The sequence below is a fragment of the Rhamphochromis longiceps genome, linkage group LG5 (assembly GCF_057381845.1).
Source record: "Rhamphochromis longiceps isolate RC_006_pf linkage group LG5, R_longiceps_female_GT1.1, whole genome shotgun sequence".
Taxonomy (NCBI): Eukaryota; Metazoa; Chordata; class Actinopteri; order Cichliformes; family Cichlidae; genus Rhamphochromis; species Rhamphochromis longiceps.
This window is the reverse complement of record NC_140561.1, coordinates 34,537,830-35,691,262: the sequence shown is the minus strand read 5'-3', so window position 1 is coordinate 35,691,262 and position 1,153,433 is coordinate 34,537,830. Positions and strand designations below refer to the sequence as shown.

Genomic DNA, 1,153,433 nt, shown 5'->3' with positions numbered 1-1,153,433 from the left:
GTTTTTATATCGTCATCCGATATATATCGTTATATCGAACAGCCCTACTTAAAACTACCTTAAATGTCGCAATAAGACTCAGTCCATCAGTCTGTGATTGAATATGGCCGATATGGCAATTACATTCAGTCTGTTACTGTGATAAATTGTTGAAAATCTCATATTTGTTGCCATCTTCATAAACATAAATTCACATTTCACTACATTTATTTATTACAGTTGCACTCAGCAACCTTCCTGCTCTATGGGGATATAACCAGAGTACAACCAGCTGGCAGCCAGTTGAGTTGAGTCCGCTCGACTTCTGTTCATTGTCAAAGACAGTTCAGACTGACGACATGATGGTGGCAATCTGTCTGCATCTATAAAGTAGCAGTGTGTCCGGTGTTTGATGCTTTTTTCAGTTCAGCCAGGTTTGCTCTGCTAATGTTATCTCAGGATGGTAGACTGTAAGATGACTCCTCTTATTCATAATATTCCCAGAGTATTTAAATACATTTAATATAGTATCACTTCCCACCTCAGCCCCCTTGGCTCCAGTCACTATTAGCAAACTTTGATCTACGATGAAGAACATCTTACTCGTGACTTGCTAAATATCTACCAGCACTATTGGATGCACTTTGAGCCCATGCATACCCCTGTTATTTTTTTTTATCTGCTTTTTAATGCTGACTTCTGCTGATTAAATCATCTCTCTGTGAAAACATCTTTTAGGTCCAGCAGAGGCGGCAGGAGCTGGAGCAGGCGCTCGGCATCAGAAACACCTAAAGAAAGTCGTCACATGCAGCAGGAAATGAGAAGACATGTTTTGCTGGTGGAGACAACTAATGTGTGTGCGTGGGACATTTAAACTGACAAACATAGAGAGAGAGATAGATAAAAGATGGCCTCAGCATTTTCTAGGATGTCAATTTTCCTTTATCTTCACCCCCCCCCCCCCCCCCCCCCCCCAAAGTTTGGTTTCTGCTTTATCTTTTTTCTTTTAATGACAGATTTTTCTCCTCCTCGCACCGAGAGCTCTTGAGCAAAAGTGTCTTTAATTTGAAGTTTGATTTTTTTTCATGTCTTAGCCTTAGCTAGAAGCATTCCTTTCATTTTGACACACTGTGTCCTCACAAAAAACGTAGATTGTACACAGATGAAAAGCAGAAGTCAGACTGTACCTCGCAACTTTAAATGTATTGTCCCTGGAACAAAAAAATAATCTTAAATCAGCCGGAATGTGTCGAGTCTGGCGTGGCTCTTTGTTCCCGTTTTTGGAAAGTAAATTTACACTTTCAACTCCAAGCCTGGCCCCCGGATGCTTGCCCGTTTAGTTAAATATTGATTGTGATTGTGTTTGTAATCAATTGGGCTTTTTTGCTACACATTGGCTGTTCATACGTCACCTTGTTTTAAGTTGCCATTGGTTATTTTTCACAGTTTGTGGCACAGTCTTTTGAGACATTTTAAAGCTCAGTCAATCACAGCAGATTATACATTGTTGTTGGAAAGCGTTTTTATTTGTTAAAGGTGCCATTTGTTTTGACGTTTATTTTTCCTCCTTTTTGTTACTATCAGTGATCCTTGTTTTAAAAATATGTATTATATCCGTACTTGTCTTGTTAGCTAGTACAGATTATCATTGAAGTAGCTAGTATGAGTACCTCTAGTCATTAAAGTTTTGTAAATACTGAGCAGAAAAAACTGAAGATGGATGTGAAGTAAACCTGTATTACTTATCCTGGCTGATCTTTTTCTTAAGTCTTTGTCTATGCTCAGATAGTCAAACCAGTATATTATTAATTGGCCCTCGCTCTCCAAGCCCAGTGGTTTAGCTCTCCGCAACAAAGTAAAGACAGCAGTGACGCTTTACGGAGCACGGCTCTGCAGGGAGACATGCAGTCAGATTCACGTCGCCTGCAAGTTGGGAAGAGTTAAAACGCCTGCGTTTTTAGTTTAGTGTATTTTAATTCTGAGCAGAGAAGTCATAAAACATATGTGGTGGAGCAGATTTGAGGAGCCGGAGCTTCTTCACACATTGACTGAAGACCTGGTTTCTGTGGGTTTAATGGTCGTTTCCCTGTATGAGGTTAAAATGAGTGTCCTGGCTGAAAATGTTTGCGTATGTGCATTTTAATAATGAATTCCAAGAATACACTAATAAAGGTTTGGGCAGGTACACGATTTGAAACAAGCATCGGGGCACCTCTGGGGTGTAAAACAACACTGGGGGGTGGGACTGTAGAATTGTGAATCTGCAGACTTTTTCATGGACCAAACCTATTTTTCTGTATGTTCTTATGTTATAATAAAGGATTATGTAGAATGTCTTCTTTGTCTGTGATTCCCCCCCCCCCCCTTATCATGTGGTTTCATATTCCTGTGTGGATCAGCATCGGGTTGCATTTAAAGCTTGCTATTACACACCACACAGTATAATTTGTTATTTCAGCCACAAAGTTTATCATCATGCAAAACCAAACCAGTAAATATTCCACAAAGTCTCCCTGTGGTCTCTGAAAGAAACGCATCACTGAGTCAGTGCGTGCCTTTGTGGCATGTAGTGCATTAATATTGTTAATACTGATGCATAGAGAGGCTTTAGCTTGCAGCTGGTGGAAGCTGAGCTGTATTCAACAAATGTACACTTGGGTAGTTTAATGATTTCTCTGCCAGGGCTTACACCCCTCTCTAGGGCTATTTAAGAAAACAGTCTAAAGGGGTCCTGAGATGATTAATGGTCCTCAAACAGAAAACATCCCACCCCCCTTTGTTTTGCATTAATTCTTTTTTTCTTAATTTAGTCTTAGAGTCATAGGGTGGCTCCTGATTCGGCTCCATACAAACTAAATTAACTAAACTCAAGCTGCTGCTTCTTCTTCTTTTTTGTAGAAAGTCTATCCCAGAGTGCACAGAAATACTTGAGTAGCATAAATGTGATTAGCTTCTTCACCGACGTTTGAGTTTTGATTTTTAAATGGATTACAGAAGTTTGCTGATTGTGTCAGTCGATGTAATCAGCAGCTTTGATTGTCTGGAGCAGCGGTCTCCAACCTTTTTTGCGCCACGGACCGGTTTATGCCCGACAATATTTTCACGGACCGGCCTTTAAGGTGTCGCGGATAAATACAACAAAATAAAACTAGTACCGGTACCGAAAAAAAGAAGATTTATTCATAACGCACGTGAAAACCAAGGAAAGCCGAGTAAACGATAAAACCGATAAAAACCCTGAAAACTATACATTTCACACCTGAGCCTCAACTCTCGCGGCCCGGTACCAAACGACTCACGGACCGGTACCGGTCCGAGGCCCGGGGTTTGGGGACCGCTGGTCTGGAGCCCAATCGGTTTAAAATGCGCAGATTCTATTGATTGAATCGTGTAAATTGATTAGGTAAAATTCCTTGTATGCTTAAGTTTGTGAGTGCCTGCTTTCAATTGGGGGAAAAAAAACCCGTCCGACTATCCTGTTGCGCGGTGTGGAAAAGTTTGTTCCTGTGAGGCAACAGAGCAGACCAACCATCAGGAGAGGGTGTGCTTGCGCCTCAGCTGTGTGTCCGGTATAAATACAGTGCGCCCCGGCTTCAGTGTGTCTTCGCAGCAGCTGCAGCTTAGAGTTGAAAATCAAGTACATGATGGCAACACAGAAGAAGGTCTGTGTGATTGGCTCTGGTAACTGGTGAGTAAAGGACTTTAGATCACGTTGTGCACCTTAGGAATCCTTTCAGTTTAGAGTTAAGTGGGGTGGAGGTCTGTTGATGGTGCGCATAAATAAGTAAATTCCAATCAACATATCGGTATTTTTATTTTTGGGGGTTTGTAAGATTACACCCACAGTGGGACCTTTTGTGAAGGCGGTCTAAAGTTGGTAAACTTGGAGGCCAGGAGGCAACTTTAGCCTCTGAGAGTGGATAAATGATTCATAATTTCCTGCTGTTTTGCAGGACTGGAGAGTGGATTCTTTTTTTCTTTGAATATGATGACCTTTGATATCCTGAGAAAATCTTTACTGAAGATTCCCTTTTCATTATTCTGCAACATTAGTGCTGAGTCAGCACTGATGGGGCATTGCTGTCTCTCAGCCAGTGTGGCATTTTAGTGGTGGAAGCAGTATGTAGTCAATTCAAGTCAACTTTATTTGTCAATTCTGCCACATGTACAGGACATACAGAGAATAGAAATTTCGTTACTCTCAAACCCTAGTGATTAAAAAATGCAAATAAAATAATTAAAAAGTAAAAATTTAAATAAATACAATACAATTTTACGTATAACAAAAAAAAAAAGCTATGCAATATACAATATACAATATTCAAGTAAGGAGGCATAGTAGTGCAAATAGGCAAATAGTGCAAATGGAGATTTAATACTGTAATACTATATTACGATTAAACTTGTTGGCTGCTTTTATAGGTTTGTATCAAAGTTTTTACAAAATGCAGCAGAATGGACCCCGACTGTTTCTATACATACTTGTTATTAGTGATGCATTAACTGGTTACCTATATTTTAAAGGCAAAGCTGTTAGATGGGAAGCATTTCAGCTTTGCCCTAAACCTAAATAATACCTAAATATTAATGTAAAATGAATGTGGTCAAAAAAATACACAACCTCTGAGCTCTAAGGTGCAGTGCAGGAAAGGTGCTGTGTTTTAGTGAAGTACCTAAGTATGGCCCTGACCAGTATCTCATAGTAGCCTAAAAGGTCAACTGTGACATCTGAAATATGATCATTAAAGGGAGTTCTCCTAGCTCTTAACTTCAGTTATGCTGAGCTTATATATAAAATGAAATTGAATTAGGTCCTTCTAATGTTGTTTGTTTTTTGTTGTTGTTGTTTTGTTTATTTTTTAAAATATATATTTCACCTGGATTTTTTCTAGCCTAGAAGAGCATTTTAAAGCTATTTAAAACACATACATTCACCTTTTATACACTAATAGAGGTCCATCTGCCAGTGAGAGAGGGTTTCTTTATGTCTTTAAGTGACTGACAATATTAAGTTTGCCACTGAGATTTTACTGTAATTCCTAAAAACTGATCTTTGTGTAGGTGGTTTCAGTGTTTAAGCTCCCAGATATAAGCAACAGTTGACCTAAGAAGATCTGAACATCTTGAAATCAAAGAAGTATCTGCTAAACCAAATAGTCAATAACCTTTTGTTCAACCTTTTCTCCTTCAATCACTCTGGGAGCACAGAAATCTGTTTACATTTGTTTTCTACATTTCACATAAGAAAACTGAGAACAGTTTTTTGCAACTGGTACATTCATCCAGCCAGATTTGTGGCAGCAGAATGATTTCCTGTGTCACCATGTCCACAGGGGCTCTGCCATTGCCAAGATTGTGGGAGCCAATGCAGCCAAGTATGACAAGTTTGACACCACAGTGAACATGTGGGTGTTTGAGGAGACGGTGAACGGTCGCAAGCTCACAGAAATCATCAACACAGACCATGAAAATGTGAAATATCTGCCCGGTCACAAGTTGCCTCCCAATGTGGTGAGTCTGACAGCACTCTTTCTCCCTCTAGGACTGTTTATTGAGTCCAGAAGATGGCATATACACCGTGTTTTATCCCTTTGCTGATCCCAGGTCTTACTCTGACTTCTCTCTTTCATTAGCTGGCTGTTCCAGACTTGGCTGAGTCTGTGAAAGGAGCTGACATCCTGATCTTCGTGGTCCCTCACCAGTTTATTGTGCGAGTGTGTGACACCATCAAAGATCACATAAAAAAGGATGCGATAGGAATGTCTCTTATCAAGGTAACATCATCCTAAGATTTTTTTTTTCAAAACACAGTGCGTTAAAGCCTGAGAAATATTTTACAAATAAGTGAGGGGATTTTAACATAACTGGTTACCTTAGGGTGTCGATGCCAGTCCAGAAGGTCTGAAGCTGATCTCAGAGGTTATCCGAGGGAAACTGGGCATCACAATGACAGTCCTCATGGGTGCAAACATTGCCAATGAGGTCGCTGATGAGAAGTTCTGTGAAACAACCATTGGTATGGAGTTTATTTCTTTGATAAATAATATTATTAAACGTAATATGGGAACAGATTGAGATTATTTGTGTGTAATTTCAGGGTGCAAGGACAAAGAACATGGGTTGTTGCTGAAGGAGCTGATGCATACCACCAACTTCCGCGTGACTGTGGTGGAGGAGTCTGATGTTGTTGAGATCTGTGGCGCACTCAAGGTGTTTCATCCTCACCAAGCTAAATGTTTAAACATATCTATCTATCTATCTATCTATCTATCTATCTATCTATCTATCTATCTATCTATCTATCTATCTATCTATCTATCTATCTATCTATCTATCTATCTATCTATCTATCTATCTATCTATCTATCTATCTATCTATCTATCTATCTATCTATCTATCTAGATAGATAGATAGATAGATAGATAGATAGATAGATAGATATATGCACTGTGCATATGCATCCAAAGCAGCAGAGCTAAATCTAAATGAATCTGTGTATTTACTGTATAGAAAAGACAGTGTTTGTTAAAAAAGTCCACTTCCATCTATATCTACACAGTAAAGATTCTTCACATTCATATATATATAACTTCATCATCACTGCAGAACATCGTGGCAGTAGGAGCAGGCTTCTGTGATGGCCTGGGATTTGGAGACAACACCAAGGCAGCAGTGATTCGTCTCGGCCTGATGGAGATGATCTCCTTTGCCAAGGTTTTCTGCACTAACTGCCCCGTCTCACCTGCCACCTTCCTGGAGAGCTGTGGCATCGCCGACCTCATCACAACCTGCTATGGTGGACGCAACCGAAAGATTGGAGAGGCATTTGCCAAAACGGGCAAAGTACGAAACAGCTCGTGTCTCTCCCATGTCAGTCTTCCTCTCTTGTTATTAAAATGATAATAATGCGGCGCTCGTTGTCTCTCCTTGTAGACCATCGAGCAGTTGGAGAACGAGCTGCTGAATGGTCAGAAGCTTCAGGGCCCAGCAACAGCAACTGAGGTCCACCAGGTCTTGAAACAGAAAAACATGGTGGAGAAGTAAGTCTCTCTTGTGTTTTATTATTATCAGTATTGTATTTTACCTTTTTGCAATGAGTGATACTTACCTGTTTGGCATATGTTTGAGTTGGATACTCAAGAAGAAAGTGGTGCCATACAAACAAGTACACAGTGAAGTTGCTGGCACCAGCTTTTAGATTAATGAATATAAATGGCTCTTTCCAAAAATAAGCAAATTCACATGTCAGCACCTCTGAAGCTCACTAATGAGCTTGTTTGTTTAAAGTTACTGCTTCATATTTACTCTAGACACGAGATTGATATCAGTCTTTTCATCTAACTCTGGCAAGAATGTGAATGTGGAACTATTTCCTTAATAATCTCCATTTGCCCTTGCAGGTTTCCTCTTTTCACTGCCGTTTATCAGATCTGCTTCAATGGCCACCCAGTCTCAGAGTTCATCAAGTGCTTGCAAAACCACCCGGAGCACATTTGAGGGACTGATGACGGGATAGAAGTTTGGACAAACTTTCACACTACAATTACACTATCACCAAGGACATTAAAGGGGGACAGGTAGTCCTGACTCATGTTTTAGTCTCAAACAGAGAATAGAAAAAGTGGAGCAGACTTGCCTTCCACCTGCCTGAGCCACATGTGTTGACCTGCTGTTGTTACTGACAGAGGCATGCATTTGGTTTCCATGTCTGTCTTTACCGATTGCCGCACAAATCTTTTAAGTCTTAAAAGTTTTGAGAATTTGAATTGTTCTCCTTTACGACACACAAACCATGACCTGACTGTTATGAAATGTTACATAATACCTTGTGTAAAAGTGCCCTTGTTTTGTGAAGCACTGAAGGGGGAAAAAAACATAACCTGTCCCACTGTTTCATCATGTGGGCTTCCTAAAATATAACTGCTTACAATACAAAATCTATTTTGAAATAAAATATTGATCTTGTTTTATTTTTGTGCCTATTTATGTTTTCTTTTGAACGTGGTGGTGCATGCCTGCAGGACACACGCATACACTCAGGAAGTGCCCCACTGTAATCTGACCTGAGCTCAGTCTGGCTGCCACTCTAAACTCTTCACCTTTACCATTTCCTAGCACGTCTGCCTCAACCTTTCTCCAAGGCCAAGGCCACATCCTGGTTTCAGCCACAGCCCCCATATGTGATAGCTCCATTTATTCAGTGCAGTCATTAATGCCCTTGTTATTTCCCCCACTTAATTAAGTCGCAAATATCCCTGGAGGTGCAACAAAGCCATATGTCCATCTCCATATGCCAATATATCCCATCAATTTTCAGTCCCTGTTAGTCAGTGGCAGCCTGTTTGCTCTGGCCTTGAAATGAAAATCTGCATACTTCTGTTTTCTAATTAAACACACAGAAGCAACAGTCCTATCCATACAAGCCTTTTGATCACAGAAATATGTTTGGTTTTAAATGTTTTTCAGCTGTGTCGCTCATTTATGTGAGTGGACTGTAAAGTTACATCATGAGGCACTTCTTTAAAACTGGACTCCCTAGCTGAAATCCCTTGCATAGTTATTGAGTCAACTGGCCTGTGAGATATCTAATAATAACTCTCTCCAAAGGAGCAAATGGTCATCTATAATTAGACGGGGCTACAGCCACCTCATACTCTGCAGAACAAGACAATACCATACCATTGTACTGCAGTGGAAATCCCAAAAATGTGTGTCATTTTAAAATTTTGTTTTATTTTAATAAACAGACACGAGGGTTTTACAATGAATTTCTGGCTAAGATGTTGCATAAAGTTGCTTGAGAATTTATAGTTGCAATACACCCACTGACCACTTGGGAGAGCAATCGCATCAATCACAAACTCATCGCTTAATCTGGTGGCTTTTTCTAAACTATCCGTGAGGCGCTACCAGTTGAGATAACCAAAAACAGGGATTCCTGAGAAGGAGCTGTTAAACCTCACAAGTTGTATGAGCACAACTCTGATATGCAGCTGTGCGTCTTAAAGTCAGGCTCTAGAAATTAAAGTGAAAGGATACGAATGCCATGCGTTCACACACATGTGCCCATCCCTTCAGCGAGGGAGGAGGGACTTGCTTCACTTCCTCAATTCTGCTCGGCAAGCAATATGAGTCAAGTTAGAGATAAAATCCAGGAACCTGCATTTGAAATTAAGTGAGTGGTTTATGCCAGCAAATTTAAAATGTCACTAATGAGAGGAGGGGGAAAAAATCGTAATTCCTGTCTCTTCTGTCACACCAAGCCTCTGCACATCCTCCTTCACTGAATCCACGAACCTCCTATCTGGCAGCTTAATCTTCAACATATTTTCTCCATTATATTCACTATCCGTCCTCTGCACATGTCCAAACGATCTCAGCCTAATCTCTCTAGCATTATCTGCAAAACCTTTTAACCATAGCTGTTCCTCTGATATACTCATTTCTAATTTCCCAACAAAAATGTGAACATTTTCAGCTCTGTTACCTCCCATCTTTTTGTCAGTGTCACCTTCTCCTAACCATAAATCATAGAATGTGTCATTAATGTATTAAGTGTAGTATACTTCACTACCTGTGCTCCTTGAAGCTTCACATGTATTCTGTCTTGCTTCTACTAACTTTGATTTTCTTCTCTCCAGAGCATACCTCCACTCTTAACTCTCAAAATTAAAAAGGTCACTAATGAAAAGACAGTCTTAATTCCTGTCTGTCTTTCTATTTAATAAGTGAAAACAGTTAATGTTCAGATGTGAGGATCGCTTCATAGTTTGCCTTTAAAAATATAAAGTTAGCAATCCCCAGCTATACAAGGAAGTAACAAAATTATTATGGCCACAATTCTAACTTAGTCAAATATTAATTAAAAAAAGAAAAGAAAAAAAGACGAGTGACAAATAATTTAAATGAGTGAACGATATTTTTAACGCTTTCTTACGTGAAATGTTATACCGTTATGTAGTCATGAATCTTATTCTGAAAACCCCCCACCGGAAGCGTAGCTAGTTTTGCGGTAATTTTATCACTTTTGCGGTAAAGTTGAGTGTGGCAGTCGGCATACAGAAGTAGCCCGGTGGGGGGGCAGAGCAGGCATCCAACAAGTTTCACACATCTTTTCTTTGAGCCAAGAAATACTTTGCTCCAAACCGCGCGGGCACAGGGACGCGGGAAAATATGGCTGGTCTTTCAGCCTGGTTTTGGAACGAGAGGTTCTGGCTCCCTCACAACGTAACCTGGGCGGATCTGGAGAACCCAGCTCCCGGGGTGGAGTATCCTAAAGCTGGACACTTGTTTACCGCCTTACCGCTAGCTTTGGGAATTTTCGTCGTAAGGATACTCTTTGAAAGGTTCGTATTTACCGCTCATGGCGTTATTTCTTCTTTAAAAGGGGGAGAGGGGGAATCTCCAAAAGTTAATTTTAACGGATGCTGTGCCCATCAGCAGGAAGATGTGTAAGCTAGCAGTGGGAGGACCACTCTCTTTAAATCACGGGTTCCCAACTTTTCTCACGCCAAACAGCCATTTCGTTATAGTCAGTGACTCAGCCTCCAAACTGCTGTCTCAACTGCATTTTTATTTTGTAGTTTCTTGTCCTTTTTCACTTCAAATTTAAGGTTAAACATGATCAAAGAAGGCTAACACGGTGGGGAGTTTACTAATGGTGATTTTGCCGGAACACTCCCTTGTCAAAAATAACATCTCAGGTGAAGCTTGTTTAGTAATCAGAGTGTGCGTTTTTAGTTGTCTTGTGGGGGTAAAGAAGAATATGTAGCTATCGCACTGCTAGTCCGCTACTTCATATCAAACCGGCACATCCTCTCGTCACATAGTATATGATTAGGAGCCATCCGTAAAACGGTTGGGTTGTGCTTTTGTTCATTCTGCATAATTGAAGAAGGGACACGCAGTGTTTCGTACCTTTGGATAGTAGCCAGCTGCAGGCCCTGCCACACAACTAAATGTCTTGAAGGCATTTGACTCTGTCACTGCACAACAATGAGTTTCATTATTTGTTTTTATAGTTGAGATATTCTTGTCTTGAGATATCTGATCTTCTTCCTCAAGTGCAGGTTTACTGCTTTAATTGTGATTTATTTATTGTTTTTTAAAAGATAGCATGTGGCATTTCCATGGCAGGTGTTGGCTGTTACAGGTGGGGCATAAATGTACCGACCTCTTTAGAAGATCTCAGTTGCTTAATTTCAACCGTTTCTGTGTGATTTAGCCTGTCTGTCTGGAAAATGAGCGATAGAGGGGATGTTGAAGATAAAATTTGAAAAACTCTTTCCAGACCTTGTAAAGAAAATGAATCAGTCACTGGTTTCCCACCTGAGTTGCCGCCACAATGGCTGACAGACCTGAGTGATAACAGGAAAACCACAGAGTCAGTTTTGAGCTGTGCTACGGACTGACCTGATAGGGCGGTTTCACAAATGTCAACTTGTTGTTTGATTGAAAGTTTTGATGAAGGGTTTGTTTAGAAGTCGATGTGTTGGGAAAGGTTTTGTCTGCTTATCAGTTTTTCAAGCTTGACAAACCAGTCGTGGAGGTGTGCGTAGTGCATTGCTTCAGTGAAATGGCATGAAGCTGAGCTCAGATAAAGCCCTAAATTCATGTTTTAGAAACTCATTAGCTAGGATTATTTAACACTTGTGTTATTTCATTTCTTCATTTAAAAAATAAAAATCCTGTTTCTCTCAATGTAGAAGATGTAGGATGTCAGCTTGTGGAGAAATATCACAGGTGTGATCTAGTACTTTGATATTTCTGAGGAAGTAATGAACAAAGAAACTGTACAGTTATCTGGTCGGTGTGGGATAACATGTTTCTGGCAGCGCTTCTCCTACTTTCACTGTGCAGGGAGAAGAGGATAAAGCTCACAGTGCTTGTACACAGTATATGGAACAGCTGTTTGGCCTCGGTGTTGCATATGTATGTGAACATGTATGACTGCTTGTTTGTCCTTTTTCTGCTCTAATCCTAGAGGTTACTTTCGAGTGCTCCCTTATTTCCCAGGGGGTCACCACAGCAGATGGATCTGCATGTTTGATTTGGCACAGATTTTTGTGCCAGATGCCCTTCCTGACACAACCCTCCCATTTATCTGGGCTTGGGACCAGTGGTGTACTAGCATGTGACCCCCTGAGGCTGGATTGGTGTCTCCTCCCAGTCAGAAACTGGGCAACTTTCATGTCTGAGGCACATGTGCTAACCTCTATAATTAACCTATTTTATGTAAAACATTACTTGTATATAGATGCTTTGTTAAAAAAAAAGGTTTATGGAACAAAAAAGTTGTTCAAATATGCTGGAGTTTTAACCTCTTTGGACAACAGAAATTTGCCACAAAGTTTGTTTTGTTTTTTTTTCATAGTGTATGTAGGTCTGCTCAATTATGATAAAAGCAATAATCACAATTACTTTGGAAAGACATTAATCGTTCAACATGATTGTTCTGTTATTTTACACAAAAGTAATCTTTTCATCCCAATTATGTTATAATTCGAAGTAAAATTTGTAATTGAATTGCAAAAGTCAAATTAAACACCCCGGCTTAAATATATGTGCAGTTTTTGGTTTTGCACCAATAATGAACCACCTCAAAATATCAGGTGTTCACAGGAAGCGCTGAAAGCAGGCAATTGTTTCTGGATGTGTTTGTCCAGAACCTTGCACTACGTCATGCATCCCTAGTTTCTTTTGGTCAGCTGTTGCACATGCTGCTGCTTTTATTTGCTCAATAAATGAACAGTGCCAGTTCTTTTGTGACACAGAACCACAAGACAAGCGTTGTATATTAAAGGATAATGCGCAAAATAAAAAAAAATCCTTAAATAATCTTAAAAGATTGAGCAAAAAACTTTAATTGTATCATTCTGTAAGTTTTATTCAGATGATTGTCTTTAGGTAATTTAAAGGACCCGTATTTCTCAAGAAATTTCCACAAGGTTAAGAGTTCATCCATGTGTTTTTACAGCAGGCCTAAGCCCCGGGAAGATTAAGCAAATCTGTCCCCTGACATCAAAAGCATGACGGTCTGAAATTCCCTCTGAACATCGCCTTTGCAAAAATGAACACCAGCGTCCAGGCTCTGGGGCTGCTTCGCCCTGATATGTGTAGGCAAAAACTTTGAATAGTCAATGTGTATCAATGCTACACAATATTATGCAAGTTCCTGTAACTCAAACCAGTACTGCTACCCCTAGCAGAGAGATTATTTTAAGGGTAAAACTTTCTCTTGAAAAACTTAAACCTTGGTTCTTTGGGGGAAAATGCAGGTAGCGTCACAACAAACAACAAACAGATGCTGACGCCAAGAACTACACCTCTGCTGGTGCACATGACATATAGAAACACACAGGAAAGAAGGGAATCTTCTTAACAGGACAGCCAGGACAGACGGACGATTATAATATGAGCTATTTCTGTTAGTATTAGGTAAGTACTATTGCTACTCAGGGGTGAGTTTACACTTTACACTTCGAGGGACATCTTGAAACAAAGTGTTCAACTTTGGCTGGTTAAATTTTGACGTAGTCAAGTGCCTGTAAATAAGGAGCAATCAGATATTGGAGGTGGTGAAGGGGAGCTGCTGAGCTGTTCGATAAGAAGCACATGGCACTGAGCCACCTGTCTCAGGTGCCAAAGCTGCTACTCAGGCCCTCTCTGATGAGAAGGTGTCCTCCGACAGCCTCGTGCAAGGTGATGTTATCAGAGAGCATTTACTGCGTGACTGTCTCATTCATTTATTAATCAGAAGGGGAAAAAAAGCACATCACAGCTTTAGTTCCTACTCTGCTAAAGGAAATAAAGCTTGTCGCATGCACAGCACTGCACTCACACATGGTTCACACACAGGTTCAGTACACTTATGTCACTGTTGGAGAGTAGGCTCAATTTTTCTTATCATTTCAAGGAGTTACTCAGCCTAATCCAACCAAAAAAACGACACGCCAGTAGGCTTACGTTATGATTGTTATTTCAGCATGCGCTGGATAGCTCAAAATACTAATAAACCCAATCACCTTAGCTGTTGTTGCCATGCAAAAGAGGGAAATAATAGGTGGAAGTCTTAGCAAATTTAGCTCTGTGTAGGTGGATCTTAGAACAAAGCATGGTGCCATAGTTAATTTCAGATCTCAGAATTTAAAACTGATCTAACTTAAGCTACAAATTGTGTTTTGTTTTTTCTTTTAACACTTTATAGATTAGCATCAGAAACCCCTCAGGATCTGTGGTAATAAACCTCGTTCTTGTTCCAGCATGTATAAGTCCTACTGTTTTATCAGACAATATTATTTGATAACATCCTCTAACGATTAGATAACGTATCAAAATCTTACATTTCACCTTCTACTGTTACTGTCTTCAAAGCATATGCCTTTGTCCTCGAAAAGCTAGGTTCACTCATGACATTATTTGCAGGATTTGTCTTTTGCCTCCAGGCAGTGCCTCACTCTGACTAACCCAGTAACAGCCCCCCCCACCCCCGTTCTGGACCAGTTCATTCTTGTTCGATCGTAATCATCGTTTTGCCACTGGAGCTTATTTTCTAGATGTGAGCAGGCAGGCAGTTTTGCGTGTGCAAGCCATTGTAGGCCATGTCATGAGTTGTTAACAGTGTCAAAACTACAACCTGAGATGTATATAGGATAATAATTAGCCAAACCTGGTTTCCTAATCTGCTGCGGTACCTTTGGTCTGTGTCCTCATAAACTCTGTTATTCTATATTCTCTGTTCGTCTCCTTGTTGAGAGTTCAATGTCCTGACTACATAATCTAACCTTGTCTCTTCCCAAAGTCATGCTTCCATGTTAAGTCATTTGTGTTTCAAAACACATGCTGTAAAATCAATTCAAATGAAGGCCACAATTGCGTCGAATACTCTGCTATAATTAGCCTGTGCTTCAGCCTCCGCTCTGGCACTGGAAGGTTTACCAGCGTCAAGGTGGTACGTAGATCAGTGCTCTTCCCTTCACAGCTGTTCAGTACAGAGACCACACCAAGCCTGTCTCCTGGTAACAGGCCTTGTGTTGGTTAGGTCGTCAGTTTCTGAGAAGAAACAGGCATGTTTTGACATTTAACATAAATAGGTTAGCTTACACATGTTGCTGCTTTCCTCTCCCACTGCCGTTGTCTGACGACCAGCTCTGCAGGCTCAGACTTGAATGAATATTTGTTAATTCATGCTTTCCTTTATCATAAATTTAAGGACCAGTTGCGCCCAGAACAACCTTGTGGTTGTTGCTTGTGTCTGTGACACGTCAACTCGCGTTTTGAGTGTGCAGCCATTTAATAGAGATTGCAAGAGAGCTAATGTAGGCACTTAACTCTGGCGTCAGTTAAGAGCTGCACACTTTGTCGCATTCAGCACCGTGCAACCTCTGAGCTTTTATTTGATCAAAATGCCAAACACTTATCCTTGCATGTTGCCTTTACTTGTAAAGTGTTTTATGCTCACGGTGCACTGTAAAACATGGACTGCCTTGAGTAATGTTTAACAACATCGTGCCACATGGAACTCCTCTATCAAACTTCTCTGCAGAAGTAGGTGTACTTTGGATTTAGTTTTTTTCTTTTGCACCAGTATGTTACAGTCATCATGCCACTCCAGTTCACTCTCAGTATTATGTTCAGTTTGTGAAGCGAAACTCAAATGACATTTAAAACCACCTATTTTTATTTTTATTATAGAGCCACATGTGGCTCTAAAATATGTCTTTATTTTCTTTGAACTTTATGAAGAGGGGTTAAATACACTGTCTACTTTGTATGATGTTGTATAAGTTATATAACCAAGCTACCTTGAAACGGCATACTTGTCATTGCTCTTGTGATTTTTAGCACAAGGAGAACAAAGTACTGAGAGGTAATTGTCTTTCTTACGGGGAAGGAGACAAAAAAACAGGGAGGACTAGAAGCTTGAGTGGTTTCATGTTAGACAAAAGACATTGATTTTTAGATTTGTGAGAACTTTTTCTTCTCTCTTTTGCGTTACTCATAAAGCAACACAAAGGCACTCAGGCTATTTTGTGATGAATTGCAGTTTCCCACCACTCTGTACACCACCAGCACAATAGAAGTTTAAACATGTAGAGGATTTTACTGCAATTCAGTCTGGTTTGCTATTGCTAAACTTGGACTTACAAAACCTATTTGTATACCAGAGATTTATGTTTTAATCTTAATGGATCTATATTATCAAACCTAAACCTTCTTGCATACTGGATAGAGTAAAGATAAGACCTGAGTGCATATCGAATTATAAAGCATTATAAATCCTGGATCTTAATTGGTCAAATGGGCAGGAGGTTAGGGTAACCCTAACCCCATATTGATGTATGCATGCATGAAAGTCTGTACACCTCTGCAACATAACGATCAACAGTGATATACAGCAGCATAAACTCAGTTATTTTTATTTACATAAATAACAAATGATATTGCAAGTGTCTGATTATATTTACCTAGCATGCCACTATCCTGCTCTACATTTTTGTTCTTAGACTCTCTTGAGGTAGCTTTGCATGATTAAAAGTTCAAAATAATCCCTATATATCTTACTCTTGATCTTAGAGCAGTTCCTCAGGTTATCCTGTCTGAAACAAAACATGTTAACTTTCTTGCCTCCCTTTAAAGCAGTTACTCTAAAACTTTTTCTGGCGACCTCACAAGTTTATTAATTTAAAAACGTTACATTTTGTTAAATAAAAGCAGGCAAACTCACATTTTCTTTAGGAAAAAAAACAGTCATTCAGACCCACCTAAACCACATCTTTAAGCCAGCTGTTTTCTGATTGGCAGCCACCCATAAACGCAACAGTTCTGTGAGATGATCTAAGATGCCCTCTCACTGACATCATAAAGACCCAGCAGTAGAAGAAAACTTTCTAAGTGACAGCTTTTAGAGCTTTTGGCTTTGCACATATGCTGACCTCTTTATTTGAAATTTTGGCCATGTTTAATATGTCCATCTATTTGAAATATTTGACAGACAATGAGAAAAAGTAATAGATCCCATTTTTAAAATATTTTCTAAAAGAAGGAAATTGGCTTAAATTTGTCAAGTTTACCTGTTTCTGAGCCCCATTCACTCAGTTTCATTTTTATTTATAAATTTTTTTATTTTTTTTTTATTTTTAAAGACAAGAATGTCAATCTCATTGATAGGGTAACACAATCATTGCCAAAGTAACAGTGGGAGGACACAGTCGTGTCCAGAACTTCTGGAGCTAATATTAAATACTACTGCATCATGTGCGATTGCTTCCCCAGTGACCATCTCCCCAGAAAATGGGATGCTCTGGAAAATCAGTGCATGTGACTCGTGTTTAAGCTTTTATTCATGTTTCTCATTTGCTCCATGTGCACAGTTTATAGGGTTAGTAATACAATATCTTCCTGGAAAAAAAATACCAGAGTCTTGTGAAATAAATCTAGAGTATTAAAGTTATACCAAAACAAATATTTAAACTTTCTTTTATCGCTTACTGACTACATTTTTTCCAAACCTCCTTCAATACTCTAAGTTTACTCGAAGGAAAGTTCAGCAGTTTACCTCAAACCGCAGTATCTTAAAGTTGTGTTTGTGGGACATGATATTTCAGACTTTGTGACACTGTGATGATTTACAGAATACCACTGGCATGAACTGTATCTTGTGTTTTTGTGCAGCTACACTAGGGCACCGGCTGTAGTCGTTAATTGTCTCCTTAACAACAGGCTGAAGTGACTCACAGCTCTCGTACAATAAATACATGAATATGCTTATGTACATAGAGATTTGAATCTGAAGCTTCCTTACATAAGCTTGTAACATCACTACGTGTAGGCCAGAAGAAGCAGCTTAGGAAATGACTGTGGCAACACACTCACTGCTACATTGTCTTCAGTGGAATGTTTTTTGCTTCCTTTTTTCTGTATTACAGAAGAAAATCCATGTTTGCAAATCACAGGATTGTTCTGGTGTAATTTGTAGCAGTCTAGATTTAAGCTCGTCAGTAATACAGTTTAAACACATAGTTTAAGGCCATTGTTTCTGCTGCACAATCTGGACAAGTATCAGAATTTGACCTTTGCGGCTACTAGACTGTGCAGCTGTTGATTTAAAGTTGCACTAGGTGAGTGTAGCACTGTCCACCTGCCATACCACATACTGTGTGACAAGTCAGAACAATGGAAGTGCAGTAAGCACAGCTCTCACTACAGAGAGGAGGAGCAGGATAAGAAAGTAATGCAGGATGTTTCCTGTGGGGAAAGCACCGAATCATGCGCAGCGTGGTTGAGAGATGAATGATTGGTCTACCACATAGACGGTATTTAAAAAAAAAAAAAAAAAAAAAAAAAAAAAAAGGGACGTAGCTTCAGGATCTGAAAAATAAAGTGAGGACCACAGGGGTGATGCAGGCCACTGCAAAAAGTCTTCCATTCCTATAGAAGGCTGTGGGGAAAAAGGACTTCTCACCTCTGGAAACACTTTTGTGATGAGTTTGTAGTTTCAGTCACTGGCCACCCCTCCACCAAGATGGCAACAGTTAAAATGTTCAGGTTATAAAAGTCCAAACTCATTTACTGTTTACAACTTGAGCCAAGATGATTAAAAAAGAGAGCGTTCAGACATCAAGGTCTCTCTAACAGAAGTAAAACTCAGGGTTTTGTAGCGTAACTTGTGGAATGATTATCAATTGCCTACAGGTGCCTTTGTTTCCGGATTGCTGAGGTGCTCACCGCACTCATATCACTCTCTGTCACTCCTCGTTTGCTATCACTGGACCTGTCTTTAGCCCATCTGCACCCACAAAATTCCCACAGTAGAACAGGCCGCTGGGGGCCTGGTTACACTTGCAGGATGAGCATGTCTGCACAAATGATAAAACCTGTAGGTTGATACCAATATACTACCATAGGTAGGTATCACCTTACAGCATGTATCTGTCACGCTCTAATGGATAATCTGCATATTACAGCCTGCACAGAACAGTAATCAGCCAGCATAAAAAAACAAGTGGCCTGTGAAATTGTTTGTGATTACAGGCAGTAATACATTTAAACCTGCTCTCAGCATATGACACTGTGAACTGTTTGCCTTGCCTGTTGAGCCACAGCATGTCTTTAGCATTTAGACAGACATTTGTGGTTTCTTTCCTCGCTAAAAGTGCCAGTTGAGTCATAATGCAGAACAGATCTGCAGGCAGGGATCACACAGGCTCAGAATGCCCATCCCAGAGTCTGCGTGGGCTAAATAGAGAATTTGTTTGTAAATTATTTTTGAATATATTCAAACCTACCGTGGACCTGAAGCTGTATGTGGGGAAAACAAGCTGACCCAAATAAATCGATGCCTGACTGCTGTGCATTGTATGTTTGCCAAACTTGCTGTCTACAACAAAGACACTCTAGACTGAAACTCTTACTTGAAAAAGAAAATGTACAAATTTCACAGATTACATACTGTGTTTCTCCGTATTAAACCACGAAGAAAGATGCTGCCTGACAAAGGATTGAGAGATACTTAAAAATCCTGCCAGAATTGGCCATGTATGTCTCATCTGAAATAGCTTGTGTGCATGCCTTAGCAACAGAAAGTGACTTTCCATCTCTCATCGCTGTCACAGATTTATTGCCGGTCCCTGTGCCCGAAGTCTCCACATTCATCAGGGTGCTGGAAGAAGAGCTCAGCCCAATGCAGTGCTGGAAAAAGTGTTTACATCCATCACAAAGGTTTGCATGACTTATTTCACTCTATTAAACATTTTGGTGCACAAGCATCAGTGCTCTTTGATATTATGCCTGAGTTCATTCATGTTATCTGTCAAATCAAGACGAACACGGCACTTGTGTTAATATTAAAAGTGCCTCGAGACACAAAATCCACTGAATTAAGATTTAACTCAAAGGCTGACATAATACAGTCATGTTTGCCTGGTTTTATGGCATTTCTGTGTGGTGGGGTGTGTTAAAGACTTCAGAAAAATCCTCTTTTCTCGCATGTGATTGCTACTGGTATTCTGCCCAAAGAAACTGCTGACATAAACATCAGCTTTTACTCTGTTTATTCATTTAGTGTTGATTCATTAAAAGCTCTGTTTAGACTGTGCTTATGTTAGAATTTTATTCTTATTCTTACATATTTTTTTTTTGTCATCACTAATTGGTTATTTTCACCCAAATAAATGAAAATAAGAAAAGGTCGTAGTTTTGATATAAGTAAGTGCTTATGCGAAAAGAAAGAATGTTTGCACTCGAGATTGGAACTTAAAAGGTCTTATAGTAAGCACATACGATTTAGTAGGTACGCTGAGAAGTAACTCTGATCTATATCACTTTTATTTCTTTGTAACCTTATTGCTGTGGCCCTTACACAATAGTCGCAGTTTCTCTTGTAACCTGTTGGAAAAATTAATTGCCCAATCCTGGAATTAAAGAAACGGTTGCTGTTGTAACTATTTCATGCGTAGTTGGAAAACATGTTAAAATGATCAGCTTTTTTTTTTCTATACCATATGTTCGCAAATTATGTGCTATCATGATGTAAATTCCAATAGTGACAATTTTATTGTACACTCAACAAAGCCAATACAATACCTGTCTGTCATCAGATGCAGTTAAGCGGAAATATTTCTCCAGCATTTTTGTTTCCCTTTCTGTAAATAACACCACATGCAGACAGTGCAGAACTGTCGATCGGTGCAGTTAAACTCCACCTGATCATATAGCAACTTTTCCCTACTAGGTCTTACAACTTCTGACAACTTTTTAAATATCTAATAACTTTATATGATCTCAGTTTGATAAGAAGTCTCAAAATTTTAACCTCAAATTGTTGTTTATTAACAAAGCAATAATACACAGGCTGGATTTCTAAAATAACCAAGCATATTTTATTTCCCTCGGGTTTCCAGTTTATTTATTTTGTCTTTGTTCTCATGACAGAATCCAGACTCTCGCCATCTGGATGGCCTGTCCAAGCAGCTGGACTGGGAGGTGCGAAAGGTCCAGCGTTGGTTCAGACACCGCAGGAACCAAGACAAACCCAGTACACACACTAAGTTCTGCGAGAGCATGTAGGTTAACTCCTATTGTGCTCACCTTTAACCTCTCTGCAGGCTCAAGTAAACTGTGGATTTGTTTTTGTGTTGATGACGTGTGATGGTGTGCGTATGTCCCAGTAGTTTATTTGTTTGTTTTTTAAATTTGGTTATTTGATAAGATCTTTTTATTTGCCTGGTCCTTCAAGGTCTTTTTCTTGTTTTGACTTGGATTAAATTAACATTTAGATTCAGGATCAGTTTACGCTGGAGTAGGAGTAGAGACCATGCACTCTAATTCTCAGCATTATTTTACACTTGTTGTTCTGTGGTTTTTGGTTAAAATGGTCAATTTCTTCTCCTACTTCTAGGTGGAGATTTACATTTTATTTGTGTATATTTACATATGGGTTCCAGTTTCTGTGGCAGGTGAGCGCACCCACAAATGAAGCTTTGATACTGTGACAACAGTTTTGTTACCAATGTTATTTGATATTTGTTAGAAGTCGGTGTATTTAATGGTATTGGCAATGTTTGGTTAAATAATGTGCTTTTGTCTTTACTTATTTTTAGTCCCCTTGGATGTGGGATACACGGCATTGTTGGTACGGTTACCCCTACCAGGTATGTTGTATCTCTAATAATTCCTTAAAGTCCATTAAACAAGCAGTGTTAACCATAACAGTCATTCCCAAATTAAAGCAACCAAATGAAGAATAAACTATTGATTTCTTGGTGATTGGACTGTACTCAGTGTTCTGTGAAAAGCTGTACTAAATAAACTGATGCACAGAAAGCCATGTGCAGATAAGTAGCTAATGTTGACTTTTTTTTCCCCTGTCCGACTGTCACTGCAGAAGCATTATCAGTATCTGTTTGTTCTTACTTCACTTCCTGATCTTCGGTACACAATAATGTGTCATAAAAACCAGCCTGACTACTATTTATAGCTCACAGACATTGCTTTCCTGTTGATAGCCCTATATTATGCTGAGATTAAAGCTAATAGTTGGGTTGCGGTCACGTGGTTCTGATGACGTGCGGAGGCAGCGCGATTTTTGAGTGGAGGGCGGAAGTAAACATGGAGGACACTGTGGAGAGTCAGGAGAGCAGCTATTGTGCAACTTTAGACCCCGTTTCTCGGGAGAGATATAAACAGATAGTTAAAAAATATATCGGACGTGATCCGTATTCTTTGAAAATGTCCGAATACACCACAGAAGTAAAGGATTTGCCTACTATCGAGGCTGTGGATATCACCAACTACTTGGTCCTCCAGACTTCTTACTACACTAGGCAGCAAATGAAAGCTTTCAAGAGTCTGGAGGCGTACAATTTTTTTGTCAGCGGGTGGGTCCACAACCTTGGAACAAAACGTCTCCGTGATGGATACAGTTTGGTGTTTGCAAGGGTGAGTGTTTGTTCTTATATTGCTTTATCTTAAACACGCTAACAGTTAGCGGTAGCGGCTTTAACGTCAACAAACATGCCACATCCTTAGGACTTCGTTAGAGTGACAGTTGTTTGTTTCAAGGTAAACCATTCTCAGCCGTCTGTTGCATATCCAAAATCGCCTCTGCACATCGATGCTGTTCTGCCTTAAGCTTCATTCTTTTCTCTCGTTTGAGAACTGATTCCGATCTGGGTTTTCGTTCGTAGCCGAGATTGACCGTCGGAGCCCAGTCCTCCGACTCTTCGTCATCCAAAGCACTTGGGCAGCCTATAGTCCCAATCAAGTCAATATTAGACTACTAACTTAAAAGCACTAAGTAAACGAGAATTTAACGACAACCTAATGCTAATAAGTTCGTTTGCAAACATAACATTACCTCTGACGAAGTGGTCGCTGCAGACACGGGCATTGGCAGACTCTGCTCCTCCCGACTGTAAACGTAAATTTAAAATCCATTTTTTCCTACGTTTTTCGGTTAGAATTTTCCATTTTTCTCCTCTTCGTTGGGCTATTTTTGGTACCCTAAAATACCGTTTATCAGTTTCTCTGGTCGACCTACTGGAGCATCCGTAAACACAACAGGACATAGGCATTTTGCGTACTGTCTGTCTGTGATTTTGCGCTTATCTTTTTCACTTCCGACCGCCAGTCAAATTTCGCGCTTTACGTCGACGTCACGTCTACGTCAAATGAAACCTAGCTATTGTAATTCAGTTCAATTCAGTTTTATTTATACAGCACCAAATCACAACAACAGTCGCCTCAAGGCACTTTATATTGTAAGGTAGACCCTACAATAATACATACAGAGAATAACAATCATATGATCCCCTATGAGCAAGCACTTTGGCAACAGTGGGAAGGAAAAACTCCCTTTTAACAGGAAGGATGCTATACTATAATCTTCTGTTCTTGTTGGCTGGCCTGATTTTTAAAAAATTCTGAAATATTTTAAATGTACTGAATGAACCTCACAAGTTTTACAGGCACTGATGTGTTGATTGTCATTTAAGAAAAGTGAAGGACATTTGTCATACACTTTTTATCATATCATATGTGCGTCAGGCTTTTATTGAACAACATCAAATACAAGAAATTGAATGCGTGACACTTTTTTTTATGCTTTACTTCTCAGGTACTTTTATCACACATGTTTGTAACAGAATTTATCAGTCACCACCAAATTTATTTTAATAAACTAAATCTAGCATTGAATTGTAGTTTTTAATATGAGAAGAATTTTTAGTTAACTCTCATAAAAATAACCGAAACACTGTTGTAAAGTTACTATGATAAAATAAAAAATGTGCAGAAAATGTGGTTTAAGTTTGTTATCGCAACCTGTCTAATCAGGCAAATCTGCATTGAGATATTGACTTTGAGTCAGATCCCATCAAAAGTGCTTTGATTAAATTGAGTTACCTTTTTCTGAACTTCCAAGTAATGCTCCCCTAACAGACAGCCTTCATGAAGCAGTAAGTAAAACGATTAATAATGAAGCTGAACAAGTTAAAAGAATAAATAAGTGGAATATGTAAGCTCAAAACAAGAAAGATAAGAAATAATGACAAAATACAAAAATTTTGGTTTGCACTATGACTGGCAGGAAGCGGTTCACTGGAAAGCACAGCCTCATGCAATATTGGTAAAATGGCTTGTATTTATATAGCGCTTTACTAGTCCCTAAGGACCCCAAAGCGCTTTACATATCCAGTCATCCACCCATTCACACACACATTCACACACTGGTGATGGCAAGCTACATTGTAGCCACAGCCATATATTGCAACATTATGACATCATTCTGATTCACTAGGCAAAGATCACGTTGTGCACTGCGATGTTTTGCAACACTCCAACAAGTCGTGACAGCGTGTCGGTCTCTAGGAGAGTTTTAAAACCGGCACTTTAAAATAAGTGAAAGTCATTCAAACCTTCCTCCTGCTTTCTCTCTCTCTCTCTCTTCCCTTAGGCCATGACTCCAGGTCTTTATCACTACTATGTGACAGAACTGGCCTTCTACTGGTCGCTCATGTTCTCCCAGTTTACCGACATTAAAAGGAAGGTGAGGGGAACACTGATCACGTGTTTGCTAGATCAAATCGCAACAGATACTCCACAGCTGCAACTTTCCGTTAAACATTGGTCAATAAGTCTTTTGTTCCTTATTTGGCAGAGAAAATGAGAATGGGTGTGTATGTGATGCAGGGTTTTTCACATCTATGCACATAACATTAAACCTTAATTTTGACTTTGATTTATTAACCGAAAAACCAAAACAAAAAACAATATAACACATGTGACTGTAAGTCACATGTGTTATATTGTTTTGGGAGGGGGAAGGGTGAAGCCGATGCTGCTCAGTCTGGATTCCTTGCATTTTCAGCACCAGGGCGCCCACTGTCATGTGATTGCAGGCTATAGCGGGCCTAAGTCTGTTAGAAGGATAGAAGTTCCACAGAAACGCAGCGTATGAGAGGTTGTTTGTTACAGCTGTTGGCGCTTTCCTTTAATGTCTTCATTTTTTTTTTTTCTTTCTATGCAACAAATGCCTGGCAAGTGTTTTAATTAAGCAGCTTCCAAATTTCCTAACCTGTTAATTTAATTAACCATATTTGCTTCTACTCAGGTGATTGCTTCACCGCCAGATTTTTTTCATCCTTCGCTCTATTTTTGCTTTGTGTAAGAAAAATATTGTGTGAATATTTACATTAAAGGATTTTCCAAACAGGTAAAAGGGACTTTACAGATTAAAGGTTTTAGGGCCTGTCAGAACAATCTGCGATAACAGTTTAATGTCCCACAGGCAGGAGATGTTAGCACTGTATGCTAATGGTATCTGACACACAAATGCTAACTGAGGTTTAACAGACTATCGGTGCATCTGTCTCTCAACCCCTGCAGTCTGCTGCTAAAGCCCAGACGACCTGACTGTCAGATGCATGTTTTCTGCTTTAGCATTAGGCGCGCGCGCGCGTGTGTGTGTGTGTGTGTGTGTGTGTGTGTGTCCAAGTCTTGCTGATTGGATGCCACATTTCAGTTTAATTGAGTTTTAACTCTTTACTTGCAGCTGCTCCAGATACTACACTTTACTATATTTACCTTTGGCCTTCTGAGGCCCAGGCTGCAGGAAGTACTATTAACACTTTGTAGTCAATTGTGCACCTTTGACATTACATTGCAACATTTTTGTGGGTTTTCTTGTGTGTCTTCCACATTTCAAACCCCTCAGTTTTATTGTTCAGTCCCTACAACGACCACCACCACTTCTGTTGTGTTTGTTATTTCATTATCTTTTTGAAATATAATGAGATTTGATGTGATTCACAATTTAAAGTTTAATCAGTGACTGCAAGCTACCTGCTTTCTCAGGAAACAAAGCAGCCACAAACCGTCAGTATCACAGTTGGTATTAGGTTTCTTGTTAAAAGCTGTCTTTGGTCTGCACCAAACACATCTGCCGTCACTAATGCCAAACCTGATTACTCAGTTCAGGCGACATTATGCCAGCAGGCCTGGAATTTGCCAGTATGTTGATTGGGAAACTACGGTGGACATCAAAGCTTTTTTTTTTTTTTTTTTTTCTCTCTCCGGCCTGGAAACTTCTATTTCAGTTTACAGACAAATACTTTGACACCAACCACTGCAAGAGTTACCTGCTGGTTCTATGATTGAAATGAAGTTTATCTTGGAGATTGCTTTTGGCATTAAATGATTTGTCGTTAAGTTGCATTTTTTTTTTCAGGACGGCTGCTTTTGGACAAACTGGCCTTTTCTGAAAGTAGAGTGATTTATGTTCTGTTAATTTGCCAGACATCCTGAAGCATTTTAGTTGTCAGCGCAGTGACATTTAGTTGTTTATTTGCTATTATTTTTCATAGGCGATCACAGCTTAATGTTATTCATGCCCTTCTTTTCCATCGTATATAAAATATGACTGAGGTTTTTGGGTTGCTTTTAGTGTTTATTTTGACTTTCTTCTCTCTAGATTTTTGTGTCTGTGGGAGAGGAAAACTTTTAATATGGTCATCTCAGCCTGGCTAACCTGCTATGCAAAGAACAAGAAATATTTTGAGGCAATAATTGTGCAGAACTATTCTAGTACAGTTTAAGGGTAAAAATAGGGCGTTAGAAAGGGGCGTAATAGGTCCACATTCAATGGCTTGACTGTTTGCCCCTTTAGTGTTTACATTTGTTTACTATGTTTCTGATTCATGAGGACATTACATGCGGCATAATCATGTGTTTTGCCTTTGTTGCAAACATTTAAACCTATGGTACTTAGTCTGCTTACAGACATGAAATACAGCTTCAAATACTGACCTAATAAATGTATTGGCTGAAGTTCAAGGGTTGCCAGAGGGACTGTAGTTCAGCCAAAGTGTGGCATTACTGCAGGCACAAAATGAATTCAAAGGTAGTTGAGACAGTTCAGTATGGAAGTGGTAGGCACACAGATGTACATCACAGGAGAACAGTCATAGAGCATATACAGTGCTCTGTATAGTGCTCTGACTTTCCTATTTTCTTTACTTATTTTTTAGGACTTCCTGATCATGTTCATCCATCACCTCGCTACAGTCAGCCTGATCAGCTTTTCTTACGTCAACAACATGGCGCGAGTGGGGAGCCTCGTACTGTGCGTCCACGACGCCTCTGACTTCCTGCTAGAGGTCAGTTACTCACGCTGGTGTCAGTAAGCATTTTTTTTTCTTTGCTGTTTTGCATCCTGTACATGTTAATTCCCTGGAAGCTCTTCAAATCGCCACCTGCTGCTGGTTTGGTTTCACTGTCCTGGCAGAATTTAAAAGTTTTATTGTCATATACACAGTAAAATATATTTTCCTGTACAAAGAAATAATTCCTTTGCTGTCACAGCAGATGCCAAACAGAAAAAATGCACATATAAAATAGATGAATAGAATAAATCATTTAAAAGCAATATAAACAATTACAAGGAACTATACTAAGCAGACTAAAAAAATAAAATAAAAATAAAGATATGCAAAATATATACCAAAATACTCTGAGCTGAAATGGCTGTGTACATATTTATGTAATTTATAATGCAAACTGCAATATTTTAGATGAGCTGCGAGCTCCTGTCAATTGAAAGCACATATGACACGCAGCAGGAATTACGATGAAATGGTCAGGACACGTAGAAACTTATTATGGTAAAGGGAGTAAGATACAACTGCCATTGGTAATTGAGCAGCCTTGGTTTTTTCCCAAAGGATATTTATTTATTTATTTATTTATTTATTTTTGCCTGTCCCGTTTGGCTCTTTTGCCATCAGAATTATTGTCTAAAGGCGAAGACAGATGCCCAACGGATTTAAGGATATTTATTGCTTACCAGACTTTTTGCTTATCGCCAGTTGGGTCTCTAAACAATGGAGATGAACTGGAACCAACTTCTGTTTTTGGTAACTTCTTCTTATCTGTGCTGTGATACAGAACAAAACGTATTATAATGCTTTATTTGTGCTCTTTGCTTTTGTGTGTGTGTTTCAACAGGCGGCCAAAATGACAAACTATGCCAAGTATCAGCGCTTGTGTGACTTCCTCTTCATCGTCTTTAGCGTGGCATTCTTTATCACACGGCTTGTTATATATCCAATATGGTAAGTACACCAGCAGTGTCAGAATGAATAGCTATAGGTGGTTATAGATTTTAGCTTTTTTCTTTTCATCTACCTGTTGTGCATTGGGAAGGTTATGTTAAACAGCTCTTAAATTTAAAAAACAAAGAAGAAGAAGAAGAAGAAGAAGAGCATAATCTGTTGTCACCTGATTGGCTGTGACATATCTAACAGCTGTCACTCAGAAACACGCAGCCTGCACTTAATCTGCAGTGCTTAAATGTATTGCTGCTGACCTAAGAATAAAGAAAAAAATGCCATGTGCTCCTGTTTAAATAAAATTATAATCTGAAACAGGTAGCAGCACTGTTCTAGATCAGATGAATCCTTTTTCAGGACGTCTTAAAGATTCACTGGCTTTACCTCTGGCCCAGAACACTGAGATCAGTGCTGGTGTTTACATTTAGGGACATGTTTGGATGCCTGCTATTCCTCGGCAGAGACCTGGATGTTGCAGCTCAACTTCCAGAAAGAGAGACAGTCCTACAGACAATAGGGAACCTATCACTGGCAAAAGTAACCTGAGCAGCTATATTCAGTGTCTTGGTGTGGATGAGTGATAAAGCTAGTGTTGCCGCTGCAGCTACCTGGGCTGAAATCTATACCTGTGCTGGGGAGGTGGGTCTGTTGACAACCTGTTGTCACTCAAGTGGATGTAAAGGAAGACATGACCTCACAGACCACTCAAGTGACATTACCGTAGATCTGTGTTACTCGCTTGCATCGCTGCCTTTGGCTTGCAGGTCGGGATTCCACTCTGTATGTTAAAGTAAGACTCGTTTAAAGAGTGCTGCTTAAGCTTATTTTCAGGTCTATTTCTGGGACTATAACATAGCCAGTCTTCACACATACGCCTGTTTATCTCCTCCTTCAAACAGGGTCCTGAACTCTACTATGTTTGAGAGCTGGGCCATAGTCGGGCCGTATCCGTCCTGGTGGCTCTTCAACGTTTTACTTCTGGTCCTCCAAGTGCTGCATATCATCTGGTCCTACCTCATAGCCCGTATAGCCATCAAAGCCATCCTGCGAGGCAAGGTGGGTCACAAGGAGAGTTCAGCTGTCAGGAACTGTTTATTTTGACTAAAGAAAATCTCCAATACAAGCTATTATAATGACAAGATTCACTCATTCACATTCATGGACACTTTATTGTGTACAATTTGTTAGTACCACCCTTTGCCTTCAGAACTGTCTTAATTCTTCATGGCACAGATTCAACAAGGTGCTGAAAACATTTCTCAGAGATTTTGGTTCATGATAGCATGTCAGTATTCCACAATGTTCCACCCCATCCAAAAGGTGCTCTACTGAATTGAGATCCTGGTGACTGTGAAGGTTGTTTGAGTGCAGTGAATTCAATTTTATATTCAAGAAACTGATTTCAGATTACTTAGGTTTTGGGATGCGGTGCGCTGTCCTGCTGGATCACATGATGCTACACTGTAGTCATAAAGAGATGGACATGGTGAGCAACAATACTCAGGTGGTCTGTTGCTTTAAATGCTCAGTTAGTAATAAGGAGTTCAAAGTGTCATTACACAAGCACCATTGTACCATTGATACAGAGCGGGATTGAATAATGCTTTGGTGGTGTGTTCAGGGATGCTCTTCTGGATACATTGGTTCTAACTAGTGGTTATGTGAGTTTTTGTACTCTGTCCATTCTCTTATGTCCTCTGACATCAACAGTGAAGTTTTGCCCACTCACTGGATATTTTCTCTTTCTGAATATTCACTGCAAACCCTATAGATTGTTATCTGGGTAAATCCAAGTAGATCGTCAGTTGCTGTAACAACAATGGCACGTTCAAAGTCATTTAAATCTTTTTTTTTTTTTTTTTTTTTTTTTTTTTTTAATTCTAATGCTCAGTTTGAGCTTCAGCAGGTTGACTTGACCATGTGTACATGCTGCCATATGATTGGCCGATTAGGTGTTTGCCTTAACAAACAGTTAATGTATGTTTTATATCATGACTTCTGAATGTGTACTTTGCACTATTCCCTGACATTTTCATTTAATTAAAAGCAGGCCAATCGATAATGAAAATCCTCAAATTGGGCTTTGAATGCAACACGTCAAACCCTTCCTGCACAAGAGGAACACAAAGTGTATTGTCACCTGGTAGAATGATTTTTGTAATGTGGTATGAACACCTGCTAGTTTCACTTCACTACAGTTGACACACCCTGGGCTGGAAGTTTATATTTTTATTACATTTGTGTTTGGTATGTTAGCACACCAAACAGAATGTTTGTCCAAGATGACACCACGGCTATTTTTGGTAACGCCTTTGCTGCCTCTTGTCTTTTTCCCCTCCATCCCTGACTGTGTCTCATTCTCTCTGCAGACGCAGTTTGCTTCCTCTCCCTCTGGAATGAGAGAGGGAGATCCTGTCTTTCTGTCTCTCTTTGTCCAATGAGCCCTCCTCCGCTGCTCTCTTGCTTCTCTGCGTCTGCTCTGTCTGCTTGACAACTTCTCTGTGTTTGGCTGTAAGTTTCTGTTCACTCCCTCTGCCGTGATTTCTTTCACAAATCATCCGTCCTATTCGTTTGCATAAAGACTCATAGTAGCTGCAGTAGATTTTTATTAGACAGTCGTTGTACTGAATTTGAAGCCAGCAGTAAGAGGAGAGTAAATGATAAGTAATGTGGTAAAAGTGTTATGAATGTCAGGTATGTCCCACTGTTTCTCATTAGTGAGGACGGTGTCGAAATTGTCCCACAGCACCACCTTGTGGCAAATGTTGTGAGTATAATCCAGTTGTTACACTAACTGCGGTTTCCATTAATATGAAGCATCTTCTCGTAACGCTTTAATTTGTTGTTTATTACTCGCTGTGAGTCAAACTAAAGCGTGAAGCCACGTTCCAAGACCCTGTCCCTACGCCCGCTCACACCATTTGCACATTTATGTGAAAAGTTCCTTTAATTATTTCTTCTTTCAAACAAACTAACTGTAAGTGGAAGTGGGTAGTAAAGCCCTCCACCACCGTGTCTGCATTGATGCAAGTTCACTAACCTCATTTGTCAAAGGTGCAGCATCTTGTTTTGCGTCCAATATGGAGGAAACGTCAGAGTAATAACCAAGATGAGCTTTTGTGGAAGTGTTGTGCACTTGTTGGCCAACAAGACTTTGGACGTGTTTCTGAAAAGGTGCTTTGAAATACATGCATGTTTATTTTTTCTGTAAATGTTAATAAAAAGGAAGAGCTTTTTAGAAATATTGTAAATATATGAATGTAAGTGAAATAGAAGAGACACTTAGTAGTAATATAAATCATCTGAGATGTTGATTAGAAGTTCCTGTTTCCATCAGAAATGGGCGAAGACAAGTTTTCCGCTGTGTTTATGTCCTACCTGGTGTGAAAATGGGTTGCTTACGTCTGATGGTGATGTTTTAATATCAGACAACGATAACCCAGACAAACACAAAATGCACTTTTACGAATGATCATTTCATTCAAAAAATAGCTTTCATCCAAACCTACCTGACCCCAAGTGAAAAAGAAATAAAAATAACAAAGAGAAGAAAGCCAAAATTCACCCACAGCAATGTGAAACTCATTACCAATTATCACAAATGCTTGATTGGTTTTTCCGCTCTTCTGAGGAAGAACTACATTTATTAGGTTTACGGTGTGATTACTTTTTCACATATTGCCATGATGGCTTGGTTAGCATTATAATTTAAAAACTGCAGTGTCCTTGTTAATAAGATGCTAAAGCCATCACCTTCACAAATTACACAGAATGGCCTACTTTCAGTCTGCTGCGGTGTTGGTAATTAATTTTTTAACATTAATGTCATACTCTGCGTCTCCTAGGTGGGCAATGATGTCCGCAGCGACATAGAGAGCAGCTCTGAAGATGAGTCAGCCTCGCCAACACAAGGCTTCAAGACCTCCCCTCATCCCTGTAAGGGAGAAAATGGCACTAATGGTCACTGTGCTTCTGCCAAAGCCCGAGCTCAGAACCACAACAGCTGGTGACGCGGAGCCTGAAGCCCCCTGCCGTTCATCCCCTCGCAGTGTCTTAGAGAGCTTTGTCTTCTGACATTCCTCTGACGCGCAAAGTTCACTCCCACATTCTCTCTCTCTCTCACACACACACACACTCACACACACACACACACACACTACACTGACAGTGAGTGCACAGAGATTCATGTGTTGGTGAACTGATGATAGATAGACACTGGGTCGTGTGATGAGGCGACACGTAAAAGCTGCAATGAAGTCTGTTGAAGCGAGTGATTTGCATAGCCTTGTTTTTACAAATGTTGGGATTTATCCTGTGCTTGAAGATGTTCTTTGGATTCAAAGTTCTCTCCCAGTTTTATTGGTCAGATGAACTTGTTTGGTTATTTCTAAGGGTTAATTCACAACAGACAGCACAGGGCACAGGTGTGTCACTGCAGACGTAGCAACATTAATGTAATATTACAGCTCTTAAAAGCACGACACCGGCTGTGAGAGACAGTGTGGCTGAACATATCTGCCCTTTGCAGTTCATTGTGAAACGACCCTTTACCGCAATGTTGTGAGAGATTTGTTTTATTGTTTTTGTTTTTTTTTTTACTTCCGAGACCAAAACGTTGATGAAATTGTTGGATATCACTGCCTGTAAAGAATTCCAGATATGAGGATAATAATAAAGGTCTGCAACTCCTACTTTAGTACCTAAAAAATGTGTCTTTCCAAATATATTCTGTTAAGTGTTTCTGCTTGTCTCATCTTATTTGAATCCTATTTCAATATATTACACAACACTGTGTAGCTGAATGCATTTAATGTCATATAATACAAACAATTACATCTTATTCCTGAAATAGTGCAGCTCAGAATGAATTTGACAGAAGCCAGTGATGGAAATATGCTCGTGGTTAATTTTCTGGGAGCTTTATAAACAAATCCTCGTCTTTAAGGGGGCCGTGCCCTTGCTGGAATCACACAAGTGTCCTCTGAAGAATAAACATCACGATTCGCTGCTGGATAAAGACGAGGAGGAATGAGAAATGTCCACATGTGTGCAAAAAGCAGAGCTTTTGTCAGTCTTTGATGACTTCAGGATCCTGGTTCTCTGCTGCCAGCTTCAGCTGCTTCTGCCTCTCCATGTAGCGGTACCCTCTCATTGCACACAGGTAGCCCCCGTACACCGTCAGCAGCATCATCGAGGCAGAAAATGCCCGATAGCCGATGTCTGCGAGCCGCTTTCCTGTTACCATGCTGGGGATCCTGAAGGAAATCAGGAACAAGAGATTAAAATGGGTTCATAAGCTGAAAAGTAACCAGTGACAACACTGCAAACATCACTGGTTCTTAAATCAAGAACTTGAAGTCAGTTATTAAAGAGAGAATATTTGTTATCTGTTAATTTGATAAATACTCCCAACATTATCACCATCATCCACACCTTTTACTATACGTGTGCATTAAATATAAGTACTGAACCCGCATGTTCCTGACAAGTAGTAGACTAAAATGGAAATACTCAACTATTGAGAAGTACTTGATACTTCCCACCATTGGACTGGACAAGCTGGAACAAGATGACTGAGATTTTATCAAAAACATTTGCTCCTGCTTGTCACACAAACAAGCTCAGCTTTACCAATCACACCAGCAAAAACCTTAATTACAAATTAATTAAGTCTCAGGACCTCCTGGAGGCAGTGAGGCATTAAATCTTTTAGTTTTTATTCCTGCCAAGGCTTTTGTATCTTTAATATCTTATATTGGTAAACATTGGAGTCAACAGGATTTACAAAGTGCTATATAGAAAGTATATTTTTTTTTAGTTTCCTGATGACTCTGCATTATAGTGCCTTTTCTCTGTTCAACATTAGAATCAATCAAGTCTTTTTTGCCACTTAAAGTATTTTTACAGAAGTGTAAGCTGCCCTTTTGCCTATGTTTCTACTGAAAAACACATTGTTACAGTTAATTCAACTTTTTACTTTACAAGAAACGCACTACAACATCTAACCTGTGGCAGGATTGTTCTTTCTGCCTCAAAAAGAGAGATATGTTTGATAGATTATAACAAGTAACTTCCAACAGTTTAAATACAGGCTAAATGGTTAAGATTTGTTTACATATTCCATCTCCGAGTTCCAGATGTTAGATCCGCAGTTAAACACATGCTGCTGATTTAGGAAACACGCCCACGTTAATTGGTGATAGTCACAGTTTAACATGACCTGCTGCCTTCCCAGTAAAAGGTAATTTCACCACAATATTCTGCACAAAATAAGCAAATGTAGCTTGTTTCCCCCGCGCTGAGCTGCTGGAGCTTTTGTTCCCAATCAGAGTCACTAATCTGGGTTAAAAACAAAAAACGACAAACTGGATTTAAAAAGAGGAGATGGCTACAGAGCACCTTACAAGTGAACTCGATTATTTAATAAGAATTTGGGGTGTTAGCATTTAAAATAAACAGATTCAATGACACACATTGATTGGATTGGTAGCCGTGTAACATGCAGAATGTGGTACAGTGGAATATATAAACAAATCTAACCAGTTAACGTAAAAAACATTTAACGTGGAACACCGGAAATCACTTTTTGGCTGGACACCTGGGAGCTGTTTGCGCATTAACAACCGATACACGACTCGAAAAAGCTCTCGTGGTCAACACTTTTGTCTTTTCTTACCTGGAATTATAAGACTGTGCTATCCTGCGTTATCACTCTCAATGTCAGCACAGCTGCTATGCTACTTTAGCGGACTCGCTTTCGTAAGGTGCAGGTACGGGCACTCAAATGAGACATTTCTCTTGATTTGGCAAAACAGCAGCGCGCCACCTACTTACGGGGGGTGTTTGCGGCAGCACACAGAGTGAATCTCTGAGTTTTTAGATATTTCCCCTGTAGTACTTAATCAAGACGCTACGGTTTATTTCAGAAGAACATTTTACAGTGAAGGTGCATTGTGGGACAAAAGGCAGGGCTAGTTGCTAAACTGTGAAACAAATAAAAATGGCCTGGTAAAAATAAATAAATAATAATAACAGCATTTTAATTGTGAAATATTGTTACGTTAGAGAAGGATCATATAAGTTGAATTTTAGTGGTCTACAAAATTAAACTGCATGTTTATTTTTATTTTTTTAAGTAAGTAAAATGTGATCAACTATTTTATACGGAAGCGTAGAGCTTCCCCGTGGCCATTCATACAAAACCAAAGAAAAAACACATCCTGTTTTTTGTCCAGTCCGCTATAGATCCGACTGAGCTGTATATGTGTCCCACTGTGTAAAATGAGTTTGACATCCCTGTTGTAGACGCAGAGACCGTATCAGAGGCTACCGTTACCATGGCGTCAGGCTGAACGTCAGCTTGTTGCCACCTTGGCTCACCCCTGCCTCCTAGAACCCAGAGCCCTTGAGTAAGTAAGTTCCATTAAGCGACTGTGCTAGACTTCAACTCTGGAAACTGTTCAACACTATTCACTTAAAAACAAAACAGCGTCATTATCGATCATATGCTAGCTATATGTAGCCATTTTGGTACTTTTTTTTTTTTTATAAATGATCTTACTTACAAGGAGTTTAGTTTGATATTATTTAACTTTAAATAATTAACTAAATAAAGTTAACAGTTCGGTCAGCACTGTTTTCTACCCGGAGTCATTTAGGGGACGCACATATTACAATGGCAACCTGTTCGAAGAACAGCAAGGCTGATGCTGACGATGAAATAAACGATCCTGGCGCCGCTCCTTACGGTAACTTCATAAATTATTACAGCTTCAACCCTCCGGAGAACCGCCTGAGTCTGATTCCACCGGCTCTGCTCAGGGATTTAGGATACAGTGATGAGACCACGCTGATCGTGGACGTGGGCTGTAACTCAGGGGTAAGTCCACCTCTGTTGTTTTTTCATGCATACATACTAATGATTTAGGCCATATCCCTAAGTGGCCCCCTTTAAATAGGCAGGACTTTTTGATATGTTCTCGATTATGCATAAATGCTCATATTTGCGTTTAGACTCATTTTTATAATCCAGACTAATAATTAAATGTAAATTTCTGTCCTCATACCACATTTGTTTTAGTTGAATGACTTATCAGAGGTTTGGATATAAGGGATCACACCCATTACGTAAGTTCTGGTGACGTTATATCTTTAAAAACCTTCCTCAGAGACACTTTAAAACAGACACTTTAAAACAGATTTAGAGGCTGATCTTTAAGGATCACTTTAAATTGTCAGCTCTATAACAGCTGTCCTCTTTCTTTCCTTTCACCTACTGAACGGCAGGAACTGAGCATAGCTTTCTACAAACATCTGGTGCCTGAGGAACAGCCTGATAGGAGGAAAGTTCACCTCCTGGGCTTCGACTTGGATGAAACTCTAGTTCAGCGAGCGGAGGAGATAAACCCTCTGCCAAGCAGAATCACCTTCATCCCTCTCGACATCACCAAAGACACCAACCAGCTGCAGGACTACCTCAGCCTGCACGGCTGCTCTCACTTCCACTTGTGTCTGTGTCTAGCTGTGACCATGTGGGTCCATTTAAACCACGGAGACTTGGGCCTGCTGCAGCTGCTCTCTCGCCTGTCCTCCATGAGCCAGCACCTTCTGCTGGAGGCCCAGCCCTGGAAGTGTTATCGCTCTGCAGCCCGGCGGCTGAGGAAGCTGGGACGCTCGGACTTTGACCACTTTAAGACCCTGAAGATCCGAGGGGATGTGGCAGATCATGCCAGGGAACACCTAGAAAGACACTGTGGCATGGAGCTAATCCAGAGCTTTGGCAGCACTGCATGGGACCGTAAGCTGCTGCTTTTCAGAAAGACGTGAGGGGCTCTGTCAGGAGTTCCCATCAGCAGGAAGGACAGCAGAAACCACAAAGACAGATTGATATTAATCAGCAATTAGTTTGTTTCTTTTAAAGAAAATTGCTGCTTCAAATCTAAAGATTTTAAAGAAGTGATAATAAATAGACTTTGTGCTCTTAAGAGTGCAAGCAAGTGTATATGTACCTGTGTGTGTGTTGGGGTGGGGGGATAATAAGTGGTAGAAATTTGTGGCAATTTACACATTACAGCTTTAATGACATCATCAGTCCAAAACACTTCTAGCTACAGCATCCTGAAATCAAGCCTGTACTATCAAATGCGCTTTTTTGTACACATTTAATATTCAGCCCAGTCTTATTTCTTCATGCCAGATGGATCATTGTGCTGGAGTCATATCCTCCTGCACGATTTCACCACCACCCTTAACGATGGATCTATGATTTCTTCCAAATTCTGACCCTTTCTTCTAAATGTTGCAGCAGAAATCAAGACTCAGACCAGGCAATGTTTTTCTAATGTTTTGTTAGTCTGTATAAATTGTAATTTTCTGTTCTTAGCTGACAGAGGTGGCAGCCAATGTAGTCTTGTGCTGAAGTAGTCAAAGTTCGACACATTGTGCGTTCAGAGTTGCTCTTCTGCAGACCTTGGTTATTTAAGTTACTGTTGCCTATTAGCTGGAAGAATATTATCCATTCTCCTCTAGCATTAGCCTAGAGAACAGTTTACTGGATATTTTCTGACTAGTCTCTGTAAACCTTAGAGATAACAGAGAAAAATCCCAGTACATGACCAGTTTCTGAAATACTATGAAAGACCATCCTGTCTGGCACTAACAACTAAGCCTCACTCAGTCACGTAAATCACCTTTCTTCTCCATTCTGATGCTCAATTTGAACTTCAACAGATCATCTTCATGTCTACATGACACAGTTACAATGTGACTGACCAAATTGATATTTGCGTGAAGAACCTGTGGATCTAAAAAAAATTAGCCACTGAGTGTATAAGAACATCAGCTGATACTAGTTGTCAGATTTTCCTTTTACTCCATATAAATCAGTATAGGCTGAGATCTAAACATCTAATATCGGATTGCTCAGTTGTTTACGTGGTTCAAACCTTTGTTGTTCATTTCCAGAAAATGTTTTAGCCATTAACTAACATTTAAATGTTGGACAACAGATTAACCTTGTATGACTGAACCACAGCAGACAATAACGGCAAAACAAAGCAACCAACACAGCATTGTAATTTTCATAATTTTAATTACAGAATACTAAAAATAACATTACATAAAATGTCTTTTTAAAAGAAACCATTGAATATTACAAAGGTTGTAAATTTTGTAAAGTTAGGATATAAAATCTTTGAACAGTGGTGCATAATTGAAAAAGAAAAATAATTCTCATAAAATGTATATATTAACTGTTCTACATTAAAAAAAAAAAAAAAAAAAAAAAATGAGATGGGACACAAATTGCAGACAGACAGATGAGTGGACACCGCCATTACTGCAGTGAGCTCTCCTTTCAAAGGAAGGAGGACTTGAGATGCAAAGCTCACACACCACAATCGATTTAAGTTTTCAACTTATTTCTAAGCTAAAAACAGAAAAAAAAAAAAAAAAAAGGGGGGGGGGGGGGGTTACCATATACAAGAGAGGAAGAACAGACAAGCTCGAGAGACTACAAAGTGACTTGGTGACTGCTCCCAATATTTATAACGCATCTCAAACCGGGTGAAAACCCGACTACACTGGCCTTGGTTCCATAATGTTTTTTCCACAGGTTCAAAGCTGTCCAAAATTGTGAAAAATCTCATACTTGAAATAATTCCACCGAGACAGGGAAACAATGATCAGGCATCTTTTTAGCCTACTAACACTGCCGTTCCTATTTCCTAATTTACAACCGGTCAGTCGGATCCACTGAACACCACCGTGGTCACAACTCAATATCAGGAGGTCGACCTTAAGTGAAATGGACCTTTAAACACGCGCGCACACAATCTCACACACACACACACACACACACACACACACACACACACACAAACACAAAGTTTGAGGGGGGGAAAAAAAACATGCCAAAAAAAAAAAAAATCATCCATCAATGTGCTTGCTTTCTTCCTCTTCTCTCTGAGTTTTGCATCACCCTGTGTCATTTCATGAGCCCTTGTTATTAATGTCTGAGTTAACACCACAGGGGAAAAAAATAAAATAAATCACCAACTGAGGACATTCAGAGCCTGTTTGAACCACAGATGCTCCTCACACTGGCCAGTCATGTCCAAGCAGAGGTATTTCATCAGCCTCCTGCTCTTTGGGAGACAGTTTGTGTCACATTTTTGGTTAACAGACACGGAGCAGGGAAGCAATCAAAAGTTCATTAGGTCATTGTTATTTTATAAAAGATATGAATTTAATTGAGTTACGCTGAGTGGCAGAATCGCATTTACTTCTGTGCAGCAGTAGTGGTTTTAGTGGCCCATGAAGACCAGGTGAAAGAGAGGGGGAGAAACATGAGAAGCTAGAAGTGAACAGACAATAACCCAGAGGACATCTTAGAAGACAAAAGGATGTCTGAGACAACAGGCATTTAAGATGAACTGAGGCGCGAGACACCAGCAGAGCTACTTGGTTTGGCTGGTCTGCTGCTCAGACTGCTGGAGATTTTTTTGTTTTTTGTTTTCTTTCCATGAGGGATCCAGGAGCTTCTGCTTAATGTGTAAGCTAATAATGCTGTTGAGATTCAGATGAGTCCCCCTGAGTTAGTGCACACATCAGAGTCAGGCAGGCCTCGCCCGCTTGTTCGTTAAGAAATTCACAAGAAAAAAAAAAAAAAAAAGACACAAGAACAAAACCTCAATTTCATAGTCAAGCTTAGAATTAGCTTTGGAGACAGAGAGCCTGTCGTAGTTTTACAAGTCTGTGTTTGGGGACTGAGTCGATGTTAGTGTGGAGGAGGCAGAGGGAAAGTTCAGGTGTAAAATACGGCAGCTTGACGCAAAGCAGTCCAGCTGACGTCTGAGTCCTGCTCATCTTATGAAAATTCACAAGTTTGCTCTTTTTTTTTTTTTTTTTTTTTCTTTATTCTTCTCCTCATTGTTGTTGCTGTGAAGGTAATGTGCGCTTTGTATTGCCCAACCAGAGACAGAGCTGTGGTGTCTGAGCATGCTCATACTTTTAACGTAGCAACCTGAACATCTGCCATCGTTTCTCAAGTGGTCGTTGGTGTGAATCTGCCCAGCAGGCGAGCGGCTGGGGAATCTGGTCAGGTGCTGGTGTTGCAGTTTACAACTGACTGGGTGTCAGTCAAACAAACAGGTAGGTAAGACAGGCAGGTGGGCTGTAACAGGGCTTGGAGGGGGAGAGCCGAGGCTAGATCAGGGGGGCTGTGTCTATCAAGCCTTTGTTTGGGTCCAGACTGGCAAAGAAGCGGACGTCCCGGTCCTTGTCGGACTGCAGAGCCATCACGGTCTCTTCCAGCTCGTCAGCGCAAGCACAGCCCGGATCCTTGAAGTACGCTGGACACAAAACTCAGTTAGTGGGAAGAATCAAAAGTTATGAGCAAATGACCAGAGCTTGTGCTGAAGGGAGAGTAACTTTGACTTTAAGAAACAAAGCAACTGCAACTTCAGTGTCACAACACCGACTCACCTAAATCTCAGAGCTCAATATAGTTACCAACATAAAAACATATTTAATACACTCAAAGGGAGAAGTATGTTATGACCAAAAGCTTATGATGATAACAGAGGGGAAAAAAAAAAAAAAAAAAAAAAAAAAAAAAAAAGACACCCCTGATTCTGCCCAAAGCTCAAAAATCTACAAGTGTACCAACATCTCACGCCATGCTGTTGGTTAACTTTGTAAAACCGAATGCTGACAGCTTTACAATTATGCCCTGTACTTTTTCTTGATGAAGTATGAAAACCTTTAGATGGTCAGTTTTTTTTTTATGGATTACCTTTCTCCATCACGCTCTGTCGTAGAGCCTTGGCTACCAGGACGCGGACGTTTGCCACGGGGTCTGATGAGAGGCTGAGCAGGCTGGGCAGTAGATGCTGACTGAACTGCTCCATGGGCATGCAATCCTCCTCCACTACGGCCTATGGGAAATATTTGGCAAGAGCAAACCAAATGCAGGAAGTAGTGAGTCAAAATGCACTCAGTGAGGGTGATGCAGCAACATAACGAAAGCATCTGACCACACAGAAAAGCTGACAAACAGGCTCATGTCACTGCACATCTCTTATGCGACGTGAACATGACATGAAACAACCACTGCTATTGCATGTATCGTCTGTCCATTTAAAACAATCACACACCAGGAGAAAGCTCACATTTCATCATAACAATTTAAAAACCAGATTGTGAATTCTAATGTAGTATTACATTAAACATTAACATGATTAACAATTCATAATGAGGTTTATATACATGTGACATGTACATGCTTATGTTTTTTTTTGTTGTTTTTCATTTGTTTACATTAAGAGACACGTTTAAGACAAATTTTCACTGCATTCAAATGGACAAAGGTTTTTATTGAAAGTAAATTATACATTATCCAGGAACAATAACTGTTTTTTCCCCCCCACTTGGTCAGAACAAGCCTTTTGGGGATTTGGGGGGGGGGGTCAACTGTGATTGGTCTGCAATTTTCCTGTTATTTCCTGTTCATCTGATAAACTAAATGCCTGCTCTGCTTCAGTAATTTTAACTCCAATTAACAAAAGTAGTTTTAAGGGAATAATTCTATTACATAGTTTGTGATTTTTCACAAACCTCCTTGGGGATGCCCCTCCCCCAAAAACCTTTTATAAATGGCACTTCAGCTTTGTCCTAACAGGAAGTGACAAGCCGACAAGTGAATGACATTCCATGACATCCAGTGACTATGGGTCACGTAACCACAGGCGACAGGAAATGGGTGGGACCAGAGATAAACAATTTCCAGGTGAGTGACTGAAGAGGTCACCAGTGAGCACACAGGATATCATTGATTGCCATCTGACCAGGACTAAATCTAGTAGAAGGTTATCTAGGCAACCAGAGCCTGGAATATCCTTAAATGACTGGCTGTCAGCTTCAACACTTCGTGTATATGCAGCTTGAAGGCTGTTTTACCTCAAAGCTCCAAATGGCATCTGGTTTGTCACTTAATTTATTTTATTCCATTTCCCAGTAGCAGCAGCAGCAGCATGGACAGTCACTGATGCAGTTACAGACATTTAAAGCCGAGAGAACTGGGACACTTGAGATGAGCATTACCCACCTGGCAGATAAAGGCAAAGGCCTGCCTCCCCACCCACTTGGGACAGTGGCAGAATCTAACAGTGAGCTCGTTGATGAAGTTCAGGCCAAGGTCATCAGCCCCGCAAGCATAAAGCTTCTGCAGGATCTCCACCACCTGAGAACACAAGAGTTGACGAGTGAGTCGCTGAGAAAAAAAAAAAAAACGTACATTTTTTTCCCTCTGCAGTGCATCTAAAAGGAAAAGCCAATCTATATTTAGCATGATTATGAATTTGTCTCTGTTACACAAACAAGAACTTGGCGGTACAGGTTTCCCCTCAGTTAATCTGTCGACTGTACTGTGTCCTTGGAGATGAGCCAAGATGATCAAACACAGCCATCAGGACGTTACTTCATCGGTCACAGGCCACGCATGAACACTTCCATTTGAGTGATTCATTTCCTCTAAAGTTTCCAGAGTTTCTGCTGACCTCGCTATGTGTTACAAGCTGCCAAAGCTGCCCCCCACCAATCATCATTAAAATCATCCAGGGTGGAAGGTTTTTAAATACAAACAAACAAAAAAAAAGTAAGCTTACCAGTTTGTAAGAGATCCACCTGACCTCGGAGACTTTATCAGAGCAGAGTGTGAGCGCTATCTCTCTGAGGTAATCATACACGTCATAGTGGCTGTACAGCTCTATGATCAGGATCAGCTGTCTGCAGAGGGGGAAAGGAGCAGAGTGCTTCACTCAAATACACGGTACACGCTAGTACAATCAACCAAAAAGTGAATCACAATTTAAGAGCAATGAAGTTAAATCAAACAGCAAGAGCAGAATTAAACAGTAAAACAATGTGAGCCTATCTGAACGAGTGTTAGCTTAAAATTAAATGTGTTTCCAGCTTTTCATCCTGACAGTAGGAAGAAAAGACGACATACTCTGCCAGCTCGTATCTAAATCTCCAGTTGCGACTGTTGTCCGTCACCATGAACTCCTGCAGCTGGTACAGATATTCTCTCCTCTTGTCTGCGTGCAGCAGCTACAACAACAACAAGATGAACACAGAGCAGATCAATTAGAGAGCTAGCCTATCAATATGGCTCAGTTTTTACTGGAAACGACAAAATTCTGCCACCGAGTGTGCTAAAAATCAAAGAGCTGTAAAAACAAAGCATTTCAGAAGTGTGAATGTCAACACAGCCGAACCAAAGTTATATCTTACTTGATCCAGAAGTAAGTGAACCTGTAATCTTACCTTCAGGAAGTCATAAAGGTGTTTGAGCACACCAATGCGGACCTCATCCAAGTCTTTGAGGAAACCGTTGAAGATGGGTACCAGATCAGCTGCTGTCAGCTGGTCCCCCAGGATAACCGCCAACTCGTGTATGGAAAAAGCCAGTGTACGCCGCACCTTCCACTGAGAGCGAGGGAGGAGAGAAAGGGCCATAAAAGGATTATAACACCATCCATGAACAAGGAAGCGGCTTATAAAACATCCTTTTAGCTTCTTTTTCCACATCAAAAAACACAATCAAATTACTAAGAAAAACTTAAACCACTGAAAAACATCAACCTTACATTAATGCTTATAGAGACATTCAGTGCTGTGAGGAAATAAAGGGTAACAGTGTGAGTGCTGTCACAATCACTGCTCTTTGAAGTACACCAACACTGTTGCGTTAAGGTCTCATTTAAATGTCATTCAGAAACTGACACTCATGAGAGGAACATGTTGAAATCTTAAGCCACCAGACCAACACTGTGGTCGAAGAAAAAACAAAAAAACAAAAACCCACACGTGACACATCCAGAATTTACTTTAGTAGTCTTGAAATGCTTAAGAGTCATCCATCAAAATAAAGTTTAGTCATTGTTTGTGTTCTTGCCTTCTCTTCCTTATAAGAAGCATATAAAAATTCAACACTGCAAGGAGTCTGCTTCCAGTTAGCTGACCACTGACACGGCACAGTAGCTCTCAACGTCTGGCAGAAATCCCAGAGCTCCAAAATCCAAACAACATATTCTTTGTCAGTTAGTGACAGCTTAGTGTGGCAGCTTAGATTTCTCATGTGGTGTTGTTTGTCCTATTAGAGTCACACAGCAAATCTAATCCCAAAATAACCCTGTGCTTCCTTTCATGTTTGCATTACTACCTGCACATCAGTAGCGAGCGTTTCATATGTATCTTTGAGGCAGTGCCAGTTCTGGCGACCCAGAGTAAGCGCGACCCCCGGCAGGCTGAAGGCACAGTGTTTGGCGATCTCCGTGTCCACCGTCTGGGCGCGGGCCGGGTCCGTCATAGAGAGGTACTGATCCAGCAGCTGCTGCGGGATCACGTTCTGGAAACGAAGATTAATGCGTTTGCACTCAGAGCAGCAGGCAAGCATAGCGACTAATCCATGTCAGTGCTAATCAATACCAACTCTTAGATGGCGATCAATATTTATAGGTTGGAAAATATCATTGCTGACTCACCTGGACCTTAGGCTTATCCTCAGATAATGGACTGTGAGGGGAGTCATCCTTTCCCTCCTCTTCCATACTCTCAATTAGTTCAGACTCCTGAGGAAATGACAAATTCACACAGATACTGTTAATGATCGCAGACGTGCACCAAGTACTGGAGAAAAACAATTCATACCAGGTCGAAATCAGTTACAGCTGTTTGTAAAAACAGTTACAATGTAGCTCTGGAGCCTTTGATATCAGACGCACCCATGCTGGACTTGAGACACTTGATTACGTAAAGTAAAAAACAGTTTCTAGTTTAAACTGAGCCTTTCACAATGTTAATGTATTAAAGGCTTTCTAATTGCCCAGTGCAATCTCTTCCCCTGAGCTGCAAACCTATGACAATGCAAATAACATGAGCGGTCAGATCCAGCAGACCTCCTAGAGCAACACTGATCATAATAGCAACAACACTGGCACAGCAATATAAAATTATGCAGTGCCTTTTTGCTTTGAGCTACAGCAACCTTAACCTGACTTGCAGCTCCTTAATAAAAATGCGACTCCAAGCTGGGGTTAAGCAGCACAATAAGCTGGCTGTTCAGTTTGTGTCCTTTCCTAAAAGCGTCACATCTTTACATCCTTCTATTTTTTTTTTTCCCTTCTCTTTCCTCCCATCCAGCCCCCAGCTAGTCGTGGCAGACAACCAACCCTTCCTGAGCCTGGCTCTGCTGGAGGCTTTTTCCTCCTCGCTGCCACCAGACAGCGAGGAGGAAAAAAAACCTCCAGCAACCAAAAGCTTGCTCACAAGGGAATGAATCACTGAGTGTTGGGTTTCTTTCTATAATTTTTATGGAATTATAAGCTAAATGTAAAGTAAAGGGAAAAAATGCTGACTTGATTTGGCATTTCATTTCTTTATCAAATCCTGCAGAACAAACATTAACTTCACGAATGAAAACACACAGAAATGCATGTTCTGATCATCAGTGATGCCACAAGACAGAACAGACGTTCTAGCTCACACCTAGTTTTAGTTTAGCTGCAATAATAGAGTATGCATTACAGCAGTGTGAAAATACTGTCAACTACTTGCATCAAGAAAAATCCAGTCACATTAGTTGACAGTCACTGGCTCGTACCAGAACGGGGGAGTTGGGAGGAGACTGCTCCTGGTTTTCCAGTGGCTCCGTCTGCGTTTCCTCGTCTCCTTGCTCCTGGATGGGGCACGACTCTGAGGATGTGGGAGTTTTTGACATTTGCTCTTCGTCTGTGGATTGCACCTCTATCTCTGACTGAACCTCCAAACTTTCACTCTCTGCAGAAGGGCTGTCTGCACCGTTTTCAGTCTGAAGCTCTGGCTGAAGCTCTGGCTGGGGTTCAGTCGGGCTGTCGTCTGTCGGACTGTCGAGCTGGGCTGCCTTTAGAGCTGCCGACAACACTTGAACTTGAGCTGGAGGCGAATTACATGCAAAGCTGAATCTACATGCCAGTTCAGTACAAAAAGACAAAAGATATTCTACCTGCGTATCCTTACCTTGTACATCGGGGTCATCCATGTGTGGCTGCAAACAGTCCAAAACCTTCTGGATCTGGTCGCTGGTAGCTTGTTTGCCATGGTTAGACTTGGAATCATTACAATTCTCTGTAGGTTCCTCTTCTTCTCTCTTTTCCTCCTTTACCTCTTCCATTTTTTGACAACTCAGCATCTCCAGTTCCCCGCTGATGTCAGGTAAAGGAGACCTCCAATAGTGAAAAGAATTAAAGTTCTCGTCTGTCTGTTCCGCCTCTTTCGTGTTCTTAGCGTTGTTTGTAGCTGTCGGGCTATCACTGCTGTTTGTGTGGGTGAAACCGCCATGCATCTCTTCAGGGACTAAGGTGTGGCTGTTATCAAAGTTGTGCAATTCCTCGCTGTCAGCTGTTGACACATGTTCTGGTGACGGCGTGGCGCGCCCGTCCTGGTTTGGAGGCGTGTGGGTGATGGTTCTTTCTGTGTGGCAGCTGCTAATGTCAGAGCAGTTCAGGGAGTTTAGGGAACAGCCGCTGAAATGAGGAAGAGAAAAAGAAATTGTAGATAACTTTGAGTAGATGCATCCATTCAAAGCCAGCAGTTAAATGTTTCCAATTGCCTTTTACCTCCGACAGATTTTTTTTAAGTTGTAAACAGAAGCACACTTAAAAGCTTAATGGAAGATTGAGGATTCATGAAGAAAAAAATAAAAATAAAAAATAAAATCTGTTCCATTTATTTGACATTTTTTCCCCTCCACATAAAAACTGATAAAAAATGAAAAGAAAACTGAACCATTCAGGTCACACCCAGTGAATTCAAACCATGATTCACTTAACTGATGATGCAACAGTCAGAAGCGTCTGTGCCAAGACCAAACTCAAACCTCCTGCATGTTGATATAATCACAGCCTGAACTACATTTCACAGCTTACTTAATGGCCTAAACATCCAGACCTAAGAAGACACGACTCGAGACATACGCATTTCGTCTTAAACTATGTGGACATGACAAAAGAAGGACATTTCTGAGTCTCTTAATGCTTCTTGTTATAGCAGTGATAAACAGGTGATCTTACCTGTCAGATGTACATCTGGGGACCTCTAGTAGTGCACCATCCTCTCTGAAGTGAAGGCCTGTGGTGGATGGGTTAGCAAAGGTGGAGATGAAGCGCCCCAGAGACTGGAAAGCCGCCTGTCGTACCTGAAAGTGGAGTATATAGAAATTTGTCTTGCTCACTGTGCCAATCATTCAAATTTTATCAGTCTTAGAAACGATGAGGTAAGAAATACCCTCAAAAGATAGTACACAAACTGCAAGCTCAGAAACAAAAAGACACACACACACACACACACACACACACACACACACACACACACACACACACACAGCTTGTGGATCTGGTTAGATGATGATCCTGTGCTGCTACACAGAAGAAAATGTGTATTCTGCTCTTAATTTTAGACACATCAAAAGGACAACACTCTGATTTCAAGTCCCAGTTTGAAAGTCTGACAAGTTGCAAGCATACCGCATCGAAAACAGGGAAGATGGATGTAAGATAGCTCCAAGCAACAACTGCCCTAATTTCATCACACCACTCAGGACGTTACACTTGATTGTTATTGTAATTTTAACAAAATCCCCCCCCCCCTTCTTCCATTTCCAAGTTATTTTCCTCTCTGTCCTCGTGTGTTTGTGTATCTTACCCAGCGGGACTGGTCACTGATGAGGCTGATGAACAGGGGGGACAATTTGGAGCGCCGCACCTCTGGAGAGGTGGAATTTGAGACCATCATGAAGCACTCGGCACAGGCTTTCCTGATGCCCCAAAGGCTGTCTGAGCACAGGTCGAAGAACTTGGGCATCTATGTCAAAATAAAGTCACATCAGTACAGCCTGAAACCTTAAACCATGAAGAAACTACTGACGTGCAAACGTTACATAACATCATTCTGATTACACAACAGTTTAACACAACATAAGGCACTTTATGCGAATTCATAAGGCACATCTAAAGAAAAGCTTCAAGGACACAGTACTAAACTTTCATCTTGCATAATAGCATAAAATTACACACCGAATCTGTGAGAAAAACAGTATTGGGCATCTTACCAGCAGTTTTTCTGTGGCCTCCTGGCCTACAATTGAACAAAATTCTCCAAAATTGGCTGCACACACCTGTAATACAAAAATGATACCAATGTCTCTGTGTTAAGAGTAAAACTGTAAAAAAAATAATGTTCCTGAATGAATAAGAAGGTACCAAGAAACAGCATCTTAAAAAGAGTTGAGTCCCAATATCACAAATAGGAACCTGTACTGATTTGTATGATTCATTCAGAGTGCAGCCTTGAGGCAGATTGCTTTATAAAATGCTTTTTATACAAGTTTCTATAACAAGCTATCTGCCAAGTTAAACTACCTTTACGGCTCCTAAATCATGTTCCCCAACTGGCACCAGTTACGCCAGCCAATTAAAATTCCACACTGAATACACAACAGCGCAGTGTAAGCTAAGTTACCGCACATAAACGAATTAAAGTTAGCTCAATGAGTGATTGGATTTACACTAATGGAACAGCAGAACCACAATTAAATTTTTACTGTCAAAGTTGTGACTTCAGTCTAAACATCTGCTTTAAGTCATCTCTGAGTTTTAAAGATACCTTCGGGTTGAGCTCGTTACCTTGCGCACTTGGAAGAGTCTGGCATCACTGCACAGTTCACAGAAACGTGGCAGCAACAAGTGCTCCACTGTGTCTTTGCTCAACATGGTGACAACTTTACACATGATCTGTACAGAGAAGAACAAGAACAGAGTTTAGTGTCATCACAATCTCCGAGTGTGTCTCGGTTTACTGGTTCATTTTATTAACCTTGAACCATGAAATTAACAGAAAACCTCAGAGAAATAAGATGTGCACTGAGGTTGAAAAGGAACAAAAATAAATAAAAATTGGGTTATTAAGAGTAAATAGTAAAGGAAGGGGTTTGTGTTTATATGATAAAAGGTTTCAGGGGGATGAATCTGGTTTAAAAAAAAAAAAAAAGAAAAAAAAACTGATTTGAGTTAAGTAAATTAGTGAATCGCTTATGCGCTAAAAGTGCCACTAATAAAAGAAAATCCACTTAACTTTGGTACCTTTAGATTAAATTATGCTGTACAATGATATTGCTGTCCTTATTTACTCATTTTAAACCATTTAGAAACTTGTCCCAGAATTAGGGCTGAACGATATATCGCATTTGCGATAATATCGCGACATGATCAAGTGCAATTTTCTAACCGCAAAGGCTGCGATTATACTGCGATTATATTATACAATTCATGGGCTGCATCCTCCTGAGGCCGCATTTGTAGACCGATTACGTCACAGCGACGCACCGAAGGCTGTCCAAATTACTACCATATCCCAGAATTCATAGCGCGGCCCAGCCAAACTCCAGTTTCCAGCAATGGCGGCCGCTACTAAGTTTTAAAATTACTCATACTAATCTTTCTGGGTCACAAAATAAACTTTTAACATATTTTCAGGCGATAAAGTAGTTGTGTAAACATCAAATATCTGCTCGGTTTATCAAGATATCCCATATTTGCAAAAGTGCTTCGACGTTTTCAGAGGCGTCTGCTACCCACCAGCTCGACAGCTAGCCGGGAGCTCGAGGGTTACTGATGCGGCCGAGAACGGCACAACTCCCGGCACATCATTTTCAGATCACCGCGGAGTTTCGCTGCTCGGGTTAAACGTAATATATAAGTCACTTAGACAACCTAAAAATGTTATTGTTGGGCTTTTTTCAGTGTTTTGTTTGTTCGTGAGTAAATCGGTTTGGCTGAGATTAAAGTTATTAGATTAGATAAAATAAAACTTTATTAATCCCCCGGGTGGGTTCCTCCTTGGTTTTCACACAGCTGACTAAACGTCAAACAGAAAACTTATTAAACAGAAGTATGAGACAGTCGAGAATTTACACCAGTGTCTGGTTATAGTTTAGATAGCAAGAAGCAGACGGCCGAGTTTATTAAACTCCACCGAGACAGCGGTGACGCTAATCAGAACTAGACCGTCCAATTTCACGCCTTTAAACTTTAAAGGCGTGTTTGTGTGTGGGTTTATACAATTGCTATTATGTTTGCACTTTATGTGTAATGTTACTGACTGCAGAGATCAGTAAGATGTGTGTATTTTTTATTTATTAGTTTTATTTATTTAATATTATTTTTTAATTGAATGACTGTCTAGTAGTTCACAGATGTCGAAAAACTGAGTGTGGTAAAGCCACTGATTTTGTTTATGTATATTTCTGCAATCTGCACATTGTACTGACTTTCATTTTAATGTTTACACCAGGGTTCCTTGTCAGCACTTTATGCTCAGATGTTTGTAAGCTAAAAATAAACTATTGTGTATGTTCAAATATACTGTTGTGATTGAAGAAGTTAAATAAAAATGTCAGTCATCAATTCATGCATCACCTCATGTCATCATAACAGAGGTCTGTCTTCCAGGAAAAAACAGTTTAAAATTAATGTAATATAGTATTGGCCATACTATATGATGTATTGCTTGTCTTTGTTTAATAATACAGAAGACAAATACCTTAAAAAAATAATCGCATATCGCAATCGCAATATTGGGGCAAAAAAATCGCAATTAGATTATTTTCCATAATCGTTCAGCCCTACCCAGAATGTAATAAAAAGACACCACTGAAGGTTTCTACCTGGGCAGAACTTCACAGGTTTAACTGCTAAGTCACACCTACACCTGTAGCCTAAATCCAGTTTAGTGTTTTTATTCTGCCGTACTACATCAAGCCCAATCTCCAGCTACAATACTAAAACATTCCTCTGGTGTGCTCCACATATCACATTTTTTATATTTTACTATTCTTGATTATAACCACACAAAACAGGGTTCAACTTGAATTTGAGTTAAACAGAGGTTATTTTACATAAAAGTTTACGTAGTTTAACTCCCCGCTTTTCTCCTGGTGATCCCCGCCCCGCAGTTTGAGAACCACTACAACATTTCTTTAAACATTTTTTGTTAAAATACAGTGTTGTCTTACAGCCACTGCCTCAATTTTGTAGTCATCGTCACTGCTCGGTTCTGTGAGGTCGAGTAGAACTGGACAAACTTTGGTCTCCATGTCAGCTTTAGAGATGAGGCCCTGCTCCAGCAGGACGAGCAGTGCTGCCTGACTCGTCTTCCGCACCTTAAAAATACAAGGGTCAGAGGTTAAAAACAAAACAAGGCAAACGAACAATACCAATTCATATGAATTTCTGCAATTACCTTATTTTTGTTTTCTTTAGGTCTACAGACTTACCTGGTTATTCGGATCAGTGAGATACCGGACAACAATTGGTACCAAGTATCTCGAGAAAGCAGCAGGGAAGTTGGGCCGACTCTCATGCAAAAACATGGCGATGTTAGGAATCTGCTCCATCAGCTCAGCTCGGACTGTGGGCTCTTAGTTACACAAATTGCAATATTTCATTAATGCACCACATTAAAAAAATAAAATAGAATAAACTGCAACCACAGCTACATACTGTGAAAACGAAAATACAGCTACCTCCATCTTCCGACATTCTCGCAACGGTCTCCATGACACTAATAAAGTCATTTTCATTGTCACTGAACTCTCGAAGCACATCAAGCAGGCCACGAGCCACGATTTGCCTAGAAAGCAATGGGAGCTTCAAGTTAGTGGACTGCCTGCCAATACCTACAAGTTTCAAAAGCACACAGCGTGGCACACCGCACTGACAGAGCTGTCAAGTGCATTACACACACGTGCATTAGGAAATGACAGCAGAGCTTTAACCCTGCAAAGCTGAGCATGAAAAGCATAAAGACTGGAATGTAAGGCGTTCGTGTAGAGACACGAGCAGCTTTTGAGGTTGGAGACACCTCTGATTATTCTGCTTTGTTTTTTTACCCACCTGACCTGTGTCAGACTAAATACCTCCCCTTTATACACTGATAACAGAAAAACAGACCTTAAACTAAATATCCTTTAAACATATAACAGAGAGGGATTACAATAATCACTCTAAAGCCAGACAGCCAGCCTCCACACAGGGCTCTATGTTAAGTCTTTAGGTCTTCCTTCACAGTACGGGTTTAAAAAAAAAAAAAAAAAAACCATAACAAAAGGCTTAGAGATGACTTCTGAATGAAGGCCAGAAAACAAAAGGCTATCTCAGTGCAACCTTATGTTGCCACAAGTCTTTTAAGCAACTATTTCCCAACTGAGGAAAGTTGATGAAAAGTTTGTCTCAATATCTGGCTACATTTCCTTAAAGATTTTTATACAAGAAGTGACTTTTAACAGATGTTTCCTCGCTCCCCTCCATTGATTTGCACATGTTTCCTTGATGATAAGACCTTCAAAATTTGTTGTAATGCTACTGGCACACATTCTTATCATTAGAGGTGGGGATCACCATACATCCCACGATACGATATTATCACAATACTTAACGCACGATACGATATTGTTGCAATTTTTTTAAATATTTTGCGATATTCAGATTCTGTACATAAAGGTAAACTTTATCAATATTCATTTTATCTAATATCAAAGCCTCGCACTCAGTCTTTCTCTCATTTCAGTCAGTTTTATTGTTGACAAACTGAACGGTTTGTATTACAGTCTAGTCCAACTTAACTGAATGCAACCATCTGGTACAATTATAGCTATTCTGAACTATGCAATTTATGAAAACTATGCAGCCCCTTCAGCAACAGAAGAATTTGAAAGTAAACTAAAACAAAATATAATTTTACATTACATAAAAAAGTTTTAAACTTAATTAAAATAAAACATGTCTTAAATTAAAATAAGTAAACTGTCATGTTTATTGCTGCCAAAAAACAAGTTAAACACATTTGGACAGTGAGGGAATGTCAGGATTCTTGCTCAGAAAAAGGAGCTGATCAACATGCTCTGAAGTCAGAGCATGTTCCAGTCCACAAAAACTTTTTTTGTAACAAAATATCGATTTCTGCTGTCCCTGTATCGATACATTATTAGCAAACAAAATATCACGATACTACACAGTATCGATTTTTTCCCCCACCCCTACTTATCATGCCGACATGTCTACAGTTTTGCTGCTAAGTTTGGATGACCACGCACCTGTTCAAATTAGCCATCAAAACCCAACAAAGTCAATTCATCCTTCTTTAAGTTAGGAAAAAACAAAAGAAATTTTACTTTATATCAAATACGGGAAATAAGATACTTTTGTAATTTTGATACAACTACCACACACAAGCTTTAAGTGAGAAAATTTACATGGGCTTCTTGTGGATGGACGGACAGCTCAGAAGAGAAAACATACATTACTGTGAAGATAGCTTTGGACAGACATTTTGGAAACAGTAGCTAAACTGAAGCATTTTAGTATACATACAATTACTTCCAAAGTTCCTTATAGCAGCCACTGGTTTAAAATAATTTCAGTGAGCTTCAAATACCAAAGACAGCTCTAGTAGCTGTAGAATATTGTCGTAAAGTGAGATCTGAGTTGTGGTCAAAGCCAGCAGGTCAGTTTTCAGTCATAAAATATTTATTGCTCAGTGTTTACATTGCAGAATATGGTGTGTCAACCTATCCACAAATTTTCTTTGCTTTTGCAGACTAATGCATGACCAGCTTGACCACGGGCCTCTGCTTACCTGTTGAAGACATTCTCGCTGAAAGCATATTTCTCTAGCCTCCCGAGAGGAGTAAGGTTATCTTGTCCTGCATCCAGGAAGGCTGTGATGCGGATACCGTCGCACTCTGTACCATAGTCATCAAATCCAACTGTGGGAACAAAATAAAGATGATTTTAGATATACATATTGGATGACTATTCAAACGACTTCAAATACTAAGGGCCTAAATGATGGCCAATGGGTAAAACAGTAGTGAGAGTGCCAGGCTAAAGGTACTGAGTCAACTAGCTTTAAATATATAGATCTTTTTTAAAGTATTTCCATCTAGGACCCTGCTGAACAAAGCTCCTGTTATATGAAATTAAATAATTCTACAATAGTACGCTATTTTTAGTGCAGTGTTATTGGCATACTTACAATCATCCAGATCATCATGGCCATCTTCAAAGTATAAAGATAGACCTGCAATAACAAGGCAGTTAGTGAGGTAGGGATCCATGGCGGAAGAACCATCTCTTATTGACACCCTGGTCTGAATGGCACATTTAGAGTAAGTCAATTACTAAGAGGGGGCAAAGTCTCCTAGCAATAAATCACAGTAGTCTCCCTAATGTCATCACTTGGTGAAAGCGAAACTTGATGCATTCAAGTGATATTGTCACTGCTATGGCCTGGAGGAGAAGCAAATCCAATCAATGCTTATCACAGTGATTAGCGAAGGGAGCTGAGATCAGACTCCAGTTAAAAACAGATAACAAACTGTGCAATTCATCAGAATAGCATCCATTCATCAGTGTTGGCAAAAAACAATGACCACAAACTGGCAATTGGGGCTTTCACACATTTTAATCTTGTGCAAGCCTTTAAAAACAAAAAACAAAAAAAAACTTTATTCTACACCATGGTCAAGCAGATACAGAGGTGATAATAAAAAAAGCTGGTTTAACAGTGAAAACCTGTCTAGGCCTACTTTGATCTCCTAACACATTAAATTGAACAGAATCAATTAAAGAAACAAACTGACTGATATCCACCCCCAATTTTCTTGCTCAAGAATAATTTATAATTTCATTTTTTGCTTCATTGCACAGTTTTCTTTAGTTAATAAGCTGCAATGGTCAAGTGCACATCCATAAAAGCACAGATGAACAATGCAGGTTATTATCATGATGTGAGATCATTCAATTGTCAGTTTGGTGCTATTTAAACTGCACTCTATTAAATGCTAATGCATTTATTTTTCTGACAATCCTCCCTGATGAAAATGGATTTAACAATCATCTATTACAATGCATATAGCATAACATGAAGGCCTTCATCCTCCAAACTGCACAGACAGTTTGATCGTCTTAAACTGAACATTAAATCCTTAATTATGACAAAATGTATAAGGTTGTATCGGACTGCATTCTTTTTAGCTTGGTGTACCTAATACAATAAATCCAACCCTCATTGTGCATTCAATTGCAGCCAACCACAGCACTTAACACACTTTTTGTTTTTCTTTCATCTTGCAAAAAGACATAACACGGTCATGATTAATGATTGCAGAATTACTTGATAGGAAATTCAATTTCCAGGTTAAACTTTACCCTATCACTCCATTCAAGCTGATATTTTAGTTATTTGTTTTTATTTTTTTCCACTGGCTCAATATCAGAGATTTCAAGCAACTCATATTGAATAATGCCAAACATCTTGAATATGGCCAGATTGGCATGTCACCCGTCTCATATGCGTCATACTGGTCTGCACTTGTATTGTCTGATATGTGCCGATATAAAAACACGGCTCAATAATTCAGAATTGCTGTCATAACAGTTTCTCCAGCACAGCAGCTACGCTGTTGGCTCAGCTCAGCACTTTCCGCATCACATGCAGCAGAGTCAAAAGACGTAGTCATGATAAACTGCAAAGTAGTTTGCAAAATGCAATGTAAAAACTGTATTTTTGAGATATATATATATATATATCTCAAAATATGATGAAAATATATATATATTCATCATGGGTCACCACAGCACGCCATCTGTCTTCATCTCACACTATCTCTAACCAGCCTCCTTTCACATCAACCATACATGTCCTCCTTCACTACATCCATGTAGCTTGTCTGTGGTCTTCTTCCCCCCCCCTGCCTCGCAGATCCATCTTTAACTTCGTTTATCTAGCATATTCACATCCCCTCCTCTGCATGTCCAAACCATTAGAGTCTTGCCTCAATGCCTCTCCAAACTGCAAGACCTGAGCTGATCAATTCAATTCAGTTTAATTTATATATTCGTTCCTTAACATATATAAATATCTTCGAATCATATATATATATATATATATATATATATATATATATATATATATATATATATATATATATATGAACTATGAACAGGTAATTATCAGATTTATTTATTTTTTGATAAAAGTCGAATTATATTTTGGTTGGGATTTATTCGTTTAATAGTAGTAAGTACCAAATCCATAAAAATAATAATGGCTTAAAATTATATTTACAGCCCTACGCTAAATGCATTTAAAGTTCTTTTCCCCCTATTTACAAATTAGCACATTTTCAAAAACAAATGTGTGAGTAATCATGTTATCTAGCACAAGAAGACCTTCTCTCACTGTTTATTTTCAATACCACCCAGCCCTCGATATAGGACAATAGCAGATGGGGGGTTTGTAGTCAACGGAAGAGACCAGAAATAAGTCCCATGAGGAGAAGCCAGTGTTTACAGCTGGGCAAGCAAGGGAATGTGCTCTAAATATAATACAGTGCCTACCTCGAAATCACACATTAAACGAGGCGTTTCATGAGTAGAATAATCAACGGCATAATATATATAACAACACCCCAAAAAACCACGCTGGCACAAAACAACATCGCGCCTTTGTTGTGATGTAAAACAGGATTTGGTCAGCTTATGGCTGATCATGACTTTAGCAACTCAGCTAACGTTGGCTAGGTCAACTCGCTCGCGTTTGCTATGATAACAGATCGATAATAAACACGGGTCATAGTATTCTCCCATCGAGGTCTGAAGAGACTAAAAAAGTAATCTACATGCAATGAGCAAATATATGATTCAGTGTAGTCCCAAAGTCACCCATTTCGATACCCCGTAAGGAGCTTTCGTTAGCTTAGCCTGCTAGATGCTGCTAAGTTTGCTAACATGGCTTGTCTAGCCCTTTCGCTTGACTTCTCTCCCACTTCGTCCTGCAGTACTACACAGGAAGTGGAGCAGAAGCCGTTATTTAACTACTAAAAACCTCAACTGCCCGAAAACACTTTACAAATGCCAGCACAGCGCCAAAATATTAAAGAAAACTCGGGTTAAAAAGTGCCATTACCTGCCATCTTGAGCGTCGGCTCGGCTCTGCGGGCTGCCGTCCCGTGTGGGCTGTCACCGCCGCACAGCTGTCACTCAAACACTGAGGCAAACTACTTCCTGAAAGTACTTCCTGATGCTGCTTTTCACTGGTTAATTACGTATTAAACAACTATATCGAAAAACGTTACTCATCTCGGGCAAAAACTCGACATAAGTGAGATTAAAATAGCGCCTGTGGGGAGGGCTTTGTGTATCTCCAAAAGAAAAAAAAGGAGAAAGGAAGAAAAAAAGCCGAAGCAGTCACGTGATCGCATGCCGTAGTTCAAGATGGAGACTCGGCGATGTGGTGGAGGTAGCTGTTTACAATAATCACAACATGGCAAATACGACGACCTGCAGGACGTTTTAACGTTTACAGCGAGAGTTGTTACCCAACCTAAGATGTGCGTATGCCAGCTTCAGAACACGATGTTGTAAAGTTGTTTGTAAACAAAGACCACCTGAAGAATATTCAAGATTTAAAAAAAAAAGGCAAGCAGAGGAGAAAACAGCCAATGATCTTCATCGCAAATTCGATGTGAGAGAGGAGATCGATATGGCTCTGAGAGAGTTAAAAGTCTGCCTCTTGGGGGTGAGTAAGCATCGATATTTTTCAATCTGATTGTACATATGCACACTTTAACTGGAGCATTAATGGAGCTGTCCTGCTCTACTTCCACATAACACATACCTATACTTCTCTAATGGACCGTAATGAAAATTTCTGATATAGTGAGTGGCAATACAACCTCAAAATAAATAGATCTGCGCCAGTGATGACACTCATGCTTATCTACATTGAATTACACTCAGTAGCTGCACAAGGCATCAATCACTTGATCAACGTCCCATTCAAATTGTATTATCCACTACTGAAGGAACATCCTCACATCTTCTCTTCTCTGTCATCCACTTACAGGATTACATCAGCGTTGACAATATTAGTCAAGCTATTAGTGTCACTATTACTCAAATTAGAAAATAGTCAGCCTGCTGCTATTTTAAGAATAGATCAGGTAAATCTCAATCATTAGTGTCAATGTAAATTTAATATCTTTAAGTTCTGATCTCTTTTGGACAAAAACAAGACATTTGGCGTTGTCACATTGCTCTCTAGGAAACTATGCGTACATTCATACTCTAAAGTTGTGATAACCTGCAAAATCTCACTATTAACCCCTACAGCGGCTCTATTTTGATAGCAGGAAGACTTTGCTGGTTTGTATTTAGCGACGTCCTTTGCGTGGTGTGGTCACCTCTACCCTGTCACTGACGGTAATTTCTAACAGGAAACGTCATTCATAGGCCATGAGGGCTCTCTGAATGGAATGACCAGCATGAAAACAATGTCTGCTATGACACTGACAGTCATCTTTCAAATCACATTTTGTGCTGACTTGTCAGACAGGCCTTCCACCACCATCACTGAACAGCTTACATAAAAGTGGCTTGGGCACCTTTAGTAGAGTTTCCGTGACTCAAATCTATGGTGCGGTGAAGCTGCACTGCTGGTTTATTCGGCAGCTTACCAAAACATTTTGTGTTGATTTTTTTTTGTCCCTTCATTTCAACACACATCTGTAGCTATGTTAGACAGCATTACTAGTTATTCCTGCAGTATTTATTTACAAATGAGGCTCATTAACTTAATGCATATTTTAATTGGAAATAAAGACACAACAAAACAGGATGATTAGCCATTCATTTTCTGTAGATCTACTAATAAGATTAAGATAGCATAGAGACAATAAGCTAGTTCATTAACTAGCAGACTGGAATTATGACAACCCTGATTATGTATCATTTTGGTCATCTTTAAGATAATTAAATTAGTTAAAACAAGATATGTTACTGAATAAATGGTTAACTGATGGACCACACAAACAAAACATCCATGTCTAGACTGCTACAGCAGCAGCATAAACCACCATTGTCTGTGGGCGTATCTCGTGATAACGCTCAGGTCAGACTTGTCCTCTTCTTTTTCTCCTAATGTAAACAATGTAAACCCTTTTCCCTCTTCCATAAGTAATTTACAGATTTATACCAGCAGTGGCAGGAAGGAAGAGGATCCCATAAAAATGTTTTAATATCCAGGCATATTGCCAAAGATTGTTCTCATATTCTTCAAGTACCATGTTTAGTAAGCATGATCTTTATTTTGTCTGTGCAGGATACTGGAGTTGGAAAGTCAAGTATTGTTTGGAGATTTGTGGAGGACAGCTTTGACCCAAACATTAATCCAACTATTGGGTATGTTTTGCTGCCTTCCACTTCCACAGAAGTTTTATTTTTTCCATCTCCCTCATTTGTTGTAGTTTTACAGGTCGTTATGATGCCCATTAGAGTTATCAGTTAACCACTGGCAAAGAAATGGGCATGAAAATCACTTCTTAAATAACTCGTTTGCTCCAGATTTCAAAATATCTGGACTTTCTTGTGTTCTTTGTCTGTGGCTAAACTAAGTAACTTTGGTGTCAAAGACTTTTTCATCCAACAAATTTTTGAACGTATTATGAACAATATTTGTTTTCTGACATTTTCGAACAAGGAACTAAGAAAACAGCTTTACAACTGAACTGTGCAGTTTTGACATTTAGCCTTTCATAGGGGGCGATCGTGGCTCAAGAGTTGGCAGTTTGTCTTGTAATTGGAAGGTTGCCGGTTCGAGCCCCGGTTTGGACAGTCTCGGTCGTTGTGTCCTTGGGCAAGACACTTCACCCATTGCCTACTGGTGGTGGTCAGAGGGCCCGGTGGCGCCAGTGTCCGGCGGCCTCGCCTCTGTCAGTGCGCCCCAGGGCAGCTGTAGCTACAATGTAGCTGCCATCACCAGTGTGTGAATGTGTGTGTGACTGAACGTGTAAAGTGCTTTGGGGTCCTTAGGGACTATGTAAAGCGCTATATAAATACAGGCCATTTACCATTTCATAGGATAAATAAATGAGTTTTTCTATGTTATAACATTGTACAAAATAAAATCAAATTTTTCTTGCTTGAGCTCAAGTAACATAAACATCTTTAAAACTCAAGTTTGATATGTGGTGGCAGGAATTTTTAGTATTTTTTTAAACTTTTTTGTCAGCATACTTTTTAACAGGAGAAGAAATAATAAATACTAGATACAAACAGCTGCTCCACACACTTATTTTTGGCACTTTGAAATATCTGATGATTATTGGCAAACGGGTTGTTATTGAAATTTGTTCTTGAAATCTCCAGTTTTGTAATTGAGACCAAATGTTAGTTTTGCTGTCAGACTTAAAGAATCCAGTACTGAGCTGGCTCAGATTGATGTGATGTAAATCAGCTTTTTATTGCTAGAATACAGTTTAATGGTAAACAGGAAAAAAATCTGCAAGTGTTTATTTTTCAAATCTGCAATGTGTCATGTTTCTCTTCACCAGGGCATCCTTCATGACCAAAACAGTGCAATACCAAAATGAGCTGCACAAATTCCTGATCTGGGACACGGCAGGACAGGAGCGGGTTAGTATTATGTGCTGAGGTATTAATTGTAACAGCTTCAGTGAATAGTTTTTATATTACCATCAACCTGTTTGTAGTATTGAACGGTCTACTTATCCCCACCGTGTTCTTTGAAAGCATGTGAAAGAATTGCCCACACGTACATCATTCCTTAAACCAACCATAAGAAAACTGAATACTGCAGTTAGTCATAACTTCTGATAGGGGGCAATATTTACCTTACTATAAGTAGAATTCTTCCAGTTCACTTATAATCAACTTATTTTAGTACTCTTGTTCTAAGAGTTCCTTTTCCAAATTTTAATTTAGTGAGTGAAGTCACATAAAAAAGGTTACATTTTTTCCTTTTGTCGCCTTTGATCTCTCTCCCTTCCTCCTCTCTCCTCCTCGTAATTGTGTTAGTTTTTTAGAGACAAACAAAAAAGGGAACCACTGGCATTGTTTTGTTATTTTATGTTTTCACACTTCTCCAAAGTGTTGTTTGTCAGCAGTTTATATGCCGATGCAGCTCTTCTTATCTGATCTGCTCTGCTGTGTGTTTGTAAATATACATTATGAAATATTTTGCCACCCATGCAACGGTCAGAACTCGAATCACACTTTGCAAATGATATGCGATATAGGAGAGAAGCTGTATTTTGGCGTTTTCATTTAAGCCAGTGAAATCGACATGTAGCGTAAGGAACTGCTTTCGCTTGACTCACGCTATAGCCGACCTTTCTCTGCATTACATATCCACGCCACTTCCTTTTTTATGCTCAAGGCCTTCTCCTTTTCTCATGCGTAAGACTTTCTATTGTAATGTGGTACCCCTAGTGCTGCATTCGCTGGAGAGGTGAGATAAGATGCTGCTTGTGTTTTATTCCTCTGTTTTTTTGTGGACTTCAGGGACATTCAGGAAGCCAATTTAAAATCAGACAAGAGGATAAAACTCAAGCTTTCTGAGCTCACTGGCATGCGCTGCTGCTGTATCTTATCTTTGAGCCAGTGCCACTCTACGTCATCATGTCCTCTTTTTTTCTCCTTTGCTTTCATCTGTGCAACATTTTATTTCATTTTCTTCTGGGTTATTTTTTCCCTCTCATTTTTGTTCACTTTTTCATGCCCATGTGGCCTCTCGGTTTTCCAAGTGGCTCACATCTGCGACTGAAAAAGTAGCAACATTCCTTTGGTAGGTTTCGCATGTGTCTGCGTTTTTTTGTTTTCCCCTACAAGACTGTTGTGGTATTTGGAGGCTTTTCATGGCTTGTTTTCTAATCTCGGTGGAGCTTTGGCCTATTGAAATCTGTGGAGTTGAGAACGAGGAACACAAAGCCAGCCAATGCATGTGAAAGGAGAGACTAGGGCAGAAAGGAAAGCTCAGTGATTTCCACAAGCAAAACCCATATCTCAAGACCAGATGAGGCCTTACGAGCACATCTGAGCCCAGCTGTCAACAGCCCATCCAGGCCTCCCCCTGGAGGACTGCTCCTTTTTACAGAAAACAAGCAAAAGGGAGCATGCGTCCTAACGGAATAGGAGGGTGCCTTTCATTACACACCCAGCTTGTGGTTTCTGCAATTAATCAGTACTCACTGGGCATCACTGGGGCTGTTTTCTGCACTGCTGTGTGGCCAATCGTCTGGCCTCACTATGATTGCTCTTTGGGTTAAAACACAGATAGACCACACAGGACTGGCGGTGGTGCAGCACAGCACTGGCCAGTGAAACAGACAGCACTCTCCTCAGTGCCTCTGCCAAATATCCCAGGCTGGATTCCTGTTGGTGGACGGGGCCAGTAACAACTATAATTATGTGGAATGTGTGCTTTCCTGAGGTAACGATGTCACTCCAAGATGGATAGTTTATTCCATCGTATTGTAAAGGAAAATAGAATTGGCGGGAAGGCAGGGTCATTCCAAGTGAAGGTCTTTCTGAGACATGAGCTGTTTCTTTTAAAATAAATATCATTAGTTAATACATGACACATGGTTTTATTGGCCTGTCAAAAGCCTCAGTGCAGAATTTACTGCAAGAAGGCATGAAGAGATTCTCCCTTTGTGATTTTTCATATCTTTAAGTGTCATTTTTTTGCTCAAAAGCAGAACAAAACATGTTTAAACCCCTAATTATCTCTATTTCTTAACAGTTTTACATAATTATTTATAGTCTGTATGTGTTTCAGCAGGCATAGCAGTTCAGCAATAAACATTTGGGCTCTAAGTTATGTACAGTAAAGTATACATTAACAAAACAGTAAAATACATACACTATGGGGGTCTTGTACTCAAGAATAAAGGTAATACTATGGTCTGAAGCTACACCATTAAATCATAGTTAGGAATTTCTGTTTGTTAGGCAAAAAAAGTCAAAGAAAATAAAGTGCACAGTCTTTTTTTCTAGCCCAGAATCAACTGCAGCTGCAGGCAAAAGCTTGATCTCTGTCATTTCTAATATAGGAGAAGCTTGGGAAGTACTTTAAAATTGTAGCATAAATGTAGTTGCTTTGATTAGTGGAAATGAAGCTCTCAGTGCTCTCTTTTGACTGGTGTATCAGCTGCATTTAACCTCATTTGTTCCCTTCACATGTGGTTGAAGGTGTTTTTAAATATTATGACAGATCCCATTGTTGAAGTTAGTCCTTACTGTGCACAGAGAAGTATTTTACCAACAAAATACCAAATCCTGGCAAACCCCCAGCCTCCCAGGCAGCTATGGATTTAGAAATTTTTGCACATGCTGCTTTGATTACGCGGAGCTTTCTGACGTATTGGGCTAAGATCACATGTATAGTGTTCCATAAATATCCAAACTCTAACAGCTTTTGACACTTTCTGCTCATCTTTCTCTTGATAGCTTTCACATGTGTGAGGCAGTGGTGGAAAGACTTGCCATGTGCTCATTTTGAATAAAGCCTCTTGGATTATAGGCTCAGAATCCCAGGCCTTTAGTTTGTAAAATAGTACATCTTCTGTCTCCTTTGCCTATTTTTATACTCTCTGCTGAGTTTGATACAGTTAGCATAATTGAGTTTAAAGAAAGACGTGGCGATGTAACCGTCATAGGTCTGTGCCTATATAATGGATTATCCTAAGCCTGTGAAAAACATTGTTGAATGTCTGTGTGGTGCAGCTATACTGAAATTGTATATTTGGATCTCTTTTCATATCCAAAATTTAAAAACTAGGAGGAAGTGAGAGTAAATGATCATCAGAGATGGGTTGGGATTGTTCATTGAATAGAGTCATTTTAATTTTTGTTTTTATGCTGTTTTTGTTTAATTTCACATAGCTTCAAAGCTAAAGTCAGACTCTCTGATGTCACAATAAAATCAAGTTTAATAGACGATTAAGGTTCTTGACAGACGTTCTTGACTGATATAGGATGTTAGTCATCGTTGGCTTGTTTTTTACTTGGCTGTTCTTTGTCTCCCGATAGTTTCGTGCTCTGGCGCCCATGTACTACAGAGGTTCAGCAGCGGCAATCATTGTATATGACATCACAAAAGAGGTGATATTCACTTTTCCTCAGATACTAATCATCTCATGAGTGTTTAATTCACGTGTATTGAAAGAATTGTTTACTATTTTAGCAAATACAATGTCTTTGCCATTAATGACATACGTATTGAGAGGACTCTCATCACGTGAATCATCTAGCTTCAGTTAGCTTACTGTGAAGATTAGAAACAGGACTGTCCAAAGAAAATCTCCTCCTACCACCACCTCTAGATTTCACTGGTAAACATGTCATAAATTGTTTGCTTCATATTGATGAAGAAATTCTATCCAGGTGTTTTTCAGCTTTTGAGAAAGCTAGGTTGACTCTTTAGCTTCAGGCATCTAATAAGGATGCCTCCTGGAAACAAGTTTTGGACATGTCCAACTGGGAGAAGCAGATCATGCAGAAGAGTTTATATCTTCCGGCTGGCTTGGGAACACCTTGGCGTGCCACTCAGAAGAGCTAGAGGAGGTGGCCAGGGAGAACCAGGTCTGGGCATCTCTGCTTAGACTGTCGTCTCTGTAACCGTCCCCAATAAGCAGCAGAAAATGGGTGGGTGGGTGGATGGATGCATGGACAGGCTCCCCCCCCCCCTTTCTAGTCCTTACGCTAAGGCAAGATAAGTTGTACTTTATTTATCCAGACTTGGGATATTCCTGTTACCACAGCTAAAATTGAGTTAAACACAACAAACCTATAACAAGTGGCTTAAATTAAAAAGATTGGCATATTAAATAAAATACAATAAGACCAAAAATATGAAAAAAAACCCACCCAAACTAATCCATCGAGCCATCCATTGTCTTAACCCCTTATTTGATTCAGGGTCAGTGAGAGGGTGGAGTTGGGGGAGAGGCAGGGTACACCTCGGAGAGGTCACCAGTCTATCATAGGCTTAACATAGCGTAACAGACAGCCATTTACACTCTCCTTCACACCTACTGCCAATTCTGAATAACTGTTTAAGGCAGAGTACCCACAGAGAACCCACGTATGCATAGGGAGTACATGCAGAAGGGCCACAGACAGTCTGCCTGTGAGGTGACAGTGACTGCTCCACCATGCCGTCCCAAGTGAAAATAAATAAGTAATTTATCCATAACTATACCATAACTGGTTTTGATTATCTCATTTAACTCTCTTGACTTCCAGCCTGTTCCTTAAACTTCCACAGTAGATACTGTGTGCTTGTCTTAGTATTGTTTTATTCAGTATCACACCTTACTAACCTGTGCCATCAGGACTCCTTCCAAACACTGAAGAACTGGGTGAAAGAGCTCCGCCAACATGGCCCTCCTAATATAGTTGTCGCAATCGCTGGGAACAAATGTGACCTGTCAGATGCCAGGTAAACCTCAGCTGTGCTGTGAACACTTCTCGTATTCACTGTGATTATGAGCCCTCATTTAACATCAGTAGAGAATTTTGTTTGGTAGAGTAGAAAAATATTGTGCGGAGGATGTATCGTGACCTTTTCTGTCAGAATAATATTTAATGTTTGCCTCAGAAATGCCATGAAGCCTGTTCTGTACTGTAAATATAGGCATATGTGTATTAAAGTCTCATTTGTCTTGACCTTTTATCATTATAGGAATTTAAAATGTAGATTACTGGGTTCAAAGTTCTAGTTATTTTTAGTGGATTTAATAAGCTCTAATGGTATTTATCCTTTCCTATGTTGTTGTTGTTGTTGGGTTTTTTTGGCTCAGACTTATCCATGAAATTGCAAAATCTTCTCCATAACGTCTGTAGAAAAACATTTGATGGTTATCAGGTCAGGCATGAAATCTGAGAAACTGTGTACAAATTGCAACATAATATTTCTGACACATCTCCCGCATCTCCAGGGAAGTGCCAGAGAAGGATGCCAAGGACTATGCTGACTCCATCCATGCCATCTTTGTAGAAACCAGCGCCAAGAATGCCATTAACATCAACGAGGTGTTTGTAGAGATAAGTGAGTGTGTTTCTTGTATATTTGGTCGTGCGGGCCCGAACAGCCACAGGATCTTGCGATGATAAATCAAGCAATGAATAGCATTTAAAAAAAATACTGTCTATTAGAGACATAATTTTGTAATGTTTAGTTGTTGTTTTATGTGTGGGAGTTGGAAGTAAAGCAGAATCCACTTAATCATAACACGTTGAGACTTAAAAAAATTGAGGAGACAAGTGGAGAGAGGAGCAGCTGATCCAGTTCTGCCAAAATAACACACAAACTAGAGTTTCACTGAACAAAAAAACAACGTACACTGTATATAATGTACATATTTCTCTGATAGTTTTCACCACAATCTTACTACGAATACTTTAGAGCCATGGGTAGTACTTTGTAAATACACTGTACACTCAAAATTAAAGTGATTATAGTTTGCCTGAAGAATTCTTATGAGCAGTTATACTACTTGCTAAATTAACAAGCTTACAACTCTACTGGATACTCGGGGTATGTTTAATGAAACTCTGGTCGGTCAAGATTAGTCAGTATAAAGTGAGAAATCTCAGAACATAAAGAAATTAAGGAGTATTTATTTGAAAAAACCCAATTAGTAACATGCAACATGAACACAACTACTCTGCAGTAGCTTTCGGCTTCTTTTTGAAAGATGCTTTAAAAGAAACCGATGTTTAGTCTAAACTCTACTTAAAGTTTTATATCAGGAGTCCCAGATGTAATAATACACAATGCAGTATTTTGTACTGCTGTCACCATCTACAATGAATACTACCATATCTCGCAGTGCAGTCAAACTTGAGCTTCACTAAACACTAAACTGAGACATATCTACGCTGTAGATATGTCTCAGTTCCATACTGCATACAAGATGGACCCAGACCGTTATTAAGACTACTCCTATTAAAACCTATTTAAAACTAAAGATTTAACCATTAAAATCTATTTTTGGGGTTTAGGAATGCAAGCAAATAACTGTAATTTGACAGCCTAATCAAAAGTACTTACGTGTTTTACTATTTTTCCTGAATTTTTGTTAACCAGAAAATTTGAACAGTCATGGATAACAAAAATTAAACTGTAGCATTAAAAAATATCAATTAATGAATTTGCACAAAATGGTGAATTAACCATTACAGAAATATAAAATATAATTTTGGGTAATTACCAGTACTGTTCATTTTTGGATGGTAGTTGAATATAGGGCTGTGCGATATGACCAAAATCTCATATCCCGATATAAGAATTCTATCGTCCGATAACGATATAAATCACACAAATGTATCATTTTCTGTAAATTATGTGAATCTCGGGCAGCTCGACTTGCGGGAAGTGTTTCCAGCTGCGCGTCGTGTAGCTGGAGTCGAGTGTTTTAACCGATGCATGAAACGATACATTTTTAGACATAAGTTGTAAAGGCCGCCATTTTCTTTGTGAGTATTTATTACACGGCGTGCTGCGGGGAACAGCCTGTTCTAACGTTTGAGTCTAAGGTTTATTTTTTAGCACCTGGCGGCTCTTTTTTAATTCTCATGCGTAAATAATCTGCTCTTTCACGTGATTCAGTTTATTTTGAAAAGTCTCAACAGGATCTTGAGCTTTATTGTGAAAGGTTTATGTGGAACATAAACAAGCAGACACGCGATGCTGTTGCCGTCATTGTTGCTAACCACAAAGCATAAAAACAAGCGCTTGTCCATCTGTAGTGTGGTTATATAAAATATAAGAGAAAGAGAGAACTTTAAGAAATTAATATAGCCACTACAGTGACCGTCAAAACGATGAAAAAATATTGCCGTAAAGAGTTTATTTTGCGACACCACGAAACAAACGATAGCGTAAAATGAAATGATAGACGTTTTTATATCGTCATCCGATATATATCGTTATATCGAACAGCCCTAGTTGAATACATTTGTTATACACTAATTCATGCAAAGCTACCTTAATAGTCCAAGAAAAAGAAAACAAGTAGCAGGAAATGAACACAACAGGTTCCCTTAAACATTATATAGAAAATCACCAGTGTCTAAAATGTTCACTGTATATTCCTCTATGTAGAACTTCTCTGGAAGTGTTAGTGAAGAAGTGAATGAGTGCATTAACCTGGGACACAACTACAGTTTTATTATAAATGCTGTGTGATGTTGCACTAAACAAATCTTTAAATTTGAAATAAATAAAATATTGTTTAAGAGTAAAAGATAAAAGTGAACAACCTGAAATAGAAAAAGGTAGGCTGATACCTTTATGTGTGTGTCTTCTCTAAGGTAAGCGCATCCCTGTTGTAGACGAAGCTGGAGGCTCTTCAGCAAGAGGTTTCAAATTGGGTCGTCAGGCCTCAGAGTCTCGCAGGACGTGCTGCTGATGACGCTGGTGACTGTCTTCCCTCCCCTCCAACGTGACCTGTGATACAAGCTTTGCCCATTTTCTTTTTTCTGGCCTGCTTCAGCTTAAAGCCACGGCAAACCCTCAAACGCCTGCACCACAGACACCCGAGTGGGTCAGTGACACTCGGAGAGTTGTAGCAAATATATTTTCATGGCAGTCAAAAACAGCAGGTCATTGTGTTTTGTTTGAAAACTCCTAGCCGGAGAAAATCAGTTCTCAGGTTTACTGAGAATTAACAAACAGCGATGCCAGTGACATGCATACATGCAATTTTCTCTCTCTGGTGCATTATAACTCTAAATTCCTCAGCTTAACTGTACATCTACAGACTGATGGATGCATTCAGTCGTTTATAATTGTACATTTGTACAGATCTACTATCTTTCAACCAAAAACATGAAATGAAGTGGTTAAATCTTGAAAACTTATTTTCATAGTACTTAAGTTATTGCCTTTCTTTTGGGAGATCTCTCTCCAAGCATTCTGAAAGAACCAAAAGTGTGAATTTAATATTTTATATAAGATTTTGAAGGAAAAAAAATGATGTTAGTCATCCTAATAAAAAGCCTGGCTCTCCCTGTGATCCTTTCATCGCAGCGTCAGTCGTTTCCAGCCACAGTCCACTCCAAGGAGGATTGTGCACGCTTAATTTAAATTTTATTGTGTGATTGCTGCTTTAACCGAGGCAAAATACCAGTGGGATGTTTTGATGTAAACCACAATCACACAGTAAAAGAAGCAGAAATGAAAGATGTGTGGGAGCCTTCTTCCTTTACATTGGAGAAATAGTTCAGCTTTTTGGAAAATTGATATTGCTGTCATGTCTAAATGGTAAATATGTGGCTGGAGCCAGGAGAGAGTCAGGCTTGGTGTTTTTAACCGGCTGACTGCCAGTGGTTTATACGTGATGGACAGACTCCTGTTGTTTGTCTAGCACTCTGCCGGAAAACAAATAAGCATTTTTCCCTGAAATTTAGCTTTTCCTTTTATTGTCAGCTTTGATCTTTTTCTCTCTGTGGCTTAGAAAGATGTTTTCACTGCCACTTGTTCCCAAGAATGACAACAAATTTCACCGTCTATGATTAGAGGAACCTCATTATCAGACCCTCCCTGTGATGGTGCTGTAATCAGGACAAAATACTCACTCTTGATTATTATATGATAAGAGTTCCAGCTGCTCACATCTGTTCCCCATTTCCCTTTATAATCACTGAAGAAGTCTTTACAGCATCCTGTGTATGAAGTGCTTCATAATGCCCAAGGTACAGAGCATCCTGCCAGTCCCCCTTTTTTTTCTTATCCCATTGTAACGTTTCACTGGCAAACACGCCTGTCTTTACTCTTTTGCTGCTACTTTACAACACTTTAACAAGGGAGGTTGATTTTTGTGAGGACTTGCCAAATTCTTTAATTGTCCCATAAACATTTTTCATCTTTCCTTTTTTGGTTTCTTTTTTTTTTCTCACCACATAATCAGCCCCAGCTCACACATCCAATGTTGTTTTACTACTTGGCCTCTGATGAAAACAGCAAGAGCTGGAAACTAAACCTCGTCGAGAGGAAACTCATATTTTAGAGCTTAAATCTCCCGTTAGGAGAAGGTTATGGGTAGAGAATTAGACATGGCGCTGTGTCGACATGCTGACCCCTTAATGAACCTTGGCCTGTATTTTGTCCTGAATTACACACTGTGTGCTTTGTTCCAGAATCTCCTTTCTGATTTTCCTTTTCTTTCAGCTTTTCTGCCTTATTCTTCTAAACCCCAGGCTCTCGATGCACGGCTGAACTGAGATCTGGTACTGTATACCACGTATGTCCTTCGGATCCTGTTGGTTGTGGGGTCATATTGTGATTGGTTTAGATGCCATAATTCCTGCAGCAATCTTTATGTGGGTTATAGACTGTATATGAAAGATGACATCATCCATTCATTTCTGGATTTCTCCATTTTAAATGCTCAACTTTTTCTGGCAGATCGTGGAGTGCTAAGTTAATGCTAACTTGGTTGACTGGCTCCATTGATAAAATACTTGAATTTTAATCACTAAAACTGACTCACAAAAGGTTTAGCCAGACTAAGCACAGCAGGGGCCTTATTATCTGTTTGATAATTCCAATAAAAGTTATTCTAAAAGACGTCAATACCGCAAACATAGTGGAGAGCTCCAATTTATGCTTGTGTCGGCACATCTGGGACGCTTCAAACCCCTAACTTTAACCAAATCAGAATGATTATAAGAGAAAAACACTCACCCTTCCAGTTGTTATGAAAGAGAAAGTTAGGTATATAGACCACACATATTTGTTGAACTTTTGAGGCTGTTGATATGCTTGTGCCAAAGATGAAGGTAGACATTGACTCCTTTTTGGCCTCAAGCAGCCACTAAAGAAACTGCAGGAAGAGTTTTTGATTCATTGTCTTTAATGAAACTTGTTATCCCACTGAAACTTTTTTTTTTCCCCATAAGTGAATTTTTCGGGTGTTGTCCCAAAAGTTTGACTCATAATTTCAAGTTATTTTCTCAGAGGTCTGAAATTTTGAGATAATAAGCTGAAATTTTAACTTGTGGGTAGTAATTTTTTATTTTTTATTTTTTTTTGGGGGGGGGGGGGGTTCAGTGGCCAAAAATAGCCAGAATCTTGCTCAGTCTATAAAAAGGTTGGCCTGAAATCTAAGTCTTGAGCCTATACTGACTAATTTTATCCTTATCTGAATCTCTTGAGTCATTTTATTCCCCAAACCTCTTTTCAAAATTTGAAAAAAAAAAAAAGGTACAGATGTGAGCTTAATTTGTTTTTCTGTCCACGCAAACAACTATTTGCCTTGCATCATCTGAAATGTTTCTGTTACTGATGAGTTGTGTAGTGAGTGGTGCTGCATAATGTTCAGGAGTTGGGAGTCGAGTGCAATAGAATTAATTATGACACACTCTAAATGTGACCTAAAAACAAGGGAAATCAGTCCAGAGTGATCCTCGTGTAAAAATGCAGTCTTTGTTCCTTTTTCTTTTATGTTGATTTAATTGCAGTTTTGCTCAAAAATACAGACTGGTGACAAATTAAAAGAAAAACAGTCATAGTAAGGCATACCACATACCACCAAGACAGCTTCAAAGCAAGTTCCCACCACTTTCCATGATCTCTTTAACTCCAATGGAGGCATTGGACACCTTTTATTGATGAAGATTAGTGTTAGGGTTAATGAATAATTGATTTTAAGATTTTTCACTTAATTTGTCACCCATCTGTAGTCGACCGGAGGGGCAGTGTGACTGGATCAAACCTTGAAAGCCAGAGGAGAAAATGTAAACTTTTAATTGGCTCTGCTATCTGTGATAATTCACCCAGCACTACATTAAACCTACATTAACTCGAGCCAATACTTACCACAGTGTTACCGATTTTTATTCAAAAGGGAAATCACGCTGTTACATTAAAAGCTGCACTTTGACTTTTTTGTATTGGCTCATATTACTAACATTCTGCCTGTAGTGTGTTATCTCTGTGAAGTCACTCGATGAAATAATTCTGTAAAGCCTCAGACTTCTTAATATCCCCTGATGTTGCTTTAGGTTTTGACTGTGTGTTTGATTCTTATTGCCAAATAATGTCAAAGCCATGTTACCACAACACGCATACTTAACCTCTTCTGTTTTTAAAATTCTGATTTAAGTTAAGTGCTAATCACATGACTGCTTAGAATGTTTAAGGTTTGATTATTAATTATGCCGCACATTATTTCCCCCCATTTGGAAACACGAGGCATGAATAGAAGTTGTGTGCCTGTAGTTTTGCATTGGAAAAATATCGATAGTCTTGGGCTGGCCCTGGGAATATGCTTAAGCTATGTTATGTATCTTTTACAGTGTACATATGTACCATCAAATTGCACACAAATCAATAACTCTATTCGAAGCCGGATGTGTGAAGAAAAAAATATACCTGTACACCATTTGTAGTAAAATCATCAGCAGTGTAGTTACCATATTTAGCTTTTTGCTATATTTCATACTGATTGTAACATATCCCTGAAAACACTTGTTTGCAGTGTAATTCGAAATGCGTGAAAAGGGAATTGTCATTTGTTTACTAATAAAAGATTTCCAAAAATAAGTGTATGACTGCAGCCTGTAGGAAGTGTTCTTTCTTTTGTGTGCAGATGTGTGCATTTCGATGTTCCTTAGGATACAGTGACGGTGTTAGTGACTGTTTATGCTTTTCAGTTAGCAGCCAGCTGCAGGGCTATATATATATATATATATATATATATATATATATATATATATATATATATATATATATATATATATATATATATATATATATATATATATATATATATATATATATATATATATATATATATAAGAATGACACTTGAGATATGTGGTTGACAGGCAGATGGCTGAGAAGGAACACACATTTAACAACCTCTGAATACTTATTAAACAGAAATATACAAAACATTCAACTTATTCAGTGGTTGAATTTTAATAGCACATTTTTGGGATTGGCGGCACGGTGGTTAGCACTGTTGCCGCACAGCAAGAAGGTCCTGAGTTCAATTCCACCATCAGGCCGGGGTCTTTCTGTGTGGAGTTTGCATGTTCTCCCCGTGTTTGCGTGGGTTCCCTCCGGGTACTCCGGCTTCCTCCCACCGTCCAAAGACATGCAGCTTGTGGGGATAGGTTAATTGGATAATACAAATTGTCACTAGGTGTGAATGGTTGTCTGTCCCTGTGTGTTGGCCCTGTGACAGACTGGCGACCTGTCCAGGGTGTACCCCGCCTTTCGCCCTATGACAGCTGGGATAGGCTCCAGCGCCCCCCGCGACCCTGAAAAGGATAAGCGGAAGCGAATGGATGGATGGATGGATGGACATTTTTGGGATTGATCAAGTCAATATAATGAGTAGAAATTCTGCACTATGTCTACATATTTATACATCTGTAATAATTTAAGGCACATCTTTCATCACATTCAGAGATGCAAGCAGATCCCCTGGTTTAATTAGATGTGACCAGTGTTCAGTAGTCATTAATTTACACCGGTATTCAAAACATTCAACATGTTGGGACATGAGATCACAGTTCATTATTGTGCCACCATGATTTTTTTTTCCATTTTCTTTTTTTAATTTTCTGGACTACACAATTCAAGTTGATTTTGATTTCCAACAATTGTTGCAAGAAATAATCTATGAAAAACAATCTCATTTTCCCTGGATGATTGAGCATGCATCAAGATATGAAAAACTATATATACTATATTTCAATATCTCACCTGCTCTCTTTAAGAAAAATCTAACAAACTGATAGAAGACATTCATTCAGATTTTGGTCCATACTGACGCGATAGCATCACACAGTTACTGCAGATTTGTCGCCTGCTTCTTTAAAGCAATATCGGAGACTAATAATATCACTCGCACAAGAACTATGTGTACTTTTTACTAACTTTGTCATATTTTGCTGACAATAGTTAAGTACTTTTATTTTAGTACGGTGCATAACGACGACTTGTACGGTTGATTTGTTTTTATTTGTTGATAATGTAGGGGAGACCGGGGATAGTTGTAACGTGGGTCAGTTGTAACACTTCCAATTTCTCCAATCAGGGCTAAGTTTCAAATGATGTGACTCATCCTGTGCATGCCCAATTCAGTTCTGCTATCACATGTGAAAAATCAGCACATTTTGTCAAACACAGACAATTTAACACGAAAAAAAGTAATTTGTATGCCAAAAAGTTTTTCTACTTTATTTCAATTTCTAATAGCATTATCTGCTTTGCAGTTAAACTCATCAAACTTGAATTATGTTATTTGTATGTCTATGGGGATATATTCTGTGTAGGTCTTTAGTGCTAATGTTTTAGCCGTTGGCTGTAATGTATAGGCTATAGGAGTCTGGGTCAGTTGTAACAGCAACAGTCTGGGTTAGTTGTAACAATAATGCAGATGTTACAACTTACCACGCTATTACTTTAACTTATATTAAACAAGTTGGGGCAACGACATCAGCTGAGAGAGGTTCACTGGTCACATTTGTATATGCGGTTAATGCCATTGGCAACACAATTCCTCCACTGTTTGTGTTCCCACACATACATTATGCAGACCTCTGTGTCAGAGATGGACCAGTAGGAAGTACTGGTAGTGGAAATAAATCAGGATGGGTGCAAGAAACAGATTTCCTCATCTTTCTGAAGCACTTTGCAAACCACACCAAGGTAAGCCCTGAAAAAAATAATGGAATTGCGATGCTGGTGAACAACTACATTTTTTCAGCTTCATTGTTATGTTCAAAATTGGTGCAAGAGTTGTAGGTTATAATGCCCACTGAGCCAATGAGGCCAAACTCAAGGAAGACCAACCAAAATTAATGAAATATTCATTTGCAGAAAATTCCATAATTTGTCTTTTTTGGGGGGTTGGAATATGTTCAAAAGTTAGATTTCTGCATTCTGTCACACACACACACACAGCTACATAAATGGCTCTAAGTACAGTCATGTGTTGAATAAACAAAGATTACATGTTAATATTTTGTTAGTACCCTTATTTCATTGTGTTACATTTTACCCCAGGATATGTTACAACTAACCCAGACTATGGGGTTAATTGTAACATTTCACTCTTTGTGTTTGAGACCATACCATGCAATGGGTAACTGTGCTGCAGAGAAAATAGCTGCACTATTTAATAGCAGAGACATGTAAATACTTTGCATTACATTTTGAATCCACTACCTTAAAAGAGCTCCAATTTACAGACAGAAATGTCAAAAATGTTACAACTATCCCCGGTCTCCCCTACTCGTTCTAGATGTTAGCACTCACTCCACCACAGCGGGTGACAGCAGGTAAACTTAGAAGCGTAACTCTTTAGGCTGAAATTAAAAACCTGCATGCTTAAGCCACGTCCTTTCGCTGGATTCAGGTTTCGTGAAAAACGCAGGTGGTGTCCCCACCAGCCCTGGGTGCACCCCGGCATCACCCACCCGCCACCTCCTCCCTCTTCACCGCCGGGCGGCTATGCAGAGGCAGTGACGTCAGCAGGCTGTCTCTCACTCCCTTCCTGCTGCATCACAACAGGCGTTAGTAGCTCGAGTAGCAGTAGTTGACCGGGGGGACGGGATATCCACCGCTGATTCATTGATAAATAAACTCTATTGACGCTGCAACACTCGACAACATCCTAACACGGGAACTGGTTGCAGTGCGATAATCCCGCTCCAGCTGTTGGGACATGGCCAGGCCGGAACAGGTTCTGCTCTTGGAGCCTCAGCACGAACTGAAATTCCGAGGTAAGAGGGGAGGGCCCGGTTGTGGCAGGGAGGAGGAGTGGGGGACCTGCCTCTGTCAGCGCTGTTTGGAAGGAGAGGGGGGCACTATTAGGGAACCCATACCGAGCGGGGCTGCAGTGCACATTTTCACAATATAGCCTTCATATGAAAAAGCGAAGGCTGCCCTGAAAGGACGGCAGGTCAGCTGACAGCTAGCTGCAAAGCTAGCTGGATTAGCTCTCAGCGGCTAGGTTAGCCAGGCCCTGTCACACATTTGACCAGCACCAAGTTCCTCTAAAGCGGGTTACAGCTACTAGACACGAAATGTTCACCCATTTAAAAATAGCAACTATAAAAAGATGACACAAGCATAACTGCTCTTTTAGTTCGCCACCTTTCATTGTCCATAAGCTGCAACATCCTTAGCATGTCTGGCTGGCTAACATTAGCTCCTCCTCTGATTGGCTGTCTCGCTCTGCTGGCCAGCCAGCTGTCATTTAATAACTTGACAGCTCACAGGACGGAAAAACTGGGCAACCTGTGCAACTTAATATGATTTCAACTGTGGGTCGTTAAAATTTCCTCAGTCCTTATCGTTTGGACTTTTGAATCAATAATAGATGTCTTGGTGAGACTCGGCATTTGGCTGCAAAATGTCACATTTAGGCCCAGATAATGTTACATAAACACATATGGTACATTTGTACCTGCTTTGGAACAGATTCTGGAGTTCCTGCCATAGTTTGAAACATTAAACGTTTTACTTAAAACTAAGACGCTGATAAATGTAATATTTATACTTGTTTTAATGATACCCTGGTCTCCCAAATGCCTGAATGGTCAGTGTTATTTCGTTTATGAGGCTTAAAGAACAACAAATTACACTTAGTTGTCTTAGCAAAACCAAAAAATAAATTAAATGCCAACCTTTATAATATTTATCACTGAGCTTCAGTGTAGTTAAATGACCTGCAGCCCTCAGCAATTTACACTGTAGCCACTGTTTAAATCCACTCAAAACTATCAGTGCTTGAGCCAGCAATTTGTTGAAGATAGTAATGCCTCCACTGCACACTTGTTAATTGCTTAAGCATTAATATACACTGAAAATGATGAGTAGAGCATAACCAGAATATGTCCCAATACTGTTTTGTTCTTACGTCTCTCATAAGATGCCACACTTTTCACTGTGTTAGCTATGATAAGCTCCAACCTTCCCACAATCCTAATCAGATAAACTGTTTAGAATGTAGGGTGAGAAAATAGACACCAAAGTGCATTAGTTGTTTACATGTTCGCCCAATAAGTGAAAGATCCCTGGGGGTTGAGTCAGCAAGGGCATTTGGTGTAAAAACTGCCAAATCAAATACGCAGAGCTACTCTCTGTAACGACCCTTTGTGAGTAAGAGAGCAGCCGAATGTTGCTTTTTCGTCTTCCTCTTCTTCAGTTTATTATCATGCTTCCATCACAGCCACATAACAAGAGCCAAATAGAGAAATTGTATTTAAATATTGATTTGTTGTCACTTTTACCACTTTAGTCCAATCTGCTCAAGAAATTTTATGGAAAGACCCAAAATTAAGAATGTGTTAGTCCACCTCTCATTAGGTCTTTAAATTCCCCGGCCTGCTATTTGGCTCTCCAGTTCCTAGCTTCAGCTCCATTTCATCTTAATGACGACGTGATTCAAAAAATATTTTTAAAAAGGGTACACAAATTCATAGCGTAAGTAAGAAAAACTGATTCAGAAGTATTTAGATTTTTGACTCAACAAGGTTGGAAAGCTTCTTTGTAGTGATTTAGGGTAATATTTAACTACAAGTTCATAGTTTTAAAACATCGTACCAAGAGGTTTGGCTATTCTTTAAAACCTCAGTCAGATCCATACCTCGGTTCTGCTTTACTGGAGATGAATAATAAAGAATAGAGAAACATATTTTTACCATAGAGCGTATCACCTGGTTGTGATTGGAACATGAACAAAAAGTGAAAAACACCATCATTATCCTGCTTTAACCATTCATATGGTTGTCGTGCAGTACAGTTCAGTGATCTGTAGCACGGTGACTCCTAATTGCAGCTTCATTAATGGCTAAATCCAGATCATTGTCTTTGCTCATCCCATGGGAGTACTGAACTAATACCATGATAGTTCACATAGTGGCAAGATATGCCTAGCACCACACAGCTGAAGCTCTTCTGAACCTCTACTCCTAATGTTTCCCATTTCAGCTGTTGATTGCCTTTTGGGGGGAAGATGTGGGTCATATTTGCTGTAAGAAAATTCTCTCATAGATTTCCTCTGAGGATTTTTTTGAGTTCTATGTCTCATCCTTATATAACCTCCATGTTTCAGCTACAGGTTCGTTTGGTTTACTTGTGACTATTTACACAACTGTGATTCTGTGTCTATATAAGTGACCCAAAATAGACTATGTGCATCAAAGTAAAGCATTATGTCACCCAGTGTAACAATGTGTCTTATTAACAGATTAAACTAGAAACTCACTATCAATTGGAAAGACTGTTGCTATGGTTACCTATAGTTGAAGCATTGGGTGGATGTTTGGGGTGTTTGTTTGTTACATGACTTTAGTGGACACACATCGCTTTTGGTAAATTCCTTAGCTAGAAAACACAACCTGTAAGGAAATGTAAGAAAAAATATAAGAAAAATAAAATCTAAGTAAAACTGAACAAATAAAGAATCTCAGTAAATAGAAATCTAGTAGAATGAAGTAAAATAAGAGTCATAATAGGTATAAAAATAAATACAGGTATTGTGCCAAGATGTTTTGTTTTACTTCATATGTTTATATGTTTCATATGTTGTTTGTTTAATTTAAGACAAAAAAAAATTAAATGAATGAGAGGTAAAACTTGAGGGGGTAGGGACAAATAAGTAAATACTTCAGCCTACTCCTTTTCAAACAAATAATGGAATGATATTTTGTAATGATTGTGAAGGCACATGTTTGAAATGTTTGAAATAAAAATGAACTGAACTGAACTGAACTGAAAATTGTTCCAGTACCTGTTCAGTAAGTGGTGTAGGTCCATGTGTAAACTAGTTTTTTACATAAATGTAAAAGTAAACTGAAGATTAGTGCAAAATTAGACCATGAACCATTTATATGTATCAAAAATATTTCCTTCATTCAAACTGTATGTAGCTAAATCAATTGCAGGGAAAATCAGTAGGTCGGCAGTTTGTATCCCGGTGCAATCAGTTTTTCCAGTATTTGGTTGAGGGGTTCCGTCATCTTTAATTCAACTCTGTCTTTCATCAGTCTTCACTTAACCTTAGAGATCAGTTCTCTTTGGAGGCCAAGCCATCTGTTGCCGGACTCCTCAGATGATATATCTTCATGGCTTTTTGTGATGATTGATAAGAATCTGAACCTGAAGCCTGAAAGAATCCCACATTACTGTATAAAAGTGTCTAATAACTGTTGATCTTAACCAGACAGAAGAAACTGTGTCTTATTGTAAATGAAAATACCACAAATCACATGCCTAGATGTAGGCATGCAGTGTGAAAGCTCAGGAAATACAGAGTGGGTTTGTTAGTAGCAATTTGTCTCTGGTTTTTACAATCTCTAGAGTAAATGCTCTTAAATTCTAGGCACTGGACTTTTTCATTTCTACCCATTTGAATTTTTTGTCAGGGGTAAGGGTAGCAAACCACCCCTTGGTTTTTATCTCCTACTTATAAAATCCAACATCGCATGATGACAGCTTCAGATATCAGCTTCTCATAATAGTTTTTTTTTTTTTTTAACGACCATTTGTGGCCTCTGTGAGTTGGACACTGTCCTGAGAAACCTTCAGGAAGTAGTAGATCAGGTGTACAGTAGTCAGTGGCGTGAGTCCCTTTCATTAAAAGCCTTTAGATCTTGAGCCAAGCTTGTGAAGCTCTGAATTTCCTCTCTGTTTTTGCTCAACAGGGAGTGGAAGTGTCAGTTGCTCTCAATGTTTGCTGAGCTGAAACTTTACCTTGAATCTGGTGTATGTGCTAATTCTGAAATAGCTCCGTGCTTTCATACAGGGAGTTAGTGTGCTTCTCTCAACTGCAAACTTTACCATTACCATAATGGCTACTGTAGAGGACTAATTTGTAGTTTCATCAGAAAGCTTTACTTGATAAAAAGGCTTTCACGATTGGTCAATGTGGTTCGTAGTTGTTGATCAAAATCACAAGACGGAAGACTGTTTTGGAACTTGGAAATTAGCTGGTCAGTAAATGCTGGTTTAAAAGTCTGCACTTTCAGATCGTTTATTGATATATTTTCATCCCTCTAACCATGATATGTATAATAGTAACTATATCTATGACAGCAAAGTGAGAGGAAGCATTGTCTGCAAATAAATGTGGATAGACATGGTCATTTATGGACATTCTTTGCTAATATGGTTTTCCATGATACTGTAACATTCCATTCCATTAATCTTGCTTTCCATAAGGCTGACTGTAAAGTGTGTGGTATTGGCAGCATATTTGCTAAGTTTGGGAAGTCATGCAGCCATTCATCATTGCCCCTCGCCTGACCATGAATTAGCACAGCTCTTACTCAAGCTACTAGGGAAAATACAGGCATTAGTAATGCTTCCAGTTAGGTTTTTGTCCCATCAATAAAAAAACCGGGAATAATTAATTGCATATAAACCTGTGACTCTCAAGCTATACAAGAAATGATATTTGGTCAGTCGGCAACATCAGAAAGGGCTCACAACCTGCAATATCTGCAATGAATATTCTTGTTATATCAAAGAGACTAGTGATTAAACAGTAAGGCTTTCTTCAGCCTCACTGAATAAATCATGTTACATTTATTCATTTCAAGACTCACTGTAGTCATGTGCTAGAGCTCTGGGATCCACCCATATTTCTGTCACCAACATCAAAGTCAAAAGAAAACCTTAACACTGAAGTAGATCTTGATTTACTCTTCACGTTGGGATGAATTACAGTTTTAGATGCTGCTTACTCTCGTGGTGACTATAAAATGAGAAGGCAATAACTACTTATATTTCCTGCTCCTGGACTCCTAAATCAGTGCACGTATGGTATATTTTATACAGTGATTCAAATAATTCTGTTTCAGCAAACATTGATTATTGTTTCAAGGCAATAACTGAGTCACTCGAGACATTCTTTGCTTAAACCAGGACAGCGGATTGGAAATTTCTCACTAAATGACAATATGCAGAAATGAACTTGATGTTTAAATGTGTGTATGTTTGAAAAATAATTATTACAATAATCCTTGCAAACACTAAATCACTGCTGATTGGTTAGAATAAAATATAGTGTAGTGTTCAATCCAATATTTAGCTTCTTTTTTTTTTTAAAAACGCATCATATCTAACAGGACTGAGTAGTATTTAAACTGAATAATTAGTCCGAGGATAATTTGTTCTTAAATGTTTTGTGTGTTGGAACAATTTTCTCTAGTAACTGATCACTGGTACACATCTGCTCTGAACATGCTGTGACACAAATCTACAATAACTATGTTACTTTAAATTCATACAGCTTACTGGACTGAGAATATGCTTTGAGATATTGTTCAAGCTCTGCACGTTAACAACATAACACCCCCCACACCCCTGAATAAAAAAGAAATATTGCCTGACTTAACAAACTCACTATTTCACTGTTTTAGCAGAAGAAAACAATAACAGCAATATTCGATAAGCTGGGGAAGGGTGCACAAAGTTGTCTTACAGACTGTTCTTAGGTAGCTGTTATCTACGGAAGCGTAGAGCTGCCACCCAGGCAAAAGAAAAATACAAGTGTATCACGTTATAACGTGAAAAGTTTATTGTTCTAACAAGATACTTGTGATATACGTAATTATCACGTTCGTACAATATAATATTTATATTGTACGAACGTGATAATTACGTATATTGTAATAACGTGATATTATGTTGTTCAAACAGGAAAGTATATTGTACAAACAGGAAAAGTATCTTGTTAGAACAATAAACTTTTCACGTTATAACGTGATACACTTGTATTTTTCTTTTGCCTGGGTGGCAGCTCTACGCTTCCGTAGTTATCTAACCTATTTAGCATGTACTTGTTTAGGAGCAACAGTCTTCAGAAAATTCACATAAAAGTCTGTTAGGTTCTCAAAACCCTCTTAAAGTATTTTAGGGATTTCCTTGGGGGGAATCCCCTCGTTGAGTCATAAATGAGATTTGGGGCATTTAACTTGTACGGAAGTCAAATTACTGAGCTCTTTTTTTTAATTGTATATTATGCATTTCCACTTTCACTTGTCTAATTTCAGTTTTCTTGCACCATGTAAATACATTACTGGGGCTAATTGATTGATTGCTTACAGCTATATAAACTTGCTTGTTATTCCCCTGCTTTTCCACCCCTTCATTTCATATTACTCTGTCAATTTTGGACATCATTTATTGTCCAGAATTACCTTCACTTGTGTAATTTCATTTAAAAGAATGCTGGAAGCTTTACAAAGCAGTTAAGATGATCCTGGAGGATCATCAAGGACTCCAGTCACCCCAGCCATAAACTGTTCAGACTGCTTCCATCAGGAAGGAGGTTCTGCAGCATCCGGTCCCGTACCAGCAGACTGAGAGACAGCTTTTTCCATCAGGCCATCAGACTGCTGAACGCGTCATAGACACCTCAGCTTCACTACTGGAACTTCAACATTATGCACTCCACACTGTATATAAATGCCACTTGTTTTGCACATATTCAACTCTGTATATTTTATATATTTTATTATTATTATTATTATTATTATTATTATTATTTTATTTTTTTTACTATTTAATTTGTAAAAATGTGTACACACACACACACACACACACACACACGTAGGAAAATATTTAGTATACACATCCAGAAATGCATACACTATTATATATTGTACATATATTTATTAGTTTCAGGTTGGCCATTCTTGTATTTTGCTCGTTTGTGTTGTTGTGTTTGCACATCTCTGTTGCTTGTGGGGCTCGCACACAAGAATTTCACTCGCATGTGCTGTGCCAGTGTGCCTGCACATGTGATGTGACAATAAAAGTGATTTGATTTGATTTGATTTGAAGATGGGGGAGAAACTGTAACAGAAAAACATCTCTGGAGTTTTGGAAATACATGTGCAAGGAAGAAAAGAAAAGAAATTAATAATGACTTCATTTTACTTGAATAGCCTTGAATTTAATGTTGTTAAGCAGAAAAGGGAAAGTGTGTAGCTCTGCAATCCAAGGGAATATTTTAAAAACTTCTTCCATGCTTCTATTATAACGGTTATAGAGTAGCCCATTTCAGACTTGTTCACACTCTGTGTAGTCACTTTAGTTTAGCCTGATGAATTGAATGGGCAGTTATTTACACATCTGTGCAATCTAATGTCACACAGATTTTGTATAGCTTTGTTAGGCTAACGATCCGATCTCTCCCTGTGCATACCTCTGTTGGTGATGCCTGGAAACTTCAGAGCTACAGTCCATGAGGAAAAGCAGCATTATTTTCTAATAGGTTGATGGCAGCCAACAAGGCAAATATTGTGCAGTGTCGATCAATGGAGGTTTCTCCATTATTGATAAATGTGCAGAGCTTAATGCAGCCACAGAGATGTGGCCTGCATCTCCAATGCTGGCTGTAATTAGTTAAATCCAAACTGCATTAGCTGCTCTGTTTTAGATAATGCAGTAGTAGAAGATTTATATTTATGTATGATTTATTTTGTATGTACAGCGTACCTTTCAGTTTTCTATTAATTGAATAATTGTTTTTCTTAACCATGAGGGCAGTGTAGATAAGCTCCATTAGTTTAATTGGCATGAAAACTATTTTTATTCCGATTATGTCAGGTCAAATGAAAAAGCCTTTACATTTCATGCAGCCGATTTGTTACATCACATTAGACTTTGATAGACCACATTCGAATGTCTCACACATACTCACAGCCCTTTTCCTCTATTATTTACTTTGTTTGAAAAGGGTGCAGTCAGCTTGTTCTTGTTTGTATGTACAGTGTAAATGTGCTTCTTGGCAAAATCTTTGGTAAATATTTATCAAAGAATAAATTGGTTTGTAAATTCATAGTACAAGGTAGTGCAACTTCTCAGTCAAGTGAAACTCCCACACTTGCTTCTGCGTCGATGTGCCAGTTTAAGAAAATTACATTTAAATGATTGTTTCTCAGAAACAGTCACATTATAGTGTCTGTTATCATGTTTTTTCCTCACACTGTTGCTTCTTCTGTGCAGTTGATGTATCTTTATTACTTGGCTCATTTGATTTCATTAACAAGTTGCTTTCTCATTGTCCTTATTTATCCAAAGACAGACTTGTCAGTCTTGTCAACACCAGTTTTTAAGTGTCCACTGTGTTTACTTTCCGCACAGGTCCATTCTCAGACGTGGTCACCACAAATCTCAAGCTCTCCAACCCTACAGACAGGAATGTGTGCTTTAAGGTGAAGACGACAGCGCCGCGTCGGTACTGTGTGCGGCCAAACAGCGGAATCATCGATGCAGGCACCTCAATCAATGTCTCAGGTAAGGATTCAGGGAAGTAGGACTGAGTCAAGTTTATTCACTCGCTGCTTAAAATGGGGTTAGGGTTAGCCTGTGATAAAATGACATGTTAGATCATCTGTCTCAAGTCTTTTAATGGATTGAACAATCATTGCTGCTTATGTGTGAACTATACTGCTGGTCTGTATACATCTGGGAATAATTGGAATCATTATTCTTTCAACAGAGCACCTAGTAAGTTGGGATGGATGATTCTTATACTTCTTAAGAAGGATAGACTTTATACACGGTAACTTACAGAACTCATTGGTTGTCAAGTCAGTATGAAGACAGTGTTATCCATATAATATATAAAGAGATTTGTTCTTGTTACATGAACTTAAAACTGCAACTGCGTGGTATTCCTCCCTCCTCCTTCCATTTTGAAGAAAGCAGGTACTGGCTAATGTTTCCATGTGTTCACCGTCTGTCATTTACAGTCCCAGACTCATTTTACAGTGCACCCTATCTGGTGTCAACAACTGCAGACTGTGTCAGTGGTGCCTGCAGTCAGCAGTGACAAACCAACTGAGTCCGCTCTGTCTGTTTCCTTCATTTTCCAGCCTTGTTAGACTGAGAAGGGTCACAGGTTAGAGCCTGAAAATGAGTTTGCTTCTCTGAGAACGTACTCACAGTGGCAGCTGTATAGGCATAGTCTGTGGTTACTTTAAGTCCTATGTCTTTAGGGAGTACTCAGGCTGTATTGAAGCAGGGTGTTTAACAGGATAGAACTGAGGCCTGGGCTGTATTGCAGGACATGTGGCTTTAAAAAAAGAAAAAGAAAAGTTGAACACATGCGTTATTTCAATGAAAAGCGGAGGATTATTTAAGATCTTACATACATATTGTAAAGTGATGAAAATTTTTTTCATCACTTTACATTTTGGATTAATTTTTTTCTTTTTTTCATTAGTATGTGGTTGTGTAGAGTACTAAATGATAGCTCTGTGGCTCTCCTGTTGGTTTGACATCTTTTATCACTGCAAGTGCCCATTAGCACAGTGCTGGTTTTGGCCAATGCACTTTAATCTCCATTTCATTTTGGCACACAGAACACCACTTAATACATATGTTCTTTATTTATAGTTTAAAAAAAAAAGACTTAACTAAATATTGCTCAGTAAACAATGCATGCTAATTAAGACTAATTTACATGCCTTGTTGTGACTTAATACTAAAGGCAAAAAATGAACTACTATCAACAGATGTCATAGGTGCTTAATCCAATGTACAATCCATCTACAGTACATTTAGAAGCATTTCCTTTCTGAAAATAAGAACACAAACATCCTGCAAATTTTAACATTTCCATATATGCTATTTACAAGGTTAGTAGTTTGATTTATCTATTTGAAAGAAGAGACTATTTTTTTTACTTTTTAACCTCCTGATTTATTTTCTAAGACTTTCGTTTTAACTGATTTTTTTTTTTTTTTACACATTACTGTGAATTTAAGTATACGTTAGTAGTGTTGGTTCACCCTAAAACACTGATTTCATTTCTTTAAATGAAACTCAGCATTGACTGAGACAGCCGTAATATTACAGAATAGTTTGAAATATAACTTCTGGAGTTTTGCGAGCAGTTGTTAGCTGAATGTTGACATTTTCAAAGGGGTATGAATAAGCATAAGCCACAGTTCAGTTTTCAGTAATTCTGAGGTGGTGGTATTACAGCCATGCACCAGCACAGGCACCAATGAGCAATATGGCTGTTGAACTCAAGAAATTCAAAAAATGAAAAACAATTAAACCTCAACTTTCAGATTTTATGCTTTGTAAACCTCGAGATTAGAACCGTCGAGTTTTGTGTAATAAAAAAATATAAAGAAGAGTTTTGTTTATTTTAAAGAAAGCTTCATGTCAGTGTGTTTCATTCCTGGTCTTAAAAGCTCTCTGAAACACTGGACTGTTTAAGAAGTCGAAATAAACACTGCAAGTTGCTATACCAACATTACTAATAAGAATAAACTTTTCTGTATACTGAATGCATGAAAGGTCTCTCCCAAAATAACTTGCCAGTATCTGCACTGGCGATATGACCAAAATCTCATATCCCGATATAAGAATTCTATCATCCGATAACGATATAAATCACACAAATGTATCATTTTCTGTAAATTCTGTGAATCTCGGGCAGCTCGACTTGCGGGAAGTGTTTCCAGCTACACGTCATGTAGCTGGAGTCGAGTGTTTTAACCGATGTATGAAACGATACATTTTTAGACATAAGTAGTAAAGGCCGCCGTTTTCTTTGTGAGTATTTATTACACGGCGTGCTGCGGGGAACAGCCTGTTCTAACGTTTGAGTCTAAGGTTTATTTTTTAGCACCTGGCGGCTCTTTTTTACTTCTCATCCGTAAATGATCTGCTCTTTCACGTGATTCAGTTTATTTTTGAAAAGTCTCAACAGGATCTTGAGCTTTATTGTGAAAGGTTTATGTGGAACATAAACAAGCGGACACGCGATGCTGTTACCGTCGTTGTTGGTAACCACAACGCATAAAAACAGGCGCTTGTCCGTCCGTAGTGTGGTTATATAAAATATAAGAGAAAGAGAGAACTTTAAGAAATTAATATAGCCACTACAGTGACCATCAAAACGATGAAAAAATATTGCCGTAAAGAGTTTATTTTGCGACACCACGAAACAAACGATAGCGTAAAATGAAACTATAGATGTTTTTTATATCGTCATCCGATATATATCGTTATATCGAACAGCCCTAATCTGCACTGAGGGACGAACTCAAACATTTCGTTCGTGTCACACTCCTATAGCCTCTGTTTAAGAGGATTGCAAGTCATCTGTAACTTGTTTCAGTCCAGTTTGTCTCGTATTTCCAGGATGTGCACAATAGTTGCACAGACATCCTTGTGTACCACTGCATACCTACAAACCCATGATTTGCCATTTGTTGGCTTAGCAGTGGACTCGCAGTGCTTTTTGAAGCTCAGCTTTGCTGTAACTGTATATGTTGAATGTAGCTACAACCACAGGAATGTTTCTGGTCTTGATTGGTGTTATGTAGCAGTATCCAGTGGAAAAATATCTGGCATAAATGTTTAAAAAATCCTCGAGTCCACAAATATTGAGCTTGTTGTGGGAATATGTCAGAAGTTCTCCTGACATACTGGGGACAGAAAAGCAAAATACCTTCCCACAGTAAAACAAATAACAATTTTGTTGTCGCTGCTGTCCGAATTGGTTTCATTAGATTGTCTTGTTCTCGTTTCCTCCATGCCTGTGTTATGACAGGACATGAAACTGAGTCTCCAGTCAAGTTCTCATTCATTCAGTAGTGACACATGGATTTGAGCGTTTATGGCTGTGATCTTTTCTAATATTCACATTAGCTTGTTACCTACCAAGAGTCTTGTAATTGAAGTTGGACTCTAAATAGAAGCTGATTCCATGAAATATGTGGTGGATTGAAGTGCTGCTAATGTTGGGATATTTCTCACTGTGATATACACATGGTGGTGTAGTCGGTTACTTTTTCCTTTTGAAATATATTAAATAAGACAGACCCAAGAGAGCACAATCAGGAGTAAGAGCCTGCTAACCTGAGAAGTCTGAATAAATATACATATTTATTTATATTTTATGTGAGTTTCATCTTATATGCTGGTAAATTTTCCCTCTTGGCTTCTTTCTTCACAACTCCCCCAACTTAGTTCTCTTCCTCACTCCCACGCTCCCACACCATATTGTCTCACTAGGTTTGGTGATCTTTGACAAGGTCTTTGTGTTGACTAATACTGAACAAAGTGGCCAGGGAGTGCCCTGTGACGTGTCAGGCTTCTCTTAATGAGATTGTAAAAGGTTGCTGTTATAGGTAGAGGGCGTAGTAATGAGCTTTTATGATCATATATCTTGTTTCATATCATATTGTTTTAATAATGTTGTTGGATTCACCTCATTTATCGTCATAATTTTTTGATCATTGCTGTGCTTAAACTTGGATATAATCCTCTATTTTTCTGGCCCACCTTCTGTTACTTAATCTTTGTTTTATTGCCAGACAGCTCTTTTTGTTTCTGCTTTCTTTTTTTAAACTGTTGTATGCTGCAGATAATCCACTTTTTAAGGGGCCAGAGAAGTCTAGTATATTACACACTTACCGAAACTTACTGGCTTTTCTGCTTTTTTTTTTTTGAATAGCATATTTGTAGACTAAGACCAACAAATACATTTTACAGCAGATGAATGAGTAAATCCCACTATAGTTGATCTCCAGGGCCTGCTTTACAGGAGCCAGTAGTTGCTTGTAACTCTGGTGTGAGCTGGTTTTCTCAGAGGACACAATTAATTAGTGACAGGAGAAATTTCTTTTAACCACCTCTTTTAACTTTCACCTCTCTAATGGTTACATTCATCATCAACAAACAGGCTGGCAGTTACCCTTCTGTTTGACCGTGTTGATTACAATTAGCCTCTTTGAGTTTTATAAATTATTGCCCAGTGTGAAGAATACTAAATCATGCCATTAGCAGAAGTAGCTCTTGGTGTAAAGGTGTAATCAAAGGGGGTAGATCAAAGATGATTTAAATCACTTTTTCTCCTACTGAGGCTGTGCTTTTTTCCATCTCAAGCTTTGACTCAGGATCATTTAATGTTATTCAGCGTTGCTTAAAGAACTTGCAAGCTTTCCTGACTCTATTTTCTTGTATTGTCCCCTTGGACCCAAGGTAGATGGCTGTGCAAATTGAGTCTGACTGAAACAGGACGTTCTCAATCTGTTCATGCCGTCTGTTTCTGATTTGCAATATTGAGCTACACTGATTGCTGTAATGGTGCACTACATCACTGAGGTTTTTCACTCTAGGGAGACTGGGGATGTGCCACATCTGAACACTGCCCTGATAGCTAGGCTGTTTGTTCCTAGGAAAAACCAAAGAATCATGCTGGCATTGTACTGATTTAAAAACATCTTTCAATTATATTGTGATTTAAAACCTGTAGTCAAAGGAGTAAAACATTTTCCATCAATAGCCATCTTCATCCTCTCTGCAATTCAGTCCCCTATGCTAACATAAGAAAGGGATTGCTGTATATCATTGTTACAGCTCCTCTCAGTGACTGGAATAACGTCAAATGAGCCACGAGTGGCTGTGAGGACTGATGTGGTGATGGGCTAAAGGAGTATTCCAGCTCCACACCTGCTTTCTGTTAGACTGATATGTAATGTTAAAGAAGAAAAAGACAGAGTTGGATGCTGTTAGAAAAATTACCCCTGAGGATTTTTGTAGATCTGTCAGTGTTTCGCCGTCATGGTAACATGAAGAAATCCTCTTTAGCCCCCCCCCCCCTTTTTTTTTTTCTTCATCATGGGCAAACTCAGACACCCTTTGCTCAGCCTGACAAATACACGAGATGCACAAGTACATAAAAACTCAACGTTTTCTCTCTAAGCTGGGGACTGAACATTAGTTTAGACAGAAAAAGTAACAAAGTTGGGAACCAAAATTTTATTTATTTATTTTATTGCCATGTTTCACTCACAAATCATAATCTCTTCCTACCTGTCTGCGGAAGTTCCTGCACGTGATTCAAACAAGAGATGTGTTTTCCCAGCTCCCTTGGGGATGGGAAGTGGCAGTGAGGTTTGAAAAATGGGGAAATAAAACTGAGGTCTTCGCGACAAAATGAAACGATAGTATTCTTTTTGGGGATTTCCTGGGGTCTGGGCTGGAGCTTTGGTAACGTATCCAAATTTTTCCTTCTATAAATAATAATTCTTTCTTTACTGTTGTAAAATTTTTCCTTTCTTTGCTTTCACATGCGTGTTAATTGCAAGCACCTTTTCAAACAGCATTTTCTTCTTTTTCCTTTTTATTTATTTAGTTTATTGATACTAGAGAGTCTTATAATTACAAGACAGTACAATTTAAAGAAAATATTCAGAAACAATTTTTGGAAGCAGACTAAATGTTTTTACTTTCTGTGCTGACATTAACTTTCTGTTTGTATTTCAGTTATGCTGCAGCCTTTTGACTATGACCCCAATGAGAAGAGCAAACACAAGTTCATGGTTCAGTCAATGCTAGCACCTCCTGACATGACTGACATGGAGGGAGTGGTGAGTGTGTCTCATTGTTCATAGCTTTTAGCATGTGCTTATTTTTACGTGCATGCTTTAAAACAGAAATACTTTGTACATAGATGCATTACAGTTATGCATATATAGGCATGTGATAGGATTAACCTCTTCCAAATATACCTGTTAAAATAAATGAGTCCTAAATTCAACATATGACACATTACACCATATCATTATTTAACTAAAACTAAACCAACATGCAGAAGCAGTGTGTGAAAAACTAAGTACACACTTACTACTTTCATATGAATTTAGAGGGTAAGTAGCAGCCAGCTGTTTGCTAGTCAAATGCACTTGATTAACTGACTGTTATCGAGTGTGACCACATCTATAAAAGCAGGAGTTTTGGCAGTTTGCTGGTCAGCACAATGCTAGGGAGGAACAACCTGCACAAAACGTCATTTGGTGATAACCAAAGCATATCAGCACAAACACGTCATATCAACCTTCAGCCATAGTGGGGCAAGGGTTATAATTTGGACTTGTATTGTAACCACAGGACCTGTGTACTTTGCAGTCATTGAGTTAACTATGAACCTCTCTGTATACCAAAGTATTCCAGAGTCAAATGTGCATCCAACAGCTTGGACAATGATCCCAAGCACAGCAGTAAATCCATGAAATAATGGCTGGATCATTGCAAAACCTTGATTCTTTTCTTTTTCAGTCAAAGTCCAGATCTCAGACTGAGTGAAATGTTGTGGCAGAACCTTAAATGCCTGCAAACCTCAATGAACTGAAGCAATGTTGGAATAAAAAATGGACCAACATTCCTCTACAACTATCTGAGTGACTGATGGTGTCAATGAATGCTGAAGGTTATTGCTGCCAAATGTGGATCAACATCATGGGGTGTAATTAGTTTTTGACACACTGGTTCTACATTTTAGCTTGATTTGTGTTAAATAGTGACACAGTGTAATGTGACGCTTGTGCCTGTGTTGAGTTTGTATTCAAATAATTCTAAAACCTAGTAACATTTTAGTTTTTTATTATGTCCTAAAACCTTAGAAGGTGTACTTTTTTCACATAACTGTGCATACATTAAATTTTACTGTGAAGGAAGAGGCTGTTAATCTACGCCCTTCCCACACTTAATGCAAGCCTGTGCTGCAGTGCTGGCACGCAGCAACAAAACACATTTAGCACAGTTTAGTCATAACATCATGTGTGGTCTGAGAGACATCTTTGTGATGACTGGCCCACATTTAAACACCTACATACTTGTGTAGCTATCTCATTAATATGACAACAGGCATCTTGCGAATTTGTTTTAATGTAGTGACACACATGAAAATGCATAGAATCAACAAGAGGGACGGTTACAATAGACATGCTGTATTAAATCAGAGCTTGAATTCTGGTGGGGTTTTGTGGGTTTTTGTGCAAGGTTGTGACTGTAACACAAGTTAGATGTGAAAGCAGATTTTTAAGGTGGGGGTTGTAAGAAGAGCACAAGTCCTGTTGGTGACATGCTTCTGTCAGTTGTTTGTTTGAAACAATATGTGGAGTCAGTGAACAATGGACAGACTACTCTCATAATGGTCCAGTTGTTGGTGAAAATATGTAAGATGACCCTAAGCATACTTGATATTTAAAACCAGGCTGAGTCAGTATTGGATAAAGCAGTACTCAGAGATGCTTTGCCATACCTGGAAATTCCACACACTTTATCTAATCCCAAGAGAAGTGTAACTCCATTTGGTATGATATTTAAACGTGGGGAACCTGGGATTATATGCTTGCTTGGAAATATTTTGAAGTCTGAGAATCTTTAAAGCACTAACATATTCTAAAAGATAACTCAAACAATGCAAAGACTTGGAAAACAAAACATGCATATGTGGTTATTGCCTAAAATGGACCATCAAGTTTCTCAAATTCTACCAAAACCTAGTTTAGCAAGGGCACATTGGCAAAGCTCAAAGTGTGTTACTGTAACACACATGACAGCACTCTCTTCTGTCTAAATTAAATTATTATTCAATTTACTCTGAATAGTAATTGCATAATTATTCAGGCTAAATTCCTGGTTTTAATAAAACATGGAAAGAAAGCTGTGCCGACAGAATACATAAAATGACTAAAGAGAAATGACTTCATCTGAGTGCTCTTAAAGATTGAAGAGCCAATTAATAAATACAGTGCTATATTCCAAGGACACATGCAGTTTATGACCCTTATCTTTGAAAACCCAAATTAATTCACAAGGACATTTTGTGTTAATATCCACTTATTTGTGTATTTCTTTCTTTCTTCTTTGCAACTCTGTCTTGAACCAAAGAGAGATTTAAACAAATTATTAATAAAGAATCAAGAATTATTTATTTGGCTGTTTAGCTACAATAAAAATGTCTTTATGGAGATGCAGAATTTAATTAAATTTTTTTTTCCAAAAAGAGTGGAAATACTGTATGCAATCTCACCTATTAAAACACACACGCACACAAAGCCTATACATCTTGTTTTCTTTTCATCTAGCAGCTAGCTGACTTTATTTTACTCTGTTGCTCTTTTTCTGTTTTTATTCACACCATTTTAAAAAAAAAATATATACTTGTTTATTAGTGAGGGACATCAATGCATGTTGTCCATATCTTTTTCTTTCTACCTTTCTAGTGGAAGGAGGCTAAACCAGAGGAGCTGATGGACTCCAAGCTGAGGTGTGTTTTTGAGATGCCGACGGAGAACGAAAAAACGGTATGCACACAGACCTATCCCTTTTTCTTACCATGCATGTGCGTTTGTCTCCTGCAGATGTGATATCAGAAACAGTTATGTTTTTATCATGTTTTTTATTATTCTCTAAGTGACTGTAATTAGCCCAAGAAAGAGTCCAGTGTTTAATTTCAGTTGTGAGTATGTCAATCACTATCTGAAGTCACTAGCCAGCTTTTTTTTCCTACTGTGCAGCCTCTTTTTTTTTTTTTTTTTTTTTTTTTTTTTTTTTGTTATTTTTGTTTTGGGGTTTTTGTTAATGTGTCGCAATGGAAAGCGGCATTATATATTAGGTGGTGTTTATTGTTGTTTTCCAGTTCCCCATCTTGCTATTGCTCTGCTGTATCTGCCTTCTTTATCCTGTATCTATCAGTCTTCATCTCTTTTCTTCTTTTTGCTCTCTTTTACCACCCCGGGTTTGTTCTTTTTATCGAGCCGCTTATGTTTGAACATTTTTGTAGCATTTCCCTCCTCATCATCTTCTCCATCTTGTCCCACTTTCCTCTACATCTCTCTTCCTGCCTCAGCTGCACTCATAGCCATCAACAGCCCTTCAGAGACTCTCACATGTGGTTTATTGTTGTTGTGATTCCTCTCAGACCTCATATTCCGCTCAGCTGCAGAGACATTATTTCGTCATAATATGAGTTGAGAGAAAAGGGACCTGTGGTAGTTGTTTTCAATTCATTATGAGCTGAGAAATACATACACATGTCTCCCAGTTGGCTCTGTACACCGCAGAGTCCGTTATGGAGAGATAATGCTGATAGAAACCAGCTTGATCCATTTACAAAAGGCACCCCTGTGTGAACTCTCAGACTGGAGAGGAGGTTTTGTGTGCATGCGTGTGCGTGTGTGTATGTATATAGAGCAAGTCCCAAAATGTAAACACAAAGTTGTACCTGTGTGCCAGCAAAGACATCATACAGAATCACCATGGAGATATTTTAGCATCAACAGTCAACTTACTGCATTACAACTTTTCTCTCTGTAACCCACTTACAGCATGATATGGAGTCCAACAAGATGATGTCGTCCAGCTCGCTGAAGTCAGAGTCCTCGCTGCCTGTGAAGTCAATGAGCTCCACCCTTGATGATGGGGAAGTAAAGAAGATCATGGAGGAGTGCAAGAGGCTGCAGATGGAGGCTCAGAGGCTACGGGAAGAAAACAAACAGATCAAAGTGAGTAAAATGACTCAAGACTGTAGACACAGGTCTTTATACAGATATTAGGGGCTGCAAAGGCTTTACTGAAGGGAATCAGTTGGTAGTAATTCCAGTTTGTCATTTCAAGCTCAACACTTTCCAGCGTGTTAGTGTTACAGTACAAAATGTTACATGTCTTTATATTTTGCTGTCAAAGAGCCAAACAATATTTATTATAGTGGTCTTGAGCGAGTTCTCCAGGCTTTTTGGTATTTCAAAGTTTTTGTTTGGACATTGGCTGCCTTTTCCAGTCCTTGTACCTCACCATTTTGATCCTAATCACACTGCACAAGTTTCAGTATTTCCAATTTTCCTAGCAAAATATGATTGGTGAATAATGGAGAGTGGCTCAAGACTTTTGCACGGCTCACAAAAATATAATTTTAGCGGTGGCTCAAGTGGGACATCCACTAATCACAGGGTTGGTTTAATCCCCCTGCTCCATATGTGCCACGTGCCCCCTAGATTTATGGACTGAATAATTTCCCACAGAGTTAACATATGTAAACGTGTAACTACAAATAGTTTTAGTCTTGTAAAACAAAGAGGGACAAACAGGTCCAGCTTCACATAAAGACTCTTGGGCATTGTCAACTTACAGATTATAATTATTTGTAGGTTTGGTATTAGAGCTTAATCGGGCCAATGAAAATATTTTGCTTTGAGGCTTGACTCAAAAGCAGAAAGTGATATTCTGCTGATTAAACAAAGAAAACCATCTCAGACATCAAAATTAGCAGATGACATCACTGAACATCATGAATCACCTCTGTGTTGATTATTTTTTTCTACTGATTGATAGCTGATTGATGTTTACAATCAAGATAAGCTAATTAAGTAGAAGTGTTTAGTCACACAAAGCAGTGTCCTCCACCCAGGCCAGTAACTCACAATTAAGGTTTGCATGGAGTACAGCTGCTGATATCTTTAATCGGTAGCAGACCTCAAGGTTTAAAGCTTGTAAGCTCGCAATTTTGCAAATCAATGAGTATGCCATCAGTCACTAGCATCATTGGTTTCAAATTAGTTTTTGTAAAAGTTCGGTTCAAAATCACACACACACACGCACACACGCCTACGCTACAGACGTCCAAGAGTGAGTTGTCCTCCCTTCAAACACCACCGCCTCCTCCCCTTTAAGTTCTTGCCAGAGGCAGAACGACTGTTGGCTGCTCCTGCGGCTGAGATTAAACTAACAGAGAGCCCCCCCCACCCGCTGCTGGGAAATGAAGTGTGTTAAACCCTGGCGCCTTGTGCGTTCCTTTGGGGGTTTGGGTCAGATGAGCATTTAAGCAGATCCGATTTCTCTGAGCTAATAAATAAATACTCTTATCTTATTAACTGATTGACAAACCGACCATTTCTTAACCCATTGTTGTCCTTTCTTATTTCTCGTTTCCACATTCCTTTTTCTTTATTTCACTCACTCATCACTGCTTCCCTGTCATTCCCTTCTCACACACATCCTTTCATCATTTCATATTTATTCCTTTCACTCCCCTTTTTTCCCCTTTCCCGTGTCCCCAATTCAGGAGGATGATGGTCTGCGGATGAGGAAGAGTAACATCATGTCACCTCAGCACCCCTCAGTCGCGATGAAGAAAGAGGAAGGGATGAGCGCCCGTACGGTGGCCCTCATTGTGCTCTTCTTTGTGATGGGCATCATTGTGGGGAAGTTGGTCTTGTAGAGCACAGTGCAGTTCGGTCGGCCGCAGCATGGGGATGAAAACAAACACTGGATTTGGAATTTTGGATTATAAAACGCCATATGTGCTGGGTAGGGGGTGGTACTAGTTTTGATTCAGTCTCATTTATGTAAAATAATTCAAAAGGTAATGTATGAGGAAAAAAATGAAGAAAAAAACAACTTGTCATGTTATGAACAAACCTACTGTTACAGGTCTTGCCTCTACGTAATCATCACATTGTCATTCTGGCTCTCTTCCCAAAGTTTCACATAATAGAGTTGACTGGTTCTGTGGGTGGGAGAATGATGGAAACATGAATTAACACTTGTGATTCAGACCAGTGGATTTTCTAGCACTGGCGAAGTAGTGTTGGTGCGATTGAGTCAGTTTGCAGTCGTGCAAATGTCATTCTAGTGTATTGATGTTTCTTTTTCTAAGCGACGGAGGCCAGAGCCAATGTATATGAATACAAAATCACCCCACTGTACAGTATATCCAGGTGTTCCTTCCAGCGAAACCCCCTTTAAGGAAGGGATTTACCAGAGAGATGATCCACACAGTTGGGGGTTTTACACACACACACACAGGGCTATCTCCTCCAATCAGAGGCTTTGTAAAATCAGCTCGTCTTTGATTGTATGACAACTTTGAGCAGTGTATGAAACACTATGCCGTAGGTGTTTTCTTTCCTCATGACCTTTTTTTCTTTTCACTCTACCGTATTTCCCTCACTTGTCACTCACTGCTCACTGCATCTTCCGACTGTCAGAGGGGGATGTGTTTGATTGCATGCGTTCACGCAGAGTGTTGCATCTGGACTTTTGAATCTAAATTAGCTGCTTTTTATAATGGTGATAATATAATGTCATTTGGCTGTAGGTTTGCACAACTACATTTCTGATTTTTTTCTTTTGTGTTTTGTTGCATTTTTATGATTTTATTTTGAGTAATTTTGTTTTGTCGTTAGGTTTGATGCATTTAAGAATATTGCAGCTACCTGAAATGAGGATTAGATCAATTGTGTAAATCCAGATGAAAGTCTTGCCTTGTGACCTGTTGGGGTGCAAGTTATTCTCAGGCCAAGTTGGAGGTGTATTATGTACAGACGCACATACACAAAGCATGCGTGCACATAATGAGAAACCATAAAACTAAAAGACGGTGCATGAAGGAGGAGTGGTTTTATGTCACTGACAACAGAAAACCACGTTAAGGTCCTCTTGCAATGTCCAAACACATTAAGCTTTGTCCTTTCCAGCTCTTTTCATTCTCTCATATTGTCCTTTAACCATACATTTGTTTATTTGGGGCAAATGTATGTCAGAGATCAGCCGAGTGTTTTAAGCTGCCTAAACCTGCTTCCCCAGTTGATGAGTTTCTTTGCTTACTCACGCTCTGCAGGTCTCTGTTCAGTTTTTTTGGGGTGTTTGTTGAGCATTTTTCTGTCACTTAAAATGTTAAATCCTCACTGCATTTGAAGTTGTGTTCATTTTAATGCACTAAAGGTTACGAGTGTTTCTCCTTTGAACTTCCTGCCTCACACGATGCTTTCTTTGGTTGTTGTTTTTCCATGAAGTGAAAGGTGGGAAAGTATACAGTCAGCTACAGCCTTGAGGGGACCACATGATGACAATGTACTGTTTCCACAACCTTCAGAAATAATAATAATAATAATAAAAAAGAAACATAAAGCATTCTCAAATTGTTTCAGCTCCAAATTTGCATATAACACAGGAGAGCGTTTGTTATTCTGCTCTGCATTAAAAAAAAAAAAACAGCTGGTCATATTTGTATCCCACTTTCAGTAAACTGTTGAACAGACGCAGGAGTCCACTCCCCTTTGCTGAAAGATATCTACGGTTAATTTAGCTGGCGGGTAAGCGTTTAAACAAACACGTGTATGTTTCGACTGGATCTCTATGAAGTCGGTGGGTTGAGGATGACTTGCTGCTTAAAGGGAGGGCAAAGCGAACCTAAAACTAGTCTCAACTTGGGTTCTCAGACCTGGGTCATACAGTGCTTGCAGAAAATTGTTCTTGTTTAGTGAATCCTGACTGGAGTATCAGAACCTTTTTACACAAGAAAAATACCCTAAAACATCAGAATAATCCATTTATGTGACTGAAAATGTAACTTTACCACTGCCCCGGTGCAGTAAACTCCATCAATTTGCTACTTCAAGGCGGATTATACAAACAAAAATGATTATGTGTGAACACTAATCAATCCAGGCCTGGTCGTAAAACACATGACACTGATCTGTCCTGGAGCCTGACCATCACCGTGATCAATGTAAGCAGTTAAGAAACTGTTTTGTATGTATATAAATAAATAAGTCTATCTGAGAAAAAGATTGATATTCCTAGTCAAGTAGTCTCTCTGGTGTATAAAAATAACCCAACCTGGTTGGACTATGTAGCATCTTAATAAATTAAATGAATAAAGCCCCTAAATCACTGTGTGGCGTTATTTCCTGTTACGTATGAAAGGCTACAGTGTGACCATCATTATACACATGTGGCATTTTAAAAATATTTATTCTTTTAAAGTGTCTTTAAAATCAGGGATGGGATTGTGGTAACATTTTAGGGTGGGAAAATATGTTCGAAATAAAGATATTTGGTCTGGAGATGACAAATTAATCTACTGCTCCTTACAAAACTGGGAAGACTCGACTACTAGCAGACAATGCTTAAAAAAAACATTTTGATAGAGACTTTTTTTCTTCTTCTTTTGTAATTCTCTGACACTCAAATCTCGTCACAACCTGGTTGTTAAACATTACCCACAGTGCAACTTAAATGGTAAATAGACTGATGGTCGTAGAGCAGTTTGCTCTAAATAAGCACTCAATGCACTTTTTACTACAAGACCGATTCACCCGGTCTCTCACAGACAGCAATTTAATCCAGCGGTGGGCTATAAATTTCACCAAAGGGCCATGTGAAAAACTGCTTATAAAGGGGTAAAATTAATATTGAGCAGAACTGAGGTCAGCTTATTGTTATAGCCCTCCATAACAGTCCCAGTTTCTCGTGGCCCCTTGGAAAAATTGATTGCTCACCCCTGTTCTATAACTAAGCACCTTGAATCGGGAGCAAAATATCAGGTTTAGTATCGAGGACACTTCGCCATGCAAACTGGAGGAGCTGGGGATCCATCAGCACTATAGGCAGAGATTACTTACAAGCTGAAGTAGCCTTAGGGAAGGATAAGAATGAGCCTGTCTAGGTCTTGTAATCTAATTTCCCCTTAATTATTAAAGCATTTATATGATTATAAAAGGCTCTGTTATTCCATGTTATCTTAACCAGCACCGATTAATACTATTTGAGGGGAAAACAAGGTGATGAAGAATGAAAAAGGATTTTAAATGGTAGAATTATGACAAGCACTTCCCAGTGAGATTTACTGAGAAAGGTTTTGGTACTTACTCTCTTATCCTCAGAGTCCCGATCTTTCTTTAACCCCAGAGACCTGCACATAATAGAACTATAGTAATGTTAAGAGCCTGGCTTTTTTCCCCAACACTAGCTGCACAGTATGCATGTCCAGAGTCTGATCTTGTCCTGTCCAGCTAGACTTCGATAGCATCTTTGTTGGGATTGGAAAACAGGCTGAAAATCGATCACTGTGCAGCAGGCAGGTTTTTAACCCAGAATCTTTGAGGATTCAGGAAACACTTTTAACATTAGCTTCCTGGGTTTTTCAAACATTGCAGGATATTTATATTACAGAGAAACTGATCTTTATCACTGTGACTTAAGTGGACTAATGCAGATGCATTAGAGGGACTTATAGCTTATATTCAGTAATGCTTTAACTCATAGCTAGACACTTGTCTTAAATGGGTCGCATTGTATATGAAAGTAAATTCAGAAGAGTTTATTCATTTGTTGTAATAACTGGACTGATGTGAGGACAGCTCATCAATAAAAGATGGCTGTACATGTGCTGTATGACTGCTGCTCTCAACAAAACCAGACCTGCTGCCACTGGCAGCCGAGGCTCCGCTGGCTTTTTAGTTGCTTCTGCTTTGCTTGATTTGGCAGCACCACAATTTGCAGTGGGATAAGAGTGTTAACATATATAGCTGCAGGGAAATTAATTACCCCTCGGATTTCTGTTGCTGCTGCTGTGTTGTGGAGTAAAATAAAATCCGGGGTGATTCATCCCGTGTTATTGTATCGGTAACAACTTGACAGTTTTTCTGTCTGCACGTCGTGGATGGATGCAGCAGAGCCGGGTTTGTGTCAGGAAACCCCATGTGTTCACCTGAGCCCAGTAGCTCCTGGGCTGTTTGGTTTGGCCACAGCAATGCGCAGCTTCAGGCTCAATAGTGGAAACCAACCAATATTAATTCACAATTTTTCATTTAAGTTGGGAAATAATCTATTCCCAAGGTAAATCGTGTAGGGATGTTTTAAAAATGCTGAAAGGATTAAAATTACAAGGTCTGCTACTTACCTGAAGAAAAGGTCTGAGGCAACAACTGTAAGATACCAGTTAAAATATTCAAGTAATTCATTTGGCCAAGAAATGGAATGTGTAACACTTTCAGAACCACAGCTTTTCATCTGAACATGATGTTTTAAACCCATGAACATCCAGCAGGAGCTCATACTCATGGTGAGGCATCTGTTATTCTGTCTGTTCACATTCACAACTGATCCTCGTCCAGTGGTCATGATAATAATGAGTAATGGTCAGAATTTAATGAAACATGCATACAGTGATCACCTAATGGGTTTTCACAAACATTCTACTCAAGGTCAAGGTCACGTTTAGTATTTTCAATTTGAGTGGCATTACTCTGTCCACTTTGTGCAATACGGCCAGCCAGCGACAACAAACCTATCACTTTCTCTTTGTACTTCACACATCATAATAACCTGTGAACTGTGATGGATAGTGACCCAGATGAGCTATGATGTCATTGACATTCTGGTTTCTCTGAATTAAACCAGATGTAATCTGTTATTTTGTAATCTTTGAAAGAAATAGATGGATTCTGTTACCTAACGGGGCGATCGTGGCTCAAGAGTTAGGAGTTCGCCTTGTAATCGGAAGGTTGCCGGTTCGAGCCCCGGCTCGGACAGTCTCGGTCGTTGTGTCCTTGGGCAAGACACTTCACCTGTTGCCTACTGGTGGTGGTCAGAGGGCCCGGTGGCGCCAGTGTCCGGCAGCCTCGCCTCTGTCAGTGCACCCCAGGGTGGCTGTGGTTACAATGTAGCTTGCCATCACCAGTGTGCGAATGTGTGTGTGAATGGGTGGATGACTGGATATGTAAAGCGCTTTGGGGTCCTTAGGGACTAGTAAAGCGCTATATAAATACAGGCCATTTACCTTTTGGTACAAAGGTTTCAAAGCTTTCAGACTCACTTTCCAGTCTATTTAAAAAAATATTATCAGTTAACGTGTCGCCTGATGACGTAGCCGCCATCACTCCATCATCATTTAATGCAGAGTGGTGTCAATCTTGGCATGTATTACTGAGTACGTGGATTTCCCAAAATGTCAAATTATTGCATCAAGAGTGCAAAATTCATTTCAAATCCTGCTTCCAACTAGCGTTCAGCCTGATTAGCTTTAGCCCTTTTCCTCTGTGCTGCATGAGTAGCCTTCCTATAAATGTGTATTTGCTTTTTTCTGACCTCATTAAAACTCTGTATCCCTTTCCTATAATTGCACAGAAATATTTGTTCACGACTCATATAAAAGGAAGTCCATTCTGAGGTCTAGGATTCGAAATAGACGAAGAGATAAAAACTCTATATTTAAAAACCTTTTAAAGGTCTGTGACCCTGAGCAGAGGTAATCCATCACAGTCTGTAATATGCTTCTAAAACAACTCATGCATACAGAGTCTTATTAATAAGGAATTCGGGTAAAGTTACATTAACACGGATCAAACCTAAATCATGCACACATCTGTATATCTCACCATTCAAATCAACAATCCAGCGACCTGAACAGTGTTCACAGAAGGGCTGTTAAGAAACACTTGATACATGTAAGAAAGTAACGCATTAGTCCCTCTTCTTTGACTTTATATGAAACTGTCTGGATCTGTCCGTTCTTATTATCCATTTTAAACATTAAAAAACGCAACCCGGCTCTGATTGATCTATAACCAGCCTGCCTTGCATCCCGCCCCCCATCCCCACATACACACACCGTTGTTTCACTAGGTCTGTTCTTCATAGACCGCTATACAGAAAACTCAGTGTCTGCCTGCACTTTGAAGTTTGAAAAATACCTAAAATGTTTAATTATACATCACCTTGACACCTCTTTTTATGGTCTTAACTATGAGCCATAATTTCATTACGCATCCATTAAAGTGCACAATAAAAACGGTCCATCTTTTACTTCATTGAAACATTTTTGGCTTGTTTAAATATGTCCTTAATTTATTTTCCTTCTCAAAGTTTTGTGAGTGAAATAAAATACTCCTCATGGCATAGCTGCTTGGCACATAAGTAAGCCAAATTTCATGCAAATTTTCTATTTACAAGAGGTCTCTGTAAGACCTCGGGGGGCCTGAATGGTTTGAAAAATAATTGGCAGAAAGGTTGGATCCAGGACAACTGGCAGTGAGTGATGCAGTCTGGAAGAACTGGCCTGTGGCAGATCCATCCAACACACACCCTTTCAATCATTTGTGTGATCTTAACCTTAGAACAGAAACATGACCCGATTTAACAAGCCACCAGGACTGACAGACAGTCCAGAGGGGAATGCTTCTGTCAAAATGAGTCCCAGAGGCAGCAAATATGCTAGAAATGTATCTCAAACTGGATGCTGTGAGTTACTGTTCATCTGTAATGATTTTATGTGGCAAAGGAGAATGAATTATGGGTTTTCTTTCTGCTTTTTTCCCTGGGATCTGTTGTGACCTGGAGCGGCAAAGAGTTGTGTATTTCCTATTTTCCAATTTCCCTGTGTCTCTTCATACTTCAGTTCCACATTATTTCACAGAGACATATCGTGCTTTTTACAGCTAAAGTCACTTTAAAAAAATGACATCACTGATTATTAGAAGTTCTACAAATAAATGATTTCCCCACTGAACTCCTTTGAAGGTTTTATTGAAAATATATGACACAAAGTTTTGTAAACAACTATTGCACACAGAAGGCAATGTCTTTTTTTCATCCATCCACCCATCCATCCATCCATCCCTCCCTCCCACCTCCAATTTTGGGACAGCTGTCACTTTTAATTGTTCCATTTCTAACTACAAAACTAGAATTTATACTGAATTTGCATAACCACCTCATTTACTTTACTCTAAAGGGACTCTAAGGGAACCTATGGACTGAACTATCTATATGTAAATAATTGTGAGTGAAGCTGTGAAAACTAGCTCCACCTTGATGGAGTAAAATGCAGCTTGCACACACTGAACTAGTACATTAAAGAGTTGCACTGAAACACACTTGAGATATTGTGTTTTACTTAATATTTAAGTTTAAACTACTTTGCATGTGATAGCTGTAGGTCTATTATTGGTTACTTAAAGATGGCTTTTAAGCTGGTAAAATTATATATTAAACTGCCTAAAAGTATGAAGGGCAGTTAAATAGTCCCAACAATACATTTTTCATACTCATTAAGAGATCATTAAGATAGCATATACAACACTCTCTGGTGCCAGTATTCCTGAAGAATCAATATTTTTGAGCCTTAAAGTACATTTTTCTGGGAAAACTCCAGTATTCCTCTTGAAGTACAGGACATTTTTCAAACTACAACACTCCTCACACAACTTACTAGTGTACACTTTTACTCATAGCTTATTTTTCTGCTTATGCATATATAATATAACACATATTATACATACACTGTTACTTAAATGGGATTTTGAACAGGAGACTTTGTATAAGTTAAAAGCCGAAAAGTCTTCCACCACTGTTTTATTGATAGATGAAGAATTCATTTTATGAAAGTAAAAAAAATAAAATTACGTGCTGGAATGAGGTGCTGGATCTGTTCAGAGGTTGGTTAAGTATATGAGCATGAGGTCATGACAAAAAAGGAGCCCGCTCTTTGTTTGGCATGAGATCAAGCAGGAAAAGTGCAGTCGCTGCCCCATGTTACAGCACTGTGGGCAAAGACACAAAGCCTTGTTGTGCAGTAGGACACGTTTCTCAATAGAAACCCATTTGTTTCAACTGAGCCAGCCAACTTATGGCTGATGATATCTTTTATGAAACAGCTGCAGCTCATATTCTTATAGAAATAATGGGATTTTCTTAACAGACCCTGAAATTTGAATGAGTGAGCGAGGTTGGAAGTCGTCCATACTACTGCAGTGATGTCATCTCAATTACGTGTGTATATCTGTGTGTGCGTGTGTGTGTGTTCATTTTTATGGGAAAGCAGGAGATGGGAGAAAAAAAACATACCTCTCCTGTATTTCTAATGAATCTCTGTCCAAAAGCAGCACTGTGTCTTTCTTTTACCAGAACATTTGTCAGACTAAACCACCAAACTGTTTGTGGTCTGGAAACTTGGTTTAGCCGAAAGGAAACTCCTTAGGGTTTGTTTTGTTTTGTTTCTTCTTTTTTTTAATTTCTTTTTTTTTTTTTTACAGTCTATAGGAACATTCTTAAAATAAACAAAATAAAGATAGCCTTGCCCAAGTTTTGCAAATTAAACAAATGAAGTATCCTTATTCTGTAGTGAGTTTTTCTGTCAATAGAAAAGAGGCAACCTAAAGGAGTCGAGAAATAAAGCTGCTATAGAAGTGCCAAAAACTCCAGGTCCTAAAATAGCATGTGAGATTGGTTCTAAAAACAAACCAGTCCCCACTGACTCTTGCTTTAAAATATCCAGCCCAACCCCCGTACATCTTAATGTCTGACTTTGCAGAAGAAATGCTACATATTTATAGCCTAATAAAATAAGCCTCTTTAGCTTTACTTCATGTAGTAGTCCATATTATCTGAATGCAGCAGATGTCTACAGTATCTGGGCAAGAAAGGCAAGTCCTGCTTGCCCAGTGCTCAGATAAAACCAAAAGGAAAGCAGACTCTCTCCTTACATTTCGGAGAGTATTTTATGTCATAACCACCTCTCAATGCCTGTCTGCAACATCCTTTAAATGACTTTCATCCTCTACCTACAGATGGCTGTTGTTTCAGGAAGGAAGCTTAACCTCGCTTGACTCTGATTCCACTTAAATCTGCAATTGTAGCACATTAGCAAGGCCTTAATGACGGAGATGGGATGTCTGCTCCCAGCATGTCTGGTTTAATAAAACTGACAGGTGCTGAACAGGTGCAGGCAAAACCATAACTTTAGGATAAATATTACTAAGAATTTACTTGTTTGGCTCAGTGTAGTTGTTTTGCCAATGCATCACCTTCATATTTTAATCCACCTGTAGATATAAACAGCTCGCCATGTCACATAGTGCTCAAACCTTTTAATTTAGCTGTTCCATGCAAAAGGCATGGTTGCTGGTAGCCCCGGTTTATTTTTATTTACATTTTGTTTTGTGGTTCCAAATTAGACTCTTGTTAAATATCACTGTGCACTGTCGATGCACTTTGCTAACCAAGTTGACTCGGTAGAATAGGTATCATTCTTTTGCACTATACTCCAGGAATATAAATTACTTAATTAATTAAAAGATGACTGTTTTTCTGAGTGTTTTCAGTGCTTTTTCTCTACCTAAACAGCCAGTCTCTTTGTTTCCTCTGTGATAGGCATACAGACATTTTCCCTATGCAATACTCTAGAAGAAAACATTCTTTATAAACTAATTCTAAAAATCCAAAAATATCTGCTGAGGTAAAATTTATAAACACTGATAATTCTAGGTAGTGACTAAGAGGGTTCTTAGTCTTCTTCTAACTAACTGAGCTGGCTCTGTTTCTTATCTTTTCCTCAATCATTGCATTTAATAATCTGCTGGGCCTGATTACTAACAGGCTGGCCTTGCATGTCTTTCTGCCTTCACTGCATGGTGCACTAACAAAAACCACAAACAGACCCCAGGCCAGCCATCAAAAGCAAGCAAAAACCGACATTGATGTGTGTGGTTACTCCTAGATTCACTAAAAGTTTGATTTGTCTAGGTTCAAAATTGTTTTAATGAAAGATTCTGCATGTTATTGTGCAGATAAATGCCACTCATTTACTTCCAGTTTTTTCTTTCAGTCAGTTTTTGGGTCTTTTTTTGTGATGGCTCTGGGAGGTTACAGACCTATATTCTCCATTCAAGCCTGAAGGATGACCTCATGGGACTAGCAGCTGCCATCATCGTCCTTGCAGGAGTTAATAAGAACAGTATGCAGTCTCTGGAAAAAAAGACCGTCTTCTTTCTTTCTTTCTTTCTTTCTTTCTTTCTTTCTTTCTTTCTTTCTTTCTTTCTTTCTTTCTTTCTTTCATAAATTCCAGGAGATAACCACGTTGGCTTCATTTTTTTCATAAATACCCCTTTAATGTACTTAACAACAGTTCCCAGTTTTAAAGCTGGATCACAGCAGAAAGCCTGTGCTGAAGAACGAGCTGAAGCTGAGTAATACTTTCTATAATGTTTGGTGCTCATTTCTTATTATACAGACTGACAGATATTGTGTAAAAGGGTGTAGTGGATCACCAAAACCACATGATGCATTCATGCGTAGCTGATTGGCTGTTATGTTATATTTAAAGCGCTTAAGGGTTAGCAATGCTGATGCTGTGCAAGACTTCTATACTGGCTCTAATGGCTGACTCTTGTAAAGTAGCCTTTATTTATCTCTACGCAGCCCTTGCTTTATTTTCAGCTTCATTTATTGGTTTACGCTTGTGTTTATTTGTGCTTATCTTTGTTTTGTGTTTTTAGTGCTTTATGGAGTGCATGACTTAGCCTTCCTCTTTGATACTGCCTAGTATGTTGGTCTGTTTTATACTTACTTGTATGTGGGAAAGTTCAGTGAAGATATTGACCCTCTAAAAAAGCTTTACAAATGCACCAAATAAAAGATGGTCACAATGCTTGGCTTTCTGTTGAACAAAGTAGATAAACTAGCAGTTAGAAAATCTTACTTCCAAAAACTCAAAGAATAGTTAACATTAGATTAGGTGGCCAAAAGCACAATGTTCCTCTGTGCCAGTGTGTTGATGGGTAACCCTTTGCTAACAAGTTCATCCCCTTGATATGTTGTTTTCACCCGATCTGGCAATTTAGGGGTGGTACAGGCTGCTTTATTTTCTAATAACCTTATTAGCGAGGAATCTTGCACAACGTAAGTCCCAGATATGCCTAATTCTTCCTCGCCACTATCACTGTTATGCAGGTGTTGATAGACCTGTGTACATGTGCAGAGTATTCAAGTGTTCAGTAGATAAAGGTCCAGACACTGGTGATGAGTTTGGATGATATTCTGCACTATGCTGAGCTGAGGTGCTTGAAGTCATTAGACACAGTTGTCAGGGTTTTACAAATGGACGACATCTCCAGCGCTTCACTGACTTCAGTCACAACACTGAATATCTGGAGCTATATATAAAAAATATTCCTCTGCTGTCTCCTGCTGTTGCTCCTCTTGGCTCATTTAATGTCAAAGCGGCTGAAAAATCTGTTTTCTTGGCTGAAGGCTGTGCATCCAATCTGATATCCTTCTGTGTTTGCAGTAGTTTGACCTGCACTGGAATGTTTGCGGAGTAATGTGTGAGCCATATGACTATCAAACGCTCACCCACTTTGTGGGCTTTGAATCAGACCACAGTATGAACACCAGAGAACAAATTCAGTTAATCCTTGCCTGAATTTTCTGTTTGCTTCTTGAGATAAAACAACAGCTTGGGAATGCTGCAAGTAAACTTTTATTTTTTACATGCGCCAGTTCATCCATCGTATACTTTGGTCCATGCTAACATATTTTAACAACTTTTGGACAGATTGCGAGTCTTCAGATTTGTCCCCTGAGGATAGAAACCTACTTACACTGATTTTAACATTACATAGCACTACCATAAGGTTTGTATTTTAGACTTGCATACCTATCTCAACAAATGTCGAATGGACAAGCATGAAATCTGCAACAGACTTTCTCCAGTACAGGACTCTAAACTGACTGTACTGTTTGCTTGAAGTAAAAGCTACACTTATTCCTGATCTCAGAGGTTCGGCAGCAAGTCTACTTAGGTGTGGCAGATGGTCCCTGAGCCTGGTTGCATTGGTAGGTGTCCATTCTCTATGTAACAAGTCATTCAGTGCTTTCTGTAAGTGCCAAGTTGAGTCGCCTGCTCCACATTCACAGGTTGATATCTGCCTACCCAGTAAATCATGTGGCCCATGTACTGAAGGCTCATGTCCTTTCTCAGGCGGTCTGATTTGAGTCTACCCACCAGCCATTTGCTGCATGCCATTTCCCTTTAGTCTGCTCTTTCTGTCAAACAAAGTCTTAAAACACTGAGGTCTAGGCTGCTCTATGCAAATAAACACTGTCCAGCCAAAAATAGCTGTTGTTGATCTAAAACGAAGACAGATTCAGCGAATGCATGGCTCATTTTTCTGCCTCAAATGTCGTCAGAAACACATTTCTTGTAATACTACCTAAATTTAAGTTAAAATTTTATCCAGTTAGGTGCAGCACAGTGGGCGAACAAAGAAGGAGCACAAATCTCAGTTATCTGTGGTCACTGTCAGTGTTGGGAAGCTGTCTGATATCTTACATACAAAAACACCTCTCTCTGGACACGTTCCACGAGTTTTTTCCACACTGCTCCATTGTCCTTGCTCTTTGGGGATTCTTGGATTTCTTTCTCTAATATTATGAGGTCTTTACCTTGCAATATCAAGTACCTTTAGATGACTATTTCTGTAATGTAGAAATGTAATATAAATCAAGTTTAGTTAAAATAAACTGAATTTATAGAGCACCCCACATAACTTTTGTCTTGATGATATGAACGATGAAAAGGAATCTCACAAAAATATTATGATAAGCAACTTTTAATAGACATGGAAATATTAAATGACAAAACTAACTAAAATATTAGACAAAAAAAAGATTTTTATAAAAAAGCACAGTATAAATGGATAAAATAAATATTAATTTCATTAATTTGTTTAGACTGGCTGTTGATAGAAAAAAGACTAATACACTAAAACTTGACCAGTGATGGTAACTGTTCTTACCAATATGCTGATAAAATATTATTTACAAAGTGCATTAGTTGTACTGCATCTTGGTGAAAAGTAACTGAAATAGCCCTGGCTTGCATATTAATGAAGACCCACATTTGAAATCAGTTTGCGACTTGAGAGCATCATTTTGATTATCATACAAAGGTATCATGTTTCAAAAGAATATATGAAGTTTTACATACTGAAACGATGGCATTTGTATATATTGGTGGCTTTTATACAGATTTGTTAGAAAAAGGAGATGAAGTGAGTCATTTAGGTTAACCTACAGACAGCATATATCTTCTAAATGTCTTTCTTGCCTATTTCACATGTGGTCATGAACATGTCATCATGTGGAAGGAAAATGAAAAACAGCTGCCAGGAAAAAATGTCCATCACTGGCTTCAGCTGTTTAACAGGTTTGATTTGCGAACAATGTCTAGTAAACACAGAGCCAGCCGCAAAGCACAGATCCAAACACCAGCAGGACCAGCTGTGGAAGCCTCTCTGTCCCACTGGCTGCTAACTGTACTTGCTTGCTGTTAAAACCTGAGCGGGCGGCCTGTGTGCTTCCCCCACTGCAAAGTACCATGGGAGCCTGAAAGGAAGTGGGTCGCCTCAGCGGTCGGTCAGGACTGGACCCGTCAGTTGGCCTCTCGCCGATAAACAGCAGTGGGTGTTTCCTGTGATCCAGCTCTATCTTGAAGAGCTCGTACTCTTTATGGGGCAGCTTGATACCCAACACGGTGCATCCGTCTGTGGGGGTCAAGTCCTGCTCTACTCCGACCTCCCATCCTCTAGCACGACCACACTTCCCTGGCTTTGTACTGTTTAGCAATTTGGCTGTGGGCTCCCCCATAGCTGTGGCTCTGACCTGGGTTACCTTGAAGACAAACTCAGAGGCTCCTGAGATTTTGGGGGAGGGGTTTCCCTGAGCATAGTGGCCTGAGGCTCTCAGGGTGAAAGTGGGCTGAGAGCAGGCAGAGTCAGAATAGTGCCGGTAGATGCCCTCCCAGGCGTGCTGGTGGGGATTAAAGGTGAAGTCTCGGGTAAGAAAGAGGACATTGGGACGGGTTTCACAGCGCTGGCTAACCCATCGGCCTCCAAGAGACAGATAGGTTGCAGGGCTGCGGGGCAACACAGGGGGGCGCTGGTCTGAGGAGCGGTACACCAGAGCACATACAGGGCAGGGGTGGATGTGATGCTGCAAGAAAAAAGAATGTTAGATGTTGACCCCAAGCATTTTTTTTAATAGATGCTGTCCGTTTCTCGTTTTAGAATTACTGGCTTTGATATTTAATCCTCTTTAATTAGGCTTGAAGTTATGCTTCATGAAGGATGGGGCAAGTTTGAGTGACAAATGGTGAAAGGGTGCTGGTTTAAAATGCAAATGTGTCTCCCTCCCTGCTTTCCTAATATTCATCGTGCTACTGAATAAAGCTGAAAAGCTCTGAAAAACAATTAAACAGCAACAACGAAAATGTAGGTGCTGTTATAGGCATTAGCCAACCTCTGTGTTGTCGGTGGAACATTTTCATTTCAGCTACCTGCCAAATATCGTGGCTTCCTTTGTGGTTCGAACACCCCATCCAACACTGAGAGCCGCAATGCTTTGCAGGCATGAAAACAATCTGTTTTACATTTTTTCTCAGTAAATGACTGATACATTTTCTGTTGATTGACTAATGGTCTCACTGACTAATCTTTTCCCCTAGAGAGCTTTGCTTCAAGACTAAATTGAGCAGATTTTCCAGACTAAAAAAATGTTTTTTGGCCTGGAAGAAACTATTTTTTATAAATGTATAATATGGTCTAAACCCAAACTGCCTAGATGTTTGAAAAAAACAACAACAACAGTTTGTCAGCCTGTAACGTGTTGATCTATCTTAATTAACAGGCTGCGTCAGATTTTTTTGAATTATTATTTGGAAAAGGATTTTATCCTTTAATTATAAAGCCGAGTAGAATAACGGATAAATCAGAAACACTAATTGATCATATTTTCATTAATAGCTTGGAGAGTAATATTATGAGTGGCCTCATCATAAACGATATAAGTGATCATTTACCAGTCTTTTGTACTTTTGATTTAAATATGAAAAGAAAGGAAGAAGTTGGTTTCGTGAGTCATAGAAGGTTAAGAAACAACGAGGCAATTAACAAGTTTAGACAAGATCTCATGGAAGTGGACTGGAAGGAAGTTTATGTTAATGAGGTCAACGTTGCATATGGAGCATTTTTAAACACTTACTTGGCCTTGTATGATAAATATTGTCTATTGGTATCATTTAAGTATAGGAAAAAGAATAAGAATTTGAAACCTTGGATAACTAAGGGTCTTGCTTATAAAAATAAGTTGGTATTAATATTGAGGAAAGCCAAGAAAGACTATTATATGAAACTTTTTCAGGAAAACAAGAATAATATTAAGTGCATTTGGAATATTTTTAAAGAAGTATTGGGTAACAAGAACACACCCTCAGATCGGCCTATTTATTTCATTAAGAATAATCAAGTTGTCGATGACTGAACAAATTCAATTCTTTTTTTGTAAATGTTGGACCTACTTTAGCAAATTTAATTAGAAAAAATGACGACCCAGAATATGAGGAAGTCTGGAAAGGAGAAAGTAGAGTGGTTAATTCTATATTCTTAGCTGATATTACCATAAAAGAAAATAGCAATTGTAGAAAACTTTAAAAATAAAAAATCTTTTTTACCTCCAGAACAGCAGTGGGAAACTACGTTATCATTTCACAGAGGAACCATTTCGAAACTCTATGATGCTATTCTGTCTTTTAGTAACCACTCTAATGTTAAGCTTAAGTGTACATGGGAAGGAGAACTGGGAATTCGTATACATGAAGAGTCTTGGGAACAGGCTATAGCAAGGGTACGATCTTCCACCTCCTGTGCTCGTCTTGGACTTATTCAATTTAAGGTCATACACAGGGTGCATTTCTCTAAGTCTAGACTTTCTGAATTGTATCCAGAAGTGGAAAATAAATGTGATAAATGCCATGGTTCTCCTTGTAACCTTAGCCACATGTTTTTTCTGTGTCCTGAGCTACAAGGTTTCTGGACAGGGTATTTTGCTATTATGTCAACTGTTCTTGGGGTAACTCTTCATTCTTGTCCTCTGATTGCTGTATTTGGGATTCCTGTTCGCTCACTTACACTTGATTCCACACAAAAGGATATTATAGCCTTCACATCCCTATTAGCGAGACGTCTAATATTGTTGCATTGGAAGTCTGTTAAGTATCCTACTATTTCCCGGTGGCTTAAAGGTGTCATGTTTTTTTTAAAACTTGAAAAAACTAAATATACGTTGCCAAATTTTTTCACAAGTGGCAACCCTTTATCTCTTATTTTGCTAGTCTAGAGGTATTGCCTGTTTAAATCTACTTTTGTTACTGTTATATTCCTCTAATATGTTTGATGGTTGTGTTGATCTGTGTGGGACTGGGGGGGGGCATTGTGTTTTTATATATATATATATGTTTTTTTTCATATATATATATATATATATATATATATATATATATATATATATATATATATATATATATATATATATATATATACATATATATATATATATACATATACATATATATATATATATATATATATATGTATATGTATATATATATATATGTTTATTTACTTAGGAAAATGAAGAAAGGTTGATTGTATTACTGTTGTTTTCTTTTTTCAATAAAAATATTTTCAAAAAAATAATAAAAAATCTACTGACTGTGATGGTATAGACATGGTTATAATTAAAAAGACTTTAGACTGTATAAGTATTAAAGTATAGTGTAGTATAAGAGATATTTTAAATCTCTTGTTACAATCAGGAGTATTTCCTGATCGAATGAAAGTGGCAAAAGTGATACCCTTATATAAATCAAGAGATAAGCATAGTTTTAACACAGTTTTCAAAAGTGCTTGAAAAACTTTTTGCGCAAAGACTTGATAGTTTTATTGAAAAAAATCAACTAATAAATGAAAATCAATTTGGATTTCTTAAAAATAGATCATTGGCATTAGCATTGTTGACTTTCATTGACGATATTTCATCTGCAACCCATAATAATAAATACACAGTTGGGGTATTCGTTAATTTAAAAAAAAGCTTTTGACACATTACAACATTCTTTTTTGATTTCTTAATTGTATAATTATGGTGTGAGAGGAGTGGCATTGAATTGGTTAACGAGTTATTTAGAAAATAGGTCGCAATATGTACATTATCTCGGCAATACCTCTGAAAGATTAAAGATTGTATGTGGCGTTCCTCAAGGTTCTATTTTGGGACCTAAACGTTTTAATTTGTATATTAATGATATCTGTGACGTATCAAAAAGGTTAAATTTTATTCTATTTGCAGATGACACAAATTTTTATTGCTCTGGAGAGAATTTGAAAGATTTGGTTGAAATTATGATTTCTGAGATGTTAAGATTTAAAAAATGGTTTGATGTAAATAAATTATCTTTGAATCTGACAAAAAACGAAATTCATGATATTTGGCAATCGTGTAAAGGAGGAAGAAGTCATTATGTCCATTAATGGAGAATTGATTGAAAGAGTTACTGATTTTCGCTTTTTGGGTGTAATAGTACATGAAAATTTGACGTGGAAATCACATATTGAATATATTAGAAAGAAGATGGTTAAAAACATTTATATTTTGGGAAATGTAAGAGATTTATTAGACTACAAAACAATGCGCATTTTATATTTTTCATTGTTTTTCTCGTACTTTAGTTACTGTGTCGAAGTTTGGGGGAATACATATGAGAATACTATAAAACCTCTAAACTTATTACAGAAGAAAGTGATACAAATGATTCATAATGTTAAATATAGAGAACATACAAATAAATTATTTATAAAATCGAAATTATTAAAATGAGGAGATTTAGTGAAACTACGGACACTATTAATTATGTTTAAGGCTAAAAATAATTTTGCCTTTTAAGTTACAAAGAGTATTTTTAATGTGTTTGGGGGCAGAAGACAGCAGAAGGAAATTTTATTTTAAGCATCAGCTAGCTAGGACTACACAAAGATTAATGAGTCCAACGGTTAGGGGTATACGACTGTGGAACTCTCTTCATTATAATTTAAAGAATTGTATAAATTTTCATTGTTTTAAAAAGTGTTACATGTCTAAAACGATAACTCAATATGAAGAATGTGAATGAAATTGGAGTTAATTGACAAAGGATCCATTTTTTTTTTTGCCTCATTTATTTTATTTACTTATCATTTCTCCTTGTTACTATGTGGAGTGGTATGTTCTGATTGTAAATTTGTTGTTTGGTTTGATTTAGGACCGGAGATAAATGTTAATGTTAGTTTGTTCCTTAATTTTTGGTGCCCACTTGCAATATAAGTTGGATTGTAGATAGGGGGCAGGGTTTAACAAGAATATTTTCTTCTTCCTGCTCCTTTTCACACATGGTTGCAGTGCTTTACTGATAGAAAGTGTGGTTGGTTTGTCTGAAAGAACTAACTGTGGAAACTGTTGTACCAAGTGTGAAATAAATAAATAAATGAAATGAAATGAACAGAAACTGCTTTCAGTGCTTATTGATAAAAAATCACCGTACTGTCTTACCATGGCATTCTGCAGTGGTTGCTGGTACCCAGTAGGTTTGTACTGAGTTCTTTGTGTCCAGTCAGTGTGGATATCCCCCAAGAACAGCTCCTGGACCTTCCTTCCATGGCTGTGGTATTGCGTTTCTACTCGTACTAAACCCATCTCCATCATGGAGAAACCCAGTGCTTCCAGACATCCCCTCCCTGCCCGGGTGTTGTATAGCTCGTAGAGCTTCCCTGGCACCACTCGACCCAGGCTGAGACCTACGCATGTTGAAGGGAGCCTGGAGGCCAACCTCTGTTTGGCTGCAAGGCTATGAACCACAATGGCCACTTTGCTGAGGTGATGCTCAGCTTCAGTAGCCCCACGAGTGATCCAAGAGGCCTGGCGCAGACGGATCTTTCCCCTGACTATCAGGGAGTAGCTAGGATCCTCGCAGCTGCTGTCGGTATAGTAGTGCTGCAGGGCCTGGAAGTGACGGTTGGGATGGAAAGTGTAGGAGCGGGTAAGAAACTCTGGACCAGGACGAACTTCGCATCTAAATGCAGAAGGAGAAAAATTATATAGGCAATTATTTTTATGGATAGCTTTCAAGTTCTTAAGTATGACAGAGATGACTCTGAAGTATTGAATTATTTGGGACAGGTCTTGATTTGGCTTTTGTTTTTAAGATGGAGGGTCATTATCATTGCTCTATATGAATTTGTACCTTATTGATACCCAAGTACCATCCAGTTGTGGTGGTATATCTGCTGTGATTCTCACTCTGTCCTGTATGTTATGGTACTGACAGTGGGGCTCCCACTGGAGGCTCTCACTGAAGTTGGAGGAGGATGCAAATGGACCTGTTGGCACCTCCCAAAGTTTTGTCCCTGTTCCTACCACCAACAGAGCTGGAAAGAAAAATCAAAACAGTGTGTCAGTTATCCCATCTGATCAACACAAATGCTTCGCTCCATGGCATGGGAAGACTCTCAGCCTCCGTCATTAGAAAATAAATGGAAATGCTAAGAGCCTATTGGTTATATTCACATTTCAAACAAGCTAGATTCACTGCAGTTCAGTCCAAACTCTTTTGGGATTGTACTTTTGTTGAATTTTCTATGTAATGAGGAGAAAGACTGCTATTTATCCATACATGGCTGTAAAACAGGACCTTTGTATCAGTGCTAAAATTTTGGCTTGTCACTTCAATCAGCCTGCAGCTGCAACATACAGGCTTTTAGTTTGCTTTGAGACAGGAGGTGTGAGTGGAAGTGTTTGTGTGGGAGTGTGTAGTCTTTGTACTGTATATATAGTTATATTTTGTTTTTCTCAAAAAATTGCAATAATGCAAACGGGTGGGTCAGCAACAGCAGCAGGCCAACTGAGCCAAACACATCTGCTGATAATATGATTTTAAGAAAAACACTCATGATGATTAATGTTCTTGTTCTTGAGTTTTCCCAAACACTGACAGCTAATCCAAAGGAACGCCGTATTCACTCTATAGCATTTTATTGATCTGACATTTGCACATCTGCAGTGTGTCTGCCATTAATCTTAACTGCAATTTCACCTCAATGCGTGTGTTGCCAACAAGGTCGAGTGCTCTGGTGTGGTTTCCAACCAGACCAAAGCGATAGGATTTTCTGATTGCACCCTCATGGTTGCAACATGAGGAAGCCCTCTGGGGTCTGTCTGGGCAATGTGCGTACTTTTGCGTGTGTCAAAGTTATGGCTTCAGCTTTAAATCCCCCCAAAAGAAATGTCAAAAAGCAAAGCTACATGTGTTCTCGCAGATGCCTCCATCTTCTGTTGCATTCATTTTCATTTGTTGACTTGAAATATCCTCATTAGGCTTTTACCATTTCATGTAACCTTTACACAATGAACTTGTGAAAGTGTGTTGGTAGGGGAATATTGTCACATGTGGACAGAATGACTGTGTTTTTGCTTAGAGTGTGGTATCAGCCTTCTATCTAATGCTGTCATTTTCTGGGCACATTCCTCAGAGATTTTGGTTCATATTGACATGATAGCATCGCACAGTTGCCACAGACATGTCAGCTGGTCATCCATAATGTCAATCGCCTCTTCCACCACATCCCAAAGGAGCTCTATTGGCTTGAGACTCTGCACTGTGATGTTCAGCAAACCAGTTTGTGATGGCCTTAACTTTGTGACACTGTGTGTGTGATTTCTGCTGGAAGTAGCCATTAGAATGGTGTGCTCTGGTCATGAAGGGACAGATATGGTCTGTAACAATGCTCAGGTAGGCTGTAGCATTTAATCAATTGGTGCCAAGAGGCCCAAGGTGTGAGGAGAAAACAGTCCCCGCGCCATGACACCAGTACCACCAGTTTATAATGCTAATATAAAGCAGGAAAGATCCATCGTTTCATGTTATATGCCAAGATCAGATCCTGCCTTCCAAATGTCCCAGCGGAAGTCAAAACTCATCACACCAGGCAGCATTTTTCCAGTCTTCAATTTGAGTGAGCCTGTGTGAATTGCAGCTCCAGTTTTCTGTTCTTAGCTGACTGGTGTAGCCCACCTGCTTCAGAGTTTGACATGTTGTATGTTCAGAGATGCTTCTCTGTAAAACGTGGTTGTAGCCTGTAGTTATTTGAGTTACTTTTGACTTTCTGTCTGCATGGAGGAGTCTGGCCATTCTGCTTTGACCTTTGACTCCTACAAGATATTTTCGCACAGAGAACCTCCGCTCACTGGATATTTTCTCTTTTTTGGATCATTCTCTGTGAACGTTAGAGATAGCTCCAACTATTCAAAATCACTTTTCTTCCCCTTTCTGTTGCTCAGTTCTAACTTCAACAGGATGTCCAGACCATGTCTGCATGCCAAAATGTCTTGAGTTGCTGCCATGTGATTAACTGTTTAGATATTTGTGTTAACGAGCTGCTGTTCCTGATGAAGCGGCCAATGAGTGTATATGACTGCTAGCTAGTGGCGCATTCTAGAATATGTTAGAAATTTTGATTTACCAGTCAGGAATTTTTTGTGAGACACCCCCTCAAGTTGGAAATGGCAATATTAGTGGGAACAGATCAACATACCCTGATTTAGCTATCCAAGATGGCAGCACTGAATGTAAACAGTAAAACTGTAAAACTGCTACATGCAGATCAGGCTCTATCCACGAAAGTGCTTTTTAAGTGCTACAGTCTTTTGCTGAAAACATTAGAAATTGTTGCACTTTTGCTTTAAGTTTCTTTTTAAGTATTCCGCCTAGTTTTTCCTCCCTTTCCTTTTTACTTGCTCTATTATTCCTTTTACTCCCATAACTGTCACATTCTCCCTTTACTACTTTTAGTAAGCTTACACCACATTTTTCAGGGAGAAGATCACCTGTCGAGGCTACATTTGAGTTTGGAGTAAGTTGTGCAAGTTTCAGCTATGAGGACCCACAGACCACTCGGTTTTCCCATGGCTCAGCAAATGAAGCTCAAGGACTTTTGAACGGAAAGTGTGTGATGTTGATTTTCCTTTAAAAGGCTCCAAGATGGAGGCTGACGGATCTGCATTTATTAACCTTGTTAGTGTCAAATGGAGGATATTTTTTGTTCCCTTTGCTCTTGGAATGCTTCCCACACACACTGACCACAGCCGCAGACATGTGTGCTGCTCAGTCGTTTCCCAACGTCCTTCCAGCTGATGCTCACACACATAAACAAACACACAACCGTAAAGTCTGACCTGTACATCCATCGACCACAAAGCCAGACTCAAACTCAAAGCAAATTTTTCCTCCTTTCAGCAGTCTGTCGGTATGTTGATAAGATTAATTCTTCTTTTTGCTGTCACAGGCAATGAAACATGTTTGCAATTTCCCCTATGTGGTGATGTGTTTGTTTATGCTCCCTGTCACTGCAGCTGGTGAAGAAACCCGGTCAGTCAGTCCCAGCTGGGCTCCTTTGGGAGAACCCGGAGCAGAAATACTAATCAGGATTAATTAATTTCCACGGCTCCTTACAAGTCATCCAATTGGTCTGTTTTGTGTTATCTGTCCATGCAACATGTTGCCTAAGTGGTTACTGGCATAGAGCACAATGAATGGACACAGAGACAAGAGTCCCAGTCTGTGATGTGGAGTCATTTGGACTGGTATATTGGACTTTCTGTTCTTGCCAAAGCATTTCTATAGAGTGTTTCTTGAGGTCACTTGTCATTCAGTCCCTTTCCCTCTCTTGGATCTCCTTCCAGTTGGGCATATGGTTGCATTTACTAAAAGAGTGCTCATAAAAGCAGAGCTTAGTAAAACAAAATTGCTCATCGTGGGGTTTTAAGTATTCTTCTACAAAAGAGCCCTATTCCAACCACAAGTGAGGTGATGGTGTAATACATATGATAATATCCAATCCCAGTCTCCATTTGGAGGAGATGGGGGACTATTTTACTTGATTCACTTCCTACACAGGCAGTCACATTGCATTAGTTTTACCCTGCAATGGTTCCTACTGATTTATTTTTCCACAGCGGGCCCTAAAACTTCCCACTCATATGGCCTGTCACAGCATAGTGGTCAGTGCATCTTTTAAAACAGATTTCATTACATATACCAGTAAAACTTTATGTAAGACTGAGACTTGAAAGTTACATTTAAGCTTAAAGATGGATTTGATGCTTGTGGAAGTAGCTGAATTTATTAAATACTTTTTAAAAGGTAGAAATTATCTTTACAGAACGTGTAATAGCATTTAGAGTAATGTACAGTGACCATGCGCTAAAGAACTAGATTTACCAGCATTAAGGTATTCATAATAGTATGCTTTCTATAATCTTCAACAATTTTACACTACTGTGTTGATCAGAATATTTAATAATTGTATACTTCTTGGATGACATTAGACTGTTATTTTAGTGTTTCTTTTTCTAATCTCATTAAACAGTTAATTACTTTGAAATATAACTCCAGGTCCTCACCTTAACCCCCCAAATCAGCCTCTTCTCTTTCTTTAACCGCGACAAAAATCTTCTTTGTCACATTTTTTACAGAAATGCTGCAGGAACATTATAATTCCTAAAGCCAAAGTCTAGTTTCCTCAAAAACATCAGAATTTACAGTATTCAACAATATCCAGAAAGAATATGTTACTGACTACATACAATGTGGGTTTCATGCAGCCTTATGACTTGATAGAAAAATACTAATAAGCATTAAAGAGAAATCACTTATCAGAAAAGTAAGCTTACAGGTTTCTACATTCAGCGACTCACTGTTTCTGCATTTTTATTTACATTCATCCATTTTCTTCCGCTCATCTTATGGGAAGGCAGAAAGGCAGCATGCTGCAGTGGTTAGCACTGTTGGCTCATAGGAAAAAGGTCCTGAGTTCAGCTCCACCATCTGACCCCTCTCTTTGCAGGGTGTTCTGGGTTCTGTCTGGGTAGTCTGGTTTCCTCCCACAGTCCAAAGAAATATAATTAGTGGGATTAGGTTAACTGATGATTCTAAAGTGCCCATAGGTTTCAGTAGGTGTCTGTCTCTCTGTGCTAGTCCCTGCCTCTTGCCCTATAATGGCTGGGATAGCATCCAGAATCCTTATTGTGTTCATAATTATTTTAAAGCCAAGACCAGGAGAAAAGTTCTTCTGTAGGGGACGTTTGCTGCTCTATGCTAATTTCTTATATTAATCTTCACATTCTGGAGTGTCAAAAAAAACAACAGGTCGTTTTGTTTTATTATCCAATAGATGAATCCAACAATTGCCTTCAAAGCTGTTCCCTTATTGAGAAGAATGTGACAAATTCTGGAATGACAGGATTAAAGCCACCTTCCTACTCTACCCCTTGATGCACTCCGGCTCTTTTAATTGCCATCAAGCCTTACAAAACACTGCTGAATCCACAAGCAAAAATCATTCCTCTAAATCGTGTAGATTTACCATTCTTCCACCAGAGGTCAGTGCCGCAGCCTGTGAGCTGCGTGTGGTCTGGACGGTCAGTCTGTCATCCCCACTAACACTGGCGTTCGCCTCATCTGACTGATGACCAGCCAAAGTAATCTACCTGTCTTTGAGCTCATATATTCCTTCAGTTCCCCCCTACACACGCACATACGTACACTTTCACAAAAAACACACTGCACACATTGATGCACAGTAGACTGCAGAAGGGTTACCATTTATATGAGACCTCCGGGTTGCCCTCTGTTTGTTTGTTTGCATTTGTGATTACGGTCTGGCAGCGCTCGCTCTCCTCTCTCACGTCTCATCCACAGAGCCACGTTAAAAATAAGGCTTTATGTACGTCTTTATTTGGAGCTATCCTGTAAAAACAAGAACCAGATCCTGGCACTTTTAATTCAGGGCTTGCGGGGAATCAAGTGCATGACGTTGAAGTTGACCGCACAGCTGGTCCATCACGGAGAGAGATGTCTGTGTCTTCTTCACAGCTACTTCTGAAAATATTTAACAGAGAATCACTAAAGCTGCCAAAATGGAGGCAGCCTAGGTGAGGGAAAAATATCCAAATAATGTGTTGACATGAAGGCAGTGTTGGACCAATCCCCCCAGTATTTTAAATAAATCTTCCAACTTCTTCTTCTTCTTCTTCTTCTTCTTCTTCTTCTTTTAACTACATCCTTACCCTCTTTCTGTGCTCTGATCACTCTTTGTGCTGTGGATCAAACTCCCTAAACTGTCCCTGAAGTGCCTGTGCCCTCCTGGCCCTCCTTCCTCTCCGCCTGATTACTTTTCTCGCCCCCTGATGAAAAAGCCATGATATTTATGCCTCATTTGTCCTGGATGGATTTCAGATTTCTCCTTTCTTTCATCTGTCTTTGTTTATTTTCTTCTCTTTCTCCGTGTGTCTGTCAATGGTTTATGAAGTGAACGAAGTTCATGACAGTAAGGGGTGGAGTTTGGAGGGGTGAGGCATCTTCGTGCTCCAGAATGACAAGATTAGTGAGGTGCATGTGTGCACGTTCTCTCAAAAGCAACATTAAATGCTACAGAAGCTCATCATTCCACATATTTAGGTGACTGCTGCACATTATTCACAGTTCACAGCTGCTTTTTCAGGCTTCCTGACTCACTCAGCTGCCATCCAGATTTTGGATAGGTGTTAATAGCCAATGATTCCTAAGCGTTTTGGCTTGCAGCACCTGATAATGAAGGGGTGTGTGCTGGCTGCACAATGTTTTGCAGGATATCCACATATAGTGCACAATGCGCAGTGAAGATTGATATTCCTGCTTGTGGTTTTATTTTTTCTCACGGCTCCTCTTCTAATCTAAATAATTGAATTAATCTAGACGATGCAACCACCTGCATAATAACTTTTTACTCTTAAAAGATCCACTATTTCAACAGATTTTCACTGTTCAGCAGAAACAATAATTTTATTTATCTTATCCAAAAAGGTAAGAGTACGCAAACATGGGGTGTAAATATTTCAATACAACAGGCCGCACAACAGTTGTTCTACTTTTTTCTTTTAAAAAAGTGCTCTTTTTTTTTTTTTTTTACTATTTACTATTTACTGTTTGTTTTAAACCATAAAGGATTTATTGTCTTCTGGTTCTACACCAGTGAATGACTATTGATACTCATATATCCCTCCATATAATGCTTTGAGGACTTTATTCAATACTCCGTTCTGCTGAATACAGATAGAAGATGTTGGTGCCCAGTGCCTGTTGCTAAAAACACAGAATACACATTAAACATCTTCTGCGTTACCTGGACCTGCAGTTCTCATTTGGTAGAAGCTAACCCTTCAGCCAAACCTCCTGTTCCCTCGATGAGCTAACACATTTATTATAAAGCAGCCTAAGTTATCATTATCCCTTCAGCACATTTATGCTGTGTGATTCTGGGCTGTCTAAGAAAAAATTTAAAGGCGTGAGAGAGGACTCTCATGCAGGCTGACACAAACCTTGATTTGGCAACTAAAAATAATCTATGTTGACAATACTTCTGAACGCATGCTGATGGTATGGTATGCTTTTCTAAACTTAGTCCTTTCTTTATTGATTTAGATTCTGACAGTTTTATTGACACATGTTAAGCTTGATCAACTTGGTACACAGTCAATGCCCTCATTGTTAAGGCACTAGCATTCAAAACTGTAATTACTGAATTTATAATTATAGTCTTTACGGCATAGATAATGTACTGCTGCCCTGCTCTGTCTCCGCACAACAGCATGCAAAGTAGATTTTTCTCAGCCAGGGCTGTTTTGCAGGAATATCCCTTTCCTTTCCTTCCACCCTTGTCACTAAAGTCAGACGAAGGTCAGACTGATTTAGAGGTTTTCCTAAGAACATGAGGTCCAGTGTGTTATTCTAACCCTGGGTCCCCGTTTCTTCTTTTGGCTTTAACCCCAGCATCTCATCGCAGCCTTCCAGGCCAGGAGTATCCTTCTGTCCCCAGGGCAGCACAAGGACAACTACTGTTGTCTTTTCATCACAGTGTAAGCTGCTTAATCCAACGGCCTCGTTTATTTAGACAAGGGATCAACAGGGGTTTGCCCAATGGATGCTGCTGCCAGTTCCACTGTGGTTAGCAAACTCTGGCTCCTATTCACAAAGCAACAACTCACACACACACACACATAATGTCGTACTGCGTAAAACAGCTGTCTCCTCAAGCCAACACATCCACTTACTCTTCAACGATGTTTTTCAAAAGTCTCTGAAAGCCAGCAGCACATTGAAGCCCAACGCTGGATTTTGAGCTGTCTGACAACGAGGAGGATTCTTTGTTATACGAGCACCTTCATTCATTGTGGTCTTTTTTTTTTGGTGGACAGCCAAGGTACTTAAGATTTAGATAGTGGACAGGGAAGTTGATGGTCCGTTGATGTTTTTGGAACTGAAATTTTAATTCTTTCATCTTAATTCAAAAGCCTGGCTTGAGATGGTTCTGGAGATCTGGTTGGTGGCTGTTTCATGTACTTGGAGAGAGGTGGAACCTGCTACAGCCAAGATGTAGCTTAAACAAAAATGATTAGGGGTTGGATCAGACATTTTATTATCCAGTTCAAGCTGGATGTGTGCTGAAGGAGTTTTTTAAATCCAGTTATACTTGGTCACCTTTCCTTTTACACGTTCAAAGGTGGAGAAAATCTCCCAACAAAGTGTGGGTAAATGACAAGTTTTTCAAAAGATTAACTTTTAGAACTGAGCTGTTACTTAGTATAGGAAAGGAGCACAAATCTGAAATAATAAAACATCTGCCAAAAGTTATAAATACATAATCCAAACAAATTCCTCTTTAAAGCTTCTCTAAGCGGCTTTCTGCACAGTTTGAACTGTCCTGTGTGGAGCTGACGACTCAACCTTGCCGGTCTCCCACTGACAAACTTGAGTGGGGAAGAAGCGAAAAGCTCAAAGATACCAGTCTACTACTGAAGCATTGAGCAGGAGATGGTTCTGAAGGGAGGGGAAAGTAAGGCTGGCACCAGACAGATGCCTCCTCCTGTCTGCCTCCAGCCACCCATCACCCTAACCAGCCCTGATGGCCAAAATGCTTTGCTTCCATGATCGAGGCCAAGCGGACAGATCATCAGCTCGGCACAGCAGCTTGAGGTAGGGTCAGTAATGGCTGTCTGCTGTTATTCTAACCATTAACATAATGGCAACATTAGTTCCAGGGCCACGCTTCTCTGCTCCTAGGGAGCCATTGTTTAAAGGCACCAGCTTGAGCCCCTTTTTGAAGACTCCTCCAGTGGCCACAAACGCTTTGAAGACGCTCACAGGGGGAGATGGGGAACACAGACGGGCTATTCATAAGTCTAACATCAGCATAATTTGTGTTTAATTTTTCAAAGTGGTGATCCACATGTTGAGCTTTCATTTGAATTGTGACAAATAGCATAATGACTTCCTTATAATTATGAAGATGTCAGCTTTAATCTCTGTTTTTTTTTGTCTGACCATGTGTTCGTTCTCCAATCTAAAGTTCTAGCTCTAGTTCTTACAAGAGTAAGCATTTACTGTCTCTTATTCTTTTCCTAGTGAAACATTTGATTACAAGGGGGTATCTGTAGCTCCGGATTACCTGCTGAAGTGTAAAATGTAAATTTTACATGACTCGTGGTCTTTGTGAGTTTAAGCCTACTGTAAAATAACATTTCTCTTCAACATTTTTCAAGAATCAAAATCTACACCAATTAACTACGCCGAAGTCAGTGCTTGAACTCACCTTGCCACAGAAACCAGACACCCCTCAACAGGTGACTGAATCGTCCGCTTGACATGTTTCCTGCTCCCGCGCCCTTCATTCACACACTGTGTTCAGAATATAAACTGTGATCCGTGGGAAATCCAAAACACAGAGATGGCTCCTGTCAACAAGAAACAATCATGCAGGATACCAACATGACAAGAGCTCATGAATGAAGTTCCCAGTAATCCCACAGACAAAACTCTAATTTCCACTTCAGCCAAAAAGGTGTTTTTTGTTTAAAAAAACAAACAAACAAGTAAAAAAACTCTTCTTTTCTTTTAGCTCCAATTCTTGGCTTCCATGGTCTGATAAAAAAGGTCCTCTGTTGAGGTCATCCGTTCATGAACCTCTGCACACTGGTGGTTTCCTTGAGCTGACGCGGGGTGAGAATAAACTCTCTCTCAATCATACACCGTTGTCTCACTCCAGTGCAGCACTGTGAATCTGTTCCACTCAAAGCATGTGCAGTGAGGGTGTGTGTGTGTGAGCAGGAGGATTGTATGTGTGTGCACTCCTGTCTGGCTCTTATAGTTTTGAGCTGAGAGGAGGGAGTAAAGAGAGAGAGAGGGATGGAAGAAGGGAGGGCAGATATAGGGAAAGTTTCAGCGTGTGTGTGTTTGTGTGTGTGGAGGAGGGGGATTGAGCTTCAAGCTTCCTTGAGCGAAGACTCTGAGAAGCTTTCAGAGCAAGGTGCAAAAGGGCAGGGATGAAAAGAAGTTACTGCTACGGTCACAATCCCACAGCACGACTCGGTTAAACAACAGCATAAAAATGAATGTATAGGTTCAGGCAAGGAACAGCAATCTCAGTATGTGACATTAGGGAGAAAAAAAAGTCAGTTTGTGTGGGTCAGTACTGTCACCTGCTAGTATTTATTCATTAAAGCTGTGGTGAAGCTGAGACTGAGGTATACCTAGTACACATTTTTTGATTCGGTCTAGATTAATCTCTGCTTTATGCCTTGTTAGCAGTGAAGAGCAAAGCATTACTGCGCCTCTCCATTTATAACTCCAACCAAACTTGAGCCACTTCCCCAAAAATCTTCCTAAAATTTTTGGTCTAAATTTAAAAAAGAAAAAAATATGTGTGTGAACAATGATTGGAGGGACAGCGTGAGTTTGCATTGGAATTAATATATAAAAAAGATGTGTGTAAATAGCTCAGTTACTACTCCAAAGACTTTACTGTAGACAGTTTTTATTGGATTTAAGTTCTCCCAAAGAAATAGTCCCAATGAAAACTGTTGACAGTGAGGTTTGTGGCATATTGGGAGTAATGGAAACACAATTTCTGGGAAGAGATGCTGCTGCTGCTGAATGTTTTAGCATAAATTTGTTAATGCTGTGTTTGTGATACAAACTCACAAAGTTTTTAACATAAAATCAAAACAATCTACTGGTCAAACTCCCGTGGGTGCATTTCTTTCAGTTTGGGTGCACTGACCCTTTAAGCTGAGGGGAAAAAAAAGGCACAAATACATGTCAGCAGCAGCTGCGCACACACACGCGGTTTGCACAAACCTGCAGCACACATCATTAAAAAAGGCACATGCATAGACAGACGCTCCAGTCACACTGATTCAGAGGCTCTGCGTATACATGTGGTCTGATGGAGATGTTGACAGTGTTGACCACTGCAGAGGTAAAGAAAGGTTTCAAAGTGCCTGCCAAGTGAGAGTTGGCAACACATCTGCGATGGGTGGGCTGACCGGAGCCCTGGCACGCAGACAGGGCAGCATACACTCCCGACCTACCATTACACACATATGCAGTCAACGGCCAATGCAATTGGGTGAAGCAATTTTACCACCGGTGTAGTGTTTTATATGGCAGATTTGTAATGCATCATCCTGCTTATATTAAGTTTTCTGTGCCAATTGTCAGGCGGCCTAAGCATTTTCTTCCTGAGCCATCGTCTTCAAAGCAACAGCGCACAGTTTCTCACAGTCTTTGCACCACATTCTCAAGGTCACGGAGGACTAAACGGGTATTAAAGGATATTTATATGTGTGCTTGTGTGTGTGTGTGTTTTCTTCTTCTTCTTTTTTTTAATTTGAGGGGGAATTGTTGCCTTTGTACCTTTAATAACAACTTCGTGGTCCCTAAGTTAATTGCTGAGATTGGAAAACATCTCCAAAAGGGAGAAATGTGAGCAGCCAGACAATATGAGAAGTTTTAAAATGCACAACCAAGTTAGTCAAACATATCATAACACAGAAAAAAAACTTAAAATTCAAACTTTCACACACAGTGTTGAAATAAAATGAGGATTTTGTAAAACAAAAACAAAGTTACTTTCAAACAATACCAATTTGTTATGTTGCGGTATAAAAAAAGATTTGACGCACCAGATTTAGACATCACAGTCTGAAAATTAGAAGAATAGAATAAATAGCTACTCTGAGAAATTTAGGAAGTAGGGAATACTTCCATTAGCAGCAGCTTTAATGCTTTTAAATAGAAAAACATTAAAATAATACCAAATTTCACATAATCAATATTAATTAGTTTTGGTGCTGCAAGATTGGTGAAGTGAGAGCTCATTGTCCTTGGGTCCATCTGCTAAACTGACACACTAAAGTGGGTCTTAGTGTGTCCTTGTTGTTATCCTTGTGCCAGCACGGGTTCTCTCCAGGTACCCTGGATTCCTCCCACAGAATGTTTCCATTCTGGATGTTAGCTTAACTGGCAATTCTAAAGGTGTGAATGTCTCCCTGTGTTAGCCCTTCAATAGATTGTTCACCTGCCCAGACTGTAAAGCCTCTCTACCTTATGACAGCACCAGGGACAGGCTCAGCCTCCCACATCCCTGTATTTGATTAGTGAAAGTGGATGGTAAATGGCCTGTATTTGTATAGCGCTTTACTAGTCCCTAAGGACCCCCAAGCGCTTTACACATCCAGTCATCCACCCATTCACACACACATTCACACACTGGTGATGGCAGCTACATTGTAGCCCCAGCCACCCTGGGGCGCACTGACAGAGGCGAGGCTGCCGGACACTGGCGCCACCGGGCCCTCTGACCACCATCAGTAGGCAACAAGGACACAACGACCGAGACTGTCCAAGCCAGGGCTCGAACCAGCAACCTTCCAATTACAAGACAAACTCCCAACTCTTGAGCTACGATCGCCCCTGATAATTGGATAATATGGATGATAATTGAACCCTCACCTGCTGTGTTTAGTGGATGAAGACATTTTCAAGAAGAACAGACATGTTGTGGAAGAGATCCAGAGATAAATAATATCTAATCATTCAATGTAGAGTATTGTGTAAAGATATAGTGAGTGAAAAAAGTGAGAGAAGAAGAAAAATGCATCATGGGAATTCCACAGCAGCATAGACCTATTACAATTGTAAAGCGCTTTGGGGTCCTTAGGGACTAGTAAAGCGCTATATAAATACAGGCCATTTACCATTTACAAAGTAACTATAGGAGGATCCAGGGTCACCTAATCCAGCCCTAACTTTATGTTTTATCAAAAAAGGAAAGTTTTAAGCCTAATCTTAACAGTAGACAAGGTGTCTGCCTCTTGAATCCAAACTGGAAGATGGTTCCACAGAAGAGGGCCCTGAAAACTGAAGGCTCTGCCTCCCATTCTGCTTTTAAATACAAGTAAACCTGCAGTCTGAGAGCAAAGAGCTCTATTGTAGTAATACGGTACTATAAGGTCATTAAGATAAGATAAGGCCTGATTATTCAAGAAATTATTCATTCTTATTCATTATTTATGTACTCTATGCTTCACTTGGTCTCCAAAAGCTAACTGACATTTAGTTTTGTCATTTCTGTATGTCTAAAATTAGAAAAGTTCAGCATGTTTTCTTCTGTTTGTTTGTTTTTTTTAGAAACACCTCATCCAGAACACTGGATTCCATCTTAAAGAGAGCCAGTTTATTGATAACTGTTCAATTTACCTTTCTCAGTTTTGTAAATCCTCTTTTCACGAAATCACAGCCATTATGCTTGATTGAAAAACCTGGTAGAACAAATACACCAATCACTTTAAAGAATTAATAGTAAGCTCTAGTTAGTGCTTCTTTGTTTGTTTGTGTTTTGAAACCGAAGAAGCATTTAGACCCCGAAAAGACGCTGTCTCAGGATGCTTAACACAACTTGTTTTCCAGCATCTGAGGTTCAAGGTTGAGATTCAATAGGACTCCTTTGGCTCCTTTGGACATGTCCGTCCTGGCTGCCAGCCGTCCCAGCTATCATTTCAAGAGAGCTTAATCTGATTGTTGATTAGTGCCTCTGGCGAAGTGCTAACTTGCTGTGACAGACCCCACAGAGAGTGAAGAGAAGGGAGGACAGAAGCGGCTGATCTCTGATCCCAGATCTGACAGCTGGCTCCCTCAGGAGGACACTGCCTGGGGTGTCAGAAGCTTTGATCAACTCAGAGTCCTCTCAGAAATGCACACGCAAAAACACATGCACACAAACACACACGTACAAACACGTACATCAGTGATGGAGCTCTGGTGTTTATGTAAATGCATGCATTAGCAATTTTTCAATCTCAGCCTCACTCCCTTTTTCTATTTCCTGACTCTAACACACAGGCGGATACACACAAAAACACACACACGTTGACTCCCACACAAATTGCTGGGCTCGGCCTGCTGGCATATGAATCCAGGAGCTGGCATGAGTTGCAGAAGAACACACAGTCAACGCTATTTTATAATCAAATAATTTCTCAATCTTGAAACTGATACGTTTCCACCGAGCAGGAGCTATCAACTGCGGTGGGCTGTGTGTGTGGTGTGTGTTTGCTTAGGCATATGTCCTACACCTCAACACACATGCATAGGCTCGAAAAATCACATCCACTTTCACGTGGACCATATATTCACACTCTGAGCTTTAAAGTGGATTCATTCATGCCGGTTATTTTGTATTCTGGTGGCTCAGAAGCACAGAGGTGGTTTTTGGTCGCTCTGCAAGCTGTCAGCGCCCCCAGTAGGGCTAAAAGTCAATGTGCATTGAACAGCAATTCGCTTTTTACTTTCTCCTTTGTTCGCTTCTTTCCCTTATTCTGTTGAGAAAAACTGAACACATACAAGAGACAAGAGAGAAGGAGGTTCCACAGAAATAGGGTTTGGTTATTGCTTATTGCTTACTAGTGATAACATATCACATAAACAACAAAAATGTATGTAATTTGCACAAAGTCTGGATAAATAACAGCCACAACAAAACCAGCTGAGAATCAAAACACAAAGAGCTTCAGTAGCATAAAATCTCAATGAGGTGTGGACCCATGGCACAGCCAAGATGTTACCCAATGTGCGAGAACTTCTGTGGGCAAAAGAGAGCAGACAGTAATTTTGCTGCTGCATATTTCCAGCTGTGTATTTTCAACCCTTTTAAAAATTGCTTACTTAAGGCTCCATGGGCTTTTTAACACTTCCACGAATTGAAAAAATATAGTTTCTTCCCTTTGCGCCACTTGACAACATAATGTTTAAAGAAATAATTAAATTAGATGGCTATTAAACTTTCTAAATGTTATTTTTAATGGGTAAAACTCTGGTTGGTGAGCATTTGCTGTTTGGGCCATTAGCCATGGGTTTGGCTGGACACAGCCTGAATGAATAACAGGGTTCCATATGCCCACCACTTAAGTTCAGTATCTGTCCACTCAAGGCACAGTTTGATTTTTAGGAAAGGCACCTCTCCAGCGGCAAAGGAACCAAAAGTAGTGTATTTAGTTGTAGCTACAGTTGGAATGGGAATGATTCTGGGATCAAAGTTCGGAAAAGGGGCTGGACTTTATCAAAGCATATCCACTGGATCCAGGGTGTCTGTTTAGGGAATCTCAGGACTGGATCCCTTCCTTTTGTTGGCTATCAGAACGTGATGTTCAGCACATGCTGGGTCTGTTTGCAGCTGAGTGTGAGTCAACTCCTCCAAGTCTGAGGTCATGGTCCTCTGCTGAAAAATGGTGGATTGCTTCCTCTTGGTTGGAGGAGAGTCGTTCCCTATAATGAGAGTATTCAGCTATGTTGGTATTGTGTAGTATGAGACTGCTGTGGAGAGAGAAGGTAAAGCTTCTGGTTTAATCTTTCTGCATTCCAACACTCACCTATGCTCATGAGCTCTGTGTAGTGACCAAAAGAATGAGGTCACTACACACAAGCAGATGAATTGCTGGGCTTAGCCATCAGGATAGGCCGAGGAATTCAGAGTATACTTGCTGCAGTGTTACAGAACGGGCCTAAAACCCTTTTCCCTAATCTTTTGGAGAGACATACTTCCTCTTCTTCTTCCTTTTGCTTAATTTTTCAGGTTAAAAAACAAGACACGGGGTGTGTAGCTGAAAGGCTACGGTGATTACTACGTGAGCTTAAATGCCAGCAGGAGTGAGTCATTGATTTGATTTATGATGGGACCTTTACTTTGTGATCCCCTGCTGTCTTTACCCACATTTCCTGTAGTATTGTGCTTCCCTTTCTCTAGTTGTGACTATATAATAAAGGCAAAAATGAAAACAAGATATACGGTAAGCTGGCCTTCCTGACACAGCCACACACATCCTAAGCAGATAGCACCCTGCTCTTTAATCATCACACATTCACATCCCCACCAGTTATCTGCAAGATGCATGACTCCAAAAATGCAGCCAGAGAAAAAGCAGACACCCACATCTCTTGCATATTATTCTTCACCCTTTGTAATGTCACTGCGCAGAACAAACTTAGCTAGGTTTCACTGGCACCTGGGTTTGGTTGAGCTGTCACCCAGAGCGAAACAGTGCAGGCTACTTTCAGGGACTTTGGGTGTGTTAACAGTACTGGGTGGTAGGACCAGGTGAGATCTGAGATACTGTGATGTTTTGATATTTCCTAAATGTGCTGATACGAAGATAAGAGCCCCGTTTGAGTCTGATGTTGTAATTCCAACCTCCTGCAGATGTCCAAACATGTTTCAGTGTAAACATGAAGAGAAATGCCATAATGTCTGCCGTCACTACCACAGCCTGGGAGTATAGAAAGGCTTTGATAAACCAGGGAAAGCTTTCATCCTTCATTATTCAGATTTTTTTGAACAAGTTGGAACTAATTTCTGTAGTTTTGAAGAGAAACAAATGTATTTTTGAAGTATAAAGATGCTCTTGTGTCTTCTTTTGTGTCTTTAATTAAACATAGGATGGGAGACTGTTCATAAGCGTGTGCCATTATCCACATGTAATAATCATTACCACATCTTGCTATGTCTTTAGACATAGCCAGACAACCTATTTTTCTTTAAGTCCAGTCCTTTCTTTTGGCTGGCCTCCCGTTGGCCCCCTATATGCGCTAATGGAATGAAAACAATGTACATGGTTCACATCTTGATTACTCAAGACTCATGCTTGCTCCTTTGTGATGCACCAAACGTATATTTTGTAATATCCACTAAAATAACAATGACTCTTCTTGGGGCAGCAGTTAGATTAATTATATGATGTTTAATTAAAAACTGTATTACTGAAATTTCTACACGCATCATTCCTGAGGAGTCAGTCAAGTATAATGGTTGTTTATAAAGGACCACACACCAAAGCCTGGTTTAAAAATTGTAATAATTATGGTACAGTACCACTTTCCATTCTAAAAGCCCTTTCATACCAGGTACGTAAAAGCCGTGTGGATATTTTGTGTTTAAAAAAATACTTTTTGGACTCACCTATTCTTAACACACCATGAGTTTTCCGACGTTTCGGATCCGAATGAATAGATTTTATCAATCAGATCACTTCTTTTGGCAATGTAGCTCAACTCATGAACTTGTACTGAATATGCAATGACATTGTAATAGTAAAATAAATACCATTTTACCCCAAACACACAGCTGAACACTACTCCAGCTCACTTGGCTCTCTGAATAATGCTTTCTCTACCTCCTCATTCCAACTCCAGCAGTTCCAACTCTGCTAACAAGAGTTCAAACTTCCCCACTGACATCCTGAAATATGTACAAGAGCGGCTGTGATGCAACTTCCACACCTGGATAAAACCATGAAATTCTCCCTGCTGCTGCCTTCTGCGGAGAATTGGATGAACCCAGAAGTTGTGTTTCTTTCTTCTCTCATTACGGAGATCAAGACCAGCTCATCATCGTGTCATTTCAGTGAGGATGAATTTTTGCAAAAACATTACAAAAAGGTTACTGTACATGTCAAGTTTGCATCCATAAAATGTGTCTTTTTTACGCAACACATTCAGTGTGTAATGGCCTTAACCCAGTCATTTTGGGGTAACACAAAAAAATATAAGAAAGAATGAATATAAAAATAGTAAGTTATTGCCTCTTGATGACAGTAATAGCCAATTAGTAGCAATGTAATTATCTTGTATCAAGAATAGTTGAGTAATGTTACACTAAAATCTAACCGGATACTCAACAGACCAGAAATTCGAGTTAATAATGTGGAAACAAATGTATGCCTATAGACAAAAAAAGGTAATATACATACTGACTTGTAGTACTAACCTCATGTTGTTGCTTTAACATTCAACACACTCTGAAAATATTACTTATAACCACTGTTGACACAAGATAATTACTTGGTTAGTACTTGGATATTAGATATTAGATTAGATATTAGATTGGTTATTAAATGGTAATAACCCACTGTTACCATCGTGGCTCAAGAGTTGGGAGTTCGCCTTGTAATCGGAAGGTTGCCGGATCGAGCCCCGGCTCGGACAGTCTCGGCCGTTGTGTCCTTGGGCAAGACACTTCACCTACCGCCTACTGGTGTTGGCCAGAAGGGCCGATGGCGCAATATGGCAGCCTCGCTTCTGTCAGTCTGCCCCAGGGCAGCTGTGGCTACAACTGTAGCTTGCCTCCACCAGTGTGTGAATGTGTGTGTGAATGGGTGGATGACTGGGTGTGTAAAGCGCTTTGTGGTCCCTAGAGGGGACTAGTAAAAGCGATATTCAAATACAGGCCATTTACCATTTACCATTTACTACATTATTACCAAGCTAAAAGGTCCAACCGGAATTATGAAATCTATGAAAACTCTTTACATGGAAACGAAGTATATATGTAACAAAAAGGTTACAAAAAGGTATATATATGTATATAACACCCAGCACGCCCCTGCGGGCGGTTTATCCTTCAAGCTCGGGTCCTCTACCAGAGGCCTGGGAGCTTGAGGGTCCTGCGCAGTATCTTAGCTGTTCCCAGGACTGCGCTCTTCTGGACAGAGATCTCCGATGTTGTTCCCGGGATCTGCTGGAGCCACTCGCCTAGCTTGGGAGTCACCGCACCTAGTGCTCCGATTACCACGGGGACCACCGTTACCTTCACCCTCCACATCCTCTCGAGCTCTTCTCTGAGCCCTTGGTATTTCTCCAGCTTCTCGTGTTCCTTCTTCCTGATATTGCTGTCATTCGGAACCGCTACATCGATCACTACGGCCGTCTTCTTCTGTTTGTCTACCACCACTATGTCCGGTTGGTTAGCCACCACCATTTTGTCCGTCTGTATCTGGAAGTCCCACAGGATCTTAGCTCGGTCATTCTCCACCACCCTTGGGGGCATCTCCCATTTTGACCTCGGGACTTCCAGGTTATACTCGGCACAGATGTTCCTGTACACTATGCCGGCCACTTGGTTATGGCGTTCCATGTATGCCTTGCCTGCTAGCATCTTGCACCCTGCTGTTATGTGCTGGATTGTCTCTGGGGCATCTTTACACAGCCTGCACCTGGGGTCTTGCCTGGTGTGATAGACCCCAGCCTCTATGGATCTTGTACTCAGAGCTTGTTCTTGTGCTGCCATGATTAGTGCCTCTGTGCTGTCTTTCAGTCCAGCTTTGTCCAGCCACTGGTAGGATTTCTGGATATCAGCCACCTCCTCTATCTGCCGGTGGTACATACTGTGCAGGGGCCTGAAATTATTATATAATAGAAGGACGGAGATGGTCATAAAGCCAAGTATCATTTTACTGCTGGAAATACTGTAGTTGTTTCTGGTCCTGCTGTGCTGCTTTGCAAAACAATCAATCTTCTATCACGCAAACACATCACTTAGAGCCAGAGGTTGCCTTATGGAGGAGCTGTGAAAGCTGTGTGCTGATTTCACACACTGATATGTCATCAGGTCTGGAGGTCATGGTAACCTTTCTAACTAGTAAACTGCAAAATAATTGGTTCACTGTGTCATTGTGGATGTGCGAGGAATTCATACTTGATTAATCATATATGTATAAATCAAGGAGAGCTCAAAGATGGATATTGACATCTGAGCCACAGATAGGGCGGTTAAGTGTGTGTGTGTGTGTGTGTGTGTGTGTGTGTGTGTGTGTGTGTGTGTGTGTGTGTGTGTGTGTGTGTGTTGAGCCAAGTGTCTCATGACACAGACAATGTGGGCCAGATGGAGTATCTCTGGCAGATATGTAGACTTGGAGGAAAAGTTGAGCAAATATTCAGAAGCACAGATTGCTGACAGATGATTACCAGCCACTGGTTTATTGATTCCCCAGCTGCAGGTTGCATCAACCTCTGCTCTGTCACTCCAAATTTGCAAACTTTCCATCTCCATTAGTGTGATGAAATTTATCAGAATAGATTTGTGCAAAGTTTGCATGTTGACAAGGTTTTTTTTCCAACATTTCACCTGCCACTGGGTACAAACAATGATTTATCTCTTTAAATCAGTCATCGGTATGTGTGCTGAACCCCATCCCAAATCACAATTCTACACTTGTATATACCACAGTAGTGGTATACTGTCACTATATGCACAGTGGTGAAAGGACCCCAAAGCCATGTATGCAAAATCCAAAACCAGGGTCCAGGCAGAGAGACACAACTGAAGAACGTAGAGAAAACAAACAGGAGCCAAGCCAATCTGACAAAGCCAGCAGGATTTGGTTTTATCCAGGTAAATTCAGGATCAACTGTTACCTTTGACTGCCATTTTAGGTTTTGTCAAGTCAGATAACAGAAAGCCTAGTTTGACAAAAGCCTAGGGGACACAGCCACCCACTAGAGAAGGTATGTAATCATTGTTTTGTTTGTGTGATGGTAGACACAAACAACCGCTCGAGTTGATTTAATTTAGGTGAAAATTGTTTCAAGGTCAGGTTTACACCTAAATCAGTAAAAACCCAACAAATAAAAAAAAAATCAGTTAAAAATTTATGTTACCCACATTTTTTTTTTCCATTTTTCTTTTATTTTTCAAACTCCCAACAATATAGTAGACCTTGGGCAAGATGACTTCTTAGGTTGGCTAAGCACTTGGTCTTGACTTTATTCTTAGCACAAGGTCAAAGTTGACCTTGAAAAACATTTTTAAAAATCATATCAAGTATAATATGTCATAAAAGAGTATGGAGAGATCTATATAACACACTTTTTATTCTTTTAGTACAATGCCCTGCAACATCACAATGACTGATGTCATCATACTGTAATAAAAACAGGCTGATGTCAGCATGTCGTAACAATAACATCACAGAATGTCACAGTTTTATGATGTTTTTGATGTTAACATGGTTTCTTGATAGTATATTGTTATGAAGTTTGAAGACAATCCATGAAGGACTGTGGGCCTATGGTGTGATCTTGACCCAATTTTCACCAAAATTAAATCAACTTAAGCTGTTATTGGTTATCTACTGTCAGAAAAAAAATTTAAATGATATTTTGAAAGCTCTGGTCGCTAGACTGCAAACAAAAACACAGTCAAACAGACAAATGGAACTTGTTACATACTCCCTCCCCAAGGGGAGAAAAACAGATTATGTACAGTGATTATTACCTCAAAAACTAAACAGCAGGAAATTTTAAAAACTAACATTTAACAAAGTAGAGTATCTGGCTGATAAACACCCAGATAGAGATTAAGAAGGAAATTATTGGAGTCCAAATATCATTGCCAGTAAATCTGACTGGTAAGGATCCTTTTTTTCTTTGTTTATATCTTGTCAATATAAATGATATAAAAAACCCCACCCACATTTAGTATGTTTAGAATTACATACAATATTTATATAAATGGGACTAATTAAGTACTTTTTAGCAGTAGCAACTCAGTACATTAACATTCTCTAATAATGTCACATTACATGCTTTTCATTGTTAGCAGCTAAGTCTGCCATGGGTTCAAATGGCTTTTACATGCATGAGTGGATCAGAGGAAACATCTTCTTTGACATTAGCTTCAGTGTTTACTGTTCGCTATCCTCCAGCTGCATCAGACTCCTATCAAGTTACTTCTACTTGAAGCTGAACATCTTCACAGTTTTGGGAGGTCGCCTTGTAATCGGAAGGTTGCCGGTTCGAGCCCCGGCTTGGACAGTCTCGGTCGTTGTGTCCTTGGGCAAGACACTTCACCCGTTGCCTACTGGTGGTGGTCAGAGGGCCCGGTGGCGCCAGTGTCCGGCAGCCTCGCCTCTGTCAGTGCGCCCCAGGGTGGCTGTGGCTACAATGTAGCTTGCCATCACCAGTGTATGAATGTGTGCGTGAATGGGTGGATGACTGGATATGTAAAGCGCTTTGGGGTCCTTAGGGACTAGTAAAGCGCTATATAAATACAGGCCATTTACCATTTTACCATTTTGCTACAACTTGTTTACATAAAAAGCTTTTGAATGGTGAACTCTGAGGTGGTCTTTCGTTTGAGGCTCTCATAGGAACCAAAACATATTTATTACCACATTAGCGCTGACAGCAATTGTTCATTAAGTACACAAATAAGACTGATTATAACTTTATGTTGAATAGTAATTGTGCAGTCTGATGGTACAATACAGGAAATCATTCCTGCCTGTGGCTATCTCAACAACTTGTACAATTCCTTCATGTTAAGCACAAGTACACACTACAGTACTTGCACACACTTATTATTTGCACATCCTCCAACAAAGTACAGTAAGATAAGAGCGGAACTTCAATGTCAACCATATATATTTAATTTGTGTTACATTCTGGTTTTTTTTTTTTTAGAGCTATTTGTATCTATCTATTATATTGTATTATTTAATTTAGTTTAGTTAGTTAGTGTTCTTACTGGGACCACGTTATTTCCTCAGGGATTAATAGAGTATTCTGTTGTGATTCTGACACAAAAAGCAGAAGTACTTATAAGAGGAAGTACTTTCCAGGATGCATGCAATATGCATGTGAAAGTCAAACGTCCAACTAAATCAATAACAGCATGCCATGATAGTTAAAGTGGGATCATGAGGTGGAAAATTTACACATTGCTTGTTCTGTCGCTCATCTCAAGAGTCAAATAATCTCACGGCATGAGTCATATCAGTGGTTTTGCTTTTCATATCTTCTCAGCTGCAGGAGCGATATTAGATAGCTAAATCCTCCTCTTGTACAAGAATGTGCTACCTTAAAAATATGACCAGCCCTTCATAACTTGCCTCGTAGAGCCTCTCGCATTATTGCTCTTTAACATGTAATCATCACATCTCAGCTTGTGCCAAGCCCTGTGAAATAACCGAGATACACTGTTATCATGTGTGCAGCTATCTATAACCTAATCCGAGTGTTTTCTATTAGTTTAATGTTTAAATGAGCATGTAGTGGGATTGAACATGTGTTTCAATTTAGCCATGTCAACTTTTTCTGATTTACGCTGCTTTGTGCACACACTTTGCAGTTTCATCGTCCTCCTGAATGGAAAATCAAATCAAGTTGTGTGCGCATACTTTCATGAACCATGTCCAAACTGTAATTTAGAAAAAGCTTTTCAGCAAAAGTATTTTAATTACAGTAATATACAGTTTAGGGCTGGAGCTATTTTGGGGGTTTGTTTGGCAAGCGCCTGTGAGTAGTGCATGGAGGAGTGAAACAGCCAAAATTTAAAAAAAGAAAAGAATTAATACTCAATAAATAAAATTATGTTTCAATTAGATCGTATAAAAATAATAAACTTAATTTAAACATCTACTAATTTATAAAATAAAACATAAAAGACTAAGTTATTTCTGTATTTACCAGTTAGTCAACATGCCTAATTTTATCGTCATTCAGTTCAATTCAATTCAATTCAATTCAATTCAATTCAATTCAATTCAATTCAATTCAATTTAGACAGTGCCAAATCCCAACAGTTGCCTCAAGGCACTTTATATTGTAAGGTAGACCCTACAATAATACATACAGAGAAAAACCCAGCAATCATATGACCCCATATGAACAGGCACTTTGGCAACAGTGGGAAGGAAAAACTCCCTTTTAACAGGAAGAAACAGGAAGGCTCAGCGAGGGGCAGCCATCTGCCAAGACCGGTTGGGGTGAGTGAAGGAAGACAGGACAAAAGACATTTATCCTGATTTTTAACTTGATGGCAACAAAAAAATCTCACAAAAGTAGAGCTGTGCTATGCTTACCACTGTGGAGTAAGCATGACATTCTTACCAGTCAATTTTATAGCAACAGTTAGAAAACAATCGGGAGTTTGAGGAGACCAGCTGTTGAAAGTTTGTGAGAGGAATGGTGTACCTGATATAGGATTCTAACTGCTCAACAGTTCTGGGTTTTCAACATAATTAAAAGCCATGCTGTTTTAATAGTTGCAGTATGTGGTTTAGTGTTGTCAAAGCTGTAAAAAAGACACGATCTGGATCAAAGCATATGCTGCTCTAAAATCTGTACATGCCGTTCAATATATATATATAGCCTTTCCCGATGTTCCAATACCGAAGGCTCAAGTGGGATAGCCCCTCTCTTCTTTAATCCAAAAGATCTGGCATCCACATTTTCAAAAAATTATTTCAATTTGTCTGACCACAGTTTTGTGCGATAGTGCTTTAACCTACATTTGCGGATGGCACGGAGAACTGCTTGCTAAATTAGTTGTGAAATGTTCCTCGTGCTGTTTCTTTTTAGCATTTAGCAACATTTCGTTTTGTTGTCCCCTTGTGTAGCTGCCATCAAATTCTAAAAGAGATAATACTTTTTATGAAATGGCAACATTTCTTAGTTTAAACAATGTGTCCTGTGAAAAAATATAAAATATGGGTTTATGATATTTGCAGTGGACTTATTGTTGTAGCACATTTACCAGGAGGAAAAAAATCACGTATTAATGCTGAATTTTTTCCCCCTTTTTTAAACGGAACTAAATAACCAAATTAAAATCCAAACAACACAAACCCCAGAGACAGTGAAGGGTCATGGCTGTGACAGATGTGAGCAGGAGTCACATCTGCTTGGTATAATGTATAAAATGGAGCTAATGGGGTGAGAGGCTGAAGGTTCGAGGCTGGCAGATGTCAGCAGAAACTGTGCCTGTTATTGACATAGCTGCCATCTTGGGTCTTCTTTTCATCCATCAGCCGGAATTGACCGTGGATCCCCGCTGCTTTGTAATATGACCCAGATGATGGATCTCCTTTCACGGAATGTGCGGGCACATGCACACAGACACATAGAAGGAAAACACACTCTGTCTTTGGATACATGCACACACACACACACATTAGTGCTCTCTGCTGCTGCTGTCATCTGCCATTTGGATCCATATCAGTTGCTTTCCAAATCTGCCCACATATTATTTTACTTGACCTCAGTCGGCAGAGGAGATTTCGTCCGGAGTTGCAAATGGGATCCTGACATGCAAAAGTCATGTTGGATTAAATCTGCAGGCCAGGCAAGACCTTTTACAGGCTAACTTGAGCTGTTGACACTACCCGCTCACTGCCACTGATGATTTATGAGCGATGTAATCATCACATTCTTTTAGTGTCAGCCTCCCATGAAATGGCAGAAGTGGATCATTATGTAACATGTGCAGCACATTTTTAAAAATTAAAGTAGATCACTTCTTGGACTCAACATGTGTTTCATTGCAACAGTTTTCTTGATTTATCCTTCCTGCCATACGGACTTTCCAGTTTTACAGCAATGCCATTGTATTCTGTGTGATAAATCAAACACACCTCAGGTATTTCAGATGACCTGGGTCAGCTACTATTGTGTCTCATATCCTTCAGTTTATAGCTGTTTTCCGGTGTGTGAATGAAAGAGAGAAATAGAGTGGGAGGGAGGGATGTAGCATTTGCAGTCTCATGACTTGTCACATTCCAGTTAAGGTCTCTGCAAGGGCTTCTGGTCCCAGTATGAGAGATTAGAGAAAGACATGAAAAGGCTGCCTGAGGTGAGAGCTGATTGCGACCACAGATATCTCATCTGGGGGTAACAGCAGCAATTTTGTGATGGTGGTCTGCTTTAGATAGTGTTTTCTTTTCTAAAATATGACCAGTACTTAGTCATCACCAAAGAGTTTCAGAAATAAAGTCAGTCAAACTTAGCAACTAAAAATTCTACAAGTATTGAGCAGCCAGATATTTTATCAGGAGTTGTTGAAGACCCCAAATGCTGCAGGGAAAGGTAAAATGTAGATATACCATGTGCCCAATGAGTTTTCTAACTCTGGTCATAAAAAGCAAAAACCTTTCATAAGTTAAATTTAGCCAACCACCACCTCAGGTTAGTCTCCTTATGAAGCCCTGAAACACTGAACAACTACCATTTTTACAGTAAACTCAAAATATATTTGGACACTGAAACAAGTTATTTTTAACCTATTTACTAAACAAAATCAACCTATAGTTATATAATGTACATGAACATAATGTGTAGACTCTCTGCTTTCATTTGAAAGTATCCACGTTCAAATTGAATGAAGGGTTTAGTTTCAGCATGTGCAACCCTCTTTTAAAAGGGACCAAAGTAATTAGACAACTGACTCAAGGGCTATTTCCTGAGCAGCTGTGAGCAATTCCTTCATTATGTCATTATCAATTAAGAAGACTGGGCTGGAGTTGAAGGTGTGGTGCTTGCATTTGGAAGGTTTTGATGTGAACAGACAACAATCAGTGAAAGGAGCTCTCCGTGCAGGTGAAACAGGCCATCCTTAAGCTGTGAAAACAGAAAAAACACACCTGAGAAATTGCTACAATATCAGGAGTGGCAAAATCTACAATTTGTTACATCCTGAAAAATAAAGCAAGCACTGGTGAACCCAGCAATTCATAAAGACCTGGATGTCTACGGAAGACGACGATGGTGGATGATCACAGAATCATTTCCATGGTGAAGAGAAACCCCTTTACAACAGCCAACCACTGAACAACACTAAAGGATATATTGATATCCAAGTTTACCATAAAGAGAAGACTCAATAAAAGTAAATACAGAGGGTTCACTCAAGGTGCAAGTCACTCATAAGCCTCAAGAATAGAAGGCTAGACTGCACTAAAAAAAATCTAAAAAAGCTTTCACACTTGTGGAAAAACATTCTTTGGATAGATGAACCCAAGATCAACCTCTACCAGAATGATGAGAAAAGTATGGAGAAGGCGTGGAACAGCAAACCACATCATCTGTAGAACACTGCAGAGGCAGTGTGATGGCTTGGCTGTGCATTGCTGCTAATGGCACTGGGACACTAGTGTTTACTGATGATATGACATAGTACAGAAGCAGCCAAATGAATTGTGAGGTGTTCAGAGACATACTGTTTGCTCAAATCCAGCTAAATACAGTCAAATCGATCGGGCGGCCTTTAATAATACAGATAGACAATAACCCAAAACATACAGCCAAAGCAACCTAGGAGTTTATTAAAGCAAAGAAGTGTAACAGAGAGCAAGGCCCACAAACTGAAACCTTTTGGGGATCGGTATGAGCAGAAATTCTTTTTTTCTCCTGAACTGCCCTTCTGTGTTACACATTTCATTGTTTTCCCTTTATGCTGCCTAGCCTGACCTGTCTCCCCAATGTGATGTTTGTGTATTGTATGTATGGTCGGCAAGGTCTGTCATCTCAGTTGTGGGCATCTGCAACTGACAAATAAAAGTATTTCTCAACTCAACTCAAACAAACAGCAAAAGGCCTGGCAGAACATCAAAAAGGAGGAAACCCATCTGTTGATGTCCATGAGTTCAAGACCTCAGTCTGTCATTGCCAGCAAAGGGTTTTCAACCAAGTATTCAAAATAAACATTTTATTTTCAGTTATTCAGTTATTGTCCAATTACTTTTGAGAATTAAGGGATAGTTTTAAAATGCTTTCCAGGGCTCCAATTTAGCTCAATGGGGTGACAATATGCCGTATGGCTAGCCAGCTCGCCCAGGTTTGACTCTGACCTGTGGCCCTTTGCCACATGTCTTCCCCTCTCTACCTCTCCCTGTGCTTTCCTGTCAGTCTTCACTGTACCTATCCAAGAAAGCCAAGAATATGCTTTAGTTCCTCAGATTTTTGTGGAATCTTTTTGTTCAACCCACTGAAATAAAACTGAAAGTCTGCATTTTGACTGCATCTGAGTTGTTTCATTTAAAATTTGTTGTGGTAATGTACAGAACAAAAAAAGTTGTTTCTGCCTAGTTATTTATGGACCTAACTGTAGATCACTCCCTGGAAATCCCATTATGTGCATTTGACATGTGTGCTTTATATCCTTGAGCACCAAAACCTTTGAACCTAAAATGTAATTTTGAAAGAAAGAAGTTGCAGGGAGCCACATTGGAGAAGCAGAAGGTGTGGCTACAATCTACAATTGTGCTAGTTTATTTCAAAAAAAAGAAAAAGACAGTGCCTAATCTACATGCTTTTGAGTAGGTACATAGTGATATGCCAGAGGATAGTGATTTCCTGAAAAGTGTTAGGATTTCACAGTGAAACTCTAAGCTGGCCTTGAGGGGTAAATTTACAGTCCAAATAATGAAATGAAGGACATGCTCCTAGTCATATCATTACCTTACGCACTGTTTTCAAACTTAGACTGGTTATTCTTCCGTGGAAAACATCTGTTTGATCTGTGGATTGTAGTGGGAAAACTAATCTGATGTTTGGTCTCTACAAATTTGTCATGGTGAAACTCCAGATGTGCTGGTACAAGCAGCATGAAATTTTAAGGGAGAAATTAAAAAACAGCAGTGCTGGATATATAGAGATGAGACTGATGGGTTGAGTTGCAGAACCTATTGATAGTCGTCCTGAGTCATCTAATTAAACAAAGAAATGTTAATTTAGTATTAGGTATGACGTGGAATTAAATAACAAACTTGCTACAAGATATCTGGTGACATTTCTGATGTTCACTTCATTTAAATTCGATTTAGTTGTATTTATATACCCTAACGCCAAATTACAACAGATCACCTCAACCTCAGATTAATAAAAACTAATGATTAACTGCATTTGTATCGATAATAAAGAGTTACTACTTTAGGCACATTTCTCCTGTGTGTTCTACACATTTTAAGCGTTTTCTGTGTTATTTTGCAGCAGTAAATAGAAAACAAAAAGATTTAAGGTTCATCGTTCAAATCACTTTTTTTCTACTACTGCGTATTTCACTTTCATTAACTGTCTCTTTGGGTGCTCTGAAAAGGAATATGTTTTCCTTGCTGTGTTTACTTTTAATATATGTGTGCCATGAGTTACTTTAAGCCAGTGTAAAGTTGAAACTGTATTTTTTTTTTTATACAGTGTATTTGATGAAAGAAAGGAAGTGTGGTATTTAATCACTAGCCATCACAGCACAAGTTAGACCTCCTACAAACAAAAGTTTAAAGTGACAACTTTACAAGGTTATAATGTCAGTGTTGTTTTTACAGCTTGTTTTCATTCCAAAAAGTGGCCAAAACATCAGTTACTGCAGCTTTGAGACCAAAGCCAACAGAGTCAAAGTAGTCTAAGAGCAGACAAACACACCTCCAGTCCTAAATGGTCATTTTGCATTTGCAGCTGCAGTGGATTCATCTAACAGAATTTTGTGTTCAGCTGTGTCTACAACTTTTTATCTTCTTCAGCCACAAACAGCAGTAATTATTTAGCCTGACTGTTTGAGCGAGTGAGGATCCTGAGTCTGCAAAAACAAAGCCTCACCATCCTTTGGCTTTTCTTCTAACTCGGTGGGAGATAAAGAGCCAGAAAAGGATTGTTGTCTTAATATCTTACTGAATTTTCAGTGGAAAAGGGCGAATTAGAAAAACAGGAAAGCTGCAGCTACATCAAGCTTTGGATTTCTATTTGGAGCCTTTGAAAAGACTGTTTGTTTGGTTTTAAACACCTCTAGACTGGATATCTCTTACCTGATTGCAATCATCATTACCTCTATTTTGTGAAACTCCAAGTCTGTAAGTTAGTTGGAGATATTGATGCTGACAGATGTGGTGAGAAGCAGATAAGGGTAGAGAGATAAGAAGAGAGAACATGCAAGTGAGAGAAGACATTGTGTGCAGGCTAAAGCGCAGAATCTTTTTCTCTCTCTAATTTCATACTTGCAGACAGGTGCTTGGCAGAGCAGAACGTGCGTGTAAGAGGTGGAAGAGTCGTGCAGAGGGAAAGCGGGAATGAGGAAGACCTTCAGTGGGGATCAAAGAAGGTCACGCTATTCTTCCCGCTTCTCCCCCACTCCTCCACTGATCTGGAAACGATAGATTTCATTCCTGCTTTCACTCCTGAAGAAGGGAAGTGGTGTCAGATTATCCGGGTGGAGCCTGAGGACGTGATGTGGAACTAAATCCAGAATGCACTTGTGTGGTTCATCACAATGCTTTCATCAAGACCGAACAATGTAATGTCTGCAAAGTAGAAGGTGAATTCTAGGCCAATTCTAATAGCAGTAAACATACCAAATTTTCTCCTTAAGATAGGCACCAATGTGTCTCCACGTTTCCACAAAATGCCAGAAAGAGGAAAAAGGGCAAGAGATATGATAGTTCAAAGGACCCTTTACTGCTTTCCCTGGATTTTTTTCTACCTTTATCCGCAGTCTTTATTAGCAGAGCTGATTATAACAACAGAACACAAATTTTGCTTTTATGATGATGAAAAAATCTGTAGCTTTGTTGCAGCAAGCCTGTCTTTTACTTAAAACCAGGTATATCAAAACTCTGTGCTCCAAAGTAAATTAATAAATGCTTGTAAGTAATTGATTTTTACCTGTTTTAGTGCCTCTTTGCCTGTGTCAGTTGTGTCTGGTCCGCTTATGTTTTTAGAGTCTGTCACAGATCAAGTGTTTTGGAGTGCCATGATGTCCAATCAGAAGAGCTGGAGGAGGTGGCTGAGGAGAGGGAGGCCTAAGGGCATTGCTGCTAAGACTAGACTGGGTTAAGTAGTGGATGGATGGATGGACAAATGGACGGATGGACGGATGGACGGATGGGTGCGTCCCATTCTCATGAACACAAAACCTCAGGAATTTTATGATGGAAGTTCTTCATGTTTTGTACCTTAACTTAAAAATTCACATTCTTATTATGACAGCATTGCACACAAACTTTGTCATCATAACCTTCTGCAAAGAACCTTCTGGGTCTCATGCATCAACTTGGCTCAGGAACAGAAGGAGACATGGCTATAAACTCATTATCAGCGCTTCAGTCAGTTCACCACTCTGGTCCAGACCGTGGACTTCACACCCATTTGCTTCACCTGCCTGGAATCATAATAAAAGTTCAACTTGATGTTTCTTAGCATGAATGTAGGAATCAGCAGGGTGGACATGTGGATTTGATAACATCAACATTTATTTTTTTTGGAAACTCTCTTAGACTTGTGCGAGGTACCACAAAACTCTGTGGTTAAACCCGTATAAGAGTACAAGCATCTACAGTACCTAAAGAAGGCCCTCACGACAGATCTCAAAAAGCGAAATATGTCTATGTTGGCTTCTCTAATGTTCAGTGGAGGGTTAGTGAAACAGTCTCTACTTTTATATACAGTCTGTGGTCCAAACAGAGAAACAAAGAAACTTTAGTTATTCCCTGATCACTATTACTTTAACAGGTTGTTTCATGCTTCAACAAAAATCTTGCTCAACTATGGACAACACACAGCTAAGAAGTGCTGGTGATACCAGTTTGCATTATAGCACCATGCTGTGCCCTAATACACCTGAAGCTTACAACTTTGAAAATGTTCATAGGCTCTTAGTTTTTTTCCCCAGTTTTTCCTGAATCACTGGTTCTAAGTTTGTAACACAAAATTGTGATTTTGGGTTTCAAATTCAACCAGAATTAATATTTCTTTGCAAATAATCCTCAAGTGTCTATGTCATCCAGAAATATTTCCCTAGTTACCCTCTACTTTATCACTTTTGGGATTTGTTTGAGAGGGTCTTTTGTTTTGTCCCCTAAAAGCATTTTTCATTTAATCCTTCATTTAATTGGCTGCTTTATGCACATTTTCTACCACACAATCTAGTGTATCCTGTTAACCCTCACTATAACAATAGACATCCTAGTTCAAGGCTTTATGGGATTTAATTTATGTAGACAGCTCAGCACAGCCATAATTCTCATCTGTGCAGTCTTTATAGAGCTGGACCATGTATATTTATGAGTGGAGTCCCTTTATGATTTCTGTACTGTAAAAGAATAACAGCCTGGCAAGTAGAGGTGTAGCCCCCGACCATTACTTACTGCGGTGTTGCACCTTGGAGACATGCAGCCGTGATACAGGACAGGAGGCATGCGGGAATTAAATTACACTAGAAATTTAGTGATCCTTCAAAAGAATGGGCTCCCTTGTTGGATAGGTTTACCTACATTTCGGCAATGGAGCTCCCCCTTTGGAAATGTGTGCGGGAGCAAATGGCTAAAACAGGTTGGAAGGAGCAAGTGAAAAATTTCAAATTAAGTGTCATGGTGGTTTGTGGGTGCAGAGTGCGGTTGACATGTTGGCTCCTGCGTGGTAGGCTCAAAAACACCCTGCTGGAAGTTCAGTTAAAGAGGGAATGGCTGATGTCTAATTACCTGTTGAGATGTGGTTTGGACCTGAGGAGCTCTTTAGGCAGTGTGTCTTTCTTCTTGATGAGGAAATTATAGACTACAGTCAGACTCCTATTCCCTTGATTTGCATCTTGAGGTCTTCACCTGCTCCCGTGCGCCTCTGTTCGTTTGAATTATGCAATGGAAAAAAAAATTCCCCCTCATCAGAAGTCAAGTGTTTATTTTCACTGCTGCCTGGAGGAGCTGGAGGTTTTTGAACTTCAAAATCAGACATGAGAAATGTTTTGAATGCAGTTGATAATGACACCCTGCAATGTAAATGGATCTCAAATGCATACTCTGCACCTCCTGACTGCTTAGATAATCAATCACATTTATCATCAGCAGCGGGTTTCCAGGGCAGAGTTATAGTGATATGTTGTGTAGCAGTGTTTAGAGGAGTAAACCAGTGAAGTGAGATCAAATAGCATATCTGTGCGTGTGTTGTGGGTGTGTGCGTGGAGGCAAAGGGGGCACATTCAGGGCAGGATTATCAAACTGCCCTTGATAGCACACAGGTGGTTGATCCTCTAGCTTAGTGTCTGATGCTGCCCCTCGATCCACCACTTCCTACTCCTGTGCACACACATACACACAGCTAAATAAACACTGTCAGGGGAGTTGCAATATCATGACAGAGCTCAGGTTACTGTCCGGATGCACAGCTTTCGGGGTGTGTTGAGTTAAGAATGGGATGAAATAGATAGTCAATGTAATATTCTGCCAGTTCGTGCAGAGGTGAGGGGTTATTGATGGAGGCTTTGTTGTTTGAGTGATATATCTGACTACCCCAGGACTCCTGTTTGATTTAAAGTTTAACGGCCTGTTGCTGGAGAAATGAATAGTGCTATTCCAGGAGACAAAGTGGGGGGGAAAGGAATTTTAAAGCACAAATAACTTAGGCAATCATTCTCTGTGCGTCTCTTGAGCACATTCTTAAGTGACGACGATTCATCTTCAATTTCACACCAGAGTTTTCCCGTGTAAGACCCCCATAAAGTTGTGCTCGAGCGAACTAAAACTCTCCCTGCTTGCTGTTGGTGTTAGCGGTGGGGGCTAGAGAGCGGAGAAGTTGACATTTATGGATGAGGTTTTCCACAGACTCTACTATCAGATTTTAAGAGTTGCTCCTAGCAGGGAGCCCCTCTGTGTTCACTGTTAAGGGCCGAGTGGAGGGATTCAACTGACAGGATCTGGGGTGGCTGCACTGTATTCACAGAGGCTTTGTAAACCATGGCTGTGATGTGCACATCCATCACTGCTCGGCGGCGTGCTGGGTTTCAGAATGGTGGTGCATTCGTTATACTGACACGGCCAGGGGCATAAGAGGCAGCGGGGGAGAAAAAGGTCAGGATTAGGGGAGCAGGTCAGTGAAGGCCGGGGTCAAGATTAGGGTGTCGAGGTTGAGTGGACTATGTAGACAAAATGGAGTGGGGGCTGGTTGGTGATAAGGAGATATTTGTGGTGCGTTAGGGGGATAGGGGTCCGTGGTAGCAGTCTAGCCACGGAAGAAATCTCACTTGTCCTTTTATAAGTCTTTGCATTATTAGGGATGTAGAGAATGATGGAGGCCAAACTTTAAGAAGTTCACGAATAGAAACCATAGAAAGCCGTTAATGTCACTGTACTATGTGGAATACAAAAAAGAAAATAGGATATCTATTTAAAGCAGCGTAGGACTACTGTTTGTGCAACATGTGTGACAGTATGGCTTAAGTCTGTTGCTTTTGGACAACAGCAGAGTTGAATGACACAGATAACAGATGCGTAAAGCTCTGACCACAAAGGCTTTTAGTAATTTTAAGTAAATTTTGAAGCCTTTGGTGGGTCTTTGCTGCTCTACCTGGTAAAAGATTAAACTTTAAAAATGTGAGACCTTTTATTGGGAGGCAGATTATAAATCATCTACATATATACAGCTCCACGATTTACAAGCCTGCTTGAATGGACCAGTTTTCTTTCCTCATTGGCTTCCGTGTGTGTTATCCAGAATAAACAGGATATTGTGACTGGAAATATTTTCATGTCATCTTCTGGTGCAGAGTGCAACACAAATTACACTTCATACATATATTAGGTTTTAAGATGGCAGCAGAAAAGTCATAAATGGATCATAATAGATGTCAGGAAAGATAAAAACGAGAAATGGACAAGTCTGATTTTTTTCCTTTTAGCATACAGACAACTTTTTTATCTCATCCTCCACCCTGTAATCTGGGCTAACCAGGGTGTCTGGTGTTGGATGGTGGGAAAGGAGGAGTGATACTGACGAGGAACATCAAAGCAAAGAAAGGAAGGAGAGAGCAGGGGGAGGGGTGAGGGGAAAAAGAGATTAGAGTGATGGAAGAGAAAGCACAGGTCAGTAGCAGAGCTGCATGGAAAACATGACACTGAAAACAACAGGTCTGAGGTAATTATCTTGTTTTAGACCTTATCAGACTCTGGCATGTAGACATTGCTGTCTGCGTGATGGGGATCTTTAGCGTGAAAAAGGAATCCATGCATTTAGGAGAAATAAAGATCTTGCCACACACAATCCCAAAACTTTATAGTGATTTAGAATGATAGGCGGTGTAGAGAGGCCTTTATAATCCTCGAAGCTGATTGCTTTATCACAAATACCATCTGAGAGCCAGTAGGTTGCCCAATATGTCACTCACAGACACGGTCGGGCTTTTGTCCAGGCAGCCAAACCCTCCAATCAGACATAATGATTTCCATTTGCTAGCTGCAGCTAGCAAACATCTGTTGTGTTTGGCAGTGGCTGCCTTCTCCTTCCTCTTTTCTCCATTGCTCCTCTCCTTCTTAGTCAGCCTCTATGACAAAAACTATTTGAGTCTTCCTCCCACGCAAAATTGTATGTGTTTCTTCTGTGGCCTAGACCCTTACCAGGGGAGAATGAGGGAGAGGCTGCCATGTGGGGCTAAACGTGAAGAGGAGGTTACAAATATATGAGCTCCTCTGTGAGAAGAGACTGCCCCAAGAAAACGAGAGTGCAGGATAGTCACATATTTCTCCAAACACAACACTGTCTGGCTGTTATATGTGGTTATTATTATAGATGGTAGCTTTGCTAATTCAGTAATGATCTCATGCTCTTCTGGCAGTAAATTATCTTCCAGCTGTCCTAAAATGCATCTCAGATTCGTATTTTTCTGGACACATGAAGCACGAAAACATTAACTCTGTCCAGCAAAAACAGTTTTGAAAGTGTGTAAATTGGCCTATTATGAAAACGCTTCTCTTTGTGGAATATCAAATGGATGTGGTCAGCTTAATTATTAATAACTGTGACGTATGTGCCACAAGAATTCCAATAATTCTTACGTATGACAAATAAAAAAAAAAAAAAAACCTTATTGGAATCTTGTGAATCCCAGGGGTTAAAGTGGACTGGAATGACCCCGAATGGCATTCCAGATCATTCAGTTAATGAGTAATTAAATCTGATGGTCACTTTCATACAAAATACAGTCAAGCAAAGTAATTTTTCTGTGGTGCAGCCTGGTGAGCTTCCTAGCTGATGCCATGGATAAACTTACTCAATAACTTGCCATCTCGCAGTCCCACTTACACCCTTAACACATCCTTTTTCCCTTTTCATCCCTGTCATGCGTTCATGCGTGGCATCTGCACGCATGAACGCATGACAGGGATGAGAACTTTGTCATGTAGCCATCTAGTCAGGGTAGCAAAACTGTCTGTGCTGTTCGTGGTCACTCTTAGTTTAGATCAGTGGTTCTTAAACTGTGGGGTGGGTCCCACTCATGCAGCATGTTGAAATATATGAAGTGAAACTAAAGTGGATAAATATGATATCATATGATGATTAAAAACAAACAAACAAGGGTTTGCTGTTGCTACAGCATGGAGATATGCACCTTTATTTAAGTAAACTTCAACCCAGTCCTTTGTTATCAATCATTAACAACAGCAATTTTTTTCAGCTTTTTAACTGGGGAATGTTAAAAAAAACAACTTGAAATTTTGAAATCCAGTTGGTTGGATCAAGGCCAGCAGTGAGATATCTAAATTAAGGCTGATGATGCTGTTTAGGCTCACTGAAATTCTGTCTTTCATACTATCTTCATACTGGCTAAGGGTTGGAATGCTGCCATGATGGCTCATCCTTATAGACTGTTGTCTAAATCAAGAGATAGCAGTGTCAGCTGATTACAGCCTGTACACAAAAAGAAAAGATCTACTGGTGCACACAATGCAAATTTTTTTGACTTTTTGCTCTGAGTTTTTCAGTTAGCAGCTAAACTAGTTAACTTATTAGAATACACTGGTAGCATTATAAACTAGGCAACAACGTTTTCAGTGTACAGTGTATTATTGATCATCCATAGAAAGAAGAATAAGTCTTTATGAAACCATGTTAAAAAACTAGAGAAAACAGGTATTGTGTAGATGTCACCTTCTGTAGGTTTTTCCACCATTTTTCTAGTGCAGCTGGAAGTGCACTTGCAAATGAGCCACTTTACATGATCTTAATCTTGTACTATAAATTCTCTTGCTCAAATGTCCATTACAGTTTGTAGTTTAAAAATTAAAGTTAAAAAAAAGAAAAAAGAAGAAGGATTCAATATGTAATGCTTCCCATAGATGTTGATTTGACCTTTTGTCAATTTGTCTTTAACCTTTTTGTGTCTGACAGGGAGCGTCTTGCTGACCTGTCTGTCTCCAGCACTTTCCTAATCAGCCCTACAGTTGCTCTTTGTCTCCTTCCAGCCCCCTGCGCCTCCAGTCCTGTCAGGCATGTGATCCAATGATAGCTCAGCCAGGTAGCTTCGCCATGTGGAATTTAACATTGTCTCCCAGGGCATGTCAGACCCCAGGAGGAAAGTCTGGGTTGATGGAAGATAGGAGTAGCACAGTTTTTATTAGGAAACACATAACCTAAATGTTCAGAGTTGTAAATAATTTAAACGTTCCCCTTTCACTGTTGGGAATAATACATGTTTTTACTATAAGCCTGAAACAAAATAAAAGTAAATAAATAAATAAATAGTAGGCAACTGTTCTTTTTTATACGCATTTATCAGGTTGTGGATCAGGTGTGTTTGGGTATTGGGTACCTCGGATTAGTTAAAAGTGCTCATCTGAATTTTTCTGTTTTATCACACAGATAATAACCAAATTTAAGCAAAGGAAAATGTGCTTTGGTTAATACCTTCTGCTGCTTCTTAATCTTAGAAAATGTGTAGTTTCATAGCAAAAGTATTAGAAATGCAGCCAGAGACATTAATCAATTTGTAAGCAGGCAACAGAAACAGATCATGTGATTTAGTATTTTGGCCTTGTAGTATGAAATGGTTCAAGCAACCTCAAACAGTTCAAAAATAACCATTACTATCAGGATGAATTTTCTGTTTAGTGTTGTGAAATCTTGTTTTTGAATATTTTTCCAAATGAAATTGGGAAAAGAGAATTAGACGTTGAGGAGAATAGAAAAAATATGCATTCCATAATATGCTATCAGCGTTCATTATCTTGTCAGGCAGCAGTGCAGCCAGCTGGAGTTTATCTATTGTCAACAATAAACACACAACAGGAGCTTCAAACATATTGCAGGCATGTATTTCTTACATCTCCATAATCAGATTTTTCTTTTTTTATACATCATAGATGAGCGATTTCTATAACAACAACTGTGTAAGGACCTACTATGCCTTGCATCAAAGCAGCCAGCATGCATCCAGATAGGCAGATAGAGCACATACTGCACATACTACAACACCCGGCTGTTATACTGCACATGTTTCCTCCAACATTTCTCATTCGCCCTCCCATCCCTCGTCCTCACTCTCCGAGGATCGCCAGTCAGTGGCTGCAAAATGATTCATGAGCCGGGCGGAAGGAATGTGTATGAGCACCACATGTCTCCTCAGTTGCATGTTCAGCGCGCACATAAAAACATGCACAGAAATGGTAACAGGTGCAGCGCTGCAGGATAGGACGTGGCACTAAAGAGGCCCTTGTCAGCGTTGGCACCAGACTCTAAGCTGTGTCCTGTCGCAGCACTGGAAACCGTGTGGTTAAAGGCTGATATATGGGCATCTATATAGGAGCAGACATGCCATCACATTCATTCACTGTAAAGAAATAGTGGAGGAGTCAGGCATGCACATACTCTGCATTTGGTCCATTTGTCAAGACCAAGTACTCACCCAGATATGTTACTGTATTCAGATTACTCAACCTAATTATTTTTCCAGGGTTAGTTTACCTAAATAATAAAGGAGCAGATTTTCCTCTTAACTCTGGCTCAGTGTTGCTTTGCACAGTTTTTGTTATATTTTTCCAAGACCGAGTCAGTCATCGCCGACCTTTCTGCCTCCACCCCACTGTGGATTATCTGAAGTAACTGGGGACACAGTTTTTGAGAAGATATATTGGTGCAGATTAACATTTTTATTGCCCTTAAGAATTGCATCAACATGTTTCACAGGGACTATTTTAACAGTCAAAAGTAGCTCCAGTGACAACTGTTCACAGTTATGTCCTGAGTTTCCAAAACAACCTGATTAAAAAAAAAGAGAGACATCAATTAGGATTTTGTAATGTGTGTGTCGTTACCCAAGCAACTATTGCATGAAACTTGGTACATAATAAATTATAACAGTAGTTGTAATCGTAAAACTCAACAGGACGAGGACAAAGTGATGTTACAGTATGTGTAATGTTGTGTTTCTGTTAATGTCAGCATGAAAAAATGCAGGCAAGCATGTTAAACATATGTTCCTTAATACCAGCACAAAAACATCCTCTTTCCACAGAGCAGTGTGTGTGTGTGGGTGTGTTTTTGTGTATATGTTTTTTATTGTTGGGGGGGGGGGGTCATATGAAATTATTTCTTAATAATGAAAAAACTTACAATAGACTTATTTAAAAGCAAAAAGCTACCTTACCTTCATGCACAGTTATAATACTTGGGACTCAGAGGTATGATGTTAATTGACACTTAAAAAAATACCTGTCACAACATCATAGCTACATACATATACAGACATATATTTCTTAGATCACAGGTCTGAAACCTGCAGCCTGGGGCCCATTTGCGGCCACATCAACCCTACTTGTGGGGCGAAGAAATATAATGCAATTTGCCCTTGAAGTTACTTTTTTTGTTAGGGAGGACTTGTTTGTTGTGGAGTGCAATGTTAAAATAAGTTCTTTAAAATGATAAAATGATTTAAAATGAAGGCAATATGAGCAGAGAGTACAAACATGTTGAGGGATTGACTGTGTTAGTTAAGTGAGAGTTATTTTTAAAGAAAACTGTTTTCACTAGGAGTCAAAAACTAATGTGTACACACATGTCTGCATTTTTATTTTGTTAAATACGAACAAAATTATAGCTGATGTGCTGCCACATGTCTGGCCTGACAGAGAGTACCAATTTATTTGATAGTTCACTGAAAGGCTTCAGTTAGTTAAGAGTGCGAAAAACTGTGTTCATGTTTGCAGTTTTGTCTTGTTATACAATATTTGAAATTTAAAAAAACCAAACATACAAAACACTACATTTTCTGAAATATTTGTGGGTGTTTTCTTCTTTCTTTGCTTTGTACTACTTGAACATTAAAGTGGCCCTCCAATGAGACAACGGTGCCAACAGTGGCCCACAGCTCATTTAGGTTTGAGACCCCTGTCTTAGATAAATAGGAACAGGGATCATCTTAAAAGTGTTTCAACATCTTTATCTATTTTTGTTTTGCAACTGGCAGGGGGTGCTGTGATGTTTGCCTTTTGCAGCATTTGCATTAAACAAAGTGCTGCTCCACCCAAATATTGCATTTATGTATTACTGGAAAACAGTTGCGCAAATAATTTATTGTGTACTGCTTGAACAGGACTACTAGGTGTGTATTCCTGCTTTGCATCATGGTATAGTTATACAGGGCCGCATGTGCACAGCTTTATAAATCTTCATGCAACAAAGTCTAGTCTATACTCCACAAAATATTTTTTGGTGGAGCTGATCCCTTAAGGTTTAAGACATCACCAAATGTTGAAATGTGTTAAATATTAACAAGTTGGCTATTTAATCATCGCAGAAACATATGACTTTTATTTGAAACATTGTCAGAAAATGAGTAAAACTGCCTTGATTTTGCTTCGGTATCCATTCATTTGGCAGGATTAAATTGGTTTTGAAAGGGTTTAGTAAACCCTGGGGGTTAAATAATTTTGGCAGCCTTCAGGAGAACCATTAAGCAACAGCTTTCAATGAAGGAAAACATTAAAAGTCACAAGAATGAGGTCACGGGGGGGTTAAAAACTTTTCAGTGGGTAGTGATGATTAAAAACTACTTTCAAGAATTACACATTGGCGATGACAAATAGCCTTCCTAATCGATACATTCACATGCGTGTGTATATTTCTCTGTCCGTCTTTCATTTGGGCTCTCTGGGGGGCAGAAGGTTTAGCTAGCGAGAAAGAGACAGGTTAAATGAGTTGATTTTTCAGAGACTGAGACAGCTGCCTCCTCTGAGAAAAATGGTGTTAATAGATGCATAGAAATGTTCACCTTCTAATTAATATCACATGGAATATTGGAGTAGTTTAAATCCTGAATCCCAGTGTTTGTTAACCTGGGTGTAGAAATATAGAAATACATTTACTGGTTGGGTTGCGTATTGGTGTGTGGCCCCTAACCTCTGTGTCAGAGCCAGTTCTGTGTGTTTTTGGTCTGAGCATGTGCAAACATTTATACGCGACCAGAGGAATGCAGGAGTACCTCATTTAGAGTTCTGTCTTTCTGTCCAGGTCGTAACTGCGTGTGCAGGCTGACATGTGTGTATATTGGTGAACAGTCTCCACTAAAACAACAGCTGCCACAAACATCACTCTGGATGTTATGAATCAGATGCACTTTAATTTATTTACTTGTAGTCAATGTATTTGTGTGAAGAGTATACATTGGAGTTAACATTAAATCTAATTAATGAATTCTTAAGTTTTGTTTTTGTTAACATCCTAAATATCTTCAACAAAATACTTTTGTAAAACCACTAATGTACTAAACTAGGTAGCTAGTATCACCTAGGTAGTATTATCTGCCATTTGTTTTAGAACTGAAATAGTTTTCTTGAACTTAAAGAAGTCCAGGTGCCTTCTTTTCAAGCACTGAAGATATCACAACTATTTAATGGGCTATTGCAATTTGTAGAGATCTGAAAATTCTTGAGGTTGTGCCTCATATTAAAATAATTCCACATGAATGAATACCTGCTACATGCTTGAAATAGATTGGTAGTCCCTCCTTTTCCACTATGAAGCTAAGCAGGCGACAAACATGATTGTGAAGTGTGATTATTTTGTGATCCTTTTGTGAGTACTCTATCCATACAATGAGCCAGAGAGTTGTACTCTGCTGAGGATATAAACACAGACCGCTGCAGACACCACAGACGAGTATTCATTCCTCTTCTAGTCCTTTAAGGTCTGTCTGAAGTGTGTGTGTATAGTTGGTATGTTATACTGTAGTGTCTCAGCAGACATGAAAACACTATCATGCCTCTTAGCCCCACTTTGTTAGTCTGAATGCACTCATGCCTTCAGAACAGTGAGTGTAAGTATGGAGGTACTTGATGTGAGATGCACTAGGTGAACACTTTAAGCATGAGCATTTTAGTATTTCCATTGGGTCACATTAGCATTTTCTCAAAGGATAATTACAGGCCCATGATTACCATGTATTATTTACCTTATCTACCTGCTTTTCTTTTCTCTCTTTTTTCTTTTATAGCGTCCGTGTCTCTCGTATATTTTTCTTGTTACATGCAAAACAAACATAGAGATCTGGCTTTTAACAATATTGAATTCTACATAAATACACCAGTGTTTTACACGTAAACCGTTTATTCGAGCACCAGGCACAGTGTGTGTTCAGTTCTGTTTGTCAAAAATTCGACCTCACAAGTTGAACTAGATGGCAGCTTGTGTTTGAGGTGTTTTCCGTTATGATTTCAACAGATGCCTGGCAGCCAATCACAAATACTTTTCCTCAGCCAAGGCTTAAATACAGATAAATTCACACCACCCAGTGTTACACTCACATTCATGTCTGTCAAGCTAATCAGTCACAAGTGTCTCAATACACAATTCCTGTTAAGAACTTCTAAGAAAACAGACGCTCCAGCATAACAACCGCCATAAATAATAAGTTACAGTACTGTGCAAAAGTCTCAGGCCACTCCCCATTTCTTTATATTTTACTTCCAAGGAGCCAGACTGTCTTGTAATTTTTTAAACTGCTCTTGAGCAATAGCTCTCCAGGCTTTCTGAAGGTCTTTCAATTTTTTTCTTTGCTTTATCACTTATTTTCAGTCCAGTGCTTGTACCTGCCCATTTTCAGAGCAATGTGTGCTTGTTTCTTTGTAAAAACATGTAATACTGTCCTATGAAACAGTATGAATATGAATTCAAAATAATGCACCTAACTCAAGGGATGTGTTGAGTCTATACAGACCAGGCAACTTGGCAAAGGACCAGCTTTTTTTTTTGGTACTTTGCTAGAAGCACCTTGTAACAAAACACATAATTTGTTTCTTTTTTAATTGAATCTATGATAAACTCTAAATATAACACAGTTTGACGGGAATTAAAGAGTATTTTTGCACTAATGACGTGATTTCCAAGAGTTATTAGTCAAAAGCTGGGTGTGAAGTGTGTCTTTAAAAAAATTTGAGGAAATTTGTAAAGTGGAGGACAAAACAAGCAGTGACAGAAAGTATATGAACAGCATCTGATATTCATTTCCTTAAGAAATAGGAAAATAAATCCAGCAAAGACCTTACACAGGATCTGAGAGATGCTGGATCCATCTACTGTTTGCTGAAGCCTTGTAAGAAATGGTTTTAAAGGAACGCTGGCTACAAACCCATTAGAAATGCACAGATTTTGTTTTTGCTTTATATTCTCCATTTCCATGTATTTTTGCTTGTGTTTCTATAAATCGCAGAACAACGGACAAGTCTTCAAAATAGTCTCCTCAAGGAAGTAGAGGAAGTATTTTCCTGAATACTTACAGCACAGTTTCTTTTTTTTTTTTTTTTTTTTTTGGCCTGTCCCGTTTGGCTCTTTTGCCATCAGAATTGTTGTCTAAAGGCAAAGAAAGATGCCCAACGGATTTACTTTACCAAACTGACCATCCCAGCCTTGCCGTAATGGTCCATTTGATTCACCTTTTATTGTTTATTTTATTTTCACTTACTGAATACGGGACAGACTTGACTGGGGGAAAGAAGGGGAGAAAGAAAGAGGGAAAGAGAAACAGCTGAGAAGAGGGACGGGGGAGAAGGGCAAAAGACAAAAACCAACAGAACGGGCAGAGAAAAAAAAATGCATATATCAATCACCTGGATCACCTGCTGAGAAAGAAAAAAGAAAGCAAGCAGAAGAGAACAAGAGTAATAGAATAAACAACATCACAATGATATATGGGAATATGACAGTAAATACTAAATGTTAAACATTATTGTGCAGCACATAAGATCAACAGAACACAGTGTGCTTTGAGGTAGGAGCCAAAAAGGGTGTAGTTTGTGGGTGTGATCACCCGTGTGTACACCTGTGAGCATGGACGCGCTTGTTTTTTGTTTTTTTAAAAGGTTCCTTCATGTAATAATCTGCTAGAGGGTGTGGGGGGGCCACAGCCCCGTCCTCCAGGGCGTGAAGCAGGTGTGGAGGAGATCAAAACTCCAGACATCCAGAGGCCCCCAGAACACAACAGACCAAGGAAGACCAAGACAGCACAGTTTCAAGTGCCGTCGCGCATTAAGGACCAAACTCTGAGCCTATACATTCCTGAGCCTGTGTGCTGGTTGCTGTCTGCAGCTACCGGACTGCTGCCTGGTTGATAAATGAACCAATAGTGTTCTTGCTATGTGATGAATAGACCAATAGAGAATGATGGATAACATTGTAGAGAGCGGGTGAGGGGCAGATCACGGTCTCAGTGAGGCCTAAAACATGAATGTAGCAGGAAGATGTTAAAAAGAGAAGGGAGGAAGAGGGAGGATGGGAGATAAAGAAAGATAGAGGAAACAGGTAGAGGGAGAGTGTGTCCACAGTGATAAGTGAGGGGAGAAAGGAGTGAGTGGGAAAGAGCAATGTGACAAAGTGTTAGCGAGGGGAGGAGAGCTGACAAAGGGAGGGAAGATAAATAAGCAGGGAGAAATGTAGACTGAGAGGAAAGGAGCTGAAAGACAAAAAACTAAGAAGGAATGATAGAGCCTGAATCAGAGGTAGCAGTTCTGAGTTTGTAGCCTACCAAGGTATTGTATGAGAGAGGTTTGAGCTCAAAGTTTAATGGGCTGTTTAACCCTGGAATAGTAGGGTAGCCTATGTCTACATTATGTCTGTTTGGCTAACAAATAAGCTCAGCAAACAGACAAAGTGGTACTATGCAGTTTGTGTCAGCTAAAGTTACAACTAATGTATTTCCTAGGCATAGGCTGAGGATAACTCATTCAGATGGAGAAAGTTGTAAGAAAGACAGGTCAGGAGAGGAAGAAGAGTGATTATTTCCACACTTATTTCGAGTCACATTTGATAAACTGACAATTTAAAGCTTACATGTAATGTCCTCATTTATTTTAGTTATTTGAACACATATATTTGTTCTTGCTCAAGTTCTTATTTTTTTCACAATGTGAAACATAATGTTAAACAAATTATTCTAAATTCAGGTTATTCAGTGGTTACATGAAAATACTAGGCAGTTTTGTTAAGGCTATACTGGTTAGTTTGCACTAAAATTTATGGCAATGCAGTATGTTGAACAGCTGAGCAGCTGTGGTGTTCATGGTCAGTGTAAGTGTAGATCAAAGGTGGCAGAGAACGTATCCTCCTAGGACCCGGCATCCACATATTTGGACATCACATTTTGGTTTGTCTAGACTAAAACACTAAATTTTGCTCTATAAGAGCCAGATATCTCTTGCGAGGAAATTATACTGCCACTGTTCTATTGAAATTTAAAGCGAATGACCTCATATGTGAATATCTGGCCCTTATAGAGCAAAATCAGGTAAAATGATAATTCTTTGTTTCAGCCCAAAAAGCAAAGAGAAATAAAAAATCTGTGCCATGAAAGAGTTCGAGTCTTAGGAGGTCAAGGTAATTATACAGATTTTTCACTCGCAGAATTCCACTAGTTTTAGACTAGTATAAAGTATTTTAGACTAGCAGAGGTGGTAAATCCAACATCATAGCTTATATAACAACTACTTTTATCTTGTTGAATTGAGCTGGCACAATCCACAAAGATCTGCAGCACAGGCCAGCTCATCCAAGCTTGTACACAAAATCTAATGGAGCACATAATACAAATTATGGTGCCTTATATATATTTTATATATCATTCATTTTTAAGTTATTCTCTTCCCCGCACCTCACCACTACAACCAATCTTAGGGTTTTCCTCCTGCCAAATCCCACCCCATTATAACCCCTGAATTTACCTTTTTTTCTGTCCAGGAGTGGAGGCAGGTTCAAACAGATGCAGGCATAAAGGCCTTTCCACACTGGACGCGTAAAATCTGTGCGAACATTTTGTGCAGTGAAAATATTTTTTGGATTGACCTATCCTTAATAAAGCCGTTCACACTGAACTTGTACTTCCACCGCACAGTTTGCGGGATTTGTTTTTTCAAACCAATCTCAATTTTTTAGATTCGAATAAACAGATCTGATCAATCAGATCCCTCCATTTGGCATCAGCTGTGCTCAAATTGTGCACCAGTGGTGAATGTACAATGATATGGGAATATAAAATGATATGGAATTTTTTTGAACTTCCAAAAAACATCATGTTTTTTGTTTTTTTTTTACCTCAGACACACAGCTGCTCCAGGTCAGTTGGCTCTCTGAAATTATTTCTCTGCCTCCTCAGACCTGGTCCTGGTTCGGCTAACAAGAGTTCAAACCCACTGATATTCTTTCATATGTATGAAAGCGTGATACAGCTTCAGCTCCTGGAATCAAACCATATTATTCTCCCTGCTGCAGCTTTCTCATGAGAATTGAATGAACTCTGTTTCTTAATTTTCTCGTTTAGGACCATCAGGACCAGCTCATCATCTCTTCGTGTCAACTTCATTTTTTGTCTTAGAGCATTTTTGAGGATGAATTTCTGCAACAGCACATCACATTTGGTGTGCGTATAGGTTACAATCAAGATCGGATCTGTAAAATTCTGAATTCAGTTTTGTTTTTTCGCAATGCATTTAATGTGAAATGGCCTTTAGTCTATATTATAGGCAACAGGAAACAGAGCCATTTAAAAGCTGTGTTCAAGTTGTGTAAATTAATTTTGAATTGAAGCATGCACTCTCTTTTATTATGATATTAATATGACACAAGATTCAGTTAGCATAAAAAAAAGAAACCCAAACTTCTAAAAAACTGCTTTTATACTTTCAGTATATTTCAGAGCCTGTACTTTTTCCACTTTTACTTGAGTACAAAGTTGGATCTGTACTTCAGATACTAGAGTATCAATACATTTACTAAAGGAATGGATGTGTGTACTTTTGCCACCAGTGATTATAAAGTACTTTAGTCTACTACAGTTAGCAGTAGGAAGTGGTGCACATTTTATTGCTGTATATAGTGGTTTTTAGAAACCCTGCAGGTAATTTGCAGGTAGGCTTTACCTTTATTCTTGTCAACTGTAGCTAAAGTCAACTTTTCATTATGACAGTCCATTAGATAGCTATGTGAAGTGTTGTGAAATCTAGGAAAACTACAAGCCCTCATGGTGGCAAAAGTGATTAAGAGTCATATACTGGAAACTATTATTGCGCTGCCAATCAGCAGACATCAAAAAAGTTGCTAGATCCACATTCAGAAGGGTTGCAGAAACCATTAGGTTTCAAAACAAGTGGAAGAAAGACAGTTATGGGATGATGGATTGACTCCATTACTTCTGTTATTCACTGAAGCGTGCACGCTTTTAAAATCCATCTACTGTATGCCATGACACCACAAAGACACTGCAAGAAAAAACAGCATGACATAAAAGCAGACAAATTTGCCTGGCAACCCTGCAAACAAATTATTGCAAACAAAGACTTTTTTGTTTTCCCATCGCCCAAACTGTGAAAAACAAACCAGTGAAAGGCAATGAAAGAGTGCAGAGTTATAACTCCATAAATAACTCCTTTGAACCCATTGAAGAAAGATTATATCCTTAGCTCATTCCAGCATCAAAAAAGTGGAAAAGGCAGGGCATATTTTAAGGTCTCTTGAAGATGTGTTTACAGGTTTTCATGCATATCAAAACTGTCCCAACAAGGATCTTGCGGGCACGTCAGAACTAAGCCGGAGGCAAAACTTCCTTTGCCAAGGTGAATAATATTGGTAATGGCTACAGGGTGCAACTTCATGCCACAGAGAGCTCCATAACTTGTGGCAACTTGGCAAGGAACTTTTAAGTCAGTCATGCAGGTTGGGGTCTAAATAACTCTGTCAGCACAGCAAAGTGCTTTGCAACAAAGGGAGACTGATTAAAGTTTGGGGCTCTGCACACCTGCTCATTTTGATATTAGAGGATGAATCTCTTGTTACCATTCATAAGGTTTTACATTCAATGTAAAACCTGCAGAGTCTGACTCATTTAGAGTACAGAGGAAACTGAATGTGTTGTTCATAAGCTGTGTGATCTTGGTGAAAAATGTGGGTCACTTTCTGTTTAGGTCTGACCTATAATGGAGAGGATCATATAACTGATATGATGCTAGAGTTACTAATTGTAAGGTACCAAGCAGCCAAGGATAAAGTCACAAGTGTACTGTTTAAAAAGCATGTTTTATTTGACTCTGAAATATCAAAAATCACACAGATGGATGAAAGTAACCTATTTTTCAGAAACTTGGTGTGCCTGTTAAAGAGGGAAACTGAACATAACACTACTCAGAAAATACTGAATACAAGACAAAAACTGACCCCAACAAATGAGAAAAACAGCAATGTATCAGCGTGACAAAGTGGATGAGCAGTTGCAATGCTCTCCATTTGTCCCATATGTGTTGACCTTTTTTTGCACATTATACACATTATTCTGTTTCTATTTATTTGCTATGATTTGCTATTTGTTAAGTAACATCGCTGCACTCACTATCCCGGGTTTGTTTGTGTAAGCGTTCTGTTGCCAGCAAATCAAACATGCTGCAAATTAAGGCAAATACTCAGTTACATGTTTCTTTATATTTTATTATGTTACAGATTAAGTCATTTGTTCATACTTGCTTTGTCCTGTCTTTTCAGTCTTTATGAGGGTCAGGTGTGGGGAAACGCCAGCCTAGCATTTCCTCATTTTAAAACCCTGATGATGTCACACATGACATCAGCAGGTCGGACCAAGTGGAGGGGTTTCTTTGTCCATAGAAATGCTTCCTTTTGTTTGTGTCAAGGTCTAAAGGGATTTGTTGAATCTTTTTCTTTTCGTCAATACAGCCATTTAGTTGTGTAAATGTGCCAATTAGAAGTGTGAAAAGGTTTTGTGTCTTTTTAATCATCTGTGTAGAGTTTTAGATCCCTCAGTTCAAGTGAGTGGTACTGGCTGGGCTAATTGAAGGGAAATCGATGGCCCTATTTAAAGCCAGTCTCGGCCAGATTCAGGGGAGAAAGGAGAGGTGAGCTGTGTTACCAGAGGTATGGCCTGGTGAGGGTTGTTAATTGAGGTACTTTGGGGGAGAAGTTTTGTTAAGTTACACATTAAATTAAGTTCACTGTAAATAAATTGCTCACCTCTGAAAACCTGAAATGTCTTCGTAGTCTGCGTCTCTACCACCTTCCTTGATGTTTGAGTCTGACTACTTCACAATCAGTCTTTGGAAAAACTTCATAACAAGTACAAGTCCTGTAATTTGAAAACAGTAAAACTACAATGTAAATAATGTAAGAAAATTCATTATGCAAAACTGCATGTATAGATCACTGAGACAGACCTTTCTGGGGTGTTTTCTGCGGCTTGCAATATGACAGCTGGAATACCTTCCAGATTCGCTGTTATCTCAAATCAAATCAAATCAAATCACTTTTATTGTCACATCACATGTGCAGGCACACTGGCACAGCACATGCGAGTGAAATTCTTGTGTGCGAGCCCCACAAGCAACAGAGATGTGCAAACACAACAACACAAACGAGCAAAATACAAGAATGGCCAACCTGAAACTAATAAATATATGTACAATATATAATAGTGTATGCATTTCTGGATGTGTATACTAAATATTTTCCTACGTGTGTGTGTGTGTGTGTGTGTATACACATTTTTACAAATTAAATAGTAAAAAAAATAAAAAATAAATAAATAATAATAATAATAATAAAATATATAAAATATACAGAGTTGAATATGTGCAAAACAAGTGGCATTTATATACAGTGTGGAGTGCATAATGTTGAAGTTCCAGTAGTGAAGCTGAGGTGTCTATGACGTGTTCAGCAGTCTGATGGCCTGATGGAAAAAGCTGCCTCTCAGTCTGCTGGTTCGGGACCGGATGCTGCAGAACCTCCTTCCTGATGGAAGCAGTCTGAACAGTTTATGGCTGGGGTGACTGGAGTCCTTGATGATCCTCCCCGCTTTCCTCAGGCACCACTTCCTGTAGATGTCTTGGAGGGAGGGAAGCTCACCTCCAATTATCCGTTCAGAGCACCGCACTACTCGCTGGAGAGCTTTGCAGTTGTGGGCGGTGCTGTTGCCATACCAGGTGGTGATGCATCCAGTGAGGATGCTCTCAATGGCACAGTGATAGAAGGTCCTGAGGATGCGGGGGCTCATGCCGAATCTTTTCAGTCTCCTGAGAAAGAAGAGGCGCTGCTGCGCCTTCTTCACTGTTTTGTTTGTGTGTACTGACCACGTAAGATCCTCAGCCAGATGTACACCAAGGAACCGGAAGCTGCTCACTCTCTCCACAGCAGCGCCGTTGATGGTGATAATGGATTGGATTTATATAGCGCTTTTCAAGGCACCCAAAGCGCTTTACAATGCCACTATTCATTCACTCTCACATTCATACACTGGTGGAAGCAAGCTACAGTTGTAGCCACAGCTGCCCTGGGGCAGACTGACAGAAGCGAGGCTGCCATATCGCGCCATCGGCCCCTCTGGCCAACACCAGTAGGCAAGTAGGGTAAAGTGTCTTGCCCAGGGACACAACGACCAGGACAGAGAGCCCAGGGATCGAACCGGCGACCTTCCGGTTGCAGATGCGATTCCCAACCCCCTGAGCCACGGTCGCCCGTGTGTACTTCTCTGCACCTCCGGAAGTCCACTATCAACTCCTTTGTCTTTGCGACGTTGAAGGTGAGATGGTTGTCTTGACACCAGTGGGTCAGGGCGCTGACCTCCTCCCCTATCTTGAATTGCATAAGTGGATAAGGGACTCGTACTGTTGCCTCATAACTAGAAGGTCCTGAGTTTGAGTGCAACCTTTCTGTGTCAGTCCTGCAACCGACTGGCAATTTTGTAAAGTCAGACTTTTTCAAATGGGGACTGACTCTTTTGCAGCACTGTGGTGTTAGTGTCATTTTTAAGCCCCTTGATGCTAATCTGGTGTGTTTAAAATGAGAAGAGTTTGGAGTTAGACCTGTCTTACTGTGGCTGTAACATACTGCAGTTTACACTGACGTCACGGGACATCTTGTACGTGTCTTTGAGCAGTTGAGTGGCTTTGATAAAAGAGGGTTTTTGATGATCTGGGAGTTTAAAGGTACTGGCTGAGTGACTTTGCAGTTTTGGGTTCAGCACAGATTTTTAGGGAATAAAAAGTTCTCATATTGTTACATCGGCCAGTCTTCTGTATATATCATGCAACATTGTTTATTCATTTTACAGGAAACTGGCATGAAAACAGCGCTTGATCTTGCACCACCATCTGCCCACCTGTGAAAATAAACTGGATGCATTTATTTGCCATGGTTGTCGGGACTACGCTGACACATGTATCGCAGACAGTGCTGAGTACTGTAAACGGTGAAGTCAAAGGTGCTCAACTGGACAAAATATGCTGGTATAATCCCCACACCCCACCCCCTGCAAAAGAAAAAGATATGTTTGATAGACCACTATCAGACACTAACGTGTGCAGACAAATTCTTTAATATTTACATGAGCTCTGTTCTATATGAACTTTTCACCCTTGTTTATACTGGAGCAGTTATATGGGGTTGTGTCCTCTGATCTGTCAATAGAAGACTGATTCATGGGGAACAAATTACTATTAGTCAGCTGACTTATATATTTTTATTTTTTTGTTTAAGCTCCGGAGTAAAATACAAATGTTGCTCTGTTAAATTATATATTTTACAAAGTCTGTACTCTGTTTTCTACTGAAATATATGTGCATTAGTAAGTTTATCATTAGCAACTACTCCTAAAACTGCATGAGATTCATAGAATTTGATAATCAGTCTAAGGATTCCACCTAAACCTAACCTCTTCCTCTGAGTGTCAGAACATTAAAAGCAAAAGTGCTTGAAATTATTAATTAGAAGCCAAGGTGTCCCTTCATCAACAGCATGCACCTCTGATATCTTCGTGTACAGTGGTGATGTGCAGAGTTAAAGGAGAACAGCAACCTCAACCAGTGTTGGAGGAAAACCAAAAACACAACTATTACCCAACCTCTCTCTGGGGTTGCCATGCTCCTGTCACTGTAATGAGATGAAAACAAAGTGTGTGTGTGAGCAGACATACCATGTTCTTGTGTGTGTGTCTGCACTCCTCTCTTGTCTAGTATCAATGGCAGTCACTTAGAGAGTGTGAGTCAGTGTGTTTACTGTTTTCACAGATGGAGCTCTGACACTGTCTGGATAACTGAGATAAATGACTTGCAGTGCAGCTCAGCAGATGAGAAAAACAACAGCCAGTAACATACAAATGCGCACACACAAACATAAAAACTGCATGCACTTGCGAATTCCTGTGCATTCATTCATACACATGTGCATGGCTATATATGTGCACACAATCAAACATGCGCACACAACTGATTAATAAAAGTGATTTACTGATACTGTTGGGTATCAATTAATTCATATTTGGCAAACATACTAGATCAACATCCCCCTCGGTAAAGGAGACTGTTTCTTGTTAGGAATGGAGCACTTTATCAAGTTATGCATTTTTTTTCTCCTAATCACAGCAAAGCAGCAAACCACAGAAAAAGAGAAGCTTCTCATTAGTGGTAAAATGTCAGCTACCGATTGGCTCAGAGTGGGCGCTGACTTAATGTAGAGAGAAGTCATCTGTAATCAGTTACCAGCTGCAGCTAGCTTCAGGGAGTTCTGACATAAAGCAAAAGACAGAGACAAAGAGAACAACACACTCTTCCCATATGTAATAACTTCTAAATTGCAGTATGGCGCCCTAGGACCAGATTTTTAGAAAAATGTACCACTGCTTGAAATGTATCAAGTCCTCCAAAGGTTAATGTTATTTAGTGGAGGCTGCCGCAGCAGGTGGGTTACAATCTGCTGCTGAAGGTGGCCTGTTGCACCTCGACCACTGAATGCTCTGGAAATCCCTGACAAATACTGCCCCCATGTGGCAAAAACACCCCAGCTGTTCCGGGTGAAGGATGAGCCATCTGACTCAGCCAGCAAAAAAGCAACCCTAAATGTTTTCAAGGATATATGAATGAAGTCCTGTTGTTCTCCAACGTATCTGTTAAACATGATTCCAAAAAACAGAATCATAAAAAAAAGCGACGGATCAGTTCTTTCAGGTAAAAGTATTAAAGACACTCGCTGCTGTGCTGAGAGCACATTGTTCTTTGGATCTTGATCAGTTGCTTCAGCTTTGTTAGACAAGAGAATTGAATATAAAATGAAGTGCAGATTATGTAAGACAGGAGGTATGAAGACATACCTCTAGTAGTGCTGAAGTTCTTTTTGTAATTTATTCAAAATGAAAGAAAGAGAAACTTTAGAATTTCAATATGAATTTGGCTGAAATTTGTCTTGAAAGCATTGAAATGGACAAGAATACCTTACAACAGGAAATCAGCGTGAAATGACAACCTTTAAATCTGTGAATAAGGTACCCTGAAACACAGGCTTTCAGTTCCTAGTTCCTGTACATTTTCTGCATGAATACGTAGTGAAAATGTAACTTAGTGAAGAATAAAAAATATGCCAATTTTTTTTATTGCTTTTAAATGTATAATTCCCAGCTTACTTCATTTAATACAATCCCTGCTAAGTCAGCATTTATATAGGCATCATTTCCCCTTCTGCACTTTTTTATCTTTATTTAGCTTTTAGAGTGTTTCAGTTCTGTCTCGGTGGGCGGAGGTGTTTGGGGATTTTGGGTGAATTAACCTTTTAAATGTCATGTGTTCATATCATATATTTTTTATTTATTAACACTAATAACTTAGGTCACCATTTCTTTATCATTTTCAAAACGTTCTGCTAATTCAGCACATTTCACAAATAGAATAGAATACCCATTATTGTCATTGTACAAGTGCAACTAAATTTTGGGTGCTCCACACAGACTTTGCCAGAATAAAATATAAATAGTAGATATGAAAAATATGTTTACAAAAATATAAGAAAGACACACTAAATAGTTCTCAGAGTGAACAAAAAAGTGCTCAGAGGTAGTGCTAAGAAAAATAAAATAAAGGGTTTTTTTTTTATGAATCCTGGATCTCCATTACAGACTTCAGCCCCCTGTGACCTTAAAAAAGAGAAGGAGTTAAAGAAAGTGGATGGATGGATATATCTCAGTTATTACCGAGGCTGAGTGAAACCAGAGCGATAGCAGACACATATGGGTAATAACTTTTAGTATTCATGGCTCAGTTACAGCACTGACAAATGTTATGTGGGCCAGCTGTTACCCAGAAGGCAGGGTTGTCCTAAGAACTGCTGGTAAAATAGCACTAACACTTAGAGGTATAGTGGCTCAAATTTAATTGGTTTCTGGAATTTCAGACATATTTTGCCCGTGGTTTATACCCTGCGTGTAGCAGGGATAGTTATGTTTACCACAAACAATGCAGTGATTGTATGAACTAATAATCCACATTCTTATTTTGGCAGTAAAGACTTTGTGCTGAAGGAAGAAGCCACACTCGGATAGACATTCCTCTCTCTTCCTCTCTCATTTATTGCTATTGGAGAAGACAGCTGTGTGTGTTCTGCCTGATATCGACACATATGAATGAAATTTGCTGTTTACATGATTCAAATTAATGATATCCTAACCTGAGCAATAATGGTTAACCATTCATTCACTTTTCAAAAAAGTGAATAAATGGTTTTATAGGTAGCTAAAAGTATGGCAGTTGAAACCACAAGCTAAATATGCATTTATTTACCGTCTGTGTCTGAAGTGGTTCACATCTGGTACTACTGACAAACTGGTCAAACTGCAAGTTAGCAAAAACAAGCTAGCTATAGCTTTGAGATTGAAATGAGACCGACAAAAAGGGCTAAACCTGCATTTTCTCCAGTAGCCACTTGAGGCTGGTTCCAAAAGTGTTTAAGCCTCCATAGACTCCCATATTAAAATGTCCATCTTTAGAGCACTTTAGTAAGCTTTACAGTCTGTTACAGAAATGCTCTTGGACTCTGGGGATCGTTTCCCTCTCCATGGCAACTCTGCTGAAGGTGCATTAGGGGTGTGGCCACTGGGTATCTGAAAAAGGCAAAAATACAGAGTTATTTTTAAAAACAAGCATTTTCCCACATTTATTCATTCACGCTAAATTTTGTGCTGAAGTCGACACGAGAATACAGAGATGCCAAGCACTGTCAAAATATACTGTCTGTCATAAATGTCAGAAGCCTAAAAACAATAAGTTGGTCCAGTTGGGTGATAGAGGTGTACACCTTTGAGGCAGCAAGACGTCATTTTCATTTTCCTTGTCCGAAGTACACATTTTAAAATGTCTGAGTTTCTGAAAAACTTCACCCTGGCTGGATCTCACACAGCAGGGTGATAAAAGTAATGGGTTAAATAAGTATTCCTCCAGGAATGCTGGGGTGCAGGCAAATGTGTTCTTTACTGATTTCTTTGGAATATGATAATGGTCATATATTTAATATAGTCATGTACTTTTTAAGTGTGCTGCCAGTGGTTCACCTGATTTTACAGACTTTGGTCACAAGGTGGCAAAAGTGTGGAAGAATGCAGTTATTCCACCATGTGCTTCTTGATCTGTTTTATGTTTTTAAGTTGGGCTTGTGGTTGCTTTTGTACCAGGCTGGAGATGCATGAAGGACAGTGATGGTAGTCCTGTGTAAAGTAGTTGCTGTTGGTGTTAATGACCAGTATTTGCTGAGCAGGCTGGAAAATTCTTTGTGGCTTTGGTGCATTTTTTATGTAATTATCTGGCCATATTATGTCTTGCTGTGTGGTTCAAGGTCCAAGAAGTCTGGGCTTTATTTTTGGTCGATGACATTCTAGCATTTCATTTGTCGCATTATGGAACTTTATATTGTAAGATAAAGACCCAATGAATACAGCATATTAACTTTAGCTGATCCCTTAGAACTCCAACCTCTCCCCTAAATAGGTTCACTTCCGGCTCAAAACCCCCGAAGTGAACAATGCCAGGATTCTAGCGCTTTAACTTTAAAAAGCCGAATTCAAAATCAGGTTTCTTTATAGTGGCTACTACATCTTTCTTTTATATACAGTTTATGTACGTTGAAAATAGTATAGAGATAAAATACAAATGAATATATCTGAACATACAGGGTTTACATCAGATAAAAAAAAAAAAAATCTAATACTGTAAGCCCACTGGCCTAAATATTCCAGAAACTGCAGCACACTGAACCAATGATCATCACATGCTCATGGTGCTGCATACTGACAACTTTATGAAGAAGTTAATGAGTCATAACAAGTAGTGTGACACACAATTTTGTAATCCTAAGATAGCACACACACCAGCACACACCCTTATCAAAACACATTTGAAATATAATTTATTGCACATTTAAAGATCAACATAAAGTGGCACAATACCTATTTCAATCTTGTTACATTGGAACAAAAAAGAAAGAAAGACAAAAGAAGTCCTTACAAAATGCTCACACCTTCTGTTTATGATCATAGTTTGTTTTTAGAACAAAATGGCCATAAAGTTGCAGGAATTTCAGACTGAAACTGCATAGATTTATTTAAAAAAAAAAAAAAAAAAAAAAAAAGACTGAGACACTTATTAAATATAGCACAGAAAATCCAATCAGACCTTGGCATTACTCATACTTGTCATGGGCCCACTGACATTGTCCCAATGACTTGCAGGCAGTTCAGAGTGTCAAAACAAATTGGGATTTACCCTTTCTAAAAGAGGAACATACTATTAATATGTTCATGGAAAGATATACATAAATATCTCAAGCCCAATTCTGAATTGTCTTTTGCAGAAACGGAGGCTTCAAATAGAACATGGCTAAAAATAAAAAAGAAGAAACATTCCTTAAGCCCCATGTACAGTAGCATCTTATTAATATTTTGGGAGCAGGCGTGTCACTGTAAAAACCTCAGCATGGAGGTGCAATGAAAGAAACTATACAAAAACAAATTACATGATAGTCACAGTCATTTGTTTAAGATACTATTTACATCTTTGACCTCATTTATCATGTCAAACCATCGCATCACAACCCAACTTCCCTTTTTTTGTGGTTTCAGAATATTAGTCATCATTAACTGTCACTGGATCATATTTTCATGATATTCATTTTATTGCTGTATGCCTCCTAGTTTGATAAGCGGCATTGTTGTTTTTGTTGGCAACAACCTCCAACTTTACACTTGCTGTTCTATTGGCTACTTTATGAAACAAATCACTGCAAAATGTGTGACATCCAACATAACCCTGCCATTTAGTGGCATACATGGTACAGCTACAGTATGTACAATATGACAGTGAGAACTGGCTGCAGTGGTTGAGATGTAAAAAAAAGAAAAGAAAAAGAAATAGTTTCAGAAGTCTGTATATGATCTCCGGGCCTGACCTGAACATGAAGTAAACAGACACATGTTGATGTAAAGTATAGCATAAATACAAACCCAGCCAATGTTCAAGAGAAGAATGGCACCAAAAAAAAAAAAAAAAAAAAAACCATGCTAACTGGCTTCATAAATCAACTTTTATATTTAAGTCATAAACACAGTTTTATTGGGGTTACCTGATCAGAGTTTTACAGTTTCATTAGGGCTGCCTGGTTGCATATTTCATAGGGACGACACATGTGAGGTAAATGAAAACCTGTCTTGTTGAGCAGTTTGTTTTTACTTGCTAGCATGGAGTTTACTGGGGAGTTTTAATTTCAGAAAAATCATAGTATGTTTATAAAAAAAAAAAAAAAAAAAAAAAAAAAAAAAAACCCACAACAACAAGGAAGCCCCATTGATAATAAAACAGTATATACATGGATAGCAGTAAAGAAATGTGATTTGTTTGGCACAGGCCCAAAGAGGCTTTTCCCATCCTGACTTTGATATTTACCAGTAGTAGCATCATCAACCTCTTAGTAGTTCACATAAATGATGGAACTTTTCCCCTCACTTATGGTTCAGAGATATTCACTGAAGGTGGCCTTTAGTGCCACGGCGACAGTGCTTATTTCAATGCAACTTTCCAGTTAAATTAAGTCAATCAAAACAAGCACTCAGACACTATCTGCATCAAAGACATTTTTAATCAAGGTTGGTTCCAGCAGGCTGTTTATTATGTATGTCAAGAAATACAGCTAGAAAAGGACAGGGTGATGATTAAACAAGAGAGAGCCCTCAATTGTTAATTTAAGTTACCTAATTTAAGTGTTACAGAACCTGCCTGTTGAGTACATTTACCCTGGCACTACCATTATGGCTATTTTAATAGCCTGTCTATTGAAAGTCACAGAAAAATCCACAAAATAAAGTGTTGTCAGATACTTTTGTCTGCCACAAAAACAAAACCTGAAACCACAGGACGAGTACTGTCCAAGTAAACATAAAAATAAAGATGCAAAGTTGAGTTCCAGAGCTGAGTTATTTGGAGACACTTTGAAGAAGCAGCACTTGAGAAAACTGGAGAGAAATGCTGAAAGTCAGACAGAAATAGAGGAAGAGGGGAAGAAATGAGATAAAGGATTTCAAGAGAGACAGACTTTCCTTTGGCACCTGAGCCACAGGGGCAGTGCTCTTCTGTGGGCGGAAAAGGTACCAGACGATGGTGTAGAGACGCAACAAAAGAGGGAAAGAGGGAGGTTTCACTAAACAGCTCATGCCTGATTGAAATATCCTCCCTCTTACTCTCTTCGACAGGAGCTTTATCTTTTCTCCTCTTGCCCTTTCTGTAGATCCTGATTTGATTCCTCCCACATCGGTCGCATCTCTCCAAAACATTTACCTGCAAGTTTAGTCAATCGATTCAATCAGAGCCACAGTCAGTCCAGCAAGAGTTTGCCTTCTACAGCTCAACCTCTTTACTGCAAGAGAACTTAAGTAAACAGTGAGTTCTTGCAGAAAGGAGGTTCTTCAGGTTCTTCTGTAGAAGTTCCGTTATGGCACATGAGGGGACTTCTGCCGGTTTCTATTTCGGTTTTACTTCCACAGATGAATCTCAAATTCCTCACAACTGAGTTTCACAGGCTCAGATCCTTAAACAGGAGCTCCTCTGAGGTCAGTTAGTGCAGATCATTCTGTGCTGAGGCCCTTTCCCCTTCTCACCAGGTTCAATTCGATATACGGTTCTATAGGTTCTCCCCAGGCTGATACTGGGGTTCTGTGGAGGTGAAGTAGTCCTCTAGGAAGCCCTGCAGGTACTCAAATGTAGGCCTCTCTTCTGGATCCTTCCTCCAGCAGGAAAGCATGAGCTCATGCAAGGAGCTTGGGCACTCTGCTGGACAAGGCATCCTGTAGCCACGCTCCACTTGGTCAAGCACTTCTCGGTTAACCATACCTGTCAAGAAAAACAGTAAGTTAGATTTTTGGACAGAAATCCTTTTGTGGTATGGCTCTGATCCAGGACCTTCCCAGCCTGCAGGGGTGGGAAGCTGGTTCAGGCTGGGATGGCAGCAGAAACATCCTGATCAGTGAGCAGAGCAGATATCAATGACAACAGCTGATCAAGTCAGATGTAGCAAGAAAAGGAGAAGATTTGCAGATGTGCAGCAATTGTGGGTATGCTAAAACACCTTATATGGTGCAACTTATGTGATTTGCCTATTGGATGTGTAGAAAGGTATCAGCTAGTTTTGGTCAATTCTGTCTCACAGCACAAGATGTTTATCAAATATTGAATTATTTTAAATCATACAATGCGATTTATTTTTTTATTTGAATAAGAAACTGAAATTATTATGTGGGTTTATCCTGTCAGGTGGAGCTTTTACCTGGATAGGGAACTCTGCCTTTAGTTGCCAGCTCTGTGAGCAGCACACCAAAGGACCAGACATCTGACTTAATGGTGAAACGACCATACAGAGCTGCCTCCGGTGCTGTCCATTTGATTGGGAACTTGGCTCCTAAGAAAACATTATGAAACTCAGTGTGGCATGTTATAAACACTTTAGGACATCTTATTCTTATAAGTCACTTTTTCTTCTGTAACCAAACTTCTCTCTCTCTGATTTGAGTGTAAATATTTTAAGTAGGAAGAGGAGACTTACCCTGTCTTGCAGTGTACTCATTGTCTTCAATGAGTCTTGCCAGACCAAAGTCAGCCACCTTGCACACGAGGCTGTCTCCTACCAGGATGTTTGCAGCACGCAGGTCCCTGTGGACATAGTTCATCCTCTCCACGTAGGCCATGCCTGCTGCAATCTGGAAGGAGAGAGGACGAGAAATTTAAATTTCCATGTAGTACACCTTTTAGTATTGAATTCTTGGTGGTTAGATGATGCACTTAAGCACACTGATCTTTTGTCGTTTTACCTGAGCAGCCATGTCTACCAGCTGAGGCAGACGAAGCAGCTTTCCAGCTTCGCCTTTAAGAAAGTCCAGTAAGCTGCCTGTGAACACAAACCCAATATTATTTAATTTACGAAAACCTAAGCTGATAATATGTCAAATGTAAACATCCCTTTCCCCCTTTTTTGAACAAGAATTAGTAAAGAGGATTATGAATTTGTCCGAGTATCAAGCAGGTCTGAGAACCATCTCTTGACACAGTCTGCTGTCATGCGCTACCTTGGCTCATATACTCTGTTACAATATAAATGGGCTCCTCAGACACAACGGCGTACAGCTGGACCAGCTTTTCGTGCCGCAGCTTCTTCATGACCTGTGCTTCTTGAAGGAAGGCCTCTGGAGACATGGTGCCGGGCTTTAGAGTCTTAATGGCTACTCGTGTTGTACCGTTCCACGTACCTGTCAGAAGCCAGACAAAAAGACATTGCTTCTACAGTAAACTGCTGTCCTTACTCCTCTTAGTCCACCTACTCTCCAAATATAAAAGGTTTCCTAGTTTTAACAAGAAAGAGTAAATGATGCTCATGTTGCATCATAAAAGTTTAACCCATCTGCTAAGGTATGTTAGGGATTCTTACCCATCCAGACTTCTCCAAAGCAGCCCTGTCCCAGTTTGACGTCAAGGCGGAGAGACTCTCTGGGGATCTCCCAGGCATCCCTAGCCAGTCCCTGCGTCTGAGGTTTGGTCACTGGACAAACATCTGTTAGAGCGTGGCACAGTCCATCAGAGTGCTCTGAATGAGGAAAGGTTAAGAGTTACCATCAATGCAGTTGACATTTCCTAACTTTTGGTGACTACATGCACCCGAGTACTTACTGCGATAGTGGAAGACTAGCTGCTGTAGGCTGGTGAACTGGGTGCGTGAAGTGATGTAGAAACCTCCGCTATCCAGTTTCCTGATTTTGTAATGTTTAACATTAGCGCCTTTGGTGTTATCATAATCCAGCACTGACAGGCAATACGCCCCTGTGAGCAAGACAAAAACAGACAGAGACAGGTTAGAACAATAAAACCACATTGCTCCTGGCCCGTCTGGCAGCTGCTCTCTGGAGTTTCCTAGCAGCTGCGCTTTGGCTATTTAAGACCCTGCTGGTTGGATTAATGGCCAAATAACTAAGCCTTTGTCCTTATCTACTGCCCACCACTACAGAAAGTTTCATTAACCTTGTTTTGTCCAACAGTTTTTCACAAAACTACATTTCACAAGAATAATGATGACAAAATAGCCGATTAGGTAAAAACAAACAAAATGCAAATAACTTAGAAATGTGACAGGACTCAAACTTGATGCGATTTAAAAAAGGACTGAACTCACTTAGCAAACCTAAGCTTTACAGTGAGACATGAAAGAAAATGAAAAAAATCAATTGTGTTCGATCTGGAGTTTCACTGACTGACCTATTCTCTCATTAGAAAGAAACTCTAGAGCAGGAAAGACAGACTTCCCCAAGTGCATCAAGCAAATGTACCAAATCATTACCACCACTATAGTACTACTCAAGTACCTTCACTTCCAGATTTAAAACTAAACATGTAAAACTGAATTATCCTTTATTCATATTCTGAAAGCTAAAGAGCCTTTACATGATTACAACTACTACAGCATTTAGCCACTTCACACCATTTCTTCTTAGGTATGTGACATGAGAGAGACAAAAACCTGTCAAGAGCTCAGAGGAAAGGTTTCTTTAACAGGGTCACAATGTGAGTGCTTGTAGCCTGAACCTTGAATGATAAGATTCATCTTTTTCAACATGCAAGAGGCATGTTCATGCTCATCTCTGTCTCACTGCGAGCCTCACATTTGATATCTTATACAGAACACACCCAGAGGCCATGGCATCTTCTGCCAACAGCTCCTCCTATTCTCCCAAATCCTCCCCTTTTTCCTACAAGTGTTCACAGTTCTCCCCTCTTCTCAGTGTGTGTGTGTGTGTGGTGGGAGAACATGGACCTATAGCCGGGGGAAAATCCAGCAACCTTCTAAGATGACCTAGTTCTGGCAGAGTGATTCACCCCTATCCATTCACAAGCCCAACCCATTCCAATCTTTTCCTTTTACTTCCTCCAAAACAGCCCCCTAAAGAGTCAGATCTGGTCCCTGTGACGTAAACTGAGTGCAGACTTTCAGCGAAAGATGCAAAACTCTGCCACAAGCCCAGAGAACAAAGACACAGCGCCGCAGGCCAGTGTGAAAGTTAACAAATGACTTAATTAGCAGGTTCTACCTCTTTCAAATTGAGTCCCTGAAGATCTACTTATTTCAAAGCACATCTGCTACTCTGTGTAAGCCTCCAGGGAGGCAGAAAAAGTGTCATCGCTTTATTATTTTGCCCACCTCACACATTTTTAATGTGTGAAAAATTAAGAAATCTTGGGGTTTTATTAAACATGTTTTACAGAGACAGTTTTACTAGATAATCATGGAGTGTAAGGAAACAACTGAAAAACTGATCATTTCACAATTTCATTACGCCAACAACTAATTCTTGTTTTAATTATCAACTTATCAGCAGTTTTTGCCACCTCAACTAATTGCTTAGTGTGCGAAATGTTTAAAGGGGGGAAAACATGAGCCCATACATTTGTTGTGCTTGCACTGTCCCACACCAAAATGAAAACGGCACATTAAAGCATTTAAAAAAAGCTGAAAAAAAGAGAGCATCTGCATTTTACTTAAACAATGAAACCACTTTAGCATAAAAATAGTTTTCAGTGGAAATCTTTTTAATGTCTTCGAATCCCTGCTGTCAAAATGTCAAATCTCATAGTGTATGTATGATATAATTTTTATTTATTTATACTTGGGAGGCCTAAACACAGTTACAATACATTTTAGAAGAATCATGTTGATCCACGTTTTGCACATGTCATCAGCCTGAAAAAACGAAAATACGCCTGCCAAAAGCCTGTTGGTCAAATAAAGAAATGCCACTTTGTGCAGGTCGAACACTGCTGCTAGATAGTTTTAATGTGAGAAAAAAAAAAGCACTCAGGCTGATTTAATGCATCATTACGCGACTGCAGACAGGCAGAAGAGCTAATTGTTCTTGATAATGGTTCATGATAATGACTGTAGTCTCTGAAGTGATGCAAATGTCTGCTCTCTCACCTTTAGTAGTCTCGCTCTCCCTCACCAAGAAAGTTCCTCGTCTGTTCTGAGGGTTGAGAAGGAGCCTCTCCGAGTCACGTCGAGTGATCTTCCCAAAATACCACCTGCCAAAGTGGGCCACAGAGAGCGAGATCAGTGACGAGCTACTACTGAGCAGCTGGAGCAGGAATGCAGAGCTACGTTTGGATTATATGTATGAACTGTATGTCAGTACTCTTTATTTGTAAACATGGCCTTATCATGCATGGATCATTAAAATGCGTGCAGAGCACAACTACATGCAGGTTCTGCACTGAAAACCAGCTTTAGATGTAAATAAACTGCAGGGTAAATCGCATGAGGAGAACAAAGAGTGGATAATGTACTCTTCTGCTTGGATGGAGTCGGATGGAGCCACATAGTTGCTGGGGATATAACCGCTCTCTCCAGTTGTCAGGGAGCGAGCGAGCCACCAATCCCCTTCTCTGTGAGGGAAAGAGAGAGACAGAGAGATGAAGAGAGAGTGAGAGTCAATCACGAACAAAACTGAACAAGGCAATTAGAGATATTTAAAGTTTATTCAAAATCAGCACCATATTTCATTGATGAGGAACAACTTCTACCTTGTCTTTTGCTCAAGGACCCAAGAATATAAGAAGCTAAAAAATTTGATTTAATGATTTAAACTGAGGGAAACTGCACATGTATTGGGGACCAGTTTGAGCTTTAGTTTGTAGGAAAGACCGTGCATTCATTTATCAATGGCTTTGGACTTATGGGATTTGTTGCCAATGAGAAAAAACTGAACATTACTGGATTTATCCCTGAAATATTCCAGTAACTTTGAAACAGTGCCCTCTGATATGATCCATCCAGTTAAACTTCCACATCATTTGACTGAAAACCATAGTGCCATTTACACTGCAAAAGTGAAACTTAAAAAACCTCATCCCGCAAAGTTGATAGGATGGAGTTAAGAAAAAAAAAAAATTGGTAAGATGGAAAATAAATGCAGGCAACCTTTTATTCCACTTGTCCCATCTTAGATTCAACTTTAGCTCTATGTAGAAACATGCAATATGTTTTATATAGGAGATATAGAATTAGTCCATCTCTATTTACCACTTCACGATGAAGCAAATGCAAGGATCGCAGGGACGGTGAAGAAAAGGTTGCATGAGGGTTTTTTTTTATTGCATTAAATATTACTGACCTGAAGCTGTACTTTTTCCTAGGAGAAACCATGAAGCATGAGAAAGAAAGAGAGGGAGAGATAACAGACACAGCAGACACATCAAAATGCAGCAAGGAGACACGGCAAGGCACGCAGCACGGCACAGACAGATAGCAGACGAGCTGCATAAGCTGTGGGATTACACAGTGGGCTGATTTAACTTTGATTTTCCATTTCAATGTGGGATTCTAATACTATAGGAGAGTATGAATATATTTCATTTATCTTCCATAAATGTCCACTTTAGGCCTTAGAAATACAGCCTGGCTAAACTCATCTAACTACTAAGCACTGCTTTGTAATGCTTCATTATGTATTTATTCTACTTTTCAGCCCAATTATGTAGTGCCAGGCTCTCAATAAATACCAGCAGAGCAGACTTATAGTAGGAAGTTATAGAAAGAGCTCATAGGAAAACAAAAAATTGTTGTGATTGTAAACACCTGCAAGAGAGTTATGTTGCAGATGTTTAGCTTAGAAACAGCAGCTTGAAAAAACTCGCAAAAATTACCCCCCCCCCCCCCCCCCCAAAAAAAAAAAAAACAAACAAACCCAAAAAACAACGTAATTTCACTTGAACCTGTTTTGTTTTGTCCTGTTTCTATCTATATCTCGGTACAAAATGCTCCCTCTGAAGTCTCTTAAAAGATTATGATGATCACAGTTGCCCATGAGGAACAGAATGCATTAGCGCAGAGCTGTTCTGCTCACTTTTAGTAAACAGATGGGAAGGATCGACAGTTACCAGATCTGACTATCACCGCGTGTTCATTCATGTCCACATATGTGCGCGTCACAGATCACGTGTGCACCAAGAAATCTGTTCATTCACATCTCTGTGACTGTGTGGCATCACTACTAGAGTTACAGTGGGATGACTCTTGATTCTTACGTGTTGTTGACAATCTGCAGCCGGTCCCCTTTCCTAAAGGTCAGATCAGATGCTGTTCGTGACTCATAATCATACAAAGCCACAAATGTAGTGACGCCTCCTGAAAGAGACCACGGAGAAACAGAAACGTTCATTTGGGGAACAATACAGACACTGAAATAAAGACATTTAGCACACAAAAGGGTATTTCCACTTAAGATCAATGACACTGGTTTAACAGAGCTGGGAAATTTATTTTTTAGGTACAATTTGGTTTCCCAGGGATCTAAAAACAAGGTAAACTTAAAAGCACACCACTGTTCTGCATTTAATTTAGCAAAGATTCCCTCATCTTGTCTCAAGCCCAAACCCTCTCAGGCTGTCGCCAGTCAGTTTTTCAATTAAATTTGAAGAAGAAAATCATCAGTTAAAAACCAGTGGAATAATAAAAATATTATTCTAATAATAATAATAATAATAACATATATATAATGAATAACGTGTGTGATTTTTAGCACTGTGACCTAGCCCTTGAATTTTCAGCTTTTCAGGGTTGGATGTTAAGGTATTCTACTGCTGCTCTGAAAATGTATCTAATGAAAAATATTGACATTCAGACAGCATCTGTCTGACCGCCCTTGAAGGACAAAGGTATGATATTAATGGGGTTCTATGTAGCTTTATTTAATGAACTTGAGACCTAAACTGGGGAATTCTTCAGCCGATCATTGATTGGCTCATTAGGTGCGCAGCAGTAGGTTGCAACCAGCAGAACTGTTCTTCATATACCAGCAGGCCTTTGCTCTCTGGATGGAGCAACATTAACCCAGCCATCTGGCTGGTTTAGGCACATTACAGTTTAAATATATCCAGTAAATAAAATATGGACAGCGTGACATGTGGTGCTTCAAAGATGAAAAGAAGTTTTTAAGTCTGGCTCTTAGATAGTGAGAAAAAAAAAAAAGAAGATGCTTTTAAATATTTTTCTGTGTAAATGTGACTCATTATGAATCAGATTTTGCTTCTTCCCCCCCCCCCCATCCACTTTGGGACTTTTGTGATCTCAAACTGAAAGCAAGTCCGTAGGCTGACAGAGACATCAAAGTTCTCGTCAGATTTATTGAATCCGTTTCACGACCACATTCACACAGGCAGTTAGCTCGTGTTGGCATAAAGACTGGAACCAAGAGAAACAACAAAATCTGCCTTTAAAAGCACTTCTAAAAGCTCACTAATTATACAGGAGGTTACTGTTTGTTCCCACTCAGTTCTTTCATATCAGGGTACGATGTGTTTCTGTTTCCTGCTGCATTTACTTTATTTAAATGTGGGACTAAAGCTTCACAGTAGTTTTACTTTACACTTTCCAGAGTCATCTTTCTAATTCTACTCTAATGTTTTATATGTTTATACAATCAAAAAAAGGTGACTTTTTAAAAAAAATCTTGTCTTTTCATGGCTTGTTGTTAAGAGGCGCTACATAAATAAACTTGTCCACTTTGCCCCAACTAACCCATTATGATAATGTTTTTCCTACCTGACAGAGGTCCTCTATGAGGTGATGTGACAGTTCCCGTGTGGTCCACTCCTCCGAAGAGAGCCAGCTCGGGAGTATTTGTTGGGGCGTGCTGGTGCTGCCCTTGATGCCCCCGCCTGCCTGTTCCGACGGCAGGGCTCCTGTTGGGTGTTTGGGTCTGCTGGGCGGGTCCCAGGTGGTGGAAGTGCCCGCTGTCGGAGCCTGTGCCTATGGTACCATCCAGGCTCATGGAGCGCTGGCCCGGCTCCTTGGGCTTGCTCTTGCCCGCCCCCATGTGCAGACCTGGGACCAGAGCCAATGATGAGTAAGCAGCACTTTAAGGTCCGAAGTGGCTTTGCTACTGCTTCTGTTAATCAATAAAAGTCAAATACATGCCATCACTGTATACTGTAGACCATGTACACTGCTATAAAAAAAACAAAAAAACAAAACAAAACCCTACAGTATCCCAATTCAGTAAGTGTTTATTTAGTTTTTTTTTTTTTTTTGCATTTGTGACTGTACAAATGTACATTTTAAAGATGACGATTAAAAGAAAAATGAAGTTCACTCAGGAAAAGGAAGCGACCCCATTTCAGTTTCTAGCCATTCACTCTCCTACAAGAAAAACTCTTGCTTCTAGCATCGCATTCATTTTAGCTCTCCCGGTCTGCTGTTGAGTATCCTTGGAGCTGCTCCAGGTTCAGTTAAAACCGTTTAGCATGCAAATACTCCACGAAGAGGGCACATAAAAACACGCATAGATTCAAGGTCGTTCCTGTCTGATTCAATCTGTTTTGAATCAATAAGCATTTACGTGGAAAACAAAGCTTCAAACAAAGGAGCTGTGGGCCGTACTGAAGCCGTGTGTTAATGCTGCTGAGTTGACAAGGACACAAACAGTTTCATCTCCAACAGGTAATTATACTGCTGCTTTTCCTTCACATCCTCATGTCAAATACATTTATTACAGCCCGATAAATGCAACAAGTCAAGAGTGCGCCTTCATCCCGAGTGCAGACAAAGACAAACATGCTCAGACAGTCAAGTGCACCCACAGAAAGTTAGAGTGCCTTGTTCACACACCAAGACCAATCCTCCCCTCCAGGCATAGCGGCGTGAGTCACTGCGAGACCGACTATTTCAAGCCAGCTGAAACAGAGACAGTCACACACACATGAAACAGTCTTGTTCCTTTGGAACCGAGACAGAGTGTGTGCGTTTCTGTGCATTAGCAGCTGTTCCTTGGTCTCTGGGAAACTAAGCTCAGTCGCACACTAACACCCAAACACAGTTGTGTCTCATATCCTTTTTCCAGCAACCCGTGTATCCTTATGAATGTTTCCAACACACTTGTGTTAGTCTGACAGACAGGACAGAGTTTTATTAAAAGGGAAAGAGGAAGGAACCGGCAGCGGCTGTAAAAAGAACGCGTAGGTGGTTGTTGTATACTGCAACGCAGACAGCTGAGGCTTAGTGGGTGTTTTAAGTGTGATGTGTGACTATAACTTAATTACACAGGTACGGGAATCCTCAAAGACATCCAAGGCTCCCACTGTGAAGCTGTGTTGGCGTGTAAGCTACAATGCGTGTGTGAACGTACACGAGCGATTTCAAACACGAGCGCAGTCGTGCAAGCTTCGCTTCAGCCCCTGCCAGGATGTAATTTGGTGCAGTGGAGGGGTTAATGTATCCCATGGTGCAACACTGAGTCATACTGAGACAAGCTCATAGGGCTTCAGACAAAGATGGACAGGGAAGTGGGAATTGTGTTAATCAATTTAAAGAGCTATTTTAGACATTGGCAATCAACATTATGGCCAGTTGCACTGACCGCCTCTAATGATCAACATCCGCCTCAACGGAAAAAAAAAAAGAAGAAAAAAAGGTAAAGATAAGATACATGTAAAGTGGGCCCTTACCACACGGGGAAACTTTTCATTTTGTCCTCTGTTACTTCGATATGCTACTAGGGGATTCCCTAGAGGATTGAGCCATCAACTTCCCAACTGGTGAATGACCAGTTCTGCCTCCTTAGACACAGCTGCCCCTAGTCAAACTACATCTGTGTGACTGGAAATTTATGAAAACTTCATAACATCCATATTGTTATGTACACCTGTTCATCAACGCAAATATCAGCCAGTCACATGCTAGAAACTCATTATGCATTTAGCCATGTAGGCATGGTCAAGACAACGTGTTCAAACTGATCATCGAAATGGAAAATAGCATGGCTGTTTGTGTCACATGGACTAATCTGAGTATTTCAGAAACTGCTAATCTACTGAGATTTTCTCATAGTATGGTTAATGGTCTGAAAGAGAGAAACTATGCAGTGAGTGGAAATTCTCTGGGTGAAAGTGCTTAGTTGATGTCAAATGCCAGTGGATAATGGCCCGGCTGCTTTGAGCTAATTGGTAGGCAACAGTAACTCAAATAATGACTCGTTACAAAGGTATTTGGAAGAACCTCTCTGAAGCCACAAGACGTCAAATCTTGAAGCAGATGGGCTATAGCAGCAGAAGACCACACTGCAAGCACCACCTTTCAGTTAAGAGCAGAAAGCTGAGGCTACAATTTGCACAGGCTTGCAAAAATTCCAAAAACGGTCTGATGAGCCTCCATTTCTGCCGTGACAATCGGCTGGTAGGGTCAGAATTTGTCAAGCACGGATCCACTCTGCCGTCTATCATAGTACACCTTTCTTGTCCCTCACTCGTTACCCGTTATTGTGGTCTATTGCTGATTCCACAGAGGAAAGACATTTTGATCTCAAGGAAATCAGTAATGCCATATGACATGTACCCATGTGTGTCACACATGCCAAATTTACATTTCACCACTTCAACTTTATTAGTATATGCACCACAGTGAATTTGGAGACTGCACAGATATCTCCCTGGTGGTAAATTCAGCAGGGTAAGCACTCGGCAGAGGAGTTCAAGCCAACTCTGATTCGCTCATTCTGGCTTTGATAGCCTCAAATGGATTTGGAAGACGTACTAATCATTAGGATCAATCTCAGACTGATGAGGAGAAGTAATGATTCTCACACACAGGTTTAATGTGAGCTGCAGTGTCCAGCACTTAGTTTAGTACTTCGCAGAGCAGCGTACAAACCACAGCGCCCTCGGAAGCCTCAAAGCCGGCGTGTTTGTGTAAACAACAGAAGTAGCTCTGTAGCAGAGCCTTGTGCCTTTTCCTAATATGGTGTTGCAACGGCCTAATATCAAGTGGTAACATGTGACCACATTAGCATAGGGGTATAAAATGAAAGACTATGGATTGGTGAGAATGGAATTAGACATTGTAGAGTCTTGCAAAAGAAAAGAGTAAGTAAGATCTGGAAAATATGTGAGAGATGAGGTGAAGTTGAGTTGGCAGTTTTAGATGAAGCAGACTGCACTACACACCTCGACTGCAACAAGAACAGGCACCTGAGCAGCAGGAGGGCAGGGTGGGAGGAAGGAATAGAGGAGAGAGAGAGGGAGGAAGATGGAGCAGGAGAGCTCCATTTTCATGGTTTTCCAGGACTAGAGATGCAGACTGAAAATTTCTTGGACTATTTTCCAACTTGCAGATCAATGGAAAAAACAAGGAAATGGCTGACGCTACACAAGCAGATTACTGACCCCAGTGTTTATGAGGACGCCAGATACAATTACAGACCATTACATATTGCACTTTGTCTCATGGAAGATAATATCTTGTAGTGGATCAGTTGATGTGACCTACTTCACAGACAGGAGTGTAACAGTTATCAAGGTTTACTCTATATACCTCTACTTTTGGCCCAAACATTCAGTTCATACTTCAGTTTTTCTCTTTGATGAGATGAACAACAAAAACAATAAAAAAAAAAAAAATACCACAGGAATATCCTCCAATATTCTGATATAATTCAGTCATTATCTGACTGAGCTTTAAGCATCGCATTAAACTTGCCAGTACAGGAAGGTGGAAGTGCAGCATGATATTGTGAACGTTTTTGTCATGAATCTTGGTTTCTGCGGTTAACACTGTCAACAGAAAGAAGATCCTGGGTCTTTCTGTGTGGACTCTGCATATTCTTCCTGTTTCCATGCGAGTTCTCTATGGAGACATGCATGGAGTTTGATTAACTGATGAATCTAGGTGTGAGTATGAATGGTTTCTGGTCTCTCTGTTAACCCTGCAACAGATTGGTGACCCGTCCGGGGTGTACCTCTCCTTATGCTCCTGGCCCCATCACAACTGGTGTTAATTACATTTTTAGACAAGTTCATGACAGGCTCAGCAGATTGGCACAGAAGTGAAGACGTGCAAACCTGATCTGTGGGTTATGGGTCATGACCAAATCAGAAGAAAAGCGGTCAATCTAGCAAGAAGGCAAAACAGAATCTCTTTCAAACAGAAACTCATGTTGCTTTGCGCCAAATAATCATAATAATAATATTAAAAATACTTTTCTTTAATTATTAAAGAAAGTTGGCTTCGAGCATGAATGGATAGTGTCTTCTCAAATTTGCAAACTTCTTAAAGCTGAGGTAAGCAGCTGGGATTTTTGTGGCACTCTTTCAGTATTTTTTTTTTTTTTTTTAAAGGTTCCACATTTGTTACATAATATGTGGTTTAAATGTCAAGAGATAGAGTAAAGACATGCTGTAAGGTAAGCTCTGGATTGTTGGATTTCTCTATATTATATATAGGCCATATATAACCTCTTTAGCTCTCACTGTAAAGTCCACTGAGATACGTGTTGTTCTCAATGGAGACTATATAAATAAAGTTAAACGGAATTAACCGGTTCTTGATTTGCCTTGTATGGAGAGTGATTCTAAGGATTTGATACCTATGAATCTAAACTTTCTGCTCATCAACAGGGAGCAAAAGCTGTGGAGAAAGCAGAAAAAAGTAAAGGAATAATAGCCAGCTGCCTAAATGGAATGCAGGATATAAAGTAGACAAGTCCTAACACCTTTCATGCTCTTCAACTGCATCGCATCAGGCCAATATTTGTTTCAATTTACATGTGCCCCAATATGACTTTTTATCATTTTCATATCCATCTTGAAAGACTACTGAATGATTCTGTGCATACTGAAAGACTTTATGCTGCACCCTGTCCATACTGATTCCAGTGTAAGTGACAAGGGGGTCAAAGTGCACAGTTATCCACAATGCCAGTCATACCTGACATTTCCTCGTGTGCACAGCAGGTCAAAGCTGGCCTTTATCAGTAAATATGTTCAGCTCTTCGATATTTTTGTAAGGGAAAAACATCTGTTTTCCCCAAAGAATGACTTGGTGGAATCCCAACTTCAACCTCATCCCTACAGAGCTGACATTTTCTGCAGTCAGCTGTGTTGCAGCTTTGCTTCCTCAACGCAGTTGGGATAGATTGCCATTGACATTGCTGCTGTGGATTAGCTTTTAATGAGAAAATACACCACTTTTGTTTGTCTCCAGGTAGCATCCATCTGTTAAACCTTTAAACTTGTTAATCTGTTAGTCCTACTGAAATTCTGCATTGTAATTCATTGTCTCACGGATATCTTAATCTACACACACTCAACAAAGCACACTTCTGTGCTGTTTTTCTGCAATTATTTTCAAGCCGAATCCCTAATTATGCAGCCTTTACAATCATTGTAGCCCCCACCCCACCCCCACTTTTTTTTTTACCACCCTTTGCCCGCATCTCAACAAGGAACCATTGTTTGAGAAAACAATGACAAAATTTAGTCCGAAAAAGACTGGAAGATATCCACTTCACCAGAATAATAATGCAGAAGCTGTAGATGAGCTTCAAGTAACCTTAATGCTTTCTTGCACAGAATAAAAACTGCAGATGTTGTCTGTTACATCAACTTAAACTGAAATAGTAACATAACCATTAAATCTTTGATCATCCAATAACAATATTCTCTGGTGTACAGCATCTTTACCTATCTCTTCAGTAGACACAATCAAGTCCCTAAATGTTAAATAGCATAATTAGCCATAATGCAAAGGACCCATCCTAAGAATTTCTGACAAAATGACTGCTTTAAAGCACTACTTACAGTTGAGGAGTGTTTTAGTGCAATCATTCTCATTTTTGTCATTCTTATTTTGCATAGGTTGCCAAAAAAAAAAAAAACAACCAAAAAACGTTTGGAGTTCCATATTAACCTTCGTAATCCTTCATCTAAGGCTGAGCTCACAAGCTCAACATGTCTGGTCAGGCACATAAGCACATTTGGCCACGACAAACCTCACTGAGTCACAACAGACGGTAACAGTTGCCACTGTGCTGCAGAGAGGAAAGACAGCTCCAGCCAATGTTTCAGCTGAATGGGAAAATTACGGTTTGCCCTTGGGAGGGGAGAGGAGGGGAGGCGAGGGGGTGGTGGGGGCGTAGTAATGATGGTTCCTCAAGATTAAAACGAGAGGAAATGTGCACATTAGTGTCGCTGTCTTATTCCCATATAGATGTTGCATGATGAACAATGCAGTCCACAGATACATGCGTAACGTACAGATCATCTATATATAGCAAAAGTCAGAGAGAGAAAAAGACAATGCAGTCGCATAACTATCGAGCCTTCTCCAATTTTAGTCCTGTAACTCCCCAAATCAGATTTTCTGTGTTTTTTTTCCTCCCATTTCTTTTTATGATTAAATCCCACAGACTTTGGAAAGTGAAAGTCTCTGTCTAGCTGTCTCAATTCATCTTCCCTCTTCCTTAGAAGCCAACATACTCAGCAAAGGCGAGGAAAAAAAGCAGTGGAGGAAGATAAGTGGAGAGGAGAGGGGCACTGTGGCACTCAGCTGATAAAACCCACTTCCGCCCATCTTTAACTAGTGGCTCTGGCAGCGAGCGATCCGGACTAAAAGGAACAGCTGCTGTAGCTGGATTAATTTTACAGGACATCAGTCGTTCAGTCTACAAATTTATATATCTTATTAATGACGCTGTGTCATTCTAGGTCATTTACACACAGCCTTTTTTTATTATTTACAGGATTTTAAAATAAAGTCGGGGTCTGCTTTTTGAATCTGTTCTCTTGAAAAAGTCATTTTACACACATACTGTTTCACAACAGCCTGTCTGATTGTTAACTGGCAGTCAGTTAATCAGTTTTAATGAACAACTGAACATTAAAGAAGCTTTCACTTCTGTCATTTATTTCTGGTTTTCTTTGTTATGAGAGTAAATTGATGTTTTGGACGGTTGACTGGACAAAACAAATGGTATTAAGACGATATCTAGGGTTGTTGCAACTTGTAAAAAAGTAGACCTACATCATTAAAAAAAAATATTTTTGCAGGCCTATATCAAATTTCAATCTTTCACAGCCACATGAGGGGATTATGATGCATTTTCACCCACTTCCTGCACTCTTTTTGCTTGAAATGCACTTGTAAGAATTCAACAAGGTATTTAAATGTTCTTTCATAATTTGCTAACATAATGCTTGCATCTTCATCCAGTGATAACATCCAATACTGAGCATTCCCATGATTCAAGCCAAAAACCTGAATCCCCCGCCGTAAGGAAATAAGCTGGAGCTCGTCCAGAGCCCCCAAACCAACTCTAAATAGATTAACCACATAATTAAAACTCTATTTCCACGGGATTAAACGCCAGTTGTTGTGAGCAAAGCTGCTATCAAAGAAACACGGGGTGGGGTAGTAGCTGCCTACAGGATCAGCAGCTGTCAAAAATGATAATGTCTTTGCTATTAGAAAGAATCGTAAATTGAAATCAAAAACGTTCACTGTTCGTGTTTGCTAAACAGATGCCCACAAGGCTCGTAAACAGTGATTTGTGAATGGGAACCGGGACAAAAATAATAATAATGATGAAAAAGGGACAATGCTCCAGTGAGTGTCGTAGGCTTTGGCTCACATACAGCGCATATGCGGCCTGATGAACCAAAACAGGTGCTGCTACAGCTCCATTTTGAATTTCGATGGATTGTTGGCTTTATTTTCTGTGCGCAGCCGATTTGCTGCGTCTTCCCGAGTGTTCGTGATGATCGCCAAGACAAAAATGAGAGATTTGCACAAACGCTTTGCATTTTGCGGGGCGTAGTAAATCGTCAACAACCTAGCCCTGGCACAGACTGAGTGGCACTGGCCAAATGTGCGAGTGAATGGCCTGTGCAACAATGAAAATACAAGTCAGTGAAGAGGGGGGTAGCTTATCAATCCCTGTGTGAAACATCCGTGAGAGAAAAATGCGCAGCACACATTTTTTTTAAGAAAAAAAAAGAAAAGCCGACATTGAATGCCGAAATAAATCTGCATTATCGCACTAAACTGCTACGAGCTCTAATTAACTTACCTTTGACGCGTCTTGAGATTTAGCCCAAAAATCAGAGACGCGCAGCGAGGAACCGTGTTAGATCCGAACGGCTGTCCTCATTAGAAAAATAATGGAATCGGATGGCCAGTTGCTGTGGAAACCCCGGGCCAGCCACGAATCCCATTTAGCGAATTTCGGCAAAATCACAGGAGGAGGAGGAGGAGGAGGAGGTCATGACGGGGACTGCTTTCAGGAGTTGGGGGCACAGCTGCCGAGCGGCTGCGGTGGGCCGGGCAAACCTGTTCAGCTGGGAAGGGTCGGCGGCGCGGTAAATTGGTGCGACGAAGCAGGAGTGGTGTAGTGTGGAAAAGACATGCCTCGTGGGGGGGAAGGCACTAGATAATGCATCACCAACGAAACACGAGAGCGCAAATATGGGGAGGCTGGATTTTACGCAGTAACGTCGGGAGCATTCACCACGTCACCTTGCGTAACTCGACGCCGGCTGTTAAATTCGCCGCGGCGTTGACAGAAATACCCCCCCCCCCCCGTTTGGGTTTTCCTAATATCTTTTTATTAGTCACGACTGAAAACATTCTTATAATAAAGGTAATAAGACACTACGCGCGTGCCCTGTATGTTTACGTCTGTCGTTTGCTGAAAAGCTCCATTTAGCCGACTGGGAAAATTGGTTGCTAAGCGACACACACTTCCCTAATGGTAAGTTTTTGCTGGTGCAGTGATACCGGAACCCGGTCGGCGTTTAGCGGTGTTTATCATCCATCAGCTGATATCCTCTCCCACACTCCCGCATCAAGTTTCCAGTAGTTGAAGCGGAGAACTGAAACTACTTCAAGGAGAAGTAAAACGTACAATCCCAGTACTTTTTTCAATGACACTTGAAGATATATTCAAGCAGAGGCACTATAATGTAGGCCCATGTCGCTCATAGAACCCTCGGAACTCTGCAATAGCTGATATTGGAAGTAGAATTCCCAAAAGCTTTTTAATTTCACTGGTAACTCTATACGTGCAATTCTTATGTCCCAGTAACCTTTGAAATGAAAATTAATTTAAAAATAACTGCCCAGATGCACATCAAGATGGCCAGAATTTGTCTGGAATACTTGGATTAAAATCAAGACTTTATACAAGACAGTTCATGTAAAATATGTGCAATACTACCGCTTTAATAAAATGCTAAATGGATCTAAACGAGGTAATAAACATCCCAACCAAATGGCTTTCTGAGGGCATCAACGATTAGCAAAAATCTGATCACTGTTTATCTCGGAATTTTGAATACATTTAAACATACAGTCGTTGTATTACAAATTTAGAGTGAAAACACAACCTAGTACTTTTGGACAATGTGAGACTTTGGTGTATCATCTATGGCATTATGATTTACTACACCAAACCACAGTTTTATAAGGTATGTGTTTTGTCATACAGAAGGCTGGGTCATGATGTCCTTCTCATTTCTTTACATGAAACTGAGGTTTGGCAATTACTGTAAACTGCTAAGGTGGATGGCTGCAGAACACATTTATTTCTTCCTTGTTATTAACACACAATTCAACCAATGATATTCAATTGTTACAAAAGAAAATGTATAACAAACACAACCAATGAAATACGGTGTGTAACTAAATAAACTGTTGGTAAGCACCATGATAATGAGCTGTTTTTGTAATGTGTTGAACAGGATGTAGTTGGTCCTTTTCTTGTGCCTCAAATTCAACACACCTCTTTAATTTTTTTTTAATTGTTTTAAATTAGTGCTTATACTTGTAATAACAAAATTCTTATAACGTTGGCAATGACCCAACACACACATTCTCAAGGTAATACACACACGCGCGCGCACAGACATGCACACAGATATTTATCGCTTCTTTTTGCTCTCTTTCTTTGGTTTCTGTCGAGGCTGAGGTGTTGGTCCTTTAGGTTTCTTTATCTGTTCAGCAGCCTTTACGTCAGTGGACTCGGCTTCCTCCTGCAGAGCAAACACAGAGCACCCTGAACAACCTCCAAAGGAACAGTCTTTTCATTTGTCCTTGGCACTCACTTAAGAATGGAAATATAGTGATAAAAGTCCAGCATTTTACAACCATAACTTTAATAAAATAATGCAAATATCCACAACAACATACTGCATAGAAGTAAAAGCAATGGACATTGTACAGTGCAGTGGCCAGTGGTCAGAATAGAAGAGATGGAGGCAGATCACCAGAGTGCCGAACCCTGGAGCAGCTGAAAGAAGGATGTAGCTCACAAGTTAGAGGCTATTTAGGTCACTTTACATACTGACAGCCAGTTGATTCATGTATAACTAGTAAATATAATGCTAATGTCATTTTATTCATCATTTTTCCCCCATGTTGAACTTGTCATAAAGAGTGCGTTTAATTTGACTTCTTATCCACATGGGGTAAGTATTATACATTTTCAATGCTGTTTATACAGTTTGCAGTTTTCCATCTCTACATTAAACTATTGCAGTATTAACAGACAGTTGAATGAAATTCCCAGACAAATACTGTACACAGCAGACAAAAGAAACTGACATTTTTCAGCACTTTTTATTTTCTGCCAGCCTAGTTTCTGTGAGTGTAATCTTTCCCATTGTTCTGGTGGGTAAAAAAGATGAAATGGCGACATACTGTGGAGAGTAATCAGTGCATCTGATAATGATGCCTGAAAATAGAGTAATTTGACAGTGGATTTAATTGCTTTTGTCTATAAATAATCTCTCCTGACAGTTGTTATTATGGAGATTGTGAAAGTAGCCCCGTCTTCACAGACTTTCTAAAACAAGAGACTCAGCACTACACTTGCTAAGTGGCGCCCAGTTTCTCTGCATTTCTTTTTAGATCAACTTCTAAATGTGACAGGCAAAATATAATAAAAATTTAATTATTTTACTTTCAGTATTCTAATGTTAACATTAGCTGTTCCATAGTATAACTACGTTAATGTGTTTAACTCATTGGAAACCATAATGTAATCAATTAAACTCTTCTGTGACATAACAAAAGACATATGATGGATCTGTGTGGTGTTACAGCACAGCCTCTATACCATATATCACTCTAAAGCAGAGTAAAATAGCCTAAAAAGTGTAAATTAGGTTGATGATTACACATTAATATCTCCTTAAAAATGGGAATAGAATAAGTTAACTGTGATGTAACAAATGCGCATGCAATTGTAGACATTTCCTAATGTATTTCTAATACACCTACAATTTTTACCCCCTCAAACTCATACTGTCATTCTAAGAATGAAGAAAAAAATAACATCGTGTGTAACAACCGAGAATAACAGTTGTTGGGTGCTCATGAAAGAGAAGAAAAACATCAGGATGGGCATATGGTGTACAGTGACAATTTGACTCAACTGTCTGCATTGTGCTTCAGTTCTATTGATTTGTGCATCCTTCTCTGTTTCACCTGAGCCCAGACTTATTCACATCCTTCCTGTGATGCTCAATGAAACCAACCTTACCCCAAGCTAAACCAGAGGGGAGGAGTATGCAGAGATCAATGGGTTACCGAGCTCTGTTAAATTTAATGTCAGAGTGTTCAGTGTGATGAAGATGGCTCTCTTTTAAGCTTGTTATAAACCATTGTCATGAGAATTTGCATGCATACAGTGTATGAATGTTTTTTTTAATATTTGGTCCTACTGCTTTTACACTGAAGGAACTGCAGCTACTAAAACACAGATTAGAAAATCAATTTGTTCCTTTTGTTGGCTATTCATCACTAAAACAACCTACTCAGTCAGTAATTTTACTTTCACTTTGGCGACAAACTGAAATGAATTCACTGTCCCTTTTATTAAGTTGGAGGAGAGTCTTAGCCGTGCGTAGCATTTACTTGCACCAAAAGCCTCACAGCTGGATTGTGCAGCTGAAATAAACTGTAACAACAAAACCACACAGAACAGTAAAATAAACATAACTGGAGATGAAGCATACATTTATTTTGACCACAGAGAGTGCTTGATGATCACGATTTCAGAAATGTTGGGCTTTCATGTCAACAGAAAACCACAGTTACCAAAGCCGGTGGATAACTGCTCTAGTGATACTCAGATAACACAAAGAAAGCCTGACTATGCAGAACTTCCTTCACAGTACACCCCTCAGGATGGGCAAGCAAGCACACCTCTCTATAAGACCCACCTGTTCGTGGCCCTTGGATGAAGGGAAGATGACAGCCAGGATGCAAATAAGCTGAAAGATAGCACCGAGAAACAACCCATAGCGCAGTATGCTTTCTAGCAGGGTAGGCTCAGGGATCTCTGGAGTGGACAAGTCCAGTTCTGCAGACATGATGACCCTGCTCTGTTACGCTTCCTCCGGTGACCTGCCTGTGAAATCAACGTGAGCAACGGTAGAAGAAAGACATGTAAACCATTAAGTGACGACAGGGTGCATTAAAAAGAAAGAGAGAGAGAGATTATGTGTTGAGATGTTACTCTGCCTCATAGCGGCCACTTTTTAAATAGACTCTCTTAAAAATGTGAATGAAACAGACACTCTGCTCCACTGTACTCAAACGGACTAAAACATAAACGCATTTCATGCTTACTTTATATATTTACTTTATTGTGGATACGCCTAGCTACCACACACTCACAGCGTTACAATGTAGCGAAGCACTTTGGCAAGACAGTGTTCGAGAGCGGAAAGTGGGGGGGAAAAAGCTCACCAGTGATGGAAGTACTTGCCTCGTTTTACCGCTACAGGAATGCAAACACCAAAGTCAGTTCTTCTAACGTAAAAAAGCTAAAGTAGTTCACAAAGGGAGAGAAAATAAATCACTTGTCGGAAATGACATCATAAATCCGCCATCTCCTTCCGCTCCGATAGAGGATTGGCTTGAAAACAACACCCTCTAACGTTCGTGGAGAAGAGTTTTTATTTATTTTATTTTATTTTTCATATTTTTAATCCTTGCGGAGAGATTTTATCCACAGTGAACAATAAATAAATTGAAAAGACAAAAAAAAAAATCTAAGATAAATTTGGTGAAATAAATGTCATCAAGGTGGCAAACGCTTCTTTTTTTCTCCAAGCAGAGTTTCTGTGCTTCACCAGCGATGATGCATGGCTGTTTTAGAGCCACTGCTTTACAGGAAATAAGTTTCCATCCAAAAAACTCGAGAGGTTTTCACCCACTAAATATTTTACAGCCTCGCCTCAAAGATGAAGCGTAAAAGTTAATAAGTGTTGCTAATCAAGATAATTACCGCCAATATTTTCTCTCAAGTGTGCTTTTTAGTATCGCTGCATGTAGTATTACTGCATTTCTATGCAGTTTTTCCAAGTTCATATGAGCACGAATGAGTCCTTTCACACTCTCGTTTTCCCTCTTTCTATTGCAACGGTTATTAAAACCGTTTTATGTCATCAGGTTTCTCCTTATTTACTTCTGTAAAAAGGAGACAGTCAAAATGTGAGTCATGATATTAATACGTGAGTTCAGATGCAAAATGCTTTTAATACCTTTTAATTGCTGCCACCTACATTGCAAAATAGCTTTCCTGTTTACAATCAAATAATGGAATAATTAAACCCGAAATAAATCTAAAACAATACTTTAAACATTCAGCTTGAAATTATCTTTGCAGAGAATGAAACAAAAAGGCAGTAAAAGATGCCACTCAACGAGCCTGGAGAACTTTTCCTGAAGACTAATTAAAGAAACTACAAGAAAGCTGCCTAAGAGAGTTCAGTCTGTGTTGAGGAAAAAAAGTGATCATACCAAATATTGACTTTCTTTCAAGCTGATTAGAACTGTGCAACCTCTGTTTTTGCCTTATATACTGTATTTACATTTATGTTTGTATGCTTCAATAAATTCACCTGTTTTTCAGTTCCCTACAAAAATATATAGAAATGAGGGCTAGCTCAAGGCTTTTGCACAGTGCTGTGTATTTTCTATTACTTAAAAAAGGTACACATTTATTATTTAGTTCCTTCTGCTTCCTATATGTAACAAAATGATTACAGTCAGTAAGTCAACACTCAAACACCATGATTCATATACAAAGAATTTGTTTAATATAAAAAATTTTCTACAAGCTTACAACGAGCAATTTTACAACTGTATAAACAGAAAGAAGTTAAACAAGTTAAAATAAAAGAGTATAATGAATATATGATCCAGTATTGTTACTAAGGCTGAAATATATGATAACAAAATGGAAATGGAGCTGACCCTTCAAAGTTGTACAGAAATATGGTATATAACGGATCAGTCTCTATCGTTTCGCTTAAATTACAGTTACTGAAGATTTATTGTTCTTGTTCTTGATGTCTACAGATTATGCTTAAACTTTGAGTGGCTTCAGATCAGCATGATCACTCTCCATTGTGGCCTCTCATGTCTCTTCTTATGATGTCATTCACTGGAAAACATTGAAAAGAGGGATTAAGAACTTTCATATTTGCAGCAAAAATGCAAGTTGAGCTGCTTATTTCTATTATTCTTAAATGCTATGCAGATTTTATATATACATATATATATACATATACATACACATATATATATATATACACACACACATATATATATATATATATATATATATATATATATATATATATATTAGGGGTGCAACGATATTCGTATCGATATTGAACCGTTCGATACAGTGCTTTCGGTTCGGTACGCATATGTATCGAACAATACAACATTTGTAATTTATTTTATCAATTTTCCTTCTGACGATGCTGTCTGTGTTGAGCGCTCAGTGAATCTGTGTTCGACTACTCCGCCTAGGCTGCACTGTCCAGCGCAGATCCACTGAGCGCTCAACACAGACAGCATAGTCAGAAGGAAGAGCACAGGGCAAGCTAGCGAGACAGAAGTTAAGCTCTCCTTTTAACATGGACCTCCCCCACTCTCATTCAGATCTGGCGTTTGGAATTATTTTGGTTTTCATGTGACGTATGACCCTGAAGGTAAGCGAGTCATGGACTAAAGTAAAACAGTATGTTGGATGTGCCATGCAATGCTCAATTACATTGGTGTGAACTAGTGTGTTAGCGCAGTTAGCTCGTTAACGTGTTGGCCGTCTAGCCCCATGCACGGAGCGATCGGCGGTAGCTCGTTAACGGAGATTTGCCGTGTTGTGGCGTTAAGGTCATTTCAACGAGATTAACCTGAAAGCACTAGTGGGAACACAACGAATATGACTGCACATTTACGCCGACATCATCGTAGTGCAAAGACAAGTGGAAGCAGACAAAAAAAAGCAAGCATGCTACTAACTTTAGCCGAGTCATTTAGACAGCTGTTAGCACATGATTCTCCTTATGCTGCTGAGAATATAGCCCAGAAGAAGCGGATAGTATAGCTTTTATTTTGGAAAGAGCCATTTCTCTGTAATAAACTCTCTTTTCCAAAGATGAGTGATTCCTCAATCAGATACAGGGCTTGCAATATCGCTAGCCCGACGTCCTGGAGCTAGCGATTTTTTCAGTCGGGCTACCAAAATCTATCTCTTCCCTGCCTGTCGGGCTATTGTAGGAAAAATATATGTCAATGCTTTTGCATTCTTTCGGAAATGTAGCTGGGTAATTATGTCATTGGCATCGGTGAGCCACTGTCAATATGTGACATATTGAAATCGCGTTTGAATTTGCGCTTGTTTTTTTGCTTTCACTTTGCAATCGTGCGAACTGTGTATAGAGAGCGACAGCACTGATCTGTGAGTGATGATAATTTGTGCACCAATTCCTCTGACATCGTCTTATTAATCGTTAGCTTACTATGCAAACATGACAAGTGAAATCTCCCGCAGCAAGCTTAAACATGTGAGAGGTTGATCGCGCAGAGAATCGCTGAGCTTATGTGAGTGCGCGTGTAAAAGCATTTCAGTTCTGCTGAGCCAAATAAGACAGGTCAGGGTGAAGAAGTGACAGCCAAAGAAAAGCTTACCACAAAACGGAGAAGTTATGACAAATCAGACTATAAGGCAAAAAGAAAGTGCAGCTTTATGGTTTCATGGACAAAATAATTTCTGTGGCTGCAATATGATGAGCTAAATAACCAGGGCTGCACATAAGTGGTCCGCAGGTGCGCATTCGCTGTCAAAATAAAAAACACGCACAAGGGTTAGGGTTAAATTTAAAAACTGTACTTTTGAGTTAAAATATATATTTATAATTTTAATAAATGACAAATTAAAAATGCTTGAACATTTTTTTGTATCGAAAAAATATCGAACCGTGACACCAAAGTATCAAACCGAACCGAACCGTGAATTTTGTGTATCGTTGCACCCCTAATATATATATATCCATAGGTCCCTCATCCTATTCATGTAGCCCCTTCCGCCGGGGTTACTTGCGTAGTAGTATTCCAACAACGCCCTGTTTTCGTCTCTTGCCCACCGATGCCTTCTTGTTCCAGTAGCCCACTTTACGTCAGGGTGCCCTGGTTCCTCAACACCTGACGCGGACCTTGTTGATCCGGGCGACGTCCGAGCCGGCATGCCTTCATATTTATCTGTCTCGCTCATGTCTGCGGTAGGCTCGCTTAGCATAGGGGGTCTAGCCTTAGGACCCTTACTGGATACAGACGCCCCAGGCAGGAATCGAACTTGCGAGCCGTCTTCTTCTGCCATAAAGAGAAGAAGACGGCCGTAGTGATCGATGTAGCGGTTCCGAATGACAGCAATATCAGGAAGAAGGAACACGAGAAGCTGGAGAAATACCAAGGGCTCAGAGAAGAGCTCGAGAGGATGTGCAGGGTGAAGGTAACGGTGGTCCCCGTGGTAATCGGAGCACTAGGTGCGGTGACTCCCAAGCTAGGCGAGTGGCTCCAGCAGATCCCGGGAACAACATCGGAGATCTCTGTCCAGAAGAGCGCAGTCCTGGGAACAGCTAAGATACTGCGCAGGACCCTCAAGCTCCCAGGCCTCTGGTAGAGGACCTGAGCTTGAAGGATAAACCGCCCGCAGGGGCGTGCTGGGTGTTTTTATATCTATATCTATATCTATCTATATATATATATATATATATATATATATATAGATAGATAGATAGATAGATAGATAGATAGATAGATAGTGTTTTTAAAGCCCAATTGCAAAGATTTAAATTCTTAAAACAAACCTCAAGTTTGATCTGAAGGGTGAGAGGACCTTAAGTGCCTTATTTGTTCCCACCACCAGGTGTTGCCATAGTCAGACTTTTTGGGGCAGTTTATGCTTTTATTAAAGGTAGATAGTAGAGAATAACAGGAAAGGATGGGGAGTTGTGGGAAATACAACAAAAGACCTCAACTAGACTTGAACTTGAAAGAATGTTGTGGGTCGTGGTTTGCACTCTGGAGGCCTCAGCCATCAGTCCTCCCCAAAAATGTTCTAATTTTAAGCATAAATCAGTCTAATCGTGACTTTGCATGGCTGCAGTTATATTTACGTCCACTAGATCTCTCTGTTACGCAACATGGGTTTATCGACACTTATCAATGATTTCAGGATGTTACATCCTTACCTCTGATAGAAACAACATCCAAATGTAAAGTCTACATCAGAGACAAGAACAAAGTGCTTTTATTTATTTTTTTTAACCATGGATGTAAATGTATCCGCATGTATTTGCCTGTACCATGTACTTTCTGTATCTTCCCTCAGCTACGGATGTGTAAACATAAACACTCTTCCACAGCAAAGCAGGTCAGGTTGCTTCAAAGCAGTGCCGCTGCTTGTTTCCCCATTCATTATCTCCAAACACAGCAAAAACTCTAAGGAAAGTGCTTTGGGTCATACCAAGTTTCAAGTGAGCCCGTGATACTTTAACAAGCGTGTGTGCTTGCATGAGTGTGTGAAATGAGACAGTGAAAGTAAGACTGAAACAGACAGGAAAGTGGAGAGAAAGGCCCTAAAGAAAACCACAACGCAGGATTTGCAAGCATACAGTTGCAATATGCTTGTATGCACTGCAAATTGGACCACAAACACAAGGCTTCAGTATTTCACCTAACTGCTGCACCTTGTATGCACTTTTTTAATAATGTGTTTATATCACAGTGGTTACACTCGGAGGTGGGGGTGAAAAGCTTATCCTCATGACAAAGAATCATTAAATTTATAAACACAATAACAGCAAACATTTTTGTTCAGTCCCTTCCCAAAGTATGGCTGACTTATCTGTGCGCAAATATATTAAAAACAAACAAACAAAAAAAACTACATATATAAAGATTCAGAAAGGATTAAACCTTGCCGACATTCCTGGGTGAAGTGGGAATTCTCGATGGAAAGGTTAAAAAAAACTGTCAGGCATAATTCCATGGTGGAAAAAATGTCAGGAGGACTTCAAGCATTCAAGCATTCAAGCAGTACATAACATTATACTCACCATCCTCCAGATAGGCATAACTGAGGTTCTCTTGTTTGATCGTGATTTTCTCTGGAGCTCGTTCCTCATGGTTTCCTCTAGCAGGGGCGATCTGGGCCAGAGGCTGCCCACCTGGGTCCACCCGACTTCCAACCTTTGCCTGGACTTGACTTTGAATGTATCTCAGAGGTGGCGACTTTCCTAGTGGTAGTGCTGTCTGCATGTAACCATGATTACTTGACATTGAATAAGGGTCAAACGAATCACCAACCTGAGGACCTTCACCCAATTTGGGCAAAGGGGTTCTGGCACTGACACACTGGCTGGGAGCAGAGGCTGGATGCGGAGCCATTGGGGAACCACCTAGTAAAGCGCTACTGCAGTTGCTGTAACGCTGATTCCCAGTGTGGTACAGCACTGGGTTGTTGACCAGAGTGCCAGGTCTTGACTGGTAATAGACTGGTTGATCATCCAGTTGATCTGGGGTTAACATGTGGGCTCGGGGGTCTACAGTGGTTAGATGGTAAAGTGCTGAGGAAACATTCAAGGCTTGAAGGTTGTTGTCTTGCTCCAGGGGATGGTACAGAGACCTCATTGACATGCCAGAGAGAGACTGATTATTTGAATAGCCATAAGAATTCAGCTGGTAGTCATCCAGTGGTTCTGCTTTAATGGCTGAAAAATAAAAACAATTATTATTAGATTTTTCAGAGAGTGAGAGAACAATGCAGGTCTGTCACTAGACCAGTATAAACAAACAGCCACAGTCATCTTACTTTGCATGTTAGCATGCTAACATTTGCTGATTAGTACTTACTTTCCTATTTACAGAGTAAACATAGGGATGATGTAAATGCCAGTAGTTTTTGCAGGTATTGTGTTATTAGACAAGGTGAAACCAAGTTTACTGGAAACTGTTCTCTTGAGACTTTAAATACAGTATATTAACTGAAATGTCACAGCAACTCAGCTAGTATAAAATGGGAAGAAGATATTTACAAAAGGAACATTAATGCCAGCGTATTTAGAAGCTCTCGAGTTATTTCAGTGATTGTGTGACCTAAAAAAAACAAGTCATTGCATCTCCAGTCATCTTTAGGTCTGGTGATAGTAAACACATGTAGGTTTCATAACCAGTGGCTGGAGTATAAATCAGTGTAGATTGAAATGGCTTTAAATTGTCAGCTGCAATGATGTTACGCTTCTTTCTCTACTTCTTAATAATCTTGCCTCATTTCACCTAAAAGCTATAAATATATATCTATATATATATAAACCAATAAACTAAAAGCCTTTTTTTGAAATTAGCCAGAGTGTGTCGGCGCTGTAATGTGGGTATCACATGTAGGCGTTAAAAAGGAAAACTATTTTTCCCTTTGAGAAGAAGTAAGATTTGCCCCCAACCCCTACGCAGTCTCTGTTGTGGCTGCAGTGTCAGCGTGCTGCTATAACTGATTAACTTCTGATTTCTGATAAAACTGCAGAACAGGAGTGTTATATCAGAAGTTTGTAACTGCATTAATCTACTTTTGGGGTTAAAATTTTAGAACTGTCAGATTTAATCTAACTAACATTTTGCAATTTCCTGTAACTTTTCTTTTGCTTTTTCTCATCGCTGATGGATGACTTAGCACACATTTGCCTCTTTTAGCAACATCAAAGTCAGTTTATGTTTTTTTTATGGTGTTTTTTTGTCATTATTTGCTAGCATAAGTTATGTAGTGCTATAATACAATATATCTCTCCCGCAGAAAGATATCTGACAGATTACTATTATTAATGTTATTTCAACAGCTGTAACAGAAGAATTTCCCCAAAATGGGATTAATATAGTATTTTACTTCACATGCAGGGTTACATTATGCTGACAAGGTAATAATAAGATTTCCAGTGCTGACATTCAAATTCAAATTCAAATCCAGGCTGGGAAATGTTGACACTTGAATCACCTTCCTATTTCTCAAACATAGGAGGTACGCCTGTTTTCTCCGTAATAACAGAGCTGAGATGACTAAGAGATATACACCTATCATAGGAGTGTAGACGAAGTGCTGAGGCTGACTGCGTTTCTTTTTCCCATTGATGACGCAGAAGTTGACTTTGGCCGGCTGGCAAATGCTCCGGTCTCGATATGGAGGGACTTCAACAAACAGCATGTTCTATTGATAGAATGAGAAAAAAGGTCACGAGTCAGCTGGCACAAATCTCTACCTGTCAGGTCAAAATTAGTACAAGAAATAACACTTTTATGATACGATGATATGCGATTAGCACATTCATGTACTCAGTAAACTGAAGACACGGGCTTTACATTTTGATTTCTGTTTTGAGCACGTACAGTTACCAGACAAATGACTTTAGCATGCATCTTACAAAATGTGCATCATAGTTTATGTGTCAGTAAAAGGGAAGTTAACTTACAGCTTGAGTTTTATCTCTGTCCACAGTGGCCTCCACTTCCCAGATCTGCTGTCCATCTGAAATTAAAAGGAATAGTTTTTGCAGGTTTGAGTCCCATTTTGGAAAATACGTGTTATCTGGTTTTTTTTGTTGTTGTTGTTGTTGTTTTTTGTTTGTTTGTTTTTTTAGCACAGCTTAATTTAGCATAAGGGCTAAACAGCGTGGTCTACTCTTGGTCTACTGACTGCATCACTAAGACTCTAAAGCTCAGTAAATAGCATTTTATATTTGATTTGCTTCATTCAAAAGAGTTGTGGTTTATGTGCTGGACTATTTTATGGCTTTGGAGGTGGCTGGCAGATATTGCTACCATCTTACTCATCTTACTACAGGCTCACAAGCTGCTGAGAGTAGTTTTATTTTTTACCACAAAATTATATGTGGTGGTGAAGTGGCAAAGAATCCTGTAGAAACCAAAAATGTAGCAAAAAACCAAACAATTTCTACAAGTTTAATCAGCTGGAAACAATAATTCAAGCAATCAGATGATATGTCAGGACTTTTATTAACAGTACAGTAAGCACATTTGTCACAGACAGTGGAAAACAGGGTTCTCTTTTATGTCTGGTTTAGTGTTTCATTCCCATCTAAAGTTTTTACCTGCTGTTTCTGCTTTCTACCCACACAGTGAAAAACACAAAGCCTCTGCTCTGGGTCTTAGTCTTTATCAGTCTGTCTAACCACATCCTGTTGCATAAAACCCCACGCCAAGCAACAAGGAGGCTTTACATGCTTTCAGTTGTACCCATCCTTCTCTCAAACTATGTAACCCTACAATTTTGTGTGGGCAGAACAAGCAGTGACGAGGTGAGAAATTTCCATTTAGAAGTAAATAAAAGTTGCTACTGCCAGCAAAACAGTAAATGTTTAAGTTAATGGTTAATTTTATCAAAGGTAGATGTGGGGGCTGGAGGAAGAAGTGCGTCACTGAACGTTGAGTTATCCTGGGTGATATGCAAATAATCTAAAAATACAAATACTGCACGTGTACATGGACACAGGTAAGTGGGATACTGGGAGACCAACACAGGCTCAATTTTAAATCCTCAAAAAAATAAAAATCTGAAAAAAAGTTTGAAATCACAAGTGAACACACATGTCAACAATCCTTCTAATTACATAATTATGGACTGTAGATAAAAGATAGAAATAGCCACAGTGATGCCACACATTAGTTTGTAAACTTTCAGTTTGTTGTTCTGGCCTCAGTAATTTTTTTAATTTTTTTTGTAACTATAAGGGACTATATTTGAACAGGAGGATACAGTGAAAGTTAGCAGCCAAGGCTAACATGTTTGGCTAACAAGGTGTATCATTAAACCCATTATAACTGTACTAATGTGCATCTTTTTCATTTTGTTTTAGCTCAGAGCTATTAATATTGAATTTATCTAAGTAATAAAGTTAGTAATTAGTAGTTTGTGCTTTTTATACTTTTATGCTTTGTAGACAATCCAATTTGCTTCTTTGTCTCCTCCATATTTTTTTGCCCTTAATAACACATATAATACTTAAAGTGGGTGACATAAAGCATGCCTCGAAGGCACCACTTGAGGAACTGCAGTTTTTGGCACTTTTGTCTTAGCTTGGGAATAATTCTACATTTTAAATAAAATTCCCGTGTTATTTGTGCGTTTTTACAGTAATTACAAAGGGTATGGACTACTACCACCAACATTCGGCTTTGTAAACTCAAGTTTGAACTTTTCTTTGAGTGGCTAACCCAACGATTAACAACAGAAATATGATGTTTTGATGAGCTTTACTGAGATTTTTTTTGTTTCTTTCTGAGTCTATAAACTGTGAAGTACCATAATATCACATATGAGGGCTTCAACCTCTTAGCCTAAAACTGAAGTTCCTTTGAGCGTGGCTGCAAAAACAAGTTAGTCCCTATAGACCTCTTTGTTAAAATGTTAAAAATTTACAGGGGAAATAAAATAAAGTCATAAGTACCATACCAATTGTTAGTCACCCATTTAAACATTATGTAACATGTCTCTCTCTTGTAAATGAGACATTGACTATCAATGGGATAACCTGTATAAATACAGGTAAAAATAATAATAATAATAATAATAATAACAACAAAATAACAAAATTGTTAAGCCTTGATGCTAACTGGCTACATGTGGTAATTGCTGGCTCAAGCTCCCCTTCAGTAAACAATGTGCAGTGTAGCACAGGGGCCACATCTACCCTTTACAAACTACCAATACAATCTTTGGGTGGCTCTTCTACAGTAGCTTTCAAAGAAGACCTTAGAAGATTCATTCCACCAAAGACAGACATTTGTGATTAAAAAAAAATACTCCTCACCTTGTGTTTTCTCCGAGAATATCACCTTTGAGTCAGATGTAAAATTCTGTCCAGTAAGGACCATTTGTTGACCACCGAGTACAGAGCATTGGTCCAGGTCCTGCCTCTCGACTGCAGGGAGCTCCTGAGCTGAACGCTGAGCTGTGAAAACATGAGCAGCTTTATTGTCATTGTAACACTAAAGTATACTGTATAGTGGGATCAAATCCAAGTCAGTTGCACTATTGACCATTATAGACTGAAGAACATTCACATTAAGGCTAGTACCTTTTTTCTGAGCAGTCAGCAATACATCTACAAGTGGTGTGTCAATGTTAAATAATATAAACCAACATGTTTGCCAACATTTGCTAACATCAACCACCAAAAGCTAATGAGAAAGAATATAAATACAAAAATACAGAGCAGCCGACAAAGCTTCAGGGTCTACAGTGACTCTCATGATCAAGCAGAAAGAAAGAAAACGCTCATATGCAACAAAATACTTCTTACAGCATTCAATAGGATGAGAGGCCACTTGAAGAGACATGAGGTGGCCTCCAGATTGAGGAATGTGGACACGAAAGACCAAGCGCACGCGTGTGTTTTTTCGTCCAATATCAGTCTCTCCATTTCTTAGTTCAATGTCAGCATTTCTCAGCTTCAAGATTCCAACGCAGTCAATCCTTTATCATGAAAGAGAAGACATATGACATAAAATCAGTGCTCAAAATGATATTTCTGTCGTATTTATAAAAAACTTGATTTTCTTCACAGTCCACGCAGACTGTCTTTTTTCACATTTAACTGATGCAATCTCTGCTATTTCAAATATTCAGTCAGTAAAAAGCTCTTTTTTTTTTTTCAAAGCAGCCAAAGTAGTGATCTCAGGCATTTTCATGGAAAAAGAAACTTCTTTGATTTTGTTTGCTATTTGCTGTTGTGACTCATCATATGTCACGTTCATCAAACCAGTTTTGGTTGCTGCTGCAAACACCCAGAGTTTGCTAGGTCTTTCTTGGAAAAACTCTCTGGCACACAGGAAGTGGTGCGTTTTATGTATCAGTTGTCAGCAGCAGCAACATTTTTGGAGGGAAAAAGATGAAAACCTTGCGGTTGTGATGAGTAGCTATAGCTTGTAGTATTTAAAGATTTAGCACAGTGGAAAATCAAAAGAAAACACATGACGACTCAGGTTGCTGTATCTCCACTCTGAGCCTTATAGTGCTAAATCACCTCAGTGGTCTCTCTTGGTTGAAAAACACAAGTGAACGACTTGTGGTGAAATGTTGACACATACTCTAGGCATTTGTGACGTATGATTGAGAATCCCCTTGGCATTAGTTTTACTCACACAACTCTCATGTGGCTCTTTGGCTCCAGAGGGATCTCCAACACTTTAGTGCCGTTGATCATCCTCTCCATGCTGGGTGTGGTGACGGTCTTCCCGGTGATGCGGTGGACCTGGTAGAAGGCGTGGGGTTTCAGGAGCCTCTCATCGGCTGTTCCAATGAAGATCTGCAGCGCCAGTGCGGATGTGCCTTGGTAGCCACGGAGCTGGTGACAGCAACAAGGGCAGTTAAAATGTATGCTTCATACTGAACTAAATAAACTTTGAGATCATAAAAGTCCATGCCTTTTGAGAAAACATTTACACCACACAATAAATCTCTTGTGTCTGTGGGAAAGAATTCCCATGCAAACTGGCAAAGCCAGAACACTGCTTTGCATAATCCATTTGTGTAGCATGACTGGGAAAACTGGTAATGGAGGCCCATTTTTTTACTTTCCAGAAACAGTAAATAAAGGACACCATGCACTGACATTTATATGCTCTTTTTGTGGGTTCTTGATTTGTAATTATAACTGTGTTTATTTGAGCAGATTGAATCAATGCATGTCTAAATAATCACACATGCATTGTGGAAGCACTGACATGTTATGGGGCTGTTTCTATATTTGCATGAGTATCAGCTTTACACAAAGACGTTTATCAGGAAATATCACCCCAGCATTTACAATCTCCCACTCCCTCTCTCTGGTACAACTACCACGCGTTCGTTTCCTCTCCTTTCTTGTATCTACATATGAATCCCCACACCTGAACCTCCGGGTGCCCTCCATTTGGTGTCTTGACAGCTCCTCGGCTGCCCTCAGTCTCATAGTGAGCTCTGTGATGCGATCTGGGCTGTTGTTGGATCAGTAGCTCATACTGGCCCGTCTGATTGGGAAATGACCACTCTAAAGATGGAAGTGGAGCCAAGGTGAGACCACTGGAAGAACGAAAGAGTTCAAAAAAGAGAAGTTTAGATTTAAAAAATCAAAACGAACCTTGTACCATAGTAGCTTATTAAAATTCATTAAAAACGACACATATTTCTTGTAAGTGATAAATTAAGACAAACATAACACCTGAATGTGGATCGTCCACTATGCTGGAGTGAATGAGAAGGAGGCCACACAGTTGGGAGCATGTAGAAGGTCTCAGGTTTGATCTCAGCTCCACCCCTACTCATCTTTTCTTGCTCAATAGCCCAGTCGTAACCCTCGCCATATACACAGTCCTGTATTTTGGCCCTTCCTGGACTGCTATTCAGAATCTCGTCCAGGCCAGAGGTTGCGGTCTGAACTTGAGGGTGAAACTCAGCTTGAGCCTGGTATTGGTGCAAGTAGTAGGACCCCTGCTGATCGTGGGGTGATGGGATGGGGCTAGGACTCCGGGAGCGCTGCTTAACAGGAGTGCCCTCCTGACTAGAGTGGGTCTGACCGTAGAAGCGTTTGCCTCGCTGCGGCGAGACAGACCGGGAACGCTGATGGGGGAGTGGTGAAGCAGAACGATTCTGTGGTTGGAGATAGGTCTCATCCGTGATGCTGTTTCGAGGTGAGGCTCCTGGAGAGGAGTGGTTAGAGGATGTATGGATGCCCTGCAGGCTTGAGCAGAGGTCCAAGGGATTCAAGCCCATACCACAGCTCCCTACATTAGATGGCGACACACATGGAGATGCCAAGGGAGAGTAAGTATCTGCTCCCCAGCCAGTGGAAGAATTACTGCTGGCAGGGCTAACGCACTCTCTGTAGGATCCCCGGGCTTTAGATGCAGGACTTGGCTCTAGGGTTTGTGAACTGAGAGAGTCACCAGATGGAGTGATCTCAATCCTGGGGCTGGGAGCAGGGATACCGACTCGTGATGTCAGCCCCATGGTGTCAAACACAGCTCCTGATAGGTTTCCTGCGTTGGTGCTGTGAGAGGAGGTGTCCTGGTTAGAAGTTGGTGGGTTAGAGGTGGAGATGTATGCATCTTGAGGCTGGACCACCAGTAGAGGAGGCTGACTGTCATTGTCAAGGAGACCACCAGTGTCATCTGTCACTGATCAAAGAAGGGACACATTTTAGCACACAGGTCAGAATATCTGATTACTACAATACTGCTATTACCATGTGGTAACTTAAAGTGGACTTAAAGATAGTCAGTGTTTCAAATATGAAGTAACACACTTCACTTTTTTCATTCTTGCATCTATATGATATCCATGCGAGCAGATTAATGATTAATATGGTCACCTCAAGTACATGGCTCTGGCTTCAGCACAGAGCCTAACCGGTTTTCGGTTTTAAACACTTTGTTTGGGACAGCAACTCAGAAAAAGTTGGCATTAAAGGAAGAGACACCTAAAACACCTAATTTCAGAGAGAAGATGAAGCAAGGCGCTGCATGAAGGCAGAATATAAAGTAAAACACGATTATTTTGTGAATAATATTTTTTAAATTTTCCTAATCATGCAAAGCTACTCTAGTTGAGTCCAAAAATAAAGATATGGAGCTGAAAATGAACATAATCGGTTCCCTTTAAAGTTTTTTTTTGTTTTGTTTTTTTTACCTAAAACATCTTTGAACAACATTTTCTCTTAATAAAAATCTATAAATTGAGAATATGCCAATGTTGGGGATGCGAGAGCTGGTTTTGCGTTTCCTCTCCCCAGTAAAGCTATTACTATCATACTGAACAAGTGTTGGTTTTAGTCAGGATGCCAAAAATGAAGAGGCTTGCAGATACATATTCCAAAAAAAACAAACCATTCATGGTACTATGAGGATCGCTTAATTTTGAATCTACTTAACTATAATCTGTCGCACTCCTGTTTACTTTCCATTCAAAAATAGAAAAAAGGGTCTTGGAAGCCCTCTTGATCTTAGATTAAAAACAAAAGGATGATGATTATCGATCAGTGTATAATGTCATAATGTCAAGGTCTGGGAGCTAAATTTTCATAAAAATAAAACACAACACAGTAGTTACAGACGCATCCTCAGCTGAGAAAACGTGGGCTTGGCGGCAATAAGATCATGAAATGCCTTTAAAAAAAATAAATAAATAATAAGATACTATGTTTAGAAAAATGCATATGCAATTTATGTATACACACCTTTATCACAGCCAACAGAAAAATCCGGTTGATTATACAGAAAAAGGTCCGAAAAGTCTAACTCCTCCTGGTTTATGTCTTGGCCCAGGCCCTCGGTGAGCCCCAAACCTCCAGAAGTCATCTCCAGCTCGGAATAAACAGGTTTGAATCCCGACGAACGTAACTGTTGTAATAGCTTTTGCTCAAATAAATCGTCACTTTAATTAAGGCGCAGCGTGGATAATTAACGCAACGGACGAAGTTACAGTACTTCACAGATGCGTTCAAAACATTAGAAACTGCGCAAATAAAACATCTAACTGAGCGAGGTGAAAAAAACGAGCGGTGTCAGACGCTTCCTGTCACTGCTGATGATGACAAGCAGGCCTCATCTCTTCCTGTCTAAGTTAGGTAGGCTGATTTTTTTTTCTAAGATATAAAATCTATAACGTCTGCTGATATCAAATCATAAAAGTCGGATTCTTTTTTACACATTTTTCTTTTCTTAAATGCACCTTTTATTCCTTCGTATTCGACCTAGTTATCTTTTTTTCGGAGACAAAAGATTTTATTCAACTGGGCACCATAAAATTTACGACTGACACACCTCTTTTAACTCTACCTGTTTTTGTTCTTATGTGCAGCTACTATCAAATATGTGTAATATGAAATCACATATCGATATTTTTTGTTGGAGAAATCTGTGAAAATTAGACGATTCTCCATGATCCTAGCCCCAATAAAATCGTACTTACAATCTCTGGTCAGTAGGTGGCCGTATTGCACAATTACCGCCAACACCCTTTTTTTTTTTAAATTGCTGTTCAAGTTAACTCAACTTGACTTTGAGACGTTCGTAAATATATTGATTGCTGCACTTTGACATAAACTTACTGTAGTTGTGGTTTTGACAGCTCTACTTCCTGTTATAAAGCAGATGAACATTTAGCAACCACAATTCACACTTTACTCGACATAAGGTTTCTCTCATTCATTAAGCTCATTTCTAGCTCGTAAATTCTAGTCTTACACTCCCCTAAAGTACTTTATCATTCACATATAAATAAAAATCAGAACAATCCTTCTTTATCTTATTTTGACCCTCAGTTCATCCACGTGCCCTTCTTTCCTTTAAGCTTCCCAAGCAGAGGCTTTGAGCAGCAGGTGGGTGGGGTTGTTTTTTTCCCCCCCAGCCAGAGCCGTGTGCCGGAGATGACCATATAAGGAACCCCTCCTTCCTCCTCCTCCATGACCTCATACAGAGCCAAGGGCGTTAAAAAATGAATATGAAAGGAAAAATCTAAAGCAGTTTTGTGTTTCATAGCGATTAGTTGCTCATATGCCTCTCTTATATCAAGTTTTATGTGCCTCGGCATGCATGACCAGGCTCTATAGCTCAGTGGTTAGAGCACTGGTCTTGTAAACCAGGGGTCGTGAGTTCGATCCTCACTAGGGCCTGCATTTGTGAAATTTATGTTATCTGAATTGTTTACATAAGTAATTAATATGTGTCATTTAAACCAATCTCAGGAAGAAACATAACCTCTTGGGAATTTTTAATGCTACACTCAGTCACAGAAATATTGTATTTTACTTTACATGCAGAGATTTATAGAAAAAATTGTCATGAAAATTACATAAAGAAAGTAAGATTTTTTGTTTTTAAGGTATTCTACTTCCATCAGTTCTCCTGAGTACTGAGACTGTTCATAATCGCTGTTGAGCAGAGTAACCATTTCAGGTTTACATATCGAAATCACCCGAGGTCACAGCTAAGTTCTTTGCGCACATGGCACTTGTGAAAATAATTAATCAAAAAGTGAAGCGATGTGTATGGATTGCTTTTTATGTAAGAAACTCCTCCTGTAATCAGCCTTCTCAGTCCAGAAAGCGTCCTCACAGGAGATTTCTAGTTCCAGCAATCGGTGGAATATGAACTCAGATCCTTATTCTCGAGTAAAAAGTATTTACAAAAAGTAGTGTAAGTGTGTATGTAATGTATGAGATCACGAGCCAAAACGAGGGATCACGAGGGATGATTGATAATGGATTGGGGTTTTTCTCCTTTGTGCATATGTGTGAAATATTAAGTAGTTTTACATATTTTGTACTTTAAGTAGTTATTTAAAATGAAACCACCTGGGAGTTCTACAAGGGAAGTTCATCATCAGTCTTTGCTGAAGCTGCTCAAGACTCATAAAGTGACAAAAGACCTGACAAGATGGAGGTTTTTACTGAGGAGCTGCCAAACCAAAAACTATTTTTCATTTTTAAGAGTGCTTTGTACTTTGTTTTATGTCAAACATTGACCTGAAAACTAAGCAGATCTGTCAAATAAATGCACTGAGTACAACACAGGATATGTAAGTCCAGGATCTTTATTTTATTTTATTAAACTGAAGATTTTGCAGTGTAATACTGAAAATCTGATGTTACTTCAGGGCTTTGTTTATTGATTGATTGTTGATTAAGCGTTGTTGTTTTTTTATTGATCCCTGCATAGGTAAGCTCATTCTGTCTTTGTTTAACCCATCTGAAATACTTAAAAACAGTGGGGGGGAAAACAGGGACTAAAACAGTGCTTAAATCACTTCACTTGATCTTTTATTATAATTATTAAGTTCAGTTATAATTTCATAATTTACTTTCATAACACTAGAAATCCCACTGAAACATCAGACTGTGGGATTGTGTAACATGTTTTTCACATTGTGCATTTGAGGAATCCATCACTTTAATGGCAGGGGCGGAGCAAAAGGGTGAAAAACAATAAGTTTTGTTAGTTTTGAAAGATGCACTCCCCCTCATGCACCTCATAGTGGTTTGGTCCATTGCCTACTATTACCTAACTTTTACTTTACAAACTGTAAACAAAGGATATGTGAGACACTGCTATGTACTTGTACCACTCAGTAAAAGCAAACATATTTACTGTCACGAACACACTTTTTTATTAGCTTCTTGACCTTGATGTTAAATCTTGTGCTTCAGTGTAGATGCTATATTATTGTCTCTTAATGCATGTTTATGGAGTTATAAAATTCACCATAACTCACTAAATTTTTAACCAGCTGAAAGTTATTTCATTTTCATGTTCACAGCTGTGAATTACTGCTTTGCCTAAAAAGCAAATCTTTGCAAGGTGGGAGAAACAAAAAACATGTAAACTCCACACGGAAAGGTGTGTTTAAAGATATATTTATTTGATACATTTGTTTTCATGAATAAAATATGTCTCTTCAAAAAACGATGTACAATCTTGCAATATTATAATTGTGCTTATATATACAATAAAACATAAAACATAACCCATATATCAATATATATATATATATATAGATATATATTGATATATATATACACATACACAATAAAAAGCATAACAAAATACTTGGACTACATTCTACATGTCTAAGATCAAAGATTTGAGGACAGCTGCCTTGGTACAATATTCACTTTGTACATAACAACTGGTACTTTGGTCAGTCATTAACAGTCATAGTTTTAAATATGTCTGAGGTATTTGTGGTAAGATTAGAGTTATAATAATTGTTGTTTTGTATTTTATTTACAGAGCAGCAATGCAGGGAGTCACTGGACCACTGGGACAAGCAACAAAGTTATCACCTTTCTGTCGCTCAGTCCGGAAGAGCTGAATTTAGAGCCTGGAAGGGAAGAAAAGATCAATTAGGGCTCTTCTGAACTTGATGGAAATGGAAATAAAAATATAATTTGGCAGATTCATAGTTACAGTTGTCTAACTTAGATGTAAAGTATGATATCATGTCTACATCTCTGAATCTCAACATGTGTGTTTCTGTTTGTTCTGGCTGCAACTCACTGCCTGCAAGTGAGGCATTTAGGGAACATCTGGAAATTGTAGCTTCCCAGAATAACATAGATTACGCTGTGTCCAAACAGGCTCTGCATAAGACTGTTAAAATAAAGCTACAAACAGTAGCCAGCCAGAGTGATTTAGGGAATGTTTGTGCCACTTCCATCTTGACTAATTCCTAAGCAGTCTAGAAATTTAAAACTGTTCTTACTTCATCTCCTGATGAAGGCGACAGGCAATTCTCTATTGGGAACCAAAAGCCCTGAATGGATGACGTCAAGCGGCTCATTATCTGTTGCCACAATCTCATAGTCTCTGACCAGCTGTAAGAAAGACAAGCAAAAATCAACAACTGTTCAAATAATGGCATTTGTTGAGGACCATCTTGAGCTAACCACTTAGGTTTTAGTCACTGATCGTACCCAGCACATGGCCAGTTGCAGCTGAAGCTCTGCCAGTCGTCTGCCGATGCACATCCTCTTTCCAATACCGAAAGGAACGTGGGCAAAGGGGTTGATGGTGTTGTTCTCGCGCAGCCAGCGCTCAGGTTTGAACTGCTTGCCATCATCAAAGTACTCTTCGTTGGAGCCCAGTGCATGGCTGTTAATCATCAACACTGTCTGTGAATGGAGGAAAAAGTATAAGTTTTTGGTTTTGTCCCTATTTTACAGATGAACGACGCAGTATAGTAGATAATGAGACTAAAGCCTGAGAACATGAACAGATTTTCTTTCTAAAAAAAACTCATTTAGACATCAGTCAAATGTAAATTTTCACAAGAATGGAATCTGCTTATGTCAGGTGTATGACGACTACTGTCTAAGCCACTTACTCCTTTGGGAATAGCATAATACCCCAACACAGTGTCCTTGTCCAGGGTTCGGCTTGTGAATGGAACTGATGGTGATAACCTGTAGGAATTAGACAAAAAATACATGTGAGATTATGACACAGTGACCATACTCATACTACAGTATGTATAAGCTGCTTAACAGGAGATAAACATATTCCGGCATTGTTCACAGGGTAAAATAAGGTGAGATATAATCTCCAGTTGGGGGGGCTTGTACAGTACATTCCATGGGTGATGTGGTTATGTTGGTGGACTTAAATGAAATGTTAGACAACTTGTGACTTCAAAAGGAGACCGAAGGAGAACCTACAAGGGCTAGGAAACAATTTAAATGTGACCACATGGTAGACTTTAAGCTTGTTGTTGCTGGTCATGCCACCACATCTCACGGAGCTTGTTTTTGAGGCAGTCATGCGTGTGAGTTTTCATTCTTAATCTCTCTGTAGTACGAGCCAAAATTATGATTTAAGTATGATTTACTGCTTGGGAAAAACAAAACAAAACTGATTGTTTAACTGGTGTCTAATTCATTCATTTAATAGGAAATGGAGATTATTTGTATTTGTCGTATTTGTTTTGCTTGTGTGACTCTTGCACCAAACTCCTATTAAAGAAAAAGATTTTCTATAACTATATTTAAATTTAACCAGTCTATAGTTAAACTGGTGTATCGTTTGGATTTCTAAATGTATTTAATTGTATTAACAGAGTATGTTTGGCACTTTTCAGAGAGGAAGATTAGATACTACACCGCTGCTCATAATATAACCATCAGTGTTAATGTACCTCATAGACTCTTTGAGGCAGGCCTTGAGGTAGGGCATATTCTTGATGTGCTCTCCACTTGGATCCTGGTCAGGAGGCACGATCTCTCTGATCTCCTGCAACAGCTTCTTCTGGGCGCTGGGGTTTCGTGACAGGTTGAAAATAAACCACAACATGCTATTGGCGGTCTGAGAAACGTAACAGCAAGACAGAGAGGGAGGAGAGAGAGACAGAGACAGAGATTGAAATAAGGAGGTAGTGAGGAGATGTCTCTAAATGAGGCAGCTACGCTAAGTGCATTCATCAGTGGGGTCCTGAAAGGAGCTATGGAATGTTTTGGGTTCCTCAAAGGCTCCTCAGTTACATCTACTACATTAATTTTCCGCTTTTGAAGGACTGAAACTGCAGCACCTTTTTGTTTTAGAGTTTACAAGGTTTTTTTTTTCTTTAACCACTTGAAGGAAAGTAGGTGAAAGGTTGAAATTAAAAAAGCAAACTCATGCTTGTTCTGTTAAAGTGCAGCTTGCAGTTTTTTGTTCAGTAAAGTGTGACTAAACAAAAAGCTGTAATAGACAGAAATGGCTTTAAAGCTTCGCAGCATTATGTTTCTTTGCCTTCTGCATCTAGCAGCCATTAAAAATGGGTAGAAGTGGCCTGCTCGATCAACAAATCACTAATCTGTGTGACTGTTAAAGCCAGTCAAAGGACTTCAGCAGCACGTTTGCCACCATGTGGTGAGAACTAAGCTGAGCTGAATATAAAAGTGTGATGTAAAAGAAAAATTCTGGCGACTACAGATTCACTGAAGAGGTTGATAGAAGACTACATCAATTTACATAATAAAAAAGGATTGTCACAAATAAAATTGTTGTGTCTGGGTGACACCACCAGGGGGCCCGATTGTTAAAAAGAATACCAGGACTAAACCTGTCGGACATTAAGTAGCGCCACTGTGTGGCCAGTTATAAAACTACAGTTATGCTACCAGTTCTTAGTTGCTTGAAAGGTAGATTCTACTGGCTAATGTCAGCCGTCAGAAACACTTTCAGAAGTCAGAATTTCTAGTTAACTGTTAGCTGTGTTCTTTTTCAATCAAATTTATAAGAAATAATGTGTTAATTATTGAGTTTTAGAGATGTCGGTATGTATTTATGTTTGTTGGACAGAATGTTAGCATTGGTTTTCATACTAAGTAGCTGTAATGACCAGACAAATAGGAGAGCGATGTCCATGATTTTAACTATCTCAATGAGAATTAAATGTATATGTTTGTGGTGTAAAATGTTACTCACTGTCTCAACTCCTCCAATCTGCAGCTCGGTGATGGCCGCGTACAGCTCCTTTTTTGAAAGGCTGCTCTGGTGTAAGATGTCACCGATCAAATCATCAGGAGCTCTGGTTGCGTTCCTCTTCAGCTTCTTGTCAATGTAGACTTTGGCTGAGGGAACAAAAACAGTCACGATGTAAGCATGCTCATTTTAAAGTCAAATCTCATGTGTTTTGTTTGCACTTGAAAAGTTGGCTTTTGGTTGTTACTTTATTTTTTCTGTCATGTTCTCAGCTGCTTTCAGGCAAAATAGTAAAAAAAAAAGATTGTTTGCTCTTGGAGCTCTGTTGGCTTTTGTGCTGGTTTGAAATCTCACATATTAAAGGCTAACTGTCAGGCCTCTTTAATTGTAACTCTAGATGTAAGGAATACATGTGAAGTACATACAAAGTTATTTATACATAAAACAAAGAATAACTTTTTTTGTTTCTGTTTTCGGGCTAATTTTCGTTACTGTTTTCTGAAAGTGTGTCAGTTGTTTTTTTATCCTTTCATAAAATGCTATCCATAATCTAACTTGTCTGACTGAAAGACATATATTAAAGACAAGATATTTTGGTGCTGTACTGAAAACACATAAAAACATCAATTGTTGGTACAATAAGTGGTTATGTGTGAATATTTGTAAGAGGTTGAAGCAGCATAATCTTCTTTATCACTGTATGCCACTACCTTCTGCTACAACAAATATTTGGCATATTTCTCCCTCATGGGTCATGCAGTTTACTACAACACTGAGTACCAGAGCGCCAAGTACACAAAACACTGGCACACAGTTCAGATCTCGCTGCCACCCACCCACCCTCGTCTGTACTTTCCTATTGATGTTCTTACTGGAACTGAGCTCAGACAAGTGCAAACATTACAGATGAGTGGAGACAAACAGTACCCTACGACAGTAATTACTGCAGGCGGGGGAATCTTAATTTTCTAATTTTGTGGCAAGGCATAAACTCGCACCTGTGCTGAAAATGCGGTCCCATGCTGCGGTGTGGTCCTGCCATGTTTTGGTGTTGAGGCTCTTGTGGAGCTCTACTGGTGTAACCATCATCATGCCAAAGGTGCTCATCATCTACAGAGAAACAGAGCGACAAGAGAAGACAGAGTCAGAGAGAAAAGGATTGGGAGTCTGATGTAATCCATTGTCACTCGTGCTGAAAGTCTCTGATTCAATTGTTTTCAAAGCTTTTTCTATACTGTTGCCCCCATTACCCTGAGACCTTTGTAAGCATATTTTTATTATCTGTTAACGGTATTGGTTTGCCCCAGAAAATCAGTGAGAGTGTTAGTCACTGAACTGCTGCATCACTTGGTGAACCTGATGAACTGCGAAGTTTCCACAGGCTCACAGAGAGAGCCAGCTTCAGTCCTACAACTGTCCCCTCTTACAAGTCACAGTGCTCCTATACTCACTGTTTTCACAGCTGTGATGAAGTTCATGGCTTCCTCGTTGACCGTATCTTGCAGAAGACCAAATCTCTTCCCATAAAGGATGAGACAAATGGCTGTGAGGTGAAAAAGAGCAAAAAGTGAGATTCAGAATGCCAGATTTTTACTTTGTACAGGTCTGCAATGTCTCAAAATCCTTTTAGTTTATGATTATCTTTTTAACATTACAGGTGACAGAAAACATCATAGCAGAATATTGCTTCTATAAATAACATGGTTGAAAGCCAAAGATATAATTAGGGGTTTTTTTCGGTTTTATAATGATTCATTTTGAAGCCCACATTCACTTCATTTATCAGAGTTTTCGCGCTTTTTATTTGCCTTAACCGACCTTGAATGTATTATCTGTAAATTATCTGGTTTTAAAACCGTTTAAAGGTAACACCTGATTCTTTCAGAGTTTCAATTTCCACATTTTCTGTATTAGACGGTTAATCGAGAAAATGATCGGCAGCTCAATCTATGCTGTAATAAAAATCCCAGTTGTAGATTTAACGAGGAATCGAATCAAAAATAGTGAACTTACTCTCAAACGACCATTTATTCAATTCGAAGTACAAGTCTTCAATCTTCCCGTTGTTGCTGATGTTTCCAATTCTGCCAACGAAGTCCACCAACACCTGTTTTTACAAGCAGAAGGTGTCAGTCATCGATAACTCTAAGAAGTAAAAGCATATATTCTTTATGTAACGGAGTCTTACCTCGTTTATTTTGCCATCGAGCTTCACCACTTCTGTCGGTTTCATGAGTTTCTGCTGAAATGCGCTCCTCACTCTCTGCCAGTCCTTTCCTTCCCTGCAAAACAAAAGTAAGTGCGTTTTAATTTAAAACATTTGTGCTTCTACTTACGTCTCAGTCTGCCTCCTGGTGGGTTATTGCCATTTTAGGCACCAATAAAGGAGAAATCGAAAGACCACTTACAGAATTAGGAGTCCGTACGCCTCGTCTCTCAGGTCTCTGTATGCTTTCCAGGGTTTGATTTCCAGCCTCTGAGGGTAATTTGCCTCCTTCCTATAAAGCGCCTCCAACAAGCAAGGTGCGCCAATGTGCACAGACTCGAAAGACCCCAGCTTCATCCGGAATATCTTTCCGAACTTCTTATGATAATCAACCTGAAAAAAAAAAGAAGATTCAAGTAGTTATAAAATGTCATGGAAAATAAAAAGTGATTACATCTGTTTTGGTCACATTTTAATAGATTAAAAAACACTTGGAATGTTTATGGTTATATGATGACATATGATAATACTGTACCAATGCCTCATGTTGCCTCGTCAAACCGCCTTTTCTTAGGAGTTCAAACAGACTGCCGACCAGGGGCCAGTTGGTGGGTCCCGGGATCTCGTCCAAACTGTGCGCTCTGAATGCCGCATGAGGACACGGTGCAGCCTCCGCAGCATCCTTCTCCTCCAGCACGCACACTGAGGATGTTGGCTTGAAGTGCTGCAGCCCGACAGACTTCTTCTTCAGCAGCTCAACTATCTGAGGAACTTTTTGGATTTGCGCCCTCATCCTCAACTTTGTATTTATCTATTTTTTACTCAGTTAGTACTCAGATGTTTAACAGCAGCTCCCTTTTCATTACCTAGAGGTTGTTCTAGTTTCTTGGAAAAGTGTTACTCCATACCGCATTATATATACTCTGAGAGTGTTTATTCCTGCCGTGCACGGAACCAATCAGGGGCCGGTCCTGCATGGTGTGGCCGTCGAGCCCGCCATTCATTTATGGATCCAAGTTGAGAGGATCGTATGACCCCAGATAGACCGAGGAAGTGCCCTGACCCCACCCCCGCTTTATAAATAAACACACAGGCCACTGCGGAGGTGACGCGGTTCGCTTGAACCTGTTTCACAGTGACGCGTGATTGGAAGAACCGAAACTCTGGCAAATACTACTGCCACACTTCTGCACCGGGCAAATATTTGACCGATTGCAGCTTGTGTGTTTGCTTTGTTGGTGTTTTGGAGTGTGTGTTCTTTGTGGAGAGGTAAAGGGGTGGTGGGGGTAAGTGGGCATTTAAAGTGCTTTTTTGGACCGTTTATTGTACTAATTATACGGGGTAGTTTATACAGTCCAATTAACAGGAGCGCTGAATTGGAGTTGTTGTAAAAGTCCCTCCATCCATGGTCGCCCGCTGATAAATAACATTTAATTCGTACATTTCCAGATCGTTCTGTAGTTTCCAGATCGTTCTGTAGCCTCTGATGATCAAAATCAAAGTCAGACCTTTTACAGTCTGTTTTTCTTCACCACCAACAAGAAGCTCACCAGACACAGGCATGAAAAAAGTGATTTTTATTGTTTGATATATTTCTTAGTTTGAAAAATGAAACGAGTTGATGGCGAAATCACCCCCCAACACACACACACACACACACACACACACACACACACACACACACACACACACACACACACACACACACACACACACACACACACGAACCTGGCTCTCCAACAGCATTTCGCAGTTCTCAAATGAGGACCGTCCTCACTTGGGCTAAAGCTAATTGGTCCTCACAAAGATAGACATACATGTAGCGCACACACTCAAGTACAGACGCACACGCCGCCCACTCAGAGCTGGCATGACTTAAATAACATGTACTGGGGCCCCGTGTTGCTGCTCTTTAAAAGTGCTCATTCACAGACTCTCGGGTGGCATCAGAGCAACCTTGAACTCTTAACTGATGTTTGCCGGTTATTGGGTGAGCGAGCAAAAGTCGTCTCATGTGTAGCAGGCACATATTAATCACCCCCCCCCCCCAAAACGAGAAAACAACCACCCACGCACCTACAAATGCACACGGTGACCGCTCATGCTGTTTGATATGTGGTATCACATGATATCAGGCAGCTTTAGTACTGTATTTGTGCTACTTTATTATTTAAAGAAATGTTAACTTAAAAACTTTAAAAAAAACCACACAACCTTCTTGAAAACCGCATTATTTCTCTTATATGTACGTATATATATCGTCAGTCTGAAAACAAAGACAGATGATCTGCATCTTGGCCAGCTGTTTCTCAGTGTTTCAAGTCTTTATGCAAAGCTAAGCCAACAGTCTGCTTGCTGGATTTTTTTATTTTTAACATACTGACACGAGAATGGCACCAATCACCTCATCTGTTTCTCAGAATTTTAAAAAAATGCGTGTTGTGCAAACCATCAAATTATTCTTGCGAAAGAGGACTCTAGTGATTTTGTTGAGTGTAGATTAATAACATCTGTTTTTAAGCCTTCTTTTCTTGGTAAACATCTACGTCTCCCAAACTCTATGTGCTCAACCTGAAGCACGATGCAAAATAATGGGACCTAACCATTTCTAAAATCCCAAAGCGTCTCAATAAAGTGTTTTTGTTGCATGAGTGGCAGTGCTTCTCATTATGCATAGTCACATTTGTAATGAATAAAATCAAGTATTTGTAGTACATTTTTAAACCTTATCTTTAAAAACATCAGCTTAAAAGAAGTACATTGTTTGAAAATGCATTTATTTTCATTACTGGGCAGCTTAAATGAAGGGTATCAAACCCATTTTAGGTTATGGAGCATATGGCCTAATTTAATCTGAAGTAGGCTTGATCAACAGAAGCGTGCAATAATTCATAAATTAAAAAAAGTAACGATTTCCGAATTCCTCTTTCAAATTTCTAATTCTTCGCAGGCGCAGTCCATATACAAATCATATAGTGAGCATCCTGAGACAAATAAATGCAGCAAGTGTGTCATTACACATACAGAAGTTACAGATCACAAATAGTATTTAAAACCAACTTTCTGGAGTTAGAAATGTATCATTTATTTTTACTACCATATAGTAATAGTGGCCACTGCAAAGGGATTAATATGCATTCAAAACAATAAAAGAAAATTTGGACAAATAATGACTCACACTTTGCAAAATTATCCAGTGGACTGCTCTAGAAATTGTGGCTGGCCTGTTATGGCCCAGTTACTGCATGTTAGACACATGCATTAAAATGATACCTTTACTTGGAAAAATCAAAGTAGCATCATTATGGAACTGAAATGACTACTTTGTCCAAAGACATATTTATTTAAATTTCTTTTCAAATGTCTCTGTTCCCAGCCTCTTGAGTGTGTAGCTCAGGTCATGCCCTGAAACAGACAAATCTCTGGTTTCCATACACTATAAAGAGTTGATTAGATTAATGTGATCGCTAGTTGCAGCATAACACTCTTAAAAATTCAGTGTAATTAATTGGAGTATTGAAAATTTCTAATACTTAAATATTTATTTAGATCCAATGTCAAATTAATATCGTATAAAAAGTGCATGACAGATTTAGACATAGTCTAAAAAATTTACATTTCTATTATTTCAAAAAGCAGTTGGCTGTTGTGCAAGGTGTCACTTCAGGACTTCAGCCTGACAGTGTGCTGGTCTGTGCTGCCACATTAAACACTGGCAGTGTCACAGATAGTTGGCACTGCGCATAGTGCAAGTCATAAAGAAAACATGTTTTCTTGTGATGTCCTGTGTAGGCAAACAGAACTACGCAACACCCTTCCCTATGACCTTGAGCAGAATACGCAGCTGAAGGTTTTATTGCAATAAATGTGTACTGGCGGTGGTGCGTTTGTGCCAGGCATTTATCGGCGAGTCATTACTAAATGTATTTATAAAGCAGTATATTAACTGAGACACAAGGACAAACTGGGTTTATGGGTTCATTTATGGGGTATTATGGATTATTTTGCACAAACGCATAGAAACACAAGCCGTCAGCATTTCTGTGTTAGTTATTTGCTAAGAATATCAATTTGCTGGACAAATAAAAGAAAACAAAATAAGTAATGAATAAACACACTAAGTTACATTTTCATTTTAGTTTCAGTCAAGCGTACTGTTGTTGTTGTTTGTGCTTGCAAGATGCTTAAAACTGAAGCCTCGAGAATTGACTGAATACTTCCCACTGACCCGTCATTCCTCATCTTTAAGAATCCCTTTGATTGAAGTGCAGGTCAATACTCTTTGTTCTTTACAGTCAGCTCAGTGGAGGGTTTGTAGTAGTGATGACAGCAGGCGAGAGATAACTGATGAACCAAGATAGGGACCGGTCGACCCTCGCAAGTAGCCCCGAACTCCCCAGAAGGCGGATCAAACAAACCTAACGACCTAAAGACACTCATGCCCAAATTGAGCGACAGGTCAGGGAGTTCACTGATTATGTTTGAAGTGGATGCTGCTCTATACACAGGTACATACAAACGTAAGTCATGTGTGCACACAAAGATGTACATTCATATGTGAAGCCACAGAAATACAACCACCATGTTCTTTAAAAAATGTAGAGGCCTACAGAGGAGGACGTTACTGGAGATTGACTGTGGAGATGGAAAAGCCTCATGCAGTCACATCAGCCTGACCCAGAAAGTGAGGTGCCCTCTTCCCCAGAACCTATATATTACCTTTTGGATAATCCAACAAGCACTCCTCCACCACTTAAGTCAACTGGTTATTGCCCTTTCTTTACATTTTTTTCCTGGCACCCCATTATGTGTGGCCATGATTCAGCATTAAAATTCATGATTACTGGGAAACCTGTAGATCTGTTACATCAACAATTTTTGTTTTGTTTTAAGTTATCACAGTGGACTATAGATTTCTGGCATTTACAGGAAACTAGTTCATTGCTATTGATAGAGTATGTGGGAAAAGCACTGGAGCTATAAGGAAGGAGATCTCCATGAACCTACTGACCTCCTCCTATACACTGAGGCTGCTGTTGGCTCCTGGATGCATTCAGTTCTGTGGAGGGGACGGCTTTCTTGAAGCTGAAGAACTAGTAAGGGTTGGCACAACAGGGAAGTCACAAGGTTTGTTTCTGAAATGTGAAATGTAGGGGTGACTGAGGTGAACTGCTATGAAAGATGCAGAGGTCACTGAGGGCGTATGGTTGACAAAGTTGAACTATGTGAGCAAAATGTCCTTTAAAACTCATGTTAACAGTGAAATAGGGTCTGAAACATGAATTATTATGTATATACACTAAGTATTGATTCTACTTATTCTACTAATTATAAACAGTAATGATGATATGGTAACGGTAAATGTTTCAGGACACTGCCGTAACATTCAAAGCTTATTATTATGTTTTTTCACCACAGTTACAAATTGGGATTTTTCATACAAACCCATATTAATGTTCACAATATAAAAGATAATTAAAGATAATATAACCTGATTTAAAATCCAGCACATTTGCTTTATCTTTAATGCTATTCACTTGGATATTTAGTTTTCTGTTTTGCTTACAATTTAATTCATTTATTTATGGTACTGTTATTAACTGCAGTTCCTGGAGGATGTCACAAAATAAGCATAAATTTGCAGTGGATAAGAGGATGGTATCAAATGGATTTTTAGATACTTTGGAAGCTTTCAGACAAATGATAAGAGAACATTCACAAAATAAGTCAATGTATGTAAAAACAGTCACATTGGGAATTTTAATTATATTACATTAAGTAGTCTAAGGGGCTGGAGCCCCCAGGGGAAAAGGCAGTATACACCCTGGACAGGCTACCAGTCTATAGCAAGGGTAACACAGAGAGACAACTATTTATGCTCACATTCACACCTATGCCCAAGTTAGAAACACCAGTTAAACTAACATGCCTGTACCTGGAGTATAGCACCTGGAGAGAACCCATGCAGTCCCAGAGAGAGCATGCAAGCATGCATCATATAAGATACACCAATAGAGCATATTTTAATTCTCGTAGACAAAACAATCCTGTGGAGTTTTAAAAATGGGAAAAAAACAGTTTTCGCAGCAAAAATTTTCTGGCACAACTTCACCTGCTTCCAAGGTGCATGGAGAGGATGAAAGAATTCACAAAGCAGGAACTCCAGCAACACTTGAGGGAAGATGAATAACTTTAATAATTGACCAACGTGTTTCGGCTTGCGGCCTTATGAAAACAACAGTTTTGCCAGGATATAGTACTAACTCTCCAAAATAAAGGTGGCATTATCTATGAACTGATACAAGTAAGGCTGATCTGTAAGTCTGAGCAATAAACTCTGCAGTGATCCAATAGTCTACAGTTTGTACAGCGGCCTTGAGAGCTTAACACACTGTAACTTATGATAATATGTGCAAATAGACAAAAAAGAACACACACACCCATTTTTGAATGCGCTCTCTAAAAGCTGCTCATCTGTCATTAAAGTGACGTGCTGTGATGTGTTTATTTGTTCTTCAGCTTGTCATTTGATGAGTGAACGGGTCATGAACTCACTGAGAGGATCTTTACCTGTCATTCTGTTGTGATAGTTACAGTACAGATACACCTTGAAAAAACAAAGAATATCTGACCACTGGTGAAAGGCAGTCCAGAAACAATGACTTACTGTACAACTTTATGGGATGACCTACTTTGTGCACACACAGAAACAATAGGTTAACAAGTCTGACGATAGCATTTAAAGGCCACTTAGCGAAGGAGTGCATTAAGTGCAGTAGTATTTGACTGGGTCAGCGGTTACTATGACATACTTGTGTGATGTTTTTGGATTGATGATGTTTTCTGCGGGGATTGTTGACAGCATGAACCCATCAATCCTCTACGCTGATATATTTCACTTTGAACTGCAACAAAAGATTTATTGTTTTCACAAATGTGCTCCACATGCAATGAAATGTTGGTCACCCAAAATGAACATTACACTGTCATTTTTTTTGATTTTCCCTATAATTTCCATGTGAAATTAGTATGTTGAATGTTAATTTTAAATCATTTAAAATAATTCGTATTTTAAATTCTCATTTAATTGGCCTTCATTCAGTAAGGTACTGAAGTCCAGTTATAGTTGTGAGTGAGCTGTCACCATTGTTGAACACTTTGACCTTTTTGCTGACCTGAGTATCAGAGATAAATTTGTGAAAGTTTTGACCCCCCTGACAGATATACTGTATCCTCAATGCCCCCATTAACTCAGTGCTCTGTCTCCGTTATCTTATCATTATAAACAGAAGCTCTGAGTAAATGTCATCATGCACTGATGTCCTGTCAGCCCACGTGCCGATGGACATTCAAAGGAACCCATGCATGGCAGAAAAAAGTTGCACAACATAATTTATGCAAGGTTTAGTGTCCAGTGAGCAAATACTTTTCAACGTGGCTCATTTAACCTTCATAGCAGTTAGGAACTAAAGAAACCATCCTTCAGCGGCCCCATATTGCCACTGAGCAAGAAAATTAACCTACCGTATAATAGCCCCTCAAACTATTTATGCAGCTGACTAGAAAACTTAGCCTTAGGTTTTCTTATTGCTACACAAAGGTATATTCATGTAATAATCTTTGGCCTTTCTAATAGAATTTTTTGTCGAAAATTATAATGACAGTGAAAACATGCAGTTGTATAGCAGGTAGATGGATTACCATGCTCAGAATGAATGCTGTATCTCAACTCATGCTTTTGTAATAATCATTCTTGCTTTGAGTGCAGGTGCAACAAGTATGGCTACAAAGAGCACTTCAGATGTTAAGCTGATTGGCAGTTCTCAATTTGCCATGTACAGTTATGGCAAAATGAGCAATCTTAAGGTTTTACATATCAGAACATAATAAAAAATATATTCAGTTATTAGCAGGTCTTAAAATTTAGGCAAATACTGAACAACCTCAACAACAAGACATGATATACTATGTCCTTATTACTGAACAAAAACTAAGCCAAATGCAGAAGTAATGTGTGAAAGATTATGTACAACCATTATTCAACAGCTTGCAAAATGACTGTTATCATTTTCTTTATGACTTTATCAGTGTTTTACACTATTGTGGAGGAATTATGGCCCACTCTGCTTTGCACTGTTGTTTTAGTTACCATACCATACCCTAATTTATTCATACAGCATTTTAAAAACTACACTGCCGACCAAAGTGCTGTACAACAGATATATTTTTTATTGTTATTGATGGTTTTGAAACACCTAATCCCTTATGAGCCACTAAATCAGCTGATGCGGGTCAGGAAACCTCAAATAAAGCTCCCATTAAACATCAGAATTAGGAAATGTTGTAATTTCAGTGATTCCTCATTATTTCTGAGACTGTACTGGGATTTTTCACCCACTGCAGTCTATAGAAATTACTACAACAGAGTAATAGTGCCACAACACAGAAAACAAAATATTGTCGATCATTTTAAGTCGAAAATTTCCAGATTAAAGTCAAAATTGTATTTTGAGAAAAAAAATATCCAAAGCAGCAACCATGGCAGTTTGTTGTGAAATAAAAACTGTAATCTCTACTTTTTTCTCCAAATACAATTTTGGTGTTTTTTCATTTTTCTTAATATTGCTCTAATACACTCTCGTAGATTACTCCCTCAAGGCAGTGCGAAAAAGCACCCAGAGTATGGATAGAAAGCCCTGTTGATGAAAGAAGCCAGAAGGGAACAGAAACCCCAGTTGTCGCCAACAGTGATGCTGTTGTCTAGTCTTGAGGTACATGGGTTACAAACGTAGAAGACGTTGTGCCAAGAAGACAAATTCCAACTGCATCTGCACTGGATCAGCACTCACCAAAACTAGAAAGATGCAAAATGTACCACAAATAAGACTAGAGCCTGTATTGGTAGTCAATGAATTTCTAGCTGTTTTTTGAGACAGTATATGTCAATCCCAGTGACAGACAGACAGACAGACAGAGAGACCAGGGTTCAGTGGATTAGTGAATTGACGTCTCTTTCACTAGTTGCATACAGCTTGATGTCGTCCATGTATTTTGCTGACATAGACAGGACAGGACAAGAAACTATGAACACACTGACTTTCTTAATGATGGGCATACTAGTCTAATAGTATCACTAGTGTCTTATTTACTCTAAGTTTTACTGAACTACTCAACCCTGTAAAGTACGGTGACATTAATACTGAAAAGCTTCATCTGTTATATCAATTGCCAATTGTTTGGAAATGTGTTTTGTGGACTGGAGCTGGTAGATCTGTGCAGAGGCTGTCTATGACTCGTTTTCTCAAATCCAGTGTATGGCTGTGTAGTCTGTGTCACATGCTACACACAAGTTCACACATACATGCTTTGACATGTGTGCCGGTTATGTGTGCGTGACTGCAAATGGGATTCAGTACCATTCCCAGGCTTTTTCCTAATCTTGTTATTTTCCATGTGCCTGTTTTTCTAGCACCTTCACTCACGTTTACAAAGTCTGATGTGGTTTCAACCAGCTCATCACTCATGCTGGTTGTTACAACATCTGTCTAGCTTTGGTGCCAGGGTGCACGCCGTGCCGACGCTTTGTGTTGATGTCTTGGAGAAAACGAAGCCCTGAAGTCATGCAGCCTGATCAAAAGAGGGTTTTAAAATGCTGTTTAGTACACTTGGGCAGGGCTAGACTGGTTGTTTTGCAAAGCACTGCGGTATATTAACCCCTGTTTTTTACTTATGTGTGCGCATGTGTGTGTGGGTGGGTGGGTGTACAAGGTAAGAAGGGCACGGAGACTCTGCTCTGTTATGAGCTTTGCAACTGAGGTGAGATATTCATTGGAATGAAGCCAGCATGTTGAGTTCAGAGGGGTCCTTGTGTACCCTGCTCTGAACTCTTGCAACCTCAGTGCGTGTGTGAGCGTGTGTGTATGCGTGTGTGAGGGGTGATAGGGGTGGCGGTGGTTGTAGGTAAATGAGTGAATGAGCTAGAAAACATGCACCGGTTGACCTCTTCTGTGCCAGCAGGGTGGAAAGTGATGCCCCCCCCCACACACACACACACACTTTGCCCATGGCCACCATGGACAAAGTGTGTGTCACGGTGATAACATGCAGTACCTTCACTTTGAACCACCTTTACCCCCAATTAACACTCCATGGAAGTGCATATATGTCTCATTTATTGCATTTCCTGTGGATGTGATAGAAGTGTACATGCTCAGTGTGACAGCACATTTGTAGGCTATGCAAGTGAAACTGTATTTATATGGCACATATTTTTTCACATGGAAGCACAATGTGCTGCACAAAGATACCACAGAAATTGCAGCTGTAATGCCATAAAGATAATGTAAAACTCAATAGACAGAGATAAACAAGTGAAATAATAAAACTAAACAACACAGGCTACAGTAGTTTAAAAAAAAGTAAAACTCAATAGCTGAATCCATAAAGGAATTAATTAAAACTCAAACAGCTGTATTCTGGATAAGCTGAAGGTGATTTAGACACTTTTTCAAGATTCTGCTGAGTTACAAATGTGAAGCCTACATGAAACAAAAGCATGGTCAAGTTTTTCAGCATCCTCTGGGAACAGAAAGCTCATTACATTTGCAATATTTCTTTAATGATAAAAAAAAAACAATCAGCAGTAACAAATAACAGTTTCAACTATGACGTTGATATGACCATGCAAAGTTAAATAGCATCTTTGATGGCAGACTCTTAGCTTTAGATCCAGTGATCCAGAGTTTCATCTTTTAATGATTTCATGTATTTATTTATTTATGAATGTTATTACACCAAGATGCAGCAGCGACATTACAAAGTGTCTTAATCTAAATTAAAATACCATTGATACCCCAGGTACTAGACAAAACATGTGAGGAATGCAAAAAGCAACACATTAAACCTAAGCTAGGATAAGTCACCTAGATCATAAAACAAGTGCTCCTCTTAACTTGAATAAATGTGATAAAATGATTTTATTTTTTTCAAAACTCACCGGAGAAGTCTGAGGAGTCAAAACTTGGCAAAAGTGGTTTCAAAAAAATGTGATAGGGCCTCCCCAGAAAAAAGGTTCGGAACTTGTTCCCTTAGATTTTAGTGATTCATTGTCAGATTTAGGAACAACGGAAGTTCACATAAAGACCGGTGGATTAAAGAAGTCCCTCTAAAGAGGTCTATAAAAAGGGATTTGTTTTAGTGTTATATAAATCATACAGAATAATGGCTTCATGTGTCGCTGCAATCACATCACACCTGCATTCAGAACATAAACCACTAAAGATTTCTCAGGTTGAACTCCCAGATGAGTTTTGGGGCATTCATATATCACTATCAAACTTGTAAACATTTGCAAATGCTGTCAAATATTTTCAGCTCAGGGTTCATTAAGTCAATTGGTCCTTGAGAATTTGCACAGGCTTTTTTTTTTCTCTGCACATTGTGTTCTTGGATAAAGTGGATAAATACTGCTGCTTGGGAGGTTTTCGGTGTGGTCTCACAACAGAACATTTTGGTTTTTTTAGAGACAAACCTTGAATCCCTGATGGGAAGAAACATTTTATTTACTGGAAATTCAGGATAACCCCTAAGGCCTTTTTATTTCTTTTGAAATGTTTTTTATTTTTATTTTCTGTATATACAAGGTTTAGTAAAACTTGCAAGTGACCACTATCTATGCATGTTTATGCAACACATGCAGTACCAAACAAACAGCTTAAGCAAAGTTTATTTAAAGTCCAACATATACAGTAAAAGTAATCTTAGCTTTATTGGATGGATTGATAAGACACTTAATGTTTTCTTCCTTTAAAACATTAAGAATTTAAAATTCTTCAAAGTCAAAGAGGATAATACAGTCTTTGCTCTCATGTAGTGCCTAAAATGTAGGATGAATGCAGCAAATGCAGGCTTGTTATGATAAACTGAGGTGAGGAACATGGTTAACAAGATAATGTTTTCTCTTTTTCTTGTTTTTCTGTCACACTGACGTATGGATGACATATGTGCGGTGTGTGTGGTGTTTGCGTTCGGACAGACTCGGATGATTGTCAGGGGCCAGTGGGGCCAGAGAGGGACTGACCTCGCTGCAGATGTTATTACACATCAGTGAGGCCGGCCATCTGATCATTAACCCTCAGTGCATAATCAAACCAATTTGTGTGTGTGCGCATGTGTTTGTACCCACTTTCCAGGGCTTTCCTAACTCTGTTTATGCTACTTTATTTCATTTAACACTATCGATTTCTCCATGAACCACCTCCTCAAGGTCTCAAATGGCAGGACTCTGATCTGCACTCTGCTGCAATAAACTTGTGCCCCTTTTTTTTTTCTTTCGTAATTTTGGACTTTCAAAACTGCAGGGACTGTATTTAAAAATAAGTCCTCTCATCTATCATCTCTGTTTTCAAGCTTTTTAAACCTACTACTTGTGAGGTGTAGTTACTCTTAATAATGCATCAGTGACAGTTTATTAGGTGGTAAATATTATTTCACCAAAGCGGAAGTCATTTTCTCCAAAAGAACATTGTAAAACTTTAATTGCCTCTGCTCAGCTCTAAGTTAAGCCTCTGTGGGGCCTGATTTAACTGCTGTCATTTATGTTAGGATTTAGTGAGTATCACCAGAACCAAACAAAGCTGGTATAAGAGTTAAAAGTTTATAAGAGTTAAAAGTTGATACTTTGACTAAATGGCACTTGCTATTTAGTCAAAGTATCAAAAGTATTTCTGGTGCTTCAAGCACCATAAATTTGATTTGTGAGCAATTCAATTTGATTAATTTAAATTAACTTTTATTTATATGGCACAAAGTGATAGCAACAGTTCCATCAATGCGCTGAGCGGTCTCTTTAAAAGATAATAAAAAGTGTTCAGAAAGATACATAATTATGTAGGAACGACAGAACAGGAGAGGGAGAAGAGAGATTATATTTGACTACTCAGTGACATTTGATCTACCGGAAATTTAAAGTGTACACGTAATGCCCTCTTTTTAAAAAGCAGATATTGGATAGTGTATGATGTGAAGGTGTGTTTTTTTCATCTAGTGTAAAAAATGTATAAACAGTAGTTCTGTCAGTGTAAACAAAGGAAATTATCCAGGTGTGAAAGATCTGCTTACATCTTGTAGTTGTGCAGTTCCACAAACACAGCAGCATAGGTCAGCTCATCTCATTTTTTATTTTTATGAACAGTATGCTAACTTTATTTTAAACATATACATATAATGTATATACACTTTGTCTGAACCCCGTTTTACACTTTTTTGCCCGCAGAACTGCCTTAATTCTATGTGGCATGTATTCAACAACGTTTCTCAGAAATTTTGTTCATATTGACATTTTAGCATCACAAGGTTGCTGCAGATTTGTGAACTACACATCCATGATGTGCCATCAGAAAATAGGTACACTGTGTACATATTTGTCAGCAACAACACTCAGGTAGGCTATGGCATTTAAATGATGCTCAGCCGATACTAAAGGGTCCAGAATGTGCCAAGAAACACAAACCATTACACCATCAACATCCTGATTAGTTGATGATGGATGGATCCAAGCCTTCATGTGGTTTATGCCAAATACTGACTCTACCATCTGCTATGAGGCAACACTGCTAACCCCTGCACCACCATGCTACCCAGCCATTTGAACAATTAAAATGAAATCATTTGTTTGCAAAGAACAACTTGCCTACTCCCTCTAGAAGTCAAAATTGTTCTCTCTGTTTTTTCAATAAATAAACAAAAAAAAAAAGACCTTAAGTAAACATTAACATTCAAACATTTGATAATTTCTGTTATTTCAGTTATGACTCCTGATGAAATATTTCACTTTCCACTTTGAAATGTGCAATAACCTTTTGGTTCATTACAATGGACCAGTTGTTTTGTTTATTTTAGTTTATTTAAAAATAAACTAAACAATCAGACATAAATGTTACACTTCACCTTCCCCTCAAATTCTCCTCAAACAGTTAACATTTTTTTTAAATATGTTTGTAGAGTCATCATCCCAAAACAAAAGTTCTTACTTTATTATTAAGATTATTTTCTGGCTTTTCATTTGTTCATTTGTTATTTTCATAAAAATTACCAATAATGTCTGTTGGGACTTTTCATATTACTTTAGTTGTTAAATGTTCCTCATCGTTAGCTGGGTGAAACTTGTTAAATTGACACTTTTTAAAAGTCTGATATCTTTTAATGCCTTATCAAGCTCGGGGGATCGCAAGGTCAGAAAAACAGTTTGTTGGCGAACACACAAAAGCATGTTTATTTGTTTGACCTGAGCCGTGTTCTCTATTAACGGCCTGCAAAGGAAGTCAGGGCCCTGCGGTCTGCGGCCTCCCGGGTAGCACAGATGAGACGTCCATCTGTTTATCATTAAAGCGTTGATCTGTCAACATGACCTGATCAAATAACTATTACACATTTTGGCAGCTGTGTGCTTATGGGTATACAAGTGTGTGTGTGTGTCCTGCTATGTGTACCTGTGCATTTGTCCTCGCCTCTTGTGCAATAAGAGTGTTTTTGCCAGGACAACTAGTAGGTTTATGTGAAACCACCCATTTTAAGCGTTTCGCTGTTGTGTAAGATAAGTTGTAGGAGATTCATACATGTAAGCCTTTGTTTACTTAGAAAGGCAGGGTGGAATTAAAAACTGCTTGCTTATGAGGTTTTGGTGTCTACCTTAAAGAAGACTTAACAGACAGCAATAATAATGTTAATATGTTGGTGTTTTAAATGCATTTACCTTTTTAAGGAAGTGACAACAACTGCTATTCAAGTTTTGACAAAGATTTGGGCTCATAAGTTGTGGAAATTGATGGATAAAGTCCCAGTCAGACATAAAGAACATATATATTAAGTCCTCAGATTACAGAAGCAGCCTGTTGTACTCATAAACAAGTTTTACTAGCTGAAATAAACTTTAAAGCTAAGTCCCTTCCAGTTTCTTCTATTTACTGTTGAGTTGTGTTGTCTTTTTGTTGTTTTTTCCCCCTGGCTGTCAAGGAATAACTTTTAGGCTATACTGTTGCTATTATAGAGTCTATTGATACCACTGAGTTTATAAAACATGGGCATACTTTATTGATCAGAATAACGAAGCTAATGCAGAAATGCCTTTCATCTGATTTCTGTCGGAAAGGCCGACAAATTGTTTAGCTGTGGTTGCAAAAACACTTCCAGTAAGATAGAAGCCTGTGGGAAAAGGGCTTTTTGTCTTAACCTCTGTAAACAACAGTTCTTTTTTGGAATCAAGATAGAAACAGTGGAAATGTGCACACATGTCAAGGCTTCAAAACCAGAGCAATCAATGGGTGGAGTCCATCTTATATACTGTCTATCATGGAGACACAGTTGTGGGAATTCCACCAAAAAGTCATTTTAATGGACCCTTGGCCTAAAAGAAGCTCTTTCCTTATAGCCTTCAGTGTTTTTCATGGCACTGGCAGGCTAAAAGACCAAACACACCTCAAACAAGACTTCAGCTTTGTCTTCAGGAGTCTTCGTAGGTGTCAGTTTGTCTTCAGGAGTGCCCAAAGCTTTAAAATGGTAAATGGGCTGCATTTGTATAGCGCTTTTCCCTAAGGACCCCTGTAGCTACATTGTAGCCACAGCCACCCTGGGGCGCACTGACAGAGGCAAGGCTGCTGGACACTGGCGCCACCGGGGCTAGTCATTTGTTTCGAATGTTATCATCCCATTGAATGCCTGTTATCAGTTGTCATCAGTCCCATTGATACGATGCCAGAGGTCGTCGTTAACCTCTTTGTTGGCTGGTTGGTGTATTATCACTCCATTGGTAGTGGCATGAATCACATTTACAGTGTTTAAGTGTTTGCTGAAAATATTCCACATTTAAAAGTAGTGGGTTTGGTAGTTGCATAATTTAAAACATGTGGTTGACTATCACTTTAATGACAATGTTTCTTGTAACTGATGGGACTTTATTTACATCTGCTTTGGTGAAAAAACTCAAAATATATATTGAGATAAACCTGTGGGTATGAATTATGAAAAGACAATGGTCAGACTAGATCTATTATCTTGTTCCAAAACCCATTACATCCCATTGCATATGTTTACAAGCATCCACAGCAGGTGGTCTGTGGAATCTAGATACTTTGTTTTTCAGTTATTACCTTTCTTCCTACTACTAGGTGCAATCTACAGTTTCCACGTTCTCAACAGCAAGTGCAGTTTCTGCAGTCTGATTTATAATTATAGAATTGCTGACAACTGATAACAGCCATTCAATGGGCTGATAACATTCAAAGTCACTGGGTTTGTCAGGTAAATTATAAACTGAAGTTGTTTTACCTCACTGTACTGATGCTGCCATTCTTTCAGGAAGCAATGTTTTTAGATTTAATTAATGCAATCTTTTTATGTTTGATTAAGTAGTTCATCTAAAACCCAAAAAGTTGATAATGATGCTAGAAGAAAAACTAAAAAAGAAATCACCAAAGTGAAATGAGTTTTACTCTCAGGTTAAAGATCAGAATATGTATTTTATATAGATTTAAAAGGTCGTCAGTTTAAATATTAATAAATGTTAATAGCCAATGACACTATTTTATTTAAGAATTTTATAGTGTAGTAGTGTTATTATTTGGCCTGTTTGTGCTGTTTGCCAACTTATATACTCGGTGGTTGCTTAGCAACATGATGGCTTCATAATATACTGTTCATAATTCAACTTTGGCAGTATGATTCATTGTAAAAATTTAAATTACACACATGCTTTCCCATGCTTTCATAAGGTACTGTATGCAGTTTTCATTTTTGATTCAGTTTTACTAATTCTTTTCACTAAGACCTCATTTAGTTTTAGTCATAAGTTAAGCATCCATCCATCCATTCGCTTCCTCTTATCCTTTTCAGGGTCGCGGGGGGCGCTGGAGCCTATCCCAGCTGTCATAATTCATAAGTTAAGCATGTAAAAAAAATTGTTTTAGTCTTGTTTAGTTGTCTTATTATCACTAGATTAAAGTAGATTAACTCTAAAGGTGATTCAGTGTAAAAGTTTGACATGTTTTTATTGGTGAGAGTTGCTGCACATAGTGCTTTAGGTGAGGTGGTAGAACAGGTCATCTACTGACTGGAAAGTTGGAGTTTCGCTTGGAGAGTAGAAAAGTGGTATATAAGAATCAGTCTGTATACAAAGCAACTTTGTTTTCCTTGATATTAAATGTGAAACATGTTTATATGTTTACTTTTTTTGGCTCCCAAGTGTTGAGATTATGTCACGTTTTTCCTGAGAAACCGAGCGCATGGGAGCTAAACCTTTACAATATATTCCTGAAGGTACTTCCAGGTGTAAAAAAAATCAGACTGCTTCTGCAAACATTTGTGAATGCGTTGATCTCAGGAGCTCAGTGAATTCCAGCATGGAAACATGATGGGATGCCATCTCTGCAAGTCCAGTTGTAAAGTTTCCTTGCTACTAAATATTCCACAGTCCACTGTTAGTGGTATTATAACAAAGTGGAAGCAACTGGGAATGACAGCAACACAGTCGCGAAGTGATGGGCCACATAAAACCACAAAGTGGGGTGGCTGGATGATGAGGAATTTAAGATGCAGGGGTCACCAGTTTTCTGCAGAATCAGTCACTACAGACCTCCAAACTTCATGTAGCCTATTAGAAAATATTATAAACATTTCTAAAGCTGTGACATGTACTAAACCCTTCACAAATACCTCTAAGGCAAAGACAGAAGGTTACAGTGATCCCCAAACTCTTTGCCTTCTTGGGGCATTGAGTTTGGGATGGTCTCAGTGACTGGACATGAGACAAAGTCCATTATTATTGATCCAGATTCCATCCAGCAAGGCCACTGAGACACAGAAAACATACTTTTCTTCCTAGAGTCTGTAAACAAAAAAATAAAGTAGATTAAAAAATCTATAAGTAATTACGCATCCCTTTACAAAACATTCCACTTCTGTTCATTAAAGTTATCATTAGTATGATTTCAGATTCAGTTTTAATTACAACAGTAGTTATACACATTAAAAAAATTGTTCTCAGTTCTCAATCCATTATCCACATCTCCATTGAAGAAAAGCTATTAAAGCTATTCTATATTTAATCTATAAAACAGCATTAAACATACTATTAAAAAAATAAAACAGTTAATCAAAGTTAGGTCCATGATTTGTAGGGAAAAAAAGAGTATAAGCAGCTTTGCCAATGTACACAACTACAGAGGATTTAAAAATCAAACAATCAATACGACCAAAGCACAGATTTTCAGCTTTAATTCAGGGAGTTTCAACAAAAATAATTTACTAACTTTTTAGGAATTATAGCCATTGTTATGCCCTTGAGTCAAAAGTCAGCGGTTGGTGTGTGTGCTGATTGAGCCACATAAGCAGAGTGATAAATAAGCTCAGAGTGAGACATCATTTTCACAAGAGATCTTTGTATCCTATGTGCGGAAATGGAGCGAGGGAGCGTCCTGTTCACTAACCTATCTTTGATGTACCCTTTTGCTTATGATGTCGTGAAAAAGTGCTCCGGCAGTTATTAAATAGGGACTAGTTCATGTTCACGCTAAGAGTGCTCTACACGTTCGCACCTCGGAAAACGTTCGTCTTTGTGAGTATTGACATGTGTAGAGACAGTCGTTATGTGTGTTTACATGGAGCGAACTGTATGCTGATGTAATGTACATGTTAAGCTAGGCTAATCGGCAAGTTGTTATTAAGATGTGTGTTAACCAGCGATTCATTTTCATTTTTTCTCATGTTCTAGTTACATAAAAACAAGAAAGTCAAGCCTTGTGTGGAAGACCTCTTCTATTTGTTCGCTAGCTGTCTAACCTCACAGGGTCACGTGTCGTGAGGGCAGCATAGTAAAAAGACGAAGGAAAAGACGCCTACTCAGCGGGTTCAAACATACAGAGCTACTTTAAGCAACATGAGTCTACGCTCAGGAAGAAATTACCTAAAAGACTACGCTGCTGAAGAGCTAGACGAAGCAGCCGGTGGTGAACAGCAACCAGACGTCGCCACTCAACCAGCTACAACGCAGCAACGGTCTCAGCCATTCGACACCAAGTCGCAGCAATCCAGAACATCGACAAGGCGTTCTCAACGGACATCCTCATCAACAGCTTCTGCAGCTGCAAGGGCCTACGCCAAAGCTCAAGCAGCACGAGCTCAACTGGCCTTCGCTGAAAAGGAAGCTAATGCAATGAAACAGAGAGCTGAACTGGATGCTCATCTACATGTCCTCCAGTGCCAAAAAGCAATAGCCGCAGCTGAAGCAGAGGCCTCAGCCTATGAAGAAGCAGAGATTCAGAGCGGGGAGCTCTACGGAGAACTTTGTGAGGAAGCTGAGCCCATCAGTACAGTGCACCGCACTAACGAATATGTTCAACAACAATGTGAGTTACTCTACCCAGACACTCAGCACGACCCAGCACAGCCTCCTAAAGGAAATTGCAATGAAGTAGATGCACAAGACAGTACACAAATAACTAATCCTTTTATAACCAACACTCAGACGAAAACACCACCTGTAAATAGAGAAAGGAAACAGGAGCAAACAGTGAACACATGTGTAGTCGACACGTACTGGTCCAACTCCACAAAGCACACCCCCAACCTTAACAACTGCGTACCTGAATCAAGTGAAATGCAACAGTTTGCAAAATACCTAATTCGCAAAGAACTAGTTAGCACAGGTCTTTTGCAATTTGATGACAAACCTGAAAACTATTGGGCATGGAAAACCTCATTCATCAGCGCAACCAAAGACCTAAATTTGTCTCCAAGAGAGGAATTAGACTTGCTAACAAAATGGTTGGGTCCAACATCATCCGAACAGGCTAAGCGCATTCGTGCTGTACACACCCTCAATCCTGCTGCAGGTGCGAAGATGGTCTGGCAACGCCTTGAAGAGTGCTACGGCTCACCTGAGGCTATTGAGGACGCACTCTTAAAAAAGGTAGAGGACTTTCCCAAACTCACAAACAAAGACAATGTTAAGCTGCAGGAACTTAGTGACATCTTATTGGAGCTTCAGTGTGCTAAACAAGATGGCGCGCTCCCAGGACTTGCTTACCTGGACACAGCTAGAGGAGTCAGGCAAATAGTGGAAAAACTTCCCTTCAACCTACAGGAAAAGTGGACAACTGTAGGAACACAGTACAAGGAGACTCATAGTGTGTCATTTCCTCCTTTCTCAGTTTTCACACAATTTGTCCAGCGGCAAGCGAAAATGAGGAATGACCCAAGCTTTGCTATGTCCAAGGCCAACACCCATGTCCCTTCTCCCACAGAAAAACTGAGGTCATATAGTCGCAAACCTACTGTGTCAGCACACAAAATGGACATTACGGCAGAGCCGGACCAGAATAATCTCTGTCCAAAGAAAATGGAGGAACCGGATCGCCAGTGCCCAATCCACAAAAAACCACATCCACTCAAAAAGTGTAAGCTCTTTAGAGACAAACCTATTGAAGAAAGACAAGCCTATCTCAAAGAGCACCACATATGCTACAGATGCTGTGGGTCTGTCCAACACATTGCAAAAAACTGTAAAGCAATGGTTAAGTGTATTGAATGTGACAGCCTCAAACACTTATCTGCAATGCATCCTGGTCCTACTCTTGCCCCTAAGAGTACTACACCAGGAAACCATGACAATGAAGAGCAAATCGAGAGCTCACCTTCAGTCGAGTCGAAGTGCACAGAGGTATGTGGCCAAGGTGATAGCCCACGTTCATGTTCTAAGATCAGTTTGGTCAAAGTGTATCCCGCAGGCCAAAAAGAGAGAGCTATAAAAATGTATGCAGTAATAGATGATCAGTCCAACAGGTCACTGGTTAAGTCAGAGTTTTTCAGCCTTTTCAAAATCAATGCCAAACCCACTCCATACACCTTAAAGACTTGCTCTGGCAGAGAACAAACCTCAGGTAGGAGAGCTGTAAACTTCTTCCTCGAGTCTTTGGATGGAGAAGTCAACATCCAGCTACCCCCTTTAATTGAATGTGACTCTGTGCCGGACAATAGATCTGAAATACCCTCTCCAGAGATTGCCCAGCATCACCCACATCTTCTTCCAGTGACAGATAACATCCCACCTGTCGACCACCACGCCCCAATCCTTTTACTCCTTGGAAGGGACGTCATCAGGGTCCATAAGGTACGTGAGCAAATCAACGGACCCAATGATGCACCATACGCCCAAAGGCTAGACCTGGGTTGGGTTATTGTGGGGGAGGTGTGTCTAGGAAAAGTGCACAGTCAGTCAGAGGTCAATGTCTATAAAACACACACCTTAGATAATGGACGTGCATCCTATTTTGAGCCTTGCCCAAACACAATTCACGTTAAAGAGAATTATGGGGTCACTATGAATGCAACCTGCATCACAGACAATTTGGGACACTCTGTGTTTGTTAGATCTGAGGGTGATAACAAACAAGCCATGTCTATCGACGACAGAGCATTCCTGACAATAATGGACAGTGAAGTTTATCAAAACCAAGAGAACAGCTGGGTTGCACCTTTACCCTTTCGCTCACAGAGAAGGAGGCTCCCTGACAACAGAGAACAAGCCCTAAAACGCCTCTGCTCTCTCCGAAAGACTTTGGAAAAGAGACCAGAAATGAAAGATCACTACATCCAATTCATGCAGAAAATGTTGGATAACGACCAAGCCGAGCCTGCCCCTCCTCTGCCACTAAGTAAAGAACATTGGTATCTGCCCACGTTTGGGGTATACCACCCACAGAAGCCACAACAAATACGAGTCGTGTTTGATTCAAGTGCAGAATGTGATGGAATTTCGCTCAATCAAGTGCTTCTTGGCGGACCTGATTTGAACAACTCCCTATTGGGAGTGCTGTTGCGCTTCCGCAAAGAGCCCATAGCCCTGACAGCCGATGTGCAGCAAATGTTTTACTGCTTCGTTGTGCGCGAAGACCACAGAGATTATTTGCGTTATCTGTGGTATGAGGACAATGACATTACAAAGAGCATAGTTGAGTTTAGAATGAAGGTCCACGTGTTTGGAAACAGCCCGTCACCCGCTGTTGCCATCTACTGCATGAGACAGGCAGCACAGCAGGGAGAACGAGAACACGGATCTGATGCAAGACAGTTTGTTGAGCGTCAGTTTTATGTTGACGATGGTCTCACATCAGTCGCCACGCCAGAGGAAGCAATCAACCTGCTCACAAGAACGCAAAACATGTTGGCAGAGTCTAACTTGCGCCTCCACAAGGTAGCATCAAACTGCAGTCAAGTCATGGAAGCTTTCCCTGTTGAGGATCGTGCAAAGGACCTGAAAGATTTAGACCTAGGAGTAGACCCTCTTCCAGTTCAGAGAAGCTTGGGACTCTGTTGGAACCTACAATCTGACAGCTTCACTTACCAGGTGTCAAATGAGAGCAAACCATTCACACGGAGGGGAGTATTGTCGACAGTTAATAGCCTCTATGACCCTTTGGGATTTGCTGCTCCCATAATAATGCAGGGCAAAGCATTACTCAGGGAACTGTCATCTGATGGAAAAGACTGGGACACACTCTTACCCCCTGAGAAACAGGAGAGGTGGGACTTATGGAAAGACTCTTTGCAAGCCCTTGAGAACCTCCAAATACCAAGGTGCTACAGCCCAGGTACGTTAAGCACAACGAAAGTGAAAGAACTTTGCATTTTCTGTGATGCCTCCACTGTCGCTATAGGTGCAGTAGTCTATCTGCGTACAGTTGACAGTGAAGGACAGTGTCATACTGGGTTTGTGATGGGGAAGTCTAAACTCGCACCCCGCCCCGCACACACTGTACCACGCCTGGAACTATGTGCTGCTGTGCTCGCGGTGGAAATGTTTGAGCTCATCAGAGACGAGTTAGACATTAAAGTAGACAATGTGACTTTTTACACAGACAGTAGGATTGTGTTGGGGTACATACACAACACCTCCAGACGATTCTACATGTATGTTGCCAACAGGGTTACGCGCATTAGAGCATCCACCCATCCGAGTCAATGGCATTATGTACCAAGTGAGTTAAATCCAGCTGACCAGGCCACTCGGTTCATTCCAGCAGCAGACCTGCAGAACAGTACCTGGTTCTCAGGTCCACCCTTTCTGTACTCTGACCCACACACAGAACCACACACTGGTCCTTTCACGCTCATCGAACCTGAAAAAGACAGAGAGATACGTCCGGAAATAAAAGTAATGAAAACTACTGTAGCAGAGCCACAGTTGGGTTCTGACCGTTTCAAAAAGTACTCAAACTGGATCACTCTTTGCAGAGTCATAGCCAGACTCATTCATGTAGTTACATCCTTTGCACAAAAGACAAGTGGGCAAAGGGGATGGAAAGGTTTCAGTGAGACACCGAGCGTCCAAGAACTCACCCGAGCCCAAGCAGTCATTATTCGAGCCGTCCAACAAGAAGCTTACAAAGGGACGCTTGAAAACATTAAAGAAGGAAGGAAGGTCAGTGGCATATTTGATGCACTCAAAAAGCTCAATCCTGTAGTGGACAAAGACAGTCTCTTACGAGTCGGTGGACGTCTTTCCGCTGCCGATCTCACAGAGAATGAAAAGCACCCTCTGATTATCCCATCTACCAGCCACATCGCCATGCTAATTGTAACTCACTATCATGAACGAGTGGCTCATCAAGGAAGACACATAACTGAAGGAGCTATCCGTGGTGCTGGGTACTGGATAATTGGAGGGAAGCGGCTTGTGTCATCTGTCATTCATCGGTGTGTCACATGTCGCAAGTTGCGAGGCAAAATGCAGATCCAGAAAATGGCAGACTTGCCTGCAGACCGAGTCACCCCTGAACCACCCTTTACCACTGTAGGCCTAGATGTATTTGGGCCATGGACTATTGTGACGCGTCGTACAAGAGGTGGTTGTTCCCAGAACAAACGTTGGGCTGTGTTATTCACATGCATGTCAACTAGGGCTGTGCATATCGAACTGATAGAGACTATGTCTGCTGATAGTTTTATCAATGCATTAAGAAGGCTCTTCTCTATTCGGGGCCCGGCCAAGTTTCTGCGCTCGGACAGAGGCACGAATTTTGTGGGCGCTTGTAAGGAATTAGACCTAAACTCAGGAAACAAAGCAGTAGGAAAGTACCTGCAAGAGAGAGGGTGTGTTTGGACTTTCAATCCCCCTCATGCGTCTCATATGGGAGGCTCGTGGGAGCGCCTTATAGGCGTTGCCAGGCGCATTCTGGATGCAATGTTGTTACGAACTGAACAAACACGTCTTACTCATGAAGTGTTGTGCACCTTCATGGCCGAGGTGATGGCAATTATTAATGCAAGGCCTCTTGTTCCCATATCCACCGACCCTGACAGTCCTGCAGTACTCACTCCAGCAGTGCTACTAACGCAGAAGATGAGTGCTGTGTCCGCCCCACTTGGGAACTTCTCATCAGGGCAGCTGTTTGGGAAACAATGGAAACATGTTCAACTCCTCGCTGACACTTTTTGGAAAAGGTGGAAGGGAGAGTATTTATCCACCTTACAAGGTCGTGCAAAATGGACAGAGACTAGACCTAATGTCAAACAAGGAGATGTGGTCCTGCTAAAGGACCCCCAAGCCAGCAGGAACGAATGGCCCATGGGACTAATAGTAAAAACATTCCCCAGCAGCGACAAGAAGGTCCGAAAAGTGGAAGTGCGGACTGTAAAAGATGGGACTGTTAAAATGTTTCTCAGACCAGTTTCAGAGATTGTTGTTTTGCTTGCAGAGACTGAATGAATATTCTTCAATGCTAGATGATGTTTGAATATGTTGTATTGATGTTTATTGTGATATAATGTGTGTATATCAAGCGGGGAGTGTTATGCCCTTGAGTCAAAAGTCAGCGGTTGGTGTGTGTGCTGATTGAGCCACATAAGCAGAGTGATAAATAAGCTCAGAGTGAGACATCATTTTCACAAGAGATCTTTGTATCCTATGTGCGGAAATGGAGCGAGGGAGCGTCCTGTTCACTAACCTATCTTTGATGTACCCTTTTGCTTATGATGTCGTGAAAAAGTGCTCCGGCAGTTATTAAATAGGGACTAGTTCATGTTCACGCTAAGAGTGCTCTACACGTTCGCACCTCGGAAAACGTTCGTCTTTGTGAGTATTGACATGTGTAGAGACAGTCGTTATGTGTGTTTACATGGAGCGAACTGTATGCTGATGTAATGTACATGTTAAGCTAGGCTAATCGGCAAGTTGTTATTAAGATGTGTGTTAACCAGCGATTCATTTTCATTTTTTCTCATGTTCTAGTTACATAAAAACAAGAAAGTCAAGCCTTGTGTGGAAGACCTCTTCTATTTGTTCGCTAGCTGTCTAACCTCACAGGGTCACGTGTCGTGAGGGCAGCATAGCCATCTTTACACCAAGTTCTCTATCTTCAGGGGAATAGGAGAAACCAACTAATAATTTTAATTCAGATTGTGTTTACTCTCTTGAAATACTCAGCTTAAGCAAGTAAACACACTCTGAGCAGAGCAACCTTTAGCTGCTGCTGTTTCGTTGGGGTTTTTCTGCATTCAGTTTTGTAGTTAATAAATAAAAATCGTGCTCTGTGGGTTTGACATGGTCACTAAGGAATAGAGGACATGCAGAAAGTATTCACAGCGTTTCAGTGCTCACATGACATTTTTTCATGTCACGGCTTTATTCTAATATGGATTAAATAAATTTTTCACTTCAAGATGTTACACACAATATCCAATAATGTGAAAAAGTTAGCTTAAAATTCTTGTAAACTTATTAAAAACTAAAAAAAAACTAAAATATAACATGTGCATAAGTATTCACAGCTTTTGCTAAATACTTTGTTAAAGCACCTTTGGTAGCAATTAAAGGCTCAAGTCTTTTTGAGTAAGATGCTTCAAGCTTCACACATCTATTTCTGGGCTGTTTCTGCAATTCTTCATTGTAGAACCTCCTAAGATTGGATGAGCTGTATGGATACACAGACATTTTCATATCTTTCTACAGATGTTCAATTCAAGTCTGGGCTCTGGCCGGGCAACTTAAGGACGTTCACGGCGTGGTCTCAAAGCCACTCCTTTGTTATCTTGGCAAGATGAACATTTGACCCAGTCCAAGCTCCAGAGCATTCTGGAGAAGGTTACCAGCAAGGATGTCTCTGTACATAGCTGAAGTCATCTTCCCTTCGACCCTGACCAGTCTCCCAGTTCCTGCCTCTGAATTTATTTATAATTGAATTTAACTGAATTCATTTCAATTTAATTCAGTTTTATTTATTTACATAGCACATAATCACAACAACAGTTGCCTCAAGGTGCTTTAATTGTAAGGTAAAGACCCTAAAGAAAATATAGAGAAAACTCCAACAATCAGGTAACCCCTTTGAGAAAGCACTTGGAGACAGTGGCAAGGAGAAGCTCTCTTTTAACAGGAAGAAACTTAAAGCAGAACCAGGCTAAAGTTTCACATTTTTCCCAACCTTACTTTTTATTCTAATAAATCACAACAGAGATAAGTTAAATAAAACCATGAACAAATACATTTATTTACTCCCAGGCCATGCACTTGGTTGTTTTCACGTAGCCTTAATGTAAAATTCTGTCCACATTAATTTAGTACTGATATAATATCAATATATTTTATGTTCTCCAGTTATATGATGTATGTATGGCAAAAATGAGCAAATCTTAACAGACATGGTGTTTATGCTTCCACTGATGTGAGTTTTACTGCTGCACTATTCATTTCAGTGTCACTTAACAGTTTACCACATGGTGCGTTCAGGTGGTAAACTGTAATGTCAGATACTAACTTGAGAAGAAGTTGTCTTTGACAACTAACATACATGTAATTGTGCATGTTGAATCGCCTCATCATACATGCAGTTATATATTCTGTATGTTCAATGTCATGCAGGGCCTTAAACCCTTGATATATTCATCAGCTGACACAGATTCAACATTGCCATCTTGTTTGGAATTGTAAGTCGTGAACTCAAAGCCTTTGGAGGACAAATAGAACACACAAAATACCTGCCAAGTGTTATAACACAGGCAGGAGTAACCTTACCTCTGGTTTCTCAATCACCTTCTTTGCTTTGGAGAGCAGCCAGATGTCATTCACCCAAAATGGGTGTAGAGATGAACTCAAAACAAGTGTCACATGTTGAATTTGTGGGTACACAGATGGGAAGAAGGGGTTTTGGAAGTTTTCTGGCTTGAGGTTCACTCAAAGAAAGTGACATTTAAATAAAAGTCGCTAATAAAGTTGATGATTTCAGTTTTTCATATCGTCTCTGAACGTGGAGGTAGAAAGAAAGATGTTTGGAGAGCTTTCCTGTTTTTCAGAACTCAAGCATATTCTACATATTCACACATTAAGTTAATTTAAAAAGTTCATAATTTGCTTGATGACAGTCAAACCAATTAGGTCATCTTTATTTCGCTTTATAAGGAATCTTTGTGATGTTCCTTAAGTCGATCCTGAACAACAAGTGTGGATGTCGCTTTAATCTGCTGTGAGGAGGCTGAAACTGTGGTAAAGTAACACTCAAGAGATCCCAGCAGAGCTTTGCATTACAATGACTTTAAATTATAGGTTTTATTCATGTCACCTGTTAATCCTGTGGCAGAACTGTGTTTATAGAAACGTTAGATGCACAGCTGAAAGACTGGAAATATTTGGAAAAGGCTAGCCTGACTGATCAGGTACAGATTTGTTACCTTTGGACAGACCCAAACTAGAGTTTTTTATCTGTTTATAATCTCTTTTTTGGGGGACTGAGTACAGCCATGTAGTGTACAGACATGAGAAAAGTTCTTGAAATGCTGAACTTTTTACAGCTCTAGCTTCAAAGTCTAACTTTGACCTTTAATATGTATGGTGAACTAAGCAACAATTACAATAATAAAAACATCTTTAGATGTTTCTTATCGTTTATATAAAAAGAATGGATTAAGATCATGTTCTCCTCTTTTTTTCAGTCTAATCTATACTAACAAGCAGGATCTCTATAACCTATTATCTTTTTTATTTGACTCTCTGCCATCAAACATACAAGCACAGGCCTTTATAAATACAAACCAAGTTTTTAGTAAGATGCAACTGAAATATAATAATGCAAAGTTTTGTTTTTTAAAATAATTAATAATGCAAGAAAATACGTTTAGTATGAACTGAGTGTATATGAGTCAAGTAAATGTTATTTGACCAGATTCCATTAAATGTAATCTTTTATCTTGTACTCATGTGATAAAATTGTGTGGAAAATTTACATGTAATCCTATTCAAGGTCAGCATTTTGGGCATAAATATTTTTTGAGTGTGGTGCGTCTGTGCAGGCTCTATCAGTTCTTAGGTTTCACATATCACGGCATAACCATCATCAGAAAATGATCTGGTCTTCACCAGGTTCTAAAATTATTTACGTGCCATTATGTATTTGCTGAGGTCTGGATTTTGACCAGACCATTGCAACACCTCAAATCTTTCTCTTTTAAGCCTTTCTGGTTGTAGATTTACAGGTGTGCTTGGAATCATTGTCCTGTTGCATAACTCAGTTTTAGCCAAACTTTACCAGACAGACAAATGACCCTGGATTTCTCTGGTATGCAGAGGAGTTCATAGTCACCTCAATAACTGAAACTGGCTAAAAAAACAAGCCCAAATGGTCACTTCTCCGCCACCGTGCTTAACAGTTGTAGGTGTTTGTAATAATATTCCTATGTTTGTTACTTCCCAGACATGCTGCTGTACATTCTAACTCTGTACATTAAAAAAACAACCATATCAACTTTGGTGTGTTTGTCTAAAGGACATTTTTCCAGGAGTCTTGTCTTTGCAAACCTAAACCATGCTAACATGTTCTTTGATAGGAGAGGTTTTCTCCTTTAAAACAAGGCATACATGTTGAGTCTTTCACAGATTTTACTTCCACAAACTTTAATATTTAACATGCTTAACAATCCCTGTCTATAGTAGCTATTGCAATTTTTTTTTCATGTCATTAGAGGATTGTACAGTCTGACTGTGGGGGGAATTTAATGGAATATGACGTCCACTCCTGGCAAGACTCACAATTGTCTGGAATCTTTCTACCTGTAGAATATCAGACTTCAAAAATATAAAAATGTTTATCTGCCTTCTTAGATTGATAAACATTAACAATTACTTCTCCAAAGTCATTGATTTATTTGCTCCTTATCATCATGTTAAGAAAGACTTGAATGCTGCAAACCGGCAAACTGCCAAAATTTCTGCTTTTATAGAGTTTTTCACACCTGCTTATTATTAGTTAATCAACTGCATTTACAAGAAGCACCTGGCTGCTTCTTAATTCCAGTGGAAGCAGTAAGGGGTTATTTCTTCATTTTTATTTCGGTCTCATTTTCCCACACTGCTTCAGCAGTTTGGCTTAGTTTTTGTAAAATAACTATTAACATGTTGTGATTTATTATATGCTGTTCATCTGAGGTTGTATTTAACTCATTTTCAATTTAAAAAAACAGAAAGAAAAAGAAATTTCCCAAACTCTCACGTGAAAACAAAACAGAAAAAAAACTAAATAAAACTGTGTTCATTTAGCGTCACCGAAAAGAAAAAGGAAACAAAGATTTACAGGCCCCATAAAGGGAAATAAAACAATATTAAGTCCTCATCTGGAACTACAGATTAGAACATTTATCACAACCTGACTGGAGTTTTTTCCACATAAATGAGGTTATATAAAGCAGCAGAGCTATGTTGCTTCAGTAGAGCCAGCAGGGGTCTGTTTTGCTCAGTGAGTTGTTGACTGGTCTTCTGCTGGTTGAATGTACCAGCACAAAAACACCCGTGGGCGTGCATGCCTGTATGTGCTTTTTCTTTTTTTTTCTAGAAACCCATGGGGCACTTAAAGGTAGGTCATGTTTTTTTCTCCTTAGAAAAGCACAGAAACAGGACTGGAACCTTTCTCCACAGGTTAGAGAACAGTGGAAAAATTAATTTGTTGTTGTTTTTTTGTTTTCAGTGGGGGGTTTTTTCCTTATAAAAGAAGAGAAAACATCCCTTTGCCAGTAAAACTCTTTCATACAAATTAACCAGAAAATGTTTTTGAAATACAGGAACAAATTCTCGAGATAGTTGTTTTGGATAGTTATTATTGATGCTTGAACATTAAACATGTATTTAATAAAGAAATTATGCTAAGTTTCAACTGATTGCAACTACTTACATATTTTCTTCTTAAAATCTTTATGCGAAAGAAACAACTATAATTGCTGAATTAATTTAGTAGAGGATCCGTATATATCTGAGAAACAATAAATTAAAATAGCTAAGCAAACCTGTGTTTCACTGTGGGTTGTTTAAGCAAACTTATTATTTCTCTGTTTTTGTTTTTGTTTTGACTGAATTAAAGATAGTTCAAAGGATGATTGATTGATTGATTGATTGATTGATTGATTGATTGATTGATTCCATTACATTCATTATACACATGATCTTATTAATTACTTTGTGATTCTAAAACGTTCTACAAAAACAATTTGTAACCAATGATACTACAGTTTAAAGACTAACCTACCAATGTTATGTATGCAACAAGTGATATACACATTTTAATTATTCTCTACACAGATTCCATTATAGTAAGATACACAATTCTAATGTAGACATCTCAGCAAAAGAATGTAAACTTTTAGTACTCTAATCATATTTCAGTGATATGCCTTATAATACATTTAGTTACAAATAAAAATTCAGTTGAGGACATCTTTGTAATTATGGATATAATATGGCTATATTTATATTTTCATGGCATAGAGGTGCACGTCATTTTAGGCTGTGAGATGACTAATTTTGATAGATATGTTATACATAAGAAACAAGGTATGGAGAAATAATCTATCAGAAAGCATCTATCAGTGAAAAGATGTTACTGGTTGCACTGTGGGGAATGCAGGATCCGGCATACACATAAAAGGTCATTATATTAGGTACACCTTACTAGTAGCAGGTTGCATCACTTTTACCTTCAGAACTGCCTTAATTGTTCATTACACAGATTCAAAAAGGTGCTGGAGAGATTCCTCTGAGAATTTGATATTTACATGACATTACGTGGCTGACTGTATTTGCCTTAACCAGAGTTGGGTATGTTACTCAAGAAAAGTAATGTATTACACATTACTCATTAGTTTTCTTAAAAGTAATGCAGTACGTTATGAATTACTCACCAGAATAAGTAATTGTTTACACTATTTGTTACATTACTTTCTTGTTACTCTGTAAAATGTCCTGAATTGTACTGTACCATAATTACCAGCTAATAATATAAATCTTAGACTACAGTCTCACATACCAAGACAAATCCTTATACTAATGAGGATATAAATACGATTCTTCTTTTAGTGTTTACATATGAACACAAAGCCAACAACAAAAAGCAAAGACAAAAACTAGCTCAAACATACTTCAAAGCGATCACCAGGGCTGGACTGGTAATCTGACATTTTTCAGGCCAGTGAACTTTTGGGCTGATGGACTGGCAGTACAAGCACTGACAGAAGCCCATTCGTTCATTTTCATTACTGACGCTGGATTGTCCAATCAAATCTCTTAATGTGAACAGCCCCTCCCCTTCTGTCGCTGTGGGCTCAGGCTTGTAGAAAAGGTTTAGTGTGGAAGAAGGGGCGTGAAGGTGGAGCTGGAAAGCTGCGAAAAACAATAAAAAGATGATAAAAATAAATTCTGGAAATTAACAAATTTCGTGAATTCAAATTCAAATTCAAATTTTATTTGTCACACACACACAACCATACACAGTATGACATGGGGGTGAAATGCTTGTAGCTGTACAATGCCCGACCATTAAATGACAGAAGAAAAGTTTTACAATATTTACAATTTACAGTTTACTACAAAAAATTTACAAATTAACTTAGGAATTTACAGTAAAGAATGTGCAAATAGCAGAAGAGATTATAAAGATAAGGATTATAAATTATAGGAATTATAGGATTATAGGAAATGTGTGGTGGTGCGTGTGGTGACGTGTGTGAGAGTCCAGTCTTATAGTGACGTGTTTGGGAGAGTCCAGTCCTACACCTGGTTCAGGCCCCGAATAGCCTGGGGGAAGAAGCTCCTCCTCATTCTCTCTGTTTTGGCCTTAAGGGAGCGGAAGCGCTTCCCAGACCTCAACAGTGAGAAGAGTCCATTGTTGGGATGGGAGAGGTCCATCATAATCTTCCTAGCTTTGGACTTGCACCGCTTGGTGTAGATGGACAGCAGGTCAGGGAGCTCTGATTGAATGATGCGTTCTGCCGAGCGCACCACCCTTTGCAGATCTCGTCTGAATTGTACAAAAACCACATTTTCTGTGTCAAATTAACCAACATGTTAAGTGTTGAGGCTGCTGCACCGCGAACAGCAGTATCATCAACAACTAGGCCTCACGGTAGCAGGAGGATGGTGCTGGTAGCAAGAGCTGTGGAGAAAAGCAGCAGGAGGGACCACAGTCCCAACAGCAGTGTGAGGAAGAGAGGAAGACAGTGAAATTAACATGGTAAGAAAATAGATGGAAGGACATAGCTAGAGAGAAATTCAAGGATTCATTAAAGTGAATGGCTACGAGCCACTGCTAATAACTAAAGTGTAGCTCTCAATTATCGTCACATGCTGCAGTTCAACTAATAACTAACCCAACAACATCTCAGATATACATAATATAACTTCTTTTTTTTTTTGAGCCATCATGGTGCACTGCCTGGGCGAAAAATGCACTGGCGATCACCACAGTGATTCCACTTTAGTGACATGAACAGTGAATGCAAAGAGCTAAAGTTCTGTTTGCTGTATAATGTGGTTGTTACTGTACTGGATGCAGTTTCCGCTTTACCATCACTCTCTTGTCTCCATATCCCCACTCCTCAAAAGCTGTATCTCTAATTATAATGGGCCCAGGAAGAAAAATAATAATAATATTGCTTTTTGTTTCCATCTGCCTGGTACAGATAGCTGAAGAACCTTTGAAACACAAGTAACAGCATAATTGTAACTTTAATGCAATTACTGAATTTAGAACAGTAATGCATTACATTGCTTTAAACTGGGCTTAATAAGCATTTAAACACATGTATCTAATAAACTGGGTATATAAAAAGTGTAAAAGAATTTGGTTTATATTAAAGACCAAGTATTTGGAAAGTGCAAGTATTAAATAACTTCCAGAAGAGAACAAAATACAGTCCAGTAAGTATCCAAAACATACAAGTTTCATATATATAATTTTTCAAGGCATCATATATCTGTTTTCACTCTTGTATGCTTTTCATACAAATTTCACACAAGACAGATACAAACTTTATAAGATTTATATATATATATATATATATATATATATATATATATATATATATATATATATATATATATATATATATATATATATATACATATATATATATATATACATACATATCTGAGCACAAGATCCATAGAGGCTGGGGTCTATCACACCAGGCAAGACCCCAGGTGCAGGCTGTGTAAAGATGCCCCAGAGACAATCCAGCACATAACAGCAGGGTGCAAGATGCTAGCAGGCAAGGCATACATGGAACGCCATAACCAAGTGGCCGGCATAGTGTACAGGAACATCTGTGCCGAGTATAACCTGGAAGTCCCGAGGTCAAAATGGGAGATGCCCCCAAGGGTGGTGGAGAATGACCGAGCTAAGATCCTGTGGGACTTCCAGATACAGACGGACAAAATGGTGGTGGCTAACCAACCGGACATAGTGGTGGTAGACAAACAGAAGAAGACGGCCGTAGTGATCGATGTAGCGGTTCCGAATGACAGCAATATCAGGAAGAAGGAACACGAGAAGCTGGAGAAATACCAAGGGCTCAGAGAAGAGCTCGAGAGGATGTGGAGGGTGAAGGTAACGGTGGTCCCCGTGGTAATCGGAGCACTAGGTGCGGTGACTCCCAAGCTAGGCGAGTGGCTCCAGCAGATCCCGGGAACAACATCGGAGATCTCTGTCCAGAAGAGCGCAGTCCTGGGAACAGCTAAGATAATGCGCAGGACCCTCAAGCTCCCAGGCCTCTGGTAGAGGACCCGAGCTTGAAGGATAAACCGCCCGCAGGGGCGTGCTGGGTGTTTATTCATATATATAGATAGATAGATAGATAGATAGATAGATAGATAGATAGATAGATAGATAGATAGATAGATAGATAGATAGATAGATAGATAGATAGATAGATAGATAGATAGATAGATAGATAGATAGATAGATAGATAGTGTTTTTAAAGCCCAATTGCAAAGATTTAAATTCTTAATATATATGTGTATATATGTATATATATATATATATATATATATATATATATATATATAAAATTTTGTATTTATTTTTATTTTATTTATTTTTTTATCTCTTTATTTTATCTCCACAATATCTCAGACTGCCTAAACGTGATATTGATTTGCTCTCATCTTATGTTGAAATGACTTTCTGTAACCAAAAATGTCACAACAGAGGGAAACAAATATTTTTTCAGACAAAGTGGCACCAGAGTAAATCAAAGCAATTCTTTAGATATTTTGTGCTGTCAACAGGTTTACGTGACTTTTCGTACATTTATCTTCTGACAGAGACCAAATAATGGACAAACAAGTCCTTTGAAGAGCGGTAAAATACTGACCCAAGATGGCTGCTGTCAAATATGATGAAACAGGAGTCACATGCATGCTACTGTACACATGCAACATACCTCACATACTTAGAAATTTCCACTCCCTTTGTTGTTTCCAGTATTTATTGATGTAGGATATATGCACAAGCAACATACAGATCGTCATGTGTTTAGCTTCGACCTCTCACCAGCTCTTACTTCTCATTTTACATGCAAAATTAGTCTCTGTTTGAATTGCAATGATTACATTTAATATATCTAATGAATACACGTTGAGTATAATTGTTCTGTTACTTTTTAATGTCATTTTAATTCTTAAGTTTGGTAAGTTAGTTTATAGACAGAAAATAAAGCAACATTAATTACCTAACCACTCTTAGAGTTACACCCATCTGGAAGGATCAAAGATAGGTACACAAGTGAGTAAAACTACAGACTGAGATGCTCTTTTTAAACCCTGATTCAGTACTCGTTTTGTTGTCTACAGTTTAATCCATAGCCAAGAAACAAGAGGCCATTTTGCTTCTTGCCTTACAAATTTCCATTTAAAGCATCTTGCTGCTAACATAGTTACCTGCATATACCAATTTGTCTACAGGTAAGGTTGTGACTTACAGTTTAGCATAAGTTTTGCACATAAAATACTTTTCAATTGATACAGTAATTGGTAGTAATAGTTTCCAATTTCTAAATGCTACAGGAGATACAACCAGTCTTATTTTCTTTTCTTTCATTTGACTCTGGCAAGGATGACATGCCATCTCCAGGACCTCAGTGTTTTAACACTGTGGTGGAGTGTGGTTTGTGGCTCAGCTGCAAGGGATGGATCGAGCAGTGGGTTCGGGGGACGGTACCTCCACAGCTGAGGTCCATCACACAAACCACGCCTTCCCTATTTCAGTAGCTGCTGGGGCCCAGAAGAGATCTCTGAGGGTTGGAGAGGACAGCATTGACGGGAGTGCGCTGGAAAGCGTACAGCCTAAAACAAATTGCCATGTCTTATGGTCCTTGTGTCACAAACACATTTAACAGGTCTCACTCAGGTTCACCCCCTCAGCTGGCAGCAGAGCAGTAAATTAAAGTTAATCCAGGCACACCTGGTTCTGTTTTTATCTTCATACCTGTGTGTAATCACATGTGAAAAAAAATATTGACAGCAGTGAGCATGTTCACGTGGCAGCTGATTTGTGGCAGAAGTGAAGACAGTAAAGTTACCAAAAGGCCACAAAGAAAGTATGATTGAAATGAACCTGAATTTTCTTTAAATGAAATAATATTTTATTCTGTATAAGATGGTCTGTTACATAACAATCATCTTTTGTGTGACACATATATCAAAAGCTGTTTTTATCCTTTCCTTTTATATCTGGAGCCTGTTTTCTGTGACTGATGTAGATCATGCAGAAAAGTGGCATATTAACCCCTCATCATTCAGGTGTTCAGTAACCTGAGACATATGGCGTGCTCTACAATTCCTACAATTTTCTGCCAATACTGATCAGTGTTGATTTAAATAATTTGTTCAGTTCTTAGAAAAACTATCAACCGGAAATCCACGTAAAACTGAATTTTACTGTACCGTGCCCAGGATACTCTATTTAGGATTCAAATATTTGGCACCCCCTAATGGTAAACTAGAAAAATAGGCAGACAACTCAAAAGTGTGTTTACACGAACAACAAAGTATCTCCTGAGCATAGAAAAATGCATATTTTGCTTCACTTAGAGGGGAATTAGTTTTCAGTACAGCATGGGAAAACACAAAAAACAATGGGAGGAGTCCTTGTGGTCTTTTGCTAACTGCAGGAGATACTATGTTTTTCCTTTCTGGTCTGAAAAATGACAAATCAAACCACATAGAATTTTTAAAATGTTGGAAGTTGTAATGAACACCAGCTACAGCAGTCAGTGAGTTTCAAACTGCTACCATTACCCATGAAAGGTTGTGCACTAGGTCATCTGTTATTGTTTCATATTCTGCATCACAGTCTATCACAACATATTCTAGGTGTAAAACTTGAGTTCACAAAACATATTAGAAAATGTACTGTATTTACTTCCCAGCACTGTTGTTGGTGCACACATATTTTAAACTCCTAATACTTTCTGGTATAAAAGGAAGTAAATACAGTACAATATCAGTAAATACTGATTTTCATCAAAAGAGCTTCAGTGTTACTTAGATCAATAGTGTCCTCTGCTGTTCACATTCACATCTACAGTACAGGCTGGGGCACAACATACTGAATTTAGATTTGTGATTTAATTTTCAACATCATCAGTCTTAATAATCATGTCTTCATTTCATAAGCAAATATCTCAGTTATCCTGATTACATCAAGGAAAAAAGGTGTAAAACAATGGAAGAGTTTAATGAGAATTTTAAGTCCACTCTGATGCATATAAATTCTCTACGTTTGCCTTTTAAAAGTTAATGGTTTTATTATTAATATTATTACGACATGTATCTTTGTATCATGTGCTTACAATATGTTAACTGTCTCTCAGTTATGACATTTTAAAACATTTCTTTCTTTCTTTTTTAAATGAATACAGCTGAAAGTGGTCAGTACATCTGATTACATTAAGTTATTCTAATCGTCACTGAAAAGTACACAATGTAAGGATTAACTGTTAAATCTTGGTTCACAGGACTGGAGCTGCTAATTGGCCTTATGTTGTTAACAGACAATTTTTGGGGGGCTTAAGGTGTAGTCAGAGAATATGTAAAGTACTCTATAAAGAGGAAACCAGGTTTTAGTAACAACATCTTGCTCCTTACTTTCAGATCTGTTCATAGTGCTTTGTCCTAAAGTATATAACAGATTTGGCATTTTTTTCCAAAGTTACACCTGAACAACGTTTTGGTTACAGTCAAGTTTAACCATTGCCAAATATTAAACCACTGTTAAAGAGGAGCCAAGCGTGAAAACAACACACTGCTGATGAGTGTTATTTTTGATTTACAAGTATTTTTCCATCCTTATAATCGTGACCCTGGCCAGTGAAATGATCCAATGAGCTGCCTGTGCCTTGATATGAGACTGGACACGGTTAAACCCCACTTTGCTGTACAGGGCCACAGCTGCCATTTGGGTGGAGGTAGTCTCCAACACCACCTTGGAGAAGCCCCGTTCTTTACAGAAGTCAACCGCGGTCTGAGTCAACCTAAAGCCGAGGCCCATCCGTCTATACTGTGGGGAAATGATCATTCTGAACATTTCCCCATACTTTTCTGTCCCACTGTGTTTAGCTACCACAGCCACCATACCAACAACCTGGGCTCTCGCTCCAACCTCAGCCTCAGCCACCCAGAAACAGTCATCAGGTCTGCTGAGGAAATTCCCAGGGATGTCCTGCATGTCGGTGCGAAGTCTCACCCTGACGAAGCTGGCATATACTTCATGACAGCAGTAGTAGATGAGACCTACCCAAGCTGCTGGGAACAGTACAGCTCCAAACACAGAGCCAAGGAGATAACCAACAGCACACAGAGTCGGGGTGATGGTGAGGTAAAGGGGACTGGTCATGGCGTTATAGAAACATGGACGGATATGCTCCAAGATGCCAGTACTGAAGAGGGTGAGCACTGTGTCCTTGTCTGCAGGACGGTACCGACGGATCACCAGCTGCATGACGAAAGTAACTACAAGGAAAATCATAAAACAGTGAGAAATGCTGTTGTTATTTACACTACATTACTAAGCATGACCCTTAAGGAAAATTATTTTTAGTTTTTTACTTAGTTTCCTTTTTCATAATTTAATTTGATTTTATAAAAAAAAATTTTTAATGTGTAGAACTTTTTATTGTCGTGTTGAAAAGGCAGAGGAAAATGGCCAGACAGCTTTCAGCAGATAGGATAGAAACAATAATTCAAATAACCACTTGTTACAACGAAGTTATATAGACGAGCATTTTTAAACATACTCGGCTATGAACAGAAAGCTGAGACTAAAGCGTCAGCAAAATTGGACAACACAATACTAGAAAAATGTTGCCTGGTCGAATGTCTTTTCTTGCCACACTTTGGGCACTTAGCACTGGCTGAGCATCTTTTAAATGTCACAGCCTACCTGAGTATCATTGCTGACTCTTCACTAGCTGGGCCCACGTCCTCATTTTAGGTTTGACAGCATTTTAGTAGGTAAAGGTGAATGCTTGGACATTAATTGAGGTGCGGTTTGGGGAAGGCCTCAAAGAGGACTGGTGATGGCTCCCGGGCCTGGCAGATCCCCGTGTACTAAATAGGAGTGAATAAGTTAAAGAATTGAGAACAAGGAGGGAGGGAGGATGGGGCACGTGAACCAGAATGAACAGTTTGCAGAACTGGGGGGAACCTATATAGATGACAACCGGAAGGAGCGTGTTTGGAGGCGTGGTCCCGCTCCTGAAATTCCGATACATAATCTCCAATACTTGGGTAGTATTTATCACCACAGTGTACCAGTGCATCCTTTGATGGCAGCTTTCATCAGGATAAAGCACAATGTCATAAAACTCAAATAATCTCAAAGTGGTTAACGGTGAGTTCACTGTACTGAAATTGCCTCCACACTGACTGGGTCTCAATCCAACAGAGCACCTTTGGGATGTGGAAAGTTACATCCTAGATGTGCAGCTAACAAATCTGCATCAGAACTCTGTGATGCTATCGTGTCAACGTGGACCAAAATCTCTTGAGAATATTTCCCACACCTCCTTGAATCTATGCCATGATGAATTAAGGCAGTTCTGAATGCAAATGCCAAACTGACCAAGTATTAGCAAGATGTACCTAATAAACTGGCTGGTGAATGTAATCTGCAGATTGGTTCGTAGTGAAGATGAGCAGTAGTTTCAGTTTTCAACTAAATAGCTGAAAGTCAGGTGTACCTGCTCAAAAATGTTCATTTTTCCTTTTAACAAAACAACAATCTGATACATCTCCATCTTTGCCTTGATTTAAAATACTTCTCCACACAGAACGTACTCGTTATTTTACAGTCTTTGCACTTTTAAATGCACGCGGCACGCAATAAGGACGAGCTAACGTGATGGTTTAATGCTATGTCATTACGTCATGGATATAATGGTATCAAATGTGTCTAAATGCCAGAAAACCCGTTACACAGTGTCTGTACATATGATCACACTCACGTTACACCAAACTCAACTCATTCAGCAACAGCACAGGCCTGTTCGTGCACCACCAACAGCTCTCTAACAGACCTTATCCAACTTAATAAAAAAACAACAACACAAGAAACGATTATATGAGTTGCTGTGTAACAAATTTGTCTGCTAGTCATATTACAATCGCACAATTACCTCTGCCTTACGTTAGTGAACTTGCACAAGTTGATACTTCACGGAGAAGAGTTCACACGAAACAATGAAGAAGCGCAGCAACACCGTGAATCAGCTCAACTTCTAGACTGGTTAATAAAACACAAAAGCAGCACAAAAGCTTGACTCTCAAAGCCCATGTAATACTTCGATGGGATGATTCGGTTCAAAGTACAGCTGTAAAAGTGTTAAACATCCTCTACTGTTACACAAAAATGTTACACAAAGTCAACCATGCAGAACGTTTTCCTGCAGAAATCACAACCTTCCAACAACCTGCGGGGCCAAAAAACGAAGGCAACGCGGAAGAGTCAAAAATCGCAAAAGCGGAATTTATGGTTCAGCGGGAGTAGCGCGTTTGCAGTCTATCTGGGGGCTGGCCAGTTTATCTGCAGAGAGCATGTGAACGCTGGCGACTGTGTGAACAACTCGCAATCGATATTTCTGTGAGTTACCATCAACAAACTGAAATACAGCTCATGGCTGTCATCAACAGGTTTACGTGACTTTTCGTACTTTTCTCTTATGACAGAGACCAAATAATGGACAACAAGTCCTTTGAAGAGCAGTAAAATACTGACCGAAGATGGCTGCTGTCAAATATGATGAAACAGGAGTCACATGCATGCTACTGTACACATGCAACATACCTCACATACTTAGAAATTTCCACTCCCTTTGTTGTTTCCAGTATTTATTGATGTAGGATATATGCACAAGCAACATACAGATCGTCATGTGTTTAGCTTCGACCTCTCACCAGCTCTTACTTCTCATTTTACATGCAAAATTAGTCTCTGTTTGAATTGCAATGATTACATTTAATATATCTAATGAATACACGTTGAGTATAATTGTTCTGTTACTTTTTAATGTCATTTTAATTCTTAAGTTTGGTAAGTTAGTTTATAGACAGAAAATAAAGCAACATTAATTACCTAACCACTCTTAGAGTTACACCCATCTGGAAGGATCAAAGATAGGTACACAAGTGAGTAAAACTACAGACTGAGATGCTCTTTTTAAACCCTGATTCAGTACTCGTTTTGTTGTCTACAGTTTAATCCATAGCCAAGAAACAAGAGGCCATTTTGCTTCTTGCCTTACAAATTTCCATTTAAAGCATCTTGCTGCTAACATAGTTACCTGCATATACCAATTTGTCTACAGGTAAGGTTGTGACTTACAGTTTAGCATAAGTTTTGCACATAAAATACTTTTCAATTGATACAGTAATTGGTAGTAATAGTTTCCAATTTCTAAATGCTACAGGAGATACAACCAGCCTTTTTTTTTTTCTTCTTTCATTTGACTCTGGCAAGGATGACATGCCATCTCCAGGACCTCAGTGTTTTAACACTGTGGTGGAGTGTGGTTTGTGGCTCAGCTGCAAGGGATGGATCGAGCAGTGGGTTCGGGGGACGGTACCTCCACAGCTGAGGTCCATCACACAAACCACGCCTTCCCTATTTCAGTAGCTGCTGGGGCCCAGAAGAGATCTCTGAGGGTTGGAGAGGACAGCATTGACGGGAGTGCGCTGGAAAGCGTACAGCCTAAAACAAACTGCTATGTCTTATGGTCCTTGTGTCACAAACACATTTAACAGGTCTCACTCAGGTTCACCCCCTCAGCTGGCAGCAGAGCAGTAAATTAAAGTTAATCCAGGCACACCTGGTTCTGTTTTTATCTTCATACCTGTGTGTAATCACATGTGAAAAAAATTTATTGACAGCAGTGAGCATGTTCACGTGGCAGCTGATTTGTGGCAGAAGTGAAGACAGTAAAGTTACCAAAAGGCCACAAAGAAAGTATGATTGAAATGAACCTGAATTTTCTTTAAATGAAATAATATTTTATTCTGTATAAGATGGTCTGTTACATAACAATCATCTTTTGTGTGACACATATATCAAAAGCTGTTTTTATCCTTTCCTTTTATATCTGGAGCCTGTTTTCTGTGACTGATGTAGATCATGCAGAAAAGTGGCATATTAACCCCTCATCATTCAGGTGTTCAGTAACCTGAGACATATGGCGTGCTCTCAGAAATGAAACACAAAATGACTAGAAGAATACTATACACACAAATATTGGTCTTTCCAGCACAGTTCCTACAATTTTCTGCCAATACTGATCAGTGTTGATTTAAATAATTTGTTCAGTTCTTAGAAAAACTATCAACCGGAAATCCACGTAAAACTGAATTTTACTGTACCGTGCCCAGGATACTCTATTTAGGATTCAAATATTTGGCACCCCCTAATGGTAAACTAGAAAAATAGGCAGACAACTCAAAAGTGTGTTTACACGAACAACAAAGTATCTCCTGAGCATAGAAAAATGCATATTTTGCTTCACTTAGAGGGGAATTAGTTTTCAGTACAGCATGGGAAAACACAAAAAACAATGGGAGGAGTCCTTGTGGTCTTTTGCTAACTGCAGGAGATACTATGTTTTTCCTTTCTGGTCTGAAAAATGACAAATCAAACCACATAGAATTTTTAAAATGTTGGAAGTTGTAATGAACACCAGCTACAGCAGTCAGTGAGTTTCAAACTGCTACCATTACCCATGAAAGGTTGTGCACTAGGTCATCTGTTATTGTTTCATATTCTGCATCACAGTCTATCACAACATATTCTAGGTGTAAAACTTGAGTTCACAAAGCATATTAGAAAATGTACTGTATTTACTTCCCAGCACTGTTGTTGGTGCACACATATTTTAAACTCCTAATACTTTCTGGTATAAAAGGAAGTAAATACAGTACAATATCAGTAAATACTGATTTTCATCAAAAGAGCTTCAGTGTTACTTAGATCAATAGTGTCCTCTGCTGTTCACATTCACATCTACAGTACAGGCTGGGGCACAACATACTGAATTTAGATTTGTGATTTAATTTTCAACATCATCAGTCTTAATAATCATGTCTTCATTTCATAAGCAAATATCTCAGTTATCCTGATTACATCAAGGAAAAAAGGTGTAAAACAATGGAAGAGTTTAATGAGAATTTTAAGTCCACTCTGATGCATATAAATTCTCTACGTTTGCCTTTTAAAAGTTAATGGTTTTATTATTAATATTATTACGACATGTATCTTTGTATCATGTGCTTACAATATGTTATCTGTATCTCAGTTATGACATTTTAAAACATTTCTTTCTTTCTTTTTTAAATGAATACAGCAGAAAGTGGTCAGTACATCTGATTACATTAAGTTATTCTAATCGTCACTGAAAAGTACACAATGTAAGGATTAACTGTTAAATCTTGGTTCACAGGACTGGAGCTGCTAATTGGCCTTATGTTGTTAACAGACAATTTTTGGGGGGCTTAAGGTGTAGTCAGAGAATATGTAAAGTACTCTATAAAGAGGAAACCAGGTTTTAGTAACAACATCTTGCTCCTTACTTTCAGATCTGTTCATAGTGCTTTGTCCTAAAGTATATAACAGATTTGGCATTTTTTTCCAAAGTTACACCTGAACAACGTTTTGGTTACAGTCAAGTTTAACCATTGCCAAATATTAAACCACTGTTAAAGAGGAGCCAAGCGTGAAAACAACACACTGCTGATGAGTGTTATTTTTGATTTACAAGTATTTTTCCATCCTTATAATCGTGACCCTGGCCAGTGAAATGATCCAATGAGCTGCCTGTGCTTTGATATGAGACTGGACACGGTTAAACCCCACTTTGCTGTACAGGGCCACAGCTGCCATTTGGGTGGAGCTAGTCTCCAACACCGCCTTGGAGAAGCCCCGTTCTTTACAGAAGTCAACCGCGGTCTGAGTCAACCTAAAGCCGAGGCCCATCCGTCTATACTGTGGGGAAATGATCATTCTGAACATTTCCCCATACTTTTCTGTCCCACTGTGTTTAGCTACCACAGCCACCATACCAACAACCTGGGCTCTCGCTCCAACCTCAGCCTCAGCCACCCAGAAACAGTCATCAGGTCTGCTGAGGAAGTTCCCAGGGATGTCCTGCATGTCGGTGCGAAGTCTCACCCTGACGAAGCTGGCATATACTTCATGACAGCAGTAGTAGATGAGACCTACCCAAGCTGCTGGGAACAGTACAGCTCCAAACACAGAGCCAAGGAGATAACCAACAGCACACAGAGTCGGGGTGATGGTGAGGTAAAGGGGACTGGTCATGGCGTTATAGAAACATGGACGGATATGCTCCAAGATGCCAGTACTGAAGAGGGTGAGCACTGTGTCCTTGTCTGCAGGACGGTACCGACGGATCACCAGCTGCATGACGAAAGTAACTACAAGGAAAATCATAAAACAGTGAGAAATGCTGTTGTTATTTACACTACATTACTAAGCATGACCCTTAAGGAAAATTATTTTTAGTTTTTTACTTAGTTTCCTTTTTCATAATTTAATTTGATTTTATAAAAAATTTTTTTTAATGTGTAGAACTTTTTATTGTCGTGTTGAAAAGGCAGAGGAAAATGGCCAGACAGCTTTCAGCAGATAGGATAGAAACAATAATTCAAATAACCACTTGTTACAACGAAGTTATATAGACGAGCATTTTTAAACATACTCGGCTATGAACAGAAAGCTGAGACTAAAGCGTCAGCAAAATTGGACAACACAATACTAGAAAAATGTTGCCTGGTCTAATGAATAGGGGTGGGTTCTTATAATCGATTCATCGATTAAAATCGATTCTGGCTTGGATAACGTAAAATCGATTCATTAAAATCCTGAATCGATTTTTTAATATAAATTTATTTTGCCCAAAATGCCAGAATCTCAGGTGAAATCTCACAAAATTTCAAGAACCACCAAACAGTTAAGACAGTAAATGAGAGCAGGAACACGGATTCTGCACAAAGACTTAAACACACAGCGGGACCCGCGGATCAGAATCAGTTAGATGTCGCTTTTCTCACAGTCGGGGCTGAAAGCCGACAGCTCGCTGACTCTGATCTGTCGGCGGGTCTGCGCTTTGTGTGCACGCCCTTTATGCGCCGATTCTAAAGCTGTTAGTTTGATCTCTCTCCAAACAATATTGACCGAACCAGCAGCAAAAGAAGATCCAAACGCTTCACATAAACATCGTCATGAATTCACTCAGACTTTTACTGTTTTGCTTCCACTGCGATGCACAGCTCTCTCTCTGTACTTCAAGAACAGTTTCCCTTTCTTCATTATTCGCTTGCTTGTTATGCACAAGTCTACTGTTGTTTACAGGCTGTCGGCCGCTGTTTTTTCCCTTTTACATTCTTCCGAAAAGAAAACCTCATTTCTGCTGTTCAATACTGAACAAATTTAAACTTTTTAAAATTATTCAAAATGCAAAACGCTGTGTCTGTAATAAAACCGCTGTAACTTCAGAGGTGATGTTCATATGTTGATTAATGGTTTTCTTTCGTTTTTGATGTACTGCAGAATATTTTTATAAAATCCCAGGCCAGGAAAATCACCTTCATGTTTTTCTGTGTTTTATCCTCAGCTACTTTGACACAAAGGCCTCTGCTGTGATGCTCACACCTGTGATAAAGTCTTGCGTGTGTCAGCTTCCTTTTTATTGATACAAAAATATGTAAATGTACTGATCTGAATTATAATATTTCTGACTGTCAAAATTTCCCAGATTTAAATCGAATCGAATTAAATCGAATCGTGGATCGAATCGATTCGGGGCCTTGTGAATCGGAATTGAATCGATTCTAGAAATCAGTGACGATACCCAGCCCTACTAATGAATGTCTTTTCTTGCCACACTTTGGGCACTTAGCACTGGCTGAGCATCTTTTAAATGTCACAGCCTACCTGAGTATCATTGCTGACTCTTCACTAGCTGGGCCCACGTCCTCATTTTAGGTTTGACAGCATTTTAGTAGGTAAAGGTGAATGCTTGGACATTAATTGAGGTGCGGTTTGGGGAAGGCCTCAAAGAGGACTGGTGATGGCTCCCGGGCCTGGCAGGTCCCCGTGTACTAAATAGGAGTGAATAAGTTAAAAAATTGAGAACAAGGAGGGAGGGAGGATGGGGCACGTGAACCAGAATGAACAGTTTGCAGAACTGGGGGGGAACCTATATAGATGACAACCGGAAGGAGCGTGTTTGGAGGCGTGGTCCCGCTCCTGAAATTCCGATACATAATCTCCAATACTTGGGTAGTATTTATCACCACAGTGTACCAGTGCATCCTTTGATGGCAGCTTTCATCAGGATAAAGCACAATGTCATAAAACTCAAATAATCTCAAAGTGGTTAACGGTGAGTTCACTGTACTGAAATTGCCTCCACACTCACCGGGTCTCAATCCAACAGAGCACCTTTGGGATGTGGAAAGTTACATCCTAGATGTGCAGCTAACAAATCTGCATCAGAACTCTGTGATGCTATCATGTCAACGTGGACCAAAATCTCTTGAGAATATTTCCCACACCTCCTTGAATCTATGCCATGATGAATTAAGGCAGTTCTGAATGCAAATGCCAAACTGACCAAGTATTAGCAAGATGTACCTAATAAACTGGCTGGTGAATGTAATCTGCAGATTGGTTCGTAGTGAAGATGAGCAGTAGTTTCAGTTTTCAACTAAATAGCTGAAAGTCAGGTGTACCTGCTCAAAAATGTTCATTTTTCCTTTTAACAAGACAACAATCTGATACATCTCCATCTTTGCCTTGATTTAAAATACTTCTCCACACAGAACGTACTCGTTATTTTACAGTCTTTGCACTTTTAAATGCACGCGGCACGCAGTAAGGACGAGCTAACGTGATGGTTTAATGCTATGTCATTACGTCATGGATATAATGGTATCAAATGTGTCTAAATGCCAGAAAACCCGTTACACAGTGTCTGTACATATGATCACACTCACGTTACACCAAACTCAACTCATTCAGCAACAGCACAGGCCTGTTCGTGCACCACCAACAGGTCTCTAACAGACCTTATCCAACTTAATAAAAAAAACAACAACACAAGAAACGATTATATGAGTTGCTGTGTAACAAATTTGTCTGCTAGTCATATTACAATCGCACAATTACCTCTGCCTTACGTTAGTGAACTTGCACAAGTTGATACTTCACGGAGAAGAGTTCACACGAAACAATGAAGAAGCGCAGCAACACCGTGAATCAGCTCAACTTCTAGACTGGTTAATAAAACACAAAAGCAGCACAAAAGCTTGACTCTCAAAGCCCATGTAATACTTCGATGGGATGATTCGGTTCAAAGTACAGCTGTAAAAGTGTTAAACATCCTCTACTGTTACACAAAAATGTTACACAAAGTCAACCATGCAGAACGTTTTCCTGCAGAAATCACAACCTTCCAACAACCTGCGGGGCCAAAAAACGAAGGCAACGCGGAAGAGTCAAAAATCGCAAAAGCGGAATTTATGGTTCAGCGGGAGTAGCGCGTTTGCAGTCTATCTGGGGGCTGGCCAGTTTATCTGCAGAGAGCATGTGAACGCTGGCGACTGTGTGAACAACTCGCAATCGATATTTCTGTGAGTTACCATCAACAAACTGAAATACAGCTCATGGCTGTCATCAACAGGTTTACGTGACTTTTCGTACTTTTCTCTTATGACAGAGACCAAATAATGGACAACAAGTCCTTTGAAGAGCAGTAAAATACTGACCGAAGATGGCTGCTGTCAAATATGATGAAACAGGAGTCACATGCATGCTACTGTACACATGCAACATACCTCACATACTTAGAAATTTCCACTCCCTTTGTTGTTTCCAGTATTTATTGATGTAGGATATATGCACAAGCAACATACAGATCGTCATGTGTTTAGCTTCGACCTCTCACCAGCTCTTACTTCTCATTTTACATGCAAAATTAGTCTCTGTTTGAATTGCAATGATTACATTTAATATATCTAATGAATACACGTTGAGTATAATTGTTCTGTTACTTTTTAATGTCATTTTAATTCTTAAGTTTGGTAAGTTAGTTTATAGACAGAAAATAAAGCAACATTAATTACCTAACCACTCTTAGAGTTACACCCATCTGGAAGGATCAAAGATAGGTACACAAGTGAGTAAAACTACAGACTGAGATGCTCTTTTTAAACCCTGATTCAGTACTCGTTTTGTTGTCTACAGTTTAATCCATAGCCAAGAAACAAGAGGCCATTTTGCTTCTTGCCTTACAAATTTCCATTTAAAGCATCTTGCTGCTAACATAGTTACCTGCATATACCAATTTGTCTACAGGTAAGGTTGTGACTTACAGTTTAGCATAAGTTTTGCACATAAAATACTTTTCAATTGATACAGTAATTGGTAGTAATAGTTTCCAATTTCTAAATGCTACAGGAGATACAACCAGCCTTTTTTTTTTCTTCTTTCATTTGACTCTGGCAAGGATGACATGCCATCTCCAGGACCTCAGTGTTTTAACACTGTGGTGGAGTGTGGTTTGTGGCTCAGCTGCAAGGGATGGATCGAGCAGTGGGTTCGGGGGACGGTACCTCCACAGCTGAGGTCCATCACACAAACCACGCCTTCCCTATTTCAGTAGCTGCTGGGGCCCAGAAGAGATCTCTGAGGGTTGGAGAGGACAGCATTGACGGGAGTGCGCTGGAAAGCGTACAGCCTAAAACAAACTGCTATGTCTTATGGTCCTTGTGTCACAAACACATTTAACAGGTCTCACTCAGGTTCACCCCCTCAGCTGGCAGCAGAGCAGTAAATTAAAGTTAATCCAGGCACACCTGGTTCTGTTTTTATCTTCATACCTGTGTGTAATCACATGTGAAAAAAATTTATTGACAGCAGTGAGCATGTTCACGTGGCAGCTGATTTGTGGCAGAAGTGAAGACAGTAAAGTTACCAAAAGGCCACAAAGAAAGTATGATTGAAATGAACCTGAATTTTCTTTAAATGAAATAATATTTTATTCTGTATAAGATGGTCTGTTACATAACAATCATCTTTTGTGTGACACATATATCAAAGGCTGTTTTTATCCTTTCCTTTTATATCTGGAGCCTGTTTTCTGTGACTGATGTAGATCATGCAGAAAAGTGGCATATTAACCCCTCATCATTCAGGTGTTCAGTAACCTGAGACATATGGCGTGCTCTCAGAAATGAAACACAAAATGACTAGAAGAATACTATACACACAAATATTGGTCTTTCCAGCACAGTTCCTACAATTTTCTGCCAATACTGATCAGTGTTGATTTAAATAATTTGTTCAGTTCTTAGAAAAACTATCAACCGGAAATCCACGTAAAACTGAATTTTACTGTACCGTGCCCAGGATACTCTATTTAGGATTCAAATATTTGGCACCCCCTAATGGTAAACTAGAAAAATAGGCAGACAACTCAAAAGTGTGTTTACACGAACAACAAAGTATCTCCTGAGCATAGAAAAATGCATATTTTGCTTCACTTAGAGGGGAATTAGTTTTCAGTACAGCATGGGAAAACACAAAAAACAATGGGAGGAGTCCTTGTGGTCTTTTGCTAACTGCAGGAGATACTATGTTTTTCCTTTCTGGTCTGAAAAATGACAAATCAAACCACATAGAATTTTTAAAATGTTGGAAGTTGTAATGAACACCAGCTACAGCAGTCAGTGAGTTTCAAACTGCTACCATTACCCATGAAAGGTTGTGCACTAGGTCATCTGTTATTGTTTCATATTCTGCATCACAGTCTATCACAACATATTCTAGGTGTAAAACTTGAGTTCACAAAGCATATTAGAAAATGTACTGTATTTACTTCCCAGCACTGTTGTTGGTGCACACATATTTTAAACTCCTAATACTTTCTGGTATAAAAGGAAGTAAATACAGTACAATATCAGTAAATACTGATTTTCATCAAAAGAGCTTCAGTGTTACTTAGATCAATAGTGTCCTCTGCTGTTCACATTCACATCTACAGTACAGGCTGGGGCACAACATACTGAATTTAGATTTGTGATTTAATTTTCAACATCATCAGTCTTAATAATCATGTCTTCATTTCATAAGCAAATATCTCAGTTATTCTGATTACATCAAGGAAAAAAGGTGTAAAACAATGGAAGAGTTTAATGAGAATTTTAAGTCCACTCTGATGCATATAAATTCTCTACGTTTGCCTTTTAAAAGTTAATGGTTTTATTATTAATATTATTACGACATGTATCTTTGTATCATGTGCTTACAATATGTTAACTGTCTCTCAGTTATGACATTTTAAAACATTTCTTTCTTTCTTTTTTAAATGAATACAGCTGAAAGTGGTCAGTACATCTGATTACATTAAGTTATTCTAATCGTCACTGAAAAGTACACAATGTAAGGATTAACTGTTAAATCTTGGTTCACAGGACTGGAGCTGCTAATTGGCCTTATGTTGTTAACAGACAATTTTTGGGGGGCTTAAGGTGTAGTCAGAGAATATGTAAAGTACTCTATAAAGAGGAAACCAGGTTTTAGTAACAACATCTTGCTCCTTACTTTCAGATCTGTTCATAGTGCTTTGTCCTAAAGTATATAACAGATTTGGCATTTTTTTCCAAAGTTACACCTGAACAACGTTTTGATTTCAGTCAAGTTTAACCATTGCCAAATATTAAACCACTGTTAAAGAGGAGCCAAGCGTGAAAACAACACACTGCTGATGAGTGTTATTTTTGATTTACAAGTATTTTTCCATCCTTATAATCGTGACCCTGGCCAGTGAAATGATCCAATGAGCTGCCTGTGCTTTGATATGAGACTGGACACGGTTAAACCCCACTTTGCTGTACAGGGCCACAGCTGCCATTTGGGTGGAGCTAGTCTCCAACACCGCCTTGGAGAAGCCCCGTTCTTTACAGAAGTCAACCGCGGTCTGAGTCAACCTAAAGCCGAGGCCCATCCGTCTATACTGTGGGGAAATGATCATTCTGAACATTTCCCCATACTTTTCTGTCCCACTGTGTTTAGCTACCACAGCCACCATACCAACAACCTGGGCTCTCGCTCCAACCTCAGCCTCAGCCACCCAGAAACAGTCATCAGGTCTGCTGAGGAAGTTCCCAGGGATGTCCTGCATGTCGGTGCGAAGTCTCACCCTGACGAAGCTGGCATATACTTCATGACAGCAGTAGTAGATGAGACCTACCCAAGCTGCTGGGAACAGTACAGCTCCAAACACAGAGCCAAGGAGATAACCAACAGCACACAGAGTCGGGGTGATGGTGAGGTAAAGGGGACTGGTCATGGCGTTATAGAAACATGGACGGATATGCTCCAAGATGCCAGTACTGAAGAGGGTGAGCACTGTGTCCTTGTCTGCAGGACGGTACCGACGGATCACCAGCTGCATGACGAAAGTAACTACAAGGAAAATCATAAAACAGTGAGAAATGCTGTTGTTATTTACACTACATTACTAAGCATGACCCTTAAGGAAAATTATTTTTAGTTTTTTACTTAGTTTCCTTTTTCATAATTTAATTTGATTTTATAAAAAAAAATTTTTAATGTGTAGAACTTTTTATTGTCGTGTTGAAAAGGCAGAGGAAAATGGCCAGACAGCTTTCAGCAGATAGGATAGAAACAATAATTCAAATAACCACTTGTTACAACGAAGTTATATAGACGAGCATTTTTAAACATACTCGGCTATGAACAGAAAGCTGAGACTAAAGCGTCAGCAAAATTGGACAACACAATACTAGAAAAATGTTGCCTGGTCTAATGAATAGGGGTGGGTTCTTATAATCGATTCATCGATTAAAATCGATTCTGGCTTGGATAACGTAAAATCGATTCATTAAAATCCTGAATCGATTTTTTAATATAAATTTATTTTGCCCAAAATGCCAGAATCTCAGGTGAAATCTCACAAAATTTCAAGAACCACCAAACAGTTAAGACAGTAAATGAGAGCAGGAACACGGATTCTGCACAAAGACTTAAACACACAGCGGGACCCGCGGATCAGAATCAGTTAGATGTCGCTTTTCTCACAGTCGGGGCTGAAAGCCGACAGCTCGCTGACTCTGATCTGTCGGCGGGTCTGCGCTTTGTGTGCACGCCCTTTATGCGCCGATTCTAAAGCTGTTAGTTTGATCTCTCTCCAAACAATATTGACCGAACCAGCAGCAAAAGAAGATCCAAACGCTTCACATAAACATCGTCATGAATTCACTCAGACTTTTACTGTTTTGCTTCCACTGCGATGCGCAGCTCTCTCTCTCTCTGTACTTCAAGAACAGTTTCCCTTTCTTCATTATTCGCTTGCTTGTTACGCACAAGTCTACTGTTGTTTACAGGCTGTCGGCCGCTGTTTTTTCCCTTTTACATTCTTCCGAAAAGAAAACCTCATTTCTGCTGTTCAATACTGAACAAATTTAAACTTTTTAAAATTATTCAAAATGCAAAACGCTGTGTCTGTAATAAAACCGCTGTAACTTCAGAGGTGATGTTCATATGTTGATTAATGGTTTTCTTTCGTTTTTGATGTACTGCAGAATATTTTTATAAAATCCCAGGCCAGGAAAATCACCTTCATGTTTTTCTGTGTTTTATCCTCAGCTACTTTGACACAAAGGCCTCTGCTGTGATGCTCACACCTGTGATAAAGTCTTGCGTGTGTCAGCTTCCTTTTTATTGATACAAAAATATGTAAATGTACTGATCTGAATTATAATATTTCTGACTGTCAAAATTTCCCAGATTTAAATCGAATCGAATTAAATCGAATCGTGGATCGAATCGATTCGGGGCCTTGTGAATCGGAATTGAATCGATTCTAGAAATCAGTGACGATACCCAGCCCTACTAATGAATGTCTTTTCTTGCCACACTTTGGGCACTTAGCACTGGCTGAGCATCTTTTAAATGTCACAGCCTACCTGAGTATCATTGCTGACTCTTCACTAGCTGGGCCCACGTCCTCATTTTAGGTTTGACAGCATTTTAGTAGGTAAAGGTGAATGCTTGGACATTAATTGAGGTGCGGTTTGGGGAAGGCCTCAAAGAGGACTGGTGATGGCTCCCGGGCCTGGCAGATCCCCGTGTACTAAATAGGAGTGAATAAGTTAAAGAATTGAGAACAAGGAGGGAGGGAGGATGGGGCACGTGAACCAGAATGAACAGTTTGCAGAACTGGGGGGAACCTATATAGATGACAACCGGAAGGAGCGTGTTTGGAGGCGTGGTCCCGCTCCTGAAATTCCGATACATAATCTCCAATACTTGGGTAGTATTTATCACCACAGTGTACCAGTGCATCCTTTGATGGCAGCTTTCATCAGGATAAAGCACAATGTCATAAAACTCAAATAATCTCAAAGTGGTTAACGGTGAGTTCACTGTACTGAAATTGCCTCCACACTCACCGGGTCTCAATCCAACAGAGCACCTTTGGGATGTGGAAAGTTACATCCTAGATGTGCAGCTAACAAATCTGCATCAGAACTCTGTGATGCTATCATGTCAACGTGGACCAAAATCTCTTGAGAATATTTCCCACACCTCCTTGAATCTATGCCATGATGAATTAAGGCAGTTCTGAATGCAAATGCCAAACTGACCAAGTATTAGCAAGATGTACCTAATAAACTGGCTGGTGAATGTAATCTGCAGATTGGTTCGTAGTGAAGATGAGCAGTAGTTTCAGTTTTCAACTAAATAGCTGAAAGTCAGGTGTACCTGCTCAAAAATGTTCATTTTTCCTTTTAACAAGACAACAATCTGATACATCTCCATCTTTGCCTTGATTTAAAATACTTCTCCACACAGAACGTACTCGTTATTTTACAGTCTTTGCACTTTTAAATGCACGCGGCACGCAATAAGGACGAGCTAACGTGATGGTTTAATGCTATGTCATTACGTCATGGATATAATGGTATCAAATGTGTCTAAATGCCAGAAAACCCGTTACACAGTGTCTGTACATATGATCACACTCACGTTACACCAAACTCAACTCATTCAGCAACAGCACAGGCCTGTTCGTGCACCACCAACAGGTCTCTAACAGACCTTATCCAACTTAATAAAAAAACAACAACACAAGAAACGATTATATGAGTTGCTGTGTAACAAATTTGTCTGCTAGTCATATTACAATCGCACAATTACCTCTGCCTTACGTTAGTGAACTTGCACAAGTTGATACTTCACGGAGAAGAGTTCACACGAAACAATGAAGAAGCGCAGCAACACCGTGAATCAGCTCAACTTCTAGACTGGTTAATAAAACACAAAAGCAGCACAAAAGCTTGACTCTCAAAGCCCATGTAATACTTCGATGGGATGATTCGGTTCAAAGTACAGCTGTAAAAGTGTTAAACATCCTCTACTGTTACACAAAAATGTTACACAAAGTCAACCATGCAGAACGTTTTCCTGCAGAAATCACAACCTTCCAACAACCTGCGGGGCCAAAAAACGAAGGCAACGCGGAAGAGTCAAAAATCGCAAAAGCGGAATTTATGGTTCAGCGGGAGTAGCGCGTTTGCAGTCTATCTGGGGGCTGGCCAGTTTATCTGCAGAGAGCATGTGAACGCTGGCGACTGTGTGAACAACTCGCAATCGATATTTCTGTGAGTTACCATCAACAAACTGAAATACAGCTCATGGCTGTCATCAACAGGTTTACGTGACTTTTCGTACTTTTCTCTTATGACAGAGACCAAATAATGGACAACAAGTCCTTTGAAGAGCAGTAAAATACTGACCGAAGATGGCTGCTGTCAAATATGATGAAACAGGAGTCACATGCATGCTACTGTACACATGCAACATACCTCACATACTTAGAAATTTCCACTCCCTTTGTTGTTTCCAGTATTTATTGATGTAGGATATATGCACAAGCAACATACAGATCGTCATGTGTTTAGCTTCGACCTCTCACCAGCTCTTACTTCTCATTTTACATGCAAAATTAGTCTCTGTTTGAATTGCAATGATTACATTTAATATATCTAATGAATACACGTTGAGTATAATTGTTCTGTTACTTTTTAATGTCATTTTAATTCTTAAGTTTGGTAAGTTAGTTTATAGACAGAAAATAAAGCAACATTAATTACCTAACCACTCTTAGAGTTACACCCATCTGGAAGGATCAAAGATAGGTACACAAGTGAGTAAAACTACAGACTGAGATGCTCTTTTTAAACCCTGATTCAGTACTCGTTTTGTTGTCTACAGTTTAATCCATAGCCAAGAAACAAGAGGCCATTTTGCTTCTTGCCTTACAAATTTCCATTTAAAGCATCTTGCTGCTAACATAGTTACCTGCATATACCAATTTGTCTACAGGTAAGGTTGTGACTTACAGTTTAGCATAAGTTTTGCACATAAAATACTTTTCAATTGATACAGTAATTGGTAGTAATAGTTTCCAATTTCTAAATGCTACAGGAGATACAACCAGCCTTTTTTTTTTTCTTCTTTCATTTGACTCTGGCAAGGATGACATGCCATCTCCAGGACCTCAGTGTTTTAACACTGTGGTGGAGTGTGGTTTGTGGCTCAGCTGCAAGGGATGGATCGAGCAGTGGGTTCGGGGGACGGTACCTCCACAGCTGAGGTCCATCACACAAACCACGCCTTCCCTATTTCAGTAGCTGCTGGGGCCCAGAAGAGATCTCTGAGGGTTGGAGAGGACAGCATTGACGGGAGTGCGCTGGAAAGCGTACAGCCTAAAACAAACTGCTATGTCTTATGGTCCTTGTGTCACAAACACATTTAACAGGTCTCACTCAGGTTCACCCCCTCAGCTGGCAGCAGAGCAGTAAATTAAAGTTAATCCAGGCACACCTGGTTCTGTTTTTATCTTCATACCTGTGTGTAATCACATGTGAAAAAAAATATTGACAGCAGTGAGCATGTTCACGTGGCAGCTGATTTGTGGCAGAAGTGAAGACAGTAAAGTTACCAAAAGGCCACAAAGAAAGTATGATTGAAATGAACCTGAATTTTCTTTAAATGAAATAATATTTTATTCTGTATAAGATGGTCTGTTACATAACAATCATCTTTTGTGTGACACATATATCAAAGGCTGTTTTTATCCTTTCCTTTTATATCTGGAGCCTGTTTTCTGTGACTGATGTAGATCATGCAGAAAAGTGGCATATTAACCCCTCATCATTCAGGTGTTCAGTAACCTGAGACATATGGCGTGCTCTCAGAAATGAAACACAAAATGACTAGAAGAATACTATACACACAAATATTGGTCTTTCCAGCACAGTTCCTACAATTTTCTGCCAATACTGATCAGTGTTGATTTAAATAATTTGTTCAGTTCTTAGAAAAACTATCAACCGGAAATCCACGTAAAACTGAATTTTACTGTACCGTGCCCAGGATACTCTATTTAGGATTCAAATATTTGGCACCCCCTAATGGTAAACTAGAAAAATAGGCAGACAACTCAAAAGTGTGTTTACACGAACAACAAAGTATCTCCTGAGCATAGAAAAATGCATATTTTGCTTCACTTAGAGGGGAATTAGTTTTCAGTACAGCATGGGAAAACACAAAAAACAATGGGAGGAGTCCTTGTGGTCTTTTGCTAACTGCAGGAGATACTATGTTTTTCCTTTCTGGTCTGAAAAATGACAAATCAAACCACATAGAATTTTTAAAATGTTGGAAGTTGTAATGAACACCAGCTACAGCAGTCAGTGAGTTTCAAACTGCTACCATTACCCATGAAAGGTTGTGCACTAGGTCATCTGTTATTGTTTCATATTCTGCATCACAGTCTATCACAACATATTCTAGGTGTAAAACTTGAGTTCACAAAGCATATTAGAAAATGTACTGTATTTACTTCCCAGCACTGTTGTTGGTGCACACATATTTTAAACTCCTAATACTTTCTGGTATAAAAGGAAGTAAATACAGTACAATATCAGTAAATACTGATTTTCATCAAAAGAGCTTCAGTGTTACTTAGATCAATAGTGTCCTCTGCTGTTCACATTCACATCTACAGTACAGGCTGGGGCACAACATACTGAATTTAGATTTGTGATTTAATTTTCAACATCATCAGTCTTAATAATCATGTCTTCATTTCATAAGCAAATATCTCAGTTATTCTGATTACATCAAGGAAAAAAGGTGTAAAACAATGGAAGAGTTTAATGAGAATTTTAAGTCCACTCTGATGCATATAAATTCTCTACGTTTGCCTTTTAAAAGTTAATGGTTTTATTATTAATATTATTACGACATGTATCTTTGTATCATGTGCTTACAATATGTTATCTGTATCTCAGTTATGACATTTTAAAACATTTCTTTCTTTCTTTTTTAAATGAATACAGCAGAAAGTGGTCAGTACATCTGATTACATTAAGTTATTCTAATCGTCACTGAAAAGTACACAATGTAAGGATTAACTGTTAAATCTTGGTTCACAGGACTGGAGCTGCTAATTGGCCTTATGTTGTTAACAGACAATTTTTGGGGGGCTTAAGGTGTAGTCAGAGAATATGTAAAGTACTCTATAAAGAGGAAACCAGGTTTTAGTAACAACATCTTGCTCCTTACTTTCAGATCTGTTCATAGTGCTTTGTCCTAAAGTATATAACAGATTTGGCATTTTTTTCCAAAGTTACACCTGAACAACGTTTTGGTTACAGTCAAGTTTAACCATTGCCAAATATTAAACCACTGTTAAGGAGGAGCCAAGCATGAAAACAACACACTGCTGATGAGTGTTATTTTTGATTTACAAGTATTTTTCCATCCTTATAATCGTGACCCTGGCCAGTGAAATGATCCAGGGAGCTGCCAGTCCTTTGACATTAGACAGGACACGGTTAAACCCCACTTTGCTGTACAGGGCCACAGCTGCCATTTGGGTGGAGGTAGTCTGCAACACCACCTTGGAGAAGCCCCGTTCTTTACAGAAGTCAACCGCGGTCTGAGTCAACCTAAAGCCGAGGCCCATCCGTCTATACTGTGGGAAAATGATCATTCTGAACATTTCCCCATACTTTTCTGTCCCACTGTGTTTAGCTACCACAGCCACCATACCAACAACCTGGGCTCTCGCTCCAACCTCAGCCACCCAGAAACAGTCATCAGGTCTGCTGAGGAAGTTCCCAGGGATGTCCTGCATGTCGTTGCGAAGTCTCACCCTGACGACGGTGGCATATACTTCATGACAGCAGTAGTAGATGAGACCTACCCAAGCTGCTGGGAACAGTACAGCTCCAAACACAGAGCCAAGGAGATAACCAACAACACACAGAGTCGAGGTGATGGTGAGGTAAAGGGGACTGGTCATGGCGTTATAGAAACATGGACGGATATGCTCCAAGATGCCAGTACTGAAGAGGGTGAGCACTGTGTCCTTGTCTGCAGGACGGTACCGACGGATCACCAGCTGCATGACGAAAGTAACTACAAGGAAAATCATAAAACAGTGAGAAATGCTGTTGTTATTTACACTACATTACTAAGCATGACCCTTAAGGAAAATTATTTTTAGTTTTTTACTTAGTTTCCTTTTTTGTAATTTAATTTGATTTTATTAAGTCTGCTTATGTGTAGCACTGTTTATGGTTGTGTTTAATACAACATTTAGCTGCCACGGGGCGATCTGCGCTAAGTTGCTGACGGAGATTTGCCGCGTTAATGCGGTTATGGCATTAACGTCATTTCGACGAGATCAACACTGACTGGGTTAAATAGCTCTCTATTAGGTTTTTGTGCTTGGCATGACTTTCAGATTCAGTTATTTATGTTACGATCTTAAAATGGAATCAATGTATTGTAAAAACAACACCCAACAGCCACTTTATTACAGGTGATACAACTGCTTGTTGACATACATTTTTAGCCAATCACATGGCAGTGACTCAAAACTAATTTGCAAGTAAACATGCTCACAATATGCTGCTGATATTCAAAGCAAGCATCAGAATGGGGAAGAAAGGTAATGTGAGTGACTTTGAATGACTGAAAGATTAATTGGCTCTGTTTTGAGTTTTGTTCAAAAAAGAATGACTTCATATAGGGAAAAATATATATCACATGTGCAGAACACCTTAAACTAGTTTTTTAATTAAGCAGCAAGGCATAACAAAATCAGGGCTGTATCAAGACACGAGGACTAAACCCCAATTCAACCAGACCAAGAACTGATCCAGAATTAAAACAGGACACAACAGTTCAAAATCAGGACTACTTGGGACTTAACCAAGACAGAACCAGAATCAGAACTAGATGATAGTAGCACTAAAAATCATCATAGACCTGCACTACATTTATTTTTTAATTTTACCAAAGTACAATATTTAGATTGAGAAAGGTTTATATAATTATTTAGCCTTGTTGTGCAAACAAGCCTGCATAACTTAATAAATATAGAATTTGAAAAATAACAAACCTAAAAAGAAACACTAGGTATGAGATACATGAGTACCTATGATACGGTGATACTTTTGGTAAACAACCATTTGACTAACATGTGTGTCTCACCTGCTCTTGTTCATCTCTGTTCTGTCCTCATTCTCCATCTCCCTCTCTGTTCCTCTCTCCCTCTTTGTGCTGACAATCATCAAATATACAGATATTTACAAACTCTTCAGATCAAAACACAAACACTTTTTAATTGTAACATCAAATCAGACTAAATGTTTATTTTTTTAGATTGATAAATATAAAAAACATATTTGTTAACTTTAAGAGTAAAGAGAGAAATCGTCTGTATTTCTTAATTGCAAATGGCACCAAATTGTATTCAAAATTGAGCCACACTTATGGAGCTCCACAGTTCTTTTCCTGGTGTTTTGGTTGACATCTCTTGATTTTCCCATGTCACAGAAACAGGCTCTGTGTTTTGCCTTATATGCATCCACAGCTGTGCCACCTGTTTACTCACATGGACTCTACTAACCTATCAGAAGCTTCTTCAGCTCAGAATGGAATCGTCTGGAGTTTTCTTATTAATTAACAATAAACTTAGTGTACATGTACTCCTAAATTTGATGAAAGTGATAAAAAACAGAAAGCTCTGTCTCTCTTTATTGTGACATTTAACTAATTCAAAAGATATTTCAATATTTATCTAAAACAAAAGTTTACTCTAAATTGATGTTGTGCAGTAAAAATGTTTTATGTTTTCTCCCTAAAGTGTAAATATCTGGTTACAAATGTGAATATCCTGCTGTGTACTGAAATTCCTCTTGTTTTGCATACAAATATACTGAACAACATACAAAGCATAATATATAAAATAACATTTACCTGAGTTTTTCTTTGAAAGAAGCCTCTAATGTCCATTCTTATATTTCAGTACATAACTGAAACCGATTTAGTCGGGGAGGGTAAGAACTGAAAATATGAAATAAACACACGTAAGCTAAGACTCTCTAAAAAAAAAAAATAGCATTTGTTCGGCTTTTCATTTCGCCATTTGTTGATTCACTTGAAGAGCAAGTAACTATTGGTCAAGTGATCAGTTTGATATCAATCTTTCGTGATGCACCGTCATATTTACATTATTTGTACGGTACGAATGATTTGCTTTGGTACCTGGTCAAACTTAAGCTCTCCTTAGTATGGCTGGCTCCGTCTCTCCAACAGCGCACTGACGGGAAGCAGCTGCCCCGCCCCCTCGCTCAGTCGCTTAGTGCCTGAGCTTGGATCATACCAATATCAGGGGGGGATTCACGCACAGTCGTAAATTCCCACAGTGTGCACTATGTGCTTCGAATATTGTGTGTACTTTTTGTTTTATACAGTTGTCAGCCAGGCATCTAACTATGAAAAAATTGCACTCCAAAATACCCCGGGCTTCTGACAAAACAACCCGGGCTTAAGCCCAGTAAGCCACCCCCACGCTCCGCCCCTGGTTTTCACACAGCTGAATAAACGTCAAACTGAAAACTGATTAAACAGAAGTGTGAGACGGTCGAGAGTTTACGCCAGCGTCCGGTTATATTTTAGATAGCAAGGAGCAGACGGCAGTTTCACTCCACCGAGGGAGCTCGTGCCGTATACCCGTCTTTCTTTAGACCGCGAAGGCCCGGGTCCTCGGGTGGAAGCAGCCTCTGAATTTGGACACCCCCGCTGTATCCGGACATTTAACGTATTTTATCCGATAAATAAACACTGTAAAATGTATTTATCCCCACCCCAACAGCATTTTTGAATGTCTCCCTAGTGTGGCCACAACACCTCACCTTTTTTTCCCCACATGTATGGCAAACCACGTCTCAGTTTTTGTGGAGGTAAAATAGGTTCGCACATGACTCCAATTACGCTCAGTCATTGTTGTGAGTGCGCACGCCAAGGGGCTGCGAAACAGACAGCCTATTTCGCAAATGACTATGAAAGGCGGAAGAGGAAGTAGTTCCTTTGAATGTAGACAATCCGAATGTTATAGTTTCTTTCCACTGTGTTCCTGTTAATGATAAACTACAAATTTACCCTAAATTACTAAAATATCGATATTTTAATGTGAGAATCGATTCTAGAACATAAATGATTGGTATCGGAGGAATCGATATTTCAGGATCGATCCGCACATCACTATCATTCAGCAACAGCACAGGCCCGTTCGTGCACCATCAACAGCTCTCTAACAGACCTTACCCAACTTAATAAAAAAACGAAACAAGAAGCGATTATATGAGTTGCTGTGTAACACATTTGTCTGCTAGCCATATTACAATCGCACAATTACCTCTGCCTTACGTTAGTGAACTTGCACAGGTTGATCCTTCATGAGAAGAGTTCACACGAAACAATGAAGAAGCGCAGCAACACCGTGAATCAGCTCAACTTCTAGACTGGTTAATAAAACACAAAAGCAGCACAAAGGCTTGACTCTCAAAGCCCATGTAATACTTCGATGGGATGATTCGGTTCAAAGTACAGCTGTAAAAGTGTTAAACATCCTCTACTGTTACACAAAAATGTTACACAAAGTCAACCATGCAGAAAGTTTTCCTAATCCACGCCATTATCCTGCAGAAATCACAACCTTCCAACAACCTGCGGGGCCGAAAAACGAAGGCAACGCGGAAGTGTCAAAAATCGCGGAAATTATGGTTCAGCGGGAGTAGCGCTTTTGCAGTCTATCTGGGGGCTGGCCAGTCTATCTGCAGAGAGCATGTGAACGCTGGCGACAGTGTGAACAACTCGCAATCAATATTTCTGTGAGTTACCATCAAAAAACTGAAATACAGCTCATGGCTTCTTCTTCTTTGTGTTTAACGGCGGTTGGCAACCAACGTAAAGGAGGGGCTCATGTCATCTCAGTCCTAATTTATACTTATGAAGTGAGCTGCATAGTCCACTGTTAACGTAGTTGCCAGTGTTGTATATTAAAAAGAAAGATAATCTGCTAAAAAGGGATTTGCACTTATGCCATTTCTTGTGTAACAAAGATTCTTCTGTTATCTGTGGGAAGAATAAAACATCAAAATTCATGTTTCGACAGTAGTATCATGTGGAGATCGCTTTACAGTCTCTTCGGGCTGGTTTTCATATTTGCTTTGTGTTGTCAACTTTGTGTTCATAAACACTGCAAAAGGGATTCTATATGTGTCCTCATTTGAATAAGGATTTATGTTGGTGTGTGGGACTGTAACCTTAGGTTTATAATGTTATCTGGTAATTATGTGACAGTGCATTTCAGGCCATTTTATGGAGTAACAGGAAAGTAATGTAAAAAAATAGTGTACCAAACTACTTTCTTTGGCAGGTGATTAATTTAAGAAAAGTAATACATGTCTAATACATTACCTGTACGGTCTACAGACATTGTACACTACTTTTCATGATTAACAACCCCAAAAGTGGTTATGCTGTGCAAACATTTTTAATGTAGGTGAGGAAAAAATTCTGTAAACAAAGAATGCTTTCAAAAATAGAAGTGTCAATCATTTATTTTCATCAATCAACAAAATGCAGTGAATGAACAAAAGAGAAATCTAAATCAAATCAATATTTGGTGTGACCACCTTTTGCCTTTAAAACAGCATCAGTTCTTCTGGGCACACTTGCCCACAGGAACTCGGCTGATAGGTTGCTCCAAACATTTTGGAGAACTACCCACAGATCTTCTGTGGATGCATCCTTCCTCACATCCTTCTGTCTCTTCATGTAATCCCAGTCACACTAAATGTTTTTGTGATCAAGGCTTTGTGGGGGCCATACCATCAATTCCAGTACTTCTTGTTCTTCTTTACACTGAAGATAGTTCTTAATGACTTTGGCTTTATGTCTGGGGTCGTCGTCCTACTGCAGAATACATTTGGGGACAATAAACAATCATTTATATTTCTGAAAGCATTCTTTGTTTACAGCATTTTTTCACACCTGCCTAAAACTTTTGCAGAGTGTATATATACACACGTATATATATATATATATATATGTGTGTGTGTGTGTGTGTGTGTGTATATATATATGTGTGTGTGTGTGTGTGTGTGTGTGTATATATATATATATATATATATATATATATATATATATATATATGTGTGTGTGTGTGTGTGTGTGTGTGTGTGTGTGTGTGTGTGTGTATATATATATATATATATATATATATATATATATATATATATATATATATATGGGCGATCGTGGCTCAAGAGCTGGGAGCTCGCCTTGTAATCGGAAGGTTGCCGGTTCGAGCCCTGGCTTGGACAGTCTCGGTCGTGTCCTTGGGCAAGACACTTCACCCGTTGCCTACTGGTGGTGGTCAGAGGGCCCGGTGGCGCCAGTGTCCGGCAGCCTCGCCTCTGTCAGTGCGCCCCAGGGTGGCTGTGGCTACAATGTAGCTTGCCATCACCAGTGTGTGAATGTGTGTGTGAATGGGTGGATGACTGGATATGTAAAGCGCTTTAGGGTCCTTAGGGACTAGTAAAGCGCTATACAAATACAGGCCATTTACCATTTATATGTATATATATATATACAGCTCCAGCTCAGTCAGATTAGATGGACAGCATTTGTGAACAGCAGTTTTCAGGTCCTTGTCCTGCTGGAAGATGAACCTCCGCCCCAGTCTCAAGTCTTTTGCAGACTCCAAGAGGTTTTCTTCCTAGATTGCCCTGTATTTGGCTCCATCCATCTTCCCATCAACTCTGACCAGCTTCCCTGTCCCTGCTGAAGAGAAGCACCCCCAGAACATGATGCTGCCACCACCATATTTGACAGTGGGGATGGTGTGTTCAGAGTGATGTGCAGTGTTAGTTTTCCGCCACACATAGCGCTTTGCATTTTGGCCAAAAAGTTCCATTATGGTCTCATCTGACCAGAGCACCACATGTTTGCTGTGTCCCCCACATGGCTTGTGGCAAACTGCAAACGGGACTTCTTATGGTTTTCTGTTAACAATGGCTTTCTTCTTGCCACTCTTCCATAAAGGCCAACTTTGTGCAGTGCACGCTTCCGTTTCTGAATGATCGCTTGAACAGTGCTCCGTGGGATGTTCAAGGCTTGGGAAATCTTTTTGTAGCCTAAGCCTGCTATATTAAATTTCTCAATAACTTTATCCCTGACCTGTCTGGTGTGTTCTTTGGACTTCATGGTGTTGTTGCTCCCAATATTCTCTTAGACAACCTCTGAGGCCGTCACAGAGCAGCTGTATTTGTACTGACATTAGATTACACACAGGTGCACTCTAGTCATTAGCACTCATCAGGCAATGTCTATGGGCAACTGACTGCACTCAGACCAAAGGGGGCTGAATAATTACGCACACCCCACTTTGCAGTTATTTATTTGTAAAAAATGTTTGGAATCATGTATGATTTTCGTTCCACTTCTCACGTGTACACCACTTTGTGTTGGTCTTTCATGTGGAATTCCAATAAAATTGATTCATGTTTGTGGCTGTAATGTGACAAAATGTGAGAAAGTTCAAGGGGGCCGAATACTTTTGCAAGCCACTGTACGCATTGACATAGACGGCTTCCTTATTTAACCTCCCTCTGAGGTTTGCAATCTGGGTGTCAATTTAGACTCCACTCTTTCATTCCGTGCTTATGTCAAATCTGTCACCTAAGCAGCTTTTTTCCACCTAATGAACATCTCTTGAATTCGGGCATCACTCACTGACTCTATAGCAGAGACTCATCCATGCATTTGTCACCACCAAGCTGGACTACTGAAATGCAGTCCTGTTTGGGATTTCCACTAAAGCCCTGGATAGCCTCCAGTATGTCCAGAAGGCTTTTAACAGTCTGGAAGGCTTCTAACAGGCACTAAGCTCTGGGAACATATTACCCACACCCTCATTAATCTCCACTGGCTTCCGGTCAAGTCACACATTACTTACGAGATTCTTCTTCTCACTTACAAATCCCTCAATGCCCTGGCACCTCAATATGTCTCTGACCTCCTGGAACCATACACACAGTCTCGGATGCTACGGTCCTCATCCATGGGACTTCTCAAACCTCATCTCTTCAACAAAACCTTCAACCTCTAGCTTTTTAGCTAAGCATCCTTGGGGTTTTTTGAAAGGCGCTATACAAATCAAAGTTATTATTAATGGACTTTCACAGGAGATACTATTATTTTCCTTTCTATTGTGACAAATGACAAATCAAATCATATTTTAAAATGTTGGAAGTTTTAATGCACAGCATCTACAGCAGTCAGTGAGTTTCAAACGATTTTGATTACCCATGAACTGCCGTGCACTAGCTCATTTGTTATTGTTTCACATGCTGCATCATAGCCAATCACAACATATTCTAGATGTAAAACTTGAGTTTAAACGGCATATTAGCAAATGTACTGTATTTACTTTCCAGCACTGTTTATGGTGCAGTTATATTTTAAACATCTAATACTTCCTTGTAGAAAAGGAAGTGAATGCTGTATAATATCAGAAATAAATTATTTTCATCAAAGGAGCTTCAGTGTTAGTCAGGTCAGTAGCGCCCTCTGCTGTTCACATCCATATCCACAGTATAGATTTGGGTACAACATACTGAATTTAAAAATCAAATCTTCATTTCATAAGCAAATTAAAATCCTTGTTATTAAGATTTTTACATACTTTGTATCATGTGCTTACAATATGTTGTGTGTACTGTATTTTAAAATGTTTCTCCAAATATTGGTAATTAATAGAAAAACATTTAGACATTATACATTAGACGTTATCTCTCGCATAATAAGAATGATGAATTTTCAAACACTATTTGTTACAACTACTAACGCCTGTGGGCGTATACGGAGATTTTGAAACGTATTTTTTTTCACTTTCTTTTTTTTTTTTTAATAAAAATAATTTATTAATTAAAACAGTTAAAAGTGGTCAGTACAACTGATTATGTGAAATCATCACTGAAAAGTACACATTGTAAGGATTAACTGTTAGTGAATCATGGTGTAGTGGGAGGAAACCAGAAAGTTTTTAGTAACAACATCTTGCTCCTTACATTCATATCTGTTCATAGAGTCCTACAGTGTACATCAAATTTGGCATTTTTTCACACCTAAACCAGAGGGTTTTGGTTACAGTCAAGTTTAACCATTGCCAAATATTAAACCACTGTTAAAGAGGAGCCAAGCATGAAAACAACACATTGCTGATGAGTGTTATTTTACATTTACAAGTATTTTTCCATCCTTATAATCGTGACCCTGGCCAGTGAAATGATCCAATGAGCTGCCTGTGCTTTGATATGAGACTGGACACGGTTAAACCCCACTTTGCTGTACAGGGCCACAGCTGCCATTTGGGTGGAGCTAGTCTCCAACACCACCTTGGAGAAGCCCCGTTCTTTACAGAAGTCAACCGCGGTCTGAGTCAACCTAAAGCCGAGGCCCATCCGTCTATACTGTGGGAAAATGATCATTCTGAACATTTCCCCATACTTTTCTGTCCCACTGTGTTTAGCTACCACAGCCACCATACCAACAACCTGGGCTCTCGCTCCAACCTCAGCCTCAGCCACCCAGAAACAGTCATCAGGTCTGCTGAGGAAGTTCCCAGGGATGTCCTGCATGTCGGTGCGAAGTTTATACCTGACGTAGTATGCATATACTTCATGACAGCAGCAGTAGATGAGACCTACCCAAGCTGCTGGGAACAGCACAGCCCCAAACACAGAGCCAAGGAGATAACCAACAACACACAGAGTCGGGGTGATGGTGAGGTAAAGGGGACTGGTCATGGCGTTATAGAAACATGGACGGATATGCTCCAAGGTGCCAGTACTGAAGAGGGTGAGCACTGTGTCCTTGTCTGCAGGACGGTACCGACGGATCACCAGCTGCATGACGAAAGTAACTACAAGGAAAATCATAAAACAGTGAGAAATGCTGTTGTTATTTACACTACATTACTAAGCATGACCCTTAAGGAAAATTATTTTTAGTTTTTTACTTAGTTTCCTTTTTTGTAATTGTGTGGATGCTTTAAGCATCCACACTATTGAGTTCCTGTTTCTCTTTATTCTTTATTATTGTGTGGATGCTTTAAGCATCCACACTATTGAGTTCCTGTTTCTCTTTATTCTTTATTATTGTGTGGATGCTTTAAGCATCCACACTATTGAGTTCCTGTTTCTCTTTATTCTTTATTATTATTATTGTGTGGATGCTTTAAGCATCCACACTATTGAGTTCCTGTTTCTCTTTATTCTTTATTATTGTGTGGATGCTTTAAGCATCCACACTATTGAGTTCCTGTTTCTCTTTATTCTTTATTATTATTATTCTAGTTGCTTCCGTACACTTTTTGGCACTTAACTACTTCCACAATTTTCAGCCGATTTTCACCGTTCAAATTTTAAACTATTCTGCTTCTTCTGCTAATGTGCGCTATGACTTTTGGTATTTTTAACTATTATACTTTTTAAAATATTAAGCTTTTTTCCTTTAATTTGTCCCATTGAAATGAATGGGAAACTTCTGCAATTCTGCTAAAATTTGCTTGTTTTTGAAACTTAACTACTTCCTCATATTTTCACCTAGAACAACCATTCAAATTTTAAAATGTTCACAAATTATTGGGCTATTCAGGTATGATTCAGCTTTTTCAAATCTTCTACTGTTTTACTTTTATGCCTCTTAAAGTTTTGAGTTGCAAAATTGTGATTTTTCACAAAATACATGCGTTGTTATGGTTGCTATGCTCTTGGCTTCCAGTGTGTCACTGAAGGTTTTGCAGTCTTCTCTTCATGTCCGAACAACTGTTTGCTACTTGCTCAATTTTCACTCAACTTCCACAAATTATACATCAAAACGTAGGTATTTTTGCTGGCTTTCAGGAAATGTCACTATCATTGTTGTGGGATTTATAGAATTTTGGCAAATCTCCTCAGACCAACACAATGTCAGAAAACTCTCCATATAAAGTCAATGGAGAGCTTGTTCAAAATCACCGCTGGATTTCTGTAATGAGAGGCATATTCGAATCGTCATATCTCCTTAACGAAGCAAAGTTAAGACATGAGGCTTGTCCCCGAATATCTTCAGACACCCCTGACGCTCACAATTCAAGAATTTCTTTCTCACCTATTACCGTTCTGAAATGAGTTGGACTTGTTTGAGGGTAGGAAATTCGTCCTTCGCTCAGATTTCTTCAGATTTCAAACTGTGGAAATGAACCACTTTTTTCTCTCGTCATAACTTTTTGTTGGATTTCCACAGAGACCTGAAAATTTCCATGATTGTTCACCAAAGCCTGCTGTCTCTTACGGTGAAAGAATGATATCGATACTCCAAATAGATTTCAAGTCACAAAGCGTTGTTTGAGGGCAAGTCAAGGCAGTTTTTGCTTCGCTCTACTCAGTTATGGTGCATTAGAAGTCAAATATCTTTAATAATTCATATTTTAATGATAAATTGTAAACACTGGAAGATTCCCCCATCTCTTCTGAACAAAACGGTGTAAGAATGACCGCTCTAGCCCCTACGGTTTGGAAATTATGGTCATTTGTTTGAGGGGAGTCCTCACTATGAGAAATAGGCTGCAATAATCCTGTGCCTCTCTGTGCTGCGTGTGTAAAAAGAGGCACATGTTTTGGCGGGAAAAAGTACACAGGCTCTCTGATTGGTGGATTCAAATTCAGCAGCTCCCAGGCTGACCTAGAAACTTACTTCTCTCTCCCTGTGCATTTTTATGCTGATTTTTTCATTTAACAAGTATATTTGAGGGACCCTCAGCATGTTCAGCATTTTTTCAGCTGTCCATTTTGCTTTTCCAATTTTTCTGTTTAACTTATTACTATTGTGCTAAATCATACTGTTTCTGCTATTTTATAAGATTTGTGCTTAATATAGTATTTCTGCTTTTTATAGAATTTGTGCTTAATATAGTATTTCTGCTTTTTATATGATTTGTGCTTAATATGGTATTTCTGCTAAATTATAGTATTTCTGGTTTTTATAGTATTTGTGCTAAAACATAGTATTTCTACTAAATGTAGTATTTATGCTTAATCATACTATTTCTATATATTTCTGCCAGGTCCCCAGGCAGCCAATCCTCTGTGAGGACTGAGACATTCAAATTTTCAAATCAGGGCCTGCACGGTTTCCCAGCCAATCATATATGTGTCCTGAGGCATTCAAATTTGCATATTGGGGCCTTCATGGCTTCTAAGCCAGCCAATCATATCTGAGGGCTGAGGAATTCAAATCCACAAATCAGGGCCTGCACAGCTTCCCAGCCAGCCAATCATATATGTGGCCTCAGGCATTCAAATTTGCATATTGGGGAATTCGTGGCTTCTAAGTCAACAAGTCATCCATGTCATATATCTCTAAAAATTCATATTTTAATGATAAATTGTCAACACTTGAAGATTTCCCCATCTCTTCTGAACAAAACGGTGTAAGAATGACCATTCTAGCCCCTACGGTTAGGAAATTATGGTCATTTGTTTGAGGGGAGTCGTCACTATGAGAAATAGACTGCAATAATCCTGTGTCTCTCTGTGCTGCGTGTGTAAACAGAAGCACCCGTTTTGGTGGGGAAAAGTGCACAGCCTCTCTGATTGGTGGATTCAAATTCAGCAGCTCCCAGGCTGACCTAGAAACTTACTTCTCTCTCCCTGTGTGTGTGTGTGTGTGTGTGTGTGTGTGTGTGTGTGTGTGTGTGTGTGTGTCTGTGTGTGACAGGGAGAGAGAGAGAGAGAGAGAGAGAGCCTTTTAATGGGATGATCTCATTGTAAGATTCAAATTCAATATATTTAGACTGGGTGACTGAATTTGATCTTGTGTGTGTGTCTCTCTGTGCATGTGTGTTTCCTTATGTGTAGATATTTGTGATTGTGTGGCTGTTATAGATTTTTTTGCTGATTTTTTTCATTTAACAAGTATAGTTGAGGGACCTTCAGCACGTTCAGCATTTTTTCAGCTGTCCATTTTGCTTTTCCAATTTTTCTGTTTAAGTTATTACTATTGTGCTAAATCATACTATTTCTGCTATTTCATAAGATTTCTGCTTAATATACTAGTTCTGCCTTTTATAGGATTTGTGCTTAATATACTATTTCTGCTTTTTTATAAGATTTGTGCCTAATATAGTATTTCTGCTAAATTACAGTATTTCTGCTTTTTATACTATTTGTGCTAAAACATAGTATTTCTACTAAATGTAGTATTTATGCTTAATCATACTATTTCTGCTTTTTATGGGATTTGTGCCTAATATAGTATTTCTGCTTTTTATAGGATTTTTGCTCAAACATAGTATTTCTACTAAATGTAGTGTTTATGCTTAATCATACTATTTTTGCTTTTTATAGGATTTGTGCTTAATATAGTATTTCTGCTAAATTATAGTATTTCTGCTTTTTATAGTATTTGTGCTAAAACATAGTATTTCTACTAAATGTAGTATTTATGCTTAATCATAGTATTTCTATATATTTCTGCCAGGTCCCCAGGCAGCCAATCCTCTGTGAGGACTTAGACATTCAAATTTTCAAATCAGGGCCTGCACGGTTTCCCAGCCAATCATATATGTGTCCTGAGGCATTCAAATTTGCATATTGGGGCCTTCATGGCTTCTAAGCCAGCCAATCATATCTGAGGGCTGAGGAATTCAAATCCACAAATCAGGGCCTGCACGGCTTCCCAGGCAGCCAATCATATATGTGGCCTCAGGCATTCAAATTTGCATATTGGGGAATTCGTGGCTTCTAAGTCAACAAGTCATCCATGTCGTATATCTCTAAAAATTCACATTTTAATGATAAATTGTTAACACTGGAAGATTCCCCCATCTCTTCTGAACAAAACAGTGTAAGAATGACCGCTCTAGCCCCTACGGTTAGGAAATTATGGTCATTTGTTTGAGGGGAGTCCTCACTATGAGAAATAGGCTGCAATAATCCTGTGCCTCTCTCTGCTGCGTGTGTAAAAAGATGCACCTGTTTTGGCGGGAAAAAGTACACAGGCTCTCTGATTGGTGGATTTAAATTCGGCAGCTCTCTCCCTCTGTGTGTGTGTGTGTGTGTGTGTGTGTGTGTGTTTAGTGGGAGAGAGAGGACCCTGCCCTTATTTGGCAGCATGTCATTGTAGGATTTAAATTGAATATAGTTAGACTGGTTGACTGAATTGGATCTTGTGTGTGTGTCTCTCTGTGCATGTGTGTTTCCTCATGTGTACATATTTGTAATTGTGTGGCTGTCATAAATTTTTTTGCAGATTTTTGTCATTTAACAAGTATATTTGAGGGACCCTCAGCATGTTCAGCATTTTTTCAGCTGTCCATTTTGCTTTTCCAATTTTTCTGTTTAACTTATTACTATTGTGCTAAATCATACTATTTCTGCTATTTTATAAGATTTGTGCTTAATATACTATTTCTGCTTTTATAGGATTTGTGCTTAATATAGTATTTCTGCTTTTTATAAGATTTGTGCTTAATATAGTATTTCTGCTAAATGTAGTATTTATGCTTAATCATATTATTTCTGCTTTTCATAGTATTTGTGCTTAATATAGTATTTCTGCTAAATTTAGTATTTCTGATTAATTATAGTTTTTCTACTAAATCACAGTACAGTATTTCTGCTTTTTATGGGATTTGTGCTAAAACAAAGTATTTCTACTAAATGTAGTATTTATGCTTAATCATACCATTTCTGCTTTTTATAGGATTTGTGCTTAATATAGTATTTCTGCTAAATTATAGTATTTCTGCCAAATTATAATATTTGTGCTAAAACATAGTCTTAATTTAAAATTACAATATTCATAGTTCATCACAGTGTCTCTGGTAAATCACAATATTTCTGCTCTGTTGTACTATTTTTCTAAATCATAGTGTTTCTGTAATGTTTAAGTATTTTTGGCTAAATATATTCTTTCTGTTATCTTATACTATTTCTCCTAAATTCTTGTATTTTTGAGAAGTTATCATGTTTCTGGTAAGTTACAATATTTCTGCTAAATTCTGCTATGCTATTGTATCTCTGCCAAGTATTATGTTTCCTCTAAGATATTGCAGTTCTGCTAAGTTATTCCATTTTAGCAAACTTCTTTTGCTTCTGCAAAGTTTTTACAATTTCTGCAACTTTTCAGCTTTTTCAGCTACTTTTTGCATACAGCTTCAGCTTTAAAGCATCCACACTGCATTTTCGCAGGAAATGCAAATTTTTCTAGTTATTGTGTGGATGCTTTAAGCATCCACACTATTGAGTTCCTGTTTCTCTTTATTCTTTATTATTATTATTCTAGTTGCTTCCGTACACTTTTTGGCACTTAACTACTTCCACAATTTTCAGCCGATTTTCACCGTTCAAATTTTAAACTATTCTGCTATTTCTGCTAATGTGCGCTATGACTTTTGGTATTTTTTGCTATTATACTTTTTAAAATATTAAGCTTTTTTCCTTTAATTTGTCCCATTGAAATGAATGGGAAACTTCAGCAATTCTGCTAAAATTTGCTTGTTTTTGAAACTTAACTACTTCCTCATATTTTCACCTAGAACAACCATTCAAATTTTAAAATGTTCACAAATTATTGGGCTATTCAGGTATGATTCAGCTTTTTCAAATCTTCTACTGTTTTACTTTTATGCCTCTTAAAGTTTTCAGTTGCAAAATTGTGATTTTTCACAAAATACATGCGTTGTTATGGTTGCTGTGCTCTTGGCTTCCAGTGTGTCACTGAAGGTTTTGCAGTCTTCTCTTCATGTCCGAACAACTGTTTGATACTTGCTCAATTTTCACTCAACTTCCACAAATTATACATCAAAACGTAGGTATTTTTGCTGGCTTTCAGGAAATGTCACTATCATTGTTGTGGGATTTATAGAATTTTCGCAAATCTCCTCAGACCAACACAATGTCAGAAAACTCTCCATATAAAGTGAATGGAGAGCTTGTTCAAAATCACCGCTGGATTTCTGTAATGAGAGGCATATTCGAATCGTCATATCTCCTTAACGAAGCAAAGTTAAGACATGAGGCTTGTCCCCGAATATCTTCAGACACCCCTGACGCTCACAATTCAAGAATTTCTTTCTCACCTATTACCGTTCTGAAATGAGTTGGACTTGTTTGAGGGTAGGAAATTCGTCCTTCGCTCAGATTTCTTCAGATTTCAAACTGTGGAAATGAAGCACTTTTTTCTCTCGTCATAACTTTTTGTTGGATTTCCACAGAGACTTGAAAATTTCCATGACTGTTCAACAAAGCCTGCTGTCTCTTACGGTGAAAGAATGATATCGATACTCCAAATAGATTTCGAGTTACAAAGCGTTGTTTGAGGGGAAGTCAAGACAGTTTTTGCTTCGCTCTACTCAGTTATGGTGCATTTGAAGTCAAATATCTTTAATAATTCATATTGTAATGATAAATTGTAAACACTGGAAGATTCCCCCATCTCTTCTGAACAAAACGGTGTAAGAATGACCGCTCTAGCCCCTACGGTTAGGAAATTATGGTCATTTGTTTGAGGGGAGTCGTCACTATGAGAAGTAGGCTGCAATAATCCTGTGCCTCTCTGTGCCTGCGTGTGTAAAAAGGTGCACCTGTTTTGGCGGGAAAACGTAAACAGCCACTCTGATTGGTGGATTTAAATTCGGCAGCTCTCTCCCTCTGTGTGTGTGTGTGTGTGTGTGTGTGTGTGTGTGTGTGTGTGTGTGTTTAGTGGGAGAGAGAGGACCCTGCCCTTATTTGGCAGCATGTCATTGTAGGATTTAAATTGAATATAGTTAGACTGGTTGACTGGATTAGAGCCTGTGTTTGTGTGTCCCTCTGTGCATTTGTGTTCCAATATGCCTCCATATTTGTAATTTTGTAAGTTAGTATGATTTAGCAGAATAGTAATATTTCTGCTTTTCATAGGATTTGTGCCTATATAGTATTTCTGCTAAATATAGTATTTCTGCTTTTTATAGGATTTGTGCCTAACATAGTATTTCTGCTTTTTATAGGATTTGTGCCTAATATAGTATTTCTGCTTTTTATAGGATTTGTGCCTAATATAGTATTTCTGCTTTTTATAGGATTTGTGCTTAATATAGTATTTCTACTAAATTATAGTATTTCTGCTTTTTATAGTATTTGTGCTAAAACATAGCATTTCTACTAAATGTAGTATTTCTGCTTTTTATACTATTTGTGCTAAATTATAATATTTCTGCTTTTTATACTATTTGTGCTAAATTATAATATTTCTGCTTTTTATACTATTTGTGCTAAATTATAATATTTCTGCTTTTTATACTATTTGTGCTAAAACATAGTATTTCTACTAAATGTAGTATTTATGCTAAATCATACTGTTTCTGCTATTTCATAAGATTTGTGCTTAATATAGTATTTCTGCTTTTAATAGGATTTGTGCTTAATATAGTATTTCTGCTTTTTATAGAATTTGTGCTTAATATAGTATTTCTGCTTTTTATAGAATTTGTGCTTAATATAGTATTTCTGCTTTTTATAGGATTTGTGCTTAATATAGTATTTCTGCTAAATTATAGTATTTCTGCTTTTTATAGTATTTGTGCTAAAACATAGTATTTCTACTAAATGTAGTATTTATGCTTAATCATAGTATTTCTATATATTTCTGCCAGGTCCCCAGGCAGCCAATCCTCTGTGAGGACTTAGACATTCAAATTTTCAAATCAGGGCCTGCACGGTTTCCCAGCCAATCATATATGTGTCCTGAGGCATTCAAATTTGCATATTGGGGCCTTCATGGCTTCTAAGCCAGCCAATCATATCTGAGGGCTGAGGAATTCAAATCCACAAATCAGGGCCTGCACAGCTTCCCAGCCAGCCAATCATGTATGTGGGCTCCAGGTATTCAAATTTGCATATTGGGGAATTCGTGGCTTCTAAGTCAACAAGTCATCCGTGTCATATATCTCTAAAAATTCATATTTTAATGATAAATTGTCAACACTTGAAGATTCCCCCATCTCTTCTGAACAAAACGGTGTAAGAATGACCGTTCTAGCTCCTACGGTTAGGAAATTATGGTCATTTGTTTGAGGGGAGTCGTCATTATGAGAAATAGACTGCAATGATCCTGTGTCTCTCTGTGCTGCGTGTGTAAAAAGGATGCACCTGTTTTGGAGGGAAAGAGTGCACAGGCTCTCTGTCTGATTGGTGGATTCAAATTCAGCAGCTCCCAGGCTGACCTAGAAACTCACTTTTCTCTCCCTGTGTGTGTGTGTGTGTGTGTGTGTGTGTGTGTGTGTGTGTGTGTGTGTGTGTGTGACAGAGAGAGAGAGAGAGAGAGAGAGAGGCTTTTAATGGGATGATCTCATTCTAAGATTCAAATTCAATATATTTAGACTGGTTGACTGAATTGGATCTTGTGTGTGTGTCTCTCTGTGCATGTGTGTTTTCTTATGTGTACATATTTGTGATTGTGTGGCTGTTATAGATTTTTTTGCTGATTTTTTTCATTTAACAAGTATAGTTGAGGGACCTTCAGCATGTTCATCATTTTTTCAGCTGTCCATTTTTGCTTTTCCAATTTTTCTGTTTAAGTTATTACTATTGTGCTAAATCATACTATTTCTGCTATTTTATAAGATTTGTGCCAAATACCGTATTTCTGCCAAATATAGTATTTCTGATTAATTATAGTTTTTTCTACCAAATCATAGTACAGTATTTCTGCTTTTTATAGGGTTTGTGCTTAATATAGTATTTCTGCTAAATTATAGTATTTCTGCTTTTTATAGTATTTCTGCTAAATTATAATATTTCTGCCAAATTATAATATTTGTGCTAAAACATAGTCTTAATTTAAAATTACAATATTCATAGTTCATCACAGTGTCTCTGGTAAATCACAATATTTCTGCTCTGTTGTACTATTTTTCTAAATCATAGTGTTTCTGTAATGTTTAAGTATTTTTGGCTAAATATATTCTTTCTGTTATCTTATACTATTTCTCCTAAATTCTTGTATTTTTGAGAAGTTATCATGTTTCTGGTAAGTTACAATATTTCTGCTAAATTCTGCTATGCTATTGTATTTCTGCCAAGTATTATGTTTCCTCTAAGATATTGCAGTTCTGCTAAGTTATTCCATTTTAGCAAACTTCTTTTGCTTCTGCAAAGTTTTTACAATTTCTGCAACTTTTCAGCTTTTTCAGCTACTTTTTGCATACAGCTTCAGCTTTAAGCATCCACACTGCATTTTCGCAGGAAATGCAAATTTTTCTAGTTATTATTATTATTCTAGTTGCTTCCGTACACTTTTTGGCACTTAACTACTTCCACAATTTTCAGCCGATTTTCACCGTTCAAATTTTAAACTATTCTGCTATTTCTGCTAATGTGCGCTATGACTTTTGCTATTTTTAACTATTATACTTTTTAAAATATTAAGCTTTTTTCCTTTAATTTGTCCCATTGAAATGAATGGGAAACTTCAGCAATTCTGCTAAAATTTGCTTGTTTTTGAAACTTAACTACTTCCTCATATTTTCACCTAGAACAACCATTCAAACTTTAAAATGTTCACAAATTATTGGGCTATTCAGGTATGATTCAGCTTTTTCAAATCTTTTACTGTTTTACTTTTATGCCTCTTAAAGTTTTGAGTTGCAAAATTGTGATTTTTCACAAAATACATGTGTTGTTATGGTTGCTATGCTCTTGGCTTCCAGTGTGCCACTGAAGGTTTTGCAATTTTCACTTCATGTCCGAACAACTTCCTGCTACTTGCTCAATTTTCACTCAACTTCCACAAATTATACATCAAAACGTAGGTATTTTTGCTGGCTTTCAGAAAATGTCACCATCATTGTTGTGGGATTTATAGAATTTTTGCAAATCTCCTCAGACCAACACAAGGTCAGAAAACTCTCCATATAAAGTCAATGGAGAGCTTGTTCAAAATCACCGCTGGATTTCTGTAATGAGAGGCATATTCGAATCGTCATATCTCCTTAACGAAGCAAAGTTAAGACATGAGGCTTGTCCCCGAATATCTTCAGACACCCCTGACGCTCACAATTCAAGAATTTCTTTCTCACCTATTACCGTTCTGAAATGAGTTGGACTTGTTTGAGGGTAGGAAATTCGTCCTTCGCTCAGATTTCTTCAGATTTCAAACTGTGGAAATGAACCACTTTTTTCTCTCGTCATAACTTTTTGTTGGATTTCCACAGAGACCTGAAAATTTCCATGATTGTTCACCAAAGCCTGCTGTCTCTTATGGTGAAAGAATGATATCGATACTCCAAATAGATTTCGAGTTAGAAAGCGTTGTTTGAGGGCAAGTCAAGGCAGTTTTTGCTTCGCTCTACTCAGTTATGGTGCATTACAAGTCAAATATCTTTAATAATTCATATTTTAATGATAAATTGTTAACACTGGAAGATTCCCCCATCTCTTCTGAACAAAACGGTGTAAGAATGACCGCTCTAGCCCCTACGGTTTGGAAATTATGGTCATTTGTTTGAGGGGAGTCCTCACTATGAGAAATAGGCTGCAATAATCCTGTGCCTCTCTGTGCTGCGTGTGTAAAAAGAGGCACATGTTTTGGCGGGAAAAAGTACACAGGCTCTCTGATTGGTGGATTCAAATTCAGCAGCTCCCAGGCTGACCTAGAAACTTACTTCTCTCTCCCTGTGCATTTTTTTGCTGATTTTTTCATTTAACAAGTATATTTGAGGGACCCTCAGCATGTTCAGCATTTTTTCAGCTGTCCATTTTGCTTTTCCAATTTTTCTGTTTAACTTATTACTATTGTGCTAAATAATACTATTTCTGCTATTTTATAAGATTTGTGCCTTATATAGTATTTCTGCTAAATTACAATATTTCTGCTTTTTATACTATTTGTGCTAAAACATAGTATTTCTACTAAATGTAGTATTTATGCTTAATCATACTATTTCTGCTTTTTATGGGATTTGTGCCTAATATAGTATTTCTGCTTTTTATAGGATTTTTGCTCAAACATAGTATTTCTGCTAAATGTAGTGTTTATGCTTAATCATCCTATTTCTGCTTTTTATAAGATTTGTGCTTAATATAGTATTTCTGCTAAATTATAGTATTTCTGCTTTTTATAGTATTTGTGCTAAAACATAGTATTTCTACTAAATGTAGTATTTATGCTTAATCATAGTATTTCTATATATTTCTGCCAGGTCCCCAGGCAGCCAATCCTCTGTGAGGACTGAGACATTCAAATTTTCAAATCAGGGCCTGCACGGCTTCCCAGCCAATCATATATGTGTCCTGAGGCATTCAAATTTGCATATTGGGGCCTTCATGGCTTCTAAGCCAGCCAATCATATCTGAGGGCTGAGGAATTCAAATCCACAAATCAGGGCCTGCACAGCTTCCCAGCCAGCCAATCATGTATGTGGGCTCCAGGTATTCAAATTTGCATATTGGGGAATTCGTGGCTTCTAAGTCAACAAGTCATCCATGTCATATATCTCTAAAAATTCATATTTTAATGATAAATTGTCAACACTTGAAGATTCCCCCATCTCTTCTGAACAAAACGGTGTAAGAATGACCGCTCTAGCCCCTATGGTTAGGAAATTATGGTCATTTGTTTGAGGGGAATCCTCACTATGTGAAATAAACGGAAAGAAGCAGGTCTATGTCTCTGTGCTGCGTGTGTAAAAAGATGCACCTGTTTTGGCGGGAAAACGTAAACAGCCTCTCTGATTGGTGGATTCAAATTCAGCAGCTCCCAGGCTGACCTAGAAACTTACTTCTCTCTCCCTGTGTGTGTGTGTGTGTGTGTGTGTGTGTGTGTGTGTGTGTGTGTGTGTGTGTGTGTGTGTGCGTGTGTGAGAGAGAGAGAGAAAGGCTTTTAATGGGATGATCTCATTCTAAGATTCAAATTCAATATATTTAGACTGGTTGACTGAATTGGATCTTGTGTGTGTGTGTCTCTCTGTGCATGTGTGTTTCCTTCTGTGTACATATTTCTGATTGTGTGGCTGTTATATATTTTTTTTGCTGATTTTTTTCATTTAACAAGTATATTTGAGGGACTCTCAGCATGTTCAGCATTTTTTCAGCTGTCCATTTTGCTTTTCCAATTTTTCTGTTTAACTTATTACTATTGTGCTAAATAAAACTATTTCTGCTATTTTATAAGATTTGTGCTTAATATACTATTTCTGCTTTTAATAGGATTTGTGCTTAATATAGTATTTCTGCTTTTTATAGGATTTGTGCTTAATATACTATTTCTGCTTTTTATAGGATTTGTGCTTAATATAGTATTTCTGCTAAATGTAGTATTTATGCTTAATCATACTATTTCTATATATTTCTGCCAGGCAGCCAATCCTCTGTGCGAACTCAGACACATATCACATATCAGGGCCTGCACGGCTTCCCAGCCAGCCAATCATGTCTGAGGTCTTCCGTTTCCTCTCTCGTCATATCTCAGCGACGGTTGTACAAAGAGCAATGAAAATCGCAGTCAAAGTACACCAAAGTCCGCTGATTCACCCAGCACAAGAAATATGCCTCTAGTCCACCTAGTTTTTGAGTTACACAACGTTTTGTAACTCCAAAAAACGGCGTTTTTCGCCTCTCACCGCGATCTAATTCTGACTCCTCATCACCCTGTTTTTCAAGACGGCTCCTCTCTTTCCCAGTGGCGCAGTTGGTAATGACACGGGTCTGCAAGCTAAAGATCGTGGGTTCGATTCCACCTTGGTCAACATGTTTTTTTCCCTACAAATTAATACACTGTCACAGACCAGTAATTCATATTCATCATTTATTACAATTCTGCAAACTGTTATGATTTTACCAGCTTTTCTAATATGGACCTCACATTCTTAACACTCCATGGCACAAATACTCTTCCCTTTAGGCTCTGTGTATGTGTGTGTGTATCAATATTTCTCCCATTTTAAAGTATTACTCCTCTATAATTGTATTTCTGTTAAATCAAAGTACTTTTACTACATCTTAGTACTTCTGCTCAATCATAGTATTTCTGCTAAATCATAGTATTTCTGCTACTTTTTGGTACTTGTGCTAAATACAGTATTTCTGCTAAATCATACTATTTCTACTATATTATATTTTTCTTTCTAAATATAGCATTTCTGCTATATAATTGTATTTATGCTATGTTATAATATTTGTGCTAAACCAGAGTATTTGTGCTGAAACATAGTATTTCTGCCAAATGATAGTATTTCTGTCAAATGATAGTATTTGTGCTAAAACATAGTATTAATTTAAAATTACAATATTCATAGTTCATCACAGTGTCTCTGGTAAATCACAATATTTCTGCTAAGTTCTGCTATGCTATTGTATTTCTGCCAAGTATTATGTTTCCTCTAAGATATTGCAGTTCTGCTAAGTTATTACATTTTAGCAAACTTCTTTTGCTTCTGCAAAGTTTTTACAATTTCTGCAACTTTTCAGCTTTTTCAGCTAGTTTTTGCAGACAGCTTCAGCTTAAAGCATCCACACTGCATTTTCGCAGGAAATGCAAATTTTTCTAGTTATTATTCTAGTTGCTTCCGTACACTTTTTGGCACTTAACTACTTCCACAATTTTCAGCCGATTTTCACCGTTCAAATTTTAAACTATTCTGCTATTTCTGCTAATTTACGCTACGATTTTTGCTATTTTTAACTATTATACTTTTTAAAATATTAAGCTTTTTTCCTTTAATTTGTCCCATTGAAATGAATGGGAAACTTCTGCAATTCTGCTAAAATTTGCTTGTTTTTGAAACTTAACTACTTCCTCATATTTTCACCTAGAACAACCATTCAAACTTTAAAATGTTCACAAATTATTGGGCTATTCAGGTATGATTCAGCTTTTTCAAATGTTTTACTGTTTTACTTTTATGCCTCTTAAAGTTTTGAGTTGCAAAATTGTGATTTTTCACAAAATACATGCGTTGTTATGGTTGCTATGCTCTTGGCTTCCAGTGTGCCACTGAAGGTTTTGCAATTTTCACTTCATGTCCGAACAACTTCTTGCTACTTGCTCAATTTTCACTCAACTTCCACAAATTATACATCAAAACGTAGGTATTTTTGCTGGCTTTCAGAAAATGTCACTATCATTGTTGTGGGATTTATAGAATTTTTGCAAATCTCCTCAGACCAACACAAGGTCTCAAAACTCTCCATATAAAGTCAATGGAGAGCTTGTTCAAAATCATCGCTGGATTTCTGTAATGAGAGGCATATTCGAATCGTCATATCTCCTTAACGAAGCGACTTTAAGACATGAGGCTTGTCCCCGAATATTTTCAGACACCCCTGACGCTCACAATTCAAGAATTTCTTTCTCACCTATTACCGTTCTGAAATGAGTTGGACTTGTTTGAGGGTAGGAAATTCGTCCTTCGCTCAGATTTCTTCAGATTTAAAACTCTGGAAATGAACCACTTTTTTCTCTCGTCATAATTTTTTTTTGGATTTCCACAGAGACCTGAAAATTTCCATGACTGTTCACCAAAGCCTGCTGTCTCTTACGGTGAAAGAATGATATCGATACTCCAAATAGATTTCGAGTTACAAAGCGTTGTTTGAGGGCAAGTCAAGGCAGTTTTTGCTTCGCTCTACTCAGTTATGGTGCATTACAAGTCAAATATCTTTAATAATTCATATTTTAATGATAAATTGTAAACACTGGAAGATTCCCCCATCTCTTCTGAACAAAACGGTGTAAGAATGACCGCTCTAGCCCCTACGGTTTGGGAATTATGGTCATTTGTTTGAGGGGAGTCCTCACTATGAGAAATAGGCTGCAATAATCCTGTGCCTCTCTGTGCTGCGTGTGTAAAAAGAGGCACATGTTTTGGCGGGAAAAAGTACACAGGCTCTCTGATTGGTGGATTCAAATTCAGCAGCTCCCAGGCTGACCTAGAAACTTACTTCTCTCTCCCTGTGCATTTTTTTGCTGATTTTTTCATTTAACAAGTATATTTGAGGGACCCTCAGCATGTTCAGCATTTTTTCAGCTGTCCATTTTGCTTTTCCAATTTTTCTGTTTAACTTATTACTATTGTGCTAAATCATACTGTTTCTGCTATTTTATAAGATTTGTGCCTAATATAGTATTTCTGCTAAATTACAGTATTTCTGCTTTTTATACTATTTGTGCTAAAACATAGTATTTCTACTAAATGTAGTATTTATGCTTAATCATACTATTTCTGCTTTTTATGGGATTTGTGCCTAATATAGTATTTCTGCTTTTTATAGGATTTTTGCTCAAACATAATATTTCTACTAAATGTAGTGTTTATGCTTAATCATCCTATTTCTGCTTTTTATAGGATTTGTGCTTAATATAGTATTTCTGCTAAATTATAGTATTTCTGCTTTTTATAGTATTTGTGCTAAAACATAGTATTTCTACTAAATGTAGTATTTATGCTTAATCATAGTATTTCTATATATTTCTATATATTTCTGCCAGGTCCCCAGGCAGCCAATCCTCTGTGAGGACTTAGACATTCAAATTTTCAAATCAGGGCCTGCACGGTTTCCCAGCCAATCATATATGTGTCCTGAGGCATTCAAATTTGCATATTGGGGCCTTCGTGGCTTCTAAGCCAGCCAATCATATCTGAGGGCTGAGGAATTCAAATCCACAAATCAGGGCCTGCACAGCTTCCCAGCCAGCCAATCATGTATGTGGGCTCCAGGTATTCAAATTTGCATATTGGGGAATTCGTGGCTTCTAAGTCAACAAGTCATCCATGTCATATATCTCTAAAAATTCATATTTTAATGATAAATTGTCAACACTTGAAGATTCCCCCATCTCTTCTGAACAAAACGGTGTAAGAATGACCGCTCTAGCCCCTATGGTTAGGAAATTATGGTCATTTGTTTGAGGGGAATCCTCACTATGTGAAATAAACTGAAAGAAGCAGGTCTATGTCTCTGTGCTGCGTGTGTAAAAAGATGCACCTGTTTTGGCGGGAAAACGTAAACAGCCTCTCTGATTGGTGGATTCAAATTCAGCAGCTCCCAGGCTGACCTAGAAACTTAGTCCTCTCTCCCTGTGTGTGTGTGTGTGTGTGTGTGTGTGTTTAGTGGGAGAGAGAGGACCCTGCCCTTATTTGGCAGCATGTCATTGTAGGATTTAAATTGAATATAGTTAGACTGGTTGACTGGATTAGAGCCTGTGTTTGTGTGTCCCTCTGTGCATTTGTGTTTCAATAAGTTATTACTATTCTGCTAAATCATAGTATTTCTGGTACTTTTCGGTACTTGTGCTAAATACAGTATTTCTGCTAAATCATACTATTTCTGCTTTTCAAAGGATTTATGCCTAATATAGTATTTCTGCTAAATTATAGTATTTCTGCTTTTTATAGTATTTGTGCCTAACATAGTATTTCTGCCAAATTATAGTATTTCTGCTTTTTATACTATTTGTTCTAAATTATAGTATTTCTGCTTTTTATAGGATTTGTGCTTAATATAGTATTTCTGCTAAATTATAGTTTTTCTTCTTTTTATAGTATTTGTGCTAAAACATAGTATTTCTACTAAATGTAGTATTTATGCTTAATAATAGTATTTCTATATATTTCTGCCAGGTCCCCAGGCAGCCAATCCTCTGTGAGGACTGAGACATTCAAATTTTCAAATCAGGGCCTGCACAGTTTCCCAGCCAATCAAATAAGTGTCCTGAGGCATTCAAATTTGCATATTGGGGCCTTCGTGGCTTCTAAGCCAGCCAATCATATCTGAGGGCTGAGGAATTCAAATCCACAAATCAGGGCCTGCACGGCTTCCCAGCCAGCCAATCACATATGTGGTCTCAGGCATTCAAATTTGCATATTGGGGAATTCGTGGCTTCTAAGTCAACAAGTCATCCATGTCATATATCTCTAAAAATTCATATTTTAATATTAAATTGTCAACACTTGAAGATTCCCCCATCTCTTCTGAACAAAACGGTGTAAGAATGACCGTTCTAGCCCCTACGGTTAGGAAATTACGGTCATTTGTTTGAGGGGAGTCGTCACTATGAGAAATAGACTGCAAAAATCCTGTGTCTCTCTGTGCTGCTGCGTGTGTAAACAGATGCACCTGTTTTGGTGGGGAAAAGTGCACAGCCTCTCTGATTGGTGGATTCAAATTCAGCAGCTCCCAGGCTGACCTAGAAACTTACTTCTCTCTCCCTGTGTGTGTGTGTGTGTTTGTGTGTGTGTGTGACAGAGAGAGAGAGAGAGAGAGAGAAAGGCTTTTAATGGGATGATCTCATTCTAAGATTTAAATTCAATATATTTAGACTGGTTGACTGAATTGGATCTTGTGTGTGGGTCTCTCTGTGCATGTGTGTTTCCTCATGTGTACATATTTGTGTGGATGCTTTAAGCATCCACACTATTGAGTTCCTGTTTCTCTTTATTCTTTATTATTATTATTGTGTGGATGCTTTAAGCATCCACACTATTGAGTTCCTGTTTCTCTTTATTCTTTATTATTATTATTATTATTCTAGTTGCTTCCGTACACTTTTTGGCACTTAACTACTTCCACAATTTTCAGCCGATTTTCACCGTTCAAATTTTAAACTATTCTGCTATTTCTGCTAATTTACGCTATGATTTTTGCTATTTTTAACTATTATACTTTTTAAAATATTCCACTTTTTTCCTTTAATTTGTCCCATTGAAATGAATGGGAAACTTCTGCAATTCTGCTAAAATTTGCTTGTTTTTGAAACTTAACTACTTCCTCATATTTTCACCTAGAACAACCATTCAAACTTTAAAATGTTCACAAATTATTGGGCTATTCAGGTATGATTCAGCTTTTTCAAATCTTCTACTGTTTTACTTTTATGCCTCTTAAAGTTTTGAGTTGCAAAATTGTGATTTTTCACAAAATACATGCGTTGTTATGGTTGCTATGCTCTTGGCTTCCAGTGTGTCACTGAAGGTTTTGCAGTCTTCTCTTCATGTCCGAACAACTGTTTGCTACTTGCTCAATTTTCACTCAACTTCCACAAATTATACATCAAAACGTAGGTATTTTTGCTGGCTTTCAGGAAATGTCACTATCATTGTTGTGGGATTTATAGAATTTTCGCAAATCTCCTCAGACTAACACAAGGTCAGAAAACTCTCCATATAAAGTCAATGGAGAGCTTGTTCAAAATCACCGCTGGATTTCTGTAATGAGAGGCATATTCGAATCGTCATATCTCCTTAACGAAGCAAAGTTAAGACATGAGGCTTGTCCCCGAATATCTTCAGACACCCCTGACGCTCACAATTCAAGAATTTCTTTCTCACCTATTACCGTTCTGAAATGAGTTGGACTTGTTTGAGGGTAGGAAATTCGTCCTTCGCTCAGATTTCTTCAGATTTCAAACTGTGGAAATGAACCACTTTTTTCTCTCGTCATAACTTTTTGTTGGATTTCCACAGAGACCTGAAAATTTCCATGATTGTTCACCAAAGCCTGCTGTCTCTTACGGTGAAAGAATGATATCGATACTCCAAATAGATTTCGAGTTAGAAAGCGTTGTTTGAGGGCAAGTCAAGGCAGTTTTTGCTTCGCTCTACTCAGTTATGGTGCATTACAAGTCAAATATCTTTAATAATTCATATTTTAATGATAAATTGTAAACACTGGAAGATTCCCCCATCTCTTCTGAACAAAACGGTGTAAGAATGACCGCTCTAGCCCCTACGGTTTGGAAATTATGGTCATTTGTTTGAGGGGAGTCCTCACTATGAGAAATAGGCTGCAATAATCCTGTGCCTCTCTGTGCTGCATGTGTAAAAAGAGGCACATGTTTTGGCGGGAAAAAGTACACAGGCTCTCTGATTGGTGGATTCAAATTCAGCAGCTCCCAGGCTGACCTAGAAACTTACTTCTCTCTCCCTGTGCATTTTTTTGCTGATTTTTTCATTTAACAAGTATATTTGAGGGACCCTCAGCATGTTCAGCATTTTTTCAGCTGTCCATTTTGCTTTTCCAATTTTTCTGTTTAACTTATTACTATTGTGCTAAATAATACTATTTCTGCTATTTTATAAGATTTGTGCCTAATATAGTATTTCTGCTAAATTACAATATTTCTGCTTTTTATACTATTTGTGCTAAAACATAGTATTTCTACTAAATGTAGTATTTATGCTTAATCATACTATTTCTGCTTTTTATGGGATTTGTGCCTAATATAGTATTTCTGCTTTTTATAGGATTTTTGCTCAAACATAGTATTTCTACTAAATGTAGTGTTTATGCTTAATCATCCTATTTCTGCTTTTTATAGGATTTGTGCTTAATATAGTATTTCTGCTAAATTATAGTATTTCTGCTTTTTATAGTATTTGTGCTAAAACATAGTATTTCTACTAAATGTAGTATTTATGCTTAATCATAGTATTTCTATATATTTCTGCCAGGTCCCCAGGCAGCCAATCCTCTGTGAGGACTGAGAAATTCAAATTTTCAAATCAGGGCCTGCACGGCTTCCCAGCCAATCATATATGTGTCCTGAGGCATTCAAATTTGCATATTGGGGCCTTCATGGCTTCTAAGCCAGCCAATCATATCTGAGGGCTGAGGAATTCAAATCCACAAATCAGGGCCTGCACGGCTTCCCAGCCAGCCAATCATATATGTGGTCTCAGGCATTCATATTTGCATATTGGGGAATTCGTGGCTTCTAAGTCAACAAGTCATCCATGTCATATATCTCTAAAAATTCACATTTTAATGATAAATTGTTAACACTGGAAGATTCCCCCATCTCTTCTGAACAAAACAGTGTAAGAATGACCGCTCTAGCCCCTACGGTTAGGAAATTATGGTCATTTGTTTGAGGGGAGTCCTCACTATGAGAAATAGGCTGCAATAATCCTGTGCCTCTCTGTGCTGCTGCGTGTGTAAAAAGATGCACCTGTTTTGGCGGGAAAACGTAAACAGCCACTCTGATTGGTGGATTTAAATTCGGCAGCTCTCTCCCTCTGTGTCTGTCTGTGTGTGTGTGTGTGTGTGTGTGTGTGTGTGTGTGTGTGTGTGTGTGTGTGTGTGTGTGTGTTTAGTGGGAGAGAGAGGACCCTGCCCTTATTTGGCAGCATGTCATTGTAGGATTTAAATTGAATATAGTTAGACTGGTTGACTGGATTAGAGCCTGTGTTTGTGTGTCCCTCTGTGCATTTGTGTTTCAATAAGTTATTACTATTCTGCTAAATCATAGTATTTCTGGTACTTTTCGGTACTTGTGCTAAATACAGTATTTCTGCTAAATCATACTATTTCTGCTTTTCATAGGATTTATGCCTAATATAGTATTTCTGCTAAATTATAGTATTTCTGCTTTTTATAGGATTTGTGCTTAATATAGTATTTCTGCTAAATTATAGTTTTTCTTCTTTTTATAATATTTGTGCTAAAACATAGTATTTCTACTAAATGTAGTATTTATGCTTAATCATAGTATTTCTATATATTTCTGCCAGGTCCCCAGGCAGCCAATCCTCTGTGAGGACTGAGACATTCAAATTTTCAAATCAGGGTCTGCACAGTTTCCCAGCCAATCAAATAAGTGTCCTGAGGCATTCAAATTTGCATATTGGGGCCTTCGTGGCTTCTAAGCCAGCCAATCATATCTGAGGGCTGAGGAATTCAAATCCACAAATCAGGGCCTGCACGGCTTCCCAGCCAGCCAATCACATATGTGGTCTCAGGCATTCAAATTTGCATATTGGGGAATTCGTGGCTTCTAAGTCAACAAGTCATCCATGTCATATATCTCTAAAAATTCATATTTTAATATTAAATTGTCAACACTTGAAGATTCCCCCATCTCTTCTGAACAAAACGGTGTAAGAATGACCGTTCTAGCCCCTACGGTTAGGAAATTACGGTCATTTGTTTGAGGGGAGTCGTCATTATGAGAAATAGACTGCAAAAATCCTGTGTCTCTCTGTGCTGCTGCGTGTGTAAACAGATGCACCTGTTTTGGTGGGGAAAAGTGCACAGCCTCTCTGATTGGTGGATTCAAATTCACCAGCTCCCAGGCTGACCTAGAAACTTACTTCTCTCTCCCTGTGTGTGTGTGTGTGTGTGTGTGTGTGTGTGTGTGTGTGTGAGACAGAGAGAGAGAGAGAGAGAGAGAGAGAGAGAGAGAGAAAGGCTTTTAATGGGATGATCTCATTCTAAGATTTAAATTCAATATATTTAGACTGGTTGACTGAATTGGATCTTGTGTGTGGGTCTCTCTGTGCATGTGTGTTTCCTCATGTGTACATATTTTTGATTGTGTGGCTGTAATAAATTTTTTTGCAGATTTTTGTCATTTAACAAGTATATTTGAGGGACCCTCAGCATGTTCAGCATTTTTTCAGCTGTCCATTTTGCTTTTCCAATTTTTCTGTTTAACTTATTACTATTGTGCTAAATCATACTATTTCTGCTATTTTATAAGATTTGTGCTTAATATACTATTTCTGCTTTTATAGGATTTGTGCTTAATATAGTATTTCTGCTAAATGTAGTATTTATGCTTAATCATACTATTTCTGCTTTTTATAGTATTTGTGCTTAATATAGTATTTCTGCTAAATTTAGTATTTCTGATTAATTATAGTTTTTCTACTAAATCATAGTACAGTATTTCTGCTTTTTATGGGATTTGTGCTAAAACAAAGTATTTCTACTAAATGTAGTATTTGTGCTTAATCATACCATTTCTGCTTTTTATAGGATTTGTGCTTAATATAGTATTTCTGCTAAATTATAGTATTTCTGCCAAATTATAATATTTGTGCTAAAACATAGTCTCAATTTAAAATTACAATATTCATAGTTCATCACAGTGTCTCTGGTAAATCACAATATTTCTGCTCTGTTGTACTATTTTTCTAAATCATAGTGTTTCTGTAATGTTTAAGTATTTTTGGCTAAATATAGTCTTTCTGTTATCTTATAGTATTTCTCCTAAATTCTTGTATTTTTGAGAAGTTATGTTTCTGGTAAGTTACAATATTTCTGCTAAGTTCTGCTATGCTATTGTATTTCTGCCAAGTATTATGTTTCCTCTAAGATATTGCAGTTCTGCTAAATTATTACATTTTAGCAATGTTCCTTTGCTTCTGCAAAGTTTTTACAATTTCTGCAACTTTTCAGCTTTTTCAGCTACTTTTTGCATACAGCTTCAGCTTTAAGCATCCACACAGCATTTTCGCAGGAAATGCAAATTTTTCTAGTTATTATTCTAGTTGCTTCCGTACACTTTTTGGCACTTAACTACTTCCACAATTTTCAGCCGATTTTCACCGTTCAAATTTTAAACTATTCTGCTATTTCTGCTAATTTACGCTACGATTTTTGCTATTTTTAACTATTATACTTTTTAAAATATTAAGCTTTTTTCCTTTAATTTGTCCCATTGAAATGAATGGGAAACTTCTGCAATTCTGCTAAAATTTGCTTGTTTTTGAAACTTAACTACTTCCTCATATTTTCACCTAGAACAACCATTCAAACTTTAAAATGTTCACAAATTATTGGGCTATTCAGGTATGATTCAGCTTTTTCAAATGTTTTACTGTTTTACTTTTATGCCTCTTAAAGTTTTGAGTTGCAAAATTGTGATTTTTCACAAAATACATGCGTTGTTATGGTTGCTATGCTCTTGGCTTCCAGTGTGCCACTGAAGGTTTTGCAATTTTCACTTCATGTCCGAACAACTTCTTGCTACTTGCTCAATTTTCACTCAACTTCCACAAATTATACATCAAAACGTAGGTATTTTTGCTGGCTTTCAGAAAATGTCACTATCATTGTTGTGGGATTTATAGAATTTTTGCAAATCTCCTCAGACCAACACAAGGTCTCAAAACTCTCCATATAAAGTCAATGGAGAGCTTGTTCAAAATCATCGCTGGATTTCTGTAATGAGAGGCATATTCGAATCGTCATATCTCCTTAACGAAGCGACTTTAAGACATGAGGCTTGTCCCCGAATATTTTCAGACACCCCTGACGCTCACAATTCAAGAATTTCTTTCTCACCTATTACCGTTCTGAAATGAGTTGGACTTGTTTGAGGGTAGGAAATTCGTCCTTCGCTCAGATTTCTTCAGATTTAAAACTCTGGAAATGAACCACTTTTTTCTCTCGTCATAATTTTTTTTTGGATTTCCACAGAGACCTGAAAATTTCCATGACTGTTCACCAAAGCCTGCTGTCTCTTACGGTGAAAGAATGATATCGATACTCCAAATAGATTTCGAGTTACAAAGCGTTGTTTGAGGGCAAGTCAAGGCAGTTTTTGCTTCGCTCTACTCAGTTATGGTGCATTACAAGTCAAATATCTTTAATAATTCATATTTTAATGATAAATTGTCAACACTTGAAGATTCCCCCATCTCTTCTGAACAAAACGGTGTAAGAATGACCGCTCTAGCCCCTACGGTTTGGGAATTATGGTCATTTGTTTGAGGGGAGTCCTCACTATGAGAAATAGGCTGCAATAATCCTGTGCCTCTCTGTGCTGCGTGTGTAAAAAGAGGCACATGTTTTGGCGGGAAAAAGTACACAGGCTCTCTGATTGGTGGATTCAAATTCAGCAGCTCCCAGGCTGACCTAGAAACTTACTTCTCTCTCCCTGTGCATTTTTTTGCTGATTTTTTCATTTAACAAGTATATTTGAGGGACCCTCAGCATGTTCAGCATTTTTTCAGCTGTCCATTTTGCTTTTCCAATTTTTCTGTTTAACTTATTACTATTGTGCTAAATCATACTGTTTCTGCTATTTTATAAGATTTGTGCCTAATATAGTATTTCTGCTAAATTACAGTATTTCTGCTTTTTATACTATTTGTGCTAAAACATAGTATTTCTACTAAATGTAGTATTTATGCTTAATCATACTATTTCTGCTTTTTATGGGATTTGTGCCTAATATAGTATTTCTGCTTTTTATAGGATTTTTGCTCAAACATAATATTTCTACTAAATGTAGTGTTTATGCTTAATCATCCTATTTCTGCTTTTTATAGGATTTGTGCTTAATATAGTATTTCTGCTAAATTATAGTATTTCTGCTTTTTATAGTATTTGTGCTAAAACATAGTATTTCTACTAAATGTAGTATTTATGCTTAATCATAGTATTTCTATATATTTCTATATATTTCTGCCAGGTCCCCAGGCAGCCAATCCTCTGTGAGGACTTAGACATTCAAATTTTCAAATCAGGGCCTGCACGGTTTCCCAGCCAATCATATATGTGTCCTGAGGCATTCAAATTTGCATATTGGGGCCTTCGTGGCTTCTAAGCCAGCCAATCATATCTGAGGGCTGAGGAATTCAAATCCACAAATCAGGGCCTGCACAGCTTCCCAGCCAGCCAATCATGTATGTGGGCTCCAGGTATTCAAATTTGCATATTGGGGAATTCGTGGCTTCTAAGTCAACAAGTCATCCATGTCATATATCTCTAAAAATTCATATTTTAATGATAAATTGTCAACACTTGAAGATTCCCCCATCTCTTCTGAACAAAACGGTGTAAGAATGACCGCTCTAGCCCCTATGGTTAGGAAATTATGGTCATTTGTTTGAGGGGAATCCTCACTATGTGAAATAAACTGAAAGAAGCAGGTCTATGTCTCTGTGCTGCGTGTGTAAAAAGATGCACCTGTTTTGGCGGGAAAACGTAAACAGCCTCTCTGATTGGTGGATTCAAATTCAGCAGCTCCCAGGCTGACCTAGAAACTTAGTCCTCTCTCCCTGTGTGTGTGTGTGTGTGTGTGTGTGTGTTTAGTGGGAGAGAGAGGACCCTGCCCTTATTTGGCAGCATGTCATTGTAGGATTTAAATTGAATATAGTTAGACTGGTTGACTGGATTAGAGCCTGTGTTTGTGTGTCCCTCTGTGCATTTGTGTTTCAATAAGTTATTACTATTCTGCTAAATCATAGTATTTCTGGTACTTTTCGGTACTTGTGCTAAATACAGTATTTCTGCTAAATCATACTATTTCTGCTTTTCAAAGGATTTATGCCTAATATAGTATTTCTGCTAAATTATAGTATTTCTGCTTTTTATAGTATTTGTGCCTAACATAGTATTTCTGCCAAATTATAGTATTTCTGCTTTTTATACTATTTGTTCTAAATTATAGTATTTCTGCTTTTTATAGGATTTGTGCTTAATATAGTATTTCTGCTAAATTATAGTTTTTCTTCTTTTTATAGTATTTGTGCTAAAACATAGTATTTCTACTAAATGTAGTATTTATGCTTAATAATAGTATTTCTATATATTTCTGCCAGGTCCCCAGGCAGCCAATCCTCTGTGAGGACTGAGACATTCAAATTTTCAAATCAGGGCCTGCACAGTTTCCCAGCCAATCAAATAAGTGTCCTGAGGCATTCAAATTTGCATATTGGGGCCTTCGTGGCTTCTAAGCCAGCCAATCATATCTGAGGGCTGAGGAATTCAAATCCACAAATCAGGGCCTGCACGGCTTCCCAGCCAGCCAATCACATATGTGGTCTCAGGCATTCAAATTTGCATATTGGGGAATTCGTGGCTTCTAAGTCAACAAGTCATCCATGTCATATATCTCTAAAAATTCATATTTTAATATTAAATTGTCAACACTTGAAGATTCCCCCATCTCTTCTGAACAAAACGGTGTAAGAATGACCGTTCTAGCCCCTACGGTTAGGAAATTACGGTCATTTGTTTGAGGGGAGTCGTCACTATGAGAAATAGACTGCAAAAATCCTGTGTCTCTCTGTGCTGCTGCGTGTGTAAACAGATGCACCTGTTTTGGTGGGGAAAAGTGCACAGCCTCTCTGATTGGTGGATTCAAATTCAGCAGCTCCCAGGCTGACCTAGAAACTTAGTCCTCTCTCCCTGTGTGTGTGTGTGTGTGTGTGTGTGTGTTTAGTGGGAGAGAGAGGACCCTGCCCTTATTTGGCAGCATGTCATTGTAGGATTTAAATTGAATATAGTTAGACTGGTTGACTGGATTAGAGCCTGTGTTTGTGTGTCCCTCTGTGCATTTGTGTTTCAATAAGTTATTACTATTCTGCTAAATCATAGTATTTCTGGTACTTTTCGGTACTTGTGCTAAATACAGTATTTCTGCTAAATCATACTATTTCTGCTTTTCAAAGGATTTATGCCTAATATAGTATTTCTGCTAAATTATAGTATTTCTGCTTTTTATAGTATTTGTGCCTAACATAGTATTTCTGCCAAATTATAGTATTTCTGCTTTTTATACTATTTGTTCTAAATTATAGTATTTCTGCTTTTTATAGGATTTGTGCTTAATATAGTATTTCTGCTAAATTATAGTTTTTCTTCTTTTTATAGTATTTGTGCTAAAACATAGTATTTCTACTAAATGTAGTATTTATGCTTAATAATAGTATTTCTATATATTTCTGCCAGGTCCCCAGGCAGCCAATCCTCTGTGAGGACTGAGACATTCAAATTTTCAAATCAGGGCCTGCACAGTTTCCCAGCCAATCAAATAAGTGTCCTGAGGCATTCAAATTTGCATATTGGGGCCTTCGTGGCTTCTAAGCCAGCCAATCATATCTGAGGGCTGAGGAATTCAAATCCACAAATCAGGGCCTGCACGGCTTCCCAGCCAGCCAATCACATATGTGGTCTCAGGCATTCAAATTTGCATATTGGGGAATTCGTGGCTTCTAAGTCAACAAGTCATCCATGTCATATATCTCTAAAAATTCATATTTTAATATTAAATTGTCAACACTTGAAGATTCCCCCATCTCTTCTGAACAAAACGGTGTAAGAATGACCGTTCTAGCCCCTACGGTTAGGAAATTACGGTCATTTGTTTGAGGGGAGTCGTCACTATGAGAAATAGACTGCAAAAATCCTGTGTCTCTCTGTGCTGCTGCGTGTGTAAACAGATGCACCTGTTTTGGTGGGGAAAAGTGCACAGCCTCTCTGATTGGTGGATTCAAATTCACCAGCTCCCAGGCTGACCTAGAAACTTACTTCTCTCTCCCTGTGTGTGTGTGTGTGTGTTTGTGTGTGTGTGTGACAGAGAGAGAGAGAGAGAGAGAGAAAGGCTTTTAATGGGATGATCTCATTCTAAGATTTAAATTCAATATATTTAGACTGGTTGACTGAATTGGATCTTGTGTGTGGGTCTCTCTGTGCATGTGTGTTTCCTCATGTGTACATATTTGTGATTGTGTGGCTGTAATAAATTTTTTTGCAGATTTTTGTCATTTAACAAGTATATTTGAGGGACCCTCAGCATGTTCAGCATTTTTTCAGCTGTCCATTTTGCTTTTCCAATTTTTCTGTTTAACTTATTACTATTGTGCTAAATCATACTATTTCTGCTATTTTATAAGATTTGTGCTTAATATAGTATTTCTGCTAAATGTAGTATTTATGCTTAATCATACTATTTCTGCTATTTTATAAGATTTGTGCTTAATATAGTATTTCTGCTAAATTTAGTATTTCTGATTAATTATAGTTTTTCTACTAAATCATAGTACAGTATTTCTGCTTTTTATGGGATTTGTGCTAAAACAAAGTATTTCTACTAAATGTAGTATTTGTGCTTAATCATACCATTTCTGCTTTTTATAGGATTTGTGCTTAATATAGTATTTCTGCTAAATTATAGTATTTCTGCCAAATTAATATTTGTGCTAAAACATAGTCTCAATTTAAAATTACAATATTCATAGTTCATCACAGTGTCTCTGGTAAATCACAATATTTCTGCTCTGTTGTACTATTTTTCTAAATCATAGTGTTTCTGTAATGTTTAAGTATTTTTGGCTAAATATATTCTTTCTGTTATCTTATACTATTTCTCCTAAATTCTTGTATTTTTGAGAAGTTATCATGTTTCTGGTAAGTTACAATATTTCTGCTAAATTCTGCTATGCTATTGTATTTCTGCCAAGTATTATGTTTCCTCTAAGATATTGCAGTTCTGCTAAGTTATTCCATTTTAGCAAACTTCTTTTGCTTCTGCAAAGTTTTTACAATTTCTGCAACTTTTCAGCTTTTTCAGCTACTTTTTGCATACAGCTTCAGCTTTAAGCATCCACACTGCATTTTCGCAGGAAATGCAAATTTTTCTAGTTATTGTGTGGATGCTTAAGCATCCACACTATTGAGTTCCTGTTTCTCTTTATTCTTTATTATTATTCTAGTTGCTTCCGTACACTTTTTGGCACTTAACTACTTCCACAATTTTCAGCCGATTTTCACCGTTCAAATTTTAAACTATTCTGCTATTTCTGCTAATGTGCGCTATGACTTTTGGTATTTTTTGCTATTATACTTTTTAAAATATTAAGCTTTTTTCCTTTAATTTGTCCCATTGAAATGAATGGGAAACTTTTGCAATTCTGCTAAAATTTGCTTGTTTTTGAAACTTAACTACTTCCTCATATTTTCACCTAGAACAACCATTCAAATTTTAAAATGTTCACAAATTATTGGGCTATTCAGGTATGATTCAGCTTTTTCAAATCTTCTACTGTTTTACTTTTATGCCTCTTAAAGTTTTGAGTTGCAAAATTGTGATTTTTCACAAAATACATGCGTTGTTATGGTTGCTATGCTCTTGGCTTCCAGTGTGTCACTGAAGGTTTTGCAGTCTTCTCTTCATGTCCGAACAACTGTTTGCTACTTGCTCAATTTTCACTCAACTTCCACAAATTATACATCAAAACGTAGGTATTTTTGCTGGCTTTCAGGAAATGTCACTATCATTGTTGTGGGATTTATAGAATTTTCGCAAATCTCCTCAGACCAACACAATGTCAGAAAACTCTCCATATAAAGTGAATGGAGAGCTTGTTCAAAATCACCGCTGGATTTCTGTAATGAGAGGCATATTCGAATCGTCATATCTCCTTAACGAAGCAAAGTTAAGACATGAGGCTTGTCCCCGAATATCTTCAGACACCCCTGATGCTCACAATTCAAGAATTTCTTTCTCACCTATTACCGTTCTGAAATGAGTTGGACTTGTTTGAGGGTAGGAAATTCGTCCTTCGCTCAGATTTCTTCAGATTTCAAACTGTGGAAATGAACCACTTTTTTCTCTCGTCATAACTTTTTGTTGGATTTCCACAGAGACCTGAAAATTTCCATGATTGTTCACCAAAGCCTGCTATCTCTTACGGTGAAAGAATGATATCGATACTCCAAATAGATTTCAAGTCACAAAGCGTTGTTTGAGGGCAAGTCAAGGCAGTTTTTGCTTCACTCTACTCAGTTATGGTGCATTAGAAGTCAAATATCTTTAATAATTCATATTTTAATGATAAATTGTAAACACTGGAAGATTCCCCCATCTCTTCTGAACAAAACGGTGTAAGAATGACCGCTCTAGCCCCTACGGTTTGGAAATTATGGTCATTTGTTTGAGGGGAGTCCTCACTATGAGAAATAGGCTGCAATAATCCTGTGCCTCTCTCTGCTGCGTGTGTAAAAAGAGGCACATGTTTTGGCGGGAAAAAGTACACAGGCTCTCTGATTGGTGGATTCAAATTCAGCAGCTCCCAGGCTGACCTAGAAACTTACTTCTCTCTCCCTGTGCATTTTTTTGCTGATTTTTTCATTTAACAAGTATATTTGAGGGACCCTCAGCATGTTCAGCATTTTTTCAGCTGTCCATTTTGCTTTTCCAATTTTTCTGTTTAACTTATTACTATTGTGCTAAATAATACTATTTCTGCTATTTTATAAGATTTGTGCCTAATATAGTATTTCTGCTAAATTACAATATTTCTGCTTTTTATACTATTTGTGCTAAAACATAGTATTTCTACTAAATGTAGTATTTATGCTTAATCATACTATTTCTGCTTTTTATGGGATTTGTGCCTAATATAGTATTTCTGCTTTTTATAGGATTTTTGCTCAAACATAGTATTTCTGCTAAATGTAGTGTTTATGCTTTATTATCCTATTTCTGCTTTTTATAGGATTTGTGCTTAATATAGTATTTCTGCTAAATTATAGTATTTCTGCTTTTTATAGTATTTGTGCTAAAACATAGTATTTCTACTAAATGTAGTATTTATGCTTAATAATAGTATTTCTATATATTTCTGCCAGGTCCCCAGGCAGCCAATCCTCTGTGAGGACTGAGACATTCAAATTTTCAAATCAGGGCCTGCACGGTTTCCCAGCCAATCATATATGTGTCCTGAGGCATTCAAATTTGCATATTGGGGCCTTCATGGCTTCTAAGCCAGCCAATCATATCTGAGGGCTGAGGAATTCAAATCCACAAATCAGGGCCTGCACAGCTTCCCAGCCAGCCAATCACATATGTGGGCTCCAGGTATTCAAATTTGCATATTGGGGAATTCGTGGCTTCTAAGTCAACAAGTCATCCATGTCATATATCTCTAAAAATTCATATTTTAATGATAAATTGTCAACACTTGAAGATTCCCCCATCTCTTCTGAACAAAACGGTGTAAGAATGACCGCTCTAGCCCCTATGGTTAGGAAATTATGGTCATTTGTTTGAGGGGAATCCTCACTATGTGAAATAAACTGAAAGAAGCAGGTCTATGTCTCTGTGCTGCGTGTGTAAAAAGATGCACCTGTTTTGGCGGGAAAACGTAAACAGCCTCTCTGATTGGTGGATTCAAATTCAGCAGCTCCCAGGCTGACCTAGAAACTTAGTCCTCTCTCCCTGTGTGTGTGTGTGTGTGTGTGTGTGTGTGTGTGTTTAGTGGGAGAGAGAGGACCCTGCCCTTATTTGACAGCATGTCATTGTAGGATTTAAATTGAACATAGTTAGACTGGTTGACTGGATTAGAGCCTGTGTTTGTGTGTCCCTCTGTGCATTTGTGTTTCAATAAGTTATTACTATTCTGCTAAATCATAGTATTTCTGGTACTTTTCGGTACTTGTGCTAAATACAGTATTTCTGCTAAATCATACTATTTCTGCTTTTCATAGGATTTATGCCTAATATAGTATTTCTGCTAAATTATAGTATTTCTGCTTTTTATAGGATTTGTGCCTAACATAGTATTTCTGCTAAATTATAGTATTTCTGCTTTTTATAGGATTTGTGCCTAACATAGTATTTCTGCTAAATTATAGTATTTCTGCTTTTTATACTATTTGTTCTAAATTATAGTATTCCTGCTTTTTATAGGATTTGTGCTTAATATAGTATTTCTGCTAAATTATAGTTTTTCTTCTTTTTATAGTATTTGTGCTAAAACATAGTATTTCTACTAAATGTAGTATTTATGCTTAATAATAGTATTTCTATATATTTCTGCCAGGTCCCCAGGCAGCCAATCCTCTGTGAGGACTGAGACATTCAAATTTTCAAATCAGGGCCTGCACAGTTTCCCAGCCAATCATATATGTGTCCTGAGGCATTCAAATTTGCATATTGGGGCCTTCATGGCTTCTAAGCCAGCCAATCATATCTGAGGGCTGAGGAATTCAAATCCACAAATCAGGGCCTGCACGGCTTCCCAGGCAGCCAATCATATATGTGGCCTCAGGCATTCAAATTTGCATATTGGGGGAATTCGTGGCTTCTAAGTCAACAAGTCATCCATGTCGTATATCTCTAAAAATTCACATTTTAATGATAAATTGTTAACACTGGAAGATTCCCCCATCTCTTCTGAACAAAACGGTGTAAGAATGACCGCTCTAGCCCCTACGGTTAGGAAATTATGGTCATTTGTTTGAGGGGAGTCCTCACTATGAGAAATAGGCTGCAATAATCCTGTGCCTCTCTCTGCTGCGTGTGTAAAAAGATGCACCTGTTTTGGCGGGAAAAAGTACACAGGCTCTCTGATTGGTGGATTCAAATTCAGCAGCTCCCAGGCTGACCTAGAAACTTACTTCTCTCTCCCTGTGCATTTTTATGCTGATTTTTTCATTTAACAAGTATATTTGAGGGACCCTCAGCATGTTCAGCATTTTTTCAGCTGTCCATTTTGCTTTTCCAATTTTTCTGTTTAACTTATTACTATTGTGCTAAATCATACTGTTTCTGCTATTTCATAAGATTTGTGCTTAATATAGTATTTCTGCTTTTAATAGGATTTGTGCTTAATATAGTATTTCTGCTTTTTATAGAATTTGTGCTTAATATAGTATTTCTGCTTTTTATATGATTTGTGCTTAATATGGTATTTCTGCTAAATTATAGTATTTCTGCTTTTTATACTATTTGTGCTAAAACATAGTATTTCTACTAAATGTAGTATTTATGCTTAATCATACTATTTCTGCTTTTTATAGGATTTGTGCTTAATATAGTATTTCTGCTTTTTATAGGATTTGTGCTAAAACATAGTATTTCTACTAAATGTAGTATTTATGCTTAATCATAGTATTTCTATATATTTCTGCCTGGTCCCCAGGCAGCCAATCCTCTGTGAGGACTTAGACATTCAAATTTTCAAATCAGGTCCTGCACGGTTTCCCAGCCAATCATATATGTGTCCTGAGGCATTCAAATTTGCATATTGGGGACTTCATGGCTTCTAAGCCAGCCAATCATATCTGAGGGCTGAGGAATTCAAATCCACAAATCAGGGCCTGCACAGCTTCCCAGCCAGCCAATCATGTATGTGGGCTCCAGGTATTCAAATTTGCATATTGGGGAATTCGTGGCTTCTAAGTCAACAAGTCATCCGTGTCATATATCTCTAAAAATTCATATTTTAATGATAAATTGTCAACACTTGAAGATTCCCCCATCTCTTCTGAACAAAACGGTGTAAGAATGACCGTTCTAGCTCCTACGGTTAGGAAATTATGGTCATTTGTTTGAGGGGAGTCGTCATTATGAGAAATAGACTGCAATGATCCTGTGTCTCTCTGTGCTGCGTGTGTAAAAAGGATGCACCTGTTTTGGAGGGAAAGAGTGCACAGGCTCTCTGATTGGTGGATTCAAATTCAGCAGCTCCCAGGCTGACCTAGAAACTCACTTTTCTCTCCCTGTGTGTGTGTGTGTGTGTGTGTGTGTGTGTGTGTGTGTGTGTGACAGAGAGAGAGAGAGAGAGAGAGAAAGGCTTTTAATGGGATGATCTCATTCTAAGATTCAAATTCAATATATTTAGACTGGTTGACTGAATTGGATCTTGTGTGTGTGTCTCTCTGTGCATGTGTGTTTTCTTATGTGTACATATTTGTGATTGTGTGGCTGTTATAGATTTTTTTGCTGATTTTTTTCATTTAACAAGTATAGTTGAGGGACCTTCAGCATGTTCATCATTTTTTCAGCTGTCCATTTTTGCTTTTCCAATTTTTCTGTTTAAGTTATTACTATTGTGCTAAATCATACTATTTCTGCTATTTTATAAGATTTGTGCCAAATACCGTATTTCTGCCAAATATAGTATTTCTGATTAATTATAGTTTTTTCTACCAAATCATAGTACAGTATTTCTGCTTTTTATAGGGTTTGTGCTTAATATAGTATTTCTGCTTTTTATAGTATTTGTGCTAAATTATAGTATTTCTACCAAATTATAATATTTGTGCTAAAACATAGTCTTAATTTAAAATTACAATATTCATAGTTCATCACAGTGTCTCTGGTAAATCACAATATTTCTGCTCTGTTGTACTATTTTTCTAAATCATAGTGTTTCTGTAATGTTTAAGTATTTTTGGCTAAATATATTCTTTCTGTTATCTTATACTATTTCTCCTAAATTCTTGTATTTTTGAGAAGTTATCATGTTTCTGGTAAGTTACAATATTTCTGCTAAATTCTGCTATGCTATTGTATTTCTGCCAAGTATTATGTTTCCTCTAAGATATTGCAGTTCTGCTAAGTTATTCCATTTTAGCAAACTTCTTTTGCTTCTGCAAAGTTTTTACAATTTCTGCAACTTTTCAGCTTTTTCAGCTACTTTTTGCATACAGCTTCAGCTTTAAGCATCCACACTGCATTTTCGCAGGAAATGCAAATTTTTCTAGTTATTATTATTATTCTAGTTGCTTCCGTACACTTTTTGGCACTTAACTACTTCCACAATTTTCAGCCGATTTTCACCGTTCAAATTTTAAACTATTCTGCTATTTCTGCTAATTTACGCTATGATTTTTGCTATTTTTAACTATTATACTTTTTAAAATATTAAGCTTTTTTCCTTTAATTTGTCCCATTGAAATGAATGGGAAACTTCTGCAATTCTGCTAAAATTTGCTTGTTTTTGAAACTTAACTACTTCCTCATATTTTCACCTAGAACAACCATTCAAACTTTAAAATGTTCACAAATTATTGGGCTATTCAGGTATGATTCAGCTTTTTCAAATGTTTTACTGTTTTACTTTTATGCCTCTTAAAGTTTTGAGTTGCAAAATTGTGATTTTTCACAAAATACATGCGTTGTTATGGTTGCTATGCTCTTGGCTTCCAGTGTGCCACTGAAGGTTTTGCAATTTTCACTTCATGTCCGAACAACTTCTTGCTACTTGCTCAATTTTCACTCAACTTCCACAAATTATACATCAAAACGTAGGTATTTTTGCTGGCTTTCAGAAAATGTCACTATCATTGTTGTGGGATTTATAGAATTTTTGCAAATCTCCTCAGACCAACACAAGGTCTCAAAACTCTCCATATAAAGTCAATGGAGAGCTTGTTCAAAATCATCGCTGGATTTCTGTAATGAGAGGCATATTCGAATCGTCATATCTCCTTAACGAAGCGACTTTAAGACATGAGGCTTGTCCCCGAATATCTTCAGACACCCCTGACGCTCACAATTCAAGAATTTCTTTCTCACCTATTACCGTTCTGAAATGAGTTGGACTTGTTTGAGGGTAGGAAATTCGTCCTTCGCTCAGATTTCTTCAGATTTAAAACTCTGGAAATGAACCACTTTTTTCTCTCGTCATAATTTTTTTTTGGATTTCCACAGAGACCTGAAAATTTCCATGACTGTTCACCAAAGCCTGCTGTCTCTTACGGTGAAAGAATGATATCGATACTCCAAATAGATTTCGAGTTACAAAGCGTTGTTTGAGGGCAAGTCAAGGCAGTTTTTGCTTCGCTCTACTCAGTTATGGTGCATTAGAAGTCAAATATCTTTAATAATTCATATTTTAATGATAAATTGTAAACACTGGAAGATTCCCCCATCTCTTCTGAACAGAACGGTATAAGAATGACCGCTCTAGCCCCTACGGTTTGGGAATTATGGTCATTTGTTTGAGGGGAGTCCTCACTATGAGAAATAGGCTGCAATAATCCTGTGCCTCTCTGTGCTGCGTGTGTAAAAAGAGGCACATGTTTTGGCGGGAAAAAGTACACAGGCTCTCTGATTGGTGGATTCAAATTCAGCAGCTCCCAGGCTGACCTAGAAACTTACTTCTCTCTCCCTGTGCATTTTTTTGCTGATTTTTTCATTTAACAAGTATATTTGAGGGACCCTCAGCATGTTCAGCATTTTTTCAGCTGTCCATTTTGCTTTTCCAATTTTTCTGTTTAACTGATTACTATTGTGCTAAATCATACTATTTCTGCTATTTTATAAGATTTGTGCCTAATATAGTATTTCTGCTAAATTACAGTATTTCTGCTTTTTATACTATTTGTGCTAAAACATAGTATTTCTACTAAATGTAGTATTTATGCTTAATCATACTATTTCTGCTTTTTATGGGATTTGTGCCTAATATAGTATTTCTGCTTTTTATAGGATTTTTGCTCAAACATAATATTTCTACTAAATGTAGTGTTTATGCTTAATCATCCTATTTCTGCTTTTTATAGGATTTGTGCTTAATATAGTATTTCTGCTAAATTATAGTATTTCTGCTTTTTATAGTATTTGTGCTAAAACATAGTATTTCTACTAAATGTAGTATTTATGCTTAATCATAGTATTTCTATATATTTCTATATATTTCTGCCAGGTCCCCAGGCAGCCAATCCTCTGTGAGGACTTAGACATTCAAATTTTCAAATCAGGGCCTGCACGGTTTCCCAGCCAATCATATATGTGTCCTGAGGCATTCAAATTTGCATATTGGGGCCTTCATGGCTTCTAAGCCAGCCAATCATATCTGAGGGCTGGGGAATTCAAATCCACAAATCAGGGCCTGCACAGCTTCCCAGCCAGCCAATCATGTATGTGGGCTCCAGGTATTCAAATTTGCATATTGGGGAATTCGTGGCTTCTAAGTCAACAAGTCATCCATGTCATATATCTCTAAAAATTCATATTTTAATGATAAATTGTCAACACTTGAAGATTCCCCCATCTCTTCTGAACAAAACGGTGTAAGAATGACCGCTCTAGCCCCTATGGTTAGGAAATTATGGTCATTTGTTTGAGGGGAATCCTCACTATGTGAAATAAACTGAAAGAAGCAGGTCTATGTCTCTGTGCTGCGTGTGTAAAAAGATGCACCTGTTTTGGCGGGAAAATGTAAACAGCCTCTCTGATTGGTGGATTCAAATTCAGCAGCTCCCAGGCTGACCTAGAAACTTAGTCCTCTCTCCCTGTGTGTGTGTGTGTGTCTGTGTGTGTGTGTGTGTGTGTGTGTGTGTGTGTGTGTGCGTTTAGTGGGAGAGAGAGGACCCTGCCCTTATTTGGCAGCATGTCATTGTAGGATTTAAATTGAACATAGTTAGACTGGTTGACTGGATTAGAGCCTGTGTTTGTGTGTCCCTCTGTGCATTTGTGTTTCAATAAGTTATTACTATTCTGCTAAATCATAGTATTTCTGGTACTTTTCGGTACTTGTGCTAAATACAGTATTTCTGCTAAATCATACTATTTCTGCTTTTCATAGGATTTATGCCTAATATAGTATTTCTGCTAAATTATAGTATTTCTGCTTTTTATAGGATTTGTGCCTAACATAGTATTTCTGCTAAATTATAGTATTTCTGCTTTTTATAGGATTTGTGCCTAACATAGTATTTCTGCTAAATTATAGTATTTCTGCTTTTTATACTATTTGTTCTAAATTATAGTATTTCTGCTTTTTATAGTATTTGTGCTTAATATAGTATTTCTGCTAAATTATAGTTTTTCTTCTTTTTATAGTATTTGTGCTAAAACATAGTATTTCTACTAAATGTAGTATTTATGCTTAATAATAGTATTTCTATATATTTCTGCCAGGTCCCCAGGCAGCCAATCCTCTGTGAGGACTGAGACATTCAAATTTTCAAATCAGGGCCTGCACAGTTTCCCAGCCAATCATATCTGAGGGCTGAGGAATTCAAATCCACAAATCAGGGCCTGCACAGCTTCCCAGCCAGCCAATCACATATGTGGTCTCAGGCATTCAAATTTGCATATTGGGGAATTCGTGGCTTCTAAGTCAACAAGTCATCCATGTCATATATCTCTAAAAATTCATATTTTAATATTAAATTGTCAACACTTGAAGATTCCCCCATCTCTTCTGAACAAAACGGTTTAAGAATGACCGCTCTAGCCCCTACGGTTAGGAAATTACGGTCATTTGTTTGAGGGGAATCCTCACTATGTGAAATAAACTGCAAAAATCCTGTGTCTCTCTGTGCTGCTGCGTGTGTAAACAGATGCACCTGTTTTGGTGGGGAAAAGTGCACAGCCTCTCTGATTGGTGGATTCAAATTCACCAGCTCCCAGGCTGACCTAGAAACTTACTTCTCTCTCCCTGTGTGTGTGTGTGTGTGTGTGTGTGTGTGTGTGTGTGTGTGTGTGTGTGTGTGTGTGTGTGTGTTTGTGTGTGTGTGTGACAGAGAGAGAGAGAGAGAGAAAGCCTTTTAATGGGATGATCCCATTGTAAGATTCAAATTCAATATATTTAGACTGGTTGACTGAATTGGATCTTGTGTGTGTGTCTCTCTGTGCATGTGTGTTTCCTCATGTGTACATATTTGTAATTGTGTGGCAGTCATAAATTTTTTTGCTGATTTTTGTCATTTAACAAGTATATTTGAGGGAACCTCAGCATGTTCATCATTTTTTCAGCTGTCCATTTTGCTTTTCCAATTTTTCTGTTTAACTTATTACTATTGTGCTAAATCACACTATTTCTGCTATTTTATAAGATTTGTGCTTAATATACTATTTCTGCTTTTATAGGATTTGTGCTTAATATAGTATTTCTGCTTTTTATAAGATTTGTGCTTAATATAGTATTTCTGCTAAATGTAGTATTTATGCTTAATCATACTATTTCTGCTTTTCATAGGATTTGTGCTTAATATAGTATTTCTGCTAAATTTAGTATTTCTGATTAATTATAGTCTTTCTACTAAATCATAGTACAGTATTTCTGCTTTTTATGGGATTTGTGCTAAAACAAAGTATTTCTACTAAATGTAGTATTTATGCTTAATCATACCATTTCTGCTTTTTATAGGATTTGTGCTTAATATAGTATTTCTGCTAAATTATAGTATTTCTGCCAAATTATAATATTTGTGCTAAAACATAGTCTTAATTTAAAATTACAATATTCATAGTTCATCACAGTGTCTCTGGTAAATCACAATATTTCTGCTCTGTTGTACTATTTTTCTAAATCATAGTGTTTCTGTAATGTTTAAGTATTTTTGGCTAAATATATTCTTTCTGTTATCTTATACTATTTCTCCTAAATTCTTGTATTTTTGAGAAGTTATCATGTTTCTGGTAAGTTACAATATTTCTGCTAAATTCTGCTATGCTATTGTATTTCTGCCAAGTATTATGTTTCCTCTAAGATATTGCAGTTCTGCTAAGTTATTCCATTTTAGCAAACTTCTTTTGCTTCTGCAAAGTTTTTACAATTTCTGCAACTTTTCAGCTTTTTCAGCTACTTTTTGCATACAGCTTCAGCTTTAAGCATCCACACTGCATTTTCGCAGGAAATGCAAATTTTTCTAGTTATTATTCTAGTTGCTTCCGTACACTTTTCGCCGTTAAACTACTTCCACAATTTTCAGCCGATTTTCACCGTTCAAATTTTAAACTATTCTGCTATTTTTGCTAATTCCTGCTACGATTTTTGCTATTTTTAACTATTATACTTTTTAAAATATTAAGCTTTTTTCCTTTAATTTGTCCCATTGAAATGAATGGGAAACTTCTGCAATTCTGCTAAATTTTGCTTGTTTTTGAAACTTAACTACTTCCTCATACTTTCACCTAGAACAACCATTCAAATTTTAAAATGTTCACAAATTATTGGGCTATTCAGGTATGATTCAGCTTTTTCAAATGTTTTACTGTTTTACTTTTATGCCTCTTAAAGTTTTGAGTTGCAAAATTGTGATTTTTCACAAAATACATGTGTTGTTATGGTTGCTATGCTCTTGGCTTCCAGTGTGCCACTGAAGGTTTTGCAATTTTCACTTCATGTCCGAACAACTTCCTGCTACTTGCTCAATTTTCACTCAACTTCCACAAATTATACATCAAAACGTAGGTATTTTTGCTGGCTTTCAGAAAATGTCACCATCATTGTTGTGGGATTTATAGAATTTTGGCAAATCTCCTCAGACTAACACAAGGTCAGAAAACTCTCCATATAAAGTGAATGGAGAGCTTGTTCAAAATCATCGCTGCATTTCTGTAATGAGAGGCATATTCGAATCGTCATATCTCCTTAACGAAGCAAAGTTAAGACATGAGGCTTGTCCCCGTATATCTTCAGACACTCCTGACGCTCACAATTCAAGAATTTCTTTCTCACCTATTACCGTTCTGAAATGAGTTGGACTTGTTTGAGGGTAGGAAATTTGTCCTTCGCTCAGATTTCTTCAGATTTCAAACTGTGGAAATGAACCACTTTTTTCTCTCGTCATAACTTTTTGTTGGATTTCCACAGAGACCTGAAAATTTCTATGACTGTTCACCAAAGCCTGCTGTCTCTTACGGTGAAAGAATGATATCGATACTCCAAATAGATTTAGAGTTAGAAAGCGTTGTTTGAGGGCAAGTCAAGGCAGTTTTTGCTTCGCTCTGCTCAGTTATGGTGCATTAGAAGTCTAATATCTTTAATAATTCATATTTTAATGATAAATTGTTAACACTGGAAGATTCCCCCATCTCTTCTGAACAAAACGGTGTAAGAATGACCGCTCTAGCCCCTACGGTTAGGAAATTATGGTCATTTGTTTGAGGGGAGTCCTCACTATGAGAAATAGGCTGCAATAATCCTGTGCCTCTCTGTCCTGCGTGTGTAAAAAGATGCACCTGTTTTGGCGGGAAAACGTAAACAGCCACTCTGATTGGTGGATTTAAATTCGGCAGCTCTCTCCCTCTGTGTCTGTCTGTGTGTGTGTGTGTGTGTGTGTGTGTGTGTGTGTTTAGTGGGAGAGAGAGGACCCTGCCCTTATTTGGCAGCATGTCATTGTAGGATTTAAATTGAATATAGTTAGACTGGTTGACTGGATTAGAGCCTGTGTTTGTGTGTCCCTCTGTGCATTTCTGTTCCAATATGCCTCCATATTTGTAATTTTGTAAGTTATTACTATTCTGCTAAATATAGTATTTCTGCTTTTTATAGGATTTGTGCCTAATATAGTATTTCTGCTTTTTATAGGATTTGTGCCTAATATAGTATTTCTGCTTTTTATAGGATTTGTGCTTAATATAGTATTTCTACTAAATTATAGTATTTCTGCTTTTTATAGTATTTGTGCTAAAACATAGTATTTCTACTAAATGTAGTATTTCTGCTTTTTATACTATTTGTGCTAAATTATAATATTTCTGCTTTTTATACTATTTGTGCTAAATTATAATATTTCTGCTTTTTATACTATTTGTGCTAAAACATAGTATTTCTACTAAATGTAGTATTTATGCTTAATCATACTATTTCTGCTTTTTATAGGATTTGTGCCTAATATAGTATTTCTGCTTATTATAGGATTTGTGCTTAATATAGTATTTCTGCTAAATTATAGTATTTCTGCTTTTTATAGTATTTGTGCTAAAACATAGTATTTCTACTAAATGTAGTATTTATGCTTAATCATAGTATTTCTATATATTTCTGCCAGGTCCCCAGGCAGCCAATCCTCTGTGAGGACTTAGACATTCAAATTTTCAAATCAGGGCCTGCACGGTTTCCCAGCCAATCATATATGTGTCCTGAGGCATTCAAATTTGCATATTGGGGCCTTCATGGCTTCTAAGCCAGCCAATCATATCTGAGGGCTGAGGAATTCAAATCCACAAATCAGGGCCTGCACGGCTTCCCAGCCAGCCAATCATATATGTGGCCTCAGGCATTCAAATTTGCATATTGGGGGAATTCGTGGCTTCTAAGTCAACAAGTCATCCATGTCGTATATCTCTAAAAATTCACATTTTAATGAGAAATTGTTAACACTGGAAGATTCCCCCATCTCTTCTGAACAAAACGGTGTAAGAATGACCGCTCTAGCCCCTACGGTTTAGAAATTATGGTCATTTGTTTGAGGGGAGTCCTCACTATGAGAAATAGGCTGCAATAATCCTGTGCCTCTCTCTGCTGCGTGTGTAAAAAGATGCACCTGTTTTGGCGGGAAAAAGTACACAGGCTCTCTGATTGGTGGATTCAAATTCAGCAGCTCCCAGGCTGACCTAGAAACTTACTTCTCTCTCCCTGTGCATTTTTTTGCTGATTTTTTCATTTAACAAGTATATTTGAGGGACCCTCAGCATGTTCAGCATTTTTTCAGCTGTCCATTTTGCTTTTCCAATTTTTCTGTTTAACTTATTACTATTGTGCTAAATCATACTATTTCTGCTATTTTATAAGATTTGTGCCTAATATAGTATTTCTGCTAAATTACAATATTTCTGCTTTTTATACTATTTGTGCTAAAACATAGTATTTCTACTAAATGTAGTATTTATGCTTAATCATACTATTTCTGCTTTTTATGGGATTTGTGCCTAATATAGTATTTCTGCTTTTTATAGGATTTTTGCTCAAACATAGTATTTCTACTAAATGTAGTGTTTATGCTTAATCATCCTATTTCTGCTTTTTATAGGATTTGTGCTTAATATAGTATTTCTGCTAAATTATAGTATTTCTGCTTTTTATAGTATTTGTGCTAAAACATAGTATTTGTACTAAATGTAGTATTTATGCTTAATCATAGTATTTCTATATATTTCTGCCAGGTCCCCAGGCAGCCAATCGTCTGTGAGGACTGAGAAATTCAAATTTTCAAATCAGGGCCTGCACGGCTTCCCAGCCAATCATATATGTGTCCTGAGGCATTCAAATTTGCATATTGGGGCCTTCATGGCTTCTAAGCCAGCCAATCATATCTGAGGGCTGAGGAATTCAAATCCACAAATCAGGGCCTGCACAGCTTCCCAGCCAGCCAATCATGTATGTGGGCTCCAGGTATTCAAATTTGCATATTGGGGAATTCGTGGCTTCTAAGTCAACAAGTCATCCATGTCATATATCTCTAAAAATTCATATTTGAATGATAAATTGTCAACACTTGAAGATTCCCCCATCTCTTCTGAACAAAATGGTGTAAGAATGACCGCTCTAGCCCCTACAGTTAGGAAATTATGGTCATTTGTTTGAGGGGAGTCCTCACTATGAGAAATAGACTGCAATAATCCTGTACCTCTATGTGCTGCGTGTGTAAAAAGATGCACCTGTTTTGGCGGGAAAACGTAAATAGCCACTCTGATTGGTGGATTTAAATTCGGCAGCTCTCTCCCTCTGTGTGTGTGTGTGTGTGTGTGTGTGTTTAGTGGGAGAGAGAGGACCCTGCCCTTATTTGGCAGCATGTCATTGTAGGATTTAAATTGAATATAGTTAGACTGGTTGACTGAATTGGATCTTGTGTGTGTGTCTCTCTGTGCATGTGTGTTTCCTCATGTGTACATATTTGTAATTGTGTGGCTGTCATAAATTTTTTTTCAGATTTTTGTCATTTAACAAGTATATTTGAGGGACCCTCAGCATGTTCAGCATTTTTTCAGCTGTCCATTTTGCTTTTCCAATTTTTCTGTTTAACTTATTACTATTGTGCTAAATCATACTATTTCTGCTATTTTATAAGATTTGTGCTTAATATACTATTTCTGCTTTTATAGGATTTGTGCTTAATATAGTATTTCTGCTTTTTATAAGATTTGTGCTTAATATAGTATTTCTGCTAAATGTAGTATTTATGCTTAATCATATTATTTCTGCTTTTCATAGGATTTGTGCTTAATATAGTATTTCTGCTAAATTTAGTATTTCTGATTAATTATAGTTTTTCTACTAAATCATAGTACAGTATTTCTGCTTTTTATGGGATTTGTGCTAAAACAAAGTATTTCTACTAAATGTAGTATTTATGCTTAATCATACCATTTCTGCTTTTTATAGGATTTGTGCTTAATATAGTATTTCTGCTAAATTATAGTATTTCTGCCAAATTATAATATTTGTGCTAAAACATAGTCTTAATTTAAAATTACAATATTCATAGTTCATCACAGTGTCTCTGGTAAATCACAATATTTCTGCTCTGTTGTACTATTTTTCTAAATCATAGTGTTTCTGTAATGTTTAAGCATTTTTGGCTAAATATATTCTTTCTGTTATCTTATACTATTTCTCCTAAATTCTTGTATTTTTGAGAAGTTATCATGTTTCTGGTAAGTTACAATATTTCTGCTAAATTCTGCTATGCTATTGTATCTCTGCCAAGTATTATGTTTCCTCTAAGATATTGCAGTTCTGCTAAGTTATTCCATTTTAGCAAACTTCTTTTGCTTCTGCAAAGTTTTTACAATTTCTGCAACTTTTCAGCTTTTTCAGCTACTTTTTGCATACAGCTTCAGCTTTAAAGCATCCACACTGCATTTTCGCAGGAAATGCAAATTTTTCTAGTTTAATTTGATTTTATTAAGTCTGCTTATCTGTAGCACTGTTTATGGTTGTGTTTAATATAACATTTAGCTACCATAAACAAGGAATTTCCAGATCCTATCACCTCTCTTGTATTATACAAATTATCTTGAGGCAATTGTTGCTGGTTAAAAAACAAAAAAGTGACTATAGTGACTATATGAGTTGCTGTGTAATAAATTTGTCTGCTAGCCAGATTACAATCGCACAATTACCTCTGCTTTACGTTAGTGAACTTACACAGGTTGATCCTTCACGGAGAAGAGTTCACACGAAACAATGAAGAAGCGCAGCAACACTGTGAATCAGCTCAACTTCTAGACTGGTTAATAAAACACAAAAGCAGCACAAAAGCTTGACTCTCACAGCCCATGTAATACTTCGATGGGATAATTCGGTTCAAAGTACAGCTGTAAAAGTGTTAAACATCATCTACTGTTACACTAACTGTTACACTATGCTGGTTAATAAAACACAGCTTGACTCCTACAGCACTTATAATACTTAGATGAGGTGATTAGGTTCAAAGTCCAGCTGTAAAAGCAAGCAGCAGCAGCCAGAGCGGATATATTACATCATATCTTAAGGCAGACCTTCCCAAAGTGTGGGGCCCGCCCCCTAGGAGGGGGGGCGCTATGAAAAGGAAGAGAAAAAAAAACAAACCAAAGCTTGGACACTGCTAGCACGGGGCGCCTCCACAAACGCAAATCAGGAGATGAAGCATAGCTAAATATGTTTCCAAACCAACTTCATTCTAAGCCAAAGACTAGAAAATATGGTGAAGCATATCTTCCCTTTGGTTTCACCTGCACAAGTGCCAAGGTAGGTCTCCCCTGCAGAATTGGTCTTTCCTTCGTCACGAGCAGCGCTGGGCTCTTCAAATCAAACAGTATCCCACATTCTTGATTTTTAGTTCACAAACACTTGTTGTAATGACTAACTACTCCTGACATTTTGGAGATGTTAGCTCTTTACACAGTAAAGTTACAGCGGGATACAAATAACATCAGGCTGATCCTGCTACGATTTCTTCCCCCTGTACAAATCACGGACAAACAGCATCCAACAGTTGTTTATGTTTTTGAACCCATTTTGCAGAGGGATTGAAAATTTTATTGATAGCAATGTTGAATATTATTACACAGGAAAAAAAACAACTACATGTAAAATAATTACACCGTGACGCCTCTGCCTTTGTAAATGGAGGGACAGTAACTGCGCGTAAAACCTGAAGATTGTCAGATTAACAGTATTTTGTCTCTGTCTCCCATTCTGCAATTCATCTCATGTAAACAATTACGTGGCGCACAGCGTGACGTGAAAAAAGGCACATACCTTTGACGTTGCGTGATGAACTCTGTATTCCTCGTCCACACGTAAACGAAAAAAGGGAGTTTTAAGGAGTGATTCCAAACGCCGTTTACGTGTGGACGAAACAGCTGCGTTTTCAAAAATACCCGTGTAGGTGCGGACGTAGCTTAAAAGAGTTAGTAGTTTATTTCCTTACCACCTGCAATTTATTGCATATTACTTGTATTTGCTTAACTGTTTACTAAATGTTTGAGGTGTGAAATAAACCGCAATGGAGAAAAATATGGGTGTGTGTGGTTGGAGGATATGTTCGTGCGTGCGTGTGCGCGCGCGAGGGGGGCGCGAACATTTTTCTTGTAAAACAAAGGGGGGCGCAGCAAAAAAAAGTTTGGGAACCACTGTCTTAAGGACCTTGTAGTACCATATCACCCTATTAGAGCACTTCGCTCTCGCACTGCAGGCTTGTTGTTCCTAGAGTATTTAGAAGTAGAATGGGAGGGAGAGCCTTCAGTTTTCAGGCCCCTCTTCTGTGGAACCAGCTTCCAGACACTTTCTCTACTTTTAAGATTAGGCTTAAAACTTTCCTTTTTGCTAAAGCATATAGTTAGGGCTGGACCAGGTGACCCTGAATCCTCCCTTAGCTATGCTGCAATAGACGTAGGCTGCCGGGGATTCCCATGATGCATTGAGTTTTTCCTTTCCAGTCACCTTTCTCACTCACTATGTGTTAACAGACCTCTCTGCATTGAATCATGTCTGTTATTAATCTCTGTCTCTCTTCCACAGCATGTCTTTTATCCTGTCTTCCTTCTCTCACCCCAACCGGTTGCAGCAGATGGCCCCGGCCCTCCCTGAGCCTGGTTCTGCCGGAGGTTTCTTCCAGTTAAAAGGGAGTTTTTCCTTCCCACTGTCGCCAAAGTGCTTGCTCATAGGGGGTCATATGATTGTTGGATTTTTCTCTGTATCTACTGTACAATATAAATCTGCTGTTGGGATTTGGCACTATATAAATAAAATTGAATTGATTTGAATATACAGCAGGTAACAAAAACAGAGACTTGCAGGCTCCATTTCTACCTGTTCATGTTTCTACAGTAGAATCATGCGGAGATCGCTTTAAAGTCTCTTTGGGTTGGTTTTTGTATTTGCTTTTTGTTCATATGTAAATTAATAGAGGGGTATAGAGGGTGTTGGTGTGTAGGACTGTAGTCTGAGTTGAAAACTGATGAGTTTTGGGAGAAAGCATGACATCAGTTTTTTGGGGGTCGAAGTTTGGAAGAGTTTTATATATTGTATAACTAGCTTTTGAAAAGGGGCACATAGCAGGCTGAATAACAACAACTCACATTCGTCAATAATCTAGTATGGAATCGCATCATACTATAAATAAAAAGAAACATTCTTTTTTCTCCGCATTGTAAAGTTATCATGTCGTGACAGTAGAATTGGTCAGTTTCAATATTATTACGGGGCCAACATTATTACGTGTATGATGATGCTTGAAATACACCACACAGAGATGTGAGGAACAACAGCAGGGTTGGCTCCATGGCCTTTCTCTGTTTCTAATATAAACAGTATCAGTGTCTCATCTTTGGCTTCCTGCTGCACATCTTAGCATCCTTCCATTAATACAATCAAACAAGCAGAAGCAATGTCTGAACTACAATACTTCTTGAATTAACAACCGAGGGATTTCCCTATTCTGGGTAAATATATTATGTTAGTGATAAAAACAAACTTATAAGAAAACTAGTGCAATGAAACCAAAATCACAGTGAGGTTATGATCTACACTGCAGTCAGACACTAGGGGGCAATAGAGAGGGGGTTTTGTTTTGGTTTGTTTTTGCTGTCATTGCTGTCGTAGGGCAAACGTGGGGCAAATATGTTGGTATGGGACACATTGCTCATAGGATTTTAGTAAGTGAAGGAAATATTTAATTTAAATCAACCTTCCAAGGTTCCTTGTTAAATAAACACAGTGACCATAAAAAGGTGAAGTTCAGTAGCTATAAAACTGTTATTTCAGTTTATGGTTTGTGTATTCATCCTTTAGATTACAGACTGACTGTGTGGTTACATCTTAACTATTTTTGGCTGTTTTAACATGAATGTTTTCTTCTTTTTGAACTTTGCTTTTTGACTGTTATTTGTCAAGCTGACTGACCTTCCATGTACAACCACTAAATTGAATTACTTAAATTTGTTGGATACTTTGATTTTATGCCGTCTCAGGTCCACTTTTTGTTCAACACTGATAAAATCCAAATTAAATTAATAATTTGTTCAGATTTTATTTATTATAAGGAACTGTATTTTCAGAACTGAATTTTTCAGGTTACAGCCTTTACTGCTTTATTTGAATTTTGGTTTAACATAGAAAAGACTTTAAGGGGAAAAAACTCTAAATAGACTTGCTTTTAAAAATCATATTACACATTTTTACATTTAATTTCTGTTTTACAAAAGACTTTTATGGATTTTTATTTTTATTTTTACAAGTTTACCTTATTCAAAATGTTATGTGGTCATGGTGACAGTGGTCTGACAGTGGTCTGTCGCCATGACAGTATTTTGTCTTTGCATGAGACTGTTAGTTATTTCTGGACTGGTTTATTTAGGTTTATTTCCTGAGTGTGTTATTTCGTTATGCTTCTGAGTTTTCTTAGTTCTCTGGTCCTTGTTTAGTTTAGGCAGTTCTTATTTTGTCCATGTGTCTGTCTGTCTGTCTGTCTGTCTCTCTCTCTCTGCGTGTTAGTGATTTCCTGTTTAATTGTAACAATCACTTGTCTTTTGCATTGTGTTCATTTTTGCGTCCCCTGTCTTGTTAGTCAGACTCAGATGTGGATCTGGCTGTCTAGCTAAGTTCTTATTAAGGTAATATGACAGCATAGTTTAAAAATAATCTTATTTTAATGTCACAAATGTTCTTCAATAAACTGGTTGTTGTCGTGCACTGATATTAACACTCACGGTATGGCTGAAGGCTGCTTCTCCTGTCACTTCTTTATCCCAAGACGTTGATTCTGTTCATCTGGATGTAGCGCTTTAAGCGGGAGAAACATTTCATCACTCATCCAAGTCATTTCTTTAATCTCAGCTGACTGCAGGTTTCCCCAACCTAAAGAGTACATTTGCACAATGACTAAATCTACCCCACTGAATGAACAATGGGTTGTGAGGCCAGCATTGTAAGATGGCACCCTTAGGCCCCTTCCGCGATTCAGAGATGGCCTTTCCCTTTTCACATAAATGGTCTCCTTGACTCCTCGCTCAAACCAGCGTTCCTCCCTGTCCAGGATGTGTACATCCTCATCATTGAAAGAGTGTCCACCTGGCCTGTTGAAGGAAATAGAGTGTGAAGTCCTGGCCCGACTAGTCAGGTCTTCTGTGTTGTGCCAGCTGCTATACCAGAGTTTGCCCAATGTATAAATCATGACAATCCTCCTTGCACTTAACAGCGTGCACTATATTACTCTGTTTGTGTCAGGGGACCCGATCGTTGGGGTAGATCAATTTTTGGCCCATGGTGTTTAGAAAAAATGTGTCTCAACTGTTCCAATACTTCTGACACATAAGGGATCAGGCAGCAGTTGTCCTTCTCTCCTAGATCGGCTATTATTTTTATTCTCCCAGGGCACTCCGGCTTCCTCCCACAGTCCAAAGACATGCAGTTACTGGCAGGGCTGGACTGGGACAAAAAAATCGGCATTTTGACTAGAGACCGGCCCACCAGGTATTAAAGCCATAGAGCCTTTGAATGAAAACAAACACTGTTGTAACAGTGATGTACACTGTCTTGTTGGTATATGTATGATTTCTATACATTTTACTTCAGATAAAAACTTTGGTTGTAAGATTCAGATAATTATTTAATAAAAGTGAGATATTTTAAATGAGAAGAAGAAAGAAAAGTATTTCTTTGTGCCCCCCTTTCCCTGTTAATGCCCTACCTGGCCCCCTGGCAAAACTTTGCTAGACCCGCCCCTGCAGTTACCAGTTGTCAGCTACAAAGGATCCTGGTGTTATTTGTCTCTCAGAAACAGTTCATAACTTCCCTTCAACTCATCCATGTCACCTAAAAGGTAAACCTGTTTCTCCATCACCTGTTCAGCTCTGATGTTTCAGTAAGGACATCTCCTGGTTTCATCTTCATGTTTTCCTCTCACCACATATCCAAACCGATATCATGACCAGCAGCTTGAAAACTAGAAATTAATATTAAATAAATTCTAACAACAGCTGATCAAGCTTAAACGTGCTGCTGTTGTTTAGCGCGACAACCGCTGGTTTCCTGTTTCTGGCGCAAAGTGGGCGATAAACAAACAAGAGAGAAAAACTGATCAGCTGATCATTGATCAGTTTCATGATTGAAGTAGCAACAAGAGGGGGAGAGAATGAGAGAAGAAGCAGCAGCTGTGCGGTGTAAACACAGAATAACTCCAGCTTTGTGTCTTTTCCATTGTAGCTGAAGTACAGGACAAACTGTGTTCTTTCTCAACGAAACGCGTAATATTTTCTCTGAATACGGGACGATTCCGTTTTTTACGGGACGGTTGGCAACACTACTAACCTTATGAATAAAATAAAGTTCACTATTAGTAACATCAAAGCACCCACCCAGCTATATAGAAACTCCGTCATGCTAGCTAGTACGCAGTACGAGTTATTGTAACTGACTGTAAAAAGTCAGCACAACGAAAATAAACTCCACCTAAACTTGGTTTATATCTGACCCAGATCGACTGCAGGTCATAACTTCTTACCTGAAGTTCAGTACACCTGATACTCGGCCCGGCGGCCGCGTCAGGTCTCTCCTCCTCCTGCCTCCACTTTCCCTCATCCACCTGTTGCCTCTGTGGAAGCTCCACCATAGCCACCACCAAACAACTGAGTTATTTTTACACATCGACCAGCATCTGGCCAATCCACCACCTTTTATTGTTTGTGCTGTTACAAAAAACAAACAAACAAACAAAAAACATCGGCCCATAAAAATGAAAAATCACCATCGGCCCACCGGTCAAATGCCCGGTATGCCCGTTGGCCATTCCAGCTATGGCTGCTGGGGTTAGGTCAACTGAAAACACTAAATTGCCCATGGGAGTGAATGTGAGTATGATTGGTTGTCTGTGTGTTAGCCCTGCGACAGACTGGCGACCTGTCCAGAGTGTACCCTGCCTCTCACCCTAAGACAGCTGGCACAGGCTCCAGTGCTCCCGCGACTCTGAAAGGAGAAGTGGATGGATGGATTTATTTATTCATTCCACATAAAATGTAAAAAACAAATTATAAAACACAAAAAACAACTATTTACAATTCAACTTTTAACTATTTCAACTTTCAACTTTTTCCTTTTAAACAAATTTAAAGTGAAGAACACAAAACACTGCAAACCAAACTGAAATTATTCTAGATTTTGCTTCTTTTCTTGGTGTCACTCATTTTCTTGACTATACCTTTCTAACGTGTCAATGTTGACTCTTGTTGTTGCCCCTGGCTCTCTTTCTCTCTCTTCCTCCTGCACTGTTCATGTGCTACTGCTGCTGTGAGTGTAACTACCACCCCTTCCCCCTCTGCTCAGCGCAAACACAAGGCACAAACACATATTGGCCAATCACAAGCGGCGTGAAGTAAAAAAAAAGAAAGAGAGAGGGTGAGAGAAAGAAAAAAAACACATGGCTCCCAATAAGGAGCCGGCTTCCGTTATTCACTTCAAGGAGCCGGCTCTACCCATATGGAAAAGATATATATAAATCTTATAAAGTTTGTATCTGTCTTGTGTGAAACTTGTATGAAAACCATACAAGAGTGAAAACAGATATAAGATCCCTTGAAAAGTTATATAAATGAAACGTGTGTGTTTTGGACACTTACTAAAACAATATATGAAAGTATTGAGAAAGTGGCCACTTTCATGAGTAAATCATGTAAGCCTTATATGATTTACTCATGAACAATGTTCCCTCTAATTTTTCACGTGTCTGAGCGAACACACAAACTCCCTGAGCGATCCCTTGGACCACTGTGAGCGACATCAGACGTGTGCACTGTGGTCACGCCAGCATCGAATCCATCCAAGTTATATGGTTTATTAAAATAATCAAATTACAGCGTTTACATTTATGTTAGACTACTTTTAATTAACTGCTTTAGCCCATTTACAATGAAAATGTAAAAAAAATCTTGTTCATGACCTGTGTAGTATGTTAGCTCTATTGGAAGTAAAAATAACTTGAACTCCAATTTCGAAAACACAACTTTTTTTTTTATTTTTATAAAGCTCTGACTTGTATTATGAGTCTGTGGTCTGGGAGAGAGTCTGTAACTCTGTTTCCAAAATACAGTATATAATGACCAATGCTGGCCAATTAATTATATAGTTACTTCTTCAAAAAAGTAACAGAGTTTGGCAAACAAAGTTTTTTGCAGCTATTTTTTTTAAATGCAGCCAAGGCATTTTTAAATAAACATTTCAAACTATTTACAGAACAATCAGCTGTTCTGCATCAAATCTGATGCCACACAAATTATTTGTGCCACTCCAAAAAATAATTCCTGTCCATTATGAGATAAAGGAGAACAACAGCCTGATACCTGCAGGCCTGACAGAGTAGATGTATCACTCCTGTATCAGTCTGTAACATTCAGCAGTCGCCTCATTGTTCTGACACACACAACAAAACTATTGACTACACTACACACTAACGACACAAGATTTGCGCTAAACGTCACAAATCTCTCACATCTCAAAACACCGCAGTCACTCCTAAAACTTCCCCCGTTTCTTAACAACTAGATGCCACGTTGCCATATCATTTTTTGATTGGTCGACGAATTTGATTGGACGAATAAGAAAGGCAGAGGGGGGTGGGGTTTGTTTTTGTTCACAGGCGGAGAGTGCTTTCGAGCCTTTTTTCTTATAAAACGCCGATTTAACCGTTTCTTCCTGCAGTAAATATAAACAACGACAGTATTCAGGAAGAAAACCAAACATTGCATTTTTTTTTTATCACAACTCTGGTTTTACGTGGCCTATCAACACAATTTAAAAACTGGTATAAAGTCCACACGTTTTCCGTCAATTGTCCCGTCCGTCTGTCCTGCTCACATCTCCAATGGTTGTACACGTTGTCATTAACGTGGCTTCACTCCACATCAGCCACGCCCTTTGCCAGCTAAAACACCGGTGTCGGCACATAAGGACGCTGTTATAGCCTGTCAACGACGTTGATTGGCTGCGCATATAGGCATTATTGGCTGGACTATGGGATAAGGTGGCATCGTTCCCAAATGGGAGCAGCCAGTCACTTACTGACTAACACTGCAAAACAGAATTGTTAAAGTATTAATTTTAATTTCAATTCAGGTTAGATTTTTTTTGTGTTCAGAGACTGTACAGGCAGTGCGCAATTGCGCACGTGCGCAGCTTAGAGGGAACATTGCTCATGAAAGTGGCCACTTTCATGATCATTTTCACGGTCATTTTCAGTAATGAAAATAGAGTTTGTTGCGCTAATTTGACATGGGATTCTGCCTTTTCCAAGTGCTTTTAAATTAGGAACATTTTTACGTGATCAAACAATGAAATTACCTATAAACAAGGTCACAGAATGGGGAAATATGAAGCATAATATGTAAATGTACAGAAATATACAGTTGGTTTAAATAATAATCGATTGCATGCCCTGGGACAGACTGACAGAGGCCAGGCTGCCATATCGCACCATCGGCCCCTTTGGCCATCACTAGTAGGCGGTAGGTGAAGAGTCTTGACCACGGACACAACGACGGAGAGTGTCCGAGCTGGGGCGCGAAACGGCAATCTTCTGATCACAAGGCGAACTGCCAACTCTTGAGCCACGAACGCCCTAACTACCAATGATAATAATACTTATGTGATGTAACACAAGCTTAGAGGGATCATGTTATATACTTTTCCATAGCATTACATTTGAATTCAACAGTTAAATCTTTCAAATAACGGACAGATATTTGTGAAATCATGATACATTTGTGAATGTATTTTAACAATCTAAATATGCATATGTACAGACAGATACATTTAATAATCATGACAATTATGTTGTATTACATTACAGTGATTTAACGTTAATTTACATTCAAAATGTGAAATCAAAGTCTTCTTCTAGAAGAACAGAACATTACTATCAAATTCACAGTAAAATACCTTCACATTAGGGTTTTTTCCTACGGTCGCAGCCATACCCGCGACCTTGTTGTTGTTAGTTCACATTCATTGGCCGATGCTTAGCGTCATGTTATTTAGATTAATTGCAATTCCTACCTCTACATTTCTTTTTCAAAATATATAATTAGCACAGCGTGTCCGTGCAATGTTTTATATTGCGGCATACAGAGAAATCTTAACAAAGAAGCTCACAGAGAGAGAATGAGCTTGTTATTTAACCCTAAGCTGGTAGGGGGAGCTCTTTGTTAAAACCTTTGCCGGTGCTACAATGTGCCTCAAGGTTCAACAACAGCACAACAGAAGTCACTCATGGTACAGCACTCTCTCTGCAAAACAACAACTGTCAGTGACTCTGCACCACGGCGTAAACACAACATTCAAGATAACAGTTAAAAGTAACGCAACCATAAACAATAAAACAATCAGAATCAGAAAGGGTTTTACTGCCAAATGTTGAGCAGGTTTACAACATTAGGAAATTGCTGCGGTGCTTCAAATCAAATCAAATCAAATCACTTTTATTGTCACATCACATGTGCAGGTACATTGGTACAGCACATGTGAGTGAAATTCTTGTGCAAACATACTGTCATAAATTGCGCTTAAATAGACATGAAAAAATAAAAGTAAGAATAAGAATTAAAAGTGCTACGTAGAAAGATATATACATGAGTGCAGGTGGTGATCAGTGCCAAAACATGGAATGATGCAGTGAACACAGCGTAGGGTCATGTGTTAGTGGTGGGAACAGTCGTACGTTTATTGTTCATGTGTCCAACAGCAGAGGGGAAGAAACTGTTCTTATGGCGAGAGGTTCTGGTGCGAATGGACCGGAGCCTCCTGCCTGAGGGGAGCAGGTCAAACAGACTGTGTCCAGGGTGAGAAGGGTCAGCTGAGATCCGAGCTGCACGCCGCAGTGTCCTGGAGGTGTACAGGTCCTGTAGAGATGGGAGTCTACAGCTAATCACCTTCTCAGCAGAGCGCACAACACGCTGCAGTCTCTGTTTGTCCCTGATAGTGGCTCCAGCGTACCACACGGTGATGGAGGAGGTGAGGATGGACTCGATGATTGCGGTGTAGAATTGCATCATCGTCCGTGTTGGCAGGTTGAATTTCTTCAGCTGCCTCAGGAAGTACATCCTCTGCTGGGCTTTCTTGATGACGGAGGTGATGGTGGGCTCCCACTTCAGGTCCTGAGTGATGGTGGTACCCAGGAAGTGGAATGAGTCCACAGAGGTGATGGGGGTGTCAGTCAGGATGATGGGGGGGAGTGGGGCTGTGTGCTTCCTGAAGTCCACAATAATCTCCACTGTCTTCTGGGCATTCAGCACCAGGTTGTTGTGGCTGCACCAAGACACCAGACGTTCAACCTCCCTCCTGTAGGCAGACTCATCCCCGTCCGAGATGAGCCCAATAACGGTGGTGTCATCTGCAAACTTGATTATCTTGACAGACTGGTGGGTGGAGGTGCAGCAGTTGGTGTACAGGGAGAAGAGCAGAGGAGAAAGAACACAGCCCTGAGAGGAGCCGGTGCTGATGGTCCGGGAGTCCGAGACATTCTTTCCCAGCCTCACATGCTGCTTCCTGTCCGTCAGGAAGTCAGTGATCCACCGGCAGATGGGATCAGGCACATTCATCTGGGAAAGCTTGCCTCAGAGATGGTCTGGAAGGATGGTGTTGAAGGCAGAGCTGAAGTCCACAAACAGGATCCTGGCGTAGGTTCCTGGGGAGTCCAGATGCTGCAGGATGAAGTGTAGGGCCATGTTGATGGCGTCATCTACAGACCTGTTGGCTCTGTATGCAAACTGCAGGGGGTCCAGGAGGGGGGCCGTGAGGGTCTTGAGATGGGAGAGAACTAGGCGCTCAAATGACTTCATGACCACAGATGTCAGAGCCACGGGTCTGTAGTCATTTAGTCCAGTGATTCTAGGTTTCTTGGGGACAGGGATTATGGTAGAGGACTTGAAGCAGGCAGGCACATGACATGCCTGCAGTGAGGAGTTGAAAATGCCAGAAAACACTGGGGCCAGCTCGTTTGCACAGTGTCTGAGGGTGGCAGGAGACACACCGTCTGGGAGCTTTTCGAGCATTCAGACTCTTAAACTGCTTCCTCACATCTGCTTCATGAATATGAAGAGTTGTGGTGGGAGGAGGTGGTGTGAAATCCTCTTTTGTGTGGGGTGAGGAGGGGGGTGTTGTAGGTGAACAGTTTGAAGGTGGTGATGGCTCTATGGAGGGGGGAGAGGTGGGGGAATTAGTGTCCAAAGTGCCTCTATTGTTGGGGCCGTTGGAGGTGTGAAGGCTGCCTGATGGCTCGTCAAAACGGCAGTAGAAGTCGTTAAGGGTGTTGGCCAAGAGCACGTCATCAGTGGAGTGGGGGGTTTTAGGCTTGTAGTTTGTGATATTCCTAAAACCTTTCCACACAGAGGCCGAGTCATTCTTTGAGATCTGCTGCTGCATCTTCTCAGAGTGCTGATGTTTAGCAATGTCCACTTCTTTAGTGAACCTGTACTTGGCCTCTCTGTAGCAGTTCCTGTCTCCGCTTCTGAATGCCTTTCTCTTTTCCAGCCACAGCTTTTTGAGTTTAGGAGTAAACCAGGGTTTGTCATTGTTATAACTCACCCTGGTGCGTGATGGCACAATGCTGTCCTCACAGAAGTGGATATAGGAGGTGACAGTGTCCGTAAACTCGTCCAAGCTGTTAGAAGCAGCCTTCAATGTGTCCCAGTCTGTAGACTCCAAACACGTGCGAAGCTCCTCCACAGCCTCGTTGCTCCACAGTTTTTTTGTCCTCACGACAGGTTTGGAGAGCTTCAGCCTCTGTCTGTACATCTAAACAACAAGAACATCTAAACAACAGCACATGTCCCAAGGCATGATGGGAGACATTTCTGGATGTATTTTTACAATCTAAATATGCATATGTACAAAAAAATATATTTAAAAAACAAGTAAATTGTGTTTCATTACATTTACAGTGATGTTATGTTATTTTACATTTGACGTGTCAGATCACAGTCTACTTATGTAAATGTAATGATATTCTAGAAAAACAGTACACAACTGTAAAATACATAGTAAAATAATTTGACATTACTATTTTTTGGAACAGTGTAACAAAGCCCTCTTTTCCATTTCTTCCATGTACAAATTGGCCACAATGGGCGAAACTGGGGAACCCATGGCACACCCATGTTTCTGCCTGTAGTACTGACCCTTGTATGTGAAATAGGTGGAATTAAGACACAGTTCCAAAAGCAAATACAACCGGTCGGTGCTGTGGTTCTGCTACTGAAGTTGGGCTCATCCTGTAATCTCTTACGGACTACCTCCAATGCTTCAGTGACTAGAACACAAGTGAAGAGTCATTGTAACATTGTACAAAACTATTGTTTCATCTGCCCCCATAATAACATCTCTCACCTTCTCAACAAAATCCAAGGTCTTCTGGACGTGGTGTTCAGAGCTGCCTACCAGCGGGTTGAGGATCAAAGCCAGAAACTTTGAGATGTTATAGGTGACTGAGTTGATAGTACAGACAATTGGTCTTAAAGGTACACCCTGTTTATGTATCTTTGTAGATTCCCCTGGGCATAGCCTGTGGTATGAGGTCCAGTCAATAACATTGTCTTGTTCTAACTGCTTCAGGCAATCTATCACCCTCTTCCTGTAACCACTTCCTAGGTTTTGTTTCAGGGGGTCATAAGTATTTTTGTCACTGAGCAGTGACACAGTTTTTCTCATGATGGTCTTTCTGGTTTAGCAAAACCATGCAGAAACTCTTGTCTGCTGGAAGGATGATAATGTTCTTGTGATTGCTATGTGATGTGAGTGCCTTCCTCCCCTCCATGTTGATGTTGGATGCTGGGGGCTTTACATTGGTGAAACAGGTCGAAGCTTTCGTCTGTAGTTGCTCTGCTTCCACGTCTGCAGTTTTGCTGTTACGAATGGCTTCTGTTTCTGTGGCTGTGTTCCACTAGTGGAATTTGTCTCGGCGTCACAGAAATTCACGGTTCGGTTCAGTTCAATACTTTGGTGTCACGGTTTGATATTTTTTCGATACAAAAGAATGTTCATGCCTTTTTAATTTGTCATTTATTAAAATTATAAATATATATTTTAACTCAAAAGTACAGTTTTTAAATTTAATGTTACTGAAACAACAAAATAAATTTTATTTCAGCTGATTGGGAGGTGGCACTTTATAGCTGTGTCCACAGAGTTTTGCCTGTCTTCAACATTAGTCAGTGCTTTATTTTCCCCAAGTGCCGCAGTGGATGTAATTTCTAAGGGCGAACCAAACCTCTATGGTGATACTACTTATTTGAAAGCGTAAGTAATGTTTTATTTTTTGTTTTTTAGTTAAATTAATAGCATTTAACATGGTAACATTGTTCAGGTGTTCTTTCAGGTGTTAAATCTGTAATGATGAATGTTGCAGGAATGGAGTTTGTATCAATGGAACCTCAACATTTCTCTATGCAAACAGCAGCATATTTGAACTCGACAGTGAAAGTAAGAGGTTTTTCTTTTAAATATACTCTGACTACAAGCTGTAGTTCAATAACAATTTAATATATTACTACCATTTAAATACTTTAAATTACTTTAATGATTCCAACAGATGCCACAGTTGATCAACCAGACGTGCTGCTGCACACTGGCTGTCCTGACTGCCTCGTCTCTAAAGAGGATAAAAGTCATCTTTTGCTCTTCAGTAAGGTGGCAGGGCTGGGGGCTTTTAGACCATTCATAATTTGTAATTTCCTGTTGTAGTTAAACAAAAAGCAAAATGCACGCTGTGAGAAATACAAGGTTCAATACAATCCATCATATTATCACAGGCCTTTTATCTCAGATGTCGCACTGCTTCACCAGGTAGACGAACAGCTGTTTCTGCTGCTGAGCTGACGGAGTTTGAGACACAGGCAGAGTGTCTGGGATGGTCTAAACCCCAACTCCTCAACACTGATCATGGTGAGACTTTTACAGCAACCAAAAAAAAAAGGAACAGATAGCACATATGTAAATGATCCTCTTTCCTCTTTCAAAAATGTGTTTTTATGTCTTTTGGGCAGCATGATGATTTTATGATGGTGTAGCACACTCTGTGTCACTTTTGAGTGTGCATATATAAATCAGTTTAAGTTTTAACATTTCATTGTCATTTCCTTTCCTATATTCCATATACAGATTATGAAAAGTGTGTGCAATTTGACGAAGATATGGATGAGGATAAATTAAGCGAAGTGCTTCTGAGTTTCTTTCAGAAGACGCTTGAAAGGATGAAAACCACATATCACTTGTTAACCAAATGCATGGCAGAGGGTTTTATTTCATATTACCCCTCATTGTTTTAAGAACTAAATGTCCAGTGCATGCTGAACTTTATTTTCATATCTAAATATGACTTTTAATCTATATATGAATGCCTCTTTTAATTACTGAATTGAGCTTTTTTTTTCTTCATTTAGAAGAAAAAGTTTTTTAAATAAAAGTCTGTACGTCCATGTATGTTAAAAATTTCTTTGCAATTTATGTGTGAGGCCATAGCCATGCTAGCAGTTCTATGAGGCTCCATATAGACATCAGTGTTTCGAACCATGTAATACAAATAACAAACAACTAAATATCAATGATAGGATAATAGTGCAAACCAGGTATTATGTTTACCATGATAATTTGTGGTGTAACTGTAAAAAACAATCACAGATTGGTTTGTAACCTATTTTGGAACCACATTTGATGCATTTATTTTAGGTTCTAAATTTCTTTTCTTAGTTTTGTCTTATTTTAAGTTTCATATAGCCAGAAATTGGTGCTTTTAGCTCTTAAAAGACTCCTTGGCTCCAACATTTGAACAGAAATGATGGCTTATTGTAACTGTTGTTGTAAAATCAAAAGTAAAAGGATAAAAACAGATATTATTGTTTTTATATTTTCCACAAATTCTTAACAGTAAGTTGCTTTTCTTTGCTTTTACATTTCAATAAATATTTCTCAAATCCTTATGAGCTATATGGATTGTCATTTAGAACACCAAGAATTTTGGTTTATTATCTTTATGTTTGTTGTGATTTTTGCAGAGCTGCAAAGGTTTAGGAAAGTAACTTTGAGGTTTGAATAGAAAATGTGCATAAATTGTGCCGTGCATTTATGAGAAACCCATGAATCCATTCTCTTCCACTGGGCTGGAGGTTATCTCTGATTTAAAAAAAATATTTTTATAGTTATTTTTGTTTGTGAAATAATGGCATCATGGTCACATTCGCTATGGCCATCTGCACTATTCTTTTCTTTTCTTGCTACAAAAGATGACCCAGTTTTCCTGCAGAGAAACTTCATAATGAAGAGAAATTTTAAGTGCATTATAATTCCTCTTATAACCAATTCATAAACAGCTTGTGCTTTCAGACACAATGCTCCAGCTTTTTTGAACAATTTACAAAACTTAATGTGAACACTGAAATGGGAGTGTGGCATGGACTTTAATGTTGCTTATTCTTCCATAATCAGGATAAATCACATATGTTCAACACAGAATGACTATAAACCTTTCTATCTGCTTAAATGAGGAAATTGTTAAATATATATCTCTGTATCACATGCAGCATGTGATAAACTATTTGGTTGCACTGACAACCATCTTGGACAAACTAAAAATGTGCTTGACATGATACGAAAATTTTAAAGTGGAACTCGGAGACCGCTCATGAATGTAGTTGTCAGTTGAATGTCTCACTTCCTCTTAGGCTTTAATCTACTTTGGTAATACAAAATTAAGTGCACGTACAGTTGTTTCCTGTGCTGCATAGTTCCAGATGTGAGTAAGGATTTCCTTAAATCTTCAATACAAAGATAAAATCTTAAAGACAATATAGTTTTAAAAAATGCATGAAAACCAACAAAGCAGCAAATACAAAATTTACATGTTGTATAAAAAAAAAACTAGATGCAGCATAGAGATTTTAAAATATGATAAAACAAACCAATCAGATATCACAAAAAGTACTTTGTTTTATAGTAATACTTGAATAAAGTACACAAGTCAATGAAACAAAATATACTAATCCTTATACTTAGATATAATCGGGGGGAAAAGACAACAAAAAATCAGCCTTATAATTAGAACAAAAAGGCAAGAAAACAGAAATCTGCCTTCAGTCATTTGACACAATGTGACTGCTGGATCTTTTGTCTGTCATTTGGCTTGTCAAGGATTCTTGATTTTCAGCAACACGTGAAACACACTTTCTCCAGATCTTCAGATAAGCTTTCTTGATTTTTTGTATTTTGAATGCATACACAACTGGATTGACCGCTGAGTTAGCATGAGACAGAATAATACCTATATATAAAACTATTGGTGGTATATTTGTCACCTCACCAAAATAAACAAGGCAGTTCATTATGTGAAGCGGCAGCCAGCACAGGGCAAACAGGGCGAAGACCAGAGCTAGAGATCCTGCCAGCTTTTTCTCTTTTCTTAGGTAGTTCTGAGACAGTTTTTGAGCACCACTGCCTGGTTTCCCTTGAAGGTGTCCTTTTATAATACAGAAAACATGGGTATACAACGTGGCCATTACCAACAGAGGTATCAGATTCAGGGAAAAAAAACTGAAATAAACCAGGTATGACATGGGAATTACAGCTATAAACTGGCAGACAATTGTAGAATTGGCTGAATTAGACAAGGTTTGATGGTTGTACCACCCAAGCATGGGAGTAAAGCTGAGAGGGATTGCAACAATCCAACATGCTGCCACCACAAGACAGGAGTGTCCCTGTGTCACAATCCTTTTGTACCTATTAAAAAATGAAAACAATAAAATAGTCTCACAAAAAAAATTAAAATAGCATAAAATGATTTTTTTTAAAACAAAATAAATTGTTAGTGAAGTACTGGTCGATGTGATAAAATGATATAGTAAATGGTAAATGGTCTGTATTTGTATAGCGCTTTACTAGTCCCTAAGGACCCCAAAGCGCTTTACACATCCAGTCATCCACCCATTCACACATACCATATAAACCACAAAGTCCATAATTACTACTTCCTACTACTAAATTACTATGTTCACTATTCAACTATGAGTCATTTTAGTTTGTTTTTAAAAAAAATGTGTCTTATTAATCCATACTCTTACCTGAGAGGGATATACACCCGGAGGAAACGGTCAAGCGAAATAGCCAACAGAGACAGAACTGAAACGAGGGTGAACAGAATGACCACACAGCTGATGAAGAGACACGTATTGAACGAAGTCTTCACCCGTCCATCCACCACTACAGCCAATGGTATGGCCACACATCCAACCAGAAAATCAGCCATAGCCAGAGATGCAATAAGGCAGAATGTTGGCTGTTGAATGCTTTTAGTGGTCCAAAGTGCCAAAATGACCAGCATGTTACCCAGACAGCAACTAACTGCAATAAGCACTTCAACCAAGGTGTAAATCATTACTCCCAAATTCATTGTGCTTTCTATCTGGCTGATGATTGTCAGTTGACGGTGCAGTATATTTGAGTGTGAGTCTGAGCTTCAGTGTGGTATGTAAATCTATATAACATTTGAGGAAGTCCTTGGTCTCTTAGCAGCAATTTTTTTAAATAACACATACAAATAGATATGCATGTAAGAGGATGCAAAAGAAAAAAAAAACACTGGTGCAATTATGAGTAACTAAAAAAACATCTCTCATGTCGAAGCTACACAAGCCACAAAACCCACATCCTGAAACAACATACACCTAGGTGATATCTCACAAATGGGGTGGACGTTTTGGGTGTTTGCTCTCTGTGTTATGTTTTTGCAAATCAGATGGTATACTGATAGATGGTATAACAGACTGTTATTGTGCAATATATTTCCTCTGCCTCAGCTTAGATTCTGTATAAATACTGTATCAGTGAAGGTGACATTGACTTTGAAAAAAAAAGACAAATAGCGTGTACATGTGCATGCTTATGGCATCCCATTTCTAAGAGCAAAATTTTCACATCTTAAAACAAACCTCTCTTTAAGGGCCTCTAGCATGACATTTGGTGTGTCTTAGTTAGCTATTTGTTTCCGGAGCTTAACTGTGTAAACACTGCATTCTATTATAATTCATTATTCAAAATTACAACATTTTGCACATTATTGTTACTATTGGTAGTAGTAGTAGCAGCATGTATTCTTGTGTTTTCTTCTTGAGGACACGAATGGTGTACACAAACAACATTTTGAACTGTTACACTGTTACACCTATGTAATATGTATTACAGCCTCATAGATTGCATATGTAGATATTCTGCATATCAAGGCATTTAAAAGGGAAGTCACAGGGAGCAGCCGCAGTGCATGCCCCCAACCCTAGCACATGCAGGTGAATGTGTTTAAAGTTCATAGGGAACTCTGAAGTAGATAAAGGAAGTGTTGGGCATTGATGCTCAGTAGTAGTTTTGCAGATATGCAGAATGTGTGGGTAGAAGGTTAACCTCACTCTCCCCAGAAAATCGCAATGATACACACAATCATGTGAAAAGGAATGTTTGCATAGGACTCTATGAACTCCCATGAAAAACCGCATACAGCTTTACCGTTTCCAGCAGCCAGGCACTGCTAATCAGATGCACTTGATTGAAATATCATCAGCAACCACATCTATTGCTCATCTGGTATATTCAGATGTGGTTTAACACACACACACACAAAGCAAAAAACAGGGCTACAGGCCTCAGTTAGCATGTCAAATCTTAAAGTTCATGACAGCGCAACTGAAAAAAGGCTGAAGATGCCACTCTTGTTTGTAAGAGTTGCCAGAAGAAAAACTCTTCTCTATAAAAAGAACATAGAAGAAAACTTTAGGATTGAAGAGTGTCAATCCTAAACTGACTTTTAACCTTTTAATGCCTGGTGTATTACATTTGAAAAATAGAGTTTTTCCCCAGTTTTTGGGACTTCAACATCATCAATGGGAATTTTTCCCCCTGAAAAACCTAAATAAATTGCACAATACATTTTTAAGCAATTAAAAAAATCAGATAAGCAAATATGATACAAATTAAATGTCATATATGGAGATTGGAATGTGATTTATTTTTTAAACAATTACACAAAATTAAACAAAAGAAAATTAAATAAACACCATTTTCAAAAAAATACAATTTCTACCAATTATTTTATGATTCAGGCTTTAAAGGGTTAAAACAATGTGGCAACAAGTGGAGATCTTTGGCTATGATGCAGGGCTGTGTTTAGAGAAAACTATTTACGGCATATCAGCACAAACATCTCATACCAACTATAATGCTAAGTTGTGGTAAGTTTGCAATTGTGGTTTGAGAAAGCTGTGCATAAACGTATTCCCACAAACCTCAATGAATTGAATCGACATTATAAAATGATGTGAGAGACATTTGAGGAAAATACAAATAAAATAGAATAAAAATAAATACAGTAAATGTACAGTAAATCTTTTCTCTTTTTTGCTCTATAAAATTGTTGTTTTTCTTTTTCAATCACTCATCTTAACAGTAGGATATACATGAAAAGAGAAAAAAATAAAGTTTGCACTCATTTTTTGCACTCTCTGGGCAACTGACCGTTTCAATGTGGATGCACAACTCTGTGAAAACGACTGAAAACGCTAGTGTGGAGGCATTTTCATTGCAATCTGCACATTCCTGCACATAAAATAAAATATGATTTTGTGTTTACACTCAGTCTTTCAAATAGATGCAAGTAAAACAGCAGAACCCCGTAACTTCCAAGCAAGGAAGTTACGGGGTTTTCACTGTAAAAAGAAGTTTCCTTCCCACGCAGTGATCAGCGGAAACTAATGTTTTTGTCACTTTTTACAGAATCAAACTCAAAGTGAGGTCAGTACTTCCACGCTTTAAATGCTGCACAGTCATATGCTTACCTACACTTGATTTTTTTAACCATTGTTGATCTGCACACAGCTGTTGTCATGAACGTCGCACTCGCTTACATCATTGCCATGAGACACTCACAAAAAAAAATCACAATTTTAGTAATGCATTAACACAGCGTGCTTACGGGAAAGTAACAGTAATTTAATTACCTTTTTGCAATAGTAATCCCTTACTTTACTTGTTACTTGAGAAAAGTAATCGGATTACAGTAACGAGTTACTTGTAGCGCATTACTGTAATCCAATTTTTATTTGCACTTTATTTATTTGCATCCTCTTAAAAGGGGATATGTGAATGTGGCGGAAAACTAACTGGTCAATCAAATTCAGTATAAAGAGTCAGCAGAAGTGATCTCATACTGAGCCAAGATGAAAAGCTTTTTGTGCTGCTGTTCTCGTGCTGAATTTCTGGCCTGTAAAAGCTACATACAGTGGCTTGCAAAAGTATTCGGCCCCCTTGAACTTTCCCACATTTTGTCACATTACAGCCACAAACATGAATCAATTTTATTAGAATTCCACGTGAAAGACCGATACAAAGTGGTGTACACGTGAGAAGTGGAATGACAATCATACATGATTCCAAACATTTTTTACAAATAAATAACTGCAAAGTATGGTGTGCGTAATTATTCAGCTCCCTTTTGTCTGAGTGCAGTCAGTTGCCCATAGACGTTGCCTGATGAGTGCTAATGACTAAATAGAGTGCACCTGTGTGTAATCTAATGTCAGTACAAATACAGCTGCTCTGTGATGGCCTCAGAGGTTGTCTAAGAGAATATTGGGAGCAACAACACCATGAAGTCCAAAGAACACACCAGACATGTCAGGCATAAAGTTATTGAGAAATTTAATATAGCAGGCTTAGGCTACAAAAAGATTTCCCAAGCCTTGAACATCCCACGGAGCACTGTTCAAGCGATCATTCAGAAATGGAAGGAGTATGGCATAACTGTAAACCTACCAAGACAAGGCTGTGCACCTAAACTCACAGGCTGAACAAGGAGAGCGCTGATCAGAAATGCAGAATAATTATGCCTATAAAGAAGGCAAAGAGTGATGAAGATGTAAGTCTCATTTAAACCTTTATAGCTAACAATCTATTGTTTTAAAGGTGATTTATTAGACTAAAATGAAACTGAACCTATTTAATGGATTTGTGCAATTTTTATTTCACAGAGAGAGTTAAATTTGTCTGATTAGTGCAAAACATTAGCCAAGCAAAAATAAAGAAACGCGTGAACAAACAAAATAAAAGCGATGTCATTACAGTTGACTGGGAAATGGTACGCGATGTCCTCAAACAGCTGCTGGAATATCCCTGCCCCACTTCTAAGTAGTGATTTGGACATTAGAGCAGTTGAAAAAGCAAACATCTTCGAGGCCACCAAAATAGGTTTAAAAGCTAATAAACAAATTTCTTCCACTCAGAGAATGTTGCATATAATTTCATTTTTCCTTGATGCATAAAGTTAAAAGATTAAAACTAATAAAACAAATTTTAAAAAGAGACTTTTTTTCATTTGATTATATTTTATATCATGGATTAGGCAGAAAGTAGAATTGGGCTGAAAGATCTATCGCTCTATCACCTATTCACGTTGTAAATCATGTTTTTAAAAAGTAACTAATTACTTTTGAAAATAAGTAATCAGTAAAGTAACGAGATTACATTTTGGGGGAAGTAATCACTAATTAGTTACTGATTACTTTTTTCAAGTAACTTGACCAACACTGTTAGTAAGATACACGAGTGCTTGAACGGAAGTTGGGAAAGCTCTTAGCCGTTAGCATGCGTCCATGCTAACTGCCCAGAGAATTCTTACATGTTATCGCAAAAACAGTGCATGTCCCCCCCTCGGACAACGTGTATGCAGCCTGAGACTCTCTCCACTCTGTGGTCAGCAAAGTGCAATTGCAATCTCCGAGTGCCCTTTCTTTAATACCAGGGGACTATAAACACGCATCACTGGGCTCCACACTGCCGACCTTCACCCAGTACGTGTCATGCCCTACCAGAGACAATAAAACACTAGACTTGGGCTACGTTCACACTGAAGGTCTTAATGCTCAATTCCGATTTTTTTGATCAAATACGAATTTTTTGTCTGCTTGTTCACACTACAAATATAATGCGACAGCAAACGCGCTCTAGTGTGAACCCTCAAAGCGGCCCGCATGCGCAAAAGAAGACACCACACGCTCTGTTTAGACCCAGACCAAACAATATTGTTTGACTGATGGCCCTTAATATAAAGACTTCAGACTTTACGTTTCCCAATTTTTGCTTTGTTATTTTGTTATTTACATAATAATGTGAATAACCTAATAACTATCCTTATTGCTGTTTTAGAGAGGAGCGGTGCTTCAAAGGATAGTTGCAGATTTCTGTCAGAATCAAATAAAACGTTCACGTTTCTCCAACGTTGTCTTCCCAACAGTTTCACTGACATCTACACTGGATGGCCAGGAAGCGTTTGCAATGTCTTCTTGGGCGCTTCTCCGGAGCTGATAATTGCCGTCTGTCTTTTGTCAGTGACATAAAAGACGGATTTAATGTGACATGACCATTCAAGCAGCAGTCGCTTTCTAAAACATCGGATATGTATCAGAATCAGTACCACATACGAAAGTGACCCAGATCGGATTTGAAAATATCGGATTTGTGCCGTTCACACTGTCATACCATGATTGGATTTGGGTCGCATAGGGTCAAAAAAATCAGATTTGATGTGCTTTCGCCTGCAGTGTGAACGTAGCCTTACTGTATGTCAATGCAAAAGAGGTATACAGTTCATCACCTGTCCCTCACCTGGGAAGATCTGATCACAAGTGTTGATCTGGAGGTAGTTCTGCTGGCACCAGTCCACAAAGTCATGGGTAAATTCTCTGTACTCCCTGTCGCTACCATCAGTGATGAGGCTGACTATTGCAGAGCTGTCAAAGAACCTTTGCAGGAAGCACTGGGTGGAGTTTTGGGAGAAGTCTGCAGAGTAGATAGTAAAGAGGAACGGAGGCAGAACCATTCCCTGTGGGGGCCCCGTACTGCCCCCACAGGGACACACAGCACTAAGTTCTCATATGCTGTTGTAGGTCGGTGAGGTAGAACCATCGGGCCACAAAAATCACAACTGTCTGCCTGGGGGGGTGAGGTGGGCAAATGAACTGCATCATTTCTTTTAACAGGTTTGATTGATCCAGGATGCAGTCTTCAACATCGACTGCAGACTCACCCACCCCCACTACTGCTGTCCCACCTCTGACACCTCATTCACTTCACACCTCCTCTCCTCACCCCGCTCACTACTACTCACCCTAACCACTGCATCCTGTACACAACCAACACACGGCTCCAGCCTGTCTCTCTCAACCATCCAGGTTAAGGAACTGAGGATGACTGGAGTCAGGAAGGCAGCGGGTCCCGATGGCATCAGCTCAAGGGTTGCCAAGTCCTGCACAGATCAATTGTGTGGGGTGATGGAGTACATCTTCAGCCTGAGGCTGGGAAGAGTTCCACAGCTCTGGAAAACCTCTTGTGTGCCACTAGTGCCAAAGACTCCACATTCCAAGAACCTCAACAGCAACAGGGCAGTGGCTCTGACATCCCACCCAATGAAGACCCAGGAACACCTGAACCTGTCTCAGCTTTGACTCCTGGTGAGCTCCTCACTGGACCCACTTCAGTTTGCCTACCAGCCTGGCACTGGATTGGATGATGCTGTCATTCACCTCCTACACCGTTCCCATCTCGATTGGAGACCCCTGGGAGCACTGTGAGAATCATTTTCTTTGATTTCTTTATTGCCTTTAACACCATTCTTTCCACAGTTCTGAAGAAAAAGCTGGAGAACTCAGGAATTGACCATCACCTCACAGCATGAATATTGGACTACCTCACCACCAGACTATAGTATGAGAGAACTCGGGGCTGCATGTCGGACAGGGTCATCTGCAGTACGGAGGCCCCACAGGGAACTGTGTGGGAGACATCTGCAGTGGGCAAATGAACTGAATCATTTCTTTGACAGGTTTGATTGATCCAGGATGCAGTCTTCAACATCGACTGCAGACTCACCCACACCCACTGCCGTTGTTGCGCATCTGACACCTCAGTTACTTCACACCTCCTCCCTTCACCCCGCTCACAACTCCCCACCCCTACCACAGCATCCTGTACACAACCAACACACATCTCCAGTCTGTCTCTCTCAACCCTCCAGGTTAGGAGGGAACTGAGTACGACTGGAGCAAAGAAGGCAGCAGGTCCAGATGGCATCAGCTCAAGGGTTGTCAAGTCCTGCGCAGATCAACATGAGAACTCTGGGCTGCGTCTCGGACAGGGTCATCTGCAGTATGGAGGCCCCACAGAGAACGGTGTGGGAGATGTCTGCAGTGCAGATGGTGAAGAGGAACTGAGCCAGAACCGTTCCCTGGATTAATTAATTGATTAATTTTATCGCATTATTTGTAATGATAGCATTAACGCGATAATGTTGACAGGCCTAGTTTGTTGGTTTGCTTTTATTTCGTTTCATAAGCAAGCTGGTTATTAGATGCTGCTTCAGCCAGCCAGACAATCCTTTGCTGTCCCACCCCTCTCCTCCCTGTGGAGCAAGCAGCAGGTGTATCTCGTAAATCCTTACTCCTCGCAAATGGGCAATAGAAAACCGTTTGGTGCCTATGCAATCCCCAAAATGCACTGGCATGACATCCGGGGAGCATGGGTGTGAGCAACGTTCTTTTTTGCAGATGCCATGATGCCCCCTCTACCACGATGCCACCCTGGGCAATGCCCTATGTTGCCCATATCAAAAACCACCACTTGGTACCATAGCTCAGGCTACTTGTTACTCTGTGATATTTATCTGCATGTTTGCAAACTTGTCTAGTACTTACCTGTTTGTTTCCTCCTTCCTCTAAGGAAATCTATGTATTACAACCTGTCTGACACACTCCTACCAATAGTATACTGGAAATGTGTCCAAGAGAAAGTGAGGAGAAACTCAAAATAGAACTGATTCATAGACTCTGACCTGAATCTGATACCTGTTAATAAATGAAAAAGAAAAAATCCAGATACACAGAGAGTGTGTATCTCAGCAAAGTATCTGTGTTGCTTAGGATATTTATTCCCTTTGCTTCCTTAAGATTGTTTATTAAAATCTTTAAACCTTTCAACTGTGTTCTACAATTATGTCCTTTTTTTTGCAAATGCCAACAAATTACTGCCTTGCCTTGGTCATCCACTGCAAATTCATTTCTGCCTGCACCCTGATGTGTTTTTTCTAAACCATTTGCATTTTGAGTAAATGTATTTTGCAAGAGTAAGCATGCACACATTTGCCAAACACAGACAGGATATTGTGTGGTTAATGATAGACCTATAAACTGCTTTTAAAATGTTAACAAAATTCATATTACTGCAAATGCAGTGAGCAGTTTGCATCGACAGCTAGAAATATAGCATGTGCAATCATCTGTCACCAATTAAACTGCATCTTATGAAATGTCAATTTTCTTTCTCCACAGTTTTTTTTAGAGAACGTGTTACCATCTACCGGAACCAAATTCCTTGTATGTGTCTGCACATATACATGGCCAATAAACACGATTCTGATTCTGAGTATACATAGTAAAGTATGATACATCGTTTTATCATATTTCAAGTGTCACCATACTGAAAATACTGATAAATCTTATCAGTATGTACTTTTGATCCAGGGCACGATGTTAGGTTTGATCAAGGTTTTGAAGGTTTAACCTTGAACTTATCTGTCCACACACTGACATGTTTATCAGTTTGTGACCTAGATGATGATTGGTAAATGTGGTCTTTACTGGAAATGATGGCATTTGAGGTCATTCACTTCATTTCCTCTTAAATAGGGGTGGGAAAACTAACTGGTCAGTATAAACCCGAAAAAGACTAAGAATCAGCAGAAGTGAACTCATACTGAGCCAAGATGAAAGCGTTTTGTGTCGCTGTTCTTGTGCTGAATTTTATCTCTGTGTGCCAGCCTTCATCAGTGGCCTGTGAGAGGTATCTAAAAACAGCAGATAGGGATCAAGATGTAAGTCTCTTTTAAACCTTTATAGCTAAGATTATAGTTGTAAAACTGATTTGCTAGTAGAATTTTAGTAAAATGAAACTGCACCTATGTAATGGATTTGTGCAAGTTTGTATTTCATGAATAGTGTTAAATGTGTCAGATTAGTGCAAAACATTTACAAAGCAACAAAAAAAAAAACTAAAATAACGAATGAACAAACAATGTCTTCATTTCAGCTGACTGGGAAATGGTACCTTATAGCCATGTCCTCAAACAGCTGCTGGGCTACTGCATTCAGTGTCCTACCTTTCGGTGTCTATGTGAACATTACGGCAATGGAAGAAGCAAACATCTATGAAGCCACATTTTCACTGAAAATGTAACTAATTTTCTTCCTTATAATTGTTGTTTATACTGTATGTTTGCCAGTGTTTGTGCTTCATATTTCATTATGTCATTTAAAGTTATTTTTTCATTCTTTATATCTTTTGACTACTAATTAAATCAGGTTTGGGCAGTGTAAAAATTTAACTTCAAAAATTCACTACGAAAAAAGCACCATAACTGAGATTGACAGCAAGGGTAAGAGTTTTGATTAAAACATTTGTGTCACTGGAGTTTAATTATGAATCTCTTCATGTCTGTTTCTTTCAGTCACTATTAAACTTTTTAACTGCAGATTAATTATGTGCTCAAACCTTTTAACATTCACAAAATAATCAATAAAAACATAAAAGCACTAAAAGAGAAAATTCAGATATGAAAATCATATACATGTTTAATTTTTAAGCTTTTAAAGAATTGGTAGCATACTAGTTTTGTTGTCTTTTGTCTTCTCTGACTTTTTCCACATTCTTTTATTGTGTAAATAATAATCTTCACTTGTGATAGTATCTATAATACTATAATTCTGATGTTAAAAATTTAATCTCAAATGTTAAATGTATTTTAATAACTCTTCTTTTTACAACAGGTGCCAAAAGTGATAATGTAATGATACTTCTTCAAAGGAGGTGCCATGATTGTATTGTTATAAAGGGAGATGGCTTCACTGACATTCTTGTGCTTTTAAGTAAGGACCCAGACAAATGTGATAAGAAAATATGTTGAATATTTACAATACAGATGTTTTTACAGCACTTTCTTACCTGACTTATCTAGCAGGCTATTATATAGCAGATTATGACATTTAATCATGTTTTAAACAGGTAAGCGAATGTCCATCACTGATGATGAGATGGAGGCATTTGAGATACAAGCAGAATGTCGTTACTTGTACAAACCACAGATCTTTGGTTCTGATCATGGTAAGATGTGAAAAAAGAATATGACGAAACCTTTATGGCTTTACAGCTAACGTGTACTTTTAGAGTGATTCGTGTCATTTTATTTTCTGCAGTTCCTTAACATTATAATGCAATGGACTATGCGCTTACCTGCTGCTCCTTGGCAGGTAGCTCCATGCCCTCCTGGGTTTTAATTGCACCTTAGAACACATATGCATCAACACTACAATGAGCGGGTGGAGGGAGGTTTGGAGTCTTCTCCCACCCCCATTCTCTGCGGCCTGCTGGAGCGGGAGGGCTAGTAGGAGGAGTTGGCCGTCCGACTGCGGTCTGGGGTGTGGGGCCTCCCTGCTGCTGCGGAGTCGGGGTGGTCTGCCTCTCCCCACCGCAGGGAAAAGGGTAACACCACCTGGGTCTGGGTGCAATTCCCCCCTCCAGGGGCAAGGGTACCTAGACCCGGTTTGTAGAGTACGCTTGGGGAGTGTGATTGTGTGTACAGCGTCTCTTTATGTCTGTCTCCACGTTGGTTGAGTGTGGAGTGAGTGCATATGAGAGCATGAGGGTGGGAATGGATGTTTGTGTCTGTGTGTGCCTGTATGTCTGTGTCTATATGTCAGGTTGGGTATCAGACGCCACCTCTCTGGGGACACCTCAGGCCCTCCAAGGTTTGGAGGCCTATCTCCACCCACCACCACTTCCCCTGCCGGTGGCGGACTCCCTCAGGTGTCGGTGTGTTGGTGGTTCTTTGTGTCTGGGGGTGGGCGTCCGGGTGCACACCGGCTCACTCCTTGGCGGCCGCTTGTCGGGGCCTGGGGCCTGGGGCTCGCTCGGGCCCCTTTGGAGGTGGGGTGCCCCCGGCCTCTCGGCCTAGGGCTCGGTCACTCAGGCGCAGCTGGGGGCCGGCGGAGCTCACGGGCGCGTCACTGCAACTCCCCCTGACTTCTGCTCCGCGGCTGCTGGGCGAGCCCTCATCTGGGACTCTCCTCAGCTCTTACTGGGACAGTGGCGCGGCTGCCCCTCTGTTGGTCTTCCATGGTCTCTTGTGTTCTGGGGGCCTCTGGATGTCTGGAGTTTTGATCTCCTCCATACCCGCTTCACACCCTGGAGGACGGGGCTGTGGCCCCCCCACACTCCCTAGCAGATCATTACATGGAGAAACCTTTGGAATGCAAGCATGCTGATCCACACAGGTATGCACACATGGGTATTCACAGACGCGGACTAAAGCTTTCTTGGCTGCTGCCTCAAAGCACACTGTGCGCTGTCTATCTTGCGTGCTGCACAATATCGTTTATTACTTAGTAAATACTGATATCTATGACTAGCTAGTTTATTGTGATGTTGCTTTGTTTTCTCTATTATTATGTTGCTCTTTGTTGTTTGCTGTCTCCTCTGTTTGTTTTTTTTTTTTTTTTTTTTTTTTTTTTTTTCTCCATACAGGTGACCCAGGAGTTTTTTTTTTTTTCTCTCTCTTCCCCCCCCTTCTCACCGTCTCTTCTCCCCTTTGGTTTTCTTTCTTTCTCTCCCCCTCTCTCTCTCATTCATTCCCCCTGTCCTATTTATTAAAAAAAAAAAAAAAAAAAATGACAAAGGATGAACTGAAGCTCTGCCATCACGTAATGTCGCATACTGCTGTTTCTGATGTCATTTAGAAAAAAAAAACAAAAACAAAACAAAACATTATAATGCAATCAGTATAACACAATTGCACATTCTACAGTTTCTAATTGTTTTTTTTTATCTTCATACAGACTACGAGAACTGCACAGTTGACGATGGCAAGACTGAATATGCTTCTTCAGAAATTCCCCATATGCGACAAGCAGTGCTAAACATCTTCTCACAGGTCTTCACATGCGTACAAGACAGAGTTTTGTATTACCCCCGTGCTGCCTTCCAGTGGGTGCAGTCAACATGGAGTAATTTGTGGTGAATGTAGAGAGACACGCTATAATAAATATTTGCTTATTTCAATCATGTGCACTTGAAACCGTGCTGTCTTTAGTTTAAAGATTTGAAGAGAGTGTAGAATGAATTATAAATACTACAGTTTACAGATGAACAATATTTGAATATTAATTCAAAATATCATTATAATGCATTTATATCTGTCCTTTACCTCTCAACTACTATTCATCCAACTTGCTGAGGTCCAGAGTAAGGGCAGTGTCTATTTTAAGGATGCTCTAAAGTGCTGTGTTCCAATTTTTTCTGTCGCATTTCTGTTGCTATTAAACATTTATGAAATTCAGTGTGGAATCAACTGTCAAAAGACTCAATCTTCCAAAGACTCATTTCCTCAAACAATCACTGTTTCAGCAGAATTTTCCAGGGGTCCTATCTGGACAAAAAGACAGTCATTTGAAATTTACAACCTCTGTAAATGATTTTACATAAAGTGGAATGCATATTTAGACATTGTTATGATGAGTCCACCTACTTCAATATCAAAAGAACAGCAGATGTAAATGTCAGAGGGTTTAAATATGGTAATTTTGGTTTTCTATTCCCTAAAAAAAACCGTTCAAGGCGTTGACTTTAATTCATGGACCAAAAGGTGTAATAACTACACTTGTAAAAACTTGTGAAAGTTCTAGTCAGTAATAGCTTAAAAAATAAAGTGACAATGAAAAAATTAGCTATATGAATAAGAGACACGAGAGAATTTAAAAATGCAGTATGTCTCCTGCCTTTTCTCAAAGGCCAAAGTGTAACTTTACTTACACACAAACATCACAATAAATAATGAATTGTGGGAAAGTAAATACAGTGTATATGTCTGTTTTTAAAAATATGTATTTGCTGGTCTATGCTGTCTAAAGTTGAAATCCAAAAATGAAACATGCGACCAACATTTTATTGACAGACTTACCAGACAGCCTCAGACAGCCATGCAGTCTTAAAGGTCCCTATGTGAGTAGGAATGCCAGACCCCACAACGCTACCATGAGTTGGTTAATTAATCCATTAATGCACAAAAATAGAGAAGCTCTGGTGGAATCAATTTACACTCAGCTGATTGACATGTTGATTAATATCTTGTCAGCTGTCTTCATGTTACAAGCTTTACTCTTTTTTTGAGAGTATCGGGCAGTTTGGACATCCATATTCAAATAGTTGAACATCAAGAATTATATATATATATATATAGAATTAGAAATGGTGTATTTTCATCCAGAAGCAAATCCTTGTGTTCCATTGTTTTCATTCAAATTCTGTTGTTTTCATTCTATTTCCATTGTTTTGATTCAAATTCCATTGTTTGTTCCCAAATTCTGTTGTTTTCATTAAAATTCCGTCGTTTTCATGTTAATTCCGTTGTTTTCATTCTAATTCTGTTGTTTGTTTTAAAACTCCATTGTTTTCATTCAAATTCTGATCTTTTCATTCAAATTCTGTTATGTTCATTCAAATTCCATTATTTTGATTCAAATTCTGTTCTGTTCATTCTATTTCCATTGTTTTGATTCAAATTCCATTGTTTTCATTCAAACTCTGTTTTGTACATTCTAATTCTGTTGTTTGTTTTAAAACTCCATTGTTTTCATTCAAATTCTGATCTTTTCATTCAAATTCTGTTCTGTTCATTCTAATTCCGTTAGAATGAACAGAACATTCTAATTCTGTTGTTTGTTTTAAACTTCCATTGTTTTCATTCAAATTCTGTTCTTTTCATTCTATTTCCATTGTTTTGATTCAAATTCCATTGTTTTCATTCAAACTCTGTTTTGTACATTCTAATTCTGTTGTTTTCATTGAAATTCCGTTGTTTTCATTCTAATTCTGTTGTTTGTTTTAAACTTCCATTGTTTTCATTCAAATTCTGTTCTTTTCATTCTATTTCCATTGTTTTGATTCAAATTCCATTGTTTTCATTCAAACTCTGTTTTGTACATTCTAATTCTGTTGTTTTCATTCAAATTCTGTTGTTTTCATTGAAATTCCGTTGTTTTCATTCTAATTCTGTTGTTTGTTTTAAACTTCCATTGTTTTCATTCAAATTCTGTTGTTTTCATTCAAATTCCATTGTTTTCATTCAAATTCTGTTCTGTTTATTCTAATTCCGTTGTTTTCATTCTAATTCTGTTGTTTGTTTTAAACTTCCATTGTTTTGATTCAAATTCTGTTCTGTTCATTCTAATTCCGTTGTTTTCATTCAAATTCTATTCATTTCATTCTAATTCTACTCTTTTTATTCAAATTCCATTGTTTGTTCTCAAATTCTGTTGTTTTCATTAAAATTCCGTCGAAACTTGTGTTTCAGTTTGCCATCTTAGGGAGTAATCAACACACATGGGTGTATTTTCTTTTTGTTGCTGAGATTTATTGATAAAAACAGTACAAAAAAACCCCAACCATTTGTACACATATTTACAAATAATAATAAAAAGTGAGTGAGTACATTTCAACATTTTCAGCAATCACTCACAATCCTGGCACTGCCATGGTATCTGTAGTCTGCATTTACCACATGTGTATCTGTAGCAGTGAACACATCGCACAGTGGCATGATTGTTCTTGCATTTGTGTTTGACCTGACACATGGCTCTTTTTCCAGGGCTAGGTGTGGAGGGTTGTGTCCGAAGCAACTGTTCTTTTCTTGCCTTCTTCCCAGCTACATGAGAGTGAGCCAACTCTCTTGCAAACTCCACCAGGAAGTCCACCCGTCTTTCCTTCGTCCCGGTGCATGCTTGATACAGCACATGTGCATTCAGTGCTGCCATGTCAATCATGTTATAGAACACGGCAACTGGCCAGCGCCGTGTTCCTCTGCGGACAGTGTACTCCCGCATCATCTGGTCCATCACATCCACACCACACGTTGTGGTGTAAACGGCGACAGTGTTTGGCTTCCTTTTGGTGGTGTTATCAGTCTGAACCACGCTCTGCACGCTGCTAAGAATATAGACTGTCTTCTTCCGTTTGGCCGCATTCGCCGTCAGCGTGGCAGCAGAGGTTGAAAACACCTAAGAAATAAGATAAATTGTTATTTCCATAGCACTTTTACACACAATGAAACACATAAACATAGAACCACAAAAGACCTGCAACATACCTGAGTGGTGAATTCATTGCGATCTGTGTGTCTAGCGGATTGAGGAATTTCCCAGCGACTCTTGTTGACTGTGCCGAGGATGGTGGTTTTCCGTCTAAGAAGTTTTTGCGCAAGTGAAAGCAATGTGAAGAAATTGTGGTAACATTTCTGCCCTTGTCTAGGAATGGTTCCATCAGCCTCATCACTACATTTTCAGACAGTCTCTCCCCACTGGGACGATTGGGGTCCTTGCCAAGATATGGGAAGACATTGCAAATGTACTTGGATTTTAGGTCGCAAGCCACCCAAAACGTGATCCCAAACTTGTCTGGTTTACTTGCAATATACTGCAGGAAACAGCACCGAGTCTTTGATGGGAAAAGCTGTTCATCAATGGTGATATGTAGACCAGGGTTGTAGCACGTGATACAGTTGGTGACAAATGATCCCCACACACTGGAAATTGCAGCGAACTTATCAGTCTTTGCTTGATCACTGCGGGGGGACCTGTCATCAAAGCGTAGGTGTTGCATGATGTCTTGGAAGCGGTTTCGCAGCATAGTTCGAATGATCTGTGGGTTTCCCAGGTTTGCTGACCAGCAGTCATGTAGTGATGGAACCCTAGTAACCGTTCAAGGCGTTGAACAAGATGACAATTGCATCCACCTCAACACAAAAGGAAGTTCACAGCTTTTAGCAGCTCCCCACCCCCACACACAAACAAAGAGGCAGATGGCAGTTAGAAATCAGCAATCATTCACACATCCCCACTCCCCCACTTCTCAGGTAACGACCTAATTTACATATGAATTGATGCTAAAAGACTAGCCAATTTAGCTTCCACTTGGCTGACAGAGGGTTAGAAAAGCCTGGGACTTCCAGTGTTTTAAGGATGGGTAATGACACTTGCCTGTTCTCCTTCTTTGTCGCTTCTGCAAGACGTAAAGTTTATGACTCAGGCTTTTCGAAGACAACTCGTATGCCATTTGGTAGCAAAAGAGAAAAAAGAAAAAAAAAGGAAGAGGATGTAAAAATTTTGGGGGAGGGTGTTCCAAACAAAACCAAAAACTAAAAAAACATCTCCAGTTGGAGACACGTTTACAATTTCCTGATATTACATCTAAAACAATTATAAACTGTGACGGTCACAAAACAGTCCACGTCCTGCTTACTTACCTTAACCTTTCATTGCCAAATGGTGGCACGATACAAACCAGTTTTATGGTATCCACCAACACTTTACAACAACGCAATAGATTAACAAAGCAGAACGAATGTATGGCGAATAATACATTAGATTACAACATAAAATAATACATTTGGGGAAAAATACAAATTAAAGATCAAATGATAAAAATACTTAAATATGACCCAATTTGAGGGCAGAGCTTTGAGATCCGTTAAGGAGAAATCAGCGTATGGCCGTAGACCATAAGAGGAAAATGAATGGGATGACTGTTTGTCTTGTTCCTTGCTTTCTTGGTTTTCTGAAACTAAAGTAGATCTGACGTGAATTTTACTTTCGTGTCAGAACTGAATTTTTATGTTTATTTTCTTTTGTTCCATTCTGTGTCAAGATCATCCTCCAGGTCTGGTCTGTGGGAAGACTAATAGTTCAGTTTTGCAGATCTTGTCAATGCTTTTACAGCATTGCCGGTGTGTTTGGGATGATGCGTCCTGGTGCAAAATAAAGCGAGAAGTCAAAATTTTGCCTTCTTTATCATGTGTTTTCAATAACAGCAAGACTAATGGCTTTATCATACATTGCTCAAAATATCTCTCTCTCATTAAGTTCTTTTATACCAAACAGGTGCAAATGATCCTCTTTAAAAAAAATCCTAGTAGTGCTGGAAATGTATTTTTGATGTATCTTTTCTAATTTCCTTTTTATTAATGCGGTATGACGATTATTGAGGAAAGATCCCCTCAGCTTTACAGCACATTACCACAGCTGGGTCAGAGACTGATTTTTGGTTGCCCAGCAACGGCCAATTTAGAGCCACAAAGAGCTGCTTAGTGTTAGATATAGGAAAAATTATAATAAAATGAGGAGAAATAAAAAATACCAGCTCATTAAAAAAATCATAATCATCATGTTTCGTGCATTACTATGTGTGTTTACGTTTGCTGTTTTTATTAAAATAAATATTCGGCTTTAGGACCCAGGTGCGCAGCAGCGGCAGACACCGGTTGATGAGATGGTCCACTCGGTATTACACATCTAATGGACCAACAAAGAGCGGCTGCTCGTCCAGCACTGAGTAGTAGGAGGTAAACTCCATAGACTGTAACTGTGGACTACTATAATCAGACAGGTGAGGGCATTTTGACCGTCTTTATCCGTCCGCGTCACCCCGCACCGTGACAAGAAGACCCGACTGTTGTCTCACCGGCGACAACCATGAGCCAGAGGTTCACAGTCTCCAAGAGCGACGGCGACCGGCGCCCCTCCGACATGCAGGGGGAGGTGAACCAGCTGTTTGAGGGAGACGAGCCCCCGACCACCAGCAGCAGCAGCGCGGAGGGACAGGCTGCAGCTGGTACTGAAACGGTGCTGGTGCTGAAAGGTAAGGAGATCCTCCAGCCGGCTTCTTCACCCTGTTTGTTAGCTGTGCGCTATATGCTAGCAACCCTAATGCTTGACTGCTGCTCGGTGACACCACATTGTCTCTGTGTGACTTGAATTCCTAATAACCCTCGGGGCACCGTCTGGTCAGTAACAGAGGCGCGTACAGCAAATCCTGCAGTTGTCCTTTTTCTTCAGCAATTGTGATGTTACAGGTGCATGCATTGTTCAAAAATATTGGAAGATGCATGCAGTGTGAGACAGAAAACAAAGCATTTGGGGACTTAATTATCATATGGCCTGTTAAATTTTGTATGTCTCAGGCATTTTCCTTCCCCTCCCACAGCATTTAACTGCACTACAAGTAATCTAGTACCTTCTCAGTTCAGGATGTAGGGTATGTGCTGGTGCATTTTATAGTATTTATCTCTAGATCTATATATTTTTTTATTTGTTAGGCTTTACAGTATGTGAGCAGAAAAGACTAATTGCACCCTGTCTTGAAGGGAGTATCAATGTCAAGTAATATACAGTTTCTGTGGTAAGGCTTAAATTCAATGGAGAACTAATAATTGTTCTTTCCTTTTTTATTGAGTTGTTCCCAAGGTTAGGGATAATTTAGCTGGTAAAACCCAGGACATTATAATTAATAAGGAGCATTAAACCTTCTCTTTTACTATTTTCACTTTCTAGAATAGTTTTTTTTTTCAGTTTCATCAATCTGTGCCAAAGTGGTTTTCTGTCACCAGTTTGCCCATATGAAAGAATCAACGTCCCCTCAGTCCTTGCGTGAATCAAACACAGCAATGCGGAACAAATGGAAATCCCCATTTGTCCAGGAATGGAGGCCTTTACCATTAACTATGATTAGAATGACAAAAAGTACAGTGATTCATGTCCATTCAAGTGCAAATGGAGATTTATCTGCAAATGGATCAATACATTTCATACTCTGTAAGGCTGCTGCATTAATGACATTTCATGTTAATTGGCCAGGCTCCCCAGACTCCCTTTAAATGGCTTTATTGGAGCTCTAGATTAGCTTCCACTTTATTCAAAGAACTGTAGCCTTAGTTTGGTATTCAGCCTGATTCTTTTTGCAGAGCTGCAAGCAGCAGTGTGGAAACACCATTTAGAATAAAGAGTTAATTATTAAATATTTTTTGTCATAGTACATTATAATTCAGGGTGTTTTTTTTTATTTATATCTGTACTCTCAGTTCTGGCACTTGTTGGTTAACTATATCACTACCTGAGTAACTACCTTTTTTAGTTCATATATTAGCTTTGATCCTGGACATTTTTGTCTTTATATCACTTCTGGTGTGCTAAGGTTCAGTAGCATTCACATGTTTATACAGTGAAACCAGCTGCCTCCTTAATTGGGAATAAATGATTTTCACTACCAGTCCAGTTTTTCCCATTATTGCTACAAGTGGCTCAGAACTGGCCACTTACTCCTGTGTGTGTGCCCCAGTATGTGACAGTCATTTCACTTGACAGACAGACTGGTCAGTAGGAATGTATCTCACAGTCTACTTCCTTTAGAGACAAGGATCACTTTATTTAAGGACTCTCCCTAATGATACACCTTGCTCATACTGGTATCTCTGCATCCATTTTGCTGGTTGCCATGGTGATGCAGTACATTTTCGCTAGAGTTGGCTTAGAAATGGTCTCACAGTAAAATGTTTTCTGTCTTATCAGGTACCGTTATGAAATCAATCTGTTCATGTTTGTACCCCTCGGAAAACAACTGTTGTAACATTGCTGAACCTGTGAGTAGGGCTGGGCTCTACAATATATTAACATTTAAGCTGTATTAATATATTTTTAAACTAGTGTTTGTAACGATTCTCTAAAGCCATGGTTCAGTTTGTGCCTTAATTTTCAGGCCACAGTTTTGGTTGTAGCATGTTCTTTGTTCCCAAAAATCTTCATTTCTATTAACTCTCAGAGTCAAAACAGCAAGAAAGATTGCTGCTGACTAGGGCTGGGCCATATCATACCATTCATGGTAATACCGGTATAATGTTGGGCAACAATAAGAAAATGAAATATCGCGATAGACTATGGGTAAAATGCGCATGTGCAGTGCCTTTGTTTTCATACGCACATGGCGGAAAAAGCATGGTGCTGACGGAGAATGAGAAGGGCAAACGCGGATCGTTGAATGAAACGGATGAACCAGAATTGGTTTTTAAAAATGCTGCAACTTCAGTGGTGTGGAACTGGTTTAAATTTCATCCATCAGATACACAACAAAGCACTATTTTTGCTAGAGCATGCTAGCGGGCCGTTGTTATTACCGTGTTTTTTGGAAAATACGGCACACTTAAAATCAATCCTTTGATTTGTTTGAAAATCAACAGTGCCCCTTATAATCCCGTGTGCCTTATGTACGAATTCTGGTTGTGTTTACTGACACAGTGTTTACTGATGTTTTAGTACGACTTTGCTAAGCTACAAACCCGCACCGCTTGATGGATTGCCGGAGCATTACGGCTATTGTAGGCAGGAGCCTCGCGGAGTGATACGTACTGTGCTTCAACATAATATTACCGTATTGTGTGTGTATAACTTCTTTTTAAGTTTTGTGGATATTATACATGGTTATGCTGAGGATATGTTGGCCAATTTCCACTGGAAATGCTTTTTGGTTAAACTGTCAGCAAGGAATTTGCATTTGCACGGTAAAATTTTTATATTACTTTAATGCACATAAAAACATCTGCTTGTTTAAGTGAAAATACATTGATGGGGTTTTTTTTGTACTAATAAAGTTGTGGAGTTATAAAGTATTTTGTCTAGTGTCAATTATATCGTCAGTTATACCGTTATCGCAAATTTTCAAATGTATATCATGATAAATATTTTTGGTCATATCGCCCTGCTCTACTGCTGACACCTCTCACCCTGGTGATATACTGGTAGCAGGCTGTGGGTCATCAGGGCCAATGCCTCACATTGCAAGAGCAGTTTCTTTCTGTCAGCAGTTCGACTACTTAACAAAGCCTAGTACTTCAACCCTGACTCCTTATAATGAATGTGCTACGTTAGCACACGTACTTACTCACCTACGCTATAAAAACATTGCACGTTGGACTCATTGCAGTTGAGTGCTTTGCACATGATGTTCACACTTAGATTTCACACGTCCCCCTTCTCTGTAAGTATTTTATATTTTCTTTTTTTGTGTTATTGTATTGTATGGTACTAAGACTCCTTGTTTGTGTAAGTAGTTGGCAACAAATGAGATTTTGATTCTGATTACACTATTCTGACGTATATCCACTTCAGTTTTGATGTGAATTTTCTTTCAACATTATTGAATCTACAAGAGTAGTACATTTTAACCTGATACTAACCACCTCCTGCACATGTCTAATTAACATACTAAATACCATCTTTAATTTCTCAACCTCCACTGCTCTTTTACAGCAGTGCAAAAGAGAAGCAAAATGAGAAGAAATTATTGTCAAAAGAGACCATGGGTGGTTGGATCACAGTGTCTGTTTCATAGGACTAGGATGAGATGGTACCCCTTTTAAACAATACATTTTAATATCTGCATTACATAAAGTATTTCTTTCATTAAGCTGTGCCAGTACTTTTCTCTCTCACTTCAATCTTATACACGTGACACTCCACCTTTGCTGTCCTTTTGTCTACACACTGTACAAGGTATACATTCAGCATTACAGCTGATTCGAGTTCATCTATTTGGTGAAAACACAATAGGAATTTGCCATCATCAAAGTCACCTGACTTTCTTCACAAAAACAGTCATTTTACCTCGTGGAATGCTATTTGTTGGTCTAACTTTGGCTTTTTGAGATGTTAATTTGAATTGAAACTAAACTATTGGAACATCAGAGACACGCATACACACAACAGCTAACCAATTTAGGTAGCTACTGACACACACAAAATGGACCCACAACATGAGACTGGTGATTTTTGTGTTGGGAATTCAAGCCATGTTACAGAACTTTTGCCCCCCTACTAAAATTATTTTTTACTGCTGAGCCCATTCTCAATATTTCTTAGTTCGTATTTTGTAAGTACTCCAACCGCACTCATTGTGGATGAATACCAGTACAAGTCAGCTTCAAATAAACCCTGCTACTGGAAAGTCTACAGCTATTGTGGTGGTGGATATCCAGTACATACAGTCTTCACATAGTTTTCCCAATATCTGACAAATTGAGCAAATAAACAGCTACGGTATGTCTTTATTTGCATCTATTAAGCATGGTGTACCACAGGGGTAGGTTTGTGGTCTCTCTCATGATATATAGATGTATAGATATACCATCTACCCATGAGATGCTCTGATCCTGGCATGTTGAGATCTCTCTTTGTGATATTTTTGTCATTGTTGGTTTTTAAGGTTTTAAGGTCCATTGTGTGACCTCTTAGCATTGTACTCTCTGGAGCAATGCTTTCTTGGGCAGATGTTTGCATGTTTTTTGGGACCTTGCTTAAAATTAAAGGGCTCAGTATCTTTACATTGAGCATTCTGAAGCTTTGAAGTGATCTCGTAGAGAAAACCAGGCCAGCTTAGTGTTTTAAATATAATTTTAATGGGAGAACACTCCCTTTAGTAGAGTTTCAATTTCTTTCTTTCTGCCTCCATAATTTTATTTTAGGACTCTATTAAAGTACTATTATGTTACACAGTTCAAAATAATATTTATCTTTGTTTGGCTTGGTGCAGCCCCTAAGGTCATACTCTGTCTGGAACAACTTTGAAAAGTTTCCTCTAAATAACTAAAATAGTTTAAAAAAAAATTATTTTGTTTTACTTATATACCATGACTGGGAATTTTTTCTACTTCAGATGTAACTTGACCATAAATTCTTAGAAGGGCTTCATTTATTATCCATTAATCTGTTTTCTTTGTGAATTATTTTGACAATATTTCATTCAGTTTTCATGTTACCTTGAAAAATGCCTAAATTGATTTTTTTTTTTTTATATGACAATTTGTGCTGATTTCTTTCTTTCTTTGTATCTTATTGATGAATAGGCTAACTGTTGACACTATTGTGCATCCCATATTGACCATGTGAGTTTGTATCATATTTGCTGGCGCTGGAAGATCATGACAGTTTGTCCGTGAGTGTAAGGGATAGTTTAGCTGAAACAGAGGGAGTACATATAATTATTTCAAGGGAAATGCAAAAAATAATTAAATGGGTTTTGCATAGGCCTGCAGGTTTGAATCTGTCAATGTAATTATGCCTTTGTTGGCATTCTCTTGCTATGTTATAATTCTACCATCTACTACAACTTCTTTGGACTTACTGTTATTTTTAACTGGTGACCAAAGCAGTATCTGAATTCTTCCCCCTTGGCCTGCACTCATGGTCCTGTTTCTGTTGATCCAGAGGGAGATTTGAGCTCGGTCGTCTCAGCCAGTCAGTTTGGCCGCAGAAGGAAGGACAGTTTGCATCTGGCTGCCAAGTGCCCTCTCTATCCTTGACCTTGCCGCCCTGTGAAGAGATATATCTTCGTTAAAGCTGTTTGGTTCAGTGGAATGGGCTGCAGATAGGTTCAAGATATGCTGGGGTTTTCACAGTAGATGGTAAAGCAAAGCGACCTTGAAGTTCAGAGTCTGGCCAAGCAGAAAGCCCACATTTATTGATAAGATTTTTGAAATCACACTTGCACATAATATAATCTGCAGTATTGCTTGCAGCTCAGAAAAAAATGGCTTCTTGAGCTACCTGTAATGCGTGATAGTAGACATAATTAGCATTTAAATTACAAATCATACAAATTAAAAGCAATTTTATTATCCTATTCCAATATACCTGACTGCAAAGTCAACTTTCCTTCAATGCAAAATATTATTTTTATAATAAAAGAAATCAGTGAACTTTTTGACATTTTTCCCAAGCTGCAACAAGTTACAGGATCTTCTCTCACTGAAACATCCAAAAAAAAGTGCTCTGCTGCTGGAAAGAGGTACAAATACTTGACTGAAAATGACTTGATTTATTTTACCAAACAAAAAGCAGGTTCAATATATTTATATGCTAGAAAGAAAATGTAAGGTGCTTGAATCATTTTCCAATATGATTATAAATTCAGCAGATAACAGGACGTCACCCATTTTCTTTTTTCAGTTTTTAATCATAACTGCTTTGATCTTTTGACTCTTCCCAGCAAAGGACCAAATTATAAGCCAGTCTCATGTCTTTAGTGTTGTGGTGCATAAGGCTGACTTGGCAGGGGTTTAATGTGTGTCATGGTGTTCTGTTTCTCTCTAAGCAAATGCAGTCCAGAAGTAATGACACACTATGAGAGCATGATCAACACAGCAGGCAAACAATCTGCTGGCTCTGAGCTGTGCTAACTTGAACTTTAGTCTTTGTTAGCTTCTTTACAACGTCCATGTTCAGCTGTTTGAAGGTAAATGTGATCAGATGGTCATCAGATCATAGTGTAACACAGGTAGACTTTTTTTTTTGCACTAGCTGGCATGACATGACCTAAAACCTCCAATGGAAATAACCGGTATCACAACGGTGATTATCACTGCTTGCTAAGGCTCTATGTATATTCACCTAAAAAGAGGCGTTTCATGCATCATATGATTCTTCCACCACACACAATTTATCATATGTTGATGATGATAAAGATAAAATGGTTATACATAAAAAAATCTAACCATAAACTGCAGCACTGTTGCAGATAAGATGAGAAAATCATTACGCTTGTAATTTAGTGCAGAGAGTGAAGTACAGGGGCCAATCAAAATAAAACAAGAAGTAGCACACACTGAGACTCAGACTAGGACATGTGAATGTGAGACTGGGAGTGGGACTAAATAGACATGGAGACATGAGAGACAAAGGCAAGAAACACAGAAGATTACAGGAACAGGAAGGGACTAACACAGGGACCGGACTTCGGACGTACTACGTACAAGACAGGGAACACAGGCTGCCACGGAAACAGAGAGACCATACATAAACTGGGACATGACTGGAGAGACTGGAGGTAAACAAATATGAGGACACAGAGATCAGACAGAGACACACTGGACATGAAGGGAAACAAACAGAAGTAAACCAAAAATCAAAAACTATAAATGACAAGCTCTAAAGGCACTAGAAAATAAATATTCAGGAACCAACTAACAAGAACCAAAACTGAAAATACTCTATCAGTGACCCAGGACTATGACAAGTTTAGCTTGTGAGTGTATGCACATTGTTTGCCTGCGCTGCTGTGTCTTGGACCAGCTTCTAATTTGTCACACCAGTAGGCTACTGGTTAGGGCCAGTGACACTGGAAATTACCTGATTCTGGTCATCCATCCATCCATCCATCCATCCATCCATCTTCATCCGCTTTATCCGGGGCCGGGTCGCGGGGGCAGCAGCCTAAGCAAAGAGGCCCAGACCTCCCTCTCCCCAGCCACCTCCTCCAGCTTATCCGGGGGAATACCAAGGCGTTCCCAGGCCAGCCGAGAGATATAATCTCTCCAGCGTGTCCTGGGTCTGCCCCGGGGCCTCCTCCCGGTGGGACATGCCTGGAACACCTCACCCAGGAGGCGCCCAGGGGGCATCCTTGTCTGATGCCCGAACCACCTCAGCTGGCTCCTTTCGATGTGGAGCAGCAGCTGCTCTACTCTGAGCCCCTCCCAGATGGCTGAACTTCTCACCCTATCTCTAAGGGAGAGGCCAGCCACCCTTCGGAGGAAGCTCATTTCTGCCGCTTGTATCCGCGATCTCGTTCTTTCGGTCACTACCCACAGCTCGTGGCCATAGGTGAGGGTAGGGACGTAGATCGACCGGTAAATTGAGAGCTTCGCTTTTACACTCAGCTCCCTCTTCACCACGACGGACCGGAGCAGCATCCGCATTACTGCAGCTGCAGCCCCAATCCGTCTGTCGATCTCCGGCTCCCTTCTCCCATCACTCGCGAACAAGACCCTGAGATACTTGAACTCCTCCACTTGGGGCAGGAACTCATCCCCGACCCGGAGTGGGCACTCCACCCTTTTCCGGCTGAGAACCATGGCCTCAGATTTGGAGGTGCTGATCCTCATTCCTGCTGCTTCACACTCGGCTGCGAACCGTTCCAGTGCGAGTTGGAGGCCCCCACCCGATGAAGCCAACAGAACCACATCATCTGCAAAAATCAGAGATGAGATTCTGAGGCCACCAAAGCGAAAGCCCTCCGCCACTTGGCTGCGCCTAGAAATCCTGTCCATAAAAATTATGAACAGAACCGGAGACAAAGGGCAGCCCTGGCAGAGCCCATCACCCATCGGGAACGAGTCCGACTTATTGCCGGCAATGCGAACCAAGCTCTTGCAACGGTTGTATAGGGATCGAATGGCCCGTAGCAATGGGCCAGACACCCCATATTCCCGCAACACCTCCCACAGGACACCCCGAGGGACACGGTCGAATGCCTTCTCCAAGTCCACAAAACACATGTAGACTGGTTGGGCAAACTCCCATGCACCCTCAAGTATCCTGGAGAGGATAAAGAGCTGGTCCAGTGTTCCGCGACCAGGACGAAAACCGCATTGTTCCTCCCGTATCCGAGGTTCGACTAACGGACGAACTCTCCTTTCCAGCACCCTGGCATAGACTTTCCCAGGGAGGCTGAGGAGTGTGATTCCCCCTGTAGTTGGAACACACCCTCCGGTCCCCCTTCTTAAAGATGGGGACCACCACCCTGGTCACTGGTTGGTCAATCAATGCATCTGTAATTTAAATGTAAATTCGATCAAATGATTTAAAGTTGCTTTCATAATTAAACTGGCCAAACACTGGCTCACTGAAGATAACTAATACAAGATAGATATCTTCAGTTAGCCTATTAAACTGGTCAAACATTAAATAGAAGATAACTAATACAATAACTGTAAATATCACATGTCACTTTTCTATAAATTTGATTAAACATTCACTTAATAAGGTGGGGTATGGCAGTCCTGGTGGATTTGGAAATCCCTGTTGTGATTGGCTTAGATTTGCAGAAATGATCTGCAAAAATTAACAGTTGTCATTTTAATAATAAGTCACAATATGAGCATTTTTTTTTAAATTTTATTACTTGTCTTCTGATAGCACTGCGTAGTGGAGGTTTGACTTGCCTTGTTGTTGTGGCTTCTTGTTACTCAGTTAATCCCTTCAATGTTTCAAACTTATCTGTGTCGAAAGACACTGGCAACTTTCTCTTGTATTGACTACTGCTTCACTTGTACTGTTTGAAATGCTCTGTTCCTGTTATTTGGTCTGACGTCAGGTAGTGTACAGAAGGGTAATCAAAGCTTGTTTTGCTTATAAAGCAGCTGCTTGTGGTTGGAAACAGGGTTGATGAGATTTATGAGAGTGAAGCTGTGGACCGTAAATCCAAAACAAGTGGCTGAAAGACAGTAAGCACAGTGAGTGCTCATTATCTGTGGCGTTCTTACACCTTGCACAATCATTTGATTCATATTTAATCTGAAAATATTGAATACAGGAGCCTTGAGATCACAGTTAAAGCATAAATCCTTCTGCAAAATCAACGTAACTGCCTTGATTAAACAACATTAAAAAAATTCCCTTCCCCCTCGGGTGTGATTTCCATTTTGACCTCGGGACTTCCAGGACATACTCCGCACAGAAGCTCCTTTGTACTATACATACCTGGTTATGGCATTCTATGTATGACTGTGTGTGCATTTATATGTCTGTATATATGTAGAGAGAGATACTATGAGTGCCCGTAGTTATTCTGGATCGTCTCTTTATAAACCACAATCACTCACTCATGCACTCCTCACCCTTCACCACTGAGGTTTTCAGTCGAAACTGTTTGTGTGTTTATGTGCTCATCATCACGCGGCGTGCAGCCCGGATCTCAGCTGACCCTTTTCACCCTGGACACAGTCTGTTTGACCTGCTCCCCTCAGGCAGGAGGCTCCGGTCCATTCGCACCAGAACCTCTCGCCACAAGAACAGTTTCTTCCCCTCTGCTGTTGGACACATGAACAATAACCACATGACTGTCCCCGCCACTAACACATGACCCTACGCTGTGTCACTGCATCATTTCATGTCTGGCACTGATCACCACCTGCACTCATGTATATATCTTTCTACGTAGCACTCTTAATTCTTATTCTCATGTATATATCTCATGTATATCTCATGCACATATCTTTCTTTCTACATAGCACTTTAATTCTTATTGTTTGCACTGAAGCACCGCAGCAAATTCCTAATGTTGTAAACCTCAACATCTGGCAATAAACCCATTCTGATTCTGATTCTTATTAATGTATTAACTAATGTAGCAGAAACACAGACATATGACGTTTATAACCGTAACTCAATTCGTCCTCGGTGTTTTGGTTCATGAGGCTGATTTGGCTGAGATTTAATCTGTATTGCGGTGTTCTGTTTCCCTCCAGGCAAATGCTGTCCAGAAGCAGTGACACAGTATAAGAGCACTGTGAACACCGCAGACAAATTCACAGAACAAAACCCAATAACCCCATGGCACAAACGGTGGTATTTTTCTTCTCCCTGATTTGATAGCCCATCACTGCACAAACCACTAGGGATCTTGCAGGTTAAAGGCTATTTATTGGTAAATCCCACCGCTGAACTGCACCGTCATCGTGTAATGTCTGGAAAAGTATGTATTATATGTATTTACATGGCATTATTACCCAGACACTGATGACAAAGCGCATGGCTGGCAGTATTCTATATTTGTTATTGATAACAATGCCAAGGCCAGCACAGGCCAAGTCTTTTGGTTTTGAAAAGAAGTCAAACTATAAAGAAATTGTAATCTTATTTAATAAAGCATGCAGTTAATTTAGTGGTATAGTATGATTTGGGGCGTTGCAACATTGTGATTGACAAGTCATTACAATGCAGTCAGATCCATCTCTTATTCATTTTGTCTGGCTCAAGAAAAATCTAGGTTGTGAAGGCCAGATTACCAAACTCAAGTTTTAAAAAAAAAGATACCACAAAACAACAGGTCAAGTGCCTAGCATTGTTGTGTGTTTGTCATATGCAGAGCTTTGCAAATAGTTGTCTATATGTTGTGGCGTGGGGTGTGGAGTCATTAAAAACCCAACTTACCTAGGCTATTGGGAATGTTGCGATGTTTTGTTCTAATGCTTATTGGTTAAAAGGTAGGTCAAAGGGGGGAAAGCTAAAAAAATACAAAAAAAACATGAAAAGCTCAGATAGTGGTTTCAGTGGACAGTTTCATTTTGTTAAACCTTGGTTTCTGTTCCCCTCTTTGTATGTATTAATTTATTTTTTTAACAAGTGCCAAGACCAAAAACACCACAAGCTAGATTAGCACACAGATGAGTTGTTCCACATTTTCTTTGCACTGCTCAGTGACAATAAAAGCACATCTAGACAATGGCCTGCAAAGCTGTGCCTTGTCTCTGCATAGACCAACATACAACCATTCTCCAGAATTAATTCTGAACTTTTCCATGATATTCTTCAATAATGTTGTAATGTTCTTCTACAGTAATTAAATTATTTTGATGCGTTGGTTAATATGCTGCTTAGTGGCTACATAGTGTAAACCACTACACTATCTACACTACACAATCTACCACAGCTGATAGAATTTAGACTGTTGACTATGCAAAGGTGCCCTGGAATGTCCAGCACATAGTAACAGGATGTAAGATGTAAGATGCAAGCTGCGACAGCTTACACTTGGAAGCAAACCAAGTGGCTGGGATAGTGTACAGGAACATCTGTATGAACCAGAAGTCTTCCAGTCCCTGTGGGAGATTCAACAAAAGGTGGTTGAGAACAACAAGGCTAAGGTTCCGTGGGACTTTGAGTTCCAGACAGAGATAGTTTTGGTTGACAAAGAAGAGAAGACTGCAGTTGTGATAGATGAGGCAATCCCACCCAAGGAAAAGAGGAATATCAGAGAATAGAGACATACCAGGGGGCCAAGAAAACACTGGACCAGATGTGAAAGTTAAAGTCCAAAGTGGTCGCAGTGATAATGGGAGCATTAGGAGCTGTAACCATGAACCTGGATAAGTGGCTCCACTAGATTCCAGGCACACATCAAGGGTCCCTGTCCAGAAGAGTGCAGTCCTAGTGAGTGCACCTCACACTCCTAGACCTCAGCTTGTGTTGTTGGGTCTCTACTCAAAATTAATAGAAGTATGAACGCAGAACAGCACCTTCAGATTATGATCCAGCATTTAGGACCTTCTTCAAAGCATCTGATTTACAAGTGCTTCATTTTTCAGCATGAGAAATACATTGTCAGTGAAGTAAAACATACCTGGACAACAAAACACACAGTGGAACGGAATTAGTCATGGATTGGCCTCTTCAGAGCCAGAGAAACTCTAAATGATTGAAATGGTGTGTTATCAACAAAGAGGGCTTTTAAAATCCTTAGCTGGGAGAGAATTCAGGCTGTGATGAAAAATAATAGTGGTCATACCAAATTACTTTCAAGCATCTTAGAATCGTACATACTCTCTTTTTGCCTTATTATCTGTTTCCACAATGATTTTTCACGTCCATAAATCGCTGCATCAGTTTCCCAGTTTCCTAGCAAATATAAGGGATGACTCAAGACTTGTGCACAGTACTACTAATATTAATATTCACTTAAATTTTACTGGACTCTGTACCTAACAGTGGTTGCCAGCAATTGTTCCTCCATTATAATGTACTGTTGGCTGACCAGACTGAGGATTGTTTGTGTGTTGATTCAGGCATGTCTACCTCTGTGCTGTAATGGCTCTTGTGTAAATATTAATAGGCAGCCTCTTTGATATAAAGGAACAGGCTGATGGTGAGCACCGATATTCAGTCACAAAGGCCTTTTGTAGATGACTGCTATTCTAGGATTAATATAGTGGGATGCCTGCTTTAGTCACTTCTGGGAAAAGGACAATGTGGCCACCTGATGAGGATTTTATGGAATATTTATTAAGGCTCAGAAATACTTGTGTAATCACAGCTTATCTTGAAAAGGAAGAACAGCTGACAGGAAAAACGTGGTACTTGAGTATTTCTACCAACACATTTGTTATCATAGCTTTCTGTTTCCACAAAAAGAGGTAGGATGTGAGATTTTCTTTCAGCATCAGAGAACTTTTGTTTTCACTGAAATTTAAAGATATAATAATAAGAATATAAAGTGTGTGTTAAAAATTATTTCAGTGTCAAATCAGTCTACCCATACAACAGTTGGTTTTCAGTTTCCATTGCATTGGATCAAGAACAATCCCCAGTAATACTGGGATAATATATAATATTTTATTTAACCCTGTTTTTTTTATGTGGACATGGAGAATGAGTCATGGGTGAAAAACGATATACTCAAAGATGTCTATAATTACAGGCTGTGTGATGAATAAAAATCACATTGTTTCATATGAATCAAAGCAGTTGTATTATTATTATGATAGTAGTAGTAGCATATTTTACCATGGGCCAACTAGAAGGTTTTTCAAACTCTCCTAACCATGGCTCCACAGCTACCCATGTTATATTGATCGTGTGATGGTGCCTAATTTTTGCAATCTTTAGCATGTCCAGCCTGCCGCAGGTCAATGTACTAGTGGCTTAGTGTAACAAAGCAAATGCGAGTAAAGGTAGTTTAAAATTGCTCACGGAGACAAGTTGGAAAAGTATCCGGAGTTAACAGATTTGGCCCAAACCGCTGGTTTGGTGACAGTTCCAGTAAAGTTTATTCAAGGAAGATGGTTTGAGTTTGCAGTTGTAAAGCTGATATTTCTTTTTACCTCTCAGCCACAAAAGGCTAATGGCGGATTGTCATCATGGGCAGACAATGTAGACATCAGAGTTTGTGAAAGTGATAACTTGAGAACACAGCAACGTGGGCGTTTCAAACCAGTATCATATGTGTTTCTACTAACAATCTCAGATGAGTTTAAATCTCAGTAACGTCAACCCCAAGGTCAAGATCAGATGTTACATTTTCAGAAAATCTTGTGACTGCATCTACTAAAAATGTTAGTTGAGCTTGGATCTAAGTGACCTTGACCTCATGCTTAGATGTCAAATTTTCTGCATATAATAATAATAATAATAATAATGATGATGATGATGATGATGATGATGATGATGATAATAAATAAACATATATAATTAAAAAGAAAAGTACATAAAAAGTACAATTAGAAGTTCAATTAGAATCACTTGAGAATGCTAACTTGGGAACAAGGCAATGTAAGAAAGAAAAAGTTGATGTTTGCCATCTGTACAATTTTGAGGTGATAGTTTTAAATGATAAGAGTGCACAGCCATCATGGACGTATCCCTTTTATACCTCTAGTAACAAGTCATTTTATATTTGAAACCCTAACCTTAATAATTTGTCTTCTGTGGTGGTTTTGGGTCCTGAATACTAATAACTTTCTGTTTACTGTAATTCTAGTGTTTTGCATTTAGATTTTGATGTTAGTTTGAGTTTCTGTTCCTGATTTCCCTTGTTGTCCCTTCTTCTTGTGTCTTTTGGCTCTTTGTTTACCCATTTGTCTTTGAATTCTTGGACTTGGTTATCACTTTTACGTCACTTCTTCACTTTACTCACCACCAACTGTGTTAAAGTTCCTTAAGAATTATAAGTGACAAACAAATATATAGCATTACTTGACCTTTTTCAGCAGATGTATTGCTAATGCACCAAATGTTAACCTCAAAAAAGAGGCACATACCAAACCATACATTTTTGTATCATCTCTGTATCATCTCTATCATCTCTCTCATTCTGTCTGCATTATTAAGGACTTTACTTCATTGTGATACATTCCTTATGTAGCATAAACCTGTCAGTGTCTCCAGTAAACTAGAGTTTGCTTGAAAGGCAACACCCTGCACTCCTACTATTGAAACTTCTTGTTCCAAACAGGAAATGCTACCAACGCTGAGCTGGAACTTTGGTCTTCAAACTGCGCTTAGTCAGTGTAACATAAGACCAAGCTACTTCTACCTTAATATACAGTCTGTGGTTTAAATAAAGGACATAATTCTTGAATCATGTTTTGTCTAAATTTGAGAGGAGGTTTAAAAAAAAATCAGTCATTTGTAAGGGGTTTTAGTTGTAAACCATGTATGATCCTTATCTCCGGGTTTCCTGCACAAATGTATTAAAAAGAAGTATGTAGAATTTTGAAGATCTACCATGTCCAAGTTTTCATGGAAAATCTTTACCCTTTCACTTTAACTTTCTCTGTCTCTTTGCTCATCTGTCCTCGTACTTTAATGCTATTACATGGTAGAAATGTTCTCCCTCAGAGGAGCCATTGATTTCTAATCTAGCTTGGCATTAAGTGCCATAGCTTTTGCAACATCACTCATTCTATTATTTCTTTGTGTGTCAGAGCAGGAAGGATTAATATACTGAAGATCAATACACCTTATGCAGCATGACCTATGTAATGCCCTGATCCTATCTAATTTTCAATAGAGCTCTGTAAATTGAATCAAATAATTACAAAGACTTTCCTCATGGGTGGCGCACTGTATGGTTAAAGAGAGAATTGTGGTGCCATGGACCAAACAGGAGAGGGCAGCCTATTAACTGGTTTAAAGATGAGCTCATAATATGTGCTGCTGAATGTATGTCTTGAAAAAAAAAAAAGAAAAGAAATATTACTGTGTTGTTGATGTTTAGCTGTTTAAGGGTTTCGAGTTCTAGGTGCTTTTTCATGCTTGTATAGAACATTTAACAGTAAATCTGATTGAGAATTGTTGAGCTTATGCAATTAATTTCTCTGCAGTAACCCAGATGTGCTTTTCTTGACTAAGTCAGCAGGGGGCAGTTGTGTGTTTTCTTTTAATCAAGACTGCCAGCATCTATGCGTGTTCCCTTTAGTTTGACTGATGGTGTAGAAAAGCCTCCAATGAGAGAGATCAGGATGCCAGGGAATTACACAACGGTCTGTGTCGTGTGTATGATGAAAGAGGCTTGTTAAATAACAGCAAGTGAGGAGAAGGTGTGTGTGTGTGTGTGTGTGTGTGTGTGTGTGTGTGTGTGTGTGTGTGTGTGTGTGTGTGTGTGTGTGTGAGAATGCTTTGGTGTGTATGTGAAGAAGAAGAAAGATGCAGAGAGAAAAGAACAGTGAGAGGGGGTGTAAACGTTCCTTAGCCCAGAAATCCTTATGCTGTTATGTAACTGTCTGCACATAGGGGAGGTGGGGAATTAGGACCGATTGATAGAAAGTGACAAATTCTCCCTCACATGTAGGCAAGCTGCAGGGCAGACCTCGGTGACACTAACACAGGAAAAACAGGGGGAGGAGAGGAAACAACTGCAGGGAGAGGTAGAGCATCCTCCTATACACACAAATAATGGCACATCATCACAGACTCAGTCACTTGGCTTCGTTCTGTGGCACAACAGCTCCTCTGCAGTCTGTTAGACATGAGATTTTGTATTCAGTGACCAACATAACACAGACTGAACGAGACTGGCGCACTTTTTAAAAGCTCTTATGTAGTTTTGATCTTTTATGTGGTAAGAATGTTGAATAAATATTAACTTTAAAGTGGTATTTATGATTTATTGTAGTGTTTACCAGGGATGAGACAATAAAACTAAATCAGTATATTTATTGGTTTCATTTTTGTTTTTTTGTCAGCACCCCGACAACCTCTTCTTATTAGTACATTAGTGGTTTGGTTTAAGACGAAGCAAGCTACTTTTTATTTGTAAAGATATAGATGATTTGTTTTATTTAATTTTTTTTTTAAAGTTATAATAGGGTCTTTATGTTTTTCACTGTTTTTCTCACCAAAAGATGAAATGAGGTGAGATATTCCTATGTGTCACCTGTTTCTGACTGAAAAGAGCAACATAGACAATCTCCAGGCAGTTGAATGGGGATGGTGCTTTTCTTTTACCTCCCAGTGACATGTCTCTGTTGTGCATGTGATTTCTTTCCATTGCACTTGTCACTGTCAGCATCTCACAATGTTTCAGTTAGTTTCATCATTCTGAATTTATTTTTTAGTCCTGTGGGATGAGTCCTCAACAGAGCACCATGAGGATCTGTGAGGTGCCAAGTCTCTCAGCACTCCTCTCTTTAAATCTAACAGCTGAACCCAGGGAGGACCATTCACAGGACACTTTTTGTGTTGCAAAGTTTGCCATAATTTCTCCACACTAAAAATATATGCGACTTTTGGAGATAGTAAATGGAGCAATGGGGACCGGATTATTTTTATTAGGTCACTATGATAATTTATCCGACGTAGTTTGCTAAAATAAACGACTGCTGCCAGGATGTGAGAACTAAACATACTGTAGTTGCAGGGCTAATGTGTTATTTTGGTCTGATTTGGAGAACAGTACAGACTCAATCTACTGAGGCAGTGGAGGCAGAGAGCAGAGGGCCAGAGATACAGGTCATGGATCCCCATGGGGCTGGGCTGGTATTCAGGAATTATACTAGGCCTTCCGGTCCCTCAGGGCCGCTGCACACTGTTTGCTCACTGTGTTTCTGTCTCTCTCCAGCTGGAAAATTATTCGGGACTGGGAGCGGTGCCGAGGCATTGGTTTTGGTTTTGAAAAGGTGAACTGTAAGGGAAGATGTATGATGTAACAGTTGTGCCACTAGCTAAATGAATTTTAATTAGGTGCTCTAAATTTGAAATTTTGTGTTGTGAATGTTAATGTTTTTGCCTGTTTGGCTACGAGAATAGTCGCCATAGAGCTGCAGCAGGCAGGAGGAAGAATGATGCGTACACTTCACTGAAGCTGTTCCACAGCCCGGTTTCTTCCACAATCCAAAGGTTCTGTCAGCTCGTTGCACCCGGTTGGGGGTACACACTCTCCATCACCATTACCATGCATGCCACTGCTGTGGTGCAATGTCAAGAGGGTGACTGCAGAGTATGCCTGAGCCAAATACCATTACAAATCCTTATACAGTTCATTTGAGTTTTGCAAATCAAATTAAAGATTGTTTGTTAACAGTGTTTAGAACATAATATAAGAGACACAGAGGTCTGTTTAAACTATTATCCCAGCCTACTGAAAAAGGTACTTTTGTATTCTTAGGCAGGCATGGTAAGCATCTTGCAGCACCTTATGTAATGAATAAAGCAAACGTTATTCCCTGGAAAGTGTGAAAGCTGAAACAAAAATGGTAAATGGCCTGTATTTGTATAGCGCTTTACTTAGTCCCTAAGGACCCCAAAGCGCTTTACATATCCAGTCATCCACCCATTGGTGATGGCAAGCTACAGTGTAGCCACAGCCACTCTGGGGCGCACTGACAGAGGCGAGGCTGCCGGATACTGGCGCCACTGGGCCCTCTGACCACCACCAGTAGACGACGGGTGAAGTGTCTTACCCAAGGACACAACAACCGAGACTGTCCAAGCCAGGGCTCGAACTGGCAACCTTCCGATTACAAGGCGAACTCCCAACTCTTGAGCCATGATCGCCCCAGCAAAAAAAAGGCAACCTTTATGTTCTACTATGTAGAATAAATACACAAATCATCAATATGATAACAGGTCATCACATTTACCTGGACTTTCAGTCTCTCCAACCCATAGAAGCTTTGATAATCTTGTGGTTTTACCACTTTGGCGAGTCGCTCATCCAGGAAGGGAAGAAAAACGGGAAAAGCCAAAAATCCCCAAAAAGTCCAAATAATACACAATTCCAAGAATGAGGAGAACAAGGCATGAGAAAACCAACTGTCAAAGTAAAAGTGGAAATGAAACAAAAATGCTAAAACACAAATATTTTGAGGGGAACGGGCAAAAGGACAAACAGACAAGGTACAATAGGGAGACTAAAGTAGTCTTTAAAGCAGAACTCAGCCACACTGAAAATTGATGTTAATACTTAACATCACCTGAATGACAATTAAGTAAAACAATAATCAGAATTCTGTGACTTACCAAAACTCAAAAATATAAATCCCTTGGACTATGATTATGCAATTTTGGGGCTTAAGAAAAGTTATAGTACAACGTTACTAGATTCAAGCTGTAAAGGTGAAATACTGTACGGAGCACCTGAACAGCAGATAGAACAGTGGACCATGACCAGTGTCAGGCCCATACCCAACACCCCAAAACTTTTACTCATGGAAATAAAAATATAAGTTAGTTACTTTATAAAATTGTGAGCAAACATTTCAACCATTTTAAGCAAGAATTCTACCAAATCTGTCCAGTTTTATATTTACTAGCTAGCAAACATCTTGCCTTCTGCCCTTGCTGATATTTGTGTGCATAAATTAGCACATTATCCTCACATAGATCAGTTTACCAATGTATGTCAACCACTTCTGTGCTGTTGTATGACTCCCATTTCATTGCACATATTGAAACAGAATAATCTAGTAATCACAGTGTTGTTTTGCACTACTTTGGTGGTAGCCAGTAACACATAAAGCTTACAGCTACTTATTTTCTGCAATCGCTATGGAACTGCACTGGTTGCCTTACAACTTCCTGTCATAGAGAGCGAGGTGGGCACAGAGAACTATCAGTGCTACAGTCCTGGGTAGAGGTATCATATCTTACAAAGTAAGTAACTACATTTTTTAAATCAATAAAATCGGAATCATTTGTTTAAGTTATTGGATAGTTGAGCACTGAAGACAGACGGGAGAGAGGCGAGAAGACATGCAACAAAGACACATGGGTCAGATTTAAACCACCCACTGAGCTAAACCAGTGCTCCAAATAGCTGTCGTATGAATAATCAAACCCAAAATGATAATGAAAGTCCCATCCATACTGTTACAGTATTTGTTATATTTGTGGGAAGATCCTTATTACCCTGCCTTCCATGATGTGCTTTTCTCTGAGTGTAATAGGTTTATTTAGATAACTGGCCTCCCTCAATTTTGGGCATTAGCCCCACAGTTGCTCTAAGAATGGATTGAGTCATGACAACTCATTAATCCTCTCTCTTTCTTCCCCTCCTTTAGCATTTGCTCTATTTCTCAGCTCTGTTTTCATGTCTCTGTGACCTTCGCTCTGTCTGCCTACCAAAAGCAGAGCGCTTTTGGAGTTGCCGTAGTGATGAGTGTTTTAGAAGAGCACACTTTCCGCAGTCATTTGTTTCCTCTCCATGTGCTTGTTGTCAGCCAGGTAAACTGTAGACATTACAGCTCTGCTGTGTGCGTGATCTATCTTTATCACAAGTCCACATGATGGCTAGTTAACGCCTGCTCTCAATCATTTTTAAGGAGGATTCTCACACATGCCTATTTTTCAGCAGCGTTTAAATCCTCTCTTTTCTACCCAATACCGCTCTCTTTCGTTCTCTCTCTCCTTACATTATGTTCATTCAGCTGGAGGACACTTTGCCCGTCTGGCCTGCTGAATGGATGGCAAAAATGACTAGTGTGTGAATGGATGTTTGGTTGGCTTGCTTTGTTAATGGTGTGTGGAGAAGGTGATAGGTTGGCTGTGCTGTTTGCATTTTGTGTGTTGAGTCAAAGGGTGTACAGATGTGTGTTGGTTGTAACAGCAGGGATCAGGACTGTCTTTGTGAATAACAAGGTGAAAGGAAAATTAAAATCCTGACATCATGGATTTTAGCCATTGCCACCGATCCCCACCTCCCACCCCAATTGTCATGAGTGTGAGGTAAAGCTAGATCGATGGCAAAAAGGCTTACTGGGAGTCTCTCTCTCTCCACCCCCCCTCACACTCACACACACGCTCAGTCACACTCCCAAGCCTGCTTGAGCTTTCTCCATTCATATGTGATACTTCTTGTTCTCTTTCTCCCTCTTTGAAAGGTCTCCCCCCCCCCCCACTGCCGTTACCCCGTCTCTGTATTTTTGACTCCCTCTTCTCTCTCTCTCTCTCTCTCTCTCTTTCTTTCTCTCTCTACCCACCCCCTCACTCTTACACTCTCTCTCCCCTTGGTTTTGGTGCATTGCAGTGGCTCCACCACCACTTTGGAAACACAACAGCCTTGGCAAACGAGGTCTCTCTTTCGTTCCCTCTTGCTCCCTCTCCCTCTCTCTCTCGCTCAGACATGCGCACGAACACACACATGTAGGCAGATGGCAAAGACGCATACTTTCTAATTTTTTCTTCATTTTAGCCCCAATTTTTCCATCTCTTTCAGTTTTTTACTCTCTCAAGGCTAATCCAGAGAGCAAGAGACAAAGCCTTGAGAATGAGCCGAACAGCAGCCTCAACTATTTCCATTTCAAAAAGCTGCATAAGACTTAAAAAATGGCAAAAACACAATCCTTTGCCCTCATTCGGGCTTGCATATTTCCATATGCACACACCACAGCCTTCAGAAGCTGTGTACTTCGCACATGGTTGCAAGGCAACCACCTTACCTATTTTCATGATGGATTGCACTCTAATTTCTGGGGAATAAAGACACTTCATAGATCTTGCGACGTCAGTTTATTCACTGTTTGTGTCATCTATCACACCTGTATAAAAAATATCGGGCATGACACAGCAGCGTGTGACTGGCATTGCGTCTAAACATTAACCCAGTTTATTTTAGTGCTCATTAGACATATTTGAACAGGAATTAATCTCTAGTATCATGGATGGATGTTCCAATCAGCTAACACATGAGTTTAATGTCAGTATAATATTTTCCTATTTTCAATTTTTTACAGATTTTTCACTGACTTAATATGTAATAAAAATACCTTACAAAACACACATAGAACAACATAAAAAGTCTGATTTAATTCCTTGTTTTGTACACATGTAAAATGCAATGTAAACACATGTAAAACACAATTTTATTGTTGTCAGTCATCATATAAGGTTTATTGATTGACAAAATTTCAAGAAAACGAGAAAAAAATCTAAAGAAATCCAGTGTATTCTATAGTTTTAAGATCAGCTAGGCTCACAAATGGTATTCACATCTATCTTGTGATGACCATCTGAACTGCATGTTCAAATATGAGTGTGTGTGATAAAACAAAACGGGAAAATGAGGTTCTTATGTTTTAGCTAACATAAGAACCTCACCTTAGGCTTGACATTTCCATCCACGGCTGTCTGTGCCAGTCTGACACAAGTGCACAGGGCTAGTTTCCCTCCCGCCTCTGTTCTGTCGTATACTAAAAATGTTCAGTGGAATTTTGAGATCAAGATTACTAGAGTTTATTATTCTATGAAGACTTGAATTGATTAACAGTTGATCAAAAATAATATATGTACACTACCAGTCACAAATTTGGACACAGCTTCTCATTTAATAGTTTTTCTTTATTTTTACTACTTTCTACATTGTAGATACATACTGAAGACATCAAATATATGATGCAAGATATATGAAATTATGTAGCAAAGAAAAAATTGAAACATAACTCTAAATATGTCTTTTATTTTAGATTCCTCGAGGTAGCCACCCTTTGCTTTGTTGGCAGCGCTGCAAACCCCTGGCCTTCTCTCAATAAGCTTCATGATGTAGTCACCTGAAATGGTTTTCACTTCACTGATGTGCCTTGTTCATTTTTTGAATTTCTTGCCTTCCTAATGGGGTTGGGACCATCAGTTGTGTTGGGCAGAAGTTGGTACACTGCTGACATCCCTATTTGAGAACTCTTAGAATTCATATTATGGCAAGAACCAATCAGCTAAGTAAAGAGAAACAGTCAATCATGACTTTAAGAGCTGAAGGTCAGTTGGTCCAGAAAATTACAAAAACTTTGAATGTGTCCCAAGTGCAGTCGCACAAACCATCAAGCACTACAACGAACTGGCTTGCATGAGGACCGCCCAAGGAAAGGAAGACCAAGAGTCACCTCTACTGCTGAGGATAAATTCATCCAAGTTACCAGCCTCAGAAGTTAACAGCATCTCAGATTAGAGCCCAGATAAATGTTACACAGAGTCCCAGTAGCAGACACATCTCTACATCATCTGTTCAGAGGAGACTCTGCGTATCAGGCCTTTATGGTCAAACAGCCGCTGCTAAGAAGACACTACTACTAAAGAAAAGTAACAAGCAGAAGAGATTTGTTTGGGCCAAGATACACAAGAAATGGACATTAGACCAGTGAAAATCTGTGCCTTGGTCTGATGAGTCCAAATTTGAGATCTTTGGTTCCACCCACCATTTGTGTGACCCAGAAGAGGTGAACGGATGATCTCTCCATGCTTCCACCCGTGAAGCATGGAGGAGAAAGTGTGATGGTGTGGGGGTGCTTTGCTAGTGACACTTTTGGGGATTTATTCAAAATTGTAGGCGCACTGAACCAGCATGGCTGCCACAGCATCCTGCAGCGACATGCCATCCCATCTGGCTTGCGGTTAGTTGGACCATCATTTATTTTTCAACAGGACCCCAAACGCACCTCCAGGCTGTGTAAGGGCTATTTGTCCAAGAAGGAGAGTGATGGAGTGCTGCACCAGATGGCCTGGCCTCCACAGTCACCTGACCTAAACCCAATCAAGATGTTTTGGGATGAAATGGACCACAGAGTGAAAGCAAAAGGCCAGCAAGTGCTCAGCATCTTTGTGAATTCCTTTCAGACTGTTGGAAAACCAATTCAGGTGACTACCTCATGAAGTTCACCGAAAGAATGCCAAGAGTGGGCAAAGCACTAATGGCAGATTCGTTTCTATTTACCATTTATCCTTACTGTCTCAGAAATAAACAGAAAACAGTTGTGTGTTGCATAAAAGACAATTTTGATATTTAATATAAAATGGTAAAGCAATTGATTAGGTTACAGATTATTATTATTATTATTGCTTTTGCCTTTCAGCACCACATGAGCCCACCCCTGCCACAGAGGCATGACGAACTGGATGAGGCAAACCCAGTGTGAACCAATTCTCGTTATAATGCAAGCTATTTAAGGCTGACACTCCCACTTGTGAAAACCCATAGCCAAGCCTGTGATTTAAAATTCCATGCATGCGTTATGTAATGCTTTTGTCTTTCATGCTTGAACTCTTCTCCAGGCACAGGCATAGTTTATTAATGAAAGGAATTGCATGATTGGGGGTTGGTTGTGTGTGTGTCTCTCTCTCTCTCACAATCTGTGTGTATGTCTGTATTAACTCGCCATGTGTATGAGTGGGAGGAGATTGTGGGGATTCCTGTGTATTTCACATAAGAAGCGTGATGACATGGCCACACAAATACTTGAAAGGTCAGCGCTTGTTTTCCCTGAAGACTGAAACGAGTTTGCCACAGTTCTCCCAGATTATATACTTAGGCTAGATGACACGTGACATGTGTGCGGAGTGCAGACTAAAACATACTAACAGTAACTTATTAAAAACTAACAGAGTTATTATTCACTATTGAAGATGTCAATTTGGAGTTGTACACTAAGTGTTGTTTTCTTCTTGTGAATTACTTAGATATCTTGTCTTTGTTGAAAGGTTAATATTCAGTGGCTAATATTTAAAAGTTACATATAACATGTGTTTTCCATTTTATCTTAAAGTTTTTATAGGATTAAGTGAATTAAATTGCCAATGCAGGGTCATTCATTTATATTTATATGACATCTTTCCCTCACAGATGGTATAGATATAAACAACAGAATGAAGCTGTGGATTTTTTATTGCTGGACACCCTTCATGACACAACTCCTGGGGGAATTTGTGTCCCACTATTCAAAATTTATGCGTTTTATTTTTAGAAATATAAGGAAGTTTTCACCAGTTTGAGTCTTGTTCAGGGTATCAACAGTTCTGCCATTTAAAAAATGGGTCAAAAAAGTGTCTTACAGCCAGTTTGACTGGGCTATATTAAAATATTTACCTATTCAGGTATTTATGTTCTCAATTTTAGGAATCAGATGATATTTTTTCCTTCTCTTTCATGTAAAAAGCATCTCTTAGCATGGGTACATGACATCAATCTTTTGTGACTTTGTCATGTAGGATTAGCAGCTTTTCAAACCTCTATTTTCGGACAAAGCTTCAAAGAAAAAAAAATCTATGGAGAGTATTGCTCTTCCATGGAACTCATGCTCCCATTTCTCTCCTGCTGCTCTCTCTCTGTGCAGCAGCTGCACCCACACTGAGGCTCTGCTCTGTGAGAGAAAACAAAGTGGGAGACATTCTGTTGCATCAAACTTTCTCTCTCCGTCATCATGTTACATGTAAATGTACCCAATCTCAGCACATCCATTATCGTTTATTTATCTGCTTGGCCGTTTTGTCAGAGGATGTGGCATTTGACAAAAACCCTCCACTCATGTTGGAAGTCCTTTGTTGAAGTTACTTGCAGTTACTTTAGTTTTTTCTTTTTTTTTTTTAAATGCGGGAATCTTCACCTCACATCTGCAAACTGAGGGACTTTTCCCCAAGAACAGTTTTGTTTTGTTTTTGTTTTTTTAAATATCCATTTAGAAAAAACTCTGTAGGAGCTCAGCGAGCGGTTTAGCAAGCAACAGCATCCAGCACTCACTGTGACACTTCTTTCTGTCTGGGTGATTAAAGCACATGCCTGTTTTTTATTTTATTTTTTTGTTGTGCAATATCACACCAATGATGTCCAGCAGTTAGGTACCTTAACTTGCAGATATAGGAAGTTGTAGACGTGTTATCGCCAATAATTATGTGTGGAGCAAAACGCGACTAAGGTTTTCTGCATGGGGCTTGTGATTATTTTAGCCTTTAGCAAACCTAGCCTATTACTTTTGTATAATATAACGTGTGTGTGTGTGTGTGTGTGTGTGTGTGTGTGTGTGTGTGTGTGTGTGTGCGCGCGCGTGACTTAGGCCTAGTGGCCCATTATTTAGCAAGTGAGCAACTCTGTGTGAGAAGTAATATTATGCAGATGTACAAAGCCTTAGCACTGTGGCATGCATAGGGTATGTAGTTCCAAGGTTTCTGTGTACTGTGGCAGCCACTTAAAAGATGCTTTTAAAATGTTTGGTGTTTGGTTTTGGTTTTTACTTTTTGTTTTGTTGTGGTAAAACTTTAGGGATCTTGTAAAAAACTAGTATTGGGTATTTAGGCATTGGGTAAATTTCTAATTTTAGCATTGGTACCAATCTAGAATTTCACAGTTGGTGAAACTCTAAAATGTGGCCTAATTTAATCAAACCACAGTAGCTTCAATTTTGGCAAATACGCCAACTGGAAAACCAGCAACTATTCTTTAAAATTAAATGTGTGTAAAGCTCATCTCGTGATCATGATTCCAGAGTTACTGTATCCACTATATGCACTAAACATGAGGACTGTTTCCACTATGAGAAAATCTAGTATTCAGCTGACTGGCTGAAAATGTTCTCAGTGCATTCTGTGTTTAACCGATGTCGGCAGCACTGACCACATTTCCACAAAACATCAGCTCAAGTTAGGAAACATTTAGCTTCCCCTTCTTTTCTTTCTTGTTACCTTTTTGTGGCTTCAATCAGAGAAATAAACAAACATGTAATTAAAAATCATTCAAGACAGAACTCAAAAGGTTACCCAAGAGGAAATATATTTTAGAGCTTTGATAAACGGGGTGCTGAAGCTTTAGCCATACTAAGGAGGTTCAGAGCAGAGCTCATCTGTTTGTGTCTAATTATTGCATGCCCCATGTGCTCCTCAGCCGCTTATGTTGAAGCTGTTATTTGCTGTCTCCGGCCGTCTCAAGTTAGAAGTGGATGCCTGTCTTGGCCAGAGTTTGTTTTAATTGAAATTGATTTTGTCTCCACTGAAGGAAGCTTCTATCATAGATAGGTACTGTCGCATGGTTTGCTTTACATCTCTGATTGTGTCCTAATGGATTTTGACATCTCATACAGTCCTGCAAAACAATGCCTCTCTTGTTAACCAGCTCCTCTAACATCACAGGCTGTACAAATGAACCCAACATTATTAGTGCATTTTATGTCAATTTCCACTCATTTATATCATTTACTGTTCCTTCACTTCTCTCTCATTTTATTACCTTGTTCCTCATATCATCTCTCTCTTTATAGAGTGACTGTTTACTGTCTGTGTAGGTGTGTACCACAGGAAAATTGGCTCCTTTTTTCCCTTAAGTGGCAAAGTAGTGACGAGGCGTTGAAGTGCGTGGAGGCTTGTCCTTCAGCATTAGGCTCAGATTGGACGACTGCAATTGTCCAGGTTGTTTTTGTATTCCTTAATTGAATCGAACCAGACCAATTGAACACGCAAACTGCTTTCTATTGAGTCAGATGTGGAGGTGAGAGCAAATCTTTAGCTTTTTATTTTCCCTACAGAGAAAACAAAGTCCTCTTCCTTATACATCGTCTTATGCTACCACAGATAGGTTGACACTACAAATATCAATACCAGGGGTGCTGCAACTGAAGCTCTGTTGCCACCGACACAAAACGGCTCTCTTCATGGCTAAAGAACTTGTCAGTGCTAATCTCCTTTGTGGCCCTGTGCTATGGATTGGACTGTAGAATCCCAATATTGTGGGCAAACCTTTTGTTTGAGGGAAAGAAAAAAAGTCCTGCATGTAGAGGTTCACATTTTTCTCCTCTAGGCTTCCCATAATTCTGGGCAGGAAACCAGCATCAGCGTCACAATGTGCTATTAATGGATATGCCTAGGATGCCGTGTAGTCAAGGAAACCATCTAAAATAGATGCATTTTTTTACCGTGGTTTCTGTGCTCAAAGGGGGACTGATTTGAGTGACGCGTTTAAAAGGTAAATCTGATATTTTTAATTTGAGATAAGCTAAAGGTTTCATTAGTGCCTGATAATTTAACTGAGTTCAGTTAAGTTTCTTTTCTTAAGATTTTTGTCAGTGTGATTTTTGGCTTCCCCTCGGTGGAGAATAAGCTGTGGGAGGATTTCAGAGCGGTTAATCTCACTCACTGGCTCCATTGCAGAGCAGCAGTACACAAACTAGCCTACTCTCACAGTGTGTGTAGGATCCCAGCTCCAACTTAACACCAAGAACTGCACCTTCACAACAAATGAGAGATATTTAGTTCTGTTTGTGTAAATCCAGCAGAGTAATGCCAAAGTACTAAATAACAAACTCCAGATTGGATCCAGATTTGTTAGTAGATCGCAACATTTAAATGCTTTCCCCCCTTTTTTTATTCATATCCCAATTGCTTTAACAGTTTGCTATAAAACAATGAAAACATTTCTTCATTTCTTATCTGTTGAGTATCTTTCCCTAATATCTCACTGTCCACATTTTATTTTATTTTTATTTTATTTTTTTACAGTTCACTAGTACTTCAGAATATTACCTTGTGTAATTCATGCTTGTTTTTTGTATAGTAAATTCAAAACCTTAGACCTTTCAGGCACTCCTCGGGCTGTGTCTATCACTTCTCAACAAACACTAGTTAATTAATAGAAAAATAAGTAGCCACAGTAATTACTGAGCTGTTAACATCTCTAAGAAGTACATACATCTGACTCGGTCACCAGTCATCATACCTCAAAGTAATTCGGTCTGTACTTCTCCCTTGTGTATCTATAAGAAGCTTATGGATTCGCCAAACATTGATTTGATATTCTCTGCTGACACGTGCACGCTGTGATGGTCATGCTTGTAATCCTGTTGGCTAAATATGCTTAGCTGTGAAAGCAGATTAAGACATGGCTGTGTTTTCTTGGCCAGATATTCCCAGTGGTCTGGGTGATCTAAGTAAGAGCTTTGAAACATCTGTCCAGTGTTGTTGTTTTTAAGCATGACCTAGGGCTGGTGTTTAATCAATTCACCGTGCAGTTTTTCACAATATGCAAAGACGATGTGCAGTTTTCCTCCCAGAATATGTTTATTCTGGTAATTTTTCAGGCAAAATCAAAACTTTCATGTACAATAGAGTACATATACATGTGTTTTGTTGTAATTCATTTTGCATTGGAATTGCATTTGTTTTAGACTGTACACAGGTAAGAAACCTTGACCTCTGAAAGCCATACAGCTACTTTACAACATCAAAAACTCAGCAGTGACTTGTTGAGGGTTACAAGTGTTTAACCAAAACCACAACCTTTTCTTAACCTTATACATTAAAACTGGCTTGCCTCTGTGGCACATAAATGTAGCACTTCTTCTACTAAATGAAAAAGCTTACCTCTGGTTATATTAAGAGTAATTTACAAATGGAACTATAAGCAACTAAAGTGGTGTTTCTTTTTCCAGCTGCACATTTGCAAAATATAATATTGACACAAACAATATTGACTTCAATGAGCTTATTCCTCATTTTACATTGTCAGCTTTCTTGTTTTGTTTTTTGTTGTTGTTGTTGTACAGTGGAGATTAAAGCTTTATTGGCACTGCACATTTAGTAATTGTTCACCTTCTGTTGCACAAGAAAAATGTTAAAGACAAAAGACTAGTGAGGTATGTAATACCTTGACTAGACAAAGGTGTAATAACAGCTATGGTCAGTTACAGATCGTACTACTAACTTGCAAAGTCACATGAGTTTTGTCCATGGCCAATAGGGTCACAGATACTGCGCTGGGAGTGATCATAGAGAAAGAAAATGAGAAAACTCAATCCCCTGCCAAGTATTTTGTGAATATGGCTTCCTTTTTTCCAAAGAGTTTCAGAGGACAACTTCCCAGATGGCTCTGTGTTTCAAACCATCTGGCATGTCAGGTTAGTCATACTAATAGTATGGGGGGAAAATGCAAGAGCCACTCATAATTGAACTAAAAACGAAATCATGAAGCGTTAAAAAACCCCAAAACAAAACAAAAAATAACAGCTGCCTCTGTCATTTCTTCTGCTTCTTTATTTAACTGTTTCCTTTATCATATAGTGGGTTGGATTGCTTGAGGCCTGACTGTCGAACAGGTGAGGCGAGAGGACCATCCCTGATGAAGGTGGCATAAGGCAGAGGAGGAGCACTAGACTGGAAGAAGGCAAAGCTCTGGCAGTGGGCACCACAGCCTGGCAAAGGAGCAGCCAGGCAGCTAAGTGGAAAAGGGCAGTCTGGTGAATAGATAAGGCACCAGCATGAATAGGCAAAGAACATTTGGTAAATTACATTAAAAAAACAATGTTTTTCCAGGTGACAGAAAAAGTCGATCTTAAACCAATGTGAATGCAAGATTGGAGCAAATACATAGCAATTGGCCTCATTGTCATAGTCACATTTTTCCTCTGATAAGAACTGGAGCATGCTCCACGTCAAACGATGTCAGAGCACTCTCGAAATAGGCTGGAAAATTGATATTGAAATTTAAATGCTAATGTTTCATCATGTGGGACACCAACCATGATTAAAGCCATCATGTGAAGAAAAACAGCGACAACAAAAACAGTGTACTACTTATTTCGGTTGCTCTCTTTTTCCATCCGTAGGATCCTCCTCAGGCACATCAACTTTCTGCATATCTTCCTTCACTACATACATGAATCTTCTCAGTAGTCGTTCTCTTTACCTCCTGCCTGGAAACTCAATTTTTAACATCCTATCAACTATCCCTCTTCTGCTCATGTCTAAACCATCTCAAGGTTGCCTCTTGGTCTCCAAACCACTCAGCCTGATTGTCCCTGTGATACTTATTTCTAATCCTTTCTATCCTGGTCACACCCAATGAATCACAAAACAAAACAAAACAAAACAAAAAATCCCTCAGCTGATACTTGCAGCACATTAAAAGCACGATCCATAAATATTGGATATCAGCATGGGCACAGTCAGACTACAGCCACACACACAAAAAAAGAAGCAAACATGGCAACAAATGGCATGCTGTGCCATTTACACACAAAACACAAAGATAAAATGACAAGTAAGACTGGGGAGAGAGAGACACAGAGACTGGCAAACCTGCTACTTGCTATATTGGACAGGAGTGCCGTTGCCATGGCAACCAGCAGCCCTCGATTGGTATTTGGAGCAGCGTTTGGAATTACTGCAGAGGATTTGATGTTCAGTACACATCTGGGGTCAGCTAATATGGCACTACAATCAGCTACTCCTTTGCTCGCTACATACTGAACTCGCAATCCCTTGTTTAGGACACAGCGGCTGGCATCTGAGCCACCAGCGTCAAAATCTCTCACAGAGTGCCAGATTAACCAGCAGTTTTGTTCATCCTGACAGATGTTTCTGCTGCAGCGTACAATGTCAAGCTTGCAGACGTTTAAAATAAGCATGTGTTGCGCTAGTTTAATTTGGATTTGTCTTTTTGCATAGCCTTTTTTAAAGCAGACATCTTCACGGTAAAGAGATGACAAAAGTACAGATGTACAGTATGTATATCAATATACTGTTTTCTCTATAAAAACCTGCAAAGGTTGAGATTTTTATTTTGCCATTGTGCGCCATTGTGCAGTGAGCTTTTACATTAGTGCTTTTGTCCTATTCATAGGTAATTTGCTTAAACATGATGTAAAATGTCAGTAGAAATGCAGGAAAAAGAGACTTCAAAACAGAATTGAAATACTCAGTATAACATGCTTTATTACAGCCAGCCCTGAAAAGTACTCTACAGTTAAACTCACTTTAACCATTTTCAAAAAGTTGACAGAAAACCAGATTTTATAAATCAAACAATCTAAAACAAGCAGATTTGTAGTTTCATATGACAAAAAAAGGGTTTATCTTACAACATGGTTATATTTAGAAGTTGCACTTACCACTGTTGCAAGATGATAAAATAATAACACCTACATTTAATTTGCTTACTTTTGACATTGTGAGATTTGATTCTGATTTATACAGAACCTGACTTAGAAAAATCATGCATTTGTCTGACTTTTAAGAAAAATTGTATAGTTATTTTTTCCTCGTTTGATTCCTTGATTATGTAATTTTCATAATTATTGGAAGCCATTATTTTTATTATACATTTCAGTCAATTGTACAGCCCTAGTACTGATGTTTTCCGAATACACGGAGGTGGTGGCGTCATGAAAAGACCACAACCAACAGTAATTAAAGAGGCTTTATTATGCTTTTCCTTAATTTCTGTCATACTCCTGCAACTGTGGATCATCAAGTCATGTTTGTACAAGTAATTAGAAGCTGAGGTTTCCAACTGCTCTTAACACTTGGTTTCTAACAGTCTATTCTACCCTTGGCCCTTTATGATGTCAGTGGGAGGGTATTTCTTTATATAGTCATAAAGGCCTTGTTTCAGTCAATTAACTAATTATAATTAATTAGGCTGAGGTGTAAATTCTCACACAGTCTCTGTGTGAGTTACAGCACCAGTTTCCATTTCTCTGGATTTTATGGATCTATGGATTCTTCGTCCTTCTAGCTTATAATGTAAAATCTCTGAAAAAGAGAATATAGATACATTTTGCTATGATGTGCTTTCTTTCTACAACTTTTCCTTACCTTGCCTTTAAGGCAGGGGTGTAAAGCAGGGGATGGGAGAATGGCAAAGACACCAATCTTGCAGCTGGACAGCTTTGGAAAATATAAAGAAGGGCATACATTTTTGGACTTTTAGCTGTATTTTCATAGGTTTTACAGATTTTCCTGCTGATAAACACCTCCCCCACGGCATTCCATATTACATTATTAGTTATGTATATATATGTATACGTATAAGTATATTACTCAAGTAATAGATAAGCAATTAGATAACAGAAAAGCTTCTGTTTTTCTTTAGAAGTTTCAGTAAAAAAATGTTCATCTATCAACAAAAACTTTGAAAAGAAAATGTACTGTTGAAATTGCATTTCCTTATTTTATAGTACGAAATCTCGGGGATTAAACATGTACCTAAATGCCTTGACAGTGAAAGAAAGGGCATTTTCACTCGTCCGGCCTACTTAAGATCAGATACACTCAGATAGGACAGTATCTACTGACTTGATATTAATGAGCTGAGCAAGAGACTCAGAATCTTTCCTTTTTATTTAAAACTATCTAAACATTGCTTTCTTAACTTTACAAAATAAATTCTGCAGACAAATATGTACTGTCATTCACATCATTTATTTGCATTGTGCTCATTTCAGCTCAGTGTGAGCTTCTTTAGGCTTTAGCATACTGCTGTTATTTATATTCATGCTAGTTTCTCATTGCTCATCTCTCTCTCTCTCTCTCTCTCTCTCTCTCTCTCTCTCTCTCTCTCTCTCTCTCTCTCTCTCTCTCTCTCTCTCTCTTGAGTGCACTTCATTTTATTGCTCGTCATACACACATTGCATGTCGAGTGGCTAAATACAGATTAATTTAAATAATATTAATGAAGTTATCAACAACATTTTGTGTTGTAAACTTTCAAATAGGTGTTACAACAAATATGAGCGAATAAGAGAGAGAGAGAGAGCACTGTCCTTGTCTGTGATTTTCAGATACACACACACACACACACACACACACACACACACACACACACACACACCCATGGAATGAATACTCACAATACCTAGAGGAAACTCAGGCAGTGACTAACTTTAAACTCCATACAGAAGGGTCACATTGGGGTTTTAAACCAGAAACAACTGGTTAACTAGACAGATGGCCTGTTGTCATCAATATTCAGTCCTGTATTTTAAATCAGGATCAGAGCATTAACCAATCCAAATATTGATTGGTGCATTCTTTCTTCATATACATCTGTCCCCATTGAACACCAAGCTTTTGAGTCTTTAGAACAGCAAATACATTATAGATTGCAGAATTTAGCCTTACCCGAGTCAGAAATAAACTCCAGCACACATTTTTTAAAAACCTCAGTGCTTTTGACAACACTGCCTTCCAGCTGTGCCTGTAAAAGCAACTACGGAGCCAGTAGCATCGTCTTGTAGCTGTTATGATTTGATAAACAAGCTTCATATATTTTTGTAATGATGTTTTTCTGTACAGGCCATGGTCCAATAAACAGAACTTCAAATAAATAGCTTTTTAAAATTCAAAGTACTTGAATATCCCTCTGCCGATTTATTCAGCGGTTTAAACTTTTAACTTTGCCTCCCTACATTCTTTCTACTTGAGCTGATAAATCTGCTAAAAGGGTTCAGTGTCACACCAGCATTGTCATTTAAATATTTGAATGCTGGTTTCACTTTGCAAGCACTTTGTGTATATTTTTAGCTCTTGGTTTTAGATCTGCACCACTCTAACATCTTTCCCCTGCCCTCTTGCATGCATATTCACAAGGTTTACATGCACATTCATGCGCACACATAGAAGAGGTTCTGTCCAAGCCTTTGAAGTTTATGTAAGCCATAAAAATGTTCCAGAGAATAAAAACGAAGGAAAACCTGATGATTTAGCAACAAACCAGCTAATCATAAATGGATTCTGTCCATCTTCAACTGCTTCATAATCTCAATCGTGATGCTCCTCAAGAGCACCATAAGAGACCACCATATAGTCAGCTCCCATTTAATAGTCTCTGGTTTTATTAAAAGCATTATGATAGCTGTTCAGCACTCTTAGGGATATGTACAGACATATTATGGTTGTAAAGGTGCTCCACCCGACAGAGCAGAATTGGAAGTTAGCAGGGGATTATGGCCAACGTTTTGAGATTGTCAAACAGTGAACAACGCGATTCGTCTACCTTTTCACTCAGAGAAATTCATTCATCATTGTTTTGCTGTGTTATCAAGAGACAGGGTGATTAGTTTAGAACTGAGTGGCTGCAACATCTCCCCCATCATTTTTGTAAACTGAACAGGGTAAACAAACTCATTCAGCGACATAATGCTCGTGGCAATCAATTTTCCACAAGTAAGGCTCAAACAATGCACTGCTGCTGTTGCTGCTACTATTCAATAAGGAACTGTGTCATTGTAGAATATGACAGATTGATTAGGTTCCCCAATTTGTGGAGTGAATTTTTTTTTCTTTCATTTTTTTTCTTTTGTCTTTTTGTACAGTGCAGAATCAGTATGAAGTTGCAAGAATTGCAAATCCAGTTCTGATGGAAGGGGGAAAAAAACCTGCAGGCGGTTTATCCTTCAAGCTCGGGTCCTCTACCAGAGGCCTGGGAGCTTGAGGGTCCTGCGCAGTATCTTAGCTGTTCCCAGGACTGCGCTCTTCTGGACAGAGATCTCCGATGTTATTCCCGGGATCTGCTGGAGCCACTCGCCTAGCTTGGGAGTCACCGCACCTAGTGCTCCGATTACCACGGGGACCACCGTTACCTTCACCCTCCACATCCTCTCGAGCTCTTCTCTGAGCCCTTGGTATTTCTCCAGCTTCTCGTGTTCCTTCTTCCTGATATTGCTGTCATTCGGAACCGCTACATCGATCCCTACGGCCGTCTTCTTCTGTTTGTCTACCACCACTATGTCCGGTTGGTTAGCCACCACCATTTTGTCCGTCTGTATCTGGAAGTCCCACAGGATCTTAGCTCGGTCATTCTCCACCACCCTTGGGGGCATCTCCCATTTTGACCTCGGGACTTCCAGGTTATACTCGGCACAGATGTTCCTGTACACTATGCCGGCCACTTGGTTATGGCGTTCCATGTATGCCTTGCCTGCTAGCATCTTGCACCCTGCTGTTATGTGCTGGATTGTCTCTGGGGCATCTTTACACAGCCTGCACCTGGGGTCTTGCCTGGTGTGATAGACCCCAGCCTCTATGGATCTTGTACTCAGAGCTTGTTCTTGTGCTGCCATGATTAGTGTCTCTGTGCTGTCTTTCAGTCCAGCTTTGTCCAGCCACTGGTAGGATTTCTGGATATCAGCCACCTCCTCTATCTGCCAGTGGTACATACCGTGCAGGGGCCTGTCCTTCCATGATGGTTCCTCGTCTCCCTCCTCTTTCTTGGGTTTCTGCTGCCTGAGGTATTCACTGAGCACTGGGTCAGTTGGGGCCATCTTCCCAATGTATTCTTGGATGTTCGTTGTCTCATCCTGGACTGTGGTGCTGACACTCACCAGTCCCCGGCCCCCTTCCTTCCGCTTAGCGTACAGCCTCAGGGTGCTGGACTTGGGGTGAAACCCTCCATGCATGGTAAGGAGCTTTCTTGTCTTTATGTCAGTGGCTTCCATCTCCTCCTTTGGCCAGCCTATTACCCCAGCAGGGTACCTGATCACGGGCAGGGCGTACATGTTGATGGCCCGGATCTTGTTCTTACCATTCAGCTGACTCCTCAGGACTTGCCTGACCCTCTGCAGGTACTTGGTGGTTGCAGCTTTTCTAGCGGCCTCTTCATGGTTCCCATTCGCCTGCGGGATCCCCAGGTACTTGTAACTGTCCTCTATGTCTGCAATGTTGCCTTCTGGTAGTTCAATCCCCTCAGTTCTGACTACCTTCCCTCTCTTTGTTACCATCCGACTACACTTCTCCAGTCCGAATGACATTCCAATGTCATTGCTGTATAGCCTGGTAGTGTGGATCAGTGAATCGATGTCTCGTTCACTCTTGGCATACAGCTTGATGTCATCCATGTACAGGAGGTGGCTGACAACTGCTCTGTTCCGTAGTCTGTATCCGTAGCCAGTCTTGTTAATGATCTCACTGAGGGGGTTCAGGCCTATGCAGAACAGCAGTGGGGACAGAGCATCTCCTTGGTAGATCCCGCACTTGATGGTGACTTGTGCTATGGGCTTGGAGTTGGCCTCTAGTGTTGTACACCACATCCCCATTGAGTTCCTGATGAAGGCTCTTAGAGTCCCATTGATCTTGTACAATTCTAAGCATTCCAGTATCCAGCTGTGGGGCATTGTGTCATAGGCCTTCTTGTAATCAATCCAGGCCGTGCACAGGTTGGTCAGTCTGGTCTTGCAGTCTCGGCTGACTGTTCTGTCTACCAGTAGCTGGTGTTTTGCGCCTCTGGTATTCTTGCCAATTCCTTTCTGTGTCCCGCTCATGTATTGACCCATGTGCCTGTTCATCTTTGCCGATATGATGCCTGACAGGAGCTTCCATGTAGTACTGAGGCAGGTTATTGGTCGGTAGTTGGAGGGGACCGGTCCCTTCTTGGGGTCCTTGGGGATCAGGACCGTCCAACCTTCGGTTAGCCATTCCGGGTGTCTCTCGTTAACTAGCAGCTGGTTCATTTGTGCTGCCAGACGCTCGTGGAGTGCAGTCAGCTTCTTTAGCCAGTAGGCGTGAACCATGTCGGGCCCTGGTGCTGTCCAACTCTTCATACTGGAGACCCTTTCTTGGATATCTGCCACTGTGATGGTTACTGGACCCTGTTCAGGGAGGTCGCTGTGGTCTGCCCTCAGATCCAGAACCAGCAAAGGTGTACTCTCAGTGGCAAGGGAATAATAATTATATATATATATATATATATATATATATATATATATATATATATATATATATATATATATATATATATATATATATATATATATATATTGTCTGGAGCATCTTCATGTTCGTTATGACTGTGTGCTTTTGTGGCAGTGTTAGGTAATGTATATAGAGGTCTGTTACGTCAAGCTTTTCACTAGAAGAAAATGAAAATTTGAAGGTTGCTGCCTGTTGAGTTTATAGAATGAACTGTACCTGTGTTGATGCACAGTACAAAGTGTCTTAGGCAGATCCATGGGGATCTGTGTTATACAGTGCTTCTCTCCACTGTGTGAATATTTGATTCAAAGAAAGAGCTTACTGCATATCCTTGTGTCTCTGTGGCTACATTGGGGATAAAAGCCTCACATTTCTCCTCTCACTTCTCTAAAACCCAAATGGTTTTGTAATGCTCTCTGATCTGTGGTCTCACATGGGTTATGGCATGTTTTGACTTATCTGCAACCTTCAAATATTGATGTTTTGTAATATAAACAAGTAATATAAATAAGTAATATAAAAGATTTAGCATCATTTATCTTTGTACAGACTAGATGATTAGTGAGAAAGCACAATTCCTGTAATTAATTATATTATTATCTAAGCCAACCAGCCCCCCCTCTTCTCTACACTCCGCTCCTCCTCCCTCCTCTTCTGTGTATTATTCATTATAGAGGAGTCCTGCCCTGCTTCTCTCGGCTATTTTTACCCAGTATGGCCGTCTGAGAGCCCCATTCCCCTGCTACTCCTAACAGCAAGCCGCCCTCCATTTGGATCATGGATTACATCCCTCTTTTCTACACTTTCTTCTACACTCTACCCTCTAAACCTGAATGTTCCATCCCCCTCTCTCTCGGTTTCTATCCACATTTCATTTTTTTTCACCATTTCACCAACCCTCACACTCTCCACTTTTGTGCTCTTTCCTATGTTTTTCAGTCATTCAGATTAGTGTTCCCCTCTCCCCAGGGAACACTCACTGTACCTCACTTCATCGCCTGCTGAACTGGTGTAACAGCATGGTCGACATACCCAACTGCACATATCGGTGTCTGTCCTAGCCATGCAGTTTAAGTGTTTACAGACAAATTATTTCATTTAACACAATATTTTAAATTACTTACAGCAACAGTGAATTGGTTGAAGTAAAACGCAGACATATCTGTATCATTCCTTCAGTTTTACATTTTGTTATTCAGAAATATTTCTATCACAAAGTGTCATCACATTGTCCTGCAGAGTGAATCTGATGCTGTTTCCATTATTTTCAGGACTGCGTCCAGTATAGGTGGTAGCATACCTCACACCTCAGCAAACAGTGTTATGGTGGACAGCAGTGTTATAACAAAAAGGTGCTTAAAAATATGTGTGTGGAAATTGGTATTTTCAGTGACCCCAGAAACCCCAGCATTGATTGAGCTCATTTGCAGAACTGCATTCCATGCTCACAAGCTGACATTAGCCAGTTGACTAAAACTGTTTCCATGGAGTAATAAATTTTCATTCTGCAAATGCAGAAATGTAACTGTTTCAAAATGTGATTAAACTGTATAGATTAGGTAAAATCTGGCAGTTTATCATGCATTTTAAAAAGTTGAATGCAACCAAATATATCCGTTCTTGGTTGCCACTTGTCCAGTATGTAGATAAAATAGTGATCAAGTTACAGTCACCTACCCTCTTCTCTATCAAAGATGAGACTTGGAGAAGGTGCAGTGTGTAGGCCTGAATATAACAGCGAAGTTGTTATATTAATGTGCAAATTACCCGCAAACTGTCCCAAGAATGACAGTGTAGTAAAAATGGCCAAAATGTTCATTTCATAGAAGCAGAGATAAGATAATTTTCTGCTTTTAATAGAGCCTCTGTTGTTATTCTCTCTATATAAATTGTGTAATTCCCTGTAGACCGAAAGCACAGGTTGTGGCTTTAATGACTCTTTTTTTTTTTTTTTTCCCTGTTAATGTGTTTTTAAGAACAACAACAAGGTTCCAATGGGGAAATGGAGGTCTAAAAACCTTCCCACAGACAAAAACAAACAGAGCTCATCTTCCTCACTGGCTACTGAGGCTGGAGTGAATAATGAAAACTCAGTCCTGCATTTGGAAATATTGTTGCTTTCCTGCTTTCTAATCAGTAAACATGAGCTTCATCAGTCCAATACGTATAGCCCATATGGGACCAGAAAGCAGGTTTAGTAAATGGTTTGTTACCTATTAGATGTGGACAACTCTGGCTTTCTGTCATCAGTGTAATAACAGGGAAGTCTGGACGTGGTGGAATCATCCCCGGCTTGGTGTCAAATTTTTATCTTCCTCCTTTAAAACAGTGTTGATTTGTTTGTTCACATAAATGAATAAAGATACTAATTAATGAAATATCATATTTCATTCATCATATTGTGATCCATCACGCCGATGAAACATTTTGTTCACACCATCACACCACTATCATTAGTCTGGACCACTGATACAAGGCAGGATGGATCCATGTTTTCCTGTTGTTTCGTGTTGCCAAATTCTGATCCTACCATCCAAATGTCCAATGTATTAGACCAGGCAACATTTTTTAATCTTGTATTGTCCAATTTTGGTGAGCCTCTGTGAATTGAAGCCTCAGTGTTGTATTCTTTTCTGACAGGAGAGGCACTCAGTGTGGTCTTCTGTTGCTAGCCCATATGCTTTAGACTTCAACGTGTTGTGTGTTTATAGATGCTCTTTTGCATGCCATAGTTGTTACTTGAGTTAATGTTGCTTTCTTGTCAGTTTAAAGAAGTCTGGCAATTTTCCTCTGACATCAACAAGGTGTTTTCATCCAGTTTTTCTCATTACATGTTATCTCTTTTTCGAACCATTCTCTTTTTTCTCTTTCTTAAAGAAGATTGTGCAGGGAAATCCCAGTAGATTAGCAGTTTCTGAAATACTCAGGTCAGCCTATTTGGCACCAGCAACCATACCACATTCAAAGTCAGTCATTTCACCTTTGTTTCCCATTCTGCTGCTTTGTTATTTTGACCTTGTCTACATGAATAAATGCACTGAGTTGATGCCATGTGATTGGCTGATTTGATGCTTGCATCAACAGACGTACCTGTCACGATGTGGGCTGGACTCAAGCGCAGACGAGGCAGCTAAAATACAGTTCCGTTTATTGCTATACAACACCAGGTGTGAATATATATACAAGTGAGAGGGCAGGGGGAATCCAGGGCACAGGGGAATCCGGAAAAGGAGCTCTTCACACACAAGGGACTTCACAAAACACAGCACACCAGCAACCTTGCACACCCAGGGCTCCCAGGGAAATGGAATTCCTGTTCACAGAAAAACAAGTGATTAATCTAATGAATCAGCAACGCGAAAAGGCAACAAGAAACTAGTACTCCGGAGCTTACTACCGAGGTTACTCAATAGTCCAGCGACGAGATGTTTCCAGCCACTGCCTTAAGTAGTGGATGAGTTTAAGCGATGAGCCACAGGTGTGTGATTAATCTCAGGTGTGAGGGCCAGGGGCGGGAGACCGCAATGAGCTCCGCCCCGGCGAGACACGGCAAGAAACATATGTAGCCAACCTGAGTCAGCCGGGCAGACATGGGGACCATGACAGTACCCCCCTCAACGGGGGCCTCCCGGCGACCCACCAGGCTTACCCGGGTGCTGACGGTGGAACTCCCGCAGCATACCTTTAGCCAGGACAGCTGACCGAGGCACCCAGGAGCGTTCCTCTGGCCCGTAGCCCTCCCAATCCACCAGGTACTTGACATCCCTCCCCCGGCACCGAGAGTCCATGATGCAAGTGATGTTGTACACCTCCTGACCATCCATGAGCCGGGCGGGTGGAGGGGGCCTGGCAGGAAGGCACAACGGACTGGAGAGCAATGGCTTGATCTGCGAGACATGAAAGACATTAGGCCTGCACAATAAATCAAAAATTTATTGTCATCGCGATATCAGCCTCCGCGATGGGCCCATCGCAAAAGATGACATAAACTGCGATAACTGGGTACCTTAAAATGTTTACACACGTGCTTTAAAGAATTTACCAATCAAAGAAACCCCTTTACACATTTGACCAGTCGAATAGAGCCCTTCACGGCATTAACCAATCAAATGGATTAGAGGCCCGCCTCCTACGCAGGTGGGGAGCGAACAATGCTGCAGCAACGAATCAGATTTGTAAAGGCTGAGAGCGAGACGCATGACGAGAACGCCACTGACTATGAACTCATGCCTAAAAAAAAAAAAAAAAAAGTACCTCGCTTATTTGGAGGTACTTTGGATTTGATAAAGACGATGTTCTCCAAACACAGGTACTCTGCAAAACTTGCCGAACACTCGTGGCAACCACCAGAGGAAACACGACTAATCTCCACCATCATCTTCAATATAACCACAGAGAACTGTTTGAATAGTTCCAGAAAGACAGGGCTAGCCAAACAAAGGTTGCTAATGTTAAGTGTAACCCAACTTGTGAATTATTATTAAGAATGACCGAACTCCCACTAGCCAGTATCAGAAGATCTAGGATCGGCAGGAGCCCAAGGTATAAACACCAATAAGAAGAGACCACACCACAATATACTGTTCACAAATTTGTTATATTTGACACACAGCAGCTGCAACAATGTAATGAAAAAACAATAAAATAAAATACAAAATATTTCCCCCAAAATAACAAACTAAATAAAAGTGCGCGCATACAGCTTTCTCTGAGTCAATTATATGAGTGGATAATGTCTGATAACTGATGGATCGTTGGGGCCCGTTCAGTTTGTTTAATGTTTGTCCTACCACACTCCGATGAAGGAAGAAAGTTCGTAGTCCTGCAGGTATCTGAAGCTTCAATGGGAACGAAACTTTGGCTTCAATAAAACCTTGGCAAATCCTTTTCAATTTCGGGTTGGCTCGCCATCCAGTTAACTGGAACTGTGGAATCACTGCTCCTCGATGGGGCTTGCTTCAGACTGGGTCCGTCTGTCGAGTCATCCTTTTACCAGATAACAAAAAAACCTGACCTATAAACAGGTCACAGGTCCATATAGTCACATTCACCGTTGTGAAACAGCCACACTTACTTAAAACATTCAAAAATGAACAATAAGTATTAGTGTAACTCTATATCTTAATTCAGCTAGCTCTGTTGTACAACAAAATTATATCACTGCAGCATCATATCCTCTTAGATGAGCTATAATTTTATCAACCTGACGGCTGACAATGTTCTCAAAAAAAACACAGCTTCTATAGTTAACACTGTAGCTGCAGTCAGCAACTCACAGTAGCTCACCAGACTTGTGCATTATAACCAACTCAAAGAACACAACTGAAAATCTGAGAATCGGCGTACAATTGGATTAACTTGTTAAACATAAAACTGATTAGCACCATCTCTTTTGTTTTTTTTCTTAAACGTAATATGATTGCAGTCACTAGCCATTTCACACACAGAACACAGTCAAATTCTGCTAGCGTGAGCGCTAGCAGTTAGCTTAGCGGCTAGCGGACTCGCCGTCCCGTTAAGTCTGCCCTTTTTATCCTTAACAAATTAGGTTTTCCCCACTTTTCGTACTCACCGTTGACAGGGTGAAACTCTGAACAACCAAAAACAACTGCAGCAGACTTGCTTTTAACTCCTAGCGATTCGACTTCGGGAACATTAGTTTCTCTGGCACATGGCATTATATGAACAGGAACGAAATGGCAACACAGGAAATCATGTGATCAAGGTCAACAGCAAGGGTCACTGGGAGCTCATTAATGATTGGCCAAGTTAAATGACAACAGATAATCTTATTGGTCCACATCTTCCTTTAAACATAAAAGAAAAAAAAGAAATGACTAAATTCTTTACATTATACATGAAAAAAAACTACTTTCCACTGCTCTTTTTTTCTAGCTGGGCTACATAAGACAAAGAGCACCGCAGTCCAACAGCCGTCTCTGTATCAGAGTTTTTCAAGTGGAACAACTTATGAGAAAACGTCAAAGCGGTACAAAGAAATAACAGAGACATTACACATTTTTTGACAAAGACATGGTGCCTATAAATACAGTTAGCAGAGAGGGCTTCACCAGTCTGATACATAAAGTGGACCGGATATACCGCATCCCCTTACGAAACTACTTTTCCCATGTCGCCATTCCACAAATGTACGAAACATGCCGCTGGACTGTCATGTTTGAACTGAGCCAAGCTGAAAACTACGCAAGCACTACAGTAAAGTTTCCTCTCCAGTTTTGACTTACATCATAACTACTTGGTGAGTGGTAAAATGATGAACAACTGCATTGAGATAATTTGCAGTATAATTTAAGTTAAGTTTATTTAAAACTAATTCTAGAGACCGGGAAGGATGTCTTTCAGAATTCAAGCCTCAGAAATTTTTTTATGGGGGCAATGTTTCAATGTTAAAGTGCATTTTGTTGTTACACTGCTAATACAGCAGCTTTCATTAAATAAAACTGTTGTAGTAAAATGGAAATTATGTATTCATTTTTTGTTTTGTTTTTGCTATTTATTTTATCGCAAGTCATATCGTTATCGCAGTATTGATCACAGTTATCGCACATCGCAGATTTTCCTAATATTGTGCAGCCCTAAAAGACATTGTGAATGCTCATGTTGCGTGGCAGTTTTAGGCAGACAGAGGCAGGGTTAACAACAGAGTCAATTTCAAACGGTCCAATGAAGCTGGGCGAGAGCTTCTTTGATTCTGCTCTGAGCGGTACAAAACGAGTTGACAGCCATACCTTTTGGCCAGCAGCATAATCCGGGGCTGGGGTCCGCTGGCGGTCAGCAAGGGCTTTATTCCGCTCCTTAATCCGCATGATGGCAGCTTGGGTGGCACGCCAGGCGCAGCGGCACCTGTGGAGGTGGTGCTGAACGGAGGGGACAGAGTGCTCACCTTCAAGTGCAGGAAACAGCGGTGGCTGATAACCCAAAGAGGCTTCAAAGGGAGACCGCCCGTGGCAGTCGAGGTTAGGCTGTTCTGTGCGTATTCTATCCACGGCAGGTGTTCACTCCAGGTGGATTGATTGTGAGACACAACGCAGCGAAGAGCTGCCTCCAACTCCTGGTTGGCCCGTTCCAATTGTCCATTGCTCTGGGGATGAAAACCAGACGACAAACTAACCATGGCCCCCAGGGCGGTACAGAACTCCCTCCAAACATGAGAAGTGAATTGAGGCCCCCTGTCCGAGACTATATCCTCAGGAATGCCATGGAGCCTGAACACGTGAGTAGTGAGCAATCGGGCGGTCTCCAAGGCGGTCGGGAGCTTGGGGAGAGCTACAAAGTGAGCAGCCTTGGAAAACCGGTCGACAATTGTTAATATTACAGTGTTACCTGAGGAGGGCGGCAACCCAGTGATGAAATCGAGGGCAATATGAGACCACGACCGGCCCGGCGTGGACAGCGGTAGCTGGTGAGAGAGCTTGTTCCGGGCACATGTGGAGCAGGCTTTGACATATTCGGTAGCGTCTTTTATTAGCGTGAGCCACCAGAAATAACACTGCAGAAAGGTGATGGTGCGGTGAATCCCGGGATGGCAGGTGAGACGAGTGTCATGACCCCACTGAAGAACCTGTGACCGGATGGTCGCGGGCCGGTACCAGGGTTGGGTTCAGAGTCTTGAGCGTTACAGACCAGGGCCTCAATCTCCCAGGAGACTGCTCCAATCACGCTGGAGGTGGGAAGAATGGGTCCGGGATCCAACTATTCCTCGACGGTGGTGAATTGTCGAGAAAGGGCGTCTTGATGTTACGGGAGCCTGGCCTGTAGGTGATGGAGTTAAATTAAACCGAGTAAAAAACAGAGCCCAGCTTGCCTGATGAGAGTTGATATGCTTGGCAGATCTGATGTACTCTAGGTTTTTGTGATCTGTCCAGACGATGAAGGGGTGCTTGGCGCCCTCTAGCCAATGCCTCCATTCCTCCAGGGCGAGTTTCACTTCCAACAACTCTGTCCCCGATGTCATAGTTCTGCTCCGCGGGAGAGAGCCGATGGGAGAAAAAGGCACAAGGGCAGAGCTTACCTTCAAAGCCCTGTGACAGGACTGCCCCGACCCCAGACTCCGATGCGTCCACCTCCACTATAAACTGCTGGTCCCGGTTGGGCTGACGCAGGATGGGAGCGGTGGAGAATCTCTCCTTCAGGCAGGTAAATGCCACCTGAGCTGCCTGATTCCACTGAAAACACACTTTGGGTGAAGTGAGGCTAGTGAGAGGTAATGCAATCTGGCTGAAATTTTTAATGAACTGGCGGTAAAAATTGGCAAAACCCAGGAAACGCTGGAGTTGATGACGGTTAGATGCATGGGGCCAGTCTAGAACTGCGCGGACCTTCACCGGGTCAGGTTTCAAGTTGCCTCGTGTGATTATGTACCCCAGGAACGCCACCGTGTCCGCATGAAACTCATACTTCTCAGGCTTTACGAATAGCTTGTTCTCCAACAAGTGTTGAAGAATCTGCCTCACGTGGACCTCATGCTCTACTAGGGACATGGAGAAGATGAGAATATCATCTAGGTAAACAAAAGCACAGCGGTTAATAAAGTCTCTGAGGATGTCATTTACCAAGGCTTGAAAAACGGCAGGAGCATTCGTCAACCCAAACGGCATAACTAGATACTCGAAGTGGCCTAAATGTGTGTTAAATGCCGTTTTCCACTCATCTCCCCGTCTGATTCTCACCAAGTGGTATGCAATGCGCAAATCGAGCTTGCTAAACACTGTCGCCCCCTGCAGCAGTTCGAAGGCGGTGGAAAGAAGAGGTAAGGGGTATTTGTTTTTCACAGTGATACTGTTGAGTCGGCGGAAGTCAACACATGGCCAAAGGGATTTATCCTTCTTCTCCACGAAGAAAAAGCCGGCACCTACTGGAGATGATGACGGTCAAATAATGCCCGCGGCCAATGAGTCTGTGATGTATTTTTCCATGGCCTCCCTTTCTGGCTGGGTAAGGCTATACAGGCGGCCAGATAGTAGGGGAGCCCCAGGAAGGAGATCAATAGCACAATCATAGGGCCTGTGAGGTGGAAGCGAGCGTGCCTCATCCAGGGCTCTAGAGTGCGACCAATTTGGTCGCAAATGCGACCAAATTTTTCAGTGGTGCGACTAAAAAAATATTTGGTTGCACCTGTGCGACCAAATGTTCGGTTAGCAAAAAAAAAAAAAAAAAAAATCTGCAACCTTCCCTGTGGTCAACAACAGACACACATTATGCCCCTATCGTGGACTAAACCAATCAGAGATAGTAAGGGGCGGGACCTCTCTGATTGGCCGTGGTCCAGTTGAAAGTGCAGGTGGAAGTGGGAGGTGAGTAGCTTGAATAAAGCGATATCAATTCATTAAATCCTGAATCGACTTTTAAATATAACTGTGTTTTGCCAGAAACGCCAGATTCTCAGATTAAAGCTCACAAAACCATTTCAACAACAACCAAAGAGCAAATGAGAGCAGGTACACGGACTCCACACAAAGACGTAAACACAGAACGGACCGACGCATCAGAATCAACTTTGTCTTTCTCGGCTTTCTCACCCGACGGACCGTACACGGACACGCTGTCGGAGCTTAGCGATTCTGATGCGTCCGGTCCGCGCTGTGATTACGTCTTTTTGCGCTGATTCTGAGCTGCAGGTTTTGTCTCTCCAACCAAAATTCACCGAGCCAGCAGCAAAAGAAGCAGCAAACTGCGCTTCACATTTGATCAATGTCGTCATGAATTTTGCTGTTTTGCTTCCACGACTATTAAAATCACACTTCATGCACAGCTAGCTCTCTCTCTATCTCTCTCTGTACTTCAAGAACAGTTTCCCGTCTCCAATCTCTGTTTTCTGTATTATTCATTCGCTTATTACTAGAGCTGGGCGATAGAACGATAACGATATGTATCGCGATATAACTTTTACGCGATAGAGAAATTAAGCTATCGCGATAGACCTCGCCGCTCTTGTCCTCTTAAAATAAAATAAAAAATAAAAAAAAGGTCAGCCAATCCAAACTAAGTAGCGCAGAGCCGAACCAATCACAGCCGCAGCGTCACGTCGCGTGACTTGTTACGTACAGCACAAGTGCCAAGCCGCACATGTGTTTGTTTGGGAAGCAGCCAGCGGGTAATGGAGGAAATGAGTGTGCCGACTAGAAAAATCAACCGAGCGTGACCGAAGAGAAAACAGATGACGGTTCCAATGCCGGAGAGATTGTCGAACGGAAGAGCCATAGAAGTTCCGTAGTTCAATGTTCAACCAAGATGGCGCCGCGTATGGTCGCCCTGGTGCTTCAGTGCGTTACTTTTGTTTTGTTTTTGTGCATTTCTTCTGTGTCTGGGCACTCCTCTGGATACTTGTACACCAGAGAAGAGCTCCTTAACTACAGGACTACAACGCCTGTGGATTTATTTCCAATATTTGTCGCATCTGCGGCAGATTTACTGCTGACTCTGACCAGGAAAGCGAGACGCCGAAAGAGAGGGAAGCGAGCCGGCGCACTCGTGCGTTTGAGGAGACGCGGACTGCGAACTGCTCTTCCTGGGATCTTCCTTTCCAATGTACGCTCACTCGGGAATAAGATAGACGAACTGGCCCTGATGAGAAGCATGAACAGAGACTTTGCCTCCTCCTGTGTCTTATGTTTTACAGAGTCGTGGCTCAGTGAGAACATTCCAGACTGCGCGCTCAAGCTGGAGGGCTTCCATCTGCTGCGCGCGGACCGGCAGGCCGCTCTCTCCGGTAAGTCCAAAGGTGGAGGTCTCTGCTTCTACATCAATAGTGGCTGGTGCACAGATGTGACAGTGATTGCTCAGCACTGCTCTTCCTCTCTGGAATATCTTTTTATCCACTGCAAACCGTTTTATTCTCCGCGGGAGTTTGCTTCATTCATCCTGGCCGCTGTTTACATCCCGCCAGACGCAGATGCGCAGGCAGCTCAGTGCGCACTCGCGGAGCAGATTCTCCACACGGAGCGGACATTCCCGGACTCTCTCATCATTGCTCTTGGGGACTTTAACAAAGCCAATCTGAGCCATGAGCTTCCGAAATATAAGCAGTATATTAAATGCCCGACCAGAGAGGAGAGGACATTGGACCACTGTTACAGCACGATCAGCGGGGCCTATCGCGCGGTGCCCCGCGCTTCACTCGGACTTTCTCACCACGTCATGATCCACCTAATCCCCGCGTACAGACAGAGGCTGAAGCTCTCCAAACCTGTCGTGAGGACTAAAAAACTGTGGAGCAACGAGGCTGTGGAGGAGCTTCGCACATGTTTGGAGACCACAGACTGGGACACATTGAAGGCTGCTTCTAACAGCTTGGACGAGTTTACGGACACTGTCACCTCCTATATCCACTTCTGTGAGGACAGCATTGTGCCATCACGCACCAGGGTGAGTTATAACAATGACAAACCCTGGTTTACTCCTAAACTCAAAAAGCTGTGGCTGGAAAAGAGAAAGGCGTTCAGAAGCGGAGACAGGGACTGCTACAGAGAGGCCAAGTACAGGTTCACTAAAGAAGTGGACATTGCTAAACATCAGTACTCTGAGAAGATGCAGCAGCAGATCTCAGAGAATGACTCGGCCTCTGTGTGGAAAGGTTTTAGGAATATCACAAACTACAAGCCTAAAACCCCCCACTCCACTGATGACTTGCTCTTAGCCAACACCCTTAACGACTTCTACTGCCGTTTTGACGAGCCATCAGGCAGCCTTCACACCTCCAACGGCCCCAACAATAGAGGCACTTTGGACACTAATTCCCCCACCTCTCCCCCCTCCATAGAGCCATCACCACCTTCAAACTGTTCACCTACAACACCCCCCTCCTCACCCCACACAAAAGAGGATTTCACACCACCTCCTCCCACCACAACTCTTCATATTCATGAAGCAGATGTGAGGAAGCAGTTTAAGAACCTGAATGCTCGGAAAGCTCCCGGCCCAGACGGCGTGTCTCCTGCCACCCTCAGACACTGTGCAAACGAGCTGGCCCCAGTGTTTTCTGGCATTTTCAACTCCTCACTGCAGGCATGTCATGTGCCTGCCTGCTTCAAGTCCTCCACCATAATCCCTGTCCCCAAGAAACCTAGGATCACTGGACTAAATGACTACAGACCCGTGGCTCTGACATCTGTGGTCATGAAGTCTTTTGAGCGCCTAGTTCTCTCCCATCTCAGGACCCTCACGGCCCCCCTCCTGGACCCCCTGCAGTTTGCATACAGAGCCAACAGGTCTGTAGATGACGCCATCAACATGGCCCTACACTTCATCCTGCAGCATCTGGACTCCCCAGGAACCTACGCCAGGATCCTGTTTGTGGACTTCAGCTCTGCCTTCAACACCATCCTTCCAGACCATCTCTGAGGCAAGCTTTCCCAGATGAATGTGCCTGATCCCATCTGCCGGTGGATCACTGACTTCCTGACGGACAGGAAGCAGCATGTGAGGCTGGGAAAGAATGTCTCGGACTCCCGGACCATCAGCACCGGCTCCCCTCAGGGCTGTGTTCTTTCTCCTCTGCTCTTCTCCCTGTACACCAACTGCTGCACCTCCACCCACCAGTCTGTCAAGCTAATCAAGTTTGCAGATGACAGCACCGTTATTGGACTCATCTCGGACGGGGATGAGTCTGCCTACAGGAGGGAGGTTGAACGTCTGGTGACCTGGTGCTGAATGCCCAGAAGACAGTGGAGATTATTGTGGACTTCAGGAAGCACACAGCCCCACTCCCCCCCATCATCCTGACTGACACCCCCATCACCTCTGTGGACTCATTCCGCTTCCTGGGTACCACCATCACCCAGGACCTGAAGTGGGAGCCCACCATCACCTCCGTCATTAAGAAAGCCCAGCAGAGGATGTACTTCCTGAGGCAGCTGAAGAAATTCAACCTGCCAACACGGACGATGATGCAGTTCTACACTGCAATCATCGAGTCCATCCTCACCTCCTCCATCACCGTGTGGTACGCTGGAGCCACTATCAGGGACAAACAGAGACTGCAGCGTGTTGTGCGCTCTGCTGAGAAGGTGATTGGCTGCAGACTCCCATCTTTGCAGGACCTGTACACCTCCAGGACATTGCGGCGTGCAGCTCGGATCTCAGCTGACCCTTCTCACCCTGGACACAGTCTGTTTGACCTGCTCCCCTCAGGCAGGAGGCTCCGGTCCATTCGCACCAGAACCTCTCGCCATAAGAACAGTTTCTTCCCCTCTGCTGTTGGACACATGAACAATAACCATATGACTGTTCCCGCTACTAACACATGACCCTACGCTGTGTTCACTGCATCATTCCATGATTGGCACTGATCACCACCTGCACTCATGTATATATCTTTCAACGTAGCACTCTTAATTCTTATTCTCATGTATATATCTCATGTATAGCTCATGCACATATCTTTCTACGTAGCACTTTTAATTCTTATCCCTACTTTTATTTTTTCATGTCTATTTAAGTGCTATTTATGACACTATGTTTGCACTGAAGCACCGCAGCAATTTCCTAATGTTGTAAACCTGCTCAACATTTGGCAATAAACCCCTTTCTGATTCTGATTCTGATTCTAGTGTGAAGGTATTTCGGCTATTTCAAGTCTGACAAAAAACAGAGTAGCGTGCACTGTAAATTGTGCCGAAAGCAAGTCTGGAAATACAATAAACTGGTGCATGCGTCACACTGTGCGCCACGTTATTGTTTCGGTGAAATGAATTTCTACAATACTGTTACTGTTAATTCTACTCTCTGCAGTGTTTAAATGCTTACATATACACACAGTTACTGTCCGTCCACACATACGACTCGGTTCTGCTTCTATGCCGCAGCTTTGTTTACTTTTTCCCACCGAGGCTTCTAGACTTCTGATTGGCCAACATTTCTGCACGGTTAGGAATCTAGCGCCACCTGCTGCTTTGGCATGTTCATAGCAGCGTTTTCCTTCATTTCTGCCTTTATGTGTGGACGGGATTATTTTTTAAAACGAAAACGGAAAATCTCCGTTTTCAAAAATACCCGTGTACGTGTGGACGTAGCCTCAGTGTCTGACTGGAAGCGCTAATTCGTCATTCGGCTTTTGTCAGACTAAAGTAACTGTTAAAACTGTTTGAAAAGCTAAGCTATACAACAAGGAGAGATTGAGAATTTCCTTTTAGTTCTCAGTTTATTTGATATTGATAAAAGTTAGTCAGTTTTGTCTGTTCTTCTGTAAAACAAACTAAGATTTATTTTTAGAATTAATATTTTGTTTCTAAGTGGAATTGACAATTTAGTAGTCTGTTTCGTTTGTTCTATTTTGAAACTTAAACGCTTTAGCGGCTGCCTTTTGTGTAGTTTGCAATATTTGCCTTTATTTATCTGAAAAAGTCTCATATTCCTTAAGTACATCTACCCTGTTGAACTTATTATGGGAAATAAATATTTAAATAAAAACAAGCTGCTGATTATTTCACATTTTACTTGTGAGCAACGGCACATTTAAATCTTACAAATATAGTTATTTGGCTTATATCGTGATAGATATCGTTATCGCCTGAAATGAAAAAAACATATCGTGATATGAAAAAATCTCATATCGCCCAGCTCTACTTATTACCCACCAGTCTACCGTTGTTTACAGCGCTGTGGCTGCTGTCTTTTTCTTTTCTTTTTTTCACTTAAATGACCTCGGACAAGAAAGCCTATTTTTTCTGTTGTTCAATACTGAAGAAATTTAAACTTTATATGCAGAACATTGTAGAATATTTTTAAGGTTATCTGCTATAAAAAGCCAGACCAGGAAAATCTCCATGTTTTTCTGTTTTATTCTCAGTTACTTTCACACAAAGGCATCTGCATTGATGTTCACAATTCTGATGAAGTCAGTACTGATAAATGATCAGAATTATAATATTTCTGACTGTCTGAGGCTAAGTTGAATCGAATCGGGACTTTGAAAACCGGAATCGAATGGATTATAGAAATCAGTGATGATACCCAGCCCTAGTGAGAAGCCTAGGCACGACAGACGTGGATGTAGCTGTAATAGGAAAAGAACTATTGCTAACTTTTCTGTTAAGTTAAGGCCCGATCCTTCTGAAATTCATAGCCAGTGCTCTGACACGGTGTCATCAATCTTTGAATGCTGAAAAAGCACAGTGTATCCAGAAAAACACATATTATATAAATTATTATAAAATTTGTGTGCGCCTAACTTTTGTGCCAGTACGCCTAACCTTTTAAAGTTAGGCGTACCGGTACGCCCATGGCAAAAAGTTAGTCTAGAGCCCTGTCATCCTTGCTAAAGACGGCCGCGAGGTTGTGGTACACGGAAGGAACTACTGATAAATCAGGTGGCTCGGAGGGTTTGCCGGGGGAGAGAGAGAAGCGATTGGGGGCGTGGCAGACTTTAGACAGTTCATGTGGCACTCAGCACTCCATCCCGTCACTCGCTCCTTTTCTCCAATCTATCTGAGGGTTATGTTGCAAAAGCCACGATTGACCTAACACGAGTGGGGTCAAAGGAGCCAAAAACACAAAGAAGCATTGCCTTTCAGTGTGGTTGCCAGATAGAGTGAGTGAAAGTGGTTTGGTTATGTGTGTGATGTCAGCCAGACGTTGACCAGAGAGGGCAGAAACACAAAGGGGATCAGACAGTAACTTGACTTCAATGTTCAACTTAGAGGCTAGTGAAGAGTCAATGAAATTTTGCTCGGCACCAGAATCGACTAGAGTAGAAACGCTACGTACTGTTAGCTTGACAGGCAACATGAGACGGGGGGAGAGAGTTTGTTGGAAAGATCGCCCACCAGTATTCTCTCTACTACGGGCAGGCGTGCCCTTTTGCTAGAGCCGGGCAGGAAGAAATGAAATGGCCCTTGCGGCCGCAATATAAGCACTCATCGGAGGCGAGAAGGTGTTGACGCTCCGCAGGAGAGAGCCGTGAGTGGCCGAGCTGCATCGGCTGTTCCCCCTTCTCACTTTCGCTGTACTCGCGCGCCCTCTGCTGTTCGGGGGGAAAGTCTCGTGTCATTAGAGGTTCCCGATGAGTGCATTTCCGTGCGTCCCGGCGTGCTCGCAGCCGATCGTCCACCTGAATGCATAATGACATCACTGCTTCAGGAGAAGCAGGAAGCTCACGTACCCCTAACTCATCCTTTAAATCATCATTTATATTATTCAACAACGTGGTTCTTAAGGTATCTGCTCCCCATTTAGTCTGTGTGGCCAGGGTCCAAAATTCAACCGAATAATCAGCCATGCTGCGCTTACCTTGTTTGAGGTTGAGTAAGCGATGACCGGCTGCTTCGGCGCTGGAACCTTTGTCAAACACAGCTTGAAATGTAGACAAAAAGTCAGCGAAAGTGATCTCAGGGTTAACTTGTAGTTGAGCTTGTGCCCAGGTTGATGCACAGTCTTGTAGCAACTGAATGAAATATGCGATTTTCACTCCATCACTAGAAAACACATGGGGAAGTTGTCGAAACTGCAAAGAGCACTGCATCAGAAAACCACCACATTTCGCCATCTCCCCTGAAAAAGTCTCTGGTGTGGGTAAGTATCGGTCTAGGGACACCGGTAGAGGAGATGGTGAAGAGGTGGCAGCCGCGAGAGCTGACGTTACCTGTGGAGATGAGGCGGAGGATTGATCTTCCATGCGTGGCGTCAGCTGAGCGAGGGCCTGGGCTAAAGACGTCACTTCTCCACTGAGCCGAATCAGCATTTGCTCATGTCGTTGCAATATTTGTTCCAAGGAGACAGCGGCAGGTGTCGCAGAGTCTGCTGAGTCCATAGTTGTGGCTGGACTATTCTGTCACGATGTGGGATGGACTCAAATGCAGATGAGGCAGCTAAAATACAGTTCCGTTTATTGCTATACAACACCAGGTGCGAATATATACAAGTGAGAGGGCAGGGGGAATCCAGGACACAGGGGAATCCAGAAAAGGAGCTCTTCACACACAAGGGACTTCACAAAACACAGCACACCAGCAACCTTGCACACCCAGGGCTCCCAGGGAAACGGAATTCCTGTTCACAGAAAAATAAGTGATTAAGCCAATGAATCAGCGACGCAAAAAGGCAACAAGAAACTAGTACTCCGGAGCTTACTACCGAGGTTACTCAATAGTCCAGCGACGAGATGTTTCCAGCCACTACCTTAACCCTTTACAGCCGATCGGAGCGGGCACGCTCTGTTTTGCGTAACTATTTTTAAATCCCAGTAGCTCTGCAACCACGTAAGCTAGCGCAAAAAATTTTTTTGCATATGAAACCGGAGGAGTTGTACTTACATCTTATGCCATCAGCTTGTCCTAGGTCACGGTTTCCTTCCACATAAAGCTTTGCAAAAACTGCATAAAAAGCGCTTGCAGGAACAAAAACATAATATTCCAGAAACACGCTTTACCGATCCGATCAGCTGGTCATAACACTTCCTACGTTGGAATAGACGTCAGCGCGAACTTTTGCATTTCCGCCATTACCTGCCCGAAACCGGAAGTGACGTCATTTTCGCGGAAATGTAGTCTTTTTTACTATCAGGGCCTCAGGGCCTATACTCGTCTTTTTAAAAGTTATCTTTGACTTTATGACTTTCTGTGTCGTTTCTGGGATGCTTAGGACTCATATTGCACTGCTGGAAATAGTTTATTTTGATGCATATGCTGCTTTTTTGCAAATTTGCAGTATAATATTTATTTTCGTTTTTCCTGCAGTGTATAAAAATTGGTGTATTTCAAAAATAAAACTATGAAGACACTCAAAATAAATTTCCTGTGGTAGGAAACTATTTTATGCAACTTTTTTGTATTTACAGTTTTGAGGGATAAGCCTCTTAAATTTCTCTAACTACAAATATATGTTAAAAAAGCAAAAACGATTTTCAATTTTTTTGTAGTTTATTGCACTTTTTTGCAATTTATGTACTTACTATGCACTTAATGAATACATATTATTAAAATCTGGGCTATAATGGTTGTATTGATGTATAGCAACTTGAAATGCTCCCAAAAATGGCTCCACAGCATGTAAAAATATAATATAAGCTCTGGCGGACTTGGTTCTATGGTAGGTCTTAAAGGCTTAAGTAGTGGATGAGTTTAAGCAATGAGCCACCGGTTTAATCTCAGGTGCAAGGGCCAGGGGCAGGTGCCCACAATGAGCTCCGCCCGGCGAGACACGGCAAGCGTGAGAGAGGCAGATGTAAACAAGAAACATATGTAGCAGACCTGAGTCAGCCGGGCAGACATGGGGACAGTACCTAACCTCTATTAAATGTGACTGAGAAATATTTGTAAATGTAAAATAAAGAAGTTTTGGTGCAAATAAATTAAGTTGTCATTAGGCCTAAGGAGGTAGAAAAAAAAGAGATAGCAGAAGCTTTTGGAGTAGCTACATCAACAGTTTGACTGGCAACTTTCTTGAAGAAGAAATGCACTCGCCTACACATCACCTACACATCAGCAATTTTCTGGTAGAATTTGAATTAGAAGTTTGAGCTGCCAATTTTGGCATCGATTTTGATTTTGGCTGTTTGTGATTTAATTTGTAAGAACTGTAATTGACAGTGTACTAATATTTTTGGGGGCTTTTCTTCAAAATAAAACAATTTATTTTATATTTTCTCCAAATCTGGATCAAGTTACAGGTTCTGTAGAGGTGAAATTAACTGTAACCCTCACACTTGTGTCTTCCTTCTGCGGTGGCTCCTTTAAACAAGGGCATAAACTATGCAGGGACCTCTTATCCTCTCCCTCCTCTTGTTTACAAAGTGACTAATGAGCACTTTATTTGTTTATAATTAGAGTGCAGAGAGTCGGTACTAGATGCTGACAGTGCACACTCAAATATAACATGCTTCCATGAACAAAAATTCTTGCCTGCAGATGTAAAGCCACATGTTGGCTGCTTACATTCAGCAAACACACAGAGATACAGGTTCTCCTTTCACATTTAAAATTAATGAATTGGACTTAAGCAAGACAGGATGGGCTTTAATGTACTTTTCTAACCAAATTCGTGTTATACAATATTTATATTCTCATTTTAAAAGTCAGGCTTTAACAGTGCCACTGTTTTTGGTTTTGTAATTTTTTCGATGAACACGGAGCTCTATTCTGTATGCAGTTGCAGTGACAACCTTTGAGGACATGTTTACAAAAAAGCAATCCGGAGACATGATGTCATTCCAATGAATTCCTGATTCCTCATCAAATAAACAGAGCCGCCTGTGAGAACCAGGTCCTGCTTATTTTTTTTTATATATATATATATATATATAGATATATATATATATAGATAGAGATAGATAGAGCAGCTGGATAGCGTAGTGGTTAGACTACACACCTTTGGAACAGAGAATCGCAAGTTCGATTCCTGCCTGGGGCGTCTGTATCCAGTAAGGGTCCTAAGGCTAGACCCCCTATGCTAAGCAAGCCTACCGCAGACATGAGCGAGACAGATAAATATGAAGGCATGCCGGCTCGGACGTCGCCCGGATCAACAAGGTCCGCGTCAGGTGTTGAGGAACCAGGGCACCCTGACGAAAAGTGGGCTACTGGAACAAGAAGGCATCGGTGGGCAAGAGACGAAAGCAGGGCGTTGTTGGAATGCTACTACGCAAGTAACCCCAGCGGAAGGGGCTACATGAATAGGATGCGGGACCTATGGATTCTTCGATATCCAACATCCACAATGACGGCGAAACAACTAGTAGCTCAGTGTTCCAACATTCGAAAGAAGGGACTGCTCTCACAGCTAGAGATTGACGAGGTACAACACAATTGCTATGGCAAGGAGGAGTCGGGACACCAGGTCAGGGGGGAGATATCATCACCCCCACCCGAGATTGGGTACATAGCCCCAAGTGCGATAGGAGAAGGATCGTTGAGTGCGAGAGGAACTGACCTGAAAAATAGGATCATGGCCAAGCTTGAAACCTGTATCCCCCGTAGTCGGTTACCAAGATTACGTGAGGTACCCTCAGAAGGTCTGCTAGATGATGTTAATGCAGCACTACGGACGATACCTACAACCACGATTACCGACACTAACAAGCTGATCTACAATACGGCATCAGTGAGATGCTTGGCTACAAGTTGAACAGCCACAAGGGGCAGTACCCTCCATGGAGAAGGAGGCCAGAGGGCAAGATCAAAGTAGCACGGAGGGAGGTTAGCGGAGTTGCAGAAAGGTGCGACAAAGAAGGTGCATAAGAAATACAGCAAGCTGTCCATACCTGAGGCCTTGGAAACTGCCGAGCAAAGACTCATAGCCTTGGCCAGCCGCTTGAGGAGGTACACCAGAGAGATAGAAGGCAGGAGAATAAACCAGCTGTTCTCCACAGAAACAGCAAAGGTGTACTCTCAGTGGCAAGGGAACAATAATAATAAGAGAGCAGCACCACCAAGGCTGGAGACGGAGCAATACTGGAAGAGCATATGGGAGAAGGACGCAACCTATAACGGCAATGCTCAGTGGCTAGTGGATCTGAGGGCAGAGCACAGCGACCTCCCTGAACAGGGTCCAGTAACCATCACAGTGGCAGATATCCAAGAAAGGGTCTCCAGTATGAAGAGTTGGACAGCACCAGGGCCCGACATGGTTCACTCCTACTGGCTAAAGAAGCTGACTGCACTCCACGAGCGTCTGGCAGCACAAATGAACCAGCTGCTAGTTAACGAGAGACACCCGGAATGGCTAACCGAAGGTTGGACGGTCCTGATCCCCAAGGACCCCAAGAAGGGACCGGTCCCCTCCAACTACCGACCAATAACCTGCCTCAGTACTACATGGAAGCTCCTGTCAGGCATCATATCGGCTAAGATGAACAGGAACATGGGTCAATACATGAGCGGGACACAGAAAGGGATTGGCAAGAATACCAGAGGCGCAAAACACCAGCTACTGGTAGACAGAACAGTCAGCCGAGACTGCAAGACCAGACTGACCAACCTGTGCACTGCCTGGATTGATTACAAGAAGGCCTATGACTCAATGCTCCACAGCTGGATACTGGAATGCTTAGAATTGTACAAGATCAATGGGACCCTAAGAGCCTTCATCAGGAACTCAATGGGGATGTGGTGTACAACACTAGAGGCCAACTCCAAGCCCATAGCACAAGTCACCATCAAGTGCGGGATCTACCAAGGAGATGCTCTGTCCCCACTGCTGTTCTGCATAGGCCTGAACCCCCTCAGTGAGATCATTAACAAGACTGGCTACGGATACCGACTACGGAACAGAGCAGTTGTCAGCCACCTCCTGTACATGGATGACATCAAGCTGTATGCCAAGAGTGAACGAGACATCGATTCACTGATCCACACTACCAGGCTATACAGCAATGACATTGGAATGTCATTCGGACTGGAGAAGTGTAGTCGGATGGTAACAAAGAGAGGAAAGTTAGTCAGAACTGAGGGGATTGAACTACCAGAAGGCAACATTGCAGACATAGAGGACAGTTACAAGTACCTGGGGATCCCGCAGGCGAATGGGAACCATGAAGAGGCCGCTAGAAAAGCTGCAACCACCAAGTACCTGCAGAGGGTCAGGCAAGTCCTGAGGAGTCAGCTGAATGGTAAGAACAAGATCCGGGCCATCAACACGTATGCCCTGCCCGTGATCAGGTACCCTGCTGGGGTAATAGGCTGGCCAAAGGAGGAGATAGAAGCCACTGACATAAAGACAAGAAAGCTCCTTACCATGCATGGAGGGTTTCACCCCAAATCCAGCACCCTGAGGCTGTACGCTAAGCGGAAGGAAGGGGGCCGGGGACTGGTGAGTGTCAGCACCACAGTCCAGGATGAGACAACGAACATCCAAGAATACATTGGGAAGATGGCCCCAACTGACCGAGTGCTCAGTGAATACCTCAGGCAGCAGAAACCCAAGAAAGAGGAGGGAGACGAGGAACCATCATGGAAGGACAGGCCCCTGCACGGTATGTACCACCGGCAGATAGAGGAGGTGGCTGATATCCAGAAATCCTACCAGTGGCTGGACAAAGCTGGACTGAAAGACAGCACAGAGGCACTAATCATGGCAGCACAAGAACAAGCTCTGAGCACAAGATCCATAGAGGCTGGGGTCTATCACACCAGGCAAGACCCCAGGTGCAGGCTGTGTAAAGATGCCCCAGAGACAATCCAGCACATAACAGCAGGGTGCAAGATGCTAGCAGGCAAGGCATACATGGAACGCCATAACCAAGTGGCCGGCATAGTGTACAGGAACATCTGTGCCGAGTATAACCTGGAAGTCCCGAGGTCAAAATGGGAGATGCCCCCAAGGGTGGTGGAGAATGACCGAGCTAAGATCCTGTGGGACTTCCAGATACAGACGGACAAAATGGTGGTGGCTAACCAACCGGACATAGTGGTGGTAGACAAACAGAAGAAGACGGCCGTAGTGATCGATGTAGCGGTTCCGAATGACAGCAATATCAGGAAGAAGGAACACGAGAAGCTGGAGAAATACCAAGGGCTCAGAGAAGAGCTCGAGAGGATGTGGAGGGTGATGGTAACGGTGGTCCCCGTGGTAATCGGAGCACTAGGTGCGGTGACTCCCAAGCTAGGCGAGTGGCTCCAGCAGATCCCGGGAACAACATCGGAGATCTCTGTCCAGAAGAGCGTAGTCCTGGGAACAGCTAAGATACTGCGCAGGACCCTCAAGCTCCCAGGCCTCTGGTAGAGGACCCGAGCTTGAAGGATAAACCGCCCGCAGGGGCGTGCTGGGTGTTTTTTATATATATATATATATATATATATATATATATATATAATTATTATTATTATTATTTTTTTTAAGTGTTTAAGTGTCCCAAAGGTTTGTTCTGAGAACATTCACAGCTGTCAGCTGAATCCTTATTGATCATGAATTTCAATGCATATTCTCTGGAGTATAAATGAACTGCCACTATATTAAGAACCTGATATAGCTTTAATCTGATGTCCTTCCAGCCAAATGTCACCACCCAGTTTGCACTATTTCTCAGATTGCTCTGAATAGGGGTCTGTGACAAAATGTAACTATGTATTATTAAAAGGTGTGAAATGACTCTGCCCTAAGATGAGTCTTACATAATGAAGGCTCTTAGCAGAAGGGTATACCTACATGAGACAAGCCCTTGCAGTAGAATTGTAATGCATAAACAGATAATGCAGCTCGTTTTTTTTGTTTTTTTTTGTGAAATCCTGTAAATTAAAGCTCAAAGTCTGCACTTTAATCATAACCTGATTGTATAATTTAAAACCCACTGTGGTGGCACACTGAAACAAAAATGCAAAAATTATGTAATAATAATACATCACACACGTCTGACAGATGCAGATAAGCTTGCATTTTAATAAATCCAGCTGTCTTTACAGGCTGTGCAACAGCTCGTGTTTTACTCATGCTATTTGGCTGTAAACACAACCCAATGTGCATTTTTATGGCATATTTTATGTGCGTTGCTGCAGTGATCGTGTATTGAACTCTGAACGTTTCAAAGGAGCATGTGACATACTGCTCAATACTGCGCCTAAACACATACTGTGTAGTTGCTGCTGCACCTGCTAACATTCTGCTCACTCTGTGCCTGCTGTGTAGACTCCACTTAATTGATCCTTTAAAAGAAATACATAATGACTGGGCAATTTAAATGCTATAATTTTATAAGGGGGAATTGTATAACCTGACTGCTATGTTATCAGACTTTTTGTTGAAGAACAGTTACATCCTTTGAATCATATATAATAAAAATACTATATATAAATACTATAAATATTTATTTTATTTGAATACATGCATCTAAGTTAATTTTGCCATCTGCACAAATCTGTGCAAAACAACATGCTGTTAAAATATTCCACAAAGTCCACCACAAATAAAGCGTCTGAATTGTGTATTTCTATACTGCAAACAGAAACCTTTTCTTTGTGTAACCTCAAATGCTACCCTTAATGTAAAAATAAACTACTGTGAGAGAAAAAATAACAAGCTATTTGCTAGCAAGACCAGACAGTTTGTGTTGCTGTCAACACCCTGATTGTGATTGGCCAAAAACACCATCACTAAGCTGAACGGTCTAATGTCAGACAGATTGTGGGTATAAAAATGACTGTATGAGGATCAAAGTTACAGTTCTGACCTGCAAAGTATGGCAAAGGAGAAGAAAAGCCGCCTTAAAGGCTAAACCCAGGAATGAAGATGCCCCTGAGCTTAATTTGATATGGGAAATCAGAATCAAAGCATCAAAGGTGTGAACTTGTTTTTTAATTACATTACACTCTCTCATGGTACAAAAACACCCTCCAAGATGTGACAGACACCTACATAACAAGGTAAGGTCTCTTGTGCCTTTTTTCTCTCTCTTTGTTAACACTTACTCTATGACATCATCTTGTTTTTATTTTCCATTTACTGTCACCCTCTTCCTGTCCACTATACTGAATAATAATTTCTACTATCTTTTGCTGCGTTGCTCTCTCCACTTCTGTCTTACCTTGTTTCTTCTTCTTTCTCCCTCTCTGATGTCCTTTCCACCTGCCCTAAACACTTAACATTATTTTACCTTCTCTTCATCTGGCTTCCATCACTTGATCTGTCACCTCGGTCTGCTGCCTCCAATCTCACTACTCGCCTTCCCAGCTGACTCAGCAGCTGGTTTCTGAGCTTGTACCAGTTTGTGTGTCAGGTGGGAACAGGTGACACCACAGGGCACACACTGACCTCACTGTGTCACTTTCACTCCAGCTCACATCAGGTTTGTTTGAGATGCTGCTTCTCTCCTTGAGGCTGCTTTAAAGCTTGTATGTGCTACTTGAAAAAAATTGAAAAAAGCTACCTAGAGGCACTCCGACTGGGGTTTCGGCTACTGTAAGACTTATTGAATGGCTGTTGTTCAGTATATCTCACTGTGTAATGTTTCCTTAGATTGTGGCATTTGGAGTTCAATGGGCTTTTGAGGAGATAATGGTAGTCATAAATTAAAACACATTAATTCCAACAGATTCAAAAAAATGTGCTTGTTTCTTTTAATCAAAGCTATAAATTATGTGTTATAACGAGATAAAGATAAATGTTTAGTTTACACCCAAAGTACTATTCAAATCAAGAATCTCTAAAGCATTCATTTCTGTCTGTCTCGGCATCTCTTTTTTTTTTATTGATACTCATTTTCACAGGACTGTATGCAGACCTGTGAAAATGCACAGGATACTGCACTGTTTCACTTTCTGTTTTGTTATCTGGAAAACTTTGCAGTAAATTACAAAGTCACAAGAGCAGAGCTAGAGAAATTCCTTCTCCTCCATTCTAGATGTCCAATAACTCTGAGGCAAGTGGGTAAGATGTGCTGTAGATGGACTCGCCGTGTGTGTGTGTGTGTGTGTGTGTGTGTGTGTGTGTGTGTGTGTGTGTGTGTGTGTGTGTGTGTGTGTGTGTGTGTGTGTGTGTGTCTTCCAAAGATGCCAGAGTTAATCAACAGAAGGGAATTTAATGCCTTTCTGCTTCCTGCTCCAGTGGGCAGTTAAAATTATAGCATTTAGATTCAGAAGCAGATATTCTCAGTTAGCTCTGGCTGGATCTACACCCTGCCTGTGAAAACTTTGGCATCACTTTATCAGCAAGAAGCTTTAATTTGTAGATGTACTTCACTTCACTACACTTGATGTAAAACACAAATTCCTCGGGTGTCTCTAGCTCCATTTCAGTTTTCGTTATGTGTGTCATTTTTCTGTGAAATCGCAGATCCCAGAAAATTTAACAAGACCACACTGTGAATTTACAGCTTTAGGCTGCAGATGTAATAGAGATGGATGATGGAGTTTTGTGCAGGTTTTGTCCCCTGCAGCTGACAGGGATTTAAATTGTTTAGAAATGAGTTTCACAGAACAAATCTGTTTATATGAAGAAATGTTTCATTATGATGAGGTCAATTGTTTATATGCACTTTGATTTTATACAGTCTTTAATGTGTTTAATGGTGTTTGCGTGTGTGCATACAGCTAATCGGAATATGGCAATACCAAAAGTGATGAATATGACATGCTGTCTTTGACGTTCACTGAAAATGAGTTTCAGAATGAGAGAATCTATCTATTATAATAAAATAAGCTCTTTACAGAGGACCACTTTAGCTCAGGAGCTGCAAGAACAGAAGCGTATCCATGTGGTCAGGACAGAGGGCAGCTAGAAGAGGATCAGGTTAAATCTTTTTTTTTTTTTTTTTTTTTTTTTTTTTTTTTTTGCCTGTCCCGTTTGGATCTTTAGCCATCAGAATTGTTGTCTGAAGGCCAAGAAAGATGCCAAGTGGATTTACTTTACTAAGTGGATCATCATGGCCTTGCCATATTGGTCCATTTGATTGACCTTTATTATAATTATGTATTTATTTTATTTTCGTTTTTTTAAAGACAGGACAGACATGACTGGGGGATAGGACAGTGAGAAAGAATGAAAGAAAAAGAGGGAGAGAAAGAAAAATAGAGGGGAGAAGAGATGGAGCAGAACAAGCAGAACAAAACGAGAGCAATAGAATAAACAACATCACGATGATATATGGGAATATAACGGTAAATACGAAATATTAAACATTATTGTGCAGCACGTAAGATCGACAGCGCACAGTGCGCTTTGAGGTAGGAGCCAAAAAGGGTGTCGTTTGTGTGTGTGAGTCCCCGTGTGTACACCTGTGAGCATGAGCACGCTTGTTTTAAAAGGTTCCTTCATGTAATGATCTGCTAGAGGGTGTGGGGAGCCACAGCCCCGTCCTCCAGGGCATGAAGCGGGTATGGAGGAGATCAAAACTCCAGAAATCCAGAGGCCCTCAGAACACAAGAGACCAAGGAAGACCAACAGAGGGGCAGCCGCGCCACTATCCCAGAAAGAGCTGACGAGAGCCCCAGATGAGGGGTCACTCAGCAGCAGCGGAGCAGAAGCCAGGGGGGGTTGCAGTGATGTGCCCGTGAGCTCCGCCGGCAGCCAGCTGTGCCAGAGTGACCCAGGCCAAGAGGCCGAGGGCACCCCACCCCCGAAGTGGCCCGAGCGAGCACCAGGCTCCAGGCCCCGACAAGCAGGGATCAGGTTAAATCTTTTACATAGTACATACCTCTTTGTCTCACATAGAAGACATTACTGTCTTTCATCCTGTCCTTAAGTGCAGTGCAAGTGTTTGTGGCTTTTTTATTCTTATGCAACTGAAAGATAAATATTTAAACATTTCACAAGTGATTTTATATAATATTTCTCTTTATGCTCTCTCCAAAAAAAATGTTTGACATTACCTCATCGATATCAGTGGACTCCAATGGCACACTATAACATAAAATGATCCATGTCCTTGATGCAGTCTTAATTCTATCAGCCCTGGGACAAGCTATAATCTCATTATCTGTTGTTAACAGAGTCGGGGTTGGAGGGGTGTCTGTAGTGATGGGGATCTACCTCGGGGCAGATTACCTCTCCATTATCCACTCAGAATTGGACATTGTCACCTATCAAAAGCCAGAGGTGTCAATTGATCCAATCATGATTGCCAACTAATTATGGACGCCTTTCCTCAGTGGTCCATGGAGCTTCACAGTGGAGCAATGCTATGGATTTGCTGCTTTAAGGGTCACATTGTTTTCACATTGTCATTTTAAACATCGATATAATAAAATGAATTGCCACAGTTTTAATTGTCTATGTGTGTGATGGGCCAGTAACTGAAAAGTTTGAACAAAGCAGACATTACTAGTAAAGACTGAAGACTGTGCCATGTGCAGGTGTTGCATGGCGAGTCAGTATTGGAGAGCCTTATGAGTGCAGTCGACCATCCAATTTGGTTAGTGGTGGCAGCCTTGGCTATTTTTGACTTGGTTACTGCTTTTTTTTTCTTTGTAAAAGTGTTTATAAATTTATGTTTATTATTAGATTTCAATTTAGATTCTGTGTAAGAGTCTTTATGTATTCTAAAATTCACAAACAAGCCAATAAAAATGGGGGTAACTTGTATTTTGCCTTTTATATTTGCATCTTCTTAAACTCTGTAATAATAAGTGATAGATGATGATCATACACAATAGGTTTACATACCACTGTAACCCATGACTTCCTCCAGCAAACAGTGGGTAATTCTATTTCCATTAAACATTGAAGAAATTTCTCAAAATAGTATGCTGTGTCATTGTCAGTATTATGTGATTATAACATTAAAAAGAGATCATATTTTATCCTGTCTTTTTTCTGTTGTAAGGAAAATTCAGAACATTGCCTTCTACTATCACAACTCACTTAATTGACTAACAGAAACATAATGTAATCAAGAGCTGTTGTCAAGGAGAAATTTTTCTGCAGTATGACCCATATCCCTCTTTAACTGAGCTATCACATAAAGCTTTAAATAGTCTTTGCTTCCTATATATATATATATATATATATATATATATATATATATATATATATATATATATGATGTGTGAGCAGGACTAGTTTATTTTTGGAGACTTTCTAGCCTTTACAGTTCCCTACCATTGCCATAGATCTCCCAAAGAAGCCAAAGTGGAGAAATGACACACTCATTGCATGTGAGAAGGAGCTAAGCACAGCATGGATTACAGCAGAACAGGGAGAGCACCTGCTGACCCAAAAGAAGTCAGCCTAGGCAAAAGACTGTTTCATGTGTTGTCCAAGTAGGAGGCAAAGAAACATCAAACAAAAGAACTACGCACACCTTAGTTCACTAACCTCTGGTAATTTCATTTTTCAAAAGAGTGTAGAAAAAATAAATCAAAGATGCCACAGATGCATGAAAATATGATTAGAAAGAATAGTAACTGAGAAGAGTTCAAGTCCACTGCTCCCAGTGGTCATTTTTGGCATAATTGTCAACTTGCTGCTTCTTTTACACGCTTGAATCTACCGTGAAGACTGTATGTACCCTGGATAAAAGTAACAGTCTTCAAAGGGCTATTTCAGTATCAGCTCATATTTTTAACAGAGACATAAGACAGGGGGTATCTTACTAGTGTTGCTGACAGTTTACGTCACTGTAATCTTCTGCCATGACTAAGAATTCTTGAGTGGTGATGTATTGCATATTATGCATTATGCATTTTCTGGCTGTTCGAATGCTAACCTCATAAAGCTGCTGAGTACCAGCCTAACAATGAAGTTCATGTGTCCACACTTGATGCAGACTGTCTGCAGATTGGTGGTTAGAATAGAGAACGTAATGTACCACCTATTCAGTGCCTGACTGCCTACCCCACACCCACACTCCACACACACTCCCAGAATTTCTGGTGAAAATGTAATTTAGTACCAACTAGCCTATCGGTGTAGTGTAGCAGAGCAGACAGAAATAGCAACAAAGGTCAATGTAGCATAAAATTGACATCAGATTGCATAATGTGGAAACTGTAATGAGGTGATCTTTTTCGAGGAACGCTGTGATTTTTTCCCCCCTTTCTTTTTAAACAGACTAGAGAAGGAAAAGGAGGATGCATATTTAAAGGGATAACGCAGGCATGACCCCTCTTTTAATAAACTCTATAAAAGTATGCACTTTTAGTTTTACATTCCACAAAATAATTTATTTTGCAGAATGAGCTACATTTTCTTAGTTCTGGTTATAAAATATATTCTCTCTTAATTGCTGACCTGCTTGTGTGTGCCCCAAGTTTGTACAGCTGGTTGATTAACGATGGCCTTTTGTGAGCTCACCTAATCTGGAGCTCATATCCCGTGGCCCTTTATGAGAAATAGCGCATCATAAACCAGGCTGCAGCCGCACCTGGTGGCTAAACATGTACGGCTGGATACTATTATATCATCATATAATTATTTTTGACTACATATGACACAAAACAAACACAAAAAACCTCTCCTCAACCACAAAACACACCTGTTGCTTGCAGTGAATCCACCTCTATGTTTTAATTGATATATACTTTACCACATCTACACTGAATGCAAACACACCTATGTGGTGAGCTGTTGTAGAAATAATTAGTCAAGCAGCTTAGGACGTTTTTAAGGGCAGCTATACTTTCAGATCCAGCAGGCATGAAGCAGCATTAGGATTTGCTTTGCACATTTCTGGCAGACAAAAGGCTCACACTCTCCCTTTGGCCTTGTTTTAGTGCTTATTTAGCTTCAAATGGAGTTACTGTGGGGGTTAATTAGAGCATTCAGAATTATTAAAGAGAGTGTACATGTTGTGTGGAAAAACTTCTCTTTGTTCTGCATGTAGCAGCTGGGTTGGAAAGTATGAAACCTTTGATATTGTACTCTGACCATTAATCATTGATGTGTACAAAATAAATACTGTTATTTTGTTTAGTTTCCCACCTTTCATTGTTTTACATTATTGAAAATTCTGTCTATGTCTAAGGTTTTTTCAGTTTTGATTTTACTTAATACTTTGGGGAAACTTACATTTTTAAGGAAATCTTCCTAATTTGTCTTTATTGAAAAATAGCCTTCTTTGATAAATCAAAATCTCAGCAGAGGTTTTTTTGTATATTTTATAAATATATACATAACAGCCATGCTTCTAAGTGAAAAGACATAAAACTGAAAGATTTTCAAATAATATAAACCTTGTTAGTTAAGCATGTTGAGTTTACATGTAGTGAAAACATAATTTAGAAATTTGCTATATTTACCTGAAAATGGTACTTCTTAATGATCTTACAATGCCAGAGAGACTTTTTGAAGTGAAGTTAGGTATTTATGGCTCAGTAAATGACAGTCGTAATTTAATACTGTTTCTCAATGTATAAATGTAAGAATTTGCAAAAGGCAGTGATATTACCACCTACTAAAGAGCAACAAGCAAGTGTCCCTATAAACTCATTGGTCACTTTATTAAGTACACATTGCTTGTATCTGGTTGGACTGGACCCCTTTTGCTTTCCTGCCTTAATTGCTCATGGCACAAATTAGACAAGGTGCTAGAAACAAAGTTTTTGGTCCATGTTGATAAGATGGCATCACACAGTTACTGCAGATTCATCAGCAGCAGATACAGATCTCTTGTTCCACTGCTTCCCAGAGGTACTTTATTGGATAGAATTCTGATGACTGTTGAGACCATTTGAGAACTTACTGTTTGGGAAGCAGCCATCAGAAGATGTGTACACTGTGGTCATAAAAGGGTGGACATGGACAGGAACAACACTCAGACAGGCTGTGACATTTGAACAATGCTCAGTTGGTTCTGAGGATCTCCATGAAGTGTACCAAGAAAAGCCCCCACTGTTAACTTGAAGTGTTCATTAAGGCAGGATGTATCCATGCTTTTATGGAATAGTCCAGAAAACAAATCAGAAAAAAAGGATTTAAAGGGGGGGATTTTCGTACTACTTTCACTTTCTGTGTTTTCACCCAACCACTACATTTAATTTCCAGAAATTTACCAAATGTAGCTGCCAACTCCTCACTAAAGATAATCCCTCTGATCATGATTCTGTGGAGACTGAACTAAACATCAATATATCTTACACTGGATAAATCGCCCCCTTCCCTTCTCAGTCAAGTGTCTCCTCTCTGACAAACAGATGTTCTCTGCTCTAAAGCAGCTTATAAGACAGCATATTGCTCCACAGAAGACATGCCTACAGTACCTTGGCGTTTTTAACACGATGCACCAGCTTGTTGATTCACTCTTTACTCTGTTACTCTGTCTTGCCTTGTATTTAGTTACCCCATTCTGTTAGTTTGATTCTATTCACCTGTGCCTTGTTTTGCCTCGCCCTGATTACCTAATCTGTCTATTTAAACTGTCAGTCTGCTTGTGTTGGATGTGGCGTTTAGTGTGAAGCAGGATTTTGGCATGATGGCGGAAAGAACCTATTATGTCCAAGTTGTTAAACTGCACCTAAAAGTACCACGTGCGTGTTTTCATTTGGTGATTTAGAAGCTGTATAAAATGTTGTTGCTATATTTGATTCTTATGTGCTGTTTAGTCTCTATTACACTGCTGGAACTGCAACTACTGGACCACAGAATGAGCATCAATAATACCTGTTCAATCAATAAAATTAATTTTATCAGGCCTTGGGACAGTAACTTTAAATATTTAAATTGATATGGTTTAAAGTTTCAATGGTCTAATGTGCAGCCATCACCTAAAAAGTAAACAGGAGTACTGGGAGTGCACCCGGGTATACAGAAAAAATTATCTGCAACTAAAATGTTTATTTTATCGCTCTGTGGGCTAAATCACCAGATTAAAGATTTGCTGCAGCCTTCCATTTGTCCTTTTTGTAACCATATTGCATTTACTGTTAGATTTTTTAAATGTTTTTTAAAGATCATGTTCTCTGGTGGAAAAATCGTATGACCTGTGAAAAAGACCCTTTTACATTGGTTAGATGCTGCCAAGACCACCGCTTTCATGTGAATGAGCAGGAGAAACCCTGAGATGGCTTCAAAAGTTCTGCCAAATTTTTCTTGACTTCATTTTTTTCTTTTTTCTTTTTTTTTAAGAGCTTTTCCCTTAGGAGCCTGATGAGGTGCTTCCCATATTCCCTTGCCAGTGTGATTGTTGCATGTTTTGCCTCCTCCTGGAGGATCTGCTTAGCATATTTAATAATGGTATCACTGGGGTCCTTTTTTACAGTGAAGTTTAGAATATGGGCAATACAGATGGAGCTGCAGTCCCCTACCACAGGCAGTTATATTGGATGCTCCATCAGTTACAAGGCACGTGTGATGTTATTCCCCATTTCTCCCTGAGGGATCACACAAGCTAAATTTCTTTCTATGTGTGTCCATTAAAGCTGACTGGATACTGGAATGTTTCCCATCCACAGAATGGCAGGTCACAACCGGCATCCATGTTAATGGATGTCCACATATCTGCTGTTACCCTAATTGTTTCTACATTGGCTTTCCTTTTCTCAACCTGGAATTCTTTCCCACAACCACTGCCTTCACAGCCTAAAGGATGGGGGAAAAAGAAGAAAAAAAACCCCAGGTTGGATCCAGTTTTGACACAAATTCCTTATATCCTGTGCCCTCCAATATGCTGAGAGGCTAGTTGTCTTTGATAATCATTAATACCAAGGTCTCATTCAGGTCCTTCTTTCTGGTCACTAGTCAGTCTTTTTTATAATGTAGTATAGTAATAATAGATTATGGTATTATAGTATTATTATTGATAGAACTAATATAGTATTAGTTCTGTCAATTCCATTATTATAGTTGATAACAAAATGCAGTTGTGTCACCCACACCAACAAAGTGACAACAGTAAGCTACAAAGTTGATCGATTGCGATAGATGTGTATTCATAAATTCATAAATACTCGAACCACTTCCTGAACCAGCGAGACTTCAAACATCAGTGACAACACTCGAAAACACAAGAGTCGATACGCGCTTCACTAAAAGCTTCCAGGATTTACCAACGTTCGGAAGCAGCGGTGCGGTTTGACCAATTACTAGTGTTTACCCTTTTTCAGGTTACTTCTAATGGGCTTTATGATTTTATTTTGAATTTTTCCACCTTCCAATTAAAGGTGTGTTTTCAGTTTATTCAGTCTGTGTTTAGTCTGCATTTGGGTCATAAATCCTGCATTTCATGACACATTGCAAGCAAAACCTATAACAGAAGCAAAGTTATGTGCAAATTAACCAAAGAGTTGATTGTCTTTGTATTTTGGTTTGACCACACTGACACTGATCACAGTGGGGAGGACAAAATATGTAGAGCCATGTTTGTAAATGAGGCCCTCATTACTTTCTGTTCTCATTCAGGCCAGTGTCCCCCACTCCTCTTTGTCGTCTTCTCTCACTTCATTTTTCTCTCTCTGTTGCTCCATCTCTTTTCTTTAGAGAAAATAAAACTGGGTCACAGCTTCCTTCCTCCTGCTCCTCCACCTCCTCAGTGGCTTTAATGGAATAAATAGAAAAAAAGAGGCTGAGTTAATGCAGTGCTGGTGGATGTATGGATGCAGTAAAGCTATGGTGCTCTACACACACACTAGAGATGTAATCCCAGACACTTAAAATATATCTCTGCTCTCTCAGAGCGTCTTATCCACTACTTTTTTTCCTGTACAAGGTGCATCTCACCACTGCTTTTCTTCCTGCTACGTCTTTATCTAACACTTCAGAGGTTCCAGCATGGACTGCCTACCGCCACAGCTCAATAGTTCTGTCAAGCTCACCTTTTTAATGTGGGAAGATGTCAGTCTTCCTTCGCTCTCTCGCACACATACAAAGGATCAGCTACTTATATATGCTACAATATCTTCAACAGCGGTGGAATCAGCATAACAGTACTGTCATAATACTAAGTGTTGGGCATAGCAATGATGTCTTATGATGTCTTAGTACATTGTAACACAACAGATGCTAAAGTATGAATGATTCAAAGCATCTGACCATTATATATCAGCATCACTGTCAACCTGGTTTATTTGGGATTAAACGCAAGTTCCTGTTAGAAGGAATAGCTTAGATTTATCAACAATTTCATCATCATTGAAGTATTCTCAAGATATGCAAGAATTTAAACATATCGTTCATTTATGTTTATCCAACTACAAGTAAATATCAGTGCATATTTATGCATACAGACTAAATTAACTTTAATGTCCTCTGTATACAGAGTGTTGATGACCTCAGTATTTTTCAGTGTTTTTCCCTGAGAGCCAGAGGCTGCTGTGAAAGGATTAGACGATTAGAAAGACAACACTCTGAGATCGGCTGGCAGGCTTCATCAGATAAACATGTTTAGAGCAAACAAAAGTGTCGTAACATTGCCGGACCACTTTGATCCCCTCGTACTTCCTGCCAAGGCTACAAGAATCTCGCTTACATCTTCAGATGCCTGTCTCACTATCAAAGCCTTGTCAGATGCGGGGGCTCGTTTCTCAGGACTGCCCCAGCTATTCTTAGATTAATTACTTTACAACCCCTCTGAGGGCCAAGAGGTTCTGTATGCCCCGGAGCTTTCAACACTTAACAAATCTCTGACAACATGCACATGTAGACTCTTAGCCTTGGACAACACGTCCTATGGTCACATAATATGACAATATTTAATCAAAGTGTGTGTGCGTGCGTGTGTGTGTGTGTGTGTGTGTGTGTGTGTGTGTGTGTGTGTGTGTGTGTGTGTGTGTGTGTGTGTGTGTGTGTGTGTGTGTGTGTGTGAGAAAGGGGTGAAAGGTAGTTGAGCTGAATTGATTTTTGCCCTCCGCTTTGGTTCCAGCTTATATTTGATAATGACAGTGGGTGTACTTTCATTCTGCAGAAACCGCCCTTCACAAAGTACAAAGCTATGATGAGATTTGTTTGTGAAGGACAAAGGGTTTTTTTTGTTTTTGTTTTTTCTAAAGGAAGGAGAGGGGAGGGGATACTGTAAAGAGCACCAGGTAAAGTGATGGACAGTAGTAGACCGAATCTACCCACCCTTTCCTCTGTCCTATATCCATTATCATCTATAGCCCACTGTAAATCACCTCTCAGGAGTCTGGGGCAAAACTCAAATAGTTACAGTGTAATTTTCTTGAACCCATCCAAACACAATTTTATGCGAATAAACTGATAGCTATGTACGATATAAGCTGTTGTGCTGCATGCAGCTTTTTTTGTTTGTTTGTCCTCCGGTGTGCTGTAGGAGGATATTAGACTGCTTTGAGCAGAGTCTGATCAGATTTACAGTTGAGAGAGGGAATAAGACACATGGGAAATCTAATGTGCTACAGTATTGTGATAACAGACTGCATTCTCAAATTGTTTCACCAAGGTCCTGCAATAACACTCTGTGTAAATATGTCCACGTTGTTTATAGGAGTCATTTTAATGTTTGCATATTTCATTTTCAATGTACCGCAGATAATGCATTATTTATCACCATGCAGCTTTAATTAGACTGATGGCACTCAGCATCCAGTAAAGATTTGACTTTGACATATGTGGGTTGTTTTTGGTTGAATAACTTTGGATTCAACACATGTAATATTACTGTAGAAACATTAACTCGATGCAATGTTTTTATGAAGCAAGTGTCAACTTGTTACAAACATCATAATTCTAAGGATCAGAATGGTGACTTTGATGTGTCCAGTGCTGATGCTGACTGAGCCTTTTCAGGCCAAGATTTTTGACAGATAAAGAAAGTCTCTGTATTGCATTATTTAAGCATAAGTGCCTGGTCTGAAAATATTATTCAATTTCACACACTAAAAGAATTCAAAGAGAATATTATGAATGTTGTTTCATTTCAAAGCTTTTGAGCTTCCATTTTACATTTGGAAAGAAAAGAACCATGTTTCAAGCTTCCTGAGAATTTCCTTGGTTTTGTCAGAGTGTCTTTTGTTATGTTCCCAATGTCCAGAGCTTTTGTTTTTGTGGGTGCCAGATGCTATAAAATGCTGAATGCCCTTGTCAATCTCTGGAGGTGCCCAGATAGACCATAATGATCTGGCAGTTGTCCAAGACAGCCAGAACACACGAGAAGACAAGGCACAGCTAATGATACTGCAGGTTGGAACTGGTCGTCTTCTCACTTTATCTCATCCTATAACAAGCATATAGCAGCTTGTGTAGTGCACTATTGAGTACTGCAGTGAGAAAAGTGTGGCAGTTTGAGTGCTTTTCTAGTGGCCAGTAACTGAACTGACTTGATGTAGGGACCACACAGAGTACTGCAACTTTTGGCTTCAGTGTGTGACATACACCATTCTGATATTTTTTATTTTTTTGGTATATAATTGCATTTATCTAATCCTCATCCAGTGGAGGTTTTGGACACACAAGCTCAGAATAAGCAGAACTCGAGGGTCTATCAAAAATGTATAGAAGTATGTGGAAATCCCTTAGGCTACGTTCACACTGCAGGTGAAAGCGCATTAAATCAGACGTTTTTGACTCTATGCGACCCATATCCGATCATGGTATGACAGTTTGAACGGCACAAATCCAATATTTTCAAATCCAACCTAGGTTACTTTTGTATGTGTATGTATGTATGTACTGAATCCGATACATATCTGATGTTTTAGAAAGCAACTGGTGTTTGAATGGTCATGTCGCATTAAATCCGTCTTTTACGTCACTGACACAAGGTTGAACTGAACACAAACCAACCCCACCACTCCTGGTTCCGACTCCGTGTCCATATATAACTCTGCACGGAGGTAGCAGCCACTGCTCCAAACAAGGCCATTGTTAAAGCACGGGCTCTCTTTTTTCTCAGTGTCCTTCTTTCTCTAATTAATTTGTCAAAATTCTGTCAGTTATGACTGTGCAGAAATTGATAGACTGCTGAAACAACACCTACTAGCTCTGTAGCCGCCATTTTTACTTCCGTAAACAGAGCGCGTTGTGTGTGACGTCTTCTTTTGCGCATGCGAGCCGCTTTGAGGGCCGTGAACCGTTCACACTAGAGCGCATTTGCTGTCACATTTTATTTGTAGTGTGAACAACCAGACAAAAAAATTGGATTTAATCAAAAAATTGGAATTGAGCATTAAGACCTGCAGTGTGAACGTAGCCTTAAATGCTCTCTTCATGTATTTATTTGCAGTGAAAGAATTCATTTGACTACATTTGACTTTGAAATTTTCCACTTGCATCTTGTTTCATATATGTTGCATGCGTATAGGTATAAGAATCAGACAAAACAGCTCTAGTCCTGTGTGTTGTATTCTGTGATACAACACAGAGTAATGAAATTTGAAAAGGAATCAGACAACCTTGTTGCCAGACTGCAGATATAATATAAAAAAAAAAATCCCTTTCAAAACACTAATGCAAAGGGGAACTCATTGCCTAATGTGATTTAGCAAAATTAAAATTTTTGTATGGGTGGAGACAGAAAGTCACACCTGACCAGCATATTGTCTTCCACATGCCTCTTGCAAAATAACGTTCTTTAAGACATTGGACATATTTTGCAAACTTTGTTTGTAGTTAAGCTTAGGTTTACATTCTGTAGACTGTAGCTTTTTATAGAATAAACTATACAGGCATAAGAGTAGTATCAAAAAGAAACTTGGTAATTTACGGTAACTGCAAAAGAGGTTTTATAATCTGCAAAAAGTATTGTGACAGTGCTGGTGTTATTTCTTACTAATCGAAAGATGTCTAGATTGAAGCATAAAACAGGCACCTTGCTTAAAAGATAAACCAGTGTTTTGCCTACACTTAAAGCTTCAAACCAATTTTAAATTGTACCTTTAGTCATTTTGTTATTAGCAACCTGTTGCAAAAATGCATTAATTGTTCCAAATTCTTTAGCTAACCCTACAAAAAATGCCAGAGATGACACAGGATGAGAGGCACATAACAATATTTTTACACCAACAAGGTGATTTGGAAGTAGGGGTCGGTTTTTATAATCGATTTATCAATTAAAATCCATTCTGGCTTGGATAACGTGAAATCGATTCATTAAAATCCTGAATCGATTTTTTAATATAAATTTATTTTGCCCGAAACGCCAGAATCTCAGGTGAAACCTTACAAAATTTCAACAACCACCAAACAACTAAGACAGTAAATGAGAGCAGGTACACGGCTTCTGCACAAAGAAGTTCAGCATCAGTGAGATGTCGCCTTTCTCACCTGACAGCACGGACACGGTCGCTGAAAGCCGACAGCTCGCTGATTCTGATGTTTTGGCGGGTCCGCGCTTTGTGTTTACACCCTTTTTGCGTTGATTCTAAAGCTGTTAGTTTTATCTCTCTCCAAACAATATTGACTGAACCATCAGCAAAAGAAGATCCAAACTACGCTTCACATAAAAATTGTCATGAATTCCCTCTGACTTTTACTGTTTTGCTTCTACCACAATAAAATCACACTTCATGCACAGCTCTCTCTCTCGCTCTCTCTCTCTGTACTTCAAGAACAGTTTCCCGTCTAAAAATCTGTTTGCTGCATTATTCGCTTGCTTATTATGCACAAGTCTACCGTTGTTTACAGCGCTGTCGGCCGCTGTTTTTTTTTCTTTTACTTACTTCCGAAAAGAAAACCTAATTTCTGCCGTTCAAATGTTCCCCATCAGTTCAATACTGAACAAATTTAAACTTTTTAAAATACTGCAAAATGTAAAACGCTCAGCTGTGTCTCTAATAAAACCGCTGTAACTTCAGAGGTAATGTTCATGTGTTGATTAATGGTTTTCTTTTGTTTTTGATCTGCCGCAGAATATTTTTATAAAATCCCAGGACAGGAAAATCACCTTCATGTTTTTCTGTGTTTTGTCTTCAGCTACTTTTACACAAAGGCATCTGCTGTGATGCTTACACCTTTGATAAAGTCTTGCATGAGTCAGCTTCCTTTTATAGATACAAAAATATGTAAATCTACTGATCTGAATTATAATATTTCTGACTGTCAAAATTTCGCAGATTCAAATCGAATTGAATCGAATCGAACTGAATCGAATCAAATTGAATCGAATCGTGGATCGAATCGATTCGGGACCTTGTGAATCGGAATCGAATCGATTCTAGAAATCAGTGACGATACCCAGCCCTATTTGGAAGTAGAAGGGTGCCTGTCAAAAAGCCTCTCTTATTGAACGTAAATGGGAAGGAAAGGCTGAGGTATTCTAAATTATACAACAACTGGATTGAAAATCAGTGGTAACAGATATAATGTAGTGAGTGGCTGTAGCCCTCTGTAAAACATATTGAGGGAACAAAAAGCAGCCAATATGCAAAGAAGAGTTTTCAGTGGAGAAGTATTCCTGAAAACTAGAGAGCTGAGGCAGTGTTGAAGAATAAGGGTGGTCGTACTTAAAATATTGACTTTCAAGCTTGTTAGAACAGTACAAACTCTATTTCTGTTTTATAGACTCTATTTCGATTTATTTGTGCACATTTCAATAAATCTCTACATCATGGGGCTCGAGACCTTTGTACAGTACTCTAATTCTAAATCTTAGTGCAGAGAGCAAGTATTTTTATTCCCAGGCGTAATATGTTTCCTTTGTCTTTCATTTGCTCCTTAAATTTTTTAGAGGTCTGTGCTCTTCTAGTCACCTCAAGCTTTCACTCCTCTCCTTTCCATCCATTCCACTTTTTTTTTTTTTTTTTGTTGTTGTTGTTGTTGTTGTTGTTGACACAATGTCACTGTGCCAGAAGCCCTGCTTGGAAATATAATTGAATTTCTTTTGACAATGGCCTGTCATCATCAAACATATTTTGAGTATGTGCTACCCCGCTTTATTAGTAGGCTTCTGAGCAGAATGGACCTTAGTAAAGATCTATTTAAGATACACATAAAAAAAAGACATAAAAAGACTGATAATTTAATTTGAACCCTTTGAAATAACAAATTTTTAAAGGATTTTTTGAAACAGAATGGCTAAATTTACATTTTAAAGGTAATTAATTAGCAGCAGTGCTTCTCCGGGAAACAAAATTGCAGATACACACAATTGAATTTACACATTTCTATCTCACATGCATGTAATCAGGCACAGACAACAAGTACAATTTCAGAAAATGTATGACTGATACCGTACATCTGCATAGAGGCGTAAAAGCCTTTTATTTGTCAATTTTCCCTCACCTTCTTTCCACACTACTGAACTGCCCACAACCTCGCAGATGCTGCAGAGTCTTGTTTTATGTTTTTTACAACGTTGATGGTTTCCTGCAATGCCCACAGCTCTTGTGAATTTTTACACTCCCTCACATTCACAAGAACCCAGAGGAAGGCTCACAAATTTAGGTAACGTAGTTTTTGATCCACTCAGTATTGCTCTGTTCCTCACTGAGTGCACCTTCCATATAATACCTAAAGAGCTCCTTTTGGCAGTGTCTGATTGTTGTATGGGTTTGTGCTAATCCAATAAAAGGCCCTGTTTGTAGACAAAATACTGTTAAGCTGTCAGCAAGCCATGCTGTTTAAGATTGTGTTTTTAGGTGGCTGAGTGAATCAGCAGTACATGCACAGAATAGTGCCCGCAGGAAATTTGAATTCCATCAATGAGACTTTGGTTTCGCTGGGGACGAGGTCACTGAGGCAGTTAAACAATTCCTTGGTGTGGGTGGAAAAGGTCCGCCCTGGGCTTCTGAAGGCTCTGGATGTTGTAGGGCTATCTTGGTTGACATGCCTCTGCAATGTTGCGTGGAGATCAGGGGCGGTACCTCTGATTTGGCATCTTTAAGAAGGGGGACCGGAGGGTGTGTTCCAACTGTAGGGGGATCACGCGCCTCAGCCTCCCTGGGAAAGTCTCACACTGGAACGGTTCGTAGCCGAATGTGAAGTGGTGGGAATAAGAATCAGCACCTCCAAATCTGAGGCTTGGGCTGTTCGATATAACGATATATATCGGATGACGATATAAAAACGTCTATCGTTTCATTTTACGCTATCGTTTGTTTCGTGGTGTCGCAAAATAAACTGTTTACGGCAATATTTTTTCATCGTTTTGATGGTCACTGTAGTGGCTATATTAATTTCTTAAAGTTCTCTCTTTCTCTTATATTTTATATAACCACACTACGGACAAGCGCCTGTTTTTATGCGTTGTGGTTACCAACAACGACGGTAACAGCATCGCGTGTTCGCTTGTTTATGTTTCACATAAACTTTTCACAATAAAGCTCAAGATCCTGTTGAGACTTTTCAAAATAAACTGAATCACGTGAAAGAGCAGATTATTTACGGATGAGAAGTGAAAAAGAGCCACCAGGTGCTAAAAAATAAACCGTAGACTCAAACGTTAGAACAGGCTTTCCCCCGCAGCACGCCGTGTAATAAATACTCACAAAGAAAACGGCGGCCTTTACAACTTATGTCTAAAAATGTATAGTTTCATGCATCGGTTAAAACACTCGACTCCAGCTACACGACGCGCAGCTGGAAACACTTCCCGCAAGTCGAGCTGCCCGAGATTCACAGAATTTACAGAAAATGTTACATTTTTGTGATTTATATCGTTATTGGTACGATAGAATTCTTATATCGGGATATGAGATTTTGGTCATATCGCACAGCCCTATCTGAGGCCATGGTCCTCAGCCTGAAAAGGGTGGCATGCCCACTCTGGCTCAGCGACGAGTTCTTGGCCAAAGTGGAGGAGTTTAAGTATCTCGGTTTCTTGTTCACGAGTGACTGCAGAAGGGAGCGGAAGCTGTATCGGTCTTTTGTGGTGAAGAGAAGCTGAGTGTAAAAGCGAAGATCTCTATTTACCGGTCAATCTATGTCCCTGCCCTCACCTTTGGTCACGAGCTGTGGGTAGTGACCAAAAGAGAGAGATTGCGGATACAAGCCGCGAAAATGAGCTTCCTCCAAAGGGTGGCTGGCCTCTCCAGAAGGAGGCTCCGGGGCATACTCAGGACACATTGGAGAGATTGTATCTCTCGGCTGGCCTGGGAATGTCTTGGTGTTCACCCGCACAAGCTGGAGGAGGTGGCTGGGGAGAAGGAGGTCTGGGCGTCTCTGCTTAGGCTGTTGCCCCACGACCCAGCCCCAGATAAGCGGAAGCAGATGGATGGATGGATGGATGATACCAATTTCTTTATTCTTTTGGAAATATAAGTACACCCTTAATGCTTCCACAGCAATTAAGTAGCAGCCATGTTTTGCTTGATTAATGAATTGTCAGCAAGTGTGACCATCTCTATCAAAGTGGAAGTATAGGCAGTTTGCTTCTCTTCTCTCTGAGTGAGCATCCCAGCAAATTCTACCCTAGGACAAACCAATAAATGCTCAGAGAAATTGAACAAAAAGCCCCAAAGGCTACATCTCAGACACTACAGGCCTTAGTTAGGTGTTGAATGCATGCAAGTTCATGACAGTATAATTAGAAAAAGACCTGTAAGTGTTGTTTGGAAGTAGGAGAAAGCCTTTTCTCTTTAAAAAGAACATGGAAGCATAGCTTAGGTTTTCAAACCTGCATCTGAACAAACCGAAAGTCTTCTGGAACAATGTCCTTTGGACAAACTGTGCATTTAATGCACAGCGCCACACTTGGCAAAAAGCAAACAGCAAATCGGCAAAAACACCACAAGCCACCTGTCAAGCACGGTAGTGAAGGGGTGGTAGTTTGAGCTTATTTCGCAGCCACAGGACCTGAGCACTTGCAGTCATTTGACTGCAAGGTGCCGGTAACTGGTTTAGTGCATTTGAGCCTGCAATACAAATTTATTTAGAGGAGCTCCATTTCAAGGTCAGTGTTGGCAAACAAAGTATTACATCCATCAGTGATGTAAAACAACGAATTACTCAAATTTACAGTTGGCTGAATGTCTACTTTGTTGCCCGATCAAAAATATTACAGAGATTTGGCAGACTGTTTGACAGCATCAGCTGATTTGATGCAAATATGTTTTTGCTTCAGTCAGCCAACACGAACATCAGTGTGTGAGTTAATGCAGTGAATTTTGCCCAGGTGACTTGTAAAGCTGCACAGAGGTAGATTAGTAATATCTTTTCATAACCTCACCACACTGTCCCATTTATGAGTCTACTTGATGGTGCTAGTTTGGGCTGATTAAATATTGCATGTAAACAGCTGCAGTAGTGAAGCACTTCGGCCTGGTTTATTTAGACTGGAGCTGTGGCATGAACTGAGCAGTGACAGCTTAAACAGACCACCTGACATCAAAAAGGGTGCACTGGATAGGTGCTATAGAGTCAAGTATGTTTTGTGATAATGTAGGAGCACTGTGTGGTGTGCCTTACCTCATTTGTCAAGTAGACTGTTTTGTTAACCATTGACTCTATTTAACACACAGTAATCAAGGATCTCACAAGGAAATGCATTTCTTGAAAAGAACTGCACAAAGCTGAAAGCCACAGCTTTGCTTTTCTGGAGTTCAAAGACTTAGTGGTAACAGACTATGATCCTTATGTAATGGTTGCTTTCTTTACTTTTCTCAACAGGTAAGATGGTGTCCATTCAAAAGTACTAAAGTGGCATCCACACTGTAAGTGATTCGCTTGTCATGTACCGATTTAAAGCTAACAGTTGGTTGCTTTCAAGGCTCTGGTTGTCTAGGTATCCCTCCAGTGTGTTTTCTACTAGGTGTCCTGCACTCTCATTAGTAGTTCCTCAATTGCGCTTCTGCAAGTTGAGAAAAGTTTATCTCCTTATCTCCACTAGCTTCCTGCCCATGTCATGATACTAACATTTATTTTGCTCATAGTTGCTTGGAGATGCCAAATTTTATTTGCTTCCTATGGCTCCCATGTTTCTGTGAATCACTTCCAGTGTGTGTAGAGCTTAATGGCTGGTAAAGGGTAGAATGAGGTTCTGGATGGGGTCTTGGTGGAGATCTATGGAAACTTCAGGATCACTTCTAAGATTGGATAAATATTATCAATTTGTTTTGTGGTTGTGGATACAGCATCATATTAATATAGAGCGCACCACAGCCAAATACCACAGTGTGTATAGCTTATGATAATTTGACATATGTGTCCCCATATTGGCCTTAATAATAAAAAATCCAATTCTTAAGTAGACATTAAACTCGATTGCTGACATTGCTGTAATTTAACAAATGTTTGGTAACTACAACACAAAATTAAGTTAACTATCCATCCAGACAGCTGTAATGGCCAGTTGCTGCTGACTAAATGATGGGCCACCAGTTAAGTGTTGCAGGACAGGATATTTGGATGTCTACAGGAGTATAGTCCCACAATACATTTCCATATAGCAGACATGCATGAACTGGAGTTCTTTACCTGGATTGTGGATGCAGTGGGATCAGTGTTCATATCATGTCATGTACCCACATTGGCAAAGTATCATTATTACATTAAAAAAAATGCCCCTGTCGTTAATAATCCATGAGTTACTTCCACTCCCTTTAAAAAACCTAGAAAACCTCTGCCTCATCATTCACTTGAAAAATCAAAGAAAATAAAAATTTCATGCACATGGACCACATTCTTTGAGCAATTACTTAATAAATCTGTTTGAGTGTAAATGAAGTAGAGATGAGCAAGTCATTGAGGACACTCCTGAATCACCTGAAGGTTTCTGTAAAGGTTTTACTTCCATTGGTATTATAATTTAATTTTGTGAAGGTCTCCTGTTGTTACAAACTCCTGGCTACGATGTAGTAATGATCAAAAACAGAGAAATGTATCTGTACACCGAACTCGGTGATGCAATTTATTGTCAAGCTTCAAGGTATTGCTTCTGTGTCAAGGTAATTGTACCTTGACAATACCAGTTTTGTTCTAGACATTGGTAATAAATTTATTCATTGAAGCTGAGCATGCAGTTGTATTTTTTTCTCCTTCTCTTTTTGTTGAAATCCATTCTGTGCATCAGCGCTACTATGACTAAAACCAAGATTAATTGCTTTCATATCTCTAGTGTAGAATCACAACCACTGGAACACACAAAGAAGCACGCACACACACACACACACACACACACACACACACACACACACACACACACACACACACACACACACACACACACACACATACAGTGTGTCTTCCTACTACACACATTTCTGCTCAAAGTACAGCGTGTACCAGATCAAAATAAATCTGCATGGATCAAAATGAGACTGGTTTAATTGACAGTGAGGCTTCAGTGCTCTGCAGCCACCATACGACATGCAGGTTCTCTCAGCTGGAACCAAGCATCTCTCCACTGAGAGAAATAAAAGAAAAAAATCTAAAAGGAAAAATGCCCTTTTTAGCTGCATTTGTGCAGAGCAGATAGGGAGGAATGTGTATGCTCTTGTGCACATATAAGAGTTGCTGAAACTATGTATGTGCTTCAGCGAAAATTACCCTTTGTACATAGCATAACTGCACACAGATGATTTTGATAGAGCTTGCTCATCCCTTGTAGGAAATGGAGCATCTATTTGCATGTGACACTGAAGTAGGGAGAGAGTGTGGCGGCTTATTACAAAGCTGAAAGTAGGAGAATCCAATGCGTAATACTCTTGTGTGGACAGAAAACAAGGCTACTATCTCTCTGTCTCATGGGTGCGATGTGAAAAGAGAGGCGAGGGGGGAGATGGATATGGAAGAAATCATACTACTGCTTTACTATGCAACCAGTTTGGCGGCTAAAATGACTGAGCAACATCATCTGAGCCGGGAATAGTCAGTATTTTAAGATAGGGTGAGACTGACAGAAGTGACAAAGGCAGGAAAAAGAGAGAGAGAGAAGGAAAGGAAGGACGGAGAACAAGCGTGCAGCTCTGAGGCGTTCCATCATCCACCAAACTCCTGCAGCTTCCCTCTTCCCTCCTCCTCCTCCTGAGAGAAAGAGAGAGAGTGAGCAACAGAGAGAGAGCGAGAGAGTCACGCTTACAAGGCAGCGGAGAAGAGACGTCAAGAGGAGGATCTACAAAGGAAAAAAATCCTTCTCTCTCTTCTCCTTTCTCTCTTCGTGCATCCTACTGGCAGCAAGGAGCGGAGAGGAGTGAAGAGGACCTGGCTTGCAGATTTTCCACGCTGCTTCCCTGCAATTTCTGTGGCTGTATCACAGTGCGTGGAGCGCGGGGAGAGCTGCCGATAGCTTGATCGGTGACATCGCTCCGCAGCAGAAGAGCACCGTAGAGGAGCCAGGATGCTTAACAATCTGACCGACACAGAGGAGGGGGACGGGGGAGCGCAAAGCCAGGGTGAGTGATGGGATGTGTCATGCTGTGACACAAACCCACGAGCAGATACGTGTAAATGGGGCCATTCACATGACAATGCAAGACATGCATATAATGTACATCTGCCCACGCAACCAAGCAGATGGAGAATAAATATATCTACAGCAAATACTTTGCAGATCACACAACATGCACATGCAAGGTGCGTTACAACATCGTACGGTGGACGGCCTGGATGCCTTTTCTACTGCTGCTCTTACTGCAAGGCTGTTGTGACAGGAATAGTAATGGGTTCACTCCGTACGATGATGGTGTGTATTACAGCTTTGTCCAGCACATGCACACATTTTTCTTTTTTTTTTTACTAATATTCACACAAACTCCCGCACAAATAAGCATACACACATGGACTAACAGTACCTAGCATTTTGTGTTGCAGCCGTACAATCATTCATTCATTCTTCATGGCAACATAAATATTCCCATCACATATGGCATCTCTTTAGACAGGCGGTGCACACACAGACACATGCACACACATGTGCACACAAACATACACAATTACTGATACCAAGCCACCATTGCTGCTAATCCCATCACCCCCAGCTGTCAAAATCAACCTTCCATCAAATCCCCATGGCTCAGCCAGGTCCTCAGTCTCTGCAGGCTTTCAAGAGAGAACCTGTAGGTTGCTGGTTTGTGCATTGAGCTGTGTGGTGAGTGCTCTGTTCACCAGAGAACGCATAGCTTCTCGGGCCCTGGCGAAAAATAAACCTGTTCTTCTAAGTGCCCGTGACAAGCGTTGCACCTTTCAGAAGAGTATTAAATCATGCATTCGGTTTAAGTCCCGGGTAACCTCAGTTTATTTTTCATTACTCAAAGTGAGGATAATTCTGCTGTTGCCTATGTAAAACCTGCAAACCAACAGCACTCCTCCTTTCTGTCTGCGAAATGTTACAGATTATTGTAGCTCTGCACACATCTCTCTCTCAAGCCTCGGCTTTTTCCTTTGCTGCCCTCTTTTTCCCCTTTTGCTCTCTATATTTGTCTCAGCTGTGTCCTCACTCTTTCATCTCTCTCATTCTGCATTATGCACAAATCTCCCTGTTGTTGTCAGTCCTGGGCTCTAAGGGATGCACTGGAGAGACAGGTTGCGGATGAGAGAACAGTCACTATGCTTCTTCTCCTACCTGTGAGGGCTTAATGATAAAAATAGACCAGTGCTGGGAACATGAATATTTAACTTAATGCGGGCATCTTGTGTTTTTCTTTTTTTTTTTTTTTTTTTTTGGTGGGGGGGGATTACAGTGTTGCGCTAAGAGACATGGGCAGCAGTTGTAAGAGGTTAGTGGCCAGTTTGAAGCATGACCCCATTTTTATGTGTGACAAATTGAAACCATCAAGGGCAGTTTACCAAGCATGATGTGAAACCACATAACAGCACATGCATAAGTGTTAACAGCAAATGATTACTTGAGAATACTGCTACCGTGCACTCAAAGCTTAAAGCACTGTGAATTTACTGTCAGAATTAGATATCTGTATGTGCATGCGTGTGTTAATGTTCATGTTGAGAACATGCTAATTGAGTGAGTGTGTCATTGCTCATCAACTCTCTAGCCATACATAGATAAAATACTATGAAATGCACAGTCAAAACAGTAGTTTTCACAGGACTCTTTGCAGTCCTTTAAAAGGATAAAAGAGTGCAGAAAGTCCTGCATCCAGGAGGATAAGTAGCAGGCAACTGCTGCTAATCAAATGATCATCACCAAGTGTAACCATCTCTATAAAAGCTGAGGTATTGGGAGTTTGTGTCATTGCGTTAACACACACCTTAATACTCCAGACCAGGAGTGGATGTCCCACTAAATTCCCCACAAGGTCAGACTCTATAATGCTCACAGAAACAGCAAATTATCTAAAGGCTACATCTCAAGTATGGATGTTTGGAAGAGTTGCCAGAAGAAAGTCTCTTCTCTCTAAAAATATTATTGGTATTATAGGACCAATCACCTCATAACAACTGTCAAGCATGGTGGTTAGGGGTGAATGTGTGGGCTTGTTTTGCAGCCACAGAACTTGGAGAGTTTGCAGTCACTGAGATAACCATGAACTATGTATACCTGTTTTGAATTTGATTTCTCTGATCAAATGTGGATCATGTAAGAGGGCACTGATCCCAAGAGCACCAACAAATCAGAATTACCTAGAAAAAAAGAAGCATAATCAAGGTGTTGTAATTCCCAGTCAAAGTCCAGATTTCAACATGAATAAAATGCTGGGGCAGAACCTCAGCAGAGCTGTGCATAACTGAAGGTCCACAAATCTCAATGAACTAAGTCAATGTTGTAAAGAGGATTAGGCCAAAATTCCTTCACAATGACATGAGAGAGTCATAAAGTCATACAGAAAATGATTACTTCACGTTATTCCTTCTAAATGTGGTTCCACAAGCTACTGAATCATGAGATGTACTTAGATTTTTTCACATGACTACATGGAGCCCTGTAAAAACTGTATGAGCATAGAGAGATATATAATTTGGAGACTCATGCAGAGTTGGATAAATGTCTCCCATCACTTAGTCTCAGCGCATCTCTGTTTCTGCCTGTCACTCACCCCTATCTCTACCTTTTTGTCACTTTGCTGTAGGCAGCATCTCTCAGGATAGGGCCTCATTCACACACACGAACACGCGCACACACAAAAATCCATCCTTTTCATCTGAATCATAGCCCTGCTAAGCTAGCTGTTGAACAACGTGAATAACTCTGTTTAGTCATCAGTGCTATGCAGGACAGTTCTTGATATCGGGGCCTTTTTGCCCCATTACAGTAGGAATGTCAGAGGCTGTTGCTGACTGCTGTCCCTCAGCGATGCTGCTGCTCTCCCTCCTTCTCTCAGGGCTGTGTAGTACTGTCCAAGGTGCTGATTTAAAGCCTTTATTACATAGCTGGGTTACAGCCTAGCAGAGTTGCATACAGCACCAGGGCAGAGCTGTTTGTGTTTGTAGGGGTGTATTATTGCACCACAAACCTTATAAACATCAAGGATGAAAGGAATTTACAGATTAGCTGAAGCTAAAAGTAAAAAAAAGAAATTGATGCATGTTGAATCACAAGCACGTTTACTTATTCATAAGTTGTCATACTTCTCTCCCACCACATTGTTAATTATCTGCAGCTTTCTCTCTTTGGAGCAGTGGAGAGGTGGAAGAGGATGGAATGCAATCAAGAGTTGAAGGGGAGGTGAAGTTTTAGTAATCCATTTGCAGCACAGAAATGGTTTAATGGCAGAGCATGCCTTACTTTTGAAGCACAAGAGGGGAAACTGTCACTGTCTGGAACATGGAGTGACGCAAAGAGATGCATTGCAAGTGGAGGGGGTTGAAAAGATGTTCATTTCCCTACTGGCAGGTGTAAAAATGGTGCTGTGTGTGTGTTTTGTTTTTTCTTTTCTTTTGTAGCTCATGTTGAAATGAGTGGTTTAACATATTTAAAACAGTGTGACAAATATCCATCTACCAAATGCTGTAAAGCTTCTGTCATCATAACAGTGATAAGCTATAGTATAAACGATCAGAATGTCAGAGCACTCATTGTTAAAGTGTATTATTAGGAAAAGCGTTTAGTGTTTTCATGCCTGATTTTCTTGTTAGCAAGCGAACATGATGTACCAAATGTTTATTTCTGTCTTTGTTTTTTTTTGTTTTATTATTATTTATGCATTCCAGTTGCTCATTAACATGTCAGTTCATTGTATTTCCTGTGGTTTAAAGAGTGATTGTTTTTGTTATGTGTGCATAATAGAATATTGCTCATGAGGTCTTCCCAGTCTCAGCAGGGCAGCACACAGCTGATAGGTGATGCTGTCTTTTCCACACTTATTTAGAAAAATTTGAAAAAATGTGTCAAAAGTTGTATTAACAAGATCGCTAAAATACTCAATATCAATTATCAGAATCAGAATACTTTATTAATCCCGAAGGAAATTATGGGTTACAGCAGGCAGCACGCTAATGGCGCATGCGCACTTACAAAGGAACCTATAAATTAGAATAGATTTGAAACAAAAGCTAATGTAATGTAAAGCTAATGTGTTTAGACAGTAATAATCACAAAAGCAAGAGGAGACGCAAACATTGCAATAAATATTTGTAGTTGTTACATAAGAATTTTTTTACATAAGAACTGAACAAATGCACATTTTTAAATAAATAAAGAAATGAATGCAACTGATTTCGTGACGTCCTCGGTTTGAATAAATTTCAGCTCAGCAGTAGACTTTAAAAGATCAGCTCGCATTAGGAAATACTAGGCTTGCATTAACAGTGACAGCGTTTTTTAATACGCACTGACGATATCTGCGAAAAGATGCAGCCATTGCGATATCAACCACTAGTTTTATGTTCTACTTTTTAAAAGTTGCAACTATGGCATTTTGGTCAGTGTCCTCCTAAAAAAACATGATTATTTCTGTTGTAAAGTTGGACATTTTAAAATAGGTGTCATTTTACCACAGGAGTGGATATTGACTGGTTTTTGAAATCAGACTCAGCCCTTCTTCTTCTGCCCTGCTTTAACATCCATAATATGGATAATCTAGAACTAAACTGAATTTCGGGGTGTTATGTATGTTACTCCATCTACAGTTTCATCTATTCATCCATTTCTCTATTGACAACTGCAGAATTTAGTGAACTAATTGATTAGTTAATTAGTTAATCAAATAGTTTTTAAGCGAAAAATGCCACCTGTTGTCTGTTCAGTTTTTTCAGTTAGAAGGAATTTCTTCTTTCCCTTAATGGATGTGATGTGACTGTTGTTGGCTGTTAGAATTTCATAACAAAGTTGTTGTTTTTTAACTATGTTTTGACATTTTGCATAAAGTGATCTAGAGTGATTGAGAGGATAACCAGTAGATTATTTGATAATGAAAAATAGTCATTAACTCCATCCGTCTCCTCTCTGCACCAGTCTGTACTCTTGGTCCAGGCTGTGAATGGGGTTGTAATGATGTTTTAGTTATGGCTGACTGCATAATACTGCAAAACGCTCCCCGGGGCCCTCTCCTAGGGAAGCAGTTGTTGTGCATGCTCAACGTCATTATTCTCTGTCTGCCCACTCTGCGACTTGTCTACTGTGAATGGAGAGTAAGAGGAAGCAGAAATGCACTGTAAGTGAGAGAGACTGCTGGCTAATACAGAACCACAGGCACTTGTTACTTGTAAAGGTGGCTCTCTGGGTGCAAATAAAAATACATTTTCAGTAGCTTAGTGCTTAAGTGTGTTATCTCCACATGAGTAAACAGACACATAGCCCTGCTTGCTTGCAGTATAGTATTTGATTGGTCAGGTTCAGTACTTAATTGCCATGTCAAGAAGTTAATAACATCGGAGGGAAGCGATGTATGCCGTACCCCTCATTAGACACTTGAGTGTCTTTAGGAAGGAGAAACTTTTAAAATTATACAAAAATACTCTTAACCAATTTATATATTTCCTATAGTTGTTCCCTTTTTTACATACCCATGCTAATTAATCATCGTTTTTATTCCTCTGTGTGCCACCACCATGGTACAAATGACACCTAAAGTCAGACATGGATACATAATAGCTTATGTTAAACTGAATAGGCTTTCTTATGGTTACCATCAGCAGTGGGTGTCCAGACATAGATATTCATTCATTTGGTTTGTCAATTAAAAACCAGGATGCAATCAGTAGTGATTGGTTCTGCTTCCTCAATGCTTGTTGTTGACTCATACCATTCTGGTGAAAAGCTCAGAGAAGTGTGTGCACATGGTGGTCCCATGAGCACACACACCTGCATATTTAAGACTTCACCATAAGTGATTCTCCTCTTGAGTAAACGTAGCTGATGACATAAATACATTCATTAAGTAGAGAGAATGTAATTGTAATATTACATTTCATCAGCACAAATCCCTGTTCAGCAACAAAAACAGCGATGGGAAAATTACAGGCTCCAGCGGACACTGAGGTAAAAGATTTCAAATGGATGAATGGTCCCGGAGAGAAATAGATGGCCGGTTTTATGGAGGGGAATAGGAGGTCACTGTACATGAAGGAAAGGGATGAATCAGCTAATCGAAGTTGAACACAAGAACTGTTATTTTCTCTCTCATCAGTTTCATTAAAATGAACTAGACTGAATGTTACTGGAAAACTCAGATATGTAAGAATAAAGTGAAGTAGGAATAAATAATTGCAAATACAATTTTTAAAGTAGAACATAATGTCCCTAAACATTTAGACATTTTGAAACACTCACAAGCAATAGTTTTATTATAGTCTTTTTATAATGCAAAAATCTTTTTGGAGCGTTAGACCCCGGTCACATAGGCCTAGGGAAAAAGTGTGTGTTCTGTGTCTGGTTGGTAAGTAGTTGCCGTGTCACTAGAACTAAACTGGTTGCATAGAGAGATACAGTTTCTGCATCTTGTGAGCGCTTTGGCAGGTTACTGGAATCACCTGTTTTAAGACCCAGACTTTGCAAACACTACTCTCTAGGTGGTAGAGAAGATGTGAAATGTGCAGCACAAACTGGAAACGTTTGCCATCAAAGTAAATCTTCCACCTTTTGTAATGTTTTTGCTTTGTGTAAGGCACAGCTTTTAATTTGAATGCAAATACTCATTTACAGCACACTTTAACCTAAAGCAATCTTGATGTTTGCCAACTGGTCTCCAGGCCTGTGTCACTAAGGTTTTAGGCAAGACTTTGGGAGGTTCCTTAAGCTTCCCTTAAATACAAAGAAGAACTGCAGTTCTTCAGTTAAAACAGCTTCCACGATCACGGTTTAACTGTTTTAATTATAATTGTTCTTCATCACCATCACCCACAATTAATTGAAAATCTTCTTTCCTGAAAAGTTTATTATCGTCAGTTTTGTTGTTTAGGGGTTTTTTTATATGTCGGTGATGTGTTTTCCTCCCCTTTCAGTCAGTCCAAAATCAATGAAGCAACATGAAGATGCTTTTAGCATTCTATTTAGTTTTAGGCTTTCATTTAAGGTCACTGATTTCACTCAAAAATAATATTTAGAGGCATTTGACGCATTCAGTTTTATGGAGCTGAATAACTGCTTTTCACCATTAATACCCCTCTGTTCAGCTAAAGCAAAATGTTCCGATTCACTCTGAGATTTTCAAAGGACCTGCTATAAAATGTTTGAAATACAAAGAAGGATTAGAGGAGATTGATGGGTATACAGCTATAAAAAGGGTATACAGCTGAATAAAACACTTCTTTTTGGTCTTTTTAACACGTTGCATACACTTCCGCAATGTAATGATGATTTAACACTTTGTCTGCAGGCAGAATTTGTTATTAATGGTCAGAGAGATTTGAGACTCTTCTCAGTACATGTAGTTTACTCAACAAAAGAAATCCACTTGGTTCGGGTGCACCAGTGTGGGAATCTGCACACCGCAGATAAAGTAAATCAAAAGCCGACAGTGCACACTCCACACCCCTGAGGGAGTGACACATTCTTGTTTACCTCCGGCTTGTTATTTGAGAACCCAAGTCTTTGATGAGTCTCTCAATTTCCACGTTATCTGACATTAGTGTGAACCAACCTGTGCCAGGAGATGGAACCATAATGAAAAGTCACATATTGATTTACTCTCACTCATATAACTATTTGTGGGGTGTGAGGTAGTGTGTAGTTGAGACCGACCTCAGAAACATGATAGCCTCCTGTGCCGGTAGGACAGCAATCACAGCAGCATTGACTCACTACATAGATTCTTCCGTTTTGTCACTTGAGACCAAATAAAAGCTAAAGAACCCCTGTTACTACATCTGTGTGTGTGTCTGCATGTGTCGCAGCCTGGCTTCATCCCATTTTATCAAGCTGTTTTCTTTTGGCTCGAGAAAGAAAAATAACCAAGTAGATAATGTAGATTTCCATGGTTACAGTCTGACCTGCTGGAAATAATTTAGATATTTGCTAGATGTGCACCCTTTACACCGAAGTTAAATATGACATACAAAATACAGCACATACAGTCACTCATCAGTCAATACATATAAATAAATTTAAGTCACATTGATAAAGAATGCATTATTTCAGGTGATGAGTTTTACTGGTGTATAATTATTTATCTTTCATAGACGACATATTTTGCTCTTTTCAAGCTTACATGTTACCGCTGTTTCATGCCACACTCTTCATCTCCATAACATCCTTTCATCTCCCTTTTTATTGCCTAGGTAACCACCAGCCAACTTAAAAAATGTGCCCACTGTCATGAGCGTACGTGGAGTTTAGTATGGGAGTGTAAACTATGACTGTAAAACATGTGCACAATGTTTTTTCCACACTAATATTGGTGAAACAAAGTCTTATTGGCTGGTTTTAACGTCACCCAAGAGCAGAAAGAAGCTCATTATCATGACAGTGTTAGATGAAGCGAGGGGTGGAAGGATGGACATACATATATGTGTGTATTGGTGTGTGTGGGAGGATTCGCGGTTGCGTGGCATGGCATTGTGCGATTGCTGCATCTTTAAACTAGTAAGCAGCTTAATTTTTTGGTGGGTATGAGTGGGCAGAGGGACTGCAAGGCCAGCAGCGGAGGTTTCTGCAGAACCAAGAAACTCCTTGGATGAAAATCAAACACACAGACTTGTAATTGGGCAGGGGAAGGATGTTGGGGAGGGGCTGAGAGGGGGATCAATCGCTCTCAGGCTGCTTCATGTCCAGGATGGTCATTCTGGCCAGCCACTGGACTCTATTGTACACACACACACACACACACACACACACACACACACACACACACACACACACAGCATGTAGTGTCTGGGCTGGATGGGGACTACTAATGAGGCAGATGGACAGCATTATACTTTGCATAAGAACTTCAATGCACAGATTCTGGTTCTGATCATGCAAATGATAAGCTTAGATGATGTGAAAGCTTTTCACTGATTAATTACTAAACCAGTAATAAGTAATGAAGCTCATAAATGCAGAGGGAATACATTCAAAAAAGGAAAAACAGCAAATTCTGTTGAATTTCCTCTTCTCTTCATTGATTCGCTCATGCTAAATTTGCAGAATTAGGACCCAAATTCAGAATCACAGACAGATTGAAAGTAAAGCTAACCTTTAATTCCAGGCTGAGAGAAATAAAACTGAAACTAGAGACTAAAAAATACTAAGGAAATGCATGAAGATGAAAATGTCAACAATTCAACCAAGCGCTTTATAGAGAATATTGAATTTGAATAATAACCAAGAAAGAGCCCATAACCCTGGGTCCAAAACTGAGGATCATGACACCAACAATAGTAGGAGTATTTTGGAACTGGAGCCACACCGCTTAACAAGGTAGAGGGGGTGTCAGAGGTTAGGGTATCATCATAAGTGTAAGGATAGATGCCGATGTGTCTGTAATACTTTAATGTGCGTAGGTATTTGCTGAAATCAAAGTTTGCTTTTTGAAAATGTAAAATAACAATATTCTAATATTAAACTGCATGTAAAGTGATTGTATTTCACACTTTCTGTATCTAGTTGTACATGGATGACGTGAACACGACTGTGAAAACGCAACATGATTAACCTGTCAGCGCAAAATCAATACACAATAGATTGGAACAGATAGGTGTGGAAAGTAAATGTGCACTATAGTAGCAAAATTGTGATGATTATAATGGCTCTATATTATATATTATTATACTTGACAGGTGGTTTTACTTCTGAGAAAGAAGTTATTTCCTGTTAATCACTAATGAAAGTTGATAGGGAGATTTCCACTGATAGCTGAAATGTCACAGACGCTGCACCTCTCATTCATTGCACATCATGACATCCAGGTCCCTCTGTTTTATAAAGTCTGACACCTATTATAAATCTCCCCATTCGGTTGACTGGCCACATTAAAGCCTAGTGGTCCAGTCTCAATTTTGACTTTAATGGTGAAATGGCCGCAAGTGGTGATGAAGTTTTAGTAATACTGTCTTTTCAGGTTTCCCGTTAGCTCTGGGGTCAGCAAACTTTAACACCCAAAGAGCCATTTGGACCCGGTTTCCACGCAAAAGAAAACACTGGGAGTCGCAAATACTTTTTAACATCTAAAATGCAGATAACACTATATATATATTTTTTTTACTTTTATGCTTTGTGTGACCAACTAAGGTGTGTTTCTTATGAAATCCATGAAGTGCTACAGAGAAAATTACATTTTATTTATGTAATTAACACATTATGAACTCTTAAAGAAATATAACAAAAGGAAAGACACCCAGCTGAACTAAAATGATCCATGTAGCAAACAAAAACTGTTGTGAGCCGCCACCCTTATATCGCCTTTGGGCTTTTGGAGCCTTTTGATCTGGCTTTTGAAAAATAATTGAAAAAAAAAAGCACTATGCTGCTAAAAAAATGAAAAATAGATATTTGCAAAATTCTGCCTAAATATGTATTTTACCTGGTTAATGTGTGTGGCGGGGCATGGTCTGCAGCGCCACATCAGCGCCACAGCATAGATATCACGTCTGTGATATCTATGCTGTTGTTGGTATGTGTCGGGCTGTGAGCTGAAAAGCTACAGCAACCATGTGTGAAAATGGTCAATAAAGAGATGCTGAAAAGCATGTTATGATATGATATGATATACCTTTGTTAATCCCACAAGTGGAAATTTCATGTTCATGGAAATCGTCGTTTCTGGGCATTAGGGTGCCCAGAGCATCATTAGACGATATTAAAGTTTTTTAGTGGAAATGGTTTGGCAGGGTTTAGGGAAGGGTGGAGGGGATGTGTGTGGAAGTATAATGAAATGCAGAGAGCAGCAGGGAGCCTCAGAAGAACTTCTATCAGCAGCCTTGCCAGTGTTTTTATATTTTTATGTTTTTATTTTCTACATAATTTAAACCTTGATGAAGGGATTTGAGGCCTATATTTTTTTTATCAGAAACCACTATTTTCTTTATTCCAATTTAAAAAATCTAAATTCAGATTTTTGCAACTGCCAAAAATGCAATGAACATTTTTAACAGTAAGCATTGGTTATTATCCGGTTTCCTCTTCATCCATTGCTTGAAGTGACAGATCAATGTACAAGGATGTGGCTGGATTAGGGCCATTATGAATGGGACACAAAGAGCAAGACTATAATTTGAACATTTTCAATAGTGGGGCTATCACTGGAACTGTTTATGAAAATAGCCATTCATTGTAGAAGGAGGACAGCCCCCAAGATCCACCAGGAAAAAAAAAGAAGCTGTCCACAGCTAATTCTTTAAAACATGTACACAAAACAAGCTCATTACTTACCATCAACATCAATTAACTGTCTATGGTTCCACATATATATTCTGTGTGCATCTATAAATATCTTACATAATTTGCACCATTGTAACTTTCACAGAAAGATTTCCTCTCAGCAGCCACTCCAATACCATTTAGGTATAGTTTCACCTTCAGTTAAGAAGATGGTTTCTCCCTGGGTCTATCCATCTTTTTCTAGTTGATAACTGTCAGTCAGAGTGTGTGGGGCTGATATGCCTATATGAATAGTATTTCCCATTTTGCCACGGCCCACAGAGTCTATCGGCATCCTCAATAAATGGAAATAAACCATCTGTCACTTGGCCCACTCCACAAGCGGTGACGTTGTGCCACTTGCCCCCCCCTCCATCCCATCTTGGCCTTCAATTGGAACCCATTTAACTATTGTAACATAGGAAATGGAAGAACTTAACTGGAGAGCTTTGAGATTGGTGTTGTATGTGCTGCAGCATAAATAAAGAGGATTTCAGAGAATCAGAGGAATCTCAGTGTTTGATGTTTTATGTTTAGCAAGCAGCATTAGAGGGTGTACTGTCTCCATGGATTGCCAATTTACAGAAGTTTAATTTCATTTTTCGGTGCTTGACAAGATCTTTTACTGACTCATCTTGTCTGGTCTTCTTCCTCTCACCCCTAACCGGAGATGGCCGCCCCCTCCCTGAGCCTGGTTCTGCTGAAGGTTTCTTTCTGTTTAAAGGTAGTTTTTCCTTCTCACTGTGACCAAAGTACTTGCTCATAAGGGGTCATGTGATTGTTGGGGTTTTCTGTTTTCTCCGTGTTATTGTATAGTCTTTACCTTCCAATAGAAAGCTCCTTGAGGCAACTGTTGCTGTGATTTGGCGCTATATAAATGAAACCGAGGTACAAAAAGGGGAAAAGTCAATTCCATTCAAATGTAAATTTTCATTGTGCTTCAGTTTGGCTTTGTTTTTTAGGTACAACATGAAGGGTGTATGATAGTTGTAAAATTTGTCAACATCTCTGCACATTATACAGCTTTTGATGGAAGTTGGTATAAATGAAATGAACAACGAATGCAGTGACAATGGTTGTAGTTTGCAGCTTATTTTAATTCATAAAGGGAAAAAATCCTTTCTCTCTGTTGACAGCATTTCAGTGTCATTGTTGTCTGTTCTCCAAGACAGATTGGAGAAGAAGTTGCCTTTTCTTAATGCTGCATGATGGACGTGACACTTTCATTCAAGACACTTTTTGTTCAGAAGTGCATCTTGACTCACCTGCTAAGCGGCATGAAAGCAATCTGCTTCTTAAATTAGAAGTCCTTATGTTGTTTTTATTTTGCCTTGTAATGATCATGATCCATCAATGGAAGGTTTTCACCTAGCTCCATATATTCTTAGAAAACTTGAAACAGAAAGCTCTGTTTCTGTTTCATGTTTCACCTTTTGTATGGTTTTTTTCAATAGCTGTCAAGTGAAGCCTTTGCCCTCAGATCCATTTGCTCTATGTCCGTCTCTGAGAAAGAGACTTCTGCATGTATGCGCCCATCTGTGAGAGTAAGAGCTTTCTTTGACCTCTCTTCAGTAATCCCTGGACCTCTACTTGCATACTGCTGATCCCTCCTCATTTGCTATCTATCTGCTTCTTCTTTTCCCACCCTGTCATCTTCATCCAGGATGTCTTATTAAACCCAACACGTCCTAATCCCTTCAACCTCCTATTCAGCAGCTGTCTGCCAGATTGGTCATCTGTCAGCTACGGTTTTTGCTTAGTGCAGCCCAGGACCTTGGCTCAGCAGCTCTTTGTCAGTGCTGGGCCTAACCTCAAGAACTTTGTGCTGCCCATTCAAACACAAGCAGTTGTAGTTTGGGTTTTTGGGGTTTCTGATATTTGTGCCATTTAAAAGAAATAGTATGTTTATCCTTTTGAGGGTGAACATAGGGCTGGGCGATATGGCTTAAAATCCATATCGCAGTATAATTTGAAGCATGTGCGGTAACGATATATATCGCAATATATTATTTTCTTTTGTATAACGTATTTTACACATTATAAGGCCCACTCAAAAACCTTTAATTTTCTCAAAAATCAGAGAAAAGTCAGAGTATTACAGCTACCGTAGTCAGGAGCCTTGCGGAGTAATCTGGGTCCAAAACTCCGTCTTCTTCAGGTCCCAAAGTCAAACGAACACTGAGGCATTACTGAGAGTTAAAAACTGTCTAAATTCTTTCATCTTTAATAAAATGATCAGTGTTGCTGCTTTATCGGGTGTAACAATTAAGTTGGACATCCAGGCATCCATGAATACAGAATTTAGAGCTGGGCGATATGAGATTTTTTCATATCACAATATGTTTTTTTCATTTCAGGCGATAACGATATCTATCACGATATAAGCCAAATAACTATATTTGTAAGATTTAAATGTGCCGTTGCTCACAAGTAAAATGTGAAATAATCAGCAGCTTGTTTTTATTTAAATATTTATTTCCCATAATAAGTTCAACAGGGTAGATGTACTTAAGGAACATGAGACTTTTTCAGATAAATAAAGGCAAATATTGCAAACTACACAAAAGGCAGCCGCTAAAGCGTTTAAGTTTCAAAATAGAACAAACAAAACAGACTAAATTGTCAATTCCACTTAGAAACAAAATATTAATTCTAAAAATAAATCTTAGTTTGTGTTACAGAAGAACAGACAAAACTGACTAACTTTTGTCAATATCAAATAAACTGAGAACTAAAAGGAAATTCTCAATCTCTCCTTGTTGTATAGCTTAGCTTTTCAAACAGTTTTAACAGTTACTTTAGTCTGACAAAAGCCGAATGACGAATTAGCGCTTCCAGTCAGAGACTGAGGCTACGTCCACACGTACACGGGTATTTTTGAAAACGGAGATTTTCCGTTTTCGTTTTAAAAAATAATCCCGTCCACACATAAAGGCAGAAATGAAGGAAAACGCTGCTATGAACATGCCAAAGCAGCAGGTGGCGCTAGATTCCTAACCGTGCAGAAATGTTGGCCAATCAGAAGTCTAGAAGCCTCGGTGGGAAAAAGTAAACAAAGCTGGGGCATAGAAGCAGAACCGAGTCGTATGTGTGGAGGGACAGTAACTGTGTGTATATGTAAGCATTTAAACACTGCAGAGAGTAGAATTAATAGTAACAGTATTGTAGAAATTCATTTCACCGAAACAATAACGTGGCGCACAGTGTGACGCATGCACCAGTTTATTGTATTTCCAGACTTGCTTTCGGCACAATTTACAGTGCACGCTACTCTGTTTTTTGTCAGACTTGAAATAGCCGAAATACCTTCACACTACGGAACTTCTATGGCTCTTCCGTTCGACAATCTCTCTGGCGTTGGAACCATCATCTGTTTTCTCTTCGGTCACGCTCGGTTGATTTTTCTAGTCGGCACACTCATTTCCTCCATTACCCGCTGGCTGCTTCCCAAACAAGCACACGTGCGGCTTGGCACTTGTGCTGTACGTAACAAGTCACGCGACGTGACGCTGCGGCTGTGATTGGTTCGGCTCTGCGCTACTTAATTTGGATTGGCTGATCTTTTTTTTTTTTTTTTTTTTTTAAGAGGACAAGAGCGACGAGGTCTATCGCGATAGCTTAATTTCTCTATCGAGTAAAAGTTATATCGCGATACATATCGTTATCGTTCTATCGCCCAGCTCTAACAGAATTTATTAAATTCAACGGAGTTAGAAGTTAGCAGGAAGTTAGCTCGCTAGTTTCCACCTAAACATGATATAGCATGTTCTGACTGAGAGATTAATAAAAAAATTAAAACGTACAGCTCTGCTATCACTTCCAACATAAATGAAGACAGAAAAGTAAACAGCAGTGACCTCTGTAGGGTTACTGAAATTGGACTAGCTGGTATATAATGATGTCCTACATGATCGCTTGCAAAACAGCTATGTTAGCATAACATTAGCACAGTAAAGCTGAAGGATGAACACTAACCTTTTTCCACTCGATAAAATTTAACGTGAGGATTTCTGGTGGTCAGGGACAAATGCAATTGCATGGCAGGATGTTATAAACGGATCAAACTTCAGTCAGGAGAACAACTGAAATAATCCATCCACAATACAAGGTTAGTCATTAATATACTGCAACAACATGGGAATAGAGCAGCTGCGAGAGAATTCAGCATTAATTAATCAATGGTACAGAAGTGGAGGAAGAACAGTAATTTGCAGATGTTATGTTTGCAGCCGCTGCAATGCTTTCGACCAAAACAGGTGCAGCTTGTGCTATCGCGGTAGAGCGGTATAGTCAAAATCTCTACCATTGGCCAAATTTATATCGTTTCTACCGTATACTGTTTATACCGCCCACCCCTAGGTGAACATACAGTTTTTGCTGTCTGCTGCATACACTAGGCATGTCTTCTGGGATATCATTGGTGCAGCTTTTCACTCATTTGCCTAATTTCATTAAAGTCGATGATGCAGAAGGAGGGACCAAAGGAGCCTTTGATAGTTGATAAGCACAATGAGAATGACACAGTGATGAGAAAGAGACAGGGGGGCTCATGGGATGGGTTGGTACAATGGTGTGCTCCAGCACATCAAAGAATTCCTCAGCTGATCTGTCAGCCATCTTGTTTAGAGACATCTGCTAAGTTAGTTAACTTTAGAATAACACTGAGTACTTGTTAAGGCAACATGCAATGCCTTGTGGTTTTAATGCAATATCTATTTTTCAGGTCTTTGAACTCTGTCTGAAATTTCCAAAGAGGAGTGAAGCATTTTAGATGTTGAAGTATTTGTCAATCACACAGCAAGAAGTGAAGGACTGACATGACAGCCCCAGTAAAAGAGCCAAAAGCTGCGCATTTTTGGCAAAAAATAATTAGGTCAGCTATACAGTACTTTTATTGTTTCCATTGATTTTTTTTTTCCCTTATGGAGACACTACAGAAAGGTTGTTACAGTTACCATCTGGTGCAGTTTATACCTCTAAACTTCTTTTCTTTTGGTAAATTTCTTTACAAAGACAAATGTTAAATAACATAGCAACTATTCAGATATTATCTTGAGATGTGTAAAAAAGGGTTATGTTCCACAACAAATGGGTTATGTTCCAAACAAACCTTTTACTGAAAATAAATATGGGGCGATCGTGGCTCAAGAGTTGGGAGTTCGCCTTGTAATTGGAAGATTGCCGACACTTCACCCGTTGCCTACTGGTGGTGGTCAGAGGGCCCGGTGGCGCCAGTGTTCGGCAGCCTCGCCTCTGTCAGTGCGCCCCAGGGCAGCTGTGGCTACAATGTAGCTGGGGTCCTTAGGGACTAGTAAAGCGCTATACAAATACAGGCCATTTACCATGAAGTGCTGCATTTTTAACTCTAACATATGAGTAAAACAAGAGTAAAAACATTTCTCATTTATGCATATTAAACTGTTGTATATAAGACCCATGATATATGTCATTGACACTAAAGCCTGCCTGCAAAATACTGCACAAAACCTGTCCAGAAGTCTGTAACATTACTTATCCTTATGGCTCCAGCACTGTCATATCCATAGGAGTTACAAATAACATATTGGCATGAGAAAAAAAATGACAGACAAGATTTATCATACACATATGCTCTGAATAATATTTTCATATAATAGAAAGATAATCTCATTAATTACAAACCATATATTTTGTTTTATTAAAAATCCCTTGCACAGGTAAACCTAGTGTTGCCATTTAATGATTTCCTCTGCTTTTGCTCTTCAAATGGAGGAAACGAGTTAAAAAAAAGTGTGCCTGTGGCTTTATTATTTTACTTCTATGGCAGCTGTCATCCTCTGTTTTGGAGCAGAAAGCAACAGAGAATAATAATCTATGTTCTGTATGTTTTGGGCCTGAAGGCCCAACAAGGCCTATTGGTTCATGTTTGGCCAAATCATGTCTGACTGAATGAGGCCATCAGATTCATATTTGGGATTTAGTGTGGGAGGCTTTACAGTAATGCTTTCATGCTCAGACTACGGTCAGGTAGATCTGTGAACATGCATGTAATGGAGACTAGGGGTTCCATTACCTGGTTGGTATTGTTAATAATAAATTGTTGGATTGGGAATTTAAAATAGGGTAATAAAGAAAACACATTAGATCTTTTGGAGTCTTTTATTAGGTTATTTGATATACAATTAAATTGACAGCTTGTAACAGAAAAGAGACAGTGGGACTGGCCATCCTACCTGTGTCGGAGAAGAGCCAAAGTTAGAGCTGTTTGCAGTTAATCATTTATCAATAACCTAAACATATGTGAAATGAGAACTTGTAAAGGTACTCACCTGTCCTAGTTGCTTCTTGCAGGATGTGGAGCAAAAGAGTGAAAGCGGCTCAATCACCTGTTTAAGAGCTCTTGGAGCAGACCAGTGTGCCAGGTTAGGGAGTATGGATAAAGAGGGTTTTAATTTAGATAGAAATGGGTGAAGCTTATGTTATTGGTTTGTTTATAGTATGTGTTGGAAATATGTATATGTTTGTGATGTGCTTTAATGTTATTGTATGTTTGTTTGTGTGGAGGGTTATGTGTTCATTTTGATTAGTTAACCCCCATACTTGGGCTATTCCAGATGCTCACCTGAAAAGGTAGAGTATAAAAGGAAGCCATTTTGTTTAGTTGTAGTTAGTGTTTGTGCTGTTATCATGCTCCTTCTTTAATAAAGTGCCAAACCATGGATGTCTTTTACTCCAGTCTCGCGTCATATTATTGGACAGAACCTATGACCGCCGGCCAAAACTGACAATGCACTTGTTGTTTAAGATGCCCACTGCTCGTGTCATTACTGCAGGCTCACTGCTTATACCGCTGCTCCTCTTTCAACTCATAAATATGGACACAGATGGCATCAAACAAAATATTACGCAAATATCTCTGCAGCCTCCAGGGTTACTAAATCTGAATAGTTTTGTAAACCCCAAAATCACTCAAGGCTCATTTACTAAAAACAACCTCTCTAGCCAGGTCCATCCATACATACATTAGTATAAGTGTTAGTATTAGAATTTGTATGTGTTTATCAGTCTGTACATGTTGCCGCAGTGAAAATCTTTCGCTCAGCTTCGCTGCTGCTGTAGCAACCAGGATCCATCCTGCCTCCATTATTCAACAACGCAAGCAATTGCCTCTAGAAGTGATATAGGCAGAAACATTGTCTCACGCATACAAATGTGAAGGTTAGCATGTCATCCATCCTCAAATGGATCACTTTCTCTGGCAATGAGACAAATCATGGTAGCGGGACTAAAGTGCCCCTCCACCCCCGTGAGTGAATGCATAATGGCACAGTCAGATGGACGTATACTCGACAAGTTATCTGTTCACCAAAAGCATAAGGAGGCAATGACTCTGCTCATTTCTGATAAGAGGCAGAGGAAACGATAGAGAAAGGGACTGCTTGCAACTCCAGCCTTTATCCTTGGCTGCATGGCCAGTTGCTATAGCAACATGACTTTGCATTCCTTTTCACCTGCCGTTTTTGATCAGTTCTCATTCTTGCCTCTCTCTCACCAACCTTCCTTTGTCCTGAAATGCCTCACCACTGCGGCTGACTTACCGGCACTCGTTTAGAGAAGACAGATTCCAGATCTGTCATGCCTGCAATATCAGCTTCTATCACAAGCATTTAGTACAGTCAGATTGTCATCAAGGTGCACTCTACCCCCATCCACCTACTCATGTTGTAATGTACAACAGTGTCATAACTTAAAATCCCTATGGTAGAACTACCATCATTATCTCTTTACTGTGGTCACCTAGAAGCAGATTTTGTGTTCAGATCTTTCTGAGTGTTGCAACACCACCTACAGAATCACTCACACCCCAGCATCATGACTGATCAGAAGTAGGAGTCACTGGAATCTCCATTGAACCAGTTCAGCCACAGCACATTTCGCCATCATCTGTCAGTCCTTCTAGATAATCCTTAAAGTTTGCAGAACCCCAAGCCCCCCCTCCTATTTTGGTCATAGGAGCGCCTTAACGAAGCAATCAGATCAAGTACGCCTTGAAACTGCTCTTAAATGATCAGAGATACACAACCAGTAATATATGTTGGTTTTGGTGAAGACCAACAATCCCCCACACAAAGCTGATCGGCAGTGAACTTGCAAATATTTGACATTTTCAACCACTCAACAAACCCAAGTGTGGTAGTTCCTAAAGAGTCAATCAAGCTGCAAGCTAATCCTCGCTGCTGATCGCGCTGCACTCAGGGAACTGTACAGCGCGATCAGCAGCGAGGAAACCGCACACCCAGAGGCAGCGTTTATCACAGCCGGAGACTTTAATAAGGGAAACCTGAAGAAAGTCTCACCAAAACTCCATCAACACATCCTTTTCAACACACGTGGAAACCGGCAACTCGACCACTGTTACACCTCTTTCCGGGATGCGTACAAAGCCCTCCCCCGCGCCCCATTCGGCCAATCAGATCACTGCTCCATCCTGCTCCTGCCCGCCTACAGGCAGAAGCTGAAACAGGAAGCTCCAACCCGGAGGGCGGTGCACTGTTGGACGGACCAATCGGAGTCTGCGCTGCGGGACTGTTTTGATCATGCGGACTGGGAAATGTTTCACGTGGCCGCCAGAGACATTGATGAATACACAGACTCAGTCTGTGGATTTATCAGGAAATGCGTGGAAGATGTCGTCCCATCCAGAACAGTCAAATCCTTCCCAAATCAAAAACCCTGGATTAACGGAGATGTTCGCGCGGCACGGAACACCGCCTTTGCCTCCGCGAACACATCGGACTACAAACACGCACATTACCAACTCCGGAAGACGATCAAAGCAGCCAAACGTGAGTACAGGGACAGGGTGGAACAACAGTTTGACAACCCTCGGAGTATGTGGCAGGGACTAAACACGATCACAGACTTTAGAGGGAAAACCAGCACACCGCAGACCACGGCCTCTCTGTGTGAGGATCTAAACGTATTCTACGCTAGATTCGACACAGTGAACACCATGAGACCGGACAGTGTGCACACCGCGGATGACGTCAGTGCGCACACTGTGTCTGAGGAGGATGTGCGGAAGTGCTTCAGGAAGGTGAACGCACGCAAAGCTACTGGTCCGGACGGGATTCCCGGCCGCGTCCTCAGGTCATGCGCGGCTCAGCTGGCTGGAGTGTTCACGCACATCTTCAACCTTTCCCTCTCTCTGTCTGTAGTCCCAGCCTGCTTCAAAATGGCCACCATCGTCCCTGTACCCAAATCCTCCACCATCTCCTCATTGAACGACTGGCGACCTGTAGCCCTGACCCCCATCGTAAGCAAATGCTTCGAGAAGCTGGTCAGGGACTTCATCTGCTCTGCACTACCCGACTCACTGGACCCTCTACAGTTTGCATACCGCCACAACAGGTCCACTGATGATGCCATAGCCCTGACACTACACACTGCCCTGTCACACCTGGAGAAGAGAGACACGTATGTGAGGATGCTGTTTGTAGATTACAGCTCAGCATTCAATACCATCGTTCCCTCGAAGCTGGACAGGAAACTGCAGGATCTAGGACTGAGCAGCTCCCTCTGCAGCTGGATCCTTAGCTTCCTGTCTGACAGACGCCAGGTGGTCAGACTGGGCAGCATCACCTCATCCCCCATCACACTGAACACTGGTGCTCCACAGGGGTGTGTACTGAGCCCTCTCCTGTACTCACTCTACACCTACGACTGCACAGCCACTAACAGCTCCAACATCATTGTGAAGTTTGCGGACGACACTACAGTGGTGGGTCTTATCACCAACGGTGATGAGACGGCTTACAGGGAGGAGGTCAGCGCCCTGACCCACTGGTGTCAAGACAACCATCTCACCCTCAACGTCGCAAAGACAAAGGAGTTGATAGTGGACTTCCGGAGGTGCAGAGAAGTACACACCCCCATCACCATCAACGGCGCTGCTGTGGAGAGAGTGAGCAGCTTCCGGTTCCTTGGTGTACACCTGGCTGAGGATCTTACGTGGTCAGTACACACAAACAAAACAGTGAAGAAGGCACAGCAGCGCCTCTTCTTTCTCAGGAGACTGAAAAGATTCGGCATGAGCCCCCGCATCCTCAGGACCTTCTATCGCTGTGCCATTGAGAGCATCCTCACTGGATGCATCACCACCTGGTATGGCAACAGCACCGCCTACAACTGCAAAGCTCTCCAGCGAGTAGTGCGGTGCTCTGAACGGATAATTGGAGGTGAACTTCCCTCCCTCCAAGACATCTACAGGAAGCGCTGCCTGAGGAAAGCGGGGAGGATCATCAAGGACTCCAGTCACCCCAGCCATAAACTGTTCAGACTGCTTCCATCAGGAAGGAGGTTCTGCAGCATCCGGTCCCGAACCAGCAGACTGAGAGACAGCTTTTTCCACCAGGCCATCAGACTGCTGAACACGTCATAGACACCTCAGCTTCACTACTGGAACTTCAACATTATGCACTCCACACTGTATATAAATGCCACTTGTTTTGCACATATTCAACTCTGTATATTTTATATATTTTATTATTATTATTATTATTATTATTATTATTATTATTATTATTATTATTATTATTATTTTATTTTTTTTACTATTTAATTTGTAAAAATGTGTACACACACACACACACACACACGTAGGAAAATATTTAGTATACACATCCAGAAATGCATACACTATTATATATTGTACATATATTTATTAGTTTCAGGTTGGCCATTCTTGTATTTTGCTCGTTTGTGTTGTTGTGTTTGCACATCTCTGTTGCTTGTGGGGCTCGCACACAAGAATTTCACTCGCATGTGCTGTGCCAGTGTGCCTGCACATGTGATGTGACAATAAAAGTGATTTGATTTGATTTGATTTGATTAATGACCAATCAGGAGCCAAGAGTCTCTGGAGTGTCCATGGAGCACCTCAGCTACTGTACACGCCGTCATTATCCTTACATTCTTTGAGACAAATTGCATAGCCTACCAAGACTTTAATTTGAGCCATAGGATATCTGCACCTCCCTGGTGCAGTCAAAAAAAACAACGAGACATTTGTGTTGCCGAAGGTTAGATGTAGCCAATTATATGCCACACACACCCTTTATTGCATACTTGAACTGTATATGTGTTACAGTAGGGCTGGGCGATATATCGAGTTTTTTAAAAATATCAATATATTTTTATACGAGATATAAGCTGTGACAATATCGTTTATATAGATATAGTCTATGTTACGTTATAATTATAGTTGTGGAGCCACAAGTTTTCCTCTCTTTCATCCACTTTTGTCTTTGCGCAACATTACTCGGCCTCGTCTCTCCTTCACTGAACACAACTCCCCCTCCTTCCCCATTGCTTCACCTGCAAGCAGCGACAAGATGGACACGGCAAATCTCCATTAACGAGTTACTGCGCATCGCCCCGTGCGTGGGGCTGGACGGCGTCAACGTGCTAATGAGCTAACCACGCTAACGAGCTAACCACGCTAACGCCATGCACAGCCTAAAATCCTTTCATTTTCTCAAAAGTTGACAGCGCGCCTTATGTATGAATTCTGGTTGTGCTGGATGAACACGGCGCTCAGCAATCTGTCAAAAAATGTTTTAGTTCGACTTTGATAAGCTACGGAGCTGCACCGCTTGATGGATTGTCGGAGCATTACGGCTACCGTAGTCCGGAGCCTGGCGGAGTGATACGTACTGTGCTTCAACGTAATATTACCGTATTGTGTGTGTATAAGGACCATAAATGGCACCTGTAAGAGACACGGTTACGAAGCAGATTTCAAACTCCAGGCTGTCAGTCACACAGTAGAACTTGGGAACAGAGCAGCTGTGAAATCTGTCTTTGTTATTGTGCTCAGCGTCTTTTAGTTTACATTTTGACTGCACAATTGTGAGCTCTTTGTTATGCACAAAAACAACATAGTTTTCTTTTATTTATGGAGCATTATTATTTAATAAATGCTCATAATTTATTTTTGAGTAGTTTTTTTTTTCATGTACATCTATCCTGTATGTTAATAAAAGTGCCTGTGTGACATCTGGGACACAGCTTTGACTAAGAACTCTCTTTTTGTTCTTACTTTATGGCTTTAAAAAAAAAAATCGAGATATATATCTTATATCGCCATCCAGCTAAAAAATATCAAGATATGAATTTTGGGTCATATCGCCCAGCCCTATGTCACAGGTTCCATCATTTGAAGCCTGTTTTCCTGGAATGGTTCTGTACTAATTAGTCTGTTTTAATCAGGCAAGTGAAAAGAAAGAACTCTGTGCATGTCTTGTGTAATGGGTATATAGATGGATAGTGACAGTCAGTGCTGCATGAGGGAAACAGGCGAGCAGAGAGTATAGCCTGAACTGGAGCACTGAGGCTTGATAAGTTGACTTCTATTCAATATCAGCTGGTAACCGTTCTTATATAAATTAACTGTTGTTGATATATTATATTTTTTTTCACACATATAAATTTCTGCAGAACTGTTGATCATTGAAGTGACACATTATGGAGGAATGATATGTGTTTGTTTTCATAAAACACCTCTGATGACTTGGCTGTGTAGATGGAAAATTGGATTCTCGTATATTTTTTGCTGTTAGACTAAATAGGACTGCTGCACCGGATTGTCTGCAGAAGTGATTTCACTGGGAAATTGTTGCTAAAAATTCTGCGTGGTTATGAGGAGGAAGCTCGTGCGTGCGGGGGGGGGCTGTGTTGCTCTAAATGAACATACATGGCATGACAAGGCGGCACAAATGTCCCAGCTCATTAGCGCAACATCTGGAATAGGTCACACATTCCTGCCAGAAAGCAAACAGAGGCAATGACAGAAAAAAATGCACTGTAGGCTATCACAAGGGGTTTGGGTTTGTCACTACATACATATGCATGCATGCATGCAGAATCTTACATAACCATATATGCATGAATAGGGACACACCAGTGGATACATCATCCTATAAAATACTAATTTCTGCATTTCTGCTGACAATAAATGTTGTCAGTCACAGTCCACAGCTGCACATGCATCACCAACATGTACAGGTACAACGCAGCAGTGAGAAAACACTGCTCAACAAACTCTTCTGTTTCATTTAAACAACACCTGGGTTTCCCCTGAATGATCTACGTGCGTGTCAGACAGAGGGGGGGTTTTCATTAATCCCCCTCTGAGTTTTATTTATTTATTTTATTTTCTTTATTTTTTACAGGCAACATGAATACAATATATGTGCCTGGGAAGATAAATGCAGTTTATTTGCAAAACAGCAAAACTGTAGAAGGGCTGCTTTGGTTTCTCTTCCTGGTGTGGTCCCACTGTGAGTAGTTTGAACTGAGAGATGTAAACAGACCTTGGTCAAAAAGTTTCTTTGGGATTTTGTTTCTAACAATTCAATGCCTCAAAGGACAAAATGGTGAGTGCAAGCAAGTTACTGGTAACTTTTTAAAATTCAGGTCTGAACCGGGCTGTGATTAACAATTTGCTCAGCTCTGACTGAACTGTCCTCATTGATCAGGTTATTCATGCAGGTCAGAACAAGAAGGACAACTGCAGCATAACGACTTTTTGCCTTAAACAATGAATATTTTCACAGCGTGATTAGCGTGTACACATCCTTCTTTTGTTTATCTGATTACATAGATGTCACGATCTGCGGAGGCAGACCGTGCGGTGGTGTGTGTGTGGTGGACCCAGGTGCGAACACACGAGAGTAGACTGGAGTAAACTTAACTGAAAGCGAGCCTTTATTGTGGCTGGTGACAAGGAGTGCAGACAAGGCAGAAACGCAGTGACAAACTAAACTATGACTAAACTGGGAAAGTAAAACTAGGAAAAACTATGAAGACACAGGAAACCATAACTATGAATACTAAGACTGGCTGTGACAACATGGAGGGTGGGAACACAGACGACGCGACACAGACTACATGAAACACAGAGACTAAATACACATGAGGGATGATCAGGGGAAGTGGCCACACATGGGAGCACAGCTGACACACATGAACCTAACGACAGGACAGGCGAAAATAAATACACTGACATTGAATACAGACTTTCAAAGTAAAACAGGAAACATGGAGATCAGACATGACATGAACTAAACATAACCACGCAGACATGACGCATGAACCAGGGAGACTTAGTACAGGGGGAGATGACATAAACAACTAAGGAACAAGACTAAACAGCAATCTAGAAATTAACTAGGTGAGCTAAACTAGGGCACAAATGAATACAAAAGATACATATAAGAACTCAAACACTGGGTCACAGACCCAGCCCATGACAATAGGTGTAGCACTTAATACTGTGTTAGTAGGCTTCTTTCATATGAAAGTGGCAGCAAAAAAAAAAAAAAACGTGTGAGAGAGACGCAACTAGTCAACTTGCATGCATAAAAGCTCTAGGTGAAAAACGTAGTTAACTGCTCACGACTGAAAAACTGTAGAAAGAGAGGAAAGAAATCCTATAGTTAACCTGATTGAAATGCTTTGGTAGGACCTTAATAAAGCTGTATATAAATGAATGCCTGCAAACCTCAATGAAGTGAAACAGCATTGTAAAGAAGAGTAGGCCTAAATCCTTCCACCTTACAGTGGAACACCTTAACCCTTTAAGACCTACCATAGAACCAAGTTCGCCAGAGCTTATATTATATTTTTACATGCTGTAGTGCCATTTTCGGGAGCATTTCAAGTTGCTATACATCAATACAACCATTATAGCCCAAATTTTAATAATATTTATGCATTAAGTAAAATGGTAAATGGCCTGTATTTGTATAGCGCTTTACTAGTCCCTAAGGACTCCAAAGCGCTTTACACATCCAGTCATCCGCCCATTCACACACACATTCACACACTGGTGATGGCAAGCTACATTGTAGCCACAGCCACCCATGCTTAGTGCATAGTAATTGCATAGTAATTACATAAATTGCAAAAAAGTGCAATAAACATTTAATTTGACATAAGAATTGACTGGAAAACAGGGTTGGTCCCTCTACTATGAAGCTGTGCAGCTTTACATTTCATTCTGCTTATTGCTGACCTTAAATATGGAAAACATTGTTTAAACAGTCTATTCTCATAGCATGAAATAAATAACGAATAAAGAGATATTGCAGTACATTTCAGCTGAGATAATAAATGATGTACCTATCTCGCTCATGATAAGCTCAGCCTTTCAAGGGCACCAAGGAAGAGAACATGTTGGAAAGATTGATTGTCAGACTGCTGTTCCTCGGACATGAGAACAGACACATATCTATAACGGTGACCTTACTGTAACTCAGCGGCACAGCTGTGAGCTCTGATAAGAAGCAAGACGTTTTTCCTTTTCTTGATGATAATGCTCTGTTTGCATCAGTCTTTCACTGTCTTCACTTTGTACACGTGATCACTTGCATTTCAAGAACACACGCTCGCTTAAATTCACACATTACAGACACATGTCGTGTTAACTGTGCACACTGTGACAGTTTAACACCCTCATTATGATATTAATACCTGTGGCCGTGTCAGTAGCCTTTAATGCCAGTGTCAACGCCCTTTAATGGAATCTGTTACATCAGTGCTGCATCTCCTTCCTCTCCTCAAACTGTTTGCCATGCTGAGGGTGTGCAGTCCTCCAGCCCTCCCACTCAGCTAACAGCAGGGGGAGGATCAGGAAAGATGAGAGGAGGAAGGGATGAAAAAAGTGGAAGATCTGCCACACTTTGTATATGTAGTATGGATTGGATAGGTTACAGCCAAGGGGAGACTTCAATTTTATTGTCTGATCTGTTACTACAAACGCATCAACTACTGCATTACAAGAGCCATACAGTAGTGCATCACAAACCTCCTAAACCAGGGATCTATCACTGAATAGAAAATGTCATGGCAACAGCTTCACCTCATGCATCCTCCTCACTTCCCTCATCTTTTGTCTTTAGTTCATCTGATTAATCTCTGGCCTTGTGCCTGCTGAATCTGTGCCAAAGATCGTGATGAGTGAAGGACTGTTGACACATCAGCGAAGCACCTTTTCTCTTCGAGATTTGTTGCTACAATTGCCGTGACACCATCAACAGGATAAGGCTGCTCTTATTCTGTTTTTCTTTAGTGTCAAAATATTCTATTAAAACAATTAAAACTATCATTGGGTCCTTTAATACCTTCTGATATTGTCGCGGTTCAAATTATCCCTTCCCATTATTTGGTACTCAGTGGCAAGCAAATTGTTCCTAGTGAAGAGAGTAATTTCTTAAGAATTAAGCTTTAATTCAGATTAATATAACTTCAGCTTCTGGTTAGATTTTATGGAAGCAGAAAAGTGTGTGTGTGTGTGTGTGTGTGTGTGTGTGTGTGTGTGTGTGTGTGTGTGTGTGTGTGTGTGTGTGTGTGTTCATAGTAATAAAGGACTATGTTAGCCAGTACAGAATGTGTCCTCCCACACAGAAGAAATATACTGTAATCATAGCAGTGTCCCAGACATTCAGTTAAAACCATCAAACTCTGATTACATTACACACATTATACTCGATATATTTTACGCAGGCTAGTTGGCATTAGCTGGGTTTAAGCCACTTGGCAGATCAAGAAAACTAAATTAAATTAACTGCACTGTAAAACTCCAGCCAATAAGAGCCAAGGTGCACACACTCTGGCTTGGTTCTTTGCCTACTTCTTCACTTGACATTTGGAGATAAATTATCTGAATTTCAGGAGCGGGACCACGCCTCCAAATACGCCGCTTCTGGGTTTTATCCATATATGACCCCCAAGTTCTACAAGCTGTTCATTCTAGTTTTCTTGCCCTACCCTACCTCTACTGTTTTTAATTCTTTCACTTCTTCACTCCTCATTAGTACATGGGGATCTGCCAGGCCCGGAAGCTGCCGCCAGTCCCCATGCAAGCCTTCCCCAAACTGCAGCTCAATTCTTGAAGCCATTCGCCTTTATCTACTAAAAAACACTGCCAAACCTAAAATGAGGACGTGGGCCCAGCTAGTGAATGTGTATATGAGTAGTTTGAGTCCGTTGCTTGTCTTGTGAGGCCAATGCGACTGTTTGTATCAGACTGAGGTGGTGGTGGCACATGCAGTATCCAATAGTTCTGATTGTTGTATCACAGTATTCCAGCTTTGGCATTCCTTGCAGTACACTGTTCAGAGATAAACAGCTACCCTTCCTATCAGTTTGATTTTTTTTTACGTCTCACCATCTTGTATTTTTGGGCTTCATTGTCTTTCACTTTCAGTTTTGCCAGTTTATACCAGCAGATCATTTCTACTTAATACTCACCGTCCACTGCGATCCACTAATTTTCTCAGCCTTGGTGACACATGCTTTTAAAGAACTTAAACTGGGTTTTAGCATCTAACCCCACCCTTGTCTTTCCCTGTATAGTATCCTCCTATACAGTGCCTTCCTGTCATGTTTGGGTCAAATCTGAACGATTTACAAATTAAAAAACTCATAAATATTGTGTTTTACATCCGATTGTGTTTTACATCCGATTGCCTCGAGGCTTTATGACATTCTCCACACTATGCGCTTGAACAGTGATGAGCACCTCTTTCGTTCAATTTTGAGTGTTTTAATCAACTTTGTTACATCTGTGGTGTTCCTGGTCCAAAGTGAATGCCATAGAAAATGAATGGGAATCCACCCCCACCACCACCCCACCCCCTGAAGGCCTCTGACCCCCTGAAGGCCTACTAAATGAACAAATGAAAAACCCACTTTTATGACCTACTGAACCACCCACTGAATGGCCCACAGAATAACCACTGACCGACCCACTGAACTACCAATTGAACTACCCACTGAACTGAATTTGATGGTGAACTATTCTTAGTTAGCATGTTGTCTGTCTTGTTAATGTTTGTTTATAATGGAGCACTGTAACAAAAAATATTTTCCCCCGGGGATCAATAAAGTATTCTGATTCTGATACTGATTCTGAAAAATGTTTCTTATGTTAATTTAAGAGCTGTTAAAACTAACTGGTCAATTGTGACCGGAATACTAAAGTAAGGGGAGTGGGGGTGCACACAACAGGAGGGTTAGTGGTGAATTCATGTATGTCGCAGGTCTTTTTTGGTTTGCCCAGTTGTTTGTTCTGACAGAGTCAAACCAAAGGACAGGTAAGAGTAATGTGCTCTCCTTGAACCGACTTGATTCTAGTCTGATAAGAGTGTGAAGAGGTTTCTAGAGCCAGATGTCAAAAAATTACAATGCAATGAATCTATTGTTGCAAAGTTCCTGCAGTCAGTTCTTAAACAAGAAAGCTTTAGACTCATTGTGTACCTCTCCTTTTGTTAACGTAACGAAGGATGACATGTTGTTGCATTGCTTTTTAATTAGCGCGTTGACACAGGTAGCTAAAAATGTAAAGCGATTAAGCATTTATTCAGACCTCCACAGAGGACAGAGCTTGTGTGCTGGATGAATCGAGGCTCCAAGATGAAACTAGAAGTGATGTCTCATCATCCCAAAGTCACTTATTACTTCAATCACAGACACCAAACCAGGACACCCTAAAAATAGTACAGTCAAGTCATTTTACCAAATTTAAGTCTTATTTGCTTTTTGCCTTTTTCCTTTTTTTTGTCACATACACGTGATCTCTGCAACAAGCTGTATGAATATGATCACACTAGCATGTCCTTGGTTTTGCTTTTTCTTGATTACATTGGACCATGCTTCTTCTTCTTGTCATAATTTATTTTTTTCACACAAAAGAATTTTGTGTGTGTACCTGTGCGTGTGTGTATGACTTTCCTAAATGTTTACAGACAGTAAACTGTCAGTATAGGCAAACTGCTGCAATTATTCTTAGCCACTGATTGATGACACAGCGAGCTCTGCCTAATGTTGAGAGTCCGCTGTACTTGCACTCCCACGCAAACACACACCATTACACATTTTGTCAAGAGCAATGAAAATGCATCCAGCAGTAACTTGTTGGAGCTGGGCATTCGAGGATGATACATCAAAATCCCCCTCAAATGCAAACACTTGCAGAGCCGACACGTTTCATAAATCACCTGAGGAGGCTTACTTGGCCCGTGTGAGTGCTTGTATGTGTATTTGTGTGTGCATGTGCATGTGCACAAGTGTTGCTTGTGTGCCCCTGAATCCTCCTCTACTCAGGAAGTGACCTCTATTTACCTGTCATACATCGTTACCTCCCCCAATACACACACACAGTTACTGCAGTGCAGTGCAGCATTAAGTCAGTGCCATTCCATTCCAGCTGTGCACACACTGCCAACTCAGAACCAGACAGACTGGTCCAAAACAACCAAGACGATGTTTCAGTAAGACATTTATGATAAAACAAAAATAAAATCATTTCTTGAGTATTAGATAAAAGAACTTCTGAGAGATGTTTGGCATTGCTTTTAGAAGGATCACGTACTAGCAGCGAGAAAGGGACAGCGCAGATTTCAAATCTGCAGCATCACGGAGACTAAAGTATCTTCCAATAAATCGCCACTGAGGATAAGAGCCTCTCTTTTTACTATGCTTACAAAAAGCATATGCACTCAGAGCCCCCCACACAACCACAGTCACGCACAGTCATACCCACACACTCTAGATGTGCAACGCATGTAATGAAAGGGATAGAGAGGGTGTCTCCACTGAGGCATCAGCCTTCAGTAGCTGAAGAGCCTCAGAGCGGAACAGATTCAGCCTGCCACTTTGAGGTTTTGGCTGCGCCCAGCCCAGCCTTTGAACTGTGCATGCGTCCAGCCTCATGGCCAGGGGTAATTAGCATTTCACCGGCATCTATCTTCAAAGGCAGCGAGGAAAGCAAGGAGCATCACACACACTCACGTTCATATCAAAAGGGCCCCTGTACTCTGTGGTGAGGTCTAATGTCATAGTTTAAAAAGCTGCTGCAGTTAAACGTGGTCGGGTCATGTTACGGGCCGCAGAAAGCGAACGTATACCTCAAAGACAACGTGACTCAGGATAGCAGGGTTTGAAAATGTATTAATATTGTTTAATGATTGATTGGAGAAAGAGTTAATCATTTAGTAACTAGGTTTTGTTTTGTAGACTTAAGACTTATTCTGTTAATCAAGGAAATTTTCAGCAGATTTCGTGATAATGACATTAACTTGAGTTTAGCAGCCCTAATCTCCAGGGGTCAGTATATCATTTTTGCTCGGTTTAATAATTAATGAGATAAAAGTGCACTCTCAATAAAAAAATGACTTAGCATAGCTTTAAATGAACCTGTGGTCATAGCATTTGGTCACATCATTAGTATGCTTCATAAAGTACAGCTTCTCCACTCCTTTTAACCAATTTTAAGGATAAAAACTAGAACATTCTTTTTTTTTTTTTATGCCTAGCTTCTTTAGGAAAGGACTTGCTAAACAATATTTTTTCATTTACTTTGGAGGACATAAAGGGCATATAGAAGAAGGCTTTGTGGAAGAAATGCTGTGGCCTTGTGCCTTGACTGTATCACAGACGTAGAAGAATATCATTTTATCCTGTAACTGCTTCCTAATTCAATTTTATATATTTATATAGCTCCAAATCACAACCAAAGTCACCACAAGGCGCTTTATATTCTAAAGTAGATCGCACAATAATAGATACAGAGAACAACCCAACAATCATATGACCCCCTATGAGCAAGCACTTCGGCGACAGTGGGAAGGAAAAACTCCCTTTTAACAGGAAGAAACCTCTGGCAGAACCAGGCTCAGGGAGGGGCAGGGCTATCTGCTGTGACTGGTTGGGGTGAGAGAAGGAAGACACGATAAAAGACGTGCTGTGGAAGAGAGACAGAGATTAATAACACACATGATTCGATGCAGAGAGGTCTAACACATAGTGAGTGAGAAAGGTGACTGGAAAGGAAAAACTCAATGCATCATGGGAATCCCGGCAGCCTACGTCTATTGCAGCATAACTAAGGGAGGATTCAGGGTCACCTGGTCTAGCCCTAACTATATGCTTTAGCAAAAAGGAAAGTTTTAAGCCTGATCTTAAAAGTAGAGATAGTGTCTGTCTCCCGAATCCAAACTGGAAGCTGGTTCCACAGAAGAGGGGCCTGAAAACTGAAGGCTCTCCCTCCCATTCGACTTCTAAATACTCTAGGAACAACAAGTAAGCCTGCAGTGCGAGAGCGAAGTGCTCTAATAGGGTGATATGGTACTACAAGGTCATTAAGATAAGATGGGGTCTGATTATTTAAGACCTTGTATGTGAGGAGCAGGATTTTGAATTCAGTTCTGGATTTAACAGGAAGCCAATGAAGGGAAGCCAAAACAGGAGAAATCTGCTCTCTCTTTCTAGTCCCTGTCAGCTAATTAAGCTAAAATAAAATAAAATAAAATGATCTCCCACCCTACAGTCTTTTAAACAATCTGATAACAAGTCGTTTAATTCTGCTGATTGCCTTTTTGATTCAAGGGCTTGATTGCTTGATTAAGATTTTCACAGTACAAATGATGTTTGTGAATGAGCTAGCCTGATCTGATGTCAGTGCCCTAACAGTAATCAGCCAGCTCGGTCAACCTGCACTTTTAAGGCTTCTGTTACACATGTACTTAGTCAGAATTGAAGAGTGCTTAGGAGGAGTGTACTCAACAACAGCAGCACATCTGCCGAGGCTGAGCCAAGTCTCATTAATAGGAATCCAGAAGATCTTCAGCGGGTTTTGAAAGATGGAAAGAGGGAAAGGGAGATGATGGGAAGATCAGCTATAGCATAATAGAACAAGGTCAGAGGTGAGGACACAAGGAGGCAGCAGGGGGATTAAGGAAGAGGATGGGGTCAGGAGGAACAGGAAAGGCTAAACACAAAAACATATTGGAGACATGATCTTTTTTCATGGATGTGGCAAGGTCGAGCTGAGAGACCGAACGCTTCGTAAAATGCATTAGTCATAAATGACTCAGCTGTGCTTGAAGTTTACCACTGTGCCACATGGAGGAGACTGTCTGTGTCGATTAAAGCGTGCTGATTTTTATGTTCGGCTGTGTATGCATTTCTCTGTCCTGAGGCGGTGGAGTTGCGGAAAGATTCGAATTAAATAAGTCTTGATCTTGCTTGTGCCATGTGTCTCATCTTTAGGCTTACTTTGACAACATCGCTATTCTCTCTACAGTTTTTCAGTGCACTGCTTTTTTTAGTTTCTAAATACGAAAATGAGTAAAGGACTCAGATTACAAACTGCAAAATACATTTACAGAAAAGTAAATGAGTAGTGAATCGTGCTTAACAACAAAACATTGTCAGTCCAAAGACATATATGCATATTAGCAGTGGATCCATATGCAGAACACCAGTGCCGTCAAATGAGCCAAATGTCAATCCTGACCATCCCTCCAGCTCTTCCAAGGAGACACTAAGGCAAGGCAGCAGAGAGGCATATTTTTTCCAAAGCATCACTTTCCATTTGGACATGCCTGAATCACCTCAGGGTCTTTCTTCTCTAGAAGACCCTGACCAGCTCAAATGGTTATGGTCCTTCTGTTGCAGAGGAATAGTAAGCTCCCTGTTCCTCGTATCTCTAAGGCTAACCCCAAACCAGCAGATTGACAGCTGTGATAGTTTTGGCATAAGAAAACCTACAGCTGTTTGTTGCAGATGAAAGAATCATCAATTATTTAAACTCACAAAGGAGCTGTTATTGTCTCACACACATGCACATACATCATGTTGTGTAGTGGACATTTGTATCTACTGACAGCGTGTCTGCGCTCATGTTTTATTCAGCTCAAGTGTGTCTCCTACCTGTCACTAAAACAGGCTAAGAAGATGTGCTGTGGATAGCCAAGCATCGACACGCCATCAGTCACCACCCAACTTAATCCGCATGTAGAGTCAGACTCAAGGACATACCCGGGCAGAAACACGCGCACACCTTAACAATACAATGAGACACAGTTTACCACTCAATAGTCAGAATACAAACACATGCATGCACACACGGACACACAGACATTAAGTATTCATAAGCCAGGCAGGGGTGAGATTTGGAAAAAAAAATGACGACAAGTCACTGACAGGCTAAATTCATCACGCAGCCCTTATGCTTCACGCACAACAAAGAATATGGCAAAATTAGGTGATCTCTGGAAACCATTAGATGATTGTCACACCCAAGGATATCGTGGCTCAAAGAGTTGGCAGTTTGTCCTGTAACCAGAAGGTTGCCAGTTTGAGCCCAGCTCGGACAGTCTCGGTCGTTGTGTCCTTGGGCAAGACACTTCACCTACTGGTGATGGCTAGAGGGGCCGATGGCGTGATATGGCAGCCTCACTTCTGTCAGTCTGCCCCAGGGCAGCTGTGGCTACAACTGTAGCTGCCTCCACCAGTGTGTGAATGAATAGTGGAGTTGTAAAGCGCTTTGAGGGCCCCGAAAAGCGCTATATAAATGCAATCCATTATTATTATTTAAATCAACATATTTCCACACATTTTGTCTGGCTAACTGACCTAACTCACTCCCAGCTAGGGATGGGTATCGTTTAGGTTTAATCCGATACCGGTGCCAAATCGGTACTTTTGAAACGGTGCCGGTGCTTAAACGGTGCTCAAACCGGTGCTTAAAGAATGGAGAACACAAACTTTGTCCAAAAACCTCTCATGTTCAGCTGTTTTTGTTTTTTTTTTGTAAAAAGATAACAATGTTAGCCTTTTCTGCAGCTATGGGGCATATATGGTATCACTCTTGGCTGGAAGCAGTGCTTAAACAATGGAAAAAACACAAACTTTGTCCAAAAACCTCTCATGTTCAGCTGTTTCCCACTTTTTCTTTGGTCATTTTAGCCTTTTTGGCCAGGGTGAAGGGAGTATCTGCCATCAAACAAGAAGACAGCCGCATGTAGCTATGATGATGTTTGCTAGTTCACCTTACATGCATTAATGTAATAACGTGGTTAGCCTACTCAACGTAAATTACACTCGAACAACATTAAGCGACTCACGCAGAGAAGAACGGCTGCTGCTGCCATCATCATCCTCATCATTTCTGCTACACTGGCAGGGCTAGGGGCCAGGACTCTATTCTTCGGGTTTTTGGGGGATGTTGCTCCGGGTCCGATAACTGGCAACCCACCCAACGTGCACAGTGTGAGGTCTCGCAGCAAGCTATCAAATACGGTGCATTTCTCGGCTTTTAAAAAAAACGCTATGCGTCGCCAGGTGTTTCATCGGATTTGAGGTGTTACCTCCTTTGACAGTATCACAGTATCAGCTTAAAGCACTTGTTGCAGGCTGCTGAGTTTGCATCTTTTGCTGTGAAGTACAGCCAGACTTTTGACCGCTTCACCTTGGACATTTTTAATCTGTAGCTCTGCTCTAACTGAACGTACGTACCTGGCCCCGCCTACTATCCTGGGAAACGTAAAATGATTGGCTAGAAGTGTATCACAGCTCAGGAAAAAAAAAGCACCGAAATAAAGCACCGAAATGTGCGCTGCTTTTCGGTCTGGTTACTACCGTTTATGTCAGAACCGGTGCCATGATGGCACCGGACACCGGTACCCATCCCTACTCCCAGCTGCTTGATATTTCTACCGAGTGCTGGGACGTTTCACTAACTTGTACTTGTGAGTTTATAGGACAAAACAGCCCCAATGAAATATTCAAGAATTCTGTGTCACTAGCTGTTTCTCCAGGAAAAATGATGAAGCTTTTAAAGTATAGCAAACCTGCTCCAGTACAAGAACCCTGAAACCAAACCAGTAAAACAAACCAGCTTTCTGTTAGTTACAAAAAGCTGGATGGACAGTCTCTCCCTTCCGCCTGAGTACAGTCAAAGTGTGTCATCACAACAATCGTTGTTCAAAAATAAATAGGAAAAAAAGAACAACAACAACCCTGCATCGATTGTTGGTAGTGCCACTGACCTGGCAGAAATTCTCACAGACAGGACTACCCAAAATGGCGGCCTCGTTACTTTCCTCTTGATGTGAGTCCATTATATCTCACTGAGGGAGGCTCACAGCCTGCTGTGCCAGTCCTGTGGCTGAAGGCTGGAAGTTGGCAGAGGTGTCTTGTCAAATGCTTGACAATACGCACAACCATAGAGGACAGAGAGAGATTAGCAGCCTGCTGTCTGGGTCATGTTGAAGAGCGCTGCTACAGACGAGGGAACATCAGTCACACTGGCAGCCAGGAGAAAAGGGCTTTGATCATCATTTTGTCTTTTCTCATTGTGGCCTTTTTTCCCTGAAGTTATATTTAACTCTCTATTTTTTTTGTCTTACAAGAAAACTTTTTTTCATTTTTTTAACTGCATAAACTTCTCCAGACATTGTCGTCTTTTCTGTGGACTAGCCCAAGAAGACAGAAGTAAGTGTAGGATAGATCTATGATTTTGATGAGCCTCGGGGTAGACAGATGGAGAATATATCAAAGGAACAATGTAATAAAAATATGTCTTTTACAATGGCAGGTGCCATTATTAAATTATTTTATATGTAACTGTAGAACGTGTATTTGAAGCTTGGTTTGGTGTTAGCTTAGAGTTTATAGGTGCGTGCATACACGCTAACACCTGAATGAAGTGCTTCCTTAAAGCTGTGTTTGTTACATTTGTGCACAAAATTTCAGTATGTGGCGTTGCATAGATATTAAACTATCAGTTGTGTTGCTTCATTGTGCAGTTTTATCGCGACAAAAATATTTTATATTACATTACATTTTGTTTGCAAAAAAATGACCAATTATTAAGAGAAACAAAACATTGTAGTTGAAGATTTCTGTCTGCTCCCGCATGGTTTGAATGAAGGACTAATAGAGTTTTCTTTACGTTATGTAACCCTCAAAGGATTAAACTCATCTTGTTCCTGTACTTGACTCGAACCAAATTTAAGGTTTCTGCAACTGTGCAAAGTTTGCGTTGTTCCAGAAAAGAGTGTTGGCTCTGCAAAAGAGGAGCATTTTAATGGAAAATACACTGTTCACTGAGCTCTGCGAATCTATTCTGCCTCACTGCTGAAGATAACCACATATGTGACCCTGACTCTGCTTCAACAAAGTTCTTTTTTTTTCCAAAAGAATTATTTATTTATCTTATTTCTCCTGCCATATGGTTAGTTAAACTAAAAAAAACTATTGAATATGTAGAAACAATATGAGGGATATTTTTACCAAGTGTGAAAAATTGCAAACACATTTATTTACTTTATTCTCTTCTGCTTATCCAGTTCAGGGTTGAGGAGGGGCTGGGGAAGAGGGGTGCTGGAGCCTGTCCCAGCTGCCATAGGGCGAGAGGCAGGGTGCACCCTGGATAGGTCGCCAGTCTATTACAGGCCTAACACTAACACAGAGAGACAGACAACGGTTCACACTCACATTCACACCTATGGGCAAGTTAGAATCAAGTTAACCAGACTTCATGTTTTTGGACTGTGGGAGGAAGCCCACAGGAGTACCTGGAGAGAAAAAAAACAGAAAAAGTAGTGCCAACAAAGTGTAAAACTGTTTATATTACCTGTTCTTCCTTATGTTGAGACTGGAAAAATTAAACCATGGGAGGTGGGTCAGTGGGAGGACAGTTGTGGGAAGATGTCCAAACCTATACGAGTGAGAGACCTGACATTGTGGGCTGTACCTCGCAGAGTTGCTGGGATACCTCAGAGCTCTATATCTCAAAGACTATCTTTTATTCACTGTAAATGTGGTGTGGGCTGGAGAGAGTGGTGCATTGTGTCGGAGATGGATGGATCTCGATAGCAGCACATGTCTGGACTGAATGGATTCCCTTTGTTGATCTCTTCCTCAGTTTCTATCTCTGTTCTGTCTTCTCCCCTGAGCTCATATCCTGTACTCCATCTCTCCCTCTACTGCAGCCATTTTTCTTCCACAGCTGTAACAACACTTCAGTAACCCTTGCAAGCTTCTTTTATCTTTATCCCCAATACTCTCCCCATTCCTTTTTATATCGTTCCCACTTGAATGTGGTGTTGTGGGTACCGGGATGCTGGAGGCACAATCAGGTTGCTGCAGAAGAAAAGAGGGAGAAGAAAGACAGCTGGGCATCACCTGCTGGCTTGACAGTAAGAGATATGACTATGCTTCTTCCAAGCAGCTACAGCATAAACCAGCATATATTTCAAAACATCCTGACTTGCACATTTGTCTGTGTGCACAGAAACTACTGTCTTGAGGGATTTCCTCTGCCATGAATGAGGGGTTGTTCCAGACTCTCCCTAATGTCCTGTTCAACAGTGCAGGCCTCCCCTGGGTCTGAGATGGGAGACAGCAGACAGATAAGATGGATGGTTGTGGTCATAACTGTGGCAGCAGAAGGTCACTTGATAAAAATGATGACCAGAAGAGTGCTGCTCCAAAATATTGCATTCAGTCTGAAGTCAGGAGTTTATACCTGGGTTGCTGTAAATCTGTGGTCTAGGAGAAACCCAGGAAAAAACATCTTCCAGCTACTTTTTCCTTCTTTTTTACACCCAACAGCTTATAAAGTACAGGAAGTTTTACTACAATACACTTTGAATCACCTTGTTGTTGAATTGTGCTATACAAATAAACTTGCCTTGCCTTGCCTTGCCTACAATCTGCGTTATATTACAGCTTGCGTTAAAACTCTTTAAATACTGAAATAACAGTGATATAAATACTTTTCTCTTAAAAATGTATTTTTTAAGCCACTTGACTGAAGTGATGAGCAAGTTTTGTGTTTACACCTAGCAGATAACTTAAAAGAACCTATTTGAAAATATATCTTTAGGCCCTTACCAGCAGACTCTTCAAACAAACACAATTTGTTCCTATTTTTCTAAGTGAATATATGAAAAATGTCAATGATAATACAGCTTGGCAGAGGTAAAATAGCAAAATTGAGGAAAGAGTGTCTACAGGAGCAGCAGAAGACATGATGGAGACATTAGACAGTGATGTTGGGGATCTTGTCAAAATTGTGAATTTGATCCACCATGCAGTACCATATAGATGTTATCTGAAAGCAAGCAGCTTCATATGTCAGCACAGCAGTGATCAGCAACAGTTTTTTTCACTGCCACAGCAGTGGAAGTATAGTTGGATAATGCTCTTTGAAGCACATATAAAGAAGAGCTGTGACTGTCGTTCAAGGAGCCTGGAGAGCTATTCCTGAAGACCACTTAGAGAAATAACAAGAAGCTTGCTTAAAAGAGCTGAGGATGTGTTGGAGAATAACGGTGGTCATACAAAAAATGACTTTCAGATTTAGGAAGTTCACTCAGACAAAAGGAACAATGTGCAGGTGTTACTTTTGGATATGATCATCTCATATCATGAGGCCTTGGGGTCCTTTAACATATTTACCAAAAGCATAATTTCACAGATTTTTTTCTCATGTTTTCATTTTCTCAGTATCTCCTCATGACAGTGCACTGCTGACTCACACCTAGCAAGTTTCTGCTGTTAATTAAGGTAATATAGCGTTCTTAATGTTGCACGTTTTCTGACCATCACAGAAGTTCAGCTTTCTCTGAGGGTTGATAAGAGATGGGACATTAAAGAGCAAACAAGGAAAACTATATACTGTAGTGGTAATGTGTGAGCAAAAATAAAAATGTGCATGAATTTGTGTGTAAGTGGAAGAGAAAGTGTGCGTGAAGAAGGGCAAAGCATCATCAGTCACTGTCGCTACCCACTGCAGTCTCTGGCTCGGTGCCACACACACACCCTCAGACACACATGGACGCACAAACAAAGAGGTGCAGGATGCATAATTTATAGGAGTAATCAAAGGCAGACAAAAGCCTCAGTCTTTGAGTCTGCGGGCCCACCGGGATGCAGGTTGACGTACACACACAAACGCACTCTCGCTCTATTCAAGTGAACAGCAGTTTCTACCAGCCAGGCAAAGTCTATAGAGGGTAGCAGAGAGAAAATACAAGGTGGCAAATAAGAGGAAAAGGTGGGGGAAAAGTGAGAGAGAAACAGAAAGTAGATCATTTTTCACACAACCTCTTCACTTTGCTCCTCTGCCTAGAGGCCCTCTCTTACAACTTCCTCTTCCCTTTTTTTTTTATTAAAAAAAAAGCTCTGTCTAGACCAAAAAGAGACAGTACAGCAGAGATAAACTCCCTGCACATGTTGGCTATACTCCGTTTCATTCGCTCCTCTTGTTCTTCTATATGTTTTCTCAAGAGTGTATTTAAGGAGAAAAGTGGTTTTTGTGGCAGCTTGCACAAGGGAGACAAAATTGAGGCCTGTTTTTGGACTCCATAAATATTAATATTTTATAAAAGATGACTACCACTCATAAGATTTGAATATGCCATATTTAGCAATGATCCGTGCGCTTTGAAGACCTGGACTTACTTGTGCAGTGGGTTGTATTTTTGCATTGTGATAGTTTGTCTTTCTCTCTCTGACCCTCTCATAGAATACAGATATAAAAAGCTCCGCTTTTCAAGCTTTTATCTAAATCCAAACCAGTGTCCCATTTCTTTATCTTCCCATAACTAGAAATATCCAGTAAAATCCATCCATGTTTGGCAAGTTGAGCCTCAGCCTTGCAGTGGATCTCTGGGCAGACAAACAGACACACAAATAAACGGGCAAATGAGCATAGAAATGCTATGTTTCACATACAACCAGCAAATAACTGTGACTGCACTCAGCCATCCAGGTAATGTACCTGTGCTGAGGCACCAGATAAATCCCTAAACGCTTTAGCCTTATCTGCCTGGGCCAGGCTCAAGAAAAAGGCTCTTGTCTTTTTGTGTGTGGCTCGGTCCTTCTGTCCGTGTCCGTCTCTCTGTCTGCCTTTTGCAGTCTGCAGTCTGACTTCCCCCTATTACTTCAGTCGTTGAAGTTGATAGGCAATAAACCCAACTCATTACGGATGATCTCTTGCACCCACCTTGCTCCTTCACTTTCCCTCACTTTATATTTCTTCTAAAATGTCAGGTATATTGTGCTGAGGCAGGACTTTAAGTTTTACAAAGTGTAGTTGAACTTAAAGCTGCTGTAACTGTGAGTATTTGTAATAACAAATGCACAAAGAATGATGTGATAAACTCACACTGAATCTCTTACAGTGGTTACAGGGGGGTTTATTACCTTTCAGCTCATTGTTTTGATTTACTTTAGTACTATTACTCACTTTAAAATTGGTTTTGTTTAGTACTGTTGAACTCTTTGACAAAGTTGACATCAAGCTGATGAACATAATAAAGCATTTAGAAGCTGAAGAGCTTGTGTTTAATTCTAATACAAATTAATGCTAATAATATGCCATTGCTACTATAGACTGCACATAAAAGATGGACATACAGGCTATGGGCTAAAACATTTTTTGCCACAGATTTATAGAGCCAAGCAGTCCACAAACAGTTAACAAGCGGTTGTAAAACAATGGCGCCACCATTGCGACAAGTTAGCTGGTGAAATTACTTCCCTTTTAGATAGTCCACGATCAACTATAAGTGGTGTTATTGCAAAGTGGAAGTGTTTAGGAATTGCAGCAACTCAGCAGACCACGTAAAGGTCGCTGAGTGCTGAGTGCATAAAAGTTGCCAACGCTTTGCTGACTCAATAGCTGGGTTACTATGACCAAGTAGCTCCTGTAGGTGTAATGTGTAGGTGGCCCAGTACTTTCGTCCATATAGCGTAGGTTGTGGGTCTAAAAAGTGAAGTCAGTATGGAAATACCTTAAACATGCATTCTTTTGTATATGGCCTGCAGGGGGTAATCATGTTTTGGAACTTCAGTAAATTCTTTGCTAATGAGCCTGCATTCTCAGTTGCTAGTTTAAAGTGTTATGTAATGCAGCGTGATGATCATTTTTTTAAAATATTGGTCAAATTGAGTGTAAAGCAGGGCATATCTTTCCTTCCTTTACATGTTTATTGTTTATTTAACTGCCCTTCAGTGGCAAAAGACCACTCTACAAGCTTAACTGAAGTAAAGCATATTTAGAATGGAAAACATGGTTGGTTGAGTGAGATTTTTCTTATGTGAAACTCAGGTCCAGGTCTAGCTGGACACATACTATAGAAGTTAGGCATTCATTACGATAAACTGGGTTAAAGGTTAAAGCATAGAGGTCAAACACTAAAGTTTAAGTCACGTTGATTGTGTGAAAACAGTGCCTAAGCAACCCAGGACTATCATATGTAGCCTAATGATTGTTGACTGGGGCAAACTGAAAGTGCTGTATGCCTGAACAGGAGTGTGATGGAGTAGTCTCTATGAGTTTTATGACCCCCGATGTTGTTGCCTTGCAAATAAGCTGAATGTGTGCTGCCATACACCCCATGATTCTTGCTTTATCTGACTTTCAGAGCATGGCGGAGCGCTTCGTTGCTGTTATTTCTGGCTGTGTTACATAATAAGTCTCTCATTCTGTTTCTTCTCATGTAGTGGTTCGATGATGTGCTGTTGGCAGGCAAATCAGCACCGCAGTACTAATTGTGGTGTATCAGAAATGTATAAAGATGTTTTAGCTCCAGTCTGCTGCTGTCAGGTAGTTATATTCTTTTGAAATCTTTAGAAAGTGTTTCCTTTTGCAAAATTGCGACAGCAGCCCTGAGCGGCACCACTGCATTGTCTTGAGTTTTGCTCAGTTGGAGAAGAAGAGCTTAGAGGCCAGCAGAGGCAGACAAACCATCTGGGGTTGTGGAAGTTTTCCCAGAAGCGTGAGCTTCTTTCATGCTGTTTGGTTGATTTGAATTATTAAGCAGCCAGCATGATGGTTGCAAACTGCATAAATAAAGACATGAAGACCTAACAAATTAACATTATGCTTAATTTAGGTGTCCTCAAAGGTAAGACTTGACCTTACATTATTTATACAATATTTTTTAAAGAGAATTTTCTCTTTATTTCAAACATATTTACTTTAGCATTACTTCTATATTTTCCAACAAAATGGATGGAAAATATCATATTTTAGCGATTTCTACATATTTTCTATATTATCGTAATTTGATCGTCTACAGATTTGTAAATTGAGAGTTGTGTGACTCAACGTGTATTTTTCTTTTCATGTTTCTACTCACCAAGTAGGGATCACAGATATGAGGAAGTATATTCTGACTAATACTTTATCATAAACAATTCCGATTACTTTTTCATCCTTGTCCAGTTTCCCTTTAATTTCATCTTTTACCTCTGAACTCCCTCATTATTATGCTGTCTTCATTTAAACTTTATTTTTATTTTTGCCCCAATATGTTAGGATGCTTTTCTCTGTCTGCAGCCTGTTCTGCTGACTTTGTTATTTCTCTTGAGGACAGAAAGAGTTTTGCAGAGAAGACTTGAGAGGTGAGAAAAAGGGCACAAAAGATAGAAGTGGGATGGAGATACTTGAGAAGAGGCCACAGGGATGCACTATCACACCTGAGAGGAGAGGAGCAGACCAGAGAATGAAATTAATGAGGAGAGGTGCTGAGAGAGGAGAGAAGGACGTGCCCTCCCTCTGTTGTCCTCTGGGCTTTGGATAGATTGCTTCCTCTGACTTGCAAGTGAAGGTGGGGAGGGATGGAGAATGTGGCCATTGCCAGGGGAGAAGTTGGGCATTCAGGTGTTAATTTGCACCCTGATTCACACTTCCAGCATTTCATCAGAGAGCTGCAGATTTGGCAAGCTGATAGCCCTGTCACCTTCCATCAGACCTAGCGATCACATAAACTATCCCTGCCATCTACTGTACAAGGCTTTGCTGCAGGCTATTGGATTCCCAACCCACTCTCTCTTCTGTTCTCTCTCGCTCTCTCTCTCATGCTATGACTCAGCCAAGAAAGATACCTCTCTCATCCTGTCTCAGGCTACTGAACCCTCTTGTCCAAAAATGTGCCAAAATGTAATAAAAGTGTGATAGCGCTTGGCTCCAAATCCAGACCTGGCACCAGAGCACCCAGAAGGAAATTATGTTTCCAAGTTAAATTGGTTTCCTGGCATGTGATAAGTTGGGGTGAATTTTTAATCCATGACCTCATGAAAAAATGTCAATCTCCCAGCTGCTATCATGCCTCCCATCCTTCCACATCCTTTTCCCTTTCCACTCCCATCTGCTTTTGCTCCTGTGTCTTTCTTCTGGCTACGCTATGCTTAAAAAAGTAAAAGATAGTAGGTGTGAGACACCTTTGCCCCTCAACCAATTACCTCACCAGGGTGTAATCCTACCCAACCTCAACTCTCCTCCCACTCGATCCTTTTTTTTCATCTCTTTGCTTCATCCCTGTCGCCCAGTGAGGCTCCATCGCTCACCAATTACAGCAGCAATAGGCAGCTAGCTAAAGCTTCTCCCACAGCCAGTTTAATGCATGCAGGAGGCATGCAGTTGACTAATAAGACACAAGGTGTTCTTCCATAGCCAGTCTACCACCTGAGGAAGTCGGACAGCCAGGCTCCACCCGGGACTCAGTGTGGCTGGCTTTACATGACTAGTCATTTAGTGCGCCTCATACCAGGTGAACCCTGACTGATACTTTTCTTTTCAAGTAAACAAACTTAACAGCTCATGGACAAGAAAAGAAGTTAATGAACAGCCACAGAAGGTTTTAGTTCAGAACTTAAAACACTCACACAAGAGTAAACATAGATGGGTAATTAAAACTTTAGTGTGGAGTACACTTATGTTTGTTTTTCTTCTCTGAATATAGAGAAAATGGCAATAAATGTAAATTGAATAATTAGCTGTGACTTTTGGCTAAGGGACTTTACAGCTACTGTGCTTGGTTCCCACTTCATGCTACTTAAAGGCTAAAAAATGGAAAACCATAATGCTTTTGTCCTGACAAAACACGATGTCCGACAGAACTGTCGTGGCAATGTTTAAACCCACAAATCTATTATCTAAATTGATTTCACACTGTAGAAGTGACTGCCTTTGTGCCTGCCAGCTTTCCATTTCCTGCTATCTGTTGTATAGAAATTCAAGACACTTCAACAAGGCTCCTGAAATGTTTTGTAATCTGTGTTTTTGTGTCAAATGGGAGGAGACTCTTATCCGTTTAATATTAAGGCTAGAGATTATTGAGCGCTATGCTATGATAATGAGAAGACAGAAGCGGAAGAATAAATTGAATTCTGTCACCGAACGATAAGATTTTTGTGAAAGTAGCATTAAGTAAGATTTACAGTGTAAAAAATAGTTTCATTTGGCATTTTCTCTGCATCATTTCACAGTTGAGTCTGGCAATTGTCACCTCCCGGCAACATCTGCGTATCCTCCTCTTGTCAAGATATTCCTTTCATCGACCAGTCATTGCAGAGATTAGCAAGTAAAGAAGGCAGGGAAGGCTTAGTTGCATTTGACTGTCAGTCTCCTCCTGTGTACAATCACCTCCTTTGCATGATGCCAGATAAAGAAGGTTCTTTAGGGAAGGCATTGCAGTGGCCTGCCATTTAACAAAATTAATCCTGACGTGCACAGCTACGGGGGAAGCAGCAGCAGCAGGGGGAAATTGGACTAGATTCACCCATTCATCATCAGACATCGACAGAGACATGCGCAAGAGGCCCGGTCAACACACTAAAAGCTGCTATACGCTCTCATGTACATGCTCAGGCATCCTCCTGCCTCTCTACGCTCGTAGCCAATCAGCTACCATCGGTTTAGGAGCCAATCAGGAGCGAGGATCTCGACTGGAGATGTTGAGGGGCTGAAAAGAAGTGACTGTGTCAAAGTCGTACCCTGTGAGGCAGTGCTGCATTAAAATTCATACAGAGCTGAGGCACCAGACTGAATACTGATCAGGGTCCTGTCCTGCAGCACAGTGAAGAAACAGAGTAATTTTACTGTAGATTTCCACAGTTGTGTTCCTTACATGCATATGACCATAAAATGCATCACAGAGGAGCGAAGCAGCAGGAAGAAAGAAGAATAAAGGCACCGAGGGGAGAGTGGGAGACACAGAGAGAAAATACAGAGCATGAGATCCAGTTATACAAGGCTGGTGTGTCTCTGATGTGGTGCTGGAGTCATGATCGGAGGGAGGAGAGTGAGAGAATATCTATTTATGACAGTGTGTGTGGGCAAATGTGGTCATGTACCCATATGCTGCTGCTATTTATTCGTATGTACATTATGTTTGCACTCATGAAAATGTCTAATGCATTTGTAAATGCAGTTTTTTGTTTTTTTTTTAAAAAAAGGTATCTTGGTGATTCTCCCTGCCATCTCTGCAGTGGGAAAAGGAGACAATCAATAATTACATTATGACCTGGCAAGCGTGGTATTTGCAAATAAGTGCCTGTTGGGATTTAAATAAATTAATCAATCAGCCCGTGTAAAGGTCTTTAACTGTTTTAAGCATTATAATCGTTTGTCATATTTCATCCATATGAATTTAAATCCTGTTATCATGTTAAAAATTAGTAGTCCATATTAGTGATTCCATGAAAATGATCAAATTTAGCAAAATGGGATCATCCCATTTTTTCATAGCGGGATACGAAATAAATAAATAAATAATTAAATAATTAAATTAAATAAAACAAAGGCAGGAGCAGTTTAATAAGTGAGTTAAATGGTTAGGTCCAATTATGGATGGGTGTATCAGACCAACTTTATTTATTAAATATTTTTTTAATAACAGCCACATAGATGCAAAATGCATGAATTAATACACTGAAAGTTATGAAAAGTGGAAAAAAACCCAGTAAAAAAAAAAAAGCTATAATGGAATAAAAACAAAAAATAAACAACTATAATAAAATTTCAAAATCTGAGTATGTAAACTTCATTTTACTGTCTCCTAGTAAAAAAACGCCCACAGCAGCACACTAGTTTGGCGCAGCAGTTAAACAGGCGACTGGAGTGCAATGACCCGGGATCGAGACCGACCTGCAGTCATCTGCTTTGTGTCTTCCTCTGCTCTTTCTCTTATGTCTATCTTCACTACTACACTGTAAATGAAGGCAAAAAATCCCCAAAATACCAGTTGGTTCAACAAAAATATTAATTGAAAACTTCATCTCAATACAAAACTTGCACTTACATGTTGCATGAATTATAAATATTTGGATATATTAATATGTAAAGAAAATGTTAAAAAGGCAAGGCTGACAGAATCATGAATAGATTCGCTTTGGTTTAACGTGCCTCTTCTTTATGCTAAAAACTGCTTTAAGCCTTTTTGGGTCATTTTTAGACAAACTTGTAATTTCCATACAGAATTGCACATGGGTGTGTTTGGGTACATGTTAAATCACTGTCAATCCTGATTTGACTGGAATTTAGATTAAAGTGACCTTAATCCTTCACCTGACTCCACCCAGTATCCACCAGCTCTGTCAGCAAGCAAGAGAGAGAGAGACATATCGCTGACTGCCAGACACGAATTAATGCCTTACTGTAGTGACATTCAGAGAAGACAAGAGAATCAGTGAGTGAACTCATGACCCGCTTGGATTTGGCGAACCACCAAGGAACAATAGCAGGGAACCCAGCCAGAAAATCCAACTCATCTTTCCTTTTTTTCTCCTCTTTTTTTTTTTAATTGGTTGTTTCCAACCGACTAATTCCATTTGAATCCCTCACTGGATGAAGCGTTTCACTCTGGATGCAAATTAAATGTCTGTGCAAGCACATGTACTCACTGTTTATTCTGCTGTGAGTCAGATTGACTGCCAAAAAGATGGTCTATGTTTACTTTCATACATGCAGTAGCTGTGAATACGTTTTTGGATGTGTGTAAAAAGCCTCATTTTTCAACAGCACCGGGGTAGTGTGTGTCCTTATTCTCACATATAATGGCTGCAGTCCAGCCCAGACTAAGATTAATTTGAGATGCTACTCTTCTGCTGCTGTACAACAGTAGTTAGTGCATATGCTTGGCTTAGACCCCACTATCACATATACACACACTTGCCCATTCAGATGCACACACCAATTCAACAAGTGGTCCCAGAGCCTCTGTTGAGTCAGCTCCTCCAGAATCAACATCCAGCTCTTTGGCTTTTCCCCCTGAAGTTGGTCCTCAGAGAGAAAGAGCAGTATGGCAGCTTAACACAGAGCAGTTAGAGAGAGGGAGAACAACATGCACTCTAAGTGAGAGAGAGAGGGAGTAGTAACTGTGACTGTCGCCACCTCAACACCATACAAGGAGGATCAATAAAGCAAAGTCAAATAGCGCTCACTGAGCAGTCCTCTGTGGCTCTGTTCAAAGATCTGTTGGAGAATTGCATTGTCCGAATCAGAGCAGTGGACCAGACTTCCACTCATTTGCACCAAGTTATATTTACACTCAAACAGTAGAATTGTCCTGACTTCTCTGTGCGTAGCTCATCCTGGCAGACAATAGAAAACAGAGTCCTTATTGAATATAAACCAGGGGGATGGTGCTCTCATATTGCAATACAAGTGATGAACTCTGTCTCTCCGATGGTAAATGTGTAAACAAATCTCTAATGGACTGGATTAACCTTGATAATCTATTCATTCCAGTGTCTCACCTGCTGACCTGCCTGCTTTTGTAACTGATTATTGATCAGGCAAAACAAAGAATTTGTGAATATCTATTAGGGCATGAAAGTAGTCGTCTAATACATCCACAAATGATGAAAATCATCAGTTCTCAATTAAGCATCAAAAATGTAAGTAAACAAAAAATGCTCATCAATATTTTCCAGAGCTTGCTATTTCAACCAACACCGTAAGACCTGAAATTATTTTCCGATAAATTAAATAAATTGTATTAAAAAAAAAATCAATAAATGCTTTCTATAAAGTCAATAATTCTTCAATAGTCTGTCATGATCAGAATTTGAGTCAAACTATTGTCCCTGAATTTGGCAATGCCCAAAATGACTTAATGAAGAGGCTATGTAATGTACAGCAACCTGAAGATAGCGGCCTTGCTCTACATAATGTTGTTTTGAAATTGCTACGAACATATAAAACAATTCTGTTAAAAAGTAAATTGCATTGATGGTCATATTAGTAAATAAGGTACGAGTCTGCTATGGTAACAAATAAGAAAATAAGAGGGAAAAAATCTATAAGAAAAGTACATAAAGGAAGGTTCAGTGTTTTTATTTTGCAGAGGATTTAGAGTATGATCACATGCTCTGTGAGCAAAAGGCTCTGGATTTTGACCACAGATAAGGAAAGACTTTGATAGTGAGAGCCATTGTTGAACAGATCACATCAGACTGAGGAAGGATAAGCTGCTTGGGGATGCGGTCAGAGCAAAACTCTTTTGGGAACTGTCATTCTTCCCAAAAAATAGTTTCCATCATTCTTTTGATGATGGAGTTTTAAGTATTAGACAATGAGGAGAAATGAGCCATGTAGAGATAAATGACACGTTAGAAGAGCTGTTATGGGCACATTAGCCCACAGATGTACAACTGTGTGTGTGTGTGTGTGTGTGTGTGTGTGTGTGTGTGTGTGTGTGTGTGTGTGTGTGTGTGTGTGTGTGTGTGTGTGTGTGTGTGTGTGTGTGTTTTCCCCCCTTTTTTTTGTTTGAGTTTTTTGGTGTGTATGTGCTTTAACCCGTCAGAGTCACTTCCTTACTATTATCTATAATAAAGAGCTCTTAAAATTTGATTTCTGAGATTTACCCTCATCATTTTTCCATTATCCACAGGAGTAAGTTTGTGTAATGATAATTTATAGTTCTGAGAAACCGGAAGGATTGTGTCGTGTGGTTTACATCAGGAAATGGAACATGGCTTTCAGGCTGAGACGCTAAGTCACGCTCCCATCACCTGGCTGCAGCTGTTTGACTCATGATTCACCATCGCTCTTTCATTCCTCATCTGACAAGTAGCATTTGATCATACTGACTCAGAGCGGCATTATAAACCAGACTGTATTTGCAGCTATAGCTTCCCTTTCCAATGTCAACTGTCTCATTTCTGGTATTGTTTATATGAATACCAGTGAAGGTTCAGTGATTATAGGAATTAGTTCTTTGAAATCAAAATCTGTCTTTCTAAATAGCATAAGCACAAACTGCATATATGTAAGACTGGAAAAATTACAATTTAACATAACAGACAGTGTCCCATTTACAAACCTACATTGTGCATCCAAACTTTTATAATCATCATATTGGGGTTTTTCCTGCAAAGATACATTTTGGGTACCTCTAGATGAGTTTTACTCCAAGTCAGATAAAAACATAGTAATTTCTTAACTCACTGTATTAATTTGGTTTCTGTTTAATGAAGCAAAATATACATTTAATTTTTAAAACCAGATTATCAGGAATAAATGGAACTACAGATTTCTGTCAATAAAAAAGAAAGACATGCCTTTACAGTATGCATACAGTTACCTACAATAAAAATAGATACATTAATATAAAAATGTAAAACAAAAAAAAAACACTTGTCATGTCTATCAGCAAGGAGGATGAGGAGATTTAGACAAACATAAAGCTGTTTAAGGGAAAATGAAAGAGAGAAGATCTGTTTTAGTAAAATATCCCTTGGATTTAGAAAATTCACATTTGATTCACATTTGTGTCCAGTACCAGTATTTGTTGCCCTCGTTCAAACTGGAAAGTTCAAAATACAAAAAATCTCTTTCCAGTTCAGATATGGTGTGAGCACCATTTAAAGCCATCACATCAGTTATTTACTGTCTATATTGTGCAGTGGATTGTGGAGAAATTTCTGGCTCTAATTTTAAGATCTTTTTTAATGATGAAAAAATGGAAAAAGTAGCAAATAAATGTACTGTAAGAGTCAAAAGTGTTTCAGCTCTAAATCAAATTTGAATAGAAAACAGAAGCATTTGAAAGCAACACCTGCTGTCACAGGCACGTTAGCATGAGCAAAGGTAGATGCCGCAGGCAGAGGAGGTTTATAAAATATGTTATCTGAAGTGTGACATCATTATGAGGTTGCCAGTTGATGATGTTGCCTAGTAACAGAGAGAAGTCCCCCAACGTCAAACTCAATACTGCACTTACCCAGCATCATATCAAGCAAGTTTGATGTTGAGATGGGCGACGAACAGACAGATTCATCCGTGTATTAGTCAGACTGTGTATTGTGTATATGTGTGTTTGTAGATGTTTGTCTAATCTCTGCTGGGCACAAGAAGGCTCATTTTGTTTTATCTCAAGCGAGGCACAACACTGTATCATCCTGATTCGCTCTGACAAAGTGAAAATAAACCAGCTAAATAATCCACATGCTCTGAAAACTCTCTGTTAGATGCTCCGGCCTCCTTTTAACCATAGTGTATGTTTTAACCTGGAGGTCAAAGTGAGCTGAACCTTTAGTGCTGCAGAAGCTTTTACATTTTGCAGCAGCAGACGTGAGCGTCCCTCTTTTTGCATCTCCCTTTCTCTCTCTGCGGGTTCCCATTTCAGATTTGGCTGCCTCGTCTTTGTCCTGTCTGAGCCTGTATCGCTCTCTCTTTGTCACTGTTTACTCTTGCCCCATCTATCTGTGTCTCTCTTCATCTTCTCATCAGTACTCTTATTCTCTCACTTTCCATCTCTTTGTGTTAACCTCCCTGTGCTCTTTTTGTGCTCCGAATCTTCATGCATGGCCCCTTTTCTCAGTGTCCCTGTCTACTGCTCCATCTCTGTTAGAACAGTGTGCCGGCTGTTAGCGGTGCCCCAACGTCATGGCACATGGCTGCGGCATCTTGGCTATAAATAACTCGGTCTCGCAGTCCAAGACAGGACCGAGAGCCAGAGGGAGCGCAATCTGCTGTCTCCCTCAAGAGATGCTCGAAGGGGAAGGCGCGAATAAGATGGCTCACTCTGCACTACCTTCACCACTAAGACCTTCATTGTACTTTATGTATAAAATGGTTGTGAATGCAATTATATTTCTAGAGAAGTGCAAATTTCTGGTGACCAAGCATTTCAAGTACGTAGCCAAAACAAAGGTTAGAGCAATAAATATCAATGCATAATGTAAACAGACACCTTGAATTTTCATGAAGATGTAGGATGGTGCTAACTGTGCTAACACGATTACAAGTAACCGTCTGGAAGGTTTATCCCTTTTTTTTTTGCTGCGTGTTTCCTTCAGAAAGAAAATGTCACTCTGCAGTGTTGGTGACATTCAAAGGTTTGATTGATGACTGCAATATATCAGTCTTTCACACATCTCTGTCGAGTAGCTATGTTTGGATTGATTTACGGGTCCACACAGGATTTTAGTAACTTTCATTTCATTTGAATACTAGAAGAAGAGTGCTACATTGTAGCGAGCGACACTGATAAGAATTAATTGATGCCTGTGCCCATCTTTATGTGAGTCCCGTCTTTATTGATCCCTTTATTGAGTCCTGATCAATGTCCTGTATACACGAAGAAAGTTTGTATATATGTGTAACTGTGTGTGTATTTACTTATATGTGTATGCACATCAGTCTGGAGAGTCAATTGGTGTGACTCTGCTTACTGCAATAAAGTCCTTATGTCTGGTCCATTTTGCAGCAGTAAAGATTACTTGTCACCAGACCAAGAGGGTCCTGTTTCTGTCTTGATCCACTGGAAGTTTGACTGGCAGCTTTGGTTTTGTCATTTTTCATGATGGTTACCACAGTGCACACTGTATGGTTGCTGACCATGTCCATCCCTTTATAGCCCCTGTATTATATGGCTCCTTTTACAGAGATAAAAGTCGCAAACAATAATAACACAATTAAAAAAACGATATCAATAGTGAAGCATCTTAAAACAGAATAAAAATAGATTAAAAAACCTAAATAACAAAAGACTGATTGTACATTGTACAGATTTTCTGATGGCTGCTTCCAGCAAGCTCAGACCATCTAAAACCGGTTTCCCTAACATAACAATGAGTTCACTGCACTCTGCAGTCACCAGATCACAATGGAAAAGAGCACCTTTGGGATGCTGCAAATCTCCTGTTCATATCTCCATGATACAAACAGGAGATTCATACCATGGATGCGCAGCTGACAAACCTGCAACTGCTCAGTGATATTATCATGTCAGTATGGACCAGAATATCTGAAAAATGTTTCCAGCACCTTGTACAATCAACAATATTAAGAATTTTGGCAGGTCTGAAGGTAAAAGTGGGTCTTAAGCTTATAATAGCAAGGTGTAGCTACTAAAGTGTCCACTGTATCTATTGTGAAGACCCAATCAAGGTGTTAAAATTGTATGCACAGAAAATAGTATTTCTTCTATCAGTTCCATATCATACAATGAACAGTCAGTTGAAATTACACCCAGTAAAGTTTTGTCATAAACATAATTTAAAAAAAAGATTTTGGTCCTTAAAATAAAATCCTGCTGCTTTGAGGGAGATGTCAAGAAAGTGTTTTATAGGAGGCAGTTGCTCGCGGTATAAAGGGAAAAAATAGATTGAACACTGCCTGAGGTGTACTGAATTTTCAAATGTCAATTAGAAATCAATGAACTTCTTGATCTCAGATAATGAGAATCAATGAATGTGCAAAGAGCTGGATGCTTCCCTCTCACTACACGTTGTTTCGAGGATTTGTTTGTTCTGGCCCTATTTCTGGGCCTGTGAACTCGTAGACAGAAGCTTTTCGATAGAGTCATGTTGCCTTCAGCGAGCTGTCACTATCAGGCTGATTCTACAAGTCAGGGGGTTTTTTTGTTCAGGGTAAGAAAAGCTGCCGGGTTGTAGACCATTTTTTTGTGTTTGCGTTCAGAGTTGTGATGTTGTTTTTCAGTGAGGTGAAAACACTGGTTGACACGTCCAGGTTGTCTTCTTCCTATGGCCATATGGAATACATAGCACTTCACATATTGTCAATACACAGTCCATTAGGTATGCTTCTCTTGCTCAGCATTTCTGACTGCTTCAAGGAGATGGCAAGCTTTCCTTATCAGACGTCCTCTGCTTTGAGCATTCTGTGTGTTTTTTCTTTATTTTAACGATAAAAAAGTATTTATTCCAAAAGTCTACCTATTTTTAAAAGTTGTTACTTTTAGTTGTTGCAAAAAGGATTCCTTTGACATCAGGAATCTTTTGTCTGACTTGTGCATTATCCTCTCCCCTAACATGCTCTTTGTCCTCTGCTTTATTTCAGACCACTCTAAAAGTAGATGTGTGTTTGTTTCTTCCAGGAGACAGTAACCCCAAGGAAAGCAGCCCCTTCATCAACAGCAGTGATGCTGCCACAGAGAAGACTCAGCAATATGACCGCAAGAACATGGCCCTGTTTGAGGTATAATGCAATACTCCGCATACACACACATACGCACATGCACACATTGATTTTGTTAACACACACAATCAGATGCGATGGTAAGAAGCAGGATACACTCGTTTTCACAATTCAGTGATTGAATAGGGGCTCTGACATTGATTAATGAGGGTAATTACTGTGTGAAGGGCATGTGGGAACCTCAGGTTAAAGCAAGAAAATCTCAGAGTGGTGCAGGATTGAACCTCAATGAGGCAATTTGCCTCCGCTCTGCACAGATATATTTACAATGTCTTCTCAGTGGGATTTCTAGATTGAACAGGAAAAGGGGGTTTATGGTGTGCACACTTGTTTTTGTTTCAAATGAGCTGAAATCCACAAAAGAGGATAGCAAGTAGATTAAATGGCTTCTTATCTGCAATGATCTATGGAAACAGCCACTAAGTGATTGGTCATTTTATAGAGTTCCCTTGTTTGATTGAGATTGTTAATAATATTGGCTAAAATGCTGATTGCAACCTTCCTGTCTGCTTGTTTTTCTGCAGGAGGAGATGGACACCAGCCCCATGGTGTCATCTCTTCTCAGTAGCCTGGCCAACTATTCTAACCTGCCTCAAGGTAGCAAGGAGCATGAGGAGGCTGAAAACAATGAGGCTGAGTCATCACGCAAGAAACCTGTTAAGGTATTTATCTTAAAAATATATGCACTGAAACATACAACAGATTTTATAGACAAATAAAGTACCAAAGGTCAACTACTCTAAGAGAGTACCATTCATTTAATTTTCATGGAAAGCTCAAATGTACCCCTGTTAGAGGATCAGCATTTGGAAGAAGTAGATGAAGAATATTAACAGAATTTGTTAATTTGTTGATAAGAGTACTATATTTAGTTGTATCTTTAGTTTGCATCTGCCTACGTAGCTTATCAAGTAGAAGTTACTCAGCCTGAAAGGCACTGTGAGAGCAGCACCGTTACATCAGCTAGGTTAACAATGCTTAGCTAATGTTAATGAGGGGAAGCAATGGTCACAGAATAAACCAACTCAGGCAACCAATTGTAGCATTATTGTGAAATATATGTCTGTGAAGGCTCTCAGTCATCCAGGTCATCGGCGTCTAAGGAGCTTGGAAAGAAAAGCGCCTGGACTGTACAGTGCAGGGACGAATGCCCAGACCTCTACATTGGAGAGACCAAACAGCCACTTCACAAGCGCATGGCACAACACAGAAGAGCCACCTCCACGGGACAAGACTCAGCAGTTCATCTGCATCTAAAGGACAAAGGTCACTCTTTTAAGGATGCCAATGTTCACATTTTGGACAGAGAGGACAGATGGTTTGAAAGAGGAGTGAAAGAAGCCATTTATGTCCACTGTAAGCAACCATCTTTGAACAGAGGCGGGGGTTTACGACACCAACTCTCTGCCATCTATAATCCAGTTTTGAGATCCCTTCCCAGACGCCTTAACGCCCACTCGCATCCTGGGCCATCAGGAAATCACATGATAGGGTGGGGCCAGGTTTCATAATGAGCTCACCCGAAACCCTGGTTGATTGTGACCCACACCCGTTTTCACACCTTGGCTCATGTGATTAGGTAGAGGATCACCAGAAGGTCCTTTGTCCCTCTTTGGGGGGAAAACTCCTACTGGGTTTAAATCTGGGACTCTCCACCATTTAACCTTAGAACTGAAGAAGCTTCTCGGATGAGAGGTGAAACGTCTTCAAGCAACTTAAACAAGTCCAGACGCTTTTCTTTCCAAGCTCCTTAGATTGTGAAATATAAGCATGTACCAAGGTTAGCCACACTTTCACAAAGTCAGCATTACATACAAACAGTAATTAGGGGCCAGTCCCTGCTATCGTCGATCCAAATACCCTTGCTGCTGTCTCTGGCACTGAAAAATGGTGGAACACACAAATTGGTCACTGGATTGGTCTATACAACACGCTAACCTATACAGTATGGTAAGTGCAAATGCATGGGAAAACAAGGTTATCTCTGTGATGCAAAAGGTCATAGAAATGTTGTCACGAGCACAACACGAGAAAAATTTTATCTGTGTTTTATTTAAGAAGATATATTCATCAGAGACACCTTTTAAAGTTGCTATAAGTGTTTCAGTTCATAATCAGTGTATTTGTATTCTTAGTTGTATTGTTATATTATATTTTTGTGTATTTTCTCTGGCATATTTTGACCATTTTTTGCCGCAAAAGGCAATTATTGCGTCAACATGTGACTCCGACAGAAGCAAACACTAAATGGTAAAATGTGGATTCAAATCGACTGTGTTATAACTGAGCTGCTCCATTAAAAGTGCTTTATCTGGAAAAAGCTGGATGTAATGTGAATGTGCTGCAGCGAGTGTAAAAAACTAAAACTGCGTTATAAGATCAAGACTAGTGCATAGTAATGTTTATAACTCCTGATGTGTTTATCTGTTCTTTAAAGACTATAAGGAATATATTTAAAATGCTTAAAAGAACATAAATGTTCAGATATATTTGTGTGCTGCATCTTATTAGTTAAATGTTACAGCAATAACAGTGTACTCCAGTGCAGAGTAATGGTCTTACTGGCTGCAGTATAAAAACTAATGTTGAAATGATAGTGTAAGCTGTCTTCAAAAAATGGGCCAGGTTTTTGGTTATGAAAAATTATTTCTTCTTAAAAAAATTACTAAAATTAACTTCCACTGACTTAACTCCCCGCTCAGTATGATGCAATGTGCACAGATAAATCTTTTGCCTGTGGATTTACATTTGCAGCAGTAGAATTATTTATGGCTCTTCCTGGTTGAAAAACTCGTTCAACCAGAAAGGACCATGTTCCTGTTGCCAGTGGATGGTCATTAAGTGTTACCAAATATAGAGCTGCAATTTACATAAGATCAAATAATGTTTCCCCAACAGCACAGTCTTAAATTGTTTTGTTAACACAGTCACTGGAGAGCCTGAATATCTCCACCAGTTTAGGACTTGCCAATCATTTTCTGTTGATATTATAAATCCCCGGTTCATGTTATGGGTTTGCAGCTTAAATGCCACTCACTAATGAGTTCCTTCCATATCATCCCATGATATTTTCTGCCGTTGGTGTCGAGATGCCAGCAGGAAGTGGTTTACTTTTCTGGCTTTTTCTCAGCACTTGATGGACAGACTGCTGCATTATTAATCCTGTGGGAAATTATGGTGTTAGGTATGCAGTGACAAGCAAAGCTGAAACTCAATGACAAATGATAATTTGTGAAGGAGCTCATGCCAAATTAGGACAACAGACTGATGGAAAGTGACACGTGTTAAGATATTTCACACCAACTTTTGAAAGTTTCTGACTTCAGAGTTAACCCACATGAGATAAAACACACATTTAAAAAGTGAGACGCTACAGCAGTGACAGTTTGACAGCTTTTCAATGACCTTTGACACTGTCTGTCTTCTCGTGTGTCCAATCAGCCTATCTCTCCCTACCCTTATATATTTGCTTCTATCCACTTCTTGTCTTCCTTCCTGTCCTGTTTCTCTGTCACTCAGGTATTTTTTTTCTTTTTAACCTTGAGAAAGATCAGTGATGATGACATGAGATGCCAGTTCACCTATTATATCCAATTCAGTATGTACTTTTCCTGCTGTGGCTCCAGATGATTCCAGCATCTAGGTATAGAGCAGATCTGGGAAAAAGAGTTTAAATCAACGGCAGGGATAAGTCTAAGAAGAGTAATACATCTGTTTCTTTATTCATGCTTGTGTTCAGAAATCTGACACCAGATTGAAATAGTTACTGTCTTACCAATCGGTGACCCCTAGCAACCACTGGTCACCTGTGAAAAATGTGTATTCCCTGACTGGTTGGTGAGTGATTACTGGAAGTCGCTGGGTGAAATTGGTCGTAAAGAAGTATACAGTGCTACACTAAAAACCTCATTGTAATTCTTTGGCTCATTAGCACATTACTACAGTCACGCATCATTTGCATGGAAAATGCTGATTTGTCTATAGACGCTTCCCAGCTGCTCACCGACTTGTAGTGAAACAGAGAACACAGAAGCAAAAGATATATTATTAATCTGCAACAAACATGTTTCAAAATGCACAACTTTTATTTTTGAATTCAAATTTTGTCTAGAGATAGCCAGCAACCACTCCCCAACCGGTTGGAGAACAAATCATTTCCTCACGTTTTGAGCTCAGTGTCTTCACCATCATATTTGTGGCATCCATTTATGTCCCTTTAAAGTTTTCTTGCCTTTTTTACATTTTAACTTTTTATCCAGCTCCATTAAACTTAAATGTGTACAGTATTCTATTTATTCAGTGCCGAAAAACCTTCAGAACATTCCCAGCAGCCCCGCTTGCACTTTTTGTTTAGTGTTAGTAACCTATTTTAACATGCTAACTAAACTCATGTGGTGAACATGGTAAGCATGGCATCAAGTAAAGATCAGCATTTATTCATGTTTACAGTTACACAATGACATTGGAAACAGGTTTTTATATTCCATGATGATCATAATTTAACCCATATGAGCAAAAACATTATGATATAACAGTTTTCTTCAAGTGTTATCCTACCATGCAGGCAATTGTATTTTATTTAGTTATGAGATGTGAGGCTTCTGCCTTCAGCTTTTTTACAGTTTAAATCACATTTAGACATCAACAGCAGCCTTTACTTCCAAACACAATTTCAGAGTGTATTGAGATAAGCCACAGACCTCATTGTGGACAGTTTTCACTGGGACTGCTGTCTGCTCATGAAAAACACCCAACAGATCTGTTTACTATCAAGATCAATGGGGCAATGTTTCTGAAAACAGATGTAACTATGCCTCTTACTGGTTTCGCTTATCCTGTTGGAAGCAGCTAAGGACAACAACCATGTACACGAGCCTAACATGCCGTCACTCTTGAACTAGTTGACAGTGAGGTATTGCCACTTTGACCCAACCCTCCCAGTTGTTTGAAATGTAAGGTATATTTGTCCAGCTGTCTTTGGCTCAGATATCACTATGGTATAGCACTAATCTCCCCCCGTCATCCGAACTCCTTCAATACTTGAATTAGTCTCCAACTGATCCGCAAGGCCAGCAATGTTGTGGGGATGGAGCTGGACTCCCTCAAGGTGGTGTCGGAGAGGCGGATGCTGTCCAAGATAAAGACAATGTTGGATAACACCTCCCACCCACTCCATGACATGTTGGTCAGTCACAGGAGCTCGTTCAGTGAGAGACTGAGATTACCGAAAAGCACCACTGAACGACACAGGAAATCATTCCTGCCTGTGGCCATCTCCCTGTACAACGCATCCACTTAACACACTGTTTGCTGCTACAACTACACATGTTTCTTTTCCAAATATTTATTTATAAGTGACTTATGTATGTATGTATGTATATATATGTATATATTGTACTATTCTTAGTTAGCGTATTGTCTGTCTTGTCTTAATGTTGGTTTAAAATGGAGCACTGTAACAAAAAATAATTTCCCCCAGGGATCAATAAAGTATTCTGATTCTGATTCTGATTCTGATGCTACACCAAGCTGCTGGTCCTCCAATCAGTAGCCCATTCCACAGGCAATCTCCCCATCGCTGTGAGAGGCTTTTCATTAAGGCAGCCTGTAGCGCTTTATCGCTCACACAGCGGACTCAACCCTCCCAAAAAAAATCACCTTCCCTCTCCATTTCTCGCTTCACTCCACCTACCGCTCCCTCTGTCTCCTTTATCATCAGTCCCCCAAGTTAGGATGAGAGTGAGTTGTGGAAGAGAGAGACAGAAGCGGTAGCCTTTTTGTTCAGTGTGAAAACCAAGATTAGAGATTTGGATGGCGTGTGACATGAGGGATCAGGCTGGAGGTCACAAAGGTTAAGATGGAAACCAGTCAAAGCTAATCTTCTCTGACTTTACCCATTTACAGTTTTTTGCAGTCACTCTGGTGCATTTCTCAGATCAGAATTGAATTTCAACACCTTCAAATCATCCAGTCACATCATAAAAGCAGGTTTTAAGTTAAGGCTGCTGATTCCTATATTATCAATTATGTGTGTTCTTTTGATCAAAAGCTATTTTGACCATGTGAAGTGGTTCATTGGGTTTTCATAATTTGTCAAGAATTTCCTACATATTTTGTTCGACTTCTCATTTGGAAATACAAAAGGCAATTCAATATTGTTTTACAGCTCTGGATACAAGCACAAAGGGGGAAAACCAGGAATATTATTGAAATGTAAACACCTGTTAGTTACAACTTTAAATGGCAAATCATAACCAGATGAATGTAAAAGATGGTTGTTTTCTGAAGACTCAAGCTAAGGATTTTCACCCTCAGCATGTTTGTGCTTTAAAATCAGATGCCAGTGTAGATGTGACTGGGAAACCAAAATGACAGTATATATTCATACACTAGTCACTTGTGAGTCACAGTGTGTATTATGCCTGCCCTAGAGCAAACCTTGGTCTGTGTTCTTATTTAATTACCATAATTTTCAATTTGACCATAATGTTGCATAATGTTATAAAAATGTTTGACACTATCAATTATAAACTCAACAATTATTGATTATGTAATTTTGCAGATCTTAGCAATATATATCTATTAACTAAAGTTAATTCACATTAATTAATTTATTAATTATAAATGGTAAACTGTTAGTGTTACAACCTGATTTTCAAGTTCCAGATTCCCACCAGCTTACAGTAGCAACAGATACCTTTGCACCGCAGCACATGGAGAATCTGGTGATATCTCATCAAGCCTCTGCAGGCATCTGCTGTGATATATATAATTTTTTTAATGTGTCACAAAGATGTCAACCAGTTACAGTAAAACCAGTAAAACTACAAAGGTGATTTGTGATTCTCCAGCAGAACTGTTGCAGTCGATGCCCCACATGCAGTAATCTGAAAGTCTGCACTGTTTAAATTGTTCTATGCCAGACAGGAAAAAAGAGCAGCCTTGTCATCAGATTGTCATCAAAGAGGTTGTTTACATCAGAAAGCATTTCACAGTAGAGTATGCAGTTTTATTAACATCACTAAGCTGTTTGACTTTTGTATTTGTAAACAGTGGCGTAAGAATTTGTCACAACTTGTCTTGTTACAGGCTTTCGCAGACAATCCATTGTATGCAGCTGTTAGTTCTGATTGTTTAGAGAAAAAATCTTATTTGAAAAGCTGCTTTTATGTTTTTGTAAATGTTAAGAATCATTTTCGATATCTTCCAAAGCAACTGAGAAAACTTGTACAAGAAGGCAAGGCTTGTTTTTTTTTTTTTTTTGTATATTGGCAATATCTCACTTTAGGCATTCGATTATTAACATTTGATAAAGCTTTGCTAAAATACTGGGTTCTGGTTTAATATATAATAATCAAATACCACATTTTCTCCTCTGTAAATGTTAAAATGTTACAGCTTAGTTTGGGTGTGAATTTCAGTCTCTTTACCGTATCCCCAAATCATCTAAATATAACATTTAATATACTCTTGCTGCAGAATAACGTGAAAAATAATGTGTCTGGGAAGTTATCTGAACATGAACACTTTAATCCTTGGTGTTTATTTTACGTGTGGGTTGAATTAGTGACTAACTTAGGGCTCAATCACACAGATCTAGAGACAGGGTAGCAACCACAGATCAAAAAGGAAAAATATATATTCCCCAAGTGGTTGGTGGAGGTTGCTAATCAGTCTTTAGGCATGCAGCTTGTAGTGTTTCTAGTTGTTAATGTATAGATTTAGTTAGTTTTCAGTATTTTTATATTCTGTTTCTCAAAAAACAAAAACAAGCAAACAAAAATAAAGATAACGTATCCAGCGGTATTTTCTTAATTGTGCTTTTTGTATGCACAACAGTAAACACAATGCAAACATATGAACCTCTTTTATTCATGTCATTTTCCAAACGACTACACTTGCCAAGAAGGAACACTTGTCCATATGTACTCTGCTTTTTAGAGTGTAATGTTCCCCTTACATAAATGTTTCCCTTCTGGGTGTTTTATGATCTTTGCTCTCAGCTCTGACCTCACCCCTCCCAACCTCCCTTTCTCATTAGACTGGCATGAGATCAGCGTTCCCATCAGCTGCTTTCTGAAGAATGTATCGTGATTAATGTGAATTCATGTTAGAGCAGCATGCACGTGTTCACAGTGGGGAGAAATAGAAATTTCACAGATACCGGGCTAATAGGCTCAGTAGATGTTTTTGTTCTTCTGAGCCTATTAGCCCGGTATCTGTGAAATTTCAGATTATTATTTATTTTACATGAAATATCAAAAACGTGTTAAAATTCACATCTTTAATTGACGTGTTTTGTGTAGCAAAAAGTCCCCAAACTGGATATGTTCAGTATGAAAAAAGCAGCAAAATTTAGCATCTGTCATCATCAAATGACTGAAAAATTAAATCAATTTCAGTATATTTTGCCAATTATTTTTCTGCCAGTGAGCTCATGGATTAATTGCCTAATTGTTCCAGCTCTGCAACACTAATAAAAGAGAAAATAAAGATATAATTTCAAGATGTTAAATCTTTCCCAAGATAAATGTCATTTACATCAAATTTGCACAAAATTAATGATTTGACTGAAAGAATTAGGAGAAAAATGATCCATCTTCTCATCTAAAATGTCATTGCTTAAGTTCTCTTGATTATTATGCTCATTTGTATCTACCACATAGTAGCTTAGAGTACATTTTCACCTCACGTGTCTGTTTCTGGCATGTCACTCTTGATCTTAATTTGTAAACACAAGGGAGCAGCAGTACATGTGCATTAGTGGAAAAGGAGTCTGTCAGCCTTAAATCTGAGAGTGCGCGTAAACAGCGGTTTCACAGCTGGCTGTAACACATGAGGCTTTGTGGTGGAACCTAGAATATTCTAGTAACACATGTAGATGCTATTTAGAGGTGGTGCGTCTTGATTTCCACAGAGGATATTTTGCTACAGTGTTTTTATTTTTTATTTTTTAAAACACTTTCGCACATACAGACGCACACACACATAGACAGAAACCCAGCTGACCGCAGAGTGACTGGTTCATCCACAGCCGGTCAGGAAGACTGATGCTCGCTGGTCTCTCCTCTTGCTGTCTGTTTAATAATTCAGCACACCTGAGCAGAAACACATTTGCCCTATCAGCTCCGGTTTGGCCAGCAGAGCGTGCAGATTGCGTTACAAGCTCCCAGTCTGCCTCCCTCTCTGTTGTTACCCCCCTCTCCCCCCACCTCCCCTGACCTCACTCGCTTCACTTCACGCCTCGGTCTCTGCCGGTAATGAAAATAATGAAACAGTTGTGCGGATCCCCCTCCTCTTATCCACCCCCTTTATCTGTCCTTACTTGTTCTTTCGTCTCCTCTTCTCTCTCCTGAATTATACCAAATCAGGTAGAGAAACCACCCATATGTTACACACAATGCGCTACTTTAATGTATTATCAAAGTGACAAATTAATCATGAAATAATTATGTGCACTGATACCACTGATTTGCTGCAGGAAGTGGAAACAATTTCACACTCTTGCATTCAATTATATGATTCCACAGTAACATCGGTACATTTCTATCAGCAGTTCTCCACAAACAGGTGCAACACCAACCAGACATTTAAAAGAAAATCCAGACATTTGTACATGCAGTACATATTGGTCCTGCTTGTAAGCATAACAAATTCCTGTAAGAAGTGATTTAAAAGATGTCGCTGGTTTTGTCAGCCTAAGCAGCTTGGCAGGTTGTCCTAGACTGTGAAGGCCTGGATGTTTCCCTTCCTCTCAACTCAGTCAGAAGTAGTGTGTACTCCATCTCCTCATACTTCTCTGCCCTCTTTCTCTTTCATTTTCTTTCCCTTCGGGCTATCCAGGGATTTGGAATTGTTTTCACCTTCCCTTTTTAAATCTGCACTTCCCCAAATTCAACATAGAACTGCTAGCCTCAGCAGGGTAAGAGATGTTCAAAGGAAGGTTGAACTAAAACTATGTGAGTAACATAGGAAAAGGAAGGAGGGGGGATATGGATGTATGTAGCATATAACAAATTAAATGCAGTTTTAAAGGAAGATTTATGTTATCTAAAAAATACATGTCCATCAGCTGTCTGAATAAGCTGTTTCGAGTCCCTTCCTCCTGTCTTACGTCTTCCTCTCATTGGCTGGCTTTCTCAAACTGAAGGTTTTGAACACTATGTGAGCAGGTAATAATTCTGTGCTCACAGCCAGAGCTATGCACCCAAGATGACCATATTAAGGATATTCTCTGGTTGTGACATAATACAGATCAAAAAGTAGAAAAAATAAAAAAGAAGGAGTTTTGGGAGAACAGCATTTTGTTTTGGTTAATATGAAAACTTATCATTATGATAGTATAGGTAGAAGAAAATCAAGTGGAATCACATGTCTGCTCTACTTCAAGGCAACTAAAACCACTTTAAGGCTAAGGAAACCTACTTTAGTATACATTTCATTCACACAATCTATTGACCTGGCCTACAAAGAGCATCTGCTCTTTTTAGGACACAGAGCAGGAGCTGAGGCAAAGAAGAGGTACCAGAGATCCAGTTAATGCTTTTTTTTTAAAGGAAAATCTTCCTTTTCTGCCCTGCACAGATTTTGAAAGAATCAGTTTCTCATGGTTTATGGACAAATGTGAATATTTTCTTGTTTGGAGTTAAGATGGTCTTTAAATTAAGAACAGCATTTTTCTGGCTGTGAGAAGTCTTTCTTTTTTATAAATCTACAAAATGGTGCATAGTTGGTGTATAGCTATGTGAGAAAAATGCTTGTGATGGATATGAAGCTGAAAAGATGGCCAGAGACCGAGATGCAGTCTGGTGATAGACTTGTGCTAAGTGGTAGGGCAGCAGGAGGCAGTGAATCTGAAGTAGGTGCCACAGCAGATGTATTGAAAGGTCCTGTTGTGCATCTAGCACACCTGAGCCATCCATGTGGTGCGTTGACTGCACTTCCCAGGGGATCGGTGGGCAGCTGTTTCTTCCTCTTTCAGTGGTGCCTCGCTGGCCCTACCTGTGGCTCTGCAGCAGTCCGTGTTCCCTTTGCTCTTGGTGGCTCATTCTCCAGGGAAATCACACTGCTGGCTTGTGGCCCAGTAAGCAGACACTCCTGTGTATATGTGAGCATGTGCATTTATCAGGGCAGATGCTGGTCAGACTTGCATTCCCCATCCACAAAATGAAGTAATGAAACACCAACTGAATGAAAATTGAAAAGCAGTACTTTCAGTAAATGCCCTGACTTTTCTCCCAAGAGGGTCATTGATTCAACGCATGTACAAGCATTCAATCTGTTTTAGGCTGGTTTTCAATATAAAGTCATTACAAGCATTCATTAATTTACCCCATTTCTGTTTTGTTGCTGGCTGTTTAACAAATCCGTAGAAGTGTTTTATCTTGTTTAGGACTCTGTTTAGGCCCCCACACCCCCAATCCTGTTTTCTGTGTCTGTACATCTTATATAACAATCAGGATTTCTAGCAGACAGACAGTTTTTTTTTCCAAAGCCTCCCTATTGTCAAAGCTGGATTATAATTTATCACTCAGGCATTAGGTACCACAGACACTCATGCAGCAGTCCAACACTGAAGGTCTGCTTGATTGTGGTTTTCCATTGTGTGGGAGAACAGGCGGGGAAAATGACATTTTGCAGTCTGGAGAGAGTTACTGCCAACTTTGGTTTTGTTGTGCTTCTGTGGATTGTGGTAGGGCATAAACACCTTGTTGCTGTTGTAATACTCAATTGTATTTACACACCTTTTAGCGCAGATTATTATAATCTGCATTATCAGTCGTGCTTTCAACCTGCCTTCCTCTAAGTCTACAGTTGTGTATGAAACGCATTAAAGGACAAAAATTATACTGAATTTTCTCACTTCTCTGTAAGCCTTTCTGACAAACTATTCTATTCAAGATGTTATCTTTTTCAGATTCCACAATCTAACCTCTGCTATTTCAATTCAAAAAGACATACTCTTTTTCCTTATCTGTATTTGATAATAATCAACCCCTGTAGGAAGCTGATATTATACAACTCTTTAACAGTTTCCAGTGAGTGAATACTGCAAATGATCTGTCCGTGTGATGAAGAGCCCAGCGTGTGTGTATTTAACACAAAGCAGTTGTTAACGAGTTTTTGAGACTTCTACATCATCAGCGTGACTTCTTTTTACGCTCAAAAAATGACATAAATTGCATGACACATTTTTAATGACTGAATTGCAAAAATATGGCTTATGTAGCAAATGTGATACAAATTCAAACTCGTATATGGAGATTAAAATTTGATATATTTTTGCATATTTTGTCTAAAAGTTCAACAAACATCATCAAAACATTAAAGATTTCTGGCAGTTATTTCATGGTTCAGGTTTTGAAGGGTTAACATTACTGGTAAATGGACTGGTTCTTATTTCTTATATAGCACTTTTCTGCTCTGCTTGAGCCCTCAAAGCACTTTATACAACATTCACACACACATTTATACAAGTCTAAGTGCTTTCTATCTAACATTGACACATTCACACTCTGATGAATGTATCAGGAGCAAGTCAAGGTTCAGCATCTTGCCCAAGGATACTTTGGCACCACACCAAAGCAGCCAGGGATTGAACCACCAACCTTCTGTTTAGTAGATAACCTGCTCTACTTCTCAGCCACCCCAGGAAAAGAGATGAGCAGCGAGGAAATTCTTGTTGTTATTAGATTCACCCACCTTGAAAGGAATTACAAAGCTCCAGCTTCCTGAAGGTGTTTTGTCTGTGATATGTACGTGCACACAGGCTTTCCTTTAATAACATACCTGTTGTTACAAACTAACCTCAGCCCACTTTGTGCAGTGGCAGCAATTTTGAGTCAAACAACAAAGTGCTGATGGCAGGGGTGCCTTTCTGCCTGCAGCACCTAAGTGCTAATGTATATTACACACCAAGTCCCTGAAGGACCTGCCAGGGGAAAGGCAGTGTTTTTAATTACAGGATTGCTGCTGGGGTGAGAAAGAAGAGAACTGAAAAGTTATAAGAAGACCTGAGGAGAAGTGAAATTGTGTCTTAATTATCCTAAATGTGTGTTTTTATTTTGAGTTTCTTGGATTTTAGTTCTATGAATTAAAATTTATTTCTCTGTTTGACTTTAATACTACTCCTACTGTTTGTCTGTTTTTTTCATTAAATAAAAACTGAACCTTAAAGCAGAGTACAGTGATACTGTGCTGTCTTTCTGACGAGCAACATAACATATATCAGGTGCACACAGACCAGAGATATACACTAGAAGTAAAACCACCTCTTAGATAATATATATGTAGTTTTACAAATATGAGTCCTTTCAAGGTTTACACTGGGTTTGTCTACGCTGACATGCAGATGATGAGAAATGCTCTCTGCCACACACTGAAGGGCACAGTGAGTAGCAATCTTATTTACATACCCTAGACAACTGACAAAGTGTGCAAATAATAATCATATAGTGGGAGATATGACAGAGATGAATGGGGTTTGTTCTCAGCTGCTCCCTCGAGCAACCTGCGGAGCCCAAGATGTGGATCTTTGATTAAAGCACAGCGAGCCTGAAAGCTGAGAGGTTCCCCGCTGCGAGGATTAAGTTGTGCGAGAGGTGAAGCTGTAGATTACATGTCAGCCATATTAAAGACAGAGTGTACACACACAGGGAAAATATGACAAACACCTTATGGAAAAACTGAAGTGTCGGATTAACAACAGTGCAGTTTAGATTTACTTTGTTAATCTTGCAAATAATAGAACAAGAAAACCGGAGGGGAACTAATGATTATTTTTATAATCTCTTCATCTACTACTCTTTTTGTTGATTAATAATCAATATAACATCTAATCCTGCAGCTGCAAAAAAAAATTAAAAACATTGAGTTTCCAAGGACATCTTGAAGAGGCTTGTGTGAGCAAATGCCCAAAAACAAAAGAAATAATTGATGAATATTTCTGATTAAAATTGCCGCTGATGATAATTCAGTTGTGTTAGCCAAATAGAAATTTGTAATCAAAAGCAAAGAAAACATTAGGAATCACATACAGTGCTAGGCTATGTGGTAAACCAATGGAAGATTGACTTATGCTGGAATCAGTTGCATTTTTTTTTGTCTTCTAATGGTTATCCAGTCTTTAAAATACAGAATATAAAGCTGCTACCATGCAAAAACACAAATGTTTTACAAGTTTACCCACTTGTCATTCTTTTACAGCTCTCTCAGTTGGTGGAAGTCAAAACACTCATCGGTTGCATGGCTGGTTCATTGTTTTGTATCACACTTGTTGTTTTGAATGGTGTATTATGTCAAGTTATGTCAGCTAGAAACTTAAAAAAGTTAAATATCATGAGGGAGCAAACACTAATCCGTTGCAGTATTATCAGCCTATTCTTAATACTGTGTGGGTGCCATTCATGTCCTGACTTCTCTGTGGTGTCTCACAGTGGGAAGTCAGTAGATCTGTTGGGCCCTGGGGGTGGCAGAGTGGGGCACCAGCCCATCAGGCTTGTTCAGGAACATGGGGTCTGGTCAGTTTGTAGAATGGATCAATACCTGTCATGTAGCATATGACCAGTTTTGTCCACTGACAGGTAAGGTATATATAATCAGATACTGAGATATGATATGATATGAGAAACTGAGTGCTTCTGGTGAGGTAATCAGGGGCTTCCAAAGTGATAACCTTGCTAATTGCATTTCCGAGTGTGAGCACTTGCTCTGTTGTTTATCTAAAGGAAATTAGAAGATAATTATATTTGTAAGACCTGCTTGGACTTGCTCTGCCTCTGTCTCTCCAGCTCTGCCTCTCTCATTCTGCTCCTCTCTGCAAACAATACATTATTAATGCTGGAAAGCAGGCCTCTCCAAACAAATCACATACTCTAGCATCAGACACAACATTATTCATTTGATGTCAGCCACTTGTCAGGATGATTTGATTAAAAGTCTGGATTATGAATTCAGCATCTGCTGTCACTTCCCCGTGTGGGCCTCGTGGTTTTAAGTTCTCCATCTTGTGTAGTGTCCATTTGCTACAGCAAATTTAATAACCCTTGTTGAAGAAATATATTAGAGGCCGTGACTGATAACCACGAACCACTTAAGGTTCTCCCCAGAGCACATCATTATTTCATCATACATTTTGAAACCAACGCTGAACTTGAGAGTTTAAAATACGTAATCATGGAAGAAACGCTTTTATGTGAAAAAGCAAAAGCTAAGAGCTCCCTGCTCACGTAACTGTGTGACACTGTTTCCAAATTAGCCCAGACATACTGTAACCTTTTTGCGCGTGGCTCTTACTGATTCCCCTGCAGTAAGCTATTAGCTATAGTTCAATAAATCGGCAAAACCAGATTTTCATTAGAGTGTTGAAATAATGACTTATTATGCTCATTTTTAGCTCCATAATTTCAGCCATAATATTTTGCTGTGCCTCGGTACTGCCCTCCTGTTTATCAAATGTCTGCAATAAGACGTTTTAGGTCTGTTCCCCCTCCCCTTATGCCAACTTTATTCTGATTGCCACTATAAAACAGAAGGTTTGAACAGCAGGTGGGTGGACCTGTGTTCATAACCAGTCTGCATGTGATGACAGTATTAAGGATATCTGCTTTCACTGATATCATACAGGGCCAAGAGTAGGAGCAGTCTAAAGCTTGAGCTTTTTTAGCTCACATGGATTACATGTTATTGAAATTTTGGCTGTGTTGCTATGATCATCCACAACAGTAACAGTAGATTATGGAGTAAAAAAGGAAAAGTTAATATCTCAGCTTTAATGAAACATGTAACTGTTCATGCTGAGTACCCGAGAAAGATTTGTCAACATGATTTTTGGTAACAAAATGCTGCTGAATCACCAGCACAATTTATTTTTTGTCCTAGAGAATCTCATACATTTTAAAAGAACTTCTACACATAAACACATATTTAGGTCTCCTATTGTCATCAGATGCAAGGTCCTAAATTGTGAACGTTGGGGTTTCGCAATGTTAGAGTTTCACCTTATTATCATTGTGACCAAGACATCTCCTATGATAATATTTCCAAATCTGTATCTGTACCAAATTACCCAAAACAGGCCATTATTTACAGAATTGTCACATTAGTATTATGGGCACAATATTGTAATTTCATTCAAGTTATCAGGTACTTGGGTATAATATAATCATTTGTTTTGTTTTAATTATAAGCTTCTTTGATTTTTATGTCCTTATGTTGTATCAAAGCCATAAGTCTGTAAGCACGTTGCCTGCTGAAGTTCATTTTGTTTTACAACCCACAAAGCTTGTGAGCAACAAGATACATTTTTGGGTGACGTGGTGATTTATTAGGAAAAATAATTAAATTACTAGATATCCAGCGTTAAAAATCAAGGGATAAAACTTAAGATAACACAGCAGGGAGGTGATAATGAGCCAACCCAGGCATGTCTTTATCCACACCTTGTCAGGTATGAACAATTAGCAACCTAAAGACCCTTGTACTGTCACTTCAAGGGCAGTTACTGCTGACGATGGGGATAAAGTTAGGCCAAATTAAGCTATCTATGATTCAGTACTTCCTATCCTAACGAAAGTCTTTGGTTGTACGAGTAAAGCTCAGTAAACACTGTGTGTATAATTACATAGACGTAATGTTCCCAGTTTAGCTGTAATTTCCCATTTGAGATAAATTTTTATTACCCAGCTGCTGTTTTGTTTTTAATACTTGAAACATTTTTGTAACCTTTCTGTGTATTAGCATCTTTACTAACTCAATCTACAGCTAATCAATCCTTTATTCACAATTTTAAGCTGCATTTAAGTGCAAACATGCAGCAGAGAAGCTTCGTTCATGTATCTGTGATTTAATGATGTGACAGTGAAGGTCGCTTGGTAAAATGGGTCATGGCTGGATACTAGAATAATTACCTGTCATTGGCCAAGCTGTCCTCGAGCAGGAAATTAATATTTCTCTATTATGTACAGGGTTAGCTGCTGTGTCCTTCAGATTTAATAAATGCCATCATGACGGTACAGACCCACACTGGAAACACTCATATACTGTTCATTAACAAATTCATGCAAACGCATTCACATCAAGTGCATCCAAAAACCTTCGGCAAGAGAATCCTCCTATTAATAAATAAGAAGTGCAACAAAATACGTCGTGATTCTCCGAGCGTCAGTAATTGCCTTCAATAGATCAGCCTTGAGCACAGAGCAGTACAGAGCAGCTGTCTTTGTCAACTGATCCACACCAGGGACTGCACTGCAGCACCAAGACACACAAACACCCAGCCTGTAAAGAAATACAGTAATATTTCATGCATTCATTGAACAGATTGGTCACATGGCTGCTTTCTGATCTCAAAGTTTTCTTTATTTCCTGGGCTTAAACTGTTTTTGTAGTCAGCAGAGGATTTGGAAGAAGGAATGTAGGAGAGACATATATTTAAGCAAGAGGACTGAAAAGTATATTTTGGCATAGAATTTGTAAGCCTTTCACACTCTTTAACTCCAGTTTACATTATGTCTTCTTACAGCTATCCTTAAAATAAAAAAATAACCCAAATGATTGTAATTTTAAATATATGTTAAACTACACTAACAAGAAAAAAGAGCCTATAATCAAAAGCGTGTGTTTGCAGTAAATCAACCCGCTAATGTGGCAACAACAGCGAATTCAAGCCAAAGTGGCCTTTTTAAAATCACAAATTGGGCCTTTGAAAGTAATAATCTGTGAAGTCCTATGTGCCTTTTTCCATCGGTTCAGTGTTTTGCTTTATTGTTTTGGGTCTTTGCACGTGTAAAAAAAATAGGCACATAACACATACTGCAAACTGTGCTTCCCAGCATGCACGGCTGATGTGTTGACTTTTATTGATTAATATATCTGCCAAAATGCAGCAGGAGTCATTCAGTGGGTGCTGCGCATCTGGTGTGGAATGCTTATAGCGAGAGACAAGCTAAGCATTTACATCTGGAGTCTGACAGCTATCTGAATTTTAACGTTATACAATCTAGATTAAGTACTTGGAGAAACTTAAACTGTAACTGTGCATGAATAATGCTCAGGTGTCTCTTTCTTCTCACCCCTCTCTTCTTTCAGGCTCCCCAGCTCGGCACACTGATGGGCGTTTATATGCCGTGCATCCAAAACATCTTCGGAGTCATCCTGTTCCTCAGGATGACCTGGTTGGTGGGAATCGGAGGTGTCATTGGGACTTTCATCATCGTTTTCATGTGCTGTACCACAGTGAGTGTTGTACATTCTTGTAAATTTTAGCCCAGGTTCATAGTGAAAATTCAGAATTTCACACGTTTTATAAAGTGCAGCATTCGTGGAGCGTAACATATTGTAGAGTGGAAGGTAGCAGATGTAGCAGAATTTATTGTTCAGCAGTGTAAGATTGTTATCACCATTATTGGCTCTGGTGAGAACAGCAAAGATTAAGGACCTTGCACAGAATATGGTTGGAGAAACAGAGGATATAAATATGTTTATAATGGTTCAGTAAATTCTGTGTTTTGATTAGTGAGCAGTAGCTTTCCATTAATGTGGTGCCATACTTTGAATTGCAAGTAATTACTTCTCTGCATTAGCCGAAACGGCTTTCTTTTTTATTTCATCCAAAAATAGTTCGCCAGGGGTAGTTTCACAGTAAAATTGGTCATACAGCTGTTGTTCAGTCTCTAAATAGAATCAGTCTCCTTAGTAAGCAGAGTCAGCCTACAATACACACAATGTATCTTTGTTTATTTTTCACAAAGATATCCCCCTTATTTTAAGGATAACAGCTTTGCTGTAATGTGTTTGAACAGCTTAAATGTTGACATTCTTTCTTGGTTTTAGTTAAGCACAATTTCTTTGCTAAACATATAATACAGCCCAACCCTCTTTGCTCTACAGTTCTGTACCGATGTATTGTATTGGTTTATGTCCAATAGAAAACTTTGTCAGTCTGGTAAGGTACCACCCCCAAGAATTTTTAATGTGTTACATCTACAGAAATATGGATAGTTGACCCAGTCGTGGTTTTAAACGGCAAGTCTAAGGTTACAGCTTACTTAAATGGAGCAGTGTGGTCAAAGAATAACTGCAATTATCTATTTAGGAGTATAGTTCACAGACATTTCCCTCTTAACAATGTGGCATTCAGCAGTAATAATAAAGTGACAAACTGGCAAGTGTTTTTAAACTAATCTTACATGAGATAACATTAAAGGAAACCAGAGTGTTGAAGATTGTTTTGTTTGGTAATTTATTTCAAACATGTAAACAATATACAGGTACATTTAGACAAGAAAATAAGAGAGAGAAAAATACTATACAAATTTTTTTTTTAATATTTATATGCATATATACAATATACAAAAATCAATACATTTCAATATAGCCACCGTTCTGATTAATTTACATGTTGAAAGGGAGTGGGAAGAAGTAAACACTTATTTAATCCCACCCCTTTGCCATAAATTATCAGTTAATATTTAGTCAGCGTCCTTACTGATATAATTTGTAATAAAAATAGTGAACACATTTCTGATATACTATATACTATATTATAACATCATGAATTTTTTTTAAATAGAGACATTCACTTAATTTCAATATTTTCCCTTTCTTTATAGTTCATATTTTTATAACTCTTTTTATAACTCTTGAACTTTTGAACTGTTTTATGTTTGGACATTGCTTTAATTCCATATTCACAGTGTTCCATAGTTTCACTCCATGAACAGAAACACAAAAGCTTTTTCTTGTAGTACGTACCTTCCCTGTTTTGAAGTTACAAAAACCCCTTAAATTATAACTTCCTTCTTTCAAAAAAAACCATACTCTGAATATTACCTGGCAGTTCTTTATTTTTTGCTTTGAATAGAATTTGTGCTGTTTGGAATTTCACTAGATCGTCAATTTTCAATATTTCAGACTGCAAAAATAGTGAGTTTGTGTGTTCCCTATAACCTGCATTGTGGATGATTCAAATTGCCTTTTTTTTTGAAGAGTAAAAAGTGAATGTAATGCGGTTTAATAGTTGTTGCCCCAGACCTCTGCATAGTAGCCTAAGTATGGTGAAACCAGTGAACAGTAGAGAATATGAAGTGATGTTCTGTCGAACACCTGCTTTGCCTTGTTTAGTATTGCAATGCTATGTGATACTTTGGAATGAATATATCTTACGTGAGCTCCCCAGTTAAGTTTTTCATCTATTATTACCCCCAGAAATTTATTTTCACTGACTCTTTCAATATCAACACCATTTATTTGAATGTTAGCATTTGTATTTAAACTACTATTTCCAAATAACATAAGTTTAGATTTATTCAAATTGAATGATAATTTGTTTTTATCTAGCCAGAACTTCACTTTACTTATTTCATTAGTCATATCCTCCAATAAATTCTGCAGATCATCACCAGAGCAAAAAATGTTTGTATCGTCAGCAAAGAGAACCATTTTTAATACTTTGGACACTTAACAGATGTCGTTAATGTACAAGTTGAAGAATTTTGGACCCAAAACTGACCCTTGGGGTACACCACAAGCAATGTCCATACATAAGGAGCAACCATCATTTAATTTCACAAACTGCTTCCTGTCACCTAAATAACTCCGGACCCAATCTAAAGCTACCCCTCTGACACCGTAACGTTCCAGTTTTCTTATTAATATATCATGATCTATAGTGTCAAATGTCCCACGTTTTCTAACACTGTTCAGTATTTCCCATAATCTTTTAATATTATTTCTATTTATATCTAATTGCTTCATATAGTATTCCTTTTTACTATATCTAAGTATATTAGTTAACCTATTTTTATACCAAATTCTTTCCATATTCTTAGCAGCGACAGTTCACTTGAAGGTGGCAGGTTTATATTTGAGGACACAGGCGTTAGCAAGATTATAGAGGATCCTAAAATGTTTTTTACGTCTTGCCAAGTCCAAACAGTGCTGAGAATTACATACGTAGGTTCCTGATACTAAGAACGTTCACAGAGGTTTGAGATGTATGAAATAAAACTTCTTCTTCTGTATCGGTTTAATAAGCAGTTATGTTTTTTTGTGTTATCGCTCTTTTCGAAAAGCTCAATTTTCTGAAAATACTCATAGTTTAGAGTTTTGCAGTTTCTTGTTTTCGAGACATAGAAGAAGCTACTTTCGGCTGCTCCATTATTCACAAGGGGTCTCCACAGCGGGTAGCGCCGCATGTTTGCTTTGGCAGATTTTTACAGCAGATGCCCTTCCTGACTCAACCCCCAAAGGATTTGTGTCTCCTGAACTAGGGATCTTTCATTTATTAGATGAATGAAAGCCGCTGTTTGTGAGATGTAGTATCTATTTTTATTTGCCAGAATGGTATCATTGACCCTGCACCAAATCCAGCAAAGTAGTGTTAAAGTGAAATTTCAAGAGAGGAGGTTTTAATCATCTTATTTTAGCCGGTGTAATGATTCTGGGTCTGAGTGAAGTGTAACGTTGCAGATCACATAACCAGGTTCCTTTTGTGCTGTATAAAGAGCAAACTGCCTCTCTGTCGATGATCTGTTTGTATTTCACAGACCCCACACGTTCAGTCTGTAAAAAAGAACAACATGACACACTGTGATGCTCCCTGGTTCCCTTTAATGTCACTGCCACAGAGTCATGTGTCAGAGTGACTTTGGACTGACACCCTGCCGTGGCCCTGAGACTCGCATTACATAAGACTCTCCCACAGGATCGAAGTCGCTGCTGTCAGTGGTCTGGCTGGCTTCTACAAGATGATCGTGTTTGATGCATTTGATTGTCAGAGAGCATATACTTGGCCTCCTCACTCAAAAGCTTAACATCTCTATTCTGAAGGGTGTTGACTTAATTTACTGTCTCTGTTGAAAACTTGACAATGCCCTGCATGAGAGCTTTCTGTCAGACAACACAGGCGCATCCAGCCTGAGTATGGCTTTTCAGTGGATTGCCTTGCTAATTTTATTGTACATGACAGTTTAATTAAAACTTTGTGGTCTATAAGATGTAAGAGCTGTGCGTCGTTCCTCTGATTTGCATTTTGGGTTATGGACTTTATGTTGGTTTGTCTGCGAGTTTGTGCAACCTAGATTCTCCTCCAGCTGAGTATATTTATAGAACGACCCCCTCAAATCCCAAACACTGCCTGCACAGACACATGCTGCGGCCCCGTCATTTTTTCTGTGTGACAGTATAGAGGGCATACTGAATGAAACAGCATATTGATAGAACATAATATGTAATTCCATGTTTGAGCCTGATATCTTAGTAATTACCTCTAAAATATAGATACTGAATCTCATCAGCTTATTATTTTTTTTCCATCAGCATCATAAAAATATAAATAATTAATAAAAAGGGGATAAAAAGATTTTGTGTGGTGCATGAAAAAATACAGCACTCAGTTTTATGGTGGAAAAAATAGCAGGAGAGAAAAAAAAAAGCTTGGAGATCAAAGCTGGTTCAGACACAGCTTGACAGGAAGTCGTGCAAACACACAAACACATTTGCAATTCCTATGCTTCATTTCTTATGCTTTAACACACACATACACACACACACAGAGGAATCAGTGCTAAAAAGTTCCTTACGTCCATTTACTAGAATAAACTCTGAAAAACATCTCTCAGTAATTTCGTCTCACTGTTTAATATCACACACACACACGCACACACACACACACACTTTTTATCACTCACACTGAGCTCATTGCAGAGCCCCGGGGCGATAAGCTCGAGCGTGAACGGTGTGTGAGAAACCCCCACCTCTCTCCTCCTGAGCTCCTTACATAACCACCGAGGCCTTCAGGGGCTCTCAGCAATGAGCGCGTGTGTGTGTGCATGTACATACGTGTACGCAGCGATGCCCACCTGAGTGAAATCCACAGGAGCCAAAGTGCGAAGGAATCTCGCATGTTGTAGAGCTTAATAATATACAGCAGGACCCCATGTTTTATTCACTTCATGGGATGTCACTGACAGTGCACTTTTCAGGTGCTTAATCACAGCTGCACATATCTGCAGCTGTCAAACGCTCGCGCCAATATTTTTCTGTCACATCTTGGCGGAACGTTAACGAGCCGCAGTGCTCAAACATTCAGGGAATCGTTATATAAAGAACGCGCCTCCGTGTGGAACGGCTCTGACACATTAAACCATTAACCATGAAATTATACACGCAGGCCACCATTTTAAAAATCAGTGCTTTGCTGCAGACAGCATTCTCCAAACAGGGATGCTCAAACGTGTGTACGTCGTACTGGTATATGAGTCTTTTTACCCCAGATAATGAATACAGGCTCTTACCACATTAAAATGAGCTTTAATATTCTAGATGGAAAGTCATCTGTTATTTGGTCTTCCTCATTACTTCCAGGTCTTGAATCCAAATGCTGTGAGGGGAAGGGTTGGATGCCCTCTGTCGTGACTCATTTAAATGCTTAGGATGCCTTTCTCGCTCATCTCCTCATATTTTACTCTTTCGCTTCTTCAATTTCTCCAAGCCTTTTCTTTTTTCCATGTTTCTGTCTCATTATTCCCTTTCTCCTCCTCCTTCTTCCTTTGATTCTATTCTCTCTCTTGCTCTCATTCTTATTCTATTATTCAATTTTTGTCCTTTTTCTGCCACGTCTGTTCTTGTCTCGCGGCATAGCACAGCAGCACCTCGTCCTCTTACTTATAGTTTCCATTCCCACCATCACTCTGAAAGTGAAAATCACCTCAATCACTGTCATTTGACATTGGTGCCTTCCATAGTATACCATCCACAGGGATTTCAAGTGATGAGCAGCACCCTGAAACTTCTGTGCTTTTGTATGTCAACTGATGAAGTTGTACCTCAAAAAAACCATTCTGCATTTGTGTAATGAAGCATGATAATGAAGCACGCTCTCAGGGCAAGGCAAAAGCTCCAGTCCTGTCGAAACCAATTTCCGCTCAACTGTAAGGTCAAAAAAAGACCAATTCAGAATTTGTCTGTAGCTTTGGGAAGAAACAGACCAAAAGTGTCCTTTGGGGTCATCAGTGGGGAGTGTGTCAGCTGGCAGGCTTTTCTTAAAAATGACTTTTTTCACCAAATACATTCCTAGGGCTCATCTGTAATCATGATGGCTTAGCAATTATTCAGGCCTTGCTACCATTCCGATTACATTTTGAAGGAAAACATCTCCTTTGTGCGAAATGTAAGCTGTGTGCTGTTGTATCTCATGTGGATGAGACAGATGGTGGGGAGGTCTAATCTGGCCTTTCTACTGGCATGCTTAGAGCCTAGAGGGCTTTTGGGTACATGTGAGTTTGGAGGCACTGACTCCAGGATTCATGGAGAAAGAGAGAGTTATAAACCAGAGGATGTTCACTAACGCAAACTCTCAAACCATCACAGTTTTAGGTTACCAGCCTGAAAGTGGGACGATAAAACAGGCCACAGGCTCTGGGTCAGTGGGAAGAAAGATTTTGCCCATCCTGCCTGCTAAAACAGAACATCGCTGGGTTTTTTTAGTGCCACTCTTCAAATGTTCTGCGAATACAGACATGATTTGGTCATCAAGTGCTTGAACTACAGAGGAATCGGTGTTAGATTTAGTTATTAGATCTCCAGTATCTGCTTTTGATCCTATGTTGTGGTCCATTTGGGTCTGCAGGTGAGATCATTGGAGATGAAAGCCAGGCAGTTTCTCATGCATGACTTTTTCTGCTAGAGTCCCTGTCTGCAGTGATGCCCAAAGGGTCATTTAACTAAAAGTGATAAAAATGGTATTTCACAACAGTGACAACAACAAAATCATCTGCTCTTCTGTTGCCACTTGTGGTGGTTCAGTCAAACAAAACAACATATGACATTAATTGCACATCAGCAATCAATCATAGATTGAAGGTGAAATTATTCATCTAACTGGAGACAAAATTTGAGTTTTGAAAAGTGATAGTTGCTACTTTGTCTTGTCTGCAGCTGGTTGTAGACAAAATCAACGCAGAATCGATCCATATATCGATACAGTTTCCACTGAAACACAGATAAACCTCAAATAATTGGTTGCTTGACCTAATCGCCCTCATTCATTTCCACTCCTCGTGCCTGTCAAGCCTTCTGTTCTCATAGAACGCACGATGAGGCTAACAATATTGATACTGTCAGATTTTCAACTCCAAATTCTTGTTATTTTCAAAACAGTGAGTTGTGACTTCACACAGACAAAAGCAGGCTTCTCATTTCAAGCCAGTTACCTACTGATATTGCCAGCTGAAATCGCAGCTGTCACTAACATGCTCAGTTTGTCAGCTTTAGTTTTCTAATTATATTTCGCTCCATGAGCACTGGTTCACACAAAGAGCTTTGATAAAGTCTTAAATTGGCACTTGCATAAATAACTGGATCTAAACCTCTGTTTCTCAGGAAATAGTCAGAACTCTTACAATGCTACTCCTTCAGACTGAACTGAAAGAGCTGTATTGTTTGCTGTGCTTCAGACTAGAATTAACGATATATATCTTCAGAATGAGATGGCAGAAATAAGATTCTGCTATGAGCATAAATTACAGTGCAGTACTTCTTGGAAATTAAAACATATAGACCACCTTCCAGACTCATAGTAATTGAAAATCACGTATCAATATAAAACAGAGCATGTGTTTTAAAGACAAAGTCAAAGGGGGGGTATAGTGTATAATTTACCTTTAATATTATTGACATACATAAAATTCAGAGCGAAGCATTACTAAAGCACCAATCCTGTTTGGCTACACTGCCAGCACTGCAAATCAGACAAGTGCATTGCTGGCTTTTCTGCATGGAGATTCAGTGATTGGGTATGCGACTGACTACCTCTGAGTGGCTGCTGCCCACATCAGATAAAACACTTAAACAATTACTGTCTTATCTGCTGTGGTGGGAGAAGGGTTTCTGGCCTCATTATGACCAGATTAGAGTGAGAAACAGAGCCCAACTCACTGTTCACTCCTGATCATCAGTCCACTGGGCCCTCAGGTGACACTAACCACATTAAAGTCTTTGCAGAGACAGATACAATAACAGTTAAACATAACCAGCATGGTTTCCCGTGGCTGGAAAACCTCACTCCAGTGTAGCTGAAACAGAAACTTTGAAAAGAAACAACCATTGATTGTTGTGGTAAATTAATAAATAATAATAAGTAATTGTTCTGTAAAATGTTGCATTTATTAACCACTATTCTTGTCAGTAACAGAATTTACTGTTGTTCTTTTTTACCTTACATTTTAGGAAGGTGATTACAGTTTAAATGTTACCCAGGACAGACTGCTATTGCACTAATGCTGCATGCAAGCACAGATTGAATTAATAATATATATAACTTTACATTCAAAACTCAACTAATAATAACATAATAAACTAGAACAACTCATTTATAGAAAAGCCCCCAAAAATAGGAGAAAGTGAGACATGTTTTAGGCAGCCAGTTCTCACATTTCGTCCTCGCGTTTCTCTTTCTGTGTCTGCCTCTGTCTTTCATGTGCAGACAATGTGAAAAGACACTCAGAAATTCAACAATAGCAACTAAAAGAATAATGAAATCTTAATGCTGTCTTTGTACTGTCAAACACACTCTCCCGCTCTCTTTCCCAGTCACTCTCAGTGCTTTCACGTTGTCATTTTTTATTTCTTCTGAACCATTCTTCCACTCTCTGCGTACATCTCTCCCTCTTGTCCTCTGCAGGCCAGTCGGTACTCGCGCTTTGTGTTGCAGGCGACTATGATAGCCGTGAGCTTCGCTTTACCGTGCCCTTACATATCTCAACTCGACAGAGTTCCATAAGAGTTGTCGCTGGATGTCTGAATGTGCTCTGTTGCCTTATTTGACAGAAATATGTGCATTCTTCCTGTTTGTTTCTGGTCATTTGATAAACAAAATGTCTGTATTTCGTGAATAAATACATCTCCAATTACAAAACTGGAGTAGAAAAAATATTAGAATATTGCTGTTGATTTCCTTTCGGCTCTGCTGAAAGCCTCTAGGAATGTGCTAAAAATTCTTCAATGCAGGAAAGACCCTACTCTGTCTTTGGTATCCACAGAAAAGCCTCATTAACGGTTAGATGGACTTCCATTACAATTTTTTTCAGCTATCCATGGTAGCAAGAGGATAAACTAATGACTTGATGGATCAGGGTTATCCACTAACTCTTCAACATGCACTATTGCAGCAGCACAGAGGCAGGCTTGTGCTGAAATATCTTGAAGGGGGTTTGAAAATGTTTCACATATTCGTACACTGTGTTGAACTGAAATAGTTCCAATGACTTTGACTGACATTAACTGCTCAAGCTTTAACATCAAGTCATGTATTTTAGATGTCTGACATTTAGATTTATGTTCCCGCCACATCCTGATTAGTGTGATCTCTCCTTTGAATTTAGTGCTGATTATTATAAAAATTATTGTTTCAGGGTTTTTTTTTCCAACTAACTTGATTTGCACATATAGCATTGTGGTTGCGAGCATTGAGCTAAATCAGACTCTTAGTTTTGTTTTTATTTTATTACTTAGATTTAGTTTACCAGTTTCATTTCATTTTTGATGATATAAATAGCCATGACACCTTATTCATTGAGGTTTAGTTCACAATTTAAGAAAACAATAAATGGTATTCTTCACAGTTGAAAAGATCAAAAACTTGTGTGCGTAATTTGCAAATTTGATCTAATTTCTTCTTTTCCTGCTCCTCTGTCCTTCTCTGTGTAGACCATGCTGACTGCCATCTCTATGAGTGCCATCGCTACCAATGGAGTAGTGCCAGGTGGGTGAGCAGACGCTGGCACCACACAGTCATCGCTGTTTGAGTCTGTCCGCTTCTAAATTTCTCTTTTCGCTGATTGCTTTTGGCACAGTACACCCAGCGCAGCTTGATATCTCCAGAAACATTAAAAGCTTTAGTCTGGGATCTTGTGCACTTTAGCTCCTTGTCACGCAACATTATTTACACAAAATAAAGCATCAGCCAAATGCTTGTCATGAAGATCTGCATCGGCAAGTTTGTATCTGAACACAGACACATGAACGTGCATATGCAGGCTAGCTACATTTTATAAGCGAGTTTACATAGTAATGATGGCCTGCATCTTACCAGTTGGTGTGCATGCAGCAGGGGTAAGAGCAAATTACAGGCTTGTAGAGAAGTGTGGAAGTGTATGCCAATTATAACTGTCTCTGTTATAACCAGTCCCAACCCTTGTGCTGCTCCAAAGTGCTGATTAAGGTCTATTTATTTATGTTCAGTTAATTTATTTGCACACTGCTTGTGCATTTGTGTATAACAGTGTGATAAGATGCAATAACAAGAAAACCTTTTCTAGCAAATTCAGCAAAAATTACAACTGTCAGAAAGCAGTCTACCAAAATAAAAAAGCATTACAGAAAAAACTATTTTCTATCATTAATGTATGGAAATCGTTTTTTAATTTTAAAGAAATCTGCTGGATATTCACTGGTGTACACAGTGGACAGTTTTTTAAACATCTCTCTTGTTCTTTGTTGTCAAGTTTCTTTTATTTGATTGTGTAAAATGTTAGTCGTTAAAAGAGACAAAATTGAAGTGAATGTCTGCACTCACCATGGTGACATGCTAATGTCAAAACTAATTAACAGATACAAAAAAATATGTATGGTTCAGCATGAGATGTCATCGTTTAGTCTTCTCACAGACAAAGTTACCCATTAAATGAGTACTTCAGAGTGATTTTGTGCTGTTCGTGTAGCTGGAGGCTCCTACTACATGATCTCCCGTTCACTGGGCCCTGAGTTTGGGGGAGCGGTCGGAATCTGTTTCTACCTGGGGACCACGTACGCTGGAGCCATGTACATCCTCGGAGCTATTGAGCTCCTCTTGGTGAGAATGAAGCCCTCTTTGTGTTCACTCTCTCTGACTTTGTTAATGTCATCACCAGGCAGTAACATGTTAACTTTCTTTTCATTTCATTAGTGTAGCATAGTTTATTAGTATTTAATGCCATAATTAATATTATGGCATTTGTACCCTCAGACCATGCAAGAGGTTAAAGAACAACAACAACAATAATAATAATAATAATAATAATAATAATAATAATAATAATAATAATAATAATAATAAAGTCCTGTCCACGTTGTTCAGGTCTCTGTCTTGTAACAGCTTCACCTCTTTCTGCTATTCACCAATGTTTAGAAATGAAACGCATGTGTGAAAACAGCTTATCTGCTAGTGTCAAACATCCAGCCTGGAGTGTGGAAGGACCATTTAAAAGTTGACTCACCCCATCATGGCTCAACCAATCAGCGATCACCAAGTCTTAGATAGTCTTATGAATCATATTAAGTGATGCACTTCTCCTCAGGTGAACTGCCTGTTTTGAACCACTTATTTATTCTGGAACTGATTCTGGTTAAATGCTCGTTTTTGGACGTTTTTAATACATCCCAAACAGCTGCCACATTTATTTATTTATTTTTTGAGTTCACTTCTATGTGAGTGAGAGAGAAAAGCGTCTAATATCCTGTCTATTTGAAATGACATCCATTTCAAGCTTATTCATCCGTGATGTCACAAGACCACGATGACCTAAAAGAAAAACGATGTGAGCTGCCAGGTTAGTAGACGATGACCACTCAAATCACAGCTTTTTCTTCCCTGCAGTAAACCCTCCAACATCACATTTTGACAATTTTTACCAAGGTGATAACACTGTCAGACCCGCAACTCTGAGGGGAACTTTGTTGTGCTCCAGTGGCAAAATATTACCCTTTAGATTCAATTATAGTGGTAATATATAAACGATTTTTGCACCATGTTGTTCTGGTCCGAGCAGATTTGAAGCCAACATTGGAAACGTTTCAATGGTTAAAGGCAAGGAGCCAAACAAAACCTCTAGCCCAGAGGTATTTAAACATTAATCACTAATGTGTGCAGGGAATGTGGCTAATCTTTTCTTTCTGTTCTTTGTTTTAACCAGGTAACAACAAACATTTTCCAGTACTAATTTACAATTTTGTTTTCACGTGATTGTTCAGTGTTGTAATATAAGCTTCTTTTTTTTTGCTTGTTTGTTCATTTTAGAGTGAGTTTGTTTTACCCTTTTCCAATCTTCATATTAAGTGTGTGTCAGTCTTCTTGTCCAACTCTAACAACTGTGTATTTCTCCAAATGTCAAATTCCTCCTCTGAAGGTGTCCTATTATGTGCATTTCCAGATCAAAGTGTGTATTCCTGGACTCTCGCAGAGTAGCTTTGTATGATTTACAGTTCAAAATAATCCTTGTTTATCTTTCTGGCTGACTTGGTGTTTGACTTTGGCCACAGTTAGTATCGTTATCTGCCTTCATAATAGCATAATATCTCCACTTTAAATATATATTAAAAAAATGATTTGATAGATTTACTCCTGTAGCTACAATGACCTGTATTGCTTGTTAATCTCATCCATGCTTGTTACTATTTTTGTTGTTCAGCAGAAGGAATATGATCCCTCGTTTTTAATCCTGCCTGCAAACCTCTGGCTGACTAAATTTTTCTAAAGAGGGGAATAGTTATTAGAGAGTACAACAAGTCTAGTATAAATAAAATTTAAAAAAAGAAACCATAAAATCCTTAATTTAAGTATATTCATTGAAATTTGGGAGGGGGGGGGGGTGGGGGGGTTGTTTATTCCAACTGGTCAGACCCACATCAATGAAACTTCTGATATTCCTGAAATCCAATCAGTGCAAAGTGAAACAAAAAAAAATGTTACGCTTCTAACGAATACAAAGCAGAGTATTTGCATGTTCTTCTCCTTTGGTTGATTTTCATCATCACTTTGCTTTGAAGCTATTTTCTTCTCGCAGTATGTGCTCTTCAATGTGAATTCTGATTAGTTTTTGAAATGGCGCGATCTTTCATCTCAATCTTTCGCTTCTCTCCTCCTGTTTCTCGTTCTCCTCCTCTGCCTTTCACTCCACACTTCTTCCACTGCAATGCCTCCATGTTGCATGGGATATTGGGTAATTATGCAAATACTGCATTATAAGGGATGAAGACACTGCCTGAGTAACAGGATCATTCCTTGAAACAGCTCTCATCACTTTGGTCCACTGTTATCAACTGTCATTTTTTATTGTTAATAATATTATTCTGGATGCCTCTAATGGATATGGAGTTTGATCGTGTCTGGAGGTTAATTCTGTCTTCTGGGTCAAAGCTGGCTTAGTTTCCATTGTAAAATAACAATCCTTGCAGAATTGTAAGGAGCGGATCTCGAGGAAGACTGATTTGAATATGTTTCATCCTTCCACCCAAGTCAGGAACACAAACTGATGCTGCTATTTTAGGAACCATGAAGAGTTCACCGTGAAGCTACGATTTGTTTGCCTAGTGATGTGCTGTTCTTAGCATTCAGCCAAATGACCGAAACCACAACTCACTGCTTGTTCTCTTGTTGCTCTTCATAGTGATAAAGAGTGTTCAGGCTGAGAGAAAAAAGACACAAATTTCCACACTTATGTAACAGCCTTGCAATGAATCATCTAAACCTGATGACAGATAGTGACGGTCTAATTAGGGGTTTACCATCTATCTTCTGACTATTCTTAGACTGACCCGTAGTAAAAGTGTAATAATGGCAGTTAATGTTTAATATTAATACCATGCTTGAGTTGTTTAATTAAGAATTAAAATAGCAGCCAGTAGTATGAGTTGGTGCTTCAAGCTCCAGTAGAGGACTTTTAATGTGACATCGCATATATTCACACTTCACAGAGTTGTCCTCTTTTACTCATCTCATCCCTCATTGCCTTTCTCACCTTTTTTATTATATCCAAGCAAGCAAGCAATTTATTTATATAGCACTTTCAGACAACTACCAGGAGAAAACAAAGTGCTGTACACTTGACATGACACAGAAAAAATGATACATTAAATTAAAAAAATATATATATACATCTTTCTTTTCCATTTAGCAGCAAACAGTGAGGTAGAGAGGCAGGTTTGTAACCTGAAAACTGCCAGTTTAAATCCCCAGACAGGCCATAGAAGGTGAGGAGTGAAAGTCGCACTTCCAAAACATGTACCACTAAGATGTCCTTGAGCAGCAATGATATTTTCTGGATTTTTTTTTTAAGATAAAAGTACTGCTGATTTCCCTGGATACATAAAGTCAAAGATAAATAAATAAGCTCCTTTCCTCTGCAGATCTACATTGTGCCCAAAGCAGCCATATTTCCCCTGGAGGGCCTAGAGGGTGCTGAGGCCGAGGCCGCCCTGCTTAACAACATGCGCGTGTACGGGACCATCCTGTTGACCTCCATGGCCACAGTGGTGTTCGTTGGCGTAAAATATGTTAACAAGCTGGCACTCGTGTTTCTGGCATGCGTCATTCTCTCCATCTTGGCTGTCTACGCCGGAGTCATCAAGACCGCCATGGATCCACCTGTATTCCCGTAAGCAGTTAGAGCCAAGATAATCCAATATTATATAAGATGAAATGGTAACAAAAGCCCAGACTAACACACATCTTATCTACATGCTGTTTTAGAAAAAGCAACACATAATTACATGCTAGGTTTGGAGAACATGCCATTATTATATCAGTGGTACAAAGGCACCAGCACTAATTTGCCTTATTTTTTATTTTACATATTTAAAAATTAGATGAATTTACCTGAAAACTAAGTGTTATAATGTGATACCCATCATTGTTTTAACCTAGGTGTCAATAGATGTCAGAAAACAATTTAAAACAACAGATATTGTTTAACTATAAAATTAATTTAAAGAAGAAAAAAGTCCAAATAAATTGTTTACATCAAACACGCATGCACAAAAGTCGCTACAGCAGCAGTATTTCAAAATTGTGTGCTTTTCTATTCCTCTAGGGTGTGTGTTTTGGGGAATCGCACTTTGGTGTGGAAGTCCTTTGATGTTTGTGCCAAGACCATTGAGACAGCTAATGGGACAGTCACAACCCAGCTGTGGCAGATGTTCTGTGATTCACCTTTTCTCAACGCTACCTGTGACAAATACTTTGTTGCCAACAATGTGACTGAGATCCAGGGCATCCCTGGGGTCACTAGTGGAATCTTGGCAGGTTGGTTCATTCGTTTTGGATCCAATTATCATCTTTCTATACTGCTGAGTCACTGACAATTCATTGGCGTTCTTTTCTAGATTTCTTTTTTTTTAAATGAAATGTTTACGATAAAATACTTTCTTAGGTCTGAATGTCCTGTTTTTCCCATTGATCTGTTGTTATAGTACTGGAGTGTCCATCAAGAAACACTCCAGTACGAGCAGCTTTAAATGTTGTAAAAAGAACTTAAAAAGTTGATTCATTTTTCTAGATATTTGCTTTCAGATCTTTTTAATAAATGTTAAAAATGGTGATTTAGTGTTACAAAGACAAAGTAGAGCAAACTTATTTCTTAGCCTTGGGCTTCCTGAAACCCTAAGAAAAACCACAGCTAGGCAAACCTTGTTTTACCCTGGTGTAACAGTAAACTCTGAATTAAGGAGTCACACTTAAAAGTCACTTTAATTTTTTGACTTTATTTTTTAGAGATAAAACATATCATATTTTATCTCCCATTTTTAGGGGGAGATAAAAACCTCCCAAATCCACCTACTCAAGCAAAGTAATTCATGTTTCTGTTTTCTGAAAGCATCTTTTTTTTTACTGATTTTAATAAACTAATTAGAAATTGTAAATAGTGACTAACTCAATTTTGAATGGCTAAAGAATAAAGTAAATTTGTTAATTAGTCATGGAGTTCAGTCACCAATTGAATATTTGGCTAACATGGAAGGATTAAAAACACCTATTTTCAGGTTCTGTCTGCATGAATATTTTAATTCTAGTCCTCTCTATGTTTCTTCAATGCCAATCCAGACAACCTGTTTGGAAACTACTATGAGAAAGGGGACCTCATTTCCAGGGATAAGATGGAGTCAGTGGAAGACCAGGACGATCCTCTAACCAACGCTAACCGCTACGTGTTAGCCGACATCACCAGCTTTTTCACATTGCTGGTTGGCATTTACTTCCCGTCTGTGACAGGTGAAAGCATAAACTGTTCTGTCCACTTAGTTTTTTCTTATTGTTGTTCATCATTGACACATTTATTAATTTGTTTACTTATCAGTGTGCTGCTGAGTGATTCTTTTGTTAACCATCTGAGAAATGGCATCCCTGGTGTTGTTCTCAATGTCAGACATTTATATTTATTCAGCTTGAGTGAGTTTAGCTGAAATTACTACATTCTGCTGTTTGTAGCACACGTGTTTCTACAGTATGTGCACAAATCTCTGATCTTGGTAACAACTGTCACTTCACTGTCTCTCCAGGGATCATGGCTGGATCCAACCGTTCTGGAGACCTGCGCGATGCACAGAAGTCAATCCCCATTGGAACAATTGCAGCCATCACCACCACCTCTACTGTCTGTATCCTTTAACAACTGCCGTGACGGCAGTTGTTATGCACACACACCACTGCATATACAGTGGGGAAAATAATTGTTTGATCCCCTTCAATTTATACGTTTTCTCACCTATAAAGAAATGGAGAGTTTTTATGATAGTGTCCCTTTAACGGAGAAAGATAGAATATCAACCAAAACTCCAGAAGAAAAAACGATACATAAAATTCTGACTTCATTTGAATGTCATTAAATGAAAAAGTATCTTTACCCCCAAACAAAGTATGACTTAGCACTTGGCAGAGAAACCATTGTCAGTTTGATGTAGCTGGTCACCCAGTTTGTACACCTAAGGAGGAATTTGCCATTGTCTTGGCTGTTACTTAATAATTCGAAACTCCAGCTCCCTCCAAAGATTCTGTATAGGATTGAGTTCTGGAGACTAGCTAGACCACAGGTCAGCAACCTGTGGTTCGCAACCCATATGTGGCTCTTTAGCTGCAAAATGTGGTTCATGAGCCATGGGCTAGGATTAGAGTTACACATATACCGGTTTATTAATTGATTCTCTCCCAATTACAGCCATCATCTGCCCATCTTCCAGTTGTGCTGCTCTCTTTCTCCCATTGTCTGGTAGGAGGAGCTAAAATGGCTCTTCTAATGTTGAAAGTTGCAGACACCTGCACTAGGTCATTCAGTGACCTTAATGTGCTTCTTCTTTAACCACTTCTTTGTTGCCTTGGCAGTATGTTTTGGGTCATTATCATGGTAGCTGACCCATCCACAACCCATCTTTAGTGTTGTGGCTGAAGAAAAGAGGCTCTTGTCCAACATTTTACCGCCCATTGGCCCCACAATCCAGTCAAGTTATCCTGTACCATCAGCAAAAACAGTGCCTCAAAGCATAATGCTTCCACCTTCATGTTGACTGGTGAAATGGTTTATTCAGCATTTCTCTTGCACCAAACAGGAAGGATCGAGTTGATCCCAAAGAGCTTGATTTTGATTTCTTCTGACCAAGACACCTTCTCCAAGTCTTTTCTGAGTTCACTGGAAAACATCAGATGGTCCCATAAATGTGTCATCTTAAACAGGGAGACAGCAAGACTTTAGTCCATTACAGCGTAGTGTGTTACCAATGGCGTTCTTGGTGACACTAGTCCCAATCGCCTTCAGATCATTAACAAGTTCTTCCTGTGTAGTTTTGGGCTGATCCACCATCTTTCACATGATCATCCTAACCCCCACGAGGCAAAATCTTACATGAATAATCACAGCTATTACCTTCTCACCAGGCTTCTTGTTGGTGGTCTTGAAGCCAATTCCAGCCGTGTGCAGGTCTAGTCTTGTCTCTGACATCCTTTGAATACTCTTAGCTCATACCCATGGTAGTGGGACGTAAGACTCTGTGAAATGGTGTTGCAAGTTACAATTATTTAGTGATTGATTATAATCTGTGTGCCACATGTACAATACTTAAACAAATACTGACACACAAATATGTAATGATTGGGTTTTTTTTCAATATTTAATTTTAAGGTTTCTCTCCATTAAAATGAAACTACCATAAAATTAGAGAATTATCATTTCTTTGTAAATGAGGACCCTCTCAAATTCAGCAGGGGACTGAATAATTATTTCCTCACTGTACCTATATTTTATGTCTGGCCTTGTTGTGATCAAACTTGGGATAATGAATTTGTAGTGGTATTTAAAACGGATCAGTTCATAAAGGACACTGTAAGAAAAGGTCAAGTTTACAAATTTTAGATTTTAACTAACGTGTCTGCACAAACGCACTCACTGGCCTGCAAGAAGCCTCATAATTAAAGGTCAGCATTTTAAATTTGAAAAGGCCATAACTTCTGTGATACCAGTCTAATGCCCTCAAGTAGTCCAAAATATGAATCTACCATTCATGAGAACACATTTCCTATCTTTGTTTAAATCATGGCAGCTGGCTTCTGAATAATATTGGTATTATAATTTGGTATTAGAGTTTGAGCTATTTTGTCATGTGAAACCTTGTTAATATTTCAATGAATGCTTTAAGTCTCTTTGTACAAAATTCTTGAGCACATGTCTGCCATTTATGTGCTTTAACATATAAGGCAGCCTATACCGTGTAGTCTGAAGCAGCTATAATGGAATGGCTGATCTGATTAGGATCTGATTAGGATCTCTAATCACATCATTGAGCTGCCTATGCACTTACCAGTTAATGAAACCAAGACATATTACATGCAATGTAATATGCATCTTATCTCAGAGATTTACTACACAAAAACGATTGACGTCTTTCCTCAGCAAATGCACTTAATTGGTTTATCAGATAATTAAGTGCATCTTCAGATGGAACGGTTTATAATTCTTATAATCACTAAACCAAGGCTCACTAAAAAGTGTTGAATATTTACCATTTATTTATATTGTTATGAAATGACTTTACTTTCTTGAACCATATTTGCTCAGACATGTCCAGTGTGGTTCTGTTTGGTGCCTGCATTGAGGGTGTGGTCCTCAGGGACAAGTAAGTCTATCCTTGATTGAATAAAAATCATCCCTAAATACAACAATAAGTCTGAGACTGACCACTTGGTTAATCGTGTTTAGGTTCGGAGAGGGCGTCCATGGGAACTTAGTGATTGGCACATTGGCTTGGCCATCACCATGGGTGATTGTGATTGGCTCTTTCTTCTCCACCTGTGGAGCAGGCCTCCAGAGCCTGACGGGAGCGCCTCGTCTCATGCAGGCCATTGCCAAGGATGGCATTGTGCCCGCTCTTCGGGTCAGTCTGTTTTCTTCTTACAGCAGACTTCATAGAAGAAGTGGACATAGTGAAACCAATGGGCAAGGGGCTTTAAAGTGCATTCTTTATAATGGCCAATAGGTGGTGACTCCCCTGGGTCAAAAAAAGAAACGAAATTGTATGGAAGTATGAGAAAGTTACTCTGTTTCTTACTTGATTTAGCTCAGAAAACAATATCCTAATGATTTTATGTATTCAGTTATTAGTTTCAGTTCTTCTTCACTACACAATCTTGTTCATTTTGTAAATTATTATTTTATTTACAGTACAAAATATAATAAATCGAGGTCTCTTTGGACACATTAGTGATTGATAGTTTGCTAATTTGTGAGTGTGCATTCTTGGGGATGGATTTGAGCTGAGAAGAACCATCACAAAAAGTATTAAATCTATTTTAATCAAAGTCTCAACAGTTAACTTACTTTTATCAATGTTATATTCAGAGACGTGCAGTAAAACAATTGTATTATACACCAATTTTCACATAGAAAATTGATAATGAATCAGTAAGGAAAGTAATCAGAGTAAATTGAATCAATAATGACATTAGTACCAATAAAGTCGTTTCAATATTAAATCCAAATAGAGAACCTAATATGTTCTTCTCCTCAAAATAGAAAAAAGCAAGAAGGCCAAGATGCTAACTGTGAGGCTTCAAAGCATAAATGCATAGGTGTCATCACCACTATTACATCCTCTGCTTTCATAGAATCTGTTTTGTATTTATTACATACAGTCAACATATACATGTAATGACTTGACTAGAATTAAAAAGGTAGAGGAAGATGTTTATGCAGACATACTCCTAAAATAGAAGTGGTGTAAACATGTTTTCTGTGCCGGCATTGTAGATCTTTGGCCACGGGAAGGCCAACGGAGAACCCACATGGTCCCTCCTGCTGACGGCTTGTATCTGCGAGAGTGGGATCCTCATTGCCTCCCTGGATGCAGTCGCTCCCATCCTCTCCATGTAAGACTTGGGAAAAAAATCCTTTAATTTCTTGCCATTTGAAAAAATAAATAGATTAAGGGGAATAAAACCGTGGGGGATTTCAGAGCAGCTGGTCCCCTGTTATTACTTAAACAATGCAAATACCAAATTTTATGGTCTCAGAGGGGTAGACCACTTTTCTGCTTTGGTAATGCAGTCATAAATACAAGTGAATGTCATAGATGTTAACATAACAGCCCTTCTGGATTTCAATGAGTGAGCTCTTTCTTATATTGTTAGAGTAAGTAAGAAGAGGTTTGTTATATCCTGTTCATATGTGTTTCCTGCAGGTTCTTCCTGATGTGCTACATGTTTGTGAATCTGGCATGTGCACTCCAGACACTGCTGAGGACACCAAACTGGAGACCACGGTTCAAGTTCTACCACTGGTCAGTTCACCAACAGCAAAGTGAAGGAACAGCTGAATTTCAAGATTCACAAACGTTTTATATTGCATGTTTCTGTCTGCCTCTGCATTCCACTCTATAGGACTCTTTCCTTCCTGGGGATGAGCCTGTGTCTTACTCTTATGTTCCTCTGTTCCTGGTACTACGCCATTGTCGCTATGGTAATTGCCGGTTCCATCTACAAGTATATTGAGTTTGCAGGGTGAGTGTTTTTCTGTATCAGGTGTTTTTTTCAGTTTACTTTATTTTCAGTTAGTTTTCTGACTGAGTTTGAGTACAGATGGTAGGTGTCTAATTAGCAAATCTTAACATTTTTGTTTTATTGGTTGAGTTGTTTTTTATTCTATATGTGATCTTCCTCAGACTTTATACTCTAGGTAAAGTTGTTCAATAAACCTCTTCAAAATTTTTTTTGCAAGATTTGAGTTCAGTTAATAATCATATGTATACAAATACTTTCTCTGTGTACACTACCAGTCAAACGTTTGGGCACACCTACTCATTTAATGTTTTTTCTTTATTGTTACTATTTTCTACATTGTAGATACATACTGAAGGCATCAAATGTATGAAGCAAGATATATGGGATTATGTAGCAAAGAAAAAAATGTCTTATGTCTCTTATTTTAGATTCCTCAAAGTAGCCACCCTTTGCTTTGTTGACAACGCTGCAAACCCTTTGGCCTTCTCTCAATGAGCTTCATGATGTAGTCACCTGAAATGGTTTTCACTTCACAGATGTGCCTTGTCAGGGTTCATATGTGGAATTTTTTGCCTTCTTAATGGGGTTGGGACCATCAGTTGTGTTGTGCAGAAGTCTGGTTGGTACACAGCTGACAGCCCTATTTGACAATTGTTAGAATTGATATTATGGCAAGAACCAATCAACTAAGTAAAGAGAAACAACAGTCCATTATGACTTTAAGAGCTGAAAATCAGTCAGTCTAGAAAATTACAAAAACTTTGAATGTGTCCCCAAGTGCAATCACAAAAACTGTCAAACTCTATGGTGAAACTGGCTCAAATGATGACCGCCCCGGGAGAGGAAGACCAAGAGTCACCTCTGCTGCTGAGGATAAATTCATCTCTCTAAATTCATTAGAGTTCATATAAATGCGACACAGTTCCAGCAGCAGACACATCTCTACATCACCTGTTCAATAACTGCTAAGAAAACGCTATTACTAAGGAAGAGCAACAAGCAGAAGAGATTTGTCTGGGCCAAGAAACACAAGGAATGGACATTAGATCAGTGAAAATCGTTGCTTTCATCTGATGAGTCCAAATTTTAAATCTTTGGTTCCACTTGCCGTGTCTTTGTGTGACCCAGAAAAGGTGAACAGATTGTCTCTACATGCATGGTTCCCACCACGAATCATGGAGGAGGTGTGATGATGTGGGGGTGCTTTGCTGGTGACACTGTTGGGGATTTATTCAAAATTGAAGGCACACTCAATCAGCATGGCTGCCACGGCATCCTGCAGCGGCATGCCATCCAGACCGGTTTGCATTTAGTTGGAGCATCATTTCAACAGGACAATGACCCCAAACACACCTCCAGGCTGTGTAAGGGCTATTTGACCAAAAAGGAGAGTGATGGAGTGCTGCACCAGATGGCCTGGCCTCCACAGTCACCTGACCTAAACCCAATCAAGATGGTTTGCGATGAGATGGACCACAGAGTGAAGGCAAAAAGGCCAGCAAGTGCTCAGCATCTCTGAGAAGTCCTCCAAGACTGTTGGAAAACCATTTCAGGTGACGACCTCATGAAGCTCATCGAAAGAATGCCAAGAGTGTGCAAAGCAAAGGGTGGCTATTTTGAAGAATCTACAATATAAAACATGTTTTGAGTCTTTTCACACTTTTTTGTTAATTATATAATTCCATATGTGTTCATTCATAGTTTTGATTTCTTAAGTGAGAATCTACAATGTGAATAGTCATGAAAATAAAGAAAAAACATTAAATGAGAAGGTGTGTCCAAACTTTTGACTGGTAGTTATTTTAGATGGTATTTTATATAAGGTGGTTTCTGTTTTGTTTTTTCATACTTAGTAAAAATGGTCTTTCTTTCCAAGTTGTAATTTTTGTCTGTAATTTAAATGGAAACTGGTGTTTTTTAGGTTTTATTTCCACTAACAATGTTTTTTTAACTTTCCTGCCGTATTACTGTTTCTTTCTTAGCAGATCTCTTAGCATGTAGTGCTTTTTTAAAGCAGAGCAGGTGTGCTGTTCTGTTCTTACTTTAGCCTTAGTTCTGTATCTTAGGTGTAGCATCATGGAAAAGTGAAGGAAATTTGATCATATCTGTGACTGAAAGACCGTAACTAATCAACCATGTTTCTAGTGTTATCGTATAGACCTATACACACTGAGTATTTAAATGCTGTGATTCCTTGTGATCATGTTGCATTGTGTCAAACTGTCATCTAAAAGGGGATTTGTTTCGGTGGGCTGTCTGTATCACTGTCACTTCTTAAATTCACAGTGAAGCTGCAAAAACTGTTGTTCATGTTTTGACTGACAAATATTGATTGGCACTTGCCTGTGTCACAGTGCGGAGAAAGAATGGGGCGATGGAATACGGGGTCTGTCTCTAAGTGCTGCACGTTACGCTCTCATGCGGTTGGAGGAAGGTCCCCCACACACCAAAAACTGGAGGTATGACACACGTATGCTGTGTTGCTGTACCATGACTCTAATTACCGTAGGAATTAACCACATGTCTGTGCGCTTTCTCATTTATTCACGTAATAGGACCCTTCTTGTCACAGCTGTCGGAGAATCAAGTATTTGTAAATTCATATTAACATCAACCTTTCTTGCTATTTTTTTTCTCTTTCTCTCCTTCCAAACAAGGACTTTTACTTGGCCATCTCAGCCTTTCCTTTCCCCGTGGCTTTATTTGTCTTTTCACAGCTCTTCCTGTTCTTTTCATTTCTCTTCTATTTTTTTTCTACTCCGTCTTATCACTTCCTCTCCTCTCTGATCTCCCTTCTCTTCAGGCCTCAGCTGCTGGTGCTGGTCAGTACAGATGCAGAGCAAAATGTGGAGCAGCCTCGTCTGCTTTCACTGACCAACCAGCTGAAGGCAGGCAAAGGTCTAACTATTGTTGGGACAGCTCTAGGGGGCACGTTCTTGAACAACTATGAACAGGCGCAGCGTGCAGAGCAGGTAATGTTGTAAATGACAGCCTGTACCTCTTCAGTCACTGGAACTTATTAAACTTTTCAGCACAATGCATTGCAACAACAACAGACCAATATCTGCACTATTGTCGCTAAAATCCAGTTACAGAAGCTACTGTAAACAGAACTATACGATATTGTGTCACCACAAGTTGATTGCAGTCTCTTAATTATATTTTCCCTGCAGACTTTTCTGCACATCTATCAAAAATCATGTTAAACACTTACATATAGCTTTCAATGTATATTTGTTTCTTCTATATAGCTAATTAAGTATTTGAAAATGTAAAATATGACTCTGGAAGAGCCCATAAACCCCAAAATGTTATTGCAAATATATATTTTTAAATCAAATGAAACATCAAGTCTGACCGTTACCACCTTCATAGTAAGCGGTGCTTGTTGTGGTAACAGCTCTTTTCTCCGCCTTGCCTCTTGCCTGTCTAGGCACTGCGTAAGCTGATGGAGACAGAGAAGGTGAAGGGCTTCTGTCAGGTGACTGTGTCCTCTAACCTGCGTGATGCTACATCACATCTGCTCCAGGCCAGTGGGCTGGGAGGCCTGAAACACAATGCTGTCTTGGTCTCATGGCCACGCAACTGGAAGCAAGGAGACGAGCATCAGCACTGGAGGAACTTCATTGGTTGGTTACTAGGAAGGAAAAAAGAACAAAAATACTGCCAAAAACAAGGGCTCATATATAAAATAAAATCACTGATTGATATCAGCCGTAGCCATTTAGGTTTATCAGAAAACATTCAAAACAAAAATGCAGATGCAGTGTAACCAACACATCGTAATCTTTCCATGTCTGCCTGTTCTGCAGAGCTGGTCAGAGAAACTACCGTCGCTAACTTGGCTCTGCTCGTCCCAAAGAACATCTCAGCCTTCCCATCCAACGGCGAACGCTTCACCGAGGGTCACATTGACGTGTGGTGGATCGTCCATGATGGAGGCATGCTGATGCTGCTGCCCTTCCTGCTCCGCCAGCACAAGGTACCCTGCAATAGTTACTACTTAAAGAAATCCATGTGCACTCACAAACATGTAAAGGCAATGTAGAATCTGGATTCACACTATCAGAACCAAATTTCTTACAGATGATATGAACGCTTAATGACATTTTTTTATGTCCGTACAGACGTATGAGAAGAGTGAGGAGATGCCTCATATTTTGTTGTTGCTCTGCAGGTTTGGAGGAAGTGCAAGATGCGCATCTTTACTGTGGCCCAGATGGACGACAACAGCATCCAGATGAAAAAGGACCTGACCACATTCCTCTATCACCTCCGTATCGATGCCATGATAGAAGTTGTAGAAATGGTGAGTTAACTCAAAGCAAGATATATGCTTTCTATACAAACGCAATATGAACAGAAGTACTGAGCACTCAGCGACCCTGTTCTGTAACTTTACGCAGTTTAATTTTGTGGCTAAGTCGCAGTGATTCTTAAATGCTTCCACTTTGCATTAACACCACTTGCAGGTGATTGTGGAACACCTACAAGGATTGCAAAAAAATGGCTTGTTGCAACACTGGCATCCTGTTACATTATCACACTCAAATTCACTGAGCTCTTTGGAACAAAGCACAAATGTTTGTAGACTGCATGGCTAGGTGCCTGATTTTATACACCTGTGGCAACGGCACTGAAAACAATTGCAGAGATTACTTTTGTTCATATTGTGTACTTTAATTTCAGTACCTTTCAGGTGGCAACATCATTACAATGTTCAGTAATGCTCAAAGCTTGATTGCTTTAGACTACACAAAGGTAGGCAAAGGTACTGCACGACTGCTGAGATCGTTGCACTACAGAAGCCCAGTAAATGGCACAAAGGACAGCATGAAATATGAATATCAGGTGATCGGATATTGTCTGAAGCCTCCTTCCCTAGGTTGTGTTTACTAGAAAAGCAGCACACTGTAAAGCTGAGTGTCGGTCTGGCTTTCCAAAGCCCTTAATTAAGGAATAAGAATTTTATCGCTTGTAATTTAGTGTATAATACTTTTAATGTTTCATGGCAGTAGAGAGAGCCTGTGGTTTTCTTCAACATTTCCTAAGCAAAACCTGCAATTAGGCATTCATGTGCACTATATGAAGTGACTAACCATGTGTGCAGTGGGGAGAAACTAGGCAGCAGTGTAATTTTCTCACACAAGCTTTTTTTCATTCTTCCCTGAGTCAAATTTGTCATTTTTTGTGTGTACAACAATGGGTCAATACCACAAATGTCTTCAAGAAAAGGCTGTCTAAAATTGTCAGCATCTTGCTTGGACTAGTTCTGTTCTAGTATACTTCAGCCTTAACCCTTCACAGGTGAATTTTCTCCTATCTAAGAAAAAAGAAGTAAGCGGTGATTGCATTCTGTCTGAATGTCAAAAGATGAGTCAGAAGAGATGGGGACAGGTTTACACAGGAGAAATGTAGTGGATTTGGATTGCTGTAGTAAGAAAACATATGCATAATAAACCCACACGTTACTTTTTCTTAGCATGACAGTGACATCTCAGCCTACACTTACGAGAAGACCCTGGTGATGGAACAACGCTCGCAGATGCTTAAACAGATCAATCTGACAAAGACTGAACGTGAGAGAGAGGTAAGGAAGTTTGTTTATGCCCAAGTTTTGTTTTGAAACACGCTCAAAGATGCACTCATAAACCTGACGTGACTTGACAGGCCGACTTGGCACAGCTTGGCGTGATTGGACTTGACTTGACTTAACATGACACACCAGCCCCTCTGGACAAAAGCATATCTATGGTTAAATTTGAGCAGTAGGACACCATATTTATCCTTTCTATCAGACCACAGCCGCAGCAGAAACTTTGCTGTTTGACAGCATGATGGTGCTTAGGTTGGTATGGTAAATGAAAAATATTGATCTCTGTGTTTCATTAATACCTTTGTTGAACTTGAATTGTCCCTGATCCATAAATGTAATATGTGCCGTGCAATTATATTTGTGCACACAAGTGTACATACACTCATCATGGGCATAAATGGCTAAATGGCGTTTGACTAAATGTAATTTAGCAAATTTTGGCATAATTTTGGCAGGATATGTGACCACTCTTGTAAGCAGACTTAGTAAAGTTCATTTAGACTGGTTGGTTTCGTGGCATGGACTTGTCTTTTAGGCCATACAGTTTCAGTAGGGTTAAGGTACCCTGTGTTATTCATTCCAAAACCAGTTTGGGCATTTGGGATAATTGTCTTGTTGGAATGCACAATTCTGTCCCAGTTTCATCCATCTAGCTGTTGATTTTAGGTGAAGTTGAAAAATTTAGAGGGAATTCTCGTTTTTCATTAGTCTGTCCTTTTTGTACTATATATATAAATACAACTAACAGTAAAACAGCCATGATGCTACCACCACCATGCTTGACAGCTGGTAGAGTGTTCTCAGATTTGAAAGCCTCACCTTTACTCCTATATCTGCATATATCAAGAAATGCCACGCAGCATCTCTTGATGTTGTGGCCAGATACCTCAGTCTTTGTCTCACGTGACCATAAAACCTTTCTACAGAAAACAATTGGCTTGTCCACGTGGGCAGCACAAATTTCAGTTGAGCTTGAAAGTTTCGATTTTGGAGCAGGGGCTTCTTTCTCAGTCAGTACTCTCTTACTCCATGAAAATGCAAAATTCATTTCACTGGTGTTCCAACAGTTTCCAGTTCATGGTAGGCTTGAGTTTTGGTGGTCCATAGGTTGTTCCTGAACATCCTACCCAATTTCTTCTTAAGCGAGAGTGACAATGCGGATCTTCTTGCAGACCGTTGCAAAGTGGTGATAAATAAATAAATAACTTGTTCTTATGTACAATTGTTTGAACTGATCTTAGCAGCTGAAGCTGTTTAGAAATGGCTCCAAGACACCTTCCTAACTTGTGCAAATGTGCAGTTTCCTTCTTAGATCTTAACTGAAATCCTTGGACTTTCCCATTGTTCTGAGTATTGGGCAATTCCACGGGTGTCAAAGAAATCCTTTTTATGCCAGCAACGTCAATCGTGATCGCTAAAAACTTGACAAAGCCCTGGCACTGTATAATCTTCAGCTTTCATTACTAAATATTTAAGTGAGTGCATGTATATGTTTGAGCATGTATGTACCCTTTTGACCTTGTGTGGATTCAAGAAAATCCAAAATAAATTGAAACGTATGCAGCCAAATTAAAGACTTTACAATCATTCCAGCATGGAAAAAGAGCAGTTCAAAACAATTATTAAAAGGCCCAAGTAATCATGGATAATAAAGGTCTGACCACAACTGTATCTTCACTTTTCTTTAGTTTTTAATAAATTATTATTGCCAGGATCTCAGCAGACTTCAGATTTTTAGGTTCCTGATATGTTTTTTTTTAAAATAATGTGGTAAAACACTACATATATGTATGTGTATATATATATATATATATATATATATATATATATATATATATATATATGTATACACAGACGGACAAAATGGTGGTGGCTAACCAACCGGACATAGTGGTGGTAGACAAACAGAAGAAGACGGCCGTAGTGATCGATGTAGCGGTTCCGAATGACAGCAATATCAGGAAGAAGGAACACGAGAAGCTGGAGAAATACCAAGGGCTCAGAGAAGAGCTCGAGAGGATGTGGAGGGTGAAGGTAACGGTGGTCCCCGTGGTAATTGGAGCACTAGGTGCGGTGACTCCCAAGCTAGGCGAGTGGCTCCAGCAGATCCCGGGAACAACATCGGAGATCTCTGTCCAGAAGAGCGCAGTCCTGGGAACAGCTAAGATACTGCGCAGGACCCTCAAGCTCCCAGGCCTCTGGTAGAGGACCCGAGCTTGAAGGATAAACCGCCCGCAGGGGCGTGCTGGGTGTTTTGTTTTTTTTTATATATATCCTATTTCAGGTCAGCTCCTCTCGCACTCAACGATCCTTCTCCTATCGCACTTGGGGCTATGTACCCAATCTCGGGTGGGGGTGATGATATCGCCCCCCTGACCTGGCGTCCTGACTCCTCCTTGCCGTAGCATTTGTGTTGTACCTCGTCAATATATCGAGAGGATGTGGAGGGTGAAGGTAACGGTGGTCCCCGTGGTAATCGGAGCACTAGGTGCGGTGACTCCCAAGCTAGGCGAGTGGCTCCAGCAGATCCCGGGAATAACATCGGAGATCTCTGTCCAGAAGAGCGCAGTCCTGGGAACAGCTAAGATACTGCGCAGGACCCTCAAGCTCCCAGGCCTCTGGTAGAGGACCCGAGCTTGAAGGATAAACCGCCCGCAGGGGCGTGCTGGGTGTTTATATATATATATATTAGGGGTGCAACGATACTCGTATCGATATTGAACCGTTCGATACAGTGCTTTCGGTTCGGTACGCATATGTATCGAACAATACAAAATAAATTTTTTATTTATTTTATCAACTTTCCTTCTGACGATGCTGTCTGTGTTGAGCGCTCAGTGGATCTGCGCTTGACAGTGCAGCCTAGGCGGAGTAGTCGAACGCAGATTCACTGAGTGCAGGGCAAGCTAGCGAGACAGAAGTTAAGCTCTCCTTGCAACATGGCAAATTGAACCTCCCCCACCCTCATTCAGATCTGGCGTTTGGAACTATTTTGGTTTTCATGTGAGGTATGACCCTGAAGGTAAGCGCGTCATGGACTAAAGTAAAACAGTATGTTGGATGTGCATGGGTGGGAGCTAGTGTGTTAGCGCAGTTAGCTCGTCCAGCCCCATGCACAGGCGATCTACTGTAGCTCGTTAACGGAGATTTGCCGTGTTGTGGCGTTAACTCATTTCAACGAGATTTACGCTGACAGCACTAGTGGGAACACAACGAATATGACTGCACATTTACACCGACATCATCCTAGTGCAAAGACAAGTGGAAGCAGACAAAAACAACAAGCACGCATGCTACTAACTTTACCCGAGTCATTTAGACAGCCGTTAGCACATGATTCTCCTTATGGGGACCTGATATGTTTAATATGCTGCTGAGAATATAGCCCAGAAGAAGCGGATAGTATAGCTTTTATTTTGGAAAGAGACATTTCTCTGTAATAAACTCTCTTTTCCAAAGATGAGTGATTCCTCAATCAGATACAGGGCTTGCAAAATCACCTGCCCGTTGTCCCGTGGCTAGCGATTTTTCCAGTCGGGCTACCAAAATCTATCTCTGCCCTGCCCGTCGGGCTATCGTAGGAATGAAAAATATATGTCAATGCTTTTGCATTCTTTCGGAAATGTAGCTGGGTAATTATGTCATTGGCATCGGTGAGCCACTGCCAATATGTGACATATTGAAATCGAGTTTGAATTTGCGCTTGTTTTTTGCTTTCACTTGTTTCACTTTGCAATCCCGGGAACTGTGTATAGAGAGCGACAGCACTGATTGGTGAGTGATGATAATTTGCGCATCAATGCCTCTGACATCGTCTTATCAATCGTTAGCTTACTATGCAAACATGACAAGTGAAATCTCCCGCAGCAAGCTTAAACATGTGAGAGGTTGATCGCGCAGAGAATCGCTGAGCTTATGTGAGTGCGTGTGTAAAAGCAGCAGGATATATATTGTAGCAGGTCAGGGCTGTTCAGGGTTCTGTTTGTACAGTTATGTTTTGTTTATGTTGCCATAGTGACGGGTGACGCCCTCTCGCTGCGACGGTGTGTCCTTCCGGGGTCAGAGGGCGCCCTGTGTGTTGTTGTTGTTGTTGCTGTGCTGTTGCCGCGCTGAGCAGTTAGCTAGCGGCAGTGTTCTTCTGCAGATGTCAATAAACGGCTGTGCTCCCTGGCTAGCTCATGGGAAGCAAGACCAAACGATACCTCCGTCTCCTCCTTGTCTGAGCTCGCCACAATATTTTAGTTCTGTTGAGCCAAATAAGACAGGTCAGGGTGAAGAAATGACAGCCAAAGAAAAGCTTACCACAAAACGGAAAAGTTATGACAAATCAGACTATAAGGCAAAAAGAAAGTGCAGCTTTATGGTTTCATGGACAAAAGAATTTCTGTGGCTGCAATATGACAAGCGAAATAACCAGGGCTGCACATAAGTGGTCCGCAGGTGCGCATTCGCTGTCAAAATAAAAAACGGGCACAAGATAAGAAGTTGCAACGCGTGTTTGCATACATAAGATTTTCAGGAGGAGGACAGACATTTGTTTAGAACTCTTAAAGATGTCGAAGAAGCTCCTTTAAGCAATTACTGTGATGTTCCTCCACCTCCAAAGAAATGTCAGAAGGAGCCCGAACCACAAAAGAAGCACGTATTCTCGGAAAAGTAGTTGCAGGAGGTGAGCTGGCTTCAAACAAATGATGAACGCACAGAGATGTGGTGCGGAATGTGCCGTGAAAATTTAATAAATGACAAATTAAAAAGGCATGAACATTTTTTTTGTATCGAAAAAATATCAAACCGTGACACCAAAGTATCGAACCGAACCGTGAATTTTGTGTATTGTTGCACCCCTAATATATATATATGTGTATATATATATATGAAAAAAGAAGCTCAAATCACTTTTTTCATGTTGCCCCTTCATTTGTGTCTCCACAGATCCAGAGCATCACTGATTCATCCCGTGGGTCTATCCGGCGTAAGAACCCGGCTGCTGTAACAACCCAACTGAGTGTGACTGAAGACCCACCTGCTGGCAGCAAGGAGGAGAAGCCCGAGGAAGAGGTAGGATCAACTTCTCCAGCAGCGCTGATCTCAGTTTGGAGTATAACGTTTGTTTTGGTCACAGAATTTTTTTAAAATTTTTAAAAAGCACCCTAGTGTGTTAAGATTTTTATTATTTAAACAGTGAAATGCAGACTATAGGTAATCAAAGAACAGCAGCATTGAAGCATTCAACTGTCCATGTCTTAAAGGGGCAGTTTGAGATTTTGAATAATACCTTTATAGTGCTTGTATATAAAACTAAAGGAATGGTTTTATATACAAAGGAAAGGAAGCAACCTTTAGCTTAGCACAAATGTGACGCTAACCGCTGCTAGTGGTAGGGTCATGTTTATCATAAAAATATGTGAGTGATAAAGGTATCAAGCATTTTATCTAGCCCTTTGCAAGAAAGCAAGAAAGTATTTTGTTTCATTTTCCAAATATTAAAAAAAGAATCATCTAGAATCATTTGACTGCAGCAAAAAAGATGGATTCCCTTTCTGGTATTTTCAGTTTTCCGTTGAATTGATCTTATAGTATCTCATAGTATTTTCCTTTGAAGAACATTTGCATAATTTAATAGCCTTTAATATAAATAAAGCAGCATAAGGCTCCCTAATCACACTTCTCCTTCCTCTCCCTTTCTCTAACACTGTGGCTCTCTGTGACTTTACCTGCATTCCTACATTTCCACCTCAATTGTGACTCTTTCAACCTTCCATGTAATGTACATGTAAATCCACATCCGTCCACTTATCCTCTCGTCTCATAGTCAAAGTCGGCCTCTTCCCCTGTGTCCCCCCCTGCCCAGGTTCAGCTCATCCATGACAATACCACCCCGGCCAGCCCTGCAACCCCAGCCACTCCGCTGACCCCTGGAGAGGGGGCTCAGAGCCCAGGGGAGCAGGTCCAAATGACCTGGACTGAGAAGTGTGACGGCGAGCCAGCCAAGCCGCCTGGAGCAGCAACACCAGAGGGCATCAAAGACATCTTCAATATGAAGCCGTGAGTATTTTCCAATGCTTAGGGAACCTTTGGCTGTTATAAAACTGAACTACCCGCTGGTTACTAAGAAAAACAGAGCCTTGAGTCTCTTAATTGTGTTGTTTGCTTTCTTCGAATTATTGTAACACCAGAAATGGCTACTAATATAAGATTTAGGCTTGCATGCGGGAGAAATGAACTTCACTAAAGACATGAACAGTTTAGCACTGATAATGGTGTATTTCTCCTTTTGCCATGCTGCAGTGAGTGGGAGAACCTGTAAGTACTGAAGTCTCAATAAACGTCATTCAGTCCACTCATGTTTTATAACGTTCAACTCAACCACGTGAGCAGATGACAATCATTTTAAAAAAAAATGTGTGACTGAGCGCCATGTCACCCATGTCTCCACTTGGCATCACAAAATTCTGTGTCATACGCTTTAAAATAAAATGTCTGGATGCTAATCAACATGGATATATTTTGACTTGCTCTCTGTGACTTTGTCTATTCTCAGGAACCATTCCAATGTGCGACGTATGCATACAGCTCTCCGGCTGAATGAGGTCATTGTTAAAAAGTCTTCAGAGGCCAAGCTAGTCCTTCTCAACATGCCAGGGCCACCCAGGAACCGGACAGGTGATGAAAACTGTATCCTTTACCCAAACAGTAGGTTTACTGAATGGGGTCTCTAATATATAGGTGACAGAGGTGCCAAACACAACTAATCAGCTTTGACAGTTTGGAGTTGCATTTGGATGTCGGCTAACTGGTGAGAAAGAGATTAGAATATATAACATATATATGAGTTTGCATATGAGCTTATATAGATTCACCAGTTACTTTGTTATGTACACTTGTTTAGCTGCTTGTTATTGCAAATATATAATCAGCCAGTCACAGGGCAGCAGATCGCTTCATTAAGCCATGTAGACATGGTCAAGACAGCCTGCTAATGTTCATACTGAGCAATGGGGATGATAAGTGATTTAAGTGATTTTAAATGTAGCATGGTTGTTGGTGCCAATTAGGCTGGTCTATTGCTGGTCTATTGCCAAATAGGCTAGTCTGAGTATTTCAGACACTGCCAATCTTCTGGGACTTTCCATCTTTAGGGTTTACAGACGATGGCCTGGAAAACAGAAAACATCTCTGGGCCAAAATACCTTGTTGAGGTCAGAGGTCAGAAGAGAATGGTTAGATGGGCAGAAGACCACACCAGATGCCACTGCTGTTAGCTAAGAACAGAAAACTGAGGCTATAGTTCACAAAGGCTCACTGAAACAACAGAAGATTGTCTGATGAGTCTGGATATGTGCTGCGACATTCAGCTGATAGGGTCAGAATTTGGCCACTTCAGGCCAAATGATGGTGGTTTAATGGTGTGGAGAATATTTTCCTGGTACACTTTTGGCCTCTTGGTATCGAATGAACACCACTTAAATGTTGCTCACCATGTGTGTCCCTTTATGACCAAAGTGCACTCATCTTCAAGCAGGATAACACACCGTGTCACAAAGTTCAAATATCCCAAACTGGGTTCTCGAACATGTCAGTGAGTTCTCTGTACCCAGATGGCCTCCAGAGTTACCAGATATCAATCCAATAAAGAACATTTAGTATGTGGTCGAACAACTGTGTGATGCTATCATGTCAGTACAGCTCTCTGCGAAATGTCTCAGCTGAATCTATGCACAAAGAATTAAGGCAGCTCTGAAGGCAAAAAGGGGTTCCTACCTACTAGTAAAGTGTAAGTAATAAAGTGGCCAGTGAGTGTATAAGAATACTGTGTCATGGATGTGTAAGACAGTGTTTTATACATCTGTAAAGGTTCAGTTTCAAATTCTAATTAAGTCTTCAAATGTTTAAATATAAATGATAAAATGCTTCTGAAATAAAATTCTGATTGTGTTAAACTTTGTTTATCAATCCACACACAATCATATTGAGTTTGGGCCTCGAGCCTCTATGTAACTTTGTGAAAGATTTGAATTGTGTGTTAAAGCAATCTACAGAGGGTTTGGGTCAGTAAGTTAATTGTCTTGATTTCAGGAACAGTAATAATTTGTTATCAGAAACATTCTGTTTAATGGGTCTCTAAAGATCTAATTAGGATTTCAAAGCACAAACCATTATTGCAGAAATCAGAGAACTTTATAACTAATTTTTTCAGGCTTTAGTTTTATGTTTTATGTTTTTATTTTGTTTGTTTTTTTACAGTATATGAACCTAATTATGAAATATTTTTCTGGCAGTGTCCTTGCTTTGTTTACAACAATTTAAGCCATGAAGTCCAAGGAAACTGCTTGTAGACCTTTGTCATAAAAGTCAGGAAATGGGTATAAAAGCTTTGGGTATTTTCAGTAGCACTGTAAATTCAAAAATAGGAAAATGGAAGAAGCCAGAAATCACTCCACCTAGATCTGATCATTCAGCCAAGCTTATTACCAGACACCAGGAGATAACAAAAAGCCCAGCAGTCATTCTAACAGAGCTTCAGAAGTCCTTTCTACAGATGGAAGAACCTGCCAGAAAGACCACAATGTCATGAGCACTTCATCATTTGGACCTTTTGGGTTCGAGCAGCTAGACAGAAGCGAGTCTGACAACTTACTTGAAGTTTGTCAAACTGCATTTAAAGCCCTCTGACAGCATTAGGAAAAAGCTCCTCTGACAAGTCAAAAAGCGAACTCTTTGAATAGCACCAAAATCTTTTTAGAAGCAAGACGACAGTCATCTTTTGGACAGTTTTTTTCAAAGCCCATCTCAATGAATATATGGAGCAAACTATGATATAACACGAGTACGGTGCTTTAGTGGCTGCAGAACAAATCTGTGACTTCTCTTTACAAAACAGACAGACAGCTGCTTACAGATGCTTTCCATCCAGTCCGTCAGAACCCAAACAAATGCCAGGAAGAAAGTGATAAACGTTCCAAGTGTAGATGCCCGAGGCCTGTAAAACTGTACCTCCGAAAAACCTGGTTTCAGGTTTTCGAGGTTTCATTTTCTCATTATAGGTCATTAAGTGTAAAGTGAGCATCACAGAGCAAAAGGGGAACATTGTGAAGTGAGTGTATGAGCTGTTTCCTTAATCATTCTCTCCCAGATATGGAGTTTCTTGAGGTCCTCACTGAGGGCCTGAACCGAGTCCTCCTAGTCCGTGGAGGTGGTCGCGAGGTCATCACTATCTACTCCTGAAAGAGCAAACCCCCTCCCCTCATTATCACCCCTCTCTCAGCCCTGCTCCTGTGTCACTCGTACCCAAACCCTCTCATCAATGCTGCACCATTATTATATCATTCTTACAGTTTATTTCTATGACATAGTCCTCTCACACTCAACCAAATAACCCAGCTCAGCTTCAGCACCTCTCCGCCAGCTCCAACCCCAGCAAACCAACAAGCAGTATTAAACACTAAGCTACTCTCACTCCAGGCAAAAAACCTGCTATAAATAGTATAGGCTCTAGACTGAATTAGATGCTATCAACATTTGTTCTTGGAGACGTTTTTTGCTTTGCAAGATTGAAGTCTGCTACAGAATCTCGCACTGAGTCGCAGTGACTCGGTCAGGAGGAGGTGGTGATGGGGTCTGCATGGGTTGTTAGCTGAGGTGTGAGCACACATGCATGTATGTGTCTCTTTGTTTTAATCTAGGTAGATTTTATTTATTTTTTTCCCCTGTTCGAACACAAATGTGGCATAGACACGGCTTCTCCACGGAGAGATCGAGAGCCAGCTGAAATGAGATCAATGTAGGATTGTCTATTCGGTTCCCTCGTGGTGATCGGACACTTCCCACAGCGTTCCAGCCTGCTGTCTACGATGTCAATAACCGTTTAAGGCAAAAGACACTTCTACCCACAGTCAGTGTCACCTGCTAGAGGACGTATGTATGAGTAATTCACAATGGCATTTGAAAAAAGTGAAATGGCATGTGGATCAGACTTGCAGTATTATCTTTAAATTGATGCTCCACTCGTTCTGTTGATTCCATCACCTACACTCCTTTCAGCTCATTTCTTAGTGGCTGTTCATCCCTGTGGCCACTGTTAGTGCCAAAAAATACAAGGCTAGCTTAGTTTGTCGAGATTGACCCACAATTAAACTGTGAATAGCAGAAGCCTGGTGTGACAGCAGAGTGGGGAGAGATGACAAAGCCCCCTCTGAGGAGATTATCAGCGCCAGCACCCCTCGACCTCTCGTGTGGATCACTGTAAATAATGTACAAGCTCTGACACGTTGTTCAGTATGAGTGTAGTATTTTTGTGACATACTAAAAAGATTCTAATGGAAAGGAAAAACAGAGACAGCTTAAAACAGCTGCTTTAAAAAAAAAAGGTTATTTATTTATTTATTGGATTTATTTATTGGATGGCATAGGCTCCTTTCACTATGATAAGCGTCATTGTAACCTCGACAAAGCACTGCACCTGCACTGTCCACCACTGTGCGACGAGTGAAATTTTGATGATTTCATCAAGTTCATTAAGAAAAAAAAATACTAAATGTTATTTTTTCATGTAGAGAGCAAATATGTATTTACGTTTATAGACTGAATTTACACATATTGATGAAATAGCTGTATATCATCTTGGCATTCATAGCTCTGCCACTGTTTTGCCAAACTTCAATACATTAAATGTGCCATATCCAAGTTTTTTCAGAGAAGTGGGAAACAAAATTCTGACAATTGAAGTTAGAGAGAACAAAGTGTCATTAAAAAAAAAAAGGTAAAAGGAGGCGTCTACAGGAAACTAGCATGGTGATGACACTGTAGTTGGAACTTCACCCTATAGATAATTAAAGAATACATGTTCAGCCCTCCATAAAACGTCCAGCTGTTGTCGATATCTGCTCTTGCCCAGTTGAGTTTTTGAACATCTATTGGTTATTTGTTTATAGGGTCTAGCCTAAATAAATAGAGAGGACAATGGCTTCTGTAGCTACTCACTTTGTCCACAAGAATGAACTCTATGCAGTAGACTACTCTCCAGTGAGATTTTCTATCCTATTTGATTGGTTGTGAACAAATCATATTTACGTTTGAAGAAGAGTGCATTTTTGAAGGAATGTGCAATGGTTGAAATCTGGACTTGCGTGATCACGTTATTTATTTTTTTACACATATATTTTGTATATGTAGATTTCGTAAGTCTTATAAAATCCAAAATCATCTCACTCTGACCAAGGACAGCTGTCACTTTACTTTGATTGCTCCTGTTTCTTTTCTTAAAGAAACTGTTTTTGGTCATTTGCACTTCTAGTAGAAATATACAGTAAATATAAATAAACATATATATATATAAAAATATATATATACAGTATATACGATATAGGGAAGCAAAACAAATTAGTTTCTAGAACTATTTACAAACAGTATTAAATGTTTTTAGTGTTGCTTGAATGTCGGACCATATGTTGTGAATGCTGCTAGTATCTATAGATTTATTTGTACTGTAAATAGAGATGAGATAAATCAACATTAAAGATATAGTAAAAAGGGTATAGACATACATATCAGCGGTGGTAGCGGTGGTTATCTAACAAGACACGGCTGTACCTGTACACATTTGGCCCGTGATCTCTCGACAGGGTTAGCTTTCTGTTTTATTAGAAAACTATACTGAATATCTTGATGCAATATTATAACTGAGGGCAAAACCGTCACCCTTTATTGTCTTTTCTAAAACGTGCTCTCGAAATTACTATTTTTAATCCCCTGAGTAAAGCGAACCAGTTTTTGGGGAACACGTTTTCTGTTTAGCGCTATTTAAAGAAACCGAGTGGAATTGCCAAAACATTAAAACATGAATATTTGTTTTGAGACTTTTAAACACACCTACCTGTGACACCTGAAGACAAGTAGCCCACTCCTAGTTTCAAAGATTTCTCTGTGCCAAGTGATGAAGAATTTATTTATTATGCTTGTCACAAAAAAGGGGGGAGGGGGTTGTTTGACACTCACCTGTTTTTGAAGAACATGGTTATTTTGGGATTGTCTCTACAACATTGCCTGCATCAACTGAGCCTTTTAAATTTATTCAAAAGAAAAGATATCTGATGTTTATTGGAGAAGTTTATTGGAAATAAATTTAGTTATGGAATTATAAATGTTTTATAATTGCTGTTTGCATGGTACCATGTGGCAATATTTGTTTTAGTGATTTTATATCGTGATGACTTACATGTTTTAAGGTGCAGAGTCGGAGTGGTGGAGAAAGGTGTCAAACATTCTCAATGAGTTTCCGATTTTGAGAACTCAGGAGTGTTGCCGCACAGTCGGCAGCATGGTTTAACATTGAAAATAAGTTTTTTTTTTTTTGCAAAAAACTCAAACAAAAAACAAAAACAAAATAGGAAAAAGTATGAGTTCACTATATTGTTAATCGTTATATTTCAATCTCGCTCAAGTAGTCTTATGTAATGTGATAGAAGATTTTGAGTTTGCAAATAGACGAGCCTTGGGAATAGTCATTTCACATTTTTGTAAATATGAATATCACAAATCAAGGACACTGTAATCTGCTAGTGTTGTCTTTTGTTGTACACTGTTCTATCACTGTGGGCAAAGTCTTAGAGTTTTGTAAGATTATGTGCAATATTGTTCTCATATTGGTATTTTTTTCCCATTTTGTCATAATTTCAGTTTATATAAATAACTGGAGATGTCAGCAGTCTCTTAAATTTTTAGAGTGTTTGTCACCAGGTCTTTTGGACCAGAAAAACCTAAAGTGTTTAACCAAAATGTGGCAGAGGCAGCACAGCACTTTACACTGAGGGGCACTCTGTGATAGAGGGGTCGGATGGCAAAAGAGCCAGCCCGCTCTGCACAGACTCTGTCCCACAGTGATCCCTGGTGGCACAAGAGTGTATTTACAGCCAGCTCTGGTGGTCTGACAGCTCAGACTAAAAAGAATAAATAAATATCATGAAATCCCATCATCTTGCTGCGGTTCCCAGCTGCAACAGTTCAGATTATTAATTTTGTTACATCTTATCATTTGACCGTTTTCTTGGACATTTTTAGCATGCATCACTTTTTTCTTTCCTTTTTTTCCTTGCCAAACTTCTTTAAAAGAATAATAGTAACTGTTAAATTTCTAGTGCTTGTCACTCAATCTGTGAGGTGAGCCTTCCCAGAATTCCCCCTCAACCCCACTGCTCAGCCCTTCTGCCCCAGCTCCCTGGTCTCCCCCATCCCAACCACGAAAATCCACCCCAGCTCTGTATTTTAAATGTGACTGCAGTATAATTCTGAGAAATGATCAAAGAATATAAAACTCGCGCTTCCAAACCTGGTACAGGCTCTGCTTGGACAAGGTGCGATAGTCGATTTAAAAACCAGCACGTCCCTCTCCCCCCTGAACTGATCCGTGATTTAGATCAGATCTTTCACCTGCACAACTGTAGCATGAGGCAAACTTGCCAGTGATCATTACCCAGTCTCCATCCTAAAATGGATATTAAGGGCTCTGAAACACATCTGTTACTGGGTTGAGGAGGCTGTCGTGTTAAGACACCAACAGAGAAGTACAAAACTAATCCCAGATTATTGCAGACGGGGGGGCACACAGTCTGTAGCTGAAATAAGATCCTACCCCCTCAATATTATCTTCACAGAAGCATCAGATGTGCCTGATATGGAAGGTAATGCAACAGCTGCACTTACATTTCACACAGTCGATCTCTCTGGGAGTCAGATGAGAAAAACTCAAGCGGCTATTCATGCAGTGCAAGCAGAGCCCCACTCCGGTTATGTTGTGTAACTCAGTGCATGCATGCAACTACCCCGAACAAGGTGTTTTGAAAATATATTGGGTGTTTGTGGTATAAAAGTATTTTGTTTATATCAGACACTTTTGTTTGTAGTAGTAGAATATTTTTCCTTAGCACTGGCCCATTGTATCCCAGGATGAATATTATTCTAGTATGAGATTCTATTTTTTATGGTAGATCTGTTGACATGGTCCTCTCATTGTGTCTAATAGCTGGAGATGAAGTGATTACCAAAGTATATTTCAGTTAACTACATAAATGAGTGTGAAAATGTGTGCTCCAGTGAATTAGATGAAGACATGTGCAAATTGTTTACCTTCTTATCAAAATTTGTAGCAAATGTCACTCCCCTGAGAATACTGTTTCAACAAGGTAAAACAAAGAACACTGGACGTGCCAAGGTATTATAGGAGACGCCTGCTAATTTTTATTTTTAAATGTTTGAAAAAGCAGTAAGTCTGCTGCCTGTCCAAAACTGGTGATGTACCTCTTTTCAGTCACCAGTTTTGGTTTTATTCAGTGTATTGTTAGAAGTATTTCCAACTACCAAAACGGATTTGCTATTTAGGCTTTCAAATGACCTTAAGAGGACAAGTTGTGCATTTTGGGAAGGGCACAGGTATTGGTTTATTGCATTTTGTGCAATAAACCAATTACGGCTTTATCAAAAGGTATATCCATCTACCAGCATCTCTGAAGCTCAAAACTAACACGCATCTAGTTTCCGTGATTGCTACTTCAAACAAGGCTTAAAAACATCATTTGTGAAAGGACTGTGTCTGGGCGTTAGTAAGTTGCTGGTCTTGACTAAGAAAGAGCAGAGTATGTAATCTGTCATTACAAACTTTGTTTTTCTGTACAGTTTAAATAAAGGGGTATACACAAGTACTCAGCTTTAACAAATGCCCAGTTTCATTTGAACGATTCAGGTATTGGAGATTTGAGTTTTTCTGCTATGGACTCTCTTAACAAAGACACAGCTGTATCTAATTCAACAATATTGAAACATTGTTTCATTCTGAACCGTTCTCTACTTCCTTGATACCGTACCTGGTCTTATGGTAAAGCCGTAGTGTGTTCCTTTCAGTTCTGTGGGAGTGTGTTTGTGTGTACATGTGCACTTGTACCTGCTGGGGGCGGGGGGTGGTCATGGGCGAGGGTGGGAGGGGGCTACGTGTAAATAAAATACAGTTAGGAGTTATTTTATTTTTTTGTGTCAGTGCAAGTTAAATATTCTAAAACAAAAAAAAATAAATAAAAAAAGACCTGTATTATTCTCTATTGTGGTTCATGGTACATTTAAAAGAAAAAATAAAGAGGAAAAAGTAGTTTTATCTTACATTTCAAATGCTTATCTCTATGGCTTCTGGCGATACCCGTTCCATTTTATAGATTTGTCAGCACAAAATGCAATAAACCAATACCATTTTATTACAGGAATTGTGTCCGAGTTTTTAATTATGTCTTGTTTTGTTCATGAAAAAAACAAAAACAAAACAATGTTACAAATTAAAAGACTGTAAAACTATAAGACAATAGTTGGAAAAGAACTGAGAATTCCATCTGTAAGCAAAATGTACTTCATAACGAGACTGAATAATTATTTTCTGGCAAACAGCTGCAAAAAAAAAAAAAGTCTTCACATTTTATGAACAATGGAGGAAAAGAGATTAAAAGGTTTTACAAAAACATCCCTACAGTCTACTGATACTAAACAAGAAAACTCACTGCACAGGAAAGTTTATGGCATCGGAGGGGAAAAAAAAATAAAATTAAAATAAATTCAGGGTTCTACAGCTTTTCAGTAGTGTCGGGGGTACATAGACACAGGTGGGGCCTGACCCATGCTGGGTGCTGGTCTTGGGGCTTGCTGCTGAGAGGCCCCACTACTCACCAGATGGTTGAGAGAGGGTCCACTCTGAATGAGTGTGTCCAGAGCTTTCTGGACACTCGGGTTGTCAAAATTGATGCCTGAAGCAGAGGTGGGGGGTCTCTGAATACTGGTGGCAACTGGCATTCGGCCTGGAGGGTTTGCGTACCCCTGAGATGCAGGTGCAGGAGGACCTGGCATTGGTGGGCGGGATGGGTTTTGGGAAGGAGACTGGCCAAGAGATCCATATGAGTGTGACTGTGAGGGTGCAGAGGGGAGGCCAGTAGTGCCTGTTAACTGCCCACTGCCACTGTTGAACAGACTGAGGATTTTAGCCTGCAGCTCCTGCTGGTGACTGGGATTAGCCGAGGTGCTTGAACCCGCTGACAGACTGAGATGACCCGACTGTGGGGGTGTGTGAGTAGATGGAGGGAGTGCTGCAGCTGAAGAGGGAACTTCATGATGTACTGCTGGAGGAGGCCCAACATGGACTGGAGCTGTATGGAGACATATCAGTTATTTGCTTCTCTATAGAAATCATTGTATTCAACAGAAACGTCAATAACCATTTCCAGTCCACCAGTTCCTCTCATTTTTATGTGCATGTAAATGAAAAAAATTAAACCAAGGAGGTGGCATTACCTGCAAGGGGATCTGCTGTGCTTCGTACCAGCCGAGCTCTTTTGTCCTTCAGGTATGCAATCAGACTGTCCAACTCGTCTGGAGTCACAAATCTACCCAACAAAACAAGATTATTCTTTCAATACAGAGAAACTAAATATCATGTAGATTACTACAACACACCATCACTAACTGATGAAATGTTGCATTCCCCAAAGCCATGTTATTTCATTGTAAAGTCTCCATGTTTCAGGATACTTGTATAAAAGCATAAAGATTTAAACCAGCTACCTATTTTCAGCCAATAGTGTGATGTTCGTAAGTAAGGAGACGGGGTGGCTCTCTCGGTCAGGCTCTCTGAGTAACACATCATCTGCCATCTTCGCAGCCTTTCTGGCTATCTCCTCACGTTCTTTTTCACGGTTTTCGATTTTGTAGGTGTCATAGTTGTGGGCAACCAGCATCATGGCGTCCTGCATGGGCATGTTTCGATGCTCTGTAAGAATAAATGCAAGAAATGAAACCAAACAAAATAAGATTCTGACACTTCTGAATTACCTGAAACGTTCCAAAAAACACGTTAATGTCATCCTGAATTACCTTGAGGTGTGCCAAACAGGATATTGACAGTGCAGGAGCGATGCACCTGATGTTGTTGGGTTATGATGATGGCAAAAGGAGTACGAGCTCGGCCTACATCCTCCAGTGCTTGAGTTAGAGACACTTCTGTGTTGAGGAAGATCAAATCCACCACCATTCCCAAGTCACGGACCTTCCGCCCAACCGTCTCAGCATACTCCCTACAGTTGGTTTTAAAGCACAAGTACAGAAGCGCGCGCGCACACACACACACACACACACACACACACACACACACACACACACACACACACACACACGAGCAGTATGAAATGAAAACATTCCATGTACTTTGAATATTTAGAGATGTTTCTGGTCCAGTATCAGTTTTTCTTCCTATAAACAACAGACTGTGGACATACTTTTGGGCTTTGTTGACAACAATTACAGAGCAGTCGACAGGACGGTCAGCGTCATGACGCCGCTGGAGTTCTTCATAGTACTGCCGATACAGTTCATTACGCCGGCGTTCTTCTGGTCGTAGACGCTCCTCTACAGGTAATGAGAGGTGGGAGTGATTTCAAAATAATGTCCGTTTAAATTTGTATCCATTTGAATTTAATTATGCAGAAATCCTGGTACTTTATATTCTTAGTGCTTTCAATTGTAAACCCAATATTACCAAAAAAAAAAAAAGTCAAGATATTAGAGGAAAATCATGAGAATTAAACCCAAACATGAGAAAAAAAAAATCTATTAAAATTCAGAGTATTCACACCAACCAGTCCTAAACTATACCCTGTACACTGAAGACAACATACCTTCTGGCTCACGACGTCCATTCCAGGGATCTCCATAAGGATCCCTGTAGGTCTCGTCCTTCCTCCTGAAATAATCTTCTGCACCACTGCCACTACGGTAGTATCTGTCATACTCGCTTCTGCTGTATGGGAAAAATTTCAGGTTCAAACAAAAAGCTTAACCATTAAAGACTCAGTGGATGGTTTGTCAGTCACCTGTAAGCAGAATCCCGTGGGTCACCTCTGATGTCCTTGTCTCTGCTCTCTGAGCTACGGTACCGGTAATCAGGGTCACGAGAGTGGCCACCTGGTCGAGGCTCCCGGGAGTCCCTCCCATCACGGCTGTCCCGAGGCTCACGTCCGTCACGCCCATAAACAGGTGAGCGAGACCGAGGTCGGGGCTCTTTGCTGTCCCCGTAGGTGCTGTAAGGGGCCCTGAGAAAAATGTTATCCATTAGTGCAGGTTAAGAGTTGAAGCTGCCTTTGAAATATTAGAAAACAGGAATGCCTGTCCTTAGCGGATGAGGACAGGTCAATGGGCTGGTAGTGTAAAACTTGTAACGGCGCAAATAAACAAAGTTTCCCCCCCCCCTTTGTTTTCCTTCTTCTTCAGACCACTTGCGTGAATTCAAACCGGTAGGTGATTCCGATAATTCTTAGCAGCAAGTTTTCAAAAATGTTCTGTGATCTACAAACACACAACTACCAACCGAACATTTAATGTTTGACCACAAATCCAGCTCTGAATAAAACAAACTTTTTGAAGGTGGTTTTATTTTGCACATACAGCGCAATAGGCTCACAGGCTGTTCATTCTTCCAGAAGTTGAACTTCCATACTATAAATGAGGTTGCAAGAATGCCAGAGACCAAGTAAAGACGTTTCAAGTAAAATCATATAATATTCTGAAATAGCATGACATACCAGTTTTGAGTCAGATTAAAGTATTTTCCTAACCGCTTGTGATTTGACAGTTTCTCTCGTTAAAAAAAAATAAATAAATTTATACATCAAATAAATAGTATGGTTAACCAAACATTTGCTTATTACCATGTAAAACGTAACTTTCATTAAAGGCTCAACTCCGAAGCGGTTCACAAACAAAATAAGACAAAACTACCAAAACACGAAGCGCGTTTAGCGATTATTTGTATCGCCACACAATGATACACTGCCTACTTTTCTATTCCCTAACATTTAAATTTTCCCTGGTCCACAAAAAATAAAATAAATAACGCAGTGTTACACTTACTCTATTTACACTGAAGTAATATAAAATTCCAGCAGCTAAGTGTTGTACAGAATTTATTTATAAAAAAAAAACAAAAAAAAAAAAAACCCCTGCATATTCTGTCCAAGGTACAGTGAAACACTTTACTTACAATATGACGAGATAGAAAGATGAGAAGAGTTTCCCTTAAGTGGATCAGATGAAATGCAAGACTTACAGCAAGTCAACATGGAGGAAGTCTAAAAGATAAACTTTCACACTGACCTTTAGTTACTTATCTTAACAATTCACAATAGGCAACTAAATCTAAATATGCAGAAACCCAGTGACCAGTGGAGCTGGACCATAACCTGCTGCCTCTGAAATAAGTTTCTCTGATGTGTAGGATGCTCTGTAGCATGTACTCAGTCATAAACTGTATGGTGATCACTGAGCTGAGCTGGTTAAAGGAATACATAACAAAGCTTAAACTAAAAATACAAGACCATACTGGCAATTATGGGGTCTTTTTTGTATTATTATTATTATTATTATTATTATTTTTTTTTTTTAAATATAAATACAAAAGGTACTCTATGGAGTTTGGACCACTAACAACCTGCAGCTGTGGTTTTGAGGTTAGGTCAACATGGTTTGTATTTTGTGCAGACATCAGCTGATACAACGGTTTTATGTTATACACTGCTACTATTCAACTTTAGATCAGATACATACGCCTAATTAAAAATGTAAAATATTAATGATAAAAATATTGTTGTGAGGCATAGACCTTCCTACAGGATATGAAACATGAGAAAGTGACACACGATAGTCCTATCGTCACGCAAAGAACACCAGTGCTGAAAAAGAGCCACGACGTGAAGAATGTTTGAGACAAAGACACTTAAATTACATCCATATGTCTCTATTCTTTATTTCAACACATCAGTAAACTTTTAACTTTGGTTGAAATACTGAATCCGGCATAAACAAATCCGTCTAATGGTGCAGTAGCATCCATAAAGCGAACTTCTTCACTGGTGGAAATTACAGGTGAGGATATAGTTAAATACCTTTTTTTAAAAAAAAAAAAAACAAAAAAAAAAAAAAAAAAAAAAAAAAAAAAAAAAACCAACAACTGTGGCGATGGTAGTTCTTCACACTCATTTCGCGTTACTTTACCTTCGTGGAGGGCTCTGCTGGGATTGAGGTTTAGCTTGCCGTCGCTCCACTGCCATATTTACATCTGAAAATAAATCAATCCAAACGTTGAACACAACAGTGACATGGAGATCTGCTAATGATGTTCACGCAAAAAATGGAAGTGGCTGCGTCACCGTCCAAATGAAACAGAGTGCCAGGATCCAAATTTTAAAATCCAAAAAGGACGGAAGTTCAAAATGCAGAAGATTCTGTCGCCCAATCTGTCAAATTGAGTTTGAGATGAACCCAAAATGATGGACGTCTTTTCTCCGGGTCAAAATTTGCAAGAAACTAGCAGAGCTTGAATGTATTAGATTTTCAAGTTCAAATTTGGGCTTCAGAAACTCCCCAAACCAAAAAGGTGACACATATGAATCCGCGTTGAAATATCGTACACAACAGCATTGCCAGAATTTAAAAATGCATGTTTGCCTTTATTGTTGATTTGCAAGTTCAAAAAGGAAAAGAAGGAGGAGAGAGAGAAAGGAAAAAAAAAAAAAAAAAAAAAAAAAAAAAAAAAGCACCGTGCGTTCGTGGTTGATCAGACTCTAAACGTAGGGGTAATTTAAAAAAAATAAATAAAAAATAAATACATTTTATTCCTAAATTCAGACAAATAATTATGCCATTCAATTTTGTTTTTTTTTTTTATTATTATTAGCACATAACCTGACCTTATTCTTTCATTAGCTTGTTTTTTTTGGAACACAAATAATAACTCCTTCAGCCATACAATCACATCACTTGCAGTTAAGGCTTACCTATTTTATAACCTTTATATATTCGACCTTTTTGGGCCGCCTTTGCAGCTTCGGCTTCCTCAACGCGTTCAAATTGTACAAATCCGAACCCACGAAACATGGATACGCCTGGAAGAGGAATATTTTAAGTGCACAACCTTAGGACAATTCTGAAGAGCCATTTTTGATCAAAATACCCATTTAATCCCTTTTAAATATATAAATTAGAACATTCTTGTATTTCATGCGAACTTGTCTGTAATTTTAACTAGTCAAAAATATTTCACGACTTTTAGGGACAACCTCCCTAATGCATACTGTCGTCATGTCATTAAAACTTGCATTGTGTTTACTGACCGACTACCTTCCCGTATGGGCTGAACAGGTCTTCCAAATCCTTCTTTTCCATGTCGGAGGTCGGCAAATTCCCAACAAAAATCCTCCTCTCCAAATCTCTAGGATCATTACTGCTGCAAGAGCGCGAATAGCGCCCTGGTGATAGGCTGCGACTCCTTCGGCGAGACATGATTAGATCCCAAGTTCACCGGTTTGTATCTTCGTGCGTCTCAAATGCTTGAACAGGTTTGGTTTGTTCACTTAAGAGATCAAATTCCTTGGAAGGATAAAAGGTCAGACAGAGCATCAAAAAGAGTTCAATCTTCAAATCGAAATTAAACTGGAAATGTACCGATAAATCATAAACCACTCCAAAATATTTACATATATTTATAATTTTCTAATTTAATTAACCTGTTGTGCAACAGGTTAATACACAAAAGGAAAAAAAGTTGCACTGCAAGTGATATTTTTTTTCCTTTTTAATAAATGTTGATTTATGGTAGCTTGTGCTGAAATGAAAATATTCTCATCTCCCCATAAAATGGATTTTGGATAAAATTTTGTTTGAAATAATCGTTTATTGGATATATGCGCTTAATGAAGAAGAAAACTAGAACGTGTAAAAACAAATACATTAAATCTGTTTAAATGGCACAAGTTATGCCAGAATTTGACTGAGACGTGCATAATGAATTAAGGTTTCTTCTTGTAAAATGTGCAATGCCCCTTTTCATCTTCACTGTGTGCAGACTTTATTATTAGTGCAAAATAGATGAGTTTTCCACAAAGAAATGGCAGCAGAAGAAAATGAGACCACACTAGAAAAGCAGGACTAATCAGTGATGAAAATTCCACAAATAATGTAGGAGAAAATAAGCCGCAATTCCCACGGTGGTGTAAAGAGAAAAACTTAAAATGACTGACTATACCACTGATTGTTTCCCCTCTTTAAATTTATTTTATTTTTTTAATTTAATAAGTAATGTTCAATAACACACTTCTTTTGATCCAAAATGCAAAGTTCTCGACACCGTACCCCAGCGAAATCCAAAACGGTCCTTGGTGGTTGTATAGCGAGAGAGAGAGAAATGACAGACACCGGTGTCTGAAGTTCAGGATTCAGAGTGACATATACTCTAGTTATAGTTGACGAGTGAAATATTTTAGAAGAAGGTTCATGGTGCAAATTTAAAGTCACACCATCCGAGAAAAATAAGCCCCATTGGGTCTCACAACAGTCCTTTGTGAAATAAATGCAGTCCTCTTCTCTTGAAATAACGCCGTCTTGAAGAAAATCAGATTAGCTGAAATGAAATCACGTTCCTGCGGTCACTCTGAAAATGCCAAAACCTAAAACGGCGCAATTTTCTTAAAAGTCCTTAGGAGAAATGTGCGTTTTATGTGCCTTAGATAACGCAATATAAAATTATTTAAGGACAATAGAACCGCAAGAGGTTTTTCGGTCTCAAGATACATACAGCAGAAAGACCAGAGAGTTTCATTGCATTTATGCTTGAAGGAATTTACATAAACCTTTCAGGAAGCAGCTCCTTACATACCTTAACTTGAACCTGGATGGCCTGGATTCAGCATCCACTGAATTTAGGAACTAGTGTGTCTGGAAGGAAAAAAAAAAAAAAAAAAAAAAAAGAAAAAAAAAAGATAAACACCACAATAAGCTTATGAAAGTAATCAACTGAAATGCTCTAAAATATAGTCTCAAACTGCCTTTCAGAAAATTATTGAATAAATTGATTCACAATAACAACTCTCCACACCAGCCTCAATTTCCCATGGCAGAAATTCAAGTTGCTGGAAACATTCCTCCTAGATTTTGGTTCACATTGACATGATAACATCACTGCGTTGCTGTAGATTTGTCAGCTGCAGATCCTCAATGCAAACCTCATCATTCACCACATTCCAAAGGTGCACTATTGGACTGAGATCTGGTAATTGTGGAGGCCAAGAGCACAGTGTCAACAACAACATTGTCATGTTCAAGAAACTAGTTTTGAGATGTTCTCAGATAGGTCTGGGTGGCTAAACAATGTTCAGATGATATCAAAGAACGTGCCAAGAGAATATCCTGCCAAAAATGTCACACCAGCCTGAACCACTGATACATGTCAGGCCATTTTCATACTTTTATATGTTAGTTACAGCAAATTCAGAACACCAGACTAATCAAACCAGGCAATGTTTTACTAATCTATTTCTTGACCAATATTAGTGACCCTGTGTAAACTGTAGTCTCAGTTTCCCATTCTTAGCTGACGGGCATGGCACTTGGTGTGGTCTTCTGTTGCTGTAGCCCATCTGCACCAAGGTTTGAGATTTTATGTAGAGCAGGGCGATATGACCAAAAATATCTATCACGATATAAATTTTAAAATTTGCGATAACGATATAACTGACGATATAATTGACACTAGACAAAATACTTTACAACTCCACAACTTTAGTGCAAAAAAACCCATTAATGTATTTTCACTTAAACAAGCAGCTGTTTTTTTTATGTGCATTGAAGTTATATAAAAAATTTACAGTGCAAATTCCTTGCTGACATTTTAACCAAAAGGTATTTCCAGTGGAAATTGGCCGACATATCCTCAGCATAACCATGTATAATATCCACAACTTAAAAAGAGGTTACACACACACACACACACAATATGGTAATATTATGTTGAAGCACAGTACATATCATACATATCACTCCGCGAGGCTCCTGCCTAATATAGCCGTAATGCTCCGGCAATCCATCAAGCGGTGCGGGTTCGTAGCTTAGCAAAGTCGTACTAAAACATTTGACAGATTTTCGAGCGCCGTGTACATAAAATCGTTTCGAGGTCAGTAAACACAACCAGAATTCATGCATAAGGCACACGGGATTATAAGGGGCACTGTCGATTTTCAGAAAAAAAAAATATCAAAGGATTGATTTTAAGTGTGCCGTATTTTCCAAACAACACGGTAATAACGACGGCCCGCTAGCATGCTCTACCAAAAATAGTGCTTTGTTGTGTATCTGACGGACGAAAGCCAAACCAGTTCCACACCACTGAAGTTGCAGCATTTTTACAAACCAATTCTGGTTCATCCGTTTCATTTAACGATCCGTGTTCGCTCTTCTCATTCTGCGTCGCCGCCATGTGCGTATGTAAACCTAGGCACTGCGCATGCGCGTTTTACCCATATTCTATCGCGATATTTCATTTTCCTATCGTTGCCCAAAATTACACCGGTATTACCGTGAACGGTATGATATAGCCCAGCCCTAATAAGATGCGCTTTTGCTTACGTTGGTTGTAAAAAATAGTTACTTCACTTAATATTGCCTTCAATTCAAACCGGTTTGGCCACTGTCCTATGATTACCAACAAGTCATTGTAAGTATTAAAAATAAGCTGCTTCTAGGAACAAACACATAATTTTTAAGAAACCTCAAAAAAAGTCAATTAGCTGTAAGTACTTCACGTGCCTTGATTTAACGGGAAAAAATAAGTAAACAAAATTTGAAGCATGTTTGTAAATGAGACAATCTCAATTGGATCATCTGTATAAATGAAGGTTAAACAAAATAACTGAATGACCAGCAAAGCAAAGTAGCACATTCAAATGCCAGTCAAGTGTATCACCTCTCACCAAACGCCTTTTTAGCAATACAAATTCGACCGCGGCTCGTAATGTTACTTTCGATTGGGACTCTTCGCCAAAGCTTTCCGGTATCCGATTTACACGATACAACACTAGCTATGTAATCCAAAAATAGACTCGTTACACTGCTCATAAAACTAAGTCGGTTAACATTAAAAGCAATGCTCTCATACACCGCCATTCCGAGAGACGTTATTGGTTACGGAGTAGCTACATGGAGCTAGGTTAATGTCGGCGGTTAGCTTCTTAACGCTACCTTAACCAGGGACGTTAAAACCAAACAGATAGGTTCACAGTTACGCCTGCAAATGCTTTACGATCCACGGTTCGCTGCAAGCAATGCTATAGCAAGAACGACAGGGCGACAATGTACTTACCTTCAAAGTCTATTTCGTGTCAATTTTCAGCCACCCAGCGTCACGATCAACCACTATCCGCTCACAATGCTGCCCTTCTTCTTCACTTAATTTACGGCAACTGGCCCCTGATATCTTCTTCTACCCCTTGTGTGGATGTAACTACCATTTCATTTAGCCTATATATCGCCACCTATTGACTAAAAATAAAATACGTGCAGTATGCCCTTCGAATCAATAAAACGAATCAGACCTTTAGAGCCATTAAAAACAATTACCAGAAAAATATACGTTTTTTTAAACGGAGTATTTTTTTTAACCCTCTAACAAATGATATAAAGGGAATTAAATAATAATTTGCATATATGCGTTGTAATTTGTATTGTATTGTATTTTCTAAACCGGTCTCTCTTTTTTTGCAATGTTTTGCTTAATTAATAAAAATAATTAGTTCACGCTATTTTGACTCAGTATAGCTTAGCGGCTTCAGATGACTGGAAGGTAGCAAGGTTGCCAGGTTGAGATGTTGTCCTCTCGGTTTGTACGTAAAAATAACGAAAGCATTATAATCCCTGAATTTCGGCATTTTATAATATGTAATGTACTTCATGTTAATTTCCAAAATGTATGAGGATATGCTAAGATTATAATTATCGTCTAAATCTACACATTCGTGCTCACGGCAGCGTGAACGTTGTTGTTTTACCGGCTTGCGCAGACGGTTTCCTGGACTGGGCGGTCGTTGTGTTGGGAGGAGTCAGTCCCACATACCTGGCAACATCCACCGTCGCTTTGTTAACGCTTCATTGAGCCAAGATGGCAGATTTCGAAGAGCTCAGCGATGAAGAGAAGGTATTGCTATATTAATAATCCTCACAATAACAACGTTTAGCTCTAACCTTTGTCGTGAACAATTGCAGACCTCGGAGGGATCTTTAAAGTCGCGTATGAATTTACCAATAGGGCTATGGTAGGTGTTTGTTGGGTGCTAGCTAAACCTAGGCAGGGCTGTATTTGACAGCTCGGAGCTGAAGCTGTTACGTTCTTATACATAGAGTAACTTAACTAAATTACTCGTTTTAAATAGAAGCCATATTCAGCGTACGGCTAACGTCGATTGCTGATTTTGCTCTTAACTTTGCAGTGGTTGACAACTGTTAAATCGAAGGAAGTCCAGCTACTTCCTGCATTTACACCAAGGATCATGACAGAGCATCGATAGCAAAACACCACCCACACCCTATTCACTTTCACGTTTAGCTTCCTCAACCGGTTTTGATATCGTAGGACGTTAAAGTTTGTGGGTATTTTATGCACTAAAGACCTGGTTTAGAAACGCATAAGGAGGGTAGGTCTTCTGCCTCCCTGCAGTGTTACTGAGCCTTGCAGTGACTGGTGTTGCTGTCTGTATCATGCTGCAACATGTTGTAAAATAGCGCATTGCATTCCTGAAGCTGGTATCTGGCCAGGAACTTAACTATTTAAGTATTGTTTCAGTGAATCTTTCAAAATAAGATTAATAGGTTGGTGTGATATCTACACTAAAATAATACATTTGAACTTGTCTGAAGAGTCTGCGTAAATAGTGTGTTCATTTGCGTTTGAATTACACGATGGAGAAGCTGAGTCTGAGCCTGAGAGTGTGCTGTATGCTCTGAATGCCACAATGCCTGCACCACTCTTAAACTGGGTTATTCATTGTAATGTCCCTCTGCCCTTTCAGCAGGACAGCCCAATTGTAGGTCAGTGCCAGCTGCAGCCTGAAGGCTTTAATAATCCTGTCTGCCTGACAGATAGCATCACTGGCAAAATCATACTACAATGTGATAGTGACGTCATAGGTTTAGTAAAGGGATACAGTGAAGGTGGCAAATTTGTGATTTTAAAAAAGGGAACTGTAACCTCTATAGAGAACAACTTAACTTCAGATTTTACAATGAGCTGCCTGGTATAAATGTACAACTTGTGGTCCTCATTGAGTATTACTTTATGAGAGCATAGTATCTGCCTCAGTCACTTCGTTCTAGGGCTTTGACACCACATGCTTGCACATACATACTGGGTGACTGCTAAGAAAAGCCCTTGGGTGACATGTACTGCCATCTAAGGAGTGGCAGAAATAGAGCTAACCAGCCTCTGGCCAAGAAAGTTTGCCCAGTACTCTCTGCTTCACTCTAGTGGTTATTTTGCAGGTTTTAATCTGTTCATATAAATCACCTACTATATCTGTATCTTTATAAAAATGGATACTGTAGCAAGACTAAATAACACCAAAGTTTCTTAGAGATCAAGTGCAGATTCCCATTGATGATGTGGTACTCATCAACACATCTTATTTATTTCCAGGTCCGTATCGCAGCTAATTTTGTGATGCATGCTCCTCCAGGAGAGTTCAATGAAGTTTTCAACGGTAAACCCCGGTTACACCTTGTGTACTAACTGCAATCCATGTGCAAAGAAAAATGTGTTTATGGTTATCTTCCACTACTTGTTGTTCTCAGATGTGCGACTCCTGCTCAACAATGATAATCTCCTCAGAGAGGGTGCAGCTCAGTAAGTTTCCTTCTTTAGCTTCTTTCTTTTCTTTTCCTTTTCTTTTTTCTTTTTTTAAAGGGAACCAATTATTACTCTACTCTCCTCCATTATTTGGAACATGGTCAATGTTCCAAATAATGAGATGACATGCTTATGCAGTCCAAAGCTTAATCAGGCTTCGGACTGTAGTAACTGCTGCATTTCAGACGTTGTTTGCTACACGTGGTTCTCCATGATGTCATTAAGATCTGCTATTCTTTACATTGTCAAAAAGGGCCAAGTATCAGATCACGTAGCACTACTCTAGAGTCTAAGAATAACAACAATGTTATAGATATGGATGCAGCTTATGGTTATATTGTCTTTTGTTATAGTGCCTTTGCCCAGTACAACATGGATCAGTTCACCCGTGCCAAAATTGATGGATATGAAGATCCGGCAAGTTTTGGCCTTTTCTTCTTTTTTTTTTCTTTTCTTTTTTTTCTAAGCATTCAAATAAGTTACTATTATTATTGAATCTACAATTTAATTTATCGTAGGATGCTTGAATGAATTCCCATGGTAACAGCAGGTTTCTCTGTCTGGTCCCCTGCAGGTTCTGATAACAGAGCATGGAGACCTGGGTAATGGCCGTTTCTTTGACCCCCACAACAAGATCTCCTTCAAGTTTGACCACCTGAGGAAGGAGGCCAGCGATCCTCAGCCCCATCAGGGCGAGGCAGCCCTCAGCTCATGGAGAGATGCTTGTGACTCTGCTATTAGAGCATATGTCAAGGAGCACTACCCCAGTGGAGTCTCCACCGTAAGATCGCTCCCTCTCTCATTGCACTATGGCTGTCATGTTGAGTTTAAGCATAATAAGTCACCCACTCCTGGTTATTTGTTTCAGGTTTATGGGAAAACAATTGATGGCCAGAAGACCATTATCGCTTGTATCGAGGGCCATCAATATGAGCCTAAAAACTTCTGGTAAGTTGAGAAAGGATAATGATCTCTTTCTAAATGTCCTTATCAGATTTTCCCAAAGAATTATGTTGATGTAGTGTATTCGTAATGATGCATTTAGGATCGTCTTTCAAGCATAGCCTTCTGCGTTTTCCTTGCCCAGGAACGGTCGCTGCCGATCTGAGTGGAAGTTCAGTGTCTCACAGCCTACAGCACAGGTTGCCGGAGTCTTGAAAATACAGGTATGTTAAATTTTTATTTGCCGGAATTTAAGAATATTCTTGATATTAGTTTTGTCTCAATGTTGTATTTCCTCTCCTTACCACAGGTACATTATTATGAGGATGGAAATGTACAGCTGGTCAGCCATAAAGATGTACAGAAATCACTGACTGTGTCTGTAAGTGTTGCTCTATGTCTGTGGGCTAAAGTTTAAGAACATGTTGATTTTATTTGGATCTGTTTAACTCATGTACGTTTATTTTTGGCAGAACGAGAGCCAGACTGCAAAGGAGTTAGTAAAAATTATTGAAGATGCAGAAAATGAGTACCAGGTATGTGGGAATTGCCTAAATTTGAGAGAAAAATAATAATAAAGCCACAGAAGAGCTGTGGCAAGTTGTATAAAATGTACTTCCTACTGGCTAAGATCCTCAACAAGCTGTGCACATATGTACAAAGAACAATAGGTGATCTTTAAAAGGGGAAGACTGATTGCAACACACTTTTTTTTTTTTTTTTATTTCCTAGTTGGTAAGTGAAGCTACTAATGGCATTATTTTTGTAAGCACTCTTGGCTGACAAATGACCATTGCAAGATTTTTATATATTTACACCATAGTGTTATAAAATAAGTGACAAAAGGTGTCCCGTTAAATAGTTGGAAATCAGAATCATTAATTAAATAATTACAGCTATTTTCAGGTGTTGAGTGAACATTGTAAAATAAAATAAAATAAAACGCATGTTTATTATTAACTGGAACTGACAGCTATTTCCAAGGACTGTATCAGGATATATACATAACGTCACTGTTTAGGCAACTGTTTCCCATCTTTTAAAAAAAAAAGCTTCAAAGGGCACCAGCAGCGCAAACAAACTGTAATTAGTGGAGGTGACGTCTAGCAGACAGCAACGGGCTGTAGCTGTCTCTGTCAGCACGCCTGTTAGCCAAAACATTCAAGCTCTGTAACTTTAAACGTTAACTGTGTTTAATTTATTGACTGAGATATAGAAAGAAGTTCACTTTTCTAACTATAAACATGCTTTTCAATTCAGGTTTATACATATGTATATCACAACAACAGTCACCTCAAGGTGATTTATACTGCAAGGCAAAACTCACCATCGGGTAATCCCCTAGGAGCAAAGCGCTTTGCAACAGTGGCAAGGAAAAACTCCTTTTTCACAGGAGGATACCTCTGGCAGAGCCAGGCAGCCAGCCATCTGCCGTGATTATAGGGAGACAGGGCAGAACACACATGCACACTTTTTAATGCTGCTAATTTTAACATTTCAGGTGGCCATCAGTGAGAACTATCAGACCATGTCAGACACCACATTCAAAGCCTTACGTCGCCAACTCCCAGTCACCCGGACCAAGATTGACTGGAACAAGATCCTGAGCTACAAGATTGGCAAGGAGATGCAGAATGCTTAGAGGAGAGGGTCTGCTGGGGTTACAACAAACTGATTGGGAAACTGGTAGCTGCGCAAACATGTGTGATGCAACCTAATGTACTGTATGTCCTTCCAGAGAATTACAGTTTTTGTTCAGCACTAAGAGGGAATGCCTTTATTTTAAAATGACATTGAGTGGTCTAACTGTTGCTCATTTGTAAACTTTTTTTAAACTAATAATGCCTTTAGTGACACTGTGAAAGTTTGGCTGGTGTCTGTCATTCAAATTCTCACAAATACGATGTACACAGAGTGGCTCTGGTCCCTCAGTGTTTCAAACAGACACATGGCCTCCATAAAGCTCCTTGATTTTCATGTAGCAACTTACACTTTCTATATAGCTAGAGTCCTCTAAGAGCTTCCTTACCTCTATAGTTTTCTTTTTCTTTTTTTAAACAGAGGGAAACTATTATATGCAGTTTGAAATGTTACCCAACTGGAGAATATAGCATTCCTTTGGTTGTAGCCAGCAGGAATACTAAAGTACATCTTTTCTTGTCCCATTCCTAGACACGGTCTTTTACCTGTCAAAGTTTAGTTCTTCTATTTCTCTCAGGTACTGAGAGATGACTTGAGTGATATTACTTTCCCCTGGCATGATAAAGTATTGGTGTCCTCTTGCCAGCTGTTTGCCTTTAGCTCCTGCTATATTTTTTTATACAAACTGTAAGTACATTTATTATTCATGAAATAAAAAAATTGCACAAAACATTTTAAGCACTTGTCATATATTTGTTTTGGGGTTTTTTTTGTTTTTTTTTTAATCAGTGAAATTATTTGCTTTCAGAGTTCAGGGTGGGGCATCTGGATCCTATCACAGCTGTCACATGATGTGAGGCAGGGTATACAGGGCTAACACATGGAGACAAATGACCATTCACACTCACATCCACGCATATGGTTAAATAATTTAACCATATGTGTGGATTTAACTTAAATTAGAATTACCTGTTAACCTAACCCCATGCTTATCTTTGGATTATAGAAGAAGCAGCAGTACCTGGAGAGAACTAACACAGGCACAGAAAGACCCCAAACTGGTTTTAAACACAGCCTTCTTGCTGTGAGACAACAGTGTTAATCACCACACCACCGTGCCTCCTCTATCACATATCATTTTTGATATTTCTAATTTAAATCTTGGACTCGGTAAACATTCTCTTATACCTGTGTGTGCTGCAGGGATTTCTAAAATGCTGGCTACAGACCAGCTGGCTAATTAGATCAAGTTTTTCTGTGCTCTCATCAAAGTATACAAATACAGATGTGTTATATACACTGATATGAAATAGATCATTATTTTTCTTTTTCTTTTTTCATGCACAGTGAACTTTGGCATACAGACAACATCTATTGTGAATAGTTTATGAAGATTATGTATCTTAAAAAGGAAAAAAAAAGCTGAAATAAGCGGTCTAAACAAACAGCCAATAGTTACTGTAGTGCCCCTATTAGATTTGTGCACTCATATTGATCGTAGAATGGGTTTATTAGGATTAAAGTATGAGTGTGTTTATGTTTACTTGGTTTAGTCAGATCGTATTTGCCTGTAATTGTGACATAAATTAAGACTAGACCAGACAGCAGTGGTGAGACCTTTATGTTACTCATGTCTAAGCAAACATACCATCGATGATGGTACAGAGTGACTTGCTGCTATTGTTTCTTTTCATAAACGAAATATTCTCGACCCTTTGTGTAAAACGCGCACTTGTAACAGTTAAATAGTTTATCATTTGCTGTATTTTTCTCGCTGTTTTTTTTTTTTAATTATTATTATTTTTACCAAACAGTGCTAGTTGAGTGAGAAAATGGAGACGATACAAATGCCTTTTCAAATGTTTAAGCTTTTTGTCTTTAGCCGCGTCACCTCATTATTTTTTGTCGAAATAAGGAAAAATAGTACAGCACGGACATTTACTATTATGCAATAAAAAGATCTGATCAAAGACGAGCTTTCAAGCAGTGGTGTGGTGGCCGTGTGTAGATGCAAAACTATTGAAAATAGTGGATGTAACAAAGTTAGCCAATCGAAAAAAACGAGGAATTTTTTTTCTCCACCTCCCAGCTGTAATCCTTGTTATGAACGTAGCTTATCCTAAAAGAAAGATATTTGTTTATTTAAATTTTTCTGTTTGAAATCGACGGAAACACGTCGTATCACTGGACAAACGCCAAACATAGGTTATATAATCCAGCCCAGGGACTGCCGAGCAATTACAGCTCCGAGGCAGCTCTCGCAAGCTACTTGTCATTCAGACCATAAATAAAAATGATAATTTATGCACTTTATTTTAATATTTAGAAACCGAACACTCCCCCCTAAATCATTTTATTTTCGAGCCACAGGATAAAGGATTTTGTTCTGTGCGGGAGTATTTTCATTCCACTTGCGTAGCGCATTTACAGATGATCCCTGACTGGGACAGTTGGCGAGCGTTGACAAAAACCGGGCTTTGCGCTAAATGCGCACAGTAGTAGATTTTATGCATCAGTTAGTAAACATTTTAAACCAGAGTATGAACAAGAAATCGCTGCTAAACTTCCAAACACCGTTAATTTGTGCATAGATTGCGCAAAAAATACACAGCACGTGGAAATTTCTTCCCTGTTGAGGCACATTTGCACCCAGGAGTCACATTAATACTCGAGGAAACAGAAGCGTTCTTTTCCAGCAGATGAACTTCCTCACTTTCTGTTAGTCGGCAGTCAGTGACAGCGGCCTGTAAAAGCACCTCGACATGCCGTCGCTTAAAGACTCGCTTGAATCCGGACTGGACTTCATTGAATTTCTGGGAGACAGGGTATCCGGCATCAGCAAAAAGGAACTTAAAGACATCTACAACTCCGAATTCAGGGGCAGGTAGGCTGCATTTAAACACAGTGTGTCCCACGCACCCGGTCTGCTTTGTGTCCAACAGCCTGTTTTTCCTGTGTTCGCAGAGAAGGAATAAAAGATCCCAACTTTTACAAAGTTCTCCTTGCGCTTGTGAAATTCAACAAAGCCCAGATAAGGCAGGGACAAGTCTACATTAATGCCAGACCTCAGGTAACACATATATAGTCAGTGAGTACAAGTTTCCCTGTGCCATATATTAGTCAGTGCTATGATGGGATGAGTTTGGGTATGTTTTGTTCCCATTCCTGGAAAATGGAGAATCAGAACAGGGAACTGTGCTGTTATTTTTGTAGTTTCGCGTGTACTGTGACCAATGGAGGAGGCCCCGGGCCACTCAGCCACAGGATCTGGGCTCTGGCCCTCAGACGCCAGCTGGGACACCTGCTGGCTCCTCCACCCCTGTGGCACCTGTGCTGACCCCAAAGAAAAAACTTGCATCAGAAATCCTTCGCAAGTTGAAGGTGAACAGGTAAAATGCATTTTGAGTTAGTATTACATGTTTCTCTATCCCATCGTCTTTTTTTCTAATTCTCAGACCCGCCCTCATAAATGTGAATTTGCTTTTTCATGTAGGAGCATGATATAACAACAATAAAGCAGGGTGTTGCCGCACAAAAGACTACGTGAGATTAAAACAAGAGAGGAGCAGGGCGTGTTCGTTTAGTTGGTTTATATGACGTGAAGATTCGGAAGAAACGTCATGTTGAGCATTGCATAAAAAGTTTCACCTGTCCATTTTCTTCCACTTATCCAATTCAGGGTTATCCGAATTGGATAAGTGGCAGCTGGAGCGTATCCCAGCTGCCATAGAGTGAGAGGCAAGGTACACCACTATATGGTCAGGCCCTGACCATATAGTGGATTTTAATCCAGGGCCTTCTAGGAGTAGTACTTACGTGTGTGTGTGTGTGTGTGTAATTCTACATGTTCTTCCCATGACTGTGGGTTTTCTTTCATAGACAAAAGACACCCAGGTGTGGATTCTAAACCACTCTTAGGTGTAAGTGGAGCACATATTTTTGCTAGTGTGTCTGTAAATATTGCCAGCTGGCAAATGATAATATATGGGACAGATAAGACTGATTACTAGGGTTTTATATCGGCCAGTGATGGTTAATAAAATATAATTTCTCACCAACCATTTTGGTTTAGTTTTTAATCGCACATATTCAGCAACTTTAGTCCATGTTGACATGACAGCATTGCACAGTTGCTGCTTATCTCTGATGTGAATCTCCCATTCTACTACATGCCAAAGGTACCCCATTGGGTTGACATCTGATGACTGTGGACGCTATTTGAGTACCATGAACTCACTGTAATGTTTAAGAAACCAGTTTGAGATGAGTTAAGCTTTATGAAATAGTGCATTATCCAGCTGGAAGCAACCATCACTGTGGTCATAGTGGGAGTGACATGGTCAGCACCAATACTCAGGTAGTATACAGTGGAAATGCCCCCAAAGTATCAAGATACCCAAACGAGAAGTAGAACAAAATAAACATTGTTTTTTTTTCTGTTCTCTGGGGTGTCTAATATATGAAAGGGATATAAAAAATATTTACTGCAAAAGTGTTGAAATTCACAGATATTGTGATATCCTCCATATATAAAAAAAAAAACACAAAATAATGCCAAGCTGAACAACTTGTGACATACTTTTTTTTAAATGCAAATTAGCTTGAAGACATGAATGTTGTGGCTTGTTGGGAAGCATCCAGTTAGTTCTGATCATGAACACAGATTAGTTTTGCAGGACAAAAATATAGACATATTAAAAACACAAAAGTAGCTGACATAAAACAAATACATGGTAAAGTCAAATGTAATTTGCTGTTAGATGATGTCCAAGAGCAATATCCCATTAAAAGCGTGACTTGGCAGTAATGGGAAATGTCAAGACATCTGTAAAGATTGTGGCTAATGGGGATGGGTCAGTTTACACTTTGTGTTGTAATGGCTTGAAGTTATCAAATTACCCTCAGCCAGTCGGACTCTGCTTTCATATTATTATAGCTTATATAATGGCAATATATAGCTTTGCAAAAGATGTTTTGATAATATTTTATTGAATAGAATGCCTTTATTGTCATTGTACGTGCACATTGAAATTATGGGTGTTCCATGCCAACTGTGCAGGAATAAAATATCATTAGTAAGACAGCACCCCTTTCACACCTGTGCATTTTATCGTTTTTAATATAAAACAGTGACTATAGCCGATTAAAATACTGGATTTAGTGCAGTCAGACCTTTACAACAAATCATATGTGGGGTTTCTGCGACAATCACAGCAAAAACTATTACCAAATATATTAACCACATCGTCATGCGTATCTATCATTCGGTTTTTAACTATGGGATATCACAATATCTGTAAATTTACCACTTTTTATGGAAGAATCTCTTTCATTATTATTATAGACTTTATAGAATATGAAAAATGTTGATGTACTTTGATTTATCTTCAGTAGGGGTATCTCAGTATTTTAGAGGCATTTCCACTGTGCCAAGTTAGTGCAAAGAAAATCTCCCCAGTGCCATTACATATAAACAACCAGCCTGAACTGTTGATAAAAGATGGGATAGATCTCTGCTTTCATGCTGTTTTTGCCAAATTCTGAGCCTAGTGTCTGAATGTCACAACAGAAGTGGAGATTCCTCAATTCAGGCAATGTTTTTCAAATCGTCTGTAGTTCAGTTTCAGTATTAAGTGATTGTTTGAGTTGCTTTTACGTTCCTCTATCAGCAGACGCACTTTTCTCCTCTCCCTTATCTTTTCTGCCTTATGTCCTTGTCTAGTCTCGTGTCTTTTTTGTATTACTTTCCCTGGAACACTCTCTCACAGTCTGTGTCTAAAACCTAAAAGAGAATTATGGATTTGATCAACTGGTCTCTTAATGCTATTGACACCCTTTAACGAGAAGTCTGGGCTCGGGAGAACCCGAGTGCCCTGGAGGGACTTTCCCTGCCGGATACACGATGGACGGGTGGCAGAGGATCGTGTGCCTGGCGGGACTGTCGATCGAGGGCGCTGAAGATATCTACCTATTCGGAACCATGATAACAGGGTTCTTGCTGATCGGAGCTGGCTTGGCCCGGGCTTATCGGAGAATTAAGAGAGCGGAACCAGCTGTTCAAACCCCCACAAGGCTGCCCGCTGGGATTGGAACGACAGGTGCGACTTCTCAGAAAGGGCTCACTGAAGGCAGCATGGTTAAGAGCTTGGAGGCGCTTACGACTGCAGTGAATGCTCAGAATAACACCTTTGAGCGTATGTATGTTGGATTACATCAGGAAAGAATCAACTCAGAACAACATCTCTGGGCGGAGCTGGATTACACCTCGGATCAGTTGGCTGCGGTCGTGAGGTCTCAGAATCTGCTATGTGAGCAAAAAGAGTGACAAGACCACAGAATCGACGGCTAATAACATCACGGAGAAGCTCACAGCTATTAACGGGAGACTGAGAGACCAGTGTCGGAGTGTTAAAAAACAGCTTGAAATTCTCAATTACCATCATAACCCGGCTACCCCTTCGGCGCCAGCTCAAGGCTGAAGCCGAACAACAACTCCCTGATAACGACTGTGTTGAGTCTGGTCTGTTCCTTCCCATTCCCTACAAGGCCACCTGGGTTGGCTGGAAGACTGTTTACTTAGCCTGGCAGGGCGAAGGACACTGCCTCAGCTGAACTATGGACACACACACACATACATATACTGATACTGATAAGCACTCACTGACGCATCACCCTCCCTACCCCGGATCCAATGCCACCTCCAATGCTTACCTCCCCCATGATGTGGACATCGGGTCAGCTGGAGGCGCAGTCGAAGATTGTAGCGGTCCCAGATCAGATGTACACACCGGAACTCTTTCCCATGTTGCTTGTCTGTGTTTATTGTGTTATGGTGTGTTGATATCTGTGCATTCCTGTATTATCCTTTTGTGTTGCACATTTCAATGTTTTTTTTCCTCGCTACCTAGCCTGACCTGGCTCCCCAATGTGATGTTTGTATTGTATGTACGGTCGGCAAGGTCTGTCATCTCGGTTGTGGGCAAAAGACCTGCAACTGACAAATAAAGGCTATCTCTCATCATCTCATCTCATCTTATAGTCTGGCCATCTCCAGTGACCTCTGGCATCAGCGGGGCATTTTTGCCCAGAGAACTGAAGCTCACTGGATATTTGATCTTTTCTAGACCATTATCTGCAAATCCCAGAGATAGCAGTGTAGAAATATCCCAGAAGATCAGCATTTTCTAAACCTAACCGTGCCACATTCAGAGTCCCTGAAAGCACCTTTCTGACCTGTTTTGATGCTCAGTTTGAACCTTAGCGGATGATCTTGACCGTATCTACATGCCAAAATGTATCGAGTATCTATCATGTAATTGGTTCATTTAAGATTTTAATGTATCTCTTATTGCATCAGCATGAATAAATATAAGCTGATAACTTGGTGTCACGAATCAGCTTAAAGTTCAAAAGAATAACCTTGAATTAAAGTAAGATGCTTGCTAACACTAATCAGCTGCCTTGGCTCATACAGGAAAAGGGGAAAAAACAAAACAAGAAACTACAAGCAGAGTGGGAGGGGCCTTAACAAAAGAAATGATGTTGCACAGTTTGTCCATTAGAGAGCACTAACAAGTTAATTTTTCAACATCTGTTTCAGAATGGTTCTTGTCATAAAAGCAAATAAGAGGCCATGTTAAGACTCGGGGTGCGTTTGCCTGTTAGTGATGTGCAAGCGCACATTATTGATAAGGGTGTAATTTGCTTGTGTTTATGTCACAATTCTTCATTTTTAAGTGACCAAGAGTGGTTTAACAAGCACTTCAGATACAGATACACAAGTTAAAACAAAGTAACTTTATCATGACATTTAGAAACTTGCAGATTTTGTATTTGATTGGTAACCCGTGGAGTGAGGCCGGTGCAGGGGAGAGCTGCTTTCTCTTCTTGGTATGACTGAGGAGTCTCTCTGCTTCACTTTAAACCACCTGCAGATGAGACAAAGACTGACTCAAAGAAAACAAGACATGAGCTAAAAAAAAACCTTCATGATATTCCTGAGAACTGGCTTTATCAGGAGGGGTTTTTTTTTTAGAACTGATAATCAGCACTTTGTTTTATGACATACAAGTCAAAGGAAAAAGATAGAAGATGATGATGAGATGAGAAGTTCCAACTGTGGTAATTTTCCAGAACTGTAAAACTGTGTGCAACGTTTTAACTGCACAGCAGTTTTAATCTGAGTCAGTGGTGGAGTATTCCTGTGTAAACTGAATCGTTGCCAGTTTGGGTGTCAGTGATTTACTGATATCACTCAGTCACAAAGATCATATAGTCCATGATATGAATCCACTATGCAGTTAAAAAGGCTTCTTTTCAAGAGCATCTGAGGTTTGTTTTTTATTACCTTCTACCTGTTTAATAGCAGACAGTCATGGGATAAGTGGGGCTGATGAAACGTTACGTTTTATTTACCAGGTACACTGGTTTTTCAGTGATTCGGCACCATCTTGTCTTGTCGTTGTTAAAATTGCAGCCTGATCTTGATTCACCTGCAGGAAAGAGCATACGGCTGATAAGGGCGGCATCGAGATCACATCGGACCCCGTGGAGAGCGGTGGGAAGGTTCAGTTCGCTGTGGATCGCCTGCGGGAGCCGTTCGTTGTCAGGTTCCACATTGTCAATAAAGGCACTGACAACATCCACTTGACGTACTACACTGCCCTGCACAGGATCCGCTGTTTCACTCTAGAGGATAAGAGGAGAGTGACCAGAGCATCTCCGCTGTTCCTCTGTCCTGGTGAGACACTGATGACTTCTTCTCTGCCTTTAGAAATGAGAGAAATAAACTAGCTAATGTTCACAAATTCTTCCTTTTTTTTCTTTCGTCTTTTTTTCCCTCCAGGAGAGAGCTATGAAGTTGAGGTTAAGTACATTCTGAACCACTATGGATATTTCCCTGCCACAATGTATTTCGAGTTCTGCCCAGATTTGCCTGGATCGGTGCCCTTCTGCATTGTCAGGGAGATAGAAGCTGCAGCCCAGACTCCACTGGCTGTGGAGCTAGGGCCTGTGGCTCCTTATAAACCATTTCGGGTGGCTGCTTACAAGCCTGTTGACACCATTATAGTAGATGGAGTACCACCTGACAGGTAATGAATTTCAAAACTGATTGTAAAAATTACTTTGAAGCATTTTTGCTCACTTGGACTTTAGATCAACAAGTTGTCCCTGAGGGTTTAGCGACCGTGTGTCTTCTGAAACTGATCACAGCCATATGGTGTTTTGTTTTCTTCTTCTGCAGTTCTGTTGTGCCTTTGAAGATGGCAGTGAAATTAGGAGACTACAAGTATCATAATGACCTGAAGGATTTGGCTAGACGAAGGATGGAAGACTCCGAGTACCTCTCTCCAACTGCCAAACAGAAACTTGCATCAGTGAAGTAAGCAAATCACCCAATTCATTACAACCAGCTATGCGTTTTCTGTGATGAGTATTTTATAGAACTAACCCAATGTTAAATGCACCGTTTACCTCTGCTTTGACATCCAGGGGTCTCCTCAGTTGTCCCTTAAAGATGAAGAACTACTCGCATCGGTTTCATCTCCTGCTGCACCTTGAAGAGATACAGATGGAGGTTGACATCCGAAAGTATGATCTCCTCAATCAAACCATGACTCAAGACCAAGGCAACAGAAAACTCCTGAAACTCAGAGTAAAGAGATTTTAATTAGAACACCGTCTGCTACGCTCTGTGTTTGCAGTGGCTCTATTTTTGCTGGAGCAGCTGGCATCTCTGAAGCATTGAATTCACTTGTAAATTGTGCTTCTTGGCAGTTAACTTCAGAATGCATTTTATTTGTTTGGGACCTTGTATTCTTAATGAAGGAGCTAGATGACCTTCCTCCCGTTTTACTTGTACAGATGATTATACGATCTAGTTCTCATACACAGATTTGTTTATTTAGCTTGTCATATCTACCCATCTGAATCACCTGCAGACTTGTAGTTTTTTTAAAAACATATCAATGGCCCAACATCGATGTTGTCTGACAGGTTCCTGGTGTCGCTGAGAATCGGCCATCTGTGCTTCGAGGAGATTGTCTGAGAGTATCCAAATCTGAGGACACCGTCCAGCCCATTACTGTGTATACCGGATATGTTCACAGAGTAGAACTGGACAGTGTGAAGCTGGGTTTCTCAAAAAAGTATGAGCTAGAATAATGATATGTTGACTAAGAACTCACAATGAGAAACTTGTTGCTTACTTTTCAATCATTTCAGGTTGTTGCAGATCTTTATCAGCAATATGAAGTTTAATGTGGAGTTTACTCTCAACCGGTACCCTTTGAAGCTACAACACAGGGCTGTAGACCTGGCAGTAAAACATCAACTTGAGGAGGTGCTGTTTCCGTCGGGTGCAGCAGTGGCTAGTGTGCCCATGCCTAAACTCAGGTCCGGTGCCTATTTGTATGCACTGCATCATCTATAAATGCAACACTTAACCACATTTAATGACAATAGTGATAATAACTTTATTTGTATAGCACCTTTAAAAGTTACAAAGTGCTTCACAGTTTTGGATCAAAACACAAAAGTGAAGATAAGGGTAGATCCTCAGAAATGCTAACGCATGGTCTTTCATTAATACATACACACTCCTGTACATATATATTAGAAGGAAAAACAGACCACAAATAATGAAGAGACCAGCTGCATTAATAAGGTCTCAGTAATCTGCTATATTTGCGAGAGCTTGGCCATGTAGGGTTTTATGTTACGGATACATTGAATTGTACTGTGTCCTACTGTATATTCTGCCTGGTACTGGTGGTAGGAGAACAGTGAGCTTCTGAAAATGAGAGTGTGGCCTCAGCAGCATTTCTCTGTTGTTTTCCTGGGCATTTAGCCACTATGTTGCATTAACAGGAGGGATTACTGCTCTTTGGTTTAATGCCATAAACCAAATGGGCACAAGGTGCATAACAGGTTTTTAAACACACATTTACACACCTTTTATGCTAAGTGTAAAAAGTCCATTTCTACATCTCTTTCCAGGATGTTTAATCGACAGCTGGAAAACAACCCGGAGCAACATGCTGCAGTCCAGCGCATTGTGGCTGGATCCTCGAAACCAGCTCCTCATCTTGTGTTTGGGCCTCCTGGAACTGGAAAGACAATCACTGTGGTTGAAGCAATCAATCAGGTATAAAGTTACATGCAGTTAAGATCTGTATGAATGAGATCTTCAGAGATTAATCAGATATCTTACTTGTGAGTTGCCAGAAAACATATTCGTTCTTCATTGGCTGTTACATTGTAACAAATTTAAAGCTGTTGGATTTTGAACAAGACATTTGATATTGTTACTTTGAGTAGAATCTTTGATATTTACTTTATTATTCCATCCATTTATTTTCTTGATTCCTGGTCCAGTTCAGGACCACTGGAGGCCTAGAGCCCATCCCAACGGTCATAGAGACACCCTGGACAGGTTGCCAGTGCAGGACTGGCAGATTATTCAGAATCAAACGAATCTTTGGCTAATCCATAGTTTAAGTTGGTGTTTTTGTTTTGTTTTTTCTCACAGGTCTAAATTGGGTAAAAGGTTGATGGGTGGTTCTTTGGCGTTTTTCTACTCTGAGCACTTAATGTGCTTTATATAACTTGCCTCATGCCCCCATTCACACATTTATGCTAAGTGCTTTTTTTGTCTAATATTCACACTTCATGAACAATCACATTCAGTATCTTGGCCTACTTTGGGTTGCAGCCAGGGATCAAACCATGAGCCTTCCAGTTAACAGGTGACCTGCTCTACCCCGCGACCCCGCGTCTATACAAGTAACTTACACAAGTAAGATTTCTCTTTGCAAGACAGATTTTGCACAGGAATCAGCATGTGTTGGCATGTTTGTAAGGTGATTCCCAGATATCTCGCTGTATATTAGAAACACACTAAGAGATTTTTCTTTTTTTTGAACCAGTTGCTTATTTGCTCTCGAGTATTATGATTATTAGTACTTTCAATTTAGAGATTTTACATTGCCAACAAATGTCGCAGTTGGCACAGTTGCTTTACAGCAAGGACGGTCCTGGAGTAGGCATGTTCTGTCCATGCTTGCCTGGGTTTTCTCTGGATACTCCAGCTTCCTCCCACAGTCCAACAACATGTGAGTTGGGTTAATTGGTGATTTTTAAATTGTCCACATGGGTGAATATGAGTATGAACAGTTGTTTATCTCTCTGTGTTGGGCCTGCAAAAGACTGGTAAACTGTACAAGGTGTAAGCTGCTTTTCGTTCTGTGACAACTAGGATGCGCTTCAGCCCCGCGGTGACTCTGAACTGGATAAATGGTGGTATATTTTGGAATTGATTCACTTCAGGAAACACTAAAAAAAATGGAAACCAAACTTTAACATAAAGGGCTTGCAAAATTCAACAATGCTGTAATTTGTGATGTTATCTGTGATGTTGTAACTGTTTCTCAGAAATTTGTACTTACTATAGGACAAATACTGTGGCTGTATGTCCTTGGTGCAATGTACTTTGAATTCTGTGCACATCTGCCAGGTTAGGTGCCTTTCTGAAATAAGTGACAGCCGCAGACCGGGTCCTGCTGGGTGTGAGGCAAAGGCCTGTGGCTCCCTATAAACCATGTTATGTCTTTGCACACAAGCCTGTTATTATTAAGTAATGACTTTTATTTTGCTCGTCTTGTCAGGTCAGCAAGGCAGATCCATCAGCCCACATCCTCGCCTGTGCACCTTCAAACAGTGCATGCGACCTGCTCTGTGAGAGACTACAAGTAAACATGGATTCTCATCAGATTTACCGCGTGTACGCCAACAGCCGAGACCCAAACAGCGTTCCCAAGAGTCTGCTGGTGAGCTACATATGGACTAATTGTGTATCCATATATATACACAGCCCATAATGTTTAAAAATTACATGTGAAATAGAGTGCCATTGCATTCTCTTGTCTCAGCAAGCCCCATAAATATGCCCGCATTTTCACTAAATTCCTCATGATCACACTGAGGAATCAATGATTGTAATCACTATGGGAAAGCTGAACAAAAGGTTACGTTCTCATATTTTTTTTGGTTCTTTCAGAAATACTGTAACTGGGACGAGAGCAAAGACAGCTTTGTGCCTCCACAGAAAGAGGTTACGATGAAGTACAAAGTCGTAGTTACAACTATGGTCACAGCTGGCAGGTAAGAGCCAGTGTGTGGCATGTAAAGTGTCCATTATGATGTGTTTTTAAACACTCTTTGACATCTGGCACATTTTTCGTGTTATGAGCCATGCGGCACTTGATTATGCTGCTGTGTGTTTGTGTCTTTGTGAGGCTTGTGTCTGGAGGGATTCCAGTTGGCCATTTTTCGCATGTGTTTGTGGATGAGGGAGGCCAAGCTGTAGAGCCAGAGTGTGTCATTGCTATTGCAGGTAAACTATGAATGTCTGAACTACATGTTTTTCATCATGATGTCCTTCACCATGCACACTAAGCAAATATGTAGGACTCCCTTCATTCATTTGCACGTTAAAATTAGAAACATTCAGATCTGTGAGTGATGCTGAAAGGCTTCACTCTCAGACTGCAAAATGGGAGTTTTCCTTCCCACTGTTGCCATGTGCTTGCTCATAGGGGGCTTTGTGATTGTCACCTCAAGGTGCTTACGATATAAAGCGCCTTGTGGGGACTTTTGTTGAATTGGCGCTACATAAATAAAGTCTTTTGTGAAACCTTCAAGAATCTGAAATTCTTACATCCAACTTCCTGTTAAATATGTTTTTTTTTCCATTAAATCTGGTATTAATGCAGTACATGGACCTTTCATATATACACTTATCTGATTACAGAACTTTATCCACACCCAGCTGCTTTATACATGTTTTTTGTTTTCTCCAAAGCTAGCTAAAGGCTGTAAAATAAATAAATAAAATGTATGGGTTAAGACTTTTACAGCTTACAAATTCTGCATATATGTGACCTTAAGTCAGAGCAGTTGTAAATTAATTTGTTCTTACACATTACACTTCCTCAGTAAATCGGTTCTCGTGATTAAAGGTCATAACTTGCAAGTGCTGAAATTGATGCACCTTGTTACAGACTCATTTGTTGTTTCATAGGTCTGCTCGATGCAGAGAAAGGTCAGCTGGTACTGGCAGGAGATCCTAAGCAGCTGGGACCAATCCTTCGATCTCCTTTTGCAATAGAACATGGACTCGGTAAGTCCAGTGGTCTCATTTTCTTTTCTTTCTGATCAGATGGCGTTAGTTGCATCACTGTGTATCCCTGGCAGTTTTCACTGGTAATAGTTTAGGATCAAATGAATGCTTAGTGCTGCTTCAGTTATTTGAGTTTTTCTCAGATTAACATGAATTCAAATCTGTATCATGAATGCTTTTTAGGGCTTTCTCTACTGGAGAGGCTGATGAGACATAATTCGTTATATCAGAAAAATACAGACGGGCATTTTGACACTCGCTTTGTCACCAAACTGCTGCGAAACTACAGGTGGGTCTTTCAGCTATTGCTTGTCAAAGCCATTTTTTACTTGTGCTGCTGTGTTAATCACCAATAATGCTTCATCGTTTTTTTTATTGTTCTTCTTTTTCCTTCCCGTTCACTCAGGTCACACAGTGCTATTCTGAAAATCCCCAATGAGTTGTTCTATGAGAATGAATTGCAGGTGTTTGCTGACCAATGGGAGCGTGAGACCTATTGCAACTGGGAATACCTTCCGAAGAAGGTGAGGCCTCGGGAACTTTTCATTTATTTTGTTTGGTTTTTGGTTTTTTCTTGTCCCCCTAAGTCATCCGCAAAGCATATGATTAGATGCAAAGGTGTATTTGTCAACTCTGATTTCATCATACATTAATTTAAAAATAAAAAAAACTGTGATGAACATGAATAAATAAAATAGTAAAGTGCATCTGAGCTTTACAGATGCAATGTTTGCTTTGAAAGTGATGAGAGAGAAGTAAGGTTAGAAGGAGTTTCACTGTGTCTGTGGATCTAGAGAAACCATGTGATAGGGTGCTAAGAGAGGAACTGTGGTACTGAATGAGGAAGTCAAGAGTGGCAGTGATGTATGTGAGGGTGGTGCGGGACGTGCGTGAGAACAGCAAAACACTAGTGAAGTGTGTGGGAGTGACAGATGAGTTTAAGGTGGAGGTGGGATTACATCAGGGATTAGCTCTGAGCCTCTGCTGACAATTGAAGTTACACAAGAGGACTGTGATGTTCACGGACAACACTGTGATTTGTGAGTAGAGGAAAGGTGGAGGTATGCTAAAGTCAGTAGAAGCAAGATAGATGACATGTTTGAATGAGAGGGAGCAGAAGTAGTGAAGCTGGGTGAGATGGGTCTCGTCTATGCAAAGAACAAAAAAAGTGCACAAGAGAGGTGAAGAAGGAGGCGCAGGCAGGGTGGAGTGGGTGGAGACAGAGGGCCAAGCTGGAAGTTGCTGGTACATGAGGGACCAGATTAGAAATGAGTATATCAGAGGGACAAGTTTGGTTGACTGGTTTTGGAGACGAAGTTTGCAGGGGTTTGTTTTGGAGATGTCCAGAGGAGGGATAGTGGATATATTTTGGATAAAGGATGCTGAAGATGGAAGAAAAAAGACTGGCTGAAACAAAAGTAGATATTAAAACATGAAAACAACTCATGTTGTAAAAGTACAATTTTTCTTAAAACTTCATAGACCTTATGGGAGTGCTCACGTGTACAATTCATGTGTAGTTTTAATTCACATTTTTAATTTCACTAAGGAGTCAGTCGCCAAATTGTATTTGAACCATATTTAACAAGAATAACTGACAGTGCTACCCCACTACAGGGTTTTCCAGTGATCTTCCATGGAGTGATGGGCAAAGATGAGAGAGAGGCGAACAGTCCGTCTTTCTTCAACGTGTCTGAGATTGAAGTCCTGATCGACTACCTCACCAAACTGATGGAAACGCAAGGAAAGAAGGGTCTCCCCAAACTGTCTGCAACAGACATCGGAATAATCGCCCCCTACAGAAAACAAGTGAATATGCATGGTGCACATTTGTGTTAAATGACTGAGGATAAAAGGAGGTTGTTTGGTTCATTCATAATTTCCCATGACTGCTTTTCTTTTTGCTAACAGGTTGAGAAAATCCAGAAGGCCCTGAGATTTGTCCCAGCGCTGAGTCGCTGGAGTGATCTCAAAGAGCTGAAGGTTAGCAGCTCTGCTGTAAACGATCTGTGTCAGTTAATATGGTTATATGCCCCCATGCAAACCTAAGATGCTCATTTACAGTGTCTTCTAAATTGTTTTAATAAAATGTAATCAAAAGATTGATCTGCTGTTTATTTCTAATCAGAAGTGTAATTTAATTATTGAGGATGCATTCAACAGTTATAAGATTAAAGTTTTATTAGATGGTAGATGGTAAAGTGCACCCCCCCCCCCCCCCCCCCTTTTATAATATCAGGTCGGCTCTGTGGAGGAGTTTCAGGGACAAGAGAGGAAGATCATTATGGTCTCCACCGTCCGTAGCAGCATCAACTATGTCAAGATGGACAGAGACTTCAATATTGGGTTCCTGTCAAATGAAAAGGTTTGTCACATCATTTAAGCTTATAAGACAGCCTGCTGCTTCTTTAATGGTTGAATAAATTACTAATATATTCTTTTTTTATATATATGTATTCACTTGTAGAGGTTCAACGTAGCCTTGACGAGAGCCAGGTCCCTGCTTATAGTGGTGGGAAACCCTGTGATCCTCAAGAAGGACCCAACATGGGAGAAGTAAGCGAAGGCAAGATGTTTTGGGAGGCACTGAGTAAACGTAGTGATTACCGAAAGTGAAACCTCATTGTTAGCTGACAAAACAACCTCAAATTGTTCACTTTGTTGCCATTTTGGAGCCTTTGGGCTGTATAAAATTTGCCCAGTTAACAAGGAGTGCACATTTCTTGAGCATTTCTCACTCACGTTTTCTTAATTTTTGCTTTTTTGTTCACAGGTTCATCAGCTACTGTGTGAAGGAGAAGGGCTACACTGGATTTGAGTTCAGCGATGTGGAAGAGGAAGATGATATTGTGTCCAGACTGGCGACGCTGAAAATCAACATGGATTCTGAATGTGAGTACAGCTTTATCCTCAGTAAGACTGCAGCAGACAGTAGACTCGACAGTTGCATGTGTCTTTTTCTCCAGACTTTAGGCTTTATTTGCTGAGGTAAATAGTTGCATGATTGAAACCTTAAAATGTAAAAGCATTTAGAACAAAACATTTTCCCGGTGAGTCTCCAAAAGTTGATTCTGTTCATCTGGACTTAGCGTTCCCAGTAAGTATTCTTCAAAAAAAAATAAAAAATAAAAAATCTTTTGCTAAGATTTTGTCTGTCTTTGTTCTAGGTCCTGTTCCAGAGGAGAGTGCCATTCAGCAATTTGTGGACCCTGGGTGGAAAAATGAGCATTAACATTTCCTCTAAACTAGGACATAGCGTCTGCGACAGATGGATTTAAAGCCATTTGAATGCATAGCAAGTGTCAGTCTTTTATTTTATTCTCTGTCTTACTGCTTCAGCACATGATTTAAGACCATATCCTTTTATGAACCTATTTAAGTGCAATAAATGCTCCTCTGTTTCTAATCACAGTGGCAAAATGAAGCAGTGAACTTTGGCTTTTTACACTTACCTGGTCTGTTTATTTAGCCCAGTTAACATAACTATGGCTGTACAGATGCTAAAATGTCCTACAGATGGGAAAAGAATGGAAGATCATTTTAATACACTGATTCATCACCGTATGTCTTATGACTTATGTCAATTCAAAACTTAAAAAAAATAAACTGACTTTTTGATCTGCTGTATATTATATTACACCGTGGTGCCTGATCATTTCCTTTAGCAGCATCGTCCTGTTCAAGAATGGACTGAGGAGACCGGTCTGTCTATTCGCAAAAATAGTTTATTAACAATGTTCATGTTCACTTCAGCTCAAATGTTCACTACAACACTTTCTGTTTACAAAGCATTATTACAATGAGCTTTTATAGAAATCTGGATCCTTTTAATTGATTTCAAATACTTCCAGAGAGAGAAATAAAAGTTGCACAACACTGAGCTGAAGCTGTTCCCACAGAGGTGTGCGATGTTAGTGCTTCTGTATGTGCGCGCACTGTAAAGACCCATGGATTTCTCATGCATGCATCAATAGAGCAAGGACATTTTTTAGCGGGACATTATCGGCATACACATGGACAGCAGTATAGTACATGCTCTTAGTGATATGTTCAACAATAGCTCCTCCGCTGCTCTATGGGAACGTTTTCAATTGTTATGATTCTACTCCCAGCTTTAAGTTATTTAACTCTCTGCCGATCTCTAATTCCCAAGTATTCCTTGCGAGAGCTTGTTAAGACACGTCAACACCGTACCACCACTATGAAATGTTTTCATCGATAAGAAGTTGTAGAGATATGAATGTTTACCCTTGCCCAAATGGTGTGCTTGTTGTCCATATTAGTGCACAGAGTCCCGAGTTAAAAGTAGCATCCGCCCTCTAAAGATTGGAGGGTGGATAGAACATTAGTAGGTTGTTTGTGTGCGTTTGTCGGCTAAAACAATCACAACACCTCGTCTGAGCTGTAGCCTCTTTGCTGGCCCGCTCGTTTAAAGCATTTGTGCTTCACCAGCAGAGGGGTTTAAATTTGCATTACACACAGTATTACAATAACTGGTAGGTTTGGCGCTTTTGATGGAATTGTAAGAAGGTTGCATGCAACACAGATGATATTGTTTTTGCCACGTATACCGTATTAAGAAATCCACCCTTCATGCAACCAGTGGACATGTAAAGTAGATGACTGAGCAACAGTGGTGTGAAAGAGTGTGCCCCAGGACAGTCGGTGAGGGCCTTTCAAGAATATCAAGCTATTATCATCAGGGGAAGTTCACTAGAGTATTCTGCGAGGATATGAGCAAATACAGATACTAGAGGACGATCTGGCATGTCCTAGTGAACTGAAATTTAATTACATCCTTAAATGCCGAGTATATTTCCAAAGAGTGAGCTTAAATTCCATCCTATAGGTTGTAACTGATTTTTTTTTTAAGTAAAACATCAAAGGAAATGGTTGCATACAGATGTTTTCTCAATCAACCATATTGTAATTTTCACATGATGCAAGAACTTTAACTTCTTTTGCTCATCTGACAAGATAAAGATGTGTCCTACACAAAATGTGTTTTTTTTTTAAATGATGGCATACATCAAATAACACATTTTACCATGCATCAATCTATTTAAAGAACCAAGCCTTGGAAAACAAAACATCAGAACGGTGACTCTTGACCTTGTCAGTGAGTATCAGCTTGACATTCAGCAGCTAGTCCATCTGGTCTGGGAGAGAACAACTGAAAAAGGCACACCAGAACAGAGAAGGCACCAGGAAAAAAAACAAAAGACTCACTCACTCACACTGTGGCTCTTCTCAGACATGTAAAGAATGTCGTCCAACCGGAAACATCCAGCCTAACAGGATGCGATTTCCATGACTGGGCTAACCAGCATTACAAACAAGATTCCAATAACGGGTGTAACCAGTTAACTTAGCAAAAAGAGCTGAACTTAGTCACTCATAATAAACAAACAAGGGAGGGTTCACCAGGCTGTGGCCTACATGTGATTCCACTTGTGTCATCTCCCTGTTGGTCCTAACAGCTATTGTGCATAGTTGAGTCATATTGGCTTGCGTCTCAGTTGGCCACCTCTCCCTCCCCTCCCATCTAGCTTCTAGCAACAATTACGAGGGGCGAATGTGAATAATTTTATGCAGAATGGGAAGCACACTCCTTTGTTGACACATTACATTACAGAAGCAGCTGCCTTTCTTTATCCTCGATGTGAGTGGGCTCATAATTGAGAAGGTGAAACTGATGTTTCATACCAACAAAAAAATGACACAAGCAACCATTTATTGTGCTTGACTTGACGAGCACTGAAAGCCTTTACTTATGGCTTTGCTCAGGTTTCACAATGACAACACTGTAAAATGAGCTACAGTACAATGAAGGGGTCCTCAGCCGAAATGCAAGCTCGCCGACAAACAGACGGTGGTGTATAAACTTAAAAAAGGCACTAGCTCTTATGGTCAAAAGATATCATCTTTAATTCTCTATCGCTACTGCTACAGTGAAACAGAACTGCCTATTTATACAAGCTAAGAATGATGCCACTTGCCCGAGAAGCTTGTGAAGAACAATACCGCATACAAATGTGCACCTACCAAAGCCAAGTTTAAAAAAAAAAAAAAAAAAAAAGTGTAAATTGTTAAGACAGATTTTGGGAGGGACAAAAGCAAATCAATACGGAAACATCAATTTCTAGCCACAGATGTCATATAGTTCATTTCCTGTATTAGGTTTGTTTATGTTCAATTCATCTGCCTGTCTTTGTCATGAAATGTGAGATACAGTACAAAGATCCATTTGGTAATAGGTCAGTCCTTTTTCATGTGTTATTTTTCTCCAATTGGTCAGCTGATTTGATGGCGTCTGGACTGCTCACAGCACCGTGCAGCCACTTCTCTTCTTGCGCTTGCGGACCTGCAGTGCTGCTCTTGTGGCCATCTCAAACACCTCCCGCACACCATCCTTCGTCTTGGCAGAACACTCCAAGTAGCCAAAAGCGCTGATCCTACCAGCCATGTCTCTGCCTTCTTCTGTCTTCACTGGCTCCTGCAGGGTTAGATCAGACACCATTAGGGACTCAATTAAAGTGCTGAGAAAAGAAGGAGAGCTCAGTTTACTTTCCAGGGAAAATCACGATACCACTGAGGAGATCCTTGATTTTTTCCCCCCTTTTAAAGTGAAATTAGAGCACTAACAATCAGTCAAGAATAAGTCATTCCATAAGCAGAATCAATACAAAATTATCAATGTAACTGTACTTAGAACATGAATTATTTTTCATGCAAAAAAAGGCTTTTTTTTTTTACCGTTTACTGCTCTTTTTGTTATACATGTGACAGTAAACTGAGTATTTTTGCATTTGAACTGCTGATAAAACAGTCTAAAGAGTCTAAACACCCCCTCACTACCATAATACTTATTAACAAAAGAATAAGCACCGTTTGATGTGCCTCTCACCGCCTTTTTGGCATGACTCATTTAACAACCCAACGAAATCTTGGAATCAAGGGCTCAAGTTTATGGCTTTATGTCTAAGCCATTTATCACATATCTTACAAATATCAAACCAATGTCTGTTTTACTATGTAAGAGTCAAACTCTTGAACTGACTACTGATGTCTTGATTTCCACAGACAGGAAAAGCTCATCTACAGATTCCACTGTGAAAACATAAAACTGAGATGTTATTCAGGCTTTCACTTTGCTGTTCTCCTTTTAGTGACAGAAAACAAAACATTTTGCTTTTTTGACATATCATTTATAATGTCAGTATGTTTTGATTAGCAAATTGAAATCTTTTACATCTTATGAAATCCGTTTGACAGAGACACATGCTTTAACTTGTTACTGACATTGACATTTTTGACATTGTGATTTTCTATATTTCGATTCTTCTATTGCTTTCTTACTCTAAATGATTGCATGCCAATCCTAGAAGAGGGATTCTTCTTCCTCCTGCCGTCTTCTCTCAATTTTATTTTGTAAAGCCATCTGATAGAAAGTGTCCAATTACATAATATCTTCTTTGCAGTACGAACGCTGTGTTTTGCGATAAGCGTTCATACTCGGTGACAAATTAAACCAGCTTCCCTGAATCATATTTCATGCTCTGACTGTACAGCCATCTGAGGCTTCTGCTTTTCACATGCTGTTCTGGATTAGAACATTTGTCCTGTCATAGTTCTGATGTGGTCGAAAAATATTAAGAAAAGTCCTGTCACTGTCAGTAAGCTGTGAGATTGATGCTGTAGTTAATACACTGGTGGTTTAATGTCGTAAACATGTGGTTGAAACCCTGTACAATAATGAATTTTCCATTTCTACACACAGGCCTTTAGTGTTTCTATAAGCTGACAGTTCTTAAACAGAGTACGCTGGTGAAGCAGGAAAAGCAAGATTAACGTCATCTGTCATGTAGCTTCTTTAGAAATAAATGTGAGACTGCAAACATTCACAGGATGGTAGTGCTACATGACCCTTTTTTATTTATTTATTTTTTTAAAAGGGTCAATAACACGTGCCTAAATATGTCAAACAAAATCCTAACAAATGAAATGTTTCAACCCAGCACATATCCAGTGCCTTTTAGTGCCTGAGATTTCAAGAGCTCTCTACCTGCATCAGATTAGCTCATTCCACTGTTCATTGACCGTCAGGGGCCTTTGTACCTGCTTCATCTTGGCTAGCTCTCTCCGTGTATGCTCATCGTTCCTCAGGTCCTTCTTGTTCCCCACCAGGATGATGGGAACATTGGGACAGAAGTGCTTCACCTCAGGCGTCCACTTTTCAGGGATATTTTCTGTCCCAGGAAAGACAAGAAGTGAGCTGAAATACTCAGTATAGGGAGGAGAACTATAAAAAGAGGACAAGCAGTGCAGAGTCACAGTGCAGAACACTTCTCATGATGGATTGCTCTGCAGCCTCCTTGAGGCAAAGATGTTTTTAGCTGCATTAATCCCATCAAGTATATTAGGGTATTTTACAAGGACCCTCTCTCGCTTATTTGACCTACGTTTGGTTATGTAAGATAGAGCAATATGTTCATGAACGATCATTTTAATGGAATATAAGTTATAAGTACTATAAGTTTCGTTATTCATCATTTGTAATATGACATTTTAAAACAGACTACTCTACATTATTCTTTCCTCACCTAAACTGTCTGGGCTGTCAATGGAGAAGCACATCAGGATGACATCTGTATCGGGGTAAGAGAGAGGCCTCAACCTGTCATAGTCTTCCTGGCCTGCGGTATCCCACAATGCCAACTCCACCTGGAAAAAACACAATATCAAAACATGGATTCATCTGGAACAGAGAACAAATGCAGTTTTGCTCCTTAATATTACTCATCTTTATAAACACAGACTTATCTTGTAAACAGTTAACATACAGTTGCCCACTAATGGAGACGAATGCAACAGATAACCAGTCATGACATCACTTCTGCTCAATGACGCAGAAATTCTGAGGCATGTGGAGGATCTGAGTAATCTTCCCAAAGGCTGGAGGTTTAAATATGGGGAACCAAACAATGCTGGAAGTATCTGACATAGTATCGCTTTCCCCTCTGGCTACAACTACTTTCTTCATCTTAAAGTGAATTCTTTTTTTTCTTTTTTCTTTTTTTAAATCACCCCAGCAGCTCTGACCTAATCAGGGCTTCATACTGTAAGTCTGTTAGTTGTGTAAGGCTGTCAGTGTTGTGGAAATGAACTTGGTGACTGGGCTCATCCCATCACACCACTGATTAATTCAATTAGGGAAAGTGAGAGATTAGCAACCATCAAACCGGTTAGCGTGTCTCCCTCTAAGGGCATCAACAGCCCAGCTTCCCTTGAGTTTGCTCTTCAGCTGACTCATTGGATTCAATGGAAAAAGAAAAAAGAAACTTTTGCAAAGTTTAAATACCAGAACTTTGCTGAATGACAGATTTTTGTCTGCCCACAGAAAGCACAAAAATCAGTTAACAGTCCCAAAATAGAGGTTTGCAGAGGCAGAAGGTGGGAGGTGGCCGAACACTGTTGAGACTGCATGAGGAACCAGAGCTCTATGTTCCCACTGGACTAGTTGTAAGCTGCAGAGTTCAGGAAGGGAAAGACAGAGGAAAAAGACCCAAAACCCCCCAGCTATTTGTGGAATCGGCTCAGTCCGCTGACGATGAGAGCATCTTTGCCTCATGGGGTGGGGGTTGAGGAGCTAAAAACTTGGGGCTGAACACAAATCTAATCCATCCTGTTGTGTAAGAAGCTAAATCTGACGGGATGGTTATCCTCCATAGAGACACTCAAAGACTTGACACTCACATCTTTTCCAAAATGATCCCTTTCTAATCTGTGCATCATGGCTCCCTAACTTTAAATTTCCTGTCCAGAACAAGAGCTTTAACCTCCTGCCTACCTTCACCTAAGAAGTGCAGCCAGGACAAGGACAGGAAGTGAGGCACGTTTATCAGGCAGTAGCATGAGGATGGTGATCCTGAGGGAAGGAATGGGATTGCTAAGATACATCCCTGTTCCCCGTCTGAACAGGAAGCTGGGAAGTAGAGTCATTTCCTGTTTTGCCAAGTTGTGTAGTGATGGTCGGCTAAAGAAAAAAAATAAAACGATTGGACATAACGAGGCATCTGCAGTTTCAACGCCACCCTCACCACCTTCCCATGACTCAGATTCAAGACGTCACACGCACAAAAAACTGTACAGAGGTTTGTTTTCTCTTGTTTAAGGCTGTGCATGCAGCTCTTGTCCAGGAGCAAAAACACACACACACACACACACGTAAACAATGGTGTCGATAGCACATTATCTCTTGTCTGGCTAATAAGGTCACTACTCTTTCAGAGTACCCCAATAAAAAAATTAAGTGTTGATATTTTTTTTTGTAATTTGTGGAAACCAAGATTATATTTACGCCGCAATTAAGAAAAATGTATCTTCTTAATTTTCAACTGGTGCCTGTGGCCTGTTTTAATTTCGTTTAATGTAGTCCTTCAGAAAGCTAGCTCCTGAAATATTATAAAATCCACTTCACACTTGCATTCTCAGCCAGCAGTTGCATCATCATAATTAGAAGCCTACTTTGGTCAACTACTTAAAAAACAAACAAACAAACAAACAAAAACCTCAAGTGTTTATAGTACATCTGGCAACATTAGTGCAAACTGTCTGGTGTGAGAGATGGGAGAGGTTGACAGTAGCAGCAGTAATTGAGGCGGATTGGACTTTACTTACACTCTCATGTTCTTAAATCTATAATTAGCCTAAATAATTGAAAAGCATTTCTGTGTTCATGACGAGAGAGAGCATCACTTTAATCGAGTCAGTTTTTGTGTAAATAGCACAAACCTGTTTTCCGTCAACCTCGATGTCAGCGATGTAGTTCTCGAACACAGTAGGGACATAGACTTCGGGAAACTGATCTTTACTGAAAACAATGAGAAGACATGTTTTCCCACAAGCTCCGTCTCCAACAATCACCAGCTTCTTCCGAATGGCTGCCATTTCTGTTGGGAGAACAACAAGAAGAAGTTCTTCAAAACATGTCTGCCTGAAGTCAAACAACACATTAACCGTCTCATCTATTTGTGGATTTTACATAGTAGTTATTTAAATTATTTGTAGGTATCATAAGATAAATCAAGAACACAGTGCTTTTTTTCTTTGCTCAAGCAGTGTAGCTCCAAAGCAACCACTCTGACATTTCTGACAGACCGTACGGCATTACACCTTCGGGAAAGCTCTGATCTACATACTGTCACGGCAAAATGCAGTCACAGACCTTGAATCCCCAATGCCAAATCTAGTCTACAAAGCCACACAAACAGAAGAGATGGAGGATGAGACTGGAGTGAAGGAGAGGAATAAAAGACATGTTGAGACAAGCTAGGAAATGAAGGGATTTGTTATCATCCTCTGCTGGCTTGCAAGGAGGAGAAAAGTGTAAGGAAATTAGAGTAGTTGGTGGCATCCTAAAAAAGCCAAAACACTAAACTCGTTTTGTTTCCATGTGTGTACTGTGCAGGCATCCTAGCCCTAAATCAAAATCAATTAAATGTTATACCTATGCTTTAAGAAGCTTTGCAAGTTTTTGTGCACAAACCATCAAGAAACATTATGGAGTATCCCCAGGTCAGAAGACTAGTTCAGCTGGTGTGTTTGGGGATGCATGGGGATGAGTTAGCAGTGCAGCTGATGGATGAGCTGGAGCCCTGCTGCCTGGGAGCAGCTGTGCATATAGTCATTTGGCTCCTCACCTCATCCACCTTCTGCCAGACAGTCTTGACACTAATACTCTTCACGAGGGGCACCGACTTATCAAGGGAAATTCATCTTTCTGTGCTACAGGCAAAACTTTAAGTCGAGTCTACCCCAACGCCCACTTTTAATTGCTGCTCAGATGCATGGCAACACCAGTGCTTTCAATAAGCAGCATCAAGCCATTCTTCAGACGTCACAATGAAACACAGACTGAGGTCATTATTTAAACTGTTGCTGGTTTCATATCGTATCATCAGGACGGCTTGTTAGACATGATTTATTTCATGCAGAGCTGGGGGGGGGGGGGGGGGGGGATGTGCAAAATTAATCTTCTGAATACCTTTTAACAAGTCATAAAATAACCATAAAATAAGCTTGTTTAGCATCTCATCCGTTTACAAACACAAGAAAAATGAAAACGGGACACCACAGATTGTACAGATTTTACTACAGGAATAATTTGCAGACTGTTTGATAATACCCATCCCTAAAGTTAATGCTGTGGCAGGTTATCACTAGCAATTAGTTTGCTGTGTTTGGAAATGTGGAGAAATAATTACAGTTTACAGTCAGAAGACGAAGAAACTGACAGAATTTCAGATCTGAGTATCTGAAACCAGGGATTTTAACCAAAAAAAAACCCCAAGCACAACTAATTATCTGAATGGGTTGTGGCTGCAGAAATATTTAGAAGTTGGAGAGTAAGGGTGACATGGGACTTCCAGAAAAAGCAAAGAAATTAGAGGTCAAACAACAGCCAGTAAAATTGAGGCAATTTCAGTGAAGGAAAAAGAGCTGACAGCTGGTTAACTGCCCATTCTATGTTGTGGTAAACACCTGGGTTAAGAAATAGCATTACAATGTGGAAATTTAATTGCATTTCACCATGTGTTGCTGACGGTAATCAGCCATGTGGAGCTACTGTCTATAATTGGTTTCAGCTTTTTTCCAAGTGGACACGAGTTGAAGCATAAGGTACCCAGAAAACCTCATATTGCCTTGACTTTTTCAGTAAATCCTCCATTGACCACTTTTGCCAGTAAACATCACTATCAGCACCTAACCAGCTGACCTCGAATCAGACAACAGCTCATTTAAATACAGTCTGTGGAAGTACGTACAATTATTAAAATAAAATTACATGGACATGGTTAAGAAATAAATAGGCCGAATCAGTAGTTTTGCTCTGGAAAGAGCAAAATGAAAAGGGTAAGTGAATGAATTACTTGTCAGCTCCATTACCATGCATATGAAAACTTGGCATAACCAGGAGGAAACTTTGGGTGTTTGGCGGTTGACAGTTTTAATAACAACTTGGTTACTTGTTTCTTGCTATGGAAATTGTGGTCATGGGTATGATCATATTTTCTGTCTTTTGCCCAAGGACCCACTCCTACACTTCCCACAAACCGTGCTGCAGCTGCAAAGCTTTTGTTAAGCTGCACCAAATACTTAAGTTTGAATTTAGGCTGCTCACTCCATTTACTCACTCCAGTTATTCTGCATGTTTAATATGCTCATGAAGAACAAAAAAAAGGCTTTGACAGCTATTAAAAAACAACAAAAAATAATGAGCTGCATTGAAGAGTGCCTGATACTTCTCAACAGACACCACACAGCATCTTTTGCTTTTCAGAGACTGCCAAATGGACCAGAGATACTCTCAACTAGATGATGGGTTCAGAGCCAAACAAGTGGGAGACAGCAGCACCGAGGCCTCTGTGAAACAAAACAACCCACTTCCTGTTCTGTGGAGCCTGGGAGGAGCTTTTTTGGCTGTAGTTCTGTTTGGACAGGCCTCGGCTGAGCCGGAGCATGGAGGGAGCAGCCAGAGGCAACGCGTGCAAGCAAGCACAGACGTTTGCCTACATTCACATACATCCACATGTACACAGTTGCTCTTTGGAGCTGCACATTGAGTTCTTCCTATTGATATTAGCAGCCTGTGAGAGAACATCTTGACACGTTGACAAAAGGAAATTATGCGTGAAAATGTCCCATATAGTCACAAATGGTGCCAAATCCTCAGGCTGTCTATGACTGATGCTCTCAATTTAGGGACTAATGGATACTAATGACAGCAACTACTAAAGAGGCAGGTGGTTGCTAGTAGAAATCGATTTTGCTCTATCCTCCAGATGACACCTGTTCAACATGATTCAGCATGGAAAAAAACTTTAGCTCATCCTCTCCACGTTCATACTGAAGTCTCTTCTTACCCTGATTCAATTAAAACATGTTTGAGCATCGCTTACCACAACTAGTGTCTGACTAGAAACCCCACTGAATGCAGGTGCAGTTGTTACTAAAAAAAATTAACACTCTTACTGAAAGCTTTGGAAAAGCCAAAATAAACTGGCATATATATCTTTGACTGTACACAATGTAACTCGAGGCATCTGAACGTGCACAGAGATATTACTGGAATACGTTCATAAAAACTCAACTATCATGGTGGAGCTGGCTGAGGACCATCAGTTTTATTTACATCAAAGAAGCACACTGCCTGAAAAAACCAACAAAACAACACAGGATGACACCAAAGCAACTTTAATTAACTGACCTTAGAGTCAAGATTGAGTTACTTGGAAGAAAAGCCAACATTCATCTTTTATCTAGTGAGATGATCCTGAAATTTTTATTTTTCCCATCAAAATCTCAAAGCAAGGTCGTGACCCTTTGAAGAAAAAAAAAAGGCAAGGTTGCATTCTGGGTAACCTCAAAAGCAGCCTGTTTGTTTATTTGAAAAATATCCTTCTAGTTATGAAGCTAGGGTGCCTGCAAAAATTCATTGTGACTGCACTTCACATTGCAACATAATGTCTCCTACTGAGGCGCTCTGGTAGCCAATCCCTTAATTCTAAGGGATCATTTCAAGTGGAATAAGTTAAAAAATAATTACCACCACAGTAACTTTCCACAGTTGCATGGTATTTTCTCATAGTGCTGCTGCTATTGTTTTGGGCTCTGAAATACCTTCATGTTCACAGATCTGTTACCAAATCTAGACTTCCTGGATTGTATTTTATGCCTCTGGGGCAACAAGCTGCCATTGAACCTTGTGTTGTTTTCATAAAGGGCCGAGTTCTGTTGAAACAATACAACTCCTGGTCGCAGACTGCGTTAATAGCAGTTCAAACCGAGGAGTCCCTTTCCATATTATTTCACTGAAATGCAGGCCTGAAGAAAAAGATTGATTTCATTAAACTACAAGAAAAATCTGAAAAGAATGAACAATATCCTGTCTATCAGGACTTTATAAGATTTCTGCATCACACTGTGAGCCACGCTGTAAAGACAATGTTCTTGCTAACGCGTTATGTGGTCCCTGAAGGAAAACAGGAAAAAAAAGAAAAAAGCACTACTATAGGCTGCATTTAATTTTTCACAGTTCATCTCATGCTAAGACAAATGAGCCCAAAAGCAACCGAGGAACAATTTCCACTCTACTGTTTGCACTTGGTGTCAAGAAATGCAGTGACCACTTTCCTGGTTAATAACAAAGAACAGCACAAAAATGACAATTATCTACATACAAACAATTTACCAAGAAAACAAACACATGACAAAAGGTTTTCCTGTGAAGCCTGGAAATTGGCACAAAAAGATTAAAACCCACTGCTCTGAAGCAATAGCTTGCATTTTTATGGTCTCTTATGTATTTGTTGTCAAGTTGTAGGTATTTCAAAAGGCAAGTCTAGTAGCAGGCATTGAAAATTAGATTAGGCTACAAATGCTATGCATTTAACAGTAATACTGTTAAGGGTAATAAGAGTGAACTGCTAACATTATACTTGTCTGTTAAAATATGAAGGGATAGTACAGACAGAATTACCTCAAGGCTGGAATTAAGGGAAAAACAGCTTATGCCACTCTGTCCAAAGGTAACGAAATCCACTTACTCTCCAAATCCCCCAACATGTAAGAATATCTTGTTTGTTCATCCACAAAAAAAGAGAGAAGTATCAAAGTTTAAATAATTATGATGAATATTTCAGTTGGTAAGCTGTTCACATATAATCAAGAGGTATAAATGACCTAGATTTAATTATCCAGTCAATGAACAGAAAATGATTCTAATAACTTATTATGTATTTTTTTATTTATCTTATTATTTCATCATGAAACAGGTGTTAAATACAAACCAAAATTCAACAAACACGAATAAATATTTTTAGCATAGCGTCCTTATGAAGGGGATAAAGTGTAAAACAAGACTTAAGTCTTAAGTCTAAGACTTAGGTCATAAGACTTGGTCCAAAGACAACCATTAAAAGGGAAAGCAAAGCACCATTACTCTGTACAACTATTTGAGCAATGCCCCGGGTTAATGAACACGCCACCTCAATCCTTCTCTAAGGAGGTTTCCTGAGGCTTAAGGGCCAACAGGAGTTATGCAACAAGCTGAACAGAGTTACTGCAGAGTAGAGCGTGACCCTGACCGCTGAGGTAGAGCTGCCTCTCTCTGCTCATGTGAGTTTGATATCAACAACAATGCTGAACATACACGAACATCCAGCTATTAACAAACATGTTGTTCCTGAGACTACAGCGATGATGACTTTTTGTTCTCATGTCCTGCAAACATATAACAGGAAATGAATCCCATCAGGATTGTTTTGCACATATAACAAGGTCACAGGACTGATAGTGTGCACTACAGTAAAAGAAAAAAAAAAATCTGACACAGACAGGAGTTGTCAAGGAGCTCTGTCCAACTCTGGTTGTAGAAACAGGTTTTATAACTAACAGAATAATAAAAGCCAGACTGGATTTTGACTCAGTTTGACAGAGAAACATTCATTCCCATCTAGCCTGAATGTCTTCAGAGTAGCTCCAAACTACAGAAGAAAAAGGCCTTTTAATGTACTTCAGGGGCTTGCCTTTTACAAAAATGTCCTCAAGCAACTTCTGCACCTGAACCGCAACTCACAATAACAGACAACTTGTGCCTTCTATCCTCAAGAGGTGCAGTCCTGAAACAGTCCAGAAACCTTTAGATCTAAGGGCACCCAGGAATTAGCTGCACCTCTGCACGAGGCAACCTAAGAAATGGGACAAAGTTCATAAACTGGCAAAGGCTGTGTATGACATAGAGCAGACAGCCCGCAGGACCAGCTGTCAGCACCACCTACACACATCTCATCTACCAAGATTAAAGATTACACGGAGGAATTTGAAAGAGACCTTCAAGCCATTTCATATCTAGTACTTATTGATCAAATATAGCCCTCTTACTATAAGCTGTTGACTACAGCGCAAAAAACCGAAATGTTTCAATGCCGATCTGCATTACACAAGAGCAGGAACACACAGAGGAGATCAAGTCAGCCTCTCACATTCTTTGGGCACAAAAACCCCAGCTCCTGAGTCTCACAGAGTCATGACCATATGCTACACCCAAGGAAATGGTCAAATGTGCCAAAATCAGCTATGCCCAAGACATTAAAAAACAAACAAACCAAAAAACAAATATGATAGCTTTCGTTAGGCCTCTTAACAGCAATGGACAATTAATCCATATGAAGACGACCAGGTGATTGTAAACTAAACAGAGATTTTTATGCATTAAAGGACTGTTGACATTTTGGGAAATAAGTTGTTTTTTTCTTGCTGCAGTTCTGTAGGTTTGTACCAAGTTGTACCAACTTTCAGGTCGCTTTGTGATAAAGAGATCAGGAAAATCATGGCTTTAAGCCAAAGTTATGGCCTGGCAGAGTCTGGAAGGTCGATTTTAATAAACTAAACTAACTGCCTATCACTTCATAACAACAGTATAAGCATGTGATCAGAAAAGCAAATAAGGTTCCTTCAGGTGTTTGCAGTTTCAACACAATTACATAGGTGGAGTCTCATGCAGCAAAAACTTGTTTGATCACCATAATCAGCTGATTAATGACCTAGATAGATTGCTTCTGTCAAGCAGTCACGACTTTAAAAGTACAAAGGAAGACACTCTTGCTCTTGAAGCCTGCTGAGAGGAAGTAGGGGAAGACAACAGAGTTCAGTCAGCTGGCAAACTCTAAGGCAAGAAGCAGCGGATACACTGAGAGAGAACAGCTACCATAGGACTCACTTCTCTTCAGTAACTCAGGTCATGAGCAGCCAAACAGGGACGACTTGTTGGCCAAGAGGACTGAGTTTCCCTGAGTTTGTTTTTTGTCTGTTCCTTTAGAAGCCAACTGTTCTCATCTTTAAAGTCATAATAATGATAATAACTACTCAATACTTGTCCAATATTTTCTCAAATAAATGAGTAATTGATTGGCTTGCAATAGTAGAAATCTGTCAGTTATTCAGAGCACAGCCTAAGCTTTCAGGCTGTTTTCTTTCTCACTGGCACTTCACAATCTCTATGAGCATTTCTAGAATCTGTAGGTAAGAAGGACAGAGTTTTTTGGTAGTGAAAATTTTCTGTTTATATTCCAAGTGCTAGTTTACAAAACATATTTGAACAGGCTTCGTTTGCATACAGGTAAACAGTCAAAAGAGGGATGCCATTTGCAAAATTGCAATGGAGAACAATTGTCTGTTATCTGAAGGCACTGATGCTTTTTATTAACTTTTATAAAATGTATTTGCATTTCTAAACATTGACTGGTGGACAGAAATGAAAGTGTCATTGCCCAAAGAGGCTAAGCCACAAGGCTAGCTAATGAGTTCCTACACGGGAGAGTCCAAACCTAAAAGATATTTATTTTAAAATCATTTGATCAAAAATAAACTATTAATGTTAAAAAACAAACAAAACAATAACTTGATTCTTAAAATTTGTGGAATTCCAACTTCACATATCTTGTTCTCTACAAAATTCAAAGATATTTCAATAATTGTGAAACTTTAAAAAAGTGTTTACATTTTGTTTTTCGCTTGATGACAGAGCAACTGGTCTGTCTGTCAACAGACCAGTCAAATAATCCATTCATGTGCAACAGCACTTGGATTGTTTTCAAAATCAAATTTAAAAAAATTAGAACAACAACTTCATATGTAGCTGGAATAGGCCCTGCTGTGACCCTGAATTGGATAAGTGGAAGAGGATGGATGGATGGATGAACTTCATGTGTACCATGGGTTAGCACAAATGAGACTTAGCTGCTTAAACAATTTTCACACTTTTTGAAAAAAATAAAATAAAAATAAAAAAACAAAACCCTGCAGGTAGTTCACATGAACTGTAATCTGCCATTTAGACGGCCAGAGTTTTTAAAAAAAAAAAAAATCCATATTCTAAACTGAACGTAAAGAGATTTTAATGTCTTGAAGAGCTGCCTTGAGATTTTGAGATAAAAGCCAAGTTGCTTTCTTCCTGAGATTCAGCAGATGAATCTGAAACTACAGCCAGACAGCCTAGTTTAGTGATAGAGAAGAAGTCTAATGACTTCCAGGCCACCTGGTGATAAATCACTGCACCCATCCAAGGGACTAATCATTTAGTACACATGTGGCATCTACATTTCAAAGACATTCCAATATTAGAGGTATAAATCTGCCAGAAATGCCTTTCACTTCACACTGGCAAACAACGAAATTGAGGATAGAAAGAACAATCAGAATAGAGAAAAGTGCTAAAAGCTGCTATTGGCTTTCAGACTGCAGACCAGTCAGCTGACTCAGGTGCATCAAGAATTTTGGTTAGCTTTCTAATTAATTTCAACAAACTAAGGAAAACATGTATGAGGTTATCCAATATATGTTTCTCTATTGTAGATTAAATCCCCAGTAACAGGGCTGGATTTTCACTTATTTACACATTATTAGTCCAAAGTTCATCCTCCACATTTCTTTCAGTATATTTGAAAAGCACTGTTTGTAGTTTAAACAGGAAACCTGAATCATAACAATGAGAAAATTAAGTGTTCCCAGGAATGGTACACTTGGAAATTTGCCATAAGGAACTGCTTAGCCTTATTGAGGTCGCAGCACTTGGAACAGTGAGAACATACCGACGGGATCTGATCTGGTGCCGTCACTTTTAAACTACCAGCAATGAAGCTATCAACAGTTGTACAGAAACACACCCCGCCAACTACAACCTCGCTGCTTAGACCTTACTGTAAATTACAGCGATGTCAGGAATTAAAGTGTCATCCACCCGAGAAAAGGCGAATGTTAGTAGGAGAAAAAGCCACCACCTTGTCCCTTTCACCCAAGTAAGTGAGCTATAATTAGACAGTCGGATTGTTTTTTTTTTTAGTCAAACCACAGGCTCCGGTTCGTATTTACCTGTCACCAGCCGGACGAGAGGTTTTAATTAATCTTAATCCCTGCTTGCTCCTTCCTCTTGATCGTGACACACACAGACACACTGCTTGCTGCAGTGTTCGCTAAATTTACAGAGTGGGTGTTGAGAAACGGGGCAGGCAGGCAGAGATCCTCCCACTGACAAAAGCTACGAGCTAGGCTAACCTTCAACCACCTCCGGTCAAGCCTTTCAAAATAAATGGGTCAGCTTGCGGCTTCTTGACTTTTCCCTTTTTTGTGCTTTGGAAATAAATAAATGATAGAATGTAAACTTTTGTGAATCCAAGAAAAAATAGTTTTTTCCCTTGTCATCGAAGTTTACCTTGTTTTTCCGTTTTGCACATTCCATTTAATTTCACAAATTTTCAAGTCTGATGGGGCAGTTGCGCCATTATGTAACTGGTAGTCAAGCCCAGCTAACAGGGGTTATCTGTGTTGAAAAGTTTAGAAATACAAAATGCTTAATGGTCACATAACTGAAAAAACAAACAAAATATGCAAACAAAGCAAAAAAACAAAACAAACAATTACACAAACAAAAACTTCTGGCTTTTAAAAAAAATTTTATTCTTGCATTTAAATCTTGTTGCACTGCCTACCATTAGCCGTTATGTCATCAAGAATTCGTGTCAAATTAAATCGAACACTCAAACACTTGCTTGATTTTGAAGACAGATGGTCGTGTTTCCTGTTTCTCTCTAGTTACCTCACACTAGCTTGATGCAGATTCTGCAGGCACTGGAGGCACCGGGGTCCCTCCTCCCCTTCCCAGTCAAAGATGACATCATCCGTAGTACAAGAAGACTCGTGCAACAGGAGGGATGGGTGTGGATCTCGCCAGTGTAGCCCTCTGTTATAACCTCCACTAACAAACAGCGCACACATGTTTCTGTTTATTAGTGTACTTTTAATAATTCTGACATTAAGTCACGCTGTGTTTTTGAAAATTACAAATGGGATCTTACTGTTTCCTCTGAGGAGTTTCAGTTGTTGACAAGTACATCAACAAACAACTAAATGTTTATTGCTTATAATTACATAATTCATAAAGGTGCCAGTCGCTACTAAGTGCATCTTCCTATATATCCAAGTGAGTAAGCTTTTACTTGCAGTCCATAATTATTTCTTTACAAAAGACCTACAATTCCTTATGGTCCCAGGGACTTTAGCTCAAATTGATTTTCCATTCTGCTTGAGTTTTCTTTTGTAACTGAAGTAATTCCTAATGTAATTCCAAACTTTTGAAGTGTTTCAGAAGTAGTGTAAAATGGCATATTGCATTGGTTTTTAGGTTTGTAAGATTGTTAGACCTCTTGTGGATAAAATTGACAGTATACACAAGTGTTCTGTGGGATAACATGCTTTTGATTTCTTTTACTTTCTGGTAGACAAATATAAGTAAAATACAAGCAATAACTTATTTTTATGGTCATCAGTGAAACTGCAGAATGTGACAAAGTGAAGGGTCATCAGTTCAATTCAAAATAAATGGGTCAGGAATTGACAGAATTCCTATCGTTCCTATTTTTTTTAACTCTTATTCTACTACACATGGGGTGGCTGTAGCTCAGGTGGCAGAGCAGGTCAGCCACTAATCAGAAGGTTGGTGGTTCGATCCCAGGCTGCCTCCTGGCTGCATGCCAAATATCCTTGGGCAAGATACTAACCCCATGTTTGCCTACTGGTGGTGGTCAGAGGGCCCGGTGGCGCCAGTGTCTGGCAGCCTTGCTTCTGTCAGTGCGCCCCAGGGCAGCTGTGGCTACAATGTAGCTTGCCATTGCCAGTGTGTGTGTGTGTGTGAATGGGTGACTGAATGTAGTGTAAAGCGCTTTGGGGTCTTTAGGGACTAAGTAAAGCGCTATACAAATGCAGGCCATTTACCACTCAAATGCTTAGTACTCATGTCAATAACGAACCAAGGACCCTGTTTCCACAAAAGTTGAACACTGTGTAAAACGGGAATGAAAACAAAATACATTGATTTGTAAATCCCAGAAACCCATATTTTATTAACAATGGATCATGGAAAATATATCAAATGTTTAAAATGTTTTGAATGTTACTGAATGTGATGGCAGTAACATGACTGAAAAAGTTGGCATGGGGTTAATAAAAGGCTCTAAAAGTATACTAAAAAGAAACAGCTCTACTTATTAGGTTAACTGGCAACATGTTAGTAACACGACCGAGTCACAAAAACAGCATTCTAGCAGGGCAGAGTTTCAAAATGCAAAAAAGGGCAAAATGCAAATATAAATTGTGGAACATTTTCAAGAAAAAAAAGTTCCTTAACATAAAATTGTGACACCTTTGAATCATCAAGTAAATGACATCAAAAGACTCAGAGGATCTGGAGAAATCTCTGTGTGTAAGGAATACGGTCAGAAATCACTTCTGGACGTTGCTCTTTTGTTTACGGCAAAATTCATTTAAAATGGACGGAGGCAGAGTGGTCAGACGAACTGAAATCTCAACTTCTTTTTGGGAAACATGGACACTGTGTACTCCACACTAACGAGGAAGGACTTATTCTCATGTATATATCTCATGTATAGCTCATGCACATATCTTTCTACGTAGCACTTTTAATTCTTATCCCTACTTTTATTTTTTCATGTCTATTTAAGTGCTATTTATGACACTATGTTTGCACTGAAGCACCGCAGCAATTTCCTAATGTTGTAAACCTGCTCAACATTTGGCAATAAACCCCTTTCTGATTCTGATTCTGATTCCAGATTGTTATTAACACATATTTCAGTAATACAGTGCTGAACTATATATTGGAGCTATTTCAACGTCTTTTGACCAACTGAAGACATTTGGAAAAGCAAGAAATCTAACAAAGCTGCCCAACAGGACTGCTGAGCAGCAAGAGTTGTGTCAGACAAGAATAGGGCAATTTCCCTCTCCCAGAACTCCAGCAGCTGGTCTCTCCAGTTCCCAGATGTTTACAGGCGATTGCTAAAAAAAAAGAGGAAATGCTTCATGGTGGTAAACAACCCCATCCCAACCTTTTATAGACATGTTGGTACCTCTACATTCAAAGTGAACTTTTTTTTGTTTTCCTAAACTAGTAAATTTTCTCACTTGAAACATTTTATATGCTCCCTGTGTTCTACTGTGAATCAGATATGGGTTTAAGAGATTTACACGGCACCCCCAATTTTTTTTGACATTGAGGTTGTACATTAATATATAAATTCTTTGCTTCTTTTGAAACAGTTCAAGCATATTTTTTAAAAGTTTGTTGTATTCAAAAGTTCAGCTTGTATTAAAAGGAGTAACAGATTTATTGAGGAACCTAAGTCTCATCTAACTAGAACATTAACTGCTCCCTGAACTATTGTGACTCATCAGTTTGCTGCGACAAAGGTTCATTTCCTTTTGATAAATAAGGAGACTGGGAGTTAGTGACACAAGCACACTCAAAATAAATGGGAAAAATCTGATTTATTTCTTAACTGGAACACATTATCCCTCCACTACACATTTAGGTAGCTCATAGTCGGGGACACACTATCTGAACAAAGAGTTATGGATAGAAACATAAAAATAAAACATCTGATACTGCTTACAACCAAAGGTATCTTTAAAAATATATGCATAATCTAAAGAACAACGTGACATAACCAAAATGGTATAAAAGAGGTATGTAGTACATTTAAGGGCATACAATATATATTTTTTTGCCTCTTCTACAAGGGTCAAATTTAGTGCATTTGAAGAAAAAAACTCTCGAGTCCCTTTCATGTTTCAATAAGGCATATATGTGAAGTTTATCACATCTTACTATACCGAGACAATTATGGAGAACAATTTACTTTCTCATTTAAATATTAAACAAAGAAAAACGTTTAATTATAGTTAAATTATACAAATGATTCTTGTTTTTTCAACAAAAAAGCTTCATATTTCTTCACTGCAATGACAAAAAGAAGGAAGTCATATAGGAGCACATTCGTTTAAAAGATATCATGAAATCAACAGGCTACCACAGAGCATGTGCAACAGTCTTCAAGTGCCTCAGGTGTTGTCATTCATTTGTTACTGAGAAAGAAATCCTTCAACCAAGATTCAGTTGATTCTGCATGTTAACTAATTCTCTTCTTCCTTCTTTAATGCAACAACAAGAACCTGATGATTGTTTTTGCTGTTTATTCTGTATCTGATTTGCCATCCTTGTGCCTTGGGAGCATCTCTTTGGTTTCCTCACATTCTCTATTGCAATCCCCTTTACATTGTATGATTGATTCTTTTTTTAAATTTTAATTTTTAAAAAGGTATTCACTATTAGGGCACAACATTAAAATGAACAATCCATTTAAGGTTGGAGTAACTGCTTAGTCTCAAACATAAACAAGAAAGAAAAGTACAACGAGGGTTTAATCCTCACTGGCAACTGTCACAAACAGCAGGTTTGGGAGAAAATACTTTAATGTCACTGAACATGTTTAGTTGCATGACTGAGGACCAACCAAAGCAGATGGGAGACAGTTCCTGGTTTAAGATGAAGTGAAGGGACTGGGTCTCATATGGTAGGTTGATGAAGGTGCTGGTCAGACCCGAGTCTTCGCTATGACAAAGATGTTTTCTTCTCCCACTGCACCACTGGTCCGGGGTTTAGGGAGCTGAAAGAGGGAGGACCATGGGAAGGGCCCTAAAGAGTCAGCTCTGTCATAGTGGTGGCTACAACCTCGTCATGTCTCTGACTCATGCCCTGCCAGTGGGATGACAAACACAGTGATGTCATCACCAGAGCCCAGTCTATCGTTGGGTAGCCGCCAGCCACGCTCCTTCAGCACCCCCCTTGACCTCATAAGCAGGTCCTGCGCTGCCAGTGTATATCTGCACAACAAACACCGAGCAGAGGCATAAATCACAGTTACAGCATATTCAATATGGACAGCAGGGAAAAGACTGTGAAAAGGCATTATTAATTTAGTGTGAATGAATCTTGTATTTAAGTGCAGTAAGAGTACCTGTTCAGGAATGTTAAATAATAAGTAATTTTAATGAAAACATGACCAAAGTTCAGAGGAAAAATATCTCTGTGGTGGACTATATCAGCTTAAAGGTTCTCAGTCTTAACAAATTTGATGATATACCCTATACTGATCTCACTGATGTTTATCTGCTGTGCCACAGCAGTTTTCTTCTGCCTGACTAATCAAACATAGTTCATGAAGAACTAAAAGACTTTAAACGATTGAAGTTATTTTTTTAAATAAAGAATTCTTTGTCTGACAGAAAAGGAGAATTAATGCTGAAAGAAAATAAACAAAATGAACATCACCATCTTACTGGCTCAGAATTTCACATGTGGTGGATCCCTAATCTGTTTTATTTTGAAATTATTATTTTTAATATATTCATTTATTTCCATTCCATTTCCTTTTTACAAAAAATAAATAAAAATCCCTTCTTGCCCTTGTGGGCGGTCTGTCTTTCAAGCTTGGTTCAACTACCAGAGGCCTGGGAGCTTGAGGGTCCTGCGCAATATCTTTGCTGTTCCTAGGACTGCGCTCTTCTGGACAGAGATTTTGGATGTTGTTCCTGGGATATCGGCCACTTCCTCTATCTGCCGGTTGTACATACCGTGCAGGGTCCTGTCCCTCCATGATGGCCCCTCCTCTTGCTCCTCTTCTTTCTTGGGTTTCTGCTGCCTGAGGTATTCACTGAGAACCCGATCAGTTGTTGCCATCTTCTATATGTACTTGTAGTGCAGTATCACCTTCCAATAGCGTAATCCCCTCAGTTCTGACCACCTTCCCTCTTTTTGTTACCATATCTCCAGTCCAAATGACATTTTGAAGTCGTAGTCGTCGTCATCATGGTGTGAATCAGTGAATTAATGTTGATGTAATATATACAAATCATTTCCTATTATTCTCTCTAACTACTGCAACACCTGTTGCTAATCTGTTAATCACTCTCCTCAGTACATATACCTCTCTGGTTCCCTTTATCAACTCTCAGATTTTGTCATAAAACGCATTTTTTTCATTTGAATGTTTGCATTTCTTATTTTGTTTCCTCGCTTTTATAAATATTGTTTCTAATTAATGATATTTGGTTTTGCTTCTGTACTTTTTTCCCTTGTTTTTGCCTCTTGGTAGGCTTTTTTGCCTATCTGAAATCTTTGTGTTGTGTGACAACTAATATTGGTTACATATGAATTTTATTGGATTTTACTATGCCTCCTGTCAAAATGATTCATACTCTATGTCGTTCACAGTCACCAGACATCAGTGAAACATTTTGGATTTTACTACCACCATCTTCAAGGTGCCAAATAAGGAAACATCTTCTGGATAAAATGGTGCGATCAAGGTACTCACACTCAACACGTTTTCATATTTGTTGAATTTGTTATCCATCTGTATACTGTAATGTCTGTTAACATTTTTAATAATGTATCTGGCCACTAGTTTAACATCTCAGGAGAAGAATGGAAGTAATGGGCTAAATTAGAATTGTTAAAAACTTATTGATAAACACTTAAAACTATCTGATGTATGCTTATAGATTCAACCCATAACTACATTAGAATTACCATAAAGAATTTACCATAGGGTTATATTCAGGTTACATAATAGATTAAATATTCTGCAAGTGTTTTGCATTTGTTTGCCGTCACCTAGTGGACAAACTCTGTACAGCACACCATCTGAACATGATCACATGACACATGACCCAGCGCACACACCCAGAATAAAAGCCTAATAAAAAGGATTATTTGGGAGACTGCATACCTCATGGGATCAGAGGGGTCACAGCAGGATAAGTAGGCTGTAATAGCATCTGCCACTTCCTTGTCCGTAGTTACATCCCAAAGTCCATCTGTGCCCATGACCAAGACATCATCTGGGCCGTGTTTATGTTCATCCAGGTTATAAACCTTCACCTGTCATTGAGATAAACCAAATTAACGGATTTATATGCCTATTTATCATGCTGTCAGTACTTCTTCTAAATTGCAAAAAGAAGAAAGGCAACCATTCATGTGCATGTCAACTGCAAGCAAGATTAGTGAATGCACTGTATGCTGGCATGCAAGGGTCATAACCTCCATTTGCTGTAGTAAAGCTGCTCATTTTTTGTCACAAATCTGATGTTAAGCTAAGTCACACTGTTAGAGTGACTTACAGGAAGGGTGGCCTTTTTAGATAAGCTTAGACATATTAGAATAAGATTCTAGTATGTCTACGCGAGTGGCTCTCAATGTAACTTTGAGTGGGGGGCCTAAAACGGAAGTAAGGAAGTGGTTGCAGAGATTGGTTAAGCCGTCTTCTCTCTAATGCATCAGTATGTTTATTGCCTCGAATGACTGTACCATTATGAAGCAAGTCTAAATAGGAATTTGGGGCAAGCTTTTTTCGAAATGTAGCAAAAAACCCTGAGAGTTTAAACAATAAGGGCACTATCATGGGTAACTACTGTCAGGATAAATTCAAAGACAATAATAACAAATCGGTACATAAATACTCCAGGAGTCATAACATGGTAATATCTGGTTCTCTGTGCTAGATTGGAATATTTGACCCATTTATTTACCCATACCTGAACTTATAAAAAGCCTTTAGAATATTGCTCTTATCCATATTTGGGACTTCCAACCTTTCACTGACAGACCAGTAAGCGAAGCCCAATGCCCAACAACTATTTGAATGTATCTTAACGCTCCTAAATGGCCAAAGCAGTAACAGGCTCAGGCTGACTCCTCCCACTCACCTCAGGGACGCACGAGAGGAAGGGCTTAATGTAAATGTTGGAGTTGTAAACTTTCAGGTCATGATCACCGAGCCCACGGGTCACTCCGATTGTTGCCATGACACGAGCCTGTACACACATACACATTAGCAAGAACAAGCACGAAGACACACAATAATATAGGTTATTGCTCCGGGATGCGCTTCAGTTCTCACACAATCCATTTATGGGGGATTATTAAGCGAAGACAATGTTCTTTCAGACAATAATGAAAATACTGAGCATGTCTCTCATTTTTTAGCCAGGCAGAGACCACATTTAGCTAACAACATTAAGATTATGGAAATGCTTTAAAATGCAATTAGGTGTTGTGATTAAATTTAATACATTAAATAAAATTCACAGACTTTTTCTCTCTTCTTACCTTTTTCCCTTCTCCATATATCAGGGGAAATTTCAAATCATCTTCAACAATTGTCTTATAAGCCCTACAGGAAACACAATTAAAGCTGATCATTACCTGATCAAGTGATTGTTTGCTCAACATAAAATAAGCTCTCTTATTAAAAGCAAAATATCAAAATCAATCATTTTAGTGTTGAAAATGTGACTATGCTAGTATTACATTGTTTAAACTAGATATTTTGGGTTTTTAATTATTTATTTAAAAAAAACAGCACTTACTTTTATTCGTATTTTCTTATTTGTCATAGACTAAACAACTAACATGAATAAAGTTCATGATTTTTTTATATTCTTCCTAATACTCCGGAGTAAAATCAGTCAAACTGTTCTTAACACTTACAGGGTGCCTCAAGCAGATTAAAGAGATGAAAAAGTGATTAACTGTCCAAAATGTGATTAAAAAGGTTTACCAGCCAGTCATGCTGTGGTCTCTGTAGAGCATCTTTTTACCCAGCTCACTGTGTTGGATCCTACGAGGGAACTCAATGTGAGTGAACTCATTTCCCAGGAGCTCTGGCCTCAGGAAGCCCTGGAGGGGTTCACAGAATTAGAAAGGTTGAACTGAACTAGAGAATAAAAAGCTCAACCTAAGTCACGATTCTTGTCTTTCTTCTAAAACATGAAAGGCTACAGGACACTATATGACAGAAGGCCTTGAGTGCAGTATGTTAAAATGAAAAGGATAAAACGCTCCATTTTAGCAGTAAACATCATCCACCCACTCTGTGACTCAGAATTACAAACAGATACTAAAACAGACAACCGGTTAATGCCAGTTTATTTCAGTGATGATGTACTTTACTGTCAGGAAAGGGTCATTTATCTAGGAACTGCACAAGATGCAGAATGTGTCTGCAGGATGAAAATGATAAAATGCAGTCCTGGTCAGAAGTTTGCATACACTCACCATGGGCATGAATGTCATTATAAATCTGGGGTTTAACTGTTCTTTTTCACAGGTAGAGTGATTGTACAGCATACATCTTTACTGACTTAACAAAAAAAGATTTGGATTTTGTATTGGTTGGATTTTTGTTTAGGATCTTCTCTTATGCACACAGGGTCAAAAGTATACTGAAATTTGCAATTGCTCACATGGATTTTATGGCCACAGGAGACAAAGACTGGGTTTTTTTGGCCACAATGACAAGAGGTACGCTTGGAGGAACAAAGCTGAGGCTTTGAAACCTAAAAACACTGTACCAGATGTCAACTATGGTATAGCATCATGCTCTGGGGCTTCTTTGTTGTCAGTGGTACTGGTATGCTGTACAAATTGGATGGAAAAAAGGAGGGCTATTTCCAAATCAACAGATAGACACTTGAAACTTTGACATAGCTGGATGTTTCAAAAGGACAACGGGAAACATCAACATTAACAGGCTAACATTAACCTTTTGGAATGGCCTTTCCAAAATCTGAACGTCATCCCTATTGAAAATCTATGGACTATGCTTTAAACCTGGTTTTGCGCCAGCTAACCAACCAATTTAAATTAACTCTGTCAATTCTGCCTGAAAGAGCAGTTTAATATCCAGCTAGCTGATGACTACAAAAAAAATCTGACTGAGGTGCAACTTGCTGAGAGCCATTTAACTGTGAGTGTATCTGCATATTTGAACTGTAGGTATATTTTTTTGACCATGTGTGGATTGCAGAAAATCAATTCAAAGGGTTCAATAACGGCCCAACATTACCACAGCATTCATGCCCATGATGAGTCTATGCAAACATCTGCCCACAACTGTTTATTAGCCACATAAAAAACAACAACATAGATTACCAGATACTGTAGCCGCTGTCTCTCAGACTCAGGTGTAAATTCATTTGTCATGGGAATAACTTCATTATTTCGTATGATTATGGCCCTGCAGAGAGAGGGAGAAAGACAGGAGTGAAAAGACAACTCAAGTGAGGTTACTTGACACTGTAGTGTCCTGTAGTGAACACAAGAGGGATCTTAAAGCTATGAAAACAAATCATATTTCCCTCACCTGCTATCTCCAGCATTGGCTACGTAGAGTTTCCCCATTAAATGTATGGCAGCTAAGGCACAACAGCCACCAGAAATGGCATACGACGATTTTTCCTTTTCAATTAGGTCATCCTGTAATAAAAGCGAAAAAAAAAAAAGTCAAGACAAAAGGCTGCAAAATCTCTGCTGCTTAAAAGCTTGCTTTCCCTCTCATCATCCTGAATAGCTCATTATTTTCTTCATGCATATTCATTTTCAAAACAAAACTGCAGCGCTAATGAAAAGAAACAAGGATGCTTTGAAGAATGCATTACCTAGGCTGAGTGTTACTTTTTATAGGTATGATCTTAATCAGACAGTGATGTTGCATCAGAGAAGAATACCATTTCAAACTTACAAACTGAAACAGAAGTATGAGCTGTCTATTTTTTTTTAAATTTGGATATTTCCAGTGACCCAGAACCTTAAAATGTGTGTGTGTGTTTTAAAGCTTTCCTATTTGTGGCTGATGAGATAACGAAAGATGACTGCAGTTGTTGTGAAGTGGTTTAGCCATGACTGTTCTGGCAACTGTCAAAGCAATCCACAACAACAACGAAAGTCTATGCTATCTATCTTATTCCTTCAACATTAATTTGCCTGGCTGCCTGCAGAGAGTGCAGCTATGCACGCACCCTTTGAATCAGACTGTAGGTAGCCAGGTTGTTGTGAGACGGGGATGGAAATTATACATGGTGTATGGACTGTGTACACTGACTCCAATCTGGCAACCTGGGTACCAAAATGCAAACACCTAAAACTTATGTATTTATGTATTGATGAGTATTCACAATAAAGGTTGAGGGTCTTAAAGATTGCAGAAGTTTTATGAATACAGCTGGGCTTTGATATACCTACCAACACTCCCGTCTTAACCCTGTGTCTCTCATTTTCAAGTCATTCAAATGTTAAAAGAAATTCCATCCCATATATATTCATAAACATCAAAGTGGTGCTGTGGAAAAGCTATTAGCTAAAGCTAAAAGATATTCTAGTTTATAAAGCTTCATATTTGGACAAGATGAAAGCGCTGATGAGGACATCTGACATAATTCAGATTGGATACAACACACATACACTGCCATACCTAGAGTAATGTTAGCATGGCCAAAAACCCAAAACAAAACATGAGAACAAAGTGATTTGCTCTCTGTGCATGATCTGCATGCCAGATCATGCACTTCTGGTTATTAAAGCTAAAATCTTCGGTTATGTTGGTGTTCAAAGACACAGATGGGCAAAAATGCTTACCACAGCTTAAATATGCCAAGTGTGGTTTGCTTTTTTCCCCCATTGTCTACTCACCATCTGTTTGAAGGCAGTCTCTATGACTCCCATCACCAGGCTTTCCAAACTGACAACTTTCTCCATGTAAAAGCGCACTGAAGCGTCGCTGACTGCATCTGGGTCCTCTGGTTCTTGTGCACCCCCTTTCTTTGCCTCCGCCTGATATGGGCTGCCATTCTTGGCCAGGCAGATAGGAGGAGCACTGCTGGGGTTCTCCAGGAGGTGGCAGATCTCCCCCAAGCGGTCTCTGATTAGGTGGTGAAGAAGCTTGGAGGCCATGATGGCTGCGCCAGAACCTGCATGTCCATCAAATATCCCCCAGAAGTGGAGAGGAATTCCTGTACCATCCTAAAAGAGGAAACAGTCACAGACAGACATAGTGTATTAAATAAGAGGAGAATTCATCTGCTTCCTTGGTTAAAAAAAGCTCTTATGACATTACAACTTTGAACAGAAAGCACAGCTTATTGAGTGTTCACAGATTATGGCAATTTTTTTAAAACTATAAGCAAAATATTTCTTCAAGATCTGTTATTACATTCCCAAATCAATCTTTCTAAACAACAGCCACATCATGAATCAAGTTTTTATTCGTCGAACCACTAAAGTTTACAATAATAGTGCAATAGTACTGTATATAACTGAAGTAATATTAATTTAAAATAGTCTTATAGCTTTTGAAAAGGAATGTAGGTAAAACGTCTTCCAATCAGGTCTTTTGCTGTTTATAACACAGTGAGCAATGCGAAAGCACTGCCACCTTTGTTTTGGCAGGAATGTTAATAGACCCAGTTGGCCTGCCTGACTAACCAACATATAAACAGGCCCAAGACATCTGCCTACCCCTCTGATGCTAGACTCGAGTGGGGGAAGGGTGCAACAAGGGATGATGTAATTCATTTACACCAAATGGAGGACACGAATGTACTTTGTGTGCCTGCAGGTCTTACAGGAGTTGTGAGGCCCAAGGAGAGACAATGACTATAAGACTTTTCTTTAAAATATTCTGAAATAAATGCCCTTTTTGACCACCTGGAGTCAGTGGGAACAAGCTGTACACACGATGACTTACATTGACTTACCTTTTTAAGTCCATCGTGTAAACTTCTTACGTTTTAGTCTTATTTGAGCTCTGTCGCAGTATCAATTTGGAGATTTGTGCAGGGCAAGTAATGTGCAGTGAGCCTTTTTTTTTTAACAGATTACGCAGTGATGTGGTTGAAAATAACGCTGATAACAGCAGCGTGAGTCAGCAAAAACAGTTACAGTTTGAGAAAAAACGCTGTAAGTTGTTAAAACGCTCAGTAGAGCTGGGGGTGAGACTATCTCATGACTTTGCACCATTTCACACAGAAAGTGTAGTCATGCGGTCCTTTGTTAAATTGAAACCATCCAACTACAGCGACTTTCAGAAAATTGAGTCAGTCAATCAAAACATCTGTTAATTCGGGTCAAATTAAAGTCACGAAATCTGAGTTGAAAGTTTTGTCTGAGGTGTTAATGTTGAATCCTGCTAAATCCTGTTGGCTATTTCTGTGCTGTAGTAATTTGCTTCTTTAAATGTATTCACATTTAAATGTATACAGAATGAAAAAAAATATCTAGATGGAAACTACACTCGGTGAAAATCTGTGAAAACAGCACTGCTGGATATGAAGTAAATACAATGCATGCTCAGATGGGGTGCAGCGGTTTATGTTCTGTAAGGGAACATTATGCTTCAGGCTACATAACAAGGCATGCAAACATCTTTCAGTGACATTCCCCTCAGACATGTTTAGGACTTTATATATACTGATGTCAGATTTGTTCACTTTTTTCCATTTGTTCATACATTTCATTCCTCATTCCCTGATTCTAGAAATCTGTCCTTCACTCACCCCGTTTTGATCTAGCAAAGTAGAGTTGCGGTGTTTGCCACTCGGCTTCTTCACAAACACTTTCTCACATGAGGCCTGGTCCTCGTTCAACATGCTCTTCCCTGCATTGATCACCCTGATTGAAAAAGACACAAGGAGGAAAGGTGAGCCCGGAGTCGGATGATTTATAGTGTTTGCGCTCATTCCTCTAACCGCATAAAAAACACAATAGAGAGAGTGCAACAGTGGGGTGAAAAGTGGGGCAGGATGCAGTCATGTCCCAGAGGGAACTTGCAGAAGGGATTAAGTGTTTTTATGATGAGCTGATGCCTGTGGAGGATAATGGCTTTAGAGTAATGCACTGATTCATACTGTAGAAGCATCATCTATCACAGGGTGTGCTTCAGCAGTGTCAGCTGAAACTACCGATGCACAACAGCATTAACATCATTTTTTAAAATACCAATACAAATATGTTTTTTTGCATGATATACAGTTTTGTTTTCAGAGAACCATCTATTCACATTTCCCATTCAATCTGAAAATGAGCTGGCAGATTTCTAAAATTTGCATGCATTGTAATATAATCCATCACTTTACACACATTGCACATTATAGCAATGTACCGTTACACAGTACAGACTTTTAAATAATTCTTAATCCTCTGTCGATTGATTTTTTTGGGCCAGTGGAAGACACGTGCAACACGACACTGACACAGTATCATCTTACTGTCACAAAACAGGAACTATGTAAACAAAGGCTCACCTAGATAAAGCAGACACAACTAATGTGTACATTTGGAGTTGTCTTTCTGGCCTTGCAAATACTCTCTTCATATCTTTATTTCCTAGAAATCCTGAGGGAAATATCCAACACTTTAGCAATTAATTACTCCTCTAGCACATTTGAATTTTCAGCAATGAGAACCAACCAAAAGAGTAATGCCCTAAAATGAAACCGTGAGCTGAATGTTCCACAAAACGGGAAGTTGGCAGATGAGGTAAGGCAGTCGTAAATGGTTAAGATTGCGTCTTTCTGGTCTTGTAGTGTAAGCTTAAAGTGCTTCACACTACAAGCCCCATTCACTCTTTGACACACGTCTTACAGCACTTTAATAACACTTAAGCAGTGATGATTCTTCATGGCCTGTGTTGGTGCTAAGCAACTTACCCAAGAATACTTAAGTCAGCTGACTTTAATAGTCACAGATAAAACCACTGATCTCTGCTGAATGGACAACCAATCTAGTGGACAACTCTGTGACATTATTTGTTGAAATTATGTCTAGTTCTATTTCAAACTACAAAAATAATGACTAGATATTTTATAACATAAATAATAGATCTTAAAAATGTAGCTAAAGGCTTCCTAGAAAAAAAACTACAGCCAAACTAAACTCATACTCAACTGTGAATGATTTGTAGCAACGACACGCAAAGCTCCACTGGCAAGGTCCATTAAACTGTAACGTGAACCTAGCTGGGAAAGACTGAAGTCTATCTAGACCTCATGCTGGCACATTATGTAACGTTTTTACTTTTAATTATAGATAAATGCCACATTAGCCGGATAATGTGTCATTAATACCCACTGCACAATTCCAGTAATTCAAGTATTGTCATTAAAATTCCCTCAGAAACTTCTGCATAGAAGGAATGAGCAATTTATCAGATAATGCCGGGATCATGAGAGGCAAAAGTAAAGTAAACAAAGACAGTAAATAAAAAAAAGAGAGGCTGACAGTGACGAGGAAAGAGGACAAACTAAATAGTCAAACAACAAAACGGGGAGAGAGATTAGTAAAAATTACATCAGAGTAAGACTTCTGACCTTTCACATTCCATATAATTCAGCTGATTACAATCTTTTCAGAAGATGGATGCTGTATAGTCTGGAGCTTTGATTTCAGAGAGTTACAAAAATGAGGCTCAAAATGTAACGGCTGCCCAAATCTGGATTATAAAAAGCCCCTTCACGTTCTAATCAGTTGAAAGCAGCGGTCAGACACCAGCGTCCTGCACTGCGTTCCCTGCATTAGGACTAATGACAGAGAAGAATTTAAAATCACTCGATTGTAGTCTAAACTTTCTGCCAAAGCCAAGACAATGTTCAAAGATCACATATATCAGATGGGAAAATTGCACTGATGACTCAACTTTACACAAACATTTCCAGATATTTCAAAGGACTGGACAAAGAAAGTCCAGGGAAGTAGCCAACTGCTATGCTGGTGGCACAACAGGTAGTATGCCTGACTCCGAAGGTTGCTTGTTCAAATCATGCCCGAGTCAAGCTCTCTGCAGGTACTATTTGTAAAATCCATGGAATCCTCACGTTGGTGGGTTCCTGCCAAGTCTCAGCTACTTGAATTAATTGACACCCTTTGGTGCATGTCATCCTTTTCTCTCTCTGTGGCTATCTCCAAGGGTTGAAAATAAGGTCTCTGTGTGAAAGAAAAAATCTTATCATTTCAAAACTTAATGGATGCATTGTGTATGTTTTTAGAAAAAAAAGGCTAAATGTAAACATAAGCTTTGTACTTGAGAAAATTCCACAGTACACCTTAAAGTGTTGGTTCCATAAGATTTTGGAGGCCTGCAGCATGCTTGGCTGAAACGTGTCAGTGTTTACTTTTCCCATGTGATAAACTCCTACACCCACAATAAAGAATCAGCAATAATTCTGTTTTGAAAGCAGTCACATGAGCCCCATAAGCTATTATTGAACATGCTGGTTGCTGGCATGGGAGGTTGCCATTCTAAAACACGGCCTTGCTGTAATGTGACTTAACTCTTTCACTTATTTGTCTTTCGGTCATATGCTTTCACAACCTGTGACTGAAAACCATGGCTGTCGTGTTTGGTAAAACAGTGCTTCTCTGTTTCAACCGTCTTATTCTATTATGCAAGGAAAGTTCAAGAAGAGGAAGCTATGAGTTCCAGTGAATTCTCTATTTCGGGTTACTTGACAAAAATGTCTCTGTGTAAACATCATCTTTGAAACAAATTGCAAATTCTCCAAGTAAAACATTAAACTCTATGCAAAGTACTGTGAATTCACTTCATAGTCTCTTGCTGAGGACAGGCAGCTTTAGAGATACAGAAACAGTTTTGTGGTTCAGTCAGCGGGAGATCAGTGATGCATATAATCTAGTGAATGGAAACACTTCTGAAACAAGCCTTTGATCCTTTAAAAGGACGTTTGCACGGTTCTCTGTCGTTCAAGATTCTTTTTGCATAGCTGGTGTCAATTCAGCTTCAAGTAAAACTGGAAACTGTACGTCCGTTTTGTCATCCGGCCGGTTTTGGGTGTGCTATGTGCTCATGACACATCCTCAGTGAGTTGTCTGACAGCACTTTTACAAATTAAATGTGAAAAAGATATACTCTCTGGTTGCTGCTGATTGAAGCTACCTCAAGTGGAAGTTGGCAGGCTGACAAACACTGCAGGCCTTGTTACATAAAATCTTCCGCAGTGTCAAAGTAAAGTCTTCATGAGGAACTTTAAAAAAAAAAATCAGACTAGTTATATTCTGATTCCTATTCAGGGAGGGGAAGCTTCCCATCACGTTTGGAAGGCCCACAGTGCTAAGAAGAAATGAAAGCTGACAGTCAAAGACTGACAAAAACAATTCCCCTGTAGAAAAACAACTTTATGTGAGCTGTATACTACTAAAGATATTATATTTAAAACATACGGCAACTTATGAACTCTGCCCCACCATTAGTTCAGGATCTGTGCTCAAAATAGAGTCACTAAAAGAATGTGAGCCAAAAAGTACAATCGCTTGAACAATAGGTTTAGAAATACACAACAACATGGGTGTAACTCTATTCATCTGAGGTTTATTTACTCCACTAAGGTAGATTTTTTGTTTGTCTATGAAAGATCTGACAACAGCCCAAAACACGAATATGCTCCGTTTCTAATGAAATGAAATGGAAAAAAGGAAGAAGTTAGAAACAGCTTTATATTTCAGCTTGTAACAGTTTTATGTACAATGGGCCACACTTTACGCACACTGACAGTAAACTGAACATCATTCATGTATTCTATCTTGTATTATATACAACTCAGGAGCATAAAAGACCTTTAATCATTCATCCTTCTTTATTGTTTTGCTCTTCTAACATCTGCTTTTCATGAATTATTAATCATACTACAAGGAATAAATATGTCACATACAATGTTTTTTCAAATGTGAGTCCTTGCTTCCTCAAACTCTCTTACATGATACCAGTGGCAGGACCTGGAAGAGCGCCTCCATATTAAACTAAACAGTATTAAATACCCATTTGATTAAAGCATTTTGAGTGTCTTACTGTAAGTGCACTCACTTATTTATGCTGACACAATGTTGTACACCAACACCATAGCAGCAATTAGACTCATTATCTCAAGCATCCTACACTGTGCACAGATTTTAGGTTCAGAATTCCTAACCTGTTTTACCACATGAGTCCAATTTGCGAGAAAGCAGTATTCCACCTCTTCTGGGTGCAACGCTATAACAGGAACAAACCATGGGAAAACCTAACAATGACCATGAATCCTTATTATCACCAGCATGCCCAAGACACACTAATTAGTTGTTATCAAAACGGAGAAGATGCAACACAGCGTCCATCTGTATTATTCAGGCTGCCATTGTTCCTACTCTGTACAGGGGAGTAAAGATCACTGGACAAAATGGACCGAGGCCTAAACAAACGATCATTCGAAAGGCTCTTATCATTGCCGTGTGGGTGAATAAACAACTGCTTAATGAATGGAAGTGATCTCAAATAAAAATAGCCATACAGTTGGATAAATTTAGAACCTGACAGCAGTTGTAATTTGGCATCAGTGTATCATGGTTGAGCGTGGACAAGGTTTGTAGCTCTGTTGTTAATTGCTTCCATTTTAGAGTTGTTTGCTTTGGACTGACGTTGAGTTTTCTGTGGTCTCAGTGTGCTGATGTGACACGGATGGTTCAGATTGTTTGGGGTTTTAACCTCCGTATGAAATGAGCACTGACAGCTGATGTGTGATCAGATCAGCCGATTACGTTGTGTTGTAAGCAGCACCGCTAATGCTGTGATTACAGCTTAAGTGACTCATGTTAAAGTAATCTGCTGAAGAATTCAGATGAATTACAGAGATGATGCAACTTTCCACAGAACATAATCAATACGTGCGTTAAGTCCTCATATCTGACCGTACTTATTCATTCTTCTGAAACATTTGGTGTTGAAATTTCACATCTGAGACTTTCCACATGAGTCAGTTATATATATATTTTTTATTTTCACAATGGGTCAAGGAGGACAGGCATGGATAATATAGCCCACATAGTGTTAGACTGTATTTATTCAGCCCTTCACAACCACCCACTTCTGGAGGAGGGGAGCATCTGAAAGTGTTTTTCCTCAGCAAGAATCATCTGAAGAACACATTTTGTTTAGTGGTATAAATAAAATGAGGCTGGAAATTTTCTATATGTGAGAGGACTGCAGGTGTGTAAAGAATATGAAAGCATCATAGTAAAGACAAGGACAGGGGTTGTGCAGTCGGACTGACAAATGCGAAGAGCCTCTGCCTCATTTAGCCACAAAGATAAGTAAACCCACATGGCATTTTGCTACCTAGTTATCTGTTAATCGGAACACTGCAAATGCAAACCCCACTGGTTCTGTTAGGAACGAGTAGATACACATTTCCTGCTTTCACTTCTGTATGGCCCCAGTAAATCAAAACTGAGGTGGAGCCTGTATTCAAACATGACAGTCTCTTAGGATACGAAAGCCTTATATCTAATTACAGCACTGACACCCTGGTCCAAATTTACATTGTTTATCAGCAGCTCACGGGAGGAACATTGAATGGAAACCGTTCAATAGCAAAAGGCCACATTGGCTGCTGCAGTGCACTCGAAACTGCAGCAGCTATAAAAATAAATAAATAAAAATCACTTATCAGGCCTGGCACTCATCGGGACCCTTGCAAAATTTTTACTGATACAATTCAATGATTTTCGGATCAATTAATATGTCACTGAAATCACTGATACACTCACTCTGCGTATCCTGTTTGCCAGGGAAGCCTGCTGCCTCTCTTTAACGTGAGCACCGGCCGCGATGCGTGCTCGGTGGAGTACTGCAGGAGCTCCGGGGTGAGGTCCAAGAAATCCGGCCGGCCGTAGGGAAAACGAGGCGGCAGGCTGTCCGTACCGCAGGTCTGTCCACCAGAGTGATGGTTATGGTGGTGGTGTCCGTGCGGCATCATCCCTCCGACCAGGTTGGACATGGCGTTTTTAACTTTGCTGATCATCATCGGCACCGACAGTGGGGTAAAAGATCCGGACGGAAAATTAGACGCGATGCGATATTATGTTGTTAGAGACGGGAGAAAACAACAGCAATACATAGCGAGGGACGAGAATCATTTCAGGAAGCGATTTTTTTCCCTCCTTGGCCCCATGTGACAGTTTTCAGAAAGGCAGACGCGATGTTTTCCTCATTGAAACAGAATAAAGCCCTCACTGGCTGCGCACAAGCTGTAATCCAGCAGGAGACTATCTCATCTCAGAAGGCAGGGCTTCACAGGGATGTGCAGCCAGCCGTGAAAATGTCTTACACATACCCCCTCCTCAAACCCCCCCCCCAAAACCTTTAACAGAAATCACATGAAAGTAACATAAATGTCAGTCAATGACAAATGAGGAGATAGTAATATGATATATATGACGTGTCACGAAGCCCTGAACTATTGCAAAGGACTAAATCCGAACACGTTCAAGCCTTTTCTGATTAAATGAAAAATCTGGATATCAGTTTTTTTTAAAGGCAAGCTTTCATAAATTATGGCATTAAAGGTTACTATGATTTGTAATAACCGATTTTATAGTCTTAATATATTTATTAAAACAACATTTGAGTTGCCAGATTATGAAAAATGGCTTTGCTGATTTAGCTTCTTAATAAAGGGCAATGAGTTTTTTTTTAACTTTCTAATAAATCATCAGGTTTGCAGGTGTAAAAGCTTAAGGCTCAGGTGCAGTTACATTATATACAGGCATAACTGAACCTTCACCCAGGGCGATTCTAGCTCTTTCAACACCTCAGACAATAAGAAGATTAGCCCCCCCCCCCCCCCCCCCCCCCTCTCACAACAGTGTCTGTAAATAAGCGCATTTACAGACACTCAAAACCTTTTAGGTAATTCTATGTATTTGGCTGTAGCCTCAAACAAAAAAGTTGAGAAGATGTTAAGTATATATTAATTTGAGCATTTAAGTATTTTGAGATAAAGTTGAATTTATTCAACAGATACACATTATTCCAGTAACAGATTAAACAATTTATATAAATGAGACAAACTCTAACAGCTCTACATAGAATATCTCTACATTTTATTCTAAATAAAAGAGTACTAGAGTTCACTGACAAACACTCCATGTGTAAAAATATACCTCTTTCCAAAACACTGCACTACATTTCATGTATAAGCACAAGCCAATGTACTTCTAGCCCTAAGCCCAGATAAACAGGGAGGATTGCATCAGGAAGGGCATATTGCATAAAAATCAAAAATCATGCTTTGCAAAATCAGCATGCAGATTATCAACAGTGTTATTTCCATACTGAATCAATCAGGATCTGAGTTAACAACAGTTCTGTGCGGTGCTGTTGGCCAACAGTGCTGGTGAAAACTGTGCTTCTGTTGACCAAAGATAAAAAATGAGGAGAGGGGGAAGGTCTGTTTGGAGGCAATGAGAGGAAAGGTAAGGCAGAAGTGACAAGGTGAGATTAATGACTTTAAATGTAGGGACTATGATTAGTAAAAGGAGAAAGCTGGCTGATATGATGGAAGGACGGAAGGTAGATATACTGTCTCTGCAGGAGACCAGATGGAAAGGAAATAAGACCAGGGCCGTGGAGGTGGCTTCAGTGGTTCTACATTGATGTAGACAAGAAGAGAAATGAATTAAGGGTGATCTTTAAGGAAACGTATGTGAAGAGTGTTGTGGACAGGAAGAGAGTGTCAGAAAGTTTGAAACTGGAAATCGAAGGGACACTCAGTGTTGTTGGTGCGTATGCCTCACAGGTTCGGTGACAGTTAGAAGAGAAATAGAATTTATGTCGAGGAGAGAGTGGTGATTGGAGTAGATGAAGGGAACAGAGGTGATGAGGAGATGATGATGATGATGATGATGATGTTAAGGAGAGAAATGCAGAAGGATGACATGGCTGTCGAGGTATGTTTAGAAGAGAGAGCAGTGAACCTCTTAACCAGATTGTTTAACACAATCTTAGAGAGTAATAGGATTGCTGTGGAATAGATGGGAAGTGTGCTGATACTGATTTTCAAGATCAAAGGTGATGTGTAGAGCTGTAGTAACTACAGAGGGATACAACTGATCAGCCACACCATGAAAATATGGGAAATCAGCGCGCAGCAGTATGGTTTGATGCGGAGAAACAGCACTACAGTTGCGATGTTGAGAGTGTTGATGGGGTGTAGAAAAGGTCAGAAGGACTTTCACTGTGACTTTGTGGATCTAGAAAAAGCATATGATGAGAGGAACTGGGGTACTATATGAGCAAGTCAGGAATGGCAGTAAAATATGTGAGGGTGGTTCAGGACATAAATGAGGACAGTGAGACAGTGGTGAGGTGTGTGGTGCTGTACGAGTGACACATGAGTTTAAGATGTGAGCGGGATTACATCAAGAATCGGCTTTGAGCCCTTTCTTGTTTGCGATGGACAGGTTGACAGATGAGGTCAGGAGGGTGTCTCCACGGACTTTGATATTTGCAGATGACACTGTGATTTTTAATGAGAGTAAAGTGGAAGAGAAACTAGGTGTTGTTTTGAGAGAAGAGGAAAGACTGCAGAAGCAAGATAGAATATATGAATGTAAATGAGAGGTAGGCAGATGGAACAGTGAAGATGCAAGAAGTAGAGATACTGAAGGTGGACAAGTTCAAATACCTATGAGCATCAGGGGTGATTTGTCACGGCAGCAATGGTGAGAAGGAAAGTTTACAAAAACTAGTTTTTGCATAGTTTGGAGACAGCGGCAGTAAGAAAAAGACAGGAGGCTGAGCTGGAGGTGGAAGAGATGAAGATGTTAAGATTTACATTGGGAGTGAGCACTACGGAAAAGACAGAAATGAGTACATCAGAGGGACAGGACAGTTCAGGTTGTGCGGTTTGGAGACAAAGTTAGAGTAGCAAGAATGAGATGGTGTGCGCATGTGCAGAGGAGGGACAGTGGACATATTAGACTAAGGATGTTGAATATTGAGCTGACTACTAAGGAGATTCATGGATGTAATGAAGAAGGACACAGAGTGTTGGTGGGACAAAAGAGGATGCTAGGGGCAAGGGGACAGACAGATGATCTGCTGTGGCAACCCAAAAAAGAGCAGCTGGAAGAAGAAGAAGATGATGAAGAAGAAAGCATTGCGTTTAGCATTCATGTTTCAGAGCTACACAGTAGTCTAAGGAACAAAACATGTGATCAGATTAAAAAATTCATTACAAAAAATAAGTGCGCAGAAAAAATACAAAAGTGGTAAAAATGAATTTATCACACAGAAAAAATGTGTTTGTCATTGTTGTCTAGCTTTATTTAATATGCAGACTTTCTGTTCAGGTGGATCAGTGTCATGCTCCTGCTTTCTTTGTACTCACCTGTTTTCACACATGCACTGCAGCCCACAACAGGATCATTAAATGTGTTGAAACAAATATCCGACACATTGATCAACAGTCTATGCAAGATCCTGTTGCACAAATTTGCTCCACTGCGCACAGTGCAAGTGGCAGTATGATGAATTCCCCTTTTCTCTTTGGTTACCACAGAAGACACAGAGAATAGCTAAAGTGGATGAATGCAGAACTATTGCTGTGTTAAAATAGAAAACACTTCATTAGAGGAGTAGAGAACACTCTTAAGGACATTGGTCTACAATTTAGAAATGCCTTCATAAAAACAGTGTTTACAGAAAGGTGCAAAGTATTGGTTTCACTCAAGCACTCAAAGGCCAGATTAAACTTTGCTTGAAAACATCTAAAAGATTTTGAAGAAAAATAAATATTTGAAATGATGAACTGAAGTTGAACTTGCCAGAATGATAGGACAAGGAAAGCATGGTGAGCCGCTGGAGGTGGGAAGAAGTAGAAATCATTAGTTACTGCACTTAAGCTGCATTTTCAGGTATGTGTACTTTACTTGAGTACTTATTTTTTAAAGTGAAAGGCTGAAAGGAGCGCAGATGTCCTTAACCTAGCTAGCGCTACAGAAGAGGAGGAAGCATGAGTGAAGTGACGTTTTTTTAATTGGCAGGAAATTTCAAATTCAACGTTTCTATCAGCTCGACAAACATCAGCAAACACACAAACTCTTTGTGTGCAGTTTATCATATAGTGTATTGCTAGCTAAAGGTCCAGCTGCTGTATTTCACAGGGAGACAAAAGAAAGAGAGCTAACCTCACTCAGAGATGGAGAAAGATACAGACAGGAGAGGGAGAACAGAGGTTAGATTTAAAGGTAAGGACTGCTCAGTGGAGCTTGATAAATTGCAGATTTAAAGATTACATGTAATGTCATCATTTTAATCCCGCATTGGATTTGTATATGAAAATGTATTTTCATATTGTGTGGCATATTGAAATATTTCATGAAAATACTGGTAGTTTTGTGCAGGATAAATAGATTAGGTTGCAGTACTGTGGTGAATTCACAGTAAAGCTTTGTGCATGACTCTGTGGTGCTCATGGTCAAAGTTCAAGCGAACCAGAGATTAATTTGCATTTAAGGTGATGATGCTTAGACTCATTCACTGAATACCATTTTATACCAACTGTGTATGGTCTAGACTTGTAGTCAAGGCCGCCTAATCCGAGACCAAGACAAGACCAAGACCAGAGGGTATCGAGACCAAGACAAGATCGAGACCAAGTCGAGACGAGACCAAGACCGAGACCAAGTCGAGACGAGACCAAGACCGAGACCAAGTTGAGGTGAGACCAAGACCGAGACCAAGACCGGGACAAAAAAGACTAACTTTTGTGTGCTTTTGAGGGCTGACATGATGGTACTGACTGGCCCCAAAGTCATCTGACAAAACAGCGATCACCTCCAACAACTGTCTAAAGAATGGGAAATATGTAACTGGTTTCAGTTATACTTTATATATATAAAATTGTAACATCAAACTGAAGATTATAATCCACAATGTGGAGGGATTTGAGCATGGCTGAGCCACTGTGTGTCGCTGTGTGACAGCTGAGCAGCGAAAGGAAATTAATTGAGGAGCCAGCTCTCGCTCAATGGGAGTCGACTATTCTGATTCACTACAAAGCACTCTCTAAGCACGGCTCTTAGAGCTAAAGCTTTTGCGCATGATACATTATCGAGCGTTACGCTGTGTGTCATGGATACTGTTGACTCCAAATCTCCCGAACACTATGTTGATCTGAGACAGCAAGACCGAGACAGCGAGACCAAGACAAGACCAAGACCAAAGTACGTCGAGACCAAGACGAGACCAAGACCACGTAAAAGTGGTCTTGAGACCGGTCTCGAGACCAAGACGGGTCTCGAGACATCCAACTCTAGTATGGTCTAGTATAATGACAGTACAAACAGCATAGTCTCAGTGTAGGGGATGGACATCAGCTATGATAGCTTGTGAAACTTTATACATCTTGTTAAATTCAGTTGTGTAAATCTACAGCAGGTCAGCTGATAACAGCCTGTACATTAAGAAAATCTACTGAAGCTTTGTTAGTAGAATTGTCCTTTGAAGAGCTTTTTACTTTCTTACTTTGAGTACATTTCACAGCCTGTACTTTTTCACTGTACTTGAGTAAAGAATTTTCTTCAGTACTTCAGCTTTTACTGGAGTACTTTTTAACACAGGTATCTGTATTTCTACTTAAGTACAGAAAGTCTGTACTTTTGCAGCCTCTGGTGGCCGCCTAGTCTAAAATAAATAAGAGAAGAAGAAGGCTGTAGCATCTCCCTAAATGTTGGTGAGATGAACTAATGGAAACAAAATCAAAAACAGGACTGATGGAAACTCTCAACTCAACCCATAATTAATAAACAGAACTACAAAAGCAGCAGAAGGATAAAGCCGGTGCTGATGGAGCTAAGGGAGGAAAAGTGCAGGTCCAAGACTGACATGCACATGTGTTGAGCCTTCTGCAATCAGTCAGCTCTAAGAATAAATCAGAAAGGAGAGCACGTTTGTGAGAATGACAAGAAGACAATAACAGGTTTGTGTATGCTCCCACACACGCATGTAACACAACCCAAGAGTTTCTCAGGGCAGAGAAATGGGATGTTCTTCAGTGACCATTAAAGTCATGAGCAGCAACGGAAGGTAGCTTCAGTAGACCTATCAGGATGCAACGCTTGTTGATGTCCATGGATTCAGCATGTAAGTCACTGACTGTAAAGGCTTAACAACCGTTATATTAGAAGTGTGCCACAAGGCTATGTATAAAAATGGTTGTAATTCAGAAACAGTTAAAGCAATATTTTTCTAATACCCCTTAAATTAAAGCACTTGAATCACATATTGATTGTCTGATTTAAAGCCACTATGCTTGTATACAGAGGCAAAATTGTTAAATAAATGTTTCAATGTCTGAAAACAAAGGGACATATCTGTGAATATGAAGAAAACTGATGTTTTGATTTAAAATGTAGGACTTATGACTTACAATTTTTTTTTTGCTGTTTTTTCAATTAAATTCACTTTAGTTCAATTCATTTTTCAAATTAGTTTTATTCACTTATACTGTATGTTGTGGTTCACCCAGACACAGCTATAACATTTGGACAAACACCCAGTTCTACAGATGCACATATACATAAAGCAAATGCATGCCAAACAGAATTCGACAGAGCCACTGATAATTAATATTGAAAAGCAAGCACTCAGATTGGTATAATCACCTTAAAACTACTCCCACCCCCCAGACACCCTCCATTAAAAGCCCTCCATAAAAGCCCATAAAAGAGACTCTTATATGAACAGGCCCTGTGCCTGATTTTCCATTCTGTAGTACACTGTGACCTGTAGCGCTGCTTTCCAAATCAATGTAAACTAAATTATAATGCCATGAAAAAAGCTAAGTGGCTGTCAGTCAGAGCTATGCATAGGAGCAGAAACCACAAATTTGCAAAACTTAAATAAATGAAAAATTAATTTTTAAAAAAGAACAAAAATTAAGGTCACCCAAAAGAAAATATAACTGCACAAAGGGCAAGGCTGAGACAGCAATATAATGAAATAAATTGAACTAAGCAGTTCCTGCTGAGAGCTAAGAGACCTCTCGATATTAAAATAAAAGAGAGAGAGAGAAAAAGGAGGTATTGCTGTCGACCACGTGGAAACACTGGGAGATATGCAGGATTATGTACATATATAGTGAATACTGTATAAAATCAACATATATTCTTAACATAACTTATTTTGTAGTATATTAGTAATTACATTGTCATTATTGTACATTACTTACAGTATATATATGCTTTGGTATCATTGTTTATTTAAACTTTGAAACCAATTAAGTCTTTTTAGTTGAACAGGTATAAAATCAAACACATGAATTCTTCATTATTCATCATTCTTTGGTATCAGCAACAGTTTTTAAGTCCTTTAAAAACTATTGCTTAAAACTAAACAGCTTCAAACAGTTAAAGCTGTTTAACTTTGACTGTCAAGCCTATTTAGAATAAACTAGAATAAATAAAATTTTATTTTTAATATTTTAATATTTAATTACAAATGATAGCAAGAAAGATGCTCTCTGATGCTCTGCTTTTTTAATAGTTACATGTTAAAATTTTCTTGCAAAGGACTGGACTCTACTGATTCGAGGAGGGTGATTACATTAGAAAAGCTAAAAAAAAAATGTAAAGGATGGCAAACACCGGAGTTTGACAATCGAAATGTTGTTCTAAATAATTGCTTAAAATTGATCAAGAAGGTGCTAATAAATAATTATCTGTAACTTTGTAATGGTAAAGCAGAACACAAAGCAGCTGGAGTTTAGCAACAGAGAAGAGTCCTTATTGTGGGACAAATTTCAAAGAATGGCAGCATCATAATTGAGTTACATAATTACATAATTATTGAGGCCACCGTCCATCTTTCAGCTATAGTGCTCTATAGGACAGAGGCTAATTTAAATGCTGCACTACTGATTGTTTTCACTCTTACAAATCACATTTTCCAGGTAAGCAAAACATCCATTAACCAATTTTAGTTGTCAGCGATATCAGCCTCACAGAATCCGTTACAGTTAGAGTCATCCAGAACCGCATCTAAATAGTGAAATTCGGAACGCCCCCTGGTGGGAGAGCAGGTCCGCCTACCCCGAGTTAACGATCAAAGATAGAAACAGTGAATGCAAACAATCGAAAAACTGTAAATCTTTATTTTTCCTGCGGTGTGCTTGTGACTCGCTCAATAAACAGCTGACCAGGGTCTATCCTGTGGCAGCAGTTAAGGCTGTTTTTAAGCGCAGAAAAACAAGCATTATATTGTGATCCACCAATGGCTTTGGCAAGAAACAAATCCCGCTTTTTCTACTTTACTATTAGAACTCAGTTCATCATCATTTCGTTGTATCGGCGTAAACGCGGCCGTTGGTTCTTTTGTGCCGAAACCTGATCCAAATCCAACTTTTCAATGTTTTTTCTATTTGTAATACATTTACCAATATTGATGAATAGACTGCATCCAACTGGATTGAGACAATTATGACTTTGCGTTATTGTACGTATCCTAATGAATATGTAAAATATTTCTGTAGAATTGTGATTTTACATTTGTCGCAATTTCTGCTCCCCTCTTGCCCCCTTATCCTCACTTGTCAATGACGTTTTTTTAACCTGGAAACTGATCGCAGCTTCTACCAATGTTCCTTCTGGCTTATAATGATTTGATATAATCCCTGAGGGATTTGTGTGACATTTGTTTGACAGATTATAGGCTAAAAACCTGTTTACAGCTGTTTGAATACCAATCATTTTTGGCAAAACCTGAAAGCACCTGCTTTGAGTGCATTTTCCTAACCTTTAGTTGCAAAAGACCCAATTTTCCAGAAAAAAACGCCTTTCAAAATAAAAATGCAAATTACATGTAAGAAAAAAAAAATAAAAATCCTAATTTGGGGAATAAATCTTGATGGACTTTGTCTCTGTTGAGATTGAGATTAAAAATCTAATTTCCAAGAGAGACCTGGACAGGGTATGTAGGGGGGTATGGTTGCAACATGGGGACAGTTACAACACCCCCAATTCCATCAATCAACAATAAGATATCTTATTGTTGATTGACACTGAAATGATCATATGACTCCTATATAGGAGTCATATGACCACTTCTATCCCTGACTTAAGGGCTAGAAATAGGGCATGCAGATTTTATTGAGAAAAAGGGATTTTGATGTAACAACACAAAACTTTGTTTGCAGATAAAATGATATGGCTTACAGGAGATTAAATTCTGATTTCTTAGCTAAACTGTGATGCACCCCCTCGGGGTAACTATGCTAATACAGTTAGCTAAACAATTGATGACAGAGGTGGGTTGTAACATATTTTAGAAGTGTTACAACATCCCCTTACATAAAACTAAGAATAATTTATTAATTTGAATCATTTTACAGCACACCTAGGCAGTGGTTAAGTGACACAATGCACACAATGCATTCTGGGATGACATGTAGCAGGGGAGGTGCAGCAGATTGACCCGGAAGTTATACAGAGCTCATTCCCACCACAATGAAGGGATTTCCGGAAGTGGGGTCAGATGTTACCTTGGTTACATAGGCCTAATGTAGAGTAGATTTTTTTGAAAACTTTATACAATCAGGCAATCTGAGAACAAAGCACGATGTATAGTCCAGCAAAGTCATGCTACATGTAATTAGCAACCACTTTATTAGGTACATCTGTTCCACTATTCATTGCAGTAATCCACAAATCTAATCATCCTTTTACATTAGCAGCAACTCAAAGCACTTAAACATCCTCAAGACAGCCTGCTGAAACCAAGCCTCAGAATAAGGAAGAATGATGAAGGAATGTGGCATTGCTGTTGTTGTCACATAGCCTGGTGTGAATGTTTCATAGGAGTGGGTTTAAAAAAAAAGATTTTCTGATTCAAATTTATTATAGCTTGAAAAATGCGATATTGATTCATTAAATGCTGAATCGATTTTTGAATAAATGTGTATTTTGTAAGAATCGCCAGAAAAAGCTATTTCAACAACCACCAAACAGCTAAAACAGCAAATGAAAGCAGGTAAACAGATTCCACACAAAGATGTAAACACAAAGTGCGGCCCCGACACTTCAAAATCTGTGAGTTGTCGGCTCCCCACCCAACACGCCGCCGGGGCTGAAAGCCAACATCTGACAGATTCTGAAGCTGCAGGTTTTGTCACTCTTCAACCAAAACTGAATGAACAAGCAGCAAAAGAAGATCAAAACTATGCTTCAAATGTAATAAATATCATTATTAATTCCCTCTTACTTTTGCTGTTTTGCTTCCACCACAATAAAAATCGCACTTCCTGCACAACTCTCTCTCTCTCTGTGTACTTCATGGACAGTTTTCCATTAAAATCTGTTTTGTGCATGATTCGCTTGGTTATTATGCACCAGTCTACTGTTTTGTACAGTGGTGTTGGCTGTTTTTTGTTTGTTTTTTTCAAAAAATGACCAAGAAAGCTTAATTTCTGCTGTTTAATTTCTACAGAAGAAATTAAAACTTTTTAAATTGTGCCAAATTGCAAAACACTTAGCTGTGTCGTACAGATGATATTCAGTTGTACATCTCCTTTCAGCTCCAAGATGTTTCCAAACTACAGATTTTGCATAGGCGCATAGACATCAGAGGTTGGATGGATGATAACTTTCTTTAACTTAATGAGGAGAAAACCAAAGTCCTTGTTTGTGCTCCCGATAAATTTGTGCCCAAGATTATGGAAAATTTAGGTCCTCTTGCTACATTTGGCAAATTCTCCACTACGGATCTTGGAGTAAACTTTGAGTCAGCTCTGACTTTGGATGCTCATGCTAAATCGCTGGTTTGCTCCTGTTATTATCATTTAAAGTGATGAGTCCATTGTGTCATGCTCAGGGTGTTCAGAATGCTGCTGAAAGGCTTCTGACCTTGTCTTCCAAGTACTCTCATGTCACAGCCCTGCTGATCCAGCTGCAGTGGCTCCCCAATAAATTCAGAGTGTGCCTTAAGAATGACTTTCAGTTTCAGTTTTTATTTGTCATGTGCAAGTTAGCACAGGGTCAACATTGCAATGAAATGTGTTTGACAAGCAGCAGTCACTCAGCAGCATGATACAGTAGAAGAAAATATAATAAAAGAAAATAATAAAGAAAATAGAAAAATAGTAAGGAGCAAATATTAGAGAGACATGGTAAAAGAGAGAAGATGACTAAATATATATATATATATATATATATATATATATATATATATATATATACATATATATATATACATACACACAGTGGGGCAAAAAAGTATTTAGTCAGCCACCGATTGTGCAAGTTCCCCCACTTAAAATGATGACAGAGGTCAGTAATTTGCACCAGAGGTACACTTCAACTGTGAGAGACAAAATGTGAAAAAAAAAATCCATGAATTCACATGGTAGGATTTGTAAAGAATTTATACGTAAATTAGGGTGGAAAATAAGTATTTGGTCACCTCAAACAAGGAAAATCTCTGGCTCTCACAGACCTGTAACGTCTTCTGTAAGAAGCTTTTCTGTCCCCCACTCGTTACCTGTATGAATGGCACCTGTTTGAACCCATCATCTGTATAAAAGACACCTGTCCACAGCCTCAAACAGTCAGACTCCAAACTCCGCCATGGCCAAGACCAAAGAGCTTTCGAAGGACACCAGGAAAAGTATTGTAGACCTGCACCAGACTGGGAAGAGTGAATCTACAATAAGCAAGCAGCTTGGTGTGAAAAAATCAACTGTGGGAGCAATCATCAGAAAATGGAAGACATACAAGACCACTGATAATCTCCCTCGATCTGGGGCTCCACGCAAGATCTCATCCCGTGGGGTCAAAATGATCATGAGAACGGTGAGCAAAGATCCCAGAACCACACGGGGGGACCTGGTGAATGACCTGCAGAGAGCTGGGACCAAAGTAACAAAGGTCACCATCAGTAACACACTACAACGGCAGGGAATCAAATCCCGCAGTGCCAGACGTGTTCCGCTGCTGAAGCCAGTGCATGTCCAGGCCCGTCTGAAGTTTGCCAGAGAGCACATGGATGATACAGCAGAGGATTGGGAGAATGTCATGTGGTCAGATGAAACCAAAGTAGAACTTTTTGGTATAAACTCAACTCGTCGTGTTTGGAGGAAGAAGAATACTGAGTTGCATCCCAAGAACACCATACCTACTGTGAAGCATGGGGGTGGAAACATCATGCTATGGGGCTGTTTTTCTGCCAAGGGGACAGGACGACTGATCCGTGTTAAGGACAGAATGAATGGGGCCATGTATCGTGAGATTTTGAGCCAAAACCTCCTTCCATCAGTGAGAACTTTGAAGATGAAACGAGGCTGGGTCTTCCAACATGACAATGATCCAAAACACACCGCCCGGGCAACAAAGGAGTGGCTCCGTAAGAAGCATTTGAAAGTCCTGGAGTGGCCTAGCCAGTCTCCAGACCTCAACCCCATAGAAAATCTGTGGCGGGAGTTGAAAGTCCGTGTTGCTCGGCGACAGCCCCAAAACATCACTGCTCTCGAGAAGATCTGCATGGAGGAATGGGCCAAAATACCAGCTACTGTGTGTGCAAACCTGGTAAAGACCTATAGTAAACGTTTGACCTCTGTTATTGCCAACAAAGGTTATGTTACAAAGTATTGAGTTGTATTTTTGTTATTGACCAAATACTTATTTTCCACCCTGATTTACGAATAAATTCTTTACAAATCCTACCATGTGGATTCATGGATTTTTTTTCACATTCTGTCTCTCACAGTTGAAGTGTACCTCTGGTGCAAATTACTGACCTCTGTCATCATTTTAAGTGGGGGAACTTGCACAATCGGTGGCTGACTAAATACTTTTTTGCCCCACTGTGTGTGTGTGTGTGTGTGTGTGTGTGTATGTGTATGTGTGTATGTATATATATATATATATATATATATATATATATATATATATATATATATATATATATATATATATATATATATATAGCAGGAATGAGCAGCAGAAAATTACAGTATTGCACTTTTAAATATCAATGACAATAAAGTGGAGTGACCAGTGCAGATTAAACAGAGTACTTGTGAAGCTGCAGGGTAGCTTCTGAGTGCTGTGTTGTGTGTGTTTAAGTGTTGTGGTTGAGGTGTCATATGGCTTGGTGGTAAAAACTGTTTTTGAGTCTTGTAGTCCGAGCAGACAGGCTCCTGTAATGTCTGCCAGATGGTAACAAGGAGAACAGCTGATGTGCTGGGTGGCTGTGGTCCTTGATGATGCTGTGTGCTTTACGGAGGCATCGCTGAAGATAAATGTCCTGAATGGCAGGAAGCCTCGTGCCAGTGATGTGCTCTGCTGCCTTCACCACCCTCTGTAGTGATTTACGGCTGCTGGCAGAGCAGCTTCCGTACCAAACTGTGATGCAGCTCGTCAGCAAGCTCTCGATTGCACACCGGTAAAAATTTGAGGTGATGTTGGAGTTCATGCCAAACTTCCTCAGCCTCCTCAGGAAGTAAAGCCGCTGGCGAGCTTTCCTGATAGCAGTGTCTGTGTGAAGGGTCCAGGAGAAGTCCTCAGTGATGTTGACTCCAAGGAACTTGAAGCTGCTGACCCTTTCGACCTTGACACCGTTGATGTGGATGGGCTGGTGTTCTCTGACTGGTCGTTTCCGGTAGTCCACTATCATTTCTCTAGTTTTGCTGATGTTGAGAGTCAGGTTATTTTCCAGGCACCACTCGTACAGCGCCATCACCTCCTCTCTATAGGCCGTCTCATCGTTGTCTGTGATGAGGCCTATGATGGTTGTGTCATCCACAAACTTGATGATGATGTTGGACTCTTGTTTAGCAACACAGTCGTGTGTGAACAGGGAATATAGGAGGGGGCTAAGCACACAACCCTGTGGCGTACCTGTGTTTAGGATGAGTGATGAGGAGGTGTGCTTACCAACTCTCACCACCTGGGGCCTGTTTGTGAGGAAGTTTAGAATCCATCTGATTTTTTGGGAATGGGAATGATGGTGGATGCTTTGAGGGACGTGGGGACCACTGACGGCCTCAGGGAGAGGTTGAAGATGTTGGTGAACACCTCTGCCAGCTCGTCTGCACACACTCTGAGTAGCCGGCCTGGGATGCCGTCTGGTCCTGGAGCTTTGTGAGGATTTACCCTTTTAAAGGTCCATCTCACAGCTTCTGTTTTCAGAGTTAGAGTCGCAGCCTCACTGTTCTCCTGAGGGTAGAGGATCTGCTCTCTGTTGTCTGCGTCAAAACGAGCATAGAAGTTGTTAAGCTCGTCTGCAAGAGATGCAGTGGGCTGAACACTGACTGTGTTGACTTTGACATTATGGGCTCTGCATGAACAGAGATCTTTAATATCCATAAATTCCCAGCAGGTCCCTAAGATCATGTGATCAGGGCTTGCTGGTTGTCCATCATACGAGGCTGAAAACAAAAAGTGACAGAGCTTTTCAAACTGTTGCCCCCAGAGTCTCGAACTCTCCCCCTTTGAGCTTGGGATCTAGGGACTCACTGATCTAGCTAAAAATGTATCTGTTAAAACTTGCTTGTGGTTAATTTTTTTATGTTTTAATTTCTCTCTGAAGTACTCTGTGATTTTATCTTGAAAAGTGCTATACAAATAAAATTTTAATTACTTTGTACTTACTTATTTTGCTATGTATAACAGTAGTTTTTCTGAAAATTCTAAAAAATTTCTTTATTAACAAAGTAAACTAAAAATAGTCTTTATTCTATTTTATAGTTTTAAAATTGGATAACAACTGAGAACAAAGCTAGCCAAAAAGCAGTAAATATGTCAATATGTGAAATATAAGAATATAACACCAGCACTGCAAATGTAACAAACATATGTTGACATCAAATGGTGTGCTATTTGAAATCTAAATGAAACAATGACACATCTATTTCGTTTAAATTTTGTATTTATTTTTTCCCCTAATTGTACAAATTAGTCTGTTTTTAGCCTTAGTGTCCCAGAAATCATATTTATAAACAACTAAACACAAGTGGTGAATGTTTTAAATGGATCTTTCGTCACTTGATGACGAAAGATCCATTTACATATTTGCTGAGTCCTAAAATTGATGCCACTGAACTTATCAGCACTTGTTTTAACAAAGCCCCCAAATCCCCTATGAGCAAGCACTTGGCGACAGTGGGGAGGAAAAACTCCCTTTTAAAAGGAAGAAACCTCCGACAGAACCAGGCTCAGAAAGGGGTGGCCATCTGTCGCGACCGAGTGGGGTTCAAATGTTCACTGAAAATTTAGTTTTATATAAATATGATGTCAAGACCAAATTACTAAAAGGTTCATAGCTATGAAAAACTCATCTGCAAAGGATTTCCCTGAAAGAGAGAGAAAGAGTGGTTAACAAGAACTTGAGGACATTACCTGCATATAAAAACATAAATAATTATAAATTTGCTGTGTTCTTTTTAACAATGTCAGAAGGAGAGAGGCACTGAGGCACCGTCTTCCGCCCCCCGGCGCACCTGCTGTGCCTCTTCCTTCTGACAGGAACTTGCCTACACAGCAAGTATGAATGATGCCTGAGTGGACAAACACAACTCAAAGTTCCTGGCTCTCTTGGCTCCTCTGCAGAGGGTTTCCCTAAGAAGGTGGACCTAGCAGGGTCACCGGGGGACGGGGAGCTGTGCCTCATGGCCCTCACTTCGTCGGAGAAACCCTCACGCAGATTTCAGAAACTTGTGTGTTGTCCTTGTGAGCCTCCACCATTTACTGATGGGTGCAGTCTGGACTGTCTAGAGACAGACCAGACCAGCTGCACAACACAGACACTTCAAACCGCACCTGAGGACAAAAACTACAAGAAGAAAAGAAAAAGAAAGAAAAAGTAGCTTAGAACGATGCAGCGTTACAGGAGACGGCAGCACTGCAGAGCTGAGGACCGGCGCCTGTTTGAAAGAGACAAGACACACAAACAGAGAGAGAGGAAAAAGTGGTTATTAAGAACTTGAGGACATTACCTGCATATAAAAATATAAATAATTATAAATTTGCTGTGTTCTTTTTAACAATGTCAGAAGGAGAGAGGCGCTGAGGCACCGTCTTCCGCCCCCCGGCGCACCTGCTGTGCCTCTTCCTTCTGACAGGAACTTGCCTACACAGCAAGTATGAATGATGCCTGAGTGGACAAACACAACTCAAAGTTCCTGGCTCTCTTGGCTCCTCTGCAGAGGGTTTCCCTAAGAAGGTGGACCTAGCAGGGTCACCGGGGGACGGGGAGCTGTGCCTCATGGCCCTCACTTCGTCGGAGAAACCCTCACGCAGATTTCAGAAACTTGTGTGTTGTCCTTGTGAGCCTCCACCATTTACTGATGGGTGCAGTCTGGACTGTCTAGAGACAGACCAGACCAGCTGCACAACACAGACACTTCAAACCGCACCTGAGGACAAAAACTACAAGAAGAAAAGAAAAAGAAAGAAAAAGTATCTTAGAACGATGCAGCGTTACAGGAGACGGCAGCACTGCAGAGCTGAGGACTGGCGCCTGTTTGAAAGAGACAAGACACACAAACAGAGAGAGAGGAAAAAGTGGTTATTAAGAACTTGAGGACATTACCTGCATATAAAAATATAAATAATTATAAATTTGCTGTGTTCTTTTTAACAATGTCAGAAGGAGAGAGGCGCTGAGGCACCGTCTTCCGCCCCCCGGCGCACCTGCTGTGCCTCTTCCTTCTGACAGGAACTTGCCTACACAGCAAGTATGAATGATGCCTGAGTGGACAAACACAACTCAAAGTTCCTGGCTCTCTTGGCTCCTCTGCAGAGGGTTTCCCTAAGAAGGTGGACCTAGCAGGGTCACCGGGGGACGGGGAGCTGTGCCTCACGGCCCTCACTTCGTCGGAGAAACCCTCACGCAGGTTTCAGAAACTTGTGTGTTGTCCTTGTGAGCCTCCACCATTTACTGATGGGTGCAGTCTGGACTGTCTAGAGACAGACCAGACCAGCTGCACAACACAGACACTTCAAACCGCACCTGAGGACAAAAACTACAAGAAGAAAAGAAAAAGTAGCTTAGAACGATGCAGCGTTACAGGAGACGGCAGCACTGCAGAGCTGAGGACCGGCGCCTGTTTGAAAGAGACAAGACACACAAACAGAGAGAGAGGAAAAAGTGGTTATTAAGAACTTGAGGACATTACCTGCATATAAAAATATAAATAATTATAAATTTGCTGTGTTCTTTTTAACAATGTCAGAAGGAGAGAGGCGCTGAGGCACCGTCTTCCGTCCCCCGGCGCACCTGCTGTGCCTCTTCCTTCTGACAGGAACTTGCCTACACAGCAAGTATGAATGATGCCTGAGTGGAAAAACACAACTCAAAGTTCCTGGCTCTCTTGGCTCCTCTGCAGAGGGTTTCCCTAAGAAGGTGGACCTAGCAGGGTCACCGGGGGACGGGGAGCTGTGCCTCACGGCCCTCACTTCGTCGGAGAAACCCTCACGCAGGTTTCAGAAACTTGTGTGTTGTCCTTGTGAGCCTCCACCATTTACTGATGGGTGCAGTCTGGACTGTCTAGAGACAGACCAGACCAGCTGCACAACACAGACACTTCAAACCGCACCTGAGGACAAAAACTACAAGAAGAAAAGAAAAAGTAGCTTAGAACGATGCAGCGTTACAGGAGACGGCAGCACTGCAGAGGTGAGCCTGAGTGAGCAGTTTTTCCGTTAGTGAAAAAGAGAAAAAACAAACAAGAAAACTTCCCTTAGAAATCTGTAGGGTCGTTTCCTCTGAGACATGTTGGAATCTGTAAACAGTAAACAAACTTCTTGGAGAATTTATCAGTAAAGTTTCAATCTCTGTAACCCCCCCCACACACACACACACACAAAAAAAAAATACGTGTCATTGCAATAACCGATGTTTTCTACAATCATTGGTGCTGACCAATGGCACTTAAACGATATTCGATTATCGTTTTCTTTTAAAGCATTGCGCTAGCCGTCAAGTTAATAGTTTAGCTTCATATGGCCAAATTTTTACAGTAAGGAAACATAAAAAAAAAAAAAAACTGTCCCAATTTCAAACCTGACCTGAGGACAATAACTACAAGAACAACAGAAACAAGAAAGAAAACGTACCTTAGAACCATGCAGGGTTACAGGAGACAACAGCCGTGTAGAGGTGAGCCTGTGTGAGTCTTTTTTTCTGTTAGTGAACAACAGAAAAAAAAAAGAGAAACAAAAAAACAAGAAAACTTACCTTAGAAATCTGTAGGGTCGTTTCCTCTGAGACATGTTGGAATCTGTAAACAGTTACTCCGAAAAGGATCCAGGTGTTTCAAAAATACTTCTTTGGTGAACGTTTCAATCCTGCGAACATAAATGCTGCGATTAACGAACTAAAAGTCATTGGTGTCACCCCTATTTATAGATTTTTACGTATCAAAGGATCCGATTCGTTGTAAGATTCCAAATATATGTGACGTCATCGTCCTGTGAGCCAATTAATATACGGTGGCCCTGAGAGGCCAAACGGACTGCAACTTCAGAAAACACTTGCAAAAAGAAAAATGCTGCAAAAGCACACAAAGCACAACGGAAATAGGAAAAAAGACAACGGAAATGTTTCTGGGGAGACAATAACCGGACGGACCAGTTGCACGAACCAAAACACGTATGTATGGCTGTATCCCAATTCAGGGACTGTTTCCCAATTCAGGGTCTGCAGCCTTAAAGTACGCAGCCTTAACGGTCCTCAAGGGCCGCTGGAAGTGCGAGGCTTGTAGGCTTGTGAAATGGGACGGTCTAGCCTCCGTCGCGCTGCCCAGGTTGCCTAGCAACCATGATACTAACAGCTGGAAACGTTTCATACAGCTTTGTTTGACAGAAATGAAGGAGAACATATTTTGTACATTTGTTTCTACATGAGCTTTGTGTGATTTGATAAGTATCTGAGGCTGAGACCACAGGACTGTAAAACATGATTGTTGGGCTTCATTTCTGTACTGAACAGTCATTTAAGATTAGCTAGTAAATAACAATTAGCTAATGTTGTTCATGAGACTAAAGTCATCTCACTTTGGTAATGTAAATATAATATGGCCAATATTATATTAATCATTATTAGTTATTACAGCTGTGAACATGAACTCTGTGCCAAACACTGAGCTTCAGTAAAGATTCAAGTTGCATTTATTTATATTTCCTATCACCTTAAATCTTCACTTAAAGACAAGTATCTGTGACAGTGTACAGGGAGTGCAGAATTATTAGGCAAATGAGTATTTTGTCCACATCATCCTCTTCATGCATGTTGTCTTACTCCAAGCTGTATAGGCTCAAAAGCCTACTACCAATTAAGCATATTAGGTGATGTGCATCTCTGTAATGAGAAGGAGTGTGGTCTAATGACATCAACACCCTATATCAGGTGTGCATAATTATTAGGCAACGTCCTTTCCTTTGGCAAAATGGGTCAAAAGAAGGACTTGACAGGCTCAGAAAAGTCAAAAATAGTGAGATATCTTGCAGAGGGATGCAGCAGTCTCAAAATTGCAAAGCTTCTGAAGCGTGATCATCGAACAATCAAGCGTTTCATTCAAAATAGTCAACAGGGTCGCAAGAAGTGTGTGGAAAAACCAAGGCGCAAAATAACTGCCCATGAACTGAGAAAAGTCAAGCGTGCAGCTGCCAAGATGCCACTTGCCACCAGTTTGGCCATATTTCAGAGCTGCAACATCACTGGAGTGCCCAAAAGCACAAGGTGTGCAATACTCAGAGACGTGGCCAAGGTAAGAAAGGCTGAAAGACGACCACCACTGAACAAGACACACAAGCTGAAACGTCAAGACTGGGCCAAGAAATATCTCAAGACTGATTTTTCTAAGGTTTTATGGACTGATGAAATGAGAGTGAGTCTTGATGGGCCAGATGGATGGGCCCGTGGCTGGATTGGTAAAGGGCAGAGAGCTCCAGTCCGACTCAGACGCCAGCAAGGTGGAGGTGGAGTACTGGTTTGGGCTGGTATCATCAAAGATGAGCTTGTGGGGCCTTTTCGGGTTGAGGATGGAGTCAAGCTCAACTCCCAGTCCTACTGACAGTTTCTGGAAGACACCTTCTTCAAGCAGTGGTACAGGAAGAAGTCTGGATCCTTCAAGAAAAACATGATTTTCATGCAGGACAATGCTCCATCACACGCGTCCAAGTACTCCACAGCGTGGCTGGCAAGAAAGGGTATAAAAGAAGAAAAACTAATGACATGGCCTCCTTGTTCACCTGATCTGAACCCCATTGAGAACCTGTGGTCCATCATCAAATGTGAGATTTACAAGGAGGGAAAACAGTACACCTCTCTGAACAGTGTCTGGGAGGCTGTGGTTGCTGCTGCACGCAATGTTGATGGTGAACAGATCAAAACACTGACAGAATCCATGGTTGGCAGGCTTTTGAGTGTCCTTGCAAAGAAAGGTGGCTATATTGGTCGCTGATTTGTTTTTGTTTTGTTTTTGAATGTCAGAAATGTATATTTGTGAATGTGGAGATGTTATATTGGTTTCACTGGTAAAAATAAATAATTGAAATGGGTATATATTTGTTTTTTGTTAAGTTGCCTAATAATTATGCACAGTAATAGTCACCTGCACACACAGATATCCCCCTAAAATAGCTAAAACTAAAAACAAACTAAAAACTACTTCCAAAAACATTCAGCTTTGATATTAATGAGTTTTTGGGTTCATTGAGAACATGGTTGTTGTTCAATAATAAAATTATTCCTCAAAAATACAACTTGCCTAATAATTCTGCACTCCCTGTATATATAGATGTATTATATATAAGAGACAAATATTGTTCTTTTAATATGTTGGCATTACTAAATTTGGCTCAATGCTTACATATATGTGTAAAAAGAAAATGTACGAGCCGTGAAAACTGTTTCTGATAAAATGAAGGGTAGACTGATATATGAAATATTCCTTTATTGGGTGAGAAAATCAGACCATGTCATAACTGCTTTAAGTCATACAGAATAGATATCAGAGCCTTAAACAGGCTGACTTCTGTTAAATGGGTCAAACTGGGCAGAAAGTATCCAAACACATAACATCATTATAGAATATGATATAACACTATAGATCAACTTAGCTCAGAATATATAAAGCATATAAACAATTACAGCAATATGATGCAACAAACACAGCAGTGCTACTAATCCAAAATACTCAAAGCTTCATAGAACTGAAACAAACATTTTTTTTTAGCTCCATTCTGCTGCTGATACATACTTTAGGTTTCTGAACATTAAACTTGTTTCTGCCTTTCATAGTGTGTAACTTGAAGGCCCTGAGTACTTTCTCCCACACTGAAAACACTGGAATGATACAATTATTTGAACATTACCTAATAAAACTGATTCAGAACAGACAATTAGTTATGTTAAACTTTTCTAGCAGTCCTTCACAAACAGGGAACAGTCTGTCTATTCTCTCCATCTGTCAGCTGCTGCTGGCTCTTCCTCCTCCTCTTCCTCACACACTGCTGAGTTTGTCCTGGTGGATCATCAGGGGTGCAAAGCCTCACAGATGATGTGCAGCAGTGGGTCCCTCAGTCTGTCCTCACTCTGGACACTTGCAGTTGTCACACATGGAAATCAAATGTGTGATAAGCTGCAGGATTCAAACACAAGTGTAACTTATAAATAAATGTTCATACTTTTATTCCACAATCAGAGAGAAAGAAACAGAGAGAGTGCAGGACAGACAGACAGGTGACAGTCTCAGGTGTATACACTGCTACAAACAGGAGGATTTAGTGTTTGTGTTATTACGAGTGCTAAACAAGAAGAGTTCCCAGATGGTGCAGTGGACACATGTGTGACTCCTGTGATTAAAGCATCTTTCTTTCAGCTTAACGAGTGAACCGTCAGCTCGTTCAAACACACGTTAAAGTCCGTTTGGCTCGACACCACCGAACAGAGGCAGCAATATAACATAGCTAACATTAACAGTGCAGTGAATCCTGCTTGTGCCGTGATATTCAGGACTGCAAACGGAGCAGCATCACTGACTTTCAGCCTGTTGTGTTTGTGGATATATGACTGACTTTAATTATCCACAAAATCATCACATTCTCTGTAAGATTAAGGTCGACTATCTAACGGCGTATAAAGTAAAGGCTTTAAAACAAAGTAAATGCTGGAAGTACAAACATCGCTAATGTCACATAACTTTGCCGGTGTTGTGCCAAAAAGTGATTGTCTGCCAGAAACTGATTGCCGTCCGCGGGAGCACGCGCAGCTGCTTAAAGCTGCAGCGCCCGGATTACTTGCGTTGCCAGCTACTTCCGTGCAACTGATATAACGTGGGGGAAAAAACCCCCAAACACATTTATGCCTTTGTTATTAGGCAAAGGTATGCATTTATGGAGCTTTAACGTTTCTCGTAACCGAATTATGACGCTTATCAGAAGGTTGCTTTCAGTGTGTAGCGCAGTCACGAATGACTACACGCATCATGATGGAATAATTAATGCCTACAGGTTTAGTATGTCTACTCTCGTTGTTCATATTTGTTATAAGACTGTCGAATAGTAGTTAAAACAATAAAGACCTATTGTGCCAGTATCACCATGACTCTTTCTTGTTTGTTCAGAATAACGACTGAGAACATGGCATTTTAGCGCTACCAAAAAGTGATTGTGGCCTATAACTTGTCACTGAAACAATATTTCGGCTTCAAAATTGTTGGATATATTCCAGAAGGGTTACATGTGATATATTATATGCATGAAGAATCTGTAAAACTAACGATATCGTAAATTTCCTGTCTAATAAAAAATAGAATCATATTAATGGTTTTATCATGCGGTTATGCGATACCATGGATAGCTGCTTCCATGAAGTTGAGCTACAGCAAACGCTCTCAGTCGCCGTTGCCATTATTGGCAAGCAGTAGCCGCATAGACTGCAGTAGTTTTCCCTCACTCTCGCGTCCTCGTGTGACGGATTGTTTCCATCTTCATCTAAAATAAGTACTGGTTGACTATTTTCATCTTCTCTCTCGGTTTGCTCTGGTTCAAACTGGAAAGGTTGAACAGAAGCCATTTCCAGTGCGCTGCTAACTGAACTCGTTGCGATGCAACCGTATGACGTCACTACCCAGAGTGTGTTCAAAAGTAAATAACAATGGCGGCCTACTGGTAATGGTTTTATATAAAATGTGCTTAAAAGGAAAACATTTGGCGTATTTTAATACCACATATATATTGTTGAAAGCACAGTACATATTTTAGCTAAAACTTGTCTTAATAGCCGGGGTTCCTTTAAAAGAAAGGGCAAGTTAGTCAGATCAGTGGTGAGGGAACATGAAAGACAACAATATTCCACATGTGTCCAGTGAACTCAATCCTATAGATGATTTGTAATGATTTAGAGTGGAGACTGAGACTAATAATGGGATTTCACTCAAGTTCATAGGCGTGCGAAGCAGACGAGTGTATACTTTTGGCAACATAGTGTTTTTGCCTTTCCCTGATGAGCCTCAGCAATAGTTTCAAAGACAAAGCTTTATTATTTGATTCTGTTTTTCTGCTGGCAAAACATTTTAATGTTCTATGATCCTAAACCAAGCACTTTATATATGTTCCACATTTTTTCATGTCAGAATCACATAAGCAGCAAAAGAGAACAGGGCTGTAGATAGTATATTAAATGGAACACATAAGGCAACATATTAAGAGGTTAACCCACAGGCTAATGCCATCATCTCATGTTTTTATTTCCCCTTTCAACTGTGATTAGTCAGATTTTTTTCTAGAGGAAACATTTAATCACACATTGTTTAAAGTTGAAGTCACACATACAGAAAGCAGCACGTCATTGTTTTTGAAAGTTTTAGATGGAAAAAAAGGATGTTTTCTTGTAATACTGAAGACGCTATAGTGGCACATACTGGCACATGTTTGGAGTAAACTTTTTGGTAACACAGAAACACCTTCAGTTAGAGGCACATGAGGCTGGTTTTTGCCTTCAGAGCATAGCAAAAAACCTTCCACAGGAAGTGAAATTAAGTGGGCAGTAAGGAAGAGTAAGTAAGTGTACAGCAATTGGTAACTATAGGATAGTAGTTTGATTGGCAACATCATTATATTACAAAAATCACCAACAGTAAACATTTCCTATTATTGTAAATGTGAAAACAAATAAACCCAGCCCAAATGTAGCCATCCTTCATAAAGTGCTGCAGTTTTTTTTTTTTTACAGCGACTTGCTATAAACATCGTGTGAAGGTACATATTATATTCATAATTCTCTATTATATATATATAAAAAATTAAAATGTCCTTAAGTCCCTGCAAAAATTTGAATCATCTTCATCTGATATCTCCAAAGTATGATAAGGACACGCATGCAGAACTTGCAGTAAGTTGCAGTAACAGCGGAGGGAGATATTTTATTTCAAGCCTACATGAAAATAATCACAGGAAAGTGTTTAAACAGACATTATGAACCTATTTACATATATAAATATATATTATTATCTGCCCTGCTTAATCATTTCTGGTGATTAAGGACATTGGAATGTACATCATATGTTTTTTGTTCACTACTGACTTGGTGGCTTTAATATTATTATTATTATTATTATCTACCCCTGCTGATGATGCAACTTCTGCATGCCTGTCCGTTTCACTTTTTGGAGAAGCAAAGTGTGAAATGGATGCAGTGGACCGGTGTGTCTTGTCCCGATTCGTGATTGAGGTGTGAGACAAACGACTGCTGGTCCAAGTGCGTCAAAACAATGATTTTATTAAACACATGTGTGAAAGAAATACACCATCACAATCCTCAGCATAAATCCCCCAAAACAGCATAGTTAAAATGTTTTTATATGTCAGGGTATAACGCCCCCTGATGCGTCAAAGCAGATACATAACATGCATAAGTTACAGTAACCACAGCTTTTCTGCTCACAACCTTTGACACACACACAAAAAGACATTTTCTCCGTCTCCATGCCAGGTGCTTCCTATTGATCTTCTTATTCTCGCTTATCTCTGGAACATCAGAAACACATTCTACAAAAACTGTTGCTTATGCAGGCACAAAATGCAGTTACAAGCAAAATATGTCTTAACTCTAACCTAGAAATGAATCTATATACTGTCTGTGTATGCAGGCGAACTGTCTCGACCTCACTCGACTCTGTCTCACCTCTCAGCTCACCAGATAAAGCTTGTAACCTCTTACCAGACAGAAGGCCAACTCTTTCATAAGCACATTCTTACAATATATGTAATAACATGCTTGAAACTATATGTGTAATATATATTGAATAAATGTTTTAATCAAATGCCACTACTCAAAGCTTAATAAAAAGGATATCAGAGAATAAACATATTAAAATGATATAAAATGATATAATCCCCACAGTCTGTTATGTTTTCCTATGAGACTGGGTTGTATGGCTACAGTAGCTCTAAATGAAGCATTATAACATGTTAAATATCACAATTATTCCTTTAGCTTGACCACTTACATTGTTGTGAAAAAGTATTCGCCCCCTTCCTGATATCTTACTTCTTAACATATGTGTCATACTTTAATGTTTCAAATCAAAAACATTTTAATTCTACACAAAGATAACCAGAGAAAATACAAAATACACTTTTTAATTGATGATTTCATTCTTCAAGGGGAAAAAAGTTAACCAAACCTACCTGATACTACGTGAAAAATACTGGCAGCCGCCAGTGCTAACCCTCAGTTTCCTTATAGATGCACGGTATGGTGTTATGGAACGCCAGGACTGCCAAAATGAAATAAATAAACATATCATTAAATAATTAATGAAATGTGTCAATAATTAATTAAAATGTGAAACACATAAATAATTAATTAAATATATCATTAAATAATTAATTAAATGTGTCAATAATTAATTAAAATGTGTAATACATAAATAATTAATTAAATGTGTCAATAATTAATTAATTACATGTGTCATACCTATTTATTTAATTAATTAATTCCAATTTTAATTAATTATTGCCACATTTAATTAATTATTTAATGGTGTATTTAATTAATTCATTATGGCAGTCCTGGCGTTCCATACATTTAAAAAAAAAAAAAGGCGACATTGTGTGAAATATAAATAATAGGAGAATTGAATGATTTTCAAACCTCATAAACCTGTATTTTATTCAGAATAGAACATAAAAAACAGTAAAATGTCTAAGTTTAAACATGTAACAAATTTCCTGAAATATACTAACTCAGTTTGAATTTGAGAGCAGTAACACATCTCAGGAAGTTGGATGGAGACAACAGAAGACTGGAACAATAGGCGGTACTAAAAAGAAACAAGTGGAGAAACCGTTTGCAACTAATCACGTTCATTTGATCAATAACTGACTGGTAGGGGAAAAAAGCATATTAGAGAAGCTCTGCCCACGCTTACTCAAAAAGTAAGATGGGCCAAGGTTCACCTGCATCTACAAACTTTGGAACACTTTCAGAATAACAGTCTTCAACATAAAATTTGGAAGACTTGGTATATCTTAACATTTACTTTACATAATATCATCAAAAGTTTCTGAGAATCTGGAGAAATCTCTGTGCGTAAGGCAAGGTTGAAGATCATTAAATGATCCCTGTGATCTTTGTGTCTTCAGGCGGTACTGTAATAAAAACCAGCATGATTATGTCATGGGAATCACTGCAGGGGCTCAGGAACTCTTCCAGAAATCCTTGTTTATGGACACAGTTCATCCATAAATCCAGGTTAAAGCTCTATCATGCAAACAATAAGCCATATATGATCCATAAATTGTCTCTGGGTCAAAGCTCATTTAAAATATTTATATTTAATATATTTCAATAATTTGAAATACATGAAATGCAAAACTGTGTTCAGACGAATCGAAACCTGAACTTCTTTTTGCAAACATGAATGCAAGCAGAGGGACCATTGGGCTTGCTCAGTTAAAAAGCTTACATCTCTGATGGTATAGACGTGCATTAGTGCTTATGGAACTGTCAACTTTCACATCTGGAAAGGCACAATCAATGCTGACAGGCATATAGAGATCTTAAAGCAACATGTGCTCGCATCCAGATCACATCTGCATGTACTTGTTAAAACAGCATGGCTTTGAAGTTGAAGAGCTGGGGTACTGCACTGCAGTTCAGACGTTTCTCCAGCTGAAAACATTTGTCACATTATAAAATGAAAACTACGACAGAGATGACCCAGGAGCAGCTAGGATCTTGTATCAGACAAAAATGGGACAACATCCAACTCATTACAGTCCATCAGCTCAGGCCCCTCAGGTGTCACTGCCATTAAATTCAAAATGAAATAACATTTAGCTTAAATTGTACATTTTCTAAGTGTAAACATTTGATATGTTTTCTGTGTTCTATTATTAATAAAATATCCATTATGAAATTTGCATTCTGTTTTATTTACATTTTATTTTACTTAGCAACTTAATTGGACTTGGGGCTATACTTTACAGTTTAAATTAACATGTTATATTGAGAGCCTATGATGACTTGAATATGCTGCAGTGTCAAAGTAGAAGCACCTGTAGGCTAAATATAGAAAGTGTTCTCCTCAAATAGCCAAATTATGTAGGAATGCTGACTAGTTTTACTTTTTATGGTATTATCTTGGTAGAAGTTACAACTTGAATAAAATAAACAAATTCTTGTCTTCTTTTCTTGCAACCTTTTCAGGGTCTCTATAGCGGATCACCTGCCTCCATGTCACCCTATCCTTTGCATCCTGTTCTGTCACACCAACCCTTTGCATGTCCTCCATCACTACATCTATGAATCTTCTCTGTGGTCTGCTTAAATGAGCCAAATACTTTTGCTGTAAGCGCTTTTAAAACAAACTTTAGTAGATATAGAGCGACGCTTACACTGTGATAAGTCCTCCAACAGATGGAGCTAAAGAACTACCATACAAAATCAGCTTAGCTGGCCTATAGGAATATGGTGACGTCGAAGAGGTAAACAGGAAATTTTCATTTGTTGTGTTTATTAGCCTCTAAAACAGTTGAGAATGTTTATGCCTTGCATGTTATAACTGACTGACTGACCCATATATGTATGTTAGCATATCATCTGCTTATCACTTTTTGGACTTGCTTTTTCAACAGCAGCTGTTTAGGTGCAAACTGTCCACACCAGCAGATGCTGGCGAGTGATAAAAGGAAATTAAACAATTTTGTTTGCCTCAAAGGATGGATTTTTTTCTTTACTTTTATTTTCTCTTCCAAAGATAAAGTACTTCCAACATCCAGTAGCAGTGGATGAAGATTTAATCTCTCTCCTGATGAATGACCCACTATTTCTCTGACAGAGGCCGCTGAGGCAGACTGCTCAGAATCCAACGGAAACAGTGAAATGACGGGAGAATTTCTCTCCATGATTACTCTAGCTTTCTGAGTGTTTGCCTGCGAGTGTGTATGTGGTGATAGTGCAGACACTGGCCCCATTTTAAAACTCTGGTGAAAGTAAACAGTTGATATGCAGATTATCAGGACACGAAACAAGACTAAGAAATATTAGACATCTAAGGTTCATATTTCATTGTGTGACAATGCAAAATAAATTCTTTTCAATCAGATCCACACTGCAAAATTTTGATTTAAGCAAGGTTTTCATCTTGTCTTGTCTAACGTTTTGGTTTGAATAAGGAGGAACTGAAGGAAAATACGCCTGCTTATTTTACTCAGGTACTGGCTCACTCGTCCGTATCACGGGAAGAGGAGGAAAGACTAAAATTACGACTTCAATATAATATTCCTATGTAAATTTTAAAGTGTAATAATATTTTAATTTTCTTTTACATTTTGTTTTAGTGCAGCTTTATTTGACAGCTAAATTTAGTAAAGATTTTCCATTTTTTATACTTTTACCTCCTCCTTCGTACAATTTCTGAAGAACGCTGTACTTCTGCTTCTCCATAGCTACTTTACAAACTATGCTTTTATGTTAAATGGTACCTGATGCACTTGAAATTCAATTCAGTTAAAGTTTATTTATACGGCACCAGTTCCCAACAACAGTTGCCCCAAGGCACTTATATTGTAAGGTAGAGATCGTGCAACAACAGAGACAATAATAATACAATACAATAGTCCCTTTTGACAGGAAGAAACTTCCAGCAGAACCAGGCTCAGGGAGGAGCAGCCATCTGCTGTGACTGGTTGGGGTGAGGTGAGGAAGACAAGTCAAAGAGACGCTGTGGAAGAGAGCCAGAGATTAATAATAACAAATGATTACATAAATGCAGTTAACCTGTTTCAGATTCTTGCGAGTTGTTTGTAGTTTCTGTTGCTGAGTATTTCCAGTACATAAACATTAATCTTTTTTTAAACTTTAAAATAAAGTCCTTTTTGTCCTTTGAGGCAAAAAAACGAGAAATGTTGTTTCCACTTTTATGTCTGTACTTGATTATGTTGATGTGATTTATATTCATGTGTCCTCAAAATAGTAATATATTTTGGATTCTGTCTATTGTGGACCAATGAGATTCATTACAAATTACAAAGTATTTATAAGTATCTTGTGGTTTGGGTGGTGTGCGTTCCTATGTCATAGACTGAGACCACTGGTGTATTTGTTTTTTGAAGCTAATTTTGGTTTGGTTTCATCTTATATACAGCCTTACATTCAGATATTATGTTAATCAAAAAGGTTATTATCTCAGGTACCAGATTTAATTCATTCGGTCTCTCCCAAAACTTCAAACTGATTTTGGAAAAGTTGTGTTTAAATTTGAAGCTCCTGCCTCCTGCAATCAGCAGCTACAACTAAAACTCAAGGAACTGGTCTGTCACATATTGAATTTAAGGAATAAATGACTTTTAAATGACTTGGATGCAGTTACTTCATGCAACTTATGATTGTACTGCTGTTCTCATTGGCCAGGACACTCTTGAAAAAGAGATTTTACAGGTTAAAAAAATCGAATCTTCTCATACAATATGTTTTTCAGCAGAACAGGTACTTTTGAAGTGTATAAACATTTGTCCGTAATACTAAATGCTTCATATAAGAATGATTTTGAACGCAATACTTTCATTTATAAGTAGCAAATTTTAAGGCCAGCATATGATGATGTGCTAAGTAATCACTATGAGCCTGAAGCTCAGGCTACATTGCTCAATGCTTCTAGTCAAGCAGTTTTTCTATTCTTGGCTCTATTCTTGACAATATCCCTAATATTGTCATGCACACAGCACCTTCACCTACCTGTCATTAAAGCTGGTGCTTCGAGGGCAGTCATTGAGAATAAAGTTTAAAGAAAGGATGGAGGGAATGGCACATTTCAGACATTAAATCAGACAGTATGAAATGGGTGAAAAAAAACTGTGAATGCGGAAAAGCTACTCTAGCAGTTTCCAATAACAAAAACACTGAAGTAGAAATGAACATAATGACACCCCTATAAGGAAAGAATCTGAATTTCCTGAGAGAAAAAAAGCTTGAGTCAGAGTTTATAAATGTGCTACTTTCACTTCTCTTTGAAGTCGTTAAAAACCAGCCTGCAATTAATTTTTGCTCAGTAAAGTTTCGGTAATCTCTAAAAAGCCAAAACCTCAAAGCAAAAGACTTTTGATACACTTGCCATCTACAAGATAGCTTTGCTTCTTTCAGAACTGACCTAGACGATAAAGCTGTGTAACACTGTGATTTGACACTGCCCTGTTTTTGTTTCTAAAAGGTGTACACTCACTGTTCACTTTAAATTGAGCTCATATATTTTGACTTTATGTGGACATTATTCCTTTGTTGTTACAGCAGTGCACTATCGGGATCTGAGAGAGTTAGTGAAGTTGGAAACTCCATTAGCAGGAGCCACTGATGAAAACCCATCAAAGGCTCAGCAATTGCGATTGAGGTCAGGGGAAAGACCTGGCAGAGAAACCACACAAAGCCATAAAGCCTAAGGTAGCTGCCGCTCATCGAGCATCAGCACTTGAGGAAGAATAACTGTGTCGTTGTCTGCAGACCTGTTGAATTAAAGGGGGCATTAACTGCTGCTTCCGCTGCATTATTGATGGAGAGCTCCATTCCCGAGGCCGTAATGCCTCCTATTTTTTCCCTTGCAATTTTCTGGTAGACATCTCACTGTCTTCAAACACACTTTCGTGCTGAAAGAGAGCGAGGGTTCAGGCAGAGTGCTTGCACTGTTCCCCGCAGGTTGCTTTTATTTTAAGCTGAACCACCACAATCAGTGTCGAACCACGAAGCCTCCACAACTGAAAATAATCGCAGCATGACAAGCATGGGATGATTGGGGTTATGCAAGGTGCCACCTACAGTAACAAGACCTAAAAAGGTAGTCAGGCTTCCTCAGAGAGGTTGCAAATCACATGACAGCTCAAGTGCAGCAGATATCCGTTTCTCCGTGTGTTTTGACCTCAAAGAGACAAAACCAGAGACTGTTATTAGATTTTGATGCCAAATTCTCACTAACTGGAATTTACCTCATGAGTCACCTCAGCTCCCACCTGCAGTACATTTGTTGTAGAGCTCCCTAACAAAGGCTCACACTGCTGGCTTTATCTGCTCTCACACAGCTTGAGACACCTTACCTCCCGGCTGACCTCATCCTGTCATATGATTTAATGAGCGAAGCCGTGTCACAAACTACAGTGGCAGAGGTGTGACAGGATAGGTCTATACAATGCATAGAAGATTAATGAGGCCATCTCCTCCTTCAATGTGTGTGAGAAACGCAGCTTGAGGAGGAAAGAAACTTGATGACTTTAGAAATTATATGATATAAATGACGCACACAGAATCAAAATAACAGCTCCTCTATTTATATTCAGTTATGAAGCGATGCGAAGCCTGTCTCTGGTCTACATACACTATCTGGGTTGAATTTTATAGCTCGGCAGTGATAATGGTATGACATTTTTCTTGTACACTATCCATGGGTTTTTGTGTGTAGTGCCCTTTGATTTTACTTTGTGCTTTTGTGCTGGTGTTTATGGAGTCTTCTGTGAAGTAGATGGCTTTGGCTTCATGATGACAACACTCTCGGAGGGCGGTCCAAAATCAATCAAATACAAGTCCAAATGCTTGCATCCCATCTCCTACAGGCTATTTCAAAGGTTGGTATTGATTATTCCACCCATTCTTGCCATTCAGGGGGGGCCGACGAAAGAGCATGCTTGAGAAATGGAGAGATGATAATGAAATTAAAGGAGGGGAGGCTTTTGTAGCCTGGACACTAATGCATGGGGAGAGTGGAAGCTGAATGTCAAAGACACAAAAATGTGTTATCGTAAACTCGATGAGTATTCACGAGCCTAATTCATGTCATAACGCTGAAGTTCTTCAGAGTGGCTCGTTCGCACCAATTGTATGTGTGGGTGGTGTGTTTGGATAGGGTAAGGGAAGGGGTTTTGATAAGAGGGGAGTCTTTTTTGTGAGAACTGAGGAGGCGCTTCATCTTGTTCTTATCCTCTGATTCTATTTTGGACTTTTTTAGAAAGAAGAAATCTTCTAGGTTACAACAAAAGATGGTGTTCATGTGTTTCACAGAGGTGTGAAAAACCCTTCAGCACACAGCTGTCTTCCTTTTTTGTGTTCACTTGCATTTAGTGGCTCTAATGAAGATTTCAATAGCCTATTAACCCTCTTTTTTTAAGAATAAAAGGAAGAACATAAGAAAGAAAGTCAGGTGACATCGCAGGACAACATCAGACCTTAAAGGAAGAGAATTTAATTTTCCTATTTTTTTTTAACAATAATTTATTCACAGCTCTGAAACTCATGGAGGAAAAGTGGATAAATAATAAATTGTTCAAAGTTGTCATTAATAAAAGTATCGAGTGCCTAAATTGCCATCATTGAGGCCTACTGGCACCACTGTTTATAAGATGTTAGGGAGCGTATTGCCATTTCTTCATAACTTAAGTCTATATTAAAATAAAAGTATTAAAATATATGTATACTTCTTCACTTCAAAAAAATTTCACACAGTCCCTAAATCTTTTCTTGGGTCCACCCACTGACCGAAAATAGCTCAAAGCGCATCTTCTAAAATCATGCGGCATGATAAACTGGTTGTGTCTCAATATGAAATATGCCTTACTATAAAAACATCCTTTCGATAAAACATCTTAAATAAACCAATCAGCATAAAAAGCTGCAAACAAATGGCTGCAAGTGGCACTGGCGTAATTAGTGACTCATCTGATTCAGTTTTTATTTCATTGCTGTAGTTTGCTCGCTACTGCTGCATTCAAGAGGGCACGACCATCCAGTTACCAACGTCTGAAGCTTTCTGATAAAGGTCCTCCCCGTCGCCACCGGAGACTCCAATCCAACAGAACCGCTGGATGGCGCTAAAACACCAGCGCTGCATCAGGAGGCTCCACACGCGCTGTGATGAATCCGGCTGCTCTCTCATCACTCGGACAGCTCAGATCCATTTCTCCAACTGCGAGAAAACGTTGCCAAACACCCATCTGCAACCAGTATGTTGAAGGGGGATTGTAAAAATCCACTGCATCCTTGAATTCAGAAAGTATGAGTGACGGTCCGGCGTGTTGTCCAGCTGCCGTGGAGCTCTGGCGGATGGGAAGTTGTGAGTCAGAGGCGGAGGACCAGTAACTTTTATAGACTTTCAAGTCCACCGCCTCCAAGTATCCAGCAGCCCCACTTTAGACTCATTTCTCTCAGGGATTGTGCGTCTGGAGAGCTTAACATTAGACCAGTGTTTTAGGTTATGTGTTGTCCAGGGCGTCTTGTAGCGACAAGGAAATGCCATTTGCCTAAAGAAGAGGCTTCCGTTTTTTTGTGGCTGGCAATGGAGAATAAATGAAAGGGACAGTTCCCGGGATTAACTGAAAGAACAACGGCAGGTAGGTTGGAATTAGAGTTTATAATTTGTTATTCCTATCTGTGGAAGTGGATATATGTATATTTATATATCTATATGTATATCTATCTATCTCTCTATAAATGATTGCAATTAATATTCTGAATTTCTAATGCTTAACAACTCATGTGCGACTGTGAAATGGCAGCAAAATCTACGATTGACTATGATAAATAGCTTTTTACAAATCATCAGGCAGCAATGGGCTACTGGAAACTCATGACTTTAGGTGGCGTACAGGCGTAGCCGCAGGCTGGCAAATGTTCAACTTTATGTTCTCAAGATTCAGTGAATATTAGATGTGGGCATCAACATGAATCCATCACTGACAGTTCCGATTGGACAAAAAGTTTCCCCTCTGAGAGATCTGCCCATGTGCACAAAGGCACGAAAGGAACTCCCTTCTATGTGAAAATGTATGCAAGCAACATGCTACTGTTTTAAGTAGTATCTATCTATCTATCTATCTATCTATCTATCTATCTATCTATCTATCTATCTATCTATCTATCTATCTATCTATCTCGGACCCCCAAATCTCCATATTCCACATCACTGGTACCTTGGCAAAGGTAACTCTAAAACATAAACGTTGCTCCCTGCAGTGCAAAGTTAAATGTAGAGCTGAATTCACAGCAGGTGCAAGTGTGCTTCCCTTTAACCCCAACATAAGAGAAAAGCAGCTCCAGCTATAAACAGCTTGTTTGTGACTTCAGCAAAGTACAGTGGTGTTATCTCATTGTATTATATTGCAAACACGCAGAAGGAGTCCCTAATGAGAACTGGCTCATGTGTTTGGTGTCAGCTGTTGCACGCAGACTGTAGATATTTATTATTATGCCTGCACGCCACTGTGAATATATTCCTTTCTTGCAGCCTTGACTTTCCACTCTCCCTCTCCTAATTTGTTTCATACGCTCTCCTTTTTTTTTTTAAATCCACCTCAGTCTATCTACTTGTTCACCTTGTTCTTTCATTTGCCCTTCATCCTCTTGACAAGTGTTGTGTGGTCAGCTTTTTTTTTCTTCCCCTCAATTAGTGCTATCATCGCATTTCATCCTGCAGAATATGGGGATGGTAATAACCTTACACTCCTATTGCGGGGTGATACAATTCTGCTGTGATTAATTGAAGTCCCCTCAGAGAGTCAGAGGAGGTGTAGATCTTCCCTTTCACACTCACTGACAGGCAACCCATTATATTGTTTTATAGATCGCCGTCAGTAGCCCTTGAAGCTGCCTGCGGCCCACTGTTGTTCTGGAGGGTTTTATTGTGCAGCGTTATTGGCTGGTAATGCTGACAGGCAGAGCAAAGGCCACCGTGGGATTAAGGGAGATGGGATCCCTGTGACAGTTCCACTGTATTTGACAGTAAACTGGAAACTTGGAAGAAAAAGATTTGCTCGCTCTGCAGTGGTAGTTGTAAAAAAGAAAGAAGGAGATGAAGAAAAAAAAGTGGGGATTTGTTATGAAGTCACGTTCACCATAACATTGGCTTACTTCACATCTGCACAGAGTACTCTAACAAGTGGTGAAACAAAAACGGGCCGTTGGTATGCAACAAAACACACTTTAGTAATGCCAAATAAGTAGCTTGTACAGGTAAGACAGATTAGCCTGCAATTTCTATAAAGCTTCCATTAGACAGACATTGCAACAAACAACAGTGCCTGAAAAAGGCAGAGTATAGACTGAGGCTTGAAGAGAGTACTTGATATGCATGAGCCACCAGGTGATTTCCAAAGGAAGAGAACACCATGGATAAGAGGCTTGTGTCTAGTTTTAAGGAGCCACCCCAGGCAGTATTTGTGTTCTCTGCCAGCTTCCTGCTCACTCTGTCAGATCAATAGGGCATAATAGAAGAGTGCGGATTGTGTTTGCAGGCATGAGACAAAATAATACAAGCATTGTATTGTTTTTTCACCTCGTACATGTGTTGTGTAGTTGTACAATTAAGATTGCCTGTTTGTACTGCACATCTTCTATTTTTTTGCATTTCCTGATGTTTGAGCATGTCAAGCATGTCCGCATGTGCACGTTACATATACATTTGACAGCCCAGTGCTTTGACACCGAGAGCATTGCAGAGCAGCACCACGACTTAACCATAAAATCTGGGGTATTGCATCATTCCACACATTCTCTATTCACCACCAGCCCTGCAGATTTGGTTTAGCGGAACAATAAAAAGTCAGCCATCTATCTACATGATTACACCCGATTTCAGCACCTCAAGATTCGGTGCTCAGCGGTGTCCATAGGCTAATGTGTTTAGAAAGCACAGTTTGTTCCACCTATCAAAGCGCCAGCTCGAGCTGCTGGGGTGAATCCATCGGGTGTTTAAAGGGAAATTCAAAGCACCACCATAGCGAACGAAGTGCAGCATTGTGACGCTTGCATGCGGCTCTGTCATGTACAGTGGAGGAGGAGGAGGACGAGAGGACAGCACATCCCATGTTTTATAGATGCCATTTAAAGGTGCATGCCTGGGATGGGCTGGCTGAAATGAACTGTAACAACAGACTAAACACCAAGACAATAAACTAACAAATTGGTTTTCTGGAAGCCAGCAGTGTCCCACTCACTCGCCTGGGCTGATGTGTGGCGAGCTGTTTTTTTTTTTGTTTTTTTTCCCTGAGAGATTAGGCTGTGAGCACAACTCCATCTCTTATTTATTCATGCTGATTTGCTGTGTGCATGTTTGGCTGTGGGTGTGTGTGAGAAAGGGAGACGGGGAGCAAGAGAGCACGCGTGTGTGTGCAGTTGAAGTGTAGCGGTGTTTGTAAAAAAAGTGGGTGTTTTCCGGAGCATTTATATGAATGGTGTGTGTGGGGGGCGCATCGTGCTTGTGTGTACAGGCTTCAGCATCGCCTACTGCTTGATTAAAATTGTGTTGTGCGTGTTGTGAGGTCATTGCAATATATCAGCTCCCTCTGTTGTTTGTTCAGTATACATGACTGAAGTAGAGACACTCATAAGGTTCACCTGACAGTCTTGGAAAAGCTAGATCTACTTGTCATCTGTTTAAACAAATTTTTTAAACTTTGAGATTGAATCATTTGATAGATTTTTTTTGGCATCATTGTTTTCTCTCTGGATGTCTAGGTATTCAATTTCACGATTTGGATACATTTTTTGTTCATAACTATTAAACAAAAATCTGCACCATGTCAGCTTGGGTGCCTTTCATCCCTCTCACTCACAGCAGGAATCATCATGCTTGACTTCATGTTATTATTTCTTTGTAGCTAGAATAGCACCTTGAGAAAAATGTATAGACAGTTATTATTAAAAAGTTAGAAAGGAATCATGTTTGGTTAATTCTTAAAAAACCAATGCAGGTTTGAATCATTTGCATTGTATCCACAAAGATAAGATAAGATAAGATAAGATAAGATAAGATAAGATAAGATAAGATAAGACTTTATTAATCCCACAACGGGGAAATTAGTTATAGAGTTATAGAGTCTAACTGCTGTTGGGATGAATGATCTGCGAAAGCGCTCCTTCCTGCAGCGAGGGTGTTTCAGTCTCTGACTAAAGGAGCTGCTCAGCCCACTCACATACTCATGCAGTGGGTGATGTGGGTTGTTCATGATGGATGTCAGCTTTACTAACATCCTCCTATCGCCAACCATCTCCACAGACTCCAGGGGACATCCCAGCACGGAGCTAGACCTCCGCACCAGTTTGTCAATCCTGCTCCTGTCCCTGTCCGTGCATCCACCCCCACAGCAGGCCACTGCATAGAAAAGGGCAGATGCTACCACAGTGTCATAGAATGTCCTTATTAACTGCAGACTCTGAAGGACTTCAGTCTCCTCAGCAGGTGGAGTCGACTCTGGCCCTTCTTATACAGGATGTCTGTATTTGTAGTCCAGTCCAGTTTATTGTTGAGTTTTACAGTTAAAGTTTTACAGAACAAAAGTTCGACACCCTGAAAGAGCTCTGCTGTGACAAACAACAGTGATTCTTTCCTCTATAAGATAACTACAGAGTTTCCCACCTCCCCTGTCATTAACATCAGCACAAAAACTGTGCCAGGAGCTTCGTTATGTGGGTATCTATGGCTGAGCAGGTAGGTTAGTACTTTTGTTCATATAGCGTATGTTCCCTAATTTTGGTAGGTTAAATCATTCACTTCTTCAGTGACGTGCATTTATGCCACATAAGACTTTGTTTACAGTAGAGCAAGTGGACATTTTTTGCATTCTGTGATGATCCACAGAGAGACATTTTTTAAAATTAGAATTAAATACACATTTTCACAGTTGAATGCCTTTTTAAATATTTAATACAATTGAAACTATTAATTAAAGTCCTAATCTACAGTACTGTATATTACCGCTTTGTGATTTGAGTTCTTTCTCCCCTGCAAAATTTCTGTTCTGGGAGTGGCAATACTCTCACTGTACTGTTCAGTGAGTGACATGCTGCTGTTTCTAAGTGGTCATTTTACCTATAAAGCTGAAATCACAACACAGCCATAATCTTTAGCTCATAGGTAATTTTGTGATTTTGTGAGATGATGCCATGGCTATAAAGTCTGTCTGTGCTGCCTGATTCTTCACGTATGCTGCTGCTGAAGGTCCAGAGCACAGAAGCAGTCAGGATGGCCCGGTATTGGAACAGCCTTACACTGTTGGGAGAGCTCTGTTATAGCTTTAGTCACCCCCAGCTGTGGTGTCCCATCTTTATATCATTAAAACAAAGGGAACCATCAAGTAGAGGTACTTTTTGGATAATTTAGCTGCAAATCTCAAGATGTATCTGAGTAAAACACATGTACTGTTTATGATTTGTTGAAGCTGACAATAAAGCTTTTGAGACAACTAACAGTTTAGATTTTTGCACCTTGTTCACTTAACTGTTACAGTTTTTGGAGTTTTCATACCTTGTTTGATCATCTTTATCCCCTCTCACATTCATCTGGTCAAGTTGAAAACTCGTGGTGTTAATTACTTATGTATGACACTTTTAAATGGATTCTTTCAACATGGAACCGGCGCAGTCTCCTGACAGCTTGTTGTACATGGATTTTCTAAGACCCAATGGTTCAGTCCACTCAGTGAAGACGCTTAGTATAGAGCAGAGGTAATACATGACTCTTCCTGGGTAATTCTCCAGCTGACTCTCAAAGTCTTGAAGACACTGAGGACAATTAGGTTTGAATGGATCAGAGCCTCAGAAGGGAAATTCACTCTTCCATGGAGGTGGTTTTCAGCTTTGCCGGGCATCAGACTTTTCTACCAACAATCCTTTCTTTTGCTCTCCTTTATTCCTCCTTTTTGACGGCTCTTCTGTTGTTAGGCAGATTTTGGCAGCTCTCGCTCACAGTATTCTACCATTGGGCCTACATCTCATCAATGTCCTCCTGAGTACAGCAACAAAAAAACTAAATTCTCCAAGCCTTCAACCATCCACCTAGTGAAAAGGTTGGGGAATTGCAGATTTGAGAAACCCAAATCCTAAATTGTGGTCCTTAGGGGAGAAAGGGTGCTATCATTTTTTTGTTGGCAGACTCTTTTCTCTTGGCAGACTCTTGTGGTGCCTGAGGGTCCATAGCAGTATGTTTTTTTCCTCTCATATTTTGTATGGTGTTACTGTCAAGCTCCAAATCATGCCTGTAATCATTAGACTACAATCTGGGTAAAAATTGCAATTACAGGGTGTCGTTTCTGGCTTGTTATTTTAATTTAATTTTTTTGGTGAGAGAGCAGGATCATGGCAACCCTGTGTTATTAAGATGAAAGAAATCAGACTCAAAAAAAGAGACAATTAATGGCAAAGGTCTCTACATGCGCATCATGCGGGAAGGCTGATTTAGGCTTTCTTTTCCAAAATTGAAAGTTGCACTGGTTCCTGCTCTGGTTTTCTTACATGAATTTAGAGCTCATACTTTCTTTTTCTCCTACCCCTCATTATGTAAAAATGCAATTTTGTGACCTGACATGAAGTCCGGTCAGGTTTTTCCATGATGAGAGCCCAACAGTGGAAGAGGTGAGGACTTCTTCAAAGCAGGCTTCTATTTTCAGAATGCCCTTAAATATTGTGCAGAAGCCAGCAGCCAAACCTTGGTGTAATGAACAAAATGAAATGTGGGTACTTGTGTTTTCTTTGCACTATGACAGAATTAGCTCAGAGGTAACTCCGGTTCATGTTCCTCTTTCATCCATTCAAACACGCCTCCTCTTTCAGTCAGTTACGTACATGAACAATAAATACTTCACATTTCATTTTTAATTATTCTTTTGCAGTTTCGCCTTTCAGTTGCATTTGGGTAACCGATGACTAATGAATGAAGCAGACTTGTGTATGTGTGAGAGAGGAAATGGGGAACGTTTGGAAGCATGAGCCAGGATTGTCAGGCGGAGGGTCAGATGGGCTTATTAGTGCTTCTCCTGGTGGTGGGAGACAAAACAATTACCTGTAAAAACTGTTATGTAAAAGCCAGACTTTTAAAATGTTTTTAAATGATATAGCAATGATTAACTGTTTTCATTAACTAAAGAAATTAGAATTTAGAAGAAATTGTAAAGGCATGGATGACAAAATTGTGAGAAAGTACACCCACTACTGTTTGAATACCCGAGCTTAACAGATACTTTATCAGCTCTTCACTTGAAGCTAACTTTTAATGTAACCTTCACATTTACTGCCGCTTCTTCATTTAAAGCGGTAATGTCGAGCATCTTTTTAATTCATCTGATAATGTTAAAGCTGAAGCTGCTGCATACACAATGTCTTGACAGTGTGGAGGAATATTTCACTGTAGAGTTTAATATTTGAAGTTCAGTGCTATTTGGCATCGAATGGTTCATTTTACTGTTGAAGTGTCAGACCTGAATATCGGTACCGGCTACCACATTTCTGAGATTGTATTGTTGCTTCATTATTTTTACAAGCTCTGCATGTGTGGGCATCCCAATTCTTTGTCTAAACTCTTTGTTTTTGTTTTGACAGAGCTTTCAGGAGTCAGTTTTAAAAGTACAAAAATTGAGCCGCTTATCTTCCATTGATTTTACTTTCTAATTTGGCTACAGTTTGAATCATGTTTTCAACATATAATTTGTTTGTTTCTTTGATGCTATTGATGCTTCATTATTGTTACTTCTTTACTTTTTTCCTTGGTATGTTTTTCTTTTTTTAAAGAAAATGACAGAATACATATGTTTCTTTTCAAATCAAGCTCTTGTAGTCTAATAAAATTAAGATTAGACTATGTATAATAATGTAGGCTCCATTTAATCAGTAGTTTCAATAGTCATGAAACTCTGAAATGTGCGACACAAACTAGAAAATGAAAACATTTGCCTTCCAAGTAACATGTTGGCTGCAGGAGTGAGGCACAGCTTATTAATATGGACCCCTAATATGGACTACTGCATCAATCTGCTGGTGACCAAAGCAATCGCAAGTAGCAGTTCCCTCTTTGCAACTGATTTTTTTCAAGCCAGTGGTTGTTGACAGCTTATCGCCCACGGGTCTCTAGGCCTGTGTGACTGGACCCTTAAGCATTAATAAATAAAAATATGAAATTAAATTCATGGCATCACTTGCTATGAAGTAACTGACATCTCTGATCATCTCAGGACTACATACCCTGTTGTTAAATATTACTTTACACTAGTTTTTGCTCACAGATTTGTATTAAATCTTTCTGTTTTTCACAGTGCCTATGCCGTGGCTTGTTACCTTGTTGGTTTGTAAAGAGTCTGTGGAGATGACAGACAGGCAGAAAGAGACACTGTTGCAATGTTACATGAATTGATCTCTTTACAGAAATGTAATTACTGCTACTGTGAAGGACGTCACATGCTAGTTACATAAATTCCTACAACACTGCATCTTTTCGACACATGACTTTCTTAAAGCGCAAAGCTCTGCCCATGTGACCTCAGACATACATGCTGTTATGTAGATAAACAGATGCTCAATTAGAAGAATTTTGCGTTGAATTCAGAATCTGTGATTGATGATTTTAAGATTTTAAGCTTAAGTGGCAGTCATAATAATAATAATAATAATAATAATAATAATGGGAATATAATATAAATGTTCTGTATGAAGCAGTAGGAAATTTAGAGAAGCCCTCTGTAAAATCAGAAATCAAATAGAAATTAGTTTTACCCTGGTGACAGTGTAAACAAACCATTATATGCATTAAAAAAAGGGAAGGGAATTTATGAGCCTCCATAAACAATCATATGTTCTTTGTTCTGCCAGAGAATCTCTTGGGCAGTACTATTCTGAAGTGTTCACCCCCAATCTGCCATAAACAGAGTAAACTTCCAGAACGGCTGGTTAATCAGTGTGCTAACTTGACTCTAAAGTTCGCACTTCTGTTAAGATTCAAGAATTAAACATGTTTGCATGTGGATTCCATTTCCGGTTGGAAAATCACATTAAATGTTGAGAAAACTCACAAAATCTAATTCGAGTAAAAACATCACTGATCTTATTCCTGTTTTTAAGGGATTCAACTGGATACAAGAATTTGTAATGATGGGCCTTGTACCATTTTAGAAAGAGTGGCACGATGCTGCCCAGACCCTTTGTGTCTGTGTGAAGATTCAAGCTTAGGGTCTCTTGTAGATTCATTCATTTCATCCACCCATTTTCTCAGTCGCTTATTCAATTTTGTGTCACAGGAGGTGCTGGAGCCTTTCCCAGCTGACCTGTTTCCCAGATACATCAGTCTATCACAGCACCAACTCTATCTCTTGTAGATCCTCTTATCGTTTTCCTCTTGTGGCCACTCTTGTATCTGTACTGCACATGGACGCTTTCCTGCAATACAGTTCTTGTGCTTAGATGGATGTTCCTTTTCTACACCAGTATCAATTTTCAAATACAAGGCAGAATTATAAAGGATGGATTGAAAATGCATTTTATTTCCTATCCCTGTGCGCTCTCCTTGCACTCTTGTCTTTCCTTCAAATACACATCGTATTCACATGCACACACAACAACTGCTTCACCGCAATGTGTGGGGTGACTAATTTCTCCTGGGCTTTGGACATAGGTGTGTGTGTGTGTGTGTGTGTGTGTGTGTGTGTGTGTGTGTGTGTGTGTGTGTGTGTGTGTGTGTGTGAGTGAGTGAGTGAGTGAGTGAGTGAGAGAGAGAGAGAGAGAGAGAGAGAGAGAGAGAGGGTGAGAAGGAGAAAATGAAAGAGGAGAAGCAGTGGTCCACTGGCAGCTCAGAAGAAGCCGCCCACACCCAACAAGCCTGATACCACCTCTTGTGTCATCCCTTAGCTGACAGTCTGTCTGTTCTGCCTCATAAACCAGTGCATGCCCAGAGCACCCTAAATGCGTATAGCCTCTATGGGACCATATCAATTTGATCACTGTTTACTCCCCAGCTTCACATACTGGAGACAAATCACAATCAATGCACAAGACAAATTGAAGTGTGCAGTTTTTGCATCCAATTTGAGCTATCTCTGCTGGATTCTGTAGAGTGGAACGGCTGCCAATCACTAGGGCTTTGTTTACTCTCTGTGTCCTGCTGACAACTGGCTGGTACAAAATATCAGCTGCTGTAATGTCACACACTGTGCCTTTGTACAGTTTGATAAACACTGAACTGAAATAGGCCATATGGCACTAAAATCCGTGATGCATGTTGTGCACATACAGTTATAAGAGAAAACAACAGCGCTGTAACGCTAATAGTCATTTAGATTTATTTTCGATTTATCACCAGAGAAAGCTTTTTAGAAACTATGTGTTTAAAATTTTTTTTTTTTCTGTTCAAAGAATCTAAAGTAGCTCAAAGAAAATGAAGTGGTTTGATGAGTTGCAACGAGTAATTGTCCAGATCTGCAATGAATGAGTGAGATTGGACAAAATCTGAGCAGCAGTTCAACAAGAACATTACTAGAAAGATTTTCCTCAGATATGCAAATATTACTGAGTTTTAGTACCCCTTTGTAACCCCCGTATGTTTTATAAACTTTTTTGCTTTGCAACCAAAACCCATTTATTAACCACTGTCATGAAGCTGAGTTGATATTTTAATCATTGTATCTTTATTGGTCCACAATTGGTACATTCCTCTTGCGGTTACCTCATGGATCTGGAAATGTGACGATGGGCAGCAAAAAGAAAGAAAACATGGCTCTTATTTTATTTTTCAGGACTTTATCTGCTAGGCTGTCCAGGCACAGAACCTCCTGGGATAGGATGATGTAGTCTGGCTTTAGTACTGTGTGGTCTCCCGTTAGGTCTTCAAAGAACTCTCCACTCGCTATTTGTCACCTCACTGCTGATGAGCTCTCAGAGTTAGATAAAATTTGTGTATCACATCTGATCAGTACCCACCCCAAGACACACATATGTGCTCGATTTGGGCACAAAGAAGATCAGGGATATATTTGTTTCACCTGGTTGATAAATGAAGCAGCAAAGCATTAAACTCGATCTCCACACTTGTAAAGCTAGAGTTGTGTTATATGTAACATACGTCTGTGAAGGTTCTCAGTCATCCAGGTCATCGTAGTCAAAGGAGCTTGCAAAGAAAAGCGTCTGGACTTCTTTAAGTTGCTTGAAGACGTTTCACCTCTCATCCGAGAAGCTTCTTCAGTTCTAAGGTCAAATGGTGGAGAGTCCCAGATATAAACCTAGTGGGAATTACCCCCCACAGAGGGACAAAAGGACCCCCTGATGATCCTCTAATCGCCTGAGCCAAGGTGGGAAACTGGGCGTGGGTCCCAATCAGCCAGAGTTTCGGGTGTGTTCATTGTGAAACCTGGCCCCACCTTATCATGCGAATTCCTGAGGTCAGATGGCCCAGGATGTGAGTGGGCGTTAAGGCGTCTGGGAAGGGAACTCAAAACTGGATTATAGATGGCAGACAGTTGGTGTCGTAAACCACCGCCTCTGTTCAAAGATGGTCGCTCACAGTGGACATAGATGGCTTCTTTCACTCCTCTTTCAAACCATCTGTCCTCTCTGTCCAAAATGTGAACATTGGCATCCTCGAAAGAGTGTCCTTTATCCTTAAGATGCAGATGGACTGCTGAGTCTTGTCCTGTGGAGGTGGCTCTTCTGTGTTGTGCCATGCGCTTGTGAAGTGGCTGTTTGGTCTCTCCGATGTAGAGGTCTGAGCATTCCTCGCTGCACTGTACAGCATACACCACATTGTTAAGTCTGTGTTTTGGCGTTTTGTCTTTCGGGTGAACCAGTTTCTGTCTGAGTGTGTTGCTGGGTCTGAAATACACTGGGATGTCATGCTTGGAGAAAACTCTCCTGAGTTTCTCTGATACGCCGGCTACATAGGGGATGACAATGTTGTTGCGTCTGTCCTCCCTCGCTGGTGTCTGATCTTCTTTTCTGTGCCTCTTTGCTGACTTTAAGAACGCCCATTTAGGATAGCCGCACGTTTTGAGTGCTTCCTTTACATGTGTGTGTTCCTTCTTTTTCCCTTCAGGCTTAGAGGGAACATGTTCTGCCCGGTGGTGTAGGGTCCTGATTACTCCAAGTTTGTGTTCCAAAGGGTGATGGGAGTCAAAGAGGAGGTACTGGTCTGTGTGTGTGGGCTTCCGGTAAACTTCGATGTTGAGTTTGCCGTTCTCTTCAATGTGCACAGCGCAGTCCAGGAAAGGCAGACAGTTGTCCTTTGTGTCTTCCCTGGTGAACTTGATGTTCTTATCCACTCTCCACCATTTGACCTTAGAACTGAAGAAGCTTCTCGGATGAGAGGTGAAACGTCTTCAAGCAACTTAAAGAAGTCCAGACGCTTTTCTTTGCAAGCTCCTTTGACTATGTAACATACGCTTATTTCACCCAACTGGTGACGTGACTTGGAAGCTTTACTCCTGACAATGAACACCTTGCTGCTTCGCGATCAGAGACGTAATGGAGATATTTTTGCTGTAATTCCCATTCTCCCACTTGTACGTCTCTTAACACCTCTTCCCCTGGTCCTAATTTATTTAAACATTTAAAACAGGGACCTCAATTATTCACGTCCCCCAGCCGTCTGTGGCCCTGCCATGGCCTCCTGTGGCACTTCGGTGAAAAGTGTGTCTGGATGGACACATTCCCAGGCTGCTCATTAATTGATGCCTCAGTTGAGACCAGAGGGCTAGTGCTCTCTTGCTCCTGTTCTCTTGCTTTCTCTGCCGATCCAGCATGTCGTCTCATCCCTTTCTGACACGCAGGGTGGGAGAGGTGTTCTCAGACGGTGTGATGTCATGCAGTCGTTGTAAAAAGGCTCAAAGGGTGCTTTCACCCCACTGGACCGTTAAGAGGAAAGACTGTGTTGGACAAGGCTTTAGATCTGAAGGAAAAATTCTCTTCACTCAGCAGGAGTCAAGACTGGTGTAAGTGGACAATGTACTTTTATTTTTTAACCTCTTTTTTTTCTGTCCTTCCCACATGCTTCCGTCTTCTAACTCTTGCACTTGTTTAGTTTCTATGAAGCTGGGTCCTCATTCAGCTGAGTGTGTGGGTGATGTTTCCATCCTTTGCCTAATTTAAAGAGCAGTCTACAGCAGAAGGGAAGGTTCAAGGGGGTCAATATACTAAACATTTGTCCCAGGGAGCATAAAAAGTGCAGGCTAAAACAAGATGAAAAGTTGGGCAATTACGAACTGCAAAAATCATAGAAGACTGTGTTTTTTCTATTCATTAAATGGAAAGGCTACAGTAAGAACTGGCTTCGGGCCAAGCAAGAGTTTATTATCTTTTTCATTCCTAAATGTGTAACAATCTATATTTGCCCTGAACCGAGACATGTTTGCCTTGTGAGCCAATCAGTTACTGTCAGATATCTTTATTATCTACATAGCCAAAATTTTCAAGCTCGAGTTCAACCTGGAAGATTGTCCAGTCTTGAATGAACAGCGGACACAATTAAACACGTACAATGTGTTGACTCACTGCACCTGTTCATTCTGAGCTTTAATCAACTTTCCCAAACCGTGTATGATCACAATCAAATGACTTCTTTTTTTTTTTTTTAACAAGGTTGCTATGTCCCCAGTTTTTGCAAAAAAAAAAAAAAAAAAAAAAAAAAAAAAAGAGAGAGTGAAAAGCAGTGTGGACTTTTGAATCTTTTAAAGCTGAAAATACTCAGGTGGAGTTCATCACTAATTAAAATTGGTTATAATATTTTAATTTGATTTATTTTTGTTCGAGAGTCAGGGTCAGATGTTTAAACAGCATTCACTCAGGATTTTAGTTACACTAAGAAAAATGATCTTTTAAACATATTTCATAACGGTGCATCAGTAAGTCTCATTTTCATTAAGCTTTTCATTACACGCTTTTAGATTGAAATAGACTAGATCGTATTCAGAGTTCTAGAAAAGTAGTTTATTATTAGTTCTATCACATTTTTAAATGAGAACAGCCTCCTCCCATCCATGCAGGACCTAATTGGTGCAACTTCTTTCTCCGAAAAATGTGTTAACCGCTTAATTTGTAAAGAACAGTTTGAAAGATCGGGTTTTATATGTGAGACATCTCTGTACGAGCTTTTGTAACTGTTACTCTTCATTCACTCAAATATTTCCTACAACTGCCTGCAAACTTCAACCTGAGAATTAGCTCTGGCTTCAGTTGTCAAACTCTCTTAAATGTTAAATGATTGTCTTTAGCAGTACTGCTGGTCGCTGCTGTTTAAATTTTCATTAATAAAAGCCATGTCGACATTGTTTAGTATTACTACAGTCCGTCACATGCAACACACACTTCTGGTGCTCGTTCAAGTCAATGATGCTAACAGCAAATCCTATTTACATAGTTGACTATTCACTGAAAACACAAATCTCTTCAACAAAGATGCATCAGTGTGAAACACTGCCAATGTCAGTGCCACTACTAATTAAGGTTTGTTAAATGTACTACCTCCATGACACAGCATATCTCTGCTTAACTTCTATTTGTAAAATTAGTATTTGTTGCACCTAAAAGCCTTTGAAAAACTGTGGCTATTTTTTTTTTTACCTGCCACAGAAAGTTAAAGACAAGGCAGGGCACTCAGAGGCCAAATAACGTCCAAAATACAGTCTTTAATCCAGAAAGAGATCAAACATGGAGACGCAGTCAGAGAGAGAAAGACGAGCGAAAAGGAAAGGTCCAAAAACAAGTACAATATAAATCAGGAAGAAATAATGAACAGGGAAACCTAGGAGAAGCAGGAAAATGCAAACACATGCCTGGAATGATTACCAGTTGCATTCAACATACATAAATTGACAAGTGAGAAGTGAAAAGCAGAACATAAAGATAAAGACTAATAGGAAAAAGGTGTGGCAGGGAAAACACAGGTGACTGTATTGAGGGCGGGGCAAACAATTCACAAATTACTCAAGAGAAACCAATGATGACAGGATCAGTGCTCCCTGCTGTATTATTTTGCATTATTATAAAAATATCCCCTTCAAACTTGATGCATTTAGAGGTCTGGACAAAGTATCTGATCAAGTCCTTTGAAACTTGGTTACATTTATGAGTTACAAACCCTTTGGTGATGTTTTTCCCGTATGTATTGTTTATTAACTATGTTTTCTTGAGGCCAGAAAAGATAAAACTTTTTGTAAGAATTATGTGAGCTAAGAAAAGCCGCAGTGTTTATTTTTCTTTGTGTTTTCTGTCTTGTTAACCATCTTCCAATCCCTTAATTCTTATATTTATATATTTATGTCTCACTTTCCGTGTTGGTGCTAGATCATTTATGTTGTTCTTTTGGAGGAATATATGTGAAAATATTTTAATTTGGGTTTGGTTGAGGTTTTATTATTACTCCAGGTTCTGATTAATAAGTGTATTTCCTGCTTTGATTTCTTTTTTCTAGTAGATTGCAAACTTTGTTTCCTGTGACATCTTTGATTCTTGCTTTTAGGTTAAGGTTATGCCAGGGCAGAATTTCAGTTCTGCATCCTTTGTCTTAGTTTAGTTGTGATTTTTTCCCCCCACTCTATTTCCTCTCTGTTTTTCCGTGTTCACGACGTTATCCTCTGGTGTTTCCTTGTCTCTGTCTTGATCTTTTAGTGTGAGTTTTCCTGCTTTCATGTTCAGTATGTTGTCTTCTACTTATCCAATTCAGGGATGCAGTAATAGTATCCCAGCTGTCATTTGGCGAGAGGTGGGGTACATTGTAGTGAGACTGCCAGTGTGTCATAGGGCTAGCACAAAGAAAATGACAACCACTCACTGGTTTTTAACTTTTGGGGTAGCCAGACAGAATCCGTGCAGGCATGGGGAGAACATGCAAACTCCACACACTGGGTTTGAATCTAACCAGCTGGTGGAATCACGCCCAGGATTTTCTTGCTGTGAAGTGACAGTGCTAACTGGTGTCATACTCATTAAATGCTAGTACTCATGTCTGTCTCAATGACATTTGGCTATTTTACAGTTTTACTTTGATTTTTTGTTTTTCTTTCATTTCATGTCTTCCTTAATTCCCCTGATTGTCTTCACCTGTGTTCCCGTAGCTTCCAGTTTGTCATTCCTTAATCATCAATCTGTGTATAATTAAGTTCTGGCTTTTTGTACAATATCTGTTATATTGTGTTACACTTGCTTGCACTCATTTACCTTATTTATTGCGTAAATAAAAGGCTCCTCTTTTTAATTATATATTCCACTTGCAGTGTCCTGCATTTGGGTCTTCTCCACTTTTGATCTTGACATTTTTAATTTACTTCAGTATCCATATGCGCTTCATCTGTAGTTCAGATTTTTCTAAAATGCTTTTTCCTTGAGGCATTTTTTTGTTTTGATTTCTAATGTTTGACCTTGAGTGCAAGCTGTAGAAAATCAAGAGTCTTGAATCTTAAGTGCTTCTTTTTTTCTTGAAACACAAAGCCTGCAATACAGGGGCCTGTCATGGATGCCTGAGTGGCCAGCCTGACCACTGTATTAGAACTGTGCAAGAAATCAATGCAGGAAATATAGAGGCAATTATTTTGTCTCCCACATTCGCTGACAAAGTAGCAGCTAAGCGAGCCAAGAAGAAAATACAGAATTAAAGAGAAGAAAGTAAATATGTCTGCTGTGGGGGTTTGTGGTTGTGTGAAGAGCATGTGGGTGATTTTCCTGTGTACTTGTGCAGAGCAGCAGTAATTAATGAGGACTGTGAATATTATTGATTTGTTGAAACTTGTACAGATATTTTTTCATGCGTGTGGTAGTTTTGGAATGGCATCAAAGTCAAGTTCACGATTTTTGAGGTCAGAGTACTGTAGGTATTTTTTGTCTATCCCTGTGATGCTTGAAAAGCCAATGCTCCACATCTAGCTCTTTTTTTTTTTTTTTTTTTGCCTGTCCCATTTGGTTCTTTAGCCATCAGAATTGTTGTCTGAAGACCAACAAGGATACCCAATGGATTTACTTTGCCAAATGGATCATCGTGGCATTGCCGTATTGGTCCATTTGGTCGATCTTTGTTTTTATTATTTATTATATTTTATTTTCAGATGTTACAGACGGGACAGACATGAGTGAGGGATAGGAAAGGGAGAAAGAAAGAGGAAGGAAAGGAAAAACAGAAGGGGAGAGGGACAGTGAGAAAGGGGGGGAGAAAAAAAATAAAAATCTCCTGGATCACCTGTTGAGAGAAGAATAGAAAACAAGCAAAAAAAAAACAAAGCAACATACTAAACACAACACCATCGCATTAATCTAGCTAAGTGTAAACAGCAGTAAATACTAAATATTCAATGTTGTTGTGCAGCACGCAGGACAGATGTGCTTCGAAGTAGCAGCCAAGAAAGGTGTAATTTGGGTCTACGAGCAGTGAACACCCGTGTGCATACCTGTGTGGATCAGCGCGCTTGTATTCCAAAGGTTTCTCCATGTAACGATCTGCTAGGGAGTGTGGGGGGGCCACAGCCCCGTCCTCCGGGGTGTGAAGCGGGTATGGAGGAGATCAAAACTCCAGACATCCAGAGGCCCCCAGAACACAAGAGACCATGGAAGACCAACAGAGGGGCAGCCGCGCCACTGTTCCAGTAAGAGCTGAGGAGAGTCCCAGATGAGGGTTCACTCAGCAGCCGCGGAGCAGAAGCCAGGGGGAGTTGCAGTGACGCGCCCATGAGCTCCGCCGGCCCCCAGCTGTGCCTGAGTGACCGAGCCCCAGGCCGAGAGGCCGGGGGCACCCCACCTCCGAAGGGGCCCAAGCGAGCCCCAGGCTCCAGGCCCCGACATCTAGCTCTTTTCAGTATATGAATCATGCACAGGATGTGCTCATTCCAATAAAGATCATTTAGTCTCAGATAAGACCACAATGTAGAAAACAGAACACTTCTTTGTTATCATCTTTGGGCATACGTCAGTGTTGGTAGCATACATTATATGCTTCATGTACAGGGTTTGCATTAAACAAAGGATTTAGGTGAAATGACTGTGACCCATGGGGATATTTAACATATCACTGTCCACCCACTGTAACTCACACCTAGACAACAGTAAGTTGGAACTCTTGAGCTGTACACATGAAGTTTGTGCTACTTCTTCTGTGCTGAGGAGATTAAAGGGATGAGAGAAACACCAGGGAGTTTATTTTCTACTCCTAGTAGAGTGAAAAGAAGTTTATGCAGGCTGCACCACCAAGACAGCACTGACTCACTGTTAACTTTGTTCACATATAAGCAATGATCTGTTATAATTACATATGCGTGGATTTTAGCTTAGTGAGTTCAAGTGGTTGTCTGCCTTTCTGTGTTGGCCCTGTGACAGACTGGCAACTTATCCAGGGTTAAATTTAAATTAATGGTTATGTATATTTACCCTTTTGAGCTGTTTTTAAGTGTGTAAAGACGGTTAGTTTTAGCAGTATAATAATAATTAAACACTTAAACACAATTAAAGATAATTAGGCTAATTAAACAAAAATCACTTATGTCTAAAATGCATCTTAAAATAAACCTTAAAATAATTAACCAATGCTTAGACTTGACATGGAGCCAATATAGACCTGTTCCTGATGGGCCGGATTCATGTCAGGAGACAGCAGCGTAATACCGCACATTTAGATGGTTAACAGGCTTATTAAAAAGTTACTGGATTATTTTCATCTTGTAAACAGCACTCGTCTGCGGCTACAATTAAATCTAATCAATATTGTGAGTTTTAATTTATGAGTTCGACTCAGTGCCATAAAATCTTCTTCATCCGTCTCTTTTATAGTTCAAAATGAATTCCTTATTGATTCCATATTTCATTTCTGTCATTAACTTTGTGAGTTCTGGCATTTGCTCCTTAATCGGAGCTCGAACTTCATTACGCTCTGAGGTCTCTCGCACAAAGCTTCCCAGTCTCTTATTTCCCCGTTAAATGAGGTGTGCAAAGATCAGCTGTAAGCCATCAGGAACAGAGGCTAAATGGAAGGGTAATATACTCCTGCTTATGCAAAGATGCACAGCTGCCATCTATGTATTAGCATTTGGGAATAACTCAAACCTCATAATCCTCAGGATAATTAAAAAGACCACTTTTTCCCCTGTATTGCGTATTATCTGCAAATGAGGTCTATGAGAAGTGAGAGACAGACTGGGGTTGGAGAGAAGGAGCTGATAGCTTGATGGTTAACAGTTTGTGCAGCTTCCACAGAATTAATGGTGTGAGAATTGACAGTGATTCTTTATTAACATATGGCATATCTCAGTCAGAAAACCCCTTCGGCACCACTGGGACTACAAAGTTGGATATGGACTTAGACATTTGCATTACATTGAGGTTTGTGAAGACATCTCCCCTCATAGCTCTGGAGTGAAGCCAGAGAAGACATGACTGAAGATGTTCTATGACACAGCTATAAGCATCCGACAGGACATCATCCTGTCAGGACAGAATAAATGTTCACTGAAAAGAGAAAAAAAATGAAGTGCCCAGCTCTCTGGCTCTTTCATCTGTTAAGAAAAAAGGAAAGACTAAAGCTCGCTGCAAGGATTTTAGACTATGTGTCTCTTGCTTCTTGTTTTTGGTATATGCTACCCAGTGAACAGAAGGCAACATGTTGTTCAAGTGTGTCAGTGTGTCATAGATGAACAATTTTCAATTTCAGCTACATCCTGATAAAAAGCCTCCTTAGCATCAGAGATAGGCTGTGCATTTTTAGATAGAATTCTGTATGTGAATTTACAGCATTTAAATCAGTGTATGTAACAATATGTACAACATGAGTTTAAATTTGTAATTCTGACCGTTGGTTTTCTGCATTTCTCCCTTGTTTTTCCACGTTACAGCTTGTCAGCATAACTCACTATTACTGTAGTTCACATGGGACAGCAAAGTGATCCATAATTAGCAATTATGTTAGGCATAGATCGATCAGCTGAACAGGTAAATCACTATTAAGTCATAACATAACTATATCATATCTTTTTTTAATATCTCTTTTTTGAAATGACTAAGACCTTACCTTACCTTGCATCCTAAACCTTCGGCTTCTTTTAAGTGTCTCATTTTTTTGTTTCTGTCACTTCTGCAATCGGTCTGTCAGGTTATTGTGTCTCCAGAAACACTTCTGTTTTGTTTAATGAGATTTTCTTTTTCTATTGTGTTTTATTCAACTTCTTTCATGTTTCATTCTATTTCCATTACGTTTTATTCAACTTCTGGTGTGTTTTAGGGGATGTTGTTTTCTTTCTACTTCTATTCAACTTCCTTTATGTTTTATTCCATTTCTGCTCACACAGACTGACACAGTTCAGCTAATGCGGTTTGTTAAAAAAAACAGCTCTTCTTTACACAGATGTTTTACCAAATATGTACCATTGCCTGCAGATTTTGTTAAGCTTCTATCTAAACATTTCAAAGTGTTTCTCCACAAATAATTATCATAGGTAATATCATTTTGATTTGTAGTACTCTTCTACAATAACAGAGATAAAGAAGTAGCAATAAACAAACAGTTTTGTAATAACCCTTGTCTATTACATTTTAGGTGCTCATATAGCAAAAATGTCCTGGAAAGGCTTAAAAATGTTAAATATTGAACAAAGGGCAAACAGGGCAGAGCTCCATAAGTGAGTGATAATTAATGGTACAGTAGGTATATTAAAGACTGTATCACAGCAAAACAAAAACAAAATGCTGTTAATAATTACTGAAATTTTTCAGAGACTATATAAATATATCATATAATTCTAGGATATCCTCTCACATCTTTAAAACAAAGACACAAATACAGCAAGATTTACTCACTCTCCAATCGCCACATTTGTTTATTGTTATTGATGAAGTTTTCAGATGGAAAGAAAACTAGAAGTCAACTGTTGTTCATATTTATTTATTTATTTTTTAGCTCTGAAACTCAATACCCATTGAACACAGAGTTCATCACTGATGCAACGTTTGCTGTAGAAGTTGCTCTCAGAGCAGAAAGCTGCTCTTTTAACCTTTATAGCTACTGTGTAAATAGTATTTTCTATGTGTTTGCTGGTTACTTATATAAAGTACCTATAGAATTGATTGATATGTCTACTGAATTGCTGTAGGGATATAATAATGCCACAAAAAACCCACAACATAATTTCAAAGCCAGATTTCTTCTTTGTGAGCTTTTGTCTGAAATTACTAGAAAACTGGAGAAAACATCTCTCGTTGAGTCTTTTGCTGGCAGTACCATAATGCAGTGAAACATTTGCAGGTTTTAAAAAAAATAACACCCTTTCAGAAAGATCTGAAAATAAAATCTCACTGAAATTGTTCCACTCAAAAATGTACAGCACTAGGAAGCCTCTGTTGGCTGGAGTGTGTTAACAACTAAAGGGAAACCAAGGTAAGGCAGAGTGGCTCTGTAAATTAAAGACTGTAAGTCACCCATTGATTCTGAATGGTGTACGTAAGCATTTTGCCCACTAATATGTTAGTTCTTTTTAAAAGACAGAAGTCACAATGAGAGGGAAGATAATTAATTTAGGATTAATTTGGTAATTAGCTCTAAGTAACAGATGAATAAAATACTAGAACAACAAAACTGGAGCATAAAATTCTTAGTCAGTCACACAAGAGGTCATGTTAATAACAGTGCTGCAGATATCGATTTATAGAGCTTGGAAAGAAAAGCGACTGGTCTTCTTTAAGTTTCTTGAAGACATTTCATCTGTCATCCAAGAAGCTTCTTCAGTTCTGATTATCGATTATTTTAGTAATTGAGTGCTCTATCGATTATTGAGAAATCGGATAAGAAATAATTTTGCCTTATTAATTGAGCAAAAGTAAATATTCAAAAGAGAAAAAAACAGGTATTTCAAAATGAACTGCTCATGGGTTTCCTTTTTAGAAAGGTTAATGTTTTAATAATTTAATTAATTATTATTATTATTATTTTTAAAAAAGAAAACACTTTCTTAAATGCAAAAATAAATCTGTGATGTCAAATACACTAATGTCAAATAAAATAAGGTATACATGCAATCTAAACAAAGGCATCAAATAAAACTGCCTTTATTCTGTCTTCTCGGGAGACTTTCTGACATTAATAGGAGGCAAAGAGTTCTGACAGTGTTGTCTGTGAAGGTTCTCAGTCATCCAGGTTATCGTAGTCAAAGGAGCTTGCAAAGAAAAGCGTCTGGACTTCTTTATGTCTTTGCAAGCTCCTTTGACTTCTGACAGTGTTGTATCAGCTGAATGATGTAGATTTGGTGCTTGTTTGCTTGTTTAAGTGTGAAAGTGAATGAGTGAGTTTGTGTCTGCCTTTAAAGGAGAAAGTGGTGGCTGGAATGAAGAAAAGTGAGCGTATCAGTATCCTGAAGTCTGCCCTGTGCTCTGACGCCATGTTTTTGTGCTGCTGAGAACAGACGTTATGATGCTGCAGATGTTAATTAATATTAAGCCTAAGAACCATCAGCTCAGTGGCTCAGAGTTTTTCAGTCCCATCTACATTTTTATTGGTCTGTAATTTAAAAAAATATTTTTAAAATATTAATATATTTTCATAAATATCATATTTGATAATATTTCACTTGAAATCTGAAATTATGTTATGATATAAATATGGTCTTGTACAATCCATATGCCCCTTTAGACTCACCCCTGTTTGTTGCAGGTGTTGCAGCTCACAGCGATAGAAAGTGGGATGGTTTTTTCCAAGTGAAGGTTTTAATGGTGATTACAGAAATGGCAGACTGGTGTTTTGGACACCAGATAAATGTTTTCTTTCACTGTGGCTGAGGTCACTGTGTCTTTGATCTTTGCGGAGTGTGTAGACGGGCCTGCGCTCCACGTTGAACTGTGCCAGCTTTATCTGCACTGCTGCTCTTGTGTTATCAGTGGTTTTGTTAAAAAGCTGGGTGCTGCTTGGGCCTAATGTTGTAATACTTTTTATTCACTTGAATGAATACTTTGCTTAGCTTCATTTTTAAGATGAGAAAGTTGCTACTTGACCTTAACAAATTCTGCCTGGACATGATTGTGTAAGCTAGAGTTCAGCTAGTATCTATCTCTTATGTCTGAATAGTGACTTTGAAACAACCAGACAGGAATCCTAACCATAATGCCCTGATCCCTTTATAAAATTACAAATAAATTATGTTAAGTTTTAGGTTGTGCAACACTGTAGTTAGCAATGTTGCCTCACAGCAAGAAGGGCCTGTGCTAGAATTCACCATCTGTCTGGGGCTTTTCTGTTCTCCCTGTTGCATGTCCTCCTTGTGTCCGGCTTCCTGCCACAGTCCAAAGACATGCAGTTAGTGCGGTTAGGTAATTATAAATGATAAATTAGCCATAGGTTTGAATCTGAGTGCAAATGGTTGTCTGACTCTGTGTGTTAGCCCTGGCAACCTGTCCAGGGTGCACCCTGCCTCTTACCCTTGGGTAGCTGGGATAGGCTCCAGCCCCCTGCAACCCTGAACTAGATAAGCAGAAGAGAACGGATGGACGGATGGAAGTTTTGAGGTTTAGATTTTGTCGCAGTAGAAGATAGGGAAAGGTACGGCATTTTCCCATCTCTTTTCTTTATGCTAAGCTAAGCTACCTGGCTCCAGCTTCATGGGCATATGTGAGTGTGGTACTGATCTCATCAAATGATTGATGTGATTCACATTAATTGTAATACAAACACTGAAGATATGTGCCGCTCTTTTCATAGTTCATAAGGAAACTCTGAAACAAATTATTTAAATATTAATTTAAAAAATGTGGCTGTGCTTTAAGCTATATTTTTCATCTGTGTCACTGAAATCACTGAAGTACGTTTAAACTTGTGTTTGTTGGTCGCAACTTGGCTGTACATTAAAGCATACTACGTGATTTTCTTGTCCACTCCAGTGCAGCTTGGTTCACATATTGAGCAACCCAAGTGCAGACAGTTGGTCAGATTTTGTTGGACTTCATGTGCTCTGTGACCAATGGGCCTGTGGCTCCCAGCGAGTTCAGTCTGGTCGACCTCTGAAGATATCCTCGGCCATTTCTAAAACACATGACAGCTGCACATGCATCATTTGGCTCCATGTGGGTTACTGTGGAGAAAAAATTAGGTTATATATATTTTTTCTCTTTCCAAATGGCTGTCAGGTTTCGATATGAGCACTTCCCTTGTGTGCGCCAGTATACTCTGTGTGCATTTTTATATAGGAAAACCTCTGTGTGTATGTGTGTAATTCTGTATTCTGGTGTTTTATGGTTGGCAGACGATGAAGCTTCAGAGCACATGTGGCATTTAAATGGCCTTCTTTTTGGGAAGCAGGTGGCTGAGTGTGATAGATCATAGATGTCATCTCTGGCTCTGCTTTTGTTCTTTATTAGCACTACCAGAATGAGCTCCCACCTTTGATGCTTCAGAGACGCACACATGTACCCAGACGTAGAGCTGTGCTTGCAGACCCATGTGCGTTATCCTCATGATCAAACTTTTAAATTCACATCTGCACACAGATGCTAATTTTTCTGCAACGGGTAAGAGACTTTGATAAAGGAGCAGTGTTTCAGTGCCAAAATCCCATGGCGCCATCATGTTAGACCTTTCCTCCCTTCTAATGACCTGTAAAAGTCTGCCAACACCAAGAGCCAAAGTGTAATATAGTTTCATGTTAAAAATGTCCTATCAGGATGAACACAGCGCTAACATTTGCACTGAGACACATGACTTTCATCTGCTATCATTTGCCTTCCAGAATGCACCTATAGCACCAAAATGACTTAAGTCAACTGTAACAAATGAAACTAAGCGATAATAATTATGGTTGGATCTGATTCTATAATGATGTGTATATCTGTGTGCACTCTCCTCGGGCTCTGTTCCGTTTCTCTTCTCACGCTGCTGCTCTTTATTCCCGGGGAGGAAAGAGGGCGTTTCGAACGAGCCCACAGCAAACAGGACTAAAAATAATGACTCTGTGGCTCTGTTTGAGCTTTGCTGCTCTTTGCCTTCCCCTCAGGAGTTGCTCTCTAAATACACACAGCACTGAAGCCACGGTGCAGCTCTGGGCTGTCTGCATGGCTCCTTATTTTCTTAAAATATCCAAAAGCCTTATTGATCTGGCCCCCGTCAGTCTTAGATGCATGAGATCCCTCCACTGCCATTTTCAAAATAAAACTTGCGTGTCTGTGAATGTCTTGTTTTCTCCCGCTTTGGAAGCACTGAAGAAAAAAATCAAACAGAGAGCCGGGTGCAAGCAGTGGGAAAAGTGTGCTAAATTATTGTTATTATTATCCTGTAATGACATCATCTCTCCGAGGGATCGTGAGCAGCGTTCGTGAGCAGTCTTTCCAAAAACAAGTGATTTCTTGTGCTGCTTCCGCATGTTCTGACAGCACTCCCCAATGCTCAATTAATTTTAATCAAATGTTTACAATTCACTAACAGCTTGGAATTCTGTTTGTAATAATGATGCAAAATAAAACTTATTTGGAATGATTGCCCCAAACAAACATTAATCAGTTTGCTGTATGAGGTGATGTATTCATGCTGTCCAATCGCAGGCAGCGAGAGAAGCAGCAGGATGTGTGGATAATTGAGCTCCCACAGTTCATTCTGTCTGTCGCTATAGATCTTTGTCCCATACATTGATTTCTTTTTTCTTTTAGATTCATCGCACTACATCTTTTTTTCCTCCTCTGTCTGTCTCGCTACTTCATTTCCCACATGTCTGTCTGTTTCTAAAATATATTAACTTGCCATTTTCACCCTGGCTCCTGCCCCTGTCTCCTGATCCCTATACCCTCTCATCCCTTACAACCCTATATTTCCTAGCCTTCCTCCTCTTACTCTCTCTTCTTCATTTTCTGCCTCACTTCCCGTGCTTCTTGACTCCCTCTTTGCTTAGTCAGCCTCCCTCTGCGCCCTCTTGAGTATCACTCCTCCAGCTTCTCCCACCTGTCTTCTATGAAAGGAACCACACATGGCCTCTCTCATCTTTGCTTGAGTGTGTTTTCTGTTCACAGGTGGCTAAAACACTTTGACTCGGGGTCTAGTTACCTGGCGTGAAGCTCATTTGGTGTTCACAGGTGCAACACCCAACTCTCCACATATATGAATAAAATATTGAGAAATAAAATGCCGACATAGACCTCTTGGCTTTCTTATCAGCTTACTGCTGTGCTTTTGTGTTTAAGTAAAGGTTTTGAATAGGTACGACTACACCTTAGAGGCTTTACGTCCTGAAAGGTGAACGTTCAGATGTTTTCCTCTAAGCTATATGTAATGTTCTCTTTTCAGAGGTAGCTCGGCTGATAAAGATCAATGCGCTCTCACTCCGAGGTATAGAATACTGCTGTTCTATCAGATGCCGCTGGTGTTGCAGAGATACGCACGAGGTGTTGTTTGCCTTGATGCGCTGGCTGTAGCAATATTTGGACTCCAACAGATAACGGCTACTTTTTAAAGAGCAAGAAAGTCGAGTAGAGGCTGGAGTGGTGGCGGCGGCTGCCAAGTCCCAAGTTTGGAGAGTATGGCTCTTCTCTTAATTAGAACTTGTTCTGTTAGTTTTGTTTACACTTTTAATTAGAACTCCTTGGTTTAAGTTAGGAAGTTGTTGGTTTAGGAATAAGTTGTGGTTCAGGACAAAAATATGACACTTCACAACACATTTACTCAGTGCATTAAATGTGATGCCAAGGGGACCTTCACAAGCATCTGTATGTGACGAGCTGGGTGTGAGACTTGTCTCACTGTTACATCACAGCATCAATGCCAAAAGGCATCTTGTGACTGTCAGGTGTTAGCAGCAGTATTTGATCCTGTGGCCGATAGACAGGACTGCACGTCTAATAACCTGAGTGGATAAGGAAGTGGTTTGTCTTTTGAGTTAACCCTGATGAGCTGCCGTAAGTTCATGAATCTTTACTGATGAAACAAACAAGTCTTTACTCACTCAAACCAAAGAGGATACATTTACATTGAAATAAGACAAAGTAGGTTTTTTTTTAACGTTCTAATTTGTTTTAAATGTGAAAACTACATCTTTTGTCCCACATTTATCCAAAACCTAAATTTGCTGGTGAGTTAGCAAAATTCACACATATCCTCGCTGATACTTTTCTAGAACATTTCTCCAGCTTGTTGGGAAAAAATTTGAGGAGTACAGGACAAAGATCACACTTTTACTGCTGAACTGATCGTGTCTTTTCAGTTTAGGGTTGCATGTGTAGGTGGAGAGAGCTCAAGCACGGTGCTCGCATAATAAGGGCACAAAAAGCTAGTGTGTGTGTGCGTGTCACCCTCTTTTGTTTTTTTTATTTTTTTTTTAGAAAAAGTGGCAGTCGCACTGTCTGGTCAAGCCAACACTTGTCTTGTGGATCCACTCCATGCAGGCTAATAAGCCGGTGGACACTGCTTGCAGAGCCACTTGCAGTGGTTATGTGTTGACAAATCTAAAGAGAACCTTTTGTTCTTTCATTCTGAGTGACTTACACCTACAGCAAATCTGATATTTACTGTTATTGTTACATAATTTTGAGTTTTCTGCTTCCACGCTTGTTTGTAGCTGCAAATATCTAAATGTCACGTCACTTCCATTTTGCTTGGAAAGAAGGAAAATAAACCAACAAATAACGAACCCAGAAATGTTGCAAAAATGATGCCTTCCAAGGAGCTTTTTACCATCACTTATAGATGCTGAATTCATTAAAGAACCTTTTTAGTATCCTGTCAGTGCGCCCCAGGGCAGCTGTGGCTACAATGTAGCTTGCCATCACCAGTGTGTGAATGTGTGTGTGAATGGGTGGATGACTGGATGTGTAAAGCGCTTTGGGGTCCTTAGGGACTAGTAAAGCGCTATACAAATACAGGCCATTTACCATTTACCATTTCCTGCACCCTTGGAAAATGCTTTAAAAGTCTGGATAATGACTAGAATTATTATTATAATGGTAAAAATGAAATTTTCTGATTCTGTACAAATATACATTGAAAGAGCTATACCATACAATTTAATTAACTGTAAATAATAATTGAAGCAGTGGTTTACTCTCAATACTTTACATGTACAGTTGCATATGATCTGATAGTTACTATAAATTGACTACATTGTAACTAAGAATGACCAAATGTTCAATGGTCTATGTTGTGTCTGTTAAAAGACGTCATAAATAAGGCATATGCATGACTGCACCTTTTTTCAGCACTATTATTTCACTATTATTATTTACCTTTAATGCAGTATACTGCATGATTTAAATTGTGCATTACTATGCCCGTTGGACTGTGATGTTAAGTTTATCTGGGGCAAGCTCTTTACCTTGTTGATTGTAAAGTAATATTCTCTTCTAAAATGCTTCTCGATTGGCTTAATTGATTGTGGATGTGTGTGTGTCATTGTCATGAACAGCAAACATCTCTACACTAGTGCTAACAGCCTCTACTTGAGGTGATATAATGTTCACCTTTTTGCACCAGACTGGTTGGAGGTTGCAGATCATGAAGGCAGCAATTGGCTCCACTGCTACACTGGCTGGGTCTCAGAGGAGCTGTGTGGACACAAAGAGGAAACTGCTGCAGCATTTCCACCCCAACACAGTTTATACATTATTGAATTTTTCCATATTAATAAATCTTTTTTGAACTTTGAGGTGACCCCCTGTTTCCATCTGTTGGTCAGTTTCCTCTACATAAAAAAGTAAAAGCCTGCTAAATATTGATGCTGTATCAGCGTCACCTCATGGATGTATGATGAAGTGGATTATTGAATTGGTGAGGTATGCTGAGCCTAGAGTCAGACTTTTGTCAGAGTGCTGGCTCTCTCTGTTTTTTTCCTGGCTAAATCAACTTGGTAACTTAGCTGAACACACAGCCTGGTTGAGAGCAGGTTAAGTTCAGAGGTTTCATTCAAAATTTGCCACGTTGTGCTGGAGGAAAACATTTTATTTATGCCACTTGTTAAATCATACCTTAAAACGCCACTGAATAAAGACTGGCTGTTAAGTTATAGCCAATTTATCAAGTTGTTCAGTAGATGAAACTGATAATTGATTTCTTTGACTCTTTTATTAGATTATGGAAGAGTGTCAGAATGTATCAAGTTAAAATATCAGAGGTCTAATAAACAGCAGCGCAGTGAGTGCACCGAGCAGTAAAATAAAGGTATCAACTCGAGTTGATACCTTTATTTTACTGCTCTGTGAACTTGTGATGACCAAATGAAAAGATCAATGATTTTTAGTAGCCTTGTTTGTCTTGTTTTGTTTGTACCACTGGTATTGTATTCTTGTTGGGATAAATTTATGATCTATTTTTTTTATTTGTGTATTTGTGTAGGTCTGTATCACCCAGAAGCATGATTATTAAACTTGGTACCATGATGAAATTCACATTTAGCTTGCTGGGTCTGTAGACTGTTGTGCATATCATTCTTGCATGTGCATATGCAAGACAATCATCACTTTTTAATGTCTTTTTAAGGAGCTGCACTCAATCGTCGGCTATTTTCAGCTTTTTTAATAACATTGTAGCTTTTTATGTGAGATTTAATATAGTAAGCTGTGCTGCAAACACATGGAAAAATGTAAACATCTGTTTAATAATACATTTTTGATCCACTGCCTCTCGGCACAGAATGTACAAACATTAAAACTCAGTCAGAACAGCCGGGACAAAGCAATCACGTCACACCATTGATTGTGTGATTGCAATATTAGCCTCGTCGACAGCTGTACTCGCTATGCCTTAACTAGCAGGAGGTAAATATTGCACTCCTTTGGGGGCTGATTGAATATGTTTATTTAATTTCTGTCCAGAAGCCAGAGAGGCAGCCGGATGTCTGATTACCTCAACCATTACCACAAAGCATTCCTCTAAGGTTGAGAGATTCGGAGCACTGTGTGACCTCAGAAACACAGGGCAGGAGCAGAAATAGGAATGCAGAGCAGTTGTACTGTGATTGTATAGATGTTATGCTTCCTTTGGCTTTGATCCTTTTTGCGGCATAATGAATCTTCTTCATGTCACTTGTAATGTGAATGCCTCCTCCAGGTGATTCACCGCCCCAGATCAGACTTTCTCTCAGTGCTCTCTCAAGCAAGACCAGCTCCCTTCAACAGATCCTTCACACAGACGATAGGCTGACAGTAAAAGCAGATATTCATGCCCCGGCATAGCATTTTGTCAAAAGATAAAAGCTTTCCTTCCCTCTATCTCCCTTTTCATCAATACAGAAGAACACAGTGCAGAGGCATAGCCCCATTTTCTTCAACACTCGGAATATCTTCGCAGTGCAATGTGGAGGGTGTCATTTGTAATGAATAGCCCTGAGGTAATTAGAAATATGCTTCTCTTCCAGGAGAAAAAACAAGATTGTGTAAAAGTTATGATGAATAAAAGAAAAAAAAAAGGATGAAAGAGGGATGGGCCCTCCTGGCTGAGAAACAGATGCCAGGGCTGTATTGTTGATAACTCTCTGCTGTTTGGCAGAGGACACAGGGGGCTTCTGTCAATTCATTAAGCAGTCTATGAAGGAGGCTTCACACTGTCTCCAGCAGCACTCAAAACACTGCCTACTTGTCTTGTCACTCATGAGCATGTTTGGGTGATAACAGGGTGTTTGTGTGTTTTGGCATGTTTGTGTGTGTATTATTTCTGTGTTTGCACAGACTTTGAATCTCAGAAACTTGATAGAAAATGAATCACTGTAATTAAGGAGCAATGCTTTTTTTTTCAGCCCTACAAAATATATTTAGATCCTTCTCATTTGCTTTATGTAGTACATTTAGAAGGAGTTCTATCATCTGTCTTTATCAGTTTTTTCTCCCTCGTCAGTGTAGGAAGTGGGATATTCTTGCACTGCACAATTGAATGGGGACAGTTTAGATGGAAAAAGTCTGCGTAGCTCTGTTAGGGTGAAAGGTGTTTGTGCTTTAAAAATTAGATCAAGACAAAAGATCACGATTTCACCTTTAATGGGACCTGTAACCTGTACCGCCTAATTAAAAAACAAATCGTACAATAACCTGTTTGCATAAATATTGCACACCTTTAACCCCCTAGGACCTGGCGTCCACATATGTGGACATCACATTTTGGGTTACTTAGACCAAAATACTCAATTCTGCTCTACAAGGGCCTGATATCCACTTACGAGGACATTATACTGCTATTATACTTTACATTATATACTGAAATTATACTGAAATTTTAAATGAATATCCTCATATGTGGCTCTCATTTTTCTTAGAAACTAAAATTAGGTAAAAAAAAGCTGCTAATTCATTGTTTTTACATTTATCAGGCCCCAATCAGCCCAAATATCAAAGAAAAATTAAAAATGCATGCCGTGGAAGAGTTCGGGTCTTAGGAGGTTAAACGAAGACTTTGAAGAATTCATTCAGACTTTGTGGGCAGCCTATTAGCATGGCACATCCTAATTTGGCAATATTAAGATGCGCTCACTTTTCTTGCAAAAATGCTTCAAATCTAAATGTTTTTAGGGCTGGGCCTTTCCAAAACCTTGACGTTCTTCTGGCGGAGCCATTATTTTGTTAACCTGAATGTATGTTGTTGAGCTGAAAGGTGAAATTCCTCGTATTTTTTTGACCTTCTAGCAGTCACCTGAAGGTGTTTTGAAAAAATTGATTGGAATTTGGAAACCCCCATCTTGTTTATATCCAAAGTTCCAAAAGAATAAAAACAACCCAAAGCATGATGTCACCACCCCCATGTTTTTCTTTTGATGATATGCTGTTTTTGCACCAAATCCTCTTTGGAATTATGACTAAAAACTTCCGCCTTGGTCTCATCATACACTAACACGTTCCTGCATGCTTTTGGTAGACTCGCTGTGTTGTTGTAAAATTGAGATGATTTTATTTTTTCCTTCACAACAAAAGTTTCTGTTTTGCCACCCTATCACATAGCCCAGATGCATTAAAAATACAAAGATTGTTGTCACATGTAGTTCTTGCCAGAAATTGCTGCAGCTTCTTTAATGTGTTTCATCAATTTTGGGGGGACATCCAGTTCTTGGTAATGTCACTGTGTAATGTCACCATATCTTCCTCCACTTGTTGATGACAGTTCTATATTATATCTAATACTTTGGAAATTCTTTGCAGCCTTCTCCTGGTTGATACCTTTCAACAATGAGAGCTTTTTGATGCTTTGTTAGCTTTTTGCTGACAAAGATACGCTGTAAGATGCCACTAAGTAAATGTCATGGAAATACTACAAGATTTTCTGAAAAACACTACATGCACAGTTATAAGAGGGTGTGCACACCCACGTTATTTGAGTTTTTTTGTAAATTAATTACGTGAATAATTTTTAATAGGTAAGAGTTCAGTTGAAAGGTCCTATTAACAAAAGTGGCAAAAGTTATGAAATTATATATAACATCAAAATATAAGAAAACTTAAAAAACGCTTGGTTAAAACGACCCAGGATCGTGACAACTGTGGAGCTGTATCACTAAAAGTGTGTTTTTGTTTTGCTTATATCATGCAGTTACACAACAATATGCAGTATAAAAGCGTAAATAAATTTTTCCAACATCTAAGGAGGCTCTTTAGCAGCTAAATGCCCGAATATGTGCAGTTGCTAGGGATGAGGGATCTTTGTCTAGCTGTTAAGGATAGCCAGTGAATGCCACACATATTGAATAATTTTGTGAATTCCTTTAGTGTTACCTTTTTTTCCAACATAATTTATTCACCCCAGGATGCAGGACACTTTTGCCTCACAGAAAAAGGGTCCTGCGTTTGAATACACAGGCTGACTGGAGCCTTTCTGTATTGAGTTTGCACGTTCTCCCTCTGCCTGTATGTGATCTTTCTGGGTGCTCCAGCTTCCTCCCACAGGTTAGTTGGTGATTCTAAATGTGCCGTCGGTGTGGATCAGACCTGTTCAGGGTGTACCCTACCTTGCGCCCTGTGACGGGTAGGATAGGCTCCAGTTTCCCCTGCGACCCAAAGTTGGACATATCATTTCACACATCCACCAGTGACCCAATAGCCCTGTCCTTTACCATTTCACATAATGACATGTGAAATGTGCCAGAAGCAGCATGCTATTTATATGCAATTCCAGGATATCATGTAGGTCTGCTGCTTGGTGATGTGATTGTAGTGTATAATTGATTTATTATTAGTTATTAGTTATTTCCACAGATAACAGCCACCCAAACATGATTTTATGAGAGTCTAATAAACTGTAAATTAGAGTCTGGACTGCTCAGCAGTCAGCTAAAAGCTCTGTGAAGCTGACAAAAACTCGAGATTTTGGTGATAATTTTATGTAGATTCATTACTCTGAGCAGCACCTTTCACATTATATCCACACTGTCATTTGACAAACTCCACCAAGGGTTTAAATGCATCAGTGTGTCCAGCCTGCTGCTTTGAGCTGTCATGTTGTGAGACACATTGATCCCACTTCACTTAAATGCAACATAAGCTTCACCAACACTGACAAGGGGAGGAGAGGTAGTCAATGCCGACTGTCATAGATGGGAAGAGCAAGATACAGACACCTATAGAGAATTCAGTATTCCCCATTTTGAATACTGAATCAGGTTCCTTGGCAAAAAAGATGGCGGACTTGATCTGATAATAATCTTGCTGTTAGCTCGGTCCTGTACAGATGTTTGGAATCTGCACAGCTGTCTGTCAGGGCTCCCCAATTGAAACCTTCTGTCCTCTGAGTCCTGGTGAATCCAGTAATATATGCTTGTGTTTCTCTCGTTCTTGCATTTTCATGTGTATTCTCATGAGTGCGTTTGTATGATAAGCCTGAAGGAGGCAGATTAAATATGTGAGAAAAATGTCATCATCACACACCAGATGCCTGTGTGTTGGAAGCTGCCATTTTCTATCCCGTGTATTTCAGCCAAGTTTGTGTCTCTGAGCGAGTCTGCAGGTGACGATCATGTGCAACCACACAAACGTGTACGCCTAGTTATTAAAGGACACTTGACTTTTTTAAAGAAACGTGACGTTATGTGTCTCATGCCTTCTAAATCTAGATCAATTAAAAATACAGTATCAATTTGGCCTCTATAAAGTAGCATCATACGTTATGGACACTTAGATAAAATGACTTTTACCCTTTGTTAGCTAAAACAGTAACAGTGGCAAATGAAATCGTTTGTCTTTGCTTAAACGTCATACATTAAATGCTAGCCTTCTCTACCCATGAAAGCTCCCTTGCGTATATACAGCAAAATCTACTAAATCTACTGCTCAGATTTTAGGTGGTGTTTAGTTATGATTATTTTGAGGATCATTTCAGAACATAAAGCTTGTTTTAACAAAACAGGAAAATCTAGCCTGTTCTTAATTTCCCCTTCTTGTCTTGCTTTACAATTTCATGATATTTAGTGGGTGAAAAGAGCTCATTTGTAGCTTCTAGGACTTCACATTTGGACTTTTGTGATGATGCACACCCGGGTCTACATGAAACAGTCATTAATAATAGACCATACCTGCAACCTTAACTCTACACAGAGGGATGACGCAGCTTCTTTGCAGCCATATCTTTGATTTGCCTTTCTCTCCTGCTGACTTTGAGTTTTATTTGAAAGCTTTCTTCATCTTGATCTTGACTTAACTTCCACAGCTCCTCTTAACTGCCATTTTCTAATGACATTTCAGACAGTGGAAATGGTTAGCTGGAAGCGATTTGATATCTTTTATTGACCTTCCCCTGCTTTGTAGGCATCAGTTCGGTTGATTATCAGATGCTCAGTAAGTTGCTGAGAGAAGCCCATTGTTATTGGAGAGCATTCTTAACCTCCCTTAAAATGAAACCTCCATGGAAATAGAGGTTATGAAGACACATAGATGTGAAAATATATATTGGGGAAAAAGATATCTGACAGATATATTAAGCATCAAAAACACACAACTGTTTTCTTTTGGCCGAGACAGCAGTGAACATATGGTGGATAAAACAATCAAGTGCATGTCCACAGGAGAAATGATGTTATGAAAAAATATCAGTCTTGTAAAAACAAGCCACATTCCCAAACGGAGCATGCATTCTACTTTTTTTGTTGTAATCTCAGTCTTTTTCCTCTCGGGTCTGAGCATCTGAGTGGCAAGGCTGCAGTCCTGTTTGTATCATGTTTGTGCTTGTCTGTTATGTGACACATTTCAGTTGGCCTTTGTATTGCAGCATAAGAGAGCTGAGCATGACTCAATATGACAAGCCTCTCAGGATGGAGGATGATGTCAACAGCGAATTGCTATTCAGCTTCTTGACTCAGAGATGACCAGTAAACGTGCCAGGAATCTGTGACTTACTGGATTTCCTTTGGTAAATGAATACAGGCAGGTGGTATTGTAGCAGTTGCTGTATGTTTTTCTTATAAAAAAGCAGGTGCCACAGTAATTTACTCCAGTAGCATTGCCTGATTTTTTTTTGCCTGATATTTTGCGTCAAGCTGCTAAGTGTAACCTTAAATAGACATTTCAAACCTATTTCATCCAGATTGTTCTGGTTTGAGCTTTCCAGTTTTGGTGACAGCAGCTGTAGAAAGAGATATGTGTTCTCTGGAATATAATTGAAACAGTCTTTCAATGCTTAAAGCACTAAAAAAATAAATTTGAAAACCACATGAGCAATACTTTTTTTTTCTTTTTTTCAAAAAAATCTGAGACTGATGAAACAATCCATAAACCTTGTTGCAAGTAGTTTCATGTAGGGACTATTTTCTCTTTTATCAAAATACACTGTACAATCGCATTGCTGAGCAGAAGGGATTACAAGGGGCTACACAGCATGGCAGGACATTGATTGTGTTCCCCTCAGCCGAGCTGTAATATTAGCTAGCTGAATGCTCCTTTTGGAAAGCTGAGTCTAAATTAGAGACTGATTATTTTTGTATTTCTTTCAAATTAGCTTCCTGTCCCATTATGTCAGTCATCACCTTTGTTATTTTGTTCAGAATCAGTTGTTAATTTGCTTTTACATACAAATGTGTTTTAGGTCATGTAAATTGTGAATATTATTCTGTTGATACACTTTCAAAAGTGCATAATATTTATTTGCTCCTCTTTTTTAAGAATCGTGTGTTGTTTTAGAGACAAATTCAAGGACAGCAGGAAAGAAATACTGAAGCAAAAACATGCACGTTTAAAACGAGCTTTGATTTTCAAGTATTGCTAGAATACTTTGTTCTTCAAAGAAGGCAAACCTGCTCTCCGCCTGTACGTTATTTGGTTTTACATAAGAAATCTTGTATGCATATTTTATAATAATGCAGTCAGATTACTCTCTTGATCCATGCTAATTCTTTGTGGGCTTTTGCTTTTCCCAGAATAAAAAAGGGGTCATTTTCACTTTTTTCCTCTTTCTTATCTGCACTTCTGCTGCAAAACAGTAGTGCAGAAAAGAGGCTTATTTTTGTAAGCTGCACTGTACTCGTCGGTGTCTGGAAGGTGATACCGTACTCGCAGGTAGCTGAACAGAGAGCTGCCAGGGAGGAAAGAGGCCGAGAAGAAGGAGAAAAGGATGAGAAGAAAAGGGCAGAGGACACAACAAGGGCAAAAAGGAGATGAGAGCAGAGGAGAAGCAAGGAAATGAGGAGGAAAAAAAATCCTTGGAGTCAGCAGTCAGCAACTTGTCAACTGCTCTCCACAATTCTCTGAACACACACACAAAGGGCAAGCAGGTAGTCAGTTACAGTAACACACCTTATGTTTTTTCTGTCAAACACACACTGTAAAGAAAAGTCAACTCCTCTGAAGTGCTGTCCTATGAGCTGCACTTTGGTGCATCTGTTAAAAAATAAAGTAATACACCAACTAATTGGTAAGTAAGCTCATGGATCAACTTAAGGTTTAGTGTTGGTTAGCAGCAAGAGTGTGTCTGTGTGTGTGATTTTAGGATGCTGTGGTGCATATGCTTATGCTGCTGAGATTATGCTAAGCAAGCTTATACAATCCACTTAGCATACAGGCTGTAATAAAGTATTAACATGCACAGTCACAGGCTAAATAAATCCTGGATTAAAAAAAGTGATGAAATTGCGACGACTATTTTAGTCACACAATGAAAGGTTGATCAAAGAGGAATCAGAAAACAAAGAGAGGGTTTTGGTTTTCTGTAATGAATCACAGTACTGATATAAAACAGCAGGTTTTAAGCTGCGTGACCGAGGTACCCAGTTTTTCTTGCATTGCCCATTGATCTAAGATGCTGTGTATCCATGAAAAAAAAAAAAGAAATATAAGCATAATCATACCAGACAATGTGAATGTCCTTCGATATAAATAGGAAGATCTATTTTCATTTCATGGAGCATCTCATCATAATGCTGTGACAATGATGACTATGATGTGTGCCATCTTTATCTACGTCTGCATCAAGACATACTTTTAGGAAAACTGTCAATCATTCGAGCAATATATTAAAGCAACATTAATAAAAATGCAAATATAACACGCGTTCATTAGCTTTCCATCAGCTCACATCAGCTGTCATTATTTATAATTAATATTATAAATACATATACTGCATGTGCCCTATGTATCAGTAGAATTTAAGTCAAAACTCACTGTCTCCTAAGGTCCTCTTTTAGTTACTTTTGTTATGTGAAAAACAAAAGTAACTAAAAGTAAAAAGTGCAACCTTACTGCTTTCATAGGAATTAAGCAGATAAGTAGCAACCAAGGGCTTCTAATCAAATGAACTTGATGCACTGATCACTAGCAGGAGTGACCACCTCTACAACGCTGATATGGAGCGTTTAGTATGTGTTAACATAATGCCACAATCTTCACAGGAGTGCACCTTCTGGCAAATTCACCCCAAGGTGACGCCTAGAAAAAAATAAAGACGAAGCGCTATATGTCAGGTAGCTTTACATGTTAAAATTTGTGATAGTAAAATTTGAAACATACTGAACAAGTGTGGCTTGTTAGGACGGGTTGCCAGGAGAAAGTGTCTTCTCTCTAAACATAATGACTCTGTGGCTTACGGTGTTTTTATGCTATATGAGTTTGACATCACATGTATCCGTGGCGCTTTGGCCGATCGTGCAACTCGATTTTTGCAATCTGGCACGTTCCATCATGGCCACTGCAGGTAAAGTAATAACCTGTGTGTGATTTTATAGGCATTTTAATTAGATTCCAGTGCAGAAATGTTGAGATATACAGATATACACAAGTGTTTGAAAAGTTGAGCCTTTGTGGAAGAAAATTTGCAAAAAAAAGTCTTTGCTTCTGGTTTACACTTGTTCTCTTATTATATCAGGAGTTGTGTGGCGGTAATGTCTGAGTGGCAACACCTGTTGTTCAGGAGAATACTGTAGTGACTTCCTGCACCTTAATGGTCGACATGAATACAAGTGACTGAGTGATGATGTCATGGAACAATGTCTTTTGGACTGACGGGTTCAATCCGACATGACTGGCCATTGTGCATAGCACTGTGTTTGATGAACACAACATCCCAGCACAAACACCTCATGCAAACTGTCAAACACAGGGATGGAGGGGTGACGATTTGGGCTTGCTTTGCAGCCACAGTATCTGCACGCCTTGCAGTTATTGAGTCATCCATGTCCTTGTATAACAAAGTGCTTTAGAGTACTCTAGAGCTACTGTAAATCTTGGATGTAATTGGGTCATGCAGCAGAACAATGATTCCAAGCACATCAGCAACTCTACAACAGAATGGTTGAAAAAGAAAAGAATCAAGGTGTTGCAGTGACCCCGAGAAAGTCCAGAATTCAACCCGATTGAAATGCTGTGGTGGGATCTTAAGCGAGCTCTGTGTACACATGAATGCCAGCAAACCTCAAACAATGTTGTAAAGAAGAAAGGTCAAAATTCCTTCACAATGATATGAGAGGCTGCTAAAGGTGTCTCTGCAAACTATTGAATCATGGGATATACTAAGTTTTTCATAGGACTGCATAGAGATCTGTGAAAAAAAAAAAGAAGAAGAGAGTTTGATTAGACTTTCAGTATCACATTGCCCATTTCCTAAGAATGGTATATTTACCTTTAAAAATTCTCAGTAACTTTTTTTTTTTAAATTTGAAGGTCATTGATATAAAAGCCTGATTAAAACAGTAATTTCTACCTGTAGAATTTATAAATGTTGTGACTGAATCAACTCGCAAAACTAGGCTACTTCATTGGTCTCTGGAAGACGTTTTAGTTTTGTAGTTGGGAGGGTTTGATTGAAAGGGGGGGGGGGGGGGGTGGCTGCGGGGGCACTAAGCTATTATGGCACACTCATGAGTAACTGATCAGCAATGTAAAATCTATGGTAATTTTAAAAAAATTCTTGTGTTGAAGTGTAGCTCTTTTAATATTTTACTACTATGTTTGATTTTACTATTATAGTTACAGTTAAGAAAAATGGAAGTTTTTACAGAATGATGTGCTTCTTGATTTTGTTTGTAACAGCAGGTACAATGTTCTCAATAGATTTTGATGTGTGACAAACACTCCCAGTTTTCTCTTTTTTTGTAAATCAGACTTTGATCTACTGGTTCTAATGTATTTAAAAAAAGCTTAAGTAATGTATTTATGCTCTTTTGGCTCATGCTCCTTACTGCTCCATAATGCATCACTTCATACCTTAAATGTGTTTATGGTGTTTTAGTGCAGCGGTCCCCAACCCCCGGGCCATGAACCGAGTCGTTTGGTACCGGGCCGTGAGATTTGATGCTCGGGTGGGAAATTTATGGTTTTTAACTAACTATGTTTGATGCAATGGCTTTTAGAAGTGCAGAGAATCCAGGTACAGCAACACATAAATCAATTAGAGGATGTGAAACATATGAAACAGCCTTCCCCTCTGCTCCGCCTACGCTGAGCTATACCATTTTCTCTGTAAACACTGTAAAAGTGGATTGATTAAACCCCCTTTGCTAAAACCCATCTGTTGGGCCAATCAGCCCTTACCTAATGAATGAACCAGTCGGTGTCCCTGAGCTGTGTTTAATCCAGCAGCTTATACTGAAGAGCACAAGTAGAGTGGTACTTCTCTGCCACCACTGGCCAGACAGATGCGTTTTGAGAGCAGTGGTTTGAGGAATTAGTGAGAATCATGCACAGATCTGAGCCAGAGCGTACTCATAATTTTGGGTTTAATAGCTGGTGTTATCCTTCCCAGCCTTCACTGACGCATGTTCAGTGTTTGCCTCCAGGGGGCCTGCTGAATATATGGTACACTAAGTCGAAAAGAGTGTTAAGTGTTGCTAAAAAGGAAAGAGGGGAATAGGAAGCAGGAGAAAAGATGAAATCAGCCACTGCAGCGTGGGCAGTGTTGTTTATAATCATGCTAAGGTAATATTTTAATGAGCAGCATTCAATAGGTCATCACCAGAGCCCCCTGCTGAGCCATTTCAGCTCTCAGGTCAAAGGATATTAGAAGAAAAATGCTCATAACACATTAAGAGCATCTTGGTTGACAGAACGAATCAGCATACTGTTCTTCTGATGAACAGATCTTTCTGTCATGATGAGGCAGGAAACGGACCCAGACTTGGAGGCAAACTTGAAGAACAGAAGACTGACCTTTATTTAGGTGCCGCCAGCAGCAAATCTCGGTGATGGTGAAGACAGAGACATTATGACGCCAAGAATAACTACAGCAAAACACAAGGGCAGACAAACTACTACACGACAAAGAACTAAAGAAAACTGAGGGCTTAAATACACACGAGGTAATCAGGGAAATACACACAGCTGGGGAAAACAAGGTGCAGGTGAACAGAATCAATTAACTAGCAACAGGGAAGCAAAACTGAAGTCAACACACACAGGACAAGGGACTATTAAAATAAAACAGGAATCTAACACTGACACAAAGATTAAGATACGTGAACTCGACAGGCCAAACACAAAGACAAAACTGACTAAACACGGGAAATATCACAGGAACACAGACTAGGCATGGCGAACATAGGAGGGCAGGAAAAACCTAATAACCAACAAGAGCAGAGTGAAAACACAACCAAGGCAAAGGTAATATCCAAACATGAAATGGAAAATATCAAACAGAAAACACTGGGTACAAAACCCAGGATCATGACACTTTTCTTTTCTTTAACTCTTGTGTTTATTGTTCGTATCTATGATAGTTTCATAACCGCTGCACCCTGGCTCTGGGGATTGAACGCCGGTGTACCCGTTTACAATAGAATTTAGTGTCTCATACAAAAGAAGAAAATAAGCATTGCTTTTGCTGATCCTTACTGCTAGACCTCCAAGACTCTGCACTGAAACAGAACAATGTATTTCAGAGATGTTAGATGTCTGTTTCACCTATTTTATGTACGTGCTTCTTATAGTTTAAGAGCACAATTCATGTCAACCAGTCTAGCTGGTTTCCTGAGTATTTTTTAAAGCTGCTTGACATACTAGTGATCACAAAGACATATTTTATTGTCCCGTGCGGGCAGTAGTTGCTGCAAAGCTAGGATTCAACAGATTTCTTGGTCAGAAAGCATCTATAAATCTTCTTCTTCCTCGCTCAGAAGAGAGAAAAAAGGCAAGAAATGAGCAAAAGGAAAAAAAGAGAAAATAATAAAAGAGATTGTCTACACGTATGTTGTAGAGAGGCTCTCTGTCCTTGATCTGGAGATTAATTTTTCATTTACAGAATAAAGTACAAAGCTAAGGAAAAGCCTTCAAAGAGTCTCAGTGAAACTGATAACACAGCACATATCAACATTCACCTGACGTTAGGCAGAATGTCATTATAATATGTGCTGTGCTACCGTTTCAGGCCAAATGCAATGAAAGCAGTTTTCAACCTTGGGGCCTTGAGCTCGCCTTCCAGGCTGGCAACCACGCTGCCAATTATTTCTCCACAATGTCAAGGTTGCATGCTTCTCACATTTTGAGCACCTCTCCTTGCTAATATCTGCCTATGAAGCTACAAGAATTGAATAACACTGGATTTAATTTCCATCCCTTTAATGTTGGATTTTAAATTTTTCATCTCGGTCTGATTGGCACTCGAGGCATTAGAGAAAATGTCTTTTGTAAAGTGGTGTCAGACAGTGTCCGAGCTGTAGGATTAGACTGCGCAGTGATAAGTGAGCAGGCAGGAGCTAATTAAGTCTTGCTTATGCCTCCGAATACAGTTTCATATATCAATAATTCTGTATGACCTCGGCCACTGGAGACCAGGGATTGTTGGCTCAGGCACTGAACACTCACTTACATATAGGATGATGTAATAGATTTCACTTTGTCCATTAACAGATCATTTGACACTGTAATTAAAAACAGCTCGCAGTGATAAATTAATCAATTCCCCCGAGTGTGTTTGTCAGATAAGCTGAGAGCTCTTTTTTTCTCTCAGGAAAACAGAAGGTATGAGCGGTATTTGGATACTTTGGACAGGAAATTGACAACGGCTGTGATTCACTTGGCACTGCACCTGAATGAAATGGGTGAGGTGAAGCAAGACGGGCGAGCTAGTGTGTTTGTTATTCCAACACTTTTCTCGTGCACATACACCTAAGGTTGTTTATGGGAGGATTTTATTAAAAACCTGCACCTAATTTAATACATCTAGGTAATTATTTAAAATGTATGCATGACCGGAGGAGCTGTGTATCATTATTGCTTATTACTGAGAGACTGAAGTAGCATGTTGAATGGCTAGTTAATCAAAAACATCTTTTATTCACTGTCAGCTTGACGTGAAGCAAAAGTGCAGCTAAAAATATCAAGAGATTAAAACATCGAAATCATAACAAGCATCAAACATACGAGACTTTCAAGGAAGTACTGCATACCTCTGTCACTACGAGCAACATCATCTCGTACCGCACACTGCAAATAGGTGCACCAAATGGACAACTCCTGGGCTCTTGCTGCACCATTAGCTCAATAACAAGAGACATGCTCAGAGAGGAATTCAGCGTCCCTAAATGGTTGCAGTTCGCACACCAGTGTGCTTCCAAGGAAGATCAGCTAAAGTGCATGCTTGCATCAATCTCTACAGTTCTAATCCCACTTGGAAAGGTGCTGTTTTTTTTTGTTTTTTTTAACAGCAATCTGTGATATTTTTTGACAAATTTTTAGCTTTATCACCTTGATCTGGCATTTATATGAAATGTATATCTTACAATATATAATCCTAACATTTTAAAGGTAGTATTTGTGCTATAAGTCAAGCCTATGTTTCACTTGAACATATCAGCCATCTGTGGTTCAGTTTTTCAAATTGCATTCAAGATTCTGTGTAAATTCTGTACAGAATAAAAGTCAAATGCTTCCCATGAGCTTGTTTTGTAAGGAAATAAGGAAGTATATGATTCTTTACTGTAATAAAGTTTCCAATTTATATGCGGCACTTTGACTGAAATGTGTAATTGTATGCAACATTCTCAGTCTGAAGTCAGTGGAGACACAGCATCATGCTCCTGTGACTATAGGTGAAAAAAATAAAATGGTAAACTCTATTCCCACTTGCAATTGTCTGTGCACTCACAAAAAATGCGTCCTCATTTATACTTTAAATTAGCTTGCATAAATAGGCTGAAGTGTGCCCGGAAAACACAAACACGAGACTCCCTGCAGGAAAGGCACAAAGGAGCAGCACAGAACAAAATCTTTTGAAGGGACTCTAAAAGGGAATTAAGCAGGCCTGTCAAAAAATTAAACTGGCTCTAGTTTGAAAGGGGATTCTTTTAGCTCCTCTCTTTTGCCTCTTCTGCCGTTTCTTTTCTCAGAATCCATGGGGCCCGGCCAAGACACTGCAGTCCACACTGCAGATCTTTCCGCCATGGAGGAAAACCTCACACAGAGTCTGTTAATACAACACATTGTGTCAAAAAAAATTAACTCTTGTTTTTCTCAATCGTGAATTTCAAATTAAAATTTTATTTGTCACACACACAACCATACACAGTATGACATGAGGTGAAATGCTTGCAGCTGTGCAATGCCCGACCATTAAATGACGGTGGTTTTACAGTATTTACAATTTACAGATTATTACAAAATTTGCAGATTTAACTTAGAAATTTACAGTAAAAATGTGCTAAATAGCAGAAAGAGATTATAAATTATAGGAAGTGTGCATGAAGAAAAACCAGAGTGCGTGTGGTGATGTGTGTGAGAGTCCAGTCCTACACCTGGTTCAGGGCCCGAATAGCCTGGGGAATTTAGAGAAAGATTTATAGCTTGTTATAAAAAACTGTTATTATAGTCAGTTAAAATTGCTTTGCAATTATCCATAATGGGTTGTCACAGCAGTTTAGTCAAAAGCAGGATCCCCAGATTTAGATTTAGATATGTTCCGATAATATCTGTCTGTCTGTCCAATTTAGAGAAAGTAGTAGCAAGATTTGAGGCTACAACACTAAGAAATCCTGGCTCTATATTTGATCTCTCCTGATTTGTACGATCTATTCATTATACTTTACTCACTAATCATAGCTGACATTATTTTTTCCAAGCTTATTGAACCATATTCTGCACATTTATTTGATTTAACCATAATGCACAATGACAGCCCTCACCAAACCCAAATAATAAAAAAAGGAACCACAGAGCAGCACGTAGCTAACGTTTGTGTATGACTGTCAGGAAGACACAGCAGCGGAGCTTTGTATAGAGTAAAACTAAAGTTCTAAATTGCTCTGAGAATTAGCTTGTCCAAACATGTCAGAGGACTCAGTTAGACATCCAATTACTGCCACTGCTCTCCCAGGGCTATCGGCTGGAACAACTTTTATTAACTACTCTCTTATGAAAAATTGTTACGACTGTGACCGTAATTGTGTGTGGATTTGAGTGTCTAGGTGCTCCTCCGGGATTGACGATTTGGCGTTGGTAATGTGTTGTTTTTGCGTGACTGTTATGTGTTTCCTACTTTACTTTGAAAGTCTGTGTATCTTAATGTGTTCAGTTTACGTTTCCCTGTCTCGTCAGTTCTGATTTGCCCCAGCTGTGTTTCCCTCCTGTTGTCCATTCCCTGATTGTTTCCCTCCATGTATTTAAGCCCTGTGTGTCAGTTGATCATGGTCGCGATCTTCTTCCCCCCCCGTTGTAAATAGTTTGACGTTTTGTGTTTTGATGTAAATAAATTCGTTTTGAGACACTTTTTGGGATTTTGGTGGAGAGCCTTAGTGTTTTTCTTCGTAGTTTTGTTTTCCTTATCTTTGTTTTTCTACGTTGCACCCCGGTTGCCTAGGCCGGGGTGTAACATATGGGGGCTCGTCCAATCACTGTGGGGTCCGAGGACCGCTTCAGCCGTCCGCCGTCGCTGGAGGGTCCGGGGAGGGACCGCTTCAGCCGTCTGTCTTCGCTGGAGGGTCCGAGGGAGGGACCGCTTCAGCCGTCTGTCTTCGCTGGAGGGCCCGGGGGGCCGCTTCAGCCGTTCGCCGTTGCTGGAGGGTCCGAGGGAGGGACCGCTTCTGCCTCCGTCTGTCTTCGCTGGAGGGCCCGGGGACCGCTCCAGCCTTCATCCGCCTTCGCTGGAGGGTCCGTGGGACCACTCCAGCCTTCGTCGTCTGCTGGAGGGTCGGGGGGACCGCTCCAGCCTTCATCAATTTCGACCGCTTCAGTCTTCATTTGCCTTCGCTGGGGGGTCCGAGGGACCGCCTCAGCCTTCGTCGTCTGCTGGAGGGTCAGGGGGACCGCTCCAGCCTCCATCAGTCTTCAGTCTTCGTTTGTCTTCGCTGGAGGGTCCGAGGCACCGCTCCAGCCTTCGTCTGCCTTCGCTGGAGGGTCCGTGGGACCGCTCCAGACTTCATCCGTCTTCGCTGGAGGGTCCGTGGGACCGCCTCAGCCTTCGTCGTCTGCTGGAGGGTCAGGGGGACCGCTCCAGCCTCCATCAGTTTCATCTGCCTCCGCTGGAGGGTCCGTGGGACCGCTTCAGTCTTCATTTGCCTTCGCTGGGGGGTCCGAGGGACCGCCTCAGCCTTCGTCGTCTGCTGGAGGGTCAGTGGGACCGCTCCGGCCTTCATCAGCTTCGTTTGTCTTCGCTGGAGGATCCGAGGGCCCGCTCCGGTTTTCCGTTTCCACTGGAGGACCCGTCCAGTCATCAGCGTCGCCTGCGGGACGGTGGCCGGTGCCGTATGGGCTGGACATGGAACAAACATTTTTCGTTGGGGTTGTATGTTTTAAATGTTTTTTTTTTTGGGTGTTTCCTTGAATTAAACATTTTGGGGTTAATGTTAATTCTTGGGTAAGGGGGTGTTACGACTGTGACCGTAATTGTGTGTGGATTTGAGTGTCTAGGTGCTCCTCCGGGATTGACGATTTGGCGTTGGTAATGTGTTGTTTTTGCGTGACTGTTATGTGTTTCCTACTTTACTTTGAAAGTCTGTGTATCTTAATGTGTTCAGTTTACGTTTCCCTGTCTCGTCAGTTCTGATTTGCCCCAGCTGTGTTTCCCTCCTGTTGTCCATTCCCTGATTGTTTCCCTCCATGTATTTAAGCCCTGTGTGTCAGTTGATCATGGTCGCGATCTTCTTCCCCCCCCGTTGTAAATAGTTTGACGTTTTGTGTTTTGATGTAAATAAATTCGTTTTGAGACACTTTTTGGGATTTTGGTGGAGAGCCTTAGTGTTTTTCTTCGTAGTTTTGTTTTCCTTATCTTTGTTTTTCTACGTTGCACCCCGGTTGCCTAGGCCGGGGTGTAACAAAAATGAATCCAAACAGTCTGCAAATCCTCACTAGATTGGTAAGGGGTCGGGGTTGACGTCTAATCCCATTCGAAAGGTTTGTTCATATTCATGATGGGAGTCACGACAGCCTGTGTGGAACCCTCAGTAGCAGCTTAAAAGAAGAATTAGACAAGTGGCGGCTGCATGAAAACATGCAATAGAGCGTGTCTCAGTGCATTTCAGCTTAGATGTCGTAAGTGTCTGTAAAAGCCTCTCACTGAACATTGTAGTACATAAAATATCCATAGGAACTGGATCCATCCCCTTCTTGCTTTCTTCTTTGAGTCAGACAGTGATTAGATCAGCGTTACACAATGCCAGCGTGTGCTTGAAACCCCCTACAGATGCAAATTTTGTTTTGTTTTTATTGCCTTCTCATCCTTGTTGTTTGGTGTTTAGTTCTCCTTAAGTGACATACTTGCATGGGCAGTGTTTTACTGTGCCCAGATTAAGCAGCCTTGTTTTATTTCATACCGCGTGACTTGGCTTCTCTTTACGCTTGCTTTTCCCCTTTCCCACACGTTGCACTGCGCGTCTATTATTTATGAATGCATGCAAAGCTACTTCTACTGAAACAAATAGAATGGGAACCCTGCATCACTTCAGAGTAAATAATGCATTTGGCACAAACTTGCAGTCTTTTAAAAGTAGTGGTGGACTTCTAGGTAGGGGAGCACAGTGTCATCTTGGAACCCAATGTATGCTGGCCCATCTCCCAAAAAGCTGCCCTATGGAGTTTCTGGCACCTACTCTGCTGCCCTAAAGAGCATCTAATTAGGTGCACTACAGTAGTTCCAAGTCATTCTTTTGACTCTACACTTATTATGATTCAGAGCACAGTCCAGCAGCAGAAGACTCATTATTTAAGTGCTAGTATGACTGGTATGGGTGACTTGTTTTCCTAAAAAGAGCTGCTCTGCTCTCAGTCTTTCCGTAAACATGGCAATTCAGCTAAATCTTGCCTCTGAGAACAACAAAACATAATGGTAGAAAACCATCACTTTCCTTATAGATGACCAAAAACGGATTATTCTGTAATGAATTCCAAAGCTATCACATCTGGTCAGCATTTATGCAGAGTAACGTCTGCGCTTCCATTCACTCTGCCAGTATCTAACTTCATTAGAATCTTATTTCCTCTTACAGCTCATCTCTGGAATTGAAAACTGACCTATTTAAGACTCGGCACAGTACTGTAACTGCTGAAGTGCACTGTGTACCTCTCTGAATAAAAAAGGTGACATCATGAAACTGTCATTTCTATGACACATACACACCAGTCACTTTTATATTGGTGCAGAATGTAGGACAGCAAATCTTTGGTTTCACCACGTCTGAGCAAAATGGAGCCACACAAGGGAAGGTTTGGTGGGAGGAGAGGCAGTTAAATCAGATTATATGTAATAAAAAATTCTTATTATAATACTTATTATAATGAGTCACCTCCTGCTTGATGATTAAATAAGCAAAATAAAACAAATTGCAACAGCAGGCTAAACAGTTTTTAGACGGTCTCTTACTCATACATTTTTGCAGCAACTTGGCAGAGAGACATGGTAGATTACAGTATTTTACAACCTGCTTTAAGTAAATCAACATATGACTGCACAGAGTACAGTTAGTTTTTATTCACAGTTTTGTAAATGAAAATGAATGCATCTTCAGTCAGTTGTAAAGGTGGACTTTACACTCATAGGGCACTTTATGACCTACACCTTTTATTTTGCATTTTGCAAATATCTAATCTGCCATCAGCGATTCACTGCATTTAGGCAATCTGCCGAAGTTAAAACTGAGTATCTGAATGGAGAAGAAAAGTCATTTTTTGCCATTGTTGTTGCTGCCAGACGGACTGGTCAGAGTATTTCAGAAACTGTTAATGTGCTGAGATTTTCTCTAGGGTTTCCACCCTTTGGAAAAAGAGAAAAACAGCCAGTGAGAGGCAGTTGAGATATCAGAAGTCAGAGGAGAATGCCAAACTGTTTCAACTTGATAAGAGAGCAAGAGTACCCAAACAACCACTTGTCAGAACCAAGTTAACAAGAAGAAGATCTCTGAATGAACAGAGAATCTTGAATCTTGAGCGAAATGGGCTACAGCAGCAGAATACTGCACTGGGTGGCACCCCTGTCAGCTAAGAACAGGAAATGAGGCAACAGTTTGCGCATGCTGACCAAAACTGGACAATTAAAGATTGGAAAGATGTTGCCTGGTTTGGTGAGTCTTGATTCCAGAAACATGCAACATTTTAACAGCTGCAACATACAGATAGTAGGGCAAAATTTGGCTGCTGCTGGTGCAATGTTGGAGGATACTTTCTTGTCACATTGTGGGCCACTTAGTATCAACTAAACAATATAAATACCACAGCCTACCCAATGTCACAGAGCTCAGATCAATCTCAACCTGGTCAATGAGTTCAGAGGGATAAAATGATCCCCAAAGTCACCCGATCTCAATCCATAGGAGTATCTTTGGAATATGGTGGAGTGGAAGGTCCGAATCATGGCAAGTATGCAGTCCAAGCTGGTAGCAGTGTGATGGAACTAATAGTGTATATTTAGATAAAGGGTCTCCAGCATCACTGAAAAGATGTAAGGGAAAAAAATGCCACTGCAAGTACCGTACTCCACATCTATTATATATATTATGCATTCTTGTAGATTTGATATAGATATTTAAGTGATATTGTCAGTTTGTCCTGCAAACAACAGAGCAGTTGTCATAGATCCAAAATGAAAAATAAGTCAAGAGGCATACAAATAAAACCAATATGTGCCCATTTCCTCAATAATAAAGGTTTTGGTTTGAGGTTTGAATAAAACTCACCCCAGATACAGTAGCATTCAGCCAAGTACTCAAAAGTTAACAATGCAATATTTTGTATTGCATCTGGAAAGAATATGTGAGGCTGTGAATTTGAAGGTTAAAGAGGACTGCAGGGAACAATCAGAAAAGCATTTTGCTGATTGCTCTTTGTGCTGCTAAAATTCAGTTTTGTGCGGAAGGGAAAAAAGTGCTAGAAATGATTCCGACTCCACTTACTCCTAAACATTGTTGGAGAGCAGCCTTAACTCCACACACAGAGATTGTTGGTCTACGGGTTTATTGCCATCATTACTCATTTTATTTTGGCTTCATTTCTTGATAGTTCTTATCTGCTCAGTCGGTTGTTGGAGCTTAATTGTACGGGTATGAGGACCCGAGTGAATACTGTTTATTGTAGAGTGACTTATATTGCTTTAAAGCAGCAGGATAATTTTCTGCTTCAGCAGACACATTGTTGGATGAAATGTGAAAATAAAGCTTGAATATCCACTTAGCATTACTTTGATCTTATTACAGCTTATGGCTGGCTCACACATTCAGTTTATGTCAAAATACTTTTCACGGTTTTGAATATTCATTGAAGTTGGTAGTACACATAGTACCACATGCAGACACGTGCACACACAGACACACACACAAAGCATTTTGTGACTAACTCAATATCAGATGTAATAACAGAGCTGCAACGGCAAAATAATTTAGAAAAATAACCAAGTAAATTTCACAAACCTGTCTTAGTGTTTAAAATGCAAATTACTCAAATGTATCCTCAAGATCATAAATTCTGTGAGAGACTGAGATAGCATTTATCCACATAATTTGTTTTTTGAATTGTGATTCGGATTTAGGTTTTGCATGTTATTAATTACTGGCAGCCCTACGAGTGTTTGTGACTCATACGAAGCTACAAATTAAAGGTTCAAATAACCTATTCTTCCATATTGCAACAAATAACCTGTGCTTTTTGAAATGCACCACTGATTAATGATAAATAATGCATTTTAAATGATTTACAAACTGCAGATTTAAAAACATAAATGCTTTAAGTATATATACACTATTAATTAATAAATTACTGACAGGTAAATTGATAATGCCTTTAAACTTCTTTAGTCCTGAGATCAGAAATAGCTAATGACCTAAAGTTACATCATCAGTGAAGCACTTTAAAATATGTTTATCACACACAGATTCACACACCAACTCACGCACCTTGCGGCGGGCATGGTGTCATGCCCAAGGATGCACTTTAGTGGACAACCTGCCATAATACCCACTATGGCTGTTTGACTGCATACTGCATCTACTGTTGACGACAGAAGCTACTTTCTCCACGTATTTAATTTGGAACACTTTTTATGCAACTCCAAAGGGGATATGTGTCTTCACCTGGAATTGAACCAGCAGCCTTTTGCTTGCCAGGTGAATGTATAAACCCCTAAATCTTTTTCTTTTGGCTACTCCCTTTAGGGTTTATCCCAGAGGATCATCCAACTCCATCTCACCCTATTCGTTGAATCCTATTCTGTTACAGCACGAGCTCCCTCACTACATCTGTATATAATGCTGTAAAAATCATAATGTGATAACTCATTATGCCTGTTTATAAATGGTTAACAGTGGGTAAATAAGTGTCACGAGTAAATGATCTGATGATGAAACGCTCTGTTTACATCTTTCATCTTTAAGTAGTTTCAGGAGGATGTCATCTCTGCTGCATACTAACAAGCACTGAATGGTGATTTATAAATATTAATGTAACTGTACAGTAAATCAAGAATTTGTTTTTGAATTTTTTTAGCTCTCATTGTGATGCTTGACTGGATATGTACAGTCTGCTGAATGCAGTTTGGTGCATAATTTGCGAATGTTTTTGAGCAGAAAAGCAAATACAAGTTCTCTGTGCTACTCCTGTTGTCCAAAGCCAGCGTGGCCTACTCTTCCTCTGCTCCCTCGTGCCTGTGCAATGTGATGATGCGGTAGGACAGCTATCTGATCCCTGCTGCGTTGTACCGTGTGTCCGGTGGCACAGAACATGCTGTGAGGACATAAGATGAGTCAGAAGCAAGTAGACCTCGCTGGACTACAATAGTGGAGGAGATGGAGAGATAGAAAAGGACAGGACTAGACACAGGGACTAGCCAACTGTGTCAGAGACTCCGGATACACTAAAACGACCTCTGCCTCTGCACCCTAGGGGATGTTTTCCAGCAGGTCGGAGCATAATGTTGGCTTCTGGAACTAAGTACACGGCCTCCTCTGGACTGCTGCTTCCAAAATAACACCACACTAAGCCCAGCGGGGAGTAAATGCTGGAACAAGGCCACACTCCTCCACCCCTTTACCGCTGTTTTTCATAACTCCAATTTTCTCTGTCAGCATTAGGCACAATGGGAGCCTGCAAGTCACAGAGTTTGATTGTGGTGAGTTGCTGAACCAGAAATAACTACGAAAATCAAGTTTATACACAGCAGAATTGAAAATCTCTAGCTTCCTCTATCTTTTTGGCTTCAAAACATAGATTCGTGGCCATGACTGTAGGGCAGTTTGCTCACCAGATATCTAGGAGCCATTCTTAGATAGTGCAGGTGTTATAATCTTCAAATACTGTTGCAGTTGTATCTGGATGCAGAATGGGGCAAGCTTTACTGGACTAGTATAAAAATACAACTGGCTGCACAGTCTTTACTATGTGTTATCTGAACTTTTGTTGTTACATACTTCAAAATGCTACTTTTTTCTTCTTAAACCATGTTTATAGTTATATTTTATGTTTAAAAATGGGCAGTAATTTAGAACAAAGGAGCAAAATGTAATGTAGAAACATAAGCATACAGAAAAGTGACTATTTTGACAGTTACATAATTCTGTTAAGAATCATTATAGACCTGCACCCCAGATAAAAGTCACCAACAGTGACAGAAAGTCTAGACTCACACTACACAGTGCAGCAGAGGGTTGATAATGAGTCCAGCTTAGATACCCAGGATAACTGGGATAATGGGAGAAAGGAGTGATGTGTGGCTCTTAAGGCAGATGGCAGATTAGAATGAGTTTAAAAAACATCGACAGCAAGGCTCAAAGAAAGTGAGCAGATAAATCACTGGACAAAATACTAATGTTGAAATTGGAAATAAGATCATTTTAACAGCATGTGAGCCACTCATATAGTTTCACTGATGCAGAATGGATTTGGTACTGTTTTAACTGTGTAATTCTGGAAATATGTATTCATTATCTTACCAAAAATAATGACTACTTAAAAATTTTCTTGGCTCTGGGTGTCTATTTGTTGAATTTCTTTAGTAGGAGTCCGAGCCATTCGTCTTATCTCTGTAGATGTTCAGTTGGCACTCTGGACTGAGCCATTAGTGGAGCTATAAAGGCGCACTATGCATGTGCAAAGGGCTCGATGGAGTTGGGACTTTTTAAACTTCAAACATTTTTAATCACATTTGACTGGTGACTCTGTGTGTGGTGTTGTTATGATCTTCTGACCATTGAAATAAAAGCTATTGCTGTGTCTTTAGTCCCACATTTAGATAGGGTCTTCAAAATGACTACCTAAATAAGTGTCTGGATAAAGCTGCTGGGTGACAAGACTTTCTTGTAGACTTGCTTCTAGAAGCACTTTGAAAACAAATCTTCTTATTCAACCTGCCTTGATAAAGGCTAGGTTTTGCACGGATTCTGCCAGTGTATTAGAAGCTTGCAGACAGCTCTGTGCACCAGGGATTTCTTTTTAACACAAAAGCCATAACCCTTGCATCTGATGCTTCTGATTAACTTACTCTTCCTGTTAACAGTTTTGCATAAAAAACATGCAGAATAACCTTGAACACGAGAAAGCATGAGAAAATGTGAGATGGTGCTCTTCCACCTCCTGATATCCATACAGCCATTTTTTTTCTAAAGTGGAAATTAAACTCTTTGGTGTCTCTTTCTGTTGTCCTCGTCCGTTTGCCCGAGCTACACTTAGTACATTACAATTAGTGATTGACACTATAGCAGGTGGATAACACTACATTAAATGGGTGAAACATTAAACTGTACTTAAGCTTCTTGAACCCCTAACAGCTTTTCTGGCAGATATCCTAGCATTCAGTTACTGGCTTTTTAAGTATACACTGTAAAAATATTTAATTAAATGTAATTTTGTACTGCAAATTTGTATTTACAGTGGTCATGTTAACCCAAAAGCATCACATTTTATTTTTTTGATGTAAGACAGTTTACCTTATGACATCTATGGGGCTAAATCTAGAATGTTTGCTGAAAAGATGCTGTAGAAGACATTTTTTGTTATTCTGATAAGCATATAGTAGCATGTTGGTCAGGTCACACCTTGAACTGGAGGAGGATATTAGGCTTATTTGAAAAAAATATATAAAGTATGAACTATAAACTATGATGACATGATTTGGCAAAAGATTTCCTATATGTTAATATATAGTCCATGTGTAGTTTAGTTATTTTCATAGATGCCCTTCAGTATTGCAGATAGTGAGAGTTAAAATGACAGAAAATAATTAAAACACGTGTCACCATCTTTTTTAATGAGCCAAACCTGCAAGTTGAACACATCTTATTTTAAGATTTCACAGCCCCTCCTGGTGTTGTGTGATGCTGTTGTATTTACATACTTACATCATCTTGCACTTGACTGCCAACTGAGCCATATGCTGCCGTGTTAATTGTGCATTTGATTACATGCCCGAACTATTCCCTGAGAAGTTATAATTTTGTCAGGTAATCAGTCCTGCTGAGTTAAATCTGTCACTGACAGCCTGTGTGATGCTCCTCTGTCATTTCTCTTCCCATGGCGTTCAGTTGTACAACATGGAAATCTTTTTCTTCTTTCCAGTTATCTCTTGGATTGCTTGGGATTTGTGGGTGCAAAAAAACAAACAAACCACACACTTGGAGCAAATTCCATCACTTTATGGAAATGGCCATTCCCTCAATCCATTCATGTAGGGATTTAAGTAGCACGCTTTCCCCTTCATCCTGTCATTACAATCCTTTTGTTAAGCCGTCGTTCCAGCAGCCTTTTGGATCATCACCGTCTGTTTTTCTGCATTTTAACGCATTATTATCAAGAGAGATGCTTAAATTAGGTATCTCGGCGCAAGTAGCTAGAAAATAGCAGTTCATCACAGACAGGCAATTCAGATATTAGAATTGCAGTTGTTTCCCTCAAATGTCACAACACTTGAAAATAATGACAGAGTGTGTTTTACGTTTGCATCTTCTTGTTTCTATGTTGCTTAAATTACTGCAGAAGATCTGTTTTATAAGCTGCAGTCCAGCTGCCCGAGAGTTAAATTCAAATTGTGTGCCTTAAAAAAAATTGAAAGATTTTTGTGTTTTAGTGCACTGATCCACTAAGTGCTAACAATGATACATACTTTTCATACTGCAGTATAACTCAGGTTTGCACGGCTTATTGTTAACATAGATCACAAGATTAATTTGATTCCAACATGAAATTTATCTGTTACAATGAGTTACCCTTACACAGTGATCCAGGTGAGTACTTGACTTGTACAGTATTCTGCATTGGGTCTATGTGAATTAGACAAAAACAAAATAGATGAACAAATTACATATTTTGTATTGTTTGATTTCAAGATTGCAACTTAGTGAATCTGAAAGTAAAAAACAGTTACATTTTGAATGCTGAAGTAAAAATCTTTTGTTTCATGTATGTTTTCTTTCGGTAAGTCTAATTAACAGTTAATAAATCAATTTATTAGTTGACAGACTTGTAGTTTGTCAGTTTTACATAAAAATATTCCTGTGTTTAATTTTTTGTTTTCGCACAAAGACGTGTTCATACTTAGTTTTCTGTTAATTGTAGAAAATGCAATTGACAACCTAGTTTCGTGAAATAGTGCATGAGTGAAACCAGGTATTCATATTATTGTAATACACTTTTGTTGATGTAGGTTTGGTATTTATTTAACAGTAAATAAAGTAGTGTAAATATTGCAGCAGATGTTACTGTGTCAAAGTTACTGAGGCTGGAGCACAGAAAAAGTAAGTAGATTTTTCCTCACCTTATATATTTATTTATTTAGCATATAACCCTTGTAAAAATGTTTTAGTTCACATTTTATGTATTTCTTTATTCCAGAAATTCAGTAACCAACATATAAACATCATCTGTGCAAAGATGTTTCTAAAGTGAAACAGTGAAAAATTACAGCACTGTTAATACATAAATATCCAGGCTTTGTACAAGAAGTCCAATTTTGGCACACATTGGACACCATATATCAGTTAAATTCTTTTAGGTATTTTAGGTAAGAGCAGAAATGATTTAATTTCATTAACATGCCTAAAAATGCTTGTTTTTGAATATTTTTGAAGAATTAACCACATGCAGGGCAGGTGAGTTTAAATGTCCTCTGGCTGTTTAAACTCTGAGGAGCTGGAACTTTGGCACCTTTTGGCCGATTTGCATGATTGATACCTCTTTTTAGTCATTTGAGCCAATATAATCATGGTAACGATGCCACTTTCACTTCACCCAACTAGAAGTTGCTAGGCCAGACTCACGTGGGCCCAAATTTATGACATGTGGCATATGTCCAGTCACGTGTCTGTAGCTGGGTCTCAAATGGCGGTTGTTGACGGAAATGCCTCTGATGCGGCTAGTTAGCCGCGGTAGCTGCTGATAATCACGGGGCTATTGGCTACCAGCAAAAATAACTAAGGAAACTGGGACAGTAAGTCAATTTCTGTCTTAGTGCATTTGCGGCGCTACACGTTTTTGTAGTCTTCTTTTGCAGCTCTTTCAGTGAATTTTGATCAGAGCGTGGTGAAACTTCGTGTTTGGAATCAATAATAGCTCTGGAAGCTAACTTTTGTTGTGTTTGGTGGTTTATATGAGGTTTTAGCTGGGATTCAGAGGTTTCTGTGGATGCTACACATGTCGGGACTTATATTTCTGACCCTGAGTTATAACGAATTAAATGGTTATAACTTCCTTTTGCCCCCGGTACTGGGGGTGTGGGTGCTTAACTGGTTTTAATGCCATGTAATTATAACAAATACATTTCAAGTTCATCCCTTACCTAAACCTTAACCCTTCTGACCCATTTTTAGTGACTTCACACCGTAACTCTCCTTCAGTCACCCATGGGTCATAAAAGTGTGGAGGTGCTGTGTCTCTTCACTTTGTCTTCCTCCTACATGGCCTGCTCTTAGGGTGTGTGTGTGAGTGGTGAGTATGTTGATGTGTTTATCTGCTTGGTGTGTATGTTTTTCTGTATATGTGTGGATGTGTGTTTCGTCTTTCTGTTTTACTTTTCAAGCACAGTGTTCCAGCATTGTTACAATTCAAGGGCCTACACCTGTCGGCACTCACATTCACACTGTGTGCTGTGTGCTCGGGGGTGGGACATAACTAATAAATAGCGTTGCCTGTGTGAGTTCTTATCCATCAAGATGGCGAAAATATTTTTTCCTCAGAAAACCTTGGTGATTTTAGAAGACAGGGGAGATTTGGAAGATGCTGAAGAGGAAAAGTTTTTAGAGCAAGAGTCCTTTTGTCTTTATTGAAGACAATGCAAACAGTAAATAGGAGGGTGGGGGAATAGCACACGGAATACAGTTTGGGGCCAGACTCAAACCCAGGCCCCTGTAACGAGGACTCTAACGTTCAGCACATGGGTCACCTGCTCAAACAGGTGATCTATTCAAAGTCGGACAGTTTGTTTGAAAAGACGGATGAGATTGGCAGTCGGTCTGGTCCAAAACAAGCATATGAGAAGAAGTAATAAAATGAATGATCTCAAAAAAATTGTGAAACTAAGCACCTTCTTGCCCAGGAATTGAGGTACTCTGCATGGCTGCCAGTGTGCCGCAGCCATAACCAACACAAATGGCAGCTTGTTAAGAATGTAAAATCTCATTCTGAACTTTCCATCCCAGATATCGTTTGAAAAATCATCTGTATCAGGTGATCGAAATTTTGTTCTAGATTCAGGAACAACTGAATGAAAAAATGTTATGTAAGTAGGCACAAGTGGACAGGAAGACACAGTGTACTTCTTGCATGAAATACAACAAACAACAAAAACATGCCCCTCATCTGTTGTATATGCTGACACAAACAAGCCCTTTGGTGAATGGGACTGAAACTGTTCAATTCCTAATTAAATTAAAAGATGTAAACATCAGTAGTGGTCATTCGTTTATATATTTGTTTGTTAAGATAAATGTTTTTTCATCCATATCTTGGTTATGATTAATATTTCTTTTTTATGACAATTTGTATCACAAAAAATAAATAGCACTTTTATTCATGAATGTTGACTAACAGAGGGAAATTCCAAATATTAACCATATGTGGTTTGTAATGCTTGGAATTGTCAGATATCTATATTACATGTCTTTTACATACATTTTGTATTGGTGTATTGATTTAAAAACAAATAAAAATCAATGTGGTGGTCCATGAGTAACCTAAACATAAAACCTACAAAAAGAAATTTTATGTGCAATGTAAAATCACTTGACAAACACTGGAAAATGTGAAGATAAGACACAAATGTGTCATAAACAATGTGTTACTTAATTGTAATTCCATAGGAACACCTAGTACTTAAATATGCCGCTGGCAAATCTAATTAATAACCAAGCTTCATGATTTAGAAGTGCTTGATTGCATTTGTATTATAAAACAAAATGAAAACTTAGCCTGGAGTAAAATGTACTTTTCCATGTGACTTATGATAACTTACATGTACTCTAGATGAAAAGCGTATTACTGTACAACATGCACTGAACTTAGGATTTGCTGTGTCTGGTTTAGCAGATTTTGCCATGTTTTCTGTGTCAGTATAAAAGCTGTTTATGTAATTGAGGGAAGGCTTAGCCAGAGGCATGACTACTGGAACGCAACCAGCTGTGTGTCATAATTAGATAAGAGGTAAACAAAAACGCCTAACATAAACAACAACACTGATTTTGTTTTGCCCTCCAACCGCAGCAGCCACCTCGAGCTCGTCCGCTCTGTCATGTATCAGCTGTAAACACACTTCTCTGTCTTAATGGTCACATTGACTCACTGCTGCACTAAGGCGATAGTTGCTTTAGGGTAAGTTTGTTGTGTGAAAGAGTGCGTTAGTGCATCTGTGTGTGTGTGTGTGTGTGCGCGCGCGCGCGGGCATTTGTGGGTCCTTTCTGAGTGTCCATCAGTCTATAATCAAAGAAATAGCTTTACTTCACAGTGAGTAGCGTTGAGGATCCCAAATAGCAGAAGGAGCACTGGATCAGTAACAATTTTACTGCGGTTGCTATGCAACACAAAATTTGCCATCTACATGCAACATGCGTGTTTACTATCATATGGTTATCCTGATATAATAAGGAAGATAATGTCATGAATTCACTAAGTTAATGTCTGACTTATAGAATGAGTCACTTGTTCAGTTTTGTATACTTGTACAAAAACTATATCTAATTAGCATCTGATTCTTCAAGCCTTTGTACACCATTTAAATTATTTCATTTTCTTGTGACCAGCTCTCACTCATTACAGCTCAGCACATTAAATCACATGGTTAGACTCAAGAAAAAAACAAAAATATATTCAAGACATTTATTCAAGACATAGAACAAGGTGAAAGGAAAACATTTTGCAACTAAAATAATTTCTTAAAAATCAGACAGCAACAGTGTTGACTCGTTGTTAAACACTGACTTGATGAAAGTCAAGTCAAGTCATGATTGCAGACCAAAAGAAAAATCCCAAGGCAGGGTTACTGACCTGGTAGCCTGGCTGCCTCTGGGTGGGTCCGGGGCGGGCATGGGGTTTTGGGGGTGCTTCGTCTCTGGGCTGGGGCCCTGGCTGGGCCTTGGGGGCTTGGGTCCTGGTTGGTGTGTCGCTGGGATTGTGGGCGGGTGGGTGTATGGGGGCTCAGCCCTGGCGCGGGGTGCCACCGGTACATCGAGCCACCTGAGGGGCTCTTCAACCTGTGGGGGAGGCTGTTACATCTTTGCAGGTGGTCTCCTCTCTCCAGGAACTCACTTTGCAGGTGGGGGAGAGATATAGGAGAAGTGGAGGAAGAACTCAGCCTGGGTGTCTATTGTCTTGTGTAGTCTGGGAGATGAGTGGATGGTAGGGTCAGGTGGGCTGCCCCGGGCTCTGTGGGGCTGGGCGGCGCTGCTGAACTGGGCGCCGGTCTGGATGGGCCTGAGCCCTCTTGCCCTGGTGGGTTCCAGAGTATGGGGGTGCCTACTGGGGTCAGCGGGGGAGCTGGATCATGGGCCACTTGCCCCTCCCTTCCTTCCCTCCCCATCTCCAGCTGCCTCCCTCTTCCCGCTCCACCACAATCACCCACACATGCAGGGCTGTGGGGTGAAGGTGTGTCACTAGGGTGCAGGGGAGGCATCCCCCCTTCTGTCCCACTCTGGCTGCCTGTGTCTCAATTTTATCTCTTTATCTCACAACTTAGACATTCACATTACTCACACTCTCATAACACATACATATAGGACCTTGGGGGTGGGCATGCTACACGGCATCCAGAAGACCGTCAGGGTGTACAACCTCACCTCTGGCACCGTTGCCCACCTCTCAATTTTAAATACACGTATACATTGAGGGCTATCAGGAGGGGCTATGCACTTACCTGCTGCTCTCTGGTAGGTAGCTACATGCCCTCCTGGGTTTTAAATGCACCTTAGAACGCACGTGCATCAACACTACATATGAGCGGGCGGAGGTTGGTTTGGAGTCTTCACACCCCCCGTTCTCTGTTGCCTGTTGGGGCGGGGGGCTGGGAGGAGGAGTTGGCCATCTGATTGGGGTCTGGAATGTGGGGCCTCCCTGCTGCTGCGGAGTCGGGGAGGTCTGCTTTTCTCCACCCCAGGGAAGAGGGTAACACTACCTGGGTCTGGGTGCAGTTTCCCCCTCTAGGGGCAAGGGTACCTAGACCTGTGGTATAGAGTACGCTCGGGGTGTGTTTTTGTGTGTACAGTGTCTCTTTGTGTGTGCCTACACGTTGGGTGAGTGCTGAGTATTTGCATATGAGAGCATGATGGCAATGAATGGATGTTCGTATCTGTGTTTGTCTGTGTCTATATGTAAGGTGGGGTATCAGACGCCACCTCTCTAGGGACATCTCAGGCCCTCCAAGTTATGAGGCCTATCTCCCCCCACCACTCCCCCTGCTAGTGGCAGAAATCGGTGCATTGGTGGTTCTTGGTGTCCGGGGATGGGTGTTCAGGTACGCACCGGCTCACTCTTGTTGGCTGCTTGTTAGGGCCTGGAGCCTGGGGCTCGCTCGGGCCCCCTTTCTCAAGAGGTGATCCAGGTGATTGATATATGTATTTTTTGTCTGTTTGTTTTGTTGGTTTTTGTTTTTTGCCCTTTATCACCGTTTCTCTTCTCCACTGTTTTTCTTTCCCCACCTCTCATTCTTTCTCCATTTTCTTCCCCCCAGTCTGTCCCATTTGTAGCAAGTGAAATAAAATAAAATAAACAATAAAAACAAAGGTCAATTAAATGGACCAATACGGCAAGGCTGGGATGGTCCATTTGGTAAAGTAAATCCGTTGGACATCTTTCTTGGCCTTTAGACAATAATTCTGATGGCAAAAGAACCAAATGGGAGAGGTGGGGGGAAAAAAAAAAGAAAAAAGAAAAATCCCAAGGCAGACTCAGACTGATATTTTTAGTGCTTTAATATGGAAGTAAGTAGAGTTTAGGTAACAAAGACAGTTTGTAATCTGTGTTTAAATGAGTGGGCAGGCAGGTAAGTTTGCAAAGAGCTTACAGATTTTGCTTGTCTGAGTCAAGATGGAGGATGGGGATGGGATGCACTGTTCCGAGGCTTCGGCGCGTGTGTTGAGATATCCAGGAAAGCTTTTATGAAGCGCTCTCTGAGTGTTGCTTCTTTAAGGAAAAGGGATGTGACTGATGATGGATGGATGGACATAATATGCTTGAAGTATATGAAGTATGCTACTACTATAATACTCACCAGTTGTGTTTTTGTTTTCTTTGCAAAGTATTTGCTGTGTGCCAAGCAACTGGGGTACAACAACACCTGATCTATGGGTATCATCTATGCAGTTGCATATATCCAAGCCTTTGTAGGCTTGCTGTGGGATACTTGTACGCCCCTGCCTCCTCAGTACCATGTGAAAGGGTTTTTGCCAAAGCTGGAGAGGTTATTACCTAAAAGAAAAACTACCAGCATGGAAAGAAAATATTATTTCTTACTTTTTGTCATTTCAGTATTCAAAAGCACAATCCCTGTCCCATCATTTTAAAACATTGGAACAGTTTTAACATAAACGTCTCGTATCCTGTTGTATTTATTTAAACACTGACTGTAATCATATGGACATTTATAGACTTCTGTTTGTTTTACTTTAAAAAAAAGTGTTTTTGGTAGTGATTATACACAGATACTGTTGTAAGACAGCTAAAAGGCCACGACAATAAAAGTTTTGAACAGCAGGGGGGTTTGTGTGCAAATGAAGCGTTTCCTGAACCAAGTGGATGGAAAGCTTCAACGCTTCATGAGACTTCATCCGGCCATCAGCACTGGAGAGATAAACTCCAGCATTCTGAGTGCACAAGGTGTCAGTTAAACTGGAGGGCAGCATAACCAAGGAATTCCTGGGAGAGAAGATGAGAAGGTGAACCACACACAAGGAGACAATTCTAGATAGTTAGGCTTAGACCCTGTCATTACCATGTATCGCTACCTAAACAATCTGGCAATAAGCGGGGGAAAAGTCTATCCTTAAGTATTACAGATGATGAGATAATGGCACTCAGGTGTGATGAAACAGCTGCTGCAGCCCCTGACCACGCCTACTGGAAACCCCAGTTACACAAACACCTGAGAGCTGGAGAGACAGCAAGAGGGCATAGCAAAAACAGAAGGGGGGGGGGCTCTGTGGAGCAATAAGTGCTGGGAAGATTTCATGTTATTTATATCTTCAGCTAAGTAACAGTTTGTTTAGGCTCAGGTAATGTTTTTTTAATAGACTTTAAAAAAAATTGAAATAATCAATTCAGCTTTTTTTTCAGTTGCAGTACAATCTGCCACGATCTCACTCTGTCCTTTGCATCCTCTTCTGCCACACCAGTCCTCTTTGTGTCCTTCTTCACTGTAGCCAAGCTTCATATCTTTATCCAGCATATATTCAACACCTCCTCTTAGTATGTCCTCACTTTGTCTCCAAACTGCTCAACCTTATCTGTCTCTCTGATAAAGTCATTTCTAATCCTGTCCCTCCTGGTGACTCCCAATAAAAATCCTACAATTTTCAGCTCCACCACACTGAGCTCGACTTCCTGCCTTTTTGTTAGTGTCACTGTTTCTTGCTCTTGCTAGTGTCACACTCTTGCTGCTGTCCTTCTGTCACAAATCCAAAAATATATAACAAATACCTTAAATAAGCAGACACTATAAGGGTTAAATATGTTTTGATTTTCTATGCAGACTTTATGTTTATTGTGGCTTAAAAATGTGTCTTTTGACAGTAAAATTTACAGAGCCCTGTGCTATAACCCCCCCCGCCAGTGGTTCAGGTTCAGGTTACTTTATGTGTACCTGTGGGTTTAGCCTGCAGATGGTGAGTCATCCATCCACATTTTCCAAAACAGACAGACAAAAGATAACCATAATACAGCATGATGAAGAAAAATAATAATAACAAAAAATAATAAATAATAAAAAATGCCCAGCATGGTTTTATGCTGTTGCTTCACAGCATGAAGGTTTGATCCTTGCTGTGTGGAGTTTGCATGTTCTCTCTTTGCTCCCGTGGGTTTTCTCTGGTTGCTCCAGTTTCCTCCTGCACGCAAAAAATATGATTGTTTGGTTAATTGGTGCTTTTAAATAGACACTTGAATAAATACTTGAAATGTGCAATTCACTTGTATTTTTATTTTTTATTCCTATTTATTCTATTTATCCCCTTCGTATATTTTATTTATATTGTCTCTGTATTTATATATATATATGTGTGTGTGTGTGTGTGTGTATATATATATATAATATTCTGTAACTCTGTAACTTCTGTCGGTGCTGTGCTTTTTTGGAAATCGAATTTCCCAGAGGAACCCACCCGAGGGATTAATAAAGTTCTATCTAATCTAATCTAATCTAAATTGGCCATAGTTGGAGATGTATGAGTGTGTGGTTGTTTGTCTCTCTGTTTTAGAACTACGATGGATTTGTGACCTATCTGGGGTGTACTCTATCTTGGCCAATGGTGAAGGATCGCTGGCAAATAAATTTTAATCATTGTATCATTGTGATATTAATAAATGAAATTAAGACATCACAAAAGACTGCTGGAAAATAGTATTTAATTTTATTCACACATACTATACATTTACAATGCACCACATGAGCAAACTGCCAGTGTGTATAGTTATTTGTATATTATCATTAAAGTCGTGTGAAATAACACGTTTCAATTTTTTATTCAGTTGGCATTGAGAGTTTGGAGTCTATTTCAGGAATGCACCTACCAAGCTTATTATTACTGCAGCCATAACTTATGAGATGAGGTGCAAAGGTTGGAAAAGACTTGTTGGGTGCATCCAAACTGATCAACACAACATGTGTATGTGTGTTTCCATCATGTAAAAATCTGCCTTAATGTGTCCCCAAAATAATTCCACCTCATTCAGGGCATTTTGTGATGAGCCACCTGGTCTCAGCGCCACATCAGTCAGGTGGAATAATTTTCTTGTTAACCAGCTCCAATAAGCCACCTGAACACTACAGACGCAAGATGGAAATTGGAGTATAATGTGCTAAAATAGATTTAGATTTGGAATAAAACCTGACATCCTAGCAGCTCCAAACCAAAACTCTGCCGTCACAGACATTTCATTTTCATAAAGCACAGTGGCGTGCTCTCAAATTCCAATTATTTCTGGAGTTCAGCTGTCAGATCAGCTTTCTTGTTGGAACAAATCGCAAATAAGTAAAATAAGAGTAAGACGCTGAAATGTTCAATGTGAGTCTAGTACTTTTTTTTTTTAGATAAACAGGGATGGAATAAATTGGTAAACTAACAATGAGATGGAGTCCATTACAAGTGGTGTTTTTCTAGTAGTGATCTCTACTTTGCCCCAGCAGACCAAAGAAGTGAAGACATATTTTTTAATCATGTTACCACTTCATCTGGTCTAATGTTGGAGGCGGTATGTGTTAGTGTTGCACCAAACGTCTGAGAGTACAGGTGAAAATTAGTTTTCAGACTCTGTGGGAGTTAATTTAACTCGTCAGTCCCCGCCGAGCAAAGTAAAAGATCAAATCAAGTCCTTAAATTACAAAGGATGCAACGGTGTGTATCTGTTATTTAATGTCTTGTGGAAGTCACACAAGTTCACGTGGTATATCGGGTTGAGTGTGGAAGCCTGTGGAAAGCTGATTTAAATGCATTTAGTAACTCATTAAAAGTTGCTACAGTTTTTTTATACTTTAAAAAAAAATTCATAATGGAGTTTGTGTATACTTGGTACATAATATATAGTATTTAAAGGCACTGACAGGTACTTCAGCCCACCACACAGTTAGTCCCCGATGTCACTTGTTTGCCTCACTTGAGATCCATGCAGGCTTCTTGTTTTTTGGTTTCACATAATCCCAATAACAGCAGCAACATAAACCTAAACCCCAGACTTCAAATAGTCCCTTGATGAATTTATGGGTGATATTACAGACACTGTGTCTATGTTTTTCTACAGTCTGTACGTGCTTTTAACATCTTGATTGCATCAGCTGTCTGAGCCTGTACAGAATTAGAGTGCCGTGTTAATATCTCACCAGCTCTGGCTGGCAGTACAAAGGCAGTCACAGTAAAACATCTCCCTCGTATGTGAGACTCTGCCAGATAAGCAAGGGTTGATCTTTTTGCACGAAACCAAGCATTTTACTAATTTGAGTTGCTGCACTGGAACAGAGTTCAAAGCAGAGCTGCGATTTGCGGCTGCTTTCTCATGAGAGAGGAGGCCAGCTCTGTTGGCAGTAAGACGAGCCGCTGATTGTTCCACTCTCCATGGGCCTCTCAGATGAAGATGGAGAGTATTGCAGGACAACAATCATCTGAAAGTACACAAATTTTACTGAGCCGAGCATTGTAAGACAGACCACACAAATAGCAACACTCACAGATAGGAAGTAGGGAGAGAAGAGAGAAAAAAATACTTCATTTGTCGCTCCAGAACTGGTGTTGTGAATTTTGTGAAATTATTACTGAATCCATCTGTTGCAATTTCATCTAAATTCTACATCTGCAGCTCCATATCATTGGACTGCACATCACTTGAGCTTTTGGTGAAATAAAACACAATAATTTAATACATGAACCCCAGAGGTGTTCACAAGTGAATATGACTTTGAAATTATAGGCTCAGTCATACGAGGTAGTGATACAGCAAACTGATCTGGGCTTTGTTGCAGAGGCTTACAGAATTTATTATGTTTTTACAAAATGACTATTTTCAGAGATGTTTTATAAGCTACTGCAGTTTTGAAGCTAATGGCTAATGCACAAAAAGGACAAAAAGATTCTTAAGTTTGTTTGTTTGCTTCTTTCCCTTTATCACTTGTTATCCTGGAGTTCCCTCAGCTTATTCATTAGCTTTAAGGGAGGGGTATCAAACATATTGCATGTTGATGTCAGTATTAACATACTGAAGTGTATGGAAAGTTCAATGAATGATAAAGAGGTTAAATGCTACTTTTTGTTTAATTTCCTGGGATGTGGATGTTATGAGCAGTGTTGGTCAAGTTACTTGAAAAAAGTAATCAGTAACTAATTACTGATTACTTCCCCCAAAAGTAATCCCATTACTTTACTGATTACTTATTTTCAAAAGTAATTAATTATTTAGTTACTTAGTTACTTTTTAAAAACACGATTTACAACCTGAATAGGTAATAAAGCGATAGATCTTTCAGCCCAATTCTACTTTTTCTGCATAATCCATCATACAAAATGTAATCAAATGAAAAAGTCTCTTTTTAAAACTTTTTTTATTAGTTTTAATCTTTTAACTTTATGCATCAAGCAAAAGTTTAATTACATGCAACATTCTCTGACTGGAAGAAATTTGTTTAACATTTAAACCTATTTTCCGCACATTCCAGCACATAAAATAAAATATTTAAAATAATATATTTTTTTGTGTTTACACTCAGTCTTTCAAATAGATGCAAGTGCAACACAGCAGAAAATAAATAAAATCAAAGACTAGCGGTCCTGTTGCTCTATTTTCACCTGTAAAGCAGGAGTGGAGTAGGTGGAGGTTTGCCCTGGTGCAGGTGTGCCGCAGCGGTCAGTTGAAGAATCTGCGAGTTTCTCTGTGAATTTCCCGTTACGTGGTGCTTGCTTGGAACTTTAGGGGTTTTTTTTCGCTGTAAAAAGAGTTTTTCTTCCCACGCACAACGGACACTAATGTTTTTGTCACTTTTTATGGAATCAAACTCAAAGTAAGGTCAGTACTTCCACGCTTTAAACGCTGCACGGTCATACTCTCTCCCGCACTCAATATATTATCCATTCTTGATCTGCACACAGCTGTTGCCACGAATGTTGCACTCGCTTACATCACTGTCATGAGACATTCTCACAAATAAATCATGGTTTTAGTAATGCAGTAATGCAGCGTTCCTACGGGAAAGTAACGGTAATCTAATTATCGTTTTTGCAATAGTAATCTCTTACTTTACTCGTAACTTGAAAAAAGTAATCAGATTACAGTAACGCATTACTTGTAACGTTACTTGTAATGCGTTACTGCCCATCTCTGGTTATGAGACGTACTTTAACATTGTACTTGCTCTTCTGAAAACATCTCAGGAAGCCCATCGGACCGTAAATGTAAATAGATGGTTCATTGAATATGAACATTTTTTCATATAAAGGGAAAAGTGTAGTTTTCATTTTTCATGTTTCCATGCAGTGTAGCATGAGCACTAATGACTTTGAGATACCTGCTTTAAGGTTATTGTGCACAAATCGGTGGTTTGGCAGTTAGCTGATACAGTTACTGATACTATCATCCTGGTTTCACAGATTCAAATGTCAGTGCAAGTGTAATGTAATAAGTTGAAATGTGGTGGTGACGACAGCACAAGCTTTGTGGAAATGTTGTAGATTTTACAGCTATTCACCTGATTGTGTCCAAATTATTTTCCTTTACCTGACTAAGCAGTTTTGTTGTCTAAACCAAACCAAACTACAAACAAAAATGAAAACTACTTGTCTGACTACTACAGAGAGGAAACCTCAGGACCAGTGAATTTCTTTGTCCAGGACTCTTTGCAGTCCTGTGAAAAATTAAATAATGAATAATGATTTAAGAGCCAAGTAGAAGTAGATTTAAGTAATTGTTTTCTTTATAATGATCAGCCTCTCACAGTACTATGGAGGAATTTTTACTGTTCTTTATAGAACTGCTTTATGTCACTGAGATTTGTGGGCATTAATTTGCATAGATCTCTCAAGAGGCACAGGAATTCATTTGGGTGAGATCTGGATTGTGACTGAACCATTGATTCTTTTTTTATCCATTTTCTTGTGGATTTGCTTTTTTGTTGATTGTGATTGTCCTGTTGCATGACCAAGTTTCAGCTAGGCTTTAGCTGTTTTACAGATGACCCCCCATTTGACTCTAGAATACGGCGTACGGAGGAGTTCACAGTTTACTCAGTAACTGCAAGGTGTCCGGGTTCTGTGGCTGCAAAGCAAACCCAAACCCCTCCACCACCGTGTTTGACAGCTGGTATTTGGTGTTTGTGCTGATATGCTGTGTTTGGTTTTCACCAAACATGCCACGATGTCAGACATCGCCACTTAGATCTCATCAGTCCAAAGAACATTGATCTAGAAGTCTTGTGGTTTGTTCATGTGCAGATTTGTAAACCTAAACTGTGCTATCTCCTTCTAGAGGTCTTTGTTTGATCTGTTTCAAATTGTACTGTCATGAATTTTTGGAGCTGTTGGGTTTTTCTCAGTTTCTCTGAGCATTGCACCATTTGACCTTTGGATACATTTGCTGGGACGTCTGCACAATTGTGTTAACACCACACTAGCAAACTGCCAAAACCTCTGTTTTTATAGATATGATATTAATTAATCAGTCCTTTGAAAACAGTCTCCTTGTTTTCATGTGCCTGTGTGAATTTATTCAATAATAAATAAATACAAAGCAGTTGTGCTTGTTGTGTCCCACTACATGGAACCAATGGGAAAACAGCATGCATTTCCAAAAAACCAAGAAATAACTGAACTTTGACAAGGTGTGTATATTTCCTACTGATCCAAAGCTCATCAGCACAACTCAATTCAAGAGAAATAATTTAATTTTGAATTTTATGCATTTTCAAACACATGAATAGATACTGGTAGATTGATTTTGTTTGTGTGGGTTGGTTTAGTTTGAGTTAATCCAGTTAAAACTCAGTAGATTCCACCTGTGACTGCCAAGTCATAGCTATGGGAATTTGTGTCCTTGAATTGAAATGAGCCAGACTGTATATCTGGGTGTTCATATTATGCAAATATGGCTAACTCCTGATTTTGTTGTCCTGTTTTTCCAGAATGCAGGAGAGGGACCTACAGAGCATGTACGGAAGGGCGCTGCTGCTGACCATCTGTATGGTGTCTCTCTGGGGACAGCTGACCAGTGCATCGTCACATAGGAGCCACATAGGTACACTGCATGTCCTTCCATTCATTAGTTTCGCATTGACCATTGGCTGAACAGAGTGCTATCTTTCATAAATCATTGTTCATTCATACTATACAGAAACTCAGAAACACACACACAGCAGGATGTTCTGGGCAGGATGCCCAGAACAAATAAAGTCTGTTACTATGTCTGAGCAACCTCTGTAGTGAAGGAACTCAGGAAAGCATATAGTCACTGTATTATCCCATTAAAAGCCAGCAAAATCTTGTGAAATGATTTTTCTTGAAAATAATGAGCTTGTTTGACTTCAAGATGGGCAGAAAAGCAAAAACCAGGAGCAGCAGACTGTGACAAACACACCAGCAGAATACATATTTAAAGGCGATTCATGCTCAGTTAGAACAAAAACTAACACATGCTATCACTGTGCTCACACTGTCCTTGAAATGTCTAGTTAAGTAGATTGTAATGATTATTGAGAGAAGCCAATAAATTTCCCTGCATACACTTCTTTGTAATTTACTTCCCAGGGATTTATACCAGTACCTGTTAGGAATTATGCATGCATATTGTGTTATTAAATTTTTATTCTGAGCTGTAAATCATCGCTTTAAGTTTCTATTTTACTTGCTATGATGGGCTAACATTTCCCCCAAAAAATATAACACCTGATGTGTTTTCTGATGTGGAAGGATTACAGTTGAGTGCTTTCAGTGGATCCATTCTGACCAAATTGGTACCCCAGTCACAGCATGTCAGACCCAATTCCTTATAACTCAGTCACATGTTGTGGTCACATTTCATCTCAATGACTTTTTAAAAAGAAATTGATATGATTTGTTCAACTTTCTTGGCTTCTAAACAGCAAGGCAAAGATGTACTTTAAGGTTGTGTTTTGTGCACATTAAAATTCAACAGTTTAGCAGTCTTGTAAGTCAAGCATCAAATGGAAAAAAGTAATACCAGTACACTAAGTGCATGCATGCGTCTCAGTGTGTGTGTGTGTGTGTGTGTGTGTTTGAAGCAGAGGACAAGACCTTTCAAAGCGATTTTCCTTAATGGAGAGATTGCCTGATCCCTGGGCGTAACGGTAGAAACTGTGACTACACATTGAGATAATGAGCCTTATTCCACTGGAGGACAAACAGCACACAGTGGCTTGAGGGAAACAGCTCCATGTTAGCTGAAAACATATAACCAGCAAAAGACTTTGATAGAGCCAAAACAGGATGGACTACACAAGGAGACTGTACATATTATATGTCACAAATGGATTGCACTACATACCTTGTCTGTGTATGTTCAAATCAAATCAAATCAAAAACAGAGGCTGATAAATATGGCAAATATAACTGTATGTCAACCTGTTTTTTGACTTTGCTATTGCTAGATTAATAATTTGATTCATCATTCATAGGTGCACAGCTATTGAATATTTTCTTGTTAACTTAAGGTATATGTTTTAGTAAAATGTAATCATTCAACTTTTTAAATCAGTATAGAGAGCTCCACCACATCTAACTTTGTGTTCCTGTGTCCTAAACCAGCATTATTCACATTTACTTATTTCACTATAATAGATTAAGTGTTCTATAAAACACATTTCCATTACACAACCAGTGATATTGTATTGCGTCTTAAATCATTTTTACTTTATATTTTAAGTGCATTGTATATAACTGCACCAACATCAACTGAACAATCAGACATAATAAAATAAAACAACTAAACATAATAAAAATATAATTTTTCAACTGTGAACACACAACATTCAAAACAAATACAATGTGAAATACATGATGTGCAAGAGTGGAAAGCAGTCTCACCAGCTTTTCCTCAAGAAATATGAAATAAAATATGGAACATTCCAAAATATGGAGCATAAAAGATAAAATACAATATATGGACAAACGCTACATACCTTTCCATACTCTTCTGTGTGCTTTGGCGTTTCACATTTTTCATTGTTTGAACAAAGACCCCCGGTACTCATAAAGAATTATTTACACATTGTGATGTACGATAATGTGCTTTTAGCTCTGTGACAGCAGTGCGGGACAGGGCTTTTCCTGGTTAATCATGACCATGCACAAAGGCCCATAAAGGAAAGGTGCTCTGACTTTGACTGGTCTGCACAGGCTTACCTCACCCAACATCTTTCAGATAAACTGAAACCACAAGCTACACATAATAACATAAATACATAGTGTATATAACCCGATCACCTCTCATTTCATGATTTTTCCTAAAATGGATTTATTTGCCGTATAGTTAATTTTGAGGTGTATGGGGAAACTACATCAGTCATTTTCACCCCAATAGAATCAATGTAAAATGCTGCACTCAGCAGGCCTGTTTACACACATTTTGATGTGAAGGCTGTTATAATATGAGTCAGAACTAATGATATGTGACTGATGAATTAAATATGTAGGAAGGTATAGTGAGTTAAAATAACAAATTATTATTTTCACTGCTCTGGCTGTGCAGAGCGGTTGGGGGATGAACTGAACAGAGTCCAGAGTGTGGAGAACTTACCCGAGCAAGCAAAGGGTGAAAGCTGGAGCACAGCAGCAGAATTGGATGTGTTTTAGGTGATCTGTAATGATAATAATTATCTAAATCATTTCAACCCTATAACTGAATCCTAACAGCTGACTTTGTCAAATATTTATTATAATTAGAAAAACTAGGTGACACTTAACAACTTAATTCCTTCAGGAAATTACTTCTTTGCCTTTGCTGTGGTCAAAATGTCCACATACTTTAGCCATGTTTCATATTGTTTCTGTTTTGGAGTGAGCATCAGGACAGCTTGCCTTTTCGCCTACTCGTGTAATAAACTAATCATTCCAATCAATATGTTCTGTATATATCTCTGTAGACTGACAGTAGAACACCAAATCCAAGTAGTTTGAGCGCAAACATGGTGGATAAACCATTAAATCATCAGGCTTACATTGAACTCTCATTGTTTTTGCATTTGTCCCACTCATGTGGTTTGTGTGCTTATTCCTGTGATTTATTAGGAGAGAGAGAGGGCCAATGAAAGTAGTCTGGCCTGTTCTGCCCAGGCTGCGCTGACACTTCTGTAATCACGTAGCCTCTCCCTGAGCTACAGAGGTCAAGCCAAGGTGCGCCCAATAAACAAACCTCTTTAGCCCTTCTGTTTACTGAAGTGGGGGCTTTGCCAAAGCAATTGAACCTTTCACCATTGCCTGACTGGAGCATGCTGAGCTTACAGCGTGCACACATAACCCCTGTAATAAGACCACTGCATCCCCCAAAGCACTATCTACATTCATTAGCCGGTCATGAAAGAGTGGAGAGGGAGATGAAGGGCGAGAGATGGCGCTAGAAGAAGAAGAGTGGTCCAGCAAGAGAGAGAGAGAACCAGCGTGATAACAACTACCTTTCGGCTTTACAATTTGTTTTGGTCCCATCGATAGGATTTAGACTGATGTTGTGGCCTGGTCAAATGGGAGCCTCATTACTCAGCTATTTAGATGCTTGGACACTTTTTTTTAACAGCAGCTCAATCTGTCTCATTTAAAAAGCAGGAATGAAGCTCTTTGTGGATTGTTGGTCAGTGTCTGTGAGGGGAAATGTAGGAGAGAGGAAAACAGGCGTGAAAAACACATTTCCCACTGAGGCTGTGCGATGCAACATGGCAGCAGCTCCCACTCGTTGAGAGAGGGAAAAGAAAACGCTCTAAGCAGTGCTGTTTACAGGTCGTAAACTTTGCTAGATTTTAAAATATCAAGCATTAAGCCACATGGCTCATGGATAACTACACAAATTGCAAAATGACTTCGGGGATCAGCTTTACACTCCGGTTCTATATTCACATGCACACAAGGGGCCATGCCGCCTTAATAAGATGAAACTGCACTGGCTCTCATTTGAATAGAGTCGAATATTTCCATATTTGCTTATGGTGGAGACTTTCTAAAAACTGCGTGATGCACTCTAATGGTTCGTTCTCGAGCTGATTTTTATGCTTTGGGGGATTTTTTTTGTATTCTATGCAAATTGGTTTCAACTTTTTTCACTCTTTCCCAAATTAATGGCAGAATCCAACAAAAAAGTTTTTGTTCCCCACACTGTCCCCATCAGAATAATTTCTGGAAAAAAGATATATTAGGATGTGTCACATTAATACAAATTATGAATTAAAATATGCTTACTAGATAAATTAGACTTGTTTTCCTGTGCCAGCCTGGAGGGAAGGAAGACTATGAAAAAGAGCTTTTCATGCTTGATGAATCTTGATGAGAATCAGGCGGCAGCAGAGCGCTTTTTCTTAGTGTTTAAAGGCTTAGATCATTTTAGAAACTCAAAATAATATAATTTGTTACTATCCAACTTTGAATAGCCTTGGGGTAGATTTAGTCATTGTGTTTTGAACAGTGATTTTTTTCTTCTTCACAGTAGAAGAAATATTAAAATGAAATAGCTTGATTATTGAAAAAGTTGTTTTATCCTGTGCATGTCTCTTTGGTTTATACTTAACTCATTCATGCTTCTCTCTGTATTCCCATTTCCACAGATCACCAAATAAGCAAAAAACACTGAAAGTGAAAATAAATATAAAGTTATCTTCCACTGTGGCTGCTAATGAAGACTGCATGAAAAAGTGAATACAGTGTTGTAAAGATATTCGTATTCAAATATTCTTGATGAGATATGGATTAGTCTTCTTAACTGTTAAAATACCTCAAAATGGTAATATTCATGTTTATTATTAAAATTGTTCCCTTTGATATAAATACATTTTTGACAAGACCTTCCAAGTAACTTCACTTAGCTAACTTTAGAGCAGCATAATATTAGTTTTGCTGGTCTAAATTCTATTATTGTTCAATATCTTCAGCCCCAACAATGTGTTGATGCTATAGATTTGTAAAAATATATAAAAATCCATAAATAAACAGTATCCTCCATAGACACACACACTCTCTCTGTCTTACACACACACACACACACACACACACACACACACACACACACACACACACACACACACACACACACACTTTATAATAAGAAGTGAAAACCATACTCAAAGATGCACCCAGCCGCTTGAATGAAAAATGCTCACTGAATGCAAGTTTTCATTGCCTGTGTGGCCTGCCGCATGTATAAATGTGTTTCTGTTCAGCTGGCATACTTTAAATTTTGATGACATAGTGCAAAAATTGTAATTGCATTTTAAGTCCCAGGAGACGTTCTAAAAATGTCAAACACCCATGGATTAAAGATACAAATGAGTACAAATAAGAATAGCTATATTTAGGCTTAAAGTTTTTTTTTTTAATGATGGCAAACTGACAGTGAGGTAAAACCCTTTTAAAACGTGGACTAGACAATAGCTAAATAATGAAATAAAACATAATTTATTTTCTTTTTTTCTTTTTTTTTAAAACAAAAAAGTGGTCCATTAAATGTGATTAGAACCAGTGATCAAGGTGCGAGAGAAATATTTATGATTTTGGGAAAAAAAATAGTTTATTAAATTAACAAATTGCTGCTAATGTGGTTAAATTTTTTGGTTTTTTGTTGTTTTGTTTTTGAGCTCCCCAATCCCAGAGAGGGGATTTGATTCTCCCACTTAAAACGAAAGACAAATATCAGGTTGACTTAAACAGAATTTTTAGCTAAGACTGATGAATAGGCACATCAAAGTGCAGGTTTTCTTGGAAATTTCCAGAACGGATCACGCAAAGCAAAAAGTGTTAAACCTGTGCCAGAGTTAACTAGCACTGGCAAGTTAAAATATTATACAGCAGAACTGCTTGACGCCAGCATTAGTCCTGCCCTTTTGCCAATTGGCTAATCTTTAGTGCTGCAGAATGCATTGGACTAATTGCTGTTTAATCCAGAGACTGCTATATCTTGTCATAATATCAGTGTATTTTAAATACAGGTCTCCTTGGAATTGATTTGAGTCCACCAAAAGGATCAAGTGGATTTTTCTGTGTCATATTTTTTCTTCATTTTGAGACTTCATCATATGTATCTATTCCAATTTCCTGACTTGTATAAAAACCTGTAATGCAGTAAATTTACTGTATCTGGGTCTGTGTTGGTGTGTGGTAGTATTCATTAGCCTTCTGCACAGTCCACATCAGGTCAGTGTGGAACCCTTGCCCAGAGATAGCATGACATTATACGAAGCGGCTGAGGAACAGGTCATCCCCACCCTGGGGATGTGCGGGGATGCGGCAGTGGAGCATTTGTCCTGACATTTGGAGAGCAGGTGGACAACACAATGGTGGGGAGGTAGTAAGCAGAGGGAGATTGAGATGGAGATGTGGGGCTGTTTTAGATGCACTGTGGGGATGACGGGGGTCAGCTCGCCCCATCTTCCAGTGGCAGGTCCTGAGATTAGAAAACCATCAAACGTCCTCTGCTATACACATCTGAATGGCAGCTATAGATGAGCCGTGAGTGGCTGTGTGTGGCCTTGGTTCTATCCTCTGTGTGTGTGGTTGTGTAGCTGACAGAGGGGAACAAGGGGACACTGTATGTGCTGAGAGAATATCAATAGTTTTATTCACATACACAGAGGAATCAAAGTTCAAGCATGATAGTTGGGAATTGTAGCATTGTTGCATTAGTACAGGACATAGTGTTAAAGGACAATTTTTGTTTTTGCTTATGTGATTATTCTTATTGTCTGTTCTAAAAATATAAATGACTGTTATACTATAAAATAAAACATTTTCCCCCAAATTCTGTTACGATCATCAAACCACTCAAACTATACTCTTAATCTACATATTGCTCACATCTAAGGGTCTGTGTAAAGTAAATTTGTTTAGTGCTCTCTCACATGGATGCCAAAATAACTGTCTAGACTGTAAGCATCAATTCTATGCGTGAAAAGGCCTGCAAATTTAGATAACCTACAGTGTGAAAAGAGCACCAAATGTGTTAGATGTCTAAATATCTATTTTATAATACGTTACGTAATTGTGAGCGTATTAAAAATACAGTTATGGTCAGAAGTTTACATACCCATGATAGCCGATTAAGAGTGTAATTATGGGCTTTTAATGATTTCTTTGAACTGTCTTTCCAAGTTGGGATAATTGTATAGCTTACATCTTTATTGACTTTAAAAAACGAAAATTTATTTCAGATTTCCTCTAATCCACAAGGTCAAGAGGGTCAAATGAATACAAATACTTAAAAACTGTACATTGTCATTTAACTTAATAAGATCTTCGCTAGCATAAAATAATTTTGTTTTACAGCATTGATTAGATTGACCAATACTCAGAACAGTGGGAAAGTCCAAGGAACTATGTACTGGAAACTGCTGTTGACAATAAAGCAATTTTTTTTATTGTCATAGACAGAGACGGCACTGACAAAGAACGAAGCCCCTGCTCCAAAATTGACACCTTTAAGCTCAACTGAAAGTACACATGGACATTCAACATGACAGTGACCTCCTGTATTTCAACCTATTTTTAACCCATAACCAGTTTAACAATAGAACCACCAGTACGGGTATAAATGACCCCCTTGGCGGTTCTAATGTTAAAATGAACCCCAAATGGCCGAATATCCAGCCAGAATTATGGCAGAAGCTTGTTGATAGTTACCAAAAGTTTCTGGTCAAGGTGCAACTTGCTGAAGAACATAGGGAAATTCAAACTTGTTCACCCAATACGATGTGTGTGTGTGTGTGTGTGTGTGTGTGTGTGTGTGTGTGTGTGTGTGTGTGTATATATATATATATATATATATATATATATATATATATATATATATATATATATATATATATATATATATATATATATATATATATACATATATTAGGGGTGCAACGATACACAAAATTCACGGTTCGGTTCGGTTCGATACTTTGGTGTCACGGTTCGATATTTTTTCGATACAAAAAATGTTCATGCATTTTTAATTTGTCATTTATTAAAATTATAAATATATATTTTAACTCAAAAGTACAGTTTTTAAATTTAACCCTAACCCTTGTGCGTGTTTTTTATTTTGACAGCGAATGCGCACCTGCGGACCACTTATGTGCAGCCCTGGTTATTTAGCTCGTCATATTGCTGCCACAGAAATTATTTTGTCCATGAAACCATAAAGCTGCACTTTCTTTTTGCCTCATAGTCTGATTTGTCATAACTTCTCCGTTTTGTGGTAAGCTTTTCTTTGGCTGTCACTTCTTCACCCTGACCTGTCTTATTTGGCTCAGCAGAACTGAAATGCTTTTACACACGCACTCACATAAGCTCAGCGATTCTCTGCGCGATCAACCTCTCACATGTTTAAGCTTGCTGCGGGAGATTTCACTTGTCATGTTTGCATAGTAAGCTAACGATTAATAAGACGATGTCAGAGGAATTGGTGCACAAATTATCATCACTCACAGATCAGTGCTGTCGCTCTCTATACACAGTTCGCACGATTGCAAAGTGAAAGCAAAAAAACAAGCGCAAATTCAAACACGACTTCAATATGTCACATATTGACAGTGGCTCACCGATGCCAATGACATAATTACCCAGCTACATTTCCGAAAGAATGCAAAAGCATTGACATATATTTTTCCTACAATAGCCCGACGGGAAGGGAAGAGATAGATTTTGGTAGCCCGACTGAAAAAATCGCTAGCTCCGGGACGTCGGGCTAGCGATATTGCAAGCCCTGTATCTGATTGAGGAATCACTCATCTTTGGAAAAGAGAGTTTATTACAGAGAAATGGCTCTTTCCAAAAATAAAAGCTATACTATCCGCTTCTTCTGGGCTATATTCTCAGCAGCATAAGGAGAATCATGTGCTAACAGCTGTCTAAATGACTCGGCTAAAGTTAGTAGCATGCTTGCTTTTTTTGTCTGCTTCCACTTGTCTTTGCACTAGGATGATGTCGGCGTAAATGTGCAGTCATATTCGTTGTGTTCCCACTAGTGCTTTCAGGTTAATCTCGTTGAAATGACCTTAACTTCACAACACGGCAAATCTCCGTTAACGAGCTACCGCCGATCGCTCTGTGCATGGGGCTAGACGGCCAACACGTTAACGAGCTAACTGCGCTAACACACTAATTCACACCAATGTAATTGAGCATTGCATGGCACATCCAACATACTGTTTTACTTTAGTCCATGACTCGCTTACCTTCAAAATAATTCCAAACGCCAGATCTGAATGACGTTCAATTTGCCTGTTGCAAGGAGAGCTTAACTTCTGTCTCGCTAGCTTGCCCTGCGCTCTTCCTTCTGACTATGCTGTCTGTGTTGAGCGCTCAGTGGATCTGCGACAGTGCAGCCTAGGCGGAGTAGTCGAACACAGATTCACTGAGCGCTCAACACAGACAGCATCGTCAGAAGGAAAATTGATAAAATAAATTACAAATGTTGTATTGTTCGATACATATGCGTACCGAACCGAAAGCACTGTATCGAACGGTTCAATATCGATACGAATATCGTTGCACCCCTAATATATATATATATATATATATATATATATATATATATATATATATATAACGAGAGACACCCGGAATGGCTAACCGAAGGTCGGACGGTCCTGATCCCCAAGGACCCCAAGAAGGGACCGGTCCCCTCCAACTACCGACCAATAACCTGCCTCAGTACTACATGGAAGCTCCTGTCAGGCATCATATCGGCTAAGATGAACAGGCACATGGGTCAATACATGAGCGGGACACAGAAAGGGATTGGCAAGAATACCAGAGGCGCAAAACACCAGCTACTGGTAGACAGAACAGTCAGCCGAGACTGCAAGACCAGACTGACCAACCTGTGCACTGCCTGCATTGATTACAAGAAGGCCTATGACTCAATGCCCCACAGCTGGATACTGGAATGCTTAGAATTGTACAAGATCAATGGGACCCTAAGAGCCTTCATCAGGAATTCAATGGGGATGTGGCGTACAACACTAGAGGCCAACTCCAAGCCCATAGCACAAGTCACCATCAAGTGCGGGATCTACCAAGGAGATGCTCTGTCCCCACTGCTGTTCTGCATAGGCCTGAACCCCCTCAGTGAGATCATTAACAAGACTGGCTACGGATACCGACTACGGAACGGAGCAGTTGTCAGCCACCTCCTGTACATGGATGACATCAAGCTGTATGCCAAGAGTGAACGAGACATCGATTCACTGAACCACACTACCAGGCTATACAGCAATGACATTGGAATGTCATTTGGACTGGAGAAGTGTAGTCGGATGGTAACAAAGAGAGGAAAGTTAGTCAGAACTGAGGGGATTGAACTACCAGAAGGCAACATTCAAGGTTCAAGGTTCTTTATTTGTCACATGCATAGTTATACAAGTATAACACACAGTGAAATGTAGCCTGACACGCTCCTCGACATGTGCAAAAAAATTGGGGGGGGGGGTAGAGGAAAAACATTATATATATATATATATATATATATATATATATATATATATATATATATATATATATATATATATATAGAGAGAGAGAGAGAGAGAGAGATATCTATCTCTATCGACATATCTACAGATATATCTATAGATATATAGATTTGTATACACACACACACACATATATATCTATATTATTCAGAGTCTTATTCAGAGTATGTTTTTTTTGAAAGAAGGAAGTTATAATTTAAGGGGTTTTTGTAACTTCAAAACAATAAAGGTACGTACTACAAGAAAAGGCTTTTGTGTTTCTGTTCATGGAGTGAAACTATGGAACAGTCTGAATATGGAATTAAAGCGATGTCCAAACATAAAACTGTTCAAAAAGAGTTATACAAATATGATCTTCTCAAACTATAAAGAAAAGGAAAATATTTTAATTAAGTGAATGTCTCTATTTAAAAACAAACAAACAAAAAATCATGATGTTATATTATAGTATATAGTATATCAGAAATCTGTTCACTATTTTTATTACAAATTATATCAGTAAGGAAGCTGACTAAATATTAACTGATAAGTGTATACTTCTTCCCACTCCCTTTCAACATGTAAATTAATCAGAATGTTTTTTGTATGTAATTGGTATCGTATTTTTTCTCTCTCTTATTTTCTTTTAAATGTACTTGTATATTGTTCACATGTTGAAATAAATTACCAATCATATATATATATATATATATATATATATATATATATATATATATATATATATATATATATATATATATATATATATATATATAGATAGATAGATAGATAGATAGATAGATAGATAGATAGATATGCACTCACCCTCATTTTTACCTCAACACAGGTTTGTTTTGGTTCCCTCCCTTATTTGTTTGCAGTCTCAACAGACCAGTTAGATGGGTTCATGAGTATGACTCCATGGGGAAAAGATTGTCTCTGCAGAGAAAACACAATAGCTGCGGTGGTTCTGTGGCTGCCCATATAAATGTGGGAAAGACATGGCAATGCTAGAAATGTATTTAGGTTTGGCATCCTGACAATTTAACAGTTTACCAATAACGTTTAACACTTTCTGGTAGGTACTATCAATGATATTACAGAGTATTGTGACAGCGTGTATGCAGATTATTACACTAATTTGTAATCTTGTTTGTCTGTTAATTGCGTGGAAGATGTCGTCCCATCCAGAACAGTTAAATCCTTCCCAAATCAAAAACCCTGGATTAACGGAGATGTTCGCGCGGCACGGAACACCGCCTTTGCCTCCGCGAACACATCGGACTACAAACACGCACATTACCAACTCCGGAAGACGATCAAAGCAGCCAAACGTGAGTACAGGGACAGGGTGGAGCAACAGTTTGACAACCCTCGGAGTATGTGGCAGGGACTAAACACGATCACAGACTTTAGAGGGAAAACCAGCACACCGCAGACCACGGCCTCTCTGTGTGAGGATCTAAACGTATTCTACGCTAGATTCGACACAGCGAACACCATGAGACCGGACAGTGTGCGCACCGCGGATGACGTCAGTGCGCACACTGTGTCTGAGGAGGATGTGCGGAAGTGCTTCAGGAAGGTGAACGCACGCAAAGCTACTGGTCCGGACGGGATTCCCGGCCGCGTCCTCAGGTCATGCGTGGCTCAGCTGGCTGGAGTGTTCACGCACATCTTCAACCTTTCCCTCTCTCTGTCTGTAGTCCCAGCCTGCTTCAAAATGGCCACCATCGTCCCTGTACCCAAATCCTCCACCATCTCCTCATTGAACGACTGGCGACCTGTAGCCCTGACCCCCATCGTAAGCAAATGCTTCGAGAAGCTGGTCAGGGACTTCATCTGCTCTGCACTACCCGACTCACTGGACCCTCTACAGTTTGCATACCGCCACAACAGGTCCACTGATGATGCCATAGCCCTGACACTACACACTGCCCTGTCACACCTGGAGAAGAGAGACACGTATGTGAGGATGCTGTTTGTAGATTACAGCTCAGCATTCAATACCATCGTTCCCTCGAAGCTGGACAGGAAACTGCAGGATCTAGGACTGAGCAGCTCCCTCTGCAGCTGGATCCTTAGCTTCCTGTCTGACAGACGCCAGGTGGTCAGACTGGGCAGCATCACCTCATCCCCCATCACACTGAACACTGGTGCTCCACAGGGGTGTGTACTGAGCCCTCTCCTGTACTCACTCTACACCTACGACTGCACAGCCACTAACAGCTCCAACATCATTGTGAAGTTTGCGGACGACACTACAGTGGTGGGTCTTATCACAAACGGTGATGAGACGGCTTACAGGGAGGAGGTCAGCGCCCTGACCCACTGGTGTCAAGACAACCATCTCACCCTCAACGTCGCAAAGACAAAGGAGTTGATAGTGGACTTCCGGAGGTGCAGAGAAGTACACACCCCCATCACCATCAACGGCGCTGCTGTGGAGAGAGTGAGCAGCTTCCGGTTCCTTGGAGTACATCTGGCTGAGGATCTTACGTGGTCAGTACACACAAACAAAACAGTGAAGAAGGCGCAGCAGCGCCTCTTCTTTCTCAGGAGACTGAAAAGATTCGGCATGAGCCCCCGCATCCTCAGGACCTTCTATCACTGTGCCATTGAGAGCATCCTCACTGGATGCATCACCACCTGGTATGGCAACAGCACCGCCTACAACTGCAAAGCTCTCCAGCGAGTAGTGCGGTGCTCTGAACGGATAATTGGAGGTGAGCTTCCCTCCCTCCAAGACATCTACAGGAAGCGGTGCCTGAGGAAAGCGGGGAGGATCATCAAGGACTCCAGTCACCCCAGCCATAAACTGTTCAGACTGCTTCCATCAGGAAGGAGGTTCTGCAGCATCCGGTCCCGAACCAGCAGACTGAGAGACAGCTTCTTCCACCAGGCCATCAGACTGCTGAACACGTCATAGACACCTCAGCTTCACTACTGGAACTTCAACATTATGCACTCCACACTGTATATAAATGCCACTTGTTTTGCACATATTCAACTCTGTATATTTTATATATTTTATTATTATTATTATTATTATTATTATTATTATTTTTATTTTATTTATTTATTTATTTATTTTTTACTATTTAATTTGTAAAAATGTGTATACACACACACACACACACACACACACACACGTAGGAAAATATTTAGTATACACATCCAGAAATGCATACACTATTATATATTGTACATATATTTATTAGTTTCAGGTTGGCCATTCTTGTATTTTGCTCGTTTGTGTTGTTGTGTTTGCACATCTCTGTTGCTTGTGGGGCTCGCACACAAGAATTTCACTCGCATCTTCCACACTGTGCCAGTGTGCCTGCACATGTGATGTGACAATAAAAGTGATTTGATTTGATTTGATTTGATTTGAATTCAGCAGACAAATGCTTGGTATGGCATTATTTGTCAGTAATGGCTGGGGAAATGTGGATAAACTGTTGGCTTGTTCACAACCTCTGTAATTGTCTCACTGAGCTGTAACAACATTCCACGGTCCCAACAATTAACCTGACGGAGAGCCAAAACAAAACAAATATAAAACACAATAATGCAACAAAACAACAAAAAAAGTGTCCAAAGCTACAAAAATGAATAAGCTATACTAAAACAGATTCATAATTATTGTCTATACTTTTACTACATTAGGGTCAATCCACATGTAGTCAATGGTTTCTGGAAAACAGTGTGTTCTCAAGACAACACTGACTGGCATAATAGCTTAGAGTAAAATTTGTCCCAGTGTTTTATTGCAGCAGAAAGGACACATACTGTGACAAAAACAGATCCGCCAGAAGTCTTCCATCTCCATTCCCTCTCTAATTACAGCTCAAATGTAAACCCATTATCCCTCGCCACATTATGAGTTATCTCTAGCTATTCTGAAACTCAAAGAAATTAGGATTTTTGGATTTTGATAGAAATCGAAGGAGAGCCTGGTGATAACGATTTGAGCTGATGAATGCAATTAGTGAAGAAGTGCTAACAGCATGGTAGTAATTGGGTCTTACAAACTAAACCCAGCAATTAAAGCAACCCCCTTTAAAGTTAGTCAATTGTATTGCTGTTAATGGCCTATGCCTGGCTAAAGCTTAGCGTTAGGAGGCACAGACCCCTTTCATATTGGCAATAGAGCAGGTCCTTATCACAAGGTTTCTGTGCGGTGTTGAAATCTTAATGCGTCGAAGAATTTTTGAAGTGATTAATTTGTTTGTGATGGTGATTCCTTGCTCCACAGACTGTGTTTTATGAGAGGTTTGATGCATACTGCTACATAACATTAACTCTGAAATGAGTTACTTACAGTTTATATTTCATAAAGAAGAATAGTCCCATTGTTAAGCTTTTAACATATTGTAATTAATGTGTGGGTAGTGTTGCTAAAATTAAATGAAAGAAAGGGAAGCACCATGCTCATAACTCTGATGGTTATTTTTTAATTTGCAATTACGCAGCTTAATGTTTTAGCCCATATTGAATCCTTCAGTTTTTATACATTGTAAAAACTGGCATAATTAGTACAACATACCACACGTATAGGGGATGGGAATTAATGAGTTCACAGGGTGTTCTGGAGGTAAACCTGTGAAATATCAGGGTAAAGGTTACATAATAATTTGGTGCAGAGGTCAGACTTCACCCAGCTGCATCATGAATTCTTTGTGATGTTCAGGCAGTTATGTTTTTTCCACTTGTGGAAAAAAAAAAATCTCTTCATCCTCCCAGTTTTTGTCAGTGAAGTAATAGCAGCACGTATACCAGAGTAAATCGCAGATTATTCACTAGTTCTCTGATATGTGTTTTCAAAGGAAATTGAAAGACCAGTTATATGAGATGACGGCTCATATACACCAATCAGCCACATATAATCTGTTGCAAACCAGGTTCAGCAGCTTCTGGTACAGAACAGTTCACTATGTTCAGGGACAGCATCCTTATAAACCCGATGATCCAATCCAAAATCGACAGTAATAAGACGGATCTGTATCTCGGGTCAAAATGCTAGACATGAAAAGCAGGATAAATGCAATTCTGACCAGGATTAGTATGAGTATTTTAAAGGAGCAACACTAGGCTATGAGATTATAACATATTAATACTTACTCTGAGTTGTGTTTTTTCAGAGTGGCTCATTCTGTAGAGTGTATCATAGCAGTTTGATAGTTTCAGAGGAGCAGACAGGAAAGCCTCGTCATGAAGGAAACTGAAGCAGACAGGTGCAACCATACTGAAAGCAGGCTGAGATGTGTCAGTGCAGAACCAATCAGACAGAGGCAGGAGAGAAAGGAAACTGAAAAACACAGTACAGACTTTCCGTTTGTTGACATTTTGAGAGAATTCAAATGATGTACTTGCATAGAGCGGCATGACGTGCACACCTATGACAGTGCATCTTAAAACTGTGTATCAAAAGCTAACACATATAACATTTCTGTAGTCTGAGCAGATAGCCTAGTAGTTTGGGGGGTTTTGCAAATTCAGTTTTAACCACATCTATCTTATCAAACACGTATTTACAACTGCACCATTTCTTTCATGTGCTGTGATTACAGACTTCAAAGAAAATTTGTCCCACTATCGAGTCTGTAGTGAACTCAAGCCAAAGAATCATAAATGAAAGTCTGCAAAACAAAATATACAGAAATCTTTTTGGTATGGTCCTAGTTAGAGGTTATATAAAGAGAAATATTTGTTGATTAATTAAGAATCTCTCCTTAGAAAGCTCGAGGTGTGAACACCAGAATTCATATAAGACAAATTGCCTGTAGTCAAGTCAGGTCAGTAATATTAAAGAGCAACAGTCAGAAGTAGCAGTCAGCAATCAGCGCCCCTTTGCTACAACCTGTTTCAAAATATGAGGGATGCCTCTTTCTAAATTGTCATGTGGTATTATTTGAAGATGTCTGACAAGATGTTGGGAAAGTTTATTATCCTTTCTAAGAGCTAATTCCTTTTACTTAATGTTACAGATTTTCAGCTCCCAGTCATAAATTTAACACATTTCCCTTAAAAACAGTCCCAAGAAACCTCTTTTCCAAGCAGTTTGATAATATAAATCGTAACAAACACTTTATGAAACTCATCATCCATTCAGCTTGGGGTAGTTTCCTCTTTTCTTTTAAAGCAGTGCTATGCTAGGTCTGGTGGTTATTCACTAGAGGCTGGATACTGACTGAATAAAGTGAAATATAAGCTTCTGAAATGTAGTCTATCAATTGCTTGCCTCCATCTTCCGGCTGCGCTCCATGACTTTTCGCCTTCTGGCTCACATTTCCTCAGGAATGAAGTGCAGTGCTGAGTGTCCACATCGGACCATAAAAACAGCAACCGAGGCTGAGCATCAAGTTTATGTGAATGGACTGGAGCATAAAAAGTAATGGGTGGGACCATTGGAGTTCTTCTGAAATGGCTTTTTTAAAAGGTTTGTCGACATATTTTTCAGCAAGATGGTCTATTAAAAAGAGGAACATTTATATTGAGCTGTCAGTGGGTGGACGGGTCAGATGCTCCTTTAATAGTGTCCTCAGGCGGCCCGCAATTCAACAGGGGATCAGTGCCGGTGGCTGCCTCACCACTAACGAGATAATATTGTTTTCTAGGACAAGGTTTGATTTAGAGCAACTGGTTAAATATACCTCTCAGTTAGCAGCATTGTTAATGTAATTACATGACAGTTTGATTTAGAGCAGAATAATCTCTGCTCCTCAGCTATGAATAACTGGAAACAAACCATTAGTCTTATTTTCAGACTGAGCTTGTTGCTCCACTTTTACCACAGGCTCCTATGTCTAATGAAGATGGATCTTTCTGCAGTAGAAATGATTGTGGTTCAGCCATTGTTATAGAAATGTAGGATTTAACTGAGGTTACTCATCTCCTTTTTTCCCCCTGATCCTGTGTTTCATGATGCTGCACCAGTCACTCAGCTCTGAAAGGCATCAGTGGAATCTGCTCAACATGAAAAACATGGGAATCCAGTTGGAAAGCAGAGATGGCAACCATTTAGAGCAGACATGACATCCACTTGACAGATAACCACCATGTGTGCATGTCAGATGAGAGACCACAGATAGTAAAGGATCCCTGGCTTCTCTCTCGTCTGCCTCTGTGGAGTCCAAGAGACGTTTTTCGTGGACAGCCACTAATAATGCTTCTAGAAAAATCCAGGAATATTTATAATGTAATTATTGTAATGTTAAACATCATTGCTTTATAGGCATGAGTTAGGTTTTGAGATTGGGGATATAAACATTCTCCATTCAGATACATCCAAGAGTTTTGCTCTTCTTTGAGTGTGGCAGCTCAGAGGAAGATATAAAACACAACATTTTCTATGGATTTATTTTGATATAAGAAATTAAATTCTGCCAAGAAGATCAGGTTTTCACAATTACACTTATCTACTTTTGGCTTCACAGCTTCAAAGTGATCTAAACTCTATTGATATCTCCTTTGGTAGAAAATGATGTTCCCAGTGAATGCAGTTTGTGCTTTAAGAAAAATATCCAGACTTTAAAACAGAAGATTCAAAAGTACAAGGTGGGGTTTTAATTTAAAAAAAGAAAGTATTTAAGTATTAGACAGGAGTAATCACAGAGGCCCCACTTCATTTATAGTAGTAGGATGAGGAAAGCATCTGGAAAGTGTTCTCTATAACAGCGGTTCACAACACACGAGAAAAGACCCGAGGTAATGATAAAAACAGTAACCCCCCCCCAATAAAAGCCAATAAAAACCATGAAAACCATAAATTTCACACCAGAGCCTCAACTCTTGTAGCCCAGTACCAGTCCATGGACCGAGGGTTGGGGGCCGCTGCCCTGTGATACTCAGTCAAGTTCAAGTAAAGATTTGATTTTAGATCAATTTTGAAGCATAAGAATAATGATAAGAAGAATGAAGAATGAGGTGGAAGCCACGTATTTCTTCAATATTTAATAAACTGATTGTATGCGTTTATGCACAAAGTAAACTAAACATTAGCCGAAAATGTGTTTGGCTTTGCTCTGATGCTTTCGAACATCTATGTGTGCATGCCAAGCAATAGAAAAAAGATAAAAACTAAAAGGAGACACACTCATCAAAGCATTGTCACACAGAGATGCACAGGCATATACTCACTAAGTCAAAGTAAAAGATGCACACTCTTTTGGATGTGTCCTATGCTTTGTACACCTTTTGACTGTTCAGTTCTTTATTTGCTAAGCACTACATATGTTTGCAAATTCAGTGTGTAGATTTAAAAATAAAAATATTATACCACACATATAAAGTCACTCATCTTGCAAGAAAAAACCTTTCTGTATTGTGATATCTCTGGTTTCTGTTCATTCTTAGTAGCACACAAAACAATTCAGTAGGTAGCCTAGACCTGAATGAGAACACAAAACGTCTTTTAAGTTGAATCATAATTGTGACATCAGGTTATTTTGAAAGATTATTTTTCCCTTTTCAAAGACCAAGACAGCATAAAGACATTTAGCTGTTTCTGCTCATCAGACCAGACATGTGCAAATCTTTCCTAAACCTTGAACAGTTTATTAGTCATTACAAATCTATTAGTCATATTACAAATCTCCATCAGTCACTACAAAGCAAAGAGCATGAAAGCAAAAAAGCTTTTATGGTAATTAAACCAGTCAGAGCTATAACAAAATGCCAAATCCTAAAACACGTGAATTTAAAATTGTGCATGTTAAAATATTTTCTTAGGAAATAAAACCAAAAGTCCTAACTAAATGTTATGGAAGCAAATAGAGCTGACCAGAATGCACATAATTTAACTTTATTTTATAGGTTTCTAGATCTGAATGTGCAGAGTGGCACACAGTGGTGTTATCCATAAATGCCAGACTGCTTTGATTGAAGTACCTGCAGTAGGTGACACAAGACAAACAAGCTTTGTATTCGATCATGAACTCTTAAGATTAAAAAAGGAACATACATGTAGCATTATATTTTAAATGTGCCAGAAAATCATGAAAGTAAGAATAAGAATTTAATGGGTCTCTGGTGGTGTTTCTGAATATCCCTTATTACATTTGCAGTAGCTATACAGAGAATAAGAGAAGGCTTTGACGCCATGTATAAGTCTGTTTCTGTCTCACTGCTGCTGCCACTGCTGTCCCTGGATTTAATAACTTCAGTAGCCTTTCACTTATAAGGCTGTATGATTCCTTGAGGGACTTCAATTGATCAGTCAGTGGTGGGCTCTTACACTGTGGCAGCTAGATGAATGGTACTGACATCGACTTCATCTAAACCACTAAAGCATACACTCTGGGAATGTGAGAGCCCACTCATCTGTTTCTATATTCTTTCTCTCTAACGATTGTCCTCAGTGAGTAGAAGATTAAATATAAAGGAAAATTCAGCTTTTTTTTTTAAATGTTTTTTTTTTTACACAACAAAACTGTGCTTGGAGAATAAAGACAGATGAACAAGCAATACTAGCTTCTCTTTTACTAGTGTTTCTCCCTTTTCATCTAATCTCAAAAGCACCATGTTGCAGATGATTATGATTAGCTTGGTTTTTGGTTTGATTACTCTCACAAATGCTGAATATCAACCTGCAAGTGCTTTCCTTAAGAAGAAAGTGATCTTTTTTGATGTTCTTTTCATATTTCTTTTTATGTTGTCAAAACATTTGGTTCCTCATTGTGTTCTTTTAATAAGAGACTAATAGAAATTGTCCAGACGTCTATCCGAACAACAAAAACAAAAAAATTGAAATCATCTCATACTATAAAATGTGCCTGTTATTATAGCTTATTTAGTTTGTAATATCAGCTCACATTGGACCTTGCTGGATCTCCTATGCTGTGGAGTTTGCTTCTCTAGTGCTGTTCATTTTAAACCTGCAGTAATGATTTTTTTCACCACCTCAGTACAGAAAACCGCAAAAAAACAGCGACAAAGACCAAAATATCGCATCTTTGTATGGTGAACATGTTAGCAAACTGTAGCTTCTTAATACAGCTATATAACATAGACTAACATTCATTATCACATATTGTACGTCTCTCTGTTGTTCTTTTATATATTTTTTTAATTAACACTTGTCTAGTGGGTAGTAGTTGAAAGTTTGCCACACTCAAAATAAAGATCCTGTTATTTACCCTGTTTTTAGCTTTGTTTTTGTCTCTCCCAGTTGGGAAATATCTCATTCTCCAACAGACAGACATGTTGCAAATTAATGCATGATCACTACAGCGGCAGCTCTTATGGGAACATCTTTTGGGTTCACTTGTCCTTGGAGAAGGAAGGGTCACTGCAGTACAATGTATAATGAAACATTTCTCGTCTAATTGGAGTGGGCTCTTTCAGGATGACAATTCCCCCATCAATATTGCATGAGGGGGTCACTGAATGATTTCATGAGTATGAAAATTATGTGAATTATATGATACGAACTGACAAGAGGGCTCTTCACCTTCTCAAAAAACAAATGAGGGAAATAATGCTGATGAGAGCGATAAAAATGAACCAACAAAAGAACATAGTGTTCCCCATCAAAAACACAAGATAAAACAATACTTAGCAGCAGAGACTTTGCTGTTAAATGTCATCTTGACCAATGTTTGTCCCAAAAATATGAGAATAGCATCCACACTGATAAAAAGTAGAATTTCCAGTTAAATTAAACTGATTCTGCCTCTCTCTCAGAGGTGAGTGCGTCTCTGCATCGTGCTGGGCCTGATCGTCAGCTCAGCAGGTTTACAGCATGGCAGAAACGAGTCAGTCTTTTCTGATATGGTAATCCAATTAAACACTGCTCTTGTGAGAGATCACTTTGTATTTCTCACCAGGCAATAGGAATGAATGTTTCATAAGTCAATACTTCAGTATGTCTCTGGTGTTTTTGATGCCACAATGACAGATTTTTTTTAATGTATCTATTTCAATTGTTTTACCAGGATCTATTTTTAATGCCCACTCACATTTCCTATTAATGAGTGTTTTGGCTGTGGGAAGCTGGTAGCTGTTGTCATTTGTAGCCTCTGTTATACCTGGAAAATATGCTGCAGTTAGTTGTGTTCAGCATGTAGAGGCTTTTGAGTTGGCAAAAATGGGTTACCGGCCTTTGGAACAAATAGTATGATTTGAATCATTATTAATTCATATAGTGTCTCTATTGTATGCCCCACAACCTCAGTTTTTTTTTTATGGCTGCTGCTGTTTCTGCGGTTGGGCCCTCTGGCCAGAACCTTACTCTGTTTTCAGTGTTTTGATCTGCCTCTACGTTTGCCAACTGAAAAAGGCTGACTAGCTGCACACTGCATGGGGCAAGATTGAAACAGAAAATACACACTGGATTTTTTTTGTTCCCTGTCCTTCTGTGGTGTAAGCCCACTAAAGCTTAATGTGCTTCATACCTTATTGAATAACAGAGATTATTTCTTGTCAGGTGTGGGTCTTTTCACGTCAACAAGAAGATTTGATTTGATGTTAATTCAACTTAAGAACACTAGGGTCTGTCAAGTGCACTTGTTTGAACTGTACACTTGGAGTTTAGATAAGCAGGTTCTTACTCACTCTAGATGTATAATTGTTATATTAAAGCTAAAATTATTTATTAATTATGTATTTTCTTCTAAATGATATAAGCTCCTTTAACTACCTAACTAATTTGATTTGATGGGTCATTAATAAATATCTCATTTTGTGCTATATATATATATATATATATATATATATATATATATATATATATATATATATATATATATATATATATATATCAGTGTTGTTCCTTTGATGACGCTAAATGAGCATGAATGCAGTGCAGCTAACGATGAAATAACCCATTTGGAATATTTCCCCACTTAAGGTGATGCCATTGATATTCAAGACTCTGTGGCGTTTCTTGTTTGTCAGTTCTTTGATGAACTGACCTCAGGCACCTTGATGAACACTCAGTAGATTTCATTTTGCAAACAATACTAGATGTCGCATGACCTTCACTGTTTCTTTGACTGCGTGTTGATGCATTTTATGTTTACAGATTTACATTTTTTACATTACAGGAGCTGTATGCAAAGAGATGCTGGAGGTTCAGCTCAAAAACTCTCAGTAATGGTGACTACAAAAGAAACAATATATATTTTTTAAATGCTAACTATCATAAGATATTTTTCAAATGCTTGAAATATGTTCCTTCTATTTTTGTTTATATTTGTCTCATACCTAATAATACAGGATACAGAGTTGTTACATGACATTTGTCAGTTTCATGAGAGTTATGTTTTATATGTATTTTTTATTTGTTATTGAAAGTAGAGAGAAGGAGTGTGACAGGAAATAAAAGCCTAAGCTGGTATCAAAATAGAAATTTGTTACTGGCTCAAGGTGTGTTATATTGTAAGTGTCATGAGCTGGTTGTGTGGCAGGCAGAGAGAGGACCCAAAATGCAGGACTTGGCAAACAGGCTTAACTTAAGACAGAGCTTTATTTGCTGGCAACTGGCTGATTGAACAATATACTGTAACAAACAGAGCTAAGCTGGAGTAAACTAACTGAAACCACAAACCCTGAGACTCACACACACATACACACAACATGAGAAGATGACAACGACGTGACAAGGAACAGAGGAAAACTAAGGAGCTAAATACACAGGATATCCAGAGTCTGAGCAATGGGTGGAAAACACAGCTGGACAAAATCTGACCAGTGAAATAAGGGAAGCAAAACTAAATGTAACCCATATAAAACGAGGGACTGTCCAAAGGAAACAAAGTGACAAGGACACTGAGACTCAGGCAAAGACACGTGAGCTTGACATTAAGACAGGGATAACAGATATAGAAACACATGATGGACTGACATAAAAAGGGGGACAGACATAAAAGCAAGCAATAGCCAAACTAAAGCAGGACTGCTGAGGGGGATGCTGATGAGGACATACAGAGAAAAGACTGGGAAACTGGACATGAAAGGAAACTAAATTAAACAAGAACCAAGAACTTAAATAACAAAAAAAAAGAAGCTCCCTTAAAGTGAAGATCAGAATTTCAGTATTCTGCACAAATGAACAACAAACTCAAAAAACCTGGGTCAAAGCCCCAGAACCATGACAGTTTAAGTTTTAAATCTTATGATCTTTAATTAGAAAAGAAACACCAACAATCACTCGGAAACAGTCGGGAGGAAACCCATTGCAGCATGACTAAGGGATGGTTCAGCATCACTTGATCCGTCCCTAACTAGAAGCTTTTTCACAAAGGAAGGTTTTAAGTCGAATCTGAAAAATAGTGTCTGTCTCCTGTATCCAAACTGGGAGCTGGTTCCATAGTGGAGGGGCCTGATAGCTGAAGGCATGTCCACCTATTCTGCTTTTGAAAGCTCACAAGTAAGCCTGCAGTCTGACACGAAGTACTCGGTTAGGATAATAAGGTACAGTGGAGGTCTATGGGGTGATTATTCAAGACTATGTGCGAACAGAACAATTTTACATTTAATTCTGAATTTAACAGGGAGAAATATGGTCTCTTTCTTGTCCCAGTCAGTGCTATCGCTGTAGCATATTGGATCAGCTGAAAGTTATTCAAGGTGCTTTTAGAGCTTTTAACAGCACTTTTGGAAATATGCTTACAAAAATTCTACAACAAATAGAAACACCCTATTCCAGGATGTCATTCATAGTATTACCTCAGTTTAAGTTTTTGAACTTGTAAGAGATGATTCGATGCATTATGTGCCTCAGTTTTGCCTCTTCAAGAAGTATTTCTCCTTTTTGCAGTCTGTGAGGTCTTCCAGACGCCATTACCACGTTCCTCTTTTTCATGTATTCTCTGTCGTGCTTCTATTACTGTATGTTGTGCTTGACTGACCAGGTGATCCTGATATAGCAAGTCATGCAGCTGACAGCAGGAACAGCGTGTTGTCCTGGACGCCTCCACACCGGCATGTTAGATCAATTGTTTGATTGCTGTAGAAGCTGACAGTAACCTGTTGCTTTCTCCTAACCCTTGCGATCAGTTCTTTGGTAAGAACAACAGGAGAGCACTAGTGATTGCCAACAAGTTTTTTTTAGTAGAGAAATGAATGTATAGCTCTGTTCCATAAGGTTCAGTTTGCAACAGCGTTTCTCAAGGGCTTTCTAAGCTATGACCTGATTTATTTTGGGTTGCAGGACAAATTGCAGTCTGCTTTTAATGTATATATGTGGCCTAAAAAGTGTATTTTTGCAGAAATCAGCAACACTCCAAATATAACTTTAATGTCAGATTGACCTTAGGACTAGTCAGTGGCCTTTTTTAAAGAATTACTATTACCTCAAATGTGTGCATGTCATCATGTATGACTTTAGGTGAGTGTGACTGAGTTCTTGAATTAAACAGATAATGTTCTTATGTTCTATTTAGCTTTTTCAGAACACAAAAAACTTGCTTGTAAAACGAAAATGTGAGAATGAAGCATGACTCATGAGGACATTTTATAAATAAAAACAGCGGCTGTGGTTCTCTTTTTCCTGCCTGCCTTTTGTGATTGTGTTGGCACTAAATAAATGAATAAAAATAAGTCAGAGCTAGTGGGCAACGTGATGGGGAAAATAAGAAAATTAAAAGAAGAGTGCATCTGTCATCTCTTTCCTTTTTGCACCATGGGATTCACACTTTGCAAAGTCTCTTATTGTAAACTGAAATGGGCTCATAAAAAATGACGAGTTTACTCATGAAGAGTACTACGAACTTCATAGTACAATAAGTGTACAGTAGGTCAGTTTGAGTTTTTCAGCCTTTAAATAAATCTTTTTTGTGACTCTATTATTAATATGAAAATTATTTCAATTATCATCAGTGTCTAAACTATCCACAATTTGGGATTACAAGGAAGACACTAAAGGAAATGTTCATTCCGACTGAGTTTGTCAATTGTGTTACTTACAGTCCAAATAATAGTTTTGTAAGATGACATTATTAAAGTAAAGGCTATGTCAGCTTAATACCATTAACTGATGAGATACATTCAGTCACCCGGCTTTCATCTGAAATAAACATCACTTAAAACACTGAATGATCTTTACCGTCTAAATGAGGCCACAGAGCTAGGTTTTCTCCTTCCCACCATATTTACCAATACAATATAGCGTAGCTGATGCTAACTCGCACTGACATAAGGGATTTTAGTCATCAGACTATACAATGTGTTCATAAAAATAAACAAATTCAGCTGACAAATAACCAAATAATCATCATTATCTCAAGAGTGACTATACATCGGTTTAAGTTTCATGTTTTATGACCCATTGCTAATCCTAATGATGTTGCTGGAACACAACCTAGCAAGCTAGAAAAGCTTTATATTTGTTGTACTAATAATTCACAATTATTTAAATGTCATATGTAATTGTTCAGCAATTGCAGTAAATTGTTTCCTCCATACTTTTGTGCAGGTTCTGGTTGAATTTTGGCATTAATCAATCAGGTTTCGATGAATATCATTGCAGAGGAGATTAGAGTGGTATTGACTGGCTGAAGGGTTGGGCCTTGTGCCAGCTCTCATTAGTGGTCTCTGTCCTTTCACCTCGGTTTGTCTCTCAGTTTTCCCTGCTGCTAATGTTTGTGCCTGCTGATTTAAACCGATGGTAGTCCTAAGTGCTTTAATAGAAATGTATTGATCACAGGGCTTGCGAGCCATTTATGTGGCTACATGGATATTTTCACACAGAAAAGATAACAGGCAACCTATTTTCTGCATGTATACATTGCATTTTATGTCTTTCATTCTGCTGTTACGGTAAAAAAACAAAACAAAATGTAATCTTCATGTGAAACATTTGTGTTTCATGTAAGCAGTCTGAATTCGGCCTTACCTTGAGACCTATGTCCTATCAGTACTTGGCTATTGCAAAAAGAGTTTAGTCCATTTAGGTCAGTCAACCTAAATTTTCACCCAAAGTCTTAAAGGTTTTAACTCCAAGTTTGTCTCTAGTTTTCCAGTTTTTGAAAAACTCTTTCTCTGGTATCATTATTTCCCAGGACTCCATGCCCACTATGTAGAAGCCATAGTAATCACACATTGTTGTTTCTTACTCAGCTGACCCCTATGGCCTGCTCTCTGACCGCTCACCCCTTCCACACTGCATGGGGTTTTTAGAACGAGCCTCACAGTCAGCGACCTTGGTCAGCAGCTCCAGTTTTAATCAGTGGTTGTCTTCAGATGGGGTGTCCAAACTAGCCGCTTTCTGTTTCCTTAACGAGTCTACAGTCCCATTCTCACTTGCAGCCTATGCTGTAGCTCTCACTTGCTTTGTTTCTTTTTACATCAGGGTGATTGCCTCTTTATGAATGTGCCTGACCAGCACCTAAGGAAATTGGATACTAATTACCATTGCATGTTTAGTAATATTAATAGCTAAGCTAGCTAGGTGTCCATCCCAATTCCCACTTAGTCATATATCAATCTGGTTTTATACATAAAATTTTATATACAAATCTGCCCCTGGACTGGTTCCTTACTATCTGTTAAAATATAAAATATGTAAAAACCAAAGTCACTTTCTCTCATAATAGTTTACAAATTTTTATGTATAGAATAAACAACAAAACGACAATATTTGCTTTGTTATGCTGCCCCACTTTACAAAATAATAAGTCAGTTATAAAAGACTGGATTCTTGTAGTTGCTCTTCAAGTTGCACTGAACCTGTTTTGACCTTGATATTTATTTTATGCAATCTGCATATTGTGTTAACTCTTGTAGACTGTGACTTTTAATAATTGCTGTGATGTCTGTTGCCCTCTTGGCCAGGTCATTCAGGGAAAGAAACAAACATTTTCTTTAATCACACTGAGACTTTTACCTAGAGAAAAATGGTAGCGTGGAGATGTATACAGAAAAAAAAAACTATATAAATGAAGCACATCAGAGTTCAGACAGGGTTTGAATGTGATATCTAGCCTTATCTTTGAGTTGATGCAATTATATTGTTTTGATGTAAGCCGTTATTAATCCATTATATCCATTATATAAAAGGTGTAATGACTAATCAGTTAATGCTCTTTGTTTTCCCTCACAATAAGGTAATTTACAATGACTATCTTCCCCCATTGCCCCTCTAGGGATCACCTATTGTCCGTGTGCATCTATCTCTTAACAAAGTTTGAATATTCTGACAAAGCTATTCCAACTTTTGAAATTAACTTTGACCGGGGGCGTGCTGGTGGCTTAAAGATAATCACATCAAGGGCATGCAGCCTGACCTGTTTTTGCATCAGTAAGTTTCTGCTCACTGAAAAGCACTTAATCGTCAATTGTTGTCTTGGCTTTTGTGGGAATGTGAATAGCACCTTATTGATTGGAAGCAAAATGTTTTTAATGTTGTAGATGAGATTTCAGGATTGCTAGCTAATGGGAAGATGGAAGCTCGCTGCAATTTATTTTCAAGAAGAGGCCCAAATTGGAAAATCTTTACAGACATAATTAAGGCTTATCTGATAGTATTGTCAGAACTTTTCAGATGCTGTTTTTATTTATTTATTTATTTTACCTATGCAGCAGTGTTTGTTAGGTACCAAAACACAAACATGCACAGCATTGAGATGGGTCTATCCAGAAAAGTAATGAATATAATGTAAAGAGCAGTATTGATGTTTCATCAAAGCTAATGACAGTAAAAACAATGTCCTTGTAACTGGTATTGCATTGTATTGCCATTATTTTGCCAAATAATTTAAAACTATGTCTTTTGTTGATGTTATATTATCAGTTAGATTAGGCTTACCCTAATCGAAGGTGTTACTTTTGTCCTCTGGTTGCAACTATGGGTGAGCTGCATTGTGTATGCCGCTCAAGGATATGGTATGTGGACCAGTGGAGCTACATGGAGTTCAAAGTCAGGCTCCTCCACCTGGGGTATGACCTGGATATAAGTAGCTATGGTGTTTTGGTGTTTCAAATAAGATTTCACTATAACAGATAATTGGTACTAGTGGGACTCTCCTTATAATAATATAGGCATGAAAGCACAAAGGGAAATGTTTTTCAGTCTTCTATGGGGCAAAACTCGTGTCCTGACAAAACATTAACAACAGTCTCTCTTGCACCTTTTCTCAGCACTATGCTTTATACTATCTTTCATACTGGATGACTACTTTCTCTTGAGCTCTGCAGAACACTTGTTTTGTTGGAAAGAACTGTACAGTGGATTTCATATTACTAATCCATGTAATCCAAGTAATCCAGAATTGTTGCTTGTAACGCTTGAAAATCAAATATTTGTTCAATTATTAGAATATGCCATTTTGAACTTGAGTAAATCACTATTCAAACAATATAGCTGTCTCCATCTAGTTCAATGAATGTAACCACAATCATAGGGAAGACTGTTGACTTCACTGTTATCTGAATAACGATCATCAAAACACTCCACAGAGAGGGTAAGCCACAGAAGGTCATGGCTGGAGAAGCTGGCTGTGCGGCTGCTGTATTGAAGCATATTGATAAAAAGTTGAAAAGTGTGGTAGGAAAAGTTGCACAAACAACAGAAGCTGGTGTCAGACCATCAAGAGCCACTGCAAACAGATATCCTCAGGAAAGAGGCTGCAACTGTCAGAGCTAACGTCAACCCACTCCTGAGCCAGAGACAACATTGCTTATAATAATAATAATAATAATAATAATGGATACTTTATTGATCCCCATGGGGAAATTACTTGTTTTTCTCTGCATTTGACCCATTCACTCAGTGAAGCAGTGGGCAGCCCACTAAGCAGGCGCCCGGGGAGCAGTGTGTAGGGACGGTACCTTGCTCAGGGGTACCTCAGGGTAGCCGTTAAGTGGATTCGAACCGCCGACCTTCCGATCATGGGGCGACCACTTTACCTACTGAGCTATCCCTGGCCTATAATCCCTGGCCTATTATCTGAACTAAGTTGAAAAAGAACAGTGCCAGATGCCTTTTTGGACCAATGTTCTCTTTTTAGATTAAATATTGGATTTCATTGGAAATGTTCTGTATTGTAAATCCTTCTAACTGATCATTGGAGCTATTCTAAAAATTTAGGATACTGGATTTCTCATTTACATGAGCTATAAGCCATGAACATCAAAAGTAAAGCAAAAAGGACTTGAAATATTTTAATTTAGAGGTAACCAATAAAGAATCTATGAAATTTGAACTTTCTGAATTAAAAAAAAAAAAAAGTTTTTTTGAGCTGTACTATACTTTAATAGCTGGGTAGTTGACACCATATTACCAAAAGATGCCTGTGTACCTTGTTTTTATTCATTTTGTTAGCTTTTGGGCATCTTTAAATTTCTTTGCTCTTTTGCAAAACTGATAAAACTTACATATCTGTACAGTAATATGAGAGTACCACCCGCAACTGGTTAGTTTAGTGTACCACAAATGCTGGAAATGTGCTGCACTATTTACTATGTTCATCCATCACCATAAAAATGGGCACTTTAATTTATTTTTAGCCAAGCCCACTGCTGACTGTAATTAGTCAAAATTGTATATTTAAAATGATTCCCATCAACTGCACTGGAGTCTTCTGTATGATTAATTTCCCTAAATGATACAAGAAAGGTAAGGACAATTAGATAATCTGTATTAGAAAGTAACCTTTGCAAAGAATTACATTTTTAGTGCAACCACATGGGAATGGGGCAGAATATCAAAAACAAGTTTGGACGTTCAGAGAGGGAATAGAGGTTCAGTGGTTGAAAGTTTTGGTTCCATGCAAGACGGCCCTGAGTTTGTACCCTTCTGCTTGCAGTTATTTTCTATGGGAGCTCCAGCTTCTCCCACAATCACAACATGCGCTCCTCCTCTTGTGACCAAAGTACTGGCTAAATAGATCTCCTAACGCAATGCTCCTTTAAACGATTTAATGTGATTTTCAGTGGATCCAAAAAATATACGTCCAGATGAACAGAATCAGCTTTTGGAGATTTACTTACCTGGATGATTGAGAATGCATCAAGACATACCACGCATTATAAGAAAAAGAAAACACTCTTATATTAAAAAATACAAACACTCTATACAAACTACCCATTTAGAGTCTTGGTATTTGTAGCTTTGTTGTTGTGGTGAGAGATATTTCAGTTTGAAAAAGGCCGTCTCATATATTCTAACCACTGTGTATATTTGTGTTTCCAGTTCATGTGAAAGCAGGAACCTGTGAGGTAATTGCTGCACATCGATGCTGCAACAAGAACAAGATCGAAGAGCGATCCCAGACTGTCAAATGCTCCTGCTTCCCTGGACAGGTGGCAGGAACAACAAGAGCAGCTCCATCTTGTGTAGACGGTATGCCAAGCTTCTCATTACAGTTTTGGTGATGATTTGAGACCAAATTCTGATTAGGGTAGAAATGTGGCACGGTGTAAACCTGTCACACCTGTCACTGTGCCTCTGGTGCTTATTTCACTGATCGTTTGGCACAAGGAGTTTCTCGTGAAGCAAAAACTACAATGTTGAGATTGCTGTTGTATAACCCAAAGGCTTCATAATCTTCAAATCAATTCACTTATCAGTTCATTCGCTCAGCTGTTTGTCTGCTTTATATCAGACATGTTCAGTGGAATAGACAGAAGGCCAGGTCATTTAAAATTATGTCAAAAGTGGCCTCAGTTACAGGTGAATCGATCCCTATCTCCTCTTTTCACTGTAATATCTCTGACAAGGCTTCCATATTTTGACAGTTCTCCCTTCACTTTAGAAATGTCAGGGAAAGCTGTTTCTGCCCTATAGGCCTCCTTGAAGCAACAAAAAATCTTGACGCATAAGCTTGCTGCACGCTTTTGTTCTCCTCCTACATACAAACATTCATCCTCCACACACCTTAACACACCTGCTCACTACTCTCACTGGCTTGACATTGACCCATGCCCTGTAATTCAGGCCTGAAAACACTCTGGAGCAGGACTGACAGGTCTCCACCACCAGCTAGAGATCAAAGTGCTCTCGTTAATCACTGTGCTGTGTATAGAAGTCAAAGGCACTTGCTGTTACTTCAGTCAGAGCAGAAGAACGCTACATATTTAAACAGCATGGTGCTAATTGTTTACTCTGCTGTTTTTCTCTTTTCCTTTATTTCCACTTTTATTTTACTCCCAGCATCCATAGTTGCACAGAAGTGGTGGTGCCAGATGCATCCCTGCATGGATGGAGAAGAGTGTAAAGTGCTGCCTGATCTCAAAGGATGGAGCTGCAGTACAGGAAACAAAGTTAAGACAACTAAGGTGTGTTGAGTTCTGTGTTTGAAAGTAAAAAGTGGGTTCGCGCCTTCATTCATTAAATTGCTAAAATCAACACAATGACACAGTGATAACAAAGTCACAGCCTAGAATAAAAGCTGTAAGAAAATGTGACCCTAAAATAACGGGGAGGTGCGAGGTGAAAGAAAAGGAAGAAAACCTAAGAAAGCACTGAAAGTTTTTTTTTCATTAACTTCAGATGAATGAGATCAGAGTAGGCAGAGTAGAAGGCAGCAGGAGAGGAAGATGTGACTCACAGGGGAGAATCAGTGAAGTGCATCTTGAAGCGATCAGCTTCTGCACTGGAAGGGGGTGAGTTAAGTTCAGCAATCTATTTACTTTTAGACCTATTTTGTTGTCTAACTACAGTCAGTTTATTGTATTTTACTTAAGCTACTAATTTGGTTGCAGCATTTAGATGAGGTATTCGGCAATGCAGCAGGCTCTGGGGCAGACCAGGATGTAAAGGGAAGCTGCTGCTGAAATGTACTCTTCCATGCAATACAATTAAAGCCAAAGAATTCTGGCCTCAACCCTCAGTTTATTTTGGCACAACTGAACTCAAAAGCAATTTTATCCACAAAATACCAAGGAATGTGTAAAATGAAGATTGGTATAGCTAGCCAGAAAACAAATCTAGTTTTGTTATATTAGCAAAATAGTAGCAATAGAACTTAACGTACAATAGGCTAAAGTAGGTAGTTTGGACAATTTCTGACTGTGTTCAATCATCCAAATTCTAGATTATGTTAGAAAAATTCGGTTGGTTTATGTGAACAAACTGCCTGGCTTGAGCTGCAGGAGGCAGGACACGGGATGATCGCTCAAGTGTTGTTAAATACACCAGACAATTACATCCTCTTTTCCCACCTTGGCACAATCATTGAAACTTTGTAGGGAGCTGACAGGCTAAATGCGTTTACCGTATTTACTGTTGACTTATCATATGTAAGAGAATATGCACAAAGGGAATTGTCAGGAAAGAGATGGCTGTTTGGAGACACATCACTTTTATTAGTATTTTGAAAAACAAGTTATGGGTACATATTTGCATAACTTTTTAAGTATATGTACAAGTAGCGGTAATTACAAGTATGAAACATGTACTGTGCTTCATAAATGAGTAACAAATGTAGTACAAAACAATAACCTACAGCACACCAGAAAAATAGATTCTGCCTACCTTTTAGGCTCAGGTGCAGTGACACAGCTTTAACAAGAAGAAAAGTCAGTCATTCACCACCATCTTCCTGCGCACTAAAACCACCAAAGTCGTCTTCTCCACTGTCGGAAACGAACAGGCCCAGGATGGCTTCGTCATCCACTCTCCGCTTCTCTCCTTCGTTGTCACTTTCAAAACCAAAGAAATCCTCGTTGTCAGTGTCGGAGTCAAACACCCTCAGAAGGGCCGTGGCGGTGTCCTCCTCTCCATCATGCAGCAGTCCAGCCCTTCGAAATCCGTTGGTGATCGTGGATGTTTTCACACTTTTCCACGCTGTCAGAATCCACCGGTAGAGTTGAGCATAACTTGCTTTTCGCAAGTTTATCGCCGCTCATCATCCACGCCTCCCGCTGAACGCGTAGCGCTACTTTGAAGTTTGTTTTTCGTGCTACTTTGTACGGCACTACGTTGCCTGGCGGACGGACATGTGACCAACATACCACTCTTGAACCCCGATCAGGCAATGTAGTGCCGTACAACAGCGGAACAAACAAAACAAATCGTCTTACGATACCACAAAAATCATGGACAATCCATAGAAAAGCAGCACCTGACTAAAAGCCGCAGGGTTCAAAGCTTGTGCAAAAAGTAGCGGCTTATAGCCCGACAATTACGGTAATATATGATCCAACTGCGTCAGCCATGGAGTGAAAGGTGCCAGTTTAAAACTGTTTTGGACTGAAAAGCTCAATCAGGCTTTCTGGAAAACGCTTGGTTCCAAGTAAAGAAGGCAATAAAAATGCATGGTATTGTACACTGACTGGATATTTTATAAGGTACACGTTGCTGGTATCAGTCTGGATCCTCTATTGCCTTTGTGGCATAGATTTAACAAGGTGCTGGAAACATTCCTCAGAGATTTTGGTCTATATCAGCATAACAGCATCATACGGTTGCTGCAAATTTGTCAGCTGCACATTGCTGACTGAGATCAAGATTGTGGAAGCCATTTGAGTGCAGTTACTTTCCAGAAACCAGTTAGAGATGATTTGAGGTTTGTGACAGGTATATTAATCCTCTTGGAAGCATTCGACCGTGTCCCTCGGGGTGTCCTGTGGGAGGTGTTGCGGGAATATGGGGTGTCTGGCCCATTGCTACGGGCCATTCGGTCCCTATACAACCGTTGCAAGAGCTTGGTTCGCATTGCCGGCAATAAGTCGGACTCGTTCCTGGTGGGTGATGGGCTCCGCCAGGGCTGCCCTTTGTCTCCGGTTCTGTTCATAATTTTTATGGACAGGATTTCTAGGCGCAGCCAAGTGGCAGAGGGCTTTCGCTTTGGTGGCCTCAGAATCTCATCTCTGATTTTTGCAGATGATGTGGTTCTGTTGGCTTCATCGGGTGAGGGCCTCCAGCTCGCACTGGAACGGTTCGCAGCCGAGTGTGAAGCAGCGGGAATGAGGATCAGCACCTCCAAATCTGAGGCCATGGTTCTCAGCCGGAAAAGGGTGGAGTGCCCACTCCGGGTCGGGGATGAGTTCCTGCCCCAAGTGGAGGAGTTCAAGTATCTCGGGGTCTTGTTCGCGAGTGATGGGAGAAGGGAGCCGGAGATCGACAGACGGATTGGGGCTGCAGCTGCAGTAATGCGGACGCTGCACCGGTCCGTCGTGGTGAAGAGGGAGCTGAGTGTAAAAGCGAAGCTCTCAATTTACCGGTCGATCTACGTCCCTACCCTCACCTATGGCCACGAGCTGTGGGTAGTGACCGAAAGAACGAGATCGCGGATACAAGCGGCAGAAATGAGCTTCCTCCGAAGGGTGGCTGGCCTCTCCCTTAGAGATAGGGTGAGAAGTTCGGCCATCCGGGAGGGGCTCAGAGTAGAGCAGCTGCTGCTCCACATCGAAAGGAGCCAGCTGAGGTGGTTCGGGCATCTGACAAGGATGCCCCCTGGGCGCCTCTTGGGTGAGGTGTTCCAGGCATGTCCCACCGGGAGGAGGCCCCGGGGCAGACCCAGGACACGCTGGAGAGATTATATCTCTCGGCTGGCCTGGGAACGCCTTGGTATTCCCCCGGATAAGCTGGAGGAGGTGGCTGGGGAGAGGGAGGTCTGGGCCTCTTTGCTTAGGCTGCTGCCCCCGCGACCCAGCCCCGGACAAAGCGGATGAAGATGGATGGATGGATGGAAGCAGCCATCCAATGATGGGTACTAACATGTGAATTTTTCAGCAGAAAATGATAAAGAAGAAGAATTATTAAATATCAGATGTCCAATTTAAGTGATTCTGTGTGAATTGTAGCCTAGCTGACAGGAGTAACATTAATGTGGTCTTCTGCTGCTAATGGAGGCCACATACTTCAAGGTTCAATGCTGTTGTACATTCAGAGATTTGTTCTACTACTAGTTTTTGCACCATTCACTCTAAATTCCAGTGATGGTCGTACAGGAAAATCTCAGTAGATCACCAGTTTCTGAATTACTCAGGACAGCCTGTCTCACACCAAAAACCATGTCACATTCAAAGTCACTTAAATGAACTTTCTTTGTACTTTTGATGCTTGGTTTGAGTCAAAAGTGGGAAGAAAGGTCCCACTTTTCTTCCCATCAAGATGTCAGCAGGTCATCTTCACCATGTCTACATGTGATTGACTGAATAGTTATTTGTGTTAAGGAGTTGAACAGGTGTACCTAATAAAGTTTTCCATTAGTGTATACATATGCTGAACACATTATAGTAGATGTGAAATTAAGAAATGAAGAATATCACACATTCATATACTGATGATAGGTATGTTATCGGACCGATATAGAGATATGTTCCCTGAGCTACATCATAACAATGCATATAAATAGAGATACTGCCAAACCTTCACCATGTTCTTAAACAACTTTGGAGATGACCTGAGATAAATATAGCATATGCTGTATATTTTATTATGGCTTTAGTTTATTTTATATTTAGCTCCTGTTAAGCAACATTCAAAAGGAATGCTTATTTAATCAGAGCCAATTGTTGTAACATTAGTCACAACTGGTTTCTTTAAACTTTTTCTGTCAGAATGTAATTTTGGGGGGGATTTAAGAGATAATCTGACATATCTAAATAGCACTTGTGATGAATTACAATTATTAAATCATGAAATTAGCTCAGGGTTTTAATCACAAGTTGACAGTTGAGCTTGTTTTAAGACAGCCAGCCTGCAAAATATTTAGTGTCAAAATGATTACTGGATATTCATTTTGTGCTTCATTAATATATGCAATAAGACATTTGTCTTTTTTCTGCATGCATAATTTCACACTCAAAGCAATTAAATCATTACAGGCTGAAAGTCAGATATAATCTTTTATATGACTAGAATAAATATAGAAATACAATTATCATGAGAGTCTGCACTGCAGTTGGTAGTTGACTACTTTGTAAGCAAAAAACAATTATCGTATCTGTAACAGACAATGTGATTGTACACCACTGAGGTCACTGATACAAGATGGAAACTGCAGCCTCTGATGAACGAAATGTTTCGCATGACTGATCAGATTCGTATACCATGTTGCCATCTCATCCTCAAGGTTTCTGCATTAAGGTTAAGTGAGAGGAGGCTTGAATCACAGCCTGCCTTCGAATAGGCTTGCATTTGACTTCCAAAGTGCAAGAGAGAAGCAAAACAAAGGCAAGCAATGGCAGGAGAAAGACAAACAAACAACGAACAAATATTCCCCCAGGAAGCAAAATTGTCGAGTGGGATATGCTGAAGGAGCCAGGAGGGCTCAAGCTGGAGCACTTCTGGAGATTAATAGAGGTTATCTGGAAGTGTGTTTTGGGTTTGAGGGTGTGGTGGACCTGAAGTGGATGGTAGGTGAGGAGGGGGGACACAGTAGGCCCTTAGCCATCCATCACGGTCCACTGTTTGACTCACCAAACGCCTGTAGTTGAGCTGCCTCTTCCATTATTCATGCCTACAGGAGGCTGGGATGAAGCAGAGCTTTTTATTTTAGCCGGGTTAATAATTCATGCCCTCTCACACAGCCATGGGAAAGCAGAAACAGAGGCACAGACGAGCAGGGGTCCAGGTGGCTAGTAGAACCCGTCAGAACCTCGACTCTTTTTTGATTAGGGAGTCAGCGGGGGTCGCTCCATGCTCATGGCCTTGCTACCTCCCACAGAGAGCAAGCCAGGGACGGCTTATGTTTGCTAGAGGGCTCTGTACCTGAGTATCTCAACAGTTAGCATCATTCTGAGGAATGAAGGGAGGGTTTCCTGAGGACTGAGCTCAGGTTCTTAAGTGTGGCATTGGTGCAGTAAATGTTTCTGTGAAGTCTATTACTCTCTGAATAGAAATCCCAACAAATGAAACTGGAGCATATCCAAAAATAGTATTTCAATGATTCAAAATGTAAGCCTTTTAAGTCTTGGTTACAACTTAGGTTGAAAGACATAAACCCTGGTGAAAATTATATTTTACACTCCATTTTTTAGATAATACGTGATTTGGGTAAAGTGTAAAAAGTCCAATAACAGTCATAATTACATTAATTTAAGTAAGTCCGTGTACAGAACGGGAAAGGTCAGAGGTGGCCTGGTTTTACAGTACACTGCATATTGGTTTCTTTGAACTTAGGACTTGCAAGTTTACAGTTTGTTTTGGCTTCACAGCTTTTATCGGTGTCTTTACAAAACCAGTGGGCAGAAATGCTTTAGAGAACAAAAGGTAACCCCACTGTTGTTTACAATACTGCTTTAAGACTGAGCTCAGTTTACACTCTTCAGTCTGTAAGTTATTTTTCATATTTGGAACATTAAGGGTCCAGAACAGACTTTGCAGTACATGCCTCCTACAGTACTTATTGCCCAGCAGTGTTGCTTCGATTAAAAAGAAGTGTCAATTCAGTTATGATGAAGTCACATCAGTAAAGTAGATGTCTTAACACCTCCCTAGGCCCCTTTTCAGACAGCTCCAGTTGTTACCTCTTTCTCAGCATGTCCAGCAGCAGCTAGCGTTATGGTTCTGCTCGTAATGTCAGGAATTATAACCTCGGCTGTTCCTGCTTTTCACTTCTCATCAATCAGAAGACAAAACAAAAAGAGAGGCTTTCCACTTGACAGGTGCCGCTTGTAGAGAATGTGTTGAAGTGTGTTGATTGATAGCTGTCCAAGAGAGTTTTTTTTTTTTTTTAAACAGGAAAAAGTGAAAATCTCTTGTTCTCTCTAACATAACTGTGTAAAGTGTATGCATTTTAGCTACAATGTATCAGATAAATTATAGGTGCAGTTCAGCTGAGAGGACAAATAACCCTAGCTGGAATCTAATGTTTTCCGAGACAATATCCACATGAGAAAATAAGTTTTACTGGCCAAAATATAACGGAAAATGCGTATTGTTAAAAAACAACAAGAAAGAAATAAGCATGAGAAATTCCTTTAAATAGATGGTTTATACTCCAACACAAAGGTAAATTCATTGAAAGGTAATGGAAAAGCAGAACAGTGCTGATGCTGGTTATTCACACTATATCTGGTCTCAAAACAAACCTGTTAGTCCAAAGCTGCTAGTCCAGTAATGACAAGCGGCCTTATTGGAATTTCTTTCCACCGTCCAGGCCTGAAATAAACTCTCATCATTACACATCTGCCAACGGGGAACCCTATACCATCTTCTAATTGATTAAAATGACTATAAAAGAAAATATCAATGAACACAATGGTAGTTTTTTCTTGAAACTGAATCCCAACTATATTGCCAGTCGAAAGCATGAGAATAAAACTGTTTTTTAGAGTTAAAAGGCAGGGAAATGCTCAGCAAATGTTTAATCAATAGACAGCTCAGAAAGATGAGCTAAATACGTTTAATGACAGTTGTTTTGCTTTTTAAATCATTGATTGAGGCTGACATCAACTATGTAATTTGCACAATGAAAACTCTAGAACTGTGAATTAGTCTTTTTGTTACTTAACAATGATGTGCTGATTCTCATGGATATGGCAATAGTGTATACACGAATGTGCTTCTGCATACGTGTGCTTCAGTAGCTATCCATCCAAAGCGGAGTCTTAGATTATTAATGTGACTGACCTGCGGTTGAACAGTCAAGTGTGGTCTTTTATCCTGAAGCAACTTAAGCACTAAACCCGAAGGAGCTGACTTCTGCTGATTCCCCTTTGTGTGTTTACTCCCCAGCAACCATCACAATGACACCCAGAAACCAATGAATGCTAAATGCTTTGATAAGCTTTTGCTAGGCTTCAGGTTTTTGTGACTGCTAACATTGTTTTGCTGTGGTTTTACTCTGTTTAGTGTCCAAGCTTTTTCTCTCTGTCACTAGTTCTTTAAGAGGTCAAATGCCCGTTAGAATCTGCTTCTGCAGTCACAAATGTGTTTGTACTTGTACTTTTCTAACTTTCCTTTTACAATAGAAAACATCTTCAGTGTATAAAAGAAGTTGTGGGGTTTTCACAGTTACTGAGCAATAAAGTGAAATGTAATAATTAAAAATTAAATATTATAAATAAGGATGCAATGTGTCATAGAAAAGACTGTGCGTGTATGGTGGTAATTTACCGGCACAAATACAGGATGCAGAAGACAGGAGTAAAATATTAACAAGCTTTTAATGCTGATAAGTCAAGAAATTACAAAGTCTAACATCTGGGGATGAACAAAGAGCAAAACCACGGAATCCAAACATCCAAGATTTATTGGAATGTACAAGAAGCACAGGGAATCCAGACTCAGAAAACACTAGGAATCCCAATACAGGAAATGTTCTACTACAAGGACACACAACTACACATACAACACAACAAACAACAAATGGGAGAAGTAATGGGTGGAGAACTAACACAGCTGAAGATGATGAACATAACGAGACAGGGCAAGTTAAAGTCAGTACCAGACACAGAACAGCTAGCAAATCAAGCAGGAAGTAAAACACAACTAAACAGGCAAAGGGATTAAGTAATCTGATTCAACAGATAGATTTTTTTTTGTTTTGTTTGTTAGTTTTTAACAATACAATAATAATAAGTGCAAATCTAATAACGGATGGCCTGAAAACAGAAATACAGATGAGGTTTTTGTAAAAATGTACCACTTTTTTGTACTTTTAACATAACATTTTATAGTAGTTTCTTTAGAAAGCATAAAATAAAATAATCTCCCCCCCCCCCCCCCAACCATGGAGATACACGCACACGCACTGCTTGAAACATCAAGTTAAAACTGAGGGATATCTTCCAATTTACACGTAGTGTAAAAACTGCAGAAAGGGTTTAAGGTGTCCTTTGAGAAGGAATGATAGTAAAAAACAAAATAAATCAGTTTAGACTTGAGGAAAATGAAATGCTGATGCTCACAAATCAGGACATGCCATTATCACAACATTTTAAATTGTCACGAACTAGAGTGAGAAGTATCATGAAGAAATTCAAAGAGTGCTGTCATGTTTCGGCTGTGTGGCAGGCAGGGATTGGACCCAAACGCAAACTCACGGGGACAGAACTTGAACTCAAAAGCACAGCTTTATTGCTGGAAAATAGAACACAAGCAATACAAAACTAAACCGGGAAAAGCTAATTAAAATGCATACGGGGAGAATCACACACAGCATGAGGGAGACTACAACACTGACAAAGAGAAACACAGGGCTTAAATACACAGAGGGATAACGAGGGAATGAGACACAGAAGGAGAGCACAGCTGGGAGTAATCAGGCTGGATGAGACAAGGGAAGCAAAACTAGAAACACGCACATGAGACATGGACCTTCAAAGTAAAACAGGAAACACATTGACTGAACTCTAAACATGCAAACTTAACAGCAACTGAGAAGACAGACTATAGGGACCAGAAACATGGTACAAAGAGGTCACAGTAGACACAACATTGAACACAGGGAAGCCATATTACAAAGCCAAAGAACTAAACCTATGATAACCATAACTGAAATCTAGGGAAACAAGAAACAGTACAACAAAGGACTCAAAACATAATCCATAATATAAAAACACGAGATCTCTTCAAAATAAAACTGGAAACATGAGAGGCAGACATGACAACATAAGACAACAGACATGAAACACACGAAGGGCAAGGGAGACTTCACAGGGGTTGAAAACACAAGGGGGAACTAATAAGCAAATGAACATAGGAAACCTAATGAGCTTAAACATACTATAAACATCAAAATGAACTAAAACTCAAAACACTGGGTCATAAGACCCAGGATCGTGACATGTGCAATAGAAAACAAGCTTGAAGGAGGTTTGATGCAAAAGATTTCAAAGACTCTGGAGAGAAATACTGTAGCCTCAAATAAGACAATCATGAGAACCCTGAACAGAAATTACCTGGGAGGTTGCCGAGCAAGAAAACAGAAGAGACCTTCAAACCGCTATCAAATGTCAAGGCCAACTTGGAGAAATACTATGCATACTAGAAGTGCGTTCTTTTTAAACATCCAAAATAAAACGAGCATGTTTGGAAAAGCTTTTGCAAAAATTCCTTGTTCTGTTTAACCGCACTTTGGAAATACTGAACTTTTCATAGGGGGCTAATAATTCTACCCTCATGTGTATTTGTGCATTTCACTGTAGGTCACACTAGGACACTGTAGCAGTAATAATGTGCCAAAATTTTTCTCTTATACTGTTGACAAAATCGCCAGACCTAACTTCATGTTACAGTTTTTTACAGACGCTAGGACACATTTCTCAATACTTAGGTCACTTTTGCAAAACTCCTCACACAGTGAGCACAACAGAAGTCTATGTGGGCTAAACTGAGGATCAGTTATCATTGTTTTGGCACAAAATGCTTTCAATGACTACATCTCTCAAATTTCATGAATTATCTTCTCACTCAGACACAACAACTGCCAAAAATCTTTGTACGTACAGGACATTTTGCATGTGCTTACATACTGTTTTCAAAACTGTTAAACTTATGGCCAAAACAATAACACAATGCAAAACTTGAAAAGACAGCAAAATACAACAACAATATTTTATTGAAACATATTTTAAATCTAAAAATGCAGTTTAACCAGCCACAGCTTATTCTCATTGTAGATGAACATCTACACAGGTGTTACTCCTTCAATTTTTCAACTCCTTCAATTCTGGCAGCCAGAAGATTATTTCCTAGGTGTATTGCCCTAGATGACATAAGATGTGATGTGGATGAGAACCTGTGGCCAAATGGAGGAGACCGAGTAGAATAGCATTACTATTGTATGTGTATCAGTGGATGGTGTGTATACAAATTCTTGTATTTTGGGATTACTTAGTGCAAAAAAATAAAAATACATAAACAAATATTAACGAATTCTGCATGATGTCTGATTCATTCCAGTAACATATATTGAAATTATAAACAGAGATGTGTCCTTGTTTTACACAAGAAAACACTGTGTAATGCTACATGTTGTTAGTGTTTTTTAGGTCATTGTTTTGTGAGTGACAAAGTGTGTTTGTCGGCTGTCAACCTTTGCTAGTGTTCTGGAAGAATGAGTTTATTTGAGACCTGAATAAAGTGTTTTGGTAGTTGTAGTGCATTTTGAATGTGAAATGAACTGCTGTGCCAAGCTGAAGGTCAGTTAGGAGAATTGTGTGAAGAGTTTTGCAAAAGTGACCTAAGTTTTGGGAAATGTGTCCTAGCGTCTGTAAAAAACTGTAAGCCACACCATGAATCTACTCCGTTTACAGCTTCCTACAAAAGTAATATAAGACCTACTAATTTTCAAATTGTCTCTCACACCCGTGATTCCCGAGGACTGCCACATGGAAGTGAAAATTAAATTGTGGCTCCCCAAACAGCAAGCTCTGTATTATCAGCTGCAGCTCTAAGCAGCAGAAAGATCACACTTCAATACAGCTTTTGGATTGCTTTGCTCAGAACACTGATTGTGTGTGGTAAGGTCCTTATTGATTCAACTGGTGAGACCCCGCTAACTTCTAACTGAATAGCACTAAAGTGCAAATATTCACACAGGAACACCTGTTCTTATATCAACCTTTCTGCCTGTCTGTCTCTGTGTGTGTGTGTGTGTGTGTGTGTGTGTGTGTGCGTGCGTGCGTGCGTGCGTGTGTGTGTGTGTGTGTGTGTGTGTGTGTGTCGGTATTAAAGTCTGTCTAGCATCACAGGCCAAGTCACAGAGTCACTTGTGTTCTACTTTTTAAACGGCAAACCAACAAAGAACAGCATTCACCTCCCAGAGTATTTTTAGAGATTTGCTTAAAGTGAGCGTAGTAGCTACAAACTGCATCTTTCAATCCATTATATTAATATTCATGAAAACATCTGAGAATACTTATTCCAGTTGTATGCCATCATGAATAATAATATTCCCTCTGTCTGCATGGAAATCATTGACCAAGATGCACACTGCATTACATCTGACTACTACTGAGTGCCATTTTTTTGTAAGAGCTCAGGTTTTAGAATTATAAACATACCATGCTGGGAAAATGAGCACCTTGAACCTGTCAGACTTTCAAGAGATATAAATTGCTTAAGATGTAGCATCAAAACAAGAACTTTTTTTTTAATGGAAAAGTTACTATTCCAAGGTGAGTCAGATGGTAAGAATCGATAGCAATGGTAATGGATATTTTTTTAGTACTAGCTTGACTTTTGTATATTTAAAGTTCGACTATTTACTTTAATATTAAAGTATTATAACAATTTCTTTACTAGTTTGATACTTGGTGTTTAGTAATTAGAACCAGGCATGCTCAGCTGAGGTACACAGCAGTGACATTACTTCTGAAGGTATTTCATCATAACCCAATTTATTTAACAGATTGGAAATTTAAGCTGGCGCTGGATGAAAATGTAAGACATCACTTTGTAGTTAATTCTACAAAGAACACTGTCTGGTGATTGTGTTGTGAACATCTGTATATAATGTGAATATTGTTTTTTGAATTATTTAAATATTTTTGTCTCGACTAATGTACTGGATCAAAAGGCAAATACGGCCATAAAGCTCTGCTGCTAAAATAATCAGCAATCACCAATGCTAATGTTCATTAAGCGTTTTATTTATGCTCAACATCCACATGCATTCCAAGGTCAATGTGTGCAACTTTTAGAAGTTCTCAGTCATAACGAAGCAAAAACATTATGCTCTTTTATTATAACAGCAGCAGTGTGGTATTTTTTGTGTGATAATTTTCACCTTTTGATTATGAGTGATCATGAGCGTCAGAAATGTATTTTGGATTTTTTTAATGAATAGATAGGTTAGTTTGTTTCAAATCATCAAATGTTTAAAACATTTAGAATTTTTTTTTTAAACATTTTAATTTTAAATATTTCTAGAACATCTTAGACAATTTTCTTAGTTATATATAGTAACCCAGGTCATCTTCCAATTATATTGGAATTCAAGTGGGCAATCTACTGATAGTTTTTTTTCTGTCATATTTGCTCAACCCATCATGGCAGTTGAATGGAAATAGCCTTTTCCTCATGTTTGTGACTATGAATGCCATGCTTTTTTCATATTTTAATGAGCCAATACTCATTTGGCACACTTATATTTGCATGTGTGCCAAATTACAAGTCCTGATTCAATGTTATGGTAAGAAAAGCTAGTGAAGTGTTTGTCTTCACTTTGAGATATCCATGCTCAAACAATGCCTCAGATTTCAATGTGTGAAAAAATACCTGAAAGTGGGCAGGTTTAAAACAAACAACCTAAAACAAACAAACCTTCACCAACAGTTTATGCCATAACTGGCCTTATAAATAGTCAAATAAGAACACAAACCATTTGCAGTATTTCCTTCTGCTTCCTAACTTCTTATTTCTTCCCTGTCTCTAGGTCACCCGATAGTCGTCTGTTTCAAGGATAACCTCATTTGAAACCAGACACTGTTTCTTTGATCAACACCGTTGGACAATTGGATGTCGTGTTTTGAGAATTGGTGGTAACCAGGGACCAATGAGGACAACAATCACGGACATTCAAGTGAATGAACCAGGGACCAGGGAGCATCGTATAAGACTACATATCCAAACAAATTCCTGACATTTGATCTAGCATCAACAGTAGCTGTCTCTGAACTCTACTGCCCACCAAATCTCTCTTTGTATTATAGTTTTATTCCTTTGGACTAGAGATCTCAACAGTGAAGATATATATTGACTAAAGGACTCTGGATAACAGAAAAAAAAATCACTCTTGAAACAAAACCATGTGATGTGAAACTTTTGTGTTATTTTCTTGCCACAAAGAGCCCCAGGACTCTTGATGCATATCTGTGTTGATCTCGTGAGATCATAAGCATTTCCCTTCCTTTTAGCCTTATGGAGCAGATATCTCTTCTGTTTCTTTTTGTTAATTTAAAGTGTTTTGTCTTTTTTAAGTTTGTTAGGATGTCAAGTCTTCTTTCTGAAAGACAAAAAGACAATGCCACAACAATGAAACCAAGAAAAAAATGTAAGATGTTTCGCTACAGCTCACCAAGGGTCAACATAGCTCAGTTCTGCCAAAATGTTTTAATGGTATCTGTTGTTTTCAAAGCCTGGTGACTACTATTCATTACAAATGTCAGTATTATATCAATAAATCTAACTTAATGGATATTGCTGTTTAAAAAAGAAAGTTTGATTTTTATTTTTTTATTTTTTTACAGTTTCTCTTTCTGTTGAGGCATTTTGCATACCAGGCCATAGTGCTGTATAGGCAGGAGCTGTTGGGACTTAAAATTAGCAGGTCAAGCAAATAATCTGACAAAAAAAGCAGGAAGAGGGGGAGAGCTCACAGCTAATCAAGGTTGTGTTCATGGTGGATTTGAAATCTGAAAATCAGCAAATGCAAAAGTAGGCCATGTTCAAAAATACAAATGGGTGAAATCTCATTGCAACGTTCTTCTTAAAATTAACAGACTTAAAAAAAAGTATCTGAAATCTGGTCCAGGGAGATAATTATCTCTTACCCTAAACAACCTTAATCCTATTTGGTTCATTTCCCAAAGTAGATGTTAGTGTCATCCTTGGTTTATTGCATTAAATTAATGCTACCCATCACAATCAAATTATAGGACTTATTTACTTGTTTTTTGAGATCCCATGAGGCTTTTTCTGTTATAAATCCAAAATCCTTGTTACTATGTGTAGTAAAATAAAGCTTCTGAGGGAGTTAGACTGAAGAGTGTACAACAGGAGGTTGGAAGACAATCAGTAAAAGGCACAGGATTATTTAGCCCTAATGACGTAGCCATTTGAATCAGTGGAGTTCAAGATCAAATAAAACGTCCGTTCATCTTGACACATATAATATAGTTATTATAGTTACTGATGGACGGGAAGCTCTATCATGAAAATTGGTTAGAACTGGGTTTCTTAGAGAAGTCATAAGAAAGTTAGGGATGCAATTATAGTTCACCTGCATGTGATGTATACCTTAGGGACAGGAAATCACAGTATATTATGTGCCACCCTTTTCTGACATGATAATAAAATAAATTATAATGTATATTTCCTCTATAGGTGTCATGTTTATGACTCTAGGAAAATATCATATAATCTGTGCAAAAATGGCATTTTAGTAATTTCTTTCTGTAAATTTTTTTTTTTTTTAAAAATCAAACATTACTTTGTGCTACACTTTCATAAATCCAGAGATTGCAAAAGAGAGAAAAAAAGAAAAAGCTTCAGTCTAGACTCAAAACAAACCCTCACTTTATGAGGAATTTCATATTTTCTAAGTCAATTTCCATCTGTAAGTGAAGCGGTACATTTGCCACAGAATGCTTCTTATACTAAACACAATTAATTAAGCAAAAAATGTAAAAAGCTTGCTCCCAAAGACCAGACCCCAGGGACTGATGCTGAAGGGGAGGAATGAGAAGGTTTGCTATGGTTAAGTGATCCAGGTTGCCTCTTGTTTGGTTAGAAATCATTAAATTACAGTAATGACTAATTTCTCATTCCTGCATGCAATTCACTGGAGACCACCATGGATTTAATAAAGACCTGGCGATGAATTACAAACAGTGAATGGCTGAGGAAAAGCTATGTGATTATACAGAGTAATTCATAAGTGCATTAATAAAACAATACAGAAACATTGCTAAATCATTTGAGATAAAGGCTATTTGCATAATTCATTAAGATTAATCAGACCAGGCAATCTAACACAGTGCTCCAAGGAAAAGAGGGAGAAGACATGAATCCGTTCCCCTGGAAAACCCTTTCTATCTACAAACAATGATACAAATCTACCCTTGGATCAGAGAATTAACCTCTGTGCACTTACAGCCCCTGCAGTGCTGAAACACAATCCTTCAGTCATTCACCTTTATGTGGGCTAATATTCTATTAATAATGAAAGATCTTTTCATACCATTGCTCCTCTGGGTTTTGTTGCTTTGCCATAAAAGACCTTCACAGAAGTTGAATGGAAATACAGGTTTTGTGTTTGGAAACCACAGTGCAAAGCTGAGGTCTGGCTGTTTGACAATTTTGTCATTTACTTCTGTATTTCTGAAGTTAAATAACTTCAAAAACTTCAAAAAAACTTGAAACTGCTGTGGCCCTCACTCCAGACTTTATCGCAATCAGCTCTAATTGGGCACTAGTGTGATTAAGCATTTGTTTGTTTAGTAACATTATATCAGAAAGATCTTGTAGAACTACAAAATTGATTTTGCTTTACAACTCTGAATGAGTAGTATATCATCGAATATATTTCTTAGCTTTCGATATATAAGGACCCAAGCAGGCAGACATGCAAACAACGAGTAAACAATTACTGTTGTTAAATGGACTGATTTTTGTACAGTTATTTTCTACTCTCCTGGAGCACTCAAAGCGCTTTTTACAACATGCCACATTCACCCATTCACACAAATACTTTCTTCTATGCTTTTTAGTGCTTACTTTCTAACATTCACACACATTCATACACCAATGGATGCATCAGAGAGCATTTTTGGGATATTTGGCCTGCAGACTGGGGGAGCCAGGGATCGAATGAGTATATGACCTGCTCTACCTCCTGAGCTACAGCTAATTGTTAAATCTAAAGAACTACAAAGTCAAAAAACTTACTAGAAACTAGAAAATAAAAGGACTACACTTACCTGCCAGTTCATTAGTTACACAGTTTTTAGTACCTGGATGCATTTGTTTTCCTTTCAGAACTTAATTCTTTGTGGCGTAGATTTAGCACGGTGCAGAAAACAGTAATTTTGATCCATATCACAAGTTTTAGCTGCTCATCTGAATTTCCCAAATCCACCACATCTCAATGATGCTGTGTTGGACTGAGATTTGTTGACTGTCAAGGCCATTCAAGTTCAGTGAACGCACTGTCAACATCAAGAAGCCAGCACGAAATAATTTTTAACATGCCATATTATCCAGCAGGAAGCAACAATCACACCGTGGTTATAAAGGGATGGGCATGGTCAGCCACAATACTCAGGTACCCTGTGATGTTTAAATTATGCTCAGTCGGTATGACGGGGACCAAAGTATTAACCCCTCCACATTATATTGAACTATTGATACAAGGCAAGACAGATCCATGCTTTCAGGTTGTTGACATCAAACATGTAACATGTGAGCCTGTAAAAATTGTAGTCTCAGTTTCCTGTTCTTAGTTGACAGGAGTGGCATCCGGTATGGTTTTCTGCTGCTGTACCACTAATTCAAGGTTCAAGGTTGTGCATCCAGAGATGCTTTTCTGCATACTGGTGTTGTAACAATGGGTTATTTGAGTTTTTATAGACTTTTTGTCAGCTAGAAGCAGTCTCTCATTCTCCTTTCACCTTTAACCTTTTAGTGTGTGTGTGTGTGTGTGTGTGTGTGTGTGTGTGTGTGTGTGTGCGTGTGTGTGTGTGTGTGTGTGTGTGTCTCCTTTAAGGATTTTTCATAGTAGAGAGAGAGATGAAATGATAATCTAGGAATTTCTCTGGATAGATGGGAGAGAGAGAGAGCTAGTGAGAGTGAGACTGATAGAGGGAATGGGAAAACACCAGGATAAAATAGTTATACCTGAAGACAACTGCAAGACATAATTGCTTCCCATAGTTACTATAAATACAAAAAAAGTTATAAATAAAGAAAGCGATAGCACAATAGATAGCACTTTATGAGAAAGTTTGAGAATGACATGGCCTATGCCATGTCTCCAGCGTTTTTCCCAGCAACCCCCTCCTACCTCTGCTCTGTGTCCTGTAGTTCCATTCGTCTTACATTGTCACCTTGCACCTTGTCACCCACCCTTCACCTGATCATTTTATCAACCTCAGGTGTATCAGTTGTTTCAAGGTTTTGGTTCTAGTTTTATGTTTTGTTCTTTATAAAGTACTTTGTTCTAGCCAGGTTTACCCTTGCCTGATGGTCTGCCCTACCTGCTTTGCATATACAACCAACCTTTGGTTAGCCTCCCTCCATATTCCACTGCCATTCCAAGCTAAATTCCAAAACCAAGACAGAGACTGGTTTCCATTTCTCTCCTCATTTCCCAAAACTATGCTCTCCATCCAGCAGTCACGCTTTCTACAGCTCCCTACGCCATCGATCATCTTTAAACCCAAGTTTTAGCATTAAAGTCTTTAAAAGTTTCCCTGAGTCTGTTTGCTTTCTTTGCATCCACAACAGTAAAGTAATTTTGCAACTGTAAAATTACCATGACAGGAATCACAGGATATTTTTAATGACAACTGCAAGTAGAAATCTGGCGTGATAGAAGGAATGCATCCTTGCTTGAGTTGTCAATGTAGCAACTTTGCTTTTTGATATTGCATTGCACTGGAATGCACTGGACAAAACACATCACACTAAATGTTTTTGCCAAGTCATCACAAGTGTTTCTGACACCCCTACTGTGGAGCCAGACTGGTCTGATTAGCATGCCAGTTTTTCCAGCACAGGGATGATGCTGGTCTGTACAAAACCTTTGCTGTTTTAACCTGTTAAGTTTATAATCTGGGCTGTACAATTACTATAAATGTACTGGATTTGGTTTATGTGCTTTTAAAAATTTTTGTGAATAATGAATGTAAATCATAACTGAGATGAGAGTATTAATCTTTGGAACCAGGTGACATCAGTTAGTGATACTGGTAACCAGTTTGAACATTTGTTTGAAAATGAACTGAACACCTCTGGTGCCACTCTCATAGTTGCTGGGTAAATATATTCCTACAGCCAATAACATTTCAATTTTGTGCTGAATTGTCTTTAAATGCTGCAATTTTCCTGTCAAATTATTAAACCTCCTCCCTATTTTTTTTCTTATCAGGAAGAAAAATAGCTCAGAAATTGCATTTAAATCATCCTGCACATTAAACTTCTCCAGTGTATCTCCTGCTAATGGAATTCTTTGAGGTGTGTTATAGTGCGTAGGTTATTAGCTTATAGCTAGTTTCATTGCAATTTTTACAGACTGATGCCTCTGAAGCTGTTGATTAAAATCCTCCCATAACTCCTCCCAGGAATAAATTCCCTGGTCAGCCATCTGCAGTAGAAAATAATGTCAGTAAAATGGCATTTCTAGCTGTGGTCAGGGAGATGCACACGTCTTATTGGCAGTGGATGAGACTGACTCGCCAATCCTATTTTTATTGGAAGGCCATTATTAGACCTAAATTTCAGGTAAACCTTATCTCAGAGTAGCAGCTTCCCAATGGTACCCCCCTCCCCTTTGGTAACATCTAAATGTAATAAAATAATAAATCTAAATAATTGAAGAGCACTAAACCAATTTGCTCGTGTTTTGGGCTTATCTAATCAAACAAACAAACTGAAAAAATATACAAATCTAATTTTCCTACTCATAAAAAAGAGAAACAAAAGACAGTGCATATTTAGATCTAAATCAAGCGGGGTCTTGCACTATGCAAAATGTGCTCACTGAAAACAAAGCTCTCAGTTACACAAACACCATCTGCTGGGTTTGCCCAGGCTTTATCTTGACAGGATGAATTAGTTTGAAAAACTGTCAGATACACCCAGCAAAATTAGGTTTTCTCATTTCATAATGAAAGCTGACAGACTGTAATGAAAAACTGCTCGATCTTGAAAATAGCCAAGATGAACTGTAAAAGTCTAACTGGAAAAACTTTGCTGTTTTTTAAAATCTAATTGTACAAGTCTCTGTTTTCAATATCAGGGGTGTTTTTCTACCGTAAATTGGATGTTCTAATTCCGTTTTGGTCAGAGTTTGATGTTATTTCTGACGTCTGTTTTGTGTTATTCTTGTCAACTGTAAGCAGTTTCGCCCCTCTCTGTGTGTGCACTGCTGTGACCTGAGGCATAATGGGATTATCCTGCTCAAGGCAAGACGTAGATGCCTTGAATTCTAATATCAAAGTATTCCTTGCTGTACCTGACACCTCCTTCTCTCTGTGTTTCTCATGCCTGAGTACACTGAGAAGCGATTAGCCCATGAATCGCAACACAGCCCGTGAGCTGTTTCGGCAAGTCATTCACACATTCTGTTGAGTTTTTTTTTCTTTTCTTTTTCTGGTTATTTACAGCAGCATGTACTGTACTTTTGCATGCGCTAGCAGCAGGTTTCTGAGCAAACCAAGTGTCAGCTAATCATATGTAGTTTTTATGTTACCCAAAATGCTGTAGAGAATTCTGAACCACTGTTCTCAGCAAGTCTGAAGCTGTGCTGTGTCCTATAGGCGTCGTTTCCAAGTATGGTGTTGACAAGACATTAGTGCTGGCCAGTGCATTTGCTCTTGCTTCTCATCAGAGACCCTCTCAGCTCCCACACTGCATTATCACAATGCCCTCGGGTCAGTGAGAAGGCCTGCTGTAATTTGAAAAGGAAATTATCTTTTGTAGAACTTACTCAGACAGACAAAAAGTAGGTAGAGAAGAAGAGGACGGGTGGGTGGTTGTAAACAGGCGGTGGGGGAGGGGACTTGATAGGAAGGTGAAACGTTCAACCTCACCGGCAGTCTCCTAAAGGGTTAATGGGAGCGAGGCCTGCAATGAGCTGACATATAACTGGATGGGCAGAGAAGGAGAAGCAGAGACATACAAAATGACATTCTGATGGATTTCTAACTGCCCCATTTCGTGATATGTACCTGCTCATTTATTTATTTATTTACCTCATTTCTTGATGCTCGAGAAAGAATCCATTTTTTTTTTGCTAATGATCAGGTTACACTGCAGGAGCAGGTGGAGTCTCAACGAGGAATTTGATGATTGAGGGGACCAGAAGATGATGCTAATAAAAATCTTTCACTTATTAGGTCAGCGGTCCATTGCCTTTGTCTCTAAGATGAAGCTGGATTGTGTTTTGTGTAACCCAGGGGTTTTAGTCCAGAGAACGATCATTATTACTGTCATGGTCCTGGGTCGTTGACCCAGCGTTTTGTGTTTTGTGATTATTTCCCTCTGTTCTAGTTATTCTGTGTCCTCCCCCCTTGTGTCCGGTTCGGGTTCTAGATTTCCTGTTTTGTTCTGAAAGTCTGTGTCTGTTGTCATTGTGTTCAGCTTGTGTCCTCCAGTCATCATGTGTATTCAGATCAGCTGTTCTTCCCTCCTGTGTGCGATTACCCGATTACCTTGTGTGTGTGTGTATATATAGTGGGTGTCGGTCTGTGTTCGTTGTCGGCTCGTCTGTGTTTCTTGGTATCCTGGTCCTTGGTCTGCGTCTCTCTGCTCCGCTCTCCGTTTTGTAAGATTTCAGGTTTGCTCTTTAGTTTCTCCCAGTTTAGGTTTCCGTTTGTAATTACTCGTGCTTCATTGCCTGTTTTTGCCACTACCACCCTGTAAATAAAACGTCATTCGTATCATCAGTTTGCTGCATTTTGGGTCCTCCTTTTCCTCCACACCACACGGCTCCCTCCCCCAGCCGTGACAGTACGACCCGACCAAACATGGACCCAGCAGCATCTGCACCGTCCCAGGAGTTTCGGGAGGAAATGATCGACAGCGTCTCCAGGTTGGTCAACCTGTGGCTGGAGCATGAGGAGGAAGAGCTTCACCACGCTGTAGAAGCTAGGCTACAGCAGCTGATGTCTGCTCACTGCTGGCTACTCGACTCTCTTCACCCGCTCGCACAGGACTTCATCCTTAACGAACTTCACCTCCACCCTCCAGCCGCTACCGCTTCCCAACCCAGCCCGGCGGTGAAGATTTTGCCCGGCCCGCCGGAGGTTTTGCCCGGCCCGCCGGAGGTTTTGCCCGGGAGGAAGCGACGATCGCGCCGTCGGCGCGTCGCCCCACAGCCGGAGGTTGGGACTTCGGAACTGCCGGCTGTGGTGAGTGGAAAAGACACTCCGTCTGTTTCGCCAGCTCGCATGACTGTTTATTCCGGGGCTGTGTTTGTTGAGCCAGCTGCCCAGCCGGTAGCTCGGTTAGCTGCCCTGCAGCCGCTACCTCAGTTAGCCACTCAATCTCCACCTCCATTACAGTCACAGCCAGACCTATTAGACACCTTGTTACAATCCGTGGCTCAGTCAATAGCTCAGTTGGCAAGAGACTCATCAGCGTTATTACCAGCTCAGCCACCATCTTCACCAGCTCCGCCTGTACTACAAGTCCAGTCCATCCAACCGGAAAAGCACTGTTTTTCACCTGTTCATGTCAAGCAGAGAGACACACCACATAACGCAGTAGTCAGTCCGCAACAGCTGGCCAGCCCAGAGACTGTGACGCACTCCAGGGCCTCCCCAGAGGCTGGGTCCCAGCCCCCGGCCGACTCTGGACCCCTGGAGATTAAGAAGCCAGCTGAGGACTGTATCCGGCTGTCGCTGCCCGAGCTGGGTCAATGCTCTGTGCAGCTGCAGTCTGCCTTGTGTTTGCCAGAGGCCCGTGTGCCTGCTGGTTCTGACCCGTGCCTGCCAGAGGCCCGTGTGCCTGCTGGTTCTGACCCGTGCCTGCCAGAGGCCCGTGCGCCTGCTGGTTCTGACCTGTGTGTTCCAGGGGCCCCGGTGCCCACTGGTCCAGAGACTGTTTTCGCTGGGGGGCCCGAGGAGCCCGTCCAGCCTCCTGCTTCGCCTGCTGGGGGGCCCGAGGAGCCCGTCCAGCCTCCTGCCTCGTCAGCTGGAGGGCCCGAGGAGCCCGTCCAGCTGCCAACTGCAGCCTCATCATCCTCGCCAGCTGCAGCTTCATCCACGCCACGGGCAGCAGCAGCTTCTTCCACGCCTGCAGCGCTACAGTCTCCGGCTTCCACGCCGTCGCCTGCTGCAGCCTCATCATCCTCGCCAGCTGCAGCCTCCGAGCCTTCATCCTCGCCCGGTGCAGCCTCGTCATCTGCCTCGCCTGGCCCGGCTGCAGCCTCGTCATCTGCCTCGCCTGGCCCGGCCTCTGCTTCGTCATCTGCCTCGCCTGGCCCGGCCTCTGCTTCGTCATCTGCCTCGCCTGGCCCGGCCTCTGCTTCAGCCTCGTCATCTGCCTCGCCTGGCCCGGCCTCTGCTTCAGCCTCGTCATCTGCCTCGCCTGGTCCGGCCTCTGCTTCAGCCTCGTCATCTGCCTCGCCTGGTCCGGCCTCTGCTTCAGCCTCGTCATCTGCCTCGCCTGGTCCGGCCTCCGCTTCAGCTTTAGCCGCGCCTGGACCGGCCTCTGCTTCGGTCTCGTCTGGTGCTGCGACGGCCACGCCACCTTCGGGTCCCGAACTGCCGCCTCGACATCGGCGGTCATCTACCAGGCTGCTGGTGGAGCGTCATCGTCAATATGGACGACCTCCTAGACGCCGCCGCTGCCTTCCGCGCGGTCGGCCTCCAGACTTGTGTCATCGTCGCCGTTGCTGTCCGCACGGTCGACCGCCTGAACGGTTTCCCCGTCGCCGCCGCTGCCGTGTGCACGGTCGGCCCCCTGAACTGCCTCCACTCCGCCACCGCTGCCTTCCGCTCGGTCGGCTTATGGATCTACGTCGCCGACGTGGCCGGCCTCAGAAGATGAACTGTCCTGGACTTCTGAGTTGTCAGCCTCCGGGCCGGCCTCCTGAACTGTGTTTTGTTCTCGTGCTCCAGCATGTGTGTTTTTGTTTTGGACAATTCTCTCGGTTCGCTGGAGCTTGTGTTGGTCCCTCCGTCCTGGGCCCCCGCCGCCCGCCCTGGGTTGGTCGTCTGTTTTTGTTTTGGGCTGTCTGGAGCCAGCCCTTGGAGGGGGGGTACTGTCATGGTCCTGGGTCGTTGACCCAGCGTTTTGTGTTTTGTGATTATTTCCCTCTGTTCTAGTTATTCTGTGTCCTCCCCCCTTGTGTCCGGTTCGGGTTCTAGATTTCCTGTTTTGTTCTGAAAGTCTGTGTCTGTTGTCATTGTGTTCAGCTTGTGTCCTCCAGTCATCATGTGTATTCAGATCAGCTGTTCTTCCCTCCTGTGTGCGATTACCCGATTACCGTGTGTGTGTGTGTGTGTGTGTGTGTGTGTGTGTGTATATAGTGGGTGTCGGTCTGTGTTCGTTGTCGGCTCGTCTGTGTTTCTTGGTATCCTGGTCCTTGGTCTGCGTCTCTCTGCTCCGCTCTCCGTTTTGTAAGATTTCAGGTTTGCTCTTTAGTTTCTCCCAGTTTAGGTTTCCGTTTGTAATTACTCGTGCTTCATTGCCTGTTTTTGCCACTACCACCCTGTAAATAAAACGTCATTCGTATCATCAGTTTGCTGCAAAATTGCTGCTCCTTTTCCTCCACACCACACGGCTCCCTCCCCCAGCCGTGACAATTACAACTAGTATAAGATGTTAAGATTCATTTCTTTTAAATTATGTACAGAAATTCAAAGTCCACTAAGGATAAAATCATCTAGCTTTGGTGACGTTGTGTCATTTTGTTTTTTCATGAAGCATCTTCACAGCTATTGGATGGATTGCTGTGAAAGTTTTTTGCAGACATACCCACAGAAATAATTTGGAACTTGGCTTTTCAAGACATAATCATGGAATTATAATCAAAGTCAAGCTAAAACATAAATTTCAAAAAAGGCGGGATGCTGTATAAAATGTAGATAAATCTCCCAAACAGATATTTTATTATTAATAGAACATAAAATACATGGCTCAAGAGTTGGGAGTTCGCCTTGTAATCGTAAGGTTGCCGGTTCGAGCCCCGGCTTGGACAGTCTCGGTCGTGTCCTTGGACAAGACACTTCACCCGTTGCCTACTGGTGGTGGTCAGAGGGCCCGGTGGCGCCAGTGTCCGGCAGCCTCGCCTCTGTCAGTGCGCCCCAGGGTGGCTGTGGCTACAATGTAGCTTGCCATCACCAGTGTGTGAATGGGTGGATGACTGAATGTGTAAAGCGCTTTGGAGTCCTTAGGGACTAGTAAAGCGCTATACAAATACAGACCATTTATCATATTAAACATTTAAAGCGAGACAATGCATCGTTTTAAGAAAAATGGTCACTTTGACTTATTTTAAAAACAATCTGAAAACATCTGGAAACTGAAATCAGCAGCAGGTGGACATTGGGAGAGAAATGTTTTTCTATTCTTGCCTAGTATAGGATTCTAACTGCTAAATCATTCTGGGTTTTTTCTGTTGTATTTTTCATTTCATGATGCTCCAAATGTTTTTAGTTGGTGCTAAACTGGACTGCAGACAGGCCAATTTAGAGCCCAGATCCAGACTTCTATAAGGTATGTTGCAGATATAGATGCAGTATGTCCTTTAACATTGATTTAAAGGACATTCCTGAAAAATACATCTCTGGATGAGAGCATATGTGGCTCTAAACCTTATATATGTCTTTCAACATTGATGTGCAAACTACCAATTCCATAGGACTAATATACCCCCATAACATCAGAGGTTTTCTCTTTTGAACTGAGTGTTGATAACAAGCTGGATGGTCCCACTCCTCTTTAAACCAGATCCAGTATCAATTTTTCAGTAAAGAATTTCACATTTAAATTTGTCTGGCCACAAAACAGTTTTCCTCTTTGCTTCAGTCTGCTTAAATGAGCTTTTTCCCAGAGAAGAAGCTGGCACTGTTGGATCACATCCAGATATGTCTTCTTCTTTGCATGACAGTGCTTCGATTTGCATTTGTGGATGGCACAGTGAGCTGTGTTCACTGACGATAATTTATGGGTTTATGATTTATCATTGTCATGATTTCTGGTGTTCCTGAGCCTGTGATTTCTATGACAGAATCATACTTGTTTTTAATGTCCTGCCACCTGAGGGCCCAGGTGGCAGGAGAAGCAAATATTGATTTTCAATTTTCTGTCTTTTGCACAAACATGTTTCCAGATTCTCCATTTTCCAGAGCCTTTTTTACCCTGGTCCCAAACTTGAGATGTGTTGCCACATAGTACATTTTATTTTGATATCTTTTGATATATTTTCCATGTTCTGTTGCAACTATCTCGGTTTATACGATTTCTTCCTAAGAGGTAAAACTGAAAGTGTAAATCCTCTTCTTTTCCATTTGATGAAACATGCAGATGAATGTCTGCATATTAAAAGTACATTGAAAATTAAGCCATTCTCAGACTATTAAGACTGAAATGAGAGAATAAACTTTAAAAATTAAATCCATGAGCCTTGTCAAAGCTCACACAAAAAAGAAAACTACAAAAGCATACTTACTTTTACTTGGTTTGATGCTAGATTAATGGTTTACTACATTGGGATTGGACATTCATGTACCACCTCCTCACAGCCATATGGAAGTTTACAGGTGACCTTGGTGATTAATAAAAACAATTTATCAAAGTAAATAGCTGAAGATACAAATTTTTGACTCTAAGCCAATGACTGATTTAAGATCTGCTGCCCATGAGGTACAGGGGAACTTCCTCCAGCAGATGTTCCTGACTAATTATCTATTGTTGCAGAAATCCCACAATCCCTCAGTTCCTCTGCTGTCTTCCGGTGGGAGTCTGGTCATTCCTGTTTCATATCCTTGGCTTGGTCTCCACTTACCTGGGGCACTCCTCTCCATCTGTGAGGACAACCAGAGAGACACAAAGACTAGCCCACCACCAGCAGCATACAAGATTATACAAACCTTTAGCCGTCACTTTCAAGTGAAAGCTACTCTCTATCCTCTTGTTTAACCTCAGTAGAAGAAGAGTTATATAAAATGCAACAGTCTAGAGCTGTTATGCTGAAGTGTGCTTGGCAAAACATTGTGATGGTGTGGTAAGTGAAAGCCATGTGGCTATTTATGGAAACACACCTTTGTGTGTTCTTAAAGCAATTTTAAAGCAATTCAGTTTCAATTTATGTACTCGGATTCAACAAGTAGATTTAACTTAACATTATCACGGAAAAAGAAAAAATCTAGAATTGCAAGCAGATACATTTGAAGTTACTTTAACAGCAGCGTGCAGACTTAATGTGATGTGAACCCCTTTTCAAAAGTGTTTAGTATCTGAGACGTAAATGAGTTTTCTGCTCTTAACACTGTTGCCTACAATGAGCATGTTGGCACATTTTATAACCAATGAATAATTTAACAAAAGAGCATTAACATGGAGAGAAATTGAAAAAGTGCACATACTTCTACAAATACAGCCTGAATATTTCAGGAGGGAAAGGTCTAAGAAAATCAGTAGGTTTAGCTGCATAACATGAAACGACAGAATACTTCTGTTTCTGTCAGCTGTCTAAAACTCCCCAGCCTGTACTAGCATCTTCCATTCGGACTAATGGACCAGCTGGTTGCAAAAACCCTTCGTATGTGCAGAGAAAACTCCAGCAGCACCTCAGACAGCGCAGGCCGAAGCAGAGCAGAGCAAGAATGGATTAAGATATGCCTGGCTGCCTTTTGCAGTCCTGTCAATGTGGGCTGGGTGTCTTTGCTGCACAGATCAGAGAGACGCAGGAAGGTCATTGCCACTGGGAAAAGGAGGCAGTGAAAATATTGTCCTGACAAGATGTAGAGTGACTTTTGTAACCTGAGGCTTGTGTTTTAGATTAAACCATGTTGGCTGATAGAAGAGGTGACGTCAAAGGAGGTGTAAGGGAGGGAATTGAAGGTGTTGATGTCGACACCTTTGAATTAGCAACTCTCTCCTTCAAATCAGTTTTCATAAGAATTATGATGAATAACTGATCAAAGGTTGTTTATTTGCTGCTCATTTCTGGACTAGAAAGTTGAAAATGTAAGTCTTAAATAAGTAACAAAATTCACAAGACTGCAATACGAAGCTGAATATTACACATATAAACTGTATTATGATATATTGTAGATCTCTGCAATTGTGTATGTGTGATACATATACCCCCAAAAATTGATTCTGTTCATCTGGATGTCGCATTCCCATTGGAAACGCTATGTCCACATGAACAGAATCAAACTTTTGGGATTTACTTACCTGGATGATTGGGCATACATCAAGACACATGATACATATATACTGCTCAAAATAAATAAACAGAATATAGCATCAAGTCAATTAAGTAGAGGCCACTGACAATTTTTCCTTCTTTATTTGTGTTGACTGTTTTAACCCCCCTAATTTTCCTTTGGGCTAGGGTCAGTGTTACCACAGTTAGCACGAGGCAATACCTGGACCCCACTGAGGATGCACAGGTAATGTAACTCTTCCAGGATGGCACATGCCATTGCCAAAAGGTTTGCTGTGTCTCCAAGCACAGTGTTAAGAGCATGGAGGAGATTCAAGGAGACTGACAATTACTCTAGGAGAGCTGGAGAGGGTCATAGAAGGTTGTTAACTCATCAGCATGTCTGGTATTGAGTCCTTTTTGCAGAGAGGAACAGGACAAGCACTAGAAAATAACCTCCAGGAATCGGAAACTTAGTTCATTAGAGTGGCCTGAGGGCCTGACATTCTCTACGAGCCCTGTGCTCATGCCTGCACCATGGAGATCATATGGCATTTGCCATCAAATACCATAATTGGCAGATCCACCACTGGTGCTCTGTGCTTAAGCGCTTTGTGTGCTCAGAGTAGAAAAGCGCTATATAAGAACCAGCCCATTTACCATTTACCATGATTTACCTCTTCAGGCTAGGCACTGGCACTCTGATTGCCATTAGGTATTGCTATGAAATCCTTGGGCAGTGTCAGACCCTGCGCTGATACAGTGGTTCCTCTTGATGTAAAACAATCCTAGCCTAATATGAGACTGTGTCCTTCAGTAGTATCAATTCATGAAGGAATTGACACCATTGACTGCCCCATGTCCCGCCCCCTGCCCCAATGCTTGCCTGTACTAAATCAAATAGAGCACCTCTGGGAAATGTTTCCATCCATCCAGCGCCACCAGGTTGCACCTCAGACTGTCCAGGAGCTGGAAGGTGATTTCCACAAAAGTCTTTAAAAACTTCTGTCTCAAACCAGCTTGCTTTTAAGAAAAATTCTTAAAATGTATTTCAATTTTAGACATTTATTTCTTTATACCTTAATAATGTATCTAAACAGCTGGGTATCACAGGTTTTACTCAAGCTGGATTAAATAAAAAACATTTGTAGAAGAATATTTTCAGCCACAGATTAATTAGTTTCCTGATAATTCAAAAAACATTTCCAAGTGCAACACTGTAGCCCACCGTGTTTTTGTCATTGATGGATGTTTATAAGCTACATACGACACTGGCAATAGAGAATGAAACGCTTTTAATTGGATCTCTTTATTGTTTGTTTGACTCTTTTCATTTAACTGACTAATGGTAGGAAATATATACATGTTGATTTTTAGTTTTGAAAGAAATTGTGTTATTGTCATTTGGGTGGTATTAAAGATCTGTGTGCATGCTGCAGTGAGTAAACACGTTGAACACAGAGACTTTTGAATCTGATTTCAAAGTAGCTTGGCACAAATCTTAAATGACACATTTAAATGCATGTAGACTCATTTAAAGAAAAAAATATATCCGATAATGGACCAATAGTATTGACTTTAGAGGATACTTTTTTCTTATTCAAACTGCTTTACTGCTTATTAGGTCTGTATTTTATGGAACCATTGTGCCGATTTTGCAGTTTAGGTGTGGTTCTGGCAAGGTCCAGAATATCACAGCAGCACTCCCGATTAGTTTGGCTGATTCAGGGTTGTTAGCCATTTTTTAATTTCCCATTAGACCTACGAAATTCTATTCATGTTTCTCTCAGGTAACCCATTAATTTGCTGTGATGCATGTGAGATGGTGAGTGAGGGCTCTTTGCCAAGAGTTGGTTAGCATTTTATGCATAAAAGAAATACAGAGTGGAGCAGATGGTTACATTAGGGACTGATGATACTGACACAATGCAGCATGTGAATGTATCTTTGTGTGCAGGTGTGACTAAATTACATACTTATTCTGTTTGTTTTTATTAAGATATTAGAATGTGATGATGTGCATAGAGCCTGTGTTTTATGTGTGTCTTTGTATTTTGTATGTGCTTTAACTGTATAGGATACAGATTGAATTTGCACAACTGCAGAAAATGAAAAGTAAAATCAAACACCGAGCAATGTATTAAAATCCATCAGTGTTTTGATCTGCAAAGATAGGAAATGCTTGCTCATGGAGACAGCACATTTTTGCCTGTGGTGTCTGAACAAGTGAGGCCTGACAGAAGGCTTGGCTGACTCCACACTGCAGGACTTCACTTTCATTAAACTCCATGTGAATCTCAGCACACTTTTCCATTGTTGTCTGCACAGGGCCACCATTTTTCATTTTGCTATATACTGTTGGTTTACCACAGCGTGACTCTGAGCTTATGAATGTGCTGTAACAGAAGTTTGTGGATTTAATTATGTGATATAGCATCACAGCAAGGGGCAAATAAAACAGGCCTAATCACTAATAATAAATCTAAACTGTACATTTCACATGCATCTGGGGTTGCAACTAATGATTATTTTTATTGTTCACAAATTGTACTCTTAGAACCATATTGTTTTTTATAGGTACAGGCAGTGTTGTTCAAGTTACTTGAAAAAAGTAATTAGTTACTTATGACTGATTATATCTCCAAAAAAGTAATCCCATTACCATGCTGATTTCTTATTTTCAGAAGTAATTAGTTACTTTTTAAAAACATGATATACAACCTGAATACTTAATAAAGCAATAGACCTTTCAGCCCAATTCTATTTTTTATGCATAATCCATCATATAAAATGTTATCAAATGGAAAAGTTTCTTTTTAAAAATTGTTTTATTAGTTTTAATCTTTTCATTTTATGCACATTGCATTAAGCAAAAATGTAATTATATGCAACATTCTCTGACTTGAAGAAATTTGTTTAACATTTAAACCTATTTTCTGCATATTCCAGCACATAAAATAAAATAATATTTTTTGTTTACACTCACTCTTTCAAATAGATGCAAGTAAAACACAGCAAAAACTAAATAAAATCAAAGATTCAGCGGCACTAAGTCCTGTCTCTCTTAAATCTATTTTCACCTGTTTAGCAGGAGTGGAGCAAGCGGAGGTTTGCCTGGTGCCACAGTGATCATGTCAGTGGGGGGATCCGGGGGTTACTCTGTGAATTTCACATTCCCGTGGCAGTGTGCTAGGTGCTTGCTCAGATTTGAAGTTTAATTTTTCACAGTAGAAAGAAGTTTTCTTCCCATGCAGCGTGTACAGTGGACACTATTGTTTTTTGTCACTTTTTTACAGAATCACACTCAAAGTAATTTCAGTACTTCCACGCTTTTACCGCTACATGGTCGTACTCTCTCCCACACTCCATATTATCCATTGTTGATGTACACACGTCTGTTGCTGCCACGGACGTTGCACGAGACACTCTCACAAACAAAATCACGGTTTAGTAACACAGTAATACAGCGTGCTTACTGGAAAGTAACAGTAATCGAATTACTTTTTGTAATAGTAATCCCTTAGATTACTTGTTACTTGAGAAAAGTAATCAGATTAGAGTAACACTTTACTTGTAACAAGTTACTGCCCATCTCTGGTACACATCTCTGCCATCTTTCGGTTACTGCCGATCTCTGGGTACACATATCACAAGTTTTGCAAATGAAATGTCTGGTAATGATCAATAAATGATGATGTGGGTTGTTTTCAGTCAGAGCAACAGCTAGGTTTGATTGACACAGAACATTGATCTCAGATGTCAATAGTTTTTAAATAAGAGTGCCAAAGATAGAAATTATTGGCAGAGCACAGGGGTCTCATTGTACTGAATGCATATATGGCTAGATAGATGAGCAGACAAAGAGAAGAATCAAATAAGTGACTGAGAGGTTTATTGACTTATTTTATCCCCATTTAGTGACATTTCTCTACTATTTAATTGCCATAAAATGATCAGAGGAACAAAATGTCATAATGCAGTCCTTTCAGTTCAAGCGCCTTTTGTAGAGGGCCAGATAAAAAAGTCTTTATGTCAATTGTAAGATGAATGCATTTGACAATAGCAATACCTTCCCAGTTTCCATAGCCTACTCAAATAAATATGTTAGCCTGAATTCACTGCTAATATTCACTAGCTGTGCTTTTCTTATTACTTACTTTACTGAAGATGGCAGCCCATCTAAAATGTTAATAGGCATCTAAGCCTGACGTGTATTTAAAGTGAAGTATCAGATTTCAATCTATCATGCAAACCCTCCTCCCAGTAATAAAACATATATTTTCAAAGATGCATATCATGGTGTTATGTTTGTCATAATTTTCAAAGGTGGCAAACATGAAAGCCGTAATCAGTGTGAAGATGAAAAGAAGCAAAGGAGCCCTCATGGAAGAACCTCTGAGGGGCTGGAGACATTGCAATTATAGAAACTATTGACTTGTGTTTCCCAAGGTATGATCAATTGCAGTGAAATAATGACATCTCTGTGTTGTTTTGACCCATTCACTGCGAAGGCAATTTATTTTGTGTGACAGGAGGCTTGCAAGGGACAACTCAGCTGATGTGTGCCAGAGATCAGGCAGAGGAGAGATCTCAGCTGGAAAGACAGAGAAGAGAATCAGAGGAAGGTCACTACTTTGTACACTGGCCTCTTTTACCAAAATGTTTTCTTCTTTTTTTTTAAAGTACTCAGCCTCTCTTTTGATCATCTTCACAGTTGTTTTAATTTATTGTAATTATGTATTTGCATTTTCACAAGATTCCTGTGCGTGTAGAGTGTTTATAAATAAATATTCCCCCGTTATTCTCCAAATTACAGCATTTTAATGTCACTGATGTCATGTAAACACAGACTAATTAAATATGGAAATAATAATGAGAGTCAGTTGAGGAGTGTGGCAGGATCTTTTTTTTTTTTTTTCTTCTTTTTTTTGCCTGTCCCATTTGTTTCTTTTGCCATCAGAATTGTTGTCTAAAGGCAAAGAAAGATGCCCAACGGATTTACTTTACCAAATTGACCATCCCAGCCTTGCCGTAATGGTCCATTTGATTCACCTTTTATTGTTTCTTTTATTTTCACTTACTGAATACGGGACAGACTTGACTGGGGGAAAGAAGGGGAGAAAGAAAGAGGGAAAGAAAAACAGCTGAGAAGAGGGACGGGGGAGAAGGGCAAAAGACAAAAACCAACTGGGCTCCTTTGATCAGCTCCATCACCTAGTGGGGGTGGGGGGTCATAGTTTGGTCCCGCCTTCACTGTTGTGATTGGTGTGGGGGTAGGGACAGGCTTAGGGCGTCGGGGGGTTCCCCGGAGGCATCTTCCTTGGGGGGCTCAACCCGGGGTAGCGGTCATGTCCGGTTAGGGGCTCTGTTGGCTCTCAGGTGACTGTTTCCTCGCGGCTGCGTGCAGCGGGGCTAGGGGAGGGTCTGTGCTGACAGACGTGGGTTACTGACCTGGTAGCCTGGCTGCCCCTGGGTGGGTCCGGGATGGGCGTGAGGTTCTGGGGGCGCTCCGTCTCTGGGCTGGGACCCGGATCGGGCCTCGGGGGCTTGGGTCCTGGTTGGTGTGTTGCCGGGGTTGTGGGCGGGTGGGTGCATGGGGGCCCAGCCCTGGAGCAGGGTGCCGCCGGTGCATCGAGCCACCTGGGGGGCTCTTCAACTGGTGGGGGAGATTGTCACATCTTGCAGGAGCTCCCTCTGCAGGAGGGGGAGATACAGGAGAGGTGGAGGAAGATCTCAGCCTGGGTGTTTATTGTCTTATGTAGTCTGGAAGATGAGTGGATGGTGGGGTGGGTGCAGTTTTCTCTGTGGTGGGGTTGGGTGGACTGTCCCGGGCTCTGTGGGGCCGGGAGGCGCTGCTGCACTGGGCCCCGGTCTGGATGGGCCTGGGCCCCCTTTCCCTGGTGGGTCGCGGAGTATGGGGGTGCCTACTGGGGTCAGCGGGGGAGCTGGCCCCAGGGAGGGGTCACTTGCCCCTCCCTTCCTTCCCTCCCCATCTCCAGCTGCCTCCCTCTTCCCGCTCCACCACAACCACCCACACATGCAGGACCTTGGAGTAGGGGTATGTCACCAGGGTGCAGAGGAGGCTACCCCCCCCCCCCCCCCCCCCCCTGTCCCCTTCTGGCTGCCTCTGCCTCAATTTTATCCCACAACTTAGACATTCACATTACTCACACTCTCATTACACATACATATAGGATCTTGGGGGTGGGCACGATACACGGAATCCAAAGTACCATCAGGGTGTACACCCCACCCCTGGCGTCGTTGCCCACCTCTCAATTTTAAATACATGTAGACATTGAGGGCTAGCAGGAGGGACCATGCGCTTACCTGCTGCTCTCTGGCAGGTAGCTACATGCCCTCCTGGGTTTTAAATGCACCTTAGAACACAAATGCATCAACACTACAATGAGCGGGTGGAGGGAGGTTTGGAGTCTTCTCTCACCCCCGTTCTCTGCGACCTGCTGGAGCGGGGGGGCTAGGAGGAGGAGTTGGCCATCCGACTGCGGTCTGGAGTGTGGGGCCTTCCTGCTGCTGCGGAGTCGGGGCGGTCTGCCTCCCCCCACCGCAGGGAAAAGGGTAACACCACCTGGGTCTGGGTGCAGTTCCCCCCTTCAGGGGCAAGGGTACCTAGACCCGGTTTGTAGAGTACGCTTGGGGAGTGTGATTGTGTGTACAGCGTCTCTTTATGTCTGTCTCCACGTTGGTTGAGTGTGGAGTAAGTGCATATGAGAGCATGAGGGTGGGAATGGATGTTTGTATCTGTGTGTGCCTGTATGTCTGTGTCTATATGTCAGGTTGGGTGTCAGGCGCCACCTCTCTGGGGACATCTCAGGCCCTCCAAGGTTTGGAGGCCTATCTCCCCCTACCACCACTTCCCCTGCCAGTGGCGGACCCCCTCAGACATCGGTGCGTTGGTGGTTCTTTGTGTCCGGGGATGGGCGTCCAGGTACACACCGGCTCACTCCTTGGCGGCCGCTTATCGGGGCCTGGAGCCTGGGGCTCGCTCGGGCCACTTCGGAGGTGGGGTGCCCCCGGCCTCTCGGCCTGGGGCTCGGTCACTCAGGCGCAGCTGGCTGCCGGCGGAGCTCACGGGCGCGTCACTGCAACTCCCCCTGGCTTCTGCTCCGCGGCTGCTGAGTAAGCCCTCAACTGGGACTCTCCTCAGCTCTTTCTGGGACAGTGGCGCGGCTGCCCCTCTGTTGGTCTTCCTTGGTCTCTTGTGTTCTGGGGGCCTCTGGATGTCTGGAGTTTTGATCTCCTCCACACCTGCTTCACGCCCTGGAGGACGGGGCTGTGGCCCCCCCACACCCTCTAGCAGATTATTACAGGAAGGAACCTTTTAAAAAACAAAAAACAAGCGCGTCCATGCTCACAGGTGTACACACGGGTGATCACACCCACAAACTGCACCCTTTTTGGCTCCTACCTCAGGGCACACTGTGTTCTGTTGGTCTTGTGTGCTGCACAATAATGTTTAACATTTAGTATTTACTGTCATATTCCCATGTATCATTGTGGTGTTGTTTGTTCTGTTGCTCTTGTTCTCTTCTGCTTGTTTTCTTTTTTCTTTCTCAGCAGGTGACCCAGGTGATTGATATATGCATTTTTTTCTTCTCTGCCCGTGTGGCAGGATCTTTAACACTTTCCCATAGTTTTGATAATCAGGATATGATAGATTAAACTCTAGGATTAACAGATCAATGAAAACCTCATCACCTCCAACCAGTCACCGCAGAAGGCTTGCCCTCCCTGATCTTGGTTCTGCTAGAAGTTTCTTCCTGTTGAAACTGAGTTTTTCCTTCTCACTTTTGCCAAAGGGCTTGCTAATCACATAATACAATATGTATTATTGGTATTATTGTAAGGTCCCTACCTTACAATATAAAGTGTCTTGAGGCAACTGGTGCAATATAAATAGAAGTAAATTGAAAATTCAATTTCCTGATTATTATTATTATTGCTGTGCAAATCGAGACCTTTCAGCTTAAATTTAAATTTAAATGGTGTTTTCCCCCCATATGCATGTACTTTCACAAATAATTCAGGATTTAATTTAGACATTTTCAAATATATGTTGTCTAATGTTATGTTATGTTACATGTTACACACAGTTTATCTGTGAATCTTGATAGTGTCCCTCCCTTATGGAAGACTGTTTCTGCAAAATAAATAAATAAATAACCTGAAATTTTGACTTATGGATGGAAAAAAATGTTTTGCAAAAAACTTTTTTACAGTGGTAAAAACCAGCTTGGAGCCCTTAACTGGACACGCAGGAGAACATGGATAGATGGTTTGATGGACAGATGAATGGCTCGAAGCTGAAGTACCCTTATAATAGGCTGACATAGCTAAAGGTGTATGTAAGGCTACAATCTGACACTGGTTTGTGTCTTTCTACCCTACATCTGTACTCTCATATAATAATAATAATAATAATGGATTGGATTTATATAGCGCTTTTCAAGGCACCCAAAGCGCTTTACAATGCCACTATTCATTCACTCTCACATTCACACACTATCTCAACTCTGTGATTTTTTTTCAGTCTTCTGTGTTACTTTGAAAGAAAAGGAAAAAAGAAAACCTTCCAAAACTTTATTCACTGTGTTATTGTGTCATAATTTAACTTGTCTACCTGTCTACTCAGCATTTTCCTGTCCCTGTTGGCAGCCAAAGACCTCGGTGAATCTTCACAGCTCTCCAGAGAAGCTGAGGTTCACTGCTCTTCATCAGGTGTGTGCTCTGGTCCATACTTTATATTGTGCTACGTGTGAGAGTATTTGTTTAGGAAGTGACAATATGAGATTAGCTAGACTAGATTAGATAAGACTCCCAATAAATCAGTGAATTTTGCTCTTAAACTTGTTGAACTAACATGCATGTTATGTTACAAAAGCACCGAATGCTAGGAAAATGAGCAGATCATGGGGGAAAAAACAAAAGAGCAAAAAATGTATGCTGACTTCAGGCGTAGGCATATTGTTAAAAGAATCTGAAAATTAATACATACTGTATAGTATGTAGTGTGGATTTGGGAGATGGAATATCTGTGTTGTTGCTGCTTGTGCTGATCATATTGCTCTCCTTTGCCCCCTCAACTGGGGAACAGTTCAGCTATTGCCTGACTTAGCAGATAACTGTTTATGGAGATTACTGCCCCCAGATCTGCTTGTGGTTAATGTCTTTGCACCTGCTGGCTGCTAATTTCTGCTCTTAAGCTTATGCTGATCTGCCCGCAGTGTTTTCTACTGAATTAAGTAAGAATTAATTTTCTTTTCTTTCTCCATTATATATTCTGTGATGTTATATTGTGTAGAAGAGAAATAATGTAGCTTTGAATATTTTCCTTTTGGGCCTTTATTATTGTTTTGTACTGAATTAGTTTTGCATCATTGTCTCCACTATTGTTTCCTCCATTTCAGAAATGCTCTACTGGTTAACTTAAAACTTTGTAATATTGGCATTTAGGAAATACAAGTATGCTCATAGTCAAATTGCATTTTTTCTTCACTGTCCAAAAAGGAAACTTGGAATTTGTCACAAATTGCAGGGGTAGACATTTTAGATGTACAGCATCTGTGAAATATCTTGCAGCTCTGATACAGACACATAGACACATGGACGCACATCTACAAGCTAATATCTGTGGACTGATGGTCTTAAGGAGCCCCTGTTTGTACCTCTCATGTTATAGAACGCATTTTTGCTGAATTCAAAGAAACTATTACTTTATCTCAAAAGGTCATTAAAACACATTTCTGTTTTGGATTCATTTCCAGAATCATCAAAGACAGCATTATATTAAGCATTTCTTTCATCTATTTTTAAAAAGGAAAAAAGTTCCTGGGATTTATTTAGCATATTCTATGACAAATCATTATACACTACAAAAGCTGTTATTTTATAACTGACAGACTATTATGACAAATCTATTAGACCATTTCTCTATGTAAGGTTTATGCCACAGCTTCCTTAAATTAACAGTAAGCAGTCTAATACATTTGGTAAGCTTCATATTCACGAAGCTGATCAGTGCTCTTGTTCATGCATAACCTCTGCTGCCTCAAAAGTTACAGCCCACTCTGTATCCGCTATCCTGTTGTCACAGTATAAGCTATATGCTTAGCCTACAAAGCTGAACGGAATTGGGGTACTGCAAAAAAAAAAAAAAAATACAATTGATTAATTGTATTTCTAAATTAATTAAATGTATATATATATATTTCTTAATGATTCATGAGATGGTTGTACTTTGGCTTTCTCATTATTTAAACAATATAATCATTAAATACAACATGTACATTATATCAGCCTGAGAGTTGCAGCCTGAGAGTTACGTGGCCAAACCCAGACCATTTGTTTTCCAGGTGGAGGATTCTTTCATTTTTTAACAATTTATACCATAATAATTTACAGTTCATATTTGTGATACACAGTATAAACTATTTGTTTTGATAGACTAAAAAAATTAGTCTTCCTGCCATCTTGCTTTTATGTATCTGAATACGATTTAGAATCTATCACGTCTATTCTGTGCATGCAATATTTTACACTACACATAACTTACTTTAAATGACTTAACTGTATTAAGACTTTTCCCTACCTGTCGCCTCAGTCATGGCCTCCGCATGCTTATTGGGGATGAGCTTATCTGTTGCTCTGATGCTACAGAAGCATTCCATTAAAAATTGTTATTCGATATTCCATGGATCACTGGAACCTTTAACCCTTATTTATGTCTTAAAACACTAGGATATGTGTGATTCATCATATATCTACTGAGCTCTAGCAAATACTCTAGGCTAAAAATCTTGGTTATATCAAATGTTATGCTAGCCTTGTAGCCTATGCTGGCAATGTAGCATTTTGCATTTTCTCTGTACTTGCTGAAATTTCACCCTCCAAAGCGTGAAATGCCAACACGATGGGGATAAAAAACAAACAAACAAAAACATCACCCAAGATAAATGATTAATTTGTTGAATGATTTTGCTGCTTCATTGGTATTTTTACTTGTGCAGTGTTTTACTGCATTAGCTTACTGTTCATATTGTTCAGTTATCAGGCCACATAGTCTCACATAGTTGTTTGTTTGCTTCTAAATTTAATACCACTGTCACGTACGAGAAGTTTGAGTCCCCTCACATTCCTTTTCTTGGCATTGCAGCATGTTTTTCATTTCTCTTTTACTTCCCTAAAGAGACTCACGTGTTGGGAAATCTTTCCTTGGGGCTTGCTGTAGACATTATACTGGTATCTCCAAATTAATGTAGTGATGATTTATTGATGGTAAAATGCCACATGTAGTGCCTTTAATCAAAGCTAAAATGTTTATCATCAACAGAGCCTTCCTTGTGGACTTGCACTGCATGTGAATTTCTTGTTTAGATGAAGTAGCAGTTCGAAGTGATCATCACTTGTGCTTTTCAGCAAAATGCTCTTCAAAATGAACTCCTTTCTTACACTCACACATCTGTATTTTGCTCTGACACAGACAAATGGGACAATTGGGGACAGTAGAAAAAGTACTCCAAGTCCTCTTGCTTCTTCACAGAAAACGATCCATCAGGCACCCCCGACCCCTCTGCCCATGCCTCTGCCTTGTCTGCAAATCGCTTAAATCCCAATCCCAGTTCCACCCACACATCCATCCTCCCTTTATTACTACTCTCTCTCATGTCTGAATGGCACATCTTGGGCACAAGAACCCTTTAATCCTTTTACAGGAAGACCTTGCAGAAAAGCTAAGCCTGATTGGTAAAAGGTTAACACAGAGTTTTTAAATAAATACAGTAAAATATAGTATATTAAAATAATAATAATATAGTAAAACCGATAATATACTAAAACATTTTTGTCATTATTTGTTAACTCCTTCACTACCCTCTATGGCTGTGATATAATCTTTGATTATTTGATTACTAGCTTTGGACGGTATTATGCTATTGCACAATGCAGGGTTTATAGCAATCGGTACCTTGAAAATAATACATGCCTTTCTTTTGATTAAGCTCTACAGAGCTTTTATCACTCAAGTGAAGTATCTGCTGGTGGATGAACAAAGCTGAGCTCAGTAAGCTGTGAAAATCATGATTAGTAAAGAAATAAACTTAGGGATTTTGTTTCATTTTATAATAAAAAGCAAGCCAACATGCAGGAAGATACCCACACAACTTGCTTGTTAAATGTCATCAAATCCTATGTATGCACAAAGGTAGCAACAAATTTTGCAAGTTATGTAGTGAAAATGTAAATGTTAACCTGTGACTCTAAAAGTTAAAAATAAATCACGCAGTGTGGCTAACATTGGAAATGCTAGCACTAACAGTTTACTTTCTTTGTAGGTTAGAATCCATCAATGCGCTGAATCTGTTATTGTGGTCCCAGGTCATAGGCCCAATTTATCCTGCCACAGCCAACATGCATCATTTTCTAGATCAAAATTCTGCCGGACTGCATTGATTTTACAAGATGTCATCTGTCTCACTTTCTACCTTGTTGGTTTACAACATCCATCGTCATATCACATACCCCTGGTGGAATGTCAAGATTGTATGAGGTATGAAAAATGAATACCACCCAAGTGTACTAGTTACTTTCTGTGACTGGTAGCACAGTCTGCCATATGTTGGGCACAAATGAAAGCAATTACAAGCTATTCTGTCCCCTGTTCAGTTCGTTGTCTTCGAGCGGTGGAGCATGAGAGAAATCGCATGGCCGACTGGAGGTGATGTGGGACTCAAGGCCGGGTAACGACAGGTGACTAGAGTGCATTCTGGACTGCCCTGCCACTGCACTGAGATCTTGTTCAGAGCCGAGTTCTGCTGCAGCTGATTCCAAAACCTCTGCCTCAGCTAAAGCTGCTGCAACGTCTTTCTCTTGCTTCAGTGTGGCCAGAGCAGCCTCCATGCGTGCTTCTTCTACTCTCAACTGGGCTTTTCCCACCATGAGTTCAGTTTCTTTATTGGTGGAGTGAGCACACACTGCTTCAGCTCTTGCGCGTGCTTTAGCAGCTGCTAGGCTTGCTGAAGACTTGCAGGAGCTGTTAGAAGAACTAGCAACAGATCTGGTCACATATGACTTCACAGATGTTCCTGGAGATCTAGTCTTCTGTTGATCTTCTGTATCTGGCTTATTGTCCATGATGACTATTTGGCATGTAAGGTACAACTAAAGGAGGCAGGAAGATTAATGAGAGGTAGCGGTCTCTGCTATCCAGACTTGCTGTATTATCCCTGGTGTGATAAACATATGCCGTAGGCACTGCAAGCGTTGAATGATGAGTCAGACGTGAAAGTAAAGTTGAGGGCTGTTTACTTGTTTGTCTTCGTCAATGTACATCTTACAGTGCTTTCCCAGAAAAACAAAGCTTCTCCATGGCATAACACAGGCGGATGCTGAAGGATTAAACAGGGAGACTTCTGGTACGCCTCATTGCGCAAATCCCAATACTAAAATGGCTTCCTGCATTACCCCACTCATGTGACTCTAAACATCCAATAGGAAACTCTTCCTGTGTTACTCCACTCATGTGACCCTAAACATCCAATAGGAAGGAATACAAGCCAAGCCACAGAAAAATTAACTTGACCGCAGTCTCCAAGCTAACCACTAGGAGTTGCTAAAATTCTCAATGTGCACATAACATTACACAAGCATTAAAAATTGACTAATTACATTGTTATTCTTTGTCTTTTCATGGTTTTAATTTTTTGAAGTAAAAATAAAAAAGTTTTACAAGTTTGATATTAGAGTTATCATATTTGCATACTGTAGATGATGCCTTTAGAAAAGCCCAAGGTTAAAGTCACAGATTCTGTGCTCCTCGCACCTCGTGTACTTGTGAAGTCGCTGCTTCTGGCCTATTTCTGTATCTGTGAATCAGAAACTGTCATGCGTCATTTAACTGCCATTTAACAAGAATCATATCACCCGTGCCCTTCTTCCTATATTGCTGTTTCATAAGAGCTTTTCATAAGAGTTACACGTATGTTATAATATAACTTGATTTGATTTATTGAACTGTAGAGGTGATATCTCACCTTTTACTGTAGATGTTGCTTTGACCCTGATGTCTGCCTCCAGCTGTTTCCTCTCATTTCCATCTGCGAAACACTGCGAGATATAATTCAAAGTTTTTCACACTTTCTTAATTTTAATATGTCTGATGTGTGAAAAACCCTGCAAAGGTCTTAACACACCAAACACCAAGAAGGATGCCTTGTCATAAGTGCAGCACTGAGACAGGGATTGGTAATCACTCTTCTGTTTTCTCAGTGGTGAAGGACTAAGGGGTGATAAAAAGGAAGCATACATTTCGTGATGCAATTCCTTTAATTAGTCAGTAGAGTCTTGAGAAAACACTCACACACAAAAAACAGACAGAGGAAAAGAAGTAGAGATGGAGGGAGATGAGGTTGTTAATTCCACTGCTGTCTGCTTGCATTTGAGTACTCATTAATCTGAGACAGGGCACGCCCTGTTGTCTTGCTGAGCATCTTTTATAAAAAAAAAAAAAAAGAAAGAAAAAAAAGCATTAGCACTTCTGCTGCATTGAGAAATTGTCAGTGATGTTTCACAGGAGAGATGTGCTGAAAGTGAGAGAGGGAAAGATGGATGCTGGTAGCATACTGAACTTCTCAGGCCTCCCTCATCGCCACACTCGCGGCCTTCCACCCAGCAAGTGAATCCATAACACCCTTTCCACTCAAGTCAAGTTCCTGGACTGTGACCTTCAAAGTTTACGAATACCAATCAAGTGTGACCACTTCAACATTAAACGCATCATATTACAGTTAATTGAGTAATTGTTGGCAAAGATGAATGAGCTTGCTCCATTTGTTTTGCCATTAGCACTGATGTGATATTAGGAGTGATTTAGACATATTTTCTATTCCCTCAATTAGAGTAATGTAATCTATATTTACAGAATACATCTCCATGCACTAAAAATATCCATTGCAATTTCAAGCCAGACAATTAATTAAGCACCCAATAAGTCAATGGAAATTGAACAAAGGGTTATGTTTGTGTCATTAACTCAGTTCATTTGGCAATTCATATTCTCTATGTTGAACTTGTGAACATAATCTGCGCATACATGCATATTCATTACCTTGGCAAGTCAATTCGCAGAGCAGGAAGACTGAATAAAGGTGAATGAGAGGTCAATCGTGGGTTAAACATGATACCTTTACAGCATTTTTGTGTCTGTTATAGTGCCTGAATTAGGCTGGAGAGAACTTCACCTCACCAAATCCTCCCTCCACTCTATCTGGGGGCACTGGCACCTTCTCCTCTCCTAGAGTCAATACTACCTCTGCTGCCTCTATTCTGCCCAGAGGAGCGCACCACTCAGCTGGTTCCAGGGTGCAGCCAGACCCTCCTCTACCACTGCCATTAATCCACTCCTTCGGCAGACAGAATCCATCTCCCCTTGGCACCTATTTGACAGAGGGTAAAAACAGGGATGAGATAGCAGGGTGCAGATCAATCCCTTCGATCCCCGTCTCCATCTCAGCAGTCATTCATCAGCCAGTGGTTGTTGCTGGTGATGTTGGTGGTGGTGTTTTGCTTGACATTGCTCCATGTCCAGTCAGTGAAAATCAAGCAGCTGAATTATGGTGAAGCAGAGGGATAAATCAACATTATCGTTGCCCTGACATTTAGAACTAAAAAAACAAAAACAAAAAACAAACAAGTCAGTTAACCTATTTCATAAATGGTTGATCAATAACATTGATAATTATTTTTCAATGTAATTTAGCATTTTTGTGCACAAATATCACAGCTTACCTTCTTCAGTGTAAATATATAATTTTAGAAATATTTTGGTTGTCCAGAAATATTTTGGCTTCTATTGAGGTTTGGATGGAGAACAAATATTTTGCCAAAATTGCTAACAACTTTTGCATATTTGATTTTTATCAGATAATAATTAAACACCACACGCAGGGTTTTATAAAGATGAACTGAGGTTAAGAAATACACCTGCAAACTTTAGTGAATTAACAAAAATTTTGATAATCTTGTGAGAAATGTGAATACTGTATTTAGAATTTAACAAAATTATTTTTTTAAATATTCAATTTTGTCAATATGCCTACTTAGTTTTTTGTCTTTATTGACTTTATTTTTAGTTATCCAAGGAGGGAAGAATCACCTTTTCAATTACCTTTATATGTAACCTGTATGCCCTAATGTTCCTGTCTCTTTTTCTATGTCCCTTAATGATGCAGCACAGCTACTGCTGACAAGTTGAGACCTTAGTGTTGATGTTTGTCCTTTGTGTGTCCTCAATAACACATTGCGGCTTTCAAGTGACAGTGAATGGTGGGGCAGTGGTTCTCCTCTAACCTAACTTCATGATGGAAGTGAGAAGGGAAAAAAAAAGCAAGTTTTAGACAAAACAATCAATGGGACTGGGTTGATGGGTTAATATACAAAAGTCTTTAGCCACCCTGCAGTTCTTAATACTTTTTGAAAGTGAAAATGTTTTGTGGAAAATAGCTGCAGTGATTCATTGAAACATCTGCAAAGATAGTTTGTACAATTGTATCAAGCTTGAAAGTCAATATTTGGTACGACCTTCATTAAAGCATGGAGGGTTCTTGTAATTCGTTGTAAAAAGTCGTCAGGAATAGTTTTCAGGTTTCTTGAAGGACATTCAAAGTTCTTTTCTTTCAGGATGATCCCACAGTACTTCAGTAAGATCAATAATGGAGAGGCCAATCTATGACTGATAGCGTGTGTTTTTCTTTCCTTTTACTGAATTGGCAGTGTGTCAATGCCAGTCAGACCGCTTCCAGATTATACTGCAAGGTGGATCAAACTCTGACTCTACTCTTCTGCATTCATAATCCCATTCATTTTGCTAAGATCTCCAACACCTCTGGACCTGTTACCACTGATTTTCAGTCTAGTTTTAGTGTAATCTATTCTCTCTGTTTCTTTTTCTTAAAAATGGCATCCTGATGTTTACCTTTACACTGAGACATTTTCTGATGAGGCTTGATGATCAAGGCCAGATGCATCTCTTAGGTCCTGGATTTTTCCATATTTCTTAAGGACATGATATTCAGATACTGTTTATCTGCTATAGATAGTTTTTAGGCCAGTCACTTTTTCTTTTGTCCTCAACTTGTACACTATCCAGATTATTTAAGACCTACTGCACATAATGTCAAGATAAGTTATATTTTTGGCTAATAGCTCTCTGAAAATGACATTGATGATAAAAAAAAATACTGGTTGATGCCTGTGAAACTGTCTTTGCATTTTATTATGGATTTAAGAACAGAACAAATTAAAAATAAAATGTAAATTTGGTTGTCTATCAAATTGTGTTTTGCATAATGCATACACACACACACACACACACACACACACACACACACACACACACACACACACACACACACACACACACACACACACACACACACAAACAACAACATTCCTATGAAAATATTCAGGCACAAGATACTGGACTTAAAATGATTGAAAAAGCAAACAAACAAACAAAAGTTCAAAAGACCTTGAGAAGGCCTGGAGAACTATTGCTCGAAACCACTTTAAAAAGTTAAAATAAACTCTGGCTCCTTGGAAGCAAAAGATAAAGAATATAAAATATATATAAAGAGCTTTGCATGCTAGTCACAAAGATCATGCACAAAGAATTAAAATAATAATAACAAAAGAGTAACAAAAACATGTTAATCACTGTACACTCTCTCGAGCCATTAGGTCAGGAATTAGATGAATAAATTAGTGCTGTGATCACAAAAATAGCCTTAATGTTGGCATACAAACCAATCATCAAAAACATAAACCAAGACAAAAAATAATTTCACAAAAACAACAACAACATACAAAGTTCAAGGCATCTGACAGAGTGGGAGGATAATCCTTTGTGGTTTGCATTTAATTTTTTGGATTACTCAGATATATGTGCAAGATGCTTCTGTGGTCCTTTGCTGCTCACAGGGACATATTTCTCACATCTTTCACATCTTGTGATGATGAATGACCCAAACACAAACATACTAGTCAAACACGAGAAGACACATTGAAGAAAGAAAGAAAAAGAATGCAATATAAGGTCTGATTAAAGCTTCGTGTTGCAACCTTTAGGGAGATGGTTCTACCGCCTGTTGCACACATTGCAGCTGAAACAGTCTGCAAAACCGTAATGATTCCAAGGACCAATTGGTTACAAAAAGCACGAGTCCTGCAGCACATCTTCAAAACCATCTACAGTCAAAGCTGGGCTTTGCATGAGACAGTGTGACTTTAAAAAGACTTTGAACTTTAAAGCTTTGTTGGAGGGATGGCAATTAGTGTTAAAAAGGTGTAAACAATAACAGCCTACAGTGAGTTTTGGTAGTAATTTAGAGAAAAGTTAATGAAAGAAAACATTTTTCTGTGACCTGGTGAATCCACTGGTCAGTGTGTCCAGCGTGTGTATAAAAAAATAAAAGCAGCTCCAGCTTTGTCGGCGAGATCTGATTTTGTAGACATTTAAAACTGCACTGCTCTTTATATTGACATGTATTAAATGGCTTAATCATGAATGAATGAAAGAGTTACAGTACTCAATCCCTTAGTTGGATTTGATTTGTTGGTGTTTGTTTGTATGCGGCGAATGACAGAGAATGACAAAGCTGAGTAGTTCTTGGTGCACAGCCTTCGAACTGTATCATATTGTTAGGTCCTCCTACACTGTTCACCAAAGGCCACAGAATGAAATGTGATCCTTACTGGATATGTTTACATTGATGTTTGTTGAATCTTTTGCACTATTTATTATAAAAACAAACAAACCAACAAAAACAAACAATGAATGTTACTCTAAAAATAAGTCCATGTTTTGTTTGATTTTGACAGAGGGCAGGCTGTTTTCCCTTGTGTCTCTGTTCCAAGCTATGCTAAATGTGGATCATGTCGGTATTGATCTTTTGGTCTTATGAGGTATGATGGTAAACAAGTGTATTTGCAAAATTCTACTCTGTTGCAACATTTTGGTTGATATACTTCATGAATCCATGCTCTGCGTTTAAAGGCTTTACCTCAGTGTTTGGAGGAGCAAGTATCAAAGCTATGGATACAATGAAACCCGAAAAGTGTACAGATGTAGCAGAACAGATGCACAGTTCAAAGAAGTAAAAAAACTGGTAGTAGTGGGAGAAGGGTGAAAGTGACTGCTGGAGTGTTTAACTAAAAACGATTTAGCAAAAAAGCACAATAACTCTCAGTGTGGGCGAAGCGCATTTTTATGTTGGTTATATCCATCATCTATGCAGCTTCCAGTACCAAAACATCTTACCCATTTATACCACCTAAAATTACATGTATGACAACACAAACTTCCAACACAAGCAAGTAGTAAGTATCTTCAATTTGTTTCTAAAAGTATTCAGTTTTCAGCAGTGTTTTGTCTGCTGCTTGTTCTCTTCTTGCGGTTGCCTGGCATTGCTACTGATTGCATTGCTCAGGGAATGTATTATATACCTCCAGCAGTTTAATGCTCCTTTTACAGTACATAAGCTACAGGGACTTTTCATAGTCCAGATTTGCCATCTGGAATAGGAGGCAACTCATTTGAAGTGTTAGCATAGTTAATGAATTATTAACTGTAGAGTTAATAATTGCTTTGCAGAAAAAAAAAAACCCCTAATGGAGCAAATATAAGTAAAGGCCAAACTCACAGGAAATCTATGGCTAGAAAATTACACGTTATTGCTTATTTTTAAATGAAAGTTTTTTTAATGGAGTGCTTGAATGTGTTTGAGTGTTGTTAGGCCTTCAAGTGTTTTCGGTGCATTTTATCCAAGCCTCTCAGACTTAAAAAGCTTGAAAATGCAGGAGTTTCTAATGGCTGCTGTAATGTCTTTGCTGCCAGAGTAGAAAGAAATTCATGACTGAAAACAAGTTTACAGCATCCCCTGATGTCTTTACTGCAAAATAAACCAGAGAGAGAAGCTGTTCAAAGTGAAAAATGGGAACTATTAGAGAAAAATTATTCAGAAAGACGAATAAGAGTGAAAGTGCTTCCAGACAAGGAATGACTGGTCGGTGACAGACAGCCATGTATTATCTAATCAGCGGCAGACCTCACACTTTACTGTACCTGAGTATGTGTGACCCTCTTCCAAACCACCTGCAACACATTATAAAATTTCACTTGTAAAAAAAAAGGACTAGGCTTAAATACACTAGAGGATGATACTGAGTGCCAGGTGTGGAAGCACTTTGGGTTATATTTGACCTACTGGCTTGTAGATACTTTTTGTGTGGATGGTAACTAGTGTGTAAGTTATGAGGAGCCTTGATAGAACAGTAATAACTGGTAAGAAACAAACTATAATAATGTTAGCCTAAAGTGATACATTTTAAATTAAATAAGTCCAACTTATTGAAAAACACACACATACACAGAAATCACCATGGTACCAAAGCCGTCCAGAAACCTTAGGGATAAATACATTTTGGCCGTAAAAGCCTTCTTCATTTGTGACTCACAGGTGATAAGAATCAAATATAATTCAAACTTTTTACTCACCTAGAAAGAATCTTTGTTTCTTTTTTTGTTTTTACAAGTAATTGTCAGTATTTTCTAAGCGACAGTGATGCAAACTGTGACCGGTTTATGCATGCTAAACCACTGGAGTCTAAGATGCCCTTCTGTGACTGAAGGGGGGGTCATCATCACACCCTGGTGTGATATGCAGGCTTTCACAGTACGGTGTGCGTAAGGTGAGAAAACTGGGAAGTGCTGTGATGTACTATATCAAGAGTGAGCTCAGAGTGCTGCTTTGAGCTATGAGATGAGAAAAGTGACAGCAGATGTGAAAGTGTTTCACTGTATTATAAAAAAAAGTCCTGAATAAAACAGTCAGTGAAGGAATTTTAAATTTATAAATAGGCATTCTGTGTGGGTTGAACCGCCAGTGTTTCATCCTGTAGAGAAAACTAAAACTAAAAAATATCAAAAGTCACAAAAGAGGCTAGATCCTGTGGTACATCATGCACTAGAGGGTAAATCATCATTAACATAAGCTGGCAGTGGACCTTTAAAAGTGCCATAACGCCCAGTATTAGCTTTTGGGATTTACACAGGGTGTGACAAGGGACTGATTCCACTCTTTAGTAACCCTAAAGAGTTTTCCTCTGTCCTCCAGCAAAAGATCATTATTTCTCTAAAGAACATAAAAGGAATATGTTACCAAGCTTTTAATGACTGGAGTGGTCTTGTATAATACGTGACAGACTTGTTGGCGTCAGTGATAAAAGGTGTGATTGCTTCAATAAACAGAAACCTCTAAAGCCCAAGGAATAGAGTTAAATAATTGGACCAATAACTTTTGCTGAAGTTTCCCCTCTCTCCCTATACCATTTATATGCTAACCATGTCCCCGAGGGTCCCTCCCTTTCTGTTTAATTTCAGCTATCCCTTTTTAATCAGTTTCCTTTTATCTCCCAGCAGTTTGAATGCAGAAACATTCTATTTAATTTTTTTTTAATCAAGGGTACATGTGTGTGAAGCATCAATTATTTGATGAAAAAGGATTCACAGAACAAGATCACACTGATTAAATAGTCTCTCACACTGAGAAGATTATGTTTTCTTAAAGTAAGTGAATGCAATGTATGTGCAGTTTATTGGCTCATAAGGTCAAAGTCAAAAGAAACCGTCTTGCCTAATAGAATAAAGGTAAAAGACAGGGAGAGAGTAACACAAGTGAAAAGAAAAGTGCGAGGATGAAGTAGGGATGAAATGATCCTGGATACACACAAAAAGAATATCTAACCTTGCTGTTTTAATGATGGCTACTTTGAGGATGGAGCATGCACTGACAGCAAATTGACTCTCTATAAGTGACATTAAGAAGGGTAAATGGGATCCAAATATGGAGTATCAAATGAACTAGTTGGAATATCTTATGTAATATGAAGTGCCAAAAGAAAATCCCTGTGGCTCTTTTAGGTGAAGTATTTAGAGTTCTTATTGCTGGGACAGAGGCAACGCTAACATAAATACATTCTCAGGTTGCCCCACAGTGGGTTTAGGGGCAAGCCACCCACACTCATTTCAGTTCCTTCCAGTAATCATTGCTGTCTCGTTTGACCCATTTAGTGTAACATTATGCTCACCCAGCTGGTATGATTTCAGCCTTCTTTGCCCTCCCCTGCTATTTCCTCCACAGCAAACTACCGAGATGAGAAATCCAAGGTACTGATGAACAGGCAGGATGTTAAAAACAAGCAAACAAACAAAAAACAAGCAAACAAAAACAAAAAAGAAAACTTTATATTGAGCCTTCAGAACATTAGCCTTTCTCTTCTTTGCTGCTGTTCTCCCAGTGGAGGTGCCAGAGCCTTGGTTTGCGATGCAGCAGCTGCAGCAGCAGGCTGCCTCTGATCTGTGTGACCCCCAGAGAGGGGTCTATGGTCCTGGCTGCCTGTGGAGAATACAGATCAACCTCCTACATGTCCTGAACCCTGTCCCCTCCACTCATTACCGCTCACATTCACTTACCAGGAGGAGGTGGTGATGCTGAATAAACCTCCCATTCCACATATTTAGTGAGAATGTGCATGGATGCTGGTGCATGGTGAGGAAAATAGACCACTTTGATGCAATGTAATTTTGCACAAGTGTGTCTTTGTGTTATACAGCTGCTTGAGGGTGGAGGTTTTCTCTGGTGTAGGCTTTTAACGTAAGAGTTAATAAACAGCTCACCAACGTGTCAGCTTCTCTAATAGCCTACAGGAGATCTAATTCCACAGTCAATCAAACTGATGGTTTATTTCCATCATTTGGGAGATATAGTGCATCAGCCTGTTAAGAACTGGCTCCAGGCGTCCTGCTGAAGTCCAGTGTTAACAAGTAATGAATAACAATAAATACAAATGAAAGCCGTTTACTTGATTTTACCTCAGGGGTTCATTGTTTTAGTGCTTTGGTTTCATCTTGATTTTATGAAAAGTTTCTACAGATATGCATTTAGCAGTTACAGCATAAGCACAAGTGGAACAAAGTTATAGCTTTGGGAATTGCACATTAAACTTCAAGTCTTGGCACTTAAAGTAAATGGACTGCCATTTATAAAACACCTTTCTAGTCTTGTTGACTAATCAAAGGGCTTTTACACCACAAACTATACATTTACCTGTATGCCACTTTATTTTACCAAAAGAGTACTTTATATGTCAAACACATGACATGCAGACTGGAAGGCCTCCTACTCTGAAGTCCCATTTTTACAGGTTAGAGAGATGGTATTATAAAAAGTTCAGTTTTTCCTTTTTAAATGGCCGCTGTTACATTTTTGAATTAATGTCAGATGCAATTTTTCCAACTTAAGATGACATTGCAAGGAAACAAAAACATTAGTTTGATATTACCTTTTTCTGCTTATCTATTGTTCCACACTATACTCACTAAAAAAAGCCATAGCTTTGTCAGGATATGGCCCTAGGCTTGTGTTTCTTGCTCACTAACAAGTGTCATAAGTCACTGGTGTTAAGGTCATGAGCAATTGGTCTGTTGATGTTGTTCTGTCAGAATTTACCAAGACATAATACAGTTTGACATCAGCTACTTGTTGGTTGAGTGGCATTAACAGTAACAGTGTTTTTGGATATCTCTAACTAAAAAATGTGCAAAAGTGCAGCACGCCTGCAGGCGGGGATTTGCTCTGCATTCAGATTGTCCAGCTGTGCAAGCTCAAACAAAGCCCACTTCATCATAATAGAGCTCTGTCACAGTGGATTGAAGGCCCTTGTAATGAATAATTATAGCATGGGGAAGGAACATGGCAGAATACAAAACAAAGAGGGAATGTGGGAGGGGGAAGCTGTCTAGAAAACAGGTGTGTGCCATGAATTATACATCTAGAGAAATGCCACCATACTTCAGATGAATGCATTTCGTATTGTTTTGTGCTTACTTATGTTTGCAGTGACAAACAACATTGGGTTTGGTGAGTGAACCCAACACCAAAGAGTATACAGTAATGTAGTGGTCATTTTCAAGACATGTGGCATGCTTTTTTGGTTGCAAGTGATGCAATCCACCTTTGGGACATTTAATTCATTATGCTACAAAGAGATTAATTAGAGAGGGCACATGCACTGCATGCATATGTTGCCTAGCCTGTGCAAAGACACCGTCTATTAAATACCAGTGCAGACCACAAGCCTGTCTATCTGGTGTCCTTGCCCGAAGCTATGCGACCCGTGTTGTAAGTTGCAGAGGTGGGAGCAACAGGGTGTGAAGGGGGAACTGGCTTTACAGTTCTCCTGGCCCCTGACATCCCCCTCTGGCCCTGATTATATACAAGCTACTCCTGAACCAAGGGGCACCTGGGCCAGCTTATGAAGAAAAATTACACTTATATGTCCTACACATCTGACTACAACAAACCAGACACTCTAAATTAAAATTTCTCAAATTGTTTGCTTGGTTATTTGACATTAACAACTTGATCTCATATGAATTCTGAAGACACACTTCACAAGAGAGCTGACTGATAATAACTTTAGAAGATCTGGATATATATTTAATAAAAATGTTCTTCTTGGGGTTTGTTTGTAGACCATTGTCAATCAATCTCGTGCCCTGTGTCTCCTGTCCAGTACAGAATGCGTTCAGCTTGTCAAATTTACATAAATCTTCGACTGCCAGCAGTGTGACTCTGAAGTGCTGTACTGTATATTTGTACGTTTTCTCCCCAACAATGTCGACGAAACGGTTTGCAACCGTGGGTACCTTTGGTCTCATTCTATAATACTGGACTTGTTTTTCTACAAAGATTTGAACTTTGAGAGTGTTTAAACAAGAGAGAAAAGTGTGAAAATGTTCATACCTTTCTGAGAAAAGTGTATAAAGTGTGTAGTGAGGATCTTTACAGCCTTAAAACATTTATGATAAATGTAAAAAATAAAGGTGGCTACTTCGCAGATTTCACCTATCACGGGTTATTTTTAGAACGTAACTACCGAGACCACTGTATTTCTTAACATTATTGTACACAAATACAATCACGAGAAAGAAGAAAAGAGCATTCCTCAAAACCATTCCAAAAATTCGACTTTTCCTTTTCCCTTTTTACTTAAATTAAATTCACTTCGAACTAAAACTGCAGCTACAGTAAAAAAGACAAATCCATTAAATAGCACAATATTTTAGGCACACAGGGTCTTCATCAGGCTAATGGTCAACAATCTAGACACATAAACCCACTGGCCACTTTCTTAGGTACACCTGTTAAACTGTTTTGTAACACAATTATCTAATCAACAAGTCATACAGTATAAACTTATTATCAAGAGATAATAATATGTTTAAATTTAAACCAAGCGTCAGAAAGGGGAAGACAAGAGATTTGTTACTTTGAACATAGACCAGCCTTTATGACACTAACAGCTTTGCTGAGTATTTCAGAAACTGCTGATTTCTCTCTAGTGCTTATAAAAAATAGTCTGAAACAGAGTTTAAGGTGTTCAGGTTGCTGCTGGTGGCGTAATGGTGTTGAAGATAGGGACCCTTAGTACCAACTGAGCACAGCTGAAATGCCTGATTATTGTTGTATCTCAACACACTGTGCCCATCTTCTGATCATTGCTTCCAACAGATCAATCAAACTGGTTTCTTGAACATGACAATCACTCCACTGTACTCAAATTGTCTTTGGGATGCAGTGGAACAGGAGATTCACATCATATATCTGCATCCAACAAATCTGCAGCTACTGCACGATGGTATGGTGTTGATATGGACCAAAACCTCTGGAGAATGTCAACAGCACCTATGCCACAAAGAATTAACGCAGCTCTGAAGACAAAACAGGGCAGTAAAGTGACCAGTAAGTGTAAATCAAATAAAAAAATGTAATTCCTAAATTCTTTAAAAATGTATGTATCTTAAAGAAACTTTAAACATGAAAGCATGCTCACTATGACTATACATTTGCATAGCCCACTGTAGCTAGTGGGTTGTGGCATAGACTGCTTGAGTAATACCTGCTCATTTGTTACATCAGCTCAATTTTTTCACTCTTTGTGTTTTTATGAGGATCAACCAATGACTGTAGCAGTAATTTGAAGAAAACATCAGACAAATAAATAAAAGAAGTAATTGCTACATGCTGCATGCCATGAACCCTTGTGATGTGCTCAGAGCTTGTTAAATTGTCATCATAACAAAAAGTCACCTTTCTGATTCTTTTGTAATCCTACCCTATGCCGCATTGTGGATGTTACCAGTTCAAGCTGGCATCAATTAAATGTACTTGCTGTATAAGCCAAACCAAGAACGTAATTATGTGGTATCAGTGTAAGTGTACACACTTTTTTATTTCTGCTCCCCGGAATACCTGCACAGAAAAGGTGCAGTTTTATATTAATATTTTTTAATTGGCAGATTTTCAGTCTGTTGTGACTACATGCTGCAATGTGAATTTGATGTTCCATTGCAAATCCAGAGAAAAATCCCCCTGCCTGTGTGTATTGCTATGCAGCTTCCAGGACAGAGATATTTTAATTGCTCCTATTGTTGAATTATGCAAGAACTTTGAGTGGGTTCATGTAAATGTGTTTGTGTGTGGTGGCATTATGCTGTCTGTTTCCTGTCTTACCTCTGCCCGTCCTTGACAGATCACATGGATATTGGCTGCCTTTTTAAGGAATAACACCTACTATCAAGTGGATAGAGGAGCTCTGAGGAGCGAGTTTCTCTTCCTCTCTCTCTCTCTCTCTCTCTCTAGGAGGGTTTACATCCAATCCTCCAGGTCGCCATCTCAGCAATGATCATGTATTCAGTGGGGATTTGGGGGAGGGGGTGTAAGTGCTCCTACGGGAAATAAGGGTCACCTCTTTAATCTCAGATGTGGGGATCTCTCCAACCTGTGTACATGATGTATGTTATTATTCTGCACGTTCTATAGCCCACCTGCCAGTTGTTAACTGTACATATTACACATGTGTTGTTAATCATACTGATAGTATGGCGCTCATGTTGATGGACTAATAAGAGGTCACAGATTGTTTGTATAGTACACATGATTTGTTGATTATGCTCTGGATTACTAGCTACACCACAGCAGGTTTACTTAAGACAGGTAACGGACAGCCTCCTGCTACCATTTAATTTTCTTGACTTTATCTGTACACCTGAATAAGACCTTTGCTTGGGTGGTATCAAAGTATTAACTGAAGTGCAATTTAATAAAAAGAAAAACTAATGACTGACACAAATCAGCAGGCACTGCCTCTTTTGATAATTTTATTCCACCTGGTGTTTTGTAGTGACTCCCCTTAAACGGCAGTAGTTCATAATAACCGTTCATAATAGCAGTTCATAAAAACCGAATTAAACCAAATGGAACTGGATATTTTGTCTAATGCTCTCATTCTTGCCTGATTGCAAATTATATACGGCTTGTGAGTGTTAAAACATGATCCAGCAAAAGAAATCATGATCATTTTAGCTGTAATTGTTGCTACACCTAACTTATTTACCTTTCCATAATGACAATCTTTCAGTGTCTACAATTAATGCTAATTGGTTTGCTTGTCTGTGCCCCAGTGGATATCTAAATTTCTTCTGGAAAAATGTTTTTTGTTGTTGTTTTTGGATAGCATGTTGGTAAAGTTTCAGGATAGCTTTAGTACTTTAGTACCACTGTTGAGCACAAATTGACCCCCAGCTAACAGCCAAAGATAAGCCCTGTTAAAAAGTAGTTCCACTAATGCTGAGTATGCATTTGAGGAAAAGGAGCTCTTATATTTCAATGTCCTTGGCTGACCTTTAGTGCTTATTGGATCTCTCATATACTGTAATTTCACTGAACAGGAACTCTCAGTCACTGAAAGTTTGCATGGTTATTTCTGACTTCACTTTCTCAGCTGCTTTGCAAGCTTTAGTGTGAAATCCTCAGGGAGTTGTCTCTACAAGAGTCACCAGCTTTTAGGGTCGAAGCTCTTAATTATGCTGGGTGTAAATGAGAGGACTGAAGAGAGAGCTGGTGTGGCTAGCCAGGGGCCCCATGTGAGGGTGACAAAGCTTATAGAAGCACAGTGGCGCTCTCAGCCTAAGGCTCTGCACAGATGAAAAGAGGACAGAGAAAAAAGGCAGAACATAAGGCATGTATGCTAATGTGTCAACTCAGTAAGCTGGCAAGACGGTGAATAAAGCTGCTTCATCTCTAGCAGTGCGAAGCAAAGCTGATACAGTGAGCAACATATTTTTGTGATTACATACTTTATGTATGCCTTTAGATTTATATGATGTCTCTGGTATGGAAAACTATTAATTGTGCATATAATACAATTTTAAAGGGACATTTGAGAAAAAGTACATTTCCCCTGACAGTAAGAGTCTTATGGGAGTTATCCAGCCTTACTGCATATCTACCTTTCTCTATCTGGCTATCTTGTTGTGCAAGGTGCAGAACTGCAGTGAAAGCAATGTGGCTTCTGATTAGACTCGGTAAGGCAAATGGAAAAGCTGCACAGAGGCATAATAAAAGAGTATCATTTCCCAACACAGACATACCCTTGTAGGCCTATTTAAACATCACATAAGTGGCAATGTATCATAAAACTACAAAGGCATTTCATCATTGGAAAGAAATGTTTTTTTTTCTATATTTCATCTACTGAATTACAACATAATAATGATGATGAACTCACAAATTTGTTGAACAGACTCAGAAGGGCTCTGATAGTTTGAGCTCAACCACCAACTGTAAAATTTAGTGTTTATGTATAGAAATAGGCTAGGTGTGTGATAACGTGCATGACATTGCATTTTTTCATTTGCTTTAGAGGTCTGGCTGATTAAACAGTGATCTCGACCAACAAACACAAAATCTGTGGGTTACAAATTCCTTCAGAGAAGTGCTCAATTCAAATGCTTTGTTTTCACAGGGCTGAAGGATGTGTGGAGTAGGAATCAGTGAGTGAGTGACAAAAAAGGAGAAAAATGCGGTGGCGAGACGGAAAGGAGGAGAGAAAGTGAGAGCTGGAGTGAGAGATAGACATAGAGATGCAAGAGAGACAGCAAGAGGGAGAAACTGAGAAGTTGAGAGAAAATGTGATTTGGTCTGGGTGTTTTGGGCTGCATGCTCCATTTGCCCTCCCTGACAGAGAGGGAGACTGACGGGCATTGGCAGGAATTGAATCAGTAGATTAAACACCCCCTCCTCCCCCTCCTCTCTTTTCCCATTTCTTCTCCTCCCCTCACCTCCCCTCTTTTCTCCTCTCCACCTATTCTCCGGTTCCTTTGACAAGGGAAATGTGGTGGAGATTGCAGGCAGAGATGTTCTTGCCAAGTGTAGCTAAGAATTCTTTGTCACAGGTAAGATTGATAGGGTGATTAAATATCCAGCAGTAGAGTATTAGTAGCCACTCTTGACCATTAGTGCCAAGCAGCAGAAGAGATGCATTAAGAAATTGTCTGTGGTAAAGGCAGAACCTCTGCCCCAAGTTATCAAATCCACCGTGCCACCGTGTAGAAATTCACCTCGATGTAGCAGTAAAATTGATGCATCAAGATAATAGAAGCAAAAGTGTATAGACCAAAAGCTGTCTGTACACAAAACTCCTAACCTGCAGCACAAACAAGAACTATATAATAGACCACAATAATATGTCAATATATTAAACTACGGCCAACGCAATGTGTAGCTGGTATAATGTTTGTTTACTGCTATGTCAAGAGCAAAGATTGGATGAGCAGATAACACAAGTCGACTCAACATTTTGTTAGGCACGATTTTCACTGTTTGGATGAACTGCTAATGACGCATATGTTGGATAAGACTGGTCTTACTGGAGGATTTTAGATTTTATCAGCCTGCTTGACTGTCAGAGAAGATGTTTACACATTGCACTATATGCCAGTGTGGTCACACATGCTCACAAGATGCCAAGCACTTACATGGGCTATGAGCTTTAATTTGTTTATAGCTCAGATGTTAACTTGTGACTCATCTTAAAGTGCTGTTGATTTAAAAATCGCATGCACACACATCAGTGATAAATGACTTGCATGAGATGCAGTATTTATAGCAGCATCTGTGTTCTGTAACTGTGCTGCCTGTCATTCTTGGTGTAATATAAGCAAAAATAATTTGAAAGAATTATCTGTGGGGTAAATACATTCACTAGACAATTTATTAGGTACATCTTGTTATTAACTGGTTGGACCCCTTGTTGCCTTCAGAATTGCCAGCAAGGTGCTGGAAGAGATTTTGGTCATTGCTGAAAAGACTCCATCACACTATTGCTGCAGATTTGTCAGCATCTAACACAGTGAACTTATTGTCATTTTCAGGAAACCAGTTTGAGATAATCATCCTGCTAAATGCATCCACCTCCAAAGCAGGATGAATCCATACTTTTATGGCATTTTGTCCAATTTCGGTGCGAAGCCTCAGTTTACCTTCTGAGAGGAGTGGCACCTGCTCTGGTCTTCTGCTGCGATAGACCATCTACTTCAAGACTGTTGTGAATTCAGGGATGTTCTTCTGTATATCTTAGTTACTGTCGCATTCGCCACAATTGTCTATAACAGGCACGCAAGCCACAGCTGACACGCGAAGGGTTAACTGATGGCACTACCATAGCTGGACTGGCCATCGGGCATACCGGCCATTTGCCCGGTGGGCTGATATGATTTTTCGTTTTTATGGGTCGATGGTTTTTTTTTGTTTTGTTTTGTTTTTGTAACGGTATAAACAGTGAAAGGTGTTGGATTGGCCAGATGCTGGCCGATGTGTAAAAATAAGTCAGTTGTTTGGTGGTGGCTATGGCGGAGCTTCCACAGAGGCAACAGGTGGATGAGGGAAAGTGGAGGCAGGAGGAGCAGAGACCCGAGGCGGCCGCCGATCCGAGTGTCAAGTGAACTGAACTTCAGGTAAGAAGTTATGACCTGCAGTCGATCTGGGTCAGATATAAACCAAGTTTAGGTGGAGTTTATTTTCGTTGTGCTGACTTTTTACAGTCAGCTACAATAACTTGTACTGCGTACTAGCTAGCATGACGGTGTTTCTATATAGCTGGGTGGGTGCTATGATGTTACTGATAGTGAACTTAGGTTAGTTAGTAGAGTTGCCAACCGTCCCGTAAACAACTGAATTGTGCCGCATTCAGAGAAAATATTACGCATTTCGTATTGAGCTGAGAAGGAACACAGTTTGTCCCGTACTTCAGCTACAATGGAAAAGACACAAAGCTGGAGTTATTCTGTGTCTTTACACTGTCAGCTGCCTCTTCTTCTCTCATTCGTTCCCCCTCCCTTGCCTGCTGCTACTTCAATCATGAAACTGATCAATGATCAGCTCATCGGCTTTTCTCTCTTGTTTGTTTATCTCCCACTTTGCGCCAGAAAGAAGAAACCAGCGGAGGTCGCGTTAAATAACACCAGTACTTTTAAGCTTGATCAGCTGTTGTTGGGATTTATTTAATATAAATTTCTAGTATCAGGGAAAGGGGGGCACAACGAATTACTTTTCTGTCTTATTCTCATTTAAAATGTCTGTCTTTTAATAAATAATTATCTGAATCTTACGACCAAAGTTTTTATCTGATGTAAAAAGTACAGAAATCATGTAGATATATATATATATATCCATCCATCCATTCGCTTCCGCTTATCCTTTTCAGGGTCGCGGGGGGCGCTGGAGCCTATCCCAGCTGTCATAGGGCGAAAGGCAGGGTACACCCTGGACAGGTCGCCAGTCTGTCGCAGAGCCAACGCATAGGGACAGACAACCATTCACACTCACATTCACATATATATATACATATATATATATATATATATGTATATATATATACCAACAAGACAGTGTACATCACTGTTACAACAGCGTTTGTTTTCATTGTTGTGAGGAGACCATAAATAGCATTTGCATTTTCTGTTGGACAGCTCATTTGCTGTTATGGATGAAAAGTGTCTTTTTTGTTTCAAAACAGCTGATAACTATTCGCTGACAGCTGCCAACATCTGCAAACAAATATAATTCTGTAAAGTTGTTCTATACAGTGTGTATAGAGCGTTATTAAATTTATTGCTAAAGCAATTATATGGCACATTGACTTCTGAAGAAATTTTAGACGGCACTCGTCATCAAAAAGGTTGCCGACCCCTGCTCTATAAACTCTAGAGAGGGTTGTGTGAGGAAATCCCAATAGATGAGCAGTTGAAATAGTTAAATCAGCCCATAAGGTACCCATGACCATGCCACATTTAAAGTCACTTTAATTTCAGTTTTTTTCCCTTTTTTGATGCTCATTTTGAACTTCAGCAGGTTAACATCCATGCGTCCATCCATCTATCCACCCATCCATGTCCTGTGTCTGGCTGGGGTCCTGATAATGTAAACCAAGCTTGCAGTCTGTACAGGGACTGAATGACCTCCATCAGCAGGCTTGATGCCAGTGTTCCCAAATAACTTCTTTCAAATGCACTAACCATATATTCTCTGGTAGGGCAAGCTCACACACACCCTCCAGTCTCCTTGAGAGGTTAAAGAAGTAGTCCATAAAAAATGTATTTTTTCCCCCCCTTAAAATAAGGTTAAACCAATGAACAGACCTTTCCTCTCCAGCACTGCCACAGTTCCCGAGACAAACTTTTCAAACAGGGGGCACCACCCAACTTTGTCAGTTCAGAGACATCCGCCCTTACCTCCATGTGCACATGTATCAGCCAAGACATCCCAATAGCATCCGAGACTTTAAGCTACACAATTTAAGTCTCATCTACCGAAACTACTGTAGTGACTCTGTCCTACCCCCCCAACCATGTCCCCGACTAAGGTCTTCCTCACTATATACAATGCAGGCAGGGCACAAGTTAACCAAAAGGGATGTTCCATACTATCACCAAAATGCTCCAATAATTGAGTTTGTGCGTCTGCGACTGCCAAGCCTATATTGTTTTTTTTTTTTTTTTTTTTTTTTTTTTTGGCCTGTCCCGTTTGGCTCTTTTGCCATCAGAATTGTTGTCTAAAGGCAAAGAAAGATGCCCAACGGATTTACTTTACCAAACTGACCATCCCAGCCTTGCCGTAATGGTCCATTTGATTCACCTTTTATTGTTTATTTTATTTTCACTTACTGAATACGGGACAGACTTGACTGGGGGAAAGAAGAGAAACAGCTGAGAAGAGGGACGGGGGAGAAGGGCAAAAGACAAAAACCAACAGAACGGGCAGAGAAAAAAAAATGCATATATCAATCACCTGGATCACCTGCTGAGAAAGAAAAAAGAAAGCAAGCAGAAGAGAACAAGAGTAATAGAATAAACAACATCACAATGATATATGGGAATATGACAGTAAATACTAAATGTTAAACATTATTGTGCAGCACATAAGATCAACAGAACACAGTGTGCTTTGAGGTAGGAGCCAAAAAGGGTGTAGTTTGTGGGTGTGATCACCCGTGTGTACACCTGTGAGCATGGACGCGCTTGTTTTTTGTTTTTTTAAAAGGTTCCTTCATGTAATAATCTGCTAGAGGGTGTGGGGGGGCCACAGCCCCGTCCTCCAGGGCGTGAAGCAGGTATGGAGGAGATCAAAACTCCAGACATCCAGAGGCCCCCAGAACACAAGAGACCAAGGAAGACCAACAGAGGGGCAGCTGCGCCACTGTCCCGGAAAGAGCTGAGGAGAGTCCCAGATGAGGGCTCACTCAGCAGCCGCGGAGCAGAAGCCAGGGGGAGTTGCAGTGACGCGCCCGTGAGCTCCGCCGGCAGCCAGCTGCGCCTGAGTGACCGAGCCCCAGGCCGAGAGGCCGGGGGCACCCCACCTCCGAAGTGGCCCGGGCGAGCCCCAGGCTCCAGGCCCCGATAAGCGGCCGCCAAGGAGTGAGCCGGTGTGTACCTGGACGCCCATCCCCGGACACAAAGAACCACCAACGCACCGATGTCTGAGGGGGTCCGCCACTGGCAGGGGAAGTGGTGGTAGGGGGAGATAGGCCTCCAAACCTTGGAGGGCCTGAGATGTCCCCAGAGAGGTGGCGCCTGACACCCAACCTGACATATAGACACAGACATACAGGCACACACAGACACAAACATCCATTCCCACCCTCATGCTCTCATATGCACTTACTCCACACTCAACCAACGTGGAGACAGACATAAAGAGACGTTGTACACACGATCACACTCCCCAAGCGTACTCTACAAACCGGGTCTAGGTGCCCCCGCCCCTGGAGGGGGGAACTGCACCCAGACCCAGGTGGTGTTTCCCTTTTCCCTGCGGTGGGGGGAGGCAGACCGCCCCGACTCCGCAGCAGCAGGAAGGCTCCACACTCCAGACCGCAGTCGGACGGCCAACTCCTCCTCCTAGTCCTAGCCCCCCTGCTCCAGCAGGTCGCAGAGAACGGGGGTGAGAGAAGACTCCGAACCTCCCTCCACCCGCTCATTGTAATGTTGATGCATGTGTGTTCTAAGGTGCATTTAAAACCCAGGAGGGCTTGGAGCTACCTGCCAGAGAGCAGCAGGTAAGCGCATGGTCCCTCCTGCTAGCCCTCAATGTCTACGTGTATTTAAAATTGAGAGGTGGGCAACGATGCCAGGGGTGGGGTGTACACCCTGATGGTACTTTGGACTCCGTGTATCGTGCCCACCCCCAAGATCCTATATGTATGTGTAATGAGAGTGTGAGTAATGTGAATGTCTAAGTTGTGGGATAAAATTGAGGCAGAGGCAGCCAGAAGGGGACAGAGGGGGGGGTAGCCTCCTCTGCACCCTGGTGACATACCCCTACTCCAAGGCCCTGCATGTGTGGGTGGTTGTGGTGGAGCGGGAAGAGGGAGGCAGCTGGAGATGGGGAGGGAAGGAAGGGAGGGGCAAGTGACCCCTCCCTGGGGCCAGCTCCCCCGCTGACCCCAGTAGGCACCCCCATACTCCGCGACCCGCCAGGGAAAGGGGGCCCAGGCCCATCCAGACCGGGCCCAGTGCAGCAGCGCCTCCCGGCCCCACAGAGCCCGGGACAGTCCACCCAACCCCACCACAGAGAAAACTGCACCCACCCCACCATCCACTCATCTTCCAGACTACATAAGACAATAAACACCCAGGCTGAGATCTTCCTCCACCTCTCCTGTATCTCCCCCTCCTGCAGAGGCAGCTCCTGAGGAGAGGAAAGCTCCTGCAAGATGTGACAATCTCCCCCACCAGTTGAAGAGCCCCCCAGGTGGCTCGACGCACCGGCGGCACCCTGCTCCAGGGCTGGGCCCCCATGCACCCACCCGCCTACAACCCCGGCAACACACCAACCAGGACCCAAGCCCCCGAGGCCCGGTCCGGGTCCCAGCCCAGAGACGGAGCGCCCCCAGAACCTCACGCCCATCCCGGACCCACCCAGGGGCAGCCAGGCTACCAGGTCAGTAACCCACGTCCGTCAGCACAGACCCTCCCCTAGCCCCGCTGCACGCAGCCGTGAGGAAACAGTCACCGGAGAGCCAACAGAGCCCCTAACCGGACATGACCGCTACCCCGGGTTGAGCCCCCCAAGGAAGATGCCTCCGGGGAACCCCCCGACGCCCTAAGCCTGTCCCTACCCCCACACCAATCACAACAGTGAAGGCGGGACCAAACTATGACCCCCCACCCCCACTAGGTGATGGAGCTGATCAAAGGAGCCCAGAGCAATTGATCTGATGTGGTGGCAGAGGCTGTATCAAGACTATACACACTGTGCCAAGCCTATATTGTGATTGGAACACCTCTATCTGCCATTTGGCTCCAGAGTCCCTCAAGCTAACCACATTTGGTAGAACTTTTTTAGACAGACACCAGCCAACATAAAAACGATGAACTGTTATAGTGGAAGTTGCAAAGGAACACTGCATAGTTTGTAATATAATCTATTATAAATCTAAATGTTTTTTGAGTCACACTATTTAGACATATGGATTTTATCCACCTAATAGCAAGGTTTTTTCCCCTCCAGTCTGTGTATTATGTATCGGCGCAAATTGAGGTTGACATCTTTTGAAGCAGCACTTTTTTAAGATGAAAAGCCATTTTCTGTAGCAAGCCAAAGTAGTCCTGCAGCTGACAGTGGAAGCTAGGGTGAAGTAATATGTCATTTTCCAGGTAGATAAACCTCTTTGCCATGCACTGTCTCCAAGTAATCGCAGAACCTACATCCTTTATACTGACCTTTTGCTTTAAGGTGGTTACGCTGACCTGGAAATTCCACAGTGCTGATTGGTTTAGGAGCTAGAGATGCAATCTGGTGATGAATACTGAAAAGGTCAAGGTAGTCTCTCTAAAGCAAAGCTGTTTCGTTGGGTTACATGCTGTCTAAAATATATCTGATAATGGCTCTTTCTCTGTGTGTATTCCATTCATTCCTTTTCTCTCTGTTGAACATTGTATTTTAGCTGCTGCTTTGTATCCCTTACATCTACTAACTGCTCATTAGCCTCTAAAATGATACTGAGGAAGCAGAGAATGTGCTATGCCCTTGAGTGTTTCCTAATCTTGTAGTTACATATATGTAGTGTTTTTATCCTGATGCAAATTTAGTTACTACTCATGAGTTTACATTTTACAGTTTTTTGGCATGATAGTAATGTAAAAAATAAATTGTGTAATAATCAGTTATGCAGTTTGTTACCTGATGGCAACATCGTGCTATAGAGGGTTAAATTGTTTCATTTTTAGAGACCATTTTAACAGCTAAAACTTGTCTGTTACATCTACACTGTTAGTGCGTATTGTTCCTATGAGTAAGTAAAAGTAAGTCATATTTCATTTACAATCAGCTTTTAAGACATGAGCATTTAGCTGTGTTTTAAAAGACAGCACCGTGTATACAGATCCCAAGCTCATAGGGCAAGAGTTCCAGAGTCTGAGGGCGCCTGTTGCAAAAGCTCCGTCTCCTTTAGTTTTCAGCCTCGTATGATCCACAGCCAGCAGGCTCTGATTACATGTACGGATGTAAAAGTACAGTACATTACTTCTTAATCCTGATAAGATGACATTATATCAGTGATGTGTGTCTGCAGGCTTATTAGGAATCAGGTTCCCAAGGGGCTAAAAAGTCGCATAATGCAGATTTCCAAACATTATCTTGTTATAGTCATAATTTGAATACATTTTTATATAATGCAGGAACATCTAAAATAAACTGTGGATTTTCTTTCATTCTACCTTTCCACCTACATGACGCCAACTCTGTTTTCTTAACATTTTCATGAAGCAATGATATTGCACCCCATTTGGACCATGTAATGTTGATACAGTATATCTCACTCAGGACCTAAATGTCACTCCAGGGAAGTCAAGGCCTTTTTGGTAATGGCATGTGGTTGCAAATGTCAAGAAAAGTGCATTGCTGATGAGTGACTGTTGTCTGGTAACCTGCGCTCTGAAGCGGCCACACAGCGTGTCTTTGATATGGGAAAAATAGTGGTTCCCACATGTGAACTGGATGCATATCAAGATCAAAGCTCGACAAGATGTGATACGTGCTTTTCAAAGTGTTTGTAGGCTGATATTTCACAAATATGCAGTTTCCATGTGTCTCTTTGAAAAGGCCTAATGACATACTGAAGGAAGGGCCCTTGTGCTTCCAGAAATTATATATGTTTCTTATCTACGTTACATTCGTTTCTTATTCTTATATATGAACTTTTTCTCCAATTATAGGAATTCTGCAGATTTTAATAAATGTCACACAGTAAACTAATAAAGAAGTGTAACCTGTTGTCTCACAACAGAAGAGACAAATTTACAAATACAAATCTAAATTACATTTAATATTTATTAACCATTGAAACTAAAATGCAATGTGAGATGGCCCTCATTTACTAACAGTGTATAATAAACGAGGGCCAAATCTGTGTGTAAATTACATGCATGAACATTTCATGCACAAATTAGTGATTTATCTGTGTTTTTGTATCTGAATTTGTTCTACTTGATAAAGAAATGTAAATATTCCTCTGACCATGCATATAAACAAATGACATTAAATCCGTTTTGGGAAATTTAAACACAGGTATTTAAAATTTTAAATTCTACTATGACTATTCGGATAAAAATGAAAGGAAAACTGAATAAATACATAGGAGAAGATTGGAGCAGAGTGGACACACCTGGGGAAAACAGCAGAACGGAATCTGACTGATGAGACGGGGAAGCAAAACTGAACATCACATGCATGAGAAAGGAAACTATCAAAATAAAACAGGAAATAATAATAAATATATAACCTTATCTCCCTCTATTGTAAATTCTCCTATCTTTCAAAATAATTGCCTTCTGTCATTTTTGGATATCATTAATTAAATATAGGACTTACAGCACTATCCCACAGGAGCTGAGAATCTGGATTTTTTTTTAATTGGAGTGAGCTTTACTTCCTAGACCTAGATCCCTGGCCAGTCTGCGCAAACAGGATGGAAGGGTTTCAGTCAAGGGGGGGGACCAAGAACCTGATGGTTACTCTGAGAGAGCTTCAGCTTTGTTCTGTGGAGAAATTTGTGCAGCACTACACCAATCAGGCCTTTATGGCAGAGCAGGGATGTCAAATCCCAGTCCTCGAGAGCTACCGTCCGCAGCTTTTAGATGCATCCTTGTTCTAAAGCACCTGAATCAAATGAATGGCTTGTTATTAGACCTTTGGCAAACTTGATGGCATTCTGAAGAGGTACTCAAACCATTTGATTCAGCTGCGTTGGAGTAGGGATGCATCTAAAAGCTGCAGGACAGTAGCTCTCGAGGACTGGGATTGGGCACCCCGTGGTAGAGGGTCCAGATGCAAGCCATGCTTCAGCAAAAGGCACGTGCACAAAAAGCAGGTGTCTCAAGCTTGAAGCATAGTACTACATAGCATAGCAGTACATTATTTTAGGTAATGTTATTTTTAATAAATTTGCAAGAATTTCAAGTAAACATTTTGTCATTATGGGGTATTGTGTGTAGAATTTTCGGGTTGAGGAATTGGCTAAATAGCATATGAGGGTGAATAACTTTTATATAACTTTACTTACATATATATCATTTGAGATGGTTGCCACGGCCCCCATATGCTTGAATTTTGCACTTTTTGTTTACATTGCAAAACTTTTTATTTTTTACATTTTATTTTTAAAACAGCTTTATGAAAAATAGCCTAACATTTACATGTGCCCATATCTTATTCTCCTATGGCGTAGCTGCTATTTCATGCTATGTAACAAGAAAAGTTTTCTTACTTGGTTTCTTTAGTTAAAGTGAAAAAAGTGTAATTATTCCTACAACATCATGTTTATGGTTGAATGAAGATTTAGGCACCATCTTACTTTTACTCTTGGTTCCTAACATCCTCTACCTTTACTCTGCACAAGATACTATGTTGTAATGTAATATGTTTTAAGATGTTTGCACATTTCAATCCTCACCTTCTTTTCCTGATGCTGATTGAAATTCAATAGTTGCTTAGATTATTATCTGTATAGGAGGAATAGTTTTTCTCTACTGTTCTCCCTGAGCTACTCTCACTCTCCCTGAGCTACTGAACTTGCCTTCTAAGGCCTGAGAATCATTCTGACTTCAGAAGGATATCTCCTCCTCACATCCGTGGCTCGCACCCTGCCAATGCAGAGTTAGCCCTTTCTTTCATGCTATGCCCCTGGGATTATCATATCAATCTGCGTGACCTGATTACCAGGCTGTGGTTGGCTGCCAGACCAGTGGATCAAGTGATCTCTCCATTTTTACTGTCTAATTAACTTTAGAGATTCTTTGCTTCATTCTGTCACTAAATAGGTTTACTATCCCAGATGTGAAAGCAGAGCTACCAAACTTTAGTAACAACTATTCTGAACTGATACAGAGACGACACAGATACACAAATCTGCATAACACTCAGAGTATAAAATACATTGATTCATTATGTTTGCTTTTAGTGTAGTTCATAAAATTATGTTATGAATACAAAAAATAGTATATGGCACAACAGAAAAAGCCCATACATGTAAATAAAAATTCACAAGCTGAATATGCTAATCATGGTAAGGAGTAAGTTTGGTAGAAGGGTACCGATTAAAATTCAACTGCTGACAGTTAAAATTCATTCATCACTAAAGTGTATTTCAGGCAAGAGTCAATAATGACAAACTGAATGGTCAAAGCTGTCTTACTGATATTTGAAATGTGTTGATTGATTCACAATATCAACTCATGCATCAAAAAATGTTGTCAGTAGCTACTGACTTCCTTCAAACAGATCAGTGGACTTTTTTTCTTGTCTATATATGGAAACTAGAAAATAAAAGAAGACAGCAAAATATTCTTTAACTTTTTAGAGCAGCTAAAATAGTAAAAAGCCAATATTCACTAACTATGATAAGAACTTAACAACAAATGAACATTGGTGCTCTTTGTTCATTCACATGGCAACCTTTTACAATACCTATCCTTTATTTGCCTCAACTGCTGAAGATAGAAAACTCCTTTTGTTTGTTTGTTTGTTTTATAGCTATTATTAGTCTACTACAGTTCCTGTATCAAAGCCTGTCTAATGAAATCTTTACTCTTCCATTAGTCAAAAAGCCCAAAATTCTTGACATACTGTGGAAAACTCAAACAGATTTTTTTTTGAAGAACTTTAATTATTTATTTCACTTTGAAAAATGGTCAGAGGGTTAATTAATATTTTATAACAGTGGGGAATACGCGAAGGAGACTGAAAGAGAGAGGATGTCCACCTTAAGGGTAAGAAAAATAAACATGGAGGTAGAAGCTGATGAAGATGATCGTAGAGGCAAATATTGAGATGAAGATGAGGTGGAAACACAGACAACTTTATCTATTTATAAAATAGGTTTAACATAACCTACATGCAAAGTAAGCATAGAAGTAATAAAACGCAGACCAAAATGCACAAGTTACAAAAACTGCTCCAGTCTCAGTCAACACATACTAGGTCTGGATATCTGGGAATTCAAATTTAGTTTCCTTTTGCAGTGGCTGATCTGTGTGTGTGTGTGTGTGTGTGTGTGTGTGTGTGTGTGTGTGTGTGTGTGTGTGTGTGTGTGTGTGTGTGTGTGTGTGTGTGTTTGTGTGTTTAATGCATGTATATCAGTATATCTTTAGGACTGTGTAAATAATGTTTGTTTTTAATTTTCCAAAGATGATACTGACAAAAAAAATAAACTTAAGTTCAATGGATTCTCACATAAAGATCGTGTGATCCTTCTAACCCTAGAAAAAACTTGATTTTTGTCTTTGTTTTGCTTTAATTTAAATAAAAATAACTAACTCACTGACACCTTTGCCCACTTTGCTGCTTGCTCAACAGAAAGCAGCAAGTTAGACACCCACATTGCTTTTCTTAGAGCATGAAATGGAGTCTAACTTATTGCAAAAGTGCTTGCTCATTAGGGGGTCATAATATAAATGCCTTGAGGCAGCTGTTGTGGTGATTTGGCGCTATATGAATAAAATTGAATTGAAACTGGTTTGAATAGTATCATTAGACAAAGTTATATTTGAATACCTTAAGTTGTCTATTAGGCATTTGCCACTATCTTGCGGCAGAGGTGATTAATTTAATTTATTATTTATTATAAATTGAAAATTATCATAAGCTGCAGGTGGAGTATTTCATTCAAGTATCTTATCAAGTCACTTGTAAAACGTTTACAGGTTTCAGCTTATTTATTCTGTTTATTAAAAATGTGGTTTCTGACTGTAAAAAAAGAAAAAAAAGAAAGAAAAGATTGTCATGCTATTTTTTTTTGTAGACCGACATGGCAAAATCTTTTCGACCAACAGTTCAATAAATAGATAAATTTTACTTTTTTCAGTTTGCATCAACAGTTGTTTCTAACTTCTCTTGTTCAATTTACTAACCGGTTAATTAACTAAGTATAGTTATGAAGTTGGCCTAAATATTGTTTTACTCTCAGATGTTGTTTATTACTGCACTTTTAATATTTTAACCATTTTATGGTTTGATATTTTCATATTTTATAAGTTTTGAACATACTATGGTTGTTTGTGGCATAAGATGAAGGAACTACGTGATTTATACTTGATGCAATTTATAACTGATTGATTGTGTGTAGTACTGCATGAAACATAGTTGTTGCTGTGGTAACAACTAATAGGGACCTGAATAACAAATAAAGAATAAAGAACTAACCACTGAAATCCACAACTTAAGATGAAAGCTTAAGCTTTATAAATATTTTTTTCACATTTTTATTTCCAAGGTTAAACAATTAATTAGCAAACTGGCAGTGTAGATAACTGTCAGGTAAAACACCATCTACATTCTCTTACTTTATTCAAGGAGGTGCTGGAAACATTTCCCAGGGATTCTGGTCCATATTTAGACATTAATATCGCACAGTTGCTGCGGCTTAACTGCACATCCATTATGTTATTCTTCTGTTCGACCATATCCCAATGTTGCTCTACTAGATAGAGATTTGGTGACAGTGGAGCCCACTGGAGTACACTGAAGTCACTGTCATGAGATGATTTGAGCTTTGTGACATGACAGATTATCCTGCAACAATCAGGCATCAGAAGATGATTACACTGTTGTTGTGAAGGGATGGACAAAGTCTGTGACAATATTGAGGCTTTTGCATTTGAACAATGCTCAGTTAGTACTAAGGGGACAAAAGTGTCACAGGCTAATACCTCCCACACCCGCTACACCACCAGCAGTAGCCTGAACCACTTATACAATGCAAGCGTGATCTCAACAGCTTCTGTGCTGTTTGGACCAAATTGTGACACCCTGGTATTTCAATATTGGAGGATAAATCTCATCAGGTCAGGCAATGCTTTTCCAATATTCTGTTGTCCAGCTGTGACTTATAGCCTCAGTTTTGTTTTCTGAGCTGACAGAAGTGACACTTTGTGTGTTGTGGCTGCTGAAGCAGTCTGTTCATTCATCTCTGACCTCTGACATCAACAGGGTATTTTCTCCCGGAAAACTGCTGCTAACTGGATATTTTCTCTTTTCTGACCATTTTCTGTAAACACTAGAGTTGGCTGTGTGGGAAAATCCCAGCAGATCAGCAGTTTCTGAAATACTGAGACCAGCTTGTCTGGCATCCACAGCCATTCCAAGTTCAAAATCACTTAAATCACCTTTCCTCCCTATTCTGGTATTCAGTTTGAACTTCAGCAGATCTCTAACCATGTCTGCATATCCCAGAAAGTTGATTCTTTTCATCTGGATGTTGCGTTTTCAGTGGGGCAAAGGTTTCATCACTCATCCAAGTGACTTCTTCAGTCTCAATGGACTGCAGGTTTCCCCAATCTTATAAACAGTACATTTGCATAATGACGGAAATTAGAACCACCAACTAGCAATGGCCTGCGATGTCAGTTTCATGATCATTACTATGCAAAATGTCATGAACATTGAATGGCCATGAGTACTATTTACGGCTGCATTCACGGTGTTAGAGGATGGTGAAAGATGTATCCTCAGGCCGAGATTGGTCTTTCCCTTTTTACATAAATGGCCTTCCCTGCTCATACCAGCACCAGTTTCTCCCTGTCCAGAATCTGTACATCCTCACTGAAAAAGTGGCCATTGGGCTGCAAGTGTATGATCATGAAACTGAGGTCATGGGCCATGGTTAGTCAGTGGTGCTAATTTCAGTCATTATGAAAAAATGTAGTCTTTATAAGGTTGGAGAAACCTGCAGTCAGCTAAGACTGAAGAAGCCACTTGGATGAGTGGTGAAATCTTTCCTCCAGATGAACAGAATCAACATTCTGGGATTTGCTTACCTGGGTGATTGAGAATGCATCAAGACATGTCTGAATATGTAAATGCACCGATTTGCTGCCATGTGATTGGTTGATTAGATATTTGCATTAACAAACCTTTGAACAGGTGTGCCTAATAAAAGTGCCTGGTGACTGTGGCCCAGTGAGGAATTTGACTCCATGCCAGAGCATCCATGCTGAAAATATATACAGTTTTGCTATTGATGCCTTACATACAGTTGATTTTATCTGAAATGCAGTAATGGCATATGCTGTAGTAAGTGTGATGACAAGCACGGTGGTGTGTTTAGATTATGAGAAGCAGCAACCACCACAACATCATGTGATCAGGTGTCATGTCCAGATGGAAATTAGGGGGATACGTTCCAGTGGTCTGTCATTAACAGGTGTGTAATTAATTCCCCATGATAGGCCAGTGTGACATTAATGCGGGTTGACTGTGTGGTGGTTTGCTCTGTGGGACTTAAACAACGACAGCTAGCCAGACGCGTCCTTGTCATCCTTGTGTCTGTGTGGCCTCATTACTTTGGCCAGTGACACTTCTCCTCCTCCTCCTCCTCTGCTACACTCCTTTTTGTCTTCCCTGTCTCACAGTGCTACTCTCATAGCAATGCTGTGCTGCTCCACTGGATGTGGGTTTATTTGAAGAGTCGTGTGTCAGAGCTGGATTTAGTTTGAAACGTCTAAGCACAGATTGTTCAGGCTTTTTATTGGTATTGTACTATGTAAAGGTGAATCACAGCTCATAGAAGAAAGGTTTGCTCTTGTCTGTGTGTGTGTGTGTGAGCGCGAGTGAGACAATCAGACACCATCTCATTATATTGCATAGGTTATGCATTGTACTAAGGACAAAGTCATTTGAGATGTCTCCCAACACCCAATAAATATTTGAATTATTCATAACAAATGGAGAAATTCATAATGTCCCCCGATTAGCATTTTAGCATAATTGATTCTCAAGAAAAGATGGAATAATAAATCACTGACGGTCTCCTTTTACATGAAAGATCCCCCTACATTATCTGCCCAACCCCTCTCGCTTCTAAGCAATGCTTTTTTTTTTTTATCTGCCATTTGTATGCTTTTCATTACCTATCTGCTCCCTCATGACATAGCGGTAATAGCCTTGGAGGCATGCTGGTAAACAGTTTTGACAAATTAAAATCACCAGCTCAAGTGAAGAGACTAAAGCTGTAAACCAGGAGAAGCAGGAGAGCACTAGGTCCGTTTTCCAAATGACAAGGCCAGCTCAAGTACACACCATGTACTCACTGGCTGTGCTCACATAGATTTACTCAGTAAGCTGTGGATACACAGTGATTCAGTTGCCCACTTAAATGTGTCATCTCTGAGAATGCAAACATACCAGTGTTAAAATTATAGAATTGTATTAATGAATATCATCCTTTGCCTTGTGCTGTGGATTGTTCTGAAGTTTCTTCGTGTGATGATTAACACCTCAGGCTTCAGGGCTTTCATAATGAATAGAAATGTGGGTGATGGTTACACAGCAGCAAAAGTAATCCATTAATGATGTAGAGCACGATTAATCAAGATAAAATAAATGCATTTCTTTGGGACATATATTTAAAAAAAAAGGCTTATTCATTTTCAGACCACCATTTTCTCATCATGTAGTTTTATTTATTAAATTTTTTCTGATTTATTTAAATTTAAATATTACAAAATGAGAAGGCTCCACTTGGGAACTGCAATCTAAGAATAAATCAAAGTTTTTGAGCAAGGACAAAAACAGAAATGTCATAGATTATTTAAGAAAAATCAAAATAAAAGCATACTTTACTTAAAAAAATAACTGTAATATCTCAAAATGTTGCACTGTAGGTGGTTATTTTGCAAGATAATCACAACAAAAACTTCCTGCTCAACAAAATCACTTCCCATCCAAGATGCCATCCATCTTCATTTCTGATCATGGCTCACTGACAGGGGTTTCCATCATGTGTCATTATTGGTGCATGAGGCAACTCAGTGGAACAATCCGCCACTCTGGGAAATGCATCAATCACTGACTCCTTGTCCCACCCTGACAGCTCAGCTTGGAGACCACAGGAGCTGTGTCCCACCGTAAGCACCCACTCAAACCCATGCTGGATCGGGCCGAGCAGGCCTGCATGAAGAAGGTAATTAAGATTAGGAACTGAACACGTGGCAGCAGTAATACATGCCTGAATGGCTTTTAGGCTTTAGTTTGTCTGACAATGTCGACAGATGAAGTAGGAATAACTGTCAAAGCAAAGCCTGAGCAGAGACAGGTGTTAGGAACCCACAATGGGAGAGAAAAACATTGCAGTAATGGATGAATAAGTCTGTTTACAAGATAAAGAATGCCCTGTCCACATTATGTTGGAGAGATGGCAGAGATGGATATCAACAACATGCCAATAGTCACATCAAGTGACAGCTTAAAAGAGTTATATGCTGTTGCACTGATTGGTCAAGGAGTAAAAGCAACATTGAGACAATAGCACTATGTTGTTTGAATGTGGTTTATTTTTAAGGAGTAATAACATTTTTTGCTTTCTAAGAAACAACTTTATATTCATGAGCAACAAATGCATCAATGCATTCGTAACCCCCAAAAGAGGGGTTACTCCCATGGGGTTTAAATCTGGGACTCTCCACCATGTGACCCTAGAACTGAAGAAGCTTCTCAGATGAGAAGTGAAATGTTTTCAAGCAACTTAAAGAAGTCCAGACGCTTTTCTTTCCAAGCTCCTTAGACCATCTAGAAACTTCTTTAAGTTTCTTGAAGAGGTTTCACCTCTCATCTGAGAAGCTTCTTCAGTTTTAAGTCCAACTGGTGGAGAGTCCTGGGTTGTCCCCCAACAGGGTCATGGACCACCTATTGATCCTGTACCTAATCACACAAGCCAAGGTGTGAAAATGGGTGTGGGTCACAATCAGCCAATCAGCCAAGGTTTCGGGTGAACCCTCTGCAAAACCTAGCCACGCCCTATCATGTGATTTACTGAGGTCAAATGGCCCAGCATGTGAGTGGGCATTAACGCAGACGGCAGACAGTTGGTGTCTTAAGCCACCGCCTTTGTTTGATGACCATCTTGGAACAGAGGCGGTCCATGACCCTCTTGGGGGACACTCCCATAGGACTTAAAATTTGGGATTCCCCACCAGTTGCGCTTAGAACTGAAGAAGCATTTTGGATGAGAGGTGAAATGTCTTCAAGAAACTTAAAGAAGTCCAGACACTTTTCTTTCCAAGCTCCTTAGCCTTCTAAGAAGAACCACATCCTTAATCATTTCAGCAAGCACCCCAGAAGAACATGTGTTACTGATGAATTGCATAACCCTCAAGGACCTGTAGTAATTATGACAGCAAAGGAGAAGACATTGTTACCGAGTGTAGCGAAGTAGTCATTTTAACCTCAACTATAGTCTGTTCATAAGCCTGCTGGAGTTGCATACCCAAGTATTAACCAGTGCAGTCGTTTCATAGAAGTGATTTTTTTAAAAGTGTTTTCTGTAAATCTTTCTAGGGTTGTTAGGTCAGAATTTTTTTTTGTTGCATATATGTATTTTCATAATTCACCTAGAAGCCAAGATAACTGTCTTATTAGCATTGACTGTGGTCATTCTTTCTTCTTTCCTTTTTTTCTTAAATCCTCAGTCTTTACTCCAACAAGTTCGACACTAAAACACTTTATCTACATATAGCACTTTAAGCTATCAAAGTTTGCATTATTAAATTATGTATATCATTGCAAAACTATAAAATAACTTAAATTACACAGTTGAGATTTGCCATGAAAAGTATAAGGGAATATAATCACTGAATTGCAGGAAATAGTGAGTCCTGGTTGACATTCGAACTAATTTCATGGACATTGTGTATTTCAGTAAATAAACAAATAGATGTATAGGAAGGTGGAGAAGCATACTGATAAAAACAGAGAATAAAAAATTGAGTGTTACTTGGGTCATCTTTTAGATCTAAGATATTGTGACTTGGTTTGACTTCAATTAAATCCTGGGGGAGGCTTCCCAGTCAATCTGTGATCTTTATCAAGGCGCTGCCTCTCAGATCTCTATCTTCCTCTGTGACCCATGGGAAATGGAGACGACTTTCATGACAATGGTTTGGACTCCATGCTATTTCTAGCCAGCTCCTCTTCCTCCTCTGCCTAACAATACTGTGACTCTATTGACAACCTCAACCTTGAGCACCAGTCCCAAGTGTGAAATGCTTTTCTTCCCCTCATTCTACCTCTCTTGGCGTATAGCTTGAAATCAAGCAGGCATAGAGGTTTAATTTGTGTTTTTTAATGCATTAAATAACACACTCTTTTTGCTTGGGTCAACTGGGAAATTTGGCTGCATGGCATTTGATAGTTTGCAACTAGAAAAACAGATTACCTGCTGAAAAACAGCAAAGTTTTTACATTTAAAAAACATTGAATACCCTTGAATATGCACACGTAACTTGCACATAAACCGACTGAGGAGAGGACCAGCTGCTCCAGAGCACAGTTTCTTGATTTTCTCGCAGTCGTGATCGACACAGTCCTTACCAACTCCCTTAATCTCTGGCTCTTCTCTCTCACTGGAAACTGTCCTCTGATAGTTAATTACATGCTTTGATCTGGGTTTGTTCCATCTGCATGATATTTCACGTACTGTAATTGTGCTGAATATTCACAAGGCCTGTCATCTGCCGTATCCTCCTAGCACTGCTGACCTGCACTGGGTGTTTTCATTTTTACAGTCCGTCTGTATTTAAGACCCAGGAAGTGTTTTGAACTTAAATTGCATCAGGAGATAATGAACACTAAGACGTGGTGTTTAGAGAGCAAAGCTAAAACAGGATGAGAGACACGCCTCTATAGACTTGCACAAAATTAAAATGACTATTACAAAATCTATATCTTAAACTTCTCTCCACATGCATTTAATGTGCACATGAGGGAAACAACTTCAAATAATTGACACTTATAATTAGGGATGGGTACCGGTATCGGTTCTGACATAAACGGTAGTAACCAGACCGAAACGCAGCGCACATTTCGGTGCTTTATTCGGTGATACACTTTAGATTCTAGCCAATCATTTTACGTTTCCGAGGATAGTAGGCGGGGCCAGGTACATACGTTCTTTTAGAGCAGAGCTACAGATTAAAAATGACCAATGCAAAGCGGTCAAAAGTCTGGCTGTACTTCACAGCAAAATATGCAAACTCAGCAGCCTGCAACAAGTCCTTTAAGCTGATACTGTGATACTGTCAAAGGAGGTAACACCTCAAATCCGATGAAACACCTGGTGACGCATAGCGTTTTTTTTAAAAGCTGAGAAATGCACCGTATTTGATAGCTTGCTGCGAGACCTCACACCGAGCACATCTACTGCGGGTGGGTTGCCTGTTATCGGACCTGGAGTTAGCAACATCCCCCAAAAACACGAAGAGGAGAGTCCTGGCCCCTAGCCCTGCCAGTGTAGCAGAAATGATGAGGATGATGGTGGCAGCAGCAGCCGTTCTTCTCTGCGTGAGTAGCTTAATGTTGTTCGTGTGTAATTTACGTTGAGTAGGCTAACCACGTTATTACATTAATGCATGTAAGGTGAACTAGCAAACATCATCATAGCTACATGCATCTGTCTTCTTGTTTGATGGCAGATTCTCCCTTCACCCTGGCCAAAAAGGCTAAAATGACCAAAGAAAAAGTGGAAAACAGTTAAACATGAGAGGTTTTTGGACAAAGTTTGTGTTTTTTTCCATTGTTTAAGCACTGCTTCCAGCCAAGAGTGATGCCATAAATCCCCTATAGCTGCAGAAAAAGCTAACATTATTATCTTTTTACAAAAAAACAGCTGAACATGAGAGTTTTTTGGACCAATTTTGTGTTCTCCATTCTTTAAGCACCGGTTTAAGCACCGTTTAAGCACCGGCACCGTTTCAAAAGTACCGGTTTGGCACCGGTATCGGATAAAACCTAAACGATACCCATCCCTACTTATAATACAATAAGACTGCTACTTTTGTATCATAAACTATGTACCTACTTATATATTTTTTAGTTTTTTTTCTTTCTTTTCATACGTATGAAGTCACATTAAGTGCACATTTGTTTTTAATGTTTAACACTTGTTTAATTCTAACTGTGAACATCTAAACAATAGGATTTATTGTGGGGTGGATATTTTCTGTTTGGTTGTATTTGTTTGTGCGTTTGTTTTGGAATATGTACAAGTGTACACATGTAACTACAAATGCAGTCCTTTAATTCTTGTTTGAAATACTAATGCCAAACTCACTTTTACTGACTCCTGTTTGTCTACACCTTTCAGCTTGAAAGGTGTGCCATAGAGAATATTTCCTTTCATTAAATACTATAATGTGCATGCAGCAAAAGAGATTTAAAAAACAGAAAGAAGAAGAAAATGAGGTAGTGTTATTGTTTCCCCCCAAAATACATAGTTTCAGTTTAGATACGTTTATTTCAGGTTTATAAAAGTTTTAATATTTATTCCCTTAAAGTATCAGTCTGAACATAACTTGCAGATGTCTATGTAGAATATGTCATATGCTATATCTCAAACTTTAAACAGATTCACAGTGCATTCCTTTTTTTTAAAGGCAAAAATGGAAGCTATTGTGAATCTGCAAACACGCACCATTAATTATTCCACCTGAAACTGTGCCACAAGCTCGAAAATCCCAAATCAGTCACATGTTGTTACTTGGGGGACAGCAGCTCCTCTCTATCAATGCTCCGTTTGTAGGTGGCACATGATGGATTTCAGAGTTGTGCTCTTTCCATCTCCCGACTGCAGAGATTGCTTGGGGATGCTGGCGGGTCCCTGACAAACAGGGCCTCCTTCATGCGTCACCTTGATCAACATTCAGCGTTGCCCCCTGAATCTATCACGGGCCATGACAACATGCCCCATTTTGGGCTTATTATATCATGGTGGATGATGTGGCTGCTGCTGGTGGCTGCTGGTTGTGGTGATGACTGTGATTATGATGTAGTGCTGGGCTCAAAAATGGATAGAGAACCTTTTATTGAAATTCAATGTATATGGGCGTTTTGATTAATAAATAAATAGATGCTCTCATCATTTTGGCTCGTGTCAGGAATGTAGCCGGCTGAATAATATGATATACATGTTCATAATCAACCACAGCAGCAGGCTATAACTGTGAAATTTAGAGTGCTGAGGAATGATCACTACAAGTGGTGGCTCAAGCACATCATACGTTTTACATAAAGAAAATCGATTTAGGCACAGGAGACTTAAAATATGGGAACTATGATGGAAACTTAATGATTCTGACTATCCTGTAGGAAAGTAGGATATTACTGTAAGTGTTTACCTCATCCTAATTGCTCCTTAGACGTAGAAAAGGGGTTAAATAAAGATGACCCAGAAATGTTACTTCTTTGATGACCTCTTGTTTTGTGTGACATAATTATTGATCTGCTCATTTGCATGAATGTTTGTAAATCTATAAATGTTTTTGTTGAGATTAACCGCCACGATTTACCTCATTAAGACCGACGTGTCAGATGGCTTTGTCATCAGTGGGGACGTGCAGTTTGTGAGACAATTAAATATGAATCAACATCATGCAAATGCAATTCCTAATTATAACTGTAAGTTAAAAAAAAAAGCATGTTATTTGATCGTACCCCCCACAGACTGGACCGTTGCTCTGATGGGATGACTGATACTGCAGCGGTAAACAACAATCTGACAGTTGATACATGAGTTGTCATTAGTCAACCACTCATTTGGAATCAAGCATGTACAATAATATTTCATGTAGGAAGATGTAGCGTAAATCACCTCCCCATTAGTGTGTTTTACACGGTCGCTGATGTAGAAAATGAGCATATGACGACTGAATCGTGGAGTGAACGGTTTATAATTCCTCGGAGAATTGACAAACTAATTTAATGCTGAAGAACAATAAAATGTGATGCTTGGAGATTCCAACCTTTAAAAAAAGCACAATGTTACCACCTCATCCACCTCGTCCAGCACCTTGGAAGGAAATAATACACATGCTGCCTTTTCAGAATGAACACGACTTGAAATAGCCCAAAATTTCCTCCGTAAATACCATTGACTTCAAAGACAAATTTCACTCTCCCTCTGTGTGTTGTGTTCCCTCACTGCAGTGTCGGTGCCATTCCCTCCAGATGACTGCTTTTATTTGATATCAAACTAATGAGATTTCCATTCTCAAAGCATATCCTCTCGCTCCCTAGTCTTAAAGAAGATTCCATTTATGTATATACCCTGGAATGATATTTGTTTTGCATATTTACATAAGACATATCCACCCTATCTATATGTTTTCAAAATGCCAATGTTTTATTCATATATTTCTCTATCATTTGCTTTTCATATCCTCTGCCACTTAAACCGCATAAACTGTCAAAAAGAGTGATATCTATTATTGGTATATTGAACATATAATTTAGTTTGGAGCTTATGTGGGCGAAAGCTTATACGCCTGAATACACAGACTCTCAATCAAATACTGTAGAGCAATTATAATTGATATTCTTTGAAGAGAAGTTATTGAAAAATACTTTGCTCTGTGCTTTTACAAGAATGCTGTTTTCTTTGTCTCTGCTTAGAAGAATTACAGATTAAAATTGGTGTAATTAATAACACAATATCCTTATATAATCGAATGTGACTGTCTGATATAGTGTACTGTACTGTCTTTGGCAACAAAATAACCCAAAAATGAAACCCCTCAGAGCTCCACTCCACTGACAGTCAGCGAGCATGGTGAACTTATGCAGCAAGGGTGATTGACATTCCAGATGAGCACATGATAGTGAGTGCTCAGCCACGCTGCCAGAGTCTCGGTCAGGAAAACATCAGTTTGTGAGTGACAGAAATCATCTTTAATATTCATCTTTCTTTGGAAAAGCAGATACAGAGTGCACAAATGCATGCACACACACACACACCTTGGAGTAGTCTTGCATCGACTGATGAAGAATGTCAGGGTGGGAAGTGTCCAAAGACTAAGTATAAAATATGTCCTCCATAATGCCTGGAAGATGTCCAGGTTGGACTCTACTCACGGCCTCACTTTGTTTCCCTCCATATGTCTGCTCTCCTTGGTATATCATACGCTCTCCTTCGATACACATACACACACAAACAAGCACACAAGCACTGAATTATGGATGAACTCAGTGACACTGTGATGATACATTTGTCACATCTACACAAAGTCATCCTTTAAAGGGTTGTCCCTCTTTATGCTGCCTAGAGTTCACATTTTGTCACTTGACATTTACAGAGAGGCTTATGACGGCCCTAAGCACTGATGTCTCACTGCTGCTGACACTGAATCTAGACTCCATGGACACAGACACAGACAGCACCTGAGGGCCTGAAACACTGCACGACGCAGGCTCCACATTCGGGCTGAGTTTTTAGGTCCTACTGAGCAGTTCTTTTCTCAAAGAGAAACCCAGTGTTGTCAAAACAGATGCACTTAGTATTTGCTCTATTATTAAAGTAGAAAAGGATGTTTTTCAGATAATATCACTTACAACGATGTCTGTCTACATATGAGCAAATATAATTAAAGTGACAATCCACTGATTCAGGACATGCAGTTCAATTTAATTGTAATGACTTGTGTTGTCAGTCACGTTTGGTGAAATACTAAGTCACAGTATCACTTTGAGGGTATTCTCAATTTTCAGTTTCAGTACAATTGTTAAAAAACAGGCCTGAATAAAAGAATACTGTGATGAGGAAAAGTGGGAGGTCACTGTTCTAACAGCAGGTTAGTAGTAGCACAAATTGACCTTATCGTGATTTTGTGCAGCTTATGTTTTGTTTTTTTTATATACACTGCACCTCCAACATAGTCTGACTTTTCTGCACTCCTCACTGGTTGAAAAAATATAAAATATCTGCAACACCTTAAAGGCCGGTCTGTGAAAACACTGTCGGACATAAACAGGTCCGTGGCGCAAAAAAGGTTGGGGACTGCTGCTTTAACAAAAGAAGTGTGTAAATCAGCATTACTGATGCAGTTAATCAAGGTTAAGTTCATTACACATACCTCACATGTTTGTAATGTCGGTCCTGTGTGGGTCACACGTCTCTTAAAAAAGGCTACAAATAAGCCTCGAAGAACAAAAACATAATTTTGAACAAACTTTGAACAAAAACATCAGCAGAACTTTTTCACATAAAAAAGGTTTAGAGTTTTCAAAGTGCTGGTGCAACCTGCATCTGCTTTCAACTTTGTTTTATCAAACACATGATAGGAGCAGACATCCTCTCCCTCATGAGGCTTTTCTTGCTAACACGCTAAAGGAATTATTAAAAGTTTCTTTTATCTGCATGTTAAAATATGTATGTGAAAACAGAAAACCTGTATATTAGGATAATAAAAGCTAATGATCAAAGCTAAAGCTAGATCTGTTCCTATACAACAAACAATTAACAACAAACAGTTATTGATCTCAAACCAGTGCAAGCAGAATCGGTAACAGCTTGTCTAGCACACAAGTGTCCCATCAGTTTCCCAACAATGACCAAATATTTGTTTACAATGTGCATCCACAAACATCCAGAAGAAGCTGATGTCCTCTCATCTTGCCCATCTCAGACTTTTTTTTTAACAAGTATGGACACACCAATGACATCAAGACATGCAACATATTAGTGAAACTGTCCAGCGAGACAAGCTGGCTTTGGCCACAGGATGGCACTAATTTAAAGATCCTGATGTAAATTAACTATAACAAACTAGCTCAAAGCAGGTGACATGGAAGGAGTTCAAACAAGAAAATTACTTAAATATAAAATAATTTAAGTAACCTAACCAAGACACAAAGATCACCAAAATCTTGATGTCAGATGGAGTGAAAGAGAGCAACTGATCAGGTCATTTGAAACAGCTTTTATAGACTGCAAGACACGGGTTACTTGCATTAGCTTATGATTCTCCCATGCCAGCAAATCAGCAGCATGTAATGACCCTCCCACTCTCATTACATAAACAAACAGGCAGAGAAAACCTCACAGACAAAACATTGTCGGGGAGGAAAGAACACAGATGGCTTTTTATTTTGGCTTTAACTCATGTCTATTTTTAGACTTCACTGGACAAGCAGTGCTTGCCTTGCTTGCCCCGACAGGATAACCCTTAATTAGCATAACCACAGTGATTTCATATCATATCTCAAAATAGTCCATTTCTTGAAATTAGAGAGTGAGAATTACTGCAAATATCTATATCTAAATCTAAGTATTCTTAAGTGGAACCAGACAGAGAAGAATAAGAGCAGCGCAGAAGAAAGAAATAACAACGGAGAAGTCACATCAGTCATTTAATTACATATAATATCGAAAGAAGACTGAAGATTTTGGGGATTCAGTTTGTAGTTAAACTTGCAAAGACTTATTATGTGTAATACGATATGAAAACCCAATTTTCTGACTGTCTATCTGTCTGTCTGTAATGTTAAAAACAGGGTTACTTGTGGAAAGTTGAGATATGACAGGACCCTCAGTGATAGTCACCTCACTAAAGCACGCAAAGCACAGACCTGCATCAGTCTACGCACTACAGTAGGTGAGTAGGAGAACTGGAGGCAGAGGAGGATGAAGCAGCTGTCGCCATGACGGAGTGGTTAAATTTAAAGTAATCACATTTTCAAACATTCATCCTTTTTAGTTCAGACCAGCACTGAACATAAGTCATTGTGTGGGTTTTTCTGGCACATAAATTGTACTAGCTGCACATGTTCTTTGCAGGGCACAGCTGCAAAATGTCTACAGATCTGTGGCATCATCAGCTTCACTTTAGTTTATCATAAATAATGGGCTTGCTCTGATGAGAAAATCAATATAATGCTTCCTAAAAATGCTCCCTCAGAAACTATTGTAACACCTCAAAAAGTTAAAACTTTAAAGAAAGCATAAAATTCAAGTTGCATTATGATATATTTTAGGTTATAATTCGTAGTAGTTTCAGTCTTGCTTAATTTGGTGACCCTACAGAGGTTGCCAAATCACTGTGTACAACTGCCAGAATTTTGGGAGGCTAAAGACTTGATTAGCTGCTGTTTATAGCACAATCGAGCAAACTCATTTTTTAAAACAAGACAATAATTAGATCCAGCCTTCTATCCATGTAACTGCTTGCATTTTCTTTGATGTTCTTATCAGTTATTTTTATTACGTTGCTTTTCATTTCATGACAATGTTCAAAATTATTTGCATTTCATAAGTAGTCGTATAGTTTGTTTGTTTGTTTGTTTGTTTGTTTGTTTTTTAAATCCAAATTCAAATATGGGAAACTTTTTTTGAGAAAATTGTTTAATGATTTAATGATCTAAAATCAAGCACTGAAACAAAAAATTGGGTGTTGGGAGATACTTGACGAGAATTTATAGGGCTGCACTTCTATGATGGGAAACCTTAGATGCAAACTGAAAGGTTATATATATTCTTTGAACTAAAACTTTGGTTATACTTACTGGCGATGAAAATAATAGGCTGGATATTTTTCAACTCTTCACTACAATATCTGCCACCAGTTTGACTTTTTCAGAGCTTCTCCTTTAATTTGAAGGATCAGTGCTAATCTTTAGTTTCGAGTCAAATTAGTGTATTTGAAGAAATTTAAACATATCAAAAAATTCTATGTTAATTTAAATCAGGATGTATTTCGGTTGCATGACACTGCCAGTGGTATAGTTTTCTTGTATGGCAGTTTTATCTTCCAAGCCTTGTGCTATTCTTAAACAAAACCAAGAGATTCATGATTTGACAAGACATGCACAAGTCTCTTTTAATGAGTTTCTCTCTTAATATGCAGTGCAGTTAATCTGCCATACCATGATCATTTAATATCACGACATGACAAAAACAGGAAAAATAGACTTTTAAAAAATATAAAACAAGAAAGAATGAATTATGCTTAAATATCTATTATTATTCACCCACAATATGCTTTAATTTAAAAGAAAAAAAAAGAAAAGAAAAATGAAATACTCCAGTACTACTTCTTACTACATAGAGGTAAGGAAACATAGTAGCACACAAACCCAAAATAGGGGCAGCAGACCTTTTTCACTTCTTCATGCTCGGTGAATGTTTGCATTAAGAACGGTTTCTTTCATTTTGCCAAATGGGGCCCTTCTCAGCGCCTCCCGGCTCACAGATGGCCAGTATGGTTCCCGAATGGCTCTGCAAAGAGGCGTTGATTCAAATGAATTTCCATTACAGAAAACTGGCTGGCTCGAATAAATTATAATAAAAATGGAACTTGTGGCCTGTCATCTCTCAGAGATCGGGTACCTTGGGACAGTGCTGAAACCTCTCCCATCATATGCCCCAGTGAAGCAGAGATGATCGGGAAGAGCAGAGAGAGGATTTCTCTGCCAGAGGGAAAGATTTTCAAAAGAGATTAAAATACAATTCACTTTTTAAAGACTCCCTCTTCTTCTGAATATATACCCGGCTGGATACAGCTGTGAACGTTTCCCCTGAAAGACTTGGATTTAGTGCATCACTCCTGAATTACTCTGATAAATCATCCTCCACATATTGCAAATGGCCACATACACTGGAAGCTTTAAATGGTGGTTTCATGTTTAATCACATCCCTGCCTTTTTAGCTATTGTCTTGAGGTAGAATTGGTCTTTATGCTTCACTGAAATACTTAGAAATCAGATGGAACTGTTCACACTTCAGAAGAGCTAGTTTTAAGTTTAGTGAAATAGTCTGGACTAAATTCTAACTAGTCCAAATTAATGTGTCTAATGTGCTCAACTAGAGTCAGGCTCAAAAATATTTGGACAATGACACAATTTTAGTGAATTTTGTAGACTTTCAGCTTTAATACAAGGATCTTTATAGAAATTTTACAAAAAGTGCATCCATGTTGACACATATATAGTGATGTGAAATGTGTCAACATGTATATGTTGATCAATGGCTCACATTACAGTTTTTGTTAACGCATTACTAGATTCTGTAATTACATTACTGTTGCAAAGATTCTTCACTATCTGCAATGAAGGTAGAAAGAAGACAACATCAAACATGTTTTTTCTTTCAGAGCACTAGTGTTACAATTAGCTGATTTCAGATCATGTGCAGGAGGAGGAAATAGTGGAGCGGTATCGCAATATGTTTATTTTCATTGAACAAAAGGACAAGAGCGCAAAGTGGAAAATGCTTCCAAATTAAAAAAACAAAAGACATCATTACGTTCCTAACAAACCTTCATCTGTTTGTGAGTTTCTGCACAGACAGCATGCGAATGCAAAGCTAGCAAAAGTGCTATTAAGCTGAGTGCAAACCAAGCCCAGCCAGCACAACTTCAGCAGGTAACAAAAGCAGTGACGAGCAGTCAGGCTTGTAGCCTCTGTTTCTACTTGTTCATGCTTTTAAAGTAGACTTTGGGGACTTCTTTGAAGTCGTTTTGAAGTTTGGGCTTGCTTTTCATATTTGTTTCGTGTTGTTGGTTTTGTGTTCATATCTAAAAAACTAATAGAAAGATCATATGTGTGTCCTCATTAGGACAGAGGTATGTGTTGGTGTGTGGGACTGTAGCAGTAATGGCAAAGTAACATAACAAGTAGTGTACTAACGTACTGCTTGACTTTTAAGAGAAGTAACGAGTAATGTGCAGTATATTTCTTTACCTGAGTAATGACCTCAACACTGATGTTACCGGATATATAAGTATTTGATCCTCCACTATAGTCTGCCATTTTTAGAGGGTCAAAAACTAATTAGCAAACTAACATAAGCTCAAACATGAGGCTGTTTTTAAGAATCCCTCACCGTCAGTGACACTGTAACCCATGCCCGTGCGATACTCTGCCCGGTCTTTGCAGGAGCTGCCTTCAGCTGCTAATTGTTTGCAGGTCTTTCTGCCTTCAGTTTTGAGTTTAGTTACTGAAAACCATGCTTGGGTTGAGATCATGTGACTGAGCCATTGAGAAATATACAATTTATTTGCCTTTTTTGGCTTGCTTTTGCCATATGCTTCGGGTCATCATCCATTTCCACTGTGAAGTGCTTTCCAATCAGTTTTGCAACATTTGCCTGAATCCGAGCAGGGCATAGCACAGCAAACTCCAGAATTCACCATATTGCTTCTATTGACAGTCACATCATCGATTATTATTAGTGATCCCGTTTCTTGTAGTGTACATGTTCATACCATACCAAGGGCTTAATCATGTCTGATAGATAATATAGTACGCTTCAGTAAGTTTTGCTCCTTATCTATTCTTTGTAAGAATGCATGTACCAGATTTTTGCAATCTCTCTGATAGTTTAGCCTAATTACTGACAGCCATCTTGATCTGCTTAGTTTGCCATGGAATAATGAGGGATCAGTCCTCACCTGGTCATTAAAATGATTTTTAGTCAATTACCCATTTATACTTATACTGTCTTGTTGTTTACAAGATACAGTTCCCATTAGCCTGATGCTCATGTCTCTATTTTGTTTCAAACATATACTTTAATTTCATTTTTGAGTTAAAATATGAAAATATCTTTTTTTTGCACATTCAGGCACAATATTGTTGATGTGAAAGAGAAATACCAGTACTAGTCTGAATACCATTTCTCAGTTTTTGAGAGATTAAGCATTTCTTTGTGTCACTCTGCTACTTTCAAAGTAGTCCTCTGGCATTGCATTTGTGCATTTTTTCCTGAAATGTCAAGATACTTGTCACACTTAATCAAAAAATACATTAATCATCCCTTCACAGCTCACCAAATCTTTAAGAGACAGAAGAGCCAGACCTATAACTTGGACTGTTGTAGAGTAATATAAACAGTGAATACACAAAAGTAACACCTGACTTCATCTTGAACAAGCTCCTTTCATGATTTCTAAACTGACATTCTGCTGTTTGAGACTGTGCAGCATTGTTTGAGCCTGATGCCTTTTCAGAGTCATTTCAGTCAGGTCCACATGAGTAGCTTAAGACAACATAGTTGCCACTTTTGATATTTCACTTTCTGGCTTTTCCCTGCGACACACATTGTCCTTTTCACCACTGCGTACTCCACATCGTAATCGGAAGAGGAGTGGCTCAAACACACAGATATATACTGAATATCACAAACCCAACTACGTTCTTGTATTATCAGATGATGAATGATTTATCCAATAATGTTTGTGAAGTCTTGAAAGGCTATTTGGTATTTTTTCCCCATTTATGAGTGAGTGGAACTTGAAGAAGGGGTCTGTTTTCACTGTATTTGCTCAGAAAGAAACTTCCAAGATTATCAGTCCTGCTTAAAACATCCATAATACCTACTGTGTTTCCCTCCTCAGATTTACGAGGAGGGAAGTGAGCTGATCATACACACACATACACACAAAAAGTGAATATAGTTGTTAGGGTTTTCAGCTAAATGTTCAGTTTTGATATTAACAGCTAGAAGCTATCCTAAAGCACCTGGAAATTTAACTTTGTAAAATATTTTATATTGTATAGACCAAACACTTAGAACATATTTTCAGGCAAGTTGCTATATCATAACATTGAGAATCTGATTGGATGTTATGAGATTTCTTTTTGACTGCAGCACACACAGCCACACATACATACATATCACAACCAAATCATAATATTGCTTTCCCCTCAAGAAACTTGAAGAGATGCTCTAAAAGAAAAACAAGAATGAAAAAATAAAAACAAACGCCAAAAGCAAAATAAACTGCACTGAAAACACACTCTCGCACAAATCTATACCCAGAGGATGTTACTGCTGATGCATTACTCATTAACTTGAAGTTATAATGCAGTATTTTGGCTTGAGTCAGCAAAGCAGTCCCACCTTTATCCACTTGGATGAATATATACCCCCAAATTGTCACTTGTCTTGATGATGATGATGATGTGTTGAAGCCTGAGTATTCAAAAGTTTTTGGAAGGGATGAATTAACAGAAGGCAGGCACAGAGAATATGGCGTTATCTAAAGATAATAAACATCCATCCATCCATTCGCTTCCGCTTCTCCTAGGGTCGCAGGGGCGCTGGAGCCTATCCCAGCTGTCATAAGGATAATAAACATTTTATGGAAAATGAAATACATCTAGTCCTCATTTTGGCCAGGTGTTATTGTCTAAGAATAAAGTGACTTTCATTTGCTATTTGCTTTCTTTTGGCTCTGGCTGCACATTTAAAGCACAGTCCAAATTGCCTATAATGGGATAACAATTGTGTCTTCGATCCTGTTGTTGAATAGAATAGTAAAATTTCATTTAAGTAATATTTCATGCAGGAATTATTAGAGTACACAGACTGAGCATATACTTGTAATACTCTCAAATATTCTCAACTTAAATCTCATCAAAAGTCCATTAAAAGTGAGCGTGGTTCTGGAGATGCAAACCAGCAAACCTGATGAAGTTTATCTTCATAACTTTATCTTGCAATGTTGTAAAGTTGCTTTTGCTGTATTTGGTTTTCACGTTAGCCAATAAACACGAGTGTGTGCGCTATTATACTGGCTCCTTTCACATTGAGCGTAATGTGGATGAACATCATCAATTAGCAGAACAGCTAATTTTCTCATTTAGCTGTGAGATGTTCAACAGGGACATCATACCACATTAAAAACCTGTTATATATATATTTATTTTCAAGTTTAAAAAAAATATATGAAACAGCAAAATAAACAAGCAAAGACAGAAACACCGTTTTGTTCTCTTTTTCCAGATGATGATGGGTGGATCCAGCTTTTGAGAAGCAGCTCGAAGCTGAATCCAAGAAATGTAGTAGTGATAGACAGGTACAGGTGTCAGTTACAAGCTGCTACACTGTTCTATCTGCTGGTGCCACAAGAGACATGAGTGGAGAGACAGAAACAGAGACATTATAAGAAGCAAAAAAAAGGGAGTGGCACCATTTGTATTTTCCCCGATGTAAGCATCTTGCATAAAGCAAATTGGCGACAGTGGGTAAAGAGCACAGAAATATGAGGCAGCAGTGAGCACAGGCTCACCAAAACCGGGTTGTTGAAAACTGGAAAAGTGTAGCCTAATCTAATGAATATTGATTTCTGCTGAGGATGCAGGTGGGCTCAAAATTTGGCTTAAGCAGCGTGAATTCATAGATCCCACCTGTCTAGTGCAACCAGGTCAGTGTTTGCGGAAGAATGGTGTGATATTTTCTAAATATTTTCTGCCATATTTGGCCCTTTAAAAACCAAACCAAATAATGGTAAATGGTAAATGGCCTGCATTTGTATAGCGCTTTTCTAGTCCATAGGACCCCAAAGCGCTTTACACTACATTCAGTCATTCACCCATTCACACACACATTCACACACTGGCGATAGCAAGCTACATTGTAGCCACAGCTGCCCTGGGGCGCACTGACTAATCTACCAAATAACTTCTGTTGCTCTCCTCTACCATGACTTTGATCTTGTCTTATAAAATGTTTGCTTTTTTTCTTTAGCGCTTGACTGTTCCTGACTAAACCTTCACCTATGCTGACATCATATGTGAAAATCAAAAGGCAGTCATCATCATCATGATATTAAATTATATAGATCATTAGCTTGCAGGTCATAAACACAATTCTTGCTTAAGCAATGTTATTAGGTTCAGTTTATTATTATGATTTAAAAAATCTCAAAAGTAATAACCACGTACACATCTTATTATGTTCTAATAAATGAAGCCTCACATCTGAGCCCAGTGCAAACACCTTTGCGTAGAAATTAATGCAATATAATCCTATTGTGGAATCTATGATAAATGCTTGGTAAGTGGAAAAACACAGTAACATGTAGGCCACTGTCACTTTAACTGGAACATTATTTTCTTCATCTGTGTGATTACAGAAACATGATATATCATCATCCTATTAAAATATGCTATACATGCTTTTCAAAGACCGAGATAGCAACACTGTGACTGTGTTGAGTACAGAATTGCCGCTGGGTGGATCCGACCTCTCTTATTGAATTCTGCTGTGAAAAAGGAGCTCATCTATCTCTGAGAAAGACTGAGTGCTACTCAGTGCTACTTGTAGCTGAACTGATTGTGATCATGTTACAACTGTTACAGGCCTTACAGTACTTACATTTTTAAAAAAAATTACTATTACTACTAGGATGCTTTGTTAGTGTGTTTGAAAGTGAGACAAAATGTGAGTCTCACTCACATATTTTTATGTCATTTTGGAATCAGATTTGCAATAGCACCGATTACATTTACTTCAATTTAATGATTTACAAGTTTACCCAACAACAAATAGGTGACATTACAAATGACTCATTTACAGTTTGATATGTATTAAAAATACAGTCCTCACTTGAAAAAATGTGTCCCATATACCAGTGAAAATCTTGTATGGCACATTTCCATCAGATGTACAACCTTTGCTGTGACTGGTACCTTCTGGATTTATCTGTGGTATAACTGTTAGTTGTTTTACAACAGGGACATTTGAAATGTGTTGATTCTTTGATTGGGTTTTGATAGGGGATATTTTTGCTGCAGACATATGACAGAGAAACAAAGAAAAAAATGGCATTTACACTTGCCTAACATGTATCTTTCATTATGTAAATGAGACACTGTGTACAGATTCCATAATATATTTAATGCAAATGCCTTACCACTTACTAAAATATAAGGCTCTAAAACACGTGCCCTATCTTTACTGTGGTTGAACCAGGGTAAATTGTTGCTTTCTTTAGCCTTTAAACACCTCATTTTTGACAAGGATTTAACAGTGATGAGACTCTACTGTACCTCTCTTAGCTTTGAAACATGGATGCAATCAGGTAATTGGTTCTTTTTGTAAGTTTAGACACAATAATGGTTTATTCTCTTGTTGGGATCAAAGACATCCTGATGGATTACTTTCTCTGTTGCCAGAAAAAACAAGTCCTCAGGCTTGTATCAGAGATGCCTTCCAGCAGTCAGGCCTTGTCCTTTTTGCCACAGTGCAATAAAATGAATGATCTTATTATCTTAATAGCATAATTTCATGCACAGCCGGTTACTAATTCTGTTGTTTGTTGTATTGCTGAGCCGGCAGTTCTCTCTGTTATAAATCACTTGACTATGCAGGAAGTTTATCCAAAACCAGTCATCACTCTATATCTGTATAAATATTCTCTGATGTGTGTTGCTCACAAAGCACTTACACTCAATTAGATAATTCCCAACAGCAGAGATACGAAAGAGAGGCAACACTCACAGGAGGCGGCTGACCACATGGGCCTCTGGCCAAGATGTATCTCTCTGTGGTATCATGGATAATTGAACAACAAAATTGTAATTTCAGGGACCGGTGCTCAATGTCCAGCCTGTTGCCTTTTCAAAGCAAATAGCTGATTATACACATCTGCTGTAGTTTCAGTTTGCTGACTTATTGTTGGGTTAAAAACAAAAATAAAAACAGATTACTGAGCAAAATAAAAAGGCGTTCATTTTCCTGCAATGCATGACTTTTATTTTAAACATGTCCTTTGCTTTTTGTCTTACAGCAAACTCTTTAACAGTTACGAAGTAATATGCAGTGAATCTTTTTTACCGTTAATGTTACTTGCACTATGAAAATTGCAGTCTTTGGACAATAATTCAAAAACCATGTTTACATTATCAAAGCAAGACAAATTATGGTGAAAATGTTTTATGATCTCCTGAGATATGAAAAATGTACATAACTGTCCTGATTGTAATAAATGTCAACACGTATTTGTGTCAATCAGAATGCAAGAAAGATCAAAACAGACAGATTGTGTTTTAATCATATAGTAAATTTATTAAATCTACTGCCTGTTACAACAGAAAAAAAAATTAATGGGTGAACATTGACCTAAGACAAAGGAAAGAAAAAATCCTCCCTGCATTTTGAATGTATGGGGTTACACAGCGGGCAAAGCTGTTGCAAATGCTACAGATGACATCATGAAATATTTCAGTCTGAACTTTAAATGCACTGTATTCACAGTTATCCATCCTGTACAGCATTGGGCCGTATGAATAAAAAGAAATCAGATGAGGGAGGCACAAGCAGGTGGGAGAAATAAAAAAGGACTTTCAATTTTAATTCAATTACTTTTTAAATAAGAATATCAGAAAGAAGTGAAAATAATATTCGTGATTACTTCAAACGTAATGAAATTATTAATTACAAATCTTTATTGTAAATTATGTTTTTCAGCCAAAATTGCGGCACCTTCAGGTTACATTTGCACTAATTCCGTACATTTGGAATTCAAAACATTGGTCTAGTAAGTTAAGAAACAGCTAAACTCTAGGTATAAACTTTCTCACTATCAAAGGCTTCATCTCTTTTACTGTACACTTTTACTGTACTTTTGCACTTTGTAATCGTATTATATTTACATTACACTTATAATTGGTATTTGCATTACAATAAGATAAGATAAGATAAGATAAGATAACCTTTATTAGTCCCACATGTGGGAAATTAATAGCTATTCACTTATCTTTACAATGGTGGATAGAAAAAGAAAACTGTGAAACAAACATGTTTTTTCTTTCAGTGAGTTCAACTATACAATCAGTCAATTTCAGTTTTTGCGCTGGGAGGAAGAAGATGGTAGACTGACCTACAGTTTTTTGGGTCTTTTTTAGAAGAGGGGATATGGACATAACTTTTATTTTTATTGCACAAAAGACAAGAGTCTAATGTTGAAATGTAAACTCCATCCAAGGCAGAACCAGCTTCATTATACTGCTAACAAAACGTCTTCTCTGTGCAAGCATCTGCACAGACAACATGCTAGCACAAAGCTAGCCATGAACCCATAGTGATGTTGAAGCTGAGCGTATGCTAACCCCGCTCCAGCTGCTAGACCCTGAATGTCAGCAGGTAACAGAGTAATGTAAAAGTAATGTAATGAGTAGTTTTTTTTAACTTTCACCTTTGACTACGCTTGAGATTTATGTATTTTTTGCATGTAAGAAGATTTTTTTTTTTTATGTGGCACATAAATACAATCAAAGGGTTTAGTTGTTTTGTTGTTGTTATTGTTCTATCTGATTACTCAATTAATCGATAGAATACTCTATTACAAAAATAAGGGATAGCTGCAGCCCAAAATTGGTGTAGCCACTAAAAATCTCTCATGAGTTCAAATTTCACTGAGCTCAGCCTCAAGGTCAGGGGTCAGAGGTCAAGTTTTCTGAAAATCTTGTAAGTGCGATGAAGCCACGTAGGAATTTCAAATTGAACAATAGGTGTATCTACTAAAAATCTAAGACAAGTTTGAATCTCAGTAACTTCACCCTCAAGGTCAGAGGTCAAATTTTATGAAAATCTTTTGAAGAGAAGGAAGTCATCTAGGATTTTGAAATTTTTACAATGGATGTATCTACTAGGGGCTGAGGAGTACTACTAGCAGCCACCAGTACTTTGAAGTCTATGTTGTTCTGGAAATATTCCAGTATTACACTGACTTTTCTTACATGTTATTTGAGTTTCACAGCATGTTGCCCTGCCGCATAGGGTGCAATGGGCAACATGCCTGGACCAGTTGGCAAGTGAGCGTTACATAATGGAACTGTTGTACTATTCAGCACCTTAACAGACCTGTGAGAAACAAAGCAAGTCCTCTTACTGCTGCAGAAGCAGCAATCTAGGATAAGCCCATTTAATACCAGCCTCTTCAAACGCAGTGCCAGTATGAGTCAAAGGTTAATGAAAGGGCACCTGGTTTGGAGGATGAAGACATGGCAGCAGCCAGAACTAGAGGGATTAGCCCTATTCTCATATCAAAGGGATCCCAAGCCAGCAAGGCTCAATGAGGATTTTGTGTGGAAATCTGTCTCCATCGCTGAGATATCGTGTCCAAGAGCAGCTAGCTGGGCTCCTCATTTTCTCTCACACCCTCCACTCTCATTCATACTAAAGATATCACCATAGTATAAGTCAATAGGCTGCAGACAAACTTTGACTCTAGTCATTTCTCTAGTTATGAGTTCTGTTGGATAAACACGTAATGCACCACAAACCCTTGAGCTACAAAGCAGCAGCATGAGTTGCTTCAGAAAATCTCTCTAAACTAGATAAAAACAAACTAAATATTTTTGTCTAATGTAACACTTGCTGTATTTTGTTAATATTCATGAATTAATTTTCAGTGCAACAAAAGCAAATCACTGTACTTTGTGTACAGAAAAGATTTATAGTATAGCCACAGACTGTCATGTATTTGATTTATGACCCAAATGTGGACTTAGGGAGGCAGACTGGATTTAACAAAAAAGCAAAACTGTTTATTGAGGCTGTTTGCAAAATCCATGAAACACAGAAAATCCTAAAAGAAATGCTAAACTAAATCCACAAGAACACAGTAGAGGATCACAGAAGCGCTGACAAGGAACAAAGGGAAGACATCACTTTAAATACACAGAATGTTTTAGAGGAAGTAGACACAGCTGGGGAAACCTCACAGGTGCATATATTCAAGGTAATGAGACAGGGAACTAAGACTAAAAGCAAAACAGGAAGTAAAAACGATGAACAGAGAACCACAGACACAGTAAACTTAAGGAGAACTGATACACGAGGCAGAAACAGAAAACATGGAGGGGCCAAAATAACTCTTAATGCAATCAAGGACGGGACAAATAAAGACCCAAAAGATTTAAGCATATGTGCATTAGAATAAAAATGTAAGCAATAAACAAACTAAGAGCCAAACAAATATATATATATATATATATATATATAAAAAAAAAAAACCCCAGCACGCCCCTGCGGGCGGTTTATCCTTTCAAGCTCGGGTCCTCTACCAGAGGCCTGGGAGCTTGAGGGTCCTGCGCAGTATCTTAGCTGTTCCCAGGACTGCGCTCTTCTGGACAGAGATCTCCGATGTTATTCCCGGGATCTGCTGGAGCCACTCGCCTAGCTTGGGAGTCACCGCACCTAGTGCTCCGATTACCACGGGGACCACCGTTACCTTCACCCTCCACATCCTCTCGAGCTCTTCTCTGAGCCCTTGGTATTTCTCCAGCTTCTCGTGTTCCTTCTTCCTGATATTGCTGTCATTCGGAACCGCTACATCGATCACTACGGCCGTCTTCTTCTGTTTGTCTACCACCACTATGTCCGGTTGGTTAGCCACCACCATTTTGTCCGTCTGTATCTGGAAGTCCCACAGGATCTTAGCTCGGTCATTCTCCACCACCCTTGGGGGCATCTCCCATTTTGACCTCGGGACTTCTAGGTTATACTCGGCACAGATGTTCCTGTACACTATGCCGGCCACTTGGTTATGGCGTTCCATGTATGCCTTGCCTGCTAGCATCTTGCACCCTGCTGTTATGTGCTGGATTGTCTCTGGGGCATCTTTACACAGCCTGCACCTGGGGTCTTGCCTGGTGTGATAGACCCCAGCCTCTATGGATCTTGTACTCAGAGCTTGTTCTTGTGCTGCCATGATTAGTGCCTCTGTGCTGTCTTTCAGTCCAGCTTTGTCCAGCCACTGGTAGGATTTCTGGATATCAGCCACCTCCTCTATCTGCCGGTGGTACATACCGTGCAGGGGCCTGTCCTTCCATGATGGTTCCTCGTCTCCCTCCTCTTTCTTGGGTTTCTGCTGCCTGAGGTATTCACTGAGCACTCGGTCAGTTGGGGCCATCTTCCCAATGTATTCTTGGATGTTCCTTGTCTCATCCTGGACTGTGGTGCTGACACTCACCAGTCCCCGGCCCCCTTCCTTCCGCTTAGCGTACAGCCTCAGGGTGCTGGACTTGGGGTGAAACCCTCCATGCATGGTCAGGAGCTTTCTTGTCTTTATGTCAGTGGCTTCTATCTCCTCCTTTGGCCAGCCTATTACCCCAGCAGGGTACCTGATCACGGGCAGGGCGTATGTGTTGATGGCCCGGATCTTGTTCTTACCATTCAGCTGACTCCTCAGGACTTGCCTGACCCTCTGCAGGTACTTGGTGGTTGCAGCCTTTCTAGCGGCCTCTTCATGGTTCCCATTTGCCTGCGGGATCCCCAGGTACTTGTAACTGTCCTCTATGTCTGCAATGTTGCCTTCTGGTAGTTCAATCCCCTCAGTTCTGACTACCTTCCCTCTCTTTGTTACCATCCGACTACACTTCTCCAGTCCGAACGACATTCCAATGTCATTGCTGTATAGCCTGGTAGTGTGGATCAGTGAATCGATGTCTCGTTCACTCTTGGCATACAGCTTGATGTCATCCATGTACAGGAGGTGGCTGACAACTGCTCCGTTCCATAGTCGGTATCCGTAGCCAGTCTTGTTAATGATCTCACTGAGGGGGTTCAGGCCTATGCAGAACAGCAGTGGGGACAGAGCATCTCCTTGGTAGATCCCGCACTTGATGGTAACTTGTGCTATGGGCTTGGAGTTGGCCTCTAGTGTTGTACGCCACATCCCCATTGAGTTCCTGATGAAGGCTCTTAGGGTCCCATTGATCTTGTACAATTCTAGGCATTCCAGTATCCAGCTGTGGGGCATTGAGTCATAGGCCTTCTTGTAATCAATCCAGGCAGTGCACAGGTTGGTCAGTCTGGTCTTGCAGTCTCGGCTGATTGTTCTGTCTACCAGTAGCTGGTGTTTTGCACCTCTGGTATTCTTGCCAATTCCTTTCTGTGTCCCGCTCATGTATTGACCCATGTGCCTGTTCATCTTAGCCGATATGATGCCTAACAGGAGCTTCCATGTAGTACTGAGGCAGGTTATTGGTCGGTAGTTGGAGGGGACCGGTCCCTTCTTGGGGTCCTTGGGGATCAGGACCGTCCGACCTTCGGTTAGCCATTCCGGGTGTCTCTCGTTAACTAGCAGCTGGTTCATTTGTGCTGCCAGACGCTCGTGGAGTGCAGTCAGCTTCTTCAGCCAGTAGGCGTGAACCATGTCGGGCCCTGGTGCTGTCCAACTCTTCATACTGGAGACCCTTTCTTGGATATCTGCCACTGTGATGGTTACTGGACCCTGTTCAGGGAGGTCGCTGTGGTCTGCCCTCAGATCCACTAGCCACTGAGCATTGCCGTTATGGGTTGCATCCTTCTCCCATATGCTCTTCCAGTATTGCTCCGTCTCCAGCCTTGGTGGTGCTGTTCTCTTATTGTTCCCTTGCCACTGAGAGTACACCTTTGCTGGTTCTGTGGAGAACAGCTGGTTTATTCTCCTGCCTTCTATCTCTCTGGTGTACCTCCTCAAGCGGCTGGCCAAGGCTGTGAGTCTTTGCTTGGCAGTTTCCAAGGCCTCAGGTATGGACAGCTTGCTGTATTTCTTAGGCACCTTATTTGTCGCACCTTTCTGCAACTCTGTTAGTTGGCTAACCTCCCTCCGTGCTACTTTGATCTTGCCCTCTAGCCTCCTTCTCCATGGAGGGTACTGCCCCTTGTGGCTGTTCAACTTGTAGCCAAGCATCTCACTGATCACTGCTGCCGTATTGTAGATCAGCTTGTTAGTGTCGGTAATCGTGGTTGTAGGTATTGCCCGTAGTGCTGCATTAACATCATCTAGCAGACCTTCTGAGGGTACTTCACGTAATCTTGGTAACCGGCTACGGGGGATCCAGGTTTCAAGCTTGGCCATGATCCTATTTTTCAGGTCAGTTCCTCTCGCACTCAATGATCCTTCTCCTATCGCACTTGGGGCTTCGATCAGTAGGTGACCTGCCCTACCTACTCCTCTGTTCCACTGAAAATGACCTGAAATGCTCTGTCACATAATTGCCTATTACAGTTTTTTCTGATTGCTTAAGCACATTATTTGTAACTATTGGCTAATTTTGCAAAACTCTTCACACAAATAAGAAAACCTGTCACCCAATCATCAAAACATTGTAGTTCTCTTGCAAAAGCAAACACAGCTAGATTAACTCATCACACCTTCGTAAAAATGGTGTTTCCGTATCAAACAGTACACACAAGCTATCATCTACTAAGCACACAATGCGCCAACTGCACACTGATGGTATGAATACAAAACACATCTGGCTTTTGCTTTCTCTGTGCACAAGGTAGGCTATGTCAGTTTGAGCTCATACTTCTGTCATAGATCCATAAGCATAGAGGGATCCAAACTTCAAGTACTGGTGTTTATTCAAACACATCAAAACAAACACAAGTGTTTATTTCCAAGTATAGGATTATTTGCAATCGCCATAATGACTATATGGGTTTCTTGGTCTGCAGTGAACATGCTTCCTCTCCCCCCTCCTCGTCTTCCTCTTGCTCCTCCTTGTCCTTGTCGTCCTCTTCATCCTACTTCTTCACCTCCACGTCCTCTTCCTCAGCCTCCTCTACTTCTCACTCTTTCTGCTCCCTCCATTGTACTCTACACACACAGCTTACCTGTATTATAGTGCTTAGGCTGATTGCAAAGTGAACTAATTATCTAAAAAAGTTTTCACATGTGAAAGTGTGCCAGACAGTTGGCAAATTAGTGTTAATGATAGCCATACATGTGTATACTTTTGCTAGGAGTGTGTTGGAAATTTGGTAATTGAGTGTTGTGCAGTGAATTGTGCCTACAGTTTTGCAAAGTGTGTATTACAAAATTGCAAACTGAGTGCAAAGCAGTTTTTGTGCTTTTAGTTTTGCAAACTCAGTGAGTGGTTTTGCTATAAGTCTGAATAGTTTTAGAAATTGTGCTACAGGAATCACAGTTAGGGTTTAAGCATTCAGAAAAAACTGTAACAACATAAACCTTGCAGTTCCACACATCAGCACAAACACCTACCTTAATGACCCCAAAGAGACTTAAAAACAATTGCTAGAGCAATTCTATTGTAGAAACAAGTAGAAATGAAGATTACAATGCTGCAAGCCTGACTGCTGATTACTGCCTTTGTTGTCTGTTAAAGATCAGGCTCTGGTTGCTGGACTGGGTTCAGCATACATGCAGTTTTAACATCATTCTGGGTTCTTGGCTAGCTTTGTTAGCCCGGGTAATCTGACCCTGGTCTAGCTAACAAACGTATCCTTAAAACACTTGACTTCAGATCCTTCTCAGTTTTAGAAATGGGTGTGGTTTGCTGATTTTAAACCTTCAGTTTTCACAGTTGTCATGTTGACAGACAGTGACAAAGTAGTTACAAATACAAATGTCACATCTAGAATCAACTCTAAACATATTGGTTAGCTCCTTTATACACAAAATAATGATGACATGGATGCATTTGAGCAGCCAATCATCCAGTTAGTTATAGGAATAAATAGGGTTACTGTTCCAACAGTGTTTAGAGCAATGTTGTCAGTATTGATCTAAACTTCATCTTAATTAAAGCTGAAAGACAGAACTTTAACCTTCCAGCACTTATTTGACATTGGATGAGGTCCTATATGTGTGAGTGGGGAATGGTCTAAAGAAAAGTTTCTGTGTGTTTCTGTGTGTGAAGACTGATGGGAATTGTTGTGGCAGAGATGGATCAGCTGCTCTATAGCCATCTTTATAAATTGGATACGGCAGCATAATACGGACCTACTTAAACACTTCGCAGGCACTCCCTGTGGTCCCACTGTGTGACAGCTTTTCTCCAATATGCTCTTTAGAGATAGTCCTACGTGATTTTCAGAAAAGCGAGCCCTGTTGTTATGAAAAGATTTTAATGGATTTACAGCAAGTCATTAACATTAGGCCTCAGTGTTTGTCTAAGGTGTTATTATCATGGGATGGCCACAGAATAAATAATGTCTTTCTTATCTATCTTTCTGCTTAGTGCCTTGTGAAATGCTGTAAAACACGCTAAAATGTGCCTTGCAATGTTATGCTTCAGATGCATTGGCTCGTTCGTGACAGTTTAAATAAATTGTGATTGCTCATAAATATACCACAGTGAAAGATTACTTATGTAAGGCTGGTGCTTAATCAGACTGAATTCTTCATTAATTTGCTGTAGGCTATATTTCTGTAATCCTCAGGCAGCAATGAAATTAGCATTTAACTAAAATGTGTATAATATATTGTAGAGATGAATTTATTTGCATGGCATGTTCCTAAGCCAAAAAAAGAAGTGACAACACGCAAAAATAATTCCCACATTTTTTTGTGTGTGTGATGGCTGTAGCTCAGGAGGTAGCACAGGTCATCTACCAATCAGAAGGCTGATGGTTCGTTTCCAGTCTGCATGCAAAATATCTTTTGACAAGATACTACAAACTTTGCTTAGCAGCTTAACAAGTGTCATACAGTGCAGAGATGGAATTATCCATCTCCTTCTTTCATAATTACTTCTACTAGGTGTAGATGATTTTGTTATTTGAATGTCAAGATACTGTACACATCTTGGGGAAATTTTGAACAACCCAATATGATTTTATTTATTTATTCTTAGAAGATATTCTCTACTGCTAATGAATGACACAGATGGTTATTTTTTTAGTTATGATAACTGCTTTTACAAAAATGTGAATGATCATTTTATTATTTCATTCATTTCCTTGAAGATCTCTGCTGTGTTAACGTTCATGGACCCAAACAGGGTAAAATGAACCAGGTGTGAAAGTACTCTTAGGCTTGCCACAGAGGGAATTTAAATATAGTCTCATTTAAACCAGTTGGAAGCAATTTATTTCCGCTAATTTGTCAGCTGTGCAAATTATGAAATTTTGTCACAAGGTCTCAGCAGTGTTTTGCTCAGCTTTGTTCTGCCTTACAGTTTCTCTCTGTTTCTCCATTCTTGCAAGACTCATTTATGTCAAAACAAAGTTATTTAGAACAAGGAGACTTTGTTGTGGCACTGCTTGTTGAGTTATTATAAGAAGATCAGAGAACAGTGGATAAGATTGAGGGGACAGGGGAATAGTGATTTTTGCAACTTGACGCATGTTGTATGCCAGACGATAATTTACCAATCAAACACATGTAAATCTTGTCTTCTCCTCTTTTTTTCATCCTTTGTGTGGTTGTCCCACAGTTTACAGATTTTTCTTCGAAGGGCACAAGATAGGAAGGCGTAGCCTGGAGGAATAAATGTGTGTTCAAACTCAACACAGAACAAATTTTACAGGCAAAAATATCAGTGCAAAAACAAATGCATACAAATCATTGCGCTTTTGCCCAGGGTTAGAAAATTGTGGCAAAGATGTAACTGCACCCAAGTTAAAAAGTAGAGATAAAATTTTACTCTTATCCTGAGGCTGCATGACCTGCTTAATTAATCTGCAGAGAAAAGAAGAGAGAACAGAGAAACAGAAGAAAAACTGGAGTTCCTGGTGAGCAATCCCTTCTGAGCTTTTATATGAATAGTCATTATTACTCCAGATGATATTTGTACAATACGAAGCATAAAATGAGTCTGAAATGAAGTAGTCAAGGAAATGTTGGGGAATAACAAAAATGTTGCTATTTATTCAGAAAATTCACTGATTCCTTTTGTTATTTTTCAATAGATCGGATCAAGTCTGGTAATGGAGCTTTCTTAGCAAAAGTACTGAAATTAAAGTTATTGTACACTTAGCTTGCAGACCATTTTCCTGCATCCCTGTATGCAACATAACACTGCTTGAATGGGTTAAGTCAAAAATGCTTTGACTACAAGCAGGCTTCATCAAAAAAATTTTGCCTTTTCATTTGTATTTATTTAGCTTTCATACTTTATTTATTTATTACCACCAGGGGCTTTGGAATGCTTCAAATGTAATGTCAGTTGTTGACTAGCTCCACCTTTAAGCACCCTTAAAAAGCTGACTGTTTGTGATAGTGTGCATCACAGATAGTAGCATTCACCGAGTTTGTCTGCAGATCTCATCTACATTTGAGGAAGTATTTAATTCATAGATGTGAAAGGACTCTTTAAGTGGGACACACGTATCTTTCTCTTTACTCCAAACACTGTTACACTGTATTTCAGTGACTCCACATATATGGAGACAATGTGGCATTGTGCAGAAATGTATGAAGACAGTTTAGAGAACCCGCAGATAGAAGACACTTTGAAACTGTGGAGGAGGTACACCTGGCCTGTTCCTCAGCAAAGTCATTCTTGGAGGCCATATGTTAACATTGACTGTAATACTCTTTCTAGGTTCTCGAGTGCCAAAGCTGGCTCTAATAATTTCTTGATACTTCGAAGTGAAGGCAGTTTTTTTTTCTTACCCCCTACAGAATGTAAAGGGGTGGATGGAGAACAGGTATTAGCCCCATAGATCATGTAAAATTAGCAGCAGGAACCCCTGTCAGCCCAGACATCGACACTTAATCTTGGACTTTTGGCAGACTGTTGCCTTAACAGGTCAAATGATATCTATAAATCAAGGATCCCCTGGCGGAGAGCGAGAAGGAGCCATGGAGAGAGGGGAAATACATGGAGCTGGCATGGAAACTCGAGGGAATTAAATCCTGGCCATAAAGCCTAACCCAAGGAAATAATCCAGTCTATTTCATAAAGGATTAAAACCTTTAAAGAAGATTGATTGCCTCTTTTTTCCTTTTCTACCCGATGTAATCCTAGATTATAGAGACCACTCGGGGTTAGATTTTAAAGAAATTTGCACAGGATTAATGGTGAGGGGGGCATTCATTTTTAAGATTGTCTTGTTGAGTTGTCACAGAAAAAAGAGATATTCTTTTAACTTGGGAATGGAAAAAAGAAAGAAATGTGTTCTTTTTGAATTTTGCTCTACATTTTTTTCCAATTCCTCTGTGTCCTCACGTTGTGTTTGTGAAGACTCAAGAAGACACAGAGTTCTTTCCTCAAGATTTCCTCAAGATCTATCTCTCAGGAAAGACTATAGAACAAGACACATGCCCACAATCCAACAATCAAATGAATTATAAGTCAGGCAATTGTAGAAGTAACCCGGACATCAGTTTGTAGTTTACGCCACATAAAGGTGTAATATTCTAGACACCAAGAGAGTGCACAAGATTTCATAACTCTTTCCTTGAAACTTTGTGTCTTGCATGTTTTTTACACCAGCTATCATACGAATGTAAGTCCTGCTCCTGCAATACTGTGTATGAATGATTTCTAGAAATTGTTACGAGGTGGGCTTGTGGATGAGATACTGGGATATGAGTGTGCCATGTTTGGTGAGCCAGCAAAAGCCCTTTGGCTGCAGTCACATGTTTTGGTCCTCACTGGGGTATTTTTAAACATGGGCTTTTGATACTATTTCAAATGTACAGTGGGGCAAAAAAGTATTTAGTCAGCCACCGATTGTGCAAGTTCCCCCACTTAAAATGATGACAGAGGTCAGTAATTTGCACCAGAGGTACACTTCAACTGTGAGAGACAGAATGTGAAAAAAAAAACCATGAATCCACATGGTAGGATTTGTAAAGAATTTATTCGTAAATCAGGGTGGCAAATAAGTATTTGGTCAATAACAAAAATACAACTCAATACTTTGTAACATAACCTTTGTTGGCAATAACAGAGGTCAAACGTTTACTATAGGTCTTTACCAGGTTTGCACACACAGTAGCTGGTATTTTGGCCCATTCCTCCATGCAGATCTTCTCGAGAGCAGTGATGTTTTGGGGCTGTCGCCGAGCAACACGGACTTTCAACTCCCGCCACAAATTTTCTATGGGGTTGAGGTCTGGAGACTGGCTAGGCCACTCCAGGACTTTCAAATGCTTCTTACGGAGCCACTCCTTTGTTGCCCGGGCGGTGTGTTTTGGATCATTGTCATGTTGGAAGACCCAGCCTCGTTTCATCTTCAAAGTTCTCACTGATGGAAGGAGGTTTTGGCTCAAAATCTCACGATACATGGCCCCATTCATTCTGTCCTTAACACGGATCAGTCGTCCTGTCCCCTTGGCAGAAAAACAGCCCCATAGCATGATGTTTCCACCCCCATGCTTCACAGTAGGTATGGTGTTCTTGGGATGCAACTCAGTATTCTTCTTCCTCCAAACACGACGAGTTGAGTTTATACCAAAAAGTTCTACTTTGGTTTCATCTGACCACATGACATTCTCCCAATCCTCTGCTGTATCATCCATGTGCTCTCTGGCAAACTTCAGACGGGCCTGGACATGCACTGGCTTCAGCAGTGGAACACGTCTGGCACTGCGGGATTTGATTCCCTGCCGTTGTAGTGTGTTACTGATGGTGACCTTTGTTACTTTGGTCCCAGCTCTCTGCAGGTCATTCACCAGGTCCCCCCGTGTGGTTCTGGGATCTTTGCTCACCGTTCTCATGATCATTTTGACCCCATGGGATGAGATCTTGCGTGGAGCCCCAGATCGAGGGAGATTATCGGTGGTCTTGTATGTCTTCCATTTTCTGATGATTGCTCCCACAGTTGATTTTTTCACACCAAGCTGCTTGCCTATTGTAGATTCACTCTTCCCAGTCTGGTGCAGGTCTACAATACTTTTCCTGGTGTCCTTCGAAAGCTCTTTGGTCTTGGCCATGGCGGAGTTTGGAGTCTGACTGTTTGAGGCTGTGGACAGGTGTCTTTTATACAGATGATGAGTTCAAACAGGTGCCATTCATACAGGTAACGAGTGGGAGACAGAAAAGCTTCTTACAGAAGACGTTACAGGTCTGTGAGAGCCAGAGATTTTCCATGTTTGAGGTGACCAAATACTTATTTTCCACCCTAATTTATGAATAAATTCTTTACAAATCCTACCATGTGAATTCATGGATTTTTTTTTCACATTCTGTCTCTCACAGTTGAAGTGTACCTCTGGTGCAAATTACTGACCTCTGTCATCATTTTAAGTGGGGGAACTTGCACAATCAGTGGCTGACTAAATACTTTTTTGCCCCACTGTATAACATGTGGCACAGCTATTGATCCTAATCATCTGACAGCCATATTTGGAATGCTCCCAGAGCTCTTGAGAAATAACCACTAACCAAGCTGCTGCGTTGGCCTTTTCTTTGCACTGATTGCTCAATGAGTGAGTAAGGAGTTGTCAAATGGAAAAAGACTGTGTCTACATGGATGTAGTGGTACACTTAAACTATAACAGTAAACTACACCCAGCTCAACAAAGTTTGATTAAAACTATCAACTTTTGCATTAACATTTATTTAACTACATATTGAAAATCTATACAAGTACTTATTTTTTGACGAGCGAAATGTTCAACATATTTCTTTTTCAAAATTTATGAAAAAACAAGACTACCATAACCACAACCTCCAAAGAAAAAAAAACAATTAAATCTATTTAAGGCTTGTAGAAACCTAAAAAAACCATAAAGCAGGCTGTGGAAGGGCAACAATTAAATGACTGGTTAGCAGTGCTGGGAAGGTTACTTTTAAAATGTATTCCATTACAGAATACAGAATACATGCCCCAAAATGTATTCTGTAACGTATTCCGTTACGTTACTCAATGAGAGTAACGTATTCTGAATACTTTGGATTACTTAATATATTATCATGCTGTTTACAACTACATGAATGTACTATTGCTGTGATTTATTACTGTTACTGAAGGTCCGCGGCTCTGAACCGTAGTAAAGGGACCTCTGGCTAATACATCGGGTTCGTTTCGGGCTTGTAGCTGAAAACTAGCTTTGCTTTGTTGTCTGGGTCAACTTTGCCAGCGAGAGACAGAGAGAGGCGTTGAAAGGCTGCTCCAACGGAACTTATTGTTTTTGGAGGAAAACACGAACAGTGTACAATCGAGTCTTAATAGCTTACTTACAACTGGGCTCGTCAGGCACTCTTCTTGGCTGCAGTGGTTATTTTTATATTTACATGCTTCCAGCTCCTGTTTTTGCTCGATGACAGCTCGTACTTTTCCTTTTTCTCCCTCCTCGCGCTCACAGACACATAACGTGTATGGCAGTCCATTCTCCCTGCAGCACGGACTACACTGCCTATGATGCTACCTTCTTTAAAGCTATACCGATAGCATTCTGCCTATTAGCTTAGCACAACAACAACAAAAAGGCCTCTCTCACCCAGGAAACACGCAGAGAGAGCGTCACCCTGTAACCATGGCAACCGTAACGCTGCCACCTGACACAACAGAACGTAGCTGTCAAACAAAACCCAAACAGGCCTGACCCGCCACAATATGAAACAGGGAAGTACCACCGTGTAATCCATTTATTTCAACAAAGTAACTGTATTCTAAATACCACCTTTTTAAATGGTAACTGTAATGGAATACAGTTACTCATATTTTGTATTTTAAATACGTAACAGCGGTACATGTATTCCGTTACTCCCCAACACTGCTGGTTAGAGGGTAAGGAGAAATAGAAGAGGAGCACAGAAAGTTGTAAAGAAATTCGTAAAGAGAATAGATTTGCGGGTTGGTGGGTTGAGCAGCAGCATTGAGTATCTGGGTTTGCACCCATGAAAAACTTGCCAATGGCAATTTTTTCGCCGTTGTCTTTTTTTCCCCTTTGGATTGGATTATTGAAGTCTGATAAAAACAAGGCATATTTAGTTTAACTATTTATTAATTTACCACATATTTCTGTGAAGGTCAGCCATGACAGGTCTCCTGCCAGTCCAATGAGACCAGAGATTAGCTGTGTGCAGTCTTTTCCAGATCGTCTGGGTAGAGAACCGTCGACCACATTGTCCTGCAAATCTGTAAAAGACTGCCCACAGTTCCTATGTGCTGACAGTGTTGTCATCTTCTCGGGGCGCCTACTTTGTGGCCTGTCTCTGACATACCTCGTTATATGGAACTTGGCCTCATTTTTGAGAGGGTACTATGGCTCACTTCAAACAATGCTACAGCTTGGTTTCACTGAACACCAGAATGAAACAGCTCCACGGCACAGGTTCTATCCAGATCTGTCAAATGTGGAAAAACTAACTGACCACTGTAGCAGGGTCCATGCTCACAGCAGCTGCTAAGCAGGTGCCAAGCAGGTACCAGAAGCTTAAAACAAGAACTAATAGCAAAATAAGATGTTGGCATTGGCAGACAAGATTTGGCAAGGTTTTCATGAGCGCAGCCTACATACTCAACTCTGCTACTCAACCCACCAAAGCATTTTTTTTTACACATATGGCACCATTTAACTGGATATAAACTGGCTTTTCAACAATATAAGATTTCTTACAAAAAATAGTCAACCAAACACAAATTTCCTTACTCTTTGTGCTAAGTTTATAAATGTTATTTGTAGAGACAAATTTTTAATAAGAATAACATGTGAGTTAGTAATTATCAGTCACACCAGATTATTTCACTGCATGACAATTGTCTTTTTGATACTCAAGATAACAGTGTGGCAACTATCTTGTTCACAGTGGGACAGGAGGAGGACTGTGTCAGACAGACTAGAATATCAGGTGGAAAGAGCCATTAATGATATGTAATTACAGAGTCGGGTTGGCAGTGGCAGCCGAAGCAGAGGAACTTGAGGTGGAGATGGAAATAGAGGTTTCTGGGGTATGTGTGTGCCTGTGTCTGTGAGTGTGTGCATGTTTGTGCTGAGTGGACCTCAAGCGAAATGCTCCACCACCCATGGAACTAATTTAAAGTCCTCGTTTAGAAGCTGTCACACGAAGGGCTCTGATGACCACTGATCTCTGCACATTTAACGGCACAGGCAGCTGTCAGGGGTTTGACAGACAGGCCCCACCACTGACTGATTACATACAGGGCCAGGGTGAACTGTGATCTGGTGAACTTTATTTTCCCTGGCAGGTCCAACGTGTGGTGCATGCCTCAGCTTGGCCATTCGCAAGCCTGCTGTCTTGGATAGACTCTCCCATCTACTCCATTAACACCATATATCCATAACCTGAGTTATATTTAGGTTATGATTTATTAAACTGATGATGGAGAATACGCAACACCTTTTAAAATGAAAAAATAAACACTTTGGTACACTTTCAGTGACAGCAGAGGAAGAAGCCTTCCAGGCTGAGTGCCTAGTATGCAGGTATTAGCACTAAGCATCCTCCACATCACTTATCCTAAATGATGCATATTTTATACCTTGGTACAAATGTCTGAGTATTAAATAGGATTCAGTTTTATCAGGAAATTTCAAATTACAAAGAACAGTGCCAAAGTCTTCACCTGCTTTGGTGCTGCCATTCTGAGTGAGGGAGACTGTAAGATGTAACGATATTCAGGCACAGATTTATCTGCATCCGACTGGGGATGGAATCATATAAACTAATTTTGAGATTAATCAGTAATTACTTCAAAACTGCATATTTCCCAGTTGAATGCACTTTAGCAGATTCACTAAAGTTGTTGAAAGAGGCAACCTTCTGAGCACGACATAAAAACGCTGGATAAAAAATTCAGGAATAAATACAGCAATGCCATTTTAAATGTGTTTTTATGTTCATAATTGCTCTTTAGATTTTAGAATATACAGTTATTTTAAAAGTTAAATGCAAAGGTGTTTTGCTTAAAATTCCTGCATACTTCAGGTCTAGTCTGACACTAACATATGTTGCAATGTTTTATCACAGTACAAAACACACACACATCCACCAGCACATTTCTTTATTAATCATATTATAGTTCTCTCTTCGTTGAGCTTTTGCAGATTGATTGCAGAGGCTCACTGGCGTGTAGCTTTTTAGTAGCTTTTTTCACTATTAGTTTAATATGAAAAACAGAAAGAAAGAAAATAATTACTGGTGTTCCTCAAACCACTGTTGCTAATAAAGGGGAATAATAGCAAAATCAATTAGAAATAATAACTAAAATTGTTAGGATGCCTGGGTCGTTGACCCAGGGTTTTGAGTTTATTATATTATTTATCATTTCTAGTCTTTGGTTTCTTTGTTAGAGTTCTGTCTTATGGTTTATGTCGCTGTGTAATCCTTAGTTGCTGTCTCCCCTGTCTGCTATATCCCCATGTCCAGTCAGTATCTGTGTCTGTGTCGGCCCTGGTCCCACGTCTCTGTTTCCTCTGTAGTGTCTGCCTGTGAGTCTGTGTCTGTAAGTTCAGTCTGTGTTATGTTTCCTGTTTTACTTTGAAAGTCCGTGTCTCATGTAAATGCGTCTGGTTTTGCTTCCTTTGTCTCGTTAGGCCTGATTTGCCCCAGCTGTGTTTCCCTCCTGTTGCCCATTCCCTGATTGCTCCCTCTACGTATTTAAGCCCTGTGTTTCAGTTTGTTGGTGTTGTGATCTACCCTCATCTTGCTGTGTAAGCTTATTTTGTATTAAAGCTGTTTTGAATTCACGTTTCGTTTCTCTGAGTGCATTTTGGGTCCACCATTCCTGCCTGCACACAGCCGTCACATGACAATAATAACTAAATGGAAACACATAATGGGCATAATTCAACCCTAAGAGTGTCAGGTACTGTAATTTTAAGGCCAAGCTGGCCATAATGAGGAGTTAGGCCTTTAAACACTCTGGTCCTAATTTAGAGTCGCTGTTTTTGTGATTTTCTAGAGTTGCCCTACTGTGTTCTTTCATCGTCACCGGTTCTGTTTATTTTATATTGTTGTGATTTCAGTGTGCTTGTTCTATTTCAATGTCTATTTTAGTGTGGATTTTAATTTCCTGTCTACATTATCTTTGTTTAGAAAAGTGCTTTTATCAGTCAGTGAGAGGGCTTTGTATTTTCTTGGTGCCCTTAAAAGTGTGATAACTGCTGTACTCACCATTATAACTTCCTAAATGTGGTGTGTGAACATTTAAGTGCTGTGTTACTGATGTATGTATTTTTGTGTCTTTAGCCCAGGAAAAAAAATGTCTTTTATTGGCTGTCCAAACCTAACCCCAGTCTTGGATGTTTTTTAGGTCTTATATTTGGTTATAACCTTTCCATTTCTCTTATTATCACTGTTATTTGAGCCGGGCATTGCTGAAAGCCATGCTTCATGAGTTTAATGTATTAGCAATAGTTGGAGGAGTGGCCTTGCTTTCTGCCTCCTGGGATAGACTCATACTGCCATCTCCAGATCCTAATTTAGACTCTGTGGGTTTTCTTTTCATTTTTCTGTCTTTTTTCTTTTTTTTTTTTTTTTTATCAGTTTATTTAGTCCTATACATATTGCTAGTTCACTGAAGTGATACATATCTTTTAATGAAGGAGGATGTACTTATCAATACATTTAGGAAAAAATGATTCTTCCCTGCTGAACAAAAGTATTAGAACATGTTTAAAGACAGCAACAAAAGTCCAAATCGAGAGCATGGAGAGGTGGTGAAGGTGTAATTCAGAGGCTTCTTAATCTTAGTTCACCTTCTTAACTTTCATTGTGATTCAGTTTTTCACCCTTCAGCTGTGAAAGGCTGACAGGGTATTGTTATCACCCTGTTGGGCGGGCAGCCTAGTGGATGACATGGAAACCCAAGTTTGTGAATACAGTCACTTGAGAATGAAGTGACATAAGACTTTCAAATTTATACCACAGGTATATCTACTAAAAAATGTCAGTGACCATGACCTCAAGGTTAGAGTTCAGAGGTCAAGTTTTCTGAAAATCCTGTAAATGCGATAACTTGAGAACAAGCAACTGCTTCAACCACTTTTAAAATCACTTTTTGTCAGGTTCAACTCTGATTCACAGGGTATGTATCTATACATAAAACCCAAGCTCATTGTATTATTCATTCAGTTCATTAACTGACTGATAAAGATTTTTAGCAGCAATTTCGATACAAGCAGATTTAGCTATATTTGACTTTATTAAAACTCCACAGCAGCTCTGTGACATCCTTGAACATATGTCTGATTTATATTTGTGCATTGCTGTACAGATTGCTTTTTCTCACTTCACAAATGAACTAATTTGCAGTTTTAATGATTTGCCAAAACCTTTTCATATACCTGTGCATAATTTCTACTAACACTTAAGGTCAGAGGAAATACAAAAGCAATGTTCGTTGTCTGTCATTTTGTAAAGCGATGCTACTGACATCTCTCTTTTCTTGGACAAAGAAAGCCGTCAAATAAGAATTCTAGCCTGTCTACCTGCAAATCTCCCTCCATCTGTGGATTAGATATAAGTCCTCCAAAATCTTGGGCTGGTCCTACATCAGAGGATGTGCGGTGCCAGGGAAGTTACGTAACTCATTAAGACCTCACTGCTCTCTCCTGGGTTGGTTTCTTATCCCTCTAAACTTTCAGCCTTTGAGCAAATAAAGCCATATAAGAAGGCTGAACTATAAGACCCCCACAAACTCTGTAAAACTTTCTGATCTAACAGCTTGAATTCAACTTGAGGGCAGCCCATTTGAACTGCGTCATTAAGCATCATTACACTCAATGTTCTGCTTTCTAATCAGCAATGTTATTCTCATCCAAGGTAGTGGGGATCTTTTGTCATAGAGGGAATAGCTGAATAATGGTAATGTTTTGTTTTTAATTGCAGATATATCATTATTTGTCATTATCTTATAGACAGACTAACTACAGACTGACACAATTGATTAGCCTTTCTCTATCATTTCTTCTTTTCATTCATTCTAGATCTCCATAAATCTAGATAAATCTGTAGAGATAGATATAGGTCTATAAAAAGGACAAAGTTATTAACAAAAAAAGGCTGACAGAAGTGGATTGTGGTAAAGAAAATATGATACAATGTAAATTATGTTTTATAACTTTTTGTCCTTCAGGAGGATCTTTGTCTCAGGCTTCCATTACCTGTCTTTCATACAGCACATTAGAACAACATTGCTATGATTGGCATTCTGCATTAGCAATCCCCTTCGTAGCCCTTTTCCTATTGTCATTCCACAGCAGCACTGGGATGCAATGTTCTCCCTCACTCTCTCTGAACTGCCATGACAACGTGCTGGAAAAGCCTGACGAAGCCCGAAGGCCTCCTCAGTCAAGAGGGCTCTGCTCGCCTCTGCAGATGACTGCACTGTTTCATTTATTTTCATGAAGGAAAACAAAAGGCAAGATTGAACAGGGGATAAGGCAGCCCAGCTAAACACGCCTCAGAGACTGACCCCACATACTGTTGCTGGCAGCACACAATTTGCCACAAGAATCCTTCCTGTCTGCAGAGACCAAAAATGATAGAAATATTTCAGTGTGGGTTTAATTACAACCTCTGCTTTGGGTACTGGAATGGTGTAGGAGCTTGCAGCTCAGGGTTTATGAAACCTTTTGATGCATATTAAAACTGAATATCTTAAAGCAGCCATTGATATTGTATTGCTTACAAATAATGAAGTACAGTATTTTGCCAAACTCTTGAACCACCCTTCACTTCTTTATATTTTGCTTCTGAGGAGGCAGACTGTTTTGTACATTTTCTTTAAAGTTCTCTTGAGCAATAGCTCTCTGGTTTTTTGGTCTTTGAAAGTTTAAAACTTTGGACATTGGCTGGTTTTTTTTGGGTTTTTTTCACCCATTAGTCCTTCCATTTCACAATTTTCAGAGGAATTATTTTTGTTCATCAAACCACTTAACACTGACCTCAATGTTAAAAATAAAAGAGGTACCTAATTAAGGGATAAGCTAGTGTTCTGTTTTTACTAGCAGCCTTTTGCAAAAACATAACATTTTTACCTATTTCTGTAGTTTAATCTATTAAGACATGCACATTTTTACAGGCACGAAATAGTATTTTTTGCCTATCTAAATGGTATATGGGTAGGTAAAAAATACTACCTACAAGGGAGGAAAAAATACTATTTTATGCCTGCAAGATTATTCCTAAATTGCTAATAGACAAAAACTCATATCGCATATGGCATAAGTTTTGCACTGTGTCCTTAAAAGGTGTGAGAAAATGGAACAAATAGAGAACAAATTTGTAGGCATTCATTTAACTTTGAAGGATCGTATCTATGTTTTATCATCTGGGAAAGGGTCTCCCTCCCATACAGCGCAAAAGTACAAAGGAATGAGACAACACGGTCAGCATCTGGAAAAGAACTTTAATCTCTTGAACTGAAATCAGAGCTCTAGCACACAAACATGTGCTTAAACATGACTATATATCTGATTAATCTTAATCTACAGACAATTAAAATTATTGTCAGTAGATTACAGAGGTGACCTTCCCATCTCTAAACAGCTGACAACATGCCAAACAACAACAAGTGGTTATAGGCTAACATAGCACTTACCAACAGGATATCATCATCATCTAACCTTAGTATCACTGGACAGAAGTGAGCTTCACTGACTCCATTCACAAAGTTTTACAGCCTCCTACAAAATAAATAGACATGGACACATACTGGCAGCTGATGTAAACAACAGACTGACAGCGACCACTCACAACAGTTCAACATTTGTGTGTCCCCGGGATCCCAGGGGCTATGTTGTCAGGGGGCTTTCACTCCATGGTTGGGTCTCCTGTGGCAAATTGGTCCTGGTTAAAGGGACCAGACAAAGAGCGAACTAGGGAAAAGTCACCCTGCCTTGGATAGGGTTACCCTCCTATAGGTCCACTACCCAGAAGAGGCTCTGTACGGATTGGGTACAGTGTGTGCTGGTGGCTGGCCAATCCCTGGCTACTGACAAGAGTTTGGGACACGGAATGTCAGATCTCCGGTGGGGAAAGAACCTGAGCTAGTGCGTGAGGTTAAGAGGTTCTGGCTAGATATAGTCAGGCTCATTTCACGCACGGTTTGGGCTAAAAGGAACCAATCTCCTGGAGAGGGGCTGGACTGTGCCTCGGTCTGGAGCAGAGGCGGAGCCAGACATTTGAAACACCCGGGGCTTAGCCCTAAAGGGTAGTATGCATGTGGGATTTTTTTTTTTGGGGGGGGTGGGTTAGAAATGACTGAAAGATTAATAGGCTCTGTTCAAAAAAGAATGACTTCATATAGGGAAAAATATATATCACATGTGCAGGACACCTTAAACTAGTTTTTTAATTAAGCAGCAAGGCAGAAGAAAGTCGGGGCTGTATCAAGACACGAGGACTAAACCCCAATTCAACCAGACCCAAAACTGATCCGGAATTAAAACAGGACTACAACAGTTCAAAATCAGGACTACTTAGGATTTAACAAAGACAGAACCAGAATCAGAACTAGATGATAGTAGCACTAAAAATCATCATAGACCTGCACTACACTTATTTTTTTAATTCTACCAAAGTCCACTATTTAGATTGAGAAAAGTTTATATAATTATTTAGCCTTGTTGTGCAAACAAGCCTGCATAACTTAATAAATATAGAATTTGAAAAATAGCAAACCTAAAAAGAAACACTAGGTACGAGATACATGAGGACCTATGATACGGTGATACTTTTGGTAAACAACCATTTGACTAACATGTGTGTCTCACCTGCTCTTGTTCATCTCTGTTCTGTCCTCATTCTCCATCTCCCTCTCTGTTCCTCTCTCTCCCTCTCTGTTCCTCTCTCTCCCTCTTTGTGCTGACAATCATCAAATATACAGTTGAAACCACATATTTATGTACTGTTCAGATAAAAACACAAACACTTTTTTAATTGTAAGATCAAATTAGACTAAATGTTTATTTTTTTAGATTGATAAATATAAAAAACATATTTGTTAACTTTAAGAGTAAAGAGAGAAACTGTCTGTATTTCTTAATTGCAAATGGCACCAAATTGTATTCAAACTGAGCCACACTTATGGAGCTCCACAGTTCTTTTCCTGGTGTTTTGGTTGACATCTCTTGATTTTCCCATTTCAAAAAAACAGGCTCTGTGTTTTGCCTTATATGCATCCACAGCTGTGCCACCAATTTACTCACATGGACTCTACTAACCTATCAGAAGCTTCTTCAGCTCAGAATGGAATCGTCTGGAGTTTTCTTATTAATTAACAAACTTAGTGTATATGTGTAAATTTGATCAATTTGATCAAAGTGATAAAAAATAGACAGCTCTGTCTCTCTTTATTCTGACATTTAACTAATTCAAAATATATTTCAATATTTATCTAAAACAAAAGTTTACTCTAAATTGATGTTGTACAGTAAAAATGTTTTATGTTTTCTCCCTAAAGTGTAAATATCTGGTTACAAATGTGAATATCCTGCTGTGTACTGAAATCCCTCTTGTTTTGCATAGAAATATACTGAACAACATACAAAGCATAATATATAAAATAACATTTACCTGAGTTTTTCTTTGAAAGAACCCTCTAATGTCCATTCTTATATTTCAGTACATAACTGAAACCGATTTAGTCGGGGAGGGTAAGAACTGAAAATATGAAATAAACACACGTAAGCTAAGACTCTCTAAAAAAAAATAGCATTTGTTCGGCTTTTCATTTCGCCATTTGTTGATTCACTTGAACAGCAAGTAACTATTGGTCAAGTGATCAGTTTGATATCAATCTTTCGTGATGCACCGTCATATTTACATTATTTGTACGGTACGAATGATTTGCTTTGGTACCTGGTCAAACTTAAGCTCTCCTTAGTATGGCTGGCTCCGTTTCTCCAACAGTGCACTCACAGGCAGCAGCTGCCCCGCCCTCTCGCTCAGTCCTCAGTGCCTGAGCTCGGATCATACCAATATCAGGGGGGATTCACGCACAGTCGTAAATTCCCACAGTGTGCACTATGTGCTTCGAATATTGTGTGTACTTTTTCTTTTATACAGTTGTCAGCCAGGCATCTAACTATGAAAAAATTACACTCCAAAAGACCCCGGGCTTCTGACAAAACAACCCGGGCTTAAGCCCAGTAAGCCACCCCCACGCTCCGCCCCTGGTCTGGAGTTGCCCTTAGTGAGAATTGCTGAGGCTGCTCCACTGAGCAAATAAAATCAAAGACTCAGCGGTCCTGTTGCTCTATTTTCACCTGTATAGCAGGAGTGGGGCAGGCAAAGGTTTGCCCTGGTGCAGGTGTGCCCTTTAACACAGGTTCTGTTCATTATTTTTATGGACAGAATTAACTAGGCGTAGCCAAGCAGTGGAAGGCTTCCATGGGCTATTTCAGAATCTTGTCTTGACTTTTTTGCAGATGATGTGGTTCTGTTCATCAGACCACCGTCTCCAACTCGCACTGGAGTGGTTCGCAGCTGAGTGTGAGCAGGACTGAGAATGAGGACCTCCTGAGGGCCATGGTCCTCAGCCAAAAAAGGGTGGAGTGACTCTGTGAGGAGTTATTGCCCCAAGTGGAGGAGTTTAGGTATCTCGGGTCTTGTTCAAGAGTGAGGGGAGACGGGAGAAGGAGATCGATAGACGGATCTGTGCTGTGGCTGCAGTGATGTGGACGTTGTACCTGTCCATCACGAAGAGAGCTGAGCATAAAGGCGAAGCTTTCAATTTCTACATTCCTATATATATAAAATGTGAAAGTAATATTAATTTTTTCAAAAAAAAAAAAAAAACCCAAAAAAACCAACAGAAATACTGAGAGTTTACTGAGGGTCAAACATTTACTCAAATGTTTAAATTAAAAAAAGAATTGGAAGCTTTCAACAGCCCATGCCCACTCATTTCTGCTTTGAAAATGATGCATCTGCCAGACCATCAGAGGAGGCACAGAGGAGGCCTCTCTTTTCTGAGATCCCTTGCTGCTTTGATGCCTCAATAGACCTGCGGCCAATAAGACACAAAGAGAGGTGGAGAGATTACTGATGCAATATATCTGAATTCATAGCTGGATGAGGCACTTCAAGACTGCAGAGATAAGTCAGACATTTGGACTGAGAAGAATTTTTACATATAAATTCAAGTATGTGGTTGTATCATATAATTATTCTTCATGTTTGTGGAGGTGGTGAGATTTTGCTTTTCTTTTAATTTGTTTAATTTTATCTCTTCCAAACAGTATTACAAAAACTCTTGGTCATTATGAAGACAAAAAAAGTTTGCATGCATAAAATTGGTTCTGTGATGTCACTGAGAAAATTTCCACACAATTTGGAAGGAATTTGAAATGTGTGAAAATTTGTTAATTCTAATTTGTATTTTTATTTGTCTTGTATGAACAAGGTTATGAAGAGAATTACTGAGATTTATTCATGAAGAGAATTATAAGGTCTGTGCTACACTGTATTGATTGACAATCTATATTCCGATATTAGGCTCAGATATGTCAGGTTTCATTTGCTGAGAATTTATTCTGCTAAGTAACTGTCCATTTTACTTGAATATAAAACCAACCTGAGAATGAGATAAACGAGACGAGTGAAAAAGAGCTGAGAAGTGCAGAGGATGTCTGAGCGTTACTGTAGATAATCTTGGGGATATGACTGTGGCTGCGCTTTTAGCCAATGTACCCTCTGCTTCAACCTTGCCCAAAGCTAGTGTAGAGTTAGGGCAGCATGCCTGAGGCCTGGCCATGTCTGAGTGATTAGATAGAGCAGGAGAGGCCAAGCAGTAGGAGCCTCAGCCAAGCTTATGCTGCACTGACCACTCTGAGACCAACATCACATCGGTGAGCACAGCAGGAGGCTGTCATTGCTTTTATTCATTCACAACACCTCCAAAGAAAGTAAATACCACAAGTAACCACATTGAGTCGTGTAAACATTTTCCCTATCGATTAATTTTCCAAAACATTTATGCCCATTTTGCGGAACATGTCATGTGTCCACCGTGAGCGATGACAGCACAGCTGGCAGGGGGGACACTGTTATATATTTCATGCTGCGTAAATGTGCCTTTTTCTCTATCATGCTTTATGGTAATGAGATTCACTGAAGTGTCAAATGCTGCTCTGGGCATTTTCCATCTCAGAGTTCAGGTTAGAAGGCACCAAGGCTTTGACAGTTGCAGATGTAGCCGTGTCATGTCTGACATGACAGTCAGGTTTGAAAACATTGCAGCAAAACACTTTCTCCACGCAAATAGGATGTCCTTTAAAGACCCCAATGCAACATAAATGAAAATGGTTTCTCATTTTAAATGTACCCCTGAATCCATTAAATCCATGTTATCTATCCATCCATTAAATCAACCCCTCAGGTGCTGAAATGCATTTGGGGGGAAAAGTGAAAATCTGGGAAACATCAACAGCGATGTGTGTTTTGGTTGCAAGTCCTGTTTACTTTTCGGAAAGCTGACTATCAAGCTGAGAGGAATGTTTTTTAATGGGATTCACACCACACCAAATCAGCAGTCACAAACCTCAGAGTTTGTCCACAGTGGACGCTCAGGGGAGTGATGATAGCAGGAATGAGGCCATACACGCCAGCATTCCTCTCTTCTTGATTTGGTAGTTGCAGTTCCAATCTTTGAAGGTAACCAAATGACAAATTTTGCTGGGTGGATCTAAAGCCACCATGTGCTAATTCAGATGTCTGCAAAGTCTGCATCTCATCTCCTGCACATAAAAATAGACACGATTTACCTTTTGTCTTTGCATTTTAACTCAGATGATTCATAAATCCAGGTAACCTGCACAGATAGAAACATGTACAGAATCTGTCGTGTACATTACCATGACAATTTTGAAAAATAAATGGTTTTATTCCCTGCAATTTTTAATTGACAAGTTGTAATGACAATGTTTTTTCTTTGAATTCCAGCCAAAGTACCTCCACACTCTGATGCCTGCAGCAAAAGCACCATCTGTACCACATTTCATGTTTTGTCATTTTCATTTTAGAAGAATGCTTTCCTGATGAGCAGGTTTTTATTATCTGCCTTAATGAGTCAAAGGTTTTGTCCCATAGCTTTGTTGACATGTTTCTAACAAGCTGTTCGCTTTGTTTTGTAGTGAAACATAAATTATAATAACTCTGACGCCTTCTGTGAGTCTGATTGATGGCTTTGTGACTGCTTTACGTAGTCTATTTATGAAGTGGTGTTCTTTTCTTATCAGGTAAATTAGCAATATAGCTTCCCAAGCCTCTTCTATCCCAGGTCTTTTATTTTGCAAATGCTTCTTTTCAGATTATGTTTCGCTAAGCTACATTCTTTTTAATCCCCTTGCCTTGCTCCCTGGCAGATGTTTGCTTTGGTTGGCTTGAACAGTAGTAATTTATTTATTGTGGAAGCCATAATAGCACTGAGCTGGTAAACAACAACTGCCTCCTGAAATATAAACAGGGCTTGATATAGGTTCTAAAGGCTGATCAGTTGTCAGGCTCTGGCTGGAATATGCCATATTAACTGTAATGTATGTGTTGCCGTATATGTTTGCCATTGCATGCGACTGTCCCCTCTCAACCCCCATGGGAACCATAGCATGGACAGTGCTCTTTTTACTTCACAGATGGAGTTTGCAATTGGCTACCTCTGGTGAATAATCTTCTCATTACTTATCATGATGAACCGTGGCATGCAAATATCAATAAGGGACTGGTGGAGCAATCCAATTAAGGCCTAAAACCACGAGTCTCATTAGTGCTGAGTCTCTGATAATGCAAATGACACCCTACAAGTAATCAACCTTGAATATAAATGGCCTTTGCAAATCCACCACTACAGGTGATTCTGCCTACCTGGGGGTGATTAAAGACTCAAACACTGCTCTGTTTGAAATTTTAGAATAGAAATGAGCATTTTACAGCACAGGCCAGAGAATAGTGCCATGTAAGGGAAGATTCCCCTGGTATATGCACATATAGCCTAGTGATATATTATCATTTTGAACCACAGCACAAGAAAACACTACAACTTAATATATGATGCAAAGTTATTATTAAAGTTGTTGTTATTTTAGGATGACTGATGATGTGTTTAATATCACACAGAATGCATGTAAGATATGTTATTATTTATACCAAACCTGGGAAGGTGGCTGGCATTGTTTTCTTGTCTTTCTTTTGGGACATGAATAGATGTTATTAACATGACAGTTAAACAAGATATCTTTGAAAAATTGTACATCAAAATTAAATCAAAATTAAGGCAGAAGAATAAGAAGAAGTAAAAAGATCAGTAAGTCATTGGAGTGGTGACTCATCCAATGATACATTCCTGTCCCGTTTTGTTTTTACTTTTTAAAAATACCATACATTTTTTTATGGTATAACTGGAGCACATGGTTTAAATGACTGAGATCACACAACTTGAGGTGAAGCTTAACAGGGATAGGTTTTAAACATCTCTTCAGTCTTTATTGGTTTTAAAATGGTTAATGAAGGTTTTTTTATGGCGAGGTAATTCTATGGAGAGAAGATGGGTCAGCACAAGTAGCCTCTAACCAGAGAAGCATGGAGACATGATGCAACAAAAATGCAACCAGACAGAAAAATCCCTGGGAGATATTAAAGTCTGCCTTGTGCTCCCAATGGCCAATTCACACCAGCTGCGGCAGCCTATTGAACTTCAGGCACATAGACAGACATGACCATTTGTTTCGGCATTGTTAACAGTTAATTGGTTCATACATTCACAATAAAGTATTGGTTGTAATGAAAAACATTTAAACTTTCTTCCAGTCATGCACTTTTAAAGTACTTGCATTCTGTTTGTCTAATTCACACTTGATTCTGTACACATTATATAGATGTGTTATAAGCTTTTATTTGACTCTTAGTAGATTTTGTTATCTTTTAGTCTAATGGTATCTACTGATGAATATATGAATGGGGATATTTTTCAAAATACTGAAAATGTATGCGTTAATGCCTCTTAGATGAAAATATCTGAATTTATCAAATCACATAACCCACTTCTTTATGGAGAATGTTTTGCATCATTTCCAAGCTCCCCTAGCAGGGAGAGGCTCATTCAGCTCTGCTATGACAAAGAATAGTAAAAGGAATAATCTCTGCCTGCTACAGTTACAGTTATTTTTAGGAGAATATTGCAAGACTCGAGAAACGTAGTGAAAAGTGAGTTTAACAAAGTCAGGCTTTCTTTCCACTAATTTGCTTAATAAAACCTAAAATTCAGGGATAATGACTCTTACAATTCTTATTTTGAACTTTCTTATTACCCAGGCTTTATGCTTCCGGGTACGCGTTCAGCACACGTTACCATGATAATTAATTACTAATCAAGCCAGCAAAACTTCAACTTTAGTCTCATTATCCCTCCGAAACCCATTTTGCTTTGTAGTTCATTCTTCAAGTCTTCACTCGTGTATTTTATTCAAGAGTTTGTATGTGTTTACCCCTTCTTAATATTAAGGTTCTTTCTGCTTTTTCCCCTCAAGCCAGCCTGACTGACCTTTTAGCATTTACAGACATAAATAACAGCCTGATAGGAGAAGCTAGAGCAAAGGTCCTAGGGTCATCGACACAGGGATGTAATGTGCATGACCTCAAGGAACCTGACCAAATAAGGAGAGGCCGTCTCTAAAAGTATTAGTACTTTGATTTATCATATCATCCTTTTTTTCCAGAATAATTTGTTCATAATCTTACTGATTATCCTATACATTGTGTCAATTATATACACACATTATAGACATTCAGTATGTAGTTATTATTACCATGTATTATAATATTATAATTTCAGAATGTTCACCAGCTTTTCAACAGTTTGAACCTGTGTCATTCTCGACTTTAAAGGAAATAATTAATAACCTGAGAAGCTCAAATTCTTTGCATGACATTATTCCCTCTCGTATCATTAAGGATGCTTTGAATACAATTTGGTCCTGTATCTTACTTTTAATGAACTTTTAATGAAAGTTATCTGGCTGTGTTCTGACTGTCTTGCCTTTAAACATGCAGTCATGCAACCTGTTATTAAGAAAAGCAGCCTTGATCATTCTCGCAAATTACAGGCCAATTTCTAAACTTATATCGCTGATAAACGGCATCAGTGATAAATTCCAGTCTGGATTTAAACTGCGTCACAGTACCGAAACTGCCCTACTAAGAGTTTTCAATGACCTCCTTCTAATCGCTGACTCTGCGGTCTTAGTTCTATTAGATCTGATTTCTACGGTGGCCCCTAGAGACAAAGCACGTACAAACTCCAAAACACTTGCAGACTCCAAAACACATGCAAATTCCAAAACACATGCAAACTCCGAAACACTTGCAAACTAAAAAACACTTGCAAACTCAAAAACACTTGCAAACTCAAAAACACTTGCAAACTCCAAAACACGTACAAACTCCAAAACACATGCAAATTCCAAAACACAACGGAAGTGCTCCAGGACGCTAGGGGCAGTGTTGAGCTTTTGTTACCTAGTAACTGTGTGTGTGTTTTTTAGTTTGCAAGTGTTTTGGAGTTTGCATGTGTTTTGGAGTTTGTACGTGCTTTGTCTCTAGGGGCCACCATAGATTTCAGCCTTTGATACGGTTGACCATGAGTTTTTTCTGGCAATGTTAGAACATGTAGTTGGCCTTAAAGGAAATGTTCTTTCATGGTTTGCATCATATTTTTCGGAGAGGTCGTTCTCTGTCACGATGGGAAAACATTCCTCTTTTTCTACCCCTTTTCGCTGTGGTGTGCCTCAGGGCTCCGTGCTGGGTCCTGTGTTGTTCTCCCTGTACATGTTGCCCTTGGGCTCCATTTCTGGAAAAACACGATGTCTCTTTTAATTTTATGCTGATGATATTCAAATCTACCTCCACTTGACTGGGGATGTTTCATCTTCACCACATCCTCTGTTTGATTGTTTGAGGGATGTCAAAGACTGGTTATCATGTAACTCTCTTACTCTAAATGAGAAGAATATGGAAACTATTGTTTTTGATAAAAATATGCCTCTGGGACAACTAACTGGTACACCTGGGCCTGTTGCTATTCACCTCACTGATGCTGCTAGGAATTTTGGAGTTTTTATGGATAGTTCCTTCAAACTGGATAAACAGGTGTCCACTGTGGTAAAAACTACCTTCCATCAACTACGCCAAATTTCTAAGGCTAAACCTTATATACCATGCAAAGATCTAGAGAAACTTATTCATGTATTTATCACTTCAAGACTAAATTATTGTAACTCTCTTTAATTGGGCCTCCAATCTTCCCTCTTTCAGCGATTGCAGTTGGTCCAAAATGCCACAGCGTGTCTCTTAACCGGCACTAGAAGATATGATTCCATCACCCATGTTCTAGCCAACTTACATTGGCTTCCTATCAAATATTGAATGGATTTTAAAATCATATTTTTTACATATAAAATCCTAAATGATATGGCACCTGATTACTTAGGGCTATACAGACGGAGGAGATCAGCTAAGAGAGCACTAAGATCATCGGGTCAACTGCTCTTAGTGCCTTAGGTCTCAGCTGAAGAACAGAGGAGACCGTGCCTTTGCCATTACGGCACCCAAATTATGGAATAATCTTCCTCTTCACATTTGCGCATCAGATTCTATTCAATCGTTTAAATCAGGTCTAAAAATGTTCTTGTTTAACCTGGCATTCGAGGCTAATTAGTGTGATTTTCATCTGGCTCTGTATTTATATTTATATTACGTAATTATTTTACATCTGTAATTTATATTTTTATTGTGATTTGATCTGTATCATGGTTTTACTGGAAAGCACTTTGGTGTGCTTTGGTCTTTAAATGAATCTTTACAAATAAGTTTGATATGAGACGATATGTCACTGTCACTGCACAATGCATGTTGAGCATATATCATAGTTGTCATGAATCGCTGTGTGGCAGGCAAGCAGGAGTGGTGGACCCAAAATGCAGAACTCAGACACGGAAGTGAAACTTAAGGCGCAGCTTTATTGCTGGGAAAAACCTCGTACAAACTAAACTCACCAAAAGAAAACCAAAAGTCAGAACAGAGGAACCAAGGACTGAAACACTGGAAAGAAACACTAAACTGGAGCAGGAGACCAAACACTAGGAACATAGAAGCAGAACACACAGCTAGTTGAGGGTACGACGCGACACTGACACAGAGAAACACAGGGCTTAAATACACAGACGGCAGAAATCAAGGGATGAGAGACAGGAGGGGAACACACCTGGGAGAAATCACAGCTGACGAGACAGGGGAAACGTAAACTGAGCACACTCACATATGACACAAACCTTCACAATAAAACAGGAAACTCAGACACATGGAACCAGACAAGACATTGAACTAACCAGACAGATTCACAAACAGATGGGGTGACACCATAGACAGAGACAGACTCAAAGGCAGACCAAATATAACACACAGAACTCAAACAATAATAATCATCATCATCATAAACTAGAAAATGATAACTAAAAGCGCTGGGTCACCGACCCAGGACCATGACAGTACCCCCCCCCCCCCAAGGGCTGGCTCCAGACAGCCCAGCAGAAACACAAAAACGGGCCAAAACCAAAAAAGAAAAGCACCCGACCAGGATGGGCGGAGGGGGCCCAGGACGGAGGGACAGAGTCCAAAAAGGCCCAGATGGTCAAGTTCAGGAGGCCGACCATGCGAATGGCAGCGGTTCTTCCTTTACATGTTTATTTTTTATTTGGTATTTTTAGGTATTTTCTTTTTTAGTCACCTAACTTATAACTTAATCTATTGGAGAGTAAACTAAACTGAATATCATAAAAGCTAGAGATAGATGCTGACATCCTCTATATCACTGCAGTTACCAAATTATATCGTTAGCTTCATAGCATAATTGCCTAAGTCATTTGACTAAGTCAATGACTTAGGCACTTATGCTATGAAGCTAACGATATGCAGTTGTATCCACTATAATAACCACAGCTGGAAATAAAATACAATATGTTCTGTAACTGCTTGCTCGAAAATGAAAGTGTTTGTCTAGGAAACCATATAACTGGTGAGTACATGGTTAACCTGTTGTTCAAGAAGTAATTACATTTTTATGCTGTTTTCATGTCTTTTGTTTTATTTTTGACAAACATGGTAACAAGGTATAATGCATTCACAAGTTTGTCACAAAAAAAAGTCTTGAATCACTCTTGTAATTACTATTTTTGGCTGGATTGTCTTAAATGTCTCTTGAAGCACTTGGAATAGAGCCGAACTCCAACTTTTCGAACTATTTCCTCAGGTTTAGTCCTGTAATGCAGGCTTGCAAAAGATGAAGCTTTCCAGGATTTGGCAAGAGTGACATCAGAAATCCGTACAGCCAACAACCAAGGGCAGTGCAGCTTTAGTGGGAGGAAAAGACAATGAACCGTAAGAAGTGATTTTTAAACACATTTTTCACTCAGAAATGCAACATCAATATTGATTGCCAAATTCAGCTGCTCCACTCTTAATTCGGAAAGAAAAAAAACCAAAGTAAAACACAAGTTTACCAGTGGTAAAACTGTAGAAGTTTTATATGTATTTTGGCTGCTATCGACTAAATTCATGCCTCTGCTGCTCTCCCAGAGCTTGATTTAGGGGCCTAGAGTATAATTGTAATAAAACACAAGTTTGAGAGACCACAACTGTGAGAGAAATAACACTGCTGTAATAGTGCTTCATGTGTTGCACCATTACAGCAATTTTCAAAGCCCTTCAAAATGGCACTACTTCATATTATAGCTACCTTCTTCCATAACTGCCAAGCTGCCATCTGCTTAGACACTGCCAAACATCTAGCAGAGATGCTGCAGCTTCACACACTAACCTATTACATCAATGAAACCTTAGAAATAAGTAATGAGATTCACTTAAATGCTGAGAAATTTCAACATTTAGCAATTAAAATTAAATTAAGAAAAAACTATTCCATTAATTCCACCCTTATTTTTTCATCCCTTTAATAATCAAATTACACTTGATTTAACTTTACTTTTCACTTTGAAAAGTTACAAAAATAACCCATGTGCTTTATATGACTTCCAGTGCAGTTACACCTTTGTTACAGTAACAAACTCCAGTGCAATTTCTCAAAGTAGATGGTAAATGCTAAATGGACTTGTTCTTATACAACGCTTTTCTACTCTAACTGAGCACTCAGTGTTTTTATACAACTTGCCTCATTGGGGGGCTTTTATCTACCATTCCACAAATTCATACTCCAGTGGATGCAATGGGGGGAAACTTGGGATTGGTATCTTGCCCAACGATATTTGACATGCAGACTGGAGCAGAAAAAGATCAAACTACCAACCTTCTGATTTACTAGATGACCTGCTCTACGTCCTGAGCCACAGCCACAAGATCATTATAATTGGGTTTCAATTCATAAATATTTTACAGCAAACTTTAAAAAAAAAAAGAAAAAAGAAAAAGAAAACTTGCATGGGAAAATGAGGCGCAGTGGTGAGATGTTTACACTGTAAAGGAAGACATTTATTCTAAAGTTAACTTTCTTTTCTGATTGATACATTGTCGTCTTATCTAGCAGCCTGGCTAAAACATCTGCCGGTGTCAGCATCAAGGTTAAAAAAAATCTTTATAATAAAACTGTATTCTATAAAATCCTCCATCTGTGAACCTTCAACACATTAGAAGTCTGGTAGAGCTTATTAGCAAGCTGTGGTCTGAAGGAGGGATTTGACATGTCAGAAAGCTTTCTATACCATAGGTGTTAACTTCTTAGGGTATTCATGTCTTATATAACCTGCAATGCTCCTCTATCCTATTAAAGCTGTATTATCAGTGTTCTTATTTTTCTTGTAATCCGTTGCAGTTTTCTTAAGCAAATTTTGTTTTGCAAAACCTGTATGAGCACACTACAAAAACCATACACAGTCGATAATTGCCACATGTATAAAGTTTTTCTGTGCCCTGTCCATTAAGAGCAGTGTGTTGTTGGTTTCTTGTTGGGGTAGACAAAAGTAAGCTTCACATTTCTATCTGTCTAAAAGGCTGAGCTACTTAATTATTATCCTGGCTTGTTATAAATTAAGAATTTTGTAAAAGCAATTTTGAATAAACTTGATTGCAACATAAATAATTTAATGCTAAAAGATGTAAAGATAGTGCTAGTGAATTTTTGCCAGGGACCGTGTCTCTATCAGAATACCATCCTTGTAAACGATTTTTTATGATTTGCTTTTGTATTATGTTGTGGAGTCTTCATTCTATCATGACCTTGTTTACCACTCTGTTATTTTTAAATAGGACACAGCAAGTCTTTAAGGTGTAATCAGCTTTGCAAAGGTAGCACTGTCATGGATAACTTTAGTTGTGACAAATGCCCACACAACCAGTACAATCATGGGCATCCAGAAGGCAAAAAAAGACCACGTCAGCCTAGAAAAAAATGAAACAATGTTATGTAAGGATGCAAATTCAGGAGATGTGAAGCCGCCTTAAATCGTTATTTTTCGTTGATATAAAAAACTCAAAACCTTGGGTCTACGCCCGCTGAACCATGGCAGTTCGAATCATTTCTTAACTTTGCTCTTGTGATTTTGATTTTTTAAAATCATACATAGAAGCCGCCCTCCAAAAGCTAAATATATTGCTCTTATGAGTACCGCTCATGCATAATGTGTCAGCATAAGGAGAAGTTCAATACTGCTATTATGTTTTTGATGTTAAAACTCCATCACTGTTAGGTATCTGTCAACTTAGTCTTTTACTGTACTCAAGAATAAGCATAGGTTGTGGGGGAAAATATAGGGGTTTTTTTTTTTTATTCCTGCTCCTCCCTTCTTCTTTCTAATCTTTCATACACTACTCAGTGTACATATTGTGAATCCATTTAAATAGCTAAACGTCTTAGGAGGATTTTTTGTGATGGTGCAGCCATTGCAGTTGGTTAAAGGTGGGCACCTGTAGCAGAAACAATTTTTCACCTAGCTCACTCGCAAGCTCAGTCAGCTTACAATCATTAATATGGTAGTGGGCTGAGACTCCGAAAATCTTTGAGCAGCCTTGAAGAAAATCCAATTATGATCTTTGATTCCTCTCCAGAAACAGATTACCTATCTCACTAATGACATTTTCCTTCCCATTCATGCCCTCTCTAAATGTGACGATTGAGAGACTGTGTGGGTGTTCCAAATGTGCAGGGATGATGATGATAATCTATTCCTTACAGGTCTATCAGATGGACAGCTCGCATTATGTATAAATGCTTTTCTTGAGATTCCCAGCTGCATGAGATGAACTTTATAAGGATTATTCAGACCTCTCCATAAATTAAGTGAGGGCAAGAGGGAAAGCGGATTTTTTTCTGTCTTTGCATGGAGTTTAATTCAAATGAAATGAGGGCAGACTGACATCCAAGCAGATTTTTATTTAAAACTATTGGGCCTGTCATCGGCTGTAACAGATGGGGCAAAGTCTGCCACTTTCACAGAGGCCTCTGTAGACAGAACTGTTTCCTTCTTTTCTTCTTTTTCCATTTTTTTAATTAAAACAAACATTATGAATATTATAGAATTTACTTTTATTCATTTTTTAAAATTGTTAATAATATTTATGAGTGCTACCATAACTTTCATATAATGTTAAAAACAAGTTTTTAACATTATTGCTAAAAAAAAATCACTTTTTAGCAATAAATAAATTCAAAAACCTGAGAGCATCATAATAAAAATTTGAATATTGGAAAGCTGTTTTCACAGAGGTCAGTCTAATGTTTAGTACAGCAGAGATATAACTTATCATTTTCTTGATTAAATACATTAGTCTGACACATTATTTAGTATTTCTTGCTAACCTTGTATTGTAACATATTTCATCAGGGAATAGATCCTATGGTGCTGGAATCATTCCCAGGAGATTCTGATCCGTATTGACAGCGTCACAAAATTGCTGCATCTCAAAGGTGCTCTATTGGATTTGGGATCTGGTGATCAGCATTTTCTCCCACTGGATAGTCTCTCCTTTTCAAAATATTTTCTTTACCCTAGAGATGGTTGTGTGGGAAATATTCAGGAAATCCATAGTTTTTAAAATACTTACACCAGCTTATCAGGAAACGCATTCAAAATCAGTAAAATCACCTTTCTTTCCTATTGTTTGAACTTCAGCAGGTCATTGTGACCATGTCTACATGACTACATTGACTGAGTTGCTGCCATGTGATTGGCTGATTAAATAATGAAAAGTTGGACGGGTGTACCTAATGAAGTGTTTCATCTGTACATCTGCTGTGTTCTTAGCTTCAGTATCAATGGCAGGCACACTATGTCCATAGGACTTATACATTAAACATTGAAAAGAAAAACAATTGCTGCAAATATTGAACTTTCAGAATTTTTAATTTCTTCTTGTGGGATTTCATGTCATATGTTGCTGGAGGATAGTATGTCACTCACAGTGTAGTATACCACAGTGTAAGTACAGCACCTGCACAGATAATCCTGCCAGTGTGCGCCTGATACTACCTCCAAAGCTCTGGCAACATTATGGGCACATTGGCACTCAGGTGGAGTTTTTCCTGCCAACCATTAGAGCTCCACACCTGAGGCTAAGTGAGCAGCAGTCACACAACCCCCAAAAGAACCAGTTCAGCTTTTCCTTATGGTGACTTTTTGCTGTTTCTGCATTCAGACCACGTCTAATTAGAGTTTCTTTCTTATTCCCTGCCATTTACTTATGTGTGCCAAAATGTGTTAGTCTTACAGAACAAAAGGCTCAGTATATGTCTTTGGCGATTTCTTACAATAAATGTCAGCAGTGTTCATCTTAAAATTTTCAAAAGATAGCTCTGATTCAGCAGGCTTTCTAAGAATGAACACAAAGCCATGTAAGTTGTAGATTCAAGTGGAGAAGCAGACCAGTGGTCACATGAAAAGATGGACACATCAACGCGCAGAGGGCATGGTTAACTCCTTTTTTCTTGCTTGTCTTGAAGGATCAGGCTCTTCATTGGAATTCGGCAACGTACACGGCCGGGTAGTTAGCGTGTCTCCAAGGTTAACATTTTTAATGCAAGACTGAGGGATTCAGCGAAGTGCTCCTTTGAAGTTTCTTGTTGGAGTCAGAAGGGAGGCTGCGAGGCTGTTGAAGACTGTCTGCGATATTGACATTAAAACTCAACACATAGAATGATGCCAATTGAAATTTCATAGTGTTCCCTTCGGGAAGCTGGGGAGTTGGGCATTCCAGTGTGATATGAATAATGAAACTTCCCTCGCTTTGCTCATTTTTTATTTAATGTGGAACTCTCCTTTGTTGCTCCCTCAAGTTCCACGGGGGCTGGTGTGCGAGAAATACAGGTGTAGAGAAAAAAAAAGAAAAGAGAATCAAGTTCCTATTTTATATATGCATGAAATTAGGCATGAAGGTTAAATGCTTATGACTAGTCTATTTTGAGGATTTTTGCATTACTGCTCCTTTTAGTGTAGTTTGTAGTAAAGCAAGTTTTGGAAATAGTTTGGATATTGTTTTCTAAAGGATATACAAACGATACCTCAGGGTATGATTGAGTCATACAGTGGAATACACACAGAAAGAAAATGTAGCGTACACTTTCACAGCATACTTTTGCACATTCAGGCAAACAGGAAAACTTGCTTCCTGTTAACTTACTGCTGATTTAGCTTACAATTCAGTAAGTGTAGGCACTTGAAGTTACGTGTGTTTAGTTTGTTTGCTGGGTAGAGGTGGGGAGTGATGAAATAAATATACTTTGTACTTTGTACGATTTTGAATTTTCAGATATCTGTTACTTGACCATTTATTTTTCTGACAACTTTTTACTTTTATTCCTTACATTTTCAAAAAAGGCTCATTTAGGTTTAAGACAATTGAGGGGAAGTATTGATTATTTCACATCAATTTACATCTTCAGTAAGTCAGATCAATCAATCCAAATGGGAACAATAACACATAAAAGAAAATCTTGTTGGTGTAATAACCTCAGTCATAAAAAGGTATGCATTATTTATAGCACTATACTCAGGGGTTAAAACAGGCTGGAACGATCCAGAATTGTGTTTTTGGTGCAGATGTCATTATGTTGTGGTTCCAGTACTTCAACAGTTGTACCACAAAAGAGGAGCAATCATGAAGTTTTGTTTTAAGTAGCAGGTAATTTTAAGTCGAACCTTTCTAATGGCTCAACAAATATCAGCAAACTGTGTAGTTTGTCACACAATGTCTCTGTGAGCTAAAGGTGCATTTGCTGTATTTCCAGAGAGAGAAAAAAGACTGAGATAACTCACTCAGATGTAAAAAAGACACTTACTTAATTTCCTCCTTCATTATAGAGTTTTTTGAAGAGATACTACAGCCAACAAGATGTGTTATGAAGTTATGTCTTATAAAACAAACTGAAGTATACAAACTTTGTGTTATTCAAATGTTGCATAAAATACTAGGCAGCTTATTGGTTAGTCTGCAGCACTGTGGTGAAGTCTGGCCTGGCAGTCAAGTCGTGGCCTGTGTTACATTACGTGGCAATCAATTTAAGAATTCACACATTTACATTGTTGGTAACAGCAGTAAGATCTCATTCTTTTTAAAAATAATAATAATAATAATAATACAGATGCGCAGGCTGTTAGCCCATACGGTTTTACCAGAATATTTTTGAAACACAAGTGAAGAATATCTGTTTGCTACCTCTGTTGCTGAGTACTTGTTCAGTCCATGGAAAATTGTTGTTTTGACAGCAAAATCTGGCATTCTTCTCTGCTCAGGGTCAGGCTTTGTTTTGTTGCCAAATGTATCTGAACACATACAAATAAAGGCTTTTAACCCTTTCATGCATGAATTATGAGAACCTCAGTCAAGAGTTTTTTTTTCTGAGTGATTTTATTCCTCTTTAGGCATAAACAAAAATGCAGTTGAATTTTTTGTTTTTGAACCAAAGAAAAGTCTATTTAACAAACCAATTACAGAAAATTCTAAACTGTACTTTCATAAACCTATGAAATAATTAATGTTGCTAATATGATGTATTCTCACACTTTAACATATTCCAATACTTTTCAAAATAATGCAAAAATGATGAACCTAACTCTTGACCAATGCACTGCTGACATTTTAGGATATTTTACAAAAAAAAAAAAAAAAAACCAAAGCAGCAAAAGCCTCTTTTAGAAAGCAGCAACGTTTTTTCAGTATTACAGTCATTTACAATAGTTCCAGGGCACAAACCCAAAATAATATGTTTCCATGTTTTACAGGTGCTATAATGCCTATAAAACTACAGTATGTTGAGCTAAACAAATGAAAATCATCATCATCGTGTCCCTCTCATCTCCACTTCTCATCTATGTTGTATGAGAACTGGCAAAGTTGTTTTTCATGTACATGTAGCATTGTGGCATCTGTTGGCACTTTTTGTAAGACTATGTGTAGTACCTGTCAATCTAGCTTTTTCAGAATGGGAAAGAAAAATAATTTCAGTGACTTTTATATTATAGCATGATTGTCAGTTCTGTGCTGATGATGAAGGTCAGAGGACAATGATTCGACTGATAGGGGGAAAGCACAACTCCAGTAGACCACACTGGGTACCACTCCTGTTAACAAAGAACAGGCAACTGTGGTGTACTGTCCTGTACTTGCATGGAGCCTCCAAAGGTTTCCCCTTACTGTCCAAAGACAAGTTCATTAGGTTTTCTTATAAAATTAAATTGGTGTGAACGACTCAATGGTTTTGCCTCTGTGTTTGAGCCCTACGACAGACATTTCAAGGGAGTACCCCACATCTTGCCTTCTGATGGCTAATGTTAGGTTCCAGATACAGCACAAGCCTGTATTTAATAAGTTGGGTGGATTATTATTAGACATGTTTTGATTTTGTTGTATCTGTTGGAGAGCACAGCTTATTATAATGGTATCTTACCCTTGTGAGAGTTGTGTGCCTATCGCAGAGGGATAAGCTGAGATGTAGACTTGGCAAAGGCGAGCTAAACCTCATGGTTAAATCAACAAGCTCTTTGCTGCGTTAGAAATCAGACTGAAACTCAGGTAGAAGAATGATTTCCAGTTGGTGATGTGTAATAATAATATCTATCCAGACAAAATAACACTTTTTTTCTTTTTCTCTGTGAACAATAGTTGTTGGCTTTATGCATTCAGGCAGTGATACTGAGACTTTTGAAACATCTGTTGTTTTCCATTTGTCAGAAACACCTGCCCTACCTGCTCTCCTCTCATCCACTCTTCCTTCTTTTTCTTGTTACATATCCTGTGTTCTCTTTTTCGAGTCATCTGGCAGCGTTGCGGTGCAGCCTCCAGGGACTCCATACCCAGTTTTGAATCATAGCTCACCTCCTGAAAGCCTAATAACCTAATGAAAGTCAAGGGCATCTGTTTGAGACATGCCATGGCTGAGTGCTGGGGAAGAAAAAAAAAAAACAGGAGGGAAACTGCCAGGGCATTGTATTGGATTTTGATTTAAGTAAACAGAAGTGCTCACCTATTTCAACCCCCATGTGTAGTGACAGTGAGAGCAGTGGAGCTTTTGGCTTTTGGCTTTTTTATGAGATCACAAGGTCAAGGGGCAAGGCAGTTGTTTGTGTCTCCCATGATATTGTCCATGAAATATTTGACTGTCATCGAGGTGATGTGTGCTACTACACATTATGAGAAATATGTCTGCAGGCTGTAATTTTGAAAGAAAAATTATTCCGTTAACCTTTTGTGATAAGGATGGATTCTTCGTGTCTGTCTGGTGTAGGAATACTTATAGGTATGCGCACAGTGCTACATCATGAGGTACTTTTCATTTCAGCTCCCAAAAGAGAGGAGGGCTGGCTGCTCACATTTAGGAAAATTTGGTATTAATCTAATGTCTTTGTTCGTGAGGTTTCCTCACTTTTAAAACCCTCTGAGACTGAAAATGATCCACCTGCGAGACTGTAAAATCAGTGAGTCATGCTAATTAGCAATTACATCCACAATCACCCATGTTAATTCACTTAGGAGGAGGTCAGTGTAATTCATTCTCATTTTCAGAAACTAGGACCGACATTAAATTAATGCACCCAAAGTAAGTGGCATTTAAGAAGAAGAGAATTCCACGCACACACAGTTATCTCTGTGCCATTTTAGTATTTAATTCAAGAATTACTCACACATTTTTGGACTCTCCCAGGTTCTATTGTTTAAAAAAACTTCTACCTTTAGCTATATTTATATCAGCATGTGAACAGTATAATAAGAAGCACTTACTTGATATACCACTTCTTTCTTTTTCAGCCAATTACAACCTCTTGCATTTATATCAACGGCAATCTTCAATAAGGGGCAAATTAATATTGCGAGTTATCGTAAATAAGATTGCTAACACCTCATCCAAAGTGTTGCCCATATAGGATTAACAATATATGTGTTCTGATTATTAATTGATTTTTCATCAGAAGCAATTTGTTTGTTTTAGAGCAGAGGTGGCCAATTAATTTCCCCCATCTATAACGCTCCTAGTTTCTCATTTGGCCCCTTGGGAAAATTAATTGCCCACCTCTGTTTTAGAGTAATTAGTTATTTAATTACTTATTTGCTTTATTACCAAAAGCTAGATGATAAAATTGGCACCGCCCTCATTCTAAATATGAAGCCACCCTATAGTTAAATACTGCATGCTTGCTGCTGAAATATGTGTCAATGGAGCCACCTTATATGGATGGGGGGGGCATGTCTTCCAATGCATGGACGACTTTTGAAGCCGAACAATACGGAATAAAATAAAAAAAACAAAAGTGTTTTTTTATACTTAAATACTTATTTTATGTCAATAATAACCATCACAGTTCTGCAATATATAATACAAGGCAGCATGGATGTGGTTAGCACTCTTGCCTCACTGCCACATAAACAAGCTTCAGCCTGTCTATGGTAAGTTTACATGCTCTCCCTGTGCCTGCATGGTTTCTATCCCGATGCTTACTCACATCATTTAAACAAGTTGTGTGTGTCCTGTCAAAATCATATTTTATACAATAGTCATGGATGGCTGATAAGTCATTTCTTCTCAGTGTCACCATCTATATCCAGCTTCTAAATTTCCATGCGTCTGTTGCTAAAATCCAAGTACAAAGGTTAACATAATTTAACTTTAAATTTTCAACTGGGTCTTACAGTTGACAAATATCATTTACATTTTCCTGATCCTTTGCCAGAATAAACTTTTCTTTATTTATATTAATTATATTTTGTTTGTTAATCACATTTTAATCAACTTAAAATATGGAGTATTAATGTGACCCATAAAATTAAACACATTTGCTACAAAGGTAGCTGGGTTGCTTAGTTTTGGCATTTCATTTATAAGAACATCAAAAAGGAGTACAACAGTTTGGCATTTTATGCAAGTGCTGGTCAGATTCAATTGTCAGAGCAGGAGTTCTGCAGAGAAAAATCCAAAAAAAGACCAGATGTGGGATCATGAAGGTGAAGTACTTCATTTGCACATCTGCTGCTTGCCTGGTAACTGCAGAATGGCAATCAGAGGGTCTATGTGGTTACTAGATTTAAAAAATAAGTCATTATGGTTCATTTGAGATGAATAAAGAGGGGCGCACACTGTCAAGAACTGAAAAACAACCTGAAACCAATCTAAACATTTACTATGTATTTTCTGTAGCAATGCCTAATTGCAAGGACCAATTAAGAATAAATCCTGAGAAAATAAAGAAGGCGCACAATCCATCAAACCGTACTATCAAGAGATCGCTTGATAAGTTGCCCTGCCTAATCTAGTCAACATGGTAATTTTTCAGATTTCATCAATTTCCTAAATAACACCCAGTGTTTTCAATGGAGAACCAGCAACAGTGATTGCATTGAAATCCAAATTCTTCCCCTTCTGTGAGTGCCTTCTGTCTGAAAAACAGTTCATTAATAGACTTTCTCTAAAACTATATTTTTCTTACATTTTTTAAAACCAAATATTATGCTTAGTTTTCTTTTCCAATCAGACAGTATAATTATTTAAAGTTTCCATTTGTAATTTACACAGCACACATCCTAAAACATATTTCCATCTGTATTTGTAGATAAACAAAAATCCCATCAGTCTTTGCTTTTTAAGCCCAGAGTTATATTCTAGCTGACAGATTCACGGGAGATTTTCTTTGGAACCTGTGCTTTCACCATCAACCACAGAATGTGAACCAACAACCCTGGACAAGGAGTAAATTGCATCAGATGCTATCATCAATCACTATCTGTTGGCAACATGTCTTATAAACTTACTAGAGCCAAGGAGCTGTAGTTGGCTGGATTGTGTTGTATCTCAGTCACACAGGTCTCCTCAGAAAGTCTTGTGTGACGGGCCATGAAAGCTCTCATTGACAGACCTTCTGTGCTTCTAGGATTTTCAATTTAGAATTAAAAAGAACAACAAAGAAGCAACTAAATGCTGTGAAATTGTGATGGTTGTTAGTTGGGGGGGGCATTTTGGAACACAAATTTTGGGGTTGTAGTCAGTCTTTCACACTGGCAGTCTCAGTATTTTTAAACTGTGATGGCATGGGGTGTACGATAACTGACCGTTAGCTCAGAAAACAGTGGGCAGAGTTTTCCAGCACTTGTGCAGCATGGTGTGCCTTAATACAGATAATACTGCATTACATGAAAAGCAGAACGGCACAAGGGTCTAAAATCTGAAAGCGATTCTCCAAAGCCACAGCTTGTTTTATAAGACAATGGTGGGTGTCCGTACATTGGGTTACCTTATAATTTCCTGTTTGTTTTATTTTGGAATTCTTGGCCTGCTTACACTGTTGTCTGTTTTGCTTCCTTCTTGTTAGTTTTTCCTTCGTTATGATTCGATGCCCACCTGTGAGTCACCTGTGTGGTGCTACACTGTGTTAAAAAAAAAAAAAAAAAAAAAACGTTGCTAAAACTTAACTCAAGGCAACCGACTGCATTTACGTTTTTAGGTTCTGATGGATAACTTATAATTTCAAGTTTAGGAGATAAGTTGCTTTAGCTAATGTTTTTGTGTTGACAAAATTAATTGTCGTCCTTTTTCTCAACTCATATTTTATTGTTTTTGCAACGTATTTCCTAAAGTTTACACAACATATTTTTTTTGTTTTGCCAATCAATTTCCTAAAGTTTAGAAAAAGTATCTTTCATAGTTTTCATGAGGTGCTCCCTGTTGTACCAATGAATGTTTACACAGTTGATTTTCAAATAACTTTGTGTTCAAACACAACTGCACCACTGACAATGTTGACTTTTGAGATCAGCCATTTTTAACATACTGACAACATTCAGCCACAAATAAAGTCCTTCCAAAAACACAAAAAAAAAATTTTGTAACAAATGTTACTCATCCAATTTTAAAGGTGGTGTTGTCAGACAGAATATCAAACCTATCTTGATAGATAGTCACTAACAAACAGATTCAAAACATCAGATGGCAGGATGTGAACAACTTCTATCTGGTTTCCATACAGCAAACAACTTTCAAACAAATGTTTCCGCCACTTGTCTTTTAATAGTAATGGTATCAACACTCCAATTTCCTGTGAAGTTCAGTATCGCGCCACATTGGTTATAAAACTAGTACAAATGTACCTAAAACCAGATTATAAATTTTTTTAAAACAGCTCAAGTTAGAATAAAACCTTTCAACATCTTATAATAACATGTTAGACATGAAATCTGCAATCAGCCATGCAAGCTACATTAGGTAAAGTTAGAACAGAAGACATTGATTCAGAACTTTCTGCACCATACCGTTTTCTTAAAGACAGAAATTAACTTTTTTCAGAGCAACTTGCCATGAAACCCAAAAACTGTAAATCAAAACAAATTGCCATTCTGTTTTACACAAGTTGCATTTGAGTTGAACATGTTGTCAAATAGGTTAGACTTTGGTTAAGAGCTTTGTTTTGAAGCTTCTTATCCTCTGGGAACAGGTAGATGTCAACTCCATAAAAATGTGTTGCACAGCTTCAAATGTGTACTTGAGTTCTTTGGGAAACTCCATGTTGAGCCCATAAAGTAGGCCAAACAAGTAGGCAAAGGCAGTGGGAAGGTCTGGCAGATCATCAAGAATAATGTCCTCTTCCAAAACAATGGCAGTGTTGACCACTGTGGACTGCGAGTTGGGTCCCACGTAGTCCTCCAGAACAGTGAGGATGCCCACCGTAACACCTCGGGTTGCCCTCTCAACTGGATCTGTATCCTATGCAAAATAAAAAAACAACAGTACATATAAGTCTCTGAAAACCAAAAATGAAGATTGAGTAGATTTGCATACTCACCAGACATGTTAAGAAGAGTTTGGTCTCGTCGTCGCGAACAAATATCGGTAACCCTTCCAAACTGATGGTTCGTCGATGCTGGACTATGTTTGAGACCTAAAACAAGGAAATCAAATAAGACTCAGTCTCATTTATAAACCTACCATTTTGTTTTTAAAAACACATTAAGTGTTGTTGCTCAAAATACAGCCTTAAGAAATAAGATGTTGAAATGAGTTATTACAGATAATTGGTCATGTTTTTGTCAGTTTTTTTTATTTATTTATTTTTTAAGTAATTTTGATGTGCAACAAATGTAGCACACTTATTACAACATTTATAACAAAAAGTGCCATGAGTGGGATGAGAGTTGAACTGTCTGTCATGACCTGCAATCTGCCAAACACAGCGCTGCTTGTTAGCTTATAATCCCATTCAGGACACACTTTTTGAAAACTAACAATTTTTACATCAATTTAGTAAATATTTAATAAAGTATCTTTCGTTACAGTGGGAACTTCAGGTTCCTCATAAACCAGACACAAATACATTTTTATATATTACCTGTTCATCAAACTTCTGCAACAGGGAATCCATGTCATTGCGGAAAGCAGCTTTTCTAATTCGATACAGCTTAATCAGCCGAAGTGAGTAAGTGTCGAGGGCAGTCATGAAGGTCCCCATGAGATCCTTGGTGGTAATGCGTGAGAATTCCACACAAATCTACAAAGCAACAAAAAAAAAAAAAATAGAAAAAAACTTTTAAAGGTACATTATATAAAAATCACATTGTTTTCAAATTTGGTTAAAAGAGCTTAATTTCAAAACATTTAGTTAGTCTCGGTTGATCTATTGGTCAGGCCTTGATTGGATTTTTTTTCTTTTAGTGGTAGTGGTGGTACAAATTATAACTGACGTATTAAAAAAAACAACAAGAAAAATCTGATCGGCAGATTTTACAGTAAGTCTATAGAATACCTAATCAAATGTTGATAAGACAAAATAATGGTTTCAATTGTTACAGGATGCATTGCAGAAAAGAAATAAATCAATAAATTGTATTTTAAATTCATTGAAAAAATTCCATTAATTTTATAGTTATGTAAGAATGAAGTAAGAATAACATCCTGTGGTCAAATTTGTATACTTTCATAACACGTAAGTGACTTTCTCAATCCTGTTCTGTGAGTTTCATGGCTGTTGCCTGCTAAGGGTCAGCACCAAAAGATTCTAGATGCCCAGTGAAGACAAGTCATTGCGGCGACCGTGGTTCAGGGGGTTGGGAAGCTCATCTGTAACCGGAAGGATGCTGGTTCTATCCCCAGCTCTCTCTGTCCTGGTCGTTGTGTCCTTGGGCAAGACCCTTTACCCTACCGCTTACTGGTGTTGGCCAGAGGGGCCAGTGGTGCGATATGGCAGCGTCACTTCTGTCAGTCTACCCCAGGGCAGCTGTGGCTACAACTGTGGTTTCCCTGCACCGATGTGTGAGAGAGAGTGAGTGAGTGAGTGAGTGAGTAGTGGAATTGTAAAGCGCTTTGGGTGCCCAGAGAAGAGCGAAATAAAAGCAATCCGTTATTATACACAGTAAGTTGACAAGTAAATAGATTTCACTTCAATAGAGTTGTTGGTAATACCAAAATTAGCTTCATATTTTTAGAGCCAAGTATTTTTTTATATTTTACCACTAGCATTGTTAGCTCAACGGTAGCCTTCAACCTTTTCTACAAGATATTGGAGTGATACAAACAGATGCTTCTCAAGGGCACAAGAAATGGAGCTCACGTTCATTTACTCACCCAGACAAGTTTCGAGGCATTTGGAGTTGTTCAGAAGGAATTTTAAAGGTCCTATATCATGTAAAATCAACTTTTTGGAGCTTTTAAACACATTTTAATGTTATTTCCTTAGATTAAAAACCCTCCAGAGTGGTTTTTGGCTTAATTCAGGCATTTCTTAGTTGTCTCAGTGAATCCTTTCCCCATAACCGTGGCTCAGCTCTCTCTTGCAAAACGACTGACTCGTAACATTGGGATTAAAATTTCTTTCTAACAACTCCAAATGCCTTGAAATTTTTCTGGGTGAATAAATGAACGTTTTCCATTCTAGAAATAAGACCACACTGGGGAAAAAGGGAAGAAAAAAAAATGGAAGTTTTCCTTTAAATATTTAAGAGATTATCTTACCTGTTCTTTCAAGAAGAGAGCTGGCCATCTGAGCTGCATTTCCTTGACCAAGGGCTGCATCTCCACAACTTCTTTCCTCCTGAGAGAGAATGTGATGTCCATCTTTTGGGTGATGAGTGCCATGTTCTTATCCCTCTTCTTCATTTCATCTTCCAAAATGCATCTTTCATTTTCAAGAGACTCATCATTGTAGTTTTCTGGGCCATCAGGGATAAAGTTGACTTCACCTCGCTTTGGTTTCTTTAAGGAAAATCTATTTGAGCAACTGTCATCTTCTTCCCCTCTTCTTTTTCGATTGACTGCAACTACACTACATCCAGCTTGACTTAGCTTGGAACGGTAGTTGCCAAGCTTGAACTTAATGCTTGTTGCCCAACCATCATATCCTGTGCCATTGCCAGGCTCTTTGAGGCAGGGATGTTTGGAAACTAGCTCCTGTGCAACAGATGTTATTTCATTCTTGTCAGGGTACGCTTTGATTGCAAACATTTCTTGTGCCAGCTTGTCTAGAATTTCCATCTTGATGTCTCTTGTTACACTTAAATTTGCCCCTGCTTTCTTATATACCTCATTGCCCTTGTGAAGTTTTAACGCTACATCATAGGAAAAGGTTGGGAAAGGAAATGGATTTGGCCACTGTGAAGTGCTACGCATGTAGGTCTTTGTGGATGAGGATGGGCTGAAAGAAGATGCTGAACTCACACTGGCTGTATCAATAGATGAGATAGCGCTATGATCAGATGGAGTCTGTGGTGGCGAGGCTGATGCATTTTCCTCCCAAATGAGGTGCAACACTGCCCGTCCAGCAGGTAGCTCCTTAATATCCATCAGGTTGCAAAGTGCGTTCCCAAAATCTGGGTCTTCATATTGTATTGCAAAGTCACCTTCAAGTCCAAGCTTTGCTTGTAGTTCATCTTGAAGCTGCTTCACAGATTCTGGAACAGTGGACAGTTGGATTTTTCTGATAAGTTTTGGACTGACGTGGACTCGCAGTAACAGGGCCTGTGAAGACAAACCAAAAAAGGGCGCAATTCTAAATAATTGACAAATTCAAAGTAATCAACTGAAAACTATTTAAGAATAATACATACCATCACTTTCAATGCAGGAGGCACGTAACAGGTGTCACCATCAGTTGTCCATCTACGCAGTATTCAGCTAAAGGGTGGTAATCATTCAAATCTTCTGGGTCAAGTATTTCCAGATCTTTGTAGCTGCTGTCAAGCCGATATGATCTGTAGTGTTCCATAAACCAAGAGGAGAGCTTTGTAGCAACAAATGACACTTTCCCAGAGTCTACCAAAATGTTCAGTATCTTGTAGAATTCAGGTAGTCCACTCAGTTGTCCTGATGAAATGATCATGCCTTTAACATACTGGGTCCCATACAGATAAACACATTTAGCAAATGACACAGCTTTTACCTGTGGATATTTCAGTTTCAAGCACTTCTGAAGATTTTCATTCAAGAAACAGATGTCAACTGTGTCAATATTATCAACATGCACACTTGGTTTAAAAAGACTGTGACCATCTAAGAAGTATGCCATCATTTGTTGATGCTTTGAAGAAAGTGTTAGTAGTATATTCTTAAAGCATTGGACATCATGCACAGTTTTCTTGAAAAAGTTGTGCTTGGATTCAAATCGAATAGTCCACAAATCAACTAAGGGACCAAAACAACGCACAAGATGACTATAATGTTCAATATAGTGGTGTTTTGGCTTCAAATTAAAATCAGGAAAAGTCTCTATTAGTAATCGTCGATGATCCAATATTTTGGTGTCCAAGTATGACAATATTTCTTCTGATAGAGTTGTCGAGACAACAATTTCAACAAGCTCCTTAAGGTCCATCAATACTTCCCATGATGGCTCATGTTCTGGTATACGGGTCCCAATGATAAAAGGCAGCAAATGCAAAAGTGTCCAGTTTTCATGTCCATTGCCACTCACTCTTCCTGTTCCAAAACTGGCTTTTGTAATTTGTTGTGGCTTGTTGAGCTTATCAGAGAATTTATATGGAAATGATTTTATACGTTTGTTTAGTCCTTCAAATGTAATAAAACCCTTTCTGATTAAATCTTGAAGACAAACAATTCCACAGGGACAACACCTTCAAAGAAATCATGTAATATATCTGGAGGAAATCCAGTGACTGGATGAAAATAGGACAACGCACTTAAGGCACAGGAACCTTTGACACCACACACACTTTGTCTTTGACCATCCTCAAGCTCTTCTAGAAAAATGTTATGCTGTTCCACAGTTCTTAATGGAAATTCTGTAGGATCAAGAGCTGCAATCTGATGTTTATCAATACTACAAAATCGACAAAATTTGTCGACATTAAAGGACTCCAAAAAGCCTGCAAGGCTGTGAGCCCCAAGGTTATCTGCACAGACACAAAATACAGTTCCCTTTAAAAAACTATTTAAAGATTCAACATACACCCCTGTGCTTTCAAGACATTTTAAATCCTCAATGAGTGGATAAAGAAAAGCATCATACCCAAACTGTTTAACGTCTACACTTTTACCAAGAAGAGCAAGCTGTATTGAGTGTAATGTAGAACGAAACCTTGCAGATAAGTTGAGTACAACCCAATAGACAGCAGTTATTTTATGAATTTTTCGAGATGTTCCTAAAGGGTTGCATATTTCAAAGTCGTCAATATACAAAGCTAAACTAATGCAAGTATCTTGCAATCCTAAAAGCTTGTTGTTTTTGAAATACTGCCCATCTCTAAATGATCTGTAACCTTCACTAATTTCTTTATCAAATGCTAACTTTTCAAAGAAACTTTTCTCTTTCAATAAGTTCTCCAAGACCTGGTTTACTGAGACATAAACAAATGTATTTCTAGTTCTCGCTTTGTAGATGTACTCTGTAGGCTCAATTACATGAAAATTATTCTTGAAATAAATATTTCTCTTGTAATCAGTAGATAATGCACCTTTTGGTTCTGTTGAGATAATTAATGGGTTGGTTTTGAAAAGTGCATCATTTATATTTTTAATTACATCATCATCTGCCTCAATTTTCTGTTCAGCAAGCACCTGTTTGATTCTTTGAAATGAATGAACCTGAGAAAATTTTAAAATGTCACTAATTTCCTCAATAATTCTCTGCAAAGCACTTTTAGAAACATGTAACAATGTTTGCATGCATAGAAAAAGTCTAGCTATTTTATGTTCAAGACATTGGTAATCTACAAACTCATTGTCCTCTTTATCACTTGATGCTACACCTGAACCACTTGGTAATGTCTCTGGCTCCTGAGAGGTATTTAAGGATTTATCAGGGGAGCTACTTTCACTAGGACATGCATTTGCATGAGAAATCAGTCTAATACAGTTTTTTATATCTTTTGAGTTTTTGTGCTTTCTGCTTGTGTGACGTAAAGGTTGATAAATTGTTGGTAGCATAGTCACATTTTTGGAAAGGACAGGATACAGTCTGATTTTTTTTTTAAGTGCCTTAAAATATGTGAAATAAATGTATGCTGTGAGCAGTTTTCCTTAAATTCACAAAAATCACAAAAAAAATGTTGAGATCTCCTGCCTTTTCTTTGCCCTGTTGTGTGATCTGCTGAGGTGAGACTTCAATGCCCCTCGTGTCCTGAACGAACAGACGCAGTCACTGTAAACACAGGGCAAATGAAATCCTCTTCTATGTCGTAGCTGGTGATGTCTTAAGAGTACTTCTTGGCTTGAACAGACAAAAGAGCAGAACTGGCACTGCATACAAAAGCTATAATGAGAAGAGAGGAGAGGACAGTGTCAACAATTCAAAAGAAACCTGAATTAATCTCAAATTACCAAAGTTACATTACCTGATAATGTGTTTGGGGCGGGGAGCAGGCACTCCTGTTCTGATTCCTCTCCTTACCAACTCCTCATCAGTCCCTCATAAATCAGGACAAGCAGTGGTCTGGAGTTGGCTTTTAATTCTCTAAATAAATAAAAATAGCAATTAGTTTTAAAATAAAATGCCAGCTTCCTGACATTACTTAAGAATTTTTTTCTCCTGTCCTAATTTTTTTGGCTCACTAAAGTGAGCTGATTCTGCCTTGTAAAATGCCATGTGAAACACAGTAAAACAAATAATTTACAAAACATACATTACATCAAATGTTTAATTTATTTAATTTATTATTAACAAATTGTATTCTACATGGAATGCACCAACAGTATACTGGGATGTATTATGTAAGCAAAGGATAATTTTGTGTGATTGGTTTTACAACTTAGAATGACAAACATTGGATTGAGAGTATGAGTGGGATAAAACTCCTGAAGCATCTGTTTAAATTATCAGTGCATTTATTAATGGTGCTCCATAAATAAACCAAAACAATGTTGTTTTGTGCATAACAAAAAGCTCACAATTGTGCAGTCAAAATGTAAAATAAAAGATGCTGAGCATAATAACAAAGACAGATTTTGCAGCTGCTCTGTTTCCAAGTTCTACTGCGCAACTGACAGCCTGGAGTTTGAAATCCTCTTTGTAACCGTGTCTCTTACAGGTGCCATTTATGGTCCTTACACACATAATATGGTAATATTACGTTGAAGCAGAGTACATATCACTCTGCGAGGCTCCTCGGTAGCCGTAATGCTCCAACAATCCATCAAGCAGTGCAGCTTCATAGCTTACCAAAGTCGTACCAAAACATTTGACATATTTTTTTAAGCTGTGTACCACATAAAATTGGTTCGAGGTCAGTAAGCACAACCAGAATTCATACATAAGGCAGACTGTCGATTTTTGAGATGAAAGGATTTTAGGCCGTGCGTCAACGCATTAGCCCGGTTAGCTCACTAACGCCACCCAGCCCCACGCACGGGGTGATCCGCGGTAACTAGTTAACGGAGATTTGCCCCGTTAATGCAGTTATGGCATTGACTTTACGCTGACAGCACTAAAATAGTAATCTTCAAATGTTTTCTTTTTACCGACCAGCTCCTCTTTGATAGCTGCCGTGTCCATCTTGTCGTTGCCTGCAGGTGAAGCGATGGGGGAGGGGGAGTTGTGTTCAGTGAAGGAGAGAGGCGGAGTAACACAGCGTAGAGACAAAAGTGGACGAAAGAGAGGCAAACTTGCGGCTCCACGAGTATAATTATAATGTAACATAGACTATATCGATATAAACGATATTGTCACATCTCATATTTCATTTAGTTCATTTAGTGGAGCTCGCTGGCCATGAGGACTCCACCACCCCGTTCACACAGAAACTAAAGCACACATTTTATTGGCTAAATGTGATTCGAACAAATTAAGACATAGGCGCCCCCGAATTTTATTTTATTTTATTTAAATAGCGGCGGGGGGTTGCTGCCGTTGGTCATGAGTGAGCCAGCCTATTTTGTTTCGTTAGGTGGTATGGCGGCCACAGACTGCACTTCATGAAATACGCATAGGGGGTGTCGCGGAGGCTTGTCAGATATGAGCGCGCCTCTTTAGTAGCGAAGTTTGTCGGATTTTCATTGTTTTGTGACATGGCACGTAGTTTGTGACATGGAATCTTAAATGATATAGTAAACACATACCCATAAGCCACAAGGCCTCTTAGCCAAGAAAGTAATGCTATGCTAAGTTTCGGAAAAATACGAAGAACTTCAGTTGTGATATTTCTAAAAGACAAATTGAGACTGTTCAAACATATACTGTCTGATATAATAAAAGAAACATTACTTGCCTTTAGAAACTTGAGATGAACGATCTATCCAGCTCCTGGTATAAAAAGCCTCACGTTCTCATTAAGGCAGACGGCCAGGTGGCTTTCAGTCCTTGCAAAAGCGCAAAGTAGACCCCGTAGCATCCAAAAATATGAGATGCGCATGCGTACTCAGGCACAGAAAGGCGCCAATAGCTTCAACTCATGTAAAACTTGAATTCATTCATTTTGCCAGCAATAAATTTCATCTGAGACCAACTTTTGCTCCAAAACGTTAAATGATTAGTTGAAACCCTTAATGTATTTGAGTTTATGGGCCAACTGAACTTTTATTGTTGAATTGTGAAAGAAATGACTGTAAGCTCAACAACTGCAAGTTTGATTTTTTACAGTGTACCTGTGTCCAATTTATCATGTCTTTGTTTTGGCGATGACTTCTTACTGCAGGCAATGCCATCTAAGCCCAACAAACCCAGAATATCCTTCTGCTATCCAACTTCACTTACTCACTACTTTCACTAGCAACATCAGTCAGGCTAAGCGGTCACACAAGCTGCACAACACTGTTCATCAACTCAATAAGTTAACCCAGGGTTCCACAGTCTCACATGAAAGGGGTAATGTTGTCTGACCAATCAACAGTGTTCGTCAAGTTACTTGAAAAAAGTAATCAGTAACTAATTATTGATTACTTCCCCAAAAAAGTAATCCAGTTACTTTACTGATTACTTATTTTCAAAAGTAATTAATTACTTAGTTACTTAGTTACTTTTTAAAAACACGATTTACAACCTGAACAGGTGATAAAGCGATAGATCTTTCAGCCCAATTCTACTTTTTCTACATAATCCATCATACAAAATGTAATCAAATGGAAAGGTCCCTTTTTAAAACTTGTTTTATTAGTTTTAATCTTTTAACTTTATGCATCAAGCAAAAATTTTATTATATGCAACATTCTCTGACTGGAAGAAATTTGTTTAATATTTAAACCTATTTTCTGCACATTCCAGCACATAAAATAATTTTTTCTGTGTGTGTTTACACTCACTCTTTCAAATAGATGCAAGTAAAACACAGCAGAAAATAAATAAAGTCAAAGAATAGCGGTCCCTTTTGCTCTATTTTCACCTGTAAAGCAGGAGTAGGGTAGGCGGAGGTTTACCCTGGTGCAGGTGTGCGAAAGTCCGCGGTGATCTGAAAATGATGTGCCAGGAGTTGTGCCGTTCTCGGCCGCATCAGTGACCCTCGAGCTCCAGGCTAGCTATCGAGCTGGTAGGTAGCAGACGTCTCCGAAAACGTCGAAGCACTTTTGCAAATATGCGATATCTTGATAAACCGAGCAGATATTTGATGTTTACACAGCTACTTTCTCGCCTGAAAATATGTTAAAAGTTTATTTTGTGACCCAGAAAGATTAGTATGAGTAATTTTAAAACTTAGTAGCGGCCGCCATTGTTGGAAACTGGAGTTTGGCTGGGCCGCGCTATGAATTCTGGGATATGGTAGGCCACGAAGGACACACCCGACCCATCCTTCAAATTTGGGGAAAAGGAGGACGCATTTGTCGGCTGCATTCGGAGGAGTCTACGAATTTGGACAGCCTTCGGCGCGTCGCAGTGACGTAATCGGTCTACAAATGCAGCCTCAGGAGGATGCAGCCCATGAATTTGAACACGACCGATATATTGTCCGTTGTTGATCTGCACACAGCTGTTGTCACGAACGTCGCACTTGCTTACGTCACTGTCATGAGACATTCTCGCAAAAAATCACGGTTTTAGTAATGCAGTAAAGCAGCGTTCCTACGGGAAAGTAACGGTAATCTAATTACCGTTTTTGCAATAGTAATCCCTTACTTTACTCGTTTCCTGAAAAAAGTAATCGGATTACAGTAACGCGTTACTGCCCATCTCTGCCAATCAACCAACCAAGGTCTATTGAGCAGAACAGCTGATTTTACTAAGGAAGATAAAATTATATTATGAGAAAAATGTGAATATGAGGTAAATAAATAATGCAGGCAGAAAGCAACAGCAGCATTAGAACGTGATTGCATGTGAGGGGAGATGTGCTGTACAGCAGTATAGTAATAAAAGCACTCACACACAGATATTCTCAAGTAAGCCTGGAAAAGCCCTACCATATTCAAAGCCACTAAGGAAATGCTAGCTGGATACAGATCTAATATTAAGACAGATATGAAAGATTAAAGTAAGTTAATGTTTATGTGTGCATAAGACTTTACTAGTCTTGTTTTGCTTTTGTTTTGTTTTCTCAGCCTCAGTTGTATTAACCGTGTGAGAGAAAGAATAATTATAAAAATGTAATTCCAAACACATACTTTACTTCCAAATGAAATATGAAACATAAACAGGTGGTCTGTTTGATAATCATGTATTAAGGCTTGTAAAACAGGGGGTTTGGGGGTGGGGAGTGGAATAAGGCTCTTTGTATTTCTGGACAAACATCTGAGGAATCTATCTGGATTGATGACATGATCTTCCAAAGAGCTGATTGGTCAGTAGGCAGTGATTTCTTATTTCATGATCGCTTATCAAAAACTTAACATAAATAACATAAATGATCATAATGCAATAAATTCCAGTATTCTTGTTATCATTTTCAGTTCACATTCCACTTAATATAGTATTCATTCTTACAGCATTCACCAGACTACCATGCTTTAACAGGCATTAAGTGAGTAGTCATATGGAGACATCGCAATCAATCACTCCTCAAAGAAGTCCATAGAATTCCATAATTTCAAAGATGATGGTTGTTTCCCCCCAAAAAACAATCAGCAGTCAGATCATGAAATATGTAAACCAGTCGTGTTGTTGCACTGATTCATATGCAAATACATAAATGATAAATTGATGATATGACATGAATGATAAAGGTCATGATGAACTACGTGGCCGAATCTTCTTGATATAATAGTACAGACGTTGTTAGCTGTACTGTACTGCAGAAATGAGCATGGCTTTTGTTTCAAGTGCTCTGGTTGGAAAAGTTAATAATACTGTTTAACCTGAAGTACTGTCAAAGCATAGATCACAAGTAAAAAGCTTTTCAAAGCTTATTCTGGGCAAAAGTCAACAATCCTATTAGTCTTTTTTTATGTGGTGATATCCATTTAAATGTTAGAATATAGATGTCTTGTCTCTATTTTTTGTACTGTCCATCATTTCATTTCACTCAGGCTGACTGCTCCTTACATTTGTGATAGCTTGGGTTCATAAATATCTTACACTGTTACTTCTTTCTTCCTACACTCATTCATAATAAATTACTTACAGTGCTTGTGAAAAGAAGTATATACTGTATAGGTGTGCATGTTTATTTAGGTTTTGTGGTATTCAGCCAAAATATTTGTTATAAGAAATGTGTTTCTTAGCATCCGTTCATATGCAGCAGCTATTTCATTCATTCATAACAATCACGTCACATCAACTTTTTACATAATATGTTTATTTCTTCTCTTTTCTCTGATTTATTTCCTATATAATCTAGCTTTTTCATGTCCTTTGTCTCACATTTGTCAAATTTAAATAAAAAAAGAAGTGGTGAATGCCCATTTAAATGTTATAAAAAAACACTGCCAATATACACAAAGCCCTGTCACTTTAATCTTTTGCATTTCTGCAACACATAAAAAGCATTCTGTTAGAGGTTAGGTGATAAGTTTGTATCTAAACATCTTACTTTTTTCTGTCATATGCAAAGAGATGTTATTTTGAATAGCCTGCATTATCATTTAACCTTGTGTCTACGTCATAACAATTCAAATCCTTCATCTTGTATCATCACTTATGGAAAAATACTTTTTTCCATTAAGTTCTCTGCTTTAAAGAATAACAGCAGCATTCCTTTTAATCAATCTGACTTAAAAGCCCTTCACAGCACAAAAACAGCTACCCATAAGCTCACTAATGATCTACTGGCTGCCAGTGTTGAGGATTGTTCTATTTTAATCCCTCTTGATCTTAGCACATCCTTTGATACAGCTGATTGCTCCATTTTGCTTGACAAAAAATGAGCTGACACCATGGGCCCAGCGTTCATACATAAATCACTGAGAGGTCTTTCTTTCTCTGTGGTTTTGGTCAATACATTTTCATTTTTGCTTCTCACAAGTCAGGTGTTCACAAAGGTTTGATTCTAAATTGTTAATAAAATAAATACCTGATATCATGAATTCATCAATCATAGACAAATTTTAATTAAGAGCATTTATCATAATCATGTCATTTGACAAGGAAAAATCCCAACAATTCATTAATTCTAGTTTTTGAGCATTTTGTGTCACTTTTATTTTGGTCTTGAAATAAATTCACCAAGGTTGTCCACACGCTCACTTTCGGTGAAATGAGGCTGAGTTCAGCAGTTACTACCTGCTCCACATTGTTACCCTGAAAGGATCAATATCCAATTCAGGCTACACTTGCTTTTGCAATAACCACCTTACAGACTGAATCACTTGTCCTAAAAAATCTGTCGCACCTCCACTGGCTTTGTCTGCGTCTGTCTGGCCTAATGAGATGTCTCTATGACAACGCCCACGCGTGCCAACATCGCCACTTTCACCATCCTTTCACCATCGTCACAGTGTCTGCATTAATCAGATGCAGCAATAATGCTTCATCGTATGCATCCATGATGAAAATTGCGCTTTTCTTCCAAGTATTAATATATAAAACGGTCAGAAATTAGATGTAAACATGCTGTGACTAAGGGCAGGTAAAATATATCTGCATTTGTGTAGCTCATCTTATGATTCTGTTTTTGCTTTAGGCAGGGATGATACAGATGAATTCATAAAGGGAAAACAAACAACTCAGTATTCTGTATATTTATCCATAGGAACTAATTTTGGTCAAAATTAAATGACTTGTCAAACTGTAGCAAATTGCACTGCAGATGAGAGCCAATTTAGGGCTATGATGAAGAATTATTTGAGCACTTTTTAACACAATTTTTAAATTATAGAACAAAGTGAAAATGTCACACTGTATGTGGTTAAAATGATAATGGCGCTATGAAATTATGCTAATTGACTATCTGAGCTATAGAAATATAAATGGTAAAAGCTCTATTTTAATGTGAGCGGATTTGCAGAATGTCTTTAGCATTTACATATTTACACACCAGCTGTCATTTAGGGCACCTGTCTGCCAGGAAGAGCAACTTGATGTTCAGCCCCTTACCCAGTAACATTGAACTGATCAACCTACTAATAAGCTGAGGTAGGTTAATGGTTATTACCTTTGTTATTAGCACTAAACCTCTTGTGTTTTTCTTTTTTTTGCTCACAGCTGCCTGCAAATCCATTACATGCTATATGCAGAAGAAGGGGTGGAATACCTTTGGTATTTTAATCATTGGCACAGGTGATACATAAAATATCAACCAGCTTCCTGTTGTGTAGGTACTTTTATTACAGCTGATTGTTTAGATAGAATTTTTTATTCTTTTTGTAAATCTCAAATGTCAATGTAAATGTAAAATTTAAAGTTGCAATAAGCACCCATAGCTTAAAAGACTTTCTTAAATTACTCAGCAGCTGAGGTGATGTAATACACATCCATCATGTGCCTCAAAAATTACACCAACTTACTTCAGATAAGCACTTGCTCGAACTTTCTACCAATATGAATCTACATATTTGCATATCATGCTTTTTTGATTGGCCATTGGACTCGTTTTGCCTAGCAGCACAGCCTTCCAGCAGCAGCTAGCCAACTACACACAACACAACTTCAACACAGAAGTTTAAATGAAATCAGGTGAGATCTGGTTGACATTAACAAGCAAGCCAAGAATGTTTAAATAAGACCACAGAATAGAGTGCAAGGATAAAACGTTTTCTTTAAAAAAAAACTAAAATACTCATCCATCCATTCATTGATTCATTTTCTTAAGCTTATCCAACACTTTGAATGCTGCTTATTACTTTTTTAGTATAAAAGGAGTTCAGTGAGCATAATAACTTCCAGCAACTATTCTTTATTTTGACATCTTGCTGTCTTGCAGGGAGCCAACACTCATAACATGGAGGGTTGCTATGAGCTTGGCTTTCTGCCTGCAGACAATACTAATGTGACAGTGTCTACTTGTATGAGTCAGTTTTTCTTCTAACTGTATTAGTTTTACATGTCATTTAATGTAGTTGGTTCTTGAATGACTGCAGAAAAGGTTTGTTAAAACACCATACTCAAAGGTTAATCTGTTCCTGAGCCCATCGTTTGAAAAATATGAAAAGAAAAGCCAAAGGTCAGCAGCATGGGGATGTAAATATTAGTTTCTTAAGTCAGTTTTCCAGCAACAGACACAGCAATGGGACAGGTGACAAATCCTTGTATGACCAAGTATTTTGACCTGGTGCAATGCAGCACAGAAGAGGCATCAGTGACCACAGGAGGGAGACAGACCGTTACATGTTAGCCGTATACGTACATTCACTTACAGTAAGGAGAAAGTTTTTACTCAGGTTAACATCACAGTTTAACATAGTTGAACAAATATTACTATGTACTATAATGATATATTACCACAACTATCCCATCCATTTAATGCTGCAATGTAGTCACAAAGACTGTAACTGTTAATGCTATAAAAAAAATTATTACACATACTGTGCTGCTCGCTCTACACTAAAACACATATTTATGTGTGCTACTGCAGAACATTACCATTATTATGCTCTTTCAGTTATCCTTTAATAAACCCTTAGCTGTTATAAGTCAGAGAAACACTTTCCTTATAGCAATGACAAGGCAAGTAACCACTTGTACTGATGGCACTGGGCTCACTGGAACTGCAATTGCAAGACAGAATGCAAGCTTTGCATCAGCACTGACATCTCCACCCAGCAGGGCATGACCTTTTAATTGAAATGCCTTTGGTGCTAAAACTAAGTCATGGAACAGGAGATTGCCTACATGCAGTTTTTTTTTCTTTGTACCGAGAACAAGTTTCAAGTTGTTAGAAAATGTTTAAATATTCTTCTGTGATTTTCAGTTTCCTCAGATAACAGACAACATATTGGGCAAGGATCTGCAGTCACTGCAGAAACATTTTTCTATAAAACTCCTCTCGATTGCCTAATGGGTTAAGCTAATGGGTTAGATTCGTTTTGACATGTAAGAAAACAGGCCATAACCAAGTCCTTTATTGATTCAAAAGCTTAACAGGGATCCTCTTTGACTGTTTGAATAAGCTGAAATTCTAGATGACCAAAAAAACAAAAAAAAACCCTTCTACTAAATGACTAAACCAATGACTAAAGCAAAACTGAACTTGTTTTATTTGCGCCCCTAGCCTCTACAAACATCCTCACTGGGGTACTTCCTTTATTAGGATACTCTCAAACTGCAGTTAAAACTCTTGAGGTCTTTATGTATAATTTCTTATAACCCATTAAAGCCTGAACTGAATGAATGAAATAATTGGCAGAAATAATCTTTTTATTATTATTTTTGGTAAATGGAGTTGTTATAGAACCTTTGAAAAAAATACATAAATAAAATAGGATTTTATATATGAGTTTTATTTTCTATCATATTTTTCAAAGCCAGCATTTTTTTGCAATTTATTGCTTAAAAATGTTTTGTGCAACACACTGACGATAAAAAAAAAAAAACTCACATCAAATATAATACATGAGGAATTAGGGGTTAACTCTTAACAATCAAATCAAGAATGTTGCAAAGCCATTGCTATTAAAGCCAGATTTGTCACTAAAGGATTTAGACGTTATCCATGCTTGTATTACTCCCTTTTCATAGGATGGCCCTTTTCATAGGATGGCAGTTGATGGACTGGAATTGTTCAAAAAAACAGCAAATCACTCCTGTCTTAACTCAGCTGTACTGGCTACTTATGAAGTTTTTAATAGATTTGAAACTTTAATTATTTGTGGGGGGTTTAGCCCTTTGTGGTTTAGCTCTATAGTATTTTACAGATATTTTAATTTTTGCTTTTGAGGTCCTCATTCCAACAATTTCTCTCTGTGCCCCCTTCTCACCTAAAAATGAATACAACCAGGTTATACAGCTGTTGTCCCTACACTCTAGAATATTCTGCCTTCCTATAGAAGAACCTGTTCAGCAACTGACAATTTTAAATCAGCTCTAAACAACTACTTTTAGTCACATCTGAGTTTGCTCATGGTTTGGTTAAGCTCTCTGTAACTATTTTCTATTTCTCTTTTAAATGACTGTTTTTACATTGTTAGGACTCAGTTGTGTGGGGTTTTTTTTTTTCTTATTTTCTGACTTCTTTTTCAGTCATTATTTTATAATGTCGACTATTTATGGGATTTCCATGTTTTGTAATTGGGATCTTGGAGACCTGGGTAGCAAATCTGGTGTGCCTGGAAAGTACTTTAGGTTACCTGTTGCTTTAAGTGTTACATAAATAAAATTGACTTGACTGGACTATGTTGATTTTTTTAGTCATAGCTGTTCTACCACTCATTAACACCAACACTGTGTATAGTCAGCCAACCACATGGCAGTATCTCAGTGCATTTGGACAGGAAGATCTGGTCAAGATGACCTGCTGAAGTACAAATTAGCATCAAAATATGGAAGAAAGGTGATTGAAAAGACTTTAAAAGTAACATCGGTATTGGTACCAGGTAGGCTGGTCTGAATATTTCAGAAACCAGTGATGTACTGTAATTTTCCCACACATCCATCCCTACAGTTTAAAGAAAATGGTCCACACCTCAAAACTTCAAAATTCCATTGAGTGGCTGTTCAGAGGTCTTATGAGAGAATGACCAGACTGCTTGAAGCTGGTACACCAACAATAACTCAAAAATTAAGTTTTTACAGCCAGGGTTTTTCAGAAGTGCATCTGGGTTACAGAAGCTGAAGGGGACACCAGTTACCATTGTTGTCAACTAAAATGGAAACAGGGCTACAGTTTGTGTAGGTTCATTAAAATAGAAAACAGAAGATGTGAAAAATATTGGCCAGTCTGATAAGTCAGCTGCAACATTTGCATCTGCAAGATCTGCAAGAGGGCCCGACTACTGATGCCCCTTTCCATTATCCGGAGGAGTCCCTTCCCTGAAAATCAAGCTGCCATTAATAAGTATTTGTCTTTAGTCCATATTTTTTACGGGGTTTAAACATTTCAAATTTATAGCTGCAAATATTAAGGAGTATTTAGCTTTCCTGTCTCAAATCATTTTCAAAGACAGAATAAATATACACCCAAACCTGTATTTCTGGAGTTGAATAAACAGCTGCAATCAGCAGCTGTTTTTTGTCAGTCTCCATACAATTTACAGGCTAATGTTTAATGGACATATCTTACATACTGTATAGCTCATTTTAGTTTTAAAAGCCCAGTCAGGCTCTTGGAAGAGGAGAAATTTGTTTTTTAACAGTTAGTGGGTTTTTTTCTTAGAGTCTCTATTTCAGCAGCTCACAGGCAGTGGCACTGGTTGTTTCAGAGATAATGTTTTTCCCAGGTGTTTTTCTGCATTTGAGAATCTTTTTTAGTGATTTTTATTCATCATAAATAGATTTCCTCTGTAGCGCTAACACATCTAACACCAGCCTTCAGAAACCTCTGTGCTAAATTATTGGGCTAGCAAAGCTTTTTTAGAGCTGACTAAATCTAAATGGGTCATTATAAATTAAGGTGAAGTTTTGACTTTAAGAAAATTGAGTGAGATTCATCTTATTGTTTGATGGCATCAGATATGTAATGAATGAATTTAAAGTTACTGTATAATTGTTATCACTGCAAAGAAACAATCCTTGACAGGGGGTATGTTACACAGGGGGGGGGGGGGGGGGGGGATCTTTATTATAACAAATACGTAGCATCGTTCTTTTCTATTTTTTACAGTGACCTTTTCAGTCAAATCCAATTCTCAGGTCCACCTCATCCCCCTGATCTCAGCAGGCTGAGGAAAGCTGGAGTCATCATCTAACACCGGCACCAGAAAGCCAGATCCTGACATTTAAATAAAAGATGGTGCTTCTCAAAGGAAATGCTGGACTTCATAGAAAATCTGATAACACCGAATGGCTTTTTCCTCGATTTCATAACGAGATTCTCACTTGAAGGAAGCATTATTTTTATCTCCTGTGCTACATTGCCAGAAAATTAAATATTTATGGGCTTCTTTCCCCATATTTACATACAATGTGTTTTATCTCTGTAGGTTACTTTTTTTCAAGGGCAGTTTTGTTTTCTTTTTTTTTGTTATCATACCAATTCACTAACCTCTAAATTTAAATGTGCTGTTGGATTTCAAGTGTCTACTTGGAACTTCAGCGCTGAATGAAACAAGCACAAATTATGTAAGGTAAGTTCCCTTTCGGATTTGTGCACCTTAGACATTTGAAAGTGAGTCCATTGTCATGTAATGTCATTGTCAAAAGACAGCATCTGATGAATATTTCATCCCTCCTGCCTACAAAACCTTTTCTGCATGCATACAGATGTTCACTGCATTAAAACACTGTCGTGGCCCGCGGTGTTTCTGGTATAGAGAGTTTGATATGTTCATGTGTGCAAGTCAGTGATAAAGCCACAGTTGGCTGCACAAAGTAAAATCTTTTTTTCAAGTTACTGAACAAACTGGGAGACCAGCCTTTGATTTGATCAAAGCAGCTGAATCTGGAAAAGCTTTTTCTTCCTTTTACAATATATGATCAAATTTATTAATCACTCAAACTTTAGTTCTGTGAAATATTTTATGAGCCAGATAATCGCACATTACCATAGCGATTTTTGACCTAATCACTATGGTCAAAACTTTGACCGTAGTGATTAGGTCAAATTTTTTCGACCCAATCACTATGTTTTCGCTATGTTTTCGAAAACATAGCTCATAAAAAGGTGAAGCATATAAGTCTCAACCCAAAATGATTCTTTGCTTGTCTACTCCTTGCTATTAGTACCAGCAATCTATTTCTGAATGTGTAAAAATGCCCTGTCCTTCTTGGCTCATAAGGAACTACTGATACATATGAGCATGGTGTCCGTTCACTGGTTTCCTCCTCTGCACCACCAGTCAGCTGCCTCATTCCCTGGAGGCCACCTTGGCATTATGAGGTATGAGAACAGCTCTTCTGGAGCCATTTGGCCTCTTGCAGAAAGGTTGCCACAAATCCGCCATGCACAGGCTGGAGAAGCTGTGAAGCAAGCCAGGATTTTACAAGAGATTTGTTGATGTCATTGTTGTTTTTTCCAAATAAATCCTCAGGCTATGAGCTGTTGTCTCATGCCTCTTTTCGCTGATGAATATTTCATGAATTCTAACTTCACTGGCCAGCGAGCACCAGGCCTTAATAAAATAACTGTGAAATGGTGAGGTAAATTACACCCTAAGTGCAGGGGCACCAATTAATTATTTATTAGGAGGGGTTTTTTTTTCAGACTGTCCAGCTTCATACCATTACTGACAAAGCTTTTGACGGTAAGGTAGAATTAGCATTCAGAGGAAGTTCTCAGAGGCAAAAATAAAAGATTGCATGTACCTGTCATGGAAACAGATGTATGAAATGCAAATGACATTGCATTACAGGGTTCTTCAGTTCCTCAAAACGTTGTTTACTTCGTGTTTGGCTTCAAATTAACATTTTTATTTTCTGAAAAATGTGAAATTATTATGATGGATGTAGCTGTGTTGCACGCTACCACTTTTAATGTAAAAAGGACAAGCACATACACATTTCACACAAAACTGGTACATATTTATGTGCAGTGATGCATTCAGGATTTTAATTTAATAACTATGCTGACGCTACAGTATAGAGTGGGCTGTTGAAATAAAATGCAATGTAGAAATCTGTTTATAAATCTGAATCAAGCTTTAATTAACTACAAAAACATGTTGAAGAAACGTTTCCATGGTAACATTTCCGGCATATGAAGCGTTTTTTATTTTCGCTCTAAACTACATTCTACTTTTGCTACACTCTTCAGAATATTAATGAGAGCTTAGATGTTGATGTTATTTTTATTTTCAGCATGGACACTTGAGGTCCATTGTGGGAAGGCAGATGTACCTGTGCCACACTCTAATGCCCTGTATCTAACCATGTGAGTGAAAAGTGCAGCTACTTTGCATGGAGCAATTCTAAGTCAATTTTCCCAACTTCCTCAAGCGGAAAATGAGCCGAGAACAGATAAGATGCAAAAAGGCATTTCCAACTGTGTAGTATATCTGCTTTATGATGGCACACAGTGAAAATCCTGTAGGCTATGAGCGGGGGACTCACTGTAGTTTGAGTCACATCGCATAATTATTCTTCCATGATGTCCTTGGCAATGTACCTGGTTCATCAGACCATTTCTGGTTTTGATTCAGTTTTGTTGTCCTTTCATTGGCTATTACCCCACTATGCATAGCCCTCATTGAGCTACAATGTTAGACATTGCTGGACAAATGGATTTAGTGAAGCCAGGATAAATTCTAGTAGTAGATGACTAAAATAAATTGGTCTTTAACCCAATTAGTCAAACAATGATGACATTTGAATTATAATGAGATGGGAAAGGTTTGAACTTGACAACACCTGGATTGCTGCCAGGACCAGTAATTTAAAAAATTAATTAAATTTTTTTTTATATTCTCTGATTTTAACACTTGAACCACCAGGGGTCACTGTATACCTAAAACTACCATTGTGTGAAAACAACCCAGTATTACAATGCATTGATTTTCAAGGCCAGACTTCATTAGTCATTATGAAACACAGAAAGTAAGAAATAAAAGTTGTTGTCATTTGAGCTATTCAGAAATTGCCAATATACAAAACTGTACTTTTCTTAAAGAGTTTACAAACTGTATGGGTTTGGGTTGGGCTTTTCGCTCCTTCATGTGTGAGTGGGTGGTATTGTGTTTGAAATACTGATTCAAACACATCACAGAGGTTCACAGAAATTAACAAGGAAAAACCCATATGTTATATCTCAGTAATTCCAAGCCATAATGTAAGGTCACAGGTGGTTAGAAAAACATAAAAAGGAAAGTTTACATTCTGTAAATGCTTTAAGCTAGAGGATTCATCTTCAAGCAGATAATGAAGATGGATCCTCTGTGCGAAAAAACAATAATAATAATAACTTTTCTGGGGATATGGACAGCCAGCAAAACCCCTCTGCTATTAGGCTTTTCTTTTTCTGCTAATTCACATTGAAGGTTAAACTGCCACCGATACGGGCTGAAGAAGGGTAGTTGGATTGTAACAAAGAGAGGGATGGTAGTCAGAACTAAGGGACTGCATTACCATAAGGCAATGCTGGACAGTTAAAATTACCTTGGAATCCCACAGGCAAATGGGAATCATGAAAAGGTCAAAGGAAAACTGGAGCACTGGGCCAGTGACCCCCAAACTGGGCAAGTGTCCCAGGAAAGACATCAGAGATCTCTGTTAAGAAGAGCACATTCCTAGGAACAGTGAAGATACTGGGCATGACACGCAAGCTAACAGGCCTATGGTACGGGACACAAGCTTGAAGGATAAAGACCATACACAGGGCATGTGGGGAATTTATAGATTCAAATTAAAACTAAACAGAGATAAGAAAAACAACAATTAAAAAAAAAAAGTAATTACACAAAATAAAAACAACTCTTAAGCACAGACCTTGTATAAAATCATGTATTTTCATCAATATTTTTAAGACTTGGTTCAAGACCAAATACCTCCAGGATCAACCTCAGTTTTATTTAGTGGAATGCATTTAACTAAGTTGGTGAACATGGTTATCACCCAGAGATCAGCATGTGAGTACTGTCATTGTGAGCATTTTAGCATTTAGCTCAGAGCTTTGCTGGGCCTAATTATAGCCTAACAGGGATTTATTGCTGTAGCTTGGAAGTCTTTTTTTGTGCGTTATACAACAAAGTGGGTCAGAGGAATACCTCCTTTTTGTCTGCTACAGTAGAGATTACACCAATTAATCCATCTAATACATAATCATTTCCACTGTTAACGCTGTTGCGTAAAAATTTTGTGTAATGGATTTCAAGAAAGGTGAACTACAGCACAACTAAACGAATAACAGAAGTAATGATGTCAAACAGATTTGTATTAAAGCTGAGGTGGAAACATGGTTCTTTGTTTCCTTTTGTTTACATTTTTTTGTTTTTGTTTTTTGTTTTCTAGAATAACTCTAGAAAAATAACTGAGTTTGACATTTAGTTAATCTAGAGAGACACAAACCCCTGATGGTTTCTAGTTCCAGGAGGAAAATTATGAAAACGTTTGTATAGAATGTTTAATGGTGCAATGCATAAAGTGGTATGCCCCTGCTGAGGCATGGTTTGAATACCCTGTGAAGCTAAATGCTAGCATATACATATTATTAGCCTGCTTGTCCAGTAGGACAAGGTTCAAGATGCCTCTCTTAAAATAGAGATGGGATAACTCAAACTAGGCTATAGTACTTTTCCAAGAAAATTTAAGTAACAGTAACAGACAATATAACTGCTTTATACCTAAAGTACAGTAATATAACTAAAGCAAGTTAACCTTGTAACTCTTTATGAGCCCTCATAATAGTGTATACGTGGCTATATCATTAATATTATGACAAGACACCTTCATATTATGTTAAAATGAATAATTGTATCATCACAAACATTATAATATTTATATAATACTGTATCGATACTATTGCCCAATGACAGTAGCTCCTTGGAAAAGAAAAAAACACAAACAAAAGTTGACTTTCATTTTGTTTGCACTGTTAAATAAAATCATGACCATGTGTTTAGTATTTTTTTTCTATCACCTTAAATATTAGGTTATTTGTTAGGCAAGTAACACACTGAATTCACATTTTATACCCAAAATGTTAGTCAGCAGCACATCTCTGAGAAGTCAGAAATGAATCAAGCTTAACCCCTAAAACAAATGTTCCAATTCAGAAAAGCAAATACCTGTAATTTAGCATCTTAATTTTAAAAAAAAAATTGTCATTTGGCTCATTTGTCCCAGTGCAGTGCCTGTTTAGATGTTTCATGATGATTTTGCTTTATTTAATGTTTAGACTTATTTCATGTATTATTCCTAGAACCTCTTTTTTTTTAATCTTTCATAGGTTGAATTTGGTATTTGCATTTTTTTAATAGTTTAATTATTCTTATTTTTAGTTCTTAGTCTCTTGTCTTAGTTAGGTCCCTCTTGTGTTCTGTTCATCTTGGTCTTGTCTCTGTGTCCTTCGTGTCCCCTGTATGTAATCAGTTCTGTCTCTGTCAACCTTTTTGTCTGTGTCTAGTGACTGTGTTCTGTACTCCCTGTCTTAGGTTGCCAGTCCCCCATTTTGTGTGCCTCGTGGTCAGTTAAGTTCTGTCAGTCTCGTGCCCCCATCCTCCTGTGTCAACTCCTTTATATTTGGTCTATTTGTGTGTATATTATCCTTCAATTTAGGCATTTTCCTGTTTCCTCTGTATGTTCCCTGTCTGTCATCCCGTTGTGTCTCCTCCATCAAGTTTGTATGTTTTCATCTTGGTCTTTGTCTTCTGCTGCTTCCTGTTTTATTTTGATGAGCTCTTGTCCCTTGTGTGTTTGAGTTTTGCTCCCTTGTCTCATTAGTTGTTGTTCAGTTCACCTGTGTTCCCATGTGTTTCCACTTCCCTTAATCACTTGCCGTTGTATTTATTGCCAGTTTTTATCAGTTTCCCTTAGTCCTTTGTCAGAAACCTTGTGGTTTCTAGCTCCTGTGTTCCCGCTACCTAGTGTTTACCTCCAGTTTAGGTTTCCATAGCAGGCCTAATTAAACAGCTTGTTTTGTATTTAACTCCGCCTACCTTTGCGTTTGGGTGATCACTCACCCCTTCATCACATAACAACAATTATGTGCTTTACAGTTTTTTCAGCTTTTTTTGTAAACCGGTGCATTTGAAAATTCAGAGATAACAGCAATTATTCTATTTCAGCATTAAAATGATCACTTTGGTCAAAGAGCTTGCTCATAATAGTGGATCAACCATTACAGAAACCTAAAAGATTTTGCTAATTACCAGTACTGTTAATTTAGGAGGGCTGTGGTATAATTACATTGGATGGTGGTCTAATAAATCTTGCAAGCACTGTATATCCCATCACAAAATTAGCCCTGCATATTGAAAAAACAATATTTATCCAGAGGTTTTAAATTTGATGTGTCGTCAGACTCTTTACATTCCTCCATATGTGATGAGTTTCTAATGACAGAGCTGTTTATTACCATAAACCCATCATATCACAGTACTGATTCCAAAGGACAACCTGCACTATGTGTAGCTGTGAGATACAAATAGTTTTAACAAAACAGCAGCATTTGATGTTCTGGAAATAGATGGTTTACCTGTCTTGGTAATAGTCAAGTATATGGAAAAAAAATAATTATTGGAATATCTTGATCCCTAAACAACAGTTGAAACAGTTTGTGGGTGGACATGGATATAACTCACAATCTCCATTGTACTGACTTGCCGCTCTGTGAAAACAGCAGAACATCTGAACTAGGCTCAGTCTACAGACCGCGCAGGAGGTGAAAATAATGAAGGGAATTCAAATGTTCTGCTGGAGCTATGCGCTTTTTCCAGCCTCCATTGAAGCTGGGGCCTGAGCCAAAGTGTCTCATAGTGTAATGGTGCTCTTGTCTCTCAAATTTTAGCGCTCAGTAGACCTGCCATCTGTCCAGTCTCAGAGGTTCAGAGAGACAGTGATCCAAAATAGAAGCAGTATTAGAAAAGGTCAGATGCTGAGTAAAGGCATCTGTAAAATTACTCTTGGCATTATTCCGTTTCACAATGACAGATTTAGTACAGGTCTTTAATGTCTTTTCTATACAGGAGGAATATGCTCAGTCACAAATGAGGGTATTTTCTTTTTACTGTTAGTAATAATAATAACATTAATGCATGTTGCCCCTACATAATCACATGTTCTATGCCCTTGATGCGTAAAATAATTGAAGGGAGCATTGAGAAAATGCCTCTTAAAAAAGATTTGATTTGGACTAGAGCCAGAGCAAGACTGCAAATAGCAGGAGATAAATCTGCTGATGCACATTTTTCTGCATCTCTTGTATGTTTTGTGCGAAAGATTTGCACAAAACATACAAGCTCAGTCATTCAAAAATGAACCTATCCTAACACCATCCACACGAAGGCACGCTCAGGCCTGAAAACTCTGATCTATGGTGCTGCAGCAGGAATTGACCCTCATCGGATAAACTGCTCCAAATTGCTTCCCTGATATATTGCTAGCCCTTGTTACCGCTCTCCCCCCTGTCAATTTCCCCCATTCCCCTCAAGGTCAGCTCTGCGTGATGTTGGACAAAGTAGGAGAACAGCGCTCCTGTTACTGCTCGCCTGCTTCACATCCAGCTCCCCAGATCTCCATCCTCCACCCCTCTGCCCCTGTGCTCCAATCACATTTCAGATACACTAATGACTACAACCACCTTACTGCAGCACCACAGGGGTTAGAGGGGAAAGAACATGTTGACAACATAAAATGGCACCAAATCAAGGAAATACAAGGTTTAGAAATACTATTAAACCCTAAAGACATTCAAGTGAAATGAATTTGAAAGTTGCTGACTGACACTTTGTCCTTTCATCCATTCACAATAGTTTACACTTTTGAAACAACAAGCTGTTTGACTGCTGTCTTTTTACAAGGACAAAAGTGTTATCTTGCACCATGAAAAAAATTCAGGTAGCATTTCAAATGGTGGACATAAGACTGACGTGACACCAGCATGAGAAATCCCTCGTGAATGTTTTCGTTCCTGTCATGAAGTGTCATTCCTTTGGTTATGTCATTTTGAGGGCAGAGTTGACACTGAGATGTTTTTGTTATAACAATTAGAGGTTTCTCTGTCATTTTCTTCCTTTGAACTATTCTCCTGCAAACCTTGAAAACCATCAAAGAAAATGTATCAGTAAATTTATACCAAACCCAGCCTTATAGAGACTTCTGTCCTGATCTAAAGATCAAAGAGTCAACGATGACGAAAGAAACATGAGAAAAAAATTTTTTTTTTTAAAGTGACAAGACTACAAACAAAGAAGTAAATATTAACAGTACTGGTGACATCTGTGTGCTTATGTAACCAAGTATTATGCCCTGCTTGAGGATAATTGGCAGAAACTCACTGCGTATAACTACAAAAATAAAATATAAGACAGTTTAAAATAGCAAACTGCTGTTAAGTGATATAAAAATGTTCCCTTATGATAGCCACTACTGTAAAAATGTGTTCTTTTGGAGAAGGAGGCTCTTTATTTTTTGGCAATAACCATCGAATAGCAATTCTAAAGCTCGGATATTTAACAAGTTAGAACGTATCTTTGTAGCGTATCTATTTTTGTTCATTATTCACCTTTTGACCTTTTATATGACGTAGAGCACTTCGATATAGAGTGAAAGTATGGAGCCACCTTGTATTTCTGCTTCCAAGAAATCAGATCTTCTTGAAAAATTGTTTTGACGTAGTCTTGAGCAATTCTTTAGCCCTCCTGAAAATCTTTTAAAGTTTTTACTTTGGGCACTGGCTGATTTTTGTTTTTTTGGTAACATGTGAAATGTAACACAAGCAAAGAACTGATTTTAAATTTTATCCTTAGCTACTTTGGCAGTAGCAGCCTGTAACAAAAAACATCATTCCCCTCCTTTTCTTGTTTGAATGTACAAAAAACACTAAATATAACACGTTTGACGATCATAAAAAAGTATTTTGCGCAAACAAGGTGATTCGCGAAGCTGAAAGCTTGACATTTCTTGGCATGGTGTCCTTAAAAAATTGGGGAAAACTGGACAATTGGAGAACAAAAGAAGAATTGGCAGACCTAAAACGTAACCGCTGGTGAACTTTATCTGACAGTTATGTCTTTTAAAAAAATAGGAAACAAAAGAAATTGTCTTAGAACCCATTTTAAGGAAAAGGGGGAGAAAAATTTGAGGTATATAAAATTACACAAGAACTGTACTGAAAATCAGCAGCAACAGGGTTTATGGGGTGATGATGGAGTGACAATGATTTCTGTTCAAATCATGTAGCAGCAGTCCATTTTCCAATCAAAAGTAGTGCAGAGTTGTTTTGTTTTTTGTTTTTAATATTCTACAGATATAATAGTGATATCATTTTAAAGCTTCAGTTGTGCATGGTCCATTATAAGTGTTTGCGAGAGAAGCAGTGTTTTTCTCAGAAAATATCTGATGTAGCATTTGTTCATACATTAAAGCAAAAATGATGTATCATGCTATTCTGCGACCATAAGTGACAGTTGGAACATAATGATAAATCTGTCAATTCAAATGCAACAAAGGAACGTTTACTTCTCAGCACAGCTTGTTGCTTGTAAAAGGGAAACATGGCTTTTTTTCTCAAGTTTTTCCTTTAAATTGATATACGAAGACAGACCTAGGACATGTTATTGTTCAAAGACAAATCCCAATAATTTAGCTGTAAGCAAAACAAGCACCAGGAAACAAGAATCAAAAGGGACTTTGTTGCTGTCCCTCCTTGTCTATCCCAGGGGTTCTCACATCACTTCCTAAAGTACTGCTTCATCAAACAATGGGACCCCTGCAATGAAGGAACATGCCACACCATAGGTACTTTATCTGTTTACACAGAAACCTACAGTGCTGAATGTTTGATCTGTGTGAAATCACCACCATAAGAAGAAAGACATTCCAAAGAAACCTGATATAACTCATAGAAACTTTTTTTTTTCTCTTTGTGCTCTAATAAACCATTTTTCCCACAAAAAAATTAGGTTATTATGGCTGAAGGAAATCAGTTATGGATCAAAAACATTAGAGAAAGTATAAGAGGAAACTTTAAGATAAAACAGTGATATGGAGCAACCATTTTTAATAACTCTAGTAGGATTTAGATTAAAAATACACATTTTTAGTCTTTAATGTATTTGATCTTTCTTGTTTATTTGCATAACTATCTGTGCAATCTATCAAGCCAAGAAGACATTCACCCACATGTCTACTAGGCTGGGATTTCTTTGGGAATACATTTTGTATATACATACACACCAAATGCATATAGCTGTATGGATGTGTTCTCACGTTATCCTAAACTGTATCAAACACTCTTATTGTTCATTGATCATTATCAATCTCAATGCAAACAATACACCATATAAATCACATCAGACTTTTGCATATACAGGTGAAAATATGGAGTCAATTTTTTATATACATATGATCAATAGACGGAGACTATACTCTGAAGCTCACAAAAAACTTCTAATAGCACTATAGAGAAATGTTTACATAACTGGGTTTTTCTTCAAATTGCCCTGTATTTGTATAGCACTTTTCTAGTCCCTAAGGACCCCAAAGCGCTTTACAGAGATTTTTCACCTGTACCACTGGCAGATTTTTTTCACTTAATACAAGATATTTAGCTTAAAATAAGTGAAAAACTCTGCCAGTGGAACAAGTGAAAAATCTCTAGTTTTTCTCTAGTTTCAAGATTCACTGTCTTGAAACAAGTTCCTTTAGCTTACTGAAATGTTGCCCTGTAGCTGATTGTGTCTTATTTTAAGTGTAATGAGATAATTTTGACTAGAAATAAGACAAATATACTTGGTAAGATTTTGAGTTTTTGCAGTGTAGCAGACATGTACACGCCACATGTACAGAATGGTCCAAAGTCTTAATCTCAGGAAGTATTGTATAGCCGGATATATGTGTCCACAAAGGAGTACTTGAAGTACGCCATATGAGACAATATACTGTATGAGTGTGAGTGTGTACAGGTGTTTGTGTTTGATGAGAGGAAAGGAATCTTGTAAACCAACCAAGATCAAAACAAAGTTCATGTGACTTTTTGTTTTTCTAGTTTATCAGAATCTACTTCAGACTTGTAGCTTCTAATCATTTTACCAGTCTTTGGTGTGTTTTGCTATGTACACTGTGCATCTCAGAAGTGTGTAACAAAGTATTCAAATACAAACCAAAGACCTTTTTTGTAATTTAATATAATATCTGCAGGATGCAGGAGCTCTGGCACAGACATGGTTATTGGTCTATTTGTTCACATTAGGATGCACAGTCAGGCTTGAGCTTAGCCGCACAATTTAGTACAAATGAGAAAGATTAAATAATGTTATGACATTAATGCAGTCAGGTGTATCTAGAAACAACTGTGTGTGACTGCGAGTGTGGTAGCTATTGTAATCATTATCCAGGATATGAACCAAGAAATGCACTGTAGACATACAAAATGTAGTTGACTAGTGAAGCTTTTTCATTTTTGTCTTTAAACTTTGAAAAGAAGTATATACAAATTAAGAGAAAATTTCATAATATTGTTGCAAGTACTAGCAGTTATTTTTCCATCCTAGTTATGTAGCTGTTGTGGGCCATGGTAACATTCCACTATATACTGGTCTGAGCAGTACAAGCCAGTATACTGACTCAGAAATGGAGCACACTAATATTTGTACCAGAAACTGATGGAGACAAATCAATAAAAAAGTTTGTTTTACCTACAGATCTTTTGTATCTTTTATATTTTTTTTCCAAAATAACCAACTGTATAGTACAAGTGGTTCTTCTATTATGTAGAAAAAGATTTTTTTTTTTTTTTTACTATTTGAGTTACATGTTACACTTCTTAAGGTAAGGGTTACAGAAAACACTGTAGACCAGGCAGTGTCTTGGGAATCAGTCACAGCAATGAACAAAGCACAATGCCAGTGTATGTTGTCTGAGAGTGCCCTTGTTCAAATGAGAACATATAGTGCTCTTACTACAGCTTATAAAAACTCTATATAGGCTGTGTCTCACATAGCTGAGCTAATCAATTCTAATCCCTTTGACAATGAATAAGGTATTTTACTGTAGTGCTCTCTAAACCCAAGAGTGGCCTCAGACATTTTTTTCTGCTAAACAGTGTGGAAGAATTATGACTTACAACAAAACAGCTCATAAAAGAATTATACATTATACAAGGTTTATATATTATAATTATTTATTATTATTATTATTATTATTATTATTATTATTATTATTATTATTATTATTATTATTATTAAATCTATCAATCATTCCGTTAACACAAAGTAAAGAATTTTTTTAACTCAGGGGATCATGCTTCACTTCATGCGTCAGTTACTCAAGCATGTGAAAAAAAATTATATAAATTAAGCAGAGTTTAAATTCATCGTTGACCACACTCAACAATATCAGCATGCTAGTCAGTTTTACTGTACGTGGCTGAAATTGCTATTATTATTACCTAAGAGTGCAAACACACTGTACTTTACTGTTGAAACTGAAATGTTGTTTGTTTTACACGACTGCGCTTTCCATTCTGTATAACCTGCAGCCAGCTTAGTAAACATAAACCCCTCGTCATGCTCAGGAACCTCTCTGCTTCTGCCTGTTTATACAATAGGATTAGAACAATTAACTCCCAAGGCAACGTCAGGTCTGACACGTAGACACAGATAACCAGATATTCTAGGATGAAATAGAAGACAGTGTGACGTCATTGTTCCTGAGCCTTTGAGTTGAGAGTTGGCTCTCTGAGAGTGATTATGCTGATAAAGGCGGCAGGTTCTGTACTTGACAGAGAATCCTATTATTTCTTTGGAGGGACTCCATAAGGAGACATAGAGATTGTACAGGCTATTGCAGGTCACATAAAAGATACAGTCAAAGCAACAAGAGAAGAGCATGTTGTGGTTTAATCTGACAGAATCACTTGAGTCCTTTTTGGACTGAAGGCAGAAAAAGCAAGTAAAATAGGCATGCTAACACCCCTGAGGGGGCTAATTCAAGTCATATATGGTGATTTTCAACATTTCCTCCTTTATCCTACTATGTGGTGCTAAATGACATTGTTCAAAAGGAACAATTAAAGCTGGAAATGTCATGAGTGTTGTAGAGATGTGGTCATAACACATTTTGAATTGATGCCAGTGTTATTCAGTCCTTATTATTTAATTCCATGATGACCATGAAAGTATAACAAAATCATTCATCATTTATTAAGAAGCTGTTGAGGTATATTTTTTAAAGCAAGAAAAAACAATATATCAGTCTTGTAGAGAAACTAAACGTTTGTTTGATTTTTTTATTTTTATTTCTCATATGATGGCAATGATGATATGCTATGTGCCAGTTTATTGTGAGATGTTTCTCTGAAAAAGTAAAAACTCCTCTATTAAACTTCATGTGGGAACAAAAACTTAATTGTACATTGTTCAAGTAATGCCATGTGCATGGCTCAAAGTGAAAGGATGCACTTAAATGTTAAAGAAAAAGTTCCTCTGTTAAGAACTGTGTATTCAGCCTTTGAACGAAACTAGCAGATACAAATTTGAATGCCTTTGTCCCCAAATCCGTTTCTATTCCTCACACTCTGCTCCTGTGAATAAATACCAGCCCAGGAGAAAACACTGAATTGTAGGTGTTGCTCTATTGCATCCTCTGTTTGAAAAGCAATAAAAAGCATTGGAGGATGAAAAATGAGGTGAACTACACAAAGCAAGTTAACAATAAGAAATAATGTTTCAAGGGTGTCAAGAATTTGAAGGCATTTTGGAAGCACATGCTGTTTCAGTAACCCAGTGTACTCAGGCCTTTCCTGTCCCAAGCCCTGATACAGACTTATAAATAGTTCCTCAGGGAATCTGGGAGAAAGGCTCAACAAGGAATGACACAAAAGTCTTTCTTTCAGGTGGCTGAATAAACAATGTCCTTCATATTTGTAAAATTGATTTCCTATAAAATTCAAGTGAATGGCACTGATAACAGCATCTAATCTTCTGGAGCGCAGGCATTATTATATCCTCTTGGAGCACATACAGTCATGGATACTATAGAGTGCAGTATGCAGGGCCTTAGTCTGACCTTGTGTGTCAGCTCAGCACATGACAGAGGGGTGGAGAAAGCACCGTAGGGGCATGGCTCTACGTGTTGCATAGCCAATAAGATCTTGACTGGCCTCACCATTTAGCACCATTGTGTCCAGATTGTCCAGCTGTTTGATCTGGGCACTGAATGAACTGAAGTGTTTCTTTTTTGTATTTTTTTAATATATATCCAAAGCCACTCAGTCCGATTCTGTGATGTCTGCACTGTGTTAACGTCCCTCAGAGACTTTATCTGCAGAGCTCATCTGTCCCTGTTCAAGAGCTCCTGCTAAGGTAAGATCCTTGATATACATATAATATTTGCCAGACATCATTTTTAAAATAATTACTTCAAGAACTAGTCTGTTTCCAGTTGGATATTCATAAAAAATGGATTGCTTTGTTAGTGTTATAACAATACTTATTATGTGAGAATGCAATATCCCTGAGCAAATATTTAACACATTATTCTCATCTATAATTAAACAGACAAATTCATTTCTGTCTAAAATTGGTACTAGAAAGCTGGGGTCAGAAAAGGCCTGAAGCGGGCAGAATGAATGAAAAGTCTTCCGCAAAAGAGCCCAATTTGGCACAAATTTAAAATTGCGTGGTTTCTCAACCATATTAAAGGTAATTTCTTTTTTATTTTCATTATTCTTAGTTTGACAATTTAATTCAGGCAACATATGGGTACATAGAGTTGAGACTAAAATTAATTACTAAGAAAAGGAGATACATTTACCAAACTTAATCTTATGAATTCAAATTAAATCAGTTGAGCCTCACATCTTTAAGCACAGGCACCAAATCCTTTTGTATATCTGCTGATGTCCTCTGCTGAGCCCACCCTGCTTTGTGCTGGTATGTGTGTTGTCAAGTGGCACTTTCAGGCCGCCCACTTTGGCTACTTTATTTAGACCTTTACAGCGTGAGGGGAGTTTGTTTTTATACCTCTGCATGTTTGTCTACTCCTTCCTGGCTTGAATGAATTGACTCTCGGCAGTTTTTACTGAATTATTTGATATTTTGCTCTTTATTTTAGAGACAGGCAGTCAATCCTTAGTGAGAACTTATCTGTTTTATTCATTATTTCTGCAGATTTACTATTCTATCCTGGGGTCCTGTCTGTCTTAACTTGTTCCTCCATTTATCATTTAATGTCAACTGCTGAATTTTTATTCTTTAAAAGTACAGATAGTCCTGTTTCTGTTGTAACAACATTTCCTGGCATATTATCCTGTTTAAGAGTCTAGACTTTATTCAATCTTTTCATTCCCTTTTCTCGTAATTTCATAGTTTCCAAAAGGAGAAGGCTCCTTGATCGATTAAAGGTTAAAACCTTTTTTAAAAAACTTTTACACTTAACCTAAACTAACTCAAATGTTATCGTTACCTACAGTGTGTTGAACAACATTGATTTTTAAAGTAGCATTTATTAAGAAAGGCCAATAAAAAACGTGGTGCAAACTTAGACATTTAGGCTTTGTAAAATAATATTGCTGTATTGTGGTCACTTCATGGAAAAATCTTTGGGCTGTCACAATGTTATTGGTAAAACATGATTAACTTTGATATGAAGCTAACCAATGGACAGGTAACATCAAACAACACTGAATTTTCTATGGATATGAAAACACAAGATTAAACTGGAAGCAACACATTAAAAAAGAAAAGAAACTATGACAAAATATATATCTATTTTGAGTAGAAAACTAATACAGTTACGTTTTCTAATGCTGGTTGCAGAGAACATCATCAGAGTACAGAGCTGCAGTTAGGACACCTTTTTGTTTCCATGTTTGTGTCAGTTTGTGTATGTATTTGTCAGTGCAGAGTCTATGGATAAGCTTTTCAGCACAAAGGTTTTTCCATGCAGCCCTCCCAAAATCCCAATTGCATGTTTCTAAACATAAATGAATGCTCACTGGTTGACAAGTCGGCCAGAACATTGAAGTATGAAAAGTACAGACACAGTGCAGTTGGTTGATGGACCAATTTAATGTTCCTCAAAAACAACAGTCATTTAGCATTTTTACTTGCATAAAAAAACAAATACTCCTTGTTAGTGATAACCAATAATGTCACACACACAACTTATTTCTTTGATATGCAAAACTGATTTGATTTAGTGGCAGTGTAAGTTCTTATTTCTCTCAGTGTATTGCTGCTGCAAGATAAAGAAGGAGGCACATTTACAGCTGCACAGCAGATGCTAAAATCCCAGCTCAATAACAAAAGTTCTTTAAAACATTAAATATTCACTACGTGCTGCACACAACTGGTTTATCCAATAAGTTTTCAGAGTCCTAACCCAATTCATCAACCAAATCAAGTCCTCCTTGGCTGAAAAACGCTACATCATCAGCCATTCCAGAGCGTAGCCCTGAGCTATTGAGCAGTGTGAATTCAACCTGTGTTCGTGGTCTGATCGATGTTCTCTCTGGATAGTCTCCCCTGTGTAAACAATACAGTAAGTTGTTTGACTCTGCAGATGGACTCGTATTCATCATTTCTAAAGTGAAACTGTGTGAGATCAGCGGGTGGGAGTTTAGTAAATGCATGCAGAGATCAATTCAAAGCAAAGCAAGGCCAGAAATGCCATGTTTAATCTTGAACATAGTTATTAAAGTTGGGGAAATGCTTTTGCAACATAATGAATCTTTTCATATACACATGTGGTATCGTCAAAGCAGGGTTACTCAGAAGTTATAGGTCGGTATAGAAGGTTCGTACTGTATAATGCATGACAAAGCTATATGGTGAAGTGGCCAAAAGGGCTGAAATGGCCAAAAGGGCTTCCAAAGAATAGAAAAGCCTAGTTAGCGCTGAGACCAAGGAGCATGAAATGCATGAAAACATTTTGGAAAAAGGAAAATTAAAATCAAGACTGTGAGACAGTACCTGATGTGTATTTTTTCTAGTTTTCTAAAAACGAAAAAAAAAGTAACATCAACTTACTGAAGGTTAAAAAAAATAAAAGCAAATGTTTATTTGATAAACACAGTGTGAAAATGTGAAAATTACGCCTCTGGTAGAAAATTTGTTAGTTTGATTTTCCTTCTTCAGAAGCTGCCATGATAGGCAATGCCAAAGTAAAATGTACTAACAATATTACTAAACAAGAGAGGTGAGCCAGAAACAAAACCACTGCTGGTGTTTGGAAATACTGAAAACATTAAATCTGAGTTCTGTTTGCAAGGTCATACTGGTTAAGATCAACTTGAATATAAAGTTGATCTATTGCTGACGCTTTCTAGTCACAAAACTGATATAAGAATGTTTTATTGATGTCAAATGTTTCAAAGCTGAGGACAAAATATCAAGTTCAAGTAAAAGAGGACAGTAAATTGAACAATGTATCACAAATGACTGTGCAGCTGTATGAAACGGAAAAATGTTTTGTAATTTTCTATGTTTATTGATGGGTTGAATATTTATTAAGCACTTAACGAAATAAAGTTTTTTCAGCTTGTTTGCCAAAGGTCTTCTGTATTCTAATTCATAAACACAAATATCATTTTGTTAAACTGTTTTAAGAATTACAAGCAACTAATCAAAGGACTTTCTCTGTCACTTTGTTCTCTCCTAAACAGTCATTGTATCTGTAAAACTTCTTGAGTTTTAAGAGGAGATTTGCGAAGAACAATGCCACCAGCCGTCGGTGGTCCTCAAGGCTACACACCACCTGAGGGTGGCTGGGGATGGATGGTGGTGATTGGAGCCTTCATCTCTATTGGCTTCTCCTATGCATTTCCCAAGTCCATCACTGTCTTCTTCAAAGAGATTGAGGTGATCTTCAATGTGACAAGTAGCCAGGTGTCCTGGATCTCCTCCATCATGTTAGCCGTCACGTACGGCGGAGGTGAGCTACAGTACCATCCAAGACAAGCAGCTGAAATCAATACCCAGCTCTTAGCATGACCATACTACATTTATTCCTTTAGTGTTCTGTTACAAATAAGAAAAAAAATCATTTATTTTTGATGAAATACAGGCTTACTGTGTAGCTTTTCAGTCACAGAGAGATCACACATAATCATAATTACTGTGCTGAAAAAATTAAACTGGCAAAACAAAAGTTCAAGTGTTCCATTGAAATGCTGTTGCAACATTATCTTTCTCTGGAGCATATGAATGAGTTTAAGCCTTGCACACCTACCCATTCTTTTCTCTTGTGCTTTGAGACTGGAAGACCACCAGGGGTTTTGTTTGTGTTCTTGCACTGATGAGATGAATGAGACACTTCATGATGTCACTCTGGGCTGGTCAATCAGATGACGATAAAGCCCTTTTCAAGCTCACGATAAATAAACAGAGAGAGATCAGAGTTCAAAGAAGTCCTTCTTTCCCAAAAGGCCATCTCCTCTGAAATCAAAACACTGCTGTTCTCTTTGCTCTAGTGTGTGATGAACTGGAAAAATGATGACTTAGGCATCTAGTCTCAAGGAAGCTTCGGGAAAGCTGCTTTAGTCTTCCAAACTAATGTGTGAAGTGGGAAGTGTAGCTCCATATAAAATACACTGTCAGTCAAATTTTATACATGGGGCTATGTGTAAAATTGTTTGTAAGATTTGCTAGCAGTAAAATAAAATAGGAAATATGGCCTCACTCAGCTAGCATTACACTGTGTGCATAATGGTGAACATATTGCATCAAAACATCCCAGGTGAAAACATCCCAAGAAACCAAGGTGCCACATGTCTGTTATTTACTCTGAGTATTAAGTTCCTAAGGCGAACAAAAACTTCACATTCAAGTTAAGTCCTCATTACTGTACAACAGAAGTATCGTGTTCCCCGTGGAAGAAATCAATGCTGCTTATTGTTCAGCAACACTTAACAAGCAGCTGCTTCTGGAGAGTGACATTCAGGCATGCAGGAACAATGGTTTAAGGTTATTGAGTTACACTGTAACAGTAACTGATTGTTCTCAACTTGCCTATCTTTACCATGGTGTTGCTTTTTATTTGTAACACATAATGGACCAAAGTGGATGTTTGTTAATCACTTCTTTTTGTTTCACTTGGCTCTTAGAGCCTCACATGCCCTAACAAGTTATGAGCTGCAGTGTCTTAGTATACGTGGATATGTGTAACTCCCTCAATTAATGCAAATGTTTGATGTAAATATACACAGATGAAGGCAAGCTACGCATAGTAATTGAGAACAGAGAATAAGCAAGGCAATGTTTGTCAGCGCCGTGAGCAGATGACAGCTGAGCCTCTTGCCATCTCTATGTTAAACATTCAGAACACATCAGCAGGAGAAGTTCATTAACAGCCCACTGTTGCGTACCTCTGTACTCCTTCAATTTTTGATTCATTATATTCATAATATTCTACATTGGTTTGTCTCCAACCTTTTTATCATAAGCAACCCACCCTGCAACGCAGAAGGAAAGAACTCATTGTTTGTGAGGAGACTGCCTGCATTACAATTTAAAAACCCCTTGTCTTGCACCGTGCTGGCAAATGAGTCTGGACAACCTCTAAACAAAAACTGTCAGTTTCCATTTGGGTTCATTGGCTAGTGCAGAGATTTGGCAGGAAGGCAGAAGTGTCTTCCATGTGGATCCTCATACTCATTTAGGCTGGTTGTTACATGTCTTAGATGGAGATGGTGTTTTGCGACCCGAGCCCTCAGTGCATTTTAGTCATTTGTCTACTAGTCATAGCAATTTTCCTGAGCTGATTTTGAATCCAGTATGCATGAATCTTAATAAGCTGGTTACTGTTTGCACAGTCAGTCTTTCTTTCTCTATAGCCAGTATCAAAATCTAATATTTATATATGTTATATATATATTTATATATATAACAGAAGATTCAGTGTTATTTTAACCCCAATGTACACACCAGTGAGAAAATCACCCCAGTACACTCACACAAATACCCCCACCCGCTTGTCTGAGCTGAGATATTTCTAATGATCATTTCAATTGTGTTTGGAGTACATTAAAAAGAGCTCCAAAACAAATTATTCTTCTGTCAATTTTTATGAATATCTGGATCAAATAAATGATTATTTCATTGCAGCTTTTGTGGTTTTTCTGACAGATCGCATTATTAATGGCTTGGGAGCACATCTACTGCAGTGCAGCACTGACAAAACTGATTGCTGAAGTTGTTTGAATTTGCTGAGACACAGCTGTGGCACTAGAGCCCTCTGGTGGTTAAAATTAGAATTGTGCCTTTGAATAGATGAAAAACATGTAGCGACATGATATATATGCTATATTTATATATTTACTATATTTGTTCTTTGTTTCTTTTGATTCAGGTCCAATCAGCAGCATCCTGGTTAACAAATATGGGAGTCGTCCCGTTATGATGGCTGGAGGATGCCTGTCAGGATTGGGCCTCATTGCTGCTTCTTTCTGTGAATCTGTTCAAGCACTGTACTTTTGCATAGGTGTTCTTGGAGGTACCTAGTTTTTAATATTTTCAAGTTTGTTTGTTACTAACTTGTTTTTTTTGTACACTGTTGTTTTTTCAAACACTGTTTCATGCTCATTTTTATACATATTTTTACTGAATCTTTCAGGTCTGGGATTGTCCTTCAACCTTAACCCTGCTCTCACAATGATTGGAAAGTACTTCTACAACAAGCGACCTATTGCTAATGGGCTTGCCATGGCTGGAAGTCCTGTCTTTCTTTCTACCCTAGCTCCTATTAATACTTGGCTCTTTGATCAGTTTGGCTGGAGAGGAAGTTTTCTGATCCTGGGTGGCCTGCTTTTCAACTGCTGTGTTGCAGGTTCCCTCATGCGACCTATAGGACCAAAACCCAAGCCTGCAGAGAAGACCACAGAGAGGAAGACTGTGTTGCAGACCATTAACAGCTTTATCGACCTCACTTTGTTCAAGCACCGTGGCTTTTTGCTCTACATAGTGGGAAATATTGTCATGTTTTTTGGCCTCTTTGCACCGCTGGTGTTCCTCTCTAATTATGCCAAGAGTAAACACATTGCCAAAGAGAAGGCAGCTTTTTTACTGTCTATCCTCGCTTTTGTTGACATGTTTGCCCGACCCTCAATGGGCATGGTGGCCAATACCAAGTGGGTCCGTTCCAGGATACAGTACTTCTTTGCTGCTTCAGTACTGTACAACGGCGTGTGTCATGTCCTAGCTCCAATATCAGAAGATTATACAGGCTTTACCATTTATGCCATCTTCTTTGGGTTTGCTTTTGGCTGGCTGAGTGCAGTGCTGTTCGAGACGTTAATGGACCTAGTCGGAACGCAGCGTTTCTCCAGTGCTGTTGGGCTTGTCACTATTGTTGAGTGCGGTCCTGTATTATTAGGTCCGCCGTTACTTGGTGAGTACCCCACTAATGATAATAACTACTTACTATATACTTACTATAACTACTTACTATACTAATACACTTGTATATATAAGTTATACAGTGGATTGTTAAGCCACTACATAAGTGCTTAATTTTATTTTTTAACTGGCTAGCAGAGGGCACTCCTTGAGTCTCAATAAGAAGTGCAACTGTATAAAAAAATGGCCTTGTTGGTCACTCAATCTTTTACTTCTAGTAAAGACTTCGCTTATAGGTTTATGGTCTCAATCTCTAGTTTCAGCTGTTACACAACACAATATTGTCTTCATTTTGTAATTTTGATTTAGACTGCTAGATTATCCATCCATCCATTCCAGCTGTCACTGGGCGTGAGGTGTGGTCTCCCCAGACAGGTTACAAGCCCATCACAGGGGCAACACATAGACCCTTACACTGTTCCACTAGAATAGACTATCGCACATTATGTCATTGAGTGTAGTACCTTGTAAGTGAAAAGCCATGAGCATGTAGGGTCTGTAGTTTTTCAGTCAGTACCAGCCCTTGCACTACTATCAAAACACACAAAGGGTAACAGCTAAAATATCCATCTGAACAATTCTGAATGTGAGTGCACAAACCAAGACTTACATTTTTTATATACAGTTTATGCACAGAAACAAATGATCCTGTATGATGTCGTTTTGTCTTCACAGGGAAGTTCAAAGATGTCTACCATGATTACAAGTACACCTACCAGGGCTGTGGGATCATCCTCATAGTTGCTAGTGTCTTCCTGTTTGCAGGAATGGGGCTGAACTATCGGCTGCTGGACAAAGAGAAAAAAAAGGAGGAGAGGAGAGGAGTGGTGGGAGTTGGAGAACAAAAGTCCAACAGGGACAATGCTGCCAAAGAGGTGGCAGAAGCTAGGAATACAGAGGACACTGTATAAAGTCCTGCATCAAGTCAATTTACAACATGGGTCAATTTATTGTCCTTAGTGAGGTAATTTTTCATCAAAAGAAACATGCTTTTTCAACAGGCAACAATAGCATTAATTCCTCATCAGTTTGATTATGCATTGTTTTTGAAGCCCACCATAGAACTCATAGCCACAATTATAAAAGTCCTTTAAACACAAATACACAATCCTCATTAAATATATACCTCTTATATTTATACTTAAACCTCATAAATATAGTAAATAAGCAATTTAAATTACGTCTGTCTTATTGGTAATAATCATTATAACATTCTTTATAACTTTATTTCCTTATTTCCAACCGGACGTGAAACCAGCGCTTAAAGAATTTTAAAGTGATGAGGAACATTGAAGAATATATATAAATACAAGTCAATAAGTTAAGAGCATAATTAGGATCATGCTTTTGATTAAAGAGTCCCAAATAGGATAAGTTAGGGAGGTGCAGGAAAAGGTGTTTTGTTTCCTTTGCAGAAGATCTCGGCGACCACAGGAGGGGCGAGGATCCTGGAGATGTCGAGGCCTCATGGACCACAAGAGAGGGACCGAGAAAACCTAAGCTTACACATGGAGTGTTCTCGAAGGGGAGCTGGTGTTTATTACCGGACCAATTAGATGACATGAGGTTGTCTGATTTGCTGAGCGAGGACACAATGTATTGCGACCTCTGGTGTTCCAGAGGTCGAGAGAGGGAATGTGGAGCAGGGAAATTATTTTACTGTTATTGTTAAATAATTATTATCAGTACCATTGCATTGATAATATAATCTGCAGTATGATCATTGCTTTAACAATGTAACAGATAGCTTTAAGATGGCCTTAAGATGTTTATGATGATGTTAACTTTGTATTCCAGGTGCAGTTATAACTATTTTATACATATTGCATATCTGTGCTTATTTGAGTTGATGTTCAGGTTCTTTAAAGGTCTTAAGCTTCACTGACGTGACTGTTCAGGTGATACATGCTGAGGGAAAACTAGAACATAGAAGGAATTGCAATACATGCTTACAAAACACTTATATCAGGTCATTTTATATTAAGGTTTTAGTAGAGGTTCTTGGTTAAAACATTTATTTAGTAGAGGACATACACATAGTCTCAGTGAGCCTCTGGTCTGGTAAAAGGTCAGAAGTGCGAGAGGTGACATAGAGGCTGAGTGAGGTCAACACACACACATTAGTTAGATTTATTTATAGGAAAGAGTTTAGTCATGTCTGGCTGTAACTGCAAAATTGTCTCGGCAAGAAAGAGGAACAAGACAAGAACTGAAAGGTAGACAGGAAGTGCCAGCCATGAAGATAGAAGACGATGTTCTTTTTAAACTGTGTTAAAAGTCGTTGTGGTTTTGATTTGACGTATGTGTATATATCCTGTCTGTGACGCATGAAGGGGCGTCAGTAAATCAAGCCCTGACGGTATAAAATCTGTGTATGCTTTGAGGAAGTCGAAGACTACTTGCTGTCTGCGTACAGAGTGGCTTCCCACACGTGTGTAGTCATTAAAATCATTGTTTGACCAAGAGCTTCTGGACCATGGGTGGTTTGTACTCTCCTTCCTCAATTTTGAACCTTAACAATGTTAACCTTCTGAAATGTACAATCACATAATGAAAGTGTTTTGCTCTCGTTTGTTTGCTGTTACCAGTAGAAAGCTTTATTTTTAAGAGACACTTTCTCTTTTCTCACTTCTCTCTCACAACATTTATAAGACAGCATGAGCTTTCCAAGCACATCACAGCAAAGTGCAATTTTTTTTTTAACTTTCAGAAGTATCACCCATGCCACTTTGTTTATTCCATAAGCACATTCATTCTCATTCTAAATTCTTTTAAATGTTATTTTTTTCTGGTTCATTGTTGATAATGCATTATGCCAATTATAAAATAATTCTGATGTTTAGCGGTTTGCCTTATGATGGAAAACATGCCACTGACTGCAAAAAAAGGAATTTTGTGGAAAAAGTCAAATAAAAGGCTGTTTAACAAGGATGTAATACTCCACTGTGTCTTGTTTTTTCTTGAATCTAAGATAGAAATATGGTATGATATTTTTGTTATGTGCTAACATAATTTATTTAAAAATTAAATCTTAACGTCAGGAAAAAAAGAATAATTCTACATTATTATTTTGTTTGTAATATTTTTTACATATCAGTTTTGATACAAGAGTTCAGAGAATAATTAATATTCTCCACTATGTACCAAACTGATTGATGGTTTCAAAGATACAAAGTGCTGTTCTTATATGACATATATCACCTCCAACTGCATATCTGTGCTAAATTAGACCCTTGACTATAACGTATTACCTTCATTTTTCATTTTATAATATAAAATTTTGCTTTATTTTGCCAATTTTACACATTAAATATTAATTAAAGGGACACAGCATCCGCCCACCAAAAAAACAACTTAATTTTGTGTATATACCACTGCTACCACAAACATTATTCTTATATTATTATTATTATTATTATTATTATCATCAAGAAGAAGAAGAAAAATAAGATAATAAAAAAATTAAGTATGATATTTAAATAAACCTGAACGACACAAGAATAGTCTTCACTTAAACAGTTGGGCAAGAGTCCTTCCTCGCCTCGTGCAGGGTGGTCGCGTTATAACCGTTAACCAAGTTTAACAGGTAACGTTTAAAAAAAATGTCATAGTTTACACGTAGTACCTAGTAAATTACCACATTGATGTTTATTAAGTAACATTCTAAACTACTGGCTATTATTATTGGTTTTTTATCTTGTATTTTGTGGGAATTAACGCTGCTCTAATATACCGGAGGTAACTGTTAGCTGTTGTCTGCGAGCCTAGTTGACTCACAAATAAAAACGCTAATTACTGTTAGCTAACCAGCTAATGTTTAGGGTTATTTGACTTGTGAATATTAGGTAAAAAGGGAAGATAATAGTTATTTGTAGTCTTCTGGCATTTCTGTGGTGTTTATTAACGATGTCTTGGTTTAAAACACCGCATTATTAAATAACTAGGTTATTGCTGTATGGCTATTCCAGAATGGAGAGAGATCAGCGTTTTAGCTTCAAGCTGTTGGTGCCTCCCAGGGTGAATAACGGACCAATATCTGCGGTTCAACCTCAAGAAATAGTTGAAGACAGAGGCAATTTCATGAAAGCATTGCAACCTGTAAGTCAATAAATAGTTCGTTATAATTAGTTAATAATTAGAAGCTAAACAATGATGAAAAAACTCAAAGCACCACTATGCTAGCTCAGCAGTAACTATTTAACCTTAGCAATGACCATTGTATGTGTGTTGTCAGCAGCATTCTATGAGGCAGTAATTATTGAAGGAAACTGTTTCCAGGGCCTACTCCGTGGATCGGCTTCCTCCGAGGCGTGGACGTCTATCAGCAGAGAATGTACCTTCACCTATCAGCAGAGAATGTCCCTTAGTCTGTAACACAGTCAAATATATTCTCAAGTAATATTCAAGCATGCCATTCAGCGTGTTAGTACGAGCTCGGGAGCAGCTTGGGAGAACAAGAAAACAGAGACTGCTTTAGATTGTCTTCCCAAAGTGACTCAACTTTATTCACAAGTACAACAGTTTATATAGAGGGTAAAATTCATGAGACAGCAGATTTATCAGTTTAAACCAGTACAGACCAAGATAAGGGAGCGTCTTCCTGCCCTTGGGTGAAGAAGCATCCTTTGTGTAGTGTATCAGTTCAGCTACAATTGTGATTATCTCAGCGACATATTTTCAAGGCACAAAACGAAGAGTTCTTTCATTAGTGAAATCTGAAACAAACCATTTGGCCTTCAACAGGCGTCTAAAAGATTAAGAAACTAATGTAGCTGAGGGAGTGATCTCTGTGGTATTTCAACCTTGTACCAGCCTGTGATTCTCACACATCAATTCTTGGGTCAAAGAGAAAAATAACTAAAACAAAGGGGCCTTATTGAATGACAGAGTTTTCCTGCATAATGTCACTATAAAACAATATCCAGTAAATGCTACCATGGTACTAAAATACCTAACAATTATTAACACATATGACATTAAATATTGCTGCTCTTTTCCACCAGAGTTACAGTGAATGCTTTGACAAAGAGAAAAACATCCTGTTCCCCAATACAAACATGGTTGCACCAACTAAACCGCCCAAACAAGGTATTTGTGTGTCTTTGTGTTATTTAACAACACCAGTTCTATCACTTCCAACAGAAGAACTGCACTATAAATATTAAACTAATTATTGTTTCCCACTAAAGACTTTCTGAAGATGAAACTCATGCAACCAATGGAGAAAGACGGGGTAAATATTTCTATTGCACAGAAATGTGCAGCATGAATATGTCTGTGTGTGTCATTTTACTTCCTAAACTGTGGATGTTTTCCAGAATAATTGCAATCCTGGTCAGCTTTATTCAAAGCTGTTTGATGAAGTTGAGAAAATTAAGTGTTGGAAGGTTAAAGTTTATTCTGACACTGTGGAAAAGGAAAGAAGGCTCCAAGATAACAAAAGAACAATTGAAACACAGCGCAAGGCAATTCAGGAGTTGCAGGTGTGTACCCCACAGACTGATCTTATTTGATCTTATGCTTATCTCTGTCTATCTACTTATGTACAACATTTACAACAGGAAGAGATAACTTTGAATTCTTTAATGTATTTTCTGTCTGCAGTTTGGAAATGAAAGTCTCAGCATAAAGCTGGAGGAGCAGATTAGTGAAAATGAAGAACTGAGAAACAAGTATGTGTGATTTGTGAAACTAAGATAAATATGATGATCTGATTACATTTAGCTTTGTTTTGTTCCTTTAATTGTGAAATGCTAAAAACTCAATTTTTAAAATGCAGAAACAATTCAACATGGAACTTGTGCAATATACTCAAGGAAACCTTTGACTCGTCAGTTGAGAAAATACATTTATGTAAGTAAAAATTCTGGTGATCTGGAGAATACTTTTCTTTATCAGCTTTAGTAAGTGCAGAAATAAACGGTACATTGCTGTGAATGTTTTGCAGTTGAAGCTGAAAGAGAGGAAACCCACCACCTCCTTACTGAAAACAACGAAAGCGTTAAGGTAAAACACCACAAAATATTTGCCAGTAGTAGCTTTTAATTTATTATATTTTGTTGACCAAAACATTGTAAAATGATGAGGTTTGATTGCCAGTTTATTACTTTTTCATTTAGAAAATGATTGCCGCATTTGAAACCCTACGTGTCCGAGTAGAAACTGATCAGCAAGAGATGCAGAAAGGTATATATATATACATTTCTTCTTGCCGCTATTACGCCAAAATGTTATGTCTTTTACTCAATAAAATGCCTTAAATGTATTTAGGCTTTAAGTGGAACTAGATGAATTAGTGACACTTTGACCATCAACACAGCATGTTTTATTGTTTTTCAGCCAAAGAAGACTTACTGCAATTTGACCATCTACAAAAGAAATATCAGCAGGAATTTAAGATAAAACAGAAAGAGGTTGGTGGGGGCAAAAAGCCCTTCCATCAGTTTATTTGAGGAACTTTTGGCATGAAATATATTTCCACAAATTTTACAAATTTTGACACGTTAATGACTGACATGTTCTTTACAGATAACCATGCTTCAATTAAAACTTAAGGATAAGGAAACCCAACTACAGAAACTCCTGCTGGACCTCGATGAAACTCAGAAGCACTGCAATGAACTTCAACAGTCAACAAGTAACATCATAATTAGATCTGAAGATAAGCTGTGAATGTTGATTTTATAAACTTTGCTACAATGGTAATAAAAACAGTGTGTTCATAACAAGACATTTTTTAAATATTACTCAGTATTAAATATGCAGAAGTATTAGAGTCATGACAGTATATTTGGATAGATGCTCATTAACATGAGAAAAGGTGCTTAGTATAAGGTGAAAATGTTTTATTTCTTTTCCAGACTTCTGGTCAGGTTAGTACACTTTGTTTTGGGGATATTAATATTATATATGTGCTTTTATAGATCATCAATTTGAAGTTCTCAAAAGTGCAAAAGCTGAACAGGAATCTCTTCTTCAACAACTGAATATTGCTGAGCAGCGCTGCAGAGAGACTGAGGTGAGTATCTTGAGATTCTTTTCTTTGTACTGAAATTGGGCTCTTGTGTTGCATGCAATATGCTTTAACTGAAATATTAATAACCCAACAAAGAAAAATCAGGAAACTACTGCTGCAGCCTTGGAACAAAGTAAAAAAGAGTATGCTGAGGTCATCCAAAGCAAAGATCTCAGTTTACAGGAGCTCAACAGAGTCAAAAACCAGCAAGCAGAGGAGCTAGAGTGCATTCAATCAACCATTCAAGAGCTAAAGACTTCACTAGCACTAGAGAAAGAGAGGTATATTAAACTCCTTCATTCACAGTGTTTTCTAGATAAAGTACAGTGTTTCCTCATGTCATTATATTCTTGTTTTTACTTTTCTGAAGGGCCAAAGAGCTTGAGGATAAACTTATAGAAAACAACACTGAACTTGAAAGGAGAAACACAGTTTTAGGTAAGTCCCACCGGATAACATGTGTTGATATTTTTAGGTGATGTGGTTTCAAGTCGAAAGAAATATTTTACTCAACAGGGGAAACCTTTGACCAAGCTACAAAGAAAGATGGCCTAATCCAAATTCTCAAAGATGAACTGGTACGGTTTATTTGAAGGGAAAGTGTATGATTTCTCTCTAAAACCAGTCCTTGCATGCCCAAGTCTGTTACATACCTTCAAAACAATATGTGTTCTTGTTATTAGGACACAAAATCTAAATCCATTGAGTCAGTGAAGGCTAAAATTCAGTTCACTCAAGCTAAAATGGAGGAACTCATGGCTGAGCTTTCAAAGAAAACTGAAGAAATCCACTTGGTTAAGGTGATATAAGTAGATAAATAGATACATAATGCAAAAAGAAAAGACGATCTGTATCAGATAGCCTAATAAAGATACTTAAAATTGTTTGTCCTTTTTCCCTGATACAGAAAGAAGCAGAGAATGCTTTTGCTGAAAATGATTCACTGAAAAAGGCTTGTGAAGCTGCTGAAAAGGAAAAAGAACATTTACAGGAGAAGTCCACTTTGACTCAGGTATTTACATGTTTTTAATTTTGTTTCTCATCCCCTCACCTCTTATCCACTAGAGAAAGCTGTTTATGTGTTTGGTAGTAAAATATATTCATTGGGTTGAAATATACAATGCATTGCTTCTCTGCAATATACCTGCAGATCAAAGTGCAGGTGCTGGAGGAACAGCTGTGTACTGAAATGAAGAAAAATAAGGAATGCAACGTTCAGATGGAGCAGCTGAGGAAAGACATTTTGCAAAATGAGTGAGTTATTAATAGACAGCCATTTTATCATATTAGCATATATAATATTTTATTACGCTGTTGTAATATGTTTCATTTTTTATTTATGTCATTTTTAAGAGTAAAGTATGAAGAGTTATTATCAAACTTTAATGAGCTGCAGTCTGAGAAGACAGCCATTCAAGAGCAGTTTGAAAATGGATTATCTAACGTGCAAACTATTGAGGCAAACATGAAGGTTTGAATTTTATTATATTATTGTCATTTTTATTATTATTTGTATTATTATTAATTCATTTATTATATGAATCACAAATTCTGAAAACTGTTTTGACTCAGGTGAGTGAGGAGAAGGCATTAAAACTCGATGGAGAAATTAAAACGCTGGTGGAAGAAAACAAGACTTTACGGTGAATATGCACTTCAGAGGCTTAAAGATACTTTTTCCTGATTGGAATGCACAGTTTTTGAGATTTAAATATTAATTTTCCATGCAATAGAGATGAGTTAACTGCAGTCAAAACCAAAATCCTGGGGAAATGTGTACAAACAGAAACTCTGCAGAAGCAAATTGAAGAAAAGGTAAGCATCTTAACTAAATTATTAGTAGAAACAGGGCTTTATAAAGATGCTTATTCTAAACATGTTCATTATGACTTCTTTATGCTCTGTGTGAACAGTATGAGCAACTTCAGGTGAAAATCACAGAAAAAGAAAAACAGATCAAAGCTGTGGAAACAAAGGTGAGTGAAAAATGTGAAATTGCAAATACTGTTGTTATTGATCATTTTCTGGAACTAAACAAAAAATCTTTGCTTTTTAGCTGTGCAAACTCAGAAAACAATATGAAATTAAATTTAAAGCCCAGGAGGAATACAAGAAAGAGGTTTGTAATGACCATGAAACTCTAGCTATAAAAGGAGTGGAATGGTATTTATTGTCCTCACTTGTATATTTTCAGAATAAAATGCTTAAGAAACAAATGGCACAGGAGATTGCAAAATCCAGTGACCTTGAAACAACGGTATGGGGATGGTTTGCTTTGTGTTTTTATTTTCCAGTTGTTAATACGTATGTGAACTATTTAAGCTAATCAGTATTAGACTGGAAAATTAAGATGCTGCTTTAATCTTTAGATCAACAGCCTTCAAAATGAGTCCCAGAACCTTAAACAACTCAAACGAGAAGAACATGAGAAACTGCTCAAGGCTCTTGAGTCAAAATCGACTTTTGCAGCAGAACTTGAGAAAGAGGTTACTTTTTTACTTTTCAATTTGTAATTTCAATTTAATTAACATTTACCTCCTTCAAATTGAATTTACAATAATAGAACCAATTTGTGTTGTAGGTCCAGAAACTTAGAATAACAGCAGCAGAAGCCATTAAGAACAAGGAGGCCACAGAACTTAAATGCCAGCATAAGATTGGAGATATGGTCACTCTGATGGAAAAACATAAGGTAAAGTTATTATAATGGCCTTTTTGCTGTCTGATAAATATGTCTCATGTATATTGTGTTGGAATGAACCCAACTTGTCACTACCAGAGCCAGTATGACCGGATGGTCCAAGAAAAGGACGCAGAACTTGAAGAGAAGAAGAAGAATGAGATGGAGGCGACTGCTCGTGAAAAATCACTGGTACCAAGAAACATGCTAAGTAGCACTAATAATGATTGACCAGAAAATATGTCATATCCTAACATTTGCATCACAAATTTCTCTAAATCAGGAATTGGACCTCTCAAAGCATAAGTCTGAAAATGAGAGGCTGAAGAAAGAGCTGAAGGCAGAAACAAGAGAGAAGGTATATCCTACTTTAAATCAGTTTATTTTGGATTTATGAATACAGCTGTTTGTTTGTCATACTTCTGAGAGAGACAGCTCACAATGTAACAAACACTTTGAATTTAGAAAAACCTCAGAAACAAAACAAGTGATCTGAAGCAGGAAATGTCTGTTGTGAAAAGGACTCTGCTGTCACAAGGGAGCGACAAACAGGTACAGTGCATGCAGCTCATAGGCTGCCACTAGATGGCATTCTTTGTCATTACTTTTAGTTGACCCAAAATTGCATGTGTACTACTACAGGTAGCTGCCTCAAACTATAAACAAGGGAAAAGTTCAGAGGTTCCAAAAGAGAACTCTTCAAAGAGTCACACATTTGACTTCTTCAAGGCCAAGAAAACTTCCTCCTACAGCAAAGATGGTCAGAGTTTGGCCACTCGTACAACATATGTGAGTTTTATCGACCAAAATGTTTTCAACAGATTAAGCACGTTTTGTTTCAGACATTTTTGTTTAAGGTAAGCTTAGAAAATCAGATGATTAAGGTTTTTATAACTACAGATTTCTCAAAATAGCCTTTTCTACTTCAGATATAGTACATCCTTGGTTTTGGGTATTATGAAAAATAAATACAACCCCAATTGAATTTGCTGAACTGGTATTTATTAGAAAAATAATCCATGGTACCAGGTTATAGGTAAAGACAAAAACAGAACAACATTCAGCTGAGTCAGGATCAGCCGATATTTGGTCTAAGTGATTGGTGGATCAAAACGGACAAATAGATTCATTTATTATTTTTCCATAATATTTGCGAAGATTTTAATTGCCATTTTTTGGTTTGTTTTTTTTGGTGGACATGGTGTTTTAGCCTTTCAATTTGTAGCCCTATAGCTATTCATAATGTTTATTATTCACCTGGATTTTATTTAGAGAAAGAAAAGAGATTTTAAATGTATTTATTGTGTATGAGTAAAAAAAGGTATATATTCATATGTTTGAATGAGAGTCTCAAATGTGCCATGGGAACTAAAAATGCACCAGAGTTGACAGATTTATTTAGAAACCATCAATTAACAAGAATAGCAGTGTGAATATGAGCATGGGTGTTACGCATTGGAGAAAACATTTAAATTCATGAAGAGCATCTCTCAGAGATTAGTAAGCTAGCAGCTTTTATAGGGCCTGAGAATACTGGCGCCAGATACTCTTAGTCAGTTCACATGGAAGACTCTGCTAATAATTGCCTATAGCTGTAGGGAACGACTGCAAAACTTTGTGTGTGAGTGCAAAGCAGTACAATGTAACCTTATTACCACAGCCTTTTTCTGAAACAACTTTGTTTGAATTGTTGTTAAGGAATCTGCTACTGAATTTATCAGAGCATCATGTGGAACACCAAAATCCAAGGTAGACTGCAATTTAACCTATTCATAAAGTAGATATATAAAATGGCTATAGTGACAGAATAAATTATAACATAATTCATGTATCGATATGCTTTTATTTACTTTAAGTTTTATGATAAATGATTGCACTGACTTTGAATTGTAGTGCATCAGCAGTGAAGACATGAAAACCCCAAGAAGTCTTACAAACCATATTGCTGGAACAACAAAGATCAAAGTAATATAGTATACCATTCTGACATTTTCCAAAATTGAAAAAATATGAATATATTCACTGACATTTACTCCCCTATAGTCCTACAGAATAAGGACTCCCCCTTCTGAACAGTCAGCACAGTGGGGAAAGAGCGCCATTGAACTTGACCCCAAGTCTGACAGCTCAGATCAAAATGATCTCTTGGTAAGCAATGTTTTTTTGTTTTTGTTTTTTCGGGTTGGGGGGTGGGGGCTTGTTAATATTTAAAAAAAAATAATGGCATAAACCTTGCAGGTTATGTGAATGTGATTTTACCATTTCTGCAAATTCGCTAGGACAGATTAATGTGTATTCCTCTGTTTCTTGTCTTGATAGACCTTTACAAATACACCTGCACATAAAAGTTCAGATTCACAATGTAAACTCCACATTCTCAAAAAGGTAATGTGCCTTTATGATCCAACAAAGTGGCATATAATATACTTACTTTGATTTTTAAAAATCCCTATATGTGTGTATGTGTGTGTTATTTTTACAGAATCAGAGCCCACTCATTCATAAATCACCAGGAAACTCCTTAAAGCTGGCTGCAATGAAAAGAATGAGAGATGCTGGTTGGACAGCTGTTACTGGCTGTGACAAAAAAAAGAAGAAGACCAATGAGAAGATTTTTGCCTAAGTATGGCTGTTAGGTCAGATTAGCAGTAATAACAATATTGGTAGAGGTGGGTGACTTGAAATACAGTTCTATTGAGAATGAATAAATAATACACGATTGACTGAATAACAAATAGACTAAAAATAACACAAAAACATGAATGGAATATGTTTCTATGGTTCAACTAAAACATAGTGTCAATGAGAAGAAGGTTTTAGTGTTAAGATGCCAGCTTTTAGTAAGTTTATTTATGGGTGTTTAGGATTAAATTTCTACCTACTACAGAGTCAATGTCTTTACTTATGTATTACTTTGCTGTTGTGCTAATGTTTGGAATAACTCATCTTTAATGTTAACGTGAAATCTAATATGTTCTATCACAAGGTTATGTTGCTGATCTTTGACAATTTCTAGTTGTTACAAGTTACTCTGTTAATATATTTATGTATTCTGGTGTTGTAAAAATAAAAGCAATGTTCTCAAAAATCAGTTTTGTACTTGTTTGCATGTCCTACCTATTCTCATTTTCCTTTTCTAAGGACCACTTTTCTCTTATAAAGACCATCATAGGAGTTGTATTTCAGTCTTGAAAGTATATTGGTTACATTAGTTCAGTACATTGGTTTTACCCACTCCTAAACTGTAGATTTCAGACTATAGAAACTCTGTGTCTTTAATGGAGAAACTCAAGGTGGAATTGAGACTGGTCTGCAGGAGCTGTTGGTACGTTGTCGTAGATTGGATGGCCATCATAAAGTCCTCCAGAAATAACGAGTGTGTCATCATCTGCCACAAATGTATCTGTTTAAAATTAGATTAGTATTTTTAATTGCCAATAGTAAATAAAAGGGTTTGAACTAATTGTTTGATGAAGGAGAGTCCCTTACCTGTGTATTGAGCATTATTGAGAGGTTGGTGCAAGTACTGTATTTTCTGTTTGCATTTGTGAAACATAAGAAAAACCAACAACACAGCAAATGCTCCAAGTACAGTGCTGAAGACAATAGTCATATTCCTTTCAGAGACATTGAGGCCCACATCTAGCAACAAAGTAAAACAGCAAGAATTACCATAATCAGCAAATTATATTAAAAAAAATGAATAGTTGTTGATAAAACTGCAGATAAGAATGGAGCCTTATGCTTACCTTGTCTGGTTCTGTTCATGGTAGTATGAGTTGCATTTTCAGTTGTAATTACTGGAGTACTTGGTGTACTTGAGTTATCTACTGTGGTCTGGATTGCTGCCGTTGTTTGTGCAGTAAATGTTGACATTTGAGTGCTAGAGCTTGTAGTCCTCAGAGTTGTACTGTTTGTTAGAGGAGTCAAGGTGGTTGCTGACTGAGAAGTCTGGTAGTGACTTGTCCTCTCGGTTGTTGCCGCAGTGGTGCTAACGACAGTTTTGTTATCCAACTGTGTGCTGGTATATAGTGTTGTCTCCTCAGTCAAATTTGAGATTGGTGAAGTAGAGTCAGACTGAGTTAGTGTCGTAAGGGTCGTTAAGCTAAAGGTTGGTTGAGGAGTGCTAGTCCCATTTTCTGTTTGGGCCACACTGAACAAAAGGGCCAGATGGCAGTAAGCCAGGGCAGTAAACTTTACATCCATGGCCTTTTAATCTGGAACTAGAAAGAAAAACATTAGCTGAAATCAAGACTGAACAAGACTAGATGTGATCTTTTTAGTTAAATTACACAAACATGTAAATCCCTCTTGTGAAATTTTAAGTAAATTCAAACCGTTTAAAAAACTAATTCTAAAAAAAAAAAAAAAGAAAGAAAAACCAGCTCACCTTGTTTAGTTAATAAGAGTGAAAACAGCAGCCTAGTTTAGTTTAATTCTCTGGTTGAAAGTGTGCCTCCATGTCTCAACTGACTGTTCACTTCCTGGATTGAAAGTGGCTGATACTATGGCAGGTGAATGTGGGCAGGGCAGTTTTACCCTTAAACTTCCTCTACTGTTTGTTACTAAGGAGACAAAGGCATTGTTGTAAGTCGGTCCAGAGATCAGCGTCTGTTTCTTTATGGCAAACATATTTTACAAGCCTTAAAGAGACAGTTACCAAAAAGACAATACAAAAGACAATACATGTATATATATATAGAGAGAGAAAAAGGGGTGTGTGTACAGTTCATGCACTAAAGTTTTTAGAGTTTTTTGTGTATGTGTGATTTAAGGTTTTTTTTTTTACTGAGTACACTTTTTTTACAAAATATTTTATTGACAAATTTGTTACCAGCTTGTACAGGCAGCTCATAAAGAGTGCAATAGTTTCCATATAAAAGCAACTCTGTAATAAACAAACAGCCATTGTTCATGTTTCAAAACACTTCCTTCAAAACAGTAATCACACTGTACAGTAAAAGTGAGCAATACTCCAATATGTATCTCTGTGTCGGCATAAAATTAAGTGCAATGTTCAGATAGATTATGAAACTGTAATCTGGTATCAGCAATTATAAAGGGCGATAAATGGAATAACAAGGTTGTCTAAGTGAACATGAAACGGGAACATCTCAGCCCATGGGGAGCAGAAGTTGTGGGCATCTGACTTGAATAAACAATGATTTCTTTTTCCATCATTGTATTAAATACACTGTTTCTGTCTTGTTGAAATATGTCAGTAACATAAATACAATGATTTCTTGAGTGATTCAATTTTAGATTTTCGACACATGATTAGTATCAATATAAATACCATTATCATCAGATGCTAATAAAGGGGTTATGCTTGTGCTTTATGTGTGTGAGTATATTTTCTTAAATTTAATTAAAATGACCCCAAGACAGAATATGTCATTGATAGACTAATATTATAGTCTTGTGTTTTTTTCAACATCTTTGCTCATCACGTCGTCTTCTTTGAATCCTGGGTTGTCAGCTCCCATGCAAATGTTTGCTGAAGGCTTCTCTGTGATGTCTGATTCCTGTATTGGGTTAAAAACATATTATATTTATAACACCAAATTTTTGTTTATTTTGGAGAGGGTTGCTGATATGTTCTTCCTTTGTTTGTTAGGGGGTAAGCATCATACCTTTGACTTATTGCACCAGCTGAAGCAGATTAAGTCATTCTTCCTCACAAACAGCTCTGAGTTCATCTTGTCTTGCTTACATCCACCTGTATATGTATAAAAAAAATACATACTCCCTCGATTTTATCCTTGTTTTGATATAATTGAAATACCATAATATTATGGACTAGATTTCTGCAGTGCTTCAAGTAAAGACTAAAAAGTAATATCTCACCTGTGATCACGCTCACAAGCAGGCCAGACACAATTGTGGTCAGAACGCCCAACAGAGAAAAGTAGACGTAAGACAGAGAGTACCAGGTGTCTGCTAAAGGAGGCCTATAACTGAAATGAACAAAAATCACTCATTTTAATATACTTAGACTATATATAAAAATTTATGTTTAAAGCAGACAACTGTTTTCAACTGTTGACAACTGTGTTATGATGATCTAATGTTGGCAGTGTTTGTTTTATGTGTGACTCCTCCCACCAGAGGATGGCTGTGGGTTTTTTCCCCTCTCTCTTAGGAGGTGGACACCTGGGCGTGCCTGGTAGTTGGGTGGAGTCTCTTCCTGTCCTTGGATTAGATAATTGGCTAATCACCTCCCGTACTTAACTACCAGATGACAGCCACCTGGCCCCCTCCTCTCTCTCCTAACCTCCACCATCCAACAAAGAACCTGTGTTTTGATTCGTTGCTGTGTAGAGTTTCTTTGACAAAGTGATTTGCAAGTATAACCTCGTGTGTGTGTCTGGCGTTAGTACCTCAATTTTGTAAATAGCTGTAAATAGATTTGTCAAGTAGCAATCGTGTATTTTGTTCACCTTGTATATATCCTTCACTGCAGCAGCCTAGTAGGCGTGAGAAGCCATTTTTGTTGATTACGTTTTCTCCTGTTTTTCATTTACTTTTTCATTTTTCATTTACTTCACTTTTTTGTACAAAAAGTACAAACTTCCAGAGAAGTTTGTACTTTTTGTAGTTGATTCGTGAGGTTTAATTATGCCTTTTTAGACAGCTATTAAACAGCTGTTGTTGTTTGTTTTTTTTTGTTAAATAAAAGTTTACTGTGATTTTTTACTGTGTTGCTGAGTAGCAAAAGAAGGTTTTGCATCAGTCTTTTATGTAAAATGACTCACTCAGGCTCTGGGGTCAGAGTCACTGGACTGGTCCAGGGAGTTATTGTTGTATAGTTTTGGCCTATTGTGTTGTTGCAGCCTGCAGTGGTGAGTGGAAGAGGATTTGTCTTTTCAGCTGTTGGTGGGTAAATCTGGCCTCCGATCCCCACCCACAGAGTCAACACTAGACCAATGATCATTCCCACAAGTCCTCCCTGAAAAGTAAATATGAACACAGTGAACTACTTTCTCTAGGACGTCACATTTTTATTACTTTGGCAATATATTTTTTTTTATGTGTTATCAGGTTGTGCAGTTGTGCTAGTAGAAGTCTGAGGGCAAGGAAATACTCACTATTGAGTTTGATGTGCGAAAAAACATGCCTAATAGATAGAGACCAAGGAGCGGTCCGCTTATCATGCCAAATATAGAAAGAGCAGCCTGAAAAGAAAAGGGGGGGGGGGAAAAAGACAAGAAAAGAAAAAAGTAGTTTACCCTGTAGTTTGCAACTTTCACCTCATGGTGAAGCTGAAGAGCAATAAATGACTGCAGTAGTTTGTGTTCATGGTGATTCAGATTACCTGCAGGACGCTTCCCATCAGGGAAGCTACTCCAGCCATTCCAATACACACTCCTCCAAAGAAAACACCTGCGAGTAGAAAAATATAAAAGATCCAGCTTACAACGTTCGCAGTGCAAATTCAGTTGTTCAGATAGGCAACATGTTTTACAGTTTTCTAGAACAAATGTTATTATGGTTATGCACACTTAACTCTGTTTAAAAGCAAATGTTTATTTGGGTTTTTTTTCTTCATATAATTCAATTTATCATCATAACTTATGGAAAAATAAGTCCACAAAGGTGATGTGAGGCCAGTAGAAATCATGTTTTTTTCCTACCATAAATGATTTAGCACTTTAAAATGGACTGCAAGGAACAAGATCATTGTGATCTTGTGCAAAAACAGCATATTGATCCATACTAAAAACTGTCTGTATGACATAAAGAAGAAAAAGATAAGCTATGTGCTGCAAAAATATTTTCATAAATGAACGACCTACACCATAATTACACCTTCTGAAAACAGTAACAGTACCGACTGTTCTGTTAGGTCTGTTAATATAAATTATTAACAATTGTTTTTTACGACTTCATGACTTGTCTGTTTGCTGAATTGACAAGACTTCCTTTGTTCAGAGGTATTACGCAGGCTCAAATGATTATCTATGATATATTTCTAATCATTTCATAAGTTATATGGAGGAAATGCTTTGAATCCTTTGCTTAAAATAGCAAGATAAGATTGTTATCTCGATGTCACTTGCTCTTTTGCAATCTCAAAGGGTCTGGGATAATAGGAGTCTGAACAGTTGTTGGTGACTACTTATAAACAAAGAGCTGTAAAGTCTTATTATTAAGCTGCGTTATTACAGACACGATGAAGCTTTTATTCGGGGTTTTCAATTCAATTCACTTTAATTAATATATATATAGCGCCAAATTGCAGCAACAGTTGCTTCAAGGCTTTTTTGGACTATTTTGGAAGTTTTTTGTTTCTGCAACTTACTCAGGCCCATGTTCATCCAGCTCACTTGCTTCTGTGTGAGGTCTTTGTACACTGGTAGAATAAAGTCTTCTACCGTGACAGCAACTAGGGCATTAATGCTGGAAGACACTGTGCTGAAAAATATACAAAGGTAAGCTTTTAGACTTGGAACACAACAGTCAGGCTGATGCATTTAAAATGATAATTACACACAGAGAAGCTAGTTTCAGGAAACAGATGGTACTTTATGGCATTATCTATGTCTAGTAATGCAAATGCAAAAATATTATCCTGTTCACTACTTAGTGACTTTTTCTCAGGCAGCAACAAAGGCAGTTCTTTTCTAAGAATGTTAATTTATCAGGTCTTGATCCCTGCACAGCTCTAAAATAACATGTTTTTGCATGTCTAAGGCTCTCACCTCAGGGTACCACTATATGCTGCAGCCACAAACAGGCCTGGAATTCCAGGGAAGTCTGCCAGAATATCCATCACAAGGTATGGGAACAGCTGGTTGATAAATATAACCCATGTTTTGTTACACATAATGCTTTGTTGCACAATAAAAGGAAAGGTGGTGAGGACTAAAGAGAAAACTGCAGGTTTACTTACTTGGTCAGGGGTGGCAACATCACCGTTTGATAGTGGATCACAATTCTTGTAAATGGAGTACATGGTGAGACCAGAAAACATAGCCAGAGTTACAGTTATCCACAAGCCAACCATATTCACATACAGAGACCTGAAAGATGAAAAAAGACATGTCAGCACATAAAATTTTGCTCAGACTCAGCAATGTACTGTTTGTATTGAATTACAGGAACGCTCACATTTTGGCATGTCCCAGGGTTTTGCAGGAGATATAACGCTGCACCTGGGACTGGTTGATTGCGTAGACTGCCGTCCACATTATGCTACCGCCAACTACTATGCTCCAGAAAGTATGTCGTTTCAGGGGATCTGGATCAAAACTGTGATAGAAATGTCAATAATATGAAAATATATTGAAGGTTAACTTTGAGGACTTCAGCAACACAAACCTCTAACGTGGAATGGCATATAGAAGCCAATTAGCAGGCTTCCCATCCATGATATTTATTTTTGGATGCAAAATATTTTTAGTAAATTTCCTTGGAATTAGTAATCACAGTTTATGTGATTCAAAAACCCTGCCCGTTTTTTATTGTAAAATAAACTCACTCACTATTGGACATAAGTCTGCTTGTGTACTTACTCAAAAGCTTGTAGTCGGCCTCCTTCACCAGCATCTTCCCAAATCTTTGTCAGGCCTCCCTGCAGTACAGCTCCTCTAGCTATAACAGCCACAAAACCTGCCAGCATGACCACCATCTGAAGCACATCTGTCCAGATTACTGCTTTCAGACCACCCTGAAGTAAACATTGATGTTAGAGTAAGCGTCACATTGTAAAGGTTTTTTGCAGAATCTGTCGAGCTGATTCCTTAGTAAGAGTCACAATAATGTTTGGATGTGTACAATTATTAATAATCAAGGAGCCAATAACTTTATTTTCAGTCATATGTAAGTGAAAAACTGCTTATTAAAACCTCAATGAACCAAAACATTTATCATTAGAAATACGATACCATACCACCTTTATTTATAAAGCACTTTAACATAAAACCAGAGTTCACAAAGTGCTGTACATGCTAATAGCATAAGTAAAGAAAATTAAACACAACAGAGGAAGAGCCAGACGGCGAGCCACACACACTGGCGCCATCTTGAAACTTAAAACCAGCTGAAAGCATCCTCTGGCGTAACAACGTTTTCAGTTCATGCTTCTCTAAAACAACTAGTTAAATAAATATAATACTTTTTTACATTAGATGGTACCAACCAAAGTGCAGTAGATGATGCACACCACTCCCGTAGCCACCAACACTCCCCACAGATCCAGTCCAGTGACTGAGTAATAAGAAATAAGCTTCATTATGGTTCTGTCTGCATCCTTTTTTTTTTTTTTTTTCAGTTTTTGGGTTTTGGTTGTTTTTCTAAATAAACCTTTATATAGGATAAACATGAAAGAATCATTAGTATATTAACTCAGGACTAATATTCCACTAAGAAGAAGTAGAAGTTTTATGAGCAGGTGACAGTTTAGTGAGGCTTAAAGCTAAAAGTCCTTCAATTATCAAGATGTGTTTTATGAGGTTTTTGGCTTACTTTGATTTAGAGCAAGAGCTGGAGCATAGATAACCAAACCGGTATACAGTGCCTGAGGAAAAATGTCACCATTAGCTGATTACATGGAAAAACAACAAGCATATATTTTATATTAATGCTTTCTTGGAAGTGGAAGAAACAGGTTTACATAAAGTCAAACAGAAAAAAACAGCAGGTGCTGTTTTCATTTTACCTTTAACATTTTAATCATTGGTGTTTCCTCAACTTTTCATTCCTAAATAATTTCAGTTTTAATAGTCAAAATTCATAAAGTAATTGATCATATATTTAATCATTTTAAACTCTTTGCTTACCGTCTGGACGATGTACATTGATGTCCCAATTATCCGAATGGGGCGGCTGAATCGCAACTCCAGGTACTAGAAATGAAAACGAACCCTGGATATCAATAGAAGGATCTTTTGGTCCACAAATTTGCTAGATTGCTGTACTGTGTACTGTATTTTTTAAAAATAAAACTTCCAAAAAAATACTTTAGATATTTCTTTGCATACTATGTTGGAATCACTTTTAACAAGTAATGAGTAACCTGTAATGAGTAACCTTCATTAACCAGCACCAAGCTGTGTACATTATTTTTGTTGTTTGCTTTATTGATCTTTGGCATTTTAAGTTATTTCCTGATTCATATGTTCACCAGTGTTTCTACCATCTCCCTACCTCATAGGCACTGGTGACCCCCAGTCGGTAGAAAAGAGGAACAAAGAGCTCAGCACTGATTGCAGACATGATAGCATAGGCGAAGCCAAAAATCCAGAAAGCAGATCCAAACCGGTAGGACTCAGCAGGTGTACCAATGACTGTGATGCCAGACATAAAGCTGGCAGTGAGCGACATGGCAACTGGCACAGCTGTCATTTGCCGTCCACCCAGTAAGAACTCCTCGCTGCTAGCCTCCTTGCGACCTCGGAAAGCCTGGAATAGGCCAACGCCAGCTGCCAGCAGAATTATTCCAGCAAACACCACATAATCCCACACAGAGAAAGTTGCCACTGGACCTCCTGTACCCACCATGGTTGATTCAGTAGGAGAAGCAAAGGGTCTTCCTTTGACACACAATATTGAACTTCTGTCAGAATTCAATAACTTTCAATCTTGCAAATATAGTCCTTCCCCTTTAAATTATCCTGAAATTGCCCTTAAATCCAGTTGACATGCAGTGCATTTCAGAATCAATTGTCAGAAATTTAAATCCGCTGCGTAGTGGAAAAGTTATAGCTTGACCTCCTCAGATTTTACAAGAGTTTTCTTGGTTTTAGTCTTCAATTATTTGCAGCTTAGCCACTTTAACTATAAGAAAACTTTCTTCGATGGATGAGAACATTGAGGTAGTTCAACTGTCTCCCTTGTTGTTGACAGAAATCTGGTCCACTCTGGTGGTTCCTAGTGACTATAAAGATTAGTTCACTTTAGTTAATAATCTATCAAGGCCACTACACTAAGTAGTAAAGCCTTCTGTATTTTTCCTAATTGTAAAAACTGATGAGCCTCTAGTGTGTCTTCTTTTATGACACATTATCACGTGGTGTATTCTTTTCGGACAGAAAATAATGTTATTATGGTGTCACTTCTTATTAAAAAGAAATGACATGTTGACACACCTATGAGGAGTCTGTGTGCAACTCATGGTTATTCAGTATTTATTGGTCATGTTAAGAATTTCAAGAGGAGGAATGTGGGTTAAATATTTTGGGTTTTCTGACATTGTGTTTTATTTGCCATACATGTCATATGTGATTGCTAATCCCTTACTTAGCATTTCAGTATTTGATTATCTCTCCAGTAATGCATAGAAAGGCACAAAAGTCACACATCTAGTGTCAGTGAAAAGCATAGCTACAGCAAAAAAAACTGCACACTAGAGAGAAAAAGTAAGTGTAATCATTTGCACTTGCTAGTTCATTAAATATTAGCGGTTTCATGGATGGTTTCATTCAAGACGTCTTTTATGAGAGAATCAGTTACTCTAAATTCTTAAAAAGTTAATGTAAAATTCACTGTTTATGTATGTGCATTTGAACAATAGCTGGGGAGAACGAATGATCAGTTTAAGGTGGAAGCTAACATTGTATTTTACTGTTCAAATGTTCAATGTATCGTAATCATCTTGTGAGCAATATTCCTGGTCACTGATAAACTAAATGATGACAGCAGGTTAACCATGTACATATACTTTAATGGTAACTGTAATTAGAGCAAAAACTTTTACTCTAAAAAAAAAACAACCTTTTGACTAAAATGAAAAAGAAATCAGTATATCCAGCTCCTGCTCTGTACTTCTTTGTTGTCTAATATTTTTATATTTGCATTGATCTTAGTGGGCTACAGATACACAGAAACACAACAATGGCATTCAAAACAGTTGCAAAATCACTTAACGTGTACGAGACTTTGACTATGTTCGACAATCATTAAACTAAATTACAGATAAGGAGACACAAAGTGTCTCTCTATCTTTACAGTAACTTTTACTTTAGTAATACAAAATCGGGTTGTATAACCCTTTTTGATTGTGTTGTACCAGTGTCATCTCTGGACTGTGACTGTTGAGTGTTTTGAACGACTCACATTGTTGCATGTTTTCTTTGGTGTCACTTTAACACTGCCGGTGTGCAACTCTGCATTATAAGAAGTTTTCAAGTTAATTTTTACATAAATGAGTAACAGATTGGCTTGTTTGGTAAAGAAAACATCTCGGGTTAAAATTTGAATGGCCCTCTAATAAAAAAAAATGCGTTCTTTAAAGCAGAAAATAAGCTTTTTGTGTGTTTTGTGACATCTAGTGTACAGTAGCTTAGACTACTTTGCACAGAGCCACATGGCTAATGCACGAACTTTGTTTACCAAGGAAATCATTATTCATGTAATCCACATAATGGACTGAAAATTCAACAGATCGTTTTTTGTCACAGATAGATAACATGCAGTTTATGTAAAGATAGATTAAGATATGTTTGTATAAATACTGCTTAGCAGAGATGTTTGGACTCAGAGCATCATTAGGCCTGAAAGTGCCCACATCTATCAAGCAGGTGACTCATGCATACAGAGGGTAAGAAAATAATATTCAAGAAACCAAACCTCTGATCTCTCTTGTATGTTGTTGACTGGTCTCTTTACCTTTTCTTCCCAAACAGGACCAAAATAGACTAAGATTGACTGAGACACATAACATGGAGGTTACAGTGTTCAACTGCTGGCTCTTTTTTCTGATGTTTAGCCCTGCTGTTCCCATGTGTTTGCCCACTGATTTCACCCTGTATGTGGAAAAGCCAGAATGTGAGTTCTGTGTTGCAATAAACACAACCATCTGCATGGGATTTTGCTACTCAAGGGTATGTATGTCTAATGTTTAAAAAAATGAAAAAGAAAAAAAGTCTACATGTTGTTTTTGGTTATTGAAAACTGGAAGTGCTTAGTAAATAATCGTTTTTCCATATCAAAAATTATATGACAAGAAATATGAAACAAAATATTAGAAAGAGATATCTAAAAGGTAGTAAGAATATGTGATTTTTGGCATATTTTTACATAGTTTTATTTAGTTTTATTTTAGCATTTTTTTTTACATAGTTTTATAAATGCTTTGGAGACTTTATTTAGATGTTGGATGGGCTTTACACTGAAAGCTTACAATTTCCTTTGCGGTTTTAATGTTGTAAATTACTAAGAAATTTTTAAAAAAGCTGGCAAAAAACCCCAAAAAAAGGCACTTCATAATTTGTCTATTGCAAATATTCGACATAAATAAATAAATACATATCAAGACAGACTTCTTATTAGCCAATGTTATCAGACTTTAAGCTAGATAGTCACATAAAAAAATATTTCCAGCACTTTTTCCCCAATGTTATCTAGATTCTATGTAATCGTCATTCGTTTAGTTTGATCTCTGTGCTTATATGTGATAACCAGGACAGCAACATGAGGGATATTCTTGGCCCACGTTTCCTTGTCCAGAGGGGCTGCACCTATGATAAGGTTGAATACCACACTGCTATTCTGCCTGGCTGTCCCATTGAAACCAACCCTGTCTTCACCTACCCTGTGGCTCTCAGCTGCCACTGCAGTGCATGCAGGACTGACACTGATGAGTGCGCACACAGAGCCAGCATGGATGGAACAAAGTGTACCAAGCCTGTTAGGCGTATCTACCCATATCCTGGCCACAGCAACTATGTTATCCCTTTTTGACTCACATGTTCTTGTTCCCATAACAAGAACACTGTTTTAGTTGTGGAAGTACATGACATCCATATTCTGAGAAAAGACAAGCGTCATCATATACTGTCAGATCTGTACCGTCTGTACCTTTCCCAATTGTACCAGCTTTTTAAATTCTGCCTTTGTTAGCCAATATGTCTGTGCTGCAGGCTTGCTTTTAACTTTACAATGAGGGTTGATCCTAGTGCATTTTTCCTGTTTTCAGCATCGTTATATATCCATTTGTACTCTCTTGTGAGCGTGACTCTCAGACTTATTGTGCTCGGAAAAGGGCAGTCTGATTACAACTGAATTAAAGTCTCTAAATAGCTCTCTGACTAAGCAGTACTTGACTTAATCACATCCTGTGTAAGACTTTAGCTTTCTGTTTACTACACAAGGCCATGACACTCACAACATCACTGACTATATTTACCTTGATAGTCATTCTGGAAAACCACGAATTGTTGACACAACTAAAGCTGTTTCCAAAAAAGTTATGACATTGTGTAAAATGTCAATGTGATAATTTACAAATCATTTAAAGCCCATATTTAACTGAAAACATTCAAAAGAAAGCATAAATGGTAAATGGCCTGCATTTGTGTAGCGCTTTACTTAGTCCCTATGGATCCCAAAGCACTTTACACTACATTCAGTCATCCACCCATTCACACACTGGTGATGGCAGCTATATTGTAGCCACAGCTGCCCTGGAGCGCAATGACAGAGGCGAGGCTGCCAGACACTAGCGCCACCGGGCCCTCTGACCACCACAAGTAGGCAATGGGTGAAGTGTCTTGCCCAAGGACACAACGACCGAGATTGTTGGAGCCGGGGCTCGAACTGATTACAAGACGAACTGCCAACTCTTGAGCCACGATCACCCGAGCATAAGGAATAAGGAAGCTGATGGTGAACACTTTAGGAAACTTCTAATAACTGTTGAGGTTAATTTGTGACACAATTGGGCATGAAAAATGCATCCCAGAGTATTCTAGAAGTAAAAGTGGTGATGGGTTCTTACACTGTGAGTCATCAGTATATCTTTCTTTTTCTTAATTGCTTATCCAGTTCAGGCACCATTAATACTCAACGCCCATACAGGTCTTGCAACACCGTCCTAACATGAAGTCTTTTTCGGGGTAAGCCAAAACAAAACAAAAAAGCTAAACCAGAGTCTACATATGTTCCAAAAGAACGCCTTAATGAAAGAAGTGACTGGGAGCTAATGTGGTAAGCCTACAGTCTATTACCATTGACCCACTAAAACCATTTTAATTATTAAACAAAAATATTGTCACCTTTAAAAGATTTGCAAACTTTTGCATTTGGTTTTTATTGACAGTTTATAGAGACAAGGGTTAAATGTCTTGTCCTTGAGGTTGTTAAAATACGTTACTAGATTTTTTTGGAAACAATATAACTAGAAGACTCAACAAAACCAAATTTAATGTGTGACTTTGTCCACTGTAACTATCAGTTTGATGCAGTGTTTATATGTGTATTTTCCAGTGCACAGTGGAAATTTTGGGGGACAGCTGCAGCTTATTTATAGCTCAGCAATTCAGAGTGTGAGAATGCATGATAAGTCTTTCATGTGGAGCTCTTTGACATTTCTCTTTCATGATCTTATATTCAGTCTTTACATATATAACAGGCTTTCTCTTTTTTCTGATAGCTTCTGTTTAAAATGTCTTTGCACTGATGGAAGTTTTTTTATTGGCTCTGCAGCCCTCACTGATTTCAACACTTTACAACATTTTAAAGAGAAGTGAGTATAACATGAACTACAAAAGAAGTCCTGTGACCTAAAAGCCAACAAAACATCTGATTTAAAGACCTTTAAAGGCTGTTTCTCACTTTTATTCATCAACATAACCCCTTATAAGAAGTTTAACTACACTAATGGTTGACATGATTATGGTGTTTCAAATCTTGAAGTAACCTTGGAGCATTTTGAATTTTGGGGTAAGAACAGGATATGACGCTCTTATCTCTATGAAGGGAAAACAAGGAAGTGGGACACGTTTACACAACAATGACACAGGTGTTCTGAGCCACTAGTCGGCTTTGAGCTTGTACAGCTTCCCACAACCTGATACTCTGTTTAACCTTGCAAAAAGTCAGCTGACAAAATGGCGCAGTGTTATCCATTTTGGGATGAGGCATTTCAGTGTCCTGACTTTGTCACTAAATATGAAATATTGTGCTACATATGCTCCCACTCCCACCCCTCCTAATTTTGATGTGTTGAGAAGGTAAAATGTTTTTATCACATAGAGTTATCTTTGTTAGTATTGAAAATTGACCAGACATGACTCCAGAATAATCAGTCTGGTATGGCACAATGGTCTGATGTGCTTGGCTGAAAATTTGTAGTGGTGTAGTTTTGAAAACCTGAATACCCTAACGGATAAAAGCATGGAATTTGCCTCTGTCAGCATTCCAAAGCAACCAGCTATGTTGTGCACATACCGATTACGCGTTCATTCAGACAAACCATAAAGTTTTGCTTGTGTTGTGTTTATTCAGCTAGATAAAATGTGAGAACTTTTTGTAGCAATGGAATCACCAGTGGGTCCAGGAAAAGTCATTGGTGGTTGGTCTGCTTGTCAAACACTTCAGTTTAGTATAAAATTAGATTGCAAAGGTTGTAGAATCAGTCACTCTGTTCAGACCAATTCTTAAAACACATTTGTACAGAAATAGGTTTATGTGATGTTTTTTTTCCGTCTTTTTATCTTCATTCAACTGTTTTGAGCATGATGAAAGAAAGTATTATGATTTGTCCTAGTGACCTTTTCCACTGACTTGCTCCTCTATTCTAAATTTACTTCTCATTCCAAAATGACTTTGTACTTATTCTGTGAAATATCTTTATTCGTGCTATAGATATTACATATCCCCCTGACTTTGGTGATTCCTTAAGCTTTTCTTTCTTCTTATAATATAGTTTCACATCACGTTGCCTGTATAAAAGACTGTGGATTTTCTATATTACAGGTTCTCAGAAAAACTATTTTTTATTTGTTTCAATAACGCTAATATGTCTGATTGAACTTCACATTTTTAACAACACTGAGTGACCAGATGATCATCACTAGGGCATGTTGTTACAAGTTATTACAGTGAACAGTGAGCAGAGAAGAAATGACTATATAGTGGTTACGAAAGAGACAATCGCTTGCCAAAATTGACATGACATGCAAGGTATATGCACCTCCCACTATTATTTTTTTGGCTGTAGGTGTTAGAGGTAAACGACTTCCTGGTTTGGGGATGTGTCCACAACTTTAAAGCCTCTAGATCTTTCACTCCGGAATTTTCCAAATTATGTGGTTAAAAAATACATTGTAAAAACCTGAAGCCTTGTCTGTAGAATGCACTGCTCTGACTAAAACCGGGAAACATTCCTTTGAGTAATTTGATATGCTGTCTTGTGTCTCTCATTTAAACTTTAAGGCCACGTTTATTTTACCATAAAGAAAAACTTTTATGACTATAATATGGGTTTATTGATGAAGATACCTTTTCTTCGTCAGCAAATTATGACTCTGTATCTGATTCATCCAGCTGGACACAGTCAGACCTGCTCATCACAGCATGTTCAACCTATTCTAAGACTGATAAGAGAAAGGGGTACATTTTCCCACCCACAGCTATCTTGCTGAAGGGAAGTAAAGAGAAAATCCTCACCGTGAGTGGCAATATTAGAAAATAGAAAGCAGAATTTATAAATATTTCAGTGCATGAGCTTTTATAAACAATTCATTATATATTTTTTGAACTAATGATGCTTTTTATGTTCAACATCTTGATCTGCTCAGCAGAAAACAGTGGTTAATTGTGATTAAATAAAAGCAAGTTCAGTCATTTAAAGAAGCACCGTAGTTGCCCCTGGGTGCTAGAATAGAGTAGAATCGAATCGAATCGAATCAAATAACACCATTAGCAGTCGGACAGCACATTTCACAAATCTCAAAGCCATGGCGACTTTAATAGGATTAATCCACTTTTAATTTGAGATTATTCTGAGACATGGGGAAGGACTTCTTTACTAAGAATGGGGTAATCTCTCCCAACAAAGACCAGTTTTAAATAATCTAACAGTGAGGTTTTGGTTCTGAAAAACTGAATGTTTAAACTTAACAAAAAAATAGCTTCTTTCTTTTTGGGCTTAAGCAGTGTAAAGCTGTAATTGGTGAATCAGCTAATGATTGATGTATCTACCTTCCAATCAAAATAAAGTAACAATATAGAAACTTGTGATTGGCTTTAAATCAAGCGGCAGTCAGATAAGCGCCAGCCCCTTAAAAAAAGCCAGTGGAAAATTCCAGCTACTCTGACCCTCAGCTTTATTAGCGCTTCAACTAGCGGAAGAGACAGAAGTACTGACTATTCGCTCGAAACAATCAAACAAGAACTACTGCGAGATCATTTATTTGGTAAGTTGATCCGTAATAATCTATATTCAATTAGTTTAGAAATGGTTTTAAATTCACTGCTTGATTCTTTGTCTCCAGTTTATTCGTTATTTCTCATAATGTTGACGAATGAATGGGCGTCTCAATGACAGTAGCCTTCAAAAGCCACTTTCTTTATGTGGAACTGAAAACAATGCGGTAGTCAATATCTTTTTTTTTTTTTTTTACCCAAAGCGTGTATTATAAATAGTATAAACTCCATTGGCCAGTGCATTTTTTTTAAATTATATTTTTTAATGCAATTAAAATGCTCGGTAGAGGGATATATTTGCATGGAAACGTCATCTCGTATATTTGCATCGATATTATCCCTCGTAACTCACATTCATACAAAGTATCTATATTTTATGCCTCGGCCTTCAGAAAGAGTTACTTAGAAATTCAGCAGTAGCCGCCAGATTTGAATCTTAACTTTATGAAAGACGGTTACGCCCATATATGGAGTGCGGTATGTGAGCTTAAACACGCCCACGGGTTGCACTACTCATAGCGCAAGTATAGCACATCCGCTGCATCATGGTCTTGTGACTGTGCGGCACATAGATAACCTAAAGTCCCTCGTGGGTGGAATAAGCTTCTCTGTAAGGTCTGTGACTACTTGGAAACCTACTTAGTAACTCCCTTTGCTTTCTCTGTCTAGGACTCTGCTCATTCACCTCACTGAAGAACACCTGAACCTACATCACCTGATTTTTGCTTTTACTTTTTCATACATCTTCCTTTGTCACTCTTTCAAAGCTTTATCACTTTGTCATGTCTCAGCAGCAGATCAGGTAAGCTTCATGCACTATTTTATTCTGTGCATGTGTGGTCTAGTGGTACAAATGTTTTTTTTTATTTTTTTTTATTATTATTTCATAATGATTAGATGAGCTTGGTGACTTATATTAGCATGATTTTCTGCTTTTGTGTTTCATGTAATTGTAAACTGATTATCTTTGGAGTATAGCTTTTAGCCTTCTAAACAGTTTATAATCATAGTCTGTCTTTCAAAATTATAAGAATAAACACAGCATCATTAAAGTTGTGACATTATTTATTTACTTATTTATTTTTATTTTGCTGTCTCTCTTTAGCCTCCCAGCCAAACTCATTAATGGCGGCATTGCTGGCATTGTTGGGGTTACTTGTGTCTTCCCCATTGACTTGGCAAAGACCAGGTTGCAGAATCAGAGACGAGGTCAGCAGGTCTACAAAAGCATGTGAGTATTTCTGCTTAATGTTGACTTAAGCAACACACAGCCCCCAGGTATTATACCTACCATGCCCTGGTGTAAGTCAGTGCTATTCATACTGATCTCACAATGACAGCTGTGCATTGAATTGTAATGACTATGTAGGTTTTAAGAAATTCCTCTCTAGTGAGGTCATTTTACTCACTTTGCACTGCTTTATAGAGTGGAAATTTACTGAACTGCGTTCTCTTGTAACACTTAAATTTCCTTAGTCCACCCCCTGTTGTCTCAATGAACTGGCGTGTTTTGTCATACCGGTAATATTTACCTTGCTTTCTTCTGTAGGATGGACTGCCTTGTCAAGACAGTTCGATCAGAGGGATACTTTGGAATGTACAGAGGTAAGGCTTGTACATATTTAAATATTAAGAAGCAGTAGGATAGCAGAGGTAGAAGTTCTGCAAGAGGATTAAATATAGGAGAGGGTAAGCTCTCTGTTGTGAGGTTAACATTGATACGGTTACCACTGGCCACACTTGTTGTTTTAACAAGTACTGAGAGACTGCATTTTAGCTGTGTTTGGATGCTTTTTATATATATATATCTCTTAGTCCAGTTGTAAAGGAGAAGTTGTCAAATGGTCTCATGCAAAGTATTACATTCACTGTAGTATAGTATGTAATATTGTACTTGTTAAAACAGAGAGCATATACTTTCATTATTAGTGTATCACTTAGAAAAGGAAACTAAGTCTGCAAAGAAATTGGAGACCTCTTAGTTTGGGTCTCTGTCTGTGTGAGGAATGTTTGTTTGCATCTGTGTTTTTCATATTACAGACTTGGGTCCCCCTGGGATATTGAAGGCTAGCCGATAAGGCGCAGCCACGCTGGAGGCAAATCATTAAATGGTTCTTACAATATTGCTCTATTTAAAACTCTAGGCTCAAGTTTTTGTTTTGCCATCTATTTGTTCTGTAATTTGACTTGTCAGTAACTACTTTGCTGTCTTCTTGCTGTCCTGTCAACTTTTGGATTATTGTTGTTTTCCAGACTATGAATTGTGTCTTTGCAGACTTTGGTTGAGCTTGCAAACAAATCTGTGGTGAACTAAAGATTAATTTTTTTGCATATTCAGTCCCACAGAACATTTAAGTTTGCTCAAAGTCTTCACACGCATAGTCAAGGACTCAGTCTGTCCTTTCTCTAATGTTTTTTTTTTTTAAATTTTATTTTATCTGTCATCACTAACCTACTCACTGACATGCATCCTGTCACTAAGATCTATTTCCTTTCTTGAAGTCTTCTCTACACAGTGTTGCTTGTTGTCACACCCTGATTCTGTTTATTTCATAGATTTCGTGTTTGCATCTTCCTCTGGATCTTCATTGCCCTATCGTTCCTTATGTTGTGTTGTTATGCTTGTTTCTCATTTTCCTCCTGATATTTTGTTTACTACTTTCTTTTTTTTTTTTTTTTTTTTTTTTTTTTTTTTAAATTGACATAATCCCCCTTCACAATTATTACTTAAGCTCAATTAAACTGAGTATATGTCTTGTCTGTGTGTAAATTAACTGTACAGTTAACTCTTTACATTCTGATGTTGTAATGATAGTGGCGGGGTATGTTTTTGTACATGTGCTGAATGGAAAACTGGATTCTGTCTTCAGTGCTAACTATTTTTTTTTCCCCTCAGGTGCTGCTGTAAATCTGACCTTGGTTACCCCTGAGAAGGCAATCAAGCTGGCTGCCAATGACTTCTTCCGGCACCACCTTGCCAAAGACGGGTAAGCATACTCTGTGAGAGGATCTTCTTGGAAATGGGCAATATGTATTTATTATTTTTAAAGGTGGTTTATTTAAAACATGTCTCACTCTTAACAGAAAGGGGCTGACAGTGTTCAAAGAGATGCTGGCAGGCTGTGGTGCAGGCATGTGCCAGGTCATTGTTACTACCCCCATGGAAATGCTCAAGATACAACTACAGGATGCAGGCAGACTTGGTAAGAAGCATGCAAAGCCCTTTTTAAATGCATCAGTGTCAGTAATTTACATTTATAGCTGTGTTCCTCATTTATAATTATATATATCTTATGTGTGTGTGGGGTTTTTTTTTTTTTTTTTTTTTTTTTTTTTTTTTTTTTTTGTACAGCGGTCCAACAACAGAAACCAGTCATGATGACTCCCACAAAGCTTGTGGCCACTAATGCAGTGCTCAGTCGCTCTTACAATTCTGGCATGGTCATTTCTGCACCAAGAGCTGTGTCGGCTACACAGATTGCAAAAGAACTCCTCCAGACGCAGGGCATCCAGGGGCTCTACAAAGGTCTGGGGGCCACACTGATGAGGTAAATCACTTCTACCGCCACGATGAGAAGCTGTGTGTGAACCTGACAGGGCAGTTGAACTTCACCAGGATTTTAGTCTGAAAATATTTTGTTTACTTTCTTCCAGAGATGTCCCCTTTTCTATTGTTTACTTCCCATTGTTTGCTAATCTGAATCGCCTGGGCAAACCAAGTCCTGAGGCGTCGTCACCCTTCTATTGGGCCTTCCTCTCAGGCTGTGCTGCAGGATCCACTGCTGCGGTGGCGGTTAACCCCTGTGATGGTGAGTGGTGTTTTTATTTATTTTTGCTTTTTTTTTTTTTCCGCCCTAAGCTGGATCACCCAGTTGTCTCCTGTTGAATATTCTTAGCAACACTGGAATTTTAACAATCCCCCCCCCCTGCTCTCTCTCCTTCTAGTGGTGAAGACCAGACTGCAGTCATTGAACAAGGGGGCTAGTGAGGAGACTTACAGTGGAGTGGTGGATTGTGTAAGGTATGACAGTGAATCATTTTTACAGTTGCATAAATTTCACATCTTTTTTTTTTTTTTTTTTTTTCCTTTTCCTACCTTTGTGTGTATGAATAAACTCGTTCCTCTGTTTTGACAGTAAAATAATGCAGAAGGAGGGGCCTTCAGCATTCCTGAAAGGTGCCAGCTGCCGGGCTCTGGTCATCGCACCTCTGTTTGGCATTGTACAGGTTATGTACTTTGTTGGTGAATACATCCTTGACAACTCACCCCTACGCCTCTTAGGACCATGAGACCATATCATCTTGCTGACTAGCTATGCATGGGACCTGGTAGAAGACCTAGCTGCTACATGTATTCAGTTTACAGCAAGAAAAACAAGTAGACAGAAAGACCTATGATTTCACTATCTTTACGGTCAAAACGTGGTGTTGCACTTAAACCCTTTTGTTACTTGTTCAGTAGGCTGAAGCCAGTGTTTGCGCTTGAAGCTGTTAGCTTTACTGCATTGGGGCCTCTCTTGACCCTAAACAGTTGTTTTGTTTCCCTCTGTGAGGGAAGGGAGCTTGCTTTCTTGATCACGACTTTTCTTTTTTTTTCTTTTTTTTCTAAAACTTGTTTTTGACGCTATTTAAAGTAGTTTGTTATGAGAGTTTGTAGTACTTTATTTATGTGTTGTTGTTGTTTTTTCCTTCTTTGCTGTCTCATGTTGCTGAGCCTTAATCTAGAAACAAAAGTCTGAAAGTTCACAGGGCCCAGTTTACACAACTTGCTGGAAAGGCTTTTTTTGTGAACTGCTTTGTGTACATGTTTACTTTAACTAATCATGAACCTTCCTAATGAAATTGGGACCATATGGCTTACCAAACCATAAGCTGTGTCCTACACTTGACATTAGTGCAGTAGTTGGTTAGTGCTATGTGAACTGTCATAAACTTGAGATGCAATCATGCACATTTTATGTTTGTCTACGTCCCCACACACACACACACACACACACACACACACACACACACTTTTTATATTTCATCTGAAATGTTATCCAGAAGGTCCTTTGTGATTCATGCCTTAACAAAGCAGTTTGAAATGTAGTTTTGATTCTGCAAGGCAAAATTGACAGAATATGAGCATTATTACAGTTACTGTGAGCTTATTTTTAAAAGGAAAAAAAAGACTGTTACATACCAATGATTGTGATGGCTTTTTGTACTTGTGTATATTAATAAAAAACTTGAAGTACCCAGTCTGTACTGTTTGACTAAGTACTGAGGGCTATGAAGGTATTCTGAATAACTGCTGTAGTTCAGAACTATTGCTTTATGACATATTCATTAATGTAAACATACTACATTCGATTTTTCTAAATGTTCCTTTACGAAGAGTTTGTTCGACTCTGGCCTCCTGCTGACATCAGTGATTTCCTTAGTAAGGCTATCTCATGCACACACTCAATCGGAAGAAAGTTGACTTGTTTCAGAGTGAATGAACTGAGGGGGTGTACCAAGGCTCACCATAAACGTATTATACAAATCAAATATCTGGAATCCCAGATGCTGAAAATGAGAAGAACTAGTCCCTTGTTTTTAGTCAAATGACAGCCAGATATTGCAGCACACAGTGCTATTTTCTTCTCTGCACATTTGTACATTCATGCAATGCAGCTGCAGTTATTTCTGTTAAAAAGGCTGTCTGAATCTGATCCACACATTCAGGAAGCTTTACTACCAGGAGGGCATCAAATCACGGTTGAGCAAGTTCACATGCTGAGGTGAATGATTTAGTCCACACTAACTAACGGCAGATTGAAGTCAGTGTAATATTTCACTTTATCGGTTCATTATTGTCTTTGAAAATTGTAAAACATACCTTGGTGTGGTGGAATTCCCCACTTCTCTGTATGAGCAAGTACTAAGCAGGCCTTGTGTAGAGACATTTTGTCCAAATCCCATGACGCTTGATATTTTCTATAAACTTGATTTATAGAATATACTACCATCACTAGTATTTTCAGTAAATAGTATTATTAGTCAATATCCTTTAACTCTTGCCTTGTATGTGACTGAAATTTGTCATCCGTGGACCTAAACAGAACATTGCTCACATGTTCAGGTACTTCACTAACCACAAATTACAATGAAGTTCTTCTCAGCTTGTTCCACTTTACAAGAAGTGCACATGTGATTCATCTCCGAGGACAGAAGCTGAAAACATCTAAATAAAAGCACCCAATGTTTTTATTACGGTTAACAGTATGACAAACTATATTATTCTATAATTCACATCTTATTGGCACACCAACAAAATTTACATCCACAATAATTCACACAAAATGCAAACTAGCTCACTGTTACATCCCAAACATGCTCCAGAAGAGGTCAGCACAAAGCATTATTTAGCTGTCAGATGAATTTGGAGATTTACAACGCCGCAGTTTATCATGAGACCATCCTAACCCTTTGGCTTCAAATCATGTCTACACTTCAGCTATTGTGCTTTACGGTAGAAATACTTGAAAGTGGTGACAGGAAGCAAGCACTGGTGCAGTGTACATATTCAAATCAAAAGATATAGGCAAACAGTCCAGTAGTAGGAGGCTTGATCGTAACTAAATAAATAGGCACATGACGGAATTTTACTCTGCAAATTTACTCTGCAAAGGTAGGCTAGTCCTCAAAACGCTAAAGCACACAAAGTGAAAATAAGGATCCATATTTACAGCAATACTCCCCAGTCACAACATTCCTGTGTCAAAGAAGGCTTTGTGTGCTGTGTTGCATCTACAACGGCAGCACTTTGGCCTTTGCGGAGCACCGGCAGTCTAACAAAGACATGTTAAAAGTGAGGAATGTCACAGAGTCGAGCTAAAAGCAAAGCATGTGTTATGGAAAAGAAGAGGGAAGTGAATTTCAGTGCTGGTGGACTCAAGAAGAAGGTGTGATGTTAACGATCCAGCGTATCGTGTTGCATGTGGTCCGTGGATAAGTGGGAGCATTGAGATTTGTTGTTCTCTCTTTGTGATACTCGGAGGCCCTCCCCCACCGCACTTGTTTGGACTAAGAGAAGTGACTGAAATGTAACTTTGGTGTTTCCCTTCTCATGCAGACAAGTTGATTATGAAGGGCTGTGTAACCATATGATCAGGCGACGGTTGGGGGGGGGGGGGGGTCAGCTCACCAATTATATAACCTCCCTGCTGTTTCTGATGGCACAACACAGGACCATACTGAAGATCATTCCTATAATCTGAAATCACAGACACATATTGTGGTTACCTGAGGAATATCGGTCACAATTAATTAAAAAACTCAAACTTTTCTCACCATGACTCCTGCAATACCAATCCCTATGTATCCAATGATATACAGCTTTTCATCGAAGAAGTCTGTTATTGCAGTCAGGCAGTCCTAATATCAAGCAAAAATAGCAAGAAACATTCATATCGATCATTCTGCACACAGCAAAGTAGGTTCATCACAGCAAATAGTGCTTCATTTTAAAATGGTGTTTTACTGCCCTCATGTGACTATGAAGTGTCCCTGCAGGCAGAGGGGTTTACCTTGACGTCTTCTGGGAAGTCTGCACACACATCACTGTTTGGCTCCAATGTGGAAACTCCGCAACAGTTCAGCTGCAAATATAAAAAGAAGTAAAAACAAAACAAAACACAACATGATTTTAATGGTATTGATTGCAACCCTGAACATGATGGCGAAGTTTTACTCACAGCTTTATAATAAGTCGTTACTATTGCAGTTCCATTTGGACTAGAGTCGAGGGTGGAGCTACTGTAAAACTTTTGGACTTCTTCAGAAATCTGTTATTAAAAGAAGAAAAAAAAAAGGGTTAGTTATGGGATTTAAAAAAAACGGAGAATATTTTTTGTTATTTTGTATTTAATCATCAAATAACTCCACCTGTTCCTTGTTTAGGAATCCAAACACACCAGCAGTGACTTCTGCTCCAAAGATTATCACAAGGCAAGCAAAGAACTGCAGAACAGAAACAAGGACTATTATCGCCCTCCTGACCCAGTATGAACCTTCCAGATCCCTCAGGTCATCTGGATCCGGTCTTTTATCAGTTCCCAGAGTCAGAACCAGACACGGAGAAGCTGCATTCAGCTTTTATGCTCCTTATATCTGGAACAAACTCCCAGAAAGCCTCAGATCAGCTGAAACACTCAGTTTATTTAAATCCAGGTTGAAGACTCACCTGTTCTCAGCTGCATTTGAATAAAGCACCAAATCCACACTTTTAAGCTTAAATTTCAAAACTTACATTTAACTACTGATTTTATCTACTGTTCTGATTTTATCTGTTTTGATTTTATATACTGTTTTGTTTGTTTGTTTGTTTGTTTGTTTGTTAATTAGTTAGTTAGTTTGTTTGCTTGTTTTAATCAATTTTAAATCATGCTTTTTATTTGTTTTTGTTTCTAATGTCTCTGTAAAGCACTTTGAATCACCTTGTTGTTGAATTGTGCTATACAAATAAACTTGCCTTGCCTTGCCTCTAGTGGGAGTCATCCACACACGCAACACAAAAACTAATCAGTGATTGATTCATTTATTGGGGAACAACAGTTGGCCATACAATTTTGTGGGCTGTTCCTGGTGATTTCTTCTGAAATCCCTTAGAAAGAAATGTATAATTCTGCCCTTTTATACAAATGGAGAAAACAAGGGCCTTGTTGTTAAAAAAAAAAAGATTACACTAAACTAAAGTTAATATTTGTCTATTATTCATTTGTTATTAGACAGCCTAATTCTATACATCTTCGCGATCACTCATCAGAAGCATACACATCAAGTTATTTCAGTGTTAGTACCAATTTAACGGTAATATCAATTTAAGCCTCATGGAAACAAATATAAAAATAATACAAATGCAATGAGAGGTGACGCTTTGAACCCACCAATGCAAGAAGACACTGAGACTCACGAATGGCCCCAAAACAACCTAAGAACCCCACGACCATCATCAACGCACCAGCACCAAGAAGGATGTACACGGCTGAGGAGAGAGACCAGACGATAGATCAGTGCATTTAAAATGAAAAAAATGGAAAATTAATGTTTTGTGTTTTATAAACAAGAAGATTGTGAAAGACATATGAGAAGCATCTGATCGTGGTGTTCTCAGTATCACATGGCTGCAGTTTATAGTTTCCACTGAGGGTGTCAGCGTGATGCAATGGTTGCCTTTGCTGGAGCAGAATTTATAAAAGGATTGTTTGTGTTGTGTTTGTAGGTGGAAGTATCTTCGGTAGCAGAACATCTCTGAATAGACTCACACAATTCAGTCTATTTATTAGGCTACTTTAAACAATGAATTTGAAGTTTTTCATGATCTGAAACATAGAATCTCTGGCACAAATGAATTATGTTCTTAACGTTACATTATAGCATCTCTGATCACTTGAAAAAAGGTGGGTTGAACAAAACACAGTTCTGGACTCTTTCCCGCTCTGGGCAGCTACAGAAATAGCTTGAAGTCCTGTCCGTATATAGAGTAGCTGTCTAAAGCATAGGCAGAGTCTGTTCAAAATCATAATCAAATTTGAAAGAAAACTAATAGGCCTAGAGAGCCCACTGAGAAATTATGCTTCTAATTGACTCTTTTGATGCATTAGTAGGGTTTCCAGTTACTTAGACTTTGTCCATTCATGCTCCTGCAGGGTGAAGAAGCACACAGATGCCATCTGTCCTCCAAAATCTAATTTTCAGAGGGCTTGATTGCTGCAGATTTCAACTGCGTCTGCCACCATCTATGCTCTCCTCAAGCCTGAGTGACGTCACCCTCTCGGTCTACTCCCCTGCTTCTAGTCCTTGCAACTGAGCCCCCTCGCACTGTAACTATACACCAAGCAGGTCCCTTAGGTCCATGCTAAGGGCCTAATCGGTGACACAGGCAGCAACCACTGCAGCAATTTAATTAATCCACATGGGGCAAATGCAAGCTGTTGTTTTCTTGCTGTGCGACAAAAGGGAAGGTAAAGACGAGGCGAATACACTGCTGAGCTGAAGGGATCTATAGGGATACAGAGCTTCAAAGAAAGTTGTCTGGGTAAGCAATGGAAAATATAATGGACCATGAAAGCTTTCAATTTATATACAATTGTCTACACAGAAGTGATCTCAGCTGCTCATTTTTTCCCCAACACTTATACACTTACTTTAATATCTGCTCTTTGCTCTTCACTCATTAAATCCAGAGGTATCTACCATCTACCAGACACCTGCCAAGTGCACTTCCTGCTTCACGTATCTTTTAGAAATACAAATTATTGAGTATAAACATCTGTAACATCTCTCAGTTTAGCTCCATCTCTATCTTATATACACATGTAATGGCTGTTTACACACTAGAGAGTAACAAAGGTGATAGAATGGAAAATGAAACCCTCAGAGAGAATGCTGCCACTTTGCCTTATTATGGTATCACTCTGTTTAGTCTCATTGCTAGAAGTGGGAGCAACAGTCAGTTGTTTTGCCCAGGAAGCTTATAACGTTTGGCTGCAAAGGCACAAAGTTATCCTCTGCAGAACCCAAGTGTTTCCAGTTAAATGCCGGATTTATGGGCTTGTGTTGTCCATTTGCAGAAAGAGCAATTGTGGGAATTCAGCCCATGCAGAGGCTATGGAGGTGCACTTGCATGTATTTCTCCGAAAGACAACAGTTAGTTTGATGACACTGAAGGAAACTGTGGAATTCACCACAAATAAGAAAACACACCAAAAAAAAAAAAAAAAAAAAAAAAATACCCCCAAAACCCACACACAAGTAATTCAGACAGTGGCTTGGTCAGCTTTCTGCTTGACTTCACTACAAAGAAATTCCTTGTATGCTATAACCTCAGTTTTTTCTAGAACAGAGACTAAGTTTAAGGGAAAACACTACAGAGTGCAGCCCGCATTGCTGGTTTATGTGGACTACCAACAAACTATCTTGGTGCCATCTTAACACAGCCACAAACATCTGCATTAGAAGGCAGGAGAAGTAGAAGATTTATATGATGGAGACATGAGTTTTGGGTTTGTGAGCCCACTAGTATTAGAGGATCCCTACTGATGATACAGTAACAACTGATATCAGGCATACAATTGGCTCATAACTGGCTGACAACTAGACCTGCCATCAGCATACTCCTCTACCCAGTTTGTGAAGCATGTTTGTCTCGTACAGTAGCCAGAAAAACAAGATTTCCAGATCACACCCACCCTCTGAGATTTTTTTCCACACAGTTACATATTAGTCATAGTCACAGCATCTCGTTTTAGAGGTGGCAATAACAAACTCTCTGTCTAGCTCTCTCCTTCCCTTCTGAAGCCTTCCAGGGTTTCTGCCAGTTTTTTAATCAGCTATTTTACCTCCAAAATATTGATCAGACCAACATATGCTCCAGTTTTAACTGCACTCCAAATGTTCTTTAATCAAGAAAATGTAATTCACATTACATTTGATTTGCTTAACCTAAAGTGAGAAATATAATCACTGCAAATGGGAAAGTGAGGAGGGGACGGTAAAGAACAGTGGGACAGAGAATTTGATTAAAATGACTCATAAAGATGTAACACAGTAACAGAGAAATTCCAGGATATTTGCATATCAAATAAAACCAAGCTGGAGAGAAGTTACCTCATCTGGAGTACACTGCATCAACAGATGACTTAAGTAACATGGTACTTTTTATTTTCTACTGTATCTTGAAACGTTTTAGGTTGTAATCTTGGCAATATGATCGTAAGTATAATCGAAAACACTGCCTTTGGTTGCCCTGTGCTGCTTCCCCCTCCCCTCTTCTTTGCTCTATTTTCATTTTTTACTAGGTTTGCAAGCAGGATATAGTCTTCTGTCACTGGCCCCACCCAACCTGCTACTCATGTCCTGAGAGAGGCAGCCAGTTCCACGAAGGCAGAACAGAGAGCTGATGAAGTGAAGTCACCATTTTAGGTCATGGCTTAAACGGGAGTAACAAGAATAGGCTTCATTCTAATCATCGGCTCCCACACACTGTCAGAGAGAAGGCCTATTGTATGGAGTGCTGAACACTAGCTGTTTGTCTTGTCTACTGTATGTTTTAATAATCTACTGTGTGAGCTTTGCAAAGACACTCTTATACGATATTTCAGCAAACAGACAGAGCTGTTCATTAATCAGTTAAAGGCTCTCGTGCATCGTTTGTACATTTTTCTGACTGGTCGTTTTTATGTTATTTCAGTCGAATCAAAACCAAATAAGCATTTATGTCAAGATTTGAATTTCTTCGTATCCCACGAACAGGAGAATTGCCACTAATGGAAAGTTTCAATCAGTTTATCACATTTCACTTCCTCTGTGCGCATACTTTAGCCACTTTCAAAGTGAAAGTGAAGAATTGAGGGCTTCGAATGACAAATTCCTTTAAACAGGCCTAGTAACTGTGGACATGTTTTAACTTACATGTTTTATTAAACAAACTTTCCTTGTGGTTTGTGCAAAGAAGTAAAACATCTCGATGCGCTGAAGATAAAATGTGGCTGTTAAATGTCAAGCAGTACTTGAAGGGTTCTTCATACTTGTAAGGGATAACAGTACCAGACATTCGGTCTCATCCGCATGTGTACACGTGTATTTACTTCTCTGTATGTGGGATTTTTTAGGGCACCTTTAAAATGTTACACATTGAACATTTATTTAATGTAGATAAACATGTAGGGATGTTTCATCTCATTTTCAAGGGGGTCCATGTAATCAAGATGGTGTAATCAAGATCCATCAAGATGGTGAACTGCTGAGAAGAAATTGGATCCATTTTGGATTTTAGTTTTTTTTTATCCACATCCACATATATGTTTTATTCTGCAGAAGATGAGACAGGCATATGTATGAGGCTATAGAATCTCTGACATACCTATGAAGAAGGTGTAGGGGGCGCCATCGCCTGTCAGGAGGTCCACTGTGTTTGGGTCAAACCTAAGCCACAGTCCCACCGCCAGCACCAACAATCCAGACACCTGGGGATTGATAAATTATACAATCAAAATTATTTGTGACTTTATAGTTCTGTTGAATTTGATGAGTGGTAAGTAGCAGTTCTTCTGTTTGTGCAGAAATAATTTCACAGTTAAACAGTGAGCACTTTCATGTTTTCTTTTAGTCTTTATTTATCACGAGGTAGTTACGATTCTGCAGGTGATGCTAAAGTGGCTAATAATACTCATAGGCTTCCCCCCCCCCTCCTTCTATTTAACAGGGGGGGGGGGGGGGGGGGGGGGGGCAAAAAAGTGTCTATGCTGAGTAGCATCTTTCCTCTCCAGGAGAGCTTGGCTTACCATAACACATTTGATTGAAACCAGGTTTTACTCTGAGAAAATGAATCATTTTAACCTCCTACATAACATTATTTAATTTAAACATCCAAAAATAAAGCCAAAACGAATAAAAGGACAAATGTGGATTAAGGGTAAAAGATATTGTCTGTGTCATAGTTATATATTAATCCTAACCATGTTCCTTATATGTTCTTTCAGGACAAGTGTCACATGTTATATGCAGATGAAAAAAAATTCATCTTCAAAATTTTGTAAAAGCATGGAATCCCAAGCAGCACATCTTCAGTAACACTCTCAGATCCTTTTCCTGACTTGCTCTTCAGATTCAGCCAAACTAAAGAGTGGAAGTGTCTTCTGTTAGTTCAATTCAGTTCAATTTTATTTATATAGCGCCAAATCACAACAAAAAGTCGCCTCAAGGCGAAGGAACAAAACTCAAGCTGCAGCTCCAACCCTCACTGCAGGAAACTCAGTCCGGACTGGGCCACTCTTTTTTTTTTTTTTTTTTTTTTTTTTTTAGGAAGGTTTAGTGAGGTACTCTGACAATAAAATGATTGAAAATAAGGCCACGCTGCAACAACAGCCCATGCATCCTCATGGCCCATCAAAGTACCACATTTGAACACAAGAATTAGCATCAGAATCAGCGGTCCATCTCCCATGGTGCATTTCAGCCACAGGCTGTGCCAGCCTCACAGTGCCTGGGTGATGTAACTCACACTGGCATTGGCTGCTTGTTGGCTCTGCACCCCAAAATGACAGCGTACTGTACGCCCCTTTTGGCTACAACCACAACAGCTATGCTTTCAGTCCCAAAACTGCCGAACAAAGAGGCTGCTGTCACTTTGGATGACACAAGTGATCGTCTTACAGAGCACAAATGAGTCAATGCAGCCAGTTAAACTCACACTGTATCATTTAGCAGTAAAATATTGAGACAATAATGAAAACCAAACAAGAGTAAACCCAAACAGGCTCTTTGTTAATGACCTAATAAATGTATCTATTTATCTAAACACATCACTGATTGAAAATGATAATAGGGGGGGGGGGGGGGGGGGTTCTTGCAGCCTCAAGTAGGGGCAAGAGTTTTCCTTGATGTTCCCAAACTCAGGGTTGATAAGTTTATGAGATACATTTGTGGGGTGAACAGAACAAAAAACAAAAAAGGCAAACCTAAAACCTTATTGGAATACTTATATTCTTTGATTCACGCAGAATATAAAAGAATACAAAAAGAATGAATCTTGATCCAATGTTTAAGGTTGCATACTACAGTCTACATGCAAACTGACAAAATATTAGAAGCTTAAAAGTACTTCTCTGACACATTTAGCCTTCTAAACACCAAGAAACTTATGTCATATGAGAAGTCACTGGCATATAATCGAAAGTGAATCTGAGTCACGGGGAATCTTATCTGAGCAGCACTGCAGACCAAAACAAAAACCTTTCATGATGTTCCCCAAATAGATTAACCCCGCATGTAAAAGAAAAACAAAAAAAAAGCACCCTTCACACGCCTGCAGCAGGAAAGTCACACCTCAACGTCAAATCATGAACTGGGATCTGTGTTGGAAAAGTAGCTCTGGTGTATTTGTTGCAGCATGTACTTGGTGCAACAATAAATCATGACCAACTCTAAAGCAGCAGCCACTAATGAACGCAGATGAAAAGAAGACTCTGGGTTATATAACTGAGGTTTGGTTTGAGAATTTTGGGAAACAGTGTGGAGTCAGAGGGAGACGGTGTGAACAGAGCAGGTGCATTGAGGCGGTCTGCCAGACAACATTAACTCCTAACTCTGTACGGAATAACAAAGGCTGCTGTATTTAAAAGCCATACCAAATAATATCAATAGACGGACTTTCAGCCTTCAGTACATTGAACGTGTAAACAAGGCTAGGAACAAACAGGTTTTTCACAAGGCAACGAAACTCCACAGTCGCTTAAAAATAAACCGAATCAATTTCACTTCCTAAAGAGAAAACAACAAAACAAATAAATAACCATAAAAAACAACAAAAACGGTGATCCGGCTTTTTCAGAGAGAAACAACGTTAATTCTTGGCAAACCGCTGCCGAAGCGGACTTACCCAGAAGATGATGTTGAAAGCGAAAAGCAGATATTTCACACATTTCATCCCACCCTGCACTTTGCTCATGATGCCACCTGATTTGTCGGAGTCTCCGATCTATTGCGCGAATCCTTCTTATTTTGCAGCGTCTTTCAGCTGGACATCAACCCATGCAATGAAGACCTGCGCCGTTACACCATCCAGACATGAAACATGCGCACAAGTGCTGCTGCACGCCATCTGCACACGCCCATAAGCGTTCGCGAGTGCTGAGGTACCCAAGGTGGGGTTCAGGGACGATCTGGGATCCCTGAGAGAGACACCAAGAGGTCTCCCAGCGAGAGCAGAGAGGGGTTCATTTGTGTGTTCGACACCAATGATTTGGGCTTAAAAATAAATAAATGAGGGAAAAGCCGGTGGTATGGGTTAACCAGCATTGTTACGAAGATAATATTTCTTACAACATGGTTGATCATATGTTTTGCAAGTAAAAAGAATTTTGTAATCGTGACTGAATACCGAATTACACAACAAAACATGTACAACTGGTGAAACAAAAACATTTGTTTGCAGTATTTATTTTAAATTCTACTTTGAAATGAATATGGTAGATTTGAACTTCAGGTTAGTAAAGTCTTGAGGAGCTACTGCACATCTTGGCATAGTCTTGCATTACATGAAAATTATATCAGTGTGACAGTATGACACTTTGGATTCCACTACTTATGTGTGTGACCTTTACATTAGACGTTGGGCAAGAATTTATCATGGAGACACTTTTAACATTGTCCTCTGCCAGTCACTGATATCCCTGTTTGTGTGAAAATAGCTTCTTGTGTGCACCTACAACACAGTGACCTAATAGTTAAAATAAGATCAGCAGAGACATAGCCAGGATTTTGGAGATGTTATTATCTGATCTCTTATGTAGACCTGTTGTTCTTGCTAGGACGGCATATTACAAAAAGTTTGGCGGTAAAACAAAGAATAAGCCATGTTTGAAAATGGGCAATAGTTTCGACTTTAAATTAGATACAAATGTAGCAGGTACACAGTCTATAAATAGAAAGATTAAGCTTTGTAATTTTAAAAGCTATGTCCAGTATGTAATCTTTCCCCACATGACTAGTCAGGTGTAAGACTAAGTAGCAGACAGTTCTCAGGAATACATTTGAAAATATGGAACGCTCTTAACAACACGTTTAATTTTGAGTGTGCCATTCATGATTCCTCTTTAGACTTGCATACCCAAATACTACCACTGATAATGTTAAAAAGAAGATAATCATTAGGCATCTCAGTATATTGACGTTTGAAAAAGAACCTATAGTATAAGATGGAACAACCATTAGGTGAAGGTGGGAAGGAGAAACTCCATTTTCACAGGAAGGAACCTCTATCAGATGGCTCGGGCAGACGCTGTCATCTGCTGTGACTGGTTGTGAGTGGGGAGAAAGAGGAGAGAAAATGGAGAATGGAGGAAGACAAGAAAAAACACAAACTATGAGGCAAGTCTGGACTTTATTTACTGTAAACCTACTAATGCTTTCACTTTGTGCGAATGTAGGACCTATCCCGGTCCTACATTCAACCATTCATTTGCTTTTCTCTTAATAACCAATATTTTTGTATGCAATGTTTTTAAGCTTTCTTCTTTTCTTACTTACTTTCTTTGTTAAATTCAAATATTTGAATATATTCTTTTTAATTTTGCAGTGCTTTTAAATAATAGACACATAAGCAAAGATTTAAAATGTATTAAGTGTTGTTTTTTTTGTTAATTTACAACAACATACCAATAACCAAAATGATCAGCAGCAGCAGCATTGACATGTTTTTATTGTACTTTGGCTAAACACATGCAAAAGTAATGACATTGAGCCTCATGTTAAACTAACATAATAAACATCAAATATGTTATATAGTCTGTACATGATCTCAGAATTAGTGTGACAAAAGACAAATTTCTTTTGGCCTGAGATAAAGTTAATGTACTAAAATACAGATGGGTTTAAATGCTTGACCCCTACAGAGGATGTAGTTATGCTGTCGGGATCATTATGTGAGACTTTAGGACCGCTCTCTTGGCCTGGACGAGTGATTGAAAACCTTCAGCTTCGAAGTGACATACATATCTTTTACTAATCTCCAGTGGCTCCCTGTGGCTTTGACAAAACAAAGCAACAAAAAAACACAATTAAACATTTTTTTTTTAGTTCTGCATCATTGTTATATGTGTATTATAGACAGAATTTTAAGAAAGAAAATAGTTTTAATATTTTATCAGCTAAAATGTAAAATCTTAGTCCCTGTCTTCAATCTTAGACTCTTAATTTTGTTTATTCTTAGTAAAGGTGCATATGGATGTACATCCTACATACAAATATCTACTCCCATGTCCCCCTATAATTTAACCACAGGCTGTAACTTTATTTAAAAGGCTATGTTACATTTACTATAAGTAAAAGTTGAATTGTTGTTGTTGTTGTTGTTGTTGTTGTTGTTGTTGTTGTTGTTGTTGTTGTTGTTGTTGTTGTTGTTGTTGTTGTTGTTAAAAGCAGAGATTTTGTAGCAGCACACTGGACAGAGTTTTCCACTAACATCTTCAACACACCTAAAATGAAGGAATATAATTTGGAATAATCCAGCCAGATGTGGGGCTTAGAGAATCAACACCAAAGCACAATGAAGCTCTTCTTATGACACATACTAAGACACCTTAGTTGATGCTGTCTCATTCACCCTTAAATAGAATGAGTCTAAATGAACATTGCCTAAAAACAAAGTTAGAGTGAACATCTTTCATAAGTCAGTGCTTAAAACATGAAGACTTTATTAATATAATATAATATATCATATTAATAATAATGCAAGCTGATTCCTGTGAATGAAGAGTATGTATGGAGATTTGCCAGTGCTCTTCTGTGCCTTCTTTGCAGGACGGAGGGAGGTCATCTCGGGGTCACACGCTTTGTGACATGCAAGCTTCTCTTGTTTGTAGTGCCTTTGTTTGCTGCAGTGATGTGGGAGGGAAACAGCGACCCTCCCTGTATGTCTGCCAGAGTATCAGTGAGAATCAGCATGGGTGGATCATGAGACACATCACATCACTGCCTACCACCTCTATTTTCTTTCTCGCTCTCTCAAAAAAAAAAAAAAAAAGAAATCAAACAGGACTCAACAAACACAAGGAAAAAAGTATGACAATGACAGCAGTTCTCCTTTTTTTTATAGAGATAAACAGATGGCATTGTACACACTTGAATTACAAATGATTAATAGTTTCCATGTGACCCAGAATAAGATCATTGGACTGGATGGGTGTTAACCCGATATCAGTTCGGTTACCCAATCCTGTCATGAATTCAGGACTGTAATTATCACTGCGGAAGTGCATCCAAACTGAAACGATATCCTCAGGGTATAATGGAGCCATAATCCCATTATCCCTCCACCGACACACTGTCCTTACCTCCTCACCCTCTTCTACTGTTCTTGATATGTAAATGAGGTGCAAAAATGTAACCTGATCTCCATACGGTGCAAGTATGAGTCATCCTATGAGCCAAGAGACACCAGAGGTGAAGTGCAGTCAAATCTCACTTTATATTTTTTCTTTGAACAGGCCGTGCTAAACCTCTAATTAGAAAAATGGCCAATTACCGTTTCAAAAGACAACTTTAGTTAGAACAAATAACTGACGAAAATAGCAAAATACAGTTATCTTTAGTTCCTTTGCAATGCATATAAACAATGTCACTCAAAATATTTAAGTACATTTCCATACCCCTAATGTGCACCGCTAGAGTAAGAGAAAACCTGTACGCAACAGAAAAACGTCTATGCGTTTCATTGTCTCCATCCAGTGGACAGAGCTCGAAATATCAAGTCTCTCAGCTGTGGTTTGCAGACACTACTTATGAAAGAGGCCACTTTGTTTCGGTCTTTATGCAGTTATCTTTATCCTTGCCACAATGCTCACTTTGAATGGATCTTAAATTATAAATCTATTAGTTGATATGAACAATTTATGCATTTTAAATTTTATTCAGCCTTTACTTTTACTGGACCTTTCAAACAAATTTCAGTATCTTAGCAAGGTAGGATTACTGCGTCATACTACACAATTATATCTATGAAATTATGTAAGCTCAGGTACCTTGTTAGTACATTCATAACTTAATCCATCCTAAAAACGATATCCGGAAATAACCAATAACAAAAATAAAAGGCTCAATAATAACAACAGCATTATTTTCTTGTGTTCAGGACTAATTTTAAGACAAAAAACGTTATGAATGTATTAAGTAACAGTAGGTCAAACCATCTAATTAAATAACACCTTCTGGAAGATGTGGGTGTAATTTTTTACTGAATGGTTTTTTTTTATTTTATTTCATACATTTTAGTTACACATACACAGTATTTTTCCATTTCATTTCAGCCATATTGACTCTTCTCCACTTGCCACAGGACAGCAGCTTGGGGACTCCCGTCAATTTCGCGTTGCTCAATAAAATGAAATAAACATGTTCAAAACAAAGAAGCGCTACTTTTTCCGAGGGCTTCGCATGGGCCCTGAACTAAACACGAGGCATGCGCATGGACATGCACACTGACGTCTGGCATGTGGTAACGTAAGGCTTTTTATAACGCGATTATAAAAAACAAACAAACAACTATTTTCTTAGAAACCATGGAAAAACGATCTATAACAAAATCAAATTAATATTTGTCCTATTTTGTTCATTTAAGTGAGCATCAGTGCTGCTTTTAGTTTGTGGAGGTAGTGTATGAAACGTGGGGAACTAGCTACAATTTATTGCCTGAGCGGAGTCTAATATCTGTCAAATCCAACATGTTAGGAGTCACGTTTTTATTTGTGAAAGTATTATTTTTAGGAAAAATTTCATGTTTCCGTCTTGACCTCTAGGGGGAAGTGTTGCATTCTTTTTAGCAGCTGAGCCCTGTTGCTTTATCTTAAAACTCAAGGTTTCCAGGAATACAACCTCATCTGATTTTTGTTTGCATTTCTACATTAGTTCCATGTTCGCTCAATCATATCAGACACCTCAAATACCCGATGGGACACAAAATTAGGCTGCAAGCCTACAAAAATCCCAATCGATACTGCCTGGAGAATAATTTTGTGTTCGCTGAGAGCACTGAAATATCACTGGAAAGGTATTGTATTATCAATCATTTTTGCCCTGTGTTTGTCTTTTCAGTTTTGTTTCATATGCACTGTAGAATGATAGCAAGAGAAAAACACAAAGCAAAGCCAAAAAAAAAAAAAAAGAATGGCGGTAAAACGAAGCCATATGGGAATTCTCCTTTTTTCACTTCTGTCAGGGCTTTCCTTTTTGCTGAAGGAAGCAGCAAGCTTCCCAGAACACTACAGAAAGCACACAGTGCATGTTTGTAAATGTTTAATAAATAACAATATCAACAACAACATTTATTAAAAAAACACTTTTGGTTTTATCAGGCCTGGGTCAAATTGTATTTGCAAAGTTGTGGATTGATTTAGTCTTCTTCAGTAAATGGGCTGCATGACAGTATAATGACTGGCAGAAAAGAAGCTTGACTGTGTTGTTGTGCCAAAAGTCCTAGAGGCTGCTACTCTGTCATAAGCTGAGCTGCAGTTTAAGGTTAAGGCAGGTTTAAGCCTGTGCTTTCTGGAACCAAATCACATGGTCTTTTAAACCCAAGGTCTGTGTCTGTAAAAGCTGCAGCTTTAAAATGTTCCTGTGATTTAGTCTAAACCCAGCAGGCATTAACTAAACAGCAGTGAATGAAACCTTCTGCAATTACCGAATAGCTGTCCAACATAATAAAAAATCAACGTATAAGTAAAGGACATATTTCTACTTTTAATATCTTCAAGTGTCAAACTAATGTCATAGCGCAGTTACATTAGAGGAGTTTGGGTTGGGAGATCTGTTCATAACAGCTATATATAAACTACTGCAGCATTACAAGTTCAGTTCAGGCCTTAAGCACTAAGATAGCAATTTCATCTGCATCAAAATAAAAGAGAATTATATGAGCAATATTTGTATTTATCAAAAGCGATACTAGACTACAAATGATCAGACACACACAGCATATTGTTTTAGAGGTATTTCTAAATTCTTTGTTGAGCAGTTAGTAATCAAGGAAAGTCAGACAGCTGAAACCAGTTTCCTTAATTACCATTTTCAGAGTCTGAATGACATATGGATGTTTGGAGCAGATCTTATAATCATCATTCATCATGTAAAGGTGCCATTTAGCTGTGGTTCTGCTGCATTTTAGGTCTGTATTTGTAGATGTGGTATAAGTGATAATTTGAAAGTAAAGTATAAAAGCAAAAGATCATCCGCTTGTACCTGTATGCTCTGCCTTAACGCAATGAACCAGAATTAATCTTTCATGCTTTCTTATACACTATAATGTTCTCCATTTGAATTGCACTGCATCAGCAAATTTACCTCCCGTTTGCAGTTTGGTTTGGTCTTTGTTTCCATTTCCTGTCATTATGGCATCCTGGCATTTGATTGTTGCTCCTGGATGATAAATATTTATTATGCCTCCTATTTACCTTTGTAAATGTATGGAGCTAAAAAGTTTCCATAGAGTAAGAGGGGGGAAATGCTATTGAGGCCATGTTTTATTACACTAAGCTACTACTTTTTCCTAATGTTTTAATTAGTTTGTTTCCATGTTTAGTTTATTTTTGTGGACTATTTAGGTGTATATAGTCAGGTAGTATGCACATCAGACCTCCCTTCTCGCTGTTTTCTCCTTTGGAAAATTTATGCGCTTATGAGATGACTTTTTCGGGACTATGCAACGCTTGGAAAATGATGCTACAAAAATTCAATAAATTCACTCATTTGGAGCATGGCGTTGCCACTTTTACATTACTGGTTGGATACACCAAACACAAGAAGTGTATAATAGAATATAATTTTATAATCTGGAGAATTTTTACACCAACAAATTAATTCCAAGCCTTTGGCATTTAAAAGATGCACATGTTTGTGCTTGAAACATCAGATACAGCAATGCTGAAAACAGAGAGGAAATGGTTGGAATGAGCCACAGAGGAAACAGTTGTGCACTTAGTATAGCAAACATAACCCATGAATGTATGCAATATGTGTATATGTACATAAAAATATTTCCTGTCTGTATTTTAGAATATTTTTCAGTGTAATGCTTAAAAGTTATGATAAATCCAGAGCACGCACACTTGTCAAACTGAGCACGTAGCTGCGTATTGAATTTCCATAAGCTGAGTCTGATATAAACCACAGCTAAAATAGATACCGGCACAGCTACACCCCCTGTAGCGTGGTACTTCAAACAGTTAAAAAAAAAAAAAAAACCCAAAGCAAACAACCAAAACACAAAACCAGCTGCAGATACTCTTTGACCCAGGTCTGGTGTATATACATGCAGTCTTGATACTTTGACATATACTAATAATTTACTTTGTGCAGAGGTTGAGAAGTTTTTGGTGATAAATTATGTGAAAAAAAAAGTCACTTCTGCCTGCCTGTTTGCTTGTCTGTGTATGTAATGCATTTGGCTTTGTGAATCTGTGTGCGCGTGTCGTAAGTCTTCATTGCCGCCAGGACTTGCGGCTGAGCACGCACACACAGGCCACGTTAATGCGTATGTGTCTCCACGCCACCAGGTTCTGGAATGAAGTCAGCGCTCGCACAAAAGTGTGTGAATTAGTACAGTAGGAGTTCCAGTGTCTCGCATCAATTCCTAAACAGCCTGAGCTGCCTGATCGAGGGCTATGACATGTCGTCTCGAAGAAGTACTGCTTCATGTTGACATTGTTGATTTTCACGTCTGGGAGGACTGTCACCTCTCTGCCTAAGGTGTCCGTGGCTTTGGTCTTGTTGACCACCCAGACACTAATACTCTCACATACTGAGTACATCCCGCGGTGTTGAGGCTGCCCTGCTTGCCTTCGGGTCCTTCTGCCAGCACTCTGTGACCCCGATGGCTCTGCATCAGGGGGCTGAGAGCTAAAAAGCACTCTGGGTGAGAGGTAGTGGCGCTTGGTGAAGAGTTTGGGATCAACAACCGGGATAGAGTCTGGGTTGTCACTTGGAGTGTTTTCCTGTGCCGCTGTGGTGGTGGTGTACAAGTCCCCTCTGGTTGCGGCCACAGCCTGGGCACTTAAGAAGAGGAACAGGACCAGCATGGACGACCTCATGGGCACACGACCTGAGGGTGTCAATAAGAACGGAAAACACATAGATGTTACAGCGGATATGAAACATTACATATGAAACATAGAGCTTCTTCAGCAGACATGTAGTAACATCAACATTAATATGTATAGGATGCTTCCAAGTGATATTCCCTTTCTTTTGTTTTCTTTTCGGTATCCAGTAACTCCTGAGGGAACTAGGTGGTTCTTTAGCAGTTAACGCGTTTTTGTTGTGCTCACCATACGTATTATATCACTGTTTATGGGCTTCCTGAAGCCGTGACAGGTGGAGGTTTGAAAACGAAAACAATGAAAAATGCTATAATGTTCTTTAGAGTTGTGGGGAGGTGTAGAATGTAATTGATCACCAATTATTTTGTATTGTATGCAATTAACATGTATAATTTTGCAGTTTTAAAATTATGTGAATGTTCTTTTGCTTACCTAGATAAAAATAGTGAATTTTAATTTTTTATTTTTTTTTTTACAATGTAGTATTAATCTCCACATGCACTTATTCAATCCTCAACATGTTGAACTGTGAGATTCCCTTTATGTACGTGCATGCTGGAGCTCTTGTTTAAAGCAGAAGAAACCCCAAACATCTTTCCTGACATTAAGTTTGATGACTTACCGTTAACAGTTTTTACATGCACTATTTATTAAAAGTCTGTGTTTGGCATTGCTAAGGGTGGAGTCTGCAAATCCTGATTAGGCAGCTGCTGCCAAGGCTGCAGAGTCCTTGAGCTGATTTATACATGTAAACAGAAAGCAGTACAATGTTTCATATCTAATTTAGCAATAATATAAAAAAATTACTAACTCAATTACATCCACAAGATGACAGTGAACTCTCTTAACAATCTGTGGCTGCCTGAAGACATTCTCTGGAGTTACTTCATGTGTACACCATTTATTGTCCCAGTGATCACTGCAGCAGGCTATGGCTATGAGTCACGCACACTGTTGTATTCCCTCTCTTTTATTTCACACAGGATGTGATAGATTTTTTAAATTGATAACATGTGAATTGTGGATATTAAGCAATGGTGAGTAAGGATAGCCCAGGAATTTCCTATCCATGAAGGTCTTAGAGGTTTTTATTCTTAATTCTGAGCTATTTAAGACCACTACAACACTCGTATTTTCTTGTATTTTTCCTAGTGATAGCAGTGCACTTTAGTGGCTGCGGCAGTTATGAAGTGAGAAAGTCAGATGATGTGGTGCACAGAGCTGAATGAATGACGGTTAAGGTTGAGTTGCAGGAATGGGTGAATGGGTCAATAAAATGCCAGACTTTAATATAGAAGACTGTTGTTTGTTTACTGCAGTTCATTTCCTTGGTCAAACCCTCATTCAGTGTCTCCTAAAAGCAGTGTTTTCCAACCATTCTTATGGCACATAGGTGTGCCGTGAGAAATGATCAGGTGTGCTGTGGAAGATTATTTGGTTTCACCTGACTGGTACACCAAGCGACCGGTGTGAGTAACGGGAAGAACAATTATATTCTCTTCCACCAGAGGACAGTACAACTTCTTGCTCCAATTTAATGGGTTACCAACTGCCTTTATAACCGAAGAAGACGAATAAAAAATTACTTAGTCATGTTGCAAGTGAGATAACTCAGCATGGAGTTGCAAAAGGTAAATATTTGAAAAGAAAAAGTAGTCAGTCTGACCTGGGTCCTGGAGAAAATTCCAACCCAGATGAAGGTGCTAGTGTGAGTAGTGGTCAGAATAAAGCAAAAAAGGTATACTGGGAGGAGACTCAAATCCAGCCTCTGGGAGTCACAAGCTACCAGGTCCAGTGATCAATGAGGAAAGAGGAAACCTTTATGGATACTTGTGATTAAGACTAAGAAAATAAGAGGAAATTCCTGCACCATCCTTACTAAATTATCATTTTGTTTGGTGATGTGCCGTGTGATTTTTCTAATGTGAAATATGTGTGTGGGAAACACTGTTCTAGAGTATGACCACTCAACAACCTGGTTTTATTGTTGTAAACCTGATACTCTTCTTTCAAGGTTTGTGAGCTGAAATGAAACTTAACTGATGTGAAAAATACTTGCTTTATTTGCCCCTTTCAGTAAGACTAATCCGTGGATACGGGTTATTTGACTTGGGTTGAAGGACTAGTTGGAGAGATTATAAGTCCCATATTTTGTACTGTCTGCTTCTTTAATTCCCAAGAGATCACCACAGTGGATAGATACACGTTTATTTGGGACAGACTTTGTGCCGGATGCTCTTCCTGACATTTCTATTTGTGTGGACTTGGGACTAGCATTAGCTTGTGACTCCCAGAGGCTGGATTTGTGTCTCCTCCTGCAGGTTTTACATATCACCCTGGGTCAACACACCTGAATCAAATGATTAGTTCGTTACCAGGCCTTTAGGACATGTTGAAGAGGTAATTTAGTCATTTAAATCAGCTGTGTTGCATCAAGGACACATTTAAAACCTGCAGGACACCGGCCCTCGAGGCCTGGAATTGCCCACCCCTGATCTAAATTGTCCAAAAAAATGTACACAGTACTGTTTATTAAAAAAAGGAAAACTAGACAGAAACAGTGCTGAATTAAATGGTGGAAAATTAAAGAATAACATACCCAAAAAAAACAAAATTACCCATCAGAGTAGGCGTGACACATAGGGAAATATATAATTGACATTATTGTGACGTGTTTGATGTCATTTTCTTTTCATCGTGTCATGACTCACCACAAAACACAGAACAGAACATCTGTGCTTAATGGCTTTTTTAAGTTGACAGGCTGTGTCCTTCATTTAATACAACAGGAATCACAGGCATGTCAACACCTGTGATAGCTACAATAGCAGGCTCTGTTGGGTAGGCTTATTATATGCTGTGTTTGCCTCAGGTAGCAGGGTGAGCACTTGTGGATTAAAATTGTTGGCAAAACAAATCAAAAGAAAAACTATAGCCTGTGCAACAATACATAATGTGAGCTAGAACTAAAATATTATAGGTTTTTAAGGTCTGTCTAGTTCAAGTTATTGATACCTGGTGCAACATTTTGACATGACAAAATCATTACTGCATCATTGTTGGAAATAAACAGACAAAGGCAGTGAAGATATGCCACACCTCTTTTTTCTTTTCTTTTCTGCCTTTAAGTGCCAATTTAGATTACTTTAGGGGACAGAGGAAGATCACTTTATAGCATAGCAAACATCACACAGACTAAATTAGCAAGGAAAAAGCTTAAGATGAGAACAATATCTTCCCAGGAGCAGCATTGCTTATAGTAACAAGAAAAGTGAAAGACCAGCAACAATGCGGTGTCTATGTTCTCTTTTAAATTCAAAATTATACAGACATGTCAGGGCTAATTTGACATTCGTAAACACATTAATGGCTCAAATGTACCCAATGTGTGACATGGCTTATTGGCACATTGAAATTGAGCAGAGTCAATTTTTTGTAATGTTTCAGATTTTTGGAAGTGGGGGAATAACACAGGAAAATAAGTGCTGATAAGCTTAAAAAAGAAATTTCAGAGCTGAGTGAAACAAACAAAGAAACTGCCACCGGTGCACCAGTATTGTAAAATGCCTAATCTAATACCTCCAGATGATTTCGTATTTAACCCCATTCATATCTTCTATTTTTTATACTTTGGTTATTGTCTAATATTAAAATGTGTTTAATATTATAATATGTACGTGTGGCACATATGCACGCAAAAATATAAATAAAAAAAAAAAACAGAAATGGGACAAAAACTTTTGACAGCACTATAAACCTACAGGTCTAGAAGTAGCAGCTGTTGCTACCACACAAACCGTAATTAAAATAATCTAAAAACCATAATCTCTCTTTGACATCTGGCTACATATTTTCCAGCTTTTTCTGCACATCAACGTTTAAATGAAAATGTAAACACTGGCTTTACTGGTCTCCATATTTACTTCTGTGCAAGAGCAAATGTGAGTGACGCCTTTGTTATTGTTTTTCGGCACATGCAGGTCAGTTCAGGACAGTGACCAGTTTACACTGGAATCTGATATTAGCAGCACTGAATGGATAATGTGAAAAAAACAAAAAACAAACAAACACTGAGGATGCAGTGTGAACACAGCCATGCTGAATAAGCACAGTGTTGCTAGCTTTACATATGTATTATCTACAACAGACATCTACAACAAAACAAGACAAACACATGAAAAAAACTGATCTGTTTCGAGACTTGTTTGCATTTACACATATATATACCTTTTCAGTGTATGCACGTGAACTGTACCACCTTTGTGGCTCCTAGAGGATGTGATTAGAGTTCTGTGTGTTATGGGCACCTCCTGCCATGAGGCCTGGCTGTGGCTGCCATCCAGCACACCTCTGCCTCTTCAATCCTGTTGACAGACAAGTGGAGAAATTGTCTTAGCCAGCTCGTAAACCCACTGTAAACACATTCTTTACAAGACAAATAAGGGAAGAGAACATTAATGTGTTTTCCCCTCTCACCACATCGTTACATACTGAAACATATTGAAATCAAGAAGCAGACCTCCATCATGTACATTATTCTAGGGGGTGGAAATGGCGTGTTAGTTTAACGTTAACACAATAACATTTGTCTGAATTCTTGGACACATGAGCTTTGACAGATTTTCTAGACTTAAACAGTCTTGTACCTTCAGACAGATAGCCTCAAACATTTAAACTTGAATGAATATTTACGAGTAAGTCAGAACCAGATCACTATGGAATTTGGTATTTTGTACAGTATATGAGTGCATAACAGAATATTTAGACACTCTAAGCCATTGTGATAAATCAAAACATCAGTTTTACTGTCTCGTCTCGCTCTATTTTATCACTGCATTTTATTATTGATTTGATTTGGTACAGACAGCCGCAATTCATTTTTGTGCAGTGATGAAAGGCATTTGAGCTTGATCATCCATCACACTAACCAGACGCAGAACATTTGTTCCTGTTGCCATATTACTGTACTCGTGGGTTCTAATATTAAACCTGCCAAGGAGAAAATATTTAAGAGCTCATTCCAGAAAACACTGTGTCCCGAAACTTAATTGTAAACGTGTTTTCATTTTAAGCTATGCCTTTAAATCATGGTTGAGCAAGTTAAAAACAGTAAGATATGGCACGTGTGCAAAATGACAGAAATGTAAGCAGCTTATATAAACAGAAGTAAATGGGTTGTTAATCAAAATTACTGTGGCGTGCTCCTGTGCAGAATCTGCAGCAGCACAGGAACTGTTCAGCATCTCAAGAGCTTTTCTCCACCTGTCAATTCAACTTGTGACCCTGTAACAGCAGCATGAGCTCTTTTAGAAACAGGAAGCTCACTAAAACTAGACAATAAAGTTATAAAATTCTGTTTTGGTAATGTCAGAATTTGACATAAACAACATGAAAACATAAATACCCTCCCAATGAAGACAACATTGACTTCATTGTCATACCAACAATAGATAACAGTGAATAACATTTCTATTCATGGAAATTAACTTTTGATATATGAAATCTCCTGCAGTTTGAGGTTTTCTCCTTCAGAAAAGAAGTTTTAAAAGCAGCAAATTAAGTTAGCTAAAATTTGGTTTTAAACAATCTAACAAAAATCCAGATACAGGGAGTGCAGAATTATTAGGCAAGTTGTATTTTTGAGGAATAATTTTATTATTGAACAACAACCATGTTCTCAATGAACCCAAAAAACTCATTAATATCAAAGCTGAATGTTTTTGGAAGTAGTTTTTAGTTTGTTTTTAGTTTTAGCTATTTTAGGAGGATATCTGTGTGTGCAGGTGACTATTACTGTGCATAATTATTAGGCAACTTAACAAAAAACAAATATATACCCATTTCAATTATTTATTTTTACCAGTGAAACCAATATAACATCTCCACATTCACAAATATACATTTCTGACATTCAAAAACAAAACAAAAACAAATCAGCGACCAATATAGCCACCTTTCTTTGCAAGGACACTCAAAAGCCTGCCATCCATGGATTCTGTCAGTGTTTTGATCTGTTCACCATCAACATTGCGTGCAGCAGCAACCACAGCCTCCCAGACACTGTTCAGAGAGGTGTACTGTTTTCCCTCCTTGTAAATCTCACATTTGATGATGGACCACAGGTTCTCAGTGGGGTTCAGATCAGGTGAACAAGGTGGCCATGTCATTAGTTTTTCTTCTTTTATACCCTTTCTTGCCAGCCACACTGTGGAGTACTTGGATGCGTGTGATGGAGCATTGTCCTGCATGAAAATCATGTTTTTCTTGAAGGATGCAGACTTCTTCCTGTACCACTGCTTGAAGAAGGTGTCTTCCAGAAACTGGCAGTAGGACTGGGAGTTGAGCTTGACTCCATCCTCATCCCGAAAAGGCCCCACAAGCTCATCTTTGATGATACCAGCCCAAACCAGTACTCCACCTCCACCTTGCTGGCGTCTGAGTCAGACTGGAGCTCTCTGCCTTTTACCAATCCAGTCACGGGCCCATCCATCTGGCCCATCAAGACTCACTCTCATTTCATCAGTCCATAAAACCTTAGAAAAATCAGTTGTGAGATATTTCTTGGCCCAGTCTTGACGTTTCAGCTTGTGTGTCTTGTTCAGTGGTGGTCGTCTTTCAGCCTTTCTTACCTTGGCCATGTCTCTGAGTATTGCACACCTTGTGCTTTTGGGCACTCCAGTGATGTTGCAGCTCTGAAATATGACCAAACTGGTGGCAAGTGGCATCTTGGCAGCTGCACGCTTGACTTTTCTCAGTTCATGGGCAGTTATTTTGCGCCTTGGTTTTTCCACACGCTTCTTGCGACCCTGTTGACTATTTTGAATGAAACGCTTGATTGTTCGATGATCACGCTTCAGAAGCTTTGCAATTTTGAGACTGCTGCATCCCTCTGCAAGATATCTCACTGTTTTTGACTTTTCTGAGCCTGTCAAGTCCTTCTTTTGACCCATTTTACCAAAGGAAAGGACGTTGCCTAATAATTATGCACACCTGATATAGGGTGTCGATGTCATTAGACCACACCCCTTCTCATTACAGAGATGCGCATCACCTAATATGCTTAATTGGTAGTAGGCTTTCGAGCCTATACAGCTTGGAGTAAGACAACATGCATGGAGAGGATGATGTGGACAAAACACGCATTTGCCTAATAATTCTGCACTCCCTGTAGAAGCAAAAGGTCTGTTTAATTCACAATTTTTCTTCTATTGTCAGTAATTCCCTGAAAACATAATATTGGACTTTGGCTTCCAAAGGATACATTGGTCAGTTTCTAAAAGGTCTATATGTGCAGTAGACTGCTGCTATGAATTTTAACAATAGTACCTACTCTTGTGTTGAATTGGATAAACTTTTCAAAGTTTCAAGCTACTTAACAATACTATATAAGAGTAGTATATAAATGTATATCCATGTAAAAGCGAAAACTATAAATCAACCAGTCCTTTGTTCAAGTAGGGCTGGGCCATATCATGCCGTTCACGGTAATGCCGGTATAATCAGAATCAGAATCAGAATCAGAATACTTTATTGATCCCTGGGGGAAATTATTTTTTGTTACAGTGCTCCATTTTAAACCAACATTAAGACAAGACAGACAATACGCTAACTAAGAATAGTACAATATATACATATATATATACATACATACATACATACATACATACATACATACATACATACATACATACATACATACATACATACATAAGTCACTTATAAATAAATATTTGGAAAAGAAACATGTGTAGTTGTAGCAGCAAACAGTGTGTTAAGTGGATGCGTTGTACAGGGAGATGGCCACAGGCAGGAATGATTTCCTGTGTCGTTCAGTGGTGCTTTTCGGTAATCTCAGTCTCTCACTGAACGAGCTCCTGTGACTGACCAACATGTCATGGAGTGGGTGGGAGGTGTTATCCAACATTGTCTTTATCTTGGACAGCATCCGCCTCTCCGACACCACCTTGAGGGAGTCCAGCTCCATCCCCACAACATTGCTGGCCTTACGGATCAGTTTATTAAGTCTGTTGGCATCTGCGACCCTCAGCCTGCTCCCCCAGCATGCAACAGCATAGAGGATCATTAATGTTAGGTAATGATAAGAAAATTAAATATCGTGATAGAATATGGGTAAAATGCACATGCGCAGTGCCTTTGTTTTCATACACACATGGCAGAAAAAGCATGGTGGTGACGCAGAATGAGAAGGACAAACGCGGATCGTTGAATGAAACGGATGAACCAGAATTGGTTTGTAAAAATGTGCAACTTCAGTGGTGTGGAACTGGTTTGGCTTTCATCTGTCAGATACACACCAAAGCACAATTTTTGGTAGAGCACGCAAGTGGGCCTTGGTTATTAGTGTGTTTTTCGGAAAATAAGTCGCTCTTAAAATCCTTTGATTTTCTGAAAAATCAACAGTGCCCCTTATAATCCGGTGCTCCTTATGTATGAATTCTGGTTGTGCTTACTGACCTCGAACCAATTTTATGTCGTACATTTTATGTCAAAAAATGTTTTAGTACGACTTTAAGCTACAAACCCGCACCGCTTGATGGATTGTTGGAGCATTACAGCTATTGTAGTCAGGAGCCTTGCGGAGTGATACGTACTGTGCTTCAACATAATATTACCGTATTGTGTGTGTGTATAACCTCTTTTTAAGTTTTGTGGATATTATACATGGTTATGCTCAGGATATCTTGGCCAATTTCCACTGGAAATGCCTTTTGGTTAAACTGTCAGCAAGGAATTTGCATAAAAAAACAGCTGCTTGTTTAAGTGAAAATACATTGAGGGATTTATTTATTTTGTCTCGCGTCAGTTATATCGTCAGTTATATCCTTATCGCAAATTTTCAAATAGATATTGCGATGAATATTTTTGGCCATATTGCCCTGCCCTATGTCCAAGTGCAAACAGGGTTGAGAAGTTTGGTTAGTTTTACTTAAAGCTGGGCTTGACAGCAATGGACATTTAATGTGATAGGTGTCAAATTACTCTGAGCTCTAAATGTGCCTAGGGGATTTTGAGGTGAATGGTACACTGAGCATATACAACATCATGCCATGACTTAGAGTTGGATGTCTCAAGACCGGTCTCGAGACCATTTTTACGTGGTCTTGGTCTTGTCTTGGTCTCAGATCGCTCAGTCTTGTCTTGGTCTCGCTGTCTCTATCTTGCTGTCTCAGATCGACATAGTGGTTGGGAGATTTGGAGTCAACAAAATCCATGACACACAACGTAACATTCGATAATGTGTCATGCGCAAAAGCATCAGCTCTAAGAGCCGTGCTTAGAGAGTGCTTTGTAGTGAATCAGAAGAGCCGACTCCCATTGAGCGAGAGCCGGCTCCTCACTTAATTTCCTTTCGCTGCTCAGCTCTCACACAGTGGCTCAGCTATGCTCCAATCCCTCCCGATTGTAGCCAATCACATGCGAGGATATAGGATAATATCATTATGTGAAAAACAGAGAGGGTGAGAGACGCGACAGTCAAGTGGAGCGTGCGTCTGTCCTCTCAGTAAGTGAGTGAGACAGTAGACAGCGGTGAGGAGGGCTGTGAGTGCATTGCAAAAACATTAATATGCCTGACACCCGTAAATGAAGCAGCATCTGGCTGCAGTTTAAAGACTTTTTTGTCTTGGTCTCGGTCTTAGTCTCGTCTCGACGTTGTCTTGGTCTTGACTCGGTCTGTATTGGTCTTGATACCCTCTGGTCTTGGTATTGTCTTGGTTTAGGCGGTCTTGACTACAAGTCTGCCATGACTTGAATAAAATAAGTGTAAATCTTTAATGAACTTGTGATCATAGGAGCAACTTGCTTTGCCCAAAGGCCCCTTTTCAAGATGACAGGAGGCTGGGGGCCAGCTAATAAAGAAATGCCCATTCATTTTCTTAACCTTTTATCCAGTTCAGAATTACAGGTGATTTAAGCAACAAAGAGAGCACGCCCTGGATGGGTCGTCAGTCTTTCACAAGTCTAATGCACAAACACGGGCAACTGCACACTCTCACATTTACACTTACAGCCAGTTAAGAATAATCAAATAACCTAACATCATGTCCTTGGACTGTTTGAGTTTTTTTCTTGTACCTACACAGTAAAGGGAAAAGACACAAACAGGCAGATTTGAACCCACTGCCTTTTAGCTGTGAAGCATCGGCGCTAATGAGTTGCTGCTATGCTATGCTATGGAGAAAACACCTTTTATTCTGAAAGGGGAAAACTAACTTGCCTAATAAGTCTCATGGACCCTTTAGTCATTTATCAGGGAAAATTAATGTGTCAGACAAAGTGAAAATAATTGGGATGCTTGAGATATTTGCTTAATATGCAGATTAAAATACATGGTTATTGAAATGCTGTTTGTGATTGAATTTAAATTTTAATGTGGTGTGACAATGTTAAGGCACTTTTGAATTCAAGTTGCAAGATAATTATGTTATTCCTTTATGGCTCAGCGTCTTTTTATATGATGTTTAAAATATTATTCTAGAAATATTATTATTTTTAAGTATTTTCTTTTTTTAAATTACATTCCACAACTGCAGATGCATATTACATGCAAATGCTTTGGTTATTAAAAAATAATACAGTAATTATTAACTGATAATGAATTAATGAATTAAGAATTATAATTTATGTATTAAAATACATAAATGATTGGCTTATGCTGCGTTTAATGAGTGAATAAAGGTCGTTGTTTCAGCAGATTTTTGTGAAAATGGCAAAATGTAATTGTGCTTAACAATAATGGATTCGTGTTAATGTCAATTCTGTTTAACAGTGTAGTTGAGCATATCCAAAAAGATTGTGATCATTTTAACAGAAAACAAATGTGAATTATTTTGAGGATCTGAATTTGGGTCAGTGACACACAAATTTACAGCTACTGACCTGTTAAAAAATAACATGCAGCCAGATGTGAAAAGTGAACGTGACATCCGTTCAAGTTACTAGGTGGGCTATAAATATGCATCTGACACAACTGTACACATTAGTGTGCGCTGGGGCATTGCACATCGCTCTACTTATTGAGACTTGAAGCAGATGGGTAACAGCGGCACATGGCTATACGGGAAAGATGTGGATTTGTGTTGACTCATCACTGCCTGATGACTGAGTGGAATAAAATTGCCCCGTCTGTTTGATGTTAACACAGTGAAGAAAATGGTATTTCTTGGCACACTTTACTGTTGAATAAACTAGACGCTTTCAATTGGATAATGTGCTCTGTTACATTGGCTTTAATTTGACTGGAGCCTCCTGGAAAAGCCTGAATACTTCCCAGACCATAGCCGATGAAATACCACAGGAATGATCAGGATGTTTGTATCATCAGTAAAACACTCACTGAGTCTGCATGAGCATGATCCCAAAATGGTATGGCCTTTCTCATTTCTCATCATCTCCTCTTCACTCTGTCCTGTGGCGGTGAAGCAGAAATTGATCTCGGCTGAAGGATATTTTAATTCCTGAAATGCATCAGGAGGAGCTATGAGTAAAGTTAAACAGGTGTGTCCTTATTTTGGAAGTTTTGCCATCCGTGCCATATAAAAGAGAAATAGCTGAAACATAAATCATGAAGGGAGGATAACTCCACTTTTATGTTTGTGTTTTGATGTTAGTAAAGATGATGATTTTTGCCTCTCTAGTCTTCTTTGTTTTATTGTATAACATTTTATGACTTTATAACTGAAAAAGCTCTAAATAAATCTTACTTACACTCCATATTTTAAGTAGCAGGGACTAAGTGAGTGAAAGAGGCACAGAACAAATTCATGATATAAAAACTGAGAAAACAAATGAGCAAACTATCTGTCCTTTCCAATTTTGTTTAGGGCAAAATTGAAGGAAATGGCAATCAAAAAATGTATAAATTGTAATGATTTATTTTTCCAGATTTTGGGAGACTAAGTAAATTTAGTCATTAAAATTTAAACTTAACCTAATTTTAAATTTGGGACAATAGTAGAATAAGTTTAAAATTTAAGCTTCATCTAAGTTTACATTTTAAATGCATTGAAATTTTTTTAATGCTTCTTATAAGTAGTGTTCATATGTATTACCCTATCTGGTCTCATATGTATTTTTGCTGCTCTAACAGTTAATAAGGTTGGGATCAATAAAAGTTCATTGATTGTACTATAACTTTTATAGGACTATAAATTATGCCTAAGCAATTAAGATAAAATGGATGAGTTATTGATGGTCTCGTGGACCATCGAAAACCTTCATAGTGATTCATGCTCCCTGCTTCTATAAAACCATATTATAGTTCAGTAATCCAACATCTCCCAATTTTTATATTTGAGAACAGCCAAGTGATCAAATTAAACTTTAAAATCAGAATTTTACTGTCTTTAATGATCAGTATAATAATGACCATGCGCTATTGATATTCAGACTTGCGGGGTTTTTTTTTTTTCAGTTATTAAAACCACCGCTGTACTGACCATTGTTTATGTAACATACATTATTTTATTAGGTACATCTGTTCAACTGTTCTTACCGCAACATCTAATGAGCCAATCAAACTGAGCATCAAAATGGGGAAGAAAGATGGTTTAAGTGACTTTAAACATAGTATGGTTGCTGGTGCCAGACAGGCTGGTTTGAGTTTCTCAGAAACTGCTGATCTGCTGAAATTTTCCCACATAACCGTCTCTAGGGTTTACAGAGACTGGTCCTAAAAAGAGAAAGTATCCAGTGTGTGGCTGTTCTCTGGCAGAAAATGCCTTGTTGATGTCAGATGTCAAAGGAGCATGGCCAGACTGTTTCAAGCTGATATGAACAGAGCAGTATCTCAAATAACCAGTCGTTATAACTGAGGTATTCAGAGGAACATCTCTTGCACCAATGAACCTTGAAACAGATGGGCTACACCACCAGAGGACCACACTGGGTGTAACTCCCGGCAGCTGAGAGCAGGAAACTGAGTCCTGATTTCTACTGCTTTTAAAGCTAGGGTTAAATTAGGCATAAACAACATGAAAGCATGGATCCATCCTGCATTTTATCAGCAGTTCATGGTGTCGGTTGTGATTCACTGCATACTTCTACCCCACTACTACCCTTTGTGACCACAGTGTACCACTGTATCTTGTGATGGTTGCTTCTAACAGTATAACATGTCATGTCACAAAGCTGATTTCTTTACTATGACAGAGTTTACTGACTGAGTTTACAAATGGCTTCCACAGTCAGATTTTAATCAGATGGAATACAGTTGCCCCTGGGATCCCAGGGGCTATGTTGTCTGGGGGCTTTTGCCCCCTGGTAGGGTCTCCCATGGCAAATTGGCCCTGGGTGAGGGACCAGACAAAGAGCGATTCATAAGACCCTTATGAAAAGGACATCGAGGGAACAGTTTACCCTGCCCGGGATAGGGTTACCGGGGCCCCGCCCTGGAGCCAGGCCCGGGGAGGGTGCCCGAGGGCGAGCGTCTGGTGGCCGGGCCTTAGTCCATGGGGCCCGGCCGGGCACAGCCCGAAGAGGAGACATGGGCCCATCCTCCCGCAGGCCCACCACCCGCAGGAGGCGCCATAGGGGTTGGGTGCATTGTGTGCCGGGTGGCGGCCAGGAGCGGAGGCCCTGGCGGACTGACCCCCGGCTGCCAAGACTGGCAATAGGGACATGGAATGTCACCTCTCTGGTGGGGAAGGAGCCGGAGTTAGTGCGTGAGGTTGAGAGGTACCGGCTAGATATAGTCGGGCTCACCTCTACACATGGCTTGGGCTCTGGAACCAGTCTCCTGGAGAGGGGCTGGACTCTGTCTCAGTCTGGAGTTGCCCCTGGTGAGAGGCGGCGGGCTGGGGTGGGTATCCAAATATCCCCTCGGCTTGCTGCCGGTACGTTGGGGTTTTTCCCGGTGGACGAGAGGGTTTGTTCCCTGCGCCTTAGGGTCGGGGAACGGGTCCTGACTGTCATCTGCGCTTATGCGCCGAGTGGCAGTTCAGAGTACCCAGCCTTCTTAGAGTCCCTGGGGGGGGGGGGGGGGGGGGGGGGTGCTGGAGGGTGCTCCACCTGGAGACTCTGTTGTCCTGCTGGGAGACTTCAATGCTCACGTGGGTAACGACAGCGAGACCTGGAGGGGCGTGATTGGGAGGAACGGCCTCCCTGATCTGAACCCGAGCGGTGCTCTGTTATTGGACTTCTGTGCTAATCACAGTTTGGCCATAACGAACACCCTGTTCGAACATAAGAGTGTCCATAAGTGCACGTGGCACCAGGATGCTCTAGGCCGTAGGTCGATGATCGATTTTGTAATCGTATCAGCAGACCTGTGACCATATGTTCTGGACACTCGGGTAAAGAGAGGGGCTGAGCTGTCAACTGATCACCACCTGGTGGTGAGTTGGATCAGGTGGCGGGGGAAGACGCTGGACAGACCTGGTGCACCTAAACGCGTAGTGAGGGTGTGCTGGGAACGTCTAGCAGAGGCCCCAGTCCGCGAGATCTTCAACGCACACCTCCGGCAGAGCTTCAACAGCATTCCGAGGGAGACTGGGGACATTGAGTCCGAATGGACCATGTTCAGCGTCTCCATTGCCGAAGCTGCTGCATTGAGCTGCGGCCGCAAGGTGGTTGGTGCCTGCCGTGGTGGTAATCCCCGAACCAAATGGTGGACACCAGAGGTGAAGGGAGCCACCAGGCTGAAGGAGTCCTATCGGGCTTGGTTAGCCTGTGGGACTCCGGAGGCAGCCGACAGGTATCGACAGGCCAAGCGGAATGCGGCTCGGGCAGTGGCTGAAGCAAAAACTCGGGTGTGGGAGGAGTTCGGAGAGGCCATGGAAAAAGACTTTCGGGCTGCCTCGAAGAGATTCTGGCAAACCGTCAGACGTCTCAGGAGGGGAAAGCGGTGCTCTACCTGCACTGTGTATAGTGCTGGCGGAGCGCTGCTGACGTCGACTGAGAAAATTGTCAGGCGGTGGAAGGAATACTTCGAGGACCTCCTTAATCCCACTGACACGTCTTCCGAGGAGGAAGCAGAGTCTGGGGATGAGGGGAATGACCCGCCAATTTCCAGGGGCGAGGTCGCTGAAGCAGTTAAACAACTCCTTGGTGGCAGAGCCCCTGGTGTTGATGAGGTCCGCCCCGAGTTCCTGAAGGCTCTGGACGTTGTAGGGCTGTCCTGGTTGACACGCCTCTGCAATGTTGCGTGGAGATCAGGGGCAGTACCTGTGGACTGGCAGACCGGGGTGGTGGTCCCCATCTTCAAGAAAGGGGACCGGAGGGTGTGTTCCAACTACAGGGGGATCACACTCCTCAGCCTCCCTGGGAAAGTCTATGCCAGGGTGCTGGAAAGGAGAGTTCGTCCGTTAGTCGAACCTCGGATACAGGAAGAACAATGCGGTTTTCGTCCTGGTCGCGGAACACTGGACCAGCTCTTTATCCTCTCCAGGATACTTGAGGGTGCATGGGAGTTTGCCCAACCAGTCTACATGTGTTTTGTGGACTTGGAGAAGGCATTCGACAGTGTCCCTCGGGGTGTCCTGTGGGAGGTGTTGCGGGAATATGGGGTGTCTGGCCCATTGCTACGGGCCATTCGATCCCTATACAACCGTTGCAAGAGCTTGGTTCGCATTGCCGGCAATAAGTCGGACTCGTTCCCGGTGGGTGATGGGCTCCGCCAGGGCTGCCCTTTGTCTCCGGTTCTGTTCATAATTTTTATGGACAGGATTTCTAGGCGCAGCCAAGTGGCGGAGGGCTTTCGCTTTGGTGGCCTCAGAATCTCATCTCTGATTTTTGCAGATGATGTGGTTCTGTTGGCTTCATCGGGTGAGGGCCTCCAGCTCGCACTGGAGCGGTTCGCAGCCGAGTGTGAAGCAGCGGGAATGAGGATCAGCACCTCCAAATCTGAGGCCATGGTTCTCAGCCGGAAAAGGGTGGAGTGCCCACTCCGGGTCGGGGATGAGTTCCTGCCCCAAGTGGAGGAGTTCAAGTATCTCGGGGTCTTGTTCGCGAGTGATGGGAGAAGGGAGCCGGAGATCGACAGACGGATTGGGGCTGCAGCTGCAGTAATGCGGACGCTGCACCGGTCCGTCGTGGTGAAGAGGGAGCTGAGTGTAAAAGCGAAGCTCTCAATTTACCGGTCGATCTACGTCCCTACCCTCACCTATGGCCACGAGCTGTGGGTAGTGACCGAAAGAACGAGATCGCGGATACAAGCGGCAGAAATGAGCTTCCTCCGAAGGGTGGCTGGCCTCTCCCTTAGAGATAGGGTGAGAAGTTCGGCCATCCGGGAGGGGCTCAGAGTAGAGCAGCTGCTGCTCCACATCGAAAGGAGCCAGCTGAGGTGGTTCGGGCATCTGACAAGGATGCCCCCTGGGCGCCTCCTGGGTGAGGTGTTCCAGGCATGTCCCACCGGGAGGAGGCCCCGGGGCAGACCCAGGACACGCTGGAGAGATTATATCTCTCGGCTGGCCTGGGAACGCCTTGGTATTCCCCCGGATAAGCTGGAGGAGGTGGCTGGGGAGAGGGAGGTCTGGGCCTCTTTGCTTAGGCTGCTGCCCCCGCGACCCGGCCCCGGACAAAGCGGATGAAAATGGATGGATGGATGGATGGAATACAGTTGTGATGTGGTGGCACAAAGATTTGCACCATGGATCTGCAGCAAATGCGGTCTGTTTCTAGCACCTTCTTCAACCGGTGCCACTAAGAAACAAGGCAGCTCTGAAGGAGATCTTACCAGGTACCAACAAGATGAACATAAAAAAGTGGTTGCAAGGTGTAAGCTAGTTCTACCATGTGTCATGTCTCTTTAATGGATGCCTGTTTCAGCCACTGACCTTAAAAAGGATGTGGAGTTAGAAAATATTTTAAGACCCAAAGCTGGCCACTTACTAAAGTTTCATCAGTTATCCAATGCTATGATCCACTCAACTTGAACAAGCTAAGTGTGCCCATGCGCTTAGATCTGCTGACAGTTTGTGAGCTGTTAATGTTTGGGTATTTTGCTCATAGACTACATGTACGAGTATTTAGAAGAGTTTATTTCTTTGTGTGGCTGAGCTTAATTATTTTTTTCTTTGGTTGTTTTTGGTATTTCCATGTTTATATGTACAGCTATTGTTAAGAGAGAGTTTTGAGTAGGCTTTTGAACTTTTGCTAAGACTTTTGACACTTGAAAGGATAATTTATTGGCACGTTAAAAATTATACAACATTGGAAAAATCTTCTAATTTGAAAAAAAAATATAAGCTTTCCCATATGGAAAAGAAATAGAAAAAAACTTTCTCACAAGACAGCTACAAACTTTATAAGATTTATATATATATTTTCCACATGGGTTAAGCCAATCAACTTTGGTCTCATCTACCGTACACTGTTGTTCAAACAAAAAGCTCAATTTTATTGTTTCACATTCAAATTGGACTTTACTGTGATATGATTATGACTAAAATACACCACTGGCCCAGCTTGTGTAATATTCAGAGCTCAGTAGCTGCAAAATTGCCTCAGTTTACTGGTACTGTATTCCCTCAGAATAGCTGGATGCGATTTGTGGTTTGGCCATGCAGCTGCTGCTACCATACCTTCACACCCCATTCGTTTTTCCATATTCTTATTTCCCGATTGTAGACTTTCATAATAGCTGCTTTGTGCTTATTTATCTAATGAGGTTTTGGAGCTGGTTAGCCACTGCTGACTCTCTACTATACTGAGCTTTGTGTATGCTGGTTGGGGTTACACAGGGATTCGGGAAGAGCTCTAGTCTTTATCAGAATATACTGTGGGATATCCAAGCTTCATTCAAGCATGTACACCATCATTTCTGAAATGCCACTTGTTGCTGTTCATTTTTCATGTTCTATAATGTTAGAATTTACAGCAATGACTAAAAGCAGCATGTGCAAATTAATACACAGACATTTACAAAATTTGCTGATAAGTCATTTTGTCAGTCAATATCATGAACTAATATAAAACTCACCTTTGTATTTTTTCTCCATTAATTTATTCCAATTATTTATGAAAAACAACATTTTTGTGGTTAGGTTTACCAAGCTATTGGCCTTACTTGCAAGAAGTTTCAATCCTGGTGATGGTTTCAAGATGGTACAGTGGAATTTGCTGCCTACATCTCTGAGATGAATATAGTGCTCTTGGCACTAATCTGGGACACAGGTAATGTGCTACTTCACATAAACTATATAAAATACTCATTCAGAAAATTCAAATGATTTCCTCCTTGTCCTTTTTATTGTTTGTGTTTGGGGACAATTACTTTAACAAAACAGGCAAAAAACAAAATCCCTAAACAATTAACTGGGATTAACACCTCAAATTAATTTATAATAAAAGTTAATGATGCTTGCAGCCCTACCTTACATATAATGATGTGCAGAGGTAATGAGCACTCTGCTTCCTCTTTTACTTGATGGCACACTGTGCAAGCTCTGCTGCAACACTGGCAACATTTCTTCCTCTTGGTGGTGTGAATTAATGAAATCAGCAAGCCTGCCATTTATATGGTTTGTTACTCATGAATGGAGAGGCCACCCATAGCCACTGACCTACAACTCATTAGCTCTAATGGAGTCAGTTTAATGGACCCTTTCTGGGTTGACTGACAAGCAGCCTGTGGTGGCACACAACCCAGGCTGCAGACCAGGGACAATCTACCTCTTGCTTCATTCATATGGTAAAAGTCACACAGTCTCTCTAGTAACCTGATCCTCTTAGGCGCTCATTCAAAGAGGAAAGGAGGTGCAGGCGACTTTATCTGAAAGCCACCAATGGGCTTTGAATAACATGCTGCTGATTATGTTGCTGTGGTCATTCATGCAAAACTGCTCACCAGTTGAAGCTGCATTTGTGCAGACTTTTTACCCTCAGACTCAAAATTCACTAAAGTTGCAGTCATGGTAAAATTTTGAGCTTTAAGTGCATTAATAATTTAATTACCAGGATTTTACAATTGTTTTGTTTTATGTGTTAAGTTTCCTTTCCTCGACCACAGTGTGGCTGTAAAAAAGCTTAATAGGTAGTGGTACTGTGGACAACATTTAAAATCAAACTAAACTAACTCATAAAGGAAAACAGTAATTTCCCAATACTTTATTGCCAAAGGAATATAGATTGTGGTTGTCACCATTATTTAATTGTTCTTGAAAAATAATTGATTTCTGTGCATTTTTTCCCCACACTGCATCAAATTAAAGTTGATTACGTCAATTAAGCATCATGAGGTGGAGGGTGGTTCCCTATTTTTTTTAATTTTTTTTTTTTTGCTGGGAGTTGGCAACCCTATTAGTTAGGTTGCTTAGTCTTTAAAATACCAGAATAGGGAGGATGGAGTAGGTTTAAGTTTATTAGATTGATCAGTATTGCTGAACTATGAAATATTTTGGGTGCAGTGTATTTTTTGCATACAGGTATAACAGAATAGCTTTAGTGTTTTTTTGTTTTTTTTAACTTGAGTATGAACTTATACAAAAAGCAGCACGATATTAAAAAACAGTTTTATTGATTAAAAAACATACTATTTCGGATTCATATCGGTATCGGCAGATATCCAAATTTATGATATCTGTATCAGACATTAAAAAGTGGTATCGTGCCATCTCTATTGTGAATATTACCAGATTATTATATTTCCAAATTTCCTGCTAAGCAAAACAGATAAAAAGAAGTCAGTTTTAGTTTGGATGTATCCATAAATAGATGTAGCTTTAATCATGAGTTTTGACATCTCAGTATATAAAGATTTAGTTTCATGACCATTACAATATGGTCCAGGTTTTTCTATGGCTAGCAAGCTTTATAGATCACCCTCACTAAATGATGCTCATTTTGTTCTGGAAGCAGGCCTAAAATAAGATGGAAATTTCTACGTTTCAAAAAGAGAAACAAGAGCTAACCCTAGTAGCTGTCCACTAGGGAAGGAGTTAAACTCTGAACCTCCATTTTATGCACCTGTCAGTGCAACAACATGATTAGATTGTATAATTTCCAGTTCGGCTGTTGATTGGAAGCACGGACAGGACAACAGCCATCCAGTTTCCATGTAGATGTCTGCTAATTTTTGGAGTATCATCCCCTATAGTGTCAATGGAAGCACCCATTAAATTTTTAGCCCTGGTGGAGGACTGTACTCTTCTAGTTTTCACATTGTCAGATTTTATTTTCTCTTTGAACAGTTCTGATTAAAACTTTACAGCTTTGTACATGGATTTTTGTGCTGTCAAAGGTCCGACTGGACTGTGGAAGCGAAAAGCAAGTATTTATGAATAAATTCTAAAACCCTTAAGATATTTTTGCTCAGTTGTCACCATGCCAATATATGGCGCAACATTAGATTTTTGTAGCTGACAAAACATTTAATTCCCTGTATTACCCGTTTCTTTTTTTTCTGAGTCACTCATACTTAATTGATGGATACGAATCCCTTCATTAACCACATATGTTGCTCTGCTGTGGTGTTTTCATGGATACGCTAGGAGAGGCAGGAAGATGCAGCAATGACCATGTCTAAACATCTCTTAACTTGTGCAGTGCTTTCACTCAGGGGTAAATGGGGCATATTTTGTTTCTATTGTTACTGTAGAGTATTTTCCTTCCTACGGCTATTTTGTACGATTCACAGCATTGAGGTACACTTGAAGAAGTTACATTAAAGGCCAAAAAGACACAGGATCTTCTCTGCCGTTACAAAGTTATACTTTTATTTTACATTTTATGGCAAAGTTTTGATGTAGCTATATTCTCACTAACTATACAATAAAGAAGGGCTAAAAACACACATTCAGATTTGATAAGAATAAAAATATCCTATGACTGTGTTCCTGCAGTGTAAATATGAATGATAGTTCAGTTCTTGGATTCTCATTGATACTCCCTTTGGAGAAATGGTTGTTCACTATGAATACAGATCTTGCATCAGGCCACCTGCTGTGTATTTAAATTGGAGTCTTTTTGTCAACGAAGCAGCACACCCACACAGGAGCAACAGCTGCAGATGATAATTGGGAATATAGATAGTAAAAGTAGCTGCTGAAAGAATGATATTAGTGAGTGAAAGATTTTCAGCAGACTGCAGCTTTGGTTGGGTAACATCAAGAAATCTCAGCTGAGATCTGTTTTGGAAATCTGGAGTAAACAAAATTTCCGCCCTTGAAATCATGATGAAATAACTCCTTTACACCAGAGCTTCAAACTAACTTTGCATTAGCATAGAATGAGTTTGGATACTTTCCATTGTTTATTTTCCTCAATCAAAATGAGTAAAGAGTGGGCTAGGGGGTGTAAACAGTAACATTTCAAATGTTGACTTTTAAGACTACCAGCAGTATAATTAAAAAGCAGTGTAATGTACAGTACACATCTATCTATCTATCTATCTATCTATCTATCTATCTATCTATCTATCTATCTATCTATCTATCACCATTGATTATGCAAAGGTTCTGGCCACATGCACACATTTGATTATTGCAATATTCAAATATACACGTGATGACAATATTCAAAAGGATGTTGTGAATGAATGGTTTTTCCATTAGTGCAAACCTGTCTCAGCTTGTGCACAAGTGAAACATCTTAATTTTTTTTTTTTTTTGGCAACTGCTCAAAGGAATCATGTTAAGAAAGATAATGGCATGCAATTGAAGGCTTTGATTTCCACGTTCTCTTGACTGCTGTCCTGTTGCATCTAGTTGAGGCGATTTTCTGTTTTACTGTTATCAGGCAACTATGTGCGAAACCATTTCAAACGCAGCATGACCTTTGTTTTGAGAAACGGGGCTTGCAGTCGGCTGTGATTTAAGGCAGATGTGTGGAAGTCTCCTTGGCGCTGGAACTCAAAAGACCACATCAGGTCCAAACTGAGACTGAAATGTGTCGTGCCAAAGAGCAGATCAGAGAGGGTCGGTCTATCAGCAAAAGTTAAAGAGTGGATTCAGTCTCTTGCTCCAAAGCTTTTAGTGATGGAACAGACTGAAACTTTAGAGTTATCGCTGAGAATACACACACTGCAACATCTGGATGACTATAGCAGCCTATTGTTTATGTTCGTGTGATAAGATACACAATCTGCTCAAATTATAATGCAGCTTTGTGATTTAGTATTTACAAGCTAAGCAGTTAGCAAAAGAGGTCTTGACTTGGACCATACTTCCTTTGTGACCTCTCGGATTAAACAGCAGACCTAACATCTACACACAGACACACAACATAATCTGTTGAAGTTCGTGACATCAAAGATAAGTGAAAACAGCTACAGAAAGAATGCATCATAAAGTCGTACTGCATCTTTCTTTATATTTCCCAAACCCAAGACATGAAATATAATCAGGGACTACAACAGAAACAACCACATGAGAGTGGTAAATGGTGGATTTAACAAGGACAGTTTCATTACTCACTGATGGTTGTGTTTGGTCTCAGTGCACTGAGGAAACACAGCTGACCCCAGTCTCTATACACAGTGTAACTAAACACAAGAGACTGAAGGAAGGCACAGGCTCTGCTCAAGTACTCCAAAAAACTTAGCAAGATATACACTTACAACAGTGACTGCTGGGAGGTGTCAGCATCATCACGTTCAACATTGTGGTGGAAGTTTAGCTTGTGCTTAAACTATGGCAGACCTTGTTAGCCTGAGATGAACTGTATATCACTATCAAGTTTACTTGTGATTTAACTTCAGTCCATTTAAGATTAGCCTCAGTGCACCAGAGCTGTTTCCATCTCTTTGGCTGATAATGTTTGTTTATTGTTTTTATGTTAAAGATTGCAGCCAGTGCAATTACTGCAGAACATTAAAACATCAATTGCCAGATCAGATAAGCCTTCTACGCCTGGACTGAATAGCTGCTTTCATTTCTCTGTTCATTTACAGACTCTTGCTGCGACCAGCGTTGAATCTGTCCCTGTCATAATAAATATTATGCAGATCTTTTAGAGTGGCAGGAAGATTATTGTTTCACCTTTTGAGATTTTATTTATTTATTTATTTATTTATTTATTTATTTATTTATTTATTTATTTATGTGACTGAAAAAAAATTTACTCCACAAATAAGAGGCCCTCTTGAGCCTTTGCTGTTTGTGTCTGTCAGCACAATTACCAAAAAGGGCCAATTCGAGCATCGGATTTCATTTTTAATGTTTAGCAGTCGTGTTTCTCTAAAAAAGTTACCCACAATATGTTTTTGGTCTTAAAAGAATCCAGCCATCACTTATATTTGGTCCATAGTGTTCCAGTGACTTGATGTAAAAAGTCTTTTGAAGTTATGCATTTGCAGAGTAAAGTATTTTAAGCACCGGTGTAACAAATATCAGGAGGTTCTGAACTATCGCTGTTGCTTTGTCACCTTGTGGAAAAAGTGACTGGATTTCCTTTTCTGGCTTTTGTTTCCATTTTGCGGCAAGCTCTTACCAAAGTGACTGTTTAAAGTTTTGGTTCAGTGAGCGTGTGATATAGCTGCACCTTTATGGCCAATCAACTGCTTCTTGCATACACTCTTACACCTTTGTGGCCCTTTTTTACTGTAGCCACTGATTTCGTCACAGCAATTTTCTGAATCCCTATATTATGGTTGCAGCTTTTCCAAATAAATTCTCCTCTGCTTTTATGCAGAGTAAATAACGTAACATCAAAAAAGCTGCAGTGTATATGTAAAAATGCACGCATGTTGCTGTATTTAACGGTTTATTTTTCAAGCAAATTTGACTGTTTGTATGTGGTCTCTTTTAGTGGTCTTCTGGGCTTTTGCTTTGTGTGTTTTTACTGGCTCGAATCAAAAGGAATTTTCCTTCACACAATTAGTCCATACCTGATGACTCAGGCAAAATACAAGCATGGAAAAGCAGCGGTTCCAGTCAGTGAATACACACGGGACAAGCTTATTTATCTGTGTTAGTAGTTTGGCACTTTGGCGGATAGTGGAAAATGGTAATCATCAGCATCAATTTTGATTTGAAAGATTTTTTAAATAAATAACTAAATATTCTGAAAACATGCTGAAGTAATTGACACTGAAAGACAAAAGAGCATTATTTCTCTTTCGCTGTCAATTTAGAGTAGGCTCTAAATGAAAGAGCTGATGTTACCGATGGGTTATGGAGTTGACTTGTAGTTGCTGTGCTGGATAAGGAGAATGAATCACAGTTCACACACTGTGTGTGTGTGGCTTTATTGAAACTTGTGCTCTCAGATGATGAGGCACTCCTGCTTGCAAGGGCACTTCACTGGAGAGAGGCAATACAGCTTAATCACAGGCACAGGCCTGTTTTAGCTGCTGCTCAAATCCACACATATATAGTTTTACTTTGTTAACACCCAGTGTGTGACTGGCTTGGTTTATCTGTTTTCCATTTGCTGTTTGATAGTAGGTTCACGCGGAAGTTATGTAAGGATTTCCATAAAAACATGAATAGAGGTGGGGCTTTGCCCAACTTGGAAGTTCTGAACTTTTAGGAAATTTAACTTTTAGGAATATTTTGGAGAAGCTATTTACAATTGCAAGAGAGAACACAACTGGACAAATTTGCATCTTTACGAATCCGAAACAAAAAACATTGCACACCTAATGGATATCCAGTTATCCTTCTGGATCCAGTTAGTCAATTCATTCATATTGGAATTTTTCAAACTTGGCAAAGACATACAGTCCCAGACAGCTCTTGTTTTTATGTGCCATGTTAATGCACTTCCTCTAACTATAGTGAACTTCATGTTCTCAATGTGATATCAAACTGAGGAGCTCCTGCTGAGTAATTAAGAGAAATAATTGTCTGCAGTTGTACAGCAGAAGGTTTTAACGGTACCCCCTGTTTTTCTGTGCTTTGTAAGTGGTACCGCGCTCCTTGAACAGTGCCCGAGGCTATAAAAGATGATGAGACATGTCTGCATAGAAGGATGGATGCTGATGCAATTATATATGAAAGGTTGCCAATCAGGTTGATGCCAGTGAGGGGCGGAGTAATGGAGGCTTCCGTTGCTGTAGACAATTACTGTCATGCTCTTTTTGAGGATAGAAGAAGAGGAGGATTCTGGAAATATGTGTTTTGTGTATTTTAACAAGGTCATATACAATGTTAATGAACAAGGGTGAAAATAGTATAAAGGTAGCATCACTACTTATATTCTAAAAAACTGCTCAGTATAAAACTGTCTGTAAAGTTTACTTCCATTCCACTATAATTAAAGTCAAAGTTGACAAAGCTGTAGCCATATACATGTAACTGCACATCATCCAGAGACAAGCTTTACTGATTTGAGCCCTCTGCTTTATAAAGCCTGCTTCAGTTGCTGAGTGTGTCACGAACAAAGTAAAGAATTCCAAAAAGATTATATGCTAAAATATAAAGTATGAAGTATTACTAAAGAAGATAGCAACAATGCCCAAAAGTACTGAGAGTTTCCAAAGTAAACTGAAATGTGAACTTTGAATTGAGCTTGGCACCAAATTGGTTATTGTTCAGAGTCAATGTTAAACTTGGTATTGATAGAATAGAAGCCGTTTTTATATATCTTGTGCTTTTGGACTTGTGTGTGTTATTTGTTTTTGCATGGCAGCAAAATATCAAAGGATATTACCATTGCAACTGTGTACATTCAGATGTAGTGCACAGCTTCCCAGGGAGCTGCTTTGTAGCAACATCTGTTGTACACCATGCTTCCAATTATTTGGCACAAACTACTCACGCTTGTGTATTTGATATGAAACTGGTGTTTCAGACATACATGCAAGTTCCAGGAATTCTTTTTTGTCATCAACAAGCTAGGACTGGACTTCATTTAATTGGCAACCATACAGAGAGCTGAGAAGAACCAGACAAGTACCTGTCAATCTAAAGAAAAGCTGAATCATAACAAAATTCAAGATGACAGTAATCCAGAATGCAGCTGTATGTTTTCACCACATCTCTACTGTAGACGCCATTTGTTTCACTTTCTGTTCTTCTAGATTAAGGTATAAGTAGGTGGTCTTGACAGAGATTTTTATTTATTTTCTGGGTTTTTTTTTTTTTTTTTTTTTTTTTTCAAAAATGAATAGAAACCTTCACACACTGGTTCTACTCCAATGGGCCATAAAGCATCTGTAACCTGTCTGAAGAATTTAAATCTGGACTGCCAGATTCTGTCCATCCACCTGTGGAACAGATTGCTCAGCAATGTGGATATACAGCTGCTGTGCTAAAAAGCAATTCACAGATGTCACATTCCGTCTTGCAGCCTGTGATAGACATGTTTTCCATTTTATCACACAAACAACTGATCGACTGATGGGGAAAAAAAATATTCAACTGATGATTCAGAGATGAAAGTATTCATTACGTGCAGACTAAATCTGGAAGCGTTACGAAAACATCTAGAGAGTCTGTGCAACCTTCTTTTCTGGGAAAGTACCTTATCAGGTCCTGTCACCTTGATTAGCACATTAGGTTAAAAGTTCAGACACAATAGTAAATAAATTAAAGATGTGATGAAATACATTCCTTCCATCCATCCAATTTTTATGAATTAAAAAAAGCACATAATTGGCATACTTAACAATATGCTGTTCCTTAGCATGAGTGAAGTTCAAGAAAGCTTGGACTTTTTATTTTTACTTGCTTTAAAAGTAGAAAAACTCAGTCAAAGAGCTGCATGGTAATTTTTATTTTTATTTTTGGTATAGTCAGTGCTATTTTATCCACAAGCACACTTGTGGTCATTGCTCATTGTCCTACGTCAGAAAACACAGCAACAAGTTCTCTTTAAAAGCCTTATTGACTCAACTACACTATTTGAATCAACTCCTGCTGCTTCTCCAAAGACACTCCAAAAGACTAGAAGACTACATCTGCTCCAGATGATGGAGTGTAAAATTGAAAATGATCTTCCAGTGATAGAAAATGAGCATTTGGCAATGCAGCGAGAGCTTGAGAAAAATTCATCTGTTTTTATTTGCTGACCTTTTCACATCAAAATGCAAATCAGTTAATCAGTGAGACCAAACTCCTCTTAAGAAAACAGCCTCTAATTTCATAGCTGCTTACCCATGTAAACTCCCTACTGCTCCCACTGTTTGAGTGAAAAGACGTCTTTTTGTATGCATTTTGGTTTTCATGTCAGCTGATAACAGTAGACCAACTGCTCTGTTCCTCTATGTATTATTTAGCTCATTTAGTTCTGTTAGGAAACTCACTATACTTGGAAGATGTTCAACGCTCCACCAAAGTCTGAGTGAATTTCTCAGGAATGGGTTCAATAGAGGAAGGGAAATGAGTTCTTTAATAGGTCCAAAATGAATCATATGTTAGTTTTGGTTAGATTTCTAAAAGCAAATTTTATCTAAAAAGCATAGCGAGTTGTCTCCAGTTTAATCACCTGCTATTATGCCAAGAATGCAATAATTTGTCTTAACTCTGTGGTATACATAATTTGAGAAAACTACCCTGCAGCTAGCTTCTTGTTTCCAGTCCAACATACCATGCAAATACACAAAGTCTGCAGGAATGCTTTGAGAACATTACCTAGCCCAAGGAGACGAGTGCAGGTCTGACCGCTGCTGTTGTAACCTGATGAGGCTAAGCCTCAACAGTATCTGAGGAGATGAAGTAGATGATCAGCTCCCTGTTAAACTTCAACACTAAACCCCTTTTCTAGGAATCTTCAGCAGGCATTTACAGTAAAATAGAGAAACAGGAAATATTAAAATCGTCTTGGGCTGCATGTAAAAGTTTATCTTGTGCAATACCTGTTCTCCACACTAACAAGAACAATCTTCACAATTCTACAAATTTCCTTTGTTTGTAAATTGATTAGAAATTATACATTACACACTAGACTACTTGTATGTAGATTAGATTAGATTAGATTAGATAGAACTTTATTAATCCCTCGGGTGGGTTCCTCTGGGAAATTCGATTTCCAAAAAGCACAGCACCGACAGAAGTTACAGAGTTATACACACACACATATATATAAATACAGAGACAATATAAATAAAATATACGAAGGGGATAAATATAATAAATAGGAATAAAAATAAAAATAAAAATAAAAATAAAAATAAAAATACAAGTGAATGTATGTGATCTACCTTGAGGCTATAGTAGTTCCATGCAATGTAGATGATGATAAAGTAGTTCTCTACCTGAAAAAAGCTCTAGTTTCTCTCACTGTCGTACGACTCCCCACGCTTACTGAAATATATTCCAGTTTGTGTCCAACTCCAGAGAAAGCCAAGAGGGCAAAGAGCAAACTCTTCTGTGAATTATCCCACACAGTCTTTTCCGAGTCTTGCACTTGTTTGAAAATTGTTCTGAAAGTAAGTGAGAAGCTCTCAGAGGCTGCAAGCTCTGTGTGACTCGCCAGTGCTTCAGGTCCTAGTGCCTGCTTCTCTCATCCTCTAATGGTTCATAATTCTCTGTACTGTGTGTTTAAGTATAATAGCTCACATTCAGTTGTCAGTTTGTCAGTTACTAGTCCAGTACAGATTGAAATATGTCTACAACCATAACTAAGGGTATCCAAATTACTGTTTTATTTCTTGAACTTGATGATCCCTTAAGACTACTGCATTTGACAATTTGCATACTATTGATCATAAAACTGATTTCACCAATAAGAGATTTTAGCCAACGGTGCCAGTTTCAGTAATTATGCAAATGTATTGTTTATAAGTTTGGGCAAACTTGAAGAAGTCACTTGGGTGGGCGATGAAACTTCTCTTCCACTGAAAACACAATGTCCAGATGAACAGAATCCGCTTTCTAGGATTTCTTTGGCTGGAAGATTGAGCATCAAGACGTGTCTATAGTAACTACTGCCTTTGTGGCAGGGTCAAAATAAAAGGACCAACCATAAACATGGTTAACACATGTCCCGTGTGTTTGATGGGGTTTTTCAAAGCTTCTGTAGCAACTAATGTACAATGCTGTGACTGAAACAAGCCAATTCAGTTGTCCTCCAGCCGTGACCCTCTTAAGGCATAAATCCACTGCAGGTGACCAGGGAAAAGCAAGCTAAATGCATCTGATTTAGGAGGTGAAATAAGCAAGAGTTTGTTGATCCTTCCACTCCAACTGTAATATCACCAATATTCAACTTGAATCTCACTCTCTCTCTCTTTTCTAGGTTTGCAATTATTAAATAAAATGGGCTAAACATCAGCATTTTAGAATCGTTATTGTGAGCATGTTGCCACTAGTATTTTTCCATATTTTTCCTAACTGTTTTCCATTTGCTAATTTGTTACAACAAACCGCCATTTACAAGTCTCTTTTGGCAGCTACAGTAGCTCACTTCTGTTTTTCTATCCAAGCTGAAATTGTTTTAGAACCAAATTAAGAAGAATTAAACATCCTGCTCTGGAAGCTTCACAGTTGGTCTGTATCTCATTATGTAGCTGCAGAGGAGTCATCCTCTGATTATGATCTAGTATAAAAAATAAAATCTGTCTTCTCAAAATTTCCCACAAGTATCGTCTCAGCCAGTTTAGTTTTGTAATGTTCTTCTTATTTTAAAGTGAGATAGCAGATGTTACTTAGAGACAGATGTTATTATTTTCTTTGCAATTAATAGTTTTCCATTGCAGATGTGTTAATTTGGCTAAGATTGCTCTCTGTTTTACTGAACTTTTGAACTCTAATGCTGGAATAGATAATTATTTTGTCTTACAAAATAGATGAAAAACACTTTGATTATATTTAGTATGTTAATTTAGTCTATTACATTTCTTCATCAAGTCACTGCCAGTGCTTATTTTCTCCCAGAAGCTAAATTTGTTCAAATTTTCTTCTTTAAGCTGATGTAATTGTTAACAGCAGCCCTTATATTGAAATGATATAAAGTTACAGAATGTTTCAAACACAGAGAGAGTGTGAGCAAATAGTGCTAATGTTTCAAGAAGAAATTTGTGCTTAAAGGTGAGATAGTGTAAACTAATCCAGGTGTGGAAAAAGTACAGATGTGGCAGTGAGTGTTTGGATCTGTGTGACCTTTCTTTCCCATCTGACCCCAACAAATTCGACAAAGTCACTGGATAGTCTACGCTTTATTTTTTTTTCTTTTAAGTTAGATAATAATCCTTTTTTTTTTTTCATTTAAATAAGCACTTCACCGTGTACCTATTTATGTTACTACCACTCTTACACATCTGGATCCAATGAGAACATATGGAAGCAAAATCTGCTCACCATATTACATTAGGATTACACTCTGGCTTTGATTATTGGTCTAAACTTTTCATGGCATCACTGGTATTTTTAGGAGTGCCATGGCAGTGATCTGAAAAGCAACCTTCTGGTTCTCCTATGTTTGCACAGGAGCCTCCTTGTAGCTTTTCTGTCCTACATAATGACTTGGGCCCAATTTGCCGTCCATCGACGATACAATTCGTCTTCACTTTAGGGTATATGCATGACCAGACACCCCCGAGAGACCTATTAGATGAGTGGCTTCTTCCTGCTTTGGAGCTATTGGGCCTTGGGGATTTGGGACCTGGCCTGCCACTGACATCATGTGAAACTCATTTATATAAACCTATTTAGTCACTCATGCCAAACCAGGCTCTTCTGCTGTTCATCATGGTTTTTGGACACCTTCAGACATGGCTGGGAATTCGTGTAAAAGACTGGAATAAACGTAACCGAAACGTAACTGTTTTATTAGGCAGCTCAATTTTTCCAGTGGTTAGACATGACCTTGCAGTTTGGACACATTTTTGTGTGCTGTACTTACCAGACAGGTTGTGGGAGTGAAAGAAAAAAGCATTTTAAATGACATTTATTGTTACATATTGTAAAATCTCATTGTGTTAGTATTTTAATTTGGCACTAACACATGGCCAGTCCGTGATATCCAGATGTGGGATCGGTTTGCATTTTATTAAGGGTAAAGAGTCTTTCTTCCAGTAACTGTGGTCTTTTCTGAAGGTCAGGATGGGATATACTGTACATATACTGTACATTTATTGCGTTACCTTTGATCAACGTGATTTGAGAATCCAGATCTGTTCTTATATAAGTGGATGCAGGCTAGTCATGGAACGATTTGCTGTGTTATTAGAGATAAGCTATTCAGTGTGTGCATGGGACATGAAAGTACAAGTATTATAGCTCATGTTTACAGTAGCTCCAATGGGAATGTGAAGGGGTTGTGTGGTTTAAAAAAACCACATTTATTTCAACATGCGTTCTGATAACAAAAAAATGAATCAATTATAAAATACATGAAGTGTTGAAAACAAAAGAGTAATAACTTGGGCCCCACTTTATCCCCTGTTCTGGTATAAACTTGGATGTATCCTTGTGACCTTACAATAATCCTCCAGGATAGACAGGTTCTTGGTAAAGAAATTAAACCCAGGAATGGAAAAAAGTATTGATACACATGCGGCATTAAAATAGTGGATCGCTTCCAAACCTAAATTAGTTTTGGCTAACACTGTGTGAACTACCAGTAACCAGAGTATTATTTGATGGTGGACCACAGTCCGTCAGTCTGTTGGTTTGTTAAGAATCACAGTAACTCCCAATTTCTTCAAAGAAAGAAAGTGTGCGCGCTTAGGCAATCCACATCTGGCCTTCATCAGCGACATCAGCTCAGGCCCGGCATTTCAACAGACAGCTGACTTTGTTGAGCTGAGCAGGAAGTGAGGGCTTAATCTTCATTCTATGAAACATTCAGATTTGATTACCACAAAGACAAAGCAGAGTCAGATGAGGAGCAGGTCATCTTTCTCAGCCAGAATTAGTCATACACTCTGTTCCAAAACTTAAAATATATTGTTAATGTAGCCGCAGTTAATTTAAGGATAGGCTACATTACAGCCCACAGTAGCCTACTTAATCTGAAACACACGTGCTAAAAATAAGAATCTTTTAAAATGTACCTAAGTGCTTTTTACAGATTATCTCAAGCAAATTGAGCCACCTGACCTAAGTAGTGATCTGAAAGATCTGTGCTCAGACCACCAGCCAAAACCAGGCTAAGCATGTGCCCTGTGACCTCCACTCAGCCCAGCTCAGATTAGCCTGGGGCCACCAGGCAGACAGTCTTTCAGGAAAGGCTCTCTAACCTCAGAGGACAATGGCTGTGTTGTCTATGACAGAAAGAACCATTCCTGCATTGGATTAAATTTCTCTGAGAGTAGAAGAATTCAAAAAATGTATCCTCTGTTCTATATAATTTCACGTCAAGCTTTTGGAGCCTTTGCTGTCTTGGCTACTCGATAGTTCTTAAATCCATGATTCCAGCTGTGACAACATCTGGAATTTAAAGTCTCTCCACAATTTCCCTTCATTTAAAATGTAATGGCTTTATATCTTTTTATAGTCTACACCAGGTCCTCACATGTGTGCATGTGTTGTGTTCGGGCTGTACTGTACTTCCTGTTCAGCCATGTCTGTTTCTGTTAAATGACATGACTCTGAGCACATCTGTGTTTACAGCTGTGTGATGATGATCGAGGGATCTATTCTCTCTTGTTTGTGTTTGTTTAGAAAGAGTTTGGTGTGTGTTGTTGGTGGGAGGTTGTGTCGCTCAGAGAGAGCTGACTGCTGACAGATGAGTTCTCATTTGCCACAGATGTCATGCGGATGTGCTGATGGTGTTTCATTATTTTTCTCGCTGGTTGCTTCGCTTAAGGCGGGAAGAATATGTAATGTCACACTGTAGATATGCTTAAAACCTGTCTCTTATTGTGAGATCTCTTTAGAACAATATACAGTTTTATTTCTTTATCTATTTTGCTTCAACTACATTTACTTCTGTTTTTTCATTAATGTGACTCATTTTTTGCAATTACAAATGGCATCAAATGATGGGAATATTACTTCAAATCAAATCAAATCACTTTTATTGTCACATCACATGTGCAGGTACATTGGTACAGTACATGTGAGTGAAATTCTTGTGTGCGAGCTTCACAAGCAACAAAGTTGTGCAAAATACAATAACGTAAACAAGCAAAATACAAGAATGGCTACATCTGAAACTAATAAATATATGTACAATATATAATAGTATATGCATTTCTGGATGTGTATACTAAATGTTTTTCTACGTGTGTGTGTGTGTGTGTGTGTGTGTGTGTGTGTGTGTGTGTGTGTGTGTGTGTGTGTGTGTACACATATTTTACAAATTAAATAGAGTAAACAATAAAATAAAATATATAAAAATATACAGAGTTGACACATGTGCAAAACAGTGGCATTACTGTACAGTATGGAGTGCATAATGTTGAAGTTCCAGTAGTGAAGGTGAGGTGTCTATGACGTGTTCAGCAGTCTGATGGCCTGGTGGAAGAAGCTGTCTCTCAGTCTGCTGGTACGGGACCGGATGCTGCAGAACCTCCTTCCTGATGGAAGTAGTCTGAACAGTTTATGGCTGGGGTGACTGGAGTCCTTGATGATCCTCCCCGCTTTCCTCAGGCACCACTTCCTGTAGATGTCTTGGAGGGAGGGAAGCTCACCTCCAATTATCCGTTCAGAGCACCGCACTACTCGCTGGAGAGCTTTGCAGTTGTAGGCGGTGCTGTTGCCATACCAGGTGGTGATGCATCCAGTGAGGATGCTCTCAATGGCACAGTGATAGAAGGTCCTAAGGATGCGGGGGTTCATGCCGAATCTTTTCAGTCTCCTGAGAAAGAAGAGGCGCTGCTGCGCCTTCTTCACTGTTTTGTTTGTGTGTACTGACCACGTAAGATCCTCAGCCAGATGTACCCCAAGGAACTGGAAGCTGCTCACTCTCTCCACAGCAGCGCCATTGATGGTGATGGGGGTGTGTACTTCTCTGCACCTCCGGAAGTCCACTATCAACTCCTTTGTCTTTGCGACGTTGAGGGTGAGATGGTTGTCTTGACACCAGTGGGTCAGGGTGCTGACCTCCTCCCTATAGGCCGTCTCATCACCATTGGTGATAAGACCCACCACTGTAGTGTTGTCCACAAACTTCACAATGATGTTGGAGTTGTTAGTGGCTGTGCAGTCGTAGGTGTAGAGTGAGTACAGGAGAGGGCTCAGTACACACCCCTGTGGAGCACCAGTGTTCAGTGTGATGGGGGATGAGGTGATGCTGCCCAGTCTGACCACTTGGCGTCTGTCAGACAGGAAGCTAAGGATCCAGCTGCAGAGGGAGCTGCTCAGTCCTAGATCCTGCAGTTTCCTGTCCAGCTTCGAGGGAACGATGGTATTGAATGCTGAGCTGTAATCTACAAACAGCATTCTCACATACGTGTCTCTCTTCTCCAGGTGTGACAGGGCAGTATGTAGTGTCAGGGCTATGGCATCATCAGTGGACCTGTTGTGGCGGTATGCGAACTGTAGAGGGTCCAGTGAGTCGGGTACTTCTGAATATTTTTCTTACAAATACATTTTTTAATTGATATCCTTCTCATTTCCCACTGGTTTCAACTGCTTTCTTCTACTTCAGCTCCTCCAGTCATATCACAACCTTGAATTGAGTAAACATGGATGGATGGATGTTACTAACATGTTATATGATTTTTTTTTTTTTTTAACTTTTTTGCCACCATCAAGGTACAAATATGAAACTGATTTAAAATACAACCAAGAAAATCTGGACAATTTCAAATGGCATATTTGTCACCAAACTTTCATTAATCATTTCCTTATCCTCTTTTTTAATCTCTTGACCCACAATCTTAGACATATTACTATGCATTAATAATTTGCGACCATGACTCAAATGTTTTTGTCTGTTTAGCAAAGAAATGACTGCAGAAAGACAAATGAACTAAATGATGCAATGAAGCATAAGCACACAGTATATAGATTGTCTTTCACAGTGGAATTTAGTCAAGATGGTCATTGATTTCTAAAAGATCTCAGTGCCAGAAGATATACGTCAGTCAAAGTAATACTAAGCTACAATAGGGGTTTGTGATATTGTCTGCTACTCTCTACAAGGCACTATATCTCTGAGCTGGCTCAACTCCCACCACTGATGCCCTCCGGCACTGATTCAGTGGCCACTGTCCAACAGTTTAGTGCTGAAGGATGGTACACTGACTCAGTCACAGTTTGACAGAGGAGTCTGCTGTGACATATACCACGATTTTTCTACGAATATTTGCTGTCATGGACTTGGAATGTTTCCCAACATTAAATGTACTTGTTGTAAATTGACTGTTTAATTCAGCACAATTTCCTCAGTCATAGATACAGACTTCTTTGTAAACAACAATAGATGCAATTTCCATTTTTTCCAATTTTTGCACTTCTTCACTCTGCTCTACAAAGACCATAAGCTCTGCTCACTCAATCATATTGGAATTGCATTTTCATTGCATTAATTAACTTTACAAAAACATATTAGCATATGTAATTGCTTTTATTGGTTGACTAAATTAATCAGAAAAAAAAATCACAAAAAAACATTTTACAAACTCCGTTTTCCTTTCCTCTATTTTAGCTCTCTATATTTGATCCAACAAGTCCTTGGGTTTGCCTTTTGCATTACTTTTATATTGAACAATGAAGACCTTTACAGCCATCATAAAAGCCTGACAAGAAGTTTAAAGCATGTCAGAAGAGCCCAGCCCTCTCACCAGGCCTATTTTCATATCTGTCTTCAGCTAATCAATTCAAAGATTAGCCTTGAAATCAAATATGGCTGATGCAGGTCAGTTTGTGCAAGGGCTGGCAAGGTTTTAGCCCCTGGTGTGGGTTAGTGCCTATTATACTATTGCCCCAAGGCATTAAGGACCTCCCACTACCATGCGAACATGCATGCATCACACACACACTCACACACACACACACACACATGCACACACATTCACACACAGAGGATCAGGTGACACTCTAGTCTTTGAAATGTTGTATGCGATCAAACCTTCCGCCTTTGCCAAGTGAGTAAAATGCAGGCCTGTGTCTTTTTTATAGGAAATTCTCTATACTATCATCTTGCAGTTGCAGAAACACGAACTAAATGCTGTACACTTATGGCCAACAAAATGTCATTTTTTTCTCTTTCCCCACCAAAGAGCCCCTCACAGAAAGAAAGAAAGAAGATAACATTTTGTCAGCAGCAACAATGTATGAGGCCAACTTGGAAATGATTTCTTAAAATGTAAAACTAGACTTTCCCTCATAGCAGCTCTGTGCCTTTGCGGTTATTTGGAGAGTCTCTCTGTAATTATCTTTCAATCATGTTGTAATATGTTTTAGACTACTGGGAAAAGCTTCATGTTCCATGTTAGTGAACAATTCTCAAGTGACAGTTTTGGATATTGTGTTTCAGAAGTTGGTCTTGGTCTGCTTTTCATGCCTGCTCAGTATCCAAGGAATTTATTGTCATATTGGCCCTACAACACTTTTTTCTAGTGTTAGTTTTCATTCCCTAACACATGTTAACTGTAGTTTATTTGATATAACACTGTCTTTCCCTAAACTTACACATACATATCCACATCCTGATGGAGGCAGGAGAAAGGCATCAAGTATATACAGATTCAAAGTAACCTCTGCATTTCCTGGTACCTCAGCACTGTAGTAACTATGGGTACTGCTCACCCCCCCCCCCCCCACACACACACACAAATTTTAAGTGTATAACACATTAGATGGAAATCATTGGGGATTATTTTTAAAAAGAGTGATTTCAGAATAGGGATTGCTTTTGGCATGAAATGGCATATAGTAGAGCAAATGTGGTTATTTTTCAAAGCAGTGAGTGTCATGTTAAGGTTTGTACTAAATTCAAAAGGAACCAAAGTACATGAACAGTGGGGGTATGCAGTTTAATTTCCGATGGGGCGTCTAGATTTCTAGAATGGTAGAAAAGTGTTAATAAATGCCTATTTCAGTTTCATGCCAACAATATGTTTTGTTTTTTGTTTTTTTGTTTTAAAAAAAAAGGATGGCCAGAGAAACATCTTAACCAAGGCAAAATGCTGAAAGCCCGTGTTGAAGAAGACTTTCAACTTTTGGGATCTCAGACATTCCCTCATTACAAAAATACATTTATGTGGTAGAAATGACAACGCTGGTTTAGTAAAACCTTTGTTTCTGAACGCAGTTTCCCAGCAGATCTTCCTTACTGAGGCCCAAGCTCATTTTACATTGTTTCCCACATAAAGACTTTACTTAGGCAGGCAATCCCAGTAACAGCTGCCAAAGTATATTTACACAATCATTTAAGCATTTTTTAATTTAATTTTTTCATCCCTGTAAGAGAACAATGCTATCCTCTCTGGAGTTTGGTAATGGACAGTCCCCTTGCTGCTGTTTTGAAAGATAGCTTGAGCAGCAGCCTCTGTCACCTCCGTACCACTAGACTGGTCAGTTCACTGAGGTGGTGTTTCATAGTCCTGTTCAGTTTCCTGTCCAGTGAACTGTTGTAGCAGGTGATAGCAGTCCTTCCTCTGCTCCTTGAGAGATCGACTATGAGCTGAAGTGCCACTCCAGCCTGCAGCAACCTGTGAACTGGTACCACTACTGCAAGCTCATTCAGGCAAAGGAAGATGCTGCTCATTTAACTCAAAGCCAAAACACATGCTGCACGTATTACAACACAATTGGTTCATAGTTAAAGAGCCTTGAAGTTAAAATGACCTGCCTGCAATCTTGACCTTTTTGGCATTTGGCACATTATAAAACACAACAGAAAAAGGCCCTGGACTGTTTAGCTGCTGAAACCCCATATCAAGCAACAATAGCAAACATTTTACTTTTAGCATGACAACAATTGTTCTCCTCAGTCTCCAGGGTGTTCTTAGAAGAAGTGATGCAACTCAGTTGTAAACATGAAACAACTTGCTGCCATTAAATATAACTTAGATGCAATCTGTTTTTGCCATCTTTAATTAGTTAACCCTTTACAGCCGATCGGAGCGGGCACGCTCTGTTTTGCGTAACTATTTTTAAATCCCGGTAGCTCTGCAACCAAGTAAGCTAGCGCAATAATTTTTTTTGCATATGAAACTGGAGGAGTTGTACTTACATCTTATGCCATCAGCTTGTCCTAGGTCACAGTTTCCTTCCACATATAGCTTTGCAAAAACTGCATAAAAATCACTTGCAGCAACAAAAACATGATATTCCAGAAACACGCTTCGCCGATCCATCAGCTGTTTGTAACACTTCCTACGTCCATCAGCGCGAACTATCACATGACCGCATGACCTGCCCGAAACCGGAAGTGACGTCATTTTGCGGAAATGTAGTTTTTTACGATCGGGGCCTTATGAGCTTGTTTTACTTGTTATGTGTTTTAAAAAGTTATGTTTGACTTTATGACTTTCTGTGTCGTTTCTGGGATGCTTAAGACTCATATTGCACTGCTGGAAATAGTTTATTTTGATGCATATGCTGTTATTTTGCAAATTTGCACTATAATATTTATTTTCGTTTTTCCTGCAGTATATAAAAATTGGTGTATTTCAAAAATAAAACTATGAAGACACTCAAAATAAATTTCCTGTGTTGGGAAACTAGTTTGTGTAACTTTTTTGTATTTACAGTTTTGAGGGATAAGCCTCTTAAATTTCTCTAACTAGAAATATATGTTAAAAAAACAAAAACGATTTTCAATTTTTTTGTAGTTTATTGCACTTTTTTGCAATTTATGTAATTACTATGCACCTAATGCAGACATATTATTAAAGTTTGGGCTATAATGGTTGTATTGATGTATAGTAACTTGAAATGCTCCCAAAAATGGCTCCACAGCATGTAAAAATATAATATAAGCTCTGGCGAACTTGGTTCTATGGTAGGTCTTAAAGGGTTAAGATGCTTAAATGGTTTTCAAATGTTTGCATTCTGTTTTTATTCAGATTTCTGAAAACATCCAACGTTTTGGGAAAACTGGGTTGTACTTCTGAACACTGCCAGGTCTATAATTCTAAATAAAAATATATACTTCAATAAAATACCCGAGGGAGTTCTGAAATGTGTGTTGATCACCAGAAAACTTTCAGCTAGGACAGCTCCTTCTAACAAATGTCATACCTAAGGTAAAGCTTTAGTCAAGCTAAATCAATTTCAGTTCATAGTAATAAGAAAATAACATTATTAGTTGTCAGTATATGTGAAAACTGTTGTATTACAAACAGAAAAATCACTACCATGCACACAAATAAGATTCACTATGAAAATACATATATTTATTCATATTTATGTCTCATGACACAAACTGTGAAACTCAAAAGTAGCTAAAAAAAAACCCTGAAATCTGTTAAGCACGTTATTTAACTTTATTATTGGGGGTTCTTTCCTAAACATATGGCACTGAATCCATTTTTACTTTTTGTTCTTGATGTCATGCAACTAAACTTAATTAGGCTCACGTGTACCATGAAAAATAAATACACAAGATAGCTCCCAAATATTTGGCAATCTGGACACCAGATGTGTCCATTCTGTATTACATGATAGTCAACATGGCTGCAGACCCAGTTGGAGAAATGTATGTTCTTAAAAACTAGATGTAACGTAGATGATTTATGAGTTCTCATTATCTCTGGTCAGTTGTTGGTGTCTCAGTGGTCCTGAATGTACACTGTAACCTTCTGGAACATAAAGGATATCCAAACAGGTGTTATTACTCAGTCAGTTCACATTGCATAAATTCCACTGCACCTTTGTGTAGCATGCTCAGCGTTACATTTGTGTCCTTGCTTTTAAACATCCTGAGCTCTAAGGCTGCGGTGAGCAGACTCTCAGTTTAAATATTCCTAATATACGCTGAGGTTGGTGGGTCACTTTTCCACATGGGAAAGGGTTATGATTAAAAGCATTTCCAAGCTTTTGATGTCATTTTGAAATGATCTTTCTCATGTCTGTTTCAGTCCAGCAGCGCTGCTTCTGAGAACAAGATGGCAAGAATACATCATCAGTCTTCCAGGAGTGTGAGGGACTGTTGAGTTAGTAAAACCTATCTGCTGCCCTCCTGTGGATTCATGGTGTCATTGTTTAGTATGTATAGTTATAACTTGATGGTTTTCTGCAGTTATTCTACTTTTATTTAGTCTTTAATTTGAATTAGGATGTTACAGGTTTTGATGTTAATTGCAGAGGAGTATGTCACACTCTACTGAATCATAGGGATTTCTTTAAGTCCTTTTGAAATAGTTTTTAGTAATTTATATAAGATGCCAATAAAACCTTTTGACACTTAGATTTTCATGCCGATAACATTCCTTTTGATTATGTCATCTGTTTCTAAGCCTGTCAATATACGTGAGAGTAAATGTATAGCGTAACACTATATTGCTATTGGAGAACTCAAAATTTGTTAATTACATTTTGTTTGTTAAGGAGTTTTGCCAAGATCATATTACAAGGAATTTTGGTAGAAAAGAAAATGTCAGCAGCAGCAGCAACAGCAGAATCAGCAGCAGTAGTATGGCATGCAGAATGAAGCCCTGAAGACATGACTGACTTCATCTTTGTGGCAGTCCTAGGCTAGAATTTATTATGATCTGACCAGATCTAGATATGCAGAGGAGCGCGTCAGATGATGCAGTTGAGTGTTCAGAAATTGACAGCTTTATAGGTTACTTACCTTTGAACAAAGGCTTTATTCATACTCAGGTATTGCTGCATAATAATGATGACTATATATAGACAGCTGCATGCTTTTCGTGCTGCACCCAGTCTCAGAGGAGTGCAATGTAATGTGGGATGTAGTATGTAGGACACAGTGTGGTGGAAGTAAAAATCAATGGATGGCATAGCACACTGTCAGTCTCTCTCCACTAATCAAAGGACAGTGATTCACAAATAAAATTCAGTCTGAATCCACATGACAAATTATGAAAAAAAATTATATATATATATATATATATATATATATATATATATATAGTCAACATTGTTCTAATGAGAATCCAAAGCTTTTCCTTTTGCCTCCCTTGAGACTGTACCAGGCATACTTTTGACCACTGTCACAGCTTAGTGTCAGTTTGAGTTCACTGGTGCTAGATGCAAACAGATTCAGCTGATTGTATCAGACATTCAATAGATCCATCGATTTCTGACAGCATCGTCCAGTAAAGTCTTGCTAGCTGATTTACAGTTTAAGCTTACTTGACTTTACTGTTAAAATCAATAAAACAGTGTAATGAGCATCTTGCTTTCGAAGGGTTTTTCATCACATAAAATTGGCTCTAATTCGCCAGGGAAACATCAGGGGGAAAATAATCTGCTGCCGTTTTGGCCCAGCAATCTGCCGGCTGGATCAGGTGTTGGTAGTAAACAACTGCCATGACAAACAAACTGTCCCAACTTCCACCACATACAATCAAATAGCCTGAAGAAAATAAAGAAAAATCATAATAAAATCTTAAGAATTATTTCTCAGTTTTGATTGAGGGTATATTAAAAATTACATCTTAAGTATGACTGATTAACTTGATGGTTCAGAACTTTTGTTTTTTTGCATTTTCCCTTTATTTTTCAACCATTTACTGGTGGACTTTTCTTTGTACTTGAATCCAGCATAGTTCAAATTCCCTTTGAGTTATAGATCACCTGAGCTAATACAAGTGTACTCTGGCCTTCTTCTGACTGGTCAGAATATTTATATCTATGTCCCATCTGTGTGCAGATGGTTCTCCTTTTCATAAATCATTGAGCTAAGGCAATTGCACAGGCAGGAAGGAGTGAGACCTCCCTTTGGTGTGGCATGAGCAGCCACTGTGTCCAATATCTCTTACTTGTTTGTTTAGTGAGATGTGCTGAGAGAACAAATGTGAGCGGTATCAAATGTGACACATATAAAGTCGGAGCGGATGTTTTTGAATAAATATGTCACTTTTTGCTGTCTTCATTGTGTGCATGAATTACTGTATCTGTGTGAAAACTGCAAGCTCTGCTCGCTCCAGTAAATGAGCCCGACACTTCTCATGTTTGATCATATCTGGACAAATACTGTATATTTCATTGAAAATAACAAAGTGGAGGCTATGGGAATTATAATATTACATCTTAGCTGTTTGTTTACCAAAAACCAAAATACACATCTCATCTTTAACACCACAGCAACTTGGAATTATCCTGAAAATACTTACACCAGTGTGAAAAAGAAAATTTTCACATGATTATTGTCACGGCGAGTGAGGTGAGCCGTGTGGAGGCAATGAAGGAGGATCCAAACGCAGGCAGTCGTGAAGGTGTGAAGGTGGTTTATTGAGCATGAAAGTAAATACAAACGGCAAAGGGAGCTATGACTAACTAGACTGGGAACAAACTAACTACAGAACACGAACCTGAACATGAGCAGAAACACTTGGCGGTTGACAGCAGGGAAACACACAGATGACGCAGGGTGGAATACACAGACGGACCAGCAACTACAATGACGGCAGACATGACTTAAATACACAGAGAATCACAGGGGAATTACACACAGGTGGTGGACACAGCTGGGAATAATCAACAAGACGAGACAAAGGTAAAACTGAACACACTCACATGAGACGCAGACCATCACAATAAAACAGGAACAAGCAACCATCACACTAAGACACAAACTCGACATAGAGAGACAGACAGAAGATGGCACATGGAGCTAGACAAATACTAAGCAGACACAACTGAAGAACAAATCCTAAACACCACAGAAACATGAAACTCAAATAATAAACATCATCATAATCAACACTACAAGAGAACAAGAAAACAATCCCTGATGCAAACTAAAACCAAAACATAATAAAACTCAAACTACTGGGTCCGACGGACCCAGAACCGTGACAATTATGTGAAGTACTGCGAAAAATCAAGTACACCCTTACTGCTTCCATAGGAATTAGGACAAGTAGCACTCAGAGGCATTTACAAGTAATTGGGCATCAGCAAGTGTGACCACCTCTATAAAAGCAGAGGTGTGTGTGTGTGTGCTAACACAACACTCCCTTCCCAGGAATTTACATTCTAGTAAATTTACCCCAAGAACTTGCAAGAACTTTGGGATTGTTTTGCAATCACAAAACAATCCTCGGCATATCAAAGTATTTGAGAATCAATTCCTAGATCATCTGTGTGGCAGCTAAGGTTTAGGCCAAATTGGGCCATGCAACAGGAAAAATATTCCAAGCACACCAATACATCTGCAACAGAATGGCTGAAAAAGAAGAGTCGAGGTGTTGCAGTTGCACATCCAGAATTCAACCCATGGAAATAGGATGCTAACAAAATGCTAGCAAAACTCAGTTACAGTGTTCAGAGTTCACCTTAGTTAAGCTCAGTTATTGCTGCTAAAGGTGGCTCTACAAGCAGTGGAATAATGAATCATGGGAGTCCTGTAAAGAGTCCCATAAAAATTTTCATTAAAAAAAAATCTGTTTTTATGATGTATGACTGTATTTTTTTTTAAAATTGATTGTTAAATCCAATATTTAAAACTGTAATAAAGATTCCATTTCTAAAAGTACCAAACACTACAGGCTTAACTTTGTGCAGATGTGTACAAAATAATTCAAAAAGCATCTATAATATTTTTAATTTGATTTCATGCTGCCTGGGGCATTGCACAAATTAAACTTAAGCAATTTGCTTTAATGGAGGTCCTAATTAAACTCACAGAATTATACAGACAACATTATGTAAATAATTAGATTGGCTAGTCTGTACCAAAACAGCACACATTGACTTAGGAATGTCTCTCTAATCTGGAACTGCTAATTCTGTGATCATTTGAGAGTCTTGCCTTTGTTTGTTATTTCTTAAGTTTTTAGTTGGATATGAAAGAAGTATTTCCTTAGAGAATGAGATCAGTGTTGATACTGAGCTAGATGACCAGTCCAGGTTAAATGCAGCCTGTTTCTCTAAGAAATGTAAGTAAGAAAGTGTAATAAGTCTCCATATTGATAGCAAGTTAAGAAAGGAGGATGAAAATTTTTTCTCTGAAATGTGAAACAATTCTTTCTTCACAGATGGTTTTTTTTTTTCCCTTTCAATGCTGTATTTTGGTGTGTCTGGGCGTATATAATGACCAATTACTCAGTTGATGCAGTACAACTGGGAGGGTGATGGATAATTTGCCCAACCTTATAATTTAGCTGAAGTCAAAATTTCATAGTGAAAAAATATTGTAACAATAACGTGAAAGGGATCGCTTGCAATGATGGACCTACAGATATGCACAATAACACCAAATCTGGAGCTTCACTCAGCTTAACTGAGCTTTTTTTGAATTCCACATCTATGTTCAGCCATGATCACAGCAGCCAGTAAAAGTCAGTATCTACATAGTGAACATATGGAGTATATAGCTGTGGAAGAACCACGAAGTAACCACACTAAATACACTGAATTGAACTGAATCGAATTGAACTGAATTTATTGTCACCTTAAATACAATGGAATTGAGACACTACTCTATGTTGAAACATAGGACATAAGATATTAAATGGAACATAGAATAATAACTAAAGTATTGTATAGAATCTAGAATAAAGATATTAAAATATAAAACTCGGTATGTTTTAATCTGATTTCAGTTGATCTTGATAACTACACACATACAGGCAGTAAGACACCAAACTAGAGATCATAGAATGCACTCATGCTTCAAATACATCAGGAGTTGGTGGAGACAAAAACAGAACTTAGAGAGAATCCAAGAAAGGAGTGACAATAAAACTAAAAACTGGATATTACAGGGTTGAATTTGATATTGAGTCACAGTGTAATATTTTTCAATGAGTTATGATGCTGATGGTAACTGGAAACCATTCTTATAAGTAGTTTCACCAAACTGCCCTATTTTTCTCACATTAAATCATTGCAACATGATTTAGTACAAGTACAGAACCCCTTAATGGAGCAAATAAATAGAGTTCAACAGGATTTATAGCTACACTTTGGCTTTCAGTAGCAAAGTGTCAGTACAGGAATTGATTCTACAGGTCATTGATAGTATACCGACACACAGAACAACACTTTGTTCTAAATATGCTACATTTTTAAAGGCAAAAACAACACTTTCAGCTCATGTGTTTATAATTACAGGAACCCCAGTGGGAGGCAAAAACAGAGCTTTTAGAGATATCCATCTGTGATTTTGCACTGAGGATTGCTGGCTCTTCAAAGGCATAACATGTCTAATGAGAACTCACGCTTTGAAGTCTGTCCTCATAAAGCTTTCTGCTTTGTTTGCTTTTGTTTGGATTTTTAGAAAGGATGAATTGCTCATCCATTACCATTAAAAAGAAATGAAGGGGAGCCTACTCTGAATGTGGGATGATTGGATTTGATTGTTATGGTTTGTTAACAGTAATAACCCCTGAAAATTACAGTGTGGTTCAGAGGGATGGTTCACACCTTTCCGCTCAGTGTGCAAAATAAGATCAAACACTTAGGTGATCTGTCCTCTGAACTGTGTTGTAAACTTTGTACATTTTTCACCTTTACATCACTGGTAGAAATAAATACTTATAAATATGCTAATTGAATTTGTACTTCGTTACACTCTGTTTTTTTAAATAATATATTGTGCATTTCTTTTTAAATAACACTGGATGGGTCGTTCACTGGGTCTTTTCCCACAGCTGTGCCCAGGCACTGTCATCATCTCCACTGACCTGGATCATTGCCTCAGCCATCCTCTTACAGCACTATCAGCAAATATTTCAATGCAAACTGATGCCGGGGAAGGTAAATGGTCCTGCAACCTAGAGTCATGCGGGGATGCTGTCGCTGTCATCACCGATATGCGGCTTCAGTCTCACATCCTTGGACCTATGTGAAGCTGTTGAAGTAGTCAGTGGTTACTGACATAGGGAAGCAGTCAGTCTAAATAAAGATTATTGGACTTGAATGTAATTTTAATTATTTTTTAAGTAAATTCTGATGTTTTGGACAGTTTTCCAGGGAATGTATTTCAGTATATATTTCATTTCACATTCTTAAATATTAATTTCCTTTTGTCACCTAATTTAAAGGTGAAAATAAATGTAGATGTGCAACTTTTGCAACTTGGATCATTATCTCTGATCTTTTTGTAAATCTTGACCCACATTACTGTATATCCAGTATTAATCTATAGGGTATGCAATCTGATGTACAGTAATTGAATTATTAATTCTTTATGGTAATATCTGATATTGTAAATCAAGGTCATAACATAATGGATTTTCTGGAAATGCTATTGGAAATATGTATTGATGGAATGTACAGATTAAGGACAGTGTATTAGTTCACCACAATAATGCAAAAATCCTGTAATCCTGTAAGTGCTACAATCTCATAAATTGCCAGTAATCTTTACTCATATTGTGTACAATGGCACAATAGGACCAGATATATTAAGGGGCTATTCCAAGGATTCAAAACACAAAGATGAGGTTTAAGAGCATGAGGCTTACTGTTCAGTAGTGCATTGCAAGAACTCTTCTAAGCCTTTGGAGGTGAACAAAAATTAAACTAGTCTTGGTTTCACAGCATTTATAGCCTAAACTAAATTGCAATGCTTGTCCCCAGCCTAGCCTGACTTGTGCATATCATCATACCCCACATGTCTGAAAGCCTTTTCCCTCTTCCCTCATTTTTATTAAGCCTTTGGGCCCATTTAGTTACAATGACAGTCAAACTGTACTCGCTAAATGAAAAACTTTGTAATGTGTTGGTGCCTGTATTGCATATTTTTACTTTTGGGACCACTTCCAGTTTATTACTACATTACAACAGCACTACAGGTGTGCTTCTGTGTCAGTGTTTCTGCTTTTCGTTTGTGTTTTGCTTTTGTTTTATCTTTTGTTTGTTTCCCATTTGTTTTTAAATCCCTTTCTAGAGACTTCTGTCTGCTTTTAGAGCACTTTGAATGCCACTGCAAAACCAGTACAGAAGAACTGAAGTATAAACTGTGAAAGATGACACTTGCTTGGGGTAATAATTTTACAGTTGGTTTGGTTTTCTCTTCTAAATTAGTTCAGCTAATCTGAGGTTGTTTTTAAAACCTGTCATTATTTGCCTACATGTGTTCTTTGACTTTTTTTTACTGAAGCCAGTAGCTAGTAAAACAGAATTACACTAAAAGATGATTTTTTTTTTTTTTTCTTCAGACAACTCTAATCTATACAGCCCTTTCTCAATCGGCGGCACGTGTCAGCGTGGAATAACTGGAGTATAAATGATGTTCCTGTCAATGTACCAGTGCTGAGACAGTGAATCACAAGTGGCAGGTACATAATAAGAATCTTCTCCACCTAGGGCTCCAGAGGAGAATTTGATTGGAAAACATCTATAGCAGACAGCCACATCATTAACTGCAGTCGTGGGGTTGTTATTTCGGTGATACTTCAGCATGGTGACAGTATGTGTGTTTCTGTTTTCATTCATGACACTATGTGGGTGATCTTTGTTTGCATTTATGGAAGCATCCCATACAGTATATATATATATATATATATATATGGATTGTAAATCACGCAGTCAAATATGTAGGATATCGCTAATCCTGCTTTACATATCTTCCTACCTATGTGTAAACAAAAGCATTGTGTGTGTGTGTGTACATGTGGGGATTCAGCTGCTTGGAGAACAGTGTGTAGTGGGCAGCAGGCTGTGAAATTTAATCTCAGTGTGTTAATTTCACAGCCTGGAATACTGGGCTGGCAAAATCCCATTGCATCATTGAAGCACTGGGATCCCCCCCCCCCCCCTCCCCTTTTTTATTTTTACAGTGGTTACCATGGTTACTACAAGGAAAACCTAAATACCATCAAAGCTATGCCACCACCTGTCTGCACAATGATATTAGCTTGACTTGGCCAGATCCAGCACATGTATTTTCTATTTTTGGCCCGTTTCCTATTTTCTTCTCCTGTAAATAAATGGAAAAATCACAAATGACAAGAAAACACAGCAGTTTGGTCCAAAATGTCTAACATATTGAGGTTGGAGTCTAATTCTCCTGATGACAGCCCTAGATGTAGCACCAGTCTAATTGTCTTACATTTTTACAAAAACTATCCAGAAAAGTGAGCAATCTATGTTAAAACTGGCCACAAAAATACTGACAGAATATAAAATTGTCGCTGATATACATTCCTGCGATGTAGAAAGTTTTCACAGGAGTCTATGCAGAGAAATTAAGTAAATCCCCATAACTGAGTGGCTTATAAGGCAGCAATTGCGTAAAGTAATTTTTTTACTTGTCTCTCACTATGAAGTGAGACGTTGTCAGCCTCTCACATCATTGTGCAGGAATTTCAGCCAATCTTTCATTTAGGTTTGTGGGCACATTTGACTCAAAAGGCTACCGAACAAGCCTAAATCGTCATCCCTCCAAGACCGTGCTTGACAGTTGGAGAAGAAAAACTAAAGATGAACTTTTGCAAGATCTCGCAAAAGTTCATCTTCATTTTTTTTTCTACAGTGTCCCTTGCGGGCCTCCGTAGCTTTGTCTTGTTGCATGTGCATGATGTCCTCTTGTGAGACCTCTCTTGACTGCGGGAAACGCTTTAAATCCTCCTCCATATCTACTCCGTGGGCCCTTCTGTACGGACAGAAACAGAACTATCAAAAAGTAGCGGAGATCTCGCAAAAGTTCATCTTTTCTTTTCTCCAATATCCCTTGCAGGGCTCTCTAAGAAGCAGTGGTTGGTTCAAATGCAACTTTCCAATCCATGCTATTTTGTTTCTTTCAGGGAAAAGATTATTTGGATGTTATGAACTTTAACATTAACATGCTAACAGAGGTGATTTGAGTCTGACATAGCCTTTAGGATTTTTTTGTTTGTTTTATTTCTTTTTTTTTGGTTTGTTTGTTTTTGTTGTTGTTTTACAGAGATGTTTATGCTTGGTAATGATCAGTTAATCAAGTGTATTTGATTGGCACTACATGATCACCTCAAAGCAATACATTTGTGCTTAGATTTTTACAGGACTAATTAAAACCCCGTGAATACTTTGTTTTCCCTGTAATATTGCCAGTAGCATTATGCTATTATGGGCATTTTGTAAATTGGTAATGGTAGTGTTGGATATTTAATGATGTATACTGAAATTTGCATGCAGACAATGTATGGTCACGCAATGTAGCCTATTACAGTGGTGGTTTGTTGAGTCTAAGCATGCTAATTTTAACTCTGGCAACTAGTCTGGCAAAAAAAAAAATCTAAGAGTGGCCTGAAACATGGCTATAGACTGTAGACATCAGTACATATCTTTATCTCTTCATATAACTATTTATCCTACTGACAAATAGCATTGTTTTACAGCACATTCATTTTGGAATATAAAATTTTACATGTATTTTCTAAATTGCCCTTAAGCAGTGACATTGGTGATTACCTTTATATCTGTTTATTTGTAAAACTAGAGGAAACATTTTGTAAGCCAGTGTTAACTGCTTAATTACTCTCTACATCACAGAGTAAATGGTGGATGAATTTAGCTATGTCGCAACAATAGCACCAGCAGTAATTGTTTTAGTGGTGCTTAAATCTGTGTATACATCTCTAGTGTGAAAATTAAAATGTTTAAAAAGCTGAAATGTAATTATGAAGGCAGATTTCATATTGAAAGTCTGGATAGTAGAAACCTAGTGTGAATTCTGGGTTACTTCAAGCCTGAAGCTAATATATTGGTTAGACTATCTACATTTCAGTTCATGTGTAAAGCCACCCACACTTTCAATGAAATGCTTCCTCTTAAGGATGTTTTGCATCAGTGTTCTTGTGCAGAGGTACATGGAGATTTCCACATCTTCTGGCATTCAGAAACAATATCAAATTGTCACATAAACAAGAGAAGTGAGTCTGCAGCCAAAAAGACAGCGATTAAATAAGCATATGCTGGGTGTTGTTTATTGTGATAACCATTTTAATTGAGCTCTTGCTCCCCTCTTTCCTGGTGATTCCTGCTGCAGCCTGCTACATTCCCAAATGAGCCGTTCTGCCATCTCTCAGTGTGATTTGGCAGTGAGACACACAGCACCAGTCAGGAGTTACATTAGTCAGCCCATCTGCTCCTTACAAACTGTGGTTCTCACTTCAAAGATGTCTCTCACGCCGACTTCTTTCAGGGAGATGCAAGCTTGATAATGTGCAGTAATCGCACAGCCTAATATTAAGAAATTATCAAATACAAATAAAAAAGAATTACAAGTATGTCGGCATGATAGTGATGACTTGTTGATCAAATCCTGAATCGTACCTGTTGGAATTGTAGGTACAGAATTTTTGTGCTCCTGTATTGCTCCATTTAATGCAGCAATAATCAGTAATTTCATCTTCTCAAATATTAGAATTGCCTGCTTTGCATTATAGTGGATTGAATCTTTAAAGTCAGACATAATCATAGTCTTAAGCCAAACAAAGCATACATAGAAAGTAATAATAGTTATGATGATGTTTCATGTATAAAACAGCTATTAAACACAACACATGTGTATGGCAGTCAATCCGAGACCCATCACTGTTAATTCTGTTAGTCATAGCTCCACCTTAAACAACCTGTTCGCAAAATATACGACCAAACTCAGTCAACAATCAATCAAAGTGACTTTATTAGCATCCAAGCCATGCCTGTGGTCTCTTTGTTATTGAGAACTAACTTGTGTGAGGTAGGCATAAAGCAATAGGCCAGTGCTCAGGGGGGTCATTCTCTGTAGCCCTATCAATCCATTACGGTGGAGGGTGTCATAGACGGGCAGAGTTTCTCAGCAGGGACCTCTAATCAAGCGGGCTGGATATTTTTCTCCAGAATGTGACTTCTTTCTTACCCAAGACGTTCACACGTCACTGCAGGGATGAAGTTTGGAATAGCAACAGAACATGGATTGTTTCACATCCATGACTACCGCTGTAATCTTTTATATTTGGATGACATTAAGTCATATCCCTGTGGACAGCATGGCTGCTGCTTGCAACTGTGCCTTGGAGCCTGATAGAAATTCATATTTGGTGCTGTCTGTGTTAAAGGTCAGATGATGCTAATCACAAGTATTTGTCATTCATCAGTTGAGTTATGGGATTTGCGTTTCTGTACAAACCTTTAATTTTATTTGGGAAAGGCTGAGTTTACTGGTCTCTGTCTGCTTTTGTTTGCATGCATGTGTGTAATCCACATCAAAGCAAAATTAAGTCCTATATATGTATGCACTGGTAATGTTTATGCGTTCAGTGTTTGTTTTCAAAGTGCAACACCATGACATTAAGGCACATGAATTAATGTGAAGCCGAGTTCACTTGTTGTCCTCCGTATGTGTCACACTTGTTTTATGCATTGCTGAAATGGTAGCTGCTCGCAATTCCTTGCCAGTGAGGCAGACTTACAGAAGCATACAGCATGTATAATGCAAAATTCTTAGCATCAAGGTTCTCAAAGTACAGTTGACATGTATTGCCACTATTGTTTCCACTATTACGACCTTATCTACTTGAAACTACAGTATGTTCAACATGGATTAGTTGCTGTGGTTAGCACTATCACATCACAGAAAGAAGGTTCTAAGTTCAAACCTACAATACAGGGAGTGCAGAATTATTAGGCAAGTTGTATTTTTGAGGAATAATTTTATTATTGAACAACAACCATGTTCTCAATGAACCCAAAAAACTCATTAATATCAAAGCTGAATGTTTTTGGAAGTAGTTTTTAGTTTGTTTTTAGTTTTAGCTATTTTAGGGGGATATCTGTGTGTGCAGGTGACTATTACTGTGCACAATTATTAGGCAACTTAACAAAAAACAAATATATACCCATTTCAATTATTTATTTTTACCAGTGAAACCAATATAACATCTCCACATTCACAAATATACATTTCTGACATTCAAAAACAAAACAAAAACAAATCAGCGACCAATATAGCCACCTTTCTTTGCAAGGACACTCAAAAGCCTGCCATCCATGGATTCTGTCAGTGTTTTGATCTGTTCACCATCAACATTGTGTGCAGCAGCAACCACAGCCTCCCAGACACTGTTCAGAGAGGTGTACTGTTTTCCCTCCTTGTAAATCTCACATTTGATGATGGACCACAGGTTCTCAATGGGGTTCAGATCAGGTGAACAAGGAGGCCATGTCATTAGTTTTTCTTCTTTTATACCCTTTCTTGCCAGCCACGCTGTGGAGTACTTGGATGCGTGTGATGGAGCATTGTCCTGCATGAAAATCATGTTTTTCTTGAAGGATGCAGACTTCTTCCTGTACCACTGCTTGAAGAAGGTGTCTTCCAGAAACTGGCAGTAGGACTGGGAGTTGAGCTTGACTCCATCCTCAACCCGAAAAGGCCCCACAAGCTCATCATACCAGCCCAAACCAGTACTCCACCTCCACCTTGCTGGCGTCTGAGTCGGACTGGAGCTCTCTGCCTTTACCAATCCAGCCACGGACCCATCCATCTGGCCCATCAAGACTCACTCTCATTTCATCAGTCCATAAAACCTTAGAAAAACCAGTCTTGAGATATTTCTTGGCCCAGTCTTGACGTTTCAGCTTGTGTGTCTTGTTCAGTGGTGGTCGTCTTTCAGCCTTTCTTACCTTGGCCATGTCTCTGAGTATTGCACACCTTGTGCTTTTGGGCACTCCAGTGATGTTGCAGCTCTGAAATATGGCCAAACTGGTGGCAAGTGGCATCTTGGCAGCTGCACGCTTGACTTTTCTCAGTTCATGGGCAGTTATTTTGCGCCTTGGTTTTTCCACACACTTCTTGCGACCCTGTTGACTATTTTGAATGAAACGCTTGATTGTTCGATGATCACGCTTCAGAAGCTTTGCAATTTTGAGACTGCTGCATCCCTCTGCAAGATATCTCACTATTTTTGACTTTTCTGAGCCTGTCAAGTCCTTCTTTTGACCCATTTTACCAAAGGAAAGGACGTTGCCTAATAATTATGCACACCTGATATAGGGTGTTGATGTCATTAGACCACACCCCTTCTCATTACAGAGATGCACATCACCTAATATGCTTAATTGGTAGCAGGCTTTCGAGCCTATACAGCTTGGAGTAAGACAACATGCATGAAGAGGATGATGTGGACAAAATACTCATTTGCCTAATAATTCTGCACTCCCTGTATATGCTAGGTTAACTGGGGGTATTAAATAAGCTGTGGGTGGGCTGTAATAGTGTGATTATCCATCTGTCTGCCATGTCATGGACTGGCATCTTTAGACCAATTTACAAGAGTAAGACTTACTTATATGTGTTGCCATGGCAACAGAAGAAGTGTACATCAATTTTCCATATTGTTCTAAATTAATAGTATTATAAATAATAAATAAAATTGTATTCTAAAATTGATTTTGTTGTTTTTTTAAGTTGCTTAATTTCTATAGTTTTTGGTGTGATTTGTGAGATTGGTCTTTCTTTAAGTGTCTTTGTTATATTCACAATAATTAGCAAGCATTACTACAAATCATAGGACACCGAATTTTGATCAAAGCTTGGAAAAGACAAAAAATATCACAATAAATCGGTAGAGAAAGCCATAACATGTTAATGGTAATGACCACTGGGACATAAAAACATGGCTTCTCTAAAGTGACTGTGAGAATCCTGACTATGAACTCAAAGGAATTTGATGCTAAAGCGAAAGAACACATGGCGTTTCACTGAATATGCTAGATCCATATAAAGATCCACAGCCCCAAAGCCACCGCACTCGGCCATGGCTGAGACCATCCCTCAGTGTCCTCAAGTGTTTCAGCTAAGAGACCACAGACAGCTGCACAGTTACCTCCAAAGAGAGTTGAAATTGAAACGGAGGCAGCCACTGACGCACATCAGCAACTGAAAAAGCTTGAAAACCAAAGAAACCTCAAGGTCATCGAAGCAAAGTGCGGACTCTATAATATGGATGAGTTAAAAGGAAAGAGTGAGAGATGCAGTCCTGTGTACAATAAAGGATCCTAGTTCACTTTATCTATTCGAAGTTTCAGGAAGGAAAAGCATGTTTAGTATAAATATAGGAATTGATGATGGTCATTTGCAGCTTTTTCAGTGGCACTCACAGAATTGAGATCAGCACACAACAGCCCACAATGGGTTTCTAACTTTTGACAAACAGATAAGATTGCATTTGATCGGATTTGTGATAACTTCCATGCTAGTAAAGATAAAAATGCAGTGACAAGGTGGTAAAATACAGAGAACAAAATGGAGATAAAAAACAAAGAGTATCATTAAAAACGTTTACTGATGTGAGGTATAATCTCCAGGGTGACATGACTAATATTGCTTTAATAAAAAAAAGTTTTTTATTATCCAACTTAATTAGAGTCTAGTCTTTTTTTCTAGATGGTGGCCTTAGACCTGAAGAGACAGTACTATAAACAATATGTCAGAAGGTGTTGTTTGGGATGAACCATTGTCCATCACTCTGGACCCAGTGCAAGAGAGTTATGTGAATGACTTAGAAAACCTTATTGTGTATTCATAGGTAAGTGAGTTCACTGTGCCTGCACCAAGCTCTGTTATTGTGAGCAATAAACTAAAGAAATTATAAGCCTCGGGGCTAACAGAAAGCATTTTTGGAAAGATTCACAAATAGTACCAGACTACATCATTAACTTAGCTAAAAGGTTTCGTCTCTTTATCCCAAACTGTAGAGAATTAGAGAAACCTTTGACCCCTGAGCTTGGCACCAGATCGTGGTCAAAACTGATCAAGTCATAATTGGCCTCATGGCAGCAGAGCTGATTAACTAAAACTGGCTCAATCGACCTGAGATCCTATGCAAGAGAGAAACAGTTAAAAAGCAAAACAGCTTAACTTCCTAAGACCCGAACTCTTCCATGGTATGCATTTTAAAGTTCTCTTTGATATCTGGGCTGATTGGCACCTGATGAATGTAAAAACAAAGAATTACCAGATTTTTTTTTTTTTACCTAATTTTTGTTTCTGAGAAAAATGAGATTCTCATATGAGGATATTTGTTTAAAATTTGAATAGAACAGTGGCAGTATAATGTCCTCGTAAGTGGATATCAGGCCCTTGTAGAGCAAAATGTAGTATTTTGGTCTAGACAACCCAAAATGTGATCCCCACATATGTGGACACCAGGTCCTAGGAGGTTAAGAGCGATTGGTAGGAACAGTTGTAAATATGGCAATCCAAGTACTGAGTCAAGACTCCAAAGTAAATAGTTTTTCACACCCAAGGTTTTCAGAATGGATGGTGAATGGTTCTCGATACGAACTGTGAACGTCATTGATCAGATTCAACAACTCGTAAAGTGTATTAGGATGACAGAACCTTTAAATAAGCAGGAAAAGAAGAGCACACTTATTCTCATCAAGCTTTCACAGCAAGATACCTTTAAAGAAAAGTTGCACAAACTCAGCCAGAAATCTGGTAAGCTGCCTCGTAGCCAGCAAATGTACCAGCTTGACCTAATCTTCAAAGATGATATAATGAGAGTGGGAGGACGACTGAGGAGAGCATCGCCACTTCTTAATCTGCGACACCCGACATGCTCTGTCCAAGAGATGTCATCACATACTTCATCCTTGTTTACAATCACTTTAAAACACACGGAGGCAGAGGACAAACACTGAATGACAGAGAGCCAGTGAGGGTTTTTTCCTTCAGTAGCCCAGCACATAAGGCAAAGAGTCCCCTGTAGGAGAGCTAATGGGCCACCTCAGGAACAACAGATGGTAGATATTTCTAGCAACAATGTTAACTCTTCACCAGCATTCATGTACTGTTGCATGGACTTGGTCCATTTCATACTATGCAAGGTCAAAGGAATGGTTTAGATAAAGATGTTGGTAGCTATGAAGGCAGCATAAGCAGAAACATAGACACGGTGGACACAATATTTTTGCTTATCAGTAAACAGGTTTGCCATTTTAGTATTTGATAGCTTATGATTATGACATATTAACTGCCTGAAGTTGATCAGATTGAATTTGTCGTAGTGCTTTTTTGATATGGACTGACAGGGGAACAAGCAGTTCCAGTCCGCATTTAACCCCTTGTGTGGCTGCTCAAAACTGTGGTAAGAAAAGCATTGTTGCATTATTTATGACCTCGACCTTCACTGTGACTTATGATAGCTGTGTCAATGGACAGTGTGAATGCTCGATGATTCTGTGCGGGATCGCAGCCAATGCACCACTGATCGATAGATGCTGGTCTCTCTCTCTCCCTGCCTCTATTGATCTACCAGTGTGAGCCTGTGAACCAGACTGAACAGTTAGAAAAAAGCCTCGGTCCTCATTACTCAAAGAGCAGTCCAAGCACTGTCACTTCTGATGAAAACCATCCTCCTTTTCCTCTGACACCGTCGACAATGTTGAAGAATGAAAAATGCAGTTATGATCTCTGGGAAGGGATTATTATATTAAATTCTCCTTCAGACCAGACACAAAATATCATTTGTATTGTCACTTAAAATTCCAGCTTCCACCAGAGTTAATAAGTCATTTTCTAACTTCCCAGACTGATAAAAGGCTATCTTTAGCGGATTTCAGCTCCAGAGGTTTGGATACATAATAGGTCTGTTTTATTCTCAGCAGGCAGCCAATAGATAGAGGGCTTGGAAAATTAAGCGAGTGACTTTGTGGAATAGAAATGCTATTAAGCGTTTATAAATGCATGTGATATTGGAAATAAGCATGTGCAGAACATATCTAAAATCTACCAAGAATTCTTGGCTTTAAGTTAAAGACGACAAACCTCCTGCAGTGTTGACAGTTTTAAAAATTGTCTGACAGCTTGGCTATTTTAGTGATGGCATCTGAAGGTGAATTTATTAATTAAAGTTTATTTTTATTAATTTTTCTTTGTCTTTCGTAAACAATGCAATCAGGAAATGACTTTTCCTGTATATAAACAACCAACTTTGCTACTCCCACCATAACGTGTTTTGTTTTTTTCTCACAGGGTCAAAAGCCAAAAGCTGGTTTAATGGGCATTTATTTTTAAGTCCAAGTGATTCTCCTGTCCTGGGTTGAAACTTTATGTCTGTGTTTTCATGTTAAACTGGTTCATTTGCATTTAATAAGTGGCCTTGCAGTTAAAAAATGCACTTGCGTTACATGCAAACAGACCGGCTCCTTTCAGTTCTGATATGTAATGTGTTCATCCCTCAGTGGGAATGTAGAAAAAAAAAAAAAAAAAACTCTCGGTCCACCCGCTCCTGCACGAGTCGGACCGGAAGTTATGTAACTTCTTCAACTTAACTCCTTGTCTTTTTACAAAACACTTGATGTTTTGTTGCCATGGAGACAAAGACCCAGACAAAACTTCCCATGCGCACTGATTTGCAACCACTGGGAGACTTTTAATAGCAGCATGATATTCTTGCTGGAAAGGATAATTTTTTTAATCAAATTTATGTGCACGTTATTAACAGTAGAGTGGGAGTGAATTGGTGTAACTAGAGATTACACTAAAATTACTTAAACATGACCAGACTTCAAGAAATTCAGTTATATAAAATAAAGCCACGTGAAGTTCCGCCCCGCAGCACTCCACTTTTATTCTTTTTAAATTAAATGAAGAAGCAAAACAACGTCTATTCATGACTCTATCTTTAAGCCCTAGATGAGCATTCCCACAATAATCATCCTCATCACTGTATATATATATATAGTAGTGGTATAGCAGGTTGTGGAAAGTCTTCTTAGTATGTTCCCTCTTATTAGCATAGTATAATTTTTGTTGTAAGTAGATGATTATAGCCACTGCTTATCAACTTACTAAACACTTTCTTGATACATTTATTAATTATTTTTCTTTCATTTTCTTTAGCCTGTCAATTTTTCCCACACTCCAAGTATGTGTTTTCAGATTTCCGACTTTCTCCAACTACCTGTCTAAAAGTCAAAGACAGTAAAATAGATATAAAAAGCTATAAATCCTCAGATTTGGGAAGCTGGAATCAGCGCTAATGTGAAATCTGGATCAGGTTAGGGGTCCTGTCATTACATTGACATCAGGTTGGACTGATATCTTCTCTGTTATGCATTGTTTTTTCACATATCAAAATGTTTCATATGCTATCAAACATTTTTTTATTTGAGGCCCTGTCAGATAATTCTTCTAGGTAATGGGAACCACAGACACGCATTGTTTTCACTATAAATTAAATCAATGGTTCATTATTGGGCTCCATGTAAAGTGGCCAAGGAAAATCAGCTAAAAGATTTATTGTTCTTTTTATTTGTTTGTTTGTTTGTTTGTTGTTATCTTTGACTGTCTAAATTCTACATCAGGACTCTGTGTTTGCTGACTTGTATTGACATTTATTAAATGTCTGCAATCAGAACTAGAGCATGAAATGGTAAAGTGAGTCACTTTATTATTTCATTTTCACAATAAATGTTAGTAACGTTAAAGCTATTTAAATGAAATAACTGTGTATAACTGTGTGTTCTACAGCAGCGGTCCCCAACCCCCGGGCCTCGGACCGGTACCGGTCCATAAGTCGTTTGGTACCGGGCCGCGAGAGTTGAGGCTCAGGTGTGAAATGTATGGTTTTCTGGGTTTTTATCGGTTTTCAGCGTTATTTTGTTATCGTTTTTATCGTTTACTCGGTTTTCCTTGGTCTTTTCACGTGTGTTATGAATAAATTTTCTTTTTTTCGGTACCGGTACTAGTTTTATTTTGTTGTATTTATCCCCGACACCTTAAAGGCCGGTCCATGAAAATATTGTCGGGCATAAACCAGTCTGTGGCGCAAAAAAGGTTGGGGACCGCTGTTCTACAGCATAATTGCTGTATTGAACTATGATTTTTAAAATGAAATGCTCTTCAGATGTTGCAGTCTGTTGCTGTAGAATATGAGAGATTAGTAAGAAGTAGGGTTTCTGTCAGTGTGGAAAGTAGTACAAAGCTGGATCAAGATATTTGATCAAGAAGGGTCAAAGGGGGGTCATTTTATTCTGACCTGCAAAGAAGAGGCGATAAGATTGATATTGGACTGAGGATGATGTAAAGTCATAAGGACAAAGGAGGGTGTCCAGAACTGAGATACTGACTTGGAGAAATGGCGGTGCTGTTTGTGACCTGCATGATCACATGGTCACAAACACACCAGCCAAGTGTCAATAAGTTAAGTAACTCTGCTTTTTTATTGATCACTTTGGGCATGACAGTGTGTGTTTTAAGAATGAACAAAATGTGTATGTGCACCATCATTAAGGCTGTTCTGTTTGCTTCCACACTTTGGGGGCAAAAATGTTATACCTTTGTGTTATTAATATTTTTGCACCTTGGTGTAATTTATTTCTTAGCTTATACATACTACCATTAATACAAACAGACAAGTATCATGACTGTTGTGCCAATTGGGTTCTTAAAAAAATCTTATTAAGCCTTGATCTATGGGGTAGGTGGGTCTTTGAAAAAAACAGTTAGACACTGTTAGATCTATTACGCAGAATGGATATTTCATGGCAAGTCAAGATTTTCTTTGGAGAAAAGAAAAGGCCCTTCTTCGGGAAATGTGTTACTTCCAGGTCCTCACAAAAGAGAATTAATGGTACTGTTGTTCTTAGACATCTACTTAAAAAGATAAATAAGCTGATTTTTTTTTTCTAAAACTTGATAAATTCATTACTACAGAACTATACCACTTGTCTTTTTTATATTATGATGTCCCCCCACTCCCCCACCTCCCAAGCAGTGGTGGTCAGTAGGTTTTTTGGATCAGTGTCATCCGCTTTAAGAGGATTTTCTAAAGTATGTTCGTAGTAGAGTACTAGATGTTGCCGCATTTGGGGAGAAGAGAGGCTCAGCTTTTCCTTTGGTGTTCACATGTTGAAATGAAAACCTAGAATGGCAGAACAACAAAAGGGTGCATTGTGCATTAGCCTTGAATCCCATTTGACCTCATTAACCCTGCTTGTCATCCTAAACCACAGATGGTGACAGACTCCTTTGATGAAGCCTGTCAGGATGAATTAGAAACAACACTGATTTTGCATTTTCGTCATTAATCGCAGCCGTAACAAAGACTGACACTCAGACTCTTCTTTGAGGCGATTCTATCAACACATGGCACACATGGCAAGTCTCTCTCTCTCTCTCTCTCTCTCTCTCTCTCTGTGTGTGTGTGTGTGTGTGTGTGTGTGTGTGTGTGTGTGTGTGTGTGTGTGTGTGTGTGTGTGTGTGTGTGTGTGTGTGTGTGAGGGCACTCGTTTCGAGTGGAAATGAGATGACTGATCCTGGAGCTTATGTGCTATCTATAAACGAATACACACAAATTGAGCACGTAATAAACTCAGCTGAGTGCTGATAAAGAGCGCGCGCATAGATTTACCAACTGGGGCGCGCTTGTTTTCAGCACCATGGAGAGCAACATCTCCTCAACAAGAAAGAAGACACATGGCAGAAATGCAAGAATTTCATTTTCTGCGCTGCTTGAAAACGGCACGTATCTAGTTGCCCCGGTACATCCCTCTGTTTCGGTTGATTATCGAAATCCTTATGATGTCATTTCTGTTGGAAAAGTGAAGCTGTATCTAACAACACTTGTTTTGTTTTGTTTTTGTTGGAAAAGAGGACAAATAAGATTCAATTGAAGATTAGAACGAGGACTTTGCTTTCCTCTATGATTTTCTTTTTTTGCATTTGTGTTGGAGGTGAATCGCATACATTTTGGATTCGTGCCCTTTATGTTATTTTTGCTAAAAGGGAACTGGCAGGCGTGCTGATTTGTTGTCATTCCCACGTGATAAAGATAATAACGGGTTCGCACGAGCTCACAGCGTAAGAATAAAACTTGGATCTAACAGGTGTGGATCTGATTTCATCAAGTGTTTTCGGCTCGCCACACAAGGGTTGGGTGCTCGACATTAAGTGTCAAGTTAATTTCCGATTGGGCGGGTGGTGGACGTATGTCAGACATATGCGCGCTGTGGGTGGGTGTCGGCGTGTTTGGAAAAAAAAGCCCGAGGGGAGTGCAGCGCTTCAGCGTGTGGATAGGCAGAGATAGGTGATGGTTGGAGGAGCTGTAACTGGCGTCGGCCTCAACTCTCCAAAGCTGTAAGCTTTGGCTGGGAGTGGCGTGGCGCACCCTGCTCCTCCAGACTGAAAACCACCTGTATGGATGACCAGACCTCCAGCGTGATCCTTCCGCACGCGTCAGCGGAACACAGGGGACGCAACGAGTCTGACAACCGGGGTTATGCCGAGGAGAAGGGCGTCATGACGGTGGAAAACATGCTGGAGGAGTCCGCCGTGCTCTCAGCGCCTCACCTGTCGGTGGACAGATATGAGCGCAGTCGCCAGGGATGCTGCGAGAGGGTGGTCATCAACATTTCTGGTTTACGTTTCGAGACGCAACTGAAAACTTTCAGCCAGTTCCCAGACACGCTATTGGGGGACCCGAGGAAAAGGATGCGCTACTTTGACCCACTGAGAAACGAGTACTTTTTCGACAGGAACAGACCAAGCTTTGATGCCATCCTCTACTACTACCAGTCAGGAGGGCGCATACGGAGACCTGTTAACGTTCCCATTGATATTTTCTCAGAGGAGATCAGGTTTTACCAACTCGGTGAGGAGGCCATGGAGAAATTCCGCGAGGATGAAGGGTTTATAAAAGAAGAGGAGCGCATCCTCCCCAAAAATGATTTTCAGAAGCAGGTTTGGCTTTTGTTTGAGTACCCTGAAAGCTCTGGGCCAGCAAGAGGGATAGCCATCGTTTCAGTGCTTGTTATTTTAATTTCAATTGTTATTTTCTGTATGGAGACTCTGCCGGAATTCCGGGATGACAGAGACCAAGCCACAGTGGCACCCGCAGTTAATGGCACTGCTCCCTTCACGTCAAGTCCATTCACAGACCCTTTCTTTGTCATCGAAACGTTGTGCATTATATGGTTTTCTTTCGAGTTGCTGGTCAGGTTTTTTGCCTGTCCCAGCAAAACTACCTTTTCCAAAAACATAATGAATATCATTGATATCGTCGCCATAATCCCCTACTTTATCACTCTGGGGACAGAGCTGGCCGAGAGGCAAACCAACGGCGGTCAGCAGGCGATGTCCCTCGCCATCCTGAGGGTGATAAGATTGGTGAGGGTCTTTCGTATTTTTAAGCTCTCCCGACACTCAAAAGGACTTCAGATTTTGGGACAGACCCTCAAGGCCAGCATGAGGGAGCTTGGCTTGCTCATATTTTTTCTTTTTATCGGAGTTATTCTCTTCTCCAGTGCAGTTTACTTTGCAGAAGCAGACGACCCCACTTCAAGTTTCTCCAGCATACCAGATGCGTTTTGGTGGGCAGTTGTCACCATGACCACAGTTGGTTATGGGGACATGCATCCGGTCACTATTGGTGGTAAAATAGTGGGCTCTCTGTGCGCAATAGCAGGCGTGCTAACCATTGCCTTACCCGTGCCAGTGATTGTGTCCAACTTCAACTACTTTTACCACAGAGAGACTGATGGAGAGGAGTACCCACAGTATCACACTACAGGTAGCTGTGAGCACCTCCCCTCAGAGGAGCTGAGGAGGTCGTGCAGCTCCTCATCTCTCAGCAAGTCAGAGTACATGGTGATAGAGGAGGGCATCAACAGTGCGTTCAAACAACCCAACTTCACCACCGAAAACAACCAGAACTGCGTTAACATCAAAAAGATCTTCACGGACGTGTAAATGAACCCCGCCATGGATCATTTATGAAGCATGATGAGACAGTACCTATAATATTTTTATATAGCCACTCGTAACGTGTCAGCCCATATCTGTGGATGAAAGCTGTAAACTTCTGTTTTAACAAGGTATTAATCTTTATTTTATTTGCACCAAAGCAAATGGAAACGATACAAAAATACTTCAGTGAAGATTTTTCTGTTTTCAGTGTTTCTCCGTGATCAACAAGTATTAACCTGAGCAAAAAAAGGAAAAAAAATCACGCACAGAAAAGTGTTTGCTTCAAATCAGAGGAAATAATAACAATAAAAAAAAAAAGCTTGTTAAAACAGACATTTTTCAGCGTATAAAGCCACACGATGCCTACATATCTTGATGTTATAATGCGACCGTTGTTGGTGTTCATGACTGGGATAGACGTGTAGCATATAGTCTTCTACTGAATCTACCCACCAGTCCAAAAACGACGTCTTGTGCTTCGTGGAAATCAATAGACTATGGTAATTTATATAGCCCAATGCCTGTTTCGGTTATATTTAATATCATAACCTGTCCACATGTTGTTCGGATTATTATTCAGGTAATAAAAACGCAGAGTGCTGTTAATGGAAACGCTTATCATAAAATATGAGTTGAGCTTTTCGTACAGTGTATTTTAATCCAGAACTGCCTATATAGCCTATATTGAATAAAACTCAAATGAACTGACTCAGGTCCCACCTGTCACTCGTATATTCTTTAGAATAAATGTGCTGCATCTTAGCAAACTTTGTCCAAAGCGAGCAGGAGGAGCATGAAAACAAGAAAACTGTGAATAATTGTGTGATTGAGGTCATGTGCGCAGTGATGACAGAATGGATAAAGGGAGGTAGAACGCGCGGCGCATCGCCGCCTTCCGCTTGTTGAACCGCCTTGTGATGCAGTCTCCATGGCTACGGTGGTTTCCTGGGTAACCCCCTCTCATACTTCCGTGGCATTGTGTTGCATCTTCACAAACTGTTGTTTTGCTTTCTTGTCCTTGGAGGGGAAAATGGTGCATATTATTTTGGGTTGGGTTTGGCGATTCATCGCTTCCCTTAAAGATGGTTAAGGCAGAATCAACCAAGCAGCAGTATTACTGTAACTATTTAGGGAAAATGAAGCCCACAGCTTCAGATTACATGAACACAATGAAAGGCTACAGTCTCACTGTATTACTGAATGCTGCTCTCTTTTTCAGATGTAAAAGCGCCATTATGTGAGCTGGCACACCAACGGATGTCAGCTGCCTTTCATCTCCCACCTGCAGAACTGTGCACGTGAGCTTTTTGGTACAGTGTAGCTAAACAGAAAGCAAAACTCCAGTCAGTCCAACAATTCGTTACAGAGTAGCATTTTCTCTAATAATACATGAGTGTTTGCATCATAAATGAGAAGTTTACAAAAGTTCAGTTACAAAAGTTCAATTATGACTTTGCTTCTGTTAATTTTAGAGCTGAGTTGTAGTTCTTTTCATATAGATTCACTTGTTGATCATTTTCTATATTAAATGATTAATGATTTAATCTTTAGAATAGCATAACTAAAATGTGACACCTTAACATTTAAAGGCCGATTTTTTTTAGCAAAGGTATGAAAAATATATAGATTGGCTAAACAATCTTCTCATAAAAATTTAACATCTAATTATTTTTATTTGGAGGATCTGGAGCTCTCTCAGTATCATGTAATTGGCATCTTTAAGTACTGGGACATCACACTAAAAGTCACCATTTTCATCAAGTGCGTCATGTATCATTAAGTACTTCACTTGTTTTTAAGGCCTCTGAACAGTCTGTGGAGTCATGCTTGATTTCAAAATTGATGCGTGGTGTGGAACCTTGATAGACGAAATAGACCTGTAAATAGCTCAGTACTGCCCTCTAGTGGCTCAGTACAATTGTTGCTTTCAGGCAGGGCTTAAACATTGAACTTGGAAGATAGAGTCTGGAGGGGTGAATATGTGGTATATGGTGCCTTTATACACATTTAAAGATTTGTCAAATAGTCAGTGTGTTCTTTTGACCAACTTGTATGTAATATTGTCCTCTCACAGCATTTTTAACAATTTTTAAAAAAATCCAAAAAACCTTTTGAACGTTTTGTATCTGTGACTGGTTTTGATTGTGGGTTTTAAGCCCCAGTACCCTTACAAAATCTTAAACGAGTCTATTTATGTTTATGTTTACTGGAGACTTATGGAAGTTTGTCATAAGAGACTTTGATCTATCAGATGAAGAACCGATCCCAAAAAAGAAGTAACTTCATTAAAGGTTTAAATTTATGGTGCCTTTTCCCTCTGTGAATGAAATAAGAAGCAGTAAAAAATCACTTTATTAGGTGGCTGACAGCACGTATCTGGAATTTAAATGCAGAGCCACTATTTTAAGAAGATTAAATGTTTTTGCTAACATTTTTAGAAACATTAATATTCAGTTATATATATTTATGACTGATTACAGGGGTGTTATTTCCATTTTTCCATACACTAGCATAACATAATAAATTTAAAGGTTTAATCATCTTTTGTATAAAGTCAACACTAAGACCTCAAGGCTATATTCACATCATCTTGTCAACAGACATTGAAAATGATAGGCCTTATAAAATTAGACTTTATGGTAAGAACAATAATTTATTGTCATTGAAGAAATTTATTGCCTTCATGTTATCTGCAAACTCTTTTTGTGGTAAAGTGAGGAAGAACCACTTATAAGTACTTTGTATGTGCATCTATGGATTATATTCAATCTGTGGAAGATAAAAATATTATTTTTCCTGAAGACAAAATTGTGAATCTAGCAATGATTATTGTTATTTTTACTATTGTTACACGTGCACCGCTGAGGAAGATACAGTGTCTTGTCCTAGAACCAGCAAATGTGACTATCTAGGATTTGTCGTGCAGGTCAGGAAACTACTTTAAAATCCAGAGGCGTCTAGTGTGACCCATAATTCTCATGTTTCCCATGAGACAAAGAGAATTACAGTTTGCAAGCTAGAGCTAGGGGAAAAAAGGAAAAAACTTTGCACAAGCACTAAAAAGGACACCAAGGTTGCTTGAAATTGACTTTGCAGTATGCTATCCTGTTTCCGGACTGTTGCTTTTAAAGCCATATCTTGTGTTCCCAGTGCAGCATTGAAACAAATAAACAAAATGATGAAACATTAACCAAGAAAAAGCAAAGGGATGTAACAATAGCCTTGTGAAATGCCTTTCAGAAAGGTTGCTATGATTATATCATGAAATTGATATATTCCTGCTTGTAATGTTTTCTAAAGGGATCTACAAAAGTATTTCTTTGTAATGGTGTTATCACAGAATTGACTGAGACCGCCTGGGTATCATAAAATTTGATCCATGTTAACAAGTTAATTTCTCTTCAAAGCTGTTGTTAGAGATTTCACAGAAACACAAGCACAAATGTGTAACAAAGGTGAACCTAACATCTGAAAAGGTACAGAAACCTACAGATGACTTAAAGTCACCTTAAACATACTTTAAAGTAAGGTGGCTTGGTTTAACCATTAGACACTTCTTTGCTGAGTTTTCTGTTTTCTCAGTTCTGCAGACAAGACACCATGTGTCCTGCAGCTCCAGGTGCATTGCCTCAGAACTGCTGAGTGGTTTTGTACTTTCTCTTTCCCCCTTCTTTAATGTATTTTTAACCAGGAGAAAATGAAACGATGCTTGTGATTTACCCACTACCATTAATCATCTACAAAGCTCGACAGCTGTGCTTGCAAGATACATCTCCAGTACAACATATCTTCTATTAATTTTTTGGTTTTGTGAAAGGTAAGAACGACATTAGAGATTATCTTATTAGGAGATCGGTGTTGTTATGCTCTAAATTGATAAAACACTGGATTGTTCATTTCTGCATTTAGAGCTAAGAATATAGCAACATGACAACAAATACATAAAGATTAACATGTCAACCTATTTATTTACAATTCAGGACCTTTTTCAATACATGTCGTACTTTTGTACTTTTTACTTAAATGAAATGTAAATGTAAAAAAAAAAAAAAGAAGCCAAATATGCAAACACAAAATCTTGTTCTGTATCGTTGTATCTTCTTTTTCTATTCACTGCAGACCAAGAATTAAAATCCAAATAATTACTCATCCTTAATGTACACTTATGGCTTTGATATATGTGCCAAGTTGTGTCACTTCTCCTCTGTGGATGTCCATGTGGTTGGAATGAGCATGCTGGAGTACTCCACAGCTGTAAGACAGTGAGAGCTGGTATACCTCACTGCACTCAGTAGTGGGATCTTGGTCATTAGAAAAAAAGAAAGCACTGGGGAGGGGAAGGTGCATACACTTGAGCTTACATGCATAGTACACAAACACACACAGACAGAAAATCGCAGACAGCTCCACGGCTGGTTCTCTCCGACTCTGCTGCTGCAGGCGGATTCAAAGATGTAAATCCAGGATTGTGTTCAGTTCTGGGTGGGGGGTTTGGAGGAGACCTGTTTGGAGCTTTCCCTTTTCTCTCATCTCTTTGCTGCCCTCATCATGCCAACATTCTCCACATGAGAGGAGTCATGCCTCACAGCAGCGTGCTACCTCTGATGATACCCAGCATGCCAACATGGGGAGTGTCTGCCAGGAGAGCTGCCTCATGTCATCCTTGAACTTTATAGAAGCACCCAGATGAGAAATGGCGGTGTCCGGTACAATTACTCATAGCACTGGACATTTTCCTTCCTGCGCTGATGATATGTTTTTTATAGTACGGTATTTGCCCTAAAACTGTAACTCAGTGTTGCCAAAAATAGAAACTATGAGACATATTGCCATTGTTTCTCTCGGTGCCATTCATCCATCTGCTCTTTTGAGAACACATAATGGCACTCTGGGGGCTATTCATAAAGTTCACTCTTCTGCATCAAGACTCAGTGTTCAGAGCTTTCAGTGAGACAAGGAAAAGCCCAGAAAGCATATTAGAGAAAGCATACGTATATCCATCCCCCCACAGGCCACACAGAAAGCTAGGAGTCAAAGTACTGTAGTGTAATGTAGGGTACTGCACCATATGCTGTAAAACATGCACCAGATGTGAAAGTGTGAAACAGGAAAGATGGAAAATACAGACTTCACACTTTTCCTAAACACATTTATATTTAACTAATCCACCTGACTGCAAGCGGATAAAATGTGCTTTGTCATCATGCTGTAACTTTACCTGAAATATCTTGTTGGCACCAAAAATGCTGTAGTGATGTCACAGTCCAAATCCTCCCTCTGCTGCCCCTAGAAATGGTTTCTGTAGCAACCGTAGGAGGCTGTGCAAACGATTCACCCAGCTACAGCGACAATGCTGACTTGGGACAATTTCTTCTGGTATTGATACTATTTCTAGGATTGTCCTTATCTCAACATATCTATGATGAATTAGATCAACAAAGAATAGTCACGTCTGAGTGAGGTTCGAAGTTTGAAGCACTGTGACCCTGGAAACTGTGCAGCCCTGACTCACCGCTCAGGTGTCCTGTGACTCAGAGTGGCTGCTGCATCCCTCAGCAGCATTGTCGACTGCAGACCAGACTCCTGCTTAAGGCAGGGGCACATGTTTTGGTTCACTTGCAAACAAAAACCAGGGCATTGCATCATCAGTGACATAGTAGCTGTCACTGTAAATCCCACACATCTGATAATGGTCACCTGTGCTGCACTTTTTGTCAAGCACTGGAAGTCAGACATTAATACACATGTTGTTTAAAAAGCAAATTCTTTCATGCACCGTTTCAACTTTTACAAAAAGGATGCAAAACCTCACTTTAGCAAAATATTCAAGGGTGGATAACAAAGTAATGACTTTGATTTACAGAGCCTTCCTGTGCATGTAAAAGAAAGCTCACATTTACTGACATAAAGTTTTATTTTTACCCTCTTACCCCGATACACAGAGTATCTTATTTCTTCTCTGACCTTGGTGTAATATAACCTAGTGCTCCTGCAAGCTCTTACCTTGACTTAAATTTCACTTTGTCATACAGAAGCATTGTATAATGCAACATCAGAGTATCCTGCAACAGTGACACTGACTCACTCATTTACTGACTCATAGACCTTCCTTTCAGCAGCAGGGTGGCTTACAGAACTGAATGGAGTCAAAATGTTTTGGGCAGTTTACTGCTGTCATTTCTTTTTTTTTTCTTTCTTTTTTTTTTGCCTGTCCCATTTGGTTCTTTAGCCGTCAGAATTGTTGTCTGGAGACCAACAAGGATACCCAGTGGATTTACTTTGCCAAATGGATCATCACGGCCTTGCCGTATTGGTCCATTTGATCGACCTTTGTTGTTATTATTTATTTTATTTTATTTTCAGTTGTTACAGACGGGACAGACATGACTGAGGGATGGGAAGGGGAGAAAGAAAGATGAAGGAAAAGAAAAACAGAAGGGAAGAGGGACAGTGAGAAAGGGCACTTAAAAAGAGAAAGAAGAGAAAAACACACACAGACACAATCATGCATTCCCACCCTCATGCACACATATACAAATACTCAGCACTCACCCAATGTAGGGATAGACATACATGGACACTCTACACACAATCACACTCCCCAAACAAACTCTATACCCCGGGTCCAGGTACCCTTGCCGCTGGAGGGGGAAACGGCACCTAGACCCAGGAGATGTTACCCTTTCCCCCGGGGTGGAGGCAAGCAGACCACCCCAGGCTCCGCAGCAGCAGGGAGGCCCCCGAATCCAGCAGAGAACAGGGGTGTGTGAAGACCCCAACCTCCCTCCTCTCGCTCATGTGTAGTGTTGCGTCGTGTTGTTCTAAGGTGCATTTAAAACACGGGAGAGCATGGTGCTGCTGCCAGAGAGCAGAAGGTGTTAGCACGGCCCCTCCCGAGAATCCTCAATGTCTACATGGATTTAAAATTGAGAGGTGGGCACTGGTGCTAGAGGTGGGGTTAAATACACAGACCGTCCACTGGACACCGTTAACGTGCCCACCCTCAAGGCCCTATATGTATGTGTTATGAGAGTGTCAGTAATGTGTATGTCTAAGTTGTGGAATAAAATTGAGGGACAGGTGGCCAGAAGGGGCCAGAGGGGGGGGGATGCCTCCCCTGCACCCTGGTGACACACCCGCACCCCAAGGCCCTACTTGTGTGGGTGGGTGTGTTGGAGCGGGAAGAGGGAGGCAGCCGGGGATGTGGAGGAAAAGAAGGGAGGAGCAAGATGCCCCTACCTGGGGCCAACTCCCCCGCTGACCCCAGTAGGCACGCCTGTCCTTCGGCACCCACCAAGGCAAGGGAGCCCAGGCCCATACAGACCGGGGCCTACGGCATCAGGACCGTACTGCTGTCATTTCTGCAGGTGTTCTTGTGTATGCAAAATGATGCATGTACTAACTTTTGTCTTGCATGACAGAAACATAACTCATGCAGTATACATGCTTTGTTACGTTACAAACTTCTACAGGTAATCTACAAGCCTGTAAGTTTTGAGAAATTAACTTGTGTAGTGGCCGTATGTGCATATTTCTGAGATCTGGCTAAGAGTGCTGGAGCTTGGCAGTATACCGCAGTGGGCCAGTGTCCTTGTCTCTCTCCTGTTGTCTGGCTCTTTTCCAGCATCTGCCCTCTTCCTGCTGGGCCTCAATCTGACGAGCATGACTCTCTCCTTCCCTCCCTTTTTCTTCTCCTCCCTCTCTTTACAGAGTCCTCCGTCCTCCCTATCCTCCCTTTCTCCATTTCTACCTCAGATGTACTGTTAGCTCCAGGGGACACTAAGGAAAAAAGGGGCTATATTGCTTTATAGCCATGTACCATAGCCACTTATTTATTGTGTCCACATTCCTGGTCCCATATTTGTATGTGTAACCTGCCTCTTTTGCAGGGCAACTCAGTTCCTGAGCAGCAATGCTGAAATGACTCATCTCCCAGAGGGCCAAATAAATTGAGTCTCACTGAAGATGCACTGGAAAAATGTCTTTAGCAGCAAAATTGTTGGACTGCTCTATAGCCCAAGGAGTGAAAAGAATCAGGAGAAAATTCACAAAATATATAGGATAAGATTTAGTGCAAGGTTCTTGTTCTAGGAGTCTTGTTGATGATTTTGCATGACAGAATTTGTTAATGAGGAATTACACAGGAGAGTGTTGCATCATCATATCTGGAAGCAGAAAATCTGTATTAATGCAGCAGAAAATCCAAACATGAATGCGATATGCAGCCTCCTGTTTTCTATCTTTTTTTTTTACGGCTTACGGCCATACCACCCTGAACATGCCTGATCTCGTCTGTTCTCCTGTTTTCTATCTTATCACATTATGTTGGTTATTATGGAGCTTGTAATAGGCAGGCCAGGGTTTTGAAGAGATCCATGGTGGACCCTATGTTTAAAACCTTGTTCCTGTGTGTGTCTGTGTGTGTGCTGGAAACCTGTGGCTGCTGCAATGCAGTATGAAGGAGTAAGGCGGCATCACAGACCTCCAGCATCAATAAAAAGACCACTGCACTCCAGGGACTGTACCGGCTAAATGGCAGTACCAATTGCTACACTGTAAGCTCACTTTTGTGTCACCTGGAAACACTAAATACAGCTAATCCTCCAGTGATTTTCCAGTATTTCTGAAGCTACCTACCTTTCTTAAAAAAACATTACAAACATTAAAAAACATTTTTTGTAGGTATATATTTTTTGTTGGTGTACATATATATATATATATATATATATATATATATATATATATATATATATATATATATATATATATATATATATATATACAAATGTATATATACATATTGGTCCTCTAATCCATCAGTGAGAATGACCCTTCAGTCTCTCAGTTCTCAGGTTTATTTTCTCTTCTGCATGTCAGTGAGCCAAAAAAAACATCTGATGGAGATGCTGAAATCAATACCTCTTGGTAACAAATTCATTCTTGACACCCTCGCCTGCCAACTTATACAACCAGCCAGCCATTTGAACATCCCCATATGATTAAGGCACACAGAGCATTTAGAGTGTAGACAACCTTCACTTTTTAATTTAAGAAAAACACCTAATAGTAAGAAAATGAGTTTCAAAGACAGCATTTGCAGTCTTTCTAACAGGCCCCCAGCTCATAAATAATGACCATGCTGTCATAACTAACCTGGGAAAGCCATTATGAGATACAGAGAGGTATCAGCTTGTGTGGCAGCAGGAAGGCATGCAGACAGACAGCAGGGAAGAGGTTGGGAGCCATGATGGTCTCGGGGTCTGGCAGGACAAGCCTTGGCAGAGTCAGGTCTCACACAAATCATCCTGCTGTCTGCCCCACTGCCTGTTTCTCCTGAATCACCTCCCTCCCTTGCTCATCCAAGGGAATCCCACTGACCTTTGGCTTCTGAGGAGGTCACTTCTGGCCACGGCGCTTTCATTCCCAGCTCCAGTATTGATTCCCAGCTCAGGTATCAGAATCAGAATCAGAATCAGAAAGGGGTTTATTGCCAAATGTTGAGCAGGTTTACAACATTAGGAAATTGCTGCGGTGCTTCAGTGCAAACATAGTGTCATAAATAGCACTTAAATAGACATGAAAAAATAAAAGTAGGGATAAGAATTAAAAGTGCTACGTAGAAAGATATGTGCATGAGCTATACATGAGATATATACATGAGAATAAGAATTAAGAATGCTACGTTGAAAGATATATACATGAGTGCAGGTGGTGATCAGTGCCAATCATGGAATGATGCAGTGAACACAGCGTGGGGTCATGTGTTAGTAGCGGGAACAGTCATATGGTTATTGTTCATGTGTCCAACAGCAGAGGGGAAGAAACTGTTCTTATGGCGAGAGGTTCTGGTGCGAATGGACCGGAGCCTCCTGCCTGAGGGGAGCAGGTCAAACAGACTGTGTCCAGGGTGAGAAGGGTCAGCTGAGATCCGAGCTGCACGCCGCAATGTCCTGGAGGTGTACAGGTCCTGCAGAGATGGGAGTCTGCAGCCAATCACCTTCTCAGCAGAGCGCACAACACGCTGCAGTCTTTGTTTGTCCCTGATAGTGGCTCCAGCGTACCACACGGTGATGGAGGAGGTGAGGATGGACTCGATGATTGCAGTGTAGAATTGCATCATCGTCCGTGTTGGCAGGTTGAATTTCTTCAGCTGCCTCAGGAAGTACATCCTCTGCTGGGCTTTCTTGATGACGGAGGTGATGGTGGGCTCCCACTTCAGGTCCTGGGTGATGGTGGTACCCAGGAAGCGGAATGAGTCCACAGAGGTGATGGGGGTGTCAGTCAGGATGATGGGGGGGAGTGGGGCTGTGTGCTTCCTGAAGTCCACAATAATCTCCACTGTCTTCTGGGCATTCAGCACCAGGTTGTTGTGGCTGCACCAGGACACCAGACGTTCAACCTCCCTCCTGTAGGCAGACTCATCCCCGTCCGAGATGAGTCCAATAACGGTGGTGTCATCTGCAAACTTGATTAGCTTGACAGACTGGTGGGTGGAGGTGCAGCAGTTGGTGTACAGGGAGAAGAGCAGAGGAGAAAGAACACAGCCCTGAGGGGAGCCGGTGCTGATGGTCCGGGAGTCCGAGACATTCTTTCCCAGCCTCACATGCTGCTTCCTGTCCGTCAGGAAGTCAGTGATCCACCGGCAGATGGGATCAGGCACATTCATCTGGGAAAGCTTGTCTCGGAGATGGTCTGGAAGGATGGTGTTGAAGGCAGAGCTGAAGTCCACAAACAGGATCCTGGCGTAGGTTCCTGGGGAGTCCAGATGCTGCAGGATGAAGTGTAGGGCCATGTTGATGGCGTCGTCTACAGACCTGTTGGCTCTATATGCAAACTGCAGGGGGTCCAGGAGGGGGGCCGTGAGGGTAGTGATCATCAATAGTGATGAAAGGACAGAGTTTGTTCTTTATTCTGAATATAGCAAGGGGCAATGATGGAGGATTTGCTCTATTTTAGTCCCTCTGTTCTATCTATTATTCATGAATTGTGTTGCCAGGAAAGACTGCGAGTGTAACTGCCATGAACAGGCATTAAAAAAGAAGTAAAGCTGTTATTACTTCCACTATACTAATAACGCACAAGAGAACAAAGATTATCAAAAAAGCTCCTCCCACAAGCATTTATGTTGTTTCTGCAATAACAGTCATGCATGAACATGCTCACATATTTCCTAAAACAGTAGCCACAGGTTGATATATCAGCTTTTTATCAAATGCCTGAAAACTTCTCGAAGATAAACTAAATATGCAGAAATGAAAATTTTTTTTTTTACTCTTAATTTTGCCATTGCAATTTGAGAAGATCGCATCTTTTAACCATCAGCTGAATAGTGGTGGAGCTGCGTACCCCTTTAAATTGCCCATACTGCAGATAAGGTGAGCGCTAAGCTATAGTGCAGATGGGGAGCGCGTTTTTCCGCCCTTGCCTTTCTCCATCACCAGCCCGTCTCTTGGTATGCATAGCAATGCCTGACTGCAGGTTTGACTAAGCTTTATATACCAGTCCTGCGGCCGAAGCTGACAACAGAGATATTTTGCCCAGAAAGTTTTTTTTTTCTTCATGTAAAAATCTCTCGCCTCCCACCGTGCTGACACCATGCAGGGGCCATAAAGGCCACTTTACATGTGTGTTCACGTGTGTGCGTGGGTCTCCTGCTCAGTGAAATTGCATAATCTTCTAGCCCACTACGTAGGGCGGTTCTTTCACGCATGTCGTTTCAAGTCAGTGTCTGAGGAGGCTGCTCTGCTCACCATGTAGGCTATTAGGAGATTCTCAGAACTGTCTCTGCATTAGATACTGGGATGCACTGCCTGAGCATGTCTGCATCTCAGTCTGGAATCTGGTGGAGATGCTAATTTATGCCTAAATTATAAATAAAAATGTAAATTGACTGTCTGACGCATGCATAGATTAACTCTTCTGAGCAACCAAATTATTTTCACACGCCTTCAAATTATTAAATCGTGGTAATAAGATTATATTTTTAAGCTCCCTTCCTCCCCCGCGCCTCGCCTTGTCCCCCCCTTTGCAGATGTTGCCTTTCTGAGCACCTTATGGGGACTATTTACCTTTGAGGCTGTCTGCAGCCATCAGCTCGTCACACAGTCATACATGCTTGGAGGAGAACAGTGGTGGAAGATTTTTTCTGCTGATCCCAGCACCTTTGGTTATTAAGGGAAGCACCAGCACCTCCTTGATCGGTTCCCTCCTCCCTTTTTTTTTCTTCCTTTCTTTTTTCTTTTTCTTTTTTTTTTTGCCAATCGCCATCCCACGACAGCGTACCCGGAGGAAAGGAGTCGGGGAGGGGAAAGCGAGGACACACCCGCACATACTGTACCCGGTGTACACGGCAAGGATGCCGCAGACAACATGAGGTGAATATCATCGACTGTCCCAAATTGGAAATTCATTTTATACCTGCACTGGAATCAGATCGCCCGGTGAGCGCAGCTGGTTATTCACTTCCCTAATACCAGCGTCCAGCAGGAGCATCAAATCACATCCAGATGGGAAAAAAGATGTCTGCACGTATGTATGAAATTAAAGCAGCTTTACCTATCATTTCCATTTCCATTAAATGTGAACACGAGTCGTAGCATTTTGTAGTTGGCGGAATGATTTGCGCTGCAGCAGAAGAATGTATAGTGACCAGTAAACCTGTAGTTATGTATTTGCTGTGTGTGTCATAAGCGTTATTATTTTATTTTATAAAACTGTGCTCCTACTTTGTGAGTGGAGATGATGCAGAGGAGAGATACAGTTTTTTCTCTTGGAACCTTTTTCCTTCTATGGATAAATTATTTATAGATGTTTTTGAATATTTCAGTAACAGGCACCATTTCAAGACTAAAATGCTCCATCAAAACTAGACTGAAGTCATGTCTATGTTGCAGCTGTGTATTGCATTTGTTTGGCACAATAGTGAATCTTAAGCATGTCACATACATTGGTGTTTAGACTGCAGTGGTTTTCGATGATATTCTAGACAGGAAGCTGTCTGTATGAATTTGGTGTCTGCTGCATTGCCATATTCATGCTTGGCTTCACTAGAAAAGGTATTCCCATTCATTTCAACACATATTGTTCATTGCAGCAGATTAGTGTCCTAATTTATGAGCTCCTGTAAGTGTTATTTGCCCCTTAGCCCCTGCATTTACCTGCATTGAAGTAATTTATATGCAAGGCGGGTTGCTTATTTACATATTAATTTTCCAAAGTCAAGAGCAGGAGTGACATCCTCAAGTTTCCACTTGTTCATTTTAGCTCTGACAGTTTTCTCATGACAGTCTAACTTTACATAATTTCATATCGGATCTTATGACAGTTTTTAGAGGGTGGCTTCATTTTCTTCTATTTTGAGTTGTTTGATCTTCAGGCTTACGCAAACTCCTTACATCTCTGCACTAAACGTAAAAAGTATTGAGTGCTGAATCATGTCTCAGGTTTACCTGACCTTGCTGTCTGTCTTTGCTTTCTCTGTTCTATATGCAGTCAGATCCTAGGTGACATCCTGTGGCCGTCAGGTCTTTACAGTGTTGAGCCCCCTCCCTCTCCTGGCCTCCGCCTGCAGTTCTTCAGGCTGCAGGACCCAGACTCACTGAAAAGTGCAGGCCTCCTCCCCCCGCAGAATGACTGTTGCCACAGCCGACCCCTCTGACGAGGCGGCGGCGCACCCGGGTCACCCGCAGGACTACGACCCAGAGGCTGACCATGAGTGTTGTGAGAGGGTGGTCATCAACATCTCAGGGCTGCGCTTTGAGACACAACTTAAAACGCTCTCCCAATTTCCAGAGACTCTGCTGGGGGACCCCAAAAAAAGGATGCGGTACTTTGACCCACTAAGGAACGAATACTTTTTCGACAGAAATCGACCCAGCTTTGATGCCATATTATATTATTACCAATCAGGAGGCCGACTAAGAAGGCCAGTCAATGTCACCGTAGATATTTTCTCAGAGGAGATTCGCTTTTATGAGCTGGGTGAGGAGGCAATTGAGATGTTCAGAGAAGACGAGGGTTTTATCAAGGAGGAGGAGCGCCCTCTTCCTGACAACGAGTTTCAGAGACAAGTATGGCTACTGTTTGAGTACCCAGAGAGCTCAGGTCCTGCAAGGATTATTGCCATAATCTCTGTCATGGTCATCCTCATATCTATAGTCAGCTTCTGCTTGGAGACACTGCCCATTTTCCGTAATGATGAAGAGGAAATGCATAAGTCTCAAGCAGAAGTCTTTTCGCCTGAGACCAACACCACAATCATCAGCTACACAGCCACTTACTTCACTGACCCCTTCTTTATCCTAGAGACTCTTTGCATTATATGGTTCTCCTTTGAGTTTCTAGTGCGCTTCTTTGCCTGCCCCAGCAAAGCAGGATTTTTTGGTAATATAATGAACATTATTGATATTGTTGCCATCATCCCTTACTTCATCACTCTTGGCACAGAGCTAGCAGACAGACCAGAGGATGGTCAAGCAGGTCAGCAAGCCATGTCTTTAGCCATTCTCAGGGTCATCCGCTTGGTGCGAGTCTTCAGAATATTTAAGCTCTCTCGTCACTCTAAGGGGCTTCAGATTTTGGGTCAGACCCTGAAAGCCAGCATGAGAGAGCTTGGCCTCCTCATTTTTTTCCTCTTCATAGGAGTCATCCTATTCTCAAGCGCTGTCTACTTTGCTGAAGCAGATGAGCCAGAGTCACAGTTTGAAAGCATCCCAGATGCGTTTTGGTGGGCTGTGGTCTCAATGACAACAGTCGGCTACGGTGATATGGTCCCAACCACGATTGGTGGCAAGATTGTGGGCTCCCTCTGTGCCATTGCAGGTGTGCTGACCATTGCCTTGCCCGTGCCTGTCATTGTGTCAAATTTTAACTACTTCTATCACCGTGAGACTGAAGGTGAAGAACAGGCGCAGTATCTGCAGGTCAACGTGACCAAAGCTGATTCAGCGGAGGAGCTGAAAAAGAGTCGGAGTGGCTCCACCATCAGTAAATCGGACTATATGGAGATCCAGGAGGCTGTGAACAACAGCAACGAGGACTTTCAGGAGGAGAACCTAAAGACAGCCAACTGCACGCTGGCCAACACAAACTATGTAAACATCACCAAAATGCTTACAGATGTGTAGTCATCTTATATTTTCCTCCCTGTCACAGTGGGAAATGTGGAGCTGAGCATCTGGGTGGGACAGGCATACATCCTCCCATCTTATGTGTGCTGAAAATATCAAGGCAATAGAATTCATGCTGTTGATGATTGACTGAAAAATATTGCAAATACCATTCACTTCTTCTACGCCCATCCTGTCTTCACTCGTCACAGCTTGTCCTTAAAACTCCTCATTAATGAGTGGAAATTGAAAATTTAGCATTTCTGCATGGAGTTGGCTTTTTTCTGTGTGACTGTTTTGAAAAGTAAATGATAAGACCTACAAATTTCCCGCTCACAGTAGTAGTGCACAAAAAGAAAGTGGAGAAAACACAGTGAGAAAAGAATCGCTTTCAAAATGAAAAAAAAAAAAAAAGTCACACAAGTCCCGCTTAAGTCCCCTGTCCCTTGATCCCTCATTTCCCAAGGCACACTGCTCTGCCATGCGCTTCTGAAGAGCCCTACTTGTGCGCTACATATGCTGCTTCCTGGAGCCAGTGAAACAAAACTGTCCTATGCTACACTATTTAGAGATAAAAAGGACGTGCGAGCATAAAGCAAGCCCAGTCCAGCGCTGGCACGGCCTGTGGGTGACTTGTGACGAGGTTGGTGGTTAAGTACACCACATAATTTCAAGGATGAATGACAGCCATCAGCACTAAGCTCATGGTTTGACACCTTTGTTCCCAGTAGACATCAGTATCTGATGTATGACTGAGAATGGCCTTGAATTTTCACTGCTTTGGTCTTACATGTACTGTACGTATTGCAATGCAAGCTTTCTCCCTCCATTCACCCAAACTGGTCTTACTGCAGAGCTTTGAGGACAACTTGAATGTTTCTTCTTGTTTTGTTTGTTTTCCACAGTTTCACACATAAAGTACTTATTCATATATAGATGGGTAGACTAACTGTGACTTATCTGATAGCCAGTAGGTAGGTGCTGTTATTAGTAAACGTAGTCAGTAGATAATTGCATGACATTTTTATCTGACTGAGAAATTTCCACTTGTTTCTCGACTGCCACTTGCTTCATCACACCACTGTATATTTGTTTGCACACTGCCTTCTGTACAAATCCACACTTTTAAAAGGATGCCTGCAGGTAGCTGTTACAAGAACCTAAAACTCTATGTCAGAGGATTTCTTAAGAAATAATCATAAAGCCAAATCCTACATGTAACAGGATATGGTATCCTTGTCAATATTAACATTCCACGTAGAAGTCATTACCAATTAACTTTTGCCAGGTCGCTGTAAACTGAGCTACGAGCTGTGATTTTGAGCGTTAACTCACACCCTAGTTTTGGACATTTATCGCAATTGCAGATGTGATAGACTTGCAGTGGTGTTTTTTCTCACAGGTTTGTCACATGATCACGTCCTCACGATCAAAATACTAACTTTTAAGGACTAGTGTATAGAAAAATGCTTCCCCCAAACTGCCTTGTATCTGGGTTTACGCTACTCTCCTAGTGTTGCATGACCTCAGAAACATTCCTAGCATGTGTTTAAGCTCAAAGAAGAAGCCTCTAAGACAAAAAGAGTATAATTATTACAATAGACATATTTATTTCTTATGTATAAAACAGTAAATGTATACAGACAAAACACACACATATATATAATGCTCATATACTTTTATGAGAATTAAAAAAAACCCTAAAATATCAAACTTTTAAGAGAAAGCAAGAGTCTTTCCACAATGTGCAGATCATTGCCATGTTTTTTTTTTTTTAAATGATAATTATGAACACTGTTGTTCACCTGTGTCGGAGCCTGTCTGGAGTGCCAAAGACACACTTCCACTAGCCATTTTCTTTGCTGGTGAGTTCTCAGCAAACCTGATACACGTCCTGGATTTAGACACTAGACGTTTGCTTCACTTTATACAAAACTGCCTTTTGTGAAGTAGTTGTTGAAAGACGCAGTGTGGTACTGAACTGTGTCATCCCTAACCAGAATCTTTTCTCAGAAAGCCTTTATTGACATTAAATTGGCCAGAATCTAAATAGAGTCTGGCTGTCCACTGAAAACACTCTGATGCCAGAAGCACAATCTGTCTTTAAAAGTTACCATCAAATGTGAATTAGGTTCTGATTCTTGTTTTCAGGTAAGATTTTCCACTGTTTGCTCAACACTGCCAAGGTAACAGTCAAAGGCAGTAACATCAATATGGGAAGTGATAATTAGCAGTAGTGTAGCAGATACTGTCTAACCCAAGGGTCCTCGGACTTCATATCCAAGTCTCTTGCCTTTCTACATCTTTTCACGGATGTCTTCTGTAATTAGAAAGGTGATGGATTAGGAGGAGGTCTGTAGCAAGAACTGTCTTGATGAATTCTGTCATGTCAGGATGTACATCTTTATTCTAAGGCAGGGGTGCCCAATCCCAGTCCTCGAGAGCTACCGTCCTGCAGCTTTTAGATGCATCCCTACTCCAACACAGCTGAATCAAATGGTTTGATTACCTCTTCAGCATGCCATCGTGTTTGGCAAAGGCCTGATAACAAGCCATTCATTTGATTCAGTTGTGTTGGAGTAGGGATGCATCTAAAAGCTGCAGGATGGTAGCTCTCGAGGACCGGGATTGGGCAGCCCTGTTCTAAGGGTTTCATTCTGCTCACTGCAGTTTCAAACTGCAGGAGCAAAGTGATTTAACAACATCGCTGCCAATATGTGCTCGTCCAACTGCCTGACCCGAGGCTTCTGACATCCTCTCTTTGTCCAAATCTGTTTTTCTGTATCTTCAAAACATTTTTAGGGAATTTTAGTAAGTAAACTGCATGTGTTGCTTTTTTAAGAGTAGCTTGAAGGTGGACTGAGATCCTGAAAAGGTCATAACTCAAAGTAGGACCGAAAACAAAAACCAGCTGATTAGCAACATTCTCAAGATCATATGGTAGAGGTGGTGGTGTGAAAAGCATACACGCTATCTCTTAAAAAAACGCAAAGAAAGAAAGAATTAACCTCTTTGGAGCTCCACAATTTAACCAAGAGCTTATTGATCAATAGTTGAGTATTGGTTTGGGTGTTTGAGTTGTGTGCATGTGTGTGTGTGAGTGTGTCTCTGTGAGTCTGAGAGGGAGAGAGAAGGAGAACTGCTGAATGTCAGTGTATTAGCCTGGTTGTATAGCTGCATTTATGCAACAGCCATTTGCATATCTTTGTATGTGGGGAAAAGAGAAAACACTCACAGTCTGACCAAAAAATATGTCTATGCATGCCAATGCGTCAAATCCTATTGTCATTTCTTTGTTTTTACCATTTTGTTGGACAGAAATTTAACATAAATGTTACACGTTAGCATTTAACTATTTGTTTGACAGTAGGCATGCTATTGTACCTCAGCCAACTTCACTGTAGCAACTCATTTACTGGAGTTCACAATGTTGTAGTTGTATATCAGCAATTATTTCTGCTTAAAGCACAAAGACAAGTAGAATCATGCTTATCTGTAAACCTACAGATTTAATCTGCACAATGTTTGTTTGTTTTTTTAAATTTTCAGTCTAAACAAAGTCAATTATACATGAAGTTGTGTTGTTTTATGGGGAGCACCACAGCCTCTAAGAGTTTCATCTCTCACCTGCTGAGGGACCCACCAGCAAATCCACTCCATGAGAAGGGTGCCCAACAGTGAATACACTGAGAAATCTATGCAGAGATTTGTTATTAGCTGGTAGTTTGGGGGGGAAAGAAGGTTCAGTACATTTTTTCTGTTTTATCGGGCATAAATTCCATGTCGATCCCAAGAGCTGACAAAGCATTTGAAAGAAACCTCAAAGCAAAAATGAAACACTTTTGCAATATTCTGCTGCTGTATGTCAAACACTCACATGTTAGCTGAATGTGAATATGAGCTCTCTGATCTTTGGGGTTTGTTTGAACCGCGATGTCAGCTCTGTGTGACAAGGCTCATACATACAGGAAACAATACAGTCAATATGCAATCTTAATGCATGTGTGTGTTTAAGACTTTTTTTTTCTTTTGACCCCAGAGCCTGATAGTGTGGCATCCACTGAAATTTGTACAGTTGTTCACTTCACCCCCCCTCTTCCCTTGTCCTCCCCATTTCATAGAGGCCTGAAAACATCCATCAATGTTGATACAGTGGATAATGGATTTTCTTTCTATGAAATGAACTATGACAGAATAATGTAAATAGTAACCAATGGATGATGGAGTAAAAACCATGTACTATATACTGTATGTGAAGTCTGAATTTAAAACATAGTATTATCTGCAATAATCTATCTATCTATAGATAATAGATAATAGATAATAATCTATCTATCTATCACTTTACAACAAAAAGGACAATCTATGGACAAGAAAAACATGCAGAATTTTAAAAAAGGCATATAATCCTTCCAAATGATCATAACCATGAAAAAGTAATATCAATAATGAAGCCAATAATAACTCATTTGAAATTGTGTTGTGTGTGTTTATTGTGTGTCATTTCTGCCCCTTTTTGGTCATAAAATCATGTGTTTTATTGACTTTGGCATGAACACAGTACAAGCAGAGGTGTTTTTTAACTGTTTATCCACCCTTTTTTTCCCCACACGTCACAATGTTAACAAGGTATTTAGTCTGAAAATGATTTGAGGTGCTAATTTTAGCTGAAGAGCATCTGTGCTGATACAAAATGCCGTAAATCGATCAAAAGCTTCTTTGTTGTTATTCTTAGGACAGCCGGCATCTTTGTAGCCACGGGCAGTGTAGAGGACATTTTCAGATGCCTCCTGGTATCTTCAGTTTCTGCCTCCCTTTAAGTGCACGGAATATGCTCCCTGCAGTTTAAAAGAGAGAGCAGGGTGTTCTATTAATAGCTTTTTGTTGGTGGAAGAGATAGGAGAAGGAGGAGAATGTGAGCAGAGACACAGAAAGGTGAAGAGAAAGAAAGAATTTTAAAGAAATCCTTCAATCATTCAGTGAACTTTCTGTGGATCTCTGGTCTTGACATCCAAATGTAAAAATCCATACTAGGAAAAAAATGTACTAATAAAAGCAGCTTGTTTTGTATGCAGTTAAATAAAGGTTTTTTTATTTATTTATTTGAGGTTTTTTCGTTTAGATCCATAAAATGTGCCGTTGAAATTTCCTATATATCTATGAAGTACTCTTTTATTCTTGAGTTCTTATGATATCTTGTGTTATCTTCTCACCAGACACATCTACACCTGAGTGGTTTTGCAAGCTGCTGCCTTGTGCTCTTCTATCTTTAGTCCACTTGTGCTTTAACTACAGCAATGCATTGTGAACAGGAGCACTTGGGGCCTTGGTGCTGTAGCTACAGCTCTGCTTTAGTCATTAGTCTTGCTTTGATCCAGCGATGCAGTGCAGCTCTCTGCAGCCTCTTTGCTGAAACCGGGGCAAACAGTGACAGGCAGATGGGACAGAGCAGCCTGAGCAAGGACACAGGCAGCAGGAACAAAGCCCTGCTGCAGGTTGCTGCCACTGCCACAGAACTGTTGTGAGGGAGCAACGAGTGAGACTGTGTGTTGTTTGTCAGGGATGGTAGCATACCCACAGGAGCATGGATGAGTAGTCATACAGGCTTGCACTGTGCTTACCAGCTTGTAATTAGGAGACGAGTGCTGTGGGACTTGGAGCTAATCCAACAGGGCTGCCCAGCATCAGACCACACCCTGTTATTACAAGGTGTTAAGCTTTATTCTAATTAAATCCAGTCCTGGAAATAGTGTCATGAGTTTTGAAATTGTTAAATTTAGCTGTTTAGAGCAGTGTACAAGACACATGCTTATTTTATTTCATTTTATTATATTTTAGCTTTTTTTTTTTTTTAATGAAGGGTTTTTTGCATTCAGTTTTAGTTGTAGAACGATTTAGCGATGGAAGAAATGATTACTGCCCTCTAGGGTGGCATTGCTGAAACTACACAAAGTCTGTAATTGTAATCAATTTGTTAAAAACACCTTGTGGAAGAAGCATTGAGATTGAATTCCAAAGATTTAAAAGTTAAATATTAATTTAGCAGATGAATACCTCTGTGAGTGATGTAAAATATGATTATATCATATTAGAAAATTTCAAGCCTCTGAGAATGGCAGCTCTGTTTAATCTAATTCCTAAACAGTTAAAGCAATGTTTTTGTAAAACTCCTTGAATTAAAGCCCGAAGCCATTCTTACAAGCACATTTTTTTAATTTTTTTTATTTCATTTTAATATTTTATTCCTTCTTTATATAAAACTCACTGTGGTGGTGTGCAAAAATGGTGTCTTTGTTCAAAAACATATGGACCTAACTGTATACATTGTACAAAGTTAACTCCATGTATAATCTATACAAAGAAGAATTTAATGCAAGAATGCATTAAATTCTATGCTATATTTTTAAACTCAAAATGCATAAATAGCCTGACATTTATAAATGGATGATTAAGTCTTAAAAAATGTTCCAGTGAGCAGGGAGGATACTTGCTTTTAAGGAAAAACTTGTAATATCAAACAATATCACGTGTCTATCATAGATCATAGGTCTTTGGTCAAGGTGCAGATCTCGTGTCTCTGTCAAGACACCTTCTGAATCTGACTTCCTTCTGTGCCCCATATATGATCATTCCTGTACTTCACTGTTTCACTGTTCCAAAGACCAGCAAGTGCTTGTTTCTGCAGGAACCTGAGCAAATGTGGTGGAAAGACAGACAGCTCTTGTGACAATATGAAGGTCCCATATTAACTCTATCACCACTGCCCCATAGGAATACACACAGACATGCCTTTTATATTTTGACAGTTTCAGGATTTCCCTAAAACTACCACCCTGGAGCAGGGTGCCGCCGGTGCATCGAGCCGCCTGGGGGGCTCTTCAACTGGTGGGGGGGATGGTCACATCTTGCAGGAGCTTTCTTCTCTCAGGAACTCTCTGCAGGAGGGGGAGATACAGGAGAGGTGGAGGAAGATCTCAGCCTGGGCGTTTACCGTCTTATGTAGTCTGGAAGATGTGTGGTTGGTGGGGTGGGTGCAGTTTTCTCTGTGGTGGGGTTGGGTGGACTGTCCAGGGCTCTGTGGAGCCGGGGGGCGCTACTGCACTGGGCCCCGGTCTGATGGGCCTGGGCCCCCCTTCCCTGGCGGGTCGCGGAGGGTGGGAGTGCCTACTGGGGTCAGCGGGGGAGCTGGCCCCAGGGAGGGGTTACCTGCCCCTCCCTTCCTTCCCTCCCCATCTCCAGCTGCCTCCCTCTTCCCGCTCCTCCACAACCACCCACACATGCAGGGCCTTGGAGTGGGGGTATGTCACCAGGGTGCAGAGGAGGCTACCCCCCCCCCCCCCCCCCCCCCCCCGTCCCCTTCTGGCTGCCTCTGCCTCAATTTTATCCCACAACTTAGACATTCACATTATTCACACTCTCATTACACATACATATAGGATCTTGGGGGTGGGCACAATCACGGAGTCCAAATCACCATCAGGGTGTATACCTCACCCCTGACGTCGTTGCCCACCTCTCAATTTTAAATACACTTAGTCATTGAGGGTTAGCAGGAGGGACTATGCGCTTACCTGCTGCTCCTTGGCAGGTAGCTCCATGCCCTCCTGGGTTTTAATTGCACCTTAGAACACATATGCATCAACACTACAATGAGCGGGTGGAGGGAGGTTTGGAGTCTTCTCCCACCCCCATTCTCTGCGGCCTGCTGGAGCGGGAGGGCTAGTAGGAGGAGTTGGCCGTCCGACTGCGGTCTGGGGTGTGGGGCCTCCCTGCTGCTGCGGAGTCGGGGTGGTCTGCCTCTCCCCACCGCAGGGAAAAGGGTAACACCACCTGGGTCTGGGTGCAATTCCCCCCTCCAGGGGCAAGGGTACCTAGACCCGGTTTGTAGAGTACGCTTGGGGAGTGTGATTGTGTGTACAGCGTCTCTTTATGTCTGTCTCCACGTTGGTTGAGTGTGGAGTGAGTGCATATGAGAGCATGAGGGTGGGAATGGATGTTTGTGTCTGTGTGTGCCTGTATGTCTGTGTCTATATGTCAGGTTGGGTATCAGACGCCACCTCTCTGGGGACACCTCAGGCCCTCCAAGGTTTGGAGGCCTATCTCCACCCACCACCACTTCCCCTGCCGGTGGCGGACTCCCTCAGGTGTCGGTGTGTTGGTGGTTCTTTGTGTCTGGGGGTGGGCGTCCGGGTGCACACCGGCTCACTCCTTGGCGGCCGCTTGTCGGGGCCTGGGGCCTGGGGCTCGCTCGGGCCCCTTTGGAGGTGGGGTGCCCCCGGCCTCTCGGCCTAGGGCTCGGTCACTCAGGCGCAGCTGGGGGCCGGCGGAGCTCACGGGCGCGTCACTGCAACTCCCCCTGACTTCTGCTCCGCGGCTGCTGGGCGAGCCCTCATCTGGGACTCTCCTCAGCTCTTACTGGGACAGTGGCGCGGCTGCCCCTCTGTTGGTCTTCCATGGTCTCTTGTGTTCTGGGGGCCTCTGGATGTCTGGAGTTTTGATCTCCTCCATACCCGCTTCACACCCTGGAGGACGGGGCTGTGGCCCCCCCACACTCCCTAGCAGATCATTACATGGAGAAACCTTTGGAATGCAAGCATGCTGATCCACACAGGTATGCACACATGGGTATTCACAGACGCGGACTAAAGCTTTCTTGGCTGCTGCCTCAAAGCACACTGTGCGCTGTCTATCTTGCGTGCTGCACAATATCGTTTATTACTTAGTAAATACTGATATCTATGACTAGCTAGTTTATTGTGATGGTGCTTTGTTTTCTCTATTATTATGTTGCTCTTTGTTGTTTGCTGTCTCCTCTGTTTGTTTTTGTTTGTTTGTTTGTTTGTTTGTTTTTTCTCCATACAGGTGACCCAGGAGTTTTTTTTTTTTTCTCTCTCTTCCCCCCCCTTCTCACCGTCTCTTCTCCCCTTTGGTTTTCTTTCTTTCTCTCCCCCTCTCTCTCTCATTCATTCCCCCTGTCCTATTTATTAAAAAAAAAAAAAAATGACAAAGGATGAACTGAAGCTCTGCCATCACGTAATGTCGCATACTGCTGTTTCTGATGTCATTTAGAAAAAAAAAAAAAGAAAAAAAAAATAAAACTACCATTTTCCTTCATTTGACTCACAATGGTGGGTCTAAAGTCCATCTGAATAGATATAAGGTCTATTTCATCTGTAACAGGTTCAATATGTTTTTCGTTTTGTACATTTTGGGTCACTTTAGGAAAAGTAATCAAATTTCTGACTGAAAAGTAACATTTTAGGTAATTTATACTGTTGTCAATTCTCAAAATGTGTCAAATTGGGCACAAACAGTGTGTCAGGGTTAAGGAAAGTGGACTAGTGGTTCACAGCTCCCTCTGAAGGGTCAGCCTCCCTCTGAAGGATCATGAGATGATCAAAGCCAGTAAAAAAATCAAAATTTATTGTTTTCTCACATATACCAAATATTTTAAACTTTTCAAATTTAGTTTTGCCCTTGAACAACTGAAGTAGCAGTGGGAAATGCTTTTCTGTAAATTTTAAGAGAGATAAAGGCTGGAAGGCCCTGATTAAGCTTTTATATACACTCTATATTAAAATAAAATATAAAACATTGTTTTGTTTTATGTGCAATCTTTCACGTCCCTACATCTGACATCTGTAAACTAGAGATAACAAAAAAGGTAAATAGAGAAATAAAAAGTGTAAAATCTAAGTAGCTCAAGATTAGACTTGAGCTTGCTTAAACAGCTGCTTGAAAAAAAAAATACTAGGCTGTTCTCTGCATAAACACTCTTGATTGTCTAATCAGTAATTGAGTCTACACTGTTAACCTTTGCTGTATTTTTCACAGTAAAATACCACAAAATGCCCAGTAACTTACCTGAAAACATTTCTACAGTTAATTACTGTAATTTGCTTTGCATTATGGGTATATTAAGGTTATTTACATTTACTTACTGTATTTTTTAAAATTGCGGTAGTAGTTATACCTACCGTTAACACATTAGCAGTAGTGCTACTGTATTATGTGATTTGAATGGTTCATCATACTGTTTGTGTATTTTTACTCTTTCAGTGGTTGGTTGCAATAGTGCATTACATTTTAACTCTTTCACTGCCAACCATTTCCAGATTTTCCTCCAACCTATGCCATTTGTCAGTATGATACCAGTGAAAGTATTATGGTTTTGACTTTTTAGGGGACTTGCCTGTGTGTAAGGTTCAAGAATTCTGATCATCTAATCTGCTGCATGCAGTTGTATGCACATGCACAGCTGCTGCAAATGTGTGCTTGCCACTGCGTTGCCAAAGGCGAACTTCAGTCAGTGGAGAATATTGTAATAATTTGGCGGAGGCTTCTCAGTCGAGCAGTAACTGAATTGCTCATTTACTGAACGTGCAACATGTACAGAACTCTTCTGGGAACTAGTCAACCCAACTTAGTGAAACACACACTGAATGCATGCTGGCCCCGCCCACCCACCTACCTCTACCAACCACCACTCCATATCCTGACTGACATGACCTGTGATCCAGTGATTGACAGGAGAGGAAAGACAGTCCAACTTTGTTAACTCTTCATTACGATATGCTCGAGAGGACAAAAGATTTTGCACCTCGTTATTGTTGGACCTCTGTGTGGAAACTGCAAACAGGACGTCATAAGGTAATGCAAAGGACTCTCCTACCTAACATACTCGTTTATTAATTCTTAAGAGCATATATATTTTTTGTGTGTGGGGGGGAGGGGGGGCTTAAAATCGGTGTTAGCTTGGTCGAAATAGCACATTAGCTGAATTATTCTGGAAAAAATAGGTTGTGTGTGTTTTTTTCTTTTCTTATTTAAATATATATTTAGATATATATTTTCCACGGGGAGGGGCGAAGAACACAGGCACAACGACAGTCTTTGTCTTTTTCCCGCCGAGTGTGGTGCATTGTCCTCCTGCGCTTCTGTTCTATGACTATTGAGAAGCTGGCCATGCTAACAGTGGGACATTTAGCTTCAGCTAAAGCAGCAGGTAAAAATACACATTTAATGAGAATAAAGAAAGACAACTTTTTTTTGGAAATTTAGAGACTGCTAAAACAATCTTATCCAGTTTTGAGCTTGCTCATGTAGGTTAGCCTGCTTTATTTAATTTTGTGTGAGCTGCAGTACACAACACTAAAAAGTTAATATAACATTAGGTTGGTGGCATGAGGAACTCCAACCTAAGTTTAATATTTATTATTTTTTTAAGTGGGAAGGGGAGCATGTTTTTTTTCCTTTAATACAACGTCTTCCAGGGTCTTTTTCATAGGAAAACCGTGTAACGTCTGTGTTAGGTTGGTCAAAAGAGCAATTAGTTGAATTATTCTTGAAAAGATGGGTTGTGTGTTTTTTTTCTTTTATTTACTTATGTAAATATATTTTTCAAGGGTTAAATAAATGCAACATTAAATTAACAATTGTCTCTCTGTCTTTTCCCGCCCAGTGTGGTGCATTGCTGTCCTCCTGCCCTTGCTGGCTGCGCTGACAGTGTGATGTAGCCTCAGTGTTTGTGTTTTAAAGGCTTTTTCCACCAAGATGTCTGTTGAGAGAGAGATGACCTTACCCATCACACCAAGGGTAATAGCGCTTGGTAAGTAAATAGTTTCAATCCTCTTGTAATATTTTTGTAAAAAATCTATGTAATTATTGTGGTATTTGTACCCACAACAACTTACTTAACAGGGGTTTGTCTGTTTTATATTGTATAAAAATAGAATACACACAGTTTGCTGCTGTTTCTCTTATTATTTATTATACACAATGACCAACAGGAAAAAACAGCCTAACATTTCAGCACAGGCCAAAATGCCAAAACATTAGGCAGTTTTTTCCTGTAATTGATCATAATTTTCATTACATAATAAATAATAAGAGAAATAGCAGCAAACTGTGTGGATTCTATTTTTTTACAGTGTGAGGCCTGCTATCCAGCATTCTTGTGGAAACCTTATTTGTAAGGGTGAGCACATTGTCTTATTGGACTCTTGTCTGTTTTTAGGGAATAATTTCATGTCTGCAAGCCGCTGGATGATCAGTTTGGAGGGCAAGGTATTTTATGAGCCTGAGCAGATGCATGACTTTGCCAGCACCCTTGCTGTCTTCTTTGCGTCATACTACGTTTTCAACCTTGAGTATCAGGAGTCAGCGTCCATCACACAGGAGATGATACAGAGGTAAATACTTTACACCATTAAAGCTTACACCATTTAAGAATGAAATATATGTGATAGCTTGACTACAGTTGCAGAAACATATAGGTGATTGCTGTAATGTATGTTTTAATTTTGAAATTAAAGCAGCCTTTTTTCCGTTAAAAGGTTCTTTGTGAGGATCAATCCAGACATGGGAACAAAATGCCCTGCAAAACTTGGTACAAGCTGCAAGACAGGTCGTGTCGTAAAGAGGAAGGTTACAAGCATCAGCCCTCGGATCACCACCTTCCTCCAGCGGCTCTCTGAGTTTGAATGGAGGACTTCCAACTAGGTAAGAATACAGAGATGATAATATCTTTTACATAGCTGATAATTATATACATACTGTACACACATCCATACAACAGTATGAATGATCTCAGACAGATGTGAACAAGTGAATAACCTGAGCAAACATGAATATTGATGATGTGTCTTTGACAGGTGGTGATAAAGACTACGCTGAACCCGACCATCCTGGTAACGGAAATCTAAATCCCATGTCACATTCTATTTCCTGGGACCCACTGATAATTATTACATTTTGTAAATGATTTTTGTTTTACAATTGTAATAGTTTATTTAATGTTCATGCTGGTGGGTTTGTCCTGTTTTTAGTGGAATGAAAAACTGTTTTCCTTAAAAAAATCAGACACGGAAAGGTGAAGGACTGTGTAGTTTTCATGTACGCTTCTATTTATTTTGGTTATTGACATTGTTTTTATTCAGTTGAAAAATGTTTTTCTTGTTAAAAAAATATCAACAATAAATGTTGGTTTAATTCACTATTCTGAGACTACTTTATTGAATTATATTGTTTTTTGTAAATGTTCTTATATTGAATATGAATGTTAATATTATTTTATATGCTGTAAAACACAATTACAGTCTAAACAAATTATACTGTACACAATTACAGTGTTATACCATAAACCACATTTGCAGTACAGTGATACTATAAAACTTAATCACGGTAAGTCTTTCTAACTGTAAACCACGTTTACAGTAAAGCTGTTATACTGTAATATATGTTTACAGTAAAGTGGTTGAACTGTAAAACATCACAACAGTAAAGATACTGTAGATTAGTAATTACAGTAACTTACTGGCAATAGTGTTGCCAGTAAGTTGCTGTAAAAATACAATAAAATGTCTAACAGTGTACACTGTCTAACAGTGTACACTGTCTAACAGTGTACACTGTTAGACATTTTATTGTATTTTTACAATACTGTAATTACTAATCTACAGTATCTTTACTGTTGTGATGTTTTACAGTTCAACCACTTTACTGTAAACATATATTACAGTATAACAGCTTTACTGTAAACGTGGTTTACAGTTAGAAAGACTTACCGTGATTAAGTTTTATAGTATCACTGTACTGCAAATGTGGTTTATGGTATAACACTGTAATTGTGTACAGTATAATTTGTTTAGACTGTAATTGTGTTTTACAGCATATAAAATAATATTAACATTCATATTCAATATAAGAACATTTACAAAAAACAATATAATTCAATAAAGTAGTCTCAGAATAGTGAATTAAACCAACATTTATTGTTGATATTTTGTTAACAAGAAAAACATTTTTCAACTGAATAAAAACAATGTCAATAACCAAAATAAATAGAAGCGTACATGAAAACTACACAGTCCTTCACCTTTCCGTGTCTGATTTTTTTAAGGAAAACAGTTTTTCATTCCACTAAAAACAGGACAAACCCACCAGCATGAACATTAAATAAACTATTACAATTGTAAAACAAAAATCATTTACAAAATGTAATAATTATCAGTGGGTCCCAGGAAATAGAATGTGACATGGGATTTAGATTTCCGTTACCAGGATGGTCGGGTTCAGCGTAGTCTTTATCACCACCTGTCAAAGACACATCATCAATATTCATGTTTGCTCAGGTTATTCACTTGTTCACATCTGTCTGAGATCATTCATACTGTTGTATGGATGTGTGTACAGTATGTATATAATTATCAGCTATGTAAAAGATATTATCATCTCTGTATTCTTACCTAGTTGGAAGTCCTCCATTCAAACTCAGAGAGCCGCTGGAGGAAGGTGGTGATCCGAGGGCTGATGCTTGTAACCTTCCTCTTTACGACACGACCTGTCTTGCAGCTTGTACCAAGTTTTGCAGGGCATTTTGTTCCCATGTCTGGATTGATCCTCACAAAGAACCTTTTAACGGAAAAAAGGCTGCTTTAATTTCAAAATTAAAACATACATTACAGCAATCACCTATATGTTTCTGCAACTGTAGTCAAGCTATCACATATATTTCATTCTTAAATGGTGTAAGCTTTAATGGTGTAAAGTATTTACCTCTGTATCATCTCCTGTGTGATGGACGCTGACTCCTGATACTCAAGGTTGAAAACGTAGTATGACGCAAAGAAGACAGCAAGGGTGCTGGCAAAGTCATGCATCTGCTCAGGCTCATAAAATACCTTGCCCTCCAAACTGATCATCCAGCGGCTTGCAGACATGAAATTATTCCCTAAAAACAGACAAGAGTCCAATAAGACAATGTGCTCACCCTTACAAATAAGGTTTCCACAAGAATGCTGGATAGCAGGCCTCACACTGTAAAAAAATAGAATCCACACAGTTTGCTGCTATTTCTCTTATTATTTATTATGTAATGAAAATTATGATCAATTACAGGAAAAAACTGCCTAATGTTTTGGCATTTTGGCCTGTGCTGAAATGTTAGGCTGTTTTTTCCTGTTGGTCATTGTGTATAATAAATAATAAGAGAAACAGCAGCAAACTGTGTGTATTCTATTTTTATACAATATAAAACAGACAAACCCCTGTTAAGTAAGTTGTTGTGGGTACAAATACCACAATAATTACATAGATTTTTTACAAAAATATTACAAGAGGATTGAAACTATTTACTTACCAAGCGCTATTACCCTTGGTGTGATGGGTAAGGTCATCTCTCTCTCAACAGACATCTTGGTGGAAAAAGCCTTTAAAACACAAACACTGAGGCTACATCACACTGTCAGCGCAGCCAGCAAGGGCAGGAGGACAGCAATGCACCACACTGGGCGGGAAAAGACAGAGAGACAATTGTTAATTTAATGTTGCATTTATTTAACCCTTGAAAAATATATTTACATAAGTAAATAAAAGAAAAAAAACACACAACCCATCTTTTCAAGAATAATTCAACTAATTGCTCTTTTGACCAACCTAACACAGACGTTACACGGTTTTCCTATGAAAAAGACCCTGGAAGACGTTGTATTAAAGGAAAAAAAACATGCTCCCCTTCCCACTTAAAAAAATAATAAATATTAAACTTAGGTTGGAGTTCCTCATGCCACCAACCTAATGTTATATTAACTTTTTAGTGTTGTGTACTGCAGCTCACACAAAATTAAATAAAGCAGGCTAACCTACATGAGCAAGCTCAAAACTGGATAAGATTGTTTTAGCAGTCTCTAAATTTCCAAAAAAAAGTTGTCTTTCTTTATTCTCATTAAATGTGTATTTTTACCTGCTGCTTTAGCTGAAGCTAAATGTCCCACTGTTAGCATGGCCAGCTTCTCAATAGTCATAGAACAGAAGCGCAGGAGGACAATGCACCACACTCGGCGGGAAAAAGACAAAGACTGTCGTTGTGCCTGTGTTCTTCACCCCTCCCCGTGGAAAATATATATCTAAATATATATTTAAATAAGAAAAGAAAAAAACACACACAACCTATTTTTTCCAGAATAATTCAGCTAATGTGCTATTTCGACCAAGCTAACACCGATTTTAAGCCCCCCCCCTCCCCCCCACACACAAAAAATATATATGCTCTTAAGAATTAATAAACGAGTATGTTAGGTAGGAGAGTCCTTTGCATTACCTTATGACGTCCTGTTTGCAGTTTCCACACAGAGGTCCAACAATAACGAGGTGCAAAATCTTTTGTCCTCTCGAGCATATCGTAATGAAGAGTTAACAAAGTTGGACTGTCTTTCCTCTCCTGTCAATCACTGGATCACAGGTCATGTCAGTCAGGATATGGAGTGGTGGTTGGTAGAGGTAGGTGGGTGGGCGGGGCCAGCATGCATTCAGTGTGTGTTTCACTAAGTTGGGTTGACTAGTTCCCAGAAGAGTTCTGTACATGTTGCACGTTCAGTAAATGAGCAATTCAGTTACTGCTCGACTGAGAAGCCTCCGCCAAATTATTACAATATTCTCCACTGACTGAAGTTCGCCTTTGGCAACGCAGTGGCAAGCACACATTTGCAGCAGCTGTGCATGTGCATACAACTGCATGCAGCAGATTAGATGATCAGAATTCTTGAACCTTACACACAGGCAAGTCCCCTAAAAAGTCAAAACCATAATACTTTCACTGGTATCATACTGACAAATGGCATAGGTTGGAGGAAAATCTGGAAATGGTTGGCAGTGAAAGAGTTAAAATGTAATGCACTATTGCAACCAACCACTGAAAGAGTAAAAATACACAAACAGTATGATGAACCATTCAAATCACATAATACAGTAGCACTACTGCTAATGTGTTAACGGTAGGTATAACTACTACCGCAATTTTAAAAAATACAGTAAGTAAATGTAAATAACCTTAATATACCCATAATGCAAAGCAAATTACAGTAATTAACTGTAGAAATGTTTTCAGGTAAGTTACTGGGCATTTTGTGGTATTTTACTGTGAAAAATACAGCAAAGGTTAACAGTGTAATGAGATACATAATGTAGCCCTGGGAGTTTAGATGGAGTAGGACCGTCTAACCGTTCTCCTTCATAGTCAATGGAGAATCAATACATTCATACACTAGACCGCACACTCCACTTATCTGGGATAACAGATGGGCTGGGTTAAAAACATCCTACTGATGGCCAGATACTCTGAAGTCAACTGATTTAAACAAACTCAACAAACCTGTGTTCAATTAAAAAAAAAAGATTTTACATAATGAAGAACGGGGGTGTAGGTCACATAGAAACCAGTGATTAATGGCCTTGATAAATTTCAGTTTGTTGTGTATTGTGCTGGGGGCATGCACAACAACCCACAAACTTGAGATACACCAGAACAGTTAAACACAGTAGACTACTGTATGTTTAATCTTTGTACAAGTTGGTTTTGCAGTCTATCGTTTGAGGCAGTGACAGCTAAAGGAAGTTGATGTTTAGGAGCTCTGAGCTGTTTATATCTTAATGTTAGATTGCAGTGTTGGGGAGTAACGGAATACATGTACCGCTGTTACGTATTTAAAATATAAAATATGAGTAACTGTATTCCGTTACAGTTACCGTTTAAAAAGGTGGTATTTAGAATACAGTTACTTTGTTGAAATAAATGGATTACACTGCGGTACTTTCCTGTTTCATTTTGTCGTGGGTCAGGACTGTTTGGGTTTGTTTGACAGCTACGTTCTGTTGTTACGGTTGCCATGGTTACAGGGCGACGCTCTCTCTCTCTGCGACTGTGTGTTTCCTGGGTGAGAGAGCGCCTTTTCGTTGTTGTTGTTGTTGTGCTAAGCTAACAGGCAGAATGCTACAAGCATAGCTCTAAAGAATGTAGCATCATGGGCAGTGTAGTCCATGTTGCAGGGAGAATGGACTGCCATACACGTTATCTGTCTGTGAGCGCGAGGAGGGAGAAAAAGGGGAGTGGAAAGGTACGAGTTGTCATCGAGGAAAAACGGGAGCTGGAAGCATGTAAATATAATAATAACCACTGCAGCCGAGAAGAGTGCCTGACGAGCCCAGTTGTAAGTAAGCTCGACTCGACTGTACACCGTGTTCGTGTTTTCCTCCGAAAACAATAAGTTCCGTTGGAGCAGTCTTTCAACGCCTCTCTCTGTCTCTCGTAAGAAAAGTTGACCCACACAACAAAGTAAAGCTATTTTTCGGCTACGAGCCGACAGGGACCCCGCCGTATTAGCCAGAGGTCCCTTTACTACAGTTCGGAGTCGCGGACCTTCAGTAATAGTAATAAATCACACAGCAATAGTACATTCACGTTGTTGTAAAAAGCATGATAATATATTAAGTAATCCAAAGTATTCAGAATACGTTACTGTCATTGAGTAACGTAACGGAATACGTTACAGAATACATTTTGGGGCATGTATTCTGTATTCTGTAATGGAATACATTTTAAAAGTAACCTTCCCAACACTGTTAGATTGTCCGAAGACGGTCTGAAGAGGCCAAAGTTATCATTGAAAGAGCAGAGGCACAATGTAAGAGACAGAGGCGTAAATGTGCCAGAAATATGTCACAGCTTATAAACTGTAACTAATGGCTCTTTAATGTGTGCTTTTTCACTAACTATATCTATATATTTTTCAGTTACATAATCTAAATTTAAAAAAAAAATCATCAAGAGTTTGTGCAACTCTAATAATTTTTTTTAAATGGAATCCATCAGTCACTTTTCAAGAGAAGATGGTTAATCGCTTTCTTCCATGTAGTTAAATTTAAAACTCCAGTTTTTCTTTTGGATATTTCTAACTTTTGGGCAGAGCTAGGAATGTTGTTACCCCCCATGAACTATACAGACAGGATGGGTGTAGCTTCAAAGTCTGAAAAGTGAAGTTTTGCTGAGTTTATTGTGTTATTTGCTAGTTTAAAGTCTATCTTAAGACATAATCGAATGATTATTCCATAATAATGTTTATTTTTCAAATAATGTTCAAATTGATAGTGAAAATAAAGAAGATTGTGTTTTAGGGTCTACTATAACTGATTACCGAATGGGGATCCTGCAGTTTCTTGGAGTTGCCCATTGCTCATCACATTGGGGTTTAATGTCAAAGGCTTTAAAACAGGAGCTCGCTGACTAATGGGTGACATCTAGTGATAGATTTGTTTCTCAAAAAATTTAATTACTTGTTTGTTTGTTTTTAAAGCTATCCATGCAATTACTTAATATTTAACAGTATAAAACAGACTGGCACAAATCCCTGTCCAATCACTTTCACCAAGTCTGAGTTTAGATTAATATTTTTTTTTACATATATATTTTCCATTTAGTTACCAAAATTATTTCTCTGTAAATGGCAAAAACAAAAAGTAATTCATGTACAAATATGTGTGATGTATCTGAACTACAGTTGCCATTGGAGTGAGCCATGATCAAGAATGGAGCACCAATAAATGCTATAAATGCACCACACAATGTGTCCATAAAACATTTATGCAGTCACTGCAATTCAGTGAATGTCAATCGAAGTTGAGAAATAAAACTCACTGAATGCAATAAGTGAACACAGTATGCTCAGCATTGCTTAATTGTGATTAAAATGGCAGATATCAATGATCTAAATTAGCAGTTTTCATTTAAACTGTAGGTTCATTAAACTTGCTGTCACCCCTTGTTAATCAGTCCAGTCCACTCTGATCAATCGCTGATCTTTCTTGATTACTTAACCTAAGGGGAAAAGTCCATCCCTGCTGCTGGCTGTGTACACATCTTGTGGAGGCCATTTCTAACATGTTGAGCAATGAAAGAATGTCAGAGGCTTTAAATATCCTGTGTGAGTTAATATTTTATCAACATCTCAGTCCCTAGGCCTCTTCCCCCTTTTACATCCCACATCCAACTCTGAGATTGTGCACAAAGCAGGAACGGTATACTTTTTGTTTTAAACGCCTAGGCCCTGTCGCCCACATATGTGGACATCACATTTTAGGTTGTCTAGACCAATATGCTAAATTTTGCTCTACAGGGCCTGATATCCACTTACGAGGACATTACACTATCAAAATCACTTCTATCAAAGTTTAAAACGAATGTCCTCATATGTGGAAAAAAAAAATCTGGTAATTCTTTGTTTTTACATTCATCAGGTCCCAATCAACCAAATAGCAAAGAGAAATAAAAAATGCATGCCATGAAAGAGTTTGGGTCTTAGGAGGTTAAACCTACCAGCTTTTTCTCACTGTCTTCCCTTCACATTCTCACAGCTTGTGCACTTTCTATTTTTCAACAAAAATGCATTTTCCTGCTATTGGGTTTGCAAATGCAAACCTTTCCCTTATAGAAAATGTTGGTTGTCTTATCTCGGCACATACGATTTCTATCACATGGAATCAAACAGAGAGGAATCATTTGAAGGAAATTAAATCTTGATGAAAAGGGGGCATTCAAATGTGCTTAATAGGCAATCTAATTTAGAGTTGCAAACAGAAAACGAGCTGAGCAGCAGAATGAAGGCAGCTCCATGTGTGGTTCAGTGTGTCCCACTGCATCCACTGAGCTTATTCATTATGTATGCAATGATCACTTGATGAAGGGGCCTGAAACAAAGCATCATCTTCATTGTACAGATGGCACTGCTGGTGCTTCTTTGCCCAGAAACACTCCGACAACACTACTTGTTTTTATGGAGTTTAATGAAATGTGAGGGGTTTCAACAGCAGTGGCAGTTAAAAATACTCATAGGTTTTCTATAAAAGATAACTCAGATTAATAACAACCTTTACTGCTTTACACTGCTTGTAAAAGATGTTAATCATCAAGTTCATTTTATCTTACAAATGAAGAAGGCAGCCTACATTTACACTTATTGTAAACAAAATGTAGGGAAAATGAAGTTTAAAGGTACAACAGTTACATAACTATCTGTGGTAAACACACAGTGTTATCTATGTATAAACCAACTTCTTCACTATCTTTCAACCCATTGTATTGTATGTTGCTATATGTGTACACTCTTCCAGTGCAATTAGGCCACAGATATAGTGCCAAATCTAATAGTGCAGATAATCTGGATAAAAAATGAATTCACCTCATTGCTGATTTCTAGGCATAATGCTTTCAGAGCACATAACCAATAGACTGTCAAATATTGCCAAGGTGTCCAGTTCGACACTTGAAAATACTCAAAACAACTGGATTATCCCTTAAGCCAGTACCAGCTATTTGCCACTTGAGGCAGCAGAATAATTAGTAGTAAAAGGTAAGAGTGACTAAATATGTTAAAACCCCGAAGCAATCAGCAATCAACTGATTTGATTGCTGATTGCTGAAAAATAAGCAATTAATGCAGTGAACTATAAGGCAGAGAAGTATTTTCTATGCCTTCTGACCCTAAATGGCTTATTATCATTTGAGAAATTGGAGCTGAGTTCCAGGGTGGAGCATTCATGTCAGGTGCAAGAAGGTTGCCTTCATTCATTATTCATGTTTGATCAAAGAGAGTGATCAAGTACCACTGAGGAATGCAAAGTCATAATAGTAGGGTGAAATTGTGTTTTATGATGGATGGTACTTCAATACCATTGATACGTAGAGGTTAAACTGGGATGTTTTTCAGTCATTTATAAAGGAAAGTATAGAAGTGTAAACACAGCACTTCTCAATAAACTGCCATTAGCTAGTTTTTCATTATTAGAACCACAGTGGTGTGTGAAAACCACCGCTTTGACTTCTGCAGGCTGAAAGATTTATAGGCTAGCTTCTCTATTCTCCTGAAGCAGCAGCCCATGCAGCCACACCATGGCAACAATGGCCAACAGCTTTCCACTGGATAAGAAGATACCCAGTGTTTAGAGTTGAATACCTGTCCATCTGTCCCCACCAACATGGCCGCAAGCAGGGCTTTTCAGCACCTCTGTCACACACGCTGAGGTATCTAATTCCTACACATACGAATACACGGAGGCTGAACAAAGCAACCAGAGACCTCACGAGGATTAAAGACAAGAGTTTGGTACAGAAATATTTTATAAGCCAAACAGAAGTGGTATTCCAGGAGAGTGTATTAGAAGCAGAGGATTGCACCGTGCATATTGTGTGAGTTTTAGAGCTGTACTGTGGTGATAAGGCCTATGTTGGCTTCAGAGACAAGAACCTGCATTATGTGGAAGACAGGTGCTGAATGTTAATCACGTTTATTAGGGATAGAACAGTTTACTGCATTGCAATGTTTACACTGAAATGTGATGAAAAACAGAGCATGATCAGAGTGGATTTATTAAAAAAAAAACATTCTAGAAGAATAAATCGCTAAGCAAAAAGTCGTATGGTACAGTTTTGTCTGTATTATTAAGTTAAGCTGTTTTAAAGTGTCCAAACGCAGTATCTGAGACTAGGTGAAATTATTTTATTAAGCTTCAGTTTTGATAATATTATTAGATATTGTGTCTTATTTTTACCAGGTTAACATTAAAAAACATCCCCTTTCCAACAAAAATGTTTTTTCTGCATTTAACTATATAAAAATAAAAAAATGAAAGAAATTCAGTCATTGGTGTCAATTATCTGAATTACTAAGCTATGACAAAATATAGTTAAATTACTAGTTCACTGCTCCCCATCACTGAACCCAAGTTATTAGAATATTGAATATGAATGCATGATATCTCAGGCCATGAAATCATTGTAACTTTGTCCCAGTGGTGTGCCAAACAGAATTTCCGTTGGATTGAGGCCTGGACTTTGACTGGGTTATTGCAACACTTTGATACTTTTCTCTTTCAGCCATTCTCTTGTTAATTTGCAGCTGTGCTTGAGATCATTGTTCAGTTGCATGACCCAGTTTTGGCTTTAGCTGTCAGACAAATTGCCTCACATTTGACTTAATACAGAGAAAGTCATGCTCTGTTCTATCATGTGGCTGCAAAATCATCACTCCTCCATCACCATGCTTGACAGCTGGCAAGAGGTGTTGTACATTCCAGTCTTGCTGGCAATACGTCCAAACAACCCATACATGTTCAGTCCTTTTCTAAGTGTACTGTCATGAACTTTAGCCCTGAACATGATAATTGAGGCCTGTAAAGTCTGTGATGAAGCACTTGGGTTTTTATTGCAGTGTCTCTGAGCATTACACAGCTTGACCTTGGGGGAAATTTGCAAGGATGTCCTCTCCTGGAAACATTGTAAAGTTGTGTTAACACAGACCTGATCCAAAATGAGAAAGAGAGAGAGATGCTTTTGTAAGCACAGTAAGCAGCATTGTGTATTTGATTTGGCAGATTTTTTGCACAGGATACCCTTCCTGACGCAAATCACAAGGGCTTTTGTGTCACCATGTGGAACTGAACCAGGGTGCTCATTAGGCAAATGTGTAACCCACTACACTATGGGGTTCCTAGGCTGGGCAAATGACTAATAAAACAAAATTACTATTACTAGAGCAAAAAGGTTAGCACAGCTAAGAGTTAAAAGCAATTTTTAGTCATATAAAATCAAGATTAAATGATACGAAATGAACCTGTGTCTGTGTAGTGGCTCAACCCACACAGATAGACATGAAAATAAAACAAAAAATAAATAAATAAAATTTCAGTTTCATTTGTTTTATTTTCTTTTTCTCCCTTAAGTCTATCAACCCCAACTGACTTTCAAAAAAACCATTAAATGGACCAAAGTGAGGGCAAAAAGGTGAGCGCGCAGAGAAAAAACACTGGCATGTGACCAGTGAATCCTACGCACGGGTGTGAAATTTGATAGTGAGCCACACAAGAGCACCTGGCAGGCAGACAGACAGGTTCAGGACTTTACTAGCAATGAGAAAAACGATCCCAGTGCTGCATAAACACAGGTGTGCTTTCCTTTCAGGCTTGTTATACTGACGACGGGAGGACAGATGGACAAGACAAACGACTGAAAAGAAGAAGCTTCCACTAAGAACTCACAAAGAAGTTTTACAGTGACATCTACTGTCCCCGTGTGCAGTAATTTTGTTGCTATTGCTGATTACTACAGTGTTACATTCACTGATATCTCCCTACACACTGTGCATTTCCTGTGCAAAAAGCTTAATGAACGTTATCAACATGAGATAACGTTTACTGTGTTTATTTTTGCATGCTGCACAAGACTAAATGACTCGAATTTTGTTGTTGTTCAAAACATCTGTCTTGTATATTTAACTCTAACTGCCCTCCCTTCTGTCGAAACCTCACGCTTTGGAGAGATTTACAACTGCTCCTTAAGACTCTGCAAATGCCCGGTCAGATATTTAATCAAACTCTGTGCGTGACGGAGTGCAGACAAGCTTCTTTCACGGCTGGATGAAGAGGTAAATTAAATAGAGGCTTTACATTTCACTGAAAAAGTGCGTTACTATTACACAGTTATTAATATAAGAAGACTTTGTACTATTTTTGGAATGAAGTAGCACAAAAAACATAATTCTAAGATTATTTTGTAGCTTAGTTTCCTGGGTAACTTAGTAATTCTTGTTTTATAGCTTAGAAAAATGTATTAGGGCAACTATAGGGCGACATATTTGGACTGACACGTTTTTGCTTGTTGCCAATAGCAAATCTTTATTTTTGCGTCAAATAAAATACATTTGAAAACTTTCCTAGCAACAATATTTGCTAGCTTGCATTTTTACAGTTTAGCAGTGAAGTTTTTTATTACTAAGAATAATACTGAACAGTATTACAGTTACACAGATGAGAGTCTTGATTGTGAAATATTTCACTAGTGAATATAAAAATACTTGTTTTTGTATCACAAAAATATTTAAATGCTAAAAAATCTCAGCTAGGATTCTCTCTCGTGAATCTCACTCATCAATCTCATCATTCTAATGTTTTGCACACATCAACAGGCCATATGGGAACATGAGGAGGAGGCTTGGTGTAACTCAGGAGGCTTTGGATGAGCAAACAGCGCCTGCAGCTATGGAACCTCCCTGTCCAACAGTGAGCAATGCTGATATCAAAACAGTGGGTGGTGTGTGGCATTCATCATTGCTGTATGATTTCAGAACAATTCTTCCCACAGTGTGTTATGTTGCTTTGAAGGAATTTCTTGTTTGTTTTGAAATGATAGTATGCATTAGTTATACAAAAAATTAAAAAAGATGGTTTTTGTACTTGAAAACAACAACAAAAAAAGGAATAGAGGAAAGATGCGTTGGTAAAGGAAAATTATATTTTAACCAGTGAGTTTAAGCCACCACAGAGGATTGTGGTGTTAATAGTCGTGGCTGCACCATGACTGGTTTGTTGTCAGTGTTAACCTCCTCCTGCTATGATGGGTCCAAAGAGTCAGTTAAGATTAGCACTTGTCGTTTGATTAGTGAGGCTGGCTGGAAACAATCCAGACATTTCAATTAAGTCTGTAGTATTTAGTCATCACAGTTTATCTGTGAGGGTGATTCTCCAGGCTGATCTTCTATATTACATAATCTCCTTAGTGGAGTCCTCAGTCCACAGAATGAACACTGGAGTCTCTCTATCATCCAATCCAGACCACATCCTTAGTCTACTGAAGGGAAGTGTGTACAGTGGAATAAAGACTTAATTACTAGCATGTTCGTCACCTAAAACCTCAGTTCAAGACCTGTATGTACAGTTATGTGAAAAAATAGGTTAAACAGTCATCTGACAACCAATTACTAAAGTGCATACAGACAAGGGAATATGTAGTAGATGACATCACAAAGAAAGCATCACAAAGAAAGTGGCTTATTTAATCATTTCATTCAATAAAAAACAACAGAGATTTATCATTCTTCTATTGGAAAAACTGAGGACCTTTGGCCTATTATAACCCCAGCATGAATCTGTTCTTGTTTTATTTACAAGATCTTCTTTATCAGTCTTTTACTGACTTGGTGCCCCATACTGCAAGGTACATTGCTTCATCTGCAACACTTCGAAAACTTGAAGCTACCTGATTCTTGAGGCTGTGAAGAAACCCCAAATGACAATATTTCCAGTTTAAGGCTTTACAGCTGGTATCCTTGGTCTGCACCAAACATATCTAATTTTATTGTGGCCAGAAATTCTTGTCTTCATTCATCTTTCTAGAGTAGCTATGTTAGAATTTGCAAATGTGTTTGTTGGCAAAAAGGCCTTGTGTTGAGGGATTTTGCTGACTGCCAAGCTTTCTTGTTGCTGGTGTGCCTCCCATGCAGGTCGAATTTGTGCAGGCTCTCTGATTGCAGTTTGACAGCAACAGTTTCAATCTTACCTACAGAGCCTGTGATTAATTAAATTTTGATCTTTTTGGAGTCTTTGCATCAAATGGCCCTCTGTTGATCTGAATGTGTGTGGGCGGCCAGTACTTCACAAATTGTCAGTGTTTTGAAATCTATGCTATTTGTAGATGATTAATAATCCTTTCCTATATTCACAAGAAAATGAATCTTGGAAAATTAGATTTTTAATCTTTTTTTCCATGGTTAAACAAAGATACAACATAGGGGGATACAGCAGTCATTTGATCTGCATCTTAAATCCTCCTGGATGAGCATGTCACTTTAGCTTCCCTAACATTATACTTTGACTTGTGTAAGGGTTTTATATATAGTACTCTGCAATGAAGACACCTCTACTGCAATATATAGGATTACTAGACCAGATGTCGTTACCTCACTATAAGATTACGAGGCTGGAATGTCTAATCCGTGCTACCTGACATGCACATTGAAATCCTGTCACCCTTAATGGGCAAGCCAATGCATTCTGAGCATATGGGCTTCTGAGATAGTATTACCTAGATCATGTGCACAAGATGAGTAGTTCCCAGCTTATGTTCATTGTCATTTCAAACGGTGTATTTAGTCTCTCAGCAGTGAGTAAATAGTGTAGCTGTTGAATGCAACTGAGAACATTCACTAGAAAAAAGTAGTTAAATAAGCTAAAATCAATAATTTTTTTATTTACAGTGTTTCAAATTACAGTGAAAAGCACATTTCGTTCACCATAGAACAGCAGATTGTCAACTGAATCTGTGGTCCTGCTCAGCATTAATTAATTTTCAGCTCGTTGTTTAGCTTCTGCCCCCACAACTTTACTTTGTTTGTTACTCCCCTTGTGGTGTTGTTTTAAGGCTGCTGCAGGCAAGGAGAAACATTTCCAAACAGCAAGCAGTTGAGGAGTAGTCGTTGAAGATAGTGGAGCAACTGCCAAAAGAGAAAGACTGAGAGATTCTTCTGGTGGCAGGTTATGGGTGTTAGAGCAATTAATGTTATCAGCAAATGCTATAAAGTTTTGCTAGCAAGCTGTCATAAGTAGGGGAATTTGCTGTAGAGATGAAAACTATTTTATGTATAACGCTGTAAAGATGTTTGCTGTTGAGCATTTGGGGGGGGAGTCAGTGGTTTCAAGTTAAAGCAAGTATACATTTCAAAAACATTGAACCTGCCAGAACATAATGTTTATTTGACAGCTTTATAAGTTCATGCATTATTATTTTAAACCCTTGGGGCATCCTGGTGGATGGAGGATTTAAGACACTGACCATGCAGTCTGTCAGTGTTCAGCTATACTTCCTTTCTGGCATTTTGCCTTTTAAATATCTGCTGTCCCTGTTGAACAAAAGAGTTGAGAAATTACACTTATAATATACACTCAACAAAAATATAAACGCAACACCTTTGTTACTGCTCCCATTCCCCATGGGATGGACGTAGAGACCTAAAATTCATTCTAGATACACAATATAACCATCCCTCCCAAACAGTGGTCACAAATCAGTCCAAATGTGTGGTAGTGGGCACATCTGCTATATTGAGATAATCCATCCCACCTCACAGGTGTGCCACATCAGGATGCTGATCTGACATCATGAGTAGTGCACAGGTGTACCTCAGACTGCCCACAACAAAAGGCCACCCTGGAATGTGCAGTTTTTTGCGCTATTGGGGGTCTGGGGACCCAGAACCGGTCAGTATCTGGTGTGACCACCATTTGCCTCATGCAGTGCAACACATCGTCGCATGGAGTCTATCAGATTGTCAATTGTGGCCTGTGGAATGTTGGTCCACTCCACTTCAATGGCTGTGCGAGGTTGTTGGATATTCGTGGGAACTGGTACACGCTGTCGTATACGCCGGTCAAGCACATCCCGAACATGCTCAATGGGTGACATGTCCGGTGAGTATGCTGGCCATGCAAGAACTGGGACATTCTCAGCTGCCATCTGCCCTGAACAATGTGAACCATGATTCATCCGTGAAGCGCACACCTCTCCAACGTGCCAGACGCCATCGGATGTGAGCATTTGCCCACACAAGTCTGTTACGGCGACGAGCTGGAGTCAGGTCAAGACCCCGATGAGGACGACGGGCATGCAGTTGAGCGTCCCTGAGACGGTTTCTGACAGTTTGTGCAGAAATTGTTTGGTTGTGCAAACCAATTGTTCCAGCAGCTGTCTGGGTGGCTGGTCTCAGACGATCTTGGAGGTGAACCTGCTGGATGTGGAGGTCCTGGGCTGGTGTGGTTACACGAGGTCTGCGGTTGTGAGGCCGGTTAGATGTGCTGCCATATTCTCTGAAACGCCTGTGGAGACGGCTTATGGTTGAGAAATGAACATTCAATGCACGGGCGACAGATCTGGTTGACATTCCTGCTGTCAGCATGCCAATTGCACGCTCCCTCATTGCTTGTGGCATCTGTGGCATTTTGCTGTGAGACAAAACTGCACATTCCAGGGTGGCCTTTTGTTGTGGGCAGTCTGAGGTACACCTGTGCACTACTCATGATGTCAGATCAGCATCCTGATGTGGCACACCTGTGAGGTGGGATGGATTATCTCAATAAAGCAGATGTGCCCACTACCACACATTTGGACTGATTTGTGACCACTGTTTGGGAGGGATGGTTATATTGTGTATCTGGAATGAATTTTAGGTCTCTACGTCCATCCCATGGGGAATGGGAGCAGTAACAAAGGTGTTGCGTTTATATTTTTGTTGAGTGTATTTAAACTACCCAATAAATTATAATATAGTTTGGACACAAAATTCTATTAGTCAGAAGGTAAATTTACCTGTGAGATTTCACAAATAGTCATGTGGGGAAAAAATGTGTTTTCCCAGGATTCTTTGCGGTCTGTTAGAAACAAAACAGCCCATGATTCAACAGCAGCTTCTATATAATATTAATTTAATTCAGTAATGTTTATGGGCATTTGTTTATTCACAGCTTTCTTAAGGTCCCATCACAACATTTCCATCAGGTTGAGATCTGGACTTTACCTGGACAACTACAATACCTTGACTCTCCTTATTCAGGCATTCTGTTGTAGACTTGGGATCATTGTCATGTTGCATGACCCAGATTGGGCCAAACTTTAGCTGTCGGACAGATGGTCTCACATCGACTCTAGAATACTTTGGCATACGGAGGAGTTGCCCAGCTGATGCTGATAGATACCAAATCACACTTAACAAACATTTAACTGAGGCCAATAAAGTATGAGATGAAGCACTAGGGTTTTGTGCAGCTTCTTTCAGCATTCCACAGTCTGACCAAATTTCCGAGGAAGATTTTGGAAAGTGTCTTGAATATTTTACGCACGTGAATAAACTTTCTCACTGTAAAATAATGGACTGCAAATGCTTGAAAATGGCCTTAAACTGCTTCACAAACTGATGTGCAGCAACAGTTGCTAAGATCACTGTTAATGTCTTTTCTTCTTTGCAATGTGTTAACACACAGCTGAATGCTCTAGACAGCAAACTGCCAAATTGTCTGCTTTTATAGAGGGGCTCACATTTGCTGATAATCAGTTAATCAACTATATTAATCAACTACACGGCCTCTTAATCTCTATGGAAGTATAACTATCTTTTTGGCATGTAGTCACTGTAGTCACATACATATTTGCTCTGCAAAAGTATACTTTTTGCAGAGCAAAAGAGAGATGAATCAAGCATTCTAATAATGTATTTCCTAGTGCTAGTTAAAGTAAATACTACTCTTCATTAGATCAAAAAGTAAATGCTGGATTTTTACCTATGTCAGTGTTTTCGGGGTGTGACATTGCTACGGTTACTAAAGAAACTTGATACTTCTTTCAAATATTGCAAATTTTAAGCTTTCATAAGCTGTTGTTACTATTTCTAGCAGGTGTCCATGGCTCAAAGTCAGGCTCCATAAAGGTGTGCAGGAGGTGATTTGTACCCATGCAGCGTCAGTATGGTTCACACAAGCCTTCACGTTGGAGAAAATGCTTTGTCAACACACTGTGTTTATCAGTAAGGTGACAGTGTCATCGGGGAGAGGGCTGAATATTGGGAGGGAGGAGCTATGGATGATGGATTGAGGGCTGCATGAAAGGGCAGAGGGAGGGACGTTATCCCTCTGGTACCTTGTCGGTACTCGTGAGACAAGTAACACTGCAGCAGCTGCAGTCCACGTCATCCTGGAGCTCATATCTCAGGCATTTACCGCCCCTTTCCTCATTTCAGTGACAAATCGTTTTGCAGAGGAATACATCGATTATTTACCCTCTCAGCCTGACTCATGTAGTATATGAACACCCCTCGCTGTCCATCTTCCTGTCCTTCTTTGCCTGCCACAAATTCTATTATGAAGTGTTTAAGTGACAGGTCATGCTTCGACTGACTGCACTCTCAATAACATGTCCAGGATATAACAGGATCACACAAGAAAAAGATCCCTACATATTGAGAATGTTGACCTAGCTGGGTGATGTTTGCACATGCAAGTCTCTGTGTGGCCATGCTCTATGTGCATGAATTTCCCCTAAGTTAATATTTATGAATGTACATGAGCATGATGTTCATGTGAGAACACATAATGACATGTCAAGAGGTGAGTGTTGATGATCAATGGGAAAGCACAGACTGTAAAGTCTTAATAGTTTTCTGTGACCTTGAAGCCATGTGAAGTAGTCCTGCTCAGTATTACAGGGGCTCAGGAGACAGCCGATTCCTGGCTGCAGCAGAGCAAAAGTGAGATGAAGGAAGGATTTCTGGTTTCCATCAACTGGTTTTATATCCAGTAACATATTAATCAAACTGTGCTGCCAAATAGGATGACATTCTGAGAAAGTGCAAGGTTATGTTCAATTAAACTATACTAACTAGTATAGCATCTCTGTAATTAAAGTATTTCAATTTGAATTGGACTTTAGCTGCTTTATTAATCTGACAAAATCTCAGTTGCAGAAGGTGCAGAGGTATTTAAGTCTTCACACCTCAAGGGGAGAGCACAATCAGAATATACTAAACCCCTGTGAAAAGTTCAACCATTTATCAATAGAATTCACTAAAATATGTGTTGTAATTCATATTTTTCACACACTAGAATTAGCACGTTATAGATTTGCATCACATGTTTGCAGAGCCATTGTAAAAAGCAGATTTCTGTTAAGATTTAGAAAACAGTTGTGACAGTTTTGTCAATGGCAGGTGAAGTAACAGTTCACATCTGTGTACATGTGTAAATAAAAGGGAGGTGAAGCCCCTAGGATGATGTGTTCTTCTGCTTAGGGTAATGAGGGTAATGGCAAGTATTGTAACAGGGAAAAAATATGGTTAAATCCCAAGGTGAGGGTGGGTTGGATGATCCTGTATGTGGGTGCTTACTCTGCAGGAAAGGCGGAAAAGAGGGGGTCCCACACTCCCTTTGCCTCATCAAACAGCGATTGGCTCCTGCGGAGTAAATCTCCTATCACAGAGCTTACCTATCTCCAGTGGTGGAGGAGGGAGGAGGGAGAACAAAGCCAGGTGACCCCCACATTTAAAGTACAGTGAGTTCGCTTTACGTGTGTTTTAGTTTGTCTGTGTTTGCGTGTGTGCGACTGTGTACGTTTGTGAGTATGTGTGGGTACCTCTGGCATCTCTGGTTTCGTATTCGGTGTTAAATTACCCAGTGGGAGCTTTAATAGAGCTTGAGACACTCTTGATTGTGAGTCTGGATAAGGGAGAGTGAAGGGAGTGAAGGGGAGCAGAGCGGAGCTGCCAGGCAGGATTAGAGAGGACACAATAACTTCTGCAGAGCGGGGACATGGGTGAGTGGTACAGGCATCTGCACACAGCTGGATTTAAACTTTTAACTTTTTAATTGAAAATTTGGACGTGATTTGGGAGCGCTTTGATGTTCAGACCTTGTTAAGGTAATATCATTTGTTGTGTCTTTCAGTATCATCTTGGTGTGAGATAATGCTGAGTTAACTCAATTTTAAGGTTTCTGCAGCAAAAAAAATCATTATAATAATTGATTCAAATGTCTGAGATCCAAGAACTCTGTCCAAAATGCACTTTTTTGTCCATTTTTTTTATTGGGCTCAGTAACTCCTTTCCAAACATATATCAATATACCATTTCAGTTGTTTGCATAACCTCTATATAATATTCTTACATAAGAACAGACTGTTACATTATCTGCTACATTGCAAGTGGAAACTGAGTCCCAAGTCTGTCAGGGCCCTTGGTGTCTAGTGGACACAGAGGTTGCAGCCTTCGAGCGTGTGTCAGGATTTGGTTACCTGTCCGAACCAGACAAACGGAATGATAAACAGCCTCTTAGAGATAAGGTAAATGTGATGCTGATAGACTATCCTGAGGCTGAACAGCGTCTGGATGGATTAAACAAGTCACTAGTTAAGTACTTACAGACAAACATTTAGATACTGAGACAAAATAAATGTGCTTTGGTTTTGATGAATCTCTGTTTTCAGTCATAAATGAAAGTTCAGATGTTTTTCTATAATGAAACAGCTTTGCCATACATATCAGCAATAATACCATCCATACTCCATGTAAGCATTTTTAGGGCCGAATTTGCCGAGTTTGTGTTTTCATTCAGGCTATTGGAGAGAATTTTTTTTGGGGGGGGGGGATAACTGCACAAGCAAAGTATCAGATGGCTGGCACTCTGCTTATCTAAACAGGAGCTGACAGAGGTGTATTGCAGCATTTGTCCAATTTCACAACATTCCTTTTTCCCACCCCTATTTCACAGATTACACAGAGGTCTGAACCCAAAAAGTAGTGTACAGCTGCCTGAATGATAACCAGGAGGAGGGAGCCCCTGCCAGGATCTTCCGTGTGGCACTGGCTGTGGTGTCTCCTCTGTCTACAAAAAAACGTTGATAGACAGAGCTGTGGCTAGTGACAAGACAGGCAATGGAGGTGCCACTAGTTAATTTTGAGAACATGGATGATGTTGGCATCAACCTGGGAGACCCAAGTGATTCTGGGTACCCAACCTCACCTACATCAGAGGCCGCTGATCAGAACCTTTTAACCCAGCGTTTGACTTCTCCTCAACAGTCACCACACAGAAGACGACGCAGCCATCAGTCTGGTGCAGAGGGGCTCTCACCTTCCACTCCTCTTACACTGACCACCAAAGCCAACTCCAGCAGTGGCAGTTTGATCTCTAATCTAAAGCTCCTGATCAACAGTGAGTCTCCCACCAACAGTGTCTTCAGTAAGATGCCGAGGGATTATTACGAGAGTGAAGATTTGTTTGAAAAGCACTACATGGAAGAAAAAGATGAGAAAGTTGTCATCAATATTTCAGGACTGATGTTTGAGACCCAGCTCAGCACCCTGAATAAGTTTCCAGAGACACTGCTTGGAGACCCTATGAAGAGGATAAGCTATTTTGACCCAATGAGAAACGAGTACTTTTTTGACAGAAACCGTCCATCTTTTGATGGGATTCTCTACTACTATCAGTCAGGAGGGAGAATCCGCAGACCAGCCAATGTACCTTTAGATGTATTTGCAAATGAAATTGTTTTCTATGAATTGGGTCATGAAGCAATGGAGCAGTTCCGTGAAGATGAAGGGTTTATCAAAGAGCCAGAAGTTCTTTTGCCCACCAATGAACTCCAGCGACAGTTTTGGCTACTGTTTGAATACCCAGAGAGCTCCAGTGCGGCCAAATCTGTTGCTCTGGTTTCTGTCCTTGTTATTGTCATCTCTATCTTCATATTCTGCCTAGAGACTCTGCCAGAGTTCAGGGAGGACAATGACTTTATTCCGGGTGTAACCCAATTTATCAATGGCACCCGAGAAGATGCTAACCTTCATCAGACCACTAAAAACCTGCTAGCATATTTCACTGATCCCTTTTTCATAGTGGAGACTATTTGCATAATTTGGTTTTGCTTTGAACTCGGTGTCCGCTTCGTAGTGTGCCCAAGCAAAAGTGATTTCTTCAATAACATCATGAATATCATCGACATCGTCTCTATTATTCCTTACTTTGTAACCCTGGGAACAGAGCTGGCTACAACACCTGATGACGATATGAACTCTAGTCAGAACATGTCTTTAGCAATCTTAAGAATCATCCGACTAGTGAGAGTCTTCAGAATTTTTAAGCTCTCCCGACACTCAAAGGGACTTCAGATTTTGGGGCAGACCCTGAAAGCCAGCATGAGGGAACTGGGCCTGCTAATCTTCTTCCTATTTATAGGAGTCATCCTATTCTCAAGTGCCATCTACTTTGCAGAAGTGGATGAGCCCCAGACACAATTTGTTAGCATCCCTGATGGCTTCTGGTGGGCTGTGGTGACGATGACCACTGTGGGTTACGGCGACATGTGCCCCATCACCATGGGAGGCAAAATGGTCGGCACTCTCTGTGCCATTGCTGGTGTCCTGACCATTGCCCTACCCGTCCCTGTCATCGTGTCCAACTTCAACTATTTTTACCACCGTGAGACTGAGCAGGAGGAGAAACAGGTGATGGATGCAGCAGCAGAGGCTGCCCAGAAAATGTCAGCTGCAAATAAGTGTGGAAGCACACTTTCACTAAACAAAAGTAACAGCACCTGGCAGAATGAAAAGAATGGCATGCACTGATAAAGAAACTCAAGTATTTATTTATATAAAGGGCATGAAAAACAAATGGACAAAACAAACATATCCATTAATAAGATACACTGGCTAATCAGTTTATCTTTCTCTCTATTTTATACAACAAACATGGCAGCATTTGTGCAGATAAATTACAGTATTAATAAGAACCGTGTGGTCCTGTGGCAACCAGGATAGGCTCCAGCCACCCTGCAACTCTGACTTAGATAAAGGGTTATGGATAAATCTATGGATGTATGTTTGACGATACAGTTTTCACAGAAGTTGTCTGCCTGCATGTGAATGTGTCAAAGTGCAATTACTACAACTACTGTCAGTTACCTTTATGAGAATGACTGAAAGGTATAACATATTATCTTTCATTCAGTGCACTTTGAAGAAAAATGTCATAGCAATTATGTACTTGAGGCAAATACTTAATCTTGGAAAATGTTATTGTTAGAGTAAATACTGTAACGACGGGACAGGCAGTTGTATAATGTCCCTCTGGGCTGTATTAGCAGACTAAGTGACGGAAGAAAACAAATCAAAAATTATTTTGAGCAGCAGTAGAACTGGAAGTATATTCAGTACTCATATTACATCACAGTCCCATGTCAGTCTATACTTCATCATAATCAGCAGAATCTTGAGAGGACTTGGCATGATTTTCAAGGGCAGATGAATGTATCCAGGCAAAAGGACATCAGCACACGCAGTGACTTATCAGCAAATCTATTCTTGTGGAGAAGCAGCGCTTCTCCATATGACACAGCATAACAATATCTGTGTGACAAACAGTTGGCACATTAGCATGTCCGCCATAAATCTTTTAGATGGCTGAAGAATATAAATCTAATATAATAGAGTATAATGTTGTACATGCAGTAGTTGCATGAAAAAGTTTCAGCTTTTAAAATCAACTTTTCTTTTATTATTTGGGATTTTGCTCCAAATTATGCACATTAGATATATGGATCACCTTCTAAAGTGTAATGTGAATTTACCCTTTAAAAAACACATCAATCCAATGCACTTAATGCTTTTTTCCACATATCTCTTAAGCACTTTTGGAATTTTGCACCATCCACTGTTGGCAGGGGAAAAAAATGTGTAAAAAAAAATGTGAAAGAACATGTGTCTTCAGTTTGTATCTGAGAGAGCTGGAGAAAGGACAAAGGCAAAAAAAAAATTGACTTTGCACTCTTATTTGAACATATCTCCATTTGCCTTCTTTCTCTCATTTTTAACTGCATGGCATAGTGTGCTGGAATGAGGTTTACTTCTTGTTATCAGCAAATGAACCTTTGAATATTTACTGTGGCTGAATGCATTGTAGTATTTTAACCATTATAGTAATGAGCATTGTATTCCATGTGATGGGAAAAGCCAATACCTTAAGTGGATTTGAGAAAAGAAGAGAACAAATGATAAATGTGCACAGTTTATTTGAATTGGTACTATATATGCATGCCACATTTTGACCTTGAAAATGTACTGTATGTAAGTTTATGAAACATATAAATACAGCTTGTACTAAAGTGTAAATGGATATAGTTGAAAAACAGTTGGTACCTTTCTAATAACCTCACAATATGCAATAATGACGTGACGTGCGGATGAAAAAAAAAATGTATTTTTCACCCATGGAAAGAGCAATACCTGTAATTAAAATGCAATAAGGTGACATCAACGTCACCTGGGTACTCAGCACTTTACAATGTCATGAAGCACTTAATATCTAAGGACTCTTACTGTGTGTGTCAACATTGTACAGTTCAAGTCATAATTTGCTGTTTTATTTATTCAGCAAAGAGTGCCTTTCATTAAATGTGTATTCTAAAAGTGTGAAGTTTCCTTAGATAATTTCTTTTCTGGGATGAAATGCACCTGTGTTTTAATTTAAATGTTTAAAACATCTTTTTCTCCCCTGTGTTTAATAATAATGGTGATGAATGGAGGTGTAAGTCTCAGTGTATAGCTTTAGGCATGAATACTCATTAACGCCTCATGTTAGCTGTTATTAACGCCTACTCGCTGTTGGTTCTCTGCTGATATCATGATGGCATCCCTCTCTGTATCTTCAGGTTTCTATAAAAACTCATGCCTAACACTGTGTCACATCACGAGACAGAAAAAGTCAGGCTGTTTTAAATATTGATGTATATCAAGACTGGAGGAGCAGATGTTTGTCATTGTGTGTTCTCTAAAAAAAAGCCTATAAAGAATAGAATTTCTGTCAGAAATAGGTGTGAAGATCAAAAAGGGATTATCAAATTATAGAGCAATCTAAAAATGGGGGGATTTTGAGTCAAAAATGTGAAATAGAAACGTGATTAGCTTTTCCTTTCTATTGGCAAAGCTCGTCACTGGATGGAGAAATTCTAATACTGTGTGCCTAACAATGCCTTTGACTGGGATCGTTTCTGAAGCAAAAGCACCAAATTAAATATGCAGACCTTATGAATCATTTATAAGACTATCTATCTTGGCTTCTAAGGCTAGGCACTGACTATTTAACTTGTCTTACTGTCCCATACAGTCACAGGAAGGAAACATTTTCAGTTGGTATGTGTAAACGATATCAAGGTATTATGAGTGTAGACTTTATATATCTAATGCATTTTTTGTGCTAAGTCTTTCCTCCATCAAAAACGTAGTTGCAGTGTTTTCATGCTGAAACATACTGACTGTTTTATTACCATCTGTTTGGAGCCCTGTCCGTGTCTCTAGTTAACACTCAGGTCAGCGGGCCACCATTCTGCCCCACTGATCACTGATTGTACAGTGATAGCCCAAAGACAAGGTCTGGTAGCATTTTAGCATTTAACAGACAGGTGGCTCTGGCAAGGTCAAAGCTAATGTGAGGCTATCATTTATAATTCATAGGGTGTTTAATGAAGAGATCACATCTATCCTGCCTTACAAAAAGATTCACCCCAAGAAATCCATTCAAAGCAGATGGTCCAGTCACTGTGACACAGCACACTGTACTGCACCCCTTAAAAATATCACTGTTGCATGACTCTGTTTATCCTTTTACTCTCCAAGTTAGTGACAAGCTCTGTCTCGTTGCTTTAAAAGAAAACAATGGACTGGTCTCACATGAAAGCTCAGACAATGAGTCTCATATCAGTAGATTGGGTTACTGTTTTGTCAGCAGACACGTTAAGCCAATTTCAAAGCTGCACAGACAGCAGCCTGTGTACTGTAGTTCACACCCTCCTGAGGGCAAAGTCACTTGGACCTCTGCAGCTTGTGTTTGTAATAAAACTCTAAAAAGTCTCCAGTTTCTTCCAGTGACTTGGATGCTGGAACAAGCCCAGTAAAAACAATGCTTGATGACCTTGTTGTTATAGAGTTTTGATCAAAGTGTGAAGGCAGCGCTGCAATGAGTGGCAATGCAATCCTCACAGCTTTAATATTGATTAATACCTACGGTATTACTTGAATCATTGATTCTGTGCCATGAGTTTGCTGACTGAGGACTTTTAGACACGGCTTCTGCATTACTCTTATAGCCTTTTTATTAACTAAAGAACTAATATGATGACCTTAGAAAAACAAAACCAAAGAAGAGCCGCTTTATAACAAATGAGCAGTAGATGTTTGGCACAGGACAAACCAATCTTGCAAGGTACTCCATCTGCTCTCTCAGCACTCGAGGATGAAGAACAGAAAGGTCGACGTACACCTCTTTACAGTGGAGAGGGGATCAGGCATCCTGGCACTATGTGATAACACGATGCTCCACAGATGGGGTTTTGTTGGGAAGTCCTTTCAACCGTTGTTTTGTTTGTTCACCTATGCCGGAGATCATTTATGTTACATCTAAAATGTAATCATCACGCATGAATCAACTTCTAGGTAATAATTAAAGAACCTCATATCTCAGTCCTCCTTATTTGGATAAGGCTGATGATATTTTATGTTTCTGATTGTCAATAAATGTCATTAAAAAATTAAAACAATGAAAGGATCATAGTAAATGTTACTTAATATCATAAGGTAAAGATCAGATATCATTTAACATAACCCAAACAATTCCTTCTTAGCAAGACTTAGCAACCCTCTCTTATATAAAAGTGACGTTATTTCTGGTACTTTCTGAATCCTCAAAGTTTGGCATTTGGCGAAAACCATCTGGGTTTTATGACACCATGTTATGAAGCGACCATATTTAGGTGAGTTGGAGCTAACTAATTTTTTACGTTAACATTAGCAAGTTTAATGTTGACGTTAAAAAATAGCAATTAGGAACACCGCAACCAAGTAGTCATCCCTACAATACTTCTTTGAAGTCCACCAGCTGGGGCGTTGTAATGTGACTAATGTAAGTCTAAAGTCTGTGACACAAGACAATATCAGAGACAGACATGTTTGCAAATGAGAATTTTAAGACACCCAGAAACAAAACATACCCCAACGGACTTTAAGCCTGGATTATAGTTAGTGGCGGACATAGTCACGGATAGCTCAGTGCATGCGTAGTTGGTGCATTGTAAGGTAAATTATCCACGGACCCTTCCATTCACCGTCCGTTGAAGAAATTTACGTCACTGGAACCCAAGTGGACCCCCTTGGACTCTGGGACACGGAAAGTATAAAACTAGCTTTAGACTGTATAGATTTAACATGTAGACACAGATCTCTGCTGATTATTCATTTTTATTAATTGACTAGTTCATTTCAAAAATATAAATATAACTACATTATATAACTACAATAAATTATAAACAAAAACCAAGGCAAAACACAACGAGGTGTTGTGGATATCTCTATATACCAAGGATTTTTTCACATTCTCCAAAAGGAATAGAGTGAAGTTTACACATACATGCGGTTTACACTTTTTAAAATAAAATAATCCTAGACTTAAGCCCAACCACCTGGTGTTTAAACTGTCAGTCTGTAAGGGTTAGCCAATCAAAAGAAAGCTGATTTCAAGGAAAAATGTCCTAAAGGCAAAGGAGCTTAAACAGCTGTTTCAAGCATCTTACAGTATAAAAAGCAGATTACTAAGAATTAGCTTGACCTCTAAGTTATGCAAAAACTACTTTAGTGGAGTCCAAGAATTAAAAAAATATTGAGGCAGAAATGGGCAGATTAGGTCCACTTTAATTTAAATAGATGTGTTTTTAAAAACAATTTCAAGGATGAGGAAAATTAGCAATAGCAACTAAATTGTTGTTAGTTGACCGTGGCTCAGGGGGTTGGGTAGCGTATCTGTAACCGGAAGGTCGCCGGTTCGATCCCCGGGCTCTCTGTCCTGGTCGTTGTGTCCTTGGGCAAGATACTTTACCCTACCGCCTACTGGTGTTGGCCAGAGGGGCCGATGGCGCGATATGGCAGCCTTGCTTCTGTCAGTCTGCCCCAGGGCAGCTGTGGCTACAACCGTAGCTTGCCTCCACCAGTGTGTGAATGCGAGCGTGAATGAATAGTGGCATTGTAAAGCACTTTGGGTGCCTTGAAAAGCGCTATATAAATCCAATCCATTATTATTATGCCATCCTGTAGATGTGCTAGCTTTGGGCTGACAGTTAGCCTCAAGTGGCCATTTTCATGAACATGGCGGTTTATGCAAAATATACTGCTCTACTGAATAACATATATAAAAACAAATAAATTATTTGTTTCTATTTTATTCTTATTTACTAAAATCTGTAGTCTCCAACTGTTAAGATCACTGAGCTTTGCAGTAAAATTGGATGCACTGCTTAGATTTATGTCTTAAGTGAACTGGATTTCCTTCCTCTTTAACATCTACAATAAATGTGAAACTATGTTACACATTAACAGATTCCTGCTTGTATTTCCTTTCTGATTCAGCATTAAAAGTATAAGGACTTTGTTTCAGAAACCTCTTAAGTTGTTAAATGACATGATGATGAACTTACATAACTCAGTTTCATTTTCTGGTGGCTAGCTTTCAATGCATCATATACGCTATTACACCATTTAATCAAAAAGCCTCTAGGGTGTATTGTACAGCAGTATTATTGGCTAGAGACATTAATGTAATCACTGTATGCCCTAGTATCTGTTTATATGTGTTTTGTTAGCACAGCTCTGCATTACCTGGGTAATACTCATCTATCATTGTAAGACTGGAGAGTCCCTAGACAGAGGATGAGTAATTATTCAAACAGATAAAGATTTACAGCAGGTAAACGCGCTGTGGCTGCTCCGCTGCACTGCGTCAGCCCTGGAGGTCAATGACCAGATCTTGTGGGACGAAATGTGAGTCTCACATTTGTCCAGCTTAAGACCCATGAAAAATGAAAAAGGTGACCTGAAGTATCATGTGGGGCCAGACAGTAATGCATTGCCTTGAAGACCACAAGGTGCTTTGCACATCTGCAACAGCCAAGGTTTTTCATAAAGTCGGGTTAGGGATCTGATGCAGTCTGTTTGTGAAAAATTACTGGAAATGATGCAATCATAAAGGCACAGTTCTGTGGAACTGAAAATGTTACGCAAACATGTGGATACCAAAAGTGAAACTATTTTGTATACTGTGGAACAACAAATTATGTAGGCTTACCATATTTTTGAATGCAAAAATATAGTCAAATTTATCATTAAAGAAAACAAAACAAAAAACAAACCTTAATCTGTAAAGGTAACAAGTGAAAACAGCATCAAATAAATATAGTATAGTCAAGCATACTATTTGTGACTAAATTTGTGCTGCAGCATGGAATAGCATGAAATGTATGAATACAAAAATACATACTTACATATGTGTATTGAGATTAAATACTTATAAGAAAAGTAAACTACTCTATGGCTTATGGCCTGCAGGGAAATAATGTAAATGCTTGTTTGACAGTGAAAGCCTCCAGAACATGTTTTAAGAGGGACACCCAGTGGCTTCACTTTGGTACTACAAACTGTATAAATGTATCAATCATTCCACCCTGGACAAAGAACAACCTGCAAAATTGCCATGACATTCATGCACATGGTGACTCTATGTACCACAATGGTATCCATAACTTTTGTGTGAATTTGTTTCCTGTTGTTCAGATTATGTAATAACACACTGATGAACTAAAGGCTCATAAAACATGATGTAGCTTACCGGCATGAGAGGCTCCAGTTTGGGATTCTGTTAATCTTTAGCCGCCTATACAAAGAGAAAATTCAGTAAGGTTATCAGCAGCCTGCAAAATTACCATAAAGTTAAATAACAACTCTCTAAATTACTTTCAACAGAAACTGAGCTCTATAACCTAGACCACCATACCAGTAAAGCACAGGTATGTGATTGTTGTAGGACACAGAATGGACTATGCTTCAGTATAGAGAAACTCAAAAACTTGCACAAATTAAATTGATATATTATGTGGTTTGAAACCTTTTCTTCTATTATAAGATCAAATGAAGGAATCTATGGGGCAATTAATCACTGAAAGATTATTAAACTACTGTCTCCTGTTGTGTATCTGCCACTAACATGCCTTAACGTTGCACCTTCTATGGACTTCCAGTAAATCAGCCAGATAACAGACTACTGATAAGAGTCAGCTGCAGACAGAAAGACTGTTGATAAGTAAGCACATAAATAAGGGATAGGCATGTTTTACAATTAAACAAAAATAGTTTGTCTGATCACAACCACTTCCTGGAAATACTTCACCGCAATGCATAACAGTGCTCTATGCTTGGAAAACTGCAAGGGAAAAGTTGTGATTACAAAATCCTGGGAACTGTGTTATCATATGTTGTCACAAGAGCATCCAGTCAGTTTTTGGGAATAAAGGTTTTAATGAAAGTAAATTAAAGCAAATGGTGCAATCCAAGTGAAATGTTAGAGGTGCTCGGTTTTAAACTATAACAACAAAAAATAAATTCTGGAACATTTGTAATATATTCTTTAAAAAGTGAGTGGAAAGTAAACAGTACAGTTAAGATTGTTAGTTAAGTAGTTTCCTTGGAAACGAATCCCACCACAGGACTAAAGACATAATGGAAAATAAATGAGAACAATGTTATTACTCTACTACTACTACTATTGCTAATCATAATAATAATATCATTATTATAATACAAGTAGTTTCGTGATTACTTTTCCAAGACATCTGTATTAGAATACATAAAGAGACAGCCACATATTATCACAAATCAAGAAAAACACGCGCAAGAGTGGTTGAATGACCTAAATATAACCAAAAACAATCACTATGATTACGTCATTTTAAAAAACGTCGTGTTTTGTACTGCTTCCTCTAAATGCAGCCGCTGAAAGGAAGCAAAATGTCTTCCTGTAAAAATCGGCCAAAGCACCCGGTGGATATATTGTTTTACAGCAGAACCGAGGGCGAGGGTGAAACTGTAAACACGCGTTGAGTCTGACGTCTACTTTGGACACGAATGCAAGCAGGAAGACAGGTGGTGTTTTCCCAGCTTCCCGCCCACTCTGCGAAGGAGTTAGGAGGAGGGTTTTTGAGCAGGCAGCCGGACTTTGGAGCATATAACTTTTTAAAAAGAACCGTGAGTGGTGGTAGCCAGACTTGCACAGATCCTTGCACAGATTTAAGATATTTGCGGTGTGTGAAGGTGAGTCTACATTTTGGCCTACTGCTAATGGTACTAATGCGTTTCTTGTTGTTTTGCAGTCTTTCTTCTTCCTCCAACTTGTTAATGGTATAATCCGCCTCTACAATTTTACCGCTTGTAGTTTAAAGTAAAACATTTAACGAACACTTAATAGCAACCTGTTTTCAGAAAGTCCCAGATTCGTATTTGCTTTTCTGTTTAGCTTTCGGTTGTGCTGTTGTTCAGATAAGGGAAGTTAAATATCTCCATACGGGTTATATGGAGCTACCTACTATTATTTATTCCAATTTAACAACAGACTAAAAAAAATATTTGCCATCTTAGTTGAAATTAATGATTATTGTGCCGACTACTTTCTTGCTACATTTATTAATTTGAAGGTCTAAAATTGTTACAAATGTTTACATTTTTCTCAGTATTGTTCAGTTTTGTTTTGTTTGTTACAATTAAGAAGATGATACCATCCATTGTCAGGTCATTTGGATTGAAATCGTATCCTTCAAAAGTGTTAAGGATGTGTTGTATATGTGGTGTTGTGTTTCACCTTTCAGAGTCCAATATGGAAACAGAGAAAGAAAAACAAAGGCCTCCACACAGCCAGTTGATTTCCGTGCCTCCCAAGGATACAGTCCGTCTCCTGGAGGTATACGTAAAACGTAGCCTCAGCCTAAATGATGGCACTCATGGGCTTAAAGTGGCTGGGAGGAAAGAAAAATGGGTGACAGTGCCAAAAAGACAAAGACATCATTCCAGCGACCCCTCCCTTCACTTGGCCCCTTCACTTGAGAATGTGGATGGCAAAGAAATTTATACGTTCTCTCCGGTCGAACATGTACCAAACCAAACCGAGAAATGTCCCGAAGAACCAGAGAAACCGACAAAAAAATCAAAGAAGATCAAGAAAACCTCATTTTGGAAAAATATAATTGGCTTTTTCACCCGGAAGGACAATGAGGATAAAGACGATGAGCAGGACAGTCCACCAGACAAGTCCAAGTCCTCTGAGACAGTAACTAACTGCTTGCCCATTACACCAGTCACTTTACCAAAGAAGTCAACAAGAAAAAAGTCCCTAAGAAGAAGATTCTCAAAAAGGCAGCCATCTCTGACAAAACCAAACAAACCTGCTGACATCACTGGAGTTGAAGGTATGTCTGTGGGAGAACTGACCTTAGTTAATAATCAATGTTATTTTTTACATTTTTATAGTAAGCCAAATCACTGGAATACAAAAAAATACACATTTAAAATTAACCAAATCTTCATTTTGCAGCTGTTGTCAGTGTAACACCAACATACTCTTATTATGAGAAGGTGTCAGAGGAACTGGAAAAAATTGTCCATGAGGTCAAAGAAAAACAAATTTGATGAAAGAAAAGTAAAACAACTCCTAAACCAAATGGAAGGTTTGTGCTAAAAATGTAACTATACCATACACTTAAACCCACATTGTTACATGTAGCAGACTGTGGTGTGAACAATGTTGTGAACTGCTCAGAGCATTAATTACACTTCATCTTTCTGTTTGGTCTCAGAGGAAGTAATTAACAGGATCATTGCTCTGATGAAGGAACAGGGTGATGCCATAGATGTCAAGGTTGGTATTAACTGTCAGTCTTGGAAAATTACAAATATTGAAATACTTTATGTGAAATAGTCGGCCTGTATATAATGCCTTGAATTTAAATTGTTTTTAATTACACAGATAAAATGTGTTTTAACAGAAAACAAAAGCTAACTAATAAATCTCAAATTATTATAAAGATAACCATTACCAACTCCAGTGAAAAAGTACAAACTCCTTCACAAATTCATGTTCAAGTTCCTGTGTTTGTCTGCAATACTTAATGGGTTTTTGTGAATTTGTCATGGGCATTTACTCCTGCATGTTTTCTGTTTTTACAATAAGAATAGTAGTAAACGAGGCCTACATGAGAACAGGAAGAGGTGTAAAGTTAAATATGCAAAGTTCTACTTAGCAGCATGTCAGCGTGTTTTGAAACTACAGTTAGTTTTTTGTTTTTTCATACAACAGGTTCACACATTAAATAAGTATGGCTGCATTTGGCAATACAAACTATTTAGAAATGTGATCAGGCATAAATACTAAAGATTTCATGACGACAGCTTCATAAGTCTGAGGATTTGCTGCTTTTCTTTGTATTATTGGATCATAAATTGTTTTTGGTATATTTCAAAAATATTTGCACATGTAAATATGGCCTTTAGAGATATTATCCACATTTGAGCTATGAGCATTTTTAATTTTCTGACATTTTATAGACCAAACAATCAGTACAAAGAGAAAATAAATGGGTTGCTAATCAATAATGTAAATGATCATTAGTTGGACCCATCATGAATCAGACTAAAAGCTTTCTGTTCTCTCAGCTACAGCTAATGATTATTTAGGCTTCCTGATAAGATAGCCTTGCACTCTATTAAATTGTAATTAGCTTTTTATCCCATTTTGTATAACTGTTCAGTAGCTGTTGACTTCACGTTTATTTTAGTAAATCAAAAGCAGATTGTATTAACAGACCTCCTCTTCTCCTTATGTCTTACAGATGAAAGATAACCCCACCCTGAGCTACTTCTTTCAGCAGATGACATACTCTTCCTTCCAAAAGCTTGCTGATGCATATGTTGAGAAAGAAGGTTCATCGACCCAAAAACCTCCAACTGTCTTACCAACAGCACCTGAGCTGGTCAAACTGGCTTTCACACTCGACTTCACGGCCAGGATAGCCGGACTCTCCAAACAGAATGTAGGCCACATTACTGGTCTGGGAAACCGTTATCTACAGGACCGATTTGAATACAGACAGGTAAGGATCAGATGAAATGGAGAGGGATAAAGCAAAGAGAGTAAACATTAGAAAGAAACAGCTTTCATGTGTTGTTCTCATAATAATGAAACGATGTTATCAGTTAATTATTGATTAAAATGGGAATGCAAATGTTCCCTTGCTTCAATATTTGAATGTATATCCCTAAAAAAGATGCTAAATATAGCGTACGATATTGTTTATTTTTAAAAATGACATTGAAAAAGTTTGTTTTATTTAAACTCTTATGTTCTCTTACAGGCATGCACAGATCATCCATGGTCTGACAGTGATGACTGAGAAGCAGCCAAGCAGAAACATAGCTGCACATTAAATTTTGACAACCCCTCTTAGCACTGTAGATGTGGTTAAGGATGCATTGCACACCTGAGTTCCTTTTTACAAAGGGGCTAGCTAAGAAATGCTTTAAGCCTGCAAAGAGACACATGCTGTAATCTATGTTATGTTTTCTTAATATTGTTTTTGAGTGCGTGTTAAACTATAAATTCGCAACAGAACGACTGCTGAGAAAACTGTTTGGATGTTGTTTGAGTGCATGAGTGTTGTCTTTCACATTAAGGTTCAACTGAGATATAAGTAAACTACTAACAAACACAGCTGGCTTCACAAAACTAAAAAACTGTGACACTTTGCTAGGTTGAGTTGTGTATATGAATTTGTAAAAATGTGAAAGATCAGTGCAATTTTTTATGTATAAGCTAAACAACTTGGTGCAAGGTTCTTGAATATTTTGGTATTCTAAAATGTGACTGATGTTTGTTTTTCATGAATGCTGGCATTCATATTAAATACTAAAAAGATGTTTATATTTTTTTCCATTGAGAATTGATGTATATCTAAAGGCTGGCTTAATTTAAGATCAACTTGACAATAAAAACAGCAAAAATTAAGACTTGCATCTCCCTTAATTTGTTGGAAAAATAATTATTGTGAAGAGTATTAAAAAAAATTCATTATCCTTCCACCACCTGAGAAACAGAAAAATGAAGCTAATAGAACAAATCAAACATCAGCCTTAGGCTATTACATACCTGCTCAAACCTGTTTAGGAGAGGCTAGAGATCTCTGTTTATACCTGTTAGGAAGCAGGCTTCAAGAAATAAAGCCATCAGCTTCTGACATACATGGGCCACACCTCTTAACCTTTGAATTCAGGTGTTTTCAATCCCATTGCCACGGCTATATAAAATCAGGCTCCTAGCCATGTGGTAGACCTTTCCAAACTTCTGTGGAAATAAGAGCTCACCGAATTCCAGCATAGTACTGTAACGGGAGTTGCTCGTGTAGGTATAATGTGCAAGTGGCTCGCTACTTTTGTCCATACAATGTATGCAGCTGCAGGTTGACAAAAACTTAGAAACTCTGTTCTAACAGATGAATGCAAGCTGAAGCAATAAAAAGACCTTGGGTCAGCCACACCTTTGTGTTTTACAACTAACATATAACAACATATTTTAAAAGCTGTACAACCCTGACAATAAAACAGACTTGTTAAAACTACTGCAATTATAAATAAAGTATGTTTTCATCAGCTTTGCAATAAATAAAAAAAGCTTTACATTGACAATTCAAAGTGTATAAAGAATCTGTATACATTTGATAGACTTTAATATATTTGGAATAAGCAAATATTAAATGGAAATCAACAGTCAATATAATTATTATGAAGTACTATGACTGCCTCAGTATCCTACTAAAAATAATGAACACGTGTGATTTTGTGCTGTGCTCTACAAAAAAAACGAGAAAAAGACAAATGGAACTGCATGATGAACACAACACAGTTATGAGTGTTGTGTATGACATGAACCACTGAGATCTGATTTAGTGAAACTTGAAGCAAAGTAAGCCCACACATCAGCGTTAATTCTTTGAGTACCGTAGTTAGTCATTTCAAAGGCAGCATTAAGAGATTAAGTTGCTTACTTCGTTGACCTTAATTCGGGTATCTTATGTAAGGCAAAAGCAGTTTGTGGAAGATGGCAGGTAGTGGAAAAATCCAGGTCACAGCTGAGTGACTATTTATGCTGTCAATTGCAAAAGATATATTGTGATGTGACTAATGACTCACTTCTAATTTATGCCCTTGCAGGGTTTTGGCTTGTGACAGGGAAACCACACAGGTAATCAATGACAGGTCACTAAGGTGTCCATCCATGCCAGCTGCATTACTATTCAACTTGTTGGGCAATCAAACGTCTTTACCATGAGAAATAACTATTGAGAGCACTGAACATTATGCTAGCTGTTGTTTGAAGCACATTACCAATCTACTGATTGACTTCTTCCCCCCTTCCCATTGATCCTGTTCTCATGAGTCTTGCAGTAATTTTAAAAATTAAGAATCATTGTGTCTGTATGGCTGCATTGATAATTATACAATTTATACTATCAACACTTTATTGGTATTTTTTTCCATGTTCCAAAAGACCCGTTTTACAAATTTCTATACTGTTTTTTTTTTTCTCCTTGTGACTGAATTGTTGTTACAGGTCATTTATGTGTTTCCTAAACCTTAAACACACCAGTTTCAATCTTGTTTTTTTATTATTTTGGTCTGGTTCATGGACTGTCCCTCACTGCTCATACCATTATGTGGTTTCAATTATCTTACCAACAATACGACAGACAGACCACACGGAAGGTCTGGTTTGCCTAATGATGACTGGTTTCCTAGTCTTGTCTATTTTTAACATGAGACAAAAGCTTTAGCGTCAAGCCCCAGACACTTAAACTGTAATATCTTTGTGAATGATTACTTTTGCCCAGTCACAATTAGGTAAGGGTTATTTAAAATAAATATCAATTAAAGGACAGTAAGAAAAGGTGATTTTGTGTAAACCTTTTACATTTTTATTGCTTTTTAAACACAGAGAAGGCAGATTAATCAAAGAGACCAAAACCCATATCTTCGTCGGACTCTTCCGATTCTTCTTTCTTCTCTTCCTTTTTCTCTTCCACTGCAAACAACAAGATGTTGTTTAATGAAAAGATAAGTACAGAGAGTAGTTACCAGCGCTGAGATCCCACACAGCTAAACTTTTTCAGCGTTAGTACAAATTTATCATCCAAACTTGCAGAAGCTTTAATTTTCTTCTTTAATGACAGATATATAAATATATACGTACCAGCAGCAGGCGCAGCCCCAGCACCTCCACCAGCGGCAGCTGCAGCAGGTGCCGCCACGGCACCGCCTGCTGGTACGGAGGCTAACTTAGAGAGGCCTGTGGAAGAAAAAAGTGATACACAACTGTTAGCCAGCTCCAGTGTATATCATCTTGACCTCTGCAGTTATTTTCAAAGAAGGGCCTTTACCTGAGTTCACAACTTCATTGATGTCTTTACCATTGAGCTCACTAATGACCTGCAGAGAAGAGACAACTCAGCCACGGCACATTTTCAGAGGAAAAGGCTCAATGTTTTAGCAACAAACCTTATTTAAGCGTTCATCATCGGCCTCAATTCCCACGCTGTCCAAGATGGACTTGATGTCCTTGGCAGAAGGATTGGCGTTTCCACCGAGAACAGCCAGGAGGTAAGCGGCCACGTAACGCATTCTGTAGTGATAACGAAACAGAAGTGAAGAATCTGTGTGCCAAGTTACGAATGTAAATTGGAAAATTTCATTTCGAAAAGCATCTCAATATTCCGGTTTGTGTTACAGTTAATCTTGATGGCCTGATGATTTTTTACATTAAGTAATTAAAAGGGGGAAATCATGAGATTAGAGAACTTGAGTATAATGAGCATTGATGCTGCTAATTATATTACTAGAAGATAAACAGGTAACAATTTCAGAAAGTGTAAGTTTAGCTGTATTTCTTTTCTCTCAAAATAGGCCTGTAGTGGGTGACCACGCATGCAACCATGAATAGTCCATATATAGTTAAAGCAAGTCTTTTCTACATGTCTCAACAGAAATGTCGTTTTTTTTGCTGCCCGTATGATGGCAAACGTGTATTTTGTGCAGTACTAGCTGGTTAAAAATATGATAAATCATAGTCTTGGCAATATCCCTTTGAGTGGAAGGCCAAAATACGTTAGATTAGCACCTTTCTTTTTTAAAGCAGGAAAAGGTGATTTCTAAATTGTATTTTTATCGAGTAGTCTGACACTCAGAAATACTCCAGGTTTGCCACTAGGGGGCCTGCACGCACCCTCGGTGAATTTATTTAAGGACAACGATGAGTACTTTCATAAAGCAAAAAACTGAAGTGTATAACTACTAGTAGTTCTATAAGAATATTTTGATTCTTTAGTGTTTTTAAGATTATACTTTGAGTCTTTAAATATGTTCGGAGAACCCAGGTTTAGCAGTTCAGCTGTAGTGTAGCTGATGTTTTACAAATAAAAATACTAAACATTACACACGGACAAAAATCACCATACTAAATATGCAGGTCGCTGTTCGACTTTGTATTCAGTGCCAAGAACACATGGTGTAACAGCCTCTATGCTGGTGTGAACCATGTAAGCTGGATACATCAGTTGGGACCGACAGAGGCAGCATGGCGCCCAGTGTTTGTCTGTAGCAGTCCTCCATTATTGACAGTAATTTAGGCAACAACGACACATTTGTAGCCGAATAAAATCAACCATCAAACACGGGTCACCTTAAAAAATCATAAGGAGATACAAACTAACATCTATAATGTGACGGATAGTTGGACTTACTTTTAAGTCTAAATAGACACGAAACGTCGGTCACGCTAGAAAATCCGGAAGAGGAAGAGAGGCGGTACCGGAGGTTGTATGAGATAGAGTGCGTCGATTTCATTGGTCTGCTTGATGACAGATGTATACGTCAGAATCATTGTTGGACTTGGATTGTGGGTAATGTGGTACAGAATGAAGTCGAGCGTCTCACTGACCAAATAAATCGGTAACAATTATTATAATTTCAATATTAAATACACGCTGGTCTAAACTGCAGTTTCGGATCTAAAGACCACTGTACATTTATTCTGGAAGTGCCCAACTGAGAATAATTTCTTTTTATTGTTGAAAATATTGGTGAAATTATTTTCCATTGTGCAAACAACTTAGGTGGCTTATCTCCAGGAAAACAGCACACGGAAAATCGTTTTTGTGCACTGGGTCGTTGCTATTATAACTTTACTCTTATAATTTGCCAAATTTTACACCTATAAATGTAACTTTACAAGTAAGAAACCATGTTATTATTGATTTTTGGTGAAGAAGTCGAACAATTAAGTTACATTTGTATTCGCTCCATTATAAGTTTATATATATATATATATATATATATATATATATATATATATATATATATATATATATATATATATATATATATATATATATATATACTACTGCCTACTGGCTGAAGAAGCTAACTGCACTCCACGAGCGTCTGGCAGCACAAATGAACCAGCTGCTAGTTAACGAGAGACACCCGGAATGGCTAACCGAAGGTCGGACGGTCCTGATCCCCAAGGACCCCAAGAAGGGACCGGTCCCCTCCAACTACCGACCAATAACCTGCCTCAGTACTACATGGAAGCTCCTGTCAGGCATCATATCGGCTAAGATGAACAGGCACATGGGTCAATACATGAGCGGGACACAGAAAGGAATTGGCAAGAATACCAGAGGTGCAAAACACCAGCTACTGGTAGACAGAACAATCAGCCGAGACTGCAAGACCAGACTGACCAACCTGTGCACTGCCTGGATTGATTACAAGAAGGCCTATGACTCAATGCCCCACAGCTGGATACTGGAATGCCTAGAATTGTACAAGATCAATGGGACCCTAAGAGCCTTCATCAGGAACTCAATGGGGATGTGGCGTACAACACTAGAGGCCAACTCCAAGCCCATAGCACAAGTTACCATCAAGTGCGGGATCTACCAAGGAGATGCTCTGTCCCCACTGCTGTTCTGCATAGGCCTGAACCCCCTCAGTGAGATCATTAACAAGACTGGCTACGGATACCGACTATGGAACGGAGCAGTTGTCAGCCACCTCCTGTACATGGATGACATCAAGCTGTATGCCAAGAGTGAACGAGACATCGATTCACTGATCCACACTACCAGGCTATACAGCAATGACATTGGAATGTCGTTCGGACTGGAGAAGTGTAGTCGGATGGTAACAAAGAGAGGGAAGGTAGTCAGAACTGAGGGGATTGAACTACCAGAAGGCAACATTGCAGACATAGAGGACAGTTACAAGTACCTGGGGATCCCGCAGGCAAATGGGAACCATGAAGAGGCCGCTAGAAAGGCTGCAACCACCAAGTACCTGCAGAGGGTCAGGCAAGTCCTGAGGAGTCAGCTGAATGGTAAGAACAAGATCCGGGCCATCAACACATACGCCCTACCCGTGATCAGGTACCCTGCTGGGGTAATAGGCTGGCCAAAGGAGGAGATAGAAGCCACTGACATAAAGACAAGAAAGCTCCTGACCATGCATGGAGGGTTTCACCCCAAGTCCAGCACCCTGAGGCTGTACGCTAAGCGGAAGGAAGGGGGCCGGGGACTGGTGAGTGTCAGCACCACAGTCCAGGATGAGACAAGGAACATCCAAGAATACATTGGGAAGATGGCCCCAACTGACCGAGTGCTCAGTGAATACCTCAGGCAGCAGAAACCCAAGAAAGAGGAGGGAGACGAGGAACCATCATGGAAGGACAGGCCCCTGCACGGTATGTACCACCGGCAGATAGAGGAGGTGGCTGATATCCAGAAATCCTACCAGTGGCTGGACAAAGCTGGACTGAAAGACAGCACAGAGGCACTAATCATGGCAGCACAAGAACAAGCTCTGAGTACAAGATCCATAGAGGCTGGGGTCTATCACACCAGGCAAGACCCCAGGTGCAGGCTGTGTAAAGATGCCCCAGAGACAATCCAGCACATAACAGCAGGGTGCAAGATGCTAGCAGGCAAGGCATACATGGAACGCCATAACCAAGTGGCCGGCATAGTGTACAGGAACATCTGTGCCGAGTATAACCTAGAAGTCCCGAGGTCAAAATGGGAGATGCCCCCAAGGGTGGTGGAGAATGACCGAGCTAAGATCCTGTGGGACTTCCAGATACAGACGGACAAAATGGTGGTGGCTAACCAACCGGACATAGTGGTGGTAGACAAACAGAAGAAGACGGCCGTAGTGATCGATGTAGCGGTTCCGAATGACAGCAATATCAGGAAGAAGGAACACGAGAAGCTGGAGAAATACCAAGGGCTCAGAGAAGAGCTCGAGAGGATGTGGAGGGTGAAGGTAACGGTGGTCCCCGTGGTAATCGGAGCACTAGGTGCGGTGACTCCCAAGCTAGGCGAGTGGCTCCAGCAGATCCCGGGAATAACATCGGAGATCTCTGTCCAGAAGAGCGCAGTCCTGGGAACAGCTAAGATACTGCGCAGGACCCTCAAGCTCCCAGGCCTCTGGTAGAGGACCCGAGCTTGAAGGATAAACCGCCCGCAGGGGCGTGCTGGGTGTTTTTTATATATAACATGATTTAGTGGAAAATTTTTGTAGCAGAATGACACCTTTCATAAAAATACACTAAAAACATTCTATTGTTGTTATTATTATTCACTTTCCATGTACAGATTGGATAGTAAATTAACTGGCTTGTAACAATTAAGTCATATATCTACATTTAATATTTATAAGTAAATATAAATCAATTCTAAATATATATAAATAAAAATGTAACATGATATCTAATAAAATGCATCTAAATGTTAAGGAGTAAAGGAAATTGAGAATTAAACAGGAATTGGCACTTAAAAAATTAGTCCTTTAAATCAGCTTTACAGCACTCTTCAAAGCATTTGCACTGCATGTTTCAATGTTCCAACTTTAAAATATATTAACATATTAATTAGCCTGTAACAGAAACTAACATAGTTATAGCAGTTGTCATTCATAAATCATAGCTGAAATTAATAATTTTTTTAATTACATAGTTGGTTTGGGGGAAAAACCACATGGTACAAATCATTGAAGTGCATGACAGTGAGACAGCTCATTCAATATGTTTACTTCCATCAAAAATGATCAGAAATAGTGCTCAGGTACTGGTAATATTACAAAAATTCCTTACTAAGATGCAGACAAATTCTCTAGTGATCTTTTGTGTTTTAAACATTGCAGAAAATACGCACAAAAAAAGACAAAATCAAGTAATCCTTTCATTGCAGCCTATAGTTCAGCCACCTGCTCCTGTCTGTCCTGCGTGAAGAGCCAATCGAACAAAAAGACCACCAAATCTGAAACAAACTCCACAATCGCATTCACGTTTGTCAAGTACCAGATTTTATAGCCACATTCTCCAATAAAAATGACCAAAAAAGTGACCAAAAGCCCAAGGAAGATGCGGTCCATGTAATAGTTTGCTTTATCTCTGAAGGTCCACTGCTCCCACGGTTTTGCAAACTGAGCTTCACGGTATTTGCTTAAGTGTAGCAAGGCATTATGTTCGTCATCCATCTCTTCTTCTGGAGCCTCTAGATCTTGTTCTTCCCCTTGTTCCTCTCCTTCTCTATGAGTGTCAGCCATCTTATAGTTGGTTGGGCATGCAAAATTCTGTTGCTGCTTGAAAATGTTAAAAAAGCAAACGTAAGAAATGATTTTGCAAACTGATGTAGTGATAGTGTTTTGTAGAAGCCTTAAATGTTTCTCCAAATATACATATAAATAGTCTTACCTTGCGAAGATTTCAGTTTCTGTGTGATGAAGTCACGATAGACACTTCCTACTTACACCATGCTTTTACCTCTCTACTGTAGATATTGTTAGGCCAGTGCTCACAGGGCTGTGTGGTGCAAAGGCAGTAAATGCCAGGTTGGTTATGCGGCACCTGGTTCTCTAAGATGAGTGCTGGGGATTAGACCACACTCAGCAGTTTCAAATCCCTCAGCGAGGATGAAGGTTAGAGATGGTAATATATAGTACATATTGACATGTTGAGCGATAATTAAATACCTTTTTGAACCCCATTGTTTTAACACAAAGCCTGGTGTTCTGAGCATATCAAATGGAAAATCATTTAATATTCTAAAAGGATTATACCGCTTTTATGTATTAAGTACTGAGTGGATGTAGTCCTGAGGTCAAACTGATGACGATGCAGAACCGATGCGGCTTTAGCAGAAGCTTTAGCCTTGGAGTTGGAATAAATCACTTGAGCATAATGCTCTGTTGTTAATTTCTTTAAATGCGCCAGAGCCTTTTCACCATTCTGCCACAGCTTGTGAAATATGGCCTCAACTATGTGAATTCGCTGAGGAAGTCCCTGCATCCTATGATAAAGACTTATGGCTGAAAGGCTTTGATATTGGCAGAGTTTTTGTCTCATTTGGTGTAGTGCCTGAATTGATTAATTTGCATTCAAGGCAGAGCCTTTTCATCTCAGCATATATTGAACTGTTTATGTGAAACCCAGAGAACAAACTGCACTCTGTATTGATATTATGCCAGTAAATCTCTTCACTCTTCTGACTGTGTTCATGTGACTCATCAAGCATCTAGTACGTGGTTTTCCAAATTCAATCTTTGCAATGAATCTAATCTCATTTATAAGTCAGTCGACCACTTTGGCACATATTGCAATATTTCGCCCACTATGGAATGCCACTGGCTTTCACACAAACATGGATAATGTCCTTGAAATATAATAACTTTGGCGATGTCTAAGACATACCTGCAACATCTCACTGAGTAGAATGTATTTTGTTAAAATGGGAAATACATCTCTTGTTTCCACTTTGAAGCATTCTGAGCATGAAATATTGAATGCATCATTTATGATGTTTATCTACAGCACATTACAATGATTAAAAAATTCAATATGAATCAGTAAGGAAAGAACTTAATAACAAAAACAAAACAAATCAAATGCCAGACTGATGAAGATATAATTTTCTTTCAGTTTTTCTCACTGCAACCTTGGTTTATTCTAATGAAACTCACAGAAATGTAAATGGTTAAGATATGGGTGTTTCCCAAGACTCAGTGAAGTGCTGTGTTATTCCAGCTAATGGGTTTATTTTCCTTATCAGTTCCATATATCATGTAATCCCATTAGTATTGTTGATACACCATCACTGGAAACCAAGAACAGAAATATCGCAGTCCTTTTTTTACACTTAAATTCACTCTCTAATTTAGGACTACTGTGCTTGTAGGGTATGCGGTCGCTTCTAAGGGTTTACATAACATGCAGCGGCGAATGATTTGGATGAGTGTGGCACGGAAATGCTTCATCTTGAATGCATAAACCAGCGGGTTAAGAGCCGAGTTTACATGGGACATGAAAATCCCTACCTTTGAGGCTATCGGATTGATACAATTTGGGCAAAATAAAGTCACGCAGTTCATGATATGTATTGGGAGCCAGCACAAAGCAAACAGAAACACCACCAAGGCCAACGATTTGGCTAGTTTCAGCTCCTTCCGGAAGTACTTGTCTCCATCACAGGTGGCCTCAGCACGGCGGTTAAGTTGCTTCCGTATGACCCTAAAGATCTCCACATACAGAGTGATCATTATCAGCAGTGGTGGTGCCACACAGACAAAGAAATTAAAGTACACCATATAGTCCATCCTTATAACAGCGGTGAACTGGCAGCATATTTCACTGGCGTTGCTGCGGTTTGCGGTATCCCGGTTATTCCAGCCAATCATCGGAACCAATCCAGTGAGGAAGGAAAGAATCCAACAGAGACAAATTGCCACGAACGCTCGCCCATTAGTCACTATGATGCTGTACCTGCGCAGTATGATGAAAAAGAAAAGACAGGTTTCCGATTCACCTAAATGCGCATATGAGTACTATAGTTATAGTGTTTCATTGGTCCAATGTCAGCCTTTGAGATTTTTCAAAGTTTTCACAACTGACACTTGACATCAGGATCCAACTGATATATAAAAATGTTGTGTGGTAGACCGCCAGCTTTCATAAAAATGCTACCTCTGTCAGTTGTTTACATAGACAGGAACATTTTAATTTGCTTAAAAGGTTTTTATTTGCATTAAACCTTGCAAAGATATATGGTGCTGTATATCAGTCATGAAGATGGAGAACCTAATTCACTCGATTGAGCACATATTAGGCTCTCTGACTCTAAAGACAATTAAAAAGAGATTAACACCATATGTTCTGCTAGTTCAAGTTCAAAAGACACATGCTATATAATGTGATATCAATTAAAATGTTTGTGAAATAAATTTATGCTTATAAGTAGGATGAATATTGTACAGAACCTAGATCAGTGGATGACTAATTTGCATGATTAATTTTGGACAGGAAAGCTGCAATGGACTGGATCAGGCAGTCTTTATCGGTCAAGGAGGATGCTGACATCAGTTTCCTATGGTGTTCTGCTATGAATATTGAGTTCTTCTTAATGTAAACAGATCATGATTTACTACATTGATACTGTAATTCTCAACTTTCACTACTTTATTCCAATTAATTTATTTTTACCTTTTCAGATAAAACAAATAACAATAAAAAAACAAACACACAAACAACTGCTTTTAAATCAGTTCCTCACCTGGTAGGAATTTTGACTCGCAGATATCTGTCGATGGCTATTGCCAGTAGGGAAAAGATGGAGCTCTGGGTGATCATCAGAATCAGGCAAGACAGGAAGAGGCATGTGTAGAACTGAGTGTAATATCCCACACTGATAACGATAGCTAGAGGGATGACCAAAAGTCCCACAGCGATGTCAGCCATGGCCAGAGACACAATGAAGCAGAAGGTTGCGTTGCGGAGAGCCCGGTTTTCATACACCACCAGCACCACCAGTACATTCCCCACCACAGAGGCCAGAGCAATAGTGGTCTCAATGGAGATGTACACCATATCCATGTGCTCGTGAGGTTGGACAGGACAGGAAGTCATTATTACACTTCACAGATCCCACTTATCTTAAAGAAATACATTTAGTTCAGACTTTCCATTTATCATTGTGTATCATTATCATCCTTACCTGACTGGAGGAATTTCCTATTTGTGCCATTTTCACAGTGAGTGGAGCTTATGTTCATGGTGGCATGGTGAAGAACTGAACCTCAGAATGTCATTCAAGCTCTGGACAGGACTGGATACCCTGCATCACCACTCTTCTACGTCCTCTACTCTCTCGCTCTCACCAACTCACTCTCTCACAAGTCATAAAATCAAGGGGAGGGACTTTGATTCCTGCAGCATCCTGCAGCAAGAGTTTCACTTGCATTAAGTGTGTATCTGTGTGACTGTGTGTGTGTGTGTGTGTGTGTGTGTGTGTGTGTGTGTGTGTGTGTGTGTGTGTGTGTGTGTGTGTGTGTGTGTGTTTGCGGTTTTTGAGAGGAACTGCGGTCTGTAATAACTGGCAGGAAATACTGTCAAAAGGGCTTAATAATAGCGAGCTTTAACCTCAAGATGGCTCTGCATTAGAACTCATTTTATCTTACCTTGTATGGTGCTAATATCCTGCTTTTTCCAGTTGAGGCTCCTGTCAAAAATTAAGGGTCTTATGTCGAAACTCACCTTGAAACATTAAGGCATGCTTTCAAAATGTCTAATCTCTATTACTGCAGTGCAATTTTTATCTGAATTAGCCAGCCTTGTATTGCTCTCCTAGAGCTCGTGCAAAAAAAACTGCCACTCAAAGTATTGGTGCAAGCGAGAGCACATCACTCCAATTTTAGCTTTCCTTCACTGGCATCCGGTTTGTTTACAAATCCATTTTAAAATCCATTTAGTTGTTTAAAGTCTCTTAACAGTTGTGCTCCATTTTATCTGTCTGAACTGCTGTACCCATATATCACTCTCACTCTGTCACTCTCTTTTTGGGGGGTTTTTTTGTTTAAAAAAAACAGTTTTACTCCCTGACCTTTGACCCAGTGAGAGATATTAACAGTTATTCTGAGATACTTTTTATGTACTATTTTATTGTTTAACTTCTACAGCTCTTTTGTTTTTCTGCATCTCTTACCCTTTCTGCTTTTTGGTCAGCCCTCTTGTTGTTTTCTAAAAGTGCTTTATAAATGAAGTGGTACAATATGGTATTATAAAATGATTTACATATATCAGCCTACCACCAAAGTTGAAGTGCTTTCTAGAATGTAATAAAAATCCTCTAAGAAAATACTACTGCAGCAATGCCTGAAATGTCTTGCCTGTAGTTCTGGCTTTTCATGTGTTGGCACACTGGCATAAAGCCTACCTGGCATGCCTTTGACCCACTTTGGATCAGGGTGTGGAGTGCTACATTACCAGCTTATTTTAGCCAGCTTAGCAAATGGCATTCATAGACTGTATAGGTGGAAATTATTGCTAGCATACAAATACATACGAATGATCTGATATCCCTGTGTTTGTATTGTTCCTACATCATCATTGGTCCAGGATCAACATTGCAACTGACCAATGGCATGGTCTGAGCATTCAGTTAGCATTAGTCACAATGTTTGCTAATGCAGAAATTATTACTAGCCAACATTAGTAACCAAAATTTGGCTAACAGGAAAACTAAGTTAATAGTATATTTATTATACTGCATAAATTAATAAAGAAAACACCTGAAATGCTTATCATTTGTTTCCAAAGAGAGATTTATATAAACAAAGACAATTTGACAGGTCAAGTTCTCTTGTATTGCTCGTTTCACTTACAGATATAATTCCAATCAGTCACTGCAAATACCTCTTAAGTTTAGAGCAGCTTAAATGTAAGAATGCACATTTATGTGGAAATAAACTAATAAACATTTGACTGTTTGAAGTTTAAAACACAAACTGTTTCCCAGGTCTTTCTTTTGAACTGCTTTTCTATAACATGAATTACCCACAGGTAGTAGAAAAAACTTCATTTACTTATAAAGCTTAATTTAATTGTCCATCCAAGGATGCAAAGACTTTGGCAGCATTACTGAGCAAGCAATCACTGAGATGGTCTTTAGTTGCTTAAGCAAGCAGATTGAATGTCTGCCCATAAGTATATTCAGTAAGATCACTTCACTTTAAAGAAAGCGATGACTCTGGATGTTGTTTTGGCCGGTTGCCTAAGATCTCAGGCCTGAGTGTATGCATTAGGACATTTGTGAGAAAACACTGAATCAGACTTACAGGCCTCTGTCACTCCATAATCAATCTATACACATTATCAGTACTGAGGAAATAACCGTGAATACAGAGTACTGTAACATAGAACCCTGTTGTTGTTTATCCATATCCTTATGACAGTTTCCTTGTTCCCTCTTTTTCTCGTGAAACAGTCCAGTAAAGTTAAAATATTCCTTAGTGGCAATGTGGTTATTAAAAGCTAATGTAACATGCCTAAGAAACATGTATTTGGTTCCATTATTTATTTATTCAAAGTCATGGTTATCTATCCCCATCAAGTTGTCACGCATTGGTTTTACAGGCTTCTTTCTTCACCTCACACTAGAGTTGGATGTCTCGAGACCGGTCTTGTAAAGTCACGTAAAAGTGGTCTCGAGATCGGTCTCAAGGCCACTTTTATGTGGTCTTGGTCTTGTGTTGGTCTTGACGGACTTCGGTCTTGTCTTGGTCTCGCTGTCTCGGTCTTGATGTCTCAGATCGATATAGTGGTCGGGAGATTTGGAGTCAACAGTATCCATGACACACAACGTAATGTTCGATAATGTGTCATACGCAAAAGCCCCACTCAATTTCCTTTTGCTGCTCAGCTCTCACACAGTGGCTCAGCTATACTTCAATCCCTCCATATTGTGGCCAATCACATGTGAGGATATGGGATATTATCATTATGTGAAAAACAGAGAGGGTGAGAGATGCGACACTCAAGTGGAGAGTCCGTCTGTCCTCTCAGTAAGTGAGTGAGACAGTAGACAGCGGTGAGCAGGGCTGTGCGAGTGCATCGCAAAAACACATAAATATGCCTGACACCCGTAAACGAAGCAGCATCTGGCTGCAGTTTAAAGACTTTTTTGTCTCGGTCTCTGTCTTGGTCTCGTCTCGACTTTGTCTTAGTCTTGACTCGGTCTGTCTTGGTCTTGGTTTAGGCGGTCTTGAAGTGTACCTCACACCAGAGGCGGAGCCAGACATTTGAAACACCCGGGGCTTAGCCCTAAAGGGGGATTTTTTTTTGGGGGGGGGGGGGGTTAGAAATGACTGAAAGATTAATAGGCTCTGTTTTGAGTTTTGTTCAAAAAAGAATGACTTCATATAGGGAAAAATATATATCACATGTGCAGGACACCTTAAACTAGTTTTTTAATTAAGCAGCAAGGCAGAATAAAGTCGGGGCTGTATCAAGACACGAGGACTAAACCCCAATTCAACCAGACCCAAAACTGATCCGGAATTAAAACAGGGCTACAACAGTTCAAAATCAGGACTACTTAGGATTTAACAAAGACAGAGCCACAATCAGAACTAGATGATAGTAGCACTAAAAATCATCATAGACCTGCACTACACTTATTTTTTTAATTCTACCAAAGTCCACTATTTAGATTGAGAAAAGTTTATATAATTATTTAGCCTTGTTGTGCAAACAAGCCTGCATAACTTAATAAATATAGAATTTGAAAAATAACAAACCTAAAAAGAAACACTAGGTATGAGATACATGAGGACCTGTGATACGGTGATACTTTTGGTAAACAACCATTTGACTAACATGTGTGTCTCACCTGCTCTTGTTCCATCTCTGTTCTGTCCTCATTCTCCATCTCAATCTCTGCTCCTCTCTCTCTCTCTTTGTGCTGACAATCATCAAATATACAGTTGAAACCAGATATTTACATACTCTTCAGATCAAAACACAAACACTTTTTTAATTGTAACATCAAATCAGACTAAATGTTTATTTTTTTAGATTGATAAATATAAAAAACATGTTTGTTAACTTTAAGAGTAAAGAGAGAAATCGTCTGTATTTCTTAATTGTAAATGGCACCAAATTGTATTCAAACTTGAGCCACACTTATGGAGCTCCACAATTCTTTTCCTCGTGTTTTGGTTGACATCTCTTAATTTTCCCATTTCAAAGAAACAGGCTCTGTGTTTTGCCTTATATGCATCCACAGCTGTGCCACCAATTTACTCACATGGACTCTACTAACCTATCAGAAGCTTCTTCAGCTCAGAATGGAATCGTCTGGAGTTTTCTTATTAATTAACAAACTTAGTGTACATGTACTCCTAAATTTGATCAAAGTGATAAAAAATAGACAGCTCTGTCTCTCTTTATTCTGACATTTAACTAATTCAAAAGATATTTCAATATTTATCTAAAACAAAAGTTTACTCTAAATTGATGTTGTACAGTAAAAATGTTTTATGTTTTCTCCCTAAAGTGTATGTAAATATCCTGCTATGTACTGAAATCCCTCTTGTTTTGCATAGAAATATACTGAACAACATACAAAGCATAATATATAAAATAACATTTACCTGAGTTTTTTCTTTGAAAGAAGCCTCTAATGTCCATTCTTATATTTCAGTACATAACTGAAACCGATTTAGTCGGGGAGGGTAAGAACTGAAAATATGAAATAAACACATGTAAGCTAATACTCTCTAAAAAAATAGCATTTGTTCGCTTTTCATTTCGCCATTTGTTGATTCACCTGAAGAGCAAGTAACGTAATATTGGTCAAGTGATCAGTTTGATATCAATCTTTCGTGATTCACCGTCATATTTACATTATTTGTACGGTATGAATGATTTGCTTTGGTACCTGCTCAAACTTAAGCTCTCCTTAGTATGGCTGGCTCCGTTTCTCCAACAGCGCACACACAGGCGGCAGCTGCCCCGCCCCCTCGCTCAGTCGCTTAGTGCCTGAGCTCGGATCATACCAATATCAGGGGGGATTCACGCACAGTCGTAAATTCCCACAGTGTGCACTATGTGCTTCGAATATTGTGTGTACTTTTTCTTTTATACAGTTGTCAGCCAGACATCTAACTATGAAAAAATTACACTCCAAAAGACCCCGGGCTTCTGACAAAACAACCCGGGCTTAAGCCCAGTAAGCCACCCCCATGCTCCGCCCCTGCCTCACACCAAAAGATTGATTAGTATGTTGCCCTATTATTTATGCTGTCTCACATGAGGTACTATGAAAATAAAAAAGAGCCCCTTTAATCTGTGAATTGCACCACAGTAAGTAAGGCAGTTATTCTGTCACACACATAACAGTGCACAGCCCATATTGAACATACTACAAATTCCTCTGTAGTGGCGATACATTTATCAAACATAGTGAAGACTTGTTAAATTTCTTTACACAAAATATTTTTGTCCCAATCTGTCACAGGCTGTACAATGAAATCAGCCACCTGATTGCTCCACAACCTGCATTATGCACAAACCATCATTACCTATAAACAGAAAAAATAAATTTGATTATGGCCTTGCAGGGATCCGCTTCCACATGTGCCACAGGGATTACATGACAGTAACACTTCTATTACCGGTATCAATCAACAAAATTATTCTCAACATCCTCATCAAGCATCCCGGTGCAATGTAGAATTTATTTCACTCTGGCATAATCATTTAGCTGAGTTTTCAGGTGAAACACACACCACTAAGTCGGATTATGCTGTAGATGGGGGGGGGGGGAATAAAAGGGAAACAAAATAAACAGGTGGAAGTAGCAAATCATTTTACTTGTATCCTTGAATCTCTCCCTTCCTAATTATGTTCTTCCATTTATTTTCTTACAACCTTTCTCCATCTCTTCACTCTGTTGTTAGAACTGCTGTCCCTCCTCCTACACTGCTCCAAAGCAAGTGCCAGCAACAGCAGCCTCTTGTGACTGCAAGCACTCATTACCAGTTGTGGCTAATAGTACTGTAACTATTGTTACTAATTTGATACAGTTTGCTGCATCTGTTTTGTTTGTTTTTTTGTTGTTGTTTTTAGTTTTTTTAGCTTTTTAGCGCCACTTTTTAAAAATTTTGTTTGCCCATCTTTCCCAACCACTTGTTCCACACTAAACTCTGTTCTACAGGGTGCGTGAATGCACAGGCAAGGTACGTCAACGGTCGGTTGGCTTAAAAGATTTGATTGTGCAATCCAGTGTCAGTAATGAAAATAGACAACATATGCCAGATTACCAGTCCAGCCTTTTTTGTGCTGAGTAGTGATTGGAATTCTGGCTCTTTTTAGAGAACCAGCTCTTCTGGCTTGACTCACTAAAAAGAGCCGGCTCTTTCAACTCCCAACCGGCTCTTCGGGTTGTTTTGTTGCTTTAATTAATTTATTATCAACAATAATATAAAATTATGCACAAAATAAATTACTAATGTAAAACGATATGTTTTTTATTTACATACATTTATTATATAAATAAATTTATTTATTCACTCCACATAAAATGTAAAAAAAAAAAATTATAATTTGGGAGAGTGTTTTCCTGCTTGGAATTACATACATAGGATTCAGTGCATGAATAAACTTTCCAAATCCTTTATCATTCACAACTGAAAATAGTTGGAAATCAAGTGCGATCACTTTTGGCTGGTCCTTATCAATTGAGTTCTGTCTTGCTGGGGTCACAGACTTCTGCAAAAACTGTGTAATAGAGCTCTGGGTTGATTTAAGTGGTTGTGGTGGAATACGCTGTAGATGCAGCAGCAGCAGCATCAACAGTTGCAGTAGATACACTGGCACCTTCATTAATATCACACTCAACAGACTCTGTTTCATCTTCTCATTGCACTGATGGGTGGACAGTTTTCAGGTGCCAGTGCAGGTTATTTGTGGAGCCGGCTCTATCTGATATCCTTTTCTTGCAGACTCTACACTCTGCCTTTGTATTGTCAATAAAATTTAAATGGTTCCAGATTTTGCTTCTTTTCTTCGTGTCACCCATTTTCTTTACTATACCTTTCTAATGTGACAATGTTATCTCTTGTTGTTGCGCCTGGCTCTCTTTCTCTTAACTCCCGCTCTGTTCCTGTGCTACCCTGAGTGTAACTACCACCCCACCCCCCCTCTGCTCAGCAAACACAAGGTTCGTGTAGCAAAAAAAAAGTGAGAGGGTGAGAGAAAGAAAGAAAAACACTCCCCTCCTTCCCTCAAAGAGCCGGCCTCTAAGAGCCGTTTCGTTCGCGACCATCACAACACTAGTACAGAGATTATGCGTTTGCAACCAGTGTTGGGAAGGTTACTTTTCAAATAAAACAGGTCCGCAGCTCCGAAACATATAAAGGGACCTCTGGCTAATATGTCGGGTTCTGTGTTGGGCTTGCAGCCGAAAACTAGACAGAGAGAGGCGTTGAAAGGCTGCTCCAACGGAACTTATTGTTTCAGAGAAAAACACAAACACAATATACAGTCGAGTCTGAATAGCTTACTTACAACTGGACTACACTGCCCATGAGGCTACATTCTTTGGGGATATGCCTGTAACACTCTGCCTATTGTCTTCATATTAAATAATTTTTTGAACAATAACAATAATTAAAAAAAATATTCCTCACGTCATTATGCGGGCCGCAAGTAGAGGTGACATGGGCTGCGAGATTAAGACCCAGGCATTAGAGCCTCTTAATGCGTGTTTTGTTTGGGTTTCCACCAGCGTGGAATTACCAGAAATAGAGAGGGCATAGCCTAACATATGAAACAGGAAAAGACTGCTGTGTAATCCTTTTATTTCAGCAAAGTAACTGTATTCTGAATACCACCTTTTTAAACGGTAACTGTAACGGAATAGAGTTACTCATATTTTGTATTTTAAATACGTAGCTCCAGTACGTGTCTTCTGTTACTCCCTAACACTGTTTGCAACTCATAGTCTGTGTTCCCATTTAGCCCTTTGACAGACTGGTGACCTGCCCAGGATGTACCCTGCCTTATAGCTGGGGTAGACTTCAATCCCCCATGACCCTGAACTAGAAAAATGGCCACAAAAATGAACAGATGTTCCAAATAATTGGTCAGAGGTTAAAAGTCCTGTAGTTACCACTTATGTTACCAGTTATCACTGTGGCCACTGTTGTTTCAAAGGGAGGAACAATAATTTATTCACCTCTTAGTTTGATTGTACACCTTAGGCTCTATGTAAAGGCTGCCAAAAAAAAAACATAAGTCCCCATAGGTCGCTTCTGTTTCTCACTCTTCAGAGCACTGTTCATCCTCTTTGTGCTCACGCAAAGATACACATCTGCACCTGAGTGAAACCTGTAAAGGGTAAATACACTGCAGAACCTGTTTATACACTCACTATTTTTTCTTTGTGGGGGGGGGTTGATTGGGAGACTTGAAGGAATGGTACAGACCAATGACAATAGTATTAATGGAGGATTAATCTGGTTACTGATTTCAAGAAAATTTCATTTTGCTTTCTGGATTGTTGTTCCACGCTAACACAAACTGGTAAGTTAGTTTTTATTTATGAAAGACTCCTAAATCTTTCATGCAACTATTAGCAATATCTTTTGTTTAATCCGTCTCCTAGGGTTGCCAACCGTCCCTTAAAATACGGAATCGTCCCGTATTTCGAAACAAAAGTACACGTCCCGTATTGAGCTAATAAGGGACGCACTTTGTCCCGTAATACAGTGAGAATCAAAAGTAGTCTATAACTTTTAATGGAATTAACGCTTTGTTTGAAAACATAATTCCCAGCCCCTCTCCTGCTTTGTGACCAATGAGCTGACAGCACACTTATGACAATTGGAGTATGACAATTCAGATTACCGCTCATCTCATTGGTCGAGGAAAGGTCGCTTACGGAGAAAATACCGGAAGACAACAGATGACCACAACAAGAAGCATGGCCAACAGGGAAACAAACGCCGACACTGCGGTGCAAGTCTCGGACGACAGTACACCTAAAGCTGGGCAAACACTGTGCGATTTTTTCAGTCACGTTATTCAGCTCCTGCTCAAACTGCACGATTGACTCGCAGGGGTTAGAAGTTGGTAGGTCACGATGCAGGGTCTCACACTATACCGCCCGATGCTCTGATGCGACCTGAGTGCTCACACTGTGCCTCCATAACACGAAGGTTATAACAGAAAATCTGTCGCGCTCTCTCTCTCCGTCTTACACTCACACAGACACACACACCACCACCATCAACTTTGCTAAATTGCTAATGAAAAACATGATCAGGCAGCTGTGATTGAGCAGCAGTGTAAATCCAACTGTTTTCACGGTTGTTGTGGTCGTGATAATTTTGTGATGCCACATCGAAAAGGCTCGGATGAGCTTTCCAAAGTTCTACAAGTTGTGCCTCCATCGCTTGTGTCCAGATCACACGCTGCACAGCCGTGCTGCTCCGTCTTTTTCACGGCGTTTACGTGTTTGCGCTGTGTGAGCGGCTGTGATGAGACCCTCACGAGCGATTGATGATCGGGAGCTGGTCGTGAGGTGTTAATCACTTCTCGTTACCCCACGTATACTACACGATGCACGATGAAGGCCAAAATCGGTCAAAAATCGGCTCAAAATGGGCCTAAAACCGCACAGTGTGAGCCCAGCATTAGAGCAGCAATGTTTGTTCCCCTCAGAGAAAGGGAAGAATGGGAAAAGGAAAACACCTGGCTGGAAAAAGTTAATATGGGCATGTGAAGTGTGATAATATAATTTATTTTGTGTAATAAACAACTGCAAGGATAGATGATTACAACAAATAGATGACTAATACATAAAAGTAATACATAGATGAATAATGATGATGAGTTAAGATGCGTAATCATGGGAACAAGCGGGTTTACAAACAGGAGCAGCTGATTAGCATTAGAAAAGCTGAAATAATATTTCAACTGAAGCCGATTGTACTAAATGCACTAAATGTGCACTGTTACAAGAATGTTTTTCTTTCTATTGTTTTCTATTATTTTAAGTTAAGCAGGACAGAGTTCTTTTAAAGAAAGATTTACTTATATTCTCAAAAGTTAAGCATGACAGGCTTCTGTTTAAGAAGGAGACCTGTTTTATTGTGTTAATGTTGTCATTTTGAGCTAAAAATAAATGGCTAAATGATCATTTGTTTCACATGTGTTCATATCACAAAGAATACACATCTACTTAAATCAAATTCAAGTCAAAGGGTTAAAAAAATAATTTCACACACAAAAAAAAAACTAGAAAATTCACCACACTGGGAAGGGTGAAGACAACTGGGTCGCCCGGCCCTGGCCACGAGGTGTCCCTTATTTATTTTTCAGGGAGTTGGCAACCCTACCGTCTCCTGACGTTTCGATGTGACACTACTTAACTGTTCGCAAATATTGTCGCATTTTATGTATTTATATGTAGACCAGAATGCCAATTTAAATTTTATGTATTTTGGATATTTGGAAAAAGTCTGATTTTGAAAATAAGATAGCTAATGTTATGCTAATAGCATTAGCAAGATGCTAGTTGTACTTATTTCCTACTCTGAAAAATACTAATTAATGCAGAACACAAGAGACAGCCTATGGGTCTAGAATCTGCTTTATACCCTACCTTGAATGTACAATATTGTTTTCTTGGAGCGGGCTTTGTTTTTATATTTTTAAAGTTGAGGTATAGTTTAACCCAGATCAACTGATCACTCAGGGTTGATATGCTGGTTCTTCATTGCATTACAAACAATGTTATTGACAGTCAAGCAGTATTTTAGCTTCTAAGAAAAGGCAAACTGTAATATTAAATATTAAACTTGGATCTAAATATTTTAATAAATTAAGAAGAGTAGTATTTTGAAGTGTCTGCGTGTGTTCCTATTCATTGTTGCATTGATTTTTCACCCCCTCAGTCTGGCTTGTGTGCTCTGTTTCTAACTCAATTTCTAGCTGCCCCAGTTCAGGTTTTGTTTTGACCTATGCCAAAAATAAAGCTGTGGGTTTTTAGCTTAAGTTTCACTTTCACGAGTCTGCATTTGGGGCCTACTTTCCTGCTTGCTGCACACAGATCCTGACAGTTTTGTGCTCAGCCATTAAATACTTGCATTATTATTTATGTTAAATGAACAATAATGGAAATGTGTTCAGAACTGTTTCAGAGCGCATGCATTGATTTCTCCAGAATCCTTTTTGTTGCTAATGCAGTGCTTCACAAGTCGATGATTGCCATTCAATATGATTTTAAGGTTTTTCGAGTTCTCTGGATTCATTAAATCTTTAAGCTCCTGAAAATCTTTGCTTTAAAAAAAAATTAAACGTTTATTATTAAACTGTGGAACTATTTAGTCTTTCCAATGTGAAATCATGATCATTTTTATTTAGTCTAAGCCTCTCTGGCATGCTCATGTTAAACTAAACAATGTTTTATCAGTGTTCGCAGCTTGTAGACAAGTAAATGAAATATGTTTTCCATCCTTATTTCTTAATTAGCTACTGTAGTGTTTATTGAAACAATGTGCAAGCAGCAGCATTATAGTGCAACAGTAGAGACACACGGTATGAGTCAAAGGTAGCCTAGGTCTAGTGCTTTCCCTGGACATTTTAAATAGAAGTATAACATAATGCTTAATGCTTTAGTTTTGCAAATAGATTCAACTGGTCACTTGTCAGGAGGTGCATGATAACGTCACATAATAAAACTGAGGGTTGTTGAAGTAGCTCACTTTTTATCATTATTGGAGACTCCCTTGTGGCTGTTACTTTCAGACAAGCCCTGACGACTAGGCTTGTCTCGTCGTGCACACTTACTAGGGAGCACAAAGGCATGGTGTTGTTATAGCAACATGGCACTTGCATGTTACATAACATTTATATTGGTATTTTCATGGACAGTATGATATTGCATGACCCTAATAACTGGTGCAATGAACATGGTACATTTAGATGACTGGTACACTGGTTATGGCGGTTTAGGGTAAATTAAAGAACCCCTCCTGCACTTTACAGTGCTCTGGCTTTATGTGTTATATTATAACCACATACTTGCAGCAGAGAGAGAATCACTCACTTCCCAAAACATGTTTTTTTTGTTTTTTTTTAACTGTCACCATGCATGCTCACAGTATACATAGTTTCTTATACTGCATTTTTGTAATTTAAATAAATTGTTTTTAGTACAGATCTGTTTCACTGTTAAAAATTTGTACTGATACTTCACATTATGACATTTTTAAGCATATTGGCCAATACCAGTCAGCAACTCTCCTGTCAGCTTAGGGGAGAGTTGTTGTAAAATCACATATTTGTCTAACCTTATTTATGGTCTGTTTAAGGGTTGGTCACCTTACCCATTCAGGCTCTAGAATGATATTTTCAAAACAAGGACTCCCTAACAGAGTGACAAAATATTTATGTTGCTATATTTTGCTAAACCTGTAATTTATCTAATATAACATAAAGCTGCTTCTGTAAACTTATAATAATTATTAGCAGATGTTTTTAGTATAATCTGGCCAAGTTGATATCAGGATATATCTCATTTCCTCTCAGCAGAAAGACTATGAGGGTTCTTTTTTTAAACTGTTTTTCTAAACCACATAATGCAACATGCCTACAGTTTGGTTTCTTTTTCTTTTTTGTTAGGCCAGAAAAATATTAAAGTGCAACCAGACATTCGTTAAAACATGCATATTGAAAACCATGCAAAACCTTAGTGTGTGGTCAAACATCAAGAAAAAAACAAGCCTCATTGAAAGTTAAGAAAAAAAACTTCCTCAAATGTTTCACCGGAAGGAGATGTGGTGATAATAGTCTTTTTGCACATAATGCAGCTGCACCATTAACCTGCACACACCAACCAGACTGGACGCACAATGAAGGAGGAAGACACTATTTATACCGTGGTGGAAGTGCTCATTGCTGTTATTTGCTGTCTGGGTAACATGCTGGTAATTTTGGCCCTTTGGATCAGTAGAAACATTCAGCAGACAACCTTCTGCCTTATTGTCTCGCTGGCTGTGGCTGATTTTCTAGTAGGTTGCGTGGCAATACCATTGGCTGTAGTGGTGGATGAACGAGTGAAGACTTCATTCAAGACCTGTCTCTTCATCAGCTGTGTGGTCATCCTGCTGACTTTTGTTTCAGTTCTGTGCCTTGCAGCTATTGCTGTAGACCGTTTCCTTCGGGTGTGTATCCCTATCAGGTAGGATGGCCTGCATAACCAGATCTTTAATTTATAAGCATTCACCATACTAATAACTTTATGAAAACTTTATGTAATTAAAAATAATTACAATTAGTTTGAAACTAATAGGAATTTTTTTTACTTATAGGTACAAAAGGACTGTAACACACAGACTCTCTTGTTGTGTGGTAGCAGCATGTTGGCTTGCTGCAATTCCTCTCAGCTTTACTCCTATGTTTGGATGGCACGAGAATGAAACTTTAAATTATACAACTTGCAAGTTTACAGATGTCATCCCAATGTCATACCTGGTTTATTTCAACTTTTTTCTCTGCACATTGACGCCTCTGTTGGTAATGACTGCTTTATACATCTATGTGTTTTGCACAATCAGAAGAAGCCTTCGAGACAAACCAGGGAGCCATGCCCGAAATTCTTACAATTACTTAAGGAAAGAGAAACAGCTGGCGGGATCTCTGTTTCTGGTACTGGCCTTGTTTGCCCTGTGCTGGCTCCCTCTCCACATAATGAACTGTATTCAGCACTTTGGAAATAGTGAGGTACCAAAACAAGCTTTTAATGTTGGGATTGTGCTCTCTCATGCTAACTCAGCTGTCAACCCAGTTGTCTATGCATTCAAAATACAAAAAATCAAAAGAGCATATCTAAAGATCTGGAAAGAGTGCATTTCATGTGGAACAGAAAAGCAGGAATCACAGATAAGCCAGACAACAGACAAGTCCAGCAGTAACAATGATAGTCTGGCCCAAAATGAATGAAGGCTGACGTCCTTGTTTGATTCTATTTTATTAGGGATCAAATTTGATTGGCTTTTGAAATGTATGTATTAAAACCAGTGAGTTGATGATTACCTTGGTGTGTGTCAGGCCTAGAACCAAATATTATATTATTTAGATACTCATATGTTTGCTAGGTATTCAGTTTTAAATTTTCATCCATCCATCTATTCTCTTATCCAATTCAGGGTCACAAGATCCCAGCTGTTATAGGGAAAGGGGTGGCAGTACCCCCTGGACAGGTTGCCAGTCTGTCACTGGGCACACTAAATATTAGTTTCTTTTAAATGTGGAAATTTAATCCATCTCAGCTTACATCCTTGGAGTCCATGTCATTTAAACTAGTAATGATGCCGCTTTAGTTCACTTCATTAAGGCCAACTAGGGGACTAAACATTTTTTTTTAATATAGCAGTTTCACTATCTAGCCAAAGCTTTAAATATTTGCTGTAGCTTACTGCTGAGTTGTTTTAGAGATAGCCCTAGTGTGTACAGATGTAAAGCACATGTTTCTGTCTATATTGTGTAAACTGGTGCAGAAAAAAAGACCAACTTCCTCTTGTTTTTAAAGTTAAGTTTTTAGATAAAGTTTCATATCACTCTTTCTCTGTTTCTGTTCAAGTTCTAGTTCGTCATATGTTGATATGAAGACTCTCCATTAATATCAACAGACAGTGTATTCTGTTCGAAAATTATATTCACTGTTCTTTGAAGTGGTAGTTAAAGTAAAATAAAATGGAATTGTGTAGGGGTAACTGATGCCTGAGTTCTGACTTTTATTAAACTAAAAAATCATTGACTTCAGAATTGAAGAATGACATTTCTTTGCCTTCAGAAACTCCTGGGTTGCGTTTGCAGTATGCAGCAGCGCTGTCCAATCAGTTTTGCAGCAATTTGCTGTGCAGAGTATAGCTTTTTTAGAGTGTGCAATTCATCATGTTATGTCTGTCAGCACTCACATTTTCAGTACCTTCAGTACCTACATCTCCAGACCTTGATAATGACACTGCTTGGCAGTAAAATATTCAATTCATTAAAATGAAATGAAAATGGAGGAACATTTATAAAATTCTTAAGCCACTGATGCGTCATTTTATATATATATATATATATATATATATATATATATATATATATATATATATATATATATATATATATATATATATATATATATATATATATATATATATATAGCAGCTGGATAGCGTAGTGGTTAGACTACACGCCTTTGGAACAGAGGATCGCAAGTTCGATTCCTGCCTGGGGCGTCTGTATCCAGTAAGGGTCCTAAGGCTAGACCCCCTATGCTAAGCAAGCCTACCGCAGACATGAGCAAGACAGATAAATATGAAGGCATGCCGGCTCGGACGTCGCCCGGATCAACAAGGTCCGCGTCAGGTGTTGAGGAACCAGGGCACCCTGATGAAAAGTGGGCTACTGGAACAAGAAGGCATCGGTGGGCAAGGGACGAAAACAGGGCGTTGTTGGAATGCTACTACGCAAGTAACCCCGGCGGAAGGGGCTACATGAATAGGATGAGGGACCTATGGATTCTTCGATACCCAACATCCACAATGACGGCGAAACAACTAGTAGCTCAGTGTTCCAACATTCGAAAGAAGGGACTGCTCTCACAGCTAGAGATTGACGAGGTACAACACAAATGCTACGGCAAGGAGGAGTCAGGACGCCAGGTCAGGGGGGAGATATCATCACCCCCACCCGAGATTGGGTATATAGCCCCAAGTGTGATAGGAGAAGGATCGTTGAGTGCGAGAGGAACTGACCTGAAAAATAGGATCATGGCCAAGCTTGAAACCTGGATCCCCCGTAGCCGGTTACCAAGATTACGTGAAGTACCCTCAGAAGGTCTGCTAGATGATGTTAATGCAGCACTACGGGCAATACCTACAACCACGATTACCGACACTAACAAGCTGATCTACAATACGGCAGCAGTGATCAGTGAGATGCTTGGCTACAAGTTGAACAGCCACAAGGGGCAGTACCCTCCATGGAGAAGGAGGCTAGAGGGCAAGATCAAAGTAGCACGGAGAGAGGTTAGCCAACTAACGGAGTTGCAGAAAGGTGCGACGAATAAGGTGCCTAAGAAATACAGCAAGCTGTCCATACCTGAGGCCTTGGAAACTGCCAAGCAAAGACTCACAGCCTTGGCCAGCCGCTTGAGGAGGTACACCAGAGAGATAGAAGGCAGGAGAATAAACCAGCTGTTCTCCACAGAACCAGCAAAGGTGTACTCTCAGTGGCAAGGGAACAATAAGAGAACAGCACCACCAAGGCTGGAGACGGAGCAATACTGGAAGAGCATATGGGAGAAGGATGCAACCCATAACGGCAATGCTCAGTGGCTAGAGGATCAGAGGGCAGACCACAGCGACCTCCCTGAACAGGGTCCAGTAACCATCACAGTGGCAGATATCCAAGAAAGGGTCTCCAGTATGAAGAGTTGGACAGCACCAGGGCCCGACATGGTTCACGCCTACTGGCTGAAGAAGCTGACTGCACTCCACGAGCGTCTGGCAGCACAAATGAACCAGCTGCTAGTTAACGAGAGACACCCGGAATGGCTAACTGAAGGCCGGACGGTCCTGATCCCCAAGGACCCCAAGAAGGGACCGGTCCCCTCCAACTACCGACCAATAACCTGCCTCAGTACTACATGGAAGCTCCTGTCAGGCATCATATCGGCTAAGATGAACAGGCACATGGGTCAATACATGAGCGGGACACAGAAAGGAATTGGCAAGAATACCAGAGGCGCAAAACACCAGCTACTGGTAGACAGAACAATCAGCCGAGACTGCAAGACCAGACTGACCAACCTGTGCACTGCCTGGATTGATTACAAGAAGGCCTATGACTCAATGCCCCACAGCTGGATACTGGAATGCCTAGAATTGTACAAGATCAATGGGACCCTAAGAGCCTTCATCAGGAACTCAATGGGGATGTGGCGTACAACACTAGAGGCCAACTCCAAGCCCATAGCACAAGTCACCATCAAGTGCGGGATCTACCAAGGAGATGCTCTGTCCCCACTGCTGTTCTGCATAGGCCTGAACCCCCTCAGTGAGATCATTAACAAGACTGGCTACGGATACCGACTACGGAACGGAGCAGTTGTCAGCCACCTCCTGTACATGGATGACATCAAGCTGTATGCCAAGAGTGAACGAGACATCGATTCACTGATCCACACTACCAGGCTATACAGCAATGACATTGGAATGTCGTTCGGACTGGAGAAGTGTAGTCGGATGGTAACAAAGAGAGGGAAGGTAGTCAGAACTGAGGGGATTGAACTACCAGAAGGCAACATTGCAGACATAGAGGACAGTTACAAGTACTTGGGGATCCCGCAGGCGAATGGGAACCATGAAGAGGCCGCTAGAAAAGCTGCAACCACCAAGTACCTGCAGAGGGTCAGGCAAGTCCTGAGGAGTCAGCTGAATGGTAAGAACAAGATCCGGGCCATCAACACGTACGCCCTGCCCGTGATCAGGTACCCTGCTGGGGTAATAGGCTGGCCAAAGGAGGAGATAGAAGCCACTGACATAAAGACAAGAAAGCTCCTTACCATGCATGGAGGGTTTCACCCCAAGTCCAGCACCCTGAGGCTGTACGCTAAGCGGAAGGAAGGGGGCCGGGGACTGGTGAGTGTCAGCACCACAGTCCAGGATGAGACAACGAACATCCAAGAATACATTGGGAAGATGGCCCCAACTGACCGAGTGCTCAGTGAATACCTCAGGCAGCAGAAACCCAAGAAAGAGGAGGGAGACGAGGAACCATCATGGAAGGACAGAGCCCTGCACGGTATGTACCACCGGCAGATAGAGGAGGTGGCTGATATCCAGAAATCCTACCAGTGGCTGGACAAAGCTGGACTGAAAGACAGCACAGAGGCACTAATCATGGCAGCACAAGAACAAGCTCTGAGCACAAGATCCATAGAGGCTGGGGTCTATCACACCAGGCAAGACCCCAGGTGCAGGCTGTGTAAAGATGCCCCAGAGACAATCCAGCACATAACAGCAGGGTGCAAGATGCTAGGAGGCAAGGCATACATGGAACGCCATAACCAAGTGGCCGGCATAGTGTACAGGAACATCTGTGCGGAGTATAACCTGGAAGTCCCGAGGTCAAAATGGGAGATGCCCCCAAGGGTGGTGGAGAATGACCGAGCTAAGATCCTGTGGGACTTCCAGATACAGACGGACAAAATGGTGGTGGCTAACCAACCGGACATAGTGGTGGTAGACAAACAGAAGAAGACGGCCGTAGTGATCGATGTAGCGGTTCCGAATGACAGCAATATCAGGAAGAAGGAACACGAGAAGCTGGAGAAATACCAAGGGCTCAGAGAAGAGCTCGAGAGGATGTGGAGGGTGAAGGTAACGGTGGTCCCCGTGGTAATCGGAGCACTAGGTGCGGTGACTCCCAAGCTAGGCGAGTGGCTCCAGCAGATCCCGGGAACAACATCGGAGATCTCTGTCCAGAAGAGCGCAGTCCTGGGAACAGCTAAGATACTGCGCAGGACCCTCAAGCTCCCAGGCCTCTGGTAGAGGACCCGAGCTTGAGGGATAAACCGCCCGCAGGGGCGTGCTGGGTGGTGTGTGTATATATATATATATATATATATATATATATATATATATATATATATTTCAACCATCAGGACTTAATAAAGAAATGATTATGCTAGGTTTAAGGAAAAAATTCAATGTACAACCTTTTAATTTTATTATAAATTTTATTATAGTAACTGATTTTGGATAATGTTTTCAGATATGTTTATTTAGAAATGTTTCCTTTAGGCGGGCATTTACATTGACATCTACATGTTTCTATAAAAAATGCAAGCCAGTAAAGACAGGGATTAAAAAAAAGAGGGGTATATACATACATAACTCAGACTACCTTCCCCTTAGCCCTCAGATGCAGACCCCGGATACTGATTTTGGATAATAAATGTAATGAAAACAACTTCAGACAATCAGTACGATTATTTTATATGTATCACTGTGTAAATTACTGTACATTAAAACTCATCAGACTCAACTGGCAGTATCAATATTCTTGGCAGTATTCTTCTCTTTGAGTCTATAGTACAGATCTATTCTATACAAACTTTCCTTATATCTTTGCAAACATATTTTAAAGAACCTGAAAAAAATTATAGCTTAGAAGGCAAACATGGGAAACAGAGCTTCGAGTTCTTCTTTTTTATGTATAGGTCTTGTATCTTTTGTTACTTTGTGGTTAGTTGCGATATTATCAAGAATTCCTTTTTCAGTTTACCCGTCTGCTAACCTGATGTTGCATAGTTCTTCCACTAAGTTGCAAAATGCAAAATTTTGTTCATGTAAAACTTTTACTGTGATCTTTCTGACAGTATTAATATCAACGTAATACAAATTCCCTAATGTGACACTGGATATTAAATACTTGTGGATTTACATATTCTGTCAAAGAAATTGTTTTACAAATCTGAAGTCATACTGGAAATTAGATGGCTAACATTTGCTCATTGAAATGCGTTCTTTAAGCTATACATTTTGTCATTGAATTATATTGCAGCTCATTTAAAATCAACTTGTCAAGTGAAAATATGCCTGTTTTTTATTCTGTAAATCTGTTATTACTATATCAGATATATACAATGCAGGTTAAAATACAATACAGGTCCCAAAGTTAAGATCATTTGTGGAGCTATAATAGTCTTTTTGCCACAAGATGGCATCAGAGTGGCTCCTTCAAGCACTTATTGTACCTCTCAAGGAAGGTAATAGGCTGTATAGTTATCACCTGAATAGGATTGAGTCCATCCCACAAACTATACAACCTACTACCTCACCTTGCTAGGCTCAACTTCAAACCCAAATGAAAAGCCTTAATAACAAGGCTTTGGTCAGTATACACCAATTAGAAAGGGTAGACAGGTTCTACTGTTCGATTACATAATTAAATGACAGTCTTTCTTTGGACTGCAGTTGTCTTTAAACAGGTGTGGGTAGATTATTTGTATTTTCATAAGTGATGCGTTCCTTTATCCAGGGAGCTTCTCGTGCACATAGGATTTGGCATCTCCGCAGATTAACCTGTTTCCTTAGGAAAGACAGTAGATTGTATAGTTATCTCAAAAGGAGGATGTAAACCCCACAACTATTCAATCTACTACCTCAACCTTAAGGACAGATAGTTTTTCACGTAGCAGTAGAAAATGTGTCAGTCAAACTGTGAGACAAAGAGAAAAAACACACGTTTTTAGATGTCAGTATTCACCTCGGAAAAACAGTTGCTGAAATATTTTAGTGTCGTTTCTTCATTTTTCGACTGACTACACACTATAGACCACATCGATTAAATACACTGATACCACAGAATGATGTAGTATGGTAGCAGATTTACCAAGAATTACTTTCTAGCTTCATTTCCACATTCCACTGTAACCTAAGCTCTAAAATCAAGGCCTAGTTCATTATAGAGCTGCTGTGTTTGCGTAACTGATATCCTGTATCTGACTACTGGCTCTTGACATATGAAATATATTTGACAAGTGTTAAAGACTGAAATGTGACAGACATGTTACCCTGTGTAATTAAAGTTAATAAAAAAAAAATAGCACATAAAGTAAGACAAAAGTTTATAATAATTTGTCCATAATTCAAGACAACTAGAAAAACCAAGTTCTTTATAATCATGTCTTTTTTTTATAGTTTGCTTCCCTCCATCTCTACAACCAGAAAGTAATGCATAACGAAGGAAGAAAAATGGCTGTACCTCAGCCATTTTAGGGAGCTGTTTGGCACCCATCCTCAACATCTGTGGAGCGACTGTCTCCTCCTTGCAATTCTTGAAAATATAGACCTCTCCAAACAATGTTGGGGAATGTACAAAGAGCAATGTAAATTGGTTGTTCTTGGGTGTTTTTGGTGGTGGTTGTTGTGTGTGTGTGTGTGTGTGTGGGGGGGGGGGGGGGGGGTCTTTAGTAGAGAAACGGAAGGTTTGACTTCTCAAAATTGCCCTTTTTGCTCAGTCAGCCAATTTAAAGCCACTGAGAAAGAAGTTTCTTTACTGTGCCAGCTGGAGTCTGGGACACAAGCTGGGTGGAGCTGTCCAAGTCCAGACAGAACCATGCTTTGGTCGAAACAGCTCAGCCCAGGCAGTGTTGTGGTAGATGACCAGACCGTGCAAAGGCTGGAACATTTTGCATAAATTTGCATGTGAACGGTGGTCACTGAAAAGCTGCTTGGCTGCTCATTAACATTCTGAATTCCTCTTTGGCCCAATTAATGTCAACAGTGATTGAAATGTTTTGGCAGTCTGTGTGGCTGTGGTGACAGGGCATGCTCACTGGGGCTTGAGGGAGTGAGTGGCATTAACTGAGATGATGAATTAATCAGATGCTTAATGGTACCAGATTCTTCTAACTGGCTGGCCAATGCAGAGGGGATGGAGAGAAAGCAAGAACAAATTTGTCAAATTTGTGTTGTGACCAACTATCACTATACGATTCACTAATAATTTATAGCTAGGTTTAACATCTGTTTACAGTAATAATATAACTTGCACCATTTCTTCCATTCAGTCAGCATGATAAACTAGCACCCCACCTGCATAATGTAACATGATATGTGACCGTTTAGACTCATATGTTTCTTAGAAGAATTTCGCTTTTTACAACCGGAAGTGACACTTTAAAATAGTCTTATTCACAAGCTGCAGATCAAGGGGAAATGGCTGCTCTGTTGTTCATCCATAACTTTTATCTGATACTCAGAACAATTAGCATTCCAATCAGTATATCACTGACACAGTTATTCTCTTTTGCCTCGGGTATGTATATATGCCCAGAGAAGCTCATTTCACAGCAGCAAACTTACGACTTCTTAACGAAATCTGTGTTGTCAAATGCTCAGATAGCAAACAACTGAGTATTTAGGCAATAATAATGCATAAAAAATACCCATTTCAAACTGGCGCTGGTCCGTGATGATTTGCGGAATACAGGGCATGAGTGTCGGGGACTGATCTGGGTTCTCCTATGCTGCTCCTTCCAATGTTTTGTGCCAAGAAATGGGCATTGTCTGCCCTCCAAGCTGAATCTCAGTGAGACAAAAGTGGGTGATGTCGTGGATGCAGCATGGCAGAGCCCATAACTGAGGGGGGAGGAGAGTGTTGGCAGCCAAGCAATCAGAGAATGCCATGTCAGACAAGGGCTGTGATGCCACACAGTAAGGTATGGTGGTGTAGCCTGCTGCCAGATGCTCAGTGCATTGCCGGCTATGTGAGCTAGGTGTATACTACTAAAGAAAGGTCCATTGTTCCATAAG

General features: G+C 39.4%; 46 protein-coding genes, 1 long non-coding RNA gene and 1 other non-coding gene across 79 annotated transcripts in view; 23 read left to right on the top strand and 25 right to left on the bottom strand.

The window, feature by feature from the left end:
- Positions 1–2,315, top strand: part of smarcd1 (SWI/SNF related BAF chromatin remodeling complex subunit D1) — a 21,826-nt gene extending 19,511 nt beyond the window's left edge. The window contains exon 13 of the mRNA XM_085407437.1: positions 718–2,315. Within this exon, the coding sequence (XP_085263563.1) occupies positions 718–771 (54 nt within the window). The 3' untranslated portion in view covers positions 772–2,315. The remainder of the gene's footprint in view (positions 1–717) is intronic.
- A 1,193-nt stretch (positions 2,316–3,508) lies between these two features.
- Positions 3,509–7,936, top strand: LOC146670485 (glycerol-3-phosphate dehydrogenase [NAD(+)], cytoplasmic-like). The gene is made up of 8 exons (XM_085407435.1): positions 3,509–3,667; positions 5,313–5,490; positions 5,613–5,753; positions 5,857–5,995; positions 6,077–6,189; positions 6,587–6,823; positions 6,914–7,020; positions 7,381–7,936. Exons 1-8 carry the CDS (start codon positions 3,621–3,623, stop codon positions 7,475–7,477), a joined length of 1,059 nt encoding a protein of 352 aa, XP_085263561.1. The 5' UTR covers positions 3,509–3,620; the 3' UTR covers positions 7,478–7,936.
- Positions 7,937–9,996: 2,060 nt separating this feature from the next.
- cers5 (ceramide synthase 5) lies at positions 9,997–32,240 on the top strand. Of its 3 annotated transcripts, XM_085407430.1 has the most exons (10): positions 9,997–10,326; positions 19,594–19,699; positions 20,912–21,042; positions 21,378–21,435; positions 21,580–21,630; positions 24,432–24,524; positions 27,004–27,132; positions 27,980–28,086; positions 28,983–29,139; positions 31,929–32,240. In XM_085407430.1, the coding sequence occupies exons 1-10, from the start codon at positions 10,154–10,156 to the stop codon at positions 32,091–32,093; spliced, it is 1,170 nt and encodes a 389-aa protein (XP_085263556.1). In that variant the 5' UTR covers positions 9,997–10,153; the 3' UTR covers positions 32,094–32,240. The 3 variants fall into 3 exon arrangements, with proteins under 3 accessions (XP_085263556.1, XP_085263557.1, XP_085263558.1); XM_085407431.1 differs by lacking the exon at positions 24,432–24,524; XM_085407432.1 differs by lacking the exons at positions 9,997–10,326; positions 19,594–19,699; positions 20,912–21,042; positions 21,378–21,435; positions 21,580–21,630 and adding an exon at positions 21,654–22,417.
- Positions 32,241–32,877: 637 nt separating this feature from the next.
- cox14 (cytochrome c oxidase assembly factor COX14) lies at positions 32,878–34,888 on the bottom strand. The gene is made up of 2 exons (XM_085407434.1): positions 34,760–34,888; positions 32,878–33,338 (listed from the first exon to the last, which is right to left on the bottom strand). Exon 2 carries the CDS (start codon positions 33,326–33,328, stop codon positions 33,152–33,154), a length of 177 nt encoding a protein of 58 aa, XP_085263560.1. The 5' UTR covers positions 33,329–33,338; positions 34,760–34,888; the 3' UTR covers positions 32,878–33,151.
- An 800-nt stretch (positions 34,889–35,688) lies between these two features.
- Positions 35,689–37,084, top strand: bcdin3d (BCDIN3 domain containing). Of its 2 annotated transcripts, XR_014911788.1 has the most exons (3): positions 35,822–35,962; positions 36,164–36,210; positions 36,370–36,509. XR_014911788.1 is itself a non-coding variant. In XM_085407428.1 (2 exons), the coding sequence occupies exons 1-2, from the start codon at positions 35,759–35,761 to the stop codon at positions 36,907–36,909; spliced, it is 744 nt and encodes a 247-aa protein (XP_085263554.1). In that variant the 5' UTR covers positions 35,689–35,758; the 3' UTR covers positions 36,910–37,084. The 2 variants fall into 2 exon arrangements, 1 of the variants encoding a protein (XP_085263554.1); XM_085407428.1 differs by lacking the exon at positions 36,164–36,210 and having other exon boundaries at positions 35,689–35,962; positions 36,370–37,084.
- Positions 37,085–38,263: 1,179 nt separating this feature from the next.
- Positions 38,264–57,297, bottom strand: ppp4r1l (protein phosphatase 4, regulatory subunit 1-like). 2 transcript variants are annotated; one of them, XM_085407426.1, is made up of 20 exons: positions 57,145–57,297; positions 54,211–54,255; positions 53,812–53,941; positions 51,701–51,807; positions 51,452–51,594; positions 51,191–51,337; positions 48,804–48,911; positions 48,230–48,295; positions 47,824–47,982; positions 47,193–47,317; positions 46,141–46,646; positions 45,746–46,056; positions 44,628–44,714; positions 44,306–44,491; positions 43,408–43,569; positions 43,091–43,191; positions 42,747–42,867; positions 42,188–42,322; positions 40,877–41,018; positions 38,264–40,433 (listed from the first exon to the last, which is right to left on the bottom strand). In XM_085407426.1, exons 1-20 carry the CDS (start codon positions 57,149–57,151, stop codon positions 40,288–40,290), a joined length of 2,934 nt encoding a protein of 977 aa, XP_085263552.1. In that variant the 5' UTR covers positions 57,152–57,297; the 3' UTR covers positions 38,264–40,287. The 2 variants fall into 2 exon arrangements, with proteins under 2 accessions (XP_085263552.1, XP_085263553.1); XM_085407427.1 differs by having other exon boundaries at positions 45,746–46,032.
- Positions 57,298–57,375: 78 nt separating this feature from the next.
- rab22a (RAB22A, member RAS oncogene family) lies at positions 57,376–72,588 on the top strand. Its single transcript, XM_085407429.1, has 7 exons — positions 57,376–57,756; positions 59,338–59,417; positions 60,569–60,650; positions 64,068–64,139; positions 65,372–65,478; positions 65,978–66,087; positions 68,355–72,588. The coding sequence occupies exons 1-7, from the start codon at positions 57,721–57,723 to the stop codon at positions 68,450–68,452; spliced, it is 585 nt and encodes a 194-aa protein (XP_085263555.1). The 5' UTR covers positions 57,376–57,720; the 3' UTR covers positions 68,453–72,588.
- A 2,951-nt stretch (positions 72,589–75,539) lies between these two features.
- On the top strand, positions 75,540–98,520 carry vapb (VAMP (vesicle-associated membrane protein)-associated protein B and C). The gene is made up of 6 exons (XM_085407424.1): positions 75,540–75,782; positions 84,160–84,312; positions 90,310–90,413; positions 93,054–93,134; positions 94,158–94,334; positions 95,891–98,520. Exons 1-6 carry the CDS (start codon positions 75,725–75,727, stop codon positions 96,044–96,046), a joined length of 729 nt encoding a protein of 242 aa, XP_085263550.1. The 5' UTR covers positions 75,540–75,724; the 3' UTR covers positions 96,047–98,520.
- A 10,464-nt stretch (positions 98,521–108,984) lies between these two features.
- apcdd1l (adenomatosis polyposis coli down-regulated 1-like) lies at positions 108,985–125,496 on the bottom strand. Its single transcript, XM_085407423.1, has 4 exons — positions 124,941–125,496; positions 115,502–115,685; positions 114,811–115,330; positions 108,985–110,382 (listed from the first exon to the last, which is right to left on the bottom strand). Exons 1-4 carry the CDS (start codon positions 125,017–125,019, stop codon positions 109,618–109,620), a joined length of 1,548 nt encoding a protein of 515 aa, XP_085263549.1. The 5' UTR covers positions 125,020–125,496; the 3' UTR covers positions 108,985–109,617.
- A 46,385-nt stretch (positions 125,497–171,881) lies between these two features.
- Positions 171,882–191,084, bottom strand: LOC146670477 (proto-oncogene tyrosine-protein kinase Src-like). 3 transcript variants are annotated; one of them, XM_085407388.1, is made up of 13 exons: positions 190,692–191,084; positions 182,399–182,744; positions 180,883–180,982; positions 179,970–179,987; positions 179,143–179,241; positions 178,778–178,881; positions 176,482–176,631; positions 176,243–176,398; positions 175,884–176,063; positions 175,629–175,705; positions 175,364–175,517; positions 175,088–175,219; positions 171,882–174,654 (listed from the first exon to the last, which is right to left on the bottom strand). In XM_085407388.1, the coding sequence occupies exons 2-13, from the start codon at positions 182,670–182,672 to the stop codon at positions 174,446–174,448; spliced, it is 1,653 nt and encodes a 550-aa protein (XP_085263514.1). In that variant the 5' UTR covers positions 182,673–182,744; positions 190,692–191,084; the 3' UTR covers positions 171,882–174,445. The 3 variants fall into 3 exon arrangements, with proteins under 3 accessions (XP_085263514.1, XP_085263515.1, XP_085263516.1); XM_085407389.1 differs by having other exon boundaries at positions 182,399–182,680; XM_085407390.1 differs by lacking the exon at positions 179,970–179,987.
- Positions 191,085–191,925: 841 nt separating this feature from the next.
- On the bottom strand, positions 191,926–195,526 carry manbal (mannosidase beta like). Of its 2 annotated transcripts, none has more exons than XM_085407386.1 (3): positions 195,389–195,526; positions 194,845–195,028; positions 191,926–192,651 (listed from the first exon to the last, which is right to left on the bottom strand). In XM_085407386.1, the coding sequence occupies exons 2-3, from the start codon at positions 194,992–194,994 to the stop codon at positions 192,541–192,543; spliced, it is 261 nt and encodes an 86-aa protein (XP_085263512.1). In that variant the 5' UTR covers positions 194,995–195,028; positions 195,389–195,526; the 3' UTR covers positions 191,926–192,540. The 2 variants fall into 2 exon arrangements, with proteins under 2 accessions (XP_085263512.1, XP_085263513.1); XM_085407387.1 differs by having other exon boundaries at positions 194,845–195,032; positions 195,374–195,517.
- A 1,194-nt stretch (positions 195,527–196,720) lies between these two features.
- LOC146670475 (nuclear factor of activated T-cells, cytoplasmic 2-like) lies at positions 196,721–210,543 on the bottom strand. 4 transcript variants are annotated; one of them, XM_085407383.1, is made up of 11 exons: positions 210,202–210,543; positions 208,189–209,143; positions 207,878–208,049; positions 207,131–207,333; positions 206,290–206,462; positions 205,798–205,938; positions 203,440–203,495; positions 203,045–203,177; positions 201,040–201,693; positions 199,066–199,291; positions 196,721–197,075 (listed from the first exon to the last, which is right to left on the bottom strand). In XM_085407383.1, exons 1-11 carry the CDS (start codon positions 210,320–210,322, stop codon positions 197,069–197,071), a joined length of 2,841 nt encoding a protein of 946 aa, XP_085263509.1. In that variant the 5' UTR covers positions 210,323–210,543; the 3' UTR covers positions 196,721–197,068. The 4 variants fall into 4 exon arrangements, 3 of the variants coding, with proteins under 3 accessions (XP_085263509.1, XP_085263510.1, XP_085263508.1); XM_085407384.1 differs by lacking the exon at positions 199,066–199,291; XM_085407382.1 differs by lacking the exon at positions 196,721–197,075 and having other exon boundaries at positions 197,506–199,291.
- A 1,022-nt stretch (positions 210,544–211,565) lies between these two features.
- On the top strand, positions 211,566–211,638 carry trnat-ugu (transfer RNA threonine (anticodon UGU)). The gene has a single exon. It is a non-coding gene; the product is annotated as a tRNA-Thr (tRNA).
- Positions 211,639–213,445: 1,807 nt separating this feature from the next.
- cyp24a1 (cytochrome P450, family 24, subfamily A, polypeptide 1) lies at positions 213,446–220,124 on the bottom strand. Its single transcript, XM_085407381.1, has 12 exons — positions 219,664–220,124; positions 219,331–219,521; positions 219,111–219,204; positions 218,936–219,029; positions 218,374–218,465; positions 217,921–218,032; positions 216,926–217,071; positions 215,655–215,821; positions 214,848–214,926; positions 214,438–214,635; positions 214,227–214,338; positions 213,446–213,845 (listed from the first exon to the last, which is right to left on the bottom strand). The coding sequence occupies exons 1-11, from the start codon at positions 219,919–219,921 to the stop codon at positions 214,228–214,230; spliced, it is 1,542 nt and encodes a 513-aa protein (XP_085263507.1). The 5' UTR covers positions 219,922–220,124; the 3' UTR covers positions 213,446–213,845; position 214,227.
- A 33,663-nt stretch (positions 220,125–253,787) lies between these two features.
- On the bottom strand, positions 253,788–259,427 carry LOC146670472 (N-acetyltransferase 8-like). 2 transcript variants are annotated; one of them, XM_085407378.1, is made up of 2 exons: positions 259,105–259,427; positions 253,788–257,440 (listed from the first exon to the last, which is right to left on the bottom strand). In XM_085407378.1, exon 2 carries the CDS (start codon positions 257,427–257,429, stop codon positions 256,758–256,760), a length of 672 nt encoding a protein of 223 aa, XP_085263504.1. In that variant the 5' UTR covers positions 257,430–257,440; positions 259,105–259,427; the 3' UTR covers positions 253,788–256,757. The 2 variants fall into 2 exon arrangements, with proteins under 2 accessions (XP_085263504.1, XP_085263505.1); XM_085407379.1 differs by having other exon boundaries at positions 259,116–259,427.
- Positions 259,428–261,044: 1,617 nt separating this feature from the next.
- Positions 261,045–266,495, bottom strand: LOC146670471 (N-acetyltransferase 8-like). Of its 2 annotated transcripts, none has more exons than XM_085407377.1 (2): positions 266,171–266,495; positions 261,045–263,404 (listed from the first exon to the last, which is right to left on the bottom strand). In XM_085407377.1, exon 2 carries the CDS (start codon positions 263,391–263,393, stop codon positions 262,722–262,724), a length of 672 nt encoding a protein of 223 aa, XP_085263503.1. In that variant the 5' UTR covers positions 263,394–263,404; positions 266,171–266,495; the 3' UTR covers positions 261,045–262,721. The 2 variants fall into 2 exon arrangements, with proteins under 2 accessions (XP_085263503.1, XP_085263502.1); XM_085407376.1 differs by having other exon boundaries at positions 266,160–266,492.
- A 282-nt stretch (positions 266,496–266,777) lies between these two features.
- On the bottom strand, positions 266,778–273,553 carry LOC146670470 (N-acetyltransferase 8-like). 2 transcript variants are annotated; one of them, XM_085407374.1, is made up of 2 exons: positions 273,227–273,553; positions 266,778–270,458 (listed from the first exon to the last, which is right to left on the bottom strand). In XM_085407374.1, the coding sequence occupies exon 2, from the start codon at positions 270,445–270,447 to the stop codon at positions 269,776–269,778; it is 672 nt and encodes a 223-aa protein (XP_085263500.1). In that variant the 5' UTR covers positions 270,448–270,458; positions 273,227–273,553; the 3' UTR covers positions 266,778–269,775. The 2 variants fall into 2 exon arrangements, with proteins under 2 accessions (XP_085263500.1, XP_085263499.1); XM_085407373.1 differs by having other exon boundaries at positions 273,216–273,549.
- Positions 273,554–273,863: 310 nt separating this feature from the next.
- On the bottom strand, positions 273,864–281,312 carry LOC146670469 (N-acetyltransferase 8-like). 9 transcript variants are annotated; one of them, XM_085407364.1, is made up of 4 exons: positions 279,645–281,308; positions 279,357–279,443; positions 278,589–278,657; positions 273,866–277,508 (listed from the first exon to the last, which is right to left on the bottom strand). In XM_085407364.1, the coding sequence occupies exon 4, from the start codon at positions 277,495–277,497 to the stop codon at positions 276,832–276,834; it is 666 nt and encodes a 221-aa protein (XP_085263490.1). In that variant the 5' UTR covers positions 277,498–277,508; positions 278,589–278,657; positions 279,357–279,443; positions 279,645–281,308; the 3' UTR covers positions 273,866–276,831. The 9 variants fall into 9 exon arrangements, with proteins under 9 accessions (XP_085263498.1, XP_085263493.1, XP_085263494.1 ...); XM_085407363.1 differs by having other exon boundaries at positions 280,798–281,308; XM_085407366.1 differs by having other exon boundaries at positions 280,809–281,308.
- Positions 281,313–285,427: 4,115 nt separating this feature from the next.
- On the bottom strand, positions 285,428–1,135,787 carry LOC146670440 (N-acetyltransferase 8-like). Of its 2 annotated transcripts, XM_085407415.1 has the most exons (3): positions 1,135,692–1,135,787; positions 880,505–880,586; positions 285,428–286,371 (listed from the first exon to the last, which is right to left on the bottom strand). In XM_085407415.1, exon 3 carries the CDS (start codon positions 286,358–286,360, stop codon positions 285,689–285,691), a length of 672 nt encoding a protein of 223 aa, XP_085263541.1. In that variant the 5' UTR covers positions 286,361–286,371; positions 880,505–880,586; positions 1,135,692–1,135,787; the 3' UTR covers positions 285,428–285,688. The 2 variants fall into 2 exon arrangements, with proteins under 2 accessions (XP_085263541.1, XP_085263542.1); XM_085407416.1 differs by lacking the exons at positions 880,505–880,586; positions 1,135,692–1,135,787 and adding an exon at positions 330,599–330,903.
- On the top strand, positions 343,732–345,243 carry LOC146670468 (uncharacterized). The gene is made up of 6 exons (XM_085408067.1): positions 343,732–343,764; positions 344,067–344,215; positions 344,325–344,398; positions 344,508–344,600; positions 344,762–344,860; positions 345,077–345,243. Exons 1-6 carry the CDS (start codon positions 343,732–343,734, stop codon positions 345,241–345,243), a joined length of 615 nt encoding a protein of 204 aa, XP_085264193.1.
- Positions 346,981–348,359, bottom strand: LOC146670467 (adenosine receptor A3-like). Its single transcript, XM_085408034.1, has 2 exons — positions 348,031–348,359; positions 346,981–347,689 (listed from the first exon to the last, which is right to left on the bottom strand). The coding sequence occupies exons 1-2, from the start codon at positions 348,357–348,359 to the stop codon at positions 347,044–347,046; spliced, it is 975 nt and encodes a 324-aa protein (XP_085264160.1). The 3' UTR covers positions 346,981–347,043.
- Positions 356,515–361,453, top strand: LOC146670466 (uncharacterized). Its single transcript, XM_085408033.1, has 6 exons — positions 356,515–356,873; positions 357,089–357,231; positions 357,361–357,434; positions 357,826–357,924; positions 358,061–358,159; positions 359,890–361,453. The coding sequence occupies exons 1-6, from the start codon at positions 356,766–356,768 to the stop codon at positions 360,069–360,071; spliced, it is 705 nt and encodes a 234-aa protein (XP_085264159.1). The 5' UTR covers positions 356,515–356,765; the 3' UTR covers positions 360,072–361,453.
- LOC146670465 (uncharacterized) lies at positions 362,511–363,733 on the bottom strand. Its single transcript, XM_085408066.1, has 3 exons — positions 363,648–363,733; positions 363,195–363,351; positions 362,511–363,105 (listed from the first exon to the last, which is right to left on the bottom strand). Exons 1-3 carry the CDS (start codon positions 363,731–363,733, stop codon positions 362,560–362,562), a joined length of 789 nt encoding a protein of 262 aa, XP_085264192.1. The 3' UTR covers positions 362,511–362,559.
- On the top strand, positions 365,406–559,909 carry slc12a5a (solute carrier family 12 member 5a). The gene is made up of 26 exons (XM_085407391.1): positions 365,406–365,740; positions 503,632–503,732; positions 504,257–504,394; positions 521,820–521,966; positions 531,438–531,492; positions 532,451–532,581; positions 535,893–536,140; positions 536,576–536,787; positions 537,586–537,753; positions 538,041–538,139; positions 540,587–540,644; positions 540,728–540,902; positions 541,775–541,893; positions 542,205–542,303; positions 542,404–542,523; positions 544,878–544,982; positions 545,327–545,495; positions 545,957–546,152; positions 546,336–546,505; positions 546,701–546,832; positions 548,006–548,113; positions 553,052–553,177; positions 553,971–554,164; positions 554,408–554,422; positions 554,661–554,794; positions 557,253–559,909. Exons 1-26 carry the CDS (start codon positions 365,575–365,577, stop codon positions 557,342–557,344), a joined length of 3,477 nt encoding a protein of 1,158 aa, XP_085263517.1. The 5' UTR covers positions 365,406–365,574; the 3' UTR covers positions 557,345–559,909.
- Positions 407,761–408,590, bottom strand: LOC146670464 (uncharacterized). Its single transcript, XR_014911882.1, has 2 exons — positions 408,419–408,590; positions 407,761–407,860 (listed from the first exon to the last, which is right to left on the bottom strand). It is a non-coding gene; the product is annotated as an uncharacterized LOC146670464 (long non-coding RNA).
- On the bottom strand, positions 563,333–573,446 carry ncoa5 (nuclear receptor coactivator 5). 6 transcript variants are annotated; one of them, XM_085407398.1, is made up of 12 exons: positions 573,324–573,443; positions 570,846–570,904; positions 569,305–569,560; positions 568,969–569,076; positions 568,187–568,250; positions 566,011–566,229; positions 565,816–565,934; positions 565,417–565,546; positions 565,016–565,218; positions 564,707–564,911; positions 564,437–564,528; positions 563,333–564,291 (listed from the first exon to the last, which is right to left on the bottom strand). In XM_085407398.1, the coding sequence occupies exons 3-12, from the start codon at positions 569,471–569,473 to the stop codon at positions 563,726–563,728; spliced, it is 1,875 nt and encodes a 624-aa protein (XP_085263524.1). In that variant the 5' UTR covers positions 569,474–569,560; positions 570,846–570,904; positions 573,324–573,443; the 3' UTR covers positions 563,333–563,725. The 6 variants fall into 6 exon arrangements, with proteins under 6 accessions (XP_085263524.1, XP_085263523.1, XP_085263522.1 ...); XM_085407397.1 differs by having other exon boundaries at positions 565,016–565,215; positions 565,816–565,937; positions 573,324–573,442; XM_085407396.1 differs by having other exon boundaries at positions 565,816–565,937; positions 573,324–573,441.
- Positions 574,059–579,171, top strand: LOC146670461 (F-actin-capping protein subunit alpha-1-like). The gene is made up of 10 exons (XM_085407412.1): positions 574,059–574,154; positions 575,649–575,712; positions 575,804–575,855; positions 576,212–576,275; positions 576,433–576,639; positions 576,727–576,806; positions 576,946–577,024; positions 577,111–577,182; positions 577,274–577,336; positions 578,302–579,171. Exons 1-10 carry the CDS (start codon positions 574,119–574,121, stop codon positions 578,440–578,442), a joined length of 858 nt encoding a protein of 285 aa, XP_085263538.1. The 5' UTR covers positions 574,059–574,118; the 3' UTR covers positions 578,443–579,171.
- On the top strand, positions 580,885–596,257 carry mov10a (Mov10 RNA helicase a). Its single transcript, XM_085407361.1, has 22 exons — positions 580,885–581,325; positions 581,406–581,511; positions 581,655–581,830; positions 586,940–587,181; positions 587,287–587,533; positions 587,686–587,823; positions 587,934–588,096; positions 588,438–588,589; positions 588,666–588,836; positions 589,440–589,587; positions 591,107–591,268; positions 591,499–591,602; positions 591,737–591,834; positions 592,522–592,620; positions 592,804–592,909; positions 593,027–593,144; positions 594,238–594,429; positions 594,532–594,603; positions 594,860–594,985; positions 595,088–595,176; positions 595,394–595,512; positions 595,788–596,257. Exons 1-22 carry the CDS (start codon positions 581,204–581,206, stop codon positions 595,850–595,852), a joined length of 3,015 nt encoding a protein of 1,004 aa, XP_085263487.1. The 5' UTR covers positions 580,885–581,203; the 3' UTR covers positions 595,853–596,257.
- On the bottom strand, positions 596,814–612,697 carry rhoca (ras homolog family member Ca). Its single transcript, XM_085407362.1, has 5 exons — positions 612,553–612,697; positions 603,415–603,572; positions 601,224–601,344; positions 600,739–600,869; positions 596,814–599,116 (listed from the first exon to the last, which is right to left on the bottom strand). The coding sequence occupies exons 2-5, from the start codon at positions 603,568–603,570 to the stop codon at positions 598,943–598,945; spliced, it is 582 nt and encodes a 193-aa protein (XP_085263488.1). The 5' UTR covers positions 603,571–603,572; positions 612,553–612,697; the 3' UTR covers positions 596,814–598,942.
- ppm1j (protein phosphatase, Mg2+/Mn2+ dependent, 1J) lies at positions 616,018–632,485 on the bottom strand. The gene is made up of 10 exons (XM_085407360.1): positions 631,967–632,485; positions 625,930–626,044; positions 624,068–624,397; positions 622,743–622,855; positions 622,532–622,616; positions 621,159–621,277; positions 620,708–620,771; positions 620,305–620,412; positions 619,326–619,477; positions 616,018–617,418 (listed from the first exon to the last, which is right to left on the bottom strand). The coding sequence occupies exons 1-10, from the start codon at positions 632,221–632,223 to the stop codon at positions 617,271–617,273; spliced, it is 1,491 nt and encodes a 496-aa protein (XP_085263486.1). The 5' UTR covers positions 632,224–632,485; the 3' UTR covers positions 616,018–617,270.
- On the top strand, positions 665,662–779,852 carry tafa3a (TAFA chemokine like family member 3a). The gene is made up of 5 exons (XM_085408032.1): positions 665,662–666,067; positions 734,485–734,597; positions 765,146–765,295; positions 766,106–766,230; positions 779,229–779,852. The coding sequence occupies exons 2-5, from the start codon at positions 734,486–734,488 to the stop codon at positions 779,238–779,240; spliced, it is 399 nt and encodes a 132-aa protein (XP_085264158.1). The 5' UTR covers positions 665,662–666,067; position 734,485; the 3' UTR covers positions 779,241–779,852.
- LOC146670456 (uncharacterized) lies at positions 787,261–789,726 on the top strand. Its single transcript, XM_085408031.1, has 3 exons — positions 787,261–787,644; positions 787,891–788,193; positions 788,233–789,726. The coding sequence occupies exons 1-3, from the start codon at positions 787,261–787,263 to the stop codon at positions 789,562–789,564; spliced, it is 2,019 nt and encodes a 672-aa protein (XP_085264157.1). The 3' UTR covers positions 789,565–789,726.
- LOC146670455 (uncharacterized) lies at positions 902,837–911,234 on the bottom strand. Its single transcript, XM_085407422.1, has 8 exons — positions 911,171–911,234; positions 910,044–910,162; positions 909,773–909,961; positions 907,302–907,445; positions 906,211–907,212; positions 904,592–904,750; positions 904,049–904,144; positions 902,837–903,969 (listed from the first exon to the last, which is right to left on the bottom strand). The coding sequence occupies exons 4-8, from the start codon at positions 907,302–907,304 to the stop codon at positions 903,649–903,651; spliced, it is 1,581 nt and encodes a 526-aa protein (XP_085263548.1). The 5' UTR covers positions 907,305–907,445; positions 909,773–909,961; positions 910,044–910,162; positions 911,171–911,234; the 3' UTR covers positions 902,837–903,648.
- slc16a1a (solute carrier family 16 member 1a) lies at positions 935,881–945,101 on the top strand. Its single transcript, XM_085407401.1, has 5 exons — positions 935,881–936,051; positions 939,354–939,622; positions 942,038–942,181; positions 942,302–943,075; positions 943,759–945,101. Exons 2-5 carry the CDS (start codon positions 939,406–939,408, stop codon positions 943,992–943,994), a joined length of 1,371 nt encoding a protein of 456 aa, XP_085263527.1. The 5' UTR covers positions 935,881–936,051; positions 939,354–939,405; the 3' UTR covers positions 943,995–945,101.
- On the top strand, positions 946,609–955,401 carry sycp1 (synaptonemal complex protein 1). Its single transcript, XM_085407392.1, has 35 exons — positions 946,609–946,669; positions 947,052–947,181; positions 948,087–948,171; positions 948,273–948,316; positions 948,402–948,566; positions 948,688–948,755; positions 948,863–948,936; positions 949,031–949,089; positions 949,203–949,269; positions 949,423–949,496; positions 949,612–949,720; positions 950,007–950,101; positions 950,195–950,379; positions 950,469–950,536; positions 950,615–950,676; positions 950,782–950,898; positions 951,006–951,110; positions 951,249–951,352; positions 951,452–951,569; positions 951,671–951,741; positions 951,832–951,913; positions 952,012–952,074; positions 952,155–952,217; positions 952,293–952,355; positions 952,468–952,584; positions 952,680–952,790; positions 952,878–952,970; positions 953,062–953,136; positions 953,244–953,330; positions 953,421–953,567; positions 954,477–954,527; positions 954,672–954,743; positions 954,822–954,926; positions 955,098–955,163; positions 955,261–955,401. Exons 2-35 carry the CDS (start codon positions 947,053–947,055, stop codon positions 955,399–955,401), a joined length of 3,135 nt encoding a protein of 1,044 aa, XP_085263518.1. The 5' UTR covers positions 946,609–946,669; position 947,052.
- On the bottom strand, positions 953,605–957,260 carry LOC146670452 (uncharacterized). The gene is made up of 4 exons (XM_085407414.1): positions 957,169–957,260; positions 956,528–957,001; positions 956,268–956,420; positions 953,605–956,181 (listed from the first exon to the last, which is right to left on the bottom strand). Exons 2-4 carry the CDS (start codon positions 956,982–956,984, stop codon positions 956,054–956,056), a joined length of 738 nt encoding a protein of 245 aa, XP_085263540.1. The 5' UTR covers positions 956,985–957,001; positions 957,169–957,260; the 3' UTR covers positions 953,605–956,053.
- Positions 957,827–964,280, bottom strand: slc5a8l (solute carrier family 5 member 8, like). The gene is made up of 15 exons (XM_085407400.1): positions 963,927–964,280; positions 963,560–963,625; positions 963,246–963,297; positions 962,920–962,987; positions 962,294–962,448; positions 961,890–962,030; positions 961,672–961,801; positions 961,481–961,569; positions 961,081–961,193; positions 960,094–960,161; positions 959,867–959,953; positions 959,534–959,727; positions 958,626–958,735; positions 958,412–958,497; positions 957,827–958,303 (listed from the first exon to the last, which is right to left on the bottom strand). Exons 1-15 carry the CDS (start codon positions 964,278–964,280, stop codon positions 958,190–958,192), a joined length of 1,827 nt encoding a protein of 608 aa, XP_085263526.1. The 3' UTR covers positions 957,827–958,189.
- tshba (thyroid stimulating hormone subunit beta a) lies at positions 966,356–967,705 on the top strand. Its single transcript, XM_085407421.1, has 2 exons — positions 966,356–966,601; positions 967,182–967,705. The coding sequence occupies exons 1-2, from the start codon at positions 966,440–966,442 to the stop codon at positions 967,458–967,460; spliced, it is 441 nt and encodes a 146-aa protein (XP_085263547.1). The 5' UTR covers positions 966,356–966,439; the 3' UTR covers positions 967,461–967,705.
- Positions 971,778–976,647, top strand: slc25a55a (solute carrier family 25 member 55a). Of its 2 annotated transcripts, XM_085407410.1 has the most exons (10): positions 971,778–971,917; positions 972,597–972,729; positions 973,033–973,158; positions 973,477–973,532; positions 974,824–974,914; positions 975,012–975,130; positions 975,280–975,475; positions 975,582–975,736; positions 975,873–975,948; positions 976,064–976,647. In XM_085407410.1, the coding sequence occupies exons 2-10, from the start codon at positions 972,710–972,712 to the stop codon at positions 976,215–976,217; spliced, it is 993 nt and encodes a 330-aa protein (XP_085263536.1). In that variant the 5' UTR covers positions 971,778–971,917; positions 972,597–972,709; the 3' UTR covers positions 976,218–976,647. The 2 variants fall into 2 exon arrangements, with proteins under 2 accessions (XP_085263536.1, XP_085263537.1); XM_085407411.1 differs by lacking the exons at positions 971,778–971,917; positions 972,597–972,729 and having other exon boundaries at positions 973,075–973,158; positions 973,968–974,914.
- tspan2a (tetraspanin 2a) lies at positions 978,152–987,514 on the bottom strand. Its single transcript, XM_085407417.1, has 8 exons — positions 987,334–987,514; positions 984,817–984,919; positions 980,840–980,937; positions 979,839–979,913; positions 979,649–979,738; positions 979,481–979,552; positions 979,245–979,328; positions 978,152–979,167 (listed from the first exon to the last, which is right to left on the bottom strand). Exons 1-8 carry the CDS (start codon positions 987,400–987,402, stop codon positions 979,102–979,104), a joined length of 657 nt encoding a protein of 218 aa, XP_085263543.1. The 5' UTR covers positions 987,403–987,514; the 3' UTR covers positions 978,152–979,101.
- Positions 992,684–1,023,777, bottom strand: ngfb (nerve growth factor b (beta polypeptide)). Of its 3 annotated transcripts, none has more exons than XM_085407419.1 (4): positions 1,023,582–1,023,777; positions 1,023,013–1,023,083; positions 999,770–999,906; positions 992,684–995,544 (listed from the first exon to the last, which is right to left on the bottom strand). In XM_085407419.1, exon 4 carries the CDS (start codon positions 995,531–995,533, stop codon positions 994,925–994,927), a length of 609 nt encoding a protein of 202 aa, XP_085263545.1. In that variant the 5' UTR covers positions 995,534–995,544; positions 999,770–999,906; positions 1,023,013–1,023,083; positions 1,023,582–1,023,777; the 3' UTR covers positions 992,684–994,924. The 3 variants fall into 3 exon arrangements, with proteins under 3 accessions (XP_085263545.1, XP_085263544.1, XP_085263546.1); XM_085407418.1 differs by having other exon boundaries at positions 1,023,636–1,023,777; XM_085407420.1 differs by lacking the exon at positions 1,023,013–1,023,083 and having other exon boundaries at positions 1,023,636–1,023,777.
- LOC146670446 (potassium voltage-gated channel subfamily A member 3-like) lies at positions 1,054,855–1,058,017 on the top strand. 2 transcript variants are annotated; one of them, XM_085407358.1, is made up of 2 exons: positions 1,054,855–1,054,878; positions 1,056,641–1,058,017. In XM_085407358.1, exons 1-2 carry the CDS (start codon positions 1,054,864–1,054,866, stop codon positions 1,058,015–1,058,017), a joined length of 1,392 nt encoding a protein of 463 aa, XP_085263484.1. In that variant the 5' UTR covers positions 1,054,855–1,054,863. The 2 variants fall into 2 exon arrangements, with proteins under 2 accessions (XP_085263484.1, XP_085263483.1); XM_085407357.1 differs by lacking the exon at positions 1,054,855–1,054,878 and having other exon boundaries at positions 1,056,347–1,058,017.
- Positions 1,070,142–1,073,178, top strand: LOC146670445 (potassium voltage-gated channel subfamily A member 2). Its single transcript, XM_085407359.1, has 2 exons — positions 1,070,142–1,070,542; positions 1,071,506–1,073,178. Exon 2 carries the CDS (start codon positions 1,071,643–1,071,645, stop codon positions 1,073,137–1,073,139), a length of 1,497 nt encoding a protein of 498 aa, XP_085263485.1. The 5' UTR covers positions 1,070,142–1,070,542; positions 1,071,506–1,071,642; the 3' UTR covers positions 1,073,140–1,073,178.
- Positions 1,105,947–1,108,296, top strand: LOC146670444 (potassium voltage-gated channel subfamily A member 10). Its single transcript, XM_085408029.1, has one exon. The coding sequence runs from the start codon at positions 1,106,190–1,106,192 to the stop codon at positions 1,107,879–1,107,881; it is 1,692 nt and encodes a 563-aa protein (XP_085264155.1). The 5' UTR covers positions 1,105,947–1,106,189; the 3' UTR covers positions 1,107,882–1,108,296.
- On the top strand, positions 1,116,112–1,120,176 carry LOC146670443 (uncharacterized). The gene is made up of 5 exons (XM_085407355.1): positions 1,116,112–1,117,585; positions 1,117,711–1,117,804; positions 1,117,950–1,118,034; positions 1,119,005–1,119,265; positions 1,119,527–1,120,176. Exons 1-5 carry the CDS (start codon positions 1,116,835–1,116,837, stop codon positions 1,119,563–1,119,565), a joined length of 1,230 nt encoding a protein of 409 aa, XP_085263481.1. The 5' UTR covers positions 1,116,112–1,116,834; the 3' UTR covers positions 1,119,566–1,120,176.
- Positions 1,122,117–1,124,073, bottom strand: rplp2a (ribosomal protein, large P2a). The gene is made up of 5 exons (XM_085407354.1): positions 1,123,961–1,124,073; positions 1,122,720–1,122,843; positions 1,122,602–1,122,650; positions 1,122,415–1,122,510; positions 1,122,117–1,122,246 (listed from the first exon to the last, which is right to left on the bottom strand). The coding sequence occupies exons 2-5, from the start codon at positions 1,122,840–1,122,842 to the stop codon at positions 1,122,170–1,122,172; spliced, it is 345 nt and encodes a 114-aa protein (XP_085263480.1). The 5' UTR covers position 1,122,843; positions 1,123,961–1,124,073; the 3' UTR covers positions 1,122,117–1,122,169.
- On the bottom strand, positions 1,128,685–1,131,430 carry LOC146670441 (adenosine receptor A1-like). The gene is made up of 2 exons (XM_085408028.1): positions 1,130,822–1,131,430; positions 1,128,685–1,130,034 (listed from the first exon to the last, which is right to left on the bottom strand). The coding sequence occupies exons 1-2, from the start codon at positions 1,131,172–1,131,174 to the stop codon at positions 1,129,425–1,129,427; spliced, it is 963 nt and encodes a 320-aa protein (XP_085264154.1). The 5' UTR covers positions 1,131,175–1,131,430; the 3' UTR covers positions 1,128,685–1,129,424.
- Positions 1,135,788–1,143,871: 8,084 nt separating the features above from the next.
- Positions 1,143,872–1,145,196, top strand: LOC146670439 (adenosine receptor A1-like). The gene is made up of 2 exons (XM_085408027.1): positions 1,143,872–1,144,294; positions 1,144,425–1,145,196. Exons 1-2 carry the CDS (start codon positions 1,143,966–1,143,968, stop codon positions 1,145,053–1,145,055), a joined length of 960 nt encoding a protein of 319 aa, XP_085264153.1. The 5' UTR covers positions 1,143,872–1,143,965; the 3' UTR covers positions 1,145,056–1,145,196.
- The last annotated feature ends 8,237 nt before the right edge of the window (positions 1,145,197–1,153,433 follow it).

Excerpts from the sequence above, each read along its gene's own strand:
- LOC146670485 (XM_085407435.1), top strand. The coding sequence starts at position 3,621 with ATGATGGCAACACAGAAGAAGGTCTGTGTGATTGGCTCTGGTAACTG. Across the intron at positions 3,668-5,312 it reads GTGATTGGCTCTGGTAACTG|GGGCTCTGCCATTGCCAAGA; the intron begins GTGAGTAAAGGA and ends CCATGTCCACAG. Across the intron at positions 7,021-7,380 it reads CAGAAAAACATGGTGGAGAA|GTTTCCTCTTTTCACTGCCG; the intron begins GTAAGTCTCTCT and ends TTGCCCTTGCAG.
- cers5 (XM_085407430.1), top strand. The coding sequence starts at position 10,154 with ATGGCTGGTCTTTCAGCCTGGTTTTGGAACGAGAGGTTCTGGCTCCCT. Across the intron at positions 21,043-21,377 it reads ACTAAGTTCTGCGAGAGCAT|GTGGAGATTTACATTTTATT; the intron begins GTAGGTTAACTC and ends TCCTACTTCTAG. Across the intron at positions 24,525-27,003 it reads TTACCGACATTAAAAGGAAG|GACTTCCTGATCATGTTCAT; the intron begins GTGAGGGGAACA and ends CTTATTTTTTAG.
- cox14 (XM_085407434.1), bottom strand. The coding sequence starts at position 33,328 with ATGGTAACAGGAAAGCGGCTCGCAGACATCGGCTATCGGGCATTTTCT.
- bcdin3d (XM_085407428.1), top strand. The coding sequence starts at position 35,759 with ATGGCAACCTGTTCGAAGAACAGCAAGGCTGATGCTGACGATGAAATA. Across the intron at positions 35,963-36,369 it reads ACGTGGGCTGTAACTCAGGG|GAACTGAGCATAGCTTTCTA; the intron begins GTAAGTCCACCT and ends ACTGAACGGCAG.
- ppp4r1l (XM_085407426.1), bottom strand. Across the intron at positions 48,296-48,803 it reads GACTCTTCCAAGTGCGCAAG|GTGTGTGCAGCCAATTTTGG; the intron begins GTAACGAGCTCA and ends TTTGTATTACAG. Across the intron at positions 42,323-42,746 it reads GGTGGATCTCTTACAAACTG|GTGGTGGAGATCCTGCAGAA; the intron begins GTAAGCTTACTT and ends TTGTGTTCTCAG.
- rab22a (XM_085407429.1), top strand. The coding sequence starts at position 57,721 with ATGGCTCTGAGAGAGTTAAAAGTCTGCCTCTTGGGG. Across the intron at positions 64,140-65,371 it reads TATATGACATCACAAAAGAG|GACTCCTTCCAAACACTGAA; the intron begins GTGATATTCACT and ends CTGTGCCATCAG. Across the intron at positions 66,088-68,354 it reads CGAGGTGTTTGTAGAGATAA|GTAAGCGCATCCCTGTTGTA; the intron begins GTGAGTGTGTTT and ends GTCTTCTCTAAG.
- vapb (XM_085407424.1), top strand. The coding sequence starts at position 75,725 with ATGGCCAGGCCGGAACAGGTTCTGCTCTTGGAGCCTCAGCACGAACTG. Across the intron at positions 75,783-84,159 it reads GCACGAACTGAAATTCCGAG|GTCCATTCTCAGACGTGGTC; the intron begins GTAAGAGGGGAG and ends CTTTCCGCACAG. Across the intron at positions 84,313-90,309 it reads CACCTCAATCAATGTCTCAG|TTATGCTGCAGCCTTTTGAC; the intron begins GTAAGGATTCAG and ends TTTGTATTTCAG.
- apcdd1l (XM_085407423.1), bottom strand. The coding sequence starts at position 125,019 with ATGAAGGGCGCGGGAGCAGGAAACATGTCAAGCGGACGATTCAGTCAC. Across the intron at positions 115,331-115,501 it reads GGTACTTGGGTATCAATAAG|ATGCGAAGTTCGTCCTGGTC; the intron begins GTACAAATTCAT and ends TTCTGCATTTAG. Across the intron at positions 110,383-114,810 it reads AACCACTGCAGAATGCCATG|CATCACATCCACCCCTGCCC; the intron begins GTAAGACAGTAC and ends TTTTTCTTGCAG.
- LOC146670477 (XM_085407388.1), bottom strand. The coding sequence starts at position 182,672 with ATGGGGGCGGGCAAGAGCAAGCCCAAGGAGCCGGGCCAGCGCTCCATG. Across the intron at positions 176,399-176,481 it reads GCTAGTCTTCCACTATCGCA|AGCACTCTGATGGACTGTGC; the intron begins GTAAGTACTCGG and ends TTCCTCATTCAG. Across the intron at positions 175,706-175,883 it reads AACAGAGTATATGAGCCAAG|GCAGCTTACTGGACTTTCTT; the intron begins GTAGCGCATGAC and ends TTGTGTTCACAG.
- manbal (XM_085407386.1), bottom strand. The coding sequence starts at position 194,994 with ATGTCTGCAGAACTGGACTTGTCCACTCCAGAGATCCCTGAGCCTACC. Across the intron at positions 192,652-194,844 it reads CATCCAAGGGCCACGAACAG|GAGGAAGCCGAGTCCACTGA; the intron begins GTGGGTCTTATA and ends TTTGCTCTGCAG.
- LOC146670475 (XM_085407382.1), bottom strand. The coding sequence starts at position 210,322 with ATGACTTCTGGAGGTTTGGGGCTCACCGAGGGCCTGGGCCAAGACATA. Across the intron at positions 203,178-203,439 it reads ACAGAGATAAAACTCAAGCT|AACATGCTGTTTGTTGAAGT; the intron begins GTAAGTTAACTT and ends TTCTATCAATAG. Across the intron at positions 201,694-203,044 it reads CGTCTACACTCCTATGATAG|CCATTAAAGCAGAACCACTG; the intron begins GTGTATATCTCT and ends TTTATTTTTCAG.
- cyp24a1 (XM_085407381.1), bottom strand. The coding sequence starts at position 219,921 with ATGAGGGCGCAAATCCAAAAAGTTCCTCAGATAGTTGAGCTGCTGAAG. Across the intron at positions 219,522-219,663 it reads CGAGGCAACATGAGGCATTG|GTTGATTATCATAAGAAGTT; the intron begins GTACAGTATTAT and ends TTTTTTTTTCAG. Across the intron at positions 217,072-217,920 it reads GGACCGCATTTTCAGCACAG|CCAAAGTCTACATTGACAAG; the intron begins GTGCGAGTTTAT and ends TTGTTCCCTCAG.
- LOC146670472 (XM_085407378.1), bottom strand. The coding sequence starts at position 257,429 with ATGCAGCTGGTGATCCGTCGGTACCGTCCTGCAGACAAGGACACAGTG.
- LOC146670471 (XM_085407377.1), bottom strand. The coding sequence starts at position 263,393 with ATGCAGCTGGTGATCCGTCGGTACCGTCCTGCAGACAAGGACACAGTG.
- LOC146670470 (XM_085407374.1), bottom strand. The coding sequence starts at position 270,447 with ATGCAGCTGGTGATCCGTCGGTACCGTCCTGCAGACAAGGACACAGTG.
- LOC146670469 (XM_085407372.1), bottom strand. The coding sequence starts at position 277,497 with ATGCAGCTGGTGATCCGTCGGTACCGTCCTGCAGACAAGGACACAGTG.
- LOC146670440 (XM_085407415.1), bottom strand. The coding sequence starts at position 286,360 with ATGCAGCTGGTGATCCGTCGGTACCGTCCTGCAGACAAGGACACAGTG.
- LOC146670468 (XM_085408067.1), top strand. The coding sequence starts at position 343,732 with ATGTTGATGTTGGATGCTGGGGGCTTTACATTG. Across the intron at positions 343,765-344,066 it reads ATGCTGGGGGCTTTACATTG|CTGATTGGGAGGTGGCACTT; the intron begins GTGAAACAGGTC and ends ATTTTATTTCAG. Across the intron at positions 344,601-344,761 it reads AAGTCATCTTTTGCTCTTCA|GTAGACGAACAGCTGTTTCT; the intron begins GTAAGGTGGCAG and ends CTGCTTCACCAG.
- LOC146670467 (XM_085408034.1), bottom strand. The coding sequence starts at position 348,359 with ATGAATTTGGGAGTAATGATTTACACCTTGGTTGAAGTGCTTATTGCA. Across the intron at positions 347,690-348,030 it reads CGGGTGTATATCCCTCTCAG|GTACAAAAGGATTGTGACAC; the intron begins GTAAGAGTATGG and ends ATTTTTTAATAG.
- LOC146670466 (XM_085408033.1), top strand. The coding sequence starts at position 356,766 with ATGAAAGCGTTTTGTGTCGCTGTTCTTGTGCTGAATTTTATCTCTGTG. Across the intron at positions 356,874-357,088 it reads CAGCAGATAGGGATCAAGAT|CTGACTGGGAAATGGTACCT; the intron begins GTAAGTCTCTTT and ends TCTTCATTTCAG. Across the intron at positions 357,232-357,360 it reads GCCACATTTTCACTGAAAAT|GTTTGGGCAGTGTAAAAATT; the intron begins GTAACTAATTTT and ends TAATTAAATCAG.
- LOC146670465 (XM_085408066.1), bottom strand. The coding sequence starts at position 363,733 with ATGCTGCGAAACCGCTTCCAAGACATCATGCAACACCTACGCTTTGAT. Across the intron at positions 363,352-363,647 it reads GATCAAGCAAAGACTGATAA|ACAAGGGCAGAAATGTTACC; the intron begins GTTCGCTGCAAT and ends AACCATTCCTAG. Across the intron at positions 363,106-363,194 it reads GCAATGAATTCACCACTCAG|GTGTTTTCAACCTCTGCTGC; the intron begins GTATGTTGCAGG and ends CTTATTTCTTAG.
- slc12a5a (XM_085407391.1), top strand. The coding sequence starts at position 365,575 with ATGAGCCAGAGGTTCACAGTCTCCAAGAGCGACGGCGACCGGCGCCCC. Across the intron at positions 521,967-531,437 it reads TTTTCATGTGCTGTACCACA|ACCATGCTGACTGCCATCTC; the intron begins GTGAGTGTTGTA and ends TTCTCTGTGTAG. Across the intron at positions 542,524-544,877 it reads AAGTATATTGAGTTTGCAGG|TGCGGAGAAAGAATGGGGCG; the intron begins GTGAGTGTTTTT and ends CCTGTGTCACAG.
- ncoa5 (XM_085407394.1), bottom strand. The coding sequence starts at position 569,473 with ATGTCTCGCCGAAGGAGTCGCAGCCTATCACCAGGGCGCTATTCGCGC. Across the intron at positions 569,077-569,304 it reads CCCATACGGGAAGGTAGTCG|GCGTATCCATGTTTCGTGGG; the intron begins GTCAGTAAACAC and ends TTCCTCTTCCAG. Across the intron at positions 565,547-565,815 it reads TGGACGTCGTGAGCCAGAAG|AGGAGCGTCTACGACCAGAA; the intron begins GTATGTTGTCTT and ends CATTACCTGTAG.
- LOC146670461 (XM_085407412.1), top strand. The coding sequence starts at position 574,119 with ATGGCAGATTTCGAAGAGCTCAGCGATGAAGAGAAG. Across the intron at positions 576,640-576,726 it reads ACCCCAGTGGAGTCTCCACC|GTTTATGGGAAAACAATTGA; the intron begins GTAAGATCGCTC and ends TATTTGTTTCAG. Across the intron at positions 577,025-577,110 it reads CCGGAGTCTTGAAAATACAG|GTACATTATTATGAGGATGG; the intron begins GTATGTTAAATT and ends TCCTTACCACAG.
- mov10a (XM_085407361.1), top strand. The coding sequence starts at position 581,204 with ATGCCGTCGCTTAAAGACTCGCTTGAATCCGGACTGGACTTCATTGAA. Across the intron at positions 581,831-586,939 it reads CGCAAGTTGAAGGTGAACAG|GAAAGAGCATACGGCTGATA; the intron begins GTAAAATGCATT and ends ATTCACCTGCAG. Across the intron at positions 594,604-594,859 it reads GTGATCTCAAAGAGCTGAAG|GTCGGCTCTGTGGAGGAGTT; the intron begins GTTAGCAGCTCT and ends TTATAATATCAG.
- rhoca (XM_085407362.1), bottom strand. The coding sequence starts at position 603,570 with ATGGCAGCCATTCGGAAGAAGCTGGTGATTGTTGGAGACGGAGCTTGT. Across the intron at positions 601,345-603,414 it reads TCGAGGTTGACGGAAAACAG|GTGGAGTTGGCATTGTGGGA; the intron begins GTTTGTGCTATT and ends TGTTTTTTCCAG. Across the intron at positions 599,117-600,738 it reads AGCTAGCCAAGATGAAGCAG|GAGCCAGTGAAGACAGAAGA; the intron begins GTACAAAGGCCC and ends CTAACCCTGCAG.
- ppm1j (XM_085407360.1), bottom strand. The coding sequence starts at position 632,223 with ATGATGATCAGCAAAGTTAAAAACGCCATGTCCAACCTGGTCGGAGGG. Across the intron at positions 626,045-631,966 it reads TGGCAAACAGGATACGCAGA|GGTGATCAATGCAGGGAAGA; the intron begins GTGAGTGTATCA and ends TTTTTCAATCAG. Across the intron at positions 619,478-620,304 it reads TCCTCTCGTGCGTCCCTGAG|GTGAAGGTTTATAACCTGGA; the intron begins GTGAGTGGGAGG and ends TCTCAATGACAG.
- tafa3a (XM_085408032.1), top strand. The coding sequence starts at position 734,486 with ATGCAGGAGAGGGACCTACAGAGCATGTACGGAAGGGCGCTGCTGCTG. Across the intron at positions 734,598-765,145 it reads GTCACATAGGAGCCACATAG|TTCATGTGAAAGCAGGAACC; the intron begins GTACACTGCATG and ends TTGTGTTTCCAG. Across the intron at positions 765,296-766,105 it reads AGCTCCATCTTGTGTAGACG|CATCCATAGTTGCACAGAAG; the intron begins GTATGCCAAGCT and ends TTTTACTCCCAG.
- LOC146670456 (XM_085408031.1), top strand. The coding sequence starts at position 787,261 with ATGGACCCAGCAGCATCTGCACCGTCCCAGGAGTTTCGGGAGGAAATG. Across the intron at positions 787,645-787,890 it reads CTTCGGAACTGCCGGCTGTG|CCACCATCTTCACCAGCTCC; the intron begins GTGAGTGGAAAA and ends TTACCAGCTCAG. Across the intron at positions 788,194-788,232 it reads CTGCCTTGTGTTTGCCAGAG|GCCCGTGTGCCTGCTGGTTC; the intron begins GCCCGTGTGCCT and ends TGCCTGCCAGAG.
- LOC146670455 (XM_085407422.1), bottom strand. Across the intron at positions 904,145-904,591 it reads TGCAGAAGTTTGATGAACAG|GTCTCAAACATAGTCCAGCA; the intron begins GTAATATATAAA and ends TCCTTGTTTTAG. Across the intron at positions 903,970-904,048 it reads AACTCTTCTTAACATGTCTG|GATACAGATCCAGTTGAGAG; the intron begins GTGAGTATGCAA and ends TATTTTGCATAG.
- slc16a1a (XM_085407401.1), top strand. The coding sequence starts at position 939,406 with ATGCCACCAGCCGTCGGTGGTCCTCAAGGCTACACACCACCTGAGGGT. Across the intron at positions 942,182-942,301 it reads TTGCATAGGTGTTCTTGGAG|GTCTGGGATTGTCCTTCAAC; the intron begins GTACCTAGTTTT and ends TGAATCTTTCAG. Across the intron at positions 943,076-943,758 it reads ATTAGGTCCGCCGTTACTTG|GGAAGTTCAAAGATGTCTAC; the intron begins GTGAGTACCCCA and ends TTGTCTTCACAG.
- sycp1 (XM_085407392.1), top strand. The coding sequence starts at position 947,053 with ATGGAGAGAGATCAGCGTTTTAGCTTCAAGCTGTTGGTGCCTCCCAGG. Across the intron at positions 948,937-949,030 it reads AGTTGAGAAAATACATTTAT|TTGAAGCTGAAAGAGAGGAA; the intron begins GTAAGTAAAAAT and ends AATGTTTTGCAG. Across the intron at positions 951,111-951,248 it reads AGAAGTCCACTTTGACTCAG|ATCAAAGTGCAGGTGCTGGA; the intron begins GTATTTACATGT and ends ATATACCTGCAG.
- LOC146670452 (XM_085407414.1), bottom strand. The coding sequence starts at position 956,984 with ATGGATGTAAAGTTTACTGCCCTGGCTTACTGCCATCTGGCCCTTTTG. Across the intron at positions 956,421-956,527 it reads CATGAACAGAACCAGACAAG|ATGTGGGCCTCAATGTCTCT; the intron begins GTAAGCATAAGG and ends CTTTGTTGCTAG. Across the intron at positions 956,182-956,267 it reads CAATAATGCTCAATACACAG|ATACATTTGTGGCAGATGAT; the intron begins GTAAGGGACTCT and ends AATTTTAAACAG.
- slc5a8l (XM_085407400.1), bottom strand. The coding sequence starts at position 964,280 with ATGGTGGGTACAGGAGGTCCAGTGGCAACTTTCTCTGTGTGGGATTAT. Across the intron at positions 963,298-963,559 it reads CAATGTACATCGTCCAGACG|GCACTGTATACCGGTTTGGT; the intron begins GTAAGCAAAGAG and ends ATTTTTCCTCAG. Across the intron at positions 961,802-961,889 it reads ACCCTGGGACATGCCAAAAT|GTCTCTGTATGTGAATATGG; the intron begins GTGAGCGTTCCT and ends TTCATCTTTCAG.
- tshba (XM_085407421.1), top strand. The coding sequence starts at position 966,440 with ATGGAGGTTACAGTGTTCAACTGCTGGCTCTTTTTTCTGATGTTTAGC. Across the intron at positions 966,602-967,181 it reads TGGGATTTTGCTACTCAAGG|GACAGCAACATGAGGGATAT; the intron begins GTATGTATGTCT and ends TGTGATAACCAG.
- slc25a55a (XM_085407410.1), top strand. The coding sequence starts at position 972,710 with ATGTCTCAGCAGCAGATCAG. Across the intron at positions 973,159-973,476 it reads CAGCAGGTCTACAAAAGCAT|GATGGACTGCCTTGTCAAGA; the intron begins GTGAGTATTTCT and ends TTTCTTCTGTAG. Across the intron at positions 975,476-975,581 it reads CTGGGGGCCACACTGATGAG|AGATGTCCCCTTTTCTATTG; the intron begins GTAAATCACTTC and ends ACTTTCTTCCAG.
- tspan2a (XM_085407417.1), bottom strand. The coding sequence starts at position 987,402 with ATGAGCAAAGTGCAGGGTGGGATGAAATGTGTGAAATATCTGCTTTTC. Across the intron at positions 979,739-979,838 it reads GATTCCTAAACAAGGAACAG|ATTTCTGAAGAAGTCCAAAA; the intron begins GTGGAGTTATTT and ends TTTTAATAACAG. Across the intron at positions 979,168-979,244 it reads TTGGTATTGCAGGAGTCATG|ATTATAGGAATGATCTTCAG; the intron begins GTGAGAAAAGTT and ends CTGTGATTTCAG.
- ngfb (XM_085407419.1), bottom strand. The coding sequence starts at position 995,533 with ATGAGGTCGTCCATGCTGGTCCTGTTCCTCTTCTTAAGTGCCCAGGCT.
- LOC146670446 (XM_085407357.1), top strand. The coding sequence starts at position 1,056,467 with ATGGATGACCAGACCTCCAGCGTGATCCTTCCGCACGCGTCAGCGGAA.
- LOC146670445 (XM_085407359.1), top strand. The coding sequence starts at position 1,071,643 with ATGACTGTTGCCACAGCCGACCCCTCTGACGAGGCGGCGGCGCACCCG.
- LOC146670444 (XM_085408029.1), top strand. The coding sequence starts at position 1,106,190 with ATGGAGGTGCCACTAGTTAATTTTGAGAACATGGATGATGTTGGCATC.
- LOC146670443 (XM_085407355.1), top strand. The coding sequence starts at position 1,116,835 with ATGTTTACATTTTTCTCAGTATTGTTCAGTTTTGTTTTGTTTGTTACA. Across the intron at positions 1,117,586-1,117,710 it reads TGACATCACTGGAGTTGAAG|CTGTTGTCAGTGTAACACCA; the intron begins GTATGTCTGTGG and ends TTCATTTTGCAG. Across the intron at positions 1,119,266-1,119,526 it reads ACCGATTTGAATACAGACAG|GCATGCACAGATCATCCATG; the intron begins GTAAGGATCAGA and ends GTTCTCTTACAG.
- rplp2a (XM_085407354.1), bottom strand. The coding sequence starts at position 1,122,842 with ATGCGTTACGTGGCCGCTTACCTCCTGGCTGTTCTCGGTGGAAACGCC. Across the intron at positions 1,122,511-1,122,601 it reads CAATGAAGTTGTGAACTCAG|GCCTCTCTAAGTTAGCCTCC; the intron begins GTAAAGGCCCTT and ends TTTCTTCCACAG. Across the intron at positions 1,122,247-1,122,414 it reads TGGGGCTGCGCCTGCTGCTG|TGGAAGAGAAAAAGGAAGAG; the intron begins GTACGTATATAT and ends TGTTGTTTGCAG.
- LOC146670441 (XM_085408028.1), bottom strand. The coding sequence starts at position 1,131,174 with ATGACTTCCTGTCCTGTCCAACCTCACGAGCACATGGATATGGTGTAC. Across the intron at positions 1,130,035-1,130,821 it reads CGAGTCAAAATTCCTACCAG|GTACAGCATCATAGTGACTA; the intron begins GTGAGGAACTGA and ends CATACTGCGCAG.
- LOC146670439 (XM_085408027.1), top strand. The coding sequence starts at position 1,143,966 with ATGAAGGAGGAAGACACTATTTATACCGTGGTGGAAGTGCTCATTGCT. Across the intron at positions 1,144,295-1,144,424 it reads CGGGTGTGTATCCCTATCAG|GTACAAAAGGACTGTAACAC; the intron begins GTAGGATGGCCT and ends TTTTACTTATAG.